Source organism: Balaenoptera borealis, assembly GCF_965194805.1.
Source record: "Balaenoptera borealis genome assembly, chromosome: 5".
Taxonomy (NCBI): Eukaryota; Metazoa; Chordata; class Mammalia; order Artiodactyla; family Balaenopteridae; genus Balaenoptera; species Balaenoptera borealis.
The window spans coordinates 122,084,066-123,207,840 of record NC_138862.1 but is presented as its reverse complement, the minus strand read 5'-3'; the positions used below and the strand labels follow the sequence as shown (position 1 = coordinate 123,207,840).

At 40.1% G+C, this 1,123,775-nt stretch overlaps 5 protein-coding genes, 2 long non-coding RNA genes and 3 pseudogenes across 14 annotated transcripts; 5 read left to right on the top strand and 5 right to left on the bottom strand.

The window, feature by feature from the left end:
* Positions 1-53,052: 53,052 nt before the first annotated feature.
* On the bottom strand, positions 53,053-61,363 carry PAQR9 (progestin and adipoQ receptor family member 9). Its single transcript, XM_082392911.1, has one exon. It carries the CDS (start codon positions 61,208-61,210, stop codon positions 60,077-60,079), a length of 1,134 nt encoding a protein of 377 aa, XP_082249037.1. The 5' UTR covers positions 61,211-61,363; the 3' UTR covers positions 53,053-60,076.
* Positions 61,364-101,033: 39,670 nt separating this feature from the next.
* Positions 101,034-155,897, top strand: U2SURP (U2 snRNP associated SURP domain containing). 5 transcript variants are annotated; one of them, XM_082392907.1, is made up of 28 exons: positions 101,186-101,353; positions 109,450-109,494; positions 110,850-110,981; positions 119,010-119,108; positions 120,963-121,077; positions 121,636-121,769; positions 124,065-124,132; positions 124,686-124,780; positions 124,864-124,899; positions 124,989-125,071; positions 126,460-126,625; positions 126,807-127,018; positions 127,960-128,003; positions 131,084-131,188; positions 132,273-132,343; positions 132,422-132,581; positions 133,915-134,077; positions 134,494-134,573; positions 135,512-135,599; positions 136,617-136,739; positions 137,851-138,007; positions 138,850-138,945; positions 139,657-139,723; positions 143,827-143,986; positions 146,952-147,062; positions 149,400-149,518; positions 150,762-150,938; positions 152,096-155,897. In XM_082392907.1, exons 1-28 carry the CDS (start codon positions 101,309-101,311, stop codon positions 152,232-152,234), a joined length of 3,090 nt encoding a protein of 1,029 aa, XP_082249033.1. In that variant the 5' UTR covers positions 101,186-101,308; the 3' UTR covers positions 152,235-155,897. The 5 variants fall into 5 exon arrangements, with proteins under 5 accessions (XP_082249035.1, XP_082249033.1, XP_082249034.1 ...); XM_082392908.1 differs by having other exon boundaries at positions 101,199-101,353; positions 124,864-124,896; positions 132,273-132,339; positions 132,418-132,581; XM_082392906.1 differs by having other exon boundaries at positions 101,199-101,353; positions 132,273-132,339; positions 132,418-132,581.
* A 45,454-nt stretch (positions 155,898-201,351) lies between these two features.
* Positions 201,352-203,654, top strand: CHST2 (carbohydrate sulfotransferase 2). Its single transcript, XM_082393415.1, has one exon. It carries the CDS (start codon positions 201,488-201,490, stop codon positions 203,078-203,080), a length of 1,593 nt encoding a protein of 530 aa, XP_082249541.1. The 5' UTR covers positions 201,352-201,487; the 3' UTR covers positions 203,081-203,654.
* Positions 203,655-278,519: 74,865 nt separating this feature from the next.
* On the top strand, positions 278,520-284,915 carry LOC309629599. The gene is made up of 2 exons (XR_014245133.1): positions 278,520-281,229; positions 283,715-284,915. It is a non-coding gene; the product is annotated as an uncharacterized lncRNA (long non-coding RNA).
* A 9,903-nt stretch (positions 284,916-294,818) lies between these two features.
* Positions 294,819-300,338, bottom strand: LOC309629424 (large ribosomal subunit protein uL22 pseudogene; annotated as a pseudogene). The gene has a single exon. The product of its transcript is annotated as a large ribosomal subunit protein uL22 pseudogene (transcript).
* Positions 300,339-343,110: 42,772 nt separating this feature from the next.
* On the bottom strand, positions 343,111-898,779 carry SLC9A9 (solute carrier family 9 member A9). The gene is made up of 16 exons (XM_082393417.1): positions 886,915-898,779; positions 871,586-871,788; positions 846,034-846,111; positions 844,005-844,081; positions 734,580-734,695; positions 699,410-699,515; positions 633,844-633,991; positions 630,038-630,134; positions 613,135-613,223; positions 564,195-564,308; positions 562,373-562,484; positions 541,351-541,504; positions 462,790-462,845; positions 451,226-451,301; positions 346,042-346,147; positions 343,111-344,767 (listed from the first exon to the last, which is right to left on the bottom strand). Exons 1-16 carry the CDS (start codon positions 887,087-887,089, stop codon positions 344,540-344,542), a joined length of 1,935 nt encoding a protein of 644 aa, XP_082249543.1. The 5' UTR covers positions 887,090-898,779; the 3' UTR covers positions 343,111-344,539.
* LOC309629425 (eukaryotic translation initiation factor 4 gamma 2-like) lies at positions 573,298-583,293 on the bottom strand (annotated as a pseudogene). The gene is made up of 3 exons (XR_014249503.1): positions 581,053-583,293; positions 577,958-580,732; positions 573,298-577,663 (listed from the first exon to the last, which is right to left on the bottom strand). The product of XR_014249503.1 is annotated as a eukaryotic translation initiation factor 4 gamma 2-like (transcript).
* A 36,959-nt stretch (positions 898,780-935,738) lies between the features above and the next one.
* LOC309629427 lies at positions 935,739-1,022,203 on the bottom strand. The gene is made up of 5 exons (XR_014245074.1): positions 1,020,506-1,022,203; positions 1,017,046-1,017,291; positions 999,891-999,985; positions 997,833-997,876; positions 935,739-941,013 (listed from the first exon to the last, which is right to left on the bottom strand). It is a non-coding gene; the product is annotated as an uncharacterized lncRNA (long non-coding RNA).
* Positions 974,368-976,404, top strand: LOC309628993 (cytochrome b5 domain-containing protein 1 pseudogene; annotated as a pseudogene). Its single transcript has one exon. The product of its transcript is annotated as a cytochrome b5 domain-containing protein 1 pseudogene (transcript).
* A 25-nt stretch (positions 1,022,204-1,022,228) lies between the features above and the next one.
* On the top strand, positions 1,022,229-1,044,837 carry DIPK2A (divergent protein kinase domain 2A). The gene is made up of 3 exons (XM_082393416.1): positions 1,022,229-1,023,480; positions 1,038,857-1,039,160; positions 1,041,940-1,044,837. The coding sequence occupies exons 1-3, from the start codon at positions 1,022,260-1,022,262 to the stop codon at positions 1,042,269-1,042,271; spliced, it is 1,857 nt and encodes a 618-aa protein (XP_082249542.1). The 5' UTR covers positions 1,022,229-1,022,259; the 3' UTR covers positions 1,042,272-1,044,837.
* Positions 1,044,838-1,123,775: the final 78,938 nt, after the last annotated feature.

The following is a 1,123,775-nucleotide window of genomic DNA, read 5'->3' as shown; positions in this document are numbered from 1 at the left end:
AGATAATTTTTCCAACTATCTTGAAAAGCACCTGAGCAACAATCCAGGGGACTGCATCAGATTGAGGGGGAGAGGCCGGGAGAGGACATAATGGCGGGTTGGGCTCTATCCCTGGATCCCTCCCTTTGTTCTTTTAGAGGCATGAACCATATCTGGAACTCAGGTGTGGTCTGTGCTTCCTTGAACGTGACACTGCTCCAGCTGCACCACATGGGTCTCTAGATTTATAAATGCTCCAAATGTATAAAAGGAATGAAAAGTATCTGGAAAGCAAATAGTGTGGAAATTCTTTTATGCAGCCCAACTTAGTGACAATACTGTTCGTGACATTTCCATAACATCTGTCGTTCTGCAAAATTTTCAAACTGGAATTTCCCCATGTTCTTTTACCTAGGAAAATATAATAGTGTAGAGTTATGATATTAATACTTTACTGATGAAGTGCCTTTTCTGAATTCAGCTTTTCAGATACTATCAACGTTTAGGAACTCTGTAATCTTTGAATTCTTGTGCACAGGTCTATCAGTAGATACTCTTGTGAACAAGGATTTTTAGAATTAAAAGTTAGTTCGATATTTTTTTATAACTTTATTTATTTATTTATGTAAATTTATTTATTTTATTTACTTATTTTTGGCTGTGTTGGGTCTTCGTTGCTGCGCGCGGGCTTTCTCTATTTGCGGCGAGCTGGGGCTACTGTTCGTTGCGGTGCACAGGCTTCTCATTGCGGTGGCTTCTCTTGCTGCAGAGCACGGGCTCTAGGCGTGCGGGCTTCAGTAGTTGTGGCATGCGGGCTCAGTAGTTGTGGCTCACTGGTTCTAGAGCGCAGGCAAAGTAGTTGTGGCGCGCGGGCTTAGTTGCCCTGTGGCATGTGGGATCTTCCTGGACCAGGGCTCGAACCCATGTCCCCTGCATTGGCAGGCGGATTCTTAACCACTGCGCCACCAGGGAAGCCCTAGTTCAATATTTTTTGATGTTTGGAAGCATACTATTCCTCCTAAGAATGGAACATTGGAGGGGAATTGTACTGGTTAGACTTCTTAGCTACAAGCAATTGAGTCCACTCTGGCTGATTTAAGCAGTATAAGGGATGTATTTTAAAACACAAGGTAGTTCACATTACCATTAAGAGAACTGGAGAAACTTATTCCAAGGCTATTTTTCCCAGAATAGTGGCCAAAATCTTGCTTCAGAAATGTCCCTGTGAGAAATCTGTTGCCACTACTGCCACCAAGGCTAAGTACTAAACACAGGTACTTCCACTTGCCGACACTGTGACACCTGTGAACACAGCAGATCCATTTCTGCCCCGAGAAATTCAATCTCCCAATACTCGTACCCCAAAGGCCAGACAGCTCTGCTGCCACCTACAAATGAAAGCTCATCACTGACCTTCTTTGCTCAGATGGATCTCTTGAATCAGTCTCATGCAAGTGCATATGGTAATGTCTGTGTCACATGCCGGCATCTCAGCTTCAAGAGAGGCTAGGAACACAACTCTTTGTGGGGAATAAGGTCTGCATGCTGTAGAAATTTCCCCAAATATTAAAAAGCTACTCAAAAAATAATGGCAGACACAAGTATGATTAATGTCCATGACAGGGATATACAAAGTTCAATTAGCCTGTCTCTGTTGAGGAAAATGGCTCCAAGGTAGTCTTTATGTATAAGGGTCCCAAGGCAACGTAATGTGTGTTGAATGAAACCAACTCCACTCATCTGCTAACGTTGGACAAAGAAGTCAGCAGCCCTTTGCTGGTTTGGAATGAAACTTTGTTCAATGGAAGCACTCCGCGATAAATCATCACCCTCCTCCTCATCATCATCCCTAACTTTTACTGAGCACTTATTATACACCAGGAACTGTGATATAAATGCTTTACAATAATATTTCATTTAACTCTGCCAAAAACCCTATAAGGTAAGAGTGATAATCACTATTTTACAGGTGAAGATTCTGAGATTTATAGAGGTTAACCACTAATCCCAAACCTGCCATACGTAAATGAAATGCTGGGATTTGAACCCCGGTTGACTGGAAAACCCAAGCTCTTCATCAATACTGCACGCCAATCCAGCAGAGCCTCATTTGGGACCCATGAGTTCAGTGGAGATGGAGATGGTGCCTGGAGTGGATGGATATACGCTGTGTAGGCACCAAGGATCACCGATTCCATTCACTGCTCCTCCGGGCCCCCGCCTCACCTGCCCTGTGGGGCATGTGACCTAGGACTGTCCAATCAGAGAGCTCTCCCAGGACTTTTCTACCGTTGGTATTGAGGAAAAGGTTCTGCCACCCTGTTTCTTCCCCTGGAAGCAGCGTGTAAGCAAACATTACGGGAAAGGAAGAGAGAGCCTGAGGTGAATGATTCAGAGCAACTGGACACCCAACTTCCACATGAAGATGGCCCTCCAAGAATTCGAAAAAGATTCTGTTGAGAACACAGGATTCTACCACATAATATGGAGATTTGGCCATGAGAAAAGATGTCAGTACCAGTGTTAATAAAAAAATGAACTTGATCCTAAAAAATCCTCAGTGTGTGGGCCATTGATGAAAATGAGGGCCATGGAGTGAAGAGTATAATTAACACCACCAAATCAAACCAAAACGCCTTGGAATTATTTATTATGTTGACTTTGGGGGATGGGTCTATGTCTATAAGATAGATTAGTATTAACTGTAGGTAAGAAATATCTTTTTTGTTTGTTAGGTGTACTTCCCATAATTAAATAACCTCAATAAATTGATCCAGATATGGATGCTTTTTGCAATTAACTCATCTGGTTCTCTCACCAGGACTCAATATTACTCATAATCATGAGTCATGCCAAGATGGTAGTTGTCTTCAAGGAAGATAGGGTTACTTGGAGGAAAGTGCTGGGACCCCAAAGGTGAGAGGAATGCCACCATGACTGCCCACTAACAAGGAACCAGGAGTCTGGAACAAGAAATGCCAGAGCACCAGAGGGTATTAGCCCAGATCCCTTCGCCCCAGACTACCCTGCGGTTCCTGTGCCCTCCTCACTGATTCTCAAAGCTCGAGGCAAGCATTTGGTGTCAGCACCCAACCCTAACCAACACCAAGGAATGAAAACTGAAGCTCTCTCTTAAGCTGTGTGGGTTTCCATCTTTGGTCACCATCTCTTGTTCTTTTTATTTTTTAAGAAAAAATTTCCCTGAGTAGAAAGGAAATACATGCTCATTATATAAACTCTGGAAAATATGTAAAAAGAGAAAGAAGAAAATCACCATTAACTTTGCCACCCAAAGACGACACTAGTGTCACTTTAGTTTCCCGTCCTTTCTGATGTGCCTCTTCTACTATGAAATTATATCTAGGGATTTAAAGAGTTTGTTTTCATTCCAAGTCCTTCTTCGATTTTGGGAAAGTTACCAATAAAGAAAATCAATGATAATGATCTTATAGTGTCAACATTACTGCAGTGACAGACTGAACATAATTTCCTGAGAGGAATGGTAGTGGATCTTTTTCTATTTTCTCCATTCACAAGTCACTTCCTGCTTACTCATTGGTCTTCTAAACTACTGTTTGGAGAAACCAATTCTAAACACAGGCAGAACCGACAAATCTACCTCAATTCAATTGCCTTTTATTTGTTCCTCAAGGAAAAGATTCACATTCACTGCTCATTAAACATCTGGAATAAAAGAATTTGTATTTCCAATTTGAGTCTGGTTTGTTATGAGTTTCAAGTTTGCTAAAGGTTATTGCTTTTGAAAAGGTAAGATAACTACCTAAAAGGCATTATCCAAATATATATTATATGCAAACAAAGACATTAAAACTATGAGACTGAATCATTACGAGATTCTTCAGAGTTCTGTGAATTTTGCAGTTGGTTTTCTTTTAAGTGTTTCTGTAGAGAATTTGCAATTTAAGAATTAACTAAAATTAAACGAAATTAAAATTTAAGAATTTCTCTAAAAACTTTATATATAAAGAATTTATAAATATAAAAAATTATATGTAAAGGATTTATATATACTATAGTACATGAATATATGTTTATATATAAATATACATAAAATTATGGCTATGAACACAGTCCTAAATCCATGATATTAATAAAACTAGTTTCAAGTATGTGTCCTGAGTCCTTTGCCCTCAGAGTTCTAAAAACACTTTATAGTCTTGTAAATACTATTGAATAATCCAAACAAAAACTTCATTTTTCCTAAGAAACAAGTCAAACTCCGAATACACATTTTTCCACTAAGATAATTGCAAAAGAAGATATATGTGGGAAAACATCCCTTTCGGTAAATTTAAATAAAGCCAAAATGCTTGAACATCAACATATATTTATTGTGGACATTAAACGGTTATTAATTTTAAAAATTAGCCTGAGACTTGTTTGATGGAATTTAATAGGATTACAGCTCCTGATAGAGTCCAGAGCCTTTTCTCAGGGACATTGCAATTTCCACATCTTAACTGAGGGATATTTGCCAGACGCTAATGACAGGAGTACTCTGGCCTGCTGTGTAGAGCTAATTGCACAAATGGGAAGTTGTAGCAACAGAAGTGCTGTGACTGTGCCTGCAGCTGGCGATTGTCTGTTTTCTCAATTGGTAATGTTTCCATTGGCAGTAGCTAGAGGAGATTTTTTTGTTTGTTTCATTTTCTTTTGACCTTTGTGGTATATTCTTGGTATATATTGAGAATTCTGAGCAAGGTAATAGGTATATGAATATATGTATAATATATGAATTATTTCCTACACATTATTATTCATGCATATATAGATATGGATGCAGGTTGGAATGTGTGTATGCATCTGTGTGTGTGTGTATCTTCTCCAGACAGTGTTGAGGAAGTAATAACAAATTTTTACTCTTTGACGTTCCCTTTTCTCAATTCAAAACTGACCATCCTCTCCTGTCTACGTGTTTTTCCTTCTAATGCTCCAGTTTTGTTTTTTTTTTAACATTCACTAAAGCTTAGTTAGATTTTTAATCTCAGCTAATCCAAAATCTTCCCTTCCTCTCTCCCTCTCTTCCTTTCATAAGTTTTTGAGAGGCTACTTTATGCTTTATGCCAAATGCTGCCCTAGGCCCTGCAGATACAGTGTTGAATAGAACAGACCCAGTTTGTATCCTCACCCTTGAGAAGGTCCTTCAAGTTTATTTCTCTAAGTAATTAATCTCATTCATTTTGTATTGTGTTGGTTTGGGTCCTCTGAGAGACAGTCACTAGTACAGACTTAGATGGCCACAGATATACTGGGGGAAACACCTGTGGAGGATAAAGGGATGAGGAGGCATGAGTAGGTAGGGAGCCTCAGACTGCAATGCAGGTCTGGCCCCTGTGAAAGGAGTTAGCGAAAGAAGTGGGATTGGGTTGGAAGAACTTTAGGTGACAGTGCAGCCCTGAGTAAAAGCTGGGCCAGCGCAACAAGGACCTCTAGCAAGGAGCCTGTTAGAGGAGACCTGTGTTGGCTCTAGTACTTCTGCCATTGGCTGGGAATAGCCTGGGTGGCCTTGGCATGTATCCTGTAGTACATCCTTAAAGTACAGCAGCTGGAGGCTGACAGCTAATGACAGTCCTTATGCCAGGTTCTCTCCTGAAGGGACATCTGTATGGTGTACTCCATGGCTACCACATGGGTGAATTTTAGGGTTTTATATGCAGAGGCAACTTTATTTTCAAGTTCCTGGAAGAGGTGGGAGTGGGAGCAGGAGAAACATTTCACTGCTGCCTCCATGGAAAGATGGTGATATCAAGAATTTAATTTTGTAGCAACAAGGTCCTACTGTATAGCACAGGGACCTATATTCAGTATCCTGTGATAAACCATAATGGGAAAGAATATGAAAAAGAATGTATATATGTATAACTGAGTCACTTTGCTGTACAGCAGAAATTAACACAACATTGTAAATCAACTATACTTCAATAATATTTTTTTTGAAAAGAAGAAGAAATAATATGAATTAAAAGTTCAGGTTATGAATTGGCAATGATGGTACAAAATTAAAAAGGTGAAATTTAATAAAGATAGTTTTGTGTGAAAAAAAGAAGGAATTTAACTTTGTGACACCCAAACAAGTACATACCTGTGTCCTTCCCAGTTTTAGCAGAGAGGTCATTATATGGTCCAACTCCACTGAAAATACATATAGGGCTATTTTGTAATGATGCATTTCTTCGGATGCCTAAGGCTCCAAATCCTGTATTTCACTCTTGTCCCACAACAGACACCTACCAGCAGTAAGGTGTAGAATTAGATACACAGAAGGCATCCTGTAACACCTATCTCTTCTAGATTGCTTGTGTCACCTACAAATCTAGGACATCCTGGATTGCCTTTCCTCTTGTTTTAAAGCAAAATAAAGCCAAAACCACACCACCCCATACCATCACCACCACCAAAACACTTGTAGCTGAGGAAAAGAAAGACCAAGCAAGAAAAATAGATTAAAAAAGAAAAGCTACAAAACGACATGATTATCTCCAGAATAATTATACCCAACTGCACTTCAGTTGAACCCTCCTCCAGCTTGCCCTCTCATCAGATAGCTCTAGTGGGTCTGAAAACTTAGACAGCCCAAAGGATTTTAACCAACAACATACCAGGCCAACAACTCTCCGCCTTCAAAAAGATTACCACCAAGGAAAAATTGAAATACCACAATCAGCAGTCATCTGAACTCTTCAGGGCAAAAACAAACAGCCGAATAGTAAGTGTCCAGATGGGTAGTATTTCAGATGAATATCTGGTGGTTGGACTTTTTTTTTTTTTTTAATCTCTGCAAAAAGCACTAGAGAAACAGGAGAAACTTGTTTCTTGGCTTCCAGAAAAGGAAATATGAGAACATTAGACACAATGAGAAAGTGATTGGGAGATCGTCTCTAATTATTGCTGCTCCTCGACATTTCTGTGGTTGGATCTCCACTTATCCAAAATACTACCTCCTTACATGAGTTAATTTTGAAACATAACTATGATGTCTTTAATGTTATTCTAAGAAACAGTCAATTAAAACACGGTATAATTTAGCTAAGTATCTAGATCTGTGCTGTTCAGTAAGACAGCCACTAGCCACCTATGGCTATTTAAATTTAAATTTATATTAATTAAAATGAAGTAAATTTTTAAAATTCAGTTCTGCAGTTATACTAGTGCCCCATAGCCACAGTGCTGATCTAGATGACTAATTAGATTTTAAATAAGTTGGCCTAATATACAGGATAGTCAAACAGCTTCTCACTTGCAAGTGGTTAAATAAATAGTGCATTTCCCTTCAGCAAATGCTTATAACTTCTCTCTTTGCTTTGAGAACTCCCCTCCATGTTTTCCTTCCTCCCTCGTCCTTTTTTCCCTTCCTTTATTTATTCTTCTGCTGTCTGGTGTGAAGACCAGTCATACTCCCAAACATTCTCAGCAGGTTTAGCCTGCCCCTCCCACCTCTGGTGTCTAAAGCCCAAAGGAAAAGATAGACCTTACATCAGTTAAAATTTCATAGTAACCAACTGGAGATTTGTATCCTTCCTCTTGGGAATGAGCTTTCCCGTCAGGTTAAATTAAAGGTTTTGGAATTAAACAAAATCATAGTATCTTAATCCTATATTTTATTTACCCAAGTAAAGATAAAAAGAACTTAGAGTTATTAAAAAAAAAAGAAAAATATATTTGAACGTTAGGCAAAACAGCTTTAACTATCTTTTCAGAGGAAACTTTAAAAAAAATCAATGGCTGCTCTCTGAAGACATAATTCTAAAGATGTTTACAATATGTAAAAATCTTAGCAGTGTTTTAAAGAAATCAGAAATATTTTTATATTCACAATTAGGGACACTAGGTTTATTGCTTAAATCATTAATAAAATCTTGCCTATCAAATCAGACACTAACTTTGAATAGAGTAACCTTTACATGAGTAAAAACATTCATTCATTTTATCAATTGTGCAGTGTGTATGAGTCGTCTAGTGTTAGAGCTAGATGTCATGAAAATGGAAATTTTGCTATGCTTCTATAGCTGAAATTACACCATCTCTCAAGCCCTAGAAGGCAGAGAGCCTCGTCTTACCTACTGAATTGAAACCTAAATCACTGCCAGTTTCTTCTCAGTTTATTCTGGGTAGTTACTCAGTGGTCATGACTTCCCTTCTCTTCCTCTTCTTCAAGGGGTGATCTCACTCATTTGTCAAACACTTACTGAGCTGCTACTATTTACCAGGAACTTGGCACTGGGGATATGGTGGCAAATAAGACAAAGTCCTTGCCCTTGTAGAGCATGTGTTCCAGTGGGGAAGGAGGACAATAAGAAAGCAAACAAATAAATACATGAAAAATGTTGACACTAGTAAAAGCTCTAAAGAGAATTAAAATAGGATGTTGTGGTAGAGGGGCCTGGGTGAGCCAGCAATCCTCACTGTGGTAGTATTTAAGCTGAGAACTGAATAATAAGAAAGAACCAGCAGGTTCTTATTAGTTATCCATTTTATACATATTAGTGTACATATGTCAATCCCAATCTCCTATTTCATCCCACCACCACCCCACCTCACCCCTGCCACTTTCTCCCCTTGGTGTCCATATGTTTGTTCTAGGAAAGAGAAACTTTAATATTATCTTAGACTTTCACCACACAAGAGTAAACATTCTTTGATAACTTGTTCACTTCTCCCCTTTTATTTTATATTCCTTGCATTACTTATTTTTGACTTTTAGTGGAAAATAGAAATAATATTAAGAAAGTCTAGGGCTTGGAACAACGTAAGTTGAAGCAAGAGCCAAGATGATGTTTTATCTTTCCCAGGAGCATTATGTTTCTTGCAGGACCACACTGGCCAATTGTCACTCTTGCCTCAGTTGAGCACCTAAACAACACAATACATATGGAAAAGTTCTTAGGGAACTTCTTTATGCCAGTGTGATTCTAAAAAACATGTATCACAATTAAAATACATCTAATATTCTCCCTAAAAATTTTAAATTATTATTTATTCCTTGAGGCTATGTCATCTATCTGTCCATCCAACCATCCATACATCCATCTACCTGTTGGGCACATTTCACTGAACATCCAAGAGTGAGGTCCTTCTTCATTCAGTCCTCCTTTAACCCTTACCTGTCTCCCTTCCTTCGGAATCCTTTTGGCCCTTTTTGCATGCTGGGCAGCTTAGCGCTTTATGAGATATTACATGCATTATCCATTCTGATCATTGCAATGGTGGCAAGAATTAGGGTAGATATTATTCCCATCTTGCTAATGAGGAAACCAAGCCTGGGGTATTGACATATAAGAGTGTTCCATTCTCTATTAAATATCCATCTCCCTGGGCTTCCCTGGTGGTGCAGTGGTTAAGAATCCTCTTGCCAATGCAGGGGACACAGGTTTGAGCCCTGGTCCAGGAAGATTCCACATGCCGCGGAGCAACTAAGCCCGTGCACCGCAACTACTGAGCCTGAGCTCTAGAGCCCGTGAGCCACAACTACTGAAACCCGTGCTCTCCAACAAGAGAAGCCACCGCAATGAGAAGCCCGTGCACCACAACAAAGAGTATCTCCCGCTCACCGCAACTAGAGAAAGCCCGTGCACAGCAACGATGACCCAACGCAGCCAAAAATTAAAAACAAACAAACAAACAAAAATCCATCTGCCTACTTTCTTTTGAAAATTTATTTTTTCTTGAAGTATAGTTGATATACAATATTATATTAGTTTTAGGTGCGTAAAATACTGATTCAGTATTTTTATAGATTATACTTCATTCAAAATTATTGCAAAAGAAAGCTTACAATTCCTGGTGCTGTACAACATATCCTTGTTGCTTTGCCTACTTTCTTATAAAGTTAAACATACACTTTTGACCCAGAAACCCCAGTCCCACATATTTTCTCAAGAGGAATAAAAATGTATGTCTACACAAAGACTTATACGTGATTGTTTATTGTAGCTTTATTCATAGTAGCTCAAAGCTACAACAGCCCAGGTGTTCATCAATAGGAGGGCAGATAAACAAACTGCTGTATATGCATACAGTGGAAAACTACTCAGTCACAAAAAGGAATGGGCTCCTGATACATGCCAGAACATGCATGAATCTCAAAAACATTATGCTGAGCAAAAGAAGCCAGCCTAAAAGAGTGCCTGATATGATTCCATTTATATGAAACTTTGCATAAGGCAAAACTAATCTGGTGTGGCAGAAAGCATATCAGTGTTTGTCTGCGGCCAGAAATGGGAGCGGGTGGTGGGTGAGTATAGATTGCAAAGGGTCACAAGGGTACTTTTGGGGGTGGTGGACATGTTCGATAGCTCAATTGTGGTGGTGGTTACATGGGTGTATGCTTTTGCCAAAACTCACTGAATTGTACCCTTAAAATGGGTGCAATTTATATCTCAATAAAAACAATGTAAAAGTACATATCTACCTGTGAATTGTATATACACATGTGTGTGTATGTGTGCATAATTTCCCTCTCATCTGTATAAGAAGGGCTATGGGGATATAGGGAAAGTTCCAGACAAGGAAGAAACCGTACCAAGAAGGAGAATATTTCTTAGCTTTGAGGATAACGTGCAATGAGCAGGTAGAAATAGATTCCAAAATACTGGAGCGAGGCCACTGCACAAACTTGAAGCTCAGCTCCTGGTGGGGTAAAGCCTCTAGCTGCTCCGACTAACTCTTGGCTCGTAGATTCCAATAGGGTATAATAAAAATAGAAAACTGCCATGGCACTACCTGTGGCCTGGCCTCGGTAGGTCCTGGGGGGCAGACAGGGCTCCCCTGGGACTCCAGGGGCCTCTCCGGACGGCAGCTGCTCGCTGGCTCCCCCCAGAGGCTGGGGGTCTCTGGTGGGAATGAAATAAAAACCTTTCCCAAAGTGTGGGCTCCAGAGAAGATAATGCTTCCAAAAGAGATGACCAGAAATCGGTCCTTTTGGAGACTCTGACTTGGTGCTAGTCACCTGGGGCTCTGTGGTGTTGGATTGCTTGGTTCCAGGTTCCTGGTCAGAATGACACGCAGCAGCGGAGGTCGGCAGGGCTAGAGCTGAAACGGACGTTCGTGGTCAGCTCCGCATTCCTGTGATCACAGCGCCTGGATTGTCCTTCCCCACTCTCAGTGCAAGTTGTCCTGATGAGGACGGCTCCACCCTGACTCTCCGGGGAAAGCAGTGACTCAGGTCGCAGTAAATCAGAGCTCACACTCTCCTGGCTGCAGCGATCACTTCAGGGATGGGCATATGACTGCTTCCTCCCCAGAGCCCATGGGGTGCCATGAAACATGTTTGGAGAATGAGACATTTCTGAGAAGCATGGGATGTGGAAGTCTTTTTGCTCTGAAGCTGAAACCTGAGAGGATGTAGGGTTGGATCTGCTGTCACCATCTTGATACTTCTGGAGACATCTCAGAGGAAATCAGATGAGAGACAGATAGACAGCAAGTCCTGGAGACAGTGGTTGGGCCCGGAATCCGGCCATGCCTGATGAGTCCATCCTTGGCCTTTTTGTTTGCTCACTGGTTCCCTAGTACATTCCCTTCTTCTTTAAACCAGTTGGGCTCAGGTTTTCTGTCTCATGCAACTGGAATGGCAAGCTCTTGCTGCTTCCCCTGCCAGGAATACCTCCACCCACCCCCATCGACTGGCAACTATCTCCTTCTCTTTCAAGACTCAATTTATGCACCAATCATTTATGAGCCTTTTCTGGCTCTCCTGTCTCAGGGGGAACTGACCCTTCCTTTATTTTCCTCCACTGTACTCTGTACACATTTGTATCATCGCACCTAAATTGCTTTAGAACACTTATTCTTATCATTGTGGCTCTCTCTCGATGAGGCTGTAAAGCTGTTGAGGGCAGGAACTGTCCATTTGTGGGCTTTGTATCCTCAGAGTCTAGCCCAGTGTCGGACACATAGTAGGTACATAACTAGCATTTGTTACATGAATGAATGAAACAGTGAATAGCACAAGAGTCTGCACCCAAGTTTTCCTATAAGTGATATTCACATCTCAGCAGGTGGACAGAGTAAGGCCGTGGAGAATTTGGGATACACAATGGAAGGAACCAATCTGTCCATCGGTCAGTCATTCAGTCAGTCTGTCTATCTGAATCTCCTTAGGCATCACTCACAACTGGGATCCCCAGGCTGGGGCAGTGACTCATGCTTGGGAATAGGAAATTCAGGGCTGTTTAAATGTCACCTATGCCCAGCACTGATTTTTGTGACAATCCTTGCCCAACTCTGCTCTGTCTCTCTCAGGTGGGCATCTTGGTGAGCAGCTCTGGAGAACCAAGGGCACAAAAGCTGAGGGAATGAGGTGGAAGGTGATGGAACAGTTTTTAAGCATTTAATAAGTTCTTATTGCTCCATTGAATTTGTTTCCTATAGGAACTTCTTTTGTCCCCATTAATATGAGAAGCCACTTGGAGTTGCAAATATGACCAATGGCAAAATAAAAAGATGACATTAGTGAATGTAAACAGAAAATGTTTGAAGCATCATTTGAAGCACCAAAAGTATCCTCAAGACAATACTATCAGTAAGTAGGTCTGATCACCTCTCATGTTGTGGTGTACTGATCTTGTTGACTTTTCCTGTTTCCCAAATCAGAAGGTCACCAACCCCAAGCTCTGTAATCTACTAGCTAGGAAACCTTGGGCCAGTCATTCAGCATATCAAGGGTATAATTTTATCACCTTTTCAGTGGGACAATAAAACCATCATCCCTACCTATATCTCATAGTTGAAATGAGGATTAAATGAAGGGAGAAATGGAAACTGAAGTGAGATTGGACACATTTTAAGTTCCCTATCCTATACTGCACATATTACAGACTGCATCTGTCTTGATTTTCTTGGTTGCAACTGACAGAGAAAAACAAGCCAAACAACCTTAAGCGAAAACAAGATACACTGACACTCATAACTGAAAAATCCCCAGAGAGATCTGGACTCCAATGGCATCACTGGAACCCAACCAATCTCTCTCACCTCTGTTCTCCTCAGTGTTGGCTCAGTTTCCAAATATTACTGTCCCTTGTGGTCACAAGATGCTTCCAGGAGCAGCAGACCTCATTCAAGTCTGTTGGGAAGGAGTAATTATCCTTTCCTTAAGAGTCCCAGTAAAAATGTCATTGAGTTTTATTGACTGTTTGGATCATGTGCCCATCCCCAAACCAATCACTGTGACCAAAAGAAATGTCATATTTTTTCTGATTGGTGAGGCTGAGTCACATGCCCTTACCTTGAGCCAAGGCTACAATCAACCCCACCCTTATTTCATGAACTGAGAGAGGAAGAGTTGGTGATCCCCCAAGGGAAATTGTGCTGTGGTTACCAGTAGGGAGAACGGAGGTTAAGTGACAAAACAACAGATGTCAATCACCCATATGTAACTCTTAAGACCTCAGGCCACACAAGAGTGGTGATAGCAGCTTGAGGCAGATGGGAGGGACAAAGAGGGTCACAAGAGCATACAAACTAGAATTTCTCTGGTTTTATCCCCACCTGCTATGTGAGAACTCCAGACCCTCAGCTTCCTCCCCTATTATTTAGGGAGTCCCTGGAGACTTTATTTATATATTTTTGGCTGCGTTGGGTCTTCGTTGCTGCCCGCGGGCTTTCTCTAGTTGCCGTGAGCGGGGGCTACTCTTCCTTGCGCTGCGCGGGCTTCTCATTGCGGTGGCTTCTCTTGTTGCGGAGCACGGGCTGTAGGCGCGCAGGCTCAGTAGTTGTGGCACACGGGCTTAGTTGCTCCGCGGCATGTGGGATCTTCCCGGACCAGGGCTCGAACCCGTGTCCCCTGCATTGGCAGGCGGATTCTTAATCACTGTGCCACCCCTGGAGACTTTGGCAAGGAGTCCCATGTACACTTGTGAAAGAGTTCTTCTGGGTATTGCTCAGGACCTGTAACCTCTTCCCCCTTTGCTGTGGCCTCGTGTGATGTTTTCCATGGCTGCCAAGGCCAAGGTATGCAAAGCACAGTGCTGCCGCTGCTGCAATGTACGATGCCCTCCGGGGCAGCAGAGATGGTGTGCGTGTTGCTGAAAGGATCAAATCCTTTAAAAACTGGTGTCTCTTCTCACTTCTCCAACAGGGACTCCATGTGAAGACAACACCCTTCACTCCCATTTTTGCCATTCAGCCTATCTTACCTGACAGACGGGGCTCAGGTGGTGCGTGCCCAGCCAACAGGTAAGCCAGGGGATGGAGCTGGAGCACAGCTATTTGTGGTTATAAAGCCGAGGGAATGGAGCCCAGGGACATTCCTGGATGCAGTGCCCTGTTCAAGTCCCAGTTCAGAGCCCAAGTCCAGGGACATAGGTGGGCAGATAGTTGAGGAGCACCGACGTGGGGAAATGGACTTGAGCTTGAGTTGATTGCCTGATGAGTATCCCCTCTCCCAGAGTTGCTGGCTGGGCGAGACTGTGCTTATTTGGCCACAGAGATTAGTCAAACCACCCTGTATGTTATTACTTACTCTTTCCTGCAGTCCTCTCCCACTGTGAGTCCCTGCGGGCTGGGCTGGCCATCAGTCGACAGGGTAGATGACTGAGAACCATGCTTTTTCTGCAGGAGTTGCTTACTATTGCTCTTGGACCAGCCCCAGGGTTCCAACTCTTTCTCCCTTAAGGGATGTCCTCTTCTTCATGCAAATCCATGCCTGGAAAGGATGGTAGCGGTGGAGTTGACTGCCCTGCTGGTCCTCCAGGCAGTCCTCAAACACTGCAGAGTGGGCATTATACATAATGATAACAACATCCAATACTGATCGAGAGCTTGCTATGTGCCAGGCAGAGCTTTGTGTGTGCTATCTTCTTCACTCGTAACAGCAATGCCCTGAGTTAGGAACTATTATTATCCATAGTTTGCAGATGAGGGCGTCGAGGCAAAGAGAGGTCTAGTAGATGTAACTATACCTTGAACTGGATATTTGTGTGTCTTGGTCACTGATGTGTTTCCGGTGCTCAGTACAATGCCTGACTTAGAGGAGTTATTCAACAAATACTTTTAAATTTGATGCATATGCAGGGATGCTGTGGTGGCCCCCTTGATCTCTCATTCAGGACCAAGGCATTCCTTCCCCCAGTTGCTGGGTGTCAGCTGCTAACACCTCCCAATTGGCACATGTCTAGGAATTTCCCACAGGACAGGATTTACAACCCCTCCCCCAAGGATGGCACCCAGTGGCTGGTCTATGTGGGAGTTAAAAGATCAGTCCCAATTTGAAGGGCCATCCCAGGTCCCACTGGAGATGGAATCAGTTAGGCCTCTGTTGCATCTCCATTGCAGTTCAGTCTCTCTCTCTACTCAGTCTTGCTTTCCTCCTTCTTTTTTTTTTTTTTAACATCTTTATGGGAGTATAATTGCTCGCTTTCCTCACTTCTTTGTAGCTGTTACTGTTGACTACACCCCTCAGTGAACCACCTGCATGCAAATCTCTATCTCAGAGTTTTTCTCCGGGCAGCTTGATCCAAGGCGGATGGAATGTGTCATACACTCAGCCTTGTGGCTCTCACCTCAACAATCCTCTCTAGAGACTGGCTCTTTTTCTAGAGCTGTTTGAGGTGACATGGCCATGAGTGCTGCAAAAGCCTCTGCCTTCCTCCCTGAAACTTCCAAAGTTCAGGAAGATGCCACCTCTCATCACAGCTGCTCTCACTGAAGCTGGAACTCTTTGTTCAGCCCTGATGGCCAGAGATGGCTCTCTTGTCCCAGTGCCCCAGGCCACAGTGATAGCTCAAGACACAAGGAAGAAAGCTTCTACCCTTGGAGGTTCTCTCAGGAGCTCCACCCCAGCTTCACAGACCTTCCTATGAACCCTCCACCCTGGCAACCCTCTTGGGTCAGACCAGCCGCCAAGGCGTCACTTACTAGCACCACTGTTCCCCAGTGAACCAATGGCCATGAGTTCGGTCTTCTCCTTCCTGCCAGGTGAATTTCCTTGGAGTCTCTTGCTCTTCCTTTCTCCATCTGCCTATTGTCAGGGCCACATTATGCACATCTGAAGCACGAAATGGAAATGGGTCCACTTCCTCCCCCCAGCTCCTCTGTAAATTTGCTTGACTGTCCATTCCCCTTGCCTCTCCCCAGGAACCAGCAAGCTCTGAGAAAATTGAATATATTAGAACAGGGAGGGAGGGTAACGTGGGAGGGACATCTGCTTACTGAGATACGATCCAGACAATGTCTCGTTGTGTACAGCAGAGGAGTTAAGGAGTCAGATAAACCCAGCTTCCTGACATACCATCTGTAAAATGGGGATACTTCACTAAGTTGTTAAGATCAATAAGGTAATGTGTGTAAAGCACTTGGCATTGTGCGTGGCATGAAGTGAGTGCGCCGTACGTGATATTTGTGCCAGTTACTTGGTTTTTGTCTCTCAGTTCTAAACCTACCACTGTCTGCTCTGCTTTGTGGGTCTGGGACTCTGCAGACCACAGTTTTGCTTTACCAGCTACTCCTTGTTGGGCTCTGCCAATGGGGAAACCGGAGGGAGACTACAAGGCTGGAAGAGGGAGAAGGAACGTGCTCCTTCCCTGGGGGCTGGGATCTACTTCTTGTTCCTGTGAGCCTCACATCAGCAACGCTTATTCATCCCTTCCAGGGGCAGTCTGAATCCAGGTTGCACTTCCCCCCTCACTTGCAGAAGCAGCTTGATCACACCCCCTTGGACACACGGGCCCCATCCTGCAGAGGTCCTACGTCCCACCTGCACCCTCCTCCTCTCTTCCCCACCTCTAGGGGAGGTAGCTGTTTCCCATAGTTGCTACTGCTGTGATTTCTTAGTGTCTTCTTTCTACCTTTCCAGTACCCTAGTTAACAACATTAGACCTAGCTAACAGCTTTTTTATGTATATGTATATGTTAAATTCTCACTGTTCAGATAACTGGTATGGTTTCCTGTCTCCTGACTGGACCGTGATGGATATAGCAGTTTTTCCATTTTATGAATGAGAAAACAGGGGTTCGCGTTGGTTAAGGAATTTCCCAAGGTCACAGAGTGGTTCTTTGGGGTTTGAATCCTGGTCTGCCTTTGGCCGGCACTGCAGTGGCATGTTCTACATGATACAACACAGCTAAGGTAAGCCACGTTGCACCCACTCCAGGTCACCCTCTGGTTTTCATCCCTGCCTTGGCCTCACCCAGTTGCCTGATGGGATGTACTCCACCCACTACCCTGGGGCTTGGAACTGAGAATAAAGCCCAGCTGCTGCATGGATAAAAACGGGACATTGAGTGCCTCTCTAAAACCCTGTATTTAAAAAAATTATTTTGACCAACTTCTAAATTTCTCATTAAGTGAACAGGAATAAATAGTAAATCAGTTATAAAAATTTTAGATGCTAGTGAATCTAAAAGGATTCACTAAGGGTCATAAAAGTATCTTGACCAAAATTGATTCTCTAAGCCTGACCTAGAATTTTGTGGGGGAAAAAAATTCTCAAAACACAGCTATTTTAATTTCACTTTTATTTTTAAAAGTGTTTCATGAAGCACTTTTTGATGGAGGACAGGTGGTCAGAAAGAAGAAAGGGAGTTAGACCGAAAGAGAAATCTTTCACATCAAACAAGGATGGACTGCACATCTTTAAAAGATGAGGAACCAGCATTCTAATAGATTATTTGGGGAAAAGACACAGTGACATTCCTGGGAATCTGGCCAAAGGAGGAACTATTACTGGATGTTTCTGACTTTGTTCAGAATATTCCTGGAACTCAATATCTTTATAACGCCATAGAGATAGAAGCTTTTCCTAATATGAAGAATGCCACAGTCCATTAGCAGAAATTGAACTATGTTTTAATTCCATTTTAATGAATATCTAATTAGAAATGGTACCCCAAAGAAAAACAAATGAGTTGTTAAATAATTATTGTCAAGAAATAATGAGTAATGTTATTAGATGAATGGAAAAGGCTGACCCCAACATGTTGGTGAAAACAGAAAATACAATCCAACTTCTGGATCACTACCTAGGAATGAGGGCAGGGTTCTCATTCCAGGCAGTGATAAGTTGTTATGTTTTATGTTTCTCTACTAGAAAAACAAAATCATGTAAGCAAAGAGTCATTTTTACAAGTTTGGAAAACTAAAGCCACAAAATTTTGTGTCATCACCAAAGAATGTTCCTAGGAAACTCACTGACAAATATAATTTTTAAAAAAAATTGTTTTCAGAATCATGCCAGGGAGTTGAACATTCAGAATTTATTAAATATTAAGTGTTGCCAGATAAAAGCCAAGATAAATGAATATTTCTCCTATCTAGCTACTTCCCTTCTTTCTAGTATTCCAATATCTTGCTTTCTCACCGACTATATTCTACTTGGCTATTTTTTGGAGGTTCCTACTGTTTATGCTATTTACTCATTACCAAATTTTAAAGAAGGGAAAAATGACAGAATCCACTGACTTTTCTACCAGTCTGAAAGGGCTTTCTAAAGTAGCATATTTTACAATCTTTTATATGACTGTTAGAGCACTTTTAAAACATTTCTTAAAATTCTTTTTCTCCACTCTTCAAGTCAACAAGGACAGCAGAGGGAACACAGCAAGGTCAATGTGCTGTCCTGGATAAGATCACAAGCTCCAAGGGTCAAGAGATCAGAATTTGGAGTTTAGCTTCAGCCATTCACTAGCTGTGTGACCTTTGGGCAAGTTACCTAACCTCTCTGTGCCTTAATTTCCTCATCTATAAAATGGGGTGATGATAGTAGCCACCTCATAGGATTGATGAGTAAAACAGATGATATGCCCGGCACATTGTGTATGCCCAGGGAGTTACTATTTAATGAAAATGCAGGGGCCCAGAACAGGATTGGAGTGAGGCTTACCTCTTGGCAGGGCATCAACTGTGTATGATAAACACTTCCATGAAGTTCATTGGAACTTTTACTCATTCATATCTGTTGAACTCATACTGTGTAAAAAAGAGCTTACAAAGTGCTAAGTAAGCTACAACCCATGCTTTCAAGAAATTTATAGTCAAGTTGGGGCATGAGGGAAATATCCAAACAACTTAGGGACAGAAGAAAAGAAGGGACTTGAGTGTGGGACAAGCAGTGTGAGCTGTGGAGAGTCTCAGGGTGGAACATCGTGGCTTTCCTGAGAGCCAGGTGTAGGCGGTACAGGTGGGTAGGGTTGGACCAGGGGACAGGGACATTTCAGGGGAGGGAACAATATAAAGCAAGAAAAAGAGGTGGTGAATTGTGCAGTTCGTTTGGGGAACTAACCTATTTGGCTGAAGCACTGGGTGATGGTGAGGGGATAGTAGAAAATAAAGCTGGTTGGAATCAAACTTTGGAGAGCCCTGAATAGTAAGTAGATTAGGGAGTCTCGTTGGTTGGTTGGTTGGTTTTGGTTTTAAATAGGTAGTAATAGGGAGCCAATGGTAGCATTCAAACATGCTCAAGTCTCTTTTACCTTCTTTTCCCCTCCAGATAGGTCTTATCTCTCTCTTCTCCCTTTCAGCCATATTTCTTGAAAGTCTTGCCTAAATACTTTGTCTGAAATTCAGATGCTCTGAACCACTGCAGCCTGGCTTCTGTCCTGTCATTCTGCTTGGAACTGCCTTATTGAGTGCACCAGTGACATTCTTTTTTTTTTTTAATTTATTTTATTGAAGTTTAGTTGATCTACAATGTCGGTCAATTTCTGCTGCACAGCAAAGTGAGTCAGTTATACATACATATACATTCTTTTTCATATTCTTTTCCATTATGGTTTATCTCAGGATATTGACTATCGTTCCCTGTGCTACCAGTGACATTCTTGATGCCATTTTGCAGTCCCTATCGCGTTGACACACTGACCCTTCCTCCTGCACTGTCTTCGCTCAGCCTCCATAAACCAGCACCTCCTTGGATTTCATCTAACACCTCGAGCAGCTCTTTCTCAGCTCCTTAGCAGGCTAATCTCCCTCTGCCCATCCTGAACTATCAGGACACCTTGGGGATCTGATCACATGCCTCCTCCCTTCTCCGCATCTCCTCCTGACGGATCTCACTGCTCCTCTTCGTTTCCACACCCCTTACCACTTCCGTGCTGAGGATGGGTACCCGGATCCGCACCTGCTTCTGAGCTACATTTCCACTTACTTTACAGACAACTCCTCTTGGAGGTTCTTCAGGCACCTTAATCCCAATGTGCCCAACTGAACTCGTTGGTTACCCCTATCCTGTGATCTCTGTCTTAATAAATGGCGCCACACCCCACACGTTACCTGAGCCAGAAATCCAGTGTCATCTGAGCCTCTTTCCTCTTCTTTATGCCCCACATTCTGCCACCAAGGCTTATTGCTTCTACCTGTGCCTGTTCCTTGAACCCATCTACCTCTCTTCATCCCCATTGCCGTTCTCTTATATTCTCTGCTAGTCCTAAGTGGTCTTCCTTTTCCCTGCGTCCATTCTTCATGTTGCCATCATATTGGGTTTTTTTTTCTTTTTTGCAGTGAAAATATTGTCCCCTTAATGGTACCCATTACTCTTAGGGATGAGCTGCAGACTCATCACAGCTTACAGGCCTTACAGGATCTGCAGATCTGGCCCTGAAACAGCAAGTGGGTTTTACCCTAAGAGTGTTTAATGCCTCGGGATGCAGGCCAAATGCAGGGAGTCCATCAGATCTTTCATTCTCTGGCTCCTGTCTGCCTTTCCGTTCATCCCTGGGCTTTCACTTACGTGCACCCTGCCCTCCCGTCACCTTGAACCTCTTCCAGGTCCTGGGATGTGCCATGGTCTCCTCTGTGCCCAGCCGTGCACCTGCTGCTTCCTCTGCATGGAGCATTTATCTTCCCTTCTGCACCTGTCACCTCCTGTTTGCTTTTTAAATGATTTTCCTGGGTCTCTTCCTCCAGGGAACCTTCTCAGGCTTTCAAGTCTAGGTTAGTGGCCCCTATTAAGTGCTCCAGTTTTTAGTTAGTCCTTTTTGTTTGCTATAGCGTTTATGCTTCTGTACTGTGATTGTCAACTCACTTGCCATGTTCCTCTTTTGGACTGTAAGCTTGGTGTGGAAAGGACCATGTCTATCTTATTCATTGCCTTATTCCCAGCACCATTCGCCAGTGCATGGCACATAGTAGGTATTCAACAAATACGTGTTAGGTGAATGAATGCATGAACTCAGCAGAAGTTATTACTACAATAATGAAAAAATTAGAAACAGCAGCTATTAAATATTACCACTTATTCATTCACTCATTCAATCACTATTTACTAAGGATTTATCATGTGCCAGGCACTGGGTTAAGAAACTGGTAATGAAAAAGCTACGGAAATATGAATACATGTTTATAATGCAGTGTAATGTAAAATAAATAAATAAACAAAACCAGAATACCAAACTGGGTGTACACTATGATTACAACTCTGTAAAATATGTAGGAGACAGCTTTGTTTTGTGCAGTGGTTTTAAAGGTTTTCTATTTTTAGTTAAAGGCTTTTTGTCCAAATGAAATCGGAGAAGCCCCGAAATATAAAACAGAAAAAGGCAGAGATTTTCTGCTTGATGCAGGCGTGGGGTCCACAGCCTGCCCACGCTTCCCTCCTCCTCTCTGTCCTCTATCCCACCACCTCCACCCCCTACTCCCAAGCCGGAAGGCAGCCACTGTGGCATGTTCAGAGAGGATTAGTTGAAAATCCCCAGAATAGACTTCTGGTTAAACACTGCTGTTTAAAAACATGCACTTTTCTTTGATCCCTTCCAAAACGCCACTAAAATGACAGCAAGCAAGCTAAAATGGCCCAAGTCCACAAGGACAGAGGGAAGAGGTGGAGTCAGTGTCAGTTCTATGGGAACAGAAACAGGGACCAGGTGAGTGGTGAGTAACCCAGCAGAGCCGAGAAAACGGCAACCCCGGCGTCTGCAGACGGGGAACTGTTAAGAAGGAAGCCCGTTCATGGCACCGCACCCCAGAAAGGCCCTGGGATTGGGGGCACAGATCTTCTGAAAGAGAGGGTAGGAGGTAGGGCTGCAAACAGGAGGTTCATGGAAAGTCTTTTGAAGGGGCAGTCAGATCCCCAAATTCCTTCTCTCCACAGCCAAATGACTGCCTTTCTCCCACCCCAGCAGAAACCAGGTTTACTCTTTGGGGAAAGTGAACCAGAGGAGGCTCCAGACTCAGGGATATGGACCAGCCAAGGGTGTACAGAGACTCCGCACTGAAAGAGGAGAATTAACTGATTGGTCTAGTGTTAGACATGCAACCCAAATTGGGTCAGTTGTGTCCATCCTTGACACTTTTATATTCTGAAGCTGGGAGAGAAAAGCAGTTAGAAGAAAAGAATGAAGTCAAACACAGATGAGAGAGATTTTGTGTGTGTGTGTGTGTGTGTGTGTGTGTGTTGAGGCCCTGGATCTAGTCCTGGAGGTTACTGGCTTTGACTGGTTCCGGTAACTCTTCCTTCAATTCTATAGGCTACCCAGTATCTTTCTATATTAGTTTTCTAGGGCTGCCATAACAAAGTACCTAGCTTAAACATCAGAAATTTATTTCCTCATGGTTCTGGAGCCTAGAAAGTCTGAGATGAAGATGTCAGCAGAGTTGGTTCCTTTGGAAGCCTCTCTCCTTGGCTTAGAGATGGCTGTCTTCTTCCAGTGTCTTCACATGGTCTTCCCTCTGTGTCTGTCTGTGTCAGAATCTCCTCTTCATATAAGGACACCAGTCGGATTGGATGAGGGCCTACCCTAATGACCTCATTTTACCTTAATTACCTCTTTAAAGCCCCCCTCTTCAGACACAGTCACATTCTGAGGTACTGGGTGTTAAGTTTTCAATATATGAATTTTGAGGTGGGGTAGGGAGCCCAAATTTAGCCCATAACAACATGTATGGACAGCAAGTATTGAATAAATAACGTTTCCTTTTCTTTCTTTCTTCCTTTTTATAAAAGCTATTCCTTTCTCTTATTTAAATTGAAGTATAGTTGATTTACAATGTTGTGTTAATTACTGCTGTACAGCAAAGTGATTCAGATATATATGCATATTCCTTTTTTAAATATATTCTTTTCCATTACAGTTTGTCATGGAGTTTTTTTTTTAATTAATTTATTTTTATTTATTTTTGGCTGTGTTGGGCCTTCGTTGCTGCATGTGGGCTTCCTCTAGTTGCAGTGAGCGGGGGCTGCTCTTCTTTGCGGTGCGCAGGCTTCTCACTGCGGTGGCTTCTCTTGTTGCGGAGCACGGGCTCTAGGTGCGCGGGCTTCAGTAGTTGTGGCGCACGGGCTTAGTTGCTCCGCGGCATGTGGGATCTTCCCAGACCAGGGCTCGAACCCGTGTCCCCTGCATTGGCAGGCGGATTCTTAACCACTGCGCCACCAGGGAAGTCCCTGTCATAGCATATTGAATATAGTTCTCTGTGTTATACAGTAGGACCTTGTTGTTTATCCATTCTATATATAAAAGCTTACAGCTGCTAACCCCAATCTCCCACTCCAGCCCTCCCCAAGCCCCCTCCCCCTTGGCAACCACGTCTTTCTCTATGTCCGTGATTCTGTTTCTGTTTCAAGGTAAGTTCATTTGTGTCATAGTTTAGATTCCACATATAAGTAATATCATACGGTACTTGTCTTTCTCTTTCTGACTTTATAGTATGACAATCTCTAGTTGCATCCATGTTGCTGCAAATGGCATTATTTCGTTCTTTAAAAGCTATTTCTAATTTCGTTTCTGCCACTTGGACCCAAAGAGCTCTGATTTACCACTCCCTCAGCTCTGTGTACTGCCTGGTGCACATCAGAGTCTTCCTTAACTGTTCTTTAAATCTGCACTGCCCTTCACCTTTCCTATATTTATGTCCCTTGAGGCAAGAAGTGGATCACAGTTTGTACAGCCTATGGTGCCAGGTGATCAGATTAGTAGAGGACCTACTTATTAGCTGCTTGATCTTGGTGAAGTTCTCTGTGTCTTAATTTCCTCATCTGTAGAATGGGGATGATAATAGCAGGTTGCTGTGAAGAGTGATGTGTTAATGAATGCAAAGCATTTAGAGCAGAGACTGGCATATGGTGAGTGTTATGCAAGCGTGTCTATTATTTATTCATTCAGTAGTCTCTATAGGAAATAACTCAGGTCACGTACGTGGTGGATGATCAATAAATATTTATTAATTCTACTTTGTAAATGTATGTGCTATAATAAGTGGTTCTTAAAAGTATCCTCAAATCTTCTTCAATCAGTATCTTGTTATTTGCCAATGTAAGCATATCGTTATAAGTTTCTGTTTCATTGTTTAGTCAGTGGCTACCATAAAGAGCTCTAATTCTGGAGCACCTATCTTACTTTAAGCAAGTTGATACAATAAACAGGTAAAGAGCCATTTTCTTGTACTTCAGAAGCTCAGTCATATAGAAAAAGAGGCTGGGATAAAAGTCAGTGTTGCTGACTCCTTGTTCTGGCTCTCCCCCTCCTGTGACACTGGACAGAAGTCTTGTGTTCTCTGGGCTCTGAAGTCTTTACTTACAGACCGAGTCTGCATTATGTAATCTTCAGATGAAAGAACATCTTATCTGAGCTGCTCAGAACCTTTAAAAGTTACATTTTCCCTCTTTTCCTACTTTGAATAGAACCTTTGGTAATTCTAACACATAGTTAGATGTATTCCCCACCACCCTTCCATCAGTTATATAAATGAGCCATACATTATTAAAATTTGGCAAAGATTAGTATCAGGTATAGTATCTTTTGATAAGTTAAGCATTTTATTTTCTAGTGAGTAGCCCTGCCTTCCAAAAGAAATCCGAAAGAGGGTAAGAAGAGAATAAGAAATGCTATTTTGTTTTATTGAATTTTAACTCCTTGGCCATTTAAAATTTCCTCAGAATAGTGTTTTGAGTCTTGACCTTGCAGTCAATTGGTCAGTCTGCCACTGTGAAGACTCCGGCACTGCTGGGGGTAGCCATGGGGAGGATGCAAAAGAAGCAAAATACACCATGTCTGCTCTCGATGGGGTCCCATCTCATGCTGGGAACGCTCACGCTAAACGCTCAGAAACAGGAACACAGGCAGGGGGAAGCCTTGTCAGCCAGGGCAGCTCTCCCCATCCCCTGGCAGCTCTCCCTGACCCCTGGCTCTTAGCTCTGGGGGTCAGTGGTGTGCCCTGTGTATCTGACACACAGAGCACGGCATTGGTTTACAGATCCTCCTTTATACCTTATTTTCAGTAATAGTAATACAATGAGAAAAATAATATGAACAGAAAAAAACCCACTGTGACGTTTTTCTTTTATTGAACTTTGTATGTATAATCATGCCAATAAAAATAAATAAGTAATAAAATAAAGGATTCCAGGATCAAAAAAGGGGGAAAAGTAATGGATTACTACTTTTTAATTACATTACTATTTTTCAAACGGAGGTGGAAAATATACCTACATATTAGTCTGCCACAGAAACTAATAACTTGGCAGGTGAATAGCAATTAAACAGCAAATAAGGAAAATGACAACTAAAAAGGAATCAATTTCAATTTTTAAAGGTATTGTTCAAATGCTGTTAAATTTCACGTATGAACTAATTTCTATTTTTATCAGACAAAAATGTTCCACCTTGCAGTCTGCACTGTTTCACTTTAAAATTTTAATCACAAATTAAAGCTCCAAGTGGTCACAGAAAAATGAGAGAATTAAACCGAATGAGAGAATTGAAGTAGCTCAAGTTCTGTTATAATCAAGACTGCCTCTTATTTCAAATCTAGTGTGTAAATGCAAAAGCAGAGAACTCCACCGGAATTGGAGACATGAAATGTGCCCAAAGCAAGCATGAATGATTCCAAACCATTAGGAACTAAGCTATCAAACAAACTCGTGCAGATTAGTCTAGTTATGCGAAGGCTTCTGTGAGTTAACTTCCATGTAGAATACAATGTTTATTGAACGATAAGTGACAAAATGTGCTAATTTTACTTATTACAAAGTTGAATAGTAACCACAGAACTTTTTCAGAATTTAGACAAACAAAAGATTTTGGGAGAGGAAGAGTATTTCACATTGTATCTGACATTGTGTAGAATTGCCAGTGTGGGAATATGTAAAAGCAGACCAACTTAGTCTGTTTTATTATTGTTTTAAATCTCTCTACAGACTATTCACTCCCTTATTGCCTGGGACGATTCGTGTGACTACTCTTGGAACACCAATGGCAGAGGAAGTGAGGAAAATTAATATAGGAACTATAACTTAAAGCCACATGTATTTAATTGGTAAGACCCTCCCTGCCTCTCTGTTCCAGGCCAGTTCCCAGATGTGGGAGCCTCAAGAAGCCCCTGCACACCCTCTGGATCTTGCAGCCGGGTGAAGAGCCTGCCCAAGGCTGCTTATCATAGACTCTGAAATGATGGCAGAGGCTGTGTCTATTGGGTGAGTGCGAAATAGGAGTCAGGGTGTGTATGTGTGCAGACGGGCATGTTTGCCTGTGGCGTGAGGTTAGGGAGGCTGGTGGAAAGCACTAAGAATAAACGTAAAACGAATTTGTGCCCTCTCCTGGAAACAATGGGGAATTTTGGTTTGAAAATTAATGTGGATTTAAATAGCTTCTCCGAGTTCAAAATACCTCACAGACATCATTTAATTCATATTTTCAGTTTCCCTATGAGTTTGGCAAGAGATTTCTGTAAGCAGGGAGAAATTGTGGAAGGTATATTCAGTGATTCCCCTCACTCCAGGGTGAATTTATTAAACGGTAGATGAGTTTTAGACATATCCATAGGACAGGAAAAGAATGAGACCAAATCAGTAAGAAGTAATTATTTAGGAGCGTAATATGACAATACCTGGTACAGTTGAAGATAGACATTCCCAACGATCCAGCCATTCACTTCTCTTTTTAAAAAAATTTATTTTTATACAATTTTAAAGGTTACACTCTATTTACAGTTATTACAAAGTATTGGCTATTTTCCCTGTGTTGTACAATACATCCCTGCAGCCTATCTTACACCCAATAATTTGTGCCTCCCACTCCCCCACTTCTGCATTCCCCTCCCCCTCCTCCCCACTGGTAACCACTAGTTTGTTCTCTATATCTGTGAGTCTGCTTCTTTTTTGTTATAGTCACTAGTTTGTCATATTTTTTAGGTTCCACATATAAGTGATATCATAGAGTATTTGTCTTTCTCTGTCTGACTTATTTTACTTAGCATAATGCCCTCCGAAGTCCATGCATGTTTGCAAATGGCAAAATTTTGTTTTTTTTTTTTTAAATTAGCCATTCACTTCTAAATATACACCCAAGGGAAATCTCGTGTATGTGCACAAGGAGACGTGTGAGGATGTTTCGGACAGACTGAGTTTCTTAGGCTCAGCCGCGGTTTTCTCAAGACCCCCCAGGAAAATCACCTTCTTTGGAGCCACAAAGAGGTTGTTTTGACCATCGTCGTAGGGAAGCTCATGAAACTCCACATCTGCAGAAGCCATGCTGTCGTCACGCTCTTCCTGCTCAGCCAGCTGGGCCCATCGTCAAGCTGCTCCAGGTCTCCCAGGTCACCGTGGTACAGCCAGTTATCACCCGGCCTCAAACCTCACACTGCAGCCCCTTCTTTCCCACCCTGGACCCTCCCCGTCACCACGGAGGTACAAGATACAACAGAACCACTGGAGGCACACTGGCTTGAGAGGGCCCAGATGCTGCGGGCTGCAGGCAGAAAGGGGAGGTCCCTGGCTTGTGCCCACTCACAGGTGGCAGATGCCACTGCTGTTTCTTCAAGGCTGCCAGGAGAAGCCTACAAACAATGCCGGAAGTGCAGGATATTAATACCCCAATGAAGTAAGTGTTAATCACTGATTCTTTTTTGTTATATTTAGTGTTATTATACACTAGCATTATTTTTTAAATTCCACATACAACTAATATCATACAATATTTGTCTTTCTCTGTCTGACGTATTTCACTTAGCATAAAACCCTCCAAGTCCATCCATATTGTTGCAAATGGCAAAATTTCATTCTTTTTTTGATGGCTGAGTAGTATTCCATTGTGTGTGTGTGTGTGTGTGTGTGTGTGTATACCACATCTTATAGAGAACAAACTATTGGTTACCAGTGGGGAGAGGGAAGAGGAGAGGGGCAATATAGGGGTAGGAGATTAAGAGGTACGAACTATTATGTATAAAATAAGCTACAAGGATATATTGTACAACACAGGGAATATAGCTAATAATTTATAATAATTGTAAATGGAGTATAACCTTTAAAAATTGTGGATCACTATTCTGTACACCTGTAACTTAGATAATATTGTACATCAATTCTACTTCAATAAAAAAATCAAAAAAACATTTCAACCACTGAGAGGATGGAAAAGAATCCATGGATGATTTTTCTCCATCCTCTCCCCAAAGGAGTCTTCTAAGAAATGATTCCATGTGGTCTCTGGAAATTTCCTACATGACTGAGCAACCAACTGTGTCTTCTAGGGAAGTGCGGGGGGGCCAGCTCAGCCAAAGATCACCTTCTGTCTGCTTCCCCTTCCTCCTGCCTCAGTGCCCTGTTCCCCTTCACTCTTGCTTCCCCGGGTTTGCATTCTTCCAGTAAAGCTTCAGAATGTAAAATTTGCCTCAGACTCTAATTTCCAGGGAACTCAGACTCAGACAAAGAATGCCGACTGCAGCAAAACTGTCACAATGCTCAGACATTGTTTTATGGACACACAAAAAATAATTAAACCATTACCACAGAGAAAAAGAAGGAAAACTAGAGCGAAAAAAGGGAATTTCAAAGCTGGAAACTAAAATGAAAACAAACATGGACTCACGGTGCAAAGAATAGCCTCTGACCCGGAAGAGTTCACTTCTATTTTTTCTCTGCTGCTCAATAGCAAGCTGTCTTGTAAACTTTTTTTTAAAAATTTTATTTATTTATTCATTGGCTGCGTTGGGTCTTTGTTGCTGCGCCCGGGCTTTCTCTAGTTGCAGGGAGCGGGGGTTACTCTTCGTTGCGGCGCGCGGGCTTCTCATTGCGGTGGCTTCTCTTGTTGCGGAGCACGGGCTCTAGGTGCGCGGGCTTCAGTAGTTGTGGCACACGGGCTCAGTAGTTGTGGCTCGCGGGCTCTAGAGCGCAGGCTCAGTAGTTGTGGCGCACGGGCTTAGTTGCTCTGCGGCATGTGGGATCTTCCCGGACCAGGGCTCAAACCCGTGTCCCCTGCATTGGCGGGCGGATTCTTAACCACTGCACCACCAGGGAAGTCCCAAACCTTATTTTTTTAATGATTACAATATAGTGAAAAGCTTTCGGTTCCTTAAAACCTGCTTAAACCTATGGATGCTAATGACTAGTCTAGAAAAGAAAAAACAATATTCAGAAGAGTAATTGTTGTTTCAGATACAACTTTAATATATTTTACTTTGTGAAACTGACCAGAGTTTCAAAGGTTCATCCAAGAGTTCTGGGGTCAGGTGACCTGGGATTAAAAATCCAGATTTAGCCATAATTTAAAGGTTACTACATCTGTTTAAGCTTCAATTTTCTCTTCTTTTAAATAAGGATAAGAGAGTACCTAAGTCATAGGGTTGTCATGGGTTTTAAATGAGATAATTGAGCGTCTGGCACTTATTGCTCACTGAATATCATCCCCCATTATAGTCCCAATGAGGGAAATCAATTCTTTGTGAGCAAAAATTGGTGCTGAACAAAGCTACATTTATGCTTGTTATCTTGAGGTAGATAAATTCCAGTTGGAGCTTTTACCATGAAAAGACCATATGATTTTTTTCATCATTTTGTGTGTTTGTGTGTGTGTGTGTGCGTGAACTCAACCCATTTTACCAAGCACCTACCTTAGGCCTGGCATTTTTCTAGGCAGGAGGATAGATAGAGATCAAGATAAATTAGGTCCTTGTTCCTGAGGATTTCTTGTTCATGGAAAACAGCTTATTATTGTTTTGTTTATTTGTTTGCTATTTCAGAAGGAAGTGATCAGCACATCAGCACTTGACAGGGTGATAAGAAGCTAACAGCCCAGGACAGAATGGAAACTTGGGTCAGATGTAGTGCACTGTCTTTACCAAAATAGTTCTGTAGCCTAATTTTGGCTGTGGTTCTTTCTACCTGGCCTTTGAGCTACCCAATATTCTTTCCTACCAACAAATTTGTTATTTCCTAAGTCAATTGGAATCCATCTTTAGTGCTTAAACTGAGAATCCTCTCTAAAAATTTTAGCGAGAACATCCCCTTTTATTGTCTAAGCCCATCTGAGCTGGACTTCCTATTCCTCGAAGCCAGAAGCACCCTGACTGATGCAGGAGTACCGGCAATAAGTGTTATCAGAGCTCTGAGCAATAACAAACAGATGGTTAGAGTGGGGCGTGTGCAAAGTTGAATTTAGTCCAGTGCATCTGCTGCAGGCAAGGAGACTGTGGCAGGCAATAGTCATGTGGTGACCACAGTACGGAAAGGACTGCAGGTCTGAACTTAGCTCTGCCACCTGGCTCCTCCTGGATCTGAGGCTAAGCATCATGCCCTCTCCACTGCCCTCTTTGTTGCGGGTAAAGCATGAAGGAAGAGTGACAGGCTAGCTTATCCTTTCCAATTATCATGTGTTCTCCTTACCCCAATCCCATTCAACTTTGATATTGTTAGCTAAGGGTTTGCATGCCTATCATTGTGCTGGTTCAGCAAGGTTGGCTGTCTGGGGTCTAGACTTTCAAGTGATAGGTCTAATTCTGAGATGCCCAGGAAAGCACCCTCCCAATTGGCCCCTTTCCAGATAAGCGCACTTGTTGAGAATCCCCAGGGTGTACGGGACAGCTATTCAGTGTTGAGTCCTTGTTCATAGGGTCATCACGACATTAGGTTATGAGGCAATGCCCAAAGTAAGAGTACATTTAGAAAAGTAAGAGTACATTACACACAAAGTAAGAGTACATTTAGAAATTACCTTGAATAAATAACTACTGGATTCATAACCATGCTTATTTTTCTGTGTTTCCACTTGGACCTAGATTTTGGCTTGATTATTTCTTACTACTTTGTTAGCTCTTTGATGTCTTTAAGACATAATTTTTTTTCTAATTTAGCCAGTATTTTTTGTTATTTTCAGTGGGAGAGTGGTCCAAAATATCTTGGTAACCATATTGTCATAAATGGAAATCTTCCATTGATTTTTAAATTTCATTACTATATTTTTCATTCTTATAAGTTTCAAATGGTCTTTAAGTCTCTTTGACATTTTTAAATGATTTTGTATTGCCTGCCCAGTTTTTCAAGCTTGTTGTATTTTTCTAAAATAGTTAAAAGTAGTTATTTCATATTTTATGTTTGATATATCCAATATGAGGTCTTTGGAGTCCTTTATTGACATCTACTCTTTCTGCTGGATCTTGCTCATGGTGCCTTATTTCCTAGTATATTTACTATTTTTGCCTGATGGTTGTCTGTTTCTTGGAATTTGTGTGTTTGTGTGAAATTCCAGAACTAATAAAAAAAAATCCATAGATTCAAAGAGCCTTCTCCACTCCCGTTAACCCTGCCTCCCCCCACAAAGAAAAATCCCTAGGAAGACAAATTTAAAAACATATACATATAGTGGGAATATAAATTGCTGCAGCCACTATGGAAAACAGTATGGAGGTTCCTTAAAAAACTAAAAATAGGGACTTCCCTGGTGGTCCAGTGGGAGAGAATCCGCCTTGAGATGCAGGGGACGCGGGTTCAATCCCTGGTCAGGGAACTAAGATCCCACATGCTGTGGGGCAACTAAGCCCGTGCGCCACAACTACAGAGCCCATGCGCCCTGGAGCCTGTGCACCACAACTAGAGAAGAGAAAACCCACACACCACAACAAGAGAGAAGCCTGCACGCCACAATGAAAGATCCTGCATGCTGCAACTAAGACCTGACGCAGCCAAAAAATAAATTAAATAAACAAATAATAAATCTTAAAAAAAAACCAAACAAAAATGTTACCATATGATCCAGTGATCCCACTCTTGGGCATATATCTGGAGAAAACTCTAATTCAAAAAGATACATGCACCCCAATGTTCATAGCAGCACTATTTACAATAGCTAAGACATGGAAGCAACCTAAGTGTCCATTGACAGATGAATGCATAAAGAAGATGTGGTATATACACACAGTGGAATACTACTCAGCCATAAAAAAAGAATGAAATAATGCCATTTGCAGTAACATGGATGGATCTAGAGATTATCATACTAAGTGAAGTAAGTCAGGCAGAGAAAGACAAATATCATATGATATCGCTTATGTGTGGAATCTTAAAAAAATGGTACAAATGAACTTATTTACAAAACAGAAATAGACTTGTAGACATAGAAAACAAACTTATGGTTACCAAAGGGGAAGGGGTGGGGAAGAATAAATTAGGAGTTTGGGATTAAAATATACACACTACTATATATAAAATAGGTAACCGAGGGACTTCTCTGGTGGTCCAGTGGTTAAGCCTCTGGGCTGCCAATGCAGGGGGACTGGCTTTGATCCCTGGTCAGGGAACTAGATCCCAAGTGCTGCAACTAAAAAAAAAAAAAGATCCCGCATGCCGCAACTAAGACCCTGCCCAGCCAAATAAATAAATATGTTTAAAAAAAAGATAACTGACAAGGATCTACCATACAGCACAGGAAACTATACTCAATATCTTGTAATGGAAAAGGTTATTACATATATATATACATGTATGTATAATTGAATCACTTTGCTGTACACCTGAAATATCACTGATGAACACAGATGCAAAAATCCTCAAAAAAATACTAGCAAACAGAATCCAACAGCACATTAAAAGGATCATATACCATGATCAAGTGGGGTTTATCCCAGGAATGCAAGGATTCTTCAATATATGCAAATCAATCAATGTGATACACCATATTAACGAACTGAAGGATAAAAACCATATGATAATCTCAATAGCTGCAGAAAAAGCTTTTGACAAAATTCAACATCCATTTATGATAAAAACTCTCCAGAAAGTGGGCATAGAGGGAACCTACCTCAACATAATAAAGGCCATATACGACAAAACCACAGCAAACATCATTCTCAATGGTGAAAAACTGAAAGTATTTCCTCTAAGATCAGGAACAAGAGAAGGGTGCCCACTCTCACCACTATTATTCAACATAGTTTTGGAAGTTTTAACCATGGCAATCAGAGAAGAAAGAGAAATAAAAGGAATCTAAATTGGAAAAGAAGAAGTAAAACTGTCACTGTTTGCAGATGACATGATATACATAGAAAATCCTAAAGATGCCACCAGAAAACTACTAGAGCTAATCAATGAATTTGGTAAAGTAGCAGGATACAAAATTAGTGCACAGAAATCTCTTGCATTCCTATACACCTACAACAAAAAATCATAAAGAGAAATCAAGGACACACTCACATTTACCATTGCAACAAAAAGAATAAAATACCTAGGAATAAACCTACCTAAGGAGGCAAAAGACCTGTATGCAGAAAACTATAAGCACTGATGAAAGAAATCAAAGATGATACAAACAGATGGAAAGATATACCATGTTCTTGGATTGGAAGAATCAACATTGCGAAAATGACTATACTACCCAAAGCAATCTACAGATTCAATGTAATCCCTATCAAATTACCAATGGCATTTTTCACAGAACTAGAACAAAAAATTTCACAATTTGTATGGAAACACAAAAGACCCTGAATAGCTACAGCAATATTGAGAAAGAAAAACGGAGTGGAGGAATCAGCTTCCCTGACTTCAGACTATACTACAAAACTACAGTAATCAAGACAGTATGGTACTGGCACAAAAACAGAAATATAGATCAATGGAACAGGATAGAAAGCCCAGAGATAAACTCACACACATATGGTCACCTTATCTTTGACAAAGGAGGCAAGAATATACAATGGAGAAAAGACAACCTCTTCAATAAGTGGAGCTGGGAAAACTGGACAGCTACATGTAAAAGAATGAAATTAGAACACTTCCTAACACCATACACAAAAATAAACTCAAAATGTAAATCAACTATATTTCAATAAAAAATTTAAAAATATATCTACATATACACATATCTGCATTTATAAGATTACATCAGCTTGAAGAACAAATATGGAAGGATGCACAATGTATTTTTAACCTGGCCATATGGGCATGGAGGTAAAGGTGAGGGTGGACAAAGAATGATGTGGGTGATGAGGAGAAGGAGGTTGCGAATAGCAAAGCAAAAAAGGAACAAAAGATGCAAAAAGTTATGATTATGTTTAGGTATTTTTATAAATGTATATATGTAGAAAAAAGCTTAAAAATAAAATGCATAAACAAAGAAAAACCATATATCTCTATATAGAGGTATTCAAAATAAAATAACTGGAAATTGAATCTAAAAGTGGATTGAGAAAAATGTCCTGCAGTCACATGCAAAGATGACTCAGTCTTAAGAAATATATCAACATTATTCAATATACTGCATCAACTAATTAAAAGTAAAGAATCCTATGTTATAATAAACATATGTCCCTAGAAGAGGAATTGATAAAATTCAGAAACCATTCCTAACATATAAAGAACTTCTAAAGTTGGTGAAAAAAAATATCAGCAATCAATTAAAAAATAAGCCAACGACCTGAAGAGGTTAAGTGGCCAATCAAAATATGAAAGAACAATAAATAGTCATTAAATTGTTAAGGAAACACAAATTAGAGAACTTCAGTTGTCACATCTGCAGCAAATATTCTCTGAATCTGGTTTTCAAATTTTTTTAAAGTTGTCTTTTTATTGACATGCAGATTTTAAATGTTCTCATGTATGCAGATTTCTCATTCTTCTTATGAGTGTGATATCATTTTTACCCTTGAGATTTGAAAAAACGGAAGAGATTATAATAACATATATAATAACATTATCAAGGATGTGAGGAAACCAACATTCTCATCCCATGTTGTGGATGGGAATGCAAACAACAGATTTTGAAATATAATCAGCTATATGGCTGCTAGCATAACTAACACCTTCTTGGACCCGTTTTAGTTCGTCCTGTCCCTTCACTGATGCTACCGAGGACTATACTGTGTGGTAAATCACTTCTCTGTCGTCAAGGGCTTTGTAGTTAAGATATTGTTTAATAATCATTAGGACCAGGTGGCCTCTATGCTCTGTTAGTCTCCAAACAATGATGAAGACCTTCACTGACATATTCCTGGTGCCCATGAGACTAGTCACCCATTCCTAAATCTTGACTTAGGAATGGATGTTCTGTTTCCAAGCACCAACCCCCATACCCTAGGTTAACTATAAAGTTGTTTCAGTGGCCCCTCGGTGGTGCTGAGTGCAGCTGCGAATGCTGGATGGTTGTCTGCCCAATCCCCATTACACCCTGTAAGTTACCCTGTAATAAATTGATCCATTGATTAGATGGAGCTGCCTGCTAATTTTTTCAGTCTCAAGATGCCTTCCCAGTTTTGCGGGCACTTTTCATTCCTTCTGTCCCCCAACATCAGGTAACAAATATTAAAACATTAAATATGTTCATCTTTAGAACTTGCAATCCTGCTTTGAGGAATCCATATTGCAGAAATAAATGAACTAGCCAATACAAGGATGTTTCTTGCGGCACTGCTTATAATATAAAACTTTATGGGAAGTGGGGGGAGCAGAGACAGCTGAACATTCATCAGTAATGAAATGGTATACTTTACAGGAATTTACAAAAATGAGGTGGTTTTTTTTCCATTATTGACATTATATTACATTGATTACTTTATATGGAGGGATGTCCATAATGTACCATTAAGTGAAGAAAGAGAGATACAGGAAGTAATAAACAATGTGTTGTTTTTGCTGACCCAGGATTCATTAACCTTTCTGGTAAATGTGGTTTTCCTTTTGGGAGTATTATGAACTGGATGTTTATGCCCATGGCTCCCACCCCACCAAATTCATATGTTGAAATTATAACTACCAATGTGATGATATTAGAAGGTGGGATGTTTTGGATACTTTGGATATTAGTTCATGAGGGTGGAGCCTCATGAATGGGATCAGTGCCTTTATAAGAAGAGATATGAGAGCTTTCTCCATTTCCTCCTCCTCCTCTTCTTCCCCCTCCTCCTTCTCCTTCTTGTCCTCCTCTTCCTCCTCCTTCATCTCCATCTCTTTCTCTGTCTCTGTGTCTCTGTTTCTCTCTCTCTCAGAGTCTGCAAACCAGTAAGAGTATCCTCGCCAGACACCAGATCAAATCCAGCTCTTGATCTTGGATTTCCAACCTCCAGAACTATGAGAAGTAAATACTTGTTATTCAAGCCACCGGGTCTAGTATATTTTTGTTATGGAAGCCCAAACTAAGACAGGGAGCCTATTCTCAGTCCATGCGTACCCATGACACATGACTGGAAGATCACAATGAGAGCATTCCTCTGGCCTCAGGAATGGACATTTCATCGATCCAATCAGAGGCAGTGAGTGCAAAACCTCAGAACTTTCGTTGATTCTGTTGAAAGAGAAACGTACTCTTTTTTTCCCTGGGTTTGGAGCTGTGAAGATGTAAGTTATTGCCACCACAAGGGAAGATTTGCCCAAGAATGGACCAATATAGAGAAGACCAGCACCAAGACAAAGCAAAACCAGGTGTTGATTTAAGTCCCTAGATCCAGCTATTCTTGAAGCCTTCTCAGTTCAGTGAACCAATAAATCCCCCCTTTTAGGTAAACTACTTTCTGTTTCTGTTACTTGCAACCAAGAGTCCTGATTAATATGTAGAATGATGTGAATGATTTGATTCTGACTTTATAAAACAAGCCTTTACAATTATGCATTTGTGTTTGAATAAATGTACATATTTCTTTAGTGAGGAGAATATACACTAAACTGTTAACACTGTGCTTCTCAGGGGGATGGAATTGGAGGGAGCGAAGGGAAGATTAATAACTTTTTCTTTATACATATCTGTAATGTTTGACTTTCACACAGGTGTTCGTATCTTTTGCAATTTTTAAAACCCTATAAATTTTCATATGTTTTGTGTTTTTTCAAATACGGGAATTTATAAAAGGGGAAATGGCGCAAATTACCCAGAAAAAGAAAAAAAAGCTTAAATTTGATACCAGAAACATTTTAAAACAAATAATCATATCAGCTGATGAAAACCTAGTAAAACTTTTATGAGTTAATTCTTGATTTCAGAACTTAAATATAATTGATTATTGCTTTTTATATCCTTATTTTGAATGCACATGATTAAAGCTTTTAAAAAATGTCCTTATTCCTAGTTAACCTGATGCACATATGGCTTTAATTCAATGTATTTAGGAATAGGAAACAGGATTTCTCCTCCATGATTAAAATATACCCACCCCTATATTAAGAAAACAAAAGAAAACAAAATAATAAAGTATTTCACTATTGTCATGGAAATTTGTCTTTCTCAGGTTTGAATTCTGAGTTAAAAAATGAATTATAACTTCTTATAACTTATGAAATATGCTTTGAATGATGCCTTCTGATAATGTTTGAGACTTTTTTTCACACTGGCATCTTTTATTTCTTGATTAGAAATGTAACCAAGGGTCTGATCAACCTAAATCAAAAACCTAGATCTTGGGGCTACCCTGGTGGCCCAGTGGTTAAGAATCCGCCTGCCAATGCTGGGGACACAGGTTCGAGTCCTGGTCCCAGGATCCCACATGCCGCAGAGCAACTAAGCCTGTGCGCCACAACTACTGAGCCTGCACTCTAGAGCCCGCGAGCCACAACTACTGAGGCCCTCGCGCCTAGAGCCCGTGCTCCACAACTAGAAAAGCCACCGCAATGAGAAGCCCGTGCACCACAACGAAGAGAAGCCCCCGCTCACCACAACTAGAGAAAGCCCGCGTGCATCAACAAAGACCCAATGCAGCCATAAATAAATAAATAAATAAAATAAATTTATTTAAAAAAAAACTAGATCTTATAATTTTATGAAAACACAATTCGAGGCATATGTTGTTAGAGTATTTACATTTGCATTATTTAGTAAGATGGTTTTTTCCCTCCTGGAAGTTGGGGAAGGGAGGTCAGTGAGAACATTAATGACAGAGCCAGGAGAAAACACTGCCAGCTCTTACCTTTGAGTGGCATTTCACAGGTCTTAACCTCACAGCCCATTTTAAACCCACAAAAGGTCATTTACTTTCTCCAAGCCTCTAACCCACTTGAGAGATGGGTTTAGTCAAAGGTAAAGCCCCTGTGAATTGGTAACCTGGTTTTGGGAAAAGACTTACATAGTAACTAAGGTGTTGGATAAACAGACACTTACCATTTATTTACAAAGACGCCTCATAGCTATGAGTATTATTTTGATTGTGTCTTCAGAGCACAATATAGCTGTCTTGGAGCTCCTTTTCCCAAGGAGAGGATCAGTTTAAATATAATTAAAAGTTGGTAATTATTTCCTTGAATTTGGGTATATCAGGTTATTACGTTGTATCTGCAAACCCAGTATGCCATGTTTATAGGTAGGAACTTCTAATGTACCATATATTAAATATTATCCATTAAATCCATCAAAATGAAAATCTTGACAAATGACAGTAAGTGAAATAAATAAATAATGTCATTGGAAAAAAACACAGTAATATGTAAATAATTTTTATCTTATAAAATTAATCCCATAAGAGAGCATAATTGACTTTATTGATTTACAGTACCGTCAACATTCTTGTAATGTAACATTTAGTAGCTAGCCTTGGACATTAAATTTTAAACTCAGAATCACCATCAATCTTTTATTTAGATCTGATAAGCTTCTGGGGTTGCTCCAGCAGTGGTACCTTAATATGGTTCTCCCACATGGAGCGACTCACCTTCAGGATATTATTTGTCCTCTTTTACAAATCTCTAAGCAAAAGTATTACCTATTATAATGGAAATAACATATGACTAAAAGTTTTTCGCTTGGCATTGGGATGAGGATTACATTGCCTTGACTAACAGCTTATATATATTTTTTCTCAGCTTTATTAACTCTAGCCAAGTCCTTAATTTTCATGAATGGAATTGAAAATACTGTTCTTTTCATCTTCTGGGTTGAGTTCTGGGTCATGCAAAGATTAAGTGAAGTGATTCCAAACCTAAATCCTATAATTATGAAATGTCCGTTTTAAGTTGCTGCTCCGTCTTCTTTTTCCCTCTGCTTCTAAGTTGGGAAGAGAGCTTTCTGAACTGCAAATTAAGATAGTCTTGGCTTGTTCATCTGTGGTAAAGCAAACAGATTTAAAGAGGCCATCTACTTAGTTAACCATTTGTTTTGTTTAATCTGAGATTAGGCCTAGGTTTACAAAAAATTTACTAAATTTAGAGTAGACAGAAGGCTTTAAGACAGCATTACTTGGTAGTAGTTTCTTCCTACAGCCTCTTCTGAGTGGTTCGTGAATGGGTAACAAAACGTAAATAAGTTTTGACAAATTGGAGGATGCAGTTTTAGAGGGAATCGAAATATCTACAAATTGATCAAATAACAAACTAAAGGACTTGTAAATGGTAGCATATGTTTTTTAACCATTTTTTAAAGGAGCTGGTAATAATTCCTCTAATGATTTACTGAATGTGTTTTTACCACTGACCATTACCTAAGGGAAGAAAGATCATGTGACTCTTTGCTTTAATGGCCCAGATAAAGAAACCCCCGTGGGAGGAAAGACTTAGAACTACAGCCTCATTTCTTTTTTTAAAAAAATTTTTATATCTTGATTGGAGTATAATTGCTTTACAATGTTGCTTTGTTTCTGTTGTACAACAAAGTGAATCAGCTATATGTATACGTATCTCCCCATATCCCCTCCCTCTTGAGCCTCCCTCCCACCCTCCCTATCCCATCCCTCTAGGTCCTCACAAAGCACCGAGCTGATCTCCCTGTGCTATGCGGCTGCTTCCCACTAGCTAACTATTTTACATTTGGTAGTGTATATATGTCAGTGCTACTCTCTTACTTCGTCCCAGCTTCCCCTTCCCCCTCCCCACATCCTCAAGTCCATTCTCTGTGTCTGCGTCTTCTTTCCTGCCCTGCTGCTAGGTTCACCAGTACCGTTTTTTTAGATTCCATATATGTGCGTTAGCATACGGTATTTGTTTTTCTCTTTCTGACTTACTTCACTCTGTATGACAGACTCTAGGTCCACCCACCTCATTACTAATAACTTAATTTCATTCCTTTTTATGGCTGAGTAATATTCCATTGTATATATGTGCCACATCTTCTTTATCCATTCTTCTGTTGGATGGACATTTAGGTTGCTTCCATGTCCTGTACAGCCTCATTTCTAATTGGAGTGTGGTGAAAAAGACACTAGTTACAACTGGAACAAGGGGTCAGGATGGCTGCTTGCCTTGTCTTGCAACCAATAGTCAGCAAAGCTTTGCATCAGCATATGAGACAATTTTTGCAGCCAATTTGGGGGTTTAAATTGTAGAAACTCTCAAAGGGACTAAATTGAGGACATTTCTGAGATTTAGTATTTGACACTTAGTTTAAGAAAGACTACAATGGGTAATGTGACCTTCCACCTTAGAGACAGTATTATTAATTGATGAAGTGTATTAGCTTAGTTTTATTTTTATAACTCTAATAAACTTAGAGGAATGTCTTAGTGGTCATTCAAAGTGGGAAAACAGGGTTTCCCTGGTGGCGCAGTGGTTGAGAATCTGCCTGCTAATGCAGGGGACATGGGATCGAGCCCTGGTCTGGGAAGATCCCACATGCCGCAGAGCAACTAGGCCTGTGAGCCACAACTAGGCTTGTGAGCCACAACTACTGAGCCTGCGCGTCTGGAGCCTGTGCTCCACAACGAGAGAGGCCACGATAGTGAGAGGCCCGTGCACCGCGATGAAGAGTGGCCCCCGCTTGCCGCACCTAGAGAAAGCCCTCGCACAGAAACGAAGACCCAACATAGCCAAAAATTAATTAATTAATTAAAAAAAAAAAGTGGGAAAACATATTTATGATGCTGTGCTTTTCTGCTTGTTGCTTTCTCTGCTTGAAGAGCCTGCCAGGAACAGGATGGTAAAGGAAGGAAGGAAGGAGTAAGGACTCAGGGTCAGGCAGCCAGACAGACCTGCGTTCGTATTTCAGCTCTACAGTTACTGGCTGGCTGGTTGCAAGTGTGAAACTGATCCTCTCTGTTTCCTCAGGGGTTCAGTGGAATCAATGATAATTATACTGAGGGGATGTGGAGATAATGAAGTAACATATGCGAAGTACCTAGCGCATGGCAGATGCTCCAGAATGTTGCTTGACCCTCTTTCCCTATGTCTGCCCGGTAAATCACTCATCCTTCAGACTGACTCAACAAACGTCTTATCTTCCAGCTCTCACGACCCTTCTCTTATCATGAAAATGGAAAGGGTGGACTACATTTGGGATATTATTCCCAGGTAGTCTTCACAACGCAGAGGACTGCGTTCCTTCCAAAGACACAGAAGCAATTGTCTTCAAACAGCCAAGATTCCGTCAGAAGCTGCAGTAGCAGACTACTTGGATCTTCAAAGTACCTGGGTCCCTGAATCAGTTAAGGAAGATCTCTTATTCTCTTTTGTATGATCCAATCATAAATTCTGTAAAGTCAACTGACTGATAAAAAAAGCTCTGCCTTTATCATTGACCTCCCAACCTAGTAACATTTCACCTACTAAGCTTCCCAATTGATTTGCCCTTTGGTCTAATTTTCCACCTGCTGTTTGTCTGACTGGGAAATCTGCTATGTCTACAGAACCTGACCAGTCAGCATTCACACCAACTCAGGTTGCTACACTGGCTGTCCTTTCAAAGACTTCTTTCCTCCATCTCAGATCTTCAGAGGTACGCTCACTGCTCTGCATAGGTTTCCATCATACGTCTTTGAAGAGGGACAGCTAAATCAATATTTTTGCTCTCCTTTGCTGCCAGAATTCGATGATCTGTCACAGTTCTTGCCCAATTCGTCTAATCATTATTGTTCAAATGTTTTTAGCTTTGTTTGAAGTATTGGGTTAAGTGGTTTCATAAGCTACCTCTGAGCTAAACTTTGAAGTATAACTTTAGCAACATTTTACTATACTTTTCCACAACCCAGAGTACATACTATTTTATGCTTAATGGTTAATCATTAATGGCATACATCTTTTGCAACTATCCTCCAAGATTTTTCCAGTATTTTCTATCTGGGAAGGTTTTTACTGATAATCATCCTATCCTGTATCATCTCACAAACCCTTCTGTCTTATATTACATTGCTCCTAACCTACAGACCAAGCACAGCTTACTCTAAATAATGTTGAATAAGACGCTATGGTTCTGTAAAGCCTTTGATATTCACATCTGAATGCAATCACTTGTAGATTCATAGAATAAATCTCTCTACAGTGGGAGTGTTTATAAGTTGCTTATGTTAAACAGTTCCCCTATCATGCTTTTCACATTAAATAAAGTAACCCTTTCAAATCAATTTTCTATTGTATCTATGACGTAATCATTCGATGGTATAGGTCAGGGTTGGCCAACTTTTTGGAGGGTCAGATAGTAAATATTTGGAGGGTCAGATAGTAAATATTTTAAGCTTTGCAGGCCACGCAATCTCTGTTGCAACTACTCAGCTCTGCTGTGTAGCAGTCACAGACAATTTATAAGTGCATCAGCATGGCTGTGAACAATATAACTTTACCTATAGATACTGAAATTTGCATTTCATATCATTTTCACAGGTCATAAAGTATTACTTTTCTTTTTATTTTTTTCAACCATTAAAAATGTAAAAACCATTCTTATGGCCTGTTCAAAAACAGGCAGAGGGCTGGATTTGCTCTGTAGCTGTGGTTTTCTGAGACAGTATAGTTTAAAGGCAGAAGGCAGATCCAGGTTTTGTGAGGAGAGAACTCTTTACAAGGGGGCCTTTTTTTTTTTTTTTAACAGTTTATCATTTTAATGTTTCAATTTGCATTTACTAAGGATGAGGATATTTTCTTAAGTAACATCAGTAAAACTAATAAATTTATGAAATTTAACAGTAATACAATACTTTATTCTAACCTACAATCCCCGCTCCATTTTATTCAATTATGCCAATAATGTCCTATGTAGGACTGTTTTCAGTACAGGATGCCATCCAGGTCATGTCATAAGTAAAGTCTGCACATCTCTTTAGCTTAAGGGGTCCTTCTTTTTAAAAAAAAATATAAAATTACAAATACGAAATTAGATACAAGGCTTTGGGAGGGACCCGTGCAGATGAGAGGCCCTTGAAAATGGAGTCTCCTTGGTGTCCTGGTGAATCTGCCTCTGGTGACACTTGGACAATTCTGCTGTGAGGTTCCCAGACCTGGCTGATTATTCAAGACACCAAGAGAATTTTCTAACGACAGGTTGCAAAGCCCCAACAGAGTGCCTGAATTAGAATCTCTGTCTTGTGAAACTCCCTAGGCAATTCTACTGTGCAGCTAGGTTTGGACACCACTATTTTACTAACCAATTTATAATAGCATATGAGTCCATTAGAACTAGTACCACAAACACATTTGTTGCCTTAATTGTGTAGCCTGTCCAGAAGTAGGTTTTAACCATTGTTATTGACCCATAACCCAAATATTTAGTTTCATCCAGAAAGCTCGTGTGTTAAATGGTCTCAGCAGAGCAGACATACATACTCTTAGGCCAGGCCATCTACTCTCTTTTTAGTGAAGGTTAACCCATCCATAGTGGATTGGCTCTTCACCATTTAGACCCAGTCTAATATTTTTATATATTAATCTTTAATTTTAAAACTCTTTTTAAAAGTCTTTTATCTTTGAGTTGGCATTACATTTCAGATAATCTATGAAGTAAATAAATGGCAGTTGAAGAACATCTGAAACTTACGTCATCACAGTTGGGAGAGTTAGTTTATAACCTTAGGCACAAGGTGGTAGCTAAGTCACTTGTCGTTGCCTGATTAATTGTCAGATTTATAGAAGCCTGTTTTCCTATTCCTGTGAGTATAATGCATTCTTTATTCTTCAAATATAATATTATTTCCATGATGCTGAGAGATCTTCTTAGTCAGAACTGGGTAGTTCTGTCTGTAGAGTAGGTAGATACTACCACATCCACTCATTTATTCATTTAACTCATTAACTCATACATTCAACAAGTATTAAACAACTGCCTACAATGTGCTCGGCACTGTGCTGGGTGCTGAGGATCTAAACCTGCAGCCTTGGAGCTTAGATTCTAATGGGGAGACAGAAACAGTAAACAAGGTAATTTCACATGGTGATAAATAATGTGTAGAAAATAAAATAAGGTAAAGCCATGGTGAATGTGTGTGTATGAAGGGAGGGAGGAGACAGGGGCCACTACTTACAGAGTCAAAGGTGGTGGTGACGTTTGAGCTGAGACTCAAATAGTGACAAGGAGTCTGAGCTGTGCTGTCCAGCACACGGGAGACTGAAGCTCCTGAAATGCGGCTGGCGCCACAGGTTGAAATGATAGTACTTTGGATATAGTGGGTTAAACAAAATGTATCATTAAATTTAATTTTACCTGATTTTTTGACCCTTTTAATGTGGTTATTAGAAAATTACATACATGGTTTGCGTTATATTTCTATTGGATGGCATTGATCTAGAAAGAAAGTTAATTCAATTCCAGTTTTTTTCCAGACTGCACACGTGCCCCTGAGGATCCTTATGGATTGGGGATGTTATGAGTTCCTAAGAGTTTGAGCTAATATAACCCTAGCTAAAATGTACTGAACAATTAGCATGTAGCAGGCACTTAGTAAAATTGCTTTACATTCATTCCTTGAATTCTCACACTGCTAGGACATAAGAAATATTTCCAACTCGATTTTACAGATGAGGAAATGGAGGTCTACAGGGGCCAAGTAACTTCTTGAGATGACAACGAAATCACGGCGTGAGAAGTCAGACCCACGTCCAGGTCTGATGAGCGAGAGGCCAGGAGTTGCAGTAGGAGGCCGGAGTTTAGAGCACGGACAGGGTCGGGACCACCGCGGGCTTTCCTGCAGCCTCCCGGGTCCTGGAGTGCGGGTCCCCTGGTCCCCACCGCCGTCCCACCGTCCAGCCTGCGCCCCGCGCCCCTGCGCCGCCTCCGGCCGCCCTCCCAGCAGCTCCCGCAGGCCAAGGCCAAGGCCAAGGGCGAGGCGCCGACCTCCCCAAGACCCAGGCCGACCCCGCCGCCCGCGCCCTCGTCCTCTGGGACCCACCTGCCCCGCGTGCCCCGCGCGCCGATGACCCTCGGCCCTCGCCCCGCTGCCGCTCCAACCCCTGTCCCCTGGCGACTACTCCCCGAGCACACCGGAGAGCACCCCGCATCCCTCTGGCTGCTCGAAATGTATTTCCCGAGCCAGCGTTCGGCCTTGCAGGAATTCCTGCAAAAAATCCAGCGAGAGCCGATTTCCTCCCCCTTCGCCTACTGCATGCATCTCCCCATCTGCTCCGCCAGCCGTGGTTCTGAAAGAGGCCTTTCTGGGGACCTTTATCGCTCGAGGGTCATCTCGCCATCTGGAGTGACCAGGGTGCTTGAGTCTGGTGTGTGTATATTTGTCCACAGCTCGTTAGACACCGTTCCCTGGAGAGGCAGGATCCCCACCCCACCTCCACCTTGGGGGTCCAGCTTTTTCTCCCCGATTGTCCAGAACTTCAGGCTCTGCGCCTCCACAAAGCTGCCTGAGTGTGCAGTCATCCAGCGCCATGGCCGCAGCGGGGACAGTGGGGACATCGTTCCAGGCACAACAAGCAGGCTGGACGCTAAGAGGCCCCGAACACCTGGGCAGCGATTCCAGAAGCGGCTTCGCGTTTTACAGGAGGGCACTGGTTTCCTCTTTGGGGTATCTTAGGAGGGGCTGTGAAGAGTCACTAGCACCTCGGGGTGGGGTGGGAGGTGGAGCCAAGCAACACCAGCCTTGACAGGTGTCTTTGTCAGACCTATTTATGGCATCGAACAGCAAGGACGGGGAGGAAAAGGTTCCGTTTTTAAAGTACCCTGCTGCTCACATGACGAGCCCCGTGTTGTTACGCCCAGGAAGAAAGGGAGAACTTCATCTTCACCAGACCTGAGTCTGACTCACAGCACAGCTCTGACTCATCCTTCCAGGACTACTTCCCCAGCCGCGAAGAAGCAAATGATGGCCCCAGGGCTGAAACGATTCTGTGAACCAGTCTGACGGGGAGACTGTGTAGAATTGCCACCTGGTGCTAAGAAAAGCCCTCAACGTTTCCTTTTTATTCTCTTTAAATTCATTTTAGCTGGATTCCATCTGTGTAACCAAATTAAAGGGAGGCACCATGATTTATAGGACTTGCCCTGGATCTCCTTACGCGTTCATGTGATACATAGGCGCCTATAAATTAACAAGCTTTACATTTGCCAAGACATAGGTAACATCTGAGATCAAAATGAGGGGCTTCTGACAGGATTTCACATCTACCATTTTTTACATGTGACCCTTTCCTAGGATCTAGAAGTGACAAAAAGAAAACACCATAACCAAAAGCAAAAATTCAGATGAAAACCAAAAAATCAAACCAAAACAAACAACAAGAGAAAATGAGGACATGCACCTTTTTCTTACCTTACATGCAAGATATGATCATGATCTTCTTATAGTTGGTGTATTATATGCATATATCTGTAGAAATATTTATTTCCTTAAACTCATTTCTTTTTGTACTTTTTGAAATTTCTGTGTAACTAAAATAAGAATATGAAAGAATTCTAAACTGATATTTATAGATTACCATAAAAACAGATTTATAGATGGTAAGGATGAAATAATACAGTGAACCAGTGAATTAGGAGCAGGAGTAAAAACCCACTCAGAGCACCTTTAATTAATAATGTAGCTCTTAGAGAATTACATTTTGTACTAATAAATGCTCACGTGCCTTCTCCCTACCTCTCAGTTTTCTACATACATTTTTACTGTTATATAGGTTCAGGATAGGAAGGTTGGGTACTGTGTGAGCAGGCAGGATATGGGACCTCTTTTATTAGTCCTATGATTTTAAGAAGTACTTATATTTGCAAAGGTAGTCCAATTTCTTAAATTCTACCTTCTTTTAGGAATTCCTTCAGCTCTTGGAAAAAAAAAAAATTGGAGGTCAGAAACTGTGAGTGGACTCCTCAGACAGAAAGGAGAGAAAGAAATTATTTACAAATGCTTCAGAAGTCGTCATGACTCAGCCATAAAAAAAAAAAAAAAAGAATGAAATAATGCCATTTGCAGCAACATGGATGGACCCAGAGATTGTCATACTGAGTGAAGTATAATAAGTCAGACAAAGACAAACATCATATGATATCGCTTATATGTGGAATCTAAAAAAAATGGTACAAATGGACTTATTTACAAAACAGAAATAGAGTCACGGATGTAGAAACAAACTTATGGTTTTGGGGGGGTATGGGGAATAAATTGGGAGATTGGGATTGACATATATATGCTGCTATATATAAAATAGGTAACTAATAAGGACCTACTGTATAGCACAGGAAGTCTACTCAATACTCTGTAATGGCCTATATGGGAAAAGAATCTAAAAAAGAGTGAATATATGTATATGTATAACTGATTTGCTTTGCTGTACACCTGAAACTAACACAGCATTGTAAATCAACTATACTCCAATAAAAAATTTTTTAAAAAAGTCATGTCATGTCTACGTGTAGAATTTCCTTTGTACAGATTTTGAGTGGGTGTTGTATCATTCGCTATGCTCTGTTCCTTTCTCTCTTTTTTCTCTGGACTTCCCATTACACATATGTTATACTTTTTGTAATTGTCCCACAGTTCTTGGATATTCTGTTCCATTCTTCCCCAGTCTTTTTTCTCTTTGCGTTTCAGTTTTGGAAGTTTCTACTGATGTATCCTCAAGCTCCTTGGTTCTTTCCTGAGTGTCTAGTCTACTAATGAGTCATCAAAGTCATTCTTCATTTCTGTCACCATGTTTTTGATTTCTAGCATTTATTTTTGATTCTTTCTTAAAATTTCCATTGTTTTGCTTACAATTAGCCATCTCTTCTTGCATGTTGTCTGCTTTTTAAATTAGAACCCTTATCATTGTTGTCCTAAATTCCTAGTCTGATAATCCCAGTATCCCTGCCTTATCTGAGTCTGGTTCTGCTGCTTGCTCTGTCTCTTTAAACTATGTTTTTGGCCTTTCAGTAGCCTTGTAGTTTTTTATTTAAAGCTAGACGTGATGCGTATCAGGTAAAAGGAACCCAGTACTTGTTCCTGCAGAGGTTTCTGCTCATGGATTCCTAACGTGGCAAGCTCTAATTCTTTGCATACACCTGTCTGGATCTCTAATTTTGAGGACAGTGGTTTGCTCTGTGATCTCACTTCTCTGATGGATCCAAGAAGAGTTGTTGATGTTTTTGGTTTATTCAGAGTTTTAGTTGTTGTTAGGATAGAGTGACAATTTGTAAGCTTTTTACATGCCAGACCAGAAACTGGAAGTCCTCAGTCAATGTTCTTTAGTTGCAGGAAACGGAAACCTTCTGGCTAACTTAAGGGGAAAAAAATTTAAAAAGAAGTAATATATTGAAGGCTATGGGTGCCTCACAGGATTACATAAAGTCATATGCAGGCAAGTCACGCAAAGTACAGAATCCAGAGACACTCTGGGCTCGCAGGCCTGCCTTGGGTCCCATGCCCCACCCCACCCCCCACTGCCAGGGAGAGCAGTCCCACCAAGGTTGAGTGGGAGGGATTCTTCCTAAAAGGAAATTTAGGGTACTGCTAGAAGAAGCAGGGGGTTGCATTATAAGGATAGAAGGAAACCAAGGGAAAGAGGAAACCAAGCAGCTGCTGAAGTTCCAACTCACCTCTGATGGCCTTTCACTGGGATAGAGGACCACAATTAATTTTTTAGATCAAAGACTCATGGAATTCCTTTCCAATGTTATAATTCTGTACATTCTTTATATTTAATGGATTTTTGGTTATTAGGGGCTGAGTCTCAATATGAAAATTATAAACACTATGCTGACACATGGGAATGTCACTTATTATTTGTGAGTTTTGTTATTTTAGATTTCTTTCACTTGACATATGTTCTAAGTATCCATGTTCTATCTCCCTTCATCTATTTAAAGTCAACATTAAGGGAAAGAAATCCTAGGTAATTCTGTTCCTAATGTTCCTTTTTTCCTTTGAAGTAGAACCAGATCTCTGAAGAGAGTTCAGTCTCTGCCTGATCCAGAGTCTGCTTTGTCTTCCAAGGAGAATTAAGGGTGAAAAATCAGAGGCCTAATTGACTACTTGCTAATGATTAGTTTGGGGAATAAAGAGCTATGGCTTCCCATTTCCAGCACTCCTGATCACCATCTTTTTCTGCTTAGCTAGTTTATCAATTTGGAATCAGTTGCAGACAACAGAGTCCACTCAAGCTAGCTGGGGCTGAAGGGGATTTGTTAACAGGCATTGGTTGGCTTAGACACCCACTGAAAGGATTGGAGGAGTAGGCTCAAGGTTGAGCTTCCTGGAACTAGAATTACAATGCCTTGGTAAGTCAGAGAGCTGACAGGAAGTGGCAGAATCAAGCTGCTAACCGAGTCCTTAACATATACTATACATAGTAGAGGGTCTGCATTCACACTTTGAGAACATCGACGTCAGGCGTCAACAGGGGAAGAGGAGTCAGCAAAGGAGATTATGAAAGAGTAGTCAGAGAGGTAGGAGGAAATCCAGGGAGTATGGGGTCACAGAGGCCGAGGGAAGACTCTCAGCAGAAGGGAATGGAAAAGAGGATCTAAGAAATGTCCAGGACACAATAAGGAGGTTGTTAGAAATCTTGTAAAAAACCATTTTGGTGAGATTAATGAAGCCAGAATGCAGTGAGTGAAGGAGTGAGTGGGAAGTATGAAAACAAAGACAAGTGTACACCACTCTTGCAAAAAGCCTGGCTGTGAAGGAGAAGAGAGAGGGGAGTGGTCGTTAGAGTGTGACATAGTGGGGAGAGGATGACTCTTTTTTTAGAAGATGGGAAAGACTAGTAGCACATGTTAAAATGTCCATAGGGAGAATCCTATTGAGTAGAAGTAGTTGAACATACAGGAGAACAATGTGCAATCCATGGAGTGTGGTTCCTGAAGAGATGGGAAGGGGTAGGAGGAGAGATCTGAGGAAAGAGTGGGAGTGGGAGGATCAAAGAGATGAAATACCTGCAATGGAGAACAGGAGGGTCACTGGGCAGCCCCGAGTCCTAATATATCAACAGAAATCTGTACTTTAAGAAGATATTTCAAATACCTGACATACAGATCCTAGAATGGGGAACTGGCTGAGTGAAGGTGAGATGGGGGCTGTGCAAGTCCTATTATATATAACTGGGACGCTAGCAAACCTTATGGATCAGTTAAGATGTTTCTGATTACATGCAATAAATACAACTTGAACTAGATTATATAATGAAGGTTTATAAGGAAAAGTCCAAAAATGTGCAGGCTTCAGGCATAGATTGATCAAGTCTCCTTTTGTGATTTACTCTATTTGACCCCACTCCATGTGCTAGCTGTATTCTTATTCTGGCTTCCCTCAGGGTTACACTTAGACTACCAGCAGCTGCCAGGGTTAAGGATCCCAGAAAAAATTAGAACCATAAAGGAAGAGGGGGAGGAAAAGGGAAAAAAATACCTACCTCCTGCCATCTTCCTTCCATCCAATCTCCCACCATTTCTCTCCCTGGCAGGACCTAACAAAAGCCAGAGAGAAGGGGGCCCAGAATCAGCTCCAATACAGAACAAATGAGGGGAGGGATGGGGAAATGGATCTGAAGGCAAACAGGCAGATATCTGGCACAGGCCTAAGGTGGACAGAAATCCTCCCAGCACACAGAACCTGAGGAACTCGTCCTACAACCAGCTCATGGAGGGCTCGGCCTTCTTAGATCATGGGAGGTGATGGCTGCCATTTATTGGTGGCATAGTATGCTATTAGAAGTGGTACAATATTGTGAGCGGGAGTTTGCCTCTCAGTGATCCAATTCTTCTCTGCCCACAGTGAGTTGGGGTGTAGCTGAATGTCTCACTGAGAGGAACTCCTATCACATGGAGATCCTAGGTGCTTGGAGCTGGCTGCAGTTCTAAGTCAGGACTTTGCGCTGATTTTGGGAAAGGAGGAAAGAACACTTGGATTATACATGTAACGGGTCTATTGCGTAAGGCAAGCATATATGGAAAGGAGAGCGTGGGCTAGCCAGCCAGGTGTTGGGCTGTGGTTGCTATTGTTTGGGGCTGCCTGCATGCATTTCCTTCCTTCCTTCTGTAACCGGGTGCTCCAGAACTTGGACGGGAACCCCACATTGGTAAGACATTTGGCTTAGACAAGCGCCTTACATAGTGCCCATTGGCCCAAACCTTCGGTCTCCCAGTGTCCTTGCCCTCACACTCCCCAGGAGTTGGGATTACAGAGGTACGCCTGTGTACCAGACAGCCAAGGGGATGGATGATGAGGTGGACAGCAGTTGTTTTTGTCTGCCCATCATCCCTTCCTTTGGGGAACTAACTCTTCCTCTCCCTGCGGTTCTGGAAAGAGCTGTAAATCACAAGCACCCATACCCTGACATCAGAAGAGTCCATGTGACCTAAGCTAAGCCAATCAGATACTCCCTCCCAGGAATTTGAACTGGGGACCGACATAACAGGGCCAGAAGACAGCTGAAGTTGCCTCTCTCTGGTAGCAGTACCCTGGAAAGATGCTGGCTTGGGGCAGGAGTCCCCAGCTGGAATCTCAAGCTCTGTCCTGCTCTTCATCCTTCCTGAGGTGTGGGTGGTCAGCTCTGTGCATTCTGGGAACTCCCTAGTATTCTTCCTACAAAACTTTTCGTCCTTGATTTTTCTGTTCCTAACAACCCCAAACCCCTGAAACAAGAGTCAACATGAGTTAAAGACTTAGCAGTCACCACAGAGCTTAAGAACTGAAGTTGAATCTCCCTTGCTAGTATTATTTAGGACAGAGATGATGCAAAGTTACACAGATCACAGGGTTCTGGAACAGGCTGTATTTGCACAGAAGTCCATGGACCACATGTGCCCTTGAAAAACAGTGAGGTGTAAGGAAAAACTTCATTACCTGGGTTATATGAGTATTTTCTTAGAAGATATGGTTTCAAAGTAAGTCATGAATTTTCTCTTTCTGTTGGGGGGGATGCCTTGCTGAGCGGCTTGTGGGATTTTAGGTCCCCAACCAGGGATTGAACCCAGGCCCTTGGTAGTGAAAGCACAGAGTCCTAACCACTGGACCTCCAGGGAATTCCCATGAATTTTCTTTTTTATTTAACTAAAATTGTAAAAGTAATATACTAAGGGTGCTTCTTCAGGACAAACTTAACATTCTTCCCTTCTGCCTGCTGATGTCTGTGTCATACATACTATTAATTTAGGAATAATCTGTTTGCTGAAGGATATCTTCTGGACATGCACAGAGGTGTACAAATGCAGTCCTAAACACGATGCTTACAAATAATTTATTGTTATTTCATACATTTGTTTTTCAGCAAAAAATGAACAGTTATTCATACAGATTTTCATATTCAAGATCGTAGGGAACAAATGTCTCAGAAAACCCAAATCATGATACAACAGAAATGAGTCACAATTTTGTTCAGCTACATGCACAGAACTGACCAAGTGGTCGTTATTTCTATGGATTATTTTGCTTAATTTATCAGGTAATAGGGGATTATGATTAAATAATCCTTTCCTGGCAGAACACACCAACGATTTGAAACCACAGTGTAGTCCCTGCTCACACATCCTGAGAAAGCCTCGCCTGCTAGCTGAACACAGCTGTTTAAGATCTAGGTGGTGACTGGAGTTAAGGTAGCCTAAGAAGAATTAATTTAGCAAGCAGTGGAAAAACTAGAAACTATTAGTTTCTTTTTTTCATGCCTACATTTTCCTTTACTCCCTTCTTCCTCCATTATCACCATTAAATGAACTTCAAAAATACTGACACAAGGAGGGCTCTATTTGGTCACTGTTAAATCCTCCCTCTGTCTCTGATGTGAGGAACAAAATGAGTATGGCCCTTCAGTTAATGCCCTTGACTGCAAAAGGGGACCTGCTGGTTGTACATTCTTGTAAATCTGAGTACAGTCATTGTATTTAAATCCTCAGTTTAGAAATGGATGAACCTCCTAAGGCAGATGGTTTGAGAAGGCCTAAATACGCATGGAATCCTTTTAGAAACCTTTTGTCTTCAAGGCTGAGTTGGAAAGTGAAGGCTTCAGGGGTGATGGCCACGGTCTGGGAGAAGGCTGATACGAAGAGAGTTCAGAGCTACCACGTGCTTTATTTAGAGAAGACAGCGGCCACAGCGGCCTCCCCCAGCCCTGAAACACAGCCTTTTCCTGGTCTCTGGATTGATGGCATGAGGCTTTATTCTTCTTTCCGCTCCAGAGAAATTAGGAGCGGAGTGTCCAGTGCTATACATTTTACTGGCTATGTTATCCACTGTGAGTGAACCCTCATCAAACTCAACTGGGCCTCATTTCTTTATTGCCTTGGTACTCAGTTGCTTAGCTGGGATAATTTTGCTCATAGCCTCCATAAAAGACCAGCCTGGTAGAAAAGGAGACCTTCTGCGCTAAGCCTTGCTGGGAGAGTGAATTTAATGATGTTTCTAAATAGAATTTTAAAAAGACTGAAATTTAGCCTTGTGACACACCTATAACATAGCTGACCTGTTTTCTTCTTTTAAAAAAAATTGTTTTATCCTTTTTTAAACTATACACTATTTACATTTTTCAAGACCTTGTAGGTCTTTATCATTTGGGTAAGAGCTCCAGGTGATTAAACTCCCAGGACAAAGATGAGGCTTTCCAAAAAGCGCTGGTTCTCATCTATGTGCAAAGGCCGGTTTTTACAAACAAATTGCTATTATAAACTTTTAAAATATAAAGTTAGAATTCTTCTCTAAAAATTTTGCCTATTAATTTTCGTTTTTGCATCCAGCATGTTACAAACAGATCATGCTTTCTAACTAGAGATGGACCTAAAAGGAGAAATGATATTAATGTGCCCCTGTACTCCATCGGGAAACAAGGGTTATTTACACGGGGTCCTTTCTCAATGTTGTGGTGAGCTGTGAGGAGCAGGGCCATCTCTACAGCATGGCTGGAAAACCAACCGAAGACCCCTCCACTCCTGCTTGAGTGCTTATTGCATATTTTAGGTGGAGTATAAGGCATGAGAAAGGTGGCCAGCCACTTTTACACGCTGGAGAATAATGCTGCACATTCAAGAAATGCCATGGTTGGAATAGCTTTCAGAGACTGTTCAAGAACAAAACGTATTAAAGGTCATGCGTTACATTTAGAAGCACAATACACTGGAGAACATTTTCAAAAGCTCAAACGCAAAGCTGTGTTCCACTGAGTTAAACAGTCAATAAATGAGCATTTTTGCTGCCTCTAGGTATGTGTTCAGAGCTTTCAAAAGTTACATCCTGCCACAATTAACAGCCAAATGAGCATTCTCGGCCTCTGACCTATCCGTAAACACTAATTCTGCAACTCACTCACAGGCTCTGAAGAAGCTGTTTGGAAACAAAAGAAGCCCACGAACTGGTTAGAAATCTGCAAACCAGAAATGCAATACATTTGTCCTTCCTTTAACAACGACAAAAATTTGTGTTGGCTTTTGGAATAGTGACCAAGAAGAGTAGACAACCAGGGGCTTCCCTGGTGGTGCAGTGGTTAAGAATCCGCCTACCAATGCAGGGGACACAGGTTCGAGCCCTGGTCCGGTGCCGCGGAGCAACTAAGCCCATGTGCCACAACTACTGAGCCTGCGCTCTAGAGCCTATGAGCCACAACTACTGAGCCCGCGAGCCACAACTACTGAAGCCCGCGTGCCTAGAGCCCGTGCTCCGCAACAAGAGAAGCCACTGCAATAAGAAGCCTGCGCACCGCAACAAAGAGTATCCGGAGTGCTGCAACAAAGACCCCAACGCAGCCAAAAATAAATAAATAAATAAATAAATTTATTTAAAAAAAAAAAAGAGTGGACACCCACTTTCACAATTAAGAAATAATTATCCATAATATTGAAGGAATAAAATCTTCAGTAGGAAGACATGCAGCCTATCACAACAGAGTACAGCAGTACTCGGCTTCCACCAATGATTGCTGCCTTTTTCAGTTTGTCTAGACTTGTTCGCTTTTTCTCAGGCTATATAGGTCAGAGAATATTGGCAATCCTTCAAGAAAATGATTCAAAAGGTGATTTACAATTGGCTGATGCTATCCCCTCAGGCTTTTTTGCCTTATGCCCTAATTTTATGGAGACAAATTAAAGACGGTAAACCAGGAGTACATCTGCTACTCAAAATATACCTAGGTACTTGTGCTCAGGTCAAAAGCTACAGGATATGGTCAGGCTGCCAAATACAATTCCTCGCCTGCCTATCTGAGCACTAATGCCCTGGGAGTGCACATGCTTTTCTAGGGACAAAATGTAAAACTCAGGCAAAATTGTCCGTAGTTCAACTTGTCCCATTCTAACTGTGTGAATCTAATCCCCCTTGTTCTCCCTTCTCCCATGCCTGCTTCCTATCTTTTTCGCATCTGATATTTTTTCTATGTAGCTTTCTCCAGATTAATTTTTTTCTAAAACAGGTTTCAGAGGTTACAACACAATGACCTGAAAAGAGGAAAAAGGCTAAAGAACATTAGGTAATCTCAGCTAATCTTTGGAGATATAAGCATTTAAGCTCACATTTTTAAAAACTTAAATATGCTATCTGTGAAATGCACACTTAATGATATCACGGTTTAGGCACTTTGGATGAATCTTGCTTCATAGTGGTTTAAAACCATGAAACTTCCAAAAGTGATCGTTATTAGTATCTTTATTTATTAGCAGTGATGATAAATTTTTCAACTCTTTGTACATATGCCTGCTCTCCCTTCACCTGGATTATGCATTAAACTTTCTAGTTATTTTCACCAAGAAAATTCACATAGGCCTAGGAGCAGACAGAAAAAAAAAAAAAAGGAATGAAATCGATTGTGGGTAAATTAGCATGTTAATTGAAATAAGATTCTATGCATTGCTCTTAGGCTAATAGGAGAAAAGAACCAAACTCAGTGGCTTGGGACATTGTGCTTATGGCCAAGGTCAGAGCTGGATCCCAGGCCAGAGGGCCTTTCTGGTGCTCCTACCTCTGTTCCACCAGCAGATAAAAGGGTAATGGCTATAATAATATGGCTGGTTCCTTGCCCAGCATCTTACATGCAGAAGGTTCCTAATGATCACTAAAGGGATTACACGAACAAGAAAGTGAAAATCAACTCAGAGTGAAGTCAGCAGTGGCAGACTTCAGCAGATGAAGAACAATCCAAGATGATAAAAAGTACTTAAGTAGCTGATAACATTTTGTTTAAAATTTTATAACCTAAATTCAAGGATAGCCATCTCTAACCTCGCTGTTTTACAATTATAAGGTAATCAATTAAAGGGGGAAAATATATAGATATCCAATTAGTGTCCGTGTGCTTGGCCAGGCATCATACCCATGTGAACTAGTAACACTCACAATTGCGCACACAACCGTCTCCACGTTCTAATTCTGCCACCTTGGACCAACGGTATAACCTTGAAGTGGAGACAACTCCTACCGTATGTCTCCCACTATAGCTTTGTGCAGATTAAATCAAGTTGTGAAGAGATCTGAAGATTAAAATCCCTGTTTGTTATTGCTGTTAGCTCTCAGATTCAGCACCAAATCAGAAAAAGTTATAAAAATCACCTCTATCCTCAAATTTTGCATTCTTCAAAATGATTCCCCTGAAGTAGTATGATGAATTAAGTGAAATGGTTTTTGACTGCGATCACTTAACAGGCAGGATTTATGAATGGAAACATGGGAAGGCCACTCTGGCCAGCTCTGAAGCCCCATACTTTCTTCCTGGTCTATTTACAGAAAGTGTATGGCCAGGGGAAAAGATCACGTTTGTTTTTACAAGCCAGTCATGACATGACCGAAGAACTCACTTCCTCTCTCTGGGAGGTCACCCTCTTCACCTGAAGGTGCAGATACAAGAATGGCAGGGAAGAAAGGAACCTCCCCTTAGACACCTAACTCAGCCTGAGTCAATTCCAGAGACCAACCCACAGGGTGACAGGCATGGAAGTCAAACACCCTCATTTCCCAGGCATGACTCTCTGATGTTGCTCCTTGAGATGTCATCCAGATCATGACTAACAAGTAAAAATAAAATGCATTACATAACGGGCTTCAAAATTCTACTGCTGAAATAGGTTGTACAGAGATAAGGGAGTGCATTCTTATCATTTGTCCTACATTTCTAACAGCTGAACACAATAAACTGAATTTTAAAGGATGTGGCAAAATGAAGAGTGTGAAAAAATATTTTAAAAGCGATTTTATTCTGATTGTCATATTACCCCTGAAATATGTAATATACCTGGAGAGTTCCATGCAAATGTGGAGACTGAGTAAATATTTGCTGATTCTCAAATATCATCATTTATCTTGACCGAAATCCGGTATCATTTAGCAAATAACATATATAGCTTCACAAATCAACCCTGGTCTTATGTAGTGCATACGGTACCTATTTGGAAACATGAGGTAGAGCCAAACCACTGTTTTCAACTAGAATGTCCTTTGTCAGTGCTGTATGTGGTATATAAAAATGAAGATGGAATGGGAAAGGGAAAGTGCAGGAGGGAAGAGACAAAGGGAAGGAAAGTCAGTCCCCACTCTGCTGAAACCTTCCAGGGGAAAAGTGTGTTATCTTACTGGGCTCATGCATCATAATCACTTGAAAATTATATGGGTATAATTTTATCCTTAAGTGGCCTCTGCTTAAGGACAAAGACACAAGGCAAGAAGAGAATTTGCTTTGAGGACCTGGAAGATGGCCAACAAAAATTTAAAGTGACAAATAGAGGCTTTATTTCTTGTTCTCAAACTCATCAACCTTTTTTAGAAGTCTGTCTCTAGAGAGTTTCTTCTATTTTACAAGGAAGATCCAAAATGCTCCTCAACCTGTTTTTCTAGCTTCCCAACCAACATTTCTGGGGGCTCTGGAAGAGACAACAATGACATGCAAATGAGTTTGCATGTGGAAATAGCCTGATTTCCACAATTGTCCTTGAATACATGTACTGAATTAAGTTACAGCTGAGGATTAACATCCGTGGCAGGCACAACTCTCAGTCTCTGTAACCTAACAGGAATCTCCTTGCACTTTGCCAAACATGAGACACTGACACCCATCAGCAAAACGTGCAAAGTGTATTTACGATCTCATTAAGAGGTCCTAAGTTAAATATAGACATATATAAAGTTAACTTCTGTGTGCAATTAACACACAAGGATACTGGTTCCTCCAGGGAATTGTGCTGAGCCTCTCTGATTACAAGTACAGTAGTGATTAAAAGCATAAACAAAAAGAGCAATCTTGGCAGGAGCACCAGCCTACCAGTGCTGAGGTAAGTGTTCATCTACCTTCTGTGCTTGATCTAAATTATACCATGAAGTCAAGACTTCCCCATTCAATGACTTATTTGGCTCTTCACCCAAAGGACTTGTCAAGAAGTGTTTTAAGTATTTAAATAAGCCACCTCAGTAGTTTGTGTTAGTCTAGACTTGCCATCTCAAGTCCAGGATAACGTTTATGAGAAATGTCTTAAGTAACACTGGCCAGTGTGGTTGTCAGATAGGATCTCAGGAGCGTGTTTCCCTAATTTTTCAACGATTTAGGGTGACCGCCATTCATTTCCATAGTCTGGATCCAAATGAGACTTCAGTGCTTAACTAGGCAAAGGTCATCTTATTTAACTCAAAATTTTCAGCTATAACTCAAGTAACATACTCCTGACTTTCATATTACAACTGCCATATTTACTCCTAAATACTACGATTTTAATTTTAAGCAAGGCTAGATGGGCTCAGTCTAGAACAGTGTCCTTTCACCTTCCCCGATGGCAGCATTAGGAACCACAGCCTCATTAGTGGGTTGATTTCTTCTCCTTTTAAGAGAAGCCAAATGCTCTGCAGGTCCTAGGAAGCCACTACCGGTCCTACCAAAAACTTACAACCCGTACCATCTTCCTTCCCTCCTGAGTAGAATGTTAAACTTTGATTTGCAATAAAGTAAGAAAAGCTTACACCTACTGCTCTCCATATGCAAGAGACTATGTTTGAGGACCAGTCATTTGGGCATTGCTTCAAAAGGCACATTTATTCCAGTGGCAATTTGAATCAGTAGAGAAAGAGAGAATAAGATTAAAAACAAAACCAAAAAATAGGATGGGTTTTGTGGAATACATTAAAGTAAATAGCAATCTGGGACCTATACAAACCACTTAGCTCCTTCCCAATAGTTTAACCAGAGTCCCTAAGGTAGAATAATTCACAGTTGTATCATGACACACACAGGCCTTCAAAAAATACTGTTTAAAAAAGTAGCTGAGAACTCTCAAGCAGCTTGCCCTGATGTCCAGTTCAAGTATATGCAATGCAGAAGAGCTGCAAGATTCAAAACTACGTGACAAAGAAAATTCAGTGCAGATCACAGGCTTTGATAAATTATGAAAAATCATTGTATATATTACTATTTAACTAACATCTAAGAAACATTTTGAAATAATTAACGTGTGTTCACATTCCATGCATTTTCTAGCAGGTTAAGCCCTGGGTTAGTGTCTCTGTGCTCTTTTCCTACAAAGCTCTATTCTTTGACAAATCCAAGCATTCCTCACACCGAAACGGAAGTACCCAGGGATTCTGTCTACTTACCCTTTACTGCATGCCTGACCTCACAAGGGCTGCTTGTTATTACCTCTGGCAGAAAAGACAACTAGAAGATTGAACTGGTTGGGGTTTTATGTGGGGTTCTATTCGCTGCCTTAGAAGAATCCCTGGATGTCACAGACACCACCTGCATTTTTTCCAGGGGCAAGAACCAGCCGCCCTCTCCCTCCTGCTTGCCCCACCTCCCTCTTCCAAAGCCCTAAGTGCACTGAGACCCCCTTGTCGCACTGAACTTTTTCCCTGTGGTTTTGCAGCACCCTCCTCGAGCAAAGAAGGAAACACAACAAAACTTGAAAACAAACCAACAACAGAAACTTCAAACAAACAGGTGGGCGAGCCGGCAGTCTCCTCCAAGGCGGAGGCTCACTTTTTACTGCAGAATTCGGTGTTGCTGAGGAACTTCTTGATGACCAGCCCCAGGCAGACAACCAGCAACAACATGTAGCCCACGGTGCCCGAGAAGGTGGGCGCGTCCGGCGGCGCCTTGAGGAACTGGCGCAGGCCCTCCTCCACGTAGTACACCTGGTCGTAGATGCTGAGGAAAGTGAAGATGTGAAAGAGCTGGTGGCTGTGGCCGATGATGTCGAAGAGGCCCGGCTGGATGCGCTCGGGGATCTTGCTCACGTTGAAGAAGGCGGCCACCACCAGCCAGAAGTAGCGGCGGTAGAAGTGCACGAAGAGCGTGGGGTTCTCGCCCCGCAGGTCGAAGAGCCAGCTCTCGAGCATGATGGGGCAGGCCATGCTCAGGGGCATGACGAAGACGAAGGTGCGCAGCGCGAACGGATAAGAGCACCAGTCGGTGCGGCTCTTGCAGCAGGCCACGGTGCAGGCCACGGCCAGCAGGAAGGCCACGGGCAGCACGAGCGCGCGGTAGGCGGCAATGAGGCCCGTGCAGTCCACGTGCCAGCCCAGGCGCTGCTGCACGTACGGGGTCATCACCCTGGCGTCCAACAAGCTCAGGCCGGGCAGCAGGTAGTAGTAGTAGGCCACAGTGCTGCCAAAGCCGTAGTAGCTGATGGACGCGTAGTCCAGGTAGAAGAAGGCTGCGCGCAGGCGCAGCGACAGGCAGCTGAACACGTGCGCCGTGCAGCTCATGGCGAAGGTCAGCAGCACGCCCGAAGCGTAGCACCACAGCGGCAGCAGCCACGGATGGTGGAAGGGCACGTCGCGGCCGCTCAGGAAGAACAGGCGGCAGAACTTGCTCAGGAACAGCAGCAGTGGGATGAAGTGCGTCCAGAAGTTGAGCGTCTCGTTGGTAGGCTTCAGCACCGAGGCTAGGCACTCCTGCGCCGTGCACGGTAGCCGCCGGTAGCCCGACAGGATGAAGCACTCCACAAAGTCGTCGGGCACCTCGTCCCAGCGCAGCAGCGGCTTGGCGGAGGCCGGAGGGTCTCCGGAGAGTGAGGGGTGCGGGCGCGAGGCGGCCTCCGAAGCCGCCGCGGTCGTGCCGGGCGGGCCCTTTGTGCCCGCGCTCCGGGGCTGCAGGCGCCGCGGCATGGTGCCCGGGGCTTGGCTAGGGCGCGCACAGGCGACCTCTGGCGCCGGCTCCGGCGCGCTCGCCAGTCCCCGCCGGCTGCCGTCGGAGCCTTTGTGCACGCGCCGGGGGCGTCGCTGCAGGTTCCGGAGAAGACCTGAGCGTCGGAGCAGCCGTTCCTAAAAAATAAATAAATAAGTAAATAAAAATAGTCATCGATTTCGCAGCCGCGTAGCGACCGGTAGGAGCGCACGGGTCTCGGCGGCCCCTTCGCCAGGCTCCCTGCTACCGGCTCTCGGCCGCCCGCGCTGCTGCAGCGGCGGTGGCGGCGCGACTGACGGCGGCGCTGCTGCGGTGACTGGGCATCGCGCGGTGCGGGCGCAGCAGCAGCCGCCCCCGGCGCGGGAGGAGGGGATGTGGGAGCTGAGGCGCTGGAGGGAGGGAGGGACGGGCGCACTGGGGGAGGGCGGGGGCCTCTCTAGCTAGTGTTTCGCGGCGGCCTCGGGGGATAGAGTTGTCCCTGGGCTCGAGTTCCGTACCATCCCCCCCTCCCTCGGGTCGCAGAAGCCCGAGCTGGCCCGTTAATGATTGATGCGGGGGACCAAAGGCTGCTCCCGCGACTCGGCAGCCCGCGCCGAGAGCTAGGGTCGGCGCGGGGATTCGAAACCCGACAGCCACGCGGGCGTTCGACAGGACACTGGAGAGCCGCTTTCGCTGGGGGCGGGGAGCTGCGGCCGCGGGGGGAGGGGAGAGGAGCGCAGCCTGCGCGCCGGAGCCGGGGCAGGGCGGAGGGATGCGCTGACAGTAATCTCCGGAGGGGGCGGGGGCGCTCCGGAAATCGGGGGCCTTTGAGGCCATGTCTGGATCGGGGCGTGTCATTGTCAGATACCTGGGACTGCTCCTCTCTCTCTCCGTGCGTGTGCGCGCGCCCGCGCGCGCGGTCCTCACTCTTCAGCACCATATCAAGCATTAGTTTGTCTCCTTTCGTCTAGCGGACTTATTCAGGTGCGTCACTAACCTCCTTTCGTCCTTGTCCGGTCCAAACGAACGGTCCTCTAAACTGGCCTGTGGTCGCTCTCACCACGCCTCGGGGGCCGCAGCTCACCCGTGCTCCTGTTCTTGTGTCTTTAACTAGGAATTTTGTTTGGAGCCCAAAGTCCTACAACTCAGAGCGGGCTGCTCAAAACTCCACGTTTTAATGAAAAATTTCAGGTGAAGACCAGATGATTCAGAAAGCCTGTAACGATCTGAGGAATTTATTAAGAAGGGGTTCCCAAGCAGGGCTGCGCCTGAGTAAAAGGCTGATCATAAGTGGGGGGCGTTGATGACGGAGGACTTCAGGGAGGAGGTGCGTTCTAGCCCGAAATGAAAAGAGAACGGAGACGAATTCGTAGAGACTCGGAGGGGTGGCTTGGAAAAAGCTTATGCATAATTTAGCAGAAGTACCTGGCAGGCTAAGTTTGGTGGCTGGAGCCCAGAAGAAAGGAAGACTGAAGAATGGAAAACAGTTGAGATGCACTGCGCTGTGAAAATATGCCCGTAAGCCTTGTGAAAAGAGGGGCTAAAAAACCTGCCTCCTGTAAAATGTTTATCATTTCACGGAAGTTTCTCTTAGTGATGCCTTGGGGGTGTGACTGAGTCTGACTTGCATCACTGACCTGCTGTATAGTGTCATGGCAACAAGGGCTAATCTTTAAGAAACCAGGCACTGTTCTAAGTGCTTTACAGTTTAAACATTTTTTAGGTATTATTATTTTTCCCATTTTGCAGGTAAGGAAGTGGAAGCACCACAACGGTGAATAATATGCCCAATTGGCAGAAGGGGGATTTGAACCCAGCAAGCTGCTTCTGGATCTCGTGTACTTAAAGCAGAACATCCAACAACCTGATTTGCTCAAAAGAAACTAGTAGGGAAGGATAGTCTGATTTGAGGAAAGCCTTTCATTTTCATTTTATAAGTGAAAGGCCACCTTCATCACTATAACAAATCCTGTAGGTACGTCAAGGAAGATATACTTAATGGTGGCTCAGAGGACTTAAGTTATGGATAAGAATTATTTATAACTAAGAAATCATTCAGTATTGTAAATGTCTAGAATTACTTAAAGGTAGTAGAAACAGTCCCTTTAGAAGTTTCCGCCTTCTCTTTCAAAAAAGTGTTTTCCATTAGTAACTGCTTTAGCAAACTCTTACATAATTAGACCAAAGGTACACTTGGGTCTTGAGCCTTTCTGAACTATCACAAATTTCTTATTAATGGATTTTAAATAAATGAGATTTTGCCATAGTTACTTAACTAGTATTTTGTTTTGCCACTGTCTATAGCCTTGTTGTTTTAAAGCAAAACCTAGTTTCCTTTCACATCTGGACTAAGGATCCAGGCTAATTTGTAAAAGGGATTAAGATTCAGGCATTTATAACTCAAACCAGGGAATGTTAAAACTGAATCCAGGGCAGGCTGGAAAAAAATTTTTTTTTCTATTCTCTTTGTTACTCCACAAACAACCTGAGCTGTAGAAAAATGTTGATCTTATAATAAACCCCATATTTACCAACCTCTTAGTTGCATAATCAGCTCACTTACATAATCGGGGAGAAAGCATAGAAAGTTCACATCAAGTGAAATAATGGAATTGACTGTAAATGAAAGTGAAAAAACGCTGGTTAGATGGAATAACATTTATCTTTATGACTAAGAGTGGTGAGACTGGCTATAATAAAAGATGGTGTTCTTTAAAACACTCAGTATTTTATAAAGTCAAAAGATCTGTTGTAACATTCTTATGTCTTTCGGAAAGCCTTTGTGACTTCTGCTTTTCTCTTTTCTCATGCGTCTCCCACCGCACATGAGGCACAAAATCAGCTGCTGCCTTGAAGTGGTGTTCCCGAAAGCTCTCTGATGCCAGCCAAGACAGGTGTCCTGGCTATACCTTGACAAAGCCAAGTAAAAAGGAACTAAGGAAACTGCAAAATTCACCTAACTTACTTAAAAAAAAAAAAAAACTATGATTTTTCCTTAATTACTACCAATCTATAGAATTAATTTTTCTTAAGGTTTTTGAGATGTAAAACTGTGTTCCCCAAACCTTACAAAGGCTGGCTTTTGTAGTTTATTTTAACTCCAGTAAACTAACTGCCTCTTGTCAGTGAGAACCACGATTCCGTCCCCTGGGCTTGGCTAAACAGATAGAAGCAGCGGGCTGGCTGCCATTCCCTGAAGGTGCACTGGGAGATAAGGCATCTCTAAGGTAACCAGAACTACCCAGTTCCTGATAGAGAAGAGTCACCAGATATTACATTGGAAAGCCAGTGCCAGCGTTTAGAGGCAGAAACCAGCTAGTTCTCCCAATTGAAATCTTGTCAAACCAAGGCTACAAATGTGTTTTTCGCAGTTCTGTGGAGGCTCTGTACATTTGGGTGCTGAGGGGTCCTGGCTGCAAAACGCAGTCATAGGTAGGAATTGTAGCAAGCAGGACAAATGGCTTTTGCCCTTGTGGTTTGCTTTGGTGATGTTCTTATAGACCAACTATAGGTTTATTTGTGTTTCTCTCTGCAGTAATAAGATGAAGCATATATAAAAATTCCCCAGCAAATGTGATGTCCTCTAATAAGGATGATGAGATATTTGTAAAACCTGCAGAAAAAAATATGCTATGATATTTGTTAATACTACACCTGGTTTTGGAGGAAGTAATTTTTTTGCTAGTCTCATTTTTAGAAAATCAATCAACCAACCAAACAAAACCTACTCTGGACCCAGTGCTTAAATGCACCCATGACTCTGTAGGAAGAGAATTCTATAAGGTTTGGTCCCTCTCCTTAGAATATGCAGTCTAAACAAAGTTCTTCCCTTTCCTCAAATTGAAAACAGTCGTAATGTTATCATCCAAACTCTTCCATGCTGTTTGGGATTAAAATATACACACTACTATGTATAAAATAGATAACATGGGAAAGGGATGGTGGGAGGGAGACGCAAGAGGGAGGGGATATGGGGATATATGTATACATATAGCTGATTCACTTTGTTATACAGCAGAAACTAACACAATGTTGTAAAGCAATTATACTCCAATAAAGATGTTTAAAAAAATAGATAACCAACAAGGACCTATAGCACAGGGAACTATACTCAATATCTTGTAATATGTTGTATCTTCCAATATACCTATAATGGAAGAGAATCTAAAAAAGAAAAGATATATATATATAAAACTGAATCACTTTGCTGTACACATGAAACTAACACAACATTGTGAATCAACTATATTTCAATACAAATTAAAAAAAACGAAAACAATCACTTCCATGTCAGATGTGGTCACTACCAGATTATAGGGTCCCGGCTTTCTAATGGTGGAAAAGCTTCTGGTAGTGGCATCAGGTGTAACTATGGCAACTTTTTCAGGGCAAAGTGCAATCCAAAGCCTGGGTAGAGGGCTCAAAGTGAGACAGAGAGTGGTGGGAGACTGAGTTCTTACCTGGCACCGTTCCTGCCTGGTTACTGACATGGTGGCAGGGTTCTCTCTCTCTTTTTTTTGGCTGCACCGCAAGGCTGGTGGGATCTTAGTTCCCCAACCAGGGATTGAACCCGCGCCCTCGGCAGTGAAAGTGTGGAGTCCTAACCACTGGACGGACCTCCAGTGAATTCCCAACAGGGATCTCTTTTGAAGGAAAGCTAAGGGAGCCTTGTTGAGGGTGTTTTTGCCTTTTGAGGTTCTATGCCAGGAGTGACAATTCCATATGCCCCTCTCTCCACAAGTTCACCTGCTCTCTACCAGTGGTCTCCAGAGTGGGCTGCACATGAAGACCGATTAAGGTGAAGAATAAGATGTCACAACTTCTGTTTCAATAGATCTCATCCTTCTGAATGTCCATACTCTGTGAAGGTTGTATAATACGCTTAATGTGGAACCCATGGAGGTAACTTGCAAATAATACGTTGGGTCGTGGGGAGCATCTAAACACTGGCAGGTAAAGGGCACGTGATTGAAACTGTTTGACGACTTTTGCCCTAGAGTCCATTGCCCTTGTTTGTCCGGTCTGCTTCCATCCCCTGTCCCAGATCCGGGATGGACTCCCCTTTCCTGCCTCTCAGGTTGCTGGAAAGGGTGTTTCGGAGTCACCGTCTGTCCTCCTACAGTCCCTAGGCTCTGATTAGCCCTGCCCAAGCCTTCAGCCCCTCCCACAGCTTTCCTGAGCTAATGCAGTCTCCATTCTGGAGTTATTTCTCCCAATTCTGCCCTTTCTGTTTCCTGACTAGAGCCTGTATTGTCTTCCTATAAAATCCTCGTATTTACGTGTTACATTCACCCTAATTCAGAGTTACCCTTTGGGGAAGAGACTTTTTTGGTAGTGTCCTTGAGGTGGCTTCCATTTATTTAACTTTAGAAACAGTGATACAAGTGTGTAAGATAGATGACTGAGTGCCTGCTTCTCATTATTTATTGACAGTTTTCCTTGAGACACAGTGCTTTGCACATAGTAAGTACTCAACATGTACTTGCGATTGGGGCAATTCTTTTCAGTGCTGTAGATCTTTAAAAGGTTAGAATCTTAGAATAGTCATGTCCTGTAACCCTTTGGTCATCTACAGAGTTCGTCATCTAGTCCAACTCTCTTCCCATTTATCATAGTTGTTTCAGTTTATTGATCATACACTATATTCAGGTACTGGGATAGGTACTTTACCTATATTATCTCTAATTCTCAGAATACTCTTTGTAAGGTAAATCCACTGTCCTCATTTTCAGACAAGAAATCAGAGGCTCAGAGTTGTGAAGCAGTTGGGTGGCAGAGCCAGAGTCAAACTATTAATTCCAAGCTCCTCATTCTTTCCTTTATGGGGCACTGTCCCTGGCAAGGCTATGGTGTAGCGAGCCTTGAACATCTCCAGCAAAGGCACCTATTACCTCATATAGTCTCCCCTTCCATTTTAAGCATTTTAAATGGTTGTTGTTGGAGAACTTTGTGAATAATTAAATGAGCACAACTGATGAGAAAAAAGCCACTGTTGCGTCTTGGCCTAAAGCTCAACCATAAGTGTTATTGAATGTGGTCACTGGTTGGATCTGGTTAGAAAGTCCCCGAAAAGAATGATGCCAAATAAGGCGCGTGTGCATGCAGTATGTGTCAGCTGCGTATTGATTATCCATGGCTGGAAGGTACATTTCATACAAAGAGCATTTTCCTGTAAACAATTAACATCTGTTGTTACCAGGGGGCTTGCCATACCCTCGATCTCTACAAAGAGGCAAATAGCAGATTCTGTGATTTCAGAGATGATCCTTGCATTTAGTACAATATTATTGACTACAGTGATTGATTAATACAGAAAAGAAAATATTCTGCTATGGTTTCATTTAGTTTTTTTCTTTTTAAAAATTAAGAAAAGTGTTTATTTAGGCATAATTCACATGCAACATTATATTAGTTTCAGGTGCACAATGATTTGATATTTGTATCTATTGTGAAATGATCACCACAATAAGTCTAGTTAACATCCATCACCATACATAGTTAAAAAAAATTTTTTTTTTCTTGCACTGAGGACTTTTAAGATCTACTCTCTTGGCAACTTTCAAATATGCAATACAGTATTATTAACTGTAGTCACCATGCTGTACATTACATCCCCAGGACATTCATTTTTTTAACTGGAAATTTGTACTTTTTGACCCCCTTCACTCATCTTGCCCGCCCCCAGCCCCTGCATATGTTATTTTCTTCCTCTGTCTGACTTTTTTCACTAGCATAATGTCCTCAAGGTCCATCCATGTTGTCACAAATGGGAAGATTTCACTCTTTTTTATGGCAGAATTATATTCCATTGGTGTATCCATCTATCTATCTATCTATCTATCTATCTATCATCTATCTATCTATCTCTTCTTTATCCATTCATCCATCTATGGACACTTCGGTTGTTTCCATATCTTGGCTGTTGTTAATAATGCTGGAATGAGCATGGAGGTGCAGATATCTTTTCGAATTAGCATTTCCGTTTTCTTTGGATAAATACTCAGGAGTAGAATTGCTGGATTGTATGGTAATTCTATTTTTAATTTTTTGAGAAACCTCCATACTGTTTCCACAGTGGGTGCACCAATTTACATTCCAATCAACAGTGCACAAGGGTTTCCTTTTCTCCAATACAGGTTGTATCTTACCTTATTGATAATAGCCAGTTTAACAAGTGTGAGGTGATATCTCACTGTGGTTTTGACTTGCATTTCCCTGATGATTAGTGATGTTGAGCATCTTTTCATGTACTTGTACATCTAGCTTTTTAATGTAATGATTTTCTTTTTCTTTGAGGTACAATGTCTATTTGTTGAAATATTTATCAACATAATTATCTTGGGACCAATCACAAAACTAACTGAAGGTATCGCATCTTACATATATTGATTTTTTAAAGAGTGTGATCTTGCATTCACCTTGTGCCCCATTCATGTGAAAACCACAAGAATGTGGGGTTACAAATAATAGGACTTTCCTCCACACATTTAATTCATTTCTACACAATGAACAAGGAGCGTTTTTTTAAGGAACATGCGTAGTCCCTTGGTCACCCAGTGGCACGTTTCCTTTGAGCCATGTGTTCTGAGAATTCTATGGTCAAAATGCACTAGTTTTGTTTTATTCTTGGTCCCTGCCCTGCTCCTCCACACTTCCACCAAACTCAGCTTTAGATACCTCATTCTCATACACACTTAACTCACTGATTAGAGATAACCCAGTGCTGGATAGGGATTATTGAATAAATCTATAGTGAGCATTCAGGAGACAGGCCAGTTGTTTATTTAACAAGCAATAATAAACACCACTTATGCACATAGCTGGTACCTATTGCTCAGGGCACGGAAAGGCAGAGGAGCAAGTTGGAGCACGACAAAGAGAAGTCAGAACCATCCCTCTTCTCACTTGGAGGGGAAATGGGTCCACAATGTTCTAATGCAACCACTTTGTGATTACTTATTTAATGCAGCCATTTTGAAACAAGGAACATTTCAATGCTGCTTCAAACACCATTAAGCTTCTGATGTTTTTACTTCTAAGTGATGTGCTAGACAGACACCTGCACCCCACCCACGGAGGTCAGGGCTGGGGTGAGGGTTAAGCACCATCTGGCAAGAAAACTATGGAAAACGAAGAGTCGTGACTCATCCACACTTGTTCATCTCAAAGAGAACTGTCATTCCTGGATTATTTGTTTGTCCCTTGGCTTCCATCTCTGTTCTCTGATTTCTCCTTCACTGTACCAATGCCCAGGCTCACTTCTTCTTCTTCTTTTTTTTAATAGATCTTTATTGGAGTATAATTGCTTCACAATACCGTGTTAGTTTCTGTTGAACAGCAAAGTGAATCAGCCATATGCATACACATGTCCCCATATCCCCTCCTTCTTGAGCTCCCTCCCATCCTCCCTATGCCACCCCTCTAGGTCATTGCAAAGCACCGAGGAAGACCTAAATAGACATTTCACCAAGGAAGACATACAGATGGCCAAGAGGCACATGAAAAGATGCTCAACATCACTAATTATTAGAGAAATGCAAATCAAAACTACAATGAGGTATCACCTCAGGCCGGTCAGAATGGCCATTATCAAAAAATCTAGAAACAATAAATGCTGGAAAGGGTGTGGTGAAAAGGGAACCCTCCTACACTGTTGGTGGGAATGTGAATTGATACAATCACTTCTAATTAACAGCTTTGAATGCAAGAGCATGAAACTGACTTTGTTTTCCACTTTAAATTGCATGAATGTCCACTCCTATGTTTTGGAAGCTTCCTGATCATACTAACTTTATTTAATTGGGTCAGTGTTGGGAGGGAAGGGGGGTGGGAATGGAATGACTCTTCCGGCTTACAATTCTATCTCGTATTGCAAGCTCCAGACTGCATTGGAAATCCTCAATTAACATTTCTAACAGGTCCTTCAGTAATGTACATATATTCTATCTACTGGCATCAAATTCCTTTGCAATAATTTAGGGGAGACAGGCTAATCCAGGTCTGGTAGATGTCAACGCAACACTTTGTTTTCTCATATTATTAAACAAAATTAAAACAAATATCGAGTAATTAGATGTGGGCTTGTCAAAACCATAAATTTGTAAGACATTTTAAACAATTCAGAAATAAAGTAGAAAATGAAAATCTCATTAAAAAAAAAAGGGGATTAGAGATGGAAGAAGGGGTGAGGAAAGGCTATTTTTGTATTATTTGGTAATTTAAAAACCGGTAGTGATTTTACACTACAAAGTCAAGAATCTTTTGACTTTGCTGTGAAGAATGTTCTATCTCAGGAGAGACAAAGCATGGTGCAAATACTATAAAAGAAGGAATAAAATGGGGAGGGAGGAGAGGATTTCTCTGTGTGAGAGGGGCATGGAAATAGCCTGCCTTAGTTTCCAAATTGGAATGGTATTGTATTAGGGCTGATGTGGTTCTTAAATTCTACGTCAGCCTCATGGTTGATGGCAGAGAATCATCGCCCCAGTGGGGGACGGAGGGGAGTCCCTTGTCGGGGGGAGGGGGGGCTCCTAAATCCTGTCCCATGTGGTTGGTGGTCAGCTCACGGAAGAAAGGGAGTTTTAATCTACATCGCTCATCTTTTAAGACAGAGGTTGCTAGTTACCATGCTCCCTCATTCAATCCTCTCTCTCATCCGCTGCACCAGCCTTCCTGCTGTCCCTCTAAAAGCATGTGCCACCAGGAGAGGCTTCGTGTCGCTGTGCGCAAGCTGTTCCCTGCACCACAGCCTGGCAGCAGGGGCAGGGAGGTCTGACAGGCAGGCTGTAATCTGCCGGCCACACTCTGGGCCCAGGCATGGGCTGTCTCCCCAGAAGAAAGGGTGCCTTTCCCTGACTCACTGCTGGGCTGACAGCTGCCCCCGGGCCCTTGCACTTGCTGTTTCTCTCTGCCTCAGATGCCTTCTGCCCTGACATTCTCCCTTCATTCAGTTTTCTGATCAACATCACCATCTCTCAGAAAACTCTGCCACCCATCCGATCTAAAATGACAGCCCCCGTCACTCTCTGCCTCCTCACCCTGCTTTATTTTCTTCATATTTTACTAGCTGACACTGTGTAATATATGGCATGATATATACTTCTTCATTCTTTCTCCCCTCCTGAAATATAAGCTCTGTGAGGGCAGGAACTTTTGCTCTCTGCTGTATCCCCAGCACCTATGAGAGGGCCTGGCACATAGAAGGCACTTAATCAACATTTGTGAAATGTTTAAAAACACCCATTTCCAAGGCTTTCTAAGTCCAGAGTTAGGCTCAGTTCAGAACATTTGTACTGACCCTGTTCAAGCAGACTCTTCTCTAATTAACTGATCTCCACAACCCAGAAAAGCTAAACCAAAAATAGAAAACACAAAAGCTGTTGGCTGAGAACCTGTGACTAGGGCTGTGGTGTCTGCACTTCAGAATCAATCACTTGGGGACCTTAACAACAAAACCCCCAAATGAGGCATGCCACCCCACTCTCACCACTCCCCTCAGCTGAACCTCTGGAAAAAGCCCTGTTCACTGGGTGGACAAGTCATTTATCTGGAAAGAAACAACATATAATGTGGGCTATTATGATAGGAAGACTTACCAGTGCTTTGATTTGAATTTTAAAGGTCAATTCTAACAAAGTAGTTTGTATCAAAGAGAATTCCTCAAATCTCTTCTATTAATAGCATCATTTTGCACCCGGGCAGCTCTGCAGAGGCTATTTAGGATTGTCTCACCATGGTTTCACCTTAACTGAGATAAAGAAGCAAATGTCAGCGTGGATATAGTGCCACAGAGATATAAAAAATTTACACCCTCTTTCCCTATGGCCTGAGCTTTTAGAACTTAACAGATCCTTTTCCTGAAAGTCTGATTTAAAATGCTTGGAGGTTTGCAAATTTTAAAGAGCTTTTAGGACCACAACACTAATTAAAAAAATTTTTTTTAATTTAAGTATAGTTGATTCACAATATTATACTAGTTTCAGGTGTACAGGGTAGTGATTCAATATTTTTATAGATTATACTCCATTTAAAATTATTATAAAATATTGGCTATATCCTCTGTGCTTTACAATATATCCTTGTAACTTAATTTATTTTATGCATAATAGTTTGTACCTCCTAATCCCCTACCCTTATCTTGCCCCTCCCTTCTTCCCCTCCCCACTAGTAACCACTAGTTTGTTCTCTACATCTGTGAGTCTTGCTTGTTTTGTTCTATTCATTTGTTTGTTTTATTTTTCCGATTCCACATGTAAGTGATAACATACAGTATTTGTCTTTCTCTCTCTGACTTATTTCACTAAGTATAATACCCTCCAGGTCCATCCATGTTGTTGCAAATGGCAGAATTTCATTCTTTTTTATGGCTGAGTAATAGTCCATTGTGTATATATACCACATCTTCTTAAGCCATTCATCTGTTGATGAGCACTTGGGTTGTTTCCATGTCTTGGCTGTTGTAAATAGTGCTGCTATGAACATTGGGGTGTGTGTATCTTTTTGAATTAAAGTTTTTATCTTTTCTGGATATATACCCAGGAGTGAAATTGCTAGATCATATGGCCTGGGCTTGAAACATGGCTTTGTTATATATCGACTGTGTGACCTTGGGCAAGTTGTTTAACCTCTCTGATCTGCAAAGGGAACCCGTAATGCTGTCTTGCAAGTTTGTTGGGAAGATTGATGCATAAAAAGTGCTAGATACAGACTAGGTATCAATAAAGTGTAGCTGTTACTGTTGTTCCTATGCCCTCCCCCCAAAACCTTAGTCAAGGAAAAACAAACCCAGCCACAGATAATACAAAACACTAGTTTAAGATGGTAGAGCTTTCAAGAGTGTTTATTTTTTTGTAGAGATCCTTGAAAAGAAAAAGCCACTGAGATATAAAGGGATGAACTTCAGTAATGGGATGGACATCTGGGCATGGTCCAGCTACATGCAGGGGGACGGGTTAAGTGTTAGGGGAACAGTTTCCCCTGACGGGCCCAGGAGGAAGCCAGTGCGAGGAGGATGCGTGAACACATGAAGACAGATAAAGTGGTGTCCAGGCAGGCAGGCAGCCTTAGGGCAGGTAGCTAGCCATCTAGCTAGCCTGAAGAGGGACACGGCACAGCAACCAGAAACCTGGAGGAGTTGAGATGCACACTTGTAAGTCTGAGTAGCTGACATCAGGGCGATCCATCAGGAGGTGGGGAGACCACAGCACCTGTTCTCATGTTCAGTCCTGGAGAGGTTGGCGGTGGGCAGACCGACAAATCCCAACAGCAGACAACTGCTTCTGTGTTTCCCTTCTAAGTCTGGCAAGCTTGTGTATGTCGATGTGTCCGTTGCCATTTATTTTTATTTACATAAAAGCATTTTTTTAGAAATAGAGAATTTTGGGGAAAAAACGGAATTAAATTCTAAACCGTTAGAAATAGTCTAAATGCTCTTCTAATCTTTCTCAATATTCCTACAGATGTTTCACGTAATTATAATCCATGTGTGAATTCCATCTTCTGTTCTAAATGTAGATATTTCCATGAATTAACATAGTACACACCCTTTCCATTTTTAATGCCTCTGTAATCTTTCATCCAGATTATATCACAGTTCTCCACTGGAAGTATTGGGGATGCTAAGAATTTATCATAATTACCAATTGCACTATTATGAGAATATCTTTGGCCATTTTTTTTCTTTTACGTTGTTTCTTTGCCATCAATTCCCCAAAGCAGAATTATGAGATCAAATATATGAACAGTTTGGTGGCTTCTGACATGATTGACAAATTTCTTTTGCAAAAAACCCCTGAGATCTCCCTCCTCAATGCCCTGTCAACCCAAAGCCCACATAGGTCTCACATCCCATGTTCCACAGGGACATGACCCCACCTTTGCCCTGGACCCTGGAAGACACACTTCATGTGTGCATCAAGATTTGAGCAAGGCCGCCTTCGAGGCAGAGGTAAGAGTTGGTGCTGGGCAACTGACTCATGCTGGCCTCGGCCCAAGGCTGACCTCAGCCCGAGAGAGAAGGCAGAGAAGAAATGCTGTTTCTCTTTCTATTGATTCTTAGAAAACATATGGTAGAAGGAAACCGGATACAGAACTGAACTGGAAAAAGACTTTCCTATGTGTAGTAACAGAATTTACTGTACTATACTGTTATCAGGTCTTTTAATGATAAAAGATCCTATTTGTTCGTTTAGAGGTGGAGATAACCGATTCTTCATTCACCAACTGCTCTCCGTTTGGTTGTTCCAAAGGAAAGTGGTGAGTGCATCACAATTTCATCCCAAATGTGTCTGTAAGCTCCATGAGGGGGGGGGGTCCCTGTCCAGCTGTGCTGCCTCTCTATTCCCAGCACCTGGTACAGCACCTGAAGTGCAGGAAATACCTGTTAAATTCATAAATGAATGAATGTATGCCCAGAAATAGGAAATCAATGAGACAACCCAGTTCTTTTTCTCCAGGGGACTTTCTATCCAAGAAGCTTTCTTGCTTTTCTTTACTAGTTAACAGTGACAACACAACACTTAGCAGACGTAACGTGAACATCAGCCATACCCCGATGTAAAGACCAGCCCAAACAAAAGGAAATTAATTCCAGAAATTCTCTCGGGAAATGCTATTTAATCAGTACTTTTTAGGGAGCCTGCAGGATTATTTTGAATTCGGCTGGTGCACCGGTTCTGGCTGAGGGAATGAAGATCTGATGAGTCAACCATGCAGCCCGGGCTCTATCTCTAAATGGTCTTTCGTGAATTAATCGTTAGACCACAGGCAGGGCCCCACCCATGTTTACTTTCCATCTGCAAGATTATGTTTCACAAATCCCCAAATAACACGGAAAATAATTTTTCTTCCAAAAAATCTATTAAAAACATAAAACTATGGCATGAATAGGATTTCTTTTCCATTTCCAGTTCCAACTGGTTGTTGTTAATATAGAGAATAGCTATTGATTTTCGATATGATTAATTTTCGATATCTAGCCATTGTTTTCAAAATCCTTTAGTATATTTTTGTTGTTGAATCTCTTATGTCTTCTCATTATACTCTCACATCATTTGCTATCATCCTTTTAACACACTGCTAGATTTAATTTGCTAATATTTTATTTAGAATTGTTTATCCCCATCTTCTTAAGTAAAATTGTTCCATCATTTTTGTGTTGTGTATTTTGTAGTAGGTTTTGGTATTAAGGATATGGTAAAATCATACAGTGAAATAAAGTGCTTTCTGTCTTTTTCCATGGTCTGGGATGGTTTGGGAAGGATAGGAATAATTATGTAGTGCTTATTCCAGAATTATATCATTTTATAACATTAGGAAATATATCAACATTGTCTAGAATATTATAACATTAAAGGTTAAAATTTATGTGATTATGGTGATGTAGATGAAAAAACTTTGACAAAGTAGGTTTTCTAATAAAAATTCCAAATGTAATAGGAACAAAAGGAAGCTACTTAAATTTGCTAATAACTATGAATTACAATCGGCAACATCATATCATTGAGTGAAAAATCAAGGCTACTGTCATTAAAATCAGGGACAAAGCTGGGATAGGCACATTCACCACCATTCAACGTTTTTTGAAAGTTTTAACTAATGTATTTGGGACTCTTACATAAATTTAACAAGTGGTATAAATATTGGAAAAGAGGATAAATTTTTTGCAGTGGTGTGACTATATACCTAGAAAATTCAAGACTCTGTTAAAAACCAATTAGAACAATTAGAGATTTTAGCTCAGTTGCTGAATGCCAGGTAAATATGCCCAAATCATTGTTTGTTCTATATTAGCAATTGCCTATTAGACATGGGAGAAAAATCCCATTCAAAATAGTGACAGAAAGAGCAGATTCAATGATAAAGGCACAAGAATTTTATTTTTAAAAACTCTTACATTTTCTTGAAGAACCTAAATAAATGGGGCATTACACCATGTCCATGGATAGAGAGATTTAATATATGTGTCAGTTTCTGAACAAATTAATAGGCATATTTAATACAATCCAAATCAAAATGTGAAAATATATTTTCTTTGAAATTGAACAAATGATTTAAACCTTTGTATGGAATAAAAATATTTAAAATTTATTGGATAAATTTAGAAGGGTAGTAAGGGAGTACTTGCCTTACCAGAGAGAGAAAACGTACTATAAAACAACTAAAATCAAAACAATATAGATGTGACACAACTACAACAGAATCCAGAGATAGACTAGTCAGGCTATATTTGAGAACTTGTGCCATGAAATGTGTGTTTCAGTTAAATGGGAAGGATGTTTCTTAAATGGGATTAGCACAATTAACTGTTCATCTGGATGTTTGGAAGGATAAGGTCCTGAGTGAGATTGCTTGGGTTAAAATTTCATTTTTGTGTCTTAGTAGCCGTGTAAACTTGGCTGGTTCCTTAAATTCTCTAATCCTTAATTTTCTTATCTATGTGAAGTGAATCAAGTGCTTACAGAGCTCCTGGCATATGGAAATTGCTCAGTAAATTTTAGCTATTATTGTTGCTCATTATTATTATTTCTTCCCACTGTATAAAAATAAAGCCCAGATGGGGGCATATATTTAGAAAAGACAAAAACTCTAATTTAAAAAGGTACATGCACCCCAGTGTTCATTGCAGCACTATTTACAATAGCCAAGACATGGAAGCAGCCTAAATGTCCATCGACAGACGAATGTATAAAGAAGATGTGGTACATATAGACAATGCAATATTACTCAGCCATAAAAAAGAGTGAAATAATGCCATTTGCAGCAACATGGATGGACCTAGAGATTCTCAAACTAAGTGAAGTAAGCCAGACAAAGACAAATATCATATGATATCACTTATATGTGGAATCGAAAAAAGTGATACAAATGAATTTATTTACAAAACAGAAATAGACTTATAGACGTAGAAAACAAACTTATGGTTACCAAAGGGAAAGCGGGGGGCGATAAATTAGGAGTTTGGGATTAACAGATATACACTACTGTATATAAAATAAACAGCAAGGACTTACTGTATAGCACAGGGGTATCTTGTAATAACCTATAATGGAAAAGAATCTGAAAAAGAATATATGTATATGTATAACTGAATCACTTTGCTGTACACCTGAAACGAACACAACATTGTAAATCAACTATACTTCAATAAAAAAGATTGTATTCTCCCCCTCAAAATAAATAAATAAATAACAAAAAATCCCAGAGGGATTAAAGATCTGTTTAAAACGTAAAACAATAAAAATAACAGAAGGAAATATAGGAAAGTATTTGTATAATCTCAGTGTGAGGGAGACAGCCTGCAGGAAGACAGAAAACCCAGAGCCATAAAAGAAAAATCTGATGAGTTTGACAACATAAAAATTAGAAACTTCTGCCTAGGAAAAAATGGTAATCAACGTCAGTATAGGACAGACAAGAAATTAGTATCTTTAAAATACAGAGAACTCCTACAATCTGAAAAGAAAATAGAAAAAGGAAAAATGGGCAAAGGGTATGAATGATCAGGTCACAAATTAAGAACTTTATATAGCTGAGAAATGTCTGAAAAGATGCTCAGCTACACTAGGCCAGTGAAATGCAAATTATAATAGTACTGAGTTGACTTTTTATTTTAATCCAACAGACTGACAAAAATCTGTAAATTTATCCTCCAGCTCTGGCTGGAGGATAGAGAAACAGGTGGTCCCCAGTGTTGCCGGCCAGAGTATGTCTGCTACAACTCTTGGTAAAGTTAAATCAGTTGGCTAATTAGTTAAAATTAAACTTCCACATACCTTCTGACCCAGAAATCCCACTTTTGCAACTCTAGCCTATAGAAATGAGAGCACAAATCATTAAAGGATAGGTGTATAAGGGAATTTGGTACACCAATTTTTTAGACCATCCCCTCAAAAAAAAAAACCACTGGAAATAATCTGGAGGTTTCTCAAATAGAGAAATGGATGAACAAGAGATGGACTATTATGTCTACAAAGAATACATTCCATGTTATGTATTGATCTGGAGTAACAAAAGCAAGTTCCTGAGTCATGACATAATGGCTGACATTTATTGAGCACTTACAACGTGCTAAGCCATTTAAATATGGTCTCTTCATTAAACATCTGTTGTCAGGGTTCTCTCTCACCGGATCTGCATCCTCCTCCCTGGTGTATTCCGGGGTTTGGCTTTCTCTGCTCTGTTTTATCTGAATTGAAATTATCGTCCATTGGTGACTTCCTTATTTGTTCTCTTTGTGTTTTAATTTTATCCCTCTCCCCACCCCCCACCCCCAATTATCTATACAGTTTGTCTGTGGAACAACAGGAGACAAATGTTTGGTCCACTCTCTTGAACCAGAATCCTTTAATTTCATGTTGTTAAACAAGAGGGAAAAAGCTGCCCTGCATTTGCATGCTTTGATTTATATATAGATTTGTATGAGGGCAGAGGAAAGTAGGAAAGAGTAGACAATGAGTCTTAACATTTGAATTAACACATTGGCAATCTATTGTCTTTGAGTGGAAAGCTCCCATGATTTTGTAAATAACATTATTTCACTTTACAACTGTGGATATCCGTTGTAAACAGATTGAATCTGATTCAGTTGTAAACTGATTCAGTGACCTGAATCAACTAAGGTACAATATCTATTATCATCATATTAATTTGTCAGTTTTGAATTATATACTCACGAAGAAGGTAAAACCCCAAAGCTGCCAAAACACATCATGTTAATTAAGGCCTCCCAGCCAAAGAAAGTCTTTTAAAATCCCAATAGCTAGGAATAATGCATCTTGTTTCAGAATTTAAGAGCACTATTCCTCAGATTTCTAGTTTAAATTTTAAAAAGATCTATAGATAAAAACCTATAGGAAAAGGAAATTACATTTAAGAGCACCTTTGTGCCATGTTCTGAGAGCATAAGGAGATTTAAAAGCTACCTTATTCTTCTTAATGTGTATATGTTTATAAAATTATTTTCTTTGCTTCTCTGCTAGTCAGTGGAGCACACTCATTAAAAGTCAGGGGAACAGCATGTTCCATTATCAGCACACTAAACCACAGGATTAACGAATATTCTAGCAAAAGCAATCACATTTATTAACGTCCCCATGGAGCTGTGGTCTGAAACAACAAACTTAGCCATAATAATTTGGTATCCATTAGTCAAATAAATTAATTCATCCATCCACGGTTTCGAGTATATTTACAATTTAAAAAGGATAACTTTGGGAAAAGAATAGACCCAAAGGAGTGTACACTATTAATTTGCATTACTTGGCAGCTCCTGATTCTGGCAAACCACACGCAAAGGGTTAATGAGCTGGGTTGACACAGTTGGTAGCCACATTCCATAGTTGAAGGGGGTGGCAGGAATTTAGAACCAAAATGGTTGCCTGGGAAGGCAGCAGGGGCACAAGAAGACAGATGGCAGAGAAAAGGGAATGTGTTTTTCTGTGCATTTACCAAATATAATTAAGTACCTCCTTTTTACCAGTGTTAGGTGCTTTTCAAAAAGGATTGCATTTAATCCTCTGACTAACCCTTACAGTTGAAGAAACTAGATGAGAGAGAGAGAGAGAGATACTTGCCGAATGTAGCACAGCTAGTAAGTGGGAGAGCAGAGTTTTGAATGCAGTGGAGCCATCTGAGGTCAAAGCCAGAGCTCTGTTCTCTGTCACACTGTGTGTGGACTGTTGTCTACACTTGAAATTATTTGCTTAATCTCTGAATCCCTTGCTAGAGAGTAAGCTCCTTGAGGGCAGAGGCTGTGTCTCCCTGTGGATCCAGGTGTCCCTCATTGCCCTCTACAGAGTCCTCTGTTGGGAGCAGGGCACTTCCTGTTCCATTTACTTCCCATTTGGTGCAACCTGCTAGGAATTTATTCCTTCACTTTAGCCAGGCCTCTGGTGCCCCTTCTGACATTCATCCTTTCTTGGTCTTCTGCTTCCACTCTTTCCCTGGAAACCATTTTTCGTGCAGCAGCCAGACCGATCTTCTGAATTGTAAATCAGGTAGTCTTGATCTTTGAATAAAATCCAAACTCTTACCCATGGCCTCCTGGCCCAATTACGGGCCCCTGTGAACATGTGCCCTCAGGACTCCAGCCTCGCGCCTGTGCTCCAGGCACAACGGCTCTCTTCCCGTTTCTCATCACTCTGAGCTTTGTTCCACCCTGGAGCCTTTGCACAGCTGCTTCCTTTGCTCTTTGTTTTAATTATCCCAGAGAAATACATGCACGAGGAAACATGTGCAAGGACGTTTATTGAAGCAACTTTGAAATACAACAACTGAAAACAACCTAATGTCCTGCATCAGTAGAAAAGGGCCTATCCACTACAGTGTATATCCTCTGTACAGCCGGTCCTCCGTATCCGCGGATACCGGGAGACCATCGTCTTCAGAATATTATGCAGCAGTTGGCAACACTGAGATACACGCTGATGGGGGTATACATTCGTACAGTACTTGTGGAAGGCAATTTGACAATATCTATCAAAATTAGCAATTCAAAAACCCTTTGACTGTACAGTTTCCCTTTTGGAAATTCACCCTACAGGTATACTTCCACAAGGAAAGTGACATAGGTACAAAGTTCTTTATTGTAGCACTCATCGTAATAGTAAACATTGAAAACAACCCAGGACTCCATCAACATCCATCCAGGAGGCTGATTAAATTATGGTACAGCCATACAGTGGAACACCATGGTGCTGAAAAAAGGATGAAGATATTCTCAATACTCTGATATGGAAGGGTTTTCAAGATACGTAAAGTCACTTCAAGGTGCAGAATAGTGCATAAAATGGGGAGAAAATAGGAATCTATATTCATATTTGCTTGAAATGCATGAAGAATAACTGATGGTAATAAGAAACGAACAACAATGGTTACCTATGAAACTTGTATGGGAATGGTGTAGATGAGGAGCAAGAATGGGGAGGAAAGCGTCATTGTACATTTTCAAAGACTTTTGGGGGGACTTCCCCGGTGGTCCAGTGGTTAAGACTCCGTGCTTCCGGGCTTCCCTGGTGGCGCAGTGGTTAAGAATCCACCTGCCAATGCAGGGGATACAGGTTCGAGCCCTGGTCTGGGAAGATCCCACATGCCACGGAGCAACTAAGCCCGTGAGCCACAACTACTGAGCCTGTGCTCTAGAGCCCATGAGCCACAACTACTGAGCCCACGTGCCGCAACTACTGAAGCCCGCACACCTAGAGCCCGTGCTCTGCAACAAGAGAAGCCACCGCAATGAGAAGCCTGCGCACTGCAACGCAGAGTAGCCCTTGCTCGCTGCAACTAGAGAAAGCCTGCGTGCAGCAACGAAGACCCAATGCAGCCAAAAATAAATAAATAAATTTGTATAAAGAAAAAAAAGACTCAGTGCTGCCAGTGCAGGGGGCACGGGTTTGATCCCTGGTCAGGGAGCTAAGATCCTGCATGCCATGGGGCTAAAAAATAAAAAAATAAATACTTTTGGGGCTTTAACTATGCGAATATGCTACCTCCCCCCGCCCCTACATACACAAAACAAGGAAGAGGTGGGTCTACATATTCTGACATGAAAAGGTCTGCAAGACAAATTGTTAAGAAAAACGAGCACGCTGCAAAACAACGTGCAGACTCTTATCAAGGTTTAGAAATATAAGGACAGGGGATTGGGAGAAGGGCGCAAGAGGGGGGCTTGATTTTTAGGGGTGGGCTGGCCAAAGGCAACTTTCCTTTTAGCTGTGTGGGCCAATTCTTTTTTAAAAAGAAGAATGTAGTATGCATTATTTATGAATTAGTTATAAATAAAGGAATAAAAAATATATCTTGGGTGGAGTACTGCCAGGTGATGACCAGCTTAAGGGTTGGGTTCTGGGAGCAGGTGATTGAAATGTAGTGAAGGTGAGGCTGGAGTTAAGGAGGTACCGGACGTGTTCAGTCAAGCTGTTACCCAGAGCTACACACGTGGTAAAAAGCCCCAGTGTGATGCTGGGAGCTGGGCTGGGACAGCATGGGGCAGCTCTGAAGGCTGAAAGACCCTCTGACAGTCTTCATCAGGAGAGGCAGCTCCATGACTCCCACGAGGGCATGGCTGGAGGTTCTAGAGCTGAATGGTCTCCAAGGAGAGATGGCTTTATCTGGCGGTGGAAGGGAAATAGAAGAGAAATACTGTCCAATATGGAGGCCACTGGCCACATGTGGCTCTTGAGCACTAGAAATGTGGCTAGTGCAACTGAGGAAATGAGGTTTTTAATTTTATTTTGATTAACTTAAATTTAGGTAGCCACATGCTTATTTGTGTTTATCACATTGGACAACACAGAGCTAGCCTGAAGCTGCATGAGGAACCGATTCTGGTAGTTTGAGGTATAAAAGAATAAGTGGCCTCTGCTAGAGACGCCCAGGGGTGTGAAGTGGCCTTGGGAGAGTACCTGGATCCCAATGATGCAAGAAGAGGAAAAAAAGTGCTCTGGGGAAAGACTGAATATATAGGAGGTTAGAAGGTATTTATGGGAACAAGGATCTAACATCTCCATCATTGCAGAAAGTTCTACTGGACAATGTTAGTCTACACATGCTGCTACTGAGCCCTTGAGATGTGCTGTGAGCATAATACACACTGGATTACAAAGACCTAGTCGCAAAAGAAGAATATAAAATATTAATAACTTTAAATATTGATTACATGAAATGATAATATTTTGCATATATTACATCATATAAAAATATTATTTAAAGTAATTACAAAGGGGGAGGGAGGGTGGGGGAGTGATGGAGTGGGAGTTTGGGATTAGCAGATGTAAACTAGTATATACAGGATGGATAAACAACAAGGTCATAGTGTATAGCATAGGGAACTATAATCAATAGCCTGTGATAAACCATAATGGAAAGAATATGAAAAAGAATGTATATATGTATAACTGAATCACTTTGCTGTACAGCAGAAATTAACACAATATTGTAAATCAACTATACTTCAATGACATTTTAGAAAAGTAATTATAGCTGCTTCTTTTTTAAAGTAGCTCCTAGAAAATTTTAAGTTACATATGTGACTTGTATTATATTTCTGTTGGACAGAGTTGATCCAAAAAAGTGCAGGGGAAAAGATTGAGAGGGAGATCAGGTCAGAGCAGGGCTGAGGATTGTGGGGATAAGAGGTGCTTTAGTACATTTTGGTCCCAGGTGGTGTCCGGTCTTCTCTCAGTTTGATGGGAAGGACCCCTACGAGACCTGCTGAGGGCCTGGGGTCCCAGCCTAGAAAGCAGTAGTATGGCTTGGGGTGATGTCGAGGGCTTTGTTTGCGGGGTCAGCTCAGGACTTTCCAGATTCTCTTTTCCCCGTGAAAATGTACTCCCCTCTAGTCTTAACTTGGGTGATACTGTCTCCACATCCTATCCCTTTATATGGTAGAGTTCACCCTAATTAAGACTAGCCTTTCCTTAAATATGTAAAAAAGATGCTCAACTCACTTATATTAAGAGAAACACAAAGCAAAATACAAGGAGATATTTTTCACGTAGCAGATTGGTCAAGATTTTTAAAAAAATTAAGTATAAACTGTGTGGGCAAGATACAGGAAAACAGGGTCATGGGAATTTAGTAGGTACAACCTTTGTAGAAGACAAATTGATAGTGTCTATCAAAACTTTAATTGTGTATTTGCTTTGACTCAATCCTGATATTTATTCTACAGATACACACAGTGCAAAATAACCTCCGTAAAAGAGTATTCACTGCAATAATGTTTATACAAAAAATAATTGGGAATAACTTAAATGTTCATTACTAGAGAGTGATGAAATACATGATGAGTATAATTTCAATAGGATTATAAAATAATCATGTAACTTCAATAGCAGGCAGCCGCTAAAAATAGTAAGGCAGATATAAAGCAGATCCAAATGTACAGAGAAGGATCTCCAAGATATAGCATTAAGTTAAAAAAAAAAAAGGAAAAAAGAGAAGAAGCAAAGTGAGAACAGTGTAGGTAGCACACTGCCATTTCCGTTGGGGATGGAGCTCAATATATTTGTTCAGTTCTATGTTTATACATGTATAGATTTATTTGAAGGTTGTATAAGAAACTAGTAACAATGGTGGCTTCTAAGGAAGGGACCTGTATTGGGGGAAGAAGAGAGTATTTTGTACCTTTAAGTTTTTTATGACCCGTATATATTGTCAATCCAATAAAAGCAAATAAAACATCTAATGACTTTTTAAGTAGGAAATTACCTCTTATCACAATACCATAGAGCATCTTTGGCCTACACTTCACAGTTTAACTCTTTCCTGGTGCTGCAACTCTCTCTTTTTGCTTTCTAGAGAGTTAGATTTACCCTCTTTCTACTTAGCAACTGAAGGGAAAATTGTATGTATTTATTTATTTGATTGTCAAGTACAGTATCTGGATTTACCAATTTTTAGATTTCAAGGATTTTGATTTCTTTCCCTCTTATTTTGTCCCTTTCTTCATGCTTATCATTAAGTTAATGAGGGTTTTAAAAAATATTCACATTGAACAGCAGCAACTAACACAACAATGTAAAGCAATTATACCTCAATAAAGATGCTAAAAAAAGAAATATTCACATTGAAAAATCAAAGTTCTCTTATTCTTCCTCTTATTCTTTGAGTACTCTTGAAATAAACATTTAAAATTACACAGAAGTGAAATAGAACCAAAATACCCGATGTAGTGTGCCCTCTAGTGGTTAAAGAAAACACTCTCAAACTCACCAGCCCCTTCTTTCCTCAAGAATCAAGAACTTCTGTGTTTTACTAAAAATAGAATTACCATATAATCCAGCAATCCCACTCCTGGGCATATGTCCAGACAAAACTATAATTCAAAAAGATACATGCACCCCAATGTTCATTGCAGCACTATTCACAATAGCTAAGACATGGAAACAAGCTAAAAGTCCATCGACAGATGAACTGATAAAGAAGATGTGGTACCTATATATAATACAATGGAATACTACTTGGCCATAAAAAAGAACAAAATAATGCCATTTGCAGCAACACGGATGCAACTAGAGATTATCATACTAAGTGAAGTAAGTCAGAAAGAGAAAGACAAATACATACTACATGATATCACTTATATGTGGAATCTAAAATAAGGCACAGATGAACCTATCTATGAAACAGACACAGACTCACAGACATAGAGAACAGACTTGTGGTTGCCAAGGGGAGGGATGGACTGGGAGTTTGGGGTTAGTAGATGCAAACTATTACATATAGAATGGATAAACAATAAGGTCCTACTGTATAGCACAGGGAACTATATTCAATATCCTGGGATAAACCATAATGGTAAAGAATATGAAAAAAATGTATATAAGTATAACTGAGTCACTTTGCTGTACAGCAGAAATTAACACAACATTGTAAATCAACTATACTTCAATAAAAAATAAATTAATAAAAAAGAATGTCTGTGTTTTAAAAATATGAGTGAAAACTCAGTTCTAAGGTGAAAGACAAAAAAGCTATGAGAAACATAAACATAGCAGATGTCTTAGTCTATTCAGGCTGCTACAACAAAAACACCATCGACTGAGTGGTTTAAACAACAAATGTTTATTTCTCATAGTTCTGTAGGCTGGGAAGTCCAAGATCAAGGCACCGGCAGATTTGGTATCTAGTGAAGACTTACTTCCTAGTTCACAAACAAACGTCTTTTCACTGTGTCTTCACATGGTGGAAGGGAGGCGAGAGCTCTCTGGGGTCTCTTTTATGAAGGCACTAACTCCATTCATGAGGGCTGTACCCTCATGGCCTAACTAATCACCTTCCAAAGTTTCCACCTCCATAACCATCACATTGAAGGTTAGGATTTTAACATGTGAACTTTGGGGGGACACGGATATTCAGCCCATAACAGTAGGTACATTTCTTAAATCAGAAACAAATAGTAGCTAAGGAAGAAAACGATCAAAACATATTTAACTTGCTTTACCAACCATCTCTCTGGAGCCAAATACACAGATAAAAGGTGACTTTCCAAAGTTTAGATTTAGTTAGAAAGATAACTTAATTGGATTGGAAGCAGAAAACTAACTCTAATTTGCCCAGGAAGGAAACAAAGGATGCATCATAAAGTAAATAGCCATTGGAATTGGTTAATGAAAGAATGCCTGCTTTTACTAAGTGATCTAAGGACAAAAGTCATAGAATTTTTTCAGAAAGTGTGTCACAGAGGGTGATTTGATGGTCAAAGCCCTTGTTTGCAAAGTTTCCTTGGGTCTGGTGATGGTAAACCAGGGTCTCTTTGAAGAAGACTGGAAACCTAAGGAGTGTTGGGATGTGGTCTTCTGAGGGCAGCTTTGTCCAACAGGATGGAAAGTTCAGTTCAGAGTGGGGTGAATGGGGGCCGTCTTGATGGAGGTGACTGACAATTCCACCCATGTCAGTGGAAGGAAAACAGAATAGATGTGGACTTCTTTTCAAGGAAGAACACCCAGTTCCAATGCCTTTACTCTGGCAAAAATGCACAGGATACTAACATGCCACATTTTCTCGGATTTACCACCTGTGAAAGAGGTCCTTACATAGACTTGGTCCCTGGGCTAGCCCTTCCTTTCTCTTGGCTCTTGCCTTTTCTGAAGTTGACAATTCTTTAGCGGCAGAAAGGAACACTAGTACAGGAAGGAATGGAAGAGATGAAGGAGGTAGCATGTCTATCTTTTTCATCCTGGATCTCAGATGCAGAGGTTTCGAATAATCATACTTCTCATTTCAAGGTACATTGTCATCGTTGTCTGGGTAGGGTTCCTGTTGTGACTGACTGATTTATTAAATAGTTTACTTATTATCTCCTCTTCCCTTATCTGCTTCCCTTTAAGCCTTCCCCCAAAGGCAACTATTATTATGTGTTTAATGTGTATCTGTGTGTATGTTTCGTGCAAAATATATATAATTGTTTTGTGTACATGTATTTTTAATTGAGTGGTACTACAGTATATCTCTCATTCTGTTCCTTTTCTTCTCCTTCAGCAGATGCCTCTGAGATCTATTTATATTGCTGTGTGTACTTTTCTCGTCCATTGTTTTTAACTGTTGCATAATATTCCACGATGTATATCTACCATTTTAACAATCCACTGGCCAAAAGATGGATAACCAATTGTCTCTAACTCCCTGCTACCACAGATAATGCTGTCTCTTAATGAATCTGAGTGAGAACGTCTTTGGGATATATACTGAGGGATGGAAATGCTGTGCCATAGAATATGAATATGTTTAATTTGACTATAGTACCAGATTGTTTTCCAGAATGAATGAACTAATCTGTACCTCCTATAGCAGAGGGCCAAAAACGTGTTCACAAATTCTCATCAAAAGGTGGAAACTATTTCTCTTCCCTTTGAATCTGATTTGACTTGTGACTTACTTTGAACTGTAGAACATGGCAGAAAATACATTATTATTATTATTATTATTTTTTAATTTGTTTTTGGCTGTGTTGGGTCTTCATTTCTGTGCGAGGGCTTTCCCTAGTTGCGGTGAGCGGGGGCCACTCTTCATCGCGGTGCGCGGGCCTGTCACTATCGCGGCCTCTCTTGTTGCGGAGCACGGGCTCCAGACGCGCAGGCGCAGGCTCAGTAGTTGTGGCTCACGGGCCCAGTTGCTCCGCGGCATGTGGGATCTTCCCAGACCAGGGCTCGAACCCGTGTCCCCTGCATTGGCAGGCGGATTCTCAACCACTGCGCCACCAGGGAAGCCCTGGCTTTCTTATTTTTACCCATCTTATAGGTACAAATAATATTTTATTTAATTTGGATTTTTAGAAGTATACTAATAAAATTGAATATTTCTGCATGTGCCTGGTGGACTTTGGGCTTCCTCTTCTTAAATTGCCTGTTCATGTTCTTTGCCCCTTTTTCTTATGAAGTTGCTGACTTTTTCCTGATGATTTTTTGTTCTTGTATATTAGAGATGTTAATCCTTTTCCGTTTTGAGACACTATAAATATCTTCTACTATTCTGTAATCTATTATTTTTTTATCCGTGATGGCCTTTGTTTAATAAAACTCCTTAATTTTTATGTAATCAAATGCCTCAAGTTTTTGCCTTACGGTTTGTGTTTGTAAATTTTAAAAATTGAAGTATAGTTGATGTACAATATTATATAAGTTACAGGTGTTACAGTATAGTGATTCACAATTTTTAAAGGTTATACTCCATTTATAGTTATTATAAAATATTGGCTATATTCTCTGTGTTATACAATATATACTTGTAGCTTATTTTATATATAATAGTTTGTCCCTCTTAATCCCCTACGGCTGTATTGCCTCTCCCTGCCCACTGGTAACCACTAGTATGTTCTCTATATCTGAGTCTGTTTCTGTTTTGTTATATTCACTAGCTTGCTGTATTTTTTAGATTCCACATATAGGTGATATCATAGAGTATTTGTCTTTCTCTGCCTGTGTTTGTCAAAGTTTAAGAAATGCTTCTTAACTCCTAGGGTCACAAAGACATCCTACTACAATTTCCCCCCATTAATTTTAGAGTTCTCCCTCAGGTAATTAGAACCTTCATTCATCTTGAAACCACTCTGCTAGTTTGAGAGGTGAAAAGGGCATTTTCCACCCTGGTCCCATGTACCAAACTGGATTTTCTTTTTCTTCATAATGAGTCAGTTCTCCCAACACCATCTGTTGAGCAATGCATTCTTTCCCCCATTGAGTTGTGGTGACACCTTTGTTGTGTATTAAGTTCTCATGTGCAAATGGCACTACGTTAGCTTTTCTAGTCCACTGGCCAATCTTTCAGTCTTGTGCTATTATAACACTGTTTTTGTTTGTTTGTTCTGTTTTGTTTTTACAATGGCAGGAGGTTTGATATTTTATTCTTATGTTCTAGGCATTCAGCCATGTGCTTTCTTTTTTTTTTAATAAATTTATTAGTTTGTATTATTTTTGGCTGCGTTGGGTCTTCACTGCTGTGCATGGGCTTTCTCTAGCTGCTGTGAGCGGGGGCTACTCTTTGTTGGAGCACGGGCTTTTGGCGCACGGGCTTCAGTAGTTATGGCACGTGGGCTCAGTAGTTGTGGCTCACGGGCTCTAGAGTGCAGGCTCAGTAGTTGTGGCACACGGGCTTAGTGGCTCTGCGGTATGTGGGATCTTCCGGGACCAGGGATCGAACCTGTGTCCCCTGCATTGGCAGGCAGATTCTTAACCATTGCGCCACCAGGGAAGTCCCAGCCATGTGCTTTCACTCCAGATTCTCTCAGAAAGCTGCAAGGTCAGTATTATTTGTTTATTTTTTATTTTTTTAACTTTTGGAGGTGACTTTATTACCATGATTGTGAGGATCTAGGTCAGTATTATTATCTGTATTTTACATATAAGGAAACAGAGGCCCAGAAAATTTAATTTCATTGCCCAAAGTTCATGTATACTCTTAAATGGTAGAGCTAGGATTTAAACTAAGTCAATCTGGCTTGAGAGCCTGTGTTTTCCTTTCTACAACATGCCCAGCTTGTCAGCTCCTGGTCTGGTTGTTCTTTAAGCTCAATGAAGAATCCTGACCAATTGGGAAAGGGAAAAAATTCATCATCTCAGTCTCTTGGCAAACATTGGCATGGTTCTAGGTTTAATTGCCTCATTTTTTTTTCACTCAGTACTACCAATGCTCAAAGTTTTAAAAATCCATATTCTGAGCTAGATTTAGGTCACTTATGTGATAATTTTAAAAATAAAGCTCCAGGTCTTGGGAGTGATGTAGTGTTTTCTAACTATAGTATATGCAATTTAGCTCAATAGTTAAAAAAAAAGTCAGAAACCTAGGTCCTCACAATGTAGGAGACAGTGTTGTTATTACCCACTCTCTTCCTTTTCAGCAGAACTCAGATTTTATTCAGATCGCGAATTCCCTGGCAGTCCAGTGGTTAGGACTTTGTGCTTTTACTGCCCGGGCCTGGGTTCGATCCCTGATCAGGGAACTAAGATTCTGCAAGGCGCAGGGCAGCCAAGAAAAAAAAATTTTTTTTTTCAGATAATGCACATCCTAGTCAACCAGGTGCTGCATATAAGCCAATCACAGTCATTCTACTCCCCTTGCCATCAGTTGGTTTAGTCATGAGCATCAACCCATTTCTGGCAAATAAGACATGAAGAGAAACTCTGACAGAGTGGCTTCTAGGAAGTTTTTTCTTAAAAAAAAAAATTATGTACAAGCTTTCAGGAAGAAAGGAACACTTTTTCCTCTGGTGTGATGTTGGGAGCTGTGGTAGCCATTTTGTGACTGTGAGGGAAATTAGCCTGAGGAGCAGGCTGACCCACTGAAGGTGGCAGAGCAGAGTGATGGAAAGAACCTGGGTCTTTGATGAGACTGAGCTGCTATATTAACAAGTCCTGGGACAGTCTTGCCTCTGAACTTCTTGATGAGTGAAATAATAAAATTTCCTTACAGTGTAAGTCACACAAGTGACGAGGCTCCTGTCAGTTGCAACTAAAGGCATCCTATACGTGCTTCCTAAGGTGATGTAAGTATAAGTCCTCAAATATCTCTTGTGAATTTAAGTCAAGAACGTGACCTCTGTATGGGCTAACCACATGCACATGCCCCTGCTCGAGGTAGGGAGTGGGGGAGTGAACAGGGCATATCGTACCACGGTTCCCATATGCCTGCCTTCTATCCCAGCCCCTCTCATCTCCAAGGAGCTTACTGTCTAGTAGGGAAGACAGAAAAATGACATGACAGTGGGTGAAGACCTGCCTGGGACTAAGTGTAAAGTACAGGGTAGCCCAAAGGATTGAGAGACCCACTTATCTGGGATGCACATCCAGGAACAGAATTGCTGGATTAGCAGGTAAGGGCATGAGGATGGTTGGGGCAGGAGTGGGCTAAGGTGTCAGAGGAAGAGCCTTGAGTTGGGTGTTGTGCATAGGAATTATCCGGGGGAGGCCCGGGAGGAACAGTATTCCAAGTTGAGAGGAGGTGTGCATTAAGAGACGGAGACAGAAACAGGCCCCCGAGGGGGAGCTGGAACACTTGGTGTGGCTGGAGCACAAGGTTATCAGGCCACAGAGAATGGGGCTGAAAAGAAGGCATTTTCCTGCTCCTCCAAAGAGGTGAAAGAAAAGAGTCTCTTTTTCTGTGTGAAGTGATGGGATATGTGCTCAAGTTAAACAAAGTATGAAAACGCCTCTTTGTGAGTTAGCTAATGTATGTCGATATAGAAAAAACGTTCATATGAGAATTTTAGAAATGGGTCTTTGGAATGATTGTTTATTGGAGGATATTAAAAATGTTATTATTTGTCTCTTTGCTCATCTGTTGAATAAACAATAGACTGAAATAGACCAAAGGGTCTATATTAAAAAGTAAGTTTCCTCCTGCCTCTGATCCCCAGAATCTTACATTTCCTTTCCTGATGGCGAGCACAGTGGCCAGTGTTTAAAGAACTGTATATATGCATAACAAACAAGACTTTTGTAGTAGTTATCTACCGCTGTGTAACAATTTACACCAAAACTTAGTGGCTTAAAACAACAAATGTTTATTATCTCACATTTTCTGTGATCAGGAGTCCAGTGGCCTAGCTGGGCCCTCAGACTCAGGGTCTGTCACAAGGATGCCATCAAGCTGTCAGCTGGGAATGCAGTCACCTCATGGCTCCACCCCGGAACATCTGCTGTCAAGTTCCCTCAAGGCCTGGTTGGCAGGATTTAGTTCCTCACAGGTTGTTGGGCTGACGGCATCATTTCTTCACTGGCTTTAGGCCTGAGGCCTCCCTCAGCTTCATGCCCCGTGGGCCTCTCCACTGGACCCCTCAGAGCATGGCAGCTGACTTCATCTGAGCCAACAGTTGAGAAGAGCTAGAAAAGTCAAGGAAGACAAGAAGCCAAAGTTTTCTTAACCGAATCTCAGAAGTGACATCCTCTCACCCTTGCTGTATTCTGTTCATTAGAAGCACGTCACTAGGTTGAAGCCATACTCAAGGGGAGGGGATTACACTGGGCATGGTTACCAGGGGTTGGAGAGCATTGGTGGTCATCTTAGAAGCTGCCTGGCTCACATGTGTACAAATTTCTATCTATTGATGGCTTTTTTTTTTTTAAGCATAAAGTTTCCTACCTTGCTTTTGTCATGTAGCAGTGTATCTTGGAGCAATTTCCAAGTCAGTGTATAAAGATCTTCTTGGCATAGCGTTTTGGCCCTGCACCACACTGAACATTCTATGGATGTGTTTGAACTTATGAAACAGTCCCTTAGTGATGGACGGTCAGGGCATTTTTGATGTCTTGCTACACATATTCTTTACTGGAGTGAGAAAGCATCCAGGAGGAAAATTCATTCCTACAAGTGGAATTGCTGGGTCAAAGGGTATGTTCACTTCACATTTTAGTAACTATGGCCAAATGGCCATCCAAACCCCAAAGAAGAAGAATTGTCTACTTCTCCACAGCTTCTTGAGGCATTTTTTGCCACAAGTTTTAATGAAAAGAGAAAAGAGAAATCGCAGGAGAAAAACTAGAAACCAAAGTCTAATAAGTGAGACAAATTGGAGTCATTAATTTTTAGTAACAAAAAGTGGAACACTATTTGTTTACTTTGATCTGGATTTACCAGGGTATTTTCCTAGTGTAATATACAAACAAGAGCAAGGACTCTTGAGTTGAGGCCCCAGTGTACCTGTTGATCATTTCTGGCTCTTGTCACTATAATCTTAGATAATGCTTCCCTCTCTGAGGTTTGTGTGGGTCCCTAACAGCACTCAACAGTTAGCTTCTCAGATTCCAGCTGCATCTGCGGACATGGCACTGATGAATATCGAAATCAAGTTTATAATGAATAATTATTTACTTTGGAAACTTTACAGCTTTGGCTGTTTTTGTCTTCTCTATGGATGTTTCAAGCATTTGAAAGACAGGGAATGTTGGGGTAAAAGAAGTCTTAGAACCCAGATATAGCTCTCCTCCAACTGCCTTCCAAATTCTGGAACCCTTTCTACAATCAGCTTCTGTCTGTGTATTTTCATAGAGAAATACTTATTTCATTAAGGTAGATTGTTCCATTGGTAAACAGTTCTAGAGGTTAAAAAGTATTTTGTACATTGAGTTGAGATCAGAAATTGGTTGTTTTGTGCCTCTATCCAGGGCTTCCTCATCTGTCCCTCCCTTTTTTAGGGAAAAAGCCTTTGTTCCTTACCTCCCATAGCTTCCTTCAGTCTGCTCTCCTCCAGGCCAATGACTTTATTTTGTATCATTCCTTCTTCCCAGGAGTTGATTTCCAGATGCACCACCACACTGATCCCTCTACTCTGAACACACTCCTATTCTAAGGTTGAAAAAGATGTCAAGCATGAGGGCACCCACACTGCCAGTTTTTCTACTAATACCCACTTGATAGTAGGTATACTTTTAAGACCACTGATTGCTGGTATGTATAAATGACAAAGAGCTGTTGTGAATTCAAGAATGCTCTGACAGTGTCCACAGCAGCATTATTCACAACAGCCAAAAGCTGGAAGCAACCTAAATGTTTATCGATGGATAAACAGCTAAACAAATTGTGCTATAGACATACAATGGAATATTATTCAGCCTTAAAAAGGAAAGAAATTCTGACACGTGCTACACCATAGCTACATTATAGGAGACATTATGCTAAGTGAAATAAGCCAGTCACAAAGGAACCAGTACTGTTTGATTTCACTTGTATGAGATATACAGAGTAGTCAAATTTATAGAGACAGAATATAGAATGGTGGTTTCCTGGTGCCGGGGTTGGGTGGGGGGGGAGGGGAGATAGGAAGTGAGTGTTGAATGGGTACAGAGTTTCAGTTGGGGAAGATGAAAAAATTCTGGAGATGGATGGTGGCGAGAGTTTGCACAACAGTGTGAATGGATTTAATGCCACTACGCTGCACCCTTAAAATGGTTAAAATGGCAAATTGTATGTTATGTGTATTTTACCACAGTAAAACAAATTGTATCCTGTTAGAGCAGCATCTCCAAACATTTGAAAAACAAATTGTATATGTGCCTGAGACCTATGATTCATACACTCTACAGTTAGTTTCGGCTCCTCAACCCCACACCCGACATGAAATCTTCATGCGATCACACTGTAAGCCTCTGGGAGCCATTTGTACCATGTGGCCCTATTTCCCTGGGTGTGGCTGATTAGACCAACAATGAGCTGCTGATCTGAGCTGGACTATTCAGAAACTCACGGCTGTGATTTTGGAATTTGGTTTCAGGAACTTTTTGTTAGTCTCTGTGTAGGGTGAGAGGATATATGTTTGGGAGCTACAAGGTAGCCATCTTCCATGTTCATTTATTATTTATTCAACAAACATTTATTGTTTGCTCCTGGGTGCCAGGCACAGTAATAAGTTCTGGGCTTCAGCCCTGTCCCTCTTCTCCTCAAGAAACAGAGCAAGTCAGACTGAGAAGATATTACGTCTAATGTCATCTATAATATGTTTGTTATCTCTAAGATTTTGTGAACTCTTCCCTCCTCAATGAACAACACAGCATACCATCGTTTTATCGTATTTAACTTCCCCCGCTAAATGATTTTGTTAGCACTTCTTTTTTTTTTCAGCACTGGAGCTAGCACAACTGCTCAATGAAAGCTTGGTTGATGATGACAGGACACTAGGAAGATTTTTAATTGACAAGAGCACCAGGACCACTCACAGAAGTTGTGTGTGTGTTCACAAGATCTACAAAGGATGGTGGGTGTTTTTATTCACCAGCTGCAGCAGTGCTACCACGTGGCAAAACAGTAAATGATGTTTGTAGTCCGTTGAGCCTGTCTGTAGAAATCACACAATTCTTTCTTTTTCTTTTTCCTTTGGGCCACTCTGCGTGGCTTGTGAGATCTCAGTTCCCCGACAGGGATTGAACCTGGGCTTCTGCAGCAGACGTGCTGAGTCCTAACCACTAGACCACCAGGGAACTCCTGAAATGACACAATTCTCGAAAAGAGTTTTTTAAATTGAGGATGAGAGGAGATTCATATTATTTCAAAATTTGCACAGGAAGGGAGACTTTTCAGTCTGTTTAAAATTAGCAAAATTTGCATTTTCTTAAAATGAGATAAGATTGTGCTAAGGTCTCCATCCTGCTGAGAGCCTCTAGTAACTCCTGGGAGTTAGCCCCAGAGGTGACCTCTTAAGAGCAGGACAGATACCCCCAAAAGTTCTACAGATTCTTTGACGAGGCCTTCCCTGACTCCTCTTATGCAGCACCAGTCTTCTGTGTTCCCAACAAACCACCTCTGCTGTGGATTTCATTCATTAGCAAATAGTCATTGAGTGCCTGCATGGTGCTTACTCTGTTTCAGGCACTGCAGACACAGCAGTAAACAAATCGGACTAAAATTTCAATCTTATTACACTTGTTGTGACACATCTGTCCCCTTTATGCCCTGTAAGTCCTCTGACAACAGGGATCTGTCTCATGCCATTTCACTGGAACCATACCTTCTGCCCCTTTAATCCCCCAATAACAATTTCAGAGCTCAGTTGCTTTGAGAAGACTATATTTATTAGGACCATTCCCATGTTAGTTTTCTGGTCGGATCAAAGCTGTGCCTGCCAGCTTTCTTCTAAGATGAAGAAAGTTCATTTTAGATCCTGTGGTAGGCTGAATAATAGCCCTCCAAAGATGTCCACATCCTGATCCCCAGAAACTGCAGATATGTTAATTTACATGGCAAAGGGGCTTTGTGGATGTGATTAAGTTAAGGTTTTTGAGATGGGAAATTATCCTGGATTGCTGTGGAGGACCCAATGTAATCATGAAGGACCTCAGAAGAGGGAGGTGGCAGACTTGGAGAGAAGATTATAAGTTTGAAACAGAGGTCAGAGAAGAGAGAGGATGCTATGCTATTGGCTTTGAGGATGGAGAAGGGGCCACAAGCCAGGGAGTGTAGGCGAACTCCAGAGGCTGGAAAAGGTAAGGAAATGGATTCTCCTCTAGAGCCTCCAAGATGAACACAGGCCTGCTGGCACATTTTACACTTCTGACCTACAGAACTATAAGATAATACATTTGTGTTGCTATAAGCTGCTAACTTTGAGGTAATTGTTCTGGCAGCAACAGGAAGTTAATATAGATTTCTACCCGTCCTCCCTCTAATCTGCTCACCCCACTGCCCATTCTCCCTGGTGCACAGAGCAGGACATTTCTACTCTGTTCCCTTATTTTCCCAAGTCATGGAGGTGTCCTGGGGTTTCTTAACACAAGCCTGTAATAGTGTTTCTGTCATAGGGTTGTCTGACCATTGGCAGTCTTTGGCATATCCTCAGGGTCCCCAAGTTTTCTATGAGAATTAAAAATTCTGTATTTTCAGTTCCATGCTTGGCTAAACAATTAATATATAATTAATATATATTAATTAATAATTCAACTTACAACCCCAAAGTCAGCCTCATCCTCATAAGAACACTAAAAGCATTCTCATCAAAGTCAGGAACAAGACAGGGATATCCATTAGTACCATTCTTACTTATTGTTATTCTGGATGCACTGGCTAATGTTATTACACAAAAGATAGAAAAAAAAAAGTGGGATGAGAGGAGGTAAACTTATAGTTATTTGCCAATGAAATGAAAGTCCAAAAGAAAATGTGAAAAACTATACAAATAATAAAAGAATTTAGCAAAGTGGTAGGTACAACATTCAGGCATAGTAATCAATATATAAAATTACCTAGGACACATATAACTAATGGAAAAACATCCTATTTGCAGTAACAGAAAAAATTAAAAAACTAAGAATTAGGGTAACAAGAAATGTGCAAAGTCAATACAAAGGAAACAGAACAAAACTTGGAAAAGAAGAAGAGTATGCCATGTTCCTTAAGAGAAAGACTTACCATGATAGCACTGTGAAAAGGGAGTCTTATGTGCTTAAGACCACTGCAGCTGGGCTTCTGTTATTGGCAGCCAAATGAAATTGATCAGAGAAAGAGTCTTGTTTTCTCTCCATAACTTCATTCTCCACCTAGCCTTTATATTACCTGGTGGTCCAAGCCAAGCCCACCTTTGGACTGCCAGGCCATGGCAAGTGAGTTCTCCCTAGGAGATGCTGCCCTCTGCTCGTTGTCGTGACTTGCCCTGGGCACCTTCAGTCCTCCTCTGTCACACACACATACACACACACACACACACAAACTCAGGAACACCCATTTCCACAATACCCTATCTGGACCATCCTAGGTTTTACTATATTGTTGATACAATAATTGCTACACAGGAAGGGTAATCTCCCCAGGATCAAAGCTAAAACAGCAATTTTTATTATCTTCAACATGTCACCAGACCATTCTTGGGCTATATGCTTTCTGACACTGTTTCTATATGCCTCTTACCTCCCTACATCACGGGCATTGTAGTTTAAAAAAATTCCACTGCTCATTACTATTGTCAAAGGAATTCTATATATCATCAATAAGTACATTTTTTTTGCTGGGGGGTGGGTGGAGAAAAGGGAGAAGCTGTTATTGCCACTGAAATTTTACTTGTCAGGCTAGCATTGTGGGGTGGGGCAGGCGATCAGGTTAATCAGAAAGAATCTTGCAGTCCACACAGACCACACCCTCCTTGGAGGCTGTTACCTGACTATTCCTAGAAGTGGCTAGGATCTCTCAGCAGATAAGCTAAATCGGATTTTTAGCTCTCCCTTCCTCCCTTTTATCTTCTTTCTGCAGAGCCTGGCACATGCTAGAAATTCAATAACTGCCAAATGAACAAATGGATGGGATTGTCCTTTCACCAACCTATATCCTGAAGCCTAAAGAGCAGGGAGAGCTGCTTAAAAATTCTCTAGAAAGAAAGTGCCACCAAGTAGGAGCAGTTCATTGGCACAATAGAGGAGATGTTAGCCTTGGGGCAATCATTTTTAAGGTCTCTACCTTTCACTGCGTGTACTGTGAAATGCTGCTATTGTTTCAGCCTCTCCACTCCATCTTTCCCTCCCCCCCTTATTTTAAAAGAAATTAAAACATTTTGGGAGGCCCCTAAAAGTAAATGGGACCTAGGCACTGCGCCTTCTGTGCCTAACGGGTAAGTCAGTTCTCCTTGGTGCCGGGGGACTGATTGTTAAATATTTTGATCATTACCCCTGCTGAGACTTACATTGTACATGAGAAGTAGATAACTCATAGGCCCACAAGCAGGCCTGTGTGGGGCGCTTGTCCACCGTGTGTGGTGAAGCCCTGGTGAACCCAAGATCCCCTTCCCAAGAGCTCCCTGTGGCTCACCTCCACCGGATTGTTCCCAGACTTGTCCATTTTTCTAGAAAAACTGGAAATCCTGAGTAGAAAAAATTCAAGTCTCCCAATTAAAAAATGCTCAAAATTCAAAGAAAAAAACCCTCCCTGCTTGAGCCAAACAAAACACCTCTGTGGACTGCATCTGGCACTACTTTGTAATCTCGGTCAAATGTAGCTTTGGGGAGAACCTTCGAAAACATGACAGGTGTAGGACTAGAGAACCAACACGCCAGGAAGAGAAGAATGGTATGGGTTCAGTGTGATTGCAAAAAAGTAATACTAATTGCAGTAAATTGTATGATTTTCTTACTTTTCATGTGTAGTCACTTGGCAATAATAATTGTGAATCTAATTAAAAATTTCAGGTTCTGTAAACTTCCATTCATATTCATATTCATGCCCTTTCATCCTCCTTGATTTGTGGCTTGAGAAACAGGGCCACAACTTACATGTACCTATTGAGGAGAACTCTGCTCTTAATCGTGATTGTGAGTTTTTAAGAGTGTACTCAATTAGGCCTTAATAAATGCCTATGTACCATTTCTAGTCAGGTCATATTTGTTTGACTTCCTTTGGGGCTTTACTGTATGAAAAAGAAGAGAGAGAAGAAGTCTATGTTCCTTTATGTTCAAGTCTTTAGGAGTAAACATTTAATAAAAATGATTTTTATGTGAAGTAGGACTTTAGGGATTTAAATGAAAAGTATGTATATATTCACTTTACAGTGACAAAGTCAGCCTGCAGCATTGCCAGAACATGACTAGGCACTGCCAAGCCCACAATTCTCCCTTCATCTCAGCTGATGATTTCATTTTCTAATCCTAGATTGTAAACAGACAATGAAGATCTGGTGTGATGAGCATCTTGAGTGCGAAACAGGTTCCTATGGTAACAGAAGCAGAGTCTCTTTCTTAGGCTTGGTAGGGGAGGGAGGTCTGTAAGTCTTCCTGGAGGAAGGGATAGCTTCAATAAGAGTATAAAAAGAAATTGATTAGCCTTCAATTAGCAGTCAGGACAAGGGTGGGGGGAGAGAAGCCCAGAAGTGAAAAAAGCTGGGCTCGAAAATAAATTCAGCAGGACTGGAGATTGTAAAGCATCATTCCATTTCAAGTATAGCACTTGTTACTTTCTGACCATTTCTTGTTTGCTTATTTGTTTACTGTCTGTTCGTCTACCCCCATCCCCTCACACGGAACAGGAGCCCTACCTGGCCTGCTGATTCCTCAGCCTGGAACATACGACTGTTAGTCTTTCCATGTGTCAGATCCAGCTTCCCTCACCACCACGCCAACCTCCCCTCCCTCTCCCCCCAATACCGTCCAACAGACAAAATTCTACTTCCTCAGAGTTGGCTCAAATGCTTCCTTCTCTGTGAAACCTTCCCCCATCTCTTTGCCCAACCCCTACCTTTAGAATTAATTCTTTCAGGGTTCCCACAGCTAATGACCCTTCCTTGCAGCATAAATTGAATTCTACAGCGTTAGTTTGCTGCTCCCTTCTCTCCCCTATTCCTCATTAAATCTTTTTTTTTGTTGTTGTTCCTCATTAAATCTTAAATCATATGAAGATAATGTGTTTTAGGCATCTCTGTAAGCCTCTCAACATTTCTTGCAGGCTTTTACACACAAAACGGGCTCGAAAATATTTTGAATAAATGAATTCAGGAGAAGGTCATGAACCCTTCTTCCTCCCTTCCCCCAGTGCTGAGCAATCTTTTCAAACTTAAAATCTGACCACATCACAGCCCTACTTAACTGTGGTGAAGGCCGCTCTTCATCCTTGGAATAGAATTCTAACTCCCTAAGCACACTGGTTACCTCAGGGCCCTGTGTGAGCTTGCTCCCATCCACTTCTCCAGCCACGTCGATTCCCAAAACCTGGTCTAATAAAACGGGACTGCTTAATGTGACTGCACCACAGGGCTGTCCTGATTCATGCCACCAGGCTTTTATTTCAACGACTCTCTCTGCCTGGAACGCCCTTTCCATTTTCCTTGCCTGGTTTGGCTCAGGAATGACCTCAAGCAAGCTTTCCTTCTTTGACTATAGATCCTATTAATAATTTAAAAAACCAAAAGCCAAAAAGCTAAGTACAGAAAGGTTTATGGTGCTGCCCTCCATTTATGTGATTAAAAATGAAAAAACCGTAAAATGTCATTCTTAAATGACACACAACTTACATGGATGCTAGATTTAGAATACCATCTGTTTATAATTTTTCTTTCATTCACCCTCTCTCTGCATGTACCCATTTTGACCCAGAGTCTACCCGATAACCCCACTGCCGGAAACTCAGGTTGGGTCAAAAGCTTCCCTCCTCCGCTTCCGGACACCACTCTATTTTAAATTAACTTGAACAGACTGCAAGTTTGCCTTTCCCACTAGGGTGTGAGCGACAGAGGTGGCGCGAACACCATCTCTGTCCACGGAGCGCCGGACCCCGGTCGGCTCCAGATTTATTTTCTGAGTTGAAGTAAAGGCTCCTCCCCAGCTGACGACGCATTTCTTCTTTAAGAAGACATTCCTTCCTCGCCCAGCAAGTGAAACTGGCTCGCACCTACCAAGGGTTGGTGCTGGAAAAAGAGCGACCTATCGACCGGCCCTGAAAGCCAGGACGAGAAGATTCTCTAAATTCTCGGGCCCAATAACGCGACACGCCACGGAGACGCCCCCAAATATTCAGCGGAATGGGCGGGCCCGGGAAAAATGACCAACACCGGAAGTCACGTGGCGAAGCTCCTCTTGAATTTCGCCAAGTCGGCAGTCGACTATTCGGTCTTGCACGCGCCTCAGGCGGGCTCCGCTGAGATCCAGTCTTTCGGCGCTCGACTCGCCCGTGCTGCTGCCGCTGCCGAAGGAGGGGCAAAGCTCAAGATGGCGGACAAAACGCCCGGCGGCTCTCAGAAGGCCAGTTCAAAGGTAATTTCTTAGAGGATTTAGTAAGTCAGTGAGTGTATCACTGTCGTCTGGGGACTACAGACGCTTCTGGCCAGAGGGAGGAGATTGGGGTGGGGTCCGCGTTCTGGTCGCGACGGTAGGCCGGGCGCAGACGCACCGTGGTGCGCAGGTTGAGAGGCCTGGTATCTCCCCTTAGTCCCAGCCTGGATTCGGCTCGAGACTGGCGGGCCCAGGGCGGGTGGCGTGAGTAGTTCGGCTCCCGCTTAGCAGTGGAGTGAAGTCAGTGATTTAGACTGAGGTCTGAAGTCGGGAAAACGCGCCCCTGTATTTCAGCTTATTGAGCTCTGAGGCCGCGGGACAGAGCCTGGGAGAGGCGGGAAGCGCTTCCCGGTGCTTAAGTGTCTGCTTCTATTTCCTCGGCTCTTTGGGTTTGGACCTCGCACGCTTCCGGCCTCGCTCAATTTCCTTCACGTCCTCCAGGGAATAAATAATCTCTAGGGCCGCAAATTGTGAGGGGAGGACCAATAGTGGAAGGAAGCGGGGTGGGAAGTGCAGTTCTCCTTTGCGGTGATGCCTCGCCAAGGTTAATGCTACGCTCTACACGTGGTCTTAGCTCACATAAGAGGAAGTGTAAAATGAGCCCTTCTTTGGAGGGCTCGTTTTCGAGGACTCGGGGTCTTCCGCTTCTTCTGAAAGGAAAACTTCCGTAGACTTGGAAGCCACCTAAGATTAGTAAATTGCTTTTGAGTTTACAGGGAACCGTGTACACGTATTGTGAAACCACTGAGCTGTAGAAGGGGTTTAGCGTTAGTTAGGTTGTGATTAGCATCAGGTCCTAAGTTGCCATCCTGGACGGGTCATAATAATCGTTTTCTGCTTTGAGTTTTTCATCTCCATCCAACACGATATTAAAAGTAATAGTGCCCGAAGTAGTTGTTAAGCTTTTTGATGCTGATGCAAGAAGTGTAATACTTAAAGGTTCTAAGGACTTACATCTTAAAGAGTGTGTATGATAGTAAGTAGGTTATTAGGAAGTTACGTTTACGGTAGACGGGGCTAGTCTTGTGTGTACAGTTTGTTCTGGGAAACGTAAGCTATTATACACTTGCTTTCTCAGTTTCTATTAAATCATAGTCTTTATGCCATTTGGTGAATGATGTTTATAATTAGTTCGTAATTAGTAATGGATTTACCAGAAATCTTTTAGTTACGTAGAAACTGTGGTAGAGGGCCAGTCTTGGCTGCTTTACAACCTGCGTTTACTCCTTGTTTGTTTCTCCCCTCCCCAGTACATTTCTCCTTGGTGAGGAGGGGCATAGTTGGGTACATGACTGCCCACTTCCTCAGCGGACTCTGACAAAAACAGCCCTGCTTACTATTAGGGAACTATTACTAAAGCTAGTGCATCCATAAAATTCACGCAGAAGCCTCACTATTTTTATTTCTACTCAAAGTAATATTTAAGTATCTTCTGTTTGAGGCTTTGGCTACATTGAAAACATATTGACGTTTATATATGTTCAGGCCTCCTTCTCTAGTAGTACTTCTCACGGTTGTGACTGTGTGGCTGATCCCTGTCAGTAAATTGTTGGATCTTCCAGTAATCTTCTTAGTTTATATTGCTTTAGATTATAATCAGTTGATGCTGTTAGATTTCCTACCGATGTCTGTAAAATATCTCAGGAGAGTGCATGACTTAGTGGAGAGATTATGGATTTTGATAACAAACAAAAGGTATTTGGATTCAAATCCTGACTTGGTCATAAATTATATTTGCGATATCAAGGCAAATTGGTTAAAGTTTTCAGCCTCAATTTCCTTGTTTGTAATACGGACATAATCCCTTTTCTACAGGGTTGATGTAAGGATTAAATGAGTGAATATCTATAAAGTACATAAAAAAAACTTAGTTCCTTTCCTCTCCCCTTTGTTCTTAGAGGAAATAAAAAGTACTTACTTTTCAAAATGTCAGGTTAAGTTCTAATCCTGAGATTTAGAATCTGTTATCAGTTATCATAATGACTGCTCAGATTACTGCTTTTTATTCCTAACACAAGTCCAGAATTTATTGGAGAGAGTATAAGATCATTTTGGTTAATATGACGGTGTTTGGAATTTCTAGCCTTTGATCTCTGTTTTGATTTCTTCCTCTGGGGAGTACAGATGAGTGACATATTCTACCATACTGATGGAGTAAAAAATTCTTTAGTTTCATGTTCATTCTTACTCTTTGGTAGTTAAATTCCCATTGCTATGGGTAAGGATGCTTGTTAATCATATTTCTAGACCCTGAGGAAAATGTTAATTAAAAATGTACAAGAAGATGTAATGTACAGCATGGTGACTATAGTTAATAATACTGTATTGCATATTTGAAAGCTAAGAAGAGAGTAGATCTTAAAAGTTCTCATCGCAAGAGAAAAAACTATGTTTGGTGACGGCTATTAATTAGACTTATTGTGATGATCTTTCTGCAGTGTATACAAATACTGAATCATTATGTTGTATACCCAAAACTAATACAGTGTTGTATGTCATTTATACCTCAGTTAAAAAAAAAAAAATGGAGGTAATTTAAGGTATTGAGGTAATTTAACAAATAAAATGTATAATAGGGTTTTTTGCTATTGACAATGGCAAAATTATTTGATGTGTCTTAATTACAAAGTAGATTAAATTAGATAACCTCTACAGTTTCTTTTAGCTTTGAAAATTACATTTTAAGTGTGTATAGTCAAATGATTTAACCTTTATGTGTAGTTGTCCCTAATGAAGAGACCCTTTATTTTCTGTGTAATTTTGCTGTACTTTTTATTTTAAAGCCTGACAAATATAGAAATTCAGTAGATGTTTTAGGAATTAGCTAAAAATTTCCTGTGCGTTTATTCTTGTATCACCAGACTAAAATGATGCTTTGAGGGAGAGGGGTACCATGTTGTAGCTTTGATTTGGGGAGGCGAGGCAAAGAGCCTATAATTGCTTAGAAAAATGTTAAATTTAATATATAAAATTAGAATTTAATTTATAAAAACTAATTTATTTTGATTGTAAGAGTTGTTTGCTTAGCACAATGAGGATATGAAGAGAATGTGGTATTCTTGTTCCCTCTGCAGCTCGTGTGCTGGTAATACTGCTAATATAATGGAATTGTGTGCCCTGTTATTTCACTCTGTGACAGTGCTTATTTTTTTGCCATAGTGTCAAAAATTGGGTTAGAGAGGTAAATGAGCTAAGTAGGAAATACTGCTGGCTTCCTTGGACACCCAGTGCTAAATTGGTGTGGGAACTATTTTAATTGACTGCTGATTAACAAAAGTATTTCAGTTGTACGAAATATGTATTGATATAATGAGGATCCATTCAAGGCTTATCCTTAGGTATATATTACTGCTTGTGTACATTTTTTTGGTGGTACCTGAAGGTATGTAAGAATTAAATATGATCAAAAACTCCAAACAAAACACAAACCTTGAAAAATTAGGCTCTGTTTGCCAGTTTTAGTTTCAACTGAATCTTTATTATGATATGGTTGTAAGATAAGATAACCGTCTTATCTTAAAATATAAGGTGGTTAGTTTTCTGGGTGGAAGGCTGTGTTTTGGGGTGGAGAGAGGAATTAGGAACTTTTGTTTTCTTGATTGGTGTTTTTTAGAAATTGGAGTATTTGTAGCACTGGTGCTCGAATATGACTATTAATATGGTTTTAAAAATTTTCTATCTTATTGGATTGAATTATTTGTTTTCTGAAAGTTTAGTTTTTATTCTCTTCTGGTTTTTATTTCTGAAGCTTTTTTTTTTCCTGGAAAGTATAATAAATTGACAAAAAGATACTCATTTGCCAGTAAGGCAAATGAGAGGAGGGCTCATTTGGTATGCAAGTTGAAGACTCCTGCCTCTCTATCCCTTTTTACAGAGAGCATCATTTTTGAAAAACAAAAACAAAGAAACAAAAAAGAGCCCAAAACTTCCTACAGGATATTAAACTCAAAAATATTAATATTACAAATAATTTGCCTCTTATACTGTTAAGTAGCTTTAACAGTTTATTGCAGATGGGCCACATGCTAGATATTTTGCTGAAATAATTTTTTTTAAAAGCAAGATACATTTGCCAATAGCACTTGAGGCTGTTTGGTACTGTTAGATGTCTCTTCCTTGAGCAGTTAATTTTTTTCACCAGGCTTTCCTCATTTTAGATTAACTACAGATCATTCAAAATGTACTTACGACGTTTCGTGTACTGGTAGTGTTTTGGATGTAATTTTAAGGATAATTTCAGGTTTATTATTTAACTCAGTAGATTTGATGAATTCTTTTGAGAGGTAGACTTTGGTTTGTCTTGGAAAGTGGTATTCAGCTAGGTAGCTGTTACTTGTTGGTGAGTGGACAGCTTAGTATGTTGATAGTGAGGAGTGCAATTTTGTTGTGTAGGTACTTGTTCCAACTGGGTACGTCAGCAAGTTTATTGAGGCTCCGTCACTTGCCAGATTTTGTTTGACTCTGAGGAAGAAAAAATTAAATAAGATGATAATCAGTTTTGGGGAACATGCTGTCTAGTGGAAAAAGAGTCAACACATGATAGTTCAAAGCGGAGCCATCAGAAGCGTCTAAAACTTTAGGGAAAGAAATGACAGCTGGTTGATTGGAGGGTGGGTGGGGAGGCTTCAGGAATAGAGGAGTTTGAGTCTTTTGAACAGTGAACAGAGTTTTCAAGGGTAGATATAGAGGTATAAAAAAGAGGTGGGTGAGGTAAAGAAAATAAGTCACTGGCAAATGGGTTGATATATGTTCTGGTTTAGCCAGTGTATATAGGACATTTGCATAGGGATAAAAGTTTCTGAGACGGAAGGATAAGTTTGAGCTAAATTGTGGCGGCTTTAAAACCTACGGAATAAAATTAGAGAGCCATGGAATATTCAAGGCAGGAAAGTCCTTTAGGAAAGCTCTTCTGGAGACATAGTTTAGGAAGAATTTGGGAGTGAGGAGGATTAGTTTGAAGATTTTTGTAGTGCTGCTGATAAATATTAAAGATTGCTTCAAAAATCTCACCTCAGATACTCTTTGGGAAGCTTTTCTGACGTCGTCCCCACTCCCATTAAGATTTGCTTGCCCTCTGTGCTCTGGTGGTATAGCCACACTGTTTTACTTGTCTCTCTTATTTATTAGCTCCTAAGGACATTTATATCTCTGATGTAAGGCACAGTACCAGTAAGTGGTTGCCCAGTAAGTGGGTTGAATAAAGGGAAGATCTGAACCACAATAGTGTCTTTAGTAAAAAGGGTCCCCAGAGAAGAGTTTCAGTAGAGGTGGGGTGAACAGAATTTGATTCAGTTGGTTATGGGGGATAGGGAAGTAGTCAAGGATGACCCTGGTATAATGCTGCTGGCTAACACTCATTGAGCACTTTTATGTACCAAACACTCTTCTTAGTGCTTCACCTGTCTTTGTCCTTCACAACAATCCTATAAGGCAGGTGCTATGCAGCATTACAGATGAAGGAACTAGGCCCAAGGTTACAAAGCTGGTAAGTGCTAAAAACAGGAAGTCTGATTCCAGAGTCTGTGCTCTTAACATTTTATTATTTCCATATTATGACTGATTGAGAGTTACCATTCGGTGTCAGAAGTAAGAAGGTCAACAGGAGAAGCTAGTTTGGGAGGAAACTATATTTTATATATATAGGATGTGAGGAACTTGCAGATACTCAGGTGAAGATGTCCAGGAAGTTGTTTAAGAACAGATTGGAACCGAGGAGAGGCACCAAGGTTGAAGATAAGGAATTGGGAGTCATCTCAGCACAATAAAAGTGTTGATATGCTTCCTATGGGAGTGATTGTTAAACTTGTGGAAATGTAAGTTGATGCTTTAGAGGATGTGAGGAGGAAGGAGGCAGATGGGAATGGAGAACGGACTAGGCAGAGTGGAGGTGTTGGAGGAATGTTGCTGTGGGTAGCTTGCTAATTTGAAAACTCAGGTGTGGCGGTTTTTCAATTGAAGTAAAGTAGGAGCAGCTGGAAAAAAAAGTTTCATGGTATCGTTTAGTTGGCTTCACCTCTGTCTCCTCAGCAGCCATCAGAATGATCCTTTTTTTTTTTTTCCCTTGCTGTCCTTCCCTACATCTGTACTATATTTGCTTTCTCAAACTTGAGATAAGTTTTTCTTGTGTTTGCTTCTTTATTGCCTCAAATCTCCCTTATTTTGCCCTTTCATTTCTTGCTTTTGGGTCTTTTCATTTGGATGAGGAATTGTGCTGTGGACTTCAGAAGTTCTTTAAACATCACTAATTTACTGTTCTTCAGTAAAAACATAAAACCCTAACCCAAGACAAATAACATAGTGCAGTTCCAGGTTAAGTAGAGGGAAAGACTCGGCTTCAGAAGTAGCGTTACATTTACTGCTTACCTGGACCATTAGCTTTAAAAGTTGGTTATTCCTTTAAAATTTTTATTCACTACTATTTGCATCTCTTTAACTGTTCTCAAGCCTAAAATTTCATTCTGATGTTGTGTAGCTATAACTGCATATCAGTGGAAAATGTTTGGTTTGCAGTAAATATGACTCTTAGGTTAATTGAAATCAGCTGATGCATCGTCTTAAGCCATGCTGTTATTCTTAAATCCTAGAAATGATGATTTGGATGTGGTGGCGTAGATTAAAGAAAGGCTAGCACTTTCTTAGCTGCTCTTTCGTGCTTATTCTTCTGGGTGAACTTCAGAATTATTTTTGGCAATCCCCCTTGTCCCCTTGCAGAGACTTCCCTTTAGGATTTTGAGCTGTGGAATGAAATTGCATTAAATGCATAAATAAATTTAGGTGCAGTTGACTTTGTCTTAATAATGAGTTTTCCCATCTAGGAATGTGATGAATCTTTTCAAAAGTTGACTTGAATAACAACCCTTCTGTGAAGTTTGTATTTTTTTTGCACAGGTGGTACATATTTCTTTAGTTGGTTTCTAGGTGTTTTATGTTTTTTCTCACTATTATGATTACCGTGTTGTTTTTGTTACCTAGCAGGTTAACACTGGTATATTAGAAGGCAATTGAATTTTTTTTCTCCTCAATTCACTCAGTCTCTTGACGGAACTTTTTTTTTCTTTTTTAAGAGGAGTTATTTATTCTCTTGTATTTTTTAAGTGTCTGCAAATGGGTGCATTTCAAACTGATTCAAAGTAGGTTTCACAGGGTTAAATTTAAATACAAAAATTTTTTTTTCATGCTATCTTGCCTTTTAGGAAAGGTTAGCAGGGAGAAGAAAGTGAAATAGGAGGGACACAATAAAAGTTGGGGACAGAAAAAAGATGGGTAGAAAGAATGGAGATGGCTGGTGGCTCAGTGCTTGGTTGTCTTGGGCTGATTTTGCCTAGGGTCCCGTATGGAGTTCAGAGGAATAAATTGATTCAGCATGAAAATCCGATCAGCTGTTCTTAGCCTTATGTTTCAACAAGATAAGTAAATCAGTACTGTGTGGACCCATAGGAATCTTATTGGCTTTTTTCTACATCATACAAATCTTCAATTTTTTTCTTAAAAATGAATATATTGTCTTGTGCATTACATTTGAAATCTAGAACTGGGAGCTAGGATCGATGAGGTACTTGTGATCTCAAGATTCTTGATTTCACTTTTAATACTTAAATATATATAAAATAAGTAAAATCTCACTACCCAATACCTTGAAAAATAAAAACAACTCAGTGCCAGAGTTAAATTCTGGGCCTCCAATTAAAATTTCAGAAAGATACCACATATTACTTATTTAGTTAATAGTGTTATAGCTTGGCTTCTTCATCCTTATCTGCATAGTGAAAAATCAAATAAATTATTATATGCCATATGTAATCTGAAATGTAGATCAATTAAAACAATATCAGGTGAAACTTTAACACTTGACCTTATTGGAAAGTGCCATTATTTGAAGACTGAACTTGACTGACATTTATTTTGGATCACAATTCTTTTTTGTAAGTCAGAGATTGCCTTTGTTTGGTTTTATTAGCTGAGAAGAAATTGCTACAAGTTTGGAAAGATTGTCTGTATAATGCGAGAAATACTTGTTTTGTTAGCATAATACATTTTCTGATTATTTAAATGTTGGCTTTTATTTTTAATGCTTGCAGACCAGATCATCAGATGTTCATTCATCTGGATCTTCAGATGCCCACGTGAGTATAAAAGGCAATCGTTGTCTTTTTTCCTTAAAATTTAATTTCTTATTGTATATATCTCTACTTGATATGTCCCTTATGATTTTACTTGATAAATAGATATGATTGCGTTGTATGTGCATATTTTCTTTAACCTTTTTTGCTAGATGTTCTGTGTTCGTTTTTTGTGTTGTTATTCACGTAAGTTGGCCCCTCAAACCATGTTAGAAACCAAGTGTGTATATTTCCTTTTTTTTTTTTTTTTTTACTGTGCTTGTAAAATTTTGTACATAGGTGTGTGTGCTTATACGTTTTTTTTAACAAGTTTTGAGTTATACACATTTCTTTTCACAGTGCACAGTACACCTATTGCAAATCCCTGCAAGTCAACAGATACAGCTCTAATCTAGTCTTTCTAATGGCATCTTAATGTTCCATGGGGGAGGTGCAATTATTTATTAAGCTGTTTCTCTGTTGATGGGCATAGACGTTTTGTTTCAAGCTTTTTGACATTTTGAATAATACTGTGATAAACTTTCCTTTGCATGTGTTATTATAGCAGTGCTAAAAGTGTGGTCTTCAGACCCCTGGGGTTGCTGAGAATTTTTCAGGGTGGCTGAATTCAGAACTATTTTGTAATAACACTAGGACATCATTTGCCATCACTGTGTTGACATTTGCACTAATGGTGCGAAAGCAATTGATGGGTAAACTGTTGGCACCTTAGCATGCATCAAGGCAGTGTCACCAAAATGTGCTAGTAGTCATTGTGTTCTTCCCCACCAGACACAGTAAAAATATGCTAGTTTCACTTAAGAATGTTCTTGATGAAGCAGTAAAAATTATTAATATTAAATCTTGTCCTTGTGTATGGGTGTTTTTAACGTTCTGAGTGATGAAATGGGAGGCACATATAAGGCACTTCTGCTTGCCAGAGTGTGGTGTTTGTCTTAAGGAAAAGTAATACTTGTGGGATTGTTTAAGTTGTGAAATAAAACTGGCTCCTTCTTTCATGGAATACCATTTTTACTTGAAGGTACAACTGACAGACAAACTGTGGTTAGTCAGACTTGGGTGTTTGGCAGATATTTTCTTGAAAATGAAGGAAACTAACCTGTTCTTTTAAGGAAAACAACTATTTGTTAGTGATATAAAATTTGATCTTTCAAGTGCAAGTTAGAATTATTGAAAACTTTCTGTGCTTAAGAACTTTTCTGATGAAATCAGTGGTATTAAGGGATGGGATTAAGGGATAATTAGTGAAATATTTTGATAGTGTAAAATGAAGTTTGTCAATATTTGAACATTTGGGTTGATTCTAGTTTCAGTACTACATATATGATTTTTAAAAACTCGTTTTCCTTTTCTCAAAGATGGATGCATCTGGACCCTCAGATAGTGATATGCCAAGTCGGACACGACCTAAGAGCCCAAGAAAACATAATTATAGGAATGAAAGTGCCCGTGAAAACGTTTGTGACTCTCCTCATCAGAATCTCTCAAGAGTAAGTGTTGATAAAGATAAGAAAGGATAGATAATGATTTTGACCTGCCTTGATTGAATTTGGTAGTTGAATATCTTGGTTTTGTACTTGTTGTTTCATCTTGTACTATTTGAAAATAGAATTCATTATTCTGTTTGGGTTAACAATAAATTCAAACTCATTAAGGAAAGGGTTTTTAGCTCATATGCAAGATATGTTTCATTTAAAAATTTTAATTTTATTTTAAAACATCAAGGAGTGTTTTGAATGTAAAATGGTTAATAGATTTATTGTTCTCCCCTTATGCCAAACCTTTACTGAACCAAGTGCCAGAGGCCAGTCACTGGAAATACACAGATGATTAAAACACACTTCTTGTTCTCAGCTTACACATAGTCCCAGCCTGGGAAGCTAACAGGAGCAGGTGCTATTCACTCTGGTCAGTGCAGTTCCCAGGGCGATGCAAGCACCCAGAGCAGGAGCATCTTCACTGCCTGTATCTGCAAAGGACTCTCGTGTTCTTTTAGTCTTTTTTAAATTTCAAATAATGTTTTCTTGTCATGGTTAAATTTGGAAAATATAATAAAGAGGACAGTCATTACCAGCCAGTATTGATACTGATAACACTTTATTTTTCTTGTTTAATATTTTTAAGCATAAATATATTTTTACTTTGCTGAGGTCCATTTTACAGGAACACATTTTAAAAGATTCTTCAGGTCTAATTTTTTTTAATTTTAGAAAAAACTCTATAAACAGACTTTTTAATGGATGATTATATTTTTTGAGTAAGTATTCCATAATTTCCTTAACCATTTCTCTCTTAGGTGTCTAAGTTTAGCTCTTAGGATATAAATAAAATTGAGGACAGAAATTTTGCTTTGTAAAATTATGTTTCTCATTGAATTTGTATGTAATTTTACCATTTGTTTAAACTTCAGAAGTTGAAACCAAAGGTGCTGAATGATGGCAAAACATTTTCCTTTCTATTTTGGGAAAAAATTTACTTTGAATGTGTTCGTGAAACCCAGTATTGACTTTTGAGTTATGAACTGCTTTATTTTTTTTAAAGGGATTTTAATGTAACCTTGAAGTAGTTCGCAGCAATATTACTTTTCCATTTTGTATCTTGCCAAGGGCAAGCCTGTTTAATAACCAAGGGATTGATAGTTTAATTTCATAATTGTTTAACTTCTCATTTTGGTAGGTGAGAGAGAAACCTTCAGATTTCAACTACAGATTAGTATTTTACGCTGTATTTTTGAATTTTATTTTATTGTTTTATACAGCAGGTTCTTATTAGTTATCCATTTTATACATATTAGTGTATATATGTCAATCCCAATCTCCCAATTCATCCCACCACCACCACCCCCCACCACTTTCCCCCCTTGGTATCCATACGTTTGTTCTCTACATCTGTGTCTCAATTTCTGCCCTGCAAACCAGTTCATCTGTACCATTTTTCTAGGTTCCACATATATGCGTTAATATACGATATTTGTTTTTCTCTTTCTGACTTAACTTCACCCTGTATGACAGTCTCTAGATCCATTCACATCTCTACGAATGACCCAGTTTTGTTCCTTTTTATGACTGAGTAATATTCCATCGTATGTATGTACCACATCTTCTTTATCCATTCGTCTGTTGATGGGCATTTAAGTTGCTTCCGTAACCTGGCTATTGTAAATAGTGGTGCAATGAACATTGGGGTGCATGTGTGTTTTTGAATTATGGTTTTCTCTGGGTATATGCCCAGTAGTGGGATTGCTGGGTCATATGGTAATTCTATTTCTAGTTTTTTAAGGAACCTCCATACTGTTCTCCATAGTGGCTATATCAGTTTACATTCCCACCAACAGTGCAAGAGGATTCCCTTTTCTCCACACCCTCTCCAGCATTTGTTGTTTGTAGATTATCTGATGATGCCCATTCTAACTGGTGTGAGGTGATACCTCATTGTAGTTTTGATTTGCATTTCTCTAGTAATTAGTAATGTTGAGCAGCTTTTCATGTGCTTCTTGGCCATCTGTATGTCTTCTTTGGAGAAATATCTGCTTAGGTCTTCTGCCCATTTTTCGATTGGGTTGGTTGTTTTTTTTAATATTGAGCTGCATGAGCTGTTTATATGTTTTGGAGATTAATCCTTTGTCCATTGATTTGTTTGCAAATATTTTCTCCCATTCTGAGGGTTGTCTCTTCGTCTTGTTTGTAGTTTCCTTTGCTTTGCAAAAGCTTTTAAGGTTCATTAGGTCCCATTTGTTTACTTTTATTTTTATTTCCATTACTCTAGGAGGTGGATCAAAAAAGATCTTGCTGTGATTTATGTCAAAGAGTGCTCTTCCTATGTTTTCCTCTAAGAGCTTTATAGTGTCTGGTCTCATATTTAGGTCTCTAATCCATTTTGAGTTTATTTTTGTGTATGGTGTTAGGGAGTGTTCTAATTTCATTCTTTTACATGTAGCTGTCCAGTTTTCCCAGCTCCACTTACTGAAGAGACTGTCTTTTCTCCATTGTATATCCTTGCCTCCTTTGTCATAGATTAGTTGACCACAGGTGCGTGGGTTTATCTTTGGGTTTTCTATCCTGTTCCATTGATCTATATTTCTGTTTTTGTGCCAGTACAGTACTGTCTTGATTACTGTAACTTTGTAGTATAGTCTGAAGTAAGGGAGTCTGATTCATCCAGCTTTGTTTTTTTTCCCTCAAGACTGCTTTGGCTATTCAGGGCCTTTTGTGTCTCCATACCAATTTTAAGATTTTTTGTTCTAGTTCTGTAAAAAATGCCATTGGTAATTTGATAGGGATTGCATTGAAGCTATAGATTGCTTTGGGTAGTATAGTCATTTTCACAATATAGATTCTTCCAATCCAAGAACATGGTATATCTCTCCATCTGTTTGTATCATCTTTAATTTCTTTCATCAGTGTCTTATAGTTTTCTGCATACAGGTCTTTTGTCTCCCTAGGTAGATTTATTTCTAGGTATTCTTTTTGATACAGTGGTAAATGGGAGTGTTTCCTTCATTTCTCTTTCAAATTTTTCATCATTAGTGTATAGGAATGCAAGAGATTTCTGTGCATTAATTTTGTATCCTGCAACTTTACCAAATTCATTGATTAGCTCTAGTAGTTTTCTGGTGGCATCTTTAGGATTCTCTATGTGTAGTATCATGTCATCTGCAAACAGTGACAGTTTTACTTCTTCTTTTCCAATTTGTATTCCTTTCCTTTCTTTTTCTTCTCTGATTGCTGTGGCTAGGACTTCTAAAACTATGTTGAATAATAGTGGCGAGAGTGGACATCCTTGTCTTGTTCCTGATCTTAGAGGAAATGCTTTCAGTTTTTCACCATTGAGAATGATGTTTGCTGTGGGTTTGTCATATATGGCCTTTATTATGTTGAGGTAGGTTCCCTCTATGCCCACTTTCTGGAGAGTTTTTGTCATAAATGGGTGTTGAATTTTGTCAGAAGCTTTTTCTGCATCTATTGAGATGATCATATGGTTTTTCTTCTTCAGTTTGTTAACATGGTGTATCACATTGATCCCACTTGATCATGGTGTATGATCCTTTTAATGTGTTGTTGGATTCTGTTTGCTAGTATTTTGTTGAGGATTTTTGCATCTATATTCATCAGTGATATTGGTGTGTAATTTTCTTTTTTTGTAGTATCTTTTTTTTTAAAAAAATAAATTTATTTATTTATTTATTTTTGGCTGTGCTGGGTCTTCATTTCTGTGTGAGGGCTTTCTCCAGTTGCGGCGAGCGGGGGCCACTCTTCATCGCAGTGTGCAGGCCTCTTACTGTTGCAGCCTCTCCCGTTGCGGAGCACAGGCTCAGTAGTTGTGGCTCACGGGCTTAGTTGGTCCGCGGCATGTGGGATCTTCCCAGACCAGGGCTCGAACCCGTGTCCCCTGCATTAGCAGGCGGATTCTTAACCACTGTGCCACCAGGGAAGCCCTTTTTGTAGTATCTTTGTCTGGTTTTGGTATTAGGGTGATGGTGGCCTCATAGAATGAGTTTGGGAGTGTTCCTTCCTCTGCAATTTTTTGGAAGAATTTGAGAAGGATGGGTGTTAGCTCTTCTCTAAATGTTTGATAGAATTCACCTGTGAAGCCATCTGGTCCTGGACTTTTGTTTGTTGGAAGATTTTTAATCACAGTTTCAATTTCATTACTTGTGATTGGTCTGTTCATATTTTCTATTTCTTCCTGGTTCAGTCTTGGAAGGTTATACCTTTGTAAGAATTTGTCCATTTCTTTCAGGTTGTCCATTTTATTGGCATAGAGTTGCTTGTAGTAGTCTCTTAGGATTCTTTGTATTTCTGCAGTGTCTGTTGTAACTTCTCCTTTTTCATTTCTAATTTTATTGATTTGAGTCCTCTCCCTCTTTTTCTTGATGAGTCTGGCTAATGGTTTATCAATTTTGTTTATCTTCTCAAAGAACCAGCTTTTAGTTCTATTGATCTTTGCTATTGTTTTCTTCATTTCTATTTCATTTATTTCTGCTCTGATCTTTATGATTTCTTTGCTCCTACTAACTTTGGGTTTTGTTTGCTCTTCTTTCTCTAGTTCCTTTAGGCGTAAGGTTAGAGTGTTTATTTGAGATGTTTGTTGTTTCTTGAGGTAGGCTTGTATTGCTATAAACTTCCCTCTTAGAACTGCTTTTGCTGCATCCCATAGGTTTTGGATCATCGTGTTTTCATTGTCATTTGTCTCTAGGCATTTTTTGATTTCCTCTTTGATTTCTTCAATGATCTCTTGGTTAATTAGTAACATATTGTTTAGCCTCCATGTGTTTGTATTTTTTACAGTTTTTATCCTGTAATTGATATCTAGTCTCATAGTGTTGTGGTCAGAAAAGATACTTGATACGATTTCAATATTCTTAAATTTACCAAGGCTTGATTTGTGACCCAAGATGTGATCTATCCTGGAGAATGTTCCATGGGCACTTGAGAAGAAAGTGTATTCTGTTGTCTTTGGATGGAATGTCCTATACATATCAATTAAATCTATCTGGTCTGTTGTGTCATTTAAAGCATGTGTTTCCTTATTAATTTTCTGTTTGGATGATCTGTCCATTGGTGTAAGTGAGGTGTTAAAGTCCCCCACTATTATTGTGTTACTGTCCACTTCCTCTTTTATAGCTGTTAGCAGTTGCCTTATATATTGAGGTGCTCCTATGTTGGGCGCATATATATTTATAATTGTTATATCTTCTTCTTGGATTGATCCCTTGATCGTTATGTAGTGTCCTTCCTTGTCTCTTGTAACATTCTTTATTTTAAAGTCTATTTGATCTGATACGAGTATTGCTACTGTAGCTTTCTTTTGATTTCCATTTGCATGGAATATCTTTTTCCATCCTCTCACTTTCAGTCTGTATGTGTTCCTACGTCTGAAGTGGGTCTCTTGTAGACAGCATATATATATGGGTCTCGTTTTTGTATCCATTCAGCGAGCCTTTGTCTTTTGGTTGGAGCATTTCATCCATTCACGTTTAAGGTAATTATCGATATGTATGTTCCTATGACCATTTTCTTAACTGTTTTGGGTTTGTTTTTGTAGGTCCTTCTCTTGTGTTTTCCACTTAGAGAAGTTCCTTTAGTATTTGTTGTAGAGCTGGTTTGGTGGTGCTGAATTCTGTTAGCTTTTGCTTGTCTGTAAAGCTTTTGATTTCTCCATCGAATCTGAATGAGATCCTTGCCAGGTAGAGTAATCTTGGTTGTAGGTTTTTCCCTTTCATCACTTTAAATATGTCCTGCCACTTCCTTCTGGCTTGTAGAGTTTGTGCTGAGGAATCAGCTGTTAACCTTATGGGAGTTCCCGTGTATGTTATGTTATTTGTCTTTTTTCCCTTGTTGCTTTCAATAATTTTTCTTTGTCTTCAATTTTTGCCACTTTGATTACTATGTGTCTCGGCGTGTTTCTCCTTGGGTTTATCCTTCCTGGGACTTCTGCTCTTCTTGGACTTAGGTGGCTGTTTCCTTTCCCATGTTAGGGAAGTTTTCACCTATAATTTCTTCAGATATTTTCTGGGGTCCTTTCTCTCTCTCTTCTCCTTCTGGGACCTCTATAATGTGAATGTTGTTGCGTTTAATGTTGTCCCAGAGGTCTCTTAGGCTGTCTTCATTTCTTTTCATTCTTTTTTCTTTATTCTGTTCCATGGCAGTGAATTCCACCATTCTGTCTTCTAGGTCACTTACCTGTTCTTCTGCCTCAGTTATTCTGCTATTGATTCCTTCTAGTGTATTTTTCAGTTCAGTTATTGTATTGTTCATCTCTGTTTGTTTTTTCTATTATTCTTCTAGGTCTTTGTTAAACATTTCTTGCATCTTCTCGATCTTTGCCTCCATTCTTTTTCCGAGGTCCTGGATCATCTTCACTATCATTATTCTGAATTCTTTTTCTGGAAGGTTGCCTATCTCCACTTCATCTAGTTGTTTTTCTGGGATTTTATCTTATTCCTTCATCTGGTACATCGCCCTCTGCCTTTTCATCTTGTCTATCTTTCTGTGAACGTGGTTTTTGTTCCACAGGCTGCAGGATTGTAGTTGTTCTTGCTTCTGCTCTCTGCCCTCTGGTGGATGAGGCTATCTGAGAGGCTTGTGCAAGTTTCCTGATGGGAGGGACTGATGGTGGGTAGAGCTGGGTGTGCTCTGGTGGGCAGAGCTCAGTAAAACTTTAATCCCCTTGTCTTTTGATGGGTGGGGCTGAATCCCTCCCTGTTGGCTGTTTGGCTTGAGGTGACCCAAAACTGGAGCCTACCCAGGCTCCTTGGTGGGGCTAATGGCAGACCCTGGGAAGGCTCACGCCAAAGAGTACTTCCCAGAGCTGCTGCCAGTGTCCTTGTCCTCACGGTAAGGCACAGCCACCCCCCGCCTCTGCCGGAGACCCTCCAACACTAGCAGGTAGGTCTGGTTCGGTCTCCCTTGGGATCACTAATCCTTCCCCTGGATCCCGACGCACACACTACTTTGTGCCCTCCAAGAGTGGAGTCTCCATTTCCCCCAGTCCTGTCGAAGTCCTGCAGTCAGTTCCTGCTAGCCTGCAAAGTCTGATTCTCTAGGAATTCCTCCTCCCGTTGCCGGACCCCCAGGTTAGGAAGCCTGACGTGGGGCTCAGAACTTTCATGTCAGTGGGTGGACTTCTGTGGTATAAGGGTTCTCCAGTTTGTGAGTCACCCACCCAGCAGTTATGGGATTTGATTTTATTGTGATTGCGCCCTTCCTACAAGTCGCAGTGTGGCTTCTCCTTTGTCTTTGGATGTGGGGTATCTTTTATGGTGAGTTCCAGTGTCTTCCTGTTGATGATTGCTCAGCAGTTAGTTGTGATTCCTGTGCTCTTGCAAGAGGGAGTGAGAGCACGTCCTACTCTGCCATCTTGAACCATTCTAGGCTGTATTTAATAAACATTCCTCTCTTTTAAAAGTTTATGACTCAAAATTATCATTCAAATAAACAACTGAACAATTAAAAGTCTACAATTTGTTCAAACCATATTTACAAGGAAATTGCTTCTAAGTTACATAAATGAAGAATTCATTAAAATACTGTTTTCTCATATTCAGAATTAATTGATGACTGTTTACTTGTCTGAAACCTAGAACACAGTATGTGATATTTTCCCAGCAATGAAAATGAAATTATTTTGTTCATAAACGTCAGTTTTGTTGATGAAGAATTAGGTAATTTACTGAATTACAAAAGGAAGTGATGTGATTTTTGTACCTGAATTGGGGGTTCTAGATGGTAATGATTCCTGCTACTGAACCATGGAAATAGATGCCTCTTTCTCCCTATTTGAATATCTGTTTTCTATCACTGCTTCTTTTGCCCAGAAACATCTATACTTTCCTTCCTCAAGTGCTTTTATTTTTGCCGCCAAGTAGGTTGCATGAGTTCTAGGCCTTTGTGTCTCTCTTTGTGTTTTATTTTTACTTTATGTATTTAAAAATGGCTTTTGTAAGTTACTAACCTTGAGGTTAGTAAGTTAAATTGAGAATGTGTATGTAAAGGTGTGCTTTTTCTTTCTTTTCACAGCCTCTTCTAGAAAACAAACTTAAAGCATTCAGTATTGGAAAAATGAGTACAGCTAAGCGAACTTTAAGTAAGAAGGAGCAAGAAGAATTAAAGAAGAAGGTAATGCTTAAAATGTATTTTTAGTTATCTTTATAAGTGTGTCTAAGGAGGCGTTAAGTGTATGGATAGTAGAGAAATGTTTTTGAAAGATTCTTGACCTCCAGGGTATTCTAAGCTCCCACCCCAAGTTAAGTCTATAACACAAGATATATTCGGAGAAGTCCAGCTTTATCGCTGTCCCCTCCACCATTTCCTCTCTTCTTTGTAAGAGTTTTGATTATTTTCTGGTCTATTCTTTTTGTATAAGCAAGTTTGTATAAATGTATGTTGTGCCTGCTCTTTCTTAGATGAACAATAGCTTGCTATATTCAGTACACTTTTCTCCACCTTGCTTTTTTCACTTAACATTATATCTCAGATTACTGCAAGTATATTGAAATATTGCTTGTTCTTTTTTTATAGCTCTATAGATATGCCATAGTTTATTCACTGAAATCCTACATTCACTACAATGCCTATTGAGGGCATTTGTGTTTTGGTCTTTTGCCGTTTCCAGTAGTGCGCTTAGGGATAGTGTTAGGAATATGGGTTTATTCCTAGTGTATCTTTAGGATATATTCCTGTAAGTGAGATTACTGGGTTGAATGGTAAATGCATAGCTGTAATTCTGCTAGATAGTGTTAAATTGGTCTCTCATATATATGGGCAGGTCCATTTTGCCTCCCTATAAGCAGTGTTTGAGAGGTTGGTTCCCCATAGCCTTGCCAATATTTTTGAAGGACTTCTGCAAATCTGCTAAGTGAAAAATTGTATCTCGGTGTAGTTTTAAATTTGCATTTCTCTTGTAAGTAAGGTTGAACAATTTTTCTTGTGTTTGATTTTTTGAACTGTCTGCTCATATCTAAACCAATATTTCTCTAAGTTAGTAGGATATCTCTGTTTTTAGAAACTCCTGTATTATGTATATTGTAACACTTGTCTATGACATAAGGTACAGTGTTTTTACTCAGTTTGTTGATTGCCTTTTTATTTTGCTTCTGGTGTTTTTTTTCCATGCAGAAACTATTTTTTGTTATATGGCCAGATTTATTATCAGTCTTATGATTTCTGGTTTTTCAGTTTACATTTTTTTACTCCAGGCTTTTAAAGGAATTTCCTCATGTTTTTCCCAATACTTACATTTTAAAAAAATTAAATCTGATTCATTTGCAATTTTTCTTGGTATGTGATGTGAAGAATTGGTTCATTTTTATCTTTTTTTCAAATAACTATCAAATTATCCCACCATCATTCATTGAAAAGTCCATCTATTCTCCACTGATTTGAGAGGCCCCTTTTATTGAATACTAAATTTCCACGTGCTGTTGGATTTATTTCTATATTTTCTATTCTGTTCTATTGGCATTCCTACTTATACATGTTTTGGGGACATTTAGAATAGTTATAATTGTCAAGGTTCTTTTGAGGTTTTTTTCTTTAATGCCAACTGTCTGGAGATACTGCTTCTTCAGACTTCTAATACTCATGTCTTCAGTGGTTTGTGAAGGAAATGTTTATATTCAGAGTTAAACTGTTGTGCCTTAGAAATGTCATAAACATTAATAGAATAATATATTTTGTGTAGTCAGTTGTCATACGGTTGGACCCTTGAATTTTCTCTAAACAGATTTATTTAGTGGGTCCTTTTCTTGTCCACAAATCACCTGTAGAGGAGCAAAGCCCCTCTTAATTCCAGTGTTAATTAGTATCTTAAATATCTACTAAGCATTAGATATTACTGCCTGTTAAGGTTGCTTAATAACCTGCTTTCCCCATTGGAGGGAGAGGTTTTGTTTACATTATTCTTGGATGAGTTTCACCGTATGTACAGTAATTTTTATATCAAGTGATGTTAATATTTTCGTGTGTATTTAGGAGGATGAAAAGGCAGCTGCTGAAATTTATGAGGAATTTCTTGCTGCCTTTGAAGGAAGTGATGGTAATAAAGTGAAAACGTTTGTGCGCGGAGGTGTTGTTAATGCAGCTAAAGGTTAGTGTGAATATTATAGTCCTTGAGCAAACCCAAAAAGTCTTGGTTGAATTGCTTTTGAGTTTCATGTTTCCTTTCTATCAGCACCCTCTAGTGGTGATAATGATTAGTAAAATTAATGGCCAAATGTGGATTAATGACAAATTGGAGCCAGATAAGTTTAAAAAATGTTTTTAGTACCTTTCAGGTTTCAAGATGGCAGAGAACTTTGCAAACATTTTCAAGTATTTTATAGTTTTACTGTATATTCCTAGGAGTGGAGTTACTACTCATATGGTAACTATTTGTTTAACCTTTTGAGAAACTGCTGTGCTGTTTTCCAAAGTAGCATTTTACAGGTTTTATAGGTTTACTATAAAATGATTAAATTAGTATTTTTGAGAGTAAGGCAGTAATATTTGAATAATATTTGAATTAAATTTCATATTTTGTCACTAGTGATATATCTTAATGCTGAAAGCATTTTACTAAGTTGTGTTTATTTTTAATAAAAATAGTAAGTAAACAAAATCCACATAATGTGAAATTAGTTTTGAAACTTAGTATTTTAAATTTCAGAAGAACATGAAACAGATGAAAAAAGAGGTAAAATCTATAAGCCATCCTCAAGATTTGCAGATCAAAAAAATCCTCCAAATCAGTCATCCAATGAAAGACCACCATCTCTTCTTGTGATAGAAACCAAAAAACCTGTAAGTCATACTTAAATAAGTGACCGTTTATGTTCAGAGATGACACTGCCAGTAATATTTTCTGTACTTCCACTGTAAGCAGGACTTTGGTTTCTCGTTTCTAACTATTTTGGTAGTAGATGTTGAGTTTTGATGCTTAACCTTCCTAGATGAGAGATAATAAATTAGGGCGCATAGATGATACTCTTTCTATGTTTGTTGAGCAGTGAACATTTGCTGTTACTCATAGCATACTGCAAGCTGAAAGTTAGCTATAGTTTAGGCATAAATATAAAATAATGGGATTGTCTTTTTAAGCAGTGCTGAACTTGGGTATTTAAATGTCAGCATGTGTAGTATCAATTACTTTGGAAGACTGTGTACTCCAACAATGTGTCTGTTGCCTGGAACATTTTTGGAATTTATTTGGATTTACTATTAGAACTAGTGACACTTTCCTTTAAATATTCTCAGTGTTAGAAAGTCTTTATGTTTTGAGAGTGGGATTTTTCATGGGGGATGGTAGGTAGATGTGGGTCTTGTCATTTGGAGCCAAATTTGAGGAAATGTGATTATGCTGAATAGTGAGACTGATTTTTCTTCTGTGACTTTTAAAATAGCTCCGAAAGCAACTTAAAAAACAGCTTTATTAAGTGTTTTTTTGACGTATGTTGATAGTTGTGCAACAGTCACTAATCTCTAATTTTGAAGCATTTTTATCATCCCAGAAGGAAACCTTATACTTAATTTCAGTCATCCCTAACCTCTGGCAACCACTAATCTACTTTCTATTTCTTTGGATTTGCCTGTTCTGGACATTTCATGCAGATGGAATCATACAGCATACGGCCTTTTGTGTCTGGCTTTTTAGCATAATGTTTCAAAGTTCATCTACATTTTGGTGTATGTATCAGTACTTTGTTCCTTTTTATGGTTGAATAACATTCCATTTTGCAGATATACCTCATATTGCTGATCCGTTTATTACTTGATGGACATTTGGGTTGTTTCTACTTTTTGGCCATTATGAGTAATGCTTCTGAAAACATTCATGTATAGGCTTTTGTGTGGACATATATTCTTAATTCTCTTATATTCCTAGGAGTGGAATTGCTGGTCATATGGTCACTAATTGTTTAACCTTTTGAGAAACTGCCATACTGTTTCCAAAGTAGCTGTACCACTTCACAGTCCCATCAGCAGTGTATATGAGTGTTCCAATTTTTCTACATCTTCATCACCACTTGCTAAAATTATTTTAGTCAACTTAGTGGGTGTGAAGTTGTGCATAATTGTGGTTTTGATTTGCACTTGCCTGTGATGTTGAGCACCATTTCATTTATCATCCACTTGGAGTCTTCTGTAGAGAAATGTCTTTTCAGATCCTTGGCGCAGTTTTTAATTGAGTTATTTGTCTTTTTATTGTTGAGTTGTAAGAGTATTTTACAGCTTCTAGAGTCAAGTCTCTTATCAACTGTGTTGTTTTCTCCCAGTTTGTGGTTTGGCTTTGCCCTTTTTTGTTAGTGTCCTTTGAAGAACAAAAGCTTTTAATTTTAATGAAGTTTATCAGTTTTTTGTTGTTGCTTTTTCTTTTGTTTCTCATGGTGTCATATCTAAGAAACTATTGCCGAATTCAGGCTCATGATGATTCACTCCTGTGTTTTTAGGTCTTATATTTAGGTCTGTGAACCTTTTGAGTTAATTTTTATATATGGTATGAGGTAGAGGTCCAACCTCATTCTTTTTTATGGGTGGATATTCAATTTCCGTACTTCCATTTGTTAAAAAGACTATCCTCCCCCATTGAATTATTTTGGCACTTTCAAAAGAGGGATTCCAAAAGCATTTTTGGAAGCAGTTTTAAGAGAGGAATTCCAGCGGTGTTACTGTTTGTTTCAGTAATTCATTTCCTTCTAGGGTGATTGTTTTGAAGGGTGCATATTTTTGGTAGTTGTTCATGGCAGTTATTTACATGGCAGTTCAGTTACTTTATGTTTATTAATTTTCCCTCCAGTACCCTTCCAACAGTATTCTGGCCTAAGTATTGTACGCTTTGGGCGGGGGGCGGGGCAGGGGATAAAGTTGGTAGCTCCTTTAAGACTGCTGCTTGTTGTTTTAATAATGTGTTAAATTCTCAGTTTTAGAAAATAGGAAGGAAAGTTCAGTGGTAACAGAAGCATTCTTTCTTTTTAATTTAAATATTTAGATCATAATTGGCACTAAAATAAAAGTTTATTTAAAGTGATCTGATTATCGAACCATTAGTTTTGTTTAACCTTGTTTTCTTTGAAGTATAACTTATCATATCCTTCATAGCCACTGAAGAAAGGCGAGAAAGAAAAGAAAAAAAGCAATTTGGAACTCTTCAAAGAAGAATTGAAACAGTAAGTTTTATGGTGTTGAGAATGGCTCTCATAGATATTTTGAGCTGATACTTACAGATGCACATATGAAGAATGTAGTCTACCAATTTGTTTTTAGTAACTGGCTTACCATGAAGCTGTTTTAGATATTTTGTGGGTTATGTTTGAAAATGAAATTAGCATTTTGTCCAGCATCTAGGTTGCTTCTATTATGTGGATGCAATTAAATTGATTTAACTAATGTCCAGAGTCCTGTTTGCAGTGGAAACAATATAGTCACTGAGATATGGGTGAGGAGTGGTCAACCTTTAGTTAAGAAAGAACAAATTAAGTGGTTTTAATGTTGAATTTCCTTCTCACCTTAAAAGTGGGCTTTGTATTCCACTGCTTACATGATATATCAGAAGTTTGCTCATGACTTGCAGCTGAGGGACTCTTTAATCTTCGTTGTCAGTACTGGCATTACACACAAATATTTCAGGTTATTTCAAGATGATACCTGGATAAGTTCTGTTATTAAATGTGAACAAACAAATTTTGGCTCGTTATTAGTGATTATATATATTTTCAACAGAATTCAAGAAGAGCGTGATGAGAGACATAAAACAAAAGGCAGGTTAAGTCGATTTGAGCCGCCTCAGTCAGATTCTGATGGTCAGCGTCGTTCTAGTAAGTGACATTTATTTTAATGTTTGTTTTTGTGACGAACTATTCCAAAAACTAAGAATTGTTTTCTTTTCCCCCTTTTAAAGTGGATGCGCCTTCAAGAAGAAATAGATCATCTGGTGGTAATACAGTTTTTTGCTTTTTTTAATTCATAGAAATTGTCCAAACTTTGTATTTTGCAGGTTATAATTTTTTCTTCTCTTTGTCCTAGTTCTCGATGATTATGCACCTGGCTCACATGATGTAGGAGATCCAAGCACTACTAATTTATACCTTGGAAACATTAATCCACAGGTAATATTAGAAAAGTAAGATGAATGTTGGCTCATATGCTGTATACTTTTGTAGGAAAACTGCTTTGTCAGTCATTAAAAAAAATGAAGTCAAGAATCTGAAGTAAGCAGATGTGGTGGAACTAGATAAGTCTCTAAAATTATCTTGTGAAATTGAGCCTTAGCGGTATGGGCCGAATTTTCTTGCTACAATTCCTAAGGGCTTGTCTCCCCTTTCTTTCTTTTCTTTTCTTTTCTTTTTTTTTTTAAATACATTTATTTAGCTTTGCTCTTCTTATTATTATTTCTTTTAAATATTTTTGGCTGCGTTGGGTCTTCCTTGCTGTGCGCAGGCTTTCTCTAGTTGCAGTGAGTGGGGGCTACTCTTCGTGGTGGTGTGCGGGCTTCTTGTTGTGGTGGCTTCTCTGTTGTGGTGGGTTCTCTGTTGCGGAGCACGGGCTCTAGGCATGTGGTAGTTGCAGCACCTGGGCACTGTAGTTGTGGTGCACAGGCTAGTTGCTCCGTGGCATGTGGGATCTTCCCACACCAGCGCTCAAACCCGTGTCCCCTGCATTGGCAGGCACATTCTTAACCACTGTGCCGCCAGGGAAGTCCCTGTCTCCTCTTGCTGTAACTGGACTGTCCTCTGATTTTGAAATGTTTTGCTAGGTGCTGATTTTATCTATCAGGATATGACCAGTGGTAGACAATATTCTTTTGAGACTGTCCCCTTCTGATGCATAGCCTACTTCCTTATGGATTTCTTTCTTTTTTCATCTTAATAATAGCAAAGTAATATTTCTGCTTAGTCTTTTATATTTTAATTCTTTCCCCTGCTTCATTCTTAATTGTTATGGGGAATATAGTGGTTGTTCTGCATAGTAAGATCTTTTAAAAAATACTATATATTTTGGACCTCATTGCATATTTACCCTTTTTTGTTTTCTCTGTTCTTGATTACACTGGCAGCTGGGTGCTGGAAAAAGAAAAAGTGACCAGATCCTTTATTTCTTTCATTGCCAACAAATATTTCCTCCTTGACTTAAGTGTGGTAATTATTGCTGCCTGAAAAAGGTTGCTAAATGCTGAACAAACCATTGCTGTAGAAAGCGTATTTTAGGTGCAGGATCTCAGAAGGAGGAAGAGTGAAGGTAAAGGTGTGCTTTTGATTTCTCCAGCCACCCAGCCTCTCCACCCGGCCACTTACATAAAACAGAATGTTTCTGGTGTGAAAAGATTTGTGCATGCCCCATGAAGGCAGGATTTCACCCTTGTAGAGGTCCCAGTACTTGAATGGAAAGCTGTAGCATTGCTAGGTCTCTTCTCATTTTGCAAAAACTGCTCTGTGCTGCATAGAGTTCTTTTTTCTTTCCTCTTTGCTTACCAAAAATATCTTACGCCTTTTAATAGATGAATGAAGAAATGTTGTGCCAGGAGTTTGGAAGATTTGGGCCCCTGGCCAGCGTGAAAATTATGTGGCCCAGAACTGATGAAGAAAGGGCAAGAGAGAGAAACTGTGGCTTTGTGGCCTTTATGAATAGAAGAGATGCTGAAAGAGCTTTAAAAAACTTAAATGGTAAGGAAGCCCATCTGTAGAACTCAGATATTGCTTAGGTTTTGAAAAGTATTTATAAAAACTCGAGAGGAAAAATGGACCAGAAAGGTAAAGGTTAAACATGAAAATTAATTTAAATCACCAGAGAGCCTTTATTTTCTTTTGAGAGTTACCAGGGTGACTTTTCTTTTCTTTCTTTTAGGAAAGATGATTATGTCTTTTGAAATGAAGTTAGGTTGGGGTAAAGCTGTGCCTATTCCTCCACATCCAATATACATTCCGCCTTCCATGATGGAACATACGCTTCCGCCACCTCCGTCAGGACTGCCTTTTAATGCGCAGCCTAGAGAGCGGTTAAAAAACCCCAATGCTCCCATGTTACCACCACCTAAAAACAAGGAGGATTTTGAGAAGGTAATTTAAAAAATGTACATAGGGCCGCATCTAATTTGTAAATACTAAATCTGTGGTAGTATTTCTTTTCAACAATTTATAGAAAGTGTGTGTGTAATTCTGTTTGGCATCTCTTAAAGAAAATGAAATAACTTAGATGTGTTCCCTGCCTTAGCCCATGGAAACCCTGTATTGGGATACTAGGTCATATTTTTATTTGTGGCTATCATTCCTTTTTTGACCACTTATTAAGTTTTTTTTTTTTTTTTCCTTTGTCCACTGTTGTATCCAGGTTTGCTTAAGTGTAGTATCTAAATTTACTTTGTTTTGAGAAAGTGATACTTTGTATTTGGTTAAGTGCCTTTTCAGTTAGAAAGACTCCTAAATAGTTAAACTGTTTGGATGGCAGCTAGCTAATAACTTCGTTTTCAAGATCTAAGGTATTAGAATATTTGAGAGCATATATGGTTTTTTAAAAGTTAGCTACTCTAGTAAAAGCAAAGGGTATTTTCTTTTTATTAAACATAAAACCAACTTAATTTCAAGTTATAAGAATTTGTTGGTTCTATTATGAATTAATTACACTTAAAATGACAGGGCTGGTTTTAAAGGCTTGGGAACAAAGTAGCAAACTGTATGGTCAGAGGCAAACAGTTAATGATTTCACAAATTAAAATCTTTATCTGATAATTCTCAGTGTAGTACCTATTTCAGTGCATTGATGTGCATTCTGGCAGGAATGTTCTGATTCTTTGCATTTGGTGAACGTTTACTGTTCACTGAACACATCCATTTGCATTTATGTAATTGCTTAGTGTATAATTACTTCAAATGCAGTGATTGCCTGCAAAACTTGTGATTAGATGTGTAGTATTTTCAATGCATATGTATATTTTTGCTTGTTACTTGTTAACAATACTCACATATTCTATGTTTATTATCTGATGTGACTTCATATACAGACTCTGTCGCAAGCCATAGTCAAAGTGGTTATCCCAACAGAAAGGTACATGTTTTTCTTTATTATTACTGATCTAAATATAGACAATATCCCCTTCTGAATTAAAAAAAAAATGGTGTTGAGGAAAAGGTAGTATCTTGACTGAGCAATGGTTCCTTCCCAGTACTTTTTGGGGGGGGATATGTGAAATTTAACTAACTTTAGTATACTTTGCAATTTTATGTCATTATCTTTTTTGTTTTATTGTTAACAATGTAGGGTATTTTGTAGCTTTAGTAGTTACAATGTGTTTAATAGATTTAATCTGGAGTTGTTAGTCTAATAACATTAGATTATTGGGATGGGAAAATAGGTGTTTTAAATGTATCTTAAATTTTAGATAATGTTACATTTTGACCCAATCTGTTATTTTTTTTCTTGGTTTCTGAATTGTGTGTGTTTAATATGCAACCTTAGTTTGAGTTTTCCTTACTGAAAGCATAGCTTTATTTTTCCTAAATGATTTTAAGAAGGAATTTCTATTATTCTCGTGAACACTGACCATAACTAGAAACTTTTTTCATGGTAACAAAGGTGTTTGGAATTCTTTTATTTTCCTTTCTTCCGTTTTTTCTTTTTCAACATAATGTTAAAGCAGAAGAAAGAATTCATGCCGTAGGTATGCTCTTGCTCAGTCAAGCTAAGCCTTTTCCCAAACACAGGAACACAACACTGGTTGAATAATAAATGAACACAAAAGAATACCAAATTCTCTTTGACATTGGCCTTGGTGAGCAACACCAGCTGAAGTGTCTGCGGCAGCGGGGGACCAGGAAAGCAGCATGGGATGGATTGGGAAAGTATACAGGTTTTGACCAGACATTGGTACGATCGACTCCAGTAAATGTGGTTTTATTATAACTGAGAGACAATTTTTGTTTTTTTGTTGTTGTTGCCCAGAATAAGATAATTACCATTTTAAAATAAAATAATGCACTTTAAATTATATCATCTTTTTGTACTACACTGTTTCATTCTGATAGAAAAGTCACCTTTTTAAAAATAAGCACATAATCCTTAAGGAAAAAAGAATGATTACAGTTCTTTAAGAATCTTGAATTTAAGTTAGCAACGACTAATTGTCAGATTTTGATTTTAAATAATCATGAAACATTCTAAAACTTCTTTTAAACTTTAAATTTTCTAAAAATAGATATATCAGTTACAAGCCTGTTTAAAACTATAGTGGGTTTTTTTTTTCCACTGGTAAAGCACTCACAGGAAAGTAGTATATTGGCAGCACTTAAAAAGCATATATCCAGTATTAGCTTTATATGTGGCTCAGCTTATTTCTAAACAAAATTTTGAGTGTACATTTTGCTGTAAAGTCTTGACTCACCATTACAATGAATCCTTTGTTTTAAACTTGCTAAATCATTTTTCATCTATCTTTAATATGCAAGTCAAGTTGCTTTTGACTTAATTCATGCAAGTTTCTGGATGTGTAGTATTTGTCCGCCTAGTCATTGATTTTATATATTATGATACATAAAATTTCCCTTTAATTTGACATATACCAGTGGGAGTTTTGGGACTGAATCAATACCATATCTCCCTTCTTTTAAAACAATGTCATTAACCATATGGATGTTGAGAATACATTCTCATTTGGATATCAAGAACTGCATATTTGCAGACCAATTAATACTTCTGTGAAAGAATTTTTAGATTTAAAATTGATACTTTTGGGTTTTTGTTTTAACAGTTTGAGGTTGAATTAATAATTTTAATATATAGTTTTCCCTCTGTTAAAGATTTATTAAACCTTCATATTTTTCTTTGACCTCTATTAGGTCAAAAAAATTCATTTTTTCACTATAGAGATTTTAGTGTCCACTTAAGTAGGTTTGTTTGAAAACTGAGAAAATAATTATAGTCAGCATGAGATAAATTATTTTACTGTTCATGTACTCTGAAGCAGGGCTTTATAGAGCAAAAAAAAGGTCTTATTCTATAACTATATATTTATTTATATTCTAGCAGTTACATGAACTTAATTTGAGCTGGGAATGCTAAAGGTGTAATTTAGTGTGTGCCTTGTACCAAGAGCCAATATCCTTTTGCTTTTCCCATTTGTTATTTGCCAACTCTACATGGTGGAGACTGGTGAAATGAGAAATCAGAAGTAGCTATCATAAGCTGAATCATTTTTGCCTGACACTGTAATCAATGTCTAAAATTGTGTTTGGAGCCTAATAAGGTATCAGATTTTAAAAATACTTTATAAGCCCAGTCAACAAAATGACGACTAAAAAGTTACATATGTTTATTTTTGGCTTAAATATTGGGAAGTAATTGTCATGAAAAATGGGAAGGGCATATCACCATGTCCCTTATTTTGGAATATTTTGGAAACAGGACTCCATTCGTTTAAGGCTTTGGCAATATAATTGCTTTATTGATTCAGAACACACAGGCAGAATTATACATGTCATGAGCTATGTGAACTAGTTTGAAGTGTGGTCCAAAGGGATGTTGCCTCATTGAAGGTCAGATTCAATAAAAACTCCATCTGCTATATGTGTACCAGAAAAGCACAGGAGTTGGATGGATTTTTTAAATTATTAAATCAGACCTTAAACTTGTTAATAGTTGTGCATTTTTATAAATTATAGTCATGTATATAACATTTCAGTATCACTATAAAAGTGCTTGGTTTAGGAATGTTTTAAAACTGAGATAGTGTGTAAGTTTTTAGATGGTTATGATAACATGTAAGCTTTAAGTTTCTGATTTTATATATTTGCAGCTTTCCAGTTAGTTGTGATTCATAATTTAATGTTTTGCATTTGGAAAGTAAAATTAAGTGGTATTTAGAAATTGAAATCTTTATTACTGTGAAGCTGTGTTGTGGTTTCCCACCCTCCCTTCCCTTCCCTTCCCCTCCCACTCCCTTATCCCTATTGCCCCCCTCCCTCTTAATGCACAAGGTATTAACATATGCTCCAGGTTACTTTCTTGGTATAAAATTCTGTATTAGTCAGCAGAATAATCTTTTTCTGCACAATTATAGTAACTTAGGTCAAGTGTAGTTTTATTTAGTGGTAGGTCTGAATCCATTTTCTTTAACTGTGTTGTTGTTGTAGGAATTTGCTCGCCCTGATACATCGAATGATAGAGTTTGTTGTACGTGAAGGGCCAATGTTTGAAGCTATGATTATGAACAGAGAGATCAACAATCCTATGTTCAGGTGTGCATTTTTTTTATTGTGGTAATAACATTTACATGTAACATACAACTTACCATTTATATATGTACAGTTCAGTGGCATTAAGTACATTCATGTTGTTGTGCAACCATCACCATAACTTTTCACATTTTCCATAACTGAAACTCTGTACCCCTTAAACAATAACTCCCCATTCCTTTGGTCCCTCAGCCCCTGGCAACCACCATTCTACTTTCTGTGAATTTGATTACCCTAGGTACCTCATCTAAGTGGAGTCATACCTTATTTGTGCTTTTGAGACTGGCTTATTTCACTTAGCATAATGTCTTCAAGGTTCATCCTTGGTGTAGCATGTGTCAGAATTTCCTTACCTTTTAAGGCTGAATAATATTCCATTGCATGTATATATCACATTTTGTTTATCCTCAGATGTGCATTTTAAAAAATACTTTAAAATTATTTTTTGGAATTAAAAATACTCAAAGAAAAAAGTCCTAAAAGTATGAGGTTATTTTCGTAATGGGGTGAGAAGGCAGTTTTAATAATTAGACTAGAATGTGCCTGGGTCAATTTTCCAGTGATTTCCATGGTTTGATTAATTAAATAGCTTTGTTTTTAGCATTCTCTAGGAGGAAAATATTTTTCATTGTGTTTTTCAATGAAAGAGTCTTTCATAAGCAAAATATGGTAGAATAAATGAGGTTTATAAGAAACTACTTATCTTCTAAATAGTTATATGTAACACTTCATTTGCAATTTACTTAAGTCATTTAAAAACCACTGCTTTTGAAGTTATATCTTGGGAAGACCTCTCCATTGCCAGACACAGTACCCGACACATAGTGTTCAATAAAACTGATTGTAAGACTCAGCAAGATGCATACATACCTTCTGAGTATTAGTGTCAGTCACAAAGGCGGTCTGGGGTTGGGGTGAGGAAAGGGATAGATGGCAGTGGGTGAGGATTTCTCTTCAGGGATCTTTGCTTTGGGTTTTATTTAGAAGTAAATAGGCAAATAATATTTCTCATTTGTTCATATTTACTTGAAGATAGTTCTCCATTAAAGAATCCAATGTTTAATTTTTTTTTTTGTTTTTGTTTTAGATTCTTATTTGAAAACCAGACACCAGCCCATGTTTACTATAGGTGGAAGCTTTATTCTATTCTGCAGGCAAGTATAATCAACTACTTTGTTATTTTGACTCTGAGGTATTAGATCTTTCTAATAACATTCTGGACACTTAACTAGGGAGATTCTCCAACTAAGTGGCGGACAGAAGATTTTCGTATGTTCAAAAATGGATCTTTTTGGAGGCCACCACCGTTAAATCCATATCTGCATGGGATGTCAGAAGAGCAGGAAACAGAAGCTTTTGTAGAGGAGCCTAGTAAAAAGGGAGCACTTAAGGAAGAGTAAGATTTTTACCTTTCTTGTTTTATATTCAGAAAAGTTGCTTTAATGGTCACTTTAATTAATGGTCTTAATACGATGTGTTAACCCTAAAATAAAATGGTTTTTAAAATTTGTGATTGTTTAAAATAGTAACATCTCTTAACGTATGCATTGTAGTTTTAAAAATCTTGGCAAGTATTATAAGTGTGTGTCCTACTCAACTTGACCTCTTCCTACTGATAAAAATTATTGATGATCTCTTAAGTGATGGTACTCCAGCAGTGAAATACTTTATATTCTTATAGAAATTATTTCATGGCCCTTAGAACTCTTGCCTCTTTGAATGCAACGTAAAGAGGTAAAGTTATTTTATGGCTTAGTGAAGTCAAATGGGTGACTGCAAAGCTGCTCCATGAAGTGCCGTGTGCGGCCACCATGGAGACATGTTATTACTAGTGCTCAGTCAGCACTGCTTCAGGGCAGTTAGCCTGGTTTAAGAAGCAGAAACAAATTTAACTATTGAAATGTTTAGAGGAAATTCTGTATACCTGAAGGGGAAAAAAAAAGGCCAAAATAATTTTTAGCTTATAGGATTATATACTTCACTGTCAATAAATCTTAGTGCTAGTTGCATTGATGCATTGTTTGTGAGAGCATTGCTGATAGAGAACTATAGCATTTGAGAGTATATTTGCTTCTGAAGATGTATGTTCATCATTACTTTTGCCCAGGGATCTGCATACTCAGCCCATAGGCTAAATCTGGCTACCTCCTGTTTTTGTAAATAAAATTTTATTTGAACACGGCCATACCCATCCCTTTGCATGTAGTCTGTGGTTGCTTTGGTGTTATAGCAGCAAAGCTGAGTAACTGTGACAGAGACTGTATGACTTTCAAAGCCTAAAATATTCACTCTGTGATCCTTTACAGAAAAAGTTTGTCAGCCCTTGCTTTATAGCCTGTCCTAATCCTATGCAGAAGTGCTAAAGTAACAGACTTCCTTCAAAGGAGAGTGAAGGCCATGAAGGTTCTTCTTCAGTGTAATAGGATAATAGGAGTGGGACATTTGCGAAGACTCTTGAAAAAATGCCTATAATTTAAAATTTACTTAATTTGTAAACTAAAAGTCACTAAAATAATTTATTAGTTCCCGGGATAGTTTTCTTCCCCATATAAATTCTTTAAAAAAATGTAACATATTTGGAATACATAACACAAATCAGACTTAACACAACTTAGTCTTCAGAATTTTATCGGAGTGGGTTTTAAAGAAATTAACGTGCGAGCAGAAACTATAATGGCATTTGAAATTTGTATTTATAAATACTTATAAGTTAAAAAATTCGTATTCAGACAGAGGGACAAATTAGAAGAAATTCTGCGGGGGTTAACTCCGAGGAAAAATGATATTGGAGATGCAATGGTTTTCTGTCTTAATAATGCTGAAGCTGCTGAAGAAATAGTGGATTGCATTACCGAGTCATTGTCCATCTTAAAGACACCCCTTCCCAAAAAGGTATGGGAATAATTTCTCCTAATGGAACATTTAGTTAAGTAAAGGAGAGGTAATAGTTGGCTTCTGTTTGAATTGAAATTGGTTTCCTTTTTGAATGAAGAAGTTGACTGAAGAAATCTTTCTGGTGCAGTTTCATTTTCCTTCTGCCTGGGAAACTTATCTTAGTTATTAACACACAGATTATCAACAGATTGAAATGTAAATGAGTTACAACTTTTGTCCCTGCCAAAGTCATGGTTGTGGTGATACTGAATTTCTTAAAACTCTTCTCATTAGTTAGGATTATTAAATTATGGCTAAACATTGGCCTTATGCTGTTGATTCAAAAAATTTCAATACGGAAATTTTTTTAGATACGTTTTTTGCTGTTGGTTTTTTATTTTTAATCCATTTTATGCTGTCTTTTGGTATTCTAGATTGCCAGATTATATTTGGTTTCTGATGTTTTGTACAACTCTTCAGCCAAAGTTGCCAATGCTTCCTATTATAGAAAATTGTAAGTATAGTGATGTAAGTTGATATGCCTGAACTAAAATATTTAAGGGTAAGGAGCTCAGAAAAGAGGATAGTTTTGTTAATTAATACCCTCAATAATAAGAAATAATTTGAATTTCTTCATAGTTTGTTGAATATTCTAAAAATCGGATTGTATTCATTGAAGTAAACCACTTTAAGCTAAATTATTATAATCTTTTGAAAGTTTTTCTATCAGTTTCCTGATTAGCTTGATAAAAGAACAAATAGGAAGAGTTAAAAAATCACTTTATTCCTATTGTGTATTTAGCCACTTGTGTAATAAATAAGCTGAAACACTAGAAATAGTGGCCAACAAAGGAAGAAAACAAAGGAGCATTAACTATTTACAGAATCAGTGTTCTCTGATCATCATTGTATTGGTTGTGGTTCATTGTTAATGTTTTCCTAGGCAATAGGAAATTTTGTTGCTGTATATTAATATATAACTCCTCCTCAGTTCCCCACAGTTCCTTTTTGGTGTTTATTTTATGAATTAGGGAAGCTTTTCTTTAGGAACTGGCTCTGAAGGGAAATTTGGAGGTTTGGGCCCTAATCTTAGCTCTGCTATTCCTTCTTTTGCCTTGGACAGGTCACTTACCTTTTCTATTTCCTGTTTTATAAAACAAAGTGGTTGGACTAGATGGCTCAAGGTATCCTAGATGTAAGAGTTCCTTGTTAATTAAGGGAACTAGTTCTTAAGGCTCTTCGTGCGATTTTGCAGAAGAAAAATTCAGAATAATAGGAGTTAAAGTTATAGTTTTAGATTTTAAACACCTAATTCTTATTTTTAAAGATTTACTTGATTAATTTATTTATAAAATTAAAAGTCCAGAGTGGTTTTCATTGGCCTAGCATGTTGAAGTAGATAAGGATTTTTAAACACGTTCTGTTGTAAAAAACATATTATTTGAATTTCAGTTTTGAAACAAAGTTGTGTCAGATATTTTCAGACCTCAATGCTACCTATCGTACAATTCAAGGCCATTTACAGTCTGAAAACTTTAAGGTACGTTTATTGTTTGGGTGTTTTTGCCCTAGTGTTTTAAATGGGAAGTGGGCACCGGAAGCACATTGGAGGGCTAAAAGAGTATGTTAAGTAAGTGTAAGACATAACTTAGATGTTTCAGAAATTATTGTTTTAAAATTTACTGCCATTTTACCTTCAGTATCAAAAAAAGTCTGAAATTTAAAAATATGTCTAGTGTTTTGTTGGGTGTCTGTTTTAGTTTTAAGGATTTTATTTAAACATTTTAAATACTGGTCTTTTCACAGAAAACACTGAGAAGATCACTTGTTTTATAGTGGTATATATTATTTGGCTGGATTAGGAATATAGTTATTCATGTTGAAAGTATATTCAGTTATTAATTTTTTATTAACGCTCAAGCTGTAGACCAGTGTTAAGAAAAGCCAAACAGAATACCTTACTTATAGTTGAAAAAATAGATACACTTTCATGGGAAGAATACACATTAAGGAAATTTTTAGCTTGGGAAGATGCCCAATGACCCCACCATTTAGGGGATTCAGACAAACAACTCCATTAAAATTTTTTTTGACCTTAAATTTTGACCATAAGACAGAGATTATAGAAAAGTTTAAGGAGGGGACAGAGAGAAGTGTTAGCCAGAATCAGGAAGTACTTCATCGGACCATAAAGGAATTCAGATCAAAATGTGGGCTAACTTGATATCCAGCTTTCATAAGTTTCTAAGCTAGTGTTTCCCAGAATGTGGCCTCATGTGTACCACCAGTGGTATGGGACCTTGATCTTAGGTGACTGAGAGCAAACAGTTACTGTTTCTTTTTTATATTACATTTATTCTTAGTTTCTTTCCTCTTTTAATGGGGAGGTAATATTCATTTAAAAAAAAATATTGTAATGATGAATAGTTATTTCCCTTAAACTTTAAAAAGAATATCGTTTTAAAGGAAAATTTAGCAAATTGTGATGGTCATTATCATGAGATGACGTTGGATAGTTACTGCCCTAAATAATAATTCATTGTCTTTTTCCTGTTAGCAACGGGTAATGACCTGCTTTAGAGCATGGGAAGATTGGGCAATTTATCCAGAACCATTTTTGATCAAACTACAAAATATTTTCTTAGGACTTGTAAATATTATTGAAGAAAAGGAGACAGAGGTAGGTATTCAGTGTATTTGTCCGATTATCTTAAAATTTATTTCTGGAATGCTGTGGGGGTATGATATGTTACAGATGTGAGTAACATTTCTTTGTGGAAAATGCCTACTGTTTACCACTGAACAGTGGATTTTTGTTGCTGGCATTGCTGGAGCCCAGGACTTGAAATTGTTGCTGGCATTGCTGGAGCCCAGGACTTGAAATTATATGTAATAGGAATTCTCTGTTTTGTGTCCTTATGTGAAAATTGGTGACTTTTTAAATTTGATGACATGAAAGGATTTATAGTATATTAGTAGAAAAAAAGCAAGTAATAGAGCAATGTATATAGCATGATTTCATTTTGTTAAACTAAAGATAGCTGTGTAAGTAAACATGTACCTGAAAAGATGCACCACAGTGGTAGCAGATTGTATTCATCACCATTCTGGTTTTTTTTTTTTTTTTTTAAACCTCCTCAATAGTTCTTAAATCCGTCATCTTCATTTCTACCATCCTAATCCAGCTATCATACTTTCACTTTCACTGCTCCAACCACATGGTCCTTGTTTCAGTTTCTTAAGTATGTTTCCTCCTACCATAGACCTTTGTACATGTTCTTTCCTCTTTCTGGAACATCTCTTCTTTATCTGAGACACTTCAGATCTCAGTTTGAGCATAAATTCATTGAGCCTTCTCAGACCTCTTTAGGTGGAACCTACTTATTACACATTCTAATAATACAGTGCACCTCTTTGTTATAGCAGTCATCGTATATTGTTGTGATTATCTGATTGCCTGGCTCCTTCTCTGCCCCCCGTCCCCCCCTACCCCCCAATTGTACTAAGCTCTACGACGGGAGGGACTAGGGGACCAAGGCTCGTTTTTGCTCATCATTGTATCCTCAGTGCCTCACATGGTACCTGGCATAATTAAGTACTTGGTAAATATTTGATAAATATTGCACAGATGAATGCGTCTTTGTCAGCTGGATGATAAAAATATATTCTTATTATATCCTCACATTGTACCTGGGCATGTTAGTTGGTTTATACTGGATTGCAAGTTAATCTTTTAGCAATATGACTTTAGCAAGCAAAAGAAAATGTTACAGTAGTATGTGTTTTTATAGGATGTACCAGATGACCTTGATGGTGCCCCCATTGAGGAAGAGCTTGATGGTGCACCTCTAGAAGATGTGGATGGAATTCCTATTGATGCTACTCCCATTGATGACCTTGATGGAGTCCCTATTAAGAACCTTGATGATGATCTTGATGGAGTGCCTTGTAAGTTCAAACTTCAAACTCAGTAAATCTAGCTAATAAGTTTGATTCCAAGCCTCTTTAATTTCCACACATGCTGATATGGAAAAAGGTTATAATTTCTCAGTAAGGTTGTCAGTCATTAACTTTTTTCTGTCTTTTAGTTCTGACTTTTCAGAATTGAACTACCCAGTAATACATTTGTGCCAAGAAAAAGGTTTCCTTTCTGGTCACGTTTATTTGTTGGGACAGTCAGCCTCTTAAAATGTTAGCAGGTTTTTCCTGTCTTAATTGTTAGGAAACTATAGGCAAAATCTTGTGTTCAATTGTATGCATAATCCCAGGTGCTTGGTTTTATCAGTTCTATTTTTATTATTAGTTTTCCTAACTTATAGATTAAGTTTTCCTAGTTGCTTGGAATCATTTTTGGAAATAAGTATACATAATCTTTAGTACATTTGGATTATATGTTAAAATATTGAATAATATATGAATTCTGCAGTTTAAACAATAATTAGATAAAGGTACTAAAGTTTCTTTTACTTTCTCAGCTTCTCCATTTGCTTGTAGTGACCCACCTCTATGTTCTGGGTATATGTGTGTGTGTGTATATATATCTATCTATATATATATACACACACATATATATGCATATATATGTATATAAATTATATTTATACTTATATTTAAAAATTGGACCTCAGGTGCAGAGAGTTGGATTAGTCATAATCCTTGTTCTTGACACTAGCATTATTAGTCCACGTGTGACCTTATTTAATTTTACTTTTTAATAATAAGTGAATATTCATGAGCTCTTTAAGTCATCCTCTAGTAGTCAGAGTTAATGGCTCATCTTTATTCAACAGTGGATGCGACTGAAGACGCAAAGAAGAATGAGCCTATATTTAAGGTTGCCCCGTCAAAATGGGAGGCTGTAGATGAATCTGAATTGGAAGCACAGGGTAAGCAAAAATACAATAAATACGAAGCTTTAAAAAAATTGAGTACTTAAAATTTTACCAAATCATTGTTGTGTGTGTGTACGTGTACATTTTCCTTTTGTATTTTATAACATGTTTCAACCTTAAGACCCAGTGTGGTCATATTTTATGTCTAGTGGCTAAGTTTTCATTGTGGTTGCTGTTTAAATTATCTTAGATCCTTCAGTTTGGATGCTTCAAGAGTAATCAGAGAAATCACTAAAAACCTTTTAGGTTAAGCCATTTCAGTAGAAAATGTAGATGGAAAGCTGTACCTATTTGGAAATTAGAGGTCAGTTTCAGAAAAACCAAAGCTTTGTCTCTCTTATAATGCTTGACTTCTTAGATGCAGTTTAGACCTACCTTTCATACTTGCTTGGACATGTACCCTAGACCTTATAATCTATAATTGTTAATTTAGTATTTGTAGGTTCTAATGAAATAAATCTTACCATCTAGCATAGAAATAAGGATGACGACATTATTTGTCACCTCATGAATTTGAATAAAATTATAGTGTAGGTGTGAGGAAAGAAATACATTTAGTACATAGAAATGGCTATTCAAAGAAAAGATAAATGTAGATAACTTCTGTAATATAAACTTTAAGTTCTAAAGCTGGGCTTCTACTGTGCTGCTGCAAAAATGCTGATTTACCTTATGGAATTACATCCTTTTTTTCCTTCCATTCAGCTGTAACAACTTCTAAATGGGAGTTATTTGACCAGCATGAAGAATCAGAAGAAGAAGAAAATCAAAAGTAAGAATCTAAGTTTCGAATATACTCAGTTTCTTATTGCATATGCACTCCCTTTTTCATTAAGAGGTATGCTTGAAATAATAGTGACGAGGAAAACTTAACTCTTAAAAAAACTTGTTTTAAGAGGATCATTTTTAGTTCTTCATTGTTTTTCCAGTGAATAAAGAGCTTTTGCTTTCTGGTTTTGACGCATCTGGTTTCACTTTGCTTTTGAGTTTGTTTTCCTATGCTAGGTTATACATTCTTACTTTGTAGTTACTAAATGGTCAACTGCATTTATTTTAAGTCTTTGTCATCAAGTATTGTTTTGGCTCCACAAAAAGTGTTTTTGAAAATGTGAATGGGAAGGTTATGCTCCTTTTTGGGAGGGATTGTGCATTGCTAAGAAAAATAATGCATTATGACCATTATGACCGTTAACGTTATTTAAATATTAACACCTCAGAAGAACTAAGAATAACTAAAAGAAAAAAACCATTTTACCTTTATCGTATGGAGAAATTATAGTTTTCAATTTTGCTCTTTGGTAATTACCCCCGGTTGATTTTGAGTTTAACACTGAATGTGATTATAGGAATTCCTGCTCCCAAATTCTCCTGCAAGTTTATGCTGGTAGTTTTTTTTTTTTTAAGATACCACTTGACACCTTTAAAAATCATTGCAAAGAAAGTTAATTTTTTTTAGTAGGGAAAGAGATGGCATCAAAGCAGAGGTTTCTGGGTTTTTGTTTTTTTTTTAAATCTTCTTTTATTGTTTTCGTATGGAAGACTGCACAAAAGGAAAAGTCCCTTTGTGTCCCAGCACAATTTGAGCATTTGTATGGATTCAATAAATGGGTGTTAGCATTTAGATTTAAGGCAATACGATTGATCAGCATTTGTGGAAACACCGTTTGATATGATGAAGAAAACTTGGCAATGGTGATGTCTTTCCAGGAACAGTGTGATCAGAACAAGTCAGCAATGATTATGACAACATGTTTACAAAATATAGATGTGGTTCGCTGATGGAAGTACCTCTCTGAGGCTGTTTAGGAGTACAGGAATTGGGAACAGTCCACTTTGTTTTCATTTTATGTCTGCAGTCCCATCATTAGTAACATCTCTCACCATTGTAGAATCACTGCTTTTTAAAATGAGTATGTGTATTCATAAAATAATTATTTAATTTAAGGGAAAGAAGGGTAGAAAAGCCATTGCAGAACTCAAATATTGTTCAAGCTGTTTTGTTTCTAAAGGTGCTAATTTTTTTGCATTGAATTTGATATTTATGTTAATGTTTGAAATGTGAAAGCATCTTTGTGTTGATGGTAATTGTACATTCATACAGTGAAGCATGGATCACTGAAAGTATAATTTATATTTTTGATGTTTCCTAGGAGCTCCAAGTAAGTCATGATAACATGAAAATAACTTTTTGAAAGTACAAAGCAGGGAAAAATACTTTTTCACATGCTACTGCTTTCTGGTCCTTGAAATTTTCTTGCGCCTCACTGCTGCTCTCTAGTGGCTGAATCCAAAATGCCTTTTTACCAAGGAGCTGCTTTTTTTGGGGGTGGTGGTGCTGAGTTGGATCTTCGTTGCTACGCGCAGGCTTTCTCTAGTTGCGGTGAGCGGGCTTCTCATTGCAGTGGCTTCTCTTGTGGAGCACGGGCTCTAGGCACGTGGGCTTCAGTAGCTGTGGCTCGCGGGCTCTAGAGCACAGGCTCGGTAGTTGTGGCGCACGGGCTTAGTTGCTCCGCGGCATGTGGGATCTTCCCGGACCAGGGCTCAAACCCGTGTCCCCTGCATTGGCAGGCGGATTCCCAACCACTGCGCCACCAGGGAAGCCCTGGAGCTGCTTTTTGACACTAGTAATTATTGTCTTTGTGGCAGAAAGGTGATTAAAAATATATATATAGCACTACTAATGCTTTGGAGAAAAGTTCCAATAGTAATTTAATTTGTTGGTAGTGAATTCTGTATGGGTTTAGAGTCTTGAATTTCCAGTTCTTTAAAAGAAGAGCAAGATGAGGCCGTGGTGAGATCTGAACCTAGAGCTGGTAACTAAGAGCTAAAGTCAAAGCCAGTTAGAACAGATCACTCAGGCCTTACAAAATTTAAATAGCAGCTGTAAAGTATGTATGTATTTTAAATTCTCAAATTGTGTAGTTCATTTTAAAAGTCTTAAATAATATGATTAGTGTTTAGTGCCTAGCCACCTATATTCTTTCTCTGTGTGTACAAAAACATGCATATCTATTTAAAGCATAAATTATGTAATATTGTACATATTATTCTGTGACCCACGTTTTTCACTCAAGTATCATGGGTTTTGTTATTCCATGTCAGTCCATATGTTTATCTGCTGTGTATTCTGCAAACATTCAGATAAGTGTACAAGGAAGTTTATCAAGGAATATTTCAAATTGCAAAAAAAATTTTTTGAAAAAATTGTAAATAACAGGCTGGAATTTTTTAAGTAATCTCCATTGCATAGATAACACAGTTTCATTAACTATGTTGCATCTTTATTGATTAACTCTTTCCAGAATAATCCTTCAGTAAATAATCTGTATTTACACACACACACACACACACACACTTTAACCACTAAAAGCATCTGAGACCCTTGTAAAACTATTTTGCATCATAAAACAGGAAATTCTCATCTTTTAAAAAATTAGCTAAGAACTGCATTTAGGAAGTTTCTGACAAATTAATGAGAAATATTAAGTAAAAGTTTATTTCTGAAAAGAATATGTTTTTTAATCGTTGGTTTTGACTTTTTCCCTCTTTTTTTCGTCACCTAAGTATTGCATTGAGTTGTGCCTATATGTGCTACTAATAATTTGTGGGGCTCTGAGAGTATAAAATGTGAAAAGTATTTTATTGGTATTCTAGAAAGGACCTTTAGATGAGAAATAAAAAAGCTAGTAGCATAGTCCTCTCTTTATTTTTATCTACCTTGCTTAAATTTTTCTCATTCAGTGTGTGACTCTAAAATAATTAAAATTTTATTTGGAAAGAATTTGGTTATAATTGTTTTTATATTATTATGAATAGTTTTAAATATATACTAAAAGAACTCCTCTTATTCATGGTAGAGTGTAGTACCCAAATACCAATATATAAAGGCTTATCAAGTTCAAATATTAAGGGAAAATGGCATATATTCTAGGCTGTGCCAGTAATGTTCATATCACAATATTGTTTATGAGGAATTTTGTTTGTATATACATAAACATTTTGAGTTTGTACATGGAAGACTTGTTTTGCCCAGATCCAACATTTACACTCACAAGGCCCAGTCCCAGAGCATACGACTTTTTTTTTTTTTTAAAGTCCCATCATTCTTTGTGCTTCAAGAACATTGAAGAACATTTGTTAATCCTATCCTGGCAATGATGCGCAGCTTGTCATAGTTGCTTCCCTGTCTGTTTCCACTCGATTGCTTCTGGAAGGACAGGAGAATTTTTCTTCGTTGTATCTTTAGCTATGGTAGTCACTTAGTTTATCATTTTCTTTTTATCTGACATAGAACCAATACAACTTTCATAATCAACTATGACATGAATACTAATGTGTGCTAAAATTTGAAATTAATACACTGTTTTATTCTTAGGGTTATGTGTTAATTAGATAAGGTCTTTTACTTGCTGCATAGAAACTCTGTGACTCAAACTTATGTATTTTCTAGCTTACAGGCTCTGCTGAAGGAAGGGTAAACATTTGGCTTTTTAAACATTGACCATCATGAAATCACTCTGAACTATGCAGTATGCAGAAATCACTGATTGATTATTCATTTCATTTAACTGTTGAAAGGAAAGTTTGTGGCAGAATGAAAAGCACAGAAATAACATTAACATAAGCAGAATTTTTAGAAGTGTGATTATGTTGAAGCTCAAATTTTTTCTATGGAGGAAACATAAGAGTTTTATAAAATTGTTATTTGATCAGATATTTAGTAAAAAATGTTTTAGTGATGAATTGTCCTCTTATGTTTTGTTAACATTATTTAAGCTCTAAGGCAGTGAAAAAATCAAAAAGCTGTACTGTAAAATGTAATTTTTTTCCTTGCTGTCGTGACATACAATGTATTCTGCTTATTTATTTCCAAAGTCAAGAAGAAGAAAGTGAAGATGAAGAAGATACTCAAAGTTCCAAATCTGAAGAACATCATTTGTACTCTAATCCAATCAAAGAAGAAATGACTGAGTCCAAGTTCTCTAAGTACTCTGAAATGAGTGAGGAAAAACGAGCTAAACTCCGTGAAATTGAGGTTAGTATTGCATTGAAGTTTAAACTACACTACATTGGCCTTCTTTCACTTTTCCCACCAAACTGTGCTTCCTCTTAGCATCATACCTTGGTCCATACTGTTCCCTCTCTGTCTGGAAACCTTCATACCAGCTGTCTTCCTTCAGGTCTCTTAGTTCAAGCATCTCTTCTGTCTTTCTGTTACGATTTTACATGTGTTGTGGTATGTGTATTTTTATTTTTTTCTTGCTTGCTTGTTTAGTGTGTTCCCCACTAGGCTGTGATTTCTGCAAGGCTAAGGGACCATGTCTGTTCAACAGAATATGTTCAACATCATATCTCCAGTGCCTGGCACTTAGGAGACCCTCTGCAGATATTGATGTAATGAATAGATTATATCTCACATTATGAAATCCATCACATTTTGAGCATAAATAGTATGTAACAAAGTGAGATATTTTCTGACATGTTCAAGTTATGTATACATGGTACTATAGTAGGCTCATTTTCAGTGTCTGCACGAGCGATGGGGAGAGAGTAGACGTTGATTGGGGCTTAACAATAAGAAGGGGAATAACTTAAGTGGGAATCCAAACTCTCAAGACTTCTCTCTCTCCATTCCCTTTTCTATTATAATGCCTTTTTAAAATTACCAAAGGTATTCAGACACGTCAGTGAGGGGAGGGTTCTGTAATGGGAGACTTCCTTATTTCTTGCCCCAAGGTGGTGGAACATTCCCAGTAAATATTAGCAATTGTGTAGCAGTCAGTCCAGAATCTCAAAAGTGTACATGAGAGTGAATTTTAATACTCTGTCCATTCATTTAACAGTATTTTATATGCCTACTGGTTGTCAGTGCTGTTCCTCTTACTAACTTATAATACCTACCATCTTAATTTCCACTTCTCCACTTACTCACACTGTTGGGGTGGTACAAGTTCTTGCCCACCTCTTTCTCGATATCACCAAGCCAGAAAGTTAATAGAGAAAACGTTTTGTTTCAGCCTTACACAGAATCAGTATGATGTCAATTTTAAGTAGAGAGGAGGGATTTTCAGAGTTAGTAAGTTGATTCATTTTTCCTGAGGTATATTCATATACATTCTTTATAAAATTGTAGGGGAATAAGATGTTGTGTTATCAGTGAATGTGCTCACCCGTGGACCTTTTTCAAGCTGCACTCTCCCAGTCTTACTGAACTCTGCCTTACTGACCTGATGGATCTGTTGGAGTAGAAACAAAGATTGAGTTCAATAAAAAATGTATTTTCTTGATAATTGAATTACCCTCTTACAAATGCCAAAACAGACTGTTTCTAAATGTTCTGTTTTCTTACTGACTTGAAAGAAAACCGTATGATACAACTTTTTTGTTAATTTGGATGGTTCTACACTGTATATGTATATACTGATATGTGCTATACATGCATACACAGAGGTGCACATACCAGCACACCTTATATATATACATATATATACATTATATACATATATATATATATATACACATTTCCCTACATATACATTATATATATATACATATATATGTGTATATATATACATTTCCCTACTTTATATGTTCTTTGAGAATCTGGCCTCTTTGTTAGATACTCAGTGATTGTTCATCCTGCTCTCATAGTGGCTACCCTATCGCAATTTACTTACCCTTTTGGGATTTGAACGTGAGCCAAATCCTGATTTTAAAATGTAGATCTTGGCTTTGTTATAGAATTATCTATTCTTCTTCCTTATTTACTCTGAGATTTAGTCGCCTGGAGTAAAGGTCCGCAACTGGTGGCAAATTTGAACTAGAACTCAGGGCTCATGAGCTTTATTCATGCACGCTCTCTTCTCTGCCCCTAAATTCAAATGTCAGTTTCTGAATTGAGAATTCAGTGAATACCTTTTTATTGGAGAACCCTTAAATAAAGAATTAAGTTCTAATTAGTTTTATTATATACTATAGTATATATAGTATGTATAATGTATATTTATAGTGTAGTTTTTCTTTCTAAAAGCTCTTTTCTTCCCCACATGTGTCATAATAAAGACGTCTATAGCTGAATCTTTTTTTACCATGGAATTAATAAAAACCAAAGGATTTGTGTTATAAAATATTGACATTCTCTGCAAAGCACTTAGAAAACATGCAGCCATAAATTACAGTGTTTACTGGAAGCAAGTTCTTAATCTTTCAGATTCTGCTTAGAGCAGTGCCTAGGCTGGCGTTTTCTTTTCTCATTCTGCTGTTGTCTCCGTTTCTATCATAAGGGTTGGAGGAGTGGAACACTAGGTGGGGAGCCAGGTGAAGGGTCTTCTTTGTTGTTGAAGTAGAAAGATCCCTTTTCTGCCCTCATCCCTGAGGAAAGAGTGAATAGTTGAGGGGAAAGGTGATATACTCGGCACTGTCCCAGGGCAGCCAGGGGATAGATGGCTAACAAGCCAGTCCATGGGCTACTGTCTTTTGAGTTGGGACCCTTTGTGACCTGTTTTCTGGGTGCCCTGGACTTGTGCTTATGCCTGGGTTAGGCCACATCAGCAGGAACTGTAGCTAGGGATTTTATAATAATCTTCAAAAGGTGCTCTAGGAATGCCTTTCTTTCACCAAAGTAACATTCAGGTCTGTTGTTTGACTCTGGGATGCTTAACTCTTAAACTGATTTACCACAAATTAGAACAGTCATTTTTGTCAAGTCATCTCGTGTGGCTCTGCAGAGAGCACGTGGGCCAGAGTCTGATTACTTGAATTCTGCATAGTTGGGCTTGTCTGACAAGTGGCCTTCCGATTAGAGAGTTACACATTGATGTTATATTTTGACTGAGTCCTTAATCAGTTACTGTATGTTTTTATGTTTTATGTTGCTATACTTATGCTTTTCGTTTTTATACACTTGTTTCAAAGAAGAGAGTGTTTTTTAAAGGAGCAAAGCACTGCTTGAGAAGCTATAGTGATAAAAAGATTTATTTTAAATATGTGTTATTTCACAGCTCAAAGTTATGAAGTTTCAAGATGAATTAGAATCTGGAAAAAGACCTAAAAAACCAGGCCAGAGCTTTCAGGAACAAGTAGAACACTACAGAGATAAACTTCTTCAACGAGTAAGGAATAAGTATATGCAGTAATATGCATTTTCCAGAGTTATTTGTTTGACTGCCTACAATATTGATATATTGGGATATTTAAGGAAAAGAATATTTCAAATTATATCCTTTGTCTAAATGCTGAATATTGGTAGCTAACTAGGGACATTTGAAACTTGACGTTTTACAGTTATTTCAGCGTGGAAAGCAGTCTTAGGGCAACAGCACACTGTTTTATTCCTGATACTACCTGTGGAGCATGAAATCCTGCTAAGAACATGCTTTCAGAACTGGAAGATCCTATAGAAAGATTCACATTTGTGACAGTGAGACACCAACAACCCTGAGAAGTAGCACAGAGTCAGAGATGCAGTTAGGGTTTGGGAATTCATTTAGGACTCCTTTTCCATTGTGTCCAAGGAGGGACAGCAAGTGGCAGAACATCTCATCTGTGAGTTCTAAGCTTTTGAGGGACCTCATATTCTCATACATAAAAAAGTGTGTAGGGATATACAGAGAATTTTAGAACAAGGAGGCCTACATGATAATTGTTGAAAGAACCTAGGAATTTTATTGGGAGTGCTATTAATTTTTACCTCTATCTTGACTGTCATTACAAATAAAAGATTATAGAGAGAAATAGAAACACCTAGAAGGGAGCTTAAAATCATGCAAACCTATTGATGGTGACGGGAGCACAACAGGATGGTAAAGCAGCTTGTCGCTGTGCAGCACTGTGGGCTCCCGGCGCCGCCACTGAAACCTGCTTTTACTCTGTGGGACTGGGTTGATAAGTCCCAGTTTTGCAGGATTGTGAATTAGATAATAGCTGCGTTACTCTTTATTATTGAATTAAAGTGTTGAAAACATCTTGAGTGTTTTAACTGTAGTCTGATTCCTATGACAGTATCGATCAGGAAAATGTATCCTACAGATCACCAGAGGAAGTCAGTCTCCTCAGCATCACTTTTCAAATTTGTGCTCAGTGTGTAGTATTTGGAAAAAAGATAAATGAGTTGTTTTTTTTTTTAAAAAGATGTTATGTATCTGAACCCCATGAGTCCCTTTGGAGATGGTGGTAGATGTTTGATCTGCATGGAAGACTACACCTTGAGATGCCCACTGGGTCTAATGTAGTAATACATGTATTACCATTTTAGTCTCCTTGCATTCCATGGTTGTAATTGGAGGGAAGAATGTATTTTTTGAAGGTGTATACTAGGGGTCAGCAGACTAGGGCCATCACCTCATTTTTGTAAATAAACTTATTAAAACACAGCCATACCCCTTCACTTATTATCTGCGTATTATCTACTGTGGGTTTTGGACTAAAGTGGTAGAGTAGACCGGTTGTGGCCCACAAAGAAAATATTCATCACCTGGCCCTTATGGAAAACATGTGCCAGCATCTCGTGTAGGCTTTTTATCAGATATCAGTTAGCTTTCTTGATGCATACAAATCATAGAGAAATTTAATTCCTGTTAGTGGAGAGCTGAGTTGGCTTTGTGGGTTCATTGTCTATAGCCACTCCTTTAATTATCAATAGAAATCATAATTTCAAGTGAGAAGTGGCAGTTGTAGCAGTTGGGGATAAGCAAATAAGTTATTTTTTGGTTTATATAATTATATAGTCATGTAGTCAGTTTGTACTTTTATAAATTAGGATTTAAAATTTCCAATATGATTGGTACTTGTTTCTCACTAATAGTATTATCTGATGGCCGATTATTGTGAATAGCTCTTTCTCCTTTTCAACATATTACTTTGTAAGGGCTTTCCTTTGATTAAATCAACTTGCTGCACCATTAGAATCACTATTGACAATTTTATTGCAGTCTGAGTTGGAAAGGTCATTGTACTGTTAGCTTTTTCCAATTTTTTTTAAAGTGGAGGGACAGCACTCTATAGGTAGTGGCTAAGAGAGCCCTGGCTCTAGAGCTTTGGCTCAAATCCTGACTTCACCATCCTCTATGACCACAGGCATGGTACGTAGCCTTTCTGAGTCTCATTTTTCATCTCTAGAATGAGGATAATGCTATTCCTAGGCATGTTTTGAAGAATTACATGAAATGGTATATGGAAAATTGTTTATTAATTGCTTGGCCTGTGGTGGGCACTCAGAAAATGTTTAGCTGCTGTCACTGGCATCACTATTATTATTCAGTATAAGTAGAAGAGTAGAAGAAATGACTGGTTTTCTGGAAGAGTAGGTATTAAAAAAAAATAGTTATACCTTCAATAGTAATTTAAAAAATAGTTAACTAGAAGAGGCAATATTGTTTCATAAATGAGATTAACCAGGTTGGTGTTTTTAATGGCTAAATACTTTCTCTTTTAAAAAAAAAAAAACACAGGAGAAAGAGAAAGAATTAGAAAGAGAACGAGAAAGAGATAAGAAGGATAAAGAAAAATTGGAATCTCGATCCAAAGACAAGAAGGAAAAAGATGAGTGTACTCCAACAAGGAAAGAAAGGTATAACATTTCTCATTTAGTGCCTATACTGGTTTCCGGATTTGGAATCATGTTTCATTTTGTAATATTTTCATCACTGGTGCCAACAAACTGGAAAAGTATTTTTGTGTGTGTGGTAAACATGTTTGGCTTCTGCCTGCAGGAGGCAGAATTAGCTGAGAAATGGGGCAGTCAGTTGGCACTTGGCTTAGTTATCTGGGACATCATCCCTTTACATGGTTCGTATGGTACCTTAGCCTTAGTTCAGTGCAAGAATTCAGTTACTGTATTAGGTATCAAACCTAAGGCTTAAATAACTAAACAGCCTGCTAGATCTTACCTGTTGCCTCCAATATAAGCTTTTCTTCTGTGCTGAGGCTGATATCTGTAAACTTGAGTCTCCTGGTCCTGTTTGTAAAGGGAGTTTGTGTACATAGGCCATAGGGACTTGGTCCTCACTTTAAGTCTTTATTCTAATCAAAATCATTTCTCTTTTAGTTTTTATTTCTTACTTTCACAGTTCCTAAATCTCTGATTAGTAGAGAAAATTACTTCAGTTAACAGAATTGAGGTTTTCCTTATAAAAACCAAGCAAATGCCAAGAAAAAAAATTTGGCTCAGTCACTCTACATATAGTTACAAGTAACAGTTATACTAATTGGTTAAGTAGTAAATCTATCACTTTTTTGTTCTTTATTATTATCTTGATATAATTTCAGATTTATAGAAAAGTTGCAAGAATAGTATAAAGAATTCCCAGATATCCTTCACCCACATTCCCCCAATGTTAAAATATTTCTCCTTTTGCTTTATTTTCTTCTTCCTCTTCCTTTCCCCCCTCATCCCCAATCATTTAAGAGTAGTGTGCCTACATGATGCCCCGTTTTTATACTTAACTACTATAAAAGTTTCAAGATCAAACAACAACAAAAAAGTTTCAAGAGCAGGAAATTAACATTTTAAAAACACTATTGTCTAATCAGAGACCTTGATGAAATTTGGTCCATTGTTCCAACAATCTTTCTTAGAGCAGGAGAAAATCTAATTTAGTTGAATTCAGTTTTTGTCTAGATCAACCTATCTTTAAGACTTATTTGTTCTTAGTATAAAAGGCTTTGAATGTTGTTGGAAAATAACATTAATAAGGTTAGTGAAAATAAAGATAGTGTAAGCTGGTAGGAATTAAAAGCTAATTTAGTAGAAGGAAAATGAATACCTGATCCTTTGCTCACTTATGGAATGTTTTGGGGGCTTTGTTCCATAGGAAAAGGCGACACAGTACGTCCCCTAGCCCATCTCGCAGTAGCAGTGGTAGACGAGTGAAATCCCCATCACCAAAATCGGAGCGATCAGAGCGTTCAGAAAGATCTCATAAAGAGAGCTCACGGTCCAGGTCATCTCACAAAGAGTCTCCTAGAGATGTTAGCAAAAAGGCCAAAAGGTAAACGCAAGTCATTTTTTTGTAATACTTGAAATGCCAGTTTCCTTGTCATTCCACCAGCTTTTGAAAATAATTTGGTTGGCAGCCATTTTTTAAAGGATTTTAGAAAACCAAACAGATATACTTTCATTTTAGAATCTTCCTTCCCATCTCCCCACCCCAGCCTTGTCATGACTAAAGCACAAGAAAGCTTCCAACAAGTAAAGACCAGCCAAGAATTTTAAACATCAGTTTCCTGTGGAGTAGGGATAGCTGCTTTCCTTTCCTTTCTGTTCTTTAGCTTCTATAGAATATTCTTTGATTTTTGTCAAGGCTGAAAGAAAAATACATTCTCCCTCCCCACCCAACAGTAATCTTATTAGCAAGTTCTTGGGTAGAGGCTTATGGACATAGATACCATTTCTTCAGTGTTTAATTTAGTGTGTTATATACTTTTCTCCTCCTAGTTCCAGAAAGGTGGTTCAGAAATGTTTTATTTATCTAGTGTTTTATAGAAGAATTTTTCTGAGAGCTAAAACTGCTTTTTATCCTAAAACGTTTTTATTGTAACCATTTTTAGTAAAATCTTTATACAACAGATAAGTTTCTTTTTCTAAATGGTGCTTGTGCATATATTTATATACATGTTCATGAAAATTATATATATGTATATATAATTATTTGTTTTGGTAATTTTCATGAATAGCACTTACAGAGTTATGCTGTCTTAAATGATTCCCTCAAATGATATTGCAGTAGTTGGTTCTTTTCCCTTCAAGAAGATAGGCTGCAAAGCTGCTGCATTTAAAAGTTTGTGAATGATCTTGGATGCCATTTTGAACTTTGGCTTATATAATCTGGGGAGCTTGTTAAAATGCAAATTCCCAGTCCCTACCTCTTGAGATTTTGATTCAGTAGAGCAGTGGTAAGGCTCAGGAGTCTGTCTTTCTAAGCATGCATACCACCAATGATCACTGATGCGGTGCATAGGAAGTACAAAATCTGTGTGTGTGTGTGCGTGCACACGGTAGGCAAAGTATAAACTTGGAAAGTTTACAGCCTTTTTTATTTCAGTGACTTTCATTGTGCTCTCTTAAAGATCACTTTAGATAATTTAAGGATAGTCTGTTTTGATCACATGAGTACTTTGGTTAAATTGTTTTTGTTTGTTTCCTCAGATCTCCATCTGGTTCAAGGACACCTAAAAGGTCTAGGCGATCACGGTCTAGATCCCCTAAAAAATCAGGGAAGAAATCCAGATCCCAGTCCCGATCTCCACACAGGTCTCATAAAAAGTCAAAGAAAAACAAACACTGACATAAATTTTTAAGATGCTGTCACTTATTGGAAATGCGATTTTGTTTTGTGCCTGAATGGTCTGTTTTTTTAAAAAAAACAAAAAAACAAAAAAATCTAATGAAAGAGCATTCCTGGGGTTTTTCTTTGTTTGTGAATGCATGTGTAAACCCATAAGTAACTGCATCTGTAGACCTGTCGTTGTTTTATATTGTATAAATACTTTCATTGTGGCTGTTTCTCAAGGTGAAATTTTTATTGTGCTAATGAATTTCATCAAAAATGTGTATAATGGATCTGCTGGCAGTAGTAATATTTTGTTTTAGGATGTTGTGACTTAGCAAAAAATAATACCAGATGTCTTCCCCCCTTTTGTAGCTTTGACAATTTGAATTAGATTTCAAATAAAATCTGAACAGAAAACTATAACGTTGTTTTTTTGCCCTATCGATGACATCAAGTCCCTTAAAGTCCTACTTAAGTGAGTTTAGCTCTTCTGCTGTGTTTCTTATACCTAATGCACTTTACAAGCTCCATTGTTCAGGTAGCTAAAGTTTTATATTTACTAAGATGACTGTCAAAATTTAGGGACCTGAGACTCATATTTGGTAGGTTTGCCAACCAGTTTCTTTGGTAAGGTTCCCTTAAGTAATACTGATACCCAGAGATCAAAAGACTAGGCAAATGTGGTGTAGTCTTTTGTTAATGCAATGCCTGGTTAAAATATTTTTTTCTTTTTCCAAAGAAGCAATATGGTTTCAATACACTTAACCTGTGTCCTGAGCAACTACTTATTTTCAGGGAAAAATTAAATTTCCATCTTTCGATTTCATCTTCTGTCATTAGAAACGTTTACTTAAAAGAAGTTTTCTAATAATAGTTGGCCATAGAATTTTTTTTTGAAGGTTACCCTTTTACAGCCCTCTGTAGGCTGTCTTTCAAACACTGTTATCAGAATATTTCTACAAGGTTCAGTTTAAAGCACCTTTGTTGGTTTTTTGGGGTTTGTTTTTAAAGAATTTAGTTTTAGGTTTAGCTTTAAGTAAAATTTAGAAGTAAAATAATTTTCAGGAAACTTAACATCCAATGGTTTGTAAATTAAAGGTGCAAAAGGTTGATTTAAACCATTTGCAGAGTTGGAATCTGTAATACAGTGGTAATAAATTGCAGTATGAGGAAGAAATAAGAAAACTTGTGTAATGTTGAATATAATATTGCTATAATGTAATAAAAGGTTATGTAGACTTGAACTGACACTACTACTATTTGTGAATCTTGCTTTCAGTTTTTCACTTAGGCACTTTATACAATGGTTTGATGTTTTTTTCCCCCTCTTAATAGAGTAGAAAACTGTTCTAATAATGGATTGTTTTGAGTTAGCTTGTTTTTTAAAAATATCTTTTCAAGTTGTTTTACTTAGTCTTGCCTAGTCACAAAATAAAAAAGCTGTACTCATGATTCGAGGAGTAGGCATATCAGCTGAGCAGTGAGGCATGTTATTGCCAAACTGGGCAGATCTACAATAGCTGTAGAAAGGAGCCAATCAGATTATTTTACTTAGTGGTTCTTATCAACATGCAATATTGCTTGAAAGTTATTCCTTTATCATTCACTCTTTTGTTTGTCCGTATTGTTAGGGTGTTAATTACTAAATGTTGCTCAGAATAATTAAACATGAACATTTGGTGCTGGTTTTTAAAAACCTACAAATATAGCCATTTTTAAAGAGCATGTTTTTCTCCCCTATTCATTGCCTGGGAGAGTGGAATTTTATATAATTACCTTTTTTGCAGAAATAACAGTGTTGAGTTGCTGCTGATTGCGGGCACTCTGTCATTCATTGGTATCTAGTATAGGCTTAGAAATTAGTCAGGAAATGATTTTGCCAGTCAAGTTGCAAGGAGTGCTTCTTTTTCTCTCTTTAAAAAAATATCCTGGAGAAGCAGGAGTGTGTAGAAATTGTTAGGTCAGTTTCAGGTGCTTATATTTAGTATTTTTTCTACTGCAGTGGGACTTAGCAGTTCTTTTAATCTGCATCCAGATATAACGAACATCGTTTATCTATCTTAGAGTGGGTGAGACTGGCTTCCTTTTGGGTGATGGGTGGGGATTGTGTAGGCTTGGTAGAATATGTATTCTGTGAAGTTTGCTAATGTTCGTATTAGATTGTATTGGATTTTTTTTCCCCTGGAATTGCAAATGGTATTGTTAGATAGGTTATTTCCAACTTAAAGAGAAAATATCCAGAGTAAGTGTGTTTAATTCTCCATGGATTCTTAACGGTCAGAAATTGGTGAATTGTAAGGGAGGAGATATTCTTTACCATATTTTTATAATAGTATGTTATTCCTGTTTCCTGTCTAAAGAACACTTAATTAGATAGCAAGACTTCTACAGGGTGACTAAAATGTTTGTAGGTGTGGCCATCCAGTTTATAGGAAACACCCTGTTTCAGCTCTGTGATAGATGGTTATCCTCTACCACAGGTACATGTAGGAGGAAATCCTGTTGGCTACTCTTTTTATAAAGGACGTGGCTTAAACCCTTCACTCTCTAACATGCACAGGGATTCCTTACCAGGTTAATACCACTTAATCTCTCATTCTTTAGCAGGTGAGAGAAAGTAAATCATGTTTGTAAATCTTTTCTTTGACTTTGTATTTCCTTATTACTGTTAATAAGCTTATGGACACTTCTGGACTGCAACATGTTGAGAAGTTAGAGACTAAAGAACTAAAACCAAAAGCCCTGACCCAAAACATCACTTTTATTTGGCTCAGAGTGTTCTTGGCATTTCTGCTAAAGTTTGCAGAAATTACTATACACTGACCTAGTTTTTCTTTATTGCAGACCATTCCTGAGACTTTTATCCCAATTAAAGAATCTTAGAGGGAGGAAATACTTGCTTATGACTTTTGCATTTTTTCCCACAAACTTTAATATTCTTGAGCACTTGAAAATATTTTAAAGAAATTCTAATCGTGAGCCAATATAGTTTATTAGAAATATTCTGCACATATTTGCCTCCATTGTGGTATAAGTTCTGAAAAATTACATGGCCATGATAATAGTATATGATTATTAAAAATGAGGTAAAATAAGTATTGTCAAAGTGACTTAACCTGTTCTGATGACCACAACAGTGTGATTTCTTTAGCAGAAAAAGCTGTTTTTAAAAATAAATAGTACCACTTTTGTAAGAAAATAAGAGCTTCTTTTTGCTTTGTTGTTTTCCTCTTCTATTATATATTAATGGAAAAGCTACAGAAAATTCAGTGCAGGTACTAATGAAGACACTAGTATAAGTTTAAAGGAACATGTGACTGTAAAAACTCATGAAGTGCTTGGTTTCTTCCTATTTCACATGCATGTTTTAGAGTAGATTTTAGGGAGTATTTAATTCATTTTCCTTTTGGCATTTTTCTTTATTTTGTTATCAACTTCCCCGGACTTAGATGATACACAAATACAGATCCCAGGGGATGTGTTGTGATGCTGGACGAAAAGGTGGGAATGCGCTGCTGTCCAGAGTGAGCCATGTTCCAGTGTTGAAAATTCAATGCCTCAGTGTTTTTTTAGTACCACCTCATGGAGCGTCAGTGTACACGGATTATATGTATAATGGGTTATTTGTATAGTTTTGTAGATCTGTAGATAAATGCCCTCATTCATTTTTATATGTAATTGTGCTTGGAGTATTTTTGTGTTTTATTCTTTGACTTCAACAGGGTCTTGTACATTATATCTTTGGTGATTTGAAATATCAGGAAAGACAAATTTTCAGAAATGAGAATAATACAGTTGAAATCAGCTTAGCTGAAATATTCTATAGCAAGACAATTTCTTTTGGGTGAACTGATTCCATAATTTAGTTACTCTTGATGTAAGGATTCAGTTTATTGTGGAGTTGCTTTCCAGACTGTCACTTTATAGTTTTTCTACATAAAGATTATATAGTTGCAAACAAAGGTTGTGGAATTTCCTTTTTGTTGTTGTTTTTTGACTTTTAATTACTTTAATAAAATACGTTGTTTTCATAGCAAACTTTAGACTGTTCATGTAATTTTCTCCATACAGTTTTTCTAATGTATCTAGTTTTCAGCAGTGTTATCCCAAGTGAAATGAGTGATGTGTCATATTTATCATTTATAGCTAAAATGTTACTACATTTTACATGTTTAAACCATAATAAAATATTGTCATGATAGATAATTTTTTTGATAAGGAAATTTTAGTTCCTTATTGGTTCCACTTTTTAAAGAGAGTTTGTTCAGTTTTATGGAGGCAATTTTCAAACATATATGAAAGTAGAATAATAGGATGAGCATTCCTAGTACCCATCGGTCTGCAAATACCAAGTTATTAGTCTCTAAATGTCTCTAAGTGTTTTCTTTTAAAAACATAACCACAGTATCACTATCACATTAAAAATAATTTATTGGTTCCTTTAAAATCTTGTAAATTGTGGTAAAATACTCATAACAAAATTTACCATCCTAACCATTTTTGGGTGTACAGTTTAGTCGTGTGAAGTTACGTTCACATTGTTATGCAACCTGTCTCCAGAACTTTTCATGGTACAAAACTGAAACTGTGTACCTGTTAAACATTGCTCCCCAATCCCCACACCCAGCAACCACCATTTTTTACTTTCTGTGAGTTTGACTACTCCAGATACTGCATGCAAGTAAGTGGAATCATACAGAACTTGTCTTTTTGTGACTAGCATATTTCACTTAGCATAATGTCCCTTCAGGTTCATCCATGTGGTAGCATGTGCATTGGTTCTTTTTTAAAGCCTACTTTTTCTTTTAAAATTTCTATATTTCCTTATAGAATTTGAAAAGTTTTTTCTGCAAATGGCACATTAGCATTTTCTATTTCGAGTAAAAACTTAAAAAAGAAAGTAATACCAAGTATATATGCCAACCACCGACTTTTTAAATCACTTTTGTGCTGTGTTCTCTTTAAATGATTATGTATGATATGATTTCACATCAACATTTCATAGCATGGGGTGCAAAATACACTTTCAAAGCATATGTGATTTTGAAATTGTAGTGCATTAATATAAATGACCATACTCAAATGCTTTTTTAGTTTATTTATTTATTGCCTGATGAAAAGGAAACTAAAATTTTGGCATTTAGTATACTCAGTGTTTAGATTAGACACTCATTTTGCCACAAAGGAAGAAAAAACTTTTGTTTTAATTTTTTTTTTTTTAGTTATTTTTTCCTATTAGAAAACACAGAGCATGAAACTGTTTAGAATAAAGAACTTACTTTTTGATTTTTAAATGAGATGTGGCATAGCATAATGGAGGAAGAGGAAGAGGCTGGCCTGTGGCCTTATATTTGAACTTATTTGAACTTGAATACCAGCTCTTCCCCACTACTAGCTGTGTGATCCTTTGGAATCTATTCTTCTTGCCTGTAAGATGGCAATAACCTTGCCTGTTTATTGTAAGGATGAAATCACATGTAAATCACTGGCGTGTAGTTGTCATACGGTGATAGTTTAATAAACGTCCAGTGTTCCTGGAGACTAATGATGGGAACATCTTTTAACTAAAAATAGATTAACACTACAATTCTGTAGTACTGGTACCTTTAAAAGATATATTTGTATACTTGATTTGTATTTATTTAACAGATTTTGTGGACTTACACTTGGGGATATGTTGCTTTGTTGCACACTGAATATCACTTCATAATTTGCTGTCAAGTCTTATAGATGACGTTTAATTCTTGATCTCCTTTGAGAAAAACATTTTCATTAAGCAGGTTTTTAAAGATACTTTTAAAATTGTCACTTGTTATTATAGAATTCCATTAACCAAAGTTCCTGAAAGGAAGCTCATAAAGCAAAATCGAAATGTAAACAGCTTAAATAGGGTATATGTGTAAAGAGCCTGGAAAATAGTATAAAATAGGATGAAACACTGGATTCTTTGACCAAGTTCAAAGTAAAAAAAAAGAAGAAAAGCTATACCAGTTACCAGAGGTGAGCAACAGTATGTGATGTTCACAGAATGAGTGGACAGAACAGCATGAGGGAAGACTAAAAAGAGGGTTAGTAATGTGAGGGGAGTTGAACTCCTGTATTTTGTGTATATTTGCAAGTTACGATTTGTATTTTCAGATTATGCAGAAATAAGAAATGTACCCTAAAACTACTTTTAGAAAGGAGAGTTGAAACTACATAGAATTTGAAAAGGAAATTACACTTTAAACTCTACTCAGAAATAATGGCTTTGTAGTAAAGTATCTTTCAGGACATATGTAATGATCTTTGGAGTTCTCAGCAGCTGCACCAACATGAATCTAGAAGAGCAAAACTTTGGTTAAAAACACTATTTCGTTCTCCATATAGCTGAAACACTGAAATCGAAACAAATAAGTACCTCACTATCCATTGGCTACCTTAGCAGCTTAAATAGTCCTGTTACATGAAGTGCTATTAGATGATTTTTCTTCTTTCAGCATATTTTGTTTCATTGCTGCAATAACTATTGGGTGTGAGCAGTTTGTTAAAAAGCATTTAGGAAGATGTTTTTCGGATGGTTTTTAGCCATGCTAAAGTTTTAATAAAGGATGTGTCAGACTCTTTACTCACTTCTGGGAAAGTTAGCTATCTGGGCCTAATACAGGCCTCCCTTATAGGGTGTAGTGTGGTATCAAAAACCAAAAGGTGTTCTGAGTAGGTTTTCTAATCTTTATAGTCTCTAATCACAACATTTAGCTAATGGGAATTTCAACTCTAAATTTCGAGATCACATATGTACCTTATGTATTTCATAGGGTGCTTATCCTCAACTTCTCCTGATATATCCATCTTACTTTAAGAATGTGTCCTCTCCAGAAAAATCTGCAGCATGACCAAGTCTGTGCTAAATACTACTATATATGTGTGCCACAAAGCGGAAGTATCACTCAAGTACTTCTCAAGAGGCATCAACGTCAAAGTACCGGTTGAATTCTGAATTGATTGCACTAACTCAAATAGTAGGCATACGTTAGAGAACGTCTTTAAGCAGGGAATCATCTTTTTACCTGTTCTCTTGACTGACGTGGAACTTGTCGAAACCTGTCAGAATATTCTTCATTTGCATGTATTATGAAATCTAATGTATTCTTTTTCTATTACATAATAAAATGGTGACTAACAATATATGAAGAACGAGAGAAAGTTTTGGTGCTAAGATAAAGAATTACTCTGCCTGCTGTATGTTTCAGAGCTTAAGGTACCATTCACAACAAGTTGCAGAATTCTACTAGATCTGTTTCCGTGTATTTCCAGAACAGCTTATCTTATAATAGTCTTCATGATTAACAATCACGGCACATACACTGATATTGTCCTACTCAGTGAATAGTTCACATGATTCTCTTCAGGTACCATAGCCTATCACAATGGAATTCAAAGTACTTAGCTACAGAGATCATCACATCATGGCTTTCCTTGTACCTTATACATCCTTGGAATATAGGAAAAAAAGCCTTCAAGCTATTTTTAGTGCCTGAGTATACTAGTACCTACCCCTCTTTATCCTAGACTTTGGCCTTTTGTCAGTTTATCTTGATGTCCTTACATGCACCCATTGGGGATCCAAAGGCCCTTGAAGACCTTGCAAAACTCCTCATGTCTGTGTGGAAGGTGTTTTACCTCTGTTGAAACAGACCCTTTTGTTGAATATGGAGGATGATATAATGTACTTTTGGAGAAAATAGAGGACTTGCCTGACCTCCTTACCTCTTCTGATTGCCTTGTAGTGCTTTTTTTTTTCCCTCCCCACTTTCTCTGAAGTTTTTAGTTCTTTCCTTGCAGAATGTGTTGAAGACAACAAGGTAAACATGATAAAATATCTGATCGTGGCTAAAATGATATTTCTCATTGATTTGTACAGATGCTTACCTCTGACCCAAACACTGCCCAGGGCAAGAAGGAAGACTGAGGCGAAGACACAAAATGTTAGACATAATCTCTTCCATCATCTCATGTATGAATGAGTCTAGTTGTCAGACCTCAAGACCTTAGAGCTTTTTGGATATTTTGTGTGGAATGTGATTTCTAAAGAAGAATTTCTGACCTTGATCATCTTTAATAAATCTAGATTAGCTCCTACAGGGCTTGATAGAAAGTTCACAGAAGCTGAGTGCCTCCTTGAGAACCAAGTTCTTTGTATTTTGTAGCCCAGCAGGACTTGGCCAAACAATATAACACGATACCCGGACTCCGAAGAGTCCCTTCAACTTTGCCTCGTTGCAAAACGTGGCTTCCAATCACTTCCCAGCTGTGTGGCCTTGGTCACAATGCCTATTTCCTTATCAGCACAAGTGCACCATCCCCTTTATAGGGTTCATCAACAAACTGAGCATTTGCTGCGCACCTGGCACTGTTCTAGGCGCAGGGGGTATATGGTGATGATAGAACAAGGTCTTTCTCGTGGAATTTACATCTTAATGGGAGGAACCAGACAGAAAATCAAACAAGATCATTTCCAGTGGTAAAAGGTCCTGAAAAACAAAAAGCGGGCGGTGAGACAGAAAGTGGATGAGAGGTGCCTCTTTTAGATAGGGTAGTCAAGGAGGGCCTTGTAGTGGTGGTAATGTTTGAGCTGAGACCTGAGTAATAAGGTAGGACTGGCTGTGTGAAGATAGGGCACTGAGTGCTCCAGGCCCAGGGAGCTGCAAGTATGGCTGTGTTAAGGAAGGAACAGTGTTGGTGTGATGAGGAATGGAAAGCAGTCAGCATGGCTCTAGTGCAGTGAGGAAAGGAAGGCGTGGAATGAGGTGAGGTTAAGAAGAACTTGACAGTTATAAGCAAGGGAGTGATGTAGTTTCAGATCACTGGCCACTGTGCAGAGAGGCAAGAGGGGACACGGAACTTAGGAAATTCTTGGCTGTGAAAATTAAATGAGGTCGTATAAGTGAAGTATCTGGCATCGCCCCAAGCACATAGGAGCTCTCTAATAATTCAACCTCTCCTCTCATCATTTTCTTGGATCTTGTGATTCCTTTCTTCCCGGCAGAGGCTGCGCATTCATTTTAAGATTAACTTCACTTGACCTCTCTTAAACAAATTCAACCAGATCAGGACACAGCACCCCTGTTGCTGGCACATGAGGAAATTATGAACTGTGTAGACTATATAGCATTCCTTCACTGCCACCCGCTGCTACTACTGCCTACTGCACTGCAGGGTGTTAATAGGCACTACTTGGAAAAAGGAGTTGTGTGGTCAAATCAGTTGAGAAACACCAGGCTAGATAGGCTTCTTTACAGCAGTCCTTCTCAGAACCTTGACTATGGACTATGTATGCCCAGGCAGGAGACATTATGTCATATTTCCCAAACGTATCTGATCTCAGGGGGCTAAAGTTCCACTGAACATACTTTGGAAAACACTTTCAAACTGTGATTGGGCAACTTCATGTTTTGGAGTCTGATAATCTGAGTAATGGGTTGGTTAGATGAGTCAGAGTCCTTGGGCACAAGTCAGTGAGACCATCTCTCGCTAAATTAAGCAAAAAGGAATTCAGTGGAAGCCTGTCTAGACTGAGAGAACTGACAGTGCCATATGGAAAGCCAGATGTGGAAGTCAGCAGGATGTAGAGCGCAACAGGCAAGGGAGCTGGAATCACAGTGGTGGGCAGTCTGGCCAGGCCCCCACCAGGAAGGATCACAGCTCCAGCCTTCTTCAGCCTCTTTGTTCTTCTCCTGGAGGTTTGGGTTCCAGGAAGGGGGCACCTGATGGACCTAGCTTTCCAGTCATAAGCTTTTAGAAAACATATAACTTTAATGGCTACAAACAATCCTTTACTGTAGTTTGCCAAGACCCTGTTAGAAACTTGGGTTGTTCCCACTTTTTTCTAAACAATGCTGTGATGAACATCACCATGTATAACATTTTTGTTTTCATTCTTCAAAAAACCTTTTGGATTATTCCCAGATATGGAATAATTGGGTCAAAGAATGTAAACATTTTAAAGCTCATGTTGCCAACTTTCCAAATAGGTACCATTTTAGACTTTATGTAATGTTGGGGGTTGGGTATTTCACCACACCTTTGCCACCACTGGGAACTTGTGACGTACAATTTAAAAAAGTAATTCAAATTGGATGAAGTTACTTGCTCCCAGCTGGGGAGATTTCTGGAATCCATAAAACAGGGTGATTTTGGCAGGCTATATAGATGAATGAGGTAACTGGTCCAGTCATCTAAAGAAACGTGTAGGTTTAAAGCAATCCCACTTGCAGGAGCCATACTGAGTGGCAGCCATATCCCTAGAGCCACACTAATTTCCTCTGACATCTGAGGCAAAAGGCCAAATACTCCTGGTATGAATCTATTGTAACTCAGTTTTTTTAAAAAATCACTATTTTATATTATCTTTAGAAGAGAGAAATTATATATAATAAATGTAAGTCTTTGGGTGGCTTTAGCTGTTTTCAATTTTTTGTGTAATTTTGGCAAGTTAGTTTTCCATGTGCATACGTGTCTGAGTATGGTTATGTGTTACAGAAGGGGGCTGGGGGAGATAGAAAGGAAGATACCTCTGGTACATGAAAAAATCAAGCCAAGCAATGCTGTGTGTCCTCTTTTCCAGACCAGGGACCACCTAGGCAGGTTTCCATTTTTCTACTATATCCTGGTATGTGGTTAAGAGGAAACTTCTCCTCCCAGATGACTCGAGATGGAATACTGTGAGATCCTCCCTCACTGAGTCAATAAAAAATCGGACCGTAAGGTTCTTATCTTCCAAATCTTGTGTTTGATTAAGCTAAAGAGTAGCAATATTGAACGTTAAGCGTGGTAGATAGCAAGGTGGAAAGGGGAACCATACCTCCCACGCTTCCTACCCCCATCACCATGCACCCAGTGATGAGACACCCCCAGCTTCTGGGCCAGGAAGGAGCCCGTGCTTTTGGTGTGGGTTTGCCCCTTTAACAACAGGGGTCAGATCAGCAGTGAACCTCCCTTAAGCCTCTACCCCCATCACCAGATGTCAAGAAGAGGTCCTCACATCTCCTGTGGTCCAAAGAAAACCACAGACACCCCACTCTCCCTCTCTCCCTTTCCCTTCTCACAGCTTCTCACAACTGATTCGACCATTATTTTTCTTTCATCCACCAAGGCTGAATTTTCCCAATCCTTCAGCCCGGGTTATGTCAGTTATCATGAGGAGCCCCAGACTCCCACGTCACCCTTCACCTCCAACATTCTAATACACCTCAGGCTGAATGTTCCCTGTTCTGTTCAGGATTCACGGACCAACAGAAACAAAATCCCCAGTGTCCTCAGTCTCCTTTCTGAATGTTCCTGCTGCCTTCTGGTTTTCATTTGAGCAGAATGTAATAGGATCATTCAGAAAAGGTGTTGCAGATACAGGAGATTTTGCTACTGTTGGACTGTGAATCCAGGAGGACAAGGTTTATGACCTCTGTGTATAATCTCATTTGGAAATAACATTGGAGGTCTTTTTAATTTTTGAATTTTATTTTATTTACTTTTTTATACAACAGGTTCTTATTAGTTACCCATTTTATACATATTAAGTGTATACATGTCAATCCCAATCGCCCAATTCATCACACCACTACCCCCACCCTCCCCCGCCGCTTTCCCCCCTTGCTGTCCATACGTTTATTCTCTACATCTGTGTCTCAGTTTCTGCCCTGCAAACTGGTTCATCTGTACCATTTTTCTAGGTTCCACATATATGCGTTAATACACGATATTTGTTTTTCTCTTTCTGACTTACTTCACTCTGTATGACAGTCTCTAGATCCACCCACGTCTCTACAAATGACCCAGTTTTGTTCCTTTTTATGGCTGAGTAATATTCCATTGTATATATGGACCACATCTTTATCCATTCGTCTGTCGATGGGCATTTAGGTTACTTCCATGACCTGGCTATTGTAAATAGTGCTGCAATGAACATTGGGGTGCATGCATCTTTTTGAATTATGATTTTCTCTGGGTATATGCCCAGTAGTGGGATTGCTGGGTCATATGGTAATTCTATTTTTAGTTTTTTAAGGAACCTCCATACTGTTCTCCATAGTGGCTGTATCAATTTACATTCCCACCAACAGTGCAAGAGGGTTCCCTTTTCTCCACACCCTCTCCAGCATTTGTCGTTTGTAGATTTTCTGATGATGCCCATTCTAACTGGTGTGAGTTGATACCTCATTGTAGTTTTGATTTGCATTTCTTTAATAATTAGTGATGTTGAGCAGCCTTACATGTGCTTCTTGGCCATCTGTATGTCTTCTTTGGAGAAATGTCTATTTAGATCTTCTGCCCATTTTTGGATTGGGTTGTTTGTTTTTTTAATATTGAGCTGCATGAGCTGTTTATATATTTTGGAGATTAATCCTTTGTCCATTGATTTGTTTGCAAATATTTTCTCCCATTCTGAGGGTTGTCTCTTCATCTTGTTTGTAGTTTCCTTTGCTTTGCAAAAACTTTGAAGTTTCATTAGGTCCCATTTGTTTATTTTTGTTTTTATTTCCATTCCTCTAGGAGGTGGATCAAAAAAGATCTTGCTGTGATTTATGTCAAAGACTGTTCTTCCTATGTTTTCCTCTAAGAGTTTTATAGTGTCCGGTCTTACATTTAGGTCTCTAATCCATTTTGAGTTTATTTTTGTGTATGGTGTTAGGGAGTATTCTAATTTCATTCTTTTACATGTAGCTGTCCAGTTTTCCCAGCACCACTTATTGAAGAGACTGTCTTTTCTCCATTGTATATCCTTGACTCCTTTGTCATAGATTAGTTGACCATAGGTGCATGGGTTTATCTCTGGGCTTTCTATCCTGTTCCATTGATCTATATTTCTGTTTTTGTGCCAGTACAGTACTGTCTTGATTACTGTAGCTTTATAGTATAGTCTGAAGTCAGGGAGCCTGATTCCTCCAGCTCTGTTTTTCTTTCTCAAGACTGCTTTGGCTATTCGGGGTCTTTTGTGTTTCCATACAAATTGTGACATTTTTTGTTCTAGTTCTGTGAAAAATGCCAGTGGTAGTTTGATAGGGATTGCATTGAATCTGTAGATTGCTTTGGGTAGTATAGTCATTTTCACAATGTTGATTCTTCTAATCCAAGAACATGGTATACCTCTCCATCTGTTTGTATCATCTTTAATTTCTTTCATCAGTGTCTTATAGTTTTCTGCATACAGGTCTTTTGTCTCCTTAGGTAGGTTTATTCCTAGGTATTTTATTCTTTTTGTTGCAGTGGTAAATGGGAGTGTTTCCTTAATTTCTCTTTCAGATTTTTCATCATTAGTGTATAGGAATGCAAGAGATTTCTGTGCATTCATTTTGTATCCCGCAACTTTACCAAATTCATTGATTAGCTCTAGTAGTTTTCTGGTGGCATCTTTAGGATTCTCTATGTATAGTATCATGTGATCTGCAAACAGTGACAGTTTTACTTCTTCTTTTCCAATTTGTATTCCTTTCATTTCTTTTTCTTCTCTGATTGCCATGGCTAGGACTTCCAAAACTATGTTGAATAATAGTGGTGAGAGTGGACATCCTTGTCTTTTTCCTGAACTTAGAGGAAATGCTTTCAGTTTTTCACCATTGAGAATGATGTTTGCTGTGGGTTTGTCGCATACGGCCTTTATTATGTTGAGGTAGGTTCCCTCTATGCCCACTTTCTGGAGAGTTTTTATCATAAATTGGTGTTGAATTTTGTCAAAAGCTTTTCCTGCATCTATTGAGATGATCATATGGTTTTTCTTCTTCAGTTTGTTAACATGGTGTATCACATTGATTGATTTGCGTATATTGAAGAATCCTTCCATCCCTGGGATAAATCCCACTTGATTATGGTGTATGATCCTTTTAATGTGTTGTTGGATTCTGTTTTCTAGTATTGTGTTGAGGATTTTTGCATCTATATTCATCAACGATATTGGTCTGTAATTTTCTTTTTTTGTAGTATCTTTGTCTGGTTTTGGTATCAGGGTGATGGTGGCCTCATAGAATGAGTTTGGGAGTGTTCCTTCCTCTGCAATTTTTTGGAAGAATTTGAGAAGGATGGGTGTTAGCTCTTCTCTAAATGTTTGATAGAATTCACCTGTGAAGCCATCTGGTCCTGGACTTTTGTTTGTTGGAAGATTTTTAATCACAGATTCAATTTCATTACTTGTGATTGATCTGTTCATATTTTCTATTTCTTCCTGGTTCAGTCTTGGAAGGTTATACCTTTGTAAGAATTTGTCCATTTCTTCCAGGTTGTCCATTTTATTGGCATAGAGTTGCTTGTAGTAGTCTCTTAGGATGCTTTGTATTTCTGCAGTGTCTGTTGTAACTGCTCCTTTTTCATTTCTAATTTTATTGATTTGAGTCCTCTCCCTGTTTTTCTTGATGAGTCTGGCTAATGGTTTATCAATTTTGTTTATCTTCTCAAAGAACCACCTTTTAGTTTTATTGATCTTTGCTATTGTTTTCTTCATTTCTATTTCATTTATTTCTGCTCTGATCTTTATGATTTCTTTGCTCCTACTAACTTTGGGTTTTGTTTGCTCTTCTTTCTCTAGTTCCTTTAGGCGTAAGGTTAGAGTGTTTATTTGAGATGTTTGTTGTTTCCTGAGGTAGGATTGTATTGGTATAAACTTCCCTCTTAGAACTGCTTTTGCTGCATCCCATAGGTTTTGGATCATCGTGTTTTCATTGTCATTTGTCTCTAGGTATTTTTTGATTTTCTCTGTGATTTCTTCAGTGATCTCTTGGTTATTTAGTAATGTATTGTTTAGCCTCCATGTGTTTGTGTTTTTTATGGTTTTTTCCCTGTAATTGATTTTTAGTCTCATAGCATTGTGGTCAGAAAAGATGCTTGATATGATTTCAATATTCTTAAATTTACTGTGGCTTGATTTGTGGCCCAAGATGTGATCTATCCTGGAGAATGTTCCATGTGCACTTGAGAAGAAAGTGTAATCTGCTGTTTTTGGATGGAATGTCCTATAGATACTAATTAAGTCTATCTGGTCTATTGTGTCATTTAAAGTTTTCGTTTCCATATTAATTTTCTGTGTGGAAGATCTGTCCATTGGTGTAAGTGAGGTGTTAAAGTCCCCCACTATTATTGTGTTACTGTCGATTTCCTCTTTTATAGCTGTTAGCAGTTGCCATATGTATTGAGGTGCTCCTATGTTGGGTACATATATATTTATAACTGTTATATCTTCTTCTTGGATTGATCCCTTGATCATTATGTAGTGTCCTTCCTTGTCTCTTGTAACATTCTTTAATTTAAAGTCTATTTGATCTGATATGAGTATTGCTACTCTAGCTTTCTTTTGATTTCCATTTGCATGGAATATCTTTTTCCATCCCCTCACTTTCAGTCTGTATGTGTCCCTAGGTCTGAAGTGGTTCTCTTGTAGACAGCATATATATGGGTCTTGTTTTTGTATCCATTCAGCGAGCCTATGTCTTTTGGTTGGAGCATTTCATCCATTCACGTTTAAGGTAATTATCGATATGTATGTTCCTATTACCATTTTCTTAATTGTTTTGGGTTTGTTTTTGTAGGTCCTTCTCTTCTCTTGTGTTTTCCACTTAGAGAAGTTCCTTTAGCATTTGTTGTAGAGCTGGTTTGGTTGTGCTGAATTCTCTTAGCTTTTGCTTGTCTGTAAAGCTTTTGATTTCTCCGTCAAATCTGAATGAGATCCTTGCCGGGTAGCGTATTCTTGGCTGTAGGTTCTTCCCTTTCATCACTTTAAGTATATCATGCCACTCCCTTCTGGCTTGTAGAGTTTCTACTGAGACATCAGCTGTTAACCTTATGGGAATTCCCTTGTTGCTTTCAATAATTTTTCTTTGTCTTTAATTTTTGTCAGTTTGATTACTATGTGTCTCACTTGTTTCTCCTTGGGTTTATCCTGCCTGGGACTCTCTGCACTTCCTGGACTTTGGTGGCTATTTCCTTTCCCATGTTAGGGAAGTTTTCGACTATAATCTCTTCAAATATTTTCTCAGGTCCTTTCTCTCTCTCTTCTCTTTCTGCGACCCCTATAATGCGAATGTTGTTGCTTTCAATGTTGTCCCAGAGGTCTCTTAGGCTGACTTCATTTCTTTTCATTCTTTTTTCTTTATTCTGTTCCACAGCAGTGAATTCCACCATTCTGTCTTCCAGGTCACTTATCCGTTCTTCTGCCTCAGTTATTCTGCTATTGATTCCTTCTAGTGTATTTTTCATTTCAGTTATTGTATTGTTCATCTCTGTTTGTTTTTCTTTAATTCCTCTAGGTCTTTGTTAAACATTTCTTGCATCTTCTCAATCTTTGCCTCCATTCTTTTTCCGAGGTCCTGGATCATCTTCACTATCATTATTCTGAATTCTTTTTCTGGAAGGTGCCTATCTCCACTTCATTTAGTTGTTTTTCTGGGGTTTTATCTTGTTCCTTCATCTGGTACATAGCCCTCTGCCTTTTCATCTTGTCTGTCTTTCTGTGAATATGGTCTGTGTTCCATAGGCTGCAGGATTGTAGTTCTTCTTGCTTCTGCTGTCTGCCCTCTAACATCGGAGGTCTTAAATGTGAGTTCCTGTGTGCAGATGTGGCTCAAAAGTCCTCTTCTTCTCCATGATAGACACTGAGGTCCTCACGGATCAGGTAACCCCATGGGACTATGATTACAGAGTGATGAAAGATCCTAGACAAGTCCCAGGGTGCCTTCCGGCCACGTGTATTTAAACTGGGTCAAAGCATCATGTTGCCTAAGAGGGGAATACATTTAGGAGTGAAGGCATTTGCATTCAAGAGGCTGCCTATTATTCTGAAAATGATCCTGGGCCAGAGTCAGGCAACTTGGGTTCTTCCATGAACTAGCTGTGTGACCTGGGCAAGAAATGTGCTGTCCTTGCGCCTCAGGGTCTTTGTGAGTCAAACCACTGTTTCCCAAACACCAGTCCACAGACCAGCCACATCAGAATCACTGGGGAGATCTCAGAACTCAGATTCCAGGTCCCACCTCTGAGATCCTGGTTCAGCAGATCTGAGGTGGGACTTAGGACCTGATATATATATATATGGCTTCACTTTTAAGTATGGAAAATTCAAACATATGCAAAAGTAGAAAAAATAGTATAATGAACCCCCCGACTACATCACCCAGCTTCAACAATTATCCCTTCACAGCCACTTTAATCTGTATAAATCCCAGACATGTTATTTTAATCATACATATTTTTAAAAAATTTTTATTGGAGTATAGTTGCTTTACAATGTTGTGTTAGTTTCTACTGTACACCAAGGTGAATCAGCTATACGCATACATAAATCCCCTCTTTTTTTGGATTTCCTTCCTATTTAGGTCACCACAGAGCATTGGGTAGAGTTCCCTGTGCTATACAGTAAGTTCTCATTAGTTACCTATTTTATACATAGTATCAATGTTTCTCTACAAGATACAGACTTTTAAAATATCCACTATACCATTATACACCAGAAAAAAAATTAACAGTAATCCCTTAATATCATTAAAAATCTTGTCAGTGTTCACAAATCCACAATTGTCTTATTAAAAAATGTGGTTTTTTCCTGTGTGTTTGAATTGAAACCCAAGTAAGGATCCTGCATTATGATTGGCTAATGTATCTCTTAAGTAACTTTTAATCCATCGGTGTCCCTCATTTTAATTTTTTTCCCCTTAAATCTTTTGTTGAAGAAGCTGGGTTGTTTGTCCTGAAGACTTTCCCATAGTCTGGATTTGGCTGATGGCACCTCTGCCTCCTACCAGGTTTATTCTCTGTAAATCAGTCATTTGATCTAGAGGTTTGATGCCTTGGTTTCAAAAGTTTTGGCAAGGAAACTTCATAAGAGGTGGTGTGCACTTCCATTAGGGGCACATAATGTCTGCTTGTGTCTCTTTTTGTGACATTAGCTGCCACTGATGGCCATTGTCTATGTCTATTAATCCATTATGGTTGCATATGGTGATGTCCTAAATTTATCATTTCTTTTCCATTTGTTAGCTGAGATGATACAGAGAAACTTCCCCTCATCTACTGTTTGCTCAGGCCACAGTGCAGTTCAGATAGGAAAGGCAGCCTAAATGCTTGATTCTTTCCCTTTATTTTCCAGTTTGCAAAATCATCTCGATGCAGGGAATATCACTACCATCCTCCAAAGTGACCATTAAAGTTTTATTATTATTATTAGCATCATTATAACCTCATGGATTTTTAACATGTTTGATGTGCTTTTATCCATTGCTTCCTGAGTCTTTTTGACACATGATATTGGTCTTTCATAGCTTCCTTGTTTTCTGAAATGACAGAGTCTCGAGACTCATCTTGTGCATTTTTTACCCCCAGACCTAAACAGCCATTTGTCAAGCTTTAGTGGAACTCATATTATTAAAAGACTCCTCAGGTAATTCTGATTTGCAGCAAAGTTTGGGAACCACTGGGTTGTATGAGATCCCTTCCAACTCCACAATGCTATTTTTTTCTTCTTGCTAATTACAGTAGCAAAAATATATTTGAAGTGATTTTAAAATATTTATATGAAATATAAATATATTTCCATACCTGATATTCTTTACCTTTGCTCACTGCACTTTAAATTGGTACAACTTTTTAAAATGCACTTTGACCACACCCTGAATATTTTCATACACTTTGACCCAGAAATCCCACTTTTAGAAATCTGGTTTAAGGAAACAGTAAAAAATATATATGTATCTGGAAAAAGATGCATGCACCAACGCTATATTTGCAAACTGTAAAAAAAATTAGACATAGCTTGAACATCCAAAAATGGGGGAGCAGTTTGGTAGATTGTGGAGAGTTTACTGGAAGGAATATTATGAGGCCATTAAATAATGCCTGGGAGGACTATGCAGCCAGATGCAAAATTGCATTTATGACATTATGTTAAAATATGCATACGAGGGCTTCCCTGGTGGCGCAGTGGTTGAGAATCTGCCTGCCAATGCAGGGGACACGGGTTTGAGCCCTGGTCTGGGAAGATCCCACATGCCGGGGAGCAACTAGGCCTGTGAGCCACAATTACTGAGCCTGCGCATCTGGAACCTGTGCTCCGCAACAAGAGAGGCCGCGATAGTGAGAGGCCCGCGCACCGCGATGAAGAGTGGCCCCCGCTCACCGCAACTAGAGAAAGCCCTCGCACAGAAATGAAGATCCAACACAGCCATAAATAAATAAACAAAAAACAAACAAACAAAAAACCAACTGATGGATAATTTTTAAAAAAATATGCATACGAAAATATTTAAAATGGAATATATCAAAATGAGAGCAGTAGGTTAGTAGACTTACAGGTGATTTCTCTCTGCTCTCCCCCTTTTCCAAAGTTACTTAAACGTGTATTTAAAAATTCTACGAGTCTGTGATATTTCATGGTTAACTGACTTGCAGTGCCCTGTCATTTAGAAACAACGGGGCTTGGGGAAAAGGGGCACAGAGCATAAGACACAGCCCAGAGTTGGTGGGGGGGTGTTACCTAGGGAGTGATGGGGGAGGGGACACGAGCACCAGACTGAGAAGGGCCAGCAGGGGTGACAGTGGACGAGACTGTGGCTCCCCTTCGGTCTTACCTGAGCTTTGTCTCCATCACGCTCACGAACAGTTCAGCTACAAGCATGGGCTTGGAATCTTTCCAAGCTCCTAGTCTCCTTGGTGGACCCTCAGGCATTTCATCAGGGCTTGATGGCAGGGATGACTGTCTAGCCTCGTAGGCTGAGGAATTTGGCTTCAATATATTCAGGTAACCAAGGGAGTCAATGAAAATCTGTTTGGGGTTTGCCCTTTCAATTATTTAGACTTAGAACAAGCGTCTTTGGGTTGTATTTATCGGTATGTGAAGCATCTTTTCTCAAACCACTCCTCACATCTGGAAGGCCCTCCCCTGGCTTTCTCTCTCTCTTGTTAGGAGGTGGTGCCTGAGGGGAAGCTGAGGGTGAGGAAAGGGATGAGCCCAGGCCAACTGCCAGCACCCTTTGACCCCATCTTTTGAACTCTAGTCATGTGCCCTTATGGCCCCAGGATTTCCCCCTCACGGGAGAGAAGACGTGAGAGGCTGGGATGGAAAAGCAGAGAGAAGCCACATTACAGGACTTGGAATGCCACGCTGAGAATTTTGGACTTTCTTCTCTAGGAACTACAGGGGGTTTTGAGCAAAGAAGTGATGCAATCTGACCTATAATTTAGGAAAACCACTCTGGCAGCTGAGAAGGAAAGACATTGGCATGAGGTAAAGTCAGTGGGAGGGCAGCCAGAGCCAGGGGCCAGGTGAACAAAGGGAGCTTGGACGGACATGGCAGCAGCAGAAAGGGTAGCATGGATTTCCCACTGAGGAAAAGGCTGCGATTATTTACCAGCGTCTGTTGCCTTTTCCTCCTTGGCACGCAGCTGGACCACATGTATTAGTCCCAGTGCAGCTGTAACAAATGACCACAAACTTAGTGGCTTAACTCAACACAAATTTGTTCTCTTACAGTTCTGGAGGTCAGAAGTCGAAAATCCAGGTGTTGCAGAGCTTTGTTCCTTCTGCAAGCTTCAGAGGACACTCCGTGTCCTTGTCTTTTCCAGCTTCTAGAGGCACCACCTAGGCTTGGGCTACTTCCTCCATCTTCAAGGATGTTACTCCAACCTCTGCTTTCATCTTCACATCTCCTTTTCCTGACTTTGACCCTCTTGCCTGTCTCTTCTTAGGCCACTGTGATTACACTGGGCTCACCCATATCATCCGGGACAATCTCTTCATCGCAGGATTTTTTAACTGAATCACACCTGCGAAGTCCTTGTGGCATGTAACATAGAACATAGGTTCCGGGGACGTCTTGGGGCAATAATCTGCCTACACACCACTCATCCCAGGCTCCCACACAGTTAGGTGGGGTTATGAGGCCAAATTCCAGCCATTGGAATGTGACCAGAGGATGTGATTTCTACTCTTCCCTTCCAGGCCTGGACCATAAAGTCTCCCTTGTTGCCCCCACACTCTCTCCCTTTCCCTGTGCTGAGGACACAAAGGAAGGAAAAGGCAGAGATGTACGTACCTGGGACCCTGGATGGCCAAGCAGAAAGCTGTCTGCCACCGAGGAACAGCCACATTGGACCTAGTTGAGTGAAAAATAAACCTCTGTGTTAAGCCACTGAAATTTGGGAGTTTGTTGTTAGTATTACTTACCCTAATACCTCAACTGGCTGACTGTTATTCAGGATTGAGAGTGAGAAAGAGGGATGGTTTAGAGTCTTAGGAGGTGGGGAGGCTGGAGGCCCTTAGTGAAGATAAAAATTCAACTTGGGGTGTACCTTGAGACACTTTTGACTGAGATGTCGGGTGGGTGTCCTGTTCCATATCCAAAGTCCAAATGTGAAAATAAGAATACATCCGTAAACACACACACTACTATATACAAGACGGACAACCAACAAGGACCTACTGTAGCACAAGGAACTCTACTCACTATTCTGTGACAACAGAATATATTGTTGAGAAAAGAATATGAGAAAATATATATGAGATGTGAAAAAAGAATATAAGAATATAAAAAGGAATGAATATGTGTATATGTATAACTGGATCACTTTGCTGTACACCTGAAACCAACACAACATTGTCAATCAACTATACTCCAATAAAATTAAAATATTAAAGAAAGAATACATCCATACCTCAGAGTGAAAACTAAATAAGGCAAAAGATCGGAAAGACATTCTATAAATGCTTCTTCTCCTTTCAGTATTCTCACTGGGTTTTTATAGGAGCCCATTTCTGGGAAGTACTGAGCGTATTTAGATGCAGCAGATTCAGCTGTAGTCTTGCTTCAGTCAGGCACCTGAGAGGCCTCATGGCAGCGAGTGGAGAGTTACAGGGCTGGGACGTACAAAGTAAGAGAGAAAAGGGACAGGGCTGAAAGGACGAGGGGGGAGCGGGCAGGGAGCAACCCCGCTGGTGGTCAAGGTTTCTGGATGAAAACAGTTTTGGTGAGGGTTTTAAGTATTTTTTTAGTTCTACATAAGCTCAGAAATAATAAAAGAAGCAACTTTAAAAGTTTAAAATTTAGAGTGTAAGAGTGAAAATTCCTGGTGGCAATGGCTAACAATATATTGTTTCGATTTTCTGATTTTTTTTCTATTCATGTGCTAACACACACACACCCATTTTCAACTTGTTTTTTATACTAACCAGATCTTGAATATACTTCCTCGTCATTACCTATAAATCTGCCTCATTCTTTAACTACCATTGATAAACATTTGATTCCAGACACCATATCAGTGAACATCCTTTGAGCCCCGGGAGAGCACTTCAAGGAATCTATCCACTGCAGGACAAATAAATCCCTTGGAGTGGGATTGCTGCGTCAAAGTGTAGAAACGCTTTATAACTTTCACAGGTATTTAAGTTTCCCTCCAAAAAATATACCAATACCCCCTTTTTGAGGGGCAGAAGTTGTGGAGTCAAGGAGGTGGGGCGTGGTGCGGAGGGAGGGTGGATTGTTGTGTGCAGACATGAGGGAGACGGGAGGATGGGGCAGAGAAAGACTCAGGACTCGCCTGCCTGCAGCCTGGGGGCCCAGGGACCCAGCCCTGGGAAGAAGGGTGCGTGCTTGGCTTGATGCTCTGTTGTCACTGTACCGAAGCTCTTAATTTTTAACAAGGGGCCCCCCGTTTTTATTTTGCTTTGGGCTCCACAAATTATGTAGCTGGTCCTGGAGAAGCAGGAAACAGGGGCAGAGCCAGTGAGCACTTGTCCTCGTGGTGACGGGGTGCTGCCTGGACAGCCCTTGGCCCTCAGGTCAAAGCGAATGGGCCTTGGGCCGGTCCAGGGACGTCTGGACTCCTCAGGAGGGGGGCTCACAGTGAGCGGGGGGGGGCCTGAAGAGCAGCTGGATTGGGGGGCCCCGCAGAACCTGTGTCCACTGGCCCCTTTAGAGTGTCCTAAACCAGTGACCCATCTTGGAACCCCACTGGTTCTAGAGTGTGGTCCCCAGGCCAGCTGAGGCAGCATCTCTGGCGACTGGTTAAAAACGCAGATTCTAATGCCCCACCCCAGACGAACAGAATCAGAGACTCTGGTGGGGCCCATCCATCTGTGCTCCCGCCAGCCCTCCAGGGGTTCTGATGGGCGCTGAAGTATGAGAACCCCCGTCTAGACCAACTCCAATCCTCAGGTCGCCTCTCGGAGCTGGTTTCCAGAATAGCGTAAACCTTCTGGCTTCTGAAAGGCAGAAGTGAGCCCAATGAGGGAGCCTGCCTTTTTTCTTGCCCAGGCTGGGGCTTCTCCCTTCTGCTTCAGCCTGAGGGAAAAGCTTCGGACCATTACAAGTCTCCTGGGGTATCAATGTGCTTTTTCTCCCTCTCCATCATGAACATAATCTATTGGGCTAATGACATGCTATGCAGACCTCATTTCTGTGGTCCCCTGGTGGATCCAAGATAGAGTCTATAATAAGTCCTCCTCACGTAGGGGGATAGAGGAAAGCTAGGCAGAGATGAATATCCTAAAAGACATATTAATTATGTGAGTTCTGCTTTGGAGAAGCTAAAAACCACTGTGTTAGCTAATAGCTTTATGATCGTCTTTTAGACTCCTGGAAGTTACACATATCTAAGGTAAATATCTTTGTCAGGAAAGGGGCCTCTTGGGATGCACAGAATATGAGAATATTAGAATTAGAAAGGGCAGCTAGAGATGGTAATAAAGTTGTGTCTCATCGAGGAATAATATTGAAAAATGCTAACACGAATGGTTTAAACTCTCTGAAGAGTCAGGACGGACTGTATAGAATGGAAATTACAGGCACGTATTGGGCCTTATGTTGAGTCCTGGTCTGCACGGCCCCCTCCACATCTCCTTGGGCTAGGGAGAGCCGAAGCTATTTGAACTTGTAGAGGCTGACGCTCAGGGCTGCACACGTTTTGAATGCCGGCGAGGGAAGTGCCTATCTCGGACTGAGTGGCGGCCTTTCACTGTGCCTGAGCGAGGGGCACCGTAGGCTGAGGACAAAGCTGGGGCTCCCGGTATCCCCTATTCTGGGAGCTGGGGCACCCCAGGCCTCTTGCACCACGTTCAGCTGATGACTTCAGAGGTACAGGGAGAGGTTGGAGCTGGACCCTGCCACTGCCTGTCTTCCTCATTTTTTTTTTTTTTTTTGCCTGCATGTGGGATCTTAGTTCCCCGACCAGGGACCAAACCTGCACCCCCTGCATTGGAAGTGCAGAGTCTTAATCACCGAACCGCCAGGAAAGTCCCTGTCTTCCTTCCTCTTAATCCTACAAGTGCTTGTGAGTTTGTCTGTCTGCTGGGTACTCCCTCCAGGAGTGTGGAAGGATGAACAAAGTCAGCCTCTGGGGAGAGCCCAGCGGTCCTCTGTCTGCCCCTCGGGCCCTGTGACCGGGGTCTGATTCTGTGCAGACAGCAGGAGGTCTGCAGATCCCTTCTGGGTGCCCAGGCCTTGACAATCTATTGGTAGCACCTTCCCCTAAAAGGAATCTCTCTTTGCCTCCAGCCAGCTGCTGCAGCCCCATCTGTGCCTGTTAGAGATGTGCAAAGGGTGAGCTGGTGACAGACTGATTCACAGAATTGTCCCTAAGCTGCAGGTGTGAAAAGAAGATGGGTTCAGAGCATCATAACTGAGGAACAAGGCTCAGTGGAATAGACGTGACTTTCCAAGTCATTGACACCGGCAGGAAATGTTACCTCTGGTCCCAGCAGCTTGTTCTGGTCTGATGTCCCGCACTCCCTGGGGCTCCCTCCTCCCTGTGGGGTCACCCAGGGCTGCCTCTTGTTCCTCTTGTCTGCAACACATATGCAGCGAGAGTGGACACGATGTCCTTGGATGGATTTGCAAATGAAAGTGTGTGATATTCTCTAAAGGTTGTGGGTACCTTGGCCTTACAGGCTTTAAAAGAAAGTCTTAATGAAGCAATAGTCTCCAGATGCTCATTTCCTTTTTTATTTTTACCTGTAAGTGACCTTTTCTTCTAAGAATGGACTTCTGATGTGCAAGGTTTTCTTGTGTTTGCTGCTTTTTTTTTTTTTTTTTTCCTTCTGGGCTCATTCTTCGTGACTTGATTACCATGTCCCTAGCCTCTACCTTGGATGCCACAATTGGACGTAACAGCTGGTGAGAAGAAAAAGGCTCCAACAGATGAATTCTTAAGAGACCGAGGTTCTGTATTTATCTCAGCAGCTTAAAAAAGATACAGGGAAGGGAAACACAGAGATGCTGTGACACACAGGGGAATTACGGCTAGGTGGGATGCTTTTCAAAGCTTTCGATGGCATTGTTGGGTCTGTGAAAAAAAACCCGTCTCTTCTCCTAGGTGGCCCCATAAATTCTGAAGTCCAGTCAGGTGGCAGTGTGGGCTGGATTTCCACTTACTGCCTGAAGGATCTAAAACAAGGATATTCTGTGCAGTATTTCTGCATGGAGGCTTTTGTTTTCTCCTCTAGCTTTGAAATTTACATTCCTTTTAATAAAACGTGCTGGTTCAAAAACATGTACGCATATGTGTTTTGTCTATGTTACTTCATTTCAAAAATGTTTGCGTTTTTACAAGTTATTCTTTTCAAGAATTCGGTGAAACAGAGTGGTGTTAGTAGCTCCATGTTTTAGGTGGGAAACAGAGGCACGTTTGAGGTCTGGCGTCTTGTCCAAGCAGTGTTCTCACATTCCTTGTTCAAAAATGAACGAGTCAGGGTTTTTTTGTTTTTAATTTTAATTTTTTTTATTGAGGTAACATTGGTTTATAATGTTATATAAATTTCACGTGTACAACTTTATGTTTCTATTTCAGGGTACCCTACAGCCTACTCACCACCAGAAATTTAGTTTCCATCCATCATCTTTATCTATTCCACCCCCCCACCCCCATGCCCCCCTCCTCTCTGGTAACCACTACTCTGTTCTCTGTATCTACATGTTTATTTCTGTTTGGTTTGGCTTGTTCATTTATTTTGTTTGTTTGTGTTTTAGATCCCACATATGAGTGAAATCATATAGTATTTGTCTTTCTCCTTCTGACTTATCTCACTTAGCATAATACCCTCAAGGTCCATCCATGTTGTTGCAAATGGCAAGGTTTCATCCTTTTTATGGCTGAGTAGTATTCCATTGCATATATGTACCACATCTTCTTTATCCATTCATCTGTTGATGGGCACTTAGGTTGTTTTGATGTCTTGGCTATTGTAAATAATGCTGCTGTGAACATTGGAGTGCATTTATCTTTCTGAATTAGTGTTTTCATGTTCTTTGGATAAATACCCAGAGTGGCATCACTGGATCATATGGTAGTTCGATTTTTAATTTTTTGAGGAACCGCCATACTGTCTTCCATAGTGGCTGTACTAGTTTTCATTCCTACCAACAGTGTATGAGGGTTCCCTTTTCTCCACATCTTTGCCAAATAAGCCAGGGTTTTTAGTTGAATGCAACAGAAACTGACTAGTGCTGATTAGGGGGAAAAACAGTTACTGGGCACCTACTAGAATCACCAGGACGGCAGTGAGCCAGGCTCACAGAATGAGTGAGAATAGAGGTGCTAGGGGCACAGACGGCTGTTGGGCTGGATTCTCATCTGTTCTGCATCTGCGAGGCTGGTTAGTAGAACTGTAGCCACAGTCCTGGGCCCTCCCTACAGAGCTGGGGAACGTGAATTTCAGCCCCCCTTTGGCTCCTCTAGTGGAATGGACTCATGTTGGGCAAGTTTCCAAACATGGGAAAGGGATTTGGTTGCTGGCGAAGTGTCTGTTCATATCTTTTGCCCATTTCTTTATCGAGTTGATAACTCATTAAAAAAAATTCTTTCTGAAAAGTCTTTCTTCAACATCTATCTTTGGGAAATTTCTGGGAAACAATAAAAAGCTTAAGAAGCTGAGAGCGAGCTTATCCCTAAACCATACATTTATAATTAAATATATTTATTTCTCAGACTAAAATATTTATCATCAGCGGTGTATTATATAGGGTTATTTGGGAATGTTTGGTGTGTAGAATTAATAAGGGGTCCTGAGATGCCTTGATCTCTCACTTTTCTAGCTATCAGGCACAATCCCAGGGGTGAACAAAAATAATCAAACAACTGGAGAAAAAAAAGAATCTCATTTGCTGTGTTTTTGATTTTCAGAAAAGATAATGTTCTCAAGACATAACCTCAGAAAACTAAGGGACAGTTTATTTGGAGCCCCTTCTTTGAATCTCTTAGTTTTTCTGTAATTGTAATAAAACATTTAACCCAGAGTGCATTGATCTGCTAGAATTTCGTACCACTTGTTTCAACTGCACAATCCATTCTTCCTACCGCATCTATGAACATGTATCGAACATTCAGTACAACCTATCATTGAGGAGACGTAGAAACACCCAATCTCGAAGCGTTTACCAATTAGGTGAACTGAGTCGGTTCCCCGTGAGCGCCCTGCATTTAGCTACTGCAGTTCATGAAGGAGCAAGGCTGCTGGACCTCCCAGCCTCAGAGAAGTCAGGCAAGGACCTCACCACTCGATTTCTGGCTTGAGGATCTGGTCAAGATATTTCACAGGCTTTTCTAAGGGTTATATCTTGAAATTTCCCTGCTTCCTGGGCCCACCACCATTCGGCTCCTCTACTTTCTCCCTCCCCCTTTCCCTCTTCAGACTCTGCACATACCTGACCGCCACAGGGCAGTGCCCTCTGTCAGCATGTTTCCTGAGAAAAGGGAAGAAGCTGTCCAGTCCTTTGCCTCAAAGGGCCAGTGCAGGCCCAGTGCAAACAAGGGAAAACCCAGATAGCTCCCAGATCAAGAAACAAAATCCGAAGACCCCTAGGCATCTTGGTGGAGTGGCGTTTTGCTAGATTTAGACCAATTCTCTGGTCCAATTACAAGTAAGAGTTTTCATTTAGTTCCGTGATAGGCTTTCTCATGGAAATCACGTACATTTGTATCCAGGGACCCTGGCACCAATGCCGTGTGAAGAGTTGATTCCTATGATCTCAACTCTGTGGGTTAAGACTGTGAGTTTGTGACACAAACGGACTTAGAATATGCCAAGCGTTCTTCCCCTTCTCACTCCTGCCCTCTCGCCCAGACTATGCTTGGCTGGCTCCACTCTTCCTTCCATCTTGGTGTCCTGGACGTCCCTTCCTCGGAGACGCCCCTCTGACCACTCTCCAAAATGCTCCAGCTCCTCATTTTTCATGGTGCCTTCATAGACTCACAGACATAGAGAACAGACTTGTGGTTGCCAAGGGGACTGGGGGATGGAGAAGGGATGGATTGGGAGCTTGGGGTTAGCAGATGCAAACTATTGTATAAAGAATGGATAAACAACAAGGTCCTACTGTATAGCACAGGGAACTCTATTCAATATCCTGTAATAAAGCCTAATGGAAAAGAATGGAAAAGAGAAAAAAACATACAAGAAAAAATGATCTGAAGTTGAATAGGTAAAATCCAACTTCCTTAGTTCTTTAAAATTACTTGGATAAATCACCAAAATTAATGTATAGTCAAGGAAATAAAAAAGAACAACCAAAGCATCTTTTTCATAAAAAAACAGACTGTGAGTTTGTGGAACTGGTGTGTTGAGAGCGTAGGAGTTCCGAGGACTAAGAAACCACTTATTCTCTCATCTTGTCCCTTACAAGCCTCTGACTTCTTCCCATAGGAGGAGAGAGAGAAATATTCTCTCATCTCTCTAAGAGCTTTCTCCATCATCTCTCAGCTTCACCCCTTTAGTACCCTCAAGGTGGCATTGGGCTAAACATTGCAGTTTTTGAGCCCCTCTTTTGCAAGTCTTGTATGGGGATGTCTAGTACCAACCTGTGAAATGTGGAGAGTACTTGACACTTATTGATTTGTTCTTTTTTAAAAATTTTATAAATTTCAGTTTTATTTGACATTTAAAAGAGCTATGTTGACAAATATTACATTAATACACAAGCTTTCGATATCATAATGTATATTGTATTCTTCAACCTATTGATTTGTTCCTGACCATATGGAGTTTTGGCCAAAACTGAGACTGAAACAGACTTAACATTCTGTTGTGTGTGTATATTGTATTTGCATCTTCATCATCATCACCTCCCAGCTTGTTCTGTATCATATTTAAGGTACCTTTGAAGGATACAAAAAGCGAATAATACGGCGTAAAAGGAAGTAGGTAGAGTTTAGGAAGGAGTGATACAAACAAGAAAAACAAGCATGAATATATAAAAATGGAGTGAGGCTAAAACCAACACAGTTTCCGTCCGTGGACCAAAGTTTGGCTCTGAACTTTCTGGTTAAAAGAGGAGGAGCAGCTGGTCTTCGAATGTGAGCCAGAAGGAATTTCTTTTGGGTCCAGGTAATCAGTAGATTGTGATGATCAGAGTACTTTTAATCTATTTAAATCAGATTTATTTTTAAAAGCTGGACAACTATAGTGTTATTAAATGTCCTCTGTGACCCAAACTTCCTCCTAAAAGACTCCAACATCAAACCAATAAACAACATAAGATCTCCCCCAAAGAACCAAGTCTGCCCAAAAGACACAAAAGTATTTTCACCTTCAGAACAAAGTTGGTGAAATACTCTACCCATGAATATTTCTGCAGAGGCAGTTTTCAGTTAAGAAGGAAACAAAAGTGGACGGTGGGTGTTTTGATGGTGCAGCACCCATTTTATCATTGCACCTGAACCAGTTGCTAAGAGGTGGGCCAGGGACCCAAGCAGGATGAAGGGAATTCCCTCCCTGGAATTTGAATCACTTTTTGATTTGACCTAGGGACAGAAGATGCTTGGCGTCATTCACTCCAGCGGGGCTGTGCCTGGCGGAGGCTGGAACACAGTCTCCTGGGCACCCGCCGTCCCCTGACTAGACCAGACAGGCTCTGTCCCTTGTGAGCCTGGGACTTCCGCCTTCCTCTCTCCTGTGACACTGCCCTCCCCTCCCTCCCAACCACCCCCATAGCTTTCTAATAAAATCTCCATTCATTTATGATGGTCAGACTCCATTCCTGTTTCTTGGCTCCCAAGTATTCTGACACTTTCTCAACGTGGCTTCAGTGTCCTTGGTCCACCGTCAGGGGCCAAAAGGTTAGAAAGTTTTTTTTTTTTTTTAATTTTATTTATTTATTTTTGGCTGTGTTGGGTCTTCGTTTCTGTGCGAGGGCTTCCTCTAGTTGCGGTGAGCGGGGGCCACTCTTCATCGCGGTGCGCGGGCCTCTCACTGTCGCGGCCTCTCTTGTTGCGGAGCACAGGCTCCAGACGCACAGGCTCAGTAGTTGTGGCTCACGGGCCCAGTTGCTCCGCGGCATGTGGGATCTTCCCAGACCAGGGTTCGAACCCGTGTCCCCTGCATTGGCAGGCAGACTCTCAACCACTGCGCCACCAGGGAAGCCCCAAAAGGTTAGAAAGTTTTTATCTCGGGTTGTTCAAAATTCTGCTTATAAAATATCCCCTGCACGGAACACTTTCCCACAAAGAATCTATCAGGTTTATCTGTATGCTGAATTTCTAAGGTAGTTAATGTGTCTTGCGTCTAGATGCCCGATTATCAGGAAGAAGATGCAGCCTCTGCACATTCTTTGGTTAATTAGATCTGCTATGAAATAATTCATTTGATGTCCACCTAATGAAGCTAATAAAAGCCTCCTCTGAAGCGGGCTATTCTTCGTACCTTAAATACTGTACCTCGCTCAGCGACGCTGGCAGCCGAGCTAACAGACTCATTATCTTCCAAATTCTGATGTCTATTTTCACGCTCCGTTGATTTCATTAGATACAAAATAAAATCACTACTTATTAAAATTGCATTAAAGTCCTAACTTAAACTGACAAAAGCTTGGAAACTTAGAGGCCGGGCTGTTGTTCAGCCTCCCGTATACGAGAAAGTCCTGCATTTTGCAGACTGAGTGGATTGGACCTGGCCTGTACTTTATGGCCTAAACATTCGGTGTTTCCCCAGGCTGGGTGGGGAGCCAGCAGTGCGAGCTGCCAATGGAATTACTTGGTTTCTCATCAGTCGGTGATTCAACCATATTTTAATGGGTCAGCGGTTATTTTCTGATTTCCGGACTCAAATGAGGCAAATGTGAGGATGGGAAGAGAGACGATTTTTACATGGCCAACTGCAATGCCTTCAGAAAAGATCACCAGTAGAGATGTTTCCACTGTTGATGCTTTGGCGCTGGTTATGGAGAGGCCGGTAGATTGGTTATACTTCCATATCACATCATCAGTGTCACTTCCCGCAGAGAATGTAAAAAACAAAAAATAACCAAAACCAGCCTTGGTTCTTATAGAAAATAGGAACAGAGGGTTAAGTGGCCACGACTTTCCAAAACCAACGTGTAACCTGACTGTATCCGGGGGAGAGAGGCAGAGTGGGCAACTGAGGGACGCTTGGAAGCACGAAGCTGGCGGTTGCACAGGGGAAAAGGCGTTGGCTGAGAAAAGAACTCTGTCCCGGGCGCGGATCAGGGTGAGCCTGTGACCTTCAGCCAGTTATTCTGTGGACTTTAGCTTCCTCATCTGTAAAATGGAGCCGTCGTACCATATTATACTATTACTCTCACCAGACAACTCAGTGTGTGCGTGTGTATGTGTGTGCACGTGTGTAGGTGTCTTTGTACGTGTGTGTGTGTGTGTGTGTGTGTGTAAATTTTAAAAGCTGCCTTCCTCAAAATTGCCCCTCTTCAAATTGAGTACCACTGTTCTAACCCATCCTTCCTGCGGCTGCCAGAGAATGTCCCCTCTGGACCCCACATGAGGAATTTTGTTCTGATCACCTTGAAGACTGCAGTTCTGACAGCCTCTAAATCAGTGTTTAGGAGGACAGTGGCCGGTCATCACAAGCATCGGAGGAGGGAAAACTCTGCCTCTTCTCCTCCCCTCTTCCCACACTTCCGCATCCCCTGATTTCCATTTGAACTCTTCCAGCTGATTCCTGAAGTTGGGACCTCAAGGCAAAGATCCAGTCAGTGACAGGACACTGTCCCTGACGCACTCACTGAGATCCTGGCGGGTACACAGCAGCTCTCTGGGTGCCATGACATTCTAATGAAAATTGCCATGCAGTTGAAGAATGATACAAAATCGTTAAAGAAAAACTGACAACAAAGCCACTGTTTATTGACCGTTTGTTATGTCTGAGGCGCTGTGATAAAATACTTACATACACTATCTTGACTCCTTATGACAACCTAGTAAACATTATTATCCCATATTACAGATGAGCACACTGAGACTCAAAGGAGTTAGGCAATTTTCCCAAGGCCTCAGAGCTCCCTAAGCGGTTGATCCAGGATTGGAGACAAGCAGAGCTCCTTGCCACCTGGCCAAAGAGGAATCATGGAGCAGACTGATTTTTGGTCTGTGTTGCAAACAATTTATGGGTCATGAAAATAATTCAGAGGTTAAGGACAGTATTAAAAAAGTAGAATAGACTAGAAAATGTCAGAGGACCTCTCATGTTTCGTGAGTGGCACACATGCGCACTAGTTTGCGTGTGTGTGTGTGTCTGTGTACAGGGTTGTAACGTAAGATCGGTTTCCTACTGTGAGTTGTGATTTAAAAAAAATGTTTGTAAAACTCTAGCTTGGAGAAGTTAATGAATGAGTTGGAGTGAAAAGGGCTAGGTGTTGGGGAGTCTAGGTTTTTCCATCCAGAAATTGACCATTAATTAGTTTTTTCATTTCAAACGCTCTCATTACATCTCTCTCTTCTTTTCTTATCGTTCTTCCTAGCTCTGACATTCTATGATCTTTTGAGAAGCACACACAGTTAATTTGTGTCTTAGCAGTTTAGAGCATGACCAGATCCCTGGGCACCGAGGAGCTTTATGGGGGATGTCACCAGAGCAGAGAGGAGGAGGCTATCTTTCCTGGACAGGGGGACCAGCCGAGCCAGGGCCTGGAAGTGGGGCTCCGGGAGTACAGGAGTGCAGGGGTAACACAGGAGTGGTGAGAATGCAGCACTGCTCATGCTGGGCTGAGCACGCTGAGGCAGATCTTGGCAGTGGGGAGCGAATGAAATCTTTGGATCAGGAGAACGGATTGATAAAAGTGCATTTGATGCTGGGATTGCAAATTTCTCCGAAGCTAGGCAGGTACCATGAACGAATGAAGTGCACCAGGTGTGGGCTCTGGTGAGCTGTCCATCACATGGTCCCACTGAGGGGACAGCCACCCCTCAGCTCTGGAAGATTATCTTATGAGGATACAACTCCAGTGTTGCTAGATCTTCCGATTTTTCAACAGAAATCTGAATTTTTATGTGAAATCTCCTGATTGGCAGTGTAGGCAACTGTATTAGTTATGGTAAAAGGCAGTGCTGCTGTAACAAATACATTTCAAAATACAGTGGCTTTAAGAAGATGGACCTTTATTTCTCTGAGGTGGTGGCCCAGGCTGGTGGGCTGGGAGGTTGGGGGCCAGCTGAGCTCCACGTGGTCATTCGGGGACCACGCTCCCTCCATCTTGCTCTGCTATCCCTTAGGGGACTGTCCTTAACTGCATGATCAAAGCTGGGTCACCAGCCTGTCTGTGGTCCAGCATCTCTGCAGCTGTGGTTTTTCTGCCTTTGATCGCTCTCATTTCTCCCTCCCTCACTCCTTCTTTCCTTCTCTTCCCCTCCATCCCCCTCTCCTTTCTTTCCTTCCTTTTCTTGCTTTATCTTCTTCTCTTTTTACTTCCTCTTATAAAATATACTACACATAAGAAAAGTACATAAAATATACATTATAATAAACACCCTCTAAGTTAAGAAATGTAATATCATGAGCTCCCTGAAAGCACCCCCACCTGCCTTCTCAATCAACATTTGCTTTCTCCTCCACAGAGGTAACAACTACTGACTTTTGTGGAAAGCATTTTCTTGATTTAAAAAAAATATAATTAAAAAAATATGTAAAGAACATAGTGTAACTTCTCCTGTTCTTGAACTTCATAGCAATGAGACAATACTGTGTCTTGCTTCAATTTTACTCAACAGTGTCTGTAAGATTCATGTTTTTGTTTATACTCTAGTTCATTTCTTTTCATGTCATATTCCATTGTTTGACCATATAATTTATTGATCTGTTTTGATGTTTTGGATTTTATAAACACTTCTGGTCTGTCTCCTCGTGCCCATGTCCATAGATGCTCTAGCAAATATGCCCTATGAGTAGAACTGCTGGGTCATAGAGATGAACTTTTTCAAGTTTATTAGATAATATCAAAATTTTTTCCAAAGTAACAATAGTTTATGATTCCCACCAGCAGCGAATGAGAGTTCCCTTCCTCACCAACAGTTGGCACTGCCAGATTTTTTATGTTTTTAGCAATTTGGTGGTGTGTAGTAATATTGCTTTCTGGTCTTTAACTGCATCTCCTTGATTACTAATAAGATTGAGCATCTTTTCGTGTATATTGGCAAATTCAGTTTATTCCTTTGTGAAGAGCCAATTCAAATCTTTTGCAGTTTTTTCTATTAGGCCACCTGCCTTTTTCTTACCGAGCTGTGAGAATTCTTTGTGTAATGTGGATTGAAGTCCTTTGAAACTTACATGTGTTGCAATAACTTCTCTCATTCCACAGTTTGTATTTCCATTTCCTTTATGCTATTGTTCTGCTGAACGGAAGCTCTTATTTTTCATGTAGTTAAATACATATATATATTTTTTCATCATGGTTAGTGCTTTTGTATGTTTACAATTTTTTTTTCTCTATTGAGATCATTAAGCTATTCTTCTACATTATCTCCTACGAGCATTAGTGTTTTACCTTTCACATTCAGGTTTGTAATTTAGCTGGGCTTGAATTTTACGTATTGTATGAGATAGGTGTTCAATGTCATCTTTTTCCATATGGACATTCGATTGTCCTAGCATCATTTATTGAGAGACTGTCTCTGTCCTACCCCTTTGCAGTGGCAACTACATCACAGCTCAGGTCCATATATGCATAAGTCTGTGAAGGAGCTACCTGGTCTATTCCAGTCCATGCTCGATTTTTCTGTTCCTGCACCAATATCACACTGTCTTAATAACGAGAGCTTTATACCAAGTCGTGATATCTGCAACAGCAAGTCTTCCTACTTGTTCTTCTTTGAGGTTTGCTTGGCTTTGCTTGGTCCTCTACACTGTATATCCACTGTGAATGAAAAATGGTGCTTGCCTTCTCAGTAAATAAAGGATGCTGCAGCCATCAAGCCAGTACAGCCGCCCCTGACGGTGAGCCTTGAGGGAACTCAGGACGGAGAGAAACAGGCTGCCCGCTGCCAAGCTGTCAGCCACGGAAGGCACCCCCTATGGTGCACCCTGAGGGGACTCGGGCTGGGAAAGCACAGGATAGTGGCCTTACCTAGCTAGCTGAGGTACATATCAAAGGAATGATTTCAATGAGCCCAGACTCTTGCATCTTCCCGTACATTAGGAAAGTGCTAATTTCATTAACTTGAGGTGGCTGTTTTTCTTTAATTAGCAGTAATCTTTTGATGTTCCAACTACCTGGTGTTTTGTTGCAAAAGCCCCTATGTATCCTGGGTCCTTCCTTCCTTCCTTCCTTTCTTTCTTTCTTTATTTTATTTGGTTGTGCTGGGTCTTAGTTGCGGCAGGTGGACTCCTTAGTTGCGGCATGCCTGTGGGATCTCATTCCCTGACCGGGGATCTAACCCAGGCCCCCTGCATTGGTAGCGCGGAGCCTTAACCACTGTGCTACCAGGGAAGTTCCCTCCCTTTCTTCTTCCAGTCAGTCCCTCAAAGCTATCTGATTGGCTGCGTCCCAGGGTTAAGTCCTCAGTTCTGGCTGCCAAATAAAACATAATTCTCAACTTTTAGGCCGTGCATTTTTTTTCAGTTGACACCACGAACTTTCAGTAAGTGGGTATGTTAATCCGAATAACCAAGTTTGTCACTAATGGAAGCAGTACCTTCTGAGTAGAACATTTATAAGGATTTGCATATGTTACCCCCCAATGGCACTCTAGAAAACAGGATACAAATGTGCACCCCCAAAGCAGGTCAGAACAAGATTTAGCATGGAGAAGGACCATTTATATGTTTTGTGATTTAATTTAGGTGGTGGTATAATGTTGACCTCATGCCTCTAGTAGCTGTTCAAAAAGTACGTGCTGAATATAAGAATCTTTTGTATGAATAGAAATGCCGAGTGTAATGGCAAGCAGAACGTGTTTTCCCTTCTCATTGTACCTGTATGTGTGGCACTCATGTGGCTTTGATGCTTGAAAATAACTGATTATATACTATTCTGAAAAGAAGAACGAGATACACTTAAAAGCAAGTTGAGTGTTTTAGAAAGGTCTTTCTTAACTCTAAACCTTCACAACAAAAGGGAATTGTATGTATGTATATAGTTCACAGAAGCGTTTCAATGGAATTATCAGATTTGGGGTGCATGGAGTTTGCCAGCATCTTTTGGAGTGCTCATGAGCCTGGAATGGAAATATTTACTGTTAAGAAGGAAATAGCATGAAGTTGTTCAGTGAGCTGGAGCCAGGGCTGCAGGTTGAGCATAACTGCTTTGGATTGCACAGACGTAAACACAAACCCTCAGCAAAGGAGAAGCTAGAAACTGGAGGATTAGTATTAGACACACAATCCTAAACCAAAACCGGAACATAGAAACCAATCAGTGGCTCTAATAAACCGTGTGGTTCATGACCTAACATAAGTGAATGGGGTGATCTGGCATGCCAGATGGAAAGTGTAATAAACAAACAAAAAACCCCACTTCAGCCTCTGTTAATGAGCATTCTGACCCTAATCTAATCACATGCAAATCAGGAATTGTATAATCGAAACTCACCACACAGGGGAAGGAGTTCATGGGGTAGAATCTGCATTGTACCAGGAAGACCCTGAACTGGACCAGTAAATGTTAATGGAGTAATTAAATGGAGGAAAGTTGCAAAATCAAATTTTACAGTCAAGATGTTTGTACATTCCCTCATTCATTCACTCAACAAATATTCAATCTTTGTTCAGTGCCTCCATATGCAAGGCACTTGTGCTAAGTCCTAAAGCAGTTTTAAAGATGTACATGATGGTATTATAAAACGTTCAGAGAGATCTCTTAAGTGGCAATCTACTTTTAAATTGTTACATTTCCCATAAAATACAGTCCTTGTCTTTGAGAAACTTCAATTTCTGGCATGGTGCTTCTTAAAGACTAGGAACCCTACCACTCATGGTATGTCAGATTGTTTTCAGGAAAATGAAGAATAATTTTCAATTTCGGTCTGGGGCTGGTCTGTCTTTAATACCTACTAATTTCCCCCTCCTTTTAAAAACAAAACAAAAAAGCAAAAACAAAACAAAACAAGACAAACAACAACAACAACAAAAAACACAAAAAACCAAAACAAAAAAGAAACCAAAAACAAAGAAAGGCTATAATCTCACTGAATTTAATAACTTTCTTTTGTTTTTTATTACATTTGTATTTGGTTACTTTTCATTTGCAAAAACTGATAATGGTTTTCCATTTATAGTGGTGATAGACAATTTCTACCTAAAATAAATATAGGTTCGCTCTTGAACAGTGAATCAGATAAAATAAAATATTAAATAAACAATAAAACAGGTGGTATCTGGACATGACAAGAGGGAGTGAAAGTGGAAGAGGAATGAATGAGGTCTGGTAAACTGCCAGAGGAGAAGTAAGAGACGCACACACATATCTGCTCAGCTAACTCAGTGGTTCAGACATGAGCTACAGACAGAAAGAGCTCTGGGAATTGGCTGCTTTTCTTCCTGTAGTAATCATGGAAGGCTCCCTGGAGGAGGCTTTTCAGCCTATCTATGGATGGGGACTAGCATTGGAGCCAAGGGCCTTGCAAAACGGGGGAAATGACTGTGAAAGCCTGAGGGTCAAGGCGTGTGCTGCAGTTGACAGTGGTCCCCCCATTTAAGCGCATCAGAATCAGCTGGAGAGATTTTCCAGGACCCTGCCCTTGGAGATAATGATGCTGTGGGTTGGGGGAGGGGAGTGTTTAAACCTCACTTTGAGCAGGTCCTTGGACCACAATTTGAGAGGGCCTGCGAATCTAGAGCCCACTGAGCATGGAGTCAGCATCTCTCTTGTGGTCATAAACTTGCAACATGGCTGGGCTGCTTCCACTTTCCTGTGTCTTCACTGCAATCCCGGCTAACATCAGTTTCAGCACTCTCATGTGGCCCATGAGGCTTATACACATATTTGCTACCGGTTTGGCGGTGTTTTTGTGGGAGAGATTGGGAGGAGAATGCTTGGATGTGGGAAGATGGAGAGAGAAGATCTGCTATGAGTTCTCTGTTCATGCTTTCTATATAAGCCTCGTGCAGGGCTAGGCATCCAGTAATGGGTCCTTGGAGGACAGGATGAAATAAGGATGCTAAAATTCTGCTGGACCTAGCTATTCATGGGTAAAATTAGTGCCTCATTTCCAGTCTTCGTGAAATTTCTACCCTTCTCTGGTGGGAGGTTATAAGGACGAGCTTCTGTAAATTGCTTTGAAAGTGAACCATGATTATGCAAACAGATGACATTATCTACCTTCTACTGACAGCAAGAATTGGTGATATGGGGAGTCTTGCAGGTAAATAAAGACTTTTTGAATCAGGAGGAACCATGGGATTAGATTAAATGGGAGCCCCCAAAGCACACAGTGCATCTTCAGCACTTTGACTTGAACTACCAGATGGATAGTAATCTGTTAGGGGATATTCTGAGTGGGTTATTTAAAAGGATGTAAAAGATTGCTGACCCAGGCTGGGACTGTGGGCAAGCTGTGGGCACATCTGCAGCTATTGAGTACATATTTCTAAGGGTTTCCAGCAGAACATAAGCAAACAATTGCCTGCCTGAGTGATATGAGAGTTTCATAATAGCCATAAATACTTAAGTTGATGGCCAGCATGGTTGGACAAATCCAGCTGTGTGCAGAAACAATGTCGTTCAGCCAAAACATACCAAATGGCACCATCTCTCTTGGGTTCTTCTCCAACACAGCACACCAGGCAGAAGGGCAAAACTTGAGCAATGGATACCCAAGTGCTCTGATGTGGTGACACTGGCAAAAATGCTGCAAATAGGGGAAGATGTTGTGGCTTTCACGTCATTATGGACAGAGTTCAACAGGCCAGGGATCCAAAAGCTTCCAGAGCAGTGCCATGCATATTAATTGAGAAGAATTAATTTTCACCAGAAGGAGAGGGCTTTCTTCTGTCATTAGTGACCATTATTCCCACTTTGTTGTTACTGCTATTCTGTCAAGCACATCATCATATGCTATGATGCTGTCCATCATATCTTCATTCTCTGGGTACAGAGTCCAGGCGGTGGCAATGGCTGAACGTTGCTTCTCTATAGTGAGTATAAAGCCATGACCACTATGGTCTGGGCAGAGGAGATTTGAGGGAAAAAGAAACAAAACATCCATCATTAAAACGATAATGGAAAAATAAATCTGGAGGAACCCAGATGTTTGTCATAAAAATCAAAACAGATAGTATAATAAATTCTTAATTTCTTACGTTGTACTGAAATTTCATCGAGTCAATTAGATCCTGAAATAAATGAGAAATGGGGCATTGGCTGGAGATGAAGAGAATGATATATTTTTGTACGAAGGCTAGGAGTTTAGACATTTATTGGATTGGAATTTGACCTGTGGCATTAAGATGTAGATTGTCTCCCAAAACTGTAAGTGGGGCACGGATTTGCAGAAGAAACTTCTCTGCATAAAAAGTTGTGTCCTAACAATGAAATCTTGCATAAAAATAGACAGCTAACAAGGCGAAGGAAAAGAAACACTCAACAGATCAACAGAACATTTTGTGCTCTCAAAATGGAAGTGGCAGAAAGCACGCTTAAGTCGAAAGGTTGCTCCTTTGAAGGAAGTAAAGCCACTTGTTGCGTCGTGACTGAGAAAAGAGAAATCTGTCGAAAGACAAGGATATATCATCTGAAAACTAATGAGACGTTACATTCTGAGCCAAAATTGCGTCCAACTTTTCAGCATGCAACTAGGCAAGATCTGAGCCAAAGTATAAAGAGTTGACCTAAAACTTTGGGAATTCAGAACTCAGAAGCTGCCACAGAAGATGGAAGCGGGGCGTGGGCCAGGGAGGGGGGAAGACCAACTATAGACGGAGGAGATGCAGAATGCAACTATCTAGGTCAAGACCTACTTTCTTTCTCCGATTTTTTCCCCGCTTGGATTTTCTATCTTGTGACGGCCAAACAACGTGTGCATGAAATTCTACATTCCCCTCCATTCACCGACACACCGTAGAAATTACACACATAAGCATGGAGGTCACCTGTGGAAAATCGCTGGCTTTCTGCATAATAGTTTGTCCATAAGTTACAAGGACGGAGATAACTTGGCCCGGAATGGAATTTGCTTTTGTGCGTGGCGCTGAGTACCATAAGACTCAGAACATGCCCAAAGCACTCGCCTTTCTTCAGAAAAAAACTGATGTCACGATGGGTTGCTACTGTAATTAAGTGCGGGCATAGTTTCTTTTTTTGGTTTCTATTTAATGCCAGCAAAGCAGCTATTTCTATGGCTTTAGGTAAATACGGAAGTTGAGAGTGAAGGACTAGTTCTGGACATTTGTATTATTTTTACTGATTTTTGTGCCAAGAACATTCCCTCGTGTGGTTGTGCAGGTTGTATTCTGCACAAAGTTTCCAGCATCTGCTCCGCTGGCTGCGCACCCTGGCCTGGGGCTGTACCTGGGGTGGGGACGGTGGGGAGGAAGCATTTCTTATTAATATGTGTGCTAGCAACTGCTCCAGAAGGAGCCTGTACTAGCCACCTGATAATCCTGCGCAACAGAAAAGGGAGTGAAAAACCAGTCCACCCACCTGCGTGACCTTAAGTTATTTATTTAGGTGTTCATGCCCATTAACACCAGAATGGCAGCTACCGGGCTTCCCAAACTCTAACGTGCAGACCAGTCACTCAGCAATCTTGTTAAAATGCAGATTCTGATGGAAGCCATCGGAGGCCTGAGATTTTGCATTTCTAACAAGCTCTCAGGTGACCTTGATTCAGCCCATCCACTGACCATATTTTGAGTAGCAAGGCCCAGGGGACGTCAAGGCCAATGAATGCCAAGGTCGAACTCCAGTCATGATGGCCTCATCCTTCTGCTAACCACTGAATCCTTCTCCCATCTTTCTGCCCCTACAAATCTCAACCAGAACACTCCCTGCCCTGAAAAAAAATCCCTCGCTGAGCCAGATCCCCAAATGTCCTCACCAAAAAAGGGGTAGAAAAAGTGATATGGCATCCTTCTTTTTGCAGACCCCAGAGTTCACTCCTCCCTAAGGAGAAGATGCCCTTCACCTGGGGTGGGGGGCAGGAACTGTTATTTACTAACCACTCTGAGCCACGCTGTGTACCTTCCTCCTGCACTTGCCCTGGCTTTTACTAGCCATTCGAGGAGATGGCTATTATTATCCCATTACTACAGATGGAAAACTGAGGCCCGAGGAGATGACGTACTTTGTTTGGGAACATAGGACTAGTAAGTAAACTTGCAGGGAATTGAATCCAGGGCTGATTTCAAATTCTGTACCTGAGCCACTATATCTTTTTTTTTTTCATTTATTTTTTATTTTTTTATTTTATAAATTTATTTATTTATTTTATTTTTGGCTGCGTTGGGTCTTCGTTGCTGTGCGTGGGCTTTCTCTAGTTGCGGCGAGCGGGGGCTATTCTTTGTTGTGATGCGTGGGCTTCTCATTGTGGTGGCTTCTCTTGTTGCGGAGCATGGGCTCTAGGCGTGCGGGCTTCAATAGTTGTGGCACGTGGGCTCAGCAGTTGTGGCTCGCAGGCTCAGTAGCTGGGGTGCACGGGCCCAGTTGCTCCACGGCATGTGGGATCTTCCTGGACCAGGGCTCGAACCTGTGTCCCCTGCATTGGCAGGCGGATTCTTTCTTTCTTTCTTTCTTTCTTTCTTTCTTTCTTTCTTTCTTTCTTTCTTTCTTTCTTTCTTTCTTTCTCTTTCTTTCTTTCTTTCTTTCTTTTTTTTTTTAATTTTTTTTTTGGGCTGTGCTGGGTCTTCGGTTCGTGCGAGGGCTTTCTCTAGTTGCGGCAAGTGGGGGCCACTCTTCATCGCGGTGTGGGGACCGCTCTTCATCGCGGTGCGCGGGCCTTTCACTATCGCGGCCCCTCCCGTTGCGGGGCACAGGCTCCAGACACGCAGGCTCAGTGGTTGTGGCTCACGGGCCCAGCTGCTCCGTGGCATGTGGGATCTTCCCAGACCAGGGCTCGAACCCGTGTCCCCTGCATTAGCAGGCAGACTCTCAACCACTGCGCCACCAGGGAAGCCCGGCAGGCGGATTCTTAACCACTGCACCACCAGGGAAGCCCCATGAGCCACTATATCTTGTTTCTCCATCTCAAGGAACTTAATTTCTTCTGTCAATAAAGAGAATGTTTTCCAGTTGACGGCCTTTTATCAGAGACTGTGGTACCTGTGGTAGAAGTCACATTGAAGGCATGGGGGTATTACACTAGACAGCTCTTTGTTTTAAGCAGAATTCTATTACTGCACAGACACGTGGATGTCCCACGGAGTTTCTACCAGTGTGACATTATCTCTGCTTCCTCATGACAGTTGATTTTGGTGACTGGTTGGTTATTTTTAAAGTACTTCCGATCATGGACGCAAACCTCAGTGGCAAAGCTTCTCCAGTTTTTCAAATGCTGTGTTTCAAAAATACAGTGAAAGTCATTGCTCCTGACCGACTGGGGCCAGGTGAGTGATGTGTCCAGAAGGTCCACGGTGAGGCGGCTGGCCATCTCTCAGAGCCTATAGGGAGGTCCAACCTCCAGGCATCCAACTGTTGGGGGACAGGCTCTCCATGGAGAGAACAGATTTGCTCCAAGGAGCAATTACTGCAAACTGGAGCTCCAGCCTGCGGGTGAGGGTGGTGGTTAGAGCAAGGCACGCTGCCCGCTCCCAGTTCAACTCCATTTAGTGTGTTCATAGCGCACAAGTCCTGGGAAACTGAGGGGGACAGCGGGGTGGGGAGGGGGAAATGAAATGATTTTCCAAATGCTTCAAGACCACTTTCTAGCTGAGGATAGCACAAGACACTCTTACTGCTGTTGGGAGATGCCTGGCATGGAGATGTGAAAAGAGTTGACAGAAGCTGAGTCTCTTGTTTCCAAGCAGTCATTTCTCCAAGAAGCCTCTTCCTAGAAGGGATTCATCCCTACACACTTGGGCATGAGAAATAGCTTAATGCAGCCTGCTGAGATGAGCCATCAGGCCAGACCATCAGAGTGGTAGATGTAGCCCACACTAGTCCACCTTTCCTGAACTGAGCGTTGATATTATGACATTAGATTGCATTGACTGGGCTTATAAGAACCAGCACCTATTGCCCCAACTCTACAGTTTTTTTTATTGTAGATCGTGGAGACATATTTAAGGACATAGTACACTTTCCATACTGCATAATTCCTTCTTAAGGACCCACAGTAATTAGCCAACAAATATTTATTCAACACTTATATGCCAGATAGGGTGCTAGTATTAGGAATAAAGCAATGAACAAAGAAATCACATGAATGAGTCTTACAATACAAAGAAGAGAAATTATTTTCTTAGTTCTCTATGTCAGGCAAAGCTGTCAATCTCCTGAGCAACTTTCCTTCTTTACAATGCCTACTAGGAAGCTCAGAGCCAATTTTTGGACTCACCTCTTGCAATTGCACAGGAACTCATGAAATGAATTGTTGTACAGACCATACCCCTGGCTTCATGTTATTTTTCCCTTTGATCATTTTTCTTGTGTTTATCTCTGTGGGCTACCTCACATTCCTGCTTTTTTTTTTTTTGAATGGGAGGTTATAATTAAATAACAATAAAAGAGCCCAGCAGATCAGGGGTTATGAGTGAGCAGCGCAATCAGTGTTAGTGTGAGATAATGAGAAATATACATATATTGGTCTCTGTCTCTGGTTCCCGGCACAGGACTCCTAAAACCCTTGCAATTTCCTAAGTGATAAGAGTACTAGGAGCATCTTTTTTTCTAATGAGGTGACTCTGGGTAGGCTCCTGGGTGGCTCCTGGATAAGGGCTGGTCACCAGAAGGACCAAGCCATATTAGAGACAGAATTCTCAGCCCCAGCCCCCATCTTCCAGCGAGGGAAGAAGAGCTGGAAATGGAGTTAATCATTGGTCATGACAACACGAGAAGCCTCCATACATTCCAACAGTAGGGGGTTCAAAGAACTCCTCGCCAGTGAACACGTGTTGGTGCCGGGAGAGTGGTGAGCCCAGAGAGGGTGTGCAAGCTCCGTGCCCCTTCCCACATACCTCGCCCTGTGCATCTCTTCCATCTGGCTCTTTGTCCATATACTTTATCGTATCCTTTTACAATAAACCCATAAACATAAGTAAACTTCTCCTGAGTTCTGTGATCCGTTCTAGCAAATTAACTGAACCCGAGGAAGGGGTCGTGGGAAACCTCTTACTTAGGACCGATTGGTCAGAACCCCAGGTGGCAATCTGGATTTGCGATTGGCATCAGAAGTCGGGGGCAGTCTAGTGGGACTGAGCCCTTAACCTCTGGGATCTGACACTATCTCCAGGCAAATAGTGTCAGAATTGAGTAAAGTTGCTGGACACCCAGTTGGTGCCACAGAATTGCTTGGTGTTGGGGAGAGAATCCACACGTTTGGTGACCTGGAGTGTCAGAAGTGAAGTGAGTAGCAAAGTGTTCTGTGGGGGAGAAAGACACGGGTGGGAACCGGTGGGTTCTTCTCATCCAGCTGGCGATAAATGAGGCCAGGGAGAGGTGTGAGTGGTGAGGTCACTGGTGCTGATGGAGAGGCTGGGCTGGAGCTCCTCAGGATGACTGGTGGCTACACACTAGAATTTGAAGGTGGGAACTCCAAAGAGTTCCTTCACAGCCGTCAGACGATTCAGGCTATTTCCTTTTTTGACAGTTAAGGCAAGCCCCTCTCCCCCGACCCTGAACTTGAGCATTTCATTTCAGCTTTTAAACTCAATTAAGCAGAGCGGTTACCTCTGGAGGTTCGTGGGCTCTGTAATGGGTTCATGAGTATTCATTATATTATTTAAAATCATATAAAAAAGAAAAGGGCCACCCTTGGACTAATGACAACAGCGTGGTTTAGCTTTTTTTTTTTTTTAATTTATTTTTGGCTGTGTTGGGTCTTTGTTTCTGTGTGAGGGCTTCCTCTAGTTGTGGCAAGCGGGGGCCACTCTTCATCGCGGTGCGCGGGCCTCTCACTGTCGCGGCCTCTCTTGTTGCGGAGCACAGGCTCCAGACGCGCAGGCTCGGTAATTGTGGCTCACGGGTCTAGTTGCTCCGCGGCATGTGGGATCCTCCCAGACCAGGGCTTGAACCCGTGTCCCCGGCACTGGCAGGCAGATTCTCAACCACTGCGCCACCAGGGAAGCCCAACAGCATGTTTTAAATCAAGGATTATGATTAATCCAATTCTGTGCGCTCAAGTTCCTCTGACAATGCATATTCGCTGAAATGATGACTGACTGAATCTATCTTGGTGCCCGGGGGGTAGGCATTCCCCAGAGGGGAATCTTGTGGTTCCACAGTGACACAGACAGGCCTGGACGGAAACTGGCCGGGTAACCCAGCCTTACATCTTTTCTCCACAGACTATGGAGGAAGGTCTGGGAAGATCTCTCTGCCACGTCCCACGGGCTGGGCCCTGGGCCTACAGCACCCCAGAACGTTTGGCCTCCTATCTGTCCAGGATTAGGTAAATGCCACAGCAAGTTTCCAACAGCAGTTTCCTTTCCACAGCCCAGACCGCAGAGGACGGACTGAGGAGCCTCGTGGAAAAGACTCTGAATTGCAATAAACTCAACAGTGAGCTGAAATTAAGGACAGCCCTGTGGCCTGACTCCTCTGGCAATGAAATTATGTGACTTCTTATAGGTCTGGGTCATTACTATGCTAACGAGATAAGTGGCTTAAAATGAAAGGACATCCTGAACCCACGTGTGAAGACAGGCGTTATCAAGTCTTTGGGTGTCATTAGTTGTGACGAAGGTTGGAATTAATCGTGACACGCAAAACGGTAAAACATTTGCAAGCAAGGAGAGGGTGGAGATGCTGGAACCTGTAAATTGATGCCAGCTGAGCACTCACTGGGGGAGTGTCTGGCAAATGGATTTACTATTTTGCCAACTTCAGGAAAGTGTTACAGAATGGCAGACAAAACTGTTTCTATGCAAACAATTGTTTAGAAAAGGGTCCTTACAGCAAATAACTGCAATTTAGGGGCTTTCTGAGTAACCACAAAGCCAGGGACTAAATTTTAGATATTCGACATTATTTTTCTTGGAACCAGGCTGAATACTAACGTTGAGGTTTTCTTGCCTCCCTAACTCCCTCTCTTCCACCAGTCTTTTAATGTGTCAATATCACTTCAGTTTTGTGGGGAAAGGGTAGAGGGAAAAAGGGAGAGGGATAGAGACAGCAGGGGGAAGGGCAGTGGGTGGGCCCAGAAATGGAGAGATGGGAAGTCACTCCATTAAACTATCATCTTCATCTGTAAACAGGGATTAAAAATGTCTGTCTGTCCTGACACGCTCCCAGGAGAAATGCCATGCTGCTTGAGAAAGCTGTGAATAAAATTCGATCTCTACTCTCCCTCCCTCTATTTGCATAAAATCTGTCCCAGAAACGTCTCACCCTTACATTTTATCAGAACCACGGGGGGAAAAAAATTATCTGAACTCTACCCGTGGCATTATGGATTTTTCTGGAAAACGAGGCTAGGTCAAGTTCTTGGAACATTTTTCTACCCTGAAAACTCATATGAATTAAGTCACTTTCTAAGATTCCTTGCACTCCGAAGATTCGTACTTCAGTAAGACTCACTGAAGAATAATGGCGCAAACAACATTTTTTAATTTAGAAGGATCTTGCTGAGAAAGGCTGCCCCAAATAGTACAAAGATAAATTCGCAGTAACTTTGTCAAACTTCTAAAAACTCCATCAGGACAGGAGGCAGCAAAACGTCTCCAGGAGATCAGTCTGTTACCAGCGGCCCGTGAGCTTCAAGACCGGTCGCAGTTCGTAGCGATTCAGCCCAGGGCTCAAGAGGGGTTTAATCATCTGGGCATCTAGCTCGCCATCACCGTTCAGTTACTGGAGGCTATTATAATTGTCCCCATTTTGCGGATGAAATTGAGTTATGGCTTAGTCTCTTTTGGTGAGAGACTGAGAAGGAAAGAGAGAGGAGGAGGAGGAGGGGAGGGAGGGAGGAAGGGAGGGCTGTTCCTCATTATCCTAAAAAAAAAAAAAGTACTTAAACCTTAACTTAAAAAATGATCTACTTCCAAAAACTGCGTTTCCTTTAGGGTGAAATCGTTTGATCTCATCTCTAACACCAAGAAGCAAAACAAGTATTTTACTGTAAATTGGAACAAAGAGTCACCCCCCGACCCCCCATCATCCCAATTCCCGAGGACGTCAGTCACAGCGGACGCGTCATTACGATCGGAGGTGGGGAGAGCGTCTGCTGGGGGCTAATAAAACCGAAGAGGCCCTCTCCGTAGGTGGAGTAGAGCGGGGAGAAGACGCCCCGCTGGCACACACCTCCGGAAAACTGAAGCTTCTTCTTTGACCCAGGGGTCAGAAAGATTTATTACTTCCTCGGTGAGGGAGAAGCCCCAGGCCAGCTGGAAGGGACGAGCCGGGAGTGGGAAGCCTGAGAGCCGCGCTCGGCCTCCTCGGAGCGCTCCGGGGCGCGGGTGCGTCCTCGGTTCCCGGAGAGGCCCGGCGGTGCCGACCCCGGGGGAAGAGCGGAGTGGGAGGCCGCTGGGGGATTTCTGCCCAAACTTTATCACCAACTCTTTCCGAGAGCAAAACTGTGCGGTTGAGCACGGTAGGGGCACGGAGAATCCAAGTTTCCCAGAGGTCGGGACGCCCGAGCACTCCGAACCCCGCGTCCGTACCCTGGCGCTTGGCGCACGGATTGCTACGGCCTACGCCGCGCGGATGGCGGCCCAAGCGGCCCCGCTGTAAATCGGGACCCGCATCTCCAACCCCCAAGGTGGCGGCGGCGGGAGCTGGGCGCTGTGAGGGGGGGCGGGCGCGGGACGCGCGGAGGAGGAGGGCAGCACGCCGAAGGGGAGGAGCCGCAGCGACAGACGGCGGCGCGCACCAACCCGGCGCCGGCTGGCAGGAGCCGCGCAGAGGCTGGCCCGAGCGCGTTGCAGCCGCTCCGCGTAGGGAGAGTCGGGTAGCAGCATCCTCCCGGGCGCCGGCTTTCGCGCGGCGGCTGCGGCGGCGGCGACGGGGTTTTCTCTGCCCCGATGCCTCGTTGACCTGAAGAGGCTGGTGCCGCGGGGAAGGCGGGCAAGGGAGCGCTGCGGACCCCGGCTCCTTTGCCTAGAGCTGTGTGTGTGTGTGTGTGTGTGTGTGTGTGTGTGTGTGTGTGTGTAGGGGGTTTCCGGGCCAGTCGGAGGCTGAGGAGCGGCGGGGGCTGCCGGCAATGCCCGCCCGGGCATCCTTCGGGTGATGGAAGAAACAGCTGCTGCCGCCGCCGCTGCACAGTCGCGCTGCGCCCCATCTACCACCGCCAGAGACATGGGAAGATTCGGGGCGCGGAGGCCGAGAGCAAGAGAGGCGGAGCCGCTTTGCCGGGAGCTGGGTCGCGTATAAGCCCCCTCCCCCTCCCCTCCCTCGGCCAGCTTCACCCCCCCAGAGCGAGGAAGGAAGCTACAGTCCCGAGAGGGCGTTGGAGACGCCGATGGAGCCGGGCGCAAAGGACTCAGCGGAGCGCAGAGCAAGGCTCCGGGCCCGGTGAAAGTTTCCCTTCCCCAGCCGCAGGGCGCCCGCTGCCCGGAAACTCTGCCCAGAGCTTGGGCTGCCAAGTCCCTCGGCCCCCTCGGAGGCGCGCGGACCCCGGGCGGAAAACAGCGCTCGAGAAGGCGAGGAACGAGTGACAGCAGGACTGACCGCCGGGCCGTGCTCCCGGGCCGCTCCGGGGAGCGCCCGCGGCTCCAGGTTAGCGGGGTAGCCAGGCAGACCCGAGGGTGGGCGTGAATTAGGGGGAGGAGGCGGCTGGGGAGGAGGATTGGGGCGCACCAGCTTACTCCGCTTCCCCTCGCAGGTCCTTCTCAGAGCCGCTGCCATGGGAGAGCCAACCCTGGGTGCCGGGGACCAGCCGCCGCTGCTGCCGCGCCCGCCTCGGAGTCGCGGCCCAAGTCCCAGCGCCCGAATCCGGGCCGCTGCGTCCTCCTCCCGGGTTGCAGGGCCGCCTCCGCCGCGCTGCCGGCCCGGGTTGTGCCTGTGATGAGCCGCAGCCCGCCGCGAGCCCTGCCCGCGGGCGCGCCCCCCCGGTTGCTCCCGGCCGCGCCTGCCGCCGGGCCGCGCGCCTTGCTCCCGCCGTGGCCCCGGCGCCCGGGTCGCCGCTGGCCCGCGTCCCCGCTCGGAATGAAGGTGTTCCGCAGGAAGGCGCTGGTGCTGTGCGCGGGCTACGCGCTGCTGCTGGTGCTCACCATGCTCAACCTCCTGGACTACAAGTGGCACAAGGGGCCGTTGCAGCAGTGCAGCCCCGACGGGCCGCTCGGTGCCGCGGCGGGGGCGGCTGCGGGCGGCTGGGGGCGTCCGGGGCCTCCTCCGGCCGTGCCGCCCCGCGCACACACCCGCTCGGACCCCCGTACTCCATACCGCTCTCCCGTCGCCCCCGTCCGGGCGGCTCCGGCAGCCGGGGCGGGGGCGGCGGGGGCCGCAGCCCCTCCGGGTAATGGCACTCGGGGCACCGGGGATGGCGGGGACAAGAGGCAGTTGGTGTACGTGTTCACCACGTGGCGCTCGGGCTCGTCCTTCTTCGGCGAGCTTTTCAACCAGAACCCCGAAGTGTTCTTCCTCTACGAGCCAGTGTGGCACGTGTGGCAAAAACTGTACCCAGGGGACGCCGTTTCCCTGCAAGGGGCGGCACGGGACATGCTGAGCGCTCTCTACCGCTGCGACCTCTCGGTCTTCCAGCTGTACAGTCCCGCTGGCAGCGGGGGGCGCAACCTCACCACGCTGGGCATTTTCGGCGCGGCCACCAACAAGGTGGTGTGCTCGTCGCCACTTTGCCCCGCCTACCGCAAGGAGGTCGTTGGACTGGTGGACGATCGCGTGTGCAAGAAGTGCCCGCCGCAGCGCCTGGCGCGCTTCGAGGAGGAGTGCCGCAAGTACCGCACTCTGGTCATCAAGGGCGTGCGTGTCTTCGACGTGGCCGTGTTGGCGCCACTTCTGCGCGACCCGGCCCTGGACCTCAAGGTCATTCATCTGGTGCGGGATCCCCGCGCTGTGGCCAGCTCACGCATCCGCTCGCGCCATGGTCTCATCCGTGAAAGCCTGCAGGTGGTGCGCAGCCGGGACCCCCGAGCGCACCGCATGCCCTTCCTGGAGGCCGCTGGCCATAAGCTGGGCGCCAAGAAGGAGAGCATGGGTGGGCCTGCAGACTACCACGCCCTTGGCGCCATGGAGGTCATCTGCCACAGCATGGCCAAGACGCTGCAGACGGCCCTGCAGCCCCCTGACTGGCTGCAAGGCCACTACCTGGTGGTGCGGTACGAGGACCTGGTGGGAGACCCCGTCAAGACCCTACGCAGGGTGTATGACTTTGTGGGGCTATTGGTGAGCCCTGAAATGGAGCAGTTTGCCCTCAACATGACCAGTGGCTCAGGCTCCTCCTCCAAGCCTTTCGTGGTGTCGGCACGCAACGCCACGCAGGCCGCCAGCGCCTGGCGGACCGCCCTCACCTTCCAGCAGATCAAACAGGTGGAGGAGTTTTGCTACCAGCCCATGGCCGTGCTGGGTTACGAGCGGGTCAATAGCCCTGAAGAGGTCAGAGACCTCAGCAAGACCCTGCTCCGGAAACCCCGGCTCTGAGAGGGGTTCCCGGGAGACCAGACTCCCTGTGGTGACACCCACAGAAGGATTGTGGTGTGTTTCAACAAAAACAGCCCAGATCCAAACTGAGGAAGCCCACACATTCTGTTATAGATACATAATATAAATAACCACACAGGCACTTGCTGTCAGTGTTTTGAGTCATTGAATTTCAAGGAACAGCCACAATACACACACATCTCAGAAAAGGCAAGGCTTGAAAGTTCTGACCCGCTGCCCTTCCTCTTCTCTCCCCTGCCTTTTCTCCCTTTTCTTACCCTCTCCCCTACCTGCCTTCCATTTTGAAGTGGGATGTTGATTAAATCAAGATCCAGTAACCCAAATCTTGTTTCCAAAATTTTCGTGGTATCTGTGAACATGTAGAAGAGTCATTTGGATGTCGGGGGTGGGGTGGGAGGTGTGGGAGGGTGGAGAAAGGGGAAGTGGTCCAGGAGCAAAAGCCCCACTGGGCATGCTAAACCAAGGAGGCATTCTTCTAAGTAGACTTTTGTGTAAAAAGCAAAGGTTATACGTGAGTATTAATAAAGAAAATAATAAATAATATTCTTTTTTATATTTGCCTCCATTACTTTGGATTTGCTTGTGTTCCTTGTCCTGTGCAGCTTCAGACAGAATCTGCTTCTCCTCCCCCCACCCCCTTTTCCTGTCTGTTTCCTAGAAAACAGCTAAGATGGGTGGGAGCAGCTTCAGACTCCTTGATAAGAGCTTTGGAGTTGTGTTCTCCCGTGTAAATCACAGCCTGTCAGGTGCCCAGGAATGGGAACAAATCTTCAGATTCTAAAGGCAAAAATCAAGCAGGGCAGTGGAGAAAAAAGCACAGCACTACTTTCCTGTTCCACTTGGAGCACGGAAAGGAAGAGGCAACCCCTTGAGGATCTGAAGGCATTCGGTTTTGATTACTCTTGAGTAAACACTGGGAAACCTTGAAGCAGAGACCAGTGTTTTGGTCCTGAGATTAGTTCAGAAAAAGGATTTTTAAAAGAAGAGAAGTATGTAGTTCAAAAAACTTCTGATGATAAGAACACAAACCTCAAAAATTAGCGTGAACGTTTTGTTGGCAGCGGTAGCAAGTTCTTCGGTTAGAAAAGTGACAGAAGTATTTGAGTTTGGAGCGTTTTTCTGCCTCTGACACAGTCCACGGAGGCATATGAAAAGGGAAGTTTGATCTGGGAACTGTAAGGGTACCCACAGGTTATCCCCCTTATTCCTGGCTTCCTATCCAAATTAGTGCAAAAGAGAATGTGAATTTATAATGGTTTACTTAGGTTGCTTGTGGGGTACATTGCTTTTCTTTTATCATGTTTTCTGAAAGTAAAAAATTGCAAAGAAGCTACGTGTTGCTGACAGTATAAGTCTTCAACCAAGAGCTTCTTTCAGATATGAAAGTAAATTATGGGAAAGAAGAAATGAAAATGAATTATGAGTTTGTATGTTGGATTTTGAGATTTGGTATTTTCCAGGGAAAAAAACCATTGCAATTTTCCTGTAGTGGTAATGGTGTTGCTGCTGTCCTGAGCCCATTTGTACTGAAGCATTCTGCAGAATGTTGTATTATGATAAGAAGTTATGAAGCTAAATAGGAACAAGAGAGTGTAGTTGTATATTACATTAAATACGGTACAAGTTCAAGTTCATCATAATTTTATTTTACTGTAATTTATTGTGAGATTTGTGCAAGCCAATCTGTATAGGTTAAATGCTGAGGATTTCATTTTAAGGAAAATATAATGAAAAGGAATATGTACGTGGGAAATACTTTAAGTATAATTTTTATTACAATGTGAAATCTAACTACACTGTTAAGAATTCTGAGAATTTAAAAGCACAGAGGTTAAAAAAAGGGATGTATTTAGCAGTGGATTTTATAACACATTCTAGAATGGTTATTTCTTAATTTACTAAAATTGTTTATAGTAATTGTGTTTATTAATCCAGATTACAGCTATAACACATTGATCATGCTTTCTATGATATTTTCATGGTAGCGCCTATGCTGAATTATCTTCAGCAGCAGTAGAATATTTGTAACAACTTTAATTTAAGAATACTTTAAAAGTAAATGAACAAAATAAATATTAATGTTGGATGACTAGAGATGAAACAGGTTTAGCAGGAAATTAAGACAGCATCATTAAAAAGCAACCACTCTGAATAAAAGAACCATTTAAAAACAAATTTCATGTGGCATTAGAATCAACTCGTTTCACTTAATCACAGTAAAATTCATGCTTAATGTTTGAGTGAAGGATTTTTAAGCAGTTGAATTCATTCTTCTCTCTGGATAGCTAAGGACTTTGATTGCATTAAAGTGGAATCACGATGTTTTTGAATCTTGTATTTAAAAAATGTGAGATGCCACGTAGAGGCTTTGTAGCCTCCAGCACATTCGAGGTCTCTGCTCCGGTGAAATTTTAAGCTAAACACCAACAGTTCTGCCCTTGCTGTGTTTGAACGGGGTTTCCGCCCATAATATCCTTGTTTTGTAGCAGCTGCCTTCTCTCCACTCTGCCACTCCTGGGCTCGGTACTTTGACAGGGTGAATTGTTGCTCCTGGAGATTTGTACCTCGCTGCATTCTAGGAAAGCGAGACAGGTGTATTTCCCACTAACAGCCGAGATCGTCATATCAGTGACATTCACCTTCTGCAAGTCTGAGAAGGAGAGAAGCAATTTTGGACGTTAGTCAGCTTCTGTCAGCCCCCGGAGCAAGCAGACTTGTGCCACAACAATTTGTGACAGCCTGTGACCATTTCTGAAGCAGCAAATGTGAAGGAGTTCCTTTCACCGTTCCCAACTTGGCAATATGTCCATCAGCAGGAGGACATATTCTTCAGAGCAGGTTATCAGAGTGATTTTTATTTTCACATTCTGCCTGAATGATAGCACGCCTGATTTACCCCATTGACTTTGGAATGCCTTTGTTAATTAGAAAGCTCTATTTGTAAAACAAAGTCTACTCAGTGCCTTTAGCCAACAAATATGAGTTTGGAACAAGGGCAGCAGCTCAGCCTGAGTGCTTGAGTTTCAGGGAGCTCAGGCCACTCAAAGGCCTCATTCAGACTGACCCGTGGGTACCTTGTGGGCAGGCATGGGGGCAAATCCTGTACCCTTCAGTGTCTACTACACAGTGGGTACTTGATAACTATTTATTGAGTGAAATATGTAACTATCCAATTTTGAAAGTGCTCAGAAGGGAGAGAGTGGGGAAACGAGTTACCTGTTTGGAGAAAGTGCCAGGCTGTTCATCAAAGTTTGCTGAAGAGGATGGGCCTTAGGCTCTATTTAGATGTGGGGCATAGGCACTAGGAACACCTTCAAGATTTCCAGGGGGATCTGCGTATAGACCAATATTTCCCGCTGATGAATTAGAATTTCTGAACACGGAGAGGTAAAAGTCTCCAAATGAGGAATTCTATTTTTATTATTTGTTTTTTCCAACGGCATGAACAAGATAAAAGGCAGGGATCAGAACATACCGGCAGAATAAATGCTGCCCTGGTACCTAAGGGATGTTGTTCATGATTGCAGAAGCCTGTGATATTTATTTATGGTTTCGAGTGCTGTGAATTTCACCCAGGCAGAGAATAGTTACTTGCAGGAAGCGAGTCCTATTGTGGATAATGGACGAGACAATGGCTGCCTGTCCCCATTCATCCCCTGCCTGGCCGTGGCCAGTTCTGTCCAGGGTTTCTGTTGCACACTGGAGAGTTGTGGCTGAATTAACGCTGTCTGTTTGAAATTAATGTGAATCTGAGTGAGGCCGTTAAATGAATATTCCCTTGGTCTGAACAATGAAATAAACATCATGTTGGAAACCCAGTCTCTAGAGATGACTTCAGAAAGACTAAGAGGGAAGTAAAAAGGCGTGTCTTATCTGTAGTCGTGAAGAAAGACGAGGTGTCACTTTACCACCGTCCCCCGACCTCCTTCCCTTCCCTCTCTACACACAGCACACATGCCCGCCCGCACATACAAGTGTGTTTGTGCACCGTCTTGAGGTCTGGAAGAGAGAATGTTTTTATACCAGCTAATGGGTGTGTGGCGAGGGACACTTTTTGATCTCAGGCCTCTGAGAGCTCGTGGGCGATGATTCTATCAGAACCAGTGACAGTTCCGTGTCAGGATCCAATGTGGACAGGTAGAAAATGTCAGTTGCAATCTGCGGAATGGCTTGAGGTAGGTGATGGGATGTCCCAAGGTAAATGCACAGTTTGTAGACCCCTTTTGTCACTCACCTTGAGAAGGACCCTTTCAAATCTGTCACGGCTAAGAACACAGTTGGTTTCCATACCTTTCCTTCTTTCTGGCAATCCAGCTGCTACTTTTGCAGTTCAAGTACGAGCCACTGAGCTGCTTGGGTATGGGCTCTGGTACAAGTGTTTAATAATTGAAATTACAGGGCTTGACTTTTATTACACCTGATACAATTCTGCACACCCTTCATCAAATTATGCTAAGGAAATGGTTGAATTCTGACTAACACATTAAGTTTGTAGAATGGGAAACTTTATGAACCAATGTTTGAGGGGTGGTATTGTTTATAAACTTGAAGGAGCCTTGAAGAAATAGGGCCTGTCTGTATACCTGGCAGGATGAAAGAGGATGGCCAAGGCCAAAGCTTAACTTTTGACCAAGCCAGTTGTTTGTAATCAGACATCAAATGTGTTCTGGGGCTGTTTGAACTTTCAGGTTGGTGACAGTCACCCTGCCAAGTAAATGACTGTGAAAATGATCACTGTAACCAAAAGCTATACTCAGAACCATTCAGTAATGGCTCCCATCCTGAGTGTGTAGACAGGGCTTGATAGAAATTCACCTTGAGGCAGTGAATCCTCGAGAGAGGACCAGCTACATAATTTGTGGGGTCTCCGTGCAAAATGAAAAGGCAGGGCCTCTTGTTAAAAAATTATTAAGCATTTTAATTCTGCAGCAGCAGAGAATTAAATCAAGCATGGGCCCTTCTGAGTGTAGGGCCCACAACCTGTACGGGTATTTGCCGTGAAGCCAGTCCTGCATCCAGATACAGAAACGAAATGCTTAATTATAGGAGAGAATAAATAACAGTGGCCTACAATTTCCTGGAAAGTGGCTGCAGGGTATCATGTGTAACTATAATTAAAGCCCCGACATCCTAGTGAGACAAGTGCACTCTGCATGATGGAATTCTAAGGAGGTGAGCGCACACATGACAAATAATCCTTGATGATTGTAGCAAGTGATTGACAAGGCCCTCTGAGTCATCAGTTGGGCTTGAGACAACTTGGGACCAATGCTGTTCAGGATGGATATTGCTTTATTAACTTCTGGTCCTGATTTTTCTTCCCTTGTAGCTAACCTGTTTATTCTTTTTGTTTGTTTTATTTTCTTTTGTTTTTTTCTGTCTTCCAGAATTCTTTTTATGAAAAATTAAAATGTCAAACTTCCATGAGAACTAGTCTCTTTATGTGAATTTTGTCTAGTATTCATCAAGCCCATTTGATCTGAATATTTACTTCTTAAGTTCAAGAAGTTATTTTCTATAACTTTATATAAATATAAATATAAGTATATATATATACGGTCTGTGCTGTCAGGGGAACCCTTCTGGCAAGAACAGGTCAGATGGTCTTCCATGAGGATGGAGAGCTCGACCTCCTTGCCCTCAGCGTGGGGATGCTAGCAACTTCTTCTGACAACCATGTTCCCTTCCTTCTGAAACTACTGTGGGACTCTCTGCATTTGCTTCGTGTATAATAGAGAGGGAGAGTCTATGCATAGAAAAGCAGAAGGTCAGATTACAATGAACGCAAGGAGTAAAGGTGCAGGTGTGCTAAGCCAACAGCTAAGTCTCCTTATTGTGCCCAGTCTCTTTGGCTGAGTTTATTTCATTATAGGTGTGGGATGTCCCGCTCTTCCCTGGGGAAATTTCTCTGCACTTTCCTCCCCTCTCCTGCCTGCCATTTCTTCTCTACTTTGTAAATTCCTACTCATTATCGAAGAGCCTAGATCTGTTTGAAGGTTTTATTTATCAGCCCTGCTCCAAGATGCAGACGTGTCTTTCTGTCTCCTATTCCCTCCGACTGCCTCGTGCATGAATCTATCGGTATGTATCCCTGCAGACTGGGATTCTTTGTTTATAATCTACTTCCTCTTCTAGTCATGGTCCTTCGAGAGGAAAGAAACTGGATCGTATTTGTGTGTGTGTCTCCCCAACACTGAAGCAGCATCTTGCTCGTAGGTCTTTAAAAAGTGAGTGCTGGGGACTTCCCTGGTGGCGCAGTGGCTAAGACTCCGATGTTCCCATAACAGGGGGCCTGGGTTCCATCCTTGGTCAGGGGACTAGATCCCACATGCATGCTGCAACTAAGAGTTTGCATGCCACAACTAAGGAGCCCGCCTGCCGCAACTAAGACCCGGCACAGCCAAAAAAAAAAAAAAAAAAAAACAAACAGTGGAGTGCTAAATAAAAGAGATCACCCAAGAAGCCACCACAGCAGAAGGGATTGAGGGGAGCAGACACTGTCAGAGGCTTTCGAGTTGAGATGTGACATTCCACCATGGTCTGAACTTCATATGTGTGCCAGACAGAAGCGGGAAAAAGCCAGACAAATCAATACGGACGAAAAGGAATTCCAAAAAGTCTTGTGGAAGGCCTCAAACGTGGTCCTTCCATATTAATGTTTGAAACAGAGGAACAGTAAATTGGAGCCCCCCAAAGAAAGGTAACAACTGAATTACAGTCAATAGAAATGATACAATTCTTTTGGTCCTACCCATGCACGTAATATATATGTATTCTTTTTACATATTAAAAAAATTTTAATACAATTTTTAAATTGTTACTTTCCATTTACAGTTATTACAGAATACTGGCTCTATTCCCTGTGTTGGACAATACATCCTTGAGCCTACCTTACACCTGATAGTTTGCACCTCCCACTCCTCTACCTCTACCTGCCTCTCCCCCTCTTCCCCACTGGCAACTACTAGTTTGTTCTCTATATCTGTGAGTCTGCTTCTTTCTTGTTATATTCACTAGCTTGTTGTATTTCTTAGATTCCACATATAAGTGAGCTCATACAGTATTTGTCTTTCTCTGTCTGACTTGCTTCACTTAACCTAATGCCCTCCAAAGTCCATCCACGTTGCTGCAAATGGCAAAATTGCATTCTTTTTTATGGCTGAGTAGTATTCCATTGTGTCTGTCTATCTATCTATCTACCTATCTATCTATAGATATAGATATATACACAATGGAATCTATCTCTACATATAGATAGATATATACACAATGGAATATATATATATATATATATATATATATATATATATATACACCACAGTTTCTTTATCCATTCATCTGTTGATCGACACTTAGGTTCCATATCTCAGCTCTTGTAAATAGTGCTGCTATGAACATTGCGGGGTGCATGTAGAAATGATACAATTTTTAAGGGCCCACTAGGAAAATGTATTGCGGTCATGTAGGCTGAGCCCGTGTATTTATTTTATCATATGGAGCTCATCACTGGTATGATCATCTTTTAACTTTTTCAGGGACTGGAAAAGTTTCAAGGAACAATGTGGAGGTCTGAATATTACATTTCCATTTTCAGATGTCCCAGTTACTCTGGCAAACTCTTATTCTCTCTAGGACTGAACTGGCTCCTGGGAGGAATTAAAATATTTGATGTTCTCATATTCATGCTCAGCATCTTTAGATGAAGGAGGGTATTATGTTATTTCTTTCTAAAAGAAAAATAGAAATGAAACACATTTTTCTGAAAGAATGGGCATTCACATTTACAGTTTTTAACCCTGTTATTTAACCAGCCATACTTGCTGGTGAGACCAGTAGCCTTCCAGAATGTGAGCTCCGAGTGCACTTTTTTAGGTTAAGTCTTCATTTATATTTTTACATTTCCCAAGTGACTTCTCGATGTGTTGTGCTTTTTATAACTTTCTATCACCATTTTAGTTTCACTTTCAGATGCCCTAATTGTGATGGTGATAATAATACTAATACTGTCATTTACCCTTTGTAGAGCATTTGCTATGTGCTAGTCAGTGTGCAAAGTACTTTATATGTAGGATTCTATTTGATTTTCATAACAATCCTATGGAATAAGTATTATTGTCTCCATTTTTTTCTTCCAGTTTTATTGAGGTATAATTGACATATAGCACTGTATAAGTTAAATATGTACAACATCATGATTTGATTTACATGCATCATGGAATAATCACCACAATAAGTTTAGTGAGCATCCCTCATCTCATATAGACACAAAATTAAAGAAATAGATTTTTTTTTTTCATTGTGATGAGTGTCTCCACTTTACAGAAGGGAACTATAGGGTTAGATGCTTAATTTTCCTCAGCTCACACAGCTATTTAAGTGACAGAGCCTCTTTCTTTTTGCTTGGTACATGAGAGGTCACACTATTTCCATATAAGGGATACCAACAAAATAGCAAAGCTTTTTATCCCAGCCAAATGCTTTCTGAGAAATGCTTCCTAAATGCTGGAGGCATTATGCCTTCAGCCAGGGAACAGGTGTTATCAGTATTGTTAGAGATGCATTTTTTTGCAGCAGAAAGAAAGAAGCAATTGTTGGTCAGAATTCCTCTTGGAATGACCTTTGTTTAGCGAAACATGTAATAGACCATTTTGGTGGTGGGAAGAAGGCATGGAAAATCTGAACAGGAAATTTGGGGACTGGGAGAAAGAGTTTGAAAGGAGAGGGGAAGAGGTAGAAGGAGGAGACAAGCAACATGACGGGATGCTGGAGCCCAAGGAGGGGACCCTGCAGTGATGTTCCGGGGAAAGAAGGGAACGGCCAGTGACAGGAAGAGCCATGTTGAGCCTGGGGGTATTTGCCTTCCTCCCTTCCTCCGCTGCAGTGTGTAGTAGCCTCTGTTACTCCAAGCCTTCAGCAAGGCTGCTACGTGCTTTGCCTTGAGCGGGTGGTGCTTTGCAGGCTGAAGGGATCAGGGTAGTGCCACCCAGGATGACATGGGGTGAAAATCTACAGGAGGTGAAAGGCAGGGAGGCAATTGCAAATTCAGTGGAAGCAGGAACTCAAGCTAGAATTGACCTGTGAGAGTGTGGGCTTACCCCAGGACTCCCTGGAGGCGTTGGGCAGGGAAGGAAACTTCTCTCCCACTGTGAGATGGGGCTTCTAGGCAATCTTATTTAAAATTTCAAGGATGAGGTGGTGTGAGCACTGCTCAAGGAGTAGGGGTGTCCAGGAGGTGGATGTATGGCTTGCGACTCCAATGCTTTGCAGGTAGGGACTCAGTGGGCAGGTGGAGACCTAGCAAAGTTAGGAAGTACTGGCATATCATAAAGGTTGATGTGATAGAGACAGCTCAGGCATCTACAGGTGTGGAAATGGAGGTGCAGAGAGGCTGAAAGATGTCCTCTGTGTCTCTAGTCAGAGAAACTGCCCAAACTAGAGATCATAGCTCTTGGTTTCCTGACACATCCTTGCCCTAAGACTTATTTCCTTGGCTCCTACCAGCTTTTTGGCTGCTCCAGTGTTTCACAATATCTCTATAGAATGTCTGGGAATCAGAGAAGAAGTGCCCTTTGGGATTCTGGTCAAGTTTTAGTAGGAGATGAGGTTGAATCCAAAGCAGACAGCTGAGTTTCTGGGTGGTCTGCAAGTGTCATTCTCATAGGCATCAGTCAAAGTTCTTTGGTTGAAAAACAGACTCAATTACAGTAAGTAAAACAGGAAATAAGCTGGAAAATATATTGGGAAGCCACAGAATTGAAGAACAGCTAAAAAGCGAGGCCGGATACACTGGTTTTCTTGTTTCTTTCTTTTTTCCCTCCCTCCCTCCCTCCCTTCCTTCCTTCCTTCTTTCCTCTCTCCCTCCCTCCCTCCTTCCCTCCCTCCCTCCCCTTATCCCTCCCACACTCCCCCTCCCTCCGCCTCTTTTTTACTCCCTCTCTCCCTCTCCTCATCCTCTCCCTCTCCCTTTCTCTCTCTTTCATTTGCCTTGCTTCACACATTCAGAATTCCATGTCTAGGAAGAGAGAGTTGCATTGGCTGAGGTTGGGGCACCTGAGCAGGGCACCTTGACTGACAGTCCCACTGAGGCAGGAGATAGATGGACCCCAGGCTGAGCAGCTAGAATCTGTCCCCTGTGGACAGATACTCCAAGATAAAGATAATGGCAGGAACAAGGAGGAGATGAGCCCTGCCAAGATAAAAGATAAAGAGACCACATGTTTCTCATTCTTGAGGTCAAGGAGACCTCCTGACTACACATGCACAGAAACACTCCTTGGGGGTCAAAAAGGGAGGGGACACCACCCCATAATAAGTGGTGTCAACCTTCCCACAGGCCTCTGTGCTGGAATCCATCTTGGCTAAGAGATGTGTGTGCACGGGGTGGGGGGACCCTGAGATAAACCAAATATGGACTCAGAGCCAGGCAAAGCAAGATGATTGGCCAGAGGAAACCTGGCAGAAATGCCCCATATAAGTGATTCGAGCTACTACAAATCGTGACTCTCTCTCTGAGCCCGCCGGTGTGTGTCTATTCACAGGTACTTTTTCCCTCCTAATAAACACTTTACTTGTTTTACTACTTTCTGTCTCTTTGTTGAAATTCATTTCTCCAAAGCAGACAAGCCAGGGTCCTGTCACCAGCCACTGGCCCTCGTGGTCTAGTGGTGAGGATTCAGTGCTGTCTCTGCTGCGGCCTGCCTTCAGTCTCTGGTCGGGGAACTGAGATCCTGCTTCAAGCCACTGCAGGCCGAGGCCACCCGAGTTCACCACCAACCTGCACACAATGTGGGAAAGTAGTGTTCCACAAGAAAATCAGGGTGCAATGATCAAAAGTAGGTGAATAAATTCCAGGTGGCCTTAAACCAATAAAAGTCTTCTATATTCATTTACATACTTTCTTATTATCTCCTGTTACCTTGAATAATTGGGACCAATCTTCTTCAGCGCCCACTACACACAAGGTGGTTCGCTCTGCGTTGCTGTGTTAAAATGTGGGCAATGATATACCTTATTAGTGAATTGGGCAGCCATGCTCGTTGGATGTAAATAAGAACATTCACTTATTTAAGTGATGGGGATTAATTCAGGTAATGAAATTCATGTAGACAGTGCATTTTGTGATGTGCTTTCATTCAGGTTTTAATAATAACGCCACCTTACACTTCTGTAGTGCTTTGTAGTTTACTAAGTATGGCAGGTATTGCTGGTTTCCTACCCACTATCCATTATCCCCTTCTTTCTTACTCACAGAACCTTAGGAGGCAATATGCTCAGCTAAAAATATTTCCCAGTCTCCCTTGCAGGTAGGAATGATCCTGCGACGGCCAATGAGATGTAAATGGAAATCTGCTGGGGATTTTTAGGTAAGTGTCATGTTTCTGATAGAGACAGAGCTTTTTCTTGCCTGTTTTGTCTTCCTACCTGCCTTCTTTCCTTGCTCCCTTCCTCCTCTCCCCCCTCCTTTCTGTCTATCCGTCTGTCTGTCTGTCTGTCTTGAGACTGGACGGGGAGACTCTATGCTGTGGCTGAGAGGTGGCCATGAAGGTAAAGGCCACTTGCAGAAAGACAGAAGCCAGGGATGTTGATGAGATCATGAAGTCACCGCACCAGTCGTGGACCACCAGCCTTCAGAATACCTGTGTTGTAGGAAAAATAAACACCTAATTGTTAAAGCTGCTGCTGTCAAATTTTTTGTTACTCACAATCAAACACAATCCTAATGAATACACTAAATATTCTCACTAATACTTTATTAGATTATTGGAAACTTGCCGCCACCCAGCAGAAGTAGGAGTATGATCCATCCTTTATAGGAGAAGGAACCGACTCTCAGAGAGGCTAGTGGCTTGCTCAAGGTCAAAGTACATACAGTAAATGTCAGTTTTGAGGTCCAAATTAGTACTCTTTCCACTCAGCCACTGGTTCTCACAACTGTCCTTTCAATCTGCTTGGTGGGGAGGATTGAGGGCCAGCCTTTGGAAAACTGTGTGTGTGTATGTGTGTGTGTGTTTGCCATGACACTGGCATTTAGTGGGCTGGGAGCAGTATTGCTGAATATTCTGTTGTGCACAGGACTGTCCCAGGTAATGAAGAATTGTCCCGCTCCAAATGCCAATAGTGGTTCCTTTGAGAAATACTGAGCTAAATTAAGCCAAAGAGAATTATGTACTTACTGACTCAGAACCAACAATAAAGCTGCCTCATAATGATACTCCATAAATGTTAGGTGATAATGATATCACCACCACCGTCAACATCATCATCATTACTATTTGGGGCATTTAAGGCGGTAATGAATTTAAAGTTTGCATGTTTCTATAGCTACATTCTGCGGCTTTAGGTCAGGTGTAGACCAGAGGGCTGATTGGATGATGGGTAATGAATAGGGAAAAAGTAGGAGAGATACTGAAACTCTCAATGAGAGCAAAGATTTGAGATTATATATATATATATATATATATATATATATATATATACAGTTCTGGCAGGATAGATTATAGAACAAGCAGTCAGGAATTCTTGAATCCTATATTTCTGAGATGGTGCAGTTGTTCTCAGTCAAGGGCTAAGGTAGTTGTGTGGATTGAAGGGGAACATGTTAAGGAACTGAAAAAGTCTAGGATATCAGATAGGTTCCCAACGTGGACACTCAAATCATAGATAATGGTGGTCTAGGCCATGGTCATTGATCTGGGCGCTCAGATCTTGCACTTATCCCTGGTGTTTGAAGTTGACACTGTCCTCTTCTACAACTTGTTTAGTCTCTTCATGTCCCAATGCACAAGCTAGCTCATTACTGCAACTCTGTGTTCATGCCTGTGGAAGCTTCTGTTCCAGCTTACACCAATGCCTCCTTTCTTTGAGGACAAATCAGTACTTAGCTACACAGTATTTTTTTTTTTTTTTTAAGAACACTGAAGTTTTTTTTTTTTTAAAAGGAATTCCTTTATTTTTATTTCTTATTTATTTATTTTTGGCTGTGTTGGGTCTTCGTTTCTGTGCAAGGGCTTTCTCCAGTTGTGGCAAGCGGGGGTCACTCTTCATCGCGGTGTGCAGGCCTCTCATTATCTCGGCCTCTCTTGTTGTGGAGCACAGGCTCCAGACGCACAGGCTCAGTAGTTGTGGCTCACGGACCTAGTTGCTCCGCGGCATGTGGGATCTTCCCAGACCGGGGCTCGAACCCGTGTCCCCTGCATTGGCAGGCGGATTCTCAACCACTGCACCACCAGGGAAGCCCTACACAGTATTTTGTATTGGCTTTAAAATATTTGATGTGTCAGTCTTGTCTATATTCCAATTTAACTCTAATCTCGGAAACAATTAAACCATACTTTTCACTTCTCATTTCCTGCACGGAAAGTAATGAATGAAATATTTCTGGAGTGACTGAACTACACCATTGCTGAGGTAGAGGTGGAGCAGTGTCGTGTTAAAGGCCCCCAAGAAACCCATCAGCAGTCTTTTCCAGATTGGGCACTGTGTGTGCTTTGCCTGTGGCTGGTGACACACACACACACACACACGCGCGTGCATGCATTGTCAACAGTATTTATCAGGTACCAGTGTTTTTCTCTATGCACATGCTTCTATCACACCTCTGTTGTGGTGACTGTGGCCTTTTGGCATCCAACCGCTGATTTTCTTTTGGGAATCCATGCCTCTTGCTCTTTTGATGCACGTGGTTCTGCTGGGGCTAACTCCACCCTAAACACTAGTGTTTGCCATGGCGGAAGTCTGACTTCCCAGGACACAGTGATTGGTTAAGTGTTGAACACATGACCCAATTAGAGCCAATGAGATACCCTGAGATTTTTGCTGAGATTTCTGGGATAAGCGGGCACTCTTATTAAGAGGAGAAAAAATATGGACTGGTACCCACATTGCCTCCAAGAGAAAAGAGCCAAACCACAGGAAGCAAAAAACTGAGAGAGAGAAAGCAGGTACTGGCGGAGAAAGAGAAACTAGGTATTCATGATGTCATTTTAGCCCTGCTTCAAACCGGACCTGAAGTCACCTTACCCGAGCTTTGCAATTACAGGAGCCAGTTACATTCCCTTTTCTCTTGAACCACTTTGGATGGGTGTTTCTTGCTTGCGATGCAAAGAATCCAAACGACGGTTGAATTTTCCCCGAGTGTTTTAAGCTGTCTCTCCTATGACACCAGCTTCCCTAAGGCAGGGCCCCCGTCTTATCTTTGTATTTCTAGGAGAAGGCACAGTGCCTGGCACCTGGGATGCCTCCAAACTATGTTTATTTAATTGTGAAGGGAAGTGGGGTCCTCAGATCAGTGGCATCAGCCCCTCCCGATCCCGCCAGATTGGAATCTGCATTTTAATAGGCTCCCAGGTGATCGATGTTCACATTCAAGTTTGTGGCCGACCTATAGGCAATTTCATTTTGCCAACATTCAGCCTGGAGTGGTTCTGTACGAGGAGCACCGTCGCAGTTCAGTAATTCTGGCTGCATGCCAGGCTTCTTTCAGTGGGCATCTTGCTCACTTCCATAAATGTATAGATAAAGATGCTCAGAAAGACAGGAGCAGCACGCGTAGCTGGTCCAGTCCCATGGAGTGAGGGACGTGAAAGCCCCCCGTGGCTTCACCATGGATACCTGGATCTCTCCCTGCTCCACATTCCTGGCCACCTGTCAAAGGACCAAACATTTGTTTACTTATGAATATGCTAACAACCCACTAGATTCTTCTTGATTTGGAGAGCCTGAAGAAAGCTAATTGAAACCTGAATTCTGTCACAGTCTAGGGAACACTACATGTTAAAATGAATTCTGGGCTTCCATCCTGCAGCATCTGAGCCATGTGGCTGACTCCAGAATTTGATTTTTACTCTTTTTGAGTGTGCATTTTTAGAAGGACCAAAGGCAAACAAGCATTGTATAAATCACAGAAAAAATGACGGATATTCTCATTTCTTAGCATGTTTTCAGGTGATAAGAAAACTTGACATACCAGACCCTCTAAAGATTAGATGCTGGTTAAAAATGACAATGTGAATCTTGTTCTTTTTTTCTGATTTCTGCTCACCTCAGTTAATAAGAATATATTTCTACCATAAGAGCTTTACACCCAATCATAATATGAATTTTGAGTAAATTTAGAGTCTCATCTAAGGGTCATATATGCATGTTTTATACATATGTACATGTAATGTAAATAATTTGCATAACTTTTGATTAACACAGGGCAGAAAGAATGAGTCATTTCTTTTCTGTAACTTAAGAATTTGTTTAAAAATGGCTGGTTGGAGACTTCAGGCTGGGGGTAGGCGAGGAACACGGTCATGTGCTTCCTAGCTGCGGTTTGCTCTCCAGGATGAGGGAGTGATGACTGATGCAGCATTGTCCCCAGGGGGGACGTGGTCCTGGCATTGCCATTGGCAGTTGCTCTTCAGAAATAACTTCAGACTTTTGGCTTTCATTGTTCAGTGTAGAGCTGAGAGTCAGCTGTGGATCCGTTATCTGGGCTGCCGTGATGTGATGAGGCCTGATGCTAATATCTAAGGACTTCCAGGAGTTCCTAATGGCCTAGAGATGATTCCCTAACCACTCTGATGAGAGCTGCCCAGTGTGGTAACTTACATTTTAATATCCAACATGTTACTCATCCTTTGTTTCTTTGTGGCAGGTTAAATACCTGCGTTTCCACAATGTTTGCCAGCCAACATTGTTTACAGCTCCAATAAATGGTAGGGAGCAAAGACACCACAGCCTAAACACGACACATTGTGCAGGACACTCAACCGGCCGTAGCCTGGAGGAGCACTTACGGGGCAAGAGCTCAGGACAGTTGGCCACACCAGCTCTCATTGCTAAGGCTGAAGCCTCAGAGTGTGGGGAAAATCAAGATCGTGGCCATAGATGGTTATCTATACATTATATCCATTTATCTATATAGGTACACACATATATATGCTTGTGTGTATACATGTATTTTAAAGGAAGCCATTTTAGGGACAGACAACTCTTTAACCTATCAGAGCTGAGCAAAGAGGGGGAAAACACCCACCTTGGGCTTGAGTGCACCACCCAGGTGGTACCTAACGTAACAGCTTAGGGCCTGAGTGCACCTATCAGCCAGCTGGTGCAGGCAATGCCTTCTTCCTCCAGGAGAGGTACCAGCCCTTTTAGATTTGCCAAACTGGTGGTTGGTTGGTTCACTTTTCAAAAGCAACTTTATACTGACAGTGAATGGGTAGGAAAGATCCTCCTGCCTTTGACCTTCAGAGGATGACAATAATTTGCTGACCTCCACTGGGTGTGCTGTTCCGGCCACTGTGCTAGGCATATATATCATCCACCCAGTGCCCCTCTAAGGTAGCCACTTCTCTTAGCCCCACTCACAGACAGGGCTCAGAGACAGAGTAACCTGCCCATGGTCACACAGCCAGGAACCGGGAGAGCCAGCAGTCTCAGCCCAGAGCCCAAGATCTTACCATGCAACTCTTTTTTTTTCCCAGTTAGAGTTTGTAGTTGTTCTCATTTCAGACCGACATAACTACCTTCTAAGTTGAAAACCTAGAATAGACCTAATGATTTGCCACGAAGAGGAAAACATCACACAACTCCCTCTTTACATGTGGGTAATTATGGAGGGATCTTTGTTTTTGGCTTTTTCAGGCTTTCTATTCTTTCTTTTCTTTTCTTTTTTTTTTTTAAAGAAAACTTCAAGTTGTTTATCCAGAGACCCAATTAGGATCTAATTTCCTATTTGAATCATCATCATGTATCATCCCTATTTTGAATCAAATGAACAGTTTGCATGGAAATGTCCTATCTGGGTGCAAGAGGAAAGCAATTATTTCTGTTTTGGTGCCATTTAGAATCAGCTGGCAAGGAATGATTTAGGAGGACTTATTTACGTGTTTTCTTAATCAGAAGTGTGAGCGGGGGACTTCAGTGACCCCATTGCTAATAAAGATGCACATTGAAAACTTAGTCACACGTGGATGTTGGTTTTTTAGAGATTGAGTCCTCAAGTCATTATGAAAATATCCGGTGATGTTCTGAGCAGGTTGAAAAAAAAATTGCCAAACCTGTCATCTTCCACAGCATTATGTACTTAAAAATAAGGATAAAGACATTGCCTGTGTGTGACAACTGTTACTGTTTCATGTCATAGCTCTGTGTTCACCGACAGGAGACGGCTGTGGAGCACAGATTTGATTATCCAGGGAGTACACACAAATCGCTCTGGCCTGTTGAACAACCAGTAAGAGGCAAGAAGGTAGGGAGATTTTGATTAAGAGTGGTGTTATGGGCTGGTGACATCACAGACTAGTATGGGCCAAGGACCCAGAATGATGTATGGATTTATTAACTTCCTCGAGAAAGAGTTCTTGGGTTTTCCTTAACTTTCCTTGAGTATTCAAAGAAAACGTTGTATCTTTGGCTTCTTTTCCCAGGTGGGAGGTGTCTGATGAGAAGACATTGTCATTTACCAGCTGGGGACCATTCTGATCCCTGTTTTGTTATTGACCTTCTATCATCAGCAAGAAAAGTAAAGGAGATGAAACTTCTGCTGCAGCCCAACGTTTAGAGGGCTCGATGTCTAATACCGAAAGAACTCTTCCTCACAAGAAAAAAAGCAAGCCCTCCATTGACAAACTCATGTTCAAAACTCTGATTTGGGAGTGAGGGAAACGGCCCTCAGGGAGAAAAGGATGGTGAGCCGGGGCTCTAAGCCCGGTAGTAGAATGAGAGTTAGGATTAGGTTTAAGATTAGGTTTCCTTCAATACAGCATCCTTAGCAATCGGTAACTTTTTTTTTTTTTTTGAATATATAATTGCACGAAGGAGGAGACAGAGCAGAAGCACATTTTTCCTATCCTCAAAGCTAAAGCTACAAACAGAAAACAGTGTTGAATCCACAATCCAAAATTTTGACTGGAGGATGTTGCTAGCTGTGTTCTTCTAGGACTTTCCTTTGGTTTCCCAGAAACCCACCATCCCTACTCTGTTCAGAGAGATGCCCCAGACCAAGGGATGACCAGGCTTCCAATTTCCTTCTCTATCTTGCTTCCAAAGTAGTGATTAAAGGTAGACGGCTGGGAGGAGTAAATGAAGGACCCTCCCGTGAAACCTTTAAGACACTCACAAATTGGTAAGTTTTTATTCTTCCATCTGAGCTTAATATTTTTCTCTCTTCCCCTTTGTTGAAACTTGGACAGCAAACAGCTTAGAACTATTGATATATCCTTCACTCTCCTACCTCAAACAAACCAAAACAAACATTGAATCCACAAACATGTATTTTAGACACTGATTTGGGACTCATGGAAATGGTATCAAGCAAGGAAATTTAGAGTTTTGGTTGAAATGCCCTTTCTCCTTGGCTCATACAGTTTTGTGTACAGCTTGCAGGGCACCGAAGGAATTAATCTGGAAAAAAAACAATCAAAGGCTTTTAACATTAAACAGGCTTTTCATGTTCATAAGCCATCTGTGCATTGACTTCAACCAACAGAGTCCTGATGTTGCCACCCGAATGCTCCTTGCCCAGGAAGCGAGCCTGTGCTGTCCTGAGCTAGAGACGGCCCCCAGTCTGGCTGATTTCACGGAGGGAGGCATTGGTGATGGGGCTCTGTTGTCCTCCAGCTCAGCCAGATGTAAACAGGAGTTGGGGGCAGAACAAACATTCCCAGGGTCCTGCGGGGCCCACAGCATCTGGATTCCTTCCTTTCTTAAGCAGTGGGTCTGATTTCACTGGTATCTTCTCTACTACCTGCCTGGGTCCAGGGTGGTTATGTTCATGCCAAGAATATTCTTCCACTGGGCAAAGCAACAGTAGCTTGGAAATTCAAATACAGATTTTCAAAAGTGTATATACTTAATAATTCAGCAGAAATTTAAAGCACTGTAATGTGCAAGGGACACAGACAAGCATATTCTCTGCCCTCTTGGAGTGTATATTGTAGTAGGAGAGACAGACTAATAAACAGTTTAGGTACAGTGTGACAAGTGCCACTGTAGGACAAGTTCAGGGACAGTGAAAGACTTGCATGGAGGGAGGAGGACCTAATCCCTACTGGGTGGTGATGGGGGTGCTAGAAGTCTTCCAAGAGGAAGTGATGTCTCTTCAGGGGTCTGAAAGGTGAAACAGGATTTTCTAAAAGGTGTGGGGTTGAGGCCAGGCTAGGGCACCAGGCAGAGGGAAGAGTGGGTGCAAAGGCCTGGGAGAAGTGGAGTGGGGCTGGCTTCTAGAGTGGGAGAGATGAAGCTGGCGAGATTGGAAGTACTGCTGGTGGCTTCCGAATAGCATCTTCCTCTTCATCTACAGTAATAGAACCACCAAAAGCTAGCAAGGCATATGGCTGCCCAGAATAAAGACTACATTTCCCAGCCTCCCTTGCAACTGGATGTTGCCCATGTCTAAGTTCTGGCCAGTGAGATGGAAACAGAAGTGAGTGTATATCCTGTTGGCTGTGCCCTTAAAGAGTGTGTCCTTCCTCCTGCCCTTTCCTGCTTCCTGTGGGCAGGAATGTGAATGAGGTCATGAGCCTTCTGGGAACGGCCCTGCCCCAAGAGTCCTGTTCCTGGAAGCATCTTACAGTTATGGGCTGCTCATACTCAGATGACTATGTGAGAGAAGAATAAACTTCTCTCTTATTTAAGTTACTGGTCTCTTGGGTCTCTGTGACAACAGCTGTATTTCTGTTCAAAATAATTCCAGAGGGAAGCTGTGCCAGATGTTTCTTTCTTCCATTTGAGTAGCATGCCTTATTGAGTGTCTGCTCTGTGGAGGGACCATGTAAAGCTGGAGTTACTGAGGTCACCACGCTGGACAGAGTGCCCACTCCCATGGAACTAGACTCTAGTGAGGCTGTTTGTAAGGCTTTGCAAGCAGAATCATAATAATGATGATGATGGAAAGGAGTATGATTGTTAGAGCAGCTAACATTCATCAAGAGCTTTCTCTGTGCCAGACACCATGCTAAGTGCTTTTCATGTTATGTCATGTAACCCTCACAACGGCCCTATGACCTACCTGCTATTATGGCCCCATTTTGTAGATGGAGAATGAAGAGGTTAAGTATCTTGTCCAAAGCCACATTAAGGAGTTTGTTCTCTATTTGGAGAGCAGTTGGAAGCAGGGTGAGGTCTGAAACATATGTGGGTATAAATAGGTGTGGCCAAAGGTGTGGGTTCGGGTTAATAGGTTAGTGCGGGGTTTAGGCTTGATCTAGACCTTGCTCTTTCAGGTCACTGCTGCCTCCTGTTGGTGTCTGACTCCTTAGCTCTCTGCCAGACCACACAGTTTAGTCTCTACAAAGCTAGCTGCCCCCTGCTTGCCAGCTCCAACCACAACCCCAACGGGAACCATTATAAACATTTTATCTTTTAATGCTTAATTTTGAAATAATTTCAGACTTACAAAATGTCGCAAGAATAGTACAAAGAATTTTCTTATCCCCTTCACTCAGATTCCCCAAATGTTAACATTTCACATAGCCACAGTAAAATGATAAAAACCAGAAAATTAACATTGATGCCATACTGTTATGTAATCTAGAGACCATATTCACGTTTCTCCAATTGTCCATCTGATGTCTCTTTTCTGGTCCAAGATCCAATCTGGGATAGCATGTTGCATTTAGCTGTTATGCCTCCTAGTTTCCTTTAATTTGTGACAGCTTTCTCCTTAGTCTTTGTCATTCATGACGTTGACCTTTCGTGGAGAGTACTGGCCAGCTACTCTGTGGAATGTTCCTTAATTGGATTTGTCCAGGTTTCATGATGATTGAATTCAGGTTATGCGTTTTTGACAAGAACATCACGGAAGTGGTATTGTGTCCTTCTTGTGCAATGTATCAGGAGGCACTTGAGATTGATTTGTTCCATAACTGGGGATATTAACTTTGAAAACTTGGTTCAGGTGGTGTCTGACAAGTTTCTCCTTTGGGAAGTTACTATTTCCCCCTCCGTAACTAGTAGGTATTTTAGGGGGAGATACTCTGAGACCATGTAAACATCCTGTTTCTCGTACTCGTGCCTATTAATTTTAGCACCCATTGATAACTCTTGCCAGAAACAATTATTACTGTGGTATTTGTCAAATTCTCTACTGCCATCATTCTTTCTACATTTATTAGTTAGAATTCTACTGCAAGAAAGAGCTTTCCCTTCATTCTCATTTATTTGTTTATTCTCAATTGTTTATTTATATCTGTATAGATTAATGCCTTTTATTTTACTCTATGGGCAATTATCTATTACTATCTTTATTTATTTTATTGCTGAAATTGTCCCAGATTTGGCCACTTGGAGTCTGTGTCATTTTGACATATCTCCATCATTTTTTGAGCATTTCTTACTCTTTGGCGCCATAAGATGGTCCAGGTTCATCTTCTTTTCTTTCCCTGTCCTGGAATCAGCCATTTCTCCAAGAAGCCGTGATTTCTTTTATTGTAGAATGGTGTTTAGAAATTAAGATCTGAGTGCTAGATCTGGTCATCAACTAGAACAAGTGTAAGCCTCTATACAAGGGGGCATGGTTGCATGTTGCCACTTTTCATTCTTTTCAACTTAGTTTTATGGCCTGTGAGATATTGGGATAAAAGCCACTGTTCTAACAGTCACAGAAATATCAGTGTGCGTATTTATGTTTATTTACTATCTTTTGACAAATATTTATTGAATATTTACTGTTCTAACAATTCATCTTTTTACCTGTGAGCATCAAAATTTATTGCTACTAGAGCTGAAAAGAAAATAGATTATGGATAATCTAACTCTGATTATATACATGCATGTGTTGGTGTGAATAGACTAGATCTACTTAATGCCTTATCACCTGGTTCACTCAGCCCATTTGCTCAAGCTACTGGTCAATTTAGTAAAGCAAAAATCAGCTTGGCTAGTTGTTTGGCATAGTTAGATCCTAATCAGCTAACTACATTTTTCATTTTTTAAATAATTGTACTGTTGTGTAGAGACAGCTTTAGTTAGAAATTCAATTTCCCAGTTTGTAATACATTTGCCAAGATGGTTGAGTCATATCGAATCAGCATAGCTAATACTTCTTCTCCTGATGGATATCATAGTTATATGCATAGTCAACAGGTAATTTATGAACTCTAAGGCCAAATCTCCGAGTGCAAAAGCTAATGCTGGTCTGTTTTGGTGAAGGATGTCTCTATTTCATTTTCGATGGATTCCTAAGCAAATTCACTCTATAGATCAAACAGAAGTGCAGTGAGGAAACCCTTGGAACATGATTCAATCATGCTGATTTAGTCAACAATTTCCCACATGGCTAATGCAGTTAGAGCAATCATATAAATCAAAACACCTGATTTTTCTTATCCAGAAAGTCAAAGACTTTTCTACATTGAATTTGATGTATTTGGTGGCACATAATAGATTAAGAAGGAAAAATACAAGATTTCAAAAGAGAAGTTAGGAGGAATTATATTCTTATAAAAAGATTTTTTTTGTGTTGCTATTGTCCAGAGCTAGTTCCCCAAAAGATGAGCAGTTCCTGATATGATCAAACTCAGGTTGTGATTATAGAAGTAGTTGCTGTTCAAGAGATACATCTGAATAGGTTGTATACCAGACTTGACCATGGTACCATCCTTCCAAAGAGAAGGACACCCCCAATAGCCTTGGAAAGATCACCCAGATATCTCTATTACTTCCTGTGTGCCTCACGGGACTATTTCAACAGAACAGTGCTTCTTATGGGTAGTTCTTCCCTTAAAATTGTATTTTGAAAAAATAAGGTCCATTCAAGTCTTCCATCTTAGCCTCTTGAGACACCCTGTGATACCATTTGGAAGCCACTTGGGAGCATCATTTCTTCATTCAGAGCTCCTGATGGAGGGAAAGTCAACTTCTCTCACCCCAGCACAGAGACTCCTCTTCCAGTTGGCTCCTGCTCCAATGGATAGTCCTCAACTCCAATTCTCCTTCGTAGATTACCCCCGAGGGCAGGTGTTGCTGCCATCATGAGAATCGTGGGGAAGAGGAAAACTCGAGACCGACCCAGATCAACAAATTTGGCCACAGAATATGCTCTCCCTCAGTATTTGTTAAAAACCTAACAAACAACCTGGTGCTTGTTAAACACCTTCTCAGGAACCCCCCAGCCCCACATACATTTTGAGTCCATGTGTCATTTCTATTGGTAATTGCCCCTAGAAGGTTCAGAGGGGGTTCTGCAAACCAGTTCTTGCACCTTGAAAACAGCACTTATGTTCTCCTACTCTCCTGGGATTCTGTGCCCTTATGATTCTTTAACATTACATTCACTTCTTCAAAAAGGTGCTCATTTTCTATGTTAGAAACATGCCCATGTTCTACCCTGGAGAGCTAGGCCATCTGTTCAAGAAATGCTGCAGTGAGATCTGACAAGACATGGACCTGTTTTGATGGTGAAAGGAAAGGAACATGGCACAGACTCACCCCAGGGCCTTTGCACTTGTGGTACCTTCTGCCCAGAATGTTGTTTCCTGAGATCTCTGCATGGCTGTTCCCCTCCGGCCATCAGGTCTCAGCTTAAATATACCATCCCCAGAGAGGCTTCCCTGACCGCATAGGCACTCTCTTTCCTGTCCCAGTTTTATTCTCTTCATAGCACTCATCATGACCTGATATTATTTTGTTGGTTGATTTGTTTACTCGACACTTGGGGGCCTAGAATAGGAAGCCCTTGGGAGCCGGGACCTTGTCTGTTTTGGTCGTGAGCATATATCCCTGGTTTAGAATAGGAACGGCGAAAACTTACCACATGTTCACGATGCTTGTGTCAATTTGTACATAGAACAGTCAACTTTACCTGGAAGCAACAAGTATGCACCTCCTTCATTTGTATGCTGTGGTCTCAGGTACATCCCAAATTGTAAATCCACATGCCCCTGTAAGCTGCCTGTCTTTTGGAATTTTATTATTATGATCACCCTCTTTGTAAGAGATTAGAAAAGATGGATTTTGGTGGCAAGTGAAGGGTCATTTGCCTCTTACTTACTTCCAAGCCTTCTTCCCTCTCTGAACATTACATAAATTAAGCAGTTGCAGTGTCCAGGCCAGCAAGCTGTCAACTGCGTGCCAAGTGTACTTCACACCGTAAGTCAGTTCATAATGTAGGGGTGCCGATAGGATTTGCTTTACTCTGGCATCCAGGTCTGGCTGTGGCTTCTCAGGGGCAGAGGAGAGTCTGTGCCACTGGCCACCTCCCGGGGTAAGCCAGCTCTGAGCCCTGCCATCTGATGTCTCTCTCCTAGCTCATCTCTCCTCACCCCAATTAATATCACGAAAGGGCAATGTTTATGTAAAACCACATGCCGAGCGGCCTTTCGCTCCTAATTTAAACTATTAAAATGCCATTAAGAATTGCACAGCACATTTCAGCACTGTTTTCCTTCATTATTTCTTGTTGAAGAACAGCCACGTGGAAAGGAATGCGTTTTGTTTCTGTGCAAAGTGGAGCTCGTTTTTTTCAGGATGGTTTATGGTACCCACTGGTGGAATTTATATCCCCAAATCCAATCCCCCCCCTACCTAGAGATGGAGTTAGTAGATACACTTTCTGTCAGCGAAACTCAGGACAATCAATACGAACATACCAAGGCATTTCTTTTAAACATTTGGCTGAATAAATCATCGTGGCCACCATGCCGGAGACAGCCTTCATTTCAACTGTGGAACGTCTTGGAGCCTGTGAAATTTCTATTCTGTTGCTTGTTTCTTTTCGATAAAGCATCAGCCTTTACTGTACCATGGCAAATGCCTCATCAGAGGTTACACCTGCTGCTCCGATGCAAAGCTGGTTATCCAAAGACCAGTTCGTATGTCACGGGAAACTCTTCATGAATATATAGTCTACCCGCAGGGCTTGTTATTTTTGAAAGTTTGGCCCAATTTACATGGTTTGGAGATTAAAACACACGCAGTTTCATCTCAGCTTTGACCTTTTAAGTTGCTACAAGTTAATCTTCGGCTAAAAGCATGGAGAGTGGGAATAATTACATTTTGTGAAGGAAGCAGGCTATGAGCACAGAAGGGGACCGCGGTTATGGAAATGTGTCTCTTAGACAACGTTTCAATGCTAGAAATGGTATCAACAAAGAAAGACGGTGTTTTTGTGCATCTTTAAAATTGAAAACGTGCACTTAGATTCTGGATGGCTGCTTTGCAAGCAAGCTGCTCTTGGGTGTTTTTCTTTGCCCTGCTTGTCTTCGTGGGAGGGATGGTGTCCCCGGGCAGACGCACCCGAACGGTTCATTCAGGGAGCCAGTGTGGTTGCATCTGAAGCCAGGGTCCCTTTAGGCAATGTCTTCCTGACCTTGGAAGGAAGAGCAATTTTTGCCTCCTCTGCCCTGTTAAGGGCCCACAGTTAGCTGGGTGGTAGTCGCTCCCCCGGGACCCTCCATTTCCAGCTGAAATAATGGCGAGCTTGCTCAGTGCCTGCGCTGAGCTCAAGGCTTTGCATCATGAGTTCATCCAATCCTCATGTCCACCCCTGAGGAGTGCACCAGCTACCCCATTGTATTGCTGGGGGAAACTGAAATTATTCACCCGGTGGCTGGCAGAGATGGGAATGGAACCCTGGTCCGTCTCACTCCAGAGCCCATGGCAGGCTCCAAACCATCGTGATAGGTCGCCTGTCATCTATGGAATTCAGAAGGTCCTTCAATCCCACCATTTGCTAGACTGAGGAGATGAGCAGAAATGCCGAGAACTCTCTACGCCCCGGTGTCTAGGGGAATACATTCTGCAGAGAGGGCCTGATGATATTTCCTCCCTGGGGACAAGAACGACCAGACCTTCACGTAATGACATCTCAGGAGTCGTGACTATGAAGTAAAATCAATGGCTTTTAAACACACATGGGGATGGCGTCCTCCACCGTCAAAGCCTGAGCCATGATGGGCTGATTCCAGTGACACCACCAGTTCTCTCTTCCTCTGTCTCCTCGTCTTCTGTATCCCGTCCTAGACAATGAAGCTCCTCTTAGAAATGGAGGAAAAGCACAGGGTTTAGTGTCCTAAGATGAGAGGTCAAGGCTGAGCTCCACTGATGACACAATAAATGACCTGAGGCCATGGAGTCAAGCTCTGAGCCTTCGCTTCCTTCCTTGTAAATTGGAGCTAATTAGAACCTCGTCATCACCTCCAGTGATGCGCCAATCTTTATCCTTTGAAGGTGGGTTTGATTTTTGGATTAGAGCTAAAAATCCTTTGCAGAAAGGGGCTGTGAATAAGGTGAGCTTTCTCTCCGGGAGAAGCTGGGCGCATACGATGAGACGGCTGAGTCATAATGCTCCTTTCCTCGTGTGATTTGTGAATTGGCTCTATGGAGATTTCGGAAATGCCTTCCTCTTGGCATAATTGTTGGAAGAAGTATAGCACCTTTTAAACTAAGATGAAAGTGTCCTGTTTGTTAAACTCTCTTATAGATCATAGGATGCTTTATGGATCTTTATTTCCTTTGAGACTGTGATTGAATGTTTACTGCCTCTCAGATTTTCCTGGTGAAGATCTCAGGCCTGGGAAGGCACTTAATTCTTCCACAAGATGGTGAAAGCTGGTGAATAGGAATACCAATCCTCCACCCCTTCTTTATGACACAACTTTAGACAATTCATCGAAACTCTTGAAGGCTCTGTTTCTCAATTTAAAAATGGAAAATGCTGCCTTCTTTACAGGATTGTTGAAAGGATTAGAAATAACGTACGAACAGCATCCAGCACATTGCTGGCATGAAGTAGGTACTCAAATTATATCTGTCCTTATTGAAATTGCCTGAGCAGAAAAAGATAACTATTTTCACAGTTGGCTTTAAAAATGTAGGTTATTTCCAACAAACGATGACTCTCCCAAGCATTTAAGGACAGTCATACAGTTTTTAATAAATGTTTACTAGTGCCTATTCTGTGCCGAATTCATGATGGGTTAAACGAGGCCTGGGGTCACTTCAAGCAGTGGGAAGAAGGGAGAAAAAGATTAAGAAGTAAGGATAACTGCAGAACTGAATGAAGTCCCTGAACAGTAGACAGGCACTGCTACAACCCACCCCACTGTGTTGTGGAAACTTCTACAAGGTGAAGGCAGAATAAAGCAGTGGCTAACATCTTTGCTCCGGAGCCACTGTCTGGCTTTGAGTCCCAGCTCTGCCGTTTACTGTGCAACTTCAACTTCACTGAGCCTCAGTTTTCTCATCTGAAAATGGGATGACAGCATTTACCTCATAGGGTTGTTGTAAAGTTTAAGTGAATTAATATATGTAAAGCATTGAGAATCATGCCTGGTAATATTTGATAAATGTTTACTTCGAAGTTATTGGACTGACATTTATTGAGCATCTTCTCTATGCCAGGCACTGGTCCAGGCACAGGAGAGAGTGTTGGCAGAATACTTGCCCTCGAGGAGCTTTTAGACATGTAATAGAGGCACCAGGCAGGAAAATAGAGAACAAGGAAACACCAAATGTATTAGGGAAGGTGGCCAGGGAAGGCCTCTCTGAGCAAGTGACATTTGATGTGACATATGATGGATGGATGTAGGGTCATCTTAGAGTCTAGGTCAAGGATTGGAGGTAGAGAAAGACTAACTATCACAAGAGTTTCACCTGTGACATAGTCCTGTGGTCAGGATCTCCCTGAGATATTATGTTGTTCCACAGCCACTCCTTTCAATGGAATTAGACACTGGGTAATTATGGGAACACGTCATCACAAATGGTAGACTCTATGCAGCGGTGGAGGAGAACTAAATCAGATACATGTTCCACAATGTTAGGAGGGCTATTTGCTCCATCTCCTCACCAGATAATTCTAACTCCGCTTAGACCCATTTCATAGATGTAGAAAACTGAGCTACTGACAAGACTAACTCATATACTACACACTTATCAGCATTATACATTAATATAAAATGCCAGTGTTCTTCAGACAGCCACCTGAACTCAGCAGATTACAACACAGGAACTGAACGACAGACCCACTAATTGTCTGGGCTGGTGCTTGTGATCGTACATGGTATAATTAGCTCAACTCTTGCGGTGGCCCTGCTGTTGCCTATCCAATATGTATTTTAACTTTATTTATAGAATGGTCATTTTGTGTGGGGTTGGCATTGTGTCCCACTAGAAACGCACACCTCTCAGACTCCATTGCAGCTAAGAGTGGCCATGGGACACTATTCTGGTCACTGAGGTGTAAGCAGAACGCTGCTAAGGGGGTTTTGGAAAAGCATTCGCTTTCTGGGTGCAATGCTTCCTCTTTCTGTTTCTTTCTTTTCTTCCTGCCTAGAATGTATATGTGATGACTTAAGATGCAGCAGCTATTTCGGAGCCATGTGGCAACAAGCATGAGAACGGAGGTCTGAAATACAAGACTTGTGGGACAGAAAGAAGAGGAGAACCTGGAATCCTGATGCCAGTGTTGAGTTTCGGAGCTATTGCAAGACTGCAGACCCCCAGATTGCTTCATGCATTAGACCAATAAATCCTTATCTATTTAAGTCCCTGGTAGTCAAGTTTTCTTTTATTTGCATCTGCACACATTTCTAACTGATACAAATAGCTTCCGTAACAATGGGCTAGCAGACAGCAATAAATTTCCCCATTTGGAAATGGGCACTCGATTTTATGTGAAAACAGAGGGCATATGAGCAGATAATGAAAACAGTATACGGTCTAGTCCTCTGTAGGAGAATTGGCTTTTCTAGCTACTGCTTTGTCTTAACTAATGGCATCTGGCTTCCTATGTCTTTTGTTCCTTAAAAAAATTTAAATTGAAGCAATCATTTGTGAGGACGCCGACAAGCCACTTACATCTCCAGATCTGGCAGGGTTCCTTCTACTCCTATTTAGCCTGATTTCTTGTCCTGGCTCTTTTCCTCTGGGTCACATCCCCCAGCATCTTCTTGGCTCTGTCTGCCACCCAAATATTGCTCTCTCTGCAGTTAATGATTTCGGAGGCAGTTCTTGTCTCTTCATTTTGACCGGGAGTGACTTGACCTAAAGCCATGAGAATGGCTCAAGAGAGACCCGTGTAGTCCTAATTGCTTTTCCTGGCCCTTCAAAAAAGAAATTCAACAACCAATACATTCAGAGGTAATTGTATTATCTCAATTAACCCCCTTGTTTTAGCTCCTGGTTTACTGGATGGGAAAGAGGAACGTGGTTTTAGGCAAAAGGCTCCTGGTGTGCAGTTACAGCTCGGAGTCTGATGCCCCCCTACCCACTCTTCCGTGTAAAAGCGAGAAAGTGCTGGGAACAGCCTATGCCCGCTCCTTTAGCTATCAGCGAGTAGGGACTCTGATGTCTGCCAAGATGTGACCAAGTCTTCAGATTCCTCTTTGTTTGTGTCCACATCTGCCCAGAGATGTCCCAGATTAAAGAAGTTCACATATTTCCTTTCCTGATGTGATGAGGGTCACGTGGAGACAGCCTGGGGTGAAATGCAGAAGTGAATATGGTTATTTACGAATTGCTCTTACACACGGGAAATAATCACCTTCCGAGTCCCTCCTTTTCCAATAAACATATAATTGCATTCTAAATCAAGAAGTGCCAATACCTGCAAAAGCTGAATGTGGTAAAAAAAAAAAAAAAATTCAAATGAATGGGCCTCTCCAAAGATGTTTTGCTCTGCTGTGTGCTCTGGCAGCTACTGCCTGCCAGAGGAGCATGCCTCATCTAAACTCCTGGTTGTGTCAAAGAGATTTTTTCCCTAGTCTCCAATTTCATTTTTTTCCCTCCCTTTGTCCTTGTGTTATTTATGGGACAAGGCTGAGAGTGAGTTGCTGAGGCACTTTTCAGCATATGCTTCATGAGTTATATGAACCTCGGTTGAATTTGCTTTTTTGTCTCCCTAGTCTAGGCTGAATAACTCTTCTCTGGAGTATAACCTATCAGCCTGCTGAAGGCAGTGGATACAACCCTCCAGCCCTTGCAGCCAGCCAGCCAGCCTAGACACTTCCCAATCATTTGCCTCATTTCCTGATGCAATGGGGCACCTGAAATGGGGCTCATCGTTTCAGCTGAAGGCTGTGGGACAGGGCATCGGTCACCCCCTCTGCCCTTCAGCTCAATAAATACTCATCTCATGGATGTTGCCACTGATGCCTTCTTCAGAAGTGAAGGCGCCTCTTCTCTCTGGAGCCTCCCTCCCTCACGCGGCTTGTGAAGTGCTAAGCTGACTTGAAGTGCTGGAAAATCCAAAGCAAATAAATTTGTTAGACCAAGGCAAGTGGACCGGCAGGTGGGGCATCTCTTCAATAATCAGGCAAAATCTGAGTTGAACTACCCAAGTGTGGTTGACATTCGTCATTGTTGGCTTTCTCAGCATCAAAGAACCCTTCTTATTTGAGAGAAGCCTCTGCTTGTGGGAATCTTGGGGATGGGTAGGGCCCAGATGTCCATGACAAAATCAAGGAGAAGGACAGATATTCCTTACTCCTTACTCCTTGCTTGCTTGGCAAATAAGACGCTTCCATCAAGGCTTGGAATTTTCAGGGAGTGATGCAAGGATGCAGGATCCATTGGAGCAAGTTGTAGCAGGCAGAGGTGGGTGCTTTTGGCTCTCCTGGGGATGACCTGACAACACCCTGCCCAGATGGGAACTTGTCTATGTTCTTGGGCTGCCCAGGCTGCCTTTTTCTGTCTGTTTTCCAAGCTTACATCTTCAGTCTTCCAACGGATTCAGAGAGTGCCTCCATCCTTTCAATACATCCCTTTTGGTAAGACCTACAACCATAACTGGCACGTGAAGGAAAAATTAAATATCCATTCCTCCCTCCACCACCCAGCCCATTAGAACAAAATCAGGAAAAACTGATAGGTGTTCCCTTTCAGTCATCATTTCTACCTGAGATGGACAACAGCCCATTTCTTGCATGAGAAGAATGGCACTCCTCACCCATCCCTATCATGATCTGAATTAAGGTCAGGATTGTTTTCTTTATTGCATTTTCAGGAGAGGTTTGGAGGAGGTGACCGATTGCTCATGTTTTTACCACACTAGTAATACATGAATGCATAGTCCTCATAAAAGACTCCAGCAATGCAGGAATATTCAGAGGGAAACAATGCAGGAATATGCAGACAGCCTCCCTGACAGCATGCCCCCAACCCTCTTGCTTCCTGCCCCAAGAGACAAGCACTGTGAACACTGCTGTGCATTCGTTCGGTCCTTGCACTTTTAAACACATAAATGGGACATACTGTGGGCTTTGCTTTGTGACTTGCTTTTCAATTAACAATTTGTCTGGAAGATCTTTCTATAAAGGCTCAATATATTCTTTTAATAACTGCACAGTATTCCATACCATGCTTTATTTAACCTCTTCCATTTAGGAAGTAGAAAAAAATTTTTTTGCTGGTAGAAAAAAATGCTCCCATGAACAACCTTGTATATCTTTGTGTTTATACATAATTTTCTTTTCTAGAATAGGTTTTTCTAGAACTGAGTTTTTTCTAGAATGGATTTCCTAAATCAAATATTATATGTATATTTTCAACAAGAACCTACTACATAGGACAGGGAACTCTACTCAGTATTCTGTAATAACCTATATGGGAAAAGAATCTGAAAAAGAATGGATATGAGTATGTATGTATAACTGAATCACTTTGCTGTACACCTGAAATGAACACAACATTGTAAATCAATGATACTGTAATATAAAATAAAAATAAAAAATATTGTATACATGTACAATTTTGATAAGTGCCATCCAACAGCTTTTGAAAAAGGTTTTAACAATTTACAACCCCTTTAATAGAACGTCCTAGAGCCCAATTCTCCAGCCCTTTCAATGATTTTATAGGCACTTAATTCTCTTTCCACTTAAAATTGCCAAAGTGGTTTTGATTTCCTGCAACAGAATCCTGCCTGATAGTCCATGCTATGATCACAAGACTCCTCTGCTTAAACCATTGCTGTGCAAAAAAACCAAACAAGCCAATCAAAAAATGGGCAGAAGAACTAAATAGACGTTTCTCCAAAGAAGACATGCAGATGGCCAACAAGCACATGAAAAAATGCTCAACATCATTAATTGTTAGAGAAACGCAAATCCAAACTATACAGTGAGGTATCACCTCAATCCGGTCAGAATGGCCATTACCATCAAAAAGTCTACAAATAATAAATGCTGGGGTGTGGAGAAGAGGGAACCCTCCTACACTGTTGGGAGGAATGTAAATTGGTGCAGCCACTATGGAAAACAGTATGGAGGTTCCTTAAAAAACTAAAAATAGAGCTACCATATGATCCAGCAATCCCACTCCTGGGCGTATAGCCAAAGAAAACTCTAATTCAAAAAGATACATGCACCCCAGTGTTCATGGCAGTACTATTTACAATAGCCAAGACATGGAAGCAACCTAAATGTCCATCGACAGATGTATGGATAAAGGAGATGTGGTATATATATATATATATATATATATATATATATATATATATATACATATATATATATATATAAAATAATGGAGTGTTACTCAGCCATAAAAAAGAATGAAATAATGCCATTTGCAGCAATATGGATGGACCTAGAGATTATCATACTAAGTGAAGTAAGCCAGACAAAGACAGATCTCATGTCACCTATATGTTAAATCTAAAAAAAAAATAAGATACAAATAAACTTATTTACAAAATAGGAAGAGACTCACAGACATAGAAAACAAAGTACAGTTATCAAAGGGGGAAGGGGAGGAGGGCAGGGATAAATTAGGAGTTTGGGATTAGCATATACACACTACTATATTTAAAATAGGTAAATAACAAGGACCTACTGTATAGCACAGGGAACTCTACTCAGTATCTTGTAATAACCTATATGGGAAAAGAATCTGAAAAAAAGAATATATACATATATCTGAATCACTTTGCTGTACACCTGAAACTAACACGACATTGTATGTCAACTATACTTCAATTGAAACAAACACACTCACATACAAAACGCCACTTCTGTGTATCAAATACAGTCCAAACTAAAACATTCTGTGCTTTCTTTGAGTCCTACTTTTCCTCAAGAACCAACCACAGTCTCTCTTGCCTCTAGCATCCAGAATAACTCACGCCGCCTTTCAGGCTCTCCAGAATTCTGCTCCATTCCCAAGTTAGTCAGTGTGGGTTTGTTTCCTCCATTCATCCCATGCTCCAAACGAATGTATCTCCCACTGGTCTGCCTTAATCTGTAAAAATAATGGAAAAATAAGTGAAAATGGCTGACCTCTACCCACATGTACTCCTGTCTTCATGCCTTTGCTTCTTCCCCTCTCGGGCTCAGTTGTGCCCCCCAAGCCCCATCCTCTCCTTGTCGGTGCGTGCCACGCTCAGGACAGCCCCACTGCTCTTGAAGGCTGCCCAGGGGATGCTGGATCACATTTCTCCCTTCTCTACTTTTGTTTGGGTTGTGCTCTGGTACACACTGTCCCACTCTCAGGTGAACGCAGCATTTGATTATATCAGAGGGTAAAGCCATTCTTTGGTCATTATTTTACACCTGTGTACATTTTGTCCCAATCTAGATTATAAGGCCCTAATGTAAAAGGGAGCACATCTTGTTTTCCTTTTGTATTCTAACACGCTTAAAACAAGAGAAAAGAAAAGAAAAGAAATTCACTGAATACTTACTATGGATAAAGTGCTTTCTTAAGCATGATCTCGTTTAATATTCATGACAACTCTGGAAAGATGTTATTGAATTTCAGAGGTGTGAAACAACTTTCCCCTGACAAATTCCCAAAGTTCAGACTCAGATCTGCCTCAGCCCAGTGCCACAGTGCTTCCTAAATCCATTGCCTCATCAGTGGCCCCTTAGGGCTTTATACTCTTAGCGGGGAGAAGCGTTGAATTCCTACTGTGAGTTACTAACTCCTGAAAAATGAAAGTGTGCCTTCTTTGCCCAGAAAGATGATGTCTCAGGACTCTCAAAGTTTTCACTCTGTGTGCCTGCATTTTTCTTCAGATATTTAAAAAACGTTTAATTTTGAGATAATTTTAGACTTTCAAGGAAGTTGCAAAAGTAGTACAGAGGGTTCCATATACCCTTTATCAGGCCATCCCTAAGGTTAAAATCCTATAGAAATGTAGTATAATTATGAAAACTCAGAAATTAACATTGGCACAGTACTATTAACTAAACTACAGATGATTTTAGAATTACCTGAGTTTTTCTGAGAATGTCTTTTTCTGTTCCAGAATTCAGTGAGAGTGTACTTAGGCATAATGTCCCTTTAGTCTCCTCGGATCTGTGACAATCCGCCAGTCTCTCCTTGTTTTTCATGGCTTTGATAGTTTTGAAGAATACTGATCAGAGATATTGTAGAATGTCCCTATGTTGGGGTTTGTCTGATATTTCCCCGTGAGTAGACTGGAGCTATGGATTATTGGAACGAACACCACAGAGGCGATATGCCCTTGTCAGTGGGACATGTTGGAGGGTACATGATGTCATAATGACATCACTAGTGATGTTAACCTTGATGATTTGACTAAGATGGTCTCTCTGCTGTACAATGACCATGTTTACCTTTGAAATGAATAAATATTTATTTGGGGGGAGATAGTTTGAGATTATGGAAATATCCTATTTCTCCTTAAATTTTCACTCACTAATTTTAACAACTATCAGTGGGTTGTTCCTCCATTGGGCACTATGGTGGTGTTCTAATAGTGATTTCCTATTTCTCTCCTTCCTCCTACACTTTTTTACTGGAATTCTTCTGTAAGGAAGTGTTGTCCCTTCTCTTCTATCTATTAATTATTTAATCATTCAATCATTTATTTATCTCACTATGGACTCAGGGGATATTTATTTTAATCTTTGGATTATGATCCAATACTTTCGCTATTTATATTGTTGCACACATTGTTCCAGCTTTAGCTATTTCAGGTTGGCTCCTGTGCTTTGTAGCATGCTTTTATCTTCTTATTTTTTGGTAAAAAACCCCTTTTTAACTTTCTGCCAGTGTGAGATGCTCCAAGTTCATCTTTTTTTTAAATAACAGAATGGAGTTTTACTTTGATTTACTGAAAAGATAGACATTAATAAGCAGCCAGTTGATAAATAGTCACAAAACATAATTGTTGGGCATCAAATTATTCTACCTTTCATTGTAAGCTGATCAAGATTTTAGACACAATGCAGATTAATGGCCATCTTATATTTTTCCTGCTCCAGCCCTGGAATCAACCACTTCTCCAAGGGGCGTGGGTTCCTTTCATGGTAGCATGGTATTAGAAACCAAGATCAGGGTAGTAGGTATGCTCATTGCTACTGGGTTATTACTACTTCTAGAGTTTTCTTTTTTTTTTTAATTAAAAATTAAAAAAAATTTTTTGGCTGCACCACACAGCACATGCGATCTTAGTTCCCCAACCAGGGATAAAACCCCTGTCACCTGCATTGGAAACGTGGAGTGTTAACCACTGGACCGCCAGGGAAGTCTCTATTACTAGTTCTAGACTCTCTCAAGAGACACACTGAGCTAGGACACACATGTGTGTATACTAACCTATGCATACATCTATATTTCCTTCTGTATTTTTGCAGCTGTATATATATTACAATTAACCATGAGCCTTGATAGCAAAACCAAAGACACTACAAGAAAAAAACAATGGGACAATGAGAAGTTATCATTTAATGGGTACAGGGTTTCAGTTTGGGGTGATAGAAGAGTTCTGGAGATGGATAGTGGTGACGGTTGCACAACAGTGTGAATGTAGTTAATGTAGTTAATATTTTAACCACACACAAAAAATAGCCATAAATTCACGTTGCTACCTCCCACTCCCATCTAGCAGGACAGGGATTATTCTAGCCTCCTTCTTGCCTTATTTGGAACTTCTTCCTCTAGCAGTAGGAAATTTAGCTCTCATTATCAGCAATATATGTTCTTGTATGTTCAACTCTAGCATACATAGAAAATGATTTCAAAATTGCTAACCCAATACTCCTGTGAGAAACAAAGTTACCAACTAGAGTACATTCTTTATGTCTTTAGCCTTGTAGTATCCAGTCAAGATATTGTTTTCCAAAGTTACTTAGCTCGGTTCCTTCCTTCCTCACCTTCTTCAATGTGGTTATGTCGTTCATTTGTAATACACTTGGATTCATTTGTCACAAGTGCTGGCTTGACGGACAGTGAGATAATGCATGTGAAGTGCCTAATGCACTACCTGGCATGGCTCAGGGTCTTAAGAAATATGAGCTGAACCTGAATTTGTGGCAGTGATTAGTGTTGTCCGTCAGCTTCATTACTCCAGCCCCGTGAAATGTCAAAAGAGCTTTGATCGGGTTTCGAGTGCCATTCTTGGCTGTGACTCAGAACTAAGGTAACCAGCCCACAAAAATCAAGTCAGAAGTGCTGCCCTCATTAGCATCATGCCCTAGGCAGCTGAGTTACCTCTCACAGGACGATAACTCTATGGGCTTAAATGGTGAGTAACCGTAAAAGGTGTGAATCATGCAAGGGACAGAGAATTTCAGGGGTTAAAAACTATCTAGAAACCCAACAAAATGAGAGCCTATTCTTTCATCTTCTTGTCTCTCAAAACAGCCCCATTTGTCCACTCATTTGCTCTCCAGTAACAGTCACCCTCTGATCTCTGTAGTGGATTCTAAAGGTTCAGACTCACCAGTGTCAAGGGATGCCTCCCCTTGGGCAACTGGAGATTCAGTTAGGATTTTTTTGGTTGCAGGCAACAGGAAAAAAACCCTAGCTACCTTAAGCAGAAAAGGAATGTGCTGGAGGATATGAGGTTGCTCACAGAATGGAAGAGAAAGCTGCTGGACCCTGTTTCAGAACCACAGGGACTTAGAAGCTCTGGGAAACTCCATAGCAGGAAACAATTGTCACTGTGTCCAGGCCATGGCTGCCAGAATGAATCAATTCCAGAAACCTCTCTTAGTGTCTCTCCACACAAGACTCAATTTCTGGGAGTGTTCTATTGGTCTAGCCTGGGCCACATGCCCACCTCTGGTTGTGGGAAGGCAGAGCACATTGAATAGAAACCCACCAATGGGGAGAGGGGGGTAAACTGCCAATAACAGAAGTCCAGTACTCTCTGTGATATGGTCATCTTTCTTCCATCTGTTGTGAGCTCTAAGCTAATTTAGCAATAAAAAAAAAAAGTTGAGCAATAAGCTGTCTTTCCCCATATTCCCTACATGTATTCGCTGTAAATCCTACGAAGTTCTCCCCTCCCTGCCAGGGTAAGTGTGAGTCAGATGGTGACACATGGTTGGCTTTGCTGTTGTCCAAAATGTGCTCTGGGTCATACTTCAGGGTGGAGTGTAGCAAATGGTCAGGGTGTGTCACTTGGACCTTCACCCAGCTTCTCTTGAGACAGTCCTTTACTGTGGAATTGGGTGTTGGTTTGAAGCCCTGGGATTCCCCTGAATTCACATTTTGTGAAATCCTCAAATAAAATGCACATAGAAGTTAGGTTGGGTGTGAAAGTCAATTTAGTACAATACCAAGTTGAAGAGCGTGGAAACTTGGAATTAGGATGACTGGAATTCAAGTCCTGACGTGGCCACTCACCAGCTGTGTGTTCTTTGATGTATTATCTTCTCTAGGGCTCAGCTGCCTCATCTGTAAAATGTGGGAAGGTCCCGTAGTCAAAGGCACAAGCAATGGGATCAGACACTTGGATTGAGTCCGTGGTCCACAATCCCTAGCTATATGACCATGGGAAATAGATTTAGTGTCTTTATATTTATTTAATGTCCTTAAATTATTTCCTGATCTGGAAAATGGGATAATGATAGTGCCTCCCTCCAAGGCTTGATCTGACAAACAAATAAAATAATTGACATAAGTTGCCATTGTTATTATTATCACAAAATTTCTGTTTTGTTTTATTTTTTGGCTGCGCTGTGCAGCTTGTGGGATCTTAGTTCCCTGACCAGGGATTGAACCCCTGCCCCCTGCAGTGGAAGCGCGGAGTCCTAACCACTGGACCGCCAGGGAAGTCCCGATTACAGAATTCCTTGAGGATTAAATTCCTGTATGTGAGGTGCTGGGCATAGGGCCTGCCCTACTACACTAAACCTTTAATAAATGGTGGCTGTTGGTATTATGTGGCTTAATGGCGGTTTGTGAATTACCTGTTCTTCCTTTCATTTGTCTGGGTAATTGAGTTCCTGTGTTTGTACATATATTTTAACTAAATTGCCTTGTATCTGGTGAGAAACTATGTAGCTTTTGTTTTCTTCAGAGACTAATAAGAGATTACAAAGACCTCAGGAGACTTTTAGAAAAAAATGTTTATTAAACTGATTTGATTCAACAATCTAACTTTCTCTGGAGCTACTGAAATGGTGAGCCTTGTCTTTAATTGCAAGGTTCTATTTGTAGAGCTCTAAAGGTAGCGCTGAAGATACATTCTAATAATTCAGATGAAGAAAGCAACAGACAGCCCTTTCTTAAAAAGCCTGAATCCTTTGTCCCCAGTTTCCCAAGGATGTGCTGAATTCTCTGCTTTGCTTGTGGAGACAGGAACGTTTGACTGTGTCCCGCGGGTAGGAGTGGTCCACAGATCCCATGAAAGTGATTTTCTTTTCTTTTTTTTTTTAATTGAAGTATAATTGCTTTATCATGTTGTGTTAGTTTCTGCTGTACCACGAAGTGAATCAGCTATATGTATACATATATCCCCTCCCTCTTGGACCTCCCTCCCACCCTCCACCCCCATCCCACTCATCTAGGTCGTCACAGAGTACTGGACTGAGCTCCCTGGGCTATACCGCAGATTCCCACTAGCTATCTATTTTACGCATGGTAGCATATATATGTCAGTCCTAATCTCCCAATTCATCCCACCCTCCCCTTCTCCCCACCCCCCGTGTCCACATGTCTGTTCTCTACATCTACGTCTTTATTCCTACCCTGCAAATAGGTTCATCTATACCATTTTTCTAGATTCCACATATATGTGTTAATATACGATATTTGTTTTTCTCCCATGAAAGTGATTTTAAAGCTAAACTCCTCATCGGCTTCTGCATCTGAGTGTTTCTCTTTCTACCGCTTAGATTTCGTTCTTTATCATGAGTTCTACCATTTTGTTTTTAATGCCTTCTGAATTCTTGGACAACTGGCCTTCTGTCCTCATGATTGATCACCTCTGTGTTTCTCTAGAGGCTGCCTTACCTCTTCCCTGGAAACCTTAGCCTCTAGCTCTGGTTACCCCATGATTTCTTGCTGACAGTGTCTTTGAGATGGAAATTGCTCCATCATCTCTTCTGAGGGGCAGGCTGTTTTGAAGAACTAATTTAACTTCTCAGTAACCACGCTCACCCCCTGCGTGGGCTGTGGCTTTCTGACCCTCAGACACCCTGCCCTACGAGTGCGTGGCTTCTTAGCTGCATTTCTTGGTGCCCTTTGAGCTTCCAGTGTGGGAGTCTGTGGCCAGCAGCTCAGCTCAATACCTTATATTTTTGGGACGCCTTAGAAGCCTCCTTTTCCAACAGTGTCCCATGATTCAGTCTTCAGTTTCTTTTGTAATTCCTCTGTGTCTAGCGGCACATACATGTTTCCTATTTATGACAAAGCTACAGTTTTCTGGAGACTTAACTATTTTTGAAGGGAATTTACGTATTACTTTCTTTTTCTTATTGAAGCATAGTTGATTTACAATATTATATTTGTTTCGGGTGTATAACATAGTGATTCAATATTTTTATAGATTATACTCTATTTAAAGTTATTACAAAATAATGGCTATATTTTCCTGTGCTGTACAATATATCCTTGTTGCTTATTTATTTTATACATAGTTGTTTGTATCTCTTAATCCCCTACCCCAATATTTCCCCTCTCCCCTTCCCTCTCCCCAGTGGGAACCACTAGTTTGTTCTCTGTACCTGTGAGTCTGTTTCTGTTTTGTTATATTCACTAATTTATTTTTAGATTCCAATATAAGTGATAACATAGAGTATTTGTCTTTCTCTGTCTGACTTATTTCACTAACCATAAAACTCTACAGGTCCAGCCATGTTGTTGCAAATGGCAGAATTTATTCTTTTTTATGGCTGAGTAGTATTCCACACACACACACACACACACACACACACACACACACACACACACACACACACATATATTCTTCCTAATCTGTAAAATAGGGAAAATACACCACAGGATTGTGAAGATTAAATATGATAACACGGTAATTGACTGATGTGCCAAGTTATTTCAATGCAAGACAAGAAAGTCTTTTCAACAAACTGTTCTGAAACAATTGGATAGCCCTGCAGCAGGAAATGAGCCTCGACCCCTACAAGTCCACATTTAAAACTAATTTGAGATGAATTATAGACATAATATATAAAACCAGAGTCCTAAATCTTCTAAAAGAAAGTATAGGAGAATATCTTAGTCAAAGATTTCTTTGCCAGGATGTGGAAAGCACCAACCATAAAAGATAAAATTAGTAAGTTAGACCACATCAAAATTAAAAAATTTTTGTTCATCAAAAGATACTGTTAAGAAAATAAACGTACAAGATACAGACTAGGAGAAAATATTTGTAATACATGTATCTCTATAGATCTGACAAAGAATTTGTATCCAGAAAATACCAAGAATTCTTACAACTCAACAGTAAGACAAACAACCCAATAAAAAACACGGACAAAAGATTTGAGCAGAGAAACTCACAAAAGAAGATATACAAGTGTACTAAAAATACATGAAAAGATATTCAATATATTTATGCATCAGGAAAAGGCAAACTAAAATCAGAATGAGATACCACTAGATATCCATTAAAATGACTAAAATTAAAACAACGGATAACACCAAGTTGTAGAATACCTGGAACATTCATATGCTGCTGGTTGAAATTTAAATGGTGTAACCACTGTGGAGAACTGTTTGCCAATTTCTTATAAAGTTAAACATACATCTACTCTATGACCCAGTAATTAAACCTGTAGATATTTATCTAAGAGGTAAGAGATATGAAAACCTATGTTCACAAAAATGGCTTGTGCAAGCATGTTCATGGCAGTCTCATTCCTAATAGCCAGAAAACAGAAACAACCTACATATCCATCAACAGGTTGAAAAGATAAGCAAATTATGGTATATCCATGTGATTGAATACTGCGCAGCAATAAGGAAGAACAAATTACTGATATATAACAGCATGGGTGAACCTCACTATGCTGAGTGAAAGAAAACAGATACAAAAGAGAACATACAGCATGATTCCATTTATGCTAAATTCTAGGACAGAACTTGATGAATCTATAGCGATAAGAATCAAACAATCGTTGTCTTCATGGGAGGGAACTGACTTGAAAGTGACACAAAGCAACACTGGGGTGTGATGGACATGATTTCTATCTTTACAGGACTGGTTGTACGAGTGCATAGAACTGCCAGAACTAATTGAGCTGAACGCTTAAGATGTGTGCATTTTACTGTATGTAAACTATTTCTGGAAAAAAAAGGACAATGTGGTAAAGGGCACAGTACAGGGTAACTTCTCAGGAATGGTGGCTGTGGGTATTACAGGCATGGACAACAATACCAGTAGTTTTAGTTTTGATCTGCTGTCCCAATAAGTCAGAGGCTCTGTCAACCATCTCCTTTGCCTACCAGGGTCCTGTGGACTCACAGGGGACTTTTAGTAGATGTTCTGATTTGATTATTGTTACCCACAATGATGCACCTGAATTCTTTTTTTTTTTTTATTAAGATATAGTTAATTTACAATGTTGTGTTAGTTTCAAGTGTACAGCAAAGTGATTCAGTTATCTATATATATGTATTTTTTTCAGATTCTTTTCCATTATAGGTTATTACAAGATATTGAGTATAGTTCCCTGTGTTATACAGTAAGTCCTTGTTGTTTACCTATTTTATACATAGTAGTGTGTATATGTTAATCCCAAACTCCTACTTTATCTCCCCCCAACTCCGCTATCCCCTTTGGTAACTGTAAGTTTGTTTTCTATGTCTCTGAGTCCCTTTCTGTTTTGTAAATGAGTTCATTTGTATCATTTTTTTAGATTCCACATATAAGCAATATCATATGATATTTGTCTTTCTCTGTCTGACTTACTTCACTTTGTATGATAATCTCTAGGTCCATCCATGTTGCTGCAAATGGCATTATTTCATTCTTTTTAATGGCTGAGTAATATTGCATTGTCTATATGTACCACCTCTTCTTTATCCATTCATCTGTCGATGGACATTTAGGTTGCTTCCATGTCTTGACTATTGTAACTAGTGCTGTCATGAACATTGGAGTGCATGTATCTTTTTGAATTATGGTTCTCTCTGGGTATATGCCCAATAGTGGGATTGCTGTGTCATATGGTAGCTCTATTTTTAGTTTTTTAAGGAACTTCCATACTGTTCTCCATAGTGGCTGCACCAATTTAATTCCCACCAAGAGTGTAGCAGGGTTCCCTTTTCTCCACACCATCTCCAGCATTTATTTGTGGACCTTTTAATGATGGCCATTCTGACTGGTGTGAGATGATACCTCATTGTAGTTTTGATGTGCATTTCTCTTATAATTAGTGATATTGAGCATCATTTCATGTGCCTGTTGGCCATCTGCGTATCTTCTTTGTAGAAATGTCTATTTAGGTCTTCTGCACATTTTTTCATTGGGTTGTTTGTTTTTTTGATATTTAGCTGTATGAGCTGTTTGTATATTTTGGAAATTAATCCCTCATCGGTACCATGGTTTGCAAATATTTTCTCCCAGCCTGTAGGTTGTCTTTTTGTTCTGTTTATGGTTTCCTTTGCTATGCAAACACTTTTAGTTTAATTAGGTCCCATTTGCTTATTTGCACCTGAATTCTTAACTCACACATATTCTCTCTCTTTCTCCTCATCTCTCTCTCTCTCAAACACACACACACACACACACAGAAAATCATGGACCCTCCCTTCCTTTCTTCCTTTCTCCTTCTCTCCTTCCTTCCTATTCATTTCTCATCTTTATCCCACCTCATTCCAAAGTCAATTTAACGTGGTTATAATAATAGAGTCAGCTACTGGATAAAATGGTGTAGGAAATAAACGTAAACCTAAAGCCACAAGGAAATAGACACCATTTGGTTCTCAGCCCTTGCTCGAGGTAGGCTACAAATTGGGCTCTGAGCTTCCTAGCCACAGCAACAAAAAGGGAAATATGATTAGTCACTAAACAGCCCACAGAGCAGATTCACAGATGCCCTCAAACAGCATCTTGAGCTGGTACCTGTTATTCAGAGCCCCAGGTGTCCAAATTTGTTTGCCCGAGTGGTGGATTAGTGGTGAGGCGAGAAGGAACTAGAGATTTATTTGCTCTTGGCTCAGTTTTCCTGGCGGGGAGACATTGAAGGTTTCCTTCTGGAAGCTAGTGTCGCCAGGGCTCTCCATGCAGTGGAGATCACATTGTTTGTATTCTGAATCTCTGTGGTCATCCTCTGGGTGAGCAAACCACTCCACTGCCCAGTTCATCCTTCACACTGTTTTTCTGCAGTTTCAGTTTTGATGTTGACACCTTTTCTTGAGTGGTATTCCGGCAAGACAAGCTTGTTGCTGAATGGCCCTTCCCAGCAGAGGTCTCTTTCATTTGTCTTGGCTGTATTTCTTTGATTACGGTAGACTTATTTTTTCCCTTCCCCTTCTCAGAGTTATTTTAGACTTTAAAGCCTCTTCTTAGGGTTTCAGCCGAGCTATCAAGTGCATGGATGCAGGAATTTTTTAGATGGAGAGCCCTCTCCCATTGACCCTTTTAAGAATGAGCTTCCTAGTTACGGGGAGTCAGTGGCCTTGCAAGATATTACAGATCCATCCCCCTCTTGTCTTGAAGAGTTACTTTCCCTAGGAACCTGCTGTTTCGTAGCTGGAAATGAGATTTTCAGGCTGCTCACTGGAATTAAACCTTGACTTCCAAGAATGAGCAACTTGTAGTGTCAGGTACCCAGACTGGCTGTTGGCAGATGTAGATTCCAGATGAACTTCCAGGGCTGACCCACTGTGTGATGTTAGGCAAGTGCTGTAGACTTCCTGGGCCTGCTTTCCTCATGGTGTAATGGAGGAAGTAATCTCAGAAGGTCGTTGTGATGATCAAACAAGATATAACACTTGAAAGTGTTTTGAAAGTCTCAGTGCTTTAAATTCTAAGTCTGTAATGGAGAGGAAATGAAGGAAATAGATTTTCAGTCGTATGGAAATTGTAGGTTGTATTCAGTGCCTTGGTAGGGGGACAAAAGTATTAGGAAACGCAGTTCTTATCCTGAAGAGTTTTAGGCAGAGTTTGAAATGAAGGTTGTGTGTAAAATGTAAAACATTTACTTTTGACGGCTCTCTGAAGTGTTTGTTTTTTTTTTTGGTCTGAAGATTTTGGAGTCAGACTTGCTTCTTTAACCTTTCTTCCTCTAAACATTTAACTTCTTCCTCCTCACATTGATCTCTAGGCATTATAAAAATAGCTCTTACCTCCCTTGAATAGTATGTTTCAGATAATGAGAATTTCAGAACTCATCACGTTTCTCTTTTTGCTTTGGCTACCAGTAGCCTCAAAGCCATAACTACTGCTGAGTTTAAATAACCATGATATTCATGGTGCTTGAAGCATTTCCTTTTGCTTCTTCTTTTTCCTACCTGATGTCTGACTTTTTTTTTTTTTTTTTTTGCATTTGAATAACCTTATTGAATATATCTTTTTTTTTTTTTTGCTGGAAGTTGTTACGGATTATTTTTGGCAGTATAAATAATTTATAAATTAATTTGGAAGTATAAATAATGTCGGCACATGACAACAGATAACAAGCACTGTCCAATGGGAAAAATGCATTCTGAGTTCTAATTCAGCGTTTCTCCTGCTGTCTCAGTGGTTGAAAAGAGGACTCTCTTGAATTCTAAAGCATCAGCTGTCTCAGTCAGTGACTCCCACTGAAGGAACTGAGTGCCAGGTGGAAGTCTCTGACCACCTGAGAATTCTCTAGATTTGTAGAGGAGAAGGACAAGCTTAGGACTGGTGCTTTCTCAGTAGCTCAGAATGGTCTGTTCAAACAGATTTCCTGGTCTCCATTTGTAGATATATGTGTAGCCAATGCTTGCCACTCAGAGCAGTTCTCCTCAAACTTTAACATGCCTATGAGTCACCTGTGGATCTTGTTAAAATGTGGATTCTAATTCACTACTTGTGGGATGGGGTCCAAGAGCCTGCATTTCTAACAAGCTCCTAGGTGACGCTGATGCTGCTGGTCTGGGGACCAGACTTTGAGTAGTGAGGACTTAGAAGTCACTCGACCCAATCTGTTGAATGGATGAATCTGACCTGTGCATGAGTCATACTTCCTAATTTTAGAACCACTATATTGCTAGACCTGTCTCCTCTTAAGAACCCTAATTCTTCAACGTTCCGAATTTCTTACTGTCAGTTGAGCATCTCTTCCACTTCTTGATGCGCTTTCGCCTTTCTTTTCTTCCCTCCTGGCCCGCACCAAACTCAAGTCCATTCCTAAAGGGAATATACTGTGAGCTGCAGTGTCACTGGATGGGTCCAGTCTCTCTAGTCTTAGAGGTAGACTAGCTTGTACTTTTCCTTAGAACTGGGGTGATGGGGGGAGGGGTGGGGTGGGCCTGCAGGGTTTTGTGCCTAGTGGGTGCTTCTTAGATATTTGTTGCTTGATTGATTTGCCTGTGACTGTAAAGGTTTTCGATAATGGAGACTGAAAAATTGACAAAAATTGGCTATCCTTTACTGACCTCTCCCTGCCTACAGAAGCAGAGGCTAATGGATGCAGTAGTGATTGAATAAATCACTGTGAAGATTAAGGCCCTACTCTGCAAGGGACCAAAGTGAGAGAATGGGTACTGGGGTCCAAACACTGGTGCATTTGGGTCAGGCTCTCAGGCAGTTCCTGTAATGCTGGTTCACCACAAATTAGGCTGCAGAGACCAAAGGTATTCACAACTCAGTGGCTGGAAAATGGTACAAAGTGTACTGTGAGGGTTGCATATTTGAAACCATCAATACTGCCTCTATACCACATGCTCTCTGCCATGGTCCTTTTCCACTCTCGTGATTCTCCATCACTTTCCTCCCTGCTTCAGTCAGAGAGGTGAATCAGAAACGTAAGGTGCAATTAGCCAGGATTCCTTTACCTGCCCACATGACATGCAAATTAGTAATACAAAGTAATACTTAACACTGGCATCTTAGAACTTACATATCTGCATAATTGACTCTCTCTCTACTGAGTCCTTCATCTTGGAATAAGATTATAGTTGCCCCCAACAAGGAAAGTTTCCATTTATGTTGCAGAACATCAGTCATGAGGTGTGTCAAAACAAACTTGTTATTAGTCATGCTTACAGCATGCAAGTTCACTAACAGTGTATTTAAAAAAATAAATTAGAGTAGATTCAGGGATTTCTGTCTAACCATTTCATTCTCACTGACTTGCATTTGATATGGTCTCATGAATGAGTGGGAGAGAAAGGTTTTGTAACAATTAGTGAGTGGTAACTTGCGTATCCATCAGGTGCTGAATGGCACTTCTGCCATCTTGAAAAATTCAGCTGAAGTCCCAAAGCCAATAATGATTGGGTGATAAGTTCCTAGGGAGTTGCTGTTAGCCATGTCCCTGCAGCCCCTACTGAGAAGGGGTCAAACCAGCCCAGTGAACCTCAGCCCAAGAACCACCTCCAACCTATATGAAGAGAAGACGAGAACTTCAAAAGGATCATCAAGGAAATGAGTGACGTGGCTTTGGCTCTTCCTTCCAAGCCTGGGATGGGGGCTCCCCCAGGGCACCAACACTGAATCACAAAAGCACTGATCAGGTATGTCCACTTTACCCCATCCCCCTTTCCCTGCTCCTACCCCAGAAGAGAACTGGGTGGAGGTGGAGGAGGCGTGAAAGGGCGGTGGAAATACAGACAGCTCTCCAGCCTCTGCAGGTCAGTGCTAAGCTTGAGGGGACAGGGTATCAGTGGTTGAAGGAGAGGAGGTTGAGCCTTGAATTGCATGGGACTGATATTTTGATTTTGAGTGGACCAGGCTTGAGAGTGAGTCTTGATGGCCAAAATGAGGCTTGTTCTTAGAAGTGGCAGAAACAGGAAAGTTATGGGATCGGTCAAGTATGTCAAGGGGTAGAGGAGGGCGGTCTGATAAGGCAGATCTGAAGGCAGCGGCTAGAGGAAAACAAAGCTGTTTCCTGTTTGAACCCTGCTTGCTTCAGACTGTTCCATGAGCTGGTTTCCCACGTGAGCCTGGGTACACCCATGGGAGTATGTTCTGTCCGTGACCATCACCTGACCTGGGTGTCTCAGGGGAAAAAGTGTAGGGAGACTTGGGGCTAGAACTCCTTTATCTCCCAGCCTCAAGGAAGACCATCCTGGTGTGGAAGGGGCTTTCTGAGGACTAGTTGTGGGTGCTGTCCCAAGATACGTCCCTTGAAGATATTCTCTCATTTGACACCTATTTCTTTGCATAAGCAAACACATTTTTTTTTTTTGCCTTTATGGAGTCTTTAAAAAAAATTTTAAAAAATTTTAATTTTATATTGGAGTATAGTTGATTAATAATGTGTTAGTTTCAGGTAAACAGCAAAGTGATTCAGTTATACATATACATGTATCTATTCTTTTTCAAGTTCTTTTCCCATTTATGTTGTTACAGAATGTTGAGCAGGGTTCCCTGTGCTATACAGGAGGTTCAGGAAGTTTTAAATTGAAATATAAATATTTCCAGGAGGGCAGCACCTGAGGTAATATTAATCAGTGGCTTTGGGGAATTGTTTGGTGGGATCAAGTCCCCATCCCTGCTCAGAAGCCTTCAGTGGCTCCCCAGTGCCCATGTGATTAAGTCTGAATAGTCTAGCCTGGCCCACAGGGGCTCTCAGAACTAGTGCCAGCCTACTCTTCTGGACCGGACTCCTCCTGAATTCTCCCATCCTACCCTGCAAGTCAATATTACAGCTCTTCCGGAGTCCGTGCATCTTCTTGAATGTGCTACTCACTTTTCTCATGGATTCCCATCCTGCTGTCCTCCCATCACTGTCTTTAAAAAGTCTACCCATTGGGCTGTGTTCGGATGTCACTTCCTACAAAAAGTCTTCCTTGAGCTTCCTAATTCATTTCTCTCTCCCTTAGTGATCCTTAATGCAGAAACCAGCCCCTACTTTGATAACATCGCACATCAGGAGTTAGAGAAAGAGAGGTAAAGTTTCAGCAAAATGAAAGCTCGTGAAAATTTTATCTGACAAACACTGAGACTGTTTTCAAGTGTATCATCAGCAACTCCCCTTCCTCTCCCCCGCATTTTTTTTTTTTACAGTTCTAAGGTTTACCCTTCCCTCTCATATGCAGTCTAATGAGATCTCCTCTCCCCTGAGTGTCATCTGGGTCCCCTTCCCCTGCTGACCATAAGGCAATTCTCAGAGGGCTTTGCTTGCAAATTCTATGTGTTAACTGGCTAATGAGCACTCCCCTCCTCCCTTCCCTGCAGATCTTAGTACCACAACGCTTAAAAAAATTCCTGTGTCTGTAGCCATAATATTTACATCACCCTATAGCTTGGTCTGTACACAATTCTAGCACACAGTACTCCCTGCCAGCCTTAGAATTTTCTGTCTGCTCCCCTGACAGATTGTATACTTCTTGGCCGTCCCTTCATGTGGTACACACGTTCTACCTACTTCATGTAGAGAACTTTGTAGGGGCTTAGTAAATATTTAGTGAATGACAACTCATGAGATCTCAATCTGCAGGTGAAAAACTCTAGAGAGAGGCTAAAAGAGAGCTGTTGGAGGAGGTGTAGAACTAGCCGTTCTGTGGACCAGCTTCCGTCATGCTGCCATTTTGTCTGAGATTGATCTGGAATCAGGCTGCAACATCCCTATTCACATAAAGCTACAGACCTCCAGCATATAAGGAACATTACACCTTTCTCCTTGATTTACCTCTTCATGCCTGCTCAGGCACTCACGTTGGGGTGTGTGTGTGTGTGTATGTGTAAGATGGGGGCAGGCAGCACACGTGGGCTTGGGAGTGAGGGAAGTTGTAGTTTTGACCGCTTACTCCAATGTGTGAGGAAGAGGGTTTGAGTTTTCAGTCTGGTCTCAACACCAGGTCTAGGATATTTCATTCTTCCCTGGCTGGTTGGCAAAGTGCAGTACACATGTTATACCCAGACTAAAGAGCGTGTGAGAGACACACGAGTGTTTCCAGGGTTAATTCTCCCTTCTCCATGAAGTCTGCAGATATTTACAGTCTACACACATCACCCCTTTACAGAAGATCCTACAGCATTTAATACTTGATACTACTCCAGCCCTTGATTATAGCCATTTTTGGTTAGTTTCTTTAATAACGTCTGTCTTTCATTTGCTTCAAAGCTCATCTCTTCCGCTGCTCCCTCGCTTCCTGTCATATGAAGCAGTGTTGAACATGTAGGAGGAGCTTGGTAACTATTAACTGTTTTACTCTCTAATTAGATCCACCATGGAGTAGCTACCAGAAGGTGCTGGGTTTTAGGGGGTGTAGGAAAGTAATTTGGGGGAATCATCTCTAAAGACCAAATGTATGAATATTAATTTAGGTTGCTTCTCCGTAGACCTCATGGGACTTAGATCAGATCAACAGACTTTTCAAGAAATAAACCACAAGTAGCTGAAAAACACAAAAGTTCAAATTACATCCGGTGTAACCCTGTGAGAGAATTTCTACAGCAGAGGAAGTCTGTTATTCTTAACCTGAACTTCAGTCTTCTGCGATAACATGGGGGCTGCAAAAGTGTTTCTAATCTCACTGATAAAGTTATATTCTTACCCATAAATCTATCTGAAGTGAGAGGAACCAAATGACTGAGAGCAGAGAAAAAATTTCCCCAGTGACAGTACACAGTCTATGCATATGTGTATATATATTTAAATCAAAGTAATTGGTTAATATTATGGAAACTTCATCTCGGTTTTAAGTGGTGTTTCTCTTAATTTGATGTGCATTATTTTAAAAACATGGCACAGATGTAGCCTTTAACAGCCTCCGACCTCTGGCATTATTCATGCTGAAGCTTTCAACCAGCCGAATAGGAAAGCACTTTTAATTACAGTCCACTTCATTAATGTTTCTGCTGTCTAAGCAGGAAAAATTGGGATATGGCTCAGCAAAAGGCTGAGGAAAGCATAAAATAGGAAGAGTAATATATCTATTTCTCATAGAGTTTTCCTATGTAAGGAGCATCTTAATGATTTTCTTTCAATTAACATAGTTTCATACATCTGAGAATGAGAAATGCAAGAATATATTGTTAGGATAATCTGTATTTCCCAAGACGTGTTCAGTTTGGAGTCGCTGGTCTTTATTCAGCTCTTGCTCTGCCAGTCTTCCCCTTCTGGGCCCTCACAGCTCGGTGTCAGCTCCTGATCTTGCTTCTGGGTTCCAGGCTGAACTTTTTAGCTCTCTAATAAACATTTCAGAAAAGTCCTATTGAAATTTCTAACTCAGCAAGCTAACAGTGACCTCAAGATATTATCCCCAAACAATATTTGCATCAATACCATTGACATCCTCCACAAGCCTGAGTCAACTTTGACTTATTTTTCTGTCTCCTACAATCAATCCGTGGTGGCTGAGTCTTGTTGATTCTGCCTTTGAAATGTCTACAGAATATGCTCTCCAGTTTCCATTTCTACTTCCACTGCCATAGTTCCTGCTTGCCTGGGTCATGACAGCAAAGAATTGTCCCAATTGGTCTCATGGGCTGCCATCGATTCCCTCTCAAAAGCACCCTCATGAGGCCCCCGGGTTGTCTTCCTAAAGAATGACTTGGGTGATGCCCTTCTCCTGCTGAAAAACTTGTGGTGGTTCCGCCACTGCCTATTGAATCTGTTTCCAACCTAACGCTTCAGCCTCATTTTCTGCAACTCCCCGCCATCTCCCCACACTGAGCTCCAAAAGACAACTCACTTTGCTCAATGAGATGCCCACTGTGCTTTTGCCTGAGCTGTTTTCACCCTCAAGAGCCTCCAGCAAGACAACATGCAAATATCCTGTATCTTCCCCTAGCCCCTCACCCCCGACTGGTCCAAGCATCATTTGTCCTCTGTTTTAAAAACAACCCTTCTTGGCAGGCTTTCTGGAGACTTTGTTTACATTTCCGTCTCTCCTGTGCACCAGATTTGAGCTCCTGGAAAGCAGGGACTATGTCATTTTTATCTTTTTTTTTAATTTAAAAGATTCAAATTAGTGATGGATATGTATTCACTGCTCAATGAATTCTTCTTGTTGAATGGATGAATAAATGAATTGTTACCTCCTTTGTGAATATCTGATCCTCTGAAGCAAAACTATTTTTCTCCTTTATGTGACAATAACATTTTGCATATTCTTCCAAGATTTTTCTCTTTGCATTTGGCTTTTAGCAGTTTCCTGTGATGTGGGTTGGTATATTTTTCTTGTATTTATCCTGTTTGGGGCTTGAGGGGCTACTTGAATCTGTAGCTTGATGTCTTTTTTCAGCTTTGGAAAATTCTTTGTTATTATTTCTTCAAATATTGCTCTGCCCCTTTCTTTCCTTCTTCTCTTTGGGACTCTAATTCCATATGTTAGATTTTTCTACTGGGTCCCCTATATCTCTTTCAATATTTTCCATCTTTTTTTTTCTCTCTGTGCTTCATTCTGGATAATTTCCACTGTCCTATCTTCCAAATTATTAGTCTTTTTTCTAGCTGTGTCTAATCTATTAAATCTATTTATTGAGTTCTCAACTTCTGATATTAGTTTAGAATTTCCTTTTGATTCTTTTTTATAGATTCTAATTCTCTGGTGAAATTCTCAACCTTACCATCTATTTTTATTAACCTATAAACCACAGGAGTTTTAAAGAATTTAAATAACTCCTTGGATTGCTGGAGGGGGAAGGTCTCTTTCTACTCTCTTTCTCCCCTCTTGGTCATCGCTCTTGGATGTCTGAAACATTTTGTTGAATGCCAGATATGCATATAAAAATTTGTAGAAATTATAATAACACTTTCTTTTTCCAAAGAGAATTAAAAAAATCTTCCAGCGCTCTGGTGTTGCTGATAGCTCTGCCCAGCTTGTTATAGTCTTAGAAACCACTATTTGCCTTTCCTTAGGTGCTTGTATGAATCAGTAAATGCCTCAAGGGTAAATGCTGCTCAGATTGTTGGGTTCACTCCTCTGCTTCCCTCCTCCCTGCATCTTGGCCTTTTAAGTCCTGGCTGTCTTGCTGGCTCTGAACTCCAATTTTTGTCTCCCTATCTCTGTGAGATGGTGAAAGCTCTGCTCAGCCTTTTTGTCTCAGCAGTTGTTTTCTGCTTGGCTTCTCAGCCGTCACACACACTGTGTATGAATCAGAAAATATCCTAAAGAGAAAAGTGTTATGAAATATTGGGCTCACCTCAGTGAGTTTCTCCTCTCTCTGGGCTCCTGCAAATCCTGGCCTCCTTAAGAGTTTCCAATGTCTTCAAACAGATTTTTTTTTTTCTTTTCATTTTAGCACATCTTTGTAGTTTGTTCAGTGGGATGATTGCTCTGCTATGACATAGTCTGCTGTAGCTGGAAGTGGTACTCTGTGTATTCTTCTATTAGAGCATGCGCTTACATTATACATTTTCAGGTGTGTTTCTTTCTCCTCATTTATGACTTCCCTGAGGTCAGGAACAGTATTTTCTTTCATTTATTTTTCACAAAATGCCAATTCATTCATCAATTCATTCATTGATTTTGTTTTTGAGCAGCTACTATGGTACAAATGCTGAGGATACATCAGTGAATAAAACAGACAAGGTCTCAGCTGTTATGGTGCTCCTGTCCTAGTGGCAGAGAAGGTACACAAACAAACAAATGAATAGCAAAAAACCCCATGCCCAAACCAAATAGTAAAAGATGTTATGTACAGGATTAAATTAGAATGTTGGGGTCCAAGGTGGGTCACCATTGAGATCTAAATGATAAGAAAAAGTCAACCATAAGGAGATCTGGAGAAACTGCAGGTAGAGAGAGGAACCAAGGGCAAGGAAGGACCCAGCATGTTTGCTAAAGTTGATGAATTTTGTGAGAGTCTAAATTAAAGATTTCAACACAAGCTTTTTCTTTTTTTTTGAGAACATTAATTTATACATTTTGAAACATTTCGAATATTTGCTAAATAACTGTCTCTGAGGTACTTTAACTCATTTAGGAATCATGAATGTTACTTATGGTTTTTAAGAGCTAAAATATCTGCAATAGGCATAACTCCCTATAGGAGGGTCCCTTGCTCACCAGGGTGGCAGAGCTGAGTAGAAACAATAATTGTTTTTTTCTTACCTTTGAGGTTATGTGTATCTGCAAACATGCTATTTTTGTTTAATAATTACATAAAAGTATTATATTTTTAGTACTGCTCTGTATCATTCAGGAGCCCAACAGTAAACAGAAGCCCATTCACATAGTTCAAGAGACTGCAAAGAAGAGCCTGCTTAGAATAAAAAAAAAATGAAATAATGCCATTTGCAGCAACATGGATGAACCTAGAGATTATCATACTAAGTGAAGTAAGTCAGACAGAGAAAGACAAATATCATATGATATCACTTATATGTGGAATCTAAAAAAAATGATGCAAATGAACATACTTACAAAATAGGAACAGACTCACAGACTTCAAAAACAAACTTATGGTTACCAAAGGGGAAAGGGCAGGATAAATTAGGAGGTTGGGATTAACATATACACACTATTATATATAAAATAGATAATCAACAAGGATCTACTGTATAGCACAGGGAACTCTACTCAATACTCTGTAATAACCTATATGGGAAAAGAATCTGAAAAGGAATAGATATATGTATATATATAACTGGTGCACTTTTCTGTACACCTGAAACTAACACAACATTGTAAATCAACTATACTCCAATATAAAATAAAAATTAAAAAAAAACTTTGATAAGGAAAATACAAAATATAAATATCCAAAATATCTATGTTCCTAGGCCTGAAGACTTGGTGGACTTGGGCTAAGTCGTGTTTAATTCATGCCCCATGTTTTTCTCTAAAATATCTCAAACTGAACAATCTCTCATCCCACATCTGAATATCGTGTAACTTTTCAGTCAATATTTTTTAAATGTCTAAGTTAAATTTCCGTTGTTTCTTTTTCACATTGAAAATGGGACAGTTCTTGGATGGGGTGTGGCAATGGGATAAATCTCATTGGTTCAAAGGGTATGTATACTCTTTTGTTCCTGAAAGTTTGAAACAATTTATGTCACATATTACTTTTCAAAAGCTTAGTGTTTACCATTCTAAAGTACTTTATAAAATTTTAACTCATTAAATTTCCAGCAATGCTGTCAGTAGGTACTATTATTACTATCCTCCTCATTACATGTATGGGGCAGCTGAGAAGCGTGGCACAGAGGGTTTAAGTACCTAACACAAGGCTGCACAGTTAATAAATTGGATTAAAACTGGGATTCAAACCCAGGAAGTCTGGCTCCAGAGTCTGTGCCCTGAACCACTACGCCAGGCTGCATTCAGTGGAGGCTTGAGTTTACAGTAATTCCACTACTGTGGGGTTCAGATTTCCACACCATGAATTGAAGTGTTTATCAAACAATTAAACCAAGATTTTCAAAAGTGCCTAGTAGATAAGTCCCCAACTTAAAAAGACTGTTGATTAGACTTTTACCATTAGAGAATCCATTAATGTTTCTTTGGGCCAAAGAAACATTAATGAAATCTCTTACGGTAAAAGGGAAAGATCTAATTAACATTTCTTAAAACATGTTCCTTGCAGGAATGCCCTTATAGGATGCTCCCTGTAAAAAGGTTTCCATCATCAAATAAGTTTGGAGAACCTCACATGCTATATACATATATTTGAGATTCACAACACACATATTAAAGGTACTGAAAAGTCCTTCAGGAAAGACACTTTCTTAACTTTTTTCAGCCTAGAATTTACCAAGTTAAACTGACCAAAGGATTATTTTTTCACAAAATTCTTATTAACATCCTATAGCACCAGTGTCGTACAATTTTAATCGGGTTCCTTAAAATCAAAGTGTTGAATCTGAGGCTTCTAGAAGGCAAGCAAAAAGGGGCTGAAAAAAATGACCAAGAAGTGAAACAATGATACAGACGATTGTCTTTTTGCTTATACTGTCTGAATTCACCTTTTAAGTCTATGATAATCTGCTAAACTGACATTTCCCATCATGGAATAACATATTGTTGGATTTCTTCCTGATCTTGGTCAGCTCTAGATGTAAGCTTGGGAAGTATTGTGGAGAAGCTCACTTGCCCTCCCCATGTGTGCTGTGGATGTCTCCTCAAATAGCCTTGCTTTGTTTGATATTTTACAGTGATTTCTAAATGCTCAGAAAGGGCAGATTCTAAATCCAGATCTGGTGAGAGACGCTGTTACTTATCTGAGAAGAACAGCTATGGAGTGCACACACATATGTGAAAAGATCTTTTTAAAACAAAGAAATGAGAGAGAGAGAGAGAGATCGAGAACTTGATATAGAGATTTGTCATGTACTGAAGACTCTGTATTCGTCATGTCACTTCATGCTTTGTCTACATCTGGGGACTGGAATTCCCAACCACATTCTGAGAATACTGTTAAAAAGATGTATGCTCCCTTCTCTGCCATACACTCTCTCTCAACACAGTCAGGTTTAAGTTCACTATATTTTGGACACCTGGTTCTGACTATGGTGTTGAGCCCCTGCCTTTGTCCTCTCTCCCTACCCCTTCCTGATGGTAGTGACCTCACCCCCAATCTTTTGGTTCCAACAATCCCAAGAGCAACACAGAGAACAATTTCCCTTTCTCACGGTCATTATTGCTCTTCCTGTTTCTCTCTCTCAACCGGGCTCCCAAAGCCCAGGACGGTCGGGAACCACTGTCTGCAGGGACCCTGGGTGCTGCCCTTCAATTGTCCATTAGATGCGGGCCTGTTTGGGCAGGGAGGAAACTGCTCTCTGAAAGTGAACCTGTGACCTGTGCAAAATGAATTCACTTTTCCATGGCACTAGAGGGCTATTTAGTAAATGACTTTCATTGCACAGAATTCCACCCTGGTGTCCTGGAAGACAAGACTGGTGTCACACAGGTGAGCTATTTTCTCCCTGAGCAAAAGTGTTCCTGCACAGAGGGCTCTGGGGGGCCCATGTGCCTGAGTCTTGTACGCGGACTGAAGGATGTTTGGCTGAAGGTCTGCTGGGACGGGACAAGCATGGGGATTGTGTTTGGCCCCTGAAGCTTCTAGACCTGGGTCAGGAGGGTTTTCTGGAGGACTCTGAAAACTGAATTCTTGATCACCTTTTGCTGTGGCAACATCAGTGATGACCACAACAGTGGTAACAACTCCTTAGGTGGCTCCTATCAAATTCTGGCACAGCTGAGGATACTTCACACACATTATGTCAGTTAATTTAGCAATAGCAACATGAGATATGTTCTGATATCATTTTATGGGTGAAGAAATGAAACTTGAGAGGGTTAAGCCCCATACTTAAGGTCATGCACATAGAATACAATGGAGTGAGGGTTCAAATTCATTCATTTATTCAACAAATATTGACATTCTAGGAATAGTTCTAAATGCCAGGGATGTAGCAGGGAACAAAATCCAGAAGTGAATATAGTCTATTAGAGGATGAGAAGACTAATGGAGAAAAACGGAGCCGGATGAGGAGATAGCATTTGTGTGGATGACTGTTCTATTTCATGTGGGAAGGGGTCAGGGATGTCCTCTCTAACAAGATGACATTTAAGGACAGAGTTGAAGGAAATGTGGAAGCAAGCCGTGTACATATTCCAGAGAAAAGGGAACAGTAAGTGCAAGAGCCCTGTGGTGGGCGTGTGCTTGGCCTGGTCAAGGACGGAGAAGACCAGTGTGACTGGAGCAGAAAGGGTGAGGGGGAAGTGGGTTCTAATTGAGGTCAGACAGGTGGCCAGGTCATGTAAGGCCTTATAGGGCACTGTTAGGGCTTTGGTACTTACTCTGAAAGCCATTGGAGAGTTCTAGCAGACGCATGGTATTGAGGCCTTACATTTAATTTTATTTTCATGATATAATAAAGGACATTTTAATCCAACAGTAATTCATTTCTATATTACATACTTTTAACATTTCTCTAATTTCTTAAATGTAATTAACCAATTAACCACCAGAGATTCCCAATAATGTAACAGAAAGAAGGTAATTCATAAATTTCTGTTTTTGAAACTATGAAAAATTATTAAAACATACCAGATAGAATTCTTAACATCTTTTCTTTTTCATGGTATTTGAAAGGCATTATAAAATATCATAAAAGCCTTTCAGGAAAGAAATCAAACAAAGTGACAAAGGGACTATCATACTTTACAAATGTAGTATAGTATTGTCTCTGGGGTCAGAGGCCTTACATTTTAAAAAGCTGATGTGGAGTATAGACTGTCAGGAGGCAAGGACAGAAGGTAAAATACCATCATGAGCTCTTGTAATAATCCAAGCAAGAAAGGATGTATTGAGGCCAGGATGGTGGCCATGGAGGTGATGAGAAGTGTTTGAAGGCAGAGGCTACAGGATTTGGTGATGGTTTGGATACAGGATGTGGGGAAAGGAGAGGAGTCGAGGATGATACCGAGGTGTTTGTGCCAGGAAACCGAAAGGATGCCATTGTCATATATTGAGATAGGAAGGCGGTAGGAGGAGCAGGTGGGGGAAGGGTTGGGAAGGGCAGATCAAGAGCTTGGATTTGGACGAGTTAAGTTGGAGATGCCTAGTAGATACCCAAGTGGTGAGACTGAGTAGGTTGGTGTACATATAAGTCTGGAATTCAGGGCAGAGGTCTGAGTTGGAGATCACGAATCTGGGATTCTTGCTGTTTTCTAAACCATGAATCAGAAGAGATCACAAAGGAGTGAGTGTAAATAGAGGAGAGAAGAGGTTGGAGGCCTGAGCCCCAAGTTAGGGACATGAGATGGGCATGAACACAGGAGACAGAGAAGAACCAAGGGAGAGTGAAGTCCTGGAAACCAAGTACAAATGTGTATCAAGGAAGAGGATGTGATCTTCTGTGAAAAAATGCTGCTGACATTTCCAGTAAGATGAGAGCTGGGAATTGACCACTGGATTCATTCATTCAACAACAACAGCAGATGAATAAATTCAGTAGAAAGGAGCTGTTTTGGCAAAGTAGAGAGGCTGAAAACCTGTTTGGAGTAGGCTCAAGAGAGATGGGAACAAGAGGAATTGGAAGCAGTGGATAAACAAAACAAAACAAAAAAAACAAACAAAACAAAACAACCCTCCAAAACTCCTTTGAGAAATTTTGCTGTGAAGTGGAGTTTGGGGATGGCATGGGGAGCAGAGTTAAAAGATTTATTTTTTAAAAGATTCTTGGTATTAGGGCAAGTTTATAGGCAGATATAAACAATCTAGCCAAGAAAGGAAAAAAGTGATGCAGAAAAGATGGGGTAAATGGTGGAGCAATATCTTTGTGTGGGCAAGAAAGGAGGGGGAAATCTTGGGCACAAGGGGAGAAGTTGGTCTTAGAAGTATGGATGGTTTATCCACTGAGGGAGAAGGGAGGCACAAAATAGAGGATCACATGTGTGGGTGGTAGGAGCATGTGAAAATTCTTCTCTGATTGATTCTATATTCTCAGAGAAATTGGATGCCAAGTTGTTAACCAAGAGGGAAGATGGGGAGGAGATGTTGGAGGGTGTAAGAGAGGAGACAGGAGAAATCTAGGAGTGAGGAGAGTGAGTGGACTCAGGAAACAGATGTGGTGGCAGCATGAAAGACTGTAGATACTGGTCCTGAACTTAAGTTGGGACCTGTCAGCCTGGTTGTGTGCTTTTCTCCAGCCACATCCAGCTGGAGTGTACGAGTGTGGATGAAGGAGGGTATGAGGTTAAACTAGGGCTGTGTTTTTTTCCAGATGAATAAGAAGAAAGGAGGAAAGGGCAAGGGAATGATTACAGTGGTGAACCATAGATTCTAAGCTATGTAGAGAGGGAAGTGAGAATCTGAACAATAAAAGTGGTAGGATCAATAGATTTTATCCTGGTGGGTCAAAGAGTTGTTGCAGTTGGGGTACCAGAGGGAGTGATGTAATTGGTGAATGGGCAGCAGGAGATTTAAAGTGAGATTGCAGAGAGCATGTAGTTATTGATACTGACAAGATTTAGGGCGACCATGTGACTGAGCAGTTGAGGTAGGTCAGCAGTGGTGGGGGGAAGGAACAGATCATTGGAAGAAGTGTAGGTCTAGGAACTGGAAAGCCAGAATATTGGAAGGTTCATTTCCATGGATCTTGAAATCAGTGAGTATTAAGACAGGCAGGTGCTAGTTTGTGAACTTGTAGCTAAGAGCAGTAAAGAATGAGAGTGTGACGAGGGTCTTGAGATCATGGCAGCAGGAGAGGTAGTGGACGTCTAGGCTGATAGCTGGCTGTGCAAAGCTGGGAGATTTTTAGGAGATGTGAGATGTCAGTGAGAAGCAAGCAAGTCACCCACTCCACCTCCAGGCCCTGTGAAATGATGACCGTTAGACAGAAAATAGCTCACAATGCCTGAGGGCTGAAGGGGAGGCAGCGCCCTCAGATGACAGGTGGTTTCAGATGGAGCAGGGAGGTGAAGGAAATGTTTAGAAAAGATGTTGCGATGTGGGATTTTGTGGATGTGCAGTGAGCTTCAGAGGACACAGTGGGAGAGTTTCAGGAGTTGGGGAGGGGTGGGAGGGAGAATCAGAGTAGAGGATGTCTGGGATGAGGGCTGGGCTATAAGGGATGATCTGGAGTGACGCATCTGTAGAGGCTGGCAAATGGGGATCCAGATGGTCTCCACAGCAGACAGTGATGTTGAGGCTGTGAGTGTTGGTGGTGGGAGGGGGCAGGAAAGGTGTGTGGGGTCTTCCCAGGAACACACAGAGCTTTGGAGCCCCCTCTTGTCTCCTGCCAATGAGGGTGTGGGGACATGGCTGGGTGGTGGTATCCAGAGCACCTGAGCTTTTGGCCTCATTTCCATTCCTGTGGACGGAGGCCATGAACTAGGTGCCAGAGTTTGTGCTTAGCACCGAGGACCAAAGCTGCGGTCAGTGGCTCCTCTGCCACACCATGGTGAGACTGTCACATGTGGGTGTCCTGCACAGGAGCAACAAGATCATCTAGCCACTGTCTCTCTTCATTTCTTCACTCTGCTCTCCACGGAGTTGTCTTCATTTTCAGGAAGATTCTCTCCATGCCATGGTAAAGTCAGCCTAGCAGCTCCAGCCTTACATCCATTCATATGACCACCCCTTAGGAAAGAAACCTCTCCCCCAGGGATTCTCCAGAAAGATACCTTGGGTTCTTCTCTCTGGCCTAGCCTGGTTCATATTCCCATTGTGGCCAAGAAGATGTGGAACTGCAACTGGCCAGGTACACTGTCCCCCAATCCTGGAGCTAGTTCACATGAACTGAGAGTGTGGGAGGATAGGTCCCCGAAGGAAAAAACTTAAATGATTTGCATCACGCTTATTTGGAGGAAATCTGAGTGAGGAGATTGAGGGCTGTGGGGACAGCATGGCCAGCCTTCCTCTGTTATCCTGAACAATTCAACATTGGCCCCAGTTTTGCATAGACGTTCAGCTGAACAAAAGCCCAGCAGTTCATCAGACCCACCCATTTTGGAAAGCAAGTTAGGCATCATCTGTTGTTAATTACCTTTTTCCAACATCAGTCAAGATAGTCTAGGTTTTGTCACTGTTACAAATAACTACCAAAATCTTAGTGGATTAAGCTTAATTATTGCTCATACAAAGTCCACTGTGGGTCCCGGCAGCCATCTGTCATGTGGTTCCTCAGGGACCCAGGATGCTTTGGTCTTATCTCATCTCTTTGGATGAGAGGAGACTGGAGAATTGGCAGGGGTGGTGGGAGTGGGGGAGCTTGTCACCGTCTCTGCTTGACGTGACAGACTTCACTTCTACTCACATCTCATTGGCCAGGACTTGTCACGTGTCTGACGGGAGACACAGGGACTCCTCTTTGCTTCCATAGATACCTGTACACTCCTTTGTCATAACACCTGCTTTACAGTGTGGGAACTAGCTGTTTAAGTGTCTGTCCTCCCCCAAAGGCCGTGGGTATCTAATTCATCTCGGTGTCTTTGGTGCCCAGTACCAGCCAGACACATTACAGCATTAAAAAAATGTATGAATTGAATTAGTCCAACCTATTCATTTGGCATATAAACCAAATAAGACCCCTAAAGATGAATGAGCTCAGAGAGGAGAAGTGGTTGACTCAAGTTTGCATAATTAGAACCAACACAAGAACCCAGTGCAGCTGACGTTTAGTCTGCTTCCAGCCTGTGCCACCATGTTTTACATGCAGGTTGTGCATTATAAGGGGGACACTTGGCTGAGCCCATGTCAGGCTTGGTGTCCTTGTTATAGGCTGTGCTTGCTCAGAGGAAGCAGAGGCCTTTTCTTTCTATAAAGTACTGTGTGCTGGTCAAGCTAGGTACCTTGGAGGCTGCATCTGCCTGGAGAGAGTGTCTTTTCCTGATTTGCATTAAGGTACTGAAACATAGACTGAATGTTTGTGTGCCCCTAACATTCATATGTTGAAACCTAATCTCCAATGTGATGGTTAGGAGGTGGGACTTTGGGAGGTGATTAGAGCACAAGGGTGGAGCCTCATGAATGGAATTAGTGGTCTTATAAAAGAGACCTCTGAGAGCTTCCTGTTTTTTTGTTTTTGTTTTGTTTTGGTTTTTTTTGCCATGTGAGGACACAACGAGAAGACAACTGTTTAATTACCAGGAAGTGAGCCCTCATCAGACTCTGAATCTGCTGGTTCCTTGATCTTGGACTTCCCAGCCTCCAGAATTGCAATAAATAAATTTCTTTTGTTTATAAGCCACCTAATATATGGTATTTGTGTTATAGAAGCCCAAACAGACTGAGATGTACTGTAAAGACCAGTAATGGTTCCTCTTTTGCCATGGGACATGCCTAGCACCTAATACCCTTTAATCACCCAGGTCAGGTGACCTAGCCTCTAAGGCCCAGGAAGAGAATAATCACCCTCTGGGCTTCCAAAAATAGATCACAGATAGATGCTCTGATTCTTCACCCTTCCAGCCAGGGAGAGATGGGAAGACCCCCTTTCTCCCTCCAGCCTTGTACATTTTAAAACTTGCATAGGAACTGAATTGCTCAGCAGAACAGCTCGGAGGAGGCCTCTGCCATCCCCTAGACCCACGCACCACTTTGAGCCATAAGAATGGCCAGCTTGTTCTGGATCTTTCCACATTTCTTCTTGAGAGACTTCTTGGACCAACCCCCTGTGGATCATGAATATTTTTGCCTTAATCCTTACTCCCCATCTGACAACCCCTCGCTACCTGCATGTTGCCTTATCCCTACACTGTTCTGTACATCCTAAAATATGACCCTTCTTCCATGCCTTTGCATCTGTCCAAACCCTTCCACTATGCCCTTTGGAGCTCCTGGTTTGTCTTTATCAGACATAAATTGTCATCTTTTCCCCGAATGTTCCCTTTATCTTCTCACTCTAACTGGAACCTGGCTCTCCCTGAGGACTCTGCTTCCTCCACAGTTCTCTCAAGGAGAGACTTTGATTTCATACCCCATGGATCTGAAAGCCTGGAAAAAGGGTAAGTCTCTACCTTAGCCCCCTTTACTGCTTCTAATTAATCATTGCTCTTGCTTCTAACTTCAAAGACCTGAGCCCCTTTGAAGCACAGCATCAGATGTTACCACCTGCAGCACCTGCTTGCTGCTGTCATTCACTGACCTTAGTCCTTGGTGCTTCCAGCATCTGCTTTGCTGTCCTTATCTCTACTGCCAATGATAATGACAATGATAGTTAGCATTTACCAAGTGCTCTCTTTTCTCCTGGAACTCTTCTAAGCTCTCTAAAAACATTATTTCATTTAACTCCTATAATACTATGAGATGGGTACTATTATCATCCTCATTCTATAGATGAGTAAGCTGAGGTGCAGAGAGTAATCAAATATCACACACAGTTAGTGACAGAGTCAGGGCTGGAAATACAGTCGGGCTCCAGAGCAAGTGCCCTTAAATACTGTGTTAAGCTATTTCCTTGTCGACGTTCCTGACAACCTTAACATCTCTGCAGATGACCCACTTGACACCCTGGCCATTCTGCTCCTTAATCTCCTTGGTTCCCCTGTTCTACCACAGCTGCCCACTCCTGCGATCTTTGCTTCAGTTACAACAGCATTATCTCCAAATATGGATTTCAAGTTCCCTCCTGGCTGGCATCAACCCCTGTTTTTCTTTTTCTTTTTTTTTAAATTTTAATAAACTTTAATTAGCATACAATAGGGAATCACTGGAGTTGTTTTTAGTAGGAGCTTGGCCTGAGAACATGTTAGGAGGACCGATTTCCAATACTGAGCAGGTTGGATCAGAGAAGAAGAGGAAGGAATCAGAGAAACAATTCAGGAATGTGTCCCAATATTCCAGGAGCAGAAATGAGGAGGACTAAACTCAGGAATGAAATACAGGGAACAAACGCAAAAGATGTGGTGACTGAAGAATCAGTGACTTGGTCTGGTGTGACAGAAGAGACTGAGGGTATCACAGGGGAAACCCAAGTTTCCCCTGAGGGCAAATGGCCCTCAGAAGAAGAGCTGATTTGAGGGACAGTAAAATATTGTCTGGCTTTGGGCAAGTTGTCAACTCCTGTTTTTCCAACCCTCTACTGAAGTGATCCCACTCCAGAAATTCCTCAGCCTCATGGAAGCCTCAAATCCAACAACTCCATTGACTCTGTATTATTTCACTTATAATAACACCCCCTGAAATCCTCATTTCCTTTTGGTGGACGATGGCAACAAGCTAGGGGAGCACTTCCTGTTTCAGTTATGTAATGCCGTGTAACAAATCACCCCAAAGCTTAGTGGTTCAAAACAACAAGCCTTTTATTCGCTCACAATCCTGTGGGTCAGAAATAGAGCAGGGCTTGATGGGATGGTTCTTCTTCTCCAAGTGGCATCATCTGGAGTCTCTCATGAGGTTGTAGTCAGATGGTGACTGAGATTGGAATGTCCATGATGGCTTCTGTCTCATGTCTGGACCCTTGGTGGTGATGGCAGGGATCTCTCTCTTTCTCTCTCTCTCCCTCTCTCTCTCTCAATTCATACTGCACTGCACGTGTCCATCCTGGGCTTCTTTACACAGCAGTTGGATCTCAAGAGTGAGTATTGTAATTAACAAAGCTAGAAGCTGCAGAAGTTACACAGCATCACTTCTGCTGCATTCTCTTAGTCCAAAACAAAATGTATGGTGAGCCCAGATCCAAAGGGAGGGGAAATAGACTGTATCTCTTGTGGGTGAATGGCAAGATTACACTGCAAAAGAGCATGTGGAAAGGGGTGGGGGAAGATTGTTGACACTATCCTTGGAAACAATTTAATTATGACACAGCATTACAATTTCTCCTTGGAATGGGCTTGTACCTCCCTTATCCTCTTTCCCTTCCTCCTTGCCTGGCAATATTCCTGAGCTGGTCAAACCCAACTATCAATTGACTCCGTGTTTGCACCTGAGTAGCTGAATGTTTCTGGAGAAAGACCACACAACTTTCTAATTATTCTCACTTTTATATTATTACCATGAGTCTCAAACGATCTCTGAAGACTTCTAGACAATCTCCACAGTTTCCTGATGTTCACCTTTCCACTCTCCAGCAGGACCATTTCACACCTCTTCTCCTTCCTTAAATCCCCAACATCATTCTATCTCTCTAGCCCACCCTGGGGTTAACTTTACCTCACAAATTATATACACAATCAGATGAGAAGTACCTCATTTTCCCATCATCATATCCATCAGCTTACAGGAATCTGCACTCACACACCTTGCCTTCCATTCTGTTGAAGTGGAAAAAGAATCCCTGATGCCACCCAAGGCAAACCCTTCCAGTCGGGCATGGCATCCTTTATCCTTTCTCACCTCATTAAATACTTCATTCCTGCATCTCTCCCTCCTCTCTCTAACATCGTCAACTTCTCAGTCTCTGGGGATGTCTTCTTGTCTCTATTTGCACTCTCTTCTTCGTGATCACAAATAATCTCATGGTCTTAATACAATCCGTCCTTTGATGATTCCTAAATTATATCTCTAGCTAGGGCTTGTATATCCTGCTGCCTACTTCATGTCTCCACTTGAATGTCTAATAGGCATTTCAAAATTAACTCAGCTAAAACAGAACAATGGATGTAACCCCCTCCTCCTACCCTAAACTGCTGTTCCTCAGCTTCCCACTGGAGCAAAGCCCACCACCATCCATTCTGTTTCTTATGACAAAAATCCCACGGTCCTAACAGATTCCTCGCTTTTCTCCATCCATCCCTCCCTCCATCCATCCATCCACCCATCCACCCATCCCTCCCTCTCTCCCTCCCTCCTTCCATCCCTCCATCCATCCATCCATCCTTAAGTCCTTCCACTCTACTTCCAAATATTCTGAATATGACTGTTTTACCATCTCCACTGTGATCATCCCAGTCCAAGCCACAATAACATCTTGTAGCTGCCCATCCTGCCTTCACTTTCACTGGCAGCAACTTACTTTATTACTAGTTGGGTAAAGCCATCACTATGTGGTTAAAATCATGGTGAATTGCATCAGACTGCCTGATTCAAATGACAAGCTAAATAAAGAGAGTGAGAGACAGCTTATTAAGGAGAATATCAGGCCATCTCACTCTCCTCCTTAAATCCCTTTAATGACTTTTCATTGTAATTGAACAAAATCAAATGGTTAATCATGGCTGAAAAGGCTCCTGCCAAACTTTCTGAACTCAGTTCCTATATTCAACCTCCCCTTTTCCTACTCCGTTCCAACCAGCTGGCCTTTCTAGCCTGAGAACATGCTCCTTCCAATCTCAGCCCTTTGAATGTGATACTTCCTGCATGGCTGCTCTGAGAGCATCATTCACAACTCAGTTCAAGTCACCTCTTCCAAGAGGCCTTCTTTGATTACTGTAGGTAAAGGAGATTTCATGTGACCCTTTGTAGACTCTATATCAGATTACTCCATTTTCTTCATAGCAATCACTATCTAAAATTTGCTTATTCATCAAGTTCCAAGTTTATTGTTAATCTTCCTCACCAGAATGTTAGTTTCTTGAGGCCAAGGACTCTCTCTTGTGATTCTCGGAACCTAGACGAGGCCTGGCACAGAGTATGTATCTGTAAATATTTATTAACTAACTGGACCAATGCTTTTAATTTATTGAATAATATGAGTAATTCAAACACATGAGAAAATTTTCAAATAGCATCAAGGCATAAAATAAGTAAAATTATCCATCTGTGTGTTCTCAGGACACCAACCCCCTCACCCCCATCCGGTTCTCACTCCCAAGAAGTAAGTTGGTTTTGGAAGTTTGTAGAATTTATCATATTACCATCACTTCTCTCCTCTTCTTTGTCCATTTGTAAAAGTTACATTATTGTTTAAAATGTCTTCTTTTGGTTAACTTTATAACCATAAATAGCACACATAAACCACTATTTCTTGTCTTCCCATTATGGAAGAGGAGAAAATATACACAGATACTTCCTTCCCCTTTTCTCTGGCCCCTCCCCTCTTAGCTTCAGTTATTACTTTCACATGATCAAGGTTTATTACATTTATATTCTGATCTGTAACTATAATTAAGTCTTCTGTGCTTTGATGATAGGTTGGTTTCTTAAAATTGAATACTATTAAATGGCAATTGGAAATTATGATTATGTAAATATTATTCAGTGTAGAACCAAGTAGTTTGATTAGACTTGTAGAGAAGGAAAAATAATCCCAAATTACCAAACCCATGAAATGCAATGGAGAAAAATCCAATCTTCAAGGTCAAATTAATTCTCTGTTTTCCACTCCACATTATTTTACTTGCTAAATTCACCCTGCGGTTTAATTTGCTTTGACATATGACATTTCTTGACAGCTTTGTTTTGTTTTTTCCAAAATCTCTAATTGTCTTTTTTTCTGTTGATACGAAAATTATAACAAAAAAAAACTTACTGAGGGCCAGGCACTAAATATTTTGCGTGTATTATTTCATTGAATACCCACAATGACCTATGAAGTAGAAATTATTTTTATACCTATTTTTCAAACAAGAAAACTGAACCAAAGAGAATTTAAGTAACTGCTCAAGGTTACACACATAGTTTGTAATTTGAACCAAGCAGTCTAATTTTGGAGACTGAGATTTTAATCACTTTGTGATGTCTTTACCCAATTAGTAAGCATATCAAACTTCTTAATTACAGTGTTATTGAAGTAAATATTTTTTTCTAAATTGAAGACCTTTTGTGGGAAGGTTTCTGACATCCTGTTTCAATTTAAACTTTCAGGTTTAGTACTGCTGCATAGTTGTCATCTTGACATTTTTTATTTTATTGTACTTCTGGTTTGGTCCATGTCTTCCTCTTTCTTTTATTTCACTTAAATTTTTGCTGGCATGCAATGACAGGTAAGTTCTTCAGAATGGGTAACTGGAAAGTAAAATTTCGGAGTCATTGTATGTTTAAAAAGTTCTTGCACTATGTTGCCCTCACACTTGACTGATAGTTTGGCTGGTTATAAATTTAGGTTGGAAATAATCTATCAAAACTTTGTCAGTATTGCTCCACTATCTTCCAGCATCCAGTATAGTTGATGAGAAGTTTTATGCTAGTTGTTTTGAAGATATTTTTCCCCCTCTGGAAGTTTTATGTTCTTTTTATCTTTGATGTTTCAAAATTTTATAAGAATATGTTTAGGTGTGGGCCTTTTTGTTCAGTAATTGGTACATCCCAGACCTGTGCTTCCTTCTACTCTAGGAAATTTTCTTCTATGATTTATTTGATGATTTTCTTCTCTCCAGTTCTTTTTTTTCCCATCTCCTTCTAAAACTCCTGTTGGATTGGTGTTGGAATCCTCAGGATGAAGTTAAATCTACCATGTTGCTTAAGTTTTTCTCTTTTTTTTCTTTAAAAATTTTTTCCTTCTTTCCTTTCTTGTTTCTTTATAATGTACAATCTTTCTTTGACTTTGTCTTCTAGCCCTTCTATGATTTTTCTTTTGACAATTAGTTCTTTAATTTCTGAAAGGTTGTAGTTGTCTCTGCACATGTTCAAGTGTCCTGTTCAATTTTGATGGATGTGGTGTCTTTTTGAATCTGTCCATGCATCCTTGGTAATCAGTTGCTCTGCTTACCTTAGAGTTTCTTTCATGTTGTTGATTTCCTTAACTGTTTGCTGAGCCTTGGCTGCTTATTTCTCTTTGTAATAAAAGGATTAGATTTTCTACTATGGGCCACTAAAGTAAGTTTCTTCTGGAGCTGATTAGATCTGTTTCTACAACTGATATCATCCTTCTCTTTCAAAAAAAATGTCTGAGTTACTCATCCTCCGGGGTCAGTATATAACCCGTTGTATTTTTATCCAGCTGAAGCCAGAATAAAGTGAGTCTTGTGGGAAGATTTAAGAGAAAAAGACATAAAAAGTCAATGTGTGGCTTGAGGGATAGATGTGCAGAAGGGGAGTCTGTCTGATAAGTGGAGGTTCTGGCATGGGTTAGTATTTAATGTGGCTGATTGTGTACAAGGGAACCTTAGAGGGTTTTTTTGCTTTGTTTTGTTTCTTTAAAGAAAATTTTTTTAGAGCAGTTTAAGGTTCATAGTAAAATTGAGGGAGAGTTACAGAGGTTTCCCATATACCCCTTCTCTCCTTACATGTGTAGCCTCCTCCATGATCCACACCTCCCACCAGAGTGGTACATTTGTTACAACTGATGAACTTACACTGACACATCGTTATCACCCAAAGTCCATAGTTTACATTATGGTTCATTCTTTGTGGTGTACATTCTATGGGTTTGGACAAATGTATAATGACATGTACCCATTATTCTAGTATCATACAGAGCATTTTCACTGCCCTAAAAATCCTCTGTGCTCCACGTATTCATCACTCCCTCCCCCCAACCTCTGGCAACCACTGATCTTTTTATTTTCTCCATAGTTTTGCATTTTCCAGAATGTCACGTCGTTGGAATCATATAGTAGCCTTTTCAGACTGGCCTCTTTCACTTAGTAATATACATTTAAGGTCCCTCCATGTCTTTTCATGACTTGAGAGCTCATTTCTTTTTAGGACTGAATAATATTCCTCGTCTGGATGTACCACAGTTTATTTATACATTCAACTATTGAAGGACATCTTGTTTGCTTCAATTTAGAGGATTTTTGATGGTTGTGAGTTATTTCTCCCCTTCTCAAAACTCAGAAATCAGAACCGTCTCCTCCAGCCCCTGGGCACCTACAAAGTCACTTCCCAGCCATAACCATTAACAGCACAGCAGACCTCTAGGACTCAGAATATAGAGCCACTGTTTAAATCTATATTGTCTAGAGAAGGGGATGGGCATGCTACCCCTGGACCAGCTCTGGCCTCTTCCTAACTTGGTATTCTGTATTATTTTACTAATAACATTTTTTCTCTTGTGAATATAAGATCATTGTGAAAAATTTGAAAAATTCAGAATTTAAAATATTAAATATCACTCAATATTCTACCACCCAGAGAAAAGGTTACAAATTCACTGTATACTTTTCCAGTTTTTTGAGAAATAGATAGCATACGATGTACATAGTTTGTATTTGACTTTAGAAAAATTTATAGTTTATGTCTTTAAATATGCTTCAAAACATGATCCTTGATGTTGCATGATATTTATCACATGGCTACAGTACAGTTTATTTGCCTATTCTTTACTTTTGATTTTTGGAGCAGTTCTAGATTTTCTATTATGAGTCATACTATGAGAAATATCCTTGTTCATAAAGCTCCTCCCGCCCCCCATCTCTTAGTTCCTTGGATTAATTCTTAGGATGGCAGATATAGGCCAAAGTGTTTCAGCACATTTTAAAGCTTTTGGCACATACTGCCAAATTGTCCATCTGTTGAGATAGTATCAATGAATACATTTTTTTGTTAGTATGTAAGAATTCCCTAACATCTAAACTTGATGTTATCTTTTAAAAAAAGGGAATGGGAAAAAAGATTTTCTATCAGCATGTTAGAAGAACATGTTTTTCAATGTTCTTTTGTGTTTTTTTGATTCTTACCAAAATTAAATATGTCTGTCTATCTATCCTATTTGCATTTCTTCTTTTGTAATTTTTCCTGCTCAGATCTTTTTGCCTACTTTTCTGTTAGTGTGTCTCTCTTCTATTATTTATAAGACTTTTATGGATTAAGAATTCTTCTCTTCTATATATATGTATATGGAAGAGAAGAATTCTTGAATATATGTATGTGTATACATATATGTATATATATTCAAACAATTTTTTTAGTCTCTGAATTTCTTTTTAGTTTTGTTTAGGCCTTTTTTTTGAATAGAGAAGTTTTAAGTTTTTTGCATGAATCCTTTCTCTTATGGGTTTACTTCTTTGGCACTTTTGAAATTTAAATCTTTAAACCATCTGGAATTTACCTTTCTGCAAGCGTGATAGAGAGATCTAACGTTATTGTTTTGCTAAACATATGGCCAACTGTACCAACACCATCCACCAAATAATATTTTTTTATCCACCAAATAGAAATGTTATTTTTGAAATATACTTAATTCTTACATACTTTGGGATCTGCTTCAAGGATATCAATTCTTTCCTACCACTGTATCTGCTTACTGAAGTGCTACTACACTGTTCTAATTGTTGTATTTTTACAGTATATTCTTATAAGTGGTAGTGAATATTCCAATGACTTGCCTTTCTCAAATATTTAAAAGCAATTCTTGCCTACTTATTCTTTCATAAGAACTTCAGAATAATTTAATCACACTCTTTCCTATCCCCAGTGAACTTAATCTAATGTGTTAAGCCTATAAATTAAGTTGAAGAGAAGTAGCATCTTCTCATTACCCAGGCTTCTTTTCCCAACATGATCTATCTTCTCATTTATTCAAATAGCTAACTTGTTGTTATATTCAGTAAATTATCTACAGTGTAATATCTTTGATAAACCCATAAAATCATGAAGAAACGTGATTTGACCCAAGCGGTCCTGGAACAGAAATCAGGAAACTTGGATTCCTGCTCCAGCCCTGCCACCAATTGGCTGTGTAAACTTGGATGATGAGCATCTTTGGGGCTCTGTGTTTTCACCTGTAAAATGAGGAAGTCTTGATAAAGACTTCTCTAAGATCTCTCCAGCAACAGCATCTGTGATTCCATGAATCATGATGCAAAATTTGTACAGCAAGTGGTCCCCTGCCAGGAGAATGTTACTCTAGCTCCCTGCACTGGCATCATAGGTGTGCACAGAACTCTGAACACATCCACCCACCATTCCTTACATGAAAGTCAGTAAGAAAGAGAAGAACTGTGCACACTATGGAATTAGTTTCATTTCTTACATTTTCTAGCTTTCAGTGCTGTGATAAAAACAAATTTAAAACCACCTTACCAGGCCATTGTTGCTGTTCCAAAGCAGGGTTGAGATGTGAGCTCTCAGTGGGAGGAGGGGGGCCTCATGGAGGGGCATGGAGCCGTGGGCACTGTTACCATTTTGCAAAGCTCCAGGGAAGCGAAACAAAAGAAATGGAGCTGCTTTGAAGGTCCCTGCCAAGCTCTTCTTAAGAGCAACGGGATTAGGAGGAAAATGAGGCTTCTAAGAGCATGACCAAGCATTTAATACCCCCTGGAACCCACAAAACAAAAGCACAGTCATCTTTATCTCACCAGTAAAAAGAAAACACGAAGGACAATGGCTTTGCTTGATCTCATTAATTGGATTATAAAGTTTTTATGGAAATTCTACTGCAACGAAGTGACCAAAGCTTTATGGCCAGGACAGAATAACCCAGAGCAAAGCTACAGGTCCACCCAAGATCCTTCATCCCTAGAAAAATGGGGCTTAATTTCCACATCATAAATGGTTTGAATCTGCACAACTTTTCCTATTGCTTTTGAAAACAATTCAGTTTCAAGAACAATGGAACATTGAACTCAGTTTGGTGATGGCCATTAATAGTTCTCATGTAGAAGGATATTTTGGAAAGCTCTTTTTTCCCCATTGTCACAAAAAAATGAACTGGTGATGCCTAAGCCAGCACTAGAAGAAGAGCTTAATATATTGGCAGATAAAAACACAGCACATACTGAAGGAATGTATTATGGACATAAGCCATAAAAATGTTTTCAATTTCTTTTGGTGTTAAGCTACAGTGTAAGAAACTAGTCAATTTCTGGAGACTCACTTGAGGCAATTTGCATGTAGAATGTTTATTGCAGGATGGCAGCTGTGACTATGAATAAATGCAGCCAGTTCTCGTGAACGTTGCCTCCCATCTCTGTCCAGGCTACCAGCCTCTGGAAGTTGTGACCACGCTGCATTAAGAAAAATGATTCAAGGGACTGAGAGACAGTGTTCAAAGTTTATATAATTTTAACTTAATTGGCAGCTAATTGATGTAGTCCTTTATGAGGTTTCTGTGAGTCCTCTTAAGGAACTCTTCCAACATCAAGAGAAATAAATGTTTTCTCCCAACTCCAGAACCTTCCTTTTCTTTTCCTTTGTTCTGTTTTTAAAAGGATAAATTCACCCTGTCGGTACACATTGAGATCCTGTCCCTTTTCTCTTTGGAAAATAGCTTACTGTGAAGCCTCCTTTACAACTGGATTCTGGGGAAGCATTTAATTACACACCAAAGAAGGAAGGTGCTCATGTGGATAAAAGAATGATGAAAATGCTATGAAAAGTGACAAGGATTGAAAGAGAGGATAATATGCCAAATTATAAAACCAAACAGACAAACGTCTTTGACTTCATTCTAGACCTAAGAAAGAGGGAGTGTTTACAAACCATCCTGCAAACAGAAGGCTTGTTTTCCCTGGGAGCCCTGGGAAAGGAAGGGGGTGGAGGCAGCAGAGCCAGCCCACAGGTTGCAGCTCCTGGGAATTTCTCGCTCCAGATGCAGTGAGGGCAATGGACCAGCTCCACTTCCTCTTCCGGTTGCCTTTGAGGTCTGGTCCTAATGCTGAGGAGCCCACGAGCTCCACGCCAGCCTCTCTTCCCGCTGCCCTGCACAGGCTCCCAGTGTTTCTCAAGAGCAAATGTCACCAACGGAGGTTGGCCTTCCATGACCTGCAGGTCTAACTCAGCTCTCCCAGTTGTATTTGCTCGTGGCATCCTGTGGGTTTCCTTCCCGGCTCTCACAGCCATCTGTAAATGTGCATTGACTTGTGTGCTTACTGGTTTCTCTGGCCAGGTTGTACATCCCCGTCAGGGCTCCGCTGGGCTCCCCAACACCTGGAACAGGCTTGGCACACAGCAAGTGCCCAGTATATCCTTGGTGACCAATGAGCGAACTTTGTGGTTTTCCGAGGAGGATTCATCTCCACTCCCGTCCCTGCCTTGTCCTGGCAGAATTCTCCAACAGCTTGATTTCCATCTGTCTCCTTTTTACTTTCTCACTCCCTTCCTCTGTCCTTCCCTCCTTCCCCTATTCATTTGTAACAACTTTATTGGTTTCCTTGTTTTTTCTCCCATACAGCTCTAGAAGGAAACAGATGGGTAGAGGATTTCGGATGAATACTGAATATCACATCCCCATTGATGAGATCATTTTGGAATTTTCTAAAAGTACTCTTTGTGGTTACGTGGCCAGGGAGAAAATATCCCTGGGTTTTTGAGAGTGGGGATGCTTCTGCCAGGTTTAAGTCATTATTAAAGAGACAAAGACTCATCAGGATAAAGCTGCTGGAAAGTTTCTTTCTTTCTTTAGCAGTAGAGCCTATTCAATAAATAGCACTCACCTGGAGGTACGCTGGATGAGAGCTCCTTCTTTTGTGTGTGTGTGTGTGTTTATGTGTAATTACTTGTCACTGTATCTAAATGTCATATCTGGGAGAAATTATCTTCCTTTAGACATTTCCAATAGCATCCACTTTGGGACTGCCAATAGGAGATTACTCGGCCCCAGAAAGAAGATTTTTAATGGCTCATATTAATAGCATATGATTTTCCTCCTCCCTTTAAAAAATGTGGGCAAATGTGTCAGAAAGGCAATGTCGTGCCTTGACCATATGAAAGACGTTCCAGGTATTATTGCCTGCTTGTTACGTTTGATTATCTCATCCCTTACTCTCCAGAAAATGAAGTGCATACGGACTTGGCTCCTTCAGAGAGGCAATCTCAACTTTGTCAGGGTTAAGCCCATCGGTTGGGTGTTGAGCCGTCTCTAGCATTGATACTACAAGCTGGGTTGTTAGATTCAAAGAGCAAGTGGACACTGCCACGGTACTTGGTGGCTAAATGCCCTCTCTTCCCAGTGATGTCCACAGCAGTTTGACTCTAGGTCAACCACCTCTCTCTCCCACCTTCATCTCAGCTTGAGAAAGGCTGCCCTTGGTGCAAAGCTGCAGCGAGTCTCGAGTCCCGACATTTCAGGGAAGACAGGGAGATCTGTCGGTAACCTAGCAACGTGGCGACATAAGCATCCGTGTGCTGTTTAGTTTTTCAAATAATGAAATGATAGTCGCAACATTTTGCATTTAAACAGCACAGTCTCCAAAGACCTTACAGACTGTTGTAAATAGAGAACAGGAGTCACAAGAACCTGCTCTTCTGGAGATGGTTAGCTCTATTTTACAGATGGCTAAGCTAGAGCAAACACAGCACAAGAGTCCATTTTACATGAGCGGCAGAACTAGCTAGGAAGCATGCAGAACTTCCAACCAATGGAAAATGCTAAAGAAAAGGATCTGTAAACCAGCTCATGTTTTCTCATTAAACTTTTCAACTCCTAGGGAGCAGAGAATGTGTTCTTCATATATTTTGAAAAGTAATTGCCTTACTGATTGCTAAATGGTAGATGAAGTCAGTGGGTAGGTGGTCTGCCTTGCAGCCTCACTGCTGAAAAAAGAATCAGCTCTAGGAAGGGTTTGCAAGATGTTGTTAGTTTTCTAAACTTGTGGTTATTCTGGGATTGTTTTCTGAAAATGAAATTTATTTCTGATCCGAAGGCAGATGCTGTTATTTATCTACTCCTTTTTTGCTAACAGTGTGGTTTTTAAAAATTGGCACAATTTTTTTAATCATACTCCTTCCTTTGAGAGATAGGGTCTTTGTAATTTCTCCTTGAGTCTGGTGGGCTTATGACTGATTCAACCAATAGACTTTTGTGGAAGTTATGCTAGATGACTTTCTAGGCTGATTCATAAAAGGCGATACAGCTTCCCTCCTGTTCACTGGAACATTCACATTGGGAGCTCAGGAAGCCATGAAAGAAGTCCAGCTACGATGAGGCCGCCATGCTGTGTGGAGACCCAAGTCGCACTGTGGGGCTATGTGTAGGCCTTCTGGTTGACCACCCCCCCCCCCCACCAGCTGAGCTCAGACCTCCAGTCATTCCCGCCCGGGCACCAGATATTTGAGTGAAGAAGCCTCCAGATAATTATGCTGCCCACCACCCCACTCTGGCCATTCTCATTGTCCCATCTGAAATCCCAGACCTTGTGAAACATATTAGCCATCCTTTCTGTACCTTTCTAAATTATCAGTAAGAATGATTAACTCATCATTATTTTATGCCACTGCGTTTAAGGAAGTTGGTTAAGCAACAGTAATAACCAGAACACTCAGAACCCCTGTCGTCCACCCTCCTTTGCAAGTTTATGTCCTGAAGGAGACGCTGTGGCCCCTTCTTGACTCCTGAGGGTGAGTATTTATTTGTCTAAGGCAATTGTGGCCATCTCATTTCTCTTACTACGTGTTTAGGCTGGGTATGGTCAGGAGATGCAATTCTGGTCAATTAAGTGAGTAGAAGAGTTTGCTGGGGCTGCTTTTGGGAAAATTTCCCTTCTTCTCCATAAGATTTGAAGGACAGACTGGTTCTCCCTGCTACCTTTGGATGCTGTTGTCTGCACATGACGCCTACACCCGTGGTACCCATCCTAGGACCATCAGGAGAGCAAAGAGGACAAGCCACACACTGAAGGGGACAGGTCAAAGAGAAGGATGGAGAATCTACGTCCTTGATGAGGCTCAACACTGATGACGCCCAATCCTGGAACTACCTCTGCTTTTGCACTTGTTACGCTGACATTTTCCTCGTTGTTTAAGCCTGTTTGTGTTGGGCTTTCTGATAGCTTCAGCCACAGATTTCACATTTCAGAGCATAGGTTCTGGTCCTAAAGATCTAGATTCAAATTTTGGTTCTGCCACTTATTAGCTGTCAAACTTTGAGTTGTTCTCTGTTTTCTTAGGCTAAAAAAGATCTTCATCACTGAATTCTTGCAAAAATAAAATCAGTAACGCAGTAGGTGCTTATTGAGGGCCTGCTGTGTGCCAGGCGCCATTCTCAGCTCTGGGGAAGTGGCTTTGTATCAGACAGACAAGCTTCCAACCCTCATTGTGGCTACATTCGTGTGAGGGAGATAGATCGTAAATGAGGACATAAACAAGATAATCTCAGGTAGAGGCAAGCACGATAAAGCTAACATAAGATGAGGTCTGCAGAATGCTTAGCACTGGGCCTGGCACAGTGCAAGCAATCTGTAGTGGCATCTATTACCTTTATCATTCAAGTTAATAAATAGTATTGAAATCGCCATTAGGGAAAGTAAGTGCGCATGAGTGAACTTTGATTTTGGTCTGAGGATTATAGAAACATGAAGGTTGTTTGTTCCCCCTCCCCCATTTCCATCCATTAGGATTCAGTGTGTAGGGCTTTCTCTGCAATGCACTGGCCTGAATTTTTACCCTTCAGGATCTTGCAATTGGCTCTTCCTGGGTGCTGCCCCTCCCCAAGTGAGCCGAGGAGAGATGTGTGGTTGGTGGGAGAGCTCCACGGACAGTCCCCCGCTGGCTCTCTTCTGACCCTTGGGCAGCCAGGGCTACTGAAGTATGTCAGATGGAGGTGGCCAAGTGCCAGCATGTTCCCCTCCATGGTTGTCCCCTGCCTCAGGTCTCCCAGCCCTGCAAAGTGGGTAGATGGGTAACACTGGCTCCTAGAGTCCACACTGAGGCTGTGCATTGGAAGGCGTGAGGGCTTGGCTTGTGATGAGGCTTGTTTAGACTTTAGAGCAGCAGTTCTGTGTAAGTACCCCACGCTAACCGATTGTGCCACTGGAGCTCCTAGAGCAGCAGTTTTCATTCTGAGTATCCCAAATACCTAGAAATTGGAGAATAATGACAGAAACAACGCAGTATGGATTTTTGGTAGGGACCTACGGGCCAGGCATTTGTGAACTATTTTTAAGTTATAGTGGTGTCTAAGAAAGATTAGTGTATGAAATGTCCTGATTCCCAGCTCCAAGTGGCAGAGCAAATTCTCTCATAAGATGGCCTGCTGCTAATCCCCTTCAGTGACAGAGGCTGGACCATGTTTTTTGCACTGTCTTATTTCTCTGTTAAGGCATCCAACTACTCCTGTTTGCTTTCTCCCTAATATTCACAGCATGTCAATGCTAAATAGTGCTGAAAAGCAGTTTTGAAACCTACCCACACCTCCAGCTGAGAGATTTAGTTGAAGGGTTCTCTGCCCGTGTGTTTTGAAACATTGCTTATGCCATGCACTGCCTTGACCCTGGTTATCCCGAAGAATATCCCCTTCTCACGTTTCAGCTTGCCGAGCCGGGTTGGAATTCAATCTGGCTGTCTTGCGGGGCAGTGCTTCAGACCTAACTGAGGTCTTCAGGCTGCTGCTGTCAAGTGTGGAGAAGAAAAACAAGTCACGTCTGCCCAGCCCTGTCTGCTGGGCTCCTGAGAACGGCAGCTGTGTAGCCCTGGTGTCCTGAGTGATGGGCCACAACCACTCAACTGTGCAGCGTCTCGCCTCTGAAAATGCACATGCAGCCCTTTCTTTTTGTGTGTGCATTTGCAGCTGCTCACTGAGGCATTTCCCTGGAGCTCAGGATAGTGCATTTTTTGTTTAAAGGGGATTTTTTGGTTTCAAGCGCTTCTTGCAGTCTTGTGGAGGAAACCTGTTGAATCACTGTGGGTGGCCAAATGCAGGGGCCAGAGGTGGCATCTGATGGTGTTTCTGATGGAGGGGCCACCGACAGTTCCAGCCTTAGGCCTCTGCAAAGGGGTGAGGAGGTCTTATTAAGAAGGGGTGTAGGTAAGTAGTTGCCTTCTGGGACCCTACCTGTCATCCCACATTTTCCATCTCCTCTTTTGGTTATAGAGAAAATCCCTGGGCTCTTAGACAGACCTAGGTTTGAAAGCCGAACTTGCCATCTAGATACAGTTTGACCTTAGGTAATACGCTTAACCTCTCTGAGTCTGCTTTTTTTTTTTTTTACCTATGTTAATGAAAATAATGTTTAACTCACAGGATTGATGGAAGAATTAGATGAGCTCACTGCATAGCACGGGGCTCAATAAATGTCTCATTTTAGATGTCCTCTTTGAAAATACAAGTGTCACATCAAGGATTCCTACAATACAATGAGTGCTTATCAATGAGCACTCACTCAACACTTAACGATAATTAAAACAAGGATTGGCAGGAATTAAGTGGAGAGGGTCAAAGGGGAGAGAGAGAATCTCGTAGGAAATGGGTAATAGCACCAAAGACGTTGACTTTCTCACCTCACAGCTTTCCTGGATGCCAGGTCTTTTATGGAAAGCTAGTATATATATATAATATATTATGTATGTTAAAATCAGTTCTAAGGTATATATATATATATATATATATATATATATATAGTATATATAATATGTATATATATTATACATATTTTAAAATCAATTCTAAGGTACACATTTTAAAAAGTTAATATCTCTGAGTTTTGAATCCATTTGACAATTTATGACATTTATAATTACAATTTTTTTATGGTATATGAAATAACATATCTCGTAATTTATGGCATCTTAGTTTGGATGAATAGGGTAATACTTTTTATAAACAACAATAGTTTCAGGAATCTAGGGCCTTCTTTAGGATCTCTTAGAACTGCACTGCCCAAAACTGTAGCCACTAGCCCCATGTGGGTTTTGAGCACCTGAAGTGTGGCTAGTCCAAATGACGATGTGCTGTAGCACAAAATACTCACCAGAGTCTGAAGACTTCTGTATGGAAAAAAATAATGCTAAGCTATCTCCTTAATACTTTTCTGTTGATTACATGTTGGAATGATAGTATTTTGGCTATATTGGATTAAATAAACTATATTATTAAAGTTGATTTCATCTGTTTCTTTTTCCTTTTGTAAGGCTACTAGAAACTGTAAATTTCCATATGCAGCTCACATTGTTTTCTCCTGGAAAGTGCTGCCTTAGAACAAAGATCTCAGAGTTGGTCTGCTGTGACCACCCGGTAGAAGCTGGATGGGCTTCAACCCCAAATTTGGTTCAGATGTTGACACTGATTATGCCACATAACAAGAGGGTATGAAAAGGTTTGCTACTCACAAAATGAGGCTTTCTGGGGAGAACAGTGTAGGTCCTAGGCAGTTCCAAAAATACCCTGAGAGCTGAGGGATAGGAGACTGGCTTGGGGTTTTTATGGCTGTTCGGGAATGGGACTGGGGTGAGGGTTCCCATGTGCTGGCAGAGGCTTGAGTGACTAGAAAGTCCCTGGAGGGAACATCTGGGCTTTCTTTTCAGCTTTTCCAGATGTGGGGCAGAAGGGGAAGAGGGAGGGTGAGGTTAAAAGCTGTCAATTCCAACTGCTGATCATAAAAGAGTCAGACTTATTACATGATCTAATCCTGTGCCTTCATTTTACCAATGAGGACTCAGACACAGAAAGGGAAGGTGACTTGCCAAAGGTCACACAGCCAGCTAGTGGCAATGCTGGTGCCGGAATCCAGGCTTCTGGAGACCAGAGATTTTTCCTCCCCTTCACAGCACCTGGTGGAAAGTCTTCTTGGAGGACAAGGAAATTCTTTCTCCAGGGGACAACAGTCTCCACGTTTTGTGGATCTGTTGGGAAGAAAGAAGTGCTGAAGGATGGCGGTCAGGCTCAGCATCAACCACCTGGGACTCTCTCTCTCTCTCTCTCTCTCTCCCTCTCTCGCTAGGGCAGCTCCAGGCCAACTTGCCTGATGTTTGCTGACAAGCTGGCTCAGGAAAGTGACTTGAAAAGTAAATACTAACTCAACCTAAAATGAAAAGGAAATCAAGAGCTGAAAAGGAAAACAAAAGAGAAAACCCCCCAAAAAACAAACAAATCTGTGAGAACAGAGTAGGCATTGTGTACTCACTTTTTTGGATGTTAAAGTGGCTTTGAATCAAGCCAGAAAGCTCTCACACCTACATTCTATGCGGATTAAAAACTTCCACGAGAGGTTATGAGTCCAGGGACAGAGGGTTCCCATTGCAGGTGCAGAGCTTAAATGCTTTACAAAGGAAAGGAAATAAGCTCATTGGGGTTTGTTTGAATACTTCCAGGAGAGTCGTTTCAAGTTGACAGCATGCATTTTGGAAGCCCGAGTACTTAAAAACACACTTGAGAAGGAACTGGTTTTAAAATCTGAAACTTTGCCTGGTTCTTGGTTTCTCTGAAGTGTCAGTAGTTTTGTGTTTTCTATTTATTGTATCACACAAAAATCAGTCTGAATTTGTTTTGATTTTTTTGATTTTCTCCTACCCAGGGAAATTGAGCTACCTTCTCAGTGGAAATAAGTTTGCATAAAGTCTCCAATAATGACCAGTTTCAGCTGACACTCGATGGGACCCTGGAATACACTGTCTCTGCTGCCTTCCAGGAAGAACAAAGGGTAGAAGAGTTTGATTGAGAAGCAGATAAAGAGCTCCTCCTGTGTCATGGCCAACCAAGAGAATTTCATCCCTATTTGTGTGTAGGGTCAGCCCACAATTGTCTGGCAAATGAGACATGATGGATAGAAAAATGTGACAGCTGTGGATGATACCCAATTACTTATATTTAGCTTTGAACTGTCTTTTGTTGGGTTGTGTCTTTTGAATATGGGGAATTTTATGGTTATAGCAATACCAGCATATATCAAATTATATATTCTATGCCTACCCTGAGGAAATAACTTGTGATATTGTCTCTATTGATTCTATTATTTACTATCTGAAGGGCATTTTTTTGCTTGGAGAGGAATACTCGCTACTACCTATCTTTCCTTTCATGCTCAATTTATTAATTTTTTGGACTTTATAAAACAATAAGCATTCACATAATTAAATAATTAATATTCTTCTAAATATTTGCATGCTCTTCAACACAACTAATAAGTCAAAATTTAGGAGTTTGAGAAGATATTCCCCCCCCCCCCACAAACTTAGAAAATTATCTGATTAAATGTTTTCACACAGTAAATCTTTACAAGTCCTATGTATCAAGATTCTCCTAAATGCTCTAAACACCCAAGAGGGAGGTAAAACACACAGAATATCACAATGATTGCAGCCCTTATTCTTGTACTTACACTATTGATTGCAATGTTTTATTGTTTCCATCCAAATCTGTATCCTCATTCGCCTCTGTATTCTTATACTTTCCCAGGGTGGCAGTAAGTGTACCAGACCAACTTAGATGCCAAGTTCTGGGATGCATCAGCAGATTCTTGGTCTGGATGTAGGACCAAGTTCGAGATGATTTAAGCCAGAACCCTGGTCAATGGCCCTGGCTGGGTCCACTTTTTAATTGCTTCTCTTGCTAGTCATGAGATTTTAGATTTCTGAGGCTTTTAGGCTTTTGATATTTGTTGTTCTTTCTCACTATCCTGCCATTATTGTATGTTGGCCAGGTCTTTAGGTCTTATTGGAACGTAGTTATGCATTCCTAGAATCTCATTCTTATTAATAAATGCATTTAGAAGATTAGGTTTGTATGGTAAGTTCTCTTCTTTGGGTTACATATTGGATGCTGTGATGTGCCTTCCAGCTCCTTCCCTGAGGACTGGGGCACTCATTTCCCAGTGGGTAGGCATGTTGCCTGCTGACGGCTCAGCAGAAACTGTCCTTGGGCAAAGGGAGCTGCCTTGCCCCAAAGACAGGTTGGTGTAGTGGTACAAATGCTGATCCCCTTGCTTCAATATTCTAAATCTTCAATATGGGAGCCATTCCAGTCTTGGAGCTCCGCGTGGGCTTGGCTTAGGCTTAGCTGCCATGCATCACAATTCAACTCCCCCCACCCCATTTGGCTTTCCTCACTTGCTTACAGGAGTCTTTTCCAACAAGACACCCTAACAAACCTCTATTTCAGAGTTTGTTTCCAGGAAGCCCACCTACAAATGTTTGTGCCAAGCATAGTCCTAGCAAGCGGCATCCAAAGTAGAATTTTGGAGCTGGATCACTGATCAGGTGGCAATGAGGACCCCATCATTGGTGGTAGCCCCCTGATATGCGGTGCAATTGCTAAAATGTCCCTGGTGGTGAACCGGGATGGGGTACTGGTGGAAGGGAATTCACTGGCAGGTGCAACACCTCAGCAGTCGAGAGGTTCAGGGAAAGTAAACTTTTTTAAGATTATGGAATTGGATGGTGGTTGGTTGGAGAGAAAGAAAGGCTGAAGGTGATTAATCACCAATTTCAGATGAAGTGTGAAAAGCAGAGCCAGCCCGCATGTCTGGCAGCATGTGAAGAGATTCTCATTTCCTGCAGCCAAAGGGCAGAAAACAGTCAGCATCAAATCTAGGACTTCATTATAAGAGTGATGGTGCTCCAGAAGAGGTTGAATTCTTAAACATGGCAAGTCTGCCACCCCAAGTTTAGGGTTCTGATGAGAAAGGTGTGGGACTCTGAGACTTGGAATGGGGCCATCTGGGTTGACGTAATTAAACTCAGTCCCTGGAGTCCCCCAAAGTCTCTGAGCTTGTAGAAATGGTCAGAGCCCTCACTATTAAAGACTAGTGTACTCCTTTCCTGAAGACAAGGAGGAAGTCTCTGCCTTGGAAAACAATACATCAGCCATGCCCGCCATCCCCAGGATCTATCTCCACCTCTTCTCTAGACCAGTAACTAGAGTTAAGCCACAGTATAACCTGGCCAGAGAAGTGCTGGGTCTGCTAAGGGAGGAGAGGGAACAGCAGTACCTGGGCAGCACGTGGTTCCCAGAACTGGGAGAGTATGAATGGGAGGCCGGATCAAGTGCGGGTGAAGGTGAAGAGGAAATACAAGGTTGGTCAAAGGGGAGTTTATGGATATGGGAACACCCTCACAGGATACATGATTTAACACCTTGGCAAGGACCTTGGGGGATGAGGCAGACACGCTGCTAGCACATTGCTCTTAGAAGCTTAGAGAAGGTGACGGTCTACACTAGGTGAAGTAGAAATTCCAGAACTGTGGCAGATGGTGGAAGGGATCAAAGGCTCAGAGAATTGAGGATGCTAGAGAGAATACACTAAGGAAGGATAAAAAGTTCCCAATTAACTTTCTGGCGTTCCATGCGAAAGCCAGAAGAATAAGGTCAGAAGGATACCAGCCTCACCGAGCAGCTCAGTGGTGGCTGTGTTCTGAAGGCCAGGGCTAACACAAGGTGACGCTGTTATAGCACCTAGTTTGGTGACGGCAATGGGGCTGATAGGATCCACAGGACTTCACTCTCAGAAGTGAGGAGGGCACAGTAATCATAATTAATGGCAAGATCAAAGTGGCAGCCAGAAAACCTGACCCACTGAGAGCTATGGAGGTGGTTAGTAAAATGTAGCATCGCTGCAGGTGAGATAGACGGGCAGCCACAAAGGACTGCTCAATCCATACAATCAAAAGACATCAAGGCTAGATGATCAGGAAGTTGAGGGAACTAATCTAATAAAAATTCATGATGTCCCTTGTCTAGTTTCCAGGCCTGAGCCAGTTTTTGGACTTGGAATTTCTCGACTGAAAGAGAGGTAGAGTCCCTAGGAGGAAGGACCCTGCAACACCATGGCAAGGGAATATGATATAATTCCTCTGGGTAATGATGCCCCAGAGGGCATTCCAATCATTTACTCAGTTAATGGTACACTGGCTAAAGGGGAATACCCAAACATTTCAAAGACTGTTGGCAACAGAGTTGATATTAGCACCTGGGGTCCCTTCCTCTTCAATAACATAGTCTAACTCACAGAGTACATTGAGTTCATGGACTCATCCAGAGGTCTTTCCCTGGAACAGACATACTTGGTAGTTTGCAGGACTGCCATATTTATTCCTTGGTTCTAAGCTAAGAGATACTGTAGTGGAAAAGGCCAAGTGGAAGACTTCGCTGCAGCTGCTCTCCTCCTAATGGTCAATCAGGCAGTAACTTTGGTGGCCCTGAATGCACCACACCTCCCAGTATTCACGGCTTTGAGTTGTCCCCTCCAACACTGAGTCTGAGCTTGGGAAAATGGGTATGAGCAGGCATGATGCAAGCGAAGGCTTGATAAGAGTTTGCACATAAGGGCTTGTCTTCTTGGAATGCTTGCTCTTGGGATTGGCTGCCATGTAAAGATGCTCTAGGTAGCTACGTGAAGAGATGATGTGGACTGCCAACCATCTCTGCTAAGATGCCAGCCATGTGAGTGAAGACATCTTGGACGTTCCAGCCTCAGCTGCCATCTGGTTGCATCTGCGTGAGAGACTCCAAGGAAGACCAACAGAGGGATGATCCAGTTGAGCCCCTGTTAACCCACAGAATTGTGCTAAATAATAAAATTGTTGCTGTTTTAAGCCACTCCATTTTGTGGTAATTTGTTATTCAGCAAGAAATAAACAATTGTAAATAAAAAATATAACATCCTGGGGGAAATGGCAGCAATTAGCAGAACTGATAAAGACCTAGACCCTCTCAAAGGGCAGAATTTTGAGTGTTGCATCTGGTCTATACTTTTATGGAAAGAGAAATGGTTCAAGGCAGGAATACGAATGGACTCCTGGGCAGTGGCAAACGACTTGACTGGTTGGCCAGAGGCCTGGCAGGAGAAAGATTAGCAGACTGGGGACAAAGAGGTCTAAGAAAGAGGTGCCAACTAAAAATTGGCATTTGCCATCTGCCTCTATGAGGATTAAGCCACTGCAGCCACTGACCTTCAACACACCTTGAAAGGAGTTCAGGGTGGAGACCAGGAAAGAGGCGCTCTGTACTCTGGGAAAAACTGGCAGAACAAGCTTTCAGAGAGTTAGATATTTTCAGGAGAAGATTTTATAAGCCCATTTTTGGCCTCTCCTTCTGTCTAGAAGAGCAATAAAATCATTCATGGTGACATCTGCTGCTTGTGACTAGCAGCAACTTTCTGCAAAAATCTGTGCTTGATTGCATGTACCCCCCTTCACCAAAATCATATATATAATGACCTTCCCCCCTGCCTCTTCAGAGCAGTTTCTCAGAGCTATCTGAAATGCTGTCTCCTGGGCTATAGTCCTCATTTTGCCCCAAATAAAACTTAACTCACAACTCTCACGTTGTGCTTTTTTTTTTTTTCAGTCTACAGAGGCATGTGGATGGACCTACAGGAGTGGCCACAAGGTGTACCCTGTGGGTTCTGGAGGACATTTCACTTCTCTGGTCCAAGCATCTCTCCTCCATGCTGTATGTGAGAACTACATTCCTAAGTTGAACGTCTCTGTCATTTTTGTACTGGTTTATACCTTCCTAGGAGCAGGTAGGTCATTATATGCCTAAGGCTGAAATGACTTTCCTGATGGTTGGGTCTGAATGTGGTGAGAAAACGCCAAACCTTCCTTCTTGGGGGATAGACTAGGGTTCAGATGATTGTGCAATCACTAATGACTTTTTTCTCATCTATTGGTTTGAACTCTTAGGTTTGCACAGATTGTGGACGAGAACTGCTACGTCAGCTCTAACTCATCCTTAACTATGTAATCTGAATCTTGAATCCAAGAAACATGTCCAGAGATAGCCAGGATCACACTGCAATTTATATTATTTGAGGTAGAAGGTCTTATCTTTCCTTTATTAAGAGGCCTGAGTAGGTAGTTGGCTTGGCCTTTAACTTGAGTATGTACCTGGCTGCTTTCCCAGCTCACACTTCATAGAGAAGGACTCCTGTCCTCACAGGGGTCTTGTCCTGCCCGCCAGGTTTGTTCTCCTGACGCTGTCTTTCTGGCCACGGTTGATTGGAGCCAATGTGAGCAACTGATCCACGCTGAACCAACCATATTTTTTCTCCTTGGAACTTGGAACTGAGCTATGACCCAGTTAGTCCTGGCTGGTCTATTGAAGCGAGAGGACAGAGACTTGGGAGCCGAGACATATTCACCCTTTGCTCACACATGCACAGAGAAGCATCAGAGGCCCTTCAGAGGGAAAAGAGAAGTGGATTTCACAGAGCTTTCCTCCTTTTGGCTTCCAGATCCCACCTTCCTTTTGCTTCCTGAATATTCTTATATCTTTATAAGAATTCTTATATCTTATGTCTTTATTCCTATATCTTATATTCTTATACCTTTAAGCCAACTTGAGTTACTTTCTGTGACTTAAAACCAAAGAGATTTAACTAGCATAGACCCATTTTCCTGAACATACTTCTGGTGCCTGGATATTGCTGCTTGATTTTCCTTTCTTCCTTCTTCTCTCCTGCTCTTCTTTCCTCTCTCCCTCCCTCCCTCCTTTCCTCCCTCCCTCCCTTTCTCCCTTCTCTCCCTCCCACGCTTTTCTTTTTTTTGCTTTTCATTTACCCCCAGGACTGCATTGCCATTGTGTATTCAGGTTACAGAGAATCCCTGTTCTAACCCAAAGTGGTTTTCTTGCCAGGAATCCCATAGGTACAAACCCTCAGCTTTGAAGCCTAAATTAAGCTTAAGGGTGTACCTCCCAGAATATAGCTCACAACTTATTATCTGAAGAAAATAAGCAAAGTCATTGTTCTTCCCTAAAGGCAGCCTCCTCTTAGTTAAGTAAGTAAGTCTAGTTCCATTTGTGTGATCTTCAACAGCTCTTTGCACTGAGAAGGGAATAACAACCCCCCAGAGACAAGGGACAACAAGTGGGCCTTTCACACGAGTTTCTTCATCTTTTCTCAATGTTCTTTAATAGAGAAGAAGAGAGACTTGACAGTCCCTTCACCTGTCAGTCCAGGAGAGGTAAAAATGCAACACATTTGTTTAAATATATTTGATAAATCTCCACTCAAATTCAAGTACTCTTGCTTGTCATGGCAAAGAGAAAACAACAAAAGCCTGGAAGTAGGACACATTTTCAGAAATAGGAGGATGGTTGGAAAAACTATGATCACCCACACTTTAGAGAATTGAGCGATTATTAAAAAGAATGATTGGGGGCTTCCCTGGTGGCGCAGTGGTTGGAAATCCACCTGCCAATGCAGGGGACAGGGGTTTGAGTCCTGGTCCGGGAAGATCCCACATGCCACGGAGCAACTAAGCCCGTGCACCACAATTCCTGAGCCAGCGCTCTAGAGCCCGCAAACCACAGCTACTGAGGCCCGCGTGCCTAGAACCCGTGGTCCACAACAAGAGAAAACACCGCAGTGAGAATCCTGTGCACCGCAACGAAGAGTAGCCCCTGCTTGCTGCAGCTAGAGAAAGCCCGCACGCAGCAACAAAGACCCAGCATAGCCAAAAGTGAATAAATTAAATAAATAAATTAAAAAAAAAGAATGATTGGTTATTAAAAAGAATGGTTATTAAAACCAGCAATATGTATTATAGTAAGAGGTTTATCTGGGGCAAAGTCTGTGCGTTACCCCCACCCCCCAATAAGTCTATCCCTTTCCATGAAATTTAGCTGGCCACATAGCTGCCAGGGGAAAAGACTACATTTCCCAGCTTTCCTTGTAGCAAAGTGTAGTCACGTGACCAGGCCCTGGTTAATGACATATGTGGAGAAGTGAGATAGGTAACTTCTGGGCATGTCCTTTCCTCCCTTCTTTCCTTCATCTTATTTCCTGAACGTGGCTGTGATGGCAAACTTAGGCCATGTGGATGAGGGGTACTGCTTGGGGAGAATGGGTAACAAGATAGAAAATTTTGGATGCCTGGCCCACGGTATGGGGCAGAGTTCCAGAAGGCCCCTTGACCATCTACCTAGGGACTGTTAAGTCAGATAGAAAGAAACTTCTCTCTTCTTAATTTGGATCTCTGTTACCTGCAGCCAGACTTATAGCCCAATTAATACCTCATATAAGTAGGAAAAAATTTTCAATTGTAGAGTCATGTGTATAGTATGATATGATTTTAAAATATCTGTGAAAGAATTTGCCTTGTATGTATGCATATATGCTTGAAATGTTTAAATGATCTTCAAGAAAGGTGGGAAAGTATATGGCCAAGCTTCTAACTTTGATTTCCTAAGAGGTGGGGCAGAGAGAAATTGTTCACACTTTCAACATCTTTTTTTTTTTTAACTTATTATAACAATCAAAACATTTTTTTAATTTATAGAAAAAATTATTTCAAGTCTTCCTGAAATCGGAGTAGCTAACATGAAGGTGCTAATTAAAACCATGCGGTGGAAGGCTTTTGGGCTAAAAGTTCAAGAACAGAAACCCAGCCCGCTGTTCTGCTGTGTCAGGATGCTATATCTGCCTGAGAGACTTATGTGTGGGGGGCTATTCTTTTGTTTTTGGCTGCATTGGGTCTTCATTGCTGCGTGAGGACTTTCTTTAGTTGCGGTGAGCGGGAGCTACTCTTCGTTGTGGTGCACAGCCTTCTCATTGCGGTGACTTCTCTTGCTGTGAAGCATGGGCTCTAGGCGCGTGGGCTTCAGTAGTTGTGGCGCATGGGCTTAGTTGCTCCGTGACGTGTGGGATCTTCCTGAACCAGGGCATGAAGCTGTGTCCCCTGCATTGGTAGGCGGATACTTAACCATTGCACCACCCGGGAAGTCCTATATGGTGCTATTCTTACAAACTTCTTTTGAGATAGAGGTCCTGCTGGCTCTTTTATATGGTTGGGTAAATGCTACTGAGGAGGACTGATTATTTTGTAGTAAAAAGAGAGGAACTATTTTGTTTCATACAACATTATCTCTCTATTTGCTTCTATTATGGAGCAATTGTGTGACGAGGTGGACAGAATAAGTGAGGGAAATAATTAAACTGTGGAAAGACATCTCCCTAGTGACTTCTGACCAGCTGACCACATGGCCAAAACTCAGAGTGAGAAGGGGTGTCTGAGAGCCGTGAATTTACTGCCCGCAATGAATACAGCAACATCACCTGCAGGATGCAGAGAGATTTGCACATTTGTTGATACGGCCCCAGCTGGAAATGAAAATTTGGAAATCCTGGGCTTCAGAGTCAGTAACCAGCAGCAAAAGCTTTCAAATTCTTTTTCTAAGCCTTTGTTGAGACGATATTTTTTCTTTTTGTACTCTGCCCTACCTCCCTATTTTTCTAAGGAAAGAATGATGCCACAAGACTATAGTTTGACAATAGTTAAAACGGCACTATTCATTGAGAAGAGGAGCTAATTAAATTTTTCCACTTGACCAAGGAAAGGGAAACTAATAGCTTCCTTTGGTTTTCCATATCTGGGTAAAGTGGTCAAAAATCACTGAGAAGAGAAGGATGTGGCACAGACACATTTGAAAGGACATCTTTTCCAGCACCAAAATGAAGACTATCCAAAAAGTACTAAATAAATTCTAAATGGAATTCTGAATTTGAATTTGGAGGTTGTCTGGCATAATAGAAAGACTTAGGGAATTTGGAATCAGCTAGGTGTGGGTTCAAATCCTGATTTTCCACTTATAGCAGTGTAATAGGATGTTAAAATAAAACTCTTTTTTTGGTATCACTTTTGGCCAGGGCTTTAAGACCATGATATTAATTTACATTACAAAGTGGGGTATGACACCACCATGTAGGACTTGCAACAAAGTGTTTAACACCGTTTTGGGACTCTTATCCCCTCAGCATCAAGGATATAAAAGGGTTGAATAGAGATTAAAAGATTTTTATTTGGAAAGGTGGGACATTTTTCTTTTACCTCAAGCCCAGGGAGAAGGTCTTCAGTGGGACCACCAGTGAGTTTGACATGTGTCCCAACGGATTGATGTTTGAGTCACGCTGAAGACATCAGAAAGGTAAGAGACCGTTGTTTCTTCGTTTCACCAAGAGAAGAGTGAAAAGATGCTGCATAAGGATGACTTTCACTCCCCAAGCTGACTGGGGCAAAGAGCCTATGTTTCCTTCTGACCAGATGTTGCCCAGGCGGGCTGTCTTAGCTGCCAACCAGGAAGGTTGCCTGAAAGGGCAAAGTGAAGTCAGGAGAGAGTGTGGTTGGGTCCTGCTGGGTGAGGTTTGTGGGAGAAAACCCAGTCTTTGAGGAGTCTCTGAAGAACCCACATAAGTGCCCCTTGAGACAAAGAGTCAGTTGTATACAGCTGCCCATCCTAGGAAGTGCTGGTGTCACAGCACTACGGTGGCAGGTGGGGTAGGATTGCTAAAGAAGACTCACAGGACCTCAGCAGTCAGCGCTTATCAATCTACAGTTCATTGCAGGAAAAGGATGAAATAGACCATCAGCATTAAAGCCAGGACATACATCTCAGCCAAGGGTGGCCTCACAGCAAGGGGTCAGGAGAGCCCAAGTTCCAGGTGTCTTCCTCTGCAAGGGCTGAGGTGGGCTGCCCCTGCTCTGTGAGCTCAGGAACCACTGATGTGTGCACAGAATACTTAGGAACCGGGGAGCCCAGAGGAGAGTCTGGGCCAGGGTTTCTCATACTCTGCTGGTCACGTGGGTATAATTTGCTTTGCAGCCAGCTCCAATGGTCAAGGTTTTTTGGGGGAGGGGGGGGGGCCTCTCACCAAGACCAGGTGCAAATCATCAGCCTCACTCTTATCCAAAAAGATGCTGACAAGCTTGTACAAACCACCCCAAACTCCTCAGACACATGGTTATAAAGTGACACTATTAATCATGCCTTGGCATGTCAGTGCCATGCTGGTGCATTTCATATCTGAGTAAAACAGCTCAGAATTATTCCAGGCTTGCTGGCATTAATCCTCTCCATGCACCAGCTCATGACTCTCTCTGTCTAATAAGAATATTTCTGCCCCTGGCTTCTCCCTGCCCTCTAAGCCTAGAAGAGGTGAACGCGGCCTAGGGATTGGAGGGGAACAGAAACTCAAGATGAAGAAACAGAAAAGGAGCTGACCACATCTATTTCCTTCTCAAAGCATGTCTGACAGGAAGAAGATGTCATTCTAAATGTAATCGAATCTTGTGACTCTCCCGTAAGACTGGATATTTTAATTATTGAACTGAGACTATTTTCATGAACTACACATAGCTGGACAATTCTTTTTTTTTCTTATTGGTGATGATTGACCATAAAACCATGAGACTTGTCTTCAATTTCATCTAGCAAGCAGGGAAAAAATTAGGCCTCACAGGATGTGTTTGAATAGGTAGGAGGAGAAGATGATCAAGCCACATGAGCTTGATTCTTTTCATATATGGATTCCATGAGAATATCAAAGGTGAAATTGGACAAGTGTTAAGGAATGTCCCAGAAAAATGAGAGATGTTAAATAAGTAAAAATTGATGATTAAAACTCTCCCTTTCCCACTTCAGACCTAACTAGAAATAAATAGTTGATTTACAATGTCTCAGGTGTACAGCAAAGTGACTCAGTTATATATATATATATATATTTATCTATTCTTTTTCAGATTCTTTTCCATTATAGGTTATTACAAGATACTGTGTACAGTTCCCTGTGCTATACAGCAGGTCTTTGTTGTTTGTCTATTTTATGTATAGTAGTGTATATCTGTTAATCCCAAGTGCCTAGTTTATTCCTCCCTCCCTTTTCTCCTTTGTAACCACAAGTCTTTTCTTTTCTTTTTTTTTGCTTTTATTTGCATTTATTTTTTGCGGCATTTATTCCCAGGCCATAAGTTTTTGTTTCTTCAGTTTCTTCTGGGATATCTTTTTCTTCTGGGCAATCTCCTCTTCTGGTTTAGGAACAATCTGTTCTTTTTCTGTGAGGATCATCTCAATGTGGCAGGGAGAGCTCATGTATGGGTTGATCCGACCATGAGATCTGTAAGTCCTGTGCCGTATCTTGGGGGCTTTGTTCACCTGGATGTGCTCAATGACCAGAGAATCTACATCTAAGCCCTTAAGTTCAGTATTACTCTCTGCATTTTTTAGCATGTGGAGTAAAAATTCAGCACTCTTTTTGGGCCACCCACCCTGTGTCCAGCCCCATTGTTTGGCCTGGGCACACCTACCAACTCCACCATTGTAACAACGGAATGGCACACATTGCTTCTTTAAAGTGACACACTTCAGATACTTGGTGGCTTTTCGGATATGCATACCCTTAATGGCCTGGGCAGTTTCACGAGTGTTCTTAAAGTGAACACGAAGATTTGAACCTCTTGACTTGCATGATTTTGTGGGGTTTTCTGGGTCAAGTGAATAGCGAACCGTTTTTAGAGGTCACCTCAGGCCACTTACTGGAAAAGGAAGCACAGGTCTTTTCTTAACAAAGCAAAATGTTTACTTACATCGTTTGATTTTATGATGAAGGAAAAGGGATTAAGATACCAGTTTCATGAGTTTTAGAGCTGGTTTGCAGGATTAAGAGAGATCTTGAACAGCTGGGAAGATTGCAGGGTTGACACAGGGGACGTGCTCTTCCAGGCCACTAAGGCACGTCACCAGGAGCGGAATGATAGCTCCTTTTCCCCAGGCCCCCTTGCAGTTCTTGGTTTCTGGCCATCCGATGAGGGAGGAAGTGGTGTAAGCCACTTGCAGACCTGGCTCTTAAAAGCCAGGCAGACTCTCCAGATTCCTCTTTCTCTGCTACTCTGAAGTTTTCTAGATGAAAACAAGACAGAGGAAGTTCCCCTGACCTGTATAGGGCTTTGTGTGAGCAAGTTCAGCCGTAGAAATGTTGGGTTAACTGTAGGTTAAACCATCCTGACTAATATATGGGAAAAAACCTAGGAAGAAAGTAAGCAGCAAAAACATAAAGCAGTTTTCCCAAAAGAGATCTAAAGGTGGAATCAATATTTCTCCTACATCAATATTTGTTGAAGAGAGCAGGGAATAGGGAAAGAAAGAAGAAATGATATTAAATAATTTTACCTTGTGGTTACACTAAAAAAAGAAAAACTTCTAAAAAAGAATAATACATATAAAGAAATGTATAAAAATCATACAATTTTCACAAACTGAATATGTCCATGTAACTGACAAGTGAGTAATAATAATAATAATAGTAATAATAATTATAAATCAACCCAGAGTATTACCAGGATCCTGGAAGCTCTCTTCATGACCCTGTCAGTCACAAGCCCACAGAAATACCTCTGTTCCGACTTCAAACTCTGTGGTTGCACCTGAGCTCTGCTTGACCATGTGGTTACAAATGAACCTCACTCCCCGGACCCACTTAAGTTTCCATATTACCCAGAAACTCCAGGCTTCTCAAAGTTTCTTAATTTTTTTTGCTTTCATAACTAGTAGAAAAAAAAATAAGTTAAAACAATGAGGAATTGAATGAAACAATAATCAAACTGATTTTAGTTCTTAGTGGATTTTATTTTCATTAATTTTAATTTCATTTTCTTGGGATAAATATCATATGTGTGTATGTCCACAAAAATTTATAAAACTAGTTATATGTTACCAAAAAAGGTCATCTTATTACATTTTTAAAGGTAGAGATTTTACAGGCGAATTGTATGGTTGTAATTCAATACAATTAAAAACAAAGACTGGAAATACCAAAATATCACTGCATGGAGAATAAAAATAAATAGAAAACACTTAGTACAATCCAAAATCAAAACTGAAGTTACAGTCTTTTTAAAACCATGAAAAGAATGCTTTATCTTAAAACCTAATAGCCACTGCAAAGGCTATTCTCATAGAAAAATCCATAGCCTTAAATGTCTTTATTATTATAGAAGGACTGAAAATAAACATTACCTATCTTAGAAAAAAATATAATAAATCAAACAAAATAAGCCAGGGAGTGAGGATTACCATATTGCATCAATTCTAAGGCCCACTTTCCTTTTTCTTTTGACATCTCTTAAATCAGAACATGTCCTCAATTTCTGCTGACCATGTAGCAGTGTGACCTCGTTATTACCTGTGCCTGTAAGAACTTGGCTGTTCTTCCTGGTGGCATGATTGAAATCCCTTTAGATGTCAGTCAAAAAACCATTTAAGCGCTGTTTGAAGAAGGGCTACGAATACTGGCTGATGTCTGAAATACTTTGAATGACACTTCCAGTAACAGAGAACTAGCATCAAAACTTGAAGAGTGAGTATCAGCAATTCAGAAGAAAATCTTGGAAACAGTTGTGGGACGCTCTTAGGAAATGCTGTGTCACCAGCACGGAGGACAAAATTGTGTGGAAAAATTGGAACATTGATAACTGAGTGAATGATGATTTAAAAGAGCTGGTCTCTCAATCAGAAGACATCTTAGAAGTACTTTAAGTGATTTTATGTTTTCTTTTATGGATGCATAAGAGAAATATGATTAAAATTTATGCCTAATGAGTCTAAAAGAGCTCTTCCAATAAGTAAAAATTAAACATTCTAAAAGTGATAAGAAAGCCTTATGTCCTAGAAAATGTCGAAGAGTTTTATTTTTTTAGTGGTGTCCAAAATAATGATGAAATGTGGTTACATAGCCAAAAGTTAAAGTTATGAAATAGAAAACTGAAAGAGTAGAATGTATAAATAAATGGAAAAACTAGATTTTTGCAGAGATTGGTAACGTATAAATAAACTCTTCATGAGCCTGATTAAGGACAAAAGTGTGGGAGCAAAAATATACAGGATTAGGAGTAAGAAAAGAGACAGAACTAACAGAGAAGGTAGATTGAAACAGTAAGAGAATATTACATGCAAATCATCAGCAACCTATCTGAAAATCAAGAACCGGGGTTGGTTGAACCTAGAGTCCATCATACAGAGTGAAGTTAAGTCAGAAAGAGAAAAACAAATACCGTATGCTAACGCATATATACGGGATCTAAAAAAAAAAATAAAATAAAATGGTATGATGAACCTAGTGGCAGGGCAGGAATAAAGATGTAGACATAGAAAATGGACTTGAATGTAAAGCAATTATACTCCAATAAAGAGGTTAAAAAAAAAAAAAGAAAATGAACTTGAGGATATGGGGTGGGAGGGCGAAGCTGGAGTGAAGTGAGAGTAGCATTGATATACACACTACCGAATGTAAAATAGTTAGCTAGTGGGAAGCAGCAGCATAGCACAGGGAGATCAGCTCAGTGCTTTGTGACCACCTAGAGGGGTGGGATAGGGAGGATGGGAGGGAGGCTCAAGAGGGAGGGGATATGGGGACATGTGTATGCATATGGCTGATTTGCTTTGTTGTGCAACAGAAACTAACACAGTATTGTGAAGCAATTATACTCCAATAAAGATCTATTAAAAAAAAAATACCAGGGGTTGGCAAACTTTTTCTCTAGGAGGCCGGGTAGTAAATATTTTAGGCTCTGTGAGAGGTAAATCGAGTCTATTACGTAGGTATTTAAATAACCATTTAAATATTTATAGAGAAAGATGTGGCCAAGATGGTGGAGCAGGAAGCCCCTGAGCTCATCCCCTTCCACGTGCACACCAAAATTACAACTATTTACGGAGCAACTATTGATGAGAATGACCTGAAGACTAGCAGAAAAGATTTTCCACAACTAAAGATACAAAGAAGAAACCACAGAGAGATGGGTAGGAGAAGTGGAGACACAGTAGAGTCAAGATTCCTCTCCCTGGGGCAGGCAATCCACAAACAGGAGAACAATCACAATTGCAGAGGTTCTCCCCAAGGAGTGAGAGGTCTGAGTCCTGCATTAGGCTCCCCAGCCTGGGGGTCCTGCACCGGGGAGATGAGCCCCCGGAATGCCAGGCTTTGAAGGCCAGCAGGGCTTGCGTACGGGAGAGCCAGAGGGCTGTAGGAAACCAAGACTCTGCTCTTAAAGGCTGCACACAAAAACCTCACATGCTCCGAGTCCTCGCACAGAGGTAATACTTTGAAAGAAACCTGGGTCAGACCCCCTTGCTGATCTTGGAGAGCCTCCTGGAGAGACAGGAAGCAATTTGGACACCCCCTAGGGACAAAGATGCTAGCAGCAGCTATTTTGGGGGAGCTCATTCTATCCTGAGGACACTGGGGATGACAAGGGCCATTTTGGAGTCCTCCCTCTAGCCTACTAGTGCCAGGGGCTTACTGCCCACCGGCAGGCCAGCACCAGTCTTGGGACCCAGTCTCCCCCCCACTTATGGGCCGTCATCAGCCCTGGACACTCTGGGCTGTGCAGCCAGCTGCACGGGGACCTGGCCTGGCCCAGCAGGAGACTGGCAACCACCACACGAAGCAGGGCCTGGCAGCCAACTGGGCTGAGTGCCAGCTTCAGTGACCAGTGGGTCCACAGCAGTCACCCCTACCACAACAGAAAGGCCACACAACCCAGATGAGGGGCACCCCTAGAGCATAAAGCTCTGGTGACCAGCGAAGAGTGTGCTGCTGGGTCCCACAGGAGGTCTATATAAAGCCACTTCTCCAAGATCAGGAGACGTAATTGGCCTACCTAACATGTACAAATAAATACAGCAAAGTACCGAGTGAATGGTATATTATAACCAAGGAGAAAAGGCAAGGGTGGGTGCCTCTAAATTATCAAGAAATTTATCAATAATTAATTATATCAGCAAATAAGAGAAAAGCAAATATGATCAGAGCAATAAATGCTAAAAAAATTTGATTAAAAACAACCGCAGCAGTTATTCCTAAAAAAAAACCCCTCTAAATAAATGGCAGTTAAGAAAAGCTATTTAAATATGATTAATGAGTGAAGAGCGTCAAAATATACAAACTACCAGTTATAAAATAAATAAGTCATGGGGATGTAATGTGCAGCATGGCGACAATAGTTAATAATACTGTATTGCACATTTGAACATGGCTAAGACGTAGATCTTAACAGATCTCATCACAAGAAAAAAAATTTGTAACTATGTATGGGGACAGATTTTACCTAGACTTATTATGGTGATCATTTTGCAATATATACAAATATTGGATCGTTATGTTGTACACCTAAAACTAATATAGTTATAGGTCAACTACACCTCAATTAAAACAAAAGGCTCTTTTTTGAAAACGAAATAGGAAACATCACTCTATGTACTGAAATGATGAAGGCAAGTCAATGAAATTCAAAAAAGACGTGCCAACTGTTACCTTTATCATTCTATATTATTTTGGAGGTTCTATTGTATATACTAAGACAAAATAAAAATAAAATACAGTAAGTCCCCTACATACGAACCTTCAAGTTGCAAACTTTTGAAGCTGCGAACGTCTGGCATGAGTGAAATTGCAGCTTGCCCTCCGTCTGCTATTGCTGACCTTCCTTCAGCTCTACCATCTCCCTCCTCCAGTCAGTAACTCTTCTTGCCTGTTCACTCGATGCCAGCTCCTGTATGCCAGGTGTTATACTGTACTACTGTACTTTTCAAGGTACTGTACTGTAAGATTAAACATGTTTTATTTTTTGTGTTTTTTTTCGTGTATTATTTGTGTGAAAAGTATTATAAACCTATTACAGTACAGTACTATAAAGCTAATTGTGTTAGTTGGGTACCTAGACTAACTTTGTTGGACTAACGAACAAACTGGACTTACGAACGCACTCTCGGAATAGAACTCGTTCATATGTAGGGGACTTACTGTAGTAAATATAAGCAATGGAGAAAAAAGAGGTAAACTGATCATATGATCAGTTTACACCTAGAAAAACCTAGAAAAACCAAGAAATTCTAGTTTTAAAAATTTCTAGGAAAAGAATTTTTCCTAGAGAATAAAGAGGAAATAAGAGGATTTGGTGATGTGGAACACAAGCTTTTCTTTATTCTAGAAATAAGACATGGAAATGGGAAAACATTTCATCGATAACATCAACAAAAATTTAAACGTATAGATAAGAATGGTACAGAACCTGTAAAATAAATGATAGTATAAGATGGAAGGATGTAAATCAACAGCTGAATAACTGGAAAAACTTTCATGTTCTTGGATTGGAAGTGTTAAAATCAAATAAAATCAATTATGTCACTACTAATATGTCAATGCAATTTCAATTAGAATTCCAATGAGAGGTTTTGGGGGGATAATTGATTATGATGATATTACATTTCATATGGAGGAAAAAATGCCTATGAACAGCCAGCAAAAGTATAAAAAGAAGCATAGTAAGGAGGCATCTGCTTAACTAAAAAGCCACCATAATAAATCAGTATGATACAGGCATAGGGATGGCCATATAGATCAAAACACAGATGGACACTTCAGAAATAGATCCCATTTTATAGGATTAAAAAAAATTTTTTTTATTGAAGTACAGTTGATTTACAATGTTGTGTGAATTTCTTCTGTATTGCAAAGTGATTCAGTTATACATATATATATTCTTTTTCATATTCTTTTCCATTATGGTTTTTCACAGGATATTGAATATAGTTCCCTGGGCTATATAGTAGGACCTTGTTGTTTATCTATCCTATATATAATAGTTTGCCTGTGCTAGGATGATTTTACATATGAAAATGTGGTATTTCGATTCAATGGAAGAAGAATGATATATTTAATAAATAATGTGTGCAACAGGCTATCTATCTGGAAGAAAATTAAAGAGGACTCGTATCTAGTATCATTTATAAAAATAAATCCCAAATAGATGAAAGGAATGAGACTTGTAGGGTCTCTTTCAACGGATGGACTTCACATTTTGAAACTCTACTTTGGCCACTGTATCTGGAGTCAACCCTGTCCAAAGTCCTCACAGGATGAAAGGGAAGCTGGCATCTTCCCATCTGCCTAGCTGCAAGGGAGTGGAGGCTTTGAACACGATGAAGGAAGACAAGGAGAAGGCATACTGTGTAGGCGACTGGTGGTATCTGCTAAAGAAAGCCAGTTGGAGAGAGAGAGAGAGAGAGCGAGAGAGAGTTTATATTGGAGTATTTTTGTCATTGGCTGGGATCCATTGCTGTTGCTACAAGACAGGATGGCTTTCCCTTGCTTTGATTGGCTTTGGCTTCTGGCCAGGTCTTTGCTGTGGTACCTGCAGCCCCTAGGAGGACAGGAAGACTGACTTCTATCTTAGGTACCAAGGAGGAAAGAGTCCAAATAGCATGTCTAGGACACCCGCCACCCCCTGCCCCCAACTCTCTAGAACCGCTCTTCCGCAGGAGGGGAAAGACATGTAATGAGTGCTGCCTCTTCCTTCTTACTTAAATGCTCCGAAGAAAAGGGGATGAAAGCCAGGAACCTAAGCAGAAGGCCAGCTGCTTTCTTCACCCACTTTTAAGGGATGCCCAAGACAGGTGCGGGGTCATTAACCGTTGCCCCAGCATCCTGCACGGGGCGACCCTCGGGTGGGGTGTCTGGAAGTGAGCCGTGAAGGCCCATCCGATAGTCGCCCTTGAAAGACGTCCTATTCCTGGTGCTTCTGGCATCTGGTCCTGAGAGACAGAGGGCCCAGCATCACCTGAGGAGCGGCGGGTGTGGGGAGGAGAGAAGGGAGGCCAGCTGAGCGGAGAGCCCGGGAGAGGACTCTGCACTGTCCTCTCAGGCCTGGGGCTTGCTGGGGGAGCCGCTGACCTGAGCTGAGGACCTCAGGGAAGGGAAGGAGCCCTCTGCCGCGCTGCTCACGGATGCAGAGGATGCTGAACTCGGATCCCGAGGCGAAGCATTGCTGCAGCCACAGGTAACCGTCTGAAGGACTAGAGGTGCTGGCGAGGGCAGGGGTGGCATTCTCCCCAGATGCCAGATTACCCTGCCCTGGCCAGAGAGGTGTTTATTTAAGGGCAGAGGCTAGGCACATCCAGAACCTTCAAGGCTTCTGTCAGGGGTTCTCTGACAGAGCCGGGGTCTGGGTGGGGCCTCTGTGCCCAGGAAGTGACAAAGAGGCACAGCACTAACCCCCCCCCCCCTTGCCCTGTCTCTGGCTCTCACCAACAGTGCCAGCTCGGGGAACTTCCCGAGCATGCAGTGGTCAGGGCAAGCCGCCCCTCAGCAAGGGTGTCTGAGGGAAGAAGTGTGGTTTTAGGGTCAGACAGACCTGGGCTTGAGTCCTGAGTGACCCACTTGCTAACCATCTGTCTGATCTAGGGCAGGTCTCAGTTTCCATGCTGTTCATTTGTGAATTAAGAGATCACACAGAGCTGGGGGGAGTGGTCAACAGGAATGAATGACACGGCACTTAGCACAGTCTGGCACAAAGTAGGCACTTAATCAATGTGAATTTCCTTCCTTCTCTCTGAGGAAGCAAGGTGGCCTTCCACGGCAGGCATCCTGGAGGTCCTTTTGTTTTCCTTTTGTTGGGCTCACCTGGCCCTGCCTCTGGTGGGTGCAGCGGGCATGGCTTAGTGAGCTCTATCTCCCGGCACCTTAGCTTACATTGCTACCTGCTGCTTTATCTAATTTCTTTACTGTTGTTTTGCTTTGCCTAGGACAGTGCCTGGCACATAGTAGGTGCTCAGTGAAAGTGTTCAATGAATGAATGAATGAGTTCGTCTCTTCCATCCTTAGACTGCTTTGAGTGAGAACCCCAAAATTCTATAATTTGCACCTGGACGATTACTGTCACTTGGAGATCCATCTCTGTTTTTTGGTTTATAGTTTTTCACAAAGAACTGTCACATTCTAAGGTCAGTACCAGGTTTCAGACCACATTCAGACATTATATGTATTAATACATACCCAAAGCCTGCATTAGAAAGAACTATTTTGCTGTAAAACAAGCCAAAGATTTCTTTGGAAATTATTGGCTACTGGAAACTTACTTGACAATTTGCTAGGATTTCTTGGCAATCATCGTGCCTGCTCGGGAGTTTCTGCAAAGTGAGCAAATCTGACTTACAAATGGTTTTCAGATGTAAATGAAATTTTTATGAATACTAAACTGAACAATTAACGAGGTTGAAATAATGTTGTATTTTGGCAATAAACATTTATTAATTTATGTTTTGCTGGTTTCTTTTCACATTTGAGAGCCAATGATTTTATATTCTGGCCTCAAACATTTTTGTAGGTCCCTGAAGAACTCATGTGACATGAGCACAGGGCTGAGAGCGTCTGTTGGAGAAAATAGTCTCAGAGGATTGTAGACTCAGAATGTCTGTAACTTATTCTTATCTAGAGTGGGTCATGGGCTATCTTGGTAAAGGGAAAGGACATCTTAGGAGACTGTCCTTTTGCTCTAGCCTCTTTGGCATTCAGCCCTGATTCTCCTTTTAGTGTCTTTTAGTATCTTACCCCCTACCTATTTCCTTTTGGTTTTCACCCTCTGCACTGAAACCTGTTATATCATTTGCCCTCAAGGCCACAATTCTTGGCTTATCAGGCTCGCTGATCTGCATTATTAAATTCTTGCATCGTTGGGCTGAGTCATTCATTTTTGTATTCCCTTAGGAAAGTTAGTAAATGTAAGTTGAAGGTAAGAAATAGTAGATGAAGTCTTTACATCAACTAAAAGGCATCTTCCCTTCCCAGGCAATGTGGCTATATCCCGTGGCCTCTGGTGGAGGTGTTCCTATCTGGAAATCCCCTCATTCTGTGTCCCTCTTCCTCATTCTGGCAGACGCCTCCGGTCTTGTCCCTTTTCAGAGAGAGGACAATGGGATGAGGGGGAAAGGAATGGAGAGTGAATATCTGAGAACAGTTTATCAACTGCTTTATTAGACTGCTACGCAGACTATAGTCTGAGGGCAAGTAGTATCTGTACCCGCTGGGGGCTTGTTGGAAATGCAGAATCTCAGGCTCCACCTCAGACCTGCGGAATCAGAAGCTGCATTTTAAGGAAGTCTCTGGGTGAATTCGTGTGAACATTAAGGTTTGAGAAGCCTCAGACCAGACATCATCACCTGGATGTCCCTTAAGTACTCAATGTCCACAGGTCTGAATCTAAGCCCATCATCTGCTCCCACAGCTTGCCCCCTCCTGAGCTTCTTCTCTTCCTCTGTGTTTCCGGGGTGCCTGAAATTATAGTTCATCACAGGACTTGTTTACTCTCTATTATGTTACTTTCTTACTGTTTTCTCCCAATTAGATTGTAAGCTTCCTGAAGACGGGTATTAAGTCCATTTATTTTCTGTCACCAACAGTGTTCGCTGAGCCTGAAACAAGTTTTGGCTTCTCTAACCTCAGTTTCCTCATCTGTAAGGTGCAGGGGCTGGGCTTCATCTCAAAGACTCTGTTCACCCATAACATTCTGTGATTCTATGATGTGCCTTAAAGAATCAGAACTGCAAGTTTGAGAAACACCTTGGAAGTCACCTAATTTAACAACTGCTCCCCAAACCCCCATATCACCCCGTGTTACTCTGGCTAAAGCAGAAGCCCCTTCAGCCACATCCACATGTAATGACTGTCCCACTTAAGCATGGACATCTTTAGTGACAGAGAAGTTAGAACCTCTGCGGTCAGTACATTCCATTTTCAGAAGGCTCTACCTTTTTAGAAACTTATTTTATAGTTTTGAGGCTTCATAGCTAAATTAAAAGAGAATGGATATTGGAATAGGATAGAAGTGGTCTCCAATTCCACGAGAGTTACTAACCGTGTGAGTTGAACAGACTCTAAGATGAGCCCATGAGCCCTGTCTCCTGGTGTTCCTGTCTTTGTGTAATTCACTTTCCTTGAGTGTAGGTGAGCCCTGTGACTTATTTCTAACCAACAGAATGTGGTAAAAGTAATGGGTTGGCGCTCCTCTGGTTACATTATGCTATGTGGCCAAGGTGATGTCACTCCCACACCCATGATATATAAGACTCCATGTCCCTCGCAGACCACCTCTCTATCTTCAATGCTGGATTTGAAGAAGTAAGCTGTGATGAATCTTACAGCCACAAGGAAATAAATTCTGTCATCAGCCTGAGACAGCTTAGAGGTGGAACCTTCTCCAGTCAAGCCCTCAGATGAGAACCCATCTCTGACTGGCACCTTGATTTCAGCTCTGCAGAGGACCCAGCTAAGCCATTCCCGACCTCCTGACTCTCAGAAACTGTGCAATAATCAATGTGTGTTACTTTAAGCTGCTATTTGTGTAATTTGTTACACAGCAAAGAAAATGAATAACATACTGTATAATCTTGGGCTTGCTTCTTAACTTCATTGATTTGCTATAAAACATAATAATACCTACCACCTAGGGTTCTTGTAAGGACTGGAGACAATTTGCTTGCCGATAGTGGGTGCCATCAATGGTAACTTTTCTCCTTGTTATTGTTGTTATTGTTATTTTCTCCTTGTATCTCCCGAGGCTTTTCATAGCCAACTTCATGAGAGAGTTGTCTTTGGAAGCCATCTCCAATTCCTTGCTTCTCGTTCACTGGTCAGCCTTCTCCCATGTAGTTTTTGTCTGCATCACTCCATTGTCAAGGTTACCAGCAACCTCTAGTTTATAAATCCAATGTCTCCTTTATTCTGTCATCACTTTACTGACCTCTCAGACGATTTTGTTATAGCTGACTGCTCACTCCTTCTTGAGATACCCTGTTGACGTCCACGATAGAACACTGTTCTGGCTTTTCTCTTTGATGCTTTTTTTTTTCCTACTTAGCTGATAACCCATCTCTACCCAGTCTCTAAGTTCTAATACAGCGCGGTGTTAAGCCCTCCATTTCCTTACATACTGCTCCCTTACATGATTCATCCGTTTTTTCCATGGTTTTCATTAGCATCTGCAGGGTCCCAAATTTGTAGGTCCTTCTCTGAACAATCCTCTGAGCTCTAGACTAATATATCCAACTGCCATCTTGACTCTTCCATCTGGCTACCTCACAGGCATCTCAGATTAACATGTCCAAAACTGAACATTCTATCCTCTTTATCCATTCCTCTGTGGATGGACACTTAGGTTAGTTCCATGTCCTGGCTGTTGTAAATAGTGCTGCAATAAACATTGGGGTGAATGTACCTTTTCAAAGTATGGTTTTCTCCAGATATGTAGCCAGGAGTGGGATTACTGGATCATATGGTAGCTCTATTTTTAGTTTTTATAGGAACCTCTGTACCGTTCTCCATAGTGGCTGCACCAATTTACATTCCCACCAACACTGTAGGAGGGTTCCTTTTTCTCCACACCCTCTCCAGCATTTGTTATTTATAGACTTTTTGATGATGGCCATTCTGGTTGGTGTAAGGTGATATCTCATTGTAGTTTTGATTTGTATTTCTGTAATAATTAGCGACGTTGAGCGTCTTTTCATATGCCTTTTGACCATCTGATAAAGAAGATGTGGTATATTTATACAATGGAAAATTACTCAACCATAAAAAGAATAAAATAATGCCACTTGTAGCAACATGGATGGACCTAGAGATTATCATGCTAAGTGAAGTAAGCCAGACAAAGACAAATATCAAATGATACTGTCTATATGTGGAATCTAAAAAATGATACAAATGAACTTATATGCAAAACATAAACAGACCCACAGACATAGAAAGCAAACTTATGGTTACCAAAGGGGAAAGGTGTGGGGAGGGATAAATTAGGAGCTTGGGATTAACATACACACCCTACTCTATATAAAACAGATCATCAACAAGGACCTACTGTATAGCACAGGGAATTATACTCAGTATTTTATAATAACCTTTAAGGGAAAATAATCTGAAAAATATATATGTATATATGTATAACTGAATCACTTTGCTGTACACCTGAAACTAACACAACATTATAAATCAATTATACAAAACAAAACAAACAAAAACCCCAAAACCAAAACTGAATGTTCCATTCCCCACCCTCCCAGACTATTCACCAGCCTTCTTCCTCATCTTGATAAATGGTATCACCGTCCACAATTTGTTTCAACCAGAATCACCCTTGATTTCTTGCTTTCACTCATTCTTCCTGCCCCCCTGTAAGCAAGTCCTATCTATTACAACTAAAATAGTATGTCTTGATGTGTCCCCTTCGCTCCCTCTATACTGCCACCACTCTGTCCAAGCCCCCAGGAGCAACCCCTTGAACAGAGACAACATCTAACTGCTCTCTGCTCTTTCCCTCAGGCCTCTCTTCAAACCATTCTTCAGGCCACAGCCAATGATCTTTTAAAAATTTAACTTGAATTATATCCCTCTACTTTTAAAAAACTTTACAGGCTTTTCTTTGTGTTTAACATAAAATTCAGACTTTTAAATGGCCTAAAGCCCTATATAGTGTGGGTCCTCCCACCATTTTCCTGTTCTTTCTTTTCCCGTTGTTACCTCACCTTAAATATTCTTCCCCTTGTTCTCTGAATAATGTCTTCCTTTCAGTGTTTTGGCTTCAGTTTAAACAAAACTGCCTTAGAAACATCATTTCTTACTGCTCTATTTACTTTAGAATTCTGCTCCTCTTCTCTAATTCAGCACCTTGCTTCATTTCTTCCTTCTTTGCACATTTTATACTTTGTAATAATTAATTTGTTTGCTTATAATCCATCTAGCCCACTAGCCCATAAGTTTCATGAGGGCAAGTTCTGGCTGTTAGGTTGCAACTTGGTAGATCTTTATTAAATGAATGAATGAATGAATGAATGACAATAGTGTATTCTATTCTTACCCTCTGGGTCCACCCAGAAACAGTGTCATCCCTCTCATGCACTCTGTCCCTTCAGTTCCTTGAAGACACGCTCCTTCCCTATCCCAAACAAGGCTTCTTCTTCCCTAAAATAAAATATTTTCCAGCTTTCCCTTTGTCACGTGATTTTGATGTCACTTTATAATCCTTGCTATTCATTCAATAAATCTACTCAATAAAATAACAAATATTATTCACTCTCCTTTGGACAGGCCTCAGCTCTATTTTGTCAGGTTCTTATTAATATGTGTTCCCCTGTCCCCAGTAAATGGATATTTCCTAGAGTTGAAGAAACTCTTGTAGATGTTGACTGACTAGTCCAGCTCAGAGTTGACGAGGACTGTCATATCTCTCATTTCAGAGTCCATACTTCTATTGATTCATCCCAAGTGGGAGTTTCAAGAAGTCTAGAAGGGAAGGTGACATCATCACAATAGTGGGGAGGTGGGAGTGTATCAATTACATGACTTTGGGTGAAAGTAACAGAAAACTCAACTATTAACAATGGATTGAACAATAAAGATGTTTAATATCTCCTATAACCAGAAGCCAGTCTTTAGGCTTGGTTAAGAAAGTGGTTCAGTGATGTCATTAAGGACTTAGGTCTTCAGTGTGTGTCTTTGTCCTTCAGTTTGCTTTCCTCATGCTTGCAAGATGGCTGCAGTAGCTCCAGGCATCACCAAGCCCAGAGGTAGAAAAGGCACCTTTCTTTTCTTCTCATGCATCTTTTTTTTTTTTTGGTCTGGTAAGTTTAGGTTGAAGTTATTAAGAAACATTGTCAAGTTTATAGCAAAACTAAATTCCAAAATCATTCAATACTCAATAATAGTGTCTGAGGACAGTTCTCATTCAGAAAAAATTCAGTCTCAGTCCTAAGCTCCAAAAATTAAAATGTAACTTTACCACCATTAAGACATTAAGCTGCTATAAGGTAGGACCAGTCATTATATTCACCTTCTACTTCTGACAAAAAGTCATGGAACTGATGATATTTAAGTCCATAAGAGCAAGTAAAATACCCCATGGACAGTTCTGTTTCAATAACACATGAATATTTTACACAAGTGCTGATAAATAGTACAAGGAATAAAGATAGACTTTCAGAATTTTACATTTTAATAAATTTAAAATGTAAAATTTGTAAATTTCTCTAAACCTTTTTCTGCCCCACATGTATTTTTATCACCATCAGTTGTAGCACATCTTAGCAGATTCCACTTCAGGTTGTAATAAATTAGTGCTTTTTCAACTTCTTTGGAAAAAAAAATATATATATATATATGTATATATATTTTAAATTTTTATTACTATTCAGAAAAGCTTAATCCATATGGTGTTAACTGAGGCACCAACTAACTTTTGACCCAGTAGGAAAAGATGAAATAAAAAAATAGTAAAACTAGGACAAAATCAGATACAGGAAGCACTTACATACATAAGTAACATTCAAAAGCAAGCTAATTGTAAAATGTCTCAAAATTCTACTATTACATTATAAAGTCACAACTAATATAAATCTAAAAAATGTAGCTGGATCTTTTTTTACTTTCTCTTTTTCTTTTTAATTTTTGAATTTTATTTTATTTTTTTATACAGCAGGTTCTTATTAGTCATCAATTTTATACACATCAGTGTATACATGTCAATCCCAACTGCCCAATTCATCACACCACCACCTCCACCCTGCTGCCACTTTCCGCCCTTGGTGTCCATAGGTTTGTTCTCTACATCTGTGTTTCAATTTCTGCCCTGCAAACAGGTTCATCTGTACCATTTTTCTAGGTTCCACATATATGCGTTAATATACAATATTTGTTTTTCTCTTTCTGACTTACTTCACTCTGTATGACAGTCTCTAGATCCATCCACGTCTCTACAAATGACCCAATTTCGTTCCTTTTTATGGCTGAGTAATATTCCATTGTATATATGGACCACATCTTCTTTATCCATTCGTCTGTCGGTGGGCATTTAGGTTGATTCTATGACCTGGCTATTGTAAATAGTGCTGCAATGAACATTAGGGACATGTGTCTTTTTGAATTATGGTTTTCTCTGGGTATATGCCCAGTGGGATTGCTGGATCATATGGTAATTCTATTTTTAGTTTTTTAAGGAACCTCCATACTGTTCTCCATAGTGGCTGTATCAATTTACATTCCCACCAACAGTGCAAGAGGGTTCCCTTTTCTCCACACCCTCTCCAGCATTTGTTGTTTGTAGATTTTCTGCTGATGCCCATTCTAACTGGTGTGAGGTGATACCTCATTGTAGTTTTGATTTGCATTTCTCTAATAATTAGTGATGTTGAGCAGCTTTTCATGTGCTTCTTGGCCACCTGTATGTCTTCTTTGGAGAAATATCTATTTAGGTCTTCTGCCCATTTTTGGATTGGGTTGTTTGTTTTTTTTGATATTGAGCTGCATGAGCTGTTTATATATTTTGGAGAATAATCCTTTGTCTGTTGATTCGTTTGCAAATATATTCTCCCATTCTGAGGGTTGCCTTTTCGTCTTGTTTATGGTTTCCTTTGCTGTGCAAAAGCTTTGAAGTTTCATTAGGTCCCATTTGTTTATTTTTGTTTTTATTTCCATTCCTCTAGGAGGTGGATCAAAAAAGATCTTGCTGTGATTTATGTCAAAGAGTGTTCTTCCTATGTTTTCCTCTAAGAGTTTTATAGTGTCCGGTGTTACATTTAAGTTTCTAATCCATTTTGAGTTTATTTTTGGGTATGGTGTTAGGGAGTGTTCTAATTTCATTCTTTTACATGTAGCTGTCCAGTTTTCCCAGCAGCACTTATTGAAAAGACTGTCTTTTCTCCATTGTATATCCTTGCCTCCATTGTCATAGATTAGTTGGCCATAGGTGTGTGGGTTTATGTCTGGGCTTTCTACCTTGTTCCATTGATCTATGTTTCTGTTTTTGTGCCAGTACCATATAGTCTTGATTACTGTAGCTTTATAGTATAGTCTGAAGTCAGGGAGTCTGATTCCTCCAGCTCCGTTTTTTTCCCTCAAGACTGCTTTCACTATTTGGGGTCTTTTGTGTCTCCATACAAATTTTAAGATTTTTTGTTCTAGTTCTGTAAAAAATGCCATTGGTAATTTGATAGGGATTGCATTGAATCTATAGATTGCTTTGGGTAGTATAGTCATTTTCACAATGTTGATTCTTCCAGTCCAAGAACATGGTATACCTCTACATCTGTTGGTATCATCTTTAATTTCTTTCATCAGTGTCTTATAGTTTTCTGCATACAGGTCTTTTGTCTCCTTAGGTAGATTTATTTCTAGGTATTCTTTTTGATACAATGGTAAATGGGAGTGTTTCCTTAATTTCTCTTTTGGATTTTTCATCATTAGTATATAGGAATGCAAGAGATTTCTGTGCATTAATTTTGTATCCTGCAACTTTACCAAATTCATTGATTAGCTCTAGTAGTTTTCTGGTGGCATCTTTAGGATTCTCTATGTGTAGTATCATGTCATCTGCAAACAGTGACAGTTTTACTTCTTCTTTTCCAATTTGTATTCCTTTTTATTTCTTTTTCTTCTCTGATTGCTGTGGCTAGGACTTCTAAAACTATGTTGAATAATAGTGGCGAGAGTGGACATCCTTGTCTTGTTCCTGATCTTAGAGGAAATGCTTTCAGTTTTTTACCATTGAGAATGATGTTTGCTGTGGGTTTGTCATATATGGCCTTTATTATGTTGAGGTAGGTTCCCTCTATGCCCACTTTCTGGAGAGTTTTTGTCATAAATGGGTGTTGAATTTTGTCAGAAGCTTTTTCTGCATCTATTGAGATGATCATATGGTTTTTCTTCTTCAGTTTGTTAACATGGTGCATCACATTGATTGATTTGCGTATATTGAAGAATCCTTGCATCCCTGGGATAAATCCCACTTGATCATGGTGTATGATCCTTTTAATGTGTTGTTGGATTCTGTTTGCTAGTATTTTGTTGAGGATTTTTGCATCTATATTCATCAGTGATATTGGTGTGTAATTTTCTTTTTTTGTAGTATCTTTGTCTGGTTTTGGCAACAGGGTGATTGTGGCCTCATAGAATGAGTTTGGGAGTGGTCCTTCCTCTGCAATTTTTTGGAAGAATTTGAGAAGGATGGGTGTTAGCTCTTCTCTAAATGTTTGATAGAATTCACCTGTGAAGCCATCTGGTCCTGGACTTTTGTTGTTGGAAGATTTTTAATCACAGTTTCAATTTCATTACTTGTGATTGGTCTGTTCATATTTTCTATTTCTTCCTGGTTCAGTCTTGGAAGGCTATACCTTTGTAAGAATTTGTCCATTTCTTCCAGGTTGTCCATTTTATTGGCATAAAGTTGCTTGTAGTAGTCTCTTAGGATGCTTTGTATTTCTGCAGTGTCTGTTGTAACTGCTCCTTTTTCATTTCTAATTTTATTGATTTGAGTCCTCTCCCTCTTTTTCTTGATGAGTCTGGCTAATGGTTTATCAATTTTGTTTATCTTCTCAAAGAACCAGCTTTTAGTTTTATTAATCTTTGCTATTGTTTTCTTCATTTCTATTTCATTTATTTCTGCTCTGATCTTTCTGATTTCTTTCCTTCTGCTAACTTTGAGTTTTGTTTGTTCTTCTTTCTCTACTTCCTTTAGGTGTAAGGTTAGATTGTTTATTTGAGATTTTTCTTGTTTCTTGAGGTAGGCTTGTATAGCTATAAACTTCCCTCTTAGAACTGCTTTTGCTGCATCCCATAGGTTTTGGATCGTCATGTTTTCATTGTCATTTGTCTCTAGGTATTTTTTGATTTCCTCTTTGATTTCTTCAGTGATCTCTTGGTTATTTAGTAACGTATTGTTTAGCCTCCATGTGTTTGTGTTTTTTATGTTTTTTCCCTGTAATTGATTTCTAATCTCATAGCATTGTGGTCAGAAAAGATGCTTGATATGATTTCAATTTTTTTAAATTTACTGAGGCTTGATTTGTGACCCAAGATGTGATCTATCCTGGAGAATGTTCCATGTTCACTTGAGAAGAAAGTGTAACCTGCTGTTTCTGGATGGAATGTCCTATAAATATCAAGTAAATCTATCTGGTCTATTGTTTCATTTAAAGCTTCTGTTTCCTTATTTATTTTCATTTTGGATGATCTGTCCATTGGTGTAAGTGAGGTGTTAAAGTCCCCCACTATTATTGTGTTACTGTGATTTCCTCTTTTATAGCTGTTAGCAGTTGCCTTATATATTGAGGTGCTCCTATGTTGGGTGCATATATATTTATAATTGTTATATCTTCTTCTTGGATTGATCCCTTGATCCTTATGTAGTGTCTTTCCTTGTCTCTTGTAAGATTCTGTATTTTAAAGTCTATTTGATGTGATATGAGGAGTATTGGTACTCCAGCTTTCTTTTGATCTCTATTTGCATGGAATATCTTTTTCCATCCCCTCACTTTCAGTCTGTATGTGTCCCTAGGTCTGAAGTGGGTCTCTTGTAGACAGCATCTATATGGATCTTGTTTTTTTATCCATTTAGCAAGCCAGTGTCTTTTGGTTGGAGCATTTAATCCATTCACGTTGAAGGTAATTATCGATATGTATGTTCCTATGACCATTTTCTTAATTGTTTTGGGTTTGTTTTTGTAGGTCCTTTTCTTCTCTTGTGTTTCCCACTTAGAGAAGTTCCTTTAGCATTTGTTGTAGAGCTGGTTTGGTGGTGCTGAATTCTCTTAGCTTTTGCTTGTCTGTAAAGCTTTTGATTTCTCCGTCGAATCTGAATGAGATCCTTGCCGGGTAGAGTAATCTTGGTTGTAGGTTCTTCCCTTTCATCACTTTAAGTATATCATGCCACTCCCTTCTGGCTTGTAGAGTTTCTGCTGAGAAATCCGCTGTTAACCTTATGGGAGTTCCTTTGTATGTTATTTGTCATTTTTCCCTTGCTGCCTTCAATAATTTTTCTTTGTCTTTAATTTTTGCCAATTTGATTACTATGTGTCTCAGCATGTTGCTCCTTGGGTTTATCCTGTATGGGACTGTCTTCGCTTCCTGTACTTTGGTGGCTATTTCCTTTCCCATGTTAGGGAAGTTTTTGACTATAATCTCTTCAAATATTTTCTCTGGTCCTTTCTCTCTCTCTTCTCCTTCTGGGACCCCTATAATGCGAATGTTGTTGCATTTAATGTTGTCCCAGAGGTCTCTTAGGCTGCCTTCATTTCTTTTCATTCTTTTATCTTTATTCTGTTCCGCAGCCGTGAATTCCACCATTCTGTCTTCCAGGTCACTTATCCATTCTTCTGCCTCAGTTATTCTGCTATTGATTACTTCTAGTGTAGTTTTCATTTCAGTTATTGTATTGTTCATCTCTGTTTGTTTTTTCTTTAATTCTTCTAGGTCTTTGTTAAACATTTCTTGCATCTTCTCGATCTTTGCTTCCATTCTTTTTCCCAGGTCCTGGATCATCTTCACTATCATTATTCTGAATTTTTTTTCTAGAAGGTTGCCTATCTCCACTTCATTTGGTTGTTTTTCTGGGGTTTTATCTTGTTCCTTCATCCGGTACATAACCCTCTGTCTTTTCATCTTGTCTCTCTTTCTGTGAATGTGGTTTTTGTTCCACAGGCTGCAGGATTGTAGTTCTTCTTGCTTCTTCTGTCTGCCCTCTCACATCTTTTTTTTTTAATCCTAGAAGTCTTCCCTCCCCCTCCCACTCCCATATTTTCACATCTCATTGGTAAGAACTGGGCCACGTGTCACCCCTAAAACAACCAATGGGAAAGAGAAGCAATCATGATGTTGGGATTGATTAATGAAACTTCTCTGGAGTGGAGAAGGAACAAGTTTCTTCTGAAGCACAAGGCCCTGTCAGCCTTGAATCAACTCCAGGTTCTGCTAGCAAGGAAGGCAGGGCAGGGGATGACAAGCAACAGCAACTGCTTTAGGGCGGGTGATGCTTTTGGGTACGCAGACCTGTCTCTATGTCTCATCAATGCCTGCAGTGGTTGCCCTCTCCTGAAATGTGAACTTATCTTTTTCAAATTCTCAAGCACTTTAAAGGGTTTTCTTGGAGGTGAAACTTATTCTGGACATACTATATTTCATCAAACCTAAGAAACCATAGACTACAAGGTTCACCATTATCTAGTGAACTTCTAAGATAGAAAAAGTTATTTTAAACTCTTACGTAATGTCTTAACAGTCATTCTGCATGGTCCTTGATTGGTCATACTAACCTGTGCTGCTTTGAAATTTCTTTCATCTCTTCTGAAGGATTTGTCAATTTCTCCTGCATTCAGTTGCTTTGCTGGATGTGGGGCAAATATAACTGCTTCATTTCTTGTAGATTTCATCCTTTTTGAGGTCTTGAAAGAAGTTGATTGTTGCTTTGTGAGAAAGTATAGAATGGCAGTTTTCCTGTAGCAACAAATACTTGCTTCACAAATGTCAAAGTTACAGCCCCTTCCTCTGTTTCTTTTTGCATCCACAATAGCTCATTGTTCGAATACCAAAATATAGGATAATCTTTGGAGGGCCTTTTAAAAGGCATTGAACCTCCACACCCGTCCTTGCAGCCATGCATTGAACTCAGCTGAAAGTATGATAGCATGAACAGCTGTGACCAAGTTTGCCACACAGAGGCCATGACAACTATCCCGTGATTGCCTTGATTCTAAGGCACATTTTGATTTTAAAAGATGTTAAAATGTGGAGGGCAGGGAAGCCTGTCTTAGAATCTGTGAAATATGGTACATCTAAGTAGCATGGTAGTCTGTGGCTTAATCAAAACTATTGATGGTTTCATGTCCCTCATTAATGGCCAACTCGGGCATGGGCCTGCGTGGACTAAAAATGCAGAGACTGGCTGGGCAGCCATGGCCCGAGTGGTTCTAATTAGGTCAGAGAGACGTGGAGCGGGGCTCTTTGCTGAGCTGGCTGTTCGACATGAATGGTCACCACTGGAGCCTGTGGTTTTCTTATTGCTAATTGGACAAAGGCTTGTGTCGTCTGTCACTTCCTGCATTTGTTTTCTGCTTCACTGCACTCTTTGCCAAGGCAGTAAGATGTGGCTAGAAAGGAAGAGGGGTGTGTGTGTGTGTGGGTGGGTGGGTGTGTGTGTGTGTGAGAGAGAAAGAGAGAGAGAGAGAGAGAGAGAGGCAGGCTTGCCAGTCTTGAGTTTAGTGATGAAAAACACTCACCTTTAAAAAAATCGGTTCCTGGACTTCCCTGGTGGTAGAGTGGTTAGGAATCTGCCTGCCAATGCACAGGGAACACGGGTTCAAGCCCTGATCCGGGAGGATCCCACATGCCGTGGAGCAACTATGCCCGTGTGCCACAACTACTGAGCCTGCGCTCTAGAGCCCGCGAGCTGCAACTACTGAGCCCGAGGGCCACAACTACTGAAGCCCACGTGCCTAGAGCCCATGCTCTGCAACAAGGGAAGCCACTGAAATGATAAGCGTGCACACCGCCATGAAGAGTAGCCCCCGCTCGCCACAACTAGAGAAAGCCCGTGCGCAGCAATGAAGACCCAACGCAGCCAAACATAAATAAATAGGATAAATAAACTTATAAAACAAAAATAAAATAAAATTAAAAAACAAACAAAAACAAAAAACAAAAATCGGTTCCTGAAATGATGGGATCCAGTAGGCCATGTGAAATCAAAGAGGAAAACACAAGCCCTGGGTGGGATTCTGGCAAAGGGGCTCATGGGCACAATTTTCCTCCAGGACCCCCTCTCTGAGGCAAGGTCGGGCTCCTGCTGTGGCTGGGTCTGGACACTGCAAATCATGGAAAACAAAACCAGACCCAAGATCAGACTGCCTTCTGATGAACCTAGGGGCAGGACAGGAATAAAGATGAAGACGTAGAGAATGGACTTGAGGATATGGGGAGGGGGAAGGGTAAGCTGGGACAAAGTGAGAGAGTGGCATGGACATATATACACTACCAAATGTAAAGTAGATAGCTTGTGGGAAGCAGCCACATAGCACAGGGAGATCAGCTCGGTGCTTTGTGACCACCTAGAGGGGTGGGATAGGGAGAGTGGGAGGGAGGGAGACGCAAGAGGGAAGAGATATGGGGACATATGTATATGTATAGCTGATTCACTTTGTTATAAAGCAGAAACTAACACACCATTGTAAAGCAATTATAGTCCAATAAAGACGTTAAAAAAAGATGATCAATTAAAATAAAAAATAAAGAAAGGAAAAAAAAATGTGCGAGAACTGTCTTGTCTGATGTCAAGCAATTGAAAATGCCCTCTCGGTTCAGATGATTCGCTGAAAAAAATGTGCCCTTTCGGCCAAGCTCCCTCTGCCTTGAAGTCTGTTGTTTTCAGCGTCTCAGTCCCCGGCCCACCCACTCTGCATTGTGTTCGCAAACCATCCTAACATGTCAGCGTGTGCTTGTCAGCTTCAGAAAGGAAGGACCAGACGGAGGTCTGTTCCCTATGGTGCCCTTTTTCCCCCAGCACAGGCAGGCTGGGGCAGAGGCAGTTTCTGTTTCTGTTTTAGTAATCCACGCCCTCCTTCTCAGTTCTCCTAGCCCCCAAATCATGGTTTCTTCTTCTAATGTTTGCATTGTAAAATTTCGCCTCTTGGTAAGGAGCAGAGGGAAAAAAATAGTTCTTTTCTTTCTGGAAGTAGTAAGTGGGATTTGCACCGCAGGTTAACTGTTTGTGCTCTGCACTCTGATAAAACTGGCGGCAAAACCCGGCTCCTTCCCTTATAATGTATAACCCGGGGCAAGTCCCTTAACCTCCACAAATCTAGGCTTGCTTATTTGAAAAATGAGGACAGAAATGGGAGACATGTCTCCGATCGTTTGGGGATGACATGGGATCACTCATGCACTTCCTGGCACCTGCTAAGTGTCCAACAAATGGTAGCCAGCACCGGCGTATTATTTTTATGCATTTGAGGGGCTGTAAGTTTCTTATTAGTCATTAGAGAGTCCATCACCGTCAACTCCTCTGTTTCCAGAGGGAGGATTCTCACCTTGACTACGTGTGCATCTCACAAACACGTTTTCTGTGGGCAATCACATCTCCCTCCATCCTGTATCCCCAGTTTTGTATTTCTATTGTGGTCAAGCCTCTCATCCCAGCCCCAGATTTACACGTTCACCTGCTGACAGGACCCAGCTTGCAACTAACACTAAAACTGAACTCTCCCCAAACACGCTTTCCTCCATGGTTTCTCTCTCACCAGCATCTCCCAGTCACCCAGGGCAGCAGCCAGCTCATCCCAGCCCCCACTTTCTCTCCTCCGCACTCCTGCCTTGGTGCCCCTTGATTTCTACCATTTTATGCAACGAGCAATCCCAACTGGCTTCCTCATTTCCATTTTCTCCATCTTCCAATCCATCCTTCACTGTGCTGGTCTTATCCATTCACGACACTGTTTAAGACCTTTGGCGACTCCATGATACCTTCCGTGTAAAATCCAAACTCCTTAATGGGGTCCTCAAAAGCCCTGTGATTTGGTCCACCCCTCCTGCTCATCCCATCTCTTTCCCTTTGTCTTTAAATTCCTCACAATCCAGCTGTGCTGGATTGCTTGAAACACTCTTCCTGATCCACCGACATGTCTTGGACTTTGCATAAACTCTTCCCTCTGCCTGGAATGCAATTTCCATAATTTTTCTTTGTGTTATTTATTTCATCTCAGTTGAGACTCCCATAAAGACTTTCCTGACTAAAACCCTCCAATCTGGCTTTTGTTCCCCTCACATTGCACATTGCATCCTAGGCATTCCTTCATCCCAGCTCTTTCTGAAACGGAGCAGGACCCTATGGTCCTTCCCTGCCATGTCCTCAGCCTGCTTTTTGTCTGTGGAAAAACTTTAGCCAAAGAAGAAGTTTAATCAAAGAAGTGAGAAAATGCAGAAACAAAGGAAAACATCCAACAAGACTAAAGAATAATAGTTTAGTCAGTGAGCAAGGTCAAGAACCTTAAGTTCCTCCTCAAGGGCTATAGATAATATTCTGAGCCATATCCTGTGAGCTATCTTATAGACACTAAAACCCCCGCCAGGTGGAAGAAGTTAACTACATGATGACCAGACTGTAGCCATGACATAAGCTGCCACAATTCCAAGAATTAGCCTCAAAGAAATGGGAACAAACTGACCCTGGAACTGAAGATTCATTGTGCTTAAAACAATCAAGATGACGCTGATCAGACCATTGATGACCAATTTCAAGATGACTGTCAGAGCTGACTGTGCTGTTTCTGCATGTGACCCCCTCCCTCCATCTATAAAAGCTCTTGCCCACTGATTGTCAGTGGTGGGGAGTTGGCCTTTGGACAGGAGTCCGCCCTACCCCCGGTTGCTGGCATCCAAAATAAAGCAAACTTTCCTTTCCACCAACCTTGCCTCTTTAGTGGCTTTTGAGTGGTGAGCAGCCGGACCCCACTTTCAGTTACATTACCACACTCCTTGAATGAAGGGAATTTTTTTTTTAAGCTTGGTATCCACCATACTTTGCATTAGGTCTGGCACACCGTACAAATATAATATGTTTCCTGAAACAGTGAACAGAAGAAGGAAGGAAGAGATGAATCATTTTGATGGGAATAAATCAAGAAGGTAGGGACTTCCCTGGCAGTCCAGTGGTTAAGACTTTGCCTTCCAAAGCAGGGGGTGTGGGTTCAATCCCTGGTCAGGGAGCTAAGATCCCACATGCCTCACAGCCAAAAAAACAAAACATAAAACGGAAGCAATATTGTAACAAATTCAATAAAGACTTTAAAAATGGTCCACATCAAAAAAAACCCAAACAAACAAAACTTAAAAAAAAAAAATAAATCAAGAAGGTAGATGGTTCTCCAGGATAGTATGTCTGCATCTAGGTGCTTGCCGCAGGGGATGGCATCCTGAGATGAATTGCCTGCATTCCATCTCGGTTATCTGCACACGGAGAGAACCCTAGTTGCTTCCTGTGCTCTCCAGAATCAAATAACATTGCCCACTAGGGTCAGGTCCCCGACCTGGGAGGAATTAACCAGCCGGCTTCCCAACTTCTGTCCTTCTGACAATGGCGATCACATAAAGAGTTTAAGTCCACTTTCTCAGCTACTCGACCTCGGAGTACTGAGGACTTTGGAAGAACAAAGACTAAGCTGAATCTGTAAGTCAGTCCTGACCCTGGTCTTTCTCACTGGATATCATTGTTTAGTTTTTGTATTGGTTTTTATTGTTAAGAAGGCTTGTCATGGTTAATAACTTTCTACCCTTATTTCCTGTTTATCTGTAACAAGAAAGAAATTTTGACAAGGCATGAATTCATCTGTAGATATGGAGTGCTCTTTGAAAGCTTGTGGGTTTTTATGCTTTTTTAACAGATTTTTGAGACTTCTGACGCTCTGATTTACCCTGAACATATTTCAACTCTGAGCAGCTCTGATCTGCTTAATTTTCAAAACATGTATCTTCAGCGCACTGAGGGAGCTTTAATATGTCCTTAATCTAGTTTGGTGCATTTCCAGTGGTTTTGTCTCTTGTTTCTGTAAATAGAGAAGTAAAGCAATGGGGAGGGAGTAAAGGTAGCATTTATCAGGAGGAATTGTCCTTCTCTCCCATTAACAACTTCTGTGGCCTGTTTTTTCATTCATTTATTATAGGTCAAAAGTTACTTTTTGATGAGAGCTAATGCCTTTTGTTTCTTTAAAGGATCTTTAAAGGGCCAAGAAGGCCATGCCTATTCCTCAAGTGGGTAAACTTGACAAGGGAGGTTAATAGACCTTATCCAAGGTCATATAACAAACGAGTGTCAGAGTCTGGGAAGAACAAACACCCAGGCCTAGACATGGTGTCACTGTGAGATTTTGCTAACTGTACCCTGGTGGTCTGATCCTTTATAGCTTAGGGGACAGGCTTCCTTTATCTGTCATTGTCTTCCTTTGTGAGTAGACAGTTTTTTTCCACATAAGCACAGATTTGCCCTCCTTTAAAGCTGACCTCAGGATCCTTTAATTCTTAAGCTCATCATCCTCAGGTATTCAAGACACAATGAACAGGACACACAGTTCCTACGATGTTTGTAGATGTCTCTTCCCAGGTGACACCAGCCTGCAGATGAATCAGAAATGATGATCTGGACTCATTCCCTGAGAAGCCCAGCATCTTCTAAGCCAGGTGTCCCCAACCCCCTGGCTGTGGACAGGTACCGGTCCGCAGCCTGTTAGGACCCGGGCCGCACAGCAGGAGGTGAGCGGCGGGCGAGCGAGCGAAGCTTCATCTGCCGCTTCCCATCGCTTGCATTACTGCCTGAACCTCCCCCCAACCACCCTGGTGCCAGGTGCCAGAAAGTTTGGGGACCGCTGTTCTAAGCAGTAGTTCTTAACTTAGCTTCACGTTTAAAAGAAAATTCCATAATTTAGGCCCCAACCTCAGAGATTTGTATTTAATGGGTTTGGGGTGAGGTTCTGGCATGGTAATCTAAAAAAATCTCCTTGAATGACTTTAACGTATAACCAGGGTGAAGAACACATATTCTCGGCTATCTTGACGATTTGGTGTGGAACCACTTTATCCTAAAAAGCAGGCTTTGTAGAGCCATGGCCAAACGGGTTGGAACCTTGCTCTATTTTTTTTTTAAATTAATTTATTTATTTATTTTTGGGTGAGTTGGGTCTTCGTTGCTTCGCGCGGGCTTTCTCTAGTTGCGGCGAGCGGGGGCTACTCTTTGTTGCAGTGTGAGGGCTTCTCATTGCGGTGGCTTCTCTTGTTGTGGAGCACGGGCTCTAGGCGCACGGACTTCAGTAGTTGTGGCATGTGGGCTCAGTAGTTGTGGCTCACGGGCTCTAGAGCACAGGCTCAGTATTTGTGGCGCTCGGGCTTAGTTGCTCTGCGGCATGTGGGATCTTCCGGCACCAGGGCTCGAACTCGTGTCCCCTGCATTGGCAGGTGGATTCTGAACCACTGTGCCACCAGGGAAGCCCTCTATTTTTTATTTAAGCTACATTTATTGTACTCTGCAGATGCTGAAGAAAAAATCTCATCCTTGGGAATTACAGACTGATGATATAACTTCTCTGTAACGAGGCTGAGACAGACAAAGCAAAATGAATCACTCAAGAGTCTTCTAAAGCACCTGGATGGGTAGAATTTGAATGGAACAAGCTGGCTTGCCTCTGGAGTGGGTAAAATTATGCCTCTTGAACCTGTCAGAAGTCCTTGAAATAAAGCCATGGATAAAAGGGACTAGTGGCTATAATTTATTTAGTCTTTCCAGAAGCCTTTGATAAAGTTCTTCATGAGAAGAGAACCTGGTAACTGGGGAGGGAGACTGCAGAACTGCCAGGGATTAGGACTGATTAGGAACTGGGACCCCTTGGGTCAGGGACAAACGTCTGTTTTCAGTGTAGCCAGCTTCAGCGGGGACCCGCACAATGATCTGATCAACAAACTTCGTGATATCTAAGATTTTCTTTTGTTTTTATTACCCAATTTTACAGCATCTTTTGAGAGACAAGGGTTCTCAAGCCAAGTGGTTAATGACCAGCTCTCTGCCCTCCTCCTTGTCTATGACAGCTTGTCCAGAACAGGGCAACAAGGTTGAGTGGCTATTTGTCTGGCTTTGACCCCAGACCTTGATTCACACTCTGAAAATGTAAGATCCTCTAAAGTGCTGTAAAGAAAATGAATCATGGGTATTCCAGAGACTGGAAAGGCTGATGGGATGTGGTAATCTACATAATCAAAGGCAGACAGGGCAAGAATTATAAGCAGAAGAGCTGCTAGGAAGTTATGTGTCTCTCCTCCCATCTCTGGGGTCTGCTGTATTTGCTGGGGACCTTTTGTTGCTCAGTTAACCCAGGCCCCCTGTGTCTTAAGTCCCCTGGAAGGTTGTGCTTGGCCAGCGTCTACTTCTGCTTCTTTTAACCTTAGCACTTTTCTCTTTCTTTGGCAAATGACTCATCACCCACTCAATCCATGGAGCTCAGGAGGGAGCTGTGACTCACCCGCCCTCCCAGCACGCACCTATCTTAGCTCCAAGGTGGGCATGTTCCCTCAGCCTGGCCATTAGCATATTCCATCTCTTTGGCCTCAGTGACTTGTATAGGGCTGGTCACCTTGCCCAAGTTGGTCCAGTGAATTCCAACCCAGGGATTTTGTTGGAACTCTTGAGAAAGAGGCTCCCTCTGTCCATTGCATTTGCTAAGCTGGTGACCAGGGGCCACCCTGAAGAGGGTAGCTTCTTGAGACAGGGAAACAAAATGGAAGAAGGCAAAGCCAAGAGGTGGAGCATGACACACTTCTTGACAACATCTTTGGAGTGTCAGGATCTAGGTGTATTTACGAGATATGTCCACTGGACTTTTCTGTTATATTAGTCAACAGATTTTTCATCCCACATAGTCTTTCCTTAAGCTTCTTAAAGCTGTATTTCTGTCACTCACAGGATCCTTTCATAAGAGGTCCCTAAGTGAATACCCTCCTACACACCTTAGTGACCCATCCCATTAAAACTAGTCTTTCCTGTCTCCTTAGGGACAGGCTCTCTGGACAGTGGTAGTGGCAAGTTCATCTAAGAAATGAATCTGTGTTGAGGAGCCAGTCAGGGGGTGTCTCAGGTAAAAAGTTTACATTAAACAGAAATTATTTTATTGAAGTATAGTTGATTTACAGAGTTGTGTAATTTCTGCTGTACAGCAAAGTGACTCAGTCATACATATATATATATACACACACACACACACACACACACATATAAATATATATTCTTTTCCATTATGGATATCTCAGGATACTGAATATAATTGCCTGTGCTATACAGTAGGACCTTGTTGTTTATCCATCCTATATATGAGTTTGCATCTGCTAATCCCACATTCCCACTCCATCTCTCCCCCACCCCCTGACCCTTCGCAACCACAAGTCTGTTCTCTATGTCTGTGAGTCTATTTCGTAGATAAGTTCATTTGTGTCATATTTTAGATTCCACATATAAATGATATCATATGATATTTGTCTTTCTGTGTCTGACTTACTTCACTTAGTATGATAATCTCTAGGTCCATCCAGGTTGCTGCAAATGGCATTATTTCATTCTTTTTTATGGCTGAGTAATATTCCATTGTATAGATATACCACATCTTCTTTATCCATTCATCTGTTGATGGACATTTAGGTTGTTTCCATGTCTTGGCTATTGTGAACAGTGCTGCTATGAACACAGGGGTGCATGTATATTTTCGAATTATAGTTTTGTCTGGATATATGCCCAGGAGTGGGATTGCTGGATCTTATAGAAACTCTATTTTTAGTGTTTTGAGGAATCTCCACACTGTGTTCCGTAGTGGCGGCACCAATTTATATTCCCACTGAAAGGTTTACATTTTGACAGCATTTTTCTGGAGCCAATAGTTCTTCTTTTCAGTTAACCTAGCAGAGTGATTGTGAGGAACACAGGGAAGGAGGGGATCGGGAATGAATTGTCACTGAGCATCTTCTACATGCCGGGTCCTGTGTCAGGTGCTTAACATAATGTTACCTCATTCTTACACAAATTGTGTGTATATTATTATCTTCGTTTCACAGATGGGAAAAAAAATATCAATAACAATAATAAATAGCTACAATTTATTGAGTGCTATGTTCTCATGTTAGCTATAATTCGACTTTATTCATTACAATAATAACCTGCAAGGTAGAGATTAGAACCTATATTTTATAGATGATGAAGCCAAGGTTCAGAAATGTTAAGTTCACTGTCATGCAGCTAAAAAGAGGGCAAATCTGTATCCAGACAGACTCAAGTTGGAAGCCATGCTTGATAGGAAGCAGGTCTTCATTATAGGCTTGTGATGGGACTGGATGGGAAGATATTTGGGGCTAAGGAGGGACTCTTGCCATGGACGCACAGTCAACAGGAATAAGTCACAGATAGTGTTGACCTGAGCTACCTGACTCAAGCCCTGGCATACTGACCACCAACTTTGGTTGGGACCTCTGGTCAGGTTACTTGCTTGATGAGATCTAAAGGAGTTTTCTACTTGGGACTTTATAAAGAAAAGAAGAAAGTATAATTAAGAGCACAATGTAGAGCACAGTTGTCATCTAGCCTATATATTGTAAAATAAACCCTAAACATACTGGATACTCCTTAATTTGAGCATCGGTGTAATTACCAGTTGGTAAACGTGGAGCTGACTGGGGCTCGGGATGTCTGCCGGGCGCTGTTAGTATTCTCTCCTAGGTTGTGCCGGTCCTGGGAGTTCTGTTGGTCCGTGCTAATGTCCTGTGGTGATTTGTGTCCCACATGGATCCATGCTAGCCCCCTTCAGACGTGCAGCTCCTTTCTCAGTCAGAATTGATATCCAAGATACAAAGAGTTCTTTGTCTTCTAGAATGCAGCCCCTTGGAGCTCAGTCTTTAAGGTTTATCAATTGCATTTCAGTTGTGCCATTTACTTCTGTCCCAACTGTTACATTAATTAAACAAGGAGGCCATTAGACTGGCTCCAATGCCTTGACGGCCTACTTAAACCAACCAACATCTGAGCCCATAAATGCCTCCAGGTTACAAATCCAAAATGCTAAGGACAACGAATCACAAACAGCCAATCAGGCTTTACGTTACAGATGATCAAATCATTTCCTTTCTTTGCTTTTGTACCTTCTCTGCATAAGTCTTTCCCACTGCGCCTGTCTGCAGAGCGCTCCTAACCACTTCTGGTTTGGTGCTGCCCCAGTAGAAGAGATTTTTGCTCAAACTCTTAAAATTTTAAGTATCTTACTTTAAATATTTTATCTTTCAACACCACCCATGGCTATGATGCTGTTGTAGGCTGGAAATGGCTCCCACAGACATCCAGGTCCTCATCCCTGCAACCCGTGGATGTTGCCTTACGTGATGAAAGGGATTTTGCAGGTGTGATTAAGTTAAGGCTTTTGAGATGGAGAGATTATCCTGGCTTATCCAGGGGGGCCCAATTACAAGGTCCTTCTAAGAGGAACGGTCAGGCGGCTCAGATTCAGGAGAAGGAAATACGATCACAGAAGAGGTTGCAGTGATGCGGGGAAGGGGTGATGAACCAAGGAACATGGCAGCTTCTAGAAGCAGAAAAAGGCAGAGAGACTCTTCTCCTGATCCTCCAGAAGCAACCAGCTCTGCCGACACCTTGACTTTAGGCCAGTGAGGCTGATTTTGGACTTCTGACCTCTAGCACTATAAAATAACAAATTTGTGTTGACTTAAGCAACTGAATTTGTGGTAATTTACAGCAGCAATGCTCCAAACCATAGCTTAGATGCTTGAGGAACTTTTTTGTTTTCCTCCAGCAAATGCCTTTAGCAAACACATGCCGCACATTGTTTTACTGATGTTCGTGAAGGTGTACAAATGACTTCCCCTGAGCCACCTGGGGTGGGGGGTTTCAAGGGTTCCTCCGGCTTGAAGAGGGGAGAGGATAACTTTTGGTTTGTGTGCAGCCTCAAAAACTCTCCCCTTCCTTACAAGGTCTCGATTCTCCACTTACTTCCTGTGTTGCACTAACAATCGCTCCCCTTGCCACAGCAGCTGCCCGTAAAAACTGTCCCCTTGCTCTTTCACTGGGTTTTACTGTGATAGAAGAGTTTTTGTCAGTTGATGGATACAAAGTTAACCATTTAATTCACACTTACATGTTGTAATTTGAAGATAGTGGTGGAAGGCCAGGTTCTTCTGGGTTACTGAAGGCCTTGGGGGGTGGTGAATTCATCACAGGGCTGGGCTTCAGCTGGACAGGAGGATGACTTGACTTGGGATATGACTTGTGTGTTATTGGAGCCAATTAAACTCAGAAGAGACTGATGATTCAGCTGGATTTTATACATCCATAACTGAGCGTATTGAATGCCACCGACTGGTATTGATACTTGCCATTTGGAGCCTAAGGAAGAAGAATTATCAGAAGCTTCCTTGGTAGACATGAAGTCAGAGCAAAGGGAGGTATTAATATATCAGAGTTTGGGGAAATTTAATTCAGGACAGTTTTCAAAAGGAGGCACTTAAAAAATGTTTGGGGAAGTCTAGTATGTGGAAGTTGGTGCATCAGGGGTGGAGGTTCCTCTGCCCCTGTGGTGGCCCCCAAAGGCCCTCAGAAACCCACCTGGGCTCTTCCAGGGACAGGCCTGGTGTGTCAGCCCTGTACCATGGCACGATATGCCTCCTTGCTGATGCCAGCTTTGGGATCTCTCCCATCCAGCCTGACAGAGCTGAACAAACACTGTCAGTGATGGGGTCTCTGGGCTTCCCTGCTGTGTGCTCCAGGCCAACCACGCCCCCTGAGTTCCAGAGACTGTTCTTAAACTGGGTACAATATAATTGATTAGGATTGATTTTTCTAAATTACAATTACAGTTTGGTTTTGTTTCTTTAAAATTACACTCTGGTCCCCTTGAGTGGAGTTTTGAATATTCCCAATCTTTTCAGTTACACATTTACAGTCTCTGGGTTTATTTCCACAGATGGCTGAACTCATGCATTATGTATGGGTTTTACAGGTGGTGTCTCGGAGGGCAAGTCTGTTCTTGAATGTTTGCTGGGTCCTATGGTCACTCCCATGTTCTATCCACATGTGTGGTGCTGTATCCCCGTTGAGTGGGGCTGCTGATACTCCTCATGGGAAACCGACCCCTTAGCATTGCCAGTGTACCTGTGAGGGAGTCAGGATGTGTTTTCATCTTCCCCCCAGATTCCTGTACGGGGAGGGGATTGTAAGTGTTGACATTGGATCAGAACTGTCAAAAGCGTATAAACTCAGCTTCAAAACTTGAGAAACTTGAGTTGTGGTTCTCTTTGTTCTGCAGCAGGGCTAAATCCCCCTGTTTCTAGCAATCTAGAACAGAAAAACAAAGAAACACATGGAACCCTCGGGTGCTACTCAACTGATGAGGACACTTCTATCCCAGCATCCCTGTCCTCAGGGGGGCCGTGCTCACTCAGCTTGGGTTGGCGGAGGACCCAGATTTCTTACTCTCCTTTAATCACTTGCAATTTCAGCTGTGGTTAGGTGGGACTTCTTGTAATTGTGTTTAATTAACATTGATGTCGAAACAAGAGTTCCCCCCTACCCACAACCCCGGGCGTCCTTCAGGGACTGCGCCTATAGTAGAGCTTCTGGTCGCCCTCTCTGCTTCCTTTTCTCTCCCACCTCCACCAGCTGTGCCCTCCCCTGGTTCAGAATTCCTGTGAAAGGCTGAACGGGAGGAGCAACTACACCAGCACACGTCAATCACGTGCTCCCTGTCCCCCATCCCCAACTCCCGTGAACACTTTAGTCACACACTGTAAGGTTCAAACTATCGTCCTGTCTCCCAGGGCATCAGTGTTTGTTCAGATACCCTCAGGGCTCCGGCCCTCTCTCCACAGAGGGCTTGCTCTCATCTTCTGCAGCTGTGCCACCTGCCTTCCTCCCTTGAACTTGACCTACTAATGCTTCCCTCCAGAGGATCAGCACAGTGTGGGAGATGCATCAATGGGCTAATTACATATGGTGGAGAAAAGCTTACCCCTCAGAGCAGGAACTCTTGAGGTTAAAGCCACCATAAGCGCTTATGAAATGCTGATGCCTGGACAGAGAGAGAGAATCATTCCTTCTGCCCCCTGCATCATTTCCAGGCCACAGGAGAGAGCCAAGGCTAGTGGGTGTTGGAGGAAGGAGCTGTCATTGGAATAAGTGTGATGGCTAGAGGTCACCTTAACTGAGCTGCTAAATGGAGTTGTGTGCTTTGTCTTTTTAATGTGGATGGGTCACTGTTTTTATGGCTGTACTTATGTCATCTTTCTTATAACTGGCTTGGCTTATTGGCACCGCTGGGTATTGTGGACTGAGAATTATTGGGAGTAATTTTTTTCCCTTCAAATGAAAAGCCTGCCCTACTTCTTCCGAGCTTAGCCGTCAAAAGTACTTAGTATAACCTGACTGGTGGTAAGTGAGTGACTGAATTGGGTTTACTTGCAGCTTCTTGGCGTGCGTTTCTCAGAATGTTAGCCTATCAGAATACCTAACAGACATTTGATACACCCACGGACCACCGTTTTCATAGAAAAAAGATGCAACACAGTTTTTAAAATAGTAAAGTGAAAACTGCATTCAAAATGAAAAACAATGTTTTTTTTTTCCCCAATGAGAGACATGATATAGTTTACCATCTTTCATTAATGTGTCCATATCCATATACAGACCCATTATAACGTATCTGTTCAGTTGGGAAGAGTTTGAGCCACAGATGAGTTTCCCTATAATCTATTGCTTTTTGGTTTGTATTTCTCCTAAATTTGAAAATCCTTATTCATAATTATGTGTTTGGTAATGGAGGGACGTGTAGGGTGACTCTGTCAGCTAGTTCTGGATATCTGCATAGGAAGGACAAGAACCCCAGATTATGGGGTGCTTTCTCATTATTGTCTTTCTGCCCATCAGCCCCTTGTCAATTAACATGTCCTACTAATGGGGATGTTTCAACAAGGAAGATGATGGCGAATGAATTCCTTATTTCTTCTTTGGTTTTATTTGTAAGTTTTCTTCATATTCTTCTGTAATATTCAGATATGGATTTTCAATATGCCCATTAATAAGCCATATATTTCTCTCGATCGGAAGACAAGAGAAATTGTTTTGGAAAATTGCTACTTCCAGGGATGGAGTTGTCTGTACCACTGTTTGTTTCTTAAAACTCCAGATGTCTCACTTCCAATATTAAAAATGATGGCATTTCAGCTCTGAAGTGAGAGTTGCAGGCTGTTTAAGACACTGAAAGTTCAAGTGTGATATGTAACTTGAACAACACAGTTGAAATGATTAGTTACAGAAATGGTTCCTACTGGAATCCAGAGTCATGAAGTAAAAAATCATATTATCCATTTAAAAAAGAAACTACGTGAGTCCCTTTCTCCTTGACATTCAAGATATTTTGGTGAGTCAAACACAGAGGACTCCCCGTCCATGCTTTAGGTGGTACACGGAAAAACTCTATACTTGGTGACCACAATTTGATTTGATATGCCACTTTTTATTGTTAAATCAAGATCATGGCTTAAAAGAAAAATACCATCTGTATGCCAATGATTCTCCTGAAAAGAAAATTCCAGATCTAGCCTGCTGGTCCCAGAGGAGGATGGGATGGGAGGTACAGCAGGGCTAGACCAGTGACCACCCCAGTGGGACCCAGCCTGGATTAACAGACATGCCCCCCGCCCCCCAACAAATGACTCATGACACATGAGCTAAATAAATGCATACTGTTTGTATTGCTGAGATTTTTGTATCTGTTTGTTATGTAGTGATAGCTGACCAAAACACCTTATTTCTATCATTACCTTCCTAGAGTCTATTTTCAACACAGAAGATGGAATGATCCTTTTAGAAGCCAGATTTTGTCAGTTATATGCTGCCCATGCCATCGGTTCTCATTTCACTAAGGGTCAAACAAAAATTTTTCCAAGAACCCATATGGACGACCTCTTCACCCTACTCATTTCCTCCTGATTTCATCGTCCACAAGCCTCCTCCTTGCTAGCTCTCCTCTAGTCACACTTATTTCCTTGCTGTCCTTAAACATTCCAGACAAGACTAGAACTCTCTCCCTGCAGGTATCTCCATGGTGTTTGCTCAAATGCCATCTTCTCAGAGAGGCCGCCTCTGATCATCCTACTTAAAATCCCAACTTTCATGCTACTCCTCATCTTGTAATCTCAACCTCCCTTACACTGCTCTATGTCCTTCCCCTATGGTGCTATCACTAAGTAATCTACCACTCAGTAATCTACCAGACAGTCCTTGTTAAAGTCTGTCTTTTTCTGCTAGAATGTAAGTTTCGGAGGGCAGGAGACTTTGTTTTATTCACTCAGTATCCTAAGCACCTAGAACCGTGCCTGACATAGTGTAGGTGCTCATTAAGTATTTGTAGAATAAATAAAGGTCAAGAGGTATACTGGTGACCAGAGAGGTTCTCTCTGAATAATGCAATGTGTGTATGGACATTTCTGCTTGCTTGTCAAAGCCCTCGCTGGCCACCTAAGAGCATTTTGTCAGTATGATCCAAGCACACCTTTCCTGGTCTACCTCACCAGGTACGAAATAATCATTTCCAAAATAAAGAGTCTTTTCTGTAGCAAAGGTTTTTAGTAACAAAGAGAACAAAAACTTGCAGGGCGTTTTTTACTTCATTTATTTATTTCACATAAGCCTAGAGCTGATTTATATTCTATTCAATGGTGGTATTATCCAAGTGAAAACTGAAATACCCACTCGCAAACTCACAAGATCACAAAGACCTTTCACCTTGAAAATCGTGTCCTAAAGTTTACTCTTGTTTTCCCTCTAAGCGGAGTATTTATAATTAAACTGGTTTAACAAACATTTTGGCGAAAAGTATAGTTTGACCCATTTTTTGCTGTTAGGCATACAACTTTGAATGGTGTTTCTGTGGCTTATAACTCTTCTTCAACTTTGGGCCAAATTTGTTAATTTTGTACTGGAATGTATTATTTTGTATTTGTTGTAGAAAAATGGAAAGTTTTTTTAAAATTAATAATTAATTTATTTTTTATTTATTTGTTTTTTTAGCTGTGTTTGGTCTTCGTTTCTGTGCGAGGGCTTTCTCCAGTTGCGGCAAGCAGGGCCCACTCCTCATCACGGTGCGCGGGCCTCTCACTGTCGCGGCCTCTCCCGTTGCGGAGCACAGGCTCCAGACGCGCAGGCTCAGTAATTGTGGCTCACGGGCCTAGTTGCTCCGCGGCATGTGGGATCTTCTCAGACCAGGGCTCGAACCCGTGTCCCCTGCATTGGCAGGCGGATTCTTAACTACTGTGCCACCAGGCAAGCCCCAAAATGGAAAGATTTTACCGCAGAAGGAAAAGAAGTTTCCCTCTGCGCTCTGAAGTGGAAGTAAAGCTTTATGTCCTCCTCTGACAAGTTTTGTAAAAGATGACGTTCTTCGAGGGAGGGGTGAACTGATAATTGAGTTTCAGATACTTTTGCTTTGTGCTGCTTGTGTGCAGTTGTCATTCGATGAATTCACCTGCCTGGTCAGACACCAGAACCGCAGAAGCAAGCTCTCGCTCGAGTCTTGTTTGCTACCTACGTGTATAACATTTTGAATTATAGTATTTACATGATTATTTCTATCCCTACTTTTATGCTCCAATGACCTACTTCTGAGTCATCGATCCATCTTTGGGAATGTGGTGACACAGTACTAAGGACAAAAATGCATATATGACAGACATAGCCGTTTTGCCCAAATAAGGAGAAAATATATTAATTAAGATGAGTTGCGCCCTGTAAACTGAAGATTAGATAACTGAAGGATTAGCTAACTGAGAAGTAACTGGGGAAAACTGAGTGATACTATCCTTACCAGACACGGACAAACTTTAAAAATAGAAGAATTTTTGTGAAGATCACAGTTAACATTACATTTCATATGAGTGCCCTGGCTGCGAACCGAATGGTTCTGTCACTTCATTTCTGAACCCGCCAAACTGCTTGCCGACCCCTTGACAGATAAAGACTGCCTGTTAACTGCATCCCAAGCCTGAGAAACACTGCTCTGGCCTCTAGCTACTTGAAGTGTGGTCCAGGGACCAGCAGATCAGCATCACCCAGGAGCTGGCTGGAAATGCAGAACCTCAGGTCCCATCCGAGACCTTCGGAATCTGAATCGGTATTTAACACAGTCCTCAGGGCATTCAAATGCCCTTTAAAGTTTGAGAAGTGATGCTCTAGACAGCCCTTCTTAAGATGGGTGTCAGGAGGGCGGGGTTACTCTCCTAATAAAGAACAGCAGCCTTGTAGGCCTTCGAGTATGGCAACGACACCTGCTGAACGGGCAATTGAGGGCCAGCAGAATAAGCCACCCCAGGAGGCGCCACTTGGGCATGTGGATTATCTCAGCCTGAAGACAATCGGGGCCCAGCAGGCTCAGGAAGAGCTTTTTACCTCCCCTTTAACTGCCTAAAAGAATTTAGATAGGGGGTCTGTACCAGGAAGAGAGCTATTGCCAGAGAGGATTTTTATACCCAAAAGACTCATCTGCGTGGCGAGGCAAACATTTGTTCCCAAACGTTGGCTCTTCCCATCTTCCTGTGAATTGTCTTCCTCCTCTTTGAAGCCCCAGATCCCTACTCCCTTCTCCTTAGCTCAGGATGGTATAAAAGCCTCAATTACCTGACTGCGGGGGTGTGTCATATTGTTATGGGGCTCCCATATGTACAAAATTTGTTTTTCTCCTGTGAATCTGTCTTACGTCAATTTAATTACTAAACCAGCCAGAGAACCTAGAAGGGAAGGAGAGAAGAGTTTTCCACCCTACGCAATCCCTGACTGTATCAAGAGTCATCTCTTGGGCTTCCCTGGTGGTGCAGTGGTTGAGAATCTGCCTGCCAATGCAGGGGACACGGGTTCGAACCCTGGTCTGGGAAGATCCCACATGCCGTGGAGCAACTAAGCCCGTGCGTTGCAACTACTGAGCCTGCGCTATAGGGCCCGTGAGCCACAACTACTGAGCCCGCGAGCCACAACTACTGAAGCCCGCATGCCTACAGCCTGTGCTCTGTAACAAGAGAAGCCACCGCAATGAGAAGCCTGCGTACCGCAACGAAGAGTAGCCCCCGCTCTCTGCAACTAGAGAAAGCCCGCACTCAGCAACGAAGACCCAACACAGCCAAAAAAAAAAAAGAGTCATCTCTTCATTTCTAGCAGGCACAGACTGTTGGGGGAGGGTGGGAGGGGCAGGGCTGGCTCTTGGTCAAGGTTTCACCAGGAAAAGGATGCACTTGGAGACCAAGCCCAGCTCCTGATGCAGCTCGTATCTTTGGACCCAGTGGTATGAAAAGGAGACAATTTGAAGTGATTTGGCGGGTGACGTTGCATGGTCACGGGGGCTTGAAGGGAGCAGTTATTTTTTCTTCTTTTGTTCAGGCAGCAGCTGTGGCTCCCAAATGCGTTGCCTGCTGGGGATTTAGAACTTGATGATTCACAAGTTTTGTGAGTTGGTGCTTTTCTAGCCGGACAGTGGTCTTGGCCGTGCATGTGGTTATAGCCTGAGGGTTGAGAATCAGACACAAATGAAGGCAGCATCCTCATGACCTCTGTTACTTCTTAGCCATTGTGTGGTTCCTTGTTGCCCCAGCAAGCAGGATGCCAGGGGCGCGCCCTCCGGTGCCTGCCGTCACAGTTTGCCCTGCTCTTCCCCTTCCCTAGACTGTCCCCCCGCCCCACGTTCCCAGCTTGTACTGCCCGTCCCAATCACCACTTCCTCTTTGATGATTTTCTGCAACTGGATGATACTGCTCCCTCCTCCAAAATCCCTTTCATCTAGTGGTTTGCAACCTTGGCTGCACATCAGAATCATCTGAGAAGCTTTAAGAAATCCTAATGTTCAGGCCACAGCCCAGACCAGTTAAGTCAGGATCGCAGGGGGTGGAGCTTGTAAAGCTCTCCCGGTCCCTCCAATGTTCAGCCAGTACTGGTACCATAACACTTGTCTGATCACTGTAAAGCGCATGAAGCTGAGGTACATCTGTCTGGCTTTCTGCCCCTGGTGCTGGGGCATCAAGGGTTCTTAGTGCATATTGACAGACTTGTGCTAAGTCTGCCTGCAGCCTGGTGTAACTGGGGAAGAAGTCATGGTCTTTGGAACTATACAGTTCTGGGTTCAAAACTCCCCTCTGCCATGAATCAACTGGGTGATCTTAGGGCAAGGCTTAACATCCCTTTCTCCCAGGTCCACGCACGTAAAGCGGGAGTTGAAATGTGATGCTCCCAGGGTGACTGTGAGGATGAAATGAGATATTGTATCTGGAAAAGTGAGGCCCATATCAAAAGGTCAACTAATATTTGTTTCCTTTTCTTCCTTTTGTCATTTTTCCTTTTTCCCTTTAGGCATGGTGCCAGGTACAACCAAGCTCTACCAAGCCATGACTGAATTCAGTTCAGTTCTGCTAAATCAGCATATCCTGAATGCTGGCCATCTGCAAGATAATGAGTGGACAGTGCGGTTTCAGGGAGGGGAACCTGGTGATTTTGGTCAACTGAAGGCTGCCTGTAGACCAGGCAAAGGATGGGCAAGTTTCACAGTATGACTTCATTGCTTAGGCCACATCCTGAAGTAGGGGGCATTTGAATCTGATCTCTTGTGTTTGGTCCTTGCTGAGGTGCTCCCCTCCCACTGACCAGTTCCCAGTGGGGAGGGGGCACAGAGGAGGATGCTGATCTGCAGAGAAGCTGCCTCCTGTGGTGCCAAGGTGCAGATGGCACAGTCCCCTCCTTTACCTCCAGGCTGGCTTAGTGGAGCTCCCCCTCTCCTCTGCACTCATTGCTAAAACTAATCAGTCTGCCTGTTGAAGTGATGCAATGAACCAAGATGTCTTTGAATTCATGTGCTGTCTGGACTCATCATTAGTCATCTGTGCCATCTTGACTGATCCCATTAATAATGTTGACACTGGCAATTCCTAACTTGGATTATCAGCAGTATATTGTAAGCCTCTAACAAATGTTTGTGAAACTGAAGGGATGACAGGTTGATGGACAATATTTGGGAAGACTATGGAACCTTCCATAGGCAGGCGTCTTACTCCTTGCAACCTCCCCAAACCTAGCCTAACAGCTGCCAACGCTCAGTGATAAACACACCTGAAGGCTTCTTGGCTAATCTCACAAGTACTTCAAGAGCGTGCTTCAGGATCATCCTATGAACATCAGTTATCCTTGAACTGTGCTACGTATCTCCACACAGAGGGATAAGAGACTGGGGCAACACTATAAGTAAATCAGAATACAGCAAGGAAGGTGGTGTTTTTAGAACCAAATCCCTGAAGTGCTCCTTTCAAAAACATTTGAATTGATCAAATAATCTACCTGTTTCATTTATTTATTTTATTTTATTTTTTTAACATCTTTATTGGAGTATAATTGCTTTACAATGGTGTGTTAATTTCTGCTTTATAACAGAGTGAATCAGTTATACATAAACATATATCCCATATCTCTTCCCTCTTGCATCTCCCTCCCTCCCACCCTCCCTATCCCACCCCTCTAGGTGGTCATAAAGCACGAAGCTGATCACCCTGTGCTATGCGGTTGCTTCCCACTAGCTAACTATTTTACATTTGGTAGTGTATATATGTCCATGCCACTCTCTCACTTTGTCCCAGCTTACCTTTCCTCCTCCGCATATCCTCAAGTCCATTCTCTAGTAGGTCTGTGTCTTTATTCCCGTCTTGCCACTAGGTTCTTCATGACTTTTTCTTTTTTCCCTTAGATTCCATATATATGTGTTAGCATACTGTATTTGTTTTTCTCTTTCTGACTTACTTCACTCTGTATGACAGACTCTTAACTCCATCCACCTCATTACAAATAACTCCATTTCGTTTCTTTTTATGGCTGAGTAATATTCCATTGTATATATGTGCCACATCTTCTTTATCCATTCATCCGATGATGGACACTTAGGTTGCTTCCATGTCCTGGTTATTGTAAATAGAGCTGCAATGAACATTGTGGTACATGACTCTTTTTGAATTATAGTCTTTGTCCTTCTGTTCCCATCTGGAAGGAGAGGGGAAGGGAAGAGGGAGGGAAGAGAGATCAGGTGAGGGAGGGCATATCTCGGCAGGCAGGCCATCAGAGTGGGCAGTTTGGAAGTCTCTGCTGTGAACTGACACTGCGGTCACAAGCAGAACTTCTCCTCAGAAAGCTCAGTTCTGCTCTGAAGGCCTTTAACTGATTGAATCAGGCCCATGCAGATTAGCTAGCCTAGTCTCCTTTAAAGTCAACTAATGATGGATGTTAATCACATCTACAAAATATGCATTCATAGGAACACCTAGATTAGTGTTTGAATGACTGGGGATTATATCATAGGCGAGTTGACAAGCAAAACTATCACAGCTGAGGAGAGGTAGGGTCGTACACGACCTCTAGAACAGTAACGGTAGAAGTCGATGCTTCTCTGAGCTAGCTCCCTGTCCCCAGAATGCCGGAGCTTCTTGAATTCTCCGTGAGGGCTCATACAGGCTCTTTTCCCGGGTGCACACTCCGTCTATCCACTGAATGTAGCACTTAGCCTCTGTCCGATTCTCTCTTTCTTCTTATTGTCAGTGGTTCTCCCCAGGGATTGAGTGAGAATCATCTGTGGTGCCTTTTGAGGAAGAATATGCTTGTCCTCTTGGAGATTCTGGCACCGTCCTTTTGTGGGGAGGGCATATCAGAATCTCTTTGCAGGAGTTAGAGAGAGGTGATGAAGGTCATGTGGCATTTGAGAAACTCTTCAGTGAAGCTGTGATGCACATCTCGTCCCTCCAAACACACACCTCCAGCCTGGACATTTTCCTTAAACTTCAGATCCTTGTAAACCTCTGGATAGCTCCATGAAGCTCTACATGGGAACCTCAGCCTCAGCATGTCCAGAGCTGAATCCACTGGCTTTTCCTTGTTCCTCCTCCTAATACCCTCAGTGAATGGAGCCATCAACCTATTGTCACCTAAGCCTTAAACTTGGGATTGTTCTGGGCTCCTCCAGCTTCCTCACCTTCCATATCCAATCAGTTACCAACTTTGTAGATTCTCACTCTGAAACCTATCTAGAAGGTGCCCCCTCTCCATCCTCCTTGATTCCACCTGAGTTAAGTCTCTTATCATCTCTCTCCTGGGCTAGTAAAATAGCATCCTAACTGGGTTATTGCACCAACTCCCAGTCTTACTTGCACTCTGTCTCCTCACAATACATGTAATTTTCTTCCCTGTTTAAAATATTTCGATAACTCCCCATTCTCAAAGGATCATGGCCCAGACTGCTTCATTTGATCTACATCTCCAGAATTATCTCTTATTCTTTCATTTTCTCACACTCAAACACATGAACAGCCCCATGTGGAATAATTTACAGTTTCTCTAATGTGCCAGGCTGCTTCATACCCCTTTGTCTCTGCCCAGGCTGTTCCCTTTGATTGGAATGCCTTTGCCGTATTCTAATGATCCACCACACCTCCTGCCCCATGGGCCGGCACCCATCATGTCTGCTTGGTCAAATCCTCTCATCTTTCAAGACTTCACTCAAATGTAAGTGCCTCCTTGAAGCCTTTCTTGACCATACCTTCACCCCCCACCCCCATCTTGAAGCCAGAGCCACTCTAAGAACAGATCATACATGAAAATGGTATCATTGTAAAAATTAAAAGTAATGTGGATAAACCAAAAGGCTCTCTTGATTCAGTCCTCCTATTCCCACTCCTCTTTTTGTTATCAGTCTGCTGTGGATCATTCCAGACTGTTTTTTCACTAACAATTTATCTTGAAAATATTTCCATGTTGAGTGCATATGTATGGGTCCATCTCTACATAGAGTATAACTGCTGCAGACTATGGGTACAATACAGTTTAGTTAACTCTTCTGCTACTTTTTTTTTAACCTTTTAAAAGGAGTTTTATTGATGCTATGCAGGCATTAACATTTCTCAAAAAATTTCAAATAGAAAGAATTAAATTGCTTTGCTTAGCAATCTTTTTTCCACTAATTTATCTTTTTTTTTTGAATTTTTGAATTTTATTTTATTTTTTTATACAGCAGGTTCTTATTAGTCATCAATTTTATACACATCAGTGTATACATGTCAATCCCAATCTCCCAATTCACCACACCACCACCACACCCCCGCCCCCCACTGCTTTCCCCCCTTGGTGTCCATACGTTTTTTCTCTACATCTGTGTCTCTATTTCTGCCCTGCAAACCAGTTCATCTGTACCATTTTTCTAGGTTCCATATATATGCAATAATATATGATATTTGTTTTTCTCTTTCTGAGTTATTTCACTCTGTATGACAGTCTCTAGGTCCATCCACGTCTCTACAAATGACCCAATTTCGTTCCTTTTTATGACTGAGTAATATTCCATTGTATATATGTACCACAACTTCTTTATCCATTCATCTGTCGATGGGCATTTAGGTTGCTTCCATGGCCTGGCTGTTGTAAATAGTGCTGCAATGAACATTGGGGTGCATGTGTCTTTTTTTTTTTTTTTTTAAGCTTTTTTTAAAAAATTTTTTATTTATTTATATTTATTTTTGGCTGTGTTGGGTCTTCGTTTCTGTGCGAGGGCTTTAGTTGCGGCAAGTGGGGGCCACTCTTCATCGCGGTGCGCGGGCCTCTCACTGTCGTGGCCTCTCTTGTTACGGAGCACAAGCTCCAGATGCGCAGGCTCAGTAATTGTGGCTCACGGGCCTAGTTGCTCTGCGGCATGTGGGATCTTCCCAGATCAGGGCTCGAACCCGTGTCCCCTGCATTGGCAGGCAGATTCTCAACCGCTGCGCCACCAGGGAAGCCCGCATGTGTCTTTTTGAATTATGGTTTTCTCTGGGTATATGCCCAGTAGTGAGATTGCTGGATCATATGGTAATTCTATTTTTAGTTTTTTAAGGAACCTCCATACTGTTCTCCATAGTGGCTGTATCAATTTACATTCCCACCAATAGTGCAAGAAGGTTCCCTTTTCTCCACACCCTCTCCAGCATTTGTTGTTTGTCGATTTTCTGATGATGCCCATTCTAACTGGTGTGAGGTGATACCTTACTGTAGTTTTGATTTGCATTTCTCTAATAATTAGTGATGTTGAGCAGCTTTTCACGTGCTTCTTGGCCATCTGTACGTCTTCTTTGGAGAAATGTCTATTTAGGTCTTCTGCCCATTTTTGGATTGGGTTGTTGTTTTCTTAATATTGAGCTGCATGAGCTGTTTATATATTTTGGAGATTAATCCTTTGTCCAACTTTTCTGCTATTGATGGACATTTCCCCCCCAGTATTTTGTAATAACAGTGTCACAATGAATATCATTTTGTACACTTCCTTATGCATAAATGCCAAGTATTTCTTTTCTACAGGGATGCCTAAAAGTAGAAGTCTGGATAGAAGGTATACATATTTGATTCTACATTTCTTGACATATTTTTTTATTTGGTAGTTTTTTTCTTTCTTTTCTCATGCATCAGTAAAAGTTCTTTGTATATTTTGAAGAATGATCCTTAGTCACACAAACAACAACAACAAAAAATATATATATATATATATATATTTATTTCTCCACTTCATTTAAAAAATTTTGCTTATTGTGTCTTTAATTATAAGAAATTTTGTATTTTTATGTAGTCAACTGTATCATTCTTTGTTTTTGGTTTTTATCTTTCTCAGGAAGACCATCTGTATGTTAAGGTTATTTACATATTCTATTTTATATTTTTTGTTATTCTGTAGCTTATTTTTTACATTTAGCTGTTAAAGTTACTTGGAATTTAATTTTATGATGTTTGAGAGTATTACCTAATTTTCCTTCTTTTTCCAAATTGAAAGTCCACTGGTCCATACTATTTATTGAATAATAGTCTATTCATCCATGCCCCCAAGTTGAAATGACATTTTTTATGTATTAAGTTTCTAAATATATTCATGAGTCCATTTCTGTCCTTTGTAGTAGATTTTCTTGATCGCTTTGTTTATTTCCGGGTCAATACTACACTGTTTTGGTTACTATAGCTTTATTGTATGTTTTGATACCTTATAAGGAGTCATTATTTTTTAGCTGTCTGTCTCTACTAGATATGGGCTGGATGGGGCTGCGTCACATGTCTTTGAATTTTAAAGATTTTTACATAGTTTGCATCCATGTGTGTTGAATGATGCAAATGAATAAACCAGAAGCTATTGGTGCTACTGATGCTATAGTTTGTATTCTCAAGGTCTCAAAGGTTGCAGTGTAAAATAGCTTTTCCAGTCCTTATTTCATATTGCAACTCAGTATCTTAATGTGTTGCTTCATAGGAATCTTCTTATTATTATTATTTTGAATAAATAATGCATTTACAGTGTACAAAACCCAAAAGCTGCAAAAGTGAGAAATCTCTCTTTAATTCTTAAGAGGCAATCATACTACCAATCTCTTCTTCAACATCCAGAATGACAGCACACCATCTGTTCTGCACCTTGCTCTTTTTGTTTAACAATGTATCTTGGAGATCATTCCACATCATTACTTACGGTGCTGTTTCATGAGATGGCTGTGCCATGTTTTATTTAACCAGGATGGCAATTCAGTTGCTTTAATAAATATTCTTTATATGTATAAAATTCTCAAATATCTGGAATAAAAATTTTGCTTATGAAACTGGTGGGTCAAAGGGTATTTGAATTTTCAGCTTCGATTTTTATCATTAAGTTGTCCTCCAAGAAGTTTCCAGAAACTTCATGAATGAAGACCGTGATGGCATTTGCCACCAGGCTTCAGACTTGCTCAGACTTGTGCCGAGTACCAGGGAGAACACTACAGAGATGTTAGCTGGGACCCTGACAGTGAAAGGAACTGTGTGTGTGTGTGTGTGTGTGTGTGTGTATGTGAGTGTGATGTATACACGGTAAGAAGTTCAAGAAAGAACCTTAAGTGAATTAATTAGGGTCCTGTTTAAAGCTCTAATAATGAATGCAAGCATTAATGGTTTGAATAAAGCTCCTTTGCCTTTATTATTCATTAGAAACTGGCAGTAAATAATAGGTTTGAATTCCAGCGTCCTGATGCTGCTAATCAAAGCACAGAGCATTTCCTAAGATCATAAATTATTATCCTTCACAACAGGAGCAGAAAGGGAATTTGGTTTTATGAATTGCTAATGGGACACTAGCTAGCCTCTGTTCTGGTCTTGGTCTGATTCAGAGGGAAAAAGGCTGGTTATCACATCTTGAAGCTGGAACCCTGTCCAGTTGGGCAGGACACACATTTCCTCAAACTCACAATATCATACCTACCTGGAGTCAGCTGGGATAAGTGGTCCAGCCCAGATTAAAGCTCCCTCATTCTCCTTGTGGGTAATGGTTCATGATGTTCAGATGGAAAGAGATGTTTTTCCAAGCAGGAAGAGGGCTTTGCCTGTGGGCCAGGAGGCTATTTTGTTGTCTGCCCTCTTAGCCAGTTGGTACTGGGTGTAGACGGTGTACCGTCCCCTCTCTACCTCACCTCATTTCCATCCAGTGTGTCATATTTCTCTCCCTTCTCTCCACTCCTTCCCTCACTAACATTTGTCTGTTTTGGGGGGATCTTCTCTTTCCCTGATGTGTCTTTCTCCACCCAGAGGAAAAGAAACAAAACACTGAGTTCTCATCCCTCCCTTTCACATGATAAAGGCAGAAATAAGATGAATCCTTCTCTCCCGCCTTTCCTTCCGTCCTTTCTCCTCTAGCACCTCCTCCCTTGTTTTGGAAGTTTCTGGTCCCCTGCAGTGTGAAAGGAGGAGGAGCTCCCCTCTGCCTGACTCCGCCTTCCCTTCTCACATCCTCCCAGCCCGCTGTGCTCTCTCCACGCGTCACTGACTAGGCCAGCAGCCCCCATGGCTCTTCCTGGCCCAGAGGACCCCTGCATCTCCCTTACATCACCTTTCAGTCCCCCTTCACCTGGCACTTCGAGAGCAAGGGCTTAGCACTGCCAATTGGCGTGGACAGTAGAAGATGGCTTTAAATACATAAATAAAACAATCGTGCTTTTTAACAAAATTTTATTAGGATTAAGTCAAATTAGAAAACTTCCTGCTTTGCCATTTGCCATATTTACCCGGAATGACCATGTTATACTTAGCTGAGTAGAAAACAATTTGTGCCCTTGGAGTCTACTGTTTGGAAAGCAAGAGAATCTGCGTAGTGGCGTGCCCGGCACCACCATGGTTCACGTCTAAAGCCAAATAACTGGTCAGCAAAGCCTATGTTACTTCCGAGCTTTGGGTCCCAGGAAGATGCCATTCCTAACCTGTGACTGGGGTCTGCTTTCTTGGAGTCTGATATTAACATTTGTATTTCAAGAGAAGCTGTGTTTGAGGTATCTTAATGGCTTAAAAGTTGTGCAGCTAAATTAAAAGCTATTGCGTTGGTCTCCCCGCCATGGGCCGTGAGCCATGCCTTGTAAAAATGCCCCTGATGCTGCGCCCTTGTCTCCTCCGCGCGGTCTCTGCGCACCCTCCGCCCTGCTCCTCTCGCTCCTGCCCCTGCGCTGCTGCTGAGCTGTGAGAGTTGGAATCGGAGGACAGGTCAGGGTTCCTGTCCCGACTCCTGCTGTGTGGAGAGGAACCTGTGCTAAGGAATCTCATCACTCAGCGGACAGAGGGACCTGCCACGGAGCCTGGAAGTGACTCAGATGCAAGCAAGGACAGGCAGGCTGAAACATGGTACGGAGGAGAGGACCCCGCTGTCCCTGGAAGGGGTCCTACCAAGGTGAAAAGTGGCACTGCATTTAGTGCAGAGTGCAACAAAGCTGTCACCAACGGCTTCAAGCAACGGGAGGAGCAACTTGAAGAGGATGCGGAGGAGAACAGCGGGTCCCCAGGCGCCGTGGGTTCTGTGAGGCCGTCAACAGTGGTATCAAGCAAGCACTTATCTGGGCCAATACCCCCAGATCATTAGGAGCGAGTGGGCGCCTAGGTTCTAAACATATAAAACATCTCACTTCCTGAAGAACTGGGCATTCCCTCCAGCTTAGGAGCCGCACATTTAAGCTCAGAAACTCCTTTTCTGATGTTTAAAGTCTCCTTAATGAAGGGAATAGGATCCCAAATCTGAGTGAAGGGCCCAGAGAGCTGCACACAGAAAAGAAACACCCTGCAGACACAGCACATCTGTTTCATCCTCCCAGCAGCTAGACACCTCCCTCCCTCCCCCTGCACCCTTCCCACCCCACCCGATTCACTAATAAAAATGGCGCTGTCAAAAACTTAAATGCAGTTGCGTAACATAGAGGGATGATAATAAATTCTCATTTCTGCAGGCACCAGAGGATACACGTGATAAGGTTTTGAATCTCTCCAATTTATGCCCTTCAGACATTTTCCAGCCTCTCCTCCATGCAGCCTCATCGGCTTGGCTTGATCATCAGTGATCCCTGCATTACCTGTGATTACCTCGGCGTTGTTCACGCCCATTAATTCAGCTGGGATTCACCCGGAGTTTGCTCAAGCTTGAGTTCATAGCCTCCTAAGCCAAGGTCCCCCTCATAAATGCTTTCCTTGCTTGGAGTCTGGGGTGAAGCTTTCTGGTCCAGACCCGGCCTTGCAGGAGGGCTGCAGGGTGAGGTGGTTTGTTCCTGGTAATTCATGGCCAGTTCATCCTGGTTTACAATACATTCTACATCATCCTCTTTAAGCTGTTCCTGGTTTTGGAAAGAAAGAGAGGTCACTTCCTGATAAAAGCAGAAAACAATAGCAGTCCTACAGTGTTAGAAACTAGGATGTTTGCTTTCTTTTTTTAACTGCCCTGTCTTGTCTTGGCTGAAGTGGCTGGTATGGCAGATGTCACGTTTTCCCTCTCTGTGGGTAAGATAACATGTGCTAATTGAGCACCTCTCTGGATAAGGAAGTTAAAATAAAATGCAGTGGATTTTTTGAATGGATACCTAATCTGGGTGAGAGGAGTTAGGAGTTTGCAGAATCCTGTGACCTCAGAGTACGGAACGATTCTCAGTGTAGGTTTTGTAACACTCCTGCCTATCACAAAATTCTTAAAACTCAATGTCTGTTATATTTTCTTTGAAAAGTATATCCTCACAGCATGTTTCTTGGGATGAGTGTCACAGGGCTAAAAAGGATTGGAAGTTACCATAGCAGATAATGGTGGAAATGAACTAGATCCGGCCACTAAAGTTTTCCTCAGACAGAGATTCCCTTAAAGAAAGGAATTAAAATCTCAACTCTTCTTCCATTGGTTTTTGGAAGACCACACGAAATTACCTGTAGAATGAACCCTGGCTAGGTGACCTCAGCTCAGTGGTTTCCAGCTTTGGCCTGTCTCGGAATCACTCGTTGAAGCACAGATGCTGGGCCCCTGAGACCAGAGTTCTGATGTAGGGCCTGAGAATTTGCAGTTCTAACAACTTTCCAAGTGATGTTGAGGCCGCCGGTCTGAGGACACACTTGGAGAACCACTGGCTCAGGCTGTGGTGTCCTGAGCACGTCTGAGATCTGAGACGCCTTTTTCTCTGTTTAGACAAGGGGTCGGCCAGCTGGACAACCTCCAAGGGTGCCACAGACTCCAAGATTCTGCTCCTCGCCAATCCCTGACACTCTGATTTACTGATAAGGATTCTCATTGCTTCTCAGCATTTTTGATTCCACCCCCTTGAGCTATAAAGCACAGGCCTAGTATTCTAAATCTCAAAACACAGCACTTTGTGAGGGCACATTCCTTCTTTTATATTTTCTAAATTCATTTTATGGTTAAAAATAGTGGTCACAATAAAAAAAAATTGCATTTTTTTAAAAAAGAAGAATGAGCCCACATCAGCAACAACTGAAAAGAGAAGAGAGATGATTCTTGGTGCCGTGAATTTTAAAAATGCTTCCTCCTCAAGCTGGGAAGAAATAGCTCCGAGGTTCCCCGGGCTCATCAATATTCACCATGCCTGTCCCTCTCGGGATATTTACTCACCCCGTAGGCCTGAGGACTGGTGAGCAGTCTGGAAATTGGGTCGCACCATTCAGGTAATGTTGTGGTCAGCGGAGGACCAGAGTGGGTTAAAATTGGTTTCAGATATCTGCGAGGGCTGTTAGGGAATACTTGCCAAGAGGAAGCCAGGATTTAGTTTCTTACACAGCACAAACATTTGCATGCCGCGAAAGAGACAGTTATTTTTACATTTAAATCGCCTACTCCCTCATTTAGGAGGTAATTTGGCCCGCAAAAATGGCTAATTATATTCTTTGCTCCACACACGTTCCCAGCCCTCCTCGTAGTCTTTAATCATGGAGAAATGGCGCCTCGACCTGAATGACTTTAATAGCAGCATACGAGACTGTGTTTTCCTAAAACCGCACACACATCTTAAACCAGAGGTAATTGTCACAAAGAAGCAAGAGGTATTTCATAAAACGTTCACTCATTCTAGGACTGGGTAGTGAACAGAAATTGTTTACCAAAATACTTTATTTTCACTATTCAACACAGTCACTTTATACTTCATACATCAATGCATCTCCATACGAAATAATGTAAATAAGCTGGAGCCAGGTTTATTCTACTGTCTAGCACCTGCCATTTCTCCTCTCTTCATCCCAAAGTGCTCTAACAAGTGAAAAGAAAAACCTGTTCATCTAAAGCCGTTATGTTTCCCTCCAATCTATCTATAATGAAATCCCTAGAGGCTGCCTCAGGTTGCCTTATTTATTTAGGCATTTATTTATTTATTTTTTCCTCCAAGAAAAGTAGTGAAATTATTTCACCATTCTATCAGAAACAGCTTTTAAGCTTTGTATTACTTCCTCTTCTGGAGAATAGCTCACCTCATCGACTTTCTGAAATGCTCTAATAAATAGGCAAAGGGAAAACAAAATGGAAAGCAGTTACCATCGGCTCGTGAGGATGTACAGTCACCCCTAGGCACTCAAGACAAGAGGTAATCCAGGCAATGGCTCGTTTGGAGCCCACCCACCGCTGGACGACACCATTCTGTCATGCCCTGAATGCTCTGAGCGTGTGGGACAGAGGGAGGATGCAGCCCACATGGGCCAGGACTCTGGTTGCCTCTGGCTTCAGATCACTCACCACCACAGTGGGGACAAAGCAGACGAGGCTCATGAACACAGCCTAGTTATGATGCGAGGAGAGCAACTGAAAAGATGCTTGAGAGGGTCTGTAATTGCAACTGCGAATAGAAAACTTGACGACTCTTTTCAGATGAGCAGCTGTTGTGCTCAGTTAAGGACCGGGAAGATATTAAAGTTCAGAGCCTGGCATTCTCTGCAGCATCTTGTAAGTCTATCTACAACTCTGGGAAGCCCTTGATGATTTGCCATTAATTTTTATTACAGAGTGTTACTACCTTCATTTTATGCATGAAGGAATTGAAGCCTAGAGATACGATGATTTTAAATAATCCGGAGGCTCCCTTTGCTATTCGAATCCACCACCGTCACCCCCTAGTGAAAGGTAATGTATCAGAGCAGAATCGTGCATGTGACCAGCTGGTTCTCTAGAGAGAAAAGCTTGCAGACAGCACCCCTGCTGGTGAGCTGCGGACCCTCTCAGGCAGGGGGCGTGTGGTCTTACTAGGTTTTATGGTGTGCATAGGTCAGAGAAGATTTTTTTTTGTTTTTTTAGGGAGGTGAGGTGGATGAGATATGTATATTATACAACTGGAGTATAAATCAAAGAAAATCCAGCCAATTTTATTTCCAGATGGAAAAGTGACAGCAAGTAAGCAACATTTTTAGCGATGTTGTGTAAATAAAAATGAGGTCTGTTGTTCAAGAGAGGCCTGGGCAACTTCCATTGTTTGAGATTCTCAATATAATGAAAAATCAAAATGCCAAAATCATGTTACAAAAGGAAAACACAAATGTAAACTTGCACAAGGCACATTTTCTTCTTTTCATCCTGATGAGGTATCTCTTCAACTTTATGTGTCTTTTTATTGGAGCTAACACTTAATGACTTACTTTGTAGCTTTTTGTGACTGTGAGGCCTGGACAAAATGGGTTACCATCTGGCCCCTCTGGACAAGCTCTGGGATTTCCGACTCAGAAGACCTGGGCACAACTGCCAGCTCTGCCCCTTCACCGACTCTATGACCTGTGGTCTAGTGATTGACCCCTGTGAGCCTCGAGCATTGCCATGGATATTAACTGAAATAACACGGAAAAGAGGTGTTACGCTTTCACATACCATTCAAATGCTATTTTATTTAAAAACATTATTTTCTAAGCAATACTTTCTGGAGAGAGTGGTGTGTCAATTATTGTTCAAATAACAGAGGGGAAATGATATGAGGGTAGAGATGAGAGAGTGGCACTCCTGGCATTTGCTGAGGCATTGGGAGTCACAGGCTAGTTAGTGGTTGGAAGATTTGAGCTGCTCCTACACCAAAAATAGCTATTTGGGTTAAACATTGCTGTATGGGGGGCTGGTGTCAAGTAGTAGGTGAGAGGTGGGAGAATTTGCTGACAGAAGACTCTTCTAGGAAACTCACGATGCCATTCTGGCTGTGCTGGCGTCTCAGTAGTGGCAAGTCAAAGGAAGGACACATACACCGCGTGGCAGAAGTGAACGGAACGTGTAAGCACCATCCGCAGACACGGCGGATGTGGACCAGAGTCTACGTTCTCCAACGTCTTGGCTTGCCCAGTGCTTGCCATATATAATGTGCTCAGTGGATGTTCGTTGAATTTATAGTTTAGGAAAATATTCAGGGTATTATGAGTGATGGAGGTGGATTCTGGGTGACTGTGTCAAGGGAAGAATGAAGGGAGCAGATTACAGCCAACAGATGAGGATTTCCTGAGGATAAAAGCCTAAGGAAGGTCAAGTCAGAGATGGATCTCTTGGGCCTAGGTTATCAGAGAAAGGGGACCATGTGGTAATGGCATAAAATAAAGTGGTTAGAAAATAACTTTGTGCTTCACTCATTCAATCATTCATTTGTTCCTTCATATACTCACGTTTTTATATTATGCGCTAAACTACTGAAGTACCCACACAAGGAAATTAACAATTACATTATAGAATGGAAAGCTCCCTTGTCTCTAGACGGTGGTCTCCTTGAGGGCAGGGCTGTCCCCTTCAGCTGGAAACAATGCTTGGCACATTTTAGATGTTCAAGAAATAGTCGTTGAATTAATGATGAAAACAGGCTCAAAGAGAGTAAAAGAATTGCTCGGTGGAACACAGCCAGTTAGTTATTGGCAGAGCTGGGCCCGAGACCCCAGACATTTCCACCACATTGGGCACCTTCTCGCTGGTATAGAGACACTGAGTAACAAGTCTCATCTAATTGGATAACTTATTTGGAACTGGGGACTCAGTGACTTTCTGCGTTCTTCATTGCTGAGCAGTATCTGGGAAGTGGCTGGATCTCCAGGATTACCTGAATTATTAAAAAGTAAGAAAACTCTTTTGATCTACAGGAAACCCCAACTGCCAATTTTGCAAAATGTGTTATTTTTCTTATCAGGTTCTAGTATATGTTCGGAGAGAGAGAGATTCCCCATTGGGTATTTCTGGTACAGCTAGTTTTGCTTTTCTAATAAGCTTGAAATGCATCGAGATGAAATGTTAAGCTCTGGGGGGAAAAAAAAACAATGACTTTTCTTATCTTTAAAGGGCATAAGTTTGGGAAGAGCAGTCTGGTTCAGGAGATGTAAGTAAAAGCTGGAACTCTACCCGGAATTTAACATGTGTGAAATAGGAAAGACAATTAACTCAGGCCAAAGGAGAAAATGCATCTGCTATCAGCAGGTCCAGAGCTAAATTTATTGCTTAACTGAACCAACATCCAAAATAGTGGTGACATTGATTTCTCTCTTTTGTTAGTTTCTGTTTTGATTATTCTAAGTCCTCATGTTTTGTCCCTTGTAAGTTGCCAAAACCAGTGGGTGCACAGCTTGCACTTATAAGAGGCCTATGCCTCTTATAACACGGTCCTACATAGATTGGTCAGATGCAGAAACCCCAAGCAAAGATCCAGCTCCACAAAGAACATCTGCCCCTTTGAAGGGAGTAAGCCCCATTGCCCTGTACTATGGATTGAATGTTTGTGTTCTCCCAAAATTCACATGTTGAAGCCCAGACCCCCACTGTGATGGTATTTGGAAATGGCGCCTTTGGGAGGTAATTAGGGTTAGATGAGATCATGAGGGTGGGGCCTTCCTGAGGGGATTAGTGTCCTTCTAAGAAGAGAATCCAGAGAGTTTGCTCTCTCTCTCTGCACATGTCCACAAAGGGGTCGTGTGAACACACAGTGAGGTGGTGCCTGTTTGCAAGCCTGGAAGAGAGTTCTCACCAGAACCTGACCGTGCTGGCATCCTGAGCTCAGACTTCCAGTCCCCAGAACTGTGATAAAATAAGTTTCTGTTGTTTAAGCCAGCATTTTATGGTATTTTGTTATGGCAGCCTGAGAAGACTAACATGCCCCTGTTTCTGGACTTCTTGAAAAGTCTTTGATTTTAGAACCCTGAAGAGCTATGTTCTATCTTGGCTTTCTCTAAACATGCCTCATCGTGAAGACCATCTTGGCATTTGTTAAAAATTCAGATGTCCAAGTCTTGCCCTGGAGATTTTGATTTGGCAGGTCTGGGAAGTGGCCTGGGACTCTGTATTTTCAATGGCCCAGGTGACTGATGATCAGGCAAGTATGGAACACAGTGGTCTCTCTCCAGAGTATTGCCCTCCATATGAGATTTAGATCTTAAATAGGAAGAAATAGAACATGGCCTCTTATGTCCATAAAGCCATCATTTTTAGGGTGAGGATAGGTATAAGATAAGCCCATTTTGCCCAGAACCCAGACCTGACTAATGCCAATTGTTTCAACTTGTCCCTGGGGGATGGGTCAGCAACTTGGCTCAACAAGATACAGTCTTGATGATGTTACACCTGAGAGTGGAATAATGAAGCATCGCATCTTGGCTTGTGTAGGAAGACTTTGTGCCTATTGGGAGCATTTGCATGTGTTTGTATGTATAAGCTTGATAAATGGTCTTGTTATCAGGAAAAAACTCTTGTTAATTCAGAGGTGTGTAGAGAAGGAAAGCACATTTATCTTTTTAGGAATACACCCTGCATCTTTTTATTTATAAGACATTTCTCTATACCTTATTTTCTCTTTACAACTGTAGGTGGGTATTATAGTCCCATTTTATAGATCAAGAAATGTGTAATCAGATGGCTTTTCGATTCTCTTCTAAACTATCTTTACCTCCCTTTCCAGAGTGCATTTAACTTCCAGGGCTGACTTGCTACCAGAGATGGTCAGGGATCAATGGCAGGTGGGTGGGGAAGGGTAAGTGCATCCCAGAGTGGGAGCCAACCTTGCCCTCCAAGCCCATGTGTTACTGCAGGAAACCAGGTCCCATTTTCTATGGATTTGCTGAGTCCCCATGCTGGTATTTACTCAGCATCCATGAACAGAACAAGTAGAGGATACCCCCAAATTGTACACACCCCATCATTCTTTGATTCCAATATACAAATCACACCCTTTATGCTTTATTTCACAGGAAATGTGGGCTAACAAATTGAATTGAGTGTGTTCTCCCTCTTCCTTAGGATATGTTGGATTCTGTAATTGGACACACTGTCTTGCCATCTTGCTTAAGTATGTGATGAAAAATTTTGCTGAGGTGTATTTGGGGTTCAGGCTGGAGGAAGGCTTTAAGAGTCCAACCAAAAGCCCTCTTCTTTAAGCTGTTTCATCACTCTGTTCTCTCTAGCTTGAGGGGGGACTTCCCATTCTGCACTGGCACACGCAGAGAACGTAGAGGTGTGGTCCTGTCTTTGCAGCAGCCACTATATTTCAAGAACAAGCTATCAAGAATATACAATGGAATATTACTCAGCCATAAAAATGAACGAAATTGTGTCATTTGTAGTGATGTGGAAGAATCTAGAGTCTGTCATACAGAGTGAAGTATGTCAGAAAGAGAAAAACAAATATCATATATTAACGCATATATATGGAATCTAGAAAAATGGTACTGATGAATATATTTGCAGGCCAGAAAAGAGACACAGATGTAGACAATGGACTTGTGGACACAGGGGGGAAGGGGAGGGTGGGACGAAGTGAAAGAGTAGCACTGACATATATACATTACCATGTGTAAAATAGATAGCTAGTGGGAAGCTGCTGTATAGCACAGGGAGCTCAGCTTGGTGCTCTGTGATGACCTAGAGGGGTGGGACGGGAGGGTGGCAGGGAGGCTCAAGAGGGAGGGGATATATATATACATATAGCTGATTTACTTCGTTCTACAGCAGAAACTAATACAACATGGTAAAGCAATTATACTCCAATTAAAAAAAAATAAGAAAAAAAAATAAAAACAAGGAAAAGGCAGAAACCCGCTATTCACATACAAGGGTGAACATGTGTTCCTTTGGTTGACAATCCTAAACTTTACCATTTTAAAGGAAATTGCCCTAGACAACTGCTAGGGCAGAAAGGAAGCCCGAATAAACACCCTGAGCGGTAAGCAGAACTGCCTGGAATAAGATAGCAAGGAGTGACCACAAGCCCCTTCAGCCTGGTCTCTGAGCTCTGCTACTCACATGTCTGTTTGGAGAATGGCTCTCCCTTCAAGGCCAGGCTGGTGTGTCCCTTCCTCCCAGTAGCCATCTCCGATCTGCCACGCTGAACTGCTTCAGCTCCATGGCGGATCCGGAGCAACATGTATAATACATACCTGCCTGACTGCATTTATCACATTGTCTTAAAGCTGATTGTTTACATCTCCATCTTCTTCTTTAGACTCTAAGCTCCTTGAGGGAGCTTATAAAATAAAATCTTTTTGTTGTAAAATGAAAAAGTGATACATCAAACATCACAAATCTAATGTGTATCTTAATGGATCATTATAAGGCATGGAAACCTTCCAGATTCCAGGAAACGGAACTATGTCGCCTGCCCTTGAAACCCTTTTCAGGTGTCTCATCCTAGTCAAAACTTCTTCCTCTCTCCAAAAGTAACTACTATCCTGATTTTTATACAAGTCACTTCCTTGAGTTTTTATTACAGTTTTGTCACTTAAATGTGCATTCTGGCACACTACAGTTTGGTCTTGCCTATTTTAAAAAATGTGTTATGTCTTTTAATCTATAGATTCCTCTTCCACCCTTTTCTTTATAATTTATTTGCTGAAGAATGTGGGCCATTGGACCTGTGGAGTTTCCCATGGTCTGAATTGCTGATTGCAAACTCTTGTGTAGCCCAGCATGTTCCTCTGCCCTTCGTATCTCCTGCAAATTGCCAGCTGGATCCAGAGACTGGATCAGATTCAGGTTTTATTCTACCCCTTCTGCAAGACTAAAGAAGGCACATCATATCTGGTTGTCTCTCTTTGTGTGATTTTAGCAGACACTGATGTGCAATAACTATATCTATTTGCTCACTGGGGTGTGCAAACAGTGAAATTCTAATTTTATCTTTTTATTATTTTATTAGGTAGAATACTTTTATAAAGAGACACTTTTCATTTGTCCTATTGGGATATTCAGTGGAATAGTCAATACAGGAAAGGCAAGATAAATGTTTGATTTATTCCCTCTATTTACTAGTTTTCCAGATAATGATTGGTTATGACCCTCTGAAAATGACTGATTCTTTGTTTAAATATCACCATAAAGTAATGCATTTAAATGAATTTGATTGCAATTTTTATCACTGTTGAAGCTCAAACTGAAGCTCTTTGGTCAATGGGAATCTTCAGATTCGCTTCTGAGTCCCATTGACATGATGCCAGTATCTTTGATAGCTTCCTTGTCATCTGCATGGCAAGTTGTAGGTTCATCTTATACATTTCTGTTTCAGACCTCAAAGAAGCTATTTCTCTAAACTTCTCTGGGTTTTTTTTTTTTTTTTTTTCCAGTGAGAAAGGATATTTTAACAGCACAACCTGGGCACCAAAGGTTGCAATATAAAATGGGGTGCTGGCAAATGTTTAACAACTGACTCTCTTTAAAAAAAGGGCAGATTTGTAGCATTTCCCAATTTTCATGGTGTAAATACTCCCATTATGGCTGACTCCAATATACCAACATGGAGTCATTAAATGTGGAGTTGGGACAAAATGTGTACAATCTGTTCTTACTAGCTCTTGTAAACCAGCTTCACCATACCACTGATTATATATCTCATGAGTTCCTATGGATACTTCCAATTCAAGTTCAAGAACTTCTGATTCTCAAGGACATAGGGGATGATAGAATTAGAATACTCCACAATGACTCATTTGTTTTATCCATAGTATTGTACTTACAGTAGTCTCATAATCATAATATACTACCACCATAATAATTACATCATATATTAAAAATTTTTGCTTATCCTTCCTCCATTCTAGCTTCTCATTAAAAAAAGAAAATCTATAGTAGAACTATTCATAGTTGTACTATATTTACATTGTCAGAATATATAATCATTACATTCTATACTCTCTCTCAGCCCGCATGTAATCTTAGCACTACAGGTAACTGTATATTTAATGTTCACATTCAGGCCTTATGTCAATGTCTTTCTAGTCATTTTGATTCTTTGAAGCTTGTTCTTTAGTAGATTCCTTAGGAAGCACTAATGGAAACATTCTGAGTTCTCGACTATTGATAAGAGTTAGTGCCCTTTATATATTGAAACTCTTTTTCTGGAAATAAAATTGTTGGCTTATACTTTCTTTATTTGATTACTTAAATATGTTTCTATTTTCTTTTAACATAAGGAGTTGCTCCTGAAAAGTCTAATGAAAATATAATTTTCTTTCCCTTATAAATCACGTTTTTTTTCTCTAGATGTCTGAAGGACTTTTAAAAAAATTTCATTAATTTCACTAATTTTTTTCTGATGTTTGCTGTTCCTAGTTGACAGTCTCAGGTACATGGTGTGCTCTTTCAATGTGTAGTTCCCAATGTGTCAAATGTGTTGTATTTCAGGGAAGTTCTCTTGAGTTAGGACTTGTTCTGTTGCGTTGCTTTGCTTTTTTCAGGGATTCCTGTTTTCTAGGTGTTCAATCTCCTGTGCCTATCTTCAATATTTGTCACTTTCTCTTGAACCTTTTTAATATTTTTCTTCATTTATTTTTGACTTAAAAACTTCTCTTTCTTTTCACTTGCATTTTCTCTTAAGGTATTATCCATTGTGTTTATTTGCTTTTGTAGTCTTTCTAATTTACTATTCATTTCTGAAATAATTTTTTACAAATCTTAAATTGTTTCCAGAGTTTTTTTCTAATTCTGATTTATTTCGTTCTTTCATAGCTCGTATCATTTTCTTAACGTCTTTTAACTTGTTTTAATATAGTATGTTATAGTTTTGATCTATTTATGGGCACATCTTTCTGGCATGCTTTCATTATTTGTAGAGATGTTATTCTGCTCCTCATCCTCTATTTTTTTTTTTGTTTTCCTTATAATAAGTCTCTATGGGATTTGACTTCTATTCTTTTCTGTTGTCCGTTTTTATGCAAAATTAGTTTTCCTAAAGTTATAGAATAAGGTAGGGTTCAGGAAAGCTGTTCTGACTTCACAGGGTCCCCTCTTCTGTTGTTTTTATATAGTGGTAAACATGGTGGCTTGCATTCTGAGATTTCCTGCCCTGTTTCCTGTGCCCACCGCACTCCTCCCCACCCCCCAGCTGATCTGGACCTTGTCTTTCCTTTATCACTATTGTCTCTATGCAGCTCAATTTTAACTCCACTCCAAGGCCATTTCTCCTGAGTGTAGGGCCCTGACCTGGAAGGGAGACTTCTGAAAAAATGCCCATGTGCTCATCACTCGTGTACAATTTTGAGAGCTCTCAGGGGTCTCGACAGCTCCAGCCCATTCAGTCCTTCTTCCTGGGACCTTCCACTTACTCCTCTTAGAGAAAACTACATCCTCCACTCCCTGCCCCAACACCAGGTTTAGGGATGTTTATCAAATTGGTCCAACTACACTTTCCAGGAAATACTATTGGCCATTCAGTTCTCCTGATTTCAAGCCCCTCAGACGCTATGCTATTGCTTCCTTTTTCCTCCTGAATGGACACTTGTACTATTGGTGGTTTGTTTCCCCTCACTTTTAATTTGGAGTTTGTGAGAAAACTTGCCCCTAGTTTTGCTGTACATGTGTCCATGGATTTTGGTTTTGTTACCTAATTGTTCTGCCTATTTTTTTTAAACTTAAAAATTTTTTACTTACTTTTTAAAATTGTTCTGCCTATTTTTATGTAGGGATTTGAAGAGATTGAGAGACTGCTGTTGATGCCACTGCCGTCTTCCCAGAATCCTCCAGGACTGTATTTTATTTGATCTTCTATCTTTGGTGATTAGTATCTAGCACATTACTGATGAATGGGGATGTGGTCTAGTTAGATTTGTAAATTGTGTTCTGTCTGAATTGCCTAAGCTAACTGGGGACTGTCCATAATTAAACCAATGTGGCTTAGATTTATCAAAATGGACTTTCTATGTCACAGTCAGGTGAGCTGATGGTACTGGGAGCCATGATTCCTAACCTTCCCTGGCCTTGGACTGGCATCTCTGAGAGAATGCCCGTGTGCTCATCGTTTGCGTAAAATTTCATGTGACATTTCAGAGAGTTCCCAGATGCCTTGAAATGCATCCATGTTCCCCTAGAGGTCCTGAGCTAGGAAACTCTGGCGATTAAGTATTAAGGACAAGGGCAGACTAAAGGCCGATAAAATGATGTGCTTGCTATCTTATTTGTACCGGGAGTTGGTTTTATCAGTGATATCTATAGGATCTACCTATCAAATGTTAATTCTGTTGGGCTTCTCGGTTCCAGATAGACAATCCAGGGACAGAGAAAGGGCAGTGGAGTTTGTTTAAAGGTTAAAGGAAAGAAGACAGTTGTAAGATACCAAAGCAGCCAGTGTAAGTAGGGCAAGTGGACAGGAGATAAACAGGGGGAAATATTGGAATCATGAGGCTGGAGGAAACCTGAGAGTTCATCTGAGCCACAGCCTTGGATCTCAATACAAAAGAAAGTCTAAACCTGGGGTTTCTCCAAGTGCGGTCACCTGCTCATCTGCGTCAGAATCATTGTTGCTTCTTAAAATGCAGATTTCCAGGCCCTTGACCCTGACCCCCTTAGGTGGGGGCCTAGCAATCTGCATATTAAGAACTCTCTGAAAACCACTGGTCTAAATGATGCAGAGCAGAATGGCATCCTGTCTCTTGAAGAACTCTGGATGTGGAGGTACAATATCTATGAGCTGCACAGTGCAACAATAACAATAATAACAATGATGAAAATAGTATTACTTTCACTCTTAACCACCATTGCTTCTCCTCCTACTATTGTGGCCTTAAAATTTTTCCCTTTGGGCACAGGATGGGATCACAGATTTCCAGGAATCTTTGCTGCCTATCAGATGCAGTTAAATCCATTTGCACCATATGGGAGGTGACATTTGGCTCATTGTTTCAAGAGAAGACAGTTCTGGAGAAGAGTGCTGCTGATACTCACATGGAGTGGGTCTTGGCTTTTCGTGGCCTTCTGGTTATTAGGCGAAGTGCTGCCAAAGACCCAGACCTCCTCTGTTAGCTCACGGTGATTTTGACAAGAGGCCTTTATGGGTCGCCTCCCTTGCGGTGTTTTGGAGAACCGGGCTCTGAGAAGTAACTCTGCTCCAACGTTCCAAGTCTTCACTCTTGTTTGGAGGGAAATTTTTATTTGATTTCTTCCCCCCAACACTGATTGCGTCTGGTCTTGTGAGTATTGGAGCCTCAGCTGGCTGCCCCAGGATTCACATTTAAGACGGAGGTGGCCAGCCCTGCCCAAGCCCTCTCTGGCTCATCCACGGGGCTGGGCCCTTCCAGAACAGAGTGCGTACCTGAGGGACATGCTTCCCCATGTGGGCATGGGCAGGGACCCCCTGGGGATGCAAAACTGTACTCATCTTCTACCTGTAGGGAGCCAGGAACAGTCACTTTTGCACTGACAACTTCAGCGTGGACTCCAGGGGTCAGGATACTCAGAGCACGAAGCTAAGGAGGAAATTACCTTCAATGTTTTCATGGGGAGGCAGATGGCAGACACCAAACACAGATGGCTGAGGTTCTGGATCCATGACTGCTTCTCAATTTGAGCAAAAGTCTCCAACTCTTTGTGGCTCTATTTTCTCATTACTGAGGAGACTCATAATGCGATGTTAGATCCGGTTAGGTAAGTATTTAGAGACTGCAATTACCTCGTGTCTTTGTTTCCCAGGGCTGCGTTAACAAAGCACCACAAACTGGGTGGCTTAAAATAACGGAAATGTGTTATCTCACAGTTCTGGAGACTGGGAGTCTGAGATCAAGGTACTGGCTGGGTTAATTCCAACTGAGGGCTCTGAGGGCCGAGCTGTCCCATGCTTCTCTCCCAGCTCCTGGTTACGGCCAGAACTCCTTAGTATTCTTGGCTTGCAGGTGCATCATTGCATTGCTACCTTCATCTTCCCATGCTGTTCTGCCTGAGTTTTCACAGGACTGTCTTCTTATGAGCAAACCAGTGATATTGGATTAGGGACACACCCTATTCCATTATAACTTCATCTTAATTTAAGTAATTACATCCGCAACGAACCTATTTCCAAATAAGTTTACATTGTGAGGTACTGGGGCTTAGGACTTCAGTATGTCTTTTTCTGGGAAAATAATTCAGCCAGTGATTTCCCGCTACTTCTGAATAATCCCAAGTCTTCTGTGTGTTTATCTATTTATTTTGGGGGGAGTAGTTAAAAAGGCAGACAGGCTGGGTTTGAATCACAGCTCTTATTATCTGTGAGTAAGCAAATTTCCTAAGCTCTTTGAGCCTCATTTTTGCCATCCATAGAATGGAAATAGCTTACAATAGTGACTTCATGGGGGGGATTAAGTGAGATGAAAATAGATACTTTTTTAAGCACAGGTCTGGGCACATAATAAGCACTCAGCAAACATTAGTTAATGTTATTATTATTATAATTTTCACTGTGTCCTTTGAGGAGTTGTATGTATTAGAAATATATTCCAAATATCCCCAAGTCAATTTACTCATGAAAACCCCTCCATGTGCCCCGAGGATTTCCTAATATTTCTTCTGCTGGCTGCTGGAGCCCAGAGGAAGGTACTGCAAAGTTTCTCTCAGGAGATTCTCTTCTGTTCTTGGAGCTGTGCCCCACGTGATGGTGCCCAGGGAGGATCTGCTCACTGTTTCATGTCAGCAGGGTTTCAATGGAGCACTTACGTTCCGAGGCTCCTGACACAGGAACGACCTGTCTCCACGGGAGTGAGGCACTCACTCAGAAGGGGGGTGTTTTCATGTTGGGCATCGGGTTTTTAAGGTCGCCCTAGAGCAGCCCTTTCTCATCATTGTATTTGTTTCTCTGGGCTCTGGTTGTCCTTGAGGCCGATCCAGCTTTCCTGTACTCTGAAGACACCGTCTCTTCCTGGCCATTTAGTGAACTCCTTACTATTGAGAAAGACAAATCTCTGTCGCTCTGTCTCTCTCTCTCACACACACACAAACACACACACACCCCAGCAACACTGACTGCTGTAACCCACTGAGTTAGTTACGCATATGGGAATCAGGGTATGTGACACTGGGTTATTTGGAGCTATGGAATGAAGCCCCATTCAGGAGAAATTAGAAACTCTTTTTCCTTTGACTGAGAGGACACAGGAGGAGAGCCCTTTGTTGTTACAGGGTCACATGTCATAAATAATCGCATTCTGCTCTCCAGGCACATTTTTCTCTCAGATGCAGTCACTTTCAAACTTGTTTTCACCTCTAACCCCTACCTGGAAATACATTTAATAATTGCTTCTCAGTACATGTCCTAACATCTGCCAAGTCATAAAACTAAAAATACTGCTGTGATGCACTTGGGTCTATTCCTATTCCTATTTTTATTCTTTGTCCTATTCTCCATCCTACCCTATCCTATCCTATTCTGTCCTATCCCATCCCATTCAGTCTGTCTTCTATATGTTCCTCCTGAGCATTGCTAGGATGCACCAATATCCAGGTCTCCTCGTCTTTCAGGTACATCAGCATCTTTAAAGAAGGTGCCTCGGCTTCTTTGAAGTAGGTGGGGCTATATCACTAATTCTGGCCAATGTGCTGTGGTCACGGTGACTAGCGTCACTTCTGCGCTGAAACATAGGAAGCCAGCAAACCTCCAGCTGACTCTTTCCCTGATACAGTGATCCCAGGAGGCCTCAGGTTGAGTTGGTGGAGCCACAGATCAAAGCTGCCTGCATCACTGAGTTGCCTCATGGAAGTCTGTTGCCCTAGAGGGTCACCTGCATCCTTAGCAGCCTTGAAGTAAGAGAGAAATAAAAATGTTTGATGGGCCACTGAGATTTGGGAAGTGTTTGTTACCACAGGATAGTCTATCCTATTCTAATATGGTATTCTCGTGTATTTCTTTTCTTTCCTTTTTTTAAGAAATGCTGGTCCTGGGTTACTGAAATGATTCCATGACCCACTATAGGTAGCCTCCTACAGTTTGCAAATCTTATTTTCAAAGCATCTGTCACATCGATAGCCCCAAAGTTTAGATAGAGAGAGAATGCCACAGAGGAGGGCACACACATGTCAGTGCTGTCTCTCTGCAGGGCTCCAAATACTGGGGATTGGTTGACTTAGGACTACTTGGTTGTATGACTTGGGACCTAGAGAGTGAGGTTACAATAGTTTTGGTGGGGAGGCACCAGGGACTAGTTCCAAAGGTGACTGAGTAGTGCATTTACCCTTTCTGTGGGACTTTTTTTTGCCTTTTGGATGTACATGGATCCAGATTCAGGCCTCATATATACTGCATTTTATCAATAGTCCTATGTGCACTGAGAACCCAAATAAGCAGTGTATCCTGCTTATTATTAAAAGAAGTTGGAGTACAGTCGCATGACTGCTACTACTGTACTGTCAAGTGGTGAGATCAGAGGCCTCCTTCATGGCTGCGTCCTTGACTAGATACTTGAACTTCATTATCCTCTCCTCATCCCACTTACTTTCCCAACCCTATTCCCCATACTTTTCCACGATCCTTAGTTTCTGATAAATGTAGTTGGGCACTGATTTCTGTTTATGTATCACTGTCTCTCTGGGCCTTTGCATATGCTGTTCCCTCCATTTGAACAGCTTTTCTTTTCACCTTGGCACTAGGAAATCCTACATCCTTTCAGACACAGCTCAACTGTCACTGTCTCTGAAATCCCACTGATCTTTTATTTACTCCTCTTCTAGGACTTACCACTCTCTACCTTATGATGATTAAAGTTCAATTCTCCTCCCGCAATCCTACCTTGAGCCAGAGCTGCTCTCTTTTAGCTTTTTTTATCTTGGGGTTCCTCATAAAATTCCATCTAAATAAAAGGCTGCCTATGAACAACAATAACCATAACACATACCCTAAAGTTAGAAAATCCACTGACTTAAAAAAATAAAGTTTGGGCTTCCCTGGTGGCGCAGTGGTTGAGAATCTGCTTGCCAATGCAGGGGACATGGGTTTGAGCCCTGGTCTGGGAAGATCCCACATGCCGCGGAGCAACTGGGCCCGTGAGCCACAATTACTGAGCCTGCACTTCTGGAGCCTGTGCTCCGCAACAAGAGAGGCCGCGACAGTGAGAGGACCACACACCGCGATGAAGAGCGGCCCCCGCTTGCCACAACTAGAGAAAACCCTCGCACAGAAACGAAGACCCAACACAGCCATAAATAAAATAAATAAATAAAATTAAAAAAAAAAAAAAGAAAATGCTCCCTATTTCACTTACAAAATTAATTTAAAAAAATAAAATAAAATAAGGTTGAGGGACTTCCCTGGTGGCGTGGTGGTTAAGAATCCACCTGCCAATGCAGGGGATATGGGTTCGAGCCCTGGTTCAGGAAGATCCCACGTGCCGCGGAGCAACTAAGCCTGTGCACCACAACTACTGAGCCTGTGCTCTAGAGCCTGCGCGCCACAACTACTGACCCCGTGTGCTGCAACTACTCAAGCCTGCCTGCCTAGAGCCTGTGCTCCGCAACAAGAGAAGCCACTGCAATGAGAAGCCTGCGCACCACAACAAAAGAGTAGCCCCCGCTCTCCACAACTAGAGAAAGCCCGTGTGTGGCAATGAAGACCCAACACAGCCAAAAAATAAAAAATAAAAATAATAATAATAATAAATTAAAACAAAATAAACCAAGGTTGATTTACTAAGACATGGAAGGTCTTTGTAGGCTACTCACTGTTCCCATAGTTACCAAATACTATACGGACTTTTATCTTTGCATGCTCTGTTTCTTTTACAAGGAATGTCCTTCCTCACTATCTTTGGGGGAGGCCCATTTATTCTTTAAAGCCTGTGGGATAGATTGCTTTTTGCCTATCCAATATCCAGTCTCTCTTTCTTCCTTATGATAGCAAGTGGTTCTATTTCCTCAGCAGATTAGGTGGCCAGTGAAATTGAAGAAGTTTGTTGGGTAGAATTTCTAGAGAAGCTCTGCAAAGAGAGCTTCAATTTTGTCCTTTTTCCTTTCTTGCCTGGGACTTGTATGTGCTGTCTGAAGCTCCAGCAGCCATTTCGGGGTCATGAGGTAAACTTGAGGATAGAAGCTGTATACTAAGGATGGTAGAGGAGAAAGATAGGAGGACCATAGGGATACTGATGACATCATAGAACTCTGTTACCAGCTGTAGACTGTTTAATGCTGGACTTCTTTTACATGAGATGAAACCTCTATTTTGATTAAGCTATTGTTATTTGGATTTTTGTTATATGCAGCAAAACATAATCCTAATGGATATACTGCTCAATTCTTCTTTGTCACCATCCCTGTATCCTAACTAGGGAATTTTTTTACTGGGGCTCCCACAGGCCTTCACTCAACTTTCTGAGTATATTTATGTTGATATATAAGAACTATTTGACTGTATATCTCCTCCCCTGTAAGACTGTGAGCTCCTTGAGGGAGGAACATTGTCTCAGTGTTTTCTACTCATTTCTAGCTACTGGACATTAAGCACTTCAGACACTTTTTGTGTCTGCAGTGCTTAATGTCCAGTAGCTAGAAATGAGTCCTCTCGATGTTTGTTGAGTTGAATTGAGACTTGAAAAGGATTTCGGGTTTTCTGTTAACTTGCAAATTCTTTGGGAAAGGGTATTATCTGAAACCTGAACCTTATTTGGGATTTAGTTGGCAAGAAATAAAATCATGGGAAATGACACTGGATGGGGGCCTTTGGGATGAGGGTGTGAGGGATGAGTAGGGCTGAACTGGCCACAGAAGGAAAGGTGGGAAAAACCACAGCCATGGATTTCAGCCCATCTGGATCTCCCTAGGGCAGCTCTTGTTTGCTGTTATGCTTTTCTGTACACAGAACCTTGCTCCCTGGAGAGCCCTAGAGGAGGCTGCCTGCGTTAGGAATGCTTTCCCTCGTCCCTCCTGCCTCTCTGAGAGGCAAAGCTTCTCTCCCGAGACCAGGTATCACAGATAACTGGCTCCTTGGGCATAGCTGCGAATGCCTCCTGCATGCCCCAGCCCTGTCCCCTTGGTCCTCCCAAACCACTTTGGAAGGGTCTGTCACTCTTGAGTTGCAAGATTAAATGAATGCATGTTTGGATAAGATGCTTTTGGGCCCTAGATCAAAGTCTTCCCTACCCGGGCTCTAGACCCCTTTCAGAGCGAGTATAAAACCTGCCCCCCACCTTTCAGTGAATTACAGGTGCAGAAGGAGAGAAGTCCTACATATCCACCGTATCAACACATCTTCTCAGGAGCAGAGCTCAGGTGGCGTCCTCTGAAACCGGTGTGCTGAGAAAATGGAAAGATGCACTTTCTATTAAAACCGTTCAAAAATTTTATTGGCATGGACAAATATGATCCTTTGGCTAAATAAAACCACTGGAGGGCCAATTAAACCATGCCACATGATATGATTATTCTCTCCTTGTAAAAATAATAAAAAATGTTTTGGTAGGTTTGCTGTGCTTTTGTGTGTCTACTTTAATAAACGGTTCCAGGGTCTTTTTTTTTTTTTTTTTTTTTTTGTAAGTCACAGGTCTGGATATAAGCCAAACCAGTGGCAGGAGCTGTCCCGCTTGCCACAGAAAAGGAAGAAAAAGCACCGAGTCGTACAGTTTCACCCTCCTAAATCAAACCTTCCATTTGCCACAATTATTTACCATTGCTTTGTAATTGTGAGGAGACAGCTGAGCGGAGTTGGAAGTCTATTCATTCTTTAAAGTGACATAAAATGGCACTTGGAGTGCCAAACGATAATTGTTCTTTTCTCCTTGTTAATATCCAACCGCTGCTAGGAGTTCTGTGAAAGATTCATTTAATGCCAGCTCCAGAAACTTCTGTGGGATTTGGCTCTTGGCCTCTCTTTTGAAAACCAATTTGAAATCACCCTCAGGAATTGGGAAGGCTGAATTGGTTGTGACTTTCAGTCAGAATTCCTCTCTAAATATTTTAGCAGGATGGAGAAATTTCCCTCATTTACAACCCTATCCTACTCAGTAGGGGTATGGGTGAGAAATATTGGCCGTTTCTCAGAAATATGATCACTTCAAGGACATTTGCAGCTCCACCTGAATCTTAGGAACTGGAATTTGGTAAGGAAACTAGATCTTATGAGATTTTCACCTAATCTAATAGGACCTTGGTGGCGAGACAAAATCTTGAAGTCCATGGGAACCACTCTGCAAGGATGGGAGGGTCCTTGCTCTTTGGCTACGCTCTCAGGGGTTCCCCCACCCCACAATGAAGTGACCATTTATGGGTAAATCTGCCAATGCAATGAAACTTTCTGCTGACAAAATGAGCGGTACAGATTGGCTGCGTCCTTTGGCTTTACATGAGTTTCCAAACACCCTTGAGATCCCTGTTGATTGACTACAAATAGGGCAGGGAAGGTAAAGACGTGCTGATATCAATGGGCCTTTCTACTGTACGGATGAGTTTCTGCTACTCCTGCCCTCCAGTTTCACATTCTATGCAACACTGTCGAGTTTCTGACCTGGGTTAGAATCAAAAGCAGCAAACTCATGCCTCTCTGACCCTCTGGCTCAGAATTGCAATATTAATGGTGTCCAGCATTTATTAACACTAAGTATATTGGAAACTCTGTGTTAAGTGCTTTACATGAATCATCTCCTTTAATCCTAGGAAGTAGCTTTATCATTATCCCCATTTTATGGGTGAGGAAACTGAGGCCCAGGGAGTTGAAGCCATTCAGCTAGGAGATGGTGAAGCCAGAATGCACACTTGAGCTGCTACACTGCCAGCCTCACTTCCCCTTGCTTTGACTCTGGAGCTCAGAGCACGACGATCACATCCCTGGCTTCGGAAAAAGTCAGCAGAGGTGCCTCTTAGAAAAGACCTTCATTTTCTGTATTCTCAGAGCCTGCTTCAGCACCATTCATACCTGAGGCCATCAGCCCAGTAGGTGACTGTGGCCCAGGAACTTTGTGGATTGATAATGGGCTTAGGTTCGGAACAGAATTATTGGTGTGAAAAGATTTGCCGTGGGGCAGACTTCCATTTGCAATGGTTGGAGTTTTAATAGTCTGTCCCACGTAGCCCTGGTTCCTTGAGGAAAAAGAAGAGAAGGAGAGGAAAGCAGAGACACCCTGGAAGAGGAACTGGGCTGTCTCAGCCTCCTCCCTTCCTTTCTACTACATATAGTTTTGAGGTTCTATTCATGAGTTGTAGTGTTTTGAGCCTTTTAGGAATTGAATACACAGTTGAGGGAGTATGAGATGTGACTTAATAACCCAGCACCCGGGAGGGGTTGGATACAGAGTTTAGTAATGCACTCAGAACTGAAAGAGTCTCTTCTCTTTCAACCAACAAAAGGCAGGCCAAGGACATTCAAGAGTTGGTGACTTTGGAAGTTGGGGAATTTTCGTCTTCCACGTGCCATCTGCTGATTGAACAGTAGTTGTTATTTTCTCCTAACTGAGCTTCTTTTTTTGAGGCTGACTTTAAGAGTGTTTGCAAAGGAAGGCGAGTGTGTGCTCTGGAGGTGGTAGGGCTAGGAAGCAGTGGGGTCTCGATAAACCTTCCCAGGATCTGCCTGAGAGCTTCGGCCAGGCCCTGGGCCTGTGCAGTGTTGCCAGACATAGAGGCTCTGCGACCTTCTTGAGGATTTGGAGGAGGCCAAGCCAAGCATTCTACGGCTCTTTCCGTTGGCTCCTGCAGGGTCACAGGGCTCCTGATGCCATTCAGAGCCCTTGGAGTAAATCTGACATTTTGAAAGGAGGCCAGGGCATTCTCGGTATAGGCAGTGCCTGGGCTCGAGCCGATTACCGAGGTTTATAGCCTGGTGACATTCCCTCCGGCTCCCAACCTTCCTCTCGGCCAGGGCCTCACAGGGTGTTCTTGTTCAGGCTAAGGCTGCATTGTTTTGTGCTGTGGACGGACATTCTTTTTCTCCCATTGATTCTTCCCAGTTTAGGGATGCAGCTCTGTCTGGATATAAATGGAGGTGGAAACAATCACACCAGATTTCAGTGACTTCAGATAACCATCACAGTGGTATCTTCTGGGGTTTCCCCCAGGAAGTGAATAACTCAGATTAACTCCAAACTCTTTAGAATAAAACTTCATAGTGTCTGCCAGACTGTGAAATGCAGGTGCCAATGCAGGTCACCTTTAAGTCATCAGAGCCCGTGACATGAGAAGTCTTAGAGCAAAATGTGGCTCCCCTATTTCTGGACCTCACAAGGTAGGTGTCAGCAAAATTCTCCGTCTCTCAACCCCTTCTCTGTCCTAGTAGCTGGGCTGGTGGGGAATGGGAGATAACCACTGGCAAACAGGGGAGGCCCAAGAATGCCCGGCCAGGCAGTTCTAGAGGGGCTGCTGGCGTGACCTGGATGAGGCGGCAAAGCAGATGCTGTTTCCTAGTCTCTGTTTGACCTGAGGCTTGGCCAGCTTACACCCTGGGCAAAAGTCTTGCGTTGCCAATTTAGAAGAGTGCTAATCCAGCAAACTATGAATAATTGGATGACTCAAAAAATAGCCTGTTAAGGGGCAGACATCAAAGGGTGCAATGGACCAGAGGGAAAAATTCTTTTCTCTCTTCCTTATCCTCTGGGAGCTTCTCTTCCTGTGCTTACCATTGCTAGCTTCTCTTGTGATTTCGCGTCTCATTTCTGTGATTCACAGGTGACTGAAGTGGAAATACGATCCAGGAGCAGATCGTCCATTGTTTTGAGTTATCCCTGCAAATTCACTCTCTTTGCCGACACAGTGAAGGAGCTGACTGTGTAGCTATTCCCCCTGGGTTTGGAATAATTCCCGTTGCTGCTATTCATGCAGGACAGGACAATCATTTTTCCATTTTCTGCTCAGCACCTTGTCCTTCAGTGGTGATGGAATAATAGTGAGTTTATAGAATCGTGGTATCTATAGACCTTTGCACTTTAATTAGGAATGGCCTGGGCTAAGAGGAGAATTTGCATGAAGTGGATGCCAAAGGGGATTTTAGAGATTAAAAAATGTCCCAGAGGTAAACTATTTGGTCTTTCCAGAAGGGCTCAAAATTATGCCAAGTGCTTACACTTAAGTATCACTAGGATGTTATTCTCCAGTAGATTCTGGCCTGTCCCCCCAAAATGTCTTCCTGGAAGAAAAACAAATTTAGGCTTTTGATTGGTTTGTTTTTATTCAGAAAAGCTGAAATGGAATTAATTTTATATGTGGAGAACTGGTCTTTGCTTCTACTGCTGACAGTTAAGTACTACAATAGGAAAAAAATGGAACATTTCCTTCCGAACAGAATTGTAGTGAATTGAGAACTAAAGAGCTTATGGAAAATAGCTTTCAAATGATTATTTTTGTTTGCTTAAATGCTTTATTATGATGATTGTAATTCCAGCTATACACAGAGAGAGCATGGAAAAAAAGCTAAGCCTAGACTCCTGTTATAACAAAAACCACAGAACACATCACACTTCATAAAATCCAAGTGCTCATAGGTTTCTTGGGACTGCTAAGTAAAATATAAATACACTGTTCAGGTTCTACTTGTTTGCATTTTCAAGGCCAAGAATTCTTTTTAGGCTTTCTTTAAAAGGTTTACCTTGGCCTTGGGTCACTGTAACACTTATGAAGTGAAACTTGAACTTGGAATTTTCTTGATTTGCCTGCAAAGGTTGGCCCTCTGGATTACAACAAGGGGCTTTTGGGGGTGATGAATACATCTGCTGATGGCTCAGGGTTTCAGACAACAGGATCATTCCAGCCCCTGAACTGGATACTTTTTGGTGGGATGATTTCATCACTGGTACAGAGGCGAACCCGGCTACAGCATCACTATCAAGCAGAGCCCTATTGACAACCATGTTCCGTGAAGTAATTTTTCTTGTTCTTTGCTTAGAAAGAGTAGGACCATTACAGACAGGCAGTCACTTTAACTTCTCAGACCATGACCAAGATGAATAATATGAATAAACCCTGAACCAAGAACCTACAGGCAAACATGATGGGACAATCAAGTAGAGAACTTCAAATGATCTTGGAAGATCCAATAGCTGCCTTGGCAATTTTAAGCTCTGATCTTCTCTGGCTAAAAGCAAACCAAATCCCCTTGCCTCTGCCCTCATGCAACCTGCACAATGGCCCCAGGGGTGATGAGGAAGCAGTGGCAAGAGAACTGACACTGTTGGTGGATGCCTCAGGGGGCTGGCAAATGGCTTCGAGAGCATTCCACCGTCAGCCTGTAAACCTGCCTCAGCCTGAGAACGACTGAGGCCACGTGATAACTGCTGGTTTGCTCAGCGGGGCTGTCAGTGGTAGCACAGGCTGGGAGCAGAACATTCTGTGCTCAGGGTGAGTGGGAGGGATGCTTACAGGGCCCTTGTCTACACCTGCTCTGTTTCAGAGCGAAACAGATGAGCTTGGTATTGGAGGCTCAATTCACTGCCTCCCAAAAAACCGGCAGCCAGCGACACGTTGTGCCAGTAGCCAGGCTGCTACGGTACACTTTGACTGGGCTTTTTGTTTCATTCAGTTTCAAGAATGTTTGTGAATCGTTTTTTAAAAATACCCCCTTGTCTTTACCCTTTCAGCCCTGAAGCTCTGGAAAAGGCCAAGACCCGGCAAGGACACTTCACATTTGTCCTGGCCAAAATCGACCTCCTTGTCTTCCTCTCCCTAAGACCTGTTCCTCCCCTTATACTCCCTGTCTCACTGAAGAAGATTCCATCATTCAGTTTCGTGCTCAAGCATGGGGTTGCCCTTCAGCTCTCTCTTCTTCCATCCCCACCACAGCCAATCAATCAATCAATCACCAAGTTCTATCTATTCCACCTGCCAAAGACCTCCCTATCCATCCATCCATCCATCCATCCATCCGCTTCTCTCCAGCCCACAGCTGCAGTCCTCACCCAGGCTGCCAGCTCTTCTCCCCTGGGTGGCTCTAACAGTCTCGTCACTGGTCTAGGGGCTCTGCCGACTGACCCCAGTTCACTGCCCCACTTCCACTCCCAGTCACAGAGTGGTTCTTCTTCAATGTCGACTAGATCATGATACTTCCCTGCCTACAGCACCATCAAGGGCTTCCCATGGCCCTGAAAAGTCTCACCTCCTTAGCCTGATACAACTGGACTCTTTGAGACCTGTCTCCTTCAATGTAACCACACGTGCTCAGTCCTATCTTTTCTCATCCTTTGCACTTGCTCTTTCCCCCACCTGAGTGCTGACTCCACCACTGTCCGTGGCTCCTCTTCTTCCTCAGTTTTCAGGACTCAAGTGTCAGTTCCTCCCAGAAGCTTCCCCTGACCCTCCCTCCTCTGGACTTCCACAACCTGCACCCATTGTAACTAGTGGGATGTTGTAATCTAATGTCAGAACTAGGACACCTATGGGAGTGAAAGGGGCACTTGTACATATTATGCACAGACAACAGGCAAACCCAGGCTGTATGGTCACCCTTATCATGGCATTTATCACACCTTCAAATTGCTTGTTAACTGGCCATGTCACTCCCCGCCCTGGCCGGCAGACGGCAAGGTCCCTGATGACAGAGAATGCCCAGTTTTCAATGTAGTTGCTTCCATAGTAGGTTCTCAATACATATTTTTTAAATGAATGAAAGGAGGGATGAAAATGACTGAAACAAATAAGAGTCTGGTCATGTGGTCTCACACTCCAGAGTCTGATGTAATGTCATTTGTCCCCAAACCCTGCTGGTAGGCCTTGACGTCTAATGGACCTAGGTGTTTTCTCTGTTTCTCCTCTGAAGAATCCCTCAGCCATCACAAAGAGCACAGAGAAAGGGTGTACGAGACTTCCTTGCTAACACTCCCAAAATTCTTAATTCCAAAGCACGTCTGGCTGAAATGAAGCAGATGGGTCGGGTCTCGAAGTGTGTTTCCTGGTGGATAAGCACCTTAGGATGTTGCGACATGTTAAATGATAAATGGGTTCTGGGCCCAAGTGAGTCATGGAAATTAAGCATGTCTCTTTATTGCTAAGGCTCACTGTGAAATAAGCAGTGTTTCTGAAGTTTAGATAGTCACAGAACCTATCCCCCTTACCTCTCCCGTCTCCCAGCCCTCATGTTCCATGGAACCTGCTTTGAGAACCAATAAAATCAAGTTGCCAGGCCATCTCTATGTAGGTGAAAGCTTTGAGTTCCTCAAGGCCAGGCCTGTACTTTACTCATCTCTCCCCATTGCCTAGACTAGTTGGCACACAGTTGACACTCAAAAACATGTTTGTTGCATGTGGGCTGAAACGCCATGCACTCAATGGAAGACAGAAGAGCTTGCGGTTGGGGGAAGCCATGTCACCCTGCCACGCTGGACCTGCAGGTGGCCTGGGAAAGGGGAGGAGGCCGACTTGCCTGAAAATGACACAGGGAAGCGATGAGGTTGGTGAAACTTGTCTGTCACGCTTTGAGCCGTGCCCTCCTTGACCGCATACCCTGTTCCCATCCCACCTCCCCCATGGGATTTGGCTGTCATTGTCTGTTCACCAAAACACCGAGCTGGTGACGCTTAGTCTCACCCAGTGGTGTTTGCTTAGATGGTTCCTGCTAACACCCTCTGGCCTCAAGGGAGAGCAACACGAGTGGCAGAAGGCCAGGTGGCAGGGCTTATTTCAAGCAGGCTCCTGCTGCCCCACTAAGGTATGTTGCATTTCTCGCTCTGCCCACTTGGGTGGTTGGCCCTGATCATGCACCGAAGCCAAATGTTCTGTCCATCGCCCAGAGGGGGGCCTCACGGGTGAGTGTTCAGAACGGAAGAGTGTTCCTGAGACATCAGGAAAGAAAAGCACAAAGCCAACCTAAAACCACCCAATGAGGGAGGAAAAAACAAAGATGGCACTCAGAAGTTAAACGCTGCTCCTTTGGAGCAGGTTTAAGAGTCTGTCTTGAAGAATTTTTTGGCAGTGTAACTTCTTTTTCCTTCTGGGATACTATTCCTTCTTCCAAATTAATTATTTATTATAGAATGACAAAATTTCATGAAGCTACAAGCTGAATCTTCTCCTTTTTCACTGTCCTTTTTCCAATCTAAAAGGGGAAAAACAGTCAGAAGATGCCATCCTGAAACTTGGCAGTTGAGCCAGTATGGGCTGCAAGCGGGTCCAGTGGGAGGGCCTGTCACCCACAGGGCTGCTCTAAGCCAGCGATGCTGGGGCCAAAGGGACTCTCCTAGGAAAGAAGGGGGTCCATCTGCAGGGAAATGAATTACTTTAAGCTTTTAGAATACGAGTCAATCTGACTTCTCCCTGTACCTTACTAAAGAACGCTTTAGACTTTTAGATTTTGCTCCTATAAAGAAGAGCCGGCCTCTTGGCCTAACCTGCTACCAACCAGAACAGCAGGCAGGAGTCAGGGGCTTAGAAACAGCAGAAGCCTCTTCATTGAGCACATGTGATGAGGACACAGAGCCAGAGGGCTTCCATTCGGCTTAGAAGCCCCTGGACTGGCCCCTGGCGGGTGCTCGGCTGCCATGGGATTAATAATGACACTATTTAGCCTCGTCCCTTCAGGTCGGCTTTTACCTCCAAGTAAGTTCAGTCTGGGCTGACTCTGCTACCAAATGAATTAGGAAATGCTTTTGCTTTTCAGGGCCGTTTAGATTTCTGAACTACTGACGACAGCTTGTGGATTTATACTGTTATTTCCACTGTAGAGGTGAGTCACCTGAGGATCAGAAAGGTTGGGGATTTGGTGCAGTTTATACATCTGTGATCTGAACACAGCTTGGCCTAGTTCCAGAACCCATGTTCTTTCTACTACATCCTGCCTCCTTCTGGCCACATGGAGGTCCCCTGCTTGTGTTTTCCTGCGTCTATGTGGCTGGGGGATGTCCCAGAGTTGTAAAATGAGAGCTGTGGATTGGATGTCCTAGAAGGTTCCTTCCTGACCCCTCATTCCATAACTCGAAGCAAACACATGTTCCACTGTCTACAATGGGGTATATACATCCCAGTGGATGCCTAGGAAGGGAAATCTGCCCCCTTTAAGACCTCTTTTCCGAAATGTAAGACCCTGGTGCTTTTGGACCAAGTGACATATGTGAGTCCCTTCATCCCTCTGTGCCTTGATGGCACTGCTCTGGCTGCAGCATGGGTGGTCTTAACTGAGACAGGAGACCCGGGCTGGTTAATGCTACACTTTCTGGGGGGCAACATAGAAGACCCTTAAGTACACTAAGGCCCCAGAGCTATAATTAAAGCTCTGATTTTTTTTTTTTTTTGGAGGCGTTGGGGGTGAAGGTGGGGGAAGAGACCCTTTAAATTGAAGAACTTGTGGGTATAAATCTCTCTTCTCATCTGTCTTTATTTTGGAGTGTGTTTAAGGATACATATATATAATATGCATTCCTCTTCCCATATATCTCTATGCTTATATCAACTCATAAATAAAATATACAGCTGCTCGGCTGAAATGTATTACTTGTCTGCAAGATTCCTCCTGCAGGTTAATATCTCCTGCCAGGGGAGCTGCCCTGGTTTGTATTGACTTTCAGTGACCTACTTGTATGCACTGGTTCAGGCAGGGTTTAACAAGTGGTCTGGTAGATATGTGCATCTGCATGTATTCTTCATTTTTACTTTATTTTAGTATTATTTGGCTTCACTACACCAAAAATCAATAGTATGTGTATAAAGTTAACTTGGCAATTGCACCTTTAGACAGGAAACCTCTCATGAACAGATACTTTAAAAAAAAAATGTATTTATTTATTTATCTATTTATTTATTTATTTAGGCTGTGCGGGCTTTCTCTAGTTGTGGCGAGCAGGGGCTACTCTTCATTGCGGTGCACAGGCTCCAGGTGTGCAGGCTTCAGGAGTTGTGGCTTGCGGGCTCTAGAGCACAGGCTCAGTAGTTGTGATGCACGGGCTTAGTTGCTCCACTGCACGTGGGATCTTCCCGGACCCGGGCTCAAACCCGTGTCCCCTGCATTGGCAGGTGGATTCTTAACCACTGAGCCACCAGGGAAGCCCTGAACAGATACTTTTGGAAATGGCTCCGGAGGGGAGACTAATTCATGCTGTTTATCATTCTACAGCTGTTCTGTTATTGGCATAATCGGCATTTTCCCGATAACTGCCTTCAAGATCTTCAGTGCTTATGGGAGAGAGAACCTTGAAAACGGAACCCACCTGAGGACTGCACATCATTGTGCAAGTTCCCTTTCTGTTGTTGAATGTGATCTGAGACTGAGGTTGGCGGCTGTGAATTTTAGTATGTTACTGTCAATCACGGGAGCTTATCTGAGTCTATTTGGCTTGGAATTGGAAATTCCTGAATAATGTGACATTTAAGCATTGGGTAGTCTCAGAATCAGAAGGCAGTTTAATCTCCATGATCAGATTTTAAAATATGATTCCTACAGTATTTACTAATACTGTAGGAATTCCATCTTTGAGCACAAGTCGGTGTTTTGAGTGTGCCTGTAACACTTGCAGGAGGTATTTCTTGTTAAAACCAAGCATTCAGTTAGGGACCAGAGAGCAAAAAAAAAAAACATTTATAAACCTCTTTTCTTACACACATCTGTAAAAACAAATAGAACAAATAATATGAGATGATGAAACGTAAATTCATATAAAATGTTGTAGAATATACTCAGCCAAGTCAAGCACTTGGTGTATTGTGAATAACTGTTTCTTGTAAACTAAATTACAAAAAATTGGATAAAAAAATCAATGGACTATTATTTATGTTCCATTTAATCTAGGTGCTTTAATAATGTCTATCTGGCCAAATACAATATTGATTTTTCATTGCTGTGGGATTCACTTAACCTCAAACAAAACTAAAGAAAACTAAACCCCAATTGCTTAACCTTTCTTGTAATTGTTGGTGTTTACAGTGGGAAACAACACGTTGAATTTAGGCAGCTGATGGGGAAAGGGGAAGAGATGTAGGAGCCTTGGTTTTCTGCCTGTTTTCAACTGACAAACACTTATATTAGGTGTGAGATAATAGAAAAAGTATATATATATATGTGTTGGTCTTTGACCCTGGCTCCTGACACTGGGCTCCTGAATCCCTTGTAAATTCCTAAGTCATAAGCGTACTCGGAGCATCTTTTGTTCTAATGAGGTGACTCTGGGTGGGCTTCTGGGTGGCTCCTGGATGGAGACTGGTCACCAGAAGGACAAGCCATGATTAGAAGCTTAGAATTTTCATATCCACCCCCATCCTCCTGAGAGGGGAGAGGGGCCAGAAAGGAAGTTAAAAATTGGTCATGACTACGTGAGGACGCCTCCATAAATTCCCTGCAGTAGGGGGTTTGGAGATCTTCCAGGTGGGTAACCACATCCATACCAGGGGGGTGATGCCTCCCAACTACACAGGGGCAGAAGCCTCTGCGCTCGGAACCCTCCCAGACCTTGCCCTATGTATTGCTTCATCTGCTGTTCATGTGCAGCTTTTATCATATCCTTTAATAAGCTGGTACATGTAAGTGTTTGCCTGAGTTCTGGGAGCCTCTCTAATGAGTTAATCCAACCTCAGGAGGGAGTCGTTGGAACCTCCTATCTACAGCGCAGGTGATAAGCTGGGCTTGTGGCTGGCGTCTGAAGTGGGGGTAAGGGTAGCCGCCTTGTGGGACTGAGCCCTTACCTGTGAGATGTGACGCCATCTCCTGGTAGGTAGTGTCAGGATTGAGCTAAATTGCAGGACACCCCGACATCTGGTGACCGGAAGTGTCAGAAGTGAAATGCGCTGGGTGAGTAGTAAAGGAGATTACCAGGAAAGAAGCACAGCAGAAAGGAACTGGGTGTCCTCTACTCTGGAAGGAAAAATCTGGTACGAGTAGGGTAAGGCTCAAATTCGTACTGTGCATTTTCAAATATATCATATATTAAATGATAAGGCAAGACTATTGCCAAACAAGGTACCCAGTAAGTGTGTGACAAGGAAGCCCAGAAGTCTAGTGGAGGAGACTGCTTCAGACAAAAGTAGAAGTTCCAGTTTCTATTTTACATTAACTTTTTGAGAAAATCAGTTGTATTCCAAGTGGGTTGTCCAAATACTGAAAGAAAAGAAATTTTCAGGTGAGGGAGGGTAGAGGGGTGGAGGGGGGGCAGTGGCAAACCCTAGGGCCTTGCCCAAGCTCTTTCTGACAGGCCTTGTGCACTATAATTTCTAATAGTTGCCTAATTTAAATCTTATTTTGATTTCATAATTCACATGTCAGTGTCTCCATTTTGCAGATGAAGAAACTGAATACTCAGAGAGGTTGAGTTGCTTGCTTTAAGGTCACACAGCTCTTGCTTAGCAGGACTGGGGTTCTAAACTTGATCGTACAGCATGTTTTTTCTACACATGTCCCATGTAGGAAATAGATAGAAATGTGTCAAAAATAACATTATCATGGGGATTAATACATGTACAAGATGGAGGAGCTGATCAGAAGATCATTGATTGAAGTCCTATCTGTAATAAAGTTTAATGATTTGAGATTGGATTAGAAAAAGCTGAAGTCACCTCTGGAAGTCCATGAACAGAAATTAGTTTGCAGATAGGTTTTGTTTTGCCTGTTGATGAAACAGGTAAACATCTGAGGTTAAGTTTTTTTTGAGCTAACATTAAAACAAACACTAAACCTTATATAAACTTTATATAAAAATCTGAATAATCAGCAGATCTGGCAATTGAGTCTGCACTCCTGAAAGGTAACAAACAGTTGGTTCTGAGTACCAGCTGTTCACTTTAGATGTTGTCTGCAGTTTTCCACTTTGCCATAGTCCCTACCACTCCCTAATGTCTCCCTGACACTGAAGCCATGTATCGATTGCTTTTACTTCTTTTTTTCCCCTCAAACCTGGCAGCTCCCTGTATTTGTCCTGCCTGCTTTGTCCCTGTAGGCACTTTTAGGTGGGTTTCCTGATACAGAAAGCAGTAGAAGCTAAAAGAAGAGAGACTTGCATTCAAGAATCTACCATGCCACTAATCAGTTCTATGATCTCAGGCTAATGCATTAACCACTCTGAGCCTCAGATTCCTCATCTGTTACATGGGGATGATGAATGATTTGGGGAAGATTAAATTTAAAAGTTTATGAGATTAGGTTCAATAAATGTTAACTGACTCTAAGACATTCTTAGAAAACAGTTCTTAAAGAAATTTTGCCCTCACCACTAATCCACAGAGGATGCTAAAACTTGACAGTGTACCAACAGCCTCTCACATCCATCTTAAAGCTAACCTTTCAAATCACCTACACACTTTTCTAGACCATTTTTTGCTCTCTTTCATTCTTCTTTTAGTCAAGTGATTTTTAATTGTGCCTCAGACCGTTTCCAACATTACTGTAATTACATAGCAGCATCTTTTCATAATACGAAATGGAGCAATTGAGCAAAACATGCAAAGGCCCCTGCCTCCCCAACACCCCTTCACACAGCTGCTCATGGTACCCCTTCTTTGCCCATTGGGAGATGAGGCGCCCACACTTTCTGGCATGTGGCTACCATTTTGGATCTTTCCATCATCACTCCTGTTTCAAGGGCCTACAATTGTTAATAATACGGTATTGCCCAATCATGTCTGAATAGCTTTTTTCTTGACTTTAAGAGTCAGTCACAGTGGTGGTGTATTTACTTGGAAGGTACAATGGGAAGTGGCATTTGGAGTCCCAGTACTGACAAGTAAGCGGTAGTAACCCTTGGGCTGGATGCAGGTTTTCAAAGAGTCCCTGACTTAACCTCAAACAAGAGGGAAAATGGCCCATGGAGGCCCTTACAGAAATAACTGACCTGCATTTTGGCCAAAACGTATAATTCAAATAAAATTACTCAGAGTGGAAAATGGCTTTCTCCTTGCATGAATGAGAAAGGTTGAAATGCAATTTTTGTTTTGCCTGCTGATTTCTGCATAGCATTGATCTCTTTGGACCAAGTGTTGGAAGGGCTCCCCACATCTTGGGGTTCAAATTAACCAGTGTGTGTCCATCCTGCGGGTAAACGTGGCGATCGGGAAGAGGGTGTTTAGAGGTTGTTCTGGGCAGCTGCTGAGGCAAGCAGACAGCAAAGGAAGTCTGTATGGATCCACGACCCAATGCTAACCTTTAACCAGGTGTCCATCTCATTCTGTGATTGAACTAGCCAGTGTACTTTTTGTTGGACTTGTCGGATCATAGCTCAGAGCCTTCTTGCATTTAATGGCATGAACGTGAGCTCTTACTGGGGATGTGGGGAGGACGTGACTCACTGGCACTATCTTCACGTGCTCCTTTCTCTTGGGAGTTCATTTCCCAAGTTCTAGGTGTGGCAAAGAGGTTCCCTGGTCTTCTGAAGAGCGAAGCTCAAGGTTGCTTAGCAAGGCGTTGGCAACGCAGGACCCGCTACCTTGGAACATTCGCTGCCGGTTAAGAATAGATTTCTAAGTGTTTCAGGGTGCTCAAGCACAGCTGAACTATTTCACTTTCCATGGCTGATCTATTCTTATGCTTTGAGAGCAGCTTCCGTAGTGCAGCCAGAACACACAAGAGGTTTGTTGAGCTAGGCATCCCCGGGCTTTGAGTAGGCGGATCTATTTTGGGAGGTTGCTGTGAGAATTCTGAAACCCAATCATTCCAGATACTGAGTGTGCCCTAAGCTCTTTACCTTTCCTGCTGGAGAGGAAGGAATATAGGAGCACAGGCTGTTGGAAAAACCCTGGGGCTACCATTGCCACTTTGTGATTTTAGGCAAGTCGCATCATCCCTCTGAACCTCAGTTTCCCTATTTCTCAGACAGGGATCACTCTGTTAAATGAGAGGATAGGTGAGCAGGGTATATATGCTGTATCGCTGTATGCCTGATGCCTGGCATACAGTCGGTGCTCAAGAAATGCCAGTTCCCTTTTCTTTTTCTGATGCCCCCGTGTTTCTTGCCCTAGCAGAAAGTGAGCTGAAGGCATGGAAAGAGTGCTTAATATTTAATCTGTTATCCATCATTTTCTTTCTCTTTTCTAGAGCATTACGGTTCTTTCCTGAGAGGTGAAGAAGGCCCTAAAAGATTAAATCAGCATGTAAATTTCAGCTTAGTTCAAAGCTAAGCCCCTTAAGAAATCTTTATTTTGCAGAGGGTCCCCTCCTGTGGCAGGGGCTCAAGCACAGGAGTTGCGGGCAAGCACACTGGCAGGGCCACTGGGGCTGCTCGCCTTAGTGTGCGGGCTCAGGAGGGCCTGGAGCGCTTGTTAAAACAGCTTGCTCGGGCTTCCCTGGTGGCGCAGTGGTTGAGAATCTGCCTGCCAATGCAGGGGACACGGGTTCGAGCCCTGGTCTGGGAAGATCCCACGTGCCGCAGAGCAGCTGGGCCCGTGAGCCACAATTACTGAGCCTGCGCGTCTGGAGCCTGTGCTCCACAACAAGAGAGGCCGCGATAATGAGAGGCCCGCGCACCGCGATGAAGAGTGGCCCCCGCTCGCCGCAACTTGAGAAAGCCCTCGCACAGAAACGAAGACCCAACACACCCATAAATAATAAATAAATAAATTAAAACAAACAAACAAACAAACAAAAAAACAGCTTGCTCGGTGGGTCCTGAACATTTGCATTTCTCACAATTCCCGGATGATCCTGATGCTCCTGGTCTGGGGACCGCAAGTGGAGAAACAGTGCTTTGTGGGAGGAGACACGCAGGCAGTTGGGACTCCAGGGCTCTGGACCCATGCTGGCTTTGAAAGGCTGCATGACCTTAGGTAAGTCATGTAAGCCCTAGGAGACGTGGCTTCTTCTCTGTCCAACAACAGGCAAATAGTGTAATTTGGAAAAAGTACAATTTAGAGCAGAGCTTCCTAATCTTTTTTCTGTAGCGAGTGGCCACCCCAGGTCCTGCTACACTGATGGAGAGCTGAGGGGATCACTATTTTGGCACATCTGTAACCCATCCCGAGTGTTTGGCTGGGAAAGTCAGATTAAGTGGTTAAGAGCATGTGCTTTCGAGTCCTGGAAATCTTAGGGTAAGTCCTCCCTCTGCTTATCTGTGTGGTCTTGCAGCTGTCCACCTAGGTCTGAGCCTCAGTTTGGTCAGCTGTGAAATGGGCCCAGTGCTTGTATCTATATCATAGGTTTGTGGTAAATATCAAACAAAGTTGTGCACGTAGAGTGCCTGGCATGCAAAGTACCTTGCATAGAGTGAAGGTTAATAAGTATTAGGTAATATTTCTTATTACTAGCTATTATTATCTCCATTTCTAAAATTCTGTGATTCACTCTTGCACCTATTCTGGACCTTATTGGAAGAAGGAGATAAACCTTCAGTGTTTAGAAATGTAAGAACATTTTTGCTTTATAAATTTTTTTATTTGGGCAGGGGCATGGCTCTAAAAGAATGCTTCTCAGACTTGAATGTGCATCCAAAGCACCTGGGGTTCTTATTAAAATGCAGATTCAGGGGGCTTCCCTGGTGGTGCAGTGGTTGAGAATCTGCCTGCCAATGCAGGGGACACGGGTTCGAGCCCTGGTCTGGGAAGATCCCACATGCCGCGGAGCAACTAGGCCCGTGAGCCACAACTACTGAGCCTGCGCGTCTGGAGCCTGTGCTCCGCAACAAGACAGGCCACGATAGTGACAGGCCCGCGCACCGCGATGAAGAGTGGCCCCCGCTTGCCACAACTAGAGAAAGCCCTCGCACAGAAACGAAGACGTAACACAGCCAAAAATAAATAAATTAATTAATTTTAAAAAAATGCAGATTCAGGCTCAGTAGGTCTGGGGCGGGGCCTGAGAATCTGCATTTCTAAGCAGCTCTCAGGTGACGCCCGCACTCCTGGTCCAGCTCCTACTCCACAGACCTACACTTTGAGTGGCAAGTCTCCTCAGCAGTTGCTCTTGAACTTGGTTGCACATTGGAATCATTTGGGGACTTTTAACAACCTCAGACCATACTCCCAAGCCAATTAAATCCCAGTCTCTGGGGTGGGGTACAAACATCAGTCATGGTTGAAGCTCCACGGCTGATCCCAACATGTAGTTTTGACAGCACTGGTTCTCAAAGTTGGCTACATATGAGAGAGTTTTACAAAATAATGATGCTTGGGTCCCACTCCCAGAGATTTTGATTTGGTCCAGGGTGAGGCCCGAGCATTAAGGTTTTCAAAAGCTCCCGGGTATTTTAATGAGCAGTAAAGTTTGAGAACCTCTTTCTAAAGTCCAAAGCACTCTTTAGTAAGGCAAAGGGAGAAGTTAGATTGACTTGTATTCCAGGAGATTGAAGCAATTAATTTCCTTTCAAATGGGCGCCCTTCTCCCTAGGAGATCTGCACTGAAATATGGCCAAAATAAGAATATTTTTTACTCTTATTTTAAAGGCAAAAAACTGTTTAACATCTGTATTCAGGAAGCTGTGTGGTACAATAGCTCAGAAATAGGCTCAAGAGAGAGCATTCAGCACCTAATTCCTTCCATCACCACCTTCAGCGTGACCTTGGAAAATCTTTTCATGTTTATGTTTCCATATTTTCTCATTTGCGAAACCTGGCTAATCTTACAAAGTGACCACAGGACTGGTGTATGGTCAGCTGCAGCTTCAAAAACACTCCTGCTGCACTTCTCCCGAATTGTTCTGATTTGCTGACTACATTTGGACATTTATGCAAAATGCATACTTCGTGAGTCTTGAAAATCTGTCACATTTAAACTATAGTTTTCTCTCTCTCTCTCTCTTTTAAGGGTACCAGTTGCTTCCTGTTCTATTCACACAAAGTTTAGGCTTAACACACCCCAGGGATTCAGAAAAATCAGCAAGAGGGCGGAAATGGTTTTTGAAAAGCTGTGGTTTTGCAGGCTTGGCAGGGTCAGTCTTTTTCCTGACCCCCTAAGTGGAAACGTCCCACAACTTTCCAGTGGTCCACTTGGCCCCCCGGCTCGCGCTTCTTCTGGATGATTGTGTGTACTTTAGCTTTATGAAACAAGCTCATACATCTTTGTTTCCCTAGCGCTTAGCACACTGCCTGGAACATAGTAGGTGCTTAAGAAGTGCTGGTCCAACAAATGAATGAAGTGGCAGAAAGAAGTAAAATCGGACAGTATGGAGGAGCCAGAGGATTTCAGGAAACAGAAAGGATACGATATTTAACGGGAAAAGTAGGTGAAAATAAGGTATTGATGCTAATAAATATTGAAGGGAATGAAGTGAAGGGCTGAAAAAGCTCAGTAAATGAGATGCAGGAAAGGCCAGGAGGCCTGAGTGAGGTTTGTGAGGGGCAGAGAGGATGAAGGGGCCCCTGGGACAGCTAGAGAAAAAGGGGGAAATGACCGGAGAGAAGGAAGTAAAGGTAGTGACTGAAGAGGGACCTCGGGCAGTTGAAGATAGAGGAAGGGAGTGAAGGTAGGAAGGAGGAGGCGGGGGAGGGGGAGAGCTGTCATGGGGACAGAGCCTCCCAGGACCAGGAGAGCTGGTCCCCTCGCTGAGGACAGACAGGAGTGGCTCAGGTCTGACTGAGGCAGGGCTGGAGGGAAAAGCCAAACCGGTGCGAGTGAAGTGGGCCACTGTCAGGGTTCATCACATTTTCTGGAATCGGATAGTTTCAAACTGCATAATTCTCTTTGTTTTCAATTATCCTCTGCGAGCGAGCACAGTCCCTGCCACCTCGCAAATCCACCTCGGTTAAGCCCAGACAGCCACTGCTAACAGCGGGATGACCCCTTGGCCGCCTCCCGGCCCTCCCTTTCCAGCCACCGCGTCCTGCCCCTCCGCCCCCAGAGCCCCCGCTGCATCTCCAGTCATTTCCCGTCCCGACTTCCAGGCACTGCCGGCCAGTGTGACACACGGACTCTTAAGCCGCCTTCCTGTCCCCACGGACCCTTGTTCCTCCAGGGCCACTGCCAGCCTATCCGCAGCCTTTGTGCAGTTGGGAAAAAGGGGCCCGTGGGGTCCTGGGCAGATGAGTTGGAGAAAAGTGCCGGTGGGATAAGACAAGACTTGCGTCGCAGTCAGCAACTCTGCGAGGATGGGGTGTGTGTGTGTGTGTGTGTGTGTGTGTGTGTGTGTGCGCGCGTGGGGAGGGGTGTGTATACAGAGGTGTTTGGCGGAAGCTGCTCATAAAAAGTGATATTTGAACTGAGTTTTCAGAGATGAGCAAATGTTTTCCCTCTTCCAGATGGTTTTGCGGGGGGGTGGGTGGAGCAAAGGGAAAGAACTGCTTTGGGGCAGGAATAGCGTGTGCAAAGGAGCAGAGGTGGGAAACTGTGATTTTCAATATTGCTGGAGCGTTTGTGTGAAAGGCGGTTAAGAGGGGACCCAGTGATGGAGATGAGGTTAGAACAGGGAGGAAGGACCCCGTCATGAAGGAACTTGAATGCCAGGCTCAGGACCAGATATCACTTTACAGGAACTAGGTAGTGTCTGGTTCGAAGCAAGGATGAGATGTGAGATTTGCATTTAAGAATGATTACTTTGGAAAGGTATTATTATTTAGTTTTTTTTATATATGATCAAACTCAGCCTAAGAGGGGTATTTATAAATGACCTGCTCCATGTCACATAGTTAATGGCAGAACCAGAACTTGACTCCGTTTTGCTGTGCTTAAACCTGGATCTCTTTACCCAGACCTCAGGTCTGAGTGACCTGTGAGATTTTCCTTGCAGAACTTGCTAGGCCCATCTCACCTTCAAAAACCACAAAGGACTAGATTCAGGCCAGTTCAGAGAATGCCCCTTGGGCCCCTAAAGAGATACTTTAAAAAATCTAGTTGCTTCATTTCTTAACAGAAAGACTTTATTCATACTAGGTTAGTCTTTAGAAAGCTGAACCAAAAAATGCTCCATTGGGCATTTATTGGCACTGATTTCCAGAAAATATTTATATTGTCAGCTGGAAAGAGGGAAATTGGGGAAAAGAGGACTCAGTGATCTCTTAGATTTCCATGGGAAGACAGCAACTACAGTCAATTGTTAGTGGCCACTGGATGGTGTATCTACTGGTTTTGGTCTGTGACCTCAACATAACTTCATTCCAGGTCTGCTTATGAAAACAAAATGGAATTCCTTCAGCGTTTTTCTCCTTTTCGTGTCTCCTATACATAGGTGAGATCTCTACCAAAGACAGATGGCCTCAGGGAGGAGAGAAATGATAAAGAGCCTTGAAAATCCAATTTCTGGGGTTCATCTTCTGAATCACTGGTGGCCGAGGCATCCAGGAAATATCCACCTTAATGGTTGTGCCTGGGAAGTGCCTTTGTTCAACTCCAGCAGTGAGAAACTGCTTCCTGTGTCTAAGACATGAAACTGAGAGAGGAACCCAAAGTCTCTTAGTCATCTGGAGTTCTGCAAGAGAGGCACTTTGGGATTAGAGGGGATGTTTATACCTTGTTTACACTCAGCTTCATCTTGGTGGCATTCAGGCCTCGGTCAAGAACTTGGTTTCAAGTTGACAGACTTGATAACAGTCCAGCCAAGGCTGGCTCATGAATGAGACACCCAAGGTCTATCTTCAGAGCAGCCAATAAATTACTATTATCACTGCTGATAAGGCTGAGTTCTTTGAGATTTCTCTAAATAAAGATAATGCGAACAATAACGACTTCCCAGAACATTCCCACAGACATTCAAAATACATCTTCTATTAGTAATTTTTAAAAAAGCGTTGGTTTAACATCCTCCTCTTCCTTCTAGAGTATTCCTATTAAAATTTAAGTCCAGTGACATTAAATGCGTTAGTTTTACACACAGATTTTTTTTAGTTTTTTTTTAAAATTTTTTTAAATAAGTTATCTATTTTATACATATTAGTGTATATATGTCAATCCCAATCTCCCAATTCATCCTACCACCCCCCCACCCCTGGCTTTCCCCCCTTGGTGTCCATATGTTGGTTCTCTACATCTGTGTCTCTATTTCTGCCTTGCAAAACGGTTCATCTGTACCATTTTTCTAGATTCCACATATATGCATTAATATGTGATATTTGTTTTTCTCTTTCTGACTTACTTCACTCTGTATGACAGTCTCTAGGTCCATCCACATCTCTACAAATGACCCAATTTCGTTCCTTTTTATGCCTGAGTAATATTCCATTGTATATATGTACCACATCTTCTTTATTCACGCGTCTGTCAATGGGCATTTATGTTGCTTCCATGACCTGGCTATTGTAAATAGTGCTGCAATGAACATTGGGGTGCATGTGTCTTTTTGAATTAACACACAGATTTTTTTTAAGGGTTGACTATTTGCAAGCCCAGGTGAAGAGCAACCCCACCCTTAGGTCACACCTCCCCTGCGCGCACACACACACACACACACACACACACACACACACACACGCACCCACACACACTGGCATTCTAGCTCCTCCTGCTGGTGGCCACTCAGCTCTGCTTATAACTTTATAACTCAGGGTCAACCAATTGATCTGGGTCTATAGATAACAGCTTTGGAGAATATTTTATATTTTGATATCTGATCCTGGACCAGATGTCAAAATTAGATTTTTGGGCTTAAGAAAAAATTCCCTTTTCCTTTGCTCAGGAAGTGACAAGGCAAAGTCACAGCTTTTTTAATAGTATCTTGGTGCTCAAGAATCCTAATGCCAACTGTTGTGGGCCATTTGGGTAGATAAGGAAAGGGAGAGTTGAGGCCAACTTTTTGAGAAGCTCCGTTAGGCCTTTTTTCTGCTGCTTCTCACTCTGTTCCAGCAGGTGACCCCTGTCTCCTCTTCTAAACCTCTCACTGAATCATGATTATTTTGTTACGCAGCAGTAGCTATCGATGGTGATGCTAATAGCGACAGATACACTGAAGGCTAAGAACCTCATATTCTTTACCTCATTTATTCTTCTTGACAACCACATAAGGTAGGTAATGCCATTTTACAGTTGGGAAACTCAGGTTCAGAGAAGTTAAGTATATTTCCCAGTCACACAACTTGAAAGTGGTGGAAACCAGTACTGGAACCGGGTCTATCTGACCTCGAAGTCTGAAAGCAATTTTGTTGTCTTCATAAAAGTTCACGACTATTTGGATTTCACTTTCCTTATGACAGGGTTGCTGGGGGGGGAAGTGAATTGATAGGAAGAGAAAGTCTAGGGAAGGGGCTGCAAATGAAAATATAAATACTAGAAGGTGGATTGGTCTCAAGGAAATCTTTTGGCAAATTTGATGGATCCGGTCAATGACGGTCAATTCTATTTAAGGCCGCTGATCAAAACTAACTGGCCATCACTCCATAAAAAAGAAATGACTGAAGATAAAAAGAAATATATTTTTGACCAGAAGTGGATTGGCAGAAAACCCAGCTCAAGTCATAGAACCATCTCCTCGGCTTCTTTCCTGGCTTGTCTCAATTTCTCAGCTGTCAAGTGGTGAAGAAGAATGTTTGCTATTTGTCAAAGTCATATTTATTTGAGAGTGAGCAAAACAGTCTAACAAAACCTCCTTTTGTGGTATATGCGGTAATTTAATCAGATTATGAACATTTGTTTTTCTCTCTTTGGCACGTATGACCTGAAAAATCGTAAAAGTGGAATTCCTTAAAAACATTCTGAGACACGGACAAACATGGACATTGTTTTCCTTACTGTCCGACTCCAGCCTTATTTTTTCCTGAAAGATATTAATGCAGCTCAGAAGCACCATCAGGAAGGCTGTGGGGAAGTGCAGCAGGGGTGCTGGACAAGAAGGCAGGAGTTTGCTGGCTCCTTGGAGGACCCGGCCTCTTTCTGCCATCACACCGGCATCCACCTGCCTTCCGGCGAAACCCAGGCACCTGCACCATGAACCTACCTGCTTTCAGTTTATGACCTAATATTTCACGCAAGGGCAACATTTAGACCTCCCCTCTCGATTTATTTGAGAATTAATGAGGCAATGCGTGTAAAATGGTACTGCACACCATGTCTGCCAGGCAGGAAACACTCCAGAGTTAGCTATTATTCTATCTTTTAAAACAATTTCTCCACTTGCCTAGAAGATCCATGAAGGCTGGGGCAGTATTCTCACTGATGAATCACCAGGACCTTGCACAGGTATACGTATATGGCACAAGCGCAATAAATACCTGTTAACACAAATATATAAAACCTGGCCCAGGACGCCAGCATCTTCCACCTGGGATGCTTCCATGGCCTGCCTGGTCTCCCTGCTTGTCCCCTTGCCTCTAGACACATTGCCCACACTCAGCCAGAGTGATGGTTCTAAAATATAAGTACTGTGTCCGTGGCTGCCTTATCATAACACCCAGCTCTGGAAGCTGGTGAACTTGGCCCCTGCACTGTCTAGCTGTCTGGCCTCTGCTTCTCCACAACCTTGTCTTTCCCTGCTCCAGCTCTTTCTCAAACATGCTTTCCTTTCTTCCTCCCTCTCTTTCCTCCTGGCCTGCAAACATGCTGTTTCCTTCCCCTGGTCATGTCTATGGTCTCACATCTATGTCTTCAGGTCTCAGTAGAAATCTTCTTCCTCAAGGAGGTCCTCCCTGCTCTCTGTCCAAAGTTATATTGACCTGCTTCCTGCTCTCCTTTTTCTTCTGTAAAACTTTCAGTGTTATAGTTTGTTCTTTCTAATAGATGGTAGCTCAGTGATATGCTGGCATAGGTTCCCTAGAGCAGATTCAGCACAACTTTTCCCAACTCTGTATTCGGTGACCTCACATTGGTAGATTGATATCAGCCATGGTGGGAATATTTATACCGTGGAAATTGGCGTATGTGACAAAGCAATTTTTTACTTGTTCTCCAGAAAGCTGGTTGTTAAACATTTATTAGCACACCCTTGGTTAGTCCCATAAGAGCTGAAGGTATCCCCGTCCCTCCCACAGAGGCTGGCTCATAATAGGGTTCTTTAGATATTTATGGAACTAAATAAGTATAAATTGAGACTTTCAGGGTGACCATACTGAACTGTGCACTCTATCTATCTATCATCTATCTATCTATCTACCTATCTATCTATCTATCTATCTATCTATCATCTATCTGATGTCTCATTCTGACAATGACCTCATGAAGTAGGTACTGTGTCTCTTATCTTTCAAATGAGGAGAGTTAGGCTCAGCAAAGTAAGTGATTTCCCCAGTGTCACGGAGTGAGTAAGCTGAAGATCCCTTGAGCCTGCGCCCTAGGGCTCTGCTCCAGCCTGCTGCCTCTGCTCCTGGCTGTCTGCACCCACACTGTCTCTAGCCCGGTTTGGGTCTCTGCATATGGACTGAAGCCTGCCTGTTCCCAAATAGACTGGTCCCTCTGGATTCACTTGCCTGGTCCCCAGTCTCACAATGACAGCTGGTTGGTTGCCCACCCTCTGCTATGACCTCCAGCCTGCCCTCTGGATGAGCCCTGTCTTTGGGGATCTACATGTGGCCCAGTGGGCACAGGACATGGCACAACTGATAAGGTCTGGGAAGCCTCCAGAGCCCCATGCCTGCGACTGCATAGTAGGATAACCAACTCATCTCGGTTTGCCCTGGACTTTCCCAATTTTAGCACTGAAAGTCCCATGTCCTGGGAATCCCCTACAGTCCCAGGCAATCTGGAATGGTTAGTCATCCTACTTAGAATACAGAGACTTCTGAGGCCAGCAGAGGAAGGGAAATCCCAAAGGGGCTTCGGAAGCACAGCCTCCTCTTAGCCAGTCCCTTTGGTCACCTTCACACTGCCTGCTGACTCTGTACGTCTGTGTCCCTATCTTTGTGAGTGGCTAGGACCAAGAGCAAGCCATTTAATTTCTCTAAGTCTCTGTTGATACATCTGTAACATGGAGATAATGAGGACCAGCTACATAATTTGTGGGGCTCAGTGTGAAATGAAAATGGGGGATCCCTTGTTCGAAAATTAAGAATTTCAAGATGGCGATCGCAGAGCACAGGGCCCTTCTGAATGGTGTCTGTCTGCGACACCACTGGTCTCAAGCCCGTGAAGCTAGTGCTGGTTATCGATGACACCTATCATCCAGAGGTGTGGGGATTCCATGGCCCAAAGCATCGACAGCATCGAGCACGGCGCTTGGCCCAGGGAAAATGTCCAGAACGCGGGGTGATTGTTTCTGTGGTCTGGCCTGGCTCCCCCCTGGCCTGCTCAGCCTTTTCCAGAACAAATCCTGAATTCTTACCTTGATGGTAATGTGAATCGGGTGATTTTTTGTAAGTCACTTCAGCTTTTCTAGGCTCAGATTTTTCCCTCTATAAAACATGGGGATTGCAGGAAATCTCTAAAGAGCTTACCAGCTCTAAATCTGTTTTGGCCAACTCCGTGACATTTGTACATACGAGCAAAGTCTTAATGTTCTTTTGAAAGCAATTTCTCCCTCCCTGGGTTTGCTGAGATTCTATCTGGCCCTCAAGTTCATTTCATATCAAAGAGTCTTTCCAACCCTGAATACATAAATCAGGGTATGTATTCTTTCTAAAGTTCCTCTAATTCAAAGGTCAACCCATTTTACACGTGAGCAGTCTGAGGCTTGGGATGGCTGAATGCCTCTCCTGGGGCCGTATAATGAGATGGAGGAGGGTAGGAATCAAGACCTGCTCCTCCACAGGATTATACCATTTCTTTCCTGGTGAAGGAAACATCAGAAGACATCTTTATACTCATATGTTGCAATTATTCTCTTCTGAAAAAGTTTTCATAAAAACCAAGAAGAAGTAGAAAAGCAAAAAAAAAAAGTAAATTTTCCTTTAGGCTCACTGGATGATATTTTTTTCAAGTATGTTCCTACTTTCTCAAATGCAGGACACCTGACCCAGGCTTAGTTTCATCATTTCTCCAGTAATTTCTATTTAGTAAGGATGAGGGTTTCCTCTCTTCCCATTTGAGTGTAGGATTCCCAGACCCTTTCTTCTCATGTTTCTGTACTCCCGGGTGAATAAACAGATGTTCCTTTAAAAGCACATCTTCTTTTATTTATTTATTTAATTTTTTAAAACATCTTTATTGGAGTATAGTTGCTTTACAATGTTGTGTTAGTTTCTGCTGTATAACAAAGTGAATCAGCTATATGTATACATATATCCCCATATCCCCTCCCCCTTGCATCTCCCTTCCACCCTCCCTATCCCACCCCTCTAGGTGGTCACAAAGCACCGAGCTGATCTCCCTGTGCTATGCAGCTGCTTCTGACTAGCTATCTACTGGTCAGAATGACCATCATAAAAAATCTACAAACAATAAGTGCTGGAGAGAGTGTGGAGAAAAGGGAACCCTCTTGCACTATTGGTGGGAATGTAAATTGATACAGCCACTATGGAGAACAGTATGGAGGTTCCTTGAAAAACTAAAAATAAAATTATCATACGACCCAGCAATCCCACTACTGGGCATATACCCTGAGAAAACCATAATTCGAAAAGAGACATGTACCATAATGTTCATTGCAGCTCTGTTTACAGTAGCCAGGACATGGAAGCAACCTAAGTGTCCATTGACAGATGGATGGATAAAGAAGATGCGGCACATATATACAATGGAATATTACTCAGCCATAAAAAGAAATGAAATTGAGTTATTTGTAGTGAGGTGGATGGACCTAGAGTCTGTCATAAAAGCATATCTTCTTAACTTTTTGTTTCCCTGTATCTCAACTGGTCTTTTGGGGATATCTAATCATTCCCTTAAAAGAAAAGGTTGAAAAGAAGGAAGGAATGTTCTCAGTCATTCCCTGGGTCTGGTCCATGTGAATTCCCAGTAGACCTCTCCATGGGGCATCTGGTCATGTGCCTAGTGGCTGGAAATTTTTGAGCTTTTCCCAAGGTTGAGAGTTAGAGACAAAAAAAAAAGTCTCTGTCTCTGGAAATCCTGTTACTTCTAAAAATCATACCCACCCCCATTTGTGCTGGTTCTTTCACTGAGGAAGCCCTGGCTGGACAATGGATCCAGCTTATTTTTGAGTGATATATTTTTAAATTTAAGGTTGTACTTTTCACATGAACTGGCTCAGGGCCAGACTAAACATGTATTGTTTTAGTGGGAGTGAAGACTGTAATTTTATCTCTTCTCTTAGTTTAATCTGCCCTTCTTCTGCTGCAGTGGTCCTGAACTGACAGATACTTCAGAGACAAAGGGAAAGGGTTTTTTGTGCCACTCTCAACATTCATTGAGATTTAAGGCCATATGCCGTTTTCTCCATTTTCAAACAGCTTAGAAAGGAAGGCCAAAGGCTCAAATTCTAAGGAACTGTGATTTGCCAACCAGTTTGAATCAGCCTGTGAATGAGGTTTGTAAACTAAGAACAGTTTCCAGTGGGCACTCTCTCCCTTTTCCATAGGCTGTGTAATAATCTCCTTTCTAGAAGAAAGTCACAGAAGTCTGGGGCTGCTATGAAATTTTCAGCTGGTATCAGGCCAGAATGAGGGCTGAGAAGCTTGGAGTGAAATGTGGAGGTGGTGTGGCCTTTACAAAACAAACCCAGAAAGTCTTGCACTTAAAAAAAAAATCCCAATTTAGAATCTAGGTTTCCACCAATTTCAGAAATGGATACTTTCTGCTTCCTGCCCCCATCCTGACACAAGGGATGCTTTCTAGTTGTAAGGATTATAGAGTTGTAGGGGTAGTTATAGCTGTGTAGGTAGATGGAGCATTCCCTAGAGGGACTAGGAAAACTAGGGGGCAAATCCTGTGTGTGCAAGAGAGGGCAGTGATGAGAATTGGTGTAACCACAAGAATTTGTGTCTCACAGGCTCATGAGATCATGGAGACACTAATAAGCACAGGTGATCATAATGTTCATGAATAGAAAATCAGAAGAAAATTCCAGATCCAGAAAGATATTCCGGGCCTAAAATCCTTCAGGGCTAAGAATGTCCTCAAGTCAAACGGGATTGTTGATTTGGGAGGATGTCAGATGTCCTTAGACCTCACATAGTTTAGAGATCAGAAAATGGGCACCCTGAAAGGTTGAGTTACAAGAGGTTGTAAAAGCTCTCTGTGTAAACGACTTGATTTCCAGAGAAACTTTCCCACTCAGTTTAGCCCAGACTAAAACTGGCTTCTTACCTACCCTACACGGTCAGTGGGAGATGGTGGTCTTTTCTTTAACAGCAAGTCCATCGTGCTCTAATTGGCCCTTGGTCAGCTGCCTTGTCTTTTGGGGCCAGGACTCTTCTTACCTGCCCGGTCTCTCTCTTGTAGGAGGGTTTATACTTTGCAATAAAAGGAAGGATGTCTCAGTGAGCGGAAAAGACAGTGAAACACTCCTGATAGCCAGAAACCAAAATCAATACTGATAGTACAGGTTGTGATAATTTGGGCCTACCTAGGGAAGACCTTACATGGCTGGTGAAGTGAAACAGCATATTATTTTGGTATGGGATCATAAATATTCTACATTAATAAATTAATGTGCCTGCTTTCCCTATTGGTTATGACCTTCTCTTACAGTTAGTTGGGAAATGTAATGGAACAAAACCATTTAAATATCATTCAGTATTATACATCTGTATGGCACTTAACAGTTAATGAGAACACAGTGTTTCATCTGCCCTAAATGTCTGTTTTGTGAGGTATGTGTTCCCATTTTCACAGATAAGGAAATTAAAAACATAGGGAAGAATGACTTGCTCAAGGGCAGTAATTAAGCGGCAGATGTAGGGCTTGACCCAGGGACTTTTTATTCCAATTCAAAATTTCCCTTCCATCTTTAAACAATTCAACTTTTCCAGGTTATGAGAAATTCTTCTCTAGGACCCTGGTGAAAGCAGACTTCACTCCCAGGCAGGTTAGGTGCTTCTATTGACAATAGCTACACCTTTTACCTTGCGGAACTAAACAACAATAATGGGGGAGATTAGGACAAGTAAATTTGTATTAGAAGCAGGTGATATGTCAGGTCTTATTGCATAAAATAAAAATATTGGGGAAAAATGTCTCTTCTAATTATGCTGACATAATTAGTGGGGAGAGGAACTACCTTCTGAATGTTCTTTTGTCTCTACCTGTTGCTCTGGCTGACTTTGCTCCCCTGTGTACTGAATACCAACCCTAAACATTATGAGACTGAAGAGCGATGGTTGCCCTTCCATATTTTAGTTTCTCTGAGATCGTCCTAAGTTCAGCCTTAGAAAATAATTTGAAAATATATTATACTTCCCTACCCCATGGGGAAAACAAAAACATTAGATGAGTTAGTCCTTTTGAGGGATGAGAGACATCCTATTTGTCTACCAGAAGGTGAAAAAAAGCATTAAGCTCCAATCCTCACGCAGAAACAAAATCTGAATGCTGACCATTTGGCCTGTTAAATCTTCTTTAAGTTACAGAGAGTCAAAACACCCCAGGAAAATACTCAGTTGCCCTCTCTCCATGTCAGAGGACACGGTGTAACCTACTTCTGTCGTTTGCTGAGCAAGGATTGATGTGTGGGCATGTGGGTGAGGGATGGTGGTGGATGGTTGAAAATGTATTGCAACAGGGCTCAGTCCAACAGCAAGTCAAAGGAACCGGAATGAACTTTGGAGGAAACACAGAAACGGTTGCCAAAAAGTTAACCCTCAATTGTAACGTCACAAAAGCACCTCTACAAAAGGTCTGGCCGTGCTGTTTCCGGAAGCACGAGCATTTGTCTGGAAAAAGGCTGCTCTCAAATCTTTGCTCCAACCTCCATCTGACTCTCTCTGAATCTGCCCCAAAGGAGAGAAGCAGGTTAGCTGCTTGATGTCACACCAGGGCGGAAAAGCATGGTCTTTCCAAACTGGACCCCGGCTCACCAGGCCTGAGGATGAGGTGGGATCCAGTGAAGTCATCTGTTCCATCATCCTGCCTTTCTCTAGTGGATGAAAACCTACCCTGCTTTCCACAGCTGGCAGAGAAGTAATATTCTACACCTTCCTTCAGGCAACTCCTTCCTTGGGGTAGCAACCCCACCTTCCTAGAAGGTCTTCTCACTTTTGAAACTGAGTTCCTCATGTCGCATCTTGTTTCAGTGCAGCTGGCTACCGTTTTCTAATAATATCAGACATTTGGGGACTGACGTTATCCCCCTCTCACCTCTGGTCAGTGCTCAGACCAAGATGGCATCTCGTGCCCCGTGACAACCCGTGCCTTATGTTGCTGACTCAGTGCGCTCCCCAGTGAATCCTCCACCCCAGAGAACAAGCTCTTGTTAGAACTATACCTCCTCTTTTCTCAAATATCCTCTTTCAGATCATTCTCTGGGCAAGAGAGCTAACGATTTCGTCTTGTGAGACTTCGATAAAGCTAATAATATTACATAGGAAACGGCGCAAAGCGTCAGGAGGTTAAAAAAACCTTAAGAACTAGAATTAATTGATCTTCTACCGTGGACCACATGGGCCCTCACAGTTAATCCTCAGGATGGTTCTTCAAGGTGGGTCTGGCCGGTGCTAGCTTTGTACTTGAGGAAATGGAGCCTCAGTTCCATAGTGAATAGAAAAGCTGCAGTTCAGCGTCTTACTGATTCTAAGGCCACACACTTCGGGAGGGCAGGGGCCCAGTGACTGGGAAGGGTTCCATGCCCAAGGTTAAATCCTGTCCCTGCCTCTTTTTTTTTTTTTTTTTTTTTTTTTGGGCCACACCACGTGGCTTTTGGGATCTTAGTTCCCCAGTCAGGGATCGAACCCTGGTGAAAGCGCAGAATCCTAACCACTGGACCACCAGGGAATTCTCTGTCCCTGCCTCCCTTTGAATTTTTTGGTCCCCTCGTAGCCATAGGGACATAGCTCCAAAAAACACAGCCAGAGCCCAGCTGGTTTGGGATTGGCAGAGTGCTCTAAGCTACAGCCGTGCTCAGACCCAGAGCCACAACAGCCGGGACCTGCTTGCTGCCTGTCGTGAGATTCTTCATGCTCTCTCACCAGAATGTCAATACCTCTGTTTTCTCCCTGAATCGTCCCCAAATGTTCTCAGTGTTATTCCCATCCTACAGATGGAGAAACTCATGTCCTGAGAGCAATGAAGGAGTGAAAGTTCACACTCTTTTTACCTCTTGGCTTTTGGGGGCACACTTGGGTCTTTCCCTTTCTTCCATTTTTGGTAGAGGCAAGGCAGCATGTCCCTCTTCTCCTGGACTGTCCTGGAGAATGGCCCTGCCTGGGATGCTGGCCTTCACAATGCACCGAGCTGACCACGCCGCCAGACCTGCCGCTTTGTGGGACTGAAGATGTGGGTGTGCTCGGGAGGGGTGGAGAGTAAGTTCAGCAACCCTCCTGGGAGCTCCCACTGCCCTTGTGCCCACCTCCATCGTGGGACTTAACTCTGTGAGTGATGACTTTTTAAGCCCTTGTCTCCCCATTGGACCATGAGCTCCTTGAGAACAGGATTTGCATCTTCTCATTTCCATCCCGAGCAGGCAGCATAGTTTGTTAGCACATAGTAGCTGTTCAATAAATATGTCATGGACGAGTGGAAGGAGAAACATGGCTGCCTCCTTCCTTACTGCTGAGATCACAGACTGCTCTATTCCATATGTTGTCAGGGTCCCACACTCCTCTGGCTCACCTACCTCTCCCCACATTTTGCTGGCCCTTCTCCTTCTGACCTGTCCCCATAGAGGGGCTGGCCCCAGGGAATAGAGGTAAGGAACCCAGCAGACAGAGCCGTATGCATGAGCTTGATGAGTCGACTTGGGGGTGGGGAGAGAATGGTTTGAATTCTACTTTTCCAGGGTTTGAAGGGGAACTGTGTGAGTGACACACAGCAGCTGTTTCCACTTAAAATTGATTACCAAGTATCACTACAAATGGACTCAGAATTTAAAACAAAACTCCATGGAAATGAATCATTCTAAATGGGTTGATGGAAAGAAGTTTCTCCAGCTGAAGACCAAAGAGATCTCTGTTAGTCTTGCTTTCTGACTACTGGACAGTCCTTCTAGAGGCTACCGTTCCCCCCACATTACAGAGATAAAACGAATCCCAATTCTTTCTTGCTGGCTGCTTGTCATGAATTCTAACTGGTCCTGAGCCAATGCCCTGGCACTGTCGGCAAAGCTGGAAGTAAAGTGTTGCCGGAGACGGAGGCGGCCAGGCTAGCCTCACTCTACTTTGGGGCAAGAGCCACACTCTTGGAGATGAACCTCAGAGCAGCCCTTGGATTCTATCATAGCCCTCGGACTCTATCATAGCCCTCAACAGTGAGTAGCTGATAGGCTGGTGGGCAGTGCCATTTCCATTAGCCCTTCAGCACCTGGGAAGTTAAACATAAAATACTGTTTGGTTTTTGATTTGTTCTTGTTAGAGAATTAAGAGTCTAATTCATAGAAACAAATAACCTCAAGGTGTGATACTCAAGGAAATTTCAGAGAGTCCCGGGGTTATTAATGGCCATACCATGGGCAGTCTTCGTAGAAAGCCTGATAGAGGCGGCAAATCAAATAAAGAAAATCAATTTTTGAGAATAAATTAAATTTAAAACGCATCAGCTGTAAGGCCCCAGCAAAGACAAGTTATAGTACATCTTCTGGTCATCTAACTAATGGAAGTCACATTTTCTTCCTATTGTACTGGGCACACATTACCGACCTCTGGTCTCTCTAAAATTAGATCTTTGCAAAGATATAGTTGGCTCATTCTGACAGGGCTGATGGGTGGTGAGAGCCTCTAGAAGCAACACACTCCAACGGGGAAGATTCTGTTCTGCAGCTCTATAAAGCATTCTTTGTGTTTCAAGAATTGATGTACTACTGTGCGGCCTGAGAAAACGAAACCCAGCGGTCCGCTCCTCTATTCTCCGCTGCTGAGCTCATAGAGTAGGTACACGGCTGGCCCTAATCAACATCCAGGTCGCCTCCAAGGAGAACAGAGATGACACTTAGTCCCTTTCCTACCTAGATTTGTTCAAAACCACGTGTGGGGATCATGACTCAGGAGCCATAAGATAATAAAGACCCAGGGGGCTGCTTGTCCTTTGGTCAAGGAGACTTGACAACACTTACTTGTTGTCTGTACCGGTTTTAGGCTTTTATATGATCTTCCTTAACTGGAAGAATTCCCACCTGGGTAGAGCTAAAATAAACCCAGGGTTTAAAGCTTCCCTGGGGTAATGCTAAAACGTGTATTAATTGTGTGCCGGTAGAGTGAACGTGATCCCACGGCTCTGTGCTGTGGAAGGTCCTGGAGAAGACAGAGCCTGGGATCTGGATGGAGAGACAAGGCCTCCAAATGGCAGCCAGGAAGGACCTCTGGCTGATGAAAACAGCCAGGAGGCAGCGAGGGGAGACGGTGACACCTAAGTCCCCTTGCCCAAAGCTACAGCCAGAAGGTTCTGTGATTGATAGGTATCTGAGTGTCTGAGCCAGACAAATTGGGTTATACTTAGCGGAGGCACCCAGCACTGAGGGATGCTGGGGTGTTGGAACGTTTGAAACTAGATATGAGGAGGAAATGACGTGTTGTTGAAACTGCACAGGCGAAAACATTCCCACATCTTTAAACATTGAAAACCACTTGCCACTCACAAGACCACGTGGGCAAAGGGGGTTGCCACCTTTATTTCATTTTCTTGATCGATCCACCCAACATTTACGATGTGCAATTACTACATGTCAAGGAGCTTGCTAGGCAATGGTGATATAACCATAATTGTGACGTCGTTCTTGCCCTCAGACTTTCTCCTATTCTGGTGAGGGAGACAAAAAGTAAACAGGCAACTTCAAGTCCTGTGCTCAGTGATCTGAGAGGGTCTGGATAGGAGTCTTTGGAGCATACAAGACTGGAAGTTATTACCAAACTCCGTGGCAAGAGGACCTCTCCTACATTCCCAGGAGAGCTGGTATGCAACAAAGTGCCAAGCAGACAACACTCCATGCAGTGAATTGCTCTGGAGATGGGCCTTTAAGACTGCACTGATGTTGATACCACAATGATATTAATAAAATACCTAGTTGACCCCATATCAGGCATGTAAATATGAAGTAATGCACTCTCCACATTTGATAGAACCCTGACCATCTGACTTGGACAGACAGTGAGAAAATCAGCCCTGCTGGGAATCAGCAGGATATAATGGATGCACCAAGGAATAGAGAAGAATGACGCTGGTAATATTAACAGCAAATTCATATTGAGCACTTAAAACAATTTACAAGTGTTACTGCGTTTAATTCTCCCAGCAACCCTCCCAGGAAAGAAATGATCGCTATTTCCATCTCATAGATGAGCAAATCAAGACTCACAGAGGTCAAGTAGCTTGCGTGGGCACAGTATCACACATATAGTAAGTGATGAACGTAGGAGTCGATCTTAGTTCTGATCTTTGGGTTGTCATGAGGACTAAGCATGTGCGAAGTGCACATGGGCCCTGAAACGTAGCCAGCACCCGATGAGAGTGAACCATTATTACCAACACAGATAAATCTCGCCTGCAGATCTCTTCCGAGAGAAAAATAAATGATCTCCCCTCAAATGACCAACTTCATGCAGACCTCTCAGTGATTAAAGGCACTGATTACCTGCGCCTGAAGGAGAAAAGAAATGAGGTGAGAGCTTGCCAGCCCCCTGTGTCCAGCCAGGGTCAGGCTCGTGGTGTGCAGTGCAGGTGGGCCTCCACGGAGCCGGCTCCACGATGCTCCCTGCCCAGGTAGAGCCCAGCGGGGGCCCTGGGAGCCCAAGGCGGGGACAACTCCCACCCCATTTGTCCCTCCATTTTCTCTTGGGCTGGATGTTTCAGAGTTACTGATTAAAAGACTTTCTTCAGTCAAAATCCTCCTGATTCCCACGCCAGCAGGAGGGTGTGAGGTCTTTGGTGGGGCTCGGGGAGGCGGAGGGGTGGGGACGTGCGGGGAACAGGTGAGATGTGATGAACCACACTTCCCAGCAGTGTTTTCCAAGACGTAGGCATTCTGGGCACTGGAGAAAGCAGACATCTATTTTCTTTCTTTTAAAGAGAGCAGTTTCTGCGCCTGGAGCCTGTGCTCCGCAACAGGAGAGGCTGCGATAGTGAGAGGCCCGCGCACCGCGATGAAGAGTGGCTCCCGCTTGCCCCAACTACAGAAAGCCCTCCCACAGAAACGAAGACCCAGCACAGCCTAAATAAATAAATAAATACATAAATAGAAAAGAAAGCAGTTTCTACCAAATTCATTATTTCTAGAGAGTTGGTATGTTCTGTATTTCATTTCTTCCTTCTCTCCCCATCCCAATCTCTTTATAGGCTTTTGCCACCCAGTGGGATTTTGAGAAGTTTGTTACAACCGCCAGCAGTGGGGCTGGATGATGATATATAGTCATCTTTTAATTTTTACTTTTTATTAGACAATCTATTTTTAGAAACTATACCTAAGGTTGTTTCTCCACTGACTAATAAATACTCCTGCATGCATTTCACCCTTCTTTCAACAAATCAAGACTGGGATATTTCAAAGGGAAGATGAGAAATAAATTAAAATTGTATTGAGAAGAAGCTGCCATTATTGCAATCTTTAAAATAAGAAAGATAAGCAGCATTTTTGCATTATTTCTTTGAGGAACTCAAAGTAACATTCAATTAGCCCTGTGAAGTAAATACGAGAGAAATGTGATTAGGTGCACTTCTCTCACGAGGAAACAGACATGGAGAGGGAAAGTGAAGTGCTCGTTCAGAATGCACAGTGCAGTCAAGCAGAACTTGTAACTACATACAGCCCTCACAGTTAGCCGGTAAATGTAGTAGGCAACCTCCAGAAGCACACATTGGACCAAAGAAACCAAAACAACCTATCAGTCACAAATGGCTGCCCTTTATGGGGCATGAACCTTGGACTTGCCGGAGTTCCCACCCCTTCTCCCAGACATGGGGTGGAGTCTCACTTGTCATTCCTGGTCTATACTTAGCCTGTGATACCCATTTCTGTTGCCTGCCTGAGAATAAGGTACAAGCAGGGGACATAGGTGACAGGACCAACTCAAATAATATGACAGGGAAGCAAAGGGACAGTCGAGGACTATCAGCCCATTTCAGAGTTAGGAAAATAGAAACACAAAATAGGAAGTCATTTACCCATAGTTCCTCCAGGCTTCTACTCTCTCTGCTACCATTTTGCCCTGATAATCTTGCAGATGTTTCCTGAAGATCTTAAATTTCAGTTGCAAGAGAAATCCTTAGTGGCTTGCTACTCTCACCACTTAGCTTTCCCCCCAGTACATCTATCCTTTAGGAATTTGTGACTTGCGACAGACTGCAAATGTCAGATGGGGGAAAAGAAAAATGATAATAATACGCTGGGAGTTGTAGCCTCTTTGCTAATTCACAGAAGCCGTTTCCAGAAAAATATTGCCTGCTAATTAAACAAACCCCTTTTTTTTTTCCTGACAGATGAAAACATGGGAAAAATCTTATCCCATCAGATGGAGAGCAGACACTGCCCTGGGAGGTGGCTTCTTTTTCTAAGGGAATTGACTTCTTGGGAACAGCCGTAAAAAGCTTTTACAGTAGGTAGAGCTCTGATCTTCAAGCCACTTGACAAACCTTAACTAATGAATATACCCACACCCTGTGGGGAGATATCATTCATTAGCTCCACTGCTTCAAGGTCTTTGCTATGACGCCCTACAAACACGAGTTGTCTGTCATTGGAGGTCCACCCAGTTCTCTGCCACGTGGACGGCCACTTTGGAGCAGCTGGGATGACGGTTCTTACCACCCTCTGAAGTTATTTTACTTGTTTACTTGTTCATACTCTGTCTCTCTTCACAGCACTGTGAGTTCCATGAGGACAGTGCTGGCAGATGCCCCTTGTCCATCTTATTCACTATGGTATCCTCTGTGCCTGGGACTGGCCTGGTGTATAGTAGTTGCTCAATAAATACTGCTTGGATGAATTTACTGCTTATCCTCTATATGCTACCACTTCAATGACAACAGCTCCTGTTTAGAAGAAGAGGAAGTTTCTGTATTTGACGTGTTGTAGTTGAATTGTATCCCCTCCAAAATACATATTCAAGTTCTGATCCCCAGTACCAGTGAATAGGACCTTATTTGGAAATAGGGTCTCTGCAGATGTGATCAAGTTAAAATGAGGTCATCCTCCGTCAGGGTGGGCCCTAAATCCAATGACTGTTGTCTTTATAAGAAGAGGGGAATTTGTACGTAGAGACACAAATGCACGGGGAGAAGACGATGTGAAGACGAAGGCAGAGATTGGAGCAAGGCATCTACAAGCCAAGGAAGCCAAAGAGTACCTGACAGCAACCACCAGAAGCTAGAAGAGGCAAGGAAGGATTCCTCCCAGGGCCTTCTGGAGGCAGCATGGCCCCGCTGACGCACTGATTTCCGACGTCTGGCCTTCAGAACTGTGAAGGAATACATTTCTGCTGTTTTAAGCCACCCACTTTGTGGTACTTTGTTACAACAACGCTGGGAAACCAATCCATGAAGGTTATTACAGATCAGCAAGAGACCCTTTGGGGAATGAGACAGGAAGCTCTGCTCACTTTTGCTTGGAAGCTCAGTTTACTTATGGCCTCCACTGCAGAGCAAGGCAGTATCATAGTAGCTTTGCCAGAGTGGTGGTAATAGATACGGATGGGAAGAAAGGGAAGTGTGTGAAATTTACTGAGGCCTTCCCTTTGTGCCCAGGAGCCCTCTGACCCAGGTGGGTCTGTCTGGTCTTCAAATAGGGCCCCCCCTGAAGTCCTTCACGTTCCAGGAGGTGTTTCTCCTGGGGTTAGCTTCTCTTGGCATGTTCACCGTCATGGATACCACCAGCCGCCTATTGACTGGCTGCCCTTCATTTTGGAGCGTGGTCTATATTCTCTGTTTCTGGTGAGACAAATGGGTCTGCTGTGGGCACTGCAGTCTGTGTGTCAGGTATGCTCTAGGACATTTCCCCTCACATTAATCATAATCACTGAGGTCCAAAGAGTCAGCTGAAATAGTACATCCATTGCTCTGAAGTATATTCCTTCTCGTAACTAAGGAATATTTAAAACTTTAAGTAATTTTGGAATGTCAGTGGTTCTTGATCATGATTTTTAGCTCCTTAGGAAGACTCTGGAGCATGATTCTTAGACTTTTTAGGTGACAGACCCTTTGAGAGTCTGATGATGTTAAGGCGTCTCTCCAGGTGGACATCCATGCAACATCTGCATGATGCTTTAGGCCCTGGATCCTGAGTTAGGAATTCCTGCTCTGCCCTAGGTGGATCACCTTTTTCTTCACCTCAGCTTGTCAAAAGGAGAAGCTGCTTGGCCCTTCCAAGGACTTTTCAGAAGAGGAGTCCTGGCCTCTGGCTTTTGGGAAGTTAGTGGAGGAGCCCTGACCTTTTGGTTGATCTCAGCTGACTTTTTCCCTCATTTACATAATTCACCAGTAGGATGGTTAATATTATTTGTCAACTTGACTGGGCTACGGGGTGCCCAGAAATTTGGTCAAACATTATTCTGGGTGTATCTGTAAGAGTGCTTCTGGATGAGATTAACACTTGAATCAGCAAACTGAGTAAAGCAGATTGCTCTCCCCAGTGTGGAAATATGTATGTGTATCTCCTGTTTATTCTCTTTCTCTGAAGAGCCCTGACTAATATAACCAGGGAAAGAGGAGTCAGAATCTGTACCTCATTTTGCCTGTGAACTGCTTCTTCCTCAGTGGATCTAGGCCCTTCATGTGTGTGTGTGTGTGTGTGTGTGTGTGTGTGTGTGTGTGTATGTTTTCAAAGTAGAAATTCCAAGGCTTACTTTTAGGGTATTAATTAGTGCACAATAGGTTGCCTACAGATTAACAGAAAGAAGAAGTCTTCCAGACCAGAGTGCCTGGCATGGTCTTCACACAGTTGTAATCATAAAAGATGGTTATGTTTGCTTTGTTTCTGGCATATGGATCCATTTATAATACATATGCGCCCTGAGGAAACTAATATTTTTTAAATGGATTCTTGAAGCTGGCTTATGTAAGTCTTCAGTTTGGCAGCCTAAGAAAATGGTTACCTAATCTTCCAATTATTTAGTTGGCCCTCTATACTTGGTCCCAATGTATCCAGTTTTCTTTGCATTATATTTATCAGTCTGTTCTTGGCGGTGGAGGTGACAGCCCAGGTTGAAAGTTACGTCCTATGCTGTTCTTTGCTGCTGTCATCACCTCTCTCCTTTGCTCAACTTAAAGCTCCTGCTCCCCTGGGAAAGGACAGAGATGGGGTCAGGGGAACAACAGCAGCCTTCCTTGAGTGAGACTTATTGAACGAGTGGGAGCACCGTGGGGTCATTGTAACGCTCCCCAGGCAACGGGTGAGCCTGGTCTAGGTCTTGCTCTCCATGCCCACAGCCTCCCTGTGTCCCCGAAGCTCCAACAGCATAGCCCGGTGGGAAAGCACTCTGCAGTCAGACCAATCTGGACTTCATCTGCAGTCGGGGGCCCTTCCTCTTACTAGTGTGTGACCCTCGTTGGGTGAGTTCCTCCATCTCTGGAAGCAATACTTGTCTCTTGGGGCTGAGTGAGGACAGTGTAAATGTAAAGGCCCTCGGGTGGTGCTGATACAGTGTGGATGCTTAGTAAATAGTAGCTGCTTCTCCATTCATCTGCATTAAGGCTCTCAGGGCAGCCTCTTAGAGGCTACTTCTCCCACCTCCAACACGGCTGTCAGCTTACTCTTCTTAATGTCATCAAAAATCTTCTATGGAAAATAGGTAAAAATTCCCCAAATCCTTTACTCTGGTTGGTCAGATTATGGACAACCTGCTGTTTTCTTTTTTATGTGTTTCTGTCTCTTCTCACTGACCAGAAAATAAATAAATAAATAAATAAATGAAAGCAAGCCTCTATCGCTTCTCCTTTTTCCATGGTGGAGAGAACAGTTCCAAGCCTGCTCTCCATTGGCCCTGGTTGAATTTGTCCTCACTGGCTATGTCACTATGTCACTTAACCTCCCTCAACCCCCGACTCTCCTCACCTATAAAATACTGTTTGTGCAAGGACTGAACAGGAAAATGCATGTAAAATACCCAGCACAGTGCTTAAGCACTGAGAGCTTTGAGCGCCAGGAAGTGCCTGAAATACTGGCCTTGCTAAGGGTTTGTTAACAGATCTGCGGAATATAGTCAATTACGTCTCTCATTTCTTCACCCTCCATAACCCAAAACTTCTCCCTTGGCCTCAGTTCAGACAGAGCTTACTGTCAGATTAGGTTCTGTTCTGGCAGGGTCATCTTGGCTGTCCTTTTCATGTCCCCTCTGTCTCTGACTGCAGGCTCCCAAGACCAGGGCCCTGCCTTATATGCCACACGTGCAAATCAGGATCAAAAGCTTCCTTACCTGTGCTAAGGGTGAAGGTGCTGTGGGCAGGAGTAACTGAGAGGAACAGATACTCCTGGATGGCCTTGGCCTGTTCCATAGGACAAGACATCCCCGTGGGCTCTGCAGTGTGTTCAAATCTTTGAAAGCCCGTGGCCTTGTGCCAGTCAGGATTATCAGCAGCGGCATCAAAAGGTACAGTAATGGACTGTTTATTGGTGCCTTGTCAGTAACTGTTTAAAGTGAACCCTTCAGACCTGGTCTCTGCCTATAGGATGAGCTCCAGGCAGACACAGAGGGTGTGTCAGCTATCACTCACGCAGGTTCTGGAATGTGCTGACGTGCCCTCAGTCAGTCCTGAGGCATTGCAAATGTGTCCTGGCTTAAAGTTTTGCTTAATGTTTTTGCTTTAGGAAGGATGAATCTATCTTCTTATAGTTGAAGCTCTGATACCACTTGGTATTGGTTTTCTCTTCGTGCACGCAACTCTTCTGTGAGTGCTTTATGTATTTGCTTGCACGTGAATATTCATAGAAAATTCAATAAAACGCTGTTTGCACTAATGAAAAGAAAAAAAACGTACAAATCTTGGATGTGCAGCGAAAGGAGGTTTTGACTGTCTTTGGACCCAATTATTGGAGAAATGAATACTTTGAAGGAGCGGAGGAAGGATTGGAAGAAATTTCTCCCTACGTCCATTTCATCCTCTGTCGGCCTTTCTAGGTACCTCTTCTTCCCAGGTACCTGTGGGGTGTTTGGGTTTCATTCTACAAAGAGTTTCTAGTTCTGTAGGCGTTTCTGAAGTGACTTAGTGTTAGCACCTGAACAGGGACACATTTTGTGGCAAGTAGAGAGGCTTCTTCTGGAGAAAGGAAAAAAAGATCTTCTCTCGGAACAGTATTGGAGGAAATCATTGACCTGAGTTGTGGTAACAAACCTCAACTGGGTACTTAACTGTGCCAGATGACCCTATTGTGTTTTTTTCAGCAGATTTGCTTTTCTTCCCTGAAATGACTTGCCTTTCTCCCCTTCAGCTTCCTGCTCCACCTTCACTGTCAGCTGATGACCTCGCCACATACTCTACTGAAAATAAAGAGGAACCATCAGCTGTACCAGACGGGAGCCACCTCCCTTCCCCACCATCAAACTCCCACTCGGCTGGCCTACGCTCTCCTCCTCTGTTCCTCTTTCTTCTGAGTGTTTGTCCTGCCCCCTCAAAGGCCAGTCCCTCCTCCTGGGCTGGGGAGTCCATCCTCTGACACCTTTTCAGGGAATTCTTTTTTTATTCACTCTTCAGCACTGCTGTCTCTCTCCCTCCCAAATCATTTCCATCAGCTACAGACCAATGTGATCTGGTATCTTCCATATTTCACTTTCCTCCCTATTTTGCCCCATTTCTTTGATTTCTTTTAGAGCTCCAGCACTCAGAAGAGTTAATTTATGCTCACTACCTTCACTTTCTCATTTGTATTCACTCCTCAATCTAGCCCCAGCCAGCTTTTGCTCCACTGAATTTGCTCTAGTCAAGGTCAACCAATGACTTCTGTGGTGCTAACTCCAACGGACCCTTGTCTGTGTCCCTCAGCCCCTGGCACAGTGACCGTCCTTCTCCACACACCCTGCTACCTGAGTTCTCAGGTTTCTGCACCCTCTTGCCTCCCCACCTGCCATTCATGGGCCTATCCTTTGACGTCTTCTTTGCAGACTCCCATCCTTCTACTTAAGTCTAAAAACTGGTATTCCTGGAGGGTCTGTCCTGGGACCTCCTATCTTCCCCCAAACACCATCTCTCTAGGTGATCTCATCTATGGTTTTAAATAGTGTCTAGAGGTTAACAAATCACCTATAACAAATATTATATCTCCATAGGTTTTCTGAACTCTAAATGCACATACCAGCTGGCTACTTACCATTTCCATTGGCCAATCTCAAACTTAACTAATGTAAGCCTGAACTCTGGAGCCCTCCCTGCCCCCATCAGTCTTCCCTATCTCAGTAATGACACCACCAGCCACATGGTGTCTGAAGTCAGAAACCTGGGAAGTGAGTCTTGACTCCTCCTCTTCCCTCAGCCCACCCCCCATACCAATGCCTGAAAGTCCTGTGATTCCACCTCCAGACTAGATTCAAGGCACCACGATTCCCTACAACCAGGCCACGGTTCTCTCTTGCCTGTACTAATACAACTGCTTCCTAACTAGTCTCCCAGATGCCACGCTCACTCTGCACAGCATAACCGGAGTGATCTGTAAAAAAGTAAATTAGATCACAAGATTCCCTTGCTTAAAACTCTTTGATGCATGTTTATTTCACTTAGAATAAAGTCTACCCTCTTCAGCCCGGCCTCCAGGCCCTGAGGGATCTGCCTTCCTCACTGGATTTCCCTTGGACCTTGCTCCGCAATCATCCTCTCTCTCAGCCACACTGGCTGCCCTTCTGTTTCTTAAACATGCTAAGCTCTTTCCCTGCCAAGTCTTTGCACGTGCTGTTCCTTCTGCCTGGAACCCTCTTCTCAAAGCTCCTCAAGAGCCTGGGTCCTTCTCATTTTTAGTTACTGAAGGAAAGCTCTTCCCTGACTGCCTTTAACGTAGCTTCTCCCCTCTATGGTTCCTCTCCATCATGGTAAAAAATGACCGACTCTGTAATTATTCCACTTGTTTGATTTGATTTTTGTTTATTCCCCTGCTCGATTGTTAGGCTGCAAGTTGCACGATAAGAGGGGCCATGTCTTCCAGCCCCAGCCCAAGTACAGAGCCTGGCGCTTAGTAGGCACTAAATAAATATTTGTAGATTCAATAAGGTGTTATATGTTTGCGCACTTAAATCAACAGTCACGTGTGTCTCTGCCTCAGGGGTCCATTTTCTCTTGCCTGTGTTCATAGTTCTTACAAATGGTGACAGAGGCCACTCATCTACCTTGTGGTGAAATAAAGTAATTTTTTTTTCATCAGCAGTAATGATCCCCTTGAATCTGTCAGCAGACATGGGTTCAGAAATAAGTCTTTTTAGGATAATTTCAGTTGAAAAAGCTCAGAAAGGGTCCTTGCAAGTATTCTGAGAGGACAGTGGAGAGCTGGAAACACATTTTTCCAGAACTTCAACTAGAACTCTCACTTGCAGAAGCTCTTTCAGACAGGAAAGAAAGAGGAAGGAAGTCTAAAGTCTCCAAAAATTGCAAATGATAAATCCAAGTGAGAGCTAAACTTCCTCTCTTAAAAAATCACAACCTCCCACAATGAAAGAAAAAACTCTATAAAAGTAGACTTGGGGGTGTGAGGTAGAGTGGGGCGAATGAACAGTGAAGGAACTTGACTAGTAAATGTGGGGAATAAAGAAGAAAACCAACTTAGACACTGGATCAGACAGTGCGAAAAGAAGTTCCTTAGTACAGCGCCATATGGAACAACTATGAATTTTAATTCAAGAGAAGGAGACAGAGCTTTTGTCTGTTTGACTTTTTCCATCTCCTCTTATTATTACTAGTAGATTGATTCCATTTCTTGCGCCCTGAGGCTTTTCTTGTTTCCTGTCATTAGAACTTAGAAGTATTTTCCTCTGTCCCCCACCCCCCCCCTTCATTGTTCTTAGTTCTTCCACAAACATCCTTCATCTATGGTCACCTACTGGAGATAGAGAAACAGCCTCTAACATCTTTTGTGCTCAGTGTACTTGAGGGTAATACTCTGAATGTAACACAGGATTAACAGGACATTCTGATCTCAAAATTTTTGTGTTCGCACACTGTTCCAGAATGTGGTAGTAACTAGATTTTCCAAGCTATCTAGGGGACAAATCAAGCACGTGTAATAACTTTTGTGAGAAGCAGTGCCAGTTCTTCCAAATTCATTCTAAACTCTTTGAGCACTAACTAGTCCAATCCCCAGCTTTCATGTTCCACTAAAAGTTGCAAACCTGGATGAGCTATTCTTACTAAGAAAAGAAAGGTTCTGAAAGGCTCCTCTCTTCCTGCTTGCAATGTGTGTCAACAGAGGGAGTTTTTCTACATAAACGTTTCTGCTCCTTGTACAAGTACTATCTGTTTTTCTTGCCTGCAATAACAGATACTTATTTTAATCAATAATAGATAGATACCTAGAAATCAGAGTCTCAGCTGGCTTTAAAAAAGTGAACTATTACATATGTTACTCTAATGGTGGATACATTGTTATTCCATATTTGCCAAAACCCATAGAATGTACAGCAGAGAGAGTGGAACTCAATGTAAACTATGGACTTTAGTTAATAATAATGTATCAATATTGGCTCATCAGTTGTAACAAATGTACCACACGAATGCAAAATAATAATAGGGGAAACTATGTGCCGAGAGAGGTGAAATATATGGGAACTCTGCTCAACTCTGCTCAAAATTCTGTAAACCTAAAACTGCTCTAAAAAGTAAAGTCTAGTAATTTAAAAAATACAAAGTAGTCACAATCCCTCTGGTTTCAAGACCTTTCATGATATTAAAGATTGTTTCACAGAACCATTCTGAACAGCCTGCAAACACAGGAACAGTGAGCCATAAAGAATCAGGGGAACTCTGCCATCTTAAACGGGTGCTGACGTAACACTGGAGTCTAGATGCCCCGATCATGTCTGACACACTCCCCTTCCTTCATCTCCCTGATTCAAAACCCTACACGGTATTCTCAGCCCAGTTCCCTGAGATCCTCTTTTTCAGAATATCCAGTTCTCCACCTGGAAGTAATTTTGTCACCGTTGCTGGAACTTTCCCAGCTTCCACAAGTTGTACACAGGGCTTCTGCTGTTTCTGTCACTAGTTAGCTTTAGCTGCTGGAGGATATCTGGGTTGTTCTCCCTGATTAGCTTGATCTGTTCCCCCATTACCCTATTTGTTATGGACCCGAAAGATTGTTAGAACAGTGCCTGGATTTTTCCTTGCTGGTAATGCTGTTCTTGCCTGTCTGCAAGTGTGCTTGTTTTGTGCTGTTTTAGTACTCTGCATCAACTTTGCTTGACCACATGTGACCCATTTAAAGATCTCGTCAAAGAGCCCTGAAAATATAACCTTCTTGCCTGATGTGGGCCCCAAACTTTCCACTCAAGTTGATCTTTGCATGTGGCACTTGCTCGAAAAGGGTCAGGAATGCCAACAGCTGACTTTCAAGAGTCCAACCATTTAAGAACAAGGAGCTGTTTCTGAGCCTCAGGACAGCCGTTACCCAAACAGCACATTGCTCCATAATGCTGACAGGAAGTCCTACCGTATAAGGAATGTTTCCTGCTTCGGGCAACCTTTTACGGATCTAGTAATTTATTGCCCCTTGAAGTGTGTGTGTGTGTGTGGGGGTGTGTGTGTGTTTGTGCGCGCGCGCGCGCATTTGGGGTGGAAGTGGCAGTACGCGAGTTGATGCAAAAGGTGAGAAGCTGAGCCCAGGGGCCGAGCAGGTTACTCAGTAAAGCCACGAGGAACAAAATAGCCAAATGGGAAAAATGAATGACTTGTAGACCCTGTAAAGGAAACGCCCCTGTGTGTTGGTAGCAGTGGGTCTCTATTGACATGAAATTTAAAATCATTGATTAGCAAAACAATTTTGATTTCCCATCAGATTCTTGGGGGGGAGGGTGGTTACACGGGAGAAGCTGGGGACACCTGTGTGCACGGCCCTCTGCCTCCCGGTGCCCGCCTGGCGGGGCCTCGGGTCTCCTCCCGGCCCAGGGAGCACCTTTTCTCTTCCGTTCGTCTGCGAAGCCTCCCAGCGGTTCCCCTTCGGGAAGGGCTGGTCCCGGCCTCCCTGGGAACTACGGGGTCCTCGCTGGAGGGACCTCAGGAGCCCGGGGCCCAGGTCCCTGGGCGCGGCTCCCTTTCCCCGCAGCTTTTCTTCAGCACCCGTACCAGCAGGCTTGGCTCTGTGGGTTTTTTTTTTCTCCGTAATATAGGAGGGAGGGTAATTAGAAGGAAGTCCTGAGAAAGAGCTTTCAAAATCCTTTTTACAGAAATGCTGGAGGTGCAATTCTAGGAAAAGTGGAATTTGACCGGGCTATGACCCGCCACGCCAGGCTTTGAGTCTGAGGTGGAGGAAACAGATGGTGAGGTGAGGGACCGTGTGTGCCACCTGATGTATTGGCCAGGGCCATCGGCGGGACGGCACAGCATCGGAGGGAGCAAGTAGTGTGAGCAAAGGGCAGCCCAACTGCGTTTTAAACCAACATGAACTTGAGGGCAGGAGAAGAAAAGGATAAAGAGCTATCAATGGGAAGTCAAGACGTTTGTGAACGGAATGAGCTCAGTCATTTTATTTTAAATTCAGTGCCAAGTGGTGGGGAGTGGACTTAATGAGTTTCAAGTCTCACCTTCAACACTGGGGACAGGCAGGTCATCAGAAGCCAAGAGGGACAGTCTCGACAGTCCTGGTCCGTTTCTGAGGACTTTGACCGACAGTCAACTAATCAGACCTGAACTGTGGAATAAACGGCACTTGGACGTACCTCTCTCTTTCATTAATTTTCATTTAAAAGTAGTTTGGATATTATTTTGAGAGTGTTTCTTTAAGCACAAATTTATTATTAATGGCTAATATTTTAGGATACGGTTAGCTACATTTTTCTTGGGTGTCAAGCACATGCTGTTTCCTGAAAATCATTAAAGATCTTCCTTCTGTTCGTAGGAGTGACACATCCCATTGTCTTGTTTCCACAATGCTTAACTGTGTTAGAGCAAATGCCAATAGCGAACTAACTATCCCTTTGACTGTTTCAAATGTGACTTTTAATTAAGTGTATTAACCTGATGAATCATCACTTGAGCAGCAACCAAAATAAGATTATAAGCATTTTCAACTTTTGGATGTCCACAGAACATGAAAAGCACTTTATGAGGCTTGCATTAATGCATATTTCATTATAATGTAATTCTATATTAGATACTCCACTTATGCATGGAGCCAAAATAGTTTCTGCTCTGTAGCGATGCTGATTTAAATGAGTAAACCACAAGGAATCGAGAAAGCTTAACTCTTTGTGTATCTCAGCATGGTCGTGCTTACAAAAGAATTCTCTGGGGGCAGAATTTCACCTTTAGTTAGTGGAGAGAGTACAGCATTTATGTCTCAGGTGGGATGGGGTAAGAAAGAACGGATGCAGCATTTCTTCTGCACATTAACTGATTAAGGATAATCCTGAGCAAACCCTGAGCACTTTCCCTTTACTCCACATAGAGAGCCGATCAGTTTCGCTGCACCGAGCAGTCAGCAAGGCCGAGTTGCACACAAGAGGGTTGTGAGGGGCTGGTGGGCTGCCTTGACCACCTGGATAAGAAGAACACCTGCAACAGAAATGCATAAAGAAACCCTGGGAACTAAATGGATGGCCCTCTGCAGGGCTGCAATAAAGCACCCTGCACAATATTACTAATAGACCTTTTACAATTTTTATAGCTTCCCGAGTTATTTTTGAGTCAGTGCTAGCATTCAATTATTTCCTGTTGAATAAGGAACAAAACAGGCCTAAAGACTGAAAGGAAAAGCTGCTGAGGGGAGTGATCTCTCCAGATGGAAGTTTTCTGGCAGATTGTGATTTGTGACTCAGAATGAGCCCAGATCACTGTGCCATATGGATGGCAGCAGAGCCTTTAGACACTGACTCAGTCACTCAGCAGGCTTCTGAATTCCTACTATGCGTCCGTTATTAGCTGGGCATTGGGAAACAAAGATGAGTAAGCAATGTTATCTGCCACCAAGGAGTCCATTCATTCATTCATTCATTCATTCGTCAACATTTACTGAGCATTAATGATGTGCATCGTATATTGGGGGACTTGAAGATGTAAACAGAGAGTAAATTACCATATGGTACTATGACAAAGTCAGTTATAAAAATAGGGGAAAATGCTTCGCAAGGATGGAGGTGGAGAGAGAGACTAATTATATCTGGCATCGTCATAGGAAATTGATAAAGTGACCTTCAGCCTGAATTTTAAAGATGGATTAGTGGATTAAGGAGTGGTATTGGTGGGGTGGGAGGAGGGCAAGGCCCTTTCCTTTCCTAGAAAAGGAGTAGTATGAGCAAAGTCACAGACTTAAGGATTCATGCTTGGGAGGAAAAATAAGAAAATAAGAAATTGATTGTGGATGAAGTTTGTGGCTTCATAGATAGGAAATGGAACTAGAGAAATAACGTCTTCAGCATCTTCAATGTCATGTTAGAGCTTTAGCTTTATTCTATATACTGGGAATGGCAATCCCAGAGCTTCCCCCTTTCTACCCTCATGGCAGATGACCCCAGTCTGCCATGAATGGCGTTCTTTCCTGCTGAGCCCAGGCCGACCCATGGAGTCTTTCTCTGCACAGGGCTTTAGGAAGCCACCTCCACCTTACTGGGATTGGAACATAGGAAAAATATATTCACTATCTTTGCTGTAGGCAAAGGAAGTATTCTAAGGTTTTTAAATATAGGAATGACAAGGTCAGATTTGATTATTGGGAAGCCTATTTTACTAGTACACTAGAGAATGGATTGGAGTGGGCAGAATCTTGAATCAGAAAAACCAGTAGTAAACTGTTTAATAGTTTAAGCCATTGGTTCTCAACCCCAGGTGCACATTGAAATACTTGAGTGCTTGTTAAAAATATCTTGTACCTAGGTCCCACCCCAAACCAGTGAACCCAAATGATTCATGTGTACCCAAGGGTTGAGATCCACTTGTCTGGGTGTTAGTTAATGAGAACACTTATTAAACGTAATAGGTTTCATCTTCCTTCATGATGATCTTGGAGAGGGGAGAAGATGACTTGGGGAAGATGGGAAAGGATTTGCCCTTGTTTGACCTTTATTCAAATAGTATAACTAACAATGACTGTGCTTTCTTGGCAGTCTTCTGTGTGTTTATGTGTTTGCTAACTTATATGCAGATGTATAATTTCACTTGATCCCCACATTAATCCTGTAAACATGTATTTATTATCCCCAATTTACAGCTGAAGTAACCACATCTCAGAGACCTTAAGTAACTTGTTTATGATCACAGGGTACTCTGATGCCAAGAGTTATATGCTTTTCAATCCTCCATGTTACTTTCAGGACTTTTAATTTAAATCATATATAAAACGCAGGAAATACATTAGAAGAAATAAGAGCAGTTGAGGAGTGTATTGTTACTCTTAGGTATGATCAAGTTCACTTTCGGGAACTAAAACCTGAGCTTCTTGCTCTGTCAAGTAGGCTGAGCTGGCCCTGTGGCTCAGGAAATGGGTGACTTCTAAAAAAATTTATTTTATTGAAGTATAGCTGATTTATGCTGTACAGCAAAGTGATTCAGTTATACATATATATACATTCTTTTTCATATTCTTTTCCATTATGGTTTATCACAGGATATTGAATATAGTTCCCTGTGCTATATAGTAGGACCTTGTTGTTTATCCTTTCTATGTATAATAGTTTACATCTGCTAATCCCAAACTCTCAATCCATCCCTCCCCCAGCCCACTTCCCCCTTGGCAACCACAAGTCTGTTCTCTATATTTGTGAGTCTGTTTCATAGATACGTTCATTTGTGTCATATTTTAGATTCCACATATAAGTGATATCATGTAGTATTTCCTTGTCTGTCTGAGTTACTTCACTTAGTATAATAATCTCTAGGTCCGTCCATGTTGCTGCAAACGGCATTAAGGAAATGGGTGATTTTACACCTACTGTAGTCTTTTTATGGAGTACTGATGGGAACATCAGTGTTTTCCTCTGGTCCGGACAAGGTAATTCCCACCCACCAGGAGCTATGCTGTCACTCTGTGTCCTGGTTGGCCTAAATCCTCATTGTATGCACATCACATCATTGCCCTGACTAGGTGCGTTTGCTTGGTTGTGATTCCTGTGAACAGATAGTACAATGAAACCTCTAAAATTAAAAGACACATTAGGTCCTTTTGCAAATGTATATAAAACTTGCATTTGTCCGACCAATTGTTATTTAGCAACCAATTAATGCTCCGAGCCTACCTAACTATCCAGATCATTTCAGAACTAATAAACTGGAAACTAGTGATTCACAGGAAGCACTAAGTTCTTACTTGGTCTGAAACTTCAATTCTATTATCTCTCTCTATACAACAGAGGCAGCTAGAATAGCCAGCAGCCATGACATGAGTTGAATTTGACAACCTGTATCTCATCTACAATCCAGCAGGCTGCTTCCTGGCCTGGGTGATTGGCCATGAAGGTTGGGCTTGAGGAAAGCATGTTACTGCAGCTAGGTGAGCCCCATGGCTTGCCCTGGTAATAAAAGCCGCCAGCAGAGGAACACACAACAGAGTGCAGAAGTCCCTAACTTTGTCTAAAGTCTTCAATTATCAGATTGTATTAATTCCTAACAATGGAGCCAAGTAAGGGGTGTTTTATTCATTTGTTATGTTTTACTCTCTCGACAAAATCTTATGCATTTCGTTAGCATCTGTTTTTTTTTTTAATTGCAACGAGACCCTAGGACCTTGGCTTTCCAGCTGTGTTCTGTGGAGCCCCAAGATTCCTTGCTGTATGGGAGGGACCTCAGTGGATGTCATGGGGAGGAGAAGAAGGTAGGAGAGAGGGTTGGACTCTAGGCTCTAGGATGTTCATCCCATCTTCAACCCGAGCAGTTTTGCTTTTACTAATTTTATATTTGAAAAAAAAAAAAAGGCTATAATTGGTGTGAAGAGCACTGAACTAGACATAAGAAATCCCTGGATAAGCATTTGCGTGTGTCAATCAATTGGACTTCTTTTAATTTTAATTGTCTGGAAATTCAATTTTGACCCTGTGCATGTCTGAAAAAGTGGCCTGAACATAGCAGAAAAGAGGTGTCACAAAGCCCATGAACTTGACTCTCGGGAGAGATCTGGATCTACCTACATGCCCTTATATCATGACCATGGAGTTAAAACGGGTTTAAAGTCAAGGTTTCTGATTTAACAATCCTGGTTATTACATTTCAACAGCATATATTAGTAGAGAGCTGTTGGAAGCTGACATGCGGAAAACTAATAGAAGCCACAGCAGAGGAAGTGACATGAGACTCAGTCACCCACTGCACTGGAGGGACTATCCCACTGTGGGTCACAGTGTGGACTGTGGAATCTAACAAATTTTGGTTCATGAGCCAATTTGGCCCCTTACTTACTTTGTGACTTTGAGCCTCAGTGTTCTCTTCTGTAAAATGGGCACAGTAGTCAGGCTCTACTGGAATCTGACAGGGCAGCTCCTTCAGAGGACTTCTGGACTTTCCCAAAGCTTTCCTGTTGACCTACTCTAGCAGAATTCCCTGGAATACTGGTTAAATATACAGATCCCCTGGCCTTACACCCAGGCTGCCTGAATCAGAATCTGCAGGGGGAGGACCAGTGATCTGAACTTTTAATCAGTGCCTCAGGGGATTCTGAGCTGCCTCCATGTTTAGAAACTACTACTGGACAAACCCTGATGAAGATTCTTGGGGAACTAAAGAGTGGGAAGGGGAATCTCCAGCCTATGGAGACCCTGGCCTTGTACCCACATCCCTTTCTTCCTAGACCTACATACTCTCTGTTGGCAGAGCAGCATCCTTGCCTGGGTACTTTGAAAGTCAGAACCCACTGCTGCTTCTCGTCAGGGCCAGAGTGGAAGCAGTCATGACCCCATGAAGGAGAATCTCATGCTTTTTGCTTTTCTCTCAAGCAAGGAGGGATCCTTGAATGTCAATTAAGTGACTTTTATATATTATACAAGAGACTAATACGGATGTCTCTTTAAATAAAAAGCCCTATTAAAACATATACTCATGTGGTTTTGGAGAGGTATGGAATGTGTATTTTTTGTACCAGGTTGAAAACTGGCCACATTACCGTCGTGGTCTTGCAGAGTTTCAAGAAAGAAAAGAGCTCTCATTTTTTATTGCAATGTCAAAGTGTTATGGTTGTCAACCCAGTTGTGCCTAAATCCATTCTAGGAGGCTTCATTATAAATAAAACTGAATCCAGTTTTCTGTAATCTTTCAGTTTGCACAAAAAATGTGGCAAAGGGAAAGGCATTGTAAATATATTTGGCCTGATTTGGTCTGTGTTTTTCTGTGTCAGACTGGAGCTCGTGACAGGCAGACAGGGCAGTGTTATATTAACAAACACCTTTGTGAAACCCATAGAGAGAGAGAGGGAGAGAGGGAGCAGGTGGGAGCCAGTCAGCTCTGTTTAATCATTTACTTTTGATTTAACTCATTCCTAGCCTAGAGTGTGTGTACAGAACTTGGGACATGCATACACATAGTTTTAAAAGATTCTTTAAAAATAATGACACACCTGACTGCACCCAAACCAGGTGCTGGCCTTACACAGGTGTTTGCTTCCACTCACAGCTGCCACTGGGTTGAGGAAAACAGTCAGAATGGTCCAGGGTAATCAATCACCTTTATGTTAAAAAATGACTTAAAGCAGCCTGAGGATTGTATGTCTAGGCTGCCAATTGATTAAAATAATCATGCATGTGGGTATAGTGCTTGATACTTTGCCATTATGACAATAGCTTCTTCCCGTTTTGAAGATTACGAAAGAGATTTGAAAAGTGACTTGGCCAAGTCACTCAGTTATTAAGTGAAAGAGACAGGGGTCTGAATCCATGTGCTTTGAATCCAAAGACCTTCAAAGTTCCACAAGTCACACCACCTTAGCTTATAACATAAAAGAATGCCATGTGATCTCTTCCTTATTAGGCGTTGCTGGAATTATAACCAAGGAGTGGTTAAGAATGCTGGAAACCTTCAGATTCCGTAACTTGAATCTTACTGATGCCTCCTACACAAGGCTCTGTGTCAACTGACAGCCCGAGGGACAGACTTCTGGCTTCCCTACGCCACTACCTGCCACCGAGGGCTTCACTCTCAATCATCATCAATGGTTATGTGCGCGTCCCTGGAACGCCACCTCGCTCTGTCTCACCGTCTGCTCAATAGCGCCCCCTCCTGGTGTGGAGGCTCATCACACTGCTCCCTGGACAGGTGCCCTCAGCCTCCTTCACTGCTAGTGTGTGTTGGCTGTCATCTTTTGCTTTTGTAATTAATTACAATTTGCCGCATAGGAGCTGAGTGTCTGGAGGGAAGAAATGCAGTTTCCAGCTCTCTCGCTCACCTACTCGGCTCAAGCCTCGGATGAGGATCTTCTCCAACTGGGCTCCAGGCTGCTTGATTCTCACTCAATGCACAGAATTCCTTTTCCCTCCTGCCTTCCTTTATGTCACATTCCCTCCTTCTGCATTGACATACTACTTTGTTTCTAATATGAATAAATGATTCTTCAGATCCTTTTCACTGCTGTTCTTAAGGCTCTCCATCATATTGCATTGCCCCATCATTGAAAACCCTTGTTGCGCCTGGTGAATGATAGTTGTCACTACAAGAGCAGATTGTTGACGTGTTCTCTGGAGTTCTCAACAATCACACGACTCTGATCATTTCCTCTCCTGTTCCAAAGCCGAGCTTGGCTGTGTTCAGTTCTGATCGTTAGGCTCATGTTTACAACTGTTGCTCAATTCACTGTTTTCTCACAATCATTAATACAACTCTGGGAGTGACAACTGCTTCTGTAAAAGAATGGTGCTGCCTGAATTATGGGGTGTGCTACGTTCAATTACAGCTCCCAAAAAGGTGTTAACTGACATGGAAAAAAGCAATCAGGTCAAAGACTAATGCATAGGAGAATTCTAAAGAGCATGAAAGACACAACATGAGAACGTGTGCATCGTGACATTGTAAACAAAATAATCAGTGTCTTGGAATCATGGTTGATTAAATTCCTGTTAGAAGCCCTCAGCACTATTATATCATGCTTAGTCTCCTAGGCACCCTTGCGCATTATCAGCCAGCAAACTATAATTTCATGCTTGAATGGCCTAATACAGTCTTAGGTTCCAGGTTCTGTGCACAACCACACTAAGCCAGCAAAATTAAGTGCAAAGCAAATAAGTAAATAAAGCAGTGGGCAGAGGTCAAAAGCCAATGCCCAACACCAGCCTGAAATAGAGCAAGCCTTTTTGTGGAATACGTTCGTGTTTTTACTATTATTTAACTGAAGGACCTTTTTGATTACCTGCCGATTAAACATTTGCTAGAACACCTGCTATGTGCCAGGCACAGTGGTAGTCCTAGAGGCTATCATGGTGAGCAAACAGTTACTGGTGAGCAGTTGGGATTTCTCAGTGGAAAACCAAGATGGGTTCTTATCTCAACCACTGTATAGCAGAGTCTGAAGAGACACTGTCAATGGGGTTTTGGTTTGGGCTTTGGCAGCTTTCCCAGGGCTCTCTGTTTGCACCCTCTTCAAGATTTCTTCTGGAAAGGGGGCACCAATCCTTTTCCAGAGGCGATTCATAATAATTATTTGCCCTTACTATACTCATCTGTCTGTATTTCAGAATATACTCAGAAAAGGTCTTCTGTTCAGATCTTATCTCCACTCAGTAAAGGTTCTCTTAAGATCCAAAAACCTGTCTGCAGGTGCCCTTTCATTTGCTCTTTCTAAGATGACAGTATGAATAGCTTGGTATGAGGAATGTAAAAAAGAGAGATGAGGAATTTATTGAAGTTTGTCAGTCATCAGGACAAAAGTTTTTATGCATTTCTACATATTTTGTGCAGTTAGGATCATCTGAACTTTACCACTCTTGCTGGTAGCAGAATCATAATTAAAGCTGAAAAGGGTACTTAATTCAAAGAAAATTCTTTAAGAAATACTTAACAAAACTCTTAGGACTGCCCCTCCCACTATCCTTTAGGCTGAAAAATCTGTCCAAATGCCTTTTGGCACTTATATTGAATATAATCAGTTCTTTTCCCTGGGTTTATCTCAGGATAGCATGAATTTGGTATGATTGGGAGGTAATTTTCCTTCATTAGGCTTTCTGTCACTGTTCTTTAGTGTTTCTATTGTGCAGACCCTTTGGAGCAGAAGACTTACAGGTGCCGAGCTCCCAAGAAGTCTTGGTCGTGAGAACATATGCCTGAGATGGGACCAGTTTGGGAGCCTCCAATGCTTGAAGTTACGGATATGTGGTCTGGGGTGGTTTGGGGGATCCAGAGTAAGATTTCAAAGAAATCATCAATTCGTAACTGTATCAAGTGGCAAAGGAGGGCAAGAGAGTCATTCTAGGTCATTAGCTGTACAGTGCAAATTTAGACTGAAGAATGAAAGGTACTGGAGGACATCCTGTAACAAACATGACTGGGTACCTGTGAATTTAAGCACACTTTTCAGGAGGTGACAAGGTACTTGCCACAGTATGATGAGCAGGAGAAGCCGTGCAAGGTGGTTGGAGAGAGATGTGGAGAGGAATAACATTAGTTTCAGATACCAAATTGAGGATTAAACTTCCCGAGGAATTTTTGACCCCTGCTGAAGTAAATTGAAAATATATTATTTTACCAAAACTGCTCCAATAAGCAAATGCAGAAAATGGTGCTAAATGGGTGCCAGAGATTGAAATCTTTCACAGTGATGTGACACATGTAAGACCAAGCAAACTGAAAATTAGCTGCAAGAATTCCTTTTGGGTGATCTGTTTAATCACTCAGGTTGGGTACAGTATGTTGAGTGCATGTTCAAGCTGGGATATACAGGCATGCACACGCATGTGCATGCACACACACAAACATGTCTCTCTTTGTGAAAAGACTCTTCCTTCTTTCTATCTTATCTCTCTTTGGACAAATTGTCAAAACAATCCTCAAATGCTACATAATATAATCCTCAAATGCTAGTAATATAAAAATGACTGGAGTAATACAAGTGGTATTATTGCCATTCATGGCACTGACACTCTGTTTCTCAAATCTGCAACTATCCTATTTTCTAGTCTTTATTCTTTTATCTGCTGAAATGACTGATACGGGCAGTTTAGACACCCAGAGAAGGATATAATGGTTTTGACCTTAATAGATGGTTTGACTGTGTAGCACATCCCATAGACTTAATACCAGAAGAGGTTATGAATGCTTTTTTTCCTTGGTTCTCTCCCTCTTTATTATGAAGGGATTAATTTTGTGTGATCAGGCTCACATGAGTACGTGTGTGACAGGAAATATTAAACTCCTTTTGATTTCTCACTTTGTAGTGACAGGAACAGGAGGGCATTCTTTTAAAATTCTTCTCTTTTTCTAAGCAAAGTGTGGGAATGAAGGGCGAGAGTAAGCCAATTTTCAGAATGAGATGTTTTAGCAAGATGTTAAGAGGGAAAAAAAGTAATTTTCAACAGCTAAAAGAGAACTGCCACAAGTGGTAGTCGATCAAATCAATGATATGGCTTCATAATGTGGTCTTGGATTCAGCACACACAAAAAAAATGCTGTAAAGAGAAAACTGCAGGAGTCCCCACTGTGTCCCCCCAGAATGAATTTAAAGGGTCTGCTGGAACTTGGAAGGCTGTGAAAGTGGCCTGACTACCACTGATTCTTCTGATGGTGTCAAAGATGATTCATGGTTATATATAAAAGGATGCACTTTTGTCTGCTATTCATAAGTTAAAAATGACAGAGGGTGTACATTTTCACTAGGCTATTTACCCAAAACTGCTGCCTTGGAAGCCTGGTTCTAGGTCCCATGAGTTCCCATGAGTTCTCTCTCTGTGATGTGAGCTCTGAACAAGGTCCTGAGCTGACTACCTGAGCAACATTATATCTGAACTAACAGCCAGGTGTAGTGATCAATGATCTGAACAGCTCGCGAGTTATGGCTGAAGGAATGGCTTACCATCAAACCCACATAACTCTCAGAATAATGATTCTAGCTTTTGGGCTGGAAATTATTTAAATGAAAGATTATTTACAAAGGGAACAGCAGGGAGAAGAATCATGTAAATTAGATTCATTAAGTGGACAGATTTATTCGCAGTTCATTTTGGGATAATTTATGCCCGTTTTCTCTGATGTCATCTGTTGTTCAGGTTAATAATTAGTCATGCTCATTATTAACTGATGGAGGTTGTTTTGTATTTTGGCAGAGGGAGGCATATTATTTGAGAAAGCTCCTATCAATATTCCTATGAATACTGAGCTTTCAATATAGGTAGAGGGTTTACTTGCAAAAATACACCTCTTTCATTTTTCCAAGCAATGCAATATTCTGATGCATTTAGTTCTATATTCTTAGGAGGTTTTACAGAAGAATATATCATTCTTTACTAGTGTAAAAACAGTCAAGACCAAAAGAAAACAGGGTAAAATGTTCATTTTAAGTCTTTAGTGCTTTCTGTTTAGAACCAAAGATAATATTTTAAAATATATTAAGACATCTCTTTTACAGGCTAAGTTACAGATCTCTTGAGAAATCCAATACGATGAGGAGGCCCATTTAAAAGATTTTATGATCAGAAAATTAACTTTAATACTCTGTTTTACAATTCCTCCAAATGGAAGAAATGTATGTATCTAAGAAGATATGACAATCCATTTAGACCTTTTGAAATTCTTGGGTGTAGCTGCGAGACTGTGTCTCAGTCCTGTGTAATTTCGTGACTCTGACCTTGAGAAGGTGACAAGAATGATGTCCACTATTAATGTTGTTTTTCTTTAAAAAAACAAAATATTTCCTGGCATGTAATTGTTTTGTTTTGTTTTGTTTTCAAAAAATACTTGATCCTGTGCAGTATTTTACACTTACATCATTTCCCATTTATAATTCTTTCTTGTTTCAGTGTGTTGGAGGAAAAAAAAGGTGTCAGGTAGTTCTTCTAAAAAACTCAACCAAACAATAGCAATCAAAACATTCTAAGCTATCCTGAACGTAAATTCTGAAGGTAGTAAAACTGGTGAGAGATGATTTACATAACACCTGGATAAAGGAGAGGGAATCCAAGAAAATGCTTGAGCTTTTTGTCTGTGTTAACAGTACAGAGGGGACACTGGACATGGATTAGTTTTGCAGGGGAAATTCCTGAGTTTAAGGCATATGTGTGGGGCTATCAAGTAAGTTGCATCTACGTACCTGGAGTTTGACAGAGGTTTAAATTTGTGACTTATCTCTGTTTCCCTGTTATTTTAATCCAAGAGTATAGATGGACACTTAGGAATAGAGAAGAGAGTGAGAGGAGGGCCTTGGATAGAATCTTGATTAATCCCGGCATTTAAAGGACAAAGAAAGAAGAGCCTGAAAACGACTGGCCAGAGTGACAGGAGGAAACTCAAAGAGAGAGTTGAGTCAGGGAGGACAGGGAAAGAGCATGACAAGCAGGGAGCCATCAACAGCACCACATGCTGCTAAAAAGACACGTCAGGAGAGAACTGAAAAATATCTGTATGGTTTAGAGATCTGGGGGTCATTGTGGACCTAACAAACTGCTTTAGTAAAGTGGTTGAGATGGAAGCCAGAACTGAGTGGGATGAGGACTGATTAGAAGGAGAATAAATGGAGACAGTGATTATAGTCATTTTTTCTGAGAATTTCGACTTTAAAAGGGAAGGTGAAAGAAGATGATTGATGAAGGGGTTGTGAGGTTACTGAAAGTTTTTATTTATGTGGTTGGTGTTAAATGGTTAAGACTTCTTAAGTTTGGGGAAAGGGATAAATTGGGAGTTTGGGATCGACATAGACACACTACTGTATTTAAAATAGATAACCAACAAGGACCTACTGCATAGCACAGGGAACTCTGCTCGATATTCTGTAATAACCTAAATGGGAAAAGAATTTGAAAAAGAATAGATACATGTATATGTATAACTGAATCACTTTGCTGTACACCTGAAACTAATACAACATTGTTAATCAACTATACTCCAAAATAAAATAAAAATTTTTAAAAAGTCACTTCAAAAGATTTAGTTGAGAAGGAGTGGTTGACCATATAAGAAAAGAGAGATGGAGGAGAGAAGATGGCGGAAGAGTAAGACGCGGAGATCACCTTCCTTCCCACAGATACAGTAGAAATACATCTACACGTGGAACTGCTCCTACAGAACACCCACTGAACGCTGGCAGAAAACGTCAGACCTCCCAAAAGGCAAGAAACTCCCCCCGTACTTGGGTAGGGCAAAAGAAAAAAGAAATAACAGAGACAAAAGAATAGGGACGGCACCTGCACCAGTGGGAGGGAGCTGTGAAGGAGGAAAGATTTCCACGCACTAGGAGCCCCTTCGCGGGCAGAGACTGCGGGTGGCAGAGGGGGGAAGCTTCGGAGCCACGGAGGAGAGCGCAGCCACAGGGGTGTGGAGGGCAAAGCGGAGAGACTCCCGCACAGAGGATCGGCGCCGAGCAGCACTCACCAGCCCGAGAGGCTTGTCTGCTCAGCCGCCGGGGCGGGCGGGGCTGGGAGCTGAGGCTCGGGCTGCGGTCGGATCGCAGGGAGAGGACTGGGATTGGCGGCGTGAACACAGCCTGAAGGGGTTAGTGCACCACAGCTAGCCGGGAGGGAGTCCGGGAAAAAGTCTGCAGCTGCCGAAGAGGCAAGAGACTTTTTCTTCCCTGTTTCCTGGTGCGCGAGGAGAGGGGATTCAGAGCGCCGCCTAAACGAACTTCAGAGACGGGCGCGAGCCGCAGCTAACAGCGCGGATCCCATAGCAGCAGGGGCGCAGAGGGAAAAACGGAGAGACTCCCGCACAGAGGCTCGGCGCCGAGCAGCGCTCACCAGCCCGCGAGGCTTGTCTGCTCAGCCGCCGGGGCGGGCGGGGCTGGGAGCGGAGGCTCGGGCTGCGGTCGGATCGCAGGGAGAGGACTGGGGTTGGCGGCGTGAACACAGCCTGAAGGGGTTAGCGCACCACAGCTGGCTGGGAGGGAGACCGGGAAAAAGTCTGCAGCTGCCGAAGAGGCAAGAGACTTTTTCTTGCCTCTCTGTTTCGCGGCGCGCAAGGAGAGGGGATTCAGAGCGCCGCCTAAACGAACTCCAGAAACTGGCACGAGCCGCGGCTATCAGCGCGGACCCCAGAGACGGGCGTGAGACGCTGGGGCTGCTGCTGCCGCCTCCAAGAAGCCTGTGTGCGAGCACAGGTCACTCTCCACACCGCCCCTCCCGGGAGCCCGTGCAGCCCGCCACTGCCAGCGTCCCGTGATCCAGGGACAACATCCCCCAGGAGAACGCACTGCGCGCCTCAGGCTGCTGCAACGTCACGCCGGCCTCTGACGCCGCAGGCTCGCCCCGCCTCCTCTGTACCCCTCCCTCCCCGCGGCCTGGGTGAGCCAGAGTCCCCGAAGCAGCTGCTCCTTTAACCCCGTCCTGTCTGGGCGGGGAACAGACGCCCTCAGGCGACCTACACGCAGAGGCGGGTCCAAATCCAAAGCTGATCCCCAGGAGCTGTGCGAACAGAGAAGAGGAGGGGAAATCTGTCCCAGCAGCCCCAGAAGAAGCGGATTAAAACTCCACAAACAACTTGATGTGCCTGCATCTGTTGAATACCTGAATAGACAACGAATCATCCCAAATTCAGGAGGTGGACTTTGGGAGCAGGATATATTAATTTTTCCCCTTTTCCTTTTTTTTTTTTTTTTGTGAGTGTATATGTATATGCTTCTGGGGTAGATTTTGTCTGTATAGCTTTGCTTTACAATAGCTTTATTTTACTTCACTATATTATAGCTTCTTTCTTTCTTTTCTTTCTTTCTTTCTTTCTTTCTTTCTTTCTTTCTTTCTTTCTTTCCTTCCTTCCTTCCTTCCTCCTTCCTTCCTTCCTTCCTTCCTTCCTTTCTTTCTTTCTTTCTATTTTTTCTCCCTTTTACTCTGAGCCGTGTGGACGAAAGGCTCTTGGTGCTTCAGCCAGGCATCAGGGCCGTACCTCGGAGGTGGGAGAGCCAACTTCAGGACACTGGTCCACAAGAGACCTACCAGCTCCACGTAATACCAAACGGCAAAAATCTCTCAGAGATCTCCATCTCAACATCAAGACCCAGCATCACTCAATGACCAGCAAGCTACAGTGCTGAACACCCTATGCCAAACAACTAGCAAGACAGGAACACAGCCTCATCCATTAGTAGAGAGGCTGCCTAAAATCATAATAAGGCCACAGACACCCCAAAATACACCACCAGACGTGGACGTGCCCACCAGAAAGACAAGATCCAGCCTCATCCACCAGAGCTCAGGCACTAGTTCCCTCCACCAGGAAGCCTACACAACCCACTGAACCAACCTTAGCCACTGGGGACAGATACCAAAAACAACGGGAACTACAAACCTGCAACCTGTGATAAGGAGACCCCAAACACAGTAAGATAAGCAAAATGAGACGACAGAAAAACACACAGCAGATGAAGGAGCAGGGTCAAAACACACTAGACTTAACAAATGAAGAGGAAATAGGTAGTCTACCTGAAAAAGAATTCAGAATAATGATAGTAAGGATGATCCAAAATCTTGGAAATAGAATAGACAAAATGCAAGAAGCATTTAACAAGGACGTAGAAGAACTAAAGAGGAATCAAGCAATGATGAAAAACACAATAAATGAAATTAAAAATACTCTAGATGGGATCAATAGCAGAATAACTGAGGCAGAAGAAAGGATAAGTGACCTGGAAGATAAAATGGTGGAAATAACTACTGCAGAGCAGGATAAAGAAAAAAGAATGAAAAGAACTGAGGACAGTCTCAGAGACCTCTGGGACAGCATTAAACGCACCAACATTCGAATTATAGGGGTCCCAGAAGAAGAAGAGAAAAAGAAAGGGACTGAGAAAATATTTGAAGAGATTATAGTTGAAAACTTCCCTAATATGGGAAAGGAAATAGTTAATCAAGTCCTGGAAGCACAGAGAGTCCCATACAGGATAAACCCAAGGAGAAACACGCCAAGACACATATTAATCAAACTGTCAAAAATTAAATATAAGGAAAACATATTAAAGGCAGCAAGGGAAAAAAAACAAATAACACACAAGGGAATCCCCATAAGGTTAACATCTGATCTTTCAGCAGAAACTCTGCAAGCCAGAAGGGAGTGGCAGGATATACTTAAAGTGATGAAGGAGAAGAACCTACAACCAAGATTACTCTACCCAGCAAGGATCTCATTCAAATGTGATGGAGAAATTAAAACCTTTACAGACAAGCAAAAGCTGAGAGAGTTCAGCACTACCAAACCAGCTTTACAACAAATGCTAAAGGAACTTCTCTAGGCAAGAAACACAAGAGAAGGAAAACACCTACAATAACAAACCCAAAACATTTAAGAAAATGGGAATAGGAACATACATATCGATAATTACCTTGAATGTAAATGGATTAAATGCTCCCACCAAAAGACACAGGCTGGCTGAATGGATACAAAAACAAGACCCATATATATGCTGTCTACAAGAGACCCACTTCAGACCTAGAGACACATACAGACTGAAAGTGAGGGGATGGAAAAAGATATTCCATGCAAATGGAAATCAAAAGAAAGCTGGAGTAGCAATTCTCATATCAGACAAAATAGACTTTAAAATAAAGACTATTACAAGAGACAAAGAAGGACACTATATAATGATCAAGGGATCGATCCAAGAGGAAGGTATAACAATTGTAAATATTTATGCACCCAACATAGGAGCACCTCAATACATAAGGCAAGTACTAACAGCCATAAAAGGGGAAATCGACAGCAACACAATCATAGTAGGGGACTTTAACACCCCACTTTCACCAATGGACAGATCATCCAAAATGAAAATAAATAAGGAAACACAAGCTTTAAATGATACATTAAACAAGATGGACTTAATTGATATTTATAGGACATTCCACCCAAAAACAACAGAATACACATTTTTCTCAAGTGCTCATGGAACATTCTCCAGGATAGATCATATCTTGGGTCACAAATCAAACCTTGGTAAATTTAAGAAAATTGAAATCGTACCAAGTATCTTTTCCGACCACAACGCTATGAGACTAGATATCAATTACAGGAAAAGATCTGTAAAATATACAAACACATGGAGGCTACACAATACATTACTTAATAATGAAGTGATTACTGAAGAAATCAAAGGGGAAATCAAAAAATACCTAGAAATAAATGACAATGGAGATACGACGACCCAAAACCTATGGGACGCAGCAAAAGCAGTGCTAAGAGGGAAGTTTATAGCAATACAAGCCTACCTCAAGAAACAGGAAACATCTCGAATAAACAACCTAACCTTGCACCTAAAGCAATTAGAGAAAGAAGAACAAAAAAACCCCAAAGCCAGCAGAAGGAAAGAAATTATAAAGATCAGGTCAGAAATAAATGAAAAAGAAATGAAGGAAACAATAGCAAAAATCAATAAAACTAAAAGCTGGTTCTTTGAGAAGATAAACAAAATTGATAAACCATTAGCCAGACTCATCAAGAGAAAAAGGGAGAAGACTCAGATCAATAGAATTAGAAATGAAAAAGGAGAAATAACCACTGACACTGCAGAAATACAAAAGATCATGAGAGATTACTACAAGCAACTCTATGCCAATAAAATGGACAACCTGGAAGAAATGGACAGATTCTTAGAAATGCACAAACTGCCGAGACTGAACCAGGAAGAAATAGAAAATATGAACAGACCAATCACAAGCACTGAAATTGAAACTGTGATTAAAAACCTTCCAACAAACAAAAGCCCAGGACCAGATGGCTTCACAGGTGAATTCTATCAAACATTTAGAGAAGAGCTAACACCTATCCTTCTCAAACTCTTCCAAAATATTGCAGAGGGAGGAACACTCCCAAACTCATTCTACGAGGCCACCATCACCCTGATACCAAAACCAGACAAAGATGTCACAAAGAAAGAAAACTACAGGCCAATATCACTGATGAACATAGATGCAAAAATCCTCAACAAAATACTCGCAAACAGAATCCAACAGCACATTAAAAGGATCATACACCATGATCAAGTGGGGTTTATCCCAGGAATGCAAGGATTCTTCAATATACGCAAATCAATCAATGTGATACACCATATTAACAAATTGAAGGAGAAAAACCATATGATCATCTCAATAGATGCAGAGAAAGCTTTCGACAAAATTCAACACCCATTTATGATAAAAGCCCTGCAGAAAGTAGGCATAGAGGGAACTTTCCTCAACATAATAAAGACCATATATGACAAACCCACAGCCAACATTGTCCTCAATGGTGAAAAACTGAAACCATTTCCACTAAGATCAGGAACAAGACAAGGTTGCCCACTCTCACCACTATTATTCAACATAGTTTTGGAAGTCCTAGCCACAGCAATCAGAGAAGACAAAGAAATAAAAGGAATCCAAATCGGAAAAGAAGAAGTAAAGCTGTCACTATTTGCAGATGACATGATACTTTACATAGAGAATCCTAAAGAGGCTACCAGAAAACTCCTAGAGCTAATCAATGAATTTGGTAAAGTAGCAGGATACAAAATTAATGCACAGAAATCGCTTGCATTTCTATACACTAATGACGAAAAATCTGAAAGTGAAATTAAGAAAACACTCCCGTTTACCATTGCAACAAAAAGAATAAGATATCTAGGAATAAACCTACCTAAGGAGACAAAAGACCTGTATGCAGAAAATTATAAGACACTGATGAAAGAAATTAAAGATGATACAAATAGATGGAGAGATATACCATGTTCCTGGATTGGAAGAATCAACATTGTGAAAATGACTCTACTACCCAAAGCAATCTACAGATTCAATGCAATTCCTATCAAACTACCACTGGCATTTTTCACAGAACTAGAACAAAAAATTTCACAATTTGTATGGAAACACAAAAGACCCCGAATAGCCAAAGCAATCTTGAGAACGAAAAATGGAGCTGGGGGAATCAGGCTCCCTGACTTCAGACTATACTACAAAGCTTCAGTAATCAAGACAGTTTGGTACTGGCACAAAAACAGAAATATAGACCAATGGAACAGGATAGAAAGCCCAGAGATAAACCCACACACATATGGTCACCTTATCTTTGATAAAGGAGGCAAGCATATACAGTGGAGAAAAGACAGCCTCTTCAATAAGTGGTGCTGGGAAAATTGGACAGGTACATGTAAAAGTATGAAATTAGAACACTCCCTGACACCATGCACAAAAATAAACTCCAAATGGATTAAAGACCTAAGTGTAAGGCCAGACACTATCAAACTCTTAGAGGAAAACATAGGCAGAACACTCTATGACATACATCACAGCAAGATTCTTTTTGACCCAGCTCCCAGAGAAATGGAAATAAGAACACAAATAAACAAATGGGACCTAATGAAACTTAAAAGCTTTTGCACAGCAAAGGAAACCATAAACAAGACCAAAAGACAACCCTTAGAATGGGAGAAAATATTTGCAAATGAAGCAACTGACAAAGGATTAATCTCCAAGATTTACAAGCAGCTCATGCAGCTCAATAACAAAAAAACGAACAACCCAATCCAAAAATGGGCAGAAGACCTAAATAGACATTTCTCCAAAGAAGATATACAGATGGCCTACAGACACATGAAAGAATGCTCAACATCATTAATCATTAGAGAAATGCAAATCAAAACTACAATGAGATATCATCTCACACCGGTCAGAATGGCCATCATCAAAAAATCTAGAAACAATAAATGCTGGAGAGGATGTGGAGGAAAGGGAACACTCTTGCACTGTTGGTGGGAATGTAAATTGATACAGCCACTATGGAGAACAGTATGGAGGTTCCTTAAAAAACTACAAATAGAACTACCATACGACCCAGCAATCCCACTACTGGGCATATACCCTGAGAAAACCATAGGTCAAAAAGAGTCATGTACCACAATGTTCATTGCAGCTCTATTTACAATAGCCAGGACCTGGAAGCAACCTAAATGTCCATCGACAGATGAATGGATAAAGAAGATGTGGCACATATATACAATGGAATATTACTCAGCCATAAAAAGAAATGAAATGGAGGTATTTGTAATGAGGTGGATGGAGTTAGAGTCTGTCATACAGAGTGAAGTAAGTCAGAAAGAGAAAAACAAATACAGTATGCTAACACATATATACGGAATCTAAGGAAAAAAAAAAAAAAGGCCATGAAGAACCTAGTGGCAAGACGGGAATAAAGACACAGACCTACTAGAGAATGGACTTGAGGATATGGGGAGGGGGAGGGGTGAGATGTGACAGGGTAAGAGAGTGTCATGGACATATATACACTACCAAATGTAAAATAGATAGCTAGTGGGAAGCAGCCGCATAGCACAGGGAGATCAGCTCGGTGCTTTGTGATCACCTAGAGGGGTGGGATGGGGAGGGTGGGAGGGAGGGAGATGCAAGAGGGAAGAGAAATGGGAACATATTGTATATGTATAACTGATTCACTTTGTTATAAAGCAGAAGCTAACACACTATTGTAAGGCAATTATACTTCAATAAAGATGTTTAAAAAAAAAAAAAAAAAAAGAAAAGAGAAAGTGTAGAAGTAGGTTGGTTTTAACGTTTGACAGATAGATGAGAGGAGTTCCCATCTAATGGCTTCTATTCTCCATTAGCCTCCTCTCTCTATTAGGAGGGGAGCTCATTTGTTGAGAGCGAGATGGGAAAGTTGGAGAGTTGAAGTTTCAGGAGAGCAGACATAGGTTTGAAAGAGTAATTAAAGGTCAAAGTTATGAATGTTGTGAAGTAGGAGAGTTGAGCAGTACAGATCTATTTGAGGTTGGTATTCAACAGTTTAATGGAGAACAGGTCTTCCCAGGTGTGTAACTCTCTCTAACAGGGCTCAGCGACTCAGATGCAGTTTCCCCCAAAAGCAGAGAGTTGGGTTCGCCACTGCTTGGGGTTTTGTCAGATGGGTGTACCAAAAGGATAGCGGCCAAAGGAATCTAGAGTGCTTGGAAAGGTGTTATTGAAATGATGGAGCATGGATTCCAATCTAGGTAAGTAGAAAAGTGGGGAAAGGATAGACCTTAGTGAACTGGAGTCTCTATCACATCAAAGAATGGTCTCATCTATGCCTATGCCCCCCTTAATACAGCTTGTCTACAGAAGGAGGAAAAATAATGTCTTATTTAAAGTTATAGATATTTAAGGTCACTGAATATAAAGAATTTCTTTTTGATTAAACTAAAGGGCAAAAGAGAACTAAATCCAATTTTAACTACTCCCTCTCCCCTCAAATTTGTAGGACGGTCCAAGCACAGACAAAACGGATTTCAAAGACAAGCTCAGACTTGTATAAATTCTTATCTGAATATAGATTTCTCCCTATATGCCAGTTAAAACTTTCTCAGCATAATAAATTTGTGGGAAAAATGCTCTCCTTTCATTTGGCTAAGGGTAAAGGAACACCACTGTGTAAAAAGAACTGGAGACCAGATGAGGAAAAAAAGTGGAGAAAGAAGATGAAAAGCATAACTTTACTCAAAGGGGAACCTCGTTTAACTTTTCCATTATTCTCAGCAAAATGAGTGCTGAGCTAATTGCAAGAGAAAACTGATACTTGATGTTGTAAATAATACACTTAAAAATAATCATACTAAAGTCTCATTTCTTTCTCAGCACTCTGTGGCCTTTTTGTATTATATTATTTTTATTAAAACCTTTGGATAAAATGAAAAGGAAAAGAAAACACTAGCTATTAGAAAACAAGAGAAAAATCGTGAGAAAAAACATTACATTCAATCTCCTCAAAACTTTTCAGATGACTGTTGTCAATTTCCTTCAACAAATAATAAGTAATATCACAGCCAAGGGCAAGTTTAACTTTTCTTTTTTTCCAGAAAGGAAAATGACTAGTTATTCCGGAAAAGCAAATGAAAGGAAACGGAATTTCTCCTCACTAGCTAAACCTCAAATAAACAAAAAGCATCTAACGATCCAAGGACATGAACTTGGACCTAAGTCCAAGTTCATGGGGACATAACTGAAGCAATTGCTAGAATCCCAGAATGTGCCCATCTGTGAGCCTATGAGATAATGGATAGCATTTTTCTCAACAAGGAACATCGAAGATATATTTCATCATTGAATTTGGTCATGTACTGGTTCAAGAACGTTCCCAAGCATGGCAACTAATTTAGGGCTTTAATAGAGAAGCGGCTTTATGTATGGTTTAATCAGATGGCAGCATGGGAAAGGAGCATTTGTTTGCGTTAACAAATGGAATGCTGAGACAGATAAAAGGGGAAATCAAGAAACTCACTCAAGGAAACAGATAAGTGAAGGAATAAAAGTGAAGTTCAAAATTCCTCCAAAGAGAATTTGTTATAAGAAAATGTAGGTGTTTTCGGCTAAACCAGAAATCAAATGGCAGCTACTCCCAGCTGAAGTCCAGGGCGATAAAACACAAGATAGGGAAAGGGCCCCTGGATGGGGGTGTCCCATGCCCAGGGTTTCGGTCCCAGCTGTGCTGAGCCTCAGTTTCTCTACGTGTAAAGAGAAAGAAGCATCCTGCTCTGTGAGAGAACGAAGAGGCCACCACTATTGTCACCTGCCCACTCTTATCCACAGCCAGACGTAGCAGAGCAGCTATTTCTAACTCTGTCTTGAAAGAATTATTTTGAAACCAAGATGATGAAGAGGATCCAGTTAGAAAAAAAAAAATTGTAAGGTGACAATTTAAGGAGCATCATAAAAAGGTGAGTTCATGGCTTGTCAAAAGTGATTAAGATTTCTTCCTTTGTTTCTATCAGAAATAGGGTAAAACCAGGTCTTGCTGGAAGCTGGATGAGAAGGTAAGCAGCTATTGATGGCAGCTTATTGGACTTTATTTCATTTCTTTCTTTCATTTTCACATATGCTTCCTGTGATTGAATCATAGAAAGTCACTATGTCAATTATTTACTTCCTGGGAGTCTAAGAAAGAAAGTACCTTTATTTACTACATGCCATCCAAATGGGATGTTGCATCTTGTTAAGTTTGCAAGGATAAAAACATGACAAGTGTGCCCTATTTCTGAAAAATAGACTCCAAGTTTGCAACAGAGAGCCAGGAATGTCTTTCCTTTCTTCACTCAAAACCACGGGAGAATAAATACTCCTTTTCATAAAGGTGGCTTTTTTGGGGCCAAATTCTCACAGAAGAATTTGTTTTAAGCACTTGCGTTGTGCAGTATGGTGTTGGTTGGAAGCATAAATAGACATACAAGACTGAAAAATGAGCTCTAATTTCCAAGCCTATAAAGATAGTGGGGGTACTGTGTGGGAATCATGGGTTGTCAAAGCTTTGGGTTCCTGAACTTGCACGAGGAGTGCTCTGTGTTGGGGTAGTGGTCTCCTTGTTAAAGAACAGGCAGGGGCATTCCAGGTCCTCACAGATGAGGAGACTGGGGCTGGGAGGGGTTGCCTCAAGCTCACATGGTCCGCAAAGCCAGGACCCCAGACCAGGACTTCCGCCTCATATTCTTCCTGCTTTGTGACCTCTGGGGCCCAACTGCATACTCTCTGAATATGATTTCTGGTTTAACTGACTTTCTCACAAGGAACACTCTATTCACATCAATAATTGCCTGGATGTAATGCTTGAAATCATATTTTATGATAGAAAAATAGGCACTTTATTTTCATGGCCAGATGGGATTCCCCAAGGATTTTTCTGATCATGGGGCAGGAGGAAGCCAGCTGCCCCAGGTCTCAGCTGACTGCAGCCATGGGAATCCTGTCTTCCCCCAACCCCTGGCTACTGGGTGACTTGAGTGGTACACATGTAGGAGTCCTATTTCTGTGTGCTTACTCCCAGTGAGGGACACCTGGCATTTTCGGACCACTGTTGAGCTGGAACAAAGTAATTTTGCCTGAAGAGCCTGTAGGTGGGCTTAAAGCAGAGGGGCAGTGATAGCTTTTTTCTCCTGCAGACATAGGTGCTGCCAGGTCGGTCCCGGAAGCCCCTCTCTTTGAGCAGAGCCTGGCTAAGCCTCATCTTGTGGAACTAGGGAAAAGCTGTAGTGTGTGGTTAGGAAGGAGTGTGGAACACATCCATTCATATCCTTGAGTAAGAATAACAATAGCAGCCCTTTACTGAGGGCCTATTTTTTTAAAACCCTATTCTAGGTATGTTTAACATTTCGAATCTTACAACAATCCTGAGAGATAGGTATTATTGTCATGGTCATCATCACCATTTCACAGATTAGGAAACTAAGGTTCAGAGAATTCAAGTAGATTCCGCAGTGTCACACAGCTGGTAAGTGGCAAAGATCTAAACCCAGCTATTTGACTCATCCTCCATGCTGCTCCAAGCTAATGAGTTTGAACTTGACTTGGTAGGATATGGTATCAGGGCTGTATTCATAACATAAGTTAACCTGAGGTTTAATTTAAGCGAAGTCTACAAATAGAAGACAGATTGATGAGACTGAATTTTCACAAAATACTAAAGTGTTTTGCCTCTTTTTGAGTAGAATTTTTTTTTTTCTAAACATCTTTTCTGGAGTATAATTGCTTTACAATGGTGTGTTAGTTTCTGCTTTATAACAAAGTGAATCAGTTATACATATACATATGTCCCCATATCTCTTCCCTCTTGCATCTCCCTCCCTCCCACCCTCCCTATCCCACCCCTCTAGGTGGTCACAAAGTACCGAGCTGATCTCCCTGTGCTATGTGGCTGCTTCCCACTAGCTATCTATTTTACATTTGGTAGTGTATATGTGTCCATGCCACTCTCGCATTTTGTCTCAGCTTACCCTTCCCCCTCCCCGTATCCTCAAGTCCATTCTCTAGTAGGTCTGTATCTTTATTCCCGTCTTGCCCCTAGGTTCTTCATGACCATTATTATTTTTTTTTTTTAGATTCCATATATATGTGTTAGCATATGGTATTTGTTTTTCTCTTTCTGACTTACTTCACTCTGTATGACAGACTCTAGGTCCATCCACTTCACTACACATAACTCAATTTCGTTTCTTTTTATGGCTGAGTAATATTCCATTGTATATATGTGCCACATCTTCTTTATCCATTCATCTGTTGATGGACACTTAGGTTGCTTCCATGTCCTGGCTATTGTATACAGAGCTGCAATGAACATTTTGGTAGATGACTCCGTTTGAATTATGGTTTTCTCAGGGTATATGCCCAGTGGTGGGATTGCTGGGTCGTATGGTAGTTCTATTTTTAGTTTTTTAAGGACCCTCCATACTGTTCTCCATAGTGGCTGTATCAATTTACATTCCCACCAACAGTGCAAGAGGGTTTCCTTTTCTCCACACCCTCTCCAGCATTTATTGTTTGTAGATTTTTTGATGATGGCCATTCTGACTGGTGTGAGAGGATATCTCATTGTAGTTTTGATTTGCATTTCTCTAATGATTAATGACGTTGAGCATTCTTTCATGTATTTGTTGGCAATCTGTATATCTTCTTTGGAGAAAAGTCTATTTAGGTCTTTTGCCCATTTTTGGATTGGGTTGTTTGTTTTTTTGATATGGAGCTGCATGAGCTGCTTGTAAATTTTGGAGATTAATCCTTTGTCAGTTGCTTCATTTGCAAATATTTTCTCCCATTCTGAGGGTTGTCTTTTCATCTTGTTTATGGTTTCCTTTGCTGTGCAAAAGATTTTAAGTTTCATTAGGTCCCATTTGTATATTTTTGTTTTTTTTCCATTTCTCTAGGAGGTGGGTCAAAAAGGATCTTGCTGTGAGTTATGTCATAGAGTGTTCTGCCTATGTTTTCCTCTAAGAGTTTGATAGTGTCTGGCCTTACACTTAGGTCTTTAATCCATTTTGAGTTTATTTTTGTGTATGGTGTTAGGGAGTGTTCTAATTTCATTCTTTTACATGTAGCTGTCCAGTTTTCCCAGCACCACTTATTGAAGAGGCTGTCTTTTCTCCACTGTATATTCTTGCATCCTTTATCAAAGATAAGGTGACCATATGTGTGTGAGTTCATCTCTGGGCTTTCTATCCTGTTCCATTGATCTATATTTCTGTTTTTGTGCCAGTACCATACTGTCTTGATTACTGTAGCTTTGTAGTATAGTCTGAAGTCAGGGAGCCTGATTCCTCTAGCTCCATTTTTCTTTCTCAAGACTGCTTTGGCTATTCGTGGTCTTTTGTGTTTCCATACAAATTGTGAATTTTTTTTTCTATTTCTGTGAAAAATGCCAGTGGTAGTTTGATAGGGATTGCATTGAATCTGTAGATTGCTTTGGGTAGTAGAGTCATTTTCACAATGCTGATTCTTCCAATCCAAGAACATGGTATATCTCTCCATCTATTTGTATCATCTTTCATTTCTTTCATCAGTGTCTTATAATTTTCTGCATACAGTTCTTTTGTCTCCTTAGGTAGGTTTATTCCTAGATATTTTATTCTTTTTGTTGCAGTGGTAAATGGGAGTGTTTTCTTAATTTCACTTTCAGATTTTTCATCATTAGTGTATAGGAATGCAGGAGATTTCTTTGCATTAATTTTGTATACTGCTACTTTACCAAATTCATTGATTAGCTCTAGTAGTTTTCTGGTAGCATCTTTAGGATTCTCTATATGTAGTATCATGTCATCTGCAAACAGTGACAGCTTCTTCTTTTCTGATTTGGATTCCTTTTATTTCTTTTTCTTCTCTGATTGCTGTGGCTAAAACTTCCAAAACTATGTTGAATAAGGGTAGACTTTTAATTGCAGAGCATCTCCCTGTGAGAGAGCAGCTCGGGAGAAAAAAACGAAGTTCTCTCAGCAGTCAAGAGGACTGTATTTGCAAGGCCAGACTGGGCCAGTGGCTTGTTTTCCCCAAAAAACAGGCTCAGCAAGAACACAGAGCAGGTTCATATAAATAGGTTTCCACCTGGGGGGTTACCAACCGCTTCTCTCCATGAGACTAGTCTTCCTGCCTCCTGTTTCTGTGACTGGCAGAAGCAGAGGGTTGGAACCCCCCCCCCAGCTACCCACAGCCCCCCACTCCCTAATAACTGCACCTCCTGGCCCTTCTCTCTGCAGCCCCAATACCCACAGTACCACGGCATCAGGTTCTATGGATTTGGGGCCAGGGTTTTCTAGCATCTGTCCCTTTTCTTTCTAGTCCCGTTGCCACTAGTCCCATTTAGACCCTTGTGACTTCTCCCTAATCAATGCTGTTAGATCAATCTTTCTGAAACAAGACTCTGTCACTCTTGTGTCTACAAATCATCTGCTTCCCCATTATCTACTGAATCAAATCCAGACACCTTCAGCTGATACTCAAAAGCTTTACAGATTTCCCTAAACACAGCTTTTTAGCCCCTTCCTCTCTCATGGCCAGCCCTACATGTGCCAAGCTGCCATCCTCCGTCTATCCCAGGCACAGTCTCACCTTCATGTGAGACCTTTGCTTTGCCTGGAAAAACTTACTAAGCATATCTTGTGTTTGTTTGATATTTCCTAGTTTTCAAAGTGGTTTCACTTACCTTATTCCATTGGAAAATTGTAATTACTAAGCAGGGCAGATAGCAGATTAGAAAATATTGGCTCTGAGCAGGCCTAGAGCCTGAGGTTCCACCGCCGAGAGGCAGGCCTAGGAGCCAGATCTTCAAATTCCCTGTCTCCACAGCTCTGGGATGCTTTTCTCTCTCCTTCGTCTGCCTTTCCTCTGGCTCCCTCCAGTTTCTACTTGTCAAGTTCTGCCTTTCTTCCAAGTCCAGCTCAAATCCACTAGCTCCATGAACTCTTCCAAAATAACCCGTAAGAGTCAATGGCTCTCTCTTCCCTACGCTCTTACAGCTCCTCACCCAACTACCCTGGCACTTAAAGCAATTAGGTGAAAAGGCCTGAGAGTTCCAGGATAAGGGTTTGAGGCCAGCATAGATCAAGGTTTCAAGTCTTTCTGATTGGGATTTCCTTTAAGAAACACATTTTATATCACAAAGTAGTGTACACACACACCCACACCCCTGAAACAAGTTTCATGATACAGTATTTCTAATGCTGCAATGCATTATCATATTTTCTCTAGTCTATTTTTTTTTTTTTTTATTAAAAAGTACTAGTTAGGAACCCACTAAATTGATTTTGAGGACTAATGAGTCCTGGTCAGCAGTTTGGAAAACTGATTTAAATTTAATCTGTCCTTTTAAATGGCCTAGACAACATTTTCAAAGATTTGTAAAAGACTGAGCTAGCAAGAGAACTATGTTCGTTGGGGGTTTAATCTGTGCTTCTTATCAGGAACACAAATACCTCTCACAAAGGCGAGGCCAGGAAGGAAGGGCCTCAGTTGGAGAGCACCAGCTTCTACTTGCTGGAAGGTCAAGAACAGGGATGTTTTTCCCCAGCTTTATTCAGGCATAGTTGACAAATAAAAATAGTATATATTTAAGATGTATAGCGTGATGTTTTGATGTATGTATATATTGTGAAATGATTACCACAATCAAGCTAATTAACAAATCCATCACCCCATACATTTACATTTTTTTTTTTTTGGTGGTTAGAACACTTAAGATCTACTCTCTTAGCACATTTCAAGCATAGAATACAGAATTATTAACTATAATCACCATACTGTACATTAGATCTCCAGAACTTACTCATCCTGCATAACTGAAGCTTTGTACCCTATGACCAACATCTCTTCATTTCCCCCAATTCTGCCCCTGGTAACCACCATTCTACTCTCTGCTTTTATGAGTTTGACTTTTTTGGCTTCCACATGTACGTGAGATTATGCAAGGAGAGGCATTCTTAATGGGCTAATTGATAGAGGAATGGGATGCATCCATTTCACAGTGGATCATCTTCAAAAGAGAGTGCCAGAGATCTGGGGAGAAAGATTTCTCAATAAGGCACATCTGTAGACTGAGAGCAGATTTGTGTGCTCGTCATAATCTTGACTAGAGCAGGAAATCAGCTAGAATTTTAAAATAATAAAAACGTAATAAAATTTTTTGTGTATATCTGCATAGTGAGTCTGAGGGCCTTCAGGCCTATAAACATGTCAATGAATTTAGTATCATTTCAACTTTATGAAGCACTTGACGTTTGCAAAGTGCTTGTACAGTTACCAATTACCATAATGTTCATCTTCCAAACATTGCGGTTCAGAGAAGGCCTGAGGACTTCAGACTGAGAGTAAAAATTTTAAAAAAAGTAAAGGAAAAAGAATTGGTCAAGCTAAAGACCAGGCTTCTGGGCTTATGCTGCCAGAGCTGTTCAAGATGTGGGGTACCTGCTTCAGAGTAGGGTCCCCTCTTCCTGCAGTGCATGCAGCCAGCCTTGGCACGCTGCTCTTGGAAGCTCCAAGCATGATCTGCGTCTACGTGAAGCAGGGGAGGGAAAGGCAAAGGGCTTGACACCTGCAACCCAAGTGCTCCTGGTGTTGAGGGATGTAGGAAGAGGTGTTGGCGACTGCTGGGAAACGGTAGTGAGGAAAGGGACAAAGGAGTTATGGCCTTTCCTGTTCCAGCTCTTAAAGGCTGTATGTATAAGCTGGAAATCAGCTCTGGCTATGTTTATAGGCAACAGGTCAGTGAAACTCAACACACTGGTGTACTTCCAGGAATTCCAAGGAAATGGCTTTAAGGAATGTCAAAGGCAATGCTTTGAGGATGTGTCTGTTTCCTCTGGAGAAAGGTTACCTCTCCTGTGCTTCTTCCCCTCCATTTAAAATCATCAGTTACCACTGGCAAGGGGCTCACCCCAGGGCTGAGCATGGCCTGAGGGCTGGCGATGTTCTAGTTTATCAGTTTAGGAACAAAAAGCAGCCTTTTCTTTGGAAGTGATTTTTTTTTTTTAAATTCTTACCATCTTAGTGAGGATTAATTTTTTTAAATTAATTAATTTATTTATTTATTTATTTTTGGCTGTGTTGGGTCTTTGTTTCTGTGCGAGGGTTTTCTCTAGTTGCGGCGAGCGGGGGCCACTCTTCATCGCAGTGCGCGGGCCTCTCACTATCGCGGCCTCTCTTGTTACGGAGCACAGGCTCCGGACGCGCAGGCTCAGTAGTTGTGTCTCACGGGCCCGGTTGCTCCGCGGCATGTGGGATCTTCCCAGACCAGGGCTCGAACCCGTGTCCCCTGCATTGGCAGGCAGATTCTCAACCACTGCGCCACCAGGGAAGCCCATGCAAGTGATTTTTAATCCAACATTTTCTGTTAGATTAGTTCAAACCTCTGTCAGAAGGGCTCCCTTTTCTGACCATGGTTAGGTAACTGCAGTACCAGAAGCTGAGCTGAGAGACTGAGTTGGCTTTTGAACCAGAAAACCTCCTGGTAGACCCTCATAGTTTCACCACCGGATTTTCCTTAGTGGAAGTTAGAAAAAAAATCAATCTCTTAATGAAACGATACCTTTCTATGTTAATACGTTTGTGTTTTGAAACACATATTGAGCGTTTCCCAAATGCTTTTCAAAAGAGAATGAGACCATTCCTGTCCTCGTTTTTATCCACATAGAAAACGGGTGGGTGATTTTGAGAGCAACTGTCCAGAATCATCCTAAGTTTATTGTTCTCTCAGTCGCCCCCTTCCACACAGCCACGAGTTCTCTTCATTATAACAAGCCGGACTGCGTGACTTCGTGATTCAAGCGCGGCATTGGTATCCTGCTGTCAATAAGATAAAATCCATTTTCTTGACCGTGACACACGTGGTCCAGCCCAATCTGTTCACATGAGAACTCTCTAGTTTCACCTCCCACTGATCTAGCTGCACTGAATCTCTTACCATTTTCCAAATACCTCACACCCTGTTTGTGTCTCTGCCTGAGCTGTTTTATTGCAAAATGCCATTCATATCCTCAGCCCAGCTCCTTACGGATTCTTACTTTTTTCCTCCACCTGGTCTCTAACTTACTTCTGTGTGGCTTCTCTGATTCTCCAAAGCTGGTGAATGCATTGGCCACACCCGCCTCTGGCTTCCGTAATGCTTTTTGCTCATAACTTTAATACAGTTCTTAGTGCATTGGTGGTTGCTGTCTCTACCTCGTTAGGTTACTGGCATCTTGAGGGCAAGCACCATTTCTTATTTATCCCTGTGACTTCAGAAGCCAGAAGACATGCTCATATTTTTTTTTCTAGGAAAGAAGTATTAAAACTAAAGTCAGTTAAAACAATTAAAGAAAATTTAAGCAAAATACTTGTTTTCTTCCAGGAGAAATATTAAAATTAAATGTAATTCTGGAAACATTAAATGTGTATGTAGGTACCTGATAAATAACTGTCAGACAGATGAATCAGATTTGCGACAGAAAGGAAACTTTAAAGTCTCTTTAGCCTGTGACACGCTGCCCTACCTTTAGCCATCTGAGTGACCAAAACAAAGAAATAAAATTAATACCAGTGGGAGAGAATTCTGATTGCGCTAGGTGTAGGGAATAAGAGTCTCCTCCTTTGCTTCAAAGGCTGACACTGTAGTTCTCTGGAGACCACCTCCTTTCTCTTCTCCCAATTCTGTGCCTTACAGGCAGCTTTACTCAGGCTTCTTTGAGCTATTCATGCCACACTTGTCATGGGACCATCCTCCATGGTATTTCCTCCAGGCAGAATGCTCTTCTTCACTTCCCATTGTTTAATTTCAGGTTAGGAAATCCCAGTTCCTCCATGGACTCTTTCCCACATGATTAGAAGAACAGTAGTGATTTCTCCTGTAATCCCTTCTTCCATTCACCGCCAGCGCACGTACCTCTTTGCCTGCTCTTATTTATGCGTTGGTGTGACATATGTTGAGAAGGTGTTATCACCATCCACCTTGTGGAGTGAACTTTAATTAGGGTGGGGTCATGTCTGCCCACATGCCTCGTCCTGTGTCTACCACAGCTTCACAATCAGACAAGGGCTGACTACCGCTGTCCACGAGATAGACCTGGCCTCTGTCTCCCTGTCAGGTGAGAATGTGAGACCGGCAGCCAAGGCTCATGCTGCTCAGGTGTCTCTGGTAGCTCCTGAATTTGTTGGCAGCCTGTAAACACCTTGTCTCCTACGGCTGAGAAGGAATGACCAAGTAGCAATTAAAGACAATTTAAGCAAAATACTCTTTTTTTTCCCATGGGGAAGAAATATTGAAACTAAATTCAATACTGGCAACATTAAGGTAATACATATGTTTTTGTCAGTCTTAACATTGTTTCCTTCTCCTTTATTTCTAATAAAATGATTCAATATGTACTGACCTAGAAATCTTCAAATGTAACATCACACTGCTAATGACAAAACATGATGGTTTCACCTGAAAGGTGCAATTAAAAGATTTCCTTTATCACAAGAAGGTACAAGAGGAATAATTATCATCAAAGGCTTGTATTGCTTCCATTGTGGGACAGGAAAATTGTTGCACTTTTCTATCAAGCGAAAATCACTTTCTGTGGTGTAATTTCCAGAAAAATAACTATGGGACGAAGTACTGTAGCTTAGGAAAATTGTAAATGAAACAATCACATGTGCAGAACAGGGGACACAAGGAAGTGCCGAGCACCCAGCTACTTCCATCTACTCAAGATCAAATCAGAAGAATTGTGTCTGATTTATAGCCCGCGTGGAATCTTTTGTTTCTGGAGACTGAAGACTTTCTTACGGTATTAAAATATGGCTGTTACAACAAAAAATTATTACAAGCATACAAGACCATGGATATTTTGGTCACTCAGAAATAATAAATGACAATGAATACCAAATACATTACATGATGCTGCCCTTCAAGAGAAGCAGACATCAACAGGTAATAATGACAATAATAAAGCTCACATTTTTGAGCACTTATCTGAGTGCTTTAACTCATCTAATCCTCAAAACAAACCTATGACGTAGGGACTTGTATTATCCCCATTTTGCAGCTGAGAGACTGAGGCACAGAGAGGGTAAATAACTTTCCTAAAATTACACAGCTAGTAAATGGGTAGGCTATAGTAGCAAATCAATAAATCCTGACCACTGAGCCAGATTTCCCTCTATTTGATGAAAACCAATAGTGGAATGTCCAAGTGTATCTTTCTTTATACCATAGTCATTTCCTGAAAAGACATCTGTAAATCAGAAACCTAAAAACAGAACCAGATTGGAATGTAAGCTCTGTGAGGATTTGTCAACAGCTGTATCCCTACTGCCTAGTATATATAGTACATGGTCCATGGTAGCCTCTTGATAAACATGTGATGAATACGTGAATAAATAGAGAAAAGAGGAGAGTCTAATACAGTGCTTTGCAGTGAGAAAGTGCTCAACAGATTTTTTAAATTGGATTTAAAGGAAATTTGTTTTATGAATCCATTCGAGAAGAGGAGGATTCATCTTTTGATTTCCTGTTTGTGTAAATCCAGATTTTCATATTGTTTGCTTACAGTGAAGATGAAATGAGAAAGCATTCTCGTTTCAGAGAAATATTATTAAAACTTTTACAGGGGAAAAGGCAAAACAAATCAGGGATGCCAAAACTCTTGTAGAATCCTAGGATTATTGTAGAAAACTCAGTTATCTTCTTGGGATCCACAACTTTTCACCTTCACAGCAGAGTATCCAACATGTTTGGGCAACAATTCACAATGTCATGTTTGTAGTCACTTGTCAGGACTCCAGAAGAGTTTAAGTCCAGTTATGGGATATTTCAACATATTTAGGCCACAGGGTCTTAAGAAAATTGCACTATTTAACTGTTTTAAACATGTTTTGGCTCTGAGAGATAAGTGAACAAGTTACCATCAGTAGGAAGCTGTTTTAATAACTAGCCCAATTTTCCAATGGATTTAGCCAAAACAGAAGATAATATTTATTGTTCCCATTATATGGAAGAAGAAATCATGGAAGACCCAAGTTATGACCTGAACAAAAGACAGCTCATGTTTCCAGGCACTGATAACACCCCCTACATTGGTTCTCACCAAACAGTCAAGGGATATAAGGATCCAGGAAGCTAGTGTTTTCTTTTAGTGAATTTTAATTTCATTTCACTTAGGTGCTAAGTCAAGGGCTATCTACGAGATCTTTCTACGCTAGCATTTGTGAGGACACGGATGACCAGAGGTCAAGCTGCATACCCAATGGATTAACCACCTGGGTGGGAGTGCTGGCTGCACTACTGCCCCATACAAGCTCAGCTCCTCCCTATGGCCAGCTTCCCAGGAGGGAAGCAGTTATAATGCCATGTACATCCTCACGGGGGATACCAGTGGGGATGTATTTAGAGAGAGTCTTTAGAAAGCTGATTGCTTACGTTTGTTTCAAATATTTTGAAATGTTGGTGCTTTCTGAAACCACTTGTGGAGTTATCTGGTTACATTTTGCAAGTGAGGGTTACAAATTATTTTAATTCATGGCTCCCTAAAGAGTTCCCCCATTAAACTCTGGTGATGCCAATGTCTCTCTTTCCTACACTAAGGGCCACCTGTCATTTCAAGGGGCTTTGGGGTCATGACTCATTTGAATGAATCAAATAAGCAAGACTTCATGAGAGTCAACCATGCCTACCTTGTTTGCTGTTGACCTCAGTACCTCCTGTATTGCTTGGCACATAGTAGGTACTCAATAAGTTGAACAAAAGGCATCTTACTTACATCCTCTGCTATCCCTCTGGCTTTCTACTTAAAGTAAAACACACCCTACCTCCAGACTGGTGAAGATTTTGATGAGCCACCCAAGAAGCTATCACGTCAAACTATCAATTGTATGCCAGGCACACTTAACAATAAGAGCATCACACACATATTAATGCCACCAGAGCTCACTGGATGGATTACCCGAACCAGAACCCATGGATTCTTCAGGTGGACACAGCCCACTCTTTGTTGATTACGAACGCTGCCTCCAAGTCCACCACTGACCTTGGGTGTGCCTTTTCCCTCCTTTGGGCTCAGTTGCCTCATCGATAAAACAGCAATCACAGAGCTAACGTTCCTTGTTCCTCTGAGAGTTTTTTGCTAAGTGAACTCAAGTCATTCACAAGGCCACAGTACCAACCCAATAAATAATTCATAGATGCTTCAGCGAGTCAGAATAAGAAAAAACTGCAATGCAGTGATCATCATTTAAAATGGAAATTGCTGCTTACAATATTCATACCTATGATTTAAAATAAGCGTGACTGTGTGGGATATAATGAATTCTGTCAAGTTTTAGGAGGAAAAGGGTTCTTTTCCCTTCTTGTTTTTTTTTTTGTTGTTGTTGTTGTTTAAAGACTACAATGCCGTTACATTTAAATCCATTAAATACTTGTTTCCAAGGATCATTTTGAATGATCCTGATGTTCACGTTTATTTTTCCTGGAATGCGGTCTGTCACACTTTGGTACAGGAAGGGGTCTGGTACCTGCCACTTTCCTTGCCAGACTTTTTAATGGAAAACTCAAGAGCTGCAACATCCACACATCTGCCATGGGCCTTTCATTTTCTGGGTAACATCTCAGTGCACAATTCATTTCAAGCCAGTGATGGGAAGGAAGTCTCCATCCATGTGACTTTGTAATTCTGTTACTGTGTCAACTTGCCAATCCATTGTTATCTTTGTGCTATCTTTACACTTACGTAAAATGTTGGCAACCACAGGATAACTCCTTATTTTCAGTTGATGTCGGCGTACAGGAAGCGCTAAAAATGATTTTAGGCTGCCCTTTTTATTTTGGAAGAAGTCATTCTTATCCTCTGTCATTCACATTTGTAGAACTAATATATACACATGCTTAAGGGGAGAGGTGATAACTGATAGAATGGATAGAGACTGTAGAAAGTAGACAGTCCAGCAGCATCATTAGTCACCTACGAATAAGGCAACCTACGATTCCTACACCAGCTGCAACACTGCGAATCTAAGCAAACCGTTTTATCTGATGTCTTAAAATCTGAATAAGGGGGCATCAATTTCTGCTTCTAACCTTCTCATTATAAGAGATTGTTAGTGAGGATGATAGGTGGCTCTAAATTCTGATTTCTGTATACAAATAAAATCAACACACAATTGGTGAGATAAGATACAGTCACCCAGGCAGAGAATGGCTTCTAAGCCAGAGCCAGGCTTGAATATATGAGATGAGGTGTACAAATTAAACCTAAGGAAGGATGGACCAACCATAGGAAGGAGGTCAGTGAGGCAACAGGGATCCAACTCTGCCGTGGTGGCCGTCCCTGCCCCGGGAGAGGGACCCTGCAGCTGGGGGAGGGGTGGGCATCCACCCGGGATGTGTCTTTTGGTGCCGAAGGGCAGCCTGGATGAAAAACACTAAGATTATCCCCCCTGCCTTGCTCTGCTTTCAGACTCACTTAGCAACCCTCAGATAATTAATTGGATTTTTCTGCTACATCAACGTTTTAGAGTAAATGTGCCCTGGATAGAAAATATTGCTTTCTTCCTTGATTCATTCATTCAGTGAATATTTATTGAGTGTCTACTATATGCCAAACACTGTTCTATGCTTTGATTACAGACCCAAATCCCTGTCCGCAGGAAGCATACATCCTGGTTGGGGGAGAATATTATAACAAATGCATAGAGTACATGCGGTGTCAGATGGTGATAAGCATAATGGTGACAAACGAAGCGGGGAAGGGGAGAGCGAGTGCTCCTGTTGGGACGGCTAATTTAAATATGGAGCCAGGAAAGTCTCACTACCAGGTTGGATGAAAGAGATGAAGGAGGGAGGCCTGTGAATGTCTGAGAGAAGAGCATCCCAAGCAGGGGGAAAAGGAAACGGTGCGAAGGCCCTGAAGCAGGAGTGTGCTTGGTGTATCTCAGGAAGGCCGGGGCGCTGGAGTAGGGTGAGCCAGCAAGAAAGAGGAGAAGAAGGGGCCAGAGGGACACTGGGGACCAGATTGCGACTTGACCCTTCTAAGGGCTGGGAAAGAATATCCCTCCCCATGAGGATACATATGATGATTTAGGAATTTGATGTCTGGTTTCTACTTGTGCCTCCTTGAGCTTGGCTAGAGTGCATTCATTTCTATGAAACTAAACCGTTCTCGGAGTCTTTGGCATATTGAACTTTCTGCCTTTGAAAAGTTGAGAACATGATTCAGAAACTTGGAGACTCCTTTATGGTGGTGTTCTTAGGGTGACCGACCAGGACCCCTAACCTTATCACCTCCTATATCTTCAACAGATGTTTGGGATGTGAACTCTTTATGACATAATGTAAGCAGTCATAACAGTCATCGCTTTAATAGTGACATTCTGGACGTATGGAAATGGGGTATATGTGTAGATAAGAGCTATCATGGACATAGGGTTGTCAGTGAGAGAGTTCATTTAAGTATATTTATGGATTTTATCATTATGTAATGCCTTTCTTTGTCATTACAGTCTTTGTTTTGAAGTCTTTTTTTTTTTTTTTTTGGCTGTATCGTGCAGCATGTGGGATCTTAGTTCCCTGACCAGGGATCGAATCCAAGCCCCCTGCAGTGGGATCGCAGGGTTCTAACTGCTGGACCGCCGGGTAAGTCCCTAATTTAGATTTCCACAGATCCGGGCTTGGATCATGGAATTGACACTAGCTATGGAAACTTAAGAAAGTTAAGTTCTTGGAGACTTTGTTTCTTCCATCTCAAAGAGAGTCTTTGTGAGAATGAAACCGAAAGGGTGGTTATTAGGATTAAACGAAAGAATGTTCTCGATATCAAAGCACTGGTGCTCAGTAACATGGTTCCCTTTCTCATCGCCCCTTCTCAATTTCTGCTTTGCACCGCAAGACTCACAATTGCTGCCCACAGGGAATCATAATGAAATCTTAACTAATCGTCAATTTTGGCACCATAGGCTTCCGGCAACGTTCTTGAACAGGAGAGCACAGGCTGTTTTTGTTTGTTTTTTTAAAAAATTTATTATTTTTATTTGTTGCGGTGCGTGGGTTTCTCATTGCAGTGGCTTCTCTTGTTGCGGAGCCTTGGCTCTAGGCGTGCGGGCTTCAGTAGTTGTGGCACGTGGGCTCAGTAGTTGGTGGCTTGCGAGCTCTAGAGCGCAGGCTCAGCAGTTGTGGTGCACGGGCTTAGTTGCTCCGCGGCATGTGGGATCTTCCCGGACCAGGGCTCGAACCCGTGTTCCCTGCATTGGCAGGTGGATTCTTAACCACTGCGTCACCAGGGAAGCCCGCACAGGCTGTTTTGTCAGAGGCCAAGACAATCAGCAGTCCATTTGTGTGGTACTATACCCTTGGACCCTCCCTCTTACAGAGCTGTGGAGGTGACATGAAATTATAATGTAAAGCACTCAACACGGTACTTGACCATGGTTCATCCTTATGGAATGTTAATTTTTATTATTTTTATTTTTCTGTAGCTTTCGGAAAATTTTTATGGGAATGCATATGTATTAATTATGCTATGAAAAAACGAAAACAAAAGTATATGAGCAATAGTAACTTGTTTTATTGATACCGATGGTGAGTTAAGAGCATCTTTGTATCCTTGGGTCTGAATATTGGGCATAAGTTCAACGTGAATTGAGTACTGTGACACTTAGTTTTACATGTTTACTTGACTAGGCTACCTCGTTATTCAAACAGACCCTAATCTAGGTGTTCCTGTGAAGGTATTTTCTAGGTGTGGTTAACATCTACAGTCAGTTGACTTTAAGGAGATGATCCTCAATAAGGTGGGTGGGCCTCATCTGATCAGTTGAGTGGACTTAAGAGCAAAACTGAGGCTTCCCTGAGGAAGAAGAAGTTTTGTCTTAAGATTGCAGCATCTCAGCTCGTACTGGAGAGTTTCTAGACTGAGAGCCTGCCCTACACATTCTGAACTTGCCACCTTCACAATCACATAAGCCAATCCCAATGTATGCGTGTGTGTGTGTGTGTGTGTGTGTGTGTGTGTACTCCTGACTGGTTCTGTGTCTGTTTCTCTGGAGAATCCTGACTTACAAAGGTGCATATGAAGGCTCATTTCTTCTTCTTCTTTTGTCAGTAATTCTTTATGATGCCTCATTTGCATGATGCAATTTTACTAAAATGAAACTTGAACAGCTCCAAACTGCAAAATCCATTTCTTTCAGCCTCACAATTTCTTTTTGGCCTCAGCCAGGCAATCTGACCCCGGAGTTGGGGGGATCATCCCTACATTGACAGCAGCTGGCATAGTCTACCCATGAGGTTCATGGGGCACATCGCCTGGGTTCTAGGTGGGCAACAGGATGAAGATAAATGCCAAGGGGATAATTTGTCTCTAAAAATATGGATAAATCAAGAGTTTACAGAGTGGAAACTGGTTGGTTTGCTACACTCTGGGTATGAATTCAGAGCATAACTAGGATATAAAAACTCTGTTGTCTAAGTGAAAATATATTTATGCAGTGATGGTAGCCCCGCAATTTCTAGGATGAATGCACAGGAGGACAAATTACCATGAGAAGAGATATTACTGAGAGTGTAAGTCTGCTTTCATTTTTTGCTAGTTTGTCCATAATCATATGGAAATAACCCCCCGGTGAAATGTGAGACAAAAACTATGACATCATCTGAATTTATTGTCACTGCTCTAAGCTAAAAATTTGGGTGGGTTCCTACTTACATTGTCTTGTCTCCAAGTTATCTTTTCCATTTTGCTCCTTTTCTTCATTATAAAGCATTCCTTACAACACTGTCAGAATTTGAACAAAAACATCTTTTATCTAATTTCTGATTTGCCATTTTGTGATATTGTGATTTATAATAAGAAATAGAAATTTGGTCTTCATCCCCAGTTTTGGCAGAGAGCTCCTAAAACCCTTGAATTTCCTAAGTGATGAAAGCAAAAAGGCATCCCTCTGTTATGTTAATGGATGACGTTTGGGCCCCAACTAAGGTTGGGCGCTGGATGCCAGGAGAACCCACCATGTGATTAGAGGGCTGGAACTTTCAGTTCTCGCCCTCACCACCTCTGGGGAAGAGGAGAGAGGCCGGAGATGGAGTTCAATCACCAATGGTCAATAATTCATCAGTTGTGCCTATGCAATGAAGCCTCCATAAAACCCCAAAAGGATGGAGTTTAGGAGAATTTCCAGGTTGGTGAACAGGTGGAGATTCGGGGAGAGTGGTGCACTCAGGGAGGGCGTGGAAGCTCCATGTCCTTTCCCGTACCTTACCCTATGCACCTCCTCCATCTGGCTGTTCCTGAGTTATGTCCTTTTATAATAAACCAATGATCTAGTAAGTAATGAGGTCTTCTAGCAAATTAATCAAACCCGAGGAGAAGGTCATGGGAACCTCCAACATGTAGCCGATAGATCAGAAGCAGAAGCATAGGTAACAACCTGGGCTTGTGACTGGCGTCTGAAGTGATGGTGGTAGGGGCAGTCTTGTGGGACTGAGCCCTTACCTGTGAGATCTGACACTGTCTCCAGGGACATAGTGTCAGAATTGAGTTGAGTTGTAGGACACTGACCTGGCGCATTGCCAGGTCTTACGGTACATCTTGTCATAACCAAGCAGCCTTTATATGTACTCTTTAGCCACATTTTTATAACTTCTTACAAATTTGGTTATCAGATATTTTAAGCAATGGCAGGAGAAAACTGTGTTTCCAGAAGAGAAACAAACTGGAACATAAACCAACGTAACCTGCTAAGAACTGGCTTCCCTCAGAGAGACCAGTGACTGGTTAATGAGGTACCAGAACCTCCAAGAGGCAGTTAATGGCCAAGATGGACCACTTTTAGAGTGATGGTAACCTACACTGTCCATGAAAGCTCAAGATCGAGTGAGGCAAGGTATTTGCCCATAGATAACAGAAGTATGGAAAAGCAAAACTGTAGCCTCAAAAAGCCTCTACCTTCCACATCTCATTTCATAATTCTTGGAATGTTCTACTTTTTCAGAATTGCTTTCTAATTTTAACCTTGTTTTACTTTTGCTTATCTCTGCAATCTTCAATTGGCTTCTCTTCACTTCACTCTTACTTATTTTTTTTTTCTACAGTCATTCCTCAAATTTGCTTTCCTTTCCTTCCTGCTGTGAATTTCCTGTATTTCTCTTGCTTCTTCTCCCCTTTCCATTTTTACCTCTTCTTCATCTTATTCTTTGAATTTCTTTCCCCTGTGCTTAATTCTTCTTCCTTTCCCTCTGATCTGTTGTGGCTTTAATCATTGCTGAGCTGCTTTAAAATCACCCAGTGACTGACATTTTCTCCCTGAAAGGAGAGGGATTTGTGACTGTGGAAAACTAACTACAAAGACCCAACACATTCAATTTTCAGCACAGTTCTTTCCTTTCTTCTGTGGCGCTTTTGCCTGGGATTAGAGGTGGACCGCTTACTGCAACTCACAATGGCAAAGCCCTTCAGGCCTTACTTCTCAGCTCTGTGAGTCGCATGGCAAGGTGTGTCTGAGCCACTATGTTTACACTGATTGCTAGAATTTTAAAATTGCCCGTCACTAGAAAAAGCTTACTCAAGTGTTTCCTGGAAAACAAAGTAGTATTATTTCACAACGTGATGACCAGACTTATTCTTCTCCTTGGACTATTCGTCCTCCCTCCCCCCTCCCCCTTCATTTTTTTACAGCATGAAACAAAAACAGACAAATGTGTTCCTGGCAGAAGGGTGAAGGAGCTTTGTCACCCTGGCCGACTCCACCAGAAGTAAGATTTTTACAAAGGGACGAACAGTAAAATTAGTAAAATAGATCAATTTTTCAGGACTCTATGATTTTATCATAGGGCATTAGGAAATAGTAGATTGCCACGAACACACCAAATTCATTTGCCTCTGAGAGATTTCACTTTAGCTCTTTGTAACACTTAAGTATGGACTACACAGCTTTTTACGTTTTGAAATCATTCTTTTGGCTAAATTGGCTCGTGAATTCACTTTACCTTTCTGTGTTTCTTGAAGAGCAGGAGAGCATACCTCAATGGTTAAGTGCTCGAAGCCAGTGTATGTCATGTAGCAGGACCTGGGAGGTTATCATTATCAAAGGATACTTGTGGTCAAAGCTGTACCACATTCTGAAGAGACAGGCACTCTCTGTTTTTGTCGTGCTTTTGCCAGAGTTGTTTGCTTCCTAGGGAGAGAAAACAGAAAAAGGCATTGGATAAATGATCACTATAATTATTGATATATAATATCAACATTAATATATAGTATGTATATAATATTAATATATTTTAACTATAAAAATATGTGTCAAGCCAAATTAAACTTAACCGCTTTTAAAAAATCTTTCCAGATACAGGTATTTTCATCTAAATGCTGAACCTGCTGCCAAGCAGATTAGCTCATGGATCTTGCCATAGGGGTGACGTTCTTGTGGCACAATTCAACGTTGACTTTTTTTCAAAATTCCTATTTTATTAAACAGCTAAGAAATGCCACTTTGTTGACACCAGCGAACATGATATTTCTGTCAGATTGCTGTTGTGGGAATTTTGCAGTTACTTCTGTCAGATTTGGATGGTATTTATTTACGATTTACCAAAAGGTCAAGACTATAGGGATAACAGTCTAATAATTGTTAAACTAGTTTTCATTCATTTTATTTTTGATAGATCACTAGCAAAGCCTATGGTTAATTTTTGATATCTTCCCCCTTCGATTCTTAAGTTTTGAAATAGATATTCTGGTTAAGAAGCCTGGACTAATTTAATAACTGAATGAATGTGTTTGTCTCCCCCTGACCCCATGTTCACTCTCTCTTTTTTTTTTCCCTCAAAGGACCACAGTGGGAGGGAGGAAGAAAAGGACAAAAGAGAAAGCATTTGATAGGCGTTTATGTAACAGTAGAGGATGAAAATGTGAGAAAAAGGGAAAAAGGTGAAAAATTTTTGTGAACTTTAGGTAGATGATGATGAACATTGCAATGTGGTATGAAGGAGATTCAGTGACATTTTTACCTCTTCTGTGTATCTCATTTTGCATATTAAGAGAATTCCAGACTTCAATCAGTTGTAATTATCTTCATCATTAAAAGCATTTATATCTTAACATGGACTTCATTGCTTTGTTTGGGCCCTCGGTTTCCAGCCCAAATTGTATCAGGAGTTCACAGTCCAGTAATAATGTGAACATTCTCAAGAAATCATGAGGCATGGAAGACAGTGAGAAACCACTGGCTGCTCCAAAGCTAGCCCTTAGTTGAACCCAAGCTGATTTACTTTACTTTGTTTATTTACTTTTTTGCCCCTTTCCAGACAGTTCCACTGATGGTTCATGATAAATAACTGAACACAAAAGGCTGTATTCTGCTCTCTGAAACACATGTAAAAGCAGATGCTGCAGTCCCATGCCCCACACACAAAAGGGGAATACAAGAATGCTAAGTGTGGTCCCTCCCTTTCTAGTCAGCATTTATCCTTTGTCCAAAATGGTTGAAGCAGACACTCAACAATAAAATGAAAACCCAAACTGGCAGCCCTTCTCATTGGTTGTTTTAAGATCTCTGATTTCCAACACTGAACAGTTTCCTAAAAGGCGTTCCTTAGTGTGCCACTGTTTTACGTGATGTTGATGGAAATTCTGTGTCGATTGTTCAGGAAAGGATGGGTTTGAGAGTGTTAACCAGGTTTGTTATATTCAGAAATTTTTGGAATCTTTCATTTGTAAGTGAGCGTTGTAAATCTTTGAGAGGGAAGCCTTTCTCAAACTTACCTGGTCATGGACCACAGGCCCCATTCCCAAGTCCCACAGTGGGACATCTGTGATCTTTTCATGGATGTCAGAGTTTCATAGATCTGTTTTCTGATAGACCCAGAGTGCCATGCCCTGTTATCTAGAGCTAGAATGTACCCATCGCATTTCCACAAAAGGGAAACCAAGGTGTCCAGTTCAATTTCCATCCTTCCCTGAACCTTTCTCTAGCTATTTCTACCCCAAGAAAGGTGTCAGATTTGCAAAGTCACTGCTATACTTAGTGTTTTCTTCATCATCTTGCAACATTTGCAAGTTGTTTCTGAGTCACTGTCTCTCAAACAGGTCAGCACGTTGGGGCTCATCTGGCAGAGTAAAACTGTTATCCCTAAACTAAACGAGGTAGTAAAGCTCTGGGCTAGCCCTGGGGAGTTCTCTCTCTCTTTTCTTTTCTCTTCTTTTCTTTTTTCTTTTCTTAAGAACAATAAGGAGTTACAAATTTTATCCATCCAGAGGCACAGGTAATTTTGATAGCTGACAATATCTACTGTTGACAAGATAGTCATTGAAGAAAATTGATAGAAAGGAGTGTAAGCAAATTCCTGTTTTTTTGTTTGGCTGTTTGTTTCTAAGTTAAGGTGGGCTGTGTAGTGTTGAGCTTGGCTGGCAGTCAGGGGCCCAGGATTCTAGCACCCACTCCACAGCAGCCCAGCTGAATGACATTTGTAATAATATTCCCCAGCTATGGAATGCTCTTTCATTCCTAGGCAATGTGCTGGTCACATTATCCAGTCACTAACTTTTTCAGTCATTGTTTTTCAATTTTCACAACAAACCCTCAAGGTAGGTTGCGTTATACCTACTTTACAGGTGAGGACCTAGAGAGGCCCAGAGAAGGGAAGAGATGAGTCCAAAGTCACACAGCTAGCAAGCTACAGAGCTGGAATTTGAACGTAGGACTAAAGGACTCCAAAGATGATGTTCTTTCTGCTGGTATCTCACTCAGCCTTTGAACTTTGGAAAGCACACACACTGTATGATATTTGGGCTATTTGGGCTGCAGTTTCCTCATCTGTAAAATGAATTGAGGGAATTGGATTGGCTGGTCTCTGAGGTCCTAATCATATGGAAAATACTGTTTTTTCATTAATGACAACAACAACAATAACAGCTGGTACTTCTTGAATAGATGCCATGTGCCAGAAACTGTTCTAAGTGCTTTTCATATATTATTATTCCCATTTTACAGATGAGGAAACTGAGGCAACTGGCACACAGAGAGGTTTCCAAGCACACTTGTGGCCTCTCAGCAGCAGCCATGATTCCTGTCATCTAGGTGGGTGTAAGTGAAGAGCCAACTAGGGCAAATGGGTATCTGACTAGCAGATGAGGTCAGGATACTGAAGGTTGAGATGCAGCAGCTATATATCCCCCCAAACCTAATGAAAATGCATGGCTCCCCTCAGCTGGGTGAACACTGATGGGTTGGAAAATGTCCCTGTAGAAACTTAACTTCAGTGTTAGAAATTTCTCTAGACTCCTAAATACTGGTTTCAGGGATTTCTCAAGGTCTTGGAAACCCTCCCTGCCTTTCACTCCCTTTTTCCTCTCCTTTTTATTTTATTTCCTGAGGGGAATATATCAGAACTTACAGGCACTCCCGAAAGAGCTTATACTCTATTTCTGGGAAATCTTCCAAGGTTATTTTTTGCCAGCTGATGAGAGCAACACATACTAGGTAGCATTTTGGAAAAAGTGTTAACACTTGCAATCTATTTTTCAAACTTTAATTTACTTGGGATACTGGAGATGTTATTCATTTCACTGCTTTGTAGAGAAATAAACTGGGTTCCAATTAGAATGAAACATAGAAAATGTTTTTCCAGGTAAGGGAAATACCATGGATGACCCAGCATTGACTTTTCTGCTGATCTGAGATAAAATGTTCAGTGTATGTCTTAAATATCTGTTGGCCCAGTTCTGGATCCATTCATTTATTTCTCTGAAGTTATTGATGACTTAATAACTCGGTTATGAAAGGCCATCAATAAATGAGTAGAAATAAATGAGTTAGTCCACTGTGTGCTCTGCTTGTTCACTGGGGGCTGAAGATAAATGTGCCAAGGGAAGGCCAGCCTTTGCAGTCACCCTGGAACAGGGAAGATACCCAATGAGGCAGCGCAGAGGGCAAGCCCCTGGGAGGGCCCAGATGGGCAGAGGACAGCAGGTAGCCTCAATTTACCTGGATTATTCTGAAGCAGAGATCAGATCACACCCGAGGACAATGGATATAAGCAGTCATCAGAAGAAGAATCTGGAACTTGGTGATAGTCTCTTTATTGCTAGCAATATGTCTTCTGTTTTGAGTTCTTTGATGCCAGAGGGGCAGTGGCATGCACGTTGGAACAAGCAGAGGATCCAGAAACTAAAGACCAAGATCTGAGTTCTGACTCTCTACTGTCTACCATTTAATAATAATAATACACTTTCCAGATCTGAGCCTCATGTTTCACAGCTGTAAATGGGAACTGGAGGTCCAAGGGCATTGAATGTTAGCTTTTATTTGCCCTTGCTACTTCTAAGAAGCAGAGTGTTTGATATATGTGTAATTTCTGTTTCCTTTATTATCCTCCATTTCTGGGAAAATGTAAAAATGACTGGGGCATTTGCTATCTTTCCTTTTTCTCCTTAAACAAGGGAATAGATCAGAGGTTGGGAAGTGGCTGAGCACAATAAGGAGTGAGCAGTTGTCTTTTAAGTGACCCCTCTAGCACCACCCTAGACAGGGAGCAACAGGAAAATTAGGAAGGTACTCTTTGTTTTATGCTTATTTGGATCCCTGAGAGAAAACAAAGGTTCTGGCCAGAAATCTTTAAAAAAGAGACACTGGAGCAAGAGGGGATTGTTTGCTGTATTAACCTTAATGAAAAAGAACTAAGCAAATGTAAATACATTCCTCTATCAATATTCAAATCAGGGGCCTTTGCTAAGTGAACCGGAGGAACTCTGCTCTGGGCTAGTCATATGGGATTACTCCTCACTTCAGGGGCATTCAATGGATTAAGAGAGAGAAGATTTTCCTTTCTATTTCTAAGATTTCATATTCAATACTAATGTCAGTGGAGGTTGTACAGAATGATGACAAAGACAGATAATTATCATAACAAATCTGTAGAGTTCCTTACGGGTTCCAGAGCACTTTTTCAAGCAGTAAGTGTGAATGGGATTTGACAGCAGTACTTTTGCCTTGCCATCTCCCAGTGTGGAATGTATTCATGTAATAATTTCAAGTTTACTGCCTTGCTTTACTGATTACCAAGGAGAAGACAGGATTCTCTGTCCCTAAAGAGAACGATTTCTGGATTCTGAAGAAGGGGGACATGATACAGTTGAGAGTCAATAGGAAATCTTTTTCAAATTTATGTTTTAAAAGGTAAAATTAACTCTTAGCCTCCACATAGAGAGTACTTTATACAAATATTTTCACCTTCCTCACACTACGATAAATTCATAAACGTTCCCAAGAAGGTATAGTCACAAAATACATGCTTAGGGAGAAAGAATGAAGGAAACAACTAGATAAGGATGGGTAAAAATGCCAAGAGGAAACGTAGACATCACAGATACACTACCAGATGGGCTAAACTCATGGTTTAGCTACCAAAAAAAAAAAAAAAGGTCTGCTTCAAATAACTTTGTCCGTACAAGAGATTCGGCTTAACCCAGGGAAAAATAAATTGTTTGGTTCAGGTAAATATAATATTTTGGTGATTTAAAAATGTATATTCACAAATTCTTTGGTACTTGTCCCTTTAAAAGATGGAGACTAATTTCCTTTCCTATTGAGTGTGGACGATACATAATGACTCATTTTTAATCAATGGAATGGGGCAGAAGGGATGGTGATATACAAAGCTAGGTCATAAAAAAACATTGTGGTTTCCTCCTTTCTGTCTGTGTTGAACCACTTGAGGGACGTTAGTTACCATATTGTGAGGACCCAAGTCACTCTATGAGAGATCCATGTGGTAAGGATCCGAGTCTCCCTGCCAACAGTCAGCAAGGCACTGAGGCCTCCTGCCAACATGGAAGTGAGCCTTTCAGACCCAGTCAAGCCTTCAGATGACTCTAGCTCTGGCTGACATCCTGACTGCAACGTCATGAGAGACCCTGAGCCAGAAACACTCAGCTAACTTGCTTTCAAATTCCTGACACTTAGAAACTGTGAGATAATAAACGTTGGTTATTTTAAGCCACTAAGTTTTGGGATAATTTGTTCAGCAGCAATAGAAGGCTGATACAATTACATATTGGAATTATAAGTTCTAGATGTAAAAGGCACTGGAGTAGAAAATGCACCTTGGAACAAGAAGATCTTAGCTCATGCTGTTCCCCAGTGACAGTGCCCCAAACCACAAACACCATAGCAAAGATAAGGGTTCTACATTTAGACTTGTGATTTGAGTATACAGTATTATATTTTTGTCTGAAAACAAAACAAAACAATGTTTCCCCCTACAAAACTACTTGCAAAATACATAATGGCTGATAAGAATAACTGGTATCATAAATACATGATAGAATTCAGATATTGGGCAACAGGCAGCAAAGGGCAAATGAGGTAAGCCCTATATTCTCTTTTCTTTCTGCCTGGAGGCCCTTTCCCAATTGTAGCACAAGCAGCTAGAGTCCAAGCAGAGAACAATTCAAGCTGAGAGCCACAGTCTTACTGAGTTGAAGAACTACAAATTGGAGATTGGGTGTTATCGAAGTGGCTGGAATTTTGTTGTTGTTGTTGTCTTGGGAAAGTTACTTTAATTCTTTGAACTTCAGTTTCATCATTTATAAAATGGGGTTTATAATATGTATCTCGATTGGTCAAGGTAAAGATTAAATGTGATTTTACATATGGCACCTAATTGCTAAATTGAGGCTACCATCTTCCTCCACTTCCTCTTCCTCATTATTATTTCTGTTTTCTAGAGCATGTAATTATAGAATCTGTAAATATAGATTCTATATTCTATTCCATATATATATATATGGAATTTAGTCTTAAGCAGTAAAAATGTAGTGGGGAGGGTGTATACTTTTGGGTGTATAAGCCGTAAGTAAAACCAAAATAAATTCAGTGTTGGCCAAGGGAAAACCCAAGATACTTGCTCTGAAATAGTCATTTTATTTTTCTCAAAGTACTATTAGTTGCAATAACATAAAAAAACCTTCATCTGGGTCAGGTCAATTTTAGAGCTTACTGTTCTATTTCTGAAATATTTGTTGGTATAGCATGGAATTTACATTCTGTGAGGCCAGCTCCAACAGCATGGGGACATAGTATGGAAAAATATTGATAATTGTTAGATCTGAGGAACATATACGTGGGAATCTTTATTCTGTTTTCTATAGGTTTGTTAGCAGTATCTAGAAAATATTCACAAGGCAAAATTAAATTTTATTTAATGACTAGATGACCCTACCATCTGCTAATCTCTTTCCCTCTTGAACCTACTTACATTTCCAGCATTTAAGTATCAATTGTGCAGAAGAACACATACTTTTATTCTTCTCCAAATGAGCTCTTTCAGTTTTAAGGCTGTTTTAAGTTATGGTTTTCTGGGATTTGGCAAACAAGTCTTTGTTCACCTGACTCATACCCTCCGTATTTTTACAGACACTTTGTTGTATCCCTTCTTAGTGCTAGTCTTTCTGCTGGAGAAATCCTAATTCTTTTATTCTCCCTCTGCTCATTGAAGCTGCCCTTCTCTGGACCTTTCTCAGCTCTGCTTTGACTTTCTTGAGCTGTGGTGACCAGCACTTATCCACCCAGGTTACACACAAGCATAAATGACAACCAAAACCAGAATTCAATGAAGGGACTTCTCGAAGCAAAAATAAAAGTGGAAGTTAGCATTAAGAGAGCATATAGAGAAGCCAGCATAGTGTTCAAAATAAAATTATGTTGGAAAAGATGAAAATTAGCCTCACTGTCACAGTTGGCAGAGTCGGAGATGGAAGAAAAATGAGTTTTTAAAAAAGTTGATTCCATTACTTTTAAGTTCCAAACCTGCAAGTTTTTGCTGCCATCACACATAGAATGAAATCAAACGCACCACCGAGGCCAGTGACCTGGCCCCTCTCGGTCTCTCCTAATCCACCTGCACTGGCTCCCACCTTGCTCACTGGGCTCCAGCCACACTGGCCTTCTCGCTGCGCGTGGAGCGCACCACAACCCACTGTGAGGCCAGGGCCTTCATCTTGCAGTTCCCTCTGGCTGGACTGTTTCCCCCCAGAGCCCACATACACATCTCACTTCTGCACATCGTTCAGGACTCTGATCAAATGCCACTTCTTCAGAGAGGCCTGCCCTGGCCAGCCATAGCCTCTCCTCCATTGTTCTCCATCCTTGTACCTGCTCTACTGTGCCCATTCTCTAAACATATAGTATGTAGCTGTTTACCTTTTTTGTTCCCAGGGTCCCCCATTAGAGCGTAAGCTCTGTGAGGGTGAAGACTTTGAATTGGTAACTGCTGCATCTTCCTCACACTTAGATTCGTGCCTGACACGGGTGGGTTGTATGAATGAATAAATGAATGAACGAATAGACGCACGCACACCAATTAGGAGTGGAAGTTCTAGAACCAGATTGTCTGGGTTCGAATTTCACTATGTGTCCTTTGGTACGTTATTTAGCTTCTCTGTATACAGTTTCCTTATTTAAAATACAAGCATAATAACAGTACCCACTCATAGGTTTATCTTGGAAGATAAATGAGTTAACACAGATAAAGTGCTTAGAACAGTGTTAATAACAAGAGTCAGTACTCCACAAATATTAGGCTGATCATGAAAAAGGGCAAGAAGGGAAAAAGAGAAGCAATCGTGGCAGCCCTTCTTCGGTAGCTGGAATTTTCTATTGAAAGATTAAGGTGGGCGTGGTGCTCCAGCGAGCCTCACCTTCTTTATGATTCCGGGCTGCCAAGGACACAGAATCAATGACAAGGAAAACTTCTTGTTGGGGCGAGGGTGGGGTGGTGGAATTTTGTCTCAGGGTTTTTTTTTGTTTTTTTTTTACATTTAAGAGACATAAAATCACAACTGCGATACCTTCCATTTCTCAAAGTGGCACATTTGCATAGACTATATATTTAAGGTTTAATACTTGCTTGTGGAACATCCTTTTTAAAGCTTCTGGGTCTGGTATGAGTAAGAATGTAACACCATTCACACTCTCAAGGTATTACAAGGCAAAAAGGAAAATTGTGACATTGCTGGTCAGTCACAGCCGCAAGCTCATATTTCCCAAAGGTTATTTTACTCTCCAGAAACAGAGAAAAAGGAAATTCCTTCAAAAATATGTACATGTCATTACATATGCTTATTATTGATTTTGATAGTATATGATCAGTAACTGCCACAATTATCTGAAAGTTTTAGCTTTTGGCAAGTAAGAATAGTCTTTATTTTCAGAAGTTGACCAGTGCAAAGATTATCCTATTTGTTAATGCAAGACCAATTTAATAAGTGCAAGCTGAGTGGAAAAATGCAATCCTCCTAAGAATTAGGTTTCTGGTCTGTAGTCAGAGCAACAGATGTTGATAATAAGCGAAGAGTTGTCAGGCAAAATGAGGGCCGACAGGTTCTTGACACATAGTTTGGAAAGTACCAAAAAACCCCCTCTGTCCAGGTCAAGTGGCAGCTGCATGGGCACTGTGGTTTGTTACTTCTGGCCTGAGCCCACCGTTTCCTGTACTTGACATTGAACATAAGAATTATTCCAAGGGTGGAAAAAACCTTTTTCTGAAACGTAGTTACCTCGGTAGTCAACCATCATGAATAAGAACACTTCCAGGACACTTTTTAAAAACAATAGCAGCAGAAGATCAGTAGGAACCATGTAAATTATGCCAAGATTAGTTAGATAACTCTTTATGTGTCCTCTACAGGAAGCCCCAAGTGAGAAATTGAGGCCTGTGAAGTTCTGTACAGCTTGAGGACAGAGTATAATTTTCCCCTCTAATTAAAGTAATTTAGTATATTACTGGTCACCATTTCCTTTCCCCCGCTTTGGTTACCAGAAAGCTTACTTGTGGTTCAACTTTAGCAAGTACGTAGGACCTTATGATCTGCTTATTCATGATTCTTTTTACTCCTCTGGTTTTGTTCCTGCTTTCATTAATTTTTTTAACTGAGTTTTAAAGTTCTTAAAAAATATTTTACTATTATTTTATCATATGTGGTGGTGTAGGCTGCTTCATCAAATCCTTCATGAGATAAGATGGTTTTAATGAAATTAATTAAGTTAGGTAGTTTTCATAAATATAATTCTAACAACCTGGAGAAGTAGACATTATTATCATTCACATTTTACAGTTAGGAAAATTGCAATTCAAAGATGAAAATACTTGCCCAAGATCCAAATACCATGTAGTTTTCACTGTACTATGTTGTACTATCTCATTTCTCTAATAACAACAACAACAAATACTTTTTACTGGTTTAAGTATCTTCAGGTAAGAGTAATTACTAAATTGACAATGGTACGAATGAGCTAAAATAAAGTACATTTAAATTACAAAAGAAAAAAGTTAAGCTAGCAGGTAACCTTACCAATAATTATATGTAATTGTAAAATATCAGGCAGTTAGAGGAAGATGAAGGATTTTCTTTGATGAATCTTCTTATTCTATCACTTTTCTTTTACAGAAAAAGATATAAGAGAAGGACAAAATTTAGATAAAAGTTCTACGTGAAAGTAGGAGAATGGATTAGTTGATCTATACGAGATTTATAAAATGATTTGTGAAAATCTGTACCACCAGCCCTCCCTAAGGACTCATTACAGCCCACCAGTGAAAGGAGATGCTTTGATCCCCTTTCGAAGGTCACCACTCTGGCCCTAATCCCAGTACGCTGACACCCTGCTGGGCTCCGTCCTGCAGTTAAGTGTCTTTCCTGGGCAATAAAGTCTGTGAAAACAGCACCAGCATGGGCTTGGAACACATGTGACAAAAACATTCAAAGTACATATGAGCCAGGATCATTGCCAACTTCATTTTCCAGCCCTTTGTGTAGAGCATAGGATCCTTCCCTCTTTACATGAACCAGGAAAGCAGCAGTATCTTCCCTGGCGGCACTAACCAGCTGTGCCTCATTGATGGGACTGTAGGAAACAACACCATGAAATAAAAGAGAGATGGATCCTCTTCAGATCCAGATATGATCAGGACACAATTCATTAAGCAGCACCGCTTATTTAAGATGTTATTCTCTCATGTCTGTCTACCTGCAATTTCAGCAAGAGGTGCAACGTTTCTACACAATTGTTTGCTTTATGTACTGAGTTAAAAATGACTAAAGCAAAATTGCCAATGACAGGTTTTACTCTGATGTTAGATTCAAGTCCAGAGTTTGCGGAGACTACACTTCCCTTACTCAAGGCGATAGCACATTGTTCTGAATAATTTTCCCTGAGGATTTTCAGGCTGTGCTTTTGCAGCTTTTCAATGTTTCTGTATTTCTGTATACCTGGACCTGATAAATGAGAAGTCATGCAGGAGAAGCAGGCCCATCTGTTGTGTGCCCAACATGCATCGAACGTGCATCAAGTAAATTTCACTGAGATGACGGCGCTAGCAAGTTGCTGGGCAGGGATTTGAACTCCGGGCTGCCTGATTCCAAGAGCTGTGCTCTTGCTCCTACACTGCAGTTTCCAGGCTTCCTGCAGCCGCAAAGAAGGCACGAGTGTATGCTAGTTCTAAGCACTCTAGAGGTTATGCAAAGGTTATCGACACCCTGAAATCCTGCGTATTTTAGAGTCATCTGATTTATGTTATCTGCGGGGGCAGCCCCCTTTAGAATGAGCCTCCTGGCTATGGAACAGAAGATCTCATATCGCTGTACTCTATGCGTCGGCGTCTTTGACTTGCCTGGTGTGAAGAGGGCTCCTCCTTCTGATCTTCATCTGGGTCCACACCAACCCTGTTAAAGAGAACAGAGGACTGGTAAGGGCCTTGCTGCAGATGAGATGAGACAGCCTCTTGTGTCAGATCACCTGAACCAAAGACAATATGAATCAGAGGAAAGGTTCGGCAGAAAACCCTCCTACCTCTCCCTGAATCAAAAGAACTTCAAATAGATGTATGGCAAGAGGAGAACTTGTACAGCTGGGCCTCTGCACAGCTGGTGAGATGGGGCACCGACAGCTGTTCCCTGCTGCTGCCTTTCCCAGCAAAAGAGCCTGAGAACCTGGGATAGGAGCGCTCAGGAAAAGACCTCCATGGCCCCCAAAACAGGGATCCTAGAAGGAAGGCCACCTGCTCCTCCTGCAGGACTCACTGACAAAACTGCTCTGGGAATGTGGTGGCCCAGGCTGGAGGAGGCTCCCCAGGACAGAGAAAAAACAGATCCTTTGTCCAGATGCTCACGGAGGCTGGCAGCAGGGAGGATCCAGGTTTGTGGGGCCTGAGGCTTATACAATTTGGGGGGCTCTCTTTAAGCAAATTAGTACAAAAATACAAATAGAAAATTAGGGATGAAAGTGACTCTTTGAAGAGAAAGAGAAAATAAATTATAACACATTTCATAATTTTAAAATCTGGCAAATGCAACAGACATCTCCACATCTATAAAATACATAATATTCCAATTAATTTACTGCCCGACATACCTCTAAAATAACTTTTTCCTCCTAAGTTTTGCCGGCATGTTTTGTTACTCTCTTTATATGATATAATGATTTTGTACAAGAGAGAATAGGAGGACAAGGTAGTCTCTCCTCTAGCAAGAGTCATCACAATTATTAATAATTGGGAGGCATTAAAACATGGTTCCTTACACACAGACATGCTTGCTACGTGCAGCACTGCTAAAGGTTTATACCCCGAAAAGACAAGATTTCTGATTAATTTCACTTCACGCAATTCTCATCAACAATACCCCAGTACGCTTATCAGTGTATATGCTGCATCCCTGAATGTACGTATTCCTGAATTTCCGTTTTGACAGGGCATCAATGAGAACAGAATCCTCCACTTTGAATTGCACACATCTCATGACTGGAAGAATTTTCCACAGACTAGCTTCTGGCTCAGTGCATCTGAAGCCTTGTTTTTCCTCCACTACCCCCGGCCTTGTGAAGCCAGGCGCCATAGGACACGTTCATCTTCCATCCAGCCTCGTGACACGCTTCCTGTAAGCCGTCGCTGCAGAAGGCTGGCCAGCAGTGACTTGCCCTTGCACAGAAGTGACTGAAGACCACACAGCCTCGTCCCACTAAATGCAGACTAAATGCGCTCCCAATTCAGCTTCCCCTTGGTCGGACCCCACAGCTGCCCAGGGCCACTCCAGAGCCATCTGACCAGGCGAGAGGTATGACGGAGGGGAAACTGTAGTACAAAGAAACAGTGATCAAACCCAACAGTGGTTAAAATATATTCCTTTTGCAAATCTTACGAAAACATAGGACCATGGGAACACAATGCTGGGGCTCTTCCCAGGGCCTTGGAAGGGCCGGAGCACGTGAGGGCCTGGAGCTTGAACTTCCTCTGCTCCGGAGAGCGGGCCTCTGCCTGTGGTGGGCGGCATGGGGTGCAGCTCAGGGCCTCAGCCACCTGGCTGGGGCTCCGCCAGAGCCTTTCCTGAGAACGTCACAATTTCTGGAGCTTTAGAGTCTTTCCTTCCACTCCGGCCCCTGTAAACACTTCTGCAGTGCCCTTGTTCTGGTCCCTAGACGGGGGGAGGGGAGGCAGGTTAGAAGCTACCAGGCCTGCAGATGTGTTAGCGTGTGAAAGGAAAGCCAGGGTGGAGAGGTGGCTTGTTTAAAATACCTCTGATTCTTCAAAAATTAGTGTCCTCTGGGCATGAATAGCCCCTTTTCTCTAACCCAGAGGGTGAGATGGGCGGCTATTTATTGTGTGCTGAACCTTTTGGCCTTCAGGTAACTAGAAAGAGCCTCTGGTGGGGACTAACCTTTGATTTTCTTAGAGTAGAAAGAGCTATTTGATCTATTTCGTTGAAGTTGGAGGGAGAGAAGGACAGGAAGAGGGGGGGTGGAAAGGGGGTCAGGAAGGAGAAAGGAGGAGGGGGGAAGAAAGAGAAGAGCGAAGGGAGGGAGGGGGCGGTGTACGGATGGGGGGAGGAAGGAGGGGCAGGGGGGAGAGAAGACTGGGAGAGGTGAAGGGGGGAGGGTGGGAGGATAGAGAAGAAGAGAGGGGGAGGGAAAGGAGGAAAAGGTAGGGGAGAGAGAGTGGAGGGGAGTTAAGGCCCAGCCTCTCAAGGTGGGTCTACACAGTGACCTTGGGGTATGGGTGGCCTGAGTCCAACCTCTATGAACAGTGGGGTCCCAGTTGGAGGCACCCTGGTCCCCTTTCTCGTGAGGCTGGGCCACCTTTAAGCCTCTGGTGGGTCTGAGCTCTCTGGCGGAGGCTGGGAGCCCCTAGGGGCCTTTATTACTGAGCCCTAACCCCTTTCCCAACCCCAGGAGCTACAGGCACCCATGCAGGCTGTGAATTGAACTGAGGGTCCTGAAGTTCCCACTGCTGCATTTGCTTAGGGACTTTTTCTTTTTTTTAGTCCTCTGTCTAGAAAACTGGAGAGAACAGAAATCAAATTTCACAAGAAACCCAACATTTAAAGTTTGAGGCAGCACTGAGGCCTTCCTCCTCAGCAGCAGTCATAGCAGACATTTCTAGTTTCAATTATTCTAGAAGCCAGATGGAGCGGACGAATGATAGCAGTGGATTAGGTGCTTCAGGTTTTATGTGGGACTCGGTGAAAAGCACCTCAGGGGCCCGAGAGATCGGCTCTTTTCCTCGGAGCAAGAATACCTCTCCTCCCTCCTCCCGTTTCAGCAAAGCTCAGGGTCTGCTCCTGGGGTCAGGCCTGCAGCCCTCTTGCCTAGAGCAGACTAAACATCTCAAGACCCTTGAGGAAAGAGAGACTCCGTGTGAGTTATTCCCTCCTGGGGCAGCTTGTGGGGAACAAAGCAGATGTGGTCCCTGCCCTCACAGGGCATACGGTTAGGTAGATTTAATTAGAAAAATCTGAAAAGTTTATTATAATTTTTTTGGTTTTATTTTTTTAATTAATTTTTATTGGAGCATAGTTGCTTTACAATGTTGTGTTAGTTTCTACTGTACAGCAAAGTGAATCAGCCATACATATACATATATCCCCTCCCTTTTGGATTTCCTTCCCATTTAAGTCACCAAAGTGCGTTAAGTAGAGCTCCCTGTGCTATACAGTAGGTTCTCTTTAGTTCTCTACTTTATACATAGTATCAATAGTGTATATGTGTCAATCCCAATCTCCCAATTCCTCCCACCCCCCCTTCCTCCCTTAACCCCTTGGTATCCATACATTTGTTCTCTATGCTATTATAATTGAGGTGCTATGAAGGAAAGGCACCTAAGAATGATGCCTTCTTTCTCTTATGATTTTGCCTCCTTTTCAGAGCAATCTTGCTAAAATATATTACCTGGGCCCCTGCTTCCTTAAACAGAGTGTGATGGGGCTACTCGGAACTTTACTGGAGGTTTCAGTATCGCCACTGGCCCCATAAAATCTAACACTCACTTTTTATAATGATTTCCAAGAGGTATGTGAACCTCTTTATGCCTAGATTAAATGGTCCCTGGCTACTATTCTTTTTCTTTTTGAAATTCTTGTATCTGCCATTTAGATTGCCTTGATTTCCTACCTGCAACAATATGTTAGAATATTGTCTCTATGCTTGCCCCCTACTTTTTTTTTTTTAACATCCTTATTGGAGTATAATTGCTTTACAATGGTGTGTTAGTTTCTGCTGTATAAAAAAGTGAATCAGCTATACGTATACATACATCCCCATATCTCCTCGCTCTTGCATCTCCCTCCCATCCTCCCTATCCCACCCCTCTAGGTGGTCACAAAGCACGGAGCTGATCTCCCTGTGTTATGCGGCTGCTTCCCACTAGCTAACTGTTTTACATTTGGTAGTGTATATATGTCCATGCCACTCTCTCACTTCGTTCCAGCTTACCCTTCCCCCTCCTCGTGTCCTCAGGTCCATTCTCTACGTCTGCATCTTTATTTCTGTCCTGCCCCTAGGTTCTTCAGAACTATTTTTTTTTTTTTTTAGATTCCATGTATATGTGTTAGGATACGGTATTTGTTTTTCTCTTTCTGACTTACTTCACTCTGTATGACAGACTCTAGGTCCATCCACCTCACTGCAAACAACTCAATTTCGTTTCTTTTAATGGCTGAGTAATAATCCATTGTATATATGTGCCACATCTTCTTTATCCATTCATCTGTTGATGGACACTTAGGTTGCTTCCATGTCCTGGCTATTGTAAATAGAGCTGCAATGAACATTGTGGTACATGTCTCTTTTTGAATTATGGTTTTCTCAGGGTATATGCCAAATAGTGGGATTGCTGGGTCGTATGGTAGTTCTATTTTTAGTTTTTTAAGGAACCTCCATACTGTTCTCCATAGTGGCTGTATCAATTTACATCCCCACCAACAGTGCAAGAGGGTTCCCTTTTCTCCACATCCTCTCCAGCATTTGTTGTTTGTAGATTTTTTGTTGATGGCCATTCTGACTGGTGTGAGGTGATACCTCATTGTGGTTTTGATTTGCATTTCTCTAATGATTAGTGATGTTGAGCATCCTTTCATGTATTTGTTGGCAATCTGTATATCTTCTTTGGAGAAATGTCTGTTTAGGTCTTCTGCCCATTTTTGGATTGTCACCCCCTACTTTTTAATTTAGTGTGGGACTGATAGCCTGCGAGTCAAATTTAGTACATTTTTTTTCTTTTCAAGTTTATAATACACACACACATATGTAACAAAATAATACAATTGAAACATTACAGAAGGGCTTACAAGAAAACACAGTAGTCTCCTGCCACACCCTGCACACCCACAGACCGACTCCCGTCTTCTGAGGGAAATTGTCTGCCTTTTCTCCATTGTGATGTATAAACTGGCATCAGCATGCGTGGCACATTCACACAGCATCCCCAGGGTTAAGGAAACACGCCAGCTGCGTCTATATCTCTTACTCTCCTCTTCAAGAAAGCAAGTCAGAGTGTGAAAGTAACCCCCTAAAGGGTTAACCTTGAATCCACTCACTTTTATGCATAAGAGATCATTTACACACTGTGGGGTCTTGAGAGATTATTAGAAAGAAGACACAATGAACCCTGGCACGTGGCACCACAGGTGTATACATACAGCAGCTCCCAAGGCGAGACCACAGGTGTATGGGATGAAGTGCACCCTCCTTAGGTGTTATCCAAGGCTCTTCGGCACCTTTCCCACAGCCTCGTACCACCCTTTCTGCTCATCTGATCTAGACGCAGTGTTCCAGGGCCGGTCAATGGACCTGTCCTTGTTTCTGAGCCTCAGTACCCAATCGGGCCCCTGAGCTGTGGTCCTGCCTGGATCAGTGCCTCTTCCATCGACTGAATCCCCTCTCTCCAAACTCTAGTTGGTGGTTGGGCCATGCTGGCCATCACTGGCCGTCTGTGATGCCCCGCCTCCTTTCCTGAACTTCCCTCTCCTGCCCTTCCTCTCCGGATCACCACCGTGGACCATCCGTTTTGTTGCCCTAACTTGGTTCAGATGCCCCATCACTTAACGCGTTCACTGACTTGGACGGCAAGTAGCCATACGCCTTCGACTCCGTTCTCCGCTTCCCGGCAGAACCCCTTCCGGGGTGTCTGTGATTGTCCTGCTGTGTCCCTGGCCCACCCTGTGTTCACCTCTCTGGTGCCAGCCAGCCGAGTGGGGCTAGCCAGCGCTCTTCAGGATATGCCAGCCCTGGCTGCAATCCCAACACTCAGGATCACCCTGTGGTTGTTGAGGGGTGAGTGAAAGAGCCTCTCACTACTGTGTGACCCGCATCACTCACTGCCTTGGTTTCCTTGTGAGTACAATGGGGATAATGACAGAACCTGCTTCCTATAGTTGTGGCGAGGATTAAATGAGAAAATACAAGTAGGGCCTGGTACCCACTGAGCTCTCAAGACACGTGAGCAGCTGTTGTCCATGCTATTATTTGTATTATTATCAGTACTTTTTTTTAAATCAATGGGGCCAGAGCTCAGTACTGCCATGCTCACTGCTCAACCCTTCTAGTTCCTGGTTCTGCACTGGGCCACCCTTGGGTATAAACTAACAGTTACAGCTGAGCCATAGGCAGTGGCCAGTGCACAGCAGGAATTTCCAGTTTCACAGTAAAACATCATTTCTATTTACAGAGGGCCAAGCTCTCCAGATTGGAATTCATTTACAATTTACTGGTAGGCTAGGGAGGTAAGAGGGCAACAAAGAAGGAAAGGAAGGTGTCTAGAGAGCAAGGGGAAGGAAGGAAAGCGTAGAACTGAGCAGAAAGGAGCAAAGAGAAGGCAGGTGCAAAGGAAACAGTATCTTACTATAAAGAATAGGTACGGGTGGTGGATAAATAACCACAAAGGTGCATGCAACTTTAGAAAGGGAAGCCAAGGGTACGTGGAGGAACAACCGCACAGCCCAGGAAAATCTCTAAAAATATAGAGAATTGAAGAGACAGTAAAGGATTAAAAAGCAATTAAAGAGTCTGGTTAAAATTTTATACCATGTTTTGCATTTTTGATGCACCTTTTAATTTTAAACAAGTCGAGGGCCGCCTCTGTGGTATTCAGATGACAATGAAAACGAGCTTTGCACGTATTCCCAGCTGTGCCCTCCACCGTCTCACCTCGGGTTCCTCATTTATGGCGAGCAGCCAGCGCCGTTTTCAGAGCCAAACACGACTCTGTGCACCATCGTGCACCTCCCCTCCCATGGCACCTCCATTCTTTGGTGAGTTTTATTAGACATATTAAAGTCTCAGGATGCTCCCATAACCAACCACGGCGAAAAGAATGCTCCAAAGTTGGGTTTTTTCATAGAGGGGAAGCAAGGTAAGTTACTAACAAAAGCCTCGCTTTTCCCATTAAAGCCAACAAAATCCATTCTGATCCTTATCACTTAGCACCTCCGGAAAGGCAGTGAAATATTACCAGGGCTTAGTCTCATTGTGTGAATTCTAATAGTCTTGCGTTCCGTTTGGTTCTTTTTGACCCCCACCCCCTGCTGACAGGGGCCAGGTGGTGAGGGAGGGGAAACCATTTCCTCTAAGAACTGTATTTGATGGCTAAATGTAAAAAATGACATTTTCAGTAAGGGAAGAGCGACTGGATATTGAGTGCAATAAATACAGCAGGACAATGGAGGAGTCTGAAAGACACCCGCTGAGGTTTGCGGACTATTGTGTAGCCATGAGAACATCCCACAGGGGCCCAAATCTGGTACTTCACCCCATTTCCACCCTATATTATTTGAATAAATATTAGTGGGGCTTGTGTATGACCCAAATCAATCTAATATAATCACTCAAATATTTTAAATTTATTTTGGGGAATTAAGAAAATGGACTAACGTAATTGGAAAGACTCACCTCAGTTCATTTTGTGGTTTCGGCGTGGCACAGTAGTTAGATGAGTTAGGAGCCTGCAGCCAGGCAGTATGGGTTCAAATCTCACTTCTATGATTTACTACACTTGTAACTTTGGGACAAATTACTTAATCTCTCTAAACCTCAGCTTTCTCAATTGTAAATGGGGATATGTATATATTAATGTAGGGGTTATTATAAGGGTAAAATGAGTTAATACATATAAAGTGTGTAAAATATTGGCTGCCACTTAGGAAACACTCATGAAACATTAACTGATATTCTTGGTGTTATTAGCAAGAAATTGATGTACCCTAAATTGAGTGGTAAATAGGTTAAAGCCAAGAGTAGATTGTCTATAAATGATAGATGCTAAGCTATAAAGATCAATGACAGGATTCCTGCCATCAATGACTCCAGATCTAACGGCAAAGACAGACATTGGAAGCAAAGAACTAGAGTACAGTGAGGTAGGCGTTGTACACAGAATTATTGGAACACACAAAGGGCCCAACCAAAATGGGTTGTGGAGGGATTGGGCACATTTCAAAGAGGAGCAGGGTAAAAAAAAAAAAAAAAAAAAACCATCCCCAAACCATATTCCACAGCCAGGTTAATAAACTTTCATTCTTTGTACACAGCAATATAAATTGAAGAGTGTAATTCAACTAACTAATTGAATATTAGTTGGAGTTTAGAATAATATTAAAATTTAAATAGCTTCATCAAGTTAAAACAACAACAACAAAAAAAACCCCACAAAAAAACAAAGAGCTGGGTATTGAAAAGGGAGTGTAGTGTATGTGCTTGACATGAAGATTTGATTGCCGAGGGGCTTCCCTGGGGCTTCCCTGGTGGTGCAGTGGTTGAGAACCTGCCTGCCAATGCAGGGGACACAGGTTCGAGCCCTGGTCTGGGAAGATCCCACATGCCGTGGAGCGACTAGGCCCATGAGCCACAATTACTGAGCCTGCACATCTGGAGCCTGTGCTCTGCAACAAGAGAGACCACGATAGTGAGAGGCCCGCGCACCGCGATGAAGAGTGGCCCCCACTTGCCGCAACTAGAGAAAGCCCTCGCACAGAAACGAAGACCCAACACAGCCATAAATAAATAAATAAATAAATAAATAAATAAATAAATAAAATTTTAAAAATAAAAAAAATAAAAATAATTAAAAAAAAAAAGATTTGATTGCCGAGGCATCCATTTCTAAAGACATCCATCTTCTATAAACACATTGCCTGCTATATGATACAATTCCTAGCATAACAACCAGACGAGGAATTAAGCTGCCCCACCCATAAAGTTCTCTCTTTCAGAAAGCCCTGGGTAACCCAGATGACTGACTGCTTGAGTGACCCAGGTTCTGCTTTCCCATCCTCGAATTCCTACTCTTATGCTTTAAATTAGCCAATAAAGAGTGAGCACCCGAAAACCTAGACACCCCACTCTCAGACCTAATAAAGGCAGAGCCCCAGGTCCATTCTCTCTCTCTCTCTCCCCCCACCCCCATGACCTTGTTGTGTGGCCTTAGGAGTGCTGAGTACACCCTGTGAGCAATGAAACTTGTTCCTGAAAGTTCCCTGATGGTTTTTGGAAGTGTGTCATGCAATCATAACAAAAACCACAAGGGCTGGTCCAGCCAAAACATTGGCCCCAGTGGGAGAAATGTCTGTGGCGTCTCCCTACGAGGAATATGGGCGAGTGAGTGCCTCAGGCATTCCTAACTCATAGCTTCACTATCAATAGACTGGGACCCACACCACATGAGGATTTAGTGAAAGAGAGGTTGGGAGAGGGTACTCCAGGCTGAGGGCACAGCATGGGCAAAAGGGCTAGAAATTTAAAAGAACAAAGTAGACTTAGGACATGGTAAATAATTGTGTGAGTAGATTGGGAGGGCTATGCATGTTGAGGTGGGCAGAATTGCTCTGGGTGAGATCAGAAAGTAATTTGAGGCCAAATTATAAAGGATCTTGAATGCTTTGCTTATGAGACTGTTTTTTGTTTTGTTCTGTTTTCCTGTAGGCAGTAAGAGTTGAAATAATTAGATTTATGTTCTAGAAAAACAACTGGTGGCAAAATTGTGATATTAAGAAACTGGAGGCATGGAAGTCATTTAGTAGACGACTGCAAGAGTCCAGCCAAGAGTCTAAGCTAAGACACTGGTGGTGAAGAGATGGATTTGAGAGATGTGTACATGGAGAGGCAGGGGGTGGTGGTGGTGGTACATGATGGACTGACTATGGAGGGAAGGAGAGGAAACTACCGAGATGATTCTGAGTTTTTAACTCAGCACACCTGAATGGTTCACCGCTGCCATTAACCAATACAGAAGGCGTATGTATGGATTTTCTTTCTTTCTTTTTTTATAAAATTTTTATTGGAGTATAGTTGACTTACAATGTTGTGTTAGTTTCAGGTGTACAGCAAAGTGAATCATATATATATATATATATATATATATATATATATATATATATATATATATATCTCCATTCTTTTTCAGATTCTTTTCCCATATAGATTATTACAGAACATTGAGTAGAGTTCCCTGTGGTACACAGTAGGTCCTTATTAGTTATCTATTTTATATATAGTAGTGTGTATGTGTTAATCCCAATCTCCTAATTTATCACTTCCTCCCATACTTCCCCAAGGTCAGCCCGCTACATTCTTATCGGCTCAAGAAAATAGCCCCTCCTCCTTAAGAGTTTTAGCTATTTGCTTGTCTGGAGTGGAGGTTGAGACTACATGGTAAAATCCAAGGAATAAGGGAGGGAAAATGGGTGTTTCAAGGCCAAGATCAGTGCACTGGAAACGTTCACGGAAGCTGGAGAAGGGTGTATCACGATCAATATTTGAAGACAGTTTGGACATCTTATTTAAGAAAGGCTACAGAGAGGCTAAGGAAAGAGGCTCAGGAGAGTAATTTAGTCTTGAAGAGAGGTGAACATTTTCTGGATGAAGGCTGTGGCAATAGAGGTAGAAAAATTTCAGTTTGGATTAACCTCCGTTACATGAGACAGACAGTAGTACCACATGGGAATTACCCAAATGTAGACAATGTGGGCTCAGAATCAAGAAAAGCACCCCACCTCCCCATTTCTTGTTTGCTTTTAAGCAAAGAATGATGGATCATGTCAGAGGTGTGAGAGTGAGTCCCTTGGTCAGTAACTGGGTAGATGGTTTACACGTCTATCAGAAGACTGGATTTAGAGCGCACAGAGGCATTGAACTTGAGGAGTGATAAGATAATATATCTGCCAGTGAAGTGAAGGGAGAAAGGGAGGTTCCATAATTTGGGGACATGGAGCATTTGATATGACTGTGAACTCCACAGACAAGTAAGATACCGGCGAGTCTGGGGCTGCTGCTGAGAGCAGAGCTGTCTCTCTGGGTTTCCACCAGCGCGTGGACACGCTGTCATCTGTTGGTCTCCCGTACGCTCTGCTGGATTACACTTTCCCACCCCTGGGGCTTGGCTGATCACTAAATTGAAAATGGCTAGATCAAGTGTTCACGTGACACTCCTGTCCTGCTGTCCTGTGGCTGTCGGCATGACTTTTGTTTTTTTAGGAGATTATGGATGTGGAACAGATGCCTTGGGTCACTGTCAGGCTGATCAGACTAGAGGAGGGTCTGATGTCTCTTTAACTCTTTGCTGATACAGTTTACTACAAATACTAGGTAACAGTTAACAAGGCATATAGCCTAATCATTAGGAGCTAGACACCCTGACAAGCTGGTCCCACCATTTACCTGTGTGGCTATAGGCAAGAAGCTGTGCCTCGCTTTCCCCTTCCATAAAATGGAATATGAATAGTAACTATCCATGGGGTTGTTGTGAGTTGGTGGATGTAAGGGGCTCAGCGCAGGACTTCACCGAGAAGTCCTCAGGAGCGGTGGCTGCTGTTATTGTTGTGGTTCTTGTTGATGTTATCCTGGCTGCTTAGGCCTTCTGGATAGAGATTTAACTGTGAGTGTCTCCAGCATGGGAGTTATGTTTCACCCTTCATCACCTGGCCTTAAAGTCCCGTTTCCATGTAACTCCTGGTTCCAGCGGAGGCTTATTTACAGTGTAAACACTGAGAAGAGGAGGTGCTTTCTGGATGCATAGATGAGCCATCGGGCTCGTGTTTATAATCTCTGACAATTTAGAAATACATTTGGGAACATATAAGTATGCTGAAAACGTTATGTTCTTTGAAAAATAAACACCAGTAAACAAGTACATGTCACAGACACAAACCAGATCTATATCCTGTTCTTTAAGTTTGGCAAAACATCCCTTGAGTTTGGAGTGTTTAGTTTTGCCAGGATGTAAGCTAATTTCAGGCTACAGATAAGAGTCAATTAGAAAGGGGATTGGGACTGAATACACAGACTAATTTCTTTTGACCCAAGCTGCAAGCACACCGACACACTTTGGTGGGAAGACAGATGTAATAACTTATCAAGGCATCTGGCCTTTCTTCCCTAAGGCTTCACTCTGGGTGCCCTGTCTGGGCAATTAGGGATTTATCAGAGCCAAGCGTTCCTCCCCTTTCAAGAAAAGCCATCCTTTCAAGTGGATTAGCTTGCTTACATTCTAGTGTGTTACCAGGTGAGGCGTCTTCTCAATGTCAAACTGAAGACGTTTTATGAGAAAAAAGAGAGACATTTTATTACCGGATATAAAGAGGTTGTAGGAGCCTGCTTTAAATGTTGGTGTGAAACCAAAAGTGGTTGAAAATAAATCCCAGACTGTCAGCTGTCTGAGTGAGAAGTGGAAAATTTAAAACTTGGAAACTATGGTGGTTCCTTCACAGTCAAATAGCCTCCCATGGCAATACCAGAATTGCATCTCCTTCCCTCACTCCAAACCACCCCAGGCTATAAGGAACTCAAGGTGGAACTGTGGCCTAATCCCTGCTCTCCAGGAAAGACCACACTTGGCATGTAGCGCTGGTCTAGAGGCCATCTCAGAGCAAGACTTCACACTGCTGTTCTCTGATGCGCTCAGACTTCAGTGGGAAGGAGCCTGGATGGGGATGTGTCCTCCTGATGCAAGGAGCATATTATCCCCATGAGAAATCACCCACAAAAATCAAGAATGGACTTTGACGATAAGGGGGAAATACATGAAACATACATTTAGGGAACCATTAAATTTCTTTAAGCAATAACCCAGGAGAAAAGTTGACCCAGCCAAAGTAAATGATGGCCAGGAGACATTTATGTGGAATGATGTCCTGGAAATTATCCTAAGAGGAGAACAACAAAGCTTTGCAACACTGATGGATGTTTATCTACAGTACAGCTGTTTCAGGAGGTATAATTCCAGTGGCTGGTTCTGAATTCTCCATCCCAAGTTGGCTTTACCTGTTGGTAGGGCACGTAATCTACAAGGTGTTTTGAGAAGGCTACCTCCCCAAATCGTGACCTTCTCTAACTTCTAATGTCTGAACTTCCTTAACATGAGATAAAGTGCTTCATTCCCAGTTGAAGATTAGACCTAAAGGCAAGGACTTGGTAGAGGCAATATTTGGACTTGTATTCACACAATGTACAAGTGACTGGATTAGGCTTATCCCTGAGAGCAGGAAGAGGTGAGAACAAAAGCCCAAAGGGCGCCGAGGTATTGAGAGAGGGCATGATGGAACGTGGAAGTAAGGGCGGCAGAGTGTGAAAAGGCACCTGGAAATGTAAACTTAATAGTAGCAACGAATATATATTGAGTGCTTAAGGAGTGTTCGAATAAGCACTCGGTAATATTCCTGTTTTATCTAAAGCATATGGAGGTGGGGAAGAGGATCTTAAGTTATCATTGTAATACCATGTATTTTAATAATTAAAAATTAAAAAAAGATTTATAACCCATTTCTTTAAGTTAGCCATTAAAAAGCACTTGCAACTGGGTTCTATAATAATTTTGCACCAGTAAATCTGTTGCTTCTGGCTATCCATCACCAACATCCTGCAGATAGTACAGAATTATTAACCATGTGGACGTAAAACATGAAAAAATAGCCAAAGAAAATTGTTTCACCAACACTAATAAATCACTAAAATTGAAATTAAAACATCTTTGGGGTAAATAATGGTTGCCCAAACCATTACTTAGGTCCCAAATTGGAAGTAGATTGTGATCCATAATCTCTGCAAACAACTGAAATCTTATCCTCCTTTGGGGTTGACACTTTTTAAGGCCATGTGATGCTATTAATAATTAATACTCAGCCTTGCGATAGACACATATTTAATTTTTTAATGAAAAAACTTCTTCCTTATCCTCAGAAGAGAGTTAAGTCAGAAATACCAGTCTCAATATTGCATTATAAATGAGTAAATGTCTTAATTTTAAAAGGGAAATTCACAGGAAGAGGTAATGGCTAAGCTAGGAAGCTGTTACTGCATGACTCATCAAAAAGAAGAAAATAATGTTAGTTTCTTGCAGAGAGGGATTAAAGTAAATCGCTAGAAAAATAATGTTTTCTCTGGCCAAACCAGCTGCTATTAACCATGAGACTGAGGTGCATGCCTGCATGCAGGACTGTGTTAAAAGGAAATGAAAATTTTAAACTTTAAAGTAAAAGAATTCATGGTTAATGCTAGCATTACACTGAAAACTGCACTTTGACTTCAGAATCAAAGGCTTAAAATCAGGGATGTGAATTGAGAATTAATGAAATGCCATTGGGAAGAAGTTATCTTAGAGCAGATGAGAAAGAGGAAGATGAAAGAGTGACTGAAAATCTGCTGTAAAACGGTTTCAGATTGTCGTGAAGACTACAGAAAGTGCCCAGCATGGACACAGAATTAGTGTCAACTTGGCAGAAAATGAAATAATGAGAGTTAAGTGAATGCTCATGGTGAATGCAACATTCAGGCTTTTTTAGCCTATCATTGCAGAAGATCGTGATGAGAGCTTAAACTACTGTATACGAACTAGTATTTTTCCTGACACCACACTATCCAAGCCCTAAAAGGAAATATCAGCTAGGACAGGAGGACTCTCTCATTCATTCCCTCCTTCACTCACTTATTCATCCATTCATTCATGAAATCCTGGTTGAAGATATACCATGACCATTATTACATCCTAGGTATGTGTTAAATCCAGATACATGCTCAAAGTATTTACACTGAATTTCATCAAATCAAAGATGCTGTCAATTAATAAGGCACACTATTACTCTGTATACCTCTAAGAAGAAACATGCTGCTAATTGTACTTCTGACATCATTGATGATAAGACAAGATTGACTTCAGCATTGTTAAGATGTGAAAATACGTGCAGTTGGAATCAATGACACACCCACACAAAATAATCAAAATCCAGGGCTCAATGCCAATGCCGGGCCGTTAATCACACTAGCCTCTGGACATTTCATGTATGAGTAGTGTATTATCTGCCTGGACCTCGGGGGGGAAAAGTGTAAAGAGATATTTTTAAAATCTCTAAAGAGATATTTTTTAAATCTCTAAAGAGATATTTTTAAATCTTTTAACAAATGCTCTTTTTATACTTACAGATTAAAAGGTAGTACATTCCCTCTCTTAATTGTATTGCAAACAACTCTTAATTCCCTGGGTGAATCAGGGCCGGGGCTAGGTGACTGCTCTTTCCGGGTCAGGAAAGTGCTGAACCTCAAACTGATCCTGAGTGAGCACCTTCTTAAATTTTGCATCCTGGGTACCTTGTTTGCTTCACTCTAGTCTTGATCTGGGATACAATAACCTCACAATTGTTTTTGCTGCCCCACCCCTGGATTTGGGAAACGCGTGACTTTTTCCATTTGCCCTTCTACCTTCTCCACACTGTCCTGGGCTCTGGGGTGCTCACCATTGTGAACAACATTAACGGTGTTCTCTCGCCCTCTGACTTTAGATTGGTTTTGGCCAAAGGGAAGTACTGGCAGGATATTGGAAGGAGGGAGGAGAGTGAAGACAGGGTATTTATTCCTTAAGCTCCCTCCTTGCTAGGCCACCATGGTTGTCTGTGTCCCTCTCCCAAAGCCTCAGCTCCTAATTGGCAGTCTTCTCTATATCGCTTCCCTCTCTGGGTCCTGGTCCATATTCCCTCTCCCTATCCATTTGGGTGGGAACTTCTCTCCACTGATTCTAGGCCTGGGGTACTGCACTATCCCTTGTTGGTTTTCTTAGGCCAACCCATATCTTTGTAAATATTCCCTTTATTAACTTTCTTTAAATGAGTCAGTTTGAACGTGCTACTTGCTTTCTGCCTAAACTCAGGCTAGTATAAAATATTCCACATCTGTAAGCATGCAGCTGCGGTAACTTCTTACTTTGAACTGGGAATTTTGTAGGCACTTGAAATTTCTTAAGGAACTCATGAATATAATAAACAAATCTTAAACAGAGTTTTGTTTCCAGCCTTAAAAGTTAAAACTGCGTTTTTAACGGTTTCTCTAGGGCACCTGCATATTCATGCCCAGCTTGACATAAACTGCTCTCAGCCCTAGGCTGGCTTAGATTTTTCACTAGGGAAATCTGCTGACTGCAGATATTAGGAGTGCAGATCATACCACAGACAGGACCTAAACAGGAGGAACTGGGAGTTTCGGTTTGACACATACACACTGCTGTATTTAAAATAGATAACCAGCAAGGACCTATTGTTTAGCACAGGGAACTCTGCTCGATATTCTGTAATAACCTAAATGGGAGAAGAATTTGGAAAAGAATAGATACATGCATATGTATAACTGAATCACTTTGCTGTTCACCTGAAACTAACACAATGTTGTAAATCAACTATACTCCAATAGAAAATAAAAATTTTTTTAAAAGTGTTTCGGAACCGAATCCACTTATTACAACCAAAGGCAAAGTGTGCTTTATTAAATCTGCATCTTAAACTACTGAATTCTGTAGAAATGTTAAGAGTTTGCAGAAGTCTTTCTAGAAGCTGAAATTGTAACCCAGTGAAGCAGTGAGGTGGACCTCACCAACTCAGCAATCAGGATCCTGCTGACCTCCTAATGGTGAGCTTGGTGAAACGGTTCACACCAGGCTCAGAAGAGACCTCAGATGGTCTCATTCTACCACATCGTTTAAAAGATGAGAATGCCAAGACCCAGAGAGATTACTTGGCAGAGGCAATTAGGTTGTAAGTAATAGAAACAAGACTTAAATCAGTTTTTAAATTTAGGTTGTTTCAACTTTGTATGTTGCCTACCTTAAATAAGCAAGTGAACAATGATGAGGGAGATTATAAAATCTTTTTTATCCTTTGGTGAGAATGGACTTTTAGGAGAGGGAAATATTAAAATGAAAAGATTAGTGGAAGATACTTATTGTCTGAGACGTCAGGATATAACAATGCAGAGTGAACTTGAAATTTGAGAACAATATAGCCTTAATGTGGCGTGAGGTGGTATTTCTCAAACTCTAGTAATTTGCTTAGTCCCTTTGTGATTTTTCACATTACTGAAAGCCACTTGTACCATTATTTCTTTAATATTTTTCTTTGAATTAACTTTCCTTTCTTCCATTCTGTCAGTTTTGCTTCATGTATTTTGGGGCCTTATTGTCCAGAACGTGTGTTTATAATTGTTATATCTTCCTAACGAATTGACCCTTTTTATCATTATAAAGGAGTCCTCTAGCAACGTGTGTGTGTGTGTGTGTGTGTGTGTGTGTGTGTGTGTGTGTGTGTGACAGTCCATTTTGTCTGCTATTAGTATACTTCTCCAGTTCTCTTACAGTTACTCTTTCCATGGTGTATCTTTTTCTATCCTTTTAGCCTATTTGTATCTTTGAATCTAGTAGGATCTTGTCTTTTTAAAATCTAGTTCAATAATCTCTGCCTTTTGATTCAATTGTTTAGTTCATTCACATTTAATTACTGATATAGTCAGATTTACCTCTGCCATTTTGGTATTTTTTTCTATAACTTTCATGGGTTTTTTATTCTTCTGTTCTTAATTTATTGCTTTCTTTTGTATTAAATGGATATTTTCTGTGTACCATTTTAATTCCTCTAATAACTTTTAAAATATTTTTGAGTAATTTTCTTAGTGGTTGCTCTGGGGATTACAATATACACTTTAACGTATCAGACTCTGTCAGATTTATACTAAATTAATTCCAGTGAGATATAGAAAATTTGTTCTACTCTATTCCCCCTCCCCTCTTTTGTATTATTAATACAATATATATCACATCTATATATGTTACAAGCACAAAAATATAGCGTTATAATTGGTGCTTTATATAACCTTATGTCTTTTTAAGAAACTAAGAAGAAAGCGGAAAGATATATTTATAAAGTTGTTTACTCATCTTCTGATTTTCCATTTCTGGTACGCTTCATTTCTTGCTGTGGACTCGAGGTATCGTCTCATGTCACTTCCTGTGGACTCGAGGTATCGTCTCATGTCACTTCCTTGCTCACTATAGGCAGCTTCCTTTCTTCCTTTCCCCTTTGTAGGATTATTATGCTATAGGCCCCATAGTTCAATTTTATATTGTTTAATCTTGTTGACTTTTAAATAATAAAGAGAAGAAAGGAAAATAAATATGTAATTATGTTGTCTTTTATGCTTAATACATGATTTCCCCTGCCAGCACTTTTTGTTTTTCATATGGATTAAATTACACCCTAGGGCTTCCCTGGTGGTGCAGTGGTTGAGAATCTGCCTGCCAATGCAGGGGACACGGGTTTGAGCACTGGTCTGGGAGGATCCCACATGCCACGGAGCAACTGGGCCCGTGAGCCACAACTACTGAGCCTGTGTGTCTGGAGCCTGTGCTCCGCAACAAGAGAGGCCGCGACAGTGAGAGGCCCGTGCACCGTGATGAAGAGTGGCCCCCGCTCGCCACAACTAGAGAAAGCCCTCGCACAGAAACGAATACCCAACACAGCCAAAAATAAATAAATTAATTAATTAAAAAAAACCAAAAACAACAACAACAACAAAAACTCACTGTTTAAAAAAAAAAAAAATTACAGCCTAGCCTTAACTTCTTTTCAGCTTAGAGAATTCCTTTAGCAATTTTTGTAAGGCAGGTCTGCTGGCTACAAATTATCTTAGTCTTTGTTTATCTTGGAATGTTTTTATGTTTTCCCCACTTTTGAAAGATATAGTGTTCTTGGCTAACAGTTTTTTTCTTGAAGCACTTTAAATATGCTATCCAGTGCCATTTGGACTCTACCATTTCTGATAAGAAGCTGTAATGTCATTGAGATTCTTTCCTATGTGATGACATTTTTCTCTGCTGCTTTCAAGATTTTCTCTGTCTTTTACTTTCAACATTTTGACTATGATATGTTTAGATATGGCTTTTTTTTGTTTTTCCAATTTGGAGTTCATTGAATGTGAATGTGTAGATCGATGTTTTTCATCATACCTGGGAAGTTTTCAGCCATTATTTCTCTGAATATTTTTTCTGCCCCTTTCTTTCCTCTCCTTCTGGTACTCTCACTACATGCATGTTTGTGTGCTTAATGGTGTTTCAGAGGATCTATTCATTTTTCCTCATTCTTTTTTCTTTAGGTTTTAAGATTGTATAATTTCTAATGACCTATCTTCAAGTTTGCTGATTCTTTTTCCAGTTCAAGTCTTCAGTTGAATCCCTGTAGTGAATTTTCCATTTCAGCAAGTGTACTTTTCAACTTCAGAATTTCCATTTTTCAATTTGATTTCTATCTCCTTATTGATATTCCCTATTTGATGAGTCATGGTCATCATACTTTCCTTTAATTTTTAAAAAATGGTTTCATGGTTTTAGTTATTTGAACGTATTTATAATAGCTGCTTTGAAATCTTTGTCTCCTTCACCTGGATTCACTCAAATGCAGTTTTTATTGCTTACTTGTTGTTGTTTTCCTGTACAAGGATCACAGTATCCTGTTTCTTTCCATATTTTATAATATTTTGTCAAAAACTGGACATTATACTGTACCAATTCTGGATTCTGATTAGCCCCCTTTCCCACCCCCAGGGCATGATGATGCTGCTATTTTTTATTAGTTTATCTGTTTAGTGGATTGCCTGGACAAATTATGTAAAGTCTATTTCCATTTTGGAAGTCCTGCTCAATTGATGTTTTACAAGCTTAGTATATCTTAAGCAATAATATCTATGAAATTATGGTTTGATATGCTAGCTATGTATTTTATATATCCCTTTACCCTCAGTATACCATCAGCATTCATTGGATCTAATTTTAGTTTTTGAGTTTATTTTTTAAGTAGTTCTATTTGTAAGTATTGCTATTTCATAATATTTTCCTTCTTTCTTATAAGTCTTCCAAAGCTCAAGGAGAAATCTTACATATTAAAAAAGTAAAATAATACCAATTTTTTTCTTATAATTCTAACATAGGTCCAATGGACCCTTTTAAAAAGCTAAAATATATTTTAAAATCTTAGTGATCTTATTTTTCCTATCTTGAAAAATTTTGCTATTCTGTCATCCTAGAAATTATGTCCTCATCACTCATTATTCCAAATGATGCTATAAAATACTAAATTAAGAAGAAAACAAGAAACCTGATGGGATCACCTAGATACACTAGTGATATGAGTCATCATTATTTTATTATCCTTTAGCTTTCTTATTATGTTGTCTAAAGTATTGCATGACCTGTTGAAAAGGTGTAAGGGAAGACAGAAGACACTCTCTTTGTAGTCGTAGTCTGCTTTTAGTTTTCGTTGGACACAATTGAGAATTCAGAATTTTTTCATTTCTCACCCATAATGATAAAAAGAGTAGAATTTACAACAGAAGACATTTCACAATTATTAGACAAATAAGAAAACAAATGCAAAGAGACAGCAAAACTCTATTCTCTAAGGATGATGGTCAAATTGATTGTATTAGCAAAATCTTAGACCATAATTCTTCCAATAACAATATCCTAGATGAATTGTTTTAAACTCCAGAATCCATGAGTGATGAATATAATTCTAAGAGCACAAAGGAAATACAGCATTCTCATCAATTTAGTCATTGAACAGAAAGAACTTTATCACGTAATATTTTGCAACAAGAACTTGGATTATCCCATGTTTCTAAAAGGACATATCCATTATTTTTTTATCTTTTATGATGCTTTTGTGCCAAAATTATTTGATATGATTTGTAAGTAGACAAATGCTGAATCAGATATATACACAAAGATGAGTGAAAGAAAATTAAAACAATTCAATAGACATTATTATTTTAATTGCTGTTTGTAAATCTAAAATGGAAATGTTTTGTAATGTGGAATTAAAAATATGGCCTCTTCAACGAAATTATGATTAATCAAAAATTTAAAAAGTCTTTACGTTTTCCATTTTCATGATGCAAATGCAAAAAGAAGACCCATAAGTAATGATAAGCTAGATCTTCTTAGTGATATGTTTGAAATCTGGAATATGTTCTAGGTGCATGCATGACAGTTGACAAGCAATTAATTGAACTAAGAGAATGTTGCCCAGTTCAGATTTCTCTCTCTCATTTATGTACTTAGAAAAAGAGAGGAAAAATATATAACAAAAATTGTGTTTTATGTGTTTGTATTCTTAATAAAATTTTGAATAAAGTTGCTTTTCACTATCCTTTTTTTTATATCTTTATTAGAGTATAATTGCTTTACAATGTTGTGTTAGTTTCTGCTGTACAACAAAGTGAATCAGCTATATGTATACATATATCTCCATATCCTCTCCCTCTTAAGCCTCCCTTCTACCCTCCCTATCCCACCCCTCTAGGTTGTCACAAAGCACCGAGCTGACCTCCCTGTGCTATGCAGCAGCTACTCACTAGCCATCCATTTTACATTTGGTAGTGTATATATGTCAATGCTACTCTCTCACTTCGTCCCAGCTTCCCCTTCCCCCAGTGTGTCCTTAAGTCCATTCTCTACATCTGTATCTTTATTCCTGCCCTGCCACTAGGTTCATCAGTACCATTTTTTTTAGATTCCATGTATGTGCGGTAGCATATGGTATCCTTTTATTTTTCTGAAAATTATTTATAAAATGTTTTAAAATATAAAAAACAAAAGCATATTTGATCTAGACAGTAAATGGTGATGAATATTCTTCCTATTGTACTAGGCATTAAACACAAATGTGTAACTTAAAAAAATTTAAAGTTCATCATTGTACCTCTTAAAATAGTCCTGCATGCATGTGTATCACACTTTAGGCAAAGGGATGTGCTAGGATGCCTAATGGTTTTGGAACCAGGATGACCCAGGTTTGAATTTTGGCCCCACTCCTTTTAGCTGTGTGACCATGGACAAGAAACATCCCTTCTATAAATTCTAGTTTATTCATCTATAAAAAGAGGATAATAGAACCTGCTCTGCAGAGTTAACATCATATTCAGAGATGAAGACAAAACACCCAATGTATTTACTAGGAAACATTAGGTGCTCAATAAATGCTCTCTTCTTCCTTCTTTCCTTTTGGTATTAATAATCTTTGTTGAGGAAGATGCATGACTAGACTAAGACTGATGGAAAAATAGGTCTGGCTCAAAAGAAACATTATAAATAGAGGAATGGCACTGCGTGTGTGTGTTTAAAGACATATAGTTAAGTGAAAATAAACAAATCTTAGTGGAAAAATGAGATGAAGAGTGTTTCTGCATGGATGAAAGAGCAGTGGAAGGATTATATCCTAGTAGTATTATACAAACTTCAAGGCCAGGTAAAGGCCTTGACATACTCTCTTAGTACTGTGTACAGACCCGTACAGAGAAGAGTTCCTACAGCTAGATCTTCGGTGCTCCAGATATCTGTTGGAAGTTTAAGTTGTTTTTTTTTTAAATATAGGGCATCTGATTATTTCTTGGTTTTCCCTGCTGACAATTTCATTATCATTACTCAGAAGAAAATTAAAGTAACAAGAGGGATTTCTATTTTGCTGTCAATACTGACCAAGAAATCAGAACAGTGATGACAAAGAAAGAATGGAAAATTTAGGGAAGGTTTGGCACATTATCCTGGACTTTACTAATGTGAAGGGAAAAAAATGATAGTCTCAATTAGGTACACCTCTGGCTTTAGGAAGGCATACTTCATAACACTCAGGAAAGACATGGCTAAACAGTCAGTGGTATTAGAAATTGCTACAGGTCTTTTGTAGAACAATTAGGCAATATGTAAAAGTCATATACTGTTTGGCACCAAAAGCCTACTCCCGGGAATTGATTTTATTTCAAATGCCCAACTGACATTTCAAATAAAACCTAAACTAAAAGCACCATCATGGTCACCATAGATTATCACCAACAGTCTAAAAACCTATCTAGAAACAACTTAGGTTTTGTCCCTTGACCTCCACTCCAATTCCCCTAGAACTGCAGTCAGCAAATGCTTTCTGTAAGAGGCCAGTAGTGATTTAGGCCATACTCTGTTGCAACTACTCAACTCTGTCGTTGAAGCATGAACCCACTCATAGACAATATATAAACGAATAAGTGTGGCTGTGTTCCAATACTTTATTGCTAACTCTGAAATTTTAGTTTCCAATAATTTTCACATGTCAAGAAATATTATTCTTTAAGAAATGTTTCTTCAACCATTTAAAAATATAAAAATCATTATTAGCTCATGAACCATACAAAAACAGGTGGCACACCTGCCCAAGGATGCTCCCACTACTGTGGTAGAAGAGAGTCTTGGAGAGGGTGGAGCCCTTCTTTCCTCCCACTCCAGAACTGGGTCTGGATTTTTCTGGTACCATCCTATAGTAAACATGTATCTCTTGCTCATTTGTCACTTGAGATGCCAATTCCTATTTGTAATATTCTTTTTGAGAAAGACACATTTGTCCAATGATAATGTTCTTCTGGTCATGCATCCTATCTCACCAAATATTACTGATACCAAGGAGAAAGAAGGAAGAAACAAGTATTTATTGATTATCTTCTATAATGGAAAAATATTCAGGTTTCTGAAAGGGAGTAAATGTGATTCCAAACAACATAGCCCTGTAAACATGATGGACCCCCCAAATAGACTGAAGAGCCGACTGATGCCACATAAAAATAAATGCACCTGTAGGATGGGAAGCCTCTGGTATAATCCAAAGAATTGTGCTATTCGTTCAATTTTGCACCATACAATCCCTGCTGACCCTCTTATAGAGTCCTCCTGAAAAAGGACTGTAGCTTTCTGTGCTCACAGATGTGTAGGGTTTTTCAAGGAGCACCTCTTCCCTCTTAACCAGAGAACCAGGATTCTCTTCATTTCAGAGATTATGTGGCAAATTGAGGCTGGCAAGAGTCTTTAGAATCAAAGAGTCAGGGCCTAACCAAGCCTAAGGCTCATTTCAAAGTCCATCCCAGTCCATGACTCAAGTTCTTTCCATGGGAAAAAGACAGAACAGGGAATGGGTTTAAATAACGTCTTGATCAAGGTTAACTAAGCAGTGTCTTGCTCATAATTTAATATGCATACTCATCATCTGAAGATACTGTTAGGATGAAGAATCTGATTCAGAGGGGTTTTAGTCAGCTTGGGCTGCCATGACAAAATACCATAGACTGGGTGGCTTAAACTACAGACATTTATTTCTTACAGTTTTGGAGTCTGGGATGCCCCAGATAAAAGTAGTGACTTATTTGGTTACTAGTAAGATATCTCTTCCTGGATTGCAGATAGCTGCCTTCTCACTATGTTCTCACATGACCTCTTCTTTGTGTGTATAGCAAGAAAGAGCACAAGCTCTCTGGTGTCTCTTCTTATAAGGACACTAATTTGATTAGATTAGGGCCCCACCCTTACAATCTCATTTAACCTTTATTACCTCCTAATAGGCCCTATCTCCAAATACAGTCACATTGAGGGTTAGAGCTTCAAAATATGAATTTGGGGTGGTGACACAATTTAGTCCATAATAGTAGGTGTGTGTGGGGCCTGAGATTCTCTATTTCTAACAAGCTCTCAGGTGATATGGATGCTATCTGCCTTTGGACCACATTTTGGGTATCAGAGAAACAAAGTTAAAGGTCCCAGGTCTTGCTTTAGGACAGAATCAGGGTGCTCAATGATAAATGGGATGACATGGCTAATCATGTTAGTAAAGCTTGTTCAGGAATGATGCCAATGAGAATAACAGCACTGCATCCTATTGATGTGTAAAATGTCATCAAAGAAAGCACAAAGACATGAACAGATTAGCACAATGGCAGTCAATTCTTCAACAAATGACCCTAAGTGAAACTGCCTTGAACGGTATCTTTCAGATTTCTGGATTTTTTCTAAGACATGTGAAGTTCTCCAGATGAAATGCTTATGCCTCCAAATCTGAAAGCTTATTACCAAAGACCCCTTCTCTGGAGCATTATTAAATTTTCAGCAAAGAGACAAAAACATCATTACTATATGAGAAAAATAATCTTAGCACATAGAGGGGAAAGAAGACTCCGCCTGAATTTCCAAATTTGTACTACTAGTAACTCTACAGGGACAGATGCAACTTAGAAAAAGATGAAGAATCAGGCCATTTTGCCATCATTTTATTTGGGCTGCTGATAAGCATCACCAGCCAGGAGAAATGAGGACTGACTTTACGAAAGAGCTGCACACACACACACAAAAAAAAAAGGAAAAGAAAAAGAAAAGAGAATGCCTGCCCAGATGTATTTTGACAGTTTCCTACAAATGAGGCAAGTTAATTCTGGGCTCAGGAATACCATTTTTTTCTAGTGATATGTCAGTGGTTCTCAGAACTACTTTGGGTATCTGTGCCTTTATTTTCCTTGAGCATGAATCAGGCTCATTTGGATGTGAGGTCAGGCCACTGTGCCCATTAATGTTATTAACTCAAAGACAAACTTTAGAGACTTCAACTGTAAATAGTGTGATATCCTGCTATTTCTTCTGACTGGAAAGTGGTGGGTAAAAATAATTATCTGACCTTCCATGGCCTGAACATGGAAGAACACTTCTTGGGATACTGCACAGATGTTCTCAGATACAGGCTCATGGCTGGAGGACCAAACTGAGTTCTCCATATTGTAAGCATCTCTGGGAGTCCAGAATAGTGACTTAGCCTCTCAGCAACAAAGTATAGCCTCAAATGAAGGACCAGAAAGGTTTGATTAAAATCAGCTGCCAAAGCACTATTTACAGTAGCCAGGACATGGAAGCAACCTAAATGTCCATCGACAGAGGAATGGATAAAGAAGATGTGGTACATGTATACAATGCAATATCATTCAGCCATAAAAAGGAAAGAAATAGTGCCATTTGCAGAGACATGGATGGACCTAGAGATTGCCATGCAGAATGAAGTCAGAAAGAGAAAAACAAATATCGTATAATATCTCTTCTATGTGGAATCCAGAAAAATGGTACAGATGAATTTATTTGCAAAGCAGAACTAGAGCCAAAGATGTAGAGAACAAACTTACGGTTACCAAGGGGTGAAGGGTAGGGTGTGACAAATTGGGAGAGTGGGATTGACATATATACACTACTATGTATAAAACAGATAACTAATGAGAACCTACTGTATAGCACTGGGAACTCTATTCAATGATCTGTGGTGACCTATATGGGAAGGAAGAGGGGATATATGTATACGTATAACTGATTCACTTTGCTGTAGAGCAGAAACTAACACAACATTGTAAAGCAACTATACTCCAATAAAAAAATAAACAGCAAAAATAAAATAAAATAAAATCAGCTGCCAATATTCAATGTTTCCAGTTCATTCACAGGTTAAACCTCACCAAAAGACTAAATTAACATGGTACAAATCAGTGGTAGAGAATTAAGCAAATATACTTTGCCTGAACCTATCCTTCTCCATCAAAGAGAAAATCAAGCTGGCCTAAGTAGAGGCACAGAACAGAAAAGTCTTTCCTGGATGCTTCACTGCCTGGCTCTTTTTTTTCCCCCAAGCAAATATTATCATCGACTTGCTGCTTTTCTAGAAGCTATGCAGGAAGATTGACTTGGATGGAATCCAGAATGTTTGTTACCAGTTTTGTTTGAAAGAGTTATCTGAATATTAAGAGATCTTGACCAGTGATTCTTTTATTTGATTCCCAAGATCTAGATTTCTCAGTGATATGTTGTTAGGGTTCTGGACTACAGGGGCAGAAGGAAAGAAGGACAAAGAAAACATAAATTGAGCTGACGTGCTAAAGCTGTATTAATAGTCATTGAGTTACAACTGTGAAGTTGTGTTTAATTACTTTAGGAACAAGTCTCTTGAGAAGCTCACTTGTTCCCTAAGTAGGACATTAGAGTTGAATAATGAGGCCTTGAGGAATAATAATGAGGAAATGCTGACCTTGCTTGTTTCTCTCTGTCCCCACCCTCCATCCCCAATCTCCTAGGACGGGCCCTCTGAACTGTAGCAGAGAGGGTTGGAGAGGATGGAGCTTTCTTCTCTCTCACTCCAGAGCTTGGCTGGACATTTCTGGAATCAGTCTATATTAAACATATATATTTTTGATTATTTATCACCTTTATATGCTAACTGCATCCCTGGACTGGTGACAGAGGCATCTGGGTGAGCAGGGGCATATTCAGATTTATGATGAGTACAGCGCCTCATAAAGTGCCTTGCCCATCACAGGCACCTCAAACGCTATGTATTTGAAATTGAACTTCATGTCTTCCCTCTCCAACTTATTCTTCCTTCTCCATTTTCTGTCTTACTAATAGTATCACTTTCACCTGATGACCCAATCTCCAACTCTCGCTCCTCTTTGACTCCTTTTACTTCCTATTTACTGCTTCCAAATGCCAGGATCATTTCATTCCAGAACAGCTTCTCAATCCAGCTCTTCTTTCTGATCCTTCTGCTTCGGTATTTTAGGCTTTCATCACTTTGCTGCAGAATTATCTCCACCCTTATCTCAGGGCATTGCTGCCAGAATTGTCTTCTTCTGCACTTTGCTACCCCTCTTCTAGTTTCTTAAGTTGAATAGGTACATTTTATTTATCTTCAGTCTTTCTTTACTTTCATTTTAATTTTTCTAATATACTAAAAGCATTTAAAGCTTTACATTTTCCTTTTGAATACAGTTTTAGCTGCGTCCTGTACTCTTTGGTATGAAATGTATACTTTTTTTGTTACTCTCTAGATAACGTCACATTTTTGCTAGGACTTGACTATTATGCCAAAGAACGTTTCTTAATTTGCAGGTAATTACACTTGTTTTGGGTAACCATTTGTTGTTGATTTACAATATACAGTAGACCCTTGAACAACATGGGTTTGAACTGCATGTGTCTACTTATACGCAGATTTCTTTTTTTCAGTAGTAAATACTACAGTACTACATAATTCATCCGTGTTTGGTTGAATCCCTGATGCAGAATTGCGTATATGGAAGAACCTTGAATACGGAAGGTAGACTACGAGTTATAGGAAGATTTTCAACTGCACTGAAGGTCAGCACCCCTAACCTCCATGTTGTTCAAGGATGGGGATTATGATATTGTTTCCTTTCCCTTTCAGGTGAATGATACTTAGGTTGGATAAGATTTTAGGATCATAATCTGTTTTTATTAATAATCTTTCTTTCTCTGTACAGGTGTTATTTCAGCGTTCTTTAGATTCTAGTATTTCAGATGATGAACAAGTGACCTGTTCTTTCTGTCAGAAGGTCTGTAATATTTCCTCCCTGTTTTTGAAAGGTAGAAATTTCACTAGAGTATGTCTCAGGTTTTTATTGTTGTTGCTTTCCCCTCTTAATTCATCTTCTCTAGGACTCAGTGGAGCTTTCAGTCTGAAGAACCAAGTATTTCTTCAGTTTAGGGAATATTTTCTTCCATTATATGCTTTTTGCTCTGCACACGTTACTTCATATGTTAACATGGTAGATCCTCTGGATGTGTCTTCTAGGGCTCTTTTCTCATTCCACATGACTTATACTTTGGGAACTAGTTCTCTGTGTCTTGAGATATTTCTTTAACTTGATCTCCCAGAACATGAATTCTATTCTCAGCAGTGAGCATTCATGTTTTTCAATTTGTCTACTGAACTTTTAAAATTCAGAAATATCATTCTTGTTTCCAGAAAGTCTTTCTGTGCTCTAATTAGATCTTGCTCTAATTACTGTTATTAATGTCCTCTCTCTCTCTTCTATTAGTTCTAATGTAAATGAAGTTGCCAGCTTTACTTGCTCAGCCATGTCTTTCTCCCTCTGTCTACAGAGTCCCCTTAAGTGGGTTGTAATTTTTCATTACCTACTGATGTGGTGTGCTCCCTCAATCCGTGTACCTGTCAGCCCGTTGGGGAATTCTATCAGTGATGGCAGAGCATGGGGCAGGAGGCATGCCAGTGTCTATTTTTATGGTCTGGCGGCCAGCAAGCAGGCAAAGTGTTACTTTCTGCTGAGGTGCTGATCGAACTCTCTCTCAATAGAACAGATCCAGCCCACCAGGGAAGCCCCATGTAGGTCCAAGAGGGTGAGCATAAATTGGTGACCTCTTCGAATTCCACATCTGTAGTCGGGAGCGACACAGCCCCCTACCGAGGGCACAGACAGACATCTGCCAGATGGGCTTCTTTGGGGAGTCACAACATCCAAGGTCCTCACTTTATGGCTCCTCCTCTGCCATTGGTCACCCGGCCTTGCTGGTGACTGCCAACCACAAATTGGCACTTGCCATCTGCCTCTACCAGGGTTAAATTATGAGCTGCTGCAGCTGCTGACCTTCAACACCCCCTGAAAGGAGTTCAGGGTAGAGATCGGGAATGAGGCACTCTGTGCTCTGGGAAAAAACTGGCAGAACAAGCCTTCGGATAGTTAGATATTTTCAGGAGAAGAATTTATGAGCTCAAATTCCTGCATCTTCTCATATCTAGAAAAGCGTTAAAATCCTTCACGGGGGGGGGGGATGGGGAGGGTGGGAGGGAGGGAGATGCGGGAGGGAGGAGATATGGGAACGTGTGCATATGTGTAGCTGATTCACTTTGTTATAAAGCAGAAACTAACACACCATTGTGAAGCAATTATACTTCAATAAAGATGTTTAAAAAAAATAAAATAAAATAAAATCCTTCACGGTGACATCTGCTCCTCGTGACTAGCAGTAACCTTCATGAGATTAGAAGCAACCTTCTGCCAAAAATGTGCGCTTGATCGCATGTATCCCCCTTCACCCAAATCACATATAAACGGATCTCCCCACCACTTCTTTGGAGCAGTTCCTCAGAGCTCTCTGAGATGCCATCTCTCTGGCTATAGTCTTCATTTTGCCCCCAATAAAACTTAACTCACAGCTCTCACGTTGTGCATTTTTTTTTCCAGTCAACACTGCCATGGAGCCCGAAGTCCCCAACATGCTCTCCCTCGTTGTGTCCTCTGGACTCTGGCTCTAGTCTCACTTCTATTGAGAAGGACAGGGGACAAGGCCCTGCTTTCTCTCTGGCAGTCCCCTTCTCAGATTCCAAGTTATCTTCCTAAAGTGTAGGCAATACTAATACCTTCCAGTGGCCCCCCCTCTCCTCTAGCACAATATCCAAGCCCTAGGCCCTATGAGCTGAACCCTCCTTAAGCTGGATGCACTGAACCAGGCCTCACCCCCTCTGTTTTCTGTCATACCTGACTCCTCACTTTCTCCAGACCCATGCCGTGTATTCCCTTTTTGTGTTGACGTGCACGTTCCCTTCATCGAGAAGTCCCACCACTTTCCCTTGCTCTGACTTCCGGCACCCTCTTCATTCTCTGATTCAGATACCACCTTTTACAGGAAGCCTCAGTTGGAATTTATTCTTCCCTCCTCAGTGCCCCTATCGCTCCTAGTTGTTCCTCAGGGGCAGCACTTCATACAAGCAGCCTTTTCTTTTCTTTTCATTTGGCCGTGCCGCGTGGCTTGTGGGATCTTAGTTCCCCAACCAAGGATCGAACCCGGGCCCTCAGCAGTGAGAGTGCCGAGTCCTAACCACTGGACTGCAGGGAAGTCCCAACCAGCCTTTTCTTAAATTACCCTCTCTCTCCCACCCCAGACCCTACATAACATGAGGGCAGGTTCTAGGTCTGTTTTATTTTATCTCTTCTCACAGTGTCTTCCATGAAATGGATGCCCAATATTTGTGGTGTTGAATTGACAATGGAAAACGATTAAACTGGACATTGGTGGAGCAACCCTGAGCTTTTTTTTTTTTTTTTTTTTAACTATTGGTGGAAGATAGTGTCATTAAGATCTACTGGAGTTTAACAGAGGAACTGATGTCCTCAGCATCAGTTTACAGACTTGCACCTTCAGAAGAGGCCTCTGAATCGCATGGGAAGGACTTCCAATTATTTTCTCCTACCCCACTGAGGTGTTATTGTAAAGAGAGAGATGGGAGGTGGGTAACAGGGTTTGTGGTCAGTCACAGCCACTGCATGTCATGCAAAGCCTCTCCTCAGTTGCCTGAAGTATGCAGCTTAGTCAGGTAGAAGATGGCCGGCGAAAGACCAGAGGTTCGTGCTTTTCAGAAGACCTGTCTGTCATACGTGAACCATTGCAAAGATAAGCTCTGAGGGGGAAATGCCTCTGACACTTTAGGAAGTTTGAAAAGATTCATCATGTTAAGAAGTAGAGAGATTAGTCCAGCAAGGTGCAGTCCTACAGAATGCACAAGAGTTGGGAGGTGCCTTTCCCAAGGTGGCTGATAATAATGAAGCAGGACTCACCCTACTTCCACCTGCTTGCAGACTCCCACGTCCTAGAGAACCATAACTTTCTGAAGAACACTTCACCTGTCACCAGACCTCTGTGTGACTTGGGAATGAGCAAAGATGACACAATTGGATAATCAACAGTCTAACCTTGACTAGTTTAACCATTTTCCTGCCTGGGGCTCCTTGAAGTAGCTGGTCTCACGGTGCCATTTTCTTGCTCTTGTTTAGAAAGCCAAGTTGAAGGTACTAAAATACAGAGACCTGTATTATTAACTGAGTGTGTGTATGTGTGTGTGTTTATTGTAAAGATGTATTAGCAGCAGCCATCCCTCCGGGAGAATATATTGCAGCTCTTCCTGGAAAGGAGCCTATTGGCTCCTTTAAGACTCCCATTTAGCACACTGTCACTTTAAATGCGCCATTTAAAGGCAAGGGCCAGTGCCTCACCCAGGGCCAGACACATAGCAGGCTCTTGAAAAATGTGCTGAAAATGGAATAGTCAGTATTCAGCGGAAAGGTAGAGATTCAGTCTGATCTTTCCTTTCTTTTTGGCCTTTACACCATTTGTTTTTGCAGTTGCATTCCAATTGCTCCTTTCCTCTTCACAACCTCTTCAAGACTACATGTGTATATGTGTGGGTTTGTATGTGCATGTGTATATGTGCTTATGTGGGTAAAGTTGTATATGCTTTTATATATGTGTGTATATGTGTATATCTGTATATATGTCTGTGTATATGTGAAAATATTTTTGTGTGGAGGAGTATATGTGTGTAAATCTGTACATATCTGTGTATGTGTATATACTTGTATATATCTACATGTATGTGTTTATGTATGTTGGTATGTATATATATGTGTGCATGCACACATTTAATATATATAGTATAAATATATATTTTATAAATAAAAAATGTGTATATCAGATACCCACTACAGTTGATGATCAAGCCATTTCTTCATAAAAGCTAGCCTGTAAAGAGTCTAAACGACATCTTGCTTAAGTTTATTCCTTGATTCTTGTAGCATTACTGGAGGAGGACAGGGGAATGGGGTATAGGAGAACATTTGGGATGCTGATATTAGCCTTCCAGTCTAAAGGGAGATATTGATGGTACAGGAAAAAGGGAGAGGAGGACTGAAGGAGGGAAGATCTGAGAAGTGAGAGAGGATAGAATCCAGAGCTCAGGGGAGAGGTTGCTTTAGGTAGGAGAAGGGGCAAGCCTTCTACTAGGTTAGGAGGCTCCTTCCAAGCTGGGTAACCCTGTTTCTGTGTTCTGAGGGCAGTAGCAACTGTAGCAGAAGGCTCTGAAATTCTCCTTGCTATGCACTGAATTGGGTCCCCTAAAATTCATATTGAAGCCCTAACTCCCACGTGATTGTATTTGAAGATAAGGCTTTTAGGAGGTGATTCAGGTTTAAATAAGGACATAAGGGTGAGGTCCTAATCCCATAGGATTAGTGGCCTTATAAGAAGAGGAAGAGACATAAAGGTCTCTCTCTCTACCTGCACACACCGAAGAAAGGCCATGTGAGGACATAGTCAGAAGACAGTCATCTGCAAGGCAGGAAGAAGGTCCTCAATTGGAACTGAATCTGCTGAGACCTTGATCTTGGACTTCCCAGCCTCCAGAACTGTGAGAAATAAATTTCTATTGTTTAAGCAACCCAGTCTCTGGTGTTTTGTTCTGGCAGCCTGAGCAGACTAAGATGCCCCTCCTAAGGACTCTTACCACACAGCCATTGACCTGTGAAAGAGTAGCTTCCAAGGCCCAGAGGGACTCTAGCTTTGGAAAGAGCACATCTTTGCTTTGTGTGATGGTCACAGAGGCTGGGACAATGGGAGACTCTCAGAGGAAGGAGTATCAGGATTCCATAGCCTTACTCTCCAGTGCAAGGAGCTTCATTACATGCATTTCTTGTGCTCCTCTACCATGGCATTCTATTTGGTTAATTCCTACTCAATACCCTCAAGAAGCAAGCAGACCCAGCAGGAGGGTCTGTTCTGAGCACAGAAAGGTTGACATAAAAATTCATGATTTATTGCCTCTTCTTCCCACTTCTGCTACCCATGCTTCATGGTGAGGCTGTACCCATTTAAGAATTCAGTCTCTGGAGCCAGATGCCGGGGTTCGTCACTTTACTGGTATCGTGACCTAGGGCAGATTGCTTCACCTCTCTGTGCCTTTGTTTTCTTATGTGTAACGTGGGGACAATAACACTATCCACGTTGTAGGCTTGTTGTGGAGAGTCAAGAAAGTTAATGTATGTAAAAAATCTTAGCATGTGGTAAATACTCAATGTTGGCTCTTATTATTTTTTTCTGTTCTTCTTCCTTGAGTTCATTAGCAGGGGACACATGGCAGTTCCTGGAGCTGAAGCATGGCCAGCTCAGTTAGTCCAAGGCATGTGCTTCTAAAGGAAAATGGTCTTGACTGTATCGGGAGAAGAAGATGGGAGCAAGTGAAGTTGGGGTGGCAGGTTTGGTAGTGGAGGGTGAGAGGGTGTGTGCCTGCTGGCTGCTGTTTTCTCAGTGAAGCACGAAACAAGGTCATCAGCTGATGGGCAGCGTGGAGGAGGGGCCGTGGGAGGCTTGTGAGGCTGGAGAAGGAATGAGTTAGATGTCTAAGAGAGGGGGAAAATGAACCTTCTAGAGAAACCTAGCAAGCTTGCTGAGGAATATTGAGTGCCAATTTGAGTCTTGAGATCATGAATTTAAAGTGAAAACAGAGGCTTGATTGTGTGAATTTCTTCCAACATCCAGCAACCCAGGGTGATGCAGGGAGAAGGCGTGGAGCTGCTTTCTGATCGACTATCCTCGTTTGCAGGGCTGTGTGTCCACTGTGCACTAACATCTGCTTTTATACATGACGATTGTGCCGGTTTTGTTCATAACACACTATGTTAATGATGAAGGAAAATATTCTAGAGTCTTCTCACTTCGTTGTAGCTTCATTTTAATTTCCTTGTCCCTTTCCCCTGAGACCACATGTGCAAATGACCAGTTTATGGTAATTTAATTTGTAGAATGCTTTGGACAAAGAACTCATTTTCTTAGTTTATGTGGCTTTGGGTACTATATTTTCTTTTTATTACCCTATCAGGGTTTTAATCTCTTTGTGCCAAAGCAACAAAGGCACAAGATGACAATGAAAGCTCATACTTCTAGAGCACTTACTATGTGCCAGGCACTGTTCTAAGCACTTTACATATATGAACTCATTCATTTTTCAGGTAGGGCACAGGGAGTTTAAGTAACTTGCATGAGGTCACACAGCGAGGAAATATCAGAGCTAAGATTCAACCAGGCCGCCTTGCTCTGGACTCCATGCTTTATACCTCTATGCTTCTCTAGGGCACCCTTGAAAAGAAGTTAAAAAATTTGTGTCTCTTTAAAATATTTACTTTCTGAGAAAATTTATAATAGATCTACCTACCTCTAACTAGGCTATTTCCTTACCTTCCTATCACGTTGCATGTACCTCCCCGCTGTCGACATCATTAAGGATAAAGATGACCAGTACCATCTCTCCAACCAGCCAACATATATTTATGAAAGGCCTACCTTGTTTTAGCACGAATGAGATAAAGATGACCGAAACACTCTCCTTGCATCCCCAGAACTCAGTCTAGCTGGGGATCAGACAAATGGACAGGGAAAGTACAACAAAGGATACAGGGAAACCCCCAGAGACACAAGATCCTGTGAAAAAACGAACTACATAAAGAAAAAGAACAGGTCAATGGTGCTGAATTTATTTCATTCTCAATGGCAGCCTTTTTAGTCCCTGAGCAGATGCCAGCTCTTCTGGTTGTGTTACAGAAATACTCTGGCAACAAGATGCCAAAAACTCTAGTCATTGTGCTCTTGAGTTTCCGGAACAAGGGGAATGTGGAATGCTGGGAACTGGAGGTGGTGTTCTGAGCTCATTGTTAGCAATTTTAATTTGCCTCTTTGGCCAAGTGGGGCACGGTCAGAGTTCCACAAATCAACTGGATGGGGTCACGTCCTGGGCATATTTCTCTTGACGAGTAATGTGACAGTGGGCTGAACAGAAGGTAGGTCTGGAGCCCCTCACACATTGGATCCAATCTGGACCCAGCCATTTACTGGCTGTGCAGCCTTGGGAAGACATTTAAGTTTTCCAAACTGCAGTTTTCTAATCTATGAAATGGACCTTCCTTGCAGGGATGTTGTAAGGATTAGCAACGAGTTTGCAAATTTCCTAGTATAATATGCATTCAATCAACCCAAAGCCATCATTATTTATTATTACACAGAGTTAAAACTCCATGGTAAAATTTTCTTAAATGCATCCTTTATTGCTGGAGCAGTCATCTCTTCCTCCTAGTTCTATCGCACCTTGGAAATATTCAGAGAGGGTGAAAATGCCATAAAAATGCAACTTATTATACTCAATTGCTCTTTTAGAAGGTTATCTCACTGAACCATACTTAAGAAATTACATGATCATTTTAACTTCGCTGCCCATTTTTTAACTCTATATAGGTATAATTATAGTTGTATTATTATTGTTACTATTATTATTACTTAACATTGTGGTGAGGGGAAAGGTGAAGGGAATAATTATTTATTAATTATTTCTATCTACCAGGCACTCTGCTAAGCAGTTTTGCATACAATTAAATATCACAACCACTTGGGAGCTTGGTGGTAGTATTATTTACATTTTAAAAATGAAGTAACAAGGCTCAGAGAAGTTGAGTCACTTGTTCAAGTTCACACAGCCAGTGGGTGTCAGAGCCAGTCTGGCCACAGGCCCTTTACTCTGACCTCCATCCTGTGTGTCCTCCTGAAACAGGTATTATGGTCACAGCTGTTTTACAGATGAAGAATGGCAAACCGGAGCAGTTAAGTGACTTGTTCAAGATCATACAGCTATTGAAGAGGAGGCCCGGGACTCAGTCCCAAGTTTCAGTGCAGTTTTCTTCCTTTTCCTTGAACCCCGGGGGGCAGACAATAGAGTAGAATGGTTAAGAGCACAGGCTGTTAGGTTTCTTGCTGTCAGAGATGGAAATATGGAAAGGGAGAAACTAGAACGGTATTAGACTAGTTTTGAAGGCACGGTATGAACTCATATATAAAGGTATATGTAGCCACACCCAGAATAGAAACGAACGTATATGTAAATCTCTCTCTCTTCACGTATACACATAATTCCTAATTCTTTCTACCTAGATGCCCAGCTTTGAAGCAGCAATGAGCACACCAACACCACATCTTGGTTTCTAAATACCGTTCTTCATTAAAAGAAACCAGGGATCCTTGGAGAAATGGTTGATGCCAGGGCTGGAGCAGGGAAGGTACAAGATGAGCCTGGAATATCTTATTATGCCAATTCGCAAGGAAGTGCTCTAAAAATGATGGGAAAATTAAAAAAGACAAAGCAGACAGGTTGAAGGGGCTCCCAATAGGCAAACTGAAGACAACTGGAATATCAAAATAAAAAAAAGTAGTAATACATTATAATCCACTGAATAAATAGAAAAGCACAAGTCTATGCTGGTATTCATAAATAAATGAATGACTTGAAAATTGATAAGGATTGGAATATTTACATATCTTCAAAATACCCCCCCCACAAAAATACTTGTTAATTATGGAGGGTAAAATGCAATGTGATAAGTCCAAATCATGAGCCCCTGATAGCACGCAATGAGAGGAACTCAGCATCACTTCTGTGATATTCCCGCTAAAGATGAAAATCTGAATCTAATCATGAGGAAGTATCAGATACTCATCAAAGGAAGGATCTCTACAAAAGATCTGGCCTGTAATCTTCAAAGGTATCAAGGTCATGAAAGTTAAAAGATTGAGGAACTGTTCCAGATTAAATGAGACCAATGAGATGTGACAAATAAATGTAACACATGATTTTGCTTTAAGGGACATTAATGGTAAACCGGTAAAATGTGAATGGGGTGTGAGAATTAGATGGAAGAAATGTTTTGAATGTTAAATTCCTGATCTCGGTGGTTGTGTTGTGGTTGTGTAGGAGAATATCTGGTTTATTGGAATTGCATGCTAATATATTTCAAGGTAAGATGTATCAGGTGAATGACTTACTCTCAGATGGTTCAGGAAAAAAAAGGTCTTTGTATTGTACTTGTTTTCAAGATAAAAAGTTATCTCCTCCAACAATAAAAATCTCAGAACGAAAACAACAATAAAATGGAACACAGGTGGTACATGCAGAAGTTACAGTAAAGTGGTTAAAAACATTCTTTAGGCTCTGGATTTGAATTCCAGCTTTGCCACTTACTAGCTATGTGAACTTAGGCCTAAGTTATCTGTGACTTACTTTCTTGGTCTGTAAAATGGGGATAATAAAAGTACCAACATAGATTCTTTGTGGATTTAAATGAGTTAGCAACCATAAAGTACTTGATATCGTGAGGTCTATAATCAGTGCTTAATACCGCTGGTTGTTCTCCTTACATGGTAGGCAATGATATGGTTCTCTGTGATCCATGTTCCCCTCAAGGTGTATGCCAGGGAGAGAGATCTGGTGTACTCCTTCCGACCTATTCAGCTAGAAATAGAATTCAGCTAGAAAACACGTGCTATGTGGTCAATCCTATTATTCAGGCAGATGGCTGTAGATTTCACAGACTGAGAACGTTTAAAATAACACAGATGTGTTTGTAATCTTTGGATATATACTTATTGATGTAGGGCCCAATGGGGATTAGTTTTTTTTTTTAAACTATACATAATTATCGTATCAGGCCAAGATATTGTGTTAGGAATAATCTAGGCATTACTATGAAGAAAAAGTGATTATCGCATTGACAAGATGTTTCTTAAGCAGTTTAAAAAATATACATGCATGGCCTACTATAAAGGATTAAAGTGTATCCACTACCAACAGTGGCTAATTCAGTTAAAAGTGGAAAAAAAAAATGGAAATTAAAACAATGTTCTGGTTGGGAAGGAAGCACAGACAGCACTTTGATGTTGATTCTTTGAAATTATTCCTTTTCTGCCCTTTGGATACTTAATACCGAGCAGGAATGACACAATATGAGAAGCTGAGGGTGGGAGTGGGAAGTAAGACTAGTATTTTGCTAGTTATCTTTCAATGCATATTTTTTTGGGGGTCCATCTCCACTAATGAAATTCAGTTTTAAGAACCCTGAGTTCTTTTTCAGTTAGCTTTGGTTGACATGAGAGCCGATGGGCTCTGACAAAGCCTCTTTGGTCTCTCATTTGGCAGTCTTTGAAAATGTTACTTGAAAACGTTTTAGAGGTTCACCATGACCACTGCTAACATGACAAAATGGGATCCACCTCACCCCTTGGAAAAGAGTGACAACCTCCAGCTGGGCTGAGCTCTAACCTTGACCCTGGGATGTCCACATGAATATGCCCGTGTTCTGAACTAAAGAGCCACATTGGCTTTTTTTTTTTTTTTCTTCTCAAAAGGCAGAGAATTTTTGATGCACCTTCAAGATTCCATTTATATCAGTGACATAATAGTGTCAGCTCTTTGAAGGAAGAAAGAAGAACAGGCAGCAACTGGTATTATATTGTTAAGTGCCCAAGAATCAATTACATCCTTGCTGAGACAAGAGGCAATTTTCCCATTTAAACTTCACAGATGCACGGACTGGCAAATTATTGTTGGGTTGTTGCTTCTATTATGATAATTAACAATTAAAAAACACACTTTATAATGTAATTAGCTGTTTACTGGCTGTTACTGGCTCAGGTCATAGCCGGGACTTTACTTTCAGGGGTATGAACTACTAAAAAAGTATTTTAATCAACTCTTTTAGATTCAGTCACTAGTGTGGAACCATTTTGGCCCCTCACAATTAAGCCACTGGAAATTTCCAAGCTGATCTGGGTTTATAAGAAGCATCTTGTGGAAACCTATCAGTTTCCTTTCTTAAAACATTCAGCTGGGAGTTCACTGATTCTTCATTTCTGGAAAATGTAGCAGCAATTTTCTTGCCTTCCCCCTCCCCCAACCTTTTTCCTCTTGTTCATCCTTAAATAAATTATTTTATCTCCATGTAGGCTTATATTCTTAATATTTTTCAAATACACACACACATGCAGAACACACAAGAAGCTAATTTTGTTCAAGGTCAAATAGAAATTTTATGATTACCCTTACACGGCCAACCTATTTGAAAGAAGCTAATAATTTAGATAATAAGCAATGCTATGTTGGAAAATGGCACTAGAAATGGAAATTGTTAAGTGTAACAATGGATGACTGTTTATAATTATAAAAGCTAACACTTATAGGGCACTTATGTACCAGGCACTGTTTAAAGTACTGTATACGCTGTCCACAATTTAATTCAGTTAATGACCTCACAATGACCCTCTGAGGTGGTTTCTATTATAGTCCCCAGTTTAGAAACAGAAAAGGGAGGTGCCAGGAGGCTGGGTGATTAGGCCATGGCTATGGAACTTGCAAGTGGCAGAGCTGGATTCAAACCCAGGCAGCTGGCCCCAGAGCCCATGCTTTCAGCCACTACAGTCTACTAGTATCTACAAAACATGATGACTGTTGAAGCAAGGTCAAAGCTTCTTGTTCGTTTGTTTGTTTTTAAATCCATAAAAATGAAGTAAAAGTGATTTGAGAAGCAATGTCTTCATATACTCATTGACAATCCGCACTGATGAGATTCCTGGGGAATATACATTTGCTTACTATGAACCAGGCTAAAGCATAAAGTGGGTTAAATGTCCAGAAAATATCCATGGAAATAATGGCAAAAGTTATGCTTGTGTAACACACTCATGCACATAAGGTTATTGAAGTTACCCATACCTCCTTATGTGGTCTCAGACTCTAAGAAAAGAAACCACCATATGTTGTCACATATTTAAAACTATTATTGTTATTATTTGCAAATTTAGGCTACTTTTTAGGTATTTAAAACTATTCTTGGATCTTCTTCCTATTGCATCAGGGCATCTTGTGTAGAGTAAATGGTCTCTAATAATGATCAAGTAAGGTACTTCTTACCCATACCCTATCCTTTTACAAAATAGGAGTTGAGGCAACTTACGATAGAAGGTCACGTAGTTGGACAAGGACAAGTGTTATGTCATGATGTGGGGGATGGGCGGGGGAGGGATGGGTAGAAAATGATGGTTTTAGAAAACTTAGGGCTGGACATAGTTACTACAACTGAGCCCAGCATTTTGTGCTTAATTGGCACCAAGCAATGGTGTGATGTTGGTGAAATGTGTCTTAGCTCCTGATATTCCATCTTTTATCTTCGTTCCCTGCCCGGCTACTGGTACTTAATGGTGATATTTCTCTCCACATGTCTCCTGAGGCTCCTTCCTCCCAGGGTCTCTCAGCTGGCTGTCAGCTCATCTCTTAGAAGTCACGGCTTGATATCGGTTTGAGAAACTACCTCTCCCAAGAGAGCGGGGTAGAATAAATGAGAACACTTGGAAAACTTGAACAGGTGTTAGAGGTATTTATTGTTATTATTAATGGGACAGTCAAAGCAATAATACCTTTAAATTAGGGGACTGATTCAAGTGGTGACTCGGGCAGCTGGTTAGGCTGTGAGGATGTCTGGATGATGTTTGGGGTAAGGGGTCAACTAGGGACTCCCTAATAAGACTGTATGTAAAGCAGGCATTGACTTGCATTAGGAAGAGAGGAGAGAAGGCAGGCAAAGGTAGAATTCAAAGCCCCACTGAGTCTAGCTGCAAGGAGAGGAGTGGAGAAAGAGGTCTATCCCTGCTACCTTTCTAACCACAATTAGGGCAGTTCATCTCTACAAACATTTGTTGAATGCCTGCTGTGTGTCAGCACTGTGCTGGATGCTACGGTACCATGGTGACCCAGACACATCCCTGCCCTCAACAGGTTGATGGTCTAGTGGATGACGCAAGGAGGCAGCTCCTCTCCATGGCTGTCCACACCAAGATACTCACTTTTAGAGGAAGTCAGACAGAGGTCTGGGAGGAAGGGCTTGCACACCCTGGCTGGAGATCACCCCTGAAAAGGGAGAAGCAGAGTATCTGTGGTCCTGGTGGTCAGAGAGTGTGTAGGACAAAGCCTGCATCCACGATGGCCACTAAGTCCCAGCGGAGGCCAGAGTCACGGTGTCCTGGGTTTATTACTTGGCTGTATTGGCCTTAGAGGTCATCTCCTCCAAATCTGTTATTTTACAGATGAGGCAACTGAAGCCTGCAAGATATATTGATTGACTGGGCAGTGAGTGGCAGAGCTAGAAATAGAAACCAGATGCTCTGATGCCCTATTCATGCCACACTTAGGCCTGAGCCACAGGGGCTTGGCAGTTATGAAAATAAAGACACACTTAGGGGAGGGGATATTTTCTGTCTTATGAGTCATTTACACTCCAGGGGTAGTGACTTCATCAGAGCCTCTAGGAGAATAGATTTGGAAAGAGGGTGAAGAGAGGTAGGCAGCAGTCACCTGGGGTTGGGGAGAGCTGGTTGCGGCCACTGAGATCAACTTTTGCAGACTCATGATGTGGGTCAGTCACACACAGCCACGGGTGCCCTCACACGTGTGCCTTCCTGCTACATCACGTAGGCTGACAGGACAGAAGCCTCTTCTGACAAAACGCAAGCGAGCTCTGCAGGCTTAGGGAAATTTTGAGTGTTATATACACGCGTACATCCCTCTTCTCTACTGAGAGGCAGACCCCAAAGGCAGCATAGGAGCCCAACCCACGGCTGAGTCAGTGGTGCTCACAGACACACAGGAAAGGCAGGACTTGGAAGCCCCAGCTGGCCCACCTGGGCCCCTGTGGAAGGGGCGGGGCAACGACAGCCAAGACGGAGCGTCGGTGCTTCCAGGCAACTCTCCTTCCACTGAGCCCGCCTACAAGGGGTGGGGAGGCCGTGCAGCTGCACGTGGCCTTCTGGGAAAGCATCCTCTGCACTTGCGTCAGCTGCATGAAGAGCTCGTGGCAGCGCTGTTAATCATGGACACACCTGGTCCACCAGCCCTACTGCTCAACCATCTTCCAGGTAGGGATGGTCATGTGACCCAGTTGGGCCAAAGATCCATAAGCAGAAGCTGTTGGATGGGGCTTCTAGGGGATCTGCTTTCCTGGTTAAATAAAGGAGGTGACAGGTTCATGTGTTACACACGCTCTCTTCACCCATCTTCCTTCTGAGGACACGGATCTGTGGCAGCCTCTTATGACCGCGACAAACTAACACGACAGAGATGACGGAAAGAGCCTGAGTCACCATTGTCATCATCGATTTTCTGCACTAGTTCTGGACAGATCCTTGGATTTCTTAATATGTAAGACAAAGAAGACCCTATTTGTGTAAGCTACATAGTTGGGTATTTTCCTGGTATCATAACAAGTAACAACCTTGGGATTCAAAGCCTTTCACAATCCGATGTCACAAAACCTTTCCCGTCTCACCTGCTGCCACCTTCCTCCCTTCTCGAAACCCCATTCCTCCGATCCAAATATCACAGCCCTGAGAAGTCCTCCAGGGAACTGGTCGCACACCCTGCTCTACACTCTAACCTTGTTCGTACCATCGCCACGGCACATAAAGCCATGTATTATTTGCTGATTTGCTTAGATTCTTTCAATTGCCTCCTAACTTGACTCCCAGCCTCCACCTTTGCCTCCCTACGGTGTATTCTTAGGACGAGAGGTTCCTTTGAAACACCAGTCAGATACATCTCTCTTCTTTGTAAAATCCGCTAGCGACTCCTCGTTCTTTCAAAGTAAAAGGCAAAGTCCTTACAATGGCTTGTAAGGCCCCGTACGACCTTCCTGCCCCCATTTTTTCTCCAGGGTCTCCTTCTAACTCTAATCCTTCGCCCACACTGGCCCGTAGACACTGCCCCAACGTGTCAGGCTCGCTCTCACCTACAGTCTGCGTAAGCAGCTCCCTTTGCCAGAGCTCTCTTCCTCCTCCCCGTCCTTCAAGTGTTTGCTCAAGAGACACCTTCTTGTTAGACCTACCTGGACCACCCTAACTCACACTGCAACCCAACCCCATCCCCTGTATCCAGCTCTCCACTCTCCCTTACTCTGCTCTATTTTTCTCTATGGCACTCACAGCCTTCTAATATACTGTATAATTTACCTATTTATCGTGCTAATTGCTTATGGTTTACTTCCTCTTGCCAGAAGGAAAGCTCCCTGAGGGCAGGCATTTTTGTCTTTTTTCGATAGCTGACTTATTTCAAGTGCCCAGAATTGTGCTTTGCACATAAATATTTGTTGAGTGTATGAATAAATTGATTCGTATAAGATTAATATGGCACTGAGGACCTACCAAGTGCCACACCCTCTCAGGTCCTAGGGATGTGGTGGGAATGAGCTATGGTCCTGGCTCCTGAAGAATCTGCAGCTAGATGATTGTTTACCATCCCGGTTACCCTACTTAGACTAGTCTCACTAATAGGTAGAGGGTATATTCATCATATAAAGGAAGAATAAGAATTAAAACATTAATTTCTGGAGGGCTCCTTCATTACAATCCCATCCATAATTCATACAGAAAGGGAAACAGATTGGGTCCAGGTTTTGAGGAACTTTACAAAGAAAGATGTTATTACAATTAGCAGGCTGCCCAGGAATCAGTATTTGAAGGGCTTTCTTTCCTAGAGATGGAGGCCAGCTGGCTGATCCTGCACACATTTTATCTCATCTGAAGGCACTCTCGCCTTTTTGACTACAGCTGAAAATCAGCGTCCAGGACATAATCTGATTGGAGCCACAGCATCAACCAACTCCCGTGGGAATGAAGTTACAGCCCTGGTAATTTCTTTGAACTTAACAATGAAAGGGGGAATTTAAATAAAAGCCTTGAGACAGCATTCCTTTTCATGCACATCTAATTGGACTTGATCATAAGATTCAGTCTTGATAAGTTTGCTCTTGATTTCCTGGAAAGGTGGACAGTTCCTGTAATGACTGCAGAGGTTTCCTCCCTTTACTCAAATGTGTCAGGGCAACAAGAGCACCTCTTGATTTTGACTTTATGGCTTTTTTAAAAGAGAGGGTCACTTGGTCTCTTTTTGGGGGTGGGGGGTTTATAGCACAAGCATCATGGAGATTTATTTACTTGTATTCAAAAATAGTGTGGTGAATAATTTTTATTGTGTGTTTTGACTCTGCTTATCTCTTTGATGGAAAAGTACTTTATAACTGATAGGCATTTCAGCAGATCAAGGAGATTCATTACCCTGGCGGTTTTTCATTTTCAGATAGGAATGAGTAGAAATTATCCAATTTCTCTTTTTGTAATAATGTCCAATACATTTAGTGTCCAATTTCACACTGCCCCTTGATTTATAGCATTTGCCAGATTGATCAAGATCTGCTGATATTATAAAAGATCGGTGTCTCTTAACCCTATGAAGCCCAGGAGGCAGGCATATAGAACCACACAAGGATTAAACCTGTCTGACTCTCATACACACTCCAGAAAGCAATTCATTTATATTCTGTTTACTCGTGTGTTTCTATCTTGTCCTACCCTGCCCCACATCTTGAGGAAATGTGCAGATTCTTGGCAGCAGCAGGAGTCTCTCAGAAACCTTTATTAAAACCACCCATAAAGTAAAGTAAGTGGGGAGTTGCATACCAAACCTTTAGTGTTTCAATGGTTTTGAAGTTTCGATAGCCTATATCTTCCTTATTTTGCACATCAAGTTTTCATTTAGGTGTCTTCCTACCTGATCTCTGCCTCACTAGAGGGTGACGTGCTGCAGAGGGCCTTCGGGGCAGGCTCTCCTGGCTCTGCCAGAAGACATGCAGATGGCCAGCACACACATGAAAGGATGCTCAACATCGCTAATCATTAGAGAGATGCAAATCAAAACTGCAATGAGGTATCACCTCACACCAGTCAGAATGGCCATCATCAAAAAATCTACAAACAGTAAATGCTGGAGAGGGTGTGGAGAAAAGGGAACCCTCTTGCACTGTTGGTGGGAATGTAAATTGATACAGCCACTATGGAGAACAGTATAGAGGTTCCTTAAAAAACTAAAAATAGAACCACCATCTGACCCAGCAATCCCACTACTGGGCATATACCCTGAGAAAACCATAATTCAGAAAGGCACATGCACCCCAATGTTCACTGCAGCACTATTTACAATAGCCAGGTCATGGAAGCAACATAAATGTCCATGAACAGATGAATGGCTAAAGAAGATGTGGTACATATATACAATGGAATATTACTCAGCCATAAAAAAGAACAAAATTGGGTCATTTGTAGAGACATGGATGGACCTAGAGACTTACAGAGTGAAGTAAGTCAGAAAGAGAAAAACAAATATCGTATATTAACTCATATATCTGGAATATGAAAAAATTGGTATAGATGATCTTATTTACAAAGCAGAAATAGAGACACAGACTTAGAGAACAAATGTATGGATACGGAAAGGGGGGGTGGGATGAATTAGGAGATTGGGAATGACATATATACACTATTGATACTATGTATAAAATAGATAACTAATGAGTATCTACTGTATAGCACAGGGAACTCTACTCAATGCTCTGTGGTGACCTAAATGAGAAGGAAATCCAAAAAAGAGGGGATATATGTATACATATAGCTGATTCACTTTGCTGTAAAATATAAACTAATAAAATATTGTAAAGCAACTGTACTCCAATTTAAAAAAATGGGCACAAGAATAAGATAAAAAGTCAAGTATATGGCACATAGTAGCACTACACTATGATACATGCATTCCTCTCCCGAAAACACACATACTTAGTTCCTTCTAATTTATGTAATGTTTCAAGTTTGCTTCAAGTTTCAGCATCTTTTTCAAGGTGGCCTTTATCATGAACTACAGTATATGATGCTATGTTGACATGTGGATGCAGTTCTATCTCTGCAAATATATTGAGAGTCATTTGAGAATAGGAACTAGGTGTTAAATTGTGTTTCTTTGGTTTCTTGCATAATGTGACTGCTTTATAGACATTTAGTGACTGATGATTTAAAAGAAAGAGAGAGGCAAGAAAGGAAAATGAAAGAGAAGTTTTATAGGTTATCTTTCGTGCTTATTTAGAAATCCTATGTTTAGCTTTCATTATGCTGGCATCTCCTCTAGCGCCTCTGAACTGAAGAAGTTCTCATGGAAGAACATCCTGTAATTTTTCCTTTCCAGCCTCTGTACTGTGCTGTAATTTTCCTTTCCAGTGTTCTATTGCAACTACTAACCACCTTGGCCTCCTCTTGCTGGCCCCATCCAATCTGCGGGCACAGGTTGAAAGAAAAATCCTTATTTCTCCAGAATCTACTGGTTCTGTCTCGAAAATGCCTCTTGTGTCTGTCCCTTCTCCCTATCCCCACAGCTACTCCCCTAGGTCAGGTATTCATCTCATCTCATTTGGATTCCGTTCCACAACCTTCCATCTCTCCCCACCCCAATCCATAACCTCTGCTGCTGGACCAATTTGATGTGGGTAGAGTCCTCATCATCTCAATGCCTCTGATGATAGAATCATCTCCCTCAGCCTGGTCCCCAGCACCCTCCATGACCTCTCCACACCCAGCTCTCTCAGCCTTACATCCATCTCTTTATGTCTCCTGGGCTTCATGCTAACCAAGCTCATGTGGTCCATCCCATGAGCCTCTTCTGACCTCCCTCCTACCACTCATGTTAACCCCTTTTTTGGTCATCCAATATTGCCCTTGACTGCAGCTCTGGACCCTGTTTTCTTTCAGGCATGGCTCCTGTGCTTCTTCATCATCAAGCTTTCCCAACCTTCAGCTGGAATAAACACCTCCTACTGGCATCCCTTAAACCTTATCAAGATACCTTTTAAAATATTTATCCCTCTCAATCTTGTCTTATATTTAATATAATATTTCATATATTTTGTATTATAAAAAGTTCTATTTTGGGATGTATTTTCTCCCCTACGTATTTTTTTTTTAACGTCTTTATTGGAGTATAATTGCTTTACAACGGTGTGTTAGTTTCTGCTGTATAACAAAGTGAATCAGCTATATGTATACATATATCCCCATATCCCCTCCCTCTTGCGTCTCCCTCCCACGCTCCCTATCCCACCCCCCCATCCCACCCCTCTAGTTGGTCACAAAGCACCGAGCTGATCTCCCTGTGCTATGCAGCTGCTTCCCACTAGCTATCTATTTTACATTTGGTAGTGTATATATGTCCGTGCCACTCTCTCACTTCATCCCAGCTCACCCTTCCCCCTCCCCGTGTCCTCAAGTCCATTCTCTACATCGGCGTCTTTATTCCTGACTATCTTGTAAGCATCTTGAGGACAGAAGGCATGACTGTGTCTTTGCTTTTTAAAGATTTTTTTTTTCCCATATAAACCCAATGCACCTGATTCTCTGAGTTGGAGGAAAGGCATTGTAGATAATGAGAAAGTTGGAGTCCAATAACCTTGTATTTTCTTGATGAAGAAGAGAGTAAAGTCAAGGTTTTAAAGTAAGAGTTTCAAGTAACTTATTAAAAAAGTAATAATTTGTTTATGTATCTAATAAATGCTTAGCTTACATATCCATTTTCAATTATAATTCTACAGCAAATCCTATTGTCCAAAAAAATTTGCAGACTCATTACAGAAAATTTGGGAAATTCAGAAGTCAAAGCAAGGGAAAAAGTCTTCACTTTGAGTCTAACACATTGCCTGACACCTTAGACTTTCAGTAAATTATCTTTAAGTAATTAATCAATGAAATCCAGCTTTCCAGGAGATAAGGGCTTTGGAATGAGAGGGCCAGGGACATGGAAGCCTAGGGCAGATTTCAGAGCAGCCTGTGGAGTGGCAGGATTTGAGGGGTGATGGAAAGCCCCACTTAGATCTCTCCCAAAGGGTCCCAGCTTGAGTGCCACTCAGTCTGAAATGGCACATGAGAATCCATCTCTCTATTCTTAGTCAAACCACTAATACACCTGGAGGACTAACATAATTATATAAAAAACAGGATTGCACCACACATGTTACATCCTTTCCTCCCTCGAGGGACATAGTGGCGCTGGAGGTAGGACCAGGAAGAATCTAGGACCAGGAAGAATCGTGTAGAAAGATAAGTCACAGACCCTGACACTAAACCTTTAAGATGACTGTGCCAGCTTTTATGTCACTGTAATCAACCCTCTAGGCCCTTTTTCCTTACCCTTCCTCATCCTCAAGACAGGCCTTTCCTGCTTTACCTCTAGTCTCTCTTTGCCCTTCTCTTGCTCCAAGTTCCTGTCAATCAGCCCTCACAGCACCTCTTCAGACACAAGGGCCACGGGGGCTCCTGTCTCCATGGGGAGAAGCAGGTTCAAGTCTGCATGAGGCTCACACTCGGTGTCTGTGGTGGGCACAGGGCCTAGTCTTAGCTGACAGGCTCAGCTCATTACCCCATCCCGGGCATGCCCCTCTCCCACCCCAGGTGGCTAAAGAGCCAGACCCTGGCCTGTGAACATTTCATATGAGAGCACTTAGCATTCACACGAGACCCTGTTATCTGTCATGCTCACAAAACATTTTGAGGCCTTCAGGTGGAAAGTGCTATAAATGCAAAACAGCCTCAGTCAGACCTCGTTCGGTCCATCAGCAAATGAGGGGTGAGTTGCCGTCCTGTTCCAACGAGTCCCTTGCGATTTGGTCAGATGATTTGTGAAAATCAGAGCAGAAGCAAGGGCCTCTCCCTTGCTTTCTTCAAGGTGCAGATGGAAGAGGCAACAGTGAGAAGTACGGCTGCCCTGATTCTTGGTCTAATATAGCAAAATAAAATATTTCCTCTTCACGGACAGTAATTTGTGACTAATTTGGCATAAGTGCTTTCTGGCTGACCAGCTCCAATCCAGAGGTCAGCTGGTGTGTTTCCTAACAGATCAAAAAGAGAGAAGGCAAATGCTTGTCACGGGGAAATGAGCTTCCTTAGCTGGGATGCTTGGCCGAGTCTGTGGTAGCCTTGCTGCTCTGTCTTCATGGGTCTGCCTGAGCCACCTTCCTCCTAGTTAACTCATCTTTTATGGGTTCACTCACAAGTCACTCCCTTCTAAAGGCCTTCCTCCACTCCCTGGATTATGTAGAGCCAGGCACCGAGCTAGATCCTCCGGTTATGTCTCATAGTCTTGTGTGCCCTTTGTGTACAGCTCTAATCAGAGTATTATCATCTCACACTTGATTCAGCTTGTTCCTCCCACTAGACTCGGAACCTCGTGATGGCAGGACTGGGTCTGCCTCGGTTCCCCACTATTGCTCCAGCCACAGAGGCTGCCGCTTAGCAGATGCTCAATAAAACTGAACGAAGGAATTGTAGACTGTTAGCACTGGAAGGGACACCGAAGCCCCCAGAAGTGACATAATGTGTCCAAAGACACAGTGTTCCTTATAGCAATCATATTTTCCTGATTTCGAATTCCACATTCCTTCCCACATTCACTTGTGAGGCCCTCTGCCTTCAGAATGAAACTGGTCACTTCCAGAACTACCCTGGTCCTTGGCCTCAGGCTCAGATTCCAGGATGGTAATCAGTGGACATAGGGTGGCTAGAGAAAAGGGATGCCCAGTGCAGGCCCTGTCATATTCAGCACCTTCAGACGGTTAGTGCAACCTGCTTCCTTTGAGCACTTGGGATACTGTATTGAGCTAAAGATCTAAGACTTTAACCCAGAAAAACAGCTGATCTCTACTAGACGAACATTTGAGGCCCGAGGCAGCTCAACAGGCAGAAAAGTAGGTCAAGTTAAATTCTGTACACAGGGAGATCTGTGGCTAAATGATGGGAGGTGTGTTATGATCCCACTGTTACGGTCTCAGGGAAAGAAAGATTCCTCACCCCCTAGTCACCAAATTGGAGGAGGAAAAAAATGAAAGGGTTTTACTTACTAGAAACATCTTTTCTGTTCAGGGAAGAAAAATAGCTCTTAAGAGTGTTCAAGAAATAATTTCAATCAAGAGCAAGGCCATAAACATAACAGCATGAATGGTACAGAAGGATGTAAAGAGCCAGGTGCACCAGGAAACACACTGTCTTTAAGTTAAACAGCTGGTTTCCCTCTTATGGTCACTAGAAAATTATAGAGGGGAACTGTTAGCTTGGCATTTCTTTTTTCAATAGTAAATCAATGGATCCTTCATTTTCACTAAATTGTTTTCCTGCCCTCCAGGGAAAATATGACACAAGCATAATGCAGATGAGGAAAGGAAAGGCCAGGCTGGGACAAAACATTTAATTAAACCCCCTTTTATAAAGCAACCTTCCTTCGGCTTGACAAATGGATGAAGCAAAATGTGCTTATACAAGCAAAACAATTAACCAGGTCCATACAGTTTAGAACTCGCAGGGATCAGTCGCAGGTGGTAATTCAGCCCATTGCTCGTCAGGTGTGCGCTGTGGGGAGGGGCCGGGGGCGGGAGGCCCGGGAGGTCTCTGCAGGAAGGTGGCTTCAGAGCAGCAACTCTGCACTCCCTTCACAGAGCAGAGGTTCATGTGGGATTTGGCAGTGCCCAGGTTTCTGTGTTTCTGGAGCAGGGTGCACGCACACGCGAAGTAGGGGCTGGGAGGAGCGTGGTGGAATTCTACAAAAGAAGTACACTCCAGGATACAGCCCGAAAGCCATCTCTGCCTAACAGCCTGAGAGATCATCTAGCTTAGTTGTTCAGAAACATGTGTCTGAGATTCACAAACACCTAGGGAGTTTTTAAAAATGCAGATCCCCAGCCCCACTCGAGACAGCGGAATTGGTCTCCCAGGGAAGGGTAAGAACACTATCTTACAAGCCCTTAGTCTGGAATGACCCACAGGGTTTGGGGCCCTTTGGTCCGTCCAGCGCCTGCTTTTGCAGCTGAGGAAACCAAAGTTTGAGATTGTTGGAGCCTCATGGATCTTGAACCTCTGATCAGGGAGTGGACCCCAGTCTCCAGAGCCACACCCCACCGCCTTTCCTCAGGAATGCGGTTGCTGGAGGACTCAGGGGCTCATTCGACTGAGGAAGGTCACACTGCTGCTGGCTGAACTCAGGCCTCCCCGTTCCAAGCCCAGGGCTATTGCTACAATAAGATGCTACTTCCTTTGTCCTTACTAAGGTCCTTTCGCTTGTTGATTCAGTCATTTATGCAGTTGTTCAACTTGTACAGTGTTCACCTTATGTGATTGCCCACTCTGTGCTACTCACAGCTGCAAGGGGTGGGGATATAAAGTTAAATGAGCAGCGTCTATATCCTAGGGAATAACACAGCCTAACAGGAGTGACAGCAGTAATAATGCACAACAATTATAGGAACTTATCACTTGCAAGGCACTGTTTGGAGCCTTTTCTGTTCACTTAGTTAATCCCTCACAATAACCCTGTGCAGTAGGTGCTATTGTCCCATTTTGCAGATGAGAAAACAGAGGCACAGAAAGACTTGCTTCAAGTCACACAGCTAAAGAGACCTAGGATTTAGTACCTTGGTAGTTGGGCCTCCGAGCCCGTCTTCCTAGCCACAGCCTCGCACTGCCCCTGGCTAAGCTCGCTGTACCTTGAGAGTCCAGTGGAGGCACAGGGTCAGTTCTCCGTGGGATCAGGAAAGGTTCACAGATGAGAAGTCGCCACAATCAGCACCAGGTGGAAGGTGGAGTAGGAAGAAGAATTAAGGCAAGAAAGGCAGCCTGAGCTCTGGGGGTTCAGGACTACAGGATGGAGGAGGGACCTCGCAGTGGGTTACCTGTCACTTCCTGGTTTGTGGAGTCATGTGGCTTTCATGTGTAATCTGTCCCCCTAGTAAGGGGTCACCTTTTGGGACCATGCCATTCCTCTGTGTCTCCCACCCAGAGCCCCCAATAAATACCAGGTGAATGAAAAGGAGAGGGTGGGGCAGAGAATGCAGGGACCCTGGTTCTGAGGAGAGGAGACAGTTCAGGGGCAGCTGTGGCCACAAGGACGAAGCAGAAGCCAGTCCTGCTAGGGGCAGAGGTGGCTCTTCTAAAGCTCTGGCACCTATGTCTGGGCTTTAAAGGCAAGCCCACAGTGGCTCTATGGGTTCAGGAGTTCAGAGGCTACCCTGGTGTCAAATTCAGCCTGCCCCTGACCTTATGGGCTTCCCAGGGCAGCAGAATTAGCCAATGCAAGTTGCTTTGTCTTCATGCTCACTTAAGCCACATTCAAACTGTGCTTAGAGCAGGAAGGGGACAGTTACGATGGAGTGAATGATGCAGGAAACAAGGGGAACACAGGCTGATGCTAGTGGAGAGTGTGTTTGACCTTGGTTTGCCGCTTTCCTCGGCAGGGGAGACCCACCTAAGGATTTTACAAGCTCTGAGAACACAGTGACTTCATGTTTCCTGTAGGAAATCAAAAGGTCCTTTAAGGCATTCTAATGATCTCTTTAATCGCCGCCATGCTAATGTGGTTTGAATTCTGGGAGACTTCCCTATTGTTTATTGTTGACAGAGTGGGGACACATCCCAACAGGTACATGAAGTTCTTTATGAAATGAGCCATAGGAACCTGGAGGGGTTCGCCAAGGGCCTCAGCAAGCCTCTGCTTCCCAAGGCAGGGTCTTTACTGAACATCGAGATGCTCTTTCTCTCTTTGATGCGAACTTCCAGAATGATCACAGCGGGCTTTGTGGTAGAAAACCACTTGAACAAGTACATCCCCCAAAGGAGCTTTGCTGGCAAAATTGAAACTGTTTAAATATGTTCATACAGAAGAAACTTTAAAATAAGTCTGGCATAACTTTTGCGGGTTGTTGTTCTACAGAACTTGGTCCAGAACTATAGATTTAAAGATGCTGTTATTGGGAATTCTGTTCACTGAACTGAGCACCCTGAGTGGTTTGGCCTCGCTAGAGTGAGCGAAGGTGGGAGGGTGGAGTGGGAACCAGGGCTGCAGAGGCAGGCGCTGGCACAGTGGAACGCTGTCTTTTAAGTACCATCTGAACCAAAATGGACATGCTGTGACAATTTCACACAAACAACAAGTTGGACTTCCGACAGAGCAGTTTCTGAAAGGACTCAGTGTGTTGTTGGAGAACAGCATCTTGGCGCCCTGGTCCAACATAACGGAGAGAATCCACTTTCAACTCCCCAGTTCAGAATGTTCACCATGCTCTCACATGCCTAACAGCCAGACGATGGCAGAGTGATCAGCTTTTGTAAACTGCTTGCTACCCACGCAAATCCTAACTTTTGAAAGCCACCTCTTTCAAGTATCCTTCATTAACTGGGGAAAGCGAAACAGGATGGGTGAGGCCAGTTAGTAGGCTGGGTTAGGTGTGTGACGGGCTGCGAGGGTCCGCAGGGTCGTGTAAGGAAACTGGGTGGGTTTGTGGGACCCAGTGGGGTAGGAGCTGTTGGTGAAGGACAAGGCTTTTCCTATTTCAGTTGGTAGAATGTTCTCTGAGGTTATAATCCTTTGTTTCCAGTACTTAAGCATCATCAACTGCCCTTTAAGCCATGTAAAGTATGACTGAGGGCTCCGGTTACAGCCTCTGGGAAAGAAAGGAGTTTCTGAACCCTCGGTAACCCTTTCTGGCTGAACAGACACGTGAAAGCAGAGTGTAGAGCAAGCCACCCTATAGGTGAACAGAGTAGGGCAGAGGTGGGGAGGGACGGAAAATTACATTTTGAAGCAAGGTTTAGAATAATTTTATCATCATGTGCTTCCCATGTATGATTTCTCAAAGCCACCCCAAGTCTCCTGTGCACTGCTTGCATAGGTGCCTCCCATACTGATAAAGTGAGCATTGTTTTCAGGTTTTAAGCATAATAGTGTTTTAAGATGTAACCTTATTTGCTGCTCTTTTAATTGCTGCTTTGCAATGTTTTATCTATTTTAATTACTGTTTTAATGTGCTGCGTGTATCCCAAGATGCTTCTGTGAAGGGTACCATTTTAAGAAGTGAAGAACTAGGTAAATAAATCCACATAAGGATAAGATTACATTAGTCAAACCTGTGTCTAAATGAGCATTTTTTACTTTGCCCAATGTTGAGTGTTAATGAGCAATAGTCTCTCTTTCAAGTGTAAGGACTGAGGTGTGATATCCAAGGTCAGACATGGAGCATGGGTCGAACTGGGAGTGGAAGGCAATATTCCCAAGGGTTCTCTTCATTTCCAATAACTAGAATCCATGCTATCATGTTTGAGTTTGAGCTTATGTTCTCAACAAGTCTTTAAAAGTAACAATAGCTCTAATGAAGGCAAAAGTATATATTTTCCACTTAACTCTAGCAGCAATTGAATTGTAGTTCTCTTGGCCAGGAAACAAATTCCACAGACCCAGTTCTTAACCTGAATCATGTTACCCTTGGTCACACACTCGACTGCGTTCCTTGGCTTAGTAAAGTAGGAAACGGATGGTGGGTTTGAAGTTTCCTGAACCTGAAGTAGGTGCTGTAATGACATAACGCCTCTCCAGTCCCCCACGGCCACACCAAGCTTTTTATTTCTGGATTTAAGCACAGGCAAGGTGAAAACAATAGCTGAAATTTCATAAAACAGTAGTAGTTACGCCTAAATGTTTTTACTGACTTCCTAAAAACACATTGGAATCAGCTCCAACTGCGTTTATAAATGAAAAAGGAAATGAAGTTCAACACCCCCACTGCAAAATTCTTTGGTCTTGAATTGGCCAGATGCCTAGATTTCCTTTGCGTAAACGGGGTCAAATGTGAGGGCAGCCAATTGTAAACTAAGGTTCTGGCCTCCTGGAGCCTCATGATCAAAGATGTCAGTGAAGACACCACGAAGTCGTGATGTAACTTCTTAGTATGGAGAAAACCCAGGCAGATGGAAGCAACGAGCCCAGGGGTCAAGAGCCCTTGGAGCAAATGTGGCTCATGCAGCAAGAAAGAAAACACCTTTCTCAGGCCTCTCTCCCCTCCACCCAACACACACACACACACACACACACACACACACACACACACACCACACACACACACACCCCTCTGCTTCTACAGACTCCTTCTGTGGGGCTGGTCCTATGACTTTTTATTACTCTCAGATAGCTTAAAAAATAATCCTCTGATCAAAACAATGAGGAACCACCTCATTCTGGGCAGAATGGCTATCATTAAAAAGTCTACAAATAACAAATGCTAGAGAGGGTGTGGAGAAAAGGGAACCCTCCTACACTGTTGGTGGGAATGTAAATTGGTGCAGCCACTACAGAAAACAGTATGAAGGTTCCTCAAAAAACTAAAAATAGTGTTGCCATATGATCCAGCAATCCCACTCCTGGGCATATATCCAGACAAAACTATAATTCAAAAAGATACACGTTACCCCTATGTTCATAGCAGCACTATTGACAATAGCCAAGACATGGACTCAACCTAAATGTCCATTGACCCATGAATGGATACAGAAAATGTGGTTATATATATATATATATATATATATATATATATATATATACACACACACACACACACACACAGTGGAATAGTATTCAGCCATAAAAAAGAATGAAAAATTGCCATTTGTAGCAACATGGATGGCCCTAGAGATTATTATACTAAGTGAAGTAAGTCAGAAAAAGAAAGACAAATACCATATGATATCACTTATATGTGGAATCTAAAATACAAAACAAACGAACTTATCTATGAAACAGACTCACAGACATAGAGAACAGACTTGTGGTTGCCAAGGCAGGAGGGTGGGGGAGAGATGGATTGGGAGTTGGGATTAGCAGATGCAAACTAGTATATATAGGATAGATAAACAACAAGGTCCTACTGTATAGCACAGGGAACTATATTCAATATCCTGTGATAAACTATAATGGAAAAGAATGTGAAAAAGAATGTATATACATGAACCACTTTGCTGTACAGCAGAAATTAACACAACGTTGTAAATCAACCCTACTTGAATAAAATACACTATAAAAAAGAGTGTGTATAGTATGTTATACATATGGGTGAGGCAGACTTACTTTTCATTATTTACTCTTTTGTATCTTTCAAATTTTATACTTTATATATGCATTTCCTATTCAAAAAGAAATAAAATAATTTAAAAAAAGAGTCCTCTGGTCACTTGTAATCACAGAAATAGTCTCAGGTAATAACTATGTTCCATCGCATGTAATAATATCAGAATCTGAATTTCATTCCAAGTGAGTTCCCTTCACCAGCTTGGGCCCGCTGCCAGGATCCATCTTTCTTTTGATCCTCCTGATGTTTCCCACTCTACTCCTACTTGCTAGCTTGGCTTCTCCAAGGTTAGGGGACAGGAGAAGGAGGAGAAGTAAATAGGCAAGAAAGGTTTCATTTGTCTGGCACAACTAAGGTGCCATTTCCCTTTGGCTGTGACAGATGTTGGAAGTTGACTGGTGTGGGCATTTGTGAGGGCTCTTCAGGAAGCCCAGAGGGCTCTGTAACCTGTGGTTTCCTACATGGTTTGTACGTTTCATCCACCCCTCCTTTGGCCCCTGAACAACCAACTGTATAGCCCTGGCTTTCTTCCGCTGTGATCTCTGGCCTCTCCAGGTGACAGTCTAGGGCCAGGTCTATGACAACTCAGCACAACAGGATCAGCCTATTACACCACAGGATCAGTCAATAGGAAACATGCTCCTTAGATGCGTTCTCAGTGGAAACACATCAACTTCCTAAACTGTGGCTCTCACTCTGTTGCAGGCTGTCTCAGCCAGCTCCTGGCCCTTTAGATTTCTCAGGTGAGTCAGGCAGCAGGTCTGACACTGGGTCTCTCAATCCTCTGGGGACATTCATCAAGCTTGTTAATGGTCTCAATGAACCTCGTCTCAGGGGCTTAAGGGGAGGGGCAAGCTTCATCTGTGTTGGCCCTTTCTTATACATGATGTGACTCACAGATTTACTTTGCCCAGTGGAATGTGAGTAAACATGATACACACCACGTCCAAGTGGAAGCTTTTAGAGACTTTGGAAGTTTCAGCCCTTTCTCCTGTCATGGGAGAGGAGCATGCTCCAGATAAGGCTGCTCCTTAGCCTGGGTTTTAGGATGAGAAAACAGATGGCAGCGCTCCAGCCAACCGGCAGCCAAGAGGAGTCAAGCCCAGCTGAGGTGCGGCTAAGTAGAGCCCAGTAGAGGCAAGCAGACATGTCGGTGACTCCTAGCCTTTACATAACTTGAACAACAAACATCAAACATCAACAAACACCTTTGTGGTTGCAGATCACTGAGATATTTGGGCTACTGTCCCTGCTGCAAAAACTGACTAGCTAAGTAGTGGCACGGTAGGTTATTAGGAAAATTAGAGGGAGTATGTCCTAGAATCCAAGTGAAGAAGGAGGTTTCAAGTAAGAAGGAGGATCAGTTGAGTTAAATGTTGTTGATCGTCCAATAAAATGAAAAGTGAGGCTTGACCATTGGATTTAGCAACATGCGGGGAAGCATCAAGATTGGTGAGAACAGGGACTTCCCTGGTGGTCCAGTGGTTAGGACTCCGCGTTTCCACTGCAGGGAACCCAGGTTCGATCCCTGGTCGGGGAACTCCTGCAAGCCCCACAGCCAAAAAAAAGAAAAGAAAAAAGACTGGTAAGAACAGTTTGGCGGAATGATGAGGGCCACTGCAATATCAGAGTACGTTCAAGAGAGATTGGGAGGAGAGGATTTGTAGATACGGTGATTTGAAAACTCTTTTGAGGGATTTTGCTATAAAGGACAGCAAAGACTGAGGTTATAGCTGGAGGGGGATGTGTGGGCAGGAAAGGTTTTTTGTTTTTACTTAAGATGAGAGTGATTACACTAGGTTTTAAAATTATTCATGGAAGGGGGCAAATGGGGGCAAATGATGATATGAGAGAGAAGAGAGATAAATGCTGGAGTGATGTCTTCCAGTAAGTGAGAGAGGATGAGAGTAACACGCAAACAGGAGGATAAGCCTTAATCGGAGTAAGATCAGTTTGTCCCTTGTAATACAACAAGGTGGAGTTTAAGGGCATTGATACAGGGAAGTAGGTAGATGAAGGGGGAACTTGTGAAAATTATCTTCTGATTGCTTCTGTTTCCTTACTGAACTGAGAAGATCATCAAAGGAAAGAGAAAGCTGGGGAAGAGGTGACGGGGGCTTGCAGGGAGGAGAGAAGGTATGAATGAGCTTGTCTAGCAGAGTGGGATTGTTAATGGGTTAGGGAACTTTAGGATTATTTCTGGGCAGCCCTCAAAGGCCCTGAGTGCCTTCTGAGTGCCAAGCATGATGCTAAAAGCTAGGAGACAAAGGGAAGAGATCCAGACCACGCCCTTGGGAGTCTCACAGTCTAAGGTAGAAAATGCTACCGTCAGCAACATTCTGCCTCTTTCCCATTTCCATTTGATATGCGTCACATACTTGAAACTACCTCTGTATCCCCCCCCAAAGCCCCACCTATCGCAAATACACTTGGCAGAAGACAAAATTACGATGTTGTTATTTATTTTTATAGCATATATTAGAACTTATGAGACACACTGAACAATCCAATGAGAAGTTAACTGTAAGATGTAAAAACAGGCCAGATTTTCATTTCACCATAGTATCCTACTGAGTTAGACAGGATTTGGCTCAGTGACAGAAAAAAACAAAATCACAGCCAGATGTTTGTGTTGAGGATTGGAGGCAGAAATATTAAGTAAAACAAAAAATCAAAACTATACTATCAATAATCATCAGTAGCTTTACAAAATATATTTATTCCTATACTTTTGTGCTTCTTTTGTTGTGTTGCCAACAAAAAATTTTTCCGAAAATGATTGTCTCAAAGTTTACCCTGAAAAAAGGAAACAGAGCAAGTCGAAATTTGCAAATGCCCTGTGTGACTTCTGTTTAAAATGGTTTCACATTAGCAGTCCCTAATGGTACCCCTCCTAATCTCCTACTAAAATGCTTTTGAAGGCCCAGAAAAGGGCAACAACTCCAATACCATTGAAAACCTAAAATAATGGGCAGGCTAGTGCTAGAATCTCACAGGAGTTTTCAATAATCATAAGCTGGAGGAGGGACCTTCAAGACGGTGGAGGGGTAAGACGTGAAGATCACCTTCCTCCCCACAAATACATCAAAAATACAACTACATGTGGAACAACTCCTACAGAACACCTACTGAACATTGGCAGAAGATCTCAGACTTCCCAAAAGAGGCCTAAGGGTGACCTACACGCAGAGGTGGGGCCAAATCCAAAGCTGAACCCCAGGCGCTGTGCGAACAAAGAAGAGAAAGGGAAATTTCTCCTTGCACCCTTGGAAGCAGTGGATTAAATCCCCTTGATGTACCCTACATCTGTGGAATACCTGAATAGACAATGAATCATCCCAAAATGGAGGTGGTGGACTTTGGGAGCAAATGTAGACTGGGGTTTTGCTATCTGTGACTGATTTGTTTCTGATTTTTATGTTTATCTTAGTTTAGTTTTTAGCGCTTGTTATCATTGGTGGATTTGTTTATTGGTTTGGTTGCTCTCTTCTTTTTTTATTCTTTTTCTTCTTCTTTTAAAAATTAAAAAAATTTTTTTTCTTTCTTTTTTTCTCCATTTTCTTCTGATCCGTGTGGCTGACAGGGTCTTGGTGCTCCGGCCTGGTGTCAGGCCTGAGCCTCTGAGGTGGGAGAGCCAAGTTCAGGACATTGGACCACCAGAGACCTCCCAGCCCCACATAATATCAATCAGAGAGAGCTCTCCCAGAGATCTCCATCTCAATGCTAAGGCCCAGCTCCACCCAATGGCCAGCAAACTCCAGTGCTGGACGCCCCATGCCGAACAACTAGCCAGACAGGAACACTACACCACCCATTAGCAGAGAAGATGCCTAAAATCATACTAAGTTCACAGAGACCCCAAAGCACACCACAGGATGCAGCCCTGCCCACCAGAAAGACAAGATCCAGTCCCACCCACCAGAACACAGGCACCAGTCGCCGCCACAAGAAGAATACACAACCCACTGAACCAACCTTAGCCACTGGGGGCAGACACCAAAAACAACGGGAACTATGAACCTGCAGCCTGCAAAAAGGAGACCCCAAACACAGTAAGTTAAACAAAATGAGATGACAGAGATACACACAGCAGATGAAGGAGCAAGGTAAAAACCCACCAGACCAAACAAATGAAGAGGAAATAGGCAGTCTACCTGAAAAAGAATTCAGAGTAATGATAGTAAACATGATCCAAAATCTTGGAAATAGAATGGAGAAAAAACAAGAAACATTTAACAAGGACCTAGAAGAACTAAAGAGCAAACAAACAATGATGAACAACACAATAAATGAAATTAAAAATTCTCTAGAAGGAATCAATAGCAGAATAACTGAGGCAGAGGAACGGATAAGTGACCTGGAAGATAAAATAATGGAAATAACTACCACAGAGCAGAATAAAGAAAACAGAATGAAAAGAATTGAGGACAGTCTCAGAGACCTCTGGGGCAACATTAAATGCATGAACATTCAAATTATAGGGGTCCCAAAGCAAAAGAGAAAAAGAAAGGGACTGAGAAAATACTTGAAGAGATTATAGTTGAAAACTTCCCTAATATGGGAAAGGAAATAGTCAATCAAGTCCAGGAAGCACAGAGAGTCCCATACAGTATAAATCCAAGGAGAAACACACCAAGACACATATTAATCAAACTATCAAAAATTAAACACAAAGAAAAACTATTAAAAGTAGCAAGGGAAAAGCAACAAATAACATACAAGGGAATCCCCATAAGGTTAACAGCTGATCTTTCATCAGAAACTCTGCAAGCCAGAAGGGAGTGGCAGGACATACTTAAAGTGATGAAAGGGAAAAACCTACAACCAAGATTACTCTACCCAGCAAGGATATCATGCAGATTCGATGGAGAAATTAAAACCTTTACAGACAAGCAAAAGTTAAGAGAATTCAGCGCCACCAAACCAGCTTTACAACAAATACTAAAGGAACTTCTTTAGGCAGGAAACACAAGAGAAGGAAAAGACCTACAAAAACAAACTCAAAACAATTAAGAAAATGGTAACAGGAACATACATATCTATAACTACCTTAAATGTAAATGGATTAAACGCTCCAACCAAAAGACACAGACTGGCTGAATGGATACAAAAACAAGACCCGTATATATGCTGTCTACAAGAGACCCACTTCAGACCTAGGGACACATACAGACTGAAAGTGGGGGGATGGAAAAAGATATTCCATGCAAATGGAAATCAAAAGAAAGCTGGAGTAGCAATTCTTATATCAGGCAAAATAGACTTCAAAATAAAGACTATTACAAGAGACAAAGCAGGACACTACATAATGATCAAGGGATCAATCCAAGAAGAAGATATAACAATTGTAAATATTTATGCAGCCAAAATAGGAGCACCTCAACACATAAGGCAAATGCTAACAGCCATAAAAGGGGAAATTGACAGTAACACAAACATAGTAGGGGACTTTAACACCCCACTTTCACCAATGGACAGATCATCCAAAATGAAAATAAATAAGGAAACACAAGCTTTAAATGACACATTAAACAAGATGGACTTAATTGATACTTATAGGACATTCCATCCAAAAACAACAGAATACACTTTCTTCTCAAGTGCTCATCGAAAATTCTCCAGGATAGATCATATGTTGGGTCACAAATCAATCCTTGGTAAATTTAAGAAAATTGAAATCATATGAAGTACCTTCTCCGACCACAACACTATGAGACTAGACATCAATTACAGGGAAAAAGAACTGTAAAAAATATAAACACATGGAGGCTAAACAATACACTACTAAATAACCAAGAGGTCACTGAAGAAATCAAAGAGGAAATCAAAAAATACCTAGAAACAAATGACCACCCAAAACCTATGGGATGCAGCAAAAGCAGTTCTAAGAGGGAAGTTTATAGCAATACAACCCTACCTCAAGAAACAAGAAAAATCTCAAATAAACAACCTAACCTTACACCTAAAGCAATTAGAGAAAGAAGAACAAAAATACCCCAAAGTTAGCAGAAGGAAAGAAACCATAAGGATCAGATCAGAAATAAAGGAAAAATAAATGAAGGAAACAATAGCAAAGATCAATAAAACTAAAATCTGGTTCTTTGAGAAGATAAACAAAATTGATAAAACATTAGCCAGAGTCATCAAGGAAAAAAGGGAGAAGACTCAAATCCACAGAATTAGAAATGTAAAAGGAGAAGTAACAACTGACACTGCAGAAATACAAAGGATCATGAGAGATTACTACAAGCAACTATATGCCAATAAAGTGGACAACCTGGAAGAAAAGGACAAATTCTTAGAAAAGCACAACCTTCCATGCCTGAACCAGGAAGAAATAGAAAACATAAACAGACCAATCACAAGCACTGAAATTGAAATTGTGATTAAAAATCTTCCAACAGACAAAAGCCCAGGACCAGTTGGCTTCACAGGTGAATTCTATCAAACATTTAGAGAAGAGCTAACACCTATCCTTCTCAAACTCTTCCAAAATATAGCAGAGGGAGGAACACTCCCAAACTCATTCTACTAGGCCACCATCACCCTGATACCAAAACCAGACAAAGATGTCACAAAAAAAAAAAAACAACAGGCCAATAGCACTGATGAACATGGATGCAAAAATCCTCAACAAAATACTAGCAAACAGAATCCAACAGCACATTAAAGGGATCATACACCATGATCAAGTGGGGTTTATCCCAGGAATGCAAGGATTCTTCAATATATGCAAATCAATCAATGTGATACACCATATTAACAGACTGAAGGATAAAAGCCATATGATAATCTCAAAAAATGCAGAAGAAGCTTTCCACAAAATTCAGCACACATTTATGATCAAAACTCTCCAGAAAGTGGGCATAGAGGGAACCTACCTCAACATAATAAAGGCCATATGCGACAAACCCACAGCAAACATCATTCTCAATGGTGAAAAACTGAAACCATTTCCTCTAAGATCAGGAAAAAGACAAGGTTGCCGACTCTCACGACTATTATTCAACAAAGTTTTGGAAGTTTTAGCCACAGCAATCAGAGCAGAAAAAGAAATAAAAGGAATCCAAATCGGAAAAGAAGAAGAAAAGCTGTCACTGTTTGCAGATGACATGATACTATACGTAGAGAAACCTAAATATGCTACCAGAAAACTACTAGAGATAATCAATGAATGTGGTAAAGTAGCAGGATACAAAATTAATGCATAGAAATCTCTTGCATTCCTATACACTAATGATGAAAAATCTGAAACAGACATTAAGGAAACACTCCCATTTACCATTGCAACAAAAAGAATAAAATACCTAGGAATAAACCTACCTAAGGAGAAAAAAGATCTGTATGCAGAAAACTATAAGACACTGATGAAAGAAATTAAAGATGATACAAACAGATGGAGAGGTATACCATGTTCTTGCATAGCGAGAATCAACATTGTGAAAAGGACTATACTACCCAAAGCAATCTACAGATTCAATGCAATCCTTATCAAACTACCAATGGCATTTTTCACAGAACTAGGACAAAAAATTTCACAATTTGTATGGAAACACAAAAGACCCTGAATAGCTGAAGCAATCTTGAGGAAGAAAAAAGGAGCTGGTGGAATCAGGCTCCCTGACTTCAGACTATACTACAAAGCTACAGTAATCAAGACAGTATGGTACTGGCACAAAAACAGAAATATAGATCAATGGAACAGGATAGAAAGCCCAGAGATAAACCCACGCACATATGGTCACTTTACCTTTGATAAAGGAGGCAAGAATATACAATGGAGAAAAGACAGCCTCTTCAATAACTGGTGCTGGGAAAACTGGACAGCTACATGTTAAAGAATGAAATTAGAACACTCCCTCAGACCATACACAAAAATAAACTCAAAATGGATTAAAAACCTAAATGTAAGTTCAGACACTATCAAACTCTTACAGGAAAACATAGGCAAAACACTCTATGACATAAATCACAGCAAGATCCTTTTTGACCCACCTCCTAGAGAAATGGAAATAAAAACAAAAATAAACAAATGGGACCTAATGAAACTTAAAAGCCATTGCACAGCTAAGGAAACCATAAACAAGATGAAAAGACAACCCTAAGAATGGGAGAAAATATTTGCAAACAAATCAACAGACAAAGGATTAATCTCCAAAATATACAAGCAGCTCATGTGGCTCAATATCAAAAAAATAATCAACCCAATCCAAAAATGAGCAGAAGACCTAAATAGACTTTTCTCCAAAGAAGATATACAGGCCGCCAAGAAACACATGAAAGGATGCTCAGCATCACTAATCATCAGAGAAATGAAAATCAAAACTACAATAAGGCATCACCTCACACCAGTCAAAATGGCCATCATCAAAAAATCTACAAACAATAAATGCTGGAGAGGGTGTGGAGAAAAGGGAACCCTCTTGCACTGTTGGTGGGAATGTAAATTGATACAGCCACTATGGAGAGCAGTATGGAGGTTCCTTAAAAAACTAAAAATAGAACTACCATACGACCCAGCAATCCCACTACTGGGCATATACCCTGAGAAAACCATAATTCAGAAAGAGACATGTACCACAGTGATCATTGCATCTCTATTTACAATAGTCAGGACATGGAAGCAACCTAAGTGTCCATCGACAGATGAATGGATAAAGAAGATGTGACACATATATACAATGGAATATTACTCAGCCATAAAAAGAAACGAAATTGAGTTATCTGTAGTGAGGTGGATGGACCTAGAGTCTGTCATAGAGGGTGAAGTAAATCAGAAAGAGAAAAACAAATAGCGTACGTTAACGCATATGTATGGAATCTAAAAAAATATATATGGTTCTGATGAACCTGGGGGCAGGACAGGAATAAAGATGCAGATGCAGAGAATGGACTTGAAGACACAGGGAGGGGGAAGGGTAAGCTGGGACGAAGTGAGACAGTGGCATGGACATACACTACCAAATGTAAAATAGATAGCTAGTGGGAAGCAGCTGCATAGCACAGGGAGATCAGCTCGGTGCTTTGTGACCACTTAGAGGGGTGGGATAGGGAGTGTGGGAGGGAGACACAAGAGGGAAGGGATATGGGCATATATGTATACATATAGCTGATTCACTTTGTTATATAGCAGAAACTAACACAACATTATAAAGTGATTATACTCCAATAAAGATGTTGAAAAAAAATAATAATCACAAGCTATTTTGAGAAGAGCAACCAGTGGCCTATCCCTACCCCTACCCCACTTCATGGAATACAGCATCCTTGCCTGTCTGCAAGACAGCTGAAACCCACTATGTTCTTTGCCTCACTATCTGCCGCAACCTAGAGAACTTGTATCAACGAAACAACCTAGAGCAGAAAGTCATAGGGTGGGATGCAAGGTGGCAGTTGGGGGTGTTGTGTCAGCCTCACAAAGGCAGGGACTGTGGTTTCTTGTATTCTATGCTTTATCTGGTGGCTGGCACAGAGTAGAAGCTCAATAGGTATTTGCTGAATGACTGTGAATGAGTGAAGGAAAGGACAGGGGACAGAGGTCAGCATTTGCAATGGCACATTGCATTCCAGGGGTACAAATGTCCCATAAGTAAAGTGGTAGCCAAGGGTGGAGGTGGGAGATGCCAGGAGCAGAGTGTGCAGCACTGGTTCAGAGGGCCTCAAGACTGAGAAGTGAGGATGACAGAAAATTCTACACATAGGGCATGGCTTCAAAGAGGAATATTTGCTTCATCCTAGAGCCTAGGTTACAAATGTTGCATATTGACTTGCTTGCTATGGCTCCCAGAAAATAATGTGATGAACAACCAGATGGCCGTTTAGCGGAGCCAGGGGCAATCCACATACCTGTCTGTTGGCAAATACCAAGTCTGGAAATCTTTCTCCATATTCAGATACTACTGGAGACAAGAAAAATCACACAGAGCTTACCAAGATGTTTTATAGAATGAAGAAAAAGAAACATCTTCCTGAAGACCTAGAAGAAATGAGCTTCTGGAATAAGGATAAAATTTTAGAAAACTGTTAGGCATCCTCAAAACATGCAGTAATCCTGGACTATAAGAAACAGGTTGGAAAGTCACCAAGGAGAGAATAGATTACATTATTTGTGTTTAACCTGACCTTACTAGAAACAATTTGGCAAAATATATTTTGAGCTCTAGAAAATATTCTACCCTTGACTCCTTAATTTCATTTTTATTCTAAAAAAAAATCAGAGATACTAAAAGTTTTATGCAAGTATGTATGTATGTATGTATGAAATAATTACATCATTTATAACAGTTTAAAATAAATCTAGTCTAATATATTCTAATGCCGATGTAGATAAATAATTTTGGCATATTCATGTGATTTTGTTATTCAGTCCTTGAAAACATAATTTCAAAGGATAGCTAATAAAATTGGAAAGTTATCATGCTATATATTAAGTAAAAAAATAACAGATCTGAGTTTTGTTTAAAAAAAATTGATTTCCAAAAAAAAAGTCTATAGAAAAATGTACTGTTAGTAATTATCTCTGTATAGAAGGACTTCAGCTGAATTTCTTTTTTTAAAATAATATTTTAGTTTTCTAATTTTATATAATAAGCATGTATTAGTTTATACTCATAAAAATTAAACACCTGCTTAAATGCCTGGTAATGGCTCATGAAAAATAGAATTAAGATTACTGTTTCAAACATTTGTATTTTCTCCCCTTTCTCTGAGAATCCCTTTGAAATGCTAAGAGTGCTGTATAAAAATGAGTAGATCCATGGCGACAGTAAAACAAAAGAAAAGAGAAGGGTGGGATTATTTTGCTGGCTAGACCAGAATAAACTGCAACCCACATGGACAAAGGCGGCAGGCAGGCAGCTGCACTCCCTGGCAGAGCCCCAGGAGGGCCACGCAGAGGGGCAGGTGAGGAAACCCAGGCTGTGGTGGCCCCGGAACGGACTGAACCAAATCCATTCCCAGCTGGAACTTTCCAAACAAAGATGATCACTTGCTTGGTGGGGACTCATGTGTGGGTGCTGTGCCCAAGGAGAAAGAGCCACAAGGAGGCTCAAGGGGACATGCGGTGACCTTTGAGGTCCACTTTGAATCCTGCAGAAAATAAGAAATAAGCAGCCAGTGCCACTGAGGAGTCAACTGTTCAGATGCTTTTCACCCTCATCTCCAAACATGAGTGTTGCTTCGTAACTGGCCAGTTATACTCTGCACTACAGATCTAGCATTGGGAAGCATCGAACACTCTGCCCATTAAAAAAAAGGAGAAGAAAAAGAAAAGAAAAGAACAGCTAAGAGTCTTCCAAACATTCCTTGTACCGAATACAATGAAATCTGCATTAAAGCATATTTTGCCTCTAATGGGCAATTCCCTGTCTTAAGCAATTTCTTCCAAGTGACTCTGTGTGATAGAATCCAACACTTATTTTTAAAAACTCCAGTTAAAATCCCATATTTTGGCTTGCAATTGATCTCTAGGGTAGATGCTAAATGGGAGCTTTATTGTAATTCTTTGGATTTTACACATTTTAAACCATAAGGTTTAAAGTGCATACTAGCAGGTAAAAGATTATAATAGATTAAAAAAATAAGACTTTATTTTCTGAAGAGAAGTTAAGGACTTCAGGGAATGAAATGATGTTGATCAAAACACTGAAATCTACTAGCTCACTTATAACCAGAATGAAATGGAGGAAATAGGGAGTCCCCACTGTCTAGTGCTAATGAAAATGACTTTTCTATATTACTTTTACTCTTTAAGATTCCACATTATGAGAACTAGGGGATAGAAGAGGGGCATGAACATATAAGAAGGATACAACCATTTTAAGTTTCATTTCTGGGATGAGAAAGACATACCAGACAATTTGAAGATTCCCTGTCATAAAATGGTGTACTACACACAACACATCAGAAATATGTGAAAGACTGTATAAAATTAGAATGCAAGACCTTGATTACAAAAAAAAAATTATAGTGGGAAATTTAATGTACCTCTTTCAGAATGTGACATCTAGTTAAAACATAGATAAGGATATAGGGAATTTGAGTAACATAATCAAGAAACTCAATACATATGTACAGAACTTTTTTCTTAAAAATAGCAAATATACTTCTTTTCATGTCCATGGGATATACACCCAAATCAGACATGTACTTGATCACAAAGAAAACTTATATTTTATTATTTAAAAAATTTTTTTTGATGTGGACCATTTTTTTAAAGTCTTTATCGAATTTGTTACAATACTGCTTCTGTTTTTCTGTTTTATGTTTTGGTTTTTTGGCTGCGAGGCATGCGGGATCCTAGCTCCCTGACCAGGGATCGAACCCACACCCCCTGCACTGGAAGGCAATGTCTTAACCACTGGACCGCCAGGGAAGTCCCGAAAATCTTACATTTTAAAAGTAGAATTATTACTGATAACATTCTCATAATTTGATAAATTAGAAATAAATTTTTAAAAAGGTGATCAAAACTGTGATCGTTTGGTAAACTAAGAAACTGTCAAAAAATTACCTAGCAAAGGAAATCAAAACTGAATCATCTCAAATGTAATCATTGAATCAGAGAAGGATCATCAATGGACGCTAAAAACAGTGGCTTACAGAGAGATTGGAGACAGGAGATTCACACAGTGCTCAAGTATTGCCCCATAGGTTAAACACTAATTCCAGGGTTTCCTTGGTGGTGTAGTGGTTGAGAATCTGCCTGCCAATGCAGGGGACATGGGTTCGAGCCCTGGTCTGGGAAGATCCCACATGCCGCGGAGCAACTAGGCCCGTGCGCCACAGCTACTGAGCCTGCGTGTCTGGAGCCTGTGCTCCGCAACAAGAGAGGCCGCGATAGTGAGAGGCCCGCGCACCGCGATGAAGAGTGGCCCCCGCTCGCCGCAACTAGAGAAAGCCCTCGCACAGAAACGAAGACCCAACACAGCCTAAATAAATAAATAAATAAAAGTACTCTTAAAAAAAAAAAAAAAAAACTAATTCCAAAGGTAAAACTATACTTTTACAATGGGGGTTAGCACTATAACCATATGAACAAACTTAGCATCACCAAGAGTGGGACAACTTGACCTTACGTGCCTGTTGATATGAAATACACATTATTAATTTTTTTTTGAAATACACGTTATTAAGCATAGAGCATTACCAATAAATATTCTTTTCTTTTTGGCTTAAACAACAGACATTTATTTTGTCACAGTTCTAGAGGCTAGAAGTCTATGATCAAGGTGCCAGAATGGCTAAGTTCTAGTGAGGGCATTCGTCCTGGTTTGCAGACAGCCGCCTTCTCCCTGTGTCCTCGTTGCGTTCCTTGGAGCGTGGGTGCAGGGAGACAGTGATTGATCTCGATCTCTCTTCTTACAAGTCCACCAGTCCTGTCAGCTAGGACCCTACCCTCATGATATCATTTAACTTTCATTACCTCCTGAAAGCCCTGTCTCCAAGTATACTCACACTGGGGATTAGGGCTTCAATATATGAATTTTGAGAGGACACAGTTCACTACACAGCATGGTAAGTCTCAGTTTGGACTAGCCACATCCACATGGTCAAAAGACATGGGGCTACCAGGTACCATGTGGAATAGTACAGTCCAACAGTTGTACTTGAAGCATACCCCTAACGAGTGAGAAAGACTTGAGCATTTGCCAATGAATATACTTGTCTAAAAGGTTCAACCTGAATTTCAAGCCTTGACCTAATTTCTAGTTTACAGGAAATATAGCAGAGAGAAGAACATATTAATGGATGCTAGGAGGAAACAAACAAGTCCAGAATGTGGAATAGTGTGCAAAACAACTGACCTGGTTTCTTCTAAAAATCAATGACATGGGGAAGAAAACGAGAGAAACTGGTTTAAAGAGACTAAAAAAAAAAAAATTGACCAAATATAATACATAATCTTGATTTGATCATGAATTAAAAAACATCTATACATAATTTTTTTTGCAATAACTGGGGAAATTTGTGTATGTACTGATAAAATTATTAATTGTTTTTAATATTTTTAGACACAGTAATGGTATTTTGGTTACCTAATAGAATGTCCTTGTTTTTCAAAGTTGTATCCTTCAGTATTTAGATAAGAAGTGTATGTCTGTTTTTACATTGAAATGATTCAGTGAAAAATAAAAGAATAAATAAAAACACATATTTAATATATGTGATATATATATGTATATATGTGATATATATGTATATATAAAGGCAAGAAAGCAAAATGGGCATATTATTAACAGTGGATAAAACTAGGTAAATGGTATATGGATATCCTTTTTAGTTGAACTATATGAAATTGACAATACTTGACCATTTTTGAGTTTAAAGAAATGACAATTTTACATTTGAATACACCAGTTACCATAGGAGACACTTGAAGGGTGATTAAAAACCCACCATTAAAAGAACTCCAGGAACCAGATGGGTTTACAGCTGACTCCTAACTAGCCTTTAAAAATCTGATCATTTCTATGCTATGCTATTTCAGGCCATGAAAAAATAGAAAAGTCTTTAGCTCATGCTATGAATGTAGCACTTCCTTAACACTATTTAAACCCAATAAAGGCAGCCCCCTCTACCCCCAAAAAGAAAAAGTATAGACTAACCTCAGTTATTGTTATAGATAGCAGAATTGTAGGAAAAAATAGCTATCCTGAGATTGTAAGAATAACTCAATACCAGGATATCTATCAATATATTTCATCACATCAATAAAGTAGAGGAAAAAACTATGTGATTATCTCAATATATGCTGAAAATACTATTAAAATTTATCTGACATTTCTAATAAAAGCTGTGAGTAAAATAAGGTTACTAATGAGTGCTTAGTTCTGCTTAAAGGACTTTAACGTGTATTTTCTTATTTAATGTTCACACATTTAATCTTCAGAGACAGATCCTGTTATCCCCATTTTGCTCTCTAGGCTAAATGTCTAGAAGATGGAATGTTGAGTCCTATAATAATTGTATGTTTAACTTTATAAGAAACTGCTAAAGTGATTTACAGATTGGCCATAATGTTTTGCATTCCCACCAGCAATGCATTCTCTTTAAGTGTGAGTATGTAGCTTGTATTTTCATTCTCTTAACAGTGTCTTTTGCAAAGCGAAAAATATTCATTTTGATGAAGTCCAATTTATCATTTTTTTCTTTTGTACATGATGCTTTTGGTATAACATTTAAGACTCCTTTGCCTAATTTACGGTCATGAAGATTTTTCTCTTATGTTTCCTTTTAGAAGTTTTACGGTTTTATATTTTACATTTTGATCTATGATCCACACATGCCCTGCATGTGTGCCATCCAGTGTACAGTCCGGGACCTGAGTGATGCTCTATCTTGTAGCTCATGTCTCACACTTTGGTGTGCTGTTTAGGGTCAGATACATGCTTACATAGCTTGGAGGTGAGCCCAAAAGTTTATACACAATTTTATCGGATCACTTTCTTGTATTCCCTCTACTCCACAATCTCTTCCATGTTTTCTGGCTTCCCAAAGCCCAGGGCTTTCGTTTCCCTACACTGCTACATGTTTCCCATGATTTTTCCATAATATTGGGCCCGTTTCCAAGCTCAAGCAGTGATAAGATTAAGAGAGAAAAAAAATGCAGTGGGACTTCTTCCCAAGGCCTCTGGACCTCAGTTCCTCTGGTTGGGAATTCGGGGTCCACCCAACTGTTGCTGCCATCATTACCACTGCTGCCCCAGGTTTGCCTGGTATTGGGATGAGAATGAAGTAAATGATAACAACAAACAAAAGAGGGGATTTCCCTCACTCTTTTGACCCTCAGCAGTCCTCTGTCCTGTTCCTTATGTCCCAAACAGATAATTTCTTTTGCAGTTCTGTCTGCCTTCCTTGTTGTGCAGTTCTGGCCCTTAAACTGCCTTTGAGTTCAGGTCAAGAGATTCCAGAGGAGAAAAAAAAATGGGAAATTCATCACTGTTTTAATAGTACTCTGAATTCTGGTTTCCGTCCCCAATCTATCTGCTACTACTTGCTTTTAAGAGTCCTTAGAAGACTGCTACATTCATTCTGGCCAGGGATTTTAGTTGCATTCGTTGGAAGAGACAGAGGGGAGTAAGTGTGCTTACACCATCTTGACCAGAACTGGAACCCCTCCATAGTCTTTTGGATCACAATTTCCATCTATTGCATTTAAAATATTTTTTTTTCAGACTTCACCTATTACCCAAAGTAAAGATTCATCTATGACTTAAAGTAAGCCACCTATATTTGATCATACTTTATGGTAGCAAGCTAATAAATTCTCTTCGATAGAGAAGAATGTTCACTGTTTGGTAAACTTAATAAATGGGTGAAGCTTATTAACATCGATGTTCTCAAGAGCACATTGGAGGAGATAAATAAGAACATGCCTAGTGGAGGAGAGCTGGCACTTATGAACATAAAGACTATTATCTCTGAAACTGGGAAGATTTAGTACATAGAAAGAAAGCATATTAATGAACCCAGATGGCATTGGAGGCAAATTTAGGAGCTGCTAATCCCTGCTTGTTAAAAACCTAGGATATATTTAGGTTAACAATAGGTTACTAGAGTTATACAACATCTTTAATAAAATATGTCAAACTAGATTGATTTAAGCAATAAATATTTGGAGCTGTGAAACATTTTTTACAAGAGCCTACAGAAAATAGAACGTAATTTTAAATGGGGGTGAGAGGTAGGGGATATTAAGTATAAGTTTACATTCAAATGAGTAAACTGGTTTTCCATGTTTCATGACAAAGGGTATTTCTCGGACCTGCCAATTAATAAAAATTGAGACAAAATGTACAAATTGGTACACAGTCAATGCAAAATAATGAATTGATACACATTGATGAAGCAGTGCAAATTAAATATCTGAAGAGATCCTAAGCAAAGATTATCATGTTCAGAAGGAAATAAAGCAAGCTCTAGAAAGAATCTTTCTGAGCTGTTGGATGAATATAACGCTTTTTGTGAGCATTTTTCCTTAAGAGGTTTATCATTTTGAATGCAGAAATAGGAGCTGCCTGTAAAACTGATGAATCTAATCATTACATAAAATGAACTAAGCTCCCCAGAGGCTATTTCTTTCTATTCCCCATGTAAACCATGCTTTCATAAATACAATTAATTAATAACACTTTATGTGTATGTATGTGTGTGTGTATATATATGCCATAGGCAGAAAAAGAGTGTTTGGATAAGAAAAGGCTCATAGGTGGTCTTTTGGGTAGTGTTACAGCAACATTTATTGAGCACTTACTGTGTGCCCTAAATTTATACGTGCAATACTTAATCCATATAAAAATCTAAAGAGGTAGGTATTATTATTGTTCCAAGTTTACAAATAAGAAAACTGAAGCATAGAGAGGTTGAATTTCTTGCTCAAGATACCACAGCTAGTAAGAGAGGGGGGCATGGTTGGGCCCCATACCGTCTGCCTCCAGAATGTGTGCACTGATTTACTATGTTAGTACACCAGTGAAGTAAATTGTTAAACATGCATGAGACTTTGGATGCTAGAAAGAAAACCAGGCACAACACAGCTGGATATGAAGGGAACTTGATTATACGTATTCTTCCATTATATAAAATTGACATTGCCTCACCTCAGCAATAAAGGAAGTCTGTATGTAAGCAGGTATATTTAACTCTACTATTGTTTAAGATTAAAAACTATTACTAAAGACAGTTCTCTCTTTACCACTGTGTGCATTCCCATGGTGGCTGTTATTATAAACTTTGTAGCCAGTGGGTATATATGATAAAGAAATCATTCTAGGATGACATAAAATAGGATGGGCCATAAACCCAAAATAAATTTTAAATACTTAACTAAAATAATGGTAGTGGAGACATTGCACTAGCTAAAAGTTATTCACTCTGCAATGGACACAGGGCAGTATGTGTGATTTTTTGTTTGATCTGAGGAAGGGGCTGACAGCAGGCTGACTTGGGATCCCGAATGGGGTTGGGAAATGAGCCTGAGGGTAACAAATTCCTCTAATTCCAAATTCCTATAATTGAGGAAGACAAACGTCCCTGCTTGGCTACCTGAGATCAGGGCTGGCCTTGTTTACCTTTAACTTTTCTAGATCAAGGAAAAAAATCTGCAGCAAGAAACTTCTGTGTGGCACTAGCAGGTCAACCCCATCACTCATGGGGGATGAAGATTTCCTGTGTTTGTTTTTAACTGGCCTGTCTTGCTTATAAAAGTACATCTCTTTTTCCCCAGAGAATTTGTTAATCAAGGTAGTTTGCAGGCTTCAGGAATTAGCTCATTTATTTGGGGCAGCAGAAGAATGAACCAGTTGGGAGCGCAGGCCTTGGGCTCAGGCTGCCTGGCCTTGTAGTCTGACTCTGTAGCCGGACAGTGGGGTGACCCTGGGCCACTTTGCCAGGCCTCACCCACCCTAGGAGGCAGCTACTGCTATCATCCCCGTTTTATAGATTAGAGGCTGAGTCACAGGGAGGTCTTATGCCTGGCACTTTATTTTCTAAGTGTCTAGCACAGAGTAAATAGTCAATAAAAGCCAGCTATTACTCTTTGAGATGTTCGAAGCAAAAATCTGGAAACTGTAGAAGTCATCTTGCTGGGGGCACTTTCTCATATTGTCTGGAATACAAGTTCTGAATTGCTCTGGTGTGCAAGGCTTTCTGTACTGTGGCTGAGGTATTTCGAAGAGATGGGTCCAGCATTCCTATCTGGGAGAAGCCAGGAAATGTTGGCACTGTGGTATGGGCTCCATTCTCATGAGTTCTGTTAACTCCATGTGACACCCTACCCTAAACTAAGGATGGGGTTACCATCCCAGATTACTTACCACTGCCGGAGAGCTCTGCCCCACTGGTTTCTGAGGTGTATTTGTAGGCATGTGTAATTATTTGGTGGACAATACTGTTTATTGGCCTCTGTAGGGCAAAGCCTGACACCTTTGATCTCTTGTTTCTTGGCTAACAGCAGAGCTAGTCCTTGGAGACTGGGAACTGGGTTTTCCTCACCACCAGCATTGATGTAATTCACAGAAGGGAGGATATCTGGATTCTAATCGAGAAACCATTCTGCTTTCTTTTACATGAAAACCTCCAAAATAATACTGGGGGAGTCTTTTCATTTTCTCTAGAATTTTAAGAAACAAAGGTTCGTGATTTATTTCAAATGCTGCATTAAAAATATTTGTTATTATTAAAAAAACATCAGCTTTAGGACAAGAAATTTGAATGCGCTTAGGATAAAACTTAACCAATGAAGAATTTGTTTCATATGTTAAGATCATGCTGAGTCCCTTTAAGCATGAAGTCATTGCTGTTTTAAAGTTTTTCTATCAAAGTGCAACTCATATTAATATTATCAATTTTTACCTTACATAAAACATTTTATCTGCATCTTACGGTGGTAGTTTGCAGCTGAATGGCAAATTTTATAGGAACTAAAACAAATAAATAAATAAACTCAAGTACATACCTAATAATTTAAGAGAAAAAAAATGTAGAAATTTAAAAAAACCAAAAAGGGAGGGCAATGTCAAATGTATAAATAAATCATAACCAAGTGAGGATGCCTGAGTTCATTCAATATTACATTTGTACACCTGCCCCTTGGGTTTCCCTTTATGTATCGTCTTATTAAAGCCCCAATTTACTAACATTCTGGCGTTTTATGGAAAGAAGCTGACATGAAAGTTGGTCAATGAGACGTTGCTCTGTAAAGAAGCAAAGTCTTGCTAAATATAGTGTAAATGATGGACAACTATCATTTAAAAGCGATAATGAAATGAAGGATTTCTTTGATAGCATTATAAACCACAGTGGAAGTGGGGCATATGCTGGTATCACTGTAACATGGTCAAACCAAATTTATGTCGTGCTTGTGTGTGTGTCTGAACACACACTAACTTAATGATCCTATTCTTTTATGCTTATTGTATTGTGCTCTATTTCCTTCTCGTTGATCAATGCACAATGAATTTTTCTCTTCAAGTTAGCCCCTGCTTCCCTCCAGCATAGGTGCTAAAATTTTTAAACTTGAGGCTCAGGTGTGGGGCCCTGGGCAACCCCAGCCAAATCTGACAGTATTTAATATTTGCCCCATCTCTATGTGGGGTTATAAGTCTAAACCAGTGGTTCTCAAAATGTGGTCCTAGAGCCAGCAGCAACAGCATTGCCTGGAGTGTGGTTAAAATGCAAATACTTAGGCCCTGAACCAAACCTACTTGATCAGAACCTCTGGGGCAGGGGCCCAGCAATCTGGGGGTTTAATGAGCCCTCCAGTTGGTTCCGATGTTCATGAAAGTTTGAGAGCCTTTGGTCTTAACTTGGTCTTGCTGCCCTGTATCCTGTCTGCCTGGGTTGACTTCCTAGATACACACATACCTATAAAGCTCAGTTATCCCCTCTGATTTCCTCATGACTGGGTCTCTGTCTCTCTGACTGGGTTTATGCCCTGATTTCAGATTAACACTCTAGCTCCCAGCTGGGATTTCCACCTGGCCTGCTGGACCAGAGCCCTGTCAGCTCATTTCCTTAAATATATCACAGTCCTGCTTTTACTCTTCTCCCCTTCTGGCTGGTGGACAAGTCTGGCATTGAATCAGTTGGGCCGTTTGGAGACAATTCGCACTGGGGCATCTCCATGACCTGGCAACTCCATGCTGCGTCTCCCAGCAGGCCATAATAGCACTGGCCTAAGATGACCTCCAGGCCCCTCACCCGTGGACGTTATAGTTGACATTACTATCCTTCTTTATTAGTCCCTGTCCTATAACCTGATAAACATTCTAACTGCCTAAGGCCCCATTTTATATTACCCTGTCCCTACTGATTTGGATATCAAGAGACTGCATAAGCTATGACATCTATCTGAAGTCAGTGGATACCTTTGGAAAACACTACAGTAGAGTTAGGGAAACATTTTAGGGTAAAACATGTTATTGATTTGGGGACAAATCCTTCAGGGTAAAGAAAGACAATAGTAGAAAATAAGTTATATTTGAATTACTTTAAGAAAATGTTGCCGGCACCACTTTATGTTCTGAATATTCTAATTTACCTGATAGAGCATTCAATACATTTATCTTGTGAGGATTGGTATCCTCTAACTTCTGCTTTCCAAGTCCTAATTTTTCCATGCATGGATCCACCTACTGAATTTATTTTCCCGAAACCTGAACACACCATTATCTTACTATCAGTTTACAGGAGACTCAACACTATAGCGTTTAATAAAATATTTGTGCTCATCCAGAGGAGCCTATAAGCAGCTACCACCGTGAAAGAAATTGAAGGTCACATTTATATGCCTAGAAAATAGTTCAACAAGTATTTCAAAACGTTCTCCATTTCAACCTTTGGTCAAAGCCCTTTTATGTGTTAGCAATATTCACAATACTTGAAGAGGTCCTTTTTTCCTTGAATTCCGTTTAATGCATAACCACTTGGCCCAGTTTAGACATAAGCTTTCTTACCCTAAACTCATGAGTCCTGCTTCTGCTTCTATTTGTCAGATGGATAGAAATTTGTCAGTAAAGGCTTAACAAAAGGAATTTACATGTGTGGTTATATTCATTCAATTTTTCATGGAGCAATTATTTATTCCATTCTACTATGTGCCAAGCACTACATTGGTGCTGGAATACCAGAGTCCTTGCCTGAAAAAAAATCTTCTTGGAAATCCCTTCCCAGTCAGATGGATCTTTTCTTGTCAGAGGTGGTGGGTATGGATTTGCCTCACAGAGAATGGGTGGGGACCAGGGAGGGGCTGCATGATCATCAAGATGTATGGCTTTGGAAAGTAAAATGTGATTTATGCAAAGCACTGTTACATTCTGGGATATGAAAATGAGGACCCAGATCAAAGAAACAAAGACAACAACATTTTACTTTTTCACAATTGGCACAAACTATTCATTTTTCATCGTATCTTCTACTATCTGCACACTTTGGGTTAATACCAATCATCTTCCAAGCACTGCTTATTGGATGGCCCCTAACTGAAGCGTTGACCCGATTTTCCTTTAAGAAATTGTCTAATCTGTGTCTATAGCATCCCTCTGGCCAAACATATGGCTGAATAATCAAATGCATTTAAGCATTTCCTGTGTCTCTAATTCTATCCTAAGTGCTGTGACAAATTAAAAACTAAGCAAATTCATTTTCTCCTTGGTATTATAGCTTTTTCTGTATAAATTCTACTGTATCATAAGTATCTTGAGGACAAGACTCATGTCTTACTCATTTTTGTAAACTCCATAGATTATCACATTATACTCAGTAAATATGATTGAATGGAAAAATTCATAAAGAAATTCATTTCTAGGGACTGTAGACTATAAACATCATCCTGAGATTTCTAGAACTCTTGGAAAAGGCAATTCTGTTGGTGATAGGTCATACCGTTTCACCTTGTGAATGAAGGTCAACTTGACCCCAGGGAAAGTTAGTGTACAGACATGCCATTGTACTCTTGACCAGTCAGCAACATCAGAAACGGAACAGTGCAGCCGTGCCTCATAATGATTTCCTTTGTTAAGCAGTGTCACTCACCTGATCTGAAGCCAGGTCAGCATGGGGGTTGTTCCTCCTCCGAATACCCAGACTGTGAAGAACACCAGGAGCAGAGTGGTGGTAAACATCATTTGCTTGGGCTGAGATCCTGTGTTCCGAATAGCTAAGGCAAAAGCTATCGCTCCTCGCAAACCTTACAGAGAAAAACCAAAGAAGGAAAAGAAACATCTGCACGAGTGTCATTCTCATTTCATTGAATTTATCTTTACAATTTACTGACAAACACAATTACATTTTAAAATTAAACTTTTAATTTTGAGATAACTGTAGACTCACATGCAGTTGTAAGAAATAATAGGGACTTCCTGTGTGCCCTTTCCTTCTCCCCAGTGGTAACGTCTCGTCTTGCAAAACTATCTAGTACAATATCACACCCAGGACTTTGACACTGATATAGTCAAGATTCAGTACAGTCCCAACACCATAAAGATCCCTCATGTTGCCCTTTATAACCACACCTACTTCTCTCCCACAAACTCAACATCTGGCAGCCAGTAATCAATCCTCCATTTCTATAATTTTGCTGATTCAGGAATGTTATATAAATGGAATCGTGAAGTATGTAGCCTTTTGTAATTGGCTTTTTTTCACCCAGTGTAATTTTTGGATACTCATCCAGGTTGCCAAATGTATTGATAGTTTGTGCCTTTTTATTGTTGAGTAGTATTTCCATGGTATGGATATTCCACAGTTTGTTTAACCGTCAACTGTTAAAGGACATCTGGGTAGTTTCCAGTTTTTGGCTATTACAAATAAGGCCTTTGTGTGAGTGAACGTAAGTTTTCAGCTCTCTGAGATAAATGGCCAGGAGTGCAATCACTGAGTTATATGGTATTTGCATGTGTTTTTTTTATTAATTGATTTTAATTAAAAATTTTATTGAAGTAACATTATTTAAATTTATATGTATAACATTGTATATATTATAACATGTTTCACGTGTACATTATATTTCTTTTTTAAATTTAATTTAATTTAATTTTTTTATATAGCATGTTTTTAAAAGAAATTACTACCAAACTTTTCCAGAATGGCTCTACCATTTTACATTCCCAGCAGCAATAGATAAGTCATCCAGTTTCTCCGCCTTTACCAGCCTTTAGTGTTGTCATTATTTTAAATTTTAGCCATTTTGATAGCTTGTTGGGGTTATAATTTCCATTTTCCTAATGGTATTTACATTTTTTAATGTGCTCATTTGTGATCTATCTACCTGCTTGGGTGAAATGGCTCTTTGTGTCTTTATCTCATTTTCTAATTGAATTGTTAGATGTTTGTTAAATTCTGAGAGTTCTTTATATATTCTAGATAATAGTCCTTTGTCGGATATATAGTTTGCAAATATTTCCTCCCACTTTGTAGCTTTTTATTGATAAAGTCTAATCTGTTGATTTTTCCTTTTATAAATCATCTATTTGGAGCCAAGTCTAAGAACTCTTTACTTAGCTCTAGGTCCTGAAGATTTTCCCTTATATTTTAAAATTTTTTCTAAAAGTTATTTAGCTTTACATTTTACCTTTAAGTCCATGCTCATCTTGAGTTAATTTTGGTATAAGGGGAGAGTTTTAGGCTGAGGAATTTTTTTTTTTTTTTTTTTTTTTTTTGCCTATGGATGTTTAATTGCTCTACTGAATTGCTTTTGTACCTTTGTCAAAAACCAATTGGGTGTATTTGCATGGCTCTATTCCTGGGTTCTCAATTCTGTTCCATTGATCTATGTGTCTATTCCTATTCTGCTGGTACACTGTCATGATTATTGTAGGTATATGGTAGGACTTAGTATCGGGTAGACTTCCTGCACTGTTGGTGGGAATGTAAATTGATACAACCACTATGGAAAACTTTATGGAGGTTCCTTAAAAAACTAAAAATAGAACTACCATATGACCCAGCAATCCCACTACTGGGCATATACCCTGAGAAAACCATAATTCAGAAAGAGTCATGTACCACAATGTTCATTGCAGCACTATTTACAATAGCCAGGACATGGAAGCAACCTAAATGTCCATTGACAGATGAATGGCTAAAGAAGATGTGGCACATATATACAATGGAATATTACTCAGCCATAAAAAGAAATGAAACTGAGTTATTTTTAGTGAGGTGGATGGATCTAGAGTCTGTCATACAGAGTGAAGTAAGTCAGAAAGAGAAAAACAAATACCTTATGCTAACACATACATATGGAATTTAAAAAAAGAAATGGTACTGATGAACCTAGTGGGAGGGCAGGAATAAAGACGTAGACATAGAGAATGGACTTGAGGACATGTGGCGGGTGGGGAAGGGGGAAGCTGGGGCAAAGTGAGAGTAGCATCGACATATATACACTACCAAATGTAATATAGTTAGCTAGTGGGAAGCAGCAGCATAGCACAGGGAGATCAGCTTGGTGCTTTGCTACGACCTAGAGGGGTGGGATAGGGAGGGTGGGAGGGAGGCTCAAGAGGGAGGGGATATGGGGATATATGTATGCAGATGGCTGATTCACTTTGTTGTACAACAGAAAACAACACAGTACTGTGTAGCAATTATACTCCAATAAAGATCTATTTAAAAAAAAATCGGGTAGAGTGATTCTTATTTTTCATTTTCAAAAGTGTTTTAAATATTCTAGATCTTTTGTCTTTCCATAAAACTTTAAAAGAATATTGTCTGTATATACAAAAAAAATCTTTCTGGGCACAAATACTTTTAGAAAATCAAGTGTGTGAGACAACAAGGAAAACCAAGCTTATGGACCATTGAAAATTAATAAACGATTAAATGACATTTAAGAATTATTCCAGCCTGAGGACATACTTTTACAAAGTCTATAATCTAAACTTACCTATTAAAACCTGCTTTTTTGTCTATTTTTCTTCTTTAATAATAATATGTTAATTGAATTTTTATGAATCCATATTAAATATATTTGCAAGAAGAGGTTAAAGAAGATTAAATGCTAAAATTTCAAATCAAAGTGTGATGACATTATAAAAACAGATGTAGACTTTGAAGAAAAGTAAATAAAAGCACAAGTAGTAAAATAAAAAAGTTAAAATCGAAAATCTCTCTTGGGTAACACAAGACTTATAAGACATTTACAGGCTCTGTTATACCACGTAACAGGGGCAAATAAACATTTATAATAATAGCAAGTATAAGTCAAAGGTAGTGATTTTTGTTACTTTTATAGGAAGGTTTAAGTCACATACATAAAATTTCAATGGTCCATTTTTTATAATATTCATTGTATTAATATCATCTAGGTTTCTAATTTTCTAAATCTTTATTCATACATTAAAAGACTTTTAGAAATTGGATACAGGGTAGGATGAGAAAAACTGTAACTACCTTGGTCTTTATCCTTGGCTTGGCAACTTAGAATATAATGCTCCTTTCTTATCTTTACACTGAGAATATACAAGAGACAAGTTGCATAACACAAGATCCAGAGTATTAGAATAGAGAGACTTAATATATTTTGCCTGAAACAAGGAAGCCTCAGAAAGAGAGAGGAACATGCACTCTGATTATAAAATTATCTTCAAGGAACAAAATGTAATGGAGGAAGAAAATTATTCTAAATCTCCATGTAGACAAGGAAATGGCCTGAAGATAAGAAAGATAACATTTGAAGTAGATATTAACAAAGAAAAGTTCTTATACATCAGAAATTCTGAACACTTAGATGGCTGTACTCAAGAAGAGTACACCAGAGACGTTCATGCACTTAGACCCAGCTGGGGACAAGAGAGTGGGGATATTAATAACCCTTATTACTGGAGAATATTTCAATAATGTTCTCTCCAGGAAATACAAATGGTGTCATTAGGGAATGAGAACTGAAAGAAACAGTTTTCCAACAGCCTTCTATATCTGAGGAGAAAATTTATAGGTTAAGGTAAAGCTGCTAGCAGTGTTTAATCAGGACAAGATTGGAGATAGAAAGTGATCTTTTCTTTTTCTCTTTTCCTCAAGCTCACATTGCCAGAAGTGTCCATAAAGAAGCATTACTCCAGTTAAGTAGTGTGTATTAGAAATATTAAGTGATAAGACTAAGTATTTGTTTTCATTATATTGAATATCTGTGTGTGTGTGTGTGTATGTTTTTGGCTTTGTTTTTTCATTTTTTGTTTTGTTTTGTTTTTACTTTGAATTTTGTGAGAAAGAAAAAAATAGAGACTGGAATAAAAGTTAAAACTTGCTATATCATGTTTATTGTAAAGTTCATGTTAATTATCAAGGGCAAGGAAGGACATAATCATTTATCTTCCTGAATATGTTTAATAATGTATTGTTATTATGTTAAACTAGCATAACTAGGCTCTTAAATCTAAATTATCTATACATGAGCAGTTCTGAGTTTAAAAATATACTCAAAAGATATATGTTATTCTGACTTCTAAAAAAATCTATATCCTATAAATAAAACTCTATATTTACAGGAGATGCAATGTAGAGATCTCTTTAAAAAAAAGAAGAAAGAAAAAAGCAGCCACTGCCTTGTACTTGTACTTGTGGAATATTAAGAAACATTGATATTTAGAACCAACTTCCAGATGGCTCGATAAGAGGAGCCCTTCCCCATACAATGGTCACCTAAAAAACCACAGAAACAGTGTGCTTTCGGAGAAGAGAGTATCTGCCTGTAGCCCTGGCCAATTGTCACAAATATGGCTCATGCCACATGTGAGATGGCCTAGTAGCATGGGAAGCATGGAACTGAGAAAGGTGAGGTCACTAAGTAGACAAAGCGAAGCTCATTTAGAACTCTAGATGAGAACAACTGCCTACATACCATTCATCCTTTATGATGCCAAAGTTATTGATCACACGTTTGGCACCTAGACAATTGTCAAATCAATGGCCATTCATTGCTTCATTCAGCACATATGTGTCTTAGTCTGACATAACAAAATACCATAGTCTGGGTGGCTCCAGCAACAGAAAATATTTCTCACAGTTGTAGAAGCTGGGATGTCTTAAGATCAGGGCGTCAGCATGGCCGGGTCTGGTGAGAGCTTTCTCTCTGGCTTGCAGAAGGCTACCTGCTTGCCACGCAAGAGCAAGCTCAGTGGTGTCTCTTCTTAATTCTATCATAGGGCGCCCCACCCTCATAACCTCATCTAAACCTAATTGTCTCCCAAAGGCTCCATCTCCAAATAACATCATATTGGAAGTTAGGGCTTCAACTTATGGATTTGAAGGGGACACATTATGTGAGGGGAGTCCACAGCAATATGTACTGATTATCTGTTATGTGGAGGCTCTGGGCACACTTATCCTATCTCCTTCACACCACGGATTTGGGAAACAGAGGACTTTAGGACTGAAATAAATTACTTAGGCTACCAGCAAAATACTAGAAATTAAAGATTAGTATTGACTTAGGAGTTTCTTTTAGCAAAACACTATTTTCCAAGAACACATGCCATTTTGCTTACAAACCAGGAAATTCAGAACTCATTGTCAAAACTTGTGTTTTATTTTGTTTTATGGTACTTTGATTCTTTGGATTTACCTTTCTTTTTCTCTTTGTTTTGGACAACTAATGGACATAATTTTATACTTTTGGGGGTTATAGACTATATCACCTCATTTTAGATGGGTTTACTGTTCAGAGACTTTGACATAGTTCACATACTCAGTTGGAAAGTTAGCATCATCTTGGGGAATAAAAGAATTACCTGAAATTAAATGTGGTTTCATTTAAAATTGGCCTCTAAGGGATTCTTATGTTAATTATGTTGATGTTCTATTCATAACAATAGAAGACTATTGAACCAAGGAAAGCTTTCAGGCAAGGACCCCTGCTGCAGAAAAAGTGCAGCTTCCTGTTTATCTTTAAACAGCAAAAGTGAAACTTAATCTGTTATAAATTTGCAGATGTGTTCTGAACAGGGTGAAGGTCATATACAGCTACATTTAAATCACAAGAATACAAGTACCACCTAAGGCGTTTTCATTGAAGGTGCAAAGCAAGAGTCTAAACCTAAACATTTATTGAGCACTCACTCTGTGCTACCTGTTACCCAAGGCACAGTGGGGAGATGCAATGGCGAGGAAGCTTGGGCTCCTCTATTCTAGGGCTCATGGTTCTACAAAAATGAGTCTCTTAACAGGTAAATTATGATCAAGTATATTAGAGGTATAAAGAGTATGCTTTGCATGTATAGTCTGATGAAGAAAAAGGTAAGATTGCTAAACTTCATGAGGGCCCAAATCATGGCCATTGTCAACAAATGTGCAATGTTTAAGGCACTGAAATCAATGGTGGGGTGAAAGAGGTCTCTGCACATGTGGTTTTCTATACTTGAATCATTTTTCTCCCATTCAAATTTTCTCTAGTTCTTTCTTCTATAACCCTCACCCAAATTTCACCTAATTCCAACTGATCTTCAGAGCTCAGCTGAGCCTCTGATTTCTCTAGGAAGCCTCCACTGAGGTCTGGGCCTGGGTTAGGCTGACATTCCCAGTACAAACTGTGCTTGGCCTATCAGGTGACTTATGACATTACACTTAATTGGCTGGCTCTTTGTTTATCCACACATGTAGAGCAATGCCAAGCACATAAAAGGTCAATGAACAGATGAATGTTCTGATTCTTCATGATTCTTGATTACAAATGGAAAAGTGATTGATACCTCTTAGTTCAATGGAATGGTTGAGTAATTGTTTCTTCAAGTTTGGCTTCTGCCCTTTTATTATTTATTGAGACCCTTAAAGCCTCGTACTGAGAGTCAAGAGACCTGGGATCTGTTCTCAGGCCTGCCCGACAGGATGCGTGATCATTTGCCTCATCTGAATCTGTGCTGTCTCATCACTAAATGGAGGTTTTTAAGACTAGCTTGTGGCCTTTAGCCAGAAGTGCACATCAGAATCAACTGTGAAACTTAAAAATGTATGAGTTATTCATGCTAGTGTCCTAACTCTAGAGATTTGGATTCAGCAGAGAATGAGTTACCTGAAAGCTCAGGCTCCTCTCTCTTCCCTCTGTACCACCTTGGTCCAAGGCCCATCACCTCACACTCTGACTGTGCCCCTGACCAACACCCTGGTCTCTTGGCCTAACAGCCTCCATCCTTTCTTCCTTCCAGACTATCAATGTCCCTCTGAACAGTTTCCTCAGAATCTAGCTTTATGAGGTGGTGATCTGACCCAGAAAGCATAAGTGGCTTCCTACAGCCCATAGAAACACTTCAATCAGAATTTTGCCCCCCTTTCCGGGTCTACCTCCCCTTGTCCACTGAGAGCTTTGCATATCAACAAGGTGGTCTTCTTTCTCTCTGTAAACAATTGTTATCCTTGCCCCTATGCCATGATCCCACCGTTAAGCCTGTGTTTCACTTCTTTCCGCCTCTATTCCACCCCCATGAAGTTTTCCTGGAATACGCCAGTCCACATTGCTCTCTCTTTCTTGGAAATCCTATAAAACATATTGCTCATGCCACTCATATTATTAAATGATAGTCTGAGATGAATCAGTAGTTTAATATGATCTATTCTTTACTCTCAATTATTAATCTTTTAAAAGGTTGGAATTACAACTTCTTTACACAACTTAATATCTCTAATAGTATCCAAAACATGAAACTCAGTAAACGCTTTTGAATTGAATGATTACAGTGGCTTTAGACTCTCAAGATACGAGGTGGTGACGTTCATGTGTTCCTTCATTCATTCGGGCTCTAGGAGATAGCAGAAAACAAGAGATAGTTTCTGCCTTAAAGGGGTTTCCAGATTAGTTTAAAATAGAAAAAAAAAAAGTAATATGTAAGTTGTTGTGAAGGAAACAAAAGTAGGATAAGAAGATAGAAGATATATTTATGTGAAGGGTTGGAGTGTTCAGGGTGGTTAGGAAAACCACTTTGGTTAGGTGACATTTGAGCATAGACTCTAATGAGGGAGAGGCCATGTGGGTGTCTGGAAGAAAAGCACTCCAGGCTTCTGGAACAGTAGGCGCAAAGGCCCTGAGGCAAGGATATGCCTGATATGTTCACAGAGCAGCAAAGGGGCTGGTGTGGCTAGAATGGAATCAATGGGGGGCGGGAGGGGTGGGGGTGAATGGAAGGAGATAATGCCAAAGAGGTAACCGAGCCAGATCATGCCGGGCTCTTGAACAGCAAGGCTTTTGAATTTTATTTTGAGACGGAAAACTTCAGGAAGGTTTTTGGCAGGGTAGTGCTAGGATCTATTCTATGATTAAAAGGATCACTCTGGCTCTGCTATGAAAAACAGATCTCCAGGCTGGAGGCAGGAGGTCAGTGAGAAGCCTGTTGCATAATCCAGGCAAGAAGCGGAAGTGCATCAGAACAGGATGGTAGCATGGTAAGTACTGGAATAATGTCAAAGGTTGACAATATTTGCTGATGGGTTGGATGAGGCGTAGGAGAAGAAGAGAGAACTCCAAGAACTTATGGCCTGAACAACTGGAAGAATTGGGGGAAACTGTGGGAAGAGCATATTGGGGTGTCTGGGGGAGATCAAGGGTTATATTCCAGCCATGTGAAATCTATGATCCCTGGTATTGATACAAGCGCAGAGGTTGAGTGGGTGGTTGGATCTAAGAGTCTGGAGTTCAGGGGAGAGGTTAGAGTCTTCTTTACTGGAGACAGTGGGGAGTTAGGAGGAAAGTTTGGAGTTTGAAAAGTGTGGGAAGATAAAGCTTATTTTAAACCATGTTTTTTCTTGCTTTAAGGACTTTGTGCTGCTCTTCTCAGGCTTCCCCTCGCCCCCTTCCCCAGTCTCCCCTGCCGGCCCCCAGCCCTGGCTGCTCCTCTTCATCATTTCAGTCCTCAGAAAGGCTGCCCTGACCATGCCATCTAAGTGCCCTCCACTTGAACCCAGGCCTTTTTTACATGTCATTTATTACACGGATCACCATCTGAAATTATAAGTTTGTTTTTTAGCCTTTAAGACATGTGTCCCTCCACAAGAAAGTGAGCTCAGTGACAGCAGGCCCAGTGCTAGGATGGTGCCTCTCATATAGTAGGCACTCCTTAAGCATTGGATAAATGCATGAGTGAATGGATGAGGGAAAGATCATATTTTGCCTTTGAAACACAATTGGAATCCAAAGGAAAATGAACAGTAGTTGGACAGGGATGGAGAAATGTCCCTGAGAAACTGACCCATTCTTTAAAAGAAATATCCCTTAGATAAGTTATTTTGCTGCCTTTCTTTTCATTTGGGATATAATCCATTGCAATACCTTTTTTCCTTTCATTTCAAGTACATCACTCTGATAAATCAAACCCTAGTTTGAGTCTACAATAGAATTATGTATTGCTTTTACCTTTGCTGAAGTCCCATGGCCTTGCAAAAGGTAACTACTTTCAGCAAAAATGTCAGTCTGATTTCAAAATACATTTTCTAGGATAGTACAACCTTGTTATACAGTCCCATTTTCAGTTCAACGTCGTTTTATCACATGGAAACGAAGCCAACAGATTGTTTCAGTGAAAAAGCCTCTGCATTCAAAAATAAATTGAGTTTTTCTGGAAACTAAGTCTGTGTTAGACAAGCAGAACTTTCTTTCCTTCATCTCTCTTCCTGAACTTGAATCATTTAAACCTAAGGCCACTGAGTAGGAATGCGACGTAACTTCAATATATTTTTGCATAAAATGAAGTGTGTTTTTGGACAACTTAGGCAGCCAGGAAGGGTAATTGTAAATAGGATTAGCTCTGTCACAGCTCTGAGTCAACATGCATAGATGCCTCTGTCTTTGGAAGTTTATTTTTACGTAGGGAAGGTAGATGTGGTAGGAAACTGTGGAATAATCCTTGCCACTAGCTGAAATCTTCAATGGAGGGTTTCAAGAGAAAGGCTAAGAGAGATCAGAAGAAAGTCAACTTTCTGTGAGCAGTACCCAACTTATGGCCAGCTTGTGTTTCAAAGGTCAACTTATAAGTTTCCTATTTGATCAGTGGTTCTCAACTTGGGTGAGTTTGTCCCCCAGGGAATATTTGGCAACGTCTGAGGACATTTGTGATTGTCCACAACTGGAAGGTGGGAGGCGCTAATGTTAATCTAGTGGGTAGAGACCAGGGGTGCTGCTAAATATCCTACCATGTACAAGACAGACCCCACAAAAAGGAATTATCAGCCCCCAAATATCAATAGTTGCTGGTCTGAGAAAGACACTGGATTGCTTTTTCCCATAGGAGCAACGCTAAAAATGTTCCTACTGCAGAGGGCTATTTTGGCAAAGATGGCTATCTGTCCACCGGAACCTATTTTTATCATCCATGCTATGCTGCTATAACTGCATAAACTACATTTCCTAGCGTCTCTTGCAGCTAGGAATACAGCTGGTTCTCACCAGAGAAATGAGAGCAGAGGTGACACATGTCATTTCTGGGCCCAGGCTTTTAAGAAAAGCTACCAACCCCAGTCTCTCTTTCCCGTTCCACCAGCCAGTTATAAATCATGATGAATCCCTATAGCAGTAGCTCCCAGACTTTAGCTACATCAGAATTACCTGGAGGACCTGTTCAACCTTAGATTGTTGGGCTCCACCCCCAGAGTGTCTGATTTCAGTCAGTGGGTGGTGGGGCTTGAGGATTTGCATTTCTAACAAGTTTCCAGGTGTTGCTGATACTGCTGGTCCGGGGACCACACTTTTAGAACCCTTGACTTAGGGGATTATGATGCCACAAGATGGAAGGAGCCTGGTGATATCTGAATCACCACCTGGAGGAGAGGCATCTTTCCCCCACCCTCATGTTAATATCAACCCTACCTGTGACTTGAATGAGAGAGGATTTACTACTGTGGTTCAACAACTGAATTTTAGGAGTCTGTGTGTTCTAGCAGCTTAGCCTATCATAAGGCTCTCTACATCTACCTACCCTACATCTCTCTCCCTTACATGTCCCTGTAGAATCACAGAATATTTTCTTAACAGATGAGGGAATATGGGCTGGGAAGGATGGAGTAGCCAAGGTTACATAGTAAATGGTATGGCTCGTTATTCAATCTGTTTCATTCCCCCCATTGAATATATAACCCATAACAAAGATAAAAAATCATGATTATCTTAATAATTTGAATTTTTAGGAAAGATGCGAAGAAGAAAATTTTCTTCCACTTTCCTAGGCAGACGATCAACCTGAGGCAACATTTTGAAAAAGATGTTTTGCCTTTGCTCTCCCTCCCCAATTCTTTCTGTGCCTTCTCTCTCTGTGTCTCTGTGTCTCTGTCTCTCTCTCCCCTTCCGCACATTACTGCCATCGTGCTGCCCTCCCCATCCCAGTCCCAGCCACCCTACTCTAAAATGATCGGTTTTTGACTCTCCAGTCAAAACCCCCATTTCTGCATGCAGCCAAAATGAGCTTCCTGCCAGGAAGAAAACAATTGGAAGGAAGAAATCTGCTGGGGAAGGGTAGCACACAATTCTCCTGAAGGGCGTGCTTTTTAAAATAGTTAACATGCATGCTTTCACGTTTACTTGTGGAATTTAAAACAGCTCCAGGAAGGTCTAGTGACATTTTTCAGGCACTGAGGGAAGTGGACGGTGAGTGGGACTGAGGATCCTGTAAAGGGAGGAAAAGGCTGTTATTCACAGGCAGGGCATCTCTGGTGTCTCCTTCTGCCCTCGAGTGCGACCACAGGTCTCTAAAAGTTCCTGGTGCTTTTGGAAGAGGGTCAGTGGGAGGCTGGGCAGTGCGGCTGGGACCCAGCCCTACTCACAGAGGTTTGGTCTGTCTGTGAAGGATTTGGTTGCCCGAACAGCACTGGAATGTCCCCAGTATATTACAGCAAGTGCCGAAAATTCCTAAATGATGTAATGGCCCTATGGAAATTTAGCACAAGGCATTTTTAAATGTAACTGTTTCTTGCTTATTTGCACATATAACTTACTAGAGTCAGTCCTATTGACTTCTTCTGAACTCTATCCACAGAACCTGAGGGCAGAATTAGAGGGATTTATGCATGGCACAGACAGACTTATTTTTTGAGCTTGGTTCATGTGCATTGATGGTTTTCTAAGGTTATATCTACCGAATGCCAAAAACATGCAAGCAATTAGTAAGCAAATTCAGGCAGAAAACAGGGAAAAACAATGTGGTCCTTTTGTTTGCCTCAGTGGACAGGTTAGCTTGGTTAAAACTATCAGTCAGACATTTGTGATATCTGTGACACTCCTGAAAAACTGAAATGCATAGAGAAAGTTCCCAAATTAAATAAGATTATTTATTTTTCTGTATCTAAGGCCTTATCCTTGAAACACAGGGAGAGGTGACAAGTGTTCTGGGTTGTCCCCTTTCATTACTCAGTGTCTCTCAGGGGCTAGAGTGTTCTTATTGGCTACTCTCTCTATATAGTGCGGTTGGGTAATCTACAAGGCCTTGCCACTTTTTCACACTCAATAAATGTCTAAAAGTAGATAGTGGCATTTTGTATGTGTCAACTTGCCCCAGAGGGGGCTACAATATATTTTCCTCACAAAAACTGGTATTTTGAGTTTCACTTTTGAGTTTACAACGTTTCATGTCTTAGTGCCAGGAGTAGGTCACTGCTGCAACTAAAAGTAGAATATCAGCAATTGTCCTTAAATGAAGGGGAGGGGAGTGGAGCCTTGGATCTTGCCTTCCACAGGTATGTCACTGGCACTTAGCACTGGCCTCAGACTAGGTCCTCAGCAGTGATCTGACGGTCAAACCTTATTTAGAATAAAAACCTTAATCTCTGATAGGAGATTTTTCCGAGAGCAGTTGTGAGTTTATATGAATCATGTCTCTGTGAAGCACTAACGGCTATCCCCTCTCTGGTGGTTAAAGAAAGTGATGGAAACTCCCAATTGTCGAATGTGGCCTAAGTGGCGGTCCCTGTGCCAGGCATTTTATATACACTTTCTGCTCTGGTTTTCAGCACTGACCGTCTAAGGTAAGTACCATTTTACAGCCACGGGAGCTGAGGTTTAGAGAGAGTTAAGCATAGAGCGGCCCATGGCTGAGACTCCTTCAGAGCCTGAGCCCTCTGCATTTCACCAAAACAGTAGTTCCTATTTAGAAAATATGTGGGCTGCCCAATAGAATCTAACATGCCGCTTAAAAATGCAAGAGCTAATAACTTTTACTGTAAATTTATTTTGGAACTAAGTGAAGAATATGCTATTTTGACCTAATCATAGGAGAACACTATGGGGCTGGCCGTAGCTCAGAGCTCGTTCTCAGATGTTCTGAATTTGTCATCATCACATAAACTTTTCTCAGCATTTGAAACCATGAGGACTTAATGGGATCTTCAGTTCATACGGACCTACCGTGCTTGTCTACTTTGTCACGGCAACGCGGCACGTGGTTATTTGTTATTCAAGATGTCTTTTCTCTGACTGTTTGATACGCTGGTTAGAACATTTTCATGACTCATTTTCTGCATAAGCTGGTTAACCCTGCCCCATCTGAAGACCTCAGTAGACCTTCACCCGTCAGCCACCTGTTCACTAATGCCTGCCCCGTGCCACAGTGGGTGCCACGTGAGAGAGGTGGGGACTTGGTAGAAGTTCATCCTCTCTAACAGAGAAAATGTCCTCAGCCTATGTCCCATTAGCTGGTTAGTGACCTTGTACTGGTAAGAAGAGAGAGTGGCCTAATTAATTGCACAAGATACGCCCAGAGCAGGAAGGAGATGTACCACCACGGGAGCGGGAGGGAACACTGGACTCTGGGAGAGGGGCTGCGAAGAGGAAGGCTTGGCAAGGAATGCTTGACAGCATGATGGCGTCATCTGGGCTGTCGCTCTCTGGAAGGATGAACAAAGGAAGAGACAAGGAGAGAAGGAGTCCTGTCGGGAATTCCCTGGCGGTCCAGTGGTTAGGACCTGGTGCTTTCACTGCCAAGCCCGGGTTCGATCCTTGGTCGGGGAACTAAGATCCCCGCAAGCCAAAAAAAGAAACAGTCCTGTTGCTTAGAAGACTCAGACTCTCAGACAACCCTTGTACATACATTTAAAGAAATCTTTTTCCTGAGCTGAAGTCAAGCCTGATTCTTGATTCAAATCATTTGGCTTGAGCTTCCCTGGTGGCACAGTGGTTGCGAATCTGCCTGCCAATGCAGGGGACACGGGTTCGAGCCCTGGTCTGGGAAGATCCCACATGCCGTGGAGCGACTAGGCCCGTGAGCCACAATTGCTGAGCCTGCGCATCTGGAGCCTGTGCTCTGCAACAAGAGAGGCCGCGACAGTGAGAGGCCCGCGCATTGCGATGAAGAGTGGCTCCCACTTGCCGCAACTAGAGAAAGCCCTCGCACAGAAACGAAGACCCAGCACAGCCATAAATAAATATAAATAAATAAATAAATAATTTTTAAAAAAGTAAATGGTAGCAGAATTCTTAAAAAAAAAAAAAAAATCATTTGGCTCATATAAAAGTCCCAGGGTTTTTAATGAGATCTTAGGTCTTTAACTGGAAATCATAAACATCCATCCAACACAAAGCAAGCAAAGATTTGAAAAATAGTTTCATATCCGAATGCTACTGTTGAGGAAGTGTTAACAAGGTTTACTGTTACGAATGCTCAGGGAAGGGTTTTTTAGCCTGAAGTGAGTAGGTGAAAAATATTTTCTTTTATTTCAAAAACAAAAGTCTTTATTTGTTGATCTCTTTCCTTAAATTTATTGTTGCTTATCTCCCACCTGGGCAAACATGGTCTGAGAGCTGCCTTTGGGGTCAATTCTGGATTCAGAAGTTTCCGGGCTGATAGAACAGGAATGGATAGTCCTTAAGTGAAATTTTAGTGAAATGTACACTTTTAGTTGCATAGACATTGTTGTAGGTTGTTCATTTGCCTATTCATCCGTCAATTATTTGTGGAAGGTTCAAGTAGTGGGCTGGGTGCTGAGGTACAGAGTGAATGAAACAGATAAGTATTTGGCCTCACAAAGCTCCCTGTCTAGAGGGGCACACAGGCAGGCAAACCAAAAATCATGGTAGCATGTGATGGGTACTAGGAGAGGAGAAGTATTGGGTGTTATGGAAACAGAGGAGAGGGACATCAACCCAGACTTGAGGAGTTACAAGGTTTCCTACAGGAAGTGATGTCTAAGCCAAGATCTGAAGGATAAAAGGTATTAGCTGAGTAAACGAGTGAGGGTGGGGGGGGGGGGTTGTGGAAAGGGGTCCGGGCAGATGGAGAGCCTGAGTGAGCAGGGAAAGAGTTGCACGTACTCGAGGAACTGGAGGAGATTCTGTAACTGGGTAAACATTGCTGTGCTGATCAGACCGCAAGGGGAAGAACAAGAAGCAGGACTGGTACCCAAGAGGGTCCAAAGCAGAACAGAATAAGGTGAGAGGGACGGACTGAAGAGAGAACTTCAGAACAGAAACGACGAATCGTGATTACGTTCTGGGATGCGCTTCTCAAACTTTCACGTGCATGCAAATTGCCTGGGGATTTTGTTAGAAAGCAGCTTCGGATTCAGCATTTCTAAAGAGACCCCAAGTGATGTCGTAGCTGCTGGCCCCTGGACCACACTTTTGGGTCTGAAGGATCAACAAAGCATGGATGTGTCCCTTTTACATGGTGGCTGGTAGCTATTGTGGGACAGTCCTGGTGGGTTAATAGTGTTCCATTAATTTGGGTGGTCATAGACACAGAGTCCTGTTCAAGGGCGCTGCTGAAAAAATAACCTTGACTCTTCACTTTCATGAATTCCACTTATGTTTTCTTCCTGGTTGTAACTGACAAATCAACTGGGAAGGCCACTTCTTGATCAAAGTCTCAGACTGGCTCTGACAATGGCCTGATTGGTGGCTCACCAAAAAGACACTGAGAAAGGTCGTCACCTACACCTGGGCAGTGGTCCTTAAGCTGTCCTTCTGTAGAACACTGAGGTTCTATACAGTATTTCCCAGAACTTGAATAGTAATGGCAGTCTTTTTACCATTAGGGGGGAAAAAACTGAATGCTAATGGGAAAATTTTCTTAAAGTTTTACTTCCAGGCCTTTCTCTCAGTTCTTTGGTGCCAGCGGCTGTCTGAATGCTAATGAGTGCTGGGGACAATCAAATGAGAGACAAGCAACATAGCAGCAAAGCCTGGCCACGCTTGGTGCTGTTGTCTTTATGGCTATGTAGACTCATGGATGAGGTTTTATATTATATCCATACACTGAGGTCACATTTCCCTGGTTAAAAACCCTTCCCAGTTTATGCAATAGGACACATCAGGGTGGCAATGTCTCTTCAAAGTGCAACAGAAATGGACAAATTGGAGAATTATGTCCTGTGACACACCGTTGGGCCCCTTGAACCTGCCCGGGTGCTTCAGGGCCTCCGTTCCATCCGGATCAGCACAGCAGCTCTGCACGGAGCCTCTGAAGCCCAGTAGGTTAAAGTCCCCAGCCACGGTGGTGGTTTCAGGAAGGCTGCCGGGGCTCACTTGGACTTGTTCTTTCCCCTCCTTCAAGCAACTCCCGGCTCTTATTTAGTTTTAAATTAAATCAAAATTGCAGCACATGGATTTGAATTAAAACAAGAGGCCCGGTCTTTGTAATATGCACCACATCAATAGGAAAGGTAATTTGTGCAAAGCACATCCCCTCCTTTAATTTAAACCACAGAGCTCTGCTTCTCCGGTTTCAAGGCGGCTGAGCGCTGGGCAGGGCAGCTCACGCCAGGCACTAACTAGGCCTGTGCTGAGAGGGACAGGAACAGTTTCAGGGGAGCTTAGCGGTCCTCTTAAGCCCTTTGTGCTGGGTGTCACATGATACAGCAGAGCAGTTATGAACTCCTGGCCTTGAATTTAAAGAAGGTCTGAAAATGTCTCAGGGTAAACTTCCCCAACTGACTCTTAACTGCAACCTAGCTACCAAAAACAGAATTTGCGTTATTAAAAGCTTCTCAAGGCAAATGAGGCAGAGAGACCACACTACTCCTGACCTTGAGACCTCATTTTAAGGTTCCAAGGCTGCATTGTGTGTGGATTACTACACTACACAAAACCAATCGGGTAGGGTCTGTGCTAGGTGAGAAATTCAATCTGGGTCCTGACAGTCGCTTCGCTCAGTTTAACTGGCTCTAGAGGTCAAAGGTGGAGACCTTTGACCTCTAGAGCCAGTTAAAGTGAGCGAAGGGGGGGAAGGGGGAAGGGGGGAGGGGGGGGAGGGCACAGTGTGGTGGAAGTGGCAGTAGGGTCATCTATGAACAATGTGAGCTTTGCTCAAAAACACTGCTGTACCCCAGCCATCTACACAGCTCCACGCCTTGCTTCAGTGCTCACTGCCGGTAGTGTGTGCTCCCCACCAGGAGGTAAGTCATAAGCAGCTGGATCCCTCTGCAAACTGTCACCTCCAGGTGCATCCAGATTTAGAAACGGGTCTGTTTCAGGTTTTGTGGGGCCTGAAACTTACACATTTTTGGATCCTCTTTAAGAAAAATGATACAAAAACACCTTTCACAAATTTTATATACCATTAGGACACACTGCTAGCGCCCATCCCAGGGTCTTGGAAGGTGGACACGGGGAGCTTAAAACTGAAGCTTCTTTAACTTTACAAGTAAATCCACTTCTGCTTGAAAAACATCACCAGTTCTCTACCTGCCCAGTGCAAAAAAGGCATGCACAAGGTGAGGGTAAAGGTGATGTAAAAGGCTTTGTCAAATAGTAGGTGTAATTGACTAAGACAGAAGTTCTGGCTCTTATTTGATTGGTCTTTGAACCATCTGTGGTGCATGGGCTTAGTGAACCAAGCTTGGCCCAAATCCAAGTTCTCTCTCTTAGGCTGCAAGCCACCTTAAGGGCAAGGTTCTTGTCGCTGTCTTCGTTCACCCAAATACCTACCGAAGAGAGCCTGTCAGGGAGTGTCTGCTGAATGAGTGGCTGGGTGACTGATTGAGGGATTGTGTAAATAAATTCACGCTCCCATTTTAGATCGAGGGTCATTGTAGTTTACCTTCTCCAGAGGACTCTTTGAAAAATGTTTTAAGCTATGTAAAGAAAGGCTCCATCTAAATTTATTAGTGAGGCATGGACAACTAGTTTCCACCAGAGAGCTTCTAAACTTATCCTTCTTACTGGATGACCAAAACCACTCTAGACATAATCAATAACATTAAACTACATTATAATGCAAATATTCTTCAAGGAGTTTGGCTGTTTCTTCTGGTTTCAGCAGCTGTGGTGCCCACACACCCAGAAAAGGCTAGATAGTGTGTTATTTGATCTGCTTTTTCACTTCCTCCTCAGGCTTACATTATCTTACGTTGACCTTTTAAATTCTTTACTTCCTGGCAAATATATTTAAAACTTTAGGTCCTGAGTGAGGTGCGGCATATCAGAATTCATGCAGAAAATCAAAGCCCGGTCTGAACCATTCTCTTTTGAAGAAGAGTACTGCTCTGCACATGGTGAACTCCTCTGATCCTTCCTACACTCTGAAGGGGGTCAGTGGGTGCAGTGTAGAACCTGAGCCTATGGCTGGGAGGGGTGTCACCCACGTGTGTGGTTTACTGTGAACAGGATCGGGGTCAGGTTTGCATGAGAGACATGTTGAGACATGCTGGAGTTGGCCTGGGCTAGGAAGGGCACGGTTTTGATTTAACTTTTGTTCTCATGACCTTGAGGGTAAATCTGAAGTTGTGTCAAGACAGGTGAGAAGGCTCTAAGTTCAAAGTCAAGAGGCCTGGGTTCAAGTCTCAATTTCATCTCTTAATGAGTTGTCAGATCATGAGCAAGATACTCAAAAACTCTCCATGTCTTTCTCTCTCTCTTTCTTTTTTTTAATCTGCAGGAAGAGACCAAGAGTGCCTATCTTATCTTGCCCTGGCTATGAGTCTCAAAACATTACCCACAAAACGCCTTAGAAAGGTATAAAGTGACTTTGGAGTTGAGCATCTATGATTCCATTACATAACCATGTAACATTACAATCTCCTCATTTTAAAGCTAAGAAGACTGTTTTTAGTGGAAAATCCAATGTTCTTAATGATAGGAACTAGCAGATGGATATTCCCTTGAATTAAACTATTAATGTCAATCCCATTAAAGTGATGGGGTTATTATTTTTCTTCTAGAGGATGAAGATGATCTAGAACAGGGCCAGATAGTAAATATTTTAGGTTTCGTGGGCCATACAATTTCTGTTGCAACATTCACCTCTGCTCTTATAGCACAAAAGGCAGCCACAGACAATATGTAAACAGAGGGGTATAGCTGTGTTCCAACTTTATTTACAAAATTCCTGTGGGCTAGATTTGGTTCAAAGGCCATAGTTTGCTGACTCCCTGATTTAGACTATCATAAAGGTATCACCGAATTCTGGGCTTCCTCACATCCCCTGGTCATACACACCATACTGCTGGCCTCAGTTTTTAATGCAGCTCCAATCCAACAGCTAAGCAAACATAGAAGGTGCCAAATCCAGAAAACCACCAAGCCACGAGGTTATTTGGGCAGACACTTCACATCCCAACATGGCTATCTAAACCTTGCATTTCTCTCACAATCTTCTTTGTAAAAAAACAGCATTATTTAAAATATAATCTCCAAGTTTTAAAAATAAACCACCATTCTCCAGAGTAAAGCTACTGGTATTTTGATGGGAAAGAAGGAAAAGTGCTTCCCAGCTCCTCGAAATGCTTTGCAAAACTGCAACCCAGTGCCGACTTCTTATTTATGTGATCCAATTTGCCTTTTGCTTTCCCATAATAGGAGTCAATCATTACCAAAGTTCATCACTGCTCTAAGTCAAAGATCACCTATCGGTACGAATTATCCTCTGTATGACTCTCTCTCTCACCCCGCCGGCATGTCTGGGAATGTAGAGAAGCACTGTCAGAGGCCTACAGAAGGACATTTTTAAACTCTGGGTCTCCATGTGCCAGTACTTGATTAAATGACTCGTTCTCAGCCTGAGAGCTCCCACCCTTTACTGTGTGGAACAGGCTAGGAGGGAACTGAAGGTGAAACAAGCCTTTTATTCCTAGTACTACTTCTAAAAATGTGGATTTGGGACACTTAGTTGGGTTTGAGGTGAAGTCTCACAGACCTGGGTTTAGGGATGATTTCATCCTTGGCCAAGTTACTTGACCTCTTTGAGATCCTGAATCTCAGTTTTTCCATATACAAAATGGGTTAATATCTGCTTTACAGGATTGATATATAGTGAGTGGCAAACAGCAGATATTCAATAAATGATAGTTTTTCTCACTCTTTCCATATCTCCCTGTATACCCCAAATTTTGTTTGCTCTGTTCTGAAGCAGTTTTGTTTTACTCTCATGCATCTTCCAATGAACTACCTCTGAGTGTAATGTAAGTGCACAAATACATAGAAGGCACGTAAGGGGAAAGGTCTCCAAACAAGAAAAGGCTGATGGTAGGAAGATTAATTGAACAGAGAGAAACAGAATCCCCAGAGTAGTTCAGGGTCAGCAAATTCATTTTGTTTATTTTCTTTGGGAAAAAAAGAGCCTCCAGGTATGGTTTGAGAGCAGAGATCCTGTCGATTTCATCCACCTGTGCCTAGAACGGCTCTTGGCATTTGGTGAGAGTGCAATTAGTACTTGTTTTCTCAACTAATAACTGATCATACTTAGATATGATTTGCTTTTGTATTAACCATAAGAAGTTCCTGGAGCTTGGCATTAGGGAAGGAGCAGGGGTTCTAAGGAGAAGGAGCTTTAACATTGAACAAAAATGGTACCATTTACACACTATTTACCTGCCAGTATGCAATTTATGAAATTATGAAATTATGCAAATTCTCCCAAGTGAAAATTCATCTGAAATAAGTCAGGGGAAAGTCCAATGCCTACTCCAGGCCAGTTTCTGGTAGATACTGAACCTTGAGGCCATTCCAACAAGATTCCCTTTAATTTCATTTCCCTTCTGGAAAAAAGAAAAAATCCCATTGTTGTCCAGAATGTATGGATATCCACATGGTAGTATGCACAATGGGATAAAGAGCAGTTATGCTTCCCCAGAAGGACTCCAAGTATCCTCATGGTTTTCCAAGTACTGGGAAATTACGAGAGAAGACGTGCACTGACACACAACGTAGTTCACCTACCTGAAAACATCATCATGTGCTGAAAGTTCCAGGGGATCTTGTGTTTCCGGCCCAGATTCAGGAGGAAGGAGAGGGGATATATGTTGCATGCTCTGGCTACAAAAATTGCTAGCTGTGGATAAGCACGGGGAAACATTGAGGAAAATGTTGCTGCAATAAGGGTGAGAGTTCTTGAGCTTTAAATATTATGTCCTTAAGCTTCTCTATATTACGACCCAGAAAACAGGAATAAACACGTCTATACATGTATGTCCAACTTGCTTCCAAAATTCATTTTTCAATGTCAGTTCCTTTCCAGAAACAGTAGGGAACTCTGTCTTCTTTGAACATATACTCGGTTTAAAATTGTTAACCCAATACCATTTCAATCACTGTAAATTTTCTCATCATGTTTATGTGGCTGATAACTGACTCTACACTCAGTTCTGCTGCAAAATGTGAGGCAGGGACCGTTCCGAGGCTGTGGCGTCATCCTCTCAAGCAGCACTTTAGAAAGGATAAATGTGCTTCAGCTCACGACTATCATCTTACTTGCCATCAGTTTATACTCCTTAAACCTAGCAAGTTTCACTTAGTTTTTTTTCTTTTAGTGGATTTAATTATGAGAGGAACTGCCTGTCTAAATGTATAATACAACTTCTGCTTTAAGAGGTGTTTCACTAAAATCCAAGCTTTCTAGGTTAAAAATCTATGAAAATATTTGTGGTAGTCATCTCTCCCCTTTTGACATCTTGGACTCCTTCCCTGATAGTCCGTCTATTCTAGTTTGTCCTCAAATGGGATGGAGTTATTTGGGAAGAGGGAGCTTCCTTCTAAGATCCAGGTTTTGGATGGAATTTGAAAATTCACTTGACTGCTCAATGAAAAGAGAACAAGAGGTAGGTGCAGGTGCTTAGTTGGACCCTGGCTTCCAGAGAGGAGTTGGCTCTCCTAGCTGTTACGATCATCTGCCTGTGATCCGAGGGGCCATCTGCCCATTTTCCAAGTGGGAACAAGGACAACAGCTGCTGACTGTCCCTGGGGACATCTGCAGTGGCTCAGTATCCTTTCTGATAGACATCCCTTCCTACTGGGAATGCTTATACCCCAGACCTAGAGCTAGAAAAGCCCCCTGCATTAAAACTGAAGTCTAGATTTTACCTGTCCTTTTACTTACAGGAAAGGGGCTATCTTATTAAAATAAACTTACATGTGCACAATGCTTAAGACATTGAAAGCACATCTATCATGTTAATTTCACTTGATCTTTACTCTATCTTTTTTTCAAAGTCCTCACTGGAAAAAAAGATTTTATCATCTTGCACTGAAAGTATTTCTGAAGTTCTAAATCCTGGCTGTCTTCTGATACATTCTAATGCAGATTAAATATAAAAAATGGATTGACATAATTTTTATGTAAATGATTCATAATGTGAGTTAAACATATTTTGAATGTTCAAAAAATGTCATTTTCTTTTACTTTTTCCCCCTTACTTCCCTCAGTATTTTCCAAATTTTTGTTTTGTTTTGTTTTTAGTTTTATTTATTTTTGGCTGCATTGGATCTTCGTTGCTGCACACGGGCTTTCTCTAGTTGCGGTGAGCGGGGGCTACTCTTCGTTGCAGTGATTTTCCAAACTTCTTATCCTGAACCATAACATTTAATAAAGGCCCCAATTTCTTAGGATGCTTTCCCCCCCTAATTAGAATTACTTGTCTGCCTTGAATTTGAGCTTTGCAGTAAACCTGAGGAAATTACTTTAACAATTTAACAGAATAATCACTAAAGGTAAGTAGTTTGTTCTCTTTTCTCATCACCCATTGTTCTGTATTTCAAAGGATACAAAGGCTCCAAGGATGAAAAGAGCATTAAAGATATGATTCTGGAACGTGAACAGCGCCAGGCCCATGTAACAGAAGATGACATTCTCAGCCAAGAAGTTCATAAATTCAAACAACTGAAAACAAAACAGAAAACAAAACCCATGAATTATGACTCAGCTTTGAGTCCATTTAATTTCCTGTGACTGTACTTGGTGACTGGATGGTCCTCCTGTATCTGGGAAGGCCATCCTTTGGCCTTTTGCTCAGCCTCTGGCGGGGTGCAGGGGCCCTGCCTATCCTGCCAGGTCAGCTGACTCTACCCTGGCTCTCTACCCAGTGACAGACGCTGCAGCTGCGTCAACATCCCACCCTCCTTTCCAACTGCAAGGCTGCCAGAGATGCCCCAGGGTGCAATTAACTGTTATGATCCTCCATGGAACAATTCCTACTAGGATGAAAGAATAGTCCCTGTTACAGAAACTGAAACTGCATGATCTGCTTAACGTGTACCGTAGTGAATGTTGCAAGAATTGTTTAGCCCCTTCTGCACATCACCCAGTAGATGCACTTGAGTTCCCAGACCCTGGAGAACTAAATTAAAAAAAAAAAAAAAAAAACCTTTAGCTAAATTACGTTCCTCAGGCAGGCAGGAAGGGCAAACCTGGAAAACTTAGAAACCTGTAGTGAGGATGAATGTCGATTATATTTCAACATTAGAATAATCAGTATATTTCAAACTTCAGACAATGAGACTCATTAAATTGACTGATGCAGGTATATCCATTAAATGTCTACAATCTCTAGCTGGTAAAAAGAAAATGATTAATCCCAGGGATCAGTTAATTCAGCAAGAACACAATAGATACATCAAATTCAGTCAGAGGGACAGAGTAATAACATGTTATGCTGAGGGATGCTCCCAAGAGTTATCCTTAGACCATTAACTAAACGATTTAAGTTGAACAAGAAAAACATTCTCCAACTTCCGGATGAGAAGTGAAAGGGAAAGGTGTCCAAGGGCTACAGCAAAGGCAGATTTAGAAGAGATTTTAGTTTATGTTCCAGACTCTTCATTTGGAAGTTCTGAAACTTCTTTCCCAGACCTACATAAATCACCATGTTAGGTAAACATCTCCGGAGACATTTCTCTTGATTTTTTGAGGACTCATTATTTTTTCATGTAATGTATTTACAGCCCCACAAATAATGTCCAATACCTGTTCACTGACAGCTGACAGAAAGAAAAGGAGAATCTTGTCAGACACATTATTTAAAACCAGTAATAGAAAGAATGGATTAAAAAAAAAAAAACAGCTCTTTTGGTACAGGATGGTCTTTCTGCAGGGGTAGCGATCGTCAATTATCCTGAGTACTCACTTTACATTCTAGGCCAGCCCATCTAAACAAACACCGTCACTCAAATAACCACAGACAACTTGAAAATATGGGGGGAAATATAGGAGATGGGGGACACTTTTCTATCTCATTAGGTCTTTACTTTTTCAAAAAGTGAGATTTGGCTGCTGTCTTAATCTGCCATAACATGTCAGGCTGCTATAACAAAATACTATAGACTGGGTGCCTAGAACAACAGAAATTTATTTATCATAGCTCTGGGTCTGGGAAGTCCAAGATCCAGGTGCTGGCTGATTTGGTTCTGGTGAGGGTCCTCTTCCTGGTTTGCAAACAGCAGCCTACTTGCTGTATCCTTACATGGCAGAGAGAAAGAGAGATCTTCTCTCTTGTGTCTCTTTTTCTGAAGGCACTAATTCCATTCATGAGCGCTTCACCCTCATGACCTAATTACCTCCCAAAGGCCCCACCTCCAAATGCCATCACACTGGGGATTAGGACTTCAACAAATGAATTTGAAGGGGGTTAGGGGGAGACACGCAGTCCAGAGCAGCTACCCAGTTTTTGACATTAATAATCACATATCAAGGTTAAATTCATAGGGCTTCTCCTTCTCCGGTCCCCATCCCAAGTGTATTTTACTCTAGAGGGGACATTTTGCTGACTAGGATCCATTCAGCCTCTTGTTAGTCATCATACCCCAATTTGCCTCTGTGGTCCACCTCTTTCCCCACACTCAGCCCAGCGTGTTTGGTTCAGAAATGTGTGTGATGAATTCAGCAATTATTAGCTGGAGTTAGAACGTCTGATTGTGAGACATTGAAAAAAAAAGTAAGCTAAGGAAACAAAGGATATGTTTGTATACATATGAATCCATCGTGTATTAACATATACATATACATATACACATAACTTGCACTCCACTTTACAGACATTTGACATTCCTATTAAATTTTGTTTTTTACCATGAACATGTTACTTTCATAGCTTAAAAAACTGAATTAAATTATAACAAAAATTTTAAAGTGGAATAAAATACTTCCCAAATGTTTTCCTTCTTTAGCCTTGCTCAAGCACCAACTCTTCATCTTTTTACTTTCAGGAAGTTATCAAGCATTCTTATCTATTTCTAATATTTTTCTTATTTTCTTTAAAAATTGTTCTTGAGTGCAGGAGAATACAAACAACAACCAAAAAAAGCATTTATCTTTTTGTGGAACATCTTTTTCAGTGATCTCTTTATTCACAGATCCATAGATTATGTAGACAACATGCATAATGTTACATAAATCTGACCGTATTTTTATATAATTTACTTTAATTAACTCAGTAATATTTCACAAGTCTCTTTCCATGGCAATAAATCTCAATCTACTGAACAATTTTTAATGGCAGCACAATATCCCTTTGTATCTTCATACCCAATTTTATGTCACTGTATCTGTTATTACCCATTATTAGACATTTGGTTGTTTCAGATTTTCCCCTTATAAACAATGCTGCACTGAGCATCTTTATACAAATCTCTCTCCCCAGCTGAGTGTTACTCCTTAGGTGAAATTCCTAGATACGGGCTACTTCTGTCAAAGGATATATATTAATTTTTCTTTTTCAACATACTACCAGTCTGCCCTTCAGAAAGATTATACCAATTTACATCTCTAATAGTGGTGTGGAGGCTGCCCTTTCCTCACACTCTTGCCAAAATTAATTTTTATCCATTTTAAAAAAACTTTGACACTCTAATAGACTCACTTATTTTAAATTTTAGATGGTTGTTAGCATTTTTAAAAAGATTCCCTTCATAGCAAGGCAGCAGCACTGATTAGCACTCCTCTGTCTATTTATATCATGTAACAACAATCCTCTGAATGAATAGGCTTCATAATAACTTCCTTCTCAGGGCACTTAATGAAAATGTGTGGGCAAATTCAACTTTGTGTTTCACATGCAAAAATCTCCTGAAGACATGTTTCAGAAAGAGAATGTACACTAAGGCCAAGCTGACAGAAGCAACCAATTTGACCTTTAAACCTTCATTGCCTGAGTCTGGCCCAGAGTAGTCAATTACTGAGGGAATAGATTTACTGGTCAATTTTAGAAAAAAGAAAAAAGAACAAACTCCACCCCCAAACCAATAATAATAATAATAATAATAATAATAATAATAATAATAAATGTCAAACTAGTTAATTCAGTATTTAATACGAATAACCTCAAATCTACTTCCTTCCCACTCAGGGTCAATGAAAAATAACTTGAGTCAACATTTTATTTATCCAGTACAGTAAGCAACATTTGTTTTATTTCCCTTGATTCACAGTTTGTGAGCCTGAGGAGGGGACCCAGGTTAAAAGTAATATTTGCTTAGCAAAGCTTTTCTTCAGGACAAAAAAGCACGTTTAATAGGGCAAGCAAGACTAGGGAAATATTTAAACTGCATAAGAGGACAATCTGTGTTTAAAAACTCTGAAAGTTCATGGTAACAACTTACATGTTAAACAACTTAATCTGGTCAGCAAACCATGTTCCGTAAAGACTTATTTGATACTATGTTTTTCAGTTGGTGTTACTTACTGTACTTACTAGAAAGTAAGAAAAAGTCATATCATCTGTTTTATAAAATATGTTTATTACTAATTCTGATTGACTTTTTCTCCTATTAGTAAAAGAATGAAACAACCATATTGCTGTGGTTCATATACAGAAATATTACAGTTCACTATACCCTGCTTAACTAATACTAATTAAATTCACATGAACTCCTCAATATGGCTTTTATTTGACTTAAAGTTTGTTTCAACATATTGACTTTCATTTACTTGGCCAAGTAATGCACTGAAATTCATTTTAATTGGGATGTTAAAGAACCTACAAAACTATAATAAAAGTGAAAGGAAAGAAAGAACTAAATATATTCTTTTATTTTCCCCATAATTTTGCCCTGGGATTAATTTTTTGTTTGTTTGTTAATAAAATTTGCCCTTATTGCTAACGGGGAGCCTTCTTTAGAGAATATCTCAGATTTCATTTTTTAATACATTATTGGGTATATTATAACTACTCTGAACAAACTGGAATACAAGTAAACAATTTTTATTCCTATATTGGGGGATTTGCAAACAAACATTACAATATATTCTATTAAAATTATAAACTTTTGCTCCTGGGATTCTAATATTTGCTTAGTCCCAAGTCCTGAGGAAATCTGTTCAAGGTGAACCCAATAATTCCTGTGGGCTCTACAGGTAGCATAGGACTTGAATTGTGCTGAAGACCTGTGACCTTTACCACCAGGACATAAGGGATCTGAAAGCTTTGTTGCCAGTCAAGGTCATGGTTCCGAGAGTAAAGCCTCTCATTAGGAAGCCGAAGATCTATAGTTACAAATAAGTACAAGTGCAATCCTTTGAGATCCTCTTCTAGATTTAGGACATTGTAATAATATCAGTATTACTACTTCTAAAATAGTAATAATGCTAATGGGACTCATTTTTTTAGGACTTAACTTGTGCTAGGGAATGAGTTAAAGGCTTTTGCTTGCTTTAAACATTTTTAGCAATTCATGTCATTATGAAAAGAAAACTCATAAATTGATATTATTTCTATTTTACAGTTGGGGAAATTGCACTCAACCATAGTAATGCATTTGCCCACGTAAAGCACAATAAAGGGAAGAACTGAGTTGTCTTGAGTTTTGTCCAAGGCCCATGCCACTTCTGCCAGACTAGGCTGCTTCTCCATTAGACAAGATTCAGGTTCAGGGACAGCAAGAAGTTTGTAATAATAGTATTGGTGAATATTTGTAACACATTACAGTCTGCAAAGTACAGTTTCATTCATATATACATCCTGTTTGCTCATCAGAGCAACTCTTGGTTGGTAGGGAAGATATCTGTGACTCTGACCACATTGTTTTTCAAGTAAAGAAACCTGAAAGGTAAATTTCCTTGTACCCAACTAGTGGATGCAGGTGGTGACTTGAGGTAGGGGATACTTATCCCCACGCAATGTCTACTACCATCCGCTCACCAAAGTCAATTCTTCCAACCCTTTCCCTCCTCTCAAAATACAAAAAGTAAAAACAAAGGTCTTGCCATGCATTTGTAACTTCAAGACAAATCTCCTTCCCATTCACCCCTTTCCCCTTAGAGAAATTCTGGACTTTTCACTGTGCCTTATATAATGATTGTATACGGTTTTATATATATATATTACGATACATATATGTATCTTTATATCTCTATCTATCTATTTATCTATCTATGGCCTAAAATAAGACAAACTTCATGCAATGTCTCTGCCCCTTTTGCAGGAGATGGGCTCCAAATCCAAGATCAGATTCTTCAAGGTTAGGACTATACAGGCCCTGAAGTAAAAGAGGCTCAGAGAGCTCTTTTACTGAGCTAACCAAGCTGGTGCAAATGATTTTCAATGCTTGATTTGGGTATTTTGAGCATGTCGGCTATCTCCCGCGTGGTAGAACATTGATTGCTCTCAGGTAATGTCTCGATTTGATCGCTATCAACGTCAACTGGTCTACCCGACCGCGGAGCATCGTCCAGCGAGAAATCTCCAGTGCGAAACTTCGCAAACCACTTTTGACACGTTCAATCAGTCACAGCACCTTCTCCATACACTGCACAAATCTCTTTTTGCATCTCAGGTGCGTTTTTACCTTTCTTGAAATAAGAAAGCATAATATGCTGAAAATGTTGCTATTTTTCTTCCATCTTCAATATTAAAATGGCTACACAAAAATTCACCAATTTTGATGTCTTTTTAAAATGCATGCTGATATGACAGCTGTCACATACAATCTAACAAAATTGTTTCGAATGAAGTTAAAGACAGCTAAGTGCTACTAGAGCCATCTTACAGAAAAAAAAACAAATGAAACTTTTGGCCAACCCAATATTTCTTTGTTTGAGAATTCTTGGGTTCCTTATGCACTCCTGGCTGCTACCCAGCTCTCTCCTGTCCCCTGCATTTTTCATTGTTTTCTTTTAAACTTAATTTGACTTTTTAAAAACATGAGAATTTCAAAAGCACAGCCTATAAAAACACAACAGAACACATTTTAAGAAGATGAATAGGCATCATTAAGTAAGTAAAGCTAATATAGGAAATAAAGGTAGTTACAGCTACAAGGAATTGAGCTTCATTAAACTGAATAAATACTAAAGCCAGATTTTCTTGAAATCCTTGAGCTTATAACTTAAGGGGAAGGTTATTTTCTATGAATTTGCTAAATTACTTTAGCCAGTAAACACTGATAATAGTGTTCTTATTTCTGGAGGTTTCCCAGTTTTGATTCTTCCTCTTTTGGGGGCTATTAAGGTAAAAGTGTAGAGTTTTGTAAGGTTGCATTTAAGTTAATACACTATTAGGTTAAGAATAACTTCTCAAGTCTGCAACTTCAAAGTTCTTATTATCATGATATTGATCAGGAATATTGGTTCCCCAAATAAGACTGGCCTTAGATCTATTTTGATGAATTTAAACACACACACACACACATGCACACACACAGGCACACCACAATATAGGAACACAAATTTCAAAGGTAGAGTCACCTTGTGATGTATGTAGTCCAGACATCTAGCCAATGCTTGATTGCTCCAACACTCTTGTTAACGGGCTCTCCAGCTTACAACTGAGCACAGCCAAAGGCAGAAACCTCACCACTTACCAAGGAAGCAAATGGCATTTTTAGACATCTATAACTGTAAGAAAATCTTTCCTTATGTTGAGCTGAAATTTGGTTCTCTATCACTTTCAACTACTTCTCCTACTTCTACTTCTTTAGCTCATACAAAAAAATAAGTCAAGTAGGGTATCATTTTATTCCATACTGCTTTGCTCTAACAGCAGAAAGGGGATTTCTATCAGAAGAGTTGCAGTTTAGGCAATTTTACAGTGTAGGCAGCAAATGCCACTTTTCATCCTACAGTCTTGTTAGTCTTGAAAGTAAACATTTTGCTAGGAGTTTGTGGTTGGCATGTGGAGCCTCTAGTCTAGAATACCTGCAAAGGCTTGGGGGGTTAGAGTCACCAGAATTATGTTCAAATAAGTGTTCTCCAGAAGGATCTTCTCAGCAAATCTAATAGTACTGGCCTTTAGGAAAAAAAAAAAAAAAAAAAAGGAGACGGCATAACATAATTTCTCGGTGGTTTGGCCAACAAATAAATTAGCTAGTTGAAACAATATATGTTCTTTGAAGAAATTAAATCCATGCTTTAAAAACATCTTTTAATGAAAAAACCAAGAGAAACATCGATATTGTTAGGCATTGGTATAAAAAAATTCACACATTATCAAAAATTTTAAAGGTCAATATCCCATTTCTTCTACTTTTTCATTTAGCTATTCTTAATCTCTTTTCTTATTCATCTTGTGTGTCTTTTTATCTTTATAATTAGCCTATGCTCAATTCTTTCTTGAGCGGGAGTGTGAAGAATGTACACAAAAAGGAAGATTTCTAATGATGTCATTTCTTTGGGTCTCTGAGTTGAATACCAATACCCCAGCCCTTGCCACTGATCTGAGTGACGACCACCCACAACATGGTTGAGGATATATTGTTCAATCCACCATGAGAATATTGTGCTCTTTCTACATGAAGATTTGCCACTGGCAACATACAGTATATTGAGCCCCAAACACTGTGAGCTGTGTTTGACTTCTTCCTGCCATCCCATTTCCTTGATGAAAGTGTTACAAACTAAAATGCCTAGTATTAAGGACATTACTCAGTGTTGTTTTATGATCAGCTATTTTACAATGTAATGCATAGAATATCAGGACAAATGCAAAACACTAGAGCCAAACCAGTATTCACTGAGAAAGGCTTTGCCTCAGTATTTCAGATTGAGAAGTTGAAGCATATGTTTGGAATAACACTTAGTTGTAAAGCTAGCTTGAAAATTTCCAGAGATTCTTTGCTTCATGTTATGTTACACCTAATAAACACTGTCATTTATGTTAGTGCATCTATCATATTTGAATTCCTTTGATAAACTTTCTGAATTAGATAATTTTGAATAATTTACTGTAATGGTACGACAGTAACCAGAACTTCTCAGAAAAAACTATTTTACCACCCTTACCCCACCTCCTATTTTTGAGGGAAAGTAATTTGAAGACTAGTTCAACTGATTTGCTATCTAACCTGACCAAACTCTTTGTTCAACTTTTCCTTTTGCTTTGAGGTCATCTCTTGTATAATACATGGAGGTAGGTTTTTCACAATTTAGAATGTAAAGAGGTATATATTTTTTCTTATGTATTTCAATCTGATTTTAAGTCTGATACAAGTATATAACACAACTTTATATTATATGTAAATAGTAATATTCAAACTCTTAATTTTTTGTTTTCCAGATGGTTAAAGAGTTCATTGATTTGACTGACAAAGAAAAAAATCACAATGAAGGGTTAAAAAGCATTTTAATTATGAAGAAGATTTTGAATTCAATTTCTGAACTATGGTGGATTGGATTATGGAAAGGCATTCAATAGAAGGTTTGAAGCTTAGAGTAGAACATTGTGCTAAACATGATAAGAAACTGGAACATGTGAAAGAGTCTTTATAAATCAGAGAAATCAATGAAAATGAGACAAAAATATATGACAACTGAATAATGCCATGTAATTAGAAAACAGCTGCCAAATGATTTTTTTTTTTTTTTTAAAGTGGGGTGTTTGGGCCCACGGCAGTTTCTTTTTTTTTTTTTTAATTTTTTTTTTTTTTAATAGCTACTTTATTTATTTATTTTTGGCTGTGTTGGGTCTTCGGTTCGTGCGAGGGCTTTCTCCAGTTGCGGCAAGCGGGGGCCACTCTTCATCGCGGTGCGCGGGCCTTTCACTATCGCGGCCCCTCCCGTTGCGGGGCACAGGCTCCAGATGCGCAGGCTCAGTAGTTGTGGCTCACGGGCCCAGCTACTCCGTGGCATGTGGGATCTTCCCAGACCAGGGCTCGAACCCGTGTCCCCTGCATTAGCAGACAGATTCTCAACCACTGCGCCACCAGGGAAGCCCCAGCTGCCAAATGATTTTTATGAAGGCACGAATATCACTAAATCAATAGCTGATGAAAATTAAGTTTGCTTGACTTGTTGCTTTGTAATGGAGAGTTAAAATGTAGTGAATGTAGATTGTCAGTGCTTGTATTGAACTCCAGAAAACTCTTATTTTACACCGATTAACTTTGTTGAGCTTCTTTTTCAGCAAGATTTATAAAGCCCCCTCCCTGAAGCCTCTTTGTATTGAAGCTACTGCACACCCTTGACAATATAAGTAAAATGTCAAAAATTATGAATGATTACAGTACGTGAATGTATTTCCCTTTGTTTCTAAGGAAGGCAATTTTATTTTCACATAAAAACCAGGCATGCATCAATCGATTCTGAATGAGAGTTTTAGCTTTGACTTACTTTGGTGGTTTGGAGCTAATTTTATTTTTGTTCCAAACTCTTTGGGTACTTCAGAGTTACCACACAAAGATCCCTCAGAAAGTTCTCTTGGGCTACATGTGTATTTTTGATGATATTCAGAATGAGTTTGTATGCAAAACAAATCATATTCAAATATCGAGGGAAAGACTCAGCTGTAGATATGCCCTAGAAGATCTTAATCAGTCTCTACTCTCTAGTTTAACCCTCCATTCCTTCTTACCACATAAATTTTTAGGCTTAATGAGAGTCAGTTCCACTTGTTCCAAAGTCTGTTTATCTTTGCTTTAAATTGGTATTTGTAATTGTTAATTTAACTACGTAGATTAAGTGTGACTATGAAAGAAAGAGTTGATGCTTTTCAAAACTAAGTTAAATATGTAGAAAAGACTTGGTAAAATTTAGTTGCATAGAAAATGCTACTAAATTAGTGGTGAGCAGGACAACTATAAAACGTTTAAATACAGAAAAATTCTTAACGTATATGCTTTGCTGTTGTCTTTAATTCTTGGCTCTGAACTAAAGACACAGAAATAGAAACTGGAAGTTCTGGTAGATATATTTTGGGTGTGCTTTGTGCAAGAAAGGCATCCGAGAACCCTAAGATTCAAAGAAAAAGCATTGAATCTTTATCAAAAAATGGCAAATGAATATGCATTTATGTAAGTGACGATTAAATGTTGGAGGTATTTGTATCATTTTAAAAGGATTCCTTGCTTTAACTGACTTTTCCATTAATTGACTGATGCTAATTTTGTTTTAGATAAAAGTGGTGCCTGTTTTTCTCTCTTTTAACACTTTTTTTGTATTTAATATTTCCATTTGATTATTTTTTACAACATCTTGTACCTGTTCCAAATTACTAATATTCTTCTTTATCTCTTTAAGGATACTAATTATGTGTATTTTAAACTGTTGGCTTGCCTTTTCCAATAGTTTTGCTTCTTGTGGTCTATGTCCAGATTTTGGTCTCTGTTTTAAGTGGTTGTGCTTATTGGGCATTTTGTTATTTTGGCCTGTGACCCCATATTTTCCTGGGGTCAATCCTGTCTGCCAATGTTATGAGGAAATGTTATGAGGGACACACACTAGAGTGTTCCTTCAGTGATTTTTAGGAGATGAGCAGGGATGAGCTCCAGGGTGGAGAAAGCCCTCAGCACCATCAAACTTTTGATCACCGCCCAAAAATGAATTGGTTTCACTCCTCTGGCAATTCCTCTGTCAGGGATTCACCCTTAAACCCTTAGAACATAGCAACACTGGGAAAAGGCAGTCTCTCTAGGTCATTTTCCATCATCCTGGGGGTTTGGAGGCACAGGAGATGGAGGACAGAGGATGCTCAAAGGCAGGGCAACTGGTCATCCTTCACTTTTATCAACTTCTTCACTGCCCAGATGCTACTTCCAGGGCTACCACAATGGATGCTCTAGGCTATTGCAATGAGGTGGGCGAAGATCACCCCAAAACAATAAGGGCAAGAGGCAAATGCAGAAGTTAAAATCTCTAACTGATTCTCTCTTCGGGTTCCTGCTTTCGCTCCTGTGCAGGTGTGGCCATCCTTCATACCACTTCGACCACCTCTGGCCTCTGGCCTCTGGCCTCTCCAGGTATTCTTATAGTTTTTATTACTTGCTTGGTTCCATGTTTTCTCTCAATTATGTAGTTTCTCCAGGTTTCATTTGGGAAGAAGGAGCCAGCAGCTGAAGCTAGTTTGCTATCTTGTGATCACTGAATTTTGTATTATTTTTAAAGTTAAAGTTACTGATTGAGAATGATAAATGGTATTGAAGTGTTCTCCTCCATAGGGGTTTCTGAGTTTAATTTGAGTCAAACTACTGAAAAGCCTGCTCAAGGCAAAACTGGGGATATGAGGTAGTCTATGGCCTATGCCCTTGGCCTCTCTGTGTGTGGCACTTCCTCCCTTTCCATGGGTGAGGAAATCATATATTTCAGACTTTTGGGGACCGACCTATTTTCATACACTTTGCTCTTTTGTCCCCATCTAAGTACTATTGTGCTTTTCTATCCTCTATTCTATTTTTGGTTTGGAAAACAAAGTTACTCTACCCTAAGAGATTTCATTCCTTGTACCCCTTATACTTCAGACGCCAAATATCCTAGAATCTTGACTTCTGGAAAATCAAACCGAAAATTCAGGAAAATGGGTAAGTCACAAACAAGCAATTTCTTAAAGAAGATATACAGATGACCCCAAAACTAATCTGTAAGTTTCAGAAGGGCACCTAGCACATTTGTTGTGTTTGTCACTGAACACCAACTCCCAGCAGAGAGCTTAGCATATCATAATGCTCAATAAATATCTATTGAATAAACAAAGTGAATAAAAAGGGAACTCTAAGGAATTGCCTGTGTCACTGTAAGTTTGCACAATCTTCCTTCATGGAAATTTAAGAAAATATAATAAAATTTATAAGATGTAAAACCTTGATCTGAACAATTCTACTTCTTGGAATTTTTCCTAAGTAAATAATGTGACAAGTATACATAGATTACATCAAGATGTTCATTGCTTAAAATAAAAAGATATGGAAGACAACCAAAACATACATCAAAAGAAGAATACTTAAACAATTTAAAAGGGATTACACTTCTGAAGGTTCACTGCCATGTATGATGTTTCCTATGGCTTTTTACCAGATACATTTTATCAGATAAAGGAAATTCTTCCCTTCTATATTTTGCCAGGAATTTTTAAAATAAATATTTGTTTAATCTTTCATATTCAATGCTTTTTCTAAATCTACTGAGATATTTTCTTTTCATTTGTTTATGTGGTAAATTATACTTACAATATTTTAATATTAGAGCATACTTACATTCCTGGGACAAACCCAGCTCAGTCATAATGTACTTTTGTTCTACATTGATGAATTTAGATTGCTGATATTGTTTTCACAATCTTTGTATCTATGTTCATAAGTGAGATTGGCATACATGTTTCATTTTTATTACTGCCATTGACTGGTTTTTATTTCAGGAGTATTATAATAGTGTCATTAAATGACTTGGGAAGCATTCCTCCTTTATCTTTTTTCTTAAAAGGTAAGTATAAAATTGAATGATCTGTTTCTTGAAAGTTAGATAGAACTCACCTATGGAACAATCTGGGCCTTGGTTTTTTTTGGTGAATGGATTTTTAGCAACTGATTCAATTTCTTTAATGATTATAGGTCTACTTAATTCTTTTTCCCCTTCAGACAGTTTTTTTTTTTTTGAGTATCACAATGTTTATTGATAGATACAAGTATATAAGATCAGGGCATGAACTTGACTTGATAAATTAAGTAGACTTAATTTCAATACTATAATAAGAGGGACCAATTCAAATTCTCACCATTTGTTTCACACCCACAAAGACCACTTCAAGGGCATTTACGATCTCTCAAAACTGATCAGTTTTGTGCAAGTAAACCACGTTTCTTTTAAAAAGACTTGTGCACTTGCCCAGGCTCAAGGATATTAAAATCTAGCACATAAAGCCCATTACTAGAGGTAGAAATACAGGCAATACACTATTACGGCAGCAACCATCAATTACAGTTAAGAATTTTTCTGTAACAACCAAATGGATAATCAAATATTGCAACAACTCAAGTATTACTGAGCAAAGTGCATTTCTACAGTATTCAGTGTTGCTATTCAGTTTTCTAACTTAAAACAGCCTATTGGGCTTCCCTGGTGGCGCAGTGGTTGAGAATCTGCCTGCCAATTCAGGGGATATGGGTTCGAGCCCTGGTCTGGGAAGATCCCACGTGCCGCGGAGCAACTAGGCCCGTGAGCCACAACTACTGAGCCTGCACGTCTGGAGCCTGTGCTCCGCAACAAGAGAGGCCGCGACAGTGAGAGGCCCGCGCACTGCAATGAAGAGTGGCCACAGCTCGCCACAACTAGAGAAAGCCCTCGCACAGAAACGAAGACCCAACACAGCCAAAAAAAAAAACAAAAAGGAAAACAGCCTATGATAACTGGCAGCAAAGAAGGTCCTTGCAATAGACTGCCTCTGCTTAACTTAATGTAATTATTGCATGCTGCTAATATACTATCTAAACATTAAAGATACTCCTAAAATATTTGATGGTAGACTATGATTAAGACATTACACAACAAAAAAACCTTATGCAGAAAGAAATCCTAACAGACGTGCTTCTGCTTTAAATATTGTGAAAATGCTACAGCGGAATGAATTTTCGTAGTGGTTAGGTCAAATGCAGTTACATCATAGCACCAGTATGTTTTGCACAATTTAAGGCTTTGGCTGGTTTTTTTAGTCAGCTTCTTCCTCTGATTCTTCTTCTTCAGCAGTTTCTAGCCAGGTTAGCCACTGATTCACCTGGAACAAAGGCTTGCCTTTCCCTGAAAACTCTTGGGTTATATCTTCTTTCCAAGCCAAGAAAGCTGCTTCTTCAATAATCTCCATGTCATAGAAGTGAACAAAATGTGAAGTAACATGCCTTTCAGGAAGTTGCTATTGTAGCAGTGCACCTGAAGAGCATAGAGGGCACTGACTTGTAGATCAGCATGATCATGAAGGAATTTCTGCATTACTGGCTTGAAGGAAAGAAGCAGTTGTTTTTCCTGCTCTAACTGTTCTTTGGAAGGAGCAGAGGAAGAATCTGTTTCATCACTGGGTTGGTTTACTTCACTAGAAACGTACTGTAAGAAGCTAGTCATTAAGATGTTCACAAATCCTTTATCTACATGAAGTTTGGGAGAGATGTTATCTTTAATCCACTTATATATGGTTTGAGGAGATGGATCCAACTTTATTTGCTTTAACAGTTCCTTCTCCAATTTGAGGAGTGGGAATAAGAAACTCAGTCCCTTTCCTTCCAAGATCTCCAATACGCGGTCCTTATTCTGGTAAATTTCTGGGAGCATTTTCTGCATATTGACCTTGCTTTGTTGGAAGAGCTCTGTTAACCATTCTTGAGCTTGTAATTTAGCTAGTTGCTGAAGACAAAGTAAGAAGAGAGGAAAATGGGTGCCACTTTCCAGTGGTTGAGCTAGTTCTGAAATGCTGCAGCTCCAAAATGATAGCACGAGCTGCAAACTGTGCTAAATATGATTTCACCAAGGGGATGTCAACCTCCAGTTTGGGGCATTGGTCCAATACATTCAGGAAAGCCTGCATGAAGTTGTCACTTGTGGCTGTCCCTTCCTGTTTGAGTAAACTGATCAAAGAACTTGCTTTTTCTTTATCTTCATCACTTCTGTCTAGTGGCAGGATGATTACTTTGCTTAACATCTCGGGGAGAAAACGTTTAGAAGCCCTCATCTCTCTTACACCATTGACAGCTTCGTTTCCATTTCCACTATTCAAATATTTGGTTACGACAGTTTTGGTTAATTTAAGCAGCTCTTCCTTTGATGGTGGTGGCTTTTTACTGGTCTTGGCAGGCTTTTCCTGAATAAGTGGTGGATTAGTTTTGAGACCAAGCTGAGGTGTCCGTCCCAGAGGTGGTGTTTGAGTGAGTGGTGGTTGTGCACTAGGAGAAATCATAGTTATCTGGCACTTGATTTTTATTCATTAGGAAAGACTGAGCAGGTCTCAGGCTAATCTCATTTGCATTAAGCTGTCCTTAGAAAACCGAGGTGGCATATCCTTCGACTGTCCTTGCAGCTGGGATAAGAGTCCCTGACTCTCATTATGGTAGAGCTGGCTTAGCCCCTGGTTTTCATAAACTTGCCTTCCATCTCCCCAAACTACGATTGTGTGGGAGGCATGATGTGTCCCCCATGGCCATTGAAGAGTTGATTTGAACGATGACGCCCCAGGGTGGGTGAAAATCTATCCTGGATAACTCCTGGACCAGTACCAACTCCGCTACCTGGCATTTGTCCAAACATGTCAGCAAGTCCTCCAAGTGCGTCCCTATCCATTTTCATCCTGGGTGGCATGAATGGTCCCTCCAGAAAGAAGTCACTTCTAATCCCTTGAGCCATAGGAGCAGGAATAAACACTCCTAGATCTTTTAATGCATCTTGACGGATTTGATTGATCGTCTTTGGTCCATTGTCAAGAAAAGCCTTGCAAGGAACTCAGTGGTGTTCTCTCAACTCTCCAGTATCCTGCAGCGGCAAGTCCTTACTTAACATCAAGGAGCACATTCGGGCAAAGTACTGATCCACTAAGGACTTGGCTTGTTCATGGTCTAACCTAGGTCCCACTGTCCTCATTATCTGACAGAGGCACTCTAAATCCTCTCCCATATCTTTGAGTTGGACTCTCTTCTTTTTTTCCAAAAATGTTTTGATGCACTTATGAAGGATAGATTCATGAATAAGATCAAGCTTTCCAAGTTCTCCAATGAATTTGATGTTCCCCAACATCTTGATCTTAGCAATGGCTCTCTGTTCCTCCTCCTCAGGGAGGAGGGGATTTTCATGCTTATCACAGACATCAACATTTCTGGTTCGGTTTTCAAATTCATCTTGTAATTTGGAAATTAGGAGGTGTCTGAATGTTGTGCTTTGCTTCTGTCCTGGTTGACCCTCTGCTGCTGGACCATCAAAGTTTGGTGCATCTTCTGCCAATCGCAGACATAGCTGAGCATACAGTGAGCTATATTTTGGCTCTTCTAGGGCTTTGTCCACAATCAGCAGTATGACCCCTTTAAGGATGAGTTTAGACTCTACACCCACATTGAGGAACTCAAGGCATAGCTTGTCAAACTTCTCAGGAGTAAGCTTATTTAGTATGCCTCTTACTTTCCTGAAGATTGTATGTCGTTCTTTTTTTTTTTAATTTTTTTTTTTTTTAAACTTTGGGTTTATTTATTTATTTATGGCTGTGTTGGGTCTTCGTTTCTGTGCGAGGGCTTTCTCTAGTTGCGGCAAGTGGGGGCCACTCTTCATCGCAGTGAGTGGGCCTCTTCACTATCGCGGCCTCTCTTGTTGCGGAGCACAGGCTCCAGACGCGCAGGCTCAGTAGTTGTGGCTCATGGGCCTAGTTGCTCCGCGGCATGTGGGATCTTCCCAGACCAGGGCTCGAACCCGTGTCCCCTGCATTGGCAGGCAGATTCTCAACCACTGCTCCACCAGGGAAGCCCACGTCGTTCTTTTTCATTTGCGGAGTTGTTTGCTGCGGAGTTGTCATCTCGTCTAGTGCTTGATGCAGGAATCCATTTCTGAGTGTTTTGCCTTGGGGTTTTCCCCAGGAACTCGCTGTTGCCAGCAGTCTTGGGGTAGTGCTGAGGTGCACCCTTACTTCCTCCTCCGCCCGAAGAAGCACTGAAATGAGAAGCACCCACTTCTACCATCACACTCTCCACTTTGGCAGCTTGACAATGAAGAATCTTCAAAAGAATAATATTAACGGATGGGGTGGGGAGAGAAGGGGATGGGAGAAATGAAAAACCTTCACAGAGAACTCAGCAGCTGCCACTGCAGCTGTCTCCTCAGGATCCGGTCATCCGGGACGGGGAAGGGAGGGGGAGGGGAACGGAAAACAAAAAACGGGGAGCCCCTTCAAACAGTTTTGGTAAGTTATATGGTTCTAGGAAACTGTCTTTTTCACCTAAGTTCTTAGATTTATTTGCATCAATTGTGCATGACATCTTCTTATCTTTTTAACCTCCACAGCACCTATGGTATTGTCCTCCTTTTCTTTTCTCACATTGTTAATTTTTGTTTTTTTTTTTTTTTTTTTTTGCCTTATCCAGATTGTCTATTTTGTTGGGTTTTTTCAAAGAAACAATTTTTTGGCTTTGTTGATCCTCTCTATTGTAGTTTTGCTATTTCTTTTCTTTCCTTTTTACTGCTTTTACCTTTATTTTTTACTTAATTTTGTTCTTTGGACTTGTTCCTTTTCTTAACTCTTAAACTGATATTTTTACTCATTAAATTTAAATTCTTTGTAGTTTTTAACATAAACATTAAAGGATATAAATGCTCTAATTTCATTTCAATACTACATTTAATTAGTTGCAAATTTTGATGTGCAGCTTTAATTGTATTTCTTTTGTAAAATTAAATACAATTAAACAAACAATACATAAATATGCTTGGAAATAACTAGAACATTTCAGATGATAGAGTCCCCTTTGACTATTCCTCCTGGTCCCTCCCACATCCATCCCATGTAGTCCATTTTTATCTAGAAAGGTATTCTCATTAAAATATATTTTTTGTACATGTTTTTCAAAAACAGTATTATTTTGAAAATATGCTGAAGGAAAATATAGTATCATTTAAAAAATTTGCTGGTTGTAGGTTTATACATGACTAATTTAATAGATACTACAAAATTGCCCTCTAAATTAGTATATTTTTTACCTTTACATGAGCAGTTTATTGGAATATCTGGTTCCCTAAAACCTTAAAACACCTAGCCTGGTCAACTCTTAAAAATTTTGTCAATCTCATGAATATTATTATCATTTTATTTGTCGCCCTGATTAATAGGGAGTTTGGGCAACTTCTCATGTTTATTGACCAATTGGAATTGCTGTTCAATGAATAGCCTATCTTTTTCTTTAACCATTTTCTTTAGATTTTTGTTTAAAATTATTCTTGTTATATATTGAGTAGACAATATGTAATATTTATAACTATGAAATATAAAAATAGATAATAAAACATATGCCTACACATTCCCCATACTGTTAAAGAAAAAGAACATGGCCTTTATACTTCAGAATTGCTCTCTGCTCTGCTCCTCTGTGATCCCATCCCTTCCTTTCTGTCTCTGTGGTAATCACTATCCTAAATTTTGTGTACCTTATGGCCTTGTTCTTTATACTTTTTCTGCAAATCTTAACATCTCTAAACAATATATTATTTTGTTGTTATGTTTTTCAAATTTATATAAATGAAATCACATTGAATATATTGCTCAATATTTTGTTTTTGAGATTCATCGTGTTGTTTTGCTATAGTTCTGATTCATTCATTTTCCCAGCTATATGATATAAGCAATGGAAATGCAGTTATCCATTCTACTGTTGATGAACATTTGGGTTGTTTCCAGTTCTTTGCTTTTACAAACGGTGGAGCTTTGACTATTCTTGTACCTGTCTCCTGATGCAGGTATGAAGCACTTAACCAGAGAGTATCTACTAGGAGTGGAACTGCTAGGTCAGAAGGGACATTGATCTTTTGCTTTACTGGTACTGTCAAATTGCTTCTCAAATTTACCCTCCCCCCAGCAATGTGTAAATGTTCCAGTTGCTCCACACTCTTGCCCAAACTAGGCACTCACTCATTCATTCATTCATTTATACATTCACACAACAAAAAGTTATTGAGGACTTACTAGTACCAGCCACTATTCTAGGTGCTGGAAATGCAGTAGTGAACACAACTGACAAAAACACTTGCCTTTTGGAACTTCAATTCTGTAGAGGAGACATTAAACAAGATAAACAACTAAAATATATAGCATATTAGTGATATGAACTAAGGTTAAAAAAATAAAGCAGGAAGGGAGATATAAAATGTCAAGGCTTTTTTTCTCCCTCCAAGGAGTTCACTCTGCTGCCAGGGAGGTGAGAGCCACAGCTGTTAGACAGCAGTCCTGATACTCTTGCCTGCAAGAATGAAAGCTAGAGTTAACGACCCCCCCTCCCCCCAGGAGAGGGCAAACCTGATGGAGAAATACTGAGAGGGAAAGTGCAGAGGTCAGAAATGATCTGACGTGCCACGTGGCCAAGACAGGAAGCTAAGTAGGAAAAAGTGGGGTTATTCAGTGTGTTGGCTGAACAACCCCCTTCTTCTCACTGACTTTGTCCCAGAAATTTCAATAGCTCCAGATTATTTTTGGCTTTTGGTTTCCCCTCACTGGAGGCTGAAAAATTATTATCAAGGTGGATGTTGAAATTTTAGATAGAGTCCAATGAAACTATTACTGACTTAAAGTAGAGACAAAGTAAAGACCTTAAAAAAAAGTGAAGATGCAAGCCAGGTAGACATTTGGAAGAGGGACAGCCCGATTAGAGCTAGCAGCAGCACAAAGGCTCTGAAGAATATCAAGGAACCTAGTGTGGTTGGAACAGAGAAGTAGAATGAAAGAGATCAGAATGAGAACAATGAACACGGTGATCTAGGAACTTGAAGGACTTAGTGAAGGATTTTGGCTTTTACTGGGGAAGATGAGAGGCACTGGAGGGTTTTGAGCAATACAGTGAGATGGTTCTGATTATGCTTTAACACCATCCTTCTTGCTACTGTGCTGCAAATAGAAGCCAGTGATGAAGCAGAAGGGCCAGTCTGATGGTCATTGTAATAGTCCAGGTGGGAGATGTCAGTGAACCTGGACTAGAGTGGCAGTGATGGGGCTGATGGGAGGAGAGAATATTCTGAATATATTTTTAAAATAGAAGTGAGATGATTTGCTGAAGGCCAAAGATGAAGTCAAAGGTGACACAAAGATTTTGGCCTAAACAAATAAAATAATCCTAATGAGGTTAATGCCTCTATGAGGTAGGAAGAATGAATAGACTCATTTAATAAATGAGGAAACCAAAGCCCAAAGAAGTACAGTAATTTGCCCAAGAGCAAATAGCTACATATGTGGACCTGGGATTTGAACCCAGCTAGGCTGACTCCAGAATCTGTACTCTTAACCACTCAATTATATTTTTCAATTTTTTTCAACCTGGTAGTTATGGTTTGAATTCCCCATGTGACCACTGATTTGAACATTTTGTGATATATTGATGACTATTAGGATTTCTTCTCATATGAAATATCAAATATCTTTGTCTAGTTTTCAAATCAATGGGTAGTTTATCTTTTTCTTATTGATTTGTAGGAATTCTTTATATATTCTGGAATATATGATCCTTTGGTAGTTATAAGACAAATTGCAAATATTTTCTCTTGTTTATGACTAGCCTTTCTCCTGTTTTTATGATGTCTTTTGATGAACAAATGTTCTTTATTTTAGTGAAGTCAAATAGATCAAACTTTTCCTTTATTTATTTTTTGTACTTTAGAAGTCTTCTGAAATAAAAGGAAAAATTAATCTATGCTGTTAGAGTCAAGATAGTGGTTACTCTTTTGGGGAAGAGCAGGGAAGTGACTGTAAGGGGCATTAGAGAGGTTTTTGAGGTGCTGATAATGCTTCTTGACCTGGGTGCTGTTTACACAGTTGAGTTCAGTTCACAAAAATTCAGCAAGCTGTGAACTTATATGTATTTCTCCTATGTATACTATAATACTTCAATTAAAATATTTTTAAGTTAAATCTGACAGTCCCTTCCTTTTAACTCATGAGTTTAGTCCATTTACAGTTTTGTTCACTATTATTGTATTTGATTTTATTTCTACTGTCTGCTTTCAAATTACTCTGACTTTTCTATGCTTTGGGGGTTTTGTTGTTGTTGTTGTTGTTCCCATTTCCTGCCTGCTTTTGTATTGATTGACTTTTTTCCTTCTTTATTTCCCACTGAGTTGGAAGTTATGCATTCTATTATAACATACATATCTTATGTAAAGTGAATTTCTGTTAGTATGCCCTTTCAATAACTTAAATTAAAATGCTTTGATCTGTTTGTGCCTCATTTTAATAATTTACTTTATTTTCTCATTTTTGTTTCCATCTTTTATTTCTTTAATATTTTAAATATAAATTTTTATAATCTTTACCCAATTATTTATTGTATCAAAATCTTGAGGTCTAGTTCTATTGTTTGCTATTCCTGCTGTCTCTCATGGTGGTTTGTTTCCTTGTGTGTTTTAAATTTTGATCTATGAGCTAATGGTGGAGTTTTAACAGAGGTGACATCTTTGTGGCCTTTGTCTAGAATGTGGCTTGCCAAAGATGCTTTGTTTTTGTTTTTGCCAGTTGTTCCAGGCATATTTCCAACCTGGACCACATTTTAAATTTATTTTTTAAGTTTGGGTATTGTGGATATCATAAGCAATATAAATTTAAACCATAAACTCTCATAAGGTCAAGCCTGAAGTCTAAATTTCTCAGGGGATACATCTTTCCCCATCTAGAACCCACCAATGTTTTCTGAGATATTGTAGATATAGTAGCTCACATGTAAGAACTATTTAGGAGACAAGTCTAGCCCAGAAATTAGACTTGAAAATAGTTTCAAATCATTATTTGTATCCTCTTAATTCAATTCCCATTTATTTCCAAATATTGGTTGACTGTTTGCCTTATGTTAAAGATGTGCTAGTCACTGGGGATACAATAAGAAATAAAACATAATTCTTATTTTCAAGGAAATAATAGTTGGATAGAGAAATTTACAGTCTTGTTACATAGAAATGGTCAAAACCTAGTATGTGCACCAGAAGTTCTCCCTTGTATGCCCATGACAGGTATTTAATTGGTCCCAGCTTTCTTTTCCATTGATTTTGGAAACAGCCATAAAACTCCACCTCTACATCATATTGTCAGTTCATCTGAGTCTTCATATATCATCCTTTCTTGTCTTTCCTGACCTAGAAGAAAGACCTGAAGCATCTAGTATTCCCTCCAATTATAACCAGCTTCCAAGGGCAGAAAAGACTGGGCACCAGGGTGGCATAGAAACAACCAGATCTAACAAGGATTTCCCTATGCTACTTTAACACTGCCCTGGATATTTACCTACACTGTGGCACAACCTTGCCACTTCATGCCATTATATTCACTACATTAGAAACTTATAAGAATGTAAGAAAGCATAAGTGAAAATATGCTTAAAAATTCAGTAAAACACAACCTAAAAGATTACCCTGAAAAATAGAAAAAAGGTAGTAGAAAGAAACAGGATCTGTAAAGTTTCTCATTAGGCCAACTTCCTGCCTCTCGTTACCCACAACTCCTGATTCTCATTGGGCCTGCCCGGATTTCATCTGGTTCTCAGGTCATTGCTTATTTTCATATGGGGGCTACATAACAGGGTCTCTTCTAGTCCCAGAATTCCATGGAGAGAAAAAGAGAAGAAGTCAATAATTAATGAACTGTCAGGGAGACACAGCTTCAACACGTCCTGAATCACGTAAAAATTCCTACTCTACAGCTCTTAGGCGTCACCAGCGAAAGGCCGGCATTTAACTTTTCTGAATGTATTTTCATATAATGCTTATCTCTGCTTCCAAAATGCACAATTTCATAAGGTAGGAAAAAATTGATATGTAAATTAAAATGAAAAATGTGGATAGGAGTGACTTATTTTTACTTTTCACAAAACTCAAACTTTGCTGAACTTCATATTTTTCTTAATTTTTAGAAAAACAAATGAATAAATTTTTAAAAACGCATATAATTAATTTTATCAAAACTCAAAGCTAACCCCAGTAATCACCCCTCCTAATAATTTGTACCTCTTAGGAACTGTTATACTTAATGTCGAGTCATAAAAAGAAAGTGTTGAGTTATAAAGACACAGCTTGAATCCCAGCTCTTTGGTTGCAAGCTGTGTGAACTTGAAAACTCGAAGCCTCAACATTATTCCATGTAGAATTGGAGAATTTAATACCTAGTGTGCAACATTGTTGTTATGTAAACCTTCCGGCAAACATGAGGGGCTCAATGAAGGGTAACTGTTATCATTATATTTTTCTGTAATCCCCTCAATGTCTAGCACATAGGGATTCTCAATTATTAATCGTTGAAAGACAACCAATCATGACAAGATTGTGTGTATTGTGTATATCTAAGGTAAGAAGGTAATGAGAAAGAAACAAAATATTTATGGTACATATATTTATTTTTACTTCTGCCACATAAGCTATGTAAAAAGAAGAAAGAGTTGAATATAGATGTCTCCCTTACCCAAGTCAAACAATGAAATCTAACAATAATGTTACATTTCTTTGATATGCTGAAAGGACATGATATTGGGGGTCCTTTTTTTTTTTTCTTCTTTTTTTGGCCTCACCGTGTGGCTTGCGGGATCTGAGCTCCCCGACCAGGGATGGAACCCTGGGCCCACAGCAGTGAAAGTGCCAGGTCCTAACCACTGGACCACTAGGGAATTCCCTGGGTGGTCCAGGGAATGGATGCCTTAGCAGAGCAGATGCAAGACTGAAAAGGGAAGACCAGAAAGGAGGAGGAAGATCAGGAGAGGACTGACTGTCTCAGAGGAACCAAGTAAAGAGGTGGATTGAAGAATGTATCTGTTGTCTATGGTGAAAAACACTGTGCTGAGGAGAAATAGCTAGAAGGGATGGAGAGGTTGAAGACACAGGGGGGAAGAAGATGACACAAGTCCCTGAGGAGATCCAAGTCCCTGCTCTCACAGGAGAGGAAAAGGATAGAGGCTGAACTGAGATGAGGGATCAAGGTTAATAGATTCCCCATCCAACTAATAGTCTCAGGTATCACAGTCAAGCTGAAGGCAAGGGTGGCATGGGATTGGAGAATGTGCAGAAAGAGGAGAAAGTGGATCAGCTTTAATAATCAGGGAAGAATGTGTGGTGGCCACATTGTTTCTTCATACGTATATAGTTGTTTCGAAAATGCTTGACTGTACTAAAATCAGTTTTTGCATATATTTTTTGAAACAAGACCATAGAATTCTACTTATACTAATCGTTTGGGTTTCCAGAGTGCCCATCATTATGACCAATTAATGGAATTAGATTTCTTGAGATCTATATCCTTACTCAACCAAGATGAACAAAGTATACTGAATGCTATACAGATGTCAAAAGAAATTGTCAGCCTAGGCAAAATATGGCTACCTGTTCTAAAAAATGCTAGCTAAAGGAGGATGCAGTTAAGGAACTGGTTCTTATATTTTTAAGGCTTTTGAAAATGTCATTTCTCTATTTTTATATTGTTTAAATTCACACAAATCCATTATGAAAAAGACCTCATCTTGCATAGTAAGGACAGAGTTCCAATAAGTGTCGATTATATGCTAGTGTCCCTGCGTGAAGTTAAATATTATTTCTCCCATTTCCCAGAGGAAGCCTCTGTGGCTCAGATTGTTGAGTGACATATTTAAGATCACACAGCAAGTGACAAGTAAGGACCCTGGCTCTGTCAGCTTAGTGATGGATGCTCTCTCTAGAATGCTGAAGTAGCATATGAATCTCGTCCTTCAAATCTCCCTACCATCTTCTCTTTGCTCTGTGAGTCTCTTGGGGAACCATTTCTTCTTTTACTTTAGGAATTAGCATTCAAACGTCATTACAACCTTAAGAGCATATTTCTGGGTCTGTAATGAAGAACAATTTTATCCCTTTAAAACATACCCTTTCACTTAGATGGTGTCAACAAATTGTTGTGGCATCTGATTTAATCTGATATATAAATAAGAAAGAATGAAATGATAAAAATCCACAGGTTGTGAGAGAAGAAAAGTAGGTGGATCTAGATACATCTATTTGGCCAGTAATGACAAAACAAAGAAGACTTAGAATTAATGGGAGATGCTTAGTTTGTAACTGTCAAGTAGATGGTGCAGGATACAAAATTGTACACACACAGTTTATTCCTGACTAAATTAAAATAGCTAAGAAAGACTAGCAGAAAAAAATGCCAAGTTCAGGTAATATGCAATGAATTCTTAGCATACATTTGTAAATCCTGGAATTGTGGGTAAATAAAATACCTATTAGTTGTTCTGATCAGGAGTGGAGAAACTGTGTTGGTTCTTTGGAAATACAATGATATTCTAAAAGACAAAGAGAAGTGATGATTTGAAAGAAAAGCAGTTTGCAACAGATCAGCAAAAAAAAAAAAAAAAAAAGCCAAAGTATTAGCAGTTACAGTGGTTGCTTTTAGGCAGTAAGATTTTCTTTTACTCTCATTATTCTGTTTTATATTTACTGGTATACTACAAGAATTATGTTATTTTTATAAATAGAAAAAATAACAGAGTTCAAAGCCATTACCAAAAGCTTTTGGCAGGTGCCTTTGAAGTCTGGGTCTTTTAAGTCCACAGGGGGAACGACAGCAAACCATCAAACCACAGAATCCCTGCTTGTATGGGGCAGGGAGTGACAAAGCAGTCACCAGAAGCGCCACAAGGAAAAGTCTCTTGGGCTTGTTGTCTTGTTCTAAGGAATAGCCCGAACGCAGGTCTACACAGGATTGTTTCAATTCACCTGTCATGGTGGCGAGGACGTGAGCAGCCACCCAGAAATGCTTGGGAGGAGGCTGCCCTGTGGGCACGCAGTAATCAAAGAAAACAGGCAGTAATCGTCCAGCAGTTCCAGCTGCCTTTAATGTAACTCCAAGCTAATATACTTACTTCCTGTATTTTAGCATCTACACTGGGTTTAAAGAAACGGATCTGCCAATAATCTAAGAGAACAAAGGCCCCTCTGAGCCCACACACGCCCCTCCCCAGCACTGTATACTGCCCCCTCGCAGCTGTGCTCACCTCCAGCAATCAGTTCCATTTCTAAGGAGACAGAACAATTTATTCAGCTTCAGTGTGCTGAGAGGAAAACCTCCTATTCTCTAATATTAATTCTTGAAGCAGATTCAAAAACAATTTTTGTTCCTTGCCAAGGTTTGGGGCTTTGAAAGATATTAATGTAGACAGTCTTTGAAATATTAGGAGTTGGCAGCCATTGTAAGGATCTTGAACTTAGCAAGGAAGTCTCAGTGCAAAGTATATGCTATCTTATGTGTTGAAATATATATCAAGCTTCCTGTGCGGTGAGGGGCTTGGGCACCCTCGCGGAACTATGGACGCGGACGTGGACAATTGTTGCATTCATTTCAAGCAGATCTACCCCGTATTAGGGACCAGGGTTATTTGGGGAGATGTTTTCTTATTTTAAAGTAGGTTTTTACATTTCCAGTTCTGAAACTCCTTCCGTGCAGTTTTAGGCAAATCTACTTGGAATGCACAAAAATATACCCAGAACAGCGATGACCTGTTTCCCCTTCACAGATTTAACATTTTCATTTTTGTTTTTGCTTTTCAGCATTTTTCATAGATAGCATGAAATATGTTCTGGCGTTCCTTTTTACGCCTTAACATAAGATTAATACACTATCATTTTAACTAAACATATTAGCCGTATTGGAGCACAGTAGGATCCAGTACAGTGAAAAGTATTTAATTGACACTTGACAAAACTTGACAACTTGTGTCTTTTCATTGTTAGCATTTTCTATCGGTTCAGGAGAGTGAAAATCAGGGAACATGGTCACAAGGCTGATGTAACTGGATTAGGATGATTGTTTTCATCTAATTGACTAGTTGTCTTGGTGCCACACACTATATGCTGAGCGCTATTGCATCAGAATTTGCCGGCTCTCATATGATGAAAGCAATCCTAGAGACTCCCTGCCCCAGCCCACCTTCTGACTTATCTTTCTAAAACACAGTGTGCTCCTGCCGTTGCCCATCAACTTTAGCTGGCTCCTAACTGTCTGTCAAATAAAAGCCAAACTGCTTAGCATGACTTTTAAGACTCAACCCTCTCCAAGATCTAGCACCAGGCCCATCTCCTGATGCTTAGCCCTCCTCCTCTCTGCCCCTTAGTAGTGGGAGCAGAGCCAAGGGGTGGTATGGGCCACATATGAAACTGTTTTGCAGGGAGTGGTGGTCCAGGCAGAGGGGAGGGACAGGCTTAGAGGACAGAGAGTGGCACCTCATGTTAAGAGCCGGGCATGTGCACCTGGGACAAGGTGACGAGAATGCCACCAGGTTGGGGCTAGGCAGTGGCATGACCAAGGCTAAGTGGTTGTAACGAAAGTAAATATCCAGGGCATGGAAGTGGGAGGGGAAAAAAAGAAGACTAATGCCGGAGAGGGATGGAGAAAACTATATCCATTCCTTTCCCTCAGAAACCACTTTCATCGGCAGACTTCGCAGAAACCATAGACACCCAAGGAAGGGAGAAGTGAATATTTCTCCTTTGAGCACTAACTTTGGGTTCAGATTCTTTGGGCTCAGCTCCCTGCTCCACCACTGCAGGCTCTGTGACCCCACTCAGGCAACTTTGCTTTTCTGTGCCTCCTTTTACCCACTGGTAAAATGGAGATAAGAAGAGTTCCTACCTCATAGAATTATTGGAAGGATTAAACAAATTAACTGAGGTGTCTGCATATGGTGGGTCTTCAATAACTCTAACTGATGATTATATTTTTCTGATAAATTTGGACATTTTTTTCTTTACACATTTAGGAAATAAGAAATCACAGAAAGCAGAATTTGACTGTAGTGTACTGACTAGGGTGACCAACTAGTCTCAGTTTGCTGGGGTCTTTTCCTGTTGCAGCACTGAAATCTCACACCCTGGGAGCCCCTCAGTGCTGGGCTAACCAGGACCATTGGTTGGTCACCTAGTAATGAGTGTGGGAACTCTTTGCAAACAGAATGCCCAGCTGCTTAGCAGCATGGTATTAGTTGAATCATACGAAATTGCCATTTCTGTAGTTGAAAACATCAAATAGCCACAGTTTCATATGGTCCAACATAGTAAAAAGTCCTAACATGGCTAGGAGTGGGTAAGGAGAAGAAGGTGCCTTCTATACTTTAACTTGTGCCTTTAGCTTAAAAGAAATAAAAGGCAACAAAGATTTCTTGAGTATTTACTATGTGGTAAAATCAGGACTTTACTTTGGTTAATCTTCATGATTCATAAGTGGGGAAAATCAACAACATGAAACAATGGAAATATAGAGCCAGAAAGAGCATTAACCTGAAAGGAAAAGAAAAAAAGCCTGAAGGAGAACATGTGCATCCTAAAGATGAGGAGAGAGCCAGGGCCATGGTGGGAGGAGAGAGAGCGTCTGAACAGGGTGCAGTGACCCTTGGGGGAACCTAACTCGTTGAGGTTCAGATCCAGAAGCCTCTGGAGCAACAATCACAGTATCTCACTCCAGGGTGGGAAATGCCTTTCTGGAAGGAAGTCAACCTTCCATGGCCTAAACCACAACACTGAGATAGTTAAGAAAAACATAAGTTAAACTTAAAAGAATTGTTTTTTATAAAAACACAGGAGGGAGAAAAAGTCCAAGTTCATTGGCTTTTGGAAAAGACCTAGAGGATTTCTTATTCATCTGAAGCATTTTGGCCCCATTTCTACTAAAAAATTTTAATTGTTTTTGATATGTAATCCTCTCTAGGGGTTTGGATAAAACAAGGGCACTATGAAGTTTTGTTTGGGGAATGTCATCCCATAAAAGGGTCTGTGAGTGGATTTTGGAAGGATCCAACACTGTTTTGTTGGATAGTTTTATATATTGGATGAACTGAACACACTAGAGCAGGGATTTTTAACTCTTAAGAAAACTCGAAGTACATTTTAACAGAGAAGAAAATAGAAGTCGTAGCTTTCAATTCCAAGGACTCTGTGACCTATGAATGGTTACTGGCTTCAAGGGAGAGACTGAGATTTATATAAAGTATTTGATATTTATATAAATTTGTATAGTATTTATAAAGTATAAAGTAGTTGATATATATTAAAAAGTGAAGAATTCACAAATGGAAGCCTAAAAAAATTGGACATTATATCTGATGCTGTATTTTTAGCTAATTTCTCAAAAGAAAAGTCTGTCCAAGGAGTGCCTTACTTCGTTTTAAATTTATGATGGGAGGAAGGGATGCCACCCCCCATGACTCCAGGATGGAGGAGTGAGAATGAGAAATCTGGGGTCGTGCTTGCCAAGAGTCTAGCCTGAGTATCACCTGTTCTTAGAGCCTGGAAGGCAGCTGCAGCCTCGTTTAAGCTTTATGGTTTATTTCAGCCTGCATTTATTGAGTCTGTGACACACACTGTGCAAGCAGAAGGGAAGGAATACCTGCCTTTGAGGAATGGAGAGGTTTGTGGCTAATAAACAAGATGTGGCACCTAAGCAACTGAATTATCATGGTTGGTAGAATATCCAAGTTATTTTATCTGGTCAAGGTTTTCCCTTACTGACCAGATGGAAAAATGCCCATGCATTTTCTCAAGTGTGTCAGAAGTCTTGAAAACACTATCCAAATAGTTGTTGCAGCACACAGCAAACAGAGACAAGAATCAGGCAGCTAAAGGGCGGATATGGCCTCTCACTGCTCTGTCAAGACATGCATTCCCCACTACCTGTTTTCTGATCTAACCAGCTTCAGATTGGTTGCTACTCTACCTAAATTCATTGAAAAATTGCTATAATGTGATCCATCATTTGCCTATGTCAACTGAGCTTCTTTTAGCATTTTAAATTTGACTTCATGGAATAAGATAATTCTATCACAGATCAGAAGCTTGAACTGCAAGGTGTAATTATGAGTCCTAATTCTAGCACTCAGAAAACAAATAAAACAAAACAAAACCAAAATAACCAAAACCAAACCTAACATGCATATAAGTGCCACAAACGCTGTAAAAATGAGTGTGTGAAAACTTATTTAATCCTCACCACAATTCTATTCGTTCGTCAACAGCTATTTGGTGAACTCTGTTACAGATTCTGATGCCGTGAAGTAGAAGCTATCATTATCCCCATTCATGAATGAACCTGATTCACCCCCTCAGGCCTCCTTTTGGGTATCCTGGCCTCACCGACCTCTTGAGATTTTTGAATGCTCTCTTGGCAAGGAAAGCAAACTGCAATCCCCAAACTTCCTCTTTCCTGAGAGTTCTGCTCTGGACTCTCCTGAGCCCACAGTGGATTCAGCTGAGTTTAACTTATTTGATTCTCTTCAAAAGAGTAGCAAGGGCTCCTTTTCTTGTCCTTGGGGATTGGGACTCAGATGAGGGAATGAAAGAACCCACACCACAAGTGGTCCACAGTCCGTCCTCCTGCTGGAAGTGCAGTAAACCAGGGAGGAGATGACATGTGGGAAGCTTGTCTGAAAAATCTTTCGAAAAGAGGCAGTCTATGCAAACCTTCCTTCACTGGGTTCCTTCTCATTTCCTCTTTATAGCTTAACTCTCTATAAAATACAAAATGTGGGTGCAGATGATGAGAAATGGTAGGAAAAAACAAGACCAAATGATCTAGGTAATTGTTACTCAGCGTATATCCACAAGCCTCATTTTAATGAAGGATATCTATATCGTGGCCTGGAACATTGCCCATGACATAGTAAGTTAAAAAATAGTAAAAAGTAAAAGAAAGAATCTTTGGTGTAGGGAGATACCACAAGTGCATGAGCAGACCCAGGCCAAGAGCCCAGGTCTCCCATGTCCAGTGTCAATTGCCCTACCTTCCCTGCTTCCCAGATGCCAAGGTTGTGTGAAGACTGACTTGGAGACACACAGTATAATTCAGTACTTGTATTCTCTCGCTTCTGGCAGGCATTGTGCAGGTGTTAATAATTCAATAAGTCATGGCTCTAACCCAGCAGAGGATGCTTTGAAAAGGACAAACACACTGAAATCTGGGAAAGTGCAGTAAGTGAGGCTAAACAGGTAGAAGTAGTCAGATATATGAGCATACCACATGCAAAACATAGCAAAGCTGACCTTTGTTGTGTTACTGATGCATAACCATGAAAAAAACCCTACATCTTTAAATATCATATATCTTCGAATCATCTGGAGGTAGAGGTATGTTAAAAATGTATCTGAGAGAGAGAGAAAAATAATTCAAACAGACCATTGTAGCCAACGTGCCTTTGCCAAGGAAAGGTCTTTGTAGCTAAAGTGAAATGGCATTTCTTTTTTAATGAGGTGAACATTTGTGAAGAGCTATTATGCATATTTTTCAAAAAATAATAGCATAGATCTCTCCTGTAAAGCAATAAATGTTGGGTTTAGTCCACCTAACCTATTGTCTAAAATATAATGCAATTTTTAACATAAGCATCTACGAATAAATTGTGTTATATATTGCAAGTTGGAACAATTCACAAAGCTATAGCAAAAAGCTTTTCTTATTAAAGATTTCATATGGTAAAAACTGAGTGTAATAATTATCTTGCCCAGATTTCACTTAAAAAAAAAACCCAAACTGTTATGTTTGTGGGAAGAAAGCCCATATCTTACACATTGAAAATTAAATCAGTTGTCAGATGATACTTTGAAACTAAAGACCAGCTCATAGTAATTAAAAGAATAATGTTTCAAGAATCAAGTAAATCTGAAAGTCAATAAAACACAAAAATAATTTATTGGTGCTTTTAAACACTTGAAAATAAATTCTAAAAAATTATTTTAAATGATGTGTAACTTCTGAGCAGCAGAACCACAAATCAAATCATCTCTCTGTTCACCTAGTTCAAAGTTTGAAAGGTAAAGCGTGACTTTTTGAAGTTGACTGACCATAAAATGTGAATTTTTTAACTGGATTTCTCAATATTCCTGTGGTAACAGATTTCTCCAGGAGCCCACTGCATTTGGGCACCTCTCCCAGAACCCTGGAACTACTCCCCCAGGGTCAGGCAATGATGTGTTTTGGATGCAGGTGCTGGGCATGTTTTAGCAGGGGGATCATTTGTTCACATTAAAGATCATGGGTTTATTTACGGACCCCAGACTCTTTTGGTCCACAGAGCTCGGGTTTACTCCCAGGGCGGAGCTAGGGGTCCTGGCATCCCTCTGAGTCTTTTGTGCTGACCAGCAGGGTAGATTTAAGTGTTTCTTTATCAACCCTGGTGGTTGCTTGGCTTGACATTTGGAAACTGGTGGAAGAGCTGGGATGCTGGACAGTGGGATCAGAAAAACATATTTAGAATAAATAAGTTTGGCATGAGGTTTTCTTTGAACTGCAACCCTTAAGTCATTGGGAAACTAATGGTACAACTAACATTTTACTTAAAAAAAAAAAGGCTTATAAAAGTCACTTTTGTGTTCTGTGGCATAAGCTGAAGCTTCTGTTGCAATTTAAAACCAAAAAGCATTTTCTTTTCAAATGGAATTTCTAGGTTGAGGGAGGCCTTTTAAAAAATGATAGAAAAAGAAGCTTTGATTGCATAAATCGTTAAATCATTAGACTATTCGGATGAACAATAGAAATGAAATCATCTCTCTTTTAAAAGCAGATCTGAAGTTTAACTCCTGTAGGTTACCACTTAAATCATCATAATAAATCACAACCAAGGAAAACACTTAGGAAAGAATCAATCACTTAAAAGCACTTAAAAGTGCTGAGAAGGCATAGAATATATACATTCAAGTCAAAGTAAAATTAAGATACTGATGAACATAGAGATTGGAGCAAGTCTTAAGGCAGCTTAGAAGACTTTAGTGTTCTGTCATAGAAGTTTCTACATCACAAAATCCACTAGCACATACTGTTCCTGAACAAAAAATTCATGTTAGAAGCAGAACCTGGAGTCAGCTTCAGTCCTATCACTTTCTGCCAGTGATACCTGGGTGTTTTATTTTCATGTCCAGTTGAACATTGTCAATGAATTTACATTTTTAAAATTTTGCTTAACTCTGAAAAACATGGTGTAAATTGCTTGAAATTAAGTACTAATATACGCTTTTGGAAACAGCATTTTTTTTCTATCTACTTCCAAGTAGTTGAGTATGTTCCTTATGGTGATATGAGCTTTCAGAGTACTGATAACTTATGACACAAATGTGTTCTTTGTCGGGGAAGGATTCAGTGAATAGAATAAGGTGTTCTAAGATGAAAGCTCTTGAGAATGTTAAAGAATCTAAAATTCTTGGGACTTCCCTGGTGGTCCAGTGGTTAAGACTCGTGCGTCCAATGCAGAGGGCATGGGTTAGATCCCTCTTTGGGGATCTAAAATTCTTAAACATGTACAATAATTGCACATAGATTATAACTTTAAACACACGTTTGATTCTTCTTTACACATCTACCTCATCATATAGAAAACATTGAACTTTCTTTTGTACAGTTCTGAAAATTATCAAAGTGTGCCTTAGCCATAGCTTCTGAGAAATAGACATGGCAAATTTTCTCTCAATTCATACATGGTAGAGTACAGTAATTAGAATCACTGTCATTTAAGAATACCACCTCCTTAGCTGAAGACATTGGAGATTTGATTTCAACATTCTCAAGAGTATTGACTCTAAAAAGATATTATTTATTGAGGCTTCAAATAATTTTAGGTGGAAAAAATTCTCTATCGTAGAATTATCTATAGTATGGGATACTGTAGGTAAGTCTAGATTCATATGGATCATATACTTAGCAACTTTCCAAAGGTATTTCATGAAATTCATCACAAATAAATGTTCCTACGAAACTAAAACTGGAAATGAAAGTTAAACTGTGGGATACTTTTAAGTCAATAAGTAGAGGTGGAAGAAAGGCAGCTTGGTGAGGTGGGAAAAAAAACCTGAGCTTGGAATCTGTCCTAAACCCATCCAGGTCTATTTGTTGTGTGATGAGTTAGCTCTCTGTGTGCCAGTTTCCTCCTCAGTAAAATAGCTGCTCTTAAGACCTAACTGACCAGTCGTTGTCATGAAGATTAAATATACTAATTTTCAGTAAACCACCTTAGACAGTGACTGGCACCTATTAGATATTCAATAAATATTAATCAAATCTGCATTCTCCCAAGTTAAAGATGAAAGTAGTGAAAATAAATACCCTTAAATAGCTCATTCTAGTTGAAGTACCATTTTTTATGTAGTGCAACAGTTTTGCACGCTGTGATCACTACAGTGAATCTGTGACTTTTAAAGTGAAACCTCCATTTGTCTGCTTCAGACAGGTGAGCAAGTCACCCTACGAGGGGGTCTGTCAACTGTTCTCTTCGGTTTGTCAGTTTGACTGCCTTCCCAGATCTAAGAACCGTGGAAATACTTATCCGGGTAATGTCCCTGAAACATCCTGACTGCAAATATAAAGGCATTTGTACAAACATCTAAATCCTGATGGCTCTGAACCTCCACCTACTTACACAGAATGTAAAATCCCTTCCAGAGTCTCCTTTTCTCTTGAATGTTTATGGGAATCCCAAAGGGGAACCTCATGAGTGATGTTAATGTCCCCCAAGTCACTGGCTCTCAAGCGTTGCTGTACATTAAAGCCACCCAAGGAGATTTAAAGAGCTCTGCTGCCTGGTCCATCCCACCCCATGCCAATTAAATCAGAATCCCTGGGGGAGGCACCGGGCACAACTCCTGGGTAATTTCAGTGTGCAGCCTGGTCGGAGAAGGGCCTCAAGCCCACCGGCGTGCAGTTCCCACCCCACGTGAAGTCCCCTGGACAGTTTGGCTTCTATCTGCTGGATCAAAACCCCACCTGTCAAATGACAGAACCCCAGCCCTTCCCCGTCCAGTGTCTTTCTAGAGTCCCAGCTTTGGTCCCTCATTAGAATCACTTAGGTAGAGTTAAAAAAAAAAAAAATATTGCAGCCCAGGCCCTACCATAGAGTAACTCAATCAGAGTTCCTAGGCATCTGGGATTTGTAAAAGCTCCTCAGTCATTCTGAGAGTCCAGGGTTGAGAACGCCTGCCTGCCCTGAGGGCTTTCAGGAGGAGGGCACGGTGCGGGGGCGGGGGGGGTGTGTGCACATATGACCAGAGTCTGGAACTTGCCACGCCTCAGCTCCAGCTGCCCACGTGCTTGCTCGGCTCAGACACAGCCCTGCTACCTGCGCCCACCTACTCTCGCTGTGCTCCGAGCTGCTGGCCGCGCTCTCCATACCGCCTGCACTGCAGCTGCCGGCTGCCTGCAATTCTAGGACAGCCTCGTTCCTGCGGGCACCTGTTATTTTTGCCACCAGCACCTGAAGCTCTATTTCTGCCTGCCTCCTGGTCTTTGCCGCTTATCTCTCCCTCCAACTTCTTTTCCTTGTGTCCAGTTCTTTTAGAGGTGGTCCCTTAGTAGAGGTATTTGGACACCCACTTAAATTCTTTCTAGTTTACCAGCCAGCATTCTGGGAAGAGAGGAGGGTCCCAGCAGGGACACAATGCTGCCTCCCCCTCTCCCCATTTTACCAATTAGTGCTCTCATCCTCAGAGTACAGGCAGGCCAGCAGGTGGGTGGATTAGGAGGGCCACGTCCATTCTCACAAAGTCCCACAAAAAGGTGCTGACCCTCAGGGCTGTACTAGACCCCTTCCCATTTATAGGAATTTCCCGCTTAAGGGTTTGGTTATTCCTCTCTGTGTCTGGCTTCTGTCATTAACCCCTTCCTCATACATATATCACTACATGCCTGAAGCCCAATCAGGGATAAAATTCAAGCTCCTTCCCTTGGGTTGTCTGGATCTTGGACAAATCAGGAACTAGGGCTAGACCCCTGTATTAGTGCCTGGGAACATTCTGGAGCCTTTAATAAGGTATTTTTTTGCCCAGAACATAGGGAAGACCCTTAAGGAATGGTGGTTTATTCCACAGGCCAGTGTATCTGAGACCTAGCAACAGTCCAGCCATTACATGAAACATTAAGTAGGGCCAGACAAGCCAGAAATGTTCCTTTAAAATCAGACTACTTTTCCCTGGAAGGTTAGATGGTTTCAAACTCTTTTGACTCTAATAAACTTGGATGAAGCAAAAGACCCCTGTAGACTACCTGCCCCCACTTGGTACTATAAAAGCAAGCCAAAAGCCGAACAATAAGTCAGCACAAAGGGGAAGAATGGTGGTGTTTTCCCTAAGAGGGTGGTGTAAATCATTAATTTATGCCAGAACTGAGTACAGGCAGTGTCATAAAATTGAATCATTATGATACTAGACTACAAACCACCATTGGGAACACCTGCAGAAGGAATAAACAGTTAAGATATAGTTCGCCTTGTGACCCTAGGAAAGAACCCAGAGGCTGCTCATAGAACTTCACAGTAACTCTCCAGAAACCTGCTATGTCAGAACTCAGAATAGTGAAACTCGGCTGGTTCTCATCTCATCCCACGTGCTACCTGGAGCCCTTCTCTGCCTGTCTGTTGCTAGTTGGCCAAGAGATCTTCTACCTCGGCCCTGTGTTGTAGGTCCCTGTGCTATCATCAGAGCAGCATCTTTAGACAAGAAAAGCAAGTCAGAGGATGACTAGTGCTAAGGTCTGAAGTCATTGTCCTAGAAACCCAAAATAACATTTTTTCCAGATCTGAGTCCCAAGGACCACATTTTCACAGATCTCTGGGGAAGAGAAGAGCTGTGTAAATTCAGTTACCAAAAATGACAGAAAAGATTAGACATTCTTTCTCAACAGAAGAATTCCTTTATTTTTCCATCAGGCATCTTTGCCCCTCTAGTTTGTCCTTGAAAACTTAATTGGAATGGAGCAAGGCACAGTACGAAAAGGGAAAAGAAGTATGATTGCAAGCATAATTTTTAACCTCTTGGAACCAATGGAAAAATACATCAGGAATAGTTTGTTATTTGGGTGTTCACTGCTAAAGCAGTCCATAATAAGGGACATTCTCTTCTCCCTCAAGAACAGATTGGTCACTGCTGACTCCAATCAAGTTCTTTCTCAATGTAACCAACCCAGAACAATTGCATTAAGTGACTTTCCTAAAACCAAAGTCTTATTCTCATTTATTAGATTTTCCTTTCAGGTAATTTGGAGTTCTGTATCATCTCTCCACTGATGAGATTTTTTGGATTTTTGAGCTGTGCCTCCAGAAGCAATTCAATTTCTCTTCTGGAGGAATTGCACAAAGACTTAACATTTTATTAAATCCATTTGCTGCATCTTTCAAGACCATCAAGGAAATGGCATCCTTAAACTTGGCAGTATTCTTTAACAAACACACGCTCTGGTGCATGTATTCAGCCTTGATGTTTTCTGTGCTACATCAATCAAATTTAATTAAAATGAGTAGAAAGATTACAGTAATTTCCATTTATCATCCCAAAATGCCATTATGAGACTGAAGCCCCTCATATCTGCACCTGTCAAGCATGGTGATAAAACTATAATGGGCTATTCAAGGGGGTTATGTCATTGCCATCCTTAGAAATTTTAAGGTAATAATGAGCAACCATCTGTCTTGAATGTCATCAAAATGGGGACCAGGCCAGCTGATCTCTTAAAACCTATTCAGATAAATTTTTCCCATTAAGCAGTGAATCAGACTCATACATAGAAGGACATGGATCATATATATTTATATGTTAATACTTAAGCATTAATAACAATTTTTTTTCTTGTTTTCTAAAGGTGAAAGAAATGAGAAAAAATTGAGACAAAGGGCAAGAGAGAAAGAGAGAGCGAGAGGACCATCTCTCTGAGAGGCTGAAGCTCTACATGGTGGTAAAGAATACAAAGCCATTATTTTGGGGAAAATGTAGTAAAAAATTAAGTTTTAGAAAATGCTGAATGAGGTAAGTATACTTTCTTAGGGTTAAGATAAGACAAAAATTAAGAGAAGGCTTTGAATCTTGTTGGCAAGAAATGTCATGGTGAATTAATATGGATCCCCAAAATGTTGCCTATTGGGTAGAGATAGACAGTCCTGGCAGGTGACTCAGATATAGAGTCTTTTATGATCGGGATGAAGAAGCAGAAGAAAACAACAATAATACTCAATTACTCTTAGCTACATGGAGTACTGATGAATCCGGAAGAAAGAGGAAAACAACAGCAGCAAAATGGAATAAAATATCTGTCACAAGATAAAGAGGTGAATAGGATACAAGATGTGACAGCATCGATACTTTGGTGGAAGAAGAAAAGTCATTCTTGGTTCTACCTATCAAGGCCGTCTCCGGTTAGTGTTAAGGCTGAGAAAGGAAAAGAAGAGAAAAGGGAGGAGTGTTGGTCGGCAAGGACAGGGTTACTTGGGTTCATTGTCATCTACAAAGGGGACAGGGAGGAAGAAGCGAAGCCCAAGGAGAGGAAGAAAATGACAGTGATAAAAGGAGAAAGGAATGAATTAGAGAACATGGTAGTAGAATAGATAAACAAATCCAAGTGCTATTTCTTAAAATGATCAGTATAATATGCAGTTTCATAACTTAAAGAAGGGGGAAAATACATACACATCACTGTCTACAGGAAAAGTCTATAATCAAATATATGAAAAAGACATGAAACTAATAATGGGTTATGGTGCACAACTCTATCCTTTGGGTGACCTTTTTAACTTCTCTAAGGTTGTAAAATATGATTAATATTATTATTTACCTCATGAATTTTTTGGTGAATTTTAATTGGAATAATTTATGTGAAATATATATTTATAATGCCAGGTAATAGTGTTCAACAATTGTTGTTATTAAAAGTTTTGAAAAGCTGGAGAGAATAGATGGTTTACTAGGAAAGTAAAGTTGACTTTTACGGTAAGTAAAGTTGAACAGTTTACAAAAAACTGTCCACAGTGGAAGGACTTCACAAATTACCTCTAAATGTGTGGCTCAGTCATTCGTAGCCCCAACACTACTGACAGAGCCCCAGTGGGCATTGCTGCCAGCTGAACTCCACTGCAGAGAGAATGGCTCTATAGTGTCACCTCCCTCAGCCACGCTAGTGAGGAAGCAGAAAACCTAAGTGTTCAATCGCATAAAAAATTGAAACCATAATCAAAAGATCACTTCCCAAAATGGCACCAGGCTCCATGGTAGTTTTAAAATATGTTCACAATTCTTTGAAACTCCTCCTTTCAAGAGGTGGAGCTTAATTCCCCTCCCACTGAGCGTGGACTGGTCTTAGTGACTTGCTTCTAACAAACAGAATATGGCAGAAGTGACAGTGTGTGACTTCAGAGAGTAGTTAATAAAGGGCATTGCTGCTTTCTTCTTGCTCTCTCTCTTTCTGGTTTCACTTGCTCTGGGGGAAAGTTACCTTCACACCATGAGGACACCCAAGCAGCCCTATGGAAGGCACATGGTGAAGAACTGAGGCTTTCTGCCAATGGCTATGTGAGTGAGCCATGTTGGAGTGGATCCTCCAGGCCCAGTCGAGTCTTCAGATACTGCAGCCGTGGCCAGCAGCTTGTCTGCAACCTCATGTGAGACCCTGAGCTAGAACTACCCAGCTAAGCTGATGCTCCTAGACTCTGATCCCTCAAAAACTATACGAAATAGTACAAGTTTGTTGTTTGAACTGACACATTTTAGGGTAATTCGTTACACAGCAATAGATAAGTAATACACCAAAGGTTGCTTTCTGAAGGTGGGTATTGCATATTTTTAGCTTGCAGGGCACATCCCTTGAGCATCGGTCTATGCCCAGGTTGGCCCCTGGGTTGCAGAACTGACTCTACCCCTCAGGTCATCGAACTTCCTTGGGCTTCAGTTTCCTCCAACATAATTCTGGGTTTAAAAGTTTATATTCCCACCTTGCTCTGAACTTCTTAGATTTTATGACTTAAAATTCTCAACTGCAATTATATACTATGATAAACAAACACAGACGTGTGGTTAAAAGAGTAGCTAAAATTTAATCGAGAAGTTACGGTACCATTATGTTACAGCTTTATCAGAGAAAAAAACTTACGTGAAAAACTTTCAAGGGAAAGCACATCTCATGTCTTACTTGGCTTTATTTCTCCCTGGGCCCCAGTACCTGGCATATAGGAGATACGTACTACAGAGGGTGCCTAATGTTCATTTGTGGCCCCTACTATAATCCAAGTTGGTTGTGGCATACAGCTTCTTAACTAGGGGTTCACAGACAGTAATTCTTTCTGGGCACCGAAAGTACAGTGTGTTCTTGCCATTATGTGGGAGCTCCACTCTCATTAGCATTTAAAAGAGAACACTTATTAGCTGAACTACTAAATGTCCTTTATACAATATAATGAGTTTCATTGAAAAGAATCACCAGCTTAGCTAAGGAGAAATTTAAACACTTTGCCATCATTTATGAATTCAACCCTTCCAGGATGGTATTTTTAAACGTACTTTGAATGAAGGGAAGAAGAAAAGTGGTAGAAATCTTGACAAAAGAAATGTAATTAGAGTTTTTTAAAAATGGCAATTCTATGCTTTATGAAGATATCTTTGATCTTACTTCTCAGAACCCAGGGAGACAGGGGCATTGTTGCCCCCGACTTTCTCTCTGCACTGTGCCTCAGAACAGGTAACTGGGATGGAACGAGCTTGCTTTTGTTAAAAGTGATGGAGAAAAATTGCACAAAACCATAATCAAAAACCACTGTAATGCAAATCAATAAGGCAGAGGCACACTGCAGGAAACAAGCAATGGAATTATACTTGATCTTTCTTTCAGTATCTCAAGATTACCCTAGACATTTGCTTTGTACATCCAACTCATTACATTTAAATTAATGCATCATATCAGAATTAAATAAAATATTAATTAGTATACATTGTTCCCCCTCTCTATTTTTTATCTTGGAATGTTAAAGGTCATAATTCATTCACTCATTCATTTATTTATTAATTCAGCAACTCCTAAGTTCAAGACAAAACTAAATGGTAAATTTCCATAAACTTTTCATATAGACCACAACATCCTAAGAGATTATACAGGACAAAAGTATACCTAGAGCCACAGAAGGTTAAGATAAATTTAGATGTTACATATGTAAGCATTTATCAAAAGGACGTGTGGTGAGCAGGGAGACTGATGTCATGGGTTGATGTCACTTCCTTCATGATCCTACCTTCATTATCTTTGTAAGGCACAGATCTGATTATTATCCTCATCTCTATGTCTAAAAGCCTTAAGCAAGTATGAGCCTTATAGAATATAGTTCTCCTAAACAGAGCACAGTGAGACACTAAAATGTCCACCTGAACTCACCTCTCCATTTTAATCCTCAACCCTGTCCCACACCTTTCCCTTTCCTGCTCCACAACCTATACCAGCAGCCCAAACCCACCCCTATCTACTTCCTCAAGGCAACCTGAGCCCCAGGCAGAGTGTGCTATCTCTTTGTTTCTAGGTCTTGTCAAGATCATTCTTAGTTTTCTGCTTTTGCATACTCTCTTCTCTTTGTTTTCATTTCCCATGAAATCTGCATGATTATCTCCTAATTATCTTTATAGCCATCTCTAAAACACCCAACCCACAATCAGCTTCCCGTGAACACCTTGCCTCCAGGGAGCAATTCAGTCCCCTGGTTGCCTTTTTTTTGGCCTTTGTCTCCCTGGATTCTAGCATGGTGCCTGCCATGCAACCATGTGGTGCTCAGGCCACACTCGGTCCATGCTTGAAATGAAAAGCTGGGAAGCCCTTCAGGCAGACCCTGACACTGAGCGGTAGCAACGTAAGCTTTGTTCTCTCCACCCCAAGGAAGCAGGCAGTCTTTGAAGAACCCATTACAATCACTCACGTAGGAACAGAGAATTTTTCCAGAAAAAAGTATCCAGCCCTCAGTGAAACTTTTTCACCCCAGGATAAATCAAGGACTTTGATGTTCTACAGCTTCATCCTTGGATTTGATTTGACAGCTTATTAAAACGTCTACCCAACGATTTGTCAACAAGAGTAATGGCAAACTTTGACTGCTCCTCTCATCTCTATGCATTGCACTGTAATCAAGTGATCCCTGCCCATCCCAGTCTGGAAGAGGGAGCCAGATGCGTGTTTTATGCTCTATGTCAAGTCAGAGAATTATTAGGTTTACAGCATCCTCCTTAAAACCCAGTCATATAGTTCAATCATTCATTTTACAAAGGAGAAAACTGAAGCTCACAGGTGTTAAATTAATTATCCAAGGCCCCACCATTAGTTGTAGAGATAATGGACAAACTCCAGCTTTCTGGACTCTCGCTGAAGTGTTCTTTTCACCATATCATCTGGATTTCCCCACATTCCTGTTCTTTTTCTTGAATTTTTATTTTACAAAGTCATGCACAGCACATCTAATTTGGCTCCCATTGTCTTTTTTTTTTTATTATTGGAAATTTAAATTTGGATTTGCATTGCTGCTTTTCCATTCAATGGTGATAAACACTTAAAATATCATCTGGGGGAATGGAAATAAAATAAGCATCTGGAAAGAATGTGCTGTAATGAAGATGTCATTGTTTGCCCATAAATGCTAGGCAAAGAATCTGGCTTTTCAAAAATAAATGCACGAAAACATCTATGTCCATCTCGATCTATATTTTAATAAAAAAATTAAAATGCACTGAAAGACTTTCAAAGATGACAGAATTAAATATAAGATAAATGACTAATTAGCTGAAAGGATAATAAAGATAGCCAAACATTCATTCATTCACTCACTCATTCATCTATCCATCCACTCAAGGTTTACTGAATAAATGATGTTAAGCCCCCCAACTGCTACTAAACCCATTTACTAATCAAAGAATAGTAAAAGGCAAAACAGTTTGAATTACAAATCAAAAAATCTAAGTTAAAAATTTCCCTCTGCCACTCATAAGTCTTGGCAAACCCTCTAACACACGGTCTTCTACTCTGTATTATTCCCATCAGCATACAAAAGTACTGTTATTTCTCCCACCTTAAAAATAAAACGATTTGTCTTTTGGCCTCACTTTTCCCTCCAGCTATCATCTCATTTCTTTGCTCCCCATCCTTTGAAAGACTCGTCTATACACACAGTTTCCAATTTCTTTCCTTCCATTCTATCTTGAACCCATTACATTCAGGCTTTTACCCTGACACTCCACCAACACGGTTCTTATCAATGTCATCAATGACATTCATGTTCTTCACCTTACTTGACCTTTCAGCAGTATTTGACACCATTCATCATGCTCCTTCTGGAGACTCTCCATCTGACTCCCAGGACACCATACTTTCTTGGTTTTCCTTCTCCCTACTGGCTTCTCCCTCTCGGTCTCCTTTGCTGGTTCCTGACTTCTTACCACCATTGAAGTGCCTCAAAGCTTGGTTCTTGGATCTCTCCTCTAGTACTTCCTTAGAGATCTCATCCAGCCTCATGTTTTCAATATCATCTCTATCCTGGTGACTTCTAAAATTATACTTGTAGCCTAAACTTCACTCCTGAACTCCAGAATTCTTTGTCCAACTGGCTATCAACAGCTTTGCTTTGTGGACTAATACACATCTCAAATGTAACAAATCAGCACTTGGTTGTCGATTGTCCCTCAAATGTGCTATCTTGCAATCTTCTCCAGTTAATACATGACACCTCCCTTCTTTTAAAATTTAAATCGTATCATGCCACACCTGAACTTAAAAGCCTCTGGTGTTTTCCCACCTCGTTCAGGCTTCCCAGGACCCGTCCCTTGTCACTGCTCAGATATTGTCTTTCATGCTCTCCCCTGGTACACTCCACCTCAGCCACATTGGTCACCTGTCCCAGGGTGCCATTGTGTATGTGGTTCCCAATTTCTGGATAGCTCTGCCCCAAATGTCCACATAGCTCCCTCTTTTCTTTCTTTCAAGGATCACCTTCTTTTTGAGGCCTTCCTTGGCCACCCTGTTTAAAGGAGCAACCCTGCCTTCCCATATACACACACTCCTTGCTCCCTTCCTTGCTTTATCATTGGCCTTATAACTTACCGTGAATGTTCTGTATGTTTTGCTTATTTATTTTGATTACTCCAAACTCCTCTACTAGCAATTCTTTTTGATTCACTCTTGTATCCCAGCACCTTGAAGAGCGGCTGGCACAAAATAGGCTCTCACAAAATATTAGGTGAATGAATGAAGGTAATCAGTGATAATAAGAAGAGCTACCACTTAGGTAGAGAAGTAAGTAAAAATTAAATAAGTACTTTGTACATGTTAATGCATCACAGATGTTAATTATTTAAATTAACATTATACACCCATGTGTATCTGTTGGAAGTAATTTTTAGGTGGAAACAGCAGGAAGGGAAGGAGAAATTCTAATTAAAAGGGATGGTAGATCTGTGATAAACCATAATGGAAAAGAATATGAAAAAGAATGTATATATATGTATTACTGAATCACTTTGCTGTACAGCAGAAATTAACACAACATTGTAAATCAAATACACTTGAATAAAATAAATTAAAAAAAAAAAACAACCCAAAACCTTGGAGGGAAAATTAAAGGATACCCTTTAATCTTTAAAAAAAAAAAAGGATGGTAGAGAAGTACATGGTTTTGCAAGTCAGCCTCAGGCAAGGAAGAGACAGCTGATGGAAACACCCTGGAATCTGGCCCAGATTATCAGCTCCCCGGCCTGCCTAGGGGGTGAGGGCATGAGGGAGGAAGGGGTTGGGAGGCAGGCCGGGACTTGTGTGAGTGGGGTCAGGAGGTCGGTATGTGGTCTTCTGGATGCTTCAGGGTGAGACGTCTAGGCTCACAGACTGCCCTGTGCTGATGTCCATCTCGAGCATCTCTAACGGTTCTCAGTTTCTAGGTCAAGAGCCAGGGCTTGCAGTATTTGTCTGTCTCTAGGGCTAGATGTGCACACCCTAAAGTAAGCAAACCGCTTTGAGTCCAGGGAAAGGGTTGCCACGTATGTTCATATACTCTTTACTAGAGTGCTGTGCTATGAAAATAGAAATCCTCATGGTGGGTAATAGCACCAGAATGTCTCTATTATGCTGCTTTGTGCCTAACACACAGTGATGCAACATGTTTCTTCATGGCTTGGCGTGAAAATCAATTCACCGGCATCTAGATGGTCATTATCAGTTACAAAACATATTTTAATGTAAAACTGCAGTTTTAAAAAGGCACTCTAATTCTTGAAGCTACAAAGGATATATTAATTCTCAAAAGTCTTTGTATCCAGATATAGCCGTTTCATTAGCTGATCTAGGCACAGTCCAGGAATAAAATTCTTTTGTAAATCATATTACCTAAGGATTTTTTTTAGATATATAAATTTATTTATTTATTTATTTTTGGTTGAGTTGGGCCTTCCTTGCTGCACACAGGCTTTCTCCAGTTGTGGTGAGCGGGGGCTACTCTTCGTTGCGGTGCGCGGGCTTCTCATTGCTCAGTAGTTGTGGAGCACGGGCTTAGCTGCTCTGCGGCACGTGGGATCTTCCCAGACCAGGGCTCGAACCCGTGTCCCCTGCATTGGCAGGCCAATTCTCAACCACTGTGCCACCAGGGAAGCCCATAACTAAGGATTTTATAACACAAAGTTGATTTTCATTGATTTTTTCCTACACTTCACTAATTGACTTCCTTCACTCCCATTAAACAGTCCTGGGGACAGGAGCAAAGAGGCTATTTCTCCCACTGACAACGAACACAACTCAGGGAGATGCAGAGGAAGATAATGTATTCTGTAACCATGTGTTGTCATATAATACTTTCTAAACCTTTGCCCGTTTCTAAAGGAAACAGTGGCAATCTCTATAATACCTGCCTCAGCTTTTCTTTACAATTTATAATTGGTTTCCCACATGGAGTTTAAACTTTGCTTGCTACATTGGTGCAGATGTGGCCAAGGACTTCTGATCTATGAAGTTCATTAAAGGACTTGATCTCATTTGTTTTTTAAATGGTGACCTCAGACTCTATATACTAGAGTGGGGAATATGTGTGTAGATGTATGCATATATATTCATGTATAAATGTGCACAGTTGCTATGTATGCATATATTGAGAGAAAAAATAAATAGAAAATGAGAGATCCTGAAAGAAAAAATGCGAGAAAGGTATGAGAAGGGAAGGGAAGGGAATTAACATTCATTAAGCTCCTACCATGAACCAGACACCCAGGAAAGAAGACGATGGGGGGAACAAAGATGAAGGGATGCAATTATCTGGATGTTAAAGAATGAACTTGTAAAAATCTCCTTCCCTAAAGGAGGCTGCTGTAAAAATGGATGCTGGCAGCCCATCAAGGAGTGCTTGTCAAGCCATTCAGAGGAGAACAGAAGGCTGTGGGGCACTGATTTTGGCTTTGTCTCCCCTAGGTGCTGGGCTGCTGTCTCGCCATGAGATGAGTTATCTTTGAAGTTCTGCTGAGCGGTCTAGATAGCGTGACTTAAAAGTGCAAGTCCCTAAACAGAGTTCAGCCTTTCAGAATACAAATGCTCAGAGAACCATATGAGGTCAGGCAAAACCAGCCCAAGATATTTCCCTTTAAATTCTAGAGAATGCTAGTAGTCTCCATAATTAAAAGGATCCTAGGAGACTATGTGTTGGAAGTTTCTAGGTACTGGTATCAGTTTTTTGGTTCATTTTTTAAAATTGGGGCTCCTTAAAATGTCTGTAATTGCATCTTCTGAGTCCTCTGATGGGCAGAGATAAGGGTGACCTTGCAGAGTCCCTGCTGCGTAGGTGGGACGTGGGCTCAGGTCCAGCTGAGCTTGGGACATGACAAAGAGAGAAGGATGAAAACAATAGCCATTTTACAGAGCTTTAAGGTAAGTCTTCGAAAACTGTTTAGGAATTCCTAGCCGATCACAGGTTTGCTTAGATGTCTTTTTGGTTTTTTTCCACTCCCACTGCCCCAACATCAGATGTTCTCAGCATCATTGGGCTTATTATAGGAGCCTATCTACCTCCATTTGCATTTTGGGATAGATTGCAATAATTTGGTTCTATTCTTCATAATTTTCTATATCCATGTTCCTTGTCATGTAACTTTACAGTGCTCTCCCACTGTGAGCTAGTGACCTGCTCAGCCCCTTGACCCTGGGCTCAGCCATGTGATTTTCTTTGCCTATAGGATGTTTAGGAAATGTGATGCAAGCAGAAGCTTGAAATGAACTGGCACACGGGGATTTGTTCTTCTGCCAGGAGAAGAATGACAGACACAGGGCACTGGTTAACGTGCTCTAGTCAAGCCCACTCTAGCATAGAGCCCCACCAAACCCACAGACAGTGAGTCATCCTAGTTGAGACAAGTAAAGCCACCCAGATCAACCCAGATCAAAAGAGCTAAGCCCTGCAGATGCACGAAAAATAAGTGTTTATTGCTAAATGCCACTGGGGTTGCTTGTTACACAGCACAAGCTAGTTGATACAAGTGCCGTTTGATCCATGCTCTTCTTGTCTGTCAGTTGATATTTCTAAAATGGAACTTCAATTATCTGTAAATTACTCTACCTAAGACACTTCAATGACTTCCTGTTATGGGCTGAGTGATGTCATCCTAAATTCATATGTTGAATTCCTAACCCCCAGTACCTCAGGATCTGACCTTATTTGGAAATAGGGTCCTTGAAAATGTAATTAGTTAAGTTGAGATGAGGTCATACTGGAGTAGGGTGGGTCCCTATTCTAGTATGACTGGTATCCTTATAAAAAGGGTAAATTTAGAGACAGACATGCTCACAGGGAGAATGCCATGTGAACATGAAGGCAGAGATTAGTATAATGTGTCTACAAGCCAAAGAACACCAAAGATTGTCAGAAAACCTCCAGAAGGTCAAAACAAGGAATAGAACAGATTCTCCCTCAGAACCCTCAGAAGGAACTAATCCTACCTATACCTTGATCTCAGACTTCTACCTTCCAGAACTGTAAGACAATAAATTTCTGTTGTTAGAGCCACTTCCCATTACCTTTAGGTTAAAGTCTAAACTTCTTCACAAGGTATGAAAGTCCTTCCATAAGCTGGTCTCTGGCTGTGTATGCGGTCTCATTGCATACTGTATTCCACTAACTTCAGCCTTACCCCATTCACTAGCCACACAGAACTATTTAAAGTGCTCCAATCAACTGCTTCAGAGTTTTTGTCCATGCTACAACCTTGGCCTCAAATGCCCTTCCTGCTACCTTCTCATCCCCCACTGGATCCCACATCTTTACCTAATTAACTTCTATTTGCATTTCAAGCTCCAGATTGGGCTATCATCTCTGGAAACTTTCTCTTCACCTTCCCAGTCCTAACCATGGGAGGAGGCCCTATTGAATTCTCCCCAAACAACCTAGATAGACATTTCTATCTCAGTACTTATCACACTGTGGATAATTAATTGCTCACTGCACATCTCTATTGTCCTCAACAGACTTGATAATGAACCACTTAAAGGCAGGGTCATATATTATCTGCCCTTTTATTCCTTGTACCCAGCACGGTGCTTGACACAAAGTGGTGATGCAGCAAATGTTTGTGGAAGGAATCTGTGAGTGTTTATGCGCCAACATCAAAACAGATGTGTTCCCGGCATATGGGAGATACATTCTGCTTATGTGACAACTGGCAGTTGAGTTTACTTGGAAGCAAAAGCACCCAATTAAAGACCAAACATTACTTCCTTATCCTTCTTCATTTCCTTCTTTCTATAAAACTACCCAATCTCACATGCTTTATAATGCTTTTAGATGTAAGTGACTGTGAATTATTACTGATGGTGGGCCTTTCATCTTCAAGACTGACAGTCTACGTTCCACATTTCTCAGGAGGGAGAGACCATTATAACTATATTTTTGCTTACCAAGAGAATTGTTAATAGTTATCCTGAAGAAAAAAAAAAAATCTATAAATATCCAACCTATAACGAAGACTTCAGCTTACTGTCTTCCTCTACTAATGAAATTCTTTCCAAGTGCCCTGCCAGAGTTGCTACGTAACCATTACACTGAGAAAAGAGACAAAGCCTGTAGTGAGCTTTTTTTTTTACCTGTTTAGTCCTCATTTTGGAATCCAGCGACAGATTGTTGTAGGTATAATGTGCCTGTGTGACTCCACAGAAGAGAACAGCAACTATCCCTGAAATTTAAAAACATACCAGTCAAAATCAATTTTCTTTCCCATCTAAGTCAAAGGGGTAGGGCTATCCCAGCTGGAAAACAGACTTGGTATCAGTAGAGTTAAAATTGCTAATAATTATGGTGATGAAACCTTTGGTAAACCTGGCTGCTTACTTTAAACATGGAACTTAACAGGATTAAAGTTAAAGAAAAGCATTAAGAAGTAGATTCTTCCTGGGGATAAATGATTCTCTGGTCATGAGTTAGGAAAGTTATACTTGGAAACCCATGAACAAAAGACTGTATAGTTAATTCCAGGCCTCTCACAGCTACTGCCAACTACTCGGCTGCATTTTATACTAAATGCTGGCATATTTGCTTAGACATTTGCTTTCCACTGTGTACCTTCAGGAGCCTGAGAAGTTCCTATCATACCATAATTTAGTATTAAAAACCACGAGTCATAAACCTAAGACATCTACAAGGGTTCAGTTGCCTCGGCCAATACTCCTACTTGCCAAGCCCAGAAAGAGATCCTTGTTTGCCTCTACACCTCCTTGGCAAAGCTGGGGGCTTTGTCTTTCTGCTGCTGGATAATCTTGTGAACACATCCAAGGCACACACTCCTTGAAGGTAAGCTGGTCTGTTCTTGCGTGCTTCTTATCCACAGTGGGCCCTCAGCTGCTTCTTGGCTGGTTGCAGGATTTATTTCTTAAGCCATCATTATACCCAGCTTTAAATGTTACATGAAGCCACACATACACTAGATGCTGTCTGGGGACAGAGGAGGAGCAACCATGGGACAAACGTGTTATTTGTCCCTGGGCTCTGTTATTCTCTGTGTTATTGCCCCTGAGCTGGGGTGGGGAAGCGGTAGGGGCTGCATTCTACCTTGGATTAGAGATTTGATTAGCTATGGGAAATTGGGCATAGAGGAGGGCTTTGGGAAAAACACAAGATGTAAGTAGTCTTCAACCCAAACCAAGGGGATTGAATTGAATTTTAAACAGCACACTCTTTCCAACTAAAAACACTCATAAATTAAATGCTGATGATTCTTAAGAGTATAGAGATATGTGAACTGAATACTGACATTTCAAATGAAATAAAAATTCTGCAGTAAAGAATTTTAAAGAACCAAGCATATTTTTTATATGTACACTGTATGCTTCTATTTATATGCTGGTTATTTTGGGTGTTGGCTTTGGATAAAATATTGCTAAGACATATTTGTCTAATACATTTACATCACTTATTTCCTTCTAATATTATGCTTCAAACTTTTAGGCAAAAGAATAAAAACAGCTAGGAAATTGTGCCAAGAAATAATATATGCAGTAAGCATTTATATAGTTGCTTTGGGTAACTTTTCAGTTTTCTAGCCTCTCTTCAGAAATTCAAAGAAAAAAATGCTTATGAAATACTATATTTCACTCTTCACAGAATTTCTATTAAAAAACAACCAGTACCAGGGAAACTTTGGGGGTACTGAAGTACTTCAAGGACTTCGAGGAACTAGGAGGATTGCCATGCATGTTGTTTTGTCATCAAGTAGTTTTCTTTCTTTATTTAAAAATGCAATTTATCTACCTCTGCTGATGCAGCAGTCTGTTGGAGGTTTTTCTGGGTGAGGTTTAGCCGACCTCCCACTGTTGTGGGAATGTTTTGACTATATACTGATCTGCGGAGAAGTAGTGAATAAAAAGGGAGGGGGGTGTGGGTAGTGCACAAATGCATTCTGAGAACAAAAAGAAGTAACAAAGAATAAAGGATAGGTAAGGGCCCTAAGATTGGCTGAATGCTTATTGTGGGCAAGCAACACACTAGTTTTATTCACATCATCTTATTTATTTCACTGATTTATTATCTCACAACAGGCTTCGCACGATTCACCAGCCCTTCCCACTCTCTTCCCCTCCTCAGTAATAGCATCTCCATTCTTCCTGCTGCCCAGGCAAAAAACTCTGGGAACACTCTTTACTTCTCCCCTCTCTGTACGTCAGCAATGCTGTTGACGGGTCCTTCAAAACCTACCCGGCACGCAATCACCTCTCAACACCTCCGCACTAACACCCTTTTCTAAAGCCACCATCATTTTCTGCCTGGATTACAGCAAGAGCTTCCCAATTGCACCTCCGACCCCGTCTCCCTTATTGGCCCCCCACAGTCTACCTTCCACCCAGCAGCACTAGTGAATCTTTTAAGACAATTCAGATCATGTCAGTCCTCTGCTCCCAGCTCTGTAATGGAAACCCATAACAAGCAGGCCCTGTAGGATCTAGTCCTGTTCCCTCCTCCCCTCCCCACAGCTCCCTGACCTCCGCTCTTACCATGCTCCCCCCTTGTCACACACCGTCTTCGTCTTCGCTAAGCAGGTTCCACCACAGGGCCCTTGCATGTCCGGTTCCCACTGTTTGGAAAAGTCTTCTCCAGACATCCACATGGCTCCCTCCTTTCCTTAAGATGTTACATTATCAGACTGGCCTCTGCTATGCACTGTATAAAAATAATTCCTCTTGTTGTTCTCTATTTGCCTACCTTGACCTATTTTTTTAATATTATTTACTGCCACCTAACATTTTATATATTTATAGGTTTATTTTCTGCCTTCCTGCACTGCAGTGGAAAGCTCAGGGAGTGCAGAGTGATTCACTGGCCCCCAGCCATTAGAGCAATGTCAGGCACATGGTAGGCACTCCACATATTTGCTGAATAAATAAATGAACATTCCTATCACCAGGTAACAAGAAACCAAAGTAATTTACTCAAGGTCACCTTGAAAGTGGCAGAGCTAAGATTCAAAATTCCACAGACTCCCTGTACTTTTCTGCCTGTATTAGACCCTCCAGGAATGTTTTAAGGTAACCTTAAGCCATCTAAAAAATATCATTTCTGATGTCCCAGGGAAAGAGTCAGAGATTTGATGATGAAGATTATATACCTGAGTTGGCTGGACATCTCCTTTGAGGATATTTTCTCCAGTAGCTCCACTGGTTTTCCCATTAGAACACTAATAGGCAAAGTTTCTGCTAATATTTTTTGAGTTTTGTCTACAGATATGTCACACGAGCAGCAAACAATGGAGAGTCTGCCTACATGACCAGAGTCTTGGTGTTGTGATTAAAATAAAACAACAAAGCTGATCTGACCCTTAGTATTAGCATACATAATCCTAATTCTATGGCTTGGTAATTAATTAACTCACACAAATTAAAACACATTTTGAAAATGTTTCACCTGAATACATCTATTAGCTATAAAATTCTCTGCCATCTAAAACAGATTCACAGTTGCCAGTTTTCTACCTTACAAAAGTATATTTTAATTGCCACTATATTTTTACATCCCTGTGCCTGCTAGCCCTAGTTGTACCACTGTTATGTGAGGCCCTAGACCACTTTCTTACATGCTCTGGATCTCAGATTCTCAGTTGTAAAAAGGAGGGGGAGGGGGACTAAGTGTTCCTTGTGCAGGTCTGTGAACTAGTGTCTCAGCTCCAAGCCCACCCTCCTGTGCTGGCTCTGTGATCCTGAGGCTGGGGCTCTCCAGACTACATCTTCCTTTGCCTGATGGGCTCTGTCAGCTGCATCTCAGCAATGGTTCTTCACCACAGCTTTGGCAGCTGGTCCCAGCCTTGTTTTCTCTTTTTGTTTTTTGTTGTTTTCCTTCACTTCCAGACCAGCCTCCTGGGACCCCCTCAGAGAAAGCACCAGCAGTCAGGCAGTGTCCTCAGAGGTCTGGGGCCCAGCTCCATGGTTCCTTCTTGGGAGCTTCTAGATTCTCTTCCCTTTGCTTCCCCAGTCCAAGGGGTCACACTTGCTTCTTGCAGTGACGACCTCTGTGCTGCCTCAGTGCACCTTTTTTACTTTCGCAGCTCTTGCTAACTATAAAAATTTTTTTTAAATTGTATTTTTGTGTCTTATTCTCCATTTTTTCTTTCTGTGACTTTCTAGAATTGACATGATTCCATGAAATAATTTTAGGGTCATGGAACAATTATCTATTAAGAATGTTTAAGGAGTTACAAATTTTTTTCTTTATTTTAAAATTATTTTTTAATCCCAGCAACACTGGAATATAAAAGAAATCAGTTAACATGGAATAAATTGATGATATATTTTACTATCAAATAGTTCAAAAATTCTTTCCCCCTCTAAAAATCAAAACACAACAAAACAAACAAATTGCATCCTTTGATCAAAATGTTATAGAACTGGAAATTAACAAAAAGCATAGCTACATAAATGTATCCATTAGAGATTTTTAACTGTATTCTTTTAAATAAAATTGGAGTTGAAGATGAAATCAAATTTGAAATTTTAGCTTATGTAGAGATAAATAACAGTAAGTGTATAGTACATTTCTTATCAAAACCAATGGGATAAAACCAAAGGATTATTCAGAGGAAAGGTTATAGTCTAACATGCATTCTATTAGAAAAAATAAAAGGAAAATAAATGGACTATTTACCTAAAGAATCTAGACAAAAGACATAAAAATGGAACCAAAGACAGTAGAATTAAAAACTTAATAAAGAAAAATGAAAAAATACAGCCAAAGAGAACATTCCTAATAACCATATGGTTCATGCCTCTCAGGCCTTGGGGTCCCTCAGGTGTCCATCCTCCCCAGGCTGCCGTTCTCTGGCCGTGGCTGCAGGTATGCAATGTGAGATGTTGGCCAAGGGCTTCACCCACCTAAGACTCAGTTTTCTCATTTGGATAGGGCCCACCTGTCTCACAGGTCTGTTCTAAGTATAAAGCAATACAATGGATTTTAAAATGATTTGTAAACTAAACACTAAAAAGTAAATATAAGGTTTTACTATAATTACTAGAAGTAGGTGAAAGGAAGAAGACATGAAAAGAAGGAATGACCCAGAGAAGCTCATTACAGGTCTAAACACAACAGCATTTCCTATTCAACAAGTTGCTGGGGGAAGAAATACAAAACATCTAGCACGCCTCACACATTTTATGTCCTTAATCATTTTTTGTTGCCTTCTCCTCCACACCAACTCCTGCAACAAGGAAAAGCAGATGAAAATGTGTGCCTCACTCCTAGAAATCCAAACTTAGACAATTCTCAGTAATACTACAGTTAAGGTATCAGATTTTTGCAAGTTCTATCTATCTACTGAGATATTCAATGAGGAAAGCATGGGTTATGGATATGGGGAATGCAAGGATGAATAAACCCAGTCCTAGACCTCAAGTAGCTTTATGTCTCCTACCAGAGACAACACATACACAGAGATATCTAAAAGCAGGTAGAATGAAGTAGGTGATAAGAAAATGGGAATTCTGAAGGAGTGATTTCTTTGGGGCTGGGGAAAGTGGGAGAGAGATGGGGAAAGTTTTCCTAAAGGACACAGAGGCATTTAGGTCTTGGAAGATAAGAAGAATTTGGAGGTGCAGGGTTGGGGGTAGGGAATTCAATGTGAGTGAAGGGCAAAAGCTAGGAAACTATGTGGCATGTCCCAGGAACATGCAGTTTACCTGCACACTTCGGGTTTGAATCTGTTATAGGTTAGGGAATAAATACACGTTGAATTAATTAATTACATTTTTCCAAATACGAAACTTAGAAGAAACATCTAATATGCTCTATGTTTAAAATGATCAAACTAATTATTATAAGTATGAAAGTATTTCTCTTACATGCTGTATTAGTCCTAGTATCCATAAAATAGAACTATGAAACATCTAATATGTTGATCTTCTGCTGGCAAACATTACTGCATTTTCTTTCCTGACTGAGGTAAAATCTGATCATTCTGCTTCCATCTCTTCTGAAAAACACAAGCGGTCATTAAATGCAACTACGAGGGTTGCATGTCTAAGGTTTTGGTTTCAAGTTGTATTTATGGGGCCCTGTAGCAATGACAAGTGGAAACAAGTACATACATCCAGATCCACAGGGACGGAGCATGCTCAAAAATATCTGAGAACTAAAATAGAGAAGGAGCTCTGAAAGAAATCAAGAAGTGGCTTAGAGAAAATAACAATAAGAGTTTCTGACTCACGTGTGTGCTCAAAATTGCCTTTCAGTTTGCACAGTGAGCTTTCAGTGGTGGGCAAGATCCCTAAAGAGCTGTCTGCAAGGACTCATTTGTGCAATTTTGAATAAGAACTAGAACCGATACTTTATGACACTAACTAAAAGAGCTGTATGACAAACCACAAAGAGGTACACAGTTAAATTCAAATTATTGGCAAGCAAAGGAGTTTAGAAAACAGCATGAGGAGGTCTGTAATTCTTTGGGAAGAATAATGATTCTGCTGGCAACTAAATTCTTTCCAGAGAGATCAATTTTGAGAGGACAATTAGCTCCTTTTGGTTAACAGAACACCATTTACACTCTTCTCCATGATTCCCACTTCTGGACCTTCTCAGAAAGCATTAGTGTTACTAATGCTTGTGTATATACAATATTTAGTAACATTAACCTATGCTTACACACATCACACACAAACCTATGCTTACAGGACATCAAGGTTCATTGTGTGGTTGTAAATTATGTAAGAAAAAATGTACTACAATGGGTGTCAGGAGACCTGGGATCTATCTGGCATAGTTCGGACACTTAACTAGTTGAATGACTAATGCAATTCAAATTCATTGCCTGGTCCATTGTTTTCTTCTCAAAGAATTAAAGAAGATGGTCTGCATTAGTGTTCTTCAGATTGGGGTATGCAAGAAACCCACTGAAGGGTAGAAGAAAATATAAGAACTTCATAAATTTTTTAAACTTTTTATTTTATATTGGAGTACAGTTGATTAATAATGTGATAGTTTCAGGTTCATAACTTTTAATTAGAACTTTTGTGTATTTTAAGGTAAGTAAGTACCATTGTGGGCCAAAAAATACGCTTGTGTGCAGATAAGTGCATGATAAAACTATCTTATTTTATTTTTTTATGCTAAGGGTCAAGAAACTGTGGTAAATACTGCTCTAGATGATCTCTAAGCACCTTCCCATCTTAAGTGTCTGTGATCTGAATTGCTGTTTTTACATTTGCTTCAAGGACTGCATATATGGAATTGAAGAATTACATGGGACCCCCACGGCCTCATGTGGACTTCCTGACAACTAGATTACCTTCTCGACCTAGATCTCCTCAAAGTCTGGGTCTATGACCTCCTTCTTTGTATTGCTCCCCATCCCATAACAGTGCCCAGTAGACATCAGACACTCAAGAGCAGGTTTGTCAAAGTAATGAATCTCTATTTCAAGAAATATTTATCTGCTCTAAAAAGAGAATGAAGGAGAAATTATTTTTGATCCTCACATACAAATAAATGTTTATCTGGACTTATTAGTGGCAGAGTCTATTTTCTTCTAACATTTAACTTTTCTTATTCAAGACTATTGTCACGTACAGTCTCTGCTACTAATAACATTATTCAGTAGTTCTTTTCTCATTAAAAGTTGATGAAGACTTCAGATACAGAAGCTGAAAAATAAACATCTGCCACATGGAGCATGATTTTCTTTGACATTAAATGCAGACTTGAGGGGTTTCTAAGACTGGAGAATATTGCGTTTCTGGACAGGAAATATTGATTATATCATCAGAACACAGAAAGAGAGGGAGTGAGAAAGAAAAAAAATGTGTCTTGCTCTCAGGCGGCACTCTGAGGAGTTTTAAGGTTGATGGGTTATTTTTCCATGCCACACTTTTATTTATTTTTGATCTAGTAAAACGAGACGTTTCTGACAGGTTTCCTACCACCACTGCTGAACGTGAACCTGGAACTGAGAAGTCAAAGATTTAACGAAATGGAAAACTCCTTCAGGGAATATGAAGGATTCCAAGTTTGCAAAGAATACAATTACCGTCTAGTTTACTATATTTGGCAATGCTACGGTTGGCAGATGAATGATGAGTCTGTGGGATACAAGAATATCAATATAGAAAACAGCACAAATCTATGTTCTTCTTTCTAGATCCTCCAGTGCAGAGGGTAGGCATGCAATTAAGATTACTTCCTGTCTGTGTTGCAAGGTTTATAAATTTCCATTTAAAACAAAAAATTCCTTTAATAATGTAGTAGTGAGTACTTATGCAAATTAACTTGAGGTCTGGAGGAGAAGAAAAATATCCTTTTGTTTAGATCCCTGGCTTTCCACCTCAAATGTTGGTGTTGTCAGGTTTACTCCTTTTCAGTTTTCATTTCCTTGGAGTCACTGAAAACATGTACACCAATGTCACCTAAATCTCTAGTCAGCGGCCTCATCCCAGATATCCATGTCCAATTGCCCACTGTACCTTTCCATGTAGAAGTTCCACACTTGTATAGAATCCAGAAGACTTTCAAATGAACTAATTTTTGTGTCTCTCTTTCTGCTACATGTATTCACTCACATTCCCCATTTTGGTGAAATGAACCATTGATTCATTTGATATAATTCCCAGTATCCTCGACTCCTCTTTCTCCTTCAACTGTGTTAATCATTCGTGCCATCTGTCTTCTGAAAATTTTCTACACGCCTGTGCAGGACATGAGCAACTTTCTCTTTTCCCTATGGCTGCTGGCACCGTGAGGAGATGTTAAGTAAAGACAGAAAACATTTACAGTGAAGAAAGCAGAGCTAAATTTGTCCACTATTCAAGTTACATGTGCAAGATTGTCTGAATATTGAAACGATGAGCTATTTGGTTCAAGAAAGTGCAGGTGTGAGTTAATGAGTTATTATGCTAGGAGATGTACTCTACACCTGTGTTTATTGAGATGGCATCTTTGCGTGTTTGCCCTTGGTTCAGCAAGCTAGTTAATAAATCCCCTTGAGAATTTTGGGTGTCTATTGCTACAGCTTGAATGCCTAATATTTTGAGCCTCTGGCTCTTATTTTTGGCTGGGAAAACACTCAGTGCACCTCATTTGTTGGTGAATTGTTGGCTAATTAAGTTGGATTCATATGGTCCTGTCAATATGAAAGCAAGAACAGTTTGAAGCTGAGATGTCAGCTAATGACATGTATTTAGAAGCTAAAACCGGCCAGATTTGAGTTGAGAAACAATTCAAACTAAGTCCTCCTGGTGATTTGTTTTATTTACTGAGATCTAGAAATATATTTCCCATCCAGTCATGCAATGCATCAGTGGCAAGCCAAATGGAACACATTTATCTCTGAACTAGAAACCTTCTTAAGAGTTTCAGACAAGTATTCGCCAAGTCGAGAGATGATGGAGATGAGAAGTAATGAGCCAACTTACTTACTCAGATCAAGTAAAGTCTCAACGTGTCCAGTAATAGTCATTTCGTTTGGAAATCTTTCCTCGTCTGTTGCCAAAAAGAAAGACATTCCCAGTTTCCCCTTTTCCCGACCACTTATTCTACAAAAGCCTTTCAAGAGCTGACCTGACAGATAAGCAGGACCTGAGCTTTCAGGTGTCAGCTTTTCCTTATCATGACAATGTAATTAGGCCCTTGTCATTTGAGACCAAGGGGGGAACAAGGTTGGGTGATGGGATTGAGGTGAATTGACTGTTTATGTTGTGCTTCATGTTTGTGTGTGCTGAGTTCTTCTCTCAGTTCAGACACCTTGGTCAATTCCTTAGTGAATGGGCCAGAGCGACATTTGCTTTTACCCTTCTATGTGCAAAATTTTTTTCTGAGTCTCTTACTCTCTAGAGTCAGACTACAAAGCCCAGTAGCATTGCTTAGTACAGTAATCAGGACTTTTTTTCTTTCAGATTTTTACACATTTGTTTTCTTAGATGGAAACCATTCTAAGCTGAGTAAATAGTGGGCTATACTGTTTAACTTTTCGTATGAGAAAGTGAGGGATGCCAACGGCCTCCCTCCTCCTCCTTCACTTCCAGCTGACATAAAATATGCCCCAGGAACCTAAAAATGGAAGCTGCCTTTATTACAACAGTGCCTGGAAGCAGAGAAATCATTAGATGCAGTGTCAATGTTGCCATTAAAAATCTTACTCTTTGGGTGTTTAATGACAGTCCCTGAAAGTTTGCTTCTGGCAAAAACCTGACCCCCAACGTCTCAGCTGGGAAACAGATTATAAAAATGAATTTTCAAACCACCTGTCCAGCTGTGCTTTTTGGTTATCTTTATAAACTGAAAAGCAGCTTCTATGACAGGATTCAATGCCACCAGAGATTATGCTATAAATAATACTGCTGAATTATTTTCAATATTCAATTTAAAATAATGGCTCAGTAACCTAATGACTTTTAGAAAATAGGCCAAGAAAAATTCTACTTGATCAGAAATTAGGTATGCATGTGTACCAGGTACCTGACAGAGAGAATACCTCAGGTCATGTATTTACTCAAAAGCCACATTTTGTATGTGTGCCATGTCCTTCCACTACAAAATAATAAAATCTTTTTACCTCAGCAGTAAAGAAAACTGAGATACCAATTAATAGGGTGACATTCCTATCCCTCAGCAAGTTAGCAGAAGAACTAGAAATCCGAGACATACCCCTTAGTGGCTGATTTTGTAATTAGGGCAGAAACTTCCATATACATTCTCTTCCTTCTGTGCTCTCCCAGTTTGTGAGGACTCCCTAAAGTCCATTTCTATCTACACACCCTCATCTTCTAGAAAGACTTCTCACTTGCATTTGATATTCTGCCCAGTCTTCGTAAATAAAAGTTTTCTCAGACAGCACTTGTACATTTCCAGCAGCAGAGCATCAGACCTTTGGGTAATAGAAATGCCAACCTTCATTTGCATGTCTAAAAGCCACTTGTTTCCATAAAACTAAGTGCTTCTGTGTGACGATTGAACATTTGCAGGTGCAATTTCCAAGAGACTGAGATGAGGCGGCTGCAAATGTGGCCCTTGAAGTAAAAGATGATCAAAATAAGTCAAATGATCATCATCAAATTAGTAACAACTAAAAGTGAAAGCAGCAAATGTGGTCATGAGCAAGCCCCGCCCACCACACTGAAGTGTTCATAATGAATCTTATAAGGAGGTGAATCGAAAAAGAATAATGAAGACTGTGCAAACTGTCTTTGTAAGCTTGATTCTTTTTGTTTGTCTATCACTATGCACCTGGCATGAGATGGTCCCAAGCATCCTAGCCTAGAGGCTGTGCTGTCTTTGAGCCTCTCTTCCCTTCTGAATTGTCACCAAGTTATGCAGCTTCTTTTGTTGAAATACCTCATAGATTATTCCTTCCCTTGTACTATTTAGATTTCTTTGTTTGCAAGCAATAAACACTGATTCTGGCAACTGTAATCAGAAAGGAATTTATTGGAGGGAAGAAGCATAAAGGCAGCTCCAGAGATCTGTGGCAGGAATAAATAGAGGGTCCCAATAGGGTTTTGCTGTTGCAAAGTCTGGGTGCCAACAGTTGTATATACTTCTAACTCCCTCCTAAAAGTTCATATCACAGGGAAGGAGTGTCTGGTTGACCTAGCTTCGGATGTCCCTATTCTCTTCGGCAGGGGAGGGTGGAGTACCTTGGTTAAGAAGATGGTATCTGACGGAGGAGGGGTAGGATAATAACATCAGGATGCTATCCTCAGTGAAAGTGAGAACAGGTGCTGAGCAGCCAAAGCCGACATATGCCCACCATATTCTTTTAGATTAGGCTCTTGTTTCCCAAGGTCTCCATGTCTCCATTTTAACTTAAGAGTTAGGGAAATGAAATTGCAGATTAATGTAATTTATGATCTATCCTTTAGTTGATGTATGAATCTGCTCTGAAATATCCTGACCGGTGGACGTAAAGAATCTACAAGGATATTATCAGGCATAAGGCACTCACTAACTCATAAAACAGTCTGTTATTCAGATATTAGAAATTTTTCCTTTTGTTAAGCTAAAATCATTCATTCCATTGTTCAAAAGATATTGAAGGCCTAGCACGCTTCAGCTACACTGCTGGTGTTGATACAGTCCTCACAAACCTGACAGTCTAATATAATTTTGGCCCATCAATCCAAATTCTACACATCAGCTATGGCTCTATATTTCAGAACTGCGGAGAGTAAATCAAATAGCATGGTGAGGTCTAGATGCACATAAACAAACAACAGCCTTCCAGAAACTATAATGGAAGAAGTTTCCATTCATCATAGTACGCCAAAATATAAAATAGCTTAAAAAGTACTTAACAAGAAATTTGTAGGTCTAATGTGAAGACAACTATAAAAATTTACTAAGGGCCAAAAAAGATGAGTTGAATAAATGGAGAGACATAACATATTCCTCTGTGGGAAGACTCAACATTGCAAAAACACCATTCCTCCTCAAATTAATCTAAAAATTTAATACAACCCCAATCATAATCCTAAAGTTATTTTCTGCTTGAAACATAAGAAAGTTATTTTAAGTCGTTCTGGAATATAAATATGTGAGTATAGCAAAGAATCTCTTGAAATTGGGGAAGGGGGATGAGAAATGGATCTATTAGCTATTAAAAGGAACCATGGAGTTGAAATGATGAAAACAGTAAAGACCAAGAGCTCAGTGGAACAACAGAAAGCCCAGAACATATATACACATATATGTACCTACATACATGGACATTATATTGTAAATTCATAGGTTAAGTTTGAAGGGCGTTAGGATGAGTGAAGAACAATCTAGGAAGAAAATCAAATCCCTACTATATCTTGCACCTCATAGCAAGACAAATTCCAGATGGATTCCAATGCAAAAATAAAACCAGACAAGTATTAAAAAAAAGTATACATTATTATTAATAACAGTGGGCTTTATAAGTAGAAATCAATAAAATCTTGGGCTTTCTAAGGAAGAGATAAAATTAACCACATGAAACTTGAAAATGTCTATACCTACCTTTCCCTTACATAAACAAATAAAGCATAACATATTTAAAAGGTAAAGCCATGAATTGGAAAATATTTATAGCCTACACGACAGTCAAAAGGTTAATATGTTTTAATAGATAAAGAGCATCTGAAATTTAACGTGACAAAAATAAGCACTTCCATAGGAAAAAAGGACAAAGGTCATAAACAGGTAGTTCACCAAGGGAGAAATACAAATTGCCAATGACATATAATTAAAATGATTTCCTCAGTAAAAATATAATGAATTTATATCAGAATAAGATGGAACTTGATTATCAAATTAGCAGGGGTGAATATGAGTTTGGGTGATGAAGATGTGAATGAATGAGCTCTCCCTTACATCACTGGTGAAGTATAAAGGAATGCAAATTTTCTGGAGGATAACTTGGATAAATTTTTCCAAGACATTAAAATGTTAGCATTCTTGTTAACCCAGGAATTTTATTTTTAGGCAGATATATAAATAGAAGTTCATACATCAAGCTATAAGGATTACCACTGCAATCATATTAACAATGTTGAAAACTATAAACAATCAAAAGGTTGGTATAATAAATTATGGCAAGTTAATATGATAGAGTACTAGGCAGCAACTAAAAATAATACTATAGAAGAATATTTAATGCCATGAAAAACATTCACTATAAATTGTTAAGTAAAAAAAGCAAGTTACTTAAAAATAAAAAGGTAATTACATATATGTATGCATGTATATATTTAATTACGTATATGTATTTGCATATAATTAGATCAATCCAGACAAATACTAACAATAGTTATTAATAGGCAGTGAGAATACAGGTAACTCTAATTTTATTTCCTTCTGTAAATCTACATTTTCCAAATTTTCTACAATGTATGTGCCTTACCTTGGTAGTAAGAAAAAATAAAAAATATATTCTTAAAACAGATATATTTTGTTTAAAGCAACAGAAATGCTTTTCTTCAAATGAAATCTTAGGTGAAAACCCAGTCTGTGGAACCAATAAGAGGGGTGAAGTAGGGATGGCAGGCCTAGAGGTCTGCTCCCTTGATGGGCACCCTCGAGCCCTCACCTAGCAATGTCAGGGCTGGGGGAATTCTGCTGAGAACCCATTGTGTGTAAACACCATTTCTAGGTCCCACATGATGTGTTGTCAGTGAACCCATTCAGGGCCCCAGGATGGCTGGTTACCACTACAGTTACTCACAAACTATTTAATAGCTCATTTCATTTACTTCACTATATTCATTGTCATATGTTCATTCGTTAAGCACTTTCTGAAATGTTTTTCTAGATTTTAGTTTTGCGTTATATTAGTTTACTTGTGGATTAGAGATAAAAAGATTTTCTTACTGCATGAAATATCCTCAGAGAATATAATTTGCTTCCACACCATCAGATTTTATTGAAGGTTGATACGAGAAATGACTACATGAAGAATGGATCTCCATCTTCCCTAAAACAATACATTGTCTGTTATGGTGCTCAAAGGCCCTTACATAAAGATGCGTGTGATAAATTCCCCTGAAGTTTTAGAAAAAAAGTTTGCCCATTTTTACAAATAATTGTAACTTCCTTTTATAGTACTGTATTATTCCTATATAACTCATCATGTTTCCCTTTTGGCTTTGGCTGCCAGAAAGCTCGGAGCTGTATTTATTGTTGCCAAACCACAGCAATGAACAGCTGCCTTATTTTGCAGAAAAACTCTACCCCGAAGCACTTGAGTGTCTAGCCTCAACTAAACGGTCCCTTGATATGCATGGCTCATGTTATGAGTTGTCTCAAAGCCAATTTAGAAATAGGCAAGGATTAAATGATAAACAAACAAACACATAAGTAATTTGGACTAAGCAGGCTTGGTCCTTGGCAGTGCAAAATGCTCACACCTAAAGTTTGATTTGCATCAAATGCCTTTCGGGCATGTTGCTTAATCTGGAGTACTGTTCTGGATGAGCGCTCCCCTGGGTGCAGACGTGGACATTTGGGTCTTTCTGCTACCAAGGCCCACACATGCATCGACCCACCCCATGACGCTGGCTCCTCAGAAGTGATCTGCATGGTATCCAATAAGGGTATCAGGTCAAAAGCATAGCAAAAGAGCAAGGCACAGATAAACTAAGAGTTTATACGTGGACCATAACCTTAAAAACAGTTAAGAAAGCAAGATATTGCTGAACTGGATCAGGAAATAGACAATCTTCACAAACAGAAACAATCTTAAGCATTGGGATGTGTGTATGTAAGTGTGTGAGTGTGTGTGTGTGTGTGTGTGTGTGTGTGTTTATTACAACGATCAACAGTAGACTAAAATATATCAGGTGAGTTAAGGTACTTCTTTACCTTTCCAGAAGGTCAAATATGTATTCTTATTGTTAACATTACTTACATCATTTTACAATATGGTAAGTGCTGAAAAGGGCATAGAATGTGGAGGAAAGGGAACCACAATTTTTTGAATGACGTACGTAAATTGTTTCCTCCATTATTTCATTTAAGAGACACTTGTATCCTTTCTCTTTGCAATGCATAAGCTCTTTAGCAACCTTTCTAATAACATGGTAAGGCTCTAATATAATGGATGTTGCGTTAGAATGGTTTGGAATGATGCTGGGCCTGGTAGGATGGCCTCTGGTAATGCAGTCTTGATTATAGTGTCGTAATAACTGGCAGGTGGCTGTCTGTATCAGCAACAGACACCCTCAAAGCCTGTGGAAATAGCTTGGTTCCCATGGCTATGAAGTAAGGTGGGTCAGCTGCCCAGAGCAACAGATTATCATTACAAAAAAGATGTGCCATGGCTTTCACAGGAGAGGCCAAACCAGCCTAGAAGCAAATGGACGAGGCAGGCTTCTGGGGCCCCAAATATCTTCCTACTCCTGGGGGCCTGTCTCATATTCTATAGATAGAATTTCATTCAAGGTAGCAGTGCTTGGTACCCATTAGCCCAGGCTCTAGAATCAGATCTCCTTATTTGAAATCCCAGCTCCACCACTTACTGTTGGCTGAGTAAACTGGGCATAGTTGCTAACTTTGGGTCCTTCTGTAAATGAATGAGAAAATCCATGAAAGGCAGTTAGCCAGCACCTGGCTCATGGTATGCTTTCACTATATATCAACTGTTATTATTATTTACACTTAAAGTACCACCTTTTAAAATGCAAGTACCCAGGGAGGCATACCTTATTCCCAGTTAGTACTTCGGAGGGGGGCGGGGGGAGTCTCACCACTTGAAAGTCAATTAAGATGTAGTGAGCAGCAAGGGATCCAGGCCTCAAACCCGGGAGAAGCAAGGAGCTAAGCCAAAGGAGAGAAACAGCTTTGAAAGTTTGCTCAGAGCCACGGTGATTCCTCTACATGGAAAAGTACCCAATCGTTGCAGCTAGCCAAGCGCAAACCCTCGCTGTTGCAGAAAGGCAATCTAATTGCCGAATCCAGATACAAGGATGCGTGGCCCCTGGGACCTTAGGGACTGCCTCTCTCTCTATCAACTGCTGCATCTCAGAGGACTCTACATACAGACTTTCTACAGTAAGAGACATTAATTAAACCGTGAAGCCACCAAGTGAGCTCCTTGTTTTCTGGCCTGCCATGGAGCGTATGCAAAGATTTTTAAACACGGCTGTGTGTGGAGGTGAGCACACCAGGAGAGGCTGCCTACGTGGGCGCTGCTGTTAACAGCCAATGGAAGGCCACCACCCTTTTCCACAAAGCGGCTGTGCATCCCTTCACACTCTGAGCAGAGACTCCTATTTGTAAAGTCAGCCATCACCTCAGTATACCAGTCATTCATAGATTTCAACATCCCCTTCCTGACCAGCAAGGAGAGAAGAGGAAATGGCAGTTTGGAGACTTTCAGTTGACCTGTTGTATAAATGGATGATTTTTTTTCTTCTCCCCAGGGTGCCCAGGAGAGGCTGATTCTGACACAAACCTATAGAAAAGGGCCTCCATTTCACCTCCGGCTGGGTCAGGGAGGGGGGCATGGGGAGAGGCAGGGGAACACATGTGTTCACACATCCAGTTTGCTGCGCTGGACAAAACACTGACCTGTTAGGCCAGCGGCCTCGGCAGAAAGGAAGGCGCTCCAAGACAGGAGGAAAAACAGGCCCGTTTCCAGCATAGGGAACTCACACAGTTTGGTAAACTTGGTCAAGTGACAAAGACGCGTTAAGGGAAATAACAACTGCTTTTATGAACAAATCTCCTTTTTGGCTGAGAAAAACGAATCTGGTTGTGTTTTAGATGAGAGAACTAATTTTCAGACCTGACCGTAACTCTGACTGAGACTTTACTTTGAAGGCCAGCAGGAGTCATGCTTCATTGCGGGCTGAACACTCCTATAAAAATGCAAACTGGTGTTCAGATAAAAAAGACGTCTTACTAAGAGGATAAAATCAGCTAAGTGTAGACACAAAACTTCTAAAATTTGGCCTCAGCCCTTGGGGTGTGCCCCTCAGAATACTGGCAGATCTGGGAAAACAAAGCCGAGGGGAGTGAGGCTGGGTGAGACGCTGCCAGTGTGTCAACACTGCAGGAGGCCACTGCTGCCCAGGGAGTGCTGGTCTGGGGACAGATCACCTTGGAGAACCTTCTCTCTTGGGGATAGAAATTGGATCAGGAGGAGCATTTATGTTCAGTGATAGGGAAACTGCCTGGACTCTCTTTGTAAAAGTAGGATGGAGGAAAATGGGTATTATTTCTAGGTCGAGCAAGATGCCCTTTGGCGGGCAATGGTTCATTCTGGCCAGGATGACACTTGGTCAATGGTCTATAAATTGCAAATAGAACAAAGGCACAGTGATCTGAGTCAGGCAGAGAATGGGCTATGGGGAGATGATTAGGAGTATGTGATGGATGGGAAAGGGCTACATTGTAATTGTGTCCACCGCTAGGCGGAAAATGCCCTGACAGATAAAGAGATGTTATGCTGTTGCATTTTTTATGTTTCTACAACAAAGTGTAAGGAAGATTCCATATTAAGAGATGTTTGGCAGCAGGGCAAGGAAGCAAAAAGTATGACCACTGCGTTAGAAGATCTGGGTTTGAGTCTTGGCTCTGCTAGTCACTGGCTGTGTGATCTCTGAGCAGCATGGTAACCTCTGTGAGCCTTATTTGTATCCTAGGTGAACTGGCAATAAGAATAATACCTGCTCATACAATGTGCAGAGGAACATGCAATGAAGATATTAAAAATGTTTTGTAAAGTCTTAGAAAGCACAAAATACTAAGGATAATGTCATGGTTGGGAGTGTGGCTTCTGGAAGGCAACTCTACCTGGGCTCGTATTCGTTGTATCAGCTTAGACGGGCAGACTTCCAGCCTCCAGGAATTTTTACCTTCCTTATCAATTTGTTTACTTATGTGTCCATACATTCCCTGCACACTGGGCAGAAAAATGTTCCAATCTCAGCCCTTCCACCTCGTGCCATCCCTGGGACCAAAGGCCTGGTTTTAAACTCCTGCCCTAAAATATTCTAGCTGTGTGGCCTTAGACAAGTTGCCTAACCTTATGTGTCAGTTTCTTCAGCTGAAAATTGGGGGAATAACAGTATCTCCCTGCCAGGGTTCTTATAAAAACTATCTGAGATAATCTATGCAAAATACTAAGGACAATGGCTGGCACATGGTACAGTTCTGAACATATGTAAGATGACATAATTAATATCATGCTCATTATTACTGATATGTGACTCAGAGTGAGCTACTTAACCTTCTTGAGCCTCGGTTTCCTCCTGTGTAACCCTGTGTCTTACAGGGTTAATTCGAATAAGAAGATATATATAAAGGCCCATGCTAGACATTCACTAAATGCTGTGATCATTACTATTACTCTACTCCAAACAACATGTGACTTCCATCGTAATTCCACTTAATAATTAAGAGGCAACAGGGAGTAGTGATCAAGAGCATGGTCTGTCTCTCGGTTTCACTCCTTGGGTTTGATCTTGGCTCTACTTCCAAGCTGTACGACCTTGGGCAATAGCTTACCCTTTCTAAGCTCCAGTGTCCAGTAAAAGTAATATCTGTGTGATATAACCATTGTGAAGGTTAAATGAGTTATTGCATGTAAAACAAGTAGTAGGGGGCCTGACATGTCTCCAGTACTGGGTAGATTGTTAATCATTATTTTTAGTTGGAAGTCAGCCCTACCTTTTCCGACTTACTTTTGTCAATGGAGTTGACATTCTCCAAGGTTTCCAGGACATGACTTTGGGGTGGTCTTTTGATTCTCTCCTCTTCCTTATCTCTTAGTACCAACCAATCACTAAGTCCTAGAGATTCTTCTAAACATTGGCCTCCTTCCCGATTTCCCCCCACAGGTTATCATCACAGTTTTCCTTGATCTTAATCTTCCTTCTCTCATTCACCCTACATACCAGTTCCTTATTTATGTTTTAAAAACAGAATTTTCATTGTGTCCCTCTCCTGAGCAGAAACCTTCAGTAACTGTGGACCATAGAAAGATGCCTGGGCTCCTTTGAATAACACTCCAAGATACTCCACAATCTGACTCCATCCCACCTGTGTCCCCTCATCTTCCACCGCTCACCAGCCTGAGCCCTCAGGTCCTTGCAGGCACAACTGCCATGTGCCATGTCAGTGCCCCCTCCGCCACACCTCCATGGATGCTGGTCTTCTCCTGAATCTCTTATCATGTGACTTTTGCCTGTATCCTACCCATCTTTCAGGTCAAGCCCAAGTCCTACTCTGCATGTAAATACTGCTTTTCAGATTATTTTCCAGAATCATAAGATTGGCCAAGAGTCTGTTGGACTATCCCAGACACAGTGGCCTCATCATCATTTGAATTTGTATAATCTTAATAAGGTGGCTGCAGCTTTAGCCCTCACTTTCCAACCAACTCTTACTGTAGAGCTTGTCTTTCCAAGTTTGTCATTAGTTGAAGGCAGAGTCCATGTTTTATTCATCTTCTGACTTATCTTAGAAAACTTTAGTAGAACCTAGCCTTTTAGCAGTTGTTCAGTGAACTGTTAGGCTAGTCCTCATGAAAAAAGACCCCAACATTTTGCTTTCTTTGCCTTGATCCCTGACCCTTCTTGCATCTTTCTCCTTTCTTACTTCTCTTTTCCCCAAGGTCTCTGGTCCTTTGTTCTGCCTCTTCTCTGTAGCCTCAGTTAACACTTGACATTAGCCTTCTGGCTTTCCTCTTCAAATCTGACTTATTTTTGTCCCATCCAACTGCTGTGAGTGAAGAGCTCACCAGACCAGCTTCTTTCCCTGGCTCAAATCCTCTAGGAACTTTACCCATCCTCCCACCTCTCTGCTGAAAAAGAGGGAGTAAGATGACACAATTGCCTGGATATGGCAAACATCATTTCTGCTTTGCTTGCTGTTCCCCTTCCATAAAAGAGCTGTGGATTCTCGTTTAAACTCACAGTGATCTTTGGCTTGGCCAACCCTGTGAACTAGTGATTGATACAAGTTTGAAAAGGAGGCAGAGAACACTTAGTTTATCACTCCCAGTCAATCATGTTTTATTCTTGACCTTGGATCTTCAGTTCTTCCTCTTGACCTTAATATATCCAAGCCTGATACCCCCTGGCCACCTATATTCCTAGGTGGGAATTTTTTTAAGACTGTTGCTATCCTAGGATCAGACAGTATGAGCAGTGCTAGAACTGGCCTTGGACAGGAAAAGAGCCTGGGCCCCTCTTCCACTGGTACCGACCTATGCTTCGAGGGGTGGCTTGGAATCAAGATGGCTCCAGTGGTGCCCTACTGCACTTGAACAAGACTGTCTAACCATTTCCTAGCCTGGAATTTGTCAGTCCTCAGAAACGTTCCAGGGAAGCTGACTGCTCTTAACAAGTCCCCAGCTTTCCACACAAGACAAAGGATATCAGTGCCGTGACCACAGCATACGCAGACCCCATTGCAAATGAGCCGGCGAAGATCCCCAGGAAATTCCCCACGGACTGGAAGAATGCCGCAGCGTCAAATGCATTCGGATTCTCCTTGGGACTGTAAATGGATATAGAACTGAAAAGAGAAGAGGGTGAAGGTTAGTCAGCGACTCCCATCTCATGGCCCAAACACCAGAAGTCAGAATTTAGCACCCACTTTTGGGAAGGGCACGTTTTCCTACGAGGTTAGGGGCTGGTTGGAAGCTTTCAGGGGAAACGGATGAGGACAGGGAGAGGTGGAGAAGGCAGAAAGCTTTCCGCTTCCTTACAACCCAGTTCCATGGTATCCATATATTGCTGTCCGTTACTAAACATTCTTATATAGGAAGGGTCGTAAGGAATATTGTTTCTGAGCAAACTAGGCATTAAAACATGGTAGGTGTATAAGGAATCTGCTGAGGAGATGATAGATAACTGTGAATTATTTAGTGGCCATATGTCTTCAGTGCTGTTATATATTCACAAATGTTCCTGATAAAAAGTGTACTTTTATGGCCTGTGCACAAATGGGCGATACAAATCACAGCATGCACAAAATATTCTGCTGTGATCTTGTCATAAACCACAAAGCATTGCTCCTCTCCAGTGTAACCCTTCAGAAACAGCGCCCAGAGGACGCTCAGAGCATCACAGTATTAACCCCTGGGGAGAGACAAAAACCCTCCTTTTCCCACTGAAACAAATGGCAGCAGCTGCCTGAGGTTATCTTTTATACCCCAATTCTGGTGGCTGCCAACAGATTTATATCCACAGAGAAAAATCAATCCACCAATAGGCAGTCTGTCCACTTAAATATTTTTGAGGATGTCATATTTGTTTTTTTTTTTTTTGTAACTGGGGCCTCAAATCCCACAGTGTTAATGTAAAGGACAAGGTGTGTCCTATGTTAGGAAACATGAGCTCCGTATTATAGCATCAAAATGAACAGATGTGCTAGAACCAGTAGCTTTCGGGAGACTAATGAAGTAACTTTTCAGATTTTTTTTTTGCACTTTTTATTTTAATACAAGGTCTTCAAAGCTAATCAGACAAAATCAATAGTTTCTCAGCGGCTGCTGGGAGGGACTTTGTAGCTCTTAGAGAGCAAACAGTACACCAGACACACTGACTTGAGATTAGACAGGATTTTACAGAGATGTAACTGAATCTCTTGTGGCTCGGATGATGAGAGTACGTTAACTCTCTGACCTGACATTTTGTGTCTAAAGACTAGTTAAGAGAGAACGGGGGAGTGGGTTCCAATTTTCCCTGGATGTCTTTAAACCCCCAAAGTAGGCCAAACACTTCTCCTTTTTTTTTTTTTTTTGAATTTTATTTATTTTTTTATACAGCAGGTTCTTATTAGTTACCCATTTTATACATATTAGTGTATATATGTCAATCCTAATCTCCCACTTCATCACACCACCACTTTCCCCCCTTGGTGTCCATACGTTTGTTCTCTACATCTGTGTCTGTATTTCTGCCCTGCAAACTGGTTCATCTGTACCATTTTTCTAGGTTCCACATATATGCATTAATATACAACATTTGTTTTACTCTTTCTGACTTACTTCACTCTGTAGCACAGTCTCTAGATCCATCCACATCTCTACAAATGACCCAATTTCATTCCTTTTTATGGCTGAGTAATAGTCCATCGTATATATGTACCACAACTTCTTTATCCATTCGTCTGTCGATGGGCATTTAGGTTGCTTCCATGACCTGGCTATTGTAAATAGTGCTGCAATGAACATTTTGGTGCATATGTCTTTTTGAATTATGGTTTTCTCTGGGTATATGCCCAGTAGTGGGATTGCTGGGTCATATGGTGATTCTATGTTTAGTTTTTTAAGGAACCTCCATACTGTTCTCCATAGTGGCTGTATCAATTTACATTCCCACCAACAGTGCAAGAGGGTTCCCTTTTCTCCACACCCTCTCCAGCATTTGTTGTTTGTAGATTTTCTGATGATGCCCATTCTAACTGGTGTGAGGTGATACCTCATTGTAGTTTTGATTTGCATTTCTCTAATAATTAGTGATGTTGAGCAGCTTTTCATGTGCTTCTTGGCCATCTGTATGTCTTCTTTGGGGAAATGTCTATTTAGGTCTTCTGCCCATTTTTTGATTAGGTTGTTTCAAACACTTCTGCTTTGATCATGTAATTGGATAAGGAAGATGAATGTGGATCTCAAATGGAGCCCTGATATGTATGTGAGAAAGAGACTGCCTTTGAACTGTTCTTCTTTTTGTAAAGTGTTGTGCTTTGCAGGAAAAAGGAAAAGCAAACCCATATTTGGGTCCTTTATAGCTGACAGTCCTGGGAAAGGGTGTAAAACCCCATGGCCATTCTGAAACTTGGTGCCCATGGCTGCGTGTGTAAAAAAAACAGTAGTGATGAGGAAACATTCCAGTTGCTGTCTGTTTTTCAAACAAAGGTTTTTGCACAGTAACACAGTTTTGTAAATACTTCTGTTAATTCCTAAGGCTGCTCCCAGCAGATCTGATCCTTAGAACAGGCATCTCTTCAACCCCATCTTCACCTTCGCACTCGCTGGAAGTGTTTTCTCTGTCCCGATGCTTCCCTAGCTTGAAGCACCACCATCACTTCTTTTGGCCATATTCCGTATCATTATTTATGTAATGTTTGTTTTTAAATCAACTCATTTTTATTCAAATGCAAAAGCTTTTATTAAATAATATTTATGAAATCATAGTTTTGATTTGCTTCATATATGGCTTTTTAATACACATGAGATTATGTAATTATTAAGTTTGAAAAAAAAAGTTCCCCTTTGTGTCACCTAAAATCGTCTGGGTATCTCCACTGGTTCATAGTCTGCATTTTGGGAGATGCTGTTTTCTTCCTGGGCTCTGATCCCCACCCAAAAGGGTGCAGCCAAATTTCATACCTTCCCCGTGAGATCTGATTTAACTAAAGGGAAGAGCTTAATTCTCCTTGACCTATGGAGATTCGTTCATTGATTTGCCAGCCCTAAAGCACTTCAGGATGTTAGTCGGGATGCATGGGGTACCTGCTATGTACCAGGTGATGGATTCGATGCAGGGAGTGGCAGGCTGGCAGGGAAGGGCATGGAAAGGAGAAGCAGAATTTGAGCCAACAAACATTTTACTGACCATGTGCAAGGCATAGGCAGAGAAGCCTAAGATAGAGATGACAACTAGCTCAAGTCACAGAGCTGAGTGTGACTGTGAGAGATGTGCAACATTTAATGGGGCAAATGAGGAAAGGGGCACTAGTTTAGAATAGAGGGGATGGCATTTAAGCAAGTCAACAGTCAGTGATGGGGAGCAGGCATTCCAGGTAGTGGAAAGAGTGGAAGCAAAGGCAAGGAGGCAGGAGAGTTGAGGGCACTTCAAAGTGGAACTATATAGTTATGGCTGGAGCCTGGGAGCATGTATGTGGGCACTGGCGGAGGGGTAAAGGCAGGTAGGTGGCATCACTCGGAGCTTTAAATTCCACCTTAAGAATATACAAAAGCCCTCACATTTATGTAATATTTAGTCCTTTTATGCCTGCATTATAACTGTATTTGATCCTATCACATCTCTGCCAGGTAATTAGGGCAGGTATATAGTTATCCGTCCTTTTCTTTCTTTTCTCCCCCCTCCTTTTTAAAAATAAAATACAGAAACTAAGAGTCAGAGAAATAAAGATCATATAGCTACTAAGTTCAAAATGTAGATTTCTTGTTTCTCCCTTGAAAAAGTGATCTTGTTGGGAGGCAAACATGAACCCACATCAGGACCGTTGAGTGAGTGTGGTTCTGATTCTAAGGGCAATAGGAGTTCAGGCACCAGAACCTTGGGTTGCATGTGTGGATGGAACATGAGCGGCACCCTCCCACGTGCAAGGAGAGCGCGGAGCACCTTGCATGGAGCAGCAGAACCCTCTCTCCCGTCCCACTAGCAGGTGAGACGCAGGGCTTCTCCTGGAAACCTGCTTTCATGCCTGCCTCCTGCTCCTGGACTTCAGCTTTGCTAGGCCTGGCCTGGGCCTCTTTCCTCCTTGTATGCCCAGGACACAGCCTGATGCCCGGCCCGTGGCAGGCTATATAAAGGCTGAGGGAACGAGGGCAGGCTGATTGGAAAGCAGGAAGGAAATAAGGAAGAAATGCAGGAAGAGAAGAGGCTTGCAAAAGCTAGTCATCTTGAAAAGGGATCATCATCTACAAGATTTTTTATTAGGCATTGACTCTATGTAGTCATGTTGTGGGTACTTTTAGGGTCATCAATCCAAGCTTGAAGTTAACACTTGAGACCCTTAACTTGAGTCTCAAAGATCTCATCCTTATTGGCTGTATGGCCTTGGTTAAGTTACTCCATCACTCAGGCTCGGTTTCAAAGTCTATAAAATGACCATAACAGTACGTATCCCACAGAAATGTGTGAGAATATGAGGTACATTTAAAAACCTATAAAAAAAAAATAAGAGGGATTTCCCTGGCAGTCCATTGGTTAAGACTCCGTGTTTCCATTGCAGGGGGCACGGTTTCAATCCCTGGTTGGGGAACTAAGATCCGGCATGCCTCAGGGCGCGGCCAAAAAAAAACATTAAGATTAAAAAAAAAACAAAACAAACCTATATATTTATCTTATAGGTTGTAGGATCATTCATTGAGTGCTGATTATGTGCACAAAACATAGGCTCTCAATGAATGTTGACCATCGTCACCACCACTGCCATGATCATCACCATTCTGCTAAGAACTTCCACAGGCTCGCAATGAGAGAGAGCAGAGCGCTGTGGGTGAACCAGGCCTTGGTTCCAACTACGGGCCGATCGGGTGTGGCTTCCCTCCCGGCACACTGTGCTTCCAGGTTGCTGCAGAGGGACAAGTCACTTTTGCACGGGAACATCAGGGTCTCCAGGGAGGAAACGGCCACAGAAGTGACGCCAGTAGGTTGTTACGTTTTGTGCGGAGCCCTTGGCTCCGTGGATTAAGGAGGAAAGGAGCGTCCTCAGCAGCCTGGACAGGGACGTGCCCCAGGACAAGAACAGGCCAGGAGACTGAACTTGAGTTACATCTCCCCAAGTTTAGCAGAGGACATTCTGCAGGCAAAGCCCTCTGGCTTCTGGTGAAGAGTGAGGCGAAGAAAGCAGGAGCCTTAGGTCCCACAGACATTGTATCTCCCCCGACTGCCAGGATTTTAGGACGTTGTTCCTCCAGGCTCTAAGCCCTGGCAAAGGAGGCATCTCTCTGGGCTCTGGTTTGCAGCTTCAACACTAAGCCTCTGGATTATAGAGCAGCAGCTGCAGAGGGTGTTTTTGGAAATGACCAAGGGTTTGGGTAGCGTCCGTAGAGTTTTCTAACTTCAGCCTGAGAAAGGACGGAAGATCATGTTCTAACGGTTTCAGCACTTTGGACTTAAAAGGGAAATACCTCCTCCCGTGCACCAAGGGAGATGCTTGAACCATTAGCGGATGCAAATATCAGAGCGGGGAGAGGCAGGGAAGAGGAACTGGACTTTCTGCTAATCTGTGTGGTGCTTGCTCTTTGGGACACCACTCTGAAGAGGCACTGTTTATAGCACATGCTGGTGAAGATAGATCTGTGATCTGCAGATTTCTGGAAAAGAATGTTTGAGTTGGATAGAACCGATATCCTTGAAAAGGACATGACCAGAAATACACAGTGGTGTTTAAATATTCATCTTATAAATTGGTTATAAGTCCAGGTTATTGATTCTGATTCATTCTGTTCAGGAACAGATTATTCACCAAAAACTAGTTTGATGATAGTGTACTGCATACAGTCTCAGAAATAAATATGCGTATCTTTTATTCAAAATTTTTGAAATGGATGAAATATCCTAAATTCCTTTGATGAGAGCAACATGAACAAGGATCACACTGCTCGCTGTATCATTTAAGACTCACAGACACCATCGAAACTCCAGTGTTTCTCAACAACCCATCTTTTCATCTTTATGATGTTACTACAGGAAACCCCCTGGCAACTGAGATAGCGTTAAGGGCATAGTATCTGTATCTGAGATCTGGGTTGAAATCTCAGCTCTGCCACTTACCGGCTGTGTGAACTTGACCAAGTTACTTAGACTATATGCACCTCAGTTTCCTATGATGATGATTATTAAAAAATGATAATAAAATGAGGATGAGAATAATAGTACCTATCACATAAGGTTGCTATGAGAAGTTAATCAGTTAATGTTTATAAAGCATTCAAAATGGTACCTGGCACACAGTAAGAACTAGATAAGCATTTCTTAAGTTAATCATCCTTCTTCAAATAACCCATCCTCCTCCTCCTCCTCCTACACTTACTCCTTCTTCTTCCCCTTCTTCCTTTTCTCCTCCTCCTTCCCCTCCCCCTCCTCCTTCCCCTTCTTCTCCTTCTTCTTCGTCATCGTGTTGTTTGTCTGTCTTTCCGTCTCTTTCTCAAACTGAGAGATTGGTTTAGTTCTAAAAGAGGTATCCCAAACTAGATGTCCAATCAGTACCTCAACCAAAACAGAACTGAGATGTCATCACCTGTCTCTCTCACACTCTGACTGGTCCCTGGTCTAGACTCTCTTGGTATCAGGGATCATTTGATCATACAAATTGTTTTGTGGAGAATGGCATGTGGCACATATGCTCAATAAATGCCAGCCATGAGGAAGAAGGAGAAGGGGGGTGAGGAGGAAACGGAAGAAGAAGAAGTAGGGAAGAAGTTATTGCAATCATGCTGAGAGTGAAGATGAGATAATGTATAGAAAGTATTCTATAAATGGAACCACCATCACTGCCGCCAGTGCCATCCTTTCCAAAACTCTGGCCACCTTCCCATTCTGGACCCTACTGAGTCATCTCTCTCCTGATTCTTACAATCTTTCTCAAGACCACCTGGCTTCCATTACCACCCACTCCTGTTACTCTTTACTGTTACTGCTAAAATATTTTCCCCATAATTACTCACAGAAACTACTCAACAGCCTCAGGCTCCTGGGCAGCCTTCTTTCATAATGATGCTCGCCTCTGACAGGTCCTCCCAACTCCCACAATCTACTCACTATTCTGGGTGCCTGATTGGGACAACCTGCTTCTCTATCTCCCAGTCCAGTCTCACTTCTCTTGTTAACATGAATCAATGCCACTTTAAAATTTTAAAAAGAAAGTTTTTTTGTTGTTTTTTTAAAAATTATTAGCAGCTTTTAAAATTATTTATTTATTTATTTATTTATTTATTTGGCTGTGTTGGGTCTTCGTTTCTGTGCGAGGGCTTTCTCCAGTTGCGGTGAGCGGGGGCCACTCTTGATTGCGGTGCGCGGGTCTCTCACCGTCGCGGCCTCTCTTGTTGCGGAGCACAGGCTCCAGACGCGCAGGCTCAGTAGTTGTGGCTCACGGGCCTAGTTGCTCCGCGGCATGTGGGATCTTCCCAGACCAGGGCTCGAACCCGTGTCCCCTGCATTAGCAGGCAGATTCTCAACCACTGCGCCACCAGGGAAGCCCAAAAGGAAAGTTGTAAGCATATACATCACATCCCTTTTTGAATTTCTATGAATGTAATCAAGAAAAAGATGGGAAGATGATTACTATAGCCAAAGATATACAAAAAGGACCTTCCATTCTCTCTGCCAAATCTTTAATCCCTAACAAAAAAATTTAAACTACTAGCACCAGTTTATTACAGAGTTCTTGATTCTTCCAACTGTACTATATTGAATCCTCTTTGTGCTGGGTGTATAGGTCCATTAATGATGTCTTGGTCACATTCCATTGTTCAGTTCCTTTCGGTTATCACAACTTAGTGCTGTCCAGCTTAAAATCTAAATCTTCAAAGCAAGGTCCTTCTTCTCCCTGCAGAATATTCTAGAGCAGCAGGCAGGATGACTTGAAAGGGAGGAGTGGTGCACTTGGTGGCACAGTGGTTAAGAATCCGCCTGCCAATGCAGGGAACATGGGTTCAAGCCCTGGTCCAGGAAGATCCCACATGCCGCGGAGCAACTAAGCCTGTGCACCACAACTACTGAAGCCCGTGAGCCTAGAGCCCGTGCTCCGCAACAAGAGAAGCCACCGCAATGAGAAGCCTGCGCACCACAAGGAAGAGTAGCCCCGCTCACCGCAACTAGAGAAAGCCCACGCACAGCAACAAAAACCTGACGCAGCCAAAAAAAAAAAAAAAAAAAGTGCTCAGGAATGCTCACCTCCACCTCCCTCCTGAGCACCAGCGCCCCCTGGTGTTAGAGGCATGGAGGAGTGATGGGGAGCCAAGCTCTCCACCTTTTGTGGCCAATTGTTTGGCCACAATGGACAGGGTCCCTGGCCTCACTCTTGTCCCTGCTTGGTCCTTTTCTTGGAAGCCCCTGCTGACATGGTGGCACCTCCAATTTATTAAGAATTCCCTCACAGGGACCACTCAGTTTTCCTTCTGCCCTGCCAGCTCTATATATTCCCAGCCCTTTTCTATGGCTTGGATCAGGGGCCACTTGGGGAAGTCGGCGGCTCTCACACCTCTCTTGATCTCCAGTCCCCTTTAGCTGGGGCACCCCTGAGCACCCTCCATGGGCCACAGAGCACGCTTCTAGGAGGGCTCACCTTGCCCATGCCCCAAACACACCAAACTAGGGGGCCTTCAGGTCCTGCTGACACAGAGGACTCCAGCTGACTCCTTTCAGAAATCTGTAGGCCAGTCCCTGTGTTCTGCTCTCTCACTCCGAGAAGCCACATCCAAGAACCTCCTTCCCTGCTCTGTTTTGAGAGGGGCTCAGCCCCTCGGCAGTTCCTCCCACGGGGACAAGCTGGCAGCCTTCCTCTTGCAGGCAGTCTCGATCTATTTGGGTGATTCCAGTGGCGTCCCTTCCACTTGACTTAGGGGAGAGGAAGCTCCCTCATGGGGAGGGGTAACAGCTTCACCCCTCAAACACTGCAGTCTCTCCAAGGTGGACCCCTTTCTTTCCCACTCCTTTCATACACTGTTTTGAGACCAAGGAGATGGGGTAGGAATTGGAGGAAATGAGGCTGATTCTGTTGCTAATTAAGCCTGTTGGGAGGTGTGTGTGGTTCTAAGTGCTGGGGACCCCTGATGCTCCTTTTAGTACCGAGGCATTTAGCAACTTTTGCTTCAGGTCTGCTCCCTAAACCCAGTTTGGAAAACGGGCAAAAACCCACAGGATGACGCATCTTGTGACCTTTATGTCCGGGTGCTTCTAGTTTCTTTTCTCCCCATCTATCTAGAGTTGCCTTGTCATTCTGCTCTGAAGGATACATTTTAAGGAGAAATACAACATAGAGGGGTGATGGAAATTTGTAAAAGCTGCTCTGTTTGGTTGGCCCTGAGTTTCACAGGTAAGAAAGTAGAAGAAAAACTAATTACAGTGTTATTTTGTGTTTAAAATTTTTTATCTCCCCCACAAAAAAGAAACAAGTGGATCCTTATCTATTATTTATCTTTTAATAACTCTACCAACCTGCCCTTTCTCAAGAAGTTGCTTAATTATGAATAAGGAATTGATTTTATGGGGCCAAGAATTGTGTGTACACATTGGAATTCATTCTGGCATCTGCCTGCCCATTATTCTGGCTTATGTTCTGCCAAAGGCTGATGAAGTTCTGTCAGGAGAACCTGCTGTAAAACATAATGACTTCAGGAATTGGGGGCATTCCAGGCACCCTGGGAGGTTAGAAAAGCTGCCTTTTAATAATAAGTGGTTCTGGCCAGAAGTTCACTGAGCTTGAGTTAGAACCACAGGGTCTCACCTTCCCAAGGGCCAACAGCCCTGCAGGGTCAAGGGCTGTGTTTCAGGAGGGCCATTAATGAACTCTTTCAGCTTCTGAAGGACTGTTTAGTTAATGACCGCTCCCTTACGGTCCAGATTCACACCAAACAGTGATTTTTCCAAATCCTTGACAAATATCACTTTGCCATTTTGATGTCTGGCACCACAAGACAAGGAGAATTTTGTGGGAAGTATGACTTAGTGTATCATGGCTGCCCCCAGAACAATACGATCTCAGGCTGAATTAATGGATTCATTCTAACAACAAATGTTTCTTGAGCACCTACTATGTGCAGACATTGTTCTAGACACTAAAGAGCCAGCAGGGAACACAACAAAGCTTCTGACCTCATGTTCCTTACGTTCCAGTGGAGAAAACAATATAATAAATAGCTAAGCAAGTAAACATATGATTTAAGGAGAGACAGAAAAGAGAAAGAAAGCAGCATGAAGGGATGGAATAGAGAGGGATGAGGGTGCTGTTTTAGTTAGGATGGTCAGGAAAGGCTTCTCTGAAAAACATTATTAAGTGGAGTCCTGCATGAAAAGAGTGGGGAGAGTTTTCTAGTCCCTGAAGCAGAGGCAGTGTGGCTGGAGGGGATTGGGCAAGGGGAAAGTGGTAGGAGACAGGGCTGGAGACTGGGCTGGGGCCAGGTCTTGTGGAAGTTTTCGGGACTTTCTTAGGACTTAGGATTTTCCTCTAGGGGTGAAAGGGCACCCACTGGAGGGTTTGGGGTAGGGGAGCATGGTACAGAACATTCCAGGTGAAGGCTATGTTAATAACAGTAGAGGAAGCTAAACAGGAGTCAGCATGGTCCCGTTGTCCTCTCCCATGGCTGGATCAGACGGGGCTTTCTTCTTTGGTCTGGATGGCACCATCTGAACGAAACCTGACAAACCATAGCAGACCACAGGAGAAAGAGTAGGGTGGTGGGGAAGAAGAAGTAAGGAAGGAGGGGAGTTTAAAGGATAGATGAATTTAGCAGGAACAGCTACAGTGAGCATTTGAAAGGTGGTCATGCAGAGGAAGGACTGGCCTCATTCTCTGTGTTTCCAGAAGGCAAAATAAAGTCCACGAGTAAAACATCAGAGGGAGAAAGATTTCAGCTTTATATTCTATTGCAGAATTTCCTAATTCTTAGATCTGATAGAAAATGAAATGAGATCTATAAAAGTCAAGTTCTCTGTCGCTGGAGATACTTAAACATAGAATGAAAGAGTTACCTGTCAGGGTGTTATGGAGAAAATCCATGCACTAGACAGTTGGATAATGTGGCCTCGAGGAACCTCCCGCCCCCAGGGTCATTGACTCCCTATCTCTTTCCAGCTTCCTCCAGGACTATCAGGAGAGGAATGGAGGGTACTTGGCTTTCTACCCAAATCCTGCCATTGGAAATGGCTGAGTATTCAGCGAGCAAGGGGCAGTACTTCAGTGGGGATGCAGTGAAGGCGCCGATGATTTAGGTGGGAGCCATGTTGATAATGACATCAAGAACAGTTACAAATTTCAGCACGGAATAAAGTCTTTGACAGATTCCTAAGAGGCTCTGGTCCATTAAGTTCCAACTTTAAAGTGACAAAGAGAGCTCTGAGCTTAAAATTGGTTAAAAGGGAAGAAGAGTTAAAGGTTTGTTATGAATTATATGTACATTTTCTTTGAAAGGAGATCTTAAATTACTTTGCGATTCAGCCTGAAAAGTCTTGTCAGAATTGGATTAGTCTGTGGGCTTTGAGAAATCTTCTCTTGCACCTAATATTGAGAGGAAAGTGAATCTGAGATAGTCCTAAAGATAAAAGTAACTCGCAAATACTCTTCTTATTTTGTTTTCTTTCTTTCTTTCTTTCTTTTCTGAAGCAGAAACAGGAATTTGAATTCCACTACTGTGAACCTATTTAAAAGAGAGAGGGGCTTCCCTGGTGGCGCAGTGGTTGAGAATCTGCCTGCCAATGCAGGGGACACGGGTTCGAGCCCTGGTCTGGGAAGATCCCACATGCCGCGGAGCAACTAGGCCCGTGAGCCACAACTACTGAGCTTGCGCATCTGGAGCCTGTGCTCCACAAGAGAGGCCACGATAGTGAGAGGCCCGTGCACCGCGATGAAGAGTGGCCCCCACTTGCCACAACTAGAGAAAGCCCTCGCACAGAAACGAAGACCCAACACAGCCATAAATAAATAAATAAATAAATTTTAAAAGAGAGAGAGGGACACCAATTCTCATGATCTAATGGGAACTTCAACCCTTTCTCCAACTTTTCAGTTCCTTTAATCCTCACTAATGAAATCTGAGCTCCAAAGAGTACTGTAATATGTGAAACTTTTAGTCATAATAGATATAAAAAGATATAGAAAAGTAGGTTAATAGCCACTAAAGATGGAAATCTAATTAAAATTAAAATATAATCATTAACAGGTGTAAGAAAGACCAAATATTAATCCCTGAGGTTGAAATGGAGAAGGGGGTCAGGTGCTCCAACATTTACTGAGAACTCAAAATACATATTATTCGCTGTATTTGCTACTATGGAGCATGCACTATGTGTCAAGCGCTGTGTTAAGCATTTTTATAAACATTATCTCACTGAACCCTCACAGTGACCCCCTGAAGTAGGTGCTATTATGATTTCCATTTTATAGATGAGGAAACTACGGCTTATGGAAATTAAGTAACTTTATATATCTCACCTCATTTAATCCTTCCAACAATGTAATGAAGAAAGTATTTGCATTTTAGAGATAAATAGACTCAGGGATGGTAAATCATTTGCCCCAAGTAACTCACTAGTAACTGGAGCGGCAGCCATTCAACTCAGGTCTCACTAGTGAAAGCCCGTGTGCCATGTAGACGGGGAAGTGAAAACACTTGGATCCATCGCCTGAGTGTACACCCAGATAAATAACTCAACAAACGTTTCACGTTCATAGGATATAGGCAAAGACTACTCACGGAAGGTTAAGATTTTAGGACTTCTAGTACTAATTTGTAAGAAAAAAACTGCATTAGTGAATATATTCATTTCGATATGAGGAGTTTTGCTGACCACCTACTGCTGCTTGTAGGTCAGGATTTCTTCATGGAGGGCTCTTCTCCACATCGAATGAGTTTGTCATGAAACTACGTACACTCCATGTCTCTTGATGTTCATGCCAGCACCAACCCAGGTCTCATATCATCTCATGCAGTTGTTCACCCTGTGCTGCCATATGGTGACTACTGTCTCTTTATAGTAATTACTTACTTGTGTCACAGTGTCTTCATCTAAAACATGGTGGTAATAACAATTGTGCCTCCTTCATAGAGTGGGGATTAACTGGGTTAATACGTGTACAGTGCTTCTACTTGGAACACAGAAAGCACTCCATAAATGTGAGCTGCTATTGTTGTTGTTACTGTTATTTATATCAATATTATTGTTGGAATGATTATCTTTCACCATTTGCTCAAAAGAAATCAATAAAAACTGAGCTCTTCTTCTAAGAATATAGAGGCATTCAGGAATTCCAATTAAGGTGTCAGAAACATTAGAAGAATCTTCTGAGGTGGAAAGAGTAATACATTTAGAGTTAGATCATGTACTGAATTCATCTTTTTCTTAATGAGGCCTGTAAAGCAGAAGGTTATTGGGATAGTACCAAAAAAGAAGATGCATGTAAATTGTTAACAATAGTTAAGACCAAAAGATCCACGGTTGTTTTACAAATCCAGCGGAGTTTAACTTCCAGCAGCCTTGCTGGAGAAGGGGACACCAAGATAGACATACCACAGAAATCCCGTTGCTATACCTGAAGCAAAAATGTTCATGAACAGAAAGTATCTAATGAAGTTGTATAGAATTGCGGATCAGCAACAATCAAGGAAAAATCATGAAACCGATGGAGTTTGCTTTCATGGCGATCACCAATTCACAGCTCACTGCACGCTACATAGAGATAAATAGAATCCGAAAACAGGCACTTGCTTTCATTGGGGCCTGCAGTGCTTCACAGATACTGTGTGCTGAGGACAGAGATGAGGGGCTGAATGACACACTAGCTTCCTCTGGTTGGGTCAAAGGACTTTTCATAGACAATGTCCTATGAAAAGCTTTCCTAATCTGGGTGCCTTTCATTCCTGTGTTAAACAAAACTCACTCCTGTTATAAACAGCTTCCTGAGACAGCCTGATGGAGTTTCACCTGGTGACAAGCCAACTCCCAGAAAATATTTGCACTGATCAACTCATATCCCCAGATCCTTCTCCTGTTCTTCTATTTATTAGCAATTAAGTGAGCATCTGGGCCCCAAATCACAACCTAATTGAGAATCTGCATCCATAAATAGAGTTGCAACTAAACAGAGTTGCAGATAATTTTGCTTGAGTACAAGTTTATCTTTGGGGGCAAGGCACATAGGTATGTTGCCTCCCCTCTACAGATTCTGATTTTATGTTTGAAGCATGGGAGCTGTGGACCAACAAATCTTACCAAAGAGGGTTTTGCTTTCACATAATGCTTTCAAATTACATTATATGTGTCTAGCAGTTGCTATAAAGTATATATTGCAGAATGCTAAAGTTCCACAGTAGAGTCATCTCTGATACTGCATCTTCAGGATACAGCTTTATCTAGGATAACAATGTAGACTTTACAGTATATTTGAATCTCAAACCAATACAGCTTGTAAAAATTGAGAGATTTCTAACTCAAGCAATTAATAGGTTTTTCCCACCCATGTAGTAAAGATAGTTACTAAGACTTGGAGTCAGATGCCAAGCACCAGGATGAATACTTCATTTACCAAGGCCATTGCTGAGCCGTGAAGGAACACAAGCTCCTAGGGCTAGGGCCCTGAGCCCTGGGCCCTGAAGCAGTCTTAAAGATTCAAGATAGATAGGTTTTGCACATCTAGGTGCACAATAGGTCAGAGGCTGGGGAAAATGCAGACTGGAAGACTTGGTGGAGGACTGGGGTGGAGGCAGGTCAGTAGAACACTTCAAGTTAGACCCAGGTGAGCAAGCCACAATGAGTATACATACAACCAGCAAGGCAGCCCGGGAATCAATGATTCAGGGAGTCCAGGGATGGATGTGAACCCAACATAAATGCACACAAGCACTTTGCTGGAAGGAGAGTCCTTGGCTTTCATACACCTTCGCCATTTATTCCATGACCTCAAAAAGGTTAAATACCGCTGAAGTAGGGGTACACAAATTCTGATGGCAGAACAAGGAGGGAGTGGTCAGAAGCTGAGGCTAACAGTGGTCTGCAGAAGGGGAGATAAGAGACAAAATCAGATAACCAGACCAAGGTACAAGAAACAGGAGTGGGGTCATGGAGGAAACCCCGTGCTTAAGCCATGGCCTTTCACTCACTGCCTGCTCGGGTAGGGGTCATATATGGTAGCTGTGGGCTAGCAGGCAATGCACGGGAGAATGTAAGTAAATAATGACATCTAAGTATATCTGGAGAGAAAGGTGAGGTTTTGAGAGTTGTATTTACACAGGAATAAATGACAGAGGAAGTATAGCAGATAATATCGTGAAGCATAAATTAACTGTGGCTTGAATCAATCCTACTCTCTATTCAGGGTTTAGCTTATGTCAACTTTATTGATTCAAAACATCCAAAGTCACTCACCATCACCACCACCACTACCAGGGCTTGGTTCTCCCCTTATGTCAATCAGAATGTGTGAGACACAGCAGCTGCCAGGCCTTGTTCAGTGTACCCATGGCAAGATCTTCAAAAGATCTACTGTCTTTATTTATATGTCATGAGAGCACATTGGAGAAACATGGAATTTGGGAGAGAAATGTTCCTTGATGACTCAATTATGAAATAAGTAACATGTTGGTAATAAAAAGCATTTGGGATGTAGATGTCTCTCTCTGAGATGGGTTAAAAACTAGTGAATTGTTCATATTGTTTGTAAGGGAAGAAACTGGTAGCCAGGGTGGGTCAGAAGGAGGGGCTGGAGATGCAGCTCCTCCTATTTGGAGGCCAAGTGGCAGGTGGTGATGGCTGCTTTTGGATAATTCCCCTCTGCTCCTTTTATGGTAGGGGGTCTCTCTCTCTCTCTCTCATTTTGTTTTTTGTTTTTTGGATTTCTTTGGTCAGGTCTATTTTGTATTACCATTCTACCCACCACTAACTGGGTATGCTACCAGCTAGTGTTGAACTTTACTACTTAAATGGGACTAAGGTTATATGGAAATTACAAAGTCTTTGAGATAAAGGGCGAAATTCAATAATTATACCTCACTGTCTCCTCTGGATTAAGTGTATTCATTAGATTTTTATTCAAACCTATTACCACCTTCTTGGAAAATCCAGTTTTTAAAAAAAATGCCTCAGGGCCATTGCTAGAAAGCATCCAAATGGAAACAGAGATGAGTCAGTGACAGAAGAGGGGAATGCCATTTAGATGAAAACAGTAGAGGATTGTGCTGCTTTCATATCCATTTTGTGTGTGTGTGTGTGTGTGTGTGTGTGTGTGTGTGTTAGAGAGAGAAAGCGAGAGCGAGAGTGATAGCGGGAGAGAGAGAGAGAGAGAGAGAGAAAAGCTCTGAAAAATCTTATGCAGAGAAATAGCAAAATCCATGTTTTTGTGTGTGAAAAGCCTGCTTTATCCCTTAATGCTAATGAAACATCGTCAGGAGGAAGCCAGTGCATAATTAGAGATTATAGCACCATGGATGCGTATGGAGTGTGATGGTGAAGCCCCAGGTGACTTCATCACAGGAAAGGTATGATAATCCCCGCAAACTTAATGCCAGAATTTGGGTAATGTAATGAAATGGAAAGTCTCAGAGAACCAGACAAGCACCTCTGCCATCTTCTGCCTTGGATTGCCTGACAGTCTTTGGCTCTGGCACCAACCGGTCTGTGTAGGTGGCAGTGGAGAGGAAAGAGAACACTGGTTCTATTAAATTATTTACTTTGAAAGTGTTTTGCCTTCAAACTTCTGGATTTAAAAAAAAGGACTCAGTAAATTACCAAAATGACGACAGAGAAAAAAATAATAATTTCTGGCTTTTCAAACCCTAATAAAATAAACTAGTAAGATATAAAAAGATAGTTTGTTGGTAAATTGAGCGATCAGTCCGTGCAATGCCAGCTTAATTTTAGAGTCTTAAATACTGAACTTGGAAAGCATATATGGTATGTTCCTGCAAAATATTCAGTGTTAAAATCCTCTTGGACTTTGTGCTTTCCACATTGCAAAGCTAATAGCTGCCACTTATTGAAGCCCTCTTGCAAGCCAGAACGGTGATCAGCATTTTGTATACATTATTTGTAATCGTTCCAACAACCCCACAGGAGAGATAATATTATCTACATATTACAAGGAGAAACTGAGGACATTGAGGAAGGTTAAGCTACGTGGCCTAAGACACATGGCAAGTAAGTGGTAGGACCAGTGTTAGAACCCAGTTCTAAGCCTCCTGTGTTGCCTCTCCCTTACGGCCCCCTCCCAGTAAACTGTCCTCAAGTATGCATCAACAAAAGGGTAGCTATATGTGGTGTTCCCAATAGGTAAGTCCTTCCCTTAGGTAATCTCTACTGGTGAGGTGAGGTCTTTAAAGTATCTATGTGTATATTTCTTTAGTTCTTCCTTTGTGTGTTTATTTAATAGCAAACCAAGAGAAAAAAAAAAAAAAAAAGGTCCACAGGGCTATTGAACCTGAAGTTGAACAGGGTCAGCTCTGGTCCAGACTTTCCCCTAGGCTTAACAAAATGTTTGTGTTTGAAAGGTGGAATGTTTTGTCTGTTATCTGGCAGGAAGTAGCATATCTGTCCTTGGCTGCTACTAAATTTTATGGATAATCAAAACATTATTTTTCTACCAGAATGGAATGTAGTACCAAATGGAGTATCCAATGATGGAAGCCTACACCACCAAAGCAGACTTGAAGACAGATGTCACCCAAAAATGCAACCCTTGATGAGTTCTCCTTTGAACACACCAGATTTTGGGGCAGTGGTTCCTTGTGACCTAAGCACAGCAGCAAAGGTGGATCTGATCCACCTTTCAGATCCAAGATCCTCCCAACAGAATCATATTCCTTTGGCTTCAGAGTGGTCCAGCAAAATGGAATACATTTATTAAATGAGAAATTAATTATACTAAGATGCATTTCATGCCAGATGGTGATTCCTTCTCAACCAACAACTCTTATCAAACATCTGCCTGAGGCTATCAGATCCAGGAAAATGTATTGACTTCTTATGAAGAGAATGATTATCTCCCTTCTTTACTGCTGCATTCCTTTCAATGTTCCCTTTCCTGCATCAGGATTAAATCAGCACGTCCTCCCTTTTTGCCTAGTTCAGTGAAAATAAAATTGTTAGAGTCACCTTCTTGAGTCTCTCAAGTAAGATATGATGCAATGCCATGAATAAACTGAGTCGGGTGGTATGGGTGGAGTGTAGAAATAAGGGGAGGGGTAAATCACGAGCACTGACGATTTCTCTGGAGACAGTCCATCAAATGGTGTTCTGATCCCAAATTCTGGCTTATTTTGTGTAACAGTTGCTTGGTTGGCTTGAATGGGAAACAAACTTGGCAGGAGAAAGGAGAGAGATGGGACATATTGCTTGCTGCACAATAGATTCTAATATGCTGCCTTGTCTTCTAATAAACATAAAACAATCCCTAGTGGCTGGGCTTAATGGGGGAAAAGTTTTTTGTTTTACAGTCATTTCCTGGAATAGGATGAGACGGAGCCTTTTTGCAATATGTTGCCTATAGCTCAGGGCAAAAACTTTCTCCATGGGCTTCTCTGCTTCTTCCGAGTGATGGGAGGAAAACAAACCATGGCACAGCATAGTTTAACCAAGTTCAGATGAAATATAACTTTGGTGGTGAAATATACACTCTAAAACTTTAGGGTCCAACAACCAGAAAAATATATGGAATAACTTTTATTTAAGGGATTTGAACTTCGTGAGAGATAGAGCAGATCATGTAAATCCTAATCTTTTCTCAACACACACACACATACACACACACACTCAGAGACATAAGTAGCCACACACCCCTGCACAAATGAAGCACCTCATCGGGTGCCAGAGCTCTTTGGAAGTGAGTGAAAGACTTTGGTTTTGATGGATGTTTGTGCTATGCTCAAGACTTATTTGTCTGTAGTCTTAGAGACCACAGCTTTTGGAGGTTTTATTATTTCCATAAGGTACCCCAAATTGGTATTGCTTTTCTGTTTCCTTATAGTTAAACACTTCCTGTTGAATTATCTGGCTGCTTCCATCAAGAACATGGTCTACGGGATCATTAAAATGATGTGACATCATGCTTAGGGAATATGAAAAACTTGTTCAAAACTCAGCATGCAGATGCCCCCCCCCCCATAACGTATAAAGTCTTGAACATCCGTCGTGGCAATCTTCTTTGCTAGCTTCCCTTTCACTCTACTTCTTAATGCTTAGCAAAGAGAGAGTGCCAGAACATTTAGCATGAGCCTATGAAATATGTCATTAATCTCAGAACTGAGTTAAAAGAAAACCAAAACTTAAACTACTTTATACTTATTGGCTGAGATGAGAGCACATTGGGTCCTACAGTCCCAAATTTAGAGGTTCCTCAAAGTTCGAAGGAAAGTGTGGTGCTAAAAGCAGAAAACTGGCTTCAATTAATTCTAATCATCACTATCCTTGCTATTAAGCAATTCTACTTAGAGTACCATATTAGGTACCATGGAGTTAAAAACAAACAATGAGCACTGCTCTCCCTAGAATCCCATTTTTGGGAGCTAGTAACAAACAGTTGGATTTTAACTCAGGGGCCACAGATGAAAGCCTCCATTCTTGCTTACCAATTCCCTGAGCTCTCCAGTTCCCTGCTAAATTTCTTTTGAACACACTCTTATACTTCTGTATTTTTTAAAAATGGAAATGTTAGCAGGAAAAATCCACTCCACTGTAAGGGGCACATTATTCTGAGAGCATGGCTTTCCTCACAAATACCAGCATCACTTCCACTGCTCTGTAATAAGTGGCTGCAGCTGTTGCCATGGCGATTTTCATTTTTAAAACACTGTATCCACACAAAGACAGGCGACACAGCTGTTTCCAGGAGGAATCATAAAACACGTCCAGATGTAATGATGCTACTGTCTTTGGCTGGAGTAAGAGGGACATGCGTGTCAGTCTAAGCAGAACTAAAGATGGGGCTGTAGCTATGCTGCCGTCAGGGCTTATCGGAGGGTAACTTAAAGCTGATGAGAGTTCAACTTATACCCAGTTTTCTCAGGCAGATACTCAGCACCAGGTTTACATAATTTTCTCCAGTAGCTGCCTTTCCAAAACATACCCTCATGCCCCAAATCTCAACGTTACCCCAGAACATTCCAGAAGCAAGCTCAACTGACGGCACTCACTCAGTCTTTGTTTATCTGAAGTTCCATGGCCTCCTACCTATGTGTTATTAAAAGGCTGCAAGGAAGTCCACACAACGTATTTAAAATCATTCCCCACTTTCCAGTTGGGGAGGGTGTGCTGCCTGCTGCTGCCCTGGTCCTTCAAGAGGGAAAAAGTTTGGTCTTCTCTGTGTGGGGTGCAGCAGGCATCAATAAAGACACATAGATACACGTGGAGCTGCCATTTCTTTAACAATGACATTAGGTTTTTCAGGGAGCAGGACCCTTTTGCTTGTTGTTTTGTTTTTTGTTTTTAAGGCCTTGATTTGCTTGGCAAATCAGATGCTGAAAATTATGTGAGTAGCTTCAAAATGTTGGTGGCCTCCATCCCTCTTTCTAAACAAGATTCGAACTAGTTATCCCTTCGTTGACCTGAAGGGACAGTTCTTGCTGTCACACAGGCGCAGTGGGACTCTGGCAGCAAAGTAGGAAAGGAAAGCTTACCATATGCCTCATGGGAAAAGGGTTCGAAAAGAAATTATATTCCCCCCTGTCTCATATCATTATTTAACTCTTAGAAAACATAATTATGTTTCTGGAATTCTCTGTATTTTATCAAGCAGTTGGTTACAGCTATTTTGTTATCACTAAGAGCATTGCATTATAAATGGTATAAGTCACCAAATGCCCAGGAATCTAATAATAAAAGGACTTTACTTGGAAAGCATAATTGGTCCTTTTATTCTGTGAGGAGGGCCTTTGTTTGCAAAGAAATACGGCTGTGCTTAACATCTGAGTAATCAGCAATCTTTGTGGTGGTTATTGTTATTAAACATAAGGTTGAGATGCGACCCACAAATAATCCACGGGAAGCTGTGGGGCTTTATGAGCTAAACAATTGCCTGTGTTTGGTCCTAACTTGCCACTGACATTCTCTGTGACCCAGCAAAATATCACTTCTCTCCTTTGTACTACTGCAATACAAATGTCGCTGAGGCTGACCAAAGACAAGGCTGTGAGGAATAGGGAATCCAAGTTCCTTCACAGTGCCCTGAAGTGTTCAGTGTCATCCATAATGAAGTGTATAATAAAATAGAAATAAAACAAACTCGTCTGGGTCCCTCGAGACCTATAAGAAATCAGTGTCGCAAAATATTCCATTTGTCTTCTCATGATGTCACAAAGTAGGAAATCAGTGGCTCTTTCCATTTTTTTTTTAAACTCAGAAACCAAAGGAAATATGGAGAATGAAGTCACTTGTCAAGGGTCATGTAGCTAATCAATAACTGTCCCAACTATTATTTTCTTGGCCTCTCACCTATCAGTCCAGTGCTGCTTGCAGATAGTCTGCTGCTTGCAGATAGTCTGCTGCCCTGAAAGGCAGCAAAAACAGAGAAGTTTCCTCTAGACAGATTAGAATTCTTTAAGCGTGCAAAAAATAAACAAAAGTAGAACTCATTAATTTATCAGATTTAAATATTAACCTTGGTAAGTCAATCCTTAAAGCTAATAAATATTATTAATAAAAATCATTAATTCAATATTAATGATGTACAGAGATTGGTGACATTCTTGTTCCTCCGTGGATTTGAGATGACTGTCCCCAAACTCAACTCCCAGCAAATCAGAAAAACTGATCAGTATGGAAACACCTATGTTGATCAGCAACCATGGCTAAGAAAAGAATTGGGAAATGATTTCATAGTCATCTAGAGGAGCTAAGGTAATGAAATATGGGCGATACAGGCTGTTAAATAGACCAGAAGGCCGAAATATTTTTTTTCACAAGTGCTTTCAACTACTTCAAATGCTCTTTTTTCACTGTACCCAAGGCTGAGAGAAGAGACCCACTGGGCTGTCCCTCCAGCTCTTGGCAGAGCTTGCTGAAGATCAGAAAACAATATGGGGAGGAAGCTCTGTGTGATTTATTTTAACTGAGCACAAGAAAGTGGCAATTGGGGATGCAAGTGTAAATGCTGCAAGTGTGTATCTGTTTAGGTACACATTTCATTTCCCCTAGGCATGGGACGCTGAGGGGAGAAACAGTCTCAATAATGATAGTAGGGGAGTTATTTTTCAAAATTTCTTCTCTTTAATTAAATTCCAGTATGATTATTTCTATTGGTTTTCATGCTTATTCATTCAATGAATGTTTGCTGAGTGCTTACTAAGTGCCTGGCACTATTGTAGATGTCATAGGTGAATATAGAGGGGGGAGGCAAAGAGACAGAAAATAAATATGAAAATCAACAATCAATCTTTTGAGATGGGGAATGATCTGTGACCCTCCCCACACAAAGATCTGAAATAATTCAGAATTTAGAATTATAAAGTGACTTCATAGACAATATCTTATCTGAGTTTCATCATATTCCAATGATATAAGTTTTGTGGCGAAAGCTCCATTTTGTAGATTTGGGAATTGAATTTAAGCAAAGTGAAGTGACTTGGCCAAATCCGTTTAAACAGTGAATGTTACAGGCTGGGGGGATGGGGGGGATGGTGAGGGGGAGGGATAGGTTGGGAGTCTGGGATTGACATGTACACACACTACTATGTATAAAATAGATAACCAAGAAAGACCTACTGTATAGCATAGGGAACTCTGCTCAATATTCTGTAATAACCTAAATGGGAAAAGGATTTGGAAAAGAATAGATACATGTATATGTATAACTGAGTCACTTTCCTGTACATCTGAAACTAACACAACATTGCTAATCATCTATGCTCCAATATAAAATAAAAATTAAAAAAAATGAAATACATAAAAAACAATTATGAAAAACAAAAAACAGTGAATGGGGAAGCCAGGGTTTAAATTCAGGACACCTTTCTTCAAAACCTCTGCTCTTTTACTGTATCATACCACCTCCAAGGATTGATTTAAAATTTTATGTGCCTATGTACAGTTTCCAAATCCACTATTAAATAATTCTCCAAATTCATGTATTTAACCCTCCCACTCCATACTGCTAATTTATAGCTTTGCAGTTTAACCATGGCTTTCAAATTTCACTGTGCAGAGATAGGAGGGCTGGTGCCAGACGCTCTGGGTTTGAGAGTAAGTTCTATCACCCTGGAGGCAGCGATTTACTGGGCAAGTCACTCAACCTCTCCAAGTACAGAAACTTACAGAACTGCTGTAAGGATTCAGTGGGATAAGAGGCAATGCATGGCACATGCAACGTGATGGTTACAGATGTAACCCTGGGGAGTTACCACTACTTTTCTTTGCCTCTGTTGGCTCACTGGTAAAAAGGGAATGATAATTACGTTAGTTTACCTTATTTATCTCTTAGGGTGGTCATAAGAAACATATTGTACGACAGTCGTAGGAAGACTTTGTGAATGGTGAAATGTAATTATCGCTAAAGGAATCCTCTAAATCAGATGCCCGACACAAGACATGTAGCTAGACTAGGCTTCTCATTATTTCCATTCACGACGAGGACCCAAGTGGTCTGCTGAAGTTTGGGGCCAATGCCATGGTGTGAGCAGAACTGCAGCTAACAGACCAGGTGGTCTAATTCCTAGGTTCTCAAGCCCAGGGGGCTGCAAAGCACACCTTTTGGGGGGCTATTTAATGAGCCCATTATCTAGCTCTCATATGAAGTCACCCAGAAGGAAGACCCAGTTCTACATATTTTGAAAAATGCCTGAACTCGATGGGATGTGTCCACGTGTTTGCACAGGAGTACTGCTCCCTCTGTAGACTCTTCTGGAGGAAACACCCTCGCTGGGCCCAAGACCCTCTCACTCGCCCTCCCCTCACCCCTCACGGCTCCCACACTCATCCCCACCTCCTGCACCCCGAACCCCTACCACCATCCCTCCGAGCTCTCACACTCCCCTGGCTAAGACTTGAGGCCCTGCTGGGGAGATTTCCTGGAGAAATTCTCCTCTATTACATTTCCAGCCTGTATATAACAGCTTTCCAATGTTCTCTTTCCTATTTATTTTAAATTTTTCGACAATGCCTTTCTTCAATTTTTAAAAACTTATTACTCCTGCAGGCTTTATTCGTCCTTAACACTATCATATAAAAAATTAACTTTGCTGTTGTATTATTCAATGTTTCAAAGCAGCCAAGAGTCAGGGGAGAGAGGAGGCCCGTTGAACCAGTTTGCTTTGAAAAATTGCTGGCTTGCTCATTGTGGGACCAGCGGCACGTGGCCAGCCCCATTGTCATGGGCCTCCTTCCCGTGTATGCTCCTGACCCGGGCTGGAGGCTCTGACTCAGATCCAAGGACTCTAGGTCAACACCTCTCAAGATCTCAGTGGTGAGATCTTAGCTAAAGTCTGCCCCTTAAGAAGTTCTTCCCGGTGAGGAAAGCCAGCTGCGTATCATGTCAGCTGCTCCAAACATTTACTAGTTGCCTACAAAAGGAATTAAAGCAATTTTTTTACACTCTAGAAATTCTTAATACTCAAATACATTACTTTAACTCTGTTTAATACTAGCTTTTGTGCTTCTTTTAATTAATATTTCATTCATTTTTAATGGTTTAATAAATCCTTTTAAAAGGCTAAAGGAAATATGGGTATGAGTGGGACAATTCTGCATGTAGTCTAAAATGAGAGCGCCTAATCTCTTTTTTCCTGGCTGAATATATCTGATGCTTAGCTCTGTAATATTGGGTAAATTACTTAATCCCCCTGTACAACAGGGATAACAGTACCTGGCTTTCTCCAAAGGAGTCCCTTTCACATTTTAAGACAGTTCCCTTCTTCAGCTCTGTCCCTGAGGACCATTTAAGATGCAGTCCTACTGAAAGTCAAGCATGTGAAATGGCATTTCTAAGACCTGTGGCTGAGAATGCCTGTGACCACACATGGCTTAAAAGTTTTAAAGCCAAGAGTTTTTCTTCCATATTTTACGTGCAGAAATCTATGTGCAGCCTTTTTGAGTAATTGAACATAATCAGATTTCTTTCAAGGAACCTGTTGGCTTTATCACTGCAGGGCTGGGAAAGAAATATGTGCATCAGGCCTGCACATTTTCACCCCGTACCAGGTATATGAATCTCCTGAGACTGGAAGTATATACATCTCTCATTAATCAACAACATAACTATTGACTTGCAACCTCAGAAGTCAACTCTGAATGGTCTTCATGCACTACTTACAAGTGCTCACATCTGAGATTCCAGAAGGACCATCTAAAGTACATGAGAACCAAACATTCTTTGGTTGCTTTGGCAGCCATCCCTTGAGATGGCCTCCAATGATCCCTGACACTTGGTATCCACACCCTTGTGTAGTCCCCTCTCCCATTGTACCAGGGCTGATCTGTGTGATCAACAGAAGTGATAATATGTCGTTTCCGAGACTAGATTGAAATAGTCACCACGGCTTCCATTTTGGTTGCTCTTTCTTTCTCTCACATGTGCTACATCATAATCTTTCAATCTTTCTCTTGGATTGCTCTCTGTCGGGGAAGTCAAGTCATGCCCAGCCCTGTGAAGGAGAATGTGCAGCATGGCAGTTAAACGTTCTGCTGACAGCCATGTGAATGTGCTTGGAAGTGGAGCCTTCAGTCCCAGTTGAGTCTTCAGAGACTGCAGCTCTTGTCAACAGCTTAACTGCAAAGTCACAAGAGACCTTGAACCAGAACACCCAGCCTCAACAGACCCTCAGGAATGGTGAGATGAACGTTTGCCATATTAAGCAGCAAAGTTGTGGGGTAATTTGCTACCCAGCAGTGGATAACTAACAGTCACTTAAGCTCTAACTTTGTTTCACATCAGATCATCAGGAAACAACTTTAAAGAACTATTATAGTAGTGGCTTTATTTAGTTAGGGATTATTGCTCTACTTTTAGCTTTGGCAGAGGGCGGATTTTAGAAGGTCAATATGAAGAATAATTTTGTGTCTTTCATAAGACTGTAGTCAAGAACATTGTCTACTATGTCACCCTATGCCCTATTTCTCATGGAGTTCAATAACAAACAACACTGGCAGATGATCTGTGTGTTTCCTTCAGCTGGCTTGAAGAACTATATAAACTGATGTACTTCCCTTTTCACTTTGTCGCCAGGAGGCTCTGAACAAAATTTAGTGCTAAATTAAGTATCTAAGTGGTGCCAGATACTCATGTTCTTGTTTCTTTTAAGAGATGTCTTTTCATCTTTTACTTATTATCCTTTTTGAAAATAAATAATTCCTTAGTCCTGTGAACTAATTCAAGTCCTTTCTGGACATAATTAAGTCTAATTCAAGATACTGTGAGTTTGTTGAGTAACTCTTAGGTGCCAAGCAGGGTACCAGGCCCTAGAAATACAAAGATGAATAAGATAAGAAGTAAGTCTTGCTTTTAAGGAGCTCAACATCTAGTACTGAACAGCTATGTGGAGAACCAGTCATAAAACCAAGTGACAGTCATTCTCATCACAGAGTGAATGAAGCAGGATGAAAGTGTTAGCAAGAGAAAATGACTCCTGACTTGAGACAAAACCAAAACTGGGCCTGACGAAGAGGGAGAGGCTGGCGTTATGTTTCAGGGAAAATAAGCGTCATCTAGGATATGGTGAGAAGCTTAGTGCGGCTCAAGTGGGGGTGAAGTGGAGGTGGAAGTGTATGGGGTACAAATGAAAACAAGTAATATGCTTCTGAGTATCTGGAAACACAGTTTACATGGAAGAGGTTGTAACACAATAAGGCCTATTTTTTCCACATGAGTACTGACCAAATTAATAAATAGCTAACATACCAGGAAATAATAAAGCTATTTCATAACAGTTTACAGCACCCCTACTTGGCTGTGATACTGCTGAATACTTGCAAAACTAGAAAGAAGGAATAATTTAAAATTGGAAACATGTCCAATTCTTATTAATTACCCACAGATTCTACCAAGTTTCCAACAAGGGGCCCACTGGTTGAAACAAGAGTTAGAGAAAGTTCTGGAGGCTTTGCTTCCAAAGAAACCACGAAACCTCACAAAGATACAAATGCACAAATACGAGGCAAAAATGAAAGGTTTTCTGCTCTTTTTTGCTAGTCTAAGTCACACGGGAACCCATTGTGTTTATATTTACTAAAATTAGTGTCTGTGTTTTCTTTACAGGACCTCGGATTACTCCCCAAAATAAATATGCTTCCCTTGGAGTATGTCAAAAGAGCAGATCATCTTTCTGATCTTAGCGAGTTAAAGAGCCTACATGCTAAAGCGAACTAACCAGATTAATCAGCCTTTTACATATTTATTAGGAGCTGAATGGTGACGTATTTTGTGGCACTCCACAAATTTTTTACTTCCTTCGACCAGAAGTTACAAACTCAGGTGCGTGCAAGGCCACACCTATAATGTAAAGGAACAAACTGTCTGTGGAAACAAGGGAGGGGGTGAGAACTCCATCTTTCAGTACTGGCACAGGCATGCAGGAGGAACTGCATTTTTTTGGTTACTTTGTAAGAGACACTAAAACTCTTAACCATTATATAAAATTGGCCAATTTTTTTTTTTTAAAGAAATTCACGTTCTTTTATTTATTTATTTATTTATTTATTTATTTATGACTGTGTTGAGTCTTCGTTTCTGTGCGAGGGCTTTCTCTAGTTGCGGCAATTGGGGACCACTCTTCATCGCGGTGCGCGGGCCTCTCACCATCGCGGCCTCTCTTGTCGCGAGGCACAGGCTCCAGACGCACAGGCTCAGTAATTGTGGCTCACGGGCCCAGTTGCTCCGTGGCATGTGGGATCTTCCCAGACCAGGGCTCGAACCCGTGTCCCCTGCATCGGCAGGCACATTCTCAACCACTGCGCCACCAGGGAAGCCCAAATTGGCCAATTTTTAAATGTTGGAAACTAATACCAAATTTTAAACATTGTGTGGACTAAACAAAATGTGTCTGAAGATGGGATATGAGCAGTGGACCATATGTTTGTAACTTCAGCCTTAGAAAATTATATTAGCAGGTATTATCTTTGGCACATATTAGAAACCACTTTTAAGATTTGTATTTGTTTTCATTGACTTTATGACATCACTGAGTGCTGACAGGAGTACAGAGCAGTGTTAAGGAAGTTAAGTGTCCTCAGAAAGTCATTAATAGGGAGTTCATGCAACCAGTACAGCTAAACTAATGTAGAGTTTCTTCCCGTATTAGTGTATATAAATTCAAATGTAAATTATAACAACTTTTTGAACTCATAGCTGAATGTGAAATAAAGAAGTGGAAATCCCTAGGAGTAAGAAACAAAAGGAAAACTGAAAGCAAGAATCAGCTCCACTTGATGCTACTAAAAAAAAACAAAACCTTCACAAAAGACAAGTTTGTGTGCTTTCTTTAACGGACTTGGAGGACAATTTAAATCAATATCCTTCACTTTTCATTCTAACTTTGTTTAACAAAAAAATTTGAAAATATATACATAGTGTAAAAAGAGAAACCACTATGAGGGAGAGGCAGAAAATAAAAAAAAATTTAAAAATGGAGAGCTAGAACCATAAGAAATAGAAACAGCAGCACAGTCTGAAAATCCCTCCAAAACAGTTACATTTAAAACGATTAATGGTAAGTTAAAAATAAATATAAAACATAATGAAAGAACATAGTCAATTTTAAAAAGAAACAAACCAAAATCTAGAAAGTAAACTGCAGGCAATGAAATTAAAAACTCAGTTGGCACAGCTCAAAAGAGAAGTCGAGAACAAGATCTGAGGAAATCACTCAAGTAACATAAAGAGAGAAAAAATTTAAAAAAATAAGACACATGGAGAATAAATTGAAAAGATCCAATATATATCTAATAGCAGTTTCAGACGAAAGAAAAGAGATGAGGGAGAGACAATATTCTAGGAGAATTTTATATAATTGAATAATCATTATTCTGAGTGAAATAAAGTAAAATTAATGCATACTTAGACTTGCTGCAGTGAAACTGCACAATTACAGTATATAAGGAGAAAACCAAAAATCAACCAGAGAGAAAAGATAGATTACTTTTAAAAAGATAACAATTATAGAGCATATTTTTAATCAATAGCAACAAAGTCCAAAATACAATTTTCTAACATGTCTAAAGTTCTGAGGGAAAATATTTGTCAACTTTGAGTTCTATAACTAGATAAACTATATTTCAAAAGTGAGGACAAAATAAAGAAAATTTTAAGCCAAAGACTAATAATTTACTGTGAAATTACCATTACTGAGATAATCTGCTAATCTCACATCTTTAGCAAAAGAATCATTACAGAAGAAGCTTCAAAAAGAAGAAAACTGGACACAGAAGAAAGAGTAGGTTCATGAAGCAATGTTGATTACAGAAACTATTAAACATGAAGATGAACCAAAATAAGCATTAATTGTAACAATAATTATTATTGAATGGTTAAAAATGAGGTAGAATTAAAATACTAGCCAATGAATGAATGATGGGAGAAGTAAGAAGAGTTAAAGCATTTTAATTTGTTGGTATTATCCAGGATGATGCTAGAGATATTTATTTATTTCAGACTTTGTTATTTATGAATGCTATGTGAATTATATATTTAAAATTTAAGGATAATGACTAAGGTAACAAAAAGAACTGAAATGAATCACTCAACAGTAGTGTAACAACGACAATATAAAAGGGACATAGAGCACTCAATATTCCAAATGAAAAAGCAAAGGAGAAAACAAGAAACATAGAAAAGCATTTACATTGAAAGCACAAAGTAAGGTATATGTACACACGTATATGCACACATGTGTGTGTGTGATCAGAGATGAAAATGACATGATCTATCATCCTATTTCACTATTTAAAGATGTATTTTATATGTATTCAATAATAATATATAGTATACTATATATAATATAGTATGTAATATATGTATTATATATTACATCTTTAATCTATATGTATTATATATACAATTATCACATAAGTACAAAGATATATATATATATACACACAAGGATTTCATTTTTGTAGTAGTGAAAATATGGCAACAACTTAAAGGTCCATCGATAGGAAAATACTCAAATAAATTTTGATATATTTATATAATGAACTATTACTCAGCAGTTAACATGAATGGATTATATCTAGAATTACCAATATCGATAAGCTGAAAAAAAAAATGATGGCAAATGGAAAAAGCAACTGTTAAAAGAATAACCTAGCAGACATCATGACTAGCTACTTAAAAGTTAATAGCTCCCCTTTTCCCCAGTGACTTTCTCTACTAAGGAAGCTGAAAAGCTAAAATATTCAATACTTTGCCCTCTCTTGTAGCAAAGGGTATATCAGTTCTAGCAAATGAGTTGTAGTGAAATTCTCTGGGTGTCTTTTCCTTCCCAAATAAAATGACAAAACTTAACAAGGGAAAGGCTGTTGCCTTCCCTCTTTGTCCTCCCTGGAATGTGAAGTCCTGAGGTTTCGTAGCCAACTCACCAGCAGGTGAAGAGTTACCCACTGCGACAGTGGAGCAGGATGACAGATAACATCACTATCATCTCAGATGACATCACTGAGCCACTGGATCACCACAGGACCACCTTTCCTTAGACTTCTTGTTTTGTGAGACAAATAATACTCAATTATTTACTACTTTATAGTGTATTTTTCTGTTACTTGCAGCTGAATGCAATCTAATCGAAATAAATAAGCATAATACCATTTATGTAAATTTTTACATAAAATTTACAGAAATATGTTATATGTTGTATACAGATACATACAGACATAGGGCATAATAAAAAATGGTCGGGGGCTTCCCTAGTGGCGCAGTGGTTGAGAGTCTGCCTGCCGATGCAGGGGACACGGGTTCGAGCCCTGGTCTGGGAAGATCCCACATGCCGCGGAGCGGCTGGGCCCGTGGGCCACAGCTACTGAGCCTGCGCGTCTGGAGCCTGTGCTCCGCAACAAGAGAGGCCGCGATAGTGAGAGGCCCGTGCACCGCGATGAAGAGTGGACCCCGCTTGCTGCAACTGGAGAAAGCCCTCGCACAGAAACGAAGACCCAACATAGCAATCAATCAATCAATCAATAAAAAAAAACAAAAACAAAAAAACACTCACAGGCGATCCTCCCGGCCTTGGGGACAGCCAAGGGGAAGGGATCCTTCTTAAAAAAAAAAAAAAAAAAAAATGGTCGGGAAGGGCAAACACTGACTTTAGGGTAGTGGTTACCTTCGGGGAGAAGGGAGCTGGGGGAAGGAAGAGAATAGGAAGGAACAGAACTACAATAGTAGCTGTATTTTTATTCCTTTAAAAAGAGTTCTAAGGTAATATCAATCTTTTGAAAAAAATCTGAGTAATGGGTATATTTTTTTCCTTATACTTTCACATAGTTGAATCATTTTAAACATTTTCTCTAAAACAAAAGAAATGTGAAATCATGTAAAATCTCTAGTTATCTATGCTGGAACATGGTTTGTTGTGTCCCTTGTAGGTGGTGATCCGTAACTCCATTATCTGACCTATTTCCACACTCCAGGGAGTTAAAGCAGGGGAGAAGATAAGTCTATTCTCAGTCTGTTCCAGGTACAGTTGCTATAACTGTAGCAAATGACCTAAGAGAACAGATATCTGGGAAACTTTTATGTTGCAACAGAGTAAGTAAATAAAATTGTGGAGAGAGTGTTCTTCGAAGCAAGCAAGAAAGCATGATGATTTGCAGTTGGAGTTGGTGTAGGCAAAAATATGGGATGATGACAAGCCTGAAGAAATCCCAGCTCCTGGGCCAATTTGTTACAGGGCAAGCCAGCCTAGAATCAATATTTTTTCAATTACATTTAAAAACTGTTTCACAATCTAGTATTTGGACAGCAAGCTAGCAATGTTGTAGTTATTAATTTTTAACAAAATTTTAGCTATACAAGATATGTATTCTCATGGGAAAAAAACTGAAAAAAAAATTCAAAGAGTGCAGAGACTATAAAATGAAAAGAAAGACTTTTCCTTCCTCTCCAGGCCCCAATTCCCACTCCCAGAAGTACTATTAATATTTCTTCCGCTTCCAAAACTTTTATGTATGGATTAGCAATATATACCCTCTCTTATTTTTAGAAAAAATATGAGAAAATACCATACGTATTATTCAATAAATTGCTTTTTAACTTAAGTGATATATTGGATGTCTTCCAAATTAGCTCACATTTAATGATTTCATTCTTTTGAACAGTTGCAAATATTGTATGAAGTGATCACGTTTATTAAACTAATTCCATATTGGTGGACAATTCGGTTGTTTTTAATTTTTTGTTTTTATAAACAATGTTGCAATAAACATCCTGTTATAATTCATCTTTTCCCTACAGATATGAACAGCCACTTTTATCATATCCAAAATTCCCACATGTGTTTGTTTGAATTTTTTCTAACTCTAGTCTTCCATAAAGCTGCCAGCCTTTTCCTTCACAGCACCAAACTTTGATGGCTAGAGCCTCACAGTACATTTTAGGATCTGGTAGATCATGTACCTCATCATTACTCAGGACTTCCAGAATTTTCCTTGAATGTTTATTTTTCCGGATAAACTTCAGCATCATTTTCTTAAGTTTAAAATATCCAATCTGTTTCTCTGAGCTGTCAGCCATTATTGTGCACTCCATCTCCAGAGGATTTACTTAAGAAATTGAGGCAGGGAGGGTCTGGACTGGGGACAGCAGGCACAGGGGAGGAAGACTGGGATACAGAACTGAATAGAGGTGGGTTAAATAAGAGTCCATACCATAAACCGTGAGAACCCCCAGATCCTTTTCCATGCAGTACTCCCAGCATGTTGGTAATCTACTTACACCTCCCATTAGAAGGACTATTTGTAGACGCTGACTGGTTCACAGGTACTTAGATTTGGAGGTGCCCCCAAATAAAGGCCAGGTTCCCCAATTACCCTACATTGAGGCTCACCAGTTGATAGCCAAGACTTGCCCCAGCCCACATCCTGTGCCTTCTTAGGCTTTTTCTCCCCCCTTTACTCTTAAATATAGATATTCAGCCAAGCCTGTCTAGAGAGGTGAGGAAAAACAGAGAGCACAATGAAAAGACAGGAAAAAAAAAGAATTTTCAGAAAACAGACACAACTTAAGGTACTGAAAAAAATCTTCCAAAACCTATTATCAGTATTTTGAGGCAAGAGAAAATATTGCATTCATGAAGCAAGAATAGGACTCCAGAAAAAGAAGCAATCAGAAAACAAGAAAGGGGGCTTCCCTGGTGGTGCAGTGGTTGAGAATCTGCCTGCCAATGCAGGGGACACGGGTTTGAGCCCTGGTCTGGGAAGATCCCACATGCCGCGGAGCAACTGGGCCCGTGAGCCACAGCTACTGAGCCTGCGCGTCTGGAGCCTGTGCTCCACAACAAGAGAGGCCGCGATAGTGAGAGGCCCGCGCACCGCGATGAAGAGTGGCCCCCGCTCGCCGCAACTAGAGAAAGCCCTCGCACAGAAACAAAGACCCAGCACAGCCAAAATAAATAAATAAATAAATAAATTTAAATATCACAACACCAATTCATGATAAAAAAAATAAAAAATAATTGCTCTTTATGTTCCCTTTGCAGAAACATACTAAAGGATATGCTCCATGAAAATATAGGGGAAAGATGAAATAGAGCATGGATGTGAAACTATGAGAAGAGATAAGTTATTGAAGGGAGTAAATGCCAAGAGAGAAATGGAGGTGAGGACAGAGACTTAAGCCTCATAAACTTGGGACCAGGAGAAAGATGCAGTTAAGACAAAACAAAAGGGGGTCTAGAGAAAGACAGATGGAAAGCTAGGTTAGTGCAGAGTTGAGAATAGATGGAAGTGTAGAGAGTCCTAAAAAGTTAAACAGTTTTTGATGCTTCAGAGAAGAAGTCCGAATTCTTGGAAAGCACAGTTTGAATAGACACAAAAGGAATGGAAAAGCAGGTTTATTGAGTCAATGGGATGGAAGTCAGTTTACAGGGGTTAAGAAGGGATAAGAGAAAGTAGAGTAGAACAATTCATTTACTAGTTTGGTGATTCAAGGAAGAAGAAAAATATATTCGTAGTAAAAATAGATAGTAGAGACAAGCAAAAGTACTATTTAAGGAGGAGAAAATAATGGCATAGCTGAAAGAAAAAAATAAAGGAGATGATACAGAAGAAGAGAAAGAGATACAGCAAAACAGAGGAAGAGATGAGCTTAGAAGCAAAGTCTTAAAATGGACACAAAGGGATGAGAATCCAAGTGAAGTCAGTCACTCTAACAAGAGGGAGAGTTTATCTGAGACACATGAAAAGATTAAGAAGATAAAGGCAGGAACGATGATATGTTAAGGTCTGATTGACTGTGTAAATGTTAATTTATAAGCAGTGACTTGGGTATTACTATAAATCAATGTCTGAAGGAGAAACTCAGAAGGAGGGTAAAAGAATCAGAGGTTTAAGGAGCAAGGAATAGATCTGAAACGTTAAATGGCAGAACAGTTCGGGCTCAGCAAGAACCACTCTCCTCATGAGAGACAGACACTTGCAGCAAAAAACTTTAATGGGACCCAATAAAGGGACTTGGTGATAGGAAATAACTAGTTCACGAGAAATGTGTTAAACAAGATAATTTAGTCAAAAGAATGAATTGCTGAAAATAATGATCAAAAACACTTTTTTTTCCCCACAAATAGGTAACTTGGGTGCTCCTTCAGTTTTATTTAAAATGTTTTGTTGTTAAATATTTTTGTCAATTTCCAGAATATTTTTTCCTTTTTCCTTTCTTAAGTTTTCAGTATCTATCTTTATAATTATTACTGTACTTATTTGTAATAGTAAAAATTTACCAAAGACACTCACACACACTCACAAATAAAACTAATATCCAACAATAGATGATTGGTTAAATGTTCTCAAACACTAAGTATGGTATGAGATAATTTCTGAATAAGGTATATATGTATATGTTATTCATATGTATGAGCAAAGAAATGGTACATCTATAATAGTGGTTGTCTCTAGGTTGGATCGTGGTGGGGTTTCTGATGTACGTCTTTTTGCTTGTCTGCAATTTATGATTTTCTTCTGAAGTACGTAAATTACTTTTATTTATAGGTAAAAAGAAAAACACAGAAAAGGAAAAATACTAAAATTTTTCAGATTTAGGCCTTTTAGATATTTTTCTTTAATTTATAAAGTTTGAGTTAATTCTTAGTCAAGTGTGTCTACTCAGCTGTTAGGCCTGTTCTGTGGTCTCCTCATATACTACCTCATGACCTTTATACAAAAAGTTATAAAGTCTTGATAAAGTGAAGGGAAACATTCATTTTTTTCACCCTCAATCCATTAAAAACTTTTCCAAACAATTATGGCAGGCATAACCCCCAACTGTTGAGTATTTAGGTTTTTTCAACTTATCAATAATACATTTTTTTGAACATTTATTTCCCCTTGTATTCTGGGGGATAGGGATGGGGTGGGGAGACTTGGAGGAAACAGCAAAAAACCAAAAAGAGATGATCAGAGGAGAACAAAGCATTTCAAAAGTGATCTGGTGCATTTCAAAAATCGAACTGCTACATGAAAAAAAAAAACCAGAATGGAATTGATTTATGGAAAAAAATTATTGTATTGATAGATCAATTTGTTTGCAGCCAGTTGGTCTTTAAAGTTGTTTTAAATTGGATCCTGTCCTGCAAGATGACTAGGAAGTGTTCTAGGGCCTGGGAGCATGAATGACAAATACAGAGTGGGTTGACTCAGAGTGGATCTTGGTTGGAAAAAATCAAGAGGTGAAAGACAATGATATTATAGAGGTCGACGTGAAGCAATTGGAGATTAAAGCAGGGGATACTTTTAAGTCAATGCTTTAGGTCAATCATCAATGTTCGAAGCATTCAAAAGACAGATAATCAGTGCTAGACTTCACGCAAGGCAGGATCCCAGCCTGCCCCACGTGGGGTGCGTCATTGCACAGTTACATTGGCCCTGTCTCCGTGCACAGACAGTGATTGCCAATGACACAGCAAGCTTGAAGAGAGGTACGTATCACTATATATATAGCAGCACGGCAGTTAAACTTTGCATTTTCGGCCTGTTTCAAAGTCTCAAACCCTGAACCCATGTGAATTTGCATGAGCGCAGCCCAGTTAAATGAAATATTGTCTGCAAGGTAGAAGCAAATCCTATGCAATCCTATGGCCTTCAGACAGTCTGTCTCACTCATGGGTTACTCTTACATAAATAAGCAAGGATCTGGCTTGGCTTTCAATCACACTGACCTTCAGGGTGGTGCCCTTGTGCTCTGACAGGTTTGCGAGAGGAACGTGTTAGGATGCCAGACCACCAGTATGCAAGCCGATTGAATACAGAGGTAAATAATTTCTTCCCTGAGGTGATTTCAAGGTTCTCCGACAGAACTGTTTATCAAACCTCCATTTCATAGTATCCTTTTGTTTATAGAAAAACAGACCAAAATACCTGCAACTGTCCTGAGCAGATTTTAAATGACATGCTCGGGAATTCCCAGCTAATTTGCAACAAGTTACATGTTCATACATCCCTGAGGGCAAACTCTGTGACACCTCTCACTGAAATGTTCCAGCTGACACTTAGAGAGGACGACTGTGATTTCAATTTAAATATGACATGTAAACAAAAGGAAGTACCTCAATAGCAACTTACTTAACGAACTGCCTTAGAAACCTGAAGCACTTTAAGAAAGCTAAATCAAAACAATATGGATCTTTTTTCCTAATGTAGAAAAAAAGAAAAAAAACTAACACAGCAGGGGCTGAAATATGTGATAAACAATTTGGAAACAGCTGTGCAGATTGCAATAGTCTCCCAATAATACACTGCTTGTATTTTCTTCTCAGTTTGATTCCTTGACTCCTGGAAGTACTGAAAAGTTACAAAATATTTTCTTATGGCAAGGTGTTTTACTGTGATCAATTACCTTTCCTTCTGTGTGCTGTGCTGTCGTTAGTCACATGATTAATGTCTAAGGGGGCAGAGGGGGCAGGGCCCCGAGGTATGCTTGTTTTTTTTCTTTTTTTCTTTCTTTCTTTTCAAAAAACATCTTAGAATTGAAAAGTGTGTAAAAGAAATTCCAAATGTCAATAGCAAATGATTAATTTCCTGGCAGTTATGGATAATAACTTACTAAAAAGAAAATTAAGCATGGAATCATAAAGAATTTGTGAAATTTCTGTAATTTTAATATGTTTGAAGCCTTGGCAACCAGTCTTCAGAATATATCAAAACCTCTCAGATTTTGCAATTAAATCTTATGGCCACAAAATCTTCCACAAATATATTTATTAAGTGCTACTAGCTAGTATTAAGTTGTAGTAAACCTAGTATTTCTGGTGATTTTACGTACATTTTTTTACATGTCATCTGGAATTTGTTTTCATGTAGGGTATGACAGTAGAGTTATAATCTTTTCCTCTTGTCTTTTTATAATTAACCAGCAAAATGTCCCAACTTCATCTTCTTTTCAATTTTTCACTGAATTGTAATGTTACTTTAAACATAAAACACGTGTGCGTACATGTCCACAGACACACCTCTGTTTATTTCTGAGTGATCTATTTTTTTTATTTGACTTGTCTATTCCTGTACTGGTACCATATTGCAATAATTATAATTGTATCATTCCATTAGGCTTTCTTTTTCAGGATTGCTTTAGACATTATTGTAACTCATTTATTCTCCTATACAAAATTTAAATAATTTTATCCAGTCTTAGTAGAAGTGGTCATATTACTTTTGGGAATTGCATTACATTTTAAAACTAATTTGGGGAGAATTAACATTTTTAATAATGAGTTTTCTTATGCAATAGTATATCTCTCCCCTCTTCAAATTTTATAATTCTCCTCCTATAGTTTCTGAGCATTACCTCTGCTTGTGTTTTCCATCGCCCATCTGCTCCAGAGCAGGACCCAATAGCTTGAATGAGTCTGGGTTATTCCACTGTTTGCCTTGGGGGAGTCTTCAACGAGCCATGTGATGAGTACATCATTTCTGAGGAATAAGACTAGTGTTTCCTAGGCTCAGTTTCTCTCTAAAAAAGTCGTTCTACTCATTTGTGGTATGCTTGTATCAGTTTCTGATCCCCTTTCCCCCTCCCTCCACTCTTGCTACGTATCATTTGGTAAGCTGTATTTTTAGTTCTTTGATCAGTCTTTCTGGCTCTCAATCATTTCTAACTCTCCTTTCTAATGAACCACAAAGCTTATTCAGAGACACCTCTAGCTTGGGAGAAAATAGACTACGCAGAGCTCTCTTCTGATTCCAGGCACTTTAATTCACAGTCCTCCAACAGACAATAAGAGTACATCTTACTGATTGCCTAATAAAACCAGGAGAAATTGCTCTCTCAATGTGCTATAATTGGATCATATCTTTGCTCACATAGCATTCAATAGGGATCCAGGACAATTTAAGGCTTTTGGTTTTTTTTTTTTTTTTTTTTTTGGTTTCTTTATTAGCATAAGAAAGATATAAACCATGGTTAGGACATTGAAAACTTTCCACTCCCATGATGGGTGGTGGAACTATCAATTCAGATTCTACATTCATGGGATCTTTTTATGTGTCAGATGGGGTACTTGTTCTCTCAGATACTATCTGGCTTTATGACAATCTCAGTTTTTCAAAAGGTAGCTGTAAGCCCAGACATTTGAAATAAAAAATAATAGGTTATGAAAGCTTAAGTCCATGTATTAAAATGATCACAGGAGATAAGTCAGAGCCAATAGTAATAGTAAAATAAATGTAGCAGGCATCACTTGTTGAGTTTTTATTATGTACTAGATGCTGTAAATAATTTATCATCATTATTACAACAACTGCATGAGATATGTAAAATTAGCCCCATTCTATAGATGAGGAAAACATCTCAGAGAGATTAGGTACCTTCCCCAAGGCTGCACATTGTGAGTGAAAGAAGGAGGAATTGAATCTTCATCTGACTAATGTTTGTGTTCTTTTCAGTACAGTATTTTGCTTCCATTCATCCTTACTATCTACACAATTCTAAGAAGCTTAGAGAAATTGATTATCCAGTTTTATACTGTAAAACATATTAGAAATGGCAAATTGGAAAGAGTTTGAGAGACTTCTGGAAGTACAAAAGATTATACTGTACAACAATGACAGAGTTAAGTTGCCACAGAGACCATATGGCATATAAACCTAAAATATTTATCATCTGACGATCTACAGGAAAAAGTTTGCAGAACCCTGGATTAGAGTAGATGGAAGCAGGGGGACAGATTATTCACTGATGGCCTATGGGCTTCATCTGATTGCCATGTTTTATTTGGCCTATACATTGTTCTTTTGTTTGTTTAAAAGAAAATATGAAATCTTTTCAACATTTAAAATTGAGATCACATATTAAAAAATCCAGATTCCTAGTTACTCTTGAAAAATCAGAAGTTCTAACAATTTTGGATGTAATTTTCTGCACAGCAAGAATTAGAGCTGAGTAGGGGCAACCCCCTGCATGGGCATGAGCTCTCCGTTTTCCCATTGTCCTTCCACTCCCAGCCTAATCCACTCGTCAATCTACCTCTGTCCTGCAGGAATCTAAGTGTACAAACTCCAGAAGAAGCTGGAGATAAAGGTAGTAGTGATTCAGTAAAGAGCTAGGAATGCCCTGTTGAGGAATTTGAACTTGATCCTGAGGTGCCGGGGAGCCACTGAAAGGTTTGAAAGAGACAACTGACCTGAGGAGACTGGCCTTTTAAAGAACAATACTCTGATAGCACCATGAAGAATGAACTAATGGAAACAGTGACTGAAGGCAGTAAGACCAGTTAAGAGGCTTTTGAAGAAGTCCAGTGAAGAGTTGAGGGAGGCCTTAACTTGGTGTCAGAGGGAAAGTAAAGAGGCAATCGGTATTAGGAATATTTACAAGGCAACCAAGATCACAGCTGGGACTGAGCTACAAAGAGGAGATATTAGATTGACAAAAGCTCACCACTGCTACTTGTACTAGAATGGTGTGGGGAAAAGCGTTAGCACTGACCATTTTTTGAACACCCACTTGGGGATTGTCAACAAACTCTTAAAGTCAATAAGGCATAGGGCCTGCTTTGTATGGTTGACTGATCGACCTTGGGTCAAGACAGCTTATGTATCAGGAGATTTGGGGATGACAGGCGTTGAGGTGGGGTAGAGAAGCTCTTCGGAAGAGACTATAAAAAAAATATCTAGGGCCAGTGGCCTTCCATTATAGGTAGGTGTAGAATATTAGGGTAGTTGAAGGGAGAAATGGCTTTGTTGGGAGCCTTGGGGTCCAATGTACATCCTAGATTTGGAAAGTCTGGTAGATACAGATAGATATAGAGACCTCACAGGGGCTCAAAGATAATACCAAATCCACGTGCCTCTTTCTACTCCTTCCTAATTCTGCCTCCAAAACCAAGGATGGTTTCTGATGGTGGAAGAGCAGCTTCCTCAGGACCAACCTAGGACTATGAAAGGAGACTTACCATTCCTCTCAGCCTCCTTAGATGCACAGCAGACGAGTCACTTCTTGCCTGCTGGAAAGACCCTCACGAGCTTTCCAATAAGGATCTATTCCCACCTAATAGTAAGGAGAATTGAAATGCTACTTTCACTTGTGAATGGAGAGGTAATCTCAAAACAGTCATTTATTTGAAGAAAAAAAAAGAAAAAACAAGTACTCAATAGCATTTTCTAAAGATTTTGACCAAATGGAGAATGAAAGACACAGAGGGTTTAAGCCATTTCTCTGAGAAGACATGGCAGTTTCCATGGAGCATCACATCAAAGGAACTCAAACCACAGCACCCTGAATTTTGAAAATAATGGTAGCTTCCCCAATCAAGTTCATCATTAACAGTGAACTGAATCTTACAGAAGAGGAAGGATTTTTCCTTAACAACCCACACACCTCTGTCGAATTCATTCAGAAGAGTAGCTGAGGCAATTTTCTAAGCCCTATATTTTACCAGTCAGTATTATAGACAGGTTGCTGAAGAAAGTCCACAAGGAGTAACTGGAAGACAACGGGAAAAGCAAAGAGGTTAAAAAGGAAACCTAGAAAATGCTGTCACTGTAAAGATTACAGTTTCTGAAACAAAATCTCAGACAATGCTCACTGTTGGAAAGAGCTTGTGATAACTGCTCTAGGCAGAGTAATTTTCTTTGCGTATGGAGAAAAAAGAAAGAAAACACATTTTGAAACAGTAACTAATATTTAGAAAGGAAACTTACTGGAAGCAAACTAGAACCATTATGCTTGTCTGATAAAAATGGGATTTTCAAATTTGCAAAAATTTGCATTTTCTACATAATGCACACACATTTTCCATGCACAGCATTCAAATATTAAAATCTTTACAGAGCCTTTTATTTAGTGTAATGCATGTGTACAACATTTTGCACTGCCCCAGATAAAAATTCATCTTGTGGTGTCATGCTGTGTCGATCCTGAGGAAAGGCACACAAATCCTCATTTTAACAGGACAATAGCTTTGGGTAAGAGGATAAGCTAGTCCTCCTTAATCTCACTACCCAGCAGCTGACTCTGGAGGGCCACCCACATGGCCAGAGATTTGAGGAAGAACTGAGGTGAAGCATTTCTAAGAATGGCCTTTTCTTTCTCAGTATCTCAACAACTTCTGGACCCACTAAAAGAAGAGACCAAATAATAAATACCACTTTCATGGTGTTTTACAGTCAACAGAAAGCCCATCTCATTAAGTTTTCATAAAAGTTGCTGTTGATGACAGCAATGCTGGTCAAATAGATTGAATAATTGTCCTGGATCATTAGGAGGTGGCAGATGCGGGGCTTCAACCCAGGCAGTGTTTGGGTTGTCACAGCTGTGTCTTGGCCAAGGAACAGCAGCAAGAGTGGGGGAACCCCTCTTCCTTTCAGTGGCCCCTGTGTCCGGGAGTCATGACATGATACTTCAGTTCATTTTCAGGGAGGGTCCTTCTCTTGCAGGTCCTCTTTCTTTTGACATTTATTCTATAATATTTATATCACTTCAAATTGTACCCACTAACTATCTGTGCAGTGGCTCCATTACTAAGTTCTGCCACTTTCTAACTTCTAAGGAGTTTTAGGCAAGTAGCTTAACAGCCCTGAGCCTAGGTTTTTAAAAATCTATTAAATGGGGATAAGAAGTATCTATCACATAGCATTGTTGGGAGGATTTAATGTAATGGTGTATGCAAATCACTTATCAATACATAACACGTACTAAACACTCAACAGATAAGAATTTTTTTTTAATTAATTAATTTATTTATTTATTATTTTGGCTGTGTTGGGGCTTCGTTTCTGTGCGAGGGCCTTCTCTAGTTGCAGCGAGTGGGGGCCACTCTTCATCGCGGTGCACGGGCCTCTCACTATCGTGGCCTCTCTTGTTGCGGAGCACAGGCTCCAGACGCGCAGGCTCAGTAATTGTGGCTCACGGGCCCAGTTGCCCCGCGGCATGTGGGATCTTCCCAGACCAGGGCTCGAACCCGTGTGCCCTGCATTGGCAGGCAGATTCTCAACCACTGCGCCACCAGGGAAGCCCAAGAAAAAAATTTTTTTAAATTAGCAGGAAGCTGGTAATATGCAAGTTCAGTGGAGAACATTTACTTCTCCAGTTACACTGTGAGCTGTCAGGAGGACAGGCCATTATTTATTTAATGTATCTGTATTTATTGTATTTTATTTAATGTAGTCTGTATTCTACCCTGGGGCTCTCCCTAAGAATATGTTAATCCTTTCTACACACTCTTAGGAAAACACTACTTTCTCACCTCTTAGAAGGAAGATGGTCTTGTTTAGAATGTGAGAGCCTAGGGGGCAGAAGCTATTTCCCTAAGGGACAGATGGATGGGGCTGGAGAGATGGAAGGATAAAAGGGTAGAGAGAATAACATAATAACTCACTCTTTAATATTCATTGTTAGTTAGATGGAATATAGAGACCTATTTGAGTCACTTAAATTGATTATTTCTGTTAGAACAATCATTTTCTGAACTAAGTTATCTTCTGAACTATACTTTGGGATGTCAGAGTTACACTACATAAAATAAGAGGCATTTCATTAACACTCATTTTGCAGATGACATAAATCAGGCCCAAAGAGTATTTTCAAATATGTCTTTGAAATGTCATAGTTAAACCACCTTATTTTCTCCAAGATTAATGCATTCAAAATTTCTTCTTGTGCAAAAAACAAAAAAGTACAATACATTTTAAAATTTAAAATGTAGCTTAGGGAATTCCCTGGTGGTCTTGTGATTAGGACACGGGCTTTCATTGCTGTGGACCCGGGTTTGATCCCTGGTGGGGGAACTAAGATCCCACAAGCCGTGCGGTACAGCCAAAACAAAACAAAACAAAATGTAGCTTAGTTAAGTATTTTTCTTTTGCTAGAAAGATTAAAACAGACACAAATACCAGCATTAGAGGAGCTTCAGTATCAGCGGTTTACTAATCAAAATCTCTTTTGGGTAAGTTCATGACCATTTCTGTTTCCTCTGGATCACCTGCACTTAGGTCACTTTTTTGGTGATGTCATCAAAAGAAAAAGGTAATATTCTTTAAATGTAACTAACTGCAATCAGTCACCATGTGGTGGGGGGAAGCACTAAGCAATAAACGGTCTGTCTACGCAACTCATCAATCAATTAATGAAAAATCATTTATTAAGCTTGATAGTTCATCTGATCTCCAATCAACTCACTCAACAAATATGTATTAAGCATCTACTAGTGCAAGGAACTGTGTTGAGTGATAATGACATGTTGGTAAGGAAAACAGACATGGTCCTTGCCCCCATGGAGTTTACATCATAGTAGGGGATAAGAGACAATAAATGAGTAAATAAATGAATATATAATTGCAAATCATGATTAGTGCTATGATCAGGGCACCTACTTAGGGTTGGCAGTATTAAACTTACATATACTAAAAGAAATTTTCATTGCTGATCTGAAGTTCAAATTTAACTGGGAGTCCTACATGTTCATTTGCTAAATCTGGCAACCCTACCAGTATAGAAAATAAATGTGTGTGTGTGCGCATGTGTGTGCACACGTGCGTGCGTGTGTGTGTGAGAGTCGGGGGAGAGATATATTAGATAGGATAATCAAGCAAAGCTCACTCTAGACACTCTATTTAAATTGACACTGAACAGATGAAAAGGAGCCAGCCAGGAAAGGAATAGGGTGGCATATGGTGGGATGTTGTTGCAGGTATGGGTAGGGAGTACAGAATTCCAGACAAAAAGGGGTTCATAGGGGGTTCAAAGGGGTTCAAAGGCCCCAAGATGTTCATTCATTCAGCAAGTATTCACTGAGTGTCTATTATGAGCCAGGCCCTGTGCATTGGGGGTACAATGGTGAGCAGGACAGAAGCATTCTCTTCTCTCACGGACCTACAAGTCTAAAGTACCAACTGAGGACGACAGGGCACAGCAGCAGTGAAATCATATTTAGCAAGGGGACGGAAGATAATTCAACTATACCATTTTTATTCCCTTAGCTGCTAATATGAGGCTCAATGAAAAAACGAAAATATGTATTTGTTGAATTCAACACCCATTTATCCTGAACTTGGCCAGGGGAAAAAAAAAAGAAAAAAAAGAAATTGACAGACAACCTTTTGTTACCCTTTACAATAATTGTCTTTGGGTTGCTCATCAATAAAATGCCTCAAAATTAATGAGAAGTAAAATGAACCGTCTAGAGAAAATTCATACTCGTTTAAATAACTCCTTAAATCAATCAACTCAAGTGGAGAAAAAAGGCAAAAGGCACAAAGACATGAAGACAAAACAACCACTTGGTTGATCCAGTGTGCCTCAAGAATAGCAAAGATGCTCTGGATGCGAGAAAAGACCAAAAAAAGGATAAATTCTAGAAATATAACCATCTGGAAAGTTCCAGGATAACCACAAATATCTTATACTCCAGTGAATTGTCTTTTTGCTCTGAAGATCAGTTCATCTGGGGGAAAGGAGTGATTCTTGTGGATAAGAGCACAGAGCCATCCCTCTCATCATAGAAGCTAAGGCAAAATTTTTCTGCCTTGACAATTATCTGAGATTTTTCAGGTAATATCCATTGTATTAATGGTAATGCAGTTCAGGAAAAATGATCAGAGATTACCTTGCAAGCCATGAGTTGAGTTCATTATGTGAAAATCTAAGGGGAAGAAATAGAATCTGATTTAAGGCTCAACTTTTAATTTGCTTATCTGAGCAAATTAAAAAATGAATTCATATTCCAATGTATTTTATGAATATTACAGACTTTGCTTAAAGTATATTTCTTTGCAAATGCTCTTACCTAGGTTTATTCACCAATTAACAGCCCAAAACAAAACAATCTGATAGGATGATTATGATATGATAATAATTCAGAGACTAGTTATGTCAAACTAACCTTAAATACATAGGGTAGTCTATTTCTCTAGCCTGTTGTTCTCTCTTGGAATCTCAATATCATATTCAGTCTATTTGTTATACCTCTTAGAGTCATATCAATTGCAAATTTGACAAGTCTGCAATCTGTCCTTCCATGTCAGTCACCGATAAAAATATTAAACAGAATAAATCCCTCAATCGAGCTCTCTGCCAAGCTACTAGAAATATGGACTTTTATTGCTACTTAAATCAATACCCAATTACTTAATTTTGCTTCTTACTAACTCTAACTTCTCCATATTATTCCACAAGTTTCTAATGAGAGGCCAAGTGCCTTGCATAAATCCAGACGAAATTTAGTAGGGATTAAAAATAATCCCTGCATTTGGGTCAAAAATTCTAATGCACTTTTGAAAACATAGCAGCAAACTCGTTCACAGTAGAGCAACTAGGATGATGAATGAAATCAGAACTATGTCGTACGCAGAACAGAAATAGGGATTTGCAGAGAAGAAAACATTGAATTTTTTTTTTTGATAGTTTTTTTTTTTTCTAACGTGTAAATGGCTTTCATATGAAAAAGAAGGTGTTCGTCTTCATTGCTAAGGAGGCAAATTCAAACTTCCACTGAGGTCTGGCTGGCAATGTGAGTGAGGGAGGACAGCCTTACTCTTGCTTTTCCTCCTTTGATAGAGACAGAAGCACAAGAAATAATGCCTTTCCTCTTAACTCTCCTGTAAAGAGGCACTGTGTAAACTCAATAGCCCATGGCAGACGATCCCTGGGCTCAGTTTAGGGGCAACACGGAGTGGTGGGAACTATGAGTGAGGTATTCTGCGCGGATTAAAAGCGGGGGCAGCCGTTTCCTAATGCCAGCTCATTGTTGTCAGGGGAGATGTTATCTATGCACTCCCAATATTAGTACAGCTAACAGCTTTTTCAAAAGTAATCAGAAATCTGGGTTTTTATCTTAATTCTCTTGATTTTTAAATCTGGGCAATAAATTCAAAGTTTAAAAAGAAAACAAAAAACTTTGCCAGTCAACACCGGGGAAGCCCAGCAAAACCAAGCTTCTAGTTACTATAGGATTCCCAGAGGTGAGCCCAGGACCAGTGATTTGCAGATACAGGGAAGCAGGTAGGAGGTGAGTGGAAAGAAGCACTCGCTGCTCCCCAGAGCTGCCCTGCTTTCCCTCCAGATCACCAGCTCTGGGTGGAGTGACCTCCTGCTGGTCATGACGGAAGGCAGCCTTATCTGAGACTGCACTGATTGAATTTTAATGCCCAGTCTCACTCTGAGAGGCTATGGTTCCAAATAAAACTTTCCCTGGGGGTTCAGAGAAAGGAATCTATGGCTGGAAGGTTCTTGATAGTGTGTGTTGGAGAGGTAGGATGTAATCTCAGCTTTGCAAAACAATAACCATTTGGAGACAGAAGACTTGGGAGGGAATTCCTAACTGATAAAAGAGCAGGCACAAAAGAATTAAGGTAGAAATGAGGATAGACTGAAACGGAGATGGCAATGAGAAGATTCTAATGGAAGTGTATTGTTTATGTCACTTACACCTAGGGTCACAAACTGGCCCCCTCCGGTTAGGCTTGGCTATCACAATGCTTAAAATTAAAATTGAACCGGAAGTACTTTTGGAGGGCATGCACCCTCCACTTAGTCACCGGCCCCACCACTTTTTGTTGTCTTGTGTCCTGGACCATCACAAATTCGTATTACCTGCTTTGTTCACAAACTACTTAGGGCTGTACTATCATTAATACAAAGGCAATTTTTTTTGATTTTATGTGACTATATTTTCCTGAGTCAAGTTCATGATGCATACATCCAATACGTCTTAAATATTCTTATGGGAATTTGGAACTTCGAAAATGATCTAAATGAATTGGCCAAAGATTTCAATTTTCAATCAACTGTTCTGGCATCCGAGACACACACATTTCTAGGGTTTCACTCTTATAATTTAAAATCAGGTTTTGCTGTCACACAAATACCTGTGCTTGTATAAGCCTTTTACAACCATCCTCCCATTGGATTCTCGCCAAATCCCTATTCATTCATTCATTAGACAGAGGCCTACTAACTACAGATGGCCAACTATTATGCCAGTTGTAGGTGCTCAGAATGTAGCAATAAACACAACTTAAAACCTCTACTAAGTAAGCAGGTGAGGCACTTTTTTTCCCATTACAAATGCATTTACTACAGAAGTAAAACAGAAATACGCCCTCTGTATTGAAGATTAAGGCAATGCAAAAGTGTACAGAGTAAAATGTGAAAGCCATTCCCTTACGTTTATATGCATTTACATACAAATGTCATTTTTGCATAAATGCTATTATACAATATGCACTTTTCAGAAACATTATTTTGTAACTAAAAATGTTGATTTTCCATGTCTTCTACTTTTTATAGGCTCCAAAGTCTTCCCTGGTTTGTATGTAGTAAAATATATATATATATATTTAATCCTTATTGGAGAATAATTGTTTTACAATGTTGTGCTAGTTTCTGCTGTATAACAAAGTGAATCAGCTATATGTATACATATATCCCCATATCAGCTCCCTCTCGAGCCTCCCTCCCACCCTCCCTATCCCACCCCTCTAGGTGGTCACAGAGCACTGAGCTGATCTCCCTGTGCTATGCAGCTGCTTCCCACTAGCTATCTATTTTACATTTGTTCGTGTATGTATGTTAATGCTGTATATAGTACAATATATTTAATCTCTTCCTTATCAATAGACATTTTTGGCCGTTTACATTTTTGTTGTCGTTATACTGATGCACTATATAGGTATCTTTGTCTGCATAAGGAAATATTTCTTGAGGTATATTACTAGAAGTAGCTTAACTGAGTACATTTAAAATGTTGAGTGATACCGACAAAAATGTGTATAAGAACACCTGATTCTCCTCATTCTTGCCAACACTGAACTGAATGTGAAAAAACTCTTTAAATCTTGTTAATCAGATGGATGTAAAATGTCTCATTTGAATTTGTATTTTCTCCATTTGGAAATAAACATCATTTTACTTGGCTATATATATGTGTGTGTGTGTGTGTATATATATATATATATATATATATATATACACACACACACACACACACATACAGAGATCTGCAAATTATTTTTTCATATTTTTATTCAACTTTCTATTGAAAATGTTTCATATTGATTTGTAGGTGTTCTTTGTGTATTTAAAATATTAAGACTGTAAAGATGTTGCAAATATTTTCTTCTACTCTGTCATTTGTCTCCTATTTATGCAACTTACTTTTAAAAATTTGTGTATAAATTGGTTAATTTTTAATTTTACTGTTTTTAAGTTTTGAGTGGTATTTTTTTGAGTGTTATTTAGGAAGACCATCAACATTTCAAAATTATAGAAATAGCTCCTGGTATTTTTATAGTTTTTTCTTAACATTTTGCTCTGTAAACCCTCTAGAGTTTCTTTTTAGGAATAATATGAATTAGGCATTTAACTTTGTCTCCCAAAGGAATAGCCCATTGACCCACACTATTTATTAAAACACCTAATCTGTTGCCTTTATACTGGAAGAACAATTTGGCTTGGGTTTCACATTCTGTCCCTCAGAAGTAAAAATGTGCTGCCTTTCCATCTTCTGAAATTGAATGTCACTTGGGCCTTGGTCAAGTCCAAGGCCAACCTGATTATTCCTGCTTTTGTAAGTGACTTGGATTTTCTGCTTAGATGTCCCCATAATTCTTTCTTTAAACTTGAAATTCAATAACTTTGCCAGATTGTCTCATCGTGTTGATGATTCCAAATGAAAATTTCCTGGCATCTGGTGGGTCCTTTAAGTCTTTCCATCCACTTATTACATTATTTCAGGAGAATATTGTTTTATTATGTTTTAAAATAATTTCCATGTGCTTTCTTCTTCAAAAACACTCAACTATCTGCCATCCACTTCTACCATATTCCCTATAGTCATTACTATAACTTTGTTCTTTTCTACTTTGTTTCATGTTATTTCCTTAAATCTATCTTCTATGTCCCTAACAGTGCTTTCAGAGAAGTTCATTCTATTTTTGTTGCTTCTAAAGTCTTTTTTATCTCTTAAGTGATTTTATTTATCTCTCCAACTTTTCTCTTGAGCTCTGCTGGCACAGTTTTAATCTCCCTTGATTTTTTTATGTCTCTTCTGTGAAATCTTTAATGATATATCTATATCTATCTATATCTACATCTAGAGAGAGAGAGAAAATTCATGCTGTCCTTCATAATAATGGAGAATTCTTTGTCTAAACTTTTCTTTAATACTTTGGTAAATTTGTTTGGGGGATTGTGGGCTCTCCTTTGGCTTAAATTGAAAAAAAATATTTTGCAGTTTTGATGAACATGTCCCACTCCCTCCGTTTTGATTATTACTCATCTTTAAAAGAGACTGGCTATTTATTAAAGAATAGTATAGTGCAGGGATACAGGGAAATGGGTGGAATAGCGTTGAGTAAGCGGAAGCCAATTGCAGTTCTAATTTGGGTTTTGTTCTGGTTATCTATCATTGCAAAACAAACCACCCCAGAACTTAGTGGTTTAAAACAACAATCAGTTGCTTTGTTTACAAATCTGCAAATTGGGCGGAGCTCAGCAGGTTCACCTCATTTCTGCTGCACATGGTATCAGTGGGGCAGCTCTAAAGAGGTTGAAGGATCCACTTCAAGGATGGCCCACCCAAAGGTCTGGGAAGTCAGGCTGGCTGTCATTCTCTCCCCAGGTGGTACACTTCACAGAGAGGCTTGACTTCACAGTAAGGTGGCTGCGTTCCAATGGGAAGTGTCACAAAGAACAGGAAGTGGAAGCTGCTAGTTTCTTAAGGCCTGGGCCTGGAAATTGGCACAGCATCCCTTCCTCTGCATATTATAGATTTACGGGGACAAGGCGAGGGAACATAGACTTCATCTCCCCATGGGAGGACTGTCAAAGAATTTGGGAGTCATGTTTGAAAAACTGCCCCAAGTTGTCTGTCTCAAGCATTTGTTGCTAAATCTGTTTTCTTTCTTTTGGGAATACATCTTTTTGCAGTCCATGGCATTCAAATTGAGTGCCATAGAGAAAAGATCCGTAAGTTACAGATAAAGTCTGTTTTGGTTTGGAAAATTTTGCCTCCCTCCCTCCCCACCATGCAAATAGCCCCCTGCAATGCCCTAGCTGAGAAACTAGAGTGTAGGTCAGCATGATTTCTACTCATCTTGCATTTTGAAGGGTCAGATTATTTTCCTCCATTTCTTCCTTGGCCCATCCAACCTGATCTTATCTGTGATCTAAACAATGGAATGTTAGCTAGGCCTTTCAGTGATGTGATATGCTGTCAAGTCTGAGAGGAATTGACCTGGCTCAGCATCTTTCCATCTCTTGTTCAAGATTTCACATTATTTGGCAGCAATACTTCATACGTAAATATTTCATAGTTTGCGGTTTGGAGTTGTGACTGTTTCTATGTTTCACGTGCTATGAAAATTTCCTTTCTATTTTTCAATGTTTTTCATAGTTTTAGTTTGTTTTGAGGGAGTCTAGTAGAATAAATATTTTATCCTCCTGTTTTAAGCAGAAGCTCCATGTGAACTTCAGAATCACCTTAAAAAAATCTGTTGGGATTTGAGGAGGCAGATTATTCTGAAGGCACAGATTACTCGGGGGAAGGGCTGACTACTTTACAATATTGAATCTTCCCATCCTATTTCGTAGTAGGGCTCCTCATTTACTGAGGTTGTCTTTTTGTCCTTCACTAAAGTTAAGATTTTTCTTCTCACATATCTTATAGGTTTATTATTTAGGGCTATTCTAATTATTTTAGATTTTAAAATGTTATCGTGAGCAAAATAATTTTCCCATGACATTTTATCATCAGTTGTTACTGAAGTCTAGAAAAGCTATTGATTTCTGTGTGTCAGTCTTCTGTCCAGCCAGATTTCTGAGCTCTCTAAATTTTGCCATTTGAGTCGCTTGTATTTTTAAGTAGACAATCATATCATCTCATCTATTAAGTATTTAATTTTAATTTTTATATTTTAAATTTGTATGATTTTACTTTTAAAATTTCAGCTTATCCCTGTCTTCAGGATATAGTCTTTTATCCCATCTTAGTAAATAATTATACATGTTTTGGGCTTTGGCTTTCTACAGTTTTGTTTTCCCATGACACTGATCTTATTGCTTTCATAATCTATATCTTCAGTGCAATCTCGCTTCTAAAATCCCAACAGATTTTTATATTTTAAATTGGGATAGATGTGTATACTGAGGCTGCCATCATGATGAAATTAGAAAGCAGGCTTGAAGAAACTGACTGACTTGCTCAATGGTATAAAGCTAGTAAATGATAGAGTCATCATCCAGACTCCCAGCCCAGCCTTCGCTTCTTCGTGGAGAAAATAAAACACACATTCCACACATGAGGTATGATCTAAGATTAAAATTCTTCCACCAAAACTTTTACCAGAACTCCTAATAAAACGAAATTGAATGCATACATGTGTATATTTTTTACTTTTCATAACTTGTTCTTATAAACATGCTAATGAAAAGGCTAAAAGCAGACTGCTGTTAGAACAATACGCAATGTCTGAAAATCTAAATGTTCAATAGTCACATAATGAAAAATTAACTCTGCTTTGAAGATATTCTGATGTCCATAAAAACAGAGTAGGCAGATGAGGGTGGGGATGGGGTTAAAGATAAAAAAGGATAAACCTCCAAATATACTGGGGTCAGGATTTAATATAATGGCACCAGGGATAGCATGCTCAATCAATGGCATTAGATCAAATTTGACCATTTAGCTGTCATTCTGGAAATAAGCTAATTGGCACAGGCTTCAGAATTTGACTTTCATATATTCAGTTGAATTAAGTACCTTTAGAAAAATCAGATGGAATTACATAATGATTCTGATACTATAGGATAATGCCAGCAAGCATGTGGTCTGGATTTTATGTGTTTCATTTCATAAAAGAATTCACTGGGCACTCACTCCACTATCTTTCGAAATGAGAAACTCTTGATGTTAACCCATGAAGAGCAACCTAAATACTGGAAGAATTTCTTCCTTTTCCCTTCAGCACTGCCTGTCATTCTGGCAATGAAAAAAAATGATGTATTTGAGGACCCCCAGGACAGGAAAATTGATAAGAGCTCCCAACTTCTTTTCCATAAACAACCGATCTTTTAAAGCTATTAACACAGGAGCTGGGCATTCAAAGACAGTTCATTTATCATCTAATAGCAGGCCAGGGTATCAGGCATTATGGTTATGCTCTGAAAAATGGGCCCTGAGTTCACCCTCTATGGCTGAACAGCTGCTCCTTCCCAAAGTTTTAATCTGATTCCCTGAGCATTACATGCCCCAGTAAGGCAGAGCCCACATAAAACCTGCAATAAGCCTGCCATGTAAATTCATTATGGAGCCCAAATAACATGAACAGATTATATTCTCCAGGCCAAGAGAGAGCTTTTAATTTAGACCAAAATTATGATCGCATACTGATTCGACCCCTTGTTCTCTGGAAATTTTTTTCTTGGGAAAAAATTCAGAATTGATCACCTAAAATAAAAGGCATTTTCTTGGTTGTTCAGAATGAGAAGTCAAGCTTAAACACATTGGAAAGAAAATATGCTTTAGGTCAAAAAAAAATCTTAACCCAGAGCTCCTGAAATATAAAGTTTTGTGTTTTTTGTTTAGATGCACTTCCCTCTCTCTGACGTGAGAGCCATAGCTTTCTACAGATTCTAAAAGAATGACCTCCTCCCCAAAAGTTTACTGTGTAGTGTTTTAGATCATGTTATGAACAGAAGCCAGTTTGGCAATGTTGGAAATCTTACCTCACGTGAAGCCAAAGCCATGATTGGTTCTTCTCAAAGATGCCCCTGATACCTAATTATGAACTATCCTCCATCACTAGGCCACTGTCTTGTGAATGTATGCCACTGGTCACAATACAGAGAAGGGGAGACAATCACTATTAATTCCCCCACCAGATATTAAAGGACATTAAATAGAGACAAAGGCATTCATGTGTAGTGACAAAAGTGCAATGTATCAATCAGAAGAAGGACTGACTAGTCATAGAAGAATTGAGAATCACAGAATCAAACACTGCAAGCGACCGTCCCAGGTTTATCTAGTGGGGAGAGAGCAAGGTTTAGTTATCCTAACAAATGCAGAATAGTTTTAAATTGTCTTAAACGTCCGTATGGATTTGGGGAGTGGTTGCCTACCACTTCAAAATTCCAAGTTCAGTTGGGAAAAAAAAAACCTTTTGTGTGAAAGATGCAGATAAACATCTGATTCATCAATCTACCCTTCATCTGTCCCCATGCTGAGCATAGAATCCTTTGGATATTATTTGTCTTTATATGCAGGTCAGCCCACAGGAAATATTGCTTTTATCATGTGATCTTTGGGGTACTTGAAATCCCGGTGACAGTAATTTCCTGTGGTGAATTAATAAAGTGGATGCTGATTATGATTCAGCTTCCTAAGTAGCTTGACTATAGAAAGAAAATGAGCTGATCATGCTAGCGTGGATAGTCTGGTCCATGGGTCAGTAACTTCTTGGTGTTTATTATATCAGCACCCTGGTGTCCACCTCTGCCTCATGCATACTTGGCTTAGTGCAAATCATCCTCTTAGTACATGGCTGGTCATGCCAGCCCTAAACTAGAGAACATCACCAGGTTCTTCAGTGTAGAGAGAGAGCCAAAATTTCAAACAGGGGCTAAAATAAATAAGGCACTACTATGACTTGGTGACAATGTACATCAAAAGACAGAACTACCTCTTTCAACTCTCTCTCAAGACTGGTTTTTTGCCTAAAACATTAGCTCACAGTCATTTGTGCACATAAAGAACAATTTTTAAAAGAATCTCCATCACACAGCATATCAAGAACTGGTGTGGTAGAAAACGTCCCCTGCTTTCCACCCATGGAAGTAACCTCTTCTCAGGAATTGGCAAGAAGTGAATAGATGAATTCCTAGTGTGGAGCATAAATCTGGCAATAGGAGAACATGAGGAAATCAGAACAGAGAGTACGCAAAAGTAGGAAGACAATGAGAAAGATGAAGGACAGATCCAGAGAGAACATGACGAGTCCCACACTTAAGACACTAGAGGTACAAAGGATACAGCCTATAATCTTCAACAGAAAAATGGAGGGATCCCAGGGAAGATACTTTACCAGCTTCCTAATGTATAGAAATACCTCGTACAGTTTGAAATTATTAAAGACTATCTAAAGTTTCAGAGCAAGCGTAAATTGATTGCAGCATTTCCAAACCAAACTGAAAAAGATTATTTGTTGTCAGACTCTTGCACCACTTTGAGAAACATTTCGATAAATATGGCTACTTGAGTGAAAATTGGATTGCTTTAAAAGAGCTCTTTTGCTGTGTCTCCACTTCTTCTATATACCATCCATCATCTCTCAGTCCATTATCGTTCAATGTCCACTATCTCTGAATATTGTAGTGGATAATATAGTGCTTGTTTTTTCCATAATTTACCTCCCCCATTAATCATCATTATTGTTGTCACAGTCATTGCTTATTAGATTTATGATTGTTTCACCAATATTTTTGCTCACCACTCCTTGTCTCCCAAGTCTTTGTGAGTTCAGTTTCTTACTTCTATAATTGATTATCTGTGAGTGGTAAACTCTATTTACCTGAAAATGTCTTTATTTCATTCTTTCCCTTGAATAGTATTTTAGTTGAATTTAGAACCTTGTTTGTAGGTTATTTTCCCTCATAACTTTGTACTATTATTCTACTGTCCAAATTGTTTTCCACTGTAAGTAATTCATCTTTCCTCTCTGGTTGCTTTTAAGATTTCCATTTTGTCTTTGATGATCTCATATTTCACTATAATATATTTGGATGTGGGTTAGTTTTAATTTTTCCAGCTCTGGACATAATATGATGTTTCAGTTTTTCTCTTCAACTCTGGAAAATTATCATCCATTATCTCTTCAAATATTGCCACAGATTAATTCTGCTCTGCATTCTGGGTCATTTGCAAACTTTATCTTCTGGTTAACCAGCTGCATTTAATAGGACATTTATCTCATCCGTTTAGTTTTTAATGTCGATATCTGCATTATTCTTTCCTAACTTGTTTTCTGTTCCTCCATTTATCTCTTTAGTCATTTTAATACGCTTATTTTATAATATATCTCAAGATTTTATAATTTTTGTTTAGTTCCTTAGGGTGCTTGTTCTTCTGATTTACTTTTATCTCCTGACTTTTCTTCATAGTGGAGTTATTTCCTTTTGTGGCTTGTAAATTTTTATTGTGAATTTACTTTCAGGAAGGGTTGTTTTTTTTCTGTGGGATTTCCATGTGTCTGGGTTGAGATAGTATCACTTCAGAGAAGTTTAGCATATTTAGAAATAAGGGAAGGGAAATAATGCTGGGGCAGATGTTTCAATAGTCCTAAAATCTTTTAATCTTAATTCATTGGCTTGTATTTCCTACACACAACTTCCCAGGCCAGGGATTCTGATGCAAAATCCAGATAAATGACAAGTTTCCTCACCATTTTTTAAGGCTGACGGACAGAGTCTGTGACGGAGGGACCACTTTGAGAATCCAGGCTTTATTCAAAGAGCTTTGCTCAAGTTTATCATCATGAGTGAGCCTACAAGAGAAAGGGCTCTGATTTCCACATGGAAATGGGACTCCAGCTCCAAAACCTCTGGGTTTATATCCTATACAAAATCATGCAGCTACTGACAGTGGTATCTTCCCACTCTTGCCTTGTACACCTGGGAATTTCCTTTTCTCTCCTTCAAATCAATTCTACATTTAGCAAAGATTGTTTGCCTTTTTAGATAAAACTTTTTTTTTTTAACATCTTTATTGGAGTATAATTGCTCTACAATGGTGTGTTAGTTTCTGCTTTATAACAAAGTGAATCAGCCATACATATACATATATCCCCATGTCTCCTCCCTATTGCGTCTCCCTCCCACCCTCCCTATCCCACCCCTCTAGGTGGTCACAAAGCACCGAGCTGATCTCCCTATGCTATGTGGCTGCTTCCCACTAGCTATCAGTTTTACATTTGGTAGTGTATACATGTCCTAGAGAAACGGAAATAAAAACAAAAATAGATAAAGCATTTTTTAAAGTTTGTAAAGGCATAGGGCCTATGTGCTTCATTTCAATTCATTATTTTCTGAACATTCCATTATTGTGAAATATGGTAGTTGTTGTTCTGGGATTAAACTTGACTTCCAATCACTTTCTTCTAATACTAGATTCCATGCCACTGGCCACAAGGATGGGGATATCAATCAGATCTGTCCAATCACCATGTTTAATTTCCATAGAGTACTATGTGATTGGCCTAGAGGTGACCTTCTGATACAAGCAGAGCCAATAGGAGTCCTTCTCTGTGGCTGATATGCAAATATTGGGAGAATTAAGTGTTATTTTGAACTAGAAAAATATAAGCCTGGAGATGCCATAAGTCACTCTCTCCTACTTCGTAGTCATCTATCTGTGCAATCATCTGTCTGTACTAGGAAAGAATGACACTAGCACTCAGAAGGAATCAGAGCCAAGAAAGAAAAAGAAAGAATGGACAACCACATTTGAATCCCTAAATCCTGGCATGCCCAGAGTCAGCCCAACTCGTGTTAAATAGGCCAGTGGATTCCTTTTGCTTAAGCTAACTTGAATTGGGTTTCTGGCACTTACATCTGACTTATACACCAATAAATTAAAGCATAAATGGAATTGAGATAAGAAACCATCAATATGGATTTCTTATTTTTTTCTTTTTTAAAAAATTTTAATTAATTTATTTATTAAGTTTATTTATTGATTTATTTATTTTTTGGCTGCATTGGGTCTTCATTGCTGCACACGGGCTTTTCTCTATTTGTGGCGAGCGGGGGCTACTCTTCATTGTGGTGCGTGGGCTTCTCATTGCTGTGGCTTCCCTGTTGTGGAACACGGGCTCTAGGCGTGTGGGCTTCAGTAGTTGTGGCTCGCGGGCTCTAGAGCGCAGGCTCAGTAGTTGTGGTGCATGGGCTTAGTTGCTCAGCAGCATGTGGGATCTTCCCCAACCAGGGCTCAAACCCGTGTCCCCTACATTGGCAGGTGGATTTTTAACTACTGCACCACCAGGGAAGTCCCAATATGGATTTCTTTTATTTATTTATTTTTGGTAGTTCAGTCTGTAGTGCGTGGTTTGACATGAAGCAAAGCAAGTTCTGAGTTCCTGAGAAGCAGTGAGTAAACATCAGATCTAATCTGAGAGGCAAGGGATTGGAGTCACAGGATAAAGTCAATGTCAATTCCCAGTAATCTGAACAGGGACATTAAAAGATAGGGTAGGGGAGATGCCAGAGTCATAGCCAGGAAACAGGAACCAGGCATCAGGAATAAGGAAAAGCAAACAAGGCCACAGCAGCAGGCAGGGGTGTGGGCAGCAAACACTGGGCGTTCTGAGTTATGCTGGAGGTCAGCTGAGCTTTGCCTCCCAGTAGCTTCTTAAAGATGCCAGGACGCTGTCCCATTCCTGCTAGGTGGTGCCACCTGGTGTCTAAAAAATGAAGTTGGCATGGAATTGACTGTTAGGGCAAGGAGTCCTTAAGCAAAAAGGACCATAATTTTTTTTTTTTCTAATTATGTATCCCAGCAGTATCTAGACAGGCATCAAAATATATGTATTTTATGGTGATTATCAGTTTCCAAGGCAAATATCAAAGTGACTTACCCTCAGAAAGATGTGTCAAGATATAAGAAATTTGTTTTTAAGTTAAGCAGATTCATGAGAAATATTATACTTTCCGGTGGTAATAACAGTTTTGGTTCATTCTCATCAAAAGGAGACATCTCCTTATCACCCTATGTTTACAGCTATGGGTAAAATGGGAGAAGAAGTAGCACTAGTGAGCATAACTAATAAGGCGTTTCATAGATTTAGAAGAAGCAGTATGAAGAATATTAAACATCCATCCTCTGGAATGGATTTTAATGAGAGGATTAGTAAGATGTCCCCACCTGTGTTTGAAAGGTTGAGAAACTTCCAGATAATTAGCTGCATGTCATGGCGGATGGAGTAAAGTATATCTTTCGTTCAAGGAGCTTGTAATGTACCTAGAGATGATGGTACCAAGAGAAAGAATAGATTTCCTTAATGATATATGTTTAGAGCCAATCCCTACATAGCTATTTTCTGGGATAATTTATAGAGCAAGTTTTTGTTGCACATATTAAATCCTGCTTTAGCTACCGTTTGCCTCTTTCGGTGAAGAACTGTTGAGAGTAGGGATGAGTGACTGTGTCCCTCCATCTACATTACCAACGCTCGGCATAGAGTCGGGCACATACAGGTCCTCAGTACATTTTTGTCAAATGGCTGGATGACATCTCAAGGTTCCTGTTAGTCGCATGGTACTTGGAGTCTCACAGCCATCCCATTCATTTCCATGTTAAATTTCCCTTAAGATGCATGGACTATAAGAAATGTGGTCTTTCAAAATGTCACTCACTCTTAAGTGCCAAGCATTCACCAGAATCACACTTGAAATGACATTTTCTAGTAAGAGCCTCTAAGCAGCATAACACTCTTATTTAAAAAGAGAGAATGGTGTCCATTTCTCCATCTCTTTCAATAATCTATATTAAATTTCCTTGTAAGCATTTGCTTGACAGAAAATAAAGGCACCTAGTATGTATTTATTATCATCCAAGAGCCAGCTGTTTAATGAGGTTCTTATTTTATCTCTAAGAAAATCTGGAGCCATTTGTATACTGTGGAATTACTTTACAAGAAGATGTTTCAGTACAGTACTGGCAATATTTCAGTTTTGCAGATAAATGGCTGAGAACAAATCATCATCCTCTTTCTTCTCTTTCATGGGTAGAAAAAAATTTCAAACTTAAACCTCTGTAGAATCTGCATTTAAATGAAGATTGCCAATTATCAAGTATGTTAACGGGGGATTCTTTGGACCAGAGTCGATCATAAGTAGTTTAATCTATTTCCAATACATATATACAAGCAAAGAGGAGAAAATAAAAATCACCTATGATCCCACCTAACGCTCTGATTTTGTATATAAATAATAATGTGTTCTAATTATATACCCACATGCATACATACACATGAATTTGGCTGTGATTTTTTTTTAACCAAAATAGATCTTAGAGTATACATCATTTAAAATTTTTCCTATTTTCTTAAAAGATATATTGTGAATATCTTTTAACATCAACACTCTTTTTCTATCATCTTTCAAATGTCTGCATAGGATTTCATGATCTTAATATATTATAACTTACTCAACCAACTAGTAACTTATGTACAACTTTTTGTTCAAATCAATGCATTCATCTTCATGGAGAAATTTCTGCGCATGTCCTTAACTGCTTCTTAGGATAAATTTCCAGAAATAAAATAAATGGATGAAAGGATTCACAAAATCTAATGACTGTAAATATTGCCAAATTGCCTCTGTAAAAGTTCTATCACTTTTCTCTTTTTGCTCAGTAATGTGGGAGGGTTCCCATTCTCCCAAACTCCAATTTGCCCCAAGTTATGATTGTTCTTTTTTGAGTTCTGAAAATTTGAAGATTCACTAGGCAAAAAATGATACGTAATTTGTTTTATTACTAGTGAAGGCGATCTTATTTAGTGGAGCATCAGCCATTTTTGTTTCTTCTCTTGTTCATTATTTATATCCTTTGTCCATTTTTCTATTATGCTTCCCTTTTCTTTATTGGTCTTTTATAACAGAAGTAATATCAGCAGCAAGTATCTAATGTTTATTGAGTGTTATGAGCCAGGCCCTGTTCCAGGAGCTTTATGTTTAATCCCACCCAACGAGATAAGTGCTGTTACCACCCCTATTTTATAAATGACACATCTGGTGCACAGAAAGTAATTTGCCTCAGGTAACATAACTAATATGCATTTGGTATATTAAAAAGATTAACAATCATTATATATATTATAAAGACTATTAACCTATCAATATGTGTGTTGAAACTGCTTTCCTTGGTTTATCCTTTGTCATTTAATTTTATTTGTAGTGAATTTTGCCTGCTAGGATTGCTTGACTCTATTCTCATCAAATAAATTGGCTTTTATTTTGATATTTGATCACCTGAAGAATGTTTTATATAAATATAATTCAAACACATACAAGCATTCAGACAGTATGAAAGGACACAAAGAGTTAAATTATCTTTTCCCCCTTTGTCATGGTCCTACAATAGCAAAATTATCTCCTTTTAACCATTTATGGTTTTAGTTCTTCCGATGGCTGCCCCATGACTCTAAATAATATGTATATGCTTCCATTTCTTGATTTATCAACTCCACACATATATATTGATTTCTTACTGTGAGAGATGTGACATTTTAGGTAACTTAGCCCTGCCTTTCTCTCTCTCCTCCTCCAATTACCTTCCACAAGTAATATCAATCTTGGTTGTGAGTACGTGTATAACTTTAAGTAATATACTTCAACCTCTAGTTCTTTAGACAGTGTACCTTAACTAAGTGGTTCATTCCTAATGGGGGAAATCACATGTAAAAATGGTTATTCTCTCTATTCCTTGGATCATAAAATGCCATATTTATGAAGGAATGCTTCACTAGAAGCAGGTCTATCTTTAGTCCTAACAATGAAACCAGAGAGATCTGTGTAAGTACAATGAAAGATATTGATATACGTGACTATATAAATTATAATAAGTATATATACATTTATAAGCATAGATTATGTAGATTATATAGATTATAGAGCCTTTCCAAATATATTGCTTTATTTATTGCCCAGAATAATTTTGTAACGTATACAGAACAACTATTCTTACATATTATAGGTGAGGAAACAAGCATGAAGAGTTTATGGCCATATGAAGTCACTGTCGTGGTCTTTTAGGTTTTGTTTTGTTTTGTTTTGGTTCTGACCAGCGTCCACTTTTCCTTTCTTGTGGCAGTATTACTCTGAGCAATAATCCCATCTTTCCCCAGTCTCAGTTCATGTGCTTCTAAGTAAAACCAATTACTGCCCTGAATTCATGAACGATGTGACTTAGACCTGAGACAGTAAATGAAGCACATTTCCCTGGCCACAAGTGGGTCTGGAATGGCATCAGAATCTATAAGGTGTACTAAGATTTATGTTGGGAATAATGGGACAAAGATTCTTGCTCTATCCTCCTGAAGAAAGATGCAGCCCTGGGACTCGCTGGCAGCTATCTAGTGACCGGGTAAGGGAGATAACCCTGAAGAAGCTGAGCGACGTGAGAGCTCAGCTCATTTCACTGGATCCTTTCCTGAGCGATTTCTACTCCTGCAGTTCAGTTACATCAGCCAACACAGACTCCCCTTGTGTTTACTCCCGTTTGGGTTGATTTCATGTCAACTGTAATAATTGTACAGTTAATTCGTGACAATCCTGACACCACCACTTTTGACTTAAACCTAGGGCTCTTTCTACCCTACCATGGTGCCTCTGAAAGTAATGTCTTTGTTCAGGATTCAAAAACACACACCTTTCAAGATGTCTTCATTATATCTTTTGCCTTCCTTCACAGTCTACAACACAATCTTTAGAAATGCAAATCCATCACATGGAATTCATTCATGAGCCAATACGCATACGTATTTGGGTATGACATTCCCTATATACTTGAAATAATAGCATGGATCAGAGAAAAGCTAATTTCAAAACTTTTTGTAAAATAAAGTTGCTTTTATCTTAAGATAATTCTGGATCATTTTAAGCGTTAGGGACACCACCCACCACGTGCCGCTGTGTACAAGAGTTGTGGTCATCAAATTCAATTATAAATTAGTTGTCTGAAATTCAGAGCACATTTAACCTAAGAAAAAGTATTGTAATTAGTTACTCGCTTCTTAGATTAGCACAGAAAAGCTGATTTAATCTAAAATGTGGCTAAATTACTTTGTATTTGAATGAGAAATACTAGAGCACATTACTGTCAAAAAACTAACAATAAAACTTTTATAAATACTAAGAGGATGGTTCTTAAGCAAGGAGATTTACTTGTAGAAGATGGAAAGACAAATGAAAGTGTGTGGTTATTCCAAAGAGGCTCTGGAGTCACTGCCAAGGTCATAGTGGCTGATGATTTAGGTCATTTACTGTACTTGATTTCACATCAAAATGTGTCTTTTCCTTTCCATGGTACAATAAAAGCTCTACCTCTATTCTTGAACTTCAAAACCACACAAAGATGGAACTGAGAAAGGGAAAATACAAAGGAGGTTTTCATTTGCTCTTTTAATGCACGTTTCAAGTGCAAAGTCTCCATCTTCAGAAAGTTACTATCTAGAAAAGCAAATATACGTGTAAACCCAAGATTGCATGGCTGAGCTGGCAAGGAATCGATGGAGGCACATACAGAGGTGGAGGAGGGACTTAGCAAGTGGGCTAGTGGTTCCCAAAGGAGGATACTGAGGTACAGGGTGAAAGACTTGATGGGGCAGAAGCAGGAGCTGGGAAGAGAGAGCTTTGCGCCTGTGAAGAAAGGCGTGAGGCTACAAGCCAGAGAGATGTGTCTGGCTACTCTGCGAAGTTAGAGTGAAGGAAGAGAAAAATGGAGAGACAAATGTTTGAACTCCTGGTCTGAAAGTATTGGAAAACTGTTAAATAGGGTTCTTCCATGGGAACTAGAAGATAGTTGGAAGACAGAGGGTGGGGATGCAGCATTAAAGGAGAGGGAATGTGTGTGTAAGTAGATGTATAAAAAGAGATTGTCGCATCGCACAGGGAGATCAGCTCGGTGCTTTGTGACCACCTAGAGGGGTGGGATAGGGAGTGTGGGAGGGAGACGTAAAAGGGAGGAGATATGGGGATACATGTATATGTATAGCTGATTCACTTTGTTATACAGCAGAAGCTAACACACTATTGTAAAGCAATTATACTCCAATAAAGATGTTAAAAAAAAAAGAGATTGTCATATGTGCTGTAAACTAAGTTTAAGAAGCGAGTGAGAAAAGTGAAGAGTAAAACACATGGAGGATTGTGTAAGGTGAAAGAAGAAGTGGTCAACAGACGGCACAGGCGGACAGAGAGTGTAGACCCAGGGTAACCTAGTTACAGGAGGCCCTCCGTATCCGCGGGTTCCTCATCGAACAATCTGAGGTTAGTTAGTTGACTCAGCAGACATGGAGCCCACGGATAGAGAGGGCTGACTGTACTATGCCATTTCATATAAGGGACTTGAGCACCTGTGGATTTTGGTATCCACAGGGGGCCTGGAACCCATTCCCTGTGGAGACAAAGGGACAGCTGTACATTAACGCTAAGTAGAGCTGCTGGAAGAGGCTGGTGGAGTCCAAATGCACCAGGTGGAAGAACGAGCTTGCAGGTGTGAATGTGTGGAACTTTCTGTGTCAGGTATTCCTAATTTAGAATTATCTTTATTTTAATGTTGAAACTCACTGGAGTCACTCTGCACAATACCTGAAATGCCAAAGCTGGGAAGCACAAGATTTCAGCTAGACTGGCAAGTGTCTGGTGCCTAGAAAGGAAAGGACCTTGCCATGGTGGGAAACACATTTTCTTAAGACATGCAACGCACGGGTAGGGGAGTAGAAAAGGCGCTACCAGTAACAACCACATATTGACCCGAGGAGATCGTAAATGCACTGTTTCAAATGCCCCCCAGGCTTGTGCTCAACAGTGTCAACATTCATCCTTGGAGTCTGCATTTTTAATGGAAAACTACTGTGCATGGTAGTGCTGAAAGCAGAAAGGCCAAACCTTTCCTTGGCTGTAGCTGCATGATTCTTTCCCAAGGCTCATTTGTGCTTTAGTCGTTTTGCTTTGCTTGGCCTTTTTACAACATGGCAGCTCAGGAAGTGAAGATGAGGGACTCAGCAGATTTTTAAAAATTTTTCCTCCAAATGTTCCTTTAATACTAGTATATCTTGGACAAAGATCCCTGATGTTTTAATTAATTGTTCTTGGTGTTTCTTTAAAAGCATCCTTTGGCATTTGTGAACCTGCCATGGCTTTTGCTCTTAATTTGCACTCACTGGTATTTTCCTTTAATGCAGGAGAGGCACTTCTCAGTAGCCAGGTAAAATATAAGTTTTTTTGGAGACTCTTTCTTGAAAGTTGCTGAATTCAGTGGTAACTTTGGGGTGGCAGCCTTAAGAAAGGTCAGCTGGCAGAAAAAAAGAATAGTGCGGCTCTGTTGCTTCTTACTCCCCTCTGGGCGATCTGACTTTTAAAAATCCTTTGTTACTTTGCGATACATTTTCAAATGCATTTGAAGTAATTAACACCCTGAATTGAATCTTGTTGTCACATTTAATTATTAGATAGCTACCTTCCTTTAGGGTATTTGACTGTTGCCCAAAATGTTGGTCTTAATCTAAAACCAAGAAGAGACCTCTGACATAGTGAAAGCCACCAAAGTGTCACTTATTAAATATAAATGGTAAGCATCTAAAGGGGAGGTGAAGAAAGAGTACTAGTTCTCATCTGGAAAAGAAAATTCTTCCAGGATGAAGGGAAAATTACATTAACTCTTAGCAGACGAAGCTCCATCATTTTTACTTGTCACGTGATGATTTTAAAATGTGTGTGTTCCTATACCGTGTTACATTTGCACTGATAAATAAAGAATATTCCGACTCTCAACTTCTATCTCCAATTTGCCAAAATTAGTATAAATACAACGGTTTCTATTGGTCTATTGTCTGGAAAGTGACTTAAGGAAAAAAATTAAATGATATTGATTTGAAATGAAGAAAGCTTATTTATGTGCATTTTAGGAAGCCTAAGTGAATCAGCTATATACATATACCGAGAAAAAAAATGTTACCCTTTGAGTAGTATCTTGTAATAAGCTGGAAACATGAAGTTTATTAATGGTGTTAGAAATTAAGTGGCTAATGAAATGTTCCTATTCTTGGACCTCTTCTGTGATAATAATTCCTTAAAAGTTAGAAATTGACTGTATCTCTATGACATAACAGAGAAGATACTATTAAAGCCACTAGGAATTATCACCAAGTGGAAGCATATTTTACACGGTCAAAGAAGCACAGGCCAAATTCTGGTACTTACTATGTAAGGACTATGGCAACTGCATCATTCAACACACTCTCCCCAAACAAGAGTGTGTACAGGTCGGGGTCGACATGCAGTTCATGGAAAATGGCCAACACCGTCACTAGGGAAGACACACAGATATGCAGAGTTAGCTGGGACGTAGCCATGGACTTGTCCTTGGTTGTGGTCACCTGTATAAAGCACTCATTAAATGTTCATCTTCTCAAATCCATCACTATACACGCACCGAACCTTTAATCAAAAAACAATCTGACTGTTCACTCCCCTGCTTAGAGATTTCTCTGGGCTCCCCACTGCTTACAGAGAAAGTCTGAGCTCCTTGGTACAAGTCTTCTATAATCTTCACACTCTTTACCTTCCAGCATTTCTGTCTGCACCACTCCCACCCCCCAACCACCCTTTGCTGCCTCCCTCAAGCCACAAGGAACTTGCCATAATTTCCCAAACATGTGTCATTTTTTAATTACCTTGGCATTTTGATTCACTTTACTAGAGCAGCTATTTGTTTCCCATCCAAGTGCCACTGTTCCCCTCCTTCCTTAAATACGTAAACACAGACAAACACACATGCACACACACACACACTTCTTGCTCCAAAAAAACCCAAAACAAAACAAAACAAAAAACCTTTATTCAATCTTTGAAAGCCTTTCAAATTTCCCCTCCACCCCCCTGATCCCTCAGCAAAGACCTGGGTCACTCCTTTTTGATCCCAGAATTTGGGATCGCAGAACATATCACAGAAGAGACTGTGAGCTCTTGGCAAACGCTCAATAAATGTTTGATGCGTGAACGACTAAGTGAATGAATGAATGAATGTTGTTGCAGCGACTTATTCCTGTGAAGGGAGAGGTAGTCGGCACCTGGTTCCCATTCTCTCGAGATCACACTCATCTATAAAGATGGACTCAATGCTCCTAAAAGCAAGACCTGAGGATTCATTTTTGGCAGCCTGCTGCATGGCTACTATATACCTCATGTCTGTATGGAGGCTTTGGGAGTACACCAGGCAGTAAATAATCACACACTGATTAGCTGTGGCCATCAAAACTATTCAGTGTCTTGATACTTGAAACAGTCATGCAAAGTGTGAACAGTAATCATTAGGAAAATGATCCATTGAGTTGACTACCAAAGGGGAAAAGAGGGTGGTTGAACATGACACTGATGGTAAATTTTTGAGGCAGGGTGGGCATTTTCATTTCTGCTCTTTCTTTTCCTATTTCATGGGCCGTGAGGTTAGTAACTGTGTTGTATAAAAGAGTGCTGGGGGGATAAAAAGCTGAGTTGGACTGTTTTGTAAGTAGAATCAAGAAGTTTGGCACTTGTCCTGCCATAATGGAAGGGTTTTAGTCAGACAGTGACACAATCTGATTTAAACTTTGGAAATTAAGTTCAGGCAGCAGGGCAGAGGGCAGAATGGACATGTGGCTAGAAGCTTTCCCAAATGTTCTGGCAAGAGATGAGTTGTACCAAGACAGGAAGAGTCCTAGATTCAGTCTCCTAAACTCTTTCACATCCTGCTCTGCCCTGAACATCCACCACCCTGGGTTCTCATAGGTCAATGACCACCGTGCTTTGTACTTTACTTACTCGTTGGCTCTCATCTTCCCTCTGTGTCACTAGCCCTTAGCACGGTGCTAGAATATAGCAAGCCTTTAGTAAGTGAATGAATAAAAGATAATGTCAGGGAGGATAGAGCAGAGGTGACAATACCCACAAGATATTTGGGATGGAGAATTGGTGGGTCTTGGTGCTTGAGAGACAGCAAGGAGTGATCTTGGTTTCAACCCTGGGCAGTTGGTAGATGGGCTGCATAAGAGAAATTAGTTTGTAGACAGGGGCATTTTGTAAGTTTGGTTTTTGACATGTTGACTTAAATAGCCAGGTAGAATTTCCAATGGAAATTTCAATAAGAAAGCTGGAAATAAAAGGCTGTAAGCTGAGTTGGACAGAGTTAAAGCAGAAGAAAGATTTTAAGTGTTATAAGCATGTAGATGGAACATAAAGCCACAGGAGTGGCTGAGATTGCCTGGGCAAAGTATATAGAAAGAGAAGAGAGTTCATGAGAGATCCTTGGGGAACACTTACAGCTAAGGGGTACATGGAGAAAAAGAAGCATGAAATATATGCGTGGGATATTTGCCAAACCTGACCCTAAGCATGAACAAGTTGGCTGAAAACCATATTCATCATGCATAGAGTTTTATTTACTAAAAATTATCCTAGGGAAAGGAGTATTGAAGTCAACAACTAGCTTTGAGGTAAAGAGACAACAGATATAAAATGTCATGAATTGGCATGACAATTAGCTGGCTCCCATTTTACTAGGCATAGAGTCAATTTCATTATTCTAGCTGAGTAGATCCTTAATCACGATAGGCAGAATGGCAGAGATGTCCTCTTTACTAGCATGTAGCTGTTCACATTTGCCACCACTCTTAGCCTTTGCAGGCGGTCGTAGGAGGGGCTAACAATTACCTCTGCTAAGTAACCTCTGTCTCCTAGTAGGTTAGTCAAGACCCAGCATCTAATCAAAACAAAGAGACTTCCATTGGGGGTTTTAATTAGCAACATTTTCCTTTTGCTAGGATTTTGTGGAATAAAAGTAATTTTTAAATTAGAAAATTCTATCATGGAAGCTCTATTGAACATCGGCTGTTGTTTTATTGTGATTGTTGATTTTCCAAGCTTTGAAGATGACTTGCAGCTTGTCTGCACTCCCAGACACACAGGTTTCCTGGGCTCACGAATAGGGATGTAAGGCCCAGGGTTTCTTTCCCCACATCCCCAGTTACGAAGTCCACCCTGGGCTGGGATGGACTCTGCACCTTTCCAGTGAGAGCTCTGGGCCTTAGGAGGGAAAGGCTTGTAATTGAATATACAGTTTTGTTCAAAACTGTTCTGACATTCCCACAATTCCTTTTGCACAAAGAACTGAACTCCACTTCATAAACGTTATCCCACACAAGACAGAAAGCTATTACTTTGTGCATTCCTATTTACCCTGTGAAGAAATGGAACGGCTTGGAAATAGAGCCAGGCAGTGTGTCCTACAAGAGGGAGTATTTGCTGGGACCACAAATGAGTTGAATAGGTGAGTCAGGAAATTAGCCGCCCACTCTCGCTGCTAAGCTTAGAGCTTTTAAAAAACACATTTAATTAGCTCACTGGCAGGGCTCAATCTCACACACAATGTCCAAGACTCTGTGGCACCTTCCCAGGAGAGAAGCTCTTGGAACAGCTGTGGACATGCTCACACCAGCTCTGCCCACGCGTTGCTGGGTTTGTAAGGACAACCTAGGCCCGAGGCTGGGCTGAAAAGCAATGCCTAGTTAGATGAGCCTTCTCGTGACAGTATGAGGAGAACATTCTAGACCCCATGTGGATAAGAAGGGGAGAAGACACAATCCACTTTCTTAAGCCTCTGATTTTATCAGGGGATTTAGTCATATTTGCCTTTGTCATGCTGTGGTTGTACTCATCGCTTAGTGGTGGGTTGAAAGCTCCGCTTGGGGCTCGGGGCCCCTCCCCAACACATCCTCTTTCTACTTGACTTTTTAGCTGGAGAAATATCCGCTTTGTCTCCCAAATTGGTAGTAAGGAATGCAAGCATACATAACTTTATGCTCAAACACACATACACACACACACACAAACACACACAACTACCCCCAGGTAAGAGCAGTGGATGGTTGAGAAATGCCACTGACTCACTGGAGATATCTGAGAAAATAGTTTCAGCAATCAAACAGCGAGGGGTCTTGGGGGAATGAATGAGGCGGTGGTGTGGATGGCACTTCTGAGAAGCTGGTGATAAAGGGAAGCCCATGGAGCAGAAAGCCAAGCGAGGCTTTCTCTTCCATTTCTAAACCACAGATTGAGAAGAATAAGCGGAAAGAGAAGTTGAAGAGGGAGGAAAAAGAGGGGAACCCCTTTAAAGCACTGAAACTATTTTCTCATCTCAAATGTAATAACCATACCTGGAGATAAAAATTCAGATAATGACTGGCTGACCCCATCAGTACCTCAATGTGCTGACTCTTAAATGATGTTTTGCTTTTTTTTTTTTTACTGCTAGCTTGTGAACTGACCTCTTTCCTAATGCTCTTTCAGTCACTTTTAAGTCTTTAGGGTGATTTAGTGACAGTCCCTTCCCTAGAATCTCCATTAGCAGCTCTCTGACCCATATTTTCTTGGTGTTTTACAAGGAATTTAAATTTCAAATGATATGGGTCTATGGACAACATCACACAATAGTTCCTACCCCTGTTGCTCTAAGTCATCACTGAGCCTTGTCAAAATGCTGACTTTCCCTGGAGAGTGCTCTCTGTGGTTTTCTGTGCAAATCAGTATGTATGACACTTGTCCCTGACACATGGAGAATCAAAAATGTCTCTGGCTTGTGCAGCTGAACCATGTCAGGCCTGACAGGTGGAGAACCCTGGTAGTCTCAAAAATAAGGTAGCATTTTTGCATTTCCACAAGTGATTATTGGGAAAATGTGGGATTTTTTTTTTACTCCTGTAATTCCTACAGAAGAAATTCTCCTGTAACTCTTCCCACTTTTCTGAAATACTATACAGAGTGAGATTTCAAGGAGAGGCTTCCAAAAAAGCTGAGGCATCCTAGGCTCGAATACTGGAATTATTTTGAGCCTAAACCTTCTCAGTGAAGCCTTGGCAGCAGAATCAGTGCATGTACTGGTTTTGCCAGTCAAGCTTTGCTAATCATATCCTAGAATTACAACTAGAAAACCTAACCCTTCTGAAATAAGTCAGAGAAACTATGCCAGATCTAGAAAGCTAACCACTAGATTTACTTCTTTGAGGTTATTCTAAATCAGAAGTTACACAAATCATCATGGATGATTTAACCCTAAAACACTGCAATTTTATTTTGGCCATCAATATGATATGTTATTTTGGTACCAAGTTAGTAGTGAAGAAAATACCATATGCAAGCACACTATTGCAGCCCTCTTCACCAGGGATTCTTGGGAGAAACAAGCCCTAATGCCCCAAGGCAATGGTTTCAAAGTATGGTCCAGGGTCCTTTGGGAGTTCCTGAGACCTATCCAGGAAGATCCCCAAGGTCAAAACCATTTTCAGAATAATATGATAATGTCACTTGAGTTTTTCATTCTTATTATGTCATCTGTGTACGGTGGAAATTTCCAGAAGCTGTATGATGTGTGCGAGTGCAACTGAATGCAGAAACAGATGTGAGAATCCAGCTGTCTTCTACTACACCACACATTAAGGAGATTTGAAAAGATGTAAAACAATGTCACTCTTCTCAGTAAATTTTTTTTGTTTTGGAAATAAATTTATTTTTATAAAAATTGTCATTTAGCTTATAAATGGTTTATGATGGCTATTTTAAATAGATCAATGAAAATATGTTAAAAAAAATTTAAAGTTCTAACATGGCAAGAATTGATAGATGTAACACCCATAAACAAAAAGCTCCTTGAGGTCTTTCCTAATTTTGAAGAACTGTAAAGTGGTTGTGACACCAAAAAGCTTGAGAACCATTGTCCAAAGGCATTTGTTGTATGTAATGAATTAATTTACATCCTATGCAGCCAGAATGATACTGGCTAAGCATCATCTTTGAGAGAAATGAGAAAATAGTTGCTCAAATCATTTTCTGTAGAATTTAACTCTCTTGTTGGATTCCTGTTGAGAAAGCCTTCCTAGATCTTAATATCTTTTGCCACACTATAACCAGCTGATTCTTCTGGCATATATGTAGAGGATTTCTAAAACTCCCACATGAGGAAAATTATTCTTTTCATATTAATTCCACTGGCACATTTCTGGAATCACAGTTCTGTCATGAGTGTTTCTGTTTGTTTAAGTCCGTTTTTGCAATGTAAGTGCTTTGTGGACAGAGATTATTTCTTCAATATATGAATAATAAAAACACTGACAATCATACGTCCTTTCCTTGACTTCAAACATGGCTGAATGTTGTTCCAGAATAATCTACTTCCTCTTTTGCTTTAAAACCAGGAGTACAGTCCTTAGCAGTTACTGAGAATATAAAAAGGTAATCAGAAGATCACAAGGTTTGGTATTAAGAAAAAAAAGATATTTAAAGATTAGGAAGGGAGAAACCTGAGAATAAATACAGGGGTCGGGGGGATGTTTCCCAGATTCCGTATTTGGGAACTTATGGGCTGAAATCTGTTGGCACTTTAGCTGGTGCTTTAACATTTTTCCCAAAGGTACCTGCAACAGAAATATTCTAAATTTAACATTAGCACAGAACATAAACATTTAAAATAAGACCCAGTTTTCTCACCAATGGGGTTTAATGAGCCATGGTGCAGTTTAATGGGGAATCTTTGCAGTATGCTCAATATCTGAGTGAAGATGACTCATCCTGTCATCAACAAGCGTTCTCCAATCAGGATTACGACAAGCATTTTGCCATTTTAAAAATGAACACAGTAGGCAAGGGTTTGCCTACAAATCATGAAATAAATTCAGAGAAAAGCTCAGTGGAGCCATAAAGCAGACAAAGCTTGGATGGGTCATCAATGGAAGGTAAAAATATCACTGTGACCCATTAAATGTAACAATTGTAGGAAAAAAGATGGTAGTGTTAGTCATGATCATAATATAAGTGGGTTTCACAAATAAATTTTTCTCTTGCTACAAAAAGATATGAAACAAGCAGGTATCTTATACCATCATTGCCCAATCTGTGGATCAAGACCCTGAGGGACGTTACAGAAAGGTTTCAATTAGAGGGTGCATATTCCTGCTTTCTAAGCAGTTTAGACAAGCTGCTAAGGGTGAACAAGAGTAATATTGAGAAGAGTCCACACTGGGCGTGTGTGAGAGAGAGGGGAAAAGGGACAGGAGGAGAGGGATCATACCATGTGTCCAATCATTCATGCCATCACTCTGTGAGGTAGGCTGGGTAATGCCTGCCCCTCCCCCCACCGCCAAAGATGTCCATGCACTAACCCCTGGAACCTGTGCATATATAACCTTACATGGCAAAAGGGACTTTGCAGATGTAATTAAGGTTCCCTTAAAATGGGCAGATTATGTTGGATTATTCGGGTGGGTCCAACCTAATCACACAGGCTCTTAAAAGCAGAGAAATTTCTTTGCCTGGTCAGAGATGCAGTTGAAGGCAAGGCAGAAGAGAGACTGAAAAAAAGAGGGAGTCAGGAAGATTCCAAGTGTGAGAAGAATTCAACACTCCATTGCTAACTCTGAGATGTAGGGACTCACTTGCAAGGGTCAGAGGGAGATCTCTAGAAGCCAAGGTATTCCCAGCTTTCAGCCAGCAAGGAAACAGGAACCTCAGTCCTATAACTGCAAGGAACTGGATTCTGCCAACAAACAGAATGACCCTGGGAGAGGATTCTTCCTAGAGCTTCCCTGTAAGAGCCCAACTAGCCAACACCTTGATTTTGGCCTTGTGAAACCTGGAGTAGAGACCTCAGTTGAGCCGACCTGGACTACTGACCTATAGAACTGTAAAATAATAAATTTGTGTTGTCTTAAGCTGCAACATTTCTGGTAATTTGTTATAGCAGCCCTAGCAAATGAATACACTCTGCTACCCTCTCACCATAGGAACTACAAAATGGCTAAACTTCCAGGCATTTGACTTTTCAATATGTGAGTTACTGAGTGGGGATGTAGCTAGAATGGCCCTTCAGTCCTCCCTGCCCCTACCCCACCATGGGTAGCAAAGAAGTCACTTAGACAAATCTTTTAGCTCATGCTTAGCAAGGGAAAACCTGGACCGATGAGAACGCTGTGGGTTTGAAAATATTTGTGCGCGTGGGGCCCTCTGTGCTAATTAATTATCCGTGTGAGTCACCCTTGGTACGATCATCACACACAACAGATCACTCATTTACTCAGAATGTATTACTTTATAGCTCATCAGATTACTTTATTTTCCGCTGTTTATTTTATGTGACCTACACTGTGAAGAATTGGTGCTGAAGTGGGAATGATGACTTCCAAACCAGGGTGGAAAGTTAGCACAGTTGGGTAAGCCAAGTCTAAAGCGAGCAAGCCAAAAGTCATAAATCAGCTCTCAGGATAATTTTTATTTTTTTTCTTTGAACTTTGTTTTGTATTTTATAAATTTTTTAAAATAAGCATGCATTATTATTTTTATTTTTCATTTCGTGGCCATTTTTATTTTTCTTCTTTGAACTTTGTTTTGCATTTTATAAATTTTTTACAATAAGCATGCACTATTTTTAGAATAAGAAAGGTAAAAACCATCTTAAAAACTGGCCAAACTTAATAAGGAAATACAGCATGGAACTCGGAGTCTCTTCCCACGGCCCAGGATGCCATATGTGAGGACCCCTCACCTCCTCCCTTTCTCTCAGAACTTCCTCCCTGGGCTTCCAGACTGTTGAGCCCTCTATGTGACATGACACTGTGGACACTTCTTGTCTCTCCAAGTGCTCTCCTTTGTGTTGGGGATACAAGTTTCACCTAATTTCCCTTCAACCCCTCTTGTCTCTTTTTCTCTCTCTCTCCTGTGTAAACTCAAACCTTTTTCTCTTTCTCCTGTGTAAACTCAAGCAGATGCTGCCCAGGAACTCCTCCTCGGTTCCCTTCTCACTCTACCAACTCTCCCTGAGCAATCTCATCCACACTAAGTTATCTCAGTCTCCAGCCCATCTCTTCCTCTCCCTCAGCTACAGACTCCCATATCCAGCCACTGCCAAGACAACTCCACCTGGAGTTCTTCTACTGGAACAAATACTTGTTAAGCATCACTGTGTGCCTGGCACTGGGTATGGATGTGTTATAGATTCCCTGTCCCCTAACCAGCCTTTGTCAATCGGCTGCTCTGGCTCTTGAACTACCAGTCTCAAGGAATGGCATCATCACCTACCCAGAAACTTTTTGTTTCTGTTAAAAAATGTGACTTATCTTATTTACAATGAAAAAATCTCATTATAGGATATAATTTCAAGAGACAAGCCACACTTTTCAGTTCAGTGGTTTACGAGGTCAGTCAAGGAAAGAAAAAGAAACCAGTTCCAGAGGTGCTATATTACATCAGATACTGCAGTATGAACTAGCTTTGTCATATCTGAAATTTTAGCCCTCTACAGTAATCCTTTCTGGATTGGAAAATAATATAAGCGGGCAGAAGTTCAGGTGCAGATAAATGCTTTTTCTTATGTGAAAGCAGTGTTAAAAAACAAACAAACAAAAACACCTCCCAAAAAACAGCCTGCAAGCGTTTTTACTTTTCTTTAAATTGGTCCCCTTGGATAAAAAGTTGGTCATCACTGGTTATTCATCTATATATTTGTTGATGCCTTTGATGGTTTTGGCAAGCAGCAGGCAATTAATTCTGTTGACCTAATGAGTGAACAAATGAATGAAACTTGAAGGTCATGTGCCACGTGGCTAACTCCTTGAAGATCAGACTGGCTCCTGCCTCTCTTGTGTCCTCCCATTGTGGTCAATGACTTCTTTGCCCACTTACTGACCTGATAGCACTTGTTATAAAAAGCTGTCTCTGTTTCAGTTCAAAATAATACATTGAACACTACAATGTGTTTTTTAATAGTACCCAGGTAAAAGGTCAGTCCTTTCTGTCCTTTCTTGCCTGTGTTCTAGAAGGAGGGAAACCACTTTTCAAGGAATCCCAACCCCAGGGGCCTCTGAGAGGCTTTGTAGAGCAAGGGGACTCAACCCAGGCTGCTACTTGGGGTGCCGTCCTGGCTCCTTAGGCATCTCACCCTTCAGGAGGTGCTCACTTGCAGGTTGTGCAAGTGCTGACGCTGCACTTACGTGACTCTGAGAGTGAGCGCTGCCTTCAGTGTGACTCAGTAGTTGCCTCACTGCCCCATGGTTTTGACCTCAGTCAGCCAAGTCAAACCCTAAAGGGAGCCAGAGGGTGCCCTTGTCCAAGGAAACACTCTCCAAGAAATTTCTGAATCCAATTTGCCCCCATATGCATTATCTTCTTTAACACATAAATGGAAGGTGTGGGCTGGACACTGACTTTCAAAACTTCTGTTCTGCAGGTCTGTCTTTGAGCACTGCTGAGAATGAACTGCTTTCATTTAAACAGAGCCATTCTGTTCCCCAAAGCAGCGAGCCAGAGAGGTCTGTCAGCCACAGCTGTTTCCCAGCTGTCCCCGGAGATGTTGAATTGCTTCAAACGGTTTTTCAGTGCGTTCTTGAAATCCCATCCTCAGAACACCTGGAGTCTTGCTTTATCCACTCTCAATATCCCGGGCATTTATATAGTTGGTTGTCACCCACTATCTTCTCTCATTCTGTTCTGTGGAGCTGACTTTCCATAACTAGGCTTCCAATTTCTGAAGCAAGACCTTTGTGCCAAGACCTTGCTATTCACAACTCTGTTCTGAGGTAGACATAATGGTTGGGAACTTGACTCTGACGTCAAACCAACATGTGTTCGGATCCCAGCTGCAATGCAAATGAACTTGGTGATCTTGAGCCAGTTACTTAACCTCACTAAGCTTTCAGTAAGCTTCATTGGCAAAAGGGAGATAAAAATATTCCCTCCCTCGTAGGTTTTTGGAGAATGATTAAGTGGGATAATTTATGTAAAGTGTCTGGCATATTGTATTTCAGTTAATGGTGGTTACCATTAATGCTATTATTCATGTCAGCAAAACCTTCAGAGGGTTTGTCCATTATAAAATGGCATGACACCTTCTCCTGTGTGTTTCCCCTTTGATACTCAAAAATGCCTTCAAGAGAGGTAAATAGATATTATCAAGCAGAGAAGTGACGAAAACTCTTCTCTGCCTCCCTCCATTTCTCACAAATTACCCCTTGAATTTCTGCATTTGGAAAGAACACCTACTCCTACCCAACGTACATTTACTTTCTCTTTCTGAGTCTCAAGGTCCCCGTCTAAAAAGGAGATTGAGAGAGCTTGTCTTTAAGGTCCTTCCAAAGCTAAAATTCTATGGCTCTCAGACCTAAACTCCAAACTGTAGACTCTGGGTGTGGAGAGTGCATATTTTCCTAATTATGCTGATGGAGCCTGGGTGGGAACTGAGATCAGGGGTTGCAGAGCAACAGGTGCCTAATAGTGTCAAAGACAAATGATCATGAGCTTGACTCTTCTGCATAAGTGAGGAGAGAGCTGTTATAATAGCAAGAGTGTGTGCTCTCGATTTGACCCTGGCCCCCAGAATTATTAAGCCAGGACACCCCCAAAGGGAGTCTGAGCCTAGGAAGATCTTGCTAATATTGAGAAGGTCATGCCATCTGTGGCCTGAATGGGAATTTAAAAAAAACCCTACTCAAATGGCCACCTCTTATAGGAGAGAAACACGGTTTGTGGTTCCTCCAACTGACATGTTGTCTTCTTCAATCAAGCAAAATACTGTCTTGAAGGAGGTCCTATGCCTTCCCAGGACCCTCTTCCTACCAGAGTGATACAAGAGTTCATGGGGCCTTTCCTCTGAGCTCACAAAGCTGCCTGACTACCTCTGTCTTATCTTTTAAACTTACTGCCAGTTGTCATATTTATATCTTCCTTTAGACTGGAGTTTCCTGAGGGCAGGATACGTATTTTGCTTCTCACCCCCTCCCTCAGTCACTCCTATAGTACCTAGTGCATAGCAGGTGCTGAATAAATGTTTGTTAAATGAAATCAACAATAAAGTGAGAACTTGACTATTAGGTTTCATTTTGTGCTAAGCCTAATAGGCACATCACTGTTCTATAATATTTTGAGAAATAACAGTGGTGTAGGACAAGGAGTGTTGGATACACTTTGTCTCCCATCTCTGCCATTTATGACCCTTGTAGACTTAAATAAACCACTTAAGTATTTATAATCTTAAGTTTCTTAAAATGGAGATAATTGACTGGCTGTGGTGATGATCAAATTATATGATATATGTGTACACACTTAGTTAATTGTTGTTATCACTAAATGATATACACTCCAGGTAGAAAAATTCAGATGGAGGTTTTCGTTTGCTACCAATTGGTGGCTTTGGGTTCTAAATTTTGACTTAACAGATGCTTTGATGGTTAGAATAAGGACATTGCTGATTTTAGAGCTGGCTGCATGTTAGCTGAAGTCAATAATACATTTTGATCATACAGATGTTAGTGTCTTATAGAAAACATAGTCTAATCATCTAAGAAAATAGAAGTCCTGGCTTTTGTGTCAATCTTTCATTGACTTACTATAAAATCTTAAGAAAAACCCAACATTTCTCTGTGCCTCAATTATTTCATCTAAGAAATGGATCCTCTCTACCCAAGAAAACTACATGAAAGTAATTGAAATACTGCGTGTGGAAGCTATTTCAGTTCACTGACAGAGATACATAATATAAATTCAACCTGTTCTTTTTATTTCTGGATAAATTAGCCCAAGAATAGTATCTGGGTTTATATGATGGTGTTTTATAGACTTGGGTTTATGTAGAGACTTTTAAACTGATGCTATCCCAGTGTGTTTAACATGGAATTGGACAGACACACAAAAATGCAACCGAATACTGTTAAATGACACTGTGTACAGGTTTGAAGCACAGATTGCCTCGTAAAACTGGCTGGTCTGTCTGCAGTCTCTAGAAGCCTGCTGCCTTCTATGGGAAGTACGCTGGTCTAATATCCTCTGACTTCCTCAGAGGTGTAATTTTTTTCTACCTGGAATTCAATGAAAACGTATGAAAAGACCCCGAATGATCCCTCACTGCTTGCCTTCTTCCACAGCAATACTAATACAGTACTTCTCTACCAAATATTAAATAGAAGTAGAGTCACCCAAGTTTCTCTACAGATAACTAGGCAAATGATTTAGGGACATAACCTTATACTGTATGTGAGCTTTTTTTTTGGAATATGGGAATAAAACCATCTCAATCTCTTCCTATACTGCTTAGCAGATATTAAATGAATGTTGTCTTTGTTCTCAAAGCCAGCCCTGGTGCTGAAGAGACTGCTTTGTAAATACATCTTATTTTTTTCTGTCTGCAGATAGAAAGTTATTCAGTTTTCTCTTGAATTCCTGTGTAGAATGCTGCTAACACCAGTGTTGAGAAACTACAAACTTGGTGTATTCTGAAACTCCGAAACGCAGAGGCAGAGAGGACCAAAGAAGAAAAAGAACAATATATATGACTGTAAAAGAAGAAGCTATAATACAAACAAAAGAAATGAATGAAGACCACAATTAAATATTGAAAAACAATAGTGAAGAGAGTGTGTGATCAAAGGGACCTAAGAAAAACAGAACTAAACAATGAAAAGTCTTCTGATTATGACAATGTTAATAATCATTCCTCCCATATTAAAAAAAAAAATCAGGGCTTCCCTGGTGGCGCAGTGGTTAAGAATCCACCTGCAAATGCAGGGGACACAGGTTCGAGTCCTGGTCTAGGAGGATCCCACATGCCGCAGAGCAACTAAGCCTGTGCACCACAACTATTGAGCCTGTGCTCCAGAGCCTGTGAGCCACAACTACTGAGCCTGCACCCACAACTACTGAGCCTGCGTGCCACAACTACTGAAGCCCGTGTGCCTAGAGCCCGTGCTCCACAACAAGAGAAGCCACCGCAATGAGAAGCCCGTGCACCGTGACGAAGAGTAGCCCCCGCTCGCTGCAACTAGAGAAAGCCCACGCACAGCAATGAAGACCCAATGCAGCCAAAAATTAATTAATTAATTTAAAAAAAAAAATCAAAATTCTAACCAGAGAGTTCAATGACAAATGAAAAAATATGAGAGACAGCCCAATTAAGTCACCCTCACTGGAGAGGCTTTTCTCCAAAAATAACAGTTCTGCTTTTAATTATAGATTCTTGGGTCTATTAATCAGCCATCTTCCTCAAGGCTAAGCTTGGTGCAAATAACAGGGAAGGATTCAGCAAAATGCCTTGTTTAATTAAAAAGAATTTAATTAAAAATATTTTTATACACATGACTAATCACCATTATTTATGCAGATGTTCCTTCGTGCTTCTTTGGAAAGGCTTTTTTTTCTTTCTTTTCCTCCTTTGTTAAAAAAATATGCTGTTCTTCTGCAAGAACCACTGTGAAATGAGAAGCACCATGACTGGTAGTTAATACCTATTTTTATCAAAACAGCAGTGTAGCTCGCACATCACCCGTGCAGCCGTAACCATAGTAACCCCAAATAGAAAGGGTCTTCTTCAGATTATCAACACGATCAAAGGTAAGATAGTTCATGTGCCTCTGGAATAGTTACACTGCAGCAAACTTTAAAGGATAAAGGTGGCTTTTTTCCCCTTACAACTTAAATGTTAAATGAAAATAGTGACTTGCAAGTATGGTGTATAAAAACACCTTTCATTTTGGAAGACTCTTATTTCCTCAAAGTGTTAATAATAGAAAAGATGAAAACTCAGTGCTGTTAATTTGTCCAGTGCTTCCATCTGATTATGCTGAGGAGACAATAATAATCATTTTGCCAAGTTGGAGAATTTGTGACAGGTAAAACCCTACCCTTGGGCGCCCTGCAGGATGAGAAGTCATGTTTTGTGCCCATGCACTCAGAGGGTAGCTTTGGTCAGTGGTGATTGTAGACACACATTACGTGGGATAAGCTATAGTCAGTGACTCAAGGTGTGGGCTGGCAGTCAAATTATGAAGAAAAGGAGCCTTTAATTAGAGAAGTGGAACTCGTTTGAAAGAGCAGCGAAGTACCAACCCAAACACAGATCTGAATTTGGCTTTCTAATTTGTGGTAGTATTAGAATGGGGTGAGGAGGGATGGGTGAGCAGGCAATAAAAGGCTAGAGCACTCATTCTTAATTATTCCATGATCTATATAATCCAAAACAGAGGCTGGTATTCAAGCCTTTCTACTACATTTTGCAATGCCTGATGTGACTCCAGGAGCAGCATCTGGAAGCACAGGGAAACTACTCTGAATTTTACATATTTAAATAACATACACTGGGAAACCATCAACAAAATGAAAAGACAATCTACAGAATGGGAGAAAATATTTGCAAATGATGGGACCGACAAGGGCTTAATTTCCAAAATATACAAACAGCTCATGCGGCTCAACAACAAAAAAACAAACAACCCAATCCAAAAACGGGCAGAAAACCTAAATAGACGTTTCTCCAAAGAAGAAATACAGATGACCAATAGGCACGTGAAAAGATGCTCAACATTGCTAATTATTAGAGAAATGCAAATCAAAACTACAATGAGGTACCACTTCATACCAGTCAGAATCGCCATCATCAAAAAGTCTACAAACTATAAATGCTGGAGAGGGTGTGAAGAAAAGGGAACTCTCCTACACTGTTGGTGGGAATGTAAGTTGGTGCAGCCACTGCGGAAAACAGGAGGTTCCTCAGAAAACTAAAAATAGAATTACCATATGATCCAGCAATCCCTCTCCTGGGTATATATCCAGACAAAACTATAATTCAAAAAGATACATGCAACCCTATGTTCATAGCAGCACTATTCACAGTAGCCAAGACATGGAAACAACCTAAATGTCCTTCAACAGGTGAATGGTTAAAGAAGATGTGGTACATATATACAATGGAATACTACTCAGCCATAAAAAAGAACAAAATAATGCTATTTGCAGCAACATGGATGCAACTAGAGATTATTATACTAAGTGAAGTATGTCAGAAAGAGAAAGATAAATACCATATGATATCATTTATATGTGGAATCTAAAATATGACACAAATGAACCGATCTATGAAACAGAAACAGAATCACAAACAGAGAGAATACACTGGTGGTTGCCAAGGAGGAGAGGTTTGGGGGAGGGATGGAGTGGAAGGCTGGGGTTAGCAGAGGTGAGCTTTTATTTATAGAATGGATGAACGACAAGGTCCTACTGTATAGCACAGAGAACTATACTCAATATCCTATGATAAACCATAATGGAAAACAGTATAAAAAAAGAATGTATATATATATGTACAACTGAATCCCTTTGCTGTACAGCAGTAATTACTACAACATGGTAAATCAACTCCACTTCAATAAAAATAAATAAATAAATAATGTACACTGGATGCTACAAAAAGTAGAGAATCCACACAAAGATATATACAATTAAATTGTTGTTTCTTTTTAATCTTTTTACATTTGGGATTTACCTTGAAAGTGGATGGAGAAGTAATGAAATATCATGAGACAACAACTGTTTCATCATGGTTACTTAAGAAAAGAGTGGATATCTGGCAATTTTATGTTCAATTATAAACAAATAGGAATGTTTTGACAGTGTCATCTAAAAAGTCAATAAAGTGACTTAGAACAACTCATTGTTAGTAAAAATTTGTTTAATAATAATTCCTAGCAATTTACAAATAACAACATTTCTTTTGATCTCACAAGAATTCTGTGAAGAAATTGAAGGTACTTGATGTTTTGTTTTGTTTTTACAGTATCTATTTTAAGGACATGGAAAATGAAGTTCAGAGAAGTTAAATCACTAAAATGCGGTGCTCCATTCACCCATGACACTAATCTTGCCTTAATGAACATATACTTTCAATATCCAGGATAATTTGGCCACTGGAAGGCCCCATCCTGACCTCATTTTTAGGTAACTCTCCTACACCATCACACACCTATTTTATTTTTAGTGGCAGTTCCTCTTGGGATTGAAAGTTTATGATCCATCCCTAACTGTGATCCTTTTATGTGGAGAATTTCCTAGGCGATCTCTTAAATGCTTTAACCCACAAACATAGGAGCTGGTAATGTATTCCTCAGTGCCCTGGCTCACTCTAGCTTTCCACTTGAGACCAGCTAGCCCCAGAATTAGAGTGACACCTAGCTGTGATTTTAGGTAGCACATGCTGGGAAAGCTGGGCAATGGCGGCTGCCCTGCCAGGAGACAGTCAGGTGTGTCTCAGGAGGGAGGTCACCACCTCCCGGAGGTGGAGGTCTCCGAGGTTTTCTAGCAGCACTTTCTATACTTCTGCAATCTCCTGGGAACTAGGACATTTACAGTTCACATTCTCTGAGGAGGGAACACATATGTTGGTGAGAATTTATCTTTACTACAATTATCCTAACAAGTTCGTTTTTGCCACCCTTGAAATTACATACATATCCTATAAGTGCGTAAACCGATATTCACCTCAACCTAAAAACATCAGTACTGGGCCTACTTCACTCTCTATGATTCACCATGTTTACTCAGGGTTGCAAATATTTCACTCATCAGCTCTTATATTCATCAGGCTTCTTTCCGGACTAGCATCATTAGCGTCAGCTGGACATTTGTCAGAATTGAAGTTCTGGACTCCACCTGGACTTACTGAATCAGAATCTCTGGAAGCAGAGCCCAGTAATCTGCATTTTAACAAACTCTCCAAATGCGATTTACATACGCTCAAGTTGGAGAATCACTAATGGAGAACAGGAAGCGAGTGACCTCAGCAATCATCTAATTCCTCTAGGAATATATGAGGAAACTAAGCCTAGAAAGGTTAAGCGGCCACCCGAATTTGCCCTGTGAGTTAGTAGCAGGAACTGAACTAGACCTTAGATCTCCCAATGCCCAGTTACAAAAATAACATGGTGGGCTTCCCCGGTGGTGCAGTGGTTAAGAATCTGCCTGCCAATGCAGGGGACACGGGTTCGATCCCTGGTCCGGGAAGATACCACATGCCGCGGAGCAACTAAGCTCGTGTGCTACAACTACTGAGCCTGTGCTCTAGAGCCCGTGAGCCACAACTACTGAGTGCTCGTGCCGCAACTACTGAAGCCCGTGTGCCTAGAGCCCGTGCTCCACCATGAGAGAAGCCACTGCAGTGAGAAGCCCGCGCACCGCAACGAAGAGTAGCCCCCACTCGCCTCAACTAGAGAAAGTCCGCGCGCAGCAACGAAGACCCAACACAGCCAAAAATAAATAAATAAATAAAATAAATAAAAAATAAAAAATAATAACATGGTGCTACAACACTTGTCAAGAAGCTGGTTGGGCTCAATATTAGCAAACCAGAGACTTAGACTTTGTATCTATATTCCTCTTGGCTTCTAATTTCAATAAATGAATTATCCATGCATTTAATTTGGGCTGCAGACAGGATAATGTCAGAGTGAATATTGTAAATTCAATTAACATGAGCCAGTAGTCTCCTTATGAAAGCCAACACCCAGGGTCCAGGGCTTCATCAAGCACTTGGGATTCTTAGCACACTTTAGCTGCCAGATCAAGTCAAGATGTGTGACTTACATGTAATATGCAAAGTCGTTGAATTTTTTTTTTTTTACTTCATAGTATGCATAATATCATATCGAGTCTGAAGATTTTCTTTTAAGATCTTCTAATTACACTTTATAGTGGTTTAATAACATGACATTAAAAAATTCATCTATTTTCCCATTTCTATGAAATTTTGAAGTTTTCTTTTTTGCATACATAGATGTGCTTCCATATGAATGCATAAATATGTAAATGTCACATTATATTTATATACTTTTTGTTTGCTTTGTTTTAATAGTCTTTTTTTTTTTCTTTTCCTTTTTGACATGTCTCCCTTTTCCCCATCTCTTCTTTTCCTTCCAAAGTAACCCAACTTTACAATCTAGTACATGTCCCACCAATGTCTCTTCATACGAAAATTCTCTTTATATTAATCACATACACACACATTTGTAACAGATTAAATCAGAAGTTTAAACTGAGGAGAAAAGAAAAAAATAACATTTTCCACAGTAAGATGCACAATTTTAAAGTATTTATCCAAAAACCAGTTACATGATTCCTTTAAACCTCTCACCTACCTTAAGAATGTGGAAGGGTCTCTAGACTCTAGCCTAGCAGGTTAAGATTAGTGAATGGTGTTCTGCTACTTGTGAATTGTGAATCTCACACTCCCACATGGGGAGGGCTGGGGGTGTTTGACCTCATCTCAAGCCTATGAAAAGGATCTTTGCCTAGACCGTCAGACAGCTTAAGATGTGACCCCTGGAGTTGGGGAACACAGTGGAATATTGGTTGACTCTCGCCTGAGAAATCTAATGGGATGTGGCTGTCAGCTCCTCTAATGGTGGCTTATTGTTAATCAAATAAAAAATTCCCTTACTTCATCTCTGCCTGCATCTTGTAGGAGTCAGGAACTGCATCTAGCAAGGGGTAGATGAGGCATGTGAGAAAGAAGACCCCAACCAACTTGCCTTCAACGGGCTAGTAGATGTGGGGCAAAGTCTTAAATTAAATTGAAAACATGCAATATTACATGATATTGGACATATTCATTGCTGAATTGAGACTCTGATTGCAACTTAAAGACCAAAAGTTTTCATCCACGTGGGAAAGGAGTAGTCTTTTAAAAGAATACTTTTAAAAGTGCAATGGGAGAAAAAAAGCAGTTTCTACAGTTATACCCCATAAGTCCTGCTTTATACGTATATATATATATATATATATATATGTAAATACAAATACAGGCATTCCCATGTATTTATGTATATAAATGTATTTATATACATAATGTACATACATAAATACATGGGAATGATTGTTGTTTTTAAAAAATTTGAATCATATGTATACTTTTCTGCATTTTGCTTTACATAGTCAACAGTGCCTCCTGGAAAGCTCTCAAGTCAGCTGGAAGAGCACTAATTTTCTTTTTTAATGGCTACATGACATCGTGTAGATGTGCTGCAACCTATCCAACAATTCCCTTATGGATAGGATTCACTTTGCTTCTTTTTTTTTTTCCCCTCCACTTAAAAAGATGTTGCAATAAACATCCCTGTCCATATATCCTTAAGAACCAGTCTTTTTACTTGTGTGGGACAACCTCCCAGGAGTCAGATCGCTGGGAGAAGGGGCTATGTATTTTAAATTCTAATAGCTGTTGCGAAATTGATTTCCAAAAGTGTTGATTTAAATTTCCACTAGAAATGTGTAAGAGTCCACTTTTCCCTGCCTCCCTGACAGCAATGACTGTTACTTGCTGTTACAATTGTTGCCAAACTGCTAGGGGTAAAATGATATGCTGTTACTTTGTTTTACATTTCTATGGTTTCTGATGAGTTTGAATAACTTTTTACATTTGAGGCCCAAGAGGATTTGCACTTCTATGAATTGTCTCTTTATTGTCTTTGCCCATTTTTCTGTTATTTATTGCCAGATTGTCCTTTTTAAGTGTCTTTGTATATTAGAGACAATGATACTCTGTCCTCTATATTTAAATGTTTTTTCCCCAACAATTTAAGCAATTTAAAAATTGTTTTAAAACAATTTTATATAGTCAAGTACATCTATTCTTTATTTGTAGATTCCAGGTTTCCATTCTTTGTTAAGAAGAATTTCCTTATCTATAATCTGCAAATATAAATGTACAGATTTTATTGCAGGAGTTCTTTTACTCCATTTTTTCATTTACATTTTAATTATTCTAGGTATATTTTTGTAAATGGTAGATAAGTATCCAATTTTAATGTCTTCTAAATGGATAGCCAGCCAATTTTACAAATATCATTTGTTAAATACACAATCTTTTTCCCACTGAATTGAAATACCACCCCTCAAATTCCCATTTATACTGAGACTTGTTTCTAGATCCTCTATTCTTTTCCACTGGTCTCTCTATTCCTAGGCCAATACCATATTAATTTGATTATAATAGCTTTGTAGTTTATTCTTATATCTGGTTAGGCAGTTCCCCTCATGCTTTTATTCTACTTTATAAACTTTAAGATAATTTTATCCAGTTCCAAAATTTTAAAGTGTTAGGTTTTCATGGGAATTGCATTAAATTTTTATATTAATTTGAAAAAAAGTGGCATTTTTATTATAGCATTCTTCCCATCAACAAGACGATGAGCTAGTGTAAGCTACTGGCTTCCTCCCCTAAATCAATGATAGAGAAAGTATACAAAGAAAATGGAATTGGAGCTAACAGACTATAATAACAATACCAACAAAAGCCATGAGAAATCCCCAGGAAGAAAGAAGTCTGTTTTGAATTGCTGCTTGTGGAAGGGAGGTGAGGGAGTTGGGAAAGGTACGTACATAAGACTCCAGCAAAGGGCAGCTATACACAGCAGTGAAAAGACAAATTAGAAAAAAACAATATAAGCTCCACCTTTTTGGCTCACTTGCATTCCATGGAGTAATTATTGCTCAGCTCCTTGCCACACTAAGCATACACAGTTAGCTAGACACCAGAACAAGTGTTCATGGGAGTAATATCAGGCAGTACAAAAGATCTCCTGGCATAAGGAATTGACGAGAATCTTAGTCATTCTCTTTCCATACAAATCCTGGGGCTGGTGGATTCCCAGTGCTGTCTTTCCTTAAGGGTCTAAACCTGACCCGAGAAATTAGCTAATGTGGGTTTCTCAATTTTGGCACTATTGACATTTTGGGCCAGATGATTATCTGTTGTGAAGGGAAGGTCTTAACTGCATCATCCTTTGATTTATCTACTCAATTGCTTACTTGGAAAAAGCATGAATTTTATCTGCCCTTGATCCTCTTAACTTTTCTTATAAAAATGTTGTTCAAATTGTCCTCTACTTCAGGAATTTATTCTCTCTCTCTGTGTGTGTGTGTGTGTGTGTGTGTGTGTGTGTGTGTGTTCTGTTTGTTTTGACTGATCTTCCTATCTCAGGCTACTGAAAGGCCATGTTGTGTTTTTATTTTTCTTTGTTGGGTTATTGGGGCTTAAGACTGTTCGTTGGACTACCCTCCAAGACAGCAATCCCATAAGTGGCAGAAAGTAGGCCAGTGGTGTAGAAGCATGTGGGCTACCCTCAGACAGCTAGATGAGGCTACACCTTTGCCCAGTAATCAAGGAAACCAAGTTCACTCATACAGGATCAAGTGGGTCAACCTATTCCCCCCTTTCCATCACCAAGATCCACAGACTTCTGCAAACCCAAACCTTTGTTGAGTATTCATAGCTTTCCAGTCTCCATCTAAAAACATCTGTGAAGATGGCATCTAGATGCTCATGCTACTCATGGTAGAGAAAGCTCAGTGCTTGTTATTTCACTTGTGGTGGGCTCACTGCTTCACCAGCACTCAGTTGCATATAGGCTTCTATCTGATTTTAGCAAAATCAGGTAGATTAGAGTGAGTAATAAAAGGCAAGGAAGTCAAGTTAAGGCCATCACTTTCCCAGAACTCACTGCAGACCTTCATGAATTTTTCAGAGTGATTATAATGTTGTTTTGACATGACTGTCTTAGGGTCAGGTAATTCACCTCTAAACCTTAGTTCACTCTTTTGTAAAATAAGAGTGTTATCATAAATGATTTCTAAAGTCTCTTTCTGCAAAGTGGGAGGGAGACGCAAGAGAGAGGAGATATGGGGATATATGTATATGTATAACTGATTCACTTTGTTATAAAGCAGAAACTAACACACCATTGTAAAGCAATTATACTCCAATAAAGATGTTAAAAAAACAAATAAGTAAAAAAAAATTAAAAATAAGTTAATTAATTAATAAAAAAAAATTCTACAATTTTATTATTTTAAATTACTCCTTATACCATCCAAAAGCAATGTGCAGACATTGTCTTGATCCTTGGTCTAATAGAGAAGCTATAAAAAATTTTATGAGACAATTTGAGAAATTTAAATCTAGCTATATATTTGATAACACTTACAATTATATTAGTTTTCTATTGTTGTTGTAACAAATTACCACAAACTTTAAACAAAACAAATGGATTATCCTATAGTTCTGGAGGTCAGAAGTCTGACATGAGTCTCAATGGGATAAAGTCAAGGTGTCAGCAGGGCTGCACTCCTTTCTGGAAGCTCTATGAGAGAATTGGTTTCCTTGTCCTTTTCAGATTCTAGAGACCACCCTCCACATTCCTTGGTTAATAGCCCCTTTCCTCCATCTTCAAAACCAGAAAAATTTTATCTCTTTGTGTCTTTCTTCCATAGTCACATCTATTCCTGATCACTGCCAGAAAAGGTTCTCCAGCTTTTAGGGACCCATGTGATAAGATTGGGCCAACCCAGATAATTCAGGGTAATATCCACACTGCAAGGTCTTTGATCACATCTGCAAAGCCCTTTTAACAAAGTAAGGTAACATATTCACAGGTTCTGGAGATAAGGACATGGACGTCTGTGGAGAACCATTATTTTGCCTACCACAAAAATTATTGTTAATATTTTAGTTGTGATGATGGCATTGGGGCTATGTTTTAAGCCAGATGTTTAAAATGGAAATTTGTTTACAGCTGCTTTATTTGACCAAAGATCCAGATATTGTCTACTCATTCCTTTTAGATGATATAAGGATTGGTTTAAAATAATAACATAGGATTTTTTGCAGCAATAATAATTCTAGCTAATAATTTGAAAGAAATGACAAAATTAGAAAAGAATCACTATTTTGTCAATCTTAATGAAACCAATAGGTTCAGACAATAAGCATCAAAGGATGAAACTATTACAAGAAAATTTCATGGGAAAATTCACAAGGAGGAATCAGGCTGTCACCACCTGAACCCAAATGATCACATTTAACATCACTAAAAGTCAACATCCAGAGAATGTGTAACTTCTGATATGATGCAACATGAGCTATACAGCATCCCCTATGCAGCATTTTTGCAAAACTGCTGAACCTGAATCTAAACAAGATTTTCTGAGCTAACTTTCAAAATGGAAATACAGGAATAATTAAATGACACCACCGGTAAGTGAACAGACAAATCTAGAATGTGGGACGTCCTATAGAGCCGACCGATTTCCTCAACAAGTCAATAGCATAAAAAGTGGTGGGGTAGAAGAGGGAAACACTGCTTTGGACTAAGAGAGAATGCAGAGATATAACACCTAAATGTCAAATGTGAAGCTTTTTTGGGTTCTGATTAAAGTAAAAGGCAAAAATCAGGGAAATTGAATGTGGACTGGGTATTAGATGATATCAATGGATTATGGGAAATTTTGCAGGTTTGATAATGGCTCCATGGTTATGTAAGAATAATGATCATAATTATAGAGAGGCATACCAAAACACACGGAGAAAAATGGCAATGTCTGGGATTTGCCTTCACATATTATCTTCTACCTGTGAAATATAAATATAAAAGTGTATTTGTGTTTTATCCAAAGCAAAATTGTCACATTATATATATTACACTCCCAACTCATGAACAAATGGAGGTGGTCAAGGGAACATTCCACTAACCAAGTATGTAGATTTATGGAAATCCATTTACTATTACCAGGAAAACAAGCAAAAATGTGCATCTTTCACTTGCTGATGGTAAAATAGCAGCCTCATCTTAATATAGCATAAAAATAACAAGTTAACAATTTTTTAAAATGTTATCTTATTTAATTTTTATTTTATTTTATTTATTTTTTTAAACATCTTTATTGGAGTATAATTGGTTTACAGTGGTGTGTTAGTTTCTGCTTTATAACAAAGTGAATCAGTTATACATATACTTATGTCCCCATACCTCTTCCCTCTTGCATCTCCCTCCCTCCCACCCTCCCTATCCCACCCCTCTAGGTGGTCACAAAGCACCGAGCTGATCTCCCTGTGCTATGTGGCTGCTTCCCACTAGCTATCTATTTTACGTTTGGTAGTGTATATATTATTTAACTCAATATTCAATTAATATTATTATTTCAACATGTAGTCAGTATAAAAATTATCAGTGAGATATTTTACTTTTTTTCACATTACGTCTTGAAATCTAGGGAGTATTGGATACATACAGCCCATCACTGTTGACTAGCTACACTTCAATAGCTACGTGTGGCTCACAGCCACCACATTGGACAGAACAATGCTCAGGTAAGCCCTATTTGAGGTTGCCTAAGTCAGGACAACGTGGATTCATTTTCTTGAGAGAAAATAGGACAAGTCTACAAAGCAAGAATTATTTTCTAGTTTTAAATACTGGGCTAATACTTCTGAAGTTCAAAATAGCACAGCTGTATTTGAGTCTCAAAGTAGCTGCATCACATAAAATGAAGACATTTTAATCCAAATAGGAAACAGGGAAATTGATGAAGTGAGAAAATGCACAGTCCACTGTGCATTTTCCTGCATGAATGGCTTCCTTGAGACCTTGGAAGAAATGTCAGTCCTGTAAATACCAGGATGAGTTTCTGGCATCTTCTGGGTGATTAATATTTAATGTATTGTGCTGACTTCTTCCTTTTCCTAAAGGAACCTCCTATTTTGGACATCTTTCAACCTGAAGAAAAAAACCCCACACTGTTATAACTGCTTCTGCAAGTCTACAATCTATGGCTTGGTGCTCTCTGGAAAGTGTTAAGCTACTGACCACTGATGAAAAGGGGGAAAGAAATATTGGCTGCATGGTTGAACAAAAAGAAAGACACATTTTTGTTTTAGTTGAAAATATCTTTTTGTTTTGGAGGACAGAAACTAATATTTGCCCTCAGTTTGTGCTGGAAGCTCAGCTAAGTGCTAGGAGTTCCACCTTCATCTTGAGTCACTGTTCCTCCTGGGGCCATGAGACTCCTTATCTCCAAGGATGAGCTGGGACATTCAACTGCTTCACATGTCACATTTGAGAAGAGATACCCTTTCAAGCTCCACACTGTGCTCTAGCAGTTTCTTCCACAAATTTATTAATTCATTAATTTAACAAGCATTTATTGACAACCTACTGTTCTAAATACTAGAAATGTAAGAGTGAAAAGATAGGGAAAAGAAAAACAGAAAAAATAGAAAAAAAAAAGCTCCTCTTTCAGAGGGACAAAGAAATAAGGAACAATAAGGAAATAAAATAAATAGTAGATCAATAGTGATTAGTGCTGTACAAGAATGTAAGTCAAAGAAAAAGGATGGGAAGCACAGTGATTTTGGGCAAACTGTGTTGGGGGAAAGAAGGGTGTGATTTTTGATAGGATGGTTAGGGAAGGTCTCATTGAGGTGACATTTGAGAAAAGACCTGAAGAAGGTGAGGATGGAGAAACAACAAATGCAAATGCCTGGAGGCAGCAGCAAGACTGGTGTGTTCCAGCTAACATCATACTCAATGGTGAAAAGCTTAAAGCCTTTCCTTTAAAATCAGGAATAAGACTAGGATGCCCACCCTCACCACTTCTATTTAACACAGTATTGGAAGTCCTAGCCACAGCAACCAGACAAGAAAAATAAATAAAAGGCATCCAAATTGGAAGGGAAGAAATAAAACTGTCACTATTTGCAGATGACATGATACTCTATACAGAAAATCCTAAAGTCTCCAAACAGTCTTCACGTATTATTAGAACTAATACATGAATTCAGTAAAGTTGCAGGATACAAGATTAATATACAGAAATCTGTTGCTTTTCTATACACTAATAATGAACTATCAGAAAGAGAAAACAAGAAAACAATCCTGTTTAAAATCACATCAAAAAGAATAAAATACCTAGGAATAAATTAAACCAAGGAGGTGAAAAATCCACACTCTGAAAACTATAAAACACTGATGAAGGGATTTGAAAATAATACAAGTAAATGGAAAGATATCTCATGTTCTTGGATTAGAAAAATTAATATTGTTAAAATATCCATACTACTTAAAGCAATCTGCAGATTTAATGCAATCCCTATTAAAATACCCATGACATTTTTCACAGAACTAGAACAAATAATCCTAAAGTTTATATGGAACCACAAAGACCCAGAATTGCCAAAGCAATCTTGAGAAAAAAGAGCAAAGCTGGAGGTATCACACTCCAGCTTTCAGACTATACAAAGCAACAGTAATCAAAACAGCATGGTACTGGCACAAAAACAGACACATAGATCAATGGAACAGAATAGAGAGTCCAGAAATAAACCCATACACTTATGGTCAATCAATCTACGACAAAGGAGGCAAGAGTATACAGTGGAGAAAAGATAGTCTCTTCAGTAAGTGGTGCTGGGAAAACTGAACAGCTGCTTGTAAAGCAATGAGATTAAACATTTCCTCACACCATATACAAAAATAAACTCAAAATGAATTAAAGACCTATATATAAGACTGGAAAGCAGGAAACTTCTAGAAAAGAATATAGGCAGAACACTCTTTGACATAATTCTTAGCAATATTTTTTTGTATCTGTCTTCTAAGGCAAAACAAATAAAAGCAAAAATAAACAAATGGGACCTAATTAAACTTAAAAGCTTTTGCACAGCAAAGGTAAACATTGACAAAATGAAAAGACAACCTACTGAATGGGAGAAAATATTTGCAAATGATATTGCCAATAAGGGGTTAATATCCAAAATGTATAAACAGTTCATACAACTGAGTATCAAAAAACAATCAACCAATTAAAAAAAGGGCAGAAGACATTTTTTCAAAGAAGATGTACAGGTGGCCAATAGGCACATGAAAAAATGCTCAACGTTGCTAATCACCAGAGAAGTGCAAATCAAAACCACAATAAGATATCACCTCACACCTGTCAAAATGACTATCATCAAAAATTCTACAAATAACAAATGTTGGCAAGGATGTGGTGAAAAGGGAACCCTAGTACACTGCCGGTGGGATTGTAAATTGTTGCAGCCACTATAGAAAACAGTACGGAGGATTTCCCCAAAACTAAAAATAGAACCATCACATGATCCATCAATCCCGCTGCTGGGTACATATCCAAAGAAAATGAAAACGCTAATTCTGAAAGATACATGTACTCTGATGTTCATAGCAGCATTATTTACAATAGCCAAGATATGTAAGCAACCTAAGTGTCCATCAACATACAAATGGATAAAGATGTGGTATATATACACAATGGAATATTGCTTGGCCATAAAAAAAGATTAAAATTCTGCCATTTGCAACAATGTGGATGGACCTAGAGGGTATCATGCTTAGTGAAATGTCAGACAGAGAAAGACAAATACACTATGTTATCACTTATACGTGGACTCTAAAAAATAAAACAGATGAATGTATATAACAAAACAGAAACAGACTCAGATATAGAGAACAAGCTAGTGTTTACCAGTGGGGAGAAAAGGGGGAGGGGCAAGATAGGGGTATGGTATTAAGAGCTACAAACTAATACGTATAAAATAAATAAGAAACAAGGATATATTGTACAGTGCAGGGAAATATAACTATTATTTTGTAATAACTTTAAATGGAGTATATTAAAATATTGAATCACTATGTTGTACACCTGAAACTAATATTGTGAATTGACTATACTTGAATAATAATAATAAAAAAAAGACTGGTGTGTTCAAGGAATAGCACATGGGTACAGTGGAATTCCCAAGTATCTTTACATACCTTAAAGACCTCTCTGTGTCACTCACTCCATATAAAGGGACATTTCAGACTTAATAATAAAAATCGTTATCTTGGATAATCTAAATATAACAAACTGGGAACCAAGTCAGTGATGAAAGGGACAGGAGGATAGTATGAGGTCGGAGAGACTCCTAATGGGCTTTGGCCATTTGTAAAAAGAGGGATATTAACTATAGCATCTATTTCCAGTTGTTGGGTCTCTTACTCTATTACCATTTTGTTGATTGTTTCTCTCCCCTCCCCCATCCTCCTATTTTTCCTTGTCTAAACACACCTGAAGATGGGCTGGTTCATCGATCAAGCCCTGCAAGTACTTCTCTCTTCCCATACCCTGCAGCTTATCATACATGGTCTCTTTGGGGGCTCTGCCTTTAGTTATCCACTCTTTCTGTTAAGGGATGCTGATGACATTTGCATCATCAGCAAGATCTTCATCAGTGAGGAAAGGAGGAAATTAAATCAATCAAATAATATCTAAATCACCCGAACTGGAGGTAAACTGAAAATTGGCTGAAGAGAGTCTGAAATATGCAGGAAGAATTAGATTTAAGTCTAAATATGTAACTGTAAAAGAAAAATATGAATAGTTAATAATACCTCACTAAGATTTAGCTAAGGCTAAATGGGAAAGGATTAATTTAAAGAAGACCAAGAAAAATCAGACCTGGAGAGCATAGGTTCTCTTTCATAAATCAGTGAGTCACAATAATTTAGGCAATAAATGAATAATTGTGGGGTAAGATTAACTAGGTGTTTAAAGGTTGTTGAAGATCTTAAATTGCACCAATTTAGCAGAGAGTAGATTCAGTGTGTTTGAATATAACAATTAGCTCCCAGAAGAAAAGGGAGCTTAAGTATTCCTGTTCATGTGTGGGTCTCTGCTATGTGAGATCTTCTCTAACATTTGCTGAGTTGGTGTTAGAACCCCCAAATATCTGCGTGGAGGGCTTTGGGTTCACTTTTAACTACTTTAAAACAAAAACTTGTTTAAAATAAAATTTTTAAAAAAACCAAAAAAGCAGTCTCACAGAAATAAGCGCCAAATGTTGGAGCTGGAAAGGGCTCTAGTCGAAACATTTCATTTTACAGATGAAAAGTCAGTTTCTTCATCTGTAAAATGAAGGAGTTGGAAAAGATGAGATCGAATGTCTTCCACTTTCAATAACCCATAAAATCTAGAGAGGCTAAGGGGTGCCCAAAGTTGTTCAGCTGGTCTGTGCCAGACTTGGAAAGTGGACTTGATTCCCAGGATTCTCCTTATGGCTGTGAGTCAATTCTGTATTTTAAAAAATTCAGTCAGCTCAGTTGTTTGATACAATGTAGATAAATAACCATCTTACTGAGCTAGATTTTTTTTTTCTATTTCAATCAGTTTTCCTGTGTCATGTAAACATAACCTCAGGAATATCACTAGTCACAGAAGGAGCAAAGCTTGAACACAACACACTTGGAGCCGGCTGAATCACTCCATAAAATACAACAACTTGGCCATTAGCATTGGGACCAAGAAACAATGGATGCAATGCTTTTCAAAATGCAGATTTGTGCACAGGTGACCTAAAATGGGACCTGACCATGAAAAGCAAAGTATCCATATATGGCAGAAGAGAATAACTTGAACTAACTAGAAATCACTGATGGATTGAAAATAATTTACTTGAGGCCCCATTTCCGTGGATGCCAAGGGACTTCTGCTTTTCCCTGGGGTTGGGGGATGGTAGCATGAAATATTCCAGCAATGAACAGCAATGAACAGACCTAGTGGCCAGGTCTTCTCTAGGCCTGGAGATGGAATGGTCTATCCCTGTACACCACTCTGGGACTCTGATCTTCTAATCGACACCACGGGTTCTAAATCTGAGACATACTTTCATTTCATCTCTTCCAGGAAGCAGGTCAACATCATACATTAAAAAAGGCTTTTTCCTCCTCCATCCCATAAGCAAAATAAAACAGACAAAAATGTGCAAAAAATATTTGTAACTTATATTACAGACAAAGGGTTAATATCCCTAGTATATTAAGGGCTTCTAAAGCATGAAAAATAAAAGACCAACAACGCTACTGGAAAAGGGGCATCTTATAAACATTTGAGTTTCAGAAAAAAAAATGCATATGTTCCCTAAACATATGAACAAATGTTCAACCTTACTCATATTAAGAGAAATATTAAGTCAAGCCACAGAGAGATACAAATCCTCACTTATTGTATGGGCAAAAACCCAAAATTGTAACAGAATTCTGCATTGGCAAGGCTGTACAGAACAGATACTGTCATACGTTGCTGGTGTGAATGCAAAATGGTACAGACTTTATGGGGAGGAATTTGGCATCTAGGAAATTACAAATACCTCTTAACCTGTTTCTACAAATCTATCCCAAAGAAACAGGAGCAAAATGTGGAAAGCTATTAATTTTAAAGTTATTAACTGTAACACCATTAATAATTGCAAAAGACAAAAAAGAACCCAAATGTCCATTAACAGGCAACTGGTTGAATAAACTACGGAGTACTCTGCAGCTATAAAAGAAAATGAGAAAACTCTTTATATGTTGCTATGGATTACTCTTCAAAATACTGTTAATTAAAGAAGAGCAAGGTGATGAACCCTGTGTGCAGTAGTATATAGTCGAGCGTGTTCATGTTTGTTTGCTTAGATTTAAAAATAGAAGCGTACCAAATGTAAGGCCAGACACTATAAAACTCTTACAGGAAAACATAGGCAGAACACTCTATGACATAAATCACAGCAAGATCCTTTTTGACCCACCTCCTAGAGAAATGGAAATAAAAACAAAAATAAACAAATGGGACCTACTGAAACTTCAAAGCTTTTGCACAGCAAAGGAAACCATAAACAAACAAAAAGACAACCCTCAGAATGGGAGAAAATATTTGCAAACGAAGCAACTGACAAAGGATTAATCTCCAAAATATATAAGCAGCTCATGCAGCTCAGTATCAAAAAAGTAAAGAACCCAATCCAAAAATGGGCAGAAGACCTAAATAGACTTTTCTCCAAAGAAGATATACAGATTGCCAACAAACACATGAAAGGATGCTCAACATCACTAATCATTAGAGAAATGAAAATCAAAACTACAACGAGGTATCACCTCACACCAGTCAGAATGGCCATTATCAAAAAAAATCTACAAACTATAAATACTGGAGAGGGTGTGGAGAAAAGGGAACCCTTTTGCACTGTTGGTGGGAATGTAAATTGATACAGCCACTATGGAGAACAGTATGGAGGTACCTTAAAAAACTAAAAATAGAACTACCATATGACCCAGCAATCCCACTGCTAGGCATATACCCTGAGAAAACCATAATTCAAAAAGAGACATGTACCACAATGTTCATTGCAGCACTATTTACAATAGCCAGGACGTGGAAGCAACCTAAGTGTCTATCGACAGGTGAATGGATAAAGAAGACATGGAACATATATACAATAGAATATTAGCCATACAAAGAAGCGAAATTGAGTTATTTGTAGTGAGGTGGATGGACCTAGAGTCTGTCATACAGAGTGAAGTAAATCAGAAAGAGAAAAACAAATACCATGTGCTGACACATATATATGGACTCTAAAAAGAAAAAATGGTTCTGATGAACCTAGGGGCAGGACAGGAATAAAGATGCAGACGTAGAGAATGGACTTGAGGACACGGGGAGGGGAAGGGTAAGCTGGGATGAGGTGAGAGAGTGGCATTGACATATATACACTACCAAATGTAAAATAGATAGCTAGTGGGAAGCAGCCGCATAGTACAGGGAGGTCAGCTTGGTGCTTTGTGACCACCTAGAGGGGTGGGATAGGGAGGGTGGGAGTCAGACGCAAGAGGGAAGGGATATGGGGATATATGTATATGTATAGCTGATTAACTTTGTTATACAGCAGAAACTAACACAACATTGTAAAGCAGTTATACTCCAATAAAGATGTTAAAAAAATAAAAATAGAAGCGTAAACTAAAAACCAACCAAAATGGTTGAAAAATTAGGATAGAGAGGACAGGTCTAGAAGCTAGATTTCTCTTCTTTTGTCCTATGGTTTTCATTTGGCAATTCTGTAGCGATTTAATCTAATTTTAAAACAAAAATTAAAAGCAAAATGAAACGAACATTATTGTATAGTTGACTTGTGGCTTACCCACACAGAGGATTATTTCAAGAGCTCTTAAAACAGAGTAATTTTTAACTGTTTATCCTAGTGGCGTATACACAAAGGTTAAAAAGAACCACAATGAAATCTAAGCAGTTTTCAATAATCATATTTTTAGTAATAATATGTGTATTGTAAATTTGAAAATATATATATTTAAAGGAAGTAAGAAATTATATTAATGTAATAGAAAGAAGAAAAGTAGGCAGAAGAAAAATTTAAATGCAAAATAAATTCAAAGCAGTTAAGTTAAATTTCTATAATCCTAAATTGGAAGTAACAATATTAATATGAATTTGTGATATTATTTCTCCTTCAAAACAAATAAAAATATGTAGAAACAATGACCAATACAATAGTAATGAAAACACCCAGTGCCCACATTTTGGTCTTTAAATAAATTTCCCTCTTAGAAAGAACCAAGTCTTCTTAGAGAAATGTCTGGTTCTAAGTCAGGGTACAGGAAACATACAAAATAAGGTTGGAACATTTAGTCCTGCTCCAAAAGAAGAAATCTATGAAAGACTATTGGGTTTGTGGCAAAAGGATATAGGAGAAACTTGAAGAGGCTCCCAGTTGTCAAAGATGGAATATTTAAAAAAAAAAAAAAAAGATGGAATATTTTGATCAAAAAGTATAAATACAATAGTAGATTGAAACATATCAACTATGTTTAAATCCATGTGTTGATATGATACTTAAAAAAAGCCCCAAACCACCTCCTTGATCATATGTGGGAGATGATAGCGAAACAACTCATTATTTTGAAAATTAGAACATTAGTAAATAAACAAAAAGAATAAATAATTTATCCTGATTTTTTGTTCAAATAATTATCACAGGGTACTCAAATAGTTGATCTGGAAAACTGCTTCTTTCAGGAGAGTACCAGCTAATACATGCAAAATGTAGGATAGAATTAGCATACCACTAGTTTGTAACCCCTAACAAATACTAGACTAAGCATAACCATCAACAGGTACTAAAGCCATTAGCTAAAATGGGGACGTCTAACATTAAAAGCTTCTCAAACTTTACTGTGCATATAAACCACTTGAGGATATTAAATTCTAGAATCTGATTCAGTAGTTCTGGAGTTGAGCCTGAGATTCTGCATTTAAAACAAGCTACCACATGGTGCCAATACTGCTGGTCAGAGGGCCATTCTAAGAAAGAGAAGAGCAGCCCCTAGTATACGGGAACTGGCCTGGTACTATCAGCTGGGCTTTGTTGTTCTCTTGTTGAGTGTAAACAATTTCACAGAAAACATCAGACAAATTTACTCTGTGACCATGATGGATCAAGACAAAAAACAAGCCTACCATGTAATCACATCTAAACACAAAAAATGAACACTGTCCAAACCACAACATACTTATCTTGGTTATTATAAGTGGCGCTGCTTCTTTACAAATTGTAGCCTTAGGCTCTATTCAGTCTTTCCTCCTGCTGAATAAGACTTACTAAAATGCCCAATCACTCATGCTTTCTGACAGCATCTAATCCAGAGCAAAGCTCCAATTCCTTAAGCCTTCCCTAAAATCACCAAGCATAAGCCCAAGTCCTATAACAAGTCCTTTCTAACACTGTCTGAGATGTCTCATGGCTCCTCTGGTGAGCATTCTCTTCATTACAACATGTAATAAACACATCTTGTTCAACTACAGGTGTGTTCTGGTGGTCTTTGGTGGAGTAGCAATTCAGTAGTGTGATGGATCAGGCTGACAGGTGAGTCACTAAACAATATGTGCTTCCTGATGTGATGCTATAGAGATTCATAGCAAGCAAGTAATCTTGCCAAAAAAGATGAATGCTGATCTGATTAAACCTCTAGATTTAACCATCAGTTTACAAGAAATACAGAAGCTAGAGGAACATTTTAGGCAACTGTATTTAATTCAACCATGAGACAATTTGCCTTTTTTTCCAACAAATAAGTGAAAAGAAAAATAGAAGATGGAAGGGGAACATATAGATTAAAAGAAACTCAATAGTCATATCCATCAATTGTAATGTGTAGCCCTTATTTGGGTCCTAATTTATACAAATTACTACACAAACTAATAATGATAATGACAAAAAGACAATTGGGGCTATATGAACAGAGGCTAGCTCTCTGATAACATTAAAAAAGATTATTAATATTTTTAGGTTTCATAATGACAATGGTCATTTTTCAAAACATTTACAAATAAAATGATATGCTGTCTAGGATTTGCTTTAACATAATTCAGTCATAGCGAGAAGGAGTGTAGAAGGGTATACATAAAAACATTGGCCATATTTGATAATCATCATAATTAGATAATTTTAAGGGTATATGATGATTCTTTTTATTATTCTCCCTACGTTTAATATGTTTAAAACATTACATAGTAAACAATTTAAAAAATTATTTTTTACCATTTAATTCAATAGAGCATTTTTGAAAGAAGAAAGTTAAATAGAGAGAAATTAAGGACCACAGCTCAAAATGGCTACATATTCTACAGAAATAAACAGTAATGAATTTTAAAGAGTCTTTCCCATTACTGAAATTGCTTTCAGAACTATTTGTTGAGAGGTGTTAGAATATTCACCTGTTTCTTTTCTTTTTTTTTTGTAATCACTAACAGATATGTCAACTGCAAGTGAAAAGGAATAAGGAATATTATTACGTAGACTCGGGTGATGGTCATTAGAGAAAAATTCAATTTAAATGTTTGACTCTTAGAAAGAAGGAAACATTATTTGGGCAATTACCTGGATCTGTAGCAGACATCAGTGAACCAAAAAACAAACAGTCAGTGAAGTGAAAGTCTCCATTTTTCAGCTGGTCAGCATATACCATAGCCTTCACAAAGCCATACATAATTAACCTGTTGAAGAGAAAAATATGATCTTCAAACATCAACTTGAATCCTGTGTAAACCCATGCCATCATAGCTGACATTCTAATGGGCTTCCTGAATAAGCATGATGCACAAATTACCACTAGTCTGCCGATTTGTAGCCATGCTAGTTCTCAGTACACTGTACCAAATATCACAATTTATTCACCTGGCAAAAGGTAAAAGAACATTTTATAGTGTACTTCAGTGAAAACAAATCTCAAGGATATAAAAAATTATCTGTGAAATACGGCATAGCAAGTCATACCCACAAATATAGTGGCTGGGTTGACATCTGTAAATGGATTGCTTTTCAGTTTTACTGTTTTGTCTGCTAGGGTGTCTGAAAAGGGTTCAAATGTCAAGTCTGTCACTGTGATGAGAAGGATACTGGCCACTCACCGGGCACTCAGTCAACCAGTTACTTTACAATAGATGAGTCTCTACTACTGGTGGTGTCAGGACATTTCCACACCAGGTAGAGAATCACTGTTAGGTTTAGAGCACCTGTAACTTCAACACACAGTTGAAAATGAATCCTGAAACGGTTACATTTTGATCTTGCAAAGAAAGCTATTCTGTTCATGAGATTATGTTTACCAAACCCATGGAATGCAAATTATCTCTTTTGGTCATCATTTGCCACCCTATAGCTTCTAAATTGTATTTAATTATTTAATTGACTGATTTTTCTAAATCCTAGTGGAGGAAACACAAAAATTGGTGAACTGGACCACGGTAGAATCGCTAAAAGTGACTGTAAGAGTCCTTAGAAACCACTGACTCTCAGACCAATAGACTGTTGCTTAGATATTCACACGTATTTAAATTAGTTTCTTGAAAAATGTTCTAGGGTTGTGAGCATGACTAAAAAGACGAGAAATCAGATATTCGAAATTTTAATGACAGTGAGAATGTAGATATTTCGAATTCTCTTATGAAAACTTTCTCTATGAGAGAATATTTCAGACACACCTGCATTTAAATCCAGTTTCTACCACTTACTAGTTATGTGACTTTAGGGCATTACTAAAACCTTCTGAAGTAGGGATAACAATTATGGTTAGTCTACAGAGTTGTTCTAAGGATTACCTGAGGTAATATAAATTTGGGTTTTGACACATAGTAAATTCTCAATGAGATTATTACTGCTAATAGTAATTATCAAAATAGGTAATATTCACTTTCTATATCTATTTCTTCACATGTTTTAACTCCTTTCATCCTCACGTTGATCCTACAAGGTAGGTACTATTTGCATTTTACAGATGAGAAAACTGAACACTGTGTGATCAAGTAACTTGCTCAAGGTGACACAGCTATTAAACTGTGGAACCCAGACTTGAACTGAGGAATTTGACTCCAGATCCCGGGCTTTTAAGTCCTACATCATATTGCCTACATGAACAGTTCTATATTGTACATTATATGTTATCTCATACAACATACTCTTAACTAGTCCATAAGGTGGTTCTATGTAGGACAAAGGCACAGCAATGGAGTATCGCTAAGAACTTGGAAATACTACTACCCATGAGTTGAACTATTAAGACAACCAACATGGGTTCGAGCAGAGACCCAATATTGCTGTGAAGCGTGTGGATTCTAGCAGGGGAGGCTGAATCTTAACTAGGCTGCAAGTGTTAACATATCTGAGAAAGCCTGTGTCATGCGACACAGCAATGGTTTCTGGGAAGAGGCCTCAATCATGGCAGCTCACCTACACTTATCTTGGGGAGGGCATTCTGCTGGTTACCAGGGTGTGCAGCCTCTGGATAGGTTAAGAGTAGAGCCATTCAGCTTGTTTATTCAATAGATGTTTATTACTGAACCCCTACTATTGTCAGGCTCTGTGCTAGGTGTTTAAAATACATCAGTGAACAAGACAAAGATCCCTGTCCTTATGGAGCATGTCTTTTATAGCAAGGCAGATGGCAATAAATATAATCATAGATTTTAATTATATATGTTATCCACATCACCCTCTGAATTAGAATCTGCATGTCTGATGAACACTGAGACTTTCTGGACAGTCACAACATTACCAGGGAAATGCTCTCCGATAGTCATCCCTTCAGCCTCACCTGGTGTTAACCTGACTTCACCACAGTTCTTTCTCATTTGAGCTACACTTCCAATATGGAGCATGGACAGGCTCTGGAATCAGTATCAACTTTATGACCTATGACTATATTTCTGAATTCTCTACCCATTAGTTAATTTTACAAGTTAGGAATCTGAGGCTTAGAATTAAAATGACTTGCCCCATATTGCCCTACAGAAGCCATTAGATTGGGTAAGATAAAAAAATACATATGCATGCATATATATTACCCAGGCTTGGGAAGATTACTTGGAAACTAGAAGCCTCATATATATTTGATGAAAATAAAATTAAAGTCTTTATAAAAGCCAATTTGACAATTTATTTTAAAAGTATTAAATTTTTTATATTCTGTAGCTTATTAAATGATTTTCTATGAATTTTTGCCAAGAAATTAATCTTAATACACACCAGAAGGTGAGTATTTAGATTATTTCAGATTATTACTATTCATGAGTGAAAAATTCAAAGCAATCTAAATGTCCAGTGAATAAATTACTGAACACACATATAATGAACTAATATGCAACTATTAATACTATATACAAGAGTGTATATTAGGCATAGAAAAGTAAATTGATAAAGCAAATTATAAAGTGGTAATATATAATAATTTCTAATTTTATAAAAATTGAATATGTTTAAGCACACATATAAACAGAAAAAGATCAGAAGCATATAGCCTGGGATGTTAATAGTGGTTATAAAATGACATGTGACTATTTTCTTTTTTCCTATTCTGCATTTTTCAGTTCTTTCTAAATAACAGTCATAATAAAAAAATAACAATGTACATTAGTGAGTGCTATTATGTGACATGACATTCATTATGTCATTTAATCTTCATAATACTTGAGTTAGGTACTATAATTATTCCTTTTTACAAAGGTGAAAATTAGGATTCAGAGAGGTTAAGTAAGTTGCCTAAGGTCACAGAAGTTAGCTTGTGACAGAGCTGGATTTGAAACCAGGCAGTTGTATACCAAAACCTGCATACGCAACCACCATTCTATAAAGATTTGGAATTGTTTTGAAATCAAGAGAAACACATGTGCCTGTACACACACACACACAGGCACACACATACACACATACCCCTATACACAGTTTGTTCTTTTAAAAAAAGAAAGTAAAGGATTTGTTTACTCCAAATCAACCCCTGGACACAAAATAACTATAATTCCAATATCTTCCTTGAGATAATACCTTAAAAAGCAAGAAAAACAGAAAAAGCCCAGTGCAGTATGAGCTCAGTATGATCATTTTGTTATTATTACCAATAACAATGATCATTGTCACTGATAATTATAATGTCAATAATTAGTGCGTATCTATTATGTGCCAGGCACTTTTTTTTTTTTAATAAATAGCTATTGTTATTGTTGCTACATTATTATAACTAACTAATTATAACTATATTAACTGGGAGGATAAAAAAATGAACCCATTAGCAACCACCACATTCTCACAGGGTGGTATGTTCTACCAGCACTTCACAGAAACTATTTCAGATGGCTCAGGATACAGGAAAGATGTGGTCTGATGGGGAGAGGGAAGCCAGTGAATTCCAGTGCATGCAATGCTATGAAGATGGTGGACCCAAGTGAGATGTCCTTCTGGGGTCAGCCTGTGCTTAGGGACAGCCCAGGTCACAGGGATGGACAGAAGCAGAACTGCCATATAAAAAGCAAAATTGCTGATAACACTGATTTCAACAAATACCCACTTAGTGCCATTCTTTAAAAAGCAGAAGTGCTTATGCTACAGAGGATACAAAGGTGCAAATCCATGACCCGCCTTCAAAGAGTAGAGTTTCACAGGATGGCAGTCATGTCACTTATAGAAGGCACTGGGTAAAAGAGAATTTGAAGAAATGTCCTACACAATGCTCCACATACTCACTTTATTGAGTGCTTGTGACACACGTACTGATTTTAAATTTCATGAGCTTGTTTCACACTATTAAAGCTCCACACCTAAAGGCATGTTGCAAAAATGTTTCAAAACAGAAAGTTCCAGAAGGCTCAATTGCTTGGATGATCTTTAAGTATGCCATCTTAGTCTCTCTCAGTATTTTTTTAAAAAGAATACATCTTTTTTAAAAATAGTCTTGATCAAGCTATGAATAGATCTACTGGAAAAAGCAGTTTTTTGAATTGCTAGAGATATGCAAGGGGAATTGCTGTCAGTTTGGAAACAGCTGTGTGGACCAGGCCTGTTAACTGTCAGAAGAGCCACATTCCTGCCTGTGAGAGCTTGTGAAACAGACCATTACGTGGACCTCACTCTGCAGTGGGAAAGCCCAGCACCAACAGGCTCTGGAAGCAAAACAAAGATTATAATCTGCACCTAAATTGCTGATTTCTATACTCAAACATTTCCTCTGGATAAGCATCCTTATTTATTTGTTCACATTTTATGGATAGTTTCAATCTCACAGTTTCTTTTTTTTTCTGGGGCATGCATTCAAGGGCAATACCCCACTAGAGAAGTCATAAATTCTTTTTCTTTACAGCTTTACTGAGATATAATTCAAATATAATATTGTGTCAGTTTAAGGTATACAATATGATGATTTGATATATGTATATATTGCAAAATGATTACCACAATAAGGTTAGTTAGCATATCCATCACCCCACAGTTGTATTTTTGTATGTGGCGAGAACTTTTAAGACCTACTCTCTTAGCAACTTTCAAATATACAAGAAAGCATTATTAACGATAGTCACCATGATATACATTACATCCCCAGTCATCTTATAACTGGAAGTTTGTACCCTTTGACCATCTTCACTCACTTCTCCCACCTCCCCCTTGCCCCCTGCCCCTGGCAGCCACCAATCTGCTCTCTGTTTCCATGAGAGAACTCATAATTTATTAATGTTGGGATGGATGGAATTGGGAAGGTCTTCTAGCCAAATTCATTCACTCATGCATTCATTAATTTGCTCATTAACTCATTCATTCAACAAATAAGTACCAACAGACATAATTCCTCCTCTCAGGGAGCTTATATTTTATTGGGGGAGCCAGATGTTTAATAGCTAATTTATAATTTATTATTTTAACAGTATTGTGGTTAAGTCCTCTGGAGAGAAGTACAGATTGCACATGTGCACACTTCTATTAGCTGGGAACAATAAAGGGGGACTTTATTTAATAGGAAAGATTACAGGTTCAACTTGAGAAATGTTGAGATTGAGGAACTGGTGAGCCTATTGGGTGTTCAGAGTTGGGTGTGAATGAAAGTGTGAAGAGAACATAAAGTGGAAGAGGGCCCACGACTGAGGCCTGGGAACTCCAGCGTTTGAAGATGAGGTAGAGATGATGCGGAAAAGAGGATACAAAGAATTGGTCAACAGAGGCATGAGTGGAAATCTGGTAGAGTGCCACAAGAGTCAAGAGAAGAGTGTTTCAAGGAGGGTATGGTACATAGGATTGAATGTGGCCAAGCGAGCCCTTTCATTTAGTGTCATTAGGAATGTGGGAGCTCAAGTGAGATTAGAATGGCTTGAAGAGCCCATGGAAAAAATGAGGAAATTGAGACAGGCAAACACCCATCCTTTTGGGAGGTTTGGCTATGAGGGAAATCAGGTCTGTCTCCAGAAGGGGGTTTAGGGTGAGACTTGAGCTGATCTTAAAGATGCGGGGAAGAAGCTGTGAAGAAGCTCACATCTCATGGGTGCTCACAAACCGGAGTTACAAAATAAGAATTCTGCTTTGTCAAGAGTAGTGCCATGAGATGGTGAGTCTGATTTTAGGTGAAACTATATGGGCCTTAAAGGGTCTGTAGGATCATTTGCTCCTACAGGTATCTAAGAAATGATTCTCCTCTTTTGTCACTGTTTCTCAGTTTGTGTGTGTATATATATATATATATATATATATATATATATATATATATACACACACACACACATATGTTAATATATATATAAACTCATACATATATATGATAGTAAATTCTCTCTCTCTCTATATATTTATATATATAGTATTTAATATCATAAAAGTCTTTACTAAGGCCTATGAGAAATGCAAAGATAAGTCAGGCATGGTTTCCATCCTCAGGAGGGAGAGACAAGTCACCTACAAAAGCAGAATACGTGATAGAAAGTGTTATGTGTCCTAGGTGAGTTGCAGATCAAATGCACTGAGTTCACAGAGGAGAAGCAGCTCTCTTGGGGACTCAGGAAAGGCTTTGAGAGGAAGGTGGCATATTTGCTGAATCTGAAATATACATTCAAGTAAGGAGACTGCCAGCAATATCCCATCTATACGTGAGATGCCCAAACTACTGATTTTCTTCCCCTAGAATGCAAAACTGTTCCTACTGAAGGTGGTTTCTTCTTGGATCAATAAAAACACAATGGACAAAGAAATGAAACCTCTCCTTTAGCAATCCAGGAAACCATCTGCCATCTGCCACCCACTGCAGAGATGGAGGGGAAAGGCTTGTCCTGACTGAACTCTGACTCTAGTTATGGCCTTTATCTCAGCACCCAGAGTGGGTTGCTCGGCCCCAAGAAGCCTACAAAGCCCGTGGGCCCTGCTGTAGCTGAGTCAGGTGCTAAGATTTCATACACTAGATGACCCCTTGGTCCGTTCTAGTTTTCCCACCAGTCTCAAGACTTTGTTCCTTCTGTTTTAGTGAAAGCTGAGGAGAAGAGGAGGATGAGGGAGTCAACTGGGTGGCTTGTGGGCATGTTAAAGGAAAATGGGGGATCGGGTGAAGCCCCACTCAGCTTTGCTATGGTGACACTTGAGCTCCTGCCCAGTTCCTCTATCAGGTATCTTGTACCAGCAACTAGGAAGAGTGCAGACTGCCTGCCCTTAAACCTCTTTCCTCTGAAAGGGGTAGAGGGAGAGAGGATTAGAGGAAGGGAAAGGTTGTATCCAACTTTTCTGTCCCTAAGTGGAAAGAGGAGGCTGGTTAGGGAAGGGGGTGGGGGTAGGAGGAAGAGGAGAGATGAGGGGAGGGTTCATTGTCAGGGGCGTAAATGCGTGTGTCAGGGTTGGGAAATTCTATGCCAGAACATTTGACCGCTCAAAAATTTTGTTTGCAACAGCCATCAGCAAGACAACTGTACCCCCATGGCTTCTACTCTCCTACTCTCTTCTTGGCTGCCAACCCCATGGAACTTTAATTCTTTTCAAGGCGCTGAACTGTCATTGGGTAGGTGGCTCTCTCGCCCTGAGATTTTAAGGAATAAAAGTATTAGGAATAAAAATGGGGGAAGGAGGAAGGCAATGAACATATGAACATTTGAGTTCCTACTCTGTAGAGCTCCCATGTGAGTGCATTTTCTATATTTTTTAAATCTTCACACACACACACACACACACACACACACACACACACCAGTTGGGCAGCCATCAGGAATCTTATATTACAGACAAGGAAATCCAGCTACGGATAGAAATGAGATTTAAATATATGTTCCTTTCTACTTTTTAGTATTGGACACTGAGTAGAAAATTTAAGATATCTTTGCCTTGGCTTCCCAAATTTTAAGTCAATTACTATATTCTTTGTTTCTGAAAGAATGTTTTTGGCATGATACATAATGGGACCAGCTTTTTAAGGGTTAGCCTTGAAGACCTTGCTTTTCGGCATAAATTTGGCTGTAAGAGGGTTTGGAAAGCACCATACCTTCCATGATTTTCCCTTTAAGTCAGTTCTATATCAGGCTTCCTATGGGCCTAGAAGAAAACATGGTCACCATGTCTTTCCAAGAATGGAAAGGGTGCAGAGAGGAGGTTGTGATGAAATACACTGTTTTTTAACCATGGCTGGGGTCTGAGGCTTTGCAACCTTGGGATCCTTGGAACAAAGTTAAGTTGAGTCCATTTTTCCACATACTCTACTGCCTACTTTCCTGTCAACTTGTCACTTTCTTGGATCTCCCCAGAGGCCCTATAGCAACCTACATAGTTGCCTGCAGGGAAACAAGCTTCCCTCCTGTTAAGTGCTTCACAGTTCTTGGAGGAGATGTGATATAAATCCCAAGCATGAATATAGAATGGGCAGAAGTCACAATGTTGAAATGCGGTAAGAAGTTGAGATCTACTGAAAGGTGAACTACACACAGGTGAGAACTTGACCAGGCATCCTAATTGCGTGTCTACTCAGATCCACTTTCTGGGAGTACGCTGGCTCATCCAGGGGTGAAAGAGGATTGCTTCTGAGAAGACTGAGAGGAACAATGAAGGCAGTGTGGGAGTCAGTCACACTCACTAAAGGCATCAGGTACCCTAAATGACAACCTCCCTTGCAGAGTTTGTCAGCCTACACCAGCAGCCAGGGATGCCTGGCCCTTAGAGTGCTCTGAGTCATCTCAGCTCTCTCTACAACCTGGGCACCTGCCTTCAGAAAACCATGCCTAATACTTACTGGATATAATCACTGCTCTCTTCCTGCCATTCCTCTTTCAACTTGTATCCCACTGTCCGCCCTTTGATGTGGTTACCAAATCTCTCTTCTTTATTTCATCCAGATCCTAAATTCCACTCATGCATTCTTTGTGTGCCTATCTTACCTGACTAATTTGAAGAAAGACAGCACATCTGGACTGTTCTGCCTTCTTCCCTCTCTGTTCCCATCTCCATTCTATGCACATATTACCCAGCCTTGCTAGATACTAAAGGTTACAAAGATGAATCTGATACGGCTTCTGCCCTCTAATAGCTAATAGCTCCTAGAGAAGGGACAAGCTAAGTGTGTAAATAACTGGACGACTAAGTGAAAAATAACAAGTTTGGTAAGAAAGCTAAAGGGATATGGGGCTCAGGGGAGGAAAGGAGAACTATGGTCTGGGGGAAGAAAGCACTGGAGGTGCATATTTCTTGAAGGACCAATGGGATCAGACATGAGTTGTAGTCATGTAAAGGGGTGGTTACTAAGGAAAAGTTAACATGGGCCACCAAAGCAAGTGGGTGGCAACACATGAGATGTGGACGATGAAAGTTGGGTAATTTAGTGTGATGGATTCTTCCACTATGAATTACTATATAGTCTAATTCAACGGTTCTCAAATTTGGGTGCATATTAGAATCACATAGGGAGCTTGGAAAGTCATGATGCCCAGGCTACACCCCAGACCAAGTATACCAGAATCTCTGTAGGTGGGACACAGGCATTAGTATCTTTTTAAGTTCTTCCGCTGTTCCACTATGCAGCCAGATCTAGACCAAGTGTTCTAAATCACCACATCATGTCTCTAGTGTCCAGACCAATCACCTAAGGATCAGCCAGGAGAGTGTGGCCTGCCATTCTGCCTTTCTGATGAGCTCCCAGGTGCCGATGCTGCTGGTCTCATGCCACACTTTGAGTAGGAGACCCTAAATGAGGACGCTGCTAACTAAGCCAAATCACTGAGACACTTGTATACATTCTGGCTCTAATGGTAAACTCTAGGCGGCACTTTGAATTCACACATGGAGCTTGCCTGAGATGCAGTTAATACAGGTTCACATACAGATAAGCACCTAATACTTCCTACCCACTGCATGGTGACTTGGTCTCCCTGCTGATTTGTGGATGAGTGATGAGGCTTATTGAATAACATATGAAGATTCAAGGTACTGTTACCTCTCAGTTCCAATCTGGAGCTCTTTGTAGAAGAAAATTTAAAAAGAGGTGGGGAAGAGGGAGTGAAAGAATGTCTCTCCCAGTAAAATGTAAAATTTAACAGACTTCCATTATGCCTTTGATCTACAGCTCCACGGAGACTTCTGTCCTAGGTACAGAGACCCACCCTTCACTGACACAGGGAAAGAGCTTGGGTGACTGCTTTGGTCTCATCACATCTGAGGCTGGTCACTGCAAAGTTTTACTGAGTCTTCAAAAGTGATAAAGGGTATCTTCGAGCTTTTCTTTTGAAATTTTTTTTTTTTTACTCTTAGCAGAAATTTGCATGTCTGTTAAAGGAATACTATGCCTGTTAAATAAAACAACCCATTTCTTTGCTTTGGGTTGAACTATATCAACTCAGAAGCTCTGATTGACAGTACAAATACATGTATGTACGTGTGTGTGCATGTGTAATATACACATGCACACACACGTACATACACATATATGTATACACATATATACATATAATCTTTGATTAATAACAAATGAGCTTGTACAAAATATCTCCAACTATGAAATTCATCCAGGCTAAAGCAGCAAGAGAGGACCCTGCTGCCCTGTACAGTTAGGCCCTTAGCCACTACTTTTCATCTTTAAGAACACATGCATGACTGTTGCTTCACTTGCTCTCACCCTTCCTGGGAGGTGGATAAAGTCAAGCTCCATTATCCTACTTTCACAGATGAAGTAACCGTCACAAGGAGCTGAGCAGCCTATTACAGCCTCACAGCATTTGCTCCACCATTTTTCCTCAGGTGTGAAACTGAAACACTTTGGAACCAGTTGTTTAGATCTGGGGAAAAAAAAACTTAAAAAATTATTCAACTCAGAATCCCTATTTAAAAATATAAAAACCATGACTCACCTAGGTTAGTGGCTTGGTCAAAGTCACATTGAACCCGGCTGGTAGGGGATCCAGGACTGGAATGTCAGTTTTCTCCTAAAGAGATTTTACCAGAACTGGCAGATACCACAGATGCTCTGCTGCCTAGGATTTCAGCAAAGGGAATAGAACCTGTGATTTGAATATAATTTGCCTAATCTATTATTCCCAGAAAACTTTTCATCCCTTTTCATATTCCCTAAAGCATATTTATGTTCTTCAGCTGTAGCATTTGGAACCCTAAAGCCAACTGCTGGTTGCAACAGAATGCAAATAACAAGAAAGTGCAACTCTCTGGATTTTCCCCAATCAGATGAATTTTCCAGCAAGTAGCAAGCTCATAAATAATGTAGATGTGTAAAACATATTTAGCTCAAAGTAAGATGTTACACTATTCACTGTTTGATTGATGGCTTTAAAATATATTATCATTATTGGTGACAAGATAGAATGAACAATATATCTTGTGAGTGATGAAAATCAAACATTAATTCCTTGCCCTGATTCTTCTTTTTCAACCATGTCAATATATTTTTGAAAACTTTTTCATCTGGAATGGAGAGTTTCCAATGGTCTGTTTTGCTTAGGATGCATGTAATACAACTTCTTACTTGAAATTCCTTTGTAGTTGTAAAGTGAATTTCTTTTGGAATATTTCAAATCAATTATCAGAGCCCAGAGACAGATTGTTCTCATGGGCTTCTCTACTAATAACAAAGTTTACCAACTAATCAAATATAGAAAAAAATCACCCAAATGATTTAGAGAACAAGAAAACAATAAAATACTTAGTGCCATAAAGAAATTATGTATTCCCCTATAGATCCTGAGCTTTGAGATCACTACTGCTTCTCCCCATCAACCCAGCAACACAAGCATTTCCTAAAAAAGGCCATTTGGTTTGTTAAATCTTGTTACTCCCAAGTGTCCCTGGCATAATATTAAATGACCAGACTCCAGGGCTAGATCTACATGGGGCCAGCCTGACCAACCTATGGGAACATTTCTGACAATTACCCACCTATCTGGTCTACACAGCACCAGACAATTGATATAACTACACTTCATCTATGCCCCTACTTATTGTCTACTAACCCCCATCCACCTGACATACAGACTGCTTTACACTATTAGGCATTGAACTGAAATGTAGACATTTGGGCATGTCCCCATGTGATTTGAATTGAATGGGCTTTTAATTCAGCTGTAAGACAGACATAGTGGTATGAACCATCTGCAGAGGACTCACCCAGGTAAATGGGCCAAGAGTTAATGATTTAATTTCTTAACAACTCTACACCTCTGAAGAACAAAGCACCTGTTATTATCAAGCATAATTTCATCTTTAAAAACGCAACATATCAATAGAAGGAGTAAATGTTTTCTTCTTTATAAAAAATGAGGCTCAGAGAGAGAGGTAAGAATCAAGTTTATTTATTAAGCCATACAGTACATTTTTAACTGAGTGCCTACTATATACCCAGAACCCTGCTAGGTGCTAGGCGTAAAATGGAAAAAAAAGATAATGAGCAGTCTACTCAGGTACGTAGAGAAGTAACCGATTGTTAAAATCTGTTATGGTAAATGCCTCTGCTGCTTTCTAGCTCTTTGACTTTAGGCAACTTGTCTATCTCATCCTTTTCTCAGTTTCCTTGTCCATAAAATGGGTATAATAATAGTCCTCCTTTTGTACAATATTATTACCAGAGAACCACTGCTGAATGACCCAAGGGCTTATTTAGTTATTCCAGCTCTTACTTTTGTTGAGAAACACAAAAGGCCATTTAGCCTTTGAGACCATCTCCCTCAAAGAATCAGCAAAGGCTCAGCAAAGGTTTTCTGAGCTTTTCAGATCAGAAAGGCTCAGATTTGGAGTTATCAAGAGAAGCCTTTAAAAGGTTGTTTTCAACATAGAAACATACATTTTCATCTAATTTCATTATAGAAATTTGCCAAGACCTCACTGGCAAAGAGATTACTCCTTTAAATGATTCTTCAACCGGATCTAGTGTTGTCAGTACAGCACACAACTGAGAGACCACCTCCCCCGACCCCACTGCATCCAATTTTGGGCCCCCCTGAAAAAAACCAGCAAGTAGCCAAGCAGAAGATGGTGAAGAGAAGCTTGCCAGGAGGTCACGAATAGCTTAATTAGGTTTATTCACCCACATAATGAAAATATTCAAACAAATATCACAAAATTCCCAACGCTAGTGACGTGACAAGAGAAGATGATAAGAGAAGACAGATCTATGGCAAAAGAAGTAGTGGAGGGGAAAGATATCTGTATTGATGAAAGTATATTTGTGCAGACCTTGAGACATACTAATTCCACTGTATTCAAAATTGGTCTGATCTCAGCTAAAATATTTTCTTTTTTTTTTTTCACACACACACACTGTATTTTATTTTTACAAGAGATAAATAGACTGACACCAAGCATTGTACATGGATGACCACAACAAAAGCAACAATGATTGCAATTACCAAACATGAAACACACTCATACTATGTCATAATATTGACATTCAGTCCAGTAATCCTCCACCGTAACAGCTCCTTTACTTTGCAGTGAATATTGATTTGTATATTCTTTGCCTCTGAGTCCTTGTGGGATTTTTTTTTTTTTTAATTCAAACAGAAAGTCACAAAAATTATACTCATCCTCATCAGTTCACTCAGTCCCATGTAATTAATTTTTTTTTCATCTTGATCTTTTGTTAGCACTTTTATGAGTTCATCAGTTTTTCATTAGAGTTCTGAAAATGCTTATTCATTCAGTTCAGCAGTACAGTCAGTTACCAGAAACCTGTACTTGTCAGAGTCTTTCCCGTGAATTTCTTGAAGATGAAACCCTTTTATAGGAACATATTTGCAAAAGCATCAGAGTACACCCAGAACTGTCTGTAAATGACAAAAGACTTAAAAATGACCACGGTTAAAGATTTGATGAAAGTTCATAATAATGCAGTTGACAAGAAAATTAGTTATTTCTGATATATACATTTTAAAGTAATAACTAGGATTATGACTTATAACATTATACCAGAACATATAAGATTTTTAGATAAAATATTTTCTTATTCAAAACACCCCATTGGAAAATGGCTCTTAAGATACTGAGGGGTTAGAAACATGTTAGATGGGCAGGAGATGTAGAGCTGGGTTTGCCACCTGAGAGAAGGCCAAGAAGCAACATGGCACCCAGAGTTTAGAATTGGAAGGTGGTCATTGGAAGGGAGAAAGAGAATTTAATCCATTTTCCTCCAGACAACCAAGACATTACAAAGAGTCAGATCAGCCTATTGAAGAACTGTCCACAGTGTGGTAGGAATCCACTATGGTGGGAAGCAGTGAGTTTCCTTCCCTGGAGGAATTTTTTTCTTTTTTTAACATCTTTATTGGAGTATAATTGCTTTACAATGGTGTGTTAGTTTCTGCTTTATAACAAAGTGAATCAGTTATACATATACATATGTTCCCATATCTCTTCCCTCTTGCATCTCCCTCCCTCCCACCCTCCCTATCCCACCCCTCTAGGTGGTCACACCCTGGAGGAATTTAAGCATCCCTAAAGTATTCTACAAAAAAGATGCTGGCTTATTATATGAAAAGTATACAGGTGTACTTGAGGGAGTGAATTTAGGGGGTGGGACTAAATAAATTTTAAGGTGATTTCAAACCCTAAAATTTCATGATTTTATAAAAATCTGAAGAATAAAATAAAAGCAAAGACCAAGAGAGGAAGATGGGACACTTCATAATTGACAATACTTTCCAGCATTTAGTCAGTTATCAAAGTAAAAATAAAGACAGGTTTGACAGGACCTAAAGTCTGGCACCAGGAACTGATTTTATTAACCAGCACTCTTTTCCGAACTTGACAGTAGCTCCTTCACAAATGCTTATTTTGGAATAGAATGCAAACAGATGAAGTTATCCTTGCCTGTGTCAAATACCTCAACCTTCCCAGGAGATGGGAGGAGACATTCACAAAACTCATTGAATTCCCCAAGACTGGGGAACAACTCATTTTTATTTCCCAGATGACACTGAACAGGATGTCTAGCAGCTTCTCTACCTTATCTAATACCCAGGCTCCTGTTCTGGCTTCTAGGAGGACCTGTAGGCACCTCAAACTCACTAGCTTTGAGTCTGAACATAGGATCTTCTCCAGAACCCTGGGGTTATTCCAGTGACTTTTCTCTTTTTTTTTCTTCAGCAAAGGCAGCAACTCCTACCCAGAAGACTGGAGGTCATCTTAGACATATCTCTACCTCCTCTCCATGCCTCTCCCTGTAGGCAATCTATCACTAAACTGCTATTTTACCTCTTGAGTTGGTTTCAAATACATCTATCTAGCCTAGGCCACATCTCCTCCAGATATCTCTATGCTTGCTGAAATTGTCTCCCTGTGTCCCTTCACTTCCCACCAATGTGTAGCCAGAATCATTGTAAAACACAAATCTGACCATATATCTCCATGTTCAAAACCTTTTCATGACTTCCCATTGCTCTTAGATTAAATGCCAGAATACTTGTGGTGGCTATTCCTTTCCAGGTCCATTCTCCATCCTTTCCACCCTGCTCTGTGCTCCAAGGGGCTGACATGTATGAGCTCCAGCAGTGGGCTCTCCTATTCTCTGGATTTTGGTTCGATTTGACCAACAGGTCAAAGGGGTGAAGGGACACTAGCCGGAGATCAGAGTGGCAGACAAGCATAAGGTTGGGGTGTTTATTCTTTATGCTTTCAGTTCTCTCCCTTCAGGGTCTATATGTGCTCTTTGTCCTTCAATAAAGGTCACACCTAAATTCAGTTGGTCCTGTCCACACAGATCTCTTCAGGTTCTAATACATCTTCATCACTTCCCCCCTCAGATAATTGTGCCCCACTATTACCAGCCCTGGGAAACCAGACTACCCCTTATGTTTTTTCTTTGCCCTGCCCACATCTTTTAAATAGTCCTCAAACATCACTCTTTCAATGAAACTATTCTGGAACCTCCTGCAAGAGTCAGATCTGCCTAATAGAAGCTTTGGTCATGCCTTCTCTTCTTCATAACACTCACCATAGAATTAAATGATTAATTGTATAATAGACTGTCTAATATCTGTCTTTCCTGCTAGGATGAGGGTAAGGACCATCCTGTATTAGCCATCCCCAAATCCCTAGGACACTTACATATAGGTGCTCAATAATTATTTATCAAATAAGAAGGTTGGTGAGAGTGGGGAAGAGGGATAGGTGGAGAGGAAGGCCAAGGCAGGAATGAAAGAGCCCCAGTCAAATTGACCAGAGCCATCACAAACCAAAAACTTCCACACTACAAGGCCAAGAAGTGAGGGCAGCATAGACTGTCCTCTAATGGTCATAGAAAATTTGGGGGAGGTATGACATCAAAAAATTGTTTGGCAGGATATTTTTCACAAGGAGATTGTCAAAGAGAATATCTTCAATTAAATGCGTTTTCAAAATGTGAGGTTTATACCCCAAAGAGTAAGTCATTTTCTGTTACTGCACACAAAGCCACCACATAGCAACTTGGCGGGAGTTGACATAGGCGTTGCTTTGAGTTATTTTCAAAAGAGAAATGGTGTTTTTTCTTCAAGACTCAAATATCAATATTTTTCAGAAAAAAAAACCACATACTTAATTTCTTATTAAGCATTGCTTGTTAATTATCAGTTCATATCAAAGAAGAGATTAATTAAAGTGTCTCATTCCAGACTCCTGCCAAGTCACGAAGAGTGGCCACGGTTAGCCCCGGAGCCTATGCTGAACTCTGGCAAGTTTCTCCTGTTACGTGGCTGTGAGAGGAGAAAGGACACTCAGAAGAAGCATCATCAGAGAGCACAAGGTCGAGGTTGGGAAATCAGTCCAGCATGCGGTTGTCAGCTCAGAGGGTGATGGACAAAGGCTGAGGCGAAACAAAACAAAACAAAATCAAACAAACAGAAAACCAAGCAAGATGATGACCAGGGGAGAGATGGTAAGTGAGGCAATGTGCAGCAGGCAGAGGGAGAAAAAGGAGAGATAATTATAGAGTGGAAGTGGAGGAGGTTGCTAAAGCCCTTTATGTGGCTCTTTTGCTGTTGGCTTGGATGTCTGGGAGATCTATGGGGAGCAAAAACATAACAAAACAACAACAACAAAACAAGAGCCATGTTTTCTCCAACCACAACTGGTGAGACCCGGGATGGGGCAAAGGAGGACGAGCAAGAGGGTGAGGGAGAGAGGACTGCAAGTGAATCACAACCTTCAGCTGCTTTACCGTCTGTAGCTCCTTGAGCTTAATAAGCCCCTTCTGGTGCCTCCCAGGGTGGGTGAACATGGCGGAGCCCCTTTCCAGAACATCAAAGTTGTCCTTACAGTAATCATCACCTTATACAGATATCAATGCTTCTTAATCTGTAATGTACAGATCAAACACTTAGGGACCTAGTTAAAATGCAGATTCTGATTCAGTAGGTCTCAAGTGGGGCCTGAGATTCTGAATTCTAATGCATTCATATTTGAATACAGGTGATATGAATACTGCTGGTCAATGGACCACACTTTAAGGAGCAAAGTCCCAAACTACACACATGATAGGCATTTTCCAGTGAATGGCACTATCTCAGCATGGCGCCTCTATTTCATTCCTCACCTACCACAGAGGCTGTAATCTGGCTGCTGAGAGGCAGTTGAATGCCTTGAAAATTGTTAGGATTAGTGGCTAACAGTAGAAGATCACACACAAAAATTCAGACTATGAGCTTCTCTTGGAAAACAAGAAGATCTAGCAGCGCTGGACCATGTTCCCCTCATGGAAGCAGCCCATTGGAACTGAGCGGTGGCTCCCTGCTTCCCTACCTGACCACAGTCTGAACTACTCTTACATCTAGCTGGCTTCCATCTTTACATCCCCTGCCGCACCCCCTCTGCATTGGTGTCTGTGAATTCTGATATATTACTCTGAACTGAGATGCACCCCGTATTTTGAAAGAGAATTTTGCTTCCATTCAAGTCTTTTTAGTTATCAACGCATTTCTCCATTTTAGAAAGCTATGTCCCTGGTATTAAGGATGCAGACAAGTTCAGAAGGAACACGTTTTCTATGGCAAGGTGGCCTTATCCGCTTGCAGATAAAGAGAGAAAAATGATCAGTTGAATAAACAGTGGCGGGGGTTACTAGGTCCACATGTCACAATGTGGATGTAATGTTCTCAAGGGGTAAGAGTTAAGCAGCTAATCATGTTCAGTGATGACTGAAGGATCCAGATGGTGATGGGAAGTTCAAGCCACAGAAGTTGCAGATCAAATAGGTTATGAGGAGTTAAACAGGGAGAAGAGAAGGACTGAAGCTAAGAAGAAGGAAACAGAAGATAGCGCAGCCCAGCTAAGCCATTTCTTAGGAATTGGCAAGTTTACACGGCTCTGACTTGAAAATATTAAGAACAAACAAGAAACATTCAGAGAGAACAATATAAAGCTGAAATAACTCCTTTTTCTTCCTTGCCATCTTGGGATGTGCAAGCTCGCCTACTGGTTTGATTTGCACTGTTTACTTACATTTTTCTGTTCTCACATATTTCTCTCTCCCACACATACACACATATTTGAGAAGAAACTCAGGGGAAAATGTTTTCCTTGAATAATGCTTTCTTGTTTTTGTTGAAATGGTATCCAACAGAGTCCTTGCAGAGTGAACATTTCTGCCCCTGCTAGGGAATCAAGAGCTTTGAATGAAAAGCACAGGCAGCAAAGTGCCAGCGAGACTGGATCGGGCTCAGTTACGTCCCTGCTGTACCAGCACCTCTCACCTGGAGCTGAACGCCTCATGGGGTGAAATACCTGGGCTCCACTCCTTCCCAGCCCGTTCCCACTTACCATTTGGACAGGCAGGCTCTGTGATTGCTCTCGAGCCCTTCACAGCTCCCCTACAGGTGGCCCATGCCCAGCCCTGCAGCAGCTCACCTGGGTCAGCCCACCCTGGTGGTATCTCACGGATCAAAAATTTCCTTATCATTTCTCGTCTTATAAAAAGTATTTAATCTTGAATTCCATTCCTTAGGATCCTGCTTTCTGAGTTTAGAGGTGAGAACTGAATATAGGGGAAAGAGCAATGGACTCGTCATAAACTCTGGGTTCAACTCCAAGCGCTGCTATTTAGTAGCTGTTTGAACTAGGAAAGCTCAGCTTCTCAGAAAGTCAGTCTCCTTCTCTGTTAGATGAGGATAACAATACCGACTTGGAAGGCTGTTACACAGCAGGTAGCCAAACAAATGGCTGTTGAATCTTAAACAGATTTTTGAAAATCCATGCTAATATGTTCATGGACATTAATTTTGTAATGTGTTCTTTCAATTCTCATTTGCTTCTTTATAGAACATAGTGCACATTACTGAGAGGCTCTAACTGTGGAAATTTGTATTCCATGGTGGATAAAGGGCTCAGATTTTCCTCCTGCAGACAGGTGACTTGCCACCTTCTATTTTACAAGATCTTTGGGCAGGACTCGTAGCTCCCTCAAGGCACCTCCATTCCTATGGGGAGACATCTGGGCTGCAGCAGCCCAGGGGCACCAGATGCACAGGCATGATGCTTGATGATGATAAAGTAGATTGTAAATTTAAACCCTGTTTTTACTTGGGAAAAAAGTCCCTTTTCTTGTGTCTTTAATAAAAACACAAGCAACCAAAACATATCCTTTAGCTTTCAAATAAGCCCTTTCAGGAACGGGAGAAATTAGTTTACAAGACAGTTTTGGATCTTCAGCTTTTAATTATCTTTGCCCTAATTAATCCAGTCACTATTTTATTTGAGTATTTGCTTGTTTTTCCTAATAGGGAGATGGTGAGAGTCTTAACAATGTGGAAGACGTGGTACTGGAGAAATACGAGTCCCTATTTTTACTTGGAAATAAAATATATGCAAATATGTGTGTGATGTTCCTTGTTGAATAACATGTCAGGCTGATAAAATTGCACCTTGGTACTTGCTGTTTCTTTCACATGGAATACCTTCTACCTCCACCACTCCCACCCTTGGACAGCCCCTGAAGTAGTCTTACTCGTTCTTCAAGTTTTAATTCAGGGGCTGCTATCTTTGGGAAGCCATCTGGACCTGTCCACCGTTTACACTGGGTCTTCCAAGGTAGTGTTCTCTCCTTCCTTCTCCTATTCGTGATTCCATGGTAGATGTAGCTTATCTTGTCGTTTGGTAACATTTGTTTTCTTGTTGTTACTAGGCTGTGTATGCCCTCTGCAGGCACCATATTTAATTCTTCTCTTATCTTCAATACTTAGCACAGTACCTGGCCTTTAAGAAGTGCTGAATAATCGCTTGTTGAAAACATGTATGATAAATGAAAAAAAAAAGAAATACTCTGGTAGCTGTATTGAACTACCTCCAATCCTAGTCCTGTGTATGCCCTCTTGTCATTCTGGGATATCACCTTCCATTTTTCACTCAGCCACCCATATGTGTGTAGGTCAAACATGGTAATACTTTCAATCAGAGAATCAGAGGCCCTCCTACATGGAGACTCCTTGAAGTTCCCTCCTGAAAAACTGCTTCTACTATTGCTCCTACTGTTGAGTAGATGCCCAATAATTATACAATTAAATAAATAATCTACTTTTTATTCTAATGCTTGGCTGTAATTCCTAACCCTAAATAACTGCCAGTATTTTTTAAATACTGAATGTTCTAAATTAAACCCAGTTGATATTTGTAAAGATTCTGATGCACACACACACACCAATGTGCCACACTTGGGTTCTCTACTGGAATTATGAGGCAGATATTCCAAGGGTTCTATCCATATAGCTATACACATGATAACTGATTTGAAAAAACAAAAGAGATTTCTACCTAGGCCCAGGGTTTTTCTTTGCAGTTCTTTGCCCAGCAATCAAAGTCAGGACTAACTGTGCGGCTGGAGGCCACCTGAGGAGGATGCATTTGGCTGCCAACGACTCGGGTCTCACTTGCTGAGGAAAGAACAAATGAGCAGGTGAGGAGTTTTACTTTTTTTAATTCAAGCCAGATGTACAGAGATGTCAGGAAATCAGGCTCTCCTGCCAGTAGAAGCCTCCTCAAAAGGCTTAGGCCTAGGTCTCCTAGGCCTGCGGGTGTCCGGTCACACCCTTGCAGGGATAACTGCAAAGAGCCAGTATCCCTTTCTACCTCCACCTTCTGTTGCTTCCAACAGCCTCAGCTTCCCCCTCATTTCCACCCCGCTGTCTCTGAGGAATACATGTAGCCTTCAACAGGAAAATGGGCAGAGCATTGAAAAGTGCCTTCTTGGGTTCTCATGTTCAACTCTTTTCTAGGTCCAGTTTAGGAAGGCAAAAGAATGGGTAAATGAAAATGTTAGCTGTCTAGGTATAGGAAGAATTGATTTAATATTTTGAGGCTATAACCCATGTATAGTTCAGTCCTTAAGTATTTTCCTTAAGCTTTATCTTTGTTACAAGAACAAAGTCCAGGTCATCAGATATAATTTTTGAACCTAAAAATGTCCCAACAATACCTCTTCAAAATCCTCCCTTACATCTCCCACCTGCTGCAATCACATGTCACATCCTCAGAGCTTGTGGGAGGAAGCTATAGGAGAGGACCAAGTCAGAAACCCCTCATGTGGGCAGACAGAGGGAGGAGAAATGCTAGCAACTTCCGTTCATTAATCCTTTTAATGGCATGGTGTAAAGAAACAGAAGTGGTGAGTTCTTTCTTTAGATATAAGTTCAATTACCACTTTTTTGGAAAAGCTATCTTTTACTCACTGACTATATAAATTCCCGCTATTAGATTCTTCTCAGCACTTATCAGTGTTATGATTCTACATTTATTTGAGTAGGTCTTTTATTGATGTCTATCTCATTGAATTCAAGTTCCATGAGGAGAGGAGATATGCTCTTTTATTTTTTGTCCTCATCAATGTATCTCCAGCACCTAGACAATACTGAGTATCTAAAATAAGAGTTAAATATTATAATGCTATCAACATGTTATCAACAGAAAATTGTTAAATGAATTAGAATTCATCCACAAAGACTTTAAATAGAAGGAGGAAGCTCTTCTTCATACACTAATACGGAAAGATCTCTAAGCTATGTTGTTGAGTTAGAAACAAAAGAGGAGGTGGAAAAGGTATGTTCTACTATAAAATAAATAATCCAATGTCTAACTGAAAAAAAAAAAAGAAGTGTTGAGTTTCCACTCTCTGAATCTGAGGATGCCTGTGAAGGTGTAGGAAGGGAATCTCTGGAGAAGGAGGTAGTTAATAAGAAGAGAGTGGAGGGGGGCTTCCCTGGTGGCGTGGTGGTTGAGAACCAGACTGCCAATGCAGGGGACATGGGTTCAAGCCCTGGTCCAGGAAGATCCCGCATGCCGCAGACCAACTAAGCCCGTGCACCACAGCTACTGAGCCTGCGCTCTGGAGCCCGCGAGCCACAACTACTGAGCCCGCATGCCACAACTGCTGAAGCCCATGCGCCTAGAGCCTGTGCTCTGAAACAAGAGAAGCCCGCACACCGCAATGAAGAGTAGCCCCCGCTCGACACAACTAGAGAAAGCCCGCGCGCAGCAACGAAGACCCAACGCAGCCAAAATTAAATAACTAAATAAATAAAAAGAAGAGAGTGGAGGGGAAGAGCTGAAAGTGTGTCTCAATCATCCATCCCAGGTCCCGGGGAGAGGCCTTGTTACAGTGGCTGTGGAGGTGGGTAACTCCCCTCCAGCCGCATCCCCCTAACTTCTTCGCAGCAGCCCAGGCTTTATAGAGTCCCTTGGGCAGAAGTGAGGCACCGAATCACTGGTGGTGGTGGTTGTACGGCTCAGCGGTGGTGGAGACTGAGGAGAGGGGAGGAGGGAGAGAAATCCCCACACAGTTGCAGCTCAGCACATGGAGAGAAAGTGGCCAGCCTTTTCTGAGGTGACCTTTAACACCGAGGGTCTGATGGACATCAAAGACCAGATGAAGAAGAGCCCAGGAAAACATCATTTTTTAAACAGAAGGTTTGCTTTTATATCTCAGCAATCTGACAAGTCAGTGTCTAAAACAAAAGTATTATTGAAAACATGGCCTTTACGAAGATTTTTGTGAGCCAAAAAAAATTTTTTAAGTGAATGAAGGAAAGCATTATCATGTTAAGTTTTAAAGAATCTGATGAATGGAGGGGTGGGGGGTATGATGGGGAAATAAGGTGCAATTTTGCCAGGTGTAAATCTGGTAACACTCTCCTTCCTCCTGAATTCAACAGTTTTCTGCAGGCTAAAATGAGTCGTAGTCATCAATAAAATTGATGGCACACCCTAGGGCCAAGCCAGTGCAGCGAAGGTCTGGCTTCCTGGAGTCTCACACAAACTGCAGAATCACATAGAATGCAGGTTTCCCCCTCTCTCTCCTTGGTCAAAAATTCTCTGACCTTAACTTTCTTTTCCTTTTGTTCCCCTTCTTTGGGAAGAGGACATTTTCTTTTCATTCCCCAACTCCCCTTCAATTTTCTTTTCATTTTTGGTCAATTTTGTCTTCAGTGGCCAGTAAATAGTCTCTGTGCTATGTTTCCAAGACCATTTTCTGTTTATTTATCTATTCTCTATTCCTAAGGACCAATTATTTTTGGAAATTGGTATTTTAATATTTGCTGAGTACAAACAGGGCTCAGAAGACCAATAACTTGGCTGTCTCCTAACTTTCTCCCCAGCCTCCTGACTATAGTTAGATGATTACTGTCCACTTCACTCCTAGCTAGTCAACCCAGCAGGCAGGTTGAGTTCTGGTACCCCTACAGATAAATAAACCCAACAACACATAAATCTGCTCTGAGTTTCAGTATCTTCTTTCTTTAGGTGATAAAAATAATATGTCTTCCTGGTATGTGATTGATGGAACAAAGACTGCTTTTAGAAATCAACAAACCAATAAGCAGAAAACAAAGCAAAAAAAAACAAAAAAAACCTGTGTTCCTGAAAACCACAGTCAGGAGAAAAATTTGGTCAGACTCTTGCACACAGATTATTAGAAGCTAAACTCCAAAAACAAGTGTCCTGGGTAGAGAGACCCAAACCTGCCATTGCCTCAAGTTTAAGTCCATCAGAAGGCCAGGATGGTGATGGATGGGGCCTCTATTTCCTGTATACAGGTCCCTGGGGTTTTAGGGCAGGAGATAATTATCATATTTTTCATGTTAATCCAAAGAATGAAACATTTTCTAGCCAGAAGGCTAGACTAATGGGTTGGTTGCCCAGTGGAAAATGTGTGTTTCAATGACATTTTCAGAGGGCTGCCTCTATATTGGACTCAACTCTCTATATTGGACTCGACTCACAGGAAGAATATTCCCTGAATAAGTTGACATTTCTAAACTATGCACCTTTTATAACACAAATAACTTGAAGTAGAGCGGTCAGTAGGTCAGTTATCCAGAAAAGGTGATCCATCTAACACTTCACCACCTCAGTCACCTGTCCAAGTGTGTCCTTGGTCCAAAAGCATCCACACCACCTGGGAGTGTGTTAGAAATGCAGAATCTCAGGCCCCTCCCCAGACCTGCTGACTTGGAATCTGCATTTTCACAACATTCACAGGTGATTAGAATTTGAGAAGTTTAACCTGTGAAAGTTTGAGAAGCCTAATGAAGAAAAACAAAACACCCTTAATAGTCAGAGAAGCTAGAATAATGTTTAAATAATTGCCCAATTATTTACTGGAGATGGAAGTTTTACCCTTGCTGGAATTGAAGACCACTGTGGAGATCTCTTTTCCTCTGTCTTCACTTGCTCTCTCATTTCCTGTTTGAGTTGTAACTTTCTGGAGATTTAACTTTTTGGAAAGCCACCTTTGAGTAAAGGAGACCGGTCAGCAGGGGAGATGATGGACAACTGAGGACAGTCTCTTGCAGCTATATCCTGGCTAGAAAACATCAATTAACATATTTCTCAAACTGAACCAAAAAGTAGCTCCTTCAAATTATTTCAAATTATGTAAGTAGACTGAAATAAAACTCTATTGATTGCTTCTGATGAGAAGATCCTAATATGCTAAACACCAAAAAAATTAACTTTTATGAAAATGTGTTTGGTGAGTGAAGTCAGACATTTTACCTACCACAGAGTAATTACAGACTTCCGCACCAGTGGTGGTCCCACAGACTTGAGCGTTCACTCCTCACAAGTAAAATATAAAGGCGAGACACCAGAAGGGCCTTTAGAGGTCAGGTGGTTCAAGCTTCTCATGTTATAGTTGGGAAAACCAAGACAGAGGGTTAGAAATAGAGTCTGTACAAGAAAGAGCCCAGGCCTTGTATGTATTGCTTAATCCACACCTCTTCCCACCCCAGCACTGCCTGCCCCCAAACCCCATGATTCTTGAATATGTTACTATCTTGCTGCTGAATTTCTTCAGTGTCCATTTTCCCCTCTCCCATTATTGCATAAGGGCTTTGAAGGCAGGAGATGTGTCTTGTCCTTTATCCTGCCCAGTGATTAGGAGAAAGTTAGAAATACAGAACTAATCAATGTTGCCTATGGTGAGGATGAGGGTGACTGACTGCAGAGGGACACCAAGGAAACTTTTGGGATGATGGACACATCCTTCATATTGATTGAGGTGGTGCTTAAATGGGCATACATTTGTTAAAGCTTATCTGACTGTACACTTAAAATGGGTGCCTTTTATTGTATGAAAATTACATCTTGATAAAGTTCATTTTAAAAGGTAAAAGAAAAGACTGTCAGGCATAGATATCACACATAATGATATCACATCATTAGATTTGTGCTTGCCCCTGAATATTCTGAATACAGTCTGTGACATGTCTTTTCAGTGGATAAGCTACTTGTCCATGAATAAACTATAATATAAGTATGTTCAGATAGGAGGCAAGGAGAGGTGAACTCTGACTTTTGTAGTCATAATTTTAAAAAGTATTGACCCAGTTAATTGAATAAGGTCTTCAGAGGTGGAAAAAATATCCACCTCCTTTCTAAAATGCTTAAGGAAAATACTCTGGGAGCATATGGTTGACTGGAAATATAATAACAAAGATAGCAGTTATCTTTACTTAATTCGCAAGGAATCCATCATTCCAGCATAATGTATAAAGGACTCATCCCAGTGCCTCAAGATTGGACTTACTGCATCACTTGGACTATTTAATAATCACTTGAGGATTGAGATGAATCACAGAAGATTTTAAACATAAAAGACCCCAACCCCCACAAAAAGCCCTGAGTAATTGTAAAAAAGAAAAAAGAATAATAAAAAAAGAAGATCCACCAGAGGGCAGACAGCAGAAGCAAGAAGAACTATAATCCTGCAGCCTGTGGAACAAAAACCACCTTCACAGAAAGACAGACAAGATGAAAAGGCAGAGGGTTATGTACCGGATGAAGGAACAAGATAAAACCCCAGAAAAACAACCAAATGAAGTGGAGATAGGCAACCCTCCAGAAAAAGAATTCAGAATAATGATAGTGAAGATGATCCAGGACTTCAGAAAAAGAACGGAGGCAAAGATCGAGAAGATGCAAGAAATGTTTAACAAAGACCTAGAAGAACTAAAGAACAAACACCCAGAAGAATTAAAGAACAAACAACTAGAGATGAACAATACAATAACTGAAATGAAAAATACACTAGAAGGAATCAATAGCAGAAGAACTGAGGCAGAAGAACGGATAAATGACCTGGAAGACAGAATGGTACAATTCACTGCCACAGAACAGAAAAAAGAATAAAGAATGAAAAGAAATGAAGACAGCCTAAGAGACCTCGGGGACAACATTAAACGTAACAACATTCGCATTATAGGGGTCCCAGAAGGAGAAGAGAGAGAGAAAGGACCCGAGAAAGTATTTGAACAGATTAGAGTCGAAAAATTCCCTAACATGGGAAAGGAAATAGCCACCCAAGTCCAGGAAGTACAGAGAGTCCTATACAGGATAAACCCAAGGAGAACCACGCCAAGACACATGGTAATCAAATTGGCAAAAATTAAAGACAAAGAAAAATTATTGGAAGCAGCAAGGGAAAAATGACAAATAATATACAAGGGAACCCCCATAAAGTTAACAGCTGATTTCTCAGCAGAAACTCTGCAAGCCAGAAGGGAGTGGTATGACATATTTAAAGTGATGAAAGGGAAGAACCTACAACCAAGATTACTCTACCCGGCAAGGATCTCATTCAGATTTGACGGAGAAATCAAAAGCTTTACAGACAAGCCAAAGCTAAGAGAATTCAGCACCACCAAACCAGCTCTACAACAAATGCTAAAGGAACTTCTCTAAGTGGGAAACACAAGAGAAGAAAAGGGCCTACAAAAACAAACCCAAAACAATTAAGAAAATGGTAAGAGGAACATAAATATCAATAATTACCTTAAACATGAATGGATGAAATGCTCCAACCAAAAGACACAGGCTTGCTGAATGGATACAAAAACAAGACCCATATACATGCTGTCTACAAGAGACCCACTTCAGACCTAGGGACACATACAGACTGAAAATTAGGGGATGGAAAAAGATATTCCATGCAAATGGAAATCAAAAGAAAGCTGGAGTAGCAATACTCATATCAGATAAAATAGACTTTAAAATAAAGAAGGTTACAAGAGACAAGGAAGGACACTACATAATGATGAAGGGATCAATCCAAGAAGAAGATATAACAATTATAAACATATATGCTCTCAACATAGGAGCACCTCAATACATAAGGCAACTGCTAACAGCTATAAAAGAGGAAATCGACAGTAACACAATAATAGTGGGGGACTTTAACAGCTCACTTACACCAATGGACAGATCATCCAAACATAAAATTACTAAGGAAACACAAGCTTTACATGACACAATAGAACAGATAGATTTAATTGATATTTATAGAATATTCCATCCAAAAACGGCAGATTACACTTTCTTCTCAAGTGCGCACAGAACATTCTCCAGGATAGATCACATCTTGGGTCACAAATCAAGCCTCAGTAAATTTAAGAAAATTGAAATCATATCAAGCATCTTTTCAGACCACAATGTTATGAAATTAGAAATCAATTACAGGGAAAAAAAAACGTAAAAAACACAAACACATGGAGGCTAAACAATACGTTACTAAATAACCAAGAGATCACTGAGGAAATCAAAAAATACCTAGAGACAAATGACAATGAAAACACGACTATCCAAAACCTATAGGATGCAGCAAAAGCAGTTCTAAGAGGGAAGTTTATAGCTATACAAGCCTACCTCAAGAAACAAGAAAAATCTCATATAAACAATCTAACCTTACACCTAAAGGAACTAGAGAAAGAAGAACAAAGAAAACCCAAAGTTAGCAGAAGGAAAGAAATCATAAAGATCAGAGCAGAAATAAATGAAATAGAAACAAAGAAAACAATAGCAAAGATCAATAAAACTAAAAGCTGGTTCTTTGAGAAGATAAATAAAACTGATAAACCATTAGCCAGACTCATCAAGAAAAAGAGGGAGGGGCTTCCCTGGTGGCACAGTGGTTGAGAGTCTGCCTGCTAATGCAGGGGACACGGGTTCGAGCCCTGGTCTGGGAAGATCCCACATGCTGCGGAGCAACTAAGCCCATGAGCCACAACTACTGAGCCTGCATGTCTGGAGCCTGTGCTCCGCAACAAGAGAGGCCACGATGGTGAGAGGCCCGCGCACCGCGATGAAGAGTGGCTCCCACTTGCCACAACTACAGAAAGCCCTCACACAGAAATGAAGACCCAACATAGCAATCAATCAATCAATAAATCTTAAAGTGTACAGTGGTTTAAAAAAAAAAAAAAGAAAAAGAGGGAGAGGACTCAAATCAATAAAATTAGAAATGAAAAAGGAGAAGTTACAACAGACACGGCAGAAATACAAAGCATCCTAAGAGACTACTACAAGCAACTCTATGCCAATAAAATGGACAACCTGGAAGAAATGGACAAATTCTTAGAAAGGTATAACCTTCCAAGACTGAACCAGGAAGAACTGGAAAATATGAACAGATCAATCACAAGTAATGAAATTGAAACTGTGATTAAAAATCTCCAACAAAAGTACAGGACCAGATGGCTTCACAGGTGAATTCTATCAAACATTTAGAGAAGAGCTAACACCCATCCTTCTCAAACTCTTCCAAGAAATTGCAGAGGAAGGAACACTCCCAAACTCATTCTATGAGGCCACCATCACCCTGTTACCAAAACCAGACAAAGATGTCACCAAAAAAAGAAGGCCAATATCACTGATGAGCATAGATGCAAAAATCAAATCAAAACTACAATGAGGTATCACCTCACTCCTGTTAGAATGGGCATCATCAGAAAATCTACAAACAACAAATGCTGGAGAGGGTGTAGAGAAAAGGGAACCCTCTTGCACTGTTGGTGGAAATGTAAATTGATACAGCCACAATGGAGAACAATATGGAGGTTCCTTAAAAAACTGAAAATAGAATTACCATATGACCCAGCAATCCCACTACTGGGCATATACCCAGAGAAAACCATAATTCAAAGAGACACATGCACCCCAGTGTTCACTGCAGCACTATTTACAATAGGCAGGTCATGGAAGCAACCTAAATGCCCATGAACAGACGAATGGATAAAGAAGATGTGGTACATATATACAATGGAATATTACTCAGCCATTACAAGGAACGAAATTGGATCATTTGTAGAGACGTGGATGGATCTAGAGACTGTCATACAGAGTGAAGTAAGTCAGAAAGAGAAAAACAAATATCGTATATTAATGCATATATGTGGAACCTAGAAAAATGGTACAGATGAACCAGTTTGCAGGGCAGAAATAGAGACACAGATGTAGAGAACAAACATGGACACCAAGGCGGGAAAGTGGCGGGGGGTGGTGGTGGTGGTGGTGGGATGAATTGGGAGATTGGGATTGACATATATACACTAATATGTATAAAATGGATAACTAATAAGAACCTGCTGTATAAAAAAATAAATTAAAAAATTCAAAAAGAAAAAAAGAAGCTGCCTCCCTAATTATAGTTCAAACAACAAAAAAAGGCCTAGAGTTTTAACATGACAAAGGAGAAACAAACTTTAATTAACACTGTCTGGTACATAGCAGATATTCAGTAAATATTTGTTGTCTGATAAGCAGGAATAAAAAAAAAATTTCTGAGTACTTTGAGAAGAGGATACAACTGTCTAAAATCTTATCTTTATTTCTAACCAAGGTAGCTCAAACATAGACTGCATATTATCCAAATATAAAAGGTGAACAGTAAAGAAAATCTGCGTTATTAAATGCTTCCTCTATAAGTGCTACTTGGGGCATCAATGGAACTATTGTTACATTTTAAAATCCAACTCCAGTGATTGGATTGGTGTGTTGTGCTGTTTGAATTATAAAATTTAGAATTGAAATATATCCCTATCCATGCATTACCCTATGCGGACCAAAGATTCTCTGGCCACTCTTCAGCCTTGACACTTGTTTCTCTCACTATTATTAGATTACTCTTAGTGAATCATATTTTATTTACTACCATGGAAAAAGCCTTCTGCGTCTCTCCTGCCAAAATTTTATGGCTAGCAGGGCTCATCTTCCATAACAAATTATATCTTGGCTTCAAATTTGTATAGTAAAGAAAAAAAGACAGCTGAGAAAATAAAACAGATTAATTCACTGTGTGCTTTCCCTTCACAGATGAAGAAAATGTTTTAGACAGTGACCCAGCTTGGGCTATTACTTCTACTTGCCACTGTGAGGTCTGTTAGTATTGGATTATTCATCTATGTCAATAGATTCAATCATTTAGCTAATATTAATTTATTTAACAAATATTTATTGATGACTATTTTGTGCCAGGCGCTGTCCAGAGGAGTTACCATGTCCCCATGCCTCCTAAATTGAATTTATCATCATGCTTCCCTATATTTCCTGCACAAATTTTTATTTCTTCTCTGTATTCTTCTATATCTCATACTGTCCCTTAAAGTTGTTTTTAAGTCTTCAGTTATTAGTTGATGGTGCTGTTATTAAACAATTAATGGGAGACAGCTACACTTCTAAGGACTGTGGCTATTCTGGGCCAGGCATTCAGGGTAAGGTGTGAGCAAAACAACATGGTGCTGTCCTCTTGCAAGTTTACAGACCAACAGAAGAGACAGACATTTAATGAGCAAATAGCATGGTGACTTCTTGTGGTGAGGATGCTAAGAAAATCACAATATCAATGATGGAGAACAAATCAACGTAGGATGGAGGAGAATGGAAAGAGGAATCAAATAAAGCACTGTTAAAGCTGAAATCTGAAGGATGGAAAGGAGGAAGTCATGTAAAGATCTGGAAGGTGGTCATTGCAGGCAGGAGGACCAGCATGGACAAAGACCTTGAGGCAAGGGATACAGCGTATTCTAGGACCTTGAAGGAGGTGGAGCAAAATGGATGAAGGGGACAGAGGGGTGAGGTAAGCTTGGAGAGGAAAGCAGAGCCTTGATAGCCATGGTAAGGTATTTGGATTTCATCTGAAATACAGGAGAATCCACAGGAGGATTTCAAGCAGGGATGAGGAGGTAGGTGGTCTGAGTTACATTTTTAGAAAGTTGCTGTGGCTGCTAAGCATAAGTGCAAGGTCATGAAGGAGGCCCTCACCATATCCAGGTGAAGAATGATTTGCTCGGAGTTGGGAAGCGGCAGTGAGGATAGAGCGGGGAGAATACTAGAGATATATTTAGAAGGAAGAAATGGCCTCACTTAACTCTTGATTCATTGGATAAGTGGGTAGAGGTATGGAAAAATCAAGGACGACTATCAAGGTCTAGTCTTAATCGAGTAGATTATGGTTCCAATAACTGACGTGGTGAAGATGTTTTGCAGGGAGCTGATGATCGTGACATGGTTGAAAAAGAAATGTTTTTTGGTCAATGTCCTATCCTTATCATATAAAGGTCATCCATAATCTCGTCGCTGCTTACATATTTAGACTCATCTCCTTCCCCTCTTGCCTCATAACGTATGTGATACCAACACCTAATTCCCTCTACCACCAGGCAGTTCCTTACCTCCACACCCTTGTTCATGCTCTTCCCTCTGCCTGGAATGTCCTTCCTTCATCACCTAGCCAACTCCTTCTACTTTGCAAAACTTAGCTTATACATCATCTACCTAAGGAAGACTTCCTTGATCCTCAGCCTAAGTACCACTCTATTGAGCTTCCAAATTTATACACTATTGTGTTGGCTCTGGAATACAACAGACCTGAGTCTGAATCCACACTACTTGTTATTTTAGCTGTGAGGTCTTGGAAAAGTTACTTGACCTCTCTGTACCTCAGTTCCTCTTCTGTAAAACCAGAATAATAATATTCTATTATTGGTATGTTGTGAGGCATACATCATATAATTGAGGTAGAGTGCTAGCACAAGGTCAAGGCTCTTCAAACATTAACTCTCCTCACTCCTGTCCATGTGTCTATCTCCTCCACTGGTCCAGGTCTACTGGAGAGTAGGGATTAAAACTTGAAATTGTATCTGTGGATCCTAAAACTCCTGGGCACATGGGAGACACTCAACATATATATAATCAATGAAATTCAAACTCCTCAAGACTGCATACAATACCTTTATTGGTCCATAAGCCCTCTCCATCTTGTCACCTCACACTGCTCTCTCATCCACTTCTCTGTGCCACTCCCCCAATTCACCTCATTGTACCTTCTTGCCCCCTAGAAGATTCTCACCTTAGATGCCCTCTTCTTCTGGGGTTCCCTGTTTTTGTTGGTCCTTCTATCTGGAAGTCCATTCCCAACTTGGAAACTCCTACTATTACTTACCATTCAGAATCAACAGAAATACTATCTACTCTCTATACGTGGCCAAGCTCCCCCTATTGTATCCCTCAAGGATTTCACCTGTGTACATACTTTTATGGTAATGTTTTCTATTGTATGATAGGTATGTGTTATGTGTGTGTTTTCTCTTCTATCCTGTGGGTTCCTTAGGTACGAATCCTGGTATTTATCTCTGTATCTTGTTCTTCAAACTGTATCACATATAGTAAGTGGTTGATTACATAAATGTTTTCAGAATTGAAGTGCACATGTTAAGGCCAAGTGTGGTGGCCTTATATAATTCTGACAATCAGAACCAGAAAGGGGGTCACAAAAACTTCAGGGAGCATACTCACTGTTGGACCACCTTTCAAAGGGAGGTATTTTGGAGACTTTGGCATGACTGTGTAACTCAAGAGCAAGGATTAGTCTTAAAACCCATCTTCCATCATTCCTCAAGCCTACCTTCTTTCCCTTGCAGCATCTAAATAAGTAAACTGTCTTCCTTTTTTGTTCACCATTCTCTGAGATTCTCTTATGATGCAGACAGTCCATTTCTACGTAGCCTGCCTTTCTGAATGGATTTACATCTAGGGGTGAAGCAGTTAGTTGGGCTTTCCTTACTACCTCTCTTCGCTTTTTCAGTTCCTACTCCCTGAAACATACTTTCTGCTGGGCAAGTTCTAATCAGTCTCTGTATGTCCTACTCTACGTCCAACCTGGAGATTAGAGCTCATCACTACCCACTCTGGACTACCAAGACATTTTGTACATTCCTATCTTACAAGACATATCATACCATCTGTTAATAGGGTTATGAGCACTGCAAGGGCAGGGGCTATTTCCAATTCATCTTCATACCTCCAATGCTCATCTAAATGCCTGGTATATTGTAAGCACATAATAAATGATGGATGGATGGATAGATGGGTGGATGGACAGAGCAGAAGATAGAGCCTTGCAGACTAAGCCACCTCCCCTCCCCCAGACCTTTACTAAACTTTCAGAAAAGTTAGCATGACTTAAAAAAAATCTGTCAGTTAAGATGATATAGGTTGCAAGTGACAAAACAAAAACAAAAAACAAAAAAAACCTTGACTCATATTGGTAATTTTCCAGCTCAGCCACTTTCACCTGATCAACATAGACTGTTTCCTTGTGGTCACAGCATGGCTTTAATATCTTGTTCCAACCCTTATATATAGACACAATAACTTTCAGAGATGAAAGGGCTATCTCCCCTTAGGAGAGAGGAAATCTTTCCCGGAAACCCCTCAGAGGCATTCCCCACAAGCCTCATGGGCCAGAACTAGTTCACATGCCCACCAATCTCTGGCAAGGGGCCTAGTCATGCCTACAGAGATTTACTCTTGAACTAGGGAAGAGATCACCATTCTTAGAGCCATGTGGGTAACTCCTAAACAAAATAGGAGTTCTGGTAGCAAGGGGGAGGAAGAGAGGATGCTGGGTAGATATCTGTTCCTCAAGCCGAAGTTCCCAATTGATTCCCTTATTCAATATGCATACCCAAACAGGTTTGAGTTTGAATTCTGCTGCTCCTTCCTGGCCTGTGCAAGGTCTAGAAAGGGACGAGGACAGTGTCCCTGCTTGTTATCAGCCCTCACTTCATTCCCTCAGTGTCTTGATTCTCGTACTCCACAGTCCGTTCTCACTCATCTTCCCACCTGTAGGCTCAACCACATAATGTGTCCTCAGACATTCTTCTGAGCTAGGAAGTGCTTGAATATACCTGTCCTCCTCTAATATCAAGTATTCTTACTGTTAAGATGACTTGTGATGCAGAGCCCCACAGTGAATATAATACTCTTAAGATGCGAAAAAGTCCCCTGACCCAGGATAGGTCCTTGGTGCCCAAGTTGCAGTCCCCTCTCCATATCACCTTGCCCTTTTCTGAGGAGATCCTACTGTGTCTTTTGCTCCGGTCATCTTTGAATGAAATCATTCCTTTCCAAGTGGTAACATATCCCCATGATCTGTTTGCTTCTATCACCATCCAACTGTCAAAGGATGTGAGACATCACTTGAAATTGTGCTCCGGTGGCTCCTTTAAGCACTTCTCTAGCCCGCCATCTGTTCAGCTACAGCAATATGCCCAGGAATTGCCTTGATGTCTTAGTCTGGTTCCCGCTCAGTGCATGACCTGCTGAACAGAGTTTATTTACATGGTTTCTGTTCCTGAGGGTTGGATCTGCTCCAGGAACCCTGTGTTGGTTAGTGACTAGGGAGCTGTAACTTGATGTTTGCTGGAGCATGTGTCACTGATTCAGAGGATGAACTTGACGACAACAGAAGGCCCAGATCTCACACTTCAAAAGATAAGCACACTGTGCCATGAATTTAAAATATTTCACTTTGTCTGAAACTTGGTGGCAGTTTATGCCTCTCTGTCAAAAATCCACAAGTCCCTTCATTTGGCCTCCTAAATTCTATTTCGCATTTTATCTGTAAGTATCTTAATTTGCGTTTAATCTGTGATCTCATCATGGACAATGTAGAGAGTTTACAAAAAAAAGTGGGGCAGCTCTTCATCATTCTCTCCTTATGTGACAGAGATCCCTCAAGTACCATTAATGACCCTTTTCTCATAAATGAAAGTGCGTGTTTATGGTGTTAACCTCAAAGAAAGAGCTTTAGGCAACACTGCCTTCAGCTGCATGTGTGAATGTCTCAGAGAGACACATGGGAAATGTGAATGGCGATTTAAGGACAGCCTCTGACCACCTGAACTTCTCATTAACAAAGCCTTTGCTTAAATGTTTAATGTCCAATTTTACAATAGACAAATCCATGCTTCACTAGAATCCATCTAAATACTTCATTAACCTTCTCCCTTGCCACACCTCCTGGGAATTCAAGGCGCCGCTGAGTTATCTCCTCTAAAGGAATTTTGTTACTCACAGAAAATAACAATGATCAGTTTGTGAACTCCAGAGAAATGAAATTTGGATCAGAGATAAGAAAAGTGGTAAAATATGACATGATTATCACTAGAACCAGTTCAGTCGGACCACATGGCTGTCTTAGACTGAATATGCTGAGTGGTAACTAGCACTTGGAATGGTGAAACGGGGCTAAAAAGTTGTCAAAACCATCAACTGACCTATCAGTAAAGACAATACTTTGCCATATTCTCTACATCAACTGGATATTTTATTTTCTCCCTAATTGTCTGTTCCATGAACTATTATTACTTCTTTCACGTTTCACTTTGGCTCAGCTTTTGGCTTTATAATTCTCAGATTCTGAACTTTAAAACTGACAAACGTTGGAGAGAAAATGGCTTTTGAGTTTTTCTCAAAAGCTTAGGTTTGGAATGTCAAAAGCAAAGGCCTTGAAGGATTCAGTCATAATGAATAGATATGGAAGGATATGATTTCAATCATATGCCAGGTTTTCCAATCCCTCTACCCTCAGCACCAAATCCAGATGAGGGACAGTTTTCCAGGCTAAACGGAGAGGAGAGATGGGGTTGGGAGGAGGGTAAAGAAAAGACTTTACACAGTGGTTCGTCCCTGGCTGCATGTTGGGAGTGGGGATGGGAGGATAGATGCCACTCCTCAGGTAGACTTGGGGTATTTGAGAGCATAGGCTGTATGGACTGTTTTCTAGGTAGGTCCCAGTGAGGGCACCTACCTCACCTTGGTCACTGGTGGAGCATGCCTTGAGAGACGTCAAGTAGAGACAGAGGTGTGAGGTATCCACACACACAGGCCTAAGGCAACTTTTCCTAGGTACCATGGTGTGATTCTTGGCAAACAGGCAGATAGCCAGCAGACCCAAGAGGTCTTGCTATACAAACAATGAGGACATGGTCATCATCTATTTGAACCAAAGATGAGAAACTACCCAGGATTCAGATCTAGCCATGGACTGTGGACAGAGGACAATGAAATAACAAATGCCCTGACTTTCCATTTTTCTCCTAAATTCCAGGAGTCCAACACTGTGACTCCTGGAATTTAGAGAATCCCCAAGAAAAGAGAAAGAGAACATTTTGAACTGACTGAGGATAATTCAGATTGACTAATTAAAACCTTGAATTGATTGAGATTAATGTAACTAGTCAAGATTTTGTTTTTGCCCCCAGGCATAATGGTGAGTTGAATTATGGAAAACATAAAGTTACATGGCTTATATACCTGAGATTTTGACAGATTATATATATCTATAATGTGTGGAAAAAGAAAAGAAATATACAAAATAAACCCCAGGATAGTAGAATTATGTCTTATTTTTATTTCTTCTTCATATATATTTTTATTTTAAACATGTTTCAAGAGGCATGTGAACTTCAATATTGGAAATAAAACTATTAGTTACAAAAGAAAGAAGAATTTGACGTAAGTAACCGGTTTGTGAGCATCAGATAAATGAAACATCAATAAGAGAAGATCCTATCTCAGCCCTTCCTACTCTGCAAGCTGTTTAGAAACCCCATGAGCACTTCTGTCCCAGGATGTAACAGGATGTGTTTGCTCACCTTAGGCCCTTTCCTTCCCATCTTTCTTGCTAGCAGAACCCTGAGTTTGTTCAGGTAGCCTCCCTTGGTTGCACTCTGGGTGACAGGCCGCATGCCAGGCCCAGGGGTGAAGCAGGACAATCTAAGCCAATGAAACATGAGGGGAAATCTGCTAGGGGTGGGCGGGTACTGTGGAAAATGTTCCTTAGCTCTTAAAAGGAGACTCAAGATGGACAGAGTCCCCCTTTCAGCTTCTGGTCACTTGTGTGTGAGAAATAGCTGCCTGGAACTGTTTCAGCTATTGTCCAACCTCACAGCTATTGTGAGGAGGGGAGTTAGCTTGGTGTGAAGAGACTGAAGATAGCAGAGCAAAAAGTTGAGAGGACACTGGCCTGGATTTAAGTTGCTCAGTTAATCAACTGTGAGAACTCCAGATGTCTGGTTATTTGAGACAGTAAGTCCACTTATTGTTCAAGTCATTTTGAACTGTTGTTGTTTTCTTTTACTTGCAGCCCTGTTACATGGTGCACGTACTTAGCACATGGTACGATCAATAATGACTGATTTACTTGTTTGTTTTCCACTTTCCATGTGTCCTTCCCTCATCCTGCCCTGCATCATGACCATCTTGAGAACACAGATTATGTATTATTTATTTATCTTTGTATGGCTGACCCAGGACTATGAAAATGTAGCTTAGGCTATACAAAAATTATTCAGTCATAAAAAGGAGTGAAGTTCTAACACGTGCTACAACATGAATGAACCCTGAAAACTTGTGCTAAGTGAAATAAGCCAGACACCAAAGAACAAAGACTGTATGATTCCACTTACATGAAATATCTAGAATAGGCAGATTCATAGAGACAGAAGGTAGATTAGAGGTTACCAGGGGCTTGGAGGAGGGAAGAATGGAGAGTTATTACTTAATGGTTACAAAGTTTCTATTTGGTATGTTGAAAAGTTCTTAAAATAAATAGTGATAATGGTTGTACAACATTGGAAATTCAATTAATGCCACTGAATTACATACTTAAAAATGTTTAAAATGGCGTTTTACGTTACAAATTTTTTTTCACAATTAAAAAAAAAGAATGAAGGAACACTGTCCCTACTACCTACTACTCATGGGTCTTTTTTTTCTTTTCTTTTTTTTTTTAATGTATGAGCTTAGCGACATCTGAATCACCCAGGTGTGCTTTTTTTTTTTAATTTATTTATTTATTTATTTATGGCTGTGTTGGGTCTTCGTTTCTGTGCGAGGGCTTTCTCCAGTTGCGGCAAGTGGGGGCCGCTCTTCATCGCGGTGCGCGGGCCTCTCACTATCGCGGCCTCTCTTGTTGCGGAGCACAGGCTCCAGACGCGCAGGCTCAGTAGTTGTGGCACACGGGCCCAGTCGCTCCACGGCATGTGGGATCCTCCCAGACCAGGGCTCGAACCCGTGTCCCCTGCATTGGCAGGCAGATTCTCAACCACTGCGCCACCAGGGAAGCCCTACTCATGGGTCTTATACTCAGGATGGCCACAAGGAGGATTTTGACAGGGATGGGGGGCGGAGGGGAGGGGAGAGCAAGCTAATGGTCGCAAGGCTGTAGGAAGCCTTCTTTAGGGGCTCACAATTCAGAGGAAGGAATGAAGGGGGATAATTTGTCTCTTCTTTGTCCTCCATTTGTAAGGGCCCAGGAATCCCACAGTAACCACTTGTGATTTACAGGCATTTTGACCACTGGACAGATCATTCCAAACAGGTACTCTGAGAGAAGGACCAAATTGGAACCAAAGGTGGAAGCAACTGCCCAGTGGAAACAGAGAGAGGAAAGTCTGTCTACTTGAGTCAGTAAGACTCAAAACTGTTAATTGTTCATATTTCTTTACAGTTTTATTTTTCAGCATTTGGAAAGATGCCCTATTTTCATTCACTCTACCTCTGAGCACTAGTTTAAATTTGTGCTAATATAATAGAAAAACACATAGAATCATTATGGTAGCTGTCACCAGTACAGACCGCCAAGGGGAAAGCCTGAGGTCGCAGCCTGTCATGTTACATGCTCAGAACTAGCCCAGCTTCTCCTCGGCCCACCTCAGGAGCTATGAGCAACAGAATACCTTTCTCTCCTGCCTTTGTTGCAGCCTCTATTCCAGGGCAACTACCACAAGGGCAGTAGAACAATGTATATCTGGGGCCCAGCCCCCTGCATGCTGAATCCTGGGTAGCTAGTACAGCATATTCCACAGGTCAAAACAAGCATTTTGGTATCCTTTTCTCCTCTTATTCTTTCTCTTATCACTAAGCCTCATTGCCAAAGAATTTCATCCTCTGAGACACTTGAATCTATTTTAGTGGGTGTGGTTATTTCTAAATTTATTATGCAACATTTAACATATTCAGAAAAGTAAGGAATAAATCAACATACAACTATAGTAACTACATACCCACCCAGCTCAGAAATAACATGTTATCAAGACAGTTGAAGGTCCCGCTTTAATTACATTTCCATTCTTTTCATTTCACCAGATAAAAGAGTTTTTCAACCCCTCTCAGTAATAATGTTCAAGAAACATAAATACTAGGAAATTATTCTACATTTGCTCATTAATTCATGTATGTTTTCATTCAACTAATGCATCAAGAGTCTAGTGTGTGCAAATATCATGGGAACAACTTACTTGTCCTCCACTCACCATTCTGTATCGCAGGCCCCAATTTTCCTACTTTGTATTCAATTAAATGGCAAACAGCCGATTGCCATCTTTGGGATAATAACCGTATTGCTCAACACCATTAATAAATTGTCTTCCTCCTTCTCATCTCTAATACCATGAACCTCAGTCTCTATAGTCTTCCATTCCAAAGCTCATTCTTCAACCTTCAAATTAATCTTGTGGTTCTTCTCTAACCCTTTTCCAATGTTCTCATGTCCTCCCATGTATGTGTGCTGTTACACTAATGAGTAAAACATCTATGGTTCCTAGAAAATAATGTCAGCACTTATTGATTACTGATTATGTTCTGGTTACTTTACATATAGCTACTATCTTTTATCTTCATAAATACCCTTCCTAAAAAAAACCTGGGGAGGTTTGTGGATGAGCAGACTCTATTATGGAGAGATTCAGTAATGTGTTCAAGGTCACAGAGGTGACAGAGTTGGGAGGTGAACTAAGGTGGGGTAACATGGCCATGCTCTTTCCTCTACTCTCCCTCTCTAAATGGCTAAAGAAACTCCCTGGTGAAGTATCTTGTGGTTAAGTCATAATAAAGATGATCAGATTGTGAATTGTGTTGTCACATGCACTTTAGTAAAGATGCATCAGTCAATCTGGCTACAGCTCAATCAGATCCATTTAACAAATGACAATAATTAGTGTACTCAGAGTCACACACTTGCTTTGTGTAGAAGGAAGGGCCTGTTCACTACAACACAGAATGCAATCGCTGACAAAATCAACACTAATCCATGTGAGGGCCACACTTCTTGTCCTGTTGGTAAAATAAAATTCCCCATTCCTCAAAGAGAAAGCAATCACTGGAATGGCTTTTGAGGACCAACTACCAAAATGAAAAGCTTAATAATGATTAAAGCTTCTGCAATCAATAATGTGAAGCAGAAAAGTAGACAACAGACCTCTAAAGGCCTCAAATAAAAGAATGCCCACCCTTTGGGGAATCCCAGGAATTACTCAAGTAATATTTTGTTCAACCTTGGAATCCTAGATTTAAAAGATATGCTATCTGTAAAATTAGATTTGCAGGAACACTCCAGTGAGCCTGAGAAAGTAAAGTTGGAAATTAAGACTTTCCCATGGTCTGTCCCACAAAGCCCAAGGTAAGGAGTGTTATAGAGTCAATGCTCAGCACAGTGCCTGGCATACATGAGCTATGAACTGCTGACTGAAGGGATGAAGCAATGAACCTGCGGAAAGCTGAAGGGAAAGTAAGACTCTGTAAAAACACTCAAACTATAGGCTTCCTTCTTTAAGACTTCATGCTCACCAAGTAAGGCTTTGAATAACTAATCTAATTTCTCAGGTACGGTAAGTCAAGGAAAAAATTAACTAAGTGGATGCCTCACAGATACTGCCAAGAGTTAGTGTGTAAGATCATGGGTTGTAAAGAGAGATGAATTCAAATCCCTGATCTCCCATTTGCTACTTGTCTAACGTTGAGCAAGCTACTTAGCCCTCTCTAAGACTTAGTTTCTTCAACAATGATTTTAATGTGCCCCTTTCAGATTCCCCTGGCAACTTATTTGTTCTTTCCCATATCTTGTCATTTTTCTTTTTTGAAAATCACGACACAAAATCTCAAAAGTTAGTGGGTTATGCAGACAACTTCCCTTGAGATATTTTTAATAGAGGATGCTCTTCCAGGAATCCATACCTTTATATACGTTGTGTTCTTTCCCTGGAACCTTTCATTTGGCTTGTGGAGTTCCTAATGATTCTTTAAAGTCTATGCATCTCCATCCTTGGAAAGTTTGCTCTGCTCCTACCCCACCCGCCCCCGCTCTTGACACAAAATTTAGTCTCTCCCTGATTCACATTCTTCCTTGCACCTGTATTATAATAGTTCATCACCCACTACCTTATAGCTATTTGCTTATGTGTCTGTTTCTCTTCTAGCCTGGGCGTTCCCTAAAGGTAAGAACAATGTTCTCTTTGCCATTATGCACGAGCATCCTGTCAAGTGTTCATCTGCTCCTTTACTCATGTTTACTGAGCATCGACTACATGCCAGGCACAGTTCTCAGCACGTGGATTCCAAGGTGATCAAGGTAAAAATCCTACCCTCTTAGAAGTTATGTGCTAGAGGAAGTGGGTATTCAATAAGTGTTGAAGAGACACAGAGTACACCCTAAATAGGGGGCTCTGTGGGAGTAACTATTTACTCCCTCTTTCAAGTTTTATCTAAATTTCTGGGGTTTGTTTTAACCAATAGCAAGAAGGTCTAAGACTGAGAAATCTCTGTCTTATTTGCTGTTAGTTCTCATGATATTCAAAATAAATGACTATGGTAGGTGACATCCGTAAAAGACAAACACACCACAATTCTATGCTCCTGCACACTAAGGAGAGGGTAGTTAATTGGCTCACTAATCAGTTTTTGAGCAAAGGGCTAACAGGATAATGGGCCAGTAATGAGATGACTCTTCCAAGCCAGGCTGCCAGCTAATCACATCTGGTTTGTAAAGTATTAATCAGCTCTGAGTCAGTGGGCAGGGAACATTAAGAATGCGGTTACTTCCTAAATAAATTATTTTCCACTTACACTGACAATCATAATTGGAGCATTTGAAAGAATTATTTTAATACACTAAGTAGAGAAAAGCTCAGATATTGAGTCATTCTAATAATATTCTTTGATTAAAAAACCAAGTTATAATATTTTATATTATTAAAGATTTACGGTAATAATAACTCAATAGACTTCATGCCACATTAAAAATGTCAAGGCAGTATGTTGCATTTTAAGATTTGTTCTGGAAGTACCAAGCTTTCTAAGTCCTTACATCATTTCATCATGAAAACAACATTTTCTGCCCCAGTATTTTAATTAGTCCTTTAACTGGAATTGTCTCCCTGGGTTCACTGAAAAATTAGCTCTTTTCATTTTCCTATTACTCTTTATGTTCCAGGTACATTTGATGTTCTTCCTGTTAGTCATTTGCCTTTTCCAATTTTTACCAAGATGTTCTCACAGGAATTGGATGCACTTTTATTTTTGGAAGACAGCAGGTAGAATAATTAAGTTTGAATCACAGAAATAAAGGCTTGATTCAGAATTCACTCAATACCTAAAATAAGAACCCCACTAAAGGGAGTTTTAAAACTCCCATGAATGGCAAAGCTAGTGAAGATTGTGCTGATGGCATGTTTCAATCTCAAGTTTCAAACATGTGCAGGATGAAGGTCAATGTATTTGGTTTGTGTAGAAAACATATTTTGCTTATGAGTTTATATACAATTTCTTCTAATATGCTGTCCTATACTAATATTTTTATATACACCTACAGAAAATATGATTTCCTAGCATTTATGTTGGTATTTAGTTTTCTTCTAAATATATAATAAGCTTTTACTGTAGAAAATTTGAAAGTGGGGGAAAAGTATAGAGCAAGACATTATCCACCTTCTCCCTCACCCTCTAAGACCTTATCATCATCATCATCAAGAATGTTTACACTAACTCAATACTTAAAATGTGTTCACATGCTCTGTTAATACTTCACATGAATTTCTCACTTAATCCCCCAAAAATCCTATGAGATAGTATGCTAGATTTTTAAAACTATTTTAAGTGATTAGCTTATAATATTCCCATGCTTCTTTGTGCCTTTCCTTTATCACAGGGGCTGGAAGACCAAGAACTACATGTCCTAGACTCCATTACCACTTAGGCTCTGCACGTACTTTATATTTGGCCGTTTAGTGAAATACTCTAGCACTAGATGTGGGAGACAAGAGGGAGTCAGAATTCATTCTTCTTTCTCCTGCAGTGGCAGATATGTGGGCCTTAGGAGAAATCAGTCTTTCAGTGGCATCTGAATCCCCTTCCAGTCACATGCCATAGGACACAGGCATAACTGGGATAACAGCAAGGTGTCCTACAGTCCCTCACCACTGGATGGGATCTCTGGGACACAGTTGTAAAATCTAATGGCCACCCTCTTGACTTACCTCTCCCGCCCTTCCAACAGTTTTGTAAACCCCCAAATATTATCACATAGCTTCTGCTTGAAATACCTAGAGTGGATCTGTTTTCTCAACTGAACCGTTAGTGTTATAGTTAAATAATAATATGACTCCTGGGGCATTTTACAACATCAATAACCAATTCTCCAGTTATCTGGACACCAACTAGATGTCCAACAATTTAATTTAATTCTGACACATCTACTTGGAGTTAGCATCAAATTCTACAAGTTAAAGGGCTCAGTTCCACAAGACTGCCCTCAATTCAAATGCCAGTTACAAGTCCTGAGCCACTTTTAGTTCTGACCCACCAGCTATAAATCGGGAGTTTCCACAGCCCCTTCTCGGTTCAGTAACATGCTAGAATAGCTCAGAGAACATGTAAAAACTTTTTACTCATTATTACCGGTTTATTATAAAAGATACAACTTGGGAACTGCCAAATGGAAGAGATGTATAAGGCAAGGTATAGTGGCAGCGGGACGGCGGGGGCAGGGGGTGGGGTGGAAAGGCACACCACCCTCCCAGCCCTTTGATATGATCACCAACCTGGAACACATCGTTGAACCCCATCATTTAGGGCTTGCATAGAGGTTCTATTATATAGGCATTGTTGATTAAATCATTGGCCATTGATGACTTAGTCTCCAGCCCTTTTTGCTTCCCTGGAGGTCGTGGGGTAGGGCTGAAAGTTCCAGGCTTCTTTCTGATCATGACTTGGTCTTTCTGGCAATCAACCCCTGTTCTGAAGCTATCTAGAGGCCTGCAAGGGTCACCTCATAAGCATAAATGCAGGTATAGTTGAAGGGAGCTTATCACAAATAATGAAAGACACTCCTATCACTCTGAAAATTCCGAAGATTTTAGGAGCTGTGTGCCAGGAAGCCAGGAAAAAGACCAAATATATATTTCCCATTGTACCACAACTCCCATTTCACAGTGAAGAACAAAAAGAGACTAACAAACTCATTCAAGGCCACACAACTAGAAAGTGTTAGAGCTGAGGTTTATGTCCATTCAGTCTGCATCCAGAGGCAGCACTTTTAAGTCCTATGATAAATTGTATATAACTTTAGCATATTTTATGCCAATCTAATTTTTATGCATTTTAACCCATTTGTGACCCATACCATTTATAAAATGTTGCAAATTGCTACTTTTCAAATAGTACATGATTTTCTTTCTCATTTACACACTTAACTTATAAGTCATAGAACATTTCATTTTATTTAACATAATATATTTAAACAGTCTTTTAATATTGGACATTGAGACAAATTCCAGTTTTTACTCTTAAATAATGCTCTCAAGCTTTACCTGCATTTCACATTGTACCATAAAGAGAGATTCCTAAAAATTGGGTTACTATATCTCAGGCTACAAATTTCTTTAAGATTTTTATACTTATATTTTAAAATAATAAGCAAATGAAAAATGAAGCAAATTTGAGGTATATTTCCAAACTAAACAAAGTAAAAGAAACTTCTTCGTGTCCAAACCACTTGTTCCTATTAACCACCAACCCCCAAAAAACAACAAAATGTTCCTGATTTAAAAAAGGTCAAACCCAAAGAGAATAGTTATTTAATACTTACTTAAAATCTGCCATGAAAGGAAACAAAGATGATGAGGTTGATAATTGTCACGTTTATTAAATTTGCAGGTTTACTATTTCCTTACTAACCTTACCTGGTCCTGTGATCAGTGACCACAATAAAATTAAGGAAGCTCCAAAGTTCAAGTTTAATTTCATTTAGATACTTAAAGTTTCATTTGCCTTCAAGCAATGATATTTTCTATAATAACATATACAGGGTTAACCTGTTCTTTTGCTTCTGTTAAGCCACTGCCTGAACACCTGAACCAATGGTTCTCACAGTGTGGTCCCTGTACCCCAAACATCAGTATCTCCTGGGAATTTGTTAAAAATGCAAATTCTTGGGACCCACCTATACCTACTGAATTAGAAACTTTGGGGTGGGACCTAGAGATCTGTGTTTAAGAAATCTTCTAGGATTTTTTTGTCTATTTTTTAAATCTCTATCCCTATCCTTGTCAAGGTATCTTGGTCTTACCTATGTTCCATCTGAGATGCTATTTCTCTTGGTTGGGTGTCTGTAAGGTGAGTTAGAGCATTAGTTTTGTCAACCAGGACTGTCTTATTTAAGAGTCTGACAAAATCCAGCTTCCTCCATTTGGAGATCCTGGAATTCTCTAGAGTATACCATTTGAAGAAGTTGTGAACTTAGTGAGAAGTTGGCCAACGTTATGAATTGACTGTTGCCTCATGTGTTGTAAAATTAAATGAGACTAGATCAGAGAGAGCAGCATCACTACTTTAGACAAAAAGTTAAGAGAAAAATATATAATGTATGACAGATCATTAATATCTGTACCCCAGATGGTTTTGAACTGTCGAGAATGTTGTAGGTTGAGGATCTGAGGCTGAAGCAGGATTCTCAATTGGCTATGCATTAAAAGTAGATATAGGTATGATGTAGATGGGCCTTGTGCATAAATTAATTCAGTTTTTCCCAGACTTCAGCCTTCCCCCATCACTGCCAATTTTCATTAATACGACCCAGTTTTAAAATTAAATATATTTACCTTTGTCCTAATCAATAATTGTCACGAAATCCTAGTTTTGTTAGGCTAGTTATATACTTTTTTCTAGTACAAATTAAAATAAATGTGTATCAGTGATATGTTTGGTAAATATGAGATTAATTAATGTATTAAATTATCACATCTCTTCATTAGAGAATCTCAGGAAAGAATGCAGACTTTGACAACAGTATCTAGCTATATCACAAATGTATGAAACAACTCACTAAAGGAGGAAGGAGGAAAAGGCTGACCTAAAACTAAAGGCAAAAGGAACTGCACATAAATACTTTAATTGATAAAATTGTTTTCCATGGAGGTAGAGGTTAAAAACTCTGATACTGCTATACATGTATATTGAAATTAAATAAGTAAATGGTTCTCCCCTTTGGAGAGAAAATTTATAGGTCAGCAAGGGGAGGAGGCTAGAACAATCCTTGTGGTAATAGAGTTGGAGACTCGGTAAGAACTCATGTTTAAGTTAATATAGATTCAGAAGGTTACACATAGAGATATTTATAGATATATGCATGTAGACAGTATACACACATATATTTCCTTGCTCTGTCAGCTGAGAGGCCTAAAAGAGAGGACCCAGTAGCAATGAGTACACGTAGCCCTCAGATCTTGGTTTCTAACATCATTCTCCAACAAAAGAAACCAGTGTTCCCTAGAGAAATGGCTGATTCTAGCGCTGGCGAGGAAATATACAATCTGAGCCTGGAGCATGTTGTAGCCCCAGAAAGTAAGGAAGTGACCCACCCCCACTCAAGGAATCCCACAGTGATGGGAATATGTCAACGGGGTATAGGCGCCAACTGAAAGAGTTTCCAGTGGCCAAAGCTAAAGTAATTTGAGCAATAAAATAAAGTAGTATTGGATTATCAACCAGAATATTAAATATCCATGAGTCCATACTGAAATAAATAAATAATTGAACAAATTACTAAATGGGGGAGAAGAGACAAATCTCTCCATGCAGAATTCCAAAAATTGACGCAGATACTCCATGGAAAGGAAAAGGAACATAACTCTCTATGCCATAAGTGTGGGCTACACATAGTGACTCCCTTCCAAAGAGTAATTGGAAGGAGGGGAAAAGAGTAACTTTAGAGTGGAGAAACCTGACAAACAGTAATTCAGGCAGGTGACCAAGATCAACATCAATAGTCAAAAATCATGTTGAAACTTTGTACCCTTGATATGATATGATGAAAATGACAATTTACCTTTGTGATCTTTCTCCCTAAAACATATAACCCCAGTCTTAATCATGAGAAAAATATCAAACAAATTCCAGTAGAGGTACATTCTATAATATATCTGACCAGTACTCGAAATTGTCAGTCATTAAAATCAAGAAAAGTCTGAGAAACTGTCACAATTAAGAGGAGCCTAAGGAGACATTATAACTAAATGTACTGTGATATTCTGGATGGGGTCCTGGAACAGAAAAAGGACACTAGGTAAAAACTAAGGAAATCGGAATGAAAGCATGAACTTTAGTTAATAATAATGTATCAGTATTGGGTCATTTGTTGTAACAAACGTACCAAACAGTTAAAAAGGAAACAACGGGACCAAATGGAGTCACTTGTGGTAAGCCTCATGTCAGCAAATCAAGACTTAATACCTACCCTAAATGCAGCTACAACCTCTCCCAGGAATGTAGTCTTAGCCAGTCAGTCTGGAACTCTAATCAGGACGAATGCGGTCATCTGCCATATGTGCCCTTCCATCCCCCATAGGGAGGAGGCACCCAAGCCTGAAGTCTACTCTTCCTCCCCCTCTGCCTATAAAAGGCTTCCATTTTGTACAGCTTCTCAGAGTTCCTTTCTACTTGCTAGAGGGGTTGCTGCACGATTCATGAATCATTCAGTAAAATCAATTAGGTCTTTAAAATTTACTCAGTTGAATTTTTGTTATTTAACAAAACTAATGTAAGAATTTAATTATAAGGGAAACTGCATGGGTGGGGGGTATGGGGAGACATAATGGGAACACTCTGTACTAGCTGCTCAATTTTTCTGTAAATCAGTAACTGTTCTAAAATATAGCCTATTATTTAAAGAGTTAAAATAAATGTATCACAGCTCTCCAGGAGAGCCTGCTGCCTGTTCCCAGGAGGTTCTCTTCATCTCATTCCAATTCATGCCAATTCAGGAGGGTGATTCGGGGCTTCAGCCCAACTCTCACTCTGCTTATACAGCCCATGGCCCAGGTAATAGACTGCACCCCTTCAGAGGGGTCAACTTTGTGTAATTTGTATAAAGGCATTGGTATATGCTTGTAATTTGCATAGATGCCTTGGTATGTGCTAGTTCCTGTGTTAGTTTCCTGTGGCATTCCTAATTATTTCGGGAATGAAAGCATGAGGGTGAGGAGAATATTTTTTCTGCTGAACAGTTCTTTAGACATGAATGCAAGTGAGAAGTTCACCTTTAATATATTCTGACACTTTTAAGCCCCTAAAGGCAGAAGTCTGGACCAGATGACCATCTAGGCTTTAGATGGTCTAAAGAATTCTGATTCTGTGGATGCAGGTACTGAGTAGCTAATCTGATTAATAGTAATAATAGTAGCAACATCAGTTAAAGACTTAACCACATCCCAGGCACCAGCAATATAGGGTTCAAAGTAATTTTTGAAAAGTCCAGAGTCTTTAATGCCTCCAGGTGAATGTCAGTTCTCAGTTTTGCTTTAGAGCACCACAATGTTCCAGTTGTGCCCTAGGCTCCGGTGTCCCCAGACATCGGCTCAGCTGGTAGAAACCTGCTGCCGCCCTAGTCCTCTTCAGGAACATTGGCAAAGGCTACTTCACCCCCGTCAAAGACATCCCTCATGGCACCTCTTGCCTGGGGAGACCGAATCTCTAACAGGCCCTGAATGTGTCTCCCTCATCACGGGACTGCAGGCTGTGCTAATCAGAAATGACAGTTACCTGTACATAGTGATTTCCCACACAGGTGTCCCTAACTCAAAACCGCTTCAGAGCTGAGCCACAATAATAGAAAACTTGGCTCCCTCTCTCCCCAGGGCCCCATCCACTCACTCCCCAGCCTACACAGGCCCTCCCTGCTGTGTTCCTCTCACCATTAAAAAGAACTTCCTGTTTCTTTTTTTTCCCCTGTCTTATTTAGATAATAATTAGAATTCACCATTTTATGCTCTAAAGGTTTTAAAAGGCTTAAAAAAAATCTCCACTGGTCTTGTAGCTTTTTTAGTCAAAATGATTAAGTGAAAAACAGCTTTAAATGTTTCCTGAATTAGGCAAATGAATAATGATCAAGTCTGATTAAGTGGAGAATCAGAGGAAAGGGGTGTGAGCCCGGGGCAGCTTTTTATACCAGGTATTTACTGTGCCAATATCCAGAGGAAGTTTTTAATGAGAAAGGAATTAGATGATACTTATCTGAAGTGAGCCCACTAAGAGGAATTACCTTAGGTTTGGTGGATACCCAGAATGCAGACTTAGGCATTCGTCTTTAAATCAGTCCAAGTCTAGTGGCCAATTAAGCCCCATTTGTTCAACTCTGCCACCCTCTTTTGTTGTTTACTGCTTCGACTTTGAATGCCAAAAGCTTTTAAAAGAGAGCTTGACCTTTACACAAAGGAGATTTTTCAGTTTAACTTCTAATGTAATATGACTGGCATACAAAATATACTAGTTTGATGCTCAGGCAATAACTCACAGGAGAGAGAGAGAGAGAGATGGAGCTTCCAGACAAAACACGGCATAGAGACTGATAAATAAAAAATACTGACCAGTGAGCATTTTCAAGCAACCAAGATATGTTTTCATAATAAGCTTCTTTGATTGCAAAGCATTTACAGATATTTTTATTGTTGCAGTACAGAAAAAAGCCTCCAGAAAAAAAGAGAGATTTTCAAATAACTAATTCAATTCGTCACAATTGTATCTCCTGGATTGTTCTCATTTTAAAGTGATACTGTTATTTTTTAAGACCATTTTTACTCCTGTGTCATAATTCTAGCTCATTGACTAGCCTAGAAGTCTGCAAAGAACACTAAAATCATCCTTCATGAAAACTTTACAGCTGTGCAACGCTGCCTTTATGGGATTAACTCTTAAGCCTACTTAAAGGATTGGGATAATAATGTCACCAATACTTATAACACTAGGGCTTGCTGTACATTTTTCTGGAAATTCTCTTCATCAAGGTCCTGACTTTGGGCAGTGTAGATTTAGAGTTTTTATTCATGGCAGGTGTCAAAGTTTACATCTATCTTGAGACAACCAATAGGGATAAAATGTATAAGATTAACAAGGTCCCGCCTCATGGAAATTGCATTTCAATTGAAAAGAGATAAAATAAACACAGGAAATCACTTTGGAAATTGATACTTGCTGTGTGTGATCGGATGAATTCCTCTATCAGGGGGACACCTGAGCAGAGACTGGATGAAAAGAGAAGCTAAGGTAGAACAAGGGAAACTGCAAGAGCAAAGGTCCTGAGGCAGGAATAAGCTCAGGGTTTCCAGGAAGAGAAAGAAGGCCAACGTGGCTGGAGAAAGTTGACCATAAGCAATACTCTAAAGGTAGGCAGATGCAAACTGGTATATACAGGATGGATAAACAATGAGGTCCTACTGTATAGCACAGGGAACTGTACTCAATATCCTGTGATACACCATAATGGAAAAGAATATGAAAAAGAATGTATACATATGTATAACTGAGTCACTTTGCTGTACAGCAGTAATTAACACAACATTGTAATTCAACTATATTTCAATAAAAAATTTAAAAAGGTAGGCAGAGGGTAAACCATGTCACTTAGGCCATAGCAAGCAGGTGGGATCTTATTCCCAATCTGCTGAGAAACAATTAGAGGGTCTTAGGCAGAGAAGACATGGATTTCCTGCATGGAGAATAGATCTGGTGGGCTAGTTTGTAAGGTCTGAGGGTGGTTCAAGCAAGAAATGATGGTAGCTTGAACTCGGAGCAGGTGCAGGAGGTGTTAGGGAGGAGACAGCAGTGTCCATTCATTCAAATATTTACTGAGTGCTCCTTGAATGTCCGACAGTTTCCTATGTTCTCTTTGTTCTCCTCCTGAACCTTCAGTCTTAGCACTTCCATCATATCCTTCTCATAGCACGTACCACATTGTATTTTCATTTTCTTAACTGTTTGTTTCTGTGCCTCTTTTCACATGCTAAATTGTGAGTTCTTGAAGGACATGTATGGAATATAATTGATCTTTCTATTTCCAAAGCCCAGGGCCTGGCATCTAGTGGTGTCTCAATAAATGTTTTTGTGTTTAATTAATATGTTGAATTGAATTCAAGACTCCTATCTCAGATTCTCAGGAAAAAAGCTGTCATCAAGCCCTGCCTATCTGAGTACATGCACCAATTTTTTAAAGTGCTCATACAATTTCCTTCCAAGGTAGTGTGGTTTGCCACCGGCCCATTCCAAATAAAACTAGTGCTGATTAATATAAACAAAATAGGAAAACAGTTGGCTAGAAATCTTTGCTTTCTTCTTCATCTGCTATTAGCTTTCCTCCATAACCATGGAAAAAGATGACCAAATAGAAAATTTTTGTCTTCACTGGCGATGGTCTTGACAACATCCAAGATGAAAATATTTATCTCTCTATATTAAATCATGTGACAAATCTAATTGCTTTTTCCCTCAGAAGTAATATTTTTAATTCTTTTGGACCAAATATTATAACTTGAACCATCAGACAAAGACAGTGCAGTGGTAGGCTGAACAGTGAGCCCAGAAAATGTCAGGTGCTAATCACCAGAACCTGTAAACATTACGTTATACAGACACAAGGACTTTGCAGCTATGATGAAGTTAAAAATCTTGAAGTGGGGAGATTATCCTAGATTATTCAAGTGGGTCCTAAATGCAATTACATATATCCTTATAAAACAGAGGAAGAGAGAGATCTGAACACACAGAGAAAAGGAGATGTGAAGATGGAGCAGAGAGATTTGAAGATGCTGGCCTTGAATATCGGAGCCATGCAGCCACAAGCCAAGAATGCCAGCAGCCAGCAGGAGCTGGAGGAAGCAAAGAAATCGATTCCCCATTAGAACTTCTAGAGGAGAAGCAGCCCTGCTGAGACCTTGATTTTAGACCAGTGAAACTGATTTCAGATTGTGGCCTCCATAACTGTGAGAGAACACATTTCTGTTATTTTATGCTTCCAAGTTTGTGGTAATTCGTACAGCGGCCATAGGAAACTAACACAGCAATGTTATGCTTTGAGTTATTTTTTTAAGACTTCTCCTCGGGCATCTGGTCTGCTTTCTGTCCTCTGCAGCATCCCACTTTACCTCTCAGCTCACTGCACAGGCAGCACTAATCTCAGACCTGGTGAAATGACCACCTGTCCAAGGTCCTGTGCTCTAGAGACCCAACTACCGACCTTGTCCAGATGTCCCCTCTCCCCAGGGTGGAAAGTGTATGGGCCATGAGATGTGGCCACCCTGAACCCATAACCCTGCTATCCAGGCCACACTCTTGTTCTCTTGTCCTGAGACTCCAGGATCCCCTGCCACTAATGGTGCCAAGCCAGCTCCTCGGATTCTATGGACCCTTTTCCTAAGTCTGAGATGGAGCCAAAGTGAGTGGCAGCCAGGGACCAGAGACTCACACTCTCACCGCCCCTATGTTCCGGCACTGAACTTGGCGTTTTGAGAATTCCAAATTGGAGTTGGCCTTCCAGGTCATTATAAAGGTATATCTGTCAAGGTATAAGTATGAACATATTTATATAGCAGTCTTTAGGCCTGCCTTTTACCTTTAAATATGTAGGCTTATGATATGTGGGTGTCCGTCTGTGCTCTTGTCCTGGTCCCCACAAATGTTATAGACCCAGGAATAGGTCTGGGCTTACCAAGCTGACGTCTTGTGACTTCCTCTTCCTTGCCCAAGTCCTAGTATCTGATAGCTAGTTTAAAGATCATTCCATGTTCTTGAGCTCCTTGATCAGAGTTCTTGTATAATACAAGTTCCTGGCACATTACTACAACCAACAGGTGAGAGGATGCAATAACAGAAAGAAAGAACTGGGGCTTTGGAATCAGACTTGGCATCAAATCTGTGCTCCACCACTGGTGGCATAATCTTTAAGTTCATGGGGCTTCAGCTGCTTGTCACTTGCCCCAGTGCAGTGACCTCAGAGTCTCTACTCTTGCCCCCCAAAGCCCATTTCCCACCCGGGAGCTGGAGAGATATTTTTAATAAGACAATCAGATCATGTCACTGGCAAAGACTCTCACCTTTGTCAAACTTAGTCAGGCTCTTGCCCCTTTTCGATTAGGCCCTGTTTGGGGTCCTTGTCCTCAAGAGCAAGAATCCTTCTAAGTCAATTTATGGAGAATCCTTCACCCTCAATATCTGATCACCCTGGCCTGCCTTCAACAAGAAGCCTGTTGAGTTAGTTTAGCCAGAATCCCCCCCTCAGCCCTAATGTCTCCTCTAATAATTATTTTGTCCACTGACCCTCACCCTGCTCATTGGTTGTAAAACCCCTCTTGTCCTTGTATTCAGAATTGAGCCCAGTTCTATACTGAGGTCTGTTTCACCCATTGCAATAGTTCCTGGTTAAAATCAGTTTTGACCACTTTACTGTGCAGCTCTCGTTTTGCTTTGGCATCAGTCCTCTGCGGAAAATTACCTAAGGACTTCCCGTCACACTTAGAAGAGCCAAACTCTCCAGGACAGCCCACAGTTGGGGTGTGGCTCCTGTCTGACTTCCTCTCCTCCCTGCTTCTCCTTGCTCACCTTTCTGTAGACCCACCTTCCTTCCTTTGTTCCTTGAAGATGCTCTATTCATTTCCTTTTTAGGGTCCTTTGTATCTGCCTGGAATGTTCTGCCTTCACATTGCCTCAGGATGGGACCCCTTCTTGGAAGTACCTCCCAGCTCAACTATCACTTCCTGAGTGCCACTCCCAGGCTCATTCTATCACATGTTCACTTGTTTGTTTCTGTATTGGCTGTCTGTTTCTCCTAACGGAGTGGAAGCCCCGTGTGGGCAGGGATTTGCTGACTGGTTCCCTGCTGTATTCTCAGTGCCTAGCATAGTGTTTGCTCTGTAACTATATCCTGAATGAACACTTGTCAAGGGCTTGCTCTGAGGGTTCAATGAATCCGTCACCCATCTCACATAAGATTTTTAATAAATGCCAGTCTTCCTCATCCCCTTCCCTTTGACGGGATGTGTGATTTATGACCCCCTGGGCTCACTACCTCTTACTTGTTTCAGGAATGTTCATGCTTTATCTGGTACCCCAGTGCTTCTCTTTCCCATCATAAACAGAAAGAACCTATTCCTCCAATGAAGCTCCAAGAGTTGATTATTTTACTCTTGCTGCTTTGGATTTTGTTGCCTTGATAACAGAGAGGACCTTTCTCATGGAGAGTTCCTATTCTTCCTTCAGGCCTAAGCACAAGTATTTCCAGAACTTATCTCATGGAACAGTGATAGCTTGTATACTATTCTGTCCTTTCCTATGACCACAAGCTGCCTGAAAGCAAGGGTCACATCTTATCAACCATTTCTTTCCTGCAAGTGAGAAGCATATCCAATAATCCCAATGAATATGTAAGTTAATTACATACATTTAATATATATGAAGTCTAAGAACAGCTTTCTTCCTGATTGCATTCATTTGTTCATTCAAGTACAGCCGTGTAAGAGGTGCAGGGCCACGTATGCATATATATATATATATATATATATATATATATATATATATATATATTTTTTTTTTTTTTTTTTTTAAGATGTCTTTATTTACTTCCTTGCTTGCTACCACTATCCTCCTTCCCAAACACACACACATGCACACATATATAGAGACACTTTCTTTATAAAAAAAGATTTCAGGGGGCTTCCCTGGTGGCGTAGTGGTTGAGAATCTGCCTGCCAATGCAGGGGACACGGGTTCGAGCCCTGGTCTGGGAAGATCCCACATGCCGCGGAGCAACTAGGCCCGTGAGCCACAATTACTGAGCCTGTGCGTCTGGAGCCTGTGCTCCGCAACAGGAGAGGCCACGATAGTGAGAGGCCCGCGCACCGCGATGAAGAGTGGCCCCCACTTGCCACAACTAGAGAAAGCCCTCGCACAGAAACGAAGACCCAACACAGCCATAAAATAAAAATAAATAAATAAATAAATAAGCAAATATGGTTAAGAAAAATATATTAAAAAAAAAAAGATTTCAGAAGTCTTAAAGAGGTAATGTAAAATATGAAAGATTTATTTCAGCTATATAAAATAGTTGAAAGTAGGGTAAAAGAAGATATAAAAAAAGGATGGTACTAACTGAAGACAGGAATAAAACTAAAATTGCAGACCAAAAAAACCCAAACATAATAAAGATGTGCATAATAGAATTATACAAGCATGTGAATAATAAAAGTGTCATTTTTCATAGAAAACAGTTAAATATGGCATATATATTTTCTAACTAAACTTAATTTTTTAAATCTTTATTTTTTTTCTAGACTTTCATGCATTTTATGGATGCAAGTACAGACTATTTAAAATTTAAAGCATTTTTTACTATAAATATTGTGAACACATGGTTTTACTCATTTGCTTGTTATTTTAAATTGATATTCATAAAGCCTACATAAATCTCTTTGCCTTGTTTTGGAGGAATTGAAACTGTTGGGAGGTTTAAAACAGATAGCTATGGTGCCATTCTTTATCATACACAATCAAGATGCTTTCTTCCTTTATTCTTTGTTTTTTCCTTTTAGAAAAATGAATCCATGGTTAAAGTTAAGAAGAAAATTAACTGTAAAATCACATTTTAGAAACACTACAGTAACTTGAAAGACAACCCACAGCAAAATGCTGCAGCATTAAAGAGCTAGGCTAAAAATTCTACATCTGGAGACTTAGCTGGAATTCCTTTTATCCCACTTAGGAAAACATTCCTAGATGCCAAAGATTAAGCATGCTACTTTATGGGACTAATGTTTAATGTTCTCTACTTCATTCAAAAGTGAAAAGCAAATCATTCATAAAGCTCAACAGTCTATCAGAAGCCTAATATTTGTGTTACATCTTAAAGCTAGAGTTGAGGAGAATGGCTTTTTGGGACAACACTCTTGATGTTTAGTTGATTTCAAGGCCTAAGTGGCTCAATAGTTGATTTGCTTCTTATTATAATTCTCAGATAGCCAAAATTGCCCTTGAACACCCCTTATTGGTCCATGAGGCATAACTATCCTGGTTTCAAGAACATATTTCTGTACAGTAATCCTTGAGTATACCATTAAAGTTTCAGAACCACTGGTCAGACTAAAATAAGGAACAAAAGGAAAATCTATATGCCGATGCTTAGGCATCTAAATTATTCTGCCTTTCAGATATGATTAAACCCTAGCAGTGAGTAGGGGGAGAAATGTAAATTATGCAGGCTCCTCTGCAGGTGCTACTCCATTTTTTGGTAAGACTAAGCCTTCATGATCTTAATATTTGTTAGTAGATTTATCGTTGTAAGGATAAAAGTAAGTCAGCTTATGGTTAACTGCATGATACTGTATTGTCTTGATTTTGCAGTTAAAAGCAGCCCTAAATTCAAATAGAAGACAATTAATGCATCAATACCATCTTCAGTTATATCCATTTATTTTGAACTTTGTTCTAACTTTCAATTGAGCCTTTAATGGCTTAGTAAAAGACAATGTGTTTAAATTTTCACTGACATTTTCTATTTTCACAAGCTTCACATTTCTTCAAAGAGCCCCAAACTCAGTGGCATATTTTTTGTAATACCTGTAATCAAGGCCTTCACCCAGGTCCTAAGCAAAGCTAACAAATAATTATCATTCACAACAGAGCTAAAAACAGGAGTCTAATTAATTAAAGCACTAATTGAACTTCCCCATTACTGATACATTAGTTCCTGCTCTGACATAAACATTAATCAAAGTCGTTGAATAATTCAGCTCTCCACTTCCCCCACCTGTGCAGACAAATCTACCCGCTATCCTATAATGATAACATAGAAGAAAATGTTTCATAATGCTGTTTGGTAATGTCTTTGTTAAGTACCAATAACCGATAACTACTCTACAGAAAAGTGGGAAGAAGGTACAGGGTAAAAGCAAATTGTAGTCGTATATATGACTACACATGGTATGTAAAATATATACTTAAATAAAATATATTTCTTATTTAAATAAAGTATATTAATATTACATATAAATATATTTATATATTTCCTCTTTAAAAAGATAAATCCATGGAGGAAAGAGTCTTTTCAGGAAATATTTTTAAGTATTTCACAAAACTTTTGCATTTTAATGAAGTGGGCCATTTAGACTGCAACTGTACAGGGAGGGACAGTGGATTTCCTTTAATTATGTGATTAGATAAATATTTATATTTTTTTCTCTGTGTTGAAATTCACGCTTCCTGTTGAGTCTAGCTGTTGGCTCTCTCCTTTCCAGCTGGCAGAACCAGTTTCCAGGGCTGCTGGAGGAGATGCACATCAGATGCTGCTTCGATAAGATAGGAAGTCACCATTATGGACAGTTCTGCTTTTGAAGCCAGGCTGGCGGGGACCCCAGTCCGGCGTTGCAGGATGAGTTGTGGTGGCTGCTTTGGCCACCCCTCCATCAGGTTCTTGCTGATGCACAGGTTCTTGGACAGGAGGATGTACACCCTCAGAGGGCACCCTCCTTTCTAAGCATCTATCACCTTAAAATCACTAGTAGGATGTTCCTAGAAGGCCCACCTAATGGTTTAACATGGAGACTGTAGTACATGATATGATGCATGGCCTCATCTCCCTTCAGGAATGCAGGACTTATTCCCCTGCTGCTGTCAGCCCCTTAGAGGGATTGCCCTGGTTGAAGAGACTCACCTTGTATAAGGGCATACTTCCTTCCAAAGGCAGCTTACATCCAGTGCTATAAAGGGTATAAAGGCCTGGCCTCCTTGTGTCAGTTTGGGGCAACTCTGAAGGGTGGTCCTGGCTCGAGGGTCTCCCATCCCCTTGGGGTCAGCTAGGGCCTTCCTTGGGACTGCGTTGTAGCTCAGCTTCTCCCTCTGCCCCATCCTGCCTCCTTCCACAGGCCTGTATCACGAGAACACTTCCTAATCTCTGCGCACTAACCTCTGCTTCAGAGTTGGCTTCCTAAGGAATGGGCCTGTGACAGAAATGACAGGAAGTTCCCTTCCAGAAGAAGTAAATGGTTTTTATTCTTCAATTTGTTAATATGGTTTATCACATTGATTGATTTGCATATATTGAAGAATCCTTGCATTCCTGGGATAAGCCCTGCTTGATCATGGTGTATGATCCTTTTAATGTACTGTTGGATTCTGTTTGCTAGTATTTTGTAGAGGATTTTTGCGTCTATGTGCATCAGTGATTCTGGCCTATAATTTTCTTTTTTTGTAGTATCTTTGTCTGGTTTTGGTATCACGGTGATGGTAGCCTAATGGAATGAGTTAAGGAGTGTTTCACCCTCTGCAATTTTTTGGAAGAGTTTGAGAAGGACAGGTGTTAGCTCTTCTCTAAATGTTTGATAGAATTCACTTGTGAAGCCATCTGGTCCTGGACTTTTGTTTGTTGGAAGATTTTTAATCACAGTTTCAATTTCATTACTTGTGATTGGTCTGTTCATATTTTTTATTTCTTCCTGGCTCAACATCACTAATTATTAGAGAAATTCAAATCAAAACTACAATGAGGTATCACCTCACACCGGTCAGAATGGCCATCATCAAAAAATCTACAAACAATAAATGCTGGAGAGGGTGTGGAGAGAAGGGAACCCTCTTGCACTGTTGGTGGAAATGTGAATTGATACAGCCACTATGGAGAACAGTATGGAGGTACCTTAAAAAACTAAAAACAGAGCTACCATATGACCCAGCAATCTCACTACTGGGCACATACCCTGAGAAAACCATAATTCAAAAAGACACATGCACTCCAGTGTTCTTTGCAGCACTATTTACAATAGCCAGGACATGGACGCAACCTAAATGTCCACTGATAGACGAATGGATAAAGAAGATGTGGTACGTATATACAATGGAATATCACTCAGCCATTAAAAGGAACGAAATTGGGTCATTTGTAGAGATGTGGATGGACCTAGAGACTGTCATACAGAGTTACGTAAGTCAAAAAGAGAAAAACAAATATCGTATATTAACACATCTATGTGGAATCTAGAAAAATGATATAGATGATCTTATTTGCAAAGCAGAAATAGAGACACAGATGTAGAGAACAAATGTATGGATGCTGAGGGGGAAGGGGGGGAGGAATTGACACATACACACTATTTATACTATGTATAAAATAGACAACTAATGAGAACATACTGTATAGCACAGGGAACTCTACTTAATGCACTGTGGTGACCTAAATGGGAAGGAAATCCAAAAAAGAGGGGATATATGTATATGTATAGTTGATTCATCTTGCTGTACAGTAGAAACTAACACAGCATTGTAGAGCAACTATACTCCAATAAAAATTAATTAAAAAGAAAAGAAGTTAAATGGTATGACACTGATTACAGTCATTAACAAGGTGGGCATGGCATCAATAGGCAAATGATAAAAGGATGTGAAAGAAAGTAGTTGGAGGTATCGGGGGAGAAGTAGGTCACACTGGAGACTAAAATGAAATAGGCAATGTTTTCCTTTCTTCTCAGGCTGCGTTGAGTCAAGTGGATTCTGGACCAGAGCCTGGGGCCTCCTCGGTGAGTCTCACTATTGAAAAATCTGTTCTCACCAACATGGCCCGCTGTTGAGAGGAAAGGACAGCTAGGGTTGGGAGGAGAGACTATTCCTCCATCCACAGTCTATTTAATCACCTCTCAAACACTCATCAAACTCTTCAGAATCAGCTTCAGAGTTACTTCAAAGAAGCCTTACTTCAAAGTGATGTTCAGAGATTTGAAAATAAACTCCAGAGTTCTCAGAAATCTCCTCAGCAGCAGCAGCAGAGTGGGCACCTCTCCTGCCCTTATCGTGGTTGGGAGATGGCAGCCCAGGGATCTGTCTCGTTAGCAGAGAGAACAGCAGCCCATCTTTAGCACTGCTGATACGGACACAAACTGTTCACAGGTTTCTAGCAGAATCTGGCCACCATCCCGTCTGTTTTGAATTCTCCTTTTTATCACCTTCACCATAGGTGGTCTAGTAAGTCTCCAGATGAGACCATGGGCTTTAGACACCACTACTTGATGAATGTGAGACATGATTTAACCCAGGAGATCCTCACTGGGCTTTACTGACCAACGTGCAAAGAAAAACCATCACAGCTGCCAGCATAGGCCTACCCACCTCGGGGGAGTGAGGGTGGGTGTTGTAGGAAGGCAGAAGGTAGAGGCACGAGTATGGCAGCAACTTTAAAGAAGAATAAGTGTAGACCTAATACTTGGTGATGTCTTTATCCCCCAAAGCCTGGCTGTCTGCACACAGCCCCATCTCAGGAAAAGGCCACTGGGAGAGCTGTGTGAAAAGGTTCCTTTTCTGTTCTTTTTTTTTTTTTTTTTTTAAGTTATCTGCCAGATGCTCTGAAAAGAGCTTTTTGTGTTGAGCTTAAGGCAGCTCAGTTTAACTAACAGTAGGCAGAGCATTGTTAAAATGGATAAAAATGGGAGATAAGCTTTGCTCCCACAATCTGCTTCCAATGGATATGGGAAAGAAGAGAAGTGGCTTCTCGGAGGCACATTGTTGCTGCACTTCCTGGGCTCAAAGGCCTTCCTCTAAAATTAATATTTACCTCCAATTACAGTTTCCTGGGGTAAGGAGTCCCCACTAATGATCCTGTTCTGAAAAGCTTTGATTTGTTGAAGGGGTAGGCAAATCCACTCACTTAGGTACCCCCTCACAGAAAGCGGCCAATGAAAAGATTAAAATCAGAGCAGGAGGAATGTTTTATTTACATTTCTTTGAAGTTCAGGCCTTCATTCCTTCTCTTTCCCCACTCCCTTGAGCAGAATGGCTCCAATAAGTTTTGCTCTGCTTTTAGAAAGCTCACATCTGCCCCTTGGCTGTAGTTTTGCTTTGTATTTTGCCACATTTGGAAGGCTTTTCTGTCTCCTTGAAATTAGGATTTGGCCCATGTGGAAAAAAAAAGAAAGATGTAGATGTATGACTTTGCTGACTCCGCATGCATGCAAACCGGGAAGTAGCAGACTAGCTGAACCTTGCAGAGATACCAAACATCAATTGAAAGCTTGCTTTCCCCTCCCCATCAGCCCCATTTTCTGTTAACTGCAGCCATACAGAGCTCCAATCCCTTCTTTGGATGGGTGAAAAAAAACGAGGTGGAATTTTTCCTCCAAGAGAGGAAAAGAAAGGAAGCTGACGGAGGCCCGTCCCCAGGGCCTGATGAAGCACGGGCCTTTGTTCTTTCCTGGTGCCCTTCAGGACCCTAACAGGTTATTACAGCTGAGTTTTGGAATGGTGACCATCCATGGCAACGTTAGAGGATTTCCAGGGATGAAGCTGTACTCCACTGCGGCAGTCCCGGGCGCTTTTCAAACCCCTGTGGCCCCTCACTGTAGATGGACATGGCTGGGTGTGGAGGGGACTCAGTCCTCTCAGGCCTTCAGCCTTGCCGATCCTCAGCCTTGCCGAGATCACTTGCATATCTCTACCGGTGCTGCCCAGAATGGTGTGTAGTTATAACAGATATAAGAAAGTATCTTGAAACTAATTATTTTTTTCTTTTAGGAGTCAGTCGTTTTTTAAAATTTTATTGAAGTATAGTTGATTTACAATGTTGTATTAATTTCTTCTGTACAGCAAAGTGACTCAGTTATACATATATATGTATATATATATTCTTTTTCATATTCTTTTCCATTGTGGTTTATCACAGGATATTGAATATAGTTCCCTGAGCTATATAGTAGGTCCTTGTTGTTTATCCATTCTATATATAATTGTTTGCCTCTGCTAATCCCAAACTCCCAATCCTTCCCTCCCCTAAACTCCCTCCCCCTTGGCAACCACAAATCTGTTCTCTATATCAGTGAGTCTGTTTTTGTTTCATGGATACGTTGATTTGTATCGTATTTTACATTCCACATATAAGTGATATCATATGGTATTTGTCTTTCTCTTTCTGACTTACTTCGCTTAGTATGATAGATCTCTAAGTTCATCCATGTTGCTGCAAATGACATTATTCTTTTTGATGGCTAACATTCCATTGTATATATATACCACATCTTCTTTATCCATTCATCTGTCAATAGACATTTAGGTTGTTTCCATGTCTTGGCTATTGTAAATAGTGCTGCTATGAACATAGGGGTGCATGTATCTTTTCAAAGTATAGTTTTGTCTAGGTAGATGCCCTAATTCTTTATGTGGAGAGAGGAAGGAAAAAGGGATACTGAAGAAGAAAGATTTTTGATAAAGAGAAAAAGTAAATAACTTACCATATATTGTCTGATAACAGGGAACAGACCAAGACATGTGCTGAATCTTCCCCTATAATCAGGTATGTCTGGATGTCTCAGCATTTCTCTTTCTCCTCCTAGGAGCCAGGAAAAGGGCTCGAAGCCCAACCCTCCTCCACAGTTTTGGATAGACCTTTCAGAGATCACGTCTGAGAGACTCTTAAGACAAAGGTATGGAAAAGAGATGGCCAGCTGTCAGGATTAGCCACCTGAATCCACAATAGGGGAAAAGTGAGACTGAAGAAATAGAAAATACAGAAAAATGTAACCACTGAGCTGATAAAACAAGGGAAAGTGTTCTTGTAGCCACCCTGTCTCAGTAAAATTTAGTTCCAATATGGTAACCCCAGGGTCAGGCTATCATGCATTGGGACTTTTTCCTGCTCTTATCCCTCTGAACAGGAGTAAGGTCTATGGCCAGGAAGCTCCTGCCAACGAATATTTTCTATTCTTCCTTTGTCAGGGTTTTCCTTTTCAAGCTCCCAACAAGATCATTTTGCCAGGGGAGTGTTTTCTGGTGTGTGAAGGGTTTGGGGGATTGTTTGTTCTGAAAAGCATCTGCAGACAATAATTGGGAAATGTGTTAAAGCTGCCATCAATTTGCTTTATTGATATGGAAGCCTCAGTGGGTCCCCGAGGAGAACAGACTTTTTCCCCATATGAGCAAGCGACTGAAAAGGCTGAGACACTGAAAAGGACAAGTCAGACAGAGGCAGGGGCCGGGAGAGGAAAGTGACAAGGGGAAACGGAGGGGTGGAAACTGAGCCAGAAGTCCTAAGACAAAGCCTGCGATGAAAACAAAATCTTCTCGAGATGTTCAAAAGGAAAGCTGGTTATCACAGAAGCTCCTCCAAAAAAAGGAATTTTCAGGGATTAAGACAAGGGTGGGTGGTGACAAGAGATGAGGGAACATGTGTATCAAAAGAACCTCATCTGGATGGCATGGTTCCTGTCTGTTAAGCAGTTTAGTTTTTACAAAAGCTTTCTCCCCCCATTACAGCATAGTGTTTAGTTCTGCCATAGAGAAATCCAAAGTCTCCTGACTTGTTGTTTATAGCACCTGGACAAATGGTAATTATCAGCCTATAATTCCCTTGAGGGGAACTGATGTTTCAATAAATTATAACAGCTGAGTCTGAGTGGTTTACAGCACCATCAAAACCTTGCTATGGACATATAATCTTGTAACCACAACTTGCTAGTGAATAGGTGTTTGCACAATGGGTGATTTAGGAGCTTCCAGCCCTTCTCAGGGAGCAGTGTGGACTGCTGGGCTCTCTCCAGCTGTCCCCAAGCCACCCTAGAATGAACTGAAGACACTTCCCCTCTCAGTAGGTTGCCAAGGCTCACTGCCTTGGCTTCTCCAAGGTGAACACATTTGGATCCGCACTGGTATACACATCTATAAGATTTGTTGATTCCCCCAAAAGAGTACTCCCCAAAATGACCACAAGTGTGTTCTCAAGCATTTAACATGTTCACAGGTATCTCAGAGCAAGGAAGAGCTCTACAGATTATATTCAAGGACAGAGCGAAAGAGGGACTGCCTAAATCAGTATGCAACCTTGGTCGTGGTGATTTAATAGTAAAACTTACAAGACCTGTTTTGAAAATGTGTTAGAGCCCTATTAGAAGCATTGGGTTCAAGACATTCAAGAAATATTTATTGTGAGGCTCCTACATGGACAGGACATAGAAGTGTCCTGTTAAACAGTCAGGCAGAAGATAGAAATATGGCAGGATTGCTAAAAAGCACTAAAAAATGTCATAATTCATTACTTATCTAGTGTATTTAAAGTATATACTCCTGTGACTTCCAAAAATAGTTTGAAGTTGCTTAGAATATAATGTCATAATATATATTATGCCAAATATAGCTATTATATATGCAAATATGCATGCATGTGTGTGTATGTAATTTTTAAAACATACCAAGGGAAGAGTGGGAGAGAATTGTATTGGATATTAAGAAGTAAGTTAAAGTAATTTGGCTCTAAGTTTCTCTTTGAACTTCCTAGAACAAGAAAAGAAATGGAAAAAAAAAAAAAAAAAAAGAAAAGGAAAGAAGAAAGAAAAGATGATGGATATAACTGTTGAGGAAACTGAGGTTCCAGTAAGAAACCTGATCAGTGGCGCGTCTTAGGTATTGCAGTGGGGACTCCAGGGCCCAAGTCTCTAAAACACCATGGCAGGTAGAGCACCATTTCTTACCAATCGGGTCTTCTTCCTCCTCTCTGCACCCACACAAAAGCAAACAAATCACTTTTCATCCATCACACTGTCTCATAAAGAGAAAATATCTACAGGCCTTTCTGCGCCTGTGGTCACAAAACATGAAGGCCACAATCCCACAATTAGACCTCAGGATTCAGGAAAGAAAAGCTCTCCTTCACAGAACAGTGGCAGTATCCAGGCCTTATAAATCCTTGGAATAAACCAATTAAAGCCACTGACTCACCAGGCAAGGGCTTTAGCATGAAAAGAGAGTTATTGCTGTCATTTCCATACACTATCTCATTCTAGTACCATATTTTTAGTGTGCTTTCTTAAAAATATCTGTGCTCCAAATTGCCTGACAAATTTTAGCACAAACATCCATTTGCCTTATAATCTTTGCCCTACGTATGCTAAGCCTCCAAAGATTTTCAAAAGTACTTATTTTCAAAAGCATTCATTGGTCCTCCACACCTTCACACTTCAGAAACTAAGGCACTCTGGGGAGAGTGTTGGTTTATTGAATGGATAATCCATTTTTGTAACAATAAATAGAGACAGGCTGAACATGTTAATAGGAATTACCACACTACAAGAATTTCTGCAATAAAATATTTTCAGACTTCAATATCAGCTCAAGAGGCCCGTCCCTCCAAACAAAGGTGTATGCTTCCGTTAACTGGGCAAGAGAATTCTAGAGTCTATTCTTTGATTAATCCAAAGCACAGAGTTAAATGTCTGGCTGAAGTAACAAATTAATCCTGGTAGTTCTACTCCTTTTAATTGATCTCTTAAATGGTTCTGTTTCTATTTTTAATTGTCCTGTTACTGTAAGCTGCCTCAAAGTCTTTTTTAAAAGGTGTAAATCATGTATAAGCAAATGTAATAAAACACAAATGCTTTCTACAGGAACTTAGGTAAAATGCAGGATGAACCAAAAGATGCATATCAGGGTACAAGACAAATGAGAATAAAGTTTCCTTGTGATATCCCAGAAACTGTCCCCTGGAACAATATCAGGTCCACAGAGCCAAACAGTTTACATGTGCTAGAGGAAGAAAAAACCAAACCAGTAACAGGGAGAACTCAGGGTTCTCTTTTCAAAAATATAGATTTGTGACACCTAAACCAGAATCACTGGGCAAATTTAAATGCCTTCAAGTTGGAAGTGTGGGTATAAATGAATGAAGTGGTGAAAAACCACAAAGGGTGGGCCTTACGGGAAATGGAAAATGTGCCTTCCCACCATTCAAATGTAAAGTTTTATAAAACATGCCTCAAGACAGACAAAGTATTGTACATTTGTTGACCACAGTTGTTGGCTCAATGGCTATGTTGTGACCCCTGATCTAAATAACCAATATATTTCAAGCCACTAAAGTTTCTCAACAGTGGAACTACTGGCACTTGGAGTGGAACCAACTTTCACTGTGCAGGACTTTGCTATGCATTGCAAGTCTATGGTCATCCGGGTCTCCCAGGAACCAAAAGCTATAGCACCATTCAGGCAACTGAAAGTGTTCCTCCCACCACCCCACAAATTTCAAATGTGTGTTTCCCACCCCTCCAGCCCCCCCAAAGTGGGAACTAGTGTCTAGTTCCATGTCTAAACTATTCTGCCTCTTGGTATTTTCATATCTCACCTTGTATTTTTCCTTCTTCACCAAATGATTTTCAGGATTTAAGAAGAACAGTATAATAGCAGGCCCTTTCCTTTGTCTTACATCAAATTAGAAAGGGTACTATGAAGGGGCTGGCGGGAGATATGAAGATAATGAGATGAGGAGGAAGAGAAAATGATCAAGGGCAAGTCAGTACAGTCACTAGGCAAAGGAAACAGCAGGGAAAGTATGTGGGGATGGAGGCTGGACTAGTGATTTTTATTATTGCTACCACCACACAGTTTTTCAAAGCTGCTCTCTTTCATCCTCTTCCATCACCTTGGAACTTTCCCAGAATGCCCAATTTGAGAAACTTTGCATTATATCTTTGGCCCCTAAATTAAGTTAGAATCCTGTCTTAATGACCACCATTTATAACATCCAGTTCTACATAATGAGGCCATTGCCAACTCATGGTCAACAGCCCACAGTAACTCAAGGTTGCTGTTATGGATATAATTAGCTTCCTTAAATGAAAAACTCATGTAAGACAGATGTATTCCCAAGTCATTGTTCATTTACCAGTCAACCTAGTTAATACACCTACTGATATAGTGTTTCATTCAGAAATAGAAATTACTTTTGGATGATTGCATGTTATAATATCCTGTGTAAATCTGGCATCAATTCTCAAAGTTCAGTTTTCTGTTTCCTCTGAGTGGAGAATGTTGTAAACTATAAGGGCTTGATGACTGTGGGGATTCCCCCTGATGAAGACATGGCCCTCGCATTTTTAAAAATGGTAAAAAAAAAAAAAAAAGGTCTCAGGGATATGCAGATTTGAAGATGTTTGGAATAAAACTGTTAACAGAGAAGAGAAAATGAACCAAGGTGGGTGTGGGAATATAGGTGTCAGACAATTTCAAAAGTTCAGAATAGAGGAGTGTCAGACATAGGTAAAGCAGAGTGGAAGAACCAGTGTAAGGAAAGGTCAGGAGGTATAACTGACACTAAGCTTGGTTCTAGCAGAGAAGCAAAGACTAGCAGACTGGGCAAGTGTTGCAGGGGAGAGAGGGGATACGGGGGAGGGGTGGGTTGGGGGGAGGAAGGAGTCCTCTAAGCCTCCGTATAAAGCTGGGGTTTTAAATGTAATGTCCACGCTTATTGACAAGGAAGGGAGGATTACAAAATAAGAGGTCACTAACAAGTTCCTACAGCCTCAGAAACGGATTCAAAGTAACTCTTGATATGTTTTTAAAACATCTGTACTTTTTAATAATCATGATAATATCAACAACTAGTTGATAGTTCATTCGTCAAGCTGTAGGCAATGTTCTGTTAGCTTTACATGGATTAGCTTCTTGCATCTCAACACTGTGGCCATCCTCATTTTACAGCTGAAGAAACTAAGGGGGAGAGGGTTAAATAACTTGTTCAACTCTGTCACATGGGTACTAAGGGGAATTTGAAGGCAGGCATCTGGTTCCAAATCCCTGCTTTTAACTGTCAAGTGACACTGCCTCTTTTCACCTCTGACACTCTCTGTTATTCCCAGGATGACAGACCCCTTGAGAACTATCTCTACCCCACCAAGAGTGGACCCCAGAAGCCCTGCGTGCACTATCCCCTCCCCAGGACGGAATTGTTTAAATTAAGGTAGGCACCTTGCCCCAAACTAATCCCTTCAGATTCTCCCCAACCCCAATAGTTTGGAATTGGGATAGAAATAACCAGTGAGTTTGATCCTTTATGCTGAGAAATGTCAGTGTAGGGGCTACCATGTATCTGCCTTCTTCCCTTCAGGTCTATGAGAGACAGAAGATGGGGAATGAGTGGAAGGACACGGAAAAGAGATAGAAAGGGAGCATTTCCTAGGTCCTTAGTGGGTGTCCAGCTCCTTTTTTCCAGGCCAAACTGAGGCCAGCTCCATTCCTGCCATTAGATTCAGTAAAATGCCCTCTATCCTCATAATAAGAATCCCTTTTTGCTTATCCTGCTCTGATTTGGTTTCTGTCACTTACAACCAGAGATGTAACTAAAATAACATAGAGACCTCCAATCTGTAGTTTCTATCTCTTCCTCTGTATTTTACTGTCTTAAGCATTTATCCCTTTCATCAACATTTTCTGTCTTCTTTCAGATAAGAAACCCTTTCCTAAATCCCTCTGAGATTTAGTCTTAGAACAATAATAATATCACAGACACCAGCAGACCTCCATCTCCTACTAGAAAGACTGGGAACAAAATAACCACAGAGTGTACAGTACATATTTGCTTTATGGAAATGATTTTTAAAGTGATAACAATAGCCACCACCACCATCACATCTGATATCATAAATACCCTTTTTATTTGTAGAGTAGACATTAATTTTAATGGTATTTGGGCTCTTTTGATAGTCTACCAATTTCATTAAAATGGAATTCTACTGTAATCCCTGATAAATAATTAAAATAGCCCCTGATAGAAGCTTAACTTTTATACTCGCAAATAAAACTTTGCAATGGATTGCTTTAATAGCGTGATGATCTCCAAAGCAACTTTCCCACATCAACTATGTTTTTATGAGGGGGATGGAGGCAAGGATACTGCCTACGGTTATTTTCTCAAGTTGACCTGAACTTGCCTGAGCCATTAATATGCCTGTGACTAAACACAGATAGAGCAGAGAGACCTTCTCCATCATTCTCATTTTGCAGACGAGGATGCTGAGGCCTAAAGAGCAAGGTCACACAATTTAGTGGCAGCGTTGGCACTGGATCCTGAGTCAGCTAATATTCCTGATTTAAAGCTCTTTACATTTCACCTCTTTGAGAAGGCTTTGTGGCTTTTACAAGTTTCATAACATTAAGAGGCGACCTAAGGTTGAGGAACTCAGATCAATTCACATGAGAAGTATCCAGTTGAATGGCCAGGCACTGGATGGGGAGTTCTGGTCCAGGCTCTGCCATTTACAGAGCTGTGCTTTTGGGTCCCATTTGGAAAAAAAAAAAAAAAAAAAAAGGTGAGGAGATGGAACTAGTTCCAATGGTTTCTTGACATTTTGGAGAGTCCTCAGATGCCTCTAGAAAACCTGGCTAGCCTCCCATTGAGGCTTTTGGTGGCAGCTTCTACTGGCTTTCCTATACAGTGATCAGAACTGGAAATTCATAGGCTCTTCTTGTGAGCCAAGGGAGTTCCCCACCCTCTTCCTTCAGAACCCAGATAATGTGCATGAGATTCAACCCACAATAACATTCAGGTATCTGTGTCAGTCACTAAAGCCAGAGCCATTTAGTTCACAAGCTTTGGAAATTTACATCCATCTACTTTTTTTTTTTAACTTGACTTTATCTTACTAGTTTCTTTACTGAGCAAAGAAATTTTGAGTTCAAAAAAATCTCTTAATCTGACTTAAGGTAAATGTCTTTATAAACAGATAAGTTCAAATAATAGACGTGTGATTTGGTCACTGTGGTTCTAAAACAAAGCACAAACCCCTGCACTTCTCTTTTATAAAAAAATACCATCATGGATTTTGTACTCCTAGTTTCTGGTATCAATTCAGCCTCCTGCAATAGGTGTTACTAAAAATCTTTGGAGTGCTTGTTTGTACATGCCAGATTTTCTTTAATATACCAACCAATAAATAGTTCCACTCTGCAATCTTTCAGAAGAAAAAAAGCTATGAAAAATGAAGTAAAAAGCAAAATAAAATATTTTTCACATTTCTTTATTTTTGTCCTAAAGCATGGAATGTGGCTCAGGATCTCCACCTAGTGGAGTCTTAAGGTGATAACTCTGTTGTAAAATCTCTAAAACTTAAGAAATTTGAGGATGGGGCCATCAAGTCAGACTTTTCTACACAAAATGTATTTATTGAGAGTCTGATATGATAAGTCAATATTGCTTCTTTTTAAGTGGGAGGGTTCATATTTCCTAGGTTACTATTAAGAGATCTTTTTCAACTCAGATCTCTGATCCCTGAAAGCCATCCTTTGTCATATCATAAGCAGGGTACTTGGGTTCTTCCTCTTTCCCTTTGCCAAGCTCATATCAGAAGACAGTGCTTTATAAAAAATCCACTCTGAATGGGTAGGGAAAAGAAAGGGACTGTTGATCAGGAAAGGACATTTTTTCCTAGTTATTAATTCTTATCAAAAGGTTGATGGAGAAAGTTGCTGATAAGGTATCTAACAAGGTGATGTAAGTGCTCTCAGAGAGATTAAAGAGACATAATAAATCATGGGGCTCTCATCTACTTCTCAGGATGAATACAGATTATATCTGTGTAGACAACTGAATGAATTTCAATGATAGCATGTAATTTTCCAGATAGACCACTTCTGATCATTTTTCCCTTTGAAAGGTAAAACATATGCAATGCAAGTTACACATCCACAAGCAGTGCTAACTGCTGCTCTCAGAGTAACTTCCGGAAAATCTTTAGGTGCATAGTCACCACCTCATGTGCCCACCTCAGTGATCTGGAAAGGCTAAGACTTCCTTTGCTGAATTTTCCATCTTCTCTTCATCACATCTGGTATTTTGTTTCTGGCACCTGTGCTCATTACCAATGATCCCTGAGAGATCATTGAACCACGAGGGATCCCTGAGTTCATATCCTATGAGTCTGTCACACTATCCATATGCTGCCTAGAAAGATGCGGGGCATTTGGGGTTCAGTAGGGATCTTGTTATAATTATGCTGTTCAATAGACTAGCTGTTTTTTCATGGCCAACACATAATTTATACAATAATTGTCCTTTACTCCAAAAACAAAAAGCATCAGTGGTCAATTGGTATAAAGACTGCTATCTATGAAAAATATAAGCCTGTGATTGCTGATATAAGTCACTGACATAAATCTGTGCTTCATGGTCACCCTGGGCTCTGTGCAGCCAAATTCAAATTACTTTCCTGTCACATTTTGGTGTAATGATTGCATTAATGGCCCCAATTCCTCACACTTCCATCTATTTGCCATGTCTCTTCGTAATGCCCTCTCACTCTGCCTATGGCCTCAGCCCTGTGGCTTGTTTGGCCAATAGGATGCTAGCAGACTTGGCTCAAGCAGGTGCCTGGCAAGGTACTTGCACCATTCTGCTTCCTCTCTCACATCATTGCCATCACCGTGAAAACCTATCCAGGCAAGCCTGCTAAAAGATGAGAGGTAAGTGGCCCAATCACTCTTGTCACCCTAGCTGAATATCAGATATGTGACTGATACCAGTTGATATAAGAAGAACCAGCCAGCAGAGCAAAGCCTAAATCACTGATCTATAGATTCTTGAGCCACTATTACCTTAAGCCACTGGGTTTTGTGGTAGTTTGTTACACAGCATTATTGAGGCAATAGATAACTGATAGAGGATACACACTAAATTTTGGGATGGCTTAGGGGTTAACCAGAGGAAGTTCTTATTGAAAAATAGTCATCTGAGAGCAAAGAAGAACTGTAGTTTGGGATTTTGAAAAATGACAACTACAGGGAACAAAAGTGAAAAAGTACTTCATGGTGAAAATAAGCGGACATTTAAGAAAGTTGAAAAGGATATAGTATCAGGCAACAAGGCTAGAACCAATATAACCATGCTTAGTGAATGTGTATGGAAGGAAGGGATTCTGATGGAAGAGAATGGCTACCACACAGGATTTGACCTCACCACATATTTAAAAATAGCGGGATGAACATAGGCAGAACACTCTCTGACATATATCGCAGCAAGATTTTTTTTGATCCACCTCCTAAAGTAATGAAAATAAAAACAAAAATAAACAAATGGGACCTAATTGAACTTAAAAGCTTTTGCACAGCAAAGGAAACCATAAACAAAACAAAAAGACAACCCATGGAATGGGAGAAAATATTTGCAAATGAAATGACTGACAAGGGATTAATCTCCAAAATATATAAACAGCTCATGCAGCTCAATATCAAAAAAACAAAAACCCAATCAAAAAATGGGTGGAAGATCTAAATAGACATTTCTTCAAAGAAGACATACAAGTGGCCAAAAAGCATATGAAAAGATGCTCAACAACCCTAATTATTAGAGAAATGCAAATCAAAACTACAATGAGGTATCACCTCACACCAGTCAGAATGACCATCATCAAAAAAATCTATAAACAATAAATGCTACACTGCTGGTGGGAATGTAAATTGTTACAGCCACTATGGAGAGAAGTATGGAGGTTCCTTAAAAAACTAAAAATAGAGCTACCATATATCCACAATCCCATCTTAGGCATGTATCCAGAGAAAACCATATTTGTAATGTTACATGCACCCCAATGTTCATTGCAGCACTATTTACAATAGCCAGGACATGGAAGCAGTCTAAATATCCATCGACAGAGGAATGGATAAAGAAGATGTGGTACATATATACAGTGAAATATTAGCCATAAAAAAGAATGAAATAATGCCATTTGCAGCAACATGGATGGACCTAGATACTGTCATACTGAGTCACACAGAGAAAGACAAGTATCATATGATATCGTTTATATGTGGAATCTAAAAAAAAGGTACAAATGAACTTATTTACAAAACAGAAATAGAGTCACAGATGTAGAAAACAAACTTATGGTTTCCAAGGGGGAAAGTCGGGGGAGGAATAAATTGGGAGATTGAGACTGACATATACACACTATTATATATAAAATAGATAACTAATAAGAACCTACTGTATAGCATAGGGAACTCTATTCAATACTCTGTAATGACCTATATGGGAAAAGAACCTAAAAAAGAGTGGATATATGTATATGTATAACTGATTCACTTTGCTGTACAGCAGAAACAAACACAACATTGTAAATCAACTATACTCCAATAAAAATTAATTTAAAAAATAAAATAAAAAACAAAACCAAAAAACATAAAAATAAAAATAGCGGGATGATTGCTTTAACCATTAAGGAATTGCAAATTGCATTCCTACAAGTAGGTCTTGGTTTTTTTTAGCTGTAAGTGGAGGGGTAGACTAGAAGAGTTCCAAAGCTCCTTCCACATGTCCCGTAACCCTATTATCTCAGTATACCAATTCATTGTTTTGAGAAACAATGCATGGTAGTCATGCCCACAATTACTGTATGCAATTAGAAAGCAGTATATGTAGCATTAATACCACTATGATTTGAGTGTGTCTGAGCTGAAGAATACTTCATCAGAATTATGCTAATAGGATGGTTAGGGGTTTAGAGCATATGTCTCATTCAGGAGGTATGCCCCTTGATTGGATCTCCAGAAGTTTCTGCAGGGGACAGAGTGAAAGAATTCATGTTTGACTACAATAACAAGGCCAAACTTCATGCATGTTATTCATGCCTTCATGCCAGGGTATCTTCAGACAGGACTGGGCAATAAGACCTCTGAAGATGTGGATGATCCCCCAGCTACATGCAATTTTCCATACTGAGTAAAGCTATTTACTCCTTCCCTATCATATACACATGAGCTGGCACAGCCCTTCATATGATTTGGTTACTGAAACAGAAACAGAAAGAGAGAGAGAGAGAGTGCAAGAAAGTGAAAAAATAAATTGACTTCAAAGGCTACCTTAACTGACTATTGTGTTTTGGGAGAGGAAGGATAGTTTCATGGGCAAATATCTCATTAACCTCAACTAGAAAGTTCCCTGTGGCCAGGGACTCATCTCACTCTTAAATACCTGTAGCATTCAAGCCCATTGGAATGAACATTGTAGACCCTCAACAAATATGTTCTATTTTTTCTCCTCTTTTGTAGTAGGGGACTTTAAGTGCAGCCTTGTTTTTTTGTTTTTGTTTTGTTTTGTTTACAACTTTATTGGAGTATAATTGCTTCACAGTGTTGTATTAGTTTCTGCTGTATAACAAAGTGAATCAGCTATATGTATACATATATCCCCATATATCCTCCCTCTTGCATCTCCCTCCCACCCTCCCTATCCCACCCCTCTAGGTGGTCACAAAGCCCTGAGCTAATCTCCCTGTGCTATGCAGCTGCTTCCCACTAGCTATCTATTTTACATTTGGTAGTGTATATATGTCAGTGCCACTCTCTCACTTCATCCCAGCTTACCCTTCCCCCTCCCCGTGTCCTCAAGTCCATTCTCTACATCTGCATCTTTATTCTTGTCCTGCCCCTAGGTTCATCAGAACCATTTTTTTTAAGATTCCACATATATATGTGAGCATACGGTGTTTTTCTCTTTCTGACTTACTTCACTCTGTAGGACAGACTCTAGGTCCATCCATCTCACTACAAATAACTCAATTTTGTTTCTTTTTATGGCTGAGTAATATTCTATTATATACATGTGCCACATCTTCTTTATGCATTCATCTGTCGATGGACACTTAGGTTGCTCCCATGTCCTGGCTACTGGAAATAGTGCTTCAGTGAACACTGTGGTACATGTCTCTTTTTGAATTATGGTATTCTCAGGGTATATGCCCAGTAGTGGAATTGCTGGGTCATATAGTAGTTCTATATTTAGTTCTTTAAGGAAACTCCATACTGTTCTCCATAGTGGCCGTATCAATTTACATTTCCACCAAGAGTGCAAGAGGGTTCCCTTTTCTCCACTCCCTCTCTAGCATTTACCGTTTGTAGATTTTTGATGATGGCTACTCTGACCAGTGTGAGGTGATACCTCATTGTAGTTTTGATTTTCATTTCTCTAATGATTAGTGATGTTGAGCATCCTTTCATGTGTTTGTTGGCAATCTGTATATCTTCTTTGGAGAAATGTCTATTTAGGTCTTCCACCCATTTCTGGATTGGGTTGTTTGTTTTTTTGATATTGAGCTGCATGAGCTGCTTGTATATTTTGGAGATTAATCCTTTGTCGGTTGCTTCATTTTCAAATATTTTCTCCCATTCTGAGGATTGTCTTTTTGTCTTGTTTATGGTTTCCTTTGCTGTACAAAAGCTTTGAAGTTTCATTAGGTCCCATTTGTTTATTTTTGTTTTTATTTCCATTTCTCTAGGAGGTGGGTCAAAAAGGATCTTGCTGTGATTTATGTCACATAGTGTTCTACCTGTGTTTTCCTCTAAGAGTTTTATAGTGTCTGGCCTTACATTTAGGTCTTTAATCCATTTTGAGTTTATTTTTGTGTATGGTGTTAGGAAGTGTTCTAATGTCATACTTTTACATGTAGCTGTCTAGTTTTCCCAGTACCACTTATTGAAGAGACTGTCTTTTCTCCATTGTATATTCTTGCCTCCTTTGCCAAAGATAAGGTGACATATGTGCACGGGTTTGTCTCTGGGCTTTCTATCCTGTTCCATTGATCTATATTTCTGTTTTTGTGCCAGTACCATACTGTCTTGATGACTGTAGCTTTGTAGTATAGTCTGAAGTCAGGGAGGCTGATTCCTCCAGCTCCATTTTTCTTTCACAAGATTGCTTTGGCTATTCAGGGTCTTTTGTGTTTCCATACAAATTGTAAAATTTTTTGTTCTAGTTCTGTGAAAAATGCCATTGGTAATTTGATAGGGATTGCATTGAATCTGTAGATTGTTTTGGGTAGTATAGTCATTTTCACAATGTTGATTCTTCCAATCCAAGAACATGGTATATATTAGCATCTGTATCGTCTTTGATTTCTTTCATCCGTGTCTTACAGTTTTATGTATACAGGTCTTTTGTCTCCTAAGGTAGGTTTATTCCTAGGTATTTAATTCTTTTTGTTGCAGTGGTAAATGGCAGTGCTTCCTTAATTTCTCTTTCAGCTTTTTTGTTGTTAGTGTATAGGAATGCAAGAGATTTCTGTGCATTAATTTTGTATCCTGCTACTTTACCAAATTCATTGATTAGCTCTAGTAGTTTTCTGGTGGCATCTTTAGGATTCTCTCTGTATAATATCATGTCATCTACAAACAGTGACAGTTTCACACCTTCTTTTCTGATTTGTATTCCTTTTATTTCTTTTTCTTCTCTGATTGCTTGGCTAAAACGACCAAAACTTGTTGAATAATAGTGGTGAGAGTGGGCACCCTTGTCTTGTTCTTGATCTTAGAGGAAATGGTTTCAGTTTTTCACCATTAAGAACAATGTTGGCTGTGGGTTTGTCATATATGGCCTTTATTATGTTGAGGTAGGTTTCCTCTATGCCCACTTTCTGGAGAGTTTTTATCATAAATGGGTGTTGAATTTTGTCAAAAGCTTTTTCTGCATCTATTGAGATGATCATATGGTTTTTATCCTTCAATTTGATAATATGGTGTATCACATTGATTAATATGTGTATACTGAAGAATCCTTGCATTCCTGGGAAAAACCCTACTTGATCATGGTGTATGATCCTTTTAATGTGTTGTTGGATTCTGTTTGCTAGTATTTTGTTGAGGATTTTTGCATCTATGCTCATCAGTGATATTGGCCTGTAGTTTTCTTTTTTTGGTGACATCTTTGTCTGGTTTTGGTAACAGGGTGATAGTGGCCTCATAGAATGAGTTTGGGAGTGTTCCTCCCTCTGCTATATTTTGGAAGAATTTGAGAAGGATAGGTGTTAGCTCTTCTCTAAATGTTTGACAGAATTCAACGGTGAAGCCATCTGGTCCTGGGTTTTTGTTTGTTGGAAGATTTTTAATCACAGTTTCAATTTCAGCACTTGTGATTGGTCTGTTCATATTTTCTATTTCTTCCTGGTTCAGTCTTGGCAGGTTGTACTTTTCTAAGAATCTGTCCATTTCTTCCAGGTTGTCCATTTTATTGGCATATAGTTGCTTGTACTAGTCTCTCATGATCCTTTGTATTTCTGCAGTGTCAGTTGTTACTTCTCCTGTTTCACTTCTAATTCTATTGATTTGAGTCTTCTCCTTTTTTTCTTGATGAGTCTGGCTAATGGTTTATCAATTTTGTTTATCTTCTCAAAGAACCAGCTACTAGTTTTATTGACCTTTGCTATTGTTTCCTTCATTTCTTTTTCATTTATTTCTGATCTAGTCTTTATGATTTCTTTCCTTCTGCTCACTTTGGGTTTCTTTTTTTGTTGTTCTTTCTCTAATTGCTTTAGGTATAAGGTTAGGTTGTTTATTTGAGATGTTTCTTGTTTCTTGAGGTAGGACTGTATTGCCCTAAACTTCTCTCTTAGAACTGCTTTTGCTGCATCGCATAGGTTTTGGGTCGTCATGTTTTCATTGTCATTTGTTTGTAGGTATTTTTTGATTTCCCCTTTGATTTCTTCAGTGATCTCTTGGTTATTAGTAGTGTATTGTTTAGCCTCCATGTGTTTGTAGTTTTTACAGTTTATTTTCCTGTAACTGATATCCAGTCTCATAGTGTTGTGGTCAGAAAAGATACTTGATACGATTTCAGTTTTCTTAAATTTACCAACGCTTGATTTTTGACCCAAGATATGATCTATCCTGGAGAATGTTCCATGAGACCTTGAGAAGAAAGTGTATTATGTTGTTTTTGGATGGAATGTTTATAAATATCAATTAAGTCTCTCTCCTCTAATGTGTCTTTTAAAGCTTGTGTTTCCTTATTTATTTTCATTTTGGATGATCTGTCCATTGGTGAATGTGGGGTGTTAAAGTCCCCTACTATGATTGTGTTACTGTCGATTTCCCCTTTTATGGCTGTTAGCATTTGCCTTATGTGTTGAGGTGCTCCTATGTTGGGGGCATAAATATTTACAATTGTTATATCTTCTTCTTGGATTGATCCCTTGATCATTATGTAGTGTCCTTCTTTGTCACTTGTAATAGTCTTTATTTTAAACTCTATTTTGTCTGATATGAGAATTGCTACTCCAGCTTTTTTTTGATTTCCATTTGCATGGAATTTCTTTTTCCATCCCCTCACTTTCAGTCTGTATGTGTCTGTAGGTCTGAAGTGGGTCTCTTGTAGACAGCATATATACGGGTCTTGTTTTTGTATCCATTCAGCCAGTCTATGTCTTTTGGTTGGAGCATTTAATCCATTTACATTTAAGGTAATTATCGATATGTATGTTCCTATTACCATTTTCTTAATTGTCTTGGGTTTGTTTTTGTAAGTCTCCTTCTTCTCTTGTATTTCACGCCTAGAGAAGTTCCTTTAGCATTTGTTGTAGAGCTGGTTTGGTGGTGCTGAATTCTCTTAGCTTTGGCTTATCTGTAAAGGTTTTAATTTCTCTGTCGAATCTGAATGAGATCCTTGCTGGGTAGAGTAATCTTGGTTGTAGGTTTTTCCCTTTCATCACTTTAAATATGTACTGCCACTCCCTTCTGGCTTGCAGAGTTTCTGCTGAAAGATTTGCTATTAACCTTATGGGGATTCCATTGTATGTTATTTGTTGCTTTTCCCTTGCTGCTTTTAATATTTTTTCTTTGTATTTAATTTTTGATAGGTTGATTAATATGTGTCTTGGTGTGTTTCTCCTTGGATTTATACTGCATGGGACTCTCTGCGCTTCCTGGACTTGATGGACTATTTCCTTTCCCATGTTAGGGAAGTTTTCAACCATAATTTCTTCAAATATTTTCTCAGACCCTTTCTTTTTCTCTTATTCTTCTGGGACCCCTATAATTCGAATGTTGGTGAGTTTAATGTTGTCCCAGATGTCTCTGAGACTGTCCTCAATTCTTTTCATTCTTTTTTCTTTATTCTTCTCTGTGGCAGTTATTTCCACTCTTCTATCTTCCAGGTCACTTATCTGGACTTCTGCCTCAGTTATTCTGCTATTGATTCCTTCTAGAGTATTTTTAAATTCATTTATTGTGTTGTTCATCATTGTTTGTTTGCTCTTTAGTTCTTCTAGGTCCTTGTTAAACATTTCTTGTATTTTCTCCATTCTATTTCTGAGATTTTGGATCATGTTTACTATCATTACTCTGAATTCTTTTTCAGGTAGACTGCCTATTTCCTCTTCATTTGTTTGGTCTGGTGGGTTTTTACTTTGCTTCTTCATCCGCTGCATATTTCTCTGTCTTCTCATTTTGTTTAATTTACTGTGTTTGGGGTCTCCTTTTCCCAGGCTGCAGGTTCACAGTTCCTCTTATTTTTGGTGTCTGCCCCCAGTGGGTGAGGTTGGTTCAGTGGCTTGTGTAGGCTTCCTGGTGGAGGGGACTGGTGCCTGTGTTCTGGAAGGTGGGGCTGGATCTTGTCCCTCTGGTGGGTAGGGCCGTGTCTGGTGGTGTGTTTTGGGGTGTCTGTGAACTTAGTATGACCTTAGGCAGCCTCTCTGCTAATTGGTAGGGCTGTGTTCCTATCCTGCTAGTTGTTTGGCATGGGGCGTCCAGAACTGGAGCTTGCTGGCCATTGGGTGGAGCTGGGTCTTAGTGTTGAGACAGAGATCTCTGGGAGATCTCTCACCAATTAATATTACATGGGGCTGGGAGGTCTCTGGTGGTCCAATGTCCTGGACTCAGCTCTCCCACCTAGGAGGCTCAGGCCTGACACCTGGCCAGAGCACCAACACCCTGCCAGCTGCACAGCATGGAAGAAGAAGAAGAAGGAGAAGGAGAAGGAGAAAAATGAACATACAGAACCCCAAAACAAACGTTAAAAGCAAAACTAAACAGACAAAATCACACACACACACACACACTCACTCACAAAAAGAGGAAAAAAAAAGGAAGAGAGCAACCAAACCAATAAACAAACCCACCAATTAAAACAAGCACTAAAAACTAAACTAAGATAAACATAAAACCAAAAACAAATCAAATGCTGAAAGAAACCCCAAGTCTACAGTTGCTCCCAAAGTCCACCCCCTCAATTTTGGGAACTTTTGTTGTCTATTCAGATCTTCTTAAAATGCAGGGTTTATCAAGTTGATTGTGGGGATTTAATCTGCTGCTCCTGAGGCTGCACAGAGAAGTTTCCCTTTCTCTTCTTTGTTCACATAGCTCCTGGGGTTCAGGTTTGGTTTTGCTCCCACCTCTCCATGTAGTTCGTCCTCAGGCGTCTGTTCCTTGCTCAGACAGGAAGGGGTTAAAGCAGCAGCTGATAAGGCTCTCTTGCTCACTGAGGCTGGGGAGAGGGAAGGGTACGGTAGTCATAATTGGAACACGGGATGTGCCTGCAGTGGCAGAGGCTGGCATGATGTTGCAACAGCCTGAGGCATGCCGTGTGTTCTCCTGGGGAAGTTGTCCCTGGATCATAGGACCCTGGCAGTGGTGTGTTACACAGCCTCCTGGGGGAGTGTGGGTAATGACCTGAGCTTGCACACAGGATTCTTGCTGGCAGTGGTGGCAGCGGTAGTGGTCCATGCCTGCCTCTGGGGTCCAAGATGATAGCTGCAGCTCACACCTGTCTCTGGAGCTTGCTTAGGCAGTGCTCTGCTGTCTGTGGGCACACGGAGCAGGAATCCCCTCTCCTTGCGCACCCCGAAACAATGGTCTCTTGCCTCTCTGGCAGGTCTAGACTTTTTCCCAGACTCCCTCCCGGCTAGCCGTGGCGCACTAGCCCCCTTCAGGCTGTGTTCACGCAGCCACCCCGAGTCCTCTCCCTGGGATCCAACCTCCAAAGCCCGAGCCTCAGCTCCCAGCCCCCGCCTGCCCTGGCAGGTGAGCAGACAAGCCTCTTGGGCTGGTGAGTGCTGGTTGGCACCAATCCTCTGTGCGGGAATCTCTCCGCTTTGCCCTCCGCACCCCTGTGGCTGCGCTCTCCTCCGTGGCTCCGGAGCTTCCCCCCTCTGCCACCTGCAGTCTCCGCCCACGAAGGGGCTTCCTAGTGCGTGGAAACCTTTCCTCCTTCACAGCTCCCTCCCACTGGTGCAGGTCCCGTCCGTATTCTTTTGTCTCTGTTTTTCCTTTTTTCTTTTGCCCTACCCAGGTACGTGGGGAGTTTCTTGCCTTTTGGGAGGTCTGAGGTCTTCTGCCAGCGTTCAGTAGGTGCTCTGTAGGAGTTGTTCCACATGTGGATGTATTGGTGATGTATTTGTGGGGAGGAAGGTGATCTCCACGTCTCACTCCTCCACCATCTTGAAGGTCTCCTTCAAGAACCACGCTTTGAGAACCACCATCCTGCTGGTCTTGGAGAGTCTCTGGGAGAGCGGAGGGCGTGCAGCTGTGGCTCACCCTGGGAATGTGAACACTGGTGGAGGACACACTGAGAAACATTCAGCTGCAGGAACACTGCTGCTGGAAGCTAATTTCTTGGCTCATTTGCACTGAGACCTGGCACAACCCACCAGCCTGCAGGCAACAGTGCTGGGACGCCTCCAGCCAAACAACTAGCTGCTTGTTTTTATAGAGGTGAAAAGCTTCAGATGTTTTTCAACAGTAAGTATGAATCTTCCTTCATCCTTTACAGCATGATTTCTTTTAAAAATCATGGAATGTTTAAAAATAACAGCCTATTTCCTTAATGAAATGGCCATTTAGATGTCTGGTTTCCCAATCATCTTTATCACTTCATGCATTTCTGTGACACCTCTCTATCTTATAACTAAATGATTATAAAGGAGAAGCCTAATGGTTTAGAATTACCTACACAGACAGTAATTATATCTTTCCAGTCTCTCACTCCCTCAGAATTTTTTAATGATCAAAATATATTCTCTTGAAGAGAGCTGGTATGAATTCTCATGTTTGCTCTGTTTGTTGCAAAGTTTGTACCAGGCAATTAAAGGTAAGTAGATGACAGCTATAGAGATAGTTTCCATAACCACCCTGTTCGCTACACCCCCTCCAGCTGGACTTTTCCACATTTCTTGTCTCTTCCTTTCCCCTCTTATTCTTCACACCACCCCCGCATCTTGCTTGCATGCAATTTTCACCCATTAACTGCTCTACACTAAGTTTACACACCTGAAGTGCTCCTCTCTCTCAATGATTCTCAGTCAGGAGGAAAAATCATATAAACATTTCTACCTATATATAACAGTGATGGCTGTGATAATAAGCAATCAGAACACTACTGACTGAGGGGACAAAATGTATCTGGCATCGTTCTAAGAACTTCTTATATATTAATTCATTTAATCTTGACAACACCCTGTCCTATATTTTGTCCCTAAGTTATAGATGCTGAAAAAGGTTGTTCTATATTTTTTAAGAGAATGAAACATGGTTCTCTTGGAATCAGATGCACCACATTCCTCTGAGCATGTGAATCTAGTAATAGAACACGATTTAATGAGGTACTGAAACTGGATGGAGTGTATCTCATCTAACCAAACACAGGAGGAACTGTGTTTAAGATACCAAAGGGCTACTTCAGGTGAAAGAACTCCTACTCATGCATACAAAAAGACACAGATTCTTTATAGTGAGGTTACTGAGATATCCAGTGCTATATACATAATAGGTGCTTTAAAAGGAATTGCTGAATAAATGGCATGGCATGTTAATGCTCTATGAATATGTCTTCATTCAGTAAAATGTGGTAAATAAAGGGAAATGGTATTTCTCGGTAAAGTTTCCAATTCCAAAGTACTAACGCTATTTAAAACAAGATTATATACCTCTATGCAACATTTAGTACAAATGTTTATATTTTGTCACTTTGAGTAAATGTTTCACATTAAAATATGAATAATTAAAAATAATAAGGTTTTTTAGTCTGTTATAAAAGGTTAAGCATGGATTAGTGGTTAAGTGTTTAAACATTCACTCAAGTTCCCCCATTTACTGTCTGTGAGACTTTGGCCAAATTATTTAACTTTTTCAAGCCTAGATTTCCTCATCTACAGAGTGGAAAGAAACAACATGATAGAGTTATCAGATTAAAGGAGAAAATGTAAGTAAAATACTTAGCAACTGGCACATAGTAGATAGTAAATGTTGTTACTACCGGTAATTAAAGGTGAGGCAAGGAGCTGTCAAATTAAATGAAAATAAATTGTATTTTATAATCTTAAAAATACAGGAGTGGCTTCTTCAACGCTTACTACAACCTGAACTTGCTTTGGCCCCTGCTCTGCATCATGCTTATCCTATGCCCAGAAACCAACACTTCTCTTTATTCCCCTCAGTGGATTTATACAATCCTTATCCATGTTAACATTAGTGAAAACAAGCCCATATTGAATTCAGTTGCTGATACCAGCCTAGTCTTTTTAATGTTTTATTCTTCAGTCCCTAAGGTATTCCTCTGAAACAAAAGCAAAATCAGAAGTAAACACTAGAAACTGTGAGAACTCTTTCTTTTCCACACTATTACAAATGTTCTCTTTTGCTATTTTCTAAGAGTAGCTTGCGGCCACCAAATTTCCAGCAAGCTGTGCTAACTTGTAATTCCATGTAAGCTAATGAATAAAAAGTACAAGCAAACATACAAAAACTAAAAATATAGCAGCGAGTTAGGTCAATACTGATCTCAAAAGGTAGTACTCCAGGAAAAGGTCAAGAAAGCACAGCAATCTGTGTTAGATAAATAGGAGCATAGGCTCTGGCTAAAATTCAAAACCTTTTTCCTCCCAATGTGACACAAGGATGGATGATGTTTACATGAAGAATACACACCCTTGAGTACAGAGATAAGATATGCCAAGAGATGTGTGGAATTCCTAGGGAGCTAGCTGCAAGCCTGGTCTCTTTTTCCCCAGTTCAAGAGAAGATATAGCTGCATGCAAGTAAACATGAGTGCTTATGGATAGCCTGAGAGTCAATCTAACTATATAAAGCATATAAATTCTTTCCTCTATTGATACTTTATCATTCAGAATAAATTACTTGCAACATATCATGTTTCTCGAGTAGGAGGACTCATCCTCATAAATATACAAATTTTTCACAAGTTAATTTATAAATTTAATGCAATCCCAGTAAAAACACCTAGTTCTGGATGATTTTGGTGCAAGATTTTACAGGTGATTCATAAGTTAATACTGAAAATAAACAAACAGGAATAGTCAGAAAAATTCTGGGGAAAAAAGGAAGAGACACTAGCCCTTTCATATATGCAAACATATTTTACAGCCATAATAATTAAGAAGAAGGAGAAGAAGAAGAAAAAGATAGTGAGGTACTGGTGGTGCTTAAAATAAACAATCAATAAAACAGACTATACTGTTCAGGAATAGACCCAAATAAATGTATAAATAGAGTATATGACAAAAATAGTATTTAAAATAAGTGGGCAAAAGATTAGGTGTTTGACAAATACTATAGGAATAAATAGCTATTTATTGGGGGGGGGTTTGGATGGAGGGTGGATAAAGTTAGAGCCTTACATCATAACTTTCATGCCAGAAATTGAAGATAGACCAAATAATTACTACAAATACAAACAGGCATGAAAGCACTTGAAGAAAACACGGGAAAAAATTAATAAAATTTAGACTGGGAAAGGCCTTTGTGAGAAAAATCTAAACACCACAAAATAAAGTATTGATAACAACAGTTATATGGGAAAAAAAAATTTCCTGAAAATAAAAATGACAAACTGGGAAAAATATTTGCAACTCACATCACAGTAGACTAATCTCACTAATGTATAAAGAGCTCCTACAACTCAATAAAAGACAAAATAAATAAAAATTATGAAGAAGACGATTCACTGAAAGGAAATATAAATGGCTCTTAAACAAATTTAAAGATGTTCAGCCTTACTCACAGTAAGAGAAATGTAAATGTAAACTACAAGCTAATTTTTTTTTTCACCTATCAAAATGGCAAAGATCAGATCAAAAGGTTTGTAGAAGGGAAAATGCCTCCCCTGTTATGTTCCCCTTGGTGCCCTGATTCTAAGCACACATTATATAATATTCCAGCTTGGCTGCTATAACAAAATGCCATACACTGGGTTGCTTAAGCAATAGACATTTATTTCTCATAGTTCTGGAGGCTGGGAAGCCTAAGATCAAGGTGCCAGCAGATTACATTCCTGGTGAAAGCCCTCTTTCTGGCTGGCAGATAGTTGCTTTCTTGCTGTGTCCTCACATTGGCAGAGAGAGAGCGAGCTCTGGCCTCTCTTCTGCTTCTTATAAGGACACAAATTCCATCATTGGATCCTACCTTTCTGTTCTCATCTAAATTTAATTACCTCCTAAAGGCCCCACCTCCAAATACCATCACTTTGGGGTGTTAGGGCTTCAACATATTAATTTTAGGAAGGGGACACAAATATTCAGTTCATACAACACAACAATGCAAAGAAGCAAAGGGATCTCATCACAGGCCTGAATTGTAATGGCTGATGAGAGCGTCTGTAGGGAACTGGGAAAGGAGCATTCTCTACATAGAACCAATGTTCACTGAGTGCCAACCAGGTTAAGGAGGAGGAGGTATTCTTTATGATATTTATTTCCTTCTTATGACGTGTTGGGTGGGATTCTGATTCAACTGCAAGTAGTGCATGGCATGTACCAAAGAAGGGAAGTGATGGAGTGACTAGACTGAGTGAAGCTTGCTTTTTCATATTAACACTGTCATTATTAGTCACACACACATACACATAGACAGACACCCTGACCTTGCAGAGAGTAGGTGTCATGGGGGAAAGGCTGAGATCTCAAGCTCAAGGATAAAGAGACTGAATGGGAATTTATCCCCTACACTGAACTGTCCCATTGTAGGCTAACTTGTGTTTGAAAACCCAGGAAACTCCTTAATTATAAACAGGAATTTTATTGACATTGGGGTAGACTCGGTTAATAAGACATTATGATTTCCTCTCTACTCCTGTTGCCATTCCTTGTCATATTTTTGGCTGTGAAAGTAGTGGAAACCACTCAGACTCTTTTCTCTTCGTGTCATCACTTGGAGAAGTGACCACTTCCCCTTCCTGAATTGACAGAGAGGAAGAAGCAGCCTCCTTTCCAGACTACCCTCCAGTCTGGGCAGCAGAAACAGAAGAAGAAGTGCTCAAGGATGGCCAGATGGTCAGCTGAGCCACAGTTGGGCTTCCAGCCTAGGCAGATGGGTTCAAGGCAGCCTCAGAGGAGCTCCCGAATGTGTGTGTGGAGGGGCAGCAGAATGTTTCTCATGGGTCCCAGAGTGGCACACTCATGACTCAGACTGCTGGAAGCCCTGGCGAGACTTTGCTGCCAGGACAAGGAAGGGTATACAAATGAAATGTGTAGACCAATGCCTGAAGTCCAGACTATGGTGTCTCTGTGAATGCCAGCGTGCCCTGATAACATCCAGGAGGCCCCCCACCCTGATACCCTGGGGCTCCAAAGTCTCCTAGTATTGGACATGATCCCAGGGAGAGAGCTTTAGCTTCAGCCACCCAGACAGGATATTAAAGCCTCAAAACAGAAACAAATTTTAGTTACAGAAAAAAAAGTAAAGAAAAGTTTCTTTCTGGTACACTCAAGCTTGTGGATTAAAGGACAGTCAGTATAATCAAAGACAGATATTTGAGAAGGAGGGTTCTTGTTAGAAGGGCCTCAAACTCCAGGTTGGGTCATATGTAGTTTATCCTGTAAGCCCAGGGAATCCGTAGTTGTTTCTGAGCATTCTCTCTGCCTAGTTGTAACCTGAAGTGAAAGCAGGTTCTGGAAGGAACTGTAGCACTTAACCCCTATTAGTTAAATACTACAAACGGCCTTTTCACTTCAAAAGAAGAGTTGTGACCACTTTTGTGAAGTGCTAATTAGCAAGCTTATTGGTTGCCCCAAAGTCCAGTTTGTGGAAAACTGTCAGATTGGAGCTGTGACTGGAAACATTTATAGAAACACCACTGCCCCCAAGAGGTCCTGCCCAACTGACTCCAATTTCAGAAGTGTGGCAGCAGTTCTGTATTTCCAGCTGCAAATTCCAGAGAAATATGGAAATGAAGTTGATTTTAACTATGTTAAAAGGTAATACTTTAAAATTATCATTGTTGGAGACCATGGTGGGTTTTGGTGTTTGTTTTGTTCAGCTTTTTTTTTTTTTTTTAAACATTTTGAGTATGTGTATTGATCAAATAACTAGTTCCATTAGACCAATAATTCTTTTTTTAGTTGTATATTAATCTTCACTGTATCTAGTGGTGTGCTGCTAAATGTTTAAAAACTAGCTCTTTAAGAAGAAAAGCCCTGATTTATAGCCTTTGCTGATTTCTATGATGTAAATACACAATAGCCAATTTCAAGCTACCAATGTGAGATCTCTGAAGTAGATTTGGGAAAAAATGCACAGTTGCTAGCACATTCTTACACTGTATTTCCACCATACAGATACAATTGTAAATAACCTCAAAAGCATGAATAATAAAATGTAGCGAAAATTAAGAAGTGATAAGTTTTTACTATCTATTAACTTTGTTTTAATATAATTTATATATTCGTATATTCACATAATTTAATAATTTTTAATATTGGATGTGTTTGACAACTGACTCACAAAAGTCCTGAAACATTAACCATTGGCTCTTGTGAGCCAGTACAAGCCACTTCAGTGTGGCACTGATTGTCACACTGTCCTTAGCATGGTGATTGCCACCTAGTAGGTGTTTTACATATGTTTGGTGAATTAATTGGTTCGTTAGTTAATGAGTAACTCTCTGAGCCTAAAAGTCTTCCAAATGCAAGTGCAATAAAAGATTCAGGTCTGTTCAAAATCAAGTAAGGGGTGGAGGGGGTGACCCCCGCATATAAGGCAAAAAGGCATGTAAGGCAAAAATTCTGTTTTCTTGGCTTTAATAAATAATAAATCAACTAGTAAACTTCCACTTTTGCTACTATGTAGCATCCATATAAACTCAACGGCTGAGTGTTAAACTCAGCAAGATATCATAACCGACTGTGGGACAGTCACTTAGCCTTTCTGAGAAAGGAACTTTCACTGGTTGAGGGCCTCACTGGTACCAGTGATGCCTTTCATTTCTGAAGTTGAGCAAAGGGCTTAGAGGTGTTTGATTTATTATTGTGCTTCATAATAGGCATGGCATATTGGTTAGGAGCATAGGTTGAAGCAGGCTGGCTTGGGTTTGAACCTTCACACGTACTGTCCATGTGACATCTGTCATGGTTCTTACTCCCACTGGGCTGTGGTCTCCTCACCAGCAAACTGAGGACAACACCACCATCCACTCCATGGGGTGTTTGTGAGGACTGAATGGATTAAGATATATGAAAGGCTTGGAACAAAATACGTACATAAATGATGGCCTATGAGGTTAGCTATTATATTATTATTATGTGTATCATGTATCATATTATAAAGAAGGAAAGAAGACAATCTTTAAAAAACCGAAAGTTGAACTACATATTGCTGCAACATTTTCTAATTCTAAAAATGTTCATATTATGTACATATTTGACAACTCTGAGCCTTTCAAACTGACCTAGCATAGGTGGACAAGCCCAAGGCTGGGTGAAAATGCCCCATCGTGTTCCAGCCATCCCCCACCCCTACCCCAGGACCCTCCTCTCCCCTGTCTCCTTGGTTCATTTTCTCCTCAGCTTTTTCAGCTTCACAAGCCTCATTGTGGCCCACTGCCGTGGACTTTTGTCCCCACCTGGCCCCGGATAGGTGACCTGGAGTTGGATTTCCCGGTCGCATTGCTAACTTGTGTGAAGGACCCCAGGTCTCACTAGTCAAAAGAGAGCAGCACCTCCTGGGACCCACCCCTACCCTGCTGGCCTTGCCCCTCCTTGGCCCTCTCTGAAAGGGGAGAGGAAGTAAATAACATTTAAAACCTGTATTTGTGGGGCTTCCCTGGTGGTGCAGTGGTTGAGAACCTGCCTGCCAATGCAGGGGACACGGGTTCGAGCCCTGGTCTGGGAAGATCCCACATGCCACGGAGCAACTGGGCCCATGAGCCACAATTACTGAGCCTGCACTCCTCAACAAGAGAGGCCGCGATAGTGAGAGGCCCGCGCACCGCGATGAAGAGTGGCCCCCACTCGCCGCAACTAGAGAAAGCCCTCGCACAGAAACAAAGACCCAACACAGCTAAAAATAATAATAAATAAAAATAAATAAATAAATTTATAAAACCTGTATTTGCAAATATGAGTAGACTGGAGATGAGGCTTTAGCTCTGGGAAGACCTTAAGGTAACAGGGGAATGAAGAGGGAAAGTGTTGGACTGAATTCAGAGTTAATGAGGTTAGATGAAATGATGATTATATAGTGTCTGGCACTTAAGAGGTATTCAATAATTAATATTTTCCTGGGACAAAGGAGAACTGAATAATAAATAGTTCACTTTTTTTTTAAGCCTGACTAAATTATTTATCATCTCCAGGTAAAACTGGGAGGTTGGATTAGTTGATGCCGTAGGCAACCCTGCCTCAAAAAATCAGTACATATTCTCCCTTAGGCTAAAGTTTGATTATACATAAAGCCCAGAAATAAGAAATAATAAACCTTGTTGAGTCAGTTCGAAACTGTTAAAATTGTGATTTATAAATTTTCCCACCAGAGGGCACAATATAAAAGCCAATGGCTGCTGAGCTACAGCTGGTGTATCGTTTACTGTGTATAATCATTTCATTCTGCTGATTTTGGAATGGAGTTTCAGCTTCCTAGGTGGTGATAGTTGCCCCCTCCTGTTTAACATCCATTTTAATATAATCCACACTCCATTCTTCACATGTTTAGGGTTTGCCTTGAGTCTGAAATCCACAAATAATTTTACCAAAATGGCTTTTCACATCTGCTTATTGAAACAGACCTTTTTTAAGTTCCAACTTTTCTTTCTAATAGGCAAAAGATTGTAACTTTGAAATGATCTTGAAATGTAAACTTACAATAACACTCTATGGTGCCTTTAAACACTGCCAAAATCTGTCTTCAACTCTGTGTGGGTGTTAGTGGTTAAAAAGCAAAGGGTGTAGCTTTATCAATTTGTTTTGTGCTCTGAATCTAGTTTACATGCAAATTCTCGGGACACTGAGAAAATATACACATCCTTATCATGTTCTAAATAAAATCTATCACCTTCAAAATTTAAATGTATGTTCTTTAAATCTAAAACATCACAATTTTAAAAAACTAATTTACTATTCTTTTCTGCTTTCTCAAAACATGTGTTTATTTAATATAATGGCAGTTTGAAAGGATTTTAATACATGTAATAATAAGCTATGTATTATTCCTATCCTTCAAAAGGAATAGGTATAAAGATTATCATTAGATCTTTTATTTATATCTTTGTGGCAATTGTGTAATTTTTCAAACCAAATTTTGTTAAGGGAATTTCCCTGTATTGAGATGTTCTTCATAGTAATTTAATGGACTTATCCAGTGAAGTTGTAAACTAGTAAGAAAACATGTGAACATCTGAAAAAATCTGAACAGCAAGGCAGGTGATGAAAACAAACCCTAAAGCATTATAAAGTCAACTCTTCCATTCTAAGGAATATAATTTGTAATGTTCTCTCCCCTCTTTTATTTTATTTTAATTTATTTTTAAAATATAAAATTATTTATTTATTTTCTCCCCCTTTTCTAAAAAGGATAAAGCAGGAATATGCCATGTAAAATAAAAGCTCTTTCCCATAACTATAACTTCTCCTACAGACTTATGGATTTTTAAAAACCATGTAACTGGAGGGAAAAAAAAAGACTAAAATTCAAATTAATAAAACAAAAAGTCTCATAAATATTATTAGATGTTAAAATTTTAAAATCTGAGAGGGGGGATATTTTTCTAGATCAGAATTCTTTTCAATTATAAGTAATGTTTTGAAGCAATATTTTACCAATATTTCCCCTTCAACATGAATGAATTTCACACCATGGTAGGAATGTTGCTTCAACTGAGGAAAATCTATCCCTACATATGTTTGTTATTTTAGAAAGACTGCAAATTTTGAACATTTCCCATCATAAGAATTTTGTAAACTCACTTAAGAGAATGCTAAGATATATTTTCAATATAAAAATTTTCTTCTGGGGAAGCAACTCACAATATTCAGGAACTGAATATCTATCTGGTGAAAGATGCATTAGTTTAGTTCTTTGGGGGACTAAGGAGGCCACCAAAAGGCATTTTTATCACCTCTTCCTTGGCCCCATTCTCTCTTTCTTAAAAATACTAGGCTGATGTTGGTGTACCCATCACAGAGATCATGCCTGAATCTCAGTTCTACTGGACCCATCTTGGAAAACCGCCATTTCTATTAAAAACTAGATAGCCAGAGTTACTTGAAGTCTGGCTGCCTCAAAGAAATTTACTCAATATGGAAAGCTTACATCAGGAAGAAACGTAGTTAAGTTAGATTTCAAGTATCCAACTGAACTGCCTCCCTTTCCTCCCTGACTCCAATAAAAGAAAATTTGAAGCAAAGTTTATCTGAGTTATATTTTTATATATATCTTAAATTAAAAATCTCCTTCTTGAAAAAATGTCATCTCATAAAAATGCTTCAGTAATTTTCTGATGAACTTTAATGGAATTAAGATTTGTTCTGAGAAACTAGTTACCCACCTAGTGGACTTTAACCAAACTTTTTAAAAACCATAACCTAGAATTGATTTTCTAACCATTTTCTTTTCCTCTATGAAATACCCCTACCATAAGAACATTTTTGAATTGACCTCCTTGAGCACTGCTTCTCAAACTCTCTGTGGTGAAGGAGCATTAATCAATTAGTTAATTATTATTATTATTATTAATTCCAAACTATTGCCACTGATACTTTTGTAAAACGCAATAAAAATGAAATGCTGCATAAAGTGTATTTTTACATTACACAAAATGCACGTCCAAATATTTTATTATTAAATTCAACAGATATCAAATGACTGTGGATATTCCTAAACGCTTATTCTCAGTTTTTGTAATTATTCCTCCCAATCTAATAGCACCCAGCTCACAAACCAGCACCAGTCTGCAGATAACACTCTCAGTAGCATGGTACTCATGGCCTTTCCTCTTACAGCAAGGTTGTAAAAAACTTGACATGTTCTCATAGCTACATTGCCTGAAGAGTACTAACACTGCTCAAAATATGTTTCAAAGTATCTAAATAGCTATGAATGACTCAAGGTTTAAGTAAAGTCCCTTTCATCTTGCAAAACGTTAAAACAAAAATCCCATAACTATTACTGAATGCTGAAATTCTTCAAAATGGGAGGAATTGAGTCAGAGAACGGCTTTTGGAACTGTATATCCGTGCTTAACTATGTCCCTTGTAAACGTATCCATCTGGGAGGCAGGGAGGAAGAGAAAAAGGAGGGTTGGAAATCATCTGGCAACTATGTAAGAAAATATCTTTAAAAATAGCTGTATTTTCCTAAGCTGATATATGGAAAGTTAGTTAAATTTAGAAGGAAAGAGAGAAAAACCTTTGGGGAAACTTCTGTAGTTTTTCCCAACAGGAAAATCGATTTCCTTACAAAGAGTTATTCATTAGAAGTAGCCAAGCTAAACTGCACATCAGTGGAAGTAATAGAACAGTTGAATCTAAGATTAGAGACACAGCTCCTAAAAAGTATAATTTGGGCTGCCATTGAGTGAGTTAACGCTGGTTGACTTGCATGCCCTGTGTATGTAATTTCCTCTAGAGATCAACTAAATACAGTTATCCAAACTTCTGTGAACACAGCACTAATTCTAATGTAGGACTCTTGCAATGACATGAAATTACACCTCCAGTGTCCTAAACAATTTCACTGGATTTATATTCATTTCTGGATCTGGCTCAGGGATGTCTTTGGGGGGAAATCTCACATCCCTGCTGGCTTGATAGGCAGTTAAACTAATAGATGTAAAAAAATTTAATTAAAAATTGAAAGTGGTGTGTCTGTGTGTGCGTGTGTATGCGTGTGTAGGTATGTATATATATATTATGTACGTATGTGTATGTATTATACATATGTATATATGTATATGTATACCTGCAGTGTATGTAATACACTGTTATTATTTATCATGTCTATTATAAGTCTCAAATTTCACTTGTTGTATTGAATGATCAGCAAGAGAATAGATTTCAAGAGTGGAATAGCCCTTAACCAAGGATGTAAAGCATTTGAAGAGATCTAGGAATTAGAAAAAATAGATATTATTTACAGTTTTGACAAATACTAATGAAAAAAGTACCTTAGGAAGTAATTTAACTTCTCTAATATTCAGTTTTCTTATGTATAAAGTAGGATAATTTCTGCCTCTGCCTGTCTGGTATGGTTGTGGTAAAATGCAAATGAATACACTTTGTGAGGAGGGCAAGGGACTATGAGAATAGTACACTTTGCCCATATTTCTAACATGAGTATCATTTCTGTGAAAACAGGCCATTTGAAAGCAAAATTTTTTCCTAAAGCATGTGCCATCCACAATAACCACTTACATTCTTCCAAATGAGTCTCCATCTACTTTCCACCCTTAGAGGATAATACTTACCTTTTCCTACACTCTTAATTTCTCTCTGCTGTGATAAGGCTGTAATTGTATTTAGCCCTGTGAAGCACAGTGGATAACTTGTTAAATAATCAGGTTATTGATTCCTGTAGAAGTCTTAAATTTGTGACCTAGAATAGATATATATATTTTTGCTGCAAATTAAAAGCAATGCCTTCACAATCATGTAAGCAATTCATCTATTACATATACATATAAATATACATACACATATACATATACATATGTTAGCAGCCATAGGTCACCTGGATAGAGGACAGCCCAATAACAGAAGCCAAGCTATACAAAATCAACGGGAAAAACTAAACACATAAGTAAACTTTGAAACAGAAGTGGCAGGTATTACGCAGAGAGAAAGAATCAATTAGTAACAAATGACTAAATTATGGTTAGTATTTTGGAGGGAAGAAAACGTTGGCCCATTACATGCAACCAAAAAACATAATGAAGATATTATGATCATAGCCATGGAGAAAATGATCTTGAGAAATGTGATTAGTGAATCACAGCCAATTAGGGATTGATGATACATTATGATCACTCTGATGAAAAGTTTTATTCAATCATGACTTTGTCAGTAGTGTAGTTTGGACACTGAAAGAGGAGAAGCAAGAAACTCATGAGTGCTAATATCCATTCTGTAAAATAGAAGACATATGATTTAACTTGGGCAATTAAGAAAGCATCATCCTCATAACACCTAGTCTAAGGGATTGGGGAGGTGGCCACCATATAATAGAGGCTAACCAGAGGGAAAGTTTCCCATCAACCATAAAGAGTTCAGCTTCTAGTTCTATTATTCTTAGGACCCCTGGTACTATGATAGAGATGAAGTGTAGTAGGGCCATTGCCAAACTGGTCAACTAAGGTGCTACCACTAAAACAGGCTAAGTGGACTTTGGGAGTCCATGAGCCCAAAAGAGTTACGGTCCTAGGTTTAGATAAGGATGAGAACCTCTAGTTTTCATCCAATATCGGACCACTAGGGCTATAGGAAATATCTGGTATATTCTATATGTTATCAAAGAAAGAGGTTGTGTAAAAGATTTATAAAGTGGACATTCTTTTTTTAATTAATAGACTCTATTTTTTTGAGTGGTTTACAGAAAGATTGAGTAGAAAGTATTCAAAATCTCAAGATAGTTACCCATATACCCCTTCACTCTCCTCCAGTTTCATCTACCATAATCCAATACTGATACATTATTATTAATTAAAGTCTGTAGTTTACATTGGGGTTCATTTTTTGTCTTTGTGGACACTCTTCCTTAAGAACCCTAAGCTTCTACTGTATATTAACAAAATTCCAGCAAGAGTCTATTCCGTAAGTAAGAATATTTGTGAAAGTATTTTGCTAAACTTTTTAACATTCTAAGGAAAAATTAAAAATTGTTTTAGTAAATAATATGAAAATGTATATTCTTATGATGAGAAAAATCTTTAAATGGAGGGTTGTGATAATGAATGAGTTTTATGTGTGTAAAGTGCATGTCAGTGGCTGGCACAAAGTAAATGCTCAATAAATGCAAGCAATTATCATCATTAGAGTCAATAGTTCTCATAGTTGTACACCTTATTCGAAGAGGGGGACCAAGTGATATGGTATCCTTGAGAAGCTAAAGAAAAGATTGAGTAATCCACTTCACCAAGCACTAGAACAGAGTTGCCAAGAAAAATCCAGTCAAAAGCAGGTCAAATTCATATAGATGTTGAAATCACAAGGAGGAAGGAGATGCAACCACAGGGCAAATAGTCAAGAATCATATAAAAATAGATCATAGGTACCTATCATCCAGTAGCAATGACCTTCAAGTTTAAACTTGCTCATTGATGCTAAAACAATGATGTCATCATTCATATTCATGATTCTGTTGATAATGTAGCTTACCTATTGGAAACCTTTATAGCTGCCTCTCACGCAGAGGGAATTAGTAAGTAAGGGTGAAATAGAGCAATAAAGCATCTCAGAGCTGTCGTTAAGATTGACTTCTATTCCTTTTATTGGGGCTATTTCATTTTAATGACATCAGAGCGTAATTGCTATATCAGGTAGAGTACCTCCCACACTGATACTGCTAAAACCCTTAGACCAGAACTTTGGGCATTTCTCACTGAGATGGCTCTATGTGTCCCACTAACAGTAATCTACCAATTACCTTCTACATAACACACATACAATATTTGACACGGATATGTGCACAGACACAGATAGCTATATAAATCTTGTGGATACAAATTCTGAAATTAATTGATTTGGTTTAGTTTCAGTGGTGCCTGGGTAATATGAATTAAATGCAAGTTAAAATCATCTTGATTCCTATAGTCTGTTCTTACTAAAGCCCTAAGTAAGATATTAAATCTCACTACCAGTTTGGAAGTGCAGCATAGTAAATTTACCTAGGGCTTTTGTTAATATGCAGATTAGGACTCAGGAGGTCTGGGATGAGGCCCAAGACTGCATTTCTAAGAAACTCCAGGTGTTGCTGCAGGTACAAAGATGCAACTTAAGTTGTAAGGATGCGTTTAGCATACAAGCTCTGGAGTCAGTCACGTCTTGGAAAAATTACTTAAGCAATATGAGCTTCATACTTCTCACTTACAAAAAGGGAACAACAGAAATTATCCATCTCTGCTGTTTGTTGTGAAGATTAAATGAGATAGTAAATGCAGAATGGTCAGTTCAAGGCCAGGAACCAAAAAAATGAACCAAAAAGCTAGCTTTTGTTGAAACTTTTGTTACTTCTACTACCTCTTTGTCAACCAAAGGATATACATTTCTCAGATCTTTTCATTAATTCATTGATTCACTTGGCAATATAGTTACTGACTTTTACTAAAAGTAAGGGCATGATTACCAAGAGGTTAATTCTCTTAAGGAACATAAGACAAGGATGGAAGGGGATAGCACATAAGGTCCAAACTGTGCTAGATTTGACAGTCAAATTCAGAGTGAGCTTATGGTTGAAGCCACAAGATTGACAGGTACCCATGATGTCCTTTATTTCTCTAAATCTGACGAATGGCCATGTCCTGTCATTTCCATCTCCCAATCAGCTCTCAAATCCAACCAAGTAGTCTCCAGGTTTAAAGTAGCATCACCTCCTAGCTGCTCTCTTGTTTCCCACCTTGACTTTCTCTCATCCATTTTCATATTCCAATTGGAATGAAATTTTAAAAGTACATATCTCCTGTTGAGCACTCTACAGCCTACAGAGTTATGTCCAAACTCCAGAACAAGGTCTCAGGTTCCCAGGAAAAATTCTGCCCTCACCCTGTGTATCTCCTACTGCTTCCTATCCATACTCTGGCCTCCCTGGACGAAAGCCAGAACTAAAGTTTCACCTTGCTGCTGGCCTCCCATGTGCTATACTCTCTGCCTGAAATGTCTTCTCTCAGATCTTTTCCTGGCTTCCTCCTTTGAAATAAATGTAAGATCTCAGGTTAGAAGTCATTTCCCTGGAAGCCTCTCCTGGCCTCCTTGGTGTGCTCCCACAGCTCGCCCTACCTACCCCGTCAGAGCTCTTATCACTCCAGACCCAAGCCTCAAGCAGATCCTCCAAGTCCCTGATCTCTTTGCAGCATTCACTTCTCTTTGCTCACACTCTCTGTAGCTGTGCTTTTCCATGTGTTCATGTGACTCCCTCATGAATGCCTCCCTTGTAGACTGCAAGCTCCAGGCCAGCTAAAAGTGGGCCATTTTATTGCTTTTCAAGACTGCTAAATTGCAACACTAAGAAAATGAAATGTTGAAAATAAAACCATTTATAATATAATACAATATTCTTAGGAATAAATTCAGTTAAATTTGTGCAAGACTGTTACTGGAAGACTTAAAGAAAACGTAAGTAGAAAGAGATATCAGATTTTAAGAATAGAAAGGCAATATCATAAATATGTCAGTTTTCCCTAAACTGATCTATAGATTTGATGCAATTCTAATCAAAATACCAACACAGTGAGTCAAAGAATCTGATGAGATGATTCTAAAATTTTTACAGTAAAAGAAAAAGATCCAAAGAGCTATGACACTCATAAGGAATACTGTAGGGTGTGTGTGGTGGGGAGGAGGGTAAGGTTGTTCCTATTAAATATAGTAAATTACTAGAAGGCAACAATGATTAAAGTAGTGTGATACTGTCACAGGGCTAGACAAATTGATCATGAAGTCTGACAATACTAAGCACTGGTGAGGATGTGGTGCAATGGAAACACACCAACTGGTAGGGATACCACTTTGGAAAACAATGTGGAATCACACATTCCACTTCAAGTTCATTGTTTAAAGAATCTTTTACAAGAGCCCCAGGTGACTTGTACAAGAATATTCATAGATGGGACTTCCCTGGTGGTGCAGTGGTTAAAAATCTGCTTGCCAATGCAGGGGACACAGTTTCAATCCCTGGTCTGGGAAGATCCCACATGCCGCGGAGCAACTAAGCCCGTGCACCACAACTACTGAGCCTGTGTGCCACAACTACTGAAGCCCGTGTGCCTAGAGCCCGTGCTCTGCAACAAGAGGAGCCACCGCAATGAGAAGCCTGCTCACCGAAATGAAGAGTAGACCCTGCTCACCACAACTAGAGAAAGCCGGCGTGCAGCAACGAAGACCCAACACAGCCAAAAATAAATTAATTAATTAAACAAAAACAACAAACAAACGAACAAAAATAAATGCAGCTTTATAAAAAAAAAAGAATATTCATAAATGGAAGCAACTCCATCAATAAGAGAATAAGTAAAGCGTGGAATATTCCCACATTTGCATGTTACCAATGACAGTAAATGAAAACCATAACAGCTGAAAACCATAACATGGATAAATCTTAGAAGAGTCATGAGTGGGGGGAAAAAAGAAAATGGCTTGATGACATAAAGTATAATACTGTTTTTATAAAGTTCGAAAGCACATGGAAAGACTGTAAATAAAAATTCAGCATAAGATTTACCTCTGGGGATGGGGGGAAAGGAGAATGGGGAGGAGCACACAGGTAAGTTGGACAGTTTTGGCAATGTAGCTTATAGTATAGTGAAAGATTCATGGGTTTCCATTTTTAAGGTAATTTTCAAGGCCCTGAAAACATACAATAAAGGCCATGTGGCCTAATTCCTTAACCTTATTTCTTCTTAAACTGTTCAAGCAAAATGAATAAGCTGCCAAGATCAAGCTTTAGTCATCTCCAAAGCTCCACCCTTTCCCAAAGCACCACAATCAGTCAGACAAAAGTGAATGCAAATCAGGTTTGTTATGACAGCCCTTGGCAAGGGATGTGCAGCCATGAAAGAAACCTCCTTAGCAAGGATGTTGTTGCCTTTACAGCTAACATGGCCACACCTTTGCCTCCACATTCTCCACATCACTGGTGGGAAACAGAGCAACTGAAATTCTCAAATTAAATAAAACTTTTCCATAATTCTCCACTCTAGCTGAGCAGGGCTCAATTTTCCATGAATGCCATTTACTTTGGTAGCATAAAATCTTAGTGAGCCATGCTCTCTACTTTATTTCCTTTGAACTTTTGTATATTTTTGCATAAAATTTTATATCCAAACATAGAATGTTATGATACTTCTTCGAAAATCACTTAAGTCATCAGGGTACAGATTCATTATTACTCTTTTCAGAACATCAGAAAGTGTAACAGAGAAGGCTGGTGAGTTGGCCTTTCTAAGGTCAACTTGATTCTCCATCATGTTTTCCTTTCATAGCCATAGGTTTCACACCAAGTTTTGAGTCCCATTTTTTAATGCCAGCTCTTACCTTGATATCTCTGAAGATATTTTATAGTTCCTTCCTGTGGTAGAATATTTGCAAGGATGACCACAATAATTTTCCCATCCCTGTATGCGTACCCCTTTGTAATGTGATTTTATCACATCCTGCATCAAGAGCTGGAGCCTATTTCCCCATGCCTTGAATCTTGGCTGCTCTTGTGATAATTTGACCAATACAATTCAGTGAAAGTGATATTGCAAGACTTCTGGGACTGAGCCTTAAGAGTCTTGCACTTCGGTTCTCATCATCTTGGAATGCTGCCCTGAGACCACCATGGCAAAAAGCCAGGGCTAGCCTACTGGGGAGCGAGAGGTTACATGGAACAGAACTGAGTCCCCAGACCAACCAGCTAATAATCAGAATCAGCCACCAGACATTTGAGTGAGCCCATGTTAGAGCACCCAATCCCTGTCAAGCCCCAGATGACTGTGGTCACATGAGTGACCTCAGATGAGAACCACAGAACTGCTCAACTGAGTCCAACCTAAATTGCTGAGCCACAGAATTGTGAACTAATAAAACAGCTGTTTTAAGCCACTAAGTTTGGCGAATGGTTTGTTACACAGCAACAGATAACTGATATATTTCCCTTCTTTTTTTTTTTACCTTTTATCTGCAAGGGCTGTGGTGTGTGTGTGTGCATGTAGAAGCGGAGCCACATTTAAATTTTCTCCATCAGATTTTGGTCAAATTGAGAAAAATGTTTGACTTTGTGCCCAAGGGTACTGAAGAATGAAGATAAACTAGGTAATTCCAAGACTTGAATATTTCATTTAAAAGGAATCCCATAGTTAGAATCTTTAGAATACATTATTTAATAATAAGACTTATCAGGTAAATTGTCTTTCAGAATAGATTGTTTCAATTATGTTTATACTTTTTTTATTATTATATATTTCTCTTTTTCCATGTCGACAATCTCACATATTTTGTTCCTTCTACATGATTTTCAGCATTTCTCTTCCTAATTTGGAGTTAGGTTTTATTTGCTTTCCTTTTTGAATCTTTCAGAATTTGTTTACTTTTCTCTGTCCTGTGCTGTCATTCTTATTCCCGACATCTTCAAGGTTGTGATAGAAGGAGTAAAGTGGTAACTAATGCATAGATCCATATGGCGCTCTGACGGCTTCACCTCCTTTACCTCCAAACTACATCTCTGATATTCTCCACAGTCCCTCCCTCCCTCCCTTTTGTTTCTTTTCCTCATAAACTTCACTCTCCTCTTTGCTGCCAGAAATACAGCCCGTGCCTGCTGTGATATGGATATGAGAAACCACACTGCTAAGCAGCTCGGGCTGTACTTGACAGATTAGAGATTATTTTTTTCTCATTTGGCTGTGTCAGGGCAGCAGCATATTTATTTTTCTCTTTGACACCAGTGACAGCTATTACTGTGCCAGCTCCGTATCTAGAGAGTAAATGAATGCACTGAGGAGGCATGGGGCCTTCTAGGCTGACTCAACACAGCCTCCCGAGCTCTGCTGTGTTGCAGCCTACTGAAAATGGAGTCTCAGAGAGCAGCAGCCCAGACAGAGTCTCAGGGGACAGTGAGAAAAACACGGTTGGGATGGAGGGGAAGAGAGTGGGGAGAAAGAAGAGAGAAGGTGAAGATAGATAAGGGAAGAGAGGAAAAACAGAGGGCTTTGTGGTTGATAAGAATTAACCAGGGGATACTGGCAAATACACTCTTGGCACCTTTGCATCTCTGCTACTGCCTGCCAGCCAGAGTTATTCTTATTAAAACACACACGAAGAGAAACAATAGAAGAGTCTGAGTTTCCCAGAAATGGAAGTAAGCAACGTAATCAAGCTGCTTATATTTATAAATCTATTAAATAGCTCCTTCAACTTGTTTTCCCTTTTATTTTCTTTTTAATACAATTGACACATGCAAGAGAATATATAGAAGATATATGCAAGTTATAAATTATAGTAGTATATTGAATACCTGGAAACTCACTCCAACCCACGAGCCAGAATATTACCAATAACTTATTTCTTCCACGTGTTTCTTTCCATTCCATTCTTTTCCCTGTTTCCCAGAAATTACCACTTTGCTGAATTTTGTGTTCTTAATTCCCTTATTTACTACACATATGCATATATGCATTCTCACCTATATGCATGTATGCTTATGCAACATTGTTTAATCTTGGTTATTTATGAACATTATAAAAATAAGGTCTTATGGGACTTGATTTATTGATCTTACCTTATGTTTCCAAGATTCGCCTCTATTGTCATTAGCAATTTTATTTCATTGCTTTTCACTGCTGTATAATATTATATACATTTATTTCTCTTTTCTCCTTTTAATGAAATATGAGTTGTTTACAAGTTTTTGCTATCATATAATATACATATTAATAATATATATAGCTATATATGATAATATATATATTATTATATAAAATTGCTACAAATATTTTTATGCATGGTGCACATGTGCAAGGGGGTCCCTAAGGAAAACACTCAGAAATAGAGTTATAAGTTATACAAATATGTACAAAGTATATAAGAATGTATTTATAAATTTTAAAATTATATACTCATAAATATATACATTGGAATAAATTTATATTCAAGAGTAAAGAAATAATAATAGACAAGGTACTCATGAAGAAGAGTTTCTTTTTAAGATATAAAGACTTATGATGAAGCCATCACAATTAGGACAGTGTGGTATTTCTGCAGGGATAGATTAGAGACCAATAAGATAGAATTAATTGTCTAGAAACAGAAACCACAACATATAGTACAGGAGGAACTGTAGATACTGGGGAAAAGTGGGACTAGACAATAAATGATGTTAGAATAATTGGCTGTCCCTTTGAGAAAGAAAAATTTAATTGGATGTCTACTTCATATTATACACAAAAATCGATTCCGGAAAATGGACTTACTGCAAAAGGCAAAACTTTAAAACACTTTAGAAGAAAATGTCTTTCTGATTCTGGGGTAGGGAAGGATTTTTTAAATAAAATACAAAAACGTTAACCATAAAGGAAAAAATTATAAATTTAACTACATTAAATTTAAGAAATTCTGTTCATTAAGAGACATGAAAAAGTAAAAGCACAAGACACAAACTGGGAGAAAATATTTGTGGCATATGTAACTGAATACAGACTACCATGCAGAACATATAAAGAAATCAGGCAAATTAATGAAAATACGGTAAAACAACTCATTAGAAAAATGGACAAAAAGTTTGGTGAGTTATCATATGAAAATATAATCAACTTCATTAACAATCAGAGAAATACAAATAAAGACCACAGTATAATTTCACTTTACACCTATTAGATTGCCAAAAATTAAGAGGAAAAATTGGTACAAGTGCTTTGGAAATGATTTTGCATTATTTTGTAAAAATGAGTAGTATTTTGCAGACCCTACCACCTGGCACTTCCACTCTTACGCATGGATACAGAATGGCCACCAAGTCTGGGACCATGGACAAGTACGTAATAGCTAGTTTATTGCTATTACATTATAGTACATGATAAGATAATAGCATGCATATTTCCAGACTTTATGGCCACACTGAATGAAGTCTAGAGAATTCTTCAGTTCTAATTAAATATGGAGATATGTGAAATCCTTCCTTTCCCAACCCTCTCTTTGCTTAGGCTTTTGAAAAACATACTTGTTCTTTGTCAACTTCAATCTCTTAGCAAAGCTGATGAAACAGTGAAATCTATGCAGACTCTCTCCCATGAAAAATTCATGGATGATTTCAGGGGGTTGAATACCCCACCCTGAAGTCCTTCTATGAACCATTTAAGGGTATGTGTTTCCTGGATTAAGAATTGGATTAGCAATTTTCACTGCAAAGTAAAGGAGCTGCTACAGTGGAGGATTACTGGACTGAATGCCAATATTATGACATAGTATGAGTGTGTTTCATGTTTGGTAATTGCAATCATTGTTGCTTTTGTTGTGGTCATCCATGTACAATGCTTGGTGTCAGTCTATTTATCTCTTGTAAAAATAAAATACAGTGTATGTGTGTGTGAAAAAAAAAAAAAAAGAATTGGATTAGGAATTAAGAACTGCTCTAAGTCATTCTCTTTCCAGTGTTAGAACTTAAGGCACTGAGGTATCACTCGGTCTCCATCTATGAACTAAACCTCTTCAGGTTTTGGTTCTAGACACTTGTTCCTTCTTCCAGGTTTAGGAGTCAGCCTTTTGAGACTACTGAACCTCAGCATACATTATCCCATTTAAGGACAGAGCAACATCGATTCCAGAACCAGCACCATGGGCACTTAGACCTACGGGTCCCCAGCTCAGGAGGCATGATGACACAAGAGGGCAGTGTCAGGCATGCTTCTGTGGCATATTAAGGAGCCCAGCAGGAAAATCAACATTCCTGAGGAATGTTGATATGAATAATATAAACAACCTCACACTTCTGAAGCCAAGTTTTCCAGAGTGAGTTACGCAGAGTCCAGCAATTCTAAGCAAGTAAAATGGATTCATACCATCCCTCCAACTACCTCCGGTAAGAAAAGACAGGTTCCATTTCTACTTTGCAATTATAATCACAGCTCATTCTTAAACATTCAGATTTTTCGTAATTGCTAGCCATAATGATAACTACAAGAATCTGAAATTATTGAGGACTTGGTTTGTCCGGCATATATAGTTATTAATTGCAAAACACTACAGGAAATATAACGCATCATCTTAGGAGGAGGAGGAGGACAAGGAGATTCTAAGTGTATCTGTTCTAAAGCCAGACTGGCTATGCCATTTAATACCATTTACTTACTGTGTAACCTTGAGCAAGTCTCAACCTCAGCATCCTTGTATGTAAAATAAGGATAATAATAATACCTGTCTCGTAGGGGTATTATGAGAATAAAATGAGATAGAAGCATAGGTCAGTGTCTGGTACATGGGATGCGATTTAAAAAGTGAGCTAGTTTTAACATTAACACCCCATTCTTCATCATTTAGATCCATGTCCCCTTTCTTTCTTTCTAAATTATTATTTATTTATTTTTGGCTGTGTTGGGTCTTCGTTGCTGCGCACGGGCTTTCTCTAGTTGCAGAGAGCGGGGGCTACTCTTCGTTGCGGTGCGCGGGCTTCTCATTGAGGTGGCTTCTCTTGTTGTAAGCATGGGCTCTAGGCACACGGGCTTCAGTAGTTGTGGCATGCCACGGGCTCAGTATTTGTGGCTCACGGGCTTAGTTGCTCCGCAGCATGTGGGATCTTCCCAGACCAGGGCTCGAACCCATGTCCCCTGCATTGGCAGGCAGATTCTTAACCACTGTGCCACCAGGGAAGTCTTCCATGTCCCTTTTTTCCAAATATTTTTGAAACTGTGGCATTTGTTTTAATTCCTCATTAACAGAGAAGCTAAAAGGGTATCATTTTCATTGCTCTTGAAGAAGAAGCACTTCATGGGTACTAATGAGTTCTTAGAACAAATATGTATGTGCTGACAGTAAGCATTAGGTAGGTTGTCGTTGTGATGACACATCTGTGTGGCCATAGAGTGGAAACATGGAGTCAAAGATAAAGGAATAATCCCCAAAGATGAAGGAGATGAATAGCAAAATAATTCAAAAACACATGGGTTTTATTTAAAACCAGATATGTATTTAAAATATTTCTTGAGTGATAAAATGGGGGAGAAAACTAGAAAAGATGGTTTGATTCTTTAAGAACAATCCATCCTATAAAAAAATCGTTAAAGGTTTCTTTGACTTTATTGCCAGGAGGATACTGTTAAAGCTTCCCATGTAATATGAAAGATGATTTACATCTAATTTTTGAAATGAAATGAAGTTAATAAAGGTTAAGAACTCTTTCATTTAAATGAACCCAATGATCTAAATTACTAAAGCCTCTGAATCCAGCTCTAAAACCAACCTGTAGTTTGATTACAGTGTTTACCTGCAGAAGACCATGACCCCACTACCTGAGTTTTCATTCATATTCCACAATCACTCTTTGTGACCTTCACATTCTCATAAATTTCTGATCCTGGGTCTTCCCTGGTGGTGCAGTGGTTAAGAATCCGCCTGCCAATGCAGGGGACACGGGTTCGAGCCCTGGTCCGGGAAGATCCCACATGCCGCAGAGCAACTAAGCCCACACACCACAACTACTGAGCCTGTGCTCTAGAGCCCACGAGCCACAACTACTGAGCCCGGGTGCCACAACTACTGAAGCCCGTGTGCCTAGAGCCCGTGCTCCACAACAAGAGAAGCCACCACAATGAGAAGCCCGCGCACCGCAACGAAGAGTAGCCCCCGCTCACCGCAACTGGAGAAAGCCCGCATGCAGCAATGAAGACCCAGCGCAGCCAAAGATAAATAAATAAAATAAATACATTTTAAAAATAAAAATAAAAATATTTCTGATCCTGGGCTTCATGGCCATCTGTCAGTTGACTCTCCAGTATTTTAGTTCCCACATTCTCTTACATTGCTCAGTGAGACTTACTCTCTAACTTGGAAACTTGCACAATATTCCCCATACCCACCAGGACTAAAGCACTTGAGAGTATGGAAAATCCAACTACCTCATCCCTCTTCACTAAATGACTACCCAGAATCTGCCTCCTTTACAAAATCATTCTCAGAGTCCAATCTAACTGACTGTCCTGAATCCCTCCTCTTGCCCATTTTATGCAAGTATAAATAGATCTGCATAAACTCAGGCCTCCCCCTTCTTCCCCTTAAAAATGTGGATTTCTTTTAGATAGGGTTCCCTAATAGAAATCTCTCATGTCTGTGAGAACTTTTAAGGGGATAAATGAAGAAACAAGGGGCATGTTAGTAAATATTGACTGATTTACACCATTTATTCTTTAGTTTAATATTCTAAATGCTATTTTTTTAGTGATACCAATACATAGAAGTAAAGCACATTTTTTGGCATTAAGAATTTGACTCTGGAGCCAAACTCTCTGGTTACTAATAGCAGCCCTATTACTTACACTGTGTTATTCTTTCTGAACCTCAGCTGTCTCAACTGTTAAATGAGGGTAATAACAGTATCTACTTAACAGGATTATTTGGAGGATTAAATGAAATAATCCATGTAAAGTACTTTTAAAAAGGGCATGGTACATATTAAGCATTGAATAAATGTTTGTTGCATTGTTCTTACCACCATTAATTTATCAGAAAATATAACTGGTCATTTTCTAAGACTTAAGTGTAAGTTTGAGTGACTCACAACAGGAGTCACCAAATTATGAAAGTGTCAGTTTGGTCTGAATTTAAGTGTGTGCCTTTCTTTCAAAATTTCTGACTGTATCTGGAGAACAGCATAAAAATAAATGATTGTTTCTCATTGTACAGTACCCCAAACAACAGAACCTACCAATACTCTTCCTCTATTTCTGCCCATAGCATAAGTGTGGAGTCACCCATCATTTCCTAGGGGTTGAATCCAATGGACCTATGCCTATCCCACTTGACCTCCCCTGTGTTAGACACTGTCCACCCTCCATCTACCTTTTCCTTTAACTTCCAGATACATTCCCTGCTGGTTTGCTTCCTGTTTCTTGGGCCCAGTACTTAGTCCTTCGTGGGCACCTCTTCCTTTCTTCAAATAGTGCTGTTGCATAAGTACCTTCCTTTCTCACTCCACATACTTGCCCTGGATGACCTCATTCTCTCAAGATTTCAACAAGTTGATAGCTCCATATCCACCTTTACTGCCACTGCCTAAGACTAGGGCCTCATCACTTCCAACCTAGTCTGGAAATTGCCTCTAAAATAGTCCCTTTGCTGCCTTTTTCCCACTTCACATGGCCACCAGAATGTCCTTCCTAAAGTATAAATCTGACCTTGTCACGCTCTAGCTAAAGCTCTTCAACGGTTTCCCTTACCTTGCTGGATAAGATCCTAAAATCTTTAAACTATCTAACCCTTCTGCACTTTAACCTAGTGACCCACATTAGGAAGGCACCCTACAAGTTTTTGTTGTTCAAACAAGGAACATTATTCTAAAAGTTTTGCCAGGGCTGTACTTCTTATTCAAATCACTTTTCATTATAAATTATTGATCACAGCCTTAAAAATCAATTAGAAGAGTTTCTCAACTCCAGTAAATACATATCCCTAGATCTCTTGAATTGAAATTTTTAAGAACAAGTCAATTATATACAATGCACAAGTGCAAGCATACACACACACACACACACACAATATACATTATTGTGCTTTAAAAATAGATGTATAGATTTTTAATAATAGTAAAGCATATTATATAAATGCATACTTATATATACTTAAAATCAGTTATGCAAAGGAAACAGAGTAATAATGAAACTGATTATGCCATAATTTGACAGCATTGTCCACAAGTTTAGAATTTGGATCTATTATAAATCTCAGATTTCCATATTATAGAACTGCTAAAGATCAATCTTGCTATAAACTGATAATCATTTGTAGAGTCCACACATCTCAGAGTCTTGTGTCAATGTATAGGAATAATATTAGGCATGTATAGAAATTCAAGATAAATTGCTAAATGAAGAGGGGGGAGATGGAAAAGACCTACCGGATCAAGAGCAGAAGTTCTGAATTTTGTCCTGACCAACGTCCTACTTCTCATAGATGGTGAGACTGAAACAATTAATTAGCCTTTCAAGATGTTACATTCCTCATCTTCAGAAGGAGGGGTTTTAATTACACAGATCTCTGAGGCCCTTGCCAGCTTTGAAATTTGGATATTTAGCTATGGCATACCCACAGAACAGAGAAGCCCCCCCGGCCCCGAACAAGCTTTGAGAAAGATCAAATCCACTGTGACTCTCAATCACAAACAGTTGATAGATCTCTTAGTTGTCCAGATTTTATAAGGCTCCCCAGTCTACATCTCTGCAAGCCTCCACCTTCAGGTGCTAAAATCTTCAGCTTCCTCACCGCTTTAACCATGCTGGACATTTTCATATAATGTAGCCTGAGTTGTTCTAGGCTTGAATCAATAAAAATTTAACAGAGAATTCAAAATAAGCCCCACCCGCTCCCCACTTTCAGGTCCAAGTAATGATAGCTCCTTAGCCTTCCAGTGACACACACTAAACATTTCATAAGGAAAAGGCTGGATGAGTGACTAATGTGTGTTTTTAGCCTCAGTTTCTTGTGTTAGGTATATAACAGCTGTATGCAGTAAAATTCCAGGGTAGAACTGGCTGTATCGACAGTTTAAGACATCCACGCCACCGTAGTCATAGCAGCTGTACATGTTTTCTGCAGTGGAGATTTAACGTATTGGATAGGATTATAAATGAATTGGATTGGCTTCACCATTTTGTACCACATTTTGCTTTATGATGAGCTGCAAGCCAGAGTCCGTATAGTTAGACTTGGGGCTTAGCAGCATAACCAATAAAATACAATGAGAAAAAAACAAGTCTGCGTTCTACAGTGTAACCCAGCATTAAACAACTCTGCTGATATTTAGAGATGTCTGTCTCAGACTGCTCTCTTGTAAACTTTCCCTTAGAAAGAAAACCCTTAACGTATAGTTACTATTTTACTCCCATCAACTATAGGTAAGGTTCTGCCAAGAAGAAGGAAAACGAATGCGATGTGCGTATCTGCGTTATTTAAGCCAAAAAAGGCAACGTGCTTCACATAACTCAAACCAAATTATCCACATTCCCTAAGTCAGAAGTTCAAAACTCACAGAGAAAATCCAACAGTCTAATTGTAGTTTGCTTTGATTTGAAGACTTGTGTTTGTCAGAAGACACGCAAGCCTTGGAATTGAGTCAGAAAAATGTGTAAAGAGGTGATATACTGAAAAAAATAGACAATTCACCCAGTCAGTGTGAGTCCAGGAAATGTGAGATTCCTCCCACATTTCCAGAGCACCGGCCCTACAGCCTTCTGGAACTTGAGCTCTGAATGTCACTTACCCTATGACGATACAGGAGATGGCAGTTCCCAAGAAGGCATATGTTAAAATAGATCCTAAGTTCTGAAAAAAGTGTCTCTGGGGAGAAAAAGATATATTTTATATAGTACATCAGCATTTTTCTTCTTAGTGTTAACAGGAAATAAAAATAAATGCAATAAATTGCCCCACCCTTCCCTCACTGTTGAGGCAAATTTTGTTTTTGGAGCAGTAGTTCCTGGTCTTATTGTACAAATAAGGCTTAACTGATTTACACAGCAAAGGACAGAAATTTCAAAAAAACAGGGGAAAAAATACACCTGGAAGGTGACAGGGTAGAGATGAGGGAAACTACTGCCAGAATTGGCTGGACCTGAGAGAGAGGGAAGGGACTGGGGCAATGGCCATGCAGGATTCTGGGATGATTAAAGGAAGACAGAGTTTTTCAGAAGTTTTGTTGTCACTGAAACCCCTTCAGCACTTTAAATGCACTATTCTAAAAGATTTGTCTTTTGACTTTTATTGGATCTCTGATTTACAGTTCTTCTGAATGTGATGAAACAAAACCTTAATCACCTACAACAGTTTATTCTAATGAATCACACAAAATGATGCCTAGTCTTGGGGCTGGGGATGAGGAAGGATGACTGGAATAAGTCTAGCTTTCTAAATCTTTTCAAATGCTTGCTTGGGAAAACTCCCTTCCAGTTCTGTAAGAGGCATCTGAGTAGCCAGAACTGACAGAAAGAGGGAGCCTGGAGTACACAAGAAAATCAGGCCTGTGCTGAAAAAGCAAAGGCTGCTGGAGCCCACAGGCCAAAGGAGGAGAGCCCTAGGAATCTCTGGAGTGGGTGGTGGGCAGCAGAAAAGCAACTGCACTACCTCTGCATCTCAAAACTCATTCAGGCCAGAACCTCACTCTGCAGCACTGGGGATGCTAGCACCTAAACTTTTATGTGAATTACTAATTTAGGAAATGTGAGCATTCAGGCTGCACCTAAGTAATGTTTTGCAAGTGCATAGAAACTGCAAAACCGGACTTTGTCTCTATGAGCATCAACAGCTGAGTATTAGCAAAGCAATCTTAAGTTCTCACCCAATGGGTGATGGGTAAACCCAATGTAATTCACAGCAAACTCTTTGGTTATAATCATCTAGAATAATATTGCTCAGTAGAAATATAATGTAAACCATATATGTCATTTAAAATTTTTCTAGTAGCCACATTAAAATAAGTTTTTAAAAAGTAAAATGAACGTTGATAATAAAATGTTTTATTTAACCCAATATATTCAAACATTATCATTTCTATATGAAATCAATATAAAACATTATTGAAATAATTTACATTATTTTTTGATACTGAGTCTGTAAAATCCAGTGCATATTGTACACTTAAAGCACGTCTTCAGGGGCTTCCCTGGTGGTGCAGTGGTTAAGAATCAGCCTGCCAATGCAGGGGACATGGGTTCAAGCCCTGGTCTGGGAAGATTCCACATGCCGTGGAGCAACTAAGACCAGGCTCCACAACTACTGAGCCCAAGCGCCACAACTACTGAAGCCCGCATGCCTAGAGCCCGTGCTCCACAACAAGAGAGGCCACCGCAATGAGAAGTCCGTGCACCTCAACGAAGAGTAGCCCCCGCTCACTGCAACTGGAGAAAGCCTGCACACAGCAATGAAGACCCGACGCAGCCAAAAATAAATAAATAAAATAAACTATGATAACTGTAGAAAAACGACTGATTAAAAAACCCCAAATATTAAAAAATAAATAAATAAATAAAAGTTAAAAAAAAACCAAAAAGTAAAAGCACGCCATTCAGACTAGTCACATTTCAATGGCACGTGGCTATCGGTCAGTATATTGGACATAGCAGGATTTAGAAGAATTCTAAGCATGTCAGATTTGAATCTGTATCACATATGATCTAAGATAATGATATTCTTACCAAATAGGTAAACCCATAAAATAAAAAAAATTTTTTCATTAGTGCTGGCAAAATTCTCTACTTAATGATAAAAGAAGAAAACAATCACTGTATATTTACCTTCTTTAGGCTATATCCGGCATGAAATATAATTGGTGGCAGTAAAACATTGAAGAAGATTTCTGGATCAAATGTCATCTGCCAGAAAAGACAAAACTATAGTTAAGAAGATGCTCCTTTGGGCTACTAAAAATAAGTTTAAAAAAATTGTTATAGTCACCCTTGCTAAGGTTGTCTGAGGCATATTAACATTATATTAAATTAGCAAAGATGAAAATAAGAGAAAAGGCAAACTTAGAAATTCATAATTGAATACAACTATAAAGTAATATTTTAAATGCAAAACTTACACTCTATTCTGTAGCTAATAAGAACATCAAAAAAACCTCAATGAAACCTCTCTAGGCAAAGAAAACCTTTTCCTTTTACTTTGATTAGTTATTCATTCCTCATATTTTCAATTCTATTTTATTTTTTCTGGTTGAGGGGATTGGTAGTGTTCCAACATTTTAGCTCTGGCAAGGATTTATTTAAGGTTTTCCCAAATAAAACATTTTTAGAAATTTAGTCTTACTTTTCCCAGTTTATCCCATTCTGAAGTTCAAAATATTTTCTGGACTCTGGAAAAACACATTTGAAAGTGAAACTGGATTTTCTAGTATCTGTTTATTGGCTTTTACTTAAATGTTAAAATAAACTTGGCAAAAAATTCCTTGGTGTGAAGTACAATGAAATGAGATGTAGAAATTCTTGAATCCAATATCTGCTATTTGCTGGGTAGTCTGAAAATGATAACTTATTTAATCTTTAAAACCTTCCTTAGGCTCATTCTCTTCTTCCACACTTTCCCTCTCTCTCTGTCTTTCTCACACACACACACACACACACACACACACACACACACACACACACACAATGCCATTCATTATTTCACCACTAAGGGCTTCTTACATTACAGCACTCGTCAAAATCTTTGAGATGTATGGGTTTCACAACTATACTTTCTAATCTCCTCCCCCTTTTTGCCTGAATTCTTACTCATCTCTGAAGCTGGATCTCAAAAGCTACTCCTCTCTGAAACATGCTTTGATTTCCCAAGTCAAAACTGACCATTCTTTCTTCTATGCTCTTTCAGCACGTTGTACCCTCCCTTGCAGCATATGTGTTTCATAACGTATTTTACGTGATTATCGGTTTCCATTTGACTGTTTTCCCAGTTAAATTGGGAACCCATCAAGGATCACAATGATGTCTTAGTCAATTCTGTGCTGCTTTCATCCCTCCCAGTGCTAGCCCATTGCTCAATATATATTTGCTAAATTGGAAAAAAAAATTAATTGCCTTTGAGAGACAAATCTATTAAAATGGAATGAATTATATATATCCCTAACAACCTTACACATTACAGGTAAGAATTACTTAAGTAAAAATTAAGAAAAGCCTTTCTTAACTCCCATTTTTTACTTTGGGCCTAACTGAGCATTGCCAGAGTTCCTCTTAGCTTTTCCGCATACTGGCCCCTCAACTCTACTCTTCTAATATTTGGGAAGGGGAAGGGGGGAAAGTAGGAGCCACCTAACTCAGCTGGGCACCCTCTCATAAACCTAGTTATTCCCTCATTGATGCTACAACTTCTTGTACCAGTGAGCATTCAGATAGATCAGCTTGGCCCATCCCTAACTCTCTGTGCCAGTTTCTTCATCTTGAAAATGAATACAGTAATCTGGTACCTAATTTTAAGGTGGTTATAAAAATTAAATGAATTAATAATTACAAAGCCCTTGCAGCGTTGCCTAACATCTAGTAAGCACATTTAAGTATTTATTACTAAAGAAAATGAAATATCTGAATTAATATTTTGAAGTTATACTATTTGAAGAAGTTGCCCTGTTGTTAGGAACTCTTTTAGTGTTACAACTGTGTAACATTTGGGCAAAGATATTACTTTTCCTTCTAAGTGTACTCTTTTTTCTAAGATTATCTGAAACACCATTATTGATCTATTTTTGAGGCCTCTTTGAGAGTGTATCAATTGCATATTTGAAAGTTTTTAGCAAAGAGATGTATTTCTGAGTTCTGGAGGAGAGAAGCAATGCAGCCGTGACCATCTGGAAGAGAGAATTACAGTGGCACAACATCTTGGACAGAAAATTCCTCGCCTTGGCAGTTTTTCTGCAAAAATCAGGTTAATCACTCAACCAGAACATTTCAATAATCAGAATGCCCCATTCCCTGCATGCAGGTTAACTAATGTGTTATTGAATTATATTTTCTGGAGCAGCCAGATGAAACTGGCAGGCTGAGAATGGCATGCAGCGTACGAGGATTTATTTGTATATACAAAACAGATTTGTGTTCCTTTCAGACTTGCTATAAGCTTGGGAACTGCTAAATCAGAGTTCTGGGAGTAACTCCAAACCCAGGCAATTTCTCAGAAAGGGCTGGATCTGCCGCTGCACCAACCTCCAGATGGCGATTCCACATGTCATTTTCCTCAGACTTTGTGTTCAAATTGTGGCCTTGGAGATGAGACTATTTTTAAGGCCCAAACAATTAAAATTTTTCATTATAGTATGAGGGGGGAAAAAACCTAAGACAGGTGTGAAAGGGAAGAGCAGAAAGTTAAAAATCTTCCAGCTAAATACATTAGTCTTAAGATACAAATTTTATAGACCAGCACTGTCCAGTAGGACTTTCTGTGATGTGAAAATGTTCTATTACTGTCCTGCCCAACACAGTAACCATGGGTCACATGATCTATTGAGCGATTGAATTGCAAGCTACTGGAACTGAGGGACTGAAATTTTTATTTTCTGGGGCTAGTAACTATTGGACAGTACATTTATAGACAGTTACTAGAATTTAAAAATTCAGACCATTCAGTTCTTAGATGGTTTATCGTCCCATATAAGGAATGGCTAATTTGGAGCAACCGACCTGAGACTCAGGTGGTAGAATTATGGATGCTTCATGAAAACTGTGAGATTTTTAAATACTGAGATTCAATTCTTAAAATACCAGATAATATGAGACAGAAAAATACCAATATGTTCAACTATTACAAGGATGCAGTAGTTTTACCTATTAACTCAAATATGCACCGGTATTTGGCTAGGAATGGCCTGGACATGTTGATAGAGATAATCAACTTGAAAACTTCCAAAAGCAGAAAGCAAAGGTACCAAGTTTAATTCTCATCAGAAGGTTATAGATACAAAAATTCTGTTTGGGGCTTCCCTGGTGGCGCAGTGGTTGAGAATCTGCCTGCCAATGCAAGGGACACGGGCTCGGGCCCTGGTCTGGGAAGGTCCCACATGCCGCGGAGCAAATAGGCCCGTGAGCCACAACTACTGAGCCTGCGCGTCTGGAGCCTGTGCTCCACAACAAGAGAGGCCGCAATAGTGAGAGGCGCGCACACCGCGATGAAGAGTGTCCCCCACTTGCCGCAACTAGAGAAAGCCCTCGCACAGAAATGAAGACCCAACACAGTCAAAAATAAATTAATTAATTAATTAATTTAAAAAAAAAATTCTGTTTGGTCCTGAGTATTATGGCATCCAGCAACTCAATATGAACTATCTAGTAAGAAATATCAGTGTTCTAGGCAACTACTAAATAAATAAGCATTAAAAGAACCACTTTAATAGGGGACTGGGATTTATGTGGCATATTACTCCCAAAGAGGCCTTTTAGAAACGTAGTTTCATCAACTCTGACAGCATTCCTGAGTGGTAACTGGCAAATGCAATTATCCCCTTTTTCCAGAGACAGGAGAAGAAATGAATGGCATGCCCAGTGTCAATGAATGTGTCAGGGATATGGCTGGGAATTGGGTGTATCTGCATGGGCAAGCTAAATGTGTGCTTTCCAAGGGAGAACCAGGCTAACATAACTACTTAAAGCAAGACTTAGGAGTGTTTAAGAGAAGTTGGGACTCAGAAGTAGGCTTTCATTATTTTGGTAATTCCCAATTCTTTTGGAAAAGTAAAAGTGGTTAACACAATAATGCGTTCACTTATCTTCAACGCTTTGTTCATTAGAAATCTAACAAGCCTCTTCTCTGTTGCAAAGGTCTTGAAGACATATGATAGATGGACTGAATCCATGAAGGTTATAGTCAAAAGAAAGACGCTGTGTAGTTTCAGTACAAGGCACAGGGTTACGTTGTAGTTCATGGTTCTCTAGGACAGAGACACCACTCTGGGCTTGCTGACCCTGCACGGAGGCTTGATGTTGAAGCAGCGTACGAGCTGGGTTTTGAAGGATGGGTAGGAGCCTCTCCATGGGGCACCAACATACAGAACCATGCTCCTTTGTCTGCCCTGGAAGCAGTGGGCCAGGGTTCACCAAGCCACAAGGGAAACTGGCAGCTTCCTGGAGTTTCAGTTATACTTGATAGCAAGCAGTTTGAAATATTTTAAATATTTTTAAAATGCAGATATATTTAAAAGTGAAAATCAAAACCTGTATGCATTTTTAATATAAATATGAGAATTCAAGGAAAACTTGGCTTGCTCGGGGGAGGCAGCTTTGGGATATACATAGAGACAACTCAAGGGTGTGCGTTTCCTTTCCTCTGCCCTAAGTTTTGGTATGAAAAGCACCAGAGGGGGAGAATGGAGAACAAATTCAGAATATCTGATAAAAATATACCACCTACTAATTAGATGAGCTTAGTTCACTTAATCTCTCTGAGGCTCAGTTTCATCATTTGTAATATGGGCATGCAAATGCCTACTTCCCAGACTTGCTTTTGAGGATTAGATGTAATAAGAGATGTAAAGTGTTCTACTTGGTACCTGACACTGATTGTTTCTCAAGAAATGCTCACTATACCTGAATTGAAATGGAAGAAACTGTTGAAGCAATGGGTTAAGGACTGGAGGCGCAAGGTGCAGTTGGGGAACAGAAGTTAGAAAATGTAGACCTCCTGAGTGATGTGGGAGGAGGTCAAGGCCTGGCTATGTATACTGCCCAGACTATGAACTGCTCTAGCCCAGCGGAAATGAACTGAAACTATATTCATTCAAACACGGAAAAAAGTAGAGATATTTTACACAGCAGGATTAATCAATAAAATGGCTATTGGGAGTATAAATTTGTATAACCTTTTAGTAGAGTCATTTAGCAAAAGGTATCAAAATGTCAAATATTCATACTATTTGTTTTGTTTCGTTTTTGTAATTTATTTATTTATTTATTTATTTTTGGCTGAGTTCGGTCTTCATTGCTGCACGCGGGCTTTTCTCTAGTTGCAGGGAGTGGGGGATACTCTTCATTGCGGTGCGCGGGCTTCTCATTGCAGTGGCTTCTCGTGTTGCGGAGCACAGGCTCTAGGCGCTCAGGCTTCAGTAGTTGTGGCACGTGGGCTCAGTAGTTGTGGCTCACAGGCCCTAGAGTGCAGGCTCAGTAGTTGTGGCACACGGGCTTAGTTGCTCCGCGGCATGTGGGATCTTCCTGGACCAGGGCTCGAACCCATGTCCCCTGCTTTGGCAGGTGGATTCTTAACCACTGTGCCACCAGGGAAGCCCAAATATCCATATCGTTTGATTCAGCAACACCTCATCTGAGAATTTATCCTGCAGATATGATTGCACATGTGTGGAATGACATAAGGACAAGAGTATTCATTGCAGATGAATAAGTGGGAAAAAAGAAAGCATCGAGGATGATTGAACAATGGACTGGTTAAATAAATCACAATATTCAGCTGACCCTTGACCAAGGTAGGGGTTAGCGGTGCTGACCCTCCATGCAGTCGAAAACTGGGTGTAACTCACAGTTGGCCCTCTGTATATGAGGTTCTTCCCTTTCTGCAGTTCCTGCTTATCCATGGCTCTGCGTCCGCGGATTCAACCAACTATGGATCATCTAGTACTGCAGTAGTTGTTATTGAAAAACATCTGCATGTAAGTGGACCCACGCAGTTCAAACTTGTGTTGTTCACGGGTCAACTGTAATCTGTAAAATTGAATACTATGCAACTGTTAGAAAGGCTGAGGAAACTGTCTATGAACTGATATGGTTGCTTTCTAAAATTTGCCGTCAAGCTAAAAAAGCAAGGTGTAGAACAGTCTGTCTGGCATGTGTAACAAACACTGCTATGGCCTCACCACACCCCATTTTCTTTTTGTCCTGGCCAGACACTTAGACCACATTTCCTTGTAGTCACATGGGGCCATATGGCAAAGGTCTGGCCAACTGAATATGGATAGGAGTAATATAAATGATTTCCAGCCCCGGTCTCTAAAAATCCCCTAAATCTTCCATGTTCTCTGTCTTTCTGCCTTTGTTAGCTCCTGTAGAACATCTGGCAGAGGTCCCAAACACTAGGGACTCCCAGAACCGCTAGATTAAAGGAAGTTGGGAATGATTAATGGCCCCTGGAGAAGACTACAGTGGTCCCCTCATGGCCCAAGGGCCACACTGGATTGGAACACAAGCAAGAAATAAACCTTGATTGTGTTAAGTCATAGAGATTTGAGGGTAGTTTGTTAAAGCATTTGGCCTATTCCATGATTTGTGTGGAAAAGGAGAACGTGTAGAATATTTACCTGCATATTATAAATATGTGTGTGTGTATACATGCATATATATACTATTGTCTATTGCATATTATATATATAAGTTATACACACATATATATATATACAATCAGTTGCTTCCGGGGAGGCCAGGGAGGAGAACTTGGTGGCAGGAAGCACGGGGGTTGGGAGAAGGATTTTCTGTATGTACTTAGTGAGGGATGACTTTTTTCGCCCTGGCTTCATATCTATGGATACAGAGAAGACTGCTGCTTAGAGCAGAGCATCCCAGCATTTTTGCCATCATGACACACACACAGAAAATGAGTATATTGGGTCAATGGGGTAAACTGTGGGGAAATTAGGGTCCTGATGAGACTACTCAGGGGTGAAAAGATGAGACTAGGACTCTGACCATCCTCCGCCTGAGGATGAAGGGATCGATATCTCGTGGCACACCTGTAACCCATCAGCACACCAGCTGGGGAGCGCTGTACAGGATTTAACACTCCTGGCCCTGGTCCCACCTTTCACTCACTCTCCCTAGGAAACAGAGAGTGACTAGTCTAATTGGTAAGCTGGAGTAAAGGAACTGAGTGTGTGCATCTCAGCTCCCTCTCTCTCCGTGTTGGAACCGGCCTCCTTGCTCAAAGTGGATGCCCCTGGCTCCTTCCTCCCAGGCCTCGGGAAGGCTCATGCTGTCCAGCTGGGTCCGTGGCTGGGTGGGTCAGTCTTTCTAATTCTGGGGTGAAAGATGAGCAAGCCAGCTTACAGACTGAGCCTCATTATTTTACCTAGCTTTTGCTCTCCGTCTTTCTCATTCCTTTATCTATGTCTCAACTAGCTATAAAATCAGATGGGCAACTATACTTCCAACAACAACAAGTCTTTTTTAATAAATACTATCAAGTTAAAAATCAGATGGGCAAAAGAAATGATATTGAATAATGTCTTCAAGATTCCAACCTACCTTTTTTGTACCTTTTGAACGTTGAGCCCCATGAATGTATTACTTACTCAAAAAATAAAGTCATTAAAAAAAAAAAAAAAGGTGTCTCAGGTAGATTAGTTTGAAGGGGCCTCAAGTTTAGCCTGGATGAAGGGAAACTATTGTCAAGTCACAGAACCAAAATGAGCACAAGGTAATGACAATGTGAATGAAGGTGACTGTGACAGAATGGAAAGAAAGGACCAAACCCAGGAGACATCCATTCATTCAACGATATTTACTTAGAGTAAGTAAGATCAGGGCGAAGAATGGTAAGGATATAAGTTTAGGGAGGTAAGGAAGCCATACAAACAGCAAAAAGATAACGAATTACTGTTTTTTAAAAATGGGGAGAAATCCTGTTCTTGACATTCAAATCTGTGGAATGGCCAGGTTAGGAGATAGTTATTCACAGTGAAAAGCATTCTTCCATTTTTCCAGATGGAAAAATGGTTTCCTACAGAGCTCTTATATGCGGCAGGGACTCACCAGAGAAATAGGCTTTACCTCCTGTACGCTGTTGTTTAAGAAATACATAGTGCCACAGACACACAGGCTGTCAGAAGGAGAAGCTGCCTTAGAGGTCACCCAACTTAGGGGTCTGCAAACTGATTTCTGCCAATCCCTGGGCTCCACGGAGGGAGTGGTGGTGATGGCAAGTGGAGACAACTGCGCTGTGTCCACCCTGGCTCTGCCCTCCAGGTTCTGCCTGAGCCGTTTTGATTTCACCTGTTTCACACATTGTGAAGGATTTTCAGATTTTCTTTGAATGAAGTGTTCCTCTGCTAAAAAATGTTTGAAACCCTGACCTAATGTTATCCCCCAGCAAGTTCAAGGGACGTGTGGAAAATCACAGGATCACTCAGAGGCACCACTGAACTTTGAAACCCTAAACCAGAGCTGTTTCTCTTTTTATTATATTTATATTCTTAAGTTTGCTTCAAACAAGTTTTAAATAATGTGTCAGAGTTGAAGACCCTTCCCCAGAAGTGACCAATACCCTGAAGTTAGAAAGTGTTTTCCGTCCATGACTGTATTCTTGTACTTCATATACATGTATCCATAGCAATAATTAATAGTATTTGTGTATTTTTAAATTTTACAGAAATTTATCCATAAATAGCCTTTTGCATCCTGCTTTCTACATTCAGAAGTGTTCTTACAATTTATCTACGTTAATACACGTGCATCTTGTCTATTCGCTTAAACTGCTGTATAGCCTTCTGTTGGATGAATATATCACGATTGTTTTTTCCCTTCTCTGATAAGAGAGTTAGGGCAATTAGGTATTTTCCTATTTTCACTATGACTAAAAATAATGCAATAGATTTTCTTGTACTTAAGCCTTTGCACACATGTGTAAATTTCTCTAAAAGAGGAAAATACTTAGCAGTAAAACTGCTGGATGATAAGGTATACGAATCTTCAACCGTAGTAGGTTGAAGTAACTTTAAAGTGGTTACACCATTTACACTCCACGGGAAAGTACAGGAGTATTTCTCCACCTTCTAGCCAACACTCAGTATTGACAAATTTCTAATTATTACCAGTAAGATATATATGAGCTGCTACCACATTACTGTTTTCTTTGCATTTCCCATTACTAATGAAATAAGCATATTTTCCTTGTTTATTGGTCTTTTGTGACATCTCTTTAGTGAATTTTTGGATCATACCTTTTACCCAGTATGACTTTTTCTTGTTTATTAGTTCTTCACACAACCTGATTACTATTCTGTTTTGGTTATTTACACTTCAAATACATTCTTCTATTCTCTCACCTCCTTAAACTTTTTAATATTGCTTTTTAACTTTGTCAGTGGTATCTTTTCATGCAAAATTTTTTCAGTTTAATGTAGTAAAATTTATTCCATTTTTACTTTGATTCAGCTTTTGGTAACTTCTTTAAAAAAATCTTCTCTTATCTTGATGTCATAAATATATTTTCTCCTAAAGTTTTATAATTGGCTGTTTACCCTAAACTTTTAAAAGCCTGAGGAAAAGTAAGGGTATAATAATAAATAAATAAAGCAAGTTGCAAAGTTCAAGCTTCTAATTGTGAGTCCATTGCTTTGTTGATAACAATAAAGATAATAAAACTAACAGTTAATATACCTTGAACACTTACTATGAACCAGGCACTATTCTAAGTGCTTTACATGTATTTTCTCATTTGCAACTCACAATGACCCTACAAAGTATGGATAGTTAGGAATATCCCATTTTACAAATGGGGAAATTGAAGCATAGGGAAACTAATCATCTCACCCAGCATCACACAGCTGGTAAGTAGCATTTGAACCAAGTAATATGATGCCAGGGACCGCCTTCTTAACTAAAATAGTCCATCTGCCACCCACCTATGGGTTCAGATTATCCACTCCACTACTGGATGTGTCCTCATGAGCTTCAAATACATAAAGACCACCTACATTTTCCAGATCATTGCCACAGCACCTAGACACCGATGGGCAGAGAGTCTCCTATGTTTCTGCATAAGATTCTTGACATATGAACTTACCTCTGTTACCTTTGTGACCCTTTACTAAGGTAACCATACCTTCTGGTTTGACAAGAACAGTCCCAGGTAATACCTGTTGTCCTGGCCTAATTATTTATCATGCCTCACTTAGCTCTCAGGAGTTCCAGTTTGAAAATCAAATGATATGGTTTCCTACTCCCGACCCTAGACACCCAGACTCCTGACCTTCTAACTCCCTACATATAGCTTGGATTGCCTGCTGGTGCCCTTTGCTGTGTGGGTTGCCTACCCGCCCTTACCTCCACTAGCTGTGGTATTAACACGACAGGGGGACTCTCTGGCTACAGATCAGCAGGGGAAGAGAAAATCATAGGTGTGTGTGAGAAGGGCCTGGTCCCCCATCTCACCAAGAGTATTCATTCCTCAGTACCCAGGGGAGGATTACAAAAGGAAAGACATCCAACACAACTGAAAACCTGTGCCTCAAGAATGATTTCCCCCCTAATCTGGGATTGATCTTAATCTTGGCCAATTTTTATATTATAAGCCAAAGAAACTGTGCTTTCCAACCCTCGGAATATACAGGAGCACCACAGTCCCACAGAGTTTCTTTCTTGCCTTACAATTTTTCTGAGTTTGCATTATCTTTTTGGGCCTTAGTTTTGAAGTGTGCTTGCAGCTTCCCCATCACAAGACCTCACCAGGGAGCAACTGGCCTGGGGAAGCTGGACAGGGAAGGCCTGAGTCAGCAAGGACCACAGTCACAGCAGGCATGCTTGAGGGGATTTGGGGGAAGTGGGGTGGAGGGGGGAGGTGCTGAAATCAGCAGAAAATGATGCCAAACATCTTGATTTAAAATGAAAATGATGTATTTTTCAAACAGTGCATTCACCTTAAAAATGATGCATTAAGAAACAACACCAGGGCTTCCCTGGTGGTGCAGTGGTTAGGAATCCGCCTGCCAATGCAGGGGACACGGGTTCGTGCCCCAGTCCGGGAAGATCCCACATGCCGCGGAGCAACTAGGCCTGTGAGCCACAACTACTGAGCCTGCGCGTCTGTAGCCTGTGCTCCGCAACGGGAGAGGCCGCGACGGTGAGAGGCCCGCGCACCGCAATGAAGAGTAGCCCCTGCTCGCCGCAACTGGAGAAAGCCCTCGCACAGAAACGAAGACCCAACACAGCCATAAATAAATAAATAAATAAATTTATTAAAAAAAAACAAAAAAAAACCACCAAACTTCCTTCAACATGCCCACTTCAAACTTTGTCCGAAGGAGGAAATCCATGCTTGCCAAGGGCCGATGTTAAGGAAGCAGAGTAATATTTACAGCACACCTAACACTAAATAACTTTTTCTCCTTTATTTTGTAAAGCTAAAATGGGTATCACTGATCCCTGTTTTATAGATAAAGAAAAATATGAGAAGTTAACTTCTTCAAGTCTCAATGCTGAAAGTGGCAGAGGTAGGATTCAGTCCTAGGTGTAATTGCAAAACTGCAATGGACTGAATATTTGCATCTCTTCAAAATTCATATGTTGAAATCCAACCCCTAAAGTGTTGGTATTAGGAGGTGGTGCCTTTGGGAGGTGATTAGGTTGTGAGGGTAGAGCCCTCATACATGGGATTAATGTCCTTATAAAAGAAAACAGAGAGCTCTCTCATTCTTTCTATCACATAAGGACACACAGCAGGAAGACAGCCATCTATGAATCAGAAGGCTAGCTCTCACCAGATACCAAATATGCTGGTGACCTGATCTTGGGCTTTCCAGCTTCTAAAACTGTGAGAAATAAATGTGTGCTGTTTAAGTCATCCAGGCTATGGTATTTTTGTTATAGCTGCCCACAAGGACAAAGACATAAACCTTACACATTTCTCTATATCACCTTAGAGGTAGTCAGTTCAAGCTGAAGATATGAAGCTCTAATAGTGAAATTTTAAGACAGTCATCATGTGAGAAAGAACTTTTTTGTGAGATGAAACGTGGTTTGTGGGTATTTTAAGTTCTCCTAAAAATGCAATGATACAGGCATATATTCAGTGGTGTGCTAGTAAATCATTTCTCTGGAGTAAAAAAAGCCTACAGGCCCCGATTTGCAGTAGTTGACAATTTCTGTAGTCTAAATACTCCTACCACGGCCCATTTCAAGTTGCCAATGTTTGGTCAACCGGCTTGCAAGATTCCTGGATATTTAATAAATAATCAGCTCTCAGAGCACAGACTCCTAGTACTCCACTGCATTATTTTACTTCAACTATGTTTTAACTCATCATTTGGGTACTCTTCTTTCGCACATAACCTATATAAAGCTTCTCAGACTACTGAAGGTATAGGAGACCAGAATATATTGTATCCCCCCAAAATATGCCTTTTTGGCCTTAGAATTATTTTGGCCTGATTATTTTGAGAAACAGCAGACACAGGGGAAGCTCTGAAAACAGACTAGAAGTTACCCTTTCGTAAGGGAAACTTACACTAAGGAAACCTCTGTTTGTAAGGGGTGTTTCCTTCTAGGAAGAGAAGGATGACTCTAAATCATATGAAACTTATCAACAAAAAAGGCACAGACTTAAATCTGCATAATAACCTCACCCTCTTTACCATACATGTCCTGGTCACCTTCCTAAAACTTGCCTGCCCTACACACTTTTCGTTATTTTAGCTAAAGATGGTACTGAAGCCTGAATTCTAAGCCATCTCTTTGGGTTACTCATTCCCTAGATTTCTCCCAGGTATACATGAAATAAATATGTTAATAAACTTCTGTTTGTCTTTCTCTTGTCAATCTGTCTTCTGTTACAAGGGCCCTAGTCAAAAACCTAGACAGGCAGAAAGAAAGATTTTTCTCCCCTACAAGGGTCCATGTGTTAGACGCTGGGATTTTCTTTCACTGAAGGCTTTGTCACCTCTGCTGCTTAGAATGATGTCAGCCCCTTCAGAGACTGCCAAGACTGAAGAGAGCCAGCTCACCCAAACTCACGCCCTTCCCAGAGTAGCCCACATCCAAAGACAAAATGACTTGGTATTTTAGAGTCCAGGCCATCTCAGTCCAACTGTGGATGACTCTGAAGAGCCATTCTAACTCCAGAGCCTCCCAGGGAGTTAGACAAAATTGTTGGGCCTGCATCACAGCTTAACTTCTCCCCTGGCCCTCTCAGGCTTTCTTCCTCTTCCATTCATAAGGTGTTGATCTCAAGGGCACTTAACCATCCCACTAAACTTCACCTCTGAGTCCTCTAGGAACCCAATAGTCAGAAAGAACGGTGAAGAGGGGAATTCCCTGGTGGTCCAGTGGTTAGGACTCTGTGCTTCCACTGCAGGGGGCACGGGTTCTATCCCCGGCTGGGAAACTAATATCCTGCATGCCGTGTGGCATGGCCAAAAAAACAAAACAAAACAAAACAAAAGAGGAACAGTGAAGAGAACCTGAGTTTGTAGACAGTCTCGATTCACACACCTCCACCTGAGGCAGAACTCTGTAAATCAGACCATGTCTAGTTAGCCTTATAATTAAAAATGGATCTTAGGGGAGCAGCTGGGAGACCCCTAACACAAGACAGGCTTACACGGCATCAGGAGACAAGCCAGTTAAATGTACAGCTTCCTTAATGTTCTCACCTCTCTTGAAGGGTTCCCACCCTTCCTGTGCCACTGATGCATATCCTACCTTCAGGCTGTATAAGCTACTAATGAGGAGCTTCTTAATGACCTTTGGGAAGAACCAGGAAATGCAGTTGGATGGAACCTTATATAACTACTCACTGGAGCCCAGCAATGATAAATGTGCACTCTCGCCACAGTTTAATGTTTTAGAAGGAATAAAGCAAAGAGGAAAGAAATTGAAAGATCCATTTTAAGTTTTATCTACTCAGACTATAAGCCTTATAAGAAATCTCTCTTTCTCCCTCCCTCCTTCTCTCTCCCTCTGTTTGTCTCTCCTGTACCCAGCCTCCTCTTCTCCCTCTCCCTCTACCCTTATTCAATTATTTGGAGATGAGACTGCCAGCAATTCAACCCTCCAAGTAGCAAAAAGCCATCACAAAGTCCTGGTACTTCACTCTGAGGAGAAATCTGTGATAGATACTTGGGTATAAAATGGCTGACAACTAAGACAGGACACAGTAGCAGTGAGAAGTTGCAACTGAAAGGCAGAGAAGAATACTTCATTATATCACCCACTCACTTGCCAGGGTCCACAGAGTATCAACCATATGCCAGGCACCAGCACGCATGTGCTGTCAGCTGGGAATACAATGTGACCACAGACAGACCTGGTCCCTCCTCTCCTGGGACCTATAGTCTGGTGAGGAGACAGACATTAATCCAACATCACGGATATAACTCTTAATTTACAACTCAGCTAAGATACAGTAGGAGAACACCAGCTGGAGCTTTGAGACAATAGAACTAGGTACTGAAGTATGGCAGCGTGGGATCACTTGGGGTGGGATTGAATGTTCTCACAAAGCTAACAGCCCCTAAGAGCGTCTCTATCTCAGGCCAAGTGCCCATGTACATACCGGTGCTGCTGAGACTCAGAATATAGTAAGGTTTCAGAGAAGAGCAGAATTTTTCAGGAAACATATCAAAAATAGTTAAAATAAAAATAAAATTTTAATAAAATATGAACTGTTCTATTGGTCCTTAAGTTGAGGTGTACATATGTTAGGAAGTAAACAAGATGATCCACCTGAGTGTGCAAAAACCTTTTTATATCTTATTTTTATCTCATCCTTTAAAAAATTCTAGTTTGATACTGCTTTATAATATACACAGTACATTGGTACAATAATACTTTCATCTCATTTGTAAATAAATAGGCATATATTAGGTACACATAATAGTGTTTTACTGATGCACATATCAAAGTATGGAATCAGTGTTTTAAAGTACTTAGCAGTTAGCTGGTGCTTAATAATAACAATTAATATTTACTGAGGACTTATTAATGCTAAAACATATTATCTGGCTATATGAATTATTTAAGTTAGTCCTCATAATAACCTTTTGAGGTTGGTACTAGTATTGCCTCATTTGATGAAACAAAGGCACCAAGGGTTAGGTCACATGCTAAAGATCAGGTTAAAGGTAGACCAGGGATTTAAACCCAGGTATTCTGATTGCAGCGTGGGGCTCTAACCATATTATGCTGCCTCATACATGCCAGTTCCCAGCACGTATGTGTTGATGTTTAAAAGAATAATATTTTGGTGTTTTTTGGAAAGATCACCTAGGAGGAATATTTTGTTCTGAGATAACACACAATAAATACAAGACATTAATAATTACAGAAAATAGTATCAAATAACAAGGTATAAGTCATTTTTTTAAGATTGGTCTCTCATGGAATATATTTCACCATGATCTTGAACTGAGTAGGATAGGGAAGTGGAGAGAATAGCTTCAGAGCCCTCAGCCACCCCCCTCCCCCCAGAATAGCTTTGAAAACCTGTCCTTTGAGAGCTAAATGGATGGCTACTCAGCACCCCAAAATGCTAGTCCACAGTGTGGTCTGCCGTGCTGGCTCCCATAGTTCCTAAAAATGTGTCTGTGCTACCACTTTAAGTCCCTTCTGGAACCAGGCAAATGGATGACCAAATGGACGTGCTAAGATGGTCCAAGACCAGGCAATAGTCAGGAGGCAGAGGTGATTGGGAGTTGGGTGGGCATCTCAGTTGTTTCTCCCCATGGTGGTCTGGGATATCTTCTCGGGCTTGAAGCCAGGAATCGGAGAAGCTATCCGTTTACTCCATAGCTGCTCTCCTCTTATCAAATTTTGTCATGTTAGAAAGAGCACCACGGGCTTCCCTGGTGGCACAGTGGTCGGGAGTCCGCCTGCCAGTGCAGGCGACACGGGTTCGAGCCCTGGTCCGGGAGGACCCCACATGCCGCGGAGCAACTAAGCCCGTGAGCCACAACTACTGAGCCTGCGCGTCTGGAGCCTGTGCTCCGCAACGGGAGAGGCCGCGACAGTGAGAGGCCCGCGCACCGCGATGAAGAGTGGTCCCCACTTGCCGCAACTGGAGGAAGCCCTCGCACAGAAACGAAGACCCAACACAGCCAAAAATAAATAAATTTAAAAAAGAAAGAGCACCACGCCAGTGTTCATCCTACTCATACACTTTCACATGACTTCTTTCCTTTCCCAGAGAAGAGTGAGTGTGAGAGATATCAGTACCATCTGTGCTCTAATCACATGACACTCCAAGAGACCACTGCCACCAACAGTTTTTACATTCTTTTGAGTAGCTAGGCTTTTTGTTAAGAAATAAAATCAGACAGCTGGTTGGAATGCAATCCCTGCCACAAATAAATGTTCCAGTGGTCAGTTTCCTTAGAACATGAGTCTTGAGTGATGATCTGTGAAGAAGAAGAAAGGAAGCCATAAGAGTTTTTGAGTGCTGCCTCCATAGCCCTGTGTTAGAAAGCCGAGCTGCCTTCCAGGTGGCAAGGGCTTAATCCAAACTCTGCCACGTAGATCTGTCTAGGGTAATTCTTCATCCTGCACTGGGGGTGCTCCAAGTTACAATCAAACTGTAGTAGAACAACTCCTTCGTGCCTCGACTGTGCATTCTGAAGGCCAGACTGCAAAAGTTGCCAGGATGCTAGACAGAGCCTGAAAGTCTTTGGGGCATGATGTTCTGTTATTTCTACATTTTCTGCATTTTCACTGCCCATTCCAAGTGGATGTCTCTCTTCTTCTCCTCTACCCTTCTCAACCACAAGAAATAGAATTTTTCCAGAACTTTTTGTATAGACAAAAATGGTCTTGGATGTTGATGAAAAATATAGCAAAGAACTGGCAAGGGAAAAAAATGACCTCCAGAAAGCAAAGGCATCTAGTCTTATTTAGTTTTGCCCTCTGTTTTGAAATTCTCCGCTTACAGATCTCTGCGTGGCTCACTCCAATTTCATTCAGATCTTGGCTCCAGCTTCACCTCCTCAATGAGACTTTCCCTGCAGGACATACTTAAATACACTTCTCTCACCATCCCCTCATTTTGTTAACCTTTCTTTATAGCACGTGTATCCACCTGGCATTAGATTATGAATGCTTATGTTGAACTGTACTTTATCTATCTCTCCCCTAGAACCTCAGCTCCATGAGATCGAGGACTTTGTTTTGTTCACTACTGTATTTGCATCATCTAAAACAAACAAAATATGATTAGTACCCAATCAATAAATATTTGTTGAATGACTAAACGAATAAAGAAAATCTATGTTGTTCAATGACTAAATTAAAACCAAATGGAACTAATCATCAGGGAAATGCAAATCAAAATCACAAGGACATAGGAGATATCATCTCACACCTGTTAGAATGGCTATTATCAGAAAGACAAAAGATAACAAGTGTTGACCACGATGTAGAGAAAAAGGAACACTTTTCACACTGTTGGTGGGAATGAAAATTGGTGCAGCCAGCATGGAAAACAATATGGAGGTTTCTCAAAAAATTAAAAAATAGAACTACCATATGATCCAGCAATCCCACTTCTGAGAATATATCCAAAGGAATTGAAATTAGGATCCTGGAGAGATAGCCACACATCCATGTTCATTGTCTCATTATTTACAATAGCCAAGACATGGAAATGACCTAAGTGTCCACTGATGGATAACTGGATTAAGAAAATGTGGTGTATATATATAGATATATGCAATTGAATTATTCAACCATACAAAAGCAGGAAACCCTGCCATTTGTAACAACATGGATGGACCTTGAGAACATTATGCTAAGTGACATAAGATAGGGAAAGGCAACTACTGTATGATCTCACTAACTTGGAATCTAAAAAAAAAAAAAAAAAACCAACGAACTCATGGAAACAGAACAGATTGGTCGTTGCGAGACCTGAGAGATGAGGAGTGTGAAAAATGGTTGAAAGTGGTCCAAAGATACAAAGTTCCAGTTACAAGATTAATAAATCCTGGGGATATAATGTACAGCATGGTGACTATAGTTAATAACATTGGTATTGTACATTCGAAAGTTGTTACGAACTTAAACGTTCTCATCACAAAAAACTTTGTAACTACATGAGGTGATGAATGTTAACTAAACTTATTGTGATGATCATTTTGCATTTGATATATATACAGATATCTATATATCTATATAAAATCATTATGTTGTACACCTTAAACTAATGTAATTTTATATGTTAATTTTATCTCAGTAAAATTGGAAAAAAAATTTAATGGAATATTTAGAGTCGAGACATTTCTGAAATCATTTCTCAGGCCAACGTTCTACAAAGAAAGTTGAACAAAGGTGGAAGAAAACAGATAAAACAAATTTAAAATGTTAGCTTTCTTTATTAACAACAGATCTCTTAACTAAGATTTACGATGGAAGTAGCTAAGTCTATCCAAACAGCCTCATGCTCTGCCAAGCTTGAGATTCCCCCAGGACAATCTCATGTGTAAGAGTCAAGACTTGTCATGACAAAGAAACATAAATCATGAATCCCTGTTCTCTACAGAATGGAGAAATAATTGATAGTGTCCTACAAATGTTTCTCCAAACCCAAAGTGCTGATTTATCATGATGCTTGCTTCTCTCTTTGTGCCTAGCACAGTTTTAGAGATTTCTTTCCTGTCTTTTCTTTATCCTCTCCAAAAGTGTCCCAGCACTAACTGCACATATTTATCTCATGGTCTAATGACTCCTTCTGATCAAGCTGTTCCTGTTACCAGAAGAGCTGGCCTCTGGGCCAGAATAATCAAGCGAAAAGAAAGACTGGAAAGAACAGAAATAGTTTACAAATAAATATGTGAGAATTAAGACTCTGAACCACAAACAGTCAAAATCACCATCAGAAAAAGTTGGACAGTGAGAAAAATATTAAGACACTGATGTTTTGATACTGCAAATACAAAATTATTTTTTAAAGTCATATAATTAGCTGTGGCTATAAGGACTTCCTTAAAATATCTCAAAAATATACAGTATTATCAACACAATTGATAATAGCTTCAGTGTGACCTATTTGCCTGGTAATTCTCTTTACTGAAACAATAGACAGAACAGATTACTCAGCAGTGTAACTTACTCCAAATAACTTTCCTTACCAAATGATAGTGTCACTTGTCACACAGGAAGTGAAGACTTGGCAAACATTTCACTGGGTAGTTTCCTTTGACTTTTCACATTACAGTCAACTGACTTGTAAATTATAGGAAGTATAAATTTAACTGTGCTGACAACTTTTTGAAAACCTACTGGGTCTGCAAGACTTTTCCAGCCAAATGGTCTGCTGACCTTTCTAACTCAATGTGGAAAAACATAATGTGTTAAATCAATGATAAATAAATTAGTGATGAGACAAATTAATTCATTCATCAGTTTTAAACTATAATTGTGATTTTCCACTACAAACCAGCTCCTTCCCTTAACTTTTAAGGGCCCCATTTCTGTCCTGCCACTCTCTGTGAACCCACAAGAGAGGGTAGCAGAATTAGCTCTTCTCTCTTCCTCCTTGTGCCCAATTGGTCCAAACTCTACAGCATCTTCCTTCCTTGCTTCTCTTCCATCTGCCCCTTGGTTAACATTCAAGCTTAGCCTCATCTGTCTCTCTGCTTTCACTCTCTACTTTGTACACAGGACCCTAACTATTTCTTTTCTTTTGTCAACATTGCACTCTTCCACTGACTACCAATAGAGCAGGCATTACTCAGCCTGGCATTTAAGGGATTCCGTAACCAAGATCTGCCTTTATTCCCACCCTATGTTTCATTGGTCTTCCGTACTTCAAATTATTGGAAATGTTTTTCTTTCTTGGAATACTCTCTACCCCTTTTTCTACCTCCACATCATGCTTTTACCTCTGCTTGGAATGACTCTCCTACCTTCACACACTACATATATCACCACCAGAGTTAATCAGCTATCCTTCTTTGAAATCTTTCCTGTCACCCTAACAAGAAATAATATTGCCCCCTCTGAATGTCTGTGGTATCTGACCCACTCCTTTGATAGCTGTCTTGTGGTGTATTTGTTCATTTATTCATATGCTGTGTTTTCCCCAATTTACTAATAAACTCTTTGAGATCATTCTTTATTTCAGAATTGAAACGGATGAGACTCACTCAGTTCACCTGTGTTGAAAGAATGAATGAATGAATGAGTGATGGAGAAAGTTCTTTTATCTCCTGCTCTTCAAGAGCAAGGTTTAAACTTCCTATTGATATGAAATTCAGAAATGCTTCGTAGACATTTTAGTATGCCTAAACACTCTGTAACAAATTAATGTCCGTAAAGCCACTGTGTAATAGAACATAGGCCTTACTCAGTTAAAACTACTTAAGGATACATTAGATCCACGGAACAGTTTGACAAACAGTGTTGGAAACATTAGATAGATACAAAGCAGCACGGTCTAGTTTTATTCTCTCAGAAGGTTGTTTTGAGATCATCAGCTGCTCATAACATATAGAAAAATACTGTTTTCATACATCTTTAAGCGAAAATATTTTTTCCTTATCTGTATTGAGCATGACCAAAAGAAGCTTGGCATATGGTATTTCCTGAAATTTTTATATGTTTATAATGTGGCATAAAAGCACAGTACACTGCTGCATATATACATGCCAACAGCTCTCATATTTTCCAGTTTTATACCTTCTTATTGGAAGAAACTCAGGGAGCCATCAAGCCCAGAGCTGTTTCCAAACACATCAAGGCCTAACCATCTCAGAAATACACAGGCTCTTACAAGTATTCCAAGAGATGATTATATAGCACAGGAATTTATTTCAGCCTCTTCAAATCCTGAAGTCAGAAATTTCATCCAAGCCCTTAAACTACATTCTTCTGAGAGTAAAACTCATTTCCTCATCCTGTAACTTTTAGAAACAAAGGCCAAATACTCCCTTAAATCTGTACCACAAAGAAAAAGGTGCCAGTGGAGCCGCACCAGTGGCTTCTGTAACACCATGGTGCTAGACCTCTTTCTGTAATTCTGACCATCCTCTTCTCTTCCAGCACTGGTCCTCATCTCCTTCCACCCATCTCAGTGTAAGATAGCCCAGGCCTCAGACCTTCTCTGTCCACAGGGCCACTAAAGAGCCTGTCCAATGGTGTGGGATATCATAAATCACTCAGGACTCAGAGTAAAGTGCTATGGGTCTCAGTTCTGCCTCTGACCAGTAGTGGGGCCCTGGACCCACCATGTAATTTCTCTGGATATGAATTTCTATCTATATGTACACAACTAAGATTAGATAATATCTTAGTCTCTTCAACCATTAAGTATCCAGGACACTATTCTACCAACTCCAAAATGATAACTTCCAAATAGTCTAGCTGTGTATACTCCACCAAGCTCTCAGATTCTTCCATTTACTCATTCATTCATTCACAAACTATTTATTTAGCAGCAATATGCATCGGGCACTGTGGTAGTCTTTGGGGATACACTGGTCAATAAAAAAGGCATGATCCCTGCCTTTGTGAAGTTTACAGTCTAGTGGACATCAAACAATGTAAGAATGATAATTAATAAGCAAGAAAATACATGTAAAATTTCATATGGTGCTAAGTACTTTGAAACAAAAGAGAGGGCAGGAGAGAAAGAGAGAGAGGGGATACAGTGTGAGAAAATCACAGGGCAAGCCCTCTCTGAAGGGATGGCATTTCAAGATTCTAGGGATAAGAAGGAGGCTGACATCCAAAGAGAAGGGGTAAGACCATTTTAGGCAAAAAGAATAACATGTGTAGAGGTCCAGAAGCAAGAAAAGTACTTTGTGTATAAAAGGGGCTGATAGATCTGCAGCAGTGGAGGTGAGGAGAAGAAGCAGAAAAGTGGCATTTCTCTCCTCACTATATTCACCTGAACACAACACAGGACCAAAATCAGTGGTTCCCAAACTTGTCTGCACATTAGAATCACCTGGTGAAAGAGGGGAAAGCGGGGCCGGGGCGGGGGGTGTTGAATTGAGAGATTGGGATTGACATATATACACTAATATGTATAAAATAGACAAGTAATAAGAACCTGCTGTATAAAAAATAAAAATAAAAAAAAAAGAATCACCTGGTGATCTTCTAAAAGTTCCAAAGCTCAGGTGGCACCCCAAACCAGTAAAATTACAAACTCCAGGGGTGGGACACAAGCACCAGGATTTTTTGCAGCTTCAAATGATCGCAAAATTCAGACAAGTTTGAAAATCACTGACTTAAATCAATTTTAGGGCTTAAGTTCTTCTTTGACTCATCTATAAAATGATGGAGTTCGACTTAATCAAGTCAGGGCTCTTTCTTGCTCTAAATTAGATGATCTCTCTCCAGATGCAGATCCACAGTCATTTTCACCCATCCTCTTGCACAAATCTTCCTTCCCTCCCTTCCCTCTATCCTAGGACTCCCACATTCTCCCAGCCAGACCTGAAACCTTAGAATCTTAGATTCTTCTCTTCACAGTGTTCCTATAAATCAGGCAGGTTCTGTTGATCCAAAGCGTTGATGAAGCCCTTCTTCCCTTTTCGCCTAGATAACCACTTCCTGCAGCCTCACCCTCGTCCTGCCCACATCTTTCTGAACTCAATCCTGCTGCCTATTCAAGCCATATCCACATTTCAAAGCCCTTCTCAAGTTCCACCTCCTCCAGGAAGACTCCCTAACAAGCTCAAGTATCTATGACAACTAATCCATAAAGCTTCATAATCCTCATTGTCTATATGATACAATTTAGAACTGAATTATATACTAGCATATATTATACATTGGTCTTATCTCCCCAAGGGATGTTAAATAAATGGAAAAAAACCCCACATATTTTATTAATCCCTGGCATATATTAAGCATTCAAATATTAGTAGCAGCAATGGTAGCACTGGTCTTAGAGGTAGTGCAGTGGTGATGGTGTTGGCGGTGGTATTAGAAGTGGCAGTGGAAGTAGTAGTAGAGGCAGTGACAGCAACATAAAGGGCCTTATGGCAGTCAGGTACTTTATATACATCATCTCATTTAAACATTAAAACAATCCTACAAAATAGTTCTAATCTCCCCACTTTACAAATAAGAAAGTTGGAGATTAGGAAGTTCAAGGAACTTACTAAGGATAGACGGCAGATCTATCTGGTCCTGAATTTTTTTCCCATTACTCCATGTTACCTCCCTATAAGCCTTCCAATAAATAGGCCCTTTTTTGGAATTCTTTTGCATCTGACATAAATTAATTGCTCGATTGATATGAATACTTGCATGAGGTGGACAATTCCCGGTAACAAATACAGACTATGGGCATTTCATTTTTGCAGACTAACTAGGGTCCCCCAACATTGGCACTTAAGCAACAAATGTGTGTTAAGATATACTCTGGCCTTTTATAAAAAAGATCTTTTCCACTTAAAGTTGTCTAATATGGTAACTGTACCAGTGGATGCCCCTTTCTCCACCAGCAAGGAGCTGGGGGATTTACCCTGGGTACTGAGCTGCCTATTGCCAACCTGGGATGCCACGAGGAACAAATGCTAATTGTGAGTCAATAAGTCACACAATTTAGAAGTTGGTCTATAAAATACTTGAGCATTCAAGGTCAATGAAACATTTCATGTGCAGAACTCATAATCCACCCAACGGAAAAAACAAGAAGGCCCCAGAAACTTAGACATTTTCTCCATCTCTTGCCTTAATTTTTCAAAAGCAAACACTGGAGTTTGGCTGCTGATAAAAAAAATCAATAGGTCAACAACACAGTAACAAATTTTCTGATCAGGTGTTTGTAGGCTATGCTGTTAGAGAACAAGTTGCTATAAAAAAACCAGAGATAATTATCAGCATCTTTGGGGCGGGGGGTGGTGGTCAACCTGTTTGGAGAAATAGTGCTGCTTAGAAATGCAGATAAAATAGGTAAGAGAGTGAGGAGGGAAATAATTTATGTTCCGATACTAAGCAAAGTAAAACTGAAGACAGTGTTTAAATTATGCTGCTAACAAGGTCACTTTAAAAAATTATTTCAAGATAGATAGTTTTCTATTATTCATGTAAATAGAAAGATCTCATGGAAGAGATCATCCAAAATAGCAGATCTAGAAGTTGCTCCTATTTACTTCAGAAATACATTATTTAATTTGCTTTTTTGTGCTTCACTTCACTTTACTAAGTCTGATTTAGGCTAGTATTATAATCAGTTTGACTTTCCTGAGCCCTCACCAAGTGCTAGGAGGAAGTTAATCTAGAATGTGCTAGTGGAAGATAATGTGAAAAAAAAAAACACTAGAAATTACTCTTCTTGAATGAAGAAAAATCCAGACCATGTATCTCCCCTCCTGTCTCAAATCTCTCGAAATGGAAAAAAAAATGTGTATTTTAAAAGAAAACTAAATTTATATGGGATAAAGTTGATAAAGTGCACTTCCATAATAGCAAGGAAGTTCTCGGCTCTAACACAAAATGATCTAGAATAAATCTCATAAGATCCTGATTCTTAGCATGTACTTGTGCTGTTAAACACAAATTCACTTATTCCAAAGACTGATCCGCACACAAGACACCACAGAAGGTAACCTCACCTGTTTTCTGACCCAGAGTCCTGAGAGCAGAAGAAAGTTTCCCTTCTAATAACTGAAGCAATTCACGCATTTGCAATAATAAAAACATTTTTAAAAGATGAGTAACTTCACAATCTTCTTTTTTCAATCTAAGATTCCCTAACTAAACTGATGGAGTCAAGATCTCTTGAGATTGACTGTGTGTCAGTGTATAAAACAGCCAAGTGGCCAGTGTTTTGTGTGGGCAGCTAAAAGTCAGCCATTCTAGATCAAGGCTTGCAAGTGAAAATTTTTTTATTCTCCTCCATTTTCCTTTTGACTTAAGGGAGATTTAAACTGCGTAGCCAGCTGGTAATATATACAACAACACTTAAAACACACATGTGGGACTTCCCTCGTGGTGCAGCGGTTAAGAATCCGCCTGCCAGTGCAGGGGACACAGGTTCCATCCTTGGTCTGGGAAGATCCCACATGCCGTGGAGCAACTAAGCCCATGCGCCACAACTACTGAGCCTGTGCTTGAGAGCCTGGGAGCCACAACGACTGAGCCCAACTACTGAGCCCAAGCACCGCAACTACTGAGCCCGTGTGCCACAACTACTGAAGTCTGTGTGCCTAGAGCCCGTGCTCTGCAATAAGAGAAGCCACTGCAAGGAGAAGCCCGCGCACCACAACAAAGAGTAGCCCCCGCTCACCGCAACTAGAGCAAGCCCATGTGCAGCAACCAATGCAACCAAAAATTAAAAAAAAAAAAAAAACCCAACGCAACCAAAAATTAAAAAAAAAAAACATGTGAAAACTTGAATCAAGTAACATGAAAGGCAGAGTCAACTTAATTACTATTATCTTTTTACCTTATGTAACTGTGGCTTGCAAAACAGTTATAATAAAAAGCATTATTTTTTGCAACTTCTAGAAAAAAAATACAGACAACTGAGCTTACAATCAGAGTATATCAAGGCATTAACCACTTAGCTAAATCGCCCCATTAGTGTGGTGTTGAAAAAGGGCATATGTAGGTGTATGGATGCATTATTTATGGTGGCTCATATATGATGCAATTATTTATACTGGAAAACAAAAATATGTGACCAGAGAGGGAGGATCCTTACCTTTTCAAGTATAGCGTTGCCTTGATGAGGACTGATGTTGTGCCGGCTTATTTCTCTCTTGTATTTATATTCATAAACTTGGTCAGTGATATTAATCAGCAGAGTTGAAGGGCTGAAGACCAGTTTTCCACAATCATACACAGTTCCACTTTCAATATCAGTTGGTGCTGTAGCATATCGTAAAATTAATCCCATTACAAGGCCTAAAATAAAGAATAAATAATTGCACTGGAGAAATGTAACCTAAAATGTTCATTACTAGATGCTTTCAAATATATGATTTGTAACTTGTATAGGTGGCAGAAGAAAGGGTCGTTGCCTGGTTTAGAAAATTGTTTACTCTTCCATAGATACCAGCTCAACAGACTGTATTGTTAAAATATTTGCAATGGACACTGTTAATACTTCTCCTTTTTTCCTTCCTAATGGACCCACAGATTTTGGAGAGAAGAGCTACCCACCTCTTCTATCCATGCAAGTACTCAAGAAAACCTTGGCTCCATGAGAGATACTGAGTAATCTAATCAGTCAGGAGATGGAATTCCCCTGGAGAAAGTTTCTGGTCCACAGATCAGCACATATCTGAGACAGCCCCATCAGACTAAAAGGTTGCACTTATATACTGTGGTGAGGGGACAAGTGTTCTTATTCTCTCCCTCAGGACATGATCAAGGCAATATGTTTCTCTACTTTTTGCTGGCAGGTATCTTGTGACCTTGAGGGGATATAGTCCAAGGACACAGTCAATATACTGAGGATGGCTGGACTGAGATATAGACAGAACCCAGGTCCTGGATGGCTTCACTGAGCCCTGGATCAACCTATCCTGGAGCTACCCTAATTCTAGACTTCCTGTTATGTGACATAATACATTTTCTAATTTTTCAAACAATGTAAAATCAAGTTTCTGCTTACCTGCAGCCAAACGCATTCTAATGATACACTATTCCCTTAGCAAAGAGTTGAACTCAAGTGACAATCCTTGACTTTTGAGTTTACAAACTCTGTGAGGATGCTCATGGTAATCTGATAAATGTGAACTCTCTTAATATTGTGGATTTATTAACAAAATCACAAAGAAACTTTAGAGGTCCACACATTCCTCAATTTAAAATTAGGATTGATGTATTTGTTTTAGGATAAATCCACAGTTCACTCTTTAAAACATCAAAGGTTGGAGGTTTTACCACTCTTTTGTAAATCTAGTCATCTAATGGCCTTTCATTTATTCAATAAAACATTTGTTGGGTGCATATTTTGTTTCAGACATTTATAGACTTAAAATAAAACTGCAGTCCCAGTCCTACAGGAGCTGAAGTCTGTAAAATGAAGATCCATAAGCAAACAATTATAACACAACGTGACACGTGCTATGACAGCTGGTAAGTACCCTGTGTTATACGAGTATAGAGAGGAGGCACTCCAAAGCTCTCTGAATGATGCACAGCTTTAGATGAATCTTAAAAGGTCACATAAGATTTGTCCAGATGACCTGAATCAGGGAATGAGCTGGGATCCGGGCTGCACATGTGGGTGGCAGCACGTGAGTAACGGCAGAGACAGATAAACGTTCCCTAGGAATTTTGTTTGCCGACGTGTAGAATAGCTGTCAGGAAGTGGCTGCTTGGCCAGAGATTGTGTTTCCAGCTCTCTGGCATTTGGTTGGGTTCTCACCGATGGAATATAAGCAAAAGTGATGTGTGCCAGAGCACTGAAGAAGTAGGTGAGTTTTCCCCCTTCTCTTTCCCCATTTATCAGATGGATGGGGCGGAAACAAAGGCCCTATAGGTAGAGTCACCACACTGAAGAAGTCTGCGTCCCTGAGATACCAGGTGGGGGAAAGCCATCCACCAACCAGGAAAACCTGCACTGGACTGTTACTTGAGTGAAAAGTTAACTTCACTTGTGTAGTCACTGAAATGTGAGTGGTTCTGTGTTAAGTCACTAGGATAACCTAATAATATAATGTATAAATACAGAGGAATTTAAGAAATCTGATGGATTTAGGGAATCAGCAGTGGAGTAAGAAGAGAATAGGTGGAGAGAGAGAGAGACAGAGACAGAGGCAAAGAGAGAGAAAACCTCTAGACCACAGGGGCCAGGTCATAAAAAGACTCCTCTGTCATGCTAAGAAGTTTTTATTTTTAACCCAATGGTAATATAGAACTATTGAAAGATTTTAGGCAGGACAGTAAAACAGTCAGATTTTCATATAAGATCTATCACTTTGGCAGTAATGTAGAGAACTAGAGTAATAGGTGAGAATGAAAGCAGATTTCTGTCAAAAATATTTTTACCTTACTTGTTCCTGCTTCAGTATTTGGCCCACTCCCCCATAATAGTGAGAAATATTTTATCTTAACCTTTGCCAGCAAGAAAAAATAAGTGATGGGTATGTAACCACCATGAGCACTTGACCCAACACAGAACAGTGGGCAGCCTTCCATGTGCAGTGTCAAATGACTACAATAAAACTAGTCAGGACAGAGAAGGGAAGACACACCACATACACTGCACATGGTTTAGGGTGCCTGCGTAAGAACATCACTTTTCCAACACTCTGGTGGAATCCTAGGAAGGATTCGTTTTCTAAAAGTTACTTGGCAATTACCATGAATGATACTATGACCTCTGTTTTCTGCTAAGTAGAATATAAAGAAGGGAAACAAGGTACTACATGCATAGGGCTTGAATGGAGAGAACCTGTATTGATAATATCTAAAATTCCCAAAGGGTGAGCCGTGAGCCGCTTATTTTTGCAATATGCTTTCAGTGCAGTAACAAGAAGTAAACACGAAGTGTCCACCGTTTTTTCTCAAGCAGGGGAAACAAGTATTTGTCATAATAACAAGTGCTTAGTACCTGGGTTTCTGTGGTTAAATTCATACAATGCCTCAAAAGCTAAATGGCGGTGCCTGGCCCTCTGTACCATCTCTGGTTCCAGCCTTCGAGAGGCGGCACACTGGAGTAAGTGGAGTAAGCTGCTCGCTGCCAGAGGTGACCAGATGTAATCGCCATGCAAATGCACCTTGCAGATAGATCTCCCACTATGAGGAGTAGTCTGACCGATGGTCTGGAATTCACGACTGCAGTCATGCTGAAGCCAGCCAATGACTGATCGCAGCAGGGGCACTAAGACAGGGAGATGGGACTCCTCTGAAGGGTCACCATGGCTCAGACTCCGCATCAGCTTTGCCCAACCTTTCTTAGAATTGCACCGCAGCTTAAACCTTTTCCTACGCAGCCTCCCCTCCTTCCCTCTCTCCACAGGGGTTGGTTGGGCTGCTCCAAGACCTGATAGCTGGCCCAGCATCCGCAGTCTCCCTCCCCATTTTTCCTCAAAGGAATTTTCCCCCAATAAACCTTTTGCGCAGCTAATCTCTCTCCAGCATCTGCTTCTTGGAGGACCCAAATTAACACACTAGACAGAAGGCCCTGGCCCTCCTTCTCCCCAATCCCAAGGGTTGAGAGGCATCAACATCTTGGCACAGTACGAGGGCCAGTGGGGAAGCTGCAGCCTCACCATGCACTCGGTTAACAAATGTATCCACCCATTTGTGTGCAGTAGCAGCAACGAGAAAATCCTTAATGTTGGAGGCCAGACACCTACTCATAGAGCCTCATAATGCTTTTGACAGCCACTCAGAGCTTTAGCTGTATGCTGACACAAACGTAGAATGTTGAGTTAACACGCTCCAGACCAGTATTGCATGAGAGCAGGTGACAGATAAAGTAGGATTGCTAGTAGGAAGAAAATGCTAATGAAAAGGGGTTATTTCTATACTCCCACAAAGATACAGGGTAAAGAGAGCATCAACCACTTTTACACAGAAGAAGAAAAGAGGGGACTGTCTACCATGACTTATGGACACAAACCAGTACTCTCTTTGGTAAGCCATGAACCAGAACCCTACCTGCCCGGGGAGAAAAGGAGGCAGCCTGTCCCAGCAAAGCAATACCACCAACACATGTGTGCATAGCCCTGACCCCAGGTTGTATCCTCACCAGCATGACACTTTGCTGAGCTCTGTCACTTGGCCGGCTGGTGGCATTACCTTCTCCAAGCAGAAACTCTAGTCCAGATGCATCCCCTGGGTCTACAAGTTTGAGCATCTGGGCAACTAGGGTGACAGTAGTGGGAACTTGCTTTCTAGTGAATGCTGACCTTGCCCCAGAAGCACACAGACCCCCAAGACAGATCTTGGACAACAGACCGCATCCCTAAGGTCCTCACAATCCTACAAAGTCCATCTCAAGCCCCAGCTGGGGGACCTGTGCTCTGATGCAGCCTGTACTCACTAAGTTCCCTAATCTTTGAGTACTTATAGTTTGCACCACACCCTTTTTGGCCCCATTTTATATAAAGATATATATCGTTCAGCACTGCTCTGTAGACTTTGGCTTTGTCACCCCTACTGGATAATGAGACTGCTTAGGGCAGAAGCTGTGCTATTCTTCATCTCTTTTTTTTCTCTAGAAAAGCCAAACAGTTTAGGCAGTTATAACTCAACTTTCTCCAAGTCCACAAACTCCCTTGGATTCAAGAAGAAAAGGATCCTCTGAGTTTATGTAGTTAGTCAGTGACATTTTAAAATGTCACATGTAAGGAGCATCACGCCAAATGTTGTGATGTCCTTGTCCTTACAGAGCTTGCAATACAACTCTCACAGCAGATGCCTGACATACAGTTGACATGGTGATGTCTGTGGGAGAGGAAAGGAGGGACGGAGGAAGGAAGGAAGAAAGAGCCTCACGAGCACTCAGAATACGAACCATTTAGAAATATGAGCCTCCGCTTTCTGGACTGGCTCTCCATTCTCCACATTGAAAATATGAGAAAACCCCAATCCCTTCCTCCCTCCTTCTCCTTTCATGCTACAGACATGGAAGGCATTGCTCTAGGACTTGTGGGAATTATAAAAATGAATAAATATGGCCCTGATCATAAAATATTAAAATATTTTAATCCTACCAGGCCTCTTCCTTCTGCCCAATCCTGTGATCCTGATTTCCAGTGAGAATAAGGTACAAGGGTTTCCTAAGTGTCTTCTTATATTAAGCCTGCATTTCATAACCGGTTCCCCTGCATCTTATTTAGTCATTCTACATGATGCTGAAATGTTATCCTAAAGAGAATTTTCTCAGAGGCATATAGATGGGGATTTACTTTTAGATATAATGATCATATTTATATGTAATGAAATGGATAACAGGATGGTTTTTAAAACACAACATGTTGAAATCTCTTTGGCTATGTTCAGACCAATGATTGTGTTCACACACTATCACACACACTGCCACGCCACATGGCACACTCCAGCGGGCTCCTTTCAGATTCTCTTCCTGTAGGAGTCACACAAAGCAACAAGCCCAACTATACACGTGTCTAATCAGACTATCACACAGGTATATTTAAATGCCACATGACATTGGAGAGAATTTAGGAGCCTCAAGAAAATGTAGTTAATACATGAAGATTGAAGAACTGAGTTTTGTAGTTCTTTCACTCTCTATGCACGGAGTGGCTACCAAGAATAATCTAAATAAATGAGGTATTGTCTCTTACTGAAAAAACAAGATAAATCCTTAAGCTACGTAATATGATATTTCAACTTAATCAGGGTATCAGACACTGCTGATTGGCAACTCAGCATCTATCCCCTCTTTTTCCCAACAAAACCCTGATTTGTTCGGCTAACCATCCCTCCTCACATGTGCTCAGGGTAAGTTGACCTCTCTCTCAGGTCCAAGGGTGTTTCTATTCCCCTTGCTGATAATTGGTACTAGAAGGCATGTAACTCTATTCCTGTCAATAAAATGTGAAGAGAAGCTTGCTAGGAGGCTTCTAAGAAAAGTTTTGACATCCTAAAAGAGGGGCAGAGGAGAGATGAGCTCTCTTCTTCCTCAGGCTATTATTGTGCCTGGTCAGGACACCAGGAACTGCCATGCCCACCTTGCTCCCAGCCTGGCATTGAAGTCAGCACTGGCAATGGCAGAGCAGAGAAAATGAAAAAAACCTGCATCCTTGAAAACAACAGCAGTTGCTGAATCAGCCAGCCCTGAAGACTACTCTTCTCCAGACTTCTAGTTATGGGAGATAATTAATTGCCATACTGCTTAAGTCTGTTTGAGTTAGGGTTCCTGTGACTAGCAGTTGAACACATCCTAACAGATACAGTTTTTTTTTTAACAAGTGAATGTACAAAGTCCCAAAGAACCCTAAAGGAGAGATCAACTAACTCCACCCCCTAAAGTGTTAAGGAAGGCTTCGCAGAGGAGCTCCTTAAGGATGCACAGGATTTGCAAGGGAGAGAAGAGGGCGTGGACTTTATAGGGAGAAGCACATGGAAATCAATAAGTGGGGTGCTAATCAGGAACATCGAGCAGTTTGGGTGGCCCACTAGGGCACCTGAGATCAAGGACCCCCGTGCAGCTGAGAAGAAGAGGGTGTTCAAGAGGGAGAGATGGTTGCCAAGAAGATCCTGAGGAAGAACAGAGTGAGTTCCTTTTGGAGAGGCAGATTTGTTCTGTTTCGGGGCAGAGGAAAGAGCGTTTGGAGAAAATTATCCGAAGAGAGAAAAGAGAATTGAGATACAGTGGGAACATGGAGAGGAAGTTAACATCAGAAATAGTGTCTATTTATGTGAAAAATAATTTAGCAAAGGAATTTGAGTAGAGGAATTTCAAGATGACAGGAATAAAATAAAGCCAAGGAAGAGTGTTCTTTACCACTCTTAAGACTTTTTATAGTGGGAGACTCTTTAAGGCAGGGAATCTAAGATGTTATTTCAGTCACTCAGATTAAAAAAATATGAACTAGGGATCCAAATGTGGAAATGAAGAAGGAAAGGGTGTGATAAATATTCTAAGGAAGCCAAATCAGTGGACACCATTTAACTGTAAGATAGTATTCACAAATATTAGACATTACGTGTTATGGCTACGATTTTTAACTGTTTACTTGATATTTATCCACCTCTACCATCTTATCAAAGCCTTTGTCAGAACACTGATTTAGAGGGGATGATATGGGTTTGAGTTTCAAATGCTAAATGCATTCCCTAACATTTTCCTTTAGCAGTTTAGTTTTACACTGAGATTAGTCAGGGATAGAACCAAAAGTAAAAATATACAATGCCTTCTGGCTATTTAGGGCTTTTGTTCTCTCTCTGCCCTCCCACCAACCTTCTAAATTCAAAGGACTAAAGGAAAGTGTGGGTGTTGTTAAAAGGGACATAATTTATTGCTTTGTGCTGGCTCACTATCAACTTGCTTTGCTGAAGAAAAGTATCCCATAAAGATTTCAGAACAGGTCTGTCTTGCGGGGCATCTGCCCGCAAGAGTATCCCATGATATTCCAAGGTGGAAAGTGGTCCATGAAGCTGTTCCACCTTGGGATGCTTCATCCATTTAAAGTTCTATCTTCTCACAGGTTAGAGTCATATGCGAAATGACAGAGCCCCAACCATGAGATCTTCCACCATGGTAGGCTGCCCGATGTGCACATCCATCCTTGGTGCATACCAGACAACACACACATGCACACACTCGTGCACACAACACACACAAACACACACATTTCACAGCACTCCGGGATTCCTAACATAGCACTATAGGTAACTTTTCTCCAGAAACTATCTCAGCCACAGCTTATATGTAGCTAATACCCTTCCTTGAAATCATCTTAGGAAGTTTACAAAAGAAATATAGAGATATCTAACTAGATAAATACTGACTAAAACAGAATGATTTCTTTTATAATGTTTACACAGAATAATCTATATTTTCTCAAACCAGAGGTGGAAATGTCACAAAGTATTCTAGATAGTGATAGAGGAAGGGACTCTCCAATACATGGAGATTGTCTCCCAAACTCTGTCTTCATCACAGCAGGGTAATGAAGTGAGAAAGAAAAAAGATAGGAGAAAAGAAAGGAGACAAAACTAGAAACTGCATGTTTCATTATCCTAGTGGAGTAGTTCTCAGACTTTAGTGCATCAGAAACCTCTGGAAGTTTCATTAAAACGCTGCTTTGCTGGACTCCAAGTTTTTGACTTAATAAGGCTGGGTTGGGGGCCACATATATCCATTTCTAACAAGTTTTCAGGTGCTGCTGCTGCTTCTGGAACCCTACTGTGAGAAGCACTGTCTTGTAAGGCAGCAGTTTCTACCAATACGACTGCCGTCACAGTCACAGAACTCCATCAAAATCCATGTCACCTCAGGTTCATGCACACAGGTTTCGTCACGCTTGGAGAGCCCAGAGGTATAAGTAATTTTATCTTCAGTCTCTTCCAAAAATTTAATTCCATTAAACTAAGATTAGATGAAAGCCTAGTTTTGCACACTCCACATGAATAAGGCATTTGCAGTTCCTTCCCCACCCATTCGGACAACCACAGGCATTTAAAACCAGAATCACTGTGGCCTTGCAACACCGCCTTCTCTGATGCTGGGGCAGGTGTTTCCGGGTCAGCCCCATCACTCTCACTGGGACATTTCAACCCAGCTGCTTGGCATGGATGTGCTTTCACAATATTGCTCCCACTGTCTTTCCCATGCTGGGCTTTTTGCTATGGACAGTATAATGTTTCTGAGGCCTCAAGGTAAAAAGAAAACTTAACGACCCACCTCCCTTTCCCAACCTCTCCTCACTTCTGACTTCCTGGGAGAGCTAAATACCAACAGCAGACTTTGATGAGAGGACAACTGTGGCCGGAATTTGAGAGCACCAGCTTCCAAAAATGGTGTTTCTCCCAATTATTGTGGGCAGCCTTGGCCATAGTTGTAAATTTTTTGAGTTTCTGTTTCCTTGTGTACAAACTGAAGATCCTCAGGCCTATTCTGCATGGATATGGTGATGATTAGCCATGAGGGTTAGTATGTAGTTAGATCTTTCAATCTCTGTCTTTCTTTTATAAACTTTCTAAAGTACTATCACCTGGCACAAAATAGACATTTATTAAGTAACAGCAATGCTTCTAGGGCTAAATGTGTGACACAGGTGAAAGAATATGGGTTTTATGATCATGGGTTTGAAGTTCAGCCCTGGTGGTTACCAGGAAGTCACTTTATGTCTCTGAGTGTTGGTTTCATCATCTGTAACATCAAAATGACAATACCTCCCCCGTGCAACACACACATGCACACACAAACACACCCATGTTTGTGATACCCAGTGGCATTATGGAGCCAAACTGCCAAGGTATGAGTCCCAGCTTAGGTATCTAGTACATGTGTGACCTTAAGCAGGTTACTTAATTTTTGGTGCCTCAGTTTCCCCACATAAAAAATGGTTGTTGTGAGGATTAAATGAGTTAATATATGTAAAGTGCTTATGACAGCATAATTCACACAGTAAATGCTATTTGTGTTAGCTATTTTCATTATTGTTACTTGTTATATTGTTATTTTTATTATGTTACTTTGACATCATAAATATTTAACAAATATTAGTTTATCATGTTCCCACTTGCCTAACCATTTAGACTATATATAATATCTCCATAAACAGTTTAAATCAAAAATTCATTTTCTTGATGTGCACACTCATTAGCCTTTAGCGTCTGAGATGGGATCCTTTGAGGCAACACAGTAGTTTGCTCTACGGCCTTCCTCTGTAGCTCCTTAGTGATTCAGAAGCACAGCAGAATATATAGGAGGTTATTTTCTTAAAATCAACTTTTAAAAACCTACACAGAGCAATACGTCTTTGATTTTTTCCACTTTTTCAAACTTTCTTTGGCTAACACTTTACAGCATGGAAAACCTTGCCCTGATCTCCGAAACTTCTTAAAACCAACTTTTTCCCCCCAAGAGGGAAAGCAAGTTTAATTCATTAGGTTCTTAACCCTAATTACCTTTCCTGCAGATCCCTTCAAATTAAACCAGAGCCACTCTGGTTTTCATATGACATGCATCCACAGATCTCCAAATCCACAGCCAGACCTCACTGTTCTGATGGTATAACTTTCTCTCTTTGCCTTTCTAACAGGAATTCAACAGGATTTACTGAGCATTCCGTATAAAATCAGAGCAGGACTGGAAGAACTAAGAATGGTAAAATAACACTAATTAAAATCCCATCTGGGAGAAAGACTCGGATGTCATTATAGGCTGGTAGCGTTCTGGGAAAAAAAGCGAGTTGGAGCGGCTGAGAGTTGCCTGATGGCTAATGTCAGTCTTGGCCTGAATTTTGAAGGACTTTTGCAGCTGGAAGGAAGGGTAGTGAAATCTATTTCATTTCTTCCTCATTTTATAGATAAGAAAACTAGGGTTAGAGATTAAATCACTTGCCCAAAGTAATGCATCTAGCTACTGAAAAAAAAGAAAATCATAAGGATTTAAAAACCCAAATCCCCAAGAGAGCATCCAATGCTTTCTCCATAAAGCATGGTACATTTGAATAAGTAAAAAGCCTCAGAAGGGCCTTCCAGGCGGGGAGAAGGGTGTGAAGTGGCAGTCAACATCTCTTCTGGGCCTGGCAGTCAAGGAGGCAGGGCTGGACTGAAGCAGAGTAAAATGCATCAGTAGGGGAGAGCAACACCATGTCCACCAACCCAATTTTATCCTGAGGAACCTCCAAGCAGTGCTAGGATAAAATTAATGCCTTATGATTTTTTAAGAAAAATAGCTTTTAAAACCTTAGTGCTTGACTATGTAACTATGTTTTCTTTAAATCTTGAAAAACAGGCTGTTGAGTGAACTCAGTTGGCCTTACTAAACTGCTAAATATATTCTTAGAGGATCAGACATAGTTTAATACGTTAATATGATATAGTTTAATGAATTCAAAATCTAAACTTTGTGGCTTAAAATTTCTCTTCAGCCCACTAAACAGTGAGCAAGATTTCCCCTTGTATTTGGAGACTGTCCCTTATATTTTAAGGCTGTGAAATCAAAGGTAGAATTCTAAGGGATTTAAATTGTTTTGTCCCTAAACTCAGATCCCAACCCTCAAATGCATGGCATTATGAATATCCTACAAAGTAAGGGAGCTCCCAGTGATGTGTAATGGAATTGTTAATGCTATCAGGGAACAAGGAGCAATTTTTCTTTTACGAACAATGAGCAATGGATACAGGGCCCTAAGCGAGCAGCGCTAAGTGCACCATCTGTTGCCAGTCAATATTTTGACCATTAATAGTCTCTTAAGCTTTTAGTCCAATTTAAATGAATATCATCATGGCTTATACTTTAAGCCAGTTATGGATTCTAATCCTTTGATTTTGAAATAATGAGAGCTGTAGAATGTCATGAGACACAATTACCAACCACTGTTCCTGGTGAAGCAAAAATATTGTTAAAATGCTGCCACTAATTTTTAAAAGCATCCTAGGACGCTTGATACCAAGAAAGATAGATTATTTGTATCTGGAGTATCAGAATTATCTCCAATGAACTCCAGAGTCAAACCAAACACCACCCGTGATTTTCTTGGCCTCTACAATACTTCATATAAGGTTAACAACTTGGAAATTGTTCCTATAACAATAACTATAAAAGAGCAGTTAAATGTTCTGTTTGATCACTTTTCTCCTCACTTTTATTTAATTGCTCATTTCCTAAGACCCTGCTCCCTAAAATTTTTTAATTGGATTTCCCCATATACAGATAAAATGCATCAACATCTAGTGTGTCTTCTAAAGGATAACTGAAACATATCGGCGGAATAGTGACAGAAAGGCAAAAGGCTGGCTGGGCTGAAACAGGAAATCCAGTGCCTTAGAAAAATATTTATGGTTCTGATACAGAGGAAAATGAAACGTTATACAAATAGTTGATGAGAGTAAGAGCAGTAGTCAGTCCAGTAGGGGAACTGTTAGTCAAATTCATTGATAAGCGTCAGGAACAGGACCAAGCAATTTTAGAAGGTGTTTCATTACAAGCATATCTGTCTGTAAGATGGAGATGACTGAAGTACAGTTTACTTTCAAGTGTTCATCTCCTTTAAGATAAAAAAAAACTTTTAAAAGTTCAACGTGAACCATAGTTTTGTTTCTTTTCTTCCCCACTGATTATCACCAGGCCCCTGGCAGAACTCTCGCAAGAGCCACGGCTTCCATCCTCTGGTGATGAAGGCCTTTATTTGGTCTTACTCTGAAATTTCATTCTTTTGGACTTTCTGGAAAAGAGAATCTATCTGACTAATCTTGAAAGCATAAACAATATGAGGATGCATCTGGATCTCACAGATACATCTTCTCTCTACGACAATCATTGAAAGAATTTATTTATTTTAAAATATCTTCAGCATCTCTTAATAGAGATAGATAGCCCAGCTTGGTGGCTAATTACATGACCTTCATATCTCTAAGTCTTCATTTCCTTACCTGTGAGATGAGGATGCTGGACTTACAATCTCTGACTCCTTCCCAATATATGAATTTCAAATTCAATTATAGCTACTGGGAGATTCATTCACTTGGCATCTCCCTTCCCCTCACCATGCTAGTGGGAACCTGCTGTATAGCGCAGGGAGCTCAGCTCGGTGCTCTGTGGTGACCTAGATGAGTGGGTTGGGGAGAGGTGGGAGGGAGGTCCAAGAGGGAGGGGATATATGTATACATATAGCTGATTCACTTCGTTGTACAGCAGAAACTAACACAACATTGTAAAGCAATTATACTCCAATAAAACAACAAAAAAAGGTTTATCTGAATGTCCCATCTTATTTCTCTGTAGTCATTTCAGACAATTTTATTACATCACTGACAGAAAGTCCCTAATAAATATTTTAGACATAACATTTAGATCATCCCTGAAGAAGAAATATGAGATGTCACCAGTGCTATCCATATGGACTATTTTCAGAGATTATCAGTGAGAACTCTTTTGAGATGAACATGAACCTTATTAGACATGTGGATGAGTAAAATCACATGGACGCCGCCATGAGTGGCTATTCAGTTTGGGGGAAGTTCACTTCTTTGAGATTTAGTTTCTTCCTCTGTATAATGAGGGGGCTAGAGAAAATAACCTTTAAGATCTCCTTAAATTCCAACAATTATAATTCTATGCCAATAAAAAAAAACTAAACAACACTAAAATAAAAGTCTTTTCACTGATTTATACAGTTCAAGATAACTCAAGGATACTAAAAATTCTAGTAATGGGATAGTTATACGTATATATGGATGTCTCCATAATTTTTATAATCCTTAGACATTGCAGTGTTTCAGAACTTGCTTTCAATAACTCCCATATAAAAAATTTATAAAAGAAGGACAGAAATCAGACATCTCAACTTAATCCCACACAAAACTTAAGCTTAAACTGCCTTAAGAATAGCAATTTAGAGAAACGCTATCTCAACTATTGCTCAATTAGATAATTTTTTTTTTCTTCTTTATTGAAGTATAGTCGATTTACAATATTGCATTAGTTTCAGGTGTACAGCAAAGTGATTTGGTTTTACATATATATACATACACACACACACACACACACACACACACACACACACACACATATATATGTATATATAAAACCAAATCTTTTAAAAATTCTTTTCCAGTATAGTTTATTACAAGATATTGAATATAGTTCCCTGTGCTATACAGTAAATGTGCTAATATTTTATGACTTCAACCACAACTTAAAAGTATTTCATGCAGTTTTTAAGGATTCAAGTTAATCTGGGAATTTTCATGTTAAAAAGTAAAAGTTACATTTATGTGTTGTGAGTACAAAGTATGTCTGAATTTTAATAGGTCACCAAAATTTAATCAAAAGTTTTACAAAACAGTATCTCCATCATAGATAAGCTGAAATTGGTAAATCAGTCATAGTTCAATCAAATTCAGGGCTATGAAGAAATCTTTCCCTCTAATAAAGGTTTATAATTTTAAAACCAGTGTTGTTTTGCTAAACTATATATAGCCCTTTAATTTAATGCCAAGAATTACATTGTTTCTGGCTTCTCAGATTACATCCTATATCCTCTTTGATTATTTATTAGAAGAGTCAGTAGAAAGCCTGGTCCACTGATGGTGGAGAAGGGCAGTGACTGGCGCCAAGGGCTTTACATCTGGTGGTGTCACTTCCCTTCTCTTTGACTATTTCTCTTTAACCTGACTGTAAGTTTTTCCCCTCAAATGAGAGTTTTGTTATGTGTTTTAAGTCCCTCAATGGAAAGGAACTTAACTGTGCTCTGAATGGACCAGCACATCAGCTTCCTGAAAGAAATTACACTGCTTAGCCTAAAACTTCTGCCTTCTAGCTCAAGTATCTCACAGTGGGATCCAGTTAAGGCATCCGATTTCTTATGGTCTCAAATCATGACTGTACTTTGTTATCATCAGGACATCATATGGTTAGCATATAAAATGTGCACTGATCCTGTTCCTTGAACCTCAGGGGTATAAAAGGCTTTAGGACTTCCAAAATAAGGGAAGTGAAATATAAAAGTATATTCTTTACTAGGACTTATAACAATGCCTCAGCTGTTTCCATTGTGTTCAAAGTTCCTATCCATTATCAGGCTAAGAGTGGTAAAGCAAACTATTTCATAAATCAAATCAGTTTTAAAACTACCAGTGTCTTACACTTTACTTTAAAAGATGCGAGTACAGACTGGATAATCTCTGTCACATTTTATTAAGCTTTCTGAAAGGAATGATGTGGTAAGTTGCACAGAAAGAGCAATACCTTGGGAGTTTAAAAGGTTAAATTCTTTTCCACACCTTGTCCCTCCCTCCAAAAAAGAAGGTACATAGTAAATCATACTAATAATAACAATAATTATAAACTAGAAATTATGAAATCGGGCTAAGAAACGAAGAGCACTGCATAAAGAAACTTGTGTATTATAAGAAAATAAAACATGCTCATATAATTAAAATCGATTTGAACAAAATTACTCCAATAGTAGGGGTGGAATACATACGTTTCTTCAAGTTTTCTTCTTGAAACTAGCTGATGTAAGAGGATTTACTCAATACATGTTTAAGTGATGTTACTTCTAGGACTCATCAGCCCCTCCAGTGAAAGAAGGCTGCTCTGTGTGACTTCCCAATATCTATCATTACAAAAACAAACAGCTAGCCCTGTTTGTCTCCCCACATGACAATGGACCTGCATCTGTCAACAGACTCGCATTATGTGCCGCGTGAGAACATGACTGTGACATTTACTCTTGTGACAAGGCAAATTTTGGCAGCTCATCTGGATAGAGATGAGCATTCATTATGCTGCAGCACCTTTCATCAAGCTAATGACATTTCAATCAGCACGTTTTCTCCAGTTTCGGTACTTTGATCTGAGCACACAAGTCTCTAATTACGCCCAAGCAACAAGTTTCACATCAATCCTACAGTTTCTGCACTCACCGTACACCATCGCTCCTCCGGTTTCATGCAAGAAGCGAAATCGATGATTTTTAAATAACCAGATTGTCAAAATGGTAAGGATGAGCAAAAAATTAAAGACAAGCAGCTCCACCGCTCCCTGATGTTGAAACTGATATTCGTCCCTCTCTGACATGAACCTTTGCTGTCTCTCCATTTTCCAGTCTACTTGGGATTCCTTAGATAAAAACCTGGATAAGGACTGTTTTATCAAGGTTTGCCTAAGACGGTCTGGCTGCCTGAGGATTTCAGGATAACACTGCCACTTAAGTTGCTACTTCATGAGCATTCTGCCTTGGCTTAGTATTCAGATGGCTTCTAGTTACAACTTCCTGTTTCTCTCTTAAAGCAGCCTCGTCTCTTTTCAAACTCCAGAGTGTGGTTTCATCATCGACTCTTACTGTCTTTAAATGATTCATTCCATGAAATTAACTTTCATATCGGACAAACCTGCTATCAGTCATTCTGAGATCTTGAGTCATGATCTTATCGTTTAGAACAAGTCTTCTTAAGCTGCATAAGAGGTGAATTGTAGATTAATAATAAAGCAGATCACCTTACATCACCAACATTTTCTAAATTCAAAAAGCCAATTCCTGAATCATAACCTCACTCACATGTGAGATTTTTCCTTTCCAACCAAAGCCTAGCAATGTGATGGGGACAGACTGAAAATGATTTCACAAGGATTTTTTTTTTAAGTTTAGAAGTAAGAAATAATTTTTTATATGACTGTCTCTCTCTCTGGTTTTATATAACTGGTAGTCACAAGAGCAGCATTTAAACTCTGAATCAATTGCTTTTCTTTTAACAAGAATAAATGAAAGCACAAGACAAAAAGAATTTTGTCCTATCTCTACAGCTGTGTGCTGTTTTTATATGTTCAGTCAAAAAAGAAAAGAAACTAAACACGTGTCTTTGAAGGAAGAAACCATACAGCCATTCCCAGTAATGCCACATTTGTGGATTTCTCTTTGTAAAGCTCCTGGTCCAGACATTCAGGATCCACAGAATCTGCCACGGATCACAAATCTCCTCTGTCCTATATGCAAAACAATGTGGTTCACTAAGGAATAGTCTGCCACCAACAACGAAGTTTCCAGAATTCCAGGGCACAGACAGTGATGATTCTTCAGATCATCTTGCATGTGGCAGGTTAGTTCTGTTTGAATTAATATTCTTATGCTTTTTGAAAAAGATCAAGATAACACTACCATAGGCTCTGCTGTTTTCTTAGTAATTGTTGTGATTCGTTTGCCTTATTGGTCTTATGATACAATTAGATACAGGGTTAAGTGAGGTTCTTCATCATTTCATGATATTATTATAATTCAGGGGTTGGAATAATCATCTAGTATCCCCATACTTGATGGAATTAGTATTCAATTTATATGGTGTAAGTGATTCATTGAGTAGGATGAGTCCAAATAGAGCCTTAGAATATCTTGTCACCAAAAGCTAGAGGTCAAACACACAGTATATTGGGGGCTAAACTAGCTCCTCAATAACAGTTTTACCCACAGAGAAAGTCTATCAACCACTTAATACAAAACTCTGCTGTTTCAGCTTCTTTGCCTTCTGCAACTTTTGAAGCTGATTTCCTGAGTTTAACTCAGCAGGGGGTATTTATGTGGGCTGCAGATGTTCTTTTAACACACTACCCTTTTTGGCAGACATATCCGTGATGACTAATATTCAAACTGTTTTGAAATCTGTCAGATAATGCTTGCAAGCATTTCATGAAGCTTTGCTAGCAGGTTCTACCTTTACAATTTTGCAACCCCTCAGGTTTAGTCTCGAGTTGTTAGATTTACAAGATAACCCAAATCCAAAACGTGGCAATTTCCTATCTTTTTTTTTCTTTTTCTTTTCAGTCATCACTTAATTACTTTGGTTTCCTTTTAATAATGATGATTATTCCATCTGGCCAGAATAAACTTTCTCTGGTTGTCTTATTACGACATCCAATTTTACTCTCTTACCCAATGAAGCAACTCAGTGACAGGATTAAAGGCCTATGGAATGTTTTCATTGGTTAAAAATCCTAAACTTGATGTCAACATATGAAAAAAGGTATATTTCACATAAAAATATCAGACACATGGTTTCTCTAGAAAAAAACTGGTAAGACCTGGCACACTGGACCTTCCTTCCCATGTGGCCACAACCTGTTAAGGCTGAGGGGTTTCCTGTTTGCCACAAGTCCCATTCATTCTATTTCACTCATTTATGTTCCCTGCATGACCCCTACTGTCATTTGAACATGTGGCCCCTGGTTCATTCCAGGAATGGAATACATTCACTATTCCATTGTCCAATCCTGATACTGTTTAACATTAGGATGGAAAGCTGAAAAGAAAAGGGGGCTTAGGAAACTTTTCCAATTCTTCCATTCAGAAAAGTATTTCAATTCCTCCTATCTTGTGTTTTCTTCTCAGAATATCATTTAATATTCTTATGTACCAAGAAAAATATGAAAATGAAGAAGCACATATTACTTTGGAATCTACTATGAGCCAGGAAGTATGCTGGGAAATTTAATTTAATGTAATAGTCATAAAAACCCTATGTGTGAGGCACTTAAGGCTCAGAGAGGGCTGGTAATATATCCAAGGTTGCACAGCCAGTAGGGGTTAACTTTACACACAGGGTTTAGTGGCGTTAAGATGGCATTTTAGCTGGGGTGATCAATTCACCTTGCCTTGTTAGAGACTTTCGTGGTTTTAGGACTGAAAGTCCTGTATCCCAGGAAACTCCTCAGTCACAGGCAAACCAGCACAACTGGTCACCCTAATAGCCAAGGTTCCCCAAATTTACAAATCCTGTACTATCAAAAATGACTGCTCTTTATGAGATTCCTGAGGGAGATATTCACAAGAAGAATATCAATTAAAAATTAAGGCAGTATTTTATTAGCTGGTGACATAAACCTTAGTACTAGGTCTCTGACCAAGTTGGGATCTCAAAACTTAAATACAAAACTTAAATACTCCCAAAGAAGAATTCTTGATTGTCCCTTAATTCAGATCTTAACACCTATTGGCCACTGAGTCAAAGGTTCTTGCTGCAAGATGCAACACGCCAGTAAGAGGAAGGAAGTAAAGAGAAAAACAGGATGGCCGAGCTTATGCAGTGAAATTCCCCTGTCTCAGCTTGCCCATCTAGTCTCATGGAAGGAAAATCTTGAAGAGAAGAGACTTCCAAGCCAAATAACTTGGTGTAGCATAATAACCCCACCCTTAGTGAATGTGACCAGTTAGAACCCCTAGACTGTGTTTCATAATCTAGCCAATCATTTGAGAGTTCCTCATTCTTGGAGAGGACAGTGGAGATTGTGGGCTCAGAGGATGGAGAAGGGAAACTTTCCTAGGGTGAGGAGAGATGCTGGGAGTTCCTCTTCCCTGCTCCCTAGAGCCCCACTCTGACCAGTCTTAGTTCTCTCTCAACCATCGGGCTTAACAGAAAACACTTAAGTCAATTCAGGCCCTGGGTTAGAGGAAAATCCCATTTCCTCATTCACTTGGCCTTTCTCCTGATACATATCCCTCTCTGAGACCAGTGAGATGGCAGTTTCATAGTTTGCCCCCAAAGGTTCTAAAATAGACCAGGACAGGACTGTAATTAAGTTTACTTGAAGGTCACACAATGCACTAAACTGAAGATTCACCCCCTCTTCTATTTTCAAACTTTCCGTAAATCCATCTGTTAAAGTAATTAAATGAGGCAACTATTAGACTGCGGTGACGCTAATGCCTTGGTCACCTATGCAAGCAAACCAAACCTAAGCCAGAGTCAATGTGCTCAAATCCAAGAAAATGAAGTTTAAGAACAACCAATCACAAACGGCCAACTAAGATTTCCCCAATAAGGCAACCACGAAAGCTATAGCAAATCAAATACTGTCCTTGCTTTGTTTCCCTATCTTTTCTACAAAAACTTCTTTCTAAGCTTCTGTTGGTGGAGTGCTCCTAATCACGTTCAGTTTGGTGCTGCCCCAGTTTGAATGCATGTATGCACCAATAAACTCTTGAAAATTTTAATGTGCTTCAGTTTATCTTTTAACACATCTTAGCTTTCCCTACCCTCCAAAAGTCACATGTTAGCATAAAAATGTCCCTGATTTGAACAATATGAACTGCACCCATTAGTAGATTCCCACAGAGAAATGAAAGTTCAAAACTTTCACAGAAAGTTAAATTCCATGTAAACACTTGGACAGTATTAAGTCCCAAAGACATTCACTGCCTAATACCTGGTTTTCCTCTTCAGACTCTGAGGCTATGGGACCAAGGACCATGAACCCAGGACATAACCCCCAACTGCATGTTTTTTTTCCACTGCTCTTCATTATGGCAGCAAAGTGAAATAAAGTTCACTGAAAACTAGTGAGAATGAGAGGGCTTGTATAATTTCATTAAACAACTCATATATAGAAACATGTGTGCATGAATGAGGATCTCGTCCTTCTTCTACCCCACCAAGTTCCAGCCATGCTCTGAGGAAGGAAAACTGGGGTACAGACCTTACTGTTTTCCAAGGTGAGGTCTTATCTCTAGATTGTTCATCCTTGATGTACACAAGTACATAATAAGGACCCCAAACCAGTGATGACCAGAGAAAAGGGGAATCGTCTTACACTTGCACTAGATGCCACTTGCTGGCTTTGTCCCAGCAAACATATACTGGATCCCACTATTTTTATTTAAGCATTGCTTCATTGAAGGGTCCCAAAGCTGTGCAGAGCTGAAGGGAGGCAAGGCTGGCACTTTGCCTGTGATCTAGCCATGTCATCCCTGTGCCATCAAAGGGCCTCACAGCTAAAGCCTCAGAGTGACGAGGGCCCCAGATGAACATCCCTTGATTCCTAATTCTGCCTCTTCTCTTTCTTTGTTCCTAGACTTCTATCCACAGCATATCACCCCTTTTCTTTTGTAGAGGGTACCACTGTAAGAAATAATAAATGTTACATGTCAATTATATCTCAGTTTTTAAAAAGTTAAAAAAAAAGTAACAAGCTTCGGTCCATTGGTCCCCTCTTCTGTCTTGAACATACTGAAGGGTAAGTTGTGAGAAAAATTTCACTCACTGCCTTTTCATTTTGTTCAGTCAGTTCTTCACGAGGCAGGGTAAGTGCAGGCTGGCCACAGTGGCTGAAACCTCCCCACAACCCAGGATGGAGACTTCAGAGCTGGAAAGAAGTATGAGCTCTGGAGCCAAGGACAAGGGAGGACGAGATGGAGAACTGACACTACAACGTGCATCTATTGATAGTTTTAATGCAAAGTTTCTGTGATCAAAGACCTGAGAAAATTCATTCCTTTGATCTCCTAAGTGTCTACAAGATAAATTCACATTCCTCTTAGGATGTAACTTCTATTCTGTCTCTTACAAACTAATAACTCTGACCTCATTAGCTGAAATATATTGATAGTTTGCCCTATCACTTCTCCATTAAATTATTAAAATTTTATATAAACTAACAAAGAAAGGCACCATGACCCTCACCTCTCTCTGGTCTCTGCATATTTCTCCAGTTAGAGAAACGTACACAGGAGGAGAGAAGACAGAGTTCCCAACAACATGAAGTTGTATAAACTTGGAAATATTTTTCTGAAATGAAGTACATAAATGCCAAGCAGATTTTGACAGAAGTGTCTCTTAGACATTGGGTGGGGGAAAGAACTATTCCCCAGAATATTATCAGGGCTTATAAATCTCAATTAAGCTGTAACAGAGAACATTATGTTATAGCAGGTCTTCCAGGTTCCCAGGTTCTTCAACAAAATTACTTTTAAAAGAATAGATAACTTTGAATATTTATTCACTCTTAGTATCCTTGTTAAAAGAAGAATTTTTCTTCAGTACATTTAGGCTTCAAAATTGAGGGACTATAAACTATATAAGTTTTTAAATGTTAACTGAAGAATCTTTTTTTTAAAACAAAAATGCCTTTTTAACTCTACTTTCAACCTACTTAAACCTTGTCTGTTAAGGCACTCTAATTAAGAAATATTGAATTTGGAAAGAGCAGAATCAATTGGTTGTCAGCAATTCGAGATAGAAACAGTACTGGATTCCACCAATCTACTATAATAGCTAGATTCATCTCCATGTGAAAAATGGAATCGTTCTGTTGGAATTGTTAGGCTCCGTGAGCAGCCTAACCTCACAGTTCCTCCCTGCCACCATCTTAACCAAAGGAGAATACACGCAAAACAAATAACTGAACAAAATAGTCACATCTGAAATATAAAATTTTTGTGAACTATGTTTGAGAAGGTGGCTTAGACCACAAGTCTCCCACCTCATCCCAAATCTACAAAGAGGCTGAGGAGAGCACATTCAGAGACACACCTAATGATGTAAGACCTTATCAGCAGAGCAGAATACACATCCATGCACTCAGCCTGTTTTAAGGAGGTCTCCTGCAGAGGCACAGCAGGAAAAAGAAAGAAAGAATGTTAGGGCTTCAACCACCCCTTAACCTTCTGGGCTCACCTTGACTGTAGTAGTCAAAGAAAGAAACGGTTCAGACTTCTCTGCTCCTAAGCCCAGGAAAATCCCCTCTAATAAGGCGTGGCCCAGCCCATGTGATGCCTGGATCACCCACTGAACATTCTTGTTCCAAGGTATCAAGAGTGAAGCAGAAGCTCCTTCATGGCACTTGCAAAAGGTCAGAAGCATAGGTAGAAGTTTTCTCCTGCATGAACCAGTGTGGAAATGTGGGGATAGGAGCAGAAATGTTCCCCATAAACTCTTCCCAGGTATTTGTTAGACTTCACTGCCAGGCTTGTGATCAACCAGGAGCAGACTGACCCACTCAAGAATGGAAATCAGCATTGTATCTAAGCAATCATGCTCCTGTGTTCAAGAGGATGCTTCTTTTGCATCCACCTGGGACAGTGTGTTGAGTGGTCTAACTACTGCTCCCAAAAGCTGTGAGGAAGAATAAGAACTCATTAAATTTGCCTTAACTCCACCACACACCAAAGGATGAAAACTCACTCCTATTCAATTCTTTTTTTTTTTTTTTTGGTAAGTTGTGTTGATCCACATTATGCAACTCATAGCTTAAAAAAAGTATAAAAGCTCCATGTGCCAGCATAAAACTACTCAAAAAACACACCATAGAAACAACATTCAAACACCCCAAATTTGAATATTAATTATTTGATTGTTAAATTATGAGAGAAAGTACTAATATTCTAAATCAAATTCCCCTTCTCCTTGTAAACTAAATTCAATTTTTTTTTCTGTCTCTTTCGGGGTTTAACGGATTCATCTCACTCTGATGTGGCCACCTTTCTTTTAGCAGCTGCAGTGTTGTGCGCCATCTCTGAAGCACTAGAATAATTATAGCTTCTTCAGCAGCTACAAAGTTGAATTTACCCAATTACAAATTACTCATGCATTCTGCTGTGCCTGAGAATCACAGCACCAGACTTATTCTAACAAAGTTTAGAAAATACAAGCAAGCAACTCCTGTGCCACCACAGCATTATCCCAAGCAAAATTATCTGTCCAGAGTTTTGTAGACAGTACAATCTAGGTCTGTATTTTTGTTATCTGCAGAACATTGCTGAGAGTTTTATCCTAGGGAAAGACAGGCACATGAAGAAAACACAGTTATAGATAAAATATTTTGGTTTCAGGCTAACCGACAGACATCAATCTGGGCATGTGGTCCAGAGGCCATTTCCAGCAAATTTAAACCCACAAGGGAGAAATTGCCCATTAATGGTCATACCGTGTTTCCTGCAATGATGGGAAAATTCACTTGGATATATTGTCTCACCATTAGAAAGAGGCATTTAAAATGCTATCTTCTTGCAGAAAAAGCATTTGATAAAATTTAACATCCATTCATGATAAAAACTCTCACCAAAGAAGGTATAGAGGGAACATATCTCAACATAATCAAAGCCATTTATTACAAACTCACAGCCAATATAATACTCAACAGAGAAAAACTGAAAACCCTCCCACTAAATTCTGGAACAAGCCAAGGAGACCCACTTTCACCACTACTATTCAACATAGTATTGGAAGTCCTACCCACAGAAATCAGACAAGATTAATAAGAGGTATCCAAATTGGAAGAGAAGAGGTAAAATTGTCATTATATGCAGATGACATGATACTTTATATAGAAAACCCTAAAGACTCCACACAAAAACTATTAGAACTAATAAATGAATTCAGCAACATACAAGGATACAAGACTAATATACAGAAATCTGTTGCATTTCTTTACACTAACAATGAAATATCAGAAAGAGAAAGTAAAAAAAAAATCCTGTTTAAAATCACGTTAAAAAAAAAAAAAAAAACCTAGGAATAAACCTAACCAAGGAAGTGAAAGACCTATATGCTGAGAACTATAAAACATTGATAAAAGAAATCAAAGATGACTCAAAGAAATGGAAAGATATCCCATGCTCTTGGATTGGAAGAATTAATATTGCTAAAATGGCCATACTATCCAAAGCAATCTACCGATTTAATGCAATCCCTATCAAATTACCCATTGACATTTTTCACAGAACCAGAACAAATAATCCCAAAATTTGTATGGAACCACAAAAGACCCAGAATTGCCAAAGCAGTCCTGAGGAAAAAGAACAAAGCTGGAGACATAATCCTCCCAGACTTCAGACAATACTTCAAAGCTAAAGCAATCAAAACAGCATGATATTGGCACAAAAACAGACATATAGATCAATGGAACAGGATAGAGAGCCCAAAAATAAACCCACACACCTATGGTCAATTAAGTTTTGACAAAGGAGGCAAGACTACACAATGGAGAAAAGACAGTCTCTTCAGCAAGTAGTGTTGGGAAAGCTGGACAGCCTCATGTAAATCAGTGAAGTTAGAACACGCCCTCACACCATACACAAAAATAAACTCAAAATGACTTAAAGACTTAAATATAAGACATGACACTATAAAAGTCCTAGAAGAGAATATAGGCAAAACGTTCTCTGACATAAATCGTAGCAATATTTTCTTAAATCAGTCTCCCAAGGCCAAAGAAGTAAAAGTAAAAATAAAGAAATGGGACCTAATCAAACTTACAAGCTTTTGCACAGCAAAGGAAACCATAAGCAAAACAAAAAGACAGCCTACAGACTGGGAGAAAATATTTGCAAATGATGCAACTGACAAGGGATTAATTTATAAAATATACAAACAATTCATATAACTCAATATCAAAATAACAAACAACCCAATCAAAAAATGGGCAGAAGACCTAAATAGGCATTTCTCCAAAGAAGACATACAGATGGCCAACAGACACATGAAAAGATGCTCAACATCACTAATTATTAAAGCAATGCAAATCAAAACTACAATGACACCAGTCAGAATGGCCATCTTCAAAAATTCTACAAATAATAAATGCTGGAGAAGGTGTACGGAAAAGGGAACTCTCCTAAACTGTTGGTGGGAATGTAAATCCGTACAGCCACTATGGAAAACAGTATGGAGATTCCTTTAAAAAACTAAAAATAGAATAACCATAAGACCCAACAATACCACTCCTAGGCATATATCCAGAAAAGATGAAAACTCAAATTCAAAAAGATACACGCACCCCAATGTTTATAACAGCACTATTTACAATAGTCAAGACATGGAAGAAACCTAAGTGTCCATCAAGAGATGAATGATAAAGAAGATGTGGTATATATACACAATGGAATATTACTCAGCCATAAAAAAGAATGAAATAATGCCATTTGCAGCAACATGGATGGACCTAGGGACTGTCATATTGAGTGAAGTAAGTCAGACAGAGAAAGACAAATATCATATGATATCGCTTATATGGGGAATCTAAAAAATAGTACAAATGAACTTATTTAAAAACAGAAACAGACTCACAAACATAGAAAGCAAACTTATGGTTACCAAAGGGGAAAGGGTGGGGAGGGATAAATTGAGAATTTGGCATTAACAGATATACACTACTATACATAAAATAGATAAACAACAAGGATTTCCTGTATAGCATAGGGAACTAGATTCAGTATCTTGTAATAATCTATAATGGAAAAGAATCTGAAAAAGACTGTGTATATATATATATATATATATATATGTAGATAGATATCACTTTATATATATATATAATTTATCACTTTGCTGTGCACCTGAAACTAACACAATACTGTAAATCAACTATAGTTCAATAAAGAAATTTAAAAATAAAATAAAATGGTATCTTCTAAAACTCTGAAATGTGCAGGGGTGACACCTCTAGTCCAGTACTCCGGATTAACCCAAGGCTTCATTGGTCCGCTCTGTGTCTGTCCTGTATGTTGAAAACCTCTTAATTATTTATTAATGAAATAATAAACATCTGGACCTTTAACGTAGTCCACCATAAAATCATGTGAAGGAATAGTTAAAATAAGAATGGCAACAATTTTATGGTTGCTGTGACTGCATAATGGGAATGTTATATTATTCTATCTATTTTTATGTGTAATTCAAAATTTCCACAATAAAAAATTTTAACTATATTTTTATTTCCTTCTTGATTGCTGCTTTTAGAGGATCCAGTTCCTCTCAGAGCCTGAACTCTGTCTAGTGATACTGCCTTCATCCCCTTCTAAGCACATTCATGACCTAACATTCTATATAAACTCAACCTCTTTCCTTCTCTATTTCTGCATTCCCAGTAGAAACTCAAAAGGATTTTAGCCTGTGCTGGAGCAGATTTGGAGCTGGAATTCCTTTAACCTTAATCTAAGGAACCATATCTCATAGATGCAGTTCCCTCTTATCACCCTGATGGCCTCATTTAAAGAATTATCCTCAATACACCCCTAACTGAATCCTCTGTGGATGGTTCTAAATGAGGATCATTGTGTTCTTTTTCATGTCCTTTCCCCCCAAACCTTGCCTTTCCTTGGCTTTTGGACTTTTCAGACCTTGAACGTCTCTCTTCCCACATCATTGGTAGCAGAGCTATTCATTCAGCTTCATCTTTTCCTACAGCAGTTTAATATCCCCTAATGTTCCATTTCCTTCTCTTCTTCCATGAACTCTGCAGGCTCAGCAGAACTTTGAATTTTCTTTCCTCCTGGGTAGCACTTATTGCTGGATCAGAGTTCCTGACTTTTTTTTTTCAAACCAGACAGTTGTTCTGGGATCCCCTACATGAAATCAGTCAGTTCTGGGTCAGCCAAATGTGTTCACTGTTCAAACATATCCAATTACCTTCACCATCCCAAGCTCGATAATTCTACCCATAAGTACCTTCCATCAGCCTAGCACCTGACCCTGGCCTGGAATTGATCTCTTTTAAACCTACCAGGCTCCCCTTCACTGTACCTCATCTTCCCTAAATCTTTGCTCAGAGTCCTAACCCTATGATTTTCCTGGACATCTTCCCCCAAACAATGGCCATACGAGTTTGCCACCTGAAATGACTCTGTTACCTTCGGACTCATCAAACAATGTTTAATGTATTCTCTGCTAATCTTCCCAGTCCTTCTATCATAAATGTTGTCCACTTTTTCTTTCTTTTTTAAAAAATTTATTTTTGGCTACATTGGGTCTTTGTTGCTGCGCGCGGGCTTTCTCTAGTTGTGGCGAGCGGGGGCTACTCTTCTTTGTGGTGCGCGGGCTTCTCACTGAAGTGGCTTCTCTTGTTGTGGAGCATGGGCTTTAGGCGTGCAGGCTTCTGTAGTTGTGACATGCAGGCTCTAGAGCACAGGCTCAGTAGTTGTGGCACATGGTCTTAGCTGCTCCGCAGCAGGTGGGATCTTCCCGGACCAGGGACTGAACCCATGTCCCCTGCATTGGCAGGTGGATTCTTAACCACTGCACCACCAGGAAAGTCCCCGTACCCAAGCCCTCCAGATGGTTCTGATGCTCATTATAGTTTGAGAACGACTGGTCCAAGAGATATCTAGATAGATGTATGAATTGATAGAGCAATAAATGACTCATATCATAAAAAGGAGCAAATAGACAAATGAAAAAGTGCCAAAGCCTGGTTTAAAACTAGTAAAATAACTGGTATGGAACATCACATGTAAGTAATAACACACATGCCAAATCCTCAAGGTGACACCCACTCTCAGATAAATTGGATGCCAATATGTTCTTCTTTAAGAAACAGTTGTGTGTAGCCAGTGCTATCATTTTTTTTCCTTTTTTTTTTTAATTGTGCAGAAAGATAGTAAACATCCTGCTCATTTTCACAGGCATTGCATCACTTTCATTTCCAAGGATTCAGCATTAGCGTCTCCCTGTGGTGTCTTGCAGGACTGGCTTCCTATCTCTTCCTTCATCATTCATCCAATTTCTCCTCCCCTTCAGACACTCTGCTTCACCAAAAGCCATCATTATTCTGAAACAGTATTGGATGTGGTTCTGCACAATGTCACTAAGAGCTTTGACACAATAGACATAAAGATGATTATTAATCCAGACATCTAGGATAACACATAGTGTTTTCTTATTCCTCTAACCTCATTTTCTCCTACCTCCTCTACTCTCAAGAAGTTCCTCCTGACACAATGTCTCCTCTCTCCATTCCTGTATCCAATTCTAGCTCAACACTCCAGTCCAAGCTTCCTAGTGATGTCTCTGTGATTCCATGCTTGTCCCATTCTCATGCTTTCATCTCTTTCTTCCCCATATTATCTCATTTTCTTCCTTCTTTTCCTTTCTCTTTCCCTTCTCCTTAATTTTTGCTCACTCCTCTGTATTCTTCATTGGTTCCCTCTTTTTCCTTGTTGTCTTCTCTTCCTCACCCTTCTTTCATCGTATTTCCCCTTTCAGTCTAGCTTACTCACGAGAGACTGAGCCACCTGGGAGGCAGACAGGAAACACTAGAGGTGCTCTTGGAACACTGAGGACACTTGGTGAAGGGCGCTGTCCTGTGCTTGGTGCTCTTGGCAGTAACAATATTTAGAAGCCAGGGTTGGCCTGACAAGTATGTTATGCACATTTCTTTCCAGGAGTTTACCCAGTTTAATTCTTCCAGTTTCAAGCACTTGACTTCTCTGGCTTCATTTTCCTATCTCTCCCCCAATCCAATTACACTACATCCTGAAAATATCTGTTTTCTAAAACAGGCAAGATTGTCACCTCACTCCCCTGTTCTAATTATCATAAAGCTGTTGCAGAAGAGATAGGTAACAGGGACTTCGCTGGAGGTCAAGTAGTTAGGACTCCATGCATCCACGGCAGGGGGCACGGGTTCGATCCCTGGTCGGGAAACTAAGATCCTGCATGCCACACGGCACGGCCCAAAACATAACAGTAGGGCTTCCCTGGTGGCGCAGTGGTTAAGAATCTGCCTGCCAATGCAGGGGACACGGGTTCGAGCCCTGGTCTGGGAAGACCCCACATGCCGCGGAGCAACTAAGCCCGTGAGCCACAACTACTGAGCCTGCGCGTCTGGAGCCTGTGCTCCCCAATGGAGAGGCCGCGACAGTGAGAGGCCCGCGCACCGCGATGAAGAGTGGCCCCCGCTCACCGCAACTGGAGAAAGCCCTCACACAGAAACGAAGACTCAACACAGCCAAAAATAAATAAATAAATAAATAAATTTATTAAAAAACAAAAAATAATAACAGTAATAAAAAATAATTTAAAAATAAAAATAAAATTAAAAAAACTTATTTGTTAAAAAAAAGAAAAAGGTAGTTAACAAATAAAATGTACATATACAACAGCCTTTAAAACATTAGGTGGCAGAGGTTTAAATATCTTACAAAATTCTCATTTTCCCAGGGTGTGTGCTATTCCCATAAATTCATAAGCCTCAACAAGAATCCAGAGGGTTTATCAGAGTTCTACTATTCAGGCTTTCTGGGAAGCCGTCTGCTCCTTGTTGTGACCAGTAATAATCCGTTAATAATTTTTGATAATCTTCTCCCATTTACAGTGGATTTCTGCTCAGGAACATCCCTGTTTCTTGCTGAACACCACCTTCTTCATTCCTCAAATTCAGCTATGTCCTCTTGAATCCAGTGACCGTTGTTGCCCTTAGGAATAGCAGAACTGGACAAAAGTGTGCTCTTTGTCACCTCTCAACAATCTACCCTGTAGTATTTTACAAAATGTGTTTGACATAGGTCCTGCAACTTTGTAGCATGTGTCGTAGGTGTCCCTGACTTAGTTGTGCTGATTGTTTCCTGGTTTTTACAGACAATAATAATAGCTAACATTACTGTGACAGTACCATTTCATACAATACGCTTAACCACCCAATGAAGTAGGTACTATCATTATGTCCATTTACCACTTGAGGAAATTAAACACAGAGAGAGTCACTTGCCCAAAGTCCCATGGCTAGGAAGTAGTAGAGCTGGGGAAGGAAATCTCTATATCATCCATCTCCGGATTTGAAAATAAAGATAGTAATAATATAGACTTAATTAAGGCCTTTTTGTATTTCTGTCTGAGCTCTTTTTTTCCTTTTCCTCTCTTTGATCTCATGTCATGTAAATCTTACTAAGTCGGAATTTGGATAAAAGGCTTTGAAATGGATAGATTTTTTCTTGAAAATAACACCATTAATTAAGGGCCAAGTTTCTTTTCGTTGAACATAACATTATTAAAATTGCCAGAACATTTTCTTGGGTTGAAGGTGGAGGGAGATTCTCAGCAGCACAATTCTGAATGAAGTTTTGATCACCGATGATTTTTCTCCACTTCCTTTTTAAAGCATGAATCCACTTCCTGTTTAGGCAGTTAGATATTCTCCTTATTTTGTCCCTATTTTTTTCAACATGTAGTATCAAAAGAACCCTCTTTTTACTGCTTATAACAATGTACGTCAGGAAAATAACAAAGTAATATGACCTCATTTCTTTTATGCCAGGATAGGATGATGCTTTCAGTGTGTGTCTTAGTTTGGGTAGCTATAACAAATCATCATAGACTGGGTGATTTATAAACAACAGAAATTCATTTCTCATAGCTCTGGAGGCTGGAAAACCCAAGGTCAAGGCACCAGCAAATTCAGTATCTAGGGAGACCACCTTCTGGTTCAAAAACCGCCATCTTGCTGTATTCACGTGGTGGAAGGGACTAAAGAGCTCTCTGGGGTCTCTCTTTTTAGGGCTCTAATCCCATTCATGAAGGCTTCACTCTCATGACCTAACCACCTCCCAGATGCTCCACTTCCAAATATCATCACATTAGGGATTAAGTTCAACGTATGAATTTGGGGGGCACACAAAACTATTACACAGTATAGAGCAGTGTGTAAATAGACTTAAGTTCATTACTGGTAGAGGATATTATTTCCTTGCCCTCTTCTAATGTTGTGCATAAAGGCATTTTATTCACAAGGATAAAGAGTATAAAGTACATGGTTAGCTGGATCTTAGTTTGAATATACATATACTATGAAACTTTAAATGCTTAGGGCTTAGGGCTTCCTTGGGCTGTGTCATGTCCTGCATATCAAACTTACATGAGAAAGCCAATTACACACCAGACTGTTAGATTCTTTGATTTTTAATTCTGAGTCTGCCACAGGCATATGTGTCTCTGAGAAAGTCTTTGAAAAGCCTTGTTTTCACTTCTACCCTTGTAAAGTGAGATTTTACAATCTGCTAGGGAAATTCTGAGGATTAAATATCAAATGATAGCAAAGCACTTTGAAAGTACTAAATGGGGTTATTAATAATTTAAGAGTGAAAGCAAGCCTCCATCTCAGTTGTTGAAAGGAATATGTGGCATATTTATTTCAATCACTTATCATTTCATTGGAACTTCCTCTACCTTGAGTTACTCAGAAAACATCTGATTCCCTTAAAAATAGGACTTTAAAATTAGTTCTCTTTTTATAGTTTTTCAAAGTACTGCCACACCAGTTATCTTGTTGGATCCCCACAAAACCCCAGGAGATATAAATAACATATTGTATAGAAATTGTATAGACTACAAGGAATAGAATACCCTACAAATACTTGTTTAAATAAATAGACGTTTATTATTCTCACTTAAGGAAAAGCCCAGGGGTAAGAAATTCAGGGCAAATGCAGAGACTCAATGGTGTCATCAAAGATCTTAACTCCTGTCTTTTTCCCTCTATCGTCTTTGGTGAATTGACTTGTCACCTCATGTTTACAAAATGGCTGCTATATGACTCCAGATGCCATATTTACTTTTTAAGGTAGGAGAGAAGGAAGGAGGGAGTCCTGTTAATTATATCTTTTTTTTTTAAATAAGGAAAACAAAAGCTTTTCTAGAAGCTGCTCCAGAGTTCCACTAGAACTGGATCATATGATCCCTGCTAGGGTGAGAGAAGGGAGGGCAGTAAGTGTATGGCTTTCTATGCTCTGTGGCAAGGAAGAAAGGGGCTGAGAACATTGGGGGAACCCAACGCTAGTGTTGATGAAAAATGACAGGCATTAAAAAGTCAATTTTTCAAGGTGGCACAGCAGAGGAGATTAAAACAGATCCGAATCGCTCTGCTCAAGTGGAAAAATCTAACAATAAATTGTAAAATCAACTGAAATTCTTTCGCGGGTGATCACACTGAGGACTACTCCAGGTACCCTCACTACATGACCCCAGTGCACTCCCATAACAGTGCAGCAGCAGAGGAATGGCTTTCTCCCTTGTGCACATGATGAACTTGTTTGTTATTTTTTGAGGAATCATCCTTTATCAGCAATCCAACTCCTTAGCCCGCACCCTCCTTTTCTTGTTCTCCTCCATTATATAGAGAAGCTCAGCAAGGTCACATGGAATAAGTTGGAAAAATTAATCACTTGACAGAGGACTACCATGGGGAAGACAACTTCTGTGGCTTCCTCTCTGAATCAGTCAGAGTGTGGCTGCAAGAAAAGGAGCTGAAAGGATACAGTGTAGGAAATTGGGTGCTTCTGTTAGTGGTGTAGGGGCTGGAGGAATTACTCCCAAACAACGTCATGCAACAAGCCCTCCAAGAGAGCTGCTACCTCTGACACGTTCGGAAATGTGGGGCTTCAGGAGTTGACGTTTGGATTGGTTGACCTCAAAACCCACTGCCACCTACTGCGAACCAGGGATCAAGAAGCTGCAGCACTGCCCTCCCCATCACAGCTGCCTCTCAGCACACATGGAACTGGTGAAGGGATGCTGGACTTCTCCAGAAAAATCTCAAAATCCTCACAACGATGTTTGCCAGTAAGATCCAAAGCAACAGGAAGATGGCACCCATCTCATGTCCACCTTAAAGACTCTGCATAAGTGTGTCAGATTAAAGAGTTAATCTGTACCCAGAATACCAGCTGTGTGGAAGTTTAGGAAAGGTAGGTTTCAGTATGCCAGTCTCTGCATAACTCCAAGCACATGCGGAGGAGTTTGGAACTAAGGCTGAGGGCCAATCTACCACATCCATAACATCCCACCACTCCCAAATATGGACGGAGACAGGAACCAAAGGGCAATAGAAAGGAGTTTCCCATTAGCATCTAACTTTTGGCTGGGACTTGCTCACACTTGATGAATTTAATTTGATTCTAAGTTCCAGTGACAAAGACTTAATTTAGGATAAATTCTACAGGATATCTGATCTGATGTCTGGAATATAAAAGCAGGAGTCATTTTTCATTGAGGACTCATTTTATGCCCGCCACTATTATTAGTGCTTAGCATGTTAATTTATTAAAACCCACAATAACCCTGTATGGCAGGAAATGTTGTTAGTGCCGGTGTTCGGATGAGAAAACTGAGGCACAGAGAGACTAGTTGCTAAATGTCATAAAGATGCCAGTGGTGGAGCCACATTGAGCAGAGCCATCAGGCTCCAGAGTCCAGGTTTCTAACAACTATAATGTATTGCTGCTCCATAAAATTAGTTTACATTTAAAGCCATACTGGATAAATTTGCCCTTCACAGTCTCCCCTTCAATTTACTATTAACATCCTGCTGGCTCCCTAATCAATTGATCTTGATGATTTTGATCAAAGATCCAAGATGGTACCATTAGAAGAATTCCTGTTCAGCTAATCCTATTTGACACTGATTCCCATCATAAAATTAGACCTACCTTTTGCTTGAGATTCTGAGATTTAAACTCATGCAGAAAGCAATTTATTATTTTCCTAAGAGTTCCCCCAAAGTCAAAAGTGAGGACTACTCGTTTTGCAATTTTCTCTTCTCAGAAAATAGCCCCAATTCTCCAGAGGAGCCCCTAGGGCCAAATGTTATAGGACCCTCCCTTTAGGCACATTTGATTGGTCCAAAGTTGTTCATAGGATATTGAACCCTGTAACTAAGAAAAGAGGCTTAGTTCTTCTTAAAGGGCCAAGCTAGGAATTGGGAATTGGGAAAGCATACCATGCAAATGAAGTCAAAAGACCTAAGAGAATGATATCCAGAAAAAAAGAAGCAGCAATGACCAATGGATGGGGAGAAACTGATATAGAGAGAGGAAATTGTGGAAGTGACCAATCTGATTCTAGCTGTGCCCGACACCAGGCTGTATCCCTGCCTTTATTTCATAAAAGTGCCTCAGAGGTCTTCTCAAAAACTTCCAAAAACTTCCCCTCTGTTCTAGTTATTCATTCATTGCTGTGTGACAATAAACCATCCAAAACTTCGAGGCCTAAAGCAATGTATCATTTATTTTGCTTATAAATCTGCAGTTTGGGCAGAGCTGGGAGGGGACAGTTTCTCTCTGCTCTAGTCAGCACCAACTGAGATGGCTTGAAGGCTGGGGGCTGGCTCACTTAATCCCAAGTCTGGCAGTTGTAACTAGCTGCCACCTGGACCTCAGTTGGGGCTGGGGTGGAAACACCCTTACAAAATCTTTCTAAGGTGCTACTTGACTTCCTTACAACAATGTAGCTAGATTCCAGGGGCAAGCGTCTGTAGAGAGAAAGAGAGACTGGAGCAGCTATATCACCTTTTATGACTTAACCCTGAAATTCAAATAGTCGTCACATGGTTCCAGGCCCACCCAGATTCAAGAGGAGTGTCAGCATCATATTGTAAGAAGAGCTCGTGAGATCGGATATATTGATGTAGCGACCTTTGGAAAATATAATCTGCCACATCCTCTGTAAAGTGATATCGTGTTACTGTGATGGAATAAATATATATTTGGTCTTTGTCTGTGGTTCCTGGCACACAGCTCCTAAAACCCTTAGAATCTCTGGAGCCAAAGAGTGTCTCTTGTATGCTAATGAGGTGACTGCTGACTGAGGGCCCTTGATAGCTTCAGGATGGGGTCTGGTTGCCAGAAAGACCAAGGCACTACTTGAGGGTTGGAAATTTCAGTGCCATTGCCTAACCTACAGGAAAGGAACAGGGGTCAATGACTGAGTGAATTCCTGAGTTACACCCTTTATAATAAACCAGTAATCGTAAGTAAAGTGTTTTCCTGAGTTTTGTGAGCTGTTCTAGCAGATTATCAAACCTGAGGAGGGAGTCATGGGAACCCCCAATTTATAACTGGTTGGTCAGAAGTAAGGTGATCCGGAACTTATCAATACAATTGGTGTCTGAAGCGGGGGCAGTACTACCCTGAGAATGAGTCCTTAACCTATGGGGTCTGTGCTAACTCTGGGTAGTTAGTGTCAGAATTAAAATGAATTGTAGAACACCCAGTTGATGGCTGGAGAGTAGGAGAATTTATTGGTGCTGGAAGAACACCATGCATTTTATGTCAGAAGTGTTGTAAGTAGCAAACAGCTACTTATAAACAAAAGTGTGTGTAAGATTTAAATAGATAATATATTTGTGTGGTCCAAACTTCAAACAAAAAATAATTTGTGTATTTGTATCTGTGTAGGTAGATAGAAATACAGTGAAAAATGTCACTCCCTCTCCACACCCGAGACCTCCAGGTGCCCTCTGTGGGGACAACACATGCCATCAGTTTCCTGAGCTATTTTTTGCTACTATAAGAAAATGCTGTACATAAATAAAGACCTCCCCTTCAACTATTCTATACATATAGTAGCCCCCTTTCAATACTTTGCCCTTATAACTTATATTTAGACATCATTCTGTATCTATGTAAACTTTCTCAGTCTTTTTTAACATCTTTATTGAAGTATAATTGCTTAACAGTGTTGTGTTCATTTCTGCTGTATAAAAAAGTGAATCAGTTACATGTATACATATATCCCTATATCTCCTTCCTCTTATGCCTCCCTCCCACCCTCCCTATCCCACTCCTCTAGGTGGTCAAAAACCACTGAGCTGATCTCCCTGTGCTCTGCAGCTGCTTCCCACTAGCTATCTATTTTACATTTGGTAGTATATATATGTCCATGCCACTCTCTCACTTCATCCCAGCTTACCCTTCCCCCTCCCTGTGTCCTCAAGTCCATTCTCTAGGCCTGCAGCTTTATTCCTGTTCTGCCCCTAGGTTCACAAGAACCGCTTTTTTTATTTTTTAGGTTCCATATATATGTGTTAGCATATGGTATTTGTTTTTCTCTTTCTGACTTACTTCACTCTGTATGACAGACTCTAGGTCCATCCACCTCACTACAAGTAACTCAATTTTGTTTCTTTTTATGGCTGAGTAATATTCCACTGTATATACATGCCACATCTTCTTTATCCATTCATCTGTCAATGGACACTTAGGTTGCTTCCATGTCCTGGGTATTGTAAATAGTGCTGCTGTAAAAAGTGCAACATTGTGGTACATGTCTCTTTTTGAATTATGGTTTTCTCAGGGTATATGACCAGTAGTGGGATTGCTGGGTCATATGGTACTTTTATTTTTAGTATTTTAAGGAACCTCCATACTGTTCTCAATAGTGGCTGTATCAATTTACATTCCCACCAACAGCGCAAGAGGGTTCCCTTTTCTCCACACCCTCTCCAGCATTTATTCTTTGTAGATTTTTTTTAAAAAATTTTATTTTTATTTATTTATCCTTGGCTGCACTGGGTCTTGGTTGCGGCATGTGGGCTTTTCTCTAGTTGCGGCGAGTGGGGGCCACCCCTCGCCGCCGTGCGCGGGCTTCTCAGTGTGGTGGCTTCTCCCGTTGCATAGCACGGGCCATGGCACGTGGACTCAGCAGTTGTGGCTCGCAGTCTCTAGAGCGCAGGCTCAGTAGTCGTGGCACACGGGCTTCAGTAGTTGTGGCTCGCGGGCTCTAGAGCGCAGGCTCAGTAGTTGTGGCGCATGGGCCCAGCTGCTCCACAGCACATGGGATCCTCCCAGAACAGGGATCGAACCCGTGTCCCCTGCACCGGCAGGCAGACTCCCAACCACTGTGCCACCAGGGAAGTCCCCTATTGTTTGTAGATTTTTTGATGATGGCCATTCGGACCAGTGTGAGATGACATCTCATTGTAGTTTTGATTTGCATTTCTCTAATGATTCATGATGTTGAGCATTCTTTCATGTGTTTGTTGGCAATCTGTATATCTTCCTTGGAGAAATGTCTATTTAGGTCTTCTGCCCATTTTTGGATTGGGTTGTTTGTTTTTTTGATATTGAGTTGCATGAGTTGCTTGTATGTTTTGGAGATTAATCCTTTGTCAGTTGCTTCATTTGCAAATATATTCTCCCATTCTGAGGATTGTCTTTTCATCTTGTTTATGGTTTCCTTTGCTGTGCAAAAGCTTTGAAGTTTCATTAGGTCCCATTTGTTTATTTTTGTTTTTATTTCCATTATTCTAGGAGGTAGGTCAAAAAAGATCTTGCTGTGATATATGTCAAAGAATGTTCTTCCTATATTTTCCTCTAAGAATTTTATAGTGTCTGGTCTTACATTTAATCTTTAATCCATTTTGAGTTTATCTTTGTGTATGGTGTTAGGGAGTGTTCTAATTTCATTCTTTTACATGTAGCTGTCCAGTTTTCCCAGCACCACTTATTGAAGAGACTGTCTTTTCTCCATTGTATATTTTTGCCTCCTTTGTCAAAGATAAGGTGACTATATGTGCGTGGGTTTATTTCTGGGCTTTCTATCCTGTTCCATTGATCTATATTTCTGTTTTTGTGCCAGTACCATACTGTCTTGATTACTGTAGCTTTGTAGTATAGTCTGAAGTCAGGGAGGCTGATTCCTCCAGCTCCGTTTTACTTTGCTTTACAAAGCCGATTGCTTTGGCTATTCGGGATCTTTTGTGTTTCAATACAAATTGTAAAATTTTTTGTTCTAGTTCTGTGAAAAATGCCACAGGTAGCTTGATAGGGATTGCACTGAATCTGTAGATTGCTATGGGTAGTATAGTCATTTTTACAATGTTGAATCTTCCAATCCAAGAACATGGTATATCTCTCCATATGTTTGTATTGTCTTTAATTACTTTCATCAGTGTCTTATAGTTTTCTGCGTACAGGTCTTTTGTCTTCTTAGGTAGGATTATTCCTAGGTATTTTATTCTTTTTGCTGCAATGGTAAATGGGAGTGTTTGCTTAATTTCTCTTTCAGGTTTTTCATCATTACTGTATAGGAATGCAAGAGATTTCTGTGCATTAATGTTGTATCCTGCTACTTTACCAAGTTCATTGATTAGCTCTAGTAGTTTTCTGGGGGCATCTTTAGGATTCTCTATGTATAGTATCATGTCATCTGCAAACAGTAACAGTTTCACTTCTTCTTTTCCGATTTGGATTCATTTTTTTTTTTTCTTCTCTGATTGCTGTGGCTAAAACTTCCAAAACTATGTTGAATAATAGAGGTGAGAGTGGGCAACCTTGTCTTGTTCCTGATATTAGAGGAAATGGTTTCAGTTTTTCACCATTGAGAATGATGTTGGCTGAGGGTTTGTCATATATGGCCTTTATTATGTTGAGGTAGGTTCCCTCTATGCCCACTTTCTGGAGAGTTTTTATCATAAATGGGTGTTGATTTTGTCAAAAAGTTTTTCTGCATCTATTGAGATGATCATATGGATTTTATCCTTCAGTTTGATAATATGATGTATCACATTGATTGACTTGTGTATACTGAAGAATCCTTGCATTCCTGGGATAAACCCCATTTGATCATGGTGTATGATCCTTTTAAAGTGCTGTTGGATTCTGTTTGCTAGGATTTTGTTGAGGATTTTTGCATCTATGTTCATCAGTGATATTGGCCTGTAGTCTTCTTTTTTTGTGACATCTTTGTCTGGTACTGGTATCAGGGTGATGGTGGCCTCATAGAATGAGTTTGGGAGTGTTCCTCCCTCTGCTATATTTTGGAAGAATTTGAGAAAGTTAGGTGTTAGCTGTACTCTAAATGTTGGATAGAATTCGCCTATGAAGCCATCTGGTCCTGGGATTTTGTTTGTTGGAAGATTTTTAATCACAGTCTCAATTTCAGTGCTTGTGATTGGTCTGTTCATATTTTCTATTTCTTCCTGGTTTAGTCTCGGAAGGTTGTACTTTTCTAAGAATCTGTTCATTTCTTCCAGGTTGTCCATTTTATTGTCATATAGTTGCTTGTAGTAGTCTCTCATGATCCTTTGTATTTCTGCCGTGTCAGTTGTTACTTCTCCTTTTTCTTTTCTATTTCTGTTGATTTGAGTCTTCTTCCTTTTCTTCTTGATGAGTCTGGCTACTGGTTTATCAATTTTGTTTATCTTCTCAAAGAACCAGCTTTTAGTTTTATTGATCTTTGTTATTGTTTCCTTCATTTCTTTTTCATTTATTTCTGATCTGATCACTATGATTTTTCCTCCTGCTAACTTTGGTTTTTTTTGTTCTTCTTTCTCTAATTGCTTTAGGTGTAAGGTTAGGTTGTTTCTTTGAGATTTTTCTTGTTTCTTTAGGTAAGATTGTATTGCTATAAACTTCTATCTTAGAAGTGCTTTGGCTGCATCCCATAGGTTTTGGGTCGTCGTGTTTTCATTGTCATTTGTTTGTAGGTATTTTTTGATTTCCTCTTTGATTTCTTCAGTGATCTCTTGGTTATCTAGTAGTGTATTGTTTAGCCTCCATGTGTTTGTATTTTTTACACTTTTTTTCCTGTAACTGATATCTAGTCTCATAGTGTTGTGTTCAGAAAAGGTACTTGATATGATTTCAATTTTATTAAATTTACCGAGGCTTGATTTGTGACCTTAAATATGATCTAACCTGGAGAATGTTCCATGAGCACTTGAGAAGAAAGTGTTGTTTTTGTCTTCTGTTGTTTTTGGATGAAATGTCCTATAAATATCAATTAAGTCTATCTGGTCTAATGTGTGTTTTAAAGCTTATGTTTCCATATTTCTTTTCATTTTGGATGATCTATTCATTGTTGAAAGCGGGGTGTTAAAGTCCCCTACTATTATTGTGTTACTGTCGATTTCCCCTTTTATGGCTGTTGGTAATTGCCTTATGTTTTGAGATGCTCCTATGTTGGGTGCATAAATATTTACAATTGTTATATCTTCTTTTTGGATTGATCCCTTGATCACTATGTAGTGTCCTTCTTTGTCTCTTGTAATAGTCTTTATTTTAAAGTCCATTTTGTCTGATATGAGTATTACTAGTCCAGCTTTCTTTTGATTTCCATTTGCACGGAATATCTTTTTCCATCCCCTCACTTTCAGTCGGTATGTGTCCCTAGGTCTGAAATGGGTCTCTTGTAGACAGCATATATATGGGTCTTGTTTTTGTATCCATTCAGCCAGTCTGTGTCTTTTGGTTGGAGCCTTTAATCCATTTACATTTAAGGTAATTATCGATATGTATGTTCCTATTACCATTTTCTTAATTGTTTTGCGTTTTTCATTGTAGGTCTTTTCCTTCTATTGTGTTTCCCACCTAGAGAAGTTCCTTTAGCATTTGCTGTAAAGCTGGTTGGTGGTGCTGAATTCTCTTAACTTTTGCTTGTCTGTAAAGGTTTTAATTTCTCCGTTGAATCTGAATGAGATCCTTGCTGGGTAGCGTAATCTTGGTTGTAGGTTTTTCCCTTTCCTCACTTTAAATATGTCCTGCCACTCCCTTCTGGCTTGCAGAGTTTATTCTGAAAGATCAGCTGTTAACCTTATGGGGTTTCCCTTGTATGTTATTTGTTGCTTTTCCCTTGCTGCTGTTAATATTTTTTCTTTGAGTTCATTTTTTTATAGTTTGATTAATATGTTTCTTGGCATGTTTCTCCTTGGATTTATCCTATATGGGACTCTTTCCATTTCCTCGGCTTGACTGACTATTTCCTTTCCCATATTAGGGAAATTTTCAACTATAATCTCTTCAAATATTTTCTCAGACCCTTTCTTTTTCTCTCCTTCTTCTGGGTCCCCTATAATTTGAATGTTGGTGTGTTTAATGTTGTCCCAGAGGTCTCTAAGACTGTCCTCAATTCTTTTCATTCTTTTTTCTTTATTCTGCTCTGCAGCAGTTATTTCCACTATTCTATCTTCCAGGTCACTTATCCGGTCTTCTGCCTCAGTTATTCTGCTACTGATTCCTTCTAGAATATTTTAAATTTCATTTATTATTTGTTTGCTCTTTAGTTCTTCTAGGTCCTTATTAAACGTTTCTTGTATTTTCTCCATTCTATTTCCAAGATTTTGGATCATCTTTACTATCATTACTCTGAATTCTTTTTCAGGTAGACTGCCTATTTCCTCTTCATTTGTTTGGTCTGGTGGGTTTTTACCCTGCTCCTTCATCTGCTGAATCTTTCTCTCTTTTCTTTTTTTAAAATTTACTGTGTTTGGAGTCTCCTTTTCCCAGGCTACAAGTTCATAGTTCCTATTATTTTTGGTGTCTGCCCCCAGTGGATGAGGTTGGTTCAGTGGCTTGTGTAGGCTTCCTGGTGGAGGGGAGTGGTGCCTGTGTCCTGGTGGGTGGGGCTGTTTCTTGTCTTTCTGGTGGGCAGGGCTGCATTCAGTGGTGTGTTTTGGAGTGTCTGTGAACTTAGTATGACTTTAGGCAGCCTCTCTGCTAATGGGTGGGGTTGTGTTCCTGTCTTGCTAGTTTTTTGGCATGGGGCATCCAGCACTGGAGCTTGCTGGCCATTGGGTGGAGCTGGGTCTTAGTGTTGAGACAAAGACCTATCGGAGAGGTCTCACTGATTGATATTACATGGGGCTGGGAGGTTTCTGGGGGTCCAATGTCCTGGACTCAGTCCTCCCACCTCGGAGGCTCAGGCCCGACACCTGGCTGGAGCATCAAGACCCTGCCAGCCACACAGCTCAGAAGAAAAGGAAAAAAAGAAGGAAAGAAAGAAAAAAAATGAACAGACAGTACCCTAGGACAAATGGTAAAAGCAAAAGCAAACCTATACAGACAAAAATCACAAAAAGAAGCATACACATACACACTCACAAAAAGAGAAAAGGGAGGGAAAAAAAAATATATATATATATATAAAGAAAAGAGGATCCAAACCAATTAACAAATCCACCAATGATAATAAGCACTAAATACTAAGCTAAGATAAACATAAAACCAGAAACAAATTAGATGTAGAAAGCAAACCCCAAGTCTGCAGTTGCTCCCAAAGTCCACTGCCTCAATTTTGGGAACTTTTGTTGTTTATTCAGGTATTCTTAAAATGCATGGTTTATCAAGTTCATTGTGGGGATTTAATCTGCTGCTCCTGCGGCTGCACAGAGAAATTTCCCTTTCTCTTCTTTGTTCGCACTGCTCCTGGGGTTCAGCTTTGGTTTTGTCTCCACTTCTGCATGTAGGCCACCTTCAGGCATCTATTCCCCGCCCAGACAGCAGGGGGTTAAAGCAGTGGCTGATTAGGGCTCTCCTGCCTACTGAGGCTGGGGAAGGGGAGGGGTATGGTAGTCATGATTGGAATGCTGGGCAAGCCTGAGGAGGCAGAGGCTGGCATGACGTTGCAACAGCCTGAGGCACACCACGTGTTCTCCTAGGGAAGCTGGCCCCGGATCATGGGACCCTGGCAGTGGCATGCTGCTCAGGCTTCCAGGGGTGTGTGGATAGTGACCTGTGCTTGCACACCGGGTTCTTGATGGCAGCAGCCTTCGCGGTTCATGCCCGTCTCTGGGGTCTCAGCTGATAACCGCAGCTGGCGCCTGTCTCTGGAGCTCGCTTAGGCAGTGCTCTGACTTCTGTGGGCACAATGGGAAGGAATCCCCTTTCCTTGTGTGCCCCGAAACAAAGGTCTCCTGCCTCTCTGGCAGGTCCAGACTTTTTCCCAGACTCCCTCTTGGCTAGCTATGGTGCACCAGCCCCCTTTAGGATGTCTTCACGAAGCCAACTCCAGTCCTCTCCCTGGGGTCTGACCTCCAAAGCCCAAGCCTCAGCTCCCAGCCCCCACCTGTCCCAGTGGGTGAGCAGACAAGCCTCTCAGGTTGGTGAGTGCTGGTTGGCACTGATCCTTTGCATGGGAATCTCTCCACTTTTCCCTCTGCACCCCTGTTGCTGCACTCTCCTCCATGGCTCTGAAGCTTCCTCTCTGCCCACCCCACGTCCCTGCCAGTGAATGGGCTTCCTAGTGTGTGGAAACTTTTCCTCCTTCACAGCTCCCTCCCTGGGGTGCAGGTCCCATCCCTATTCTTTTGTCTCTTTTTTTTCTTTTTTTTTTTGCCCTACCCAGGTATGTGAGGAGTTTCTTGCCTTTTGGGAAGTCTGAGGTCTTCTGCCAGCGTTCAGTAGGTGTTCTGTAGGAGTTGTTCCACATGTAGATGTATTTTTGATGTATTTATGGGGAGGAAGATGATCTCCACATCTTATTCCTCCACCATCGTAAAGGTCTCCCCCTTCTCAGTCTTTTTAAGGCCGCTTAGTATTCCAATGTAGGGATGTAGTATAATTTTTCCAACCCCTGATCTACTAATAAACATTTAAGATTGTTTCCAATAAAACTATTAAGAACAACTCTACAATAAACTTTTAAATCTGTCTAAACCATTAGGCAGACTTATCAAGAAAAAAAGGGAGAACACTCAAATCAATAGAATTAGAAATGAAAAAGGAGAAGTAACAACTGACACTGCAGAAATACAAAGGATCATGAGAGATTACTACAAGCAACTATATGCCAATAAAATGGACAACCTGAAGAAATGGACAAATTCTTAGAAATGCACAACCTTCTGAGACTGAACCAGGAAGAAATAGAAAATATGAACAGACCAATCACAAGCACTGAAATTGAAATTGTGATTAAAAGTCTTCTAACAAACAAAAGCCCAGGACCAGATGGCTTCACAGGAAAATTCTATCAAACATTTAGAGAAGAGCTAACATCGATCCTTCTCAAACTCTTCCAAAATATAGCAGAGGGAGGAACACTCCCAAACTCATTCTACGAGGCCACCATCACTCTGATACCAAAACCAAAGATGTCACAAAGAAAGAAAACTACAGGCCAATATCACTGATGAACATAGATGCAAACATCCTCAACAAAATAGTAGCAAACAGAATCCAACAGCACATTAAAAGGATCATATACCATGATCAAGTGGGGTTTATCCCGGGAATGCAAGGATTCTTCAATATATGCAAATCAATCAACGTGATACACCATATTAACAAATTGAAGGAGAAAAACCATATGATCATCTCAATAGATGCAGAGAAAGCTTTCGACAAAATTCAACACCCATTTATGATAAAAACCCTCCAGAAAGTAGGCATACAGGGAACTTTCCTCAACATAATAAAGGCCATATATGACAAACCCACAGCCAACATCATCCTCAATGGTGAAAAACTGAAACCATTTCCACTAAGATCAGGAACAAGACAAGGTTGCCCACAATCACCACTATTATTCAACACAGTTTTGGAAGTTTTTGCCAAAGCAATCAGAGAAGAAAAAGAAATAAAAGAAGAAGTAATGCTGTCACTGTTTGCAGATGATATGATACTATACGTAGAGAATCCTAAAGATGCTACCAGAAAACTACTAGAGCTAATCAATGAATTTGGTAAAGTAGCAGGATACAAAATTAATGCACAGAAATCTCTTACATTCCTATACACTAATGGTGAAAAATCTGAAAGTGAAATTAAGAAAACACTCCCATTTACCATTGCAACAAAAAGAATAAAATATCTAGGAAAAACCTACGTAAGGAGACAAAAGACCTGTATGCAGAAAATTATAAGACACTGATGAAAGAAATTAAATATGATTCAAATAGATGGAGAGATAGACCATGTTCTTGGATTGGAAGATTCAACATTGTGAAAATGACTCTACTACCCAAAGCAATCTACAGATTCAATGCAATCCCTATCAAACTACCACTGGCATTTTTCACAGAACTAGAACAAAAAATTTCACAATTTGTACTGAAACACAAAAGACCCCGAATAGCCAAAACAATCTTGAGAAAGAAAAATGGAGCTGGAGGAATCAGCCTCCCAGACTTCAGACTATACTACAAAGCTACAGTAATCAAGACAGTATGGTACTGGCACAAAAACAGAAATAAAGATCAATGGAACAGGATAGAAAGCCCAGAGGTAAACCCACGCACATATGGTCACATTATCTTTGATAAAGGAGGTAAGACTAAACAGTGGAGAAGAGACAGCCTCTTCAATAAGTGGTGCTGTGAAAACTGGACAGCTACATGTAAAAGAATGAAATGAGAACACTCCCTAACACCATACACAAAAATAAACTCAAAATGGATTAAAGACCTAAATGTAAGGCCAGACACTATCAAACTCTTAGAGGAAAACATAGGCAGAACACTCTATGACATAAATCACAGCAAGATCCTTTTTGACCCACCTCCTAGAGTAATGGAAATAGAAACAAAAATAAACAAATGGGACCTAATGAAACTTCAAATCTTTTGCACAGCAAAGGAAACCATAAGCAAGATGAAAAGACAACCCTCAGAATGGGAGAAAATATTTGCAAATGAAGCAACTGACAAAGGATTAATCTCCAAAACATACAAGCAACTCATGCAACTCAATATCAACAAAACAAACAACCCAATCCAAAAATGGGCAGAAGACCTAAATAGACATTTCTCCAAGGAATGTATACAGATTGACAACAAACACACGAAAGAATGCTCAACATCATGAATCATTAGAGAAATGCAAATCAAAACTACAATGAGATATCATCTCACACCGGTCAGAATGGCCATCATCAAAAAATCTACAAACAACAAATGCTGGAGAGGGTGTGGAGAAAAGGGAACCCTCTTGCACTGTTGGTGGGAATGTAAATTGATACAGCCACTATGGAGAACAGTATGGAGGTTCCTTAAAAAACTAAAAATAGAAGTATCATATGACCCTGCAATCCCACTATTGGGCATATACCCTAAGAAAACTATAATTCAAAAAGAGTCATGTACCAAAATGTTCATTGAAGCTCTATTTACAATAGCCAGGACATGGAAGCAACCTAAGTGTCCATTAACAGATGAATGGATAAAGAAGATGTGGCACATATATACAATGGAATATTACTCCGCCATAAAAAGGAACGAAACTGAGTTACTTGTAGTGAGGTGGATGGACCTAGAGTCTGTCATACAGAGTGAAGTAAGTCAGAAAAACAAATACCGTATGCTTACACATATATATGTAATATTAAAAAAAAAAAAAAGAAAGAAAAGAAAAAAAAAATGGTCAGAAGAACCTAGGGGCAAGACGGGAATAAAGATGCAGACTTACTTGAGAATGGACTTGAGGACACGGGGAGGGGGAAGGGTAAGCTGGGACGAAGTGAGAGAGTGGCATGGACATATATTCACTACCAAATGTAAAATAGATAGCTAGTGGGAAGCAGCCGCATAGCACAGGTAGATCAGCTCGGTGCTTTATGACCACCTAGAGGGGTGGGATAGGGAGGGTGGGAGGGAGGGAGATGCAAGAGGGAAGAGATATGGGAACATATGTATATGTATAACTGATTCACTTTGTTATAAAGCAGAAACTAACACACCATTGTAAAGCAACTATACCCCAATAAAGATGCTAAAAAAAAAAAAACTTCTACATCTGTCACTTTGCCCATGTGTGAGTATATTTATAGGATAAATTTACTGGAAGTGGGACTTGTCCCTGGTGGCGCAGTGGTTGAGAATCTGCCTGCCAATGCAGGGGACACAGGTTCGAGCCCTGGTCTGGGAAGATCCCACATGCCGCGGAGCAACTAGGCCCATGAGCCACAATTACTGAGCCTGCGCGTCTGGAGCCTGTGCTCCGCAACAAGAGAAGCCGCGATAGTGAGAGGCCCGCTCACGGCGAAGAAGAGTAGCCCCCACTTGCCGCAACTAGAGAAAGCCCTCGCACAGAAACGAAGACCCAACACAGCCATAAATAAATAAATAAATAAAAAACCAACTATATGCATTGTCAATTTTGTCAGATTTTGCCAAATCTCAGCACCAATTTTGAGGATATCTGTTTTCCAACATGTTCCCTAACACAGCATGTTATTAGGGTCCTCTTGCCCGCCACCCAGTAAAGCCAGTCAATTGACACCTGGTTGTAGTGAAGGAAAGTACAGTGTATACTGCAGGTGTCAAGCAAAGAGTACAGGCGGCTCATGCTCAAAAGACCCAACTCCCTGATGGTTTTCAGGGAAGCGTTTTTAGAGATAAAATTTAGGGGTAGGGCTGCAGGGTGTGTGACTTTCTTCTGATTGGTTGGTGGTGAGGTAACAGAGTGGTGTTCCAGGAATCTTATGCCAGGCTTCTGGTTGGGGTCTGAGGTCCAAGTTTGGTTCCGTAACAAAACCTGAGTGAAAAGTGATTCTTTCTGTTATTTTCTTCCAGTGTAAGCATAATCTGTAGGTTTTGTTTGCTTGCTTGTTCACTTTTATTCACCTTAGAGTAAGTACCTTACAGTAAATTATAGACTAAGATTGAACGGAGTTAATAATGTGAGTCTAAACACTTTGGTATAAAAAAGGGAATATTGATTGTTTCTCCTGCATGAGTAAAACATAATCTGGAACTAGATGTGTGGACAAAATGAAAGATAACTAAGACTTGTTATCATTAAACAGATACATTAAACTGCAAGTAGCACAGTGTTCCCTTTGTGCAATGAGAGCATTCATACTAGAAAGAAGAGGATCTTCTGGGCAACATGCTAATGCTCTCACTGGCCCTCTATGGCTTCCCTCTTTGAGTTCTTTTTCCCACTCTCACTTGTAACACAAAAGTGAGTTGTAGCAAGATGTCAGCTTTTGATGCTTAAGATTTTGCTTTCACCAGTGTGGAGTTTAAACAAGGGTCCTTTGAAACCCAAGAGCCTTACAAATGCTGACATGAATGGCAGAACTTGGATATTAATAGCTCTTGAATGTGTGATGGCAGGATGGGAAAGGCAGGACCACTGACCAAGACAGGAAGGGGTGCTTCCAGATAGGGACAGCCAGGCTAGCATGGACCTTCAGGGTTGAAGATAAAAATAAGGAGCAGGGTAATATTTTCAAATATCACCCAGTGTCGTTTCTGTGTAACGACACAGATGTTTTTTCCCTCTTCAGCTTTTCATCATAAAGACAAATCCAGAAAAGCAACAAACTGGTAAGACCTGAAGTTAAGAAGACTTGTTTGAACTTTTTTCCTAGCAAGATTTTTTTTTTTGTACTAATAACCTGACTTTTCAATGTTTTTGTCAAATATCCCACAACTTGGTTTTCACACATCAGGATCTAAAGCTGGAAGATCAGACAAGGAGGAAAAAGGTCAAAGCTCAAAAGGAGAAAGCTCATCCAGAAGCTAGAGGGAGAAAGTGAGTTTCCCAAAAGTTCTCGGGAAGGCAGGCTCTGGAAAATTAGAAAACAGTGGGACAAATTCTCTTCTCTCCCTGTGAGGACCCTGGGTAAACCACCAGCCTGTCATTACTGCCTCCGACAGCCTTGGCAAGGCAAGGTAACGTAGCAATGCTTGTAGAATCAAGGTACAGACTTGTACGTAGGTATGGGAACAACCTCATAGGGTCCAACTTCTCCTGTGGAGAAGCAGCCAAGGGTTCCTGTAACTGTGAAGAAGGGGTCCCAAGGAGACCTGGGGTCAAATGAGAAGCCCACAGTATGAAGGAGCCTGACAACTGGGGGAAGTGACAAGGTCCATGGACATTCTGACCTTGACACTTACAGACTGTGGGCAAAGTACTTACTCTCTCTGAGCCAGTTTCCTTACCTGTCTATCTATCTCATAGAGGTGGCATGAGGATTGCACAAGCTAGTACCCCTCAAGTTGTTAGAACGCACGACCTTGCACATGATATGTATTCAATAAAAGCTAGTTGTTATAAGCATCAGTTGCACACACTGCCCTGAACACCAGGTGAGACCATCCTCACTCCCATAATTGATGCAACAGGACCCCAGTCACTAAGGGGCCAAGAGACACTGAGGCAGATGTGGCAAGTGGTCAAATGAAGTGAGATACTGTAAGCAGGTCCAGCAAGGATGAAATGACACGTCTCTAGAGCAAACTCATAAAGCATATCCCCCAGATTTACATCAACCAAAGAAGGAAGTGATGGAATAGCACAGTGTAATTGCTATTTTAAACTGTATGAGATAGAGACAACATCGGCTGACAAATCAAGTATTTTCTACCATAAGAGGCATGGAAGAATGTAGAATAAAATGGGAGCAGTTATTAAAAAAATAAATAAGTAAAGGAAGTTCCTTTTTATGAACATCTGAGCCATAGACGTGAACTGAAATCTTGTTATAAGGTTCTCTGGCCTTGTTTTGTAGGAAGGTAATTTAATTTTATGCACATTTGATTCACATTCATCAATTCACTGGTCCACACCTGTCTGTGGAAGTGTTAAAGACTGCCAGCATTCATTGATCAGTAGTTCCTCTGTCAATTATAATGATTTTAAAAAATAAATTTTATAGGCTTTTCTGATTCTAAACATAATAAAATTTGAAATTTAAACAAAGTATAATGAAGAAAATTTAAATCACTAGTTATCCCACCAACCACAATTAACCACAGGTAACATTGTAATGATTTACTCCAATTTTAAATTTATGCATATGTATTTTTAATTATAATCATACGATATCTAAAGTTTTGTATTTTGTTCTTTTACTTAGCAGTTTCCCAGAGGTAAAAATTTGTTTGGAAATCATGGTAATACCTATATAATATTCCATCATGTGAGTAGACAAACAGGTATCAAACTTTTCCCCTATTGTTGGACATTTAGATTGTTCCCGATTTTTTATTATGATTAATAATGCTATAATAAGCTCCTTTTACCTAAATCAGTAAGTATGCATATTCTGGATTTATAGTTGAAACTACTAAATCTTAAAATGATATGAACTTCACAAAATTTACATTCTTTTTTCCAAATTTTTTCCCCCAAATATTGTCTAAATATACATGACCTCAAGCAGTATATGAGAGTGCCCTTATCAACTAGCCAATGATGAACTGTATCCTTTCTTTAAAAAAAACTCTTCATAATTCATTGGTCTTTTTTTTTCTAGTCATCGATCCATTAATTCATTCCTTCAAAAAAAATTTAGTGAGGGTCCGCTCTGTGCTAAGCACTGTTCTGAGTGATAGCGATAAACAAAGTTCCTGCTCTCACAGAGGGCAAGGGTGTGAATAAGGTCAGAAATGCATCCACAACCAGATGGCATAAGGCTTTCTGTGCCATGGCGTGTAAGGCCTTTGGATTTCACTTTTAAATGTAAGGAAAGCCATACAGAAAATTCAGGTAGAGCAATGACATGATCTTGTTTACATTTTTAAAGGATCATTCTACTGTTAGTAGTGAACAGCACATAGGCAGACAAGAGAGGCATCCATTAGCCTAAACTGCTATGCTTTTGGGTCAGGAAATTGGTAAGTGGTTTGTACAGGGGAGGTGGGGTACAGGTGGTGAGAGGTGGACTCTAGATTATTATTTGTAAAAGTGTTTTTTTTTACATAATTATGTAATGAAGCAGCATCTGGACCTATGGCTCTACCAGTTAATGCCAGACCTCCTCCTCCAGCTCTCAGAATCAGCTTCATGTGCCAGGTTCACCATGGTGAAGGGCTCCAGTTACCTTCCAGGTCACCCACGTCATTGAGGTTGGAGGTGATAAGAAAAAGAAATGCAATTTCCAGTCTTTCCCTGTTCTCCCCCACTTAAGACCATCTTTCTTTCCCATTTGTCAGCTCTGCTGACATGAGGCCAGCACCAGATGCAGAAACAACTGCTGTACATTGATTTCTCAACTGGTTCCCACAGTTGTGTAAGGTCCAATCCTTGAATAGATCCCTGACTCTCATCACTCATAATGGTTCTGCTTCATTGACAGAACCCTGACTGGTAAAATGTCTCTACATTTATTCAATTTTTTCTTTACACCTCTCAGTAAAATATTGTAGTTTTCATCATGTATGCTTTACACATTTCTTGATAGGCTTATTCTTAGCTATTTTATGTCTTTTGTTGACATTGAGAATGGGATCTTTTGTTTCCATATCGTGTCTTCTAATAGGTAAACTTAGAGAAATTAATGTTTTGTATATTTTATATGATATCTGGGCACTGTAGCAAACTCTTATCAGTTCTAGAAGTTTTTTCAGTACTCTTTACACCACTTAGGAAAGGAGAAAGTACTGGAAGTACTATAACTATGCCCTTAACCCTTAGGCATATTTCAGCCTGTTCCAGGATAACTCCTTTATGTTCCTTTTCCATTCTCCCTTCTTTTTCACCCTGGCAGGAAGTGTTTCTCCCTCCTTCATTCTTCAGCAAAAATCTCAAGCTTTTTTCAGTTGTTCTTTGGAAAATGGTGTTTATAAACTCTCCCATGATATTCCCCTGCTGAGAAATAAAAAGCAACTACCCTCCAGACTCCCAATTTCTCCCAGTTTTACCCAGACCTTGGAATGGATTATCCAGTTCAGCCCACATTAAAAAGCCCTTAGTGTTTCTTTTCAGCCAGTGATAATCAGATCAAATTGCAGACTTGAAATGTAAATGACCCTGAATCTGAATGAACTCACCCCTGGTGAAATTTCAGCCCCACAGAAAATTGGGTCTGCTTCAGTCGGAAGATCCAGTACTGAGCCGAAAGAAAACAAGAAGGCTAAAAAAGGGGACAAAGATTAAATAAGCAAATCATAAACACTTAAGAAAAAGAATAATTTTCCTCAGTCCATGAGCCTATTAAAAATTCAGTTCTTAATGACTGGAACACAACAGCACTGCTTACATAAAAAGGGCTATTCTTCATCCACAGCTCCTCTTAGCTGAATCACTGAATCACACAACACAAATCATACTTTAAAATGTTGTAAGTTAAAAAAAAAAAAAAAAAAAGAATAAATGGTTTTGCTGAATGAAAGTACTGTGCTTCCTTTAAAAGAGATGGGAGCAAAAACTTTTGTATTCACTGGGACCATGGGCCAAATCAGGCCCAACCCTTTTTATCGTATGGGTTGCAGGCTAGAAATGGTTTTTCTTTTATATTTTTAAATTGTTGAAAAAGAAAAAAATCAAATGAAGAATAATATTTTATGACATATGAAAATTATATGAAATTCAAATTTCAATGTTATTAAAAGATAAACTGATTCATACTAAAAATTTTAAGAGTTTATTCGAGCAAAAATTGATTCAAATGGGGCACTGCCAAACCAGAAGTGGTAAGAACAGCTCTGCTGACAGGAGCTCAGGAAAATCTTTTATAGAAAAAAACGTGGAAGCAAAGAGAGGAAATTATTGATGGGTACAGCTTAAAGCCTAGTTGGCTGTTTGCGATTGGTTGGCCTTAGGTTTCAATTTCGTACATTTGTGGTATTCTAAGGCTTACATTTGGGTTTGCTTGTGTAGGCAGTCACAGCATTAGGGCTACCTCAGCCTAATGGCTTCCTTGCTTAATTAATTAAACAGTGTTCATAATACAATTTCATTGGAACACAGCCACACTCATTTATTTACACATTGTCTATGGCTAGTTTCACGTTACAACCGGAGTTGAGTTGTTGCAACAGAGTATGGCCTAAAATGCTTACTATCTGGTCCTTTACAGACAAAGTTTGCTGACCCCTGGGTAGACTGGTTTCAAAACCTTGGCACTATTGATATTTTGGACCACTCCCTAACCACCCTTCCATCCCTTATGAAAAAACATCTCCAGACATTGCCAAATGTCCCCTGCAGGGCAAAAATCCCTCCTGGTTGAGAACTGTCACAGGCCAAGCCCACTGGGGACTGAGGTGGGGGGAGTAAGATGGAATCTAGGTGATAAAATCTTACACCTAAGTTATGGATTAGCATCCCCAGCACAGAACCACTGTGCCCCATACCCCAACTTGGCAGACCATGTGCAGAAGCGCTGCCCACAACACTGCAGTTCAAGGCGGCAACTGCATACTGTGTGCAGAGATGCTGTGCCCAACACTTCAGTCTGGAGTGCTGTGAGCAACATGACTGCAAGGACCCGTAGGAACTCCATCCATCCCTCCCTCCGTAGCAGAGAACCCTATAAAGAAGCCCTGCCAGCATGTACTCTAGAGAACACGTACTCTAGAGTCAAGCTTGCACCTCTCCATTCTTTGATCAAAGGATAAAGCTTTCCTTTGCTTCTGAATGGAGCTTGATCTCATTCTATTTACTTGATTGACACTGGGCAGAAGAACGCTTCTTGGGGGCCCACTCAGACTCAGACAGGTCGGTAACAGAACCACTGCTGTAAATGATGAAAACACCACCCCAGTAATTTTCACAAGGCTATAAGGATGATTCAGGTTGTTAAAGACAAAAAGGAGGAAGGGAAGGGAAGGGAAAGAAAAAGGAAAATGTTACCTTATCTCTTGCTGAGTTTTTTAAATACTATTTTTAACTTTAAAACTCCCCAAGCAAAAAATGTATAATAGTGTTTAAAAATACAACTCACGTGGACTCTAGGTATGCAGAGATTGTAAAGTTACTTCTGGTTCTCAAGACATCAGCCTTCCTCTTAGCAGCCCCATTAATATAATGTAGCACCTCCGACTTGCAAAGACTTCTTACATGTTAATTTTCTGATAAACTTTCAGTTGTATGGGGAAGTTGCTACGCATTTATTTTGCTACAGGCCCTGGGCCTTATTTCTTTGGGTTCCAGAAAGTTCTATCATGAAAGAGAATTTCCCCAGTCCCTTCAGTGAGAATTCACTCTGTGGAGAGTCTTTTCCCTCAGAATTCTTTTTGGTTTAACTTTGTTGAAACTTTCCTGACTTCAGCTAACCCTTGCTGTGACCTCAAAGACCAGCTTCCCACCTGTCTCTTGGGGTCCCAGATTGAGTTTAGCCTGGCATTTCTGGAAATTGTGCAGTGGGCTCAGTAGCAGCCTGTTTCCCTGAGGACTAAGAGCCTCCTGAGGGAGAACGCATGCTGAGAGAAGTAGATGCCAGACACAGGGGGCTTAGCCAGGAACACCTGAAGGGAGAGAAGACTGTGAACACAGTGAGTCGTCTGCCATGCACATTTGTCTCTGGGTCCGGTCCCCACTTGACTGGGACTCATGTCCCTAAAATAAACCTGGAAGAGCTACCACCCTAAACTATCATAAGACACTGGGCACTTGTCTAACTAAATAACAAATTTTGACACCTAAAAAAGGTTAAATTTTCTATTTTAATTTTCAAAAAGCTAAAAACATAATTCTTATACCAATATAGTGAGCATGTGTCAAATAATTTTTTAATTCCGTAATGAAGGAACTAACATCTGTTTTGAAAAGCTGGTTCAAAATAGAACATGAGAAACTAATACAATAGATCCTCATTACTCGCAGATTCCATATTTGCAGATTTGTCTACTCACTAAAATTTATTTGTAATTCCAAAATCAAGCCTTGCAGCACTTTCGTGGTCATCTGTGGAGTGTTCAAGGACACACAGAGGTCATGTGCAGAGAGGCAAAAAATTTGAGTCTCCCAACATATAAGCTCCCGGCCAAGGTCAAACAAGTGCATGCTCTGACTTCTTGTTTCAGCTCTCATATTGTAAACAAGTGTCCTTTTTGAGGTCTATTTATTGCCACTTTTTTTGCATTTTTCTTGGTGATTTTACTGTTCAAAATAAGTCCCACATGCAGTGTTGGGAGTCTATCTATTGCTTCTAAGCTCAAGAAAGCTGTGATATGCCTCACAGAGAAACTCTGTGTGTTACATAAGCTTCGTTCAAGCACGAATTATGGTGCTGCTGGCTGTGAGCTCAATGTTAATGAATCAACAGCATATACCAAATAAGTTGCCCTTTAAGCAGAAACACATATAAATCAAGGTTAGATATTGATTAAAATGTGACCAGAAGCTTGAAGGAACCTAACCCTGTACTCCCTCTAGGAGCAATGGTTCAGTATTCACTAATTCAGTGTTCAGAGTGACCTTATAGAACGTAACTACCACAAACAATGAACATCAATTGTATATATATTCAGAGAAAAGAAAAGAATGCTGGAATAAATTTCAAAGTTAGATTTTAGAAAATGGTCAGTGACTACTAGGACAATAAAACTTTTGTACTAGACAGAAATCATTGGCAGTTTATCAATCTTTTGTAAGTTAACATCCAACTTTACATAGTCTAAGACTTAATCAATAGGAAATAGAAAGTCGAACAAAGTTATAGTCCCCTGGAGCACCAGCTGCCCCTTAATCAGGCTTGGTAGGCAATGCTCTAGAGTTCAGGGTTCCTCAGCCTTGGCACTACTGACACTTTGGGATGAATAATTTGGATAACTGTCATGGGGGGGTTATTCTGTGGTCTATATGATGTTCTGCAGAATCTCTGCCTCTTCCCACTGGACACCAGTAGCACCTACCCTCCCAGTCATAACAATTAAAAGTGTTTCCAGATATTGCCAAATGACCCTGGGGGACAAAATTGCCCATGGTTGAGAATCACTAGTCTAGTACGATTTTGAAAAAAGCACACAGTTACCTGTTGCTTTTTCTTCTGTTTTAGATTTTTTTTCTTAATACATTCATAAAAAGAGGGAGAAAGATGTACTTTTCCCGCCATAACACACAGCTTTGAAACTTTAAAACATGTACCATAATTTGTAGTCATGTCTATAATGCTTCACTAGTTATATTCTGTCTCACCCATGGTGGTAAATGAAGCACAGTGCCAGGAACACAGAAGACATTCAATAAACATTTCCAGTAGGAAGTCATGAAGTTTGAAGGTTCCAGGATCTAAGCCTGGTGTGAAGTATAGTATTTGGGGATGGAGAGGACAGGTACCTTAGGAGAGACAGTCTTACTGAAGCTGAATTATAGTTGCCCATAGGAGGTATCTGCCTGCCATCTCCCAGAAGCACTGGAGGGCTGCAATCTGAAAGGGATGAGACCCTGAATGAGCAGGAAAGGAGAGATCTAGTGGAAATTTAACTCCATTTATAGAACAAGCTGCTAAGGCCTAGGGGATTAGGTGATACTGACATCAGCCAGTGATACTGTCCCAAGGATGGCTCTATGAAAGTCATATGGTCTTCCAGAGATCAGAATTTGGAGATAGAATGGGTACAATTCCTGGCTCCTCCACTGACTAACTGAACCTCTTAGAGCTTGATTTCTCCATCTATAGAATGGAAATAATAATAGTGCTGTTATGAACTGAAATGTTGTCTTCCAAAATTCATATATTGAAACCCTAATGCCCAGTGTGATTGTATTAGAAGATGGGGCCTTTGGGAGATAATTAGGTTAGATGAGGTCGTAAGGGTGGGGCCCTCATAATGGGATTAGTGCCCTTATAAGAAGAGATACCAGAGAACTTGCTCATTCTCCCTATCCAAGTGCACCAAAGAAAGGCCATGTGAGGACACAGGGAGAAGGTGGCTGTCTGCAACCCAAGGAGAGAGCTCTCATCAAACATCAACCCTGATGGCACCTTGATTTTGTACTTACAGCCTCCAGAACTGTGAGAAATAAATTCTTGTTTAAGCCACCCAGTTTATTGTATTTTGTTATGCCAGTCTGAGTTAAAACAAGTATCAACCTCATAGCATTACTGTAGGGATTAAAAGAGAAATATATGCACATTTCCTAGCACAGTGTCTAAGAATTCTCTACATCTTAGCAAATGGCAAATATAAGAACTCTCTACAGTTTAACCAAAAAAGACAGAACCTGAAATGACAGTGGATAGAGGCTGACTTGGAATTGCCCCCTATACACAGTATTCCTTTCCTGTTTGGGATCCAATGGTGCATTTATAGCAGCAAAAGTTGATATTCTTACTAATTTATTTTGAAATTAGAACTGTGAAGCAATACCAGTCCCCAATATGCAGTTTGATTATTTTTATAGCTATCAATTTCTATAACTACCAAAAATGTATCAAGCCCAATCTATAATAATAGATAAATAATAATCCAGTGTTGCCTTTTTGAAGGGATGCTGCATGTTGTATTCCATTTATGCCACACCTAATAGAGCACCCAATAGAGCCATATATTATGTGACTTGACAGTTCATCTATGTGCAGAAAGTGAGAAGTTGGGGCCTCTGCACAAATAATGTAAAGCTTGGTCTGAGACTAAACTTGGTAAGTTCTGTGTCAAATAGTTGTGTGGTCTGGACACAGCAGGATATGAATTAATGATCCAGTGTGAACACCATACTTTAATAATAGGGACGTTTTCCACTTTCTTTCACAGTGGTTTATCTCACTGTCAACATCTGATAAGTATTTATAAACCTTATTTATGTCACCTTCTCTTTCTACTCTCAGGTCCTTTAAGTATAATGACCAACTCCTTCCATGTTTCTGTGAAAATGGCCAGAAAATAATTCAGAAAACAGACATTATTTTTGGCTATGCTTAGAACTTCAGTCAATAAAGAACAGGCCAAAGCCAAAATGAAGGGTAATTTTGAAAGGACAAAGTAGAGCATTATATGAAATATTCCAGATACTTTGGAGATTTCCCTGACAAGTTTCTAAGAAGACACTTTGTCCCAATAAATACGTTATTTGGGTAGGTGTATGGAAAAAAAGTTCGTTTATAACATTTGGATAGTAAACATTTCTGATTGAGAACATTTGTTTTAAACATCTTGGCCATTTATACAAAATGGCCTTTTGTTTGGGAGAATTGAGGAACAATAATAATTTTTGCAAAAGTTTTCCACTGTTGCTTAAATGAAAACGTGTTTATAGAAGTGCAGCAGCTGAGTGTAGCCCTAAGGTCTAGATAAAATGGAGGTCAGCTGAACTGGGGTACCAGGTCCCCTCGCTCATAAACTCAAAACAGCTGTGCTGGCAGTGCTGGATGGGCAGAGGATCAGAGTCATGGGCATGATCTTGGCCTCCTGCCCCAGTCCTCTTCCAGAGCTAAATCACAGGGCTTATAAGTGACCTTTTGAAGTACTCTCCCTGTGGCCTTGGAAAGATGTACAGGTATAAAGAGAAGGGTTAGTGCCCTAAGCCAATCCCTGAAAGCAACTTAGTCAATGAAGCATGTAGGAATTTTACCCTGTAGCCCCAGATGTGCAAGAATGTCATTTTCTTTATTCAAATCATAATTCAATCTCCGTCTTGATTGGTCAGAGCTGTTGGGAAATTCAATCTCAGGATTATTAGGTCCACTCACCAGGGTCATGGGAAAGTCCTGGGGATCTTACAAAGAGAAGAACATTTCAAAGGGTGAGAAGCAGCCAGGAGTTTGGTCCCTCTTTGTTATGTGCGTTAGCAAAGCCCACATGTCCTTTGAGGTCAGGGGCACTGCTCCTCTTTGGGAGAAGGCAGAAGACTCTGATGCAAGCCATTGTCTGACATCTAGTAGGTCTCAGGTCCCTGGGACCTCTGACCCCTTCTCAGCCTGAGGAAATTGTTTTCCTTTCTTATGCTGCTTCTGAAGTATTCTTGGGACACTCTCCTTCCTACCTTACCTCTCTCACGGGGGTTCTCTAAGTGTGATTTTGAGAGTAGCAGCAGCAGTACTGGGGGAGCTTGTGAGAAATGGAAATCATCAGAATCTCGATGTAGACGACCAGAAGGAAGTGTTTTAACAAATCCTCCACGTGACTCTGATTTGAGGCTACATTTTGAGAAAGACTGACCTAGCACAATGCATTCAATTAACTCAAAGTTTTGAAAGCAAGAACTTAGGTAATTTCTGTTTTTAGCCTTCAATATAGCACCCCACTCCAACTCAAGGCCACGGAAGGAAGAGGCCTGGCTATGATCAAAAAATAAACACTCAACATAACACATAAGTGTCTTGCACAGCAAAGGATCTGAATAGACATTTTTCCAAAGAAGACATACAGATGGCCAACAGACATATGAAAAGACGTTCATCATCACTAATCATCAGGGAAATACTAATCAAAGCCACAATAAGACATCACCTCACACCTATTAGAATGGCTATTATTAAAAAGACAAAAGGTAACAAGTGTTGGCAAGGAGTGGAGAAAAGGGAACACTTGTGCACTGTTGGTGGGAATGTAAATTGGTGCAGCCACTGTGGAAAACAGCATGGAGATTCCTCAAAAAATTAGAAATAGAACTACCATATGATCCAGCAATTCCACTTCTGGGTATTTATCCAAAGAAAATTGAAAACACTAACTCAAAGAAATATATGCATCCCCATATTCACTGCAGCATTACTTACAATAGCCAAGATGTGGAAACTAACTGTTCCTCTGTCAATGGATGAATGGATAAAGAAAATGTGGTATATATAAAAGAGATAGTATTCAAGCATAAAAGAGAATAAAATCTTACCCTGAAGGCATTACACTAAGTGAAGTAAGTCAGACAGAGAAAGACAAATACTGTGTGATCTCAATTATATGTAGAATCTAAAAACAAGTGAGCTCATAGATATAGATTTCAGATTGGTGATTACCAGAGGTGGGGCATGGGAGGTGGGCAAAATTGGTGAAGGGAGTTAAAAGGTACAAACTTCCAGTTATAAAGTAAAAAAGTCACGGGTATGTAACACAAAATATGGTGACCATAGTTTGATATACCATATTACATATTTGAAAGTTGCTAAGAGAGTAGATCTTAAAAGTTCTCATCACAGGGAAAAAAAACCTCTGTAACAATGTATGGTAAAGGATGGTAATTAGGCTTATTGTGGTGATCATTTCCCAATACATACAGACATTGAATCATGCTGTACATCTGAAACTAATATATTATATTTCAATTATATCTCAATTAAATAAATAAATAGGTACTCAATAAACTTTTAGAGAATAAAAAACAAAAACATAAGCACCCCTCTGATTTTTCTGAAACTGGAAAACAAAAACACAAATGAATATCTCAGTATATATTTTAATAAATTATCTGGCCACAAGGATTAACTTTAACGATAATAGATTTCTAAGCAAGCAAGTTCCAGGAACAATGAGATGTGGTAGAGTTGGGGTGATCTGGGGTCAGGAATGAGTCTAGGAAAGTGAGATAATAGATGAAGGAAAGGTGCTACATCAACTATGGGGAAGAAAAATGTCATTTTCCTGGACCAGCATGAAATTCTAGAGAAGTTGGTCATCAAAACCTTTATTTCCAAAAGTGAGGCCTCAGGATAGCTCTGCAGTGGTGATCATAAAAAGGCAGTGACTTACACTGCTCAAAAACAAAGTGCAAAGCATGAGAAGCCCTGACTGCCCTGAGGCTGTAACAGACAAATTTCCACTCTTCCCTTTCTGCATGTGAGTGCAGTTGTACCTGCATATGTGGCCACTTAGCTGTGGGCTACTGAGTCCCAGGCCTCCTTGCATCCAGGTGTGACAGTGGAGTGTGAACAGAAATGATGTGCGTCTCTCCAGGCCTGGGCCTTATACATAGCCTCCTTCCCACTTCTCCTTTCTGTGAACTGGAACAGGTTGCTGCTTGTGATCTACCTTTGACCATGCAAATGAGGGCGACAACCTACAGTGGAAGCCAGAGGGAAGGAAGCTGGGTCCCGGAATATCCCTGAATAGCCATGTGGTGCATAGTAGCTCAGCAACCCACCCTGGACCACTAGATAAGCGAAATAATTTTCTTTAATCCCCTAGCTTATTGGCTTCTTTGTTATAGCAACTTAGATTTTCATGTAACTAATAGAAAAATCAAGGTCCCATGTGAAAAATCAAGGCAATGCTTAGAATTCATTGAAGCCCAGTAACACCAAAGCCCACACAGCAGGTGCTTCATAAATAGCTACTAAACGAACAAGTGTGGCACCATGAGGAGCTGTTGGGGCAAGAGATGCCAACTGTCTCATAAAAAAATCTGCCTGAAAGTAAATCTAAGTGGTGGGTTGCCATCTACAGTGAGAAGAACAAACAGCACACAAATAGCAACAATGGGTTAAAATCAAATGGGAATCTTTGTGTGTACAATGTAGAAATGATTGCTAATTATACAGCAGTCATTTAAGTGACTTGCAGAGAGTAATCAGAGTCACTGTCATTTTCCAAAACAAAAGATTTATACACGCACAGACACATACAGACAGGTAAATTCTTCTTTTAACAAGTTTGATGAGACATCAAGATTGCTATTCTGTTCATGGTCCATAAAAAAATGAAAATCCATTGCTACAATATGCAGATTGAATACAAAGTAGCTTTTTACGTACTCTGTAAAGGCAGTTTTTGGTAGTATATGGCATATAACTCCAACTCCATTTGCTGAACCTTTTGAGGGCCTACTATGTTAGAAGTATTGCCAAGAAAAATTCAAAGATACCAACAAAAACATTAATAAAGATATCAGAGGGAGAGAATGTTATATAAAACAGAGGTTTATATTTCTAAGAAATGGCAATTAAGGAGTGCCTGAACCATTCTGGCTATGTCGAAACTTTCTGTGGTGTCTGTGATTAATGCCTATCACAGAAGTTGTTCCGACACTTAAATAAAATAACATACATAAGGTACACGGTGAATTAAATGAGCTCCAGAAAATGCTAGTTCCTTTCTTCATACCCTGTAATATAGTATTTATTTTTTTATAAATTTATTTATTTATTTATTTATTTATTTATTTATTTATTTTTGGCTGCATTGGGTCTTTGTTGCTGTGCACAGGCTTTCTCTAGTTCCGGCGAGTGGGGGCTACTCTTCATTGCGGTGTGCAGACTTCTCATTGCGTTGGCTTCTTGAGCACGGGCTCTAGGCACGTGGGCTTCAGTAGTTGTGGCACACGGGCTCAGTTGTTGTGGCTCACAGGCTCTAGAACACAGGCTCAGTAGTTGTGGTGCACGGGCTTAGTTGCTCCACGGCATGTGGGATCTTCCCGGACCAGGGCTCGAACCCGTGTCCCCTGCATTGGCAGGCGGATTCTTAACCACTGCACCACCAGCGAAGTCCCATATCCTATAATATAGTATCTTAAAAACTTGAAATAATTTTCAAAATGTTTCATTGCTGATGTGTTCTAGAGCCATAAAAATAGTTTTACCTATCTCAAGCCCAACATATATGCTTATGTTAACACACACGCTCCATCCAGAGCAAGCAAAGAGTAATGCATTTTGCAAACCAAAGGATAATTGGCTATGATGGATATCAGGGTTTTCTGATGTAAGCCAGAAAACTCCACTCTGGTTATTTATGCTGACAGCTGATTTACTGGAAGGAAATCTAGTAGCTTAAGGATCCACAGAAAGCTAAAAAATGATTGCTCATTTACATTTTTGCCTAATCATGGGGACAGCTGTTATAATGTCACTGTTGGCATGGCCACCTTGGGACACTAGATATGTCCTTAAATAATCTTCAGTGGTTTCCTTGACTACTTCCTAGTGCCAGAGCCAGTTTCTGTACCAGCCCAGAGCTGCTGGGCCCTCATGCTCTCAGGCCTGAGCCACTTGCCTGGCTTCCTAGACACATAGCTCCAGAGATGGAGCATGCTGTTTCTATGGTGCTAAACCTTTGCTGCAAACATCATCACATCTCCTATTACCATCTACCTTATCAGTCTCCTCTGATGGGATTAGGTGTTGTATGTCCAAAGCAGCTCCAGGGCCGGTCCAATCTGTCCACACATACTGAGCCTTCCCCAGAGCTGCCCCTGAGGGCAGGTGATCACAACCGAAAAGTGCAGGAGATTAAACACCCAAATGAGGAGGACTTTGATCTACAGGGGATGCAAGATAGGAAGAAGCTGACAGGTAATTCTTCCTCTTCTCTGCTGCTGCTGGGCTGTTCTGAGACAGACCTCCGTGCACATACTGTGGTCATGTCTCACATAACTGAGCTACCAATGGCGTCTTCTTGAAAAGCTGTGGCCAGATCTGTAATGCATCACTTTGTATTTTCTTTCCCTCCTGCTCTGCTTCACTTCCCTTTTCCTTCTCACTTTTGTTTCCCTGGCAGACAAAAAAACTTGGCATCTAGGGTTTTCTTCCAGGCCCTTTTATTGAGGGAACCAGTGTTACATCAGTGTCACAACCTTAACTTTCAGATTTCCAGGCTGGAGCAGTCAGTTGGTTGATATTGGGCTACAATGCTCATGTCCCATGCCGGTGAGCTGGGAAAAGGCACCTCTGCCTCACCTATGATGCTATGGTGAGAGGTGGGGTCCTGCTTCTCATCTATTTGGAATTAACCCCAAACAGGAAAAGTGTTTCGATTCTGAACAGTCACAGAGGTGACACATTTCCCCTCTGAACGAGCTTGGCCTTTGGAGCTCCCTCCCCTCCCCTGGGTTTCTCCATGTGGGGTGTCTTCCCTCTATGCAGCATCACCCCAAGGTATCTCCTCCACTTTCACCTCCTGACCCTGCCAAATCAGTTTTCACCTGTTCTAGACTCTCTGCTTCTGATATGCTTGTTGTTCCCATTTTCCCCATTAGACCAAATATTCCATATTGACCCATTCTTACTAGCTTCCCTCATTCCCAAATCAGAATTCATTTCTCGTTTGCATTTCACAGTCCACAGGCCAACCAGCCAGCTCTCACACCTAGCCCTGGCACTGGTCCCTTGTCTCGGTTAGCATTCCAGTTCTTTGCTGCCTGAAAAGTAAGAGTAGATGGTTTCAGGTATAAATAGAAAATGCTGGACATCTTACATCTTTCAGGACAGAGGAAGATTAAGCCAGATTCAGCAAGGATCCAATTCTTTGGATTTGAACAAGGTGACCAGACATCTCAGCCTTGTTTTTAAAAGAAGTGTCTGGGGAAAAGTCTTGGACTGCTTTCAAAGGGGACTTGCTGATAACTGTAGATGCACTAGACTATAGTGTCTATGTAGTCATCTATATTGCTGCCCAGTTTGGTGAAAATATACACTGTGTGTAATTGTTTAAAAACATCATTCATTCATGCAAACAGAAGTGGTAATGTTCTCTTTAGCCAGTCCTAACCTGCTCTGATTAGCAGGTTCTCACTTTCAAATACTTCTGGGGATTTCCAAGGTATGCTAATGAACTGCATCTTTCTCTCATGACCACAGATGCTGTGTATGGTTATGCAGGTCTGTAATGTATAGGGGAACCACACATAAAGGGGAATCATTCCCACTGCGGACATCATAGAGTTATTACAACACTTTTTCTGGCAGATAGACGTAAAGTGTTTTGTTTTAACAAACTAAGGTATCAAGAGTTTAGCTAAGCTACTCCATAGTATTGCTGCCTCAGCATCCGTTTTGTTCAGCCAAGCAGCATGCAGTAACCTTAAATGGACACTAGCCCTGCCACACAAGTACATGCCCCAGATAGCAGCCAGTAGAATCAGAAGCAAAAGTCAGTTCCCGAGGGGCTTCCCTGGCGGCGCAGTGGTTAAGAATCTGCCTGCCAGTGCAGGGGACACGGGTTCGAGCCCTGGTCTGGGAGGATCCCACATGCCGCGGAGCAGCTAAGCCTGTGAGCCACAACTACTGAGCCTGTGCGTCTGGAGCCTGTGCTCCGCAACGGGAGAGGCCGCGACAGTGAGAGGCCCGCGCACCGCGATGAAGAGTGGCCCCCGCTCTCCGAAACTGGAGAAAGCCCTCGCACAGAAACGAAGACCCAACACAGCCAAAAATAAATAAATAAATTAAAAAAAAAAAAAAGTCAGTTCCTGATAAGACTTCCCCAACAGCCCACGTGATCAAGCCCCCTGCCTCCCAGTGTCTGCTTGCCTTATGCACCCCTTAGATAAGACCCTCATGGACTCACCAAAACACAGCTCTTTTGGTTTGAATTGGTCAATCTGTCCCTTACTTGGGAACCCCAAAGCACCCCACCAGTGCTTAATAAAGGCATGTGCCCAAGGTCCTGTCTCTTTCTCTCTGACTTGACCTCCCCATGTGGCCCCTTGAGATGTCCTGGGCACTTCCTCCAGGACCTATGAGTAATAACTTCTCTATTTCAGTTTCTCTTGGGTTGAACTGCAGCTCATCATCCAGAACCCTGGGCTGCACTTAACAAATGTTCATTTGTTTACGTAAGTATATTAGATCAATTTCCTGGCAAAGGTAAGTAAGGGGTACTGAAGAATGGGCACCTTCTTCTAATTTTTACAAGGGTGCCGTAAGAGCTAGTGGCAGCTCTTCTTTTTCCCCATACAATTTCTTTGGGTTGGTTTAGACATTCTCTTTAGAAAAGAATTGTTCCAGCAGGGGTCTCTCTCCGCACATGGTACAAAAAATTCTTAGATGTTGGAATGGAATATTTTCATTTTGCTTACCAATCTTACAATGTAAATGGATGTGGTTGCAAAATATATCAAAACTCTTTTCTTACACTATTAGAAAACCATTGAAAATAATATAGTAGAATTTATTCTACTATATTATAATATAGTATATTATAAATATGTAATATAGTGTTCCATATCGTGATTTGGATGATTAAGCAGGTATGTTCACTATGTGATAATTCATCAAGCAATGCATTTACAATATGATTTTTAGGTAGTTTTCTGTTTATATATTATACTTCACAAGAAGTTTTATTTTTTTAAGATATAATCCATAATTTGACTTCTATTTGCATATTCCCCTCACTTTTTTGTTTCATTTCTTAAGTATCTAGAATATTAGAAATGGGCTATTTTATTTATTCATTTCATTGAATTTTATACATATTTTATAAATTATGATGCTTGGTGTATGTGTTGGTAGAAAAATATGGAAAAATTAAAAACATAGCTGTAATATTAAAAAGAAAAATGCCACTTGTTTGAGAGTATTATCCAGGAAAAAGCTTTGCATTGGTGTTTGAATCACAGACTTTGACAAAGAGGCATTATCACTGTTGGCATCCAAGCTCTTGGGAAGGATCCCAAAGACCAGATGGATATTTGCCCTGTGATATGCTCTGGGGCTTGGTCTGTACTTCTGGTGGGAACAGGTCAGAAGGGGTCAATGGCTACTGAAAACGTGGACCTTCCTGAAGAGTTTTGTTCATCTCTGGGGTCAACCAGTTGACTTTTTCTGAGCAGAAGAGAAATGGCCACAAACCACCCCTTGCCAAGTTAGCAAATGACACCTAAAATACAGTGCTTGAGAGAAATACTTGGCATTAAAATAGAAAACAGCAAAAATTAAAATTCTATTTAAATTCTTGAGTACAGATTTATGCAAAGCACCCAGACTGCTGGTTTTATTTCTATGTTTTAATCTCAAGCTTTTGTTATTTTTCTTTTGCTTTATTTCTTTATGACTGCACCTATCACATCTTTCCCTGTCTCTATTTTCATTCCTTCTTTAACCTCTCATTTCTCAAAATCTTCTCTTAATTCTAAAAAAATGTAACAACATTTTAGTGGCATCTTTTCATAAAGTAGATATTTTCCATTTACAAAAATTAATATTGGTCCATTAGAAACTTCAATCTGTCTGAGCACTAATAAAACAGAAAATATTAAGTGAAAATGTTTTATTCCAAATGGCATTGCCACTTACTTTTTAATAATATTAGAGTAATTACCTTAATTCTCTCTTGGAAGAAAACATCCATTAAGACACTTTAATGAAGGAAATATATATTTGTAATGGACCAAATGGCAACATGCCCTTGTCTGAAGCAATCACACTGTCCAATAAAGGAAGATCCACATTTAAATGTGGTGCCTCTGAACACCAAGTTATTACAAGAATTCCTAGTCAGAAGGATGCTATGCCAAAAGCACTCCATAAATTGGTTTACCCTTTCTTACTATCTTGTGGCCTCATTCTAAATATTTCTTTATTAGTAATGGTAGTGTGCTGGATAGTTCCAACAATATAGACCTTAATATCCTATGTTTATCTCTGGGCTATTCAAATCAATAAATATTACAAATCCTTCATTGGAAACACTTTTTCACCATTTTATCTTTACCATTTTATGTTTCTTCCTGCCTTCCTATTTCTTTTTTTTTTTTTTTTTTTTTTAATTTTTATTTATTTATTTATTTATTATTTTTGGCTGTGTTGGGTCTTCGTTTCTGTGCGAGGGCTTTCTCTAGTTGCGGCAAGTGGGGGCCACTCTTCATCGCGGTGCGCGGGCCTCTCACTATCGCGGCCTCTCTTGTTGCGGAGCACAGGCTCCAGACGCGCAGGCTCAGTAGTTGTGGCTCACAGGCCTAGTTGCTCTGCGGCATGTGGGATTTTCCCAGACCGGGGCTCGAACCCGTGTCCCCTGCATTGGCAGGCAGATTCTCAACCACTGCGCCAACAGGGAAGTCCCCTATTTCTTATGTGAGCCACGTCTCTGCCCTCTGTTTTTTTTTTTTTTTTTATTTTATTTATTTACTTTTGGCTGAGTTGGGTCTTTGTTGCTGTGCACGGGCTTTCTCTAGTTGTGGCGAGCGGGGGTTACTCTTTGTTGCAGTGCGCGGGTTTCTCATTGCAGTGGCTTCTCTTGTTGTGGAGCACGGGCTCTAGGTGCGCGGGCTGCAGTAGTTGTGGCATGCAGGCTCAGTAGTTGTGGCTCCCGGGCTCTAGAGCACAGGCTCAGTAGTTGTGGCCCACGGGCTTAGTTGCTCCGTGGCATGTGGGATCTTCCCTGACCAGGGATCGAACCCGTGTCCCCTGCATTGGCAAGCGGATTCTCAACCCCTGTGCCACCAGGGAAGCCCCTCTGCCCTCTGTTTTGCTTATTGTTTCCTTTCTCTCTTGTTTGTTCAGCATCTGTACAATCATTTCTCTTTGCTCTGCTCCTTGCTTCAGCCTCATGTTCATTTCAGCCTCCACATTTTTTCCTTCACAAACCTCTTTGATTCCAGTTGACAGTTTAAGGGTTTTTTTTCTTTTACTTTCCAGAGGCTCCTGTTGCCATAGTGATACTTGATGAAGACCATGACTGCTTCCATTGGCACTCTGGTTGCTATAACAATGCCAGTTAGCCGAGAATTCTGTGGAAACTTGTGAGAAGGATGCTAGCTTACACCTTTGTGTGGGACAGCCTGCCAGGAAATGTTTCTTAGTTAATGGTTGCTTGTAGCAGTAAAACTCGAGGCCATAAACTTAAGGGCGGCCCATTCAGGAACTGAAAAACCAAGACACCAATGTTTATATCTTCACACCCTGAAAAATTTCTCTCCCTTCCCTGTCTTTGTTTGTCTTCCCTTCCTATTCTAATTATTCTTGATATTAAAAACATACCTGCTATGGACTGAACTGTGCCCCCACAAAATTCATAAAATTGAATCCCAGTCCTCAGTGTGACTGTATTTGGAGACAGGGATTTTAGGAAGTAACTAAGGTTAAATGAGGTTGTAAGGGTGAGGCCCTGATCCAATAGGATTGATAGCCCTATAAGAAGAGGAAGAGAAAGAGATCCTTCATCTCTCTTTCTACCATGTGAGGACACAGCTAGAAGGCAGCTGTCTGCAATCCAGGAAGAGAGTCCTCACCAGGAACTGAATTTACCTGCACCTTGTTCTTGGACTTCCCAACTTCCAGAACTGTGAAAAATTAATTTCTGTTGTTTAAGCCACCCAGTCTATGGTATTTGTTATGGTGGCCTGAGCTGACTTATACAATACTTTAATATTAACATTTATAGATCTTGTTAAGTGCTTTTACTTTCAGAGACATCAATTTCTGGAAATATACCCAAATAAGAAGTTATAGACTATCGCAATGTACATTATCAATATTTCATTCTTGAATACTAGATGAACAAGAAGAAAAAGATGACAACATTTATTGCCATTTTTGTGATCCTTTTTGTTGTTGTTAACAACTTTCTTATTCTCAAGAAAATATAAAGAAATGTGTAATTATCTTTGCCTTTATACACACTATAACTCACAAAAAGCTGGACAAAGTATTTCTTTTATTTTGTTGCAATTGTGTCACCTCCCTAGGCTGTAAAGCTAAGCAGCTTACAAACATTCACACTGGTCTTCTCATTTGTGCCAACTCGTGTGGAGTAAGGAAGCAACTATAGCATCAAAGCTTACTCAAAGTCTCCTCAGGACTGATGTCAAAAGAGCTAAAACTGCTTTAAAAAAAATAAGGTCCATAAAAAAATATCTTTCTAGTGACAGGTGTTCCAGTACACAAAATGCCAGAAGAATGTCAAAAACTGACCATACACAACCAGAAGGGAAGAAGAAAACCCTGGCACATTACAAAGTGTGTTAGTAAAGGACATCAAAACAGAAATTTTGCTAATAAAGAGGTTATGGAGCAGCTAATTCATTGGCCGCTACATTTGCTTCTACCAAAGGATGAGGCACTATCATGTTGAAAAAAGCAGTGTCAATATGTTGTATTATCAATGCATAATTTTACAGAAAATTTTGGAGTGTAAATACTCTGAAATTGTTTGAGAATTCTTAGGGATTTCAAGGAAAATAAAGGTGCTGCTTGTAGAATGATACGGAAAGTAGTTTCTAATTATAATTGTTTTACTTGTGCTATAAAACCAGCTGATTTTTTTTCTATTATAATGATTGAACAAGAGCCTCTGTGTTAGTATCATTAATAATGCTAACAATAACTTCCTATAATGTGCCAGCACTATACGAAGTGATTCACATCTATGGTCTCTACTTCCCACTACAAACTTGAAAGATGAGAAACTAACAGATGGGGAAACAGGTTCTCAGAAGTAAGGTAACTTGTCTAACTTGGCCACATTTGCATTATTTCCCTTTCAGGCTCAAGAATTTAAACTGATAGTACAGTCCAAAGCATGATCAACCCAAGGAGCATACCACAAACCCTAAGGTTGGCCCTATATTCAGTTGCATAAATTCTGGAATCACAATAACTGAATCAAATTAGTTGAACAATTGCTACAAATGCATATTACCTTTAATTCAACTTGTTGGTTTATTTCTAGGACTATCTGAGTATTAATCCCAAGCAGTTTTCTCACCACTCCATCTTGATGAGCCAGGTATGATGTGGCTTGAAAAAAGCAAATGAAATTTATGAAAACTTGAGTGATTTCAGACTAGGTTTAATTATTCAAGAGAACTTCAAACCCGAAAATGTAGAGACTTTGATTTCCAAGCTGCTGCAGCTTTGAGTGACTGAGTCACTGTGTGTGTGTGTAGAAAGAGAAAAAAAGAACAAGTGAGCCAGAATGAGAGCAGACTGACTCAAGAGGAATCATGTTTGTTGCTACATTTTGTAATTTGTCATTGTCATTTTATGAGTGATAGATTAGAAATTATTGCAATATATAACTATAACCAATTTTAGGACATCTGCATATTGCTAATTGACATATAATATAAATAAATTGCCCTTCTGAGTGTTGCGATTTTGCACATACTTTTGTCCCTGGAAACCCCAGAATATGAATGATTCCATATAATATCTGGGCTTTTCAGACCAAACCTTTCATGTTTCTAAAGGGGAAAAATCCCATCAATAAAATGTTCTCCAAAGAACTGTCTTTTCTTTGAAAATGCTCATATCATACTCCACATATTTCTAAGAGGTGCTCCCACTGAAAGGAGGAGAGATTGGAATTTTAGGGATAGCATGGAGGAGGGCCAGACTAACCCAGCAGGCAATGAAGCAAAGGCCTGTGGACTTCTGGGCTGTTTAACACCTGATGATTCAATGGTCCCTCAGCTCTCAACTCCTTTCATGTGCTAAGCCCAGGTAGTGGTGTCTTCCTAGTTCTAAAGTCTTGGGTCATCCAGAGTGCATCCTTCAGGTTAGTGTTTAGAATATAGTCTACATGGAATGAGAAGCAATGACTCTCCTTTATTGATCCCTAAAAATTAGCAAATCAGTAAGTAATGTGGATATGGCGTGGTAAGAAAAGGACTGAGTGAAGAATCAAGAGACCTGCCATCTCATCCAAGCCTAAATAACTTTATTTCTGGGCCTCAATTTTTTTTCTAAAAAAACACTTCTGGGGTGTTATAGAGGAGAAACAGCTGATGTACTATAGTGGTTTTCAGCTGGGATATGCAACAGAAGAGTCCTTCGTTAACATACAGAATTATATGTTAACATTTAGAATCATAACCCTGGCCCCAGTCACAGGGTTATGATTCAGTAGCTTTGCATCTGTGCATTTGACAAAGAGCTTCAGGTGCTTTTTTTTTTTTTAATTATTAGCACCTTTAATTATTATTTATTTACTTATTTATTTGTCTGTGTTGGGTCTTCGCTTCTGTGCGAGGGCTTCCTCCAGTCGCGGCAAGCGGGGGCCACTCCCCATCGCGGTGCGCGGGCCTCCCACCATCGCGGCCCCCCCCACCCCGCTGCGGAGCACAGGCTCCAGACACTCAGGCCCAGCATTTGTGGCTCACGGGCCCAGCCGCTCCGCGGCATGCGGGATCCTCCCAGACCAGTGGTCGAACCCATGTCCCCTGCATCAGCAGACAGACTCTCAACCACTGTGCCACCAGGGAAGCCCCAGGTGCTTTTGATGTAGTCAGGTCTGTGAACATGTTTTGGAGAACAACCCCTACAATAAAGATGATGTTGAGTTTCAAGCGTTGTTTTTTCAACGCATTCTTCAACAGAGGCAGATGGCAAAACGACAAAACACAATTAAATAAAAGCAATTTTCTGATGACCAAAGAGTACAGTTTGAGTACACAGTTCTCTGAGGTTCATGTTTGATCTTATGTTAAAATATAAAACATCAAGAGGGATTCAAAAATAGGTAACTCCCTATTGTGAGTTTCCCTTTATTTTAAAGGGAGGTGGGTCCCAAACAATCGCACTGATAGGCACACAGAGAGAGTCCAGAAGCATGTGCAAAAGTGTCTTTTCCTTTGGTTCAAGTTGATTATTCCAGTCCCTACAGAGTTCACAGAGGGACGGAGATTCAGAATTGGCTTCTTCACTCTTATTTTCTGTAGTTCCTTAAAAACCTGAAGTCTAACTTTTAAACTGTCAAGGCATCCGCATGTGGTCATTCCTCTGAGGTTGGACATTGGAGGATGGCCAAGAAGCTCCTCCCCTTTTGATTTTCTCTTTCCTGTCCTTCTCCTTTTTCCCACTCCTTGGTCATTTTAGCTCTTGGTTTGCCTCACCCTCCTTTTTTAAAAACAACTTTATTGAAATATAATTTACAAACCATAAAGTTCAAAGCATATACTTCTATGGTTTTTAGTACACTCACAGGCTGTGCAACCAACAGAAAATCAATTTTAGGGCATATTCATCCCTCCCTCCAAAAACCCACACTCCTTAGTGGTCACTACCTGTGGCCCCTTTCCCTCAGCCCCTGACAACCATTAATTTATTTTTTGTCTCTATAGATTTGCCTATTCTGGACATTGCATACAAATGGGATCATATAATACTGGCTTCACTTTCTTTTACAGAGTCCACCCTCTTCTACCTTTGGTTTAGCCTCTTGTGTTAGATTTTTCTTAGGCTAGGCAGGGATAGGGATAGGAAGAGACTCTAATCCTATATTACGAGGTACCTGCGAGGTAATCACACTACACTGTTAAAATCTTTTTAGCAGCTCTTTCAGTCAGCTTTACTAAAAGGCCTTCTCTATTATTCTCACCTTTGGAAGTGACTGGATCTGATGAGGAAAATGGAGGCATAGGGGAAAAAAATAAAACCTCTGTACAACTAAATTTCTTAATTAATAAACATTTTTTAGAGCAGTTTTAGGTTCACAGCAAAATTGAATGGAAAGTACAGAGAGTTCTCATATACTTCCTATTCCCACACATGTACAACTACCCCCATTATCGACATACCCTACTAGAGTGGTGCATTTTTTACAAATGATGAACCTACATTGACATATATTATCACTCAAAGTCTGTAGTTTAAGTTTCACTTGCGGTGGTGTATATTCTATGGGTTTTGACAAATGTATAATAGCATCTAGCCACCATTGTAGTATCATACAGAATCATTACACTACCCTAAAAATCCTCTGTGCTCTGCCTATTCATTCCTCCCCTCTACCCCCAATCCCTGGCAATCACTGATCTTTTACTGTTTCCATAGTTTTGCCTTTTTCAGAGTGTCATATAGTTGGAATCATATAGTATGTAGCCTTTCAGTTTGCCTTCTTTCATTTACTAATATGCATTTAAGGTTCTTCCATGTCTTTCTATGGCTTAATAGCTTATTTCTTTTTAGCACTGAATGATATCGTGTTGTCTGGATGTACCACAGTTCATCCATTCACTTACTGAAGGATATCCTAGTTTCTTGCAAGTTTTGGCAATTATGAATAAAGCTGTTTTAAACGTCTATAAGCAGGTTTTTGCGTGGACGTAAGTTTTCAATAAATACCGAGGAGCATGATTGCTGGATCATATGGCAAGAGCGTGTTTACTTTTGTAAGAAACTGCCAAACTGTCTTCCAAAGTGTCTGTACCATTTTGCATTCCCACCAACAATGAATGAGTTCCTATTGCTCCACATCCTCACCAGGATTTGGTGTTGTCCGTGTTTTAGATTTTGGCCTTTATAATAGGTGTGTAGTGGTATCTCATTGTTGTTTTAATTTGCAATTCCCTAATGACATATCATATAGAACATACTTTCATATGCTTATTTGTCATCGGTATATCTTTTTTGGTGAAGTGACTGTTCAAATATTTTGCCCATTTTTAATTGGGTTGTTTGTGTTTTCACTGTTGAATTTTAAGAGTTCTTTGTATATTTTGGATAACAGTCAGATATCAGATATGTCCTTTGCAAATATTTTTTCCCAGTCTGTGGCTTGTCTCCTCATTTCTTGACATTGTCTTTCACAGGGCAGAAGTCTTAATTTTAATGAAGACCAGATTATCAATTACTTTTTTCTTGGATAGTACCCATGGTGTTATATCTAAAAAGTCATCACCATACCCAAAGTCACCTAGGTTTTTTCCTAGGTTATTTCCTATGAGTTTTACAGCTTTTTGCTTTACATTTGTGTCTCTGATCAATTTTGAATTGATTTTTGTGCAGGGTGGTCTGTGTGTAGATTCATGGTTTTTGCATGTGGTGTCCATTTTTTCTAGCACCATTTGTTGAAGCGACTGTTTTTGCTCCATTGTATTGCCTTTGCTCTTTTGTTAAAGATCAGTTGACTATATGTATGGGGGTCTATTTCTGGGCTCTCTTTTCTGTTCTATTGATTTTTCTATCTTTCACCAATACCACACTGTTTTGATTACTTTTTCTTTATAATAAGTTTTGAAGTCGGGTAGTACAGTCCTCTGACTTTGTTCTTGTCCTTCAATACTGACTTGGCCATTCTGGGGTTTTTGCCTCTCTATGTAAACTTTAGAATCAGTTTGCTGACATTTACAAAATAACTTGCTGAGCTTTTGTTTGGGATTGCATAGATTCTCTGTAGATCAAGTTGGGTAGAACTAACATCTTGACAATATTGAGTCTTCCTTTCCATGGACTTGGAGTATCTCTCCATTTACCTATTTGATATATTTCTTCAGATTCTTGTACTTTTCTTTGTATAGGTCTTGTACATATTTTGTTAGATTTATACCTAAGTATTTAAATCTTGGGGGTGCTACTGTAAATGGTAATATGTTTTTTATTTCAAATTCCACCTGTTCATTGCTGGTATATAGGAAATTGACTGACTTTTATATGTTAACTCTTTATCCTGCAACCTTTCTATTTTACTTATCAGTTCCAGGAGATACTTGATGATTCATTTGGTTTTCCTACATAGATAATCATATCATCTGCAAATAAAGACCGTATTATTTCTTCCTTCCCAATTTATATACGTTTAATTTCCTTTTCTTTCCTTGTTACTTTAGCTAGTACTTCCAGTATGATGTTGAAAAGCAGTGGTGAGAGGGGGACCTCCTTGACTTGTTATTGGTCTTAGCAAGAACACTTCAAGTTTCTGACCATTAAGTACAATGTTAGCTGTAGGTAGATAGTAGATATGCTTTATCAAGTTGAGGAAGTTCCTTCTACTCTTCATATGCTCTGAGTTTTTATCATGAATGTGTATTGGATTTTGTCAGATGCATTTCCTGCATCTATTGATATGAGCGTGTGATTTTTTCTTCTTTAGCCTGTTGATGTAATAGATTACATTCATTGATTTTCAAATGTTGAACCAGCTTTGCATACCTGAGGTAAATCCTACTTGGTCATGGTGTATATTTCTTTTTAAACATTGTTGAATTTGACTTGTTAATATTTTGTTGAGGATTTTTTTCATGTATATTCATGATAGATATTGGTCTGTAGTTTTCTTTTCTTGTACTGTCTTTGTCTGGTTGTAGAATTAGGGTAAGGGTGGCCTCATGGAATAAGTTAGGAAATATTCCCTCTGCTTCTATCTTTTGGAAGAGATTGTAAAGAATTGGTGTACTTTCTTCCTTAAATCCTTGGTAGAATTCACCAGTAAACCCATCTGAGCTTGATACTTTCTATTTTTGAAAGTTATTAATTACTGACTCAATTTATTGAATAGATATAGGCCTATTCAGATTAACAATTTATTCTTATGTTAGTTTTCAGAGATTGGGTCTTTCAAAGAATCAGTCATTTCATCCAGGTTATCAAATGTATGGGCCTAGAAGTGTTCATAATATTCATTTATTATCTTTTAATGTGCCTGGGATCTGTAGTCATGTTCACTCTTTCTCTTCTGATATTAATACTTTGTGTCTTCTCTCTTTCTTCCTTAATTAGCCTGGCTAAGGGCTTATCAATTTTATTGATCTTTTTGAAGAACTAGCTTTTAGGTTTTGTTGATTTTCTCTATTGGTTTCTTATTTTCAATTTCATTGATTTCCACTCTAATTTTTATTATTTCTTTTCTTCTGCTTCTTTTGGGCTTAATTTTATCTTTTTTTTTTTTTTTTCTACTTTCCTAAAGTGAAAGCTTGGAGGATTGATTTTAGATATTACTTCTTTTCTAGCATATGCATTAATGCTGTAAATTTCCCTCTAAGCACTGCTTTTGCTGCATCCCACAAGTTTTCAGAAGTTGTGTTTTCATTTCATTTCGTTCAAAATACTTTTAAATTTCTCTTGAGATTACTTCTTTGGCCTATGTGCTATTTAGAAGTATTTTGGTCGTTTCCAAGTACTGGGGCAGGGTGGGGGTGGGGGTCCAGCTATCTTTTTGTTATTGATTCCTATATCACTTAATTCCATTGTGGTCTAAGAGTAGACACTGTATAGATTACATTCTTTTAATTTTGTTAGGTATGTTTTAAGGCCCAAAATGTGATCTACCTTTGTGAATGTTCTGTGTGAGTTTGATAATAATGTGTAATCTGCCATTGTTGGATACAGTAGCCTTTTGATGTCAATTGTATCCAATTGATTGGTGGTGCTATTGAGTTCAACTATGTACTTACTGATTTTCTGCCTGCTGGATCTGAACACTTTGAATAAATGGGTATTAAAGTCTTTGGATTCTTTTATTTCTTCCTTGCAGTTCTATCAGTTTTTGCCTCATGTATTTTGACACTCTGTTGTTAGGTGCATACACAATAATGATTGTTATGTCTTCTTGGATTATTAAATACTTTATACAATGCCGCTCCTTATCCCTGATAGCTTTCTTTACTCTGTGGTCTGCTCTATCTGAAATTAATATAGCAACTCTCATTTGGTATTATATAACTTATACAATATACTAATGTATATTGATTAGTATGGTGTATCTTTCTCCTCCCTTTACTTTTGATCTATATATGTCTTTTTTTTTAAATTTTATTGAAGTATAGTTGATTTACAATGTTGTGTTGATTTCTGCTGTGCAGCAAAATGATCCAGTTATACATATATATTCTTTTTCATATTCTTTTCCATTATGGTTTATCACAGGATATTGAATTTAGTTCCCTGTGGCATACAATAGGACCTAGTTGTTTATCCATCCTATATATAATAGTTTGTGTCTGCTAATCCCAAACTCCCAGTCCTTCCCTCCTCCACCCCTCTCTCCTTCCCCTTGGCAACCACAAGTCTGTTCTCTATGTCTCTGAGTCTGTTTCTGTTTCATAGATAAGTTCATTTGTGTCGTATTTTAGATTCTACATAAAAGTGGTATCATATGGTATATGTCTTTCTCTTTCTCACTTAATTCATTTAGTGTGATAATCACTAGGTCCATCCATGTTGCTGCAAATGGCACTATTTCATTTTTTTATAGCTGAGTAATATTCCATTGTGTGTGTGTGTGTGTGTGTGTATGTATGTATATATATATATATATATATATATATACACACCACATCTTCTTTATCCATTCATCTGTTGATGGACATTTAGGTTGTTTCCATGTCTTGGCTATTGTAAATAAGTGCTGCTATGAACACAGGGATTCATGTATCTTTTAGAATTATAGTTTTGTCTGGATACATGCCCAGGAGTGGGATTGCTGGATCATATGGCAACTCTATTTTTAGTTTTTGGAAGAATATATATGTCTTTATATTTAAAGTGGGTTTCTTGTAGATAACGTATAGTTGGGTCCTTTTTCTAAAAGTTACTCTAGCAATCTCTGTCTTTTATTGGTGTATGTAGGCCATTAATGACTAAACTGATCATTGACATAGTTTGATTAATATCTACCACATTAGTTACACTTTTCTATTCACTGCCATTGTTCTTTGTTCCTATTTTTTTCTTCCACAATCTTTCTGCTTTTTGTAGTTTTACTGCAAAACTTAATATAATTCCTTTTTGAGCGTATCAGTTGTACTTTTTTTTTCATTGTTATCCTACAACATATATTTACAATTAATCCAAATCCACTTTCAAATAACGCTATAGCACTTAACAGGTAGTGCAAGACCTTATAACAAAATATTCCTAATTTCTCTTTCCCATTTATTATTGCTATAATTTATATTCATTTATACATAAGAATTTATAAATGAATATGTTGTTGCTATTATTATTTTAAACAAACAGCTGTTAGATTAATTAAGAAGAAAAATAAAATTTTTATTTTACCTTCACCAATTCATTCTCCAATGGTCTTATTTTACATAGATCTGAGTTTCTGACCTATATAATTTTCCTTCCCTCTAAAGAACTTCTTTTAATATTTCATGCAAGGTAGGTCTACTGATAACAAATTCCCTCAACTTCTGTTTGTATGAGAAAGTGTTTATTTCTCCCTCACTTGAAGCATAGTTTTGCAGTGTACAGAATTCTAGGTTGTTTCTTTTGTTTTTGTTTTTGTTTCTAGACTTTAAATATTTCACTCCATTCTCTTCTTCCTTTCATGATTTCTGAGGAGGAGGTGGATGGGATTCTTTTTGCTCCTCTTAAGGTAAGGTGTTTTTTTGTCTGGCTTCTCTCAACATTTTTTCTTGTTCTTTCATTTTCTGAAGTTTGAATATGATATGTCTAAGTGTAGGCATTTTTGATATTTATTCTGCTTGGTGTGCTCTATGCTTCTTGAATCTGTGGTTTGGTGTCTGACATTAATTTGGGGAAATTCTCAGTCACAATTGCTTCATATATTTTTTCTGTTCCTATCTCGTTTTCTACTCTTTCTAGTATTACCATTACACATATGTTACACTTTTTGTAGTTGTCTCACAGTTCTTGGCTATTCAGTTCTGGTTTTTCTTTTTTCTTTTTAATTTCACAACTATTTATTATTTTTGTTTTTTATTGGAGTATAGTTGACTTACAGTATAATATTAGTTTCAGTTGTACAACTAGTGATTCAATATTTTTATACATTATGAAGTAATCACCATTATGAGTATAGTTACCATCTGTCACCATAAAAGTTATTACAGTACTATTCCCTGTGCTGTACATTACATTCTCATGACTTATTTATTTTATAACTACAAGTTTGTACTTCTTAATCCCTTTCACCTATGTTGGCCATTTATCTCCCCTCCCTCCCCTCTGACAACAACTAGCTTGTTCTCTTTATCTATGTTTCTGTTTTTTTTGTGTGTTTGCTCATTTTTGTTTATTAGATTCCATATATAAGTGGAAATCATACAGTATTTGTCTTTCTCTGTGTGACTTATTTCGCTTAGCATAATAACCTCTAGGTCCATCCATGTTGTTGCAAATGGGAAGATTTCATTCTTTTTTATGCTGAGTAATATTTCATTGTAGATACATACACCATATCTTCTTTATCCATTCATCAATCTATGGATACTTAGGCTGTTTCCATGTCTTAACTTTTGTAAAGAATGCTGCAGTGAACATAGGTGTGCATATATCTTTTCAAATTAGTGGGGTTTTTCCTTCATAAAAATACCCAGGAGTGGAATTGCTGGATTTTATGGTAGTTCTAATTTTAATATTTTTAGGAACCTCCATACTGTTTTCTATAGTGGCTATACCAATTTACATTCTCATCAACAGTGCAAGAGGGTTCCCTTTTCTCTATATCCTCACCAACACTTGTTATTTGTTATCTTTTTGATAATAGCCATTCTTACAGATGTGGTGATATCTCACTGCGGTTTTGATTTGCATTTTCCTGATGATTAGTAACGTTGAGCATCTTTTCATGTGTCTGTTGGCCATCTGTGTATCTTCTTTGGAAAGATGTCTATTCAGATCCTTTGCCCATTTTCTAATCAGGGTTTTTTGTTTTTGTTTTTGATGTTGAGTTGTATGAGTTCTTTGTATATTTTGTATATTAATCCCTTATCAGATATATTGTTTGCAAATATCTTCTCCCATTCAGAAGGCTACCTTCTTGTTTTCTTGATAGTTTCCTTTGTTACGCAAAAGCTTTTTATTTTGATGTAGTCCCATATGTTAGTTTGCTTTTGTTTCCCTTGCCTTTGAAAACAGACCCAAAAAATATTGCTAAGACTGATGTCAAAGAGCATACTGCTTATGTTTTCTTCTAGAAGTCTTATGGTTTTAGGTCTTGCATTTAAATCTTTAATTGATTTTGAGTTTATTTTTGTATATAGTGTGAGAAAGTAGTCTGGTTTGATTCTTTTGCATGTAGTTTTCCCAGCACCATTTATTGAAGGGCTATTTCTTCCCTCATTGTATATTCTTGCTTCCTTTGTCATACATTAATTGATCATATAAGCATGGGATTATTTCTGGCTCTCTATTCTGTTCCATTGATTTTTGTGTCTGTTTTTGTTCCAGTATCATTATGCTTTGATTACTATGACTTTGCAGTATAGTTTGAAATCAGGGAGTGTGATACCTCCAGCTTTGTTCTTTCTCAAGAATGCTCTGGCTATTCGGGGTCTTTTGTGGTTCCATACAAATTCTAGAATTATTTGTTCCAGTTGTGTGAAAGATGTTACAGGTATTTTAATAATTGCATTCAATCTGTAGATTACTTTTGGTAGTATGGACATTTTAACATTATTAGTTCTTCCAGTCCATGAGCATGGTATATTTTTCCATTTATTTGTGTCATCATCAGTTCCTTTCATCAGTATCTTACAGTTTTCAGGGTACAGGTCTTTCACCTCCTAGGTCGAATTTGTTCCTAGGTATTTTATTCTTTTTAATAAAATTATAAATGGGATTATTTTCTTAATTTATTTTTCCAATAGCTTGTTATTAGTGTCTAGAAATGCAACAGATTTCTGTATATTAATTTTGTATCCTGCAACATTACTGAATTAATTTATTAGTTCTAACAGTTTTTTAGTGGAGTCTTTATGGTTTTCTATATATTATATCATGTCATCTACAAACAGTGACAGTTTTATTTCTTCTCTTCCAATCTGGATGCTCTTATTTCTTTTCCTTGTCTATTACTGTGGCTAGAACTTCCAATATTGCTCCTCCTGCCTCAGTGAGAGTGGACATTCTTGTCCTATTCCTGATCTTAGAGGAAAAGCTGTCAGCTTTTTGTCATTGAGTATGATGTTAGCTGTGGGTTTGTTGTATACAGCCTTTATTATGTTGAGATATGTTTCCTCTATACCAATGGATGTTGGACTTTGTCAAATGCTTTTTATGCATCTATGGAGATGATCATGTGATTTTTATCCTTCATTTTGTTAATGTGGTGAATCAGGTTGATTGATTAGTATATATTGAAACATCCTTGCATCCCTGGAATATATCCCACTTGATCATGGCATATGATCCTTTTAATGTACTATTGATTGGTTTGCTAATATTTTGAGGATTTTTGCATCTATGTTCATCAGGGACGTTGACCTATAATTTTTTTTGTAGTTTTTGTCTGGGTTTGGTATCAGGGTAATACTGGCCTCATAGAATGAGTTTGGAAGTGTTCCTTACCCTTGAATTTTTCAGAATATTTGAGAAGGATAGGTATCAACTCTTCTGTAAATGTTTGGTGGAATTCACCTGTGAAGTCATCTGTTCCTGTTTCCCCCACATGGAAGGCTAAGTCAGCTGATTTGGTTATTTCCCTTTCTCCAGCTAGATTATTGCTGACAAAATCCCAGCAGGTTTAGGCTCTGGTAAAATAATTTCTCCTGAGGGAAAGGTTTGTTAAGAACAGAATGCTCTGGTGTACTTGAAAATGGTTCATTTTCCTCTCCTCCTGCTGGAAGCATGAGGGGATTTGTCTCTAACATTCACTACGAGAACCTGGTAGAGCTCCTGGAGGTAAATCTCACAATACTGTGGGCCCTCTCTATGACTGGGTCTCCCTGGAGTTTTTAATTCTCAGACTTGCCCACACTAAGCCTCTAACAATTCATCAATTACAGTTTAGATTTTCCTACCCTGGCACAGGCTCTCATGGGTTGCTGATCTGGTTAGTTATGATTCTCCATATTGTCTGTCTCTCCAATTGTCATGGTTAATTTTATATGTCAGCTTGTCTGGCCATAGAGTACCTAAAGGATAAACATCATTTCTCAGTGTCTTTGAGGGTGTTTCTGAATGAGATAAGCATTCGAATCAGTGGGCTTAGTAAAGTAGATTGCCTTCCCCAATGTTGGTGGGCATCATCCAATCTAATGAGGGCCTGAATAGAATAAAAGGTAGAAGAAGGAGCAATTTTCCCCTTTTTTCTGCCTCATTATTTCACCTGGTACATCTCATTTCATCTCCTGCCCTCAGAGTGAGATTTATACCATTGGCTCCCCTGCTTCTTAGGCCCTCAGACTCAGACTGAATTACACTTCCAGCTTAGGTCTCCAGCTTTCAGGCAGCAGACTGTGGGACTCCTCATCCTCCATAATCACATGAGCCAATACATCTTAATAAATCAATCTCTCTAGATAGATAGATAGATAGATAGATAGATAGACAGATAGATAGATAGATAGGTTCTTTTTCTCTGGAGAACCCTGACTAATACAGAAGTCGGTACTATGAAGTTGGAGTGCTGCTGTTGCAAATACCCCAAAATGTGGAAGCAGCTTTGGAACTGGGTAATGGGGAGAGGCTGAAAGAATTTTGAGGTAGAAGTTAGTTAAAGATTACATTTTTAATGGATCATTAAAGGTGATTCTGGTGAGAGCTCAAAAGAAAAGAATAGAGCTGTAGAGAAAGCTTCAGTCATCTTAGAGAATACCTAAGTAATCCTGAACAGAATATTGGTAGAAACACGGGTAAAGTCCATTCTGATGAGATCTCAGATGGAAATGAGGAACATGTTATTGGAAACTGGAGAAAAGGCGATCCTTGTTGTGAAGTGGCAAAGAACTTGACTGATTTGTATTCATGTCATAGTGTTTTGTAGAAGGTAAAACTTTTGAGCAATGAAATTTGATATTTTGCTGAGGAGATCTCTAAGCAAAATGTTGAAGGTTCTTTCTGGCTGCTTGTAGTAAGATGTGACAAGAGAGAAGTCTTTAGAACATGGAATTGTTAAGCAAAAAAGAACCAGAACTTAAAGATCTAGAAAATTCTCAGCCTATCCATACGCAAAAATGAGAAAGCATGTTCTAAAGAGAACATTTACAGTACAGGAAAAGATAATCTGATAAGGAGATTAATGTGGATATGAACCATGGACCTAAATGGCCATCTCAGCAGAAGCCAGGCACTATTCTCCAAGACAGGAAAGAATGATATCCCGTCTTCCCAAAGTGATTCAGAGATCATCAGGCCTGCCACTTCCACCACAGTCCCAGAGTGAAAGGGCCCAGGTAGCAGAATGGTTTCAAAGGATGAGGCTGCCTCTCCAGTTCAGCTGGCTAGAATGCCCAGTACTTCAGTGACATGGCCCCAGTGCTTCAGTGACATGGCCCCAGCAGAGAGCTGCAGCAAGGGCAGGGCCACTGCAGAGAGCATGGCATTAACAGTGCCCCACTGACTCTTGGGGTGATGTTGCTATCCCAGTGGGATGAGAGGGCAGAACACTGAGCCAAAGAGGATTATTTTTGAGCCTCAAAGTTTAATGTTATTTGCCCTGTTTGGTTTTGGACTTACTTTGAACCCATTAGCCCCTTTTTCTTTCTTATTTCTCCCTTTTGGAATTGGAAATGTCTATCCTATGTCTGCCTCACCACTGTTTTTTGGAAGCACACAACTTGCTTGGTTTGACAGGTTCAAATCGATAGAGGAATTTGCCTCAGGATAAATCTTACCTTCAGTCTCACCCATATCTGATTTAGATGGTATTTAGATAAGACTTTGGACTCACACTTTAGAGTTGATGCTGGAACAAGTTAAGACATTTGGGGTTGTTGGGATGAAATAAACGTACTTTGCATGCAAGAAGGACATGAGTTTTGGGAGGTCAGGGATGGAAAGTTACAGACTGAATATTTGTGTTCCCTCAAAGCTCATATGTTGAATCCTAACCCTCAATATGACAGTATTTGAAGGTGGGGGCTTTGAGAGGTGATCAGGCTTATGAATGGGATTAGCGCCTTTAAAAAAGAGAACTCAGAGAGCTCTCTTGCCCTTTCTTACTATGTGTGAACATAGCAAGAAGAAAGCCATCTATGAACCAGGTAGCAGACTCTCACCAAATGGTAAATCTGCTGGTGCCATGATCTTGGTCTTCCTCCAAAATTGTTAGAAATAAATGTTTGGCTGTTTAAGCCACACAGTTTATGATATTTTTTTATAGCAGCCAAAACTGACTAAGACACTGATCCGGGGGGCAGTGGATTACTCTATAACCTCACTGCTCTGATAGACTGAGTTGTTGATTTGTTCAAGTTTTTACTTATTGTTAGAACAGAATGATAACTTCTATGATCCTTACACGCCAGGCTGGATACCAGAAGTCCCTGATGAAATTATTTTTTGGAAACACATTTTTGATTAAGGCTGAGAAGCAAGATTCAAGGCTATATTACCAGGCTAGTACCAGACTAGTAGCATCCAGAATACTAAGTATTTATTCAACATGTATTTATTTAGTCCCCACTATGTTGTGTATTAAGGGCTCTACAACTGTACTAGTTACTGGGAATATAACAGGAGCCAGATATAATCACTATTCTCAAGGAGTTAGAGGGAGGCAAGACAGAAAAATATATGTAATCACATATTGAAAAAGAAAAAGTTGTTCCAAGCCTGATCTGAGAAAGAACATATTTTGAGTTATGTAATTCATGATGTCCTTTTGGGAGAAAGTATTACTTCTGATTAATTTTTAAATAATATCCTTACAAATTTTAATAGATAAAAAGTTGTTCTGGGGAATCAAGTAACCCATCATCCTGATGACTGTCAGTCAAAAGTTTGATAAACTTTTACCAAATATTCTTTTCTTTTTGATCTGATTCAACAATAACTACCTAATCATTCTTTTGACTATAAAATTCCTTACCAAGAAAGAATCTTTAACCAGCATACACACTCATAGGCTTTTTCCTTGCAGCAAAGTTGTAATGAAACTTTGACACATACTCATAACTAAATTGGCTGAAAAGCAGCACCAGGTGCCCATCAACAGATAACTGGATTAAGAAGATGTGGTGTATATGCACAACGAAATATTACTCAGCCATAAAAAGAGTGAAATACTGCCTTTTGCAGCAATATGGATGGACCTGGAGAACATTATGCTTAGTGAAATAAGTCGGACAGAGAAAGACAAATACTGTATGATATCACTTATGTGTGTCTAAAAAATAATACAAATGGATATATATGCAAAACAGAAACAGACTCACAGATATAGAAAACAAACTTGTGGTTTGTTTTCTATAAAAGAGAGAGAGACAAAGATCCAAACTACTATGTATAAAATAGATAAGCAACAAGAATATACTATATAGCACAGGGAATTAGAATCATTATCTTGTAATAACTATAATGGAGTATAATCTGCAAAAATACTGAATCACTATGCTGTACACCTGAAACTAACACAATATTGTAAATCAACTATACTTCAGTTAAAAAAAAAAAAAGAAAATTACTAAGAGTTGTAATAGAAGTTAGCACACGGATATGGGGAGCATTTGAATTTTGGGTGTAAGAGTGGGTGGGCATGGGGGTGGGGAAAATTCCTCCAGAAGTGACATCTACAGAGTGAATAGAACAAAAGGCGTTGGGGAGATGAGAGGAGTCTAAGAGTAGCAAAGAAAAGAGACCTAGAAGAGGAAAAGCACTACCTCTATAGCAGGGCTGTGGCTGCCTTGTCTACGTCCCTTGGCTTGAAAATTTCCTTGTTCTCAGGGCACTTTCACCTGCCTATATCTGCATCTCCACCTGAGAGTTTTCCTCCAGGGCAGCAGAAGGCCATTCTTCCCTCTCTTGGGAAATGCTGGTAAAAAGCTTGAGAGGACTAATACCCCCTAGAGCAGCCCTCAACCAATGACAGAGTGGTGCAGTTAATATGAAAACACCCCAGTTCCTTCTTCCCTCAGGTGGGAGAATTCTAAGTGTGTTTTATGTTTCTCAGGATTTCCCCAGGGATGTAGCTCCAATCCCCCACTGTGGGCACTGGCTTCCTTTTCCTGTGTCATCTCCCCACTCCTTACCAGTGTTTTCTCTGCTTCTCAGATAAAGTGCTTTCCCTCCAGTCCTTGTCACAGGGTCTGCTCTGGGGAATCCAGACTAAGCAGCCTTATTGGGTGAGGTGCAAGCAGCTGAGCAACAGAGAAAACTTGTAATATCCAAAGAAGTTAAAGCAAGGTTAGGCCAGAGTATGCAGGGCACTAAGCTGCCAAATTTAGCATATAAAAATACAGAATGCTCAGGTAAGCTTTCATTTCAGATAAATAACAAGTAACATTGTAGCATAAATATGTTCCAAGTATTGAAAAAACTATTCTTTGTTTATCTGAAATTTAAATTTAACTGGGCATCCCGTATTTTATCTGGCATTGCTACATGATCTAGAAAGGATTTGGAGCTTTATCTATAGGACACTTTGATTGCAGCGTGAAGCATGGATTTGAGAAAGGCTGGGGAGACCAGTGAGGAGGCCTGGGCCTGGGGCTGTCAGGGAGATGGGAAAAATAGACAGAAAGCATAAGGGCATTTAGAAAGCTACCTGCACATCTCAGACTAGCTGCCAGGCCAACAGAACTATCTCACTGGATACAATGGGAAAAGACTTCCAAAAACAAGTTCAAGATGTCCTGAAAATACCCTCAGGTTGTTTACAGAAAGACATCAAAGTAGCAGTACAGGGCCTCCTTTCCCCGCCTCCCCCATGTGCTTATGCCCATGGAGTGAAACACTCTTCCTCAGGCCCAAACACCTAGCCCTCGAATTCAGGCTGCAGGGGCCCTTTGGGCCTGACCACTCCCCCTAAGCTGTTCTGAAGACCTGCATTAGAATGGACTCAGCTCAGCCCTGTCCACAGACAAGCCTCTGACCAGAGCTTCCGGGAATTACCAGCTCTGCATGGCAAAGGGCACTAAGGAAAAGCAAATTCTCTTGTTGGTCATTTTCCCTTTGTTGTTGTTGCTTTTCCTTGAGATGGACCTTGCCCTATTTGATAACCCCAGCCGTTATGCCCACATTTCTCAGTGATGTCACAGAAAATTCATCCTCATTATGGAGATGAATGGAAACCATATTTGGAATCACGCAGCCTTCTCTTTGTGAAGAGTTCTTCGGTTTCATTTCAACTTTCATGAAGGAAATTCTATTCCTGGGGGAATCTACTTCAAAAACAATATGTTAAAAGAGAAAGAAGAAAAATGAAACCTATTATCCCAATGGTAGATTCTTTCTTCTGTTTCATTCTGTTTCTTCAATTTGTAAACTGCACACCAAAGACCATTAGGGGACATAATTTGAATTGCTTTACTCCAAAGTTAAAGTGTGGAAAGATTAAGAAAAACAAAAAACTGCACCAAAATGAAAACAGGCTTTCCTTCATTTTCTAACACCTGAATTTGACTGTAACTTTCATTTCTGAAATTGTATAGGGTTTTTCTTCAAACTAAATTATAAATACTTGTGTCAGACACTAGAAAGGCACATACATGAGTGGTTATTTAATGGTAACCTTTTTTTTTTTTTTGGCTGCGTTGGGTCTTTGTTGCGGTGTGCCAGCTTTCTCTAGTTGCGGCGAGCAGGGGCTACTCTTCGTTGTGGTGCGTGGGTTTCTCATTGCGGTGGCTTCTCTTGTTGCAGAGTACGGGCTCTAGGCACAAGGGCTTCAGTAGTTGTGGCTCACAGGCTCTAGAGTGTAGGCTCAGTAGTTGTGGCACACAGGCTTAGTTGCTTTGCGGCATGTGGGATCTTCCCAGACTAGGGCTCGAACCCGTGTCCCCTGCATTGGCAGGCAGATTCTTAACCACTGCACCACCAGGGTATTTAGAAGTGGGTATTTAGAAGTCATGTGTTTTCTACCCACATTCACATATACACACACAGGCACCATAGTATGAGTGATTTGAATTAGCAGAGTTGTTAATCACACATTCAGGCACCCCACAGTAGTCAAGCTGGCATCCCAGGGTCTCTGGAGTACCAAGGATCATTCTGGTTATTTACATATACTATATGTTTAATTCTCATAATAACTTCATAGGGTGGTTATGCCTTTCTCCACTTTATAACTGTAGAAACTGAGACTTAGAAAGATTGAATAACTTTTCCAAGGTCACACAGTCAATAAGTGACAGTTATGGGCTGAATTGCATCCCCTCCAGAGCTTATATATGTTGAAGTCCTAACCTCTAATACATCAGAATGTAACTGTATTAGGATATATGATCTTTAAAGAAGTAATTAAGTGAAAATTAAATCATTAGGGTGGATGTTAATCCAATATGACTGCTGTCTTTATACGAGAAAGATACCAGGGATGGGGGCCCACAGAGGAAAGACACTGTGAGAAGACAGCCATCTGCAAGCCAAGGAGAAAGGCCTCAGGAAAAACCAACCCTGCCAACTCCTTTATCTTGAATTTCTAGCCTCCAAAATTTTGAGAAAATAAATTTCTATTGTTTAAGCTACCCAGTCTGTGGTACTTTGCTATGGCAGCCCCAGAAAACTAACTACAGTGACTAACCCACAGTTTTCACCTGGCCTGAAATCTTTTTTCACCAGGGAATCAGGCCTAGGAGGAAATGGGGTTAAGGGAGAATTGACTTGACTTAATATCCAACATCCCAAGGCAAACTGGGGATTAGCTCAGGCTAACTAAGTTATCCAAGATGATCCAACGTGGTAGCTATGGTGGTGATGTTATGATGGTGGGTATTCTAGGGAGGAAGGACATCGCAGCAGAAGTTCCGAGGCAACTCAGCTCAAACCCAGAAGAGCAGGCAGTAGCACTGTCCTTCCAGATAATCAGTTTATTGAGTAAGATCCCAGCTCATGATCTGATTCTCAGAAGCAGAATCCAATCCCCCTCATGTAACCCAGCACAAGGGACTGGCAAAAGTGTAGTGTGTGGTCCACATTCTCTTCCAAGGCACCTCCTCTCCCACCGGTATCCCAGGTATTACCCTAGAGCCTTGACAGCTGAAGGATGAGGCCTCTCTCCTGGTCCAGCACAGATTAGCTGGGGTGGGGCAGGGCAGGGCAGGGCAGAAACTGGGCCCAGGCCCAATGATCCAGAAAAGATCCCCAGAATGTTGAAGGGGGCTAGTTCTCCTTCCCACAATGAACTTTCTCTTCTCAGAATTTTTAGCATTTCCCAAAAAAGAAGGAGGGAGTACAGTTATCTATGGAATCCAGTTTGCATAGATGCCACTTTGAATAAATAGCAGCCAGCTTCAAATAAAAAGCAGCTACTCCCTCTCCCTGGTTCCCCAAGGCAGAGGCTGTGATTTTAGTCTACCCACCCCTTCCCACCCTCACCACCACATTTACAGGCGATGGTTCTCAGCCCTGCATCTTCTGGGCTGGATGGACGCCCAGTTCAGCTCATAAATTCCTCTCTTATAACTCCCATTTGTTCTATCAGTTACCAGACATCCAAAAAACATTCTCATAATCTTTGCAGTTTGATATTTCTGATATGCAGGCTGTCTAGAGTTCAGGGCTCAGGGTGGGGGCCCTTTCTGCCCAGGTTTAAGGGCTATACTGGAGTATATAGTTCCCTAGAGAATTGGAAAGCCGAACAGAAAATTGAGGCAGAAAAAGTACTGACTTTGACCAGACCCTTAGTGCAGGGACTGACCAGCATGGAAGACCAGAGCTTTCAATACATGGAGGCCCAAGGCTTGCTGAATCCTGAACCTAAAACTACGTCCAATCCCACTCCACCCACCACTGGCAAGACAAAAGTTCCTAATGCCCCTGTTCCGTCCTACCATTGTCAGAATCAGTCAGAGCGGGACTCCCCAGATCCATCAACGATGGCCTTTTTTGCCTCACAGGAGCGGGTCTGGGGGTGAGCAGTACTTGCCATGGTTAATATAATCAGTGGGGTCCTCTCATTTCCAGAAGAGTCTAACCTTGGAGTGGGGGACTCTCTGGAGAAAAACTCCAAAGTACTGAGATATTGAAACTACTCCCTAAAAGCTCCTGGTGGGTCAGATGGTCAGATGTACAGTGACAGTGTAACATCCATGGCCTTGATGTACTAAGTGGAATATAACTTCTCTTACAGTTGTTACAGAATTACCAATGTAGAGCCATTTCCATTAATACATGCACCTCCCTCCCTCACACATACATTCCTGAGGGGTGAGGTCTCTAGGTGGGTAGCTGCATTGGTCCATTGGTTGCCTTGTAGGTATGAATGCTTTCTCTCTGCCAGGAAATTGTCTGGGCTGTTGTCATCGAGCAAATTGTATTGTCAGAATCAAGTGGGATCCAGAGCCTCAACTTTCAAGTGTGGGGAAAACAGAGCAATGGCTCCCTGCTGAGGGAGCAAGGCCATCCAGCCATGGAAGCCTGGGGTTCTGCTCTCTAAGGTGAGGTGCTCCTATTCTGTGACTATTTCACCCAGAATTACTTCTCTTCACACTCTTGGTATTATTGGATATATGCAAATTAGGCTAACCTAATACGTTACGTGTTGGAAAGCTAAGGTGGTCCTTACTGACAGTAGGCAGCCTTTGTGTGTTGGTATTGATGAATTTCTGCGGCCAGAACTGGCACTTACAGTCATAATTCATATAATCTTATACTCTACATACTCAATATTGTTTTCCTCAACTGCTTCTCTATATTTCAGTTGTCTGTGGTCTCTGCCCCCTGCTAAGATGTCATACAGAACCAGAAGATCCATGAATATTAGAGTTATAATGAACAGTCAGATGTCATTTGAGCCAAAGTAGAGGAAAACTCTACTGACGTGTCTCTAAAAGTTGCACCCACCCCTTCTTCAATACTTACAGTGTCAGGAATTTCACTGCTTTGTGAAGGAACCTATTCCATTGTTACACAGCTCTAAACAGGATATTTCTATTTCTTTTTCTTTTATTTTCCAGATTATTGCCTAATCTCATAAAGCACACAGAGAGTGTCCTGATCCTGCAGTCTTTGAGCACATGCGATGGGTATCCACTCTCTAGGAAAGCCTGACATGGCAAGCTTAACCTGGCCCATTCCCACAAGGTAATTTACATAAGTGAAAACAAGGGGCAAAGAACAAAAGCATAATATGCTTTATAGCTTGTCCTTTGTTCAGCAATTTTGCATGCTTCTGACCTTGTAAATTTGTCAGAGAGAAAAGAAAGGTGGCCTCTCATCACCACAAATGAGAACAGGAAAGTTACTGATGATTTCCTTACTGTCAATTATCTTTCTTGGGTCTGAAAGGGAGAGATACCTCTTCTGAAGCAGGAGGAAGAGTGACCAGATTGTGCCATGGATCTTGACCATGGACGACCCCCTTTGGATCTCTCCTTCCTAAGATAGGTTTCTCAGATCTTTGAAACAGCTAGAAGAAGCAAAGCCTCATCTGTCAGGGCTGCGAAACCAGTGCAGGTGACATCTGACTATTACCTCACCTTTTCTTAAGTATATAAACAAGCAACTTTATTCAAAACCTTGACTGATGACTGTCTCTTGGCATTTTGAACCTTTTTATCTATTGCTGTATAAAAAGAGTTTATTAATTTATTTGAGGCCTGGCATAGAGAAGGGAATCTTCCCTAATCTTTAGCCAAATATTCCCTTAAAACATCCTAGAGGAAAGAGAAGAAGTTGGGGCAGAGGAGGAAAGTGGAGAAAGAGAAGAAAAAGAAGAAGAGGGGACAGGGAAGAGGAGGGGTGGGGAATAGGAAAGGAGGGAAATTTTCCAGCTCTTTGTGACTAATGGACTAAACGGCTTCAGTCGTCTGTTAGAGGTGAGTCGTCTGTTTGACTGCAGCTCTACTTAGATAATATCTGTTGTGCTTTGATGTGGCAGCCCTAACAGACTAAGACAAAAGAGCAAAACATATGCTTGTTTCACAGTGTTTCAAAGAAAACATAAAAATAACACTGACCTCCATGTGTATATCATCAGACATTTTACAGAGGTTGTCACATCCAGTATTAAATTAGATTCTAACTGCAGACTTAACTGGTACATGATGATAGCCATTTTACAAAAGGGAAAAGCAGACAGACGAAGGAAGGTAATTTGTGCAGTGTCACACAGAGGGGTCAAAGTCTGGACTTGTACCCAGACCACTGTTCTTTGCACAACACTAAACTGCTCTCATAACAATCAATCTTCACACCATGATGTCATTTATAAATCTAATAAGAAGGTTTCAGTGTTTTCACACAAACATCAATAAAAGCGTTTCAAAGGGAATTGTTAGTCATACCTTCTAAACTAAAGATGACCTATGGATTTCATCTTGCAAGCCAACTATGATCGCTTGGGAGGGGCTGCCAATCCTGTTTACTGGTGAGGATTCTGAGGTCATGAGGATTCTAATACCCAAATTAACTAACAATGTCAGCCACAGGCACAGGAAATGGGGTGTGCAACAGGCGAACCTGGGATTACAAATGGTACTCCAACCCCCAGAACAATATGGGGTCCTCAGGGATGAACAAATGAGTTTCCCAGTGGGAAGAACAAAAATATAAACAAGGTTGGCCAAGGACATTTTTGTTTTTAATTCTTTTTTGAGTTGCTTCTGTCTAGTTGCCTCTCTCTGACCTCTCATTTTCTTTGTCAGTATGGAAAGTTGGAACCTCAAAACTAAAGTCTAAAAGAAATTCCTCACATGAAGCTTTATACGTATGGAAGATAATGAGTTTCTGAGAGACAAGGTCTTCAAGATTTTACAGTAAATGCAGAAGCAGATTTTATGAAGGACTGATAAGGAGAAGCAAAATTGGTTCTCAAGAACATTCCTAGCAACTGTTTCACGGTTGGTAGAACAATTGGATATATAATCAGGGAGTACACAGCTTTGATTATAGTGGATTATACCAAAAGACATAATAATACTGCTATAATTACATATCAGCAGTTAGGCCTCAAATTCTTTTTTTAGAAAATAGTTACAAGTTTTGTAAAGCTACAAGTTTTATAGAAATAGATCCAAGATAACAAGAAACACAAGGATCACAGTAAAAATCCTTTGTGACTAAAAAAGTGGCATCCTGTTCCTCCCCACTCCTCCATCCTAAACATCCTCAAAAATAAGTCCTTACTGCACAGGACAGTAAACTGCAAAGCATATTCAGATTTTAACTTAATTTTTTTTCAAGGATAAGCTAGATGCCTGCTTTCAAAACAGATAACACACTTAAAATGATGTAAGAAGTTAAATGGCTCAAACAAGACTGACCAATTTAGCAATATTTACTAACAGAAGTAACTTCATATAACTGCTTTCCTTACCAAAGCCTATAAAATGCCACTTTCATTTAACAAAAATGATGAAAGCTTTTTTATTGTTATGAAAACCAGAAATATATAAAGATCATTTTAGAATAAAATTAGAACATGTTTCAATTCAATCTTGTTGACTTTTTAAAAGTTATGATTCTTGAAGATAATGCTTTTCCCATTAATTTTTAAAAGTAATTTTCCTAAAGGTCTTTTTTTTTTTTTTTTTCCAATATTTATTTATTTATTTTGGCTGCGCCGGTCTTAGATGCAGCACGCGGGATCTTCACTGTGGCATGCAGGATCTTTTTTTTTGTTTTTTTAGTTGCGGCATGCGGGATCTTTAGTTGTAGCATGCTGACTTCTTAGTTGTCACATGCCGACTTCAGTTGGGGCACGCACGTGGATTTCAGTTGCGGAATGCATGTGGGATCTAGTTCCCTGACCAGGGATCGAACCCGGGACCCCTGCATTGGGAGCGTGGAATCTTACCCACTGGACCACCAGGGAAGTCCCCTCAAGGTCTCATCTGAGCTATGAGCCAGATATTTGCTACTCCTAGTATTTATATTCTTGAGAAAAGCTCTCTGGTAACATAAATAATAAAGCTGAACTTCTAACGTGGTTCTTTGTAAAATGAAGGTAATAACTAATTATAAAATCAAATACAGAAAAATTGAGCAACTGTGTGACTCTAGCAAGAGCACTTACATTTCATGTAAAAACAAAGTGAGGAAGATTCAAACTCACTCAGTGACAGGTTTTACTTCAATAAAAACATGGATTCTTATTTCATAAAGTACTTATTTCCAAGTTAACAATCGATTACTCAAATATTTTTTCTTTGAAAATAGGGCTCAAACGAGATAAGAGAAAATTAATCTGAGTTATAAAAATACACAAGGGTCTGAAACATTATATTTTTACATCAGAGTAGGACACTTAAAATACTCCATTGTATTTGTATCAGAAGTAGTTTAATTTTTGATACAAGTTACTAGATAGAAAGTAATAATAATTAAATTAAATAATAATATAGTCTTAACTTTATGAAGTGCATTAGTGTTGCCAACTCTCACGCTTATGGTCCACATGTCATCTGGGCTCCCTTCCCATGCAGTCTGGGAGAGACTGATCTGACCTCTGCTTGGTGACATCTCTGAGCCTTCCTCAAGTTTCCCACAAGTACAAGGTGAGAGGACAAGGAATAATCTATATTCTTAAGGTCATTTTGGCCTCCAGGCTCCTTCTGACCCAGTTCCAGTGTTAACTCAGATGCAAAACATGCCCCTTCTTGAGTCGCCCAGAAAATTTTGCTCTCCCAAAGCATGTGAAAGTGAATAGAATTTTCTGAAGATTATGCCTGATGGAAGATTTGGAAGGGCTTATCTTGAAGCACACAGGTAATTTCATATGGACATATTCCTCTCTGCTTCTTTCCTGTCCTTCAGTCTCTCCATTACTGGGAATGTGCACTGGCCCTTCTCCCCATGGAGATTTTTTTTTTTTTTTAACATCTTTATTGGAGTATAATTGCTTTACAATGTTGTGTTAGTTTCTGCTGTAATAACAAAGTGAGTCAGCTATATGTATACATATATCCCCATATCCCCTCCCTGTTGTGTCTCCCTCCCACCCTCCCTATCCCACCCCTCTAGGTGGTCACAAAGCACAGAGCTGATCTCCCTGTGCTATGCGGCTGCTTGCCACTAGCTATCTATTTTACATTTGGTAGTGTATATATATCCATGCCACTCTCTCACTTCATCCCAGCTTACCCTTCCCCCTCCCTGTGTCCTAAAGTCCATTCTCTACGTCTGCATCTTTATTCCTGTCTTGACCCTAGGTTCTGCAGAACCATATTTTTTCTTTAGATTCCATATATATGTGTTAGCATACAGTATTTGTTTTTCTCTTTCTGACTTACTTCACTCTGTATGACAGACTCTAGGTCCATCCACCTCACTACAAATAACTCAATTTCGATTTTTATTATGGCTGAGTAATATTCCATTGTATATATGTGCCACATCTTCTGTATCCATTCATCTGTCAATGGACACTTAGGTTGCTTCCATATCTTGGCTATTGAAAATAGAGCTGCAATGAACATTGTGGTACATGACTCTTTTTGAATTATGGTTTTCTCAGGGTATATGCTCAGTAGTGGGATTGCTACGTTATATGGTAGTTCTGTTTTTAGATTTTAAGGAACCTCCATACTGTACTCCATAGTGGCTGTATCAATTTACATTCCCAACAACAGTGCAAGAGGGTAACCTTTTCTCCACACTCTCTTCAGCATTTATTGTTTGTAATTTTTTGATGATGGCCATTCTGACTGGTGTGAGGTTATACCTCATCGTGGTTTTGATTTTGCATTTGATTTGCATTTCTCTAATGATTAGTGATTTGAACATCCTTCCATGTATTTGTTGGCAATCTGTATATCTTCTTTGGAGAAATGTCTGTTTAGGTCTTCTGCCCATTTTTGGATTGGGTTTTTTGGTTTTTTTGATATTGAGCTGCATGAGCTGCTTGTAAATTTGGGAGATTAATCCTTTGCCAGTTGCTTCGTTTGCAAATATTTTCTCCCATTCTGATGGTTGTCTTTTCATCTTGTTTATGGTTTCCTTTGCTGTGCAAAACATTTTAAGTTTCATTAGGTCCCATTTATTTATTTTTGTTTTTATCTTCATTTCTCTAGGAGGTGGGTCAAAAAAGACCTTGCTGTGGTTTATGTCATAGAGTGTTCTGCCTATGTTTTCCTCTAAGAGTTTTATAGTGTCTGGCCTTACATTTAGGTCTTTAATACACTTTGAGTTTATTTTTGTATACAGTGTTAGGAAGTGGTCTAATTTCATTCTTTGTTATGTAGCTGTCAGTTTTCCTGGCACCACTTATTGAAGATGCGGTCTTTTCTCCATTGTATACTCTTGCCTCCTTATCAAAGATAAGGTGACCATATGTGTGGGGGTTTATCTCTGGGCTTCCTATCTTGCTCCATTGATCTATAGTTCTGTTTTTGTGCCAGGACCATACTGTCTTGATTACTGTAGCTTTGTAGTATAGTCTGAAGTCAGGGAGCCTGATTCCTCCAGCTCCGTTTTTCTTTCTCAAGATTGCTTTGGCTATTCGGGGTCTTTTGTGTTTCCATACAAATTGTGAAATTTTTTGTTCTAGTTCTGTGAAAAATGTCAGTGGTAGTTGGATAGAGATTGCATTGAATCTGTGGATTGCTTTGGGTAGTATAGTCATTTTCACAATGTTGATTCTTCCAATCCAAGAACATGGTATATCTCTCCATCTGTTTGTATCATCTTTAATTTCTTTCATCAGTGTCCTATAGTTTTCTGCATACAGGTCTTTTGTCTCCTTAGGTAGGTTTATTCCTAGGTATTTTATTCTTTTGTTGCAATGGTAAATGGGAGTGTTTCCTTAATTTCTTTTTCAGATTTTTCATCATTAGTGTATAGGAATGCAAGAGATTTCGGTGCATTAATTTTGTGTTCTGATACTTTACCAAATTTATTGATTATCTCTAGTACTTTTCTGGTAGCATTTTTAGGATTCTCTATGTATAGTATCATGTCATCTGCAAACAGTAACAGTTTTACTTCTTTTCCAATTTGGATTCTTTTTATTTCTTTTTTTCCTCTGACTGCTGTGGCTAAAACTTCCAAAACTATGTTGAATAATAGTGGTGAGAGTGGGCAACCTTGTCTTATTCCTGATCGTAGTGGAAAAGGTTTCAGTTTTTCACCATTGAGAACAATGTTGGCTGTGGGTTTGTCATATATGGCCTTTATTGTGTTGAGGTAAGTTCCCTGTATGCCTACTTTCTGGAGGGTTTTTATCATAAATGGGTGTTGAATTTCATTGAAAGCTTTTTCTGCATCTACTGAGATGATCATATGGTTTTTCTCCTTCAGTTTGTTAATATGGTTTATCACATTGATTGATTTGTGTATACTGAAGAATCCTTGCATTCCTGGGATAAACCCCACTTGATCATGGTGTACGATCCTTTTAATATGCTGTTGGATACTGTTTCCTAGTATTTTGTTGAGGATTTTTGCATCTATGCTCATCAGTGATATTGGCCTGTAGTTTTCTTTTTTGTGTGCCATTTTTGTCTTGTTTTGGTAACAGGGTGATGGTGGCCTCATAGAATGAGTTTGGGAGTGTTCCTCCCTCTGTTATATTTTGGAAGAGTTTGAGAAGGATAGGTGTTAGCTCTTCTCTAAATGTTGGATAGAATTCGCTTATGAAGCCATCTGGTCCTGGGCTTTTGTTTGTTGGAAGGTTTTTAATCACAGTCTCAATTTCAGTGCTTGTGATTGCTCTGTTTATAGTTTCTATTTCTTCCTGGTTCACTCTCATAAAGTTGTGCTTTTCTAAGAATCTGTCCATTTCTTCCAGGTTGTCTATTTTATTGGCATATAGTTGATTGTAGTAATCTCTCATGATCCTTTGTATTTCTGCAGTGTCAGCTGTTACTTCTTCTTTTTCATTTCTAATTCTATTGATTTGAGTCTTTTCCCTTTTTTTCTTGATGAGTCTGGCTAATGGTTTATCAATTTTGTTTATCTTCTCAAAGAACCAGCTTTTAGTTTTATTGATCTTTGTTATTGTTTCCTTCATTTCTTTTTAATTTATTTATGATCTGATCATTATGTTTTCTTTCCTTCTGCTAACTTTGGGGGTTTTTGTTCTTCTTTCTCTAGTTGCTTTAGGTGTAAGGTTAGGTTGTTTATTTGAGATTTTTCTTATTTCTTGAGGTAGGATTGTATTGCTATAAACTTCTTAGAACTGCTTTTGCTGCATCGCATAGGTTCTGGGTCATTGTGTTTTCATTGTCATTTGTTTCCAGGTATTTTCTGGTTTCCTCTTTGGTTTCTTCAGTGAGCTCTTGGTTATTTAGTAGTGTATTATTTAGCCTCCATATATTTGTATTTTTTACACTTTTTTTCCTGTAATTGATATCTAGTCTTATAACGTTGTGGTCGGAAAAGATACTTGATATGATTTCAATTTTCTTAAATTTACCAAGGCTTGATTTGTGACCCAAGATATGATCTATACTGGAGAATGTTCCATGAGCACTTGAGAAGAAAGTGTATTCTGTTGTTTTTGGATGGAATGTCCTATAAATATCAGTTAAACCCATCTTGTCTAATGTGTCATTTAAAGCTTGTGTTTCCTTATTTATTTGCATTTTGGATGATCTGTCCATTGGTGAAAGTGGGGTGTTAAAGTCCCCTACTATGATTGTGTTACTGTCAATTTCCCCTTTTATGGCTGTTAGCATTTGCCTTATGTATTGAGATGCTCCTGTGTTGGGTGCATAAATATTTACAATTGTTATATCTTCTTCTTGGATTGATCCCTTGATCATTATATAGTGTCCTTCTTTGTCTCTTGTAATAGTCTTTATTTTAAAGTCTATTTTGTCTGATACGAGAATCGCTACTCCAGCTTTCTTTTGATTTCCATTTGCATGGAATAACTTTTTCCATCCCCTCACTTTCAGTCTGTATGTGTTCCTGGGTCTGACGTGGGTCTCTTGTAGACAGCATATATACAGGTCTTGTTTTTGTATCCATTCTGCCAGTCTATGTCTTTTGGTTGGAGCCTTTAATCCATTTACATTTAAGGTGATTATCGATATGTATGTTCCTATTACCATTTTCTTAGTTGTTTTGGGTTTGTTATTGTAGGTCTTTCCCTTCTCTTGTGTTTCCTGCCTAGAGAAGTTCCTTTAGCATTTGTTGTAGAGCTGGTTTGGTGGTGCTGAATTCTCTTAGCTTTTGCTTGTCTGTAAAGCTTTTGATTTCTCCATTGAATCTGAATGAGATCCTTGCTGGGTAGAGTAATCTTGGTTGTAGGTTTTTCCCTTTCATCACTTTAAATATGCCCTGCCACACACTTCTGGCTTGCAGAGTTTCTGCTGAAAGATCAGCTGTTAACCTTATGGGGATTACCTTGCTGCTTTTAATATTTTTTCTTTGTATTTAATTTTTGATAGTTTGATTAATATGTGTCTTGGCATGTTTCTCCTTGGATTTATCCTGCATGGGACCCTCTGTGCTTCCTGGACTTGATTGACTATTTCCTTTCCCATATTAAGGAAGTTTTCAACTATAATCTCTTTAAATATTTTCTCAGTCCCTTTCTTTTTCTCCCCTTCTTCTGGGACCCCTATAATTTGCATGTTGGTGTGTTTAATGTTGTCCCAAAGTTCTCAGAGACTGCCCTCAATTCTTTTCATTCTTTTTTCTTTATTCTGCTCTGCAGTAGTTATTTCCACTATTTTATCTTCCAGGTTGCTTATCTGTTCTTCTGCCTCAGTTATTCTATTGATCCCTTCCAGAGAATTTTTAATTTCATTTATTGTGTTGTTCATCATTGTTTGTTTGCTCTTTAGTTCTTCTAGGTCCTTGTTAAACTTTTCTTGTATTTTCTCCATTCTATTTCCAAGATTTTGGATCATCTTTACTATCATTATTCTGAATTCTTTTGCAGGTAGACTGCCTATTTCCTTTTCATTTGTTTGGTCTGGTGGATTTTTACCTTGCTCCTTCATCTGCTGTGTATTTCTCTGTCTTCTTATTTTGCTTATCTTATGTGTTTGGGGTCTCCTTTTCACAGGCTGCAGGTTCGTAGTTCCCGTTGTTTTTTTTGTCTGCCCCCCCCCCAATGGGTAAGGTTGGTTCAGTGGGTTGTGTAGGCTTCCTGGTGGAGGGGACTGGTGCCTGTGTTCTGGTGGATGAGCCTGGATCTTGTGTTTTCGGTGGGCAGGACCACATCCAGTGGTGTGTTTTGGGGTGTCTGTGAACTGATTATGATTTTAGGCAGCCTCTGCGCTAATGGGTGGGGTTGTGTTCCTGTCTTGCTAGTTGTTTGGCATGGGGTGTCCAGCACTGAAGCTTTCTGGGTGTTGAGTGGAGCTGGGTGTTAGCGTTGAGATGGAGATCTCTGGGAGAGCTTTCGCCGATTGATATTACGAGGGGCCAGGAGGTCTCTGGTGGACCAGTGTCCTGAACTTGACTCTCCCACCCCAGAGGCTCAGGCCTAACACCTGGCTGGAGCACCAAGACCCTGTCAGCCACACGGCCAGGTACATGGGTGTTTCCTGCCTTTTGGGAAGTCTGAGGTCTCTGCCAGCGTTCAGTAGATGTTCTGTAGGAGTTGTTCCACATGTAGATGTATTTTTGATGTACTTGTGGGGAGGAAGGTGATCTCCATGTCTTACTCCTTTGCCATCTTGAAGGTCCTCCCCAAGGAGATTCTTGCCCCATACTTTCAGAAGGTTCTAGCTTCCTGCTTCCGTCTCTTCCTGCCTCATTCCCTCAGGGGTAAACAAACTTGTCTCTCCATCTCCAGAGTCACAAGTTCTCCAACAAGATGCTCACCAAGATACTAAATATACCTGAACATAAGAGACCCAAGAATGTATTTTCCAAAAGAGAAGATCCCCTTTAAAAAGTTTTTAGCCAACTTAAATATGTATATAAATGATTGATATAGAAGAACCCGTCATATGTCTTCTTACAGTATTGAATTTATCAATTTAATCACACAATCATACTTAAAAGAATGCATTATAGAGGACCTATATTGCTTTTTTTCTAATTGGAGTATAGTTGATTTACAGTGTTGTGTTAGTTTCATGTGTACAGCAAAGTGATTCAGTTATACATGTACATATATTCATTCTTTCTAAGATTCTTTTCTCATATAGCTTATCACAGAATACTGAGTAGAGTTCCCTGTATTACACAGTAGGTCTTTGTTGGTTATCTATGTTATATATAGTAGTGTGTGTGTATGTTCATCCCAGGCTTCTGATTCATCCCTCCCTGCAACATTTCCCCTTTGGTAACCATAAGTTTCTTTTCAATACCTGTAAGTCCGTTTCTGTTTTGTAAATAAGTTCATCTGTTTCTTTTCTTTTTTTAAAAAATTAGATTCCACATATGAGTGACATCATATGATATTTGTCTTTCTCTGTCTGACTTACTTCACTTAGTATGGTAATCTCTAGGTGCATTCATGTTGTTGCAAATGGCATTATTTCATTCTTTTTTATGGTTGAGTAATATTCCATTGTATATATGTACCACACCTTCTTTATCCATTCACCTGTCAATGGACATTTAGGTTGCTTCCACGTCCTGGCTACTGTAAACAGCGTTGCAATGAACACTCGGGTGCAGGTACCTTTTCAAAGTATGGTTTTCTCCAGATATATGCCCAGGAGTGGGATTGCTGGATAATATGGTAGTTCTATTTTTAGTTTTTATAGGAACCTCCACACAGTTCTTCATAGTGGCTGCACCGATTTACATTCCCACCAACAGTGTAGGAGGGTTCCCTTCTCTCCATACCCTCTCCAGCATTTATTGTTCGTAGACTTTTTGATGATGGTCATTCTGACCCATGTGAGGTGATACCTCATTGTAGTTCTGATTTGAATTTCTCTGTTAATTAGTGACGTTGAGCATCTTTTCATGTGCTTTTTGGCCATCTGTATGTCTTCTTTGGAGAAGTGTCTATTTAGATCTTCTGCCCATTTTTTGATTGGGTTGTTTGTTTTTTTGATATTGAGCTGCATGAGCTGCTTGTATATTTTGGAGATTAATCTTTTGTTGGTCGCTTCGCTTGCAAATATTTTCTCCCATCCTGTGGGTTGCCTTTTCATTTTGTTTGTGGTTTCCTTTGCTGTGCAGAAGCTTTTAAGTTTAATTAGGTCCCATTTGTTTATTTATTTTTTATTTTTTTTTCCATTTGTTTATTTTTGTTTTTATTTTCATTACTCTAGGAGGTGGAACAAAAGAGATATTGCTGCAATTTTATGTCAAAGAGTGTTCTGCCTATGTTTTCCTCTAAGAGTTTGATAGTGTCTGGCCTTACATTTAAGTCTTCAATCCATTTTGAGTTTATTTTTGTGTATGGTGTTAGGGAGTGTTCTAATTTCATTCTTTTACATGTAGCTGTCCAGTTTCCCCAGCACCATTTATTGAAGAGACTGCAGAGGTTCTCCCACAAAAGTGAGAGTCCTGAGCCCCACATCAGGCTCCCCAGTCTGAGGGTCTGGCATCGGGAGGAGGAATCCCCAAAGCAGTTGCCTTTGAAGGCCAGCGGGGCTTGAGTGCAGGAGCTGCACAGAACTGGGGGAAACAAATTCTTCATATTTGACATAGGTGTCCTTTTGCCATCAATAGAGCCATTGTTGAGTCATCTAACACAGTTCTCTAAAACACATGAAGTTCATTTCTTTCTAATTTGAAGTACAGCATACTTAATCCAGTCAGCCCAAGCCATAAAAATCAACCTGTTATTTATGTTCTCCATAATGTAACCACTTAATTTTCTGCTTTTTAAATTGACCTTTAAGCCTTATTTACAATGACATTCAACACTTGCAATTGAGAGCTTGTGCTGGGGAATAATGATTACAGCTGGGTTAAATTTCCTTGCCTCCTTTTTTGTAACCAATTCTCTTGAGTGGCCTTTATAAACAACTGAAATTAACATTGATTGAAGTGGTTTCAGGCTGATCTTCCCCAAACAGTTCTTTGTCCTCCAACATGATACTACTGAAATAATGTCCTATGAGATTTGAATTTAAGGTTGCTATCTTTTTTGGAGGGATAAATAATTTTGAGGGTAAAAAAACCCAAACTCTCACCTTATGTTCTAGCATATAGGAAACTGTCCCTTAACTTTCTCCCTAGGAAGGACTGTGGTATCAGTTGTTAAAATTTTCCTTATTACACATATATTAATAATATCATTTAATCTCCATAGCAGGGCAAATATTAATCCTACATTACAGATGAAGAGAATGAAGTTCCAAGAAATATAGCATTACATGGCTTGACATTGGGCCAAGTCTAGCCAAGTGGTTTACCCTAGAATATGATAAAAACAAAATACAAGAACCTCTGAAAGTTGCTAAGAGGGTAAATCTTAAGTATTCTCACCACAAAACAGAAATGGTAATTATGTAATGTGATGAAGGTGTTAGCTAATGCTATGGGGTAATCATTTTGCAATATATACATGTATTTTCAAGTCCATATGTCAATTATATCTCTAAAGCTGGGGGAAAAAAGAAATGTGTACAATGAACTCATAGTACGGTTATAATATCAGAAAAATAAAAGACCACCAAATTAAATATTTTTTTTAAAAATACAGTAACCTGGAGTGGATAAACGCGCTCACCTTAGCTCCTGGAAGAGAGGGAGGATGCGGCAGTGACTGCGTGCTGAAAAGCGAGGAAGCAACTAAAGGAGTCGGTGACCGATAGAGCAAGAGCCGTGCCACGCCGGGGCCTAGTGGCCGGGCCAGACTTTGACTATTTTCAGCGTCACTCTTTCACGCCGGCAGAGGTGGCCCAACATAACCAGCCGGAAGACCTCTGGGTGTCTTACCTGGGAAACGTGTACGACCTAACGCCGTTATTATAGGAGTACAAGGGAGACCTGCTGCTGAAACCCATCGTGGAAGTTGCGGGCCAGGACATCAGCCACTGGTTTGATCCAGACACCAGAGACATCGGCAAAGCACACAGATCCGCTGACCGGTTCCCTGAGATACCGCACCCCCCCGGGGGCCGCTTTCTGCAGGTGCCGCCTCAGCTGCCCCTTTCGGACTGGGCCAATGATTTCGGGAAGCCTTGGTGGCAGGGGTCGCGTTACCAGGTGGGGCGGCTGTCCGCCAAGACCCGGAATATCTGCATCATTAACACGCTCACATCGCAAGAGCACACACCGGAGGTGGGGGCCCGGGAATCAATGTGGGAAATCCTACACAGCTATCTCTCCTGTGCTGCACATGCTGCCAGCTACGCATGGAAATATGAAGGGGAGAACCTGACATGGATTATACCCTGGAAGAGAATGGCATCTGGGATGAGGAGGAAGAATTTGATTATCTCAATATGGACAGTACACTCTACACACCTGCAGTACTGCTGTACTTCAATGATGACCTCACAGAGCTATAGAAAGGGAGATGTATGCTCATGTAGGCTCAAGACATATTTTGAGTTTAGCTGTTTCTGTGCCCTGTTGGAAAAGAGGTGGGGATGGGGTGGGGAGGGCGGTACCTGGACCTAGACCTCCATTCTGCTCTGGGAGCTGGCCTGAGGTTCCCATGCCCGACTGAAGTGTAAAGGTCCTATTCCTCGGGTTAATTACAATTTACTCTGAGAAAGTTAGGAATAATGCTAGAAGTGAATTAATTTTTAAGAATGATACAAGAAAATAAAGTATCTTAGATCAGGGAGATGTAGAAGAGGATAGTCAGATAGAGCTCAGGCAGAACTCTTCAATAGTAAGAGAAGGAGAAGTCCAACACAGGGATGAGGGATGGAAGAACTTTTCTGGCAATGATGGAAATGGGATGGCTGCAGGAAGATGGGATTTACAAAGACAGGAATAGGAAATGTCTATCACTGGCCATATAAAACTGGCTAATCTCTCTTCTGAATAGTATTTGGCAGCTGAAACCCAAGAGGAACAAAGGAAGTGAATGGTCACCAGGTAATTCAGGCTAGATATTATGCTATGTGCTTTATATACCTCATTTAATACAACTACCCATAAAACAGATACCATTACCACTATTTTACAGATGAATCTTCTGAAGCTTAGCAAGATATAATAGCACAAAAGGCACACCAGTTAGTAACCAGATTGCAAACCCAGGTCTTCCCAATTCCAAAGTCTATGTTCTTCTCAATGTCCAGGCTCATTGCACAATGGGAACCTATAGGCCTATTGTGTAGTCAGCTGTGGTGTTGTGCTTTTTTGTTTTGTTTTTTTAGTTACTGTCTTTGCAAGGGACTTAGCAGAGTTCTGCAGTGGCAGAGAGGACACAGGGAAGGCTATGTGTCAGCTGAGTCATAGCTATTGAGGCTACTTTGTGGTTAGTCGCATAGCAAAACTTTCCTCTGACTTTTCTGAGGCAAAGAGGTGGGTATATACTGACTCCAGGAAAATAAGAGTGGGAAAGGGCCTTTGGATTGGGACCGTTTAGAAGGGGGAGCAAAAAGGGGGCAACAGCATGTATATTCATGATGGGCCTGTGCCTCTGAAGGGAAGATGAGGAAGACAGGGTCGACTTTGCCAGATGGTGACTCTACAAGGAGGGGCTTGACAGAGGTGATGTAAAGAGAAGTGCTAATTAAGGCAGAAAACTACTGGTGTTCAAAAGAGAACAACCATGGAGGGCAGTGGCCAGATTTGGTTCCCTATGACCTAAGCAGGGAAGGGGAATGAGAATCACAGATGAATTTCTTGACAGTAGCAGGCAAAAAAGCAGGGAGATGTGAGCGCAACTTTGTGGAAGGTGGCACCCTATGAGACACTGGGTAGGCTGCAGAAGAGTGTGCTGAGGGGCTGACTATGAATGGCATGGACAGAGGTGGAGACATCTGTATCCACCTGCAGTTGTTTCATGTGTATCTTGTTTGCTCAACTAAACCCTAAACTATTTGAGAACCAAAGCTATGCTACTGCTGTAACCCCAGCCTCAGGGCCTGTGCCTATGGGACCTGCGCAAACTCGTCCTTCTTCCGGAGTTTCCTACTTTAGTACCTCTCGCCAGAAACACATCACTCTCCGCACACACCCAGTCACTCTCCAAGTAGATTCTATCTCCTAAACATCTCTGGAATCCATCTTCTTTTCTCGAAGCTGTTATCATCACCTCTGGTCTGGGACTGCTGTAATAACTTCCTAACCAGTCCTCCTGTTTCCACTCTGTCCTCCACACACAGCAGAGTGAGCTCTGAAAAACAAACCTAAACATCTAACTTTCCTCCTTCAGATTCTTCAGTGGCTTCCAGTTGTTTTTGGAATAAAGTCCTAAATGCAAAGTCCTTGCATAAATCAGCCTCTACCTTGCATCACCCCTCTTTGTTCCCTGGCTTTCTGTTCACTAAAGGTTTTCTTGCCTCAGAGCCAGCACACAGGCTGCTCTCCCTGCTTACAACACTCTTCCATTTCCCACCTTGCTGATCCTAAGTGTTTCTTCCTCAAAGAGACCTTTTCTGATTTCTCAATGCAGGTCAAGACTTTCTGTTAAATCTTCTCTTAGCACCATGCCTATTTCAGAGCACTTATTACAATAGTAATGTTAAAATTATGGATGTAATTGGCTGGCTGGCTGCTAGATTGTAAGCTCATGAGGGCAGAGATCGTGTCCATCTTGTTCACTGCTGTATTCCCAATGTTGGGCACACAGCTGCTGCTCAATAAATTTTGACTGAATGAACTCAAAAAAATAAAAATAAAAAATAAAAAAATAAAAAAAACAGTAACCTGGATAATGGCTGGAGATTAAGAGGAAGGTTTTTCTAGCAATTAGCTCTGTAATATCAAAAATAAACACAATTCTTTTATTTCTTCATTACTAAATACTTTCAAATATCCCTTGGAATTCTTTTCAAAGCCCTTTTCTTTTTTCCTGTGATAGGGTCATTTGTTACCAAATTCAAATGTTTGAATAATCAATCTCTCAATATGCTATTTTCATATTTTTAAAGAATTTGTGCCTATGCTAAGGTGAGAAATTATCCATCTGATACTTGCTTATTTTTAACACGAAAGTGACACATCACGTCAAAGCCTATTTCTAAGGAAGTTTTTGTTTTCACCGCTGAGCTGAGGTAAAGGATTTTTTCCTCCAGCATCTCAGGGGGACTGCTCAGCATGAGGAGTGCACTATTCTCAGGAGAGGGCAAGCCAGATGTTAGGTGGGATTTTGGAAGGGTCTGGGCTGAGGACTGTGAAATGCAGGCTATGTGGGTGATAGAACTACTTGCAGAGAAAGGCTGGGGAGAGAGACTCGTTTTTAAATAGCTGCTCAAGGGTGAAAACGTGGAGAAGGAGAGCTGCTAATAGATGTGTGTGTGTGGAAGGGGGGTGGTTTGCTATATGATGCACAGTGTGAAATAACTGTGCCACCCTTTTAAGAAAACTCATAACACATGTGCAAGTTATTCTTCAAGTTTTTTGTAGTTTCTTTGTTCTTTAACACAGAGGTGAAAGGACTCGGTGCTTTGTGTTCAAATTCCTTTCTGGGTAAGGGAGAGAGAGCACAGAAGAGGTAGCCAAGCTAAGTTCTTTAAGCAAAGGCTGGTTCATCGGCCTGACAAATCCTGGATTCAGGCCAGCCTTTCAACATTTTGCAATGCCAAATATTTCACTTTTATCCTCACTGAGGAATGATAAGACCTGAGCAAGATTCATGGTTCCTAAAATGAATGTGAGCTGGAAGAAGACACCAGTTCATGCAGAGTAAGAACTCTCTTAGATTGGACTGCTGGGCTCTTCAGCATGGTCACCTTCTCAGCTTGAACCCCACACATCAGCAGAAGCCACTTAATTAGTTTACTTTAAGAAACCACTATCATAGGAATCAGGAAAAACCCAAATTCATATAATCAGTATATCTTTCTCCTTTTAAGTGAGCTCTTGTGAGCAGCCAAATCAGAAAAAGGACCTTTGTTCAGAGGCTCCTTGTTGGGATGAAATCAGATCAGGCAGAAACACTAACTTGAACCTCAGAAGGGGGAAGGTCTTGCTTAAAAAAAAAAAAAAGCAAAAAAACACCCTCTAAAGTTCACTGGTAATACTCCCTGCATCCGTAACTATACCAGGACTCACTGGAGATCAAACACTATGAAGTCCAGCTGCTAGGTCAGTGGGTGCTCCTTGACTGAACAGCCCCACCTTATTGGCAAGCCTTTCTTTGGACATGGTGATTCGTTCAGTCTGGGGACAGCCAAGACTCCTGTCTTTCTAGTTACTTTGCATATGTCCTCTGCTTTGATCATCAAGTTTAACTGTACATAAGCAATCTTATTTCCTTCCTTTCCTACACCTTGCTGAGGCCCACAGTGCAGGTGCCTGAGAAAATACTCCCATTGCCTCCTAAACAGCAGGGCTATAATTTCTGTATGAGAAGCTATGCAGTCACTTATTCCTTTCTAAAGAGAACTCTCCCCTAAATTTCTATTTCTCCTTATTACTTAATTTTAAAGACTCTAAGAAACCTATATAAACTTAAAGGTATAAAGATCTATAACAAATTTAAATTATATTCCTTCTTAAGGTTTAGGCTTTGAACATTAGCAGAAGATATGGCTTTGTAAGTATCTGTGTCAACACCTCATTTTGCTCCCTTTCCACATTTTTAGAGTCAATAGTAAATTCTTCCCTAATCTCCTCTTCATTAAGTCCAAACGGAATTCTAGCCTATCAACCACTTATGTTTTTTATTTGTTTTTATTTTTGTTCTTGTTCTGCATAAAGTTAAAAAATGGGGGGGAATGCATTTTAGAAGGCTCTGTGCTTCCTGGGGCAATGCAGTATCACAGCAATCACTAAGTCTAAGTGTCCTGAAAAAAAGGTCTGGAAAACATTTACTCTGCCTACTTATATATTGGGCCTGTTTCCATGGCATTCCCAGATTTAAGTAATGCATGGGGCCCTTCTCTACCCATTCCGATTAATTATTCATTCACAAATATTTACTGAGCATCTCTACTCTGTGTCAAGCACTGTATGAGGTACAAGTCATACAAAAGAGAACAATGAAGTTTATATCTAGAGACAGTGTCTACAAAATTTTTAAACTGAGCAATACTATTAGGAAAAAAGAAGCAGTACATCCATTATTTATTTATAAGTAACATACGTGTGTTCCTGGACTAATATTGTATATATTATAAAAATTCATAAAAATAGCCATTTTAAATGGATCAGATTTTCAAAAGTTAACAAGAAATATATGTTCTAACATTTTCTCCCCACACACCACTGGATCAATTTGCATAGCAATTAAGGTGTGGAGGTGCCCTACTTTGAAGACCATTGAAACTGTTGACCAATGTTTAATGCATCTGTCATTGACATTGAAACAGTGAATTTGTAAAGTGGAAGTGTATTTTTTGAACTATTTTACAGATGAATAGACCTCTTTCAAAATGTTATGTGAATTTAAGAATTATATGTCAATGTAGGAAAACAACTTAAGAAGAAATATATTTTTCTTCAAACTTCTGCAATTTCCCAGACACAAAATTATGCTATGTTATGATTTCCGATTGGTAACAAATAATACATGGCATGAAATGAGTATCTCAACTTGGAATTCAGACAGAGAATATAAATATTTTATTTTATAGTTCTACTTCTTTACCTCTGTATTAATATGAATTAAATTTAATGATATGCCAATACAATATATAATATAGTCATTACACAGCATCTTGTAAACAAATAAAATATTAACTGATTAATAATTGTGATTCTTTACTAAATTTTTCTTTAACAAATAATGGAGGTATTGTTGCTTGTTGTCATAACTCATCTTACTGCTACACTAATAACTCTTTTAAGGAAGACTTTTCAGAAGATGAATAAAAAAGGCAACAGCCATAGACCTAATTGCTAAGGATGTGTTGGGTAAAGGGAAACATCTTGTCATTTTTTAAATATACTAAAATCTTAAAATTTAAAAATATATACATATTTGTAAATAAATGTATATTTGTGTATGTTTGTATCTATAAGCCATAGGATTTGAAAAGAGAATGAAGTGACGCTACATGGGAAATTCCCTTAGTAGGAAAGCAAATCTTCGAGATTAAGTATGAAAATAAAATACTGGAGGTCAACCGGGAGAAAACAGCTCCTTGAGAAACTTCAGTAATCAATCCCCAAAGCTTTTAAAAGCCTCATTTTAGATCTGATGTGGAATCGGAATATTTTAAATGGAAAAAACATTACTTCAAGTGAAAATTTTTAGCTGGACTACTAAAAAAGGGGGTGGCTATATTTGAGCTCTCTTGATCTCAAGGAAACTGAAATTCATATTACTACGTGAAAGAAGCTTTACCTAGAAAGGTTACATACTGTATGTTTCCGATTATATGACATTCTGGAAAAGGCAAAACTACGTAGACAGTAAAAAGATCAGTGGTTGTCAGGGGTAGGAGGGTGGCAGGGGTGAACAGGCAGAGCACAGAGGATCTTTAGGGCAGTGAAACTATTCTGTATGATACCACAATAGTGGATACTTGTCATTACACATACGTTGAAACCCGTAGAATGTACAACACCAAGAACGAACCCTAATATAAACTATGGACTTTGGGTGCTTATAATGTGTCACTGCAGGTTAATCAATTGTAACAAATGTACTACTCTGGTGGCGGATATTGATAAAGAGGGAGGCCATGCATGTGTGGGAGCAGGGAGTATATGGGAACTCCGGACTTTCCTCTCAACTTTGCTGTAAATCTACAATTGCTCTAAAAAAATAAAATCTTAAAAAAAATAAAGCCTACTTAAAAAATCTATAAGCTCTTGGATGCTACCATTTTTTAAAAGGAAGTAAATTTTTTTCAAGTAAAATTGTAATATTGTTTCCTCAGGTTTTAAAACATTCCACTATTGTGATTTTTAAATGAAATCATATTACTAAAATGAGCCATTTTATACATAGATGGTCCAATGAGTGTAAAAAATATTGACAAAGTTTTGGTTGGTTGAAGTACCTTTCTATAAATGCCATTGACTTTTTCCGTACTCTTGTTTGAACAAATAAAAGCAACAATTAATTGGAAAACATTTTTAGTTTGGTATGTGCTCAGAAAGACAACTCAAAATATTCAATAAAAGACCATTTTCAGGCTGTACTTTGAAGTAAAGCAGAAAACTGAATGAAAAGCAGATAACAGACCAGGATAGAGGGAACTGTGAGACAAAGGATCAAATAAAAATTATTGGACATCCCCAAGAACCTTCCAATGGCTTAAATGTGCCCTACAAATAGTTTCAAAGATCTGTAATTTTTATCCTTAAAGCAAGATCTAAGGGGGGAAAAAATGCTTTGCTTTTTGTGTTTCTATAGTATTTACCTCACTACATAAAAATGTTAACATGAATTTCTCCTCTTATAATAATGATGTCTCAGAAGTTTTGATGTTGTAAGTAACAGAAAACTAGACGTAAACCGTGTGACACACTGCTAGTTGTCTCCTAAATCTATCTCCCCCTTCTTGCTTAGTAATCAAGTTTTAGGTAGGCATGCAGATGGAGACTACAGTTCCCAGTCTGCTTTGTAGCTTGATAGGACCATGTGATTAAATTTAGACCAATATGTGAATAGAAATAACGTTTGCCATTTCTAGGCTTTGGTCTTAAAAACACTGGGGATATATCTCTCCAGCTTCTCTTTCCCCTTTTCCTATAGGCTGGGGTATAGACATGGCAGCGACCCAGCTTCAACTATTCCCCAAAAAGAGGTAACCTTAGTGATAGCAGAGGAATAAAATGGAGTGTTCTTGGTCCCTGGACAGCCTCATGGAGCAGAGCTGCTTCCTCAGCCTTAGATGGTCAAGTCAAACTATAACACAAGAAAGAAATAAACTACTATCTTATTTTAGCAACTAATTTTGGGTTTCTTTTTTTTTTTTTTTTTTGGTCTCTTTGTTATAGCAGCTTAATATTTACCCTAAGACAGAACAAATTTAAAAATAAAAGGGATTTACTGACTAATGAAACTAGAAAGTCTAGGGTTTCTGTGGGCTTCAGGATTGGTTTGATCAAGGAGTCATTCCTTTCTAGGTCTCAGTCTTCAATGTATTAGCCTCATTCTGAGTCTGGCTTTCCTACAGTGGTACAACCATTAACCAATCACTGAGATCCAAACATGAGAATATAAAATCTACTTTGAGCCTGAACTTCATGCCTCACCCTAGAGCCAGGGGTGTATGAAGTCATTGTGTCTACTAAAATGAAAATTCAGGGAAGTTTCTAAGAAAAGAAAAATGAAGGCTGGAGAGAAAGTCACACCACAATATTCACTACATGTGATTCTCAAAATTCTCATTCACTGGGAATTTTTAAAAAAAAGAAAGAAAAGAAAAATGTTCCCAGGTCTGCCCTTTCTCTGTAACCCCAGCTACTCCGAGAACCTCTGCCTAATAAACTGTGAGCTTCTTATTTGTTTTTGCTTCCCCAGGACTTAGGATATGTGCCAGGCACACAATAGAACCCAAGAGATATTTGTTTAATTGAGTTCATTTAAATTAAGTTTGAAAGAATAATTAGGAGAAAAGAGAAATTGTATTTAGGCAAAATTTCAGGTTACATTTTTTTAACTTCAATTTTAAGTTTGGGATATTAGGGGACTAGGCTGAATGAAATATCTTTGAAGAAAAACAGGAGTCTCTTGGATAGATTAATATTTTTTTAAAAAATGTAAAGGGAAGATATAGAAATCATTCACCTTTCTTTCATGAGGCTTTTGTTACACTCCACCAGGGGAAGAGTGAGGTGGGATGCTGACTGCCAACAGCGATAGGCAGTATGGAATATTTGCTGAAGGGATTAAAGTTGCAGAGGGTATAGTCCATCTCTAGCCAGGACCCCAGCTGACAATTATAGACAGAATTGTGGTGTTCAGAACTGGAGAGCAGGCCAGGAAAGCAGCACCATAAGAATGCTGTCTTGAGGAACTTATTCCATTCACATTCTGCCCCTTCTCAAAAGCAACTTGGAAAGCAAGAAAACTCTAGACCATACAAAGTATAATTATTATCATTCCAGCCTCTGAAGTCCATCTTGTCTGTGCAGACACATTACAGAAAATCACACCCTTCAGGCTTCTCCCAGAAACCGTATGTTCAGGGCCTACAATGTTCCACTTGAGCAAGAGCGTTTGGCTTTGTGGCTACATCCCTGTGGCCCACTGTCAAAGGAAACATCTTTTCTTTTTCTTTTGACTAGGCTGAGCTAACCATAGGGTAAGGGCTGTGGAGAACCAGATTCCAATCCTCGGCTGGCTTTAAACATACTACTTAGGAGAGAAAGCCTAATAAAGCAAACAGTGGTGAATGATGAAAGATGTGTACATCCTATAGACATTAGATCATAAACTTCTTGACAGAATTGTGTGTCTAATTTGGTCTCTTGGTCCTCTAACAATGAGCTCAAAGAATAAAAAATGTTTCTTTTTATGAAAAGTTCTTCATACAGAATAGCTATGCTGTTTAAGTGAACTGTAGGCAGAGTAAATAAAATTGTAGTAGCTAATTGACAAGTCCTAAGATGTTCCTAAAGTGTTGGAAGATATTTTAAAAATCGCCTTAAGAAAGCATTGCTAGATGCTTGAAAGTGATATCTAATCATTATTATTAATAAATATATAATCACTAATCTGTTTTATATTCATTTGTCCCAAACTAGTCCTCAAACAGTAATCATTCCATTTTATATATTCATTAACAATAAAAAAATAGACATAAAATATGTCTTTTACAGGCAAAATTAATCTATTGTGGTAGAAGTCAGAATAATTTTTTGTGACTTTCTGTCTGAATTAAAAAAAAAAATCCCACAAGGACTCAGAGGCAAAGAATATACAAATCAATTTTCACTGCAAAGTAAAGGAGCTGTTACAGTGGAGGATTACTGGACTGAATGTCAATATTATGACATAGTATGAGTGTGTTTCATGTTTGGTAATTGCAATCATTGTTGCTTTTGTTGTGGTCATCCATGTACAATGCTTGGTGTCAGTCTATTTATCTCTTGTAAAAATAAAATACAGTGTGTGTGTGTGAAAAAAATAAAAAATAAAAAAATGAGAAGGATGGGTATCAACAGGGAAGGGGCAGAAGGGAACTTTCTGGCAGGGTGGAAATGGCTATATCTTGATCTGGTGATGGTAACAGAGGTTTATATGTTTGTAAAAATTCATCAAGCTTTCCTTTTAAGATTTGTGTATTTTACTGTATGTAAAAGATATCTTATTTTAAAATATTTTTAGAGTATGTATTTTGCTTAGGCGAAATCCTAGATTTAGATGCTTTTGGCTTCAAAGATTCATTTTATCTGTAACAGCATGAGCATAAATACTACATGGTATGTTGCAGAGGCAGCATTTTCTTCACGTATGGGCAAAAACTCCTGTGGAAATTCTCATCACATTCCACACAATAAATTAGTTCCTGAGGTTGGTTAATATCGCTGGAAATTAACAGTCTTTTAAGGTAGTTTTTTTAAAATGGTAAACTAAGAAAATCCTGCAACTCCAGCTAATTTTGCTGCAGTTTTGCAGCAGTGAAAATATATCTTTGTCTGTAGTCCAACCACCATAAAATCCTGTATCCCTGAGATTATAAACTTATGGCTATGATTATGTCACTGGTTTAAATATAACTCTTTCAATATAGTTAAATTTTGAGAATAAATACAAAATTAGAAGGAAAAAATAATATATGGTACACCCAAAATTTTGAACACAAAATTCAGTGTTAGGATCAACTCAAAACATGATTTTGTTTTTTTCATTCCTTTTTGACACTCCCACCCCTACTCCTCAAAACACAAAGCCTGTTTAGGACATCAATCCCTCCACATACAATTATTTATTCAGTGCTTATAAGTTCCTAGGCACTGGGGCAATAAAGGAAAAGAAAGTAATGGCCCTTTCCCCAGAGAATTTGCAATCTAAATGAGGAGACAGAACAACTCATTTAAAAATCATTACTTTTAAAACATTTAAAATTTATTTTATTTTATTATTATTAAATTACCATTTAAAGAAAAAAATGATAAAAGATATCATACATAGTGGTATGCTGGTAAATGTTTAACAACTGGCTCTCCAGGAAAATGAAAAAGCCTTGATTTGTAGCTTTTGCCAATTTCTATGTTGTAAATACTCTCACCATGGCCTGATATCAAGGTACTAATATGAAATCAAGTGGCTGGCAAAATTCCTCCAATTTTGACCACCTACTCTCATGAGTTGGTATATACCGGTTCTGGCACACCACTGCTTCAATATCTAGTGAGAATGCAAATTATTTCTATAGCAGCTTCAAACCATGTAGAATTATCAAAAAATTCACTTTATTAAGCATCTACTAAAAATCAAGTACTGTGTTAGATATTAGGAACAAAGAAGATTAATTATAGTCTCTGCCCTCAAGGATTTTATAATCCATGAGAGTGTGATTAGATAAGTAAACCACAGACTATAAATACGATTAGTAAATGCCATGGTAAGGGAAACGCAAAGGAGGGAGCAAGTAACCGGATAATGGGTCAGAAATGCTTCCAAGTGGAGGTGATACTTGAGTTGAACGTTGGACACAGGTAAGACGTACTTCCTCTCAAGCACTATTGGTGACCTGACTTCAGCAGATCTAACACTTCGAGGCAGGCAAAAGTTATTTACCAGAAATTTTGGGAAATGCCTTATTATTTTTTCCTTATAAATCTGTTCAAAGGTAACAATTTTAAATAAATATTCAAATCAATTGATAGATGACAAAAATAATCAAGTGAAATAGTAGCAGTTTTCCTAGTGATTAAAACCAAATATCTTAATACCTTTTACCAGCATTTCCTAAAGTAAGTTCCATGGAGTGTTAATAAGTCATGTTCAAAATAAAATGTCATGGTTAAGTAAGCTTGGGAAACATTTAGTGAAGAAAGTTAAACAGGTTAGTTACTGCCAGTACTTCCCAGAGGCTTTAATCTTCCCCTGTGCATTGTGATCCTTTAAGAGTGGGTTATAACATGACTCCTTTGCAGAGACTCATAGGATTAGTGTTCCAAGAAGTAGACTTCAGGAATTATAAAAGTATAAATGGCTCATTAAAAGAGTTTTAAAGGGATTTTTTCCCAACAGATTCTTTGTGACACATACCTAGTCAAAACAGTAATATCTCTGTCATTAAGATACCATGAAAAAAATCACCACTTTAGTTCTACTTCATCATCTCTCAATTATAGCATGGGTAGCATAACACCTGACAATTGAGAATAATTTAAAATATCTCTAGAATCGGAACTTCCCTGGCAGTCCAGTGTTTGGGACTTCGCCTTCCAGTGTGGGGGGATGCGGGTTTGAACCCTGGTCGGGGAGCTGTGATCCCACATGCCTCGGGGCCAAGAGACCGGGACATAGAGCAGAAGCAATGTTGTAACAAATTCAACAGACATTAAAAAAAAAATGGTCCACATCAAAAAAAAAAACAAATCTTTAAAAAAAAAATAAAGTATCTCTAGAATGGTAGTAAAGGTGGTACCAAACGTGAATAAATACTACGCCACTTGTTAAGCCCTAATGGCATTTGGTGAGGTGACACAACAAACCTGTGCCTCCAAATCTTGGTTCATTGCCAGTATCAAGGCTGAACTTATGAATAATGAATTTTCTCTATGGTAGGAATTGCCAGAATGGCTCTTTTGCCCTCATTTTCCACAGGGCAGCTTTTGGTACCATCTTTATAAATTCCTTTCTTATTTACTTTTTAAGGCATTTCTTGGAGTCCTCTAATAAAGAGACATCCACCACCCACACACCCCAGGGTTTAGTCAATACTTAGCAGACTTAGCTGTTTTCTAAGTGACAATCAGTAGGAAGCTTGCCCTGAGAGAATATATACAGAAGCAAGACACTTGCGTTTGGAGGAGAGGGGAAAGATTTGTGCACAGTATGGGTTTCCCTTAGAACACAGCAGTCAGGTTTGGTAGGCAGTGAATTATCTGTGTCTGGGAGAGGCACTGCAAAGTTGGAAGAATTTCTCCCTCCTTCTAGCTTCTCATCTCCTATTGGTGTCACACAAATGTCCAGTGGTGATGTAGTGTGTTAAGGTCAGCCTCCCAGGAGACAGAGGAGGGCAGAGAAGGGAGAACAAGGACGTGAGGGCCCACGAAGCATAATCAGCACATCTTCAAGGCCAACTAAACAGGGATAGATGCTACCATTTTGAAATTTCTTCTCCCTAATTTATGTTGACAGATGTTTACTTATTACCCAAAACAGAATATATCTAGTATCTTCAGTGTGTTTAGACCTAGGCCAAACAAATGCAGCCCACTGTTGCTTGCTTTGGTAAATAAAGCTATGTTGGAATCCAACCACACCTATGAACTCTACAAAAGGCAGAGCTGTAGAGTTTCAAGAATGATTTTAGGCTTGCAAAGCCTAAAATATTTACTATCTGGTCTTTGACAGAAAAAGTTTGCCAATCTTTCCACTCAAATTTTCTAAAATGTTTCCAAAGTGACTTAATGTTTATATTTTTGAAATCAGATTTTCTCTGTGAAAAGATTCAGGTTATTTTACACTAAAAAGCAAATTATAGTTAAGTCTGATAATAGCTAGGCTAGCACATGCAGCTGAAAAGTGGGAAAATAAAATGTTTGTTTTGAAAATATCCTTTTTTAAGATCACAAACATCTGGATATTTCCCAAACATCTGGAACACCAACTGATTGACTCATTATGTTTAGTCAGGCGCATTTTGTAAACACTAGCAGTCAAAACTAAGCATTAGAGGTAAAAAATAATAATTTCATATAACATCCTTATACAAAATACTTCACATCGGCTTTCTTCTTTTAAAATGCACCAAGAAGTACAAAGAAGTCTATAATTCTGTCAGAGATTTTGGAGAATTTAAAGAATATGATATTGTCTTTTTCTTTATATCAAATTCGGTTATGAAATCTCTGTAATCTCATTGTCTGAATGATAGAAGATAATATCATTATGATGTTTTTTAAAAAGGCCTCAAAACTTAGAGTAAACAATGAACTTTTCAGTAACTGTATAGTAGAGTATCAGCAAAGTGGTGTGAGGAATTTCCCATCTCCGAACAATTAAATTGAAATAAAACTTGTTCCTTGGTTGCTCAATGTCAGCTCTTTTGATGTCGGAATAGCCATTGGTTAGAGCCAAATAGATTGTCATGAAAGGGTCTGGGGCTTTGGAACCAGACTGGGGTTTGACTGCGGGCTCGAATTCCTTTTAGGCTGTTTGGGCCAGTTTCTACTTAATAAAATGGGGATAATATTTTTATTGGTGATAGATATAGTATATATGGTGCCTGAAAAAAGAATAATAATAACAATAAAACAATGGCTCCCATTTATTGACTTGCTTACTATGTGCAGGCTACCAAACTCAGTATGTCATATACTTTACATCATTTAATCATCACAAAAGCCATAAAGGTAAGTACTGCTGTTATCTATCATGCAGAGATGAGTTCATTGAAATGTTAACTTCCAGTTTACAAATTCTACCCTTAGAAGAGCAGCTACCAACCATCTACTGCCTACTACATGCTGGAGACTTGGCATTTATTTTCTCTTAAGGTTTAGAGAGATTAAATAGTTTGCCAAAGTTACACAGCTAATCAGAGACAGAGCTAGGGTCAGAGCCCAAGAAGAAAACCCCTCAGGGCCATTGCCTTTAACCTTTACTGTACTACCTCAGCAAAAAGTAGCTATTATTATTATTATTATTATTACCACCATAGGTATCAGTTTAAAAAAATAAACATAAAATCAATGTACTAAAAAGATACACCTATGCATATGTTTGAAACTTGACAAATGTAATTAGGGAATCAAATAGTTTCAGGTATAACCTATTGAATTGAGAGCATCTATCTTTGTACTGAATTGCAAAGTAAATATGAGGACAACTCCTAAAAGTCAAAATAGAGCTACGCACTAAGCACTCCACACCTGAATCCACTTTCCCAGGACAATCCTTCTAAGGAACAGAATTTGAAATTTTGAATTCCAAAGTTATGTTCACATCTGCATCAGGTATCTTAAATAGTGTGTGTTGCTGAAAAGTGATAAAGCTTGCAATTATGTCATCTCAGGCTCTGAGAAAGTAAGGTGCAGTAATGTTTGTGAAAGAGCATAGGGCCATATGCAGTCCATGTCAGAAAAATCAATTTGAGTTCCTATGTTCTTGTATCCTCACTTCAGATTGTCAGCCAGAGCGATATGCAGAAAATATATAGCTTGTCTGAGTTTGCCCTTGCCGAAATAGTCTCAGACTTATGGGATAAACAGATTAAAACTTCTATCTGAGATAGACCTTTTCCCCTCCTGATTTTTTGGTTTTGTTTTTTTTTAATCCATCATTGGATTTAGGGATGGCTGCCTGCTAACATGTCTGCAAAGAAATGGCATATAACCAAGAAAAGTGCTGCAAAAGTTTGGTTTTTATTACAACATTTGGGCAAGTTTTGAAGAAGATATCTTCAAACAATAAAAGGTAGTGTTCCAAGAAAATCAAAAATTTTGACCACCTAACTCTCAGCAAGCCATTTCCTGCAAATTCTGCAGGAAGCATAGAAACCGGTCCACGCTGTGCACTTCAGTTGGGGACAGAAAACATTACAAATGTGAACAGCCTTTTCTGTTCTGCCTTTTCATCATTCCATTCTTTCCACACTGATAATCAACCGGTAATTGATCCTTTTTTGGGTCACCCATTCACTGGAGAGTTTCTGAACATATGGGCATGCCACCTTCTGGTGAAAGGTGTTTATCTGCCATTTACAAAGGATTGGAACTTACACGGATCCTTTAAGAAAAAGGCAATGTCCTTGATACTTCCGCTTGCATGACAAATTATTCAACTGATTTGTTTCAATAATTTTCTTTTTCCAGAATTAAAGTCAAGTATTATTCATTATTATCATTTAATCTTAGTTTTAGCTGGTCAGTATAATGAGCAGAAAATAGCTAGGGAGAAATAAAGTCTATAGTCTGAAGGATTCCTGTCTTTCTCACACTTCCTAGGGACCTGTGGAGAATTCAAGACACAGCACCTTAATGTAGCCCCTGATTCAGAAGTCATGCTGAGAATGTACTTCATAGGTCTTAAAAACAGTCTGAATTTTGCTTTCCTTACTCTATGGTACAAGATTTGATAGCTTGAAAATAGATACTGAAGAATTTAAATTCTAAGTTCGTTTGGAAAACCTATAATGCACAAGAACTCACCTCATTTTTATGATTACTCTATCAATAGCTTAACAGTGCAAAATTAAGTTTATTCCTAAGGATAACAGACTGCTTCTATGGTAGCTTTTCATAGCTGAAGATAGGAGAGATTAAATTACCGCTTTAATAGTGAATTGCCGGGCTTCCCTGGTGGCGCAGTGGTTAAGAATCCGCCTGCCAATGCAGAGGACACGGGTTCAAGCCCTGCTCTGGGAAGATCCCACATGCCGCGGAGCAACTAAGCCCGTGCACCACAACTACTGAGCCTGCGCTCTAGAGCCCGTGAGCCACAACTACTGAAGCCTGCGTGCCGAGAGCCCGTGCTCCGCAACAAGAGAAGCCACCACAATGAGAAGCCCGCTCACCGCAATTAGAGAAAGCCTGTGCGTAGCAACGAAGACCCAATGCAGCCAAAAATAAAATAAATAAATTTAAAAAAAAACAGTGAATAGTTTTAAATATTTTAATAACATGATTTTTACAAGAGAACCTGAACTGTTCCCTCATCAATAGATAGGGTTGCAACATAAAATACAGGATGCCAGTTAAACTTCAATTTCAGACAAATAATAAATACATATTTTTAGTATAAGTATGCCCCCCCTACAATATTTGGGACATGGATTACTGAAAAAAGTTCCTTGTTCCTCTAAATTTCAAGTTTAAATGGAAATTCGGTATTTTTATTTGCTAAATCTGGCTTTGAATGGTTTTCAAGAGTTCAGCTGGCTATCAACACCCTTTACATTCACCCATTCATTCAGTCACTCACTCATTAATTCATTTAACAAGTATTTGAATACTTCCTATACTATTGTCAGCATGGGGAATAGTTTTGCAAAAATCCCCTACCTTATAGATCAGTGGTTCTCATTCTTAGTTGTCCATTGTAATCAGCTGGGGAACTTTTAGAAACATATTAATAGACCCCTGGATACAACCCTCAAAGATTCTGAATTACTTGTTCTGGGGTCGGTCCTGGTCACTAGACTTGTATAACCTCCCCAGGTGATTCTAATGTATGGCCAAGGTTGAGAACCACTGCTGTAGATGGAGACAAATTGTTTTTTTAGTCTTTATTTTTGCAATACCTGCACCTGCCACCAGGTGTGTCCATTAATACTTGATTCACTCAGCATATCAACTCTCTTCATAGAAGCAAACCGCATACAATTTTAACTGAGATTTTTCCAAAGCAATATAACTTTTTTAAGTGAGCATTATACATTTTTAAATTAAACTATTTTGCCTCAATTTTAAAACTATGAGTATTTAAATAAATGCATTTATACATTCATTCAAAAATACTTATTTCTGTCTAAGCATTGGGCATTGTACCAGGCACTGGGGATGAAGCCATGAAAAAGACAAAGCTACTCTTCTTACAGGAGGGACAGACAATTCATACGGAAACAAAAAATAAATACTTCCTATGAAGAAAAAGAACCAAGGAATACAAAAAAAAAAAAAAAACTAAGTAGTGGAGAAGGGTAGCATTGTACAATAAAGCAATCAGGAAAAGCTTCTCAGGGGGACGTTTGATCAGACACCTGAATGAGATGAAGGACTGAATCTGCAAAAATACCCAGTGAAAGGTAAAAGAAATAGCAAGTAGGAAGGTCCTGAAGCCAGAGAAAGCTTGGTGTATTTGTAGGAAGAGTTGGAAGGATAGTGTGGCTGGAGCAATGGTAGGGGGAGAGTGATATCAAATGAGGCTAGACAAGGGTATGTAGGCCCTTAGGCCAAGGTAAAGACATTGGGCCATATTCTGGGCTATGGGGCAACATATATGGTCTAACTTACAATGTAAAAATATCACCCTGGCTTCCATGTAGAGACTGGATGGTAGGGTAATGGTCTGGTAGGAGCAGGCAGACATTTAGGAGACTATTGCTGTGGTTTGAATAAGAGATAATGGCGACTTGGACTAGGATGGTAGGGGTAGTGGTTTCAAGAAGTGGTCGGACTCAGGATATATTCTGGAAATAAACCAAACAGTTCTTGCAGATAGGTTGGATGTAAGGTGTGAAGGAAAGAGGAAATAAGACTCTGAGATTTTAGCCATCTACAAAGATGGGGCTAAAAGGCTGACACAAGTGTTCTGTTAGGGCCAGGTTAAACTTGAGGTGCCTAATGGTCGTCCCAGTGGATAGGTCATAACGGCAGATATGTGTGTATGGGGCTCAGAGGAGCAATCAAGGTTGCAGGTATAAATTAGATCATCACCAGTACATGGAAGTGTACCATTTTTCTCAAGTTTAACACATTGAACTGTTTTTAAACAAAGTGGTGCAGTCATTTCCTTTCAAAGTGAAATACTTTTTCTAGGAGTTATACCCATGACCTTCTCAACTACACTGGCACCTGATGACTTATAATCCTTTACTACAGAAAATGTATATAAAAGGAAACATTGCCCCCACAACTTTTTAAATGTCCCTGGGATGAACACAAGAAATAATTGTGAAAATTATATTGGATGATGCATGAGGCCTTTTTAGACTATAACTAAAAAAACCTTCTCATGACTAAGAAATGATCATTTTCAGCTGTAACTGCTTTTTTCTTAGAATTGTTTTATCAGACATTTTAATATTCAAACAATCCAGTGGTATTTTTAAAATAGTAAGTAAATTATAAATAAAAATTAGATTTTTTATACCATTATATCTTTTAGAATGGGGTTCATACAAGTAGCATAATTTTTGATAGGTTAAAAGGAGAATTTTAATATACCAACTAATCTTTATTATAATATTCACTAGAGAATATTCAGTTTGTAACATTGTTGGAAAGCTGAGTTTAGCAGAAAAAAAAGGATTTTGAGTTTCCTATTTGCCACTAAACTAGTTATATGACTGAACACAAATTGTTTAGCTGCCTGGAAACAGTTTTCTTATTTGAAAAAAAGGCTACTTCTAAATCTACTTCTAAGGGCTTTTGATTAGGTGAAATAGTGTATGTAAAAATATTTCATAAATAATAAAATTATACATGAAAGAAACAGTAAATAAATCATGGACTAGTGTCCACATTCTTTTCTATTAATAAATATCACACATCTAGTACTTAAGAACTCAAGGCAGATGGCAATGACGATAAAGTCGCTGTGAAAAATTAGTCACAAAGTATTTTAGACTCAAAAATATAAAGTCTAAAAATCTTACCTCTTTTTTTTTTAACTTGTTTCTCTCGTGTTATTACTTTATTTCTTTTTCTTGAGTTGTTAAGGTGACTGAGTTTATCTTTTTTTTTTCCTCTCTATCTTTGATAAGGATAAATGAGGAATTTGAGATGGTAAGATTAAGGAGTCAACACTGACAGATGGAGAAAGAAGAGAACTATGAAGAATTCAGATAAGGCACAAATAAACTTCAACTCAGCTCTCTTTCAAAATTTAAAGTATAAGCAATATATAATTATGTGTTTACATTAGTGATTAAAATATTGCTAAAAGCTTTTTTAAGAGAGTTAATTTTAATTAATCATCAAAACACTATTATTGGTCAACTTAGTATGGAAACAGTTGTATTAAACAGCAATAGGATTCATTCCCATTTCTACCTCTGATACCTGGCCCTGTGAGTACTGGCTATGGAAGAAACAATACCATATATTGGATGCTGATTTAGACGCAAATAGCCTCCTGAAGAATATGAAAGTGGCACCACTTACTATTACTCCTAGTGATCCACTAGCAAAATTTTTGCTCCCTATACCTGCAACCTTACACTCTGATCTACAGGTCTGAGTTTCAAAGGGAGGAATGCTTCCAACAGGAGACACAGGTAGAACACTACGTGAAGACAGAGAACTGGAGTAACGCATCTACAAGCCAAAGAATGCTAAAAATTGCTGTAAACTACCAGAAGCGAGGAAGAGGCAGGGGAGGATCCCCCTGTATGTTTCAGAGAGAGCATAGCCCTGCAGACACCTTGATTTTGGACTTCTAGCCTCTAGATCTGTGACACAATAGATTTTTGGGTAATTTTTTTAAGCCACCTAGTTTGTGGTACTTTATTATGGCAGCCTTAGAAAAATGAGACAGCCACTGTTTTAATAAAACTTCTAGACTTAACAGGGCACAGAACTTGTTTAGAATGATTTACTATTTTCTAGGAACTATTAGCAAAGGGGTTGTGTCTCCTGTCTTTCATAAGCAGTTAAGAAGGAACAAGAAGGTAAATTGAATCAGGTAGTACAATCTTTAAGTAAAAAAAATGTTTATGTTCTCCACAATAAAGCACATTTTATTTTTCTCACTTTAAGACAACATTAGGAGATTCTAGATATGTAACAACATTGGCAAGTAGACTTGGAGAACATGAGCCAATTTTATAAGTAACAGGATGATTTAACGTCCAAGGATGTACTTTTAAACTTTACGCAAGCCAAGGGTCTACAAGACAGGAGAGGTCATTTATGTTGTCCAAACTCCTAGAGCAATATTTGATTTGGGCCAAAGAAGTACAGACACTCCAGATAGATGGGAAAAGGGAAACGGGAAATTTTAAATAATACCAGAAGGAAACTTTTAAAGGAATATAACATCCATCATTTTGTCAACAGTGATTTGGTTAAGGCTGAGATTTTAGAGCAGTTCAATTGGATTTTGAAATCTAAAATGTGGTGTTATTTTACTGCTCAAAACACATTTTAATACATTGATATAATTCAGCACTTTATCACTAGTTAAAAACCACCAGAAAATCTGAAAAAAAATCTATAAATATCATAGTCAGAAATTCTTTAGAACTTTAAGAGAAAAAACAGAAAATTCCATTTTGTGAGAGAGAAAATCATGGCATCTGAGTTAAAGGAGAGATTCGAAAAGTGGTTCCAGGAGATAGTAACAAGAAAGATATATTCAGTAACAAAAGTGGTAACTAGAAGCTAGCAATAACTTTTTAGTTAAAAGATCATGAAAAGGCTGCTGGAAGAACCAAAAATCATAACCATATGTCAAGAGTAAGTACACAACATAAAAAAAGAAATTATTTAGACAAAGGGACATGCTAGGAATTAGATCGTCCTCATCAAATGGTTGGACTGACTTGAAAATATTAATAGTTGGACAAAGCTTTGATGATTTAGAACCTTTACATGGTGGAAAGTAGGTGAATAAAAATGGTTTTTATACATATGGTTACCAAAGGGGAAAGGGGGGGGAGGGATGAATTGGGTATTTGGCATTAAGAGATGCACACTACTATATATAAAACTGATAAACAACAATGGCCTACTGTATAGCACAGGGAACTACATTCAATATTTTATAATAGCCTATCAGGGAAAAGAATCTGTATAGTATATATGTATAACTGTATAACTGAATCACTTTGCTGTACACCTGAAGCACTGTAAATCAGCTATACTTCCATTAAAAAAAGTGGTTTTTATATTGCACTACCCAGCAATATTTCAACATTACCTTTCCCTTGAAGCTTAAGGATATCTGAGAGTTGGGATTTGAGCAGATCAAGGCCCCAGAACTAGGAAATCACCCCCAGAGATGCTATCTTCTGGTGTGGAGGACCATATTTTCTAGAGGAATAAGTATAAACTATCATCTTTATATATTTATATTTAGAAAAGAGTAAATTAGTTCAAGCCATCTACTATGACCCTCTCAGAATTTTATGCCGGATCTTTTGCTTTTAGCTGGCTAAGAGAAAAAGTGAGAAGGTTGCATGAAACATTTTGCTGTCAACCCTGGAAGTGGATGTATCCCATCTACCACACTACTTTGTCTAGAATCCAGTCACAAGTCCATATTCATATTGCAGTTTGGGCCGGGAAAGGCAGTCTTCCTATGTGGAAGGAGAAGTGGGACTGATAAGCACCTAGCAATTTCTGCAAAATAATTGACACATACAAACATGCACAAATATCCCCTATTTTCATTTTGTTGGCATTTGCAGGTATGTCTGTGCCCAACTATTAATTTTTAGCCTTTCTGGATTAGATTGGTTTTAGATGAATCTCTTGAATCTACAGTTTATACTTAGGTTTAGCTCTATGATTTGACCTAAGAGATTCCTCTTTCACTAGGTGAGTTTATTTTATTTAAATTTATTGATCTGATAGATATGTTTGCTCTTAGTTTTGTCAAATTGTTTTGTTTTCTTCTTTTAACTTTTTAATGTTTATTATAAGGTTATCTTTTTTCTTTGGTTTAGTTTTAAGCTTATTTTCTTCCTAATAATTTCAATGGTTTTCTTTTTAAAATTAATATAATCTATCCTCTGATTTTTTAGGCTTGAAAACTCTGTTTGTTGGCTTTAAACATGTATAATAATTTGGTTTTGTATTAAATTCTTCTGATGTTCTTTCTTTTCCTGAGGAAAATGTAAATAATGTTGCATCATCTTCTAGCACTGATTGTAACTAGGATGAATTTCTATATAATTTTCTCTTTATTTTTAGAATAAGGTAAATTTTTAGGCTATTTATTGACATTGACTTATTTGTGTAAATGTGTTCTACAACAAGATCTTGCTGAAACTGCTAAATAGTTTTCCAAAGTGTTTTACTATTTCACAATCCCACCAGCAATGTATGAGTTTCTGTTGCTTCACATCCTTGCCAACTCTTGTTATTTCTAGTTATTTTAATCTTAGCCATGTGAAACGATGTGTAGTAGTAACTCAATTGCATTTCAGTTTGTATTTTTCTGACAACTATTGATAGTGAGCATTCTTTCATGTGTTTGTTGACTACCTATATTTTTACATATTTATGTAATACATATAGTTTTATATAAAATATAATTATAATATAAATATATATTATGTGTATTATACATGTATAATTATACACACGTACACACATATATATATATATAAAATTTGATAGATATAACATTTTCTCCCAATATGGCTTACCTTTTCATTTTCTTAATCATGTGTTTTAAAGAGCAGAGGTTATCCTGAAAAAGACGAATAAAGTGGGAGGCATCATTTCCTGATTTCAAGCTATATTACAAAGCTAAAGTAAGTAAAACAGTATGATACTGGCATAAAAACAGACACATTGACCAAGGGAACAGAATCGAGAGCCTAGAAACATAATAAATCCACACATATATGGTCAACAAATATTTGACAAGGGAGCCAAGAATACTCAATGGAGATGACAGTCTCTTCAATAAATATCGCAGGGAAAACTGAATATTTCTAAGAATGAAATTAGACCCCTATCTTATACCTTTCACAAAAATTAACTCAAAATGGATGAAAGACTTCAAAATGAGACCAGAAGCCATAAAACTTCTAGAAGAAAACATAAGAAAAAAACTCCTTGACATAGGTCTTGGCAATAATTTTTTGGATATGACATCTAAAGCACAAGCAACAAAATCAAAGATAAACAAGTGGGGCTACATCACTAAAAAGCTTCCATACAGCAAAAGAAATAATCAAAAAGTAAAAGGACAACCTACAGAATGGGGAAAAGTATTTGCAAACTGTATATTTGATAAGGGGCTAATACCCAAAATATATAAAGAACTCATACAACTCAATAGTATAAAAAGCAAATAATCCAATTAAAAATGGGCAAAAGACCTGAATAGACATTTTCCCAAAGAAGATATACAAATGGCCAACAGGTACATGGAAAGGTGCTCAACATCACTAATCATCAGGGAAATGCAAATCAAAACCATAATGAGATAGCACATCATGCCTGTTAGAATGGCTATCATCAAAAAGATAAAAGATAAATGCTGGTGAGGATGTAGAGAAAAGGGAACCCCTGCACACTACTGGAGGAATTGTAAATTGGTACAGCCACTATGGAAAGCAGTATAGAGGTTTCTCAAAAAATTAAAAATAGAGCTATCATATGATCTAGCGATTCCACTTCTGGAAATATATCTGAAGGAAATGAAAATGCTAACTCTAAAAGATACAAGCACCCCAATGTTCATAGCAACATTATTTACAATAGTTAAGACATGAAAACAGCCAAAGTGTCCATTGACAGATGAACGGATAAAGAAGTTATGATATATATACACACACATATATATATATATATCACCATATATATATATATGTATATGATAGAATATTATTCAGCCATAAAAAGAAGGAAATCCTGCCATTTGTGACAACATGGATGGCCTTTGAGGCATTTATGTTAAGTGAAATAAGTCAGACAGAGAAAGAAAAATACATATGATCTCGCTTATATGTGGAACCAAAAACAAAAACAAAAAACAAATTCATAGTAAAAGAGATCAGATTTGTGGTTACCAGACGTGGGGCTGTGAGGGTAATTGGATAAACAAGTAATAGGGGTGTAATATACAACATGATGACTATAGTTAACACTGCTCTGTGGCACACTTGAAAGTTGTTGAGAGAGTAAATCCTAAGAATTCTCATCACACACACACACACACACAATTTTTCTTTTTTTTTTGGTATCTATATGAGATGATGGATGTTGACTAAATTCACTGCAGTAATCATTTCACAAATATGTAAGTCAAATCGTTATGCTGTACAACTTAAACTTATGCGGTGCTGTTTGTCAATTATATATCAATAAAACTGGAAAAATATAACAAAGATACTATTGCAAAATCTAAAAATAACTCATTTATTAAAACCACTCCAAAAGGAACCAAGACTGTGACTGTGTCATAACAAAACACATAGTAATACAGGTTTATACCAGAAAGCAGTTATCACCATGATATCTTTTGGCACCTCTATATGTCCTTCAAGCAAGGAAAAACAATTAAGTAAGGATAAACTGGGTGAGCATTGTAAACCAACAGCTAATAATTAAGAAGAAACTGGAAAAGAGAAAAGGAGTAGGAAAGTCAGAATCATAGAATAAATGTTAAAAAAAAGAATATTAGTAGATTTCAAACTAGTCTTAAAACATATAGCTGCTCTTACATTCTACCCTGGGATGAAGTGTGGTCTTACCCTGCCAAATAGAGTTTTAAAAGCTGCAGTAATTTCCTGGCATGAAGAATTACTTCAGGATGTTAACGGAGTCAGGACGCTCTCCTTGTTAGTACCTGCAATTTATATTCAGACAATTAGATCTCAGAATCCACATGCCCACTCTCTCAATAACCTTTGTAACCAGTTCTCCAGTTACTTTAGTTCCTTACCTCATAAAATATATTTTATATATTTTATTAAATAATTTGTTAAACTATAAAATTTACAATAAAAGCATTTTAAAAAAAGTTTTCAACTTTGATAAAATAAATTTATCCTTGTTTTTTTTTTTTTGGCCGCACCTTGCATCTTGTGGGATGTTAGTTCCCCAACCAGGGATTGAACCTGGGGCCACAGCAGTGAAAGCACCGAGTACTAACCACTGGACCACCAGGGAATTCCCCAAATTTATCATTGTTTTTGATTTCATGATGAGAACTTTTGGTGTTTTATCTCAAAAACTTTTTTCTACTCCAGCTCTGTGAAGATTTTCTCCTAAGTTTACTTCCAGAAGTTCTATGATGTTTTAGCTTTTATGTTTAGATCAATGACCCATTTCAAATTAAGTATCTGTAGTTTTTGAAAATTAAATCAATCTTGCATTTCTAGAATAAATTCCACTTAGTTATGATGTATTATTTTTATATATTGCTGAATTTATAATATTCTGATAAGAATTTTTGAATCTATGTTCCTAAGGGATACTGGTCTGTAGTTCTGTTTACTTACAATGTCTCTGTCTGGTTTTAGGGTATTAGGATACTGTTGGCATCATAAAATGAATTGGATATTGGTAATAGTTTCATTACCACTATTTTCTGAAGGAGTCTGTATAAGATTAGTGATGTTTTCCTTTTAATATTTGTTTTAATCTACCAGTCCAACCGTGTGGGACTGCTGTTTCCTTTGTAAAAGGGAAGTTTTAAAATAATCAATTTCATTTTTTTAAATAGGAGACTTACATGTTTTTTTCCCCCCATGCCAGTTTTAATTTGGCCTTTCAGGAGTATTCTATTTTATCTAAGTAGTCATAGTTTTTAACAAAATATGTCTTTACTATCCTTTTAATGTATGTAGGCTCCATAGCGTTTTCTCCGCTTTCATTCCTGTCTTTGGCAATTTTTGTCTTTTTTCATTTTTTCCCAATCAGTCTAGCAAGAGGTTTATCAATTTTATTGATCTTTTCAAAGAACTAGCTCTTTGTTCAATTGATTTTCTCTATCGTTTATTTTCCATTTAATTTATTATTCTATTCCTTATTTCATTCCTCCACTTACAGTGGGTTTAATTTTTTGTTTGTTTGCTTTACTTTTTAAAATAGAAGCTTAGATCATTGGTTTTAGATCATTGGTTTTTAAATGTTTCCTCTTTTCTAATATCAGCACTTAAAGCTGTAAATTTCCCTGTAAGTTACTGTAGTTGCACCCTACAAATTTCGATGTGTTATTTTCATTATAGTTCAAAAATAATATCATTTCATTCAGTTCAACATTTTTTCTAATTTACCATGTTATTTATTCATTGACCAATGGGGTATGTAGAACTGTGTAATTTAATTCTAAAATATTTAGATATTTATTTCAAGATAATTGTTGCCATTGTTTTCCAAATTAATTTCATGTGGTCACAGAATACATGCTGTATGACTTTGATTATTTTACATTTATTGGAACTTCTTTTATGACTCAACATATGATCTATCTTGATGAATATTTCCTGCCTATTCAAAAATAAGATGTATTCTGTGTTGGGTATAGTTTTCTATAATTTCAGTTAGGACTGATGCTATGCTAATCAGGGTGCTATTGTTATTCATGTTTTCTAAAATCTTAGAGAAATTTTCTGTCAACTTATTTTATGAATTACTAAACTGTGTTGAAATCTTCAACAACATTTATGGATTAATTTATTTTTCCTTTCAGTTCTCTTAGTTTTTGCTTCTTGCATTTTGAAGCTCATTATTAGGCACATACACATTTAGAATTATGTCCTCTTGATTAAATGATCCTTTAATTATTATGAGATGGCATTCTTCACTTTGGTAATATTGTTTGACCTGAAATTGATTTTGTCCTATATTAATATAGCCACTTTATCTTCTTTATGCCTAAAGACCTATAATTGTCTTTATATTTAAAGTGATTATTGTGGACACCGTAAAGTTTGGCCTTGCCTTTCCATCCAGTCTGAAATCTCTACCTTTTAATTGGACTGTAAGAATATTTGTGCAGATCCAAATTTCCATCTATATTTTTATTTAGCCAAAAATAACTTCCTTTATTTTTGTAGTGCTTGTAGCTGGACTGTTAATGATATATTTTCTTAGCTTTGTCTGAAAATGTCTTTATTTTTGCCTTTATTTTTGAAGGATATTTTAACTAGATATGGAATCTGATCAATAGTTTTCTTTTTCTTTCATTATTTTGAAGATGTTTTTCCATTGCCTTCCAGCTGATATTGTCTCTAATGAGAAGTCAATTTTAACCCTTATTAATTCCAAAGCATGGACAATGCCCCCCCTTTTTTAATCTTTGGTTCATTAAAATTTTTCTCTTTATCACTGATTTTCAACAATTCGATTTTATGTCCCTTGGTATGGTTTCTTGTGTTTGCTCTACTTGGGGCTTATTGAGCTTCATGGGATTGTGAGTTTATAATTTTCTTAAAATTTGAAAAAATATTTGACTGTTATTTCATCAAAAAAATTTCTGCTCCCCTCATTTGGAACACCATTTGTACTTAAGTTGGATCACTTGATATAGTGCCATAGCTCACAGAGTGAATATGTTCATTTATATTCAGCCCTTTTGCTCTCTGTGTTTTAGTTTAAACAATTGTTAACTGCTATATCTTTAAGTTCATTGATTCTTTATTTTACACTGGACAATCTGCCATTAAGCCCATTTATTGTTTCCTGTGTTTTTTTTTTTTCTTTCATTTTGGATATATTTTTCAGGTCTCAAAGTTCATTTTAGTTCTCTTTTCATATCTTTCTTTCCTCTTATAATTCTTTAAAAATATTTCTAATTGCTATTTTAAAGAATGTGTCTGCTAATATCATTATTTTACTTATGGGTTTGTTTCTATTAACTAATTGCATTCCTAGTTATTAGTTGCTTTTTCCTGCATGTCTAGTAATTTTTGATTCAATGCTGAATATGAATTTTCATGTTGTTGAGTCTGGATTTTTAGTTTTCCTCTAAAGAATGCTGACTTTTTTGTGTAACACAATTATTCATCCATTTGAGGTTGTTTAAAAAGTTTTGTTTGTGAGGTGCTAGACTAGCCTTAATGTGGATGTAATTTAGCCTTGTTACTAAGGTAGTACCCTTTTGGGGTCTCTGCTGAATGCCTGGACTGTTCACTAATGTTACTACACTTTGGTTGGTCTGAACTCAATATATCCCAGGTCTGTCTATGCTCTACCTTCCTGCTTTTCATTCTGGAAAGTGCCTCCAGTTAGAAAGGTAGAATGATTGCTGGACTCACTTAAGTGCTTTCCCTTCTCTTTAGGATCACAGCCTTGTGCTGCCTGTTTTCTGAAGTCTGAAAACAGTTGTCTCCTATACTTTGTCCAGTTTTTTAGTTGTATGCCAGTCTAGTACTTTTTACTTACTTTATTTCTTTTTTGTCTTTTTATTGTAAAATAAAATAAAATTACAGAAAAAAGCACAAAAGAAAATGAATCTTAGTGAATTATTATAAGGTTAAATACCTGCTATGGTCTGAATTTTTGTGTCCCCCCAAAATTCATATGTTAAAATCCTAATCACCAAAGGTGATGGTATTAGTAGGTGGGGCCTTTGGGAGGTGCTTAAGTCATGAGGGTGGAACCCTCACAAATGGGACTGTGCCTTATAAAAGATGCAAAAGAGAGCTCCCTAGCCCTTTCTGCCTACTGAGAAAACAAGAAAAAGTCTGTGACCTGGAAGAAGGCCCTCATCCAGCCATGCCAGTGCTGTGATCATGGACTTCTGGCCTCTAATACAGTGAGAAATAAACTTCTGTTGTGTATAAGCTACCCAGTTGTGGTATTTTGTTATAGCAGCCCAAACAGTCTAACACTATACCTTTGTAACTACCACTCTGGCCAAGAAACAGAAATTGACTAGCCATCCTAGAAGCTTCTCTGTGTGCTCTTTCCCTCACACAGCCCCCTCCCACCCATATCTAGTTTCCCAACTTTTATAATACTCATTTCCTTGGAGTTTTTATGGTTTTCAATCACTGAAGTGGGCATCCCTAGAACCTTACCCATTTTTGTTAACTTGAATTGTCTTATAAGTCTCTTTTTATATACAGGTGTTCCCTTCATCCCTTTCTATTCTTTACTATTTGTCTGTTGAAGAACTGAGGTGTTTGTCCTGTCCATTTTCTCACAGTATGAATTTTGCTGATTACATATTCATGGTGTAATTCAAATATTCTATTTTTTCTATTTCTTGCAAACTGTCTTCGGGATCCAGAAGCTTGATAAAACTACCTTTTTATCCCTTTGGTAAGACTATAATTTTCATCTGAAGGCACTTATAGCTTGTCTTCACTCAGTTTTGATGTGTGCAGCCATTTGTGTTCAATGCCTAGATTCATTAATTCATTGGTGTTTGTGAAATAGTGATATCCTAATGTTTTTATTAGCTGAAATAAGTTTATAAGAAGACACAAACTTATTTACTATTTACCAAGTGGTATGGTTCACTTAGGTAGGGTGACATGAATGCTTGCTGTTTTCCTTTCATTTGTTTTTAAGATAATGATTTGTGACTATAGTAGTTTCCTATGGCTGCTGTAACAAATTACCACAAACTTGATGCTTTAAAACAACATATATTTGTTCCCTTACAATGCTGGAGGCCAGAAGTCTGAAATGAGTATTATGGGGCTAAGATCAAGGTTTCAGCAGGGCCACACTCACTTCAAAGACTCTAGGTGAGAATCCCATGTCCAGGTGCTTCCTCCATCTTCTCTCTTTGACAATGTTTCCATCATATGACCTTCTTATTTTCTGTCTGTAGTCAAATCTCCGTCTCCCTCATAAGAATACTTGTGATTATGTTTAAACCCACCTGGATAATTGAGGATAATCTCCCCATCTAACTATTCTTTTTTTTTTTTAATATTTATTTGTTTATTTGGTTGTGCTGGGTCTTTAGTTGAGGCAGGCGGGCCCCTTAGTTGTGGCTCAAGGGCTCCTCAGTTGTGGCATGCATGTGGGATCTAGTTCCCTGACCAGGAATCGAACCCGGGCCCCCTGGATTGGGAGCACGGAGCCTTAACCACTGTGCCACCAGGGAAGTCCCACCATCTAACTATTCTTTTTTTTTTTCATCTAACTATTCTTAATCACATCTGCAAAGACCCTTTTTCCACATACAGTAAAAATTGTATATCTCTGGAGGCCTACCACAGTGACCAATGAAATCTTTAAAAAATATTATTTAATATTATTATGAACTCACAAGTTTAAACATATCTGATTGGCTTCAATCTATTGTAATTTTTATACAAACTATGGCCAATTAGAGCCTCAGTTTGACTTCTGAATCCTTGTGACATGACCCTTGTAATTTCTGATTGTTTTTCTGCTATATAATACTTCAAGATGTTCTAGTATATTTTCTGCTGTGGACCTGGAATCAATCATATCTTGAAGAAGCCTTTATGGTTTCCTTCAAAAGAAAATGATATGTCAAAAGTATAGTCTGGAAGCTAGGGTTGCTATTTGCTACTGGTTGGTGATTTTTTTTTTTTTCCCTAGGATTTTTCAAATTCAGGACTACAGGGTTTTTAATTAACCTTTTTTATTTTACATCTTTCTTTTCACACTGAGAATCCTTATTCTCAAGGTCACAAGTAATGATAGATTTAGAATATATCACAATTGCTCATTTGTTTTATCCTTATTTTTTATACCATATTTAAGTATCTTAAATATGTTGTTCCATTTCTTCCTGCATAAAGCATTGCTGTTAAAAAATCTGATAATTTTGATGCCCTTCTGAAATATGTACTCTTTTGCCTAGATTCCCAATGATTTTTTTTTCTTTTCCTTTAAAGTCCAATACCTTTACTAGAATATTTCTTGGTCTTAGTTCTTCTGGATATTCTCATGTAAAAGTGTGCTCTTTTAATGTATATTTCACAGTAATATTTTTCAGCAAGTTTTTAATATTTGTTCTATTCCCTAGATGTTCTTTTTTTAGGGACTCCTATATCTGTATGTTGAATCTTCTTTTTATAGCTTCAATATTTGTCATTTTCCCTCAAATCTTTTTTTATTTCTTCATTTTTTTTTTTTTTAAAACTCCCTCCCTTTAATTTACTATTTCTTGTAAGGAATTATTTGTTGTATTTCTCTCTGTGTGTGTGTGTGTGTGTGTGTGTGTGTGTGTGTGTGTGTGTGTGTGTGTTAAGTGTTTTTCTTCTAATTTATTCTTCAGTTCTGAAATATTTTTTCTTTTATTTCTTTTTTGAGCTTTATTAGCTAATTTGAGTTTTTCTAATTCTAATTTTTGTTTTCATATCTTGTATCTTTTCATTAAGCAACATTAAGTCTCTTAGCTCATTTTGAAATGGTATGTTTCAGTTTGTATACACGTTGAGCATGTCTTTCTAGTATGTTTTCTTTGCCTGCAGGGTTATTCTGTTTCTTATTGTCATCTTTTCTTATAGTTACTTGTATGTTATTTGACTTCAATAGTTTTCCAATGTTCATTTTTACATGGATTTAATTTGCATAACTTCTTAGATTTGGTTCAGATAGCTTTTCTAACTTCCCATGAGCTCCCTTTTCTATAGTTTACTACATTAGTAAAACTATAATTGCTTGCTTGGTGCAGTTACCAGCTCCGTTTCCTTCTCCCTTTTCTCTGGATCTTCTTTTTCCTTCGTCTTAGTCGTTCCCATGCTGAACAAATTTGTGTCATCCCAGCAGTTTCTCTTCAGTATGAGACCTTGTACTTGAAGTGAGCCCTAGTCTCAGCTGTGAGAATTTATGGGAATGAGCCAACTCTAAGACTTAGGTCTGATTACTGGAATATGCTACAACTCTCCCAGTTTTAGCTGCTGTTCTCAAATTGAATTGTCATGATTTCCAGTGAATAACTTTTAGCTCATGTGGGGTTTTTCTGTTCTCAGGTCCGTCAGATGTTCCTTGGCTTCACACTGCTTTCCCCTACATAGGCATTGATAAGACACAAGTCTTGTGACTATTGTCTCACCTGCTTGTATTCTGGGGTTTGTGAGGACAGCCAGCCTGTTGTTTGTTTGTTTTTGGCTTTGTTATCTAGTTGCAATGTCTTTTTATGTGGGGATTCAAAAGATCTCAAACATATGCTACCATCTCCATTACCATCTTCTCAGAATCTCACACAGTTATTTAAGTGAGATGACTTAATATAAAAAAGTTATTTAGATGTTAAAGAACTAAAAGGCATAAAAAGAACTCTTGAATATCACAAAGCTAGAAACTGCAGGAAGCAACTACCATATCTAGATCTGGGAAACCAAAGAAGTGTTTATTGCTTGGCTGGTGCTGGCATTTCTGAGTTCAGATGAGGGGACTCATGGAGTTGGGATCCAGCTCTAAGAGAAGCTGGAGCAACATTCGTGTTGGTTTCCCTGAGGGGACATAATCAGCATGATATTTGAAAGACTGCAAACTACAGTCAACTGCTGCTGCTGAAAGGAAATGTTAGTGCCAGAGTGAAGCTTTATTGGGGTGATGCTAATAGGAACAAGAAGAAGATAGTAGGAAAAAGAAGAGTTTTTTTCCTCCTCCTTCTGTCCTGTGATCACCCTTTACTTCCCCCTATTGCCAGAGCTTAACAGGGAGCAAGCTGACAAATCAGAAGTGCAATTTCCAGAGTTCTAGTTCCAGCATCACAAAGCAAAATATACAAGGGTCAATTTGAAGCTGAGAGATAATACCTTAAAAACTGGCTTATAACTGTTCTATTCTCTTTGTAAACTGTGACCTTTATCACTGCATAATCTTTATCTTAATACTTTTAACCTTTTTAATTGATCTGATATGAATGTTGCCTTTCCTCCATTTTTTTGTATGCAGTTGTTTATCTCTTTTCCTATTTTTTATTTCCAATATTTCTTCACTGCTTTAAGTGTGTGTGTGTGTGTGTGTTTAGGAATACATTGATAGGTTTTGTTCTTATCAACTCAATCTGAGAATCTGTTTTTCACAATGGGGAATTTAAACATTTGTTATGATTTATTCCTTTCACCTTATACTTTGTTTGCATTTTTAAACATTTTCCCTTTTTCCTTCTAAATATTTCCCTTACTAGTTCCCTCTCTGATCATTACTATTACTTATCTTGTTCCTCTTTATAATTAGCAAATTTTATTATGCTTTTCCATTTAACTGGTGATTATCATTTTCATATACTCAACATGAAACCCATATGAAAGGGTTATATGAAAATAAGAAACCAATTAATTCTGTTTTTAGGTGCTCTGCTCCTTTACTGGATGAGCCCTTTAGAATACTTTTACTTCCCCTCTCCCCACCCCCCAACTGCTAGGATTTATGAGCATATTTTATTGATAATTACCTTTAGTTAGTCTATTATCAGGGATTCCTCACATATGCCACTTCTATTTCAAGAATCAACAGTCTGTACTCATATTCTACATACTCAGCCTGCATCTCTGTTTAGATTTCTCTTCAGGTAACAAATGTGTCAGAGATCATCACTCTTGCATCTAGTCCATCTTCCCATGTCTTGAGGGCTGTATTTTCTTTCATTTGTTTGCTGTTTGATAACAGTCCTTTCCTTTACTATTTCTTCAGTTGTACTACTGAGTGATATATTCTATCAGTCTTCGCATAGTTCCAAACAACTTTCTTTGAAATTGACAATTAAATGATATCTTAGTTATATTAGAGTTATTGGGTCATAGTCCTTTTTCTCAATATAAATGATACTAAATTTTCCTCTTGCTTCTCACATTGTAAGTAAAAGGTGGTCTGATTATTTTTCCTTCATGATTTATTCTTTTTTTTTTTAAACCTTTATTTATTTATTTATTTATTTATGTATTTATTTAGGGCTGTGTTGGGTCTTCGTTGCTGCACGTGGGCTTTCTCTAGTTGCGGCGAGCGAGGGCTACTCTATTTTTTTTTTTTTTTTTTAAACTTTGGGTTTATTTATTTATTTATTTTTATGGCTGTGTTGGGTCTTCGTTTCTGTGTGAGGGCTTTCTCTAGTTGCGGCAAGTGGGGGCCATTCTTCATCGCGGTGCGCGGGCCTCTCATTATCGTGGCCTCTCTTGTTGCGGAGCACAGGCTCCAGACGCGCAGGCTCAGTAATTGTGGCTCACGGGCCCAGTTGCTCCGCGGCATATGGGATCTTCCCAGACCAGGGCTCGAACCCATATCCCCTGCATTGGCAGGCAGATTCCCAACCACTGCGCCACCAGGGAAGCCCGAGGGCTACTCTTCGTTGCAGTGGGCAGGCTTCTCACTGCGGTGGCTTCTCTTGTTGCGGAGCATGGGCTCTAGGCAGTGTGCTTTTCAGTAGTTGTGGCACGCGGGCTCAGTAGTTGTGGCTCACGGGCTCTAGAGCGCAGGCTCAGTAGTTGCGGCACATGGGCTTAGTTGCTCCGCAGCATGTGGGATCTTCCCGGACCAGGGCTTGAACCCGTGTCCCCTGCATTGGCAGGCGGATTCTTAACCACTGTGCCACCAGGGAAGTCCATGATTTATTCTTTTTCCAAGGAAGACAGACTTTTTTTCTTTATCCTTGGAACTTAGAAATTTAAGATTATTTCTAATATGTCCATAACAAGATAGCATTAAAAGTCAGCATGTGAATAAAGAAAGTTGAAACCTCAACAAAATGACAGGTCCTTAAGATATTATTGAGTAGATTCTATGACCCTTTCTAATTGCATGATATTGGCATATCTTTCAGGTAGTCATTTTTGTTTGCTAATTTGTGACTGCTGATATTTCCTTTCTCACTGTCACTGAGGTCCTTTCTTCCCTTTTGCCTATAATGCAATTCTTGGAATTGGGCTTTCATTGTACTGCTGTGTAATATAAACCATGATAATTCTGACGTATTAAGACATTAGCTATGGTTGCTTTGCTATAGCTGATGGGAACTCCCCTCCTTTTCTGCAATGTCATTCTTAGTAAATAACAAGGTCTTATTTAAAATTTGGAGTCTATGGTCTTATTTTCCACAACAATGTTTTCATTCATCAATCCTGCCTGAGTGAGATCTTTTATTCTGCAGATGAATGTCTTTCTCCAGTTCAGGAACATTTTTTCTATATTTTTTTATATGAAATGCTACTCCATCTTTTACTCTTCCTCCCTTTGCAACTCCTGTTACTCACTGTTGGTCTTATGTGTCTTTCAGTTCTCTGATCTTGTCTTTTATGCTTTCCATCTACTCTTGTATTTTTGTTCTGTGCTCTCAATTTTCCTCCATTTGATGTTTCATACTATTAATTCTGATATATGATTTATGTGCTGAGTTTTTGGTTTTTTATGTGCTGAGCTTTAAAGTTCAAAAATTATGATTCAAATCCTTGGGTTGGGATAGCGTGAGATAGGGATACTAGTTAATGTGCTCCTAAAATTTCCAGGCTAAAGACTCAGGCCTGAAATAAGCACATAAAATCAGCAGAAATGAAGGTGTAATAAATTGTGTTAGTTCGCTGGGGCTGCCATAATAAAATACCACAGACTGGGTGGCTTTAACAACAGACATTAATTTTCTCAAAGTTCTGGAGGCTGGACGTCTAAGATCAAGTGCCAACAGTATTGATTTCCTCTGAGGCCTCTCTCCTTGATTTGCAGATGGCTGCACACTTGCTGCCTCTTCACATGGTCTTTTCTCTGTGTGTGCACACCCCCTGGTGTCAGTTTTTGCATCCAAATTTCCTCTTCTATAAAAGCAAATGACTAAGGCCAAAAATAGCTTCTCTTATGTCAAGAAAGCCATGCCTGCTTAGGCCCAAAATAGCTTCTCTTATGTCAAGAAAGCCATGCCTGGTTCTCTTTCTCCAAGGATTCCCCCACTACCCTATCTGCTTCACTTTCAGTCTTACCTCCCCAGAACACCAGTCAGATTGGATTAGGACCCACACTAATGTCCTCATTTTAACTTAATTATATCTTTAGAGACCTTATTTCCAACTACAATTATACTCTGAGATACTGGGGATTAGGATTTCAACAGATGAATTTTGGGGAAACACAATTCAGCCCATAACAGCTGTCACTGTAAAAGTAAATACTTGCTGTTTATTCACATCAACTAATTCCTGTATCAACTAGGTTTCCAACAATTCAATTCAATTCTGACACCAACTCCCAGAGTTAGCATCAGGATCCACAGGTGTCTCGGTTCCACAAGAGTGCCCCCACTAGAGACACTGGCCACAAATGGGGTGCCAAAATACTTACATTTCTGCTCAGCAGACTAAACATTCAAGGGTTCCCTCAACCCCCTCAATAGGTTTGGTAACTCACTAGAACAACTCACAGAACTTAGAAAAGCATTTACTTATGACTACTGGTTTATTATAGAAGATATCATTCAGGAACAGTCAAAGGGAAGAGGTGTGTAGGGCAAGGTATGGGGGTAGTTGTGTGAAGCTTTCATGCCTTCTCTGGATGCATTACTCTCCCAGCACCTCAGTGAGTTTACCAACTGAAAAACTCGCCAAACTCCATTGACGAGGGTTTTTAAAGGAGGTTTCATTACCTGGGCATGATTGATTAAATTATTGATAATTGGTAAATAACTCAATCACCAGCCCCTCTCCCTTCCTGGAGGTTGGAGGGTAGGGCTGAAAGTGTAAGCAGACAGGGTAGGAGGTCCCAGAGAAAGAGAATCAGGCATGGCTTTTTAGACATAAAAGAAACCATTTTTGGCCTAAGTCCTTTTGTGATCTAAGCCTGGCCACAATGTTTGCCCTTGAACAGGTCTCAGTAATTAATGATCTTAAGAGAAGTGAGGCAATGTAGGAACAAAGGAAAAGCAGTCAAGAAACAATAGTTCAGGGATAAAACAGAGTCCTAGTTCCTCCTCAAGGGATATACAGAACACTCTGATACATATCTTTGAGTTCCACAGGAACTAAGGCCCACACCCAGCTGGAAGACAGTAACCCATGCTGAGACGTCAGACTGGTGGAACCTAAGGAATGATGATGTTGACCTTTTCTGACCCTCATGACTTTAATCAACTAAAGCTTGGACTTGGTCAACCTTTGCTCCAGTTCAATGCTAAATTCTCCTCTGCTTAAGCCCCTTCATGAATATGCATACACTGCCCAAGCCCCTTCATGAATATGAATGTACCCTTAGCTTAAAACTTCGTCAGTTTTGCTGTTTGGGGAGACAATGCTTTGGGAAAGATCCCCGGTGTTCTCGTTACTTGCTGCAAGTAATAAATCCTTACCCCGCTCTTTGGCTTGGTTGCGTCTTTTGGCACTCACTAAAAGGCGAACCTGTTTTCAGATAACAAAAGTTCCGAGCTTCTAATCATGGATTGGTCTTTCTGGTGACCAGAACCCATCCAGAAGCCATCTAAGGGCCTGCCTTACCACTAAGGAAGTTCCAGAAATTTTGGTTTTGTGAGAGAAACTGGGGACAAAGACCAAATATTTTTCTATTGCACCACATTTATGCAAAAAGGTGACACACTGGACTGCAAGATGCTTTTGAATCCTTGATGAATACAGAGTGGGAAAAATGCCATTTAAATGTCATAAGCATGTCTGCCTTTTAAGAGGTTAACTTTACCTTTAGATTGCTTCTTTGTTCTAAGAAAGCCACAAAGTGGGCCTGTAAAGTAAATCAAGTCATCTGTCTATTGTTCCTGAGAAAACCACAAGAATCTTGAATGTAAATATCTTAGAGCAGTTAAGAGTTTTGTTTTGTAAATCAAATGTACCTAGGTATCAGGTTTCTACAAGTTTTGTGGCTTCCTTGGCAAAAGTATCCTTTTCTGTTTGGATCTGGATTGCCCTGTGTATTATTTTTGTCCTCTTTCTTTGAACAGTTGTAGGAACTCTAGTGTTGTAAAAGAAAAAAAACTCTAAGAAGAGAAAGCTGACTGGAAAGGTGACACTAGAAATCAGTTGCAAACTCAGCCAAATTTAGAGACCAAGCAGGTGGCATAAATGTGTGTGAAACTGTTCATTCTAAAACTGTACTTAGTGGTGAGTAGTTTAGGGGTAAAACTGGAAAGTTTGTGCCTTCTCAAGGAATTTAATTTCAAAAAATTTTTAAAAACACTCTGAAGTAAGTTTAGTTTCCAGCTATGGTGGAGTAAGAGGGATCAGATTTTATCCTCCTGCCATAACAAACAGAAAATTGGACAAAATATATGAAACAATGGTTTTCAGACTCTGGGCAATGTCAGCACAGGACAGTGATCACTGACCCTGTTAAAAAGGAAATAAGGAAGGTAAGCCCTATTTTGCCCAAGCTTATTTCTGGAGTTTCCAGGTTGCATCATATGAAAGGGTACCCAAGCAGAAATCAGCAGTCACACTAAATTAGGGAACTGGAGTTTGGTGTTTAAGGATGCCAAGTTTTCTATAATTTGCAAGATATAATGATGTTGAGGAGATATAATAATGTATAGAAAGCACTGCAGAGATCTGTAGAAGGCTGACCTAGAGTCTTGCTGAGGATTAACCTGCACATTGCGATGTGACTTCTAAAAATATCTGTGGAATTTGAAAGTAATTTTTAAAATAAATTTTTTCTTAGTATTTTCTCTGAAATTTCCTTTGAAATTACTTCCAGTTTTAAGAGAGAAAACAATGTAAAGAAAATGTAATTCATTGGTAGTCATTTTGGTACAAACAAACATTCCAAAAAATGAATAAACATACATGTTACGATTTAATGATTTTTATAGGAAAGTTTTTACTATTTACTATTGGTCATTGCTTTGGTATTTAAGACTTTAACACTGAACTAGTTTCTCTCTTGATATTGAAGATTACTTAACTGTTTTTTAAATTGTCTTTCATTATCTATAGTTCCATACTAAGTACTAGTGTCTTAAAGACTTGGGAATCAAAACCTAATCCAACAAAGAATTAAAATCTGCCCTTGGGAATTCCCTGATGGTCCAGTGGTTAGGACTTTCACTGCCAGGGCCCAGGTTCGATCCCTGGCGGGGGAACTAAGATCCCGCCAGCCGCGCAGTGTGGCCAAAAATAAAATAAAATAAAATCTGCCCTTATATAGAGTTTAAAGCTTCTTTTAAAATACATTCTAGGACGTCAATTACTGTATTTACTACTGAGTCTGCAAACTAATAGCTGCAATTAGGTACTACCTTATGTTAGAATGATATAACATTTATAAATACATAAATTATTTTTACATTTCAGTTTAATCCACTAAGTTGCTATTTTTACTTTGTCAACAAGTTCTAATAATTTTTTTATCATTAATTAGATCACTACACATGTTTTACTTATACAATTATTTCAGTTCTATTTTCTAAGTATCAGGCAAATCTTCAAGGAAGCTTAGTTATAATAAAGGAATATGTAACATTTCTAATCCCTTTGATGTGATTTAAGATTTTAATCCCTGACTTTGAAACTGAGCAGGATCCTTCCGGCCCCTCCCAGGTACAAAAACCCCTCATGTCTCCTGGTTCTTGTTTGCAGAAAAAGACTGTAGTCTCCTAGGCCTTCCCTGAGTTCCAAAGAGCAGACTCAAATAGTTACTAATTAGGGAAGTTAGGGGACGCAGAAACAAAGGAAAAACAGTAAAGTAAGAAAAGTAATGATAACCTAAACCAGTGGTCCCCAACCTTTTTGGCACCAGCGACCAGTTTTGTGGAAGGCAATTTTTCCATGGACCGGGGTGGGGGCATGGTTCAGGGAGTAATTTGAGCAATGGGGGGAGGGATGGTTCAGGCGGTAATGCGAGTGATGGGGAGCGATGGGGAGCGGCAGATGAAGCTTCCCTTGCTTGCCCGCTGCTCACCTCCTGCTGTGCAGCCGGGTTCCTAACAGGCTGCGGACAGGTATCGCCTGGGGGTTGGGGACCCCTGGCCTAAACAATAGTTCAGTGAAAAAGAAAAAGAGTTCTAGTTCCTCCTCCAGGGAGATACATAACGATCTGATGCCTATCTTCCAGTTGTTGTGCAGAAACTAAGACCCCCTACCCAGGTGGAAGAAGGTGGACTACATGCTGACCACAAGCACATAGACCCCAGACTGGCTGGAACCAGAAGGCTGATGGTTAAGATTCCTGAAAGGTCATGCTGTTACCTCACCACCAACCAATTAGAAGACAATCCCTGAGCTGCAACCCTCATCCCAAATGTTGCCTTTAAAATCCCTTCCATGAGAGCCATTGGGGAGTTTGGGTCTTTTGAACATGAGCTGCCTTTTCTCCTTGCTTGGGCCCCTGAAAATAAATGCTGTAGTTTCCTTAACCACAACCTGGTGTCAGTAGATTGGCTTTGCTACAAGGCAGGCAAGCAGACTCAAATTCAGTTCAGTAGCAACTTCTCAAAAAATAACCAGAGCTTTACTATTTCCTGGAAGAAAAAAAAAAAAAGGGAAAAAAAGGGATAACGCATCAGATTGCTATGTATATCCCTTGAGGAGGAACTAGGACTCCTTTTTTTCACTGAACTGTTGTTTAGGCTATCATTACTTTTCTTGCTATACTGCTTTTCCTTTGTTTCTGCATCCCCTCCACTTTCTACAGAAAGTATAGGGCAGCATAAGAAGTACAGAAAAGTAGTAGATGATCTGTCAAATCGGAGAGACCAGTGAATCAAGTATATCTCTATTGTGAACTCATAGTTCTACTGGCCATACTCTGTAATTAGATCATACTGGATAATAAGACATCTCTACAGTTAGTTCCTGTGACATAGTGATTTATAATAAAAAATACATATTTGCCTTTGGTTCCTGGCCCATAGTTTCAAACCCTTGTAATTTCCTGAGCAGAGAGCAATGTGAGCACCTTTTGTTATAATATTTGGTCTTTTGTCCTCAGTTCCTTAAATCACTTCAGAGCCATCAAGGTGAAGTGGGTGTCTTGTTATTCATAACAAGCCCCCTTCCACCACAGCTGGCTTTTGTTAATGAGGTGACTTTTGGAGAGCACCTAAGGATGCCGCTGGTTGCCAGGGGAAACAATTTGAATATAGGATTGGAACTTTCAGTCCCTCTCCGTGATGATGGGAGAGGCAAGAGGAAAGGGACTGGAGGTGGAATCAATCACCTATGGCCAATAATTTAATCAACTGTGCCTATGTAATGAAGCCTCCATAAAACCCCAAAAGGATGGGATTCAGAGAACTCCTGGGTTGGTGAACATGTAGAGAGTCGGGAGAGTGGCACACTTGGGGAGGGCATGGAACCTCTGAGCCCTTTGCCCATACCTTGCCCTATGCATCTCTTCTATGTGGCTGTTCCTGAGTAATATCCTTTTATAATAAACCAGTAATCTAGTGAGTAAAACGTTTCTCTGAGTTTTGTGAGCCACTCTCACAAATTAACCAAACCCAAGGAGGGCATATGGTAAGAAGCATAGGTGATAACCTGGACTTACACGACCGGCTTCTAAAGTGGGAGGGGGAGTCTTGTAGGATGGACCCCTTAACCTGTAACCCAAAGAGGGGGTCGAGGGAACCTCTGATTTGTAGCTGGTTATCAGAAGCACAGGTAACGTGGGCTCACAAATCTCTTCTGAAGTAAACGGCAGTCTTGTGGGACTAAGTCCTTAACCTGCGGAATCTGATGCTCTCTCCAGACGTACAGTGTCAGAATTGAGTCAAATTGTAGGATATCCAGCTGGTGTCGGATAATTGCTTATTGATGTGGGGAATGCCCTCCCATACACATACACCCCACACACAAGAAGTGGTGACCAGAATCTTTAGGTCCCCAAAATGGGATTCTTAATTATTTACCTACAGGGTTTGTAAACCCTTTTATAAGGGAAAAACCCAAAACATCGACCTATATCAACCACATAATTTTGAAAACTAAATACACATTACATTTGATACCCAAGTGCAAAACATAAATGGCCTTCCTCAGCTGTGGCTGACCTTTATAACGGGCACAGCCATTAGGCTGAAGACTACGGCAGATCTTTTACCTATACATGTGGTTTCCGTGAAGGGATCCTTACTTAGAAAGAAGTCCGAGCGTTAGCTACCCAGAAGATTCTGTTGCTCTGAAAAGGGCAGTTGTGGTTCTCCCAGCTTTCTGGCATGCTTGCTTAAAAAGAGCAATGGGCTGCAGCTGCCATCATCCAGCAGAGGTGGCAGGAACGTCAGTTGCATAAGCCAGTAGATTCAGAGGGGTAGGAGACATAAAATGTGAGGCTTATGAGGAAAAGAGACTGTCAAGGGAAAAAGAAGCAAAATTATCCTAGTGCACAAAACCTACTCTCCTAAGAGGAATGCTATCAATGCAAAGATAATGTCTATAGCTATAGGAATTTCTTCCTTATTTATGAATCTTTAATATTTACTTATATCTCAGTATTTCTCAAACATGTAATAAAGTTAATATGTATGTACCCGTCTCTCCACTGGACTCTGAAAACCCAAACCCTCAGAATCTTGTACTTGGGTGGAATTGAATAAGAGGCACTTCCAGTATGTATGCCAACTCATAAAGTAGATAATAATAATGTGAATTTACATAAGTTTTGGTTTAACTTTTCAAAAGATCTTAACAACTGGGTGTGTAAGTGATCTCTCATTGAAATGGTGTTAGTTTTTTTGTCTTTGCATATCTTACTTTCTCTGCTGAAAAAAACTGGGAAAAAAACAGAAGTAATAAAAATTTACTAAGAGAAAATGTGCCTCTCTGGATTAGCATAGTCAAGGTAGAAAACTCTTATGTAACACTACATGTTAATCTGAATTAATATACATCAATAATTATAAATTGCAGTTGCAGTTGAGCTAATTTGAATTATTCTGACCAAGTCAGAAAACTATATGATTCAATTATCTCAAACAAAGTGATGGTTTTGAAGTTTATTAGTTTGAGAAGTCTATTTTTTACCTCCAACGAAGCTGTTTGATATTAAACCTGTCCTAAAAAACACCTGTGTATAGTGTCATTGATTTAAAATACAATAAAATGTGCTTAAAATTCTATTGAAACACTGAACAGCTTTTAACTACAAAACCTGTTCTTACGGTACATCTAATATACATAAATGAGATAATTAACATTACTTAGTATTAAGAGTTACAGTTAACATTGTCAAGTGTTTGAATTTTAGGTATTGGAGTTGGAAACAGGGAAAAGACCCCATCATTTTGTGGGAAAATGACATAGGTCTTTTAATTAGACTGAAAGTAATATATATTATTATTATTCATATTTTGATAGGTAGCTACAGGTTTCAACAGCTAAATTAAGCTTAGAAACACAAATGTGGCACTGAAGTAAATGGACATGGAAAATTTTACGTGTATCTTCCTCATTCTTTTCCTCTCAATCTCCCCCATCTCAGTAAACAGTATCTCTTCCAGTAGTTTGGGACAAAAACTATGCAGTGATAGCTGATGCTTTTCCTTCTCTCACATCCAAACCTTGAGTAAATTCTGTTACATCTGTCTTCGGAATATAACCAGAATGTTCTTACCAGCTTCCTTGCTATCAGCTGTCATTTCTAGTTTGGATTATTCCAATAATATTTAATCCTAAAGTGTTCATTGCTTCAACTGTTCATCCATCCACCCATCCAACAACTACTAATAAACAACCACTTATATCAGACACTGTTTGGGGTACTAAGTACACAGAGAATTGCCCCTTTGGCCTTTACAAAAGGAATAACTCTTATCCATCCTAAATTTACTATGATGCATTGTCCCAGGACAAAACTACCAGGGGACTAAACAGTCAACAATGAGAAAATTAATGACTCAGTAAGGAATCATTTTCCAAGTCGAGATTCCAATGCTTTGCTTCTAAACCAGACTAAACTGGAGAACCTAATTGATATGTCATTAAGAATATTCTGATAGATCACTATCTGTAATGATTTTTGGCATACAACATTGAAGGAATAAAAAGAATTGAATGACATCACTTTATAACATTCTTTTTACTCCTCTCAACTTAAATGAACAAGACGTTTTGGCCTTTACATCTCTAAAACTGAAAAAGAGAAAAAGAATGTACGTTGAACTCTGTCAGATTACAGCAATAAATAATACTCATCCATGAAAATTTTACCTAAATGATAAAAAAACCCAATCTCTTAAGAAATGTATTTCAATAAAATATTACTTTTTATAATACTCAAAACTGTGACATTTATACTTTGATCAGCTGTATACTAATAACAGTTGTGATGATAAAAAATTTCTCTGAATTGACAACGTTCAGAACATTATGATCACAAGATATGCAATAAATGTAAATATACACACTTTTTTTGCTGCAGAAAAGAATAACCAATAAAACTTTCATACCTAAAACCTACTACCTAACAGTGGCATTTTGTAGGTTAAGGGTTTCTCAATAGTATAGCACTATTGACATTTTGGGCTGGTTAATTCTTTGTTGTTGGGAATTGCCTTGTGCAATGTAGGATGTTTTGCAATATCCCTGGCCTCTCCCCACTAGATGCCAATAGCCCCTACTCCCTAGTTATGACACCAAAAATGTTTCCAGATATTGCCACATGTCCCCCCACCCCACTGAGAGGCAATATTCCCTAACTGAGTGCCACTGCTGTAGGGAATATAATAGCAATGTAATGTAAAACTTTATCAAAGAGCTAGTTCATTTTTTAAAAATATATGATGGGTATCAAAATACTATATTTAATCCCATTGCATACATTTAAAAGAGTGAGTGATTGTAAAATTACATTTTATGATGTACTGGAAATTACATTATTTGTCATTATTTGAACTTATGGGGAGGAACTCTGGATGTTAGCTCACAATCCATTAGCCAAAAGCATTCAGTAATTCATAGATAGCTGGGTAATGTACATTAACATTCATTTACAGATCTTTTCCCAAACCCTAATAGGTACCTTAGAACACTCTTGAGTTTATCTCATATAGCTCTAAGCCTTTTTTTTCCCCTTGAGGAATGTATTAAGTTCTTGAAGACTATCTTTCTTTGTAAAAGTCTAGAAAACTTAACTGAAAGAGTATCAAGGCTTTTAAACACATGTAATATATTTAGATACAAATATTTTTCAAAATTCAACTTATATAGGCTAGTAATCTCTTTTATTTCCATTCTTCAAATAATGCCTATACAATTACAAAGATTTGGAGACTGAAAATAGCTTAAGAACTCCAAAGATCTTTTCTATACATAGAAGCAGTACTTCCTTAATCCTGCTACAAGGCCCCTAAATAGTGTCTCACTGCGCCTCAATCCTCCCAGCTTAATCACTGGCAAAAGTGCCAATGGAATCATTCATTCTAAATAAAAATATAAAAATGTATGTAGTGCTTTTATTGTTTTAAAGCAATTCCACATAAATTATCTACTATTAATTGAACACATCTAAATGACAGGTAGAAAAGATGTTAGGGATAAGAAGTTTGCATTTAGTAATAACTTGCCTAGTTTACAATTCAGCAGAGCTGACATCTCCAGACCAATCGCACCAAACTCTTTTCTTACGAAATCCTCATTTGAGATATTGCTCATAATTTTACATTTTATGAAGTTCTGGGATGCTTTGAAGGTAAGTTAAATCCAATTACTGCCAAAGGCTTCAAAAAGTCCTTATCTTTATCACATTTCTTAAACACTTTGCACAGGCTTTGTACAAATTGGAAGACTAAATTGTCCAACTTGTCTGTAGTCAATGTAACACCATTTAAAAGTCACTTCTGTGTTGAATACATTTATTAAATTGTACAAAGGTTTTTTTTTTCCTTTTTCAAAGTTTGAATTCTTATATCATGAAGGTCAAAACACTGACTTCAACAGTACTTCTCAAGAGAATGGCTCTGCCTTTTACAATTAAACAGCTATTGAGAACAACACAGAAAAATGAATTTGATAATCCAGTATAGATGTTTCTCATTAAGCCTTCCAGAGTTGATGTACACAGGCCAGTTAATGGTTCTTCTAAAAATCACTGTCCAATTCCTATCATTAACTCAGTTAAAACCCAGATATTTAATATCACATACTTGTCCATCAGAAAAACAACTAGTCCTCTTTTTAATTATTCTAGCGCTAAACCTGAAAAGCATTATAATTGCATATTCCAGCTACTGTAGAGTCTGGGTCCCCTAAAACTTCTACCAAAACAAGGCGCTGTAGTTCAGCATTTCCCAGTTATTTTTGCAGTTGTGGCGTGAATCTGAGCCAAGGTGCCCGTATGGCGCACCAGGCGGCCCCGGGTCCCCATGGCTACCGCCACAGCAACGCGTCGCGTCCCGCAAGGCAGGCCCCAGCTCATGGGGAGTGGGGAGGGCGACCGCCCGCAATTCAGGGACGCTCAGGGGAGGCGCCGGGACACTGTCTTCCCCGACTTGAAGGAAACGGCTTCAGGGCCGGGCTGGGAAAGCTGGCGGGGAGCAAGCCAAATGCTCGTCCCTGCTTCTTCGCAATGGCTAGGACAGAACTCCCGGCGACACCAGGCCGCGTCAGTTCCCTCTACATCTTTCTTTCCCTTTTTTATCACGGTGCCTTGCAGACTTCGTTTTTTCCGTGCCCACGCAGGATAATTTAAGATGCCTCCACAAACGTGACAGACGCCAAAGGTGAAGCCCCCGAACAGTCCCGCCAAAACTCACGCCTTTTCCCACGTTTTCTCCGCAGGGCCGCCCGCGAGTGAGAGGTGTGCGGGCCCAGGGAGAGACTCGAGCTCGCGCCGCGGCCTCGCTTCGCCCCGCCCCCGGGCGCGCGCCCCACCCGTATAAGGCTCAGGGGGGGGGCACGCCGCTCCGCCCACCTTGCCTCCAGCGCGCGCGCGCGCGCGCGCGCGCCGGGCGGAGGCGAGGGGTTGCAATAGGTTTCCGCAGTTCCTATTTTTTTTTTTTTCCCCCTTAGAAGACTGTTTCCACAATGGCCAAAAACAGGCCCCAGTAAAAGTCAACAATCATAAAAGAGTAACTGTTGCTAAAGGTAATTTCAGCACAGGAGCTCGCGAGTTTACCCCGCCTCCAAAAAAACTCGAGCTCCGCCCCCATGGAGCCGCCCCCATGGAGCCGCCCCCCGCCCCCCCCCCCCGAAAGCCGCCCCTGAGAGGCCGCGCTTACGCTTTCCGGGCGGTGCGCGACGCGCTCGCTCCGCCCTGCCAGCCCCGCCCTCCGGCCCCCCTCTCCCTCCCTCAGGAGAGCCAGCGCGCACGAACTGGGGCATGCGGCGTCAGGGACACGGGGGCACCTCATCCTTCCCACCTTCCTACACTGTTGCTACTTTTCGTGTGAGACATTCCAGCTTCTCATCCCCTTCCGTGAGTCCCTCCTTTCCTCTTATTAGAGACCCCATTCGCTCGACGGGCGGCCACCGGCGCAACAGCTTTCGCGCCCCAAGCAAGAAGAGCGCGTGCGCGCACACGGGCGGCCGCGGGCGCGCGGCCGTCGGGTCCCCGCGCTCCCTCCCCCTCCCGCTGCTGTATAACTTGACTGGCTTGGAGGAGGCGCCGCCGGAGTCGGAGGGCGGGGAGCTCGGAGGAGGGAGCTCGAGAGTTGTGGAGACTAGTGACTGGGAGAAGTCGCAGCCTGCTCCGGTCGGCTCCTTCCCGCTCCCCGTCTCTCTCTCTCTCTCTCAACACACCTACTCCACCTTCAGCCCCAGCCTGCGCCCTCGCTCCTTTTCTCGCCCGGGGGCCCCTGCCAGTCACTCTCCGGGTTTCGGCGCGGCGGGGGCGCCCCGGGGGTGCCCTCGCCCTCCGGGTGCGGGCGGACGGGCGGCGGGCGGGATGTGGCGCCTGGTGCCCCCAAAGCTGGGCCGCCTGTCCCGCTCGCTGAAGCTGGCGGCGCTGGGCAGCCTGTTGGTGCTGATGGTGCTGCACTCGCCGTCGCTGCTCGCCTCTTGGCAGCGCAACGAGCTGGCCGACCGGCGCTTCCTGCAGCTCAATAAGTGCCCGGCGTGCTTCGGCACGAGCTGGTGCCGCCGCTTCCTCAACGGGCAGGTGGTGTTCGAGGCGTGGGGCCGCCTGCGCCTGCTGGACTTCCTCAACGTGAAGAACGTCTACTTCGCGCAGTACGGCGAGCCCCGTGAGGGCGGCCGCCGCCGAGTGGTCCTCAAGCGCCTCGGCTCGCAGCGCGAGCTGGCGCAGCTCGACCAGAGCATCTGCAAGCGGGCCACCGGCCGGCCCCGCTGCGACCTGCTCCAGGCCATGCCCCGCACCGAGTTCGCGCGCCTTAACGGCGACGTGCGGCTGCTCACGCCGGAGGCGGTGGAGGGCTGGTCCGACCTGGTGCACTGCCCCTCGCAGCGTCTGCTCGACCGCCTGGTGCGCCGCTACGCCGAGACCAAGGACTCGGGCAGCTTCTTGCTCCGCAACCTCAAGGACTCGGAGCGCATGCAGCTGCTGCTGACCCTGGCCTTCAACCCCGAGCCTCTGGTGCTACAGGTAGGCGCGGAGCCCGGGCGGGGGGCGTCCTGCCGGGAGGGCCGCCGGGGGAACGGGAGTCCTGAGAAGCGGCCCCGCCCGCGCCCGTCGCCGAGTCAGGACCCTGTGCGGCGGGCGTGGGGAGGGGGCGGCGCTGGGGGGCCCCCGGCACTGTGAGGGATCGCGGAGGGCGACCCGGCTGCTGGAGAGTCTGCTCTTGTCAGCTGGGCGCGGGCGCATCTCGGGTCTGACTGCGGATCTTTCAACGCCAGAGGGAGCGCGTCTTGTACGCTCGCAAAATGTCTCTCCGCCGAGTTTCTTTCGGCTCTCCTCCCTGCCTTTCTGCTTTGATCCGCCGGGGCTTGCGCTTCCGCGGCGCAGTGTGTTCACGAGCCCTTGGACCTTTCTTAGTTCTCCAGTGTTTGTGTACCGCGTCTGGTCTCGTCTTCAGCACCCCGCGCGGCTGGCCTCACTTCGGCCCCAAAGTCTGTCTTTGTTTTATTACTTAGCTCATTCACCTGGCACATCACTGGGGCCGCCAATTTGGGGACAGACTCGGGAGGATGAGGTCAGAGAATGGGGACCGGGGTCCGGGGTGGGGTCAGTCTGCGAGCTGTGCTTTGGGTGGGATTAGAAAGAGGAAAAAGTAAGGTCCGTTGGACTTGCGGCTGCGAGGCTTTAAGGCCAAGACGGACATTTTCATCCTGATCCTGTGACCTGCTCTATTCATGCGGTAATTTGGCTGCAGGAAGGTGAAATGTTAGGCCAGGGCTAGAAAACTGGGAAAGGAGAGTCATCTCTCTTCTAGCTGACTTATTGGTTCTTTCGTGACTTTATTTTGAAACCAAACGAGCCTTTTAGGGGAGTAGGTTGGGATCTTTTTACCGGTGGTGACAGCCAAAAAGAAAACAAAACCTCTCAAAGCTGTGTTTACCTTGGGAAAAGTTGCTGAGTTTATCCACATTCCCACTCGCCTTTAGTGCAGTGTCCTTGGATAGTGGTTGCAACTGTTGGGGTTTTGATCTAGCCTGATAACCGCAGGGAAAGTTACCTTGCTCATTTTCCATACCAGTTGTGCTGTATTTCAAATACAAAGGGGAAAAAAACATGACGTAAAATTAATCACAAGTAATTTTGAATACTTCACGCCCTTTCGGCGCTGTTAAGAATGTCGGTGATGGCTGGGGGCGTTTTACAGGGGTGCATTTTTTTTTAATCTAAAGTGCATGAATAGGAATGTGCAGTATTCATTTATATTGCTGGCTTTTCTCAAGTTCTCCGCTGCCCAGCTTAACTAAGAGAAACCAGCATCGTTTGATTAGTTCAGCCAAATAATTTTAACACAAAATAAGTACTTTGCCTCCAACAAAACCGTAGTAAATTTTAAGTCGTCGTAGGATGTATGTAACGGGTCATTTAAAGTACAGATTGTATATTAAATGCTGCTCTCTTTAACAGTGAATGGTATATAAAACTGGTTCAACTTTCCTCGAAGAAATTACATTATTCGGTAGTTCCAAAACTAGTCAGCCTCTAAAGTTTAAGTCCATACTTATGATACGTACATTTGATTTGAAAGTTTTTTTCCATTTAAGCTGCTTTTTCTCTTTGAGAAATAGATGTTTATGTTAGCAAGGTTAGTCCCTGGAGAAAGCTCTAGCAGTATGGTTTGCTTAGCAGATAGTCTCTCAAATTCTCTGGGACCCAAAAATTTAGTAAAGAGCTATCTTAGTAATTCACATTTTCTGCAACTATAATAGTGGCTGCATATTGAAAGGTTTTTATCAGTTAATTCTACTTATATTAGAACCAATATTTTAAGAACGTTGTATATCCAGTTCTATAAATGTATGGCATTTTAATATGAGAAACGTTGACATTTGATTTGCACTAAGGTAAATCTGCTTTATTTGGGAAACTTACATGTTTTTGAAGCTTGAGGTTGTCTTGGTATTTTCAGTTTACTTTATAGTTGAGACAGTCAAGTGTACGTATATCTTGTTTTCTGATGAACTCTTCGCTTAAACTTTTTCTTCTTCTGTTTTCATCTTTAGTGATAAAAAACTTTTTAAAAAAATCAGTTATATTTTTGTAATTTAAGCTTACTTGACACAATTGCAGTGAGCAGGTGGCTAGGTGGGTTATAGGATAAGAGTTTGTTTTCAGTATGTGAGGAAATATATGTATCAACATTGTTGACTGTGATATTTGTAACTTGAAATTTTAATTTAGTTCTATAGCTGTTTACATGCTGTGTGAAATATAAATTTGGGGTCTTTAATACCAGTCAGTCATTGGTATTTTTTTTTAAACTGTTGAACAAACGAGTGGAATAAGAAGACTTATTTTTAAATAAAAGATCTTCATAGAGCTGCTACTTACTTTATAGAACCACTTAATCTTTGGTAAAAACTAATGAGTTAAGTATGAACAATATAATTAAAATTTGATGACAGTATAAAACCACTGAAGTGAAAGGAATCTCAAAATTCTTTGGTCAAGTACAAAGATTGTTATACACTAAGTCACATCATGATGTTCATTACTTTTTGTTAGCTAGACAGACATACACAATTTTAGTATTTATACAGGTTTCTGTGAAACTGTTAATAGCTGTTTATGGTAGTATTAGGATATTAATTGATAATGGTAGAAAAACTCACACAGATTTGGCTCTCTATATATTTTGGGGTTCATGTATTTTTAGAAAATATTTTTAAGGGTACAAGTGTGTGTTTTACAGCTTGAAGAGGAACTTGCTTTTTTTTTTCTTTTCTGTTTTTTTTTTTTTCCAGGAGAGGGAGCTACTTATTGAATTTTTGGACAGTTGATAACAAAGTAGATTTTTCTTATATTGCCCCCAGATTAACTACTTGAGAGAAAAAGTCTTTTGGATTGAATTCATCAAACTATTCTTAAGAAAAGTTCCAATGTAGGAAACATGCTTCCAAAAATAAACATTTAAAAATCTCTTTTGATAAGGTACTAAAGAAAAAACTGAAAAGTATATATTAATTTAACCCATTAAACATGCATCTTCTGATTTTAAGAAACAGTAACAAACTGAAGTTTCTGTTATGCCTTGAAAGGAGACATGAATGGTCTTAAATGTCTGCAAGATATGTTATGGACATAACCTTACCTATGTAAGGCTATACAGATTTGTAGTATAGATTTCCCAATATGAAATGATACAGAAGTACAACTCTCTTCCCATTGTTAGATAGTTTTACTAGCCTTCAGCAGGTTATCTAATTCTAAGGAAAGTTGTTCTGCCATAGAATTATCTTCTAAAAATTTTTTATAAGCATCAAGCAACAAGATAATGCTAGGATCTTTATTTTCTACTTTTTCTCTTCACATTTTTACTTCACCCAGAGGTATATTTTAATTACAAGTATGTTAATCTTACCAGAAAAAAATGTGGAGAGGAACTTTATAATATTCCTATGGAATTTTTGGAATAGTCAGAAATTGAGGTGTTGAAGTATTTGGCAAGATAGCAGGATATTTTCTGTTACTGATAAAATTTCTACCAGTATTTGTACTTACTTATCCTTGAATTTATAAAAATTGTGTGTATGAGGGAGAAAAATGCTGTCTGGATTTCCTGAGGCCCAAACTGTCTCTCTGACGTTATGACTTGGAGATAGTGAAGATGGTCTTGTTTATAGAAATAAGCAAGCTCTTGGTTGTTTGGGGCAAGGAGGTGGGAATTTGTTTTATTATATTTGTAGAACTTTGTCTTAAATTTTCTGAATCATGGTTTTAATGGGATTTCCTTAATATTTACAGTGTGTAACTATCATTGTTTAAGCTATAGATTTTAAACTTTTCTATTGTAGATGATATAATACATTGAAAGCATTTTATGTAGTGCCTCATGCATAGTAAGCACTCAATAATTAGAGTGCTTAGATATTAAATAAGTGACTTAATTAGCCAGTGCATTTGATTAGTGGTTTTGAAGCTTGTTTGGAGTATGAATCACCTTAAAAATAGTTATGATTCTGAATATCAACCGTATCTTTAATTGCACTGATTTATTCCATTCCTACATTACAAGATGGATTTTATAATTAAACTTTGAGTGAATGTTGTTGTTTTTGTCCTTTAAAATAATTTCTATAGGAAAAGAATGTACTTTTAAGATGCACTAAGATGCAGTTTTTGATGTAAACAGAAGATTATGGCCATTTATCTAATTGTCTTACTTTGGACCAGTTGATAAACTTTTTATGGGACTCCCTTTACTTAGCTATAAAGTGAGACTACTGGATTAAATTCTTTTCAGCCCCAACATCCTGTGACTCTCAAACTCTCGACTTGAGAAATTATTCTTCTTCTAAGCTTGATTTTAACTGGTGGGTTTAAGCTCATATAAAAGGGGGTTGGGGGTTTTTGTACTTGATCCCTACTATGGTTTGGAGGCCAGGATAGATAGTCCTGTTTCAGGCTTGTCTTCCTAGCCTCAAATTTTTACACACATGAAATCAGATTAAAACAAATCAAAATTTGAGACTGCCTTTAAAGGAAACAAATCTGGAGCTAAAGGTAGCTAAAGGTCTTGTGGGGTATTGGCACCTAGAAAGGATGTTCCAGACTTTGTCACGGGAATTTCTTTTCAAGCCACAGTTTAAGGGCTTGGGGTTTAGTACTGGGAACTGACCTATATGCCCTTAGGGTACCTCCTTCTCTCCTCCTGGCTGCTGCTGTAGTAACCATACTCCTGCACTCCCCGATTTAGGCTTCAGAGATGGTTCTGACTAGGTAGTCCTGAGAAGAGCACTTTTTATCTAATAAATGAATGAGCTTAAATCTAGAGGGTTTTTTTTTTTTTTTCCTGTTTTTCTTGCTTGTTATCTGAGGTTTCATTGACACTTGATTGTGCTTCTTGACAAAGCAAACAATAAAATCTGTGTAACTCAGGTCCAAAAAAGGAGACTTTTATTTTGGAAAGATTATAGAAACAGTCACCCATAGGAAAGCACCACTTCCAGATCAGTGGAGCAAAATCATTTGACACCCTAGCCTATTTTCTGGATATGTTCATATCTTTTGACTATTATTAGTTCTGAGATCCTTTCTGTACTTTTGTCTAATCTTTGAACTATTTTCCCTCTTATTTCCATTGCTTGCATCAGCACATATTCCTCACGTATGTTGGTGGGGGGTAGAAAGCTTACTTTTGGGGGATCTACTTTCTGGACATAGGTGGTCAGTTTCTCAGTGGCTCATCAGGCTGGTTTTTATTCTTATTTTCTGGCTTATGTCTCTGGTCTACTTCCTATATTGCAGTTATTGCTGCTGACTCTTCACAGAATGCTGACACGTTTTCTTTCTTTACTTTTCACTCATTTTGTATATATTAAACTAACATGGCCTTAGAATATAAGCCCTGCATTTTTCCTATACATGCAATGAACTTTAGTAAATGATCATAAACTGTCTTGAGACTGTAAATTATTGGTGTAAGATGAGGATAGTTATTCATCCTGGTCATAGACCTTGAAAGGTTTTAAATTATGTAATCAAATTTTTTGTCCAATTTTTATGTCTTTTTGTAGATTATAGGAGGAAGTTATCTGTAAAATACCTGGAAGCTCTTTGGACTTACATAGCCCTGGACTTAGAGTCAGAGGAACTGAATTTTGTTTCCTCATTTGCTAAATAGTCTGTTATAAGGCATTTGGATTGAAACCTTCTTTCTAGGCAGCTACTAAGTAGCTTAGCTGTGTAGGAGGTAGGTATATAAATGGCTGATTACCATTAGTTATTATGCTATCATAATAAGCCCTACAAAAAAAAAGGATATTGTGCACCCTGTCAGATGACTCATTTAGGGAGGGACATCTGGGTGTATCTTCATAAGAGTGGATACCAGGGAAGATTTCACAGAGGAATTGAATTCTGAGGATAAATGGGATTTTGCCCGTAGATTTGGGAGGTAGGGGTTTGGGGGGGCCCAGGAGGTGTGGTGAGGACAGTATTGAGGTAGCGTTCTGTACTACCACAAAGTTGTTGGGTGGCAATGAACAAGTCACTTAATGTTTCAGAGCCTGAGTTTTTTATTCAGTAAAATGGGAATGTTAATACTGATCGAAAGGATTATTTTAAAGGAGATAGGATTATTCAGATAATATACGCAAAATATCCTTATTTGTGAAGTTTTTTACAGTATATTATTACTTTGCAAATCAGCTTATTCCATTTTTAGACATCTATAGTAATAAACTTCCTTAGTACACTGTGTTGATATCTTAGAAATATGTAAATTTTACTCTTCCTGTGGCAAATGTTCAAATGTCACCACCCTTACGTACACATACACACATCATAAATACCTATGTAGCTACTGCTTCAGGCTATAGTTTTTTTGGAATAGTAATTAAAAGGGGGTTAGGGATTTGTCCCATATGATGAATAGAGTGAATATTGTATGAAACATGGTTTTTCGTAAGGATTCACGAATACAAAGCAAATAGTTTAATTTTTCTCTGTAAATCATTATTAAGCTTAATAATTTTGTTTAGTACATTGATGAATGATAATTTTAAAACTAGAGGTTAAGTCTGGGTTATTTCTAGACATTCTTAGACTCTGAGACAGAATGTTAAAAGATTTATTATTTGAGGTAAGTTTGATGTTTCAGGGTCTTCATAATTTGCTCATTTGGAATTTTAACTGTGAACTGAAAAGATCTGACAGGAATTCTGTAACATTGCTCCGTAGTACTGGGAACTGACCTATATGCCCTTAGGGTACAGTAAAGATGACACACCAGGGCACAGTTTGTGCAGTCTTTGCTTTCTGGGGCATTAGATGTGAGCAGCAAATAGAGAACAAGGTAATCTTAGATTTTACATACTATGAAAAGAACAAAGCAGATCCCTATGATGGAGAATTGGATTGGGGATAGAATTTTAAATTTGGTGGTTAGAATTTAGTGACATTTTAGCTGAGGTGCGAATGATGAGAAAAAGCCAGTGGTGCAAAGTTCTGAGGGCAGAGTGTTTTTAAGCAAGAGGTATGACAAATTCGGAGGCCCCAACAGGATCAAGCATGAGAGTAGCAAAGTATGGTAGAACACAAGATCATAGAAGTAGGCAACGTCCATATCCTGTATGGCCTTGGGAACATGCTTAATGAGTTTAGAATTTTGTTTTCAGAGCACTGGGAAACAGTAGAAGTGTTTTTAGTTGGGCCTGATTTGTGGAGAATGGGTTATAAGAAATAAGACAGGAATCAATCAGAAAGGCTTTTGCACTGGTTTGTAGGAGAAAGCTTGGTGGTTTGTATTAAGGTGGTTGCAATTGAGGTTATGAAAAGCTGTTAGACCCAATATGTTTTGGAGAAATAGCTGACAGGACTTGATGGTTGGGATGGGTTACAGTATGAGGGAAAGAGAAAAATAAAATACCTCCAGGGTTTTTGGTCCGAGCAACTGTTGATGAGGAAGCCCAGAGAAGGAATGGCTGTTGGAGTAGGGGGAACCAAGAGTTTTGTTTTGGCTATGATAAAGTTAAGACAACAGGAATACAAATCTAAAACCAGGCACCAAGTATTTAATGCAGAGATAGTATGTTCCTAGCAGGTATTTTGCTTTACTTCTGAAGGGCTGTGTTAATTCACTTAAAGGGAAGGGGGGAAGTTAGTATTGTTCTGTTGGCAGACTTTTTAAAGAAATCAGGTCTTGACTAAAGAAAGTAATGTAGGTTATTGGATCCAAAAGAAGCTGCTTATATCTTTTTATTTTTTTCTTTATTTGACATTTTGTTTTACTGAAAGTAAATATTTGAGTATAGTGTTTCTAGGTATATCTTTCCACTTAGAAACATGGATCACAGTTGCTGGTTCTCATGAGGTAAGAAAGGGTCAGTTGAGATAGTTAAATATTTATGTATTTAAAATTTTACATTTAAAATTTGTGGCCAAGTGATTTTTTTTTTTTTTTTTTTTTGGTGTGGGAGAGCATTTCTTAAGCTACTCATTCTAAAAGATGAGTTATTTCTGTTAAACTTGGTAGATTTTTTGTTTTTGATGTGTTTTGACATTAGTTTCCAATTTTAGATACAGCTGTTGCACATGATATTCAGTGAAATAACACAACCATGCTATTTTCAAGGCATTGCTTAATATTGTTGGAATTCTAGGTGGGTGGAAATGGCATTCAGAAAATTATTTAATGAAATAAATGGAACATAGCCTGTGACTTGAAAATCTTGAGATTATTAAGATTCTACAGTATTTGCAATGGATTTTGGCCACTATTGGGCAGTATAAATTAAGAAGCTGAGGTCTTAGAGAAATTTTATCAAATATTAGGTAACCATTAAATCATCCCAGTAATTTTACTGTATTTTCCCTCCAGACAGTTCACAAAACTGTGAACACATTAGTCTGTCACCAGCGCATTTGACTAATCTCTATGAACAGCTGTTACAACATGCGTTACTACAATGGGATTTTGTTCAAATTTTGGCTTTTAAAAATAATTTTGAAGCTCAAATTGAACCTTTAAGCATTTTCTATGCTTTTAATAATTTACTTTCTAAAAATGTTCTCAAGTTTAAATTTGCGTGTACGTGTAGAAATGCCAATTCTTCTTTAGAAAACCTATTAACTAGATTTTAGATTGCATGTTTTGACTATTAATGGATTTTTTTTTTTCAAGTCAGTGTCTTTTTACTAGGAATTTTCTCCTTTAAAAAAAAAGAGCCAGTCTTGTAACACATTTCCTTCTTAGGCGAACTGCAAAGTTATATTCCTTTTAATGGAATGTTGTGAGATAATAAATGGCTATAAAATATTTTATGTTTTTTGTATGAAAGGAATTCGGATCTTTTAAACTTAGTATGCAAACTCTACTTTTGGTCATGTAAGGAGAGAAAAAGATAATAGAACACAAACTCTTTAGAGTTGACCTTACTTTGTTCTATCAGTTTTTCTTATACATCCCATATCTCCTTTTTTGGGGACTGTGTTCTGACATAATAGAATAAAATGACCTAATTAATCTGGTAGGACAATGGCTATTGATTAAAGGATATTGTAATATTATAAAAACTTGTTTTTCGGAATGATGTTATATACCACAGGATATTGACTAACTCCAGTAAGTAAGATGTTTCTGAATGTTAAGGCTTGGACACATACTTTGTTTTTTCATGGCATGTGGACCATGTTGAGGAGTTTGTGTTTTGTTCTGTAAGTCCCAACGTGATCTGATCCCTACCTCCCTCTCCAGACTCCATTACCTCAAGCAATTCCCTCCTCATTTCACTGCAGCTGCTTTGGACTCTTTTCAGTTCTGAGAGGACAGTTTCTGGCTCTAACATATGCCTCCAACATTCTAAACTGCCTCATCCCCAGTCTACGTAATATTATACTCATCCTTTAGATCTCTCCCTAAGTAGCACTTCCTTAGAGAGACTGCCCTTTACCACACCATCTAAAATAGGTCCCTACTCTTCTTTCTCAACATATTGTATACTTTTCTGTGATTTGCAACAAATTCCATAATTTATTACTTATATATGTTTAATAATCGTCTTCCTAACTCAGGCTAAAAAGCCTTCCTTAGAATAGGGACTATGTTTTATTTACAGCTCTTTACTTAACATTTCATGATGGAGTTAGGCTAGATCTAGGATTTTTTAATTCAAGATTTGTATTTTTTCATTCCACAGTAACTGTCTCACTGCCTTTTACTCCAGCTGCTTGTAGTACTCAATGAAATGTGGGTTGACCTACAATCCCTTATCTGTAATTCCAAATTTAAAAATCTGAAGAAAAGTAGGTTTCGTCAAATTAAAAACAAACAAATGTGAAAACACGAGGTAATTTATGTGCTTTATCCCTCTTAGGATGAATAAGCTTGTAGTATTTTTGCAGTGTAATATGTTTTCTTGTGAGGTGCTACCCCAGACTCTCCTTGAGGCGTTGCATAATATGAGTATGAAATATACGTACTGTAACCTTTCCAAAATCTGAAAACTTCTGAAACAGAGGAATATTGGATTGAGGGGTTGTATTAGCCTGAGTTCACCTCTTAACTACCTGTGTGACTTGAGGCAAATCACTTAAACTATGCTGATAAAGTTGAACTGTATTTACAACTCAGGTACCCTCCAAATCTAGAATTCTTAGATTTCACATGACCATTTATTGGTCACATAAAGTGTCGTGACATTTGGTTTTGATCAATAGATAGGTGATAGTTATATCAGCATTTAGAATTTACTTTGTGGTGCTTACCTATTATAAATGAAAATCAAACAACAATGCTGTGTTTATACATATTACCAAGTTTTAAATTTTTTATATTTTTAGTGCTTGTGGGTGCCCTATACATTTCTCATAGCATTGAGCCTTTTTAAAGTTTGGTAACTAATTTATACATTCCTTTGTAAATTAAAAACTACTAGAGGACAGTGAAGATAGATTTCTAGTTTAGTCGTTCTTGGCTGCGTTTGGAAGGTGTTCATTATTTGTAGATGCCTTTCAGTAGGTGATTTGCAAACAAGCATCTCTATTGATGAATGTCTGGACTTATATAAATAGGAAGATTTAAACAGGAAGTATAAAAATGTTTTGGTAAGCAATTCTTTATAAAGCAGTAGTAAATTGTACATTTCATACTTTTTTCTTTGATCTTACATTGCCCTGATGAATATGGGGCAAATATTATTCCAGTTTTACAGAGGAAGAGACTAAAGCTCTAAAAAGTTTTGGCTCTGCCACCATCACACAGCTAGTGAGATGCAGAGGTGAAGGTGGAACTCAAAAGCTAGACTTGTGATATCAAGTCCATTATTCTGCTCATATACTGTTTTACCCTTTAAATATAGAAATTTTATGAAATATTATATACCTTAAAGAGTATAAAATATTAAAATTTTTTCTTTATTGATTATATATGTTTTATGTCACCTTCATTTTATTTTCTCATAAAATGAAGATGATCCTAGTGGTTTTGTTTGTTTCCGAAACCTTGGCTTTAAGCTAAAAGATACCTAGACATGATGATTTATCTTAGGTTTCATATTCACAGTACTTTTTATTATGTAAATTAACAGTGAAGGCATTTAATGTTGCTTTAAATCTTAGAGTTAAGCATGTTTGACGTGATACTTAAATTTCCATTTTTAATTTTTAAATTGGTAGTAATACTCTGTAGACTTTCTTTGGGTAGTCACCCACTTAATATAAAAAAAAACAGTAATAGAGTAGTAAATATATTGTTTTGTAACTATTATGTACCTTTGTGTAATCTTAAACTAATAGTTATAAAAACTTCACATACTACACTTTATGACATATACATTCAAGCCTGATGAAAAGCCCTGAACAGTTAATTGGAGTGCCTCCAATCCAATTAGAATTTAAACCATTCCAGGTTTAAAGACTCTTTCCTTCACATGAAAAGTGTTTGTAAACATTTTTTCAGTAGTAAATAATCCTGTAAAATACACACATTTTCTTACACAGCTCAATATCAGAAAAAACCAAACAACCCAATAAAAAATGGACAGAAGATCTAAGTAGACATTTCTCCAAAGAAATACAGATGGTCAAAAGACATATGAAAAGATGCTCAGCATCTCTAATTATTAGAGAAATGCAAATCAAAACTGTAATGAAGTACCACCTCACACCAGTCAGAATGACCATCATCAAAAAATCTGCAAACAAATGCTGGAGAAGGTGTGGAGAAAAGGGAACCCTCCTACACTGTTGGTGGGAATGTAAATTGGTGCAGCCACTATGGAGAACAGTATGGAGGTTCTTTAAAAAACTAAAAATAAGAGTTGCCATATGACCCTGCAATCCCACTCCTGGGCATATATCCAGAGAAAACCATAAATTCAAAAAGATACATGTACCCCAGTGTTCGTTGCAGCACTATTTACAATAGCCGAGATGTGGAAGCAACCTAAATGTCCACCAATAGACGAATGGATAAAGAAGATGTATATATACACCATGGAATATTACTCAGCCATAAAAAAGAATGAAATAATGCCATTTGCAGCAACATGGATGGACCTAGAGATTATCATACTAAGTGAAGTAAGCCAGACAGAGAAAGACAAATGTCATATTGATATTGCTTGTGGAATCTTTAAAAAAGAAAAAAAAGATACAAATGAACTTATTTCCAAAACAAGAGGAGACTCACAGACTTCGAAAGCAAACTTATGGTTACCAAAGGGGGGAAGCGGGGGAGGGATAAATTAGGAGGTTGGGATTAACATGTGCACGCTACTATATATAAAATAGATAACCAACAAGGACCTACTGTATAGCATCAGGAAATATGCTCAATATTTTGTAATAACCTATAAGGGAAAAGACTCTGAAAAAGGGTATACATGTATAACTGAATCACTGTGCTTTACAATTGAAACTAACACAATATTGTAAATCAACTATACTTCAATAAAAAAATTAAGTAAAAATAGAAGTAAAAATGAAATACACGCATTTTATTTCAGGTTACTTTAAATTGTGTGCCTGTTGTGCTACGCAGTTTGAAAATCTGATTTTAAGATTTTGTTTAAAGAAAAAAAATGTGGACCTCAGCAGTATACTTCTTATCCTAGCTACTGTGTTTTGTGCACTGTGGGAGTTGGGTAGTCAGGAAGTCAGAAGTTGTGTTTCTTATTGCTTGATATATTTAATAAATCCAAGCAGTAACCTCTTAAAAGTTTGTCTCTCAAACTCTCCTTCATCATGGTAATTTGATTCTAAGCCAGAATTGTTTTAAATACAAATTATAAATATTTTGGCTTCCTTGAAGCATTTTCAATAGAATGCTGAATAGAATACTGTTCTAATTAATGAAGTCTGACTATTTTGACTACACAATGAACATTCTTCTCATGAGTAAGTGATGTGAATTCATTTGTTAAAGTTCTTCCAAAAGATTAGGTAGCAAACTGTATGAAAGAATTGTAGTGCTCTTCTTAAAATGAGGTATAACAGGATTTCAATTAAGGTTGTCAGAAATTACTGTATGAATGTAAAGTTGCTCAGTATGACATTTGTTCATATATTTTATCATCTTCCATGAGGGACTTGAGTAATGAAGTGTATATCTGACTGTCGTTTGCCAGTTGGAAAGCCTCCAAAAACAAGGAGGCATTTGTACATGTGCAGAGGTTGGCAGGGTTCCCTTTTCTCCTGTTGTCAAAGACCATTTTATTTTCACAAAGATATGTTTGTATCTGTTCTACAATATGGCATGTGAATAATATACCAATAGTGTATGGAGGAGTTTTTTCGTTTACTTTTTGCACGACAAAACTATGTAATCTCACATATTTACTTATTTTCAGTGCTTTCATTTATATGTCAGGTTTTATACATGAAATAGTTAAATCTTTTGTAATCATTTTGTCTAAATAAACTTTCAAGGTTATGGAGGTATTTTAAGTTGGGAGGAAAGGTTGAAAATAACATGTGGTTAGCAGTTTTTGCATGTCACATTGGACATGAGCAATCTGTCACTCTTCCCATTGCCCACAAGAAATTTTAAAATCTCAGGTAATAAGATTAAAAATGTACTTTCCTCTGATTATTGAAGAATCAGTAGATATTGTCTCTGAACAAAATTGAATCAATTCATTTACTATATTTAAAGATTCATACTATCATATCTAAATTTTTAATTTACATAATTAGTATTTTATCACAAAACTCCAGATCTTAAAATTTAAAAGAAAAAAAGGTATATGTACCAAGAACAAATACAGTTATTGTACATTGATAGAGTTGAAAGGAAACACAAATGAACATAGGTAATTATGGATGAAGTTTGGTTCTAAAAATCTTTTTTGTTTTAAAGTTGATAAAAGTTTTAATGTAAGGGTATTATTGAGTTTTGTCAATTTTATAAAAGCTCAGGGTAAAATTACTTACTTTTCTTGAGAGGCCCAAGAAGAGCCTCATCTCCAGCTCTTGTATGTAGATTGTTCAATTTTTAGCAATAGAAGTAGGCTACATTTATATTCTGTAGTGTTTTGCTTTGTTTCCCCTGAAGTTTGTGTAAACATCATCTTTATATAATTTCTTCCCCCAATTTAAGGAAAGGTACTAGACTGAAAAATGCCTCTTAAAAAACACCTCTGGTCATGTGATCTTCTAAAAAGTTGTTTAAAACAATACTTCTCACCCTTTTGCACTCCATTGCTCATCTTGTAGTTGGGTGTTTTAGCTTTGGAGAATGAGTACCTTAGAATAAGCCTGCCATTTTACTTAGGTTGAAAATGACTTGTTCATGATCCTGGAAGATTTTTGTTTTAGGTTGTTAATCTTCCTAGTAGTTATAAAATCCATTAGAAAATCTTGCCAAGATTAGGAGAATAAATAATTTTGAAGTTGGGTTTAAGGTGAATAGACAATGTGATGGCACTGGAAAGGGAAGCAAGACTAACTTGGGACCAGAGGTACTTCAGTAGAGATTGCATTGGTAGGTTATCAGATTGCTCTTTACCAACCTTTGGGTATAGATAGAAGATACTTCCCAAGAATCCTTCTTGAATTCCACACCTGCTTTCCTCTGGACTAGATAAGGCCCCTATTAAAGACTTTCTTAGGACCTGCCCCACCTTTTAGTAACTGACACTTACCACACTCATAATTATTTGTTTGGTATATGTTTTTTCTTCTAAAATTTTTATTTTAGAGACTATGTAGTTCACTCTTATTTCCAGCATAACACAGTGCCTGGTGCCTGGTAAACACTTGCTGGCTAATAGGCCTACAGTCCTATTCATTCAGAAGAAAGGATTGGTTGATTGTACTTACAGGAGTCAAAAAGATAAAGGAAAGCATACATACTTTTAGATCTGGTAATAAAGAAGGTGTCTTGTGTTTTGTTGATCAATTTGGTTCTGAGATTTTGATAAGAAAGACTTACTTTATTTTAGCTTTATGATGTAATCTATTAAAAAATTTTCACGTCCATGGTAACGGTATGAGTTAAAGAAGAAATAAAGTTACTCACAGACATTGAGAACAGACATGTGGTTGCCAAGGGGAAGGGAAGGAGTGGGGGAGAGATGGACTGGGAGTTTGGGGTTAGCAGATGCAAACTATTACAAATAGAATGGATAAACAAGATCCTACTGTATGGCACAGGGAACTATATTCAGTATCCTAAGATAAACCATAATGGAAAAGAATATTTAAAAAAAGAATGTGTATATATGTATAACTGAATGTAAATCAACTATACTTCAAGAAAGAAAGAAAAAAAAGTTGATCTCTATTGAACTGTTGAATATAAAAAGAAAATCCAAGCTCGTGCCTAGTAGAAATCCCTACGGAGGATCTGGGGTAGACCTAGGATATCTTCATCAGAATCTCTTATAATAAGATAATTCTTTTGTAGAGTTTTCCATCTGATGAAGGTTGGCCATTTGCAAAATATCTTGGAGCTTGTGGAAGAATGGTGGCTGTAAATTATGTTGGAGAAGAACTGTGGAGTTACTTTAATGCACCATGGGAGAAACGAGTTGACCTCGCTTGGCAATTAATGGAAATAGCAGAGCAGCTGACAAACAATGACTTTGAATTTGCACTCTACCTCCTGGACGTCAGCTTTGACAATTTTGCAGTTGGTCCTAGAGATGGAAAGGTGATCATTGTGGATGCTGAAAATGTTTTGGTTGCTGACAAAAGGTTAATTAGACAAAGTAAGTATATAACTTTTAGATTTTCTCTATGTCAAAATAATGTTTACATTTATGTGAAGCAAACTTTTAATTTCCTCCTTAGAGGGCAACCTTGCATCTTTCTTTGTTTTATTTGACCAGTATCAGTAAACAAATTCTGATTTATTATACTTAAGCTTGTACTCTTAGTCACAGTTTGTCCTTATTTAGAAAATATCCTTCAGGTTCAAATGGATGCAGATATACTGTCTGTGTGTGTGTGTGTGTGTGTGTACACACATGTCTTTTTCATACTGTCTGCTTTATGCTGTGGTTTAGGATCTAATGCAAAATTAAGTTTTTATATAGTTAAAGGCTACCAGAGAGACTATACTGCTTTTGTGGAGTCCATATTTTTCTGTGGAATCTCTTACAGTGATATTCTGTGTTTCATTGTTCTGTGAGTTCCCTTCAGTGATTTTTTTTTTCTTTTTAACCATTTAGATGTTTCCTAGCACTGCAGATCTCTAACTTTGGTTTGACATTATTACGTCTCGTCCAAAACTTTGCTCTCCGTTTATTTATGAGCTCTTCAAAGGATAGGTGGGCAGAATGGCTCAAGTGTTTTGAAAATTAAGTGTCATAGGAATTTTAAAGTTTCAGGGACAAAGCCTGTAGTTCTATAACTAACGTACTTAGTAAAAAAAAAAATCCCGAAGGGTTGTTATTCCATGGTGAAGGTCTTGTATTCTTAATCCCCTCGTGTCATGTGGGGGTCTGTTGATGAAGAGACCAAAAATTTGTGGCACCTACGGAATGCAGTGAATGTAACAGCAGTCTATTAGGTTTATATTTTTTACATCAGCTTGATCTTGTTAAATACTTTATTTTTCTCAATGCCTTGATCTGATTCCATACTCACGAAACTACTTTCTGATCATTTCTTGACCTGCCATGTAGATCCTTTCATGGGGAGTGGATGCCATGCTCTGGAGTGCTTCATTTCCTACTTACCTCTTCCTACATTTGTGAATGTTGTAGCAGCTTACACCATGCTTTTCTTTTTCAAAGTGTACAATTCAGTGGTTTTTATTATATTCAGAGTTGTGCAACTTGCCTAAACTTTAAAACACTTTTATTCCAGTATTTGTAAAAATAATATTTTTGTAATTTTTTTTTAATGTGGGCATTCCTGGAATACATGTTACAGTTTTATACCAACTAATTCCTGACCTTGAATGAATACAATATAGCTTCTGTATTCTCGCATTTCATACAGTGAGCATTGCTCCAGTGCTACTTTAGCTCTGGCTAATTCTTTTCAAATGTCTCATGGTAGGGCTGTCTAAATAGACACTTTGCAAAAGGCCATATTTAGTTATTCACCCTCTTTTCTGAACTCTTGTAAATGACCTTTACAGGGAAATTGTGATTTTGTTGTGGCAACTCCCTCAACGTCCTTCCCTTTATCATCTAAACTAGTAAAAACAATACACATTCATTTTTTTCAAACAGAATAGATCCTTCCTTGAGAAACTGTTGCATCAGTTATCTTCTTCAACTTTCCACCCTCCTCCATAAAATCCAATTTTTCTTACCTTCCCCAAAACAAGTATGCATAAGATTCTTTTATGCTTTCCCAGCATTTTTAAAAGTACTGCTTACTGCCTGTCTCTGCTTCCTCAGCCTCCATTCATTTCTCAACCCATTAAACCTGACTTAGAAGACTGCATTACCATCTGCAAGCACCCAATTGGCAAATTCGTGAAGTGACTGATTAGTAACAACTTTCTGAACTTCTTTCCTCCTTTGGTTTCCTTCTATTCAGGTAGTTCCTTTTTTAAAACATAAATCTGATCTTAGCACTCCTTTGCTTAATGCTTTTAATGACTTCCCGTGGTTCTTCGAGTAAAATTCGAACTCCTTACAAGAGAACAATCTGTGTGACTTGGAGCTGTTCTGCTTCATTTTTAACATCCCTCCACTGCCCTTAATGCTTCAGCTACAGTGGCCTTTTAGTTTCTTGAATGAACCTTTCCACTGAATACCTCACAGCTACTTTATATTACTCTGTATTTATGTATAAAATATTAACATTATGTTAATAGTGTCTATCTTGTCATCTAGTTAGAACCTCAGACTTTACTCATACACTTCCCTGTTAATTTTTGTCTCAAATGTTTCTACAATCTGGCTTTTTTTCCTGGACCATCTTAGTCCCTCCAGTCTTCAGCCCAGATTTACATTTCTATTGGACAAATCATGGTCATGACCATCCAAGGTACAGACTATTTTCTAGCCTTATCTGTACCTCCTCCCCAGTTATCTGTCTCATGCTCTAACCACAGTGAATTTATTGTTTCCTGAGCCAGCTGGACCAATCCCTTAAATCCATGCCTTCGTACATACTGTACCCTGGGCCTAGCATGCTGTTTTCCCTCTTTGCTTTTCAGACTTGCTTATCTTTCAAGCCCTAAATCAGTTGTTCTCCTCTGTGCAGCTTTCTGCAGCCCCAGGCACAGGTACTGCTTCCTCTGTACTCACGTCGCACTATGTCATACTTCTGTGTGGCACTTTCTCTGTATCATGGAGAGTTTCACTCTACGCTGAACCTCTTAGTAGCAGGGACCTTGTCCGATCCTTCTGCCTGGCATTGGTGGACTCCTAATAAACATTTGTGTATAAATTAATATATTTAAATGTTTAATGTTACACAATTTTAAGAACAAATACTGTGTTAATTAGTCAAATGTTACATTTTGGGAAACAATAAACTCTCTTAAAATGTATTTTTCTCTTTCTCCTTTTTCCCTTTTCACAGATAAACCTGAAAATTGGGATGTATGGTATGAAAGCAAATTTGATGACTGTGATAAGGAAGCTTGCTTATCATTTTCAAAAGAAATTCTTTGTGCTCGTGCCACTGTGGACCACAATTATTATGCTGTTTGTCAGAACCTCTTATCCAGACATGCCACCTGGCGTGGCACCTCTGGAGGACTGCTTCATGATCCACCAAGTGAAATTGCCAAAGATGGCCGACTAGAGGCCTTGCTGGATGAGTGCGCCAACCCAAAGAAGCGCTATGGCAGATTCCAGGCTGCAAAAGAACTGCGTGAATATCTAGCACAATTAAGTAACAATGTGAGGTAGTCTATGGTGAACTTTTCTTTGCTTTTCTTCATTTAAATAGCACTGGCTAAAACGAAACCACCAAAACTTATCTGGAAAAATGAAATTTGGAGGTAATACATTCAGAGGATGATAAACTTGCACTGATAGATCTCAATGTTAACATCCATCAAAGTAAGACATAATTTCAAAAAATCACATGATGCTTCTGCAAATAAGTTTGTTCTTACACTTTGGAGGCTTGAGCTATCGTTAACTGCTTTACCCCCTGAATGCCTGACTGGATTAATGAGTATGGTTAAGCTATTGGAAATGAGTCTGATAGTTATGTTGGCTTGTGTATCAAAGGGTACTTGGTACTTGACTTAGTTTGCATTATGATCATGATTTTGTGAATCTCTTGTATTTACTTTGAATGTCACGTTAGATTGGCCTGTTTTATAGGCTACTTTTTCCTTCTGATGTGTAGGTTTGGTTTTTTTTTTCCCATTTTTATGTTTTTAATTAAATTTACACATTCAGGTTACTATAGGTATTCATTTACATCTGGGCTAGTTTTCATTCAGTGCTGTGTGGTACACATTTACCGTTAGGGCAGGATTCCCAGGTTTACTGTTTTTTCAGAAAGCTGAATATTTTATTATGTAAATACATTTCTTCCCACTTTCTGTGGTTTCACCATTGCATGAGATCATTTAAGGTTGTTTAACAGTTACATCCCTCTATGCCAATAAATTATAAGTGTACACTAAACATGAACTTTGGCATATGTTGCAAAATGTCATTTTTGTCCCTTAAAAGGCTTTAAGAGTATACTAGCAACCTATACCTTGATGTTAATTTGATTGAGGGAAAAAAAAAAACCCAGTATTTTTTAAATGCTAACTATTCCAGGATAGTAATGCATATGCCAAAGAAATATTAGACCTAGTCCTATGGTTAGATTTTTAAATTGGTCACCTACCTATTTTTACTATCCTACTCCCAGTACTTCAACTCTGTCATTATTAAATTCATATCTTCCTGATTATTCTTTTACATTGAAAAGTCAAGCTACTGCTTCCAAACATATGTAACTTAAAGATGTCGTACCTTTTATTCATTGGTAGTTTTGCAAAAGTCAACGTGGTAGTCATTGTTTGAGTTTAATATGGCATCATAACTTTTTATTTATTGATGGACTAATAATTCTTACTGTAAAGCAGACAGGTTTAGCCAGTCTGTCCAACTTGATCTTCATTACCCAATTGTTAACCATAAAAAACATCAAATTTAAGTATATGGATAAAAGTTAAACGTGTAAGATTTCTGTGGGCTGTTTATTTTAAAGTTACAATATATTTATAAATTGGCTATCTATCGCTAACGTAGGTGATATTTTTCTGTTTGAAATTACAACTTTTGTTTACCGCAAAGTTTGGTGTAGTGTGCAGTATTTAGTTCTAGACTGACCTTATTCTAATCAGAAAGTGATTAAAATATGCACAACCAAAGCCAAATTTTTCTTTTCTTTTTCATTCATTCAGCAACTATTTATTGAGCATCAACTCTGTGCCAGGTACATTACTAGCTGCTACACACTGTCTGAACATGACATATGGTTAAGTAACTTTAAAATGATTATCAAAGACTTTAATGTGGGTATTTCTTAAGTTGAAAGAGCATTCATTAAATTGGGATGATGCTTTCACGTTATCTTCCTGTTGTGATGGAAGTTCTACCTGTACCATCTACAACTGGGTTGCTACAAAAAGAGCAGGAGGAAATCAATAAAGTTAATCCCAGTTTAAAAACTAGAAGAAGGGTAAGGTCTCTTCGTTATAAAGTTAAGTTTTATACGTCAGTACATTACATATATCAACTAGCCCTCAAAGAAATATTTAAGTGCTGGAAATTTTACTAAGCTGACTTTTTACAACTTTGGAAAACTTTTGAGGGGAGTAGGTAAAATTACTTGTCAAACATTCGCCTCTTATTCAAAACTTCAAATAAAATACACATTTTCAAAATGGAGCACCTTTTATATTTGATAAGTATTCATTACAAACCTTAGAATGCCAGTCATTAGAGGAGTTGTCTTTCTGTGGTTTAGCAGACACTTATCTTACTTTTTGGAAGAGTGATTGTGATTGCAGAACAGGAAGTGAGAAAACACTGCCAGCAGTGATTGCAACTTGAGGTAGTTTTTTATAACTACCATTTCCCCCATGAGATTATGTGTAATTTCTTTTATCTTTGGAAAAGTTGAGGAGAAGATAGTAAAAGAATTAGGAATTTAAAATTACAGGGAAAAATATGTATGTGAAAAGCAATAAATATTTTGTTCACTTTGCTATCAAGATGTTCACTATCAGATATTTATTATACAGCAGCAATTTATATTTTTAATCATTGCCCATTAATAGACGCAGTAAAATATTTTTGAATCAGACATTTGGGGTTTGTATGTGCATTAAAATTGTCTTTTGTACTGTAAGTTACTGCTTAATTTGAATATTTTATCAGAACTGTCTCCCTGTGCCTTTATAATATAAAGTTGTTTCTACAACTTTTAATGATCTTAATAAAGAATACTTTAAGAATCACACTTTTCAGACTATCTCTTAACTTCAAATATACAGCTTTTTCTTGAATGGAAAGTGGGGTTATATAGATAAGTTTTTTTTTTTCTCTTGCATATATTTTGATATAATTTTCAGAAACTATCTGGTTGGGTGTGATCTGAACTTAAGGTATGTTTGTTTTCTTCTGTTTTTCTGTAGTAGTTGGTGACTTTTTAAACTTTTACTACTAAGATGGGATAGAGAACTGCATTATGGAATTTTTCAGATGTATACAAGAGAATAATATAATGAACAATAATAAACTGTGGTTATACTAATTTCAAAAGTTAGCAATGGGTGGCCAAACTTGTTACATCTGTACCCCAGCCTACTTGCCCCAGCTTATTTTGCGAGAGATATCATTTGATTCAGCCGTGCCCATTAGGCATTTATTTTCTCCTCCAACAAAAATTTCATATCTAAAACCTTAATACCTCAATATCGCCAAAGCAAGAGAGCTTTCAGAAACTCAAAGATGTTTTCTCAGAAGCTCAAGATCCAACTGCAGGGACTTTAAACCACTGGCAATATGTACATGGAGTAATATGATGATAAATAAGGATAATAACTGAAATGCAATGAATTCATTAAATATGTAACCTATGCATTCAAAATGATAAACGTGAACAAAAACAAAACAAAACAACTCAGTTACCTTTGGAAAGATGTTGAGGAATTATTCTGAAAACTGGAAACCTGGAGAGAAAGAAGCATTTATCCTGCCTTACCCCAGGATAATCAAATAACTGAGGGGAAGAATTTGTAGAATTATTCTAGTTAGTATGCAGAAGGAGTATTGTTAGAATATCACCGTTTTTAAATTCCTAATGAATTGGCAAGAGCTAGGCAATGCACATCAGTGGCAGCTGAAGCTATTAATTGAAAAGCTGATGAGGAACTTTGGATGAATGGATCTGAATGGCAGCACCTGATGAACTCATTGGTTAATCTTAATCTGTCTTCTAATACAACTCAATGAAAAAGTACCCAGCACCACCTATGAAGTGTCTTGACAGGGAAAAGAAAAAAAAAGCCTGAATCTGATCAAGCCGCTAGATCTACCCATTAATGGGAAAAACACAGCACAAAAGAACATGGTACAGAACACCATGGGAATACAATCAACAAAATCCAGAACACAGGGAATTCTACAGGATAAATGACTTGGCTTTGTTTAACAAATTGCAAGGAAAAGGAGGGGGACTCTATACGTTGAAAGAGACTTTAGTAACAGAAAGTAAATGCAAATGTCACCTTTGTATCCTGATTTGAACAAATCTACTTTAAAACCAAGTGGAAACAGAAATTTGAACAACTAAACAATAAGGTGGATGTCTTGAGTAACCTCATCTACTTTAATTTTGCACTTGCCTTAATATGTGGAAAAACCATAAAACTACCTATACTAAGTCTAAATTTTGTCTGAATTTGTCTATATGTCTAAATTCTGGATAAAGGCATTTTAGTTCTTTTTTTTGAAAAGTTATTTGCCCATGGTCACAAAAATAGGTAGTGGCAGACCTCGGGCTCAACATTGATGTTCTGGTTGACTTCAACACTGTCCTATACCATGTGGCAACTTTTAAGAACCAGAAGCATATAGTTGAGGACAAGAGCATATGAATATAATTGCATAAAACGTTTACATCCATATCCTCAATTTTTAATAAATTAGTGGAGGGGAAGATTTGTGAGGGCAAGAAGTAGAAAAACCCCAATTAAGATACAGGGGAGGGGAGGGGGTAGAGTAAGCTGGGACAAAGTGAGAGAGTGGCATTGACATATATACACTACCAAATGTAAAATAGATAGCTAGTGGGAAGCAGCTGCATCGCACAGGGAGATCAGCTCAGTGCTTTGTGACCGCCTAGAGGGGTGGGATAGGGAGGGTGGGAGGGAGACGCAAGAGGGAGGAGATATGGGGATATATGTATATGTATAGCTGATTCACTTTGTTATAAAGCAGAAACTAACACACCATTGTAAAGCAATTATACTCCAATAAAGATGTTAAAAAAATTTAAAAAAAAATAAGGTTAAAAAAAAAGGAGAGATGGGGGAGAAGAGTAGAGAGTGAGAGAAATAAAAGGGTAAGATCTTTTCTACTTTGACCTTGAAATGTTAGGCCTCATAGATCTATATAGATTAGATTACTCTTCCCAACATGAGTTTACTAATATATTCTGTCTCTAGGGATCTACCTCAGCCTTTCAAGTTGTTTTTTTTTTTCCCTTTCACCTTTCTTTATCCTACAGATAACTTGAAACTGTACCTCATGCCTTATACTCCCAAGTTCTAAGACTATATAGACCTATAAGAAAGTCTGCCTTGTAAGGTGACAGACCATTAAAATAAGCTCAACATTTATGCAGTCAGGCTTGGGATTTTGTTAATTTGTTTTCCTTTTAGTTGTATATCTCAGGTGTTTCGGTGGCTCAGAATACTGAAAGAGGTCACCTGTAGGCTGTTAGATGAAGATAGGACAAGCAGAAGCAATGCTCTCTGTATTTTACTTTAATCCTGAAACAAAACCAGTGGCTCTCCAATGACATTGAGCGGTCTCACTATTTTTCCATTTTTTTTTTTATACTTAAAGACATTGATTATTGGTTTTAGTTTCTTGTAATATGTATTCATTTTTTTCTTTTTTTAGCTACGCAAATTACTTAATTATACTTACAGTCTCCTAAGGACTTCTCATGTAGGTTATCTTTACGTTTTTTAAGTAATCACTTCGTAATATTGGGTTACCCAAATTATTTCCTGACACTTGCTTTGAAAGGTGTTTTCAGTTGTCTCGTTAACAATTCTGAAAGTCAACCTTCTAGAATTTTTTTTTAATCAACGCCTGTATTTTTGAGTTTCTTTGATTTTTTTTTCCACTATTACTGGGACACTATATTTTTGTGGTCCTTTTATGTAATGATTTTCAGACATAGCTTATTTTCAAATATTGTGGAAGTAGAATAAGGTAAGAATTAGAAGTTACAGGCAGATTTTGGTCTCATGAAACTAGTTAATGATATTGGTGTACTCAGATGTAATGAAGTTTTGAGTATGGATCTTTTCTATCTTCCTCTGAAACTAATATTCTCTTTTAAAAAGTCAATTTTTGGTGTTAAAGCCACAAATAGAAATCTCAAACACTTAACACTCACAGGTCCCCCATGGAAAAATGTTTCTCTGATGTCATTTGAGAAAAGGCAGTGAAAAAGAGAAGGACATCTTTGAATTATTAAAAATGTATACTTAAATGTTTCTGAGAGTTTGAATCTCTTCTTTGACACTTGCCAGTTGTTCCCCTAGACAAATTATTTAACATCTGTAAGATAGTGTTCATATTAAAGAAACACAGAATTTCCTCTTTTGACTCTTAACTACAAGTTTACTGGTCAGATGCAGTAATGTATGGGAAAACACTTTGTAAGCTGTGAAGTGCTATACAAGTACATGGTAATAACAAATAAACATTGATGGTTTGCCCAGAGAAAGAAGAGGCTTCGTTCAAGGATTAAATAATTGGCTTCTTGCTAGCTGGAAGTGCACAGGCACCCATGACTTTTACCTCTTTATAACTTAAGGCTCTAAACTAGTTTTAGCAGGAGGAAAGGCAACAGATATTTTTAGAAAACTTCCTGTGGTTTAGATGAAATTGCCAAAGATATGATTCAGCATGAGAATTTTAAGTTTCCAGGTTCTTGTGCTTCATAGGCTAATAATTTATAATCTGCAGGGGAAAAAAAAATCACAAACTCTTTTCGGGGAGGGGACTGTTCCAAGACTTTTGTCAAATTAATTATCACTTTTGAAGCTTAATTTTTGCATCTTTTGTTGAAATATCAAAAAGTAAAAAATATCAGTTACCATGATACTTAAAGTATGGCTATTTATTTTCAGCTCATGGTTTTACTTAGAATCTCCTTTGATCAAAAATAATGAAACCAGTATAGTATATGTAACTTAAGTCTTAACAGTTCTGAAAAGAGGAAACATAATGGGGCTGACATGGCAAAATATGCAAAAACTTATTAATAATCAAATAATAAGCCACTTCTTCCATACCCTCCTCATTGGAAGGAAACAGTACCAGTAAAAATGCAGCAGATGAAGAGTTTTTCTTCTTGGCTTGGCAGAACATGAGTCTAGAGCAAGGATTTAGTAAAGGGCAAGGGAGGCTAGAAGGCAAAGAGAGAAATCCCTGGATGGATCCAGACATTTTCTTTGCCCTTTTTGATGCCTGTATAAGAATTCCAAAAGTAACACATGAATATATACCCATTAAAATCACCCCTCTTCCCCTACCCCAGCTCTTCTTCTTCAAATAAGTAACTGCTTTTCATACTGTTTGTGTTGGATTACATTTATATAGCCATACATACAGATTTTTTACGTAATGGAGATCACATTAACTACATAATAGGCATCATACTAGTCTTCAACTGGATTTTTTTTTTTTTTGGTAGAACTCAGCCTATCAGTCTAAATCTACTTCATTTTTCTAAATCAGGGGTTGGCAAACATTTTCTTTAAGACTTTGCAGGCCATGTGGTCTTTGTTGGAATTCCTGAACTCTGTCATTGTATAGCACAAAAGCAGCCATAGACAATACAAAAACTCAGGAGCATGGTTGTGTCCCAATAAAGCTCTATTTGCAAAAATAGGCCAAGTTTGGCCCATGGGTCACAGTTTGCCAACCCCTGTTCTAAATTGTTACATAGTATTTCTGCATAAAAATAACCATACTTTATTTTTGTAATCACGTCCAATTTTTCACTATTAAACACAGTTGTTTTGACTAACCTTATACAAATAACACTGTACATATATGAGTACTTCTGTAGGAAGTGAATGCCAGGTCAAAGGTATGCATATTTAAATATGGAAATATAGCTTCCAATCTCTCCAAAGGCTTGCCAACTTATTCTCCCCAAAACTGTACGAGAATAGGCTTCTTACTGCCTGCCAACACTGACTATAACATATATATATATATATATATACTGTGCTGTACACCTTGTGGGATCGTAGTTCCCCAACCAGGGATTGAACCCGGACCCTGGCAGTGAAAGCGCCGAGTCCTAACCACTGGACCACCAGGGAATTCCCTATTTATTTTTATTTTTACGAATATTATGTGCAAAATACTATTCCCCTTATTCCTAATAATTAGTTGATGAAGCTTGAGAGAACTAATAACACCCTCTTACCTTCCTGCCTGATTTAGAATAAATTGAGAGGCAGATGCAGGAATCAGGAAGATGGAGAATATCACCTATGCTATTTATCAATATAAAGCTGTTGGACAGCATGGCCTATATCCATGATAACAATAGTCTTCTGAATACTATATCCTCGAATTAATCTTCCCCACTTTTATCACAGGCAGTGTTGAAAAACGACAGACCTTCTGCCATTGGTAGTCTCTCCTTGGAAAACATACATGGAGAAGCAGAGAGTTTGTGATTCAGAAAACAGTCATACCGCTTAAGGAAAGAGAAAGTGTCTGACCACACATGTCCAGTTCCCTTTCCCAACTCACCAGTTAGTTGAGTCACTGGGGAAGGGGAGAAGACAGATCAGGAGTGCCCCTCTCAGGCAGTCCTTCCACTTGGAAACATGAGTTAATGTCTTCCCCCAGCACTCCAGCTCCAGCCTTAGTGATGTCAACCATCTTTCCAGTAAGTTTGATGACCATTTAATTTTTTTGTGAACTGCTTGCTGTTATCCTTTGACCACTTTTAAAAGCTGGTTGATATTTTTCTATTGATTTGTAGGAGCACTTCATCTTATTAAAGATATTAATCTTTGGTTATTTACCACAATTACTGCATTTATTAAATCTAAGGTGCCATTGCTTGTGAGATACCATTATTTTATATACTCCTAAGGGGAGTAAGCTTAAAAAACAAAATAAAATGCTGTTAGTGAAGCTATGTCACAGTGAGTCTTATCACTTAGAATTTTTATTTTATATGTACTGAAAGAGCTTGCTTAGACTTTTTGAGTGTATACTTAAGAGGGAAAATATAAGCAAAATAGATTGGCTAAGGTATTTGCAAAACATTTTATATTCAGAATTCGTCCACTCTCTTGACCCACTTTTCAGAGCCCTTGCTGTACACATTTTTCCACACTATATGTCATCTTCTGTGTCACCAAGAACATTGGTGCAGCCATATTTCTCCAAAGAGTGCTTCGGTGCTGTCTCCAGAATTTTCTTCCAAGCCATAGCCACCAATTCTTTAAGTTTTGATGCTGGCACTTCCTTGAACTTACCAATAGAAGTAACAGGGCTTCAGACAAAAAAACTAGAAGTCTCATTCTTCTCCTTAAATGGTTCTTGAATAGTATGTCAACCCTAGTGTTTTAAGGTTGAACCTTTCCAATAATAATGGGAGTATCAACCACATTTGAACATGTGCAGGCAATGGCTTCATTTCACAACTACAGCCTGGTAGACAGCAAATGTAAGATGCAGAGATTGTAAAACAAATGTTGGTTTCAGATATATTAAAATTTGAAGAAATGTTTGTGTTCTAACTTATGAATTAGAGTGCTTTTTTTCCAATGTGTCATGCCTTTTCTTTTCTTTCTATGGTAAAATATATAAAACAAAATTTGTCATTTAACCATTTTTAAGTGTACAGTTCAGTGGTATCAATTACATTCACAATATTGTACAACCATCACCACTGTCTATTTCCAAACTGCTGCATCACCTCACACAAAACTCCGTACACATTAATCAACAGCTCTGCATTACCCCTTTCCCCAACCCCAGGCTTCTAATTTACTTTCTGTCTCTATGAATTTGCCTATTCTAAATATTTTATGTAAGTGGAGTCACACAACATTTGTCCTTTTGTGTCTGGCTTCCTTCACTTGTTTTCAAGGTTCGCTCATGTTGTAGCATGTACCAGAATTGTATTCCTTATTAAGAATATTGTATTTTATGTCTATACCACATTGTGTTCATCCATTCATTTCTTTTTCTTTCTTTCCTTTTTTTTTTTTTTTTTTTTTTGCCTCACTGCACGGCTTGTGAGATCTTAGTTCCCTGACCAGGGATCGAACCCGGGCCCTCAGCAGTGAAAGCGCAAAGTCCTAACCACTAGACCACCAGGGAATTCCCCATCCATTTATTTCTTGTTGGATGCTTGGATTATTTCCATCTCTTGAGTAGTGTGAATAATGCTGAAAGTAATGTTAGCATACAGGTGACTGTTTGTGTCCCTGATTTCAATTTTGGGGGTATATACATGAGTGGAATTGCTGGGTTACATGGGAATTTTATTTTTAACCTTTTCAGAAATTGCCAAACTATCGCATATCTTTTAACTTTAACATCTGATTGACACCATGGAGATGAACAGAAAGTTGTCCATTGTTGTCCCAGACTTGGTAAGGGTGCAGCAACGGCCCTGAGGGAACTAGGAGCGACAGTGTCCACACAGGTGTATGTCTTAGGAAGTACAAGAGCAGCCAGAGGTTCTTTAATTGTATCTTTAGAAACAAAGAGATTAGCCGTTGTAAATAAATCTAAGGAGTAAGCCTATGCCCAGAGTTACTGAACAATTCATCTATTTAAATTTGGAAAAGCAGGTGGGAAGAGCTCAATGGCTCTGCCTAAGAAAGGAGCGAGACTGAGAAACCACAGAAATGACCTGGAGCTTGGGGAGAGAAGAAGCTACCAAAAGGAGACAGGGAGAGAGAAGGAACAAATGATTTAGGTCTATTAACATCATTTTCAATACCACTCCCCTTGAGCACACACTAAGTGACAGGCATTGTGCTTAACACTTTATATCTAATCTTTAAGGCAAGAGAGGTATGCTATTTCCATTTTACATACTGGAAACTATGGTCCTAGAGGTTAAGTGTCTGCCCAAGGCCACAGAACTAGTGAACTGCAAAGATGGGATGTGCCCCCTCCCCCAGCCCTCTTCACTGTGCCGCTCTGGCCCTTCAAGTTCCACATTTGAAATGCTTTCTTTAACTACCACCCTTTCCTGCCTACCGTTGTCAGAAAGAGCGAGGCCCCTCCTCCTTGCAGGCTTGCCTTGCCCTTCCTGGGACCGGCTGTTGTTCCGTTGTGATCCTGCCCGGAGCTGTGCAACTCTTTCACTGTGTCAGGTGTCTGGTTAGTGACGTACAAGGCTTCATTCCCAAACTTAAACCATCCCTCGTGCTGCTGGTATGAACTTGCTTTCTTATAACCTCCTCTGTCGACTTAGTGCATATTTCAACATCAAACTCCCGTCTCTTCCTGCATAACGGGGCCTCCTATTTTCACAGGAGAGGAAAAAAAAAAGGTAGCTTATGGGGGTACCTTTCTAAAGTGTACCCACCCACATACCTTATCCCTGCCCTCTCAGCAGACCCTCTATTTCCTATTTATTTATTTATTTATAGCTCAAAGATTGTGCCTCCTAAGAGCCATGTCAAGGGATCCTGTGCCCCTGGGGTTGCGACTGCTACTACAAGGGGTCTCAGATCTGTCACAGTTTCTCTTTTTCCTGTTACTCTGAGAGTTACATTTGCAAAGCACACACACGCCATACTGATTTGTTGATAAAATGATTGTCATAATAACAGTCTCCAAACACAGCTTCCTCTCGCTGACTTCCTTCTCAAGAACTCGCACTTATATTCTGTTGTCCCAAAGTTACTCCCAGTTCTCCCCTCAAGACGTTTAGGGGCCAGGAGCACCAAGGACAGGAACGCTAGCTAGAAGCCTGGATTGAGTGCAGGGCTTCAGGGCTCAGAGGAAGCATTTTAGAGAGATGCTAACTCAACACCCAAGCGCAGATACTGAGTGATACTCCAAAGAATTTGAAAAGCTAGACATCTCTTTAAGGGATTAATTGAAAAAAGGATGGTCCGTCCATGCAGTCAAATACTATGATGCTTTCTGGCACTTAAAATGATAATGCAGAGATACACTTATTCACATGGAAGTGAGTGAATCCAGGTATGTAGGGCCTGAAGTTTACACAATTTCTTTAAGAAGAAGATAGATTCAGATACCTGGAAGGGGTCTATGCTTATGTGGGGCTTTAAAGCTTAAGCTTCATAAATGCACATTGTGAAGAAAGTAGTTTTCTCAATAGCATGTGAAACTTTGTACTTATTTCAGAAAAGCCTAATGGGCTATGCAGAGGGCTGCTAGCAGTGGTTATTTGTTGTATTTTTACTTTTGGTATATTTTTATTTTGTATCTCTGCAGTGTGATTATATATGTGTGTATATGCATATATGTATGTGTGTGTGCATTTCACATGTATATGTGTATGTATATATGTATATTTAAACATATATATATATATTTATGTTTTTCATTTGAAAATCAATGGGTCATCCAGACTTCAACCCAAAGGGCTAGGCAGATTAAGAGACTCCAGGTCCAAGACCGTAGGATGGAAAGTTGGGAAAGCAGATGTAAGTAAGGTTTAAACCAGAGAGTAGGAGCCAGGTTTGTTTTTTAATAAGGTTTTTATTAAGCCTTCTAGAGTTACAGAAAAGTTGCAAAGATAGTACAGAGAGTTCCTGTATAACCCTCACTCAGTTTCCCTATCATCAGCATCTTTCATTACAATGGTAAATTTGTCACAGCTAAGGACCTAACGCTGGTACATTATTAGTTCGACTCCATACTTTTTTGGATTTCACTAGTTTTTGCCTAATGTCCCTTTTCTGTTCCAGGATATCACATTACATTTAGTCCTAATGTCTCCCCAGCCTCCTCTAGTCTATGACAGTTTCTCCAACTTTCCTTGATTTTAAAGATCTTGGCAGTTTTGAGGGGTACTGTCTGATGTTTTTATCATGGTTATACAGGGATTATGGGATTTGGGGAAGTATGACCACACAGGTGAAGTGCCATTCTCATCTCATTAAGGTTCATGTTCATACCAAGGGTTCATGTTACTAGCATGACTTATCATTGTAGGTGTTAACCTTGATCACCTGCCTGAGGTAGTTTTTGCCAGGTTTTTCCACTGTAAAGTTACTTTTTTTCGCTTTCCTATTCTATTCTTTGGAAGCAAGTCACTAAGCACAGCCTATACTTGAGGGGTGGGGAGTTAAGCTGCGTCTTTCAGAGAAGTATCTACATAAATTATTTGGAATTCTCCTGTATGAGAGATTTGTGTCTTCTCCCCCATTTATTTATCTATTCAATCATTCATTTATATCAGCACAGACTCTTGAATATTTATTTTATATTTTGGGCTATAACCCAATACCATATTATTTGTTTTATTGCTTGAATTATTTCAGCTTTGGCCATTGGGAGCTCTTCAGATTGGCTCCTGTGTCCCTTTGACATGACCACATCGTTTATTTTTTCAGCATTTCCTTACTTTCTGGCACTACAAAACACTCCAGGTTCATCTGGTATATTCCCGGCCCCAGCCCTAGAATCAGCCATTTCTCCAAAGATCACTGGTTCTTTAATTGGGGAATGGTACAGAAAGCAACATGTGGGCCCTTGCTGTGCCTGTCGCTATGGGAGTGTAATTGCTCCTAAGCCTTTTCAGTGCAGAGAGCTAGGAAATATATGTATGTGTATTAACATACATGTACACATATGTATACACACATATCTATAGTTATTCATGTATCTATCCATCTGTATCTATATTAAGCTAAACATGAGTTCATGCTGATGTCGCCAAATTTAATCCAAGCCCACACGGTTCATTCTAGACTGACCCTCTTGTTAGCCTGTAACCTCCTTTTCCAACAGGGAGAAACCTGGCTCCCAGCACCTGTCCTGCCTTTACTTATTTGCTCAATCTCAGTATATATGTAGAGTACTTTCAGAAATGTTAACCTCCACAGGAAACAACTTTATCAATCTAAGTACAGTATTTATGCACCTTTCCTTTTGTGTTTAGTCTTAACAGTTTCCAGACAAAACATATTCCAAAGTTACTAAGGTCAGCATCATTTATTTAAATGCCAGGTTCCCTTCCCTTCCCTTCCCTTTCCTATCCTTTCCATTTCTTTCTATATTGGGAGCTGTCACTCCAGGTATGAGTGAGGAAAAATGCATTAAAGACATTGTGGAAGATAATCCATCCCACTTGTACACAAACTCCTTTGCAATATGGCTTTTCTCCTCTTCCCATGAAGCGGTAGATTCTGTTCCCCCATTCCTTGACTCTGGGACTGGCTTTGTTACTTGCTTTGGCTGATAGATGATGGCAGAATGGTGTAATTTTGAACCTGGGCCTCAAGATGGCTTACAGTTTTTGCTCTTGCCCTCCTGGAGCACAGCTGCTGTTCTGTGAAGGAGCCTGAGAACATGGCCTAAAGACATGTGACTCAGCTGACAGGCAGTACCCACTGCCAGTTATGTCTGTGAAATAAAATTCACATTTTATGTCAAGACAAGAAAAACTTAAACATAAAAGATTTTCTCGACCCTTTGGCCTGCTGTCTACCACCTACTGTGCATGTGGATCTGCATTATTGCATTGACCAAACCTCCCTCATCGTCAGAAATACCTGATCAACCATAAGGAGCAACATTCTCCTAGCGTCAAAAATACAACTCCTTAAAAGATAACATTCCTTCCTGATCTTGTAAGGGGCCCCCATGACGCTCAGATCTGGATTATGTAAACTGCCCATAATATGTCACTTAATGTACAACCCTTTGTCTCAAAAACACTTATATAACTGTACCTTGACTTCTAATGGGCAGAAACAGTTCTCGGAGCCTTCTGAGATGCTGTTCCCAGGTTATAATCCTCAATTTGGCTTGAATAAAATTTCCCATTTCTTTCTTAGATCGACTGATTAATTTTTCATCAACATGTCCGAGAGGTCATCATAGACCATCCTGTCTCAGTTGAGCCACCTAATACCTGCAGCCACGTGAGTGACCTGGCAAAAGCAACAGAAAAACGGCTCAGCTGAGCCCAGCCTAAATTGCTGACTCACTGAATCATAAGCAAATAATCGATTTATGTGGTTGATTTATGCTTATTTTTTAAGTCATTAAATGTTAGATACTTTTGTTTAGCAGCAATAGATAAATGATCCAGGCACTGATACTGCCTGAGCATTTTTCAACATTCAAGGAGGTTCTACGTCTTACCCCACCTAAGTTTTTTTTTTTTTTTAACATCTTCATTGGAGTATAATTGCTTTACAATGGTGTGTTAGTTTCTGCTTTATAACAGTGAATCATCTATACGTATACATATATCCCCATATCTCCTCCTTCTTGCATCTCCCTCCCACCCATCCTATCCCACCCCTCTAGGTGGACACAAAGCACCGAGCTGATCTCCCTGTGCTATGCGGCTGCTTCCCACTAGCTATCTATTTCACATTTGGTAGTGCATATATGTCCATGCCACTCTCTCACTTCGTCCCAGCTTACCCTTCCCCCTCCCCGTGTCCTCAAGTCCATTCTCTACATCTGAGTCTTTATTTCTGTCCTGCCTCTAGGTTCTTCAGAACCATTTTTTTTTTTTTTTTTTTTTTAGATTCCATATATATGTGTTAGCCTATGGTATTTGTTTTTCTCTTTCTGACTTACTTCACTCTGTATGACAGACTCTAGGTCCATCCACCTCACTACAAATAACTCAATTTCGTTTCTTTTTATGGCTGAGTAATATTCCATTGTATATATGTGCCACATCTTCTTTATCCATTCATCTGTCGATGGACACTTAGGTTGCTTCCATGTCCTGTCTACTGTAAATAGAGCTGCAATGAACATTGTGCTACATGACTCTTTTTGAATTATGGTTTTCTCAGGATATATGCCCAGTAGTACCCCACCTAAGTTTTTAGACTGTTCCCAGTAGGCTGTGTAAACTGAAAGGAAAACACAGAACATAAAAGTTGTTAGTTAAGTTTTATTCAGGGACCTTACTGAGGACTATAGCCCAGGAGACAGCCTCTCAGACAGCTCTGAGGAACTGTTCTTAAGAGGTAAGTGAGGAGCCAGCATATATATACAATTTTGCTGGGAAAAAAAATGTCGAACATCAAGAGCTTACTGCTAATCACAAAGAATGGACATCTCAAGTTAAAGATTTTAGTGCTTTTCTATGTATGGGAAGATGCAAGAATCTGGGGTCATTGAAATTTTTCCTTAAATATGTATCTTAACTATCTAGAGGCCCGTCAATCCAAAGCACAGAATACTTCCTGTTTTTCTCCATCCTGAATTCCCCTCAGTGTGCACTGTCAATGGGCGACTGCAGTGGCTAATAATTTGATCCTTGTAGAACTGTTATCGCAGGCAACAATTTTCTTTACAGCTATATCATATCAGCCAAATTAAATCATTGCAGGTCACATGATAAATAGCACTACTATTTCTATAAACAAATATTATGAAATCAAGCCATTGATTTCACATTTCTCCATCATGTTATGACTTTCATAAGGACTCCCAATGCTGGATCTTTAGAACATCAAAAGATTGCTAGAGGTTCCATTTGTGTACATACACGGCTAGGTAGAGCTTCGAACTCACAGCACCTCCTCAGCCATCATAACTTCTCTGCTGTCCCTTAGTAACTTTATTTTTAACTTCTGGATTCAGCTTTAAAATTGAAAGCTTTCCACACTTCCTGATTGTTCCCATCTTTTCTGTTCTTTCTCACCTCAGTATGTATGTAGATGATGATGATGATAATGATGACTGCACCTTTACATATAATGCTTATGCTACTTTTCTCCAGTATCAGCCTGGCCAGCTGGGACCTGCTAAGTCAGATCGGCTAGGACAGTGCTGACACAGAGCTTCCCAGGAAGGTCTGCTCTCCAGTCTTGGAGATTACCCCATCCTACTCAGAGCACATTCTCTAACACATGGACTGTCTCCCTCTGGGAAGGCACTTCAGAATGCAGGCAATACCTGGATTGTAGACAACACTTAAAAACATGACAAGGCAGCCACAGAAAGAAATGGATGTGCTACTCTTTAGCAGAGAGAATTGAATCAAGGGATCACAGCAGAGACCTTTAAATACCCATAACTAATTCTCACTTTTAAGAATTTAGGGCCAGGGGCTTCCCTGGTGGCGCAGTGGTTGAGAGTCTGCCTGCCAATGCAGGGGACACGGGTTCGAGCCCTGGTCTGGGAAGATCCCACATGCCACGGAGCAACTGGGCCCGTGAGCCACAATTACTGAGCCTGCGCGTCTGGAGCCTGTGCTCTGCAACAAGAGAGGCCGCGATGGTGAGAGGCCTGCGCACCGCGATGAAGAGTGGTCCCCACTTGCCGCAACTAGAGAAAGCCCTCGCACAGAAACGAAGACTCAACACAGTCATAAATAAATAAATAAATAAAGGAACGTGAATTTCTTTAAAAAAAAAAAAAAAAAAGAATTTAGGGCCAAAGGGACGTTAGTGGTTTAGTCCAGTAGTTTCTGAAAGTGTTACAAGCAGAGGTAAACTATTTGCAAACAAAATCCCCGAAGGATTCCCGATAGATAGTGAAGGCCCACTCTGACTGCTGTAGCCATCACCTATGTCAGCCTCAGGGTGACCCCAAAGGAGGCACTTCCTCAAAACCCTATTACTTTGAAAAACACAGTTAAAAGAATCATTCATCAAATTTAGTTTCTTTTTTTTTTTTTTTTTAATTTTATTTTTTGGCCGTGCCACACAGCGTGCGGGATCTTAGTTCCCCGACCAGAGATGGAACCCGTGCCCCCTGCAGTGGAAGCGTGGAGTCTTAACCACTGGACCACCAGGGAAATCCCCAAATCTAGTTTCTTCATGATACATGAAAAATTATACCAGGAGTGGTTAAGGTCATTACCAGGTAGTAGGAGGGGGCAGTTGGTGGCAATATTTAGCCTAGAAACTGGTCTCCTGCCCCAGTTTGGGTCTTCTTTCACTACATATCCTACTTCTCATTTGATCTGCTCCCACTCAATAATCTTTCATGATTTAAGTCCATATCACCAATATTTGAGGGTCTCTTACTCATATTATTTGATTAAGATTTATTTAAAATGGATGTGCTTTTTATGCGCATCATGGTAGGATGATAAATATTAAAAAGGAGTAGAAAATAAAGTAAAGGCATGAGGCAATACTTTTAAAAAAAGGATTCATTTCATTTTTAATGGTAACCACAATAAAAATTTAAGGTAAAAATGTATAGAAACGTCTTTAAATTTCTCACTTGATTCTAATTTTTTTCTTGAGATGCACACTTTTTCAAGTACAGGTATTTCAGTCTGATTTTGAGAAAATGATCTGTTCACCCTTACTGAATTCATAAAACTAAGTTCTGAATTATAAGTATGCTGTTACCGTTTCTAAAATCTAGATGAATCTTGGCAATCATGGGGAAAATTGTTAAGCTCTCTAGATCTTTAGCAATGCTTTTGTTATTCTGACAAGCTGTCCAGACTGTCAAAAACATATCTAGGTGATGCAGTCCCTGAGGAAAAATTTATTCATGTCATACCTCTGGATGAAGAACCCCCTTAAGAAAACAGTTTAGTCGTTTGGGTCCCATTTGAAATTCCCAGCAATTCTTTCCCCATAGTGTTTTTACTAATTAAGAAGCATTTACTTACTGTCTTTTTTGTGCATTCTATAGGGATAAAAAGAGTGATTAAAAAAACTGAATTCAAGCCATCAGTTTTTTATTTACCCTGCATGTCTGGTTTTAACACAAATTCTGAGTTTTGACAACTGCTAAAAGTAATGTTCATATCTGTTTTGTGTTCCTTTTTAAAATACTCTCAAGTCACATGTTAGGAGATGACCCATCAGATGAGATTAGCTTTTGAGTTTACATGCCACCTCAGGTTATATTTAGTGCTACTGGCAAAAGATTTTATGGGTCTGCAGATCTTTCAACTTTGTTCAAGTTTTTGGCAAGATTTTTTTCTGTGTGTGTGATATTTGTTTCCTCTTGGCAAGTTTCTGACAGCTTGATGCTTTTTAAAATATATGCCTGTGATGTGATCTTCAATACTTGCCTTGCACTATTTTATATTTTGACATGAAAAAGTTAGCTTGTACCAGGCCTTGAGCTCAACAAAATGTATGCTCGTACGTGTTCCCACATTTTAAAAGGTTGTCCTTTCTTTGGAGGGCATTTCTATTTGTGGATGTACCTAGAGTTACATATATGAGAAACTGGAAAAAGAAGAGTTGTGGCCATGGGAACTCATCCTTCACCTACTCGCCACTGTCTTCAACAAGATCAAGAAGAAATGCCGGAACAATTTTCAGCCTGACTGTTTTCAAACAGGATACTGCTGAAAAATCATTCTTCAAGGAGGGAAAAGCTTAATCTGAAAAAGTAGGACACATTCATTAATTTTTTTTCTGTCTGTTTACATTTGAAGTCTTTAGGAGAGCAAGTTCATCTTTACCACTTTAAAGTGATAAAAAGGGACATCAGAATGGGCTGTCTCATCATAGTTAACCATTAGTCCCTTAGTTTACTGTAAGTTAACATTTTTGGAAACTGCTGAGGTTTCCTCCTTTTTCCTCTGAGCAGCTGCCTTGTAAATAAATGTGCATGTCTGGTCAGCACTGAGGTTGGTTGAAGAATGTTTAGGACATTTTCTTTGATCTCTACTGAGGGAAAAAAAAATCTAATTGTGTGCTTTACTCCGTAGGATGCAAGGAGGCAGTCCTAGACAAAAGCCTCCAATGTAATTTCCATATGGAAACCATGGCCCTAAAAGAACTCTTTCTGTCTTATAATGTTCCAGATTTGAATTCCATCTGTACCCACTTTTTAGTTCCTTTGCTGCCACTCCAGAGCTGAGTCACTGTGAATAATCTCTTCGTCTTTGAGGCTAGGTCAAACCTGAAGGATAACATAAGAAAATGCCTCATCCTTAAGGTTGAATTAGCTCTTTGGATTTGCGAGTAGATGCTCTTTGCTGAGAGCTACTACAATGTCTACCTAAATGTATTCATCTTAGATAATGGGGCACCAAAGTCAGGATGGCTGCAACCTCAAGGCAAAGGCTGTATATTTTTCCATTAAATATCATTTGGCAGAGAAGACTTAAATGCTGCTGTTTTGCTATGATGGAGCTAGTGGTGTCTATGGGTAAATTTAAGCATATACATTCTCAGAGCATATTTAAGCATTTTAAGGATATTTTACCCAATACTTTAAAAAATGCAGTTTGCTGAATTATAATTCAGAGTATTAACTTTTAAGTTTGAGGGCATTTGCCAAGTTTTAGAGAAAGAAGGTAAGATTTAGATGCCAGAGTATTTTTGACTGAGGCCTCTCCTTACCACTAGTGAGCTGAATAATCACCTCACTAGTGGATGGGAAATGATGGGAAAGTATTTCTATCTAATGCGAGTTCTGAGCTATGCACCCAGTGATTTAATATAATGATGTGTGACCACACTTTCTCAGGCATTATGTAAACATGACAGAATCAGGAAAATGAACACATTATTATCAAAGTGCAGATGGGAAAATCACTTTTTTCTCTTTGATTTTCAACTTTTTCCTCCTAAAAGGAAATAGGATTAAATTATTCCTAAGGATAGTTTCAGCTGCAGTTTTCTATAATTTCAAGTTGATATAAATTGACTGTGGTCTTCATTATACACTTATACATCATATCTTGAGTTCTCAAAAAGTCCTGTCTAAAATAATAACTACTCTGTGTTCTGAAATAATATCTACTATATCATTGGATAAGTCATATTGAACAAGTTACTAAAAAGTTGTTAAATAGTTAAAAATATTCTTTCAATAAATATTACACCATTAAGGAACTGGAAGTCTGTCAGTATGATGGGAAGTGAACACGAATAACTAGAGTGTGAGGCAAAATGGATTGTATTAAAAGCTTGCTGGAGGATTAGATGTGTTTCGTAAACTGTAGTGGGTCTTAGCAGACTTTGCGTGAGAAACAAGTTGGTGCATAAAGTAATAAGACCAAGGGATAAAGTTTTTCTTAGACCTATTTTTCCATGCTTTCTTGTGAGTGATTTTAGTACCTTAATGAAATATATTTGCTTTCATAGACATTCATGTGTGTGTGGCGTGTTCTTCGTTGGGATGAGGTGTGTTGTTGATGGAGATGAATGTGGAGGATGATCTTGTTGCTAAATAAGTGCTATTCTCTGGAATTTGGTAAAGCTTTTTTATTTATAGGAACTGTTTTTAAAGCATTATAAACTTGTGTTCCATTGACACATTTTTTAAGTCTCTAAATAGCTATGTATTCTATTAAGTCCTAAATATTAAGAGTCTCATCAAATTTCTCTTAAATATCTGTAAAACAAAATCATATTCACATTTGAAATAGAACATGAATGCGCCCCTGTGGAAAAGATGCATTGAATATGACTGAGCCCCTTCCTTGGTTTATTTTTCTCCATGGCACTTTTTATCATTTAAGTACTGTATATTTTAGTTGTTTATTTTCTTATTTCCACTTGCAAAAATGGCTGCCAGGGTTTCAGCCCAGTGTGTCAGGGGGCATTTCAAAGAGAATGGGGTAAATGGGCTGGTCTAATGTTTTGAAAATATATCTATTATATCTGAATGGGGTTGCCTATTTACTAGACTGTTCTATTACATACCCACTATAGGCTTCGAACACCAAAATATGAACACATCACATCTCCAATGTCTCTTTCTATACACTTGAAATTAGAGTTTCCATTAGACATCACTTATCTAAGTGTGGTTTATCTTTTAATTAAAATATTTATTGGCATAATTAAATCAATTGTAGATGGACTAAAATCATCTTAGAAATAGTAACTAAGGATCATTTGTTTATACTAAGAAAAAAAGTGACTTAAATGTCTGAATCTTTGCAATAATTGTTTCCAACAATTCTTTCTTCCATTGGAATTATTCCTTATAAGTATTCTAAAAATGGTGATGGCTACTAAAAAACAGAATTTGTGTTCTCAGGAAAACTTGTTCTTATTGGGAACAGATTCTAAGTTATTTTTTGTGAAATAGTTTCCAGTGCTTCTTTTCCTGCTTAGCATCTATTCCTGATTTTGCTTTTATTATGTATTTGTACATGAGAGTAAAATTGATGTAGTCTATAATACCTAACAAATACACTGAACTAAATTAACAAGTGAGAAGACTTAGAGAACCAATTTATGGTTACCAGGGGGGAAGCATGGGGGGAAGGGATAGTTAGGGAGTTTGGGATCAACATGTCCACACTGCTGTGTTTAAAAATGGATAACCAATAAGGCCCTAATGTATAGCACAGGGAACTCTGTCCAATATTATGTGGCAGCCTGGATGGGAGGGGAGTTTGGGGGAGAATGGATACATCTATATGTATGGCTGAGTCCCTTTGCTGTGCAGCTGAAACTATCACAACATTGTTAATCGGCTATACTCCAATATAAAATAAGGAGTTAAAAAAATAAATTAACAAGTGACAAGGAAAATGTGACATTTCTTTTACACATAATTACTGATCAAAGAATAGAGCATGGGTGTTTTGCTACAATAGAACCCATTTTGAAACTTTCAATGATATCAAGGCAAATATTATAAGAAGATTTGTTAAAATATTTATAGGAAAAAATAAGACTAACGTCAAAGTGAATATTAAGAAAAATATGTAAACATGACAGAATCAGGAAAATGAACACATTATTATCAAAGTGCATAGCCATCATATGGAAGATATGAAATAAAGAGCAGCTGGGCAATTTGAAGGCTAGATGCATCCAGTATTATATTTGGAAAACAGCACAAGCCACTAGCATCTAAGAAATGACAGACTGTCTAGTGAAACTTCTCTACCATCAGGAAGAAAATGCCTGAGAAAGTGTGGTCACACATCATTATATTAAATCACTGGGTACATAGTTCAGAACTCGCGTTAGATAGAAATACTTGCATGGTAGAGGGAAAAGTGGAGAGAGCATTATGGTTAATATTCTTTGATTGTAAGTAACAGAGAGTAACTCAAGCTAGCTTGTGTTTTTAAAAATGTATTTATTATAAGTGTCTCATATGCCGACAGCATGACTGTGGTCAGGCTTCAGGAAGGGAGTGACTCCAGGAACTGGAAAACATCAATTTCTCCCCATTTCTTATCTCTGCTTCTTCCTGTAAGTGTGCTTTGAGCAACAGATCTAACACCTGGCTGGGAAGACACCCAAAGACTATGTCTACACAGACTTGTAGGGTAAAGCTAATGCAATTCTTGGAGTGTTGATTATGAGCAGGAGGTTGGACCTGGGATGGTGACTCTTTTGATAGAGCTGGGAATCTTTAGGGCTTGTGCTCAACATGAAAGGAGTTTGGGGGTAAGACGGGTGTGTCATAGTAGGGCAGGTCAGAAAGTAAGTGTTTATGAGATCTGATGTGTGTGAGGTAGGGGCTCCAGAAAAGGACCACAAGCTTGGCTAGGATCTTACAGGGCCTTACCTTGCCCTTCCTGCCCTTTTACTTGAGAGAACGTTCTTCCCTGGGCTCTTGTTTGGCTTGCCTTCCGTCTCAACCCAAGTGTCACCTAATCAGAGACACCTTCCCTGACCACTCTATTTAATGAAACTCCTATACCACATTTAAAGTACTCTTTCATAATTACCCTGTTTTATCTCCTTAAGCATTTATTTTTCTGGAATTGTCTTGCTTGTTTACCCATCTATTATCTGTTCTCACCTTCTTCCACTCTTTATGACATCAGAGGCCTTTTCTGAGCTGTTCTCCTTTGTGTCTCTATCGTCTAGCACAATGCCTAGCACATAACAGGTGCACAATAGATATCTGTTGGATAAATGACTAGGAGCATATATGGCTACTGTAGAATTGTAGCTAGGAGCAGTATGTAGTACTAGAGCTGGGGATTGTATGGTAACTTGATTCTGTAGCAGAGTGAAGATTTTTCTTGTCCTATCAGAGGAGGATCTGCCCTCCCACCTATTGGGGGCTTAAAGTACTTATTTATTATACCTATGCTTTAGTAAGATTAGGAAATCAAGACTTCTCAGCTGGTTTGGGGCTCAATCTTAGTATAGGAGAGGGGATTATGTGCTCAGAGTGTAAAGGGGCTTTGGGCACATCAGATACCTCTCTGCCCTGTGAGGAAGGGCTCAGCCATCTCTTACATATTATTGTTTTAGAGCTATTGCCTATCTCCCAGATTCAAGGAAAGACAAATGGTGGTTTTGGGAAAGAAAGAAGTGGCTGCAGCTATTACACTGAATTTCTAATAGAGACCTTGTGGGGGGAGATGTTAATGAAGCAAGAATTTATTTGAAATCACCTCTATACATTTGAAAGATTTGAATTAGAGTCTATGAAAAGGTAGGATATCTGCAGGGAAGCTTGAGTTTTGGTGTTAGGATACCATGGTTTTCATTGTAAAGCTTATCGATATCTTTAATATCATAGGACTCAAACAAGGTCCTATGCTCTTCCTTTTGGGCTGTCATTCTGAGGAATGAACTTCATGAAAGGATAAGATGTATGTCCATATAAGCAAGAGGAGTTTCTCCAAGAAGGAAGTTGGAGTGAAATTTGGAAGAAGGCAGGGAAGCTGGTCAGTCTTGAGGATTAACTTTTTCACTAGAACTTCAACTCAAATGGCAGGTTTTGGTAACATTACATTGAAAATATGTTGCAAGTTTGTCTATATTATATGCTGAAAATCATTTTTTATGTACTGGTCATTTCTTTAATTGCTTTTCTCTAAGAATAAACTTGTTTTTGCACAGCCAGGAAACTTTGCTCTCTGAATGTCAGTTTCAACAATCTCAAATGAGACTCTCAAATGAGTCTAACTTTAGTAACTTGTGGCTTTCACCACAGTCTTTTCTCCCTATATTTATGAATCTATTATTTATATTCTTTCTTGGGGAAATTAAGTAATGCAATTAAGATTTGCTTATTCTAGAGTGTGTTAGAAAAGGGGAGATTTTAGCTTAGTCCCTCCTGAGTTCTCCCCTTAGAGGAATTTGCACCTTCGGATCATGCGTGCTTCTCAGGGCTGGTGTGAAAACACATTCAAAAAGTTCAGGCCTTCACAGGTTAAATGCCATGTGCTAATCTCAAGTTTGCATCCTCTGTTCCAAGTTCTGCTGAAACTGTGCTGGGTGAATCTCCACTGACTTTTCAGAAAAACTCAACTCCTATACAGAGGAGTAGGATCTAGGTCCAGTATATATCCCCCATTCCTAAGAGCACATTTCCCTAAGGCTGAGGTATTCTGAGAACTGGTGAAGGTGGGGTCTAGGGAGACAAGAAAATTTAGTTAATGGTGACTATCAGAACACCAAATCCCACTGAAGAGTAGAAGGGAGTAGGCAGATACAGGTTCCTTTCTTTTCTGACTGTACAATTCCCAAATCAAGTTTCTTTCAAGATCTTCTCACCAGACTTCTGCTTCTAGCTAAGAGAGAATACAGAGATTGAATTTAACCTCCTGCTTTAAATAAATAAGACAAAAATATATGAAAAAATAGTTTTCAAGGCATTGGACATAAACAATGAAAGATAGTGATCCTTGAAAAATGGGAAACACATGAAGTTAGCCCTACCATTGCCTCTGTTATTGCCTGAGAGAGTTTTTAGGCCTTGGCACAGAAAAAAGAAATGGAGGCAGAGAAGGGTGGACTCCCTGAGTTAAGGAGATGCTGCTGGGAGTTCAGAGAGATTATGGTAGGTAATGTTCACAGGGCTGAGTGTTGAAAGAAGAGAGCTGCACAGAGAGAGAATCTTGGAAATCTGCAGAGGATCCTTCTCTAGTATTCAGTAGAGTACTAATCAACATCTACATGGGAGGAAACTACCTAAGGTCAAGGAAAGAACTATTCAAAAAAAAAAAAAGATTAGAGGTAATAGAACCTGGTATTCACATACTGCCAAGAAGAGGGCCTGATTTCACTGGCTGCACTGGAAAAATCTCACAATTCAGGGCATTGGGTAGAGTACTCAGAAAGGTCTCAACAGTGGAGAATAATTAATTAGCCCTAAACTAAAGTTACTCTAGTCCTACTTAACAAATCTTAAAAGCAAAATCTAAAAAGATCAAATTTTTCCAAAATAACTTGTGTTGAAGAAGAAAACTCAAGAATATTTATACAAAAACATGCAGCCATCAATAATACAAAAATCACAATGCCTGGTATCCAATCAAAGATTACAAAGAAGCAGAGATACATGACCCATAATGATGAGAAAAATCAATCAATTGAAGATGACCCAGAACTGGATTAATATAAGGACATTAAAACAGATTAAACTATATTCAAAAAGCTAAATAGAATATCTTTATTCTAAGACCCAAATCAAACTTCTGGAGATGAGAGCCACAGTGACTGAGATTTTAAAATATACTGAATAGGATAAACAATAGATAAGACATTACAGGAAAGAAAAAGATTAGTATACTCGAAGACATAACAATAAATTGTATCCAAAATGAATGGTTAAGAGACAAAAGAACATAAAAGAAAAGAGAACGGCATCAGTGAGCTTTGGGACAACTTCAAGCAGCCTCATATGACTGTAACTGGAGTCTCTGAAGAAAGGGAGTGGGGTATAGAAAAATATTTGAATAAATAATGGCTGAAAAATTTTCAGAGTTGTTGAAATTTTAAACCCACAGATCCTGGAAGCTCAATGAATCCCATTTACAAGAAACATGAAGAAAACTACACCAAGTCACGTTATGATTAAATTACTTAGAAGGAGTGATGAAAGGAAAATCTTAAAAGCAACTAAAGGAGAAAAGAAAAAAAAAACACACTATCGATTAATAAAGATAAGATTTGAGAGGAACCAAGATGGCAGAGTAGAAGGACGTGCTCTCACTCCATCTTGCGAGAACACCAGAATCACAACTAGCTGCTGGACAATCATCAACAGGAAGACACTGGAACTCACCAAAAAAGACACCCCACATCCAAAGACAAAGGAGAAGCCACAATGAGATGGTAGGAGGGGCGCAATTACAGTAAAATCAAATCCCATAACTGCTGGGTGGGTGACACAGAGTGGAGGACACTTATACCACAGATGTCCACCCACTGGAGTGAAGGTTCTGAGCCCCACGTCAGGTTCACAACCTGGGGGTCTGGCAATGGGAGGAGGAGTTCCTAGAGAATCAGAATTTGAAGCCTAGTAGGATTTGATTGCAGGCCTTCGACAGGACTGGGGGAAACAGAGATTCCACTCTTGGAGGGCATACACAAAGTAGTGTGCACATTGGGACCCAGGGGAAGGAGCAGTGACCCCAGGAGAGAGTGAACCAGACCTACCTGCTAGTGTTGGAGGGTCTTCTGCAGAGGGGGGCAGTGGCTGTGGCTCACTATGGAGACAAGGACACTGGCAGCAGAAGTTCTGGGAAGTACCCCTTGGTGTGAGCCCTCCCAGAGTCCGCCATTAGCCCCACAAAAGAGCCCAGGCTGCTCCAGTGTTGGGTTGCCTCAGGCCAAACAACCAACAGGGAGGGAACACAGCCGCGCCCATCAGCAGTCAAGCATATTAAAGTTTTACTGAGCTCTGCCCACCAGAGCAACAGTCAGCTCTACCCACCACCAGTCCCTCCCATCAGGAAACTTGCACAAGACTCTTAGATAGCCTCATCCACCAGAGGAAAGATAGCAGAAACAAGAAGAACTACAATCCTGCAGCCTGTGGAACAAAAACCACATTCACAGAAAGATAGACAAGATGAAAAGGCAGAGGGCTATGTACCAGATGAAGGAACAAGATAAAACCCCAGAAAAACAACTAAATGAAGTGGAGATAGGCAACCTTCCAGGAAAAGAATTCAGAATAACGATAGTGAAGTTTATCCAGGACCCTGGAAAAAGAATAGAGGCAAAGATCGAGAAGATGCAAGAAACGTTTAACAAAGATCTAGAAGAATTAAAGAACAAACAAAGAGTGATGAACAATACAATAACTTAAATGAAAACTACACTAGAAGGAATCAATAGCAGAATAATTGAGGCAGAAGAACGGATAAGTGACCTGGAAGACAGAATGGTGGAATTCACTGCTGTGGAACAGAATAAAGAAAAAAGAATGAAAAGAAATGAAGACAGCCTAAGAGACCTCTGGGACAACATTAAATGCAAAAAATTCGCATTATAGGGGTCCCAGAAAGAGAAGAGAGAGAGAAAGGACCCGAGAAAATATTTGAAGAGATTATAATTGAAAACTTCCTTAACATGGGAAAGGAAATAGCCACCCAAGTCCTGGAAGCACAGAGAGTCCCATACAGGATAAACCCTACTATGCCGAGACACATAGTAATCAAACTGGCAAAAATTAAAGACAAAGAAAAATTATTGAAAGCAGTAAGGGAAAAACGTCAAATAACATACAAGGGAACTCCCATAAGGTTAACAGCTGATTTCTCAGCAGAACCTCTACAAGCCAGAAGGGAGTGGAATGATATATTTAAAGTGACGAAAGGGAAGAAACTAAAACCAAGATTACTCTACCCGGCAAGGATCTCATTCAGATTCGATGGAGAAATGAAAAGCTCTACAGACAAGCAAAAGCTAAGAGAATTCAGCACCACCAAACCAGCTCTACAACAAATGCTAAAGGAACTTCTTTAAGTGAGAAAAACAAGAGAAAAAAAGGCCTTGCCTTTTAAGTTACCAAAACAAACCCAAAACAATCAAGAAAATGGTCATAGGAACATACATATCGATAAGTACCTTAAACGTGAATGGATTAAATGCTCCAACCAAAAGGCACAGGCTTGCTGAATGGTTAAAAAAACAAGACCCATCTATATGCTGTCTACAAGAGACCCACTTCAGACCTAGGAACACATACAGACTGAAAGGGAGGGGATGGAAAAAGATATTCCATGCAAATGGAAATCAAAAGACAGCTGAAATAGCAATACTCATATCAGATAAAATAGACTTTAAAATAAAGAATGTTACAAGATACAATGAAGGACACTACATAATGATCAAGGGATCAATCCAAGAAGAAGATATAACAATTATAAATAAATATGCACCCAACATAGGAGCACCTCAATACATAAGGCAAGTGCTAATAGCCATAAAAGGGGAAATCGACAGTAACACAATAATAGAGGGGGACTTTAACACCTCACTTACACCAATGGACAGATCATTCAAAATGAAAATAAATAAGGAGACACAAGCTTTAAATGACACAATAGACCAGATAGATTTAATTGATATTTATAGGACATTCCATCCAAAAACAGCAGATTACACTTTCTTCTCAACTGCGCACAGAACATTCTCCAGGATAGATCATATCTTGGGTCACAAATCAAGCCACAGTAAATTTAAGAAAATTGAAATCATATCAAGTATCTTTTCTGACCACAACGCTATGAGATTAGAAATGAATTACAGGGGAAAAAACGTAAAAAACACAAACACATGGAGGCTAAACAATACGTTACTAAATAACCAAGATATCACTGAAGAAATCAAAGAGGAAACCAGAAAATACCTGGAGACAAATGACAATGAAAACACGACGATCCAAAACCTATGGGATGCAGCAAAAGCAGTTCTAAGAGGGAAGTATATAGCTATAAAAACCTACCTCAAGAAACAAGAGAAATCTCAAATAAACAATCTAACCTTACACCTAAAGGAACTAGAGAAAGAAGAACAAAGAAAACCCAAAGTTAGCAGAAGGAAAGAAATCATAAAGATCAGAGCAGAAATAAATGAAATAGAAACAAAGAAAACAATAGCAAAGATCAATAAAACTAAAAACTGGTTCTTTGAGAAGACAGACAAAATTGATAAACCATTAGGCCAATTCATCAAGAAAAAGAAGGAGAGGACTCAAATCAATAAAATTAGAAATGAAAAAGGAGAAGTTACAACAGACACCGCAGAAATACAAAGCATCCTAAGAGACTACTACAAGCAACTCTATGCCAAAAAAATGGACAACCTGGAAGAAATGGACAAACTCTTAGAAAGGTATAACCTTCCAAGACTGAACAAGGAAGAAATAGAAAATATGAACAGACCAATCACAAGTAATGAAATTGACACTGTGATTAAAAATATTCCAACAAACAAAAGTCCAGGACCAGATGGCTTCACAGGTGAATTCTATCAAGCATTTAGAGAAGAGCTAACATCCATCCTTCTCAAACTCTTCCAAAAAATTGCAGAGGAAGGAACACTCCCAAACTCATTCTATGAGGCCACTATCACCCTGTTACCAAAACCAGACAAAGATACTACAAAAAAAGAAAATTACAGACCAATATCACTGATGAATATAGATGCAAAAATCCTCAACCAAATACTAGCAAACAGAACACAACAGCACATTAAAAGGATCATACACCATGATCAAGTGGGATTTATCCCAGGGATGCAAGGATTCTTCAATATACGTAAATCAATCAATGTGATACACCATATTAACAAATTGAAGAATAAAAACCATATGATCATCTCAACAGATGCAGAAAAAGCTTTTGACAAAATTCAACACCCATTCATGATAAAAACTGTCCAGAAAGTGGTCATAGAAGAAACCTACCTCAACATAATAAAGGCCATATACAACAAACCCACAGCAAACATCATTCTCAATGGTGAAAAACTGAAACCATTTCCTCTAAGATCAGGAACAAGACAAGGATGTCCACTCTCAGCACTATTATTCAACATAGTTTTGGAAGTTCTAGCCACGGCAATCAGAGAAGAAGAAGAAATAAAAGGAATACAACTTGGAAAAGAAGAAGTAAAACTGTCACTGTTTGCAGATGACATGATACTATACATAGAAAATCCTAAAGATGCCACTCGAAAGCTACTAGAGCTAATCAATGAATTTGGTAAAGTAGCAGGATACAAAATTAATGCACAGAAATCTCTTGCATTCCTATACACTAATGATGAAATATCTGAAAGAGAAATTAAGGAAACACACCCACTTACCACTGCAACAAAAAGAATAAAATACCTAGGAATAAAGCTACCTAGGGAGACAAAAGACCTGTATGCAGAAAACTATAAGACACTGATGAAAGAAATTAAAGATAATACCAACAGATGGAGAGATATACCATGTCCTTGGATTGGAAGAATCAATATTGTGAAAATGACTATACTACCCAAAGCAACCTACAGATTCAATGCAATCCCTATCAAATTACCAATGGCACATTTTGCAGAACTAGAACAAAAAATCTTTAAATTTGTATGGAGACACAAAAGACCCCGAATAGCCAAAGCAGTCTTGAGGGAAAAAAATGGAGCTGGAGGAATTAGACTCCTTGACATCAGACTATACTACAAAGCTACAGTAATCAAGACAATATGGTACTGGCACAAAAACAGAAACATAGATCAATGGAACAAGATAGAAAGCCCAGAGATAAATCCACGTACCTATGGTCAACTAACCTATGACCAAGAAGGCAAGGATATACAATGGAGAAAAGACAGTCTCTTCAATAAGTGGTGCTGGGAAAACTGGACAGCTACATGTAAAAGAATGAAATTAGAGCACTCCCTAACACCATACACAAAAATAAACTCAAAATGGATTAGAGACCTAAATGTAAGACCGTACACTATAAAACTCTTAGAGGAAAACGTAGGAAGAACAGTCTTTGACATAAATCACAGCAAGATCTTTTTTGATCCACCTCCTAGAGTAATGGAAATAAAAACAAAAATAAACAAATGGGACCTAATGAAACTTCAAAGCTTTTGCACAGCAAAAGAAACCATAAACAAGACGAAAAGACAACCCTCAGCATGGGAGAAAATATTTGCAAACGAATCAACGGACAAAGCATTAATCTCCAAAATACATAAACAGCTCATGCAGCTCAATATTAAAGAAACGAACAACCCAATCCAAAAATGGGCAGAAGACCTAAATAGACATTTCTCCAAAGAAGACATACAGATGGCCACGAAGCACATGAAAAGCTGCTCAACATCACTAATTTTTAGAGAAATGCAAATCAAAACTACAATGAGGTATCACCTGACACCAATTAGAATGGGCATCCTCAGAACATCTACAAACAACAAATGCTGGAGAGGGTATGGAGAGAAGGGAACCGTCTTGCACTGTTGGTGGGAATGTAAATTGATACAGCCACTATGGAGAACAGTATGGAGATTCCTTAAGAAACTAAAAATAGAATTACCATATGACCCAGCAATACTGGGCATATACCTGGAAAAAACCATAATTCAAAAAGACACATGCAGGCTTCCCTGGTGGCGCAGTGGTTGAGAATCTGCCTGCCAATGCAGGGGACACAGGTTCGAGCCCTGGTCTGGGAAGATCCCACATGCCGCAGAGCAACTAGGCCCGTGAGCCACAACTACTGAGCCTGCGCATCTGGAGCCTGTGCTCCTCAACAAGAGAGGCCGCGACAGTGAGAGGCCCGCGCACCGCGATGAAGAGTGGCCCCTGCTCACCGCAACTAGAGAAAGCCCTCGCACAGAAATGAAGACCCAACACACCAAAAATAAATTAAAAAAAAAAAAGACACATGCACCGCAATGTTCATTGTAGCACTGTTTACAATAGCCAGGTCATGGAAGCAACCTAAATGCCCATCAACAGATGAATGGATAAAGAAGATGTGGTACATGTATACAATGGAATATTACTCAGCCATAAAAAGGAACGAAATTAGGTCATTTGTAGAGACGTGGATGGACCTAGAGAATGTCATACAGATTGAAGTAAGTCAGAAAGAGAAAAACAAATATCGTATATTATTGCATATATGTGGAACCTAGAAAAATGGTACAGATGAACCAGTTTGCAGGGCAGAAATAGAGACACAGATGTAGAGAACAAATGTATGGACACCAAAGGGGGAAAGCGGCAGGTGGTTGGAGTGGTGGTGGGATGTTTTGGGAGATTGGGATTGACATGTATACACCAATATGTATAAAATTGATGACTTATAAGGGCCTGCTGTATAAAAATAAATAAAATTAAATTAAAAAAATAAAGTGTGAGTATTTAGTCTATTAAGATTATATAGTACAGTTTTAACTTTGTTCTTTTAGACATAACTGTCTTTGTACTGTTCACAGTTTGAATGTTTATTCAATATTTCATAACACTTCCCAGAAATTTTTAACTAACATCAAGGTGTTTTGTTTGTTTGGTTTGTTTTATGCTTGGGAAATTAGTATTGAAAATATCACATTATTTCTGAAAATAAAATAAAATAAAAAGATTTGACAGCAGATTTGTCAGGAACGATTTAAGACAAGGATGTCCTCTCTGGTGTGGAGATTTTTGCTTCCTACTTTACTTTCTTTAACACTACCATGGAGAGGGTTTGGGGCACCTCATTACAGCCTCACAAGTGTGGGTCCCTTGTCTAGCCTCTCCACTCCGCCTTTGAAAGTTTGTGGCAGCCCTATGTCACAAGCAAGTTTCTCTGCACCATTTTTCCAACAGCATTCTTTCTTTTTTTTTTTTAATTTATTTATTTTATTTATTTTTGACTGCATTGGGTCTTTGTTGCTGCGTATGGGCTTTCTCTAGTGCGGCAAGTAGGGGCTACTCTTCGTTGTGGTGCGTGGGCTTCTCATTGCAGTGGCTTCTCTTGTTGCGGGGCACGGGCTGTAGGTGCACGGGTTTCAGTAGTTGTGGTGCCCGGGCTCAGTAGTTGTGGCTCGCGGGCTCTAGAGCGCAGTCTCAGTAGTTGTGGCGCACGGGCTTAGTTGCTCCGCAGCATGTGGGATCTTCCCGGACCAGGGCTCAAACCCTTGTCCCCTGCATTGGCAGGCAGATTCTTAACCACTGAGCCACCAGGTAACCCCCAAACAACAGCATTATTTCTTAATTAAGTTATGTACATTGTTTTTTTAGACATAATGTTATTGGAAACTTACGAGACTAAAGTATAGTGTAAACACAACTTTTACACGCACTGGGAAACCAAAAAATTCGTGTAATTTGTTTTATTGCATTATTCACTTTATTGCAGCAGTCTGCAACCAAACCCACAATATCTTTGAGATCTGTCTGTATAATAAAATAACATGAACTCTACCAATAAAAATTTATATGTGTTAAACATGATTCATCGGGTTCATATTAAACTCCTAAAATTGTCCTGAAAATGGAATTTATTTTATGTGTCCTTGTTTTAAAATGATTGTTTCAGCCATATTGGACATTAGCCCTCAGTGAAATTTATGATTTGGAATTAATTATATCGCTCTCTAACGCTGCAGATGTCACACCCTTCTCCTTTCCCATGGGAGCACAGGATCTAAGCCCTCTGAGGATAACACCATACCTAATCACCTAGTGATTAGGTAGGTTCTTGTGTTTGCTTCCACAGCCTTCTCTTTTTTCTTTATATGTTCACTCTAATATATGTGCCAAGAATGGATGGGATACAAATATGTGATTCCTGGAAAATAATTCCTCTTTATTATTTTCCTTTGGCATTGAGACTTTCATTTCTACCAATTGAAGAACAGTGAAAACTAATCTTTGTTAATAATATTCTTCAAATTACATTTTTACAATATTTCAGGAGTTCCATTTGTGTTGAGAAGTCCATATTAAGCATTTGTATAATTCTGATATAAACTCTCTCATAAAATATTATTAACTACTAATCTATATTTCTAAAACATTTTCTTTTGGATTTAGAGAATCCTTTATGTCCCTGGGAAACTCCACTCAGAGGACAAGGCTGCAGGAAATCTTTGTGACAATTGGTATAGTTTAAATGGATTTGTTGGGGCTGGCAGTGACTGAAAATTGTTGGTGGGATTGAAAACATACCACATGAAAAGCTGCACACAGATGTTTATAGCGGCTTTATTCATATCTGCCAAAACTTGGAAGCAACTAAGATTGCTTCCTTCAGTAGGTGAATGGATAAATAAATGGTGGTACCACCAGACAATGGAATATTATTCAGTGCTAAAAAGGAATGAACTATCAAGCCATGAAAAGACACAGAATAAACTTAAATGCATATTACTAAGTGGAAGAAGACAATCCGAAAGGCTACGTACTGTATGATTCCAACTATACAACACTTTGGAAAAGGCAAAACAGAATGGAGACAGTAAAAATAATAGCGGTTGCCATGGTTAGGAGGGTGTCGGGGATGAATAGGTAGAGCACAGAGGATTTTTAGGGCAGTAAAGCTATTCTGTATGATACTACAGTTGTGTGTACTTGAATTGCATGTATATCAAAGCCCATTAAATGTATGACATCAAGAATGAGTCGACTGAAGAAATATACTGCTCCAGTGAGGGATATTGATAGTGGGGAAGCTCTGCATCTGAGGGGGTAGGGTGTATAAGGGAAGTCTGTACTTTTGGTTCAGTTTCTGTTCAGTTTTGCTGTGAATCTAAAATTGCTCTTAAAAAAAGAAAAGCCTTTGAATTAAAAGAAATTGTTGGTGGGAATTTGGAATTAAGAATCCATTTGATGCAATGAAAATAACATGATGGACCTTGAATCAGACAGACATTATTTGAATCTTGACTCTACCAATCATTAGTCTGAAAACTTTGTGAAATTTAACTTCTCTGGGCCTCAGTTTTCTTGGGAATAAATTAAGTGAAAAAATTTTTACCATGCAGAATTGATATGAGGACTAACTTAGATAACTTCCTACATGCTCAATAAATAGTAGCTATTATTTGTAATACATTTCAGATTTGGGACCAAAGGACTAATTCTTCATACCAGTGGGAGAACAAGGAAGGTAATAGATACAACTGCACCCTTTCAGAAGCAGTTTATGGGAGACAGAGAGAAGATTCAATCTGACCAGGCTCAAGCATACTGTGTTTAAAATTTTTACCTTTTACTCTAGCAGTGATAATGCGAGATCTCTTTTGATAAATTGTTGGTGTCTTAAAAATACCATGCATGCTCCCAACCCTGAAAAAGTATTCAAATGATCTAGTATTGGAAGTGATACACAGAAAATCTTTATTTCTTGATGAGTTTTCCCTCAAGTATTAGAAACTTGACTAATATTTCTAAAAATAGAAGAAAGAAAAATACATACGTGAAAAAAATTACTAGGAAGAAGTAGTCCCAGTATATTGGATCCTAGTCACTAATCTTATTGAGAAATTAAACTTGCAATTAGGCTAATAAATGGGGAGCAATGACAGGGCAAAGTATCTTGAAAAATCCAAAAGAAAAATTGAGGCAATTGGGAGGAGTGGGTAACCATGAGAACTGGCAAATAGCTTCTTGTCCATTTTCTTCTTTACCTCACACCAAAAATTCCCTACCTAAAAAAAAATAATAATAATAATGTCCAGTGGCAGAGCTTTTGGTCTGTTAGAGCATCCATTCCTTCCTAACAATCCCCCTCCCCCGCCTTTTTTTTTTTTCTGTTTTTTTTGGCTGCGTTTGGTCTTCACTGCTTTGCGAAGGCTTTCTCTAGTTGCTGTGAGCGGGGGCTACTCTTTGTTGCAGTGCACAGGTTTCTCATTGCCTCTCTTGTTGTGGAGTATGGGGCTCTAGGTGCGCAGACTAATTGCAACATGTGGGCTCAGTAGTTGTGGCATGCGGGCCCTAGAGAGCATGGGCCTCAGTAGTTGTGGCATGTGGGCTCAGTAGTTGTGGTGCGTGGGTTCAGTAGTTGTGGCTCGCAGGCTCTAGAGCGCAGGCTCAGTAGTTGGGGCGCATGGGCTTAGTTGCTCCACGGCATGTGGGATCTTCCCGGACCAGGGCTCGAACCCATGTCCCCTGCATTGGCAAGAGGATTCTTAACCACTGAGCCACCAGGGAAGTCCCTCCCCTGCCTTTTTTGTTAATATCTCCCCTTTGTCCCCCTGCAGCCCACGGGCTTCGGGTAAGAAGACCCTTTTGCTCAGTTCTAGGGATTGGTATCACTGACCAAAAATAATACCTCTTCTTTGCCAGTGATTGCTTCAGAAATGGGCATGTGATGTGACCCAGTTTGTGCCAGTGAGATGTAAAGAAAGGTTTGCTAAGTGTTTCAGGGAAAGAAATTTTCTTGCTCTTAAGAAAGAGCCACTTGAAAGGGATATTCTTGCTTTCTGTGGTCATCATGGAGGTGCAGATAAAAAGCTCAGAACTGCCACAGCTCTTTTTCCACCATGCAGAAGCTAATCTAAGGATGAAATTAATTCACAGTGGAGGATTTAGTGGAGTGAATTACAGAGAAATAGGACTGGAGCTTATTGGCTTGTTCCAAATCTTCACTATGCCTTCCTCTGGAATTCTAGGTATATGAGCCAATACATATCCTTATCCTAGACAGCTTAAATCATATTTTTATTTGCAGCTGAAAGCACTCCAGCTAATATCAGCTGACTAATGACCTATATTAGAAATGGTTATTTCTGACATATTGTTGTTGTTTTTTTTTTTTATTGATTGATTGATTGATTGCTATGTTGGGTCTTCGTTTCTGTGCGAGGGCTTTCTCTAGCTGCGGCAAGCGGGGGCCACTCTTCATCGCGGTGCGCGGGCCTCTCACTATCGCGGCCTCTATTGTTGCGGAGCACAGGCTCCAGACGCGCAGGCTCAGTAGTTGTGGCTCACGGGCCCAGTTGCTCCGCGGCATGTGGGATCTTCCCAGACCAGAGCTCGAACCCGTGTCCCCTGCATTAGCAGGCAGATTCTCAACCACTGCGCCACCAGGGAAGCCCCAGACATATTGGTTTTTTAATAACATTATACACAAAAATGTTAACAAAGATATGGTAAGACCTTTAGACCATGGCATAGGATAAAGAAAATCAGGAATTTGATACCCTGGGAAGGAGCTCTGAAAAGGTATTTGACTTGCTCATCTAGCTACCACCACTCATTTTTGAATGATTAAGCCCTTATGCTAATGTTCTTTTGATTCACTTTTTTTTTTGACAGTTTTGTGAATTATATGACTTCATACCTATGTGGGTTAGAGACGTAGCAGAAACATCATGAATAACTATGTAAGAGAATTGGAATAGACTCAGTGAGACTTAATCATGTCGTGGATAATGGGAGCTGAGTAATATTGACAGTTATAGCAACGATAATGGCAGGGAATTTTTTTATAAGTGGGTTTAATATAACTTTGACTCCAGATGTAATAGCCTTTTAAGACTAAGTTTGCTAACAAGTATTTTTAAAAGGATGAATGTGTTATCAAATTGTGGAGATAGAGTAACACGGACAAATTCTATGATATGAAAACAACCCGTCTCGATTTTTCAATACACAAGTAATTGTCAACATAGAGGAGGACAGCACACATTCCCTAGTTATCCTGAATTGGCTTTCATGTACTTTGAATTTTACTTGTAAACCTTCTTAATGGGAATGGGATTAGAATGTCACTGATGAAGAGTAAATAGTATGTCATTCATGATGAAAATAAGTGTGTATTTGTTGAATAAATGAATGAATGAAGACTGTTTGTCACTTTTGTTTCAGTGACCACTTAAGTAACTGGCCTGTACAAGGAGTCCTATATAGTTAGTTAAGATGCTGGATTCTACAAACAACTCATGAAACTCTTCACATTACTTTATTGTCAGAGTTTTACTCTTCGCTCTAGGTCCAGGTTCATCTTTCCAGAGGCCTATAGAGCATTTTCATATGCATGTCCCACTATCAGCTCAAACTCTCATATCCTGAGTCAAGCCTCCCTCTTATCTGGCTCTTCTTCCCATCTCCCCACCCCTCTTTTCAATCAGTGGCATACCTCTCTCCCAGTCACCAAGGGATACGTCCATGAGTCATCGTTCACTTTTTCCTCTCCATTATCTCTCTTATTTAATTAGCCATGGAGTCTTGCTTACTCTTCCTTTGCAGTGTCCCTTCCTTCCTAGTGCCATGGCTACAGCCCTCTGCTGACTCGTTGTTACCAGCACGTCACTCTTTCCCAGCTTTTATTTACCTCCGGGTCAAACCATACTGCACATTTTGGCCAGATTAATCTAACTAGAACATTGCTTTTATTGTGGCTCTCTTTGGCTTGAGAACTCACAGCAACTGTATATGACTTGAAGTTTGAAATCCAATTGAACCTGACTGTCATTCAAGGTCTTTTATCATCAGTCTAATAGTACTTATAGAAATTGTCTTTTAAATCTCCTCAAACTATACTCTCTGCTATAGCTTGGTTTCTGATACAAACTCAGCACATCCCCACATCTTTGCTTATGTTATCTTTGCCAGAGATGCCCATTTTCAAACCCTTCTCCAATTCAATCCCTTCTCTTGCTTTTTTACCTTCACCCTGACTCTCAGTCCAAATATCCATGCCATGCTTTCTTCCAGGTCCAGCTAAGTCTTACTTCTATAAATATTTCTGACTATCTCAGTTCAGTTATTCCGTTCTGAAGGAGCATATCCCCAAGGCTAAATTGCCTCAAGTTGTTTAAAGTTATGAAATTGGATGTCAGTATTATGCAGCTTTGAATGGAATGAGCCTCTGCCCCCATCTCTGGCTGGATGTAGGCAGTGGGGAGCCCTGGGGCTGTGATCTACTCATAATATAGCTTGGTGGTTGTCTGCTAACTGTGGTTTTCCTCTTTGTGGCTTCTTTAATAGGACTTTCTCTCATGGAAAAGATAATTAAATGTTGACTTAAAAAATTCTTCCTTATGTATAGGTGCACTGTAGTTATAAAATCTACTCTGTGTTGGGAAATTGCTTTAAGAAAATTTAAAGTAATATTTAGAAAAAGACCAGTACCTGGACTCTGTTACAATATATGTAAAAAGCAGAATGAAAATTTGGATATATTAATATATTTAGTATATCAAAATATATGTACTCTAAAAAAAGACTGGAATATTAATATTAGCCGTGGTCATTTTTGGATGATGGTATTGAGTGACATGCTATCTTTTAAGATACTTTATTTTTTTAACTTGTATTTTAGAGGAGTAGAATAAGATATGCTCTTAAGTGTTCTATAAAATTTACTGAATTAAGGCCCAGAAACCTGATGCTTTTTTGAAAAGCATTAAAGAGTATGAATAAATAGAAGATCAAAAATTATTCATTAGGACTTATGGGACAGGGAGATAGTTAAATGCAATATAGTGACTATTTTGCTTTGAATTTCTAAAGTTAATAAAGTAACAGAAGTAACTTTAAAAAGATAAATAACTTTGTTTTGTTTCATTTATATTTATTATTATTAAAAATTTAAAACATACTGAAAAGTATAGAGAATACCACATATAAACACCCATACACCCCTTACTGGGATTTTACAATTGTTAAAACTTTTGCCATATTTCTATTTTTTCTGAAATCTTTTAAAATAGATTATAGGCATCATGACATTTTATCTCTAAATAGTTCAGAATGAATTTCTTAGAAAATGAAGGCAGTTTCCCACATAATTACAATTCTACTATCACAGCTAAAGATATAATAATAATTGCCTTACACTATTTAGTACTGAGCCCATATTCAAATTTTCTGTCTTGTCCCTAACATGTCTTTTATAGCCAGTTACTGAAACCAGGATCCTAACGAAGGACACACAGTGCTTTTGGTTGTGATGTCTTTTGTTTGTTTTTATCTACAACCCCCACTTTTTCCTCCCTCCCTCCCGTACTTCCTTCCCTCTCCATGATATTAACTTGTTGATGAGACTAGGCCAGTTGTCTTGTAAAACCACCTACTTTTTGAATTTGTTTAATTGCTTCCTGGTGATGCTGCTTTAGCTTGTTCTTCCAGCGCCTGTTTTTCTATAAACCAGAAGTTTGATCTTTAGGAGTGACTTGATTCAGGTTGTATTGATACATTTTTGACACAAATGCTTTATGAGTAATGTCACCTAGTTCCTAATGCATCCCACCACCCCTCCACCATCATGCCAAGACTGATTCCCTGAGTCCAAGAGGCCCCAGCCAGATCCTTCCCTACAAACCTACATTCCTCCTCTCCAGCCAGCAGTCTCTACAGTGATGCCTCAGCACCACCAAGTAGCTGAACTTTAAGACGGATTACTTTTTTGAAAATAAAATCCTCTAATTAAATAGTTAATATTTAAATACACTTGATTTTTTAGAAATCCCTTGGAGGATGTGAAAAATATATTAGACTTTGAAATATGGCCATCCAAAATCTACATCCTATAATAAGCGATATAAACACTGTGTTAGACCAAATGACTTAACAGATGAATTCATTTTTCTTCAAGCATAAGCTCAGTTCTTTTAAAACTCTCACGTTCTGCTAAATAAAAATATTGATATGTTTCATGCATGCTGCAGAACTGATGGCTTCTGCTGTGTAAGCATCCTGGGGTCCTTACACTGCCTCTTTTCTGGGGCTCACAGGAGCCAGAATACAAGTGCCCTTGTGTGTGCTTTGCGTGCCTCTCAAGGCATGCCTTCTGCCAATCAAAACTGACTGTTCCCACTGTGCCAATCTTCCTGGGCTTTTGCCAGTTCCTAAACTTGACAAGAGAACTTGTGCTGCAAAAGTTTGTGTTGCTATATTTCCCGCTCACTTTAAATGCTGGGCAAAAATACAACTCTTTAATTTTTCTTTGGGAGGGTACTTAAATGTTCCTTTAGAACTTTGGGCTCTCAGCAGATGCACTTTGTGAAAGGTGCTAAAATTTATGCAATTTAAATAAAAATTTAAATGAATGCCTGTAACCATAATTGGTTGTGTATATTTGCTGTCATTATCATAGGGCATCATTTGCCTAATTAATGGAATATACACTTGATTCATTGACATTTTAGCAACATTTCAGAATTGCATCTAGGATGTGGCCATTGAGTTGCTCTTGAACTTTATAATATTCTTAGTGACATTATCATTGGAAGTTATGTGCTCAAAACAAGTCAGGGAATGGATTCATCACTTACTTGGTCTTTAATTTAGCAGATTTAAATCTCAGGATGTTTGTCCTTGGGTTTTTTTTTGGCTGTGTTGGGTCTTCGTTGCTGCGCACGGCTTTCTGTAGTTGCAGTGAGAGGGGGCTACTCTTCATTGCAGTGAGTGGGCTTCTCATTGTGGTGGCTTCTCTTGTAGTGGAGCTCGGGCTCTAGGCACGCGGGCTCAGTAGTTGTGGCTCGCGGGCTTAGTTGCTGTGCGGCATGTGGGATCTTCCCGGACCAGGGCTCAAACCCGTGTCCCCTGCATTGGCAGGCGGATGCTTAACCACTGCACCACCAGGGAAGTCCCCCTTGGGTTATTTTTGTATTACAGAAAATACACTTTTTTAAACATGGATGGTCAGAAAATGTGTAAGTTAGAAATACTAGTAAGGTAGACGAAGACGTAGGTAGAAACATTTATTTTTCCCAATTATAAATAATCTGCTTTCCTTTTTAGAAATACCTTTGACTGGAAAGGATTATATAGTGTATGTTCTTCAAACTATTATGTAAAATTTTATTTCTCCATGAGTTCTTAAGCTAGAAGCCAAAACAATGTTTTTCCGGGCCTAAGTGCATTGCTTGATCTTGCAAAACCTATTTCATGGTCTGCTAGATTCTAATGGAGATGGTTGGTAATGAGATAATATTTATTTATATATAAAATAAATTTACAACAGAGTGCAAAAAGCATGTAACCAAGCAGTACCAGCTTTAAAAAATTCATAGTGAGACCACATGAATGTTTCTAGTTTTTCCAAGAGAACAGTTTCCCCACACACACAATATAGCTACCTCATGCACATACCTATAAATATATATATGTTCCTTTTACTCAGAGGTACGTGAATACCTTGGGGTATCATTGTGGGTGATTCTTGCTATCTAATTTAAGCTCTAGGATTCTTACTATCCCAAGAACTATTCATCAGCTTGCTGCTTTCCTTGAAATCGATTAATAGCAAATGTTGAATTTATTTGTTTAAAGCAAGTTCTGTGCACCAGTTAAGTGATTTATGTATTTCACCATCTAAAAACAGTAAAAGAAGCTTCTATACTGTCTTTTGGTGACCTTAGTAGCTGATGTGTTAATAACATTTCGGACTGACAATTTGTGGTAGGCTTCTTGCCCAAAGCTCTGTGGTGAATTATCGCTGCATTGCAGATTACAGTTTAAATCCTAAAAAAAAAAAAAAAAAAAATGCCTTGTTGATGTTCGGGCTGCAGAATCCAAAACCACACTCAGTCTGCTGCATCTTAGAAAAATCATCCTTATAGATGGAACTTAATGTGATTCATAAATACACTTCGTGCCAAAAAACATAATGTGATACCTTGATTAGTGAAAACTCTGGGAAGTAGTCTCCTTTATCACGAAACTGGCAGTATTAAAACTGTGGGAAGTAAAACTTTGTATGTGGTTAACCGGCTTGACAGATGGCACTACACAGCTTCCACTTGTCCCATCTAAATACAGGTGGCCAGGGCTACAAGGAGCAAAATTGTGAGGCTGTCAAAATATGCCTCACCCCGTTAAACCAATGCCCTCCTGTGCTCCTTACTCTCAACTTTGCCAAAAGAGGAAGCTCTAATAACTCTCACTTCCACTAGCTTTCCTCATTGACTGAATGCCTCTTGATGAGCAAATTACAAAATGGCAATCTATATCCTGCGTTTGGCTGGCAAAACTTTTGTTTGCCCTCACAGAGTATTTTGTTTTGTTTGCTCGAATGAATTAGTTACCAGTGTTTTGAAAATACAAACGTTTTACACAAAAATAGGGGTCAGCATCTCTCTTGAAATATAAGAAGCTCTTGCAACATTTGTAACCATCCAGACTTTCCCTTGGCCACCCAAAGTTGAAGCTGGGAGATGTCTGTCCCCTGCAGACAAGATGTGCCCTCTCCAACAACTCCATCTTTCTCCCTCCTTAGCTGCTTCACTCATTTATGTCACCTGCTGACCCTTGTGGACATTTCTTTTGACTCCTGTATTTAATGATTATTTTACCCTCAATAGCACTTATGTTTTACGAACTTAAGTTTTATACCTATACATTTAAATTGTGAAGGGAGAGATTTGGTTTCCTCTTAAAAGAATATCAGACCTTGGGAAGCAGGTATGTAAGCAACTCAAATCATGTGGTCTCTAGATTGTGAAAGTAGAGTTACTCCTATTAAAGATGGGGGGGATTGTGGGTGGAGGAAAGAAATAGATGAAGGAGATTAAAAGGTACAAACTTCCAGTTGCAAAATAAACAAGTTACAGGTATGAAGTGTACTCTGTGGGAACTATAGTCAATAACTATGTAATATCTATGTGTAGTGACATATCAACTAGACATATCATGGTGATCATGTAGAAATGTATAGAAATATTGAATCACTATATTGTGTAACTAACATAGTGTTGTAGGTCAATTATACTTCAAAAACAAACCCATAGAAAAAGAGATAAGATCTGTTGTTACCAGAAGCGAAAGAGTGGGGAGTAGGGGAATTGGATGAAGGTGGTCAAAAGGTGCAAACTTCCAGTTGTAGGATAGATAGGTACTAGGGATGTAATGTACAACATGATAAATATAACAGTGCTGTAAGTTATATGTGAAAGTTGTTAACTCTTAGTAAATCCTTACAGTTCTCATCACAGGAAATTTTTATTTTTCTATTTCTTTAATTTTGTATCTATATGCGATGATGGATGCTCACTAAACATTGTGATAGTCCTTTCATGATTTATGTGACTCAAATCATTATGCTGTGCACCTTAAACTTATATAGTGCTGTGTGTCAATTATATCTGAATAAAACTGGGAAAAAATGAAAAAAATAAATAAATACAAATAGGAGGGGAGGAATGATACTTCAATGTTTTCCCTAGACTACTCCTCCTTGTCTCTCCCCCTCCCTCCACTGAGTCACCAATGGCACTTACTGGGGCGGCTGGAGCTGGATGAAATTGTGTCTTTTGCTACAGGGTCTTACTGAAACCTGGGCTGTCCTGCCCTTCAACAGGTCACCTGGTGAAACTTTTCCAATCAACTTTTCCCCAAACCTTCCACCTTTCTTAACTACAGGGTTAATACTGGGTTTCTTTCCTAAAATCCTTTAGCATGATTTCTCATCATTTATTTCAACACTGACTCATAGGAGGCCTGTTTTATGTTTTCCCACAGATTTGATGCTATTTTCTTTAGTATTTTGTCATATTCCCCTGTATTATATGTCATATTTTTACCCTCCTACATGAAGATCTGAAGCTAACACCTAGATCTTTTGTATTTTTTTCTGTCTTGCTTATGAAATACCTGATGAATAAGTGTGTCATTGGAACACATCCTCTTCATTAATAGAGGTATTACTGCAAGCCTGTGTTAATGTCCCACTGGAAATAAGCCTGCAGGAACGCTCATATTTTCAACAGATTTTATTTGCTGAATTTCTCCCTGGTGCATTCTTTCCAAGTAAAGTAAGAAAAATGCATTTTTATGCCTGACATTTGGATTTTATTTTAAAACTGCCCATTGTTTTTATACACACTTGTATATATTGCTGCCTAAGGCTGCTTTGTAAAATTGCTTGTTCTTGAAACCTGTTGATCATAAAGTGATCACTTTGGGGTTTTCTGTTCTGCCCCAAGCTGGGTCTGCTGGAGAGCAATGAATGTAGTCAGACCAGGCTGAGAGCGTTCCTTCAGTCTGCCCAGGATAGGATCATGTATGATGCTTTCCTTTCTATCCATTGGGATGTATGGTAATGGGATTTTACTAATCCAATATTCGTCAGGGGCATTGGTAGTATAAAAATAATGTCCTGAGAGGGGGAGTATTTCTTTCTCATATGAGCTTAGAGACAAAGGCTTAGTATTGAAGCATGTCAGAATATGGTGTGCTCAGAGTTAGGCCTGGCCTTCTGTGCCCAGTGACTGTACAGATCCCAGTGTAGATGCAGGAATGTGAACTGGGAGGTCAAGGAAAAGCATGTGTAGGACCAGGGAGAAGACATGGGATGGGAAAAGAAGGGTTTTTTAAAGCAAAAACCTCAAAGGAAATCTGACAGATATTCCTTTAAGTAATCCACTTTTTCTTCCCGTTTTACCTACTTCCTAAATACGTAGACATTCCCAAGAGTTTTATCTACAGTCACATTGTCAATGGAAAACTAAGTTGATCCAGCTGGGGCGTTGGGTCCCAAAGGTTCTGAGAGGCCCACTTTAGTAAAATTTTCAATCGTATTGATTGTGGTAACTAAGTAGACCATTACATTTAGAGAGCATTGTGATACCAACAAAATTGCATCTGAGTAAAATTTAATTTTTTGGCTTCATTTTCTTAAACTGCATAGAAGTCTCAATATGGTATCCAAGGCCACCTATGGTTTGACCCTAATTTATTTCTCCAGACTCATCTCTCACTTAAGATTCTTGTATGCTGTGTGCCACTGGACTGCTTCTTTTTGTCCTTTCCCTTCACCAGGGAGTGTGAAATAATGTAAAAAATATATAATAAAAATATAAAGCTCTCTTTAAAAAACAAACAAACAAACAAAAAACTTTGGCCGTGATTCCTGGCCCAGAGCTCCTAAAACACTTGTAATTTCCTAAATGATAAGAGCGCTAGGAGCATCTTTTGTTCTTATGTTTGGTCTTTGACCCCAGTTCCTGATACAAAACTCCTAAACACCTTGGAATTTCCTGGATGATAGGAGTATCTTTTGTTCTAATGAGGTAACTCTTGGTGAGCTCCTGCATGGGAGGCTGGTCACCAGAAAGACCAAGCTGTGATTGGGAGCTTGGAATTTTCAGCCCCACCCTCCATTCTCTGGCAAGGAGACAGGGGCTGGATATTGAGTTAATGTTCCATTATGCCTATGTGATGAAGCCTCCATAAAAATCCCAGTACTACAGGGTTTGAAGAGCTTTGGGTTTGGTGAACACAACTACGTGTCAGGAGGGTGGCACATCCCAACTCCACGGGGACAGAAGCTCCTGCACTGGGGACCCTTCTGGACCTCACCCTGTATGTCTCTTCTCCTGGCTGTTCATCCTTATCCTTTATTATAACCTTTGTAATAAACCAGTAAATGTTAAGAAAGTGTTCCCCTGAGTTCCGCTAAGTTATTCTAACAAATTATGGAACCCAAGGTGGGGTGGTGGGAACCCTGACCTATAGACAGTGGGTCAGAAGTACAGGTGACAACCTGAGATTTGCAATGGATGTCTGAAGTGGGGGCAGTCTTGTGGGACTGAGCCCTTAACTTGTGGGATATGATGCTAACTTCAGGTAGACAATGTCAGAATTGAATTGGATTATAGAGACTCAGCTGGTGTTGCAGGGAGTTGCTTGATGTGTGGAAAACCCACACATATAGTGTCAGAAGTGTGGTAAGTATGAGAAGAAAGGAAAACACAGGAGTGTTTTTCCTAGAAATGGGAGAAATATCCTTCTATGCACTTTTGCTTGTTATATGCCACTTACTTTTGAAGACCCAGGTCAAATGTAACCAACTCCATGAGGATTCCAAGAGGATTCTGATGAGGATTACTCATCAGAAGTAATCTGTCCCTCCTTTATTTTCCCCATAGTACTTTAACATCTCTATTTTATCACATTCCATTTGCCTTATGTTTGTGGTTGCTTGTGTCACTGTCATAATTTTCACAAAAGAGAGATACATATATGTGTGTGTATATATATATATGAAGTCTCACACAATGTATATTATGTATAATATCACAAAAGATTATATATATACATATATATTGGTTTGGCCAATATATATAAATATATAAAATGTTACAAAAGATTATATATATGTGGAGGCAGGACTGCCATGTCGTTCATCTTTTTTATTTCCTGTAGTACTCAGCACAGTTCAGCACAGTATCTTAAACCCAATAGATGTTCAATACATGTTTGTAAATTTGTAGATCTTTGGAATTTCAACTTGCCAAAAGAATTAATTTGATACCTGAAATACAAAGTAGAAGGAATAGATTTTATTTTGGGCAAAAACATTAGAATTTGACTTTTGAGAATGTGGTATTTTAGAGTAAATCATGAAGAAAGTATATATTTGAAAGCAGTTAGAACAATATCAATGTGATATTCAGGGAATAAGGGAGAACTGTGGCTGAAAGTATTAGTCCCTAGCAGGTTTCTGATTGGCCCAGTAATTCTCAACTTGTATGTGTTTCAGTTCAGGGATATCTACCAATTCGAGCAGTGTAATTTCAGCATGATGATTCAACTATTATCTCAGGCATTATGGATATTTGTGCAAAATGAAAGAAAAAATCTCTTACATCATATATACCCACTGTAGGAGGAAAGATATATATATATATATATATATATATATATATATATATATATATATATATACACACACACATATATATATATATATACAATACAGATAAGCAGAAAAGTTTTAAAGCGTTCTTTCAGAATCATGTACTCTTAGTCCATTCTGACTGCTGTAAGAAAAATACCATCAACTGGGTGACTTACAAACAATAAAAGTTTATTTTTTACAGTTGCAGAGGCTGGGAAATGTCAGATCAAGGTGCCAGCAGACTCAGTGTTGGTTGCTTCCTGGTATATAGACAACCATCTTCTTGCTATAACCTCACCTGACTGAAGGGGCAGGAGAGCTCTCTGGGTCCTCTTTTATAAGGGCACTAATCACATTCATGAGGGCTCCACCTTCATGACCTAATCACCTCCCAAATGTCCCATCTCCAACATGGCATCAGGTTTTAATATATGACTTCTGGGGGGATACAAACACTCAGTCTAAAGCACATACCATATGCATATAGTCACTATTAATATTTTGGCATTTTATTTCCAATTATATCTTCATACATACATATCCATAAACACACATTTGGAAGAAGACAAAATTATCTTATTTTTGTTACATAATATCAAGGCTCAGAAAGAACAGATGCTCAAAATCTTTATTAATTTTTAAAAAGTTTTTTTATGAAAAATTTCAAAATATATGTTAAAGGAGTCAGAATAGTATTATGAATCTCCATCCTCAGCTTCTACAATTATCTCATGACCAATCTTGTTTCATCTATGTCCTCACTTTTTCCCCCTCCTGTATTATTTGAAGCAAATCCTAGATACTAGTTTGTGCATCTAAAAGATAAGGATTCTTTTTTTTTTTTATGTATAGCCACAAAACATTATCATAAACAAATATAATTAACAATATTCCTTCTTGCCATCAAAATCCAGTCAGTGTTCAAATTTCCAAGGGTCTCATAAATGCCAACTTTTTTATATTTATTTATATTTTTACTTGGATTTGTTTAAATTATTTAAATCAAGCTCACACATTGTGATTAGTATGATTTTAAGCCTCTCATTCTATGGGTTTAATATCATTTCTCTTTTTTTCTTTGTAATTCATTTGTTGAAGAAACCATGCCATCTGTCCTGTACTTTCCTACAGCAAGTTCTTTATTAATTTTGATTCAATTAAAACCTCAGAGCTTACAGCTACCTCTGATCTAACATGAGAAGAAAAGGAATTAGAATTTATGGGCAGATATATATGTACATGGGCAAGCCATGTACAGTGTCTGAAGGATAACTTATGTTTACTGAAGTTTCATTAGCATTAAAATGATACCCTTATGATCATGAAATTCTGAACACAAATTTATGAGGTTTTTTTTCAGAAATTAACTTCTAAGAAGGGTATAGTCCTTGAATGGTGTAATTATATTACTGTATCAAATCTCTAGAGGTACAATACTTGCTAAGATAATCCAATGCCATGGGTTTGAGGTCAATTAAAGCATAGTTCACTGTCTTTTTCTGTAATAAGCTTGCATAAAGACAAAACAAAGCAGTGTACAACAAATAAACTCATGCTGATTCAGGTGACAGAGGTTTTTTTTTCAGAATACATGGGGAAGAGTGGAGGAATAGAGGGCTCCCTGTGCAATCCTGGAAGACCAGGGACAGCTGAATGGTCAGGATTCATCGGGCAAAGCGGTGGTCCTGCAGTTGACCTCCAGCACTCTTGGAGATACAATGACAGCTCTAGAAACTATGCATCCTTACTTTGGAGGAGATTCACGTGACAGCAGCCCATCGAGCACCATCTCTGCCTTTATTGCTCCTGCCTTTATTAGTTGAATTCTTTCCACTCTCCTTCTCTTGGTGGCATGGTTTTTGATGCCCTGTGGCTTCTACCGCCTCATGACTTCTACAGACATATAGCTTCTTCTAAGTGCTTTCACTCTGGGTGTCTCTCTGCTTCTGATTCTGCTACCCACTCCTATCTTTCTGTGCTTTGCATTCAAACACCCACTTCAGAGACTCTGATTCAGTTACTCCCCATTGTCCTTTTCTGGCAGAGCATGAGTACCAGGTATGTTTTCAGTTTTTACTTTCTGATTAAATCTTTCTCTTTCTATACTCCCTACTTTAATGATCCAGACCACACACCTGTGTGTCATCCTTTTTCTCATCTAAACTAATCAAATGGTCACCAACTCCCACTGATTCTATTAATATGTCAGGCAGTGCTTTTTTTTTTTCTTTAGATTTTTTGATGTGGACCATTTTTAAAGTCTTTATTGAATTTGTTACAATATTGCTTCTGTTTTATGCTTTGGTTTTTTGGCCCTGAGGCATGTGGGATCTTAGCTCCCCAACCAGGGATCGAACCCACACCCCCTGCATTGCCATTGGAAGGCGAAGTCTTAACCACTGGACCGCCAGGGAAGTCCCCTCATGAAGTGCTTTCAAATCATCTTTTTGATCTCCTTGGCTACTCTCTTATTCTCTTCCATTAGGATTATCCCAATACTCGTCTAGCAGTGTTCCCACCTCTAATTTCTTCCTTTTCTCTAACCTCCACATTACAACAAGAGTGATGTTTCAAAACCACAGTTTTTTTTTAGAAGTGTTACTTGGCTTACTTTTAAACTAAAAAAAAAAAAAAAAAAATTCTCCTATTTGTCTATGGGGTAAAATGTAAACTCCTTAAAATGCCCTCCAAGGTTCCTCACGAATCATCCCCATACTCCTCAGCAGCCTCATTTCTCACCAGCCTTCTCCCATGGGTGCTGTTCTCTAGCCACTAAGAATTATCATCAGTTCCACAAACAAATTATTGCCTTTGATCCCTCTAGCCCTTTCTCATACTGTTCCTCCTTCTTGAAATATGGACACCTTCTGCCTCCCTTCTCCACCTATTAAAATTCTATTGCCCTTCAAGTCAAAACTAAAGGTCATCCCGTCATTGCTTGCCTAGGATGATGGAGCTGTTCACCTGCAGTGTTTCCACAATATTTTATCTGCCTGTGTCAGACCACAGATCACATTACTCTGTCATTATTTACTCCTCTGACTGCTTCCACCACTGCTATGGGACCTCTTTTAGGACGTGTTCCATGACTTATGTTGGTCTCCCCAATGAGTGCAGGACTTCACACATAGTAGGCATTTACCACCAGGAGTGTTTGTTGTATAAAAATAACAACTGTGAAATTACTCTTTCTGCTGCAGTGTTTAAAGCTCTTTGTTTCTGTTAAGGATACAAGATACTGAGGCATCATTTCTGAAATATTACCTTGCTGAAATATGTGTAAAACGGAATTGCAGCCAGTGGCAACTCTAGCTGAAGAGGAAATCCATTGTTACTAAACTTCACTAAATACCTTACCTGCAGCAATCAGTAAAACTTCTGCTGGGGAAGAAGGGTCTCCTTTTATTTGTTTATGAGTAAAAGTTATGCTTTCTGATTAGAAAAGAAAAAAAGAGAACCCAGAAATTTATGTTATCATCTGAGAAGCATCTTTCTGCTTTCTGCCCCCCCTTTTTTTTCTCACACGTAGAACAGACAAAAGAGAGACTCTGGGGGTCCTGAATCTGTGGGAAATGATTCAGCAACAGATCTTGAATGAGGAAAATCACAAATATTATTCTTTGACCCTTAAATACTCATGAACAGCAGTTACAAGATCCTTCAAGAATGTCAGTGCTAAGCTGTTCTGAAGTCTAACTCGAGAAACTTTCCTCTCTATCCCTATGCCATATGCCTCTCAAGTGATTGTCTTATTATTATTACCCAAGGTGAGGAGAGAAGAGTTGATTTTTAAAAATTGAGATTTTTAAAAAGATTCAGTTTTTTTTTTTTTTAATTTTATTTTTTCTGTAAAATTACAATTTGGGGTCTTCAAATAGCTGACTTTATTTTTCGTGTGACTTTGTATAACTGCTAAAAACTCAAAAGCAAACAACAAACAGAAACTGCATCATGATTCACTTTATTTTCATTAGAGACAGTTTCCTGTGGTAGGTTTATATTTTAATTCTTCGACTCATCTTCCTGTGTGACCTTGAGCAAGTTACATGACCTCTCTGTGCCTCAGTTTCCTCATCTGTAAAATAGACATTATAAGGATGCCTACTTCATAGGGAGTTGTGGATTCAATGAGTTGTTATTTCCAAATTGCTTAGAAGGGTACCTGGAACAGAGGAAGTGTTGTTTGAATGTTTGTAAAATATATAAATATTCCCATAGGAGTGGATAGTGTTTGTGAACATCATCTATCATGTACTCTTTGGTAGTGTCAACAGAAATTAATCAGTCGATCTAAGAAAGAAATGGAAAATTTTATTTGAGTCATACTGAGGGTTATAAACCAGGAACAGCATCTCAGAAAGGTCTGAGAACTGTTCTGCCCTTTAGAAGTCAAGGCACAGTTATTTAAGTTTTTTGAGACAGAAGGCTGTACATTAAATGACAGTTTGCACAATCCAGAGCTAAGATCAAAAAAGGAATGTTATCTTTTAAGGAGGTGTCTTGTTGATGCTAGGAGAATAAGGCTAGAAGAATGCTTTTTATGGTTGAGCCAGTATTTCTGCTGTTGGGGGAGGTTTGGTGAATGCATAATGCAGATACACAATGCGTAGTAGAGGGGAAAGAGGAGGCCAAAGGGCAGAGAAAATTTTTTATGTTTATATTTTTTTGTCTTGCCATAAAATACAGATTTTATTTCACAGTAGAAAAATGGTTGACAACTGTAGCCTTATTTATTTGTTTTTAACTTTTTTGAAGCATTGTCAAGTATATTTTCTTCCTTGATCTTTACTACAATACTCTGAAGAAAAGGAACAATAGATAAAGATATTAACATCTGAGTTACTTGCCCACAGATAATTAACAGCATGAAAAGAGGTAGAACTAGAGTCTTTTGACTTTCCAAAGGTATCTGCATTTTTAAGAAATTGGACTGCATGATTAGAAATCAATATGTGTTAAGTTTAAAAATATTTTATTGATAAAATGACAGGCTTTAGCCTGTTTATTTTTAAAATGCATACAAAGGTAGCTTAAAAAAATCACTGTGTCCAGCTTTATCTACAAAACACAAAGTCTGAGTTCTCATTATTAATTTTGATCTAGTAAGTAAGAATATTAATGGTTATAAAGAACAGACTTGTGGTTGCCAAGGGGGAAGTGGGTGGGGGAGGGATGAATTGGGAGTTTGGGGTTAGCAGATGCAAACTATTGTATATAGAATGGATAAACAACAAGGTCCTACTGTATAGCACAGGGAACTATATTCAATATTCTGTGATAAACCATAATGGAAAAGAATTTTAAAAAGTATATATATGCATAACTGAATCACTTTGCTGTACAGCAGAAATTAACACAACATTGTAAATCAACTATATTTCAATAAAAAAGAATATTAATGTTTAATATAGTGAAATAGCCTTGTGCTATGACCAGAGCTGTTCAGCAGTTGCTAAGTTCTTTCGGTAAATATCAGCAGCTTCTGGTGATTCAGGATCTTTTAGGCCATATCTATCTCTCACCACCCTGTCTGAGGGGTATATTAGAGTTAAAGTAAGTCTTAGGCCAAATTCTATGAAGCAAGGCATTACTTATTAGCAAAGAGATACCATAGAACCTATTCTTGAATCTTAATTAAACACCCTACTTCCTGTCATCAGACACTTGATCAATGAGATACTAGGTTTTATCCCCAGGCTCTGCCTTGGATAGGGGAAAAGAGTATAGAAAGCTTTTGGAAAAAAGACTTGTTATTTGTATAAAATTTACATGCAGGAAGAAACAAGGGCACATCTATCTGTCAGAAGTCAGACACTTCAATTCTTAGGACATTAGAAGTGACTCAAGTATATATTTTGAAAATGGGAATATCAACAGTAAATTAGATCAAATGTGAATTTTTAAAAAATGAAATATACATGTGAAACAAGGGAGACATAGTAAACAAAGTAAATACAGTTCTGAAAAGAAATTCAGATATCTATTGCAAAGAATTGGGGTGGGTCAAGTTTTATTTTGGAAGAACAAAGAGCGATGTGATATTGAAGCGTTCATGAAGTTGCTTCCAGAGAGAAAAATTAAGAATTTTTAAAAATGAATTGAGATTTAAAATTTTAGAACATATATTAAACTTCTGTTGATTATGGAGGTTCTGATTCTGTCATCATTTTCTCTCTTTTCTGGGTATAAAAATCCACACATTTATACCTACATATTTTTTATTAACTCTGTTAACTCTGCCTTTCCAAGCACTATCATTGTTCACTGTGAGAGATACTTGGGGAAGGTGAAGTCTGAGAAATGGGTTAGAAGGAACGTCTTGTAGGGAGCAGCAAACTACAACTCTAAGTGAGGTAAAGAAGGAATGAATCCTATAGCCACTATTAGTGTAATGGCTTTTCAAATTCATAACACAGTCCTGAGGTTATTTGTCCTGTGTCTCCATGCAGTTCTTTCAGACTTCCTTGTTGTAGTGTGGTATTACTCAGGGTACTCCAGAGAAACAGAGTCAGTATAAAGAGACTTATTTTAAGGAATTGGCTCACACAATTATGGAGGCTGCCAAGTCCCACAATCTGCCATGCATAAGCTGGAGACCCAGGAAAACCAGTGGTGTGGTTCCAGTCTGACTCCAAAGCCCTGACAACCAGGAGGACCGATGGTGTAAGTTCTAGTCCAAGTCTAAGACTTGAGAACCAGAGGGCCGATGGTGTAGATCCCAGTCTGAGGGCAGGAGAAGACTGATGTCTCTGCTCAAGCAATCAGACAGAAAATTCTCCCTTCCTCATCTTTTTGTTCTATTCAAGTCCTCAACCAATTGGATGATGCCTACCCACAATGAGGAGGACCATCTGCTTAACTCAGTTCACCATTTCAAATGTTAATCTCTTCTGGAAGTACCACCCCCCTTCCCCAGCCACACACACATCCGGAAGTAATGTTTTAACCAGGTATCTGGGTACCTGTGACCCAGTCAAGTTGACACATAAAATTAACCATCACTGTATACTGTGGTACACCAACCAGGTAGGCTTTTTAGGAATATGCTGAGTCCCACTTATGGTTTTCATGTCAATTATCCTCTATCTTCAAGAGGGTGGTGATCCTGTAGCCCGTTCTCCTGCATTCCAGTTCTTCCTATTGCCTGATTCTTCTATGTCACCATAGAACTCTGCAGCTCCCACTCAAGTCAGTCTCCTCGCTCTGGTATCCTGAGAAATGTCAAGTCTTGGGACCTGGTGAAATTGTGTATTCTTTTACATGTTTCAGATCATACAATTCTTAAAAATATTTAACATTATTTTAGTTGAATGTGTACATTTTATGTGGCTTTATCTGTCCCCAGGTCATACCTTATGGAGTCTTTCTATTGATATTTTCCATAATCAGAAAATGCCTTTTACCTATGTTTTTACATTTATTTGCTTCATTATAAATATAATGATTATAATGAATCATTATAATTAATAATGATTATTTATTAATCATTTGATATAATAAATGATTCAGTAAGACCACCTTGATTGAGTACAAAACGATAGAAATATTTTTTTTAGTTCTTCTCTCTCAGGTTATTTTACGTTAGCCTTTTCCCCACTCATGTATCATTATGGATTTATGGCTCTTCAGATTTAAAGTATGAGTCAACTTCAGCCAGTTTTCTCCTTTTGATGCTCAGATGATTACAACTTTGGCCAATGGGAGCTCCGTTATGATTGGCCCTGGTGTAATTTTGACATGACCTCATAAGCTTCCTTACTTTTTGGCCTATAAGGTGATCTTCATTTACATTGTAACTTCCTGCCACAGACACAACATCAGGCATTTTTCTAAGAAGCCCGGGAAAAGCAGTATTGGTGGCCATAGAACCTGGTGCTAGGGCACATTTCAGAAGTGACACTGCAGAGTTAGGAAAGGTTTTTTGGGGGGAGGCTTGTTTTTTAAATTTTGTGAAGAAATGAAGTAATCTTCCCTCGTGGGCATATTTTCCATGGGAAATTTCCAATCCCATTCTATCAGTAGAGTATTCCTACTTTAATTCTTGATTTTAAAATAGTTCTTCCTTTCTTTTATACTATACAATATATCGTATGCTTTGTATGTCTTATAGGATTCTAGATTCCTAACACAATCAACATAATTAATTACTTACTATACTAACAATACCATAGCTTCAAGGTAAAAATACAACATTAATACACACAGTAAAACTGCTAGAATAAAGTCCAAACATTTCCATGTATTTCCTTTTGTTTTTAAACTGCATTACTCTAAGGGTTTGCAGTTAAAGTGCTTTGTTCTAGAAATTATACAGCTTTTGTGTAGCTACATAATTATTAAGTGATGGATAGTTTAGTTCAACTCTTTCCATTAGCTTTCATTTTGAGGGCCTTGTCATATAATAGGCTGATTTTCTAAATTCTCAAAACAGGAGGCTTTTAGCTGCTATTCTTTTCTTGGTGGCTATTGTCAACTAGGAGAGAGAAAGATCTGCTCTACTTGAGATAAAATGCAAATAGCTCAGTTTTCAAAATTCTGTACATTGTCTATAACATCATCATCCCTGATAAAAACATAAAAGTAAATCAGATATTAAAATATTACTAAGTATTCTTGAATTTCTAGAATATCAGAATCTATATATTTTATGTATTTAGTTATATATATTTTAAACTCTGCTAAATCATCTCCTGATCTTATTTTGCTTCCTTTTCTGAGCTACAAATTCCTATTTTATTTTACAATATATAACATCCCGTTAAGGACTGAGCATCTCATGACTTACGTTATTATACCAAATTTATGGTATCCAAATCCAAATCTCCCAACTAGGATCATATTGACCCAGTACCGTGAAAGTCTTCCATTTTGCTCCAGGGATATCAAGGCAACACCTCATAAGTTACAACTCATGTGATTATCAAAGAACAAAACATGGATATATAGGCTTCTCAGGCTTTGTCTGGAATAAAAGGTCAAAAATACTTACTACACATATATTATTGGTATCCTTAGTTTAATAATGATTCTAATAAACACAGTCATTTTTTCAGAAGCCTTTGGATAAACACAGATAGATATTATGTTAGGATTTATGAATTCAGACTTCTAAAACTCAACTAAGAATGTTAAAATCTATCAAGAGTATATCCAAATAAAATGAAATTGATTTAAAAATAATTGGAAAATGTGGAAGATTTTATACTCAAGAAATTCAAGTGGAAACTTTTCCATGGATTCATATAATTTTCAGATTCTCTCGGGGTCTTGTTAGAATGGTACTTGTAAAGAATACCCAGGTTTATAATTATAACGCGTTTCAATTGCACTTCGTTCCAAATGAAAGAAATGTCATATTTTACATAAAATGTTAGCTCTTCAGATTTAGTGCAGAAATTCAAATTCTTGAATGGAAACAAATATGCTATGCCTGAGATTTCCAATTTCATATCTCATAGTAAATGCTCTTGTAACTAGAGTACAATATAAAATTATATTCCTTACAATTCATGTACACCAATAGAAATTTCATTTTTATTATTCAATGTTTTTAAAACTTATGGTTTGAGATTTAAAGATGTCAAAGTATAATAGGTAGATAGTTAAAAACATAATTCTCATATAAATATAGAATGAGTCAAAGGTACTCAACTCATTAAAGAGGAAACCAGCAGGGTGGCAAAGCTGGATCAAAGGAGTATTCAAAAAAAGAATGCTGAAATAAGAACACTAAATTAGGTGCAAAACAGGACAATAAAGCTTTAATCTTTGGGGTTGTATTTTCTATAGGGCAGTCATTATTTACATCTCTACCAGATCAAAATCATTTGCAACATATATATATTCTGCAAGTTAATAGCTAACTTTACACCGTCTGAACTTTAATCAACAGTAAATAGTAAGTCAAACAAAGGAATACTCCCCTAGTCCACTGACTCTTATTAGATAATGTTCCAGGATGACAATGAAAGGACACACACTCATACTTTTGCCTATTTCCATATATTAGATATATTTTTCCCAACAGGGATGTTTAAAACAGCAACAACAACAACAACAAAACCTCCACAACATTGCAATGAATGTTTTAGAAAGAAAAGTGAGATAAAATATGAATATTTTATTAAAGAAAAGGATGTTATGAGGTCACCTATTCCCCAGTTTTCTAGAACTGAAGTCCGGCATATGGGAGGATCTTAGTTCCCCAACCAAGCATGGAACCCATGCCCCCTGCAGTGGAAGCATGGAGTCTTAGCCGCTGAACCTCCAAGGAAGTCATCCTCCCTCTCTTTTTATTCACTTTCAAAGGTTGGCCTCAGGCTCAAGCCTAGTATCAGTTACTTGGCTTGTTGCTGGTCTTTATCAGACCACAGATAGCTTTTTCTTTTTGAGTGTTAGACTCTTCTTGGAAATAAATAAAAATTACTTAAGACTATTTTTAAATTTTCATACACAAACTTTCAGTGTCATCCTGTCTTTCTGGTTAAAAAAATCAACTGTCATATTCAGTCAAAATATTCTACTTTACATTCAATACATTTTATACTTTTTTAAAATAGACATTTTATATGGTAAATATATTTGGAGTGCTCCTTTTCAAACAGACAGTTTTTAAGATTCTTAAAGAATTCTCAACATCATTTGTAATTCAACAAGTTTATGTTTGTAATTATCCAAACAGGTTTTTAGTTTTTTTTTTTAGGATAACATTTTTTTAGGATAATATTTCTCATCTATGGAAGAGAGATTACATTACAACCTAAAACAGAATTGCTTACAATTATACCTGTTTGAATTTCAACATCTACTCACTGCTTCCTGCTAGACTAATAATTTTTCTATTCCACTGTTCTTTCTGATTTAGGCTTAGTTTTTGTTCCATTTACTCTAAGTGGAATGGCCACCACTGGCCATTATTTCTAAGGCGTGACCTCCTCAGGGTTTAGGAAGTTCAATAATAATGCTTTGAATATTTAATCTTACACCGAAGTAATTGTTCAGAAACTTTCCTACCATCCTTGAGGAAGGAAATCTGGAAGATGGTAGGGGCTCACTGTATGGGTGGTTATAAGCCTAGGAGCAAAGTATGAAGGTTATTGAGGTTACTGGACACTCCTCTTGTTAACACGAGTTCGTGTGCCCAACTCACAGTGAGGCCAAACAAACAAACACCAGAGTTTGGAGCAGAGAAAGGCTTATTGTAAGGCCATGCAAGGAGATGAGGTGGCTCATGCCCTAATAAGCCCTGAGCTCGCTGAAGAGTTTCAACAAAGCACTTTTAAAAGTCAGGTGAGGGAGGGGGGCTCACAGGGTATGTGATCAGCTTGTGCACAGTTCTCTGATTGGCTGATGGTGAGGCAGCAGGGTGATGTCACAGGGGTTAACATGATCAGTCCTTAGGCTCTAGGAGGCTTGGGGCTACGTGCTCATGGTTGTCAAGTAGTTAACATTGTCCATTTGTTGGAGAGGGGGGTTTTTTTGCATCTGCAAAACTCAGGAAATGTGCAACCAAATACTATTATCTAGGTACTTCAGAGAGGAGCCACAGCAGAGGATCTGGGGGAAGGCCTGTCCCGGGAAGGCCCCCATGGGGTCCTGCTCAGTTACACTTTATCTGTGCCAGGAGTTTCACAGGGATCCATGTATCCAATCATAATCTGGTGGAGGGACCTGAGCCTGTACCCCCTCTAAGGTAGGAGGATTAGAACATTTGCTCCTGGGGCCTTATAACAGATACATTTATAAGGTTTATCCCTAAATTCTCTCTCTGTACTTAGTAAGGTTTTCAACCTCTCCTGGGCATCTGAGAAGGAATCAATTAAAATATGGCTTTTTTTTTTTTTTTTTGCATGCTTCTTCTTCCTGTAGATACCAGATTCCATCTGGCCAGGATGGAATTTTTCTATTAGAAAAACATTTTCTATTTTTTCTGAGATGATTCAGGTCATGATGATCCTAGAAGTCATCAAGGGAATACCTTGGGTCATCGCTGGTACACCAAATTATGCAGAATGGAGTCCATTTAGTTGAAAATAACTGAGCAGGGTGGGGCTTTACTTCCCTAACTCTTGGACAGAGAGCATCCATAAAAAGTGGATCTTGCCTAAGGATGAAAATAGGCTACCTAGAGAAAGTGATTTATGGAATCTTTATAGAAAATATGTTACATGATAGGGAGGGATGACAGGATAGAGAGAACAAGCAAACACAGAAGTCGGGCTCAGTGTACTTGGAATAATGAAAGCCTTTTGAAGTGAAAACTGCTCAGGGAATGTGTTCTGGAGAATTTCATGAGACTTTTTCCTGTAGCCCATCTACTCTTTTTCAGGGTCTGTTCTGTTTCACGTCAGACCAAAACTACACCAAAGTATGGTGGGAAAAGACCAGCATAACATTTGTCCCTTTGGAGGATGAAATGATGGGTCAGTCATTTCAGCTGGAGTCCAAGTACTAACACACAGTAGTTTTTTTTGTCGTTCTTTTTTTTTTTTTTAATTGGGGTATAGTTGCTTTACAATGTTGTGTTAGTTTCTGCTGTACAAAGAAGTGAATCAGCTATGTATACATATATCCCCTCCCTCTTGGACATCCCTCTCACCGCCCCCCCCCATCCCACTGAGCTAGGTCACCGCAGAGCACAGAGCTGAGCTCCCTGCGCTATACCACAGGTTCCCACTAGGTATCTATTTTACACTTGGTAGTGTATATATGTCAATCCCAATCTCCCAATTCATCCCACCACCCCCCCCCCGCCCCCGCCCATACTGTATATTAACCCATATATTGTGGAATCTAGAAAAATGGTACAGATGAACCGATTTGCAGGCAGGAATAGAGACGCAGACATAGAGGAAGGATGTATGCACACAATAGTTTTTGAACACACAAATTTAAAAGCAATTAAAGTATTTATTTTGCAAGTTTAGGAGATAGCAGTAAAAAAAAGGTCAAATACACATTTGAAAAGAAATTCAAATAAACATTTTAAAAAGAAGGGGCAACAGAGTAAACAAACATTTGAAATAAAAGCGAGTCAATTGGGAGTCAATTCAGAAGAACAAAGGAGAGTGTCCTGTCATGTAATATATTCAAGGCAGTGTATACCTTAAGGACATCTTTGTTATTGGAATGTCTACCTTTTAGAACAGGGGTCCCCAACCCCCGGGCCGCAGACTGCTACCGGTCTGCAGCCTGTTAGGACCCGGGCCGCACAGCAGGCGGTGAGATACGGGGCGAGGAATGCGGCTCCCCATCGCTCACATTACCGCCTGAACCATCCCCCACCCTCCTCCCCGCCCCGGTCCGTGGAAGAATTGTCTTCCACAAAACCGGTCCCTGGTGCCAAAAAGTAGGGGACAGGTGTTTTAAAATATAGGACATAATACACTTCCATGGGTTAAGAGGGCTTCTTTCATTACCATCACTGATTGGCAGTGAGACCTTCGGTGAGTTATGCAACCTCTCTGTGCCTCTGCTTCTTCATCTGTGCTACATAGCTCTGCGTATCTTAAGGGGGTTCAGAGAGACTGCATGAGTTTCTGTGTGTATGAAGCTTAGAACAATGCCCGACTCACAGTACGTGATCAATAAATCTTAGTTCTTCCTACTTTGAAGATGCACTCTGACATGGACGCAAACCACGTTCCACCGTTTTAGTGGCCCAACATTAACTCTGGAGTGGTCAGGCCACAGGTCACCTGGGAAGTGGGGAGAACCCAGAACCCCATGTGTTGCGGGAAGGGAGACCCCTTCCAGGGTCTGAGAGTGGGCTCTTGTCTAACACTCGGAAATGAATTGTCCGAGGGGACACACGTGCTGACAAAGCAAGAGACTTCATTGGGAAGGGGCATCTGGGCGGAGAGCAGCAGGGTAAGGGAACCCAGGAGAACTGCTCTGCCACGTGGCTCACAGTCTCACATTTTATGGTAATGGGGTTAGTTTCCAGGTTGTCTCTGGCCAATCATTCTGACTCAGGGTCCTTTCTGGTGGCGTGCATTGCTCAGCTAAGATGAATTCCAGCAAGAAGGATTCTGGGAAGTTGGTAGGACATATGGACTGGAATCTCCCCTCTCCTTTTGACCTTTCCTGAATTCTTTCAGTTGGTGGTAGCTTGTCAGTTCCGTGTTCCTTACCAGGATCTCCTGTTGTAAGATAACTCATGCAGGTGGTCACTATCATGCCTGGCCAGGGCGGGTGGTTTTTGTCAGTGGTTCCCCTAACAAACAGAGCCATAGGTTTAGAGTGTGGGGCTTGCTGGCTTTTTGTGCTCACTTCATTCAAGGGTGGTAGAGTCTGTATAATCATTTTAGTCCAGGTAAACACCATGGAACACAATTTATTTCACGCATGAAAATTATTTTCTAAATACCCTCTATATTAATTAACAAATATCCTGGCGCATATTTCAATAAAGGCATTTGAAGGGCTTACTAGACACCTCTGTCCTGTAGATTTCTGACTGGGGTCTTCCAACCACTAATGAGCTACCTGGGAATATAAAGTTAATTTACACACGTATATCATACTATTTATACTTAAAAATTACCACACAGATAACTTGACCTCTCAGTAAGTATGGGATAAAGTTTGACACAAATCAGTTCTGACCGCCAGATTACCTATTAGATTCCTCTGTCACCCTAGACTATACTAGAATGTTTATAAAGCAGGGCCCACATTTAATATTTTTACCATTTCTTTCCTTACCAATACAGCTGCATTGATTTAACTGAGGCATTAGGGTGGTATTCATAAAGTAAAATATTATTACAAAAGATAGTTTATGTGATAGGAAATAAATCATGCGAGCCCTATGAAGAATTTTAAGTCTCATTATATCAAAGTTACAGTTTTTCATATTTGTGCAGAGGATTCTCTTAAAGGAAATGATTAAGGAGATATTGGAGAAAATTGTGGTGTGATGCATATAGAAGTATTCTTTTTTTGAGAAAAGAGACTTTGAGACTTGAGATGGCAGCTTTGAAAATATAGAAGCATAAATTCACAAAATATTCCTTCCTCATTTAAAGTGAATATGCCTTCACTTTATGAAGGGGAAACATGGATGAAAATTTTTGAAGAGACTGAAGTGAAAAACTAATGATACAAAAAATAGAGACTCATGAATCTCAAAAAAGTTTAATGCAATTTTTATTTTAAAAGTTTTATCTTTACAGAAAAAATTGTGAAATAGTTCAGAGAGTTCCAATATGTCCAACATGCAAGTTTCCCCTATTACGAACGTCTTACACTAATATGATACATTTATTAAGATTAATGAACCAATTTTGATAGACTACTATTAATGAAAGTCTGTTCTTCATTCAGATTTCCTCAGGTTTTTTTTTTTTCTTTTTTTTTGCACCACGTAGCATGCAGGATCTTAGTTCCCCAACCAGGGATCAAACCCACACCCCCTGCAGTGGAGGCACGGAGTCTTAACCAGTGGACTGCCAGGGAAGTCCCCAGATTTCCTTAGTTTTTAACCTGATGTCCTTTTTTGTTCCAGGATATCATATTTAGTTGTCATGTCTTCTTTAGGCTCCTCTGGGATGTGACAGTTTCTCAGACTTTCCTTCTTTTTGATGATCTCAACAATTTTGAGTAGTACAACTCCAGGATTTTGTAGAATGTCTCTCAATTGGGATTTCTCTGAAATTTTTCTCATGATTAGACTGGGGCGATGGGTTTTTGGGAGGAAGACCACAGAGGTAAAGTGACATTCATCACATCATATTAAGGGTATATAGTGTCAACCTGAATGAATGATCACTGTTGATACTGACCTTGATTACCTGGCTGAGGTAGTGTTTGTTAGGTGTCTTCACTGTAAAGTTATTTTTTCCTCCCTTTCCATACTGTACTCTTTGGAAAAACGTTATTATGTACAGACTACATTTAAGGAATACGGAGAGAACCTTAAACTTTAAAAGCTATAAAAGTAATGCAAAAATCCAGGAAAACACACACACAGAAAGAAGTGCCTATGCACATTGTTCAGTAGCTTAATTTTTTTCACCTGTGAATAAACTATGAAAATATTTTCATGCCAAAAAATGTTACTCCAACGTGATGGCAACAGCTGCAGTTATTCTATGGTGCTAATATCCCATCCTCCATTCAGCTGTCCATTGTTGGCCATGTGAATACAGACTCTGGGAACAGTAAAGCCCAAGGACACGGGTGTGCAGTCCTCACAACCAAGGGCTTAGTGCGGAACAACTTGGGAGAAGGCTGTTTGTTGTCATAATTTTTTTGAGTCTCCATCGTGCTATGATACAGAGAAGCTCACCTTTTTCCTAATCCTATCCTCTACTCTTATAGCAAAACAAAAAACGAGACAACAAGGTAATACGTAGAATTTATTTAATACATTTTAAGATACTTTATACATGCAGCGTAGATATAGGCTGATCTCCAGTATTGCCAGAAAAATCATTTGAAACTTGGAAATAGGTAAAAGAGATTACTGGGTATTCTTTCAGTGTAGTGCTGGGCTTCTATTAACTTGGCCATTTATAATTCTGTGGGACAAAGGTTAACTTGTAAATTTATGTCAGGTAATATGCAAATAATTTCTGTCCAGTGGAATAGATAACCTCCGTTTTGGTCAATTAACCAGTTTTAGATCTAACCCAGTAATCTTATCCTAATATTTTCTTCTTAAATTGCCGACGTATACCTTTTCAAATGTTCCTTGAACCAGTTCTCTCATTCAGTAATGAGTTAAATAAAATCTTTAGCATGTGTTTATGTTTGCTTGAGAGCCACAATTTGCTTTTTTGAAATTATATTTTAACAATGTTATATAATGAAGTTTTTTTATACATACATTTCAGCACTACTTTAAGACCCTGAAAGGTGCTTTGATTATGATGTTTTAGCAGAATACTATTTGCTTTTCATGCAATTTTCTATATAATCTAGTATTAGCACAATATTATGTGACACGTTCTAGTTTAATGAATACTTATGCATTGAAAAAAATGTTAACCTAATTATATACATAATCAGAATTTTTCATTTTCTGCATACTTGTGGAAATATGAGTTTAGTACAGTTAGAAAATGCAGTTGAAATAAATGCCAAATACTAGAAATATTAGGTAAAATTTGACAACATTGTTGGATCCGAATTTTATAGTGGGGTTTGGCTTTACTCAGGTGTTAAAAAACTATATTCTGTTGGTCAAATTGAGTCTGTTACTTGTTTTAGTTAATAAAGTTTTATTGGCTCACTGCCATGTTCATTCTTCAATGTATTGTCTATGGCTGCTTTTATGCTGTAGCTGCAGAGTTGGGTAATTGTAACAGAGACCAAGTGGCCTGCAAAGCCTAAAATATTTATTGTATGACTTCTTACAGAATAAGTTTGTCAACTCTTGGCTTTACCTGTTCTAGGATAGGACTTACCATCATACGTGGGTAATGTTTTACTTTACTAACAGAGAACATTGAACAGCAAAACATATATGATAGCAAGAGCTACTTTTCTGTTTTGCAATGGAAATACTTAAAAAACAAAAATCTAATCTACCTCTAATATTTTATTGATCAACATACATATTTATTACATTTATTTTTTTTAATTTTATTTTTTAATTTATTTTATACAGCGGGTTCTTATTATCTATTTTATACATATTAGTGTATATATATCAATCCCTGTCTCTCAGTTCATCCCACCCCCACCTTCCCCCCCTTGGTGTCCATACGTTTTTTTCCCTACATCTGTGTCTCTACTTCTGCCTTGCAAACTGGTTCATCTGTACTGTTTTTCTAGATTCCACATATATGCGTTAATATACGATATTTGTTTTTCTCTTTCTGACTTACTTCAATCTGTATGACAGTCTCTAGGTCCATCCACGTCTCTACATATGACCTAATTTCGTTCCTTTTTATGGCTGAGTAATATTCCATTGTATATATGTACCACTTCTTCTTTATCCATTCATCTGTCGATGGGCATTTAGGTTGCTTCCATGCCCTGGCTGTTATAAATGGTGCTGCAATGAACATTGGGGTGCATGTGTCTTTTTGAATTATGTTTTTCTCCAGGTATTTGCTCAGTAGTGGGATTGCTGGGTCATATGGTAATTCTATTTTTAGTTTCCTAAGGGACCTCCATACTGTTCTCCATACTGACTGTATCAATTTACATTCCCACCAACAGTGCAAGAGCGTTCCCTTTTCTCCACAGTCTCTCCAACATTTGTTGTTTGTAGATTTTCTGATGATGCCCATTCTAACTGGTGTCAGGTGATACCTCATTGTAGTTTTGATTTGCATTTCTCTAATAATTAGTGATGTTGAGCATCTTTTCATGTGCTTCGTGGCCGTCTGTATGTCTTCTTTGGAGAAATGTCTATTTAGGTCTTCTGCCCATTTTTGGATTGGGTTGTTTGTTTCTTTGATATTGAGCTGAATGAGCTGTTTATATATTTTGGAGATTAATCCTTTGTCCGTTGATTCATTTGCAAATATTTTCTCCCATTCTGAGGGTTGTCTTTTCTTCTTGTTTATGGTTTCCTTTGCTGTGCAAAAGCTTTGAAGTTTCATTAGGTCCCATTTGTTTATTTTTGTTTTTATTTCCATTACTCTAAGAGATGGATCAAAAAAGATCTTGCTGTGATTTATGTCAAAGAGTGTTCTTCCTATGTTTACTCTAAGAGTTTTGTAGCCTCCGGTCTTACATTTAGGTCTCTAATCCATTTTGAGTTTATTTTTGTGTATGGTGTTAGGGAGTGTTCTAATTTCATTCTTTTACATGTAGCTGTCCAGTTTTCCCAGCACCACTTATTGAAGAGACTGTCTTTTCTCCATTGTATATCCTTACCTCCTTTGTCATAGATTAGTTGACCATAGGTGTGTGGGTTTATCTCTGGGCTTGTTATCCTGTTCCATTGATCTATATTTCTGTTTTTGTGCCAGTACCATATTATCTTGCTTACTGTAGCTTTGTAGTATAGTGTGATTCCCCCAGCTCCGTTTTTTTCCCTCAAGGTTGCTTTGGCTATTTGGGATCTTTTGTGTCTCCATGCAAATTTTAAGAATTTTTGTTCTAGTTCTGTAAACAGTGCCATTGGTAATTTGATAGGGATTGCATTGAATCTGTAAGTTGCTTTGGGTAGTGTAGTCTTTTTTACAATATTGTTTTGTCCAATCCAAGAACATGGTATATCTCTCCATCTGCTTATGTCATCTTTGATTTCTTTCATCAGTGTCTTATAGTTTTCTGCATACAGGTCTTTTACCTCCTTAGGTAGGTTCATTCCTAGGTATTTTATTCTTTTTGTTGCAATGGTGAATGGGATTATTTCCTTAATTTCTCTTTCTGATATTTTGTTGTTAGTATAAAGGAATGCAAGAGATTTCTGTACATTAATTTTGTATCCTGTAACTTTACCAAATTCATTGATTAGCTCTAGTAGTTTTCTGGTAGCATCTTTAGGATTCTCTATGTATAGTATCATGTCATCTGCAAATAGTAACAGTTTTACTTCTTCTTTTCCGATTTGTATTCCTTTTATTTCTTTTTCTTCTCTGATTGCCGTGGCTAGAACTTCCAAAACAATGTTGAATAACAGTGGTGAGAGTGGACATCCTTGTCTTATTCCTGATCTTAGAGGAAGTGCTTTCAGTTTTTCACCATTGAGAATGATGTTGGCCGTGGGTTTGTTGTATATGGCCTTTATTATGTTGAGGTAGGTTCTCTCTGTGCCCACTTTCTGGAGAGTTTTTATCATAAATGGGTGTTGAATTTTGTCAGAAGCTTTTTCTGCATCTGTTGAGATGATCATATGGTTTTTATTCTTCATTTTGTTCATGTGGTGTATCACATTTGATTGATTTGCGTATATTGAAGAATCCTTGCATCCTGGGATAAATCCCACTTGATCATGGTGTATGATCCTTTTAATGTGTTGTTAGATTCTGTTTGCTAGTGTTTTGTTGAGGGTTTTTGCATCTATATTCATTAGTGATACTGGTGTGTAATTTTTTTTTTTTTGTGGTATCTTTGTCTGGTTTTAGTATCAGGGTGACAGTGGCCTCGTAGAATGAGTTTGGGAGTGTTCCTTCCTCTGCAATTTTTTGGAAGAGTTTGAGAAGGATGGGTGTTAGCTCGTCTCTAAATGTTTGATAGAATTCACCTGTGGAGCCATCTGGTCCTGGACTTCTGTGTGTTGGAAGATTTTTAATCACAGTTTCAATTTCATTAATTTTGATTTGTCTGTTCATTTTTTCTATTTCTTCCTGGTTCAATCTTGGATGGCTATACCTTTCTAAGAATTTGTCCATTTCTTCTAGGTTGCCCATTTTATTGGCATAGAGTTGCTTGTAGTAGTCTCTTAGGATGCTTTGTATTTTTGTGGTGTCCGTTGTAACTTCTTTTTCATTTCTAATTTTATTGTTTTGAGTCCTCTCCTTCTTTTTCTTGATGAGTCTTGCTAAAGTTTTATCAATTTTGTTTATCATCTCAAAGAACCAGCTTTTAGTTTTATTGATCTTTGCTATTGTTTTCTTTGTTTCTATTTCATTTATTTCTTCTCTGATCTTTATGATTTCTTCCCTTCTACTAACTTTGGGTTTTGTTTGTTCTCCTTTCTCTAGTTCCTTTAGGTATTAGGTTAGACTGTTTATTTGAGATTTTTCTTGTTTCTTGAGGTAGGCTTGTATAGCTATAAACTTCCCTCTTAGAACAGCTTTTGCTGCATCCCATAGGTTTTGGATCATCGTGTTTTCAATGTCATTTGTCTCTAGGTATTTTTTGATTTCCTCTTTGATTTCTTCAGTGATCTCTTGGTTATTTAGTAACATATTGTTTAGTCTCCATGTGTTTGTGTTTTTTACTTTTTTTCCCCTGTAATTTATTTCTAATCTCATAGTGTTGTGGTCAGAAAAGATGCTTGATATGATTTCAATTTTCTTAAATTAACAGGGTTTGATTTGTGACCCAAGATGTGATCTATCCTGGAGAATGTTCCATGTGCACTTGAGAAGAAAGTGTAACCTGCTGTTTTTGGATGGAATGTCCTATAAATATCAATTAAATCTATCTGGTCTATTGTGTCATTTAAAGCTTTTGTTTCCTTATAAATTTTCTGTCTGGATGATCAGTCTATTGGTGTAAGTGAGGTGTTAAAGTCCCCCACTATTATTGTGTTACTGTCGATTTCCTCTTTTATATCTGTTAACATTTGCCTTATGTATTGAGGTGCTCCTGTCTTAGGTGCATATATATTTATAATTGTTTTATCTTCTTCTTGGATTGATCCCTTTATCATTATGTAGTGTCCTTCCTTGTCTCTTATAACTTTCTTTATTTTAAAGTCTATTTTATCTGATATGAGTATTGCTACTCCTGCTTTCCTTTGATTTCCATTGCATGGTATATCTTTTTCCATCCCCTCACTTTCAGTCTGTGTGTGTCCCTAGATCTGAAGTGGGTCTCTTGTAGATAGCATATATACGGACCTTGTTTTTGAATCCATTCAGCAAGCCTGTGTGTTTTGGTTGGAGCATTTAATCCATTCATGTTTAAGGTAATTATCGATATGTATGTTCCTATTACCATTTTCTTAATTGTTTTGGGTTTGTTTTTGTAGGTCATTTTCTTCTTTTGTTTTTCTCACTTAAAGAAGTTCCTTTAGCATTTGTTGTAGAGCTGGTTTGGTGGTGCTGAATTCTCTTAGCTTTTGCTTGTCTGTAAAGTTTTTGATTTCTGTGTTGAACCTGAATGAGATGCTTGCCAGGTAGAGTAATCTTAGTTGTAGGTTCTTCCCTTTCATCACTTTAAATATATCATGCCACTCCCTTCTGGCTTGTAGAGTTTCTGCTGTTAAATCAGCTGTTAACCTTATGGGAGTTCCCTTGTATGTTATTTGTCATTTTTCCCTTGTTGCTTTTAATAATTTTTCTTTGTCTTTAATTTTCATCAGTTTGATTATTATGTGTCTTAGTGTGTTTCTCCTTGGGTTGATCCTGCCTGGAACTCTCTGCGCTTCCTGGACTTGGGTAGCTATTTCCTTTCCCATGTTAGGGAAGTTTTTGACTATAATCTCTTCAAATATCGTCTCGGGTCCTTTCTCTCTCTCTTCTCCTTCTCAGACCCCTATAATGTGAATGTTGGTGTGTTTAATGTTGTCCCAGAGGTCTCTTGGGCTGTCTTCATTTCTTTTCATACTGTTTTCTTTATTCTGTTTTGTGGCAGTGATTTCCACCATTCTGTCTTCCAGGTCACTTTTCTCCCTCAGTTATTCTGCTATTGATTCCTTCTAGTGTATTTTTCATTTTAGTTTTTGTATTGTTCATCTCTGTTTGTTTGTTCTTTAATTCTTCTAGGTCTTTGTTAAACAGTTCTTGTCTCTTCTTGATCTTTGCCCCCATGCTTTTTCCGAGGTCCTGGGTCATCTTCACTGTCATTATTCTGAATTCTTTTTCTGGAATATTGCCATTTTCCACTTCATTTAGTTGTTTTATCTTGTTCCTTCATCTGGTACATAGTCGTCTGCCTTTTCATTTTGTCTATCTTTCTGTGAATGTGGTTTTCATTCCACAAGCTAAAGGATTTCAGTTCTTCTTGCTTCTGCTGTCTGCTCTCTTGTGGATGAAGCTATCTAAGAGGCTTGTGCCAGCTTCCTGATGGGAGGGACTGGTGAGGGGTAGAGCTTACTGTTGCTCTGGTGGGCAGAGCTCAATAAAACTTTAATCTGCTTGTCTGCTGATGGGTGGGACTGAGTTCCCTCCCTGTTGGTTGTTTGGTCTGAGGGCAACCCAGCACTGGAGCCTACAGTCTCTTTGGTGGGGCTAATGGTGGACTCCATGAGGGCTCATGCCAAGGAGTACTTCCCAGAACTTCTGTTGCCAGTGTCCTCCTCCTTGCAGTGAGCCACAGCTGTTCCCCGCCTCTGCAGGAGACCCTCCAACACTAGCAGGTAGGTCTGGTTCAGTCTCCTATAGGGTCACTGCTCCTTTCCCATGGGTCCTGATGCACACACTACTTTGTGTGTGCCCTCCAAGAGTGGAGTCTCTGTTTCCCTCAGTCCTATCAATGTCCTGCAATCAAATCCCACTAGCCTTCAAAGTCTGATTCTCTGGGAATTCCTCCTCTCACTGTTGGGCCCCCAGGTTGGGAAGCCTGGCGTCGGGCTCAGAACCTTCATTCCAGTGGGTGGACTTCTGTGGTATAATGTTCTCCTGTTTGTGAGTCACCCACCCTATGGTTATGGGATTTGATTTTATTGTGATTGCGCCCCTCTTACCATCCATTGAGGCTTCTCCTTTGTCTTTGGATGTGGGGTATCTTTTATGGTGAGTTCCAGTGTCTTCCTGTCGATGATTGTTCAGCAGTTAGTTGTGATTCTGGTGTTCTCTCAAGAGCTTATTACATTTATTAAATAAATATACTTTGAACTTCTCATTCGTGAGCTAGTCTTTTGTAATCAGGCCTTCTAAAATATTTGCGTTATACTGTTGACAATTGATTGAGTCATAAAATAGTTTAATAGTTTACTCTGGCAAATAATTTCTTGCCTTGGGTATATAATGGCCTTTGCTGACTGAGAAATATAAAATATTTCTGTTATTTTACTCTATGCCCACTTTCTGATGAAGTGATATAAAGTAATACATTTTGGTAATATTTGTAAAGCTTCATTTTGGTAACTGTGTTTTCAAACAGAAGAGACCAGATTTCATGTTCGTGCAAGAGTAGAGAAGAAATACATGTTTTCATTTATAACATTTAGAACATCTTTTGTTTCATGAATTGGTAATTTTCAGAAAGGAAAACTTGGGCATTATATAATTAACAGATGAGAAGTTCTGAAAATGCCAGGTCTTTAAAATCCAGATGATACTGATGGTAGTTTGATTAGTTTCCAAACTCACTAAGCCAACCTCTGTCTACAACTCTTTCTTCCCATTTTTTCTTTTTAATTTATAAGTGAATCTGTTAGTTCCTGTCCTTTAATCTATTGAAATGTTCCCATTCTCAGTTCTGGGCTATGTGCCTTTTCAACAGATGCTCACTGAGGATTTCCTGTGGGCCAAGGGTTTGAGTGGTGTTTATGGATAAAGTAAACAAGAGCGTAACAGGGAAAGGACCTTGCTGTACACATTTTTCTTTCTGTCTGACCAGACCGTGAACATGACAGACACCTCACAGGCACTTATTAAGGATGATAAGTGGGCACCCGCAGACAACTCACACTTAGTAGAAGCTGCTGCTGACTCTGGGATTACATTTTCTAGCTGCTATGCAATCAGCTGCAGGCTGCAGGCTTCCAGAGCCTTCTACCATAGAGCTATCTCTCCAGCTTCAAGGTCACTGAGGAATCAATCACAATAGATTTACAACCTGCACTGGCTCCATTGTTCCTTTTTATCATACCCTACCAAGGCTGCTGGTGGGAGGCTAAGAGGCCCTCCCAGGATTATAGCTCTAATTCGGGGACTTAAGAGTTAGTTGGATTTATATAACTTCCCAGCACATGCTTGCTTTGTGTGCTTCGTAACTAATGATTTCCTGCTTATTTCTTGTAAGTCAGAGCCTAGAAGTTAGCTGGGGGGTTTCTTGATAAATCAAAGTCACATAGGTGATAGGGATTCTGTGAGATTGAACATACCAGCTTTTAAGGCTGTTCAGCTTTAGACACATTCAGAATTACAGGAGGACCCTCACATTGCTCTGCCTTGCCCAGTGTATGCCCTTTCAGACAGATTTTTAGTGTCAACATTTTTTGTACTCAGAGAGAAGGAAACAGTGAGTTCCAAAATAGGAAATGCTAGGAAGCACTACATGTACCTTTAGGAGTTCAGGAGAGGAAGCTCTTGGTCTGTGTTTGTCAATACTCTGCTCTGCTGACCCTGGGTTGTGGCTGAGTTCATTCTGTCAATACTGTAAAATCAGATCCTATTTTTGTTTGCCTAGTGCCTAATTGGGAAAGTAAGGCAGTGCTTTTCTAAGTAGTTGTTGAAAAAATCATTAGGATAATTAGGATAATCTTTGTTTAAAGAAGCAAATACAGGAGCTGTAATCAGAATCATGCTTGTGGGTTAAGGAGGAAATCCAAGACAAATATCTTCCTGTCTCTGATTCCCATTCTGGTAATCCTCTTTTTTTTCATCACCTAATGATATGCTTCGCCTTTGTTGACTTGACCTCTCCTTTCTGTTTCTATTGATGGTTAATCTATAAAAGAGACAGGGCACATTCATCCAGCTTACAGACGACCCAACCTTCACCTCTGCTTAAAAACATTTCTGAGGGACAAATACACCTAAACTTGGGGGCTGATGGTTCTTCTTTGTTGGTACAGGAGCAGTTGATCATGAATATTTTAAAATTTTCAACTTTAAAATCCCTTCTGTTTTTCACCCATGGGCATGTATGCTTATGGAGGTTAAAATAATGGGCATAAAGAATCTTAATATTATGTTGTAAATGATACTTCAAGTTGACTGTAACAAAACCTAAATTACACAAGAAGCAAAAATGGAATGACAGGTAATTTTCTAAAGTCAATGATATAGGCCAGCCCTAAATTGAAGGTTATTCAGATAAGGGGAACTTGGCAGGCTTGCAGACACTGTGTTTGAGTTTTGTTCCTGTCGGAGAACTCTCTGAAAGGTGCCAGGTTTAATGGAATTTAGATACAGACATTCTCATTTCAGCTGAAAGTTGAACATACCTCTGTGTCTGATTCATCCCTGTAATATTGCCAAGTCTGATAGGCTTGCAGAAGCACTTCAACAATTTTTACAGTCTCAGCTCTTGAGTAAGCTGTCACAGAATCTCCACTTGGGGGTTAGGAGAAAATAAGGAGAATCAGAGTCACTCTAGGCAGGTGAACTTGAGCCGTACCAAATAATGGAAAATTCTAGTATAGTAATAACATTCAAGAGCAGAAGTGAGCCAGCTGACACAGGTGAGTTTAGGTAGCTTCAAAGGTTTGGGATTTAAGGAGTCTAGAGGAAGCCCCCACCCTTGCTCTAGAATCTTCCTCTCACTACTCTTAGATGAAGTAGAGATTCGTAAAATAAAGCATAGCTCAGAAAGCAACTATTAACATTTCACGTGAGTCAGTTGACTAGCTTTCTCTTGCAATGTTGCAGCCTGCTTAGGGCAGGTCCCTATAGGAATCGCACAGAGAGTAATGAGGGACTGGGGTGGGCCAGTCAGTACATGAGAGGCAGGCTTGTGTGGGTTATTGCAGTGTGACCAAGAGTAGGTGTAGAAACCGAGTGGGTGCTTTGGAGAAAAGGAAAACTGAAAAAGTGTCAGAGGAAGAGTTTGAAAGGCACCTTGTCTGGATCCTTGGTACTCAGAGTGTGGTCTGTGTGGACTGCAAGACCAGAATGGGCATTTAACCAGATCCCCAAGTAATTCATATGAGCACCAAAGTTTGAGAAGCACTGGTTTTCTTTTGTCAAGGGCCTGTTCAAGCAAGATAGGTTTGCGTTCTCCTGAGATCCCTGATAGACTTTCGGGACGCCCACTTGAGCGTGTGGATTCACCAGCCAAATGGAGAATCGAATCGCATTCACTTTTCAGCAATGCCATTTCTCTTGGCAGCTATTCTAGCAGACAGAAAGGAAATTAAACCTTGTCTATTGCTATAAGGATGAAGGTGTCTTTGAACTGTCAGAAAGAAGAGTCAATACCGATTAAGGACCAAATCATGCCCTAAGAGAGAGTTAAATAATAGTTTTGAAGAGGCAGGAATTTGCAATACTAGGAACTTCAGAGGTAAATGTGACAGAGTTCAAGTTTTTATCATCATAAAGTCTTAGGAAGGTTTTTGACTACATTAAGATAGTTTTCAGGTTTTATAAGAGATTGGGAGAACTTTGTATCAGGAATAATTTGTAAAATGTGAAGGAAAAGCTAGTTTTTAAAAGACCATTTTCAATACCAAGACACAAAGTTAGAGGCAGCATAAGGGTATTATGAAAAGCAAACTTTGTAAACAGTTTCTGGATGACAGATTCTGTTGGGAGAAGTGAGATCGTTCTTGATAAGGCTGGCAGCAGAGCCAGATAAGAAGGTAGAGCAGATGTTCGCTGGGGAATAGTTGAAGAAGAGGGAGCTACCAGGAAGCAATAGGGAAACACCATCATCCATTAGATTCACGTCAAAGTTTATGGAGCTGGTATTTTCTACCAGGGCCCCTGCTAGGTATGTTAGTGGTAATAAAATAAGCTTTTCCTGTTCTCCAGCTGTTCAAGTAAAGACAATTAACCACAGTATCAATACAAGCCAGCTTACGGTAAGTGCCATAATGAAGGAGCATGAGAATATTTTGCATCATCAGAAGAAACAAAAGAGTGAACATGGTCAGAATAGAGGTAATTGAAGTGTGAGATGTTTTGGTCTCGTGGTACTTGGGATATGTAATTTAGAACCTGGCTGTGCACTTACCTCAATATTTGGCCCTCTTTTGAACCCTATGAGAACTTTCTAGTTTGCTACCCAACACCTATAAACAAATTGGCTTGCAAAAAACACCAGCTGCTGTACTATTACTGTTCCTCTTTTGCTTTGATTTCTTGTTGTGTCTTGGTTGACAGGGCTTGGTGGTGGTTTAATAATATGATTCTTTTGTTTTTTTTTTTTAATTAATTAATTTATTTATATTTATTTTTGGCTGTGTTGGGTCTTCGTTTCTGTGCGAGGGCTTTCTCTAGTTGCGGCGAGTGGGGGCCACTCTTCATCGCGGTGCGTGGGCCTCTCACTATCGCGGCCTCTCTTGTTGCGGAGCACAGGCTCCAGACGCGCAGGCTCAGTAGTTGTGGCTCACGGGCCCAGTTGCTCCGTGGCATGTGTGATCTTCCCAGACCAGGGCTCGAACCCGTGTCCCCTGCATTGGCAGGCGGATTCTCAACCACTGCACCACCAGGGAAGCCCTAATAATATGATTCTTAAATGTTTGAATGCTTTGCATAATGTTTAATTTTAACATGGTGGATGAAAAAAGTTAGCAGCTCTTCCCCTGTACTGTACTTAGTTGGTTGATTGATTCGGGGCTTATTACACTAAATTGCCAATAGAAATAGTTGTTTGAGAACAGAGCTGGCCTCTTCCAACTTTTAGAGATCACTGAAGCTTTTGCAGCCTCATCCCTATTCCTTGGGACTCTTGCAGAGCCTTTAAACCCTCAAAGCCTCCCAAGCTCATGTACTTCATTTGCATTAAAAAAATCCCTGACCATTGCTTCATCTACATCTAGGCTTTCTCATGCTACAACCCACTGCAGTTTTCTTTTTTAAAATTAATTAATTAATTAATTAATTTTGGCTGTGCCGGGTTTTAGTTGTGGCACATGGGATCTTCGTTGAGGCATGCATGCAAGGTCTAGTTCCCCGACCAGGGATCAAACCCTGGCCCCCTGCTTTGGGAGCGTGGAGTCTTACCCACTGGACCACCAGGGAAGTCCCTCATTTCTGTTAGTTTTAGATTAATTTTTTTCTGATTTTATAAATAAGGCTATAATTAATATTTTTCCTTTCAGATAGTATAATTACATTTAAACAGTAAAATTTATACCTTTAAAGGAGCAGGTACAGAGGGACTTGCACTTCTTGTAGGGATTTTCTACACCAGAAATAACAAAATGTGGCTGGATATGGGCCACCAACATTTTTTATTTGTTTGATTTAATTCTCAGAGTGTTTTTTTTTTTTTTTAAACATTAGTTGCTAATGGATATATAAATCCAAATTTCTGGCTTCCTTTGATGAATCAAAAGCTCTGTTTCATCTGGTCGATATTCTCTTCTAGCAAAAGTTGGCTAGTGCTGAGGGGCAGCTGTCTGCTCTGAATGGGTCATATCCTCCTACTGTGCAGGGCACTTCTGCTTTTCTCATATATTCTCAACTTTCTTGACACTGGTAGGCATTTGTGTTTGGAAATCCTGGTCTAGTTAGTCTGTGTATGGGAGCTAGTCTATACTTAGTGAGCAAGTAAAACGAAAAAATAAATATTCTCCCTCTTAGACATCAAACTAAAGTTTTAAATATCTATCAGCTCTTGAACGATACAAAAAAATTCTTTTGGATCTAATAAGTTGGCAAGGACTTCTAAAATTGCAGGTAAGTTCTTGTATTACTATGGTTGAAATTAACAATTATGCAGAAAATAAGCAATTTTGTCTGTTGAGAAAGTTATCATACTTTGCAGATACAATTTAGAGCACTATTGGAAACTGAGCCCATAGTAATAAAGAGAGATGCTGAGTAAATTATTTTAACAAAGCTCTGCTAACAGTACACTTTAATGAAAACTTCTGAAACTCTGAAAGTTGGAAGTTAGCAAAATTAATCTGTCAAAATGGAAGGTAGATTTTTAATCTCTCTTAAGAATTGAGGCAGAAAGTCAAGCATAGCTAAAAAATGATAGGCTTTTAATAAGGGAGGCAGTAAGATTACTAAGCAAGATACTCTAACACATTTCAAACTTAGTTATGCTAATAGATGCTTTCCACTAAAAAGGTGATTTTCCTTATTAATCTTTATGTTCAAAGTTATTAAAGATTAATTTATAACTGTGGATTATTTTTTTCTTTGTTTCAATGAAGGATTTCTTTTAAAGCAAGTAAAGCAGATTTTAAAAAAAGGATAACCTTAGTTTAAAGTAGGTTGAAGTAGAAGCAAGATGTTTTTATTGTAATAAGTAGTGTTAGAGAACATTTAAGGGCATACAGATCAATGGAAAAGAGAAAAGTACATGAGAATGTGCTCCAAAAGTATGGCATTTGTAAATCCTTCTTATTCTCAGAAACAAAATATGGGGTTTCCTCACCTCAAAATTGTCTGTATACCTGCAGTAACTTTTGCCACCAAGATTTCAGTGTTTCTTTAGTCCTCAGTGAAAAGGCAGGCATCCCTTTGAGGGGTGTATGTGTCTTGTGGGAGCAGTGTAATGAAGACTTATTTTCTATAACTGTTTTACTATACTTTTTTTTTTTTTGCAAGTAGGTATTGTCTTTTACTACAAACTTTAAATTCTGATTTTGAAAGCATGGTAACATTGTGAGAAACAGACTTTTTTTTTTTTTTTTTTTTTTTTTTTTAAGCAGAGTGACTTGCTCCAGGCCAGGAACTCAATGACTTGCTCCAGGCCAGGAACTCAACTTTATACATTCAAAACCTACTGTACTGCTCTTTCATTTTTTAGCTGGAAGCTATTATCTACATGTCTAAGCCTCCTCCCCAAGTGTCATTTTGATGGGTGCTGGATTTGAACATTGAGTTCTGAAACCAAGAATCTAGATCAATTATTGTCCTTTTCTCTCTGTTGTTGTTGTTTAGTTTCATTCATATCACTTTAGAAAGAAAGGGATATAGAATTTTAACATTTGGGAGGGAATTTTGGGTCTCTTTTTTATCCAGTTAGCAGTGTCAGCAGCATAATCTGCTAAAGAAATAGAGATGCAGGTGCCCTGGCTTTAGAAGAAGTGAAACTTCACCCACTCTCTGCAACTCTTCCTACAAGGGGCTGGCCTTTCTGAGCCTAGGGTTTGGTACTTGTAAGAAATCTTGGAGATCATTTATTTTCTAGTATTCCTCCTTGATTGTCCCATGGCTCATTCATTCTCTCCCGTCTTTTTCCCTGTAACCTAAATTTATTTTATGTGTTCAATACAAAATGGAGACCAGACTTGAGACTTTCCCAAGCAGACAAAACCATTTAAGCCACATAAGCAAAATTAAATCTAGCTTGCTTTATGAACATAGGCAAAACTTAACTTAGGTCATTTCTTGTAAATGCCTCTGACCATCATAAAAACAACAAGTCATCTTCCTTAAAAAGGTATGATATAATTACTTTTCACCAATACCCTGCTGCCTGAAAACCCTCATTATAATGATCAATCATTGTAAAGGTTAACAACTTTCTCATTTTCACTTTATAGTCCGTCTTGTAACTTCATGCTCCTGAGCTTCTTATCAGTCTTAGAATTAGGAAGTTCCCAGCTTGCAAAATGTTCTTATATACACCATCAACTCTTACTATTTACTATTTATTGATTTGGTGGCTTTAATTTTGCTATTTCTGGATTTTTGACATGTGAAAAAAATTTTTTGGATCAATATTTTCCACCTTTATTATAAAAATAAAAAACATCTTCGATTGGTTAGATACATAATTTGGAACATATTTGAATTGTGAAAAATGGTTTTCCTATCACTAAAAACTATAGGGTGCTCAGAGGTGCATAGGCAACCTCTTATTAAAACATGTATATAATTTATAGTTTCTTCTCTATTAAAGTAATACACAGTCACAGTAGAAATATTGGGAAAACTAAAAAACATAATAGAAATCATCCATAACTTTGCACAAAGATGAATTTGATATATTGTCTTTAAAAATATTTTGTGTGGAATCCTATATTTGTGATTTGTTTTACAAAATTTGACATCATGCTGTGTATTTTTGTATTCTGCTTTTTAAAAAATATCCTGAAAAATTTCCTGTATGCTTATACATTCTTCAAAAACATTTTAAATGACTTAATAGCATTCTATTTATAGAAGAAACATAATTTAATCAATTATTTTCAGTCATTTAGATTGTTTTCTGTGTTTTCCTATTATAAAGAATTCTGTGATACCTTTTTACCTAATGTCATCTGTGCTCCTCTAATTATTTCCTTAGAATAATTTCCTAGAAATAGAGTGGTTGAAACAGTTTTAATAAAATACCAATCCCAAAGATACTTTTCATTCTTGTATTTACCTGACTTCTCAGAAGTGTTGCACCCACAAAACTCTTTTTCTCCACAACTCAGCAGTTTCAACAGCAGTATCCCATTCTCCTTCTGTTCTCTTTTCTTAGCCTATCTTATCTACTCCAGTGGCTTTAAATGTAAACTCTATGTTGACAATTCACTAATTTCTATTTCCCATACAGATCTCTTTTCTAATCTGTTTCCTCACATCTTTGGATGTTTCCCAGGCATGTCACACCCAACATCTTCACACCTGATTGCCTTTTCCCCTTCCCAGCCTGTTCCTCCTTTGCCCCTACTAGTGAAAAAGCCACCATCTACCCAGTTGTATAGTTGATCACTTGCTCATGCTAGAAACCTGTTCTTGATAGCAGGTACTTCACATCTCACATCAAGGTCTATGACTTCTACATCCAAAATAGATCTCAAGTCCATTTCCTTCTTCCAGTCGTCATCTCACACCATTACTGCATTACTGCAGCTATTCGTAAAACAATTTAATGCTAGTTTCCCCCACCAGATCGTAAGGAGAATTTTTCATGTCTTGTTCTCTCTCCAGTCTGCAGCAGAGTATCTGAGTTTTATTGGCACTCAGCAAATTTATCTTAAACAAGTGAAATAATTTATATGGACAAAGGACCTTTCAGAAATGCTGTAACAAATTAAATTCCCATCAGCCATTTATAGTTGTGCTGGCCTTCTTGAAATCTTCATCAAGTTGATAGGAGAAAAATGATTATGCTTTATTTTAACTTACAGTTTTTGTTACGGTGAAAATTGACCTTTTAAAGATATGTTTATTGATTATATTCTTTTGTGAACTGTCATATCAAGTTTTTGACTGTAATCTTTATATTAATTGATTTTGAGTTATTTATATGTTAAGTATACCAATACTTTGTTAACATGTTACAGATATTTTCCCAGTTTGTCATTTGTCATTTTAATTTTTGTTTCTGGTGTTGTTCTAATATGCATAAAGTTTTACTTTTTATTATTAAATTTTATCAGTGATTTATTTATGGTTTTTACCTGTGCTTTTATGCTTTGGAAGTTTTTCCTCTTCATATAAGAGATTAGTCACAATTTTTTTCCAGTTGGTTTAAATTAAAAAATTCATTCTTTTTGTCACATAGATTTTATTTTGGTGAATGGTATATGGTAAGGTTCTAATTTTATTATTTTTTCTCATATATGCATATTTAAGAAGAAAGAAATAGTTTATCTACTGAAATCATATTAAATATTAAGAACAGAAAACACAGATTTTTTTTCTTTAATGAGTTAAAGATGTCTTTAATGTGCTCTTAAATATTATTTCTTTTATCACCCAAGTTGTTCTTCATAGCTGACTTTGATAAGGGATGGTGTGTATGTGTGTGTGTGTTCGCGGGTGGGGGGAGACAGAGAGAGAGAGAGAGAGAGGGCATTCTATCTGACATTGCTGAGGAGTAGAAATACACATTGCCATATTTCCCATGTGCTATACATTAATAATTTGGAAGTAATAATCATTTTTACTTTAAGTAATGCTTCATGATATTCAAAGCACTTTTATGCCATTTTCTTATTCAAATCTCAAATAAGTCCTTTAGGTTGACAGGGCAGGTATTTTTATTATTATTATTATTATTGTTTTTAAATAAACTGAGAGATGGAGTTTCATAGACTTATTGATGGAGATTTTTTTTTTTTAATTTTATTTATTTATTTATTTATTTATGGCTGTGTTGGGTCTTCGTTTCTGTGCGAGGGCTTTCTCTAATTGCGGCAAGTGGGGGCCACTCTTCATCGCGGTGCGCGGGCCTCTCACTATCGTGGCCTCTTTTGTTGCAGAGCACAGGCTCCAGACGCGCAGGCTCAGTAACTGTGGCTCACGGGCCTAGTTGCTCCGTGGCATGTGGGATCTTCCCAGACCAGGGCTCGAACCCGTGTCCCCTGCATTGGCAGGTAGATTCTCAACCACTGTGCCACCAGGGAAGCCCCAGGGCAGGTATTATTAAATCCATTTTGTAGATGAGGAAACTGACAAAGTTCAGTTTGC

Bases quoted from the DNA above. Each gene is read 5' to 3' on its own strand.
- PAQR9 (XM_082392911.1), bottom strand. From the start codon at position 61,210: ATGCCGCGGCGCCTGCAGCCCCGGAGCGCGGGCACAAAGGGCCCGCCC.
- U2SURP (XM_082392907.1), top strand. From the start codon at position 101,309: ATGGCGGACAAAACGCCCGGCGGCTCTCAGAAGGCCAGTTCAAAG. The intron at 124,133-124,685 runs GTAAGTTTTATG...TATTTTCAACAG, and splicing joins TTCAAAGAAGAATTGAAACA to AATTCAAGAAGAGCGTGATG. The intron at 132,582-133,914 runs GTAAGATTTTTA...ATTCGTATTCAG, and splicing joins AAGGGAGCACTTAAGGAAGA to ACAGAGGGACAAATTAGAAG.
- CHST2 (XM_082393415.1), top strand. From the start codon at position 201,488: ATGAGCCGCAGCCCGCCGCGAGCCCTGCCCGCGGGCGCGCCCCCCCGG.
- SLC9A9 (XM_082393417.1), bottom strand. From the start codon at position 887,089: ATGGAGAGACAGCAAAGGTTCATGTCAGAGAGGGACGAATATCAGTTT. The intron at 699,516-734,579 runs GTAATTGCCCAA...TGTCTTCCCTAG, and splicing joins GATGTCTGCTACAGATCCAG to TGACGGTGTTGGCCATTTTC. The intron at 562,485-564,194 runs GTATCCTTTGAA...GCTTATCCACAG, and splicing joins TTTTCATCCTTGGAGCCTTT to CTAGCAATTTTTGTAGCCAG.
- DIPK2A (XM_082393416.1), top strand. From the start codon at position 1,022,260: ATGCGGCGTCAGGGACACGGGGGCACCTCATCCTTCCCACCTTCCTAC. The intron at 1,023,481-1,038,856 runs GTAGGCGCGGAG...ATTCTTTTGTAG, and splicing joins CCGAGCCTCTGGTGCTACAG to AGTTTTCCATCTGATGAAGG. The intron at 1,039,161-1,041,939 runs GTAAGTATATAA...CCCTTTTCACAG, and splicing joins CAAAAGGTTAATTAGACAAA to ATAAACCTGAAAATTGGGAT.